This window comes from Schistocerca piceifrons, chromosome 7 (assembly GCF_021461385.2).
Source record: "Schistocerca piceifrons isolate TAMUIC-IGC-003096 chromosome 7, iqSchPice1.1, whole genome shotgun sequence".
NCBI classification, from domain to species: Eukaryota; Metazoa; Arthropoda; class Insecta; order Orthoptera; family Acrididae; genus Schistocerca; species Schistocerca piceifrons.
In genome coordinates, this window is record NC_060144.1 from 78,805,383 (window position 1) to 79,958,815 (window position 1,153,433).

Here is a 1,153,433-nt window from a genome sequence, read left to right on the forward strand (position 1 = left end):
TGATTTATTGCGCTTCATTGCGCCACATCCGCCCAGATGCCACCTACTCCGAACCAGGGCTCTCCCCAAGGGCGCCACCCAGCCAAAGCAACGGGTACCTGGCCGATATCCCGTTGCCCGGAGTCCCCGTGCCCCAGACAAGATGGGCACATACTCCTTGGCATGCATGGGGAGGAAACAGCTCTGGCATCTGTAGTGCGATCCCTGCGTGGTCAGGGGGCTACCACCAAGAGGGTACATGACGACCCCACCACAACGGACTGGCTACCGTGCTGGATTTTAGGTGTTTAAAGGGTCCACAGTTGTCGTAGGCGCGAAGAAGAAGAGTGCGCACAAGGCGAGAAGGAGACCACCCAGAAGATGTTGGGCGTAGTCCCCCCCACACGACAATAGGTAACATGCAAGATGGTGGAGCATGATGGACCAATACAAAAACACCACGTAAGGTGTCCTTCCCCAAATGGCACGCACTGACGACGGAAATTTGGAAGAAAAAAGGTCAAACCCAAGAGGGGACCATCACAGAAGGCCGAAACGTTTGAGACTCCTTTTAGTCGCCTCTTACGACAGGCAGGAATGCCGCGGGCCTATTCTAACCCCCGAACCCGCAGGGGGGATGAGGTGTGCTTGCTAGTGTGTATGAATGATGTGTGTCCCTCTTTTACTGATGAAGGCTGTTGCCAAAAGCTTTATGTAAATGTCTTTTAATTGTGCCTGTCTGCAACTTAATGTGTCTTCTTTACAGTAAGTGGTAATCTGTCTCTTCCTACATTGTAGATATTCCTATCTGGAGTTTCCATTGGTTGTTTTTATAGTTCGTCTTTCAAGTTTTAGATCTTAAGATGGCCTTATTCAGTGGAAATGTAAAAATAGTTTAATAAAAAGGTGATCTAAATTATTTGGTTCGAAAACTACTAAAATAAGGTAACCCTCTCAGGCACAATGCCACTATGTTGGAAGTTAAATAATGTGTTTCCCACTGACATGTTAGTCTCTACACCAACTTTAAAACACTTAGTCATTTTGCTTGTATATGAGGATCTAGCTGAAGCTTTGTTCCATTCCTGCCATGGCACAAAACGTTACCCATAGCAGCAACACTTTCAGGCAGCAAATGTGCATTTCAACATAAGTAATCCCAGTTGGAAAAATTTTCATTGATTTAAAAAAAGAAAGGAAGATTGGGTTTAATGTCCCATCGACATCAAGAGAGACAGGTCACATGCTCATGTTGTGTCAAGGATGGGAAAGGATATCGGCTGTGCCCTTTCAAAGGAACCATCCTGGCATTTGCCTTAATCTGAATGGCTGGACACAGGTTTGAACCATTCTCCCAAATGTGCCTTGTGCCAGTGATTTGAATATAATGCCTCTAGTGTGCAGGACTCTGTCAAAAGTGTCTAAATATTCTGTCACTGTCTGAATAGCTTATAGCAATATAAAAAGTTTAGCTATCCTCTCTTAATTTTCTTCCTGGTATTAGTTGTTTGCATTACCAGTCAATTATACCAGTTCTCTGGACCACAATCTTTCATTTAATTCCAGGAAAAAAGATTACAGATTGACATTCATTCACAATGAAGTGATTGGGGAAAGAATACAACTTCAGATATGGGAAGAAAAGGAGATGATATCAGCCACATCTTTTTCAAAGCAATGATCTCTGCTTTTACATTAGGTGACTTACGGAACTACAGAAAATGTATTTAAGTGTGGTCAGATGGGGTATGGAATCACCATACTTTCAAATGCCAGATTAATGTCTTAACACTGCACCACCTCACTCAGTATTTACTTTCAGATATCTTAGAAGCACCACTTCAAGCACAGTCTTATGCAAAACATCCCCCTTCCAAAGAAAAGGGTTTCTTCAGCAGGGAGGGAATTAGTTAATGTTAGTACTATCTCTTGATTCATATAGAAATCCTTTTTTTAAAAATTTCTCATATGTCAAAGCTATCTATAATGAAAAGTTTCCTGCCAAAAGCCTCTGCGTTCTCACAAAGCAAATCCAGTAAAACATATGGTTTATTATTGTATGATATGTCATACAATAGCATGACCAACTACAATAAATTTCATTCTCAATATTATACAACAATTATTTTCATGGCACTCTTAAGCACAAATACTAATCATGTGAGAAATCAATGAAGTCTTTTTCCTCTGCTAATATCTTCCCTTGACATTATGCACAATGTCTTGCAATGTAGTAAACTTATATACAACTTCATCTCACTAGATCTCTCTGTTTATGTATAAACATAACTTTAGTATTTTATCCATCCTCAAAACTATAGTCATATATAAAGAAATAATAAGCAACCAGTTGCATGAAAGAAATTTAATTTCTTTACCTGTTTCGGGAACTTAGTGCCGTTATTCAGAAGGCTGTACAAGAAAATATACCACAAATAAGTAGAAGTCATACAAGAATATTAAAATTAAGGACGAAAAATTTTAAAAATTTAAAAATAAAAAATTGTACATACATATATCTATCACATTATTTGCGAGTGTCAACAATAAGATGTATACAGTAAAATTTCATGGTCCTGAAAATATACAGGAGCATTAAGTCATACAATACTGAATCTGTTAATACAATAAGGGCTCATAGATGCTTTCATGTGTTTCATAGTGTCTTTAGAAACTTACTATAAAGAAGCAAAACAATAAGTGCAGACATCATGCAATAACATAAGCAAATCACCTAATGACTTGAATATCTTGAAGTTAGTCTCAGGGTGGGGATGAAAGTATGATGAAATAATACAAGGTGTACAACTTTGTTTCCACCATTTGCCAAGAAACAGATTGCAGACATCACGCATTTAGCTTAGACCTCGGTCAACATAATCTCATTCAAACATTAGTCAATTTTCTTGATTGAAAATGTCAGTTCACAAGCCTAATTCTCATCATTTGGGGGAGGTGTTACTTTTGTTTTCAGTATGAAGAAAACAGCAGCTAAGTCTCATCGAATGCTCTCAAGTAAATATGGTACAGATGCTATTAATGAAAGAATGTGTCGTGAGTGGTTTCAACACTTCAAGAATGGTGATTTTAACATTGTAGACTGGCATAGTGGTGGAAGAGAGAATGCTTTCAAAGATGCATAATTGGAGACATTGCTGAGTGAAGACTTATGTCAAACTCAAGAAGAATTGGCATGATTAGTGGGAGTGACACAGCAAGCCATTTCAAAATGTCTCAAGGCTATGGGCATGATTCAGAAAGAAGGAACTTGGGTCCTGTGTGAGCTGAAACCAAGAGACGTTGAACGGCATATGTGCGTTTGTGAACAATTGCTTCAGAGGCAAAAACGGAAGGGATTTCTGCATCGCATTGTGACCGGGGATGAAAAACAACCCTAAATGCAAAAAATCATGGGGATTCCCAGCCATGCTTACACGTGAAGGGCTAAGCTGACTATTCACATCTCCAAGATCTTGCTTTGCATTTGGTGGAACCAGCTCGGCATCATGTACTATGAGGTGTTAAAACCAAGTGAAACAATTACAGGTGCTCATTATTGAATGCAATTAATGCACTTGACCAGAGCATTAAAAGACAAACAGCCGCATTACAGTGAGAGGCATGAGAAAGTGATTTTGCAGCACAACAACGCTCGATCCCCAAGTTGCAAATGAGGTCAAAACATACTTGCAAATGTTAAAATGGGAAATCCTACCCTACCCGCCGTATTCTCCAGACATTGCTCGCTCTATCATGTGTTTAGATCAATGGCTCATGGCCTGGCTGACCAACACTTCCGATTTCATGAAGAAGTCACAAATTGGATCGATTCGTGGATTGCTTCAAAAGATGAACAATTTTTTCGACGTGGGATTCATACACTGCCCAAAAGATGGGAGAAAGTAGTGGCCAGTGATGGAAAACACTTTGAATGATACATGTGTAACCAAACGTTGGGCAAAAAAACGGTGGAAGCAAAGTTGCACACCTTGTAAAACCAAACTATAGTTATCGTAAGGCATAAAAAATGTAAGTGGGTATAAGCAGCATAACAAGTAATATAAAAAACCTAAGGACAAATCAAATAAGTTCACATCAATGACAAGTGGTGCTATGGATGGGAAATGTAGGAACTAATTTCCAAACAGCTGTAGCAGGGTCAGTAGCATGCTTGTAAGGAACCTGTCAACAGAAACAAAGTACGAAGTATATCATGCGGCTGGAGCTTGTGACTGGAGTAAGTGGAGAGACTATTCTCAATCATTACCTAAATATTAAATATTGGAAAGTGACTTTAGAGGGAAAGAAGTGTGGACACAATTATAAAATAATGAAACGGCTAGTACTGGAATATATGTATGTCACAAGTACGTTTTGTGAAAGAATTGTATCTAGCAGCTTTTCTACCAACTGTATAGCACCGTAAGTTTTAGAACAGGTCACTGAATTGGTGTAGAAACGTCAATAGTGAGGCAACAGGAAATACGCCCATGCAAACAGCATGCAAGATTTATCAAGTGGTGAGAACAATAACTGGAGTAAATTACAAAACAGTTCCTAGTCAGTAACTAAAATGAAGACTCAAAATGAACTATAGGAGAAAGGAAATGTGAACATCATTGTATACTTTTGATACAGTGGAATAACTAGTTCAGAAATGTATACAAAGTCCTGAATACACTTTGTGAAGTTAATGTAACTACTGTATTGACATTCACATAAGGTGTATGAAATAAGTACAATAGATTTGACTACAAACAGTGAATGAATAAAAATGCTTATTAGCCATAAACATTACTCGTAACTGTAAAGAATCTGTAACTTTAAGAACAGATTGCCTATAGGTCATTGTTTACATAGAGCTAGTCTTCTGTAGCAAAATGAATCACTACCTGTAAATTGTAGATGGTGTACCTGCAATAATAAATATTTAACTACCTGGCAGTTTAAGTGCCTAACTAGTTAGAAACTGGAAATGCTTCACTACTTAGAACTGTAGATGCCTATTAACCTCTAGCTGTAGATGATCAACTCACTAAAAATCTGTATAAAAAGTTGGAAAACTAATTATATGTAATAAATGTACCAATATTAATAGGTGGACTAATAGTAGCTGTGAGTGAAATACTACTACATGCTATAGCTTGGTCATACAATATTGCATTTAGTTACTGTTAGTCAGCTGTTTGAAATCAGATTTAAAGAGCTGCTCGCAGCTGTAAAAGATGGATTAATTGTAGCTGTGTGTAAAATACTATTACACACGATAGCTTGACAATACACTGTTGCATTTAGTTACTGTTAGTCAGCTATATGCAGTCACATTTAAACGGCTACTCACAGCTACAATTAGTCCACCTTTTACTGTTGGTAGATTTGTTACATGTACTTAGTTTTTCAATTTTTTTTAGTGAGTTGATCATCCATAGGAACAGGTTATTAGGCAACTACAGTTCTAAGTAGTAAAACATTTGCAGTTCTAAGTGGTTAGCCACTCACATTGCCAGGTAGTTAAACTATTTATTATTGCAGGTATTAAACCATCTACAATCTACAGGTGCTGATTCATTTTGCTGCAGGTGATTAGCTCTATGTAAACAATGAACTACAGGCAATCTCTTTTTACAGTTACAGGTTCTTTACTCTCCAGTTACAAGTAATGTTTACAGCTAATAAGCACTTTTATTCATTCACAGGCAGGTAGTCAAATCTATCGTACTTATTTCACACACCTTATGTGAATGTCACTACAGTAATTATATTGACTACACAAAGCATATTTAGGACTTTGTATACATTTCTGAACTAGTTATTCCACTGTATCGAAAGTATGCAATGGTGCTCACATTCCCTTTCTCCTAAAGTTAATTTTGAGTCTTCATTTTAGCTACTGACTAGGAACTGTTTCTCCATTTACTCCAGTTTTTGTTCTGATCCCTTGATGCACTTTGTGTGCTGTTAGCGTGGGCGTATTTTCTGCTGCCCCACTATTGACATCTCTAAACCAATTCAGCTATGTGTTCTAAAACTTGCATTACTATACAGGTGGTATAAAAGCCGCTAGATACAATTTGTTCACAAAATATACTTGTAACCTACCTATATTCCATTAATAATTGTTTCATTATTATATAATTGTGTCCATGTTTCTTTCCCTCTACAGTCGCTTTCCAATACTTGATATTAGTTAATGATTGAGAATAGTCTCTCCACTTACTCCTGTCACAAGCTCCAGTCCCATGGTGTGCTTTGCACTTTGTTGATGTGCCTTAGTCTTGTTTCTGTTGACAGGTTCCCTATTAGCATGCTACTGACCTCGCTAAAGCTCGCCCACCCATAGTGCCACTTGTCATCAACATTAATTGATTTATCATTAGGTTTTTATATTACTTATTGTGCTGCTTATACCCACTTACATTTTTGTTTATGACTTATGACAACATAGTTGTTTTGTTTTATTATTTTATCATACTTTTATCTCCACCCTCAGAGAACTTCAAGACATTCATGTCATTACTTTTTTTGCTCCTGTTCTGGTATGACGCCTGCACTTGTTTCACTTCTTCATACTAATTTCATACAGACAATACGAAACACATGTAAGCATCTAAGAGCTCTTATTGTATTATTGGATTCGGTATTGTATTACTTATTGTCCCTGTATATTTTTAGGACCATGTCATGTGTGCATCTTACTGTTGACACTTGCAAATAATGTGATAGGTATACATATGTATCTTTTTTATCTTTAAATTTTTTAAACTTTTCATCTTTAATTTTAATATTTTTATCTGACTTCTACTTATTTGTAGTGTATTTTCCTGTACAGCCTTCTAAAGATGAGCACTGAGTGCCCAAAACTGATAAATATTTTTTCATACAGCTGGTTGCTTATTATTTCGTTATGTAAACATAACTAACACTTGTAAGCAATGTAGCTAATATAAATAACACAGACAACAAGAACTACGTATATACCATCACACTCCTCGCTAATACTGTATTGTAATGTGGATTGGTATGAAAAATACACCTGTAATAATCAAATACTGTAATAATTGTATGCTGCTTGTATAACATAGCAAAACAACATGAAAAGGAATGAGCCCATAAGATCAGTTCAACAGAAGGCAAATCTATGACAACAAATTGCAGAAAGTGTCCCGGGAAAGGGTAGCGCACCTATAAAGGACACTACATATACGGTGCTTTCTTGACCACTTCTCACGTACTGCTCGAGGGTATGGTATCCAAACCAGTTCAATAAGGAGACAACAGAGCAATCCAGAATGTGTATGTTTTGAACATGGAAGTATAATAAAGGAGATGGCATTACAGACATACGCTGTACATTGATCTGATGCCAGTGGTTGGAACGAGGGATTAAAATGAGGACACTATAATACTATGTAGGCTTTCACGGCCGGTGTTGTCTTCAGTTGAAACTTCCGGGCTGAGAGGCCATGGTCGATGTATAAAATTTCCACCTGACGTTTCGTCTCCATCCGCGGGAGACATCTTCTGACGTCGTCCGGCTACTGCCACTGAGGCTCCATGTACTCTCGCATTTCTAGAGAACATACAGGGCAGCACCATTCGTCACGCGATGCCGATGGTATGCCTATCTTTGGAAGGCGTCGTCATTTTCGATTAAGAGTAATCGATTGTCATTCTGATGGCGCAACGTCAACATCCATATTTTGTCCAACTTTAAAACTTCCTCTTTTCTATTAAAATTGTTATGGTGTTTGTGAATTTCTGTTGCTTCTCTATACATGCACGCATGATAATGGGATGTTTGTGCTAGAATGTTTGTCTCATTAAATTTAATTTCGTGATTCCCATCTCGAAAAACATGCTCAGCTACGGCTGATTTTTCGGTGTGTCCTAAGCGACAGTTTCTTTTATGTTCGGCTAAGCGGGTGTTTACATTTTGTTTTGTTGTTCCAATATATACTTGTCCACAACTGCATGAAATTTTGTATACCCCAGGTGTTGCTAGGGGATGTCGGGCGTCTTTTGCAGTTCTTAAATATTCCTTAATCTTCTTGGTGGATCTGAAGATTGTTTCGATCCCATACTTGGCCAGAACTTTCCCGATATGGTCCACTACCTTATTAATGAACGGTACGAAAACTTTTCCAGCAGGTGACCGTTGTTGCTTTAGACTTCTGGCTTCTTTTCTTCTTCGACGGAGGGCTCGATCAATTTCCTTGCTGGTATATCCGTTTTTGATGAAGACTGACCGTAGGTGATTCAGTTCATCTTGTAAGTAAGCCGGCTCGCAGATTTTGTTGGCTCTGTCCACCAAGGACACCTATTTTTTGCCTAGGATGATGGTTAGATTCCTTGTGGAGGTATCGATCCATGTGGGTGTTCTTTCTATATACCTTGTGGCCCAGCATCCCATCCACCCGTTTAATTACCGACACATCCAGGAAACTGAGTTGACCATTGCTCTCTTTCTCCATCGTAAACTGTATCTTTGGGTTAATGCTGTTCAGGTGCACCAAGAAGGCATCCAACTCTTCTTCACCATGAGTCCACACAACAGATGTGTCATCAACATAGCGGTACCATTTAGCAGGCTTTTTACTGGCAGTCTGCAGTGCTTGCTGTTCGAAGATCTCCATAAATAAATTGGCAACAGCTGAGCTGAGAGGGCTTCCCATCGCCACCCCGTCAATCTGTTCGTAAAACTAGTTGTTGTACTGGAAATAAGATGTCGTCAGGCGGTGTTTAAAAGCCATCATGTCAGTCGTAAAAATATCTGCTATATATGAAATAGCTTCGTTTACAGGCACCATGGTAAACAACGGCAATACATCGAAGCTCACAATTATATCACTTGGGCTGACATTAAGCTCCCTCAGTTTTTCAATAAAATGCGCCGAATTTTTAATGTAACTGTCCGTTCTGCCGATGTGTGGTTGCAGCAAGCAGGCGAGATATCTGGCCACCTCTTGTGTTGGAGATCCTATGGCACTCACAATGGGTCTCAACGGGATCTGTGGTTTATGTACCTTCGGGAGTCCATAAAGTCTGGGTAGATAAGTTTCCGTTTTTGCAGAGTTGTTATTTATCATCTAAGAAAAGAGAAGATTGTTTCACCAGTTGATTGGTATTTCTAAAAATTTTGGTTGTAGGATCCTTCTGAAGCTTTTTGTATGTAGTGGGATCCAAAGGGTCGCTAATCTTCTTGTGATAATCTTCGGTGTTCAGCAAAACCGTAGCATTTCCTTTATCAGCTGCAAGTACAATAATGCTCTTATCCGCATTGATCTCCCTCAGTGCCCTCCTTTCCGCATGAGACAAATTGCTGGTAGGTGGTTTCACTTGGCGTAATATTCTGGGTGTTTCAGTCCTGATTTCATCCGCGGAATGGAATGGTAACAAACAGATTCCTGCCTCCACATTCGCTATAATGTCCTCCATAGGAACCTTTAGAGGCTTGCCTGCAAAGCTGCCTCCTTTCGATAGAGCTGAATGTTCCTCTTTTGTTAATTCTCTCCCGGACATGGTAATCACAATTCAAGAGTTGCCAGCGACTGATGTTTCACCTCTGCCTTTCTGTAGGCCATCAAATTTCCTCTTTTGCCTATTAGTTGCCATTTCTGCACTGAGCTCCATGGTCCTGAACATTAGACAGTCCACCTTATTCCAGTCATAACACTGCATTACAATACTGATGTATGAATGGAGATGTAACAGCTTACTGCTAGTTTCCGCTAGTTCTCGCCGTGTACGGTGAATTCGTTCCCGTAGCATCGCTAGTTCCATGTGGTTGTAAATACGGTTCACTTGCACTGAGTGAAACATTCTCCTCGCCTTCAGAAACTTCGGCACTGTCGCGGTGTCCTGGCAGCGCAGCAGGAAAGTAAGCGTACACAGTTGTTGTGCTTTCTTCTTGCGCAGTCCCTCCAGTCGCCGAACCAAAACTAACACTTCCTCCCCGTAGAGGCGTTTAATCATACAATGTAGGCTTTCACGGCCGGTGTTGTCCTCAGTTGAAACTTCCAGGCTGAGAGGCCGTGGTCGATGTATAAAATTTCCAACTGACGTTTCATCATTAATAAGGTCATGGACCGTATCGGGAAAGTTCTGGCCAAGTATGGGATCGAAACAATCTTCAGACCCACCAAGAAGATTAAGGAATATTTAAGAACTGCAAAAGATGCCCGACATCCCCTAGCAACACCTGGGGTATACAAAATTCCATGCAGTTGTGAACAAGTATATATTGGAACAATGAAAAGAAGTGTAAACACCCGCTTAGCCGAACATGAAAGAAACTGTCGCTTAGGACACACCGAAAAATCAGCCACAGCTGAGCATATTTTTCAAGATGGGAATCACGAAATTAAATTTAATGAGACAAGCGTTCTACCACGAACATCCCATTATCATGCGCGCATGTATAGAGAAGCAATAGAAATTCACAAACACCATAACAATTTTAGTAGAAAAGAGGAAAGTTTTAAGTTGGGCAAAATATGGATGTCGACATTGCGCCATCAGAATGACAATCGATTACTCTTAGTCGAGAATGACGACGCCTTCATAAGATAGGCATACCGTCGGCATCACATGACGACTGGTGGTGCCTCTATAAATGTGAGAGTACATGGAGCCTCAGTGGCAGTAGCCGGACGACCTCAGAAGATGTCTCCCGCAGATGGAGACGAAACGTCGGGTGGAAATTTTACACATCGACCACGGCCTCTCAGCCCGGAAGTTTCAACTGAAGACACTGTAACACTGTTCAGCTGACATTTGGGTCATGTAACAGTCCTTACTTGCTTAAAGAATAAAGGTCAATCTATTACCACAACCTTTTATTTGGTATTTGCATTCTTTAGTTTCACCAATTCACAACCAAATTATCACATTTCGACCTACCTAACCATCAGGCTATGTAACAGATCTGTCTGTATCACAGTCAACTCAATCCACTTCGGTGTAACTCCTGTTATATGCCCTTGTTTTAGCAACTCGTGTGAGAGAGCCCCCCCCCCCCCCCCCCCCCCCCCCCCCGCGATGCCCCAAAACATTTGCAGGCCACTGTTTACATTTGCTTCATGTCTTTATTTTCTGTCATGTGCACACAAATCTGTTTTAAATTGTAAATGTTACAGTGCTTACACAAATAACGAGATATTTTTATGGTCTTACATGCATATTTGATTCAGTGAGACAAATTTGACCTTGTTAATCTAACCTTTTGGTTTGTTTATCCATTATGTTCATTTAAACAACTGCCAGGAGGCTCATCTGCATGCACAGAGCTCGAAACAGCTGTCAGAATTCTTGTATAGAATTGGCATGTGCATCCACATCATGAGGACTGCACAACAAATTCTGCAGCATCAAGAAAGACTACATGGTTCAATGAAATCTTTACTTGAGTCATAGTGGTCACCCAAGTGACAGATTGTGCACAGTTTTCTCAGAGGTCCCTTGTGCAACACGACTTGTTCAGTGCTAAGTGGGCGACTTTGCTATCAACGTGATTAGTGAGCAATGGTGTCTTTCATGTGCCAGAACATTCCTGTCCTACTTCCTATGTAAAATATCCCAAAGTGGTGACATGCAACTGGCACAGACCAATTGCTTTGTGTGTATTGTACACTCTGATTAACTCCAATTAGGCCATTTCCACTGACTGCTTAGCCACTGCTGCTAAATCATCACTCAGTGAACTATATTCTACAATTTTCAACGTCGCTGTGTGACTACCACCTTTCTGGCCTACATGTCCAGTCCTCTGTTTGTGCAGGTCAAAGCCAGGTTCCATTGCAGTGGCGCAACATCAGAGCACATGAAGTACACATGTTGTCAGCCAGCTTGGCCAGCACTACACTGCTGAGGCCACCTGCACCACCATCAGTGTGGTTTATGCTTCACTATCCCTTGCATAATTTGACCACCACACTTTTTTCTATATTTAGTGGGCTAAGTATAGCCGCTGCTTCACCCATGATATTATTAGTACACAAACGAGGGATGCATTGTATACAATTGAACCACCGGCAGCTGCCAAAGCGTCTGTGGGTACCAGCTTCACCACTACATGACACGTGAGTTGCGGCTCTATGTTATATCTGTGCAGTCATATGCTCAAGTGGTATTGCGCCATACCCTTCCACAGATGGTTACAAAGGTTTGTGCTGCTCCTACAGGTGTCAGACACATCCGGACTCTGATGCATCAAGAGCCGCTTCAAATCTCCGCAGAGGACCCAGCCTGCTGTGGCCTCTTCTGCTACCACCATGTGATTGCGCCATTTTTGCTTTGAGCCAAATCTGGTATTGCACTTCCAACAACTACTCATTAGACACTTCCTCATCGTGGTTACCAGTGGCTGCCTATGAGCTTCTCACCTCTTAGGACCATGCCAAGCTCTCTCCTGTTCAAGATAACTGCCCAGAATATAAAGTTTTCTCTGAATATACTGTTACAGTATCACAGTGTGTTTCATCATTCCTCAGAAGAGGATAGAACAATCATTGCAGCACCACCTACTGAGCCATTCCAGCAACCCAAAAGGAACTCATAAGCTACTTCTCTGTGTCTTGAGCTGGGAGTGTATGTCAACTGCTTACCGGTGGCAACATTGGCAACAGAACTCCCTCACAGCTCATGTGCCACCACCTCCGGAGGACAGTTGACATTGGCACAGTTCCAGATGAGGTGATCCGTGTGCTTTGGCTGAACCAGCTGTCTAGCCAGGCACATACCATGCTCACAACTCAGCAAACACTTCCACTGCAACAACTAGCAACCCTCACTGACACCATGGTCAAGGACCTTACTGTAGCCCCAGCGAACGTTACTGCTACCAGCCTAACCGGTGCTGCCTCTGGCAGACAGCAACACCACCGTCCCACACAGTGAACCACAATACTTCGACACCCACTATGGTCAGCCAGGAATTCTAGTTGCTTTCAGTCCAGCTCAAGTCCTTAGAACTTCCGTGTTCGGACTTCGTGCCAAGCAAGTTGCAATCCCACATTGTAATATCCTCACCAGTGAACTCACGAGCACTGTCATGCTAAAGATCATGTGTTGGTACCATAGACATTTGGTGAGCAAGCATCCCAGCACCATATACTGTGCAACCACCCAAATACCTGCTTCATCCACAAGTGAACATGTACAGATGCCATCCTGCCTCAAAGTGCTTGTTCATCTTGGACAGGTTTGGTCAGCATTTCCTTGTAGACGCTGGGTCCAACTTGTGTGTCTATCCACGCAAATTACTTCCAGGGCACTGACCTACAACACCATTTCGGCTCTCAGCTGTCACCACCTATGGTGTCTACCTGGCGTAATTGGTCCTAGGATTGCCCAGTACCTTCACCTGGAAATCCCCATTGCAGATGTCACAGAGCCAATCAATGACACTGAGTTCTTAGCACATTTTTGGTCTCCTCCTGACACTGGTCGCTTTCATCTCATTGACAAGGACCTGAGTGCTCAACTGTTGGGTTCTGCTGTATTGCACAAAACTTTATGCTGAAGCTTGTCCATCCTGTTGATGTAGGGCAGTACCAGGACCTTCTTGACCTTTTACCAGCCACTTCCTGTCTGCCTGGAGCATCACAAGAGATATGGCACGGCACAGTCCATCATATCCGCACGATACCTGGTCCTCCAGTTTTCAGATGACAACACCTCGCACTGGAGTGAAGTGCTGCTGCTAAAGCCAAATTCAAGGTTATGCATCGGGTGGCATCATTCGCCATTCAGACAGTTGCAGTTCCTCTCCTTTCCATCTCGTACCGTAGGACGACTCTTGGTGACACTACAGGGACTATTGTGGTCTTAATGTATTCACCAACCCAAACAGGCATCCAGTCCCAAACTTTCACTAGTTCAACAGTGCCCTCAGTGGCACTTCTGGGTTTTTCATCCTAGACTGCACGAAGGCATTAACGCTAATACCAGATGCCATGGAAGAAATTTCGAAGACAGTCATAACCACTCCTTTGGCCTCTTTGAATCTCTTTACATGACATCTGGTCTCCAAAATGTTGCACAGGCATGGTGGCAATTCATCTACAGTATGCTTTGTGACCTACCCTTTTGCTTTGCCTATCTTGATGATATATTGTGGTGTTTTCTTCTTCACAGTGGATACTGTGGTGTTTTCTTCTTCACAGTAGCAACACTGTGTACATCTGTCAGCAATGTTTCAATGACTAAATGATTTTGGGGTTATCATTAATCCCTCCAAAAGTATCTTCGTGCCTCTGAGGTGACATTCCTGGACTACCAGATTTCTGGAGGCATTGTTACTCCTCTCCCTGAAAAATTCAGGCTATTCAGCACCCACAAACTTTTCAAGAATTCCACCAGTTCATGAGTATGCTGAACTGCTGCCACCATCGACCTGTCACAGCTCCATTCAAGAGCCACCAACAGACACTCTGGCTGGTCCTGCAAGAATCCCATTTCTTGGATGCACCAAATGGATGTCACCTCCACTGCTGCACTTCTGGCTTACCCAACACGACACCCAGCTGGCACTGGTGGTCACTGCCAGCCACCAGTATGTCTTAGGTGCAGCCTAGCAGCAAGCAACTCATGGTTCCTGGAAACTTTTACTACAAAACACCAATCAAGTGCCTATGACAGGGAGCTGCTTGCCATCTATGAGGCAGTCCACTACTTTTGCCCATTATTGGAGGCCAGGAAATTCATGATACTTGTTGACCACAGACCCCTGACATACACCTATCAGCAGGCCAATGATCACTGCTCACCACATCAGTTCTGCCAACTGTGATACATTTTTCAGTTCAGCATAGACATTTAGCATATCTCTGGAATGGACAGTGTTGTTGCTGACCGTGTCACATATCACTGGGATCAATCGTTGCATCAATTTTGCCACACTTGCTGCAGCCCAAGAGGTTGATATGAAGCTAGGCATTATTGTCAAGACCAAAATGTTGGTCGCACGCTGGAGTGTGTGTCTATCCCCGGCAAAAACACAAAACTGTACTGTGACACCTCCCGTGACAAGCCACAACTTTTCATTAGGTTGGTTGAAATTTTAACTATAATATGCTATTGCTGTTGTGATCTTCAGTCCAAAAACTAGTTTGAGGCAGCTCTCCATGATAGTCTATTGTATGCAAGCCTCTTCATCTCTAACTACGGCAACCTACATCCACTTGACCCTGCTTTCTATATTTATCTCTTAGTTTCCCACTACAATTCTCCCCTCCCCCTCTCTCTCCCCCAACACTAAATTTTTGACTCCTTAATGTCTCAGAATGAATCCTGTCAACCAATTCCTGCTTCTAGTCTAGTTCTGCCAAAAATTTCTTTTATTCTAAATACTATACAAAGTGGCTCATTAATTACCCAACCTACTCATCTAATCTATCGTTCTTTGAAGCACCACATCGAAGGTTCTATTCTCTTGTCTGAACTGCTTATCATCCACATTTCACTTCCGTACAATAGTGCACTCCAAGCAAACATCTTCAGAATGGACTTACTAACACAATTAAATTTATATTAGATGTTACCACATTCGTCTTTTACAGATATGCTTTTCTCACAATAGTGTGTGCATTTTATATCCTCTTTAGTTTGGCCATCATCAGTCATTATGATGGACAAATAGGAAGACTCATCTGCAAGTTTTGGTATATCAGTCCCTAATGTAGTGCCCTCAGCATTGCCCAATTTAATTGAAATATATTCCACTATCCTTGTTTAAATATGTTGGTTGAAATTTGTGTATTGTATATACCCTTTGTGTTTTATTCTCATGTTCAATTCCAGTAGCCTGAAGTGCTGCAGCTGTGGCCTTTTTGGCAGAAATTACTGGTAATTTTTGCAGTGTAATTATGATGACTGATCTCAACCTTACAAACATTACCTGCTACAAGCCCATCAAAGACAGTGCTCACTTCCTGTCACGTTTTTAGCTTTTAAATTTGTTGAACTACTAGTAATTTTGATTTTGCCCTGTAATATTACTGTTAACATTTTGGTTGAGATTTATGAACTGAGCTATCTAAATTTGTGTCACTTCCTATATTCCAATTCTAGCAGCTATGGAATGTTGCAGCTATGGCCTTGTTGGTATAATGAAATTCCTTTATTAACAATTTTTGTACATATATAAGTAACACATGTTCTTTTTAATAAGTGTTGTCATATAACAGCTACCTCTGGTGTCATGTCACGAATGCCACCTATGTATAAAATCTTTCAACTGCTCCATGACAAAACTGCCTGTGACAGTTTGGGTACCAATGGTGTTATGGAATGGAGTAGGGAATGACAAGGTAATTTGCATTGATTTCAGTAGGTACCTCTGTCAGCTTCACGAAGTAGTTGTAATGAATTTTTTTAAATATTGTATCTTTATTGCACGTTTCACGTCACAGATCTGATGATGGGTTTCTCCCAAAATATGTCATTAGATTACAAAATTATTTTGGTGATCAAGACAAGTGTATTGTTGTTTAAACCAAAATAACCCTTGTGCTCCTCATACAGCCAGCCATTCAGGGGACCCTACAGTTCTCAAACTTATGGTGTGAGTCGTGAAATCACAATCTGTCTTGACATTTGCACTGCCTCCCACCGTCAACACACAAATTCTCAAATTTCTTGATCTCAGTTGTAAAATGCTGACTTTACTGATTTTTTTTTCAGATAACCCTCTTCAATGGATCTGCTCAAGGCATAAAATGAAAATCTCTGGACAGAAGGCAAAAACAATGGTTTTTGGAGGTGAATACCCAGTATGAACGAACATATTCCCAGATAACAGTATTATTGAACAAAGGTCTCACTTCCAGTACCATAGCTGTGACAGTTTATGACACTGGTCATGATATCAATCACAAACTTAATATATGGCTGGCCACATATGAAACAATCTTAAGAACATTATTTAGGAAAGTGACAAAATTTTACAAATTGATAGCTGTGCATATTTTGCCCTACAGCTCAGAGATACTGGTGATGTGTACTAAATATCTTAGTAAGATACAGGGATCAAAAATGAGATTCCTGAAATCTATGGATTGCTGAATAGGTTTAAAAATGATGATAACTGGAGAGAAATGAATAAAATAGAAGACCAATGAAAATAAAGAAAGCTGGCTCCATACTTGAACTGAATGCAAAGTGGAAGAATGTAAAAAGAAATTTTATCATACAGAGCACATGGAAAAACTTAAAAGAAAGAAACAAAAAGAAGAAAATACCCCCCCCCCCCACACACACACAGACACCATTCAGTTACCATGGAGAGATATGATTTTCTCAATGGTTACCTCTTTTTTGCAAGTGCTGTCATGATATTTTGATGACACTCTTTCCAGCTGACAGGAGTCAAATATTTAGTGTAGTGATTTCTGTTACCTTCTACACTTCTGCATAAATAAAAAATGGTGATTCTTTCTCTTTCTCCTCTTCTACCACAAAAGAGTGCCTTAATCTGCTACTTTCTGTATTTTAGTGCTTTTAAAAAGAGCACTGACGTAATGAAGAAGACATTTATCCATGTGCATTCATTCCCCAAAGCCAGCAAATTCTTCCAAAGTCTTAAGAATGGCTTAAGCAAACCTCAAACTTTTTATTTCACAGACAATGACTTTAGTCACTAGACAGCACTGATCCATGACACTGTGAAAGACAAATTATTACAATGCTGAAAACAGCAGAAGCCAAGAATATTACAGATTAATTTACATTCACTGTTGATATTAAATAAAACCAGCACAAATTTTGAACTTATTCGTGCCTTTCCTTTCAATCTGTCTGGTGATCATTAGTTAAAAATTAGCAATGTCATGTTCATGCATGAAGTCTTTTCTTTTCAGATTCCTTTACTTGTGGCTGGACACAGCTAAATGACACCAAATAACAAATGTTCATGATGAAACGAAGGGACAAAACCTTAGAAAGTTGAGAAATACAAACACTACAAAAATTAACAGATATATTATTTTGAATATGTACATAGTCACTACTAAAATAGCAAACTTTTACAGTTGACAACAAATATTACAAACAACACTTTTTACAAAGTTTATGACTTGGGGGCACAGGTCAAGATTAGTTTCAGTCCTCCTTGTCATACATTATATTAAGCTAACACTGTTAATTATAATTAACAGCAATTCAACTGAAGGACTTTTTCTCTTTTTTCTTCTTCTTTTTGCCAGAATTTTCTGGGATTGACGGCTCTTCATTTATTCTTTTCTCACCACTGAAAATAATGCAAAAATTCATAATCAGTAAAAATTATTCCATTCCATTGTGGCAGAGCGCTACAGCAACCAGTTTTAGATTATTTCAGAAAAAAAAAAACTGTCTTGGTTGCGAAATTATTTAATGTCAATGTTGTGTTTCAGCCTGTTGGGACATTGTCAGATTGTGTAAAAGTAGCTGGATATGAAAGCTATCCATTATATAGCCATGTAAAATTAAAAATGGACAGAACAGTATCTTGAACTCACCAGCTGACACTGCCATAGTCATACAAAGTAGGGCCATGCTTACAAAAATAAATGCAGTATGAGTCGCATGCTGGATGGTGTCCTTTTGGCATGCACACAGTAATTTCACATTAGTGTTTGTGTGCATGCCAAAAGGACATTGTGCTGCATGTGGCTCATACTGCATTTAATTTTGTAAGCATGGCACTATTTTGTACTATTATGGTGGTGTCAGCTGTTGTGTTCTACGTCCACCTTGCATTTTATATGTTTTTGTGATGGATGGATTACATAACCAGTTACTGTTGTGTCCATTTTACATTTTATATGGCTATGTAATGGATGAATTATGTAACCAGTTACTCTTGTGTCCATTTTATATGGCTATATAATGGATGGGTTTCATATCCGGCTACTTTTACACAATTTGATGATGGCACAAAAGGGTGAAAAACTTCTCTCTCTCTCTCTCTCTCTCTCTCTCTCTCTCTCTCTCTCTTCTTTCCTTGTGCCTGTGTCCCACACTCCGTAGGTTCGGCATGGTTATCATCTGATTTGGCGAGGTTAATTGAAGGGGTGGCCAGATGCCCTTCCTGTCACCAAAAGGGTGAAACGCTTCATTGACATCAAATAATTTCGCAACCAAGACTATTTTTATTCTATCATAGTGAAATTCTGTTCTTTTACAAGGAATTAACAACCAGAACTCTCATACATAATGAAACCACTACAACAATTTTAAAATAAAAATGTTAAAATAATGTCATATGGTAGCTATGTTTGTTACATATGAAGTGCTTATTTCCAAAATGGTACACTTCCAGTTTTGTTCATTTCAAGATTCAGAGGCTTAAACATAACTGAGTGATGAGAACAGAAAGAAACGGTAAACCCTTGCAACAAGCAATGAACTGCAATATTTCAGTTATCTCAGTCAAAGAATTTCATCACTCAATTATGTTTAAGCCTCAGGTGTACCATTATTGAAATAATGCCTTCGTATATGACTCCATATAAAATGTACATTTAATCTGTGAACATATCTGTAAATGTGTAACACACATCAATTTGGAAACTGAAATGTACAGGGGTTGGACAAAAATATGAACACACCGCAGGAAACACATGCTTGTACATAAATTCAGATGCTAGCCAAACCTGCATGTTGCACTGTTGTAACTGACCATGAACAGCACCTGTGCAATGTCCTCAATATGTTGCAAGTGTCTGTTATGGTCAGAACAGCGTACTGTATAGTTGTGAGTGCATTATGTCAGAACTAAGTGAATTCAAGCGGATGCAAATTATTGGCACTTGTATGGTAGGTGCTTCCATAACCATGGGAGCCAAATGTCTGTGTTTCAGGGGCACTGACTGCATGCAGGGAAAGTAAAAATCATCATCCACTAAGTCACAACACTGATAAATATGTGTTAGCATGACAAATTGTCACTGGAGAGGATTATGATGAAAAATAAGAGGACGACAGCTGCTAGAACCACTGCAGAATGGTTAGTCACACTCCCCAAAGCAATGTCAGCACCAAAAACCACGAAGAGAGTTCCATAAACAGGAAATTACAGGATGATCTGCAATTTCAAAACCAATAACAGCTGGACTATGGACCAATGGTAGAAAGTCATATGATCAGATGAGTTGTTTGGATTGTATCCAAAAGTCTGGTCATATTTACATCCCAAGAGGGAAACAGGACAGGGGTTCCGTGATGATCGGGGCAGCATATTGTGGTATTTCAGGAGCCCCACGGGTATTCTGCAGGGTCGTATTATTTGCAAGGATTACCTGAACATTTTGGCTGATCAAGTCCATCCCACGGTACAACGTTTGATACCCAGCAATGATGCCCTGTTTCAAGATGACAGAGCACCTGTTCTTACAGCTCGCGTTATCCAGGACTGGTTTCGTGAGAATGAGGATGAACTGTCACATCTCCCTGGCTGCCATAGTCCCCAGATCTCAATATTACTGAGCCTCTGAGGTCTTCTTTCGAGAGAAAGCTGCATGATCATCAGTCACCTTCATCACCGTTACCTGAACTTGCTATTATTTTTCAGGGATCCTTTGAAAACCACATAGGACCTATATTTTTCCATTCTAAGGTGACTGGAATCTGTTTTGAAATCCAATTGGTTTCCTACACTATGTTACACATGGTAATGCGTTATGTTTTTGATGCTTCCATTTTTTGTCCAATCTCTATATATGGTACTGCTGTGCAAAATGTTAAGAGAATGATGATTCTGCATTTAGGTAAAATAGCACAGAAAGTAGCTAACATTTGTAAGCTTTTAAATGCTGAAGTTACATTTCAAACCAACATTTTTACAATGTAAATTAGGGACCAATTTAAAACAGAAGGTTGATAAACACAATAAAGCCGGCATAAAAAAAAATTCAGTGTAACAGAAGTTCTAATATGAACTACATCAGTCAGATTGGTAGGTCCTACAAAGCGAGGCATAAGGAAAACTGGTATGCTTTTCAGCTTCATAATTTTGAAAAGTTGGCTACAAGCACACATTCCATGAAACTGACCGATCTTTTTGGGAGGATAAGTGTAGAAAACTGAATCTACAGGAACAGTTAGAAATTACAATACGTAGCAGGACAAATGAAAATGCATTTAGGGACAGGAGAGACAAACAACTTTTTAAACATTTCAAAAGCTTTTTAAGACATCAACATGTTGTTAGCTACTTTGTAATCATACTCTTGACATTCAGTGTATGATGAGATTCATGCTCCTGACCATCTATGCAGAGATGTGCATCATCTTTGATTTCTTGATTATGAACACAAAATGCTCAGTCATGCTGTATTTGTTTTTGTACCTGAGTGAGTCTTTTCTGGAGATATACAGACTGTGCACACAAATAGCTGGTGCTGTGATACTGCCTACATTTATGGACAGCATATGCCAATCCACTTTAGTTTATTTTACATACTGGAAAATGATGTTTAAATGTATTTTAGGGTGGCATGGTTACAAGGGGAATAATCATTAAATTTTACCATTTTTATTTATATTTTTATCTTTATCACTTTCATAAGATTCTTGTGAAATAATTATGATGATGAAGTCTTGCTCTGAAACAATTCAATGTAAGTGCTTTTGCACTGTGGAAGGTGGTTCAACTGGCATTTTGAACATTAAAACAAAACAAAATTTTTGAATAGCATCCAAAACTACCTTACAGCAAAAAGTCACACAATCAAGTAATTCCTCATTTCTTGTACAAATGAATCTCACTCAATATCTATTGACAGTTTTTCACTATCAACTTCAAATTCAACTATGAACTCCCCTCCAGCACACTATATTGTTGACAATTCTGAGTGGAGTGTTGTAACAAGAATGATCTAAAATTTTAATATGCTTACCTCTTCACAGAAATTATGCCCTTTGCTCCTTTCGACAAAGCTCTGTCCCATTCTTGTTCTGAGCCTTTTATAACATACTGACTCAAATTTTCATTTTTCAGCCTCTTTAATTCTTCCTGCTGTTTTAGTTTAAGGTCCTGAAATAGCAAAAAGAGGTTAATAATTTTCTAACTGGAGTCCAGTACTTAAATACTGTTTTACATAATTGTGAAATGCTCATATTCACACCTTCGCTGCTTCATTCAATTCTTGCTGCATCGTCTTCACTAAAGGATTTAGTTTTAAGGCTTGCTTTGGCTGCACAAAATCCTTTTCTATTGCTCGCTCAAGAACACCTGTCAGGTACTGAACTAATCGACGAATTGTACGATTAAAAAGACCCAGCAGCTGTGACACTGGCAACTCAAGCTCAGTGGCCAAGTCATCAGCTGTTTTGTGTTGCAGTCCCAGTCCAAGTAATATTGCCTGGAAAAAAGGTAACAAGTACTATTTACAAATGAACACAAAATACAATGCCACTACACATATTCAACTTTTATTGTATACTACTTTTTCTCATTTTCGATATAGGTAATTACACTTCACTCTCTTAGCTTACCATGGATATCACAACTGTTTATGAAGGAAGGTAATACTACTGACCCCGCCATCCAATCGAAGGGGAGTATATCATCTCCCAGAAAATAATCTAACTCAGTTCTGTGCTTAAATTTCCTGACAGATTAAAACTGTGTACCCATCTGCGACTTGGGCCTGGAAAAGTTTACGGCAGAGGTTTGGCTAATGGTGATAGTTGTAGCTTTGAATAATGGACTACTTGAGTACAGATACACGAAATATTATGTAGCCTGTCCACATGCTACCCTTGTCAACTGTGCCACTGTTCCATACCACAATATTTTAATACCACGTCAATTACGGGTAAAGGATGAATGTATGACAAAACAGCAACTTGTTAAAACCATTGTCTGGTTCGGTTTTCTGTGGTTTCACTCAATGTGATGTCTCCTTTCAAAAGGAAATGGTCAAGAAGTCCAATGTGCACACCAGAGGGGGCATGATGGGGGGGAGGGGAGGGGAGGGTCGAAGGAGGTGAGTGTCATCCCACATACAGAATAGGTTCTTCCAGATGCCAAGAAGCACAGGATGCAGCCAACTGCAGATGGTGGCTCATGTCGGTACCAACAATGTGTGTCATTTCTGATTGGAAGAGATTCTCTCTGTTTTGGGCAGATAGCTGAAATGGGAAAGACTGCCAGTCTTGCTTGTGAGATGAGGGCACAGCTCACTATATGTAGCATCACCCACAGGACTGCTTGCAGATTTTTGGTACAGAGCCGAGTGGAGGGTGTGAATCAGAAGTTCAGATGGTTCTGCGACCATATAGGCTGCAGATTCCTTGACTTGTGCCATAGGGTGGTGGCCTTCTGGGTTCCGTTTAATAGAAAATGGATCCACTACAGCAACACAGGTAGCAGGGGCTGTGTAGAGGGGCTGGGCAGTTTTTTTGCGTTGGAGTATTTTGGAAAATTACAAAAACGGCATCAATCCTGAAGCGTGTGGGGCAAGCACAGGACGAGTGTAGACGCAGAAACAAACAATACTGCAGTTGTTGGGAAAGAACAAGAGCTCCACGTGCTAATAGAAAGCACTGAAGTTCTAATTGTTATAGGTATGGAAAGCTGGCTAAAACCAGAGATAAGTCCAGCTGAAATTTTTACAGAGTGCCCAAAGGACAGATGAAGTACAGCTGATGGTGGCATGTTTGTTGCTGTTCGTAGTACTTTATCTTGTAGTGAAACTTAAGTAGATAGTTCCTATGAATTAGTGTGGTGGATTAGAGATTATACTTGACAATCAGAATAAATTAATAATTGATTCTTGTCTGATCTCTTGAGGACCCTCAAGAAACTGAAGAAACCATTTCAGCGTGTTCGTCACCACAAGGATACAAATTCCCCATTACAACGCAAGGCCTTATGCAAGTCTGCGCACTCAAGAGGAGCTCATGAAATTTCATTAGAATATTCTTCCTCATCCACCCTGCACTCCAGATCTTCATCTGTTTGGGCCAATGAAAGATACACGTTGTGGGGTGACAGGGAGATTATTGAGCAGCAAAACATTAGCTCCAACATTGACCAGTAAAGTGGTACCACACCGGCCTACAGACCTTCCCAGCAAGGTGGTGTGAGGTCATCCATCATACTGAACATAGATTATGTTGAAAAACAGCATTTTGTACCAAAAAAAGTGGCAATAATATGGTGTATTGGAATCCCGAATAAAGCAAGCCTGCTTCCAGCTAAAAATGTGTTGCATTACTTATCGAACACCTCTCATACCCTCGATAAGTTAGTGAAAATACATGTTCAAAGCTTGTCGTAGGCATAAAATATTGTTTGAATTGAAGTGAATGCTTTCTCTGGAAACTATTTTGGACAATTAGTTCGGGAGCCTACTCAAAGTGCAAATGGTTGTGAAAACTTACTTGACCTCATGGCAAAAAGTAATTCTGAGCAAATAAAGACCATCATAGTAGATACAAGGATTAGTGACCTCAAGGTCGTCGTAGCAAGACTGAATACCATAACATCCAAATCCACCACAGATAAATGCAAAATACATCTACTTTTTTTTTTAAAAAAAAAGCAGATAAAGATTCACTTGACACCTTCCTAAGAGACAGTCTCCACTCCTCCCAAACTCATTATGTAAGTGTTGACCAGATGTGGCTTCAATTCAAAGAAATAGTATTGATAACAATTGAGAGATATACACCAAATAAATTAATAAGACATGGTACTGATCCCTCACGATACACAAAACAGGAAAGAACACTGTAGCAGAATCAATGAAAAAGGTGTGTGAAATATAAAAGAATGCAAAATTTCTAACTAGCAATGTTTTACTGAAGCTCAAAATTTAGCATGGACTTGTCTGCGAGATGCTTTCAATAGTCTCCAAAAAGAAACTCCGCCTCTAAATCTGGCAGAAAATCAAGAAAGATTCTGGTGGTATGTAAAGTGCACCAGCAGCAAGACACAATCAACACCTTCACTCTGCGATAGCAATGTTAATGTTATTGATGACAGTGCCACTAAAGCAGAGTTATTAAAAATGGGTTTCAGAAATTCCTTCATCAAAGAAGACAAAGTAAATGTTCCAGAATTTGAATCAAAAATAGCTGCCAATATGAATAACTTAGAAGTACACATAATTGTTGCAGCTTAAATCACCCAATAAAAGCAGGTCCTCCAGTCCAGATTGTATACCAATTTTGCACAGCATGCTGGTACAATAGCTCTATAGTTAGCTATCATATACAACCACACAATCAACTAAACATCCGTTCCTAAATAATGGAAAGTTGCACAGGTCACTCCAACACTCAAGAAAGGAAAGTAGGTGTAATCCACTGAATTACACACTCTATCACTAACATCAATTTGCAGTAGAGTTTTGGAACGTATACTGTATCTGAAGATTATGCATTACATCAGATAAAAAGATTTATTTACAAATAGTCAGCAAAGATTCAGAAAACATCATTCTTATGAAACACAGTTGGCTCTTTACTCACATGAAGTAATGAGTTCTATTGACAGGAGATCTCAAACTGAGTCCACATTTCTACATTTTCAGAAGCATTTTGACAGTGTTCCTTGTGGTATCAGCCACAATACTTTAAAAAATGCATGCTTTCATGTTTCCCACAGCCACTGTGACAGCATAAGGCTGCTGCCACAAATGTTTACACCACTGCAAATAACATGCAAACATTCACTGTCCGGAGTTCCAGCAACAGATGTACGTAAGTTCAAACATTCATGCACTGACCCTCATTTTGTGTGTTTGCCAGATGAATAACGTTCACAGACTTTAACAGTGGTCAGGGCTCGACATCTTCTGAATAGAGATTGTACTGAAGAGTGACAGATTTATAAATCCTTTGCATCTGTACATATTTCTACATCAAAATCTATTATTAGCAACTGACACTGCAATTAAAGCAACAAAGTTATGTGTAAATTTTACTATTTGATACTGGATGTAGAATAAATTAATATCTGAATTCCCTGTTTATGAACAGCATCTGTTACTCACTCCTGTATCTGGTACAGAACAAAAAAGTGTGCAAAGGAAGTCATAACATTCCTCACATGTGATTTCTAATCAAATTATGTGGCTACAGAGTACCGACTCAGATGTGTAATGGGGTTCATGATTTACTATCAGAAAGGTCACAGTTCACAGCAACCGACAAAAAGTCATCAAGCCAAACACATGTGATATATGGCATTCCCCAAAGAAGTGTTGTACGCCCTCTGCTGTTCCTAATATGTATAAATGATTTAGGATACAATCTGAGCAGCCCTCTTCAATTGTTTGCATATGATGCTGTCATTTGGCATCTTGTCAGATGATCAAAACCAATTGCAAAGTGATTTAGATAAGGTATCTGTATGACGTGAAAATGGCAATTGACCTTAAGTAATGAAAATTGTCAGGCAATTCACGTGAGTACTAAAAGAAATCTAAAAAATTTTGATTATGCGATAAATCACACAAATCTTAAAGCAGTGAATTCAACTAAATATTTACGAATTTTAATTATGAATAATTTAAACTGGAATGATCACACAGATAATGGAGAAACGCAGCCAAAGACTGTGATTTATAGGCAGAACACTTAAAAGATGCAACAGGTCTACTAAATTGGCTGTCTACACTATGCTCGTCCGTTCTCTTCTGGAGTAATGCAGTCTGGAGTGGAATCTGCATCAGATACGATTGAGAGAGGACACTGAGACAGTTTAAAGAAGGGCAGCTTGTTTTGTATTATCATGAAACAGGGGAGGGAGTGTCACAGATATGCTACATGAGCTGGTGTGGCAAAACTAATGCCTTTTTTGTTATGGCAGGATCTTTCTCCTTTGGATGCGAAAATATTTTGCTGGCGCCAACCTACATAGGCAGAAATGATCACTGTAATAAAATAACTCAGAGCTTGCACTGAAAGATTTAAGTTCATTTCTTTTTCATATGATCTTAAAGAGAGAAATGGTAGAGGAATAGTCAGAAGGTGGTTCAATGAACCCTCTGCCAGGCACTTAATTGTGAATTACAGAGTAGTGATGTAGATGAAGATGAATACCCTTCCCTGCTAAAGCCTGTACTATGTCTCTAATGTCACAGTCACAGAGGGAACATTAAAGTCCAATCTTCTTCCTTACTTTTCTAACACCCATCATAGTCTTTGCCTATTCGCACACATCTTCTATCACTCTGGTACTGCATGATACTTTATTGGCCAGCAATCATGTTACAGGAGAGGAGGATTAAATCAGTGCAAGCCAATGGAGTATTATTATATTTATCTTTAAAGTAAAAAAAATAAAAAATAAAAAAATAAAAAAAATAAAAAAAAGTAGTAGTCCCCATTTAGACCAATGACCTTGTATTCAACACTTTTTCCACTGAGTAAACTACTCAAAAACAGTTCTGCACCAATCTCAGGGCTTGTATATTTCATGTTTCTCATTGAAAATATGCTTCCCAATACTCTTATGCCCACATGAAATCAATGTGTGTAACCACCAGTGTCTTTTTCAGTGCAATTCTGTGTCTCTCTAAATAAAGACAATGACAGTGTATCTTTGTATACTATTCATGCCTTGAAGGGTCATTTCAAGCTTAGACCATGAAAGCTGTGTCACTCTGTAACAGGAGGTTGTTAGCAAGGGAAATTACTGGCCAAAATGACTCATACTGTTACAATGCCAGTCAAAGATTCAGCTGCTTTTGTGACACATAAAACAGAGAAGATCTGCTTCATGGTGGTCACCTGTGGTCAACACCACTAGTTGATGATCGCGAGCTGCACATTACAGTTCCTAGTACTCCAAGAAGAATGCAACAGAACTGTGCACTGTCTTTTTGGAGGTAATAAGGGGGCTGTGCTGATCCAGACATACACAAATGCCTCCCATTCAATCAATTCGGCCTCTAGGTGTCTGTTACGAACTGCAGTACAAGAAAGGTAGGGCGACCGCGTACGGCAACCACAGAGGGCAACACGCAGCTAGTGCAGCAGGTGACCCAACAGCGGCCTCGGGTTTCCGTTCACCACGTTGCAGCTGCGGTCCAAATGACGCCAACATCCACGTATCGTCTCATGTGCCAGAGTTTACACCTCTATCCATACAAAATTCAAACGCGGCAACCCCTCAGCGCCGCTACCATTGCTGCACGAGAGACATTCGCTAACAATATAGTGCACAGGATTGATGACGGCGATATGCATGTGGGCAGCATTTGGTTTACTGACGAAGCTTATTTTTACCTGGACGGCTTCGTCAATAAACAGAACTGGCGCATATGGGGAACCGAAAAGCCCCATGTTGCAGTCCCATAGTCCCTGCATCCTCAAAAAGTACTGGTCTGGGCCGCCATTTCTTCCAAAGGAATCATTGGCCCATTTTTCAGATCCGAAACGATTACTGCATCACGCTATCTGGACATTCTTCGTGAATTTGTGGCGGTACAAACTGCCTTAGATGACACTGCGAACACCTCGTGGTTTATGCAAGATGGTGCCCGGCCACATCGCACGGCCGACATCTTTAATTTCCTGAATGAATATTTCGATGATCGTGTGATTGCTTTGGGCTATCCGAAACATACAGGAGGCTGCGTGGATTGGCCTCCCTATTCGCCAGACATGAACCCCCTGTGACTTCTTTCTGTGGGGACACTTGAAAGACCAGGTGTACCGCCAGAATCCAGAAACAATTGAACAGCTGAAGCAGTACATCGCATCTGCATGTGAAGCCATTCCGCCAGACACGTTGTCAAAGGTTTCGGGTAATTTCATTATTGCTACGCATGGTGGATATGTGGAAAATATCGTACTATTGAGTTTCCCAGACCGCAGCGCCATCTGTTGTTGAAAATTGTAACTACTGTAATTTCGAAAGTTTGTCTGCCTGAAAATGTACTGTTGTCCCAAGCATATTGCAACAAACGGTGTATTTCTATCGCTGCTCGTTTAGTTTTTATTGCCGTTTCAAATATACCGGTCATTTTTGAAACACCCTGTATCAAGATGGTGATTTTGGTGCAGGTACCAACAATCTGTACCTCAAATCCCTCAATTTTCTCATTGTCAAAGCATCTTGACATGTTATTTTGGAATTCACTTCTCTCCTCACATTTATTCCATTCAGTTGTTCCAAACATCTATCTAGAACATACTTGTTTACACTTAACACCTTTCTGGCACATGAAATTGGCACTATTTGCCTCAAGGCCATTGACATTCACGCAATGCTACTTTTGATGTTTCATTTCTAGCATGAAATTGCCCTATCAACAATAACAAACTAACACCAAGATCAGTTTATTCTTTTGAAATTGATCCAGACTTTGCAAAGGAAACCAAATTGGATCATCCCACACCAAGTGCACTGTTGGTACCTGCTGTAAGCATCACCAACCACAATGAAGTTTTGCACAAATGTTTTACATGAATAAAACCAGGTTTTGCAAAAAAAAAAAATTCCTGGCTTTAGGAGGCTCTCAGTAGCAAAATGTGATGTGGGTTCTACGAAAAATTGACTGAGACAGCTTAAAATTGAAGTTAGTAGTAATCCAGAGAAAATAAATGGATCAGATACATCACACACTGTTAAAATTGCAAGGCTTTGTCCCTCACTATTATCATGCTACTTAGGTCCAAAGTTGGGGAAAAATAAATCACAATTTTTCAACTATCTTGTAACTGCATTTTTAAAAATCTTTTATTATTTTTTATGCCAAGTGTAGCTGTGCAGAAAAGTGCTACATTTGTCGGATGTTGATCAGAAGGTCATTCATTCCACATCAAGCAGACCAGTTTTACGAAGCATAACTACATGATCATCTCCAGTTTGAATAAAATTGTTCATGAATGGTTTCTAATGAATAGAAATAAGCTGTGCCAAATTTGAGCTCAAGATGCTCAAAAATTATATGTCTTAGGAGGTTTTCAGTTGAGGGCTGAAAAATGAGTTGTGAGCTCTATGACAGTTGAACCAAATTTAAGACAGAGCAAAACTGAAACTCTCTTAACTTTAGCCAAAACTGAAATAATTTGGTATAGATTAGTTGCAGTAATTAGAAAAACACCATTAAAAATTTCATTCAAATTGGAGACGGTCATGTGGGTATGTTTCTTAAAATTGGTCTACTTGATGTGGAACGACCCCTCTGACGAACACTCAACAAATGTATTTCACAAAGTTTTTTCACAGTTCCCAATCATTAAATACAATATTGTCCACCTCCATAGCTGAGTGGTCGGCATGACTGACTGCCATGTGGGAGGCCTGTGTTCGATTTTCGGTACTTCCAGGTATTTTTTCTTGGTGGGAGGACTGGAAAAGGATGCACTTAGCCCCATGCTGCCAATTGAGGAGCTACTTGACAGAGCAATAGTGGCTGCAGGTAATGAAACTGACAACAGCTGGGAGAGCGGTGTGCTGATGCCACGCCCCCCCCATACCACATCCAATGACACCATTGGTGGAGATCGACATGGCAGTCAGTTGGTACTGACGGACCTTAGAGGGCCTGAGGATAGAATTTACATTTATGTAAATATGACACATGCACATTCCAGATATTTTTGTCTGTGATTATAATTTTATGATGTCTTTCACATGGATCAACTTCAAGAAAAGTATGGCTACATTTGAATTCAATCTCCTGTTTCTCAACTATTGTAAATAAAGGAGCAGGATTCTTATAAATCTTCATAAAATTCAGACAAATTTCCAGTGGTGATACACACTAAAAACTGTTACTTACTGATTGTACTGCTGATAAGTGAGTATCTCCCATTTGCCGCAAGAAATAAAGGCGTGCTAACATAGGCAAGAGATCCATGATCAAATGGTAGTCCACCAGATTGTTGGAGTACATTTCCAGACGTTTGATGTCATACTTGGTGACATAGCAGTCCAGCTCTTGCTGTGTAAGATCTGAAAAAGCAAAATATGGATGCCACATTGAAAAAGAAGTATAAAATATGCAGGACAGATAACTGAGTTGTAGTCTAATGAAACACTCAAAACTAGAAGCTCAGAATAACAGTGAAGTGGAAATTGGGTATGCATATAGAAATAATTGATCAAGAACTGTGGTCAACAGCACAAACACTTGGCAACGAGAATGAAAGGAAGTAATTATTGAATGACATCATCTTCTCAAATACAGTATAGGTGTACCAATTTTTGTTTATTAACTTCTGGAAGTGTTTTGGATAAACACTTTGTCAACAGTCAGATGCAAAAATGTGCATAACTAACAGTATTTACGCACAGACATTATGGTGCAAGTAATTTTTAACTATCACACATTTTTACTATCATACACTGACTTTTAGCATGACATCTGTATGTAAGCACTTTTAATCCTGCATATTTTCATATCTGGCAGTTGGTAATCAGTTTATCTCAAAACATGCCGAGGTAATGATAAACAAAATATTTGTGCAGCTGTGCATTGTTAGTGAAGATATTATTGAAACTGACTACAAGCCATGGTGTTCAGAAAATATTTAAAATAAAATTAAGGAAAAGTGCACCAAAAAAAATAGTAAAATAGGACATCTTAGGACTAAAATTCAAATAACATTAAGTGATATGAGACAGAACAAGAGTCAAGGAAAACAACAGACCAACAAAGAAAAGAAATCAAGATGAAAAAATGGAGGGAAAAGTTTATAAATACAATTAAACAAGATTATAACAATATTAGAGAAGGAAAGTTGCTACTCACCATATAGCGGAGGTGCTGAGTTAGCTTTCGGCCATTAAGGCCTTTGTCAGCAATAGACACACAGCCACACGCATGCGCACACACACACACTCAAGCAAACACAACTTGCACACACATCTGCAGTCTCAGAGTGTGTTTTCAGTTATCTGAGACTGCAGATGTGTGTGCAAGTTTTGTGTGTGTGTGTGTGTGTGTGTGTGTGTGTATTGCTGACAAAGGCCTTAATGGCCGAAAGCTATAATTGTGTAAATCTTTTTGTTGTGCTTATTGCGACTCAGCATCTCCGCTATATGGTGAAGAGCAACTTTCCTTCTCTAATATTGTTACATTCCATCCTGGATTTTCCATTGTTCCCTTAAACAAGATTAGTCAGCCCAAGATACCAAAAAGATATAAGGGGAGAGTACTCAGAAGAGCATGGAAGGAGGGGGGGGGGGGGGGGGGAGGAAGGGTGGTAAGAGAATGAATGAAGAAATTTGAGAATGAAAGGCAGGAAAGACAATTAAGGGCCAACATCCTGTAGACGACTATGCCATTAGAGAGGAATTTCAAACATGAATAAGACAATGATGGGAATGAAAACTGGCCATGTCCTTTTAGAAGAAATTACTGAAACTCTAATTTGAAGTGATCCAGGGAAGCTACATAAAACATAAATATGGGCGGCTGGATGGAGATTGAAACTGCTATATCACACTGATTAGTAAATTTATTCCTGTGTTTCCAGTTTTTGTCGTCATTTATCTGGCTGAACTTCCTTTTTCCCCAACATTTGGCAACAGTTCATTTATCTGTTTCATCTCATATAACCTAATACAGGGTGAGGCAAAAAGGACTTTCGAACTTTGGAATGATGTAGAAATTTATTGAGATAACTCTGAGAATTGATATATGTGTCACCATGCAGCAAACAATCTCAAGGTTGATTCATGTAGTGCATCAGTACCCCAATACACCATCAGGAGCACCAGCATAGTGAACAGTTAAAATGGCTGCTTTCACTGTTGCAAAGCATGCTCCCTGTGTGTTTTGGTTTCATGAAAAAATCTCTGCACCAACTATTATAATCGAGACTCAAGTGTCTCAAGGAAAATTTAATTCTTTCTGCATCAATTGTTTGGTGCAAATTTCACACTGAATATGCTAAAGAACCTCCAAGCAGTCCTGCAATTTACTCTTGGCAGAAGAATTTTGTTGCAAAAGTTATGCGTGATTAGCTGCAACCAATGTCGGAAGAAACTGATTACTGGTAGGACATTTGCCGCGTCATAAATGGTAGTCACACTGAACCAAAATGACACTTGACACTTTTATGTGAAACTTGAGATTGTTTGCAACAAAATAACACATCTAACAATCCTGTAAGTTATCAGAATAAACTTCTGTATCACTGCAAAGTTGTAAGGTCCTTTTTGACACACACTGTATTTTGCCTCTAATTTTATTTCACATGTTGTTTTCCTCATTATCTGGTGGTAACTTGAAATTCACAATTTCTCAACTGCAGTCAGTTGTTCACTATAGCTTGTAGTGCTGTCTTTTCTGATCACCTGTCATTGGGTTTTACAATTTTTATTGTCTGTTCATGCTGGTCACCTGTTACTGCTCTCATCAGAATTATTTTCCATTTCATAAAATATACTTAGTTCTTATTATTTGTCGATGTTTTCGATTTACTGTTTATTATACACAGTAAAAAACCCAATATCAAATATTTCCATTCTGGTGCAGCTGCCATAAGAACAATCTCCTGAAAGTTGTTTTCAACGAAACTGGACTTCTAAGTAATAAATATGAAATAACATGAATTTAAACTCAGTTTTCTTTACAAAAGTTCCTAAAATGCCTCAGAGGTTTTTTTTTTTTTCATTTTCCAATAGGTCACATTAAAGATAGAACATTCAACACTAACATGTAATCAATTCTTTTGGTCGATAAATAGCTCATAAATGGCCCCACACACGACCAATAAATTCCTGGCAATATCGTCTGACATATTTCACTCGTTTCAGTCCCACCACAGGACTGATGCACCACACAATTTTGATCAGTATTTTCAATGGACAGTGTGTTATGAATTTGTGCTATGTAAAATGAACTGCTATGTTTCGCAGCAGTGGCTTTTGAACTCGTACGTTGACCAATGCTTGGAAAAAAAGGAGGGAGAAATGCAATTTTTCAAATTAGCTCTGGGACACTTTTTTTGGGAACTGTCAGCTATGTTACAGAATACAGTACATTTTTCTTTTTGTGTCTATTATTATTGCAATTTACACTTATAAAATACACCTTACTGTCTTTCATTCCCTTTCCACATATTGATCTTGTAGGTTATTACAAGTATTTACACCAAGTTTTTGGTATCTCGATGGGTATAGAAATTTTATCAATGGCTATACCTCCAATTTTCATAGCTATTGTTTTAAACTGCATGAGGGAAAATCACATTACATGAAATGACAAGGGACTTATCTATAGCTGTAAAATAGGAAAGCACCTAAACATATAAATTAAAATGTGCACCTAAAATCACCTCATTCTGTTTGGAAGTTACAGACATCTAGATGTTTCATAAATAGTTCAAAATCACCATCCGAAGCTCAGTATATATTACTATGAGCTTATATTTAAAAACAAAGATGATGTGACTTACCATACGAAAGCGCTGGCAGGTCGATAGAAACACAAACAGACACATACATACACACAAAATTCTAGCTTTGGCAACCAATGGTTGCTTCGTCAGGAAAGAGGGAAGGAGAGGGAAAGACGAAAGGATGTGGGTTTTAAGGGAGAGGGTAAGGAGTCATTCCAATCACGGGAGCGGAAAGACTTACCTTAGGGGGAAAAAAGGACAGGTATACACTCGCACACACACATATCCACCTGCACATACACAGACACAAGCAGACATTTGTAAAGGCAAAGAGTTTGGGCAGAGATGTCAGTCGAGGCGGAAGTAAAGAGGCAAAGATGTTGTTCAAAGACAGGTGAGGTGTGAGGTATGAGCGGTGGCAACTTGAAATTAGCAGAGGTTGAGGCCTGGCGGATGACAAGAAGAGAGGATATACTGAAGGGCAAGTTCCCATCTCCGGAGTTCTGACAGGTTGGTGTTAGTGGGAAGTATCCAGATAACCCGGACGGTGTAACACTGTGCCAAGACGTGCTGGCCGTGCACCAAGGCATGTTTAGCCACAGGGTGATCCTCATTACCAACAAACACTGTCTGCCTGTGTCCATTCATGCGAATGGACAGTTTGTTGCTGGTCATTCCCACATAGAACGCGTCACAGTGTAGGCAGGTCAGTTGGTAAATCACGTAGGTGCTTTCACACGTGGCTCTGCCTTTGATCGTGTACACCTTCCGGGTTACAGGACTGGAGTAGATGGTGGTGGGAGGGTGCATTGGACAGGTTTTACACCGGGGGCGGTTACAAGGGTAGGACCCAGAGGGTAAGGAAGGTGGTTTGGGGATTTCATAGGGATGAACTAAGAGGTTACGAAGGTTAGGTGGATGGCGGAAAGACACTCTTGGTGGAGTGGGGAGGATTTCATGAAGGATGCATCTCATCTCAGGGCAGGATTTGAGGAAGTCGTATCCCTGCTGGAGAGCCACATTCAGAGTCTGATCCAGTCCCGGAAAGTATCCTGTCACAAGTGGGGCACTTTTGTGGTTCTTCTGTGGGAGGTTCTGGGTTTGAGGGGATGAGGAAGTGGCTCTGGTTATTTGCTTCTGTACCAGGTCGGGAGGGTAGTTGCGGGATGTGAAAGCTGTTTTCAGGTTGTTGGTGTAATGGTTCAGGGATTCGGGACTGGAGCAGATTCGTTTGCCACGAAGACCTAGGCTGTAGGGAAGGGACCGTTTGATGCGGAATGGGTGGCAGCAGTCATAATGGAGGTACTGTTGCTTGTTGGTGGGTTTGATGTGGACGGACGTGTGAAGCTGGCCATTGGACAGATGGAGGTCAACGTCAAGGAAAGTGGCATGGGATTTGGAGTAGGACCAGGTGAATCTGATGGAACCAAAGGAGTTGAGGTTGGACAGGAAATTCTGGAGTTCTTCTTCACTGTGAGTCCAGATCATGAAGATGTCATCAATAAATCTGTACCAAACTTTGGGTTGGCAGGCCTGGGTAACCAAGAAGGCTTTCTCTAAGCGACCCATGAACAGGTTGGCGTACGAGGGGGCCATCCTGGCACCCACGGCTGTTCCCTTTAATTGTTGGTATGTCTGGCCTCCAACAAGCAACAGTACCTCCATTATGACAGCTGCCACCCAATCCACATCAAACGGTCCCTTCCCTACAGCCTAGGTCTTCGTGGCAAACGAATCTGCTCCAGTCCGGAATCCCTGAACCATTACACCAACAACCTGAAAACAGCTTTCACATCCCGCAACTACCCTCCCGACCTGGTACAGAAGCAAATAACCAGAGCCACTTCCTCATCCCCTCAAACCCAGAACCTCCCACAGAAGAACCACAAAAGTGCCCCACTTGTGACAGGATGCTTTCCGGGACTGGATCAGACTCTGAATGTGGCTCTCCAGCAGGGATACGACTTCCTCAAATCCTGCCCTGAGATGAGATGCATCCTTCATGAAATCCTCCCCACTCCACCAAGAGTGTCTTTCCGCCGCCCGCCTAACCTTCGTAACCTCTTAGTTCGTCCCTATGAAATCCCCAAACCACCTTCCTTACCCTCTGGGTCCTACCCTTGTAACCACCCCCGGTGTAAAACCTGTCCAATGCACCCCCCCACCACCATCTACTCCAGTCCTGTAACCCGGAAGGTGTACACGATCAAAGGCAGAGCCACGTGTGAAAGCACCCACGTGATTTACCAACTGACCTGCCTACACTGTGAAGCTTTCTATGTGGGAATGACTAGCAACAAACTGTCCATTCACATGAATGGACACAGGCAGACAGTGTTTGTTGGTAATGAGGATCACCTTGTGGCTAAACATGCCTTGGTGCACGACCAGCACATCTTGGCACAGTGTTACACCGTCCGGGTTATCTGGATACTTCCCACTAACACCAACCTGTCAGAACTCCGGAAATGGGAACTTGCCCTTCAGTATATCCTCTCTTCTCGTTATCCGCCAGGCCTCAACCTCCGCTAATTTCAAGTTGCCGCCGCTCATACCTCACACCTCACCTGTCTTTGAACAACATCTTTGCCTCTTTACTTCCGCCTCGACTGACATCTCTGCCCAAACTCTTTGTCTTTACAAATGTCTGCTTGTGTCTGTGTATGTGCTGATGGATGTGTGTGTGTGTGTGTGTGTGTGTGTGTGTGTGTGTGTGTGTGTGTGTGTGTGTGTGTGTGTGTGTGTGCGCGCGAGTGTATACCTGTCCTTTTGTCTGTTTGTGTTTCTATCGACCTGCCAGCGCTTTCCTATGGTAAGTCACATCATCTTTGTTTTTAAATATATTTTTCCCGCATGGAATGTTTCCCTATTACATTACTATGAGCTTACCATGAAATGTACTACTCCTTATTATAAGCAGAAACTCAAACTTCAAATTCACTTTTCAGTGTGTTCTGCTTCCTGACTATCAGTTGTAACATGACATGATAAGCGAGTCACAGCGGACAGCCATATTGCCATAGGTGGCTGATTTGTTGCATGCACTTCATCAGATTGCTTAGGAATTATGGAAAGATCAGGCAACTTGGTGGTGGACTGGAGTGATTCATCAGCCGTGTGAGGTCCTTAAGTTGTTTGATCAATAGTTTCTTACTCCATTCTAGCTAGTGCAATTGGAGTCAACTGATGTATCTTTATGAAGTCATAGAACCATGTTTAACACCTGTATAAACTTTATTGTTTTTCAAAATCAGCAAAAAATATTCTAGATCGCAGAGGTTATTTTATTTCAAACGACCAGTGTCGGCCTAGTCTTAGGCCATGTTTAGATGCTGAAACTGCTCACCGAGGTCTACTGACTGTTCTGGACATCATTAACTGCAGCTGATGGTGTTACTCTAAAGATGGCCTAAGATTAGGCCAAAACTGGTCATTTTAAATCAAATAACCCTTGCGATCTTGACAATTTCTCTCTAATTTTATACAGCTTACAAGATCACTGATCTCCAAAAATGTTACCAAAATTTTTTGTTTTATTTTGGTCCATACTACTGCCTCTCAAAATATGGAATACTATTTTTTCTTTTCTTTTCTAACTAGCAGTATACTACCCAAGTAACTCACTTTTAGCATAAGTCTAAGTTCAATAATGCTGCCCTAGTTAAAGACTATTTTCTTATTATGCAATACCAACTGGAAAAATCATTTCAATATCCAATATCAGAAAATTTCAATCAGCAAACATGCTTTGAACTGTTCTACTGGCAAACTCAGTATGATTAAGCACCACTCCCATAAAACCACCCCCTTATAAACTTTCCAAGGCTTTCTGATCTCCAGCCTATACACTAGTCTCTTCATCCTCTCAAAAGTGGCAACTCCAACATTATCCTTATGGACAGGAATATATGAGAGAGGGTGTGTGCCCCATCTCCTGACACCCTGACTTATAGCAACTGCCTCTAAGATCACATTCTCCTGGTCCAAACTAACCTTCAGCTTCTCCTCAGGTGGTAGTGCTGTATCCTAACCTAATGGATGTCAATATATAACCAAAAGATTATGTAAAATCAAACAATGGAAAGTCCAGGACAGAATAACAACAATAAGAAAATAGTAGCCTGCTACTCACCACAGGAACCGAGTAGCAGATAGATGCAATGAAAAATATGCTAGTGTTTCAGCTCTTGAACAGTCATTCTTCAGTAGAAGAAAACTCACACTATTCACACAAGTGCAACTCATACACACATGGACACTGACTCCGAGCTATATGGCTTGACTGTTACTGCACGTGGTCTGAGCAGCAATCTACCTGGTTCTAGCTTGTGTGGGTAGTGGGGTTAAGAGGAGGTGTGTGGCAGGGAGGAGGGGGGAAGGGGAGAGGGGTTAGCAGGGTAGCGTTGCAGCAAGATGCTAGTGCTGCCTGTTGGAGCATTCAGAGACACGGTGGTGACAGGGTTAGGCTGCTACATGCAGCATTGGGAGACTGTGCTGCATGGGTGAGAGGAGGTGGGGATTGGGGGGGGGGGGGGGGGGGGGACGACAAGAGAAGTAGAGAACTGGAAAGGACTATGTATGTAGGTGCAGTGTTGGGATAGAAAGCATTTATAGCACTGGAGTTAGGAACAAGGAAACGGAAAGGCAAGTGGGAGACAGGGACTAGCAAAGCTTGAGGCCAGGTGGCTTACAGAAAAGACGGATAATATGTTGCAGGAAGAGTTCTCATCTGTACAGTTCAGAAAAGTTGATACCTTTGGGAAGAATCCATATGGCTTCAAAGCAGTCATAACAGTGAAGCACAGCATGCTGGGCAGCACATTGAGTAACTGGGTGGTGCAGCTGTCTCCCAGCCACAGTTTAGCGGTGGACATTATGTAGACAGACAGCTTGCCAGTTGTCATGCTCATGTAGAATGTGGTGCAGTGGTTGCAGCTATGTTGCTAGATCACACGGCACAGGTGGGTGGGGAGGGTATTTCGCATTGCAAGGCACAATGAGAGGTAGTTCAAACCCTGACAGAGATTGTGATTCACTTAACCCCAACCTGGGTGGTACTGAGTGCTCATTGGTGGCCAGACAATGAAAGGATGAGTGGAGAATAGTTGGTGACAGAGGAGACAAGCACAAAAGATCTGTTCTAGGACAAGGGTGGGATGGTAATTTCAGTCTGTGAGGGCCTCAGTGACATCCTTGGCATATTTGAAGAGGGGCTGCTCATGATTACAGATACAATGACCATGGACAGCTAGGCTATATGGACAGGACTTCTTTTTTGAAGACATGGATCCACAAACAAATCCATGGTACAGTAATGGACGCCCATGTGGTACCATGCTGCATTAACCAATTCGTTGGCCATCTTGGGCAGTGGTTTCCAACCAGGGATAATTATGCCCTTAGGAGTAAAATTAAATTTTTGAAGAGGTAGGAAAAAATTCTGAATTATGTTTTGGCCACAAAAGTAATTTATTTTTAAAAGAACATTATTACTATCACTAGGCCTATTTTGTACGACAGTAATACTGATTACATAAAAAACTAAACTAAACTCCGTCTGAACAGGCCACAAAAGTAATTTATTTTTAAAAGAACATTATTACTATCACTAGGCCTATTTTGTACGACAGTAATACTGATTACATAAAAAACTAAACTAAACTCCGTCTGAACAGGCCAGGAAGGCCCAACAGTACCGACCAGCCGCCGTGCCATCCTCAGACCACAGGCGTCACTGGATGCGGATATGAAGGGGCATGTGGTCAGCACACCGCTCTCCCGGCCGTTTACGAGACCGGAGCCGCTACTTCTCAAGTAGCTCCTCAGTTTGCCTCACAAGGGCTGAGTGCACCCCGCCACAACAGCGCTTGGCAGACCAGATGGCCACCCATCCAAGTGCTAGCCCAGCCCAACAGCACTTAACTTCAGTGATCTGACGGGAACCGGTGTTACCACTGCGGCAAGGGCTTTGGCTACTGATTACATAAGTTACCAATAATTAATTTTTTTATTTCAAATACTAGCATTAATGTGTGGCACGATGCAGTGGGGGTTCCAACTTGTGAAGAATCTTCCTCACATAGTCCACGCATTACATACATACTTAGTACCATGCATCTATGACAGTAAAATTGAGACATATGTATCACATATGCTTAAAAATATCATGAAAATGCTTTTTCCGATTTGTATGTAGTTCCCACAATAGACCAGAAATTGCTTTATTATTGACTTCACAACAATAAACAAACTAACTGTCAGCACAACACAAAAGTAACTATGCAATGGCTACTGCACTGTTGCTAGACCTACACAAATTTAATAATAATAATAATAATAATAATAATTAATAATAATAATCATCATCATCCAATTTCAGCCAGTTCAGAAGTAAGGAAAGCATCAATCAAGTAATTTACACACAATAGGCATATGTGTAGTACACAAATTTTAACTTGGTTGATTTTAAATGTGGGTGAAACATATATCATTAGGGACAGGAGTGGTGCAGACGAAGCATGTTTTGTAACACATGTCCCCTGTCAATGTGGACTTCTTTCTTTTCTGAGCATGAGTTGTAGGTAGCATTTGTGATGCACTGAGAATTGCTTCACCATTCTAGAAAAAATGTTGCTAGAAATAAGCAGTATCAATTGTCTCACTGACTTATCAGTTTGTGGTATAATAAAACACACACAAAAACTAAATATCATTTACTTTTGATAATTCTATTTAAAAATGTCCAAAGAAAATTCTTTTACATTCTGAAGTTTAGTTAGGCGAGGGTGGAGTGGGGGTTGGAGATGGGGGTGGGTTGTGGAGCTGGAGGTACTACCTAACATCTGACTGCACTCATGGATAAGGTCTCTGAAAGGCTGGCAATTGCTGATCGAGACGAATCCTTCCTAACCATCTACAATCCCAAATCCCTTGTTGATAGTTTGCCCCTGACCTTGTCTACATGATGTCTGTAAGTAAGTGCGCGATCAAGGGTGACGCCTAAATAACAAGGAGTGCTGCTGAACGCAATCCGTTGGTTGTTCCACGTGATGTTTAGGGTATGTTTGGCGTCTCGGTTTCGAAGATGGAATAGGCAGGATAATGTTTTTCCTGCGTTCGGGCGTAGGCAGTTGGCTTCGTAGTATGGCGTTAGACCGTTGAGGGCATTCGTAAGGCTAATTTCTATGTCGTTAAAGTTCCGACCCTGCACGGCTATTGCAAGATCATCCGCGTAAGCAAAGCTCCTAGCCTCTGGTGCAACTGGTTGATCATTCACATATATGTTGAAAAGAGTGGGTGCGAGAACACTGCTTTGGATTAGTCCATTTTTCTGGATACGCCATCGGCTTCGCTTCCCTCCTAGGTTTACGATGAACCGCCTGTTGCTGAGAAGAGTTGATATAATTTGTATCAGCCCGAAATCATTAGTCATAGCGTATATTTTAGTGAGCAGCAGTTTGTGATTTACAGTGTCGAATGCGGATGAGAGGTCGACAAGTACGGCTCCAGTAATTAGATGGTTCTCGTACCCATGCTCTATAAACTGGGTAAGATTCAAGACCTGTCCAGTGCAAGTTTTCCCAGGGCGAAACCCCGCCTGTTCCGGAATTATCTGATGATCAATATTAGGCGCAAGTCGATTCAGCAGCATGCGCTCGAACACCTTGTACAAGCAGCAAAGTAATGTTACCGGTCTGAAATTTTTTGGCTGGTCCAATGGTTTGCCGAGTTTTGGAATGGCTATGACCTTGCCCTTTCTCCAGATTTTCGGGATGTTGTTTAGCCGGATACAGGTATTGAAAAGTAGGAGCAGCCAGTTTTTCGTGTACTCGCCAAATTTAAGGATCTGTTCATTCCTCAGGTCGTCTAGCCCTGCTGCTTTGCCAGGTTTCAGAGATTTAAGTGCGGACTCTAGCTCTTCGATGGTAAATGGACCTTCTGAGTAAGCTCATCTCCACAAAATGGGGTGCCAACCCACATACTTTACGTACGTTGGCACTTGCACTCTGCTACTCGGTTGCTGAATACGCTGCCCCAGTTTGGGAAAGATCAGCGCATGCGAAACGAGTAGATCCTCTGCTGAATGATGCCTGTCGCATAACCACGGGATGCTTAAGACCCCGGTTAGCCAACTTTATTTGCTTAGTGGCATAGCTCCACCCAACATCAGACGAGCTATAGCAAGCGAAGCAGAGCGCCTCAAGCAGCTGCGCGACCAGCGCCATCCTCTCTTCGGACAAAACCCTCCACACACACGTCTAAAATCAAGACGGAGTTTCCTCACCTCAGTTCAACCGATCGAAACCTCAAAACAAAAGGCCAGATTGTCAAAATGGAAAGCAACACTGCCTACGGGAGACCAGGCACCTCTAATCTCACCCAACGAACAATTGGCCTCTGGAAATGAACTAAAATGACCATTATGGAGAACCCTCAACCGCCTACGAACTGGGGTGGGCAGATGCAACGTAAACATGTGTAAATGGGGATACCGAGACGGGACGGACACGTGCCAGTGCGGACAGACCCAAACAATGGACCACCTCCTGGAATGCAGCAACATGGGGGAAGTGTGCAGGAAAGAAGATCTGACAAATGCTACGGCAGTGGCAGTTAAATGTGCTGAATTTTGGCGGGACGTGATATGATATATATAGTATGTTTGTCTTTATATTGTAATGTGACTCCCCATTTTGGGTTTGTTTTACTTATACATATGTGTATTGTATTTGTATTTGTGTGTATATGTAATATGTGGGTTGTCTATGGCTTGGACACGATTAAATAAATAAATAAATCCCAAATCCCTCACCTGATAACCATTCATTGATGATATCTTTATGTTCTCGACTAAGGATAAGGACACTCTATCCACATTCCTCAAAAACCTCAACACGTTCTCTCACATTCTCTTTATCTGGTCCTCATCAGCCCAACAAGATACCTTCCTCGATTTCAACCTCTACCTCAAGGGTGGCTACGTCAGTACCTCCATCCGTGTCAAACCTAATGACACCAACAATACCTCCATTCTGACCGTTGTCACCTAATTCACACTGAGCAGTCCCTTTCACACAGCCTAGCCACCAGTGGTCATTGCATCTGTCAGTCTCACTGATGCCTTCGCAGATCAAAATGATGTTCTCCTCCTTGTTCAGAAACAGATCCCCTGTATCTTGTCTCTTCAGTCACCTTCCATCTGTCACATATCCATGTTTGGGCTATAACTGGGTCAAGTGAATTACATTCTCTGTCATGGTTTCAACTAGCTCTCATTGCGCCCATAAATGAGAAATATTTTCCCCACTCCTCCCACAGTAGTACTCCACCACCCACCCAACATATACAGTACCCTTGACTGAGCCCACTCCACCCCTGCTCCTAACGCCTTGCCTGAGGGCTCATATCCCTGTAATACACCTAGATGCAGCTCCTGCTCTATACATCCTCCCACTGCCACCTATTCCAGTCCTGTCTCAAGCATTTCCTAACTGTTAAAGGCAGAGCCACCTGTGAAAGCAACCATGTAATCTACCAACTTAGCTGCAACCACTGAACCACATTCTATGTGAGCAGGACAACCAACAAATTGTCCATCTGCACAAATTTCCATTGCCAAACTGTGCCCGAGGGACAGCTGGACCTCCCAATTGCTGAACATGCTGCCCACATGATGAGCTTCACTTAAATGGCTGCTTCGCAGCCTTGCCATCTGAATTCTTCCTGCCAACACCAGCTTTTCTGAACTGCACTGACGGGTCTCCCCTACAATATATCCTTCTCTTTCATAAGCCTTCTGACCTCAAACTTCACTAGTCCCGGTCCCCCACCTGGTTATTCCCTTCCCTGCTCCTCCTCCAGAACTACATATGCCTTCTATCCTGCCTACGCATCTACACAGTCCTTTCTCCTTCTTTACTTTCCAGCTACCCCTCCTCCCCCTTCCTTCACTCCCCTAAGCACGGTCTCCCAATGCGGCACTTAGCTGCCCTATCTTGCTCCCACCATGTCCCTGCACACTTCAACAGACAGCACATGCATGTTACCCTGTCCATATCTCGCTATATCTTCACTCTGCCCACCCCACATTTCTTCCTTAAAATACTACCCACACAAGCTAAATTGCTGTTCACTCAGAAATATTCGCAGTCAGGCCTTAATGCCCAGAGTCAGTGTCCATGTGTGCGACTTGTGTGAACATGTATGAGTTTTCTCCTTCTGAAGGACTTTGTTTGAAAGCTGGAAAACTTCTACCATTCTTTTTCACTGCACCTACCTGTGACTCAACACTGCCTCCAAGTGATTTGTGGCAGTCTACCCTTCGGAACGATTCTGTAACAATTTCATTCTGGACCAAGAAGTTCTACTATTTACCATTTTTTTGAAAGTAATTCACTGATTGTGACTTTCTTAAGATCAGTTGTATTAGGTATATATCTAGATGTGTGCTGGACTAGGACTCAAACCCATTGCGGGTGGTCGTCTTAACCCCTTCGGCTACCTATGCATGCTCCCTAGACTGACCCTAACTCCCACATGTCACACTATCTACATATTTATATTGTAGTCCACTAAGTGCATCACCTAATGCTCGCAACAAACACGAATCAATACCAATATTGCTATCATTGTGTGGTCACCTAGACCTGTAATTCTTACACACTCATCTGAAAGCCAAACTCTGTTAATGAACCAAAGCTGTACCAAATATTTTTGCAAATTAATTCCCTGACTGTGATTTTCTTGAGACCAGCGGTGCTAGGTATAGATCTACTGCTCAACAGTGACAGTTTCTCTTCTTTCAGACATGCGTGTAACTATTTACCATTATTTCCTTAACCCTTATCACTGCTGTGGGTGTGTATACCTGTTCTGCTTCGCTGTTCCCCAGGTGCTGTGGATGTGTATACTCATGCTGCTTGGGTTTCCTTACAGTGCTATTGATGTCTGGAAGTGACCTGAAACACCGACCTCTCACTGGCACGGACAAGTTACTTCCATGTCTCAGTGAATAAAAAAGTTTTGAGTATTTATCAAACAACATATGTGCCTCTTTGTGTGCCATAATTCGAAAAAAAGTCTTGTTTCAATATATTGAATTGTTTATGAAATATAATGATTGTTATGATGACATAAGTCCCAATTTGAGGGAACAGAAATGGCCATGTCGCATGTGACCATTCATCGGATATAAAAATCAGTAACTCGAGAACAAAATGAGATAATGTTCTGCTCTCAACTTTCAATGAAATTCTGATATTTTACCTACATTTCATATACTGTAATGTATGAGCTGCAATCAACTGTAGGAAACATGTTTTTACCTCTGCAAACTCTTTAAAACTGCAAACAATGTTTTACTTAATTTCATGCAGTGCAGTAAATTAACGAATAATGAAAAGAAATTTGGTCCTTTATCGGGCGAAGATATCCAATAGTAAGATGTTCAAAACTAAAATTTTTTCAGTAAATAGTTTTCTTAAAATGAGATGATAAGTATTTCACAGTGGCTGGAACGTTGTTCCTCAGCACAGGATTCAGTGTTCGGTAAGCAGTACAGCCACATCAAATCTGTGCTCAGTACGGAAGGCAGACGGTACATCTATAGCAGTGAAAGTGTTAATAATCTTAGAAAGCTATATTTTGTTAACTGTTACCATACATGACTTAATTTAGAGCATTAGTTACAGGATGTACCACACAAAAGAGGCCCCACAAATAAACATTTGCTGAAATTACACTTAAAGGTTTTGCATAAAAATTGAGAAATGAAATGTGCATGTCACTCCTCGTTCATCGGAAAAATCGAGGTGAATCACAAAAGGTGCTGGAAGAAGATGCTGCAGATTTTCAATGGTGCTGCCAGAACCTCTGATGTCACTGTCTGGATTTCAGGAATGACTTTCTCTTGTAAATCTTCCAAGTTGTTCCTGTAGACCTTGCCTTTTAGCCCATCCCAGAAGAAGAAGTCAGGTGGTGTTTAATCAGTTGACCCTGAGGTCCACAGTCCTTTCGAAATCACTCTGCTGGCGAAAAATGAGGCAATGTCAGGCAGGGTTACTCGAGACATGTGGCAACATCCTGTTGGCATCAGCCGAGGGTACATTCTGACCTGTTAAAATTCCTGGAATCTCTAAACACCCTATCCCAATTAAATTTCTCATGGTCCTATTCTAAATCCCATGCCAGTTTCCTTTATGTTGATCTCATCCTCACTGAAGGCCAACTACACACTCCTGTCCACATTATACCTACTACCAGACAGTACTTACATTCTGACAGTTGCCAAGCTTTCCATGTCAAATGTTGCCTCCCACACAGCCTTGGTATTTGAGGCAAACGTATTTGTTCGGATGCAGACTCTTTACAGAAATACACCAACATTCTCACCTCAGCCTTCACTGGCTATAATGATCCCAACAGCCTCTTACAAAAGTAGCTTTCCCGGGCAATCACATCCAATCCTCGTACTGCTGATCCCTCCAAAAAAACAACTTCAGAGCACACCATTTGTCACTCAGTATTACCCTGGTCTTGAATGTATTAATTAGATACTTCGGCAAGGTTATGACTTCCTAAAATCATGCCCTGAAATGAGATCCATTCTGTCTGAGATTTTGCCTACCACACCTAGAATAGCTTTTTGTCACCCTCCAAGTCTCCGCAATATGCTTGTCGGACCCTACGCTCCTTTTGCATCCATCTCCCTACCCTATGGCTCCTACCCCTGTCACTGTCCCTGCAGCAAGACTTGCCCTATGCACCTTCCTACCACCTCCAATTCCAGCCCTGTAATTGGCACAAAATATACTATCAAAGGGAGAGCCACCTGTGAAATGACATGTCATATACTGGCTGTTATGTAAACACTGTTCAGCTTTTTACATCAGCATGATTACCACCCAGTTATCAGTCAAGATGAATGGACATAGGCAGAGGGCGTATACCAGCAACACTCAATATCCTGTTGCAAGGCATGCTCCCCAATATGACAGTCACGACCTCTGTGCCTGTTTCACCAGGCGTACCATGTGGATTCTTCCTCCAGACACCCGTTTCTCAGAACACCGCAGGTGCGAACTAGCGCTACAACATGTCCTTGGTTCTTGTCACCCATTTGGCCTTAATTTATGTTAATTCCTGCCATCTCAGCATTTATTCACAGTAATTGCTTCTTTCTTTACTCCATTTTAGTTTTCTGTATCCTTCATTCTCTGATGTGTCTATTTTTTCCCGTTCTCACTCTCGCCTCTATTACATACAATGAACTCTCACCTCTATTGCATAAAATGCACTTATCTTTTCACTCTTTAACTTGTGCACGTTTTAGCAGTAATCTCTGTCTTGCATATTACCCTGTCTTCCATCTTTAAGCTCTCAGGTTCTCAAATCTCATCTGGTGCAACCCCCAACAATCAGTCTTTCCTTCTCTTCTCAACTGTTATGTCTCCCCTTCTGACCCCCTAAACCCCATCAGTCCTTTTCCTTCACCCCTCTTCCTTCCCCTTCAGCTCTTCTGCCAGAAAAAGGTGCCACTGACTCTGAAAGCTTGTGTGAATTAAAGCTTTTTGTGTGCATTCTACTGCTGCTGCTTGCTGAGTAGAATTTTTATGTATCCATATTCTCTGCAAACCACTATGAAGTGCACGGCAGTGGTTACTTAGCATGGTACAATATGTTTGGTTTCTTCCCATTCCAAATGCATATGGAACATGGAGAGACTGATTGCTTAAATGCCTCTGTGGGTGCTGTAATTAGTCTTATTATGTGTTCATGATCCCTACAAGAGTGACACACAGGGGGCTCAACTAACAATGGTTCTTGAATTTTTGTATGTAGGGTTGACAGAGATAATTTTCAATTTTCAACATTTTTGTGACTCTTCCCCATGAGTCAAACAAACATGTGACCATTTGTATACAGTGGGATAGACTGAAAGCAACTGATGTCTGCCACCTGCCATACCTATCTGCGATTATTCCATTTCATATAACTACAAATTGTTACATCCAAGTGTTTCTATCAGTTTACTGCTTCTAATGAAGTCATTGATATTGTAGTCCTAGGATGCTACATTTTGTGAACTGCCTAATTTTATACTTCTGTACATTTAAAACAAGTTGTCAATTTCTGAACCACTCTCAAGATTTGACTGATTATTTGAACAGCTTTCTTCAGACACTACTTCCTTACAGATAGCTGCATCATCTGCAAAAAGTGTGAAGTTACTATTAATACTGTCTGCCTGGTCATTAATATACAGTATGAAGGCCATGGGTCCCAACATACTGGAGCACACACTTCCAGCATGCTGAATGGCAATAAGCAGCAAATTACAAGACCATCAAAGTCTGTTTTTATTCCAATGGCCATCAGTTTCAGACATTAGTCCATTATCAAGCCACACACTTAAGTCCTACCACCACATCATAATATGTGCACACTGGCTGCATTGCTTGTATAAGTGCAAGAATTAATATCTGAAACTGGTTGCAATTTAAATAAAAACAAACTTCTCTGGAATTGTGACAGTTCTGTGATTTCAATGATATTGGAGCACACCTGGTGTTACTTCTATACCTGTTGATGACTTCCCATCAAAGATAACACGCTGTGTCCTTACCAGGAAATCCTTAAACCTCTCACAAATTTCATTCAATACCCTATATGATCATATTTTCGATAATAAGCACAGATGTGATACTCATTCAAATGCTTTTCAGAAGTCAAGAAAACTATGTCTACCTGACTGTCTTCAAGACTTCATCTGAAAAAGGTGCAAATTGGGTGTTCCAGGACCAATTTCTTTTATTTTTATTTTTTTTTTAACAATGCTGGCTAGCATGGAGAAAATAATTCTGTTTGAAATATCTCATAATGTTATTTGTAACCATCAGAATTACCACTCAGTTAATAAGATGATGGCTGCATGATATGTACACCATATGTAAATAATACTACAAACAACAATAAAAACTATCTTACATTATTGTTATATCAGAAACTCAGGTGGCCAGACAAGAACCTGTGATTTTATTAGTCTTTTTTGTTGTGCACACTGTTTGTGCTGTATCTATCTTTTCACATTCTACAAATTTTCTGTTTTCTCTATATCTATCTTATCTTTATTTTCTGCAAATTAAAGTCATTTTAACTCTGAAATAAAACAGTGTCTGTGCCCCATCATAATCTTGGTTTATGAATTTGAAACAGTGTTCTGTAGTCGTACCAAGAGATACTGGCAATCTCCATACACTAGTGAAGTATTGATCACAATTTATCTGGCAGACAAACAAATATGTGATGGATATCCAGTAAATTGAGATGGATGTCTTTCAAGTCAACAAATTAACAAACCTTTTCCGAAAGTACAGGGTGTTTCAAAAAGGACTTTACAACATTGAAAATTCATATAAATTAAGTCGTCATACCTATAGAGGCAACTGGAGTGTCAGTTAGTGTACGGGACATCAAGTTTGCCTCGTGTAGTTCGCTAGTGCCGAAACGCAACGGAAGGAGCGCTAGCGGCAGCTGCATTAAAGATGGCTGCCTTCACTGGACCCGTGCATACTAGCTGTGTGTTTTGGTTTGAAGAATCGAAGTCAGTGACAACAGTTCTGTGTAATTTCCATACCAAGTACACTAAAGATTCTCCTAGTAGGCTTACAATTTATGAGTGGCATAAATATTTTGTAGAAACACGCTACTCGGTAAGACATGGGAAATCATCAGGTTGTCCAAGCACATCTGACGACGTCTTTGGGCGAGTCAGACAACATTTTGTCAACAGCCCTACGAAGTTGACGTGGCGTGCATCTCGCGAACTGCAAATCCCCCATTCGACTGTTTGGCGTGTGTTAAGAAATCATTTGCATTGACGATGATACAAGCAATACAAGACACCAATAAAATTGCTCACAAGAACTTCTGTGTGGATATGTTAAATCAATTACATGAGGATGAACATTTCTTGGACAAAATCATTTTTTCTGATGAGTCGACTTTTCACTTAAGTGGCAAGATTAACACAGATAACTGTAGGATTTGGGGCAGTGAAATTCATATCAAACATTGCAACATGTTAGTGATAGCCCTAAACTGAACATTTCTTGTGCACTGAGCAAGAACAAAGTGTACGGTCCCCTTTTTTTCTGAGAGAGTACCATCAACGGAAAATGTTACAACAATTTTTGATAACACAGATCGACTAGGATGACCAAGAACGAAATGTTTACTTCATGAAAGATGGTGCACCATCCCACTACCTGGCTGACATCCAGCATTTTCTCAGTGACTGCTTTCCAGGTCAATGGATTGGCTGTGATGCGCCAATCGCATGGCCCCCACATTCCCCCGACACGACACCACTCAATTCTTTTTCATGGGGATTCAGTAAGGATGTCGTGTTTGTACCTCCTGTGCTGGCTTCTCTACCTGAACTTAGAGCAAGAATTTACGCTGCCACTGATCAAGTTACACCTGCAATGCTACAGCAAGTTTGAGAAGAAATTGACGTGTGCAGGATACCAACTGAAACCACATACAACATCTTTAGTTTAAGGGAAAAAAAACTTACATGTTTCCCTACAAAATAACACTAAACAAAGCTCTAAATCTTCTTTCAATAAATTTATGTGAATTTTTAAAGTTGCAAAGTCATTTTTGAACCAGCCTGTAATACATGAAGGTGACAGATGGACACGTCTCTGTCACTTGAGAGGGGAGGAGAAGGAGGAGGAGGAGGAGGAGGAGTAAGAGGGGGGGGGGAGGTAGCCCACAGTGAACCTGGCTGTACGTTTAGACTAGGAAGAGAGATGCAAGTAAGCTGGATCCTGTGCTACACCATTTGGAAATATGGTATTAACTCCATATTGGACATAAGATTAAGATTAGGTCTAGTGAAGAAATTAGAGAGGAGATTGTACAAGCAGGACATTCCTCACTACAAATAGATGTGTATCACAATAGAGCCAAAGTGCTACTAAAAAAGAGAACAAAGAGCACACAACAAACCTTAGAATACATGCATGCTAGTAAGGAAAAGTTACGAGAGATCAAAATTGTAGGCTGATGACAATTGCATCATGAAGGAAGATTAAGGGTAGCCTTACAAATTGATGCAATACTTACATGAACTAACTACAGTATATCATATCAAAGTTCTAGAACACATAATGGAAACAAAGGTGATAAATGTACATAGTTTAATCTCTGAAGGGTTTGTCTCATTTCAGCTGCAAAAATTACCTCCTACGAAAAACAAAACTTTTTTTGTCAGTATAATAAAGAGCCTTCTTTTTTTGAGAATACGCAATCCACATAATTGTTCTACAGTGCATTCTCTGGCCTTTTAATTTTGCCCAAAGAAATATTATTGGTTGGTAAAAAGAGATTATAGTCTGATTTAAAGTAGTTGTCACTTGACAGGCAACGGGCTGCAGGGCTCTCGCCACCAATAAACCAATGGCAGCCGGCGCTGTCGGCTGCCACTGTGTTGCCACTTCGCTCTGCTGAGCTGACTAGGGCATTGTGCCAGCCAGCCAGCCCTCAGCGAGCCGTTGTAGATGTACAGCTGAGAGATTTGAGTCACTTGTAGCTTCACGTGTTTATGATGTCTGATGAAAGCAGTCGCAAGAGAGGGAGGCCGAGGCTGCACACTCCTTGGAAACCTCCAAAAAGTGGCGAACATGGCGTCATTATACGCAGTCAGGCGCGTGAATACGTGTGTTCCTTAAGGGAGTATTTTGAGAGAGAGAGAGAGAGAGAGAGAGAGAGAGAGAGAGAGAGAGAGGGATGCAGGAGGGCCTCTCGTTCCTTTGGATAAGGTGGTGGAGCAAACTGCAGCTGCTCTTCAAGTTAGCAAACGATCAGTAATAAGAATCTGCAAGGAGAAATTCATGAAAGAAGGCTCGAGTGAATCATCTAAATTGGAGAAACTTGGGAAAAAGAGGTGACTAGAGAAGAGGGTCACAAAACTTGACTCTTTTCAGGAAGATGCCATTCGTCGTCAAATATACGCATTTTATTCGAGGAAGGAGTATCCAACACTTAAAAAACTACATGCTACCCTCACAGCGGTTGACCCGTTACAGGGTAGTAAATCATCTTTGTTACGAGTCGTGAAAATGTTAGGATTCTGCTATAAATCCATCTCTAGCAGAAAGTTACTAATGGAATGCCAAGATATTGCAGCCTGGCGATGCCGCTTTCTTAGAGAATTACTGGGGACAAATTTTGATGATATTGTTTGGCTTGATGAAATGTGGGTGAATGCAGGACATAGTTTAAAAAAAGGTTGGACAGACGGTACCATCAGCGGTAGTATGGCACTTCGATCGGCAGAGGAAAAAGGATAATTGTAGCACATACCGGAAATTCAAAAGGTTTCATTCCAAATTGTCTGCTGCTATTCAGTTCAAATAAGACCTCCGACTACCACGAAAGAGATGAACCACAATACTTTTGTGAAATGGTCTGAAGACTGTGTGCTCCAGAACTTAACAAAAAAACTCTATCATTGTTATGGATAACGCTCCTTATCACTCAGTAATACAAGATAAAGCACCCACAAAGGCAACGAGGAAAAACGACATTGTTAGCTGGTTACAGAAACATAAGTTACAGTTTGACAGTAATTTGACAAGGGCAGAATTATTAGAACTTGTATCGCAACACAAGCCAAAGAACCTGATTTACATTGTGGATGAAGTAGCAAAAACTACGGGCAAAAAGTGCTCATATTGCCTCCTTACCATTGCCATTTCAACGCAATAGAGCTGATTTGGGCTCAGGTTAAACGGCATATTGCTGCAGAAAATAAGAAATTCACATTAACCGAAGTGGAACGCCTTTTGAAAGAGGCAGTTGAAATTGTGACATCAGAAGATCAGCAGAAGGTAGTGCATCACGTGAAAGGAGTGATACAGGACACATGGAACAATGAAGGTATCTTACAATAATTTGTCGAAGACTTGATTATATCTGTCAATACGAGCCGCAACACGGATAGTTCCACTAACTCTGGTTCTGAATTAAGCAGTGTTTTCGCACTGTCTGATTAGTGTGTAGCATACTTACTGCCATTAAATATTGTGTTTGTGAATTTATTTCGATTAATTCTTATTCTTGTTGTGAGACTAAGAAATACTGTTTGGCCAGCTGTTGTCATCTCCTTACGGTAAGCTAGGCTGAATTTTAATTCTATTTCATTTTGTATATACACAAAGATGTTATTCAATGTGTGTAATAGTTTTCAAGATTTGCAATCTAAAGAAGAAAACTTTTCCGGACGTGAAAATTTCTCACACTTCAATAGTTAATGTAACAACGGCCCTAATTAAAATTAAGAAAAGATATCTGATATACTTATAGATACCACTGAGACCGATACTGTACGTAAATTTCAAAATATCTACATAATATTTATAGGAGAGAGAGATTTTAAACGTCATACTTGTTTCGAGTTCAGCACTGATAGGGTTGCTTAAAAATGCTGTTTTCAGAAATTTATATACAGGAAACATAATGCACTACGAAAACTTTTAAGGATTCTTTGCCGAGTGCATTATTTTGGTAATGAATTGAAGAAAATAATTTTGCTGTGACACCAATATTTTTTCAGTGATGATGTGATAAGTTAGAAGCTGTTTGCGAAATTGAGAATTTAAATGGTTTCAAACAAATTAACGTAACTGTTGTCCTAATTAAAATTAAGAATAGATATTTGACAGATTGAGAGACATTGTAGAGATATACATCATATGTGGGTTTTACATTTTTTACTTACTTTTTGTAGAAGATACAGACTTTAAAACTATTTTCTATCGCCAGGGGTAGCGATGCGCTGAGGCGGCTGCCTCCAGCCAGTGTTTGACGTGACAACACCGCAACTCCGCAGCGCCAATGTCAAGTGACAACAACTTTAAATCAGACTATAGAAGATGATAGTACGAGAGTCTTTCACATTTTCGTTATATGGATAGGAAGGAGTGTACTTATTACCTTTAGATGGAAGGTTCAAGGCCTTATTGTGCAGCACACTAAGTGCTAGGGCGGGTGAAAATGAGCGAAACTGGAAGCCAAGCAGTGAAGAGAAACGCCTGCAAAAGTCAGATCCAAATGCGCACAGCCATCCATCTTGTCTTTCCACACTGTCTTCACCTGATGAGTTGATGGTCCGCAGCATAATGCATGAATGCTCTCCTGTCAATTCATTTGTCGTCTGCCTGCATCAACCAAACAGGACATAAAATTCAACATAAAAATATATATTGTATGTGCAAAAAGGAGTAAAATTGTACTGACTATTATTTATTATATATTAAATACAATTTCAAATGTGTCACCAAGCACCAAGTGAAGAAGCACAAATAGTTAAAGCAGAAATTTTATTCTTTGTGTGCAAATGAGACATATCAGACTGCCTTGGATTACAATACTTTTAAGTACAAAAGTAATTTTCACCATGTTTGGTGGTCTTTCTTATTGTCAAGAATGATTTTATGATGCAGTGTTCCTGCACAAAACTATGTGACCAATTTTCTCTCAACACTTCCTGCATTAACATTATCCATCTGCGAGGTGTATACTTGCAGAGAATCAGCAGAACACATAAATCTGAATTAAAAATATGTTGTAAATGCATTTCTAAAATTTTCCCAGCAGTCAGAATATTTCACATTTTTTTTGGCATGCACCAAGAGCAGAAACTTATGTTGTCCAAGATGTATGTCCCAAAAATAATGGAGTTGGAGCTGTTCACTATTTTACATTTGATATTGTATTTCCATTACTTTGCAAATACAAGTATCCTGTCATAAGACTTCAAAATTACTGTCATATTTATCAACACCTCAATAAAGAATAATGAGAAATAAATAATTAGGTAACACAGCACACCAATAAAAAGTATTAAAAAGTATACATAAATTTATTAATATCAACAAAACTCCCAATCTCACTTACAGATCCTACCAACAAGTAAACATTTTAGTGCTATGATTTTTGTCTTGTTTAGTTATCATTACAAGGTCCCATTTCTCTTTTATGGACATTATTTTATCAGTACATAGATTCATCTACAATACCACCACAAAATGCTACAAAGGAAGCAGGCACATTTTATTCTGGCTTGTAAAACTGGCAAGAAACTTAGTACCGTCAATGGTAAGTAAGTAAAATGCTTGTTATCTTAACTGACGAACTTCCTAGAATTATTCTGGTACGACTTAAGGAATTTACCAAAAAAGGCTGGTTGCTGCGTGATTTCTATGTATTTAAAAAATATAAATAAAAAAAACAATTACTGCATGTTTTCATTTTTTACGTATACTGAGCATTGTGAATTGTAAGTGAAGTGTAGTATGCATCAGTTTCTGTTTAAGAGGACTTCAAGATAAACTAAAGTCACCAGAATAATGCCATGACACATAAGTGCCATAATACACAAGAACAGACTTGCGAATGAGAACTACTTCCCAAAACATGTCAAGCAGAAAATGAATAAAATAAAATTGTGGCAGATGTTATTTTATACCAAACAAAACCAAGGCTTTTACAGATGCAATATTCCATCAAATGACTAAAATACAACAGTTATTTACTTTTTGTCTGCACAGTACTTATTCATCATCCAAATGGGCCAGCAGAATATTGATCAAGACATATGATGTCTGTTCAAAAAATTCCGGAACATTCGTAATTTCGCACCAATAGTGTGTTGGAGCGAAATGTGGTTGGCATCACTGCACACGCCTGTGTTTAATGTTTAACTGCCAGAAGTTACATTGTTGTATGTCTGTTAGATATTGTTCAGTACTCTAATGAGAAGAACATTGTGCTGCACAGTGAATTTCAAGATGGCAGAGTTAGAGAAGCAACACATCTGCATTAAATTTTGCATGAAACTCCAGAAAATCTTTACAGAGACACACCAAATGATGTAGGAAGCCTATGGTGATAAGTGATTAATTTGTACTCGGTGTTACGAATGGTTCACACAGATTAAAAATGATTGGATGGACGTTAAAGATGACCCTCATTCAGGACGCCCTTTGATGTCTACAGACAATGCACACGTCAGGAATGTCAACGAAATTGTACACGCCAATCAAAGACAGACTGTCCGAGTGATTGCACAAGAATGTAATATTTCAGTTGGATCATGTCATGAAATCCTGACACAGCAACTTTGAATGCATTATGTTGCTGCCAAGTTTGTCCCACGGCTCACAAAGTAAGACCAGAAAGACCTTCGCCTTGCTATCTGTGAAGATCTTTTGGATGGCGCAAATGAGAATGAGATGTTCCTTAAGACATTCATAACTGGTGATGAGATGTGGGTCTGCAGTTATGATGTTGAGACCAAGGTTCAATCTTCACACTGGGTCAGGAAAGGTTATCCAAGACCAAATAAAGCTCATCAGGTCAGGTCAAACATCACAGTCATGCTGATAGTTTTCTTTGACTTTGAAGGATTAGTTCATCATGAATTCATGCCACAGGGACAAACTGTTAATTGATGGTACTATCGGAATGCGTTGCGATGCCTGAAAAAATGAGAGATAGAAATGGCCAGAAATGTGGTAAGACAATTCATGGCTCTTCCATCACAATAACGCACCCACAAATTCATCCCTGTTGGTCCATGATTATTGCACAAAAAACTAATTACTTTGCTCCCCCATCCTTCATACTCTTCTGACCTGGCTCCTGTGAACTTTTTTTTTAATTTCCAAAGTCGAAAACCCCACTGAAAGGATGAAGATTTGCAACAAAAGATGAGATAAAATAAAATTCACAGATGGTGCTTCACACAATCCAGCAACAGGCATACCAAGAGTGCTTCTGGAAGTGGGAACGGCATTGGGAGAGGTGTATCAATTGTGGAGGAGATTATTTCAAAGGAGACCATACATAATAAGTAAAAGGTAAGTGTACAAAAATTTTGTGGATAAGGTTCTGGAATTTTTTGAACAGACTTCATATAATCTTATCTTACTGTTCTACCTATGCCATTTTTATTTTTTCATCTGTGTTTATGTGATTATAAGGTTTATGCAGTAGCTATAATTGCTTTCTCATTTTCCACTGTTAACCATACACTTATTTTGCAGCAAAGGAGACAGATCGAGTTTTGTCTGTTTTCTGACATGATTAGTTATCTGTCCTTCCTGATTTTGTCTACAGCAATGACAAGTAATACTCCTTAAAAAAAAACATCTCCCACAGTGACTCATTTAGATACTTATCAGTTGGAGAACTAGAAAAAACTCATTGCTCAGCAACATGACCAGAGCAGAAATAAGGAAAACTATGTAAAATGAGTTACTTACCAATTTATTGGAAACCAAGACAGTTATTCTTATGGCCAAAGAACCTGAACTGAAATATCTTCACATGTTGACTATATCCTATTTTTTCAGTTTAAATTTTCATCAATAAGACTGTGATCGTGTGTGTGTGTGTGTGTGTGTGTGTGTGTGTGTGTGTGTGTGCGTGCGTGTGTGTTTTGTCTAATTCTGATAAAGGCATTTTCTGGCCAAAACTTACTTGCGTCTTTTTGTTGTACTTATCTGTGACTCATCCGCTACATGTTAAGTAGTAACGATGCTTTTCATAGTGTTGTCATGGACTTTTTATTCCACAAATTACAAAACATCACACATGGGTGTTACTTAGTATTCAAAATTTTTACTATGTTCTCAATGAAAGTATAAACAATATAATGGAAGGAAACATTCCACGTGGGAAAAATTATATATAAAAACAAAGATGAGGTGACTTACCGAACAAAAGCGCTGGCAGGTCGATAGACACACAAACAAACACAAACATACACACAAAATTCAAGCTTTCGCAACAAACTGTTGCCTCATCAGGAAAGAGGGAAGGAGAGGGGAAGACGAAAGGAAGTGGGTTTTAAGGGAGAGGGTAAGGAGTCATTCCAATCCCGGGAGCGGAAAGACTTACCTTAGGGGGAAAAAAGGACAGGTATACACTCGCACACACGCACATATCCATCCACACATACAGACACAAGCAGACATATTTAAAGACAAAGAGTTTGGGCAGAGATGTCAGTCGAGATAGAAGTGTAGAGGCAAAGAAGTTGTTGAAAGACAGGTGAGGTATGAGTGGCGGCAACTTGAAATTAGCGGAGATTGAGGCCTGGCGGATGACGAGAAGAGAGGATATACTGAAGGGCAAGTTCCCATCTCCGGAGTTCGGATAGGTTGGTGTTGGTGGGAAGTATCCAGATAACCCGGACGGTGTAACACTGTGCCAAGATGTGCTGGCTGTGCACCAAGGCATGTTTAGCCACAGGGTGATCCTCATTACCAACAAACACTGTCTGCCTGTGTCCATTCATGCGAATGGACAGTTTGTTGCTGGTCATTCCCACATAGAATGCATCACAGTGTAGGCAGGTCAGTTGGTAAATCACGTGGGTGCTTTCACACGTGGCTCTGCCTCTGATCGTGTACACCTTCCGGGTTACAGGACTGGAGTAGGTGGTGGTGGGAGGGTGCATGGGACAGGTTTTGCATCGGGGGCGGTTACAAAGATAGGAGCCAGAGGGTAGGGAAGGTGGTTTGGGGATTTCGTAGGGATGAACTAACAGGTTACGAAGGTTAGGTGGACGGCGGAAAGACACTCTTGGTGGAGTGGGGAGGATTTCATGAAGGATGGATCTCATTTCAGGGCAGGATTTGAGGAAGTCGTATCCCTGCTGGAGAGCCACATTCAGAGTCTGGTCCAGTCCTGGAAAGTATCCTGTCACAAGTGGGGCACTTTTGTGGTTCTTCTGTGGGGGATTCTGGGTTTGAGGGGACGAGGAAGTGGCTCTGGTTATTTGCTTTTGTACCAGGTCGGGAGGGTAGTTGCGGGATGTGAAAGCTGTTTTCAGGTTGTTGGTGTAATGATTCAGGGATTCCGGACTGGAGCAGATTCGTTTGCCACGAAGACCTAGGCTGTAGGGAAGGGACCGTTTGATGTGGAATGGGTGGCAGCTGTCATAATGGAGGTACTGTTGCTTGTTGGTGGGTTTGATGTGGACGGACGTGTGAAGTTGGCCATTGGACAGGTGGAGGTCAACGTCAAGGAAAGTAGCATGGGATTTGGAGTAGGACCAGGTGAAACTGATGGAACCAAAGGAGTTAAGGTTTGAGAGGAAATTCTGGAGTTCTTCTTCACTGTGAGTCCAGATCATGAAGATGTCATCAATAAATCTGTACCAAACTTTGGGTTGGCAGACTTGGGTAACCAAGAAGGCTTCCTCTAAGCGACCCATGAATAGGTTGGCGTACGAGGGGGCCATCCTGGTGCCCATGGCTGTTCCCTTTAATTGTTGGTATGTCTGGCCCTCAAAAGTGAAGAAGTTGTGGGTCAGGATGAAGCTGGCTAAGGTGATGAGGAAAGAGGTTTTAGGTAGGGTGGCAGGTGATCGGCGTGAAAGGAAATGCTCCATCGCAGCGAGGCCCTGCCAGTTATATTAATAGAGCAACAGGAATCCAAACTGTGATTTTCTAATTATGTAGGTGAGTACCAAACTTTTAAGTCATTACCTCATAAAAAAATTTGAAAGAAGCTGAGTGTGGCTTTGTGGGCTAGCACAGGATTACCAATCCACATATATGTAGAAAAATTTCCAGCTGGTTCTACAAGTGTTCAGTCACTTGCCATTTCTTTAATATCTGGCAATGGTCTGTTAATTTGAAAAATGCCAAGATGCACTAGCATTCAGTATCCTCATTAAACTGTAAGTCTCCCTATGACTGGTAGGATAAATCAGCTCCAAGATCAGAGGTAGGCAAAGGCCTGCCACTTCCAACAGGACCATGAACAGTACAGCACAGTGGTATCAAAACCCACCTTCAGCTTGTAGATGACTTCACCTTTTTTTATAAGGAGGATGGATGGTTGACAGTAACTGGAATCTGTGGATTCACTTTTCTTATAGTGGGGCCTCAAAATAGCATATTTTAATCCATCTGGAAATCATGTTGAATCACACGTGACTAAAAACTATACATATTATAGGGTCACAAATAACTATCTTTTTTGAACTTTCACCAATGACAGATTTCTAAAATAATTTCCCACATTCATAAAAAGCTGAGGTTGGCTTCACAGAATTTCAGAACTATCCATACAGTCAACAGACTAAGTTTATTCTCTTGAACCTCAAGTGGGCATTCCATTTCCCGTAACACAAGCGAGTGCATGGCATACTTTGTGCACATGTAAAGAACAGCTGTCTTTATGCTACCAACGTAAGCATGTATGAGTAAAATCACTGTTTAATTTTAGGTTAATGAAACAACAATAAAATTAAGTTATAATATATAAGCTAAACCACTGTTTAATTAAACAACAACAACATAAACTTCTATTATATCATTATGTTGCTGCATGTAAGTGTTACCCCACGGTAATGGCCCATTCCAAGCATTAAATAGTGCAGCTATACGAGATCCCTGCCAACTGCTTATTTGATTAGCAATTACATTGTATATAACTGCCTCATCATGAGATTCTGATTCTAGCTCAGAAATTGGGTCATTTTCTTGCACAATCTGTAAATTTTTTCTCATCTAGCTCACTGTTTATTTCTTATTACTGCTGCTCCCTTGGACATATGACAATGCAAATTATCACTGTGTGAGGTAAAGCCATAATAGAGAAATAGGTTAAGTCTCATAACTGTAAAACAAGAATGGAATGGTACAAGACAAAGTTATTTGTGAATGGTGCAATGTATACAGAAGGGTGCCTGTTTGAAGATTAAAATCAACATTATCTTTCTGTTGTGTTCACGTAATTATACAAAAAACATCATCCAGTCAGGTAAGTCTCCCCTGACCTGGAGTTTTGAGTGATTTTTCCAAACTCTACCACTTTTTCTAAAATTCACCAATCCTTTTCCTTCACTCTTCTTCCTTCCCCTTCAACCCTCCTGCCTGGAGGGGGAGCTACTGGCTCCAAAAGTTTGCGTACATAATACCTTTTTCATGTGTGTTCTCCTGCTGTCACTTGGTAAGTAAATTTTTCATATACCCAATTACTTTATATTTTTAAAAAACAAAAAAGGCAGGTTGAGAAGGATAAGGAATGTTACTTTCAAAATAACAATGTTACGGAGCTACAAGAAATTGAAATCATAATTAACCTGGAATAGAGAATGCTTGATATAGTTCTGACCTCAAATTAAATCTTGATGTCATACCTTAGATACACTGGGACAAACTTAGCTCTTTTCCAAAATTTTAGAAGTTCTGCTGTTAGTCCAAATGATACACCCAAATAGTCCAACCTCTCTGGTGGTCGTTCACTTAGTTTCAGCAACAAAGGCGGAAGTGCTTTACGAGGTTCTATATGCGGAAACAAAAGGCACATAGTTAGGAATTATGTTATTAACTTCATTACCTAAAATTATTTTATACACTACTGATTAATGCAATAATAGGTACAATGTTTGCAAAGCATCCCTTTCGTGTTTTTATGATAGTATAAGAGTTTCTTGTCTTACAGTGTGTTGTAGCTACAGTATGGGACTTAAGCTCACTGTGCTACAGTAGTAATTAAATGCACAAATCCAGGCAAGTTTCACGTTCAGTACTGTCTACAGATTAAAATTAATAGCTTATAAAGTTGGACACAGGATTGTAAGTTGGGAAAAGTGAACAGGAAGGGAGAGGGAGGGATGGTCCCATTCAGGACACTCACATTGCTGATGCTACATATTCCAATGAGTGCAAGCACTGTGACTGTTTACTGCTCATGGCTAAAATCCCATGGAATTATATGAACAAGGGTTGTTACATTCATCAAATGAACTGTGATCAACTGTGGTTAATGACTTCTTTTAGCATTTCCTATGACTGAAATTGATTCAAGATGCACTCTCTAGTATACTGCTAGGTTACCAGATGCCTCAATGAGTTGCTTCTACACTGCCAATGTCTTTGCATGTCCCCAATTCCAGTGAATTAATCTTTAAATTAATTAAGTTTCTGCACTTGTTCCATACTAAATCCTCCTCATACTGGATGCAGACAAAACTTGTGGCTTTTCAGGCTCTAAAGCAACCAAGTGAATGGAAGCAAAGACAAGCAAATGAGCATTCACAGACAGTTTGCCAGTTTTCAGAACCATATGCCTGTGTCCGAGAATGAATGTTAACAATAGGGAGAATGGAAAATGATATTAGAGAATGAGTGTAATGTGCCAACCCCATGAACTATGATTTATTGTTTTTTTTGTGCAAATAATCCTTACAACTTTCTCTCAATACAACACTAATTATATTACAATGTATAGTTGTAGTTTTCAGGTACAATTATTTTGCATGGCAAGCATTTGTTTTATCAAAAGTACTTGTTTTACTAAAACAAACAAAAAGCACTACAGAAAGACAATCATCATCCAAATCGTATTTTTATTTTATCAGATAACCTATTTTAACCATTTTTAGGTCATCCTCAGATCCACTAACTGCTAAAAAGGAAAGAAAAGGGTTATGATAGCATAATGATAATTGTAATGTGACATAAAAATACACACAGTAGCAATAAGCAAAATAACAATAAATCAACATTTTTGTTATCCTGACGAACGTGCAAACAGAAGATATGGATGTAGCAATACGCAAGAAATCCCCCATGTCCGGGGAGAGAGTCTTCAACAGGAAATCCACTAGTATCACAGACTGTGAGCCAGCAACTGGCTCACAGACAATTGCTGCTGCTGCCTACCTACACCAACTTAAACTTGTGTTGGACAATGCTTCAGCTGATGAGCATTTGGTTTCTACCACCACAAGTTAAGTGAAACTGTCCCTAACATTATACTTTCAATACGTGTGTATCGCAAAGTAGCAGTGGTTGGACTTCGATTAATTTCCACCTAGAATATGACTTACATTAATTTCCATTAAGAACTATTATTGTTTAGTTTCACTGACTAATAGACAATTTTAATGTTTTTACAGAAAGCTTATTTGTTTTCAATAAAGGAGGTTCCAGTTTTGGACCACCAAGCACTAACATGGAGTCAAATTCTTTTGAGTTTTGGCAGTAACAACTCAACCACCATCAGGAATTGGACAAGCACTTAACTAGTTCTACACTGCAGCCATCACAGGTGCTGGCAGGCATCCTGGCATTTCAGAAAATCAGTGAGGCTCAAGAAGACTGTGTAGTACCTCAGAAACACCTCATGCTGTCCTTTTAGGCAATGACATCAAATGTCCAGAACACCGACAGGCCTATGAATCTACAGTTATATTACTTGGCTCAAAAGTTAGCCTCCATTGACTGACTTGTCTGTGTTTCCATTGTCTGACATATTCTCTTTACTATCTGATCAATTTTTCCAACAAAATGCATGGTAGTGGCAATGCTAGAATTCTTACAGAATCATAAGTCAGACACTGTACGTTATGCATCATGGACTGAAGACTTGCAGGGGTTGAGCAAAATATGTCAATCATCTGTGGTTGTGGTAAATCATAAGTGGAAAGTTTAATCTGTGATGTGATTTGCTTAGCCCTGGATAAGGAGGTCCACACACAAGCCTTAATATAGTCTGACCCCTCCCTGCAAACTGAATGTGCATGTGAGATACTGAAAGTCACACAATATACTTTTTCAGCAGACTCAGACATTTCACTTGTGGCTCAGAGCCATAGTTAAACAGTGCAGCAGGTTTCCATTACACACACTTTCAGAGGTGGCCAACTGGTCTTATTCTCCACAGACCCAGGCTAGTAGAGCGATCATTTGCAGGGATACATTTTGCTTTCAAATTGCCTGGACTATTTTTCTTTACATCCCAGATGGAATGTCCACATATGAGGATTAGAGTTGTATGTGTTTATGTAACGGCATACTGTAGAAGTCTGCCATAGCATGGTGGACACTAGGCATTGGCCTCAGCCAATTCAAGTTAGTGACACTTCAGGCAGTGGTCATGTGCTGCCACAGCACAAAATTTTGTTACACGCAATAATCCAAGACAGAAATCCAAGTCAGCCCTCCAATCAGCTCCACTTGCCTTGGTCTTGGCAACAGGTGTGCCATCATATGGTATTGGGGCTGTTCTCTCTTGTAAGTTAATGGACAGTGTAGCCAAGTCAATCATATTTATATCAAAGACACTTATCCCAGCTCAAGAACATTTCTCACAGATCTAAAAGAAAGCATTGGCCATCATATTCGGCATACCTGTAATTCGAATTTTTTTTGTATGGTCATAGATTTCATCTTGTTACCAATCACAAACAGTTCGTGTCACATTTTATACCCAAGGCAAAACATGTCACCTTCATCAATGGGCTCTTTATTTGTCAAATTCTGGAATACTTCATTTACTACAGCACTTCTGCTCACCACACACGTTACTCCTTACAATGTTGAGTGCTCCAACTACTCCGTCAATCCCCCTGGGGAATTTCCAGGATTAGGAAACTGACACGCAGCTAAAAATATTGCCTCATATGGATGATGACTGATGGAGGAAAAGCTCAAATTCGAGAAGACTGTGGAAGGAAAGAGAACATCCCACCTTAGTGATTAAAGGAAATCATAAAAATCCAATATGAAGATTTTGGACATGGTTTGAATGGCTATCCTCCCAAACGTGATTCCTGTGTATTATCACTGCACCACCTCATTTGGTAACAATGTGACTGACATGACAGAGATAGAGTGGTATCACTTGAACTGCAGAATGCTGGTTACAATAAGTGGATTAATGAGGATGAGATAGACTGCCAGTGATTTGAGCGTTTGTGTGAAAAACACAATGACAGACTCCAGAAATCTTGTAAGTCAGTAAAGCTGTTCCTCCTACTGAGATGGCAAGTTGCTTCTTCCTCTTATTTGAAAGTGACGAGTTTGCCCCACAACTTTGTTCGGTGAAGTAGAACAGCAGAGAGTAAAATAGACTTCATCAGACTCTCTCTTGATGGGCACCTACCTGTCCATAAGTTCAACTTCTCTTCACAGTAATTCCCAGAAAAAATATCTTGACCCACACTCTTTCAGTTTGTGAGGAAACTCAAACAAACAGAAAAAGGAACTGAAATTATGTATAAAGGAAAATACTAATGAGAATGAGATTTTCACTCTGCAGTGGAGTGTGCGGTCCGGCACACAGTTTTAATCTGCCAGGAGGTTTTGAAAATACTAATTATTACAAAATATCATGACTACGGGAGAGAGTACACCACTTTAAAATGAAAATCAGCACCTGTCCATTTTCGTCTATTGTTGCAGTAACTGTCTTCATGGCCAAAGAAGGGTAATGAAAGATGAAACAATGGATTACCAACAACAATTTGGATAAATAATCTTAACACTGGGAGGACACCACAGTATATTACACTACACTACACTACACCCACACACACCACATAAGAGACAACACAACACACACACACACACACACACACACACACACACACAGGGTGACTTACCTAAGATGCAATGCACCTAATATTTCATGAACATCTGAAGTTGTCAAAACACATTTCAGGCAAATGATAGTACACAGAAGGCACGTAAGTTTTCTATGCGTTTCATACACATTGCTTCACTGAGACATTGAAACTGATTTTTTTAAAATGGAACAAGCACTTTTTAATGAGTTTTTTGAGCACTTGAAAAGAAAGACTCAGTGGTATGATACCACCAATTGTTTATAATGAAAAGTTTCATAAAAGCAGCCATGGAAAGAGATAAATTTAGCAGCAATGCAGTTCTCAAGGCACATTTTGTTTTTGTCAGCCCTGTTTGGTGTTATTTACAATGCATTAATGATGAAAATAGCATGTTCATTTTTAAATCAGTATTATTGTAATATAGTAACATTAAAGAAAATGACAGTTTTTTTTGGCGCATATTGGAGTTTTCTACACCACAGTGTTCATTTTACATCGTGATTTGGATCTGGCTCTGCATGATTAAAAGAGAAATTAGATGGGTTCAACAATACAGGCTGTCATGGCATGGCAGGAACAGCCATGGAGCTCAACTCAGAACTGTATCTGTCAAATGCAGTCACCATGCCAGCAGGTCACATCGGACAATGTTGTGGTTGCTTCAAGTTACGATACCAAATAAAGTAATGATGGAGCATCTGGTGAGTAACTCTGCTCGCTCTACAGTTTAAGAAAACAAAACAAATATCCAGACCAACTTTTTTCACAACAAAAGTAAGTAGAACACCATACACAACTTTCAACATGAAATATATTCTGGAGTCAAAATGATGGAGTGGACACTTGTGAATAAGCAAGCAACAACAAACCATGCTGCTCATGACATGTCTGTCAAAACAACACAGTGGCTGCTCTATATTCTTCATTAGAAATGTTTAAGTCTGACTTTTCAAACTGATGGCTTACAAGAAACACAACAAGAAAACAACAACCTGAATTTTCTGAATATATTAATGGAGACGTCTGTGGGCTAATCATTAAGTAGACACCTAAACAATGACACAGAAATAATATTTTATTTATGATTTTATCAACAACTCTGTAAATTGTAAGCTCTTGCCCCCCTGAAAATTCCATTGTCATCATTACTGGGCTCCATTACATGCCACGCTGTGTCACTGTGATTACCTTAACATATGAGAAATACCTCTGTGCGAGCCCTGGTTTCTCTTATTTTATTGTGATGATCACTTCTCCCTATGTAGGTGGGCGTAAACAGAACGTTTTCGAAATTGGAGGAGAAAACTGGTGACGGAAATTTCATAAGAAGATCCCGTTGCAACGAAAAATGCCTTTGTTTTAATGATTGCCACTCCAATTCATGTATCATGTCTGTGGCACTATCTCCCCTACTTCACAACAATACAAAACAAGCTACCCTTCTTCGTACTTTTTTGATGTCATCCGTCCGTTCCATCTGATGCCGTTCCCACACCACACAGTGATACTCCAGAATAGGGCAGACAAGTGTGGTGTAAGCAGTCTCTTTAGTAGACCTGTTGCACCTTCTAAGTGTTCTGCCAATTAATCGCAGTCATTGGTTGGCTCTACCCACAACATTATCTATGTGATCGTTCAAATTTAGGGTATTTGTAAAAACATTTACTATGAAAAAGTAAGCAAAGTACAACTTTGCACTGAGATAAGTAAAAAAATAATTGAAACCTGAATATTCAATGTTCTCTAAAAACACACGTCCCAAAATGGATCAATATTTATTTAAATAAGGCTGCACACTCAATTATTTGTGCATAAGAAGATCAGAGTGGTTAGTACTTTAAGACCCCCACCTCACACCAAAGTAATTCCCTAACAAGATAAATTTGAAAGCTAACCAGTTCACAGAGATTTGTACGTAAAATAATGAAAATAAGTTCTCAGGTCAGGTTTTAGCTGGTATATGTGTACCTATGTGTTCCTCTAGTAAGCCAACCTCATCATCTTCCACTGGTTCTATGACTTCAGATGGCAACTGGTCTTCATCTATGCTGGGCACTTTGAATTCATAGTACTCTTTCAAAAGATTCAAAGCTCTGCTGCCATACCCCATCTACGGAATGAAAAGAAAGAGTAACAATAGCAACTAGAAATCAAATGAGAGTATAATTCATCTAGCAGTTTTCAGAAAGGAAAATAGCAAAAAGTCAAACAAAACATACCCCCTGATAGTCAGGATGTGTTGCTATCCTGACAATACGAGCACCTGCCAGGGATGGGAAGTCTTCATCTTGATACTGCTGGGCTATTGTCCATGGGATAAGATCTCCAGATGCACGTTTACCACGAGACAGCCCATCGACAACAGACCCTCTGGATACCTGGCCTTCCAAACAAACCTGCAAAATTAATTCCAGTCTTCAAATGCGAAACCATAAGCTGGCCAGTTTCTACTCATAGCATCATGTTGTTAGTACCTGAATTACAACTAGGATTTCAGGCAATGACTTTTTGTTGGGATCCACAGGGCCAAGCAAACAGAAGAGATGATGTGCTGGAGCATCTGACATCATTTGCAAGTCATTTGGGCTATTCTGAAATGTATGATGACACATTATTATGCAGAATATTTGAAACCTTCTGTTCTGCCAAAACTAGTTTTTCAACTAACCTTATAATGTGAGGCTACATAGAGTGCAACTAATCGGTGCAAAAATGCTTCCGAGGCTTTATGGTAACAGAAGAGAGTATCCCTGAAATGACAAAACATGATATCCTACACTGCATGAACAAGGTTCACTATCAAATCAAGTCTTTAAGTAATATATAGGAATCAGCTGCAAACATTTCTATATTTCAAGAGGATTTGTATTATCTGCTTTTCATTCATTTTTCAAATTTCCTTCTTGAATTACATTTTGTTTATTCTACAAAAGAAAGATAGATAGAGACCTGTTTATGTAGTAGAGATCACAGCTGTCAGGAGGAGGGCACCCAGACAGTAATGGCTGTACAGACGTGGCATCCAAACACAGTAGATCTGTCAACCATTTCTCAACATCATCATCAGGTTTATAGCGAATGGATTCTTCCAAAGCCACCTAAAATGATTTATAATAAAGGCTGTTGCATCGAATGGAGAATTCACTCAAATAAACTACAAAATAGAAGGAGATAGACTAGCTGACCAGTAAGTGCCTTCAAGAGGTGAAATTCCAATACTGTCTATAAAAACATTTAAAAATAGGTGAAAAACATTTTTTTTTAATTTTCAAATATCCACATTGCCAGTACTGGTATTTTGCATGCTGAAAATAAGTTATGGCCAGCCATTCTGTCTCATTGTAAGTTCACATAATGAAGGTTTTGTCATAATATACAATGCACCTTTCCAGGATTCAATCTTCTGCTTTTGTCATTTGCAACACACTTCATTAAAAGTGTTTATTATCTTGTGATGTACATAAATAATATCATCTGAAAATAAGGATAAGAATTTGCTCTCTTATTATGTTTTCTAGTAATGATATTAGAATTATGGACAACCTGCACACAAATGTTGAGAAAGACAAGAGAAAGTATAAACACTGTCTCATCCAGTACCCCTCTCCACTTTCACAGTGACACTCTTCCCTTTCTCTTGTCCTCACTCTTTCCTCTACTGTGCTGACATCCCTTTCCACATCAAATTTCTCTCTCACATTATCTCTTCATGTCTGTGATCGCTACCAGAATTTATTCACATTTTATCACTATTTCTGAGAGTAATCTGTCTATACACTCTCCAGCCACCCAATAGTACTTCCTTATCACCATCTTCTGCTGTGCCACTTTAACTAACCCAGGCGCCTCAATCCTCCTCCTCCCCCTCTCCCTGTAAAACAGTCACCTACGCAACCACACATAAGTAGTATTACAGTGACTGTGTGTGTGTGTGTGTGTGTGTGTGTGTGTGTGTGTGTGTGTCTGCGCGCGCACGGGTGGGTGGGCGCGTGGGCGCGCGCGGCAGGCGTGTAGTGAATGATATAGACTATGGAGGAACATCGATTTAATTAGCTATCAGTGGTATTGTCTAATAAAATACTTTCAAGCAATTATGGAACTCTGTCCAGGAAGTAACAAGAACATTATAACAATTAATTAACAACCTTTAAAGTTCGTGCAATTGAATGTTTAAAGATACATAATTCCTCTAACACAATTTACAAAGTTACCATGGAGGAGGCACACACAGCTACAAATTGTGTGGCAAAGTCAGAGCAAAATTCTAAACCCCAACACAAGACCTGACCTACATAGAATCCCTTTGGGATGACTATTTTTGGCTCATTAACTTGCGCAGATGACGTCTTTCCACCTTAAATGTTCTCCCACAGCACCCCTGCACTCTTGCAGCCATATCCTAGCCAATGTCTAAATCCTTGCCTCATGGCAGTGGACAAGATAACCCTTTCAGCTTATCACAGAACAAAGTGACCCCATGTAGTGAGACGCTTTTCTGCTGTGTCCCTAACCACAGTTGATTTTGATAGCATTACCAGCAGCTACCAGATAGTGGATCAGCAGTTTCTTATTGCTGTGTGCGCTCTATACGACGGTATACAGATGCAACTGTCCCTTTTCAAATATTCCTGGTACCCACCTGTTTGTTTTCCAGATGGCATGCTGAAGCATAGCCTGTGTCTGCATAGCGTTGCTTCGCTATGTTCCTGTGCTTTTCGTAACCTTTCAATTTCAATAATCAATATAATATAATCAACACATCAGGCTGAAAATTTGCAAACAGATTTGGTTGTTCTGGCTACTGTCTTTGCCTGCTCATGTTGCACTGCTGCTCATATGTGTGCGAGTAATTACACTGGAGAAAGAATGAAAGTTGGGTTAATTTTGGTGATCTTTTACTCATTCATCTGCACCTGAGTGGTTGACATTCTTTACACTTTTATTATTGAAATCCTGGGCTTTCACTAATGATTTATTACAGTAATGTTTATTGATAGAATACCTGGGCATAGTGACATGGTAGAAGGCAAGGGAATTTTAACAGTTCCTTATAAGGTAGTATGAAAAGGAAAGATATCAGATCAGCTTTGGTCTAGGTGAACAGCTTGTACTATGTGTTTTAATAGTTAAACGTACACTCAGTATATCATGGATACAGGCAAAAAAAAAAAAAAATGGTACTTTTTATTGTAATAAATGAGCAATATACTCTGAGCAGAAAAGTAAAAGGGGCATTTATCTGGCTATCCATTTCTCTTGGAGGAACTAATTAGGTGTTGTACTTCTTGAAACAAAATCACGCACAATACCAGAAATGACTCAGTGAATTATGCTTTGTTTTAATTTATCTTTTAATTGTTGGGTAATTACTCTTGCCAACGATGAAATCTAGCCGCTTGTAACTGCAGAAATCTGAAATGAGAATTTCCGCTACAGCTGTAAAATACACATCAATATGAAGGTATTTCTCACCTCATGGAGGGCCCTCCCAGTAGCTGCTGCTGGGGTTTTTGTTTTTGCTTGATCAGCGGTTGCACCTACAGGAGCAGTTTGGTTCCTTAGTTGCTGCAGGAGCTTCAAGGAGAGTGAGCGGCCTGTTCCTTCATACCTAGATTTTAATTAATGTGCATTTAATTTTGCATATTTATAACAAACACATATCATGTTCAGAATTCACAATCACAAATTTTAGGAACAGTTTAAAAGGGCAGAATCATAACATTCTCAACAAATGGAATCGTAGAAGCATTAAGTAACCCTCTAAGAAACAGTACATATTATTTTCTGTACTCACCCATTAATTGTTGAAGCCAGAAACACAAGGTATGGTCCCAGCATATTTCTCACAAAAGGTAAGGGAATAGCTGCAGCTTCGTCAATCACCACCAACTCTGCTTGGCCAAGGCGATGCGAATCTGTAGGATGGATGTACTGCAATGGTAATGATGAGGAATGCATTTTTATAAATTTGTTTACACTAATTCTAAAAAAAAAACCACAAACTCAAGTGCCCCAAGAACACAAAATAAACACTAGCATGCATGTGTGTGACTGCCCTCCCCCCCCCCCCCCCCACACACACACACATACGTGCGAGTGCGCGCGCTCACACACACACACACACACACACACACACACACACACACACACACACACACACACACACAGAGAGAGAGAGAGAGAGAGAGAGAGAGAGAGAGAGAGAGGTGGGGGGGGGCTTTTTTGTATGATTTTAAAGAAGACAAATAGATTTCAATAATTGCAAGTTCTAGAAGAGAGAAATTTATTTATTTATGGTTTTATAAAAAAATACACCAAGGGTACCACCAAATGTGGATTACCTCACATTTTGACATCATAGGAGAAATAGTTTCACTTTTGCGAGCAGTGACTACAAAAGCAGTGTTAGGTTTGATAAGTGTGCTAACTGCATACATATCCACACATTTAAACTTAGAGGTACATCCAGTAAAGTTATATGTTATTGTTAATCTTCCATTTTCATTAATTAAATTAACGACAATAATATACTGGATGTATTTACAATGTGAACATCTCTACTTGCTCACTCATCGAACTTTGTTGTGTTACTAAATACCGTCATATTTGAAACACTGATAAAAACAAGACTAATAATGCATAAACAATGGCTGAACCCAAAAGAGACAGATTATATTTGTGCAAGTTCGTTGTGCTGTATTTTTTACGCAATTCGTGTCATCACACCAGTATGGAGGGATATGCACATGTAAAGTTATACATTGGGGTAGTGCAGAAAAATGTTAAGCTAGATCATTGCTTCAGATGTCATTGTTAAGAGCTTACAGAAACTACTAGGACCCAAAATGAACAATAAAAATGTCCACCAGAATATAAGTGAAAATCAGTATTAAGTTGAAAATTATAAAATAATTAAATATGCCATCTCATATGACTCATATGCTTGTAATCATGGAAAATGCAAGAAGGGAAAAGCTCACAACAGAAAGACTCCAAAAAGCCTAAAAAGTCCAGTGTCAATTGAATGCAAGAGATGTGGTAGTGTCGAAACGGAAATCAAAAAACCTCACAAGGTGATTAAGTAGCTGGTCCATAGACCATTCAATGGCCAGCGGTAGTCCAGGCTTGTGGTTTATCTATTCCATAACCATTATAATACTCTGTGTAATCACTGGATTAAAGAGAGTGATAATTAAATTAGATATTAATAAGAAATGCTCTTTATGATTTTATCCTGACATTTTCAAGAAAATATGTGGTACACATCTGAATACACATCTGAACTGTGCACACAGAAATCTTTTCCCTATTTAATGCATTCTGCTCAGAACTTACTGCTTTGTTAACTAGGAGGATGGTGACCAGTCTCTACACAGTATGCAATTGCTGCTTATTTTGTAGAATGCTTAAATAACTTTTCCACACCATAAAGACTTTGTTTCATAATTGAAAGAATGTTAGCTATATGACAAATTATTCAAATACAACTCATCTACATAGCTGAGCTTCTAAATTTTGGCTAACAATTGTGCTAGTGACATTATACTACAGCAAAAGCTGTAGTTGCCTAATAACAAAAGCAATAAAGAAAGTAAACTTCATTTTTATAGTTGATGTCCAAAGTCAAATTACATAATGAATTTAATCTCTTAAGATGCTATGAGTGCAAGACAACATATTCCATCATTTGTTTATCTTATCCTCAGGATTAATCTTCCGTATTGCAAAAAAAGATGCCAAAGAGCCATTGCAATTCAGTGAATTGCCTCTGCTCAGGACAAATTGCCTTATATTAAAATGTGACATGTAATTTGGTTTTTGCTACACTATAATCAAAGTATTCTTTCTATCTAATACTTAACAACGTTTGGGTGAAAGAAAAATACATTATTGATAAGGAACATACCTGAACAGTCTGTCTATGGTCTCTGTATACGTTAAGACGTACAACTGCTTTGTTGAATTCTGGGTTTGTAGACTGTATAACATCATAGTCCAAATGTTCTTGGTACTCGAGTACATCAAGGCCTGAAAGACAGAGTCCAGATTTATTACATTAAAAGGGTGAAACAATTTTTTATTTTTCATTTTAGAGAACTTTATTGTAATTAAAAAATTTTCTATTCTGTAACTATTTTATGTTAAAATTGGACAGGGTGCCCTAAAATATTCCTGCCACCCCCATCCCCCCCCCCTCCTCTATCTCAAAACAGGCACTAATGTGTAATGCTCCCTCTATAACCTAATTGTGTGTCAACCATTTTCAAAGATCCTCAAATATTAAAATCATGTGTTGTATGTATAATATATCTGATTATAACACAAATGCTGAGTAATGTTAACAAAGGACTGATAACACTGTTCAGAGGTCATATTGTACAAATTGGATCACTAAATTAAAAAAAAAAAGGTCAATCAACTCTTGATCTTGGGCATATGGTTGTAAGGACATATCTTGAATGGATAGTTATAAGAGCATACACATTTCGAGAGAAGCACTAGATAGCCCCAGTCAAATAAAAATGAGATAGATGGAAAAAATAAGTAAACTGTTCTTTATTTCAAAAGTAATCAGCATAACTGTTTATACATTTATCCCACTATGGGACAAGATGGTCAATATCCTTTACGAGAAAATGTTGGTGGTTGTCTATGGAACCATGATTGTACCCAGGCACGCACTTCTTTGGCCGAAGCAAATCAATGGTCATGAATGTCTTTCTTCAGGGTTCTGAAAATATGGAAGTCATATGAGGAAAGATCAGGACTGTATGGAAGACGTGTAATGGCTTCCCAGTGAAACTTCTGCAGCCTAGCTCAAACAACTTTGGTAACATGTGAGCAGACAATATCCTGCAACTGAATGATGCTGTTCATCAACATTCTAGGGCATTCGGATTTGGTGGCACACTTCAATTTTTGTGAAGTGTCCACATGCACACCTTACCCAGTGGCAATATCACTCAGAACAATTTTTCATTCAGGCTCCATCACACTGTATAAACAACACTGGGAAACCTGCATATGTGTGAGAGCCTCCATATATGTAAAAGTTTTTGCTACAGTTCATGGCAGAGGCCTCTATACCCATTACCTATTATCAGTCAGTTAACAACACCGATACGTCTAATGTCAATCACTGACACCACAAGAGGCATTCCATAACATGACAACCAACAGTCTACAGAAGCAACAGAGTGGAGATGACAAGCAATCATTACAAGAAAATGTTGTAAGACTATTGTACTCAAGAGATATGTATTCATCTGTAAATTTTTTCACAGCTCAGTTGGTACATCACAGAAATAACATCAGGTATCATTTCTTTCTATATCCGTAAAATGAATGGGTCCTTTCAACTTTTGTAAACATTTCCTAACACCAGCAGCAAGATATTCCTTGTGCTCTCATGTTAAGGGCCGCAGTACTCACAAAATGCAAGGCTTCCTTGCGATAAAGTAATCTTGTCAAATGGTACAAATTCCTCTACATTCCATTATGCAACAACATTCCTTTCAGTGAAAGATTCCTATCAGCGTGGTAAGAACCCTCAATGCTGAAACTACATCTTAGAAAGTATCTTAGACATCTGAATATGATGGAGAAATGTAGGTAGTTACAATGGAGGTAGTTCCTCAAAGCAGTTTTCCGCTGTAAGGAAAATATTTGTTACCATTAGTAAAATATGTGAAGGCTGTGGCAATAACTATGATAGTTTCTGAGTAGTCTTGAATAATGTCAGTGACTAGGTTACTCTGCATATTGCTTCTTTTTTACAATAGCTTCAGGAACTTCACTGATGCAATAGCAAGTTGATAGCATATTGGAGTACTTCCTATTTCATCACCCCTGTGATAGGTTAGGTACTGGAGGCCCTTTATTGCTTTCAAAAGTGACCTGCTTCGCTTCATGTTTGTTGTTATCCTGGTACCAAGTTATTACTCCATATCCTTCTGTTATGGGTACACATTATTTGATTAGAATGCTCTCCTTTGGCTGTCAAGCCTTTTAGACAGGATTACCCTGAAACTGTTGTGTCCCTCCTCCCGCCAAGGACTCATTCCATTAGGATATAGTCAGGAGTACCAATGACTCCACAATAACATATGGACCGCACTTTTCTTCTGACTTTATACAATTATTCTGGATGTGGATCATGCACTGTCAGATGTTGCACAATACCCTAGACATTTGGGAAGAGGTGATATGTCTGCCTTCCACCGAAATTAATGTGAGCCACCTCCTCCAGGGAGGCTGGAATGATTCAAGAGTAGGCACAGCTACAAATATTTTTTTTTTCCGTTCAACAGTGATAACCTGTTTACTAGTTTTTTTATTAAGACATATAGAGGTGAAATTCTTATGAAGGATGATTAGCTAGAATACTGTATGTTTATATTTGATGCTCTAAATTGTGATCATATGTGGTATCTGACATGTGATCAGACTCCCAAGTATCAACCTGTGGATATGAATAGAAACTTTTCACAGGGAATAAGCACCAACACATTACTCCAGTTAATAGTGAAGGAATAAATCATATTTCAATTCCCAACTGTGGGAAGTTATTTCACATCGATAATATTAAACATGAAATACACTCCTGGAAATGGAAAAAAGAACACATTGACACCGGTGTGTCAGACCCACCATACTTGCTCCGGACACTGCGGGAGGGCTGTACAAGCAATGATCACACGCACGGCACAGCGGACACACCAGGAACCGTGGTATTGGCCGTCGAATGGCGCTCGCTGCGCAGCATTTGTGCACCGCCGCCGTCAGTGTCAGCCAGTTTGCCGTGGCATACGGAGCTCCATCGCAGTCTCTAACACTGGTAGCATGCCGCGACAGCGTGGACGTGAACCGTATGTGCAGTTGACGGACTTTGAGCGAGGGCGTATAGTGGGCATGCGGGAGGCCGGGTGGACATACCGCCGAATTGCTCAACACGTGGGGCGTGAGGTCTCCACAGTACATCGATGTTGTCGCCAGTGGTCGGCGGAAGATGCACGTGCCCTTCGACCTGGGACCGGACCGCAGCGACGCACGGATGCACGCCATGACCGTAGGATCCTACGCAGTGCCGTAGGGGACCACACCGCCACTTCCCAGCAAATTAGGGACACTGTTGCTCCTGGGGTATCGGCGAGGACCATTCGCAACCGTCTCCATGAAGCTGGGCTATGGTCCCGCACACCATTAGGCCGTCTTCCGCTCACGCCCCAACATCGTGCAGCCCGCCTCCAGTGGTGTCGCGACAGGCGTGAATGGAGGGACGAATGGAGACGTGTCGTCTTCAGCGATGAGAGTCGCTTCTGCCTTGGTGCCAATGATGGTCGTATGCGTGTTTGGCGCCGTGCAGGTGAGCGCCACAATCAGGACTGCATACGACCGAGGCACACAGGGCCAACTCCCGGCATCATGGTGTGGGGAGCGATCTCCTACACTGGCCGTACACCACTGGTGATCGTCGAGGGGACACTGAATAGTGCACGGTACATCCAAACCGTCATCGAACCCATCGTTCTACCATTCCTAGATCGGCAAGGGAACTTGCTGTTCCAACAGGACAATGCACGTCCGCATGTATCCCGTGCCACCCAACGTGCTCTAGAAGGTGTAAGTCAACTACCCTGGCCAGCAAGATCTCCGGATCTGTCCCCCATTGAGCATGTTTGGGACTGGATGAAGCGTCGTCTCACGCGGTCTGCACGTCCAGCACGAACGCTGGTCCAACTGAGGCGCCAGGTGGAAATGGCATGGCAAGCCGTTCCACAGGACTACATCCAGCATCTCTACGATCGTCTCCATGGGAGAATAGCAGCCTGCATTGCTGCGAAAGGTGGATATACACTGTACTAGTGCCGACATTGTGCATGCTCTGTTGCCTGTGTCTATGTGCCTGTGGTTCTGTCAGTGTGATCATGTGATGTATCTGATCCCAGGAATGTGTCAATAAAGTTTCCCCTTCCTGGGACAATGAATTCACGGTGTTCTTATTTCAATTTCCAGGAGCGTACATTCCTGATGTTCTGCAAAATATTATTTATTTGACCATGATTTGACTTTAGGCTTCTTATGCCTTTGTCAGGTGACAACTTGCACCCAAGAAGTGGAAAGCTGGTTCAGATCAAATAAATACTATTTTGTAGAGCACCAGGAATGTGTTTCCTATTTAAAATTGTTGGCATGTTCTGTCAGGCACCAAGGAAAATTTCAGTTAAGGTTATTTCATAATTTCTGCAAAATGAGACATGCCCTAATTTCATAAGGCTAAACATTACCCTGTTCAACTGTGTCCATGACTTGACTGGGGGCAATGCCAATAAGGGTTTACTATTCATTCCCATACTTTGTAGGTTACTGTATACTGTGTTGTTAGAATGCATACCAATAAAGCTGCCACTCATTAGCGCGTTCTACTCTCACACTGGTTCACTTATGAATCTTTAATTGCTTGCTAATTGTTACAAATCTCTGTCAAACTTTAAGAAGCTATTTTAACACTGTGCCATGATAACATAACATCTCAGCTGCTTCATAGGAACCGCACCATATTCAGTCAATTTAATTCTTAATATTCAACAATAACAACAGGTAAAAAGAAAAATGGGAATAAAAACACAAACCTTTGAAGACAAACTCAAAAAGTGTCTTTAAGTTTTCAGGACTGGGACTTGTGACAAATATATTAGAGTAACCAAATGCAATAGCTGCTGCAATTGCAAGTCCAAGAGCTGCAGATTTGCCTCTGCCTCTTGCAGCTGTCAGAGATACAGTTGAACGTAATGATTTCTCTGAAATAGCTTCAATGAATTTCAAAAGAGCCTTTGCCTGAAACATACATACAAAGAATTTATATTACAAACAACAGAACCAGAGTAAAAAAATGATGATACATAAAAATACTTAACACACATGTTACTGGTGTCTACTACCAGCTTTAGCTACTTTAATAAGCATTTGTCTGAAGCTATAGGGGGGCAGGGGCAGGGGGGGGGGGGGGGAGGAGATCAATTATGAACCAGAATTCTTTTCTGTAAAATTTATTAAATGAAGCAAAACAGAATACACCCAACTAATTTTTCTACATAGGCTTCTTACACATTTTTCCCATAGAACTGGCAATTCTTATGCTATCCTTGAACAAATAAAAGGGACATGTGCACAGCTACTTGCACACGAACTTCTCTACTGCTGAGCTGTCAATCTGGTGTCCTCCCCAAATTGTTCTTTCAGTAGTCCAAACAAGTGATAGTCACTGAGTGATGAATCTGGACTGTCATGAGGATGTTCCACAGTTCCCCAACGACTTTACTCCAGTTGATTAAATCAGGAGTGAGGCTTTGTATTGTCATGTAGAAGAATCATGACCAGTGGCGATGGCTTGAGCACTTCCATAGCTTATACCTACTATCGAAGCAATTCTGGAAAGGTTTATGAGCAAAACTTCTGCAATAAGACACTGTGTGATACAAATGTTGTCTGGTGTGATGCTTGTCTGTGATCATCTTTGGTGGGTTATGTTCCCCACAGTTACCCATCCTGCCACAAATGTTTTATGACACTGCTACACTTGGATCTCTGAAAGGGTTTCTTCCCCTAATTGTGCATGGAGCCGCCTCCTAATTTCAGCAGGGTTGGTGCCTTCTTTTGCAAGAAACTTGAGGATCACACAATGCACAATAGACTTGTGTACCTATTGCTTGCACATGGTGACCTGACACAAGCAGTCATGTCATGTTAACTGCAGCATCACAATGCTATCTCCAACACCCACACCAATATCCTGTCACAGTTGTGTCCATTTATGTCCACTACTATAGCCATTCCACTATCATACTCTTCAGGTTCATATCTGATACACCATTGAAGTACTTCATGCTACTCCAAACATACAAGAAAAAAGCCAATATGAAGAAAAATCACAGGAGAAAGAACAGTCCAGTGATGTAACACACACACACACACACACACACACACACACACACACACACACACACACACACACACAGACAAATAAGTACATTGTCATTCATAAAACACATGTGGATCATTTGTTACATTAACACTTCTTTTATTTTAGGGATCCGACAATTTTCCTTTAGGGCTACTAAGAATTGTTTTGATGATAAGAAAACTTGAACAACGCTTTTCCTCAGCAGCAGAGTGTGTACTATTTTTGAAAGATTCTGGAAGATTAAAATTGCCTACCAAACTCTGAATTAAACTTGGAACAATTTTTGTCTGCCACTTCTTTCAATTCTGAATTGACCATTATTCTGATAAAATATAATGGAAGCTGTAGTATTAATATATTCTTCAGTATGCTTTCATTGGATGCATTAAAACCTCTTCCAATTGCAGCATTCTGTAATTTTGTCCATTGCTTGCAAGTTGTCCATTGTGCTATATCCTTTTCAAAAGTTAGCTAGTTAATTTGTTTTATTATAATGCACTATTTTTCATCTTGTACACTGTGGAAATGAGGTTGCAGGTCTGTAGTTTTCGATTCTGTCCTTCTCTTTTTGTCTTGTCTCTCTCCTGCCTTGTGAAGTAGAATAATTACAGCATTGTTCCAGTATTAAAGAATTGTCTTCTGCAGATACAGTGCAAATATCTTTTGTAAGTCCTTTTGTATAATTTTTGACCCACAGTTAACAATTTCTATTGAAGTGCCATGATCTCCAATGTCCTTTTCCTTTCTTCATAACTTGAATGGCTTTATACATCTCATTTTGAATTATTCCATAACGTAATAGTTTTGATTGATAACTGTGTTTCTGATTCACATCTTGAACAATTCATACACTCAAAACAATAACCTACAATTGTTTGTGCAACTGTCTCTCTGTTGTTAACTACAGTGTCATCTGAAATCTTAACTGATGAAATTTGCTATCTACCAAACATGTGTTTCTGTTTTATTTACTTCATTCTTTTACTATTTTTAACTGATTCTCATGTCAAATTTTCATTGTACCTCTTTACATCCTCTTGGCGACTTTTCAGATAGTTTCATTTGGTACAGCATATTTTATTGTGTTCCTATTATCACCTCCTAAACAGTTATCTGCTTCCATATGATATTTCCTTTTTCTTTTTTCATTCCCACAACATCTCATGCTGTTTGCCTGAGTACCTGTTTAAATAATTGTTTCATTATCTGTATCTGTTAAGAACAAAAATGTAGTTCCTCTTTGAAAATTCTTTGTTTCTGCTAAACTTTAAACATTGTTACCATTTAGGCGACCAACAGACGACTTACGAAAAATGCCTAGCTAACATTTCCCAACAACTACTTTAGTACTGAATACGTGGCAGCTTTAAGTTTGCTTCACACATATCACACAACAGAAACAGTTCAGCTCACTATCAATGTGTATGAAGAAAACACTGATATGAGAATAAACAAGTTACGCTAATGGGAAACATACTAGAAAAAGTCAGGTCCCATTAGGAGACACAAGAAAAAAAAGCATGCACATCTGTTTAAGAAAAACACACTCACTGGCATGTAGCAACAATGTGAAAGTTGTTCACATTCTGTAAGAAAAGCCCTTTAACAACTAGCATATAATATGCGTTTATCATATATCACAATTATTAAGAGTGCTGATGATGTCTTATATTAGAAAAAGTACAGGAGAATAATAATGTGGCTATGTAGACTTCCAGTGTATTAAAAGATCAAATTCTTGTTAGGTCTTCAGCCGGATCAAACAGTCATCTGCACACAATACTTCCACGAGCCATCTGGCCACCATCATCAGGAAAAAAAAGCTAAGCCGCTCTCATCGATAACTGGTTCAAACCATGAACAATGGAACCTTTATATGCAGTGAAAATACAAAAGTGCATGCACTAAGGTAATGCACAAGTGCTCAAACATTGCTGCTGCCCCCTTGGAACAAGAAGAGTTGCAATGCCTCCAGTGGAGAATACTATAGAAAAACGACATATCATCAAAAGTTAATACTCACAGCCAGCTGATTCAGATGCCATTGTTTCTTTACATCTGATGCAACAGGACTGCAAGTTTCACTTAGCAGTTAACCATTATCACAGTTAATGATGTTATCTGTTAGTCTGATTTCGAAAGATTCTTTTAAAACACAGTCCCAGTAAAGCGAGGTATTTGCAACCACTTGTGTCTCATTGTGATACAAATAGTTTGGCTAATGTATATTTTACTGCACTCCAATGGTCTTTTGTAAATGCCGGGCTTCCTCAAACTTACATTATCCTCAACAGAGCCAAGAAGTGCTTCAATCTTAGCTGGCGGACAGAATACATGTCTGATTTCATATTTCTTCAAAACCCTACCAACTCATATGCATATCAAATCTGTCTGTCAGTATAGCTGTTATGATTAAACACATCCTTCAGATGTAGCAGCTCTTGTGGTAAATTCTCAGCACCTGAGATAGCACACACTCTTTTGACCAAGGTCTGTAGGATTCCTGTACATTGAAACAGTGGATGACAGCTGGTAGCATGAAATAGCTATCAGCATGTGTTGGTTTCCCACAAATTCCGTGTCCAAGAGTTCACTCTTTTTTTATAAACCAGTACACACAAAAAGTGTAGCTTCCCCTCCTTTTCAATTTTCATCATGAATTTGATGTTAGGATGAAAGCAATTAAAATGGTTCAATACCAGTACAAAGAACCTATTCCATGTGGCCAAACAAGAAACATATCGTCAAGATGGCTCGAAAAACAAGTACGTTTTCCAGGGCATATCCTTAAAGCCCTCCATAAAAAGATTAGCGACTATGGGGGATAAAGGACCCCCTCAAAATATCTGTCGTCGAATAAAAAAAAGGTGGTCTTCAGTACATGACGGCAGAGCTTCATCATTTCCATATCTAGTTTTTTATAAATTAATATCAATAACTCTTCAAGAAGAACCGAGTAAAATGAGACACCACAGCGAAACTGACAAGTAATCACAGGGACTAAAAAGAGATGACTTTAAACATTGAATAAAATCCATAGAATTGGAAATATGGTGTAAACTTTTACCCAAATGAGGTCTGAGGTCCGACACTAAATATTTTGCCAAGCTGTAAGTCTGTGAGTCCAAATTACTAACAATCAGGTGTAAAAGGACCCCATCTTCAGCAATCTGTATAATATATGGTTTATAAAAAAGATGACGGAACTCTTTGACACAGAGGTTATAGGAAACCAACACATACTGATAGTTATTTACATGTTATCAGCTGTCATCCACCATTTCAACGTATAGGAGTCTTACGTACCTTGGTCAGGCTTTCATTCCATATTTTGGTAACGTGTCCACCAAGATTGGTAGGGTTTTGAAGAAATATGAAATCAGATGTGTATCCCATTCGCCAACTAAGATTAGAGCATGTTTCGGCTCTGTTGAGGATGATCTAGGTTTGAGGAAGCCTGGCGTCTACAAAATACCATGGGAGTGTGTTAAAATATACACTGGCCAAACTATTTACGCTGTCAATGAAAGATGTGTTGAATATCATAGCCATACACGATTATTACAACCTGGCTGAGCACTGTCTTACAGAGGAACAGGAGATGCTACACAATGAGAGACAAATGTCTGCAAATGCCTCGCATTACTGGGATTGTATTTTAAAAGAATCTGTCGACATCAAACTAACAGATAATATCATTAACCATGATAATGGATACCCGCTAAGTGAAACTCGCAATCCTTTTTCATCAGATATGAAGAAACAATGGCATCCGAATGGGCTGGCTATGGCTATTCATTTTTAACAATATATCATTTTTTGATAGTAGTCACCACTGGAGGCACTGCAACTCTTCTTGCGCCAGGGTGCAGCAGCAACTTTCGTGCACTTGTGCATTACCTTAGTGATGTGCTTTTGCATTTTTGCTGCATTTAAAGGCGAACGAGAGCAACGTAGCTTTTCTCACCTGATGATGGCGGCCAGGTGGACTGCAGAAATATTGTGTGCAGATGACAGTTTGATCTGGCTGAAGGCCCAATACGAATTTGAAGAGTAATTATTGGTTATGTTTTGTTGTCAACAAGAGCAACAGGTAATTAGATATGATGGTCACAAATGAACGTATAGAACACTACCACTGATGTTCTATGACATCCGACAAGTCAACAGGGCAGCTGTCATGACTGGTACAGATTCTGTATTGTTATGTTAATACCTTTACTACCACTGATGTTCCGCAACATTCAAAAAAGTCAACAGGACAATTGTCAGGACTAGTACAGGTTCCACATTGTCATAGGTTAACAGCAACACAGAAAGACGGTACAGAACTTCCACGCCTTTCGAAACCAAACATGTCTTATTTGTAAGTACTGTGGTGAGGGGGGGGGTGGGTGAGGGGGGGAGGATAGGGGGAGAGGGGGGAGGATAGAGGGAGGGAGGGAGGGAGGGAGGGAGGGAGGGAGAGAGGTGTATGAAAATTAAGGTTTAACATAACATAAAACAACATACAAGCTTGGACTGGATGAGGATGAGGAAATAAATTAGCTGCAGTCCTTTCAAATGATAAAATAAGAAAAACTGGCGCACAAGCAAGAATAAAAATATTCTCAGACAACTCATCAGTAAGGTGAGGAAAATAATGTAATACAATGTTGTGACACAAAGGATGAAACAAACTTATTAGTTAATTAGTTACTTTTCAGTATATCACCTACATGAAACATGTTATGATAGTTAATGAGTCATTTGTACAAATCACAAAGAATCATCTGACACCCGCATTTACATACATTTTTGTTCCCTGTGGGTCATTTTATCTCTTTGAGTAGCTTATCGTGCACAACTGCTTACTTCACTTATACCTGAACCACAGTTAGAGTAACTAGATGACAGTGTATAACAATTCTCCTTCTCCTCGTTTGTGAATGGATTATGGCTACCTAATTTCATCGCCGGTTAAATTTGGGACTTATGTACATATTTCCAATGTGCAAAGTGTTTAAATACATGCTCGCAAAGAAATAAATAATCTGCTTTTGTGAAACTGATACTTTCTGCCTAAATGTAAAGTTATTTAAAATATTATCCTGCAGGAGATCAGTTAAGGAGAAATAAGCTCTGAGAAAATATTATTTAATGAAAAGACGAAGTAAATTAAGATGAAATGGGAGATATGAGAGTGAGGAAAGAATCTGACAAACGTTGGAAAGACTCTTGTGAAAGAAGTCCCTGTCAGTATATGAGATTTGCCCAGAATTACTGAGATCATTGGGGGAACCAGTTACAACAAAACTATTCTCACTTGTAAGCAAGATATTTCACAAAGGTGAAATACTATCAGACTCTATTAAGAAAGTGATAAGTACAGTTCCAAACAAGGCAGGTGACGATAAGTGTGACATGGCTGCAAAATACTGAGAAGAATTATTTACAGAAGAATCTAAAAACTTGTAGAAGCAGATCTTGGGGAAGATCAGTCAGGGTTCTGGAGTAATACAGGAACACACAGTGCCACATTGACACTATGACTTATCTTCAAAAAAGACTGAAGAAAGGCAAACCTATATTTATAGCACTTGTAAATTTAGAGAAAGAATTTGACAATGCTGAGTAGAATGCACTCTTTGAAATTCCAGAGATAATAAGATTAAAATATAGAGCGCAGGAAGTAATCTACAACTTGTAGAGAAACAAGACTGCAGTTTTAAGAGTTGAAGCACAGGAAAGGAAAGCAATAAGTAAGAAGGAAGTAAGACAGGGTTGTATCTGATTCCTAATGTTATTCAATCGGTACACTGAGCAAACAGTAAATAAAACCTAGGAAAAATTTTGAAAAGCAATTAAAGTTCAGGGAGAAGAAACAAAAACTTTGAAGTTTGCTGATGAGATTGTAATTCTGTCAGAGACGGCAAAGGACTCGGAAGAGCCGTTGAATAAAATGGACAGGTTCTTGTAAAGGGGCTATAAGAACATCAACTAAAGTAAAAGAAGAGTATTCAATTTAAATCTAGTATAATGCTGATCAAATTAGCTGTTGTGTGGAAAAACTCCTAATAATTTTGCATCCTTTTGCCACCTCTTCTTCAACTGTTACTTTAATAAACACAACATAGCCTCTAAAGCCTTTTAAAAGCAACCATCCTTCATTATACACGACATAACTGTCATGAGAGAATGCAGCAACTGTGTTGGCATTTAACCCGTGAGAAGGCGCGCTATGAGCATTTCTCTCACACAAAAATTCATTTCGATAATTGTGTATGTTATTAACACGATAGTGTGGCGAGCGTCTCAGTACCTTTCTAAGCATTCATCCCCTCCCCGTGCACCACACTTTCACGTCTCTCAATGTGCCTGCGACCTCGTAGTGAATCGGTTGTGCCACTGCGCCGTAAAGTGCAGCATTTTGCTCATCGTGCGCCTCTCCGTGTAAGAATTTTTTTCTTGTTATGTAAATGTTTATTTCTTGCTTTATTACATTTTAACAAACTGAAGGCAATTTTATTTTTAGTAATTATGTTCTTTATTATATACTTACAAAAATCAGTATGGATGACTGACAAACAAAACAAATACTTGCATGGCTGGAAGACCTTGATTTGGACAAAGAATGTATATTGGATCCGGATGATACAGACGACGAAAAATTTTCACGAGAACGGGATTGTAAGACGACAGATGTGGTTGATAAAAAAGGCATTCATTGGATTGTTGTACTCGGCTGGTTTGAAGAACACAAATCATTTGAATGTGAAAGGAATGTGGACTGATGATGGTACAGCCTGTGATTTTTATACAGTAACGATGTCCATAAAATGCTTCTTATTTTTGTTACGAGTGTTACATTTTGAAGATATCAATACTCGGGAGGCAAGAAAGCAAGCTGATAACCTAGTTAGTGCCTATCCGATAAATATTTGAGGTCTTTTTAGACACTGTAACAACAATTATACATCCAGAGAGTACTGTACTATTGATGAAATGCTGGAGTCATTCAGGGACCGCTGTAAGTTTCAGGTATATATTTCATATAAATCTGCTAAATACGGCATAAAAATCTATGCCCTTGTAGATGTAAAAACCTTTTATACGTGTAATTTGGAGATATATGCTGGAAACCAGCCACTAGGAAATTATAATTTGAGCAACGCAGCTGCTGACATGGTCAAGAGGGTTGCTGCTCCTATATTTAACAGTGTTAGAAACTTAACACTGGACAATTATTTCACATCAATTCCACTATTCAAAGAATTGAAAAATGTCTACAGAACAGCAGCAGTCAGCACATTTTTGTCAACAAAGAACAGATCGATGCCTAGTTCCATTTTTGGTTTTGGTGAAAACAATGCCATCGTATCTTACACACCAAGGAAAAAAAATGAAGAAAATTGTACTTATGATATCCTCACTCCACAATGACGATAATATCGATCAAGAGACAGGTATTGAAGCTAAACCAGAAATTGTTACATTTTATAACAATACTAGAGGAGTTGTGGATGTTATTGACTAAAAGAAAGAGGATTACTCTGTTGCACGAATTTCTTCAAGGTAGCCAATGAGACTGTTCTTCACTATTTTGAATATCACTGGGATCAATGTGCAAATTATATACAAAGAAACCACACAAAGTGTAATTGCAGGATGTGTATTCCTGAAAGATGTGGCTCTAGAGATAGTGAAACCACATATTTCATGAAGAAAAACACTGCAGAACATTTCATCAGATCTAAAGTTCCAAATAAAGTGGTTTGTACGTCTTCCTAATGTGGAAACAAAGACAGGACCCAGTGGCTTTTGCATGCTTTGTCCAAGAAGGAAGAATAGATGCTCTAAAAAAGCATGTACTTTGTGTCACAAATCATTCTGCACTGAGCATGTGACATTCACGTGCAACGGAGTTTATGAAGGACACATTTCTCCAGATACTATGGAAGACTGATCAATTAAAATACATGCGATTTTTTATTTTTTTATATATTGTATTCATTATATGTGCCATAAGTAAATAACCACAGTCCAGAAGACTTTATTTATGCCTAAGATTGCATTTTTTTTGTTACTTATACCTTAATAAATACTATGATTAGGTAGATAAGTGCCTTTCATTTCATACGATGATTTTTTATTATAGCTAACTTTCTCACGGGTTAAATTTTTTATAAATATCATTTATTTTTCAGTCTCAGTTGCACATTTTTTAGAGTGCGGCTAGTTTCAATCTCCCTGGATCATCTTCAGGCCTATATAGTCACACTGTAAAAAGTTTGCAACTGAAATGACATAAGAATTTTTTTAAATATCAATCATCTTTGGTCATTCAATGTTCTAATGCTTTGTAGTCAATCATTACATGCTGCTGTCTTCAGATCAAATTTGGTGGTTGCTTTCCCACTGCAACTCCCCACAGGTCAGCACTGCACTAGGGACAAGCCTCCGGCTGTACTTAGCAGCGGGTAGAAATCTTCCATAGAGCTGTCTTTGAGTGTTGCTGCATGCCTGGAAGCCCTCTACGAAAAAACATTCGCAAATTTCCTTCTTAGACTGCACCACTGTGCAGAGACAATTTCATTTTCGTTTTTTTGCCTCTCATAATGGCAATTTCCTTCCACACCACAAGGTTACATCTCTCAGTCCACCCACAACATCAGCAACATTGGTATTTCTGTAGCAGTCATAAACATTGCGGTTCACTCATATTCTTCTTTATGCAGACACTTTTTGCATGAAATCTTTCTGCATGAGAAGAACTCTGTTTTATATCTTTGTCAACTGTAAATTGAGCTTAGTGGCAAAATTGTCACATGCGATGAAGAGGCTAAACTATAATGCCATGGTATTGTAGGTGTTATTGTGGATACTTGTTGTAAGTTTTGAATGTCAACAATGTAGGAAAAGATAGACTGTTACTTACCGTAAAGATGACATGTTAAGTTGCAGACAGGGAGAATTAAAAGGCAGTCACATACAAAGCTATCAGCCACAACAGCCTTCATCAGCAGAAGAGAAGCACACACCATTCATACATGTGTTTTTCTTTTGCTGATGAAGGCTGTGGCCAAAAGGTTTTTTATGTAAATGTCTTTTAATTGTACCTGTCTGCAACTCAACGTGTCATCTTTACAGCAATCTATCTTTTCCTAAATTTCTGACATTTCTAGCTGGAGTTTCCGGTGTTTGATTTTGTTGTTAAGTTTTGCTGTGTTTAGACGTGATTGAGTATTTTGGTTTCAGATAGTTTTATATGTACTGTTAAATATGATAGATTCTGGATTGCAAGTAGTGCTAATTCACCTATGTTAAATTCTGAACATTTGACTCTTTTTTTTTGTCCAACTTCCTAGAACTCACAAGCCAAATAACTATAAACATTTTAATCTTTACAGGATGTAACAAGATTATGAAAAGGATAATTGCTACTCACCACATAGCAGCGATGCTGAGTCGCAGATAGGCACAACAAAAAGAATGTCACAAAATGAGCTTTCGGCCAACAAGGCCTTTGTCGAAAAAGGACACACACACACACACACACACACACACACACACACACACAGTCAAATGCAACACACACACACATGACCACAGTCTCTGGCAGCTGAAGCCACACTATGAGCAGAAGTGCACGATGGGAGAGACAACTGGTGGGGGGGGGGGGGGGGGGAGCGGCAGTAAGGGAGGAGGCTGAGGGAGGGATAGCAGGGTTGGTGGGGGATGGTAAAGTGCTGCTAGTGCAAGCACGCAGGGACGAGGTGGAGAGAGAGTAGGGCTGCTAGGTGGAGTTGGGAAGTTAGACGGAGGGCGGGGGAGAGATGGGGAAGCACAAAGACAGAGTGTGTTGGTGGAATAGGGGGCTGTATAGGCTGGAATGGGAGCAGGGAAGGGGTAGGTGGGTAAGGCCAACGATTAATGTAGGTTGAAGCCAGGAGGGTTACGGGAAAGTAGGATATACAGCACGGAGAGTTCCCATTCGCGCAATTTGGAAAATCTGGATTTGGTGGGAAGTATACACATGGAACAGGCTGTGAAGCAGTCATTGGAATGAAGAATGTTGTGTTGGGCAGCATGCTCAGCAACAGAGTGGTCCTGTTGTTTTTTGGACACAATTTGTCAGTGGCAATTCATACGAACAGACAGCTTGTTGGTTCTCATGCCCATGTACAATGCAGCACTGGCTGCAGCTTAGCTTGTAGATCACATGACTGGTTTCACAGGTAGCACTGTCTTTGATGAGATAGGTTGTGTTTGTGACTGGACTGGAGTAGGTGGTGGTGGTGGTGGTGGTGGTGGTGGTGGTAGGATGTATGGAGCAACGTTGGGACGGTAATTATGATCCGCAAAGGCCTAAGGGAGGCCCTCAGTATATTTCATCACTGCAGATGCACTGGCCACGGGCAGTTAAGCTGTATGGAAGGGACTTCTTGGTATGGAATGGGTGGCAGCTGTTGAAGTGGTGGTATTGCTGGTAGTTGGTCGGTTTGATATGGACAGAGACCAGGTGAGAGGTTTGGGATTCTGGGTGTTTATGAAGGATTTCTCTAAATGGCTCATGAAAAGGTTGGCATAGGATGGTGCCTTGTGGGTGCCGATAGTCGTACCCCGGATTTGTCTGTAGGTAATGTCTTCAAAGGAGAATTAATTTGAGTGAGGATATAGTTGGTAACGGTGAGTAAGGAGATTGTAGGTTTGGAATCTGTTGGGTGTTGGAAAAGGTGGTTTTCAATAGCACTAAGGCCATGGGTATTAGGGATGTTAGTGTAAAAGAAAGTGGCATCAACAGTGACGAGCAGGGCAAGGTGTGGTAAAGTAACAGGAACTGTGGAGAGTTGGTGGACACAATGGTTGGTATCTTTTATATAGGAGTGTTGATCGCAGGTTGCAGGTGTTGGTCTATGAGAGCAGAGATTCTCTCAGTGGCGGCACAGTAACTGGCCACAACGTTGTGTCCAAGATGGTTGGATTTATGGGCTTTAGGAAGCATGTAGAAGGTAGGAGTGAAGGGAGTGGTAAGGGTGAGGAGAGAGATGGACTCTGGGGAGAGGTTGGGAGAGGTTCTGGGATGGGCCTACGGATTTGAGGAAAGACTGGAGATCCTGGTGGATTTATAGAACAGGGCCACTGTGGCAGGGTTTGTAGGTGGATGAATCTGACAGCTGGCGGAGTCTTTCTGCCAGGCAATCCTTGCAGTTCAAAACAACAGTGGTGGAGCCTTTGTTCACAGATAGATTACAAGGTCAGGATCAGTTTAGGTGCTAACTGTAGTTCATTCTGCAGATGTAAGGTTAGTTTGCATGTCGAGGGATTTGGGGAATGATGATGAGGTAAGGTTTGAGGTTAAGAAATTCTGGAAAGTTAATGGGGTGATTTGGGGGCAGCGAGGGGGGGGGGGGGGGGGCAGTGAACTGAGTCAGGCAGAGTTCAACATTGGTCTTTGTTGGTTGAATCTGACTGGTAGGGTTGGTGGTGAAAAAGTGTTTCCACTGTAGGGACCTGGAGAAGGAGAGAAGGTCTTTAGCAAGTCCTGCATGACTGAATTTGGGAGTGAGGCAAAAGTGAAGCCTTTGAAAAGGAATGATATTTCTGCATTTTTGGAGGAAAGGTTCATGACTGTTTAGGTTCTGGATTTTATGTGGTGGTGAGAGGGAGTTTTGAGGGGTGGGGTAAATGTAATAGGTCTGTGAGACATGATTATCAGCTATGAGGGGATGTAGGAAAGTTTGGAGGTTGTCATAGAGGCAGTGGACAGTGGTAGTCCAAGGCAGGAGTGGGAAGTTATCAGGTTGGAGAGTTTTTTGAGATGGCATTGTGCATGTTGTTCTTGGAGGGCGAAAGTTTTAATGTGTTTTATGGTATCCAGGAATTTGGGATTGCATAGCAGGAGGATTTTAAGGATGGAGAGAAGGTACTGCAAAGAGATTTGGGCTTGATTGATATGGTTTTGCAGAATTGTGTTGGTAAGGGCTAAGGATTGGCAGTTTCTGAACAGATGGAGGTCAATGTGGGAGGAAAGTTGGCAGCCAGAGATGAGTGATTTGATGGTAAGGCTATCTGGGGGGGGATTCCCATGAGGCAAGCAACAATGCCGGAACAGTATGTGGAACTGGGTTTTGGCTAGGGATAAGGAAATTTTTCTGTATTGAAGAAGATGGAAGGAGCAATAATCCATGGTGGTGGACAAAACACGAAATAATATGTAAATAACATAGAATTATATTTTAAAAAAAAATCACAAAAATACATCGGAAAAATCACAAAAAGGATGAAATAAGGGGAAACAAGGTGAAATCTGATGCAGTACATTGATATTCAAAGGCTAAAACCAACTGAAACTAAAGTGAAGTCACAATGATAGCAAAGAAAACAAATAATTTTTTTTTTTAACTGTGGGTATGAGTCTGTGGGTGGATAAATGTGAAGAAGGACGACAAATGTGACTGGATTAGATGACATCAGTAGTAATATTTATAGACATCTCCTAATGTAAGATTTTGAGTGACACAGCCGTTCTTTATAATCATATTCATTTTCATATCTACTGCTTAAAATTATTAGCTCTTGAATAAAGAAACACTTGTTCTGAATGTTAAAAATTAATTTAATATTCTGACAACTTAAGATTCATTCAGTCACTAATCATATTTTGGTTAATAATTTCTGTAGTAAGTGTATTATGATTATTTGTTATGATGATTACAGCATTTTTGGTGTAAGTTTTCAATTTCAATCTGTTATAAATCAGTATTACTACTACAAAGAGCAGAGAACACCGGATACATACAGCATTAACATTTACTTCATGCACAATAGCCAAGGGCACCCATGTGATATTTGTATGGGCTGGAAGGGGGGGGGGGGGGAGGGAGAGGGGGAGGCATAGACATGGGAGGTGCTGAATATTTTTAATATTTTGGAAAACAAATGGTGACATGCAAGTAGCCATAAAAAAGTTCCAGTTCTGACTGTTAAAAATGTGCATAATACTAACTAAAAGTTAGATTTTTTTAAAAGAAAAACACCTGACTACACTACATTTTTTTGTCCTTTCTTAGAGTGTTAGGGGAAGGGGAAGAGTGTGAGCCCCCTTGCCCTCCGGTAAGGGTGCCCTTGACAGTAGCCTACTATGATGAAACTATACCTGATCTACAGTCTTGCAACAGTTGACCAAAACACCCACTGGTTGTGTATCCCGTAAACTCTCTTTCAATTCTGATAGTTCTTGCTCAGTTGCAGCTGCCTCAGGCCTACCAACAGGCTCAACCTGAAGGTTGTGTGACGAAACAGGCAACACAGTTAACTGGTCATCCACCACCAAACAACGTGAGCACGATGACAGCGACAGCAGAAACCTGTATGTATTTACAGAAGCGTCACATTATTGCTGAAAGTGTTTTGAAGTCTGAGAATAATACATAATGTAATGTCATTTATATTTTCAATTTCAATAACTAATTTTATGAGGGGACCTCGTTTCTCAATTTTCCAGCACAGCTTATGACTCCATTTTTGCCTATGGTATTTCAAAGACAGATCTAGTTATTTCTTCAGGTGATAAAAGTAGTTGAGTAGTTGTAGTAGTAGTGTGACCAATGACTAGAGTCCAGTCATACTCTGAGACACATGGAATCCAGCTGTCAGTTTATTAACTCCTCTGTGGTTATTCCAGAACTCGGAAACACGGAGAGGAAGTGCATCTCAAACAATTACATCAGACTCATGGAACAAAAGTGTGTGTGTGTGTGTGTGTGTGTGTGTGTGTGTGTGTGTGTGTGTGTGTGTGTGTGTGTGAACGACACTGTCAGACATAGCAAAACTCATTGGCTGTTCATGTCCTACTGTCGTGAGTGATTATGGGAAGGGGTTGATGCACTGTGAAACCAAGAGTAGGTGACAACATTTTGGACATACACACCTCATCAGAGAAGATGGAGGTTTGCTCACTTCATACAGCAGAATACGCTGCTGCCTATGGAAGATCTGAATCCATCAAACAAGGCTAGCAAGTGTTTTGAAGCAAACTATTTAGCAGACACTGCTTAACATGGAGCTCTATCAGCAGGCAATCCCCACATGTTCCCATGATGACCCAATGACATCGTCAATTATGAGTGCACTGTGAAGGGGATTGCAGAGATTGGACTGGGGATCAATGGAATTGTATCATCTGGTCAGTTGACTCTTCTTTCTTCATACACCATGTCAACAGTTGTATCTTAATATGCTATCAACAAGGCACATGGCTGCTCAAAACCAACATCACACCATGAATGCAAGCCTTTGGGGAGAAAACTATGCTATTGAGGACATTCACCTGAGCTTTTATGAAACTTGTGGTAGTAATCAAAGGCACCAAGACAACTGTGGACTACAGGAACATTACAGCAAACCAGCTGCATCCCTTCACGCTTGATGTTTTTTCCCTGACGAATATGGCATTTTCTAACAAGATAACTTGGCCATTCCATGCCAAGTGGCCCAATTTCGGAAAAAGGGCCTGCATGACCTTCACAGGTTTTCCTGGAATTTTGTGTGAACATTCACATATGTTCCCAATAAACATTGGTAAAGTTCCACAAACACTTATTCAATACTTCCAGAGATACGATCATTTGTTTGAGCACTCGTGAGTTTTTGGCAATTTTGAGGCATAATATCTGTGGCAATATTTTCTTGAAACAAACAAAACTAGACCATCTGGTATAACTTTTTGTGCTCTCTTAAGCAAAATAATAAAAAAATTATTTCCTGAGGAATTTTCATGTGAATAATGTGAAGCAAAGTCAGCCAAAAAAAAAAAAAAAAAAAAAAAAAATAGATGCTCGAAGAAATGTGAAGTTCAGCTTTTTTTAACTCTGGAAGTAATTGTGAGTAAACCTGAAACTTTGCAATAATAACGTACTGATACTAGGTCTTAGAATACAAAAATTCATTCTGCTACTGCTACTGCTTTCCTACAGTAAACTATGCTGTCAATCATTCATACTGAGGAAACTTCAGAAATACATTAATGGCTCATCTATCATGAACTACTGGAACTCAGTATACTGACTAAAAAGAAAGCAGTGGTGATTCATAAACAGAAATAACACATTATTTTTAAGCTGATGTTTGATAATATCATAATTATCACTTTATCCTGCAAAATACAACTTTATTAAATATTTTTTAACTTCTATATGGAATTTTACATTTCACTGTTAAATCTCTATTATTATTTCCTATTTTACACATTATTATATATAGTCTTTGAGGCAGAGGAGTTTCTGTTACCCAACCCGAAACAGAACAAATTTGAAGGATTAACACAGAAACTGATTTAAAAATGGTAAAATTTTAGTGTTTTTAAGTGCAAATAGTTCTTGCACCTGGAGAAGAAGTACAATGGACAGGAGCTGAAGAGAATGAAAATGAACTGTAAGCCCATCGACTAAGTGAAATACAAGGAATGGAAAAGAAGCACTACTTTTCTGGCATACACAAACTGTCCTGAGAAAGCTATGTAGTCCATCCAATAGATCATTTATACATTAACCTCATCCACAGCTAAACCCTCTTCCTCCCTGGTTCTTCGTAAGGGTTCCTTTTTTTTTTTTTTTTTTACTGTCTATTTCCATTTTTTTTTCATTTTAATACATTGACAAGGTATACCCCGTGTATTTCTGTTTACACACATGATAAACATGTACTTTGTCTATGGTTTACACAGCTTTACTACTTATTTTATGCTTGCATATTTTGAAACTGAAATTAAATATTTGCACAAAATACTAGAAAGGATATCCTTTTCTGAGAACATTGGCAGTTCTTTCCAATATTGATCCTATCTTGTTGTGTCATATGAGATGTGTTGCATATTTTCACCGTCTATGGGACATTTTCAGAAAGTAAGTGTACTGTGACCATAATGAGCTTTGCTTTTTTTGAGAGTTGGCGACAATGGGTGGTAGAGGGGGATCTCCTGGCAAAAGCAAGCATTGCAGGAACATGATAGTATGTAAACTCACACTGTAGTGTCCAATTGTATAAAAGATGTCAGTAAGAAATCCCGCCAAGTACATGCCGCATGCTGTGATCCATCTCCTACTTGTGGAATGAAGAACAACCTAGTGAAGTCTTTCTGTGCATCAAAATGGTTTATGGCAAAGGTGTTATGAATAGACTGAGTTTTTTAAGTGGTGTAGGGAGGTTAATGGAGACAGACCAAATGTTCATGATGAAAAGAAATGTGAAAGACTTCCCATTTTGACTGATGAGTTAGTGCAAAAAATGGAAACTGTTCATGAAGACTGGCAACTGACAGTGGATGAAATTTCCAGGAAGTTTCCACAACTCTCCAGAATGTTCTTATACAAGACGCTCACAGAAATTGTGAGCTACTGGAAAATGTGTGTAAGACAAATCTCAAAACAGCTGAAGAAGCACAATAAAAAATCATGTCAATAGTGCCTGCACGTTTCTTGTGTAATTTTAATTTTAAATTGAGGATTTCTTAGCTCTATTGTGACTGGAGATGAAACATGAATGGCTCATTATATGCCTGAGACAAAAAGACAGTTATCACAGTGGCATCAGACCAACTCTCCATCCGCCAAAAAATTCAAAACTGGAATTTCAGGCAGTGTTTTGAGATTGATGTGGCATTACTTTTGCTGAATTCTGTAAGTGCTTCCTGACGAAGCAACTGTTGGTTGCGAAAACCAGAATTTTGTGTGTATGTTTGTGTGTCTATTGACCTGCCAGCGCTTTTGTTTGGTAAGTGTGTGTGTGTGTGTGTGTGTGTGTGTGTGTGTGTGTGTGTGTGTGTGTGGTGTATATATACACTCCTGGAAATGGAAAAAAGAACACATTGACACCGGTGAGTCAGACCCACCATACTTGCTCCGGACACTGCGAGAGGGCTGTACAAGCAATGATCACACGCACGGCACAGCGGACACACCAGGAACCGCGGTGTTGGCCGTCGAATGGCGCTAGCTGCGCAGCATTTGTGCACCGCCGCCGTCAGTGTCAGCCAGTTTGCCGGGGCATATGGAGCTCCATCGCAGTCTTTAACACTGGTAGCATGCCGCGACAGCATGGACGTGAACCGTATGTGCAGTTGACGGACTTTGAGCGAGGGCGCATAGTGGGCATGCGGGAGGCCGGGTGGACGTACCGCCGAATTGCTCAACACGTGGGGCGTGAGGTCTCCACAGTACATCGATGTTGTCGCCAGTGGTCGGCGGAAGGTGCACGTGCCCGTCGATCTGGGACCGGACCGCAGCGACGCACGGATGCACGCCAAGACCGTAGGATCCTACGCAGTGCCGTAGGGGACCGCACCGCCACTTCCCAGCAAATTAGGGACACTGTTGCTCCTGGGGTATCGGCGAGGACCATTCGCAACCGTCTCCATGAAGCTGGGCTACGGTCCCGCACACCGTTAGGCCGTCTTCTGCTCACGCCCCAACATCGTGCATCCCGCCTCCAGTGGTGTCGCGACAGGCGTGAATGGAGGGACGAATGGAGACGTGTCGTCTTCAGCGATGAGAGTCGCTTCTGCCTTGGTGCCAATGATGGTCGTATGCGTGTTTGGCGCCATGCAGGTGAGCGCCACAATCAGGACTGCATACGACCGAGGCACACAGGGCCAACACCCGGCATCATGGTGTGGGGAACGATCTCCTACACTGGCCGTACACCACTGGTGATCGTCGAGGGGACACTGAATAGTGCACGGTACATCCAAACCGTCATCGAACCCATCGTTCTACCATTCCTAGACCGGCAAGGGAACTTGCTGTTCCAACAGGACAATGCACGTCCGCATGTATCCCGTGCCACCCAACGTGCTCTAGAAGGTGTAAGTCAACTACCCTGGCCAGCAAGATCTCTGGATCTGTCCCCCATTGAGCATGTTTGGGACTGGATGAAGCGTCGTCTCACGCGGTCTGCACGTCCAGCACGAACGCTGGTCCAACTGAGGCGCCAGGTGGAAATGGCATGGCAAGCCGTTCCACAGGACTACATCCAGCATCTCTACGATCGTCTCCATGGGAGAATAGCAGCCTGCATTGCTGCGAAAGGTGGATATACACTGTACTAGTGCCGACATTGTGCATGCTCTGTTGCCTGTGTCTATGTGCCTGTGGTTCTGTCAGTGTGATCATGTGATGTATCTGACCCCAGGAATGTGTCAATAAAGTTTCCCCTTCCTGGGACAATGAATTCACGGTGTTCTTATTTCAATTTCCAGGAGTGTATATTAGTAGAGGGAAACATTCCACATGGAAAAAATATATCTAAAAACAAAGATAATGTGACTTACCAAACGAAAGCGCTGGCACGTCGATAGACACACAAACAAACACAAACATACAGCATTCATGTATATATAAATCACACCAATTACCTCTCATTGAAGCGCCCAACAACATCCTGATGGGCCTCTGTGCGATAACGTTCATGAACATCCATACTCATTGTGTACAGCTGGCGCAGTGATTTGACAGTTCGCAGTAGTAAAACAATGATTCCACCACCTTCAACTGTCTCTATAGTTCGAGCTAAGAGATTGGGTGTAAGTGCTTCAAAATCCTGAGCAATTTGCAAAAAAATGAAAACATTGACAATGAGAAGAAAGCAAAGAAGACATACAATTGCATTTAAACCTGAGATAATTTAAATCCTATAGCTAAACAAAAACCACAATCAGATAACACAACTGTAGAATGATCTAGTTTTTCAATTACCTGGAGAACACACATGCCATATGTGTTTCCCAATATTTTGTGTGTCTCAGCATAGTAACAATACCGTATATTTGTTGAGGCTACAAACAACTCAAAGGGATCATCTTCATTAACATTTAGCTTTCCAGATTTGATTTTACGTTGAAGGTTCTTCATTCTCTTCTTGCGATGGCTAAGAAAATAAAATAAAATTATAGTTTACTAAATGACATAAAAGGAGACTTCTGCAGTTGGCAGTACAACTAAAGTAAATAAAGTATTTGTTCAATGAAAGCAAAAAAAAGAATACTTAGAAAATATATTTACTCTTTAACAGCTTTCATAGCAAACAACAAAAAGGAAGAGAGAGTGTATATCTAAAAAAAACTGCTAACCTGCTTGAGAGAGAGAGAGAGAGAGAGAGAGAGAGAGAGAGAGAGAGATCAACGGATGAGTATATAACATTTCATGTCCTAGCTGTTTTGCCTACTATACAGGAAAAACAGTCAGAATTTTAAAATCCTGTTCCAATAGCACATGAATACTTTCCAACTGAACCATTTGAAAAATCAGCTATTGCACAAAACATGCTCAGCACAAAATATGTTATTAATGATATGCAAAAGAACCTGGCAGGTCTACACACCCAACCCAATGACAAGAATCTACAACTGCTAGAACAAATTGAAACATGCCACCAAAAAATAGAAAAACCCAAATCCTTGCTAGGTGAACAAGTATAATTTGAAAGTCACAATTATGCTAGTAATTTTTAAGACTTATTCTTAATCTAATAGCTGGTAATGATGTACAGACTTATTTCAATGCCAGAGATAATAACAATGTAACTACTACACAAATACAAACATACTGTTTCTGAAGTCTTGGAAAGAGTCTCAGCCCCCAAAAGTACCATGTGTAAATATGAATATCATCACAGGAGTTTAAGGTGAAATCAGCAACAACTTTCTAAACAACAGGAGCATTTTTGGCAAGGCATGAATGATAAACAATGCTACTAGAGAATCAAAACGCTCAGCATGAGTCTTAGACGACGTTCTTACAGATATCGACAGAGAAAATTGTGAAGTATTTACAGGAGATCTTGGCCTTTCTCGTCATCACTGTCAAAAGCCAAAGACAGGCTTGATAAAATCCGTAAAACTGCAGGCCTACAAAAGCATCTTCTCTGAACGCAAATCACATACTTTTTCTATGCCACTGGTAAATCAAAGTAAGTAAATGAAGTATACATGGACTAGAAGCTTAGTTCTCTAAATTCTGCACCCTGTTTAAATTAAGCCTTGAGGATATAGACAGATAACTGTGATTGTTAAAAAGCAGTTGCATACATTTAAATTTTTCAGTTCTTTACAAAAGCACTACACTAAGCCACAATTCCTAGATTACTATCACATGTATAAAAAAATATACAGCAGGTACTGCTTGCTGTAAAAAAAAAAAAAAAAAAAAACCAACAACAACAACAACAACAACAACACGCAAAGATAAAATGATGGAGAATGTAGAAAATAAAAGGAAGGTGCTGTGGGATCTCATAAAACATGGATCTGGAAAAGCCAGACATAAGTATAACAACATGCAAATCAAAGATGAGGATAAAATTATAGATGTACCCACAGGAATTTGGAAATTTTGTAAATAACTGGTTCTCTGGAACTGCAAAATCTTCTTAAAACATGTGTGGCAGCCACAATGACTTACGTGGTGAGCAAGCACAATGATGATATTCCACAGCAGGGCTTGAAGTCAGGAAGCCAATACAGAAGTTAAAAAATAAGAAGTCAGCAGGCAGGTGAGGTTCTGTTATGAAGGTGTGCAAAGAGAGCACACAAGTCCCACCGACAAATTTAATAAATAAGACCTTCTGTTTAGGTATTTCTCCATAATACCTAAAGCACACATGAGTAGTGCCATTACTAAACAAAGATAGCACAGGCTGTACTGAAAACTGCAGGACAGTTTCACTACTGCCTTCACTCTAAAAAATAATTGAATAAATCATGAAGATGGATTAATGAGTTATATGAATAAATACAACATTTTTAACAAAACACAGTTTTGTTCTTGAAGTGGCAGAAGTACACTATCAGCCATTGCAAAGTACACAAAAGTGATACTTGGAGCTCATGACAAAGGTGACTGTGTTACAAGCATATTCTTATAGTTGTCCAATACTTTTGACACTGTTGATCAGAAAATACTACTACACAAGTTAGAAGTACTAGGTGTAACAGAATAGCAAATGGGGGGTTCTAATCTTACTTGGAAAGCAGGATGCAAAAGGTGGGAACAGTTCACACATCCACTGATGAAAAATATTTAGTAACACAATTGACAGACAAGAAACACATAAACACAGGAGTTTCTAACGGTAACACACACACAAATGCGTTCATAATATTGTTACATTCCATCCTGAATTTTCCGTTGTTTGATTTTCTGGACAGTAGAAGACATGGAGAAAAAGTTATCTTCGCTGACAACAGCAATGTCATAGTCAATGATAAAACACCAGCAACTCCTATCAGAGAAAGCTAACGAAACCCTCAAGGATGTTTATGATTGGGTTGTATGTAATAAATTAACACGTTTATGATTGGGTTGTATGTAATAAATTAACATTGAACATTCAGAAAACAACCACTATGCACCTCAGCATAAAGAGGGAACACAATTCTGTCACATTAAGTATAGATGATAAATTTATAGATTGTGTAAACAACACACAGCTTTTAGAGATGAATAGTGACTGTCAGTTAACATGGACAGCTTGTAGAGATGAATAGTGACTGTCAGTTAACATGGAATGAACACACAAAGAAGCTTGCAAAAAGAACGTCATCGGAATGTTTTGCTCTTAGGATTCTATCGTCAATTTGTAACAGCCAATGTCTTGTGGCGACATACTCAATTCTTAGTTATGGGATTCTTTTCTGGGGATCGAAGGCACGAAACATGGATACAATTCTTAAACTACGAAAAAGGGTTGCAAGAATAATAACTGTAAGTTGTAGTTGGGCTCACTGTAAAAAGCTGTTTAAAAATTGGGTATCCTTACTGCACCAAGTGAATACATTTACCAATCTGTTGTTCGTATCAGGAAAAAAATTATCAAGGTTTTTACAAACAGTTTTATACATAATCGTTGACGACGAGCCAGTCTGGACTACGAAGGAAAAAACAAAAAGGCTCAAAACAGCATTTTCTATCAGGGAATAAAATTACACAATATACTGGTCAAGGCGGTGAAAAAGATTCTATATCTACATATCTACTCTGAAATTCACGCCAAATGCCTGGCAGAGTGCTCATCAAACAACTTTTACACAATTTCTCTACCCTTCCACTCGCAAACAGTGCACAGGAAAAACTAATACTTAAATCTTTAAGGCTATCATGATTATTCCCTATGTGATTTGATGTTGCAAAAAATTTTTCATATTACGAAGAGAAAGTTGGTGACTGAAATTTTGTGAAAAGATCTCGCCACACAGCAAAACACCTTCATTTTAATGATTGCCAACCCCATTCACTTATCATATCTGTGATACTCTCTCCCCTATTTCATGATAATATAAAACAAGCAGCCCTTCTTTGAACCTTTTCGACATCCTCCATCAATCCTATCATGCAAGGGCCCACAATGTACAGCAGTACTCCAGAAGGAGACAGACAAGCATATTGTAGGCAGTCTAAATTGTTACAGATGTAAAGTCTCTCATAGATTGTACTGCAAACTTTCTCTTAAAAAAGACTGCTCTGCTCTTCAACATGTAACAGCATTCATGCAACTGTGGAAGAAAAATTCCAAAAACAACCACTGGGCTGTGTCTAAGCAATTCTCAATTATATCCTTTCTCTGAGGCATGTTACATCTCGGAAACCATTCAGAATAGGCATATCTCCACATTAAGTTTTCTGCTTCAAATGAGTATTCCTGCCATACGTCCGAATATTGACAATGCCTCCCGTATAAGTTTTTTCTTATTTGAGGAATAAATCACGATTTGGGGTACAATGCACCAAATTTTGCATTTGCTGTTTCTAAGATTTAATTTCAGACTGACACTCTAGGCTGGAGATAAACCAAAAGGAATGCACAAGAGCAACTAATTTTCATAGTTATTTTAAAATCTTGTGCAATCATGGGTCTTCTACATTTCCTTTTTGTTTGAAATTTTGATTTAATTCAAGTGATGATGAAAATAATATGATTGTTACATCAAATTGAATAATACTGTAACAGAAAATTGTAAACTGCAGTTCAACTGAGTTTCCAGACAGGCTTACTGCATACTTCAGATGCAGTTTATTCATCTTTATGTTGCAAGGAAAGTGCTATACCATCACCACTCAATGAAGAGTGAAGGAACGGGAGGCTTCAAATGTTCATATTAATAATTTATACTGCCAAACTAACACAGAACATACTGATACTTAACATACTCTAGCACATTCATCTCCATTTATTTTTCTTATCACGATACCTAACAATTTTTAGGATATATGAATCTAGAAGCTGAGATTATTAAGCACTTTTTTTAGTCAAAGATGTCATATTTAGGACGAAAAATGGTAAAGCTGCCATTCACCCTGAGGGCTAGTTTGTACAGAACTGTGCCTTAATAGGAACAGTCCAATTGGAGGTGGTATGCCCTTGCCTACCTCCCACTTTTGACCTGATTTATCCAGCAATAAGGGGACCCACAGCTAGTTTAACAAGGATTCAGAAGTTTCACACAGCAAGGTATTTCTCACATCAGAAAATGATTGCCAGAGGCGAAAGAAGGAATAAGTGAGAGAAAAAATCCTTTGATTGAGTGGGGATTGAGACCCATACCTTCAGATTTGTCATCTGACCCAATATGCCACCAGGCAATACCTAGCACTAGAGTAACACAAAAAAATACTCATTACACATACATAGTAAAGTAACTACAATTACATATTGTAAGAGTCTGTTTAAAAATCTATAGATGCTAAAAATGCTGCAATTTATTTTTAATGTCATTTACAAATGTGATATCAGAAAGATCTCTGTTCTAATCTGAATTTAACTTTGAGTCAAATTAGAGGGGAATTACTGCAAAAATCTCTTATATTACAGATGGTAGAAATAAATTTAAAAGAAGCTTAGACGAAGAGAGAAGAGAAGACAAAATGCTAGAAATGAGTTCAACATTTTTTTTTCTTTTTTATGTCCAGAAATCAACTATTTAGTTTTTCAACTAAATACTAACTCCATCAATAATACATTTATCTTCCCTCTGACGCTCCCCCACTTGGTTCTTCAAGCATGCACTGGATTGGAAAAACGGGGCACTTCGTAACATTCAACAAGCCATTTGTGGCACAGTCATGGGTACCCACATGGCACTGTCCTATATGCCAACCTATTTATGAGTCATCAAGAGGAGACCTCCCGACCCTCCCAAAACACCAAAGCTCTGGTCTTGTTCTTTGATGATATCAAGATCTGGAGTCACAACCAAACCACCCTATCTTCATTTTTCACAAGCTCAACAACTCTCCCATCTGCTTCACCTGATCTCCTCGAAACCAGCTCACCTGATCTCCTCGAAACCTGCATGCGACCTCACTGGATGCTGATCTCCTCCTCTCTAATGGCTCCATCCATAGTCCACATTAAATCCAAGAGCAACTAAACACCTGCATTTGACAGCTGTCATACCTTACATACCAAAAAAATCCCTCCCATACCGCCTGGCCACCTGCAGATAGTACATCTGCAGTGACCAGAATTCCCTTATCCAGTTTGCTGAAGAGCTCACCAAGATCTTCACAGAAAGGCACTATCTCCCCCCGACCTGATCCACAAACAGATCTCCAGTGCCTTTTCCCCACACATACTCAATGCTCCCACCACCCCCATGAACCAGCTACAAACGAGTGCCACCTTCATCACCCAATATCATCCTGGACTGGAAGAACTGAACATCCCCTGTCAGGGCTTTGTTTACCTATTATCATGCCCTAAAATATGGGACAACCTACACACGATACCTCCCACCCCTTCTAAAATGGTGTTCCGCCCCCCATCCAACTTCTGAAACATACTAGTCCATTCCTATGCCACTCCCAATTTCAATCCATAGTGACAGGGATCATATGTCAGATGCAAGACCTGCCTAATGCACACACCAGCACTTCCCTCTCCAGTCCTGTCACAGGCTTAACCTACCCCTTCAAAGCCCAGGCCAACTGTGAAAGCAGCCAAATTATATATCAGTTCTACTGCAATCATTGTGCTGCTTTTTTTATATTGGTACGACTACTAACCAGCTGGTCACTGCCAAACTGTGGCTACGAGTAAGAGTGTGGTAGACCACCCTGAGATACAATATGCTGCTGAACATAACATGCTCAATTTCAATGGCTGTATCACAGCTAAGGCCCCTTGAATACCCCTCCATCAAACAGCTTTTCAGACCAGCACAGATGAGAATCATCTTCACAACAAATTCTGTACTCCCAGAATTATACCAGCCTTAACCTATGGTAACCTACTGTCCTCACACCCTCCACCCAAGAATTTCAGCCCCTCTGTCCTATCACCTGTTCCCTACTCACATTCCATAACCCTCATTGTCTGCCACCGCTATTAAATATTCTTCTAGAAGAAATAAATGTTCTTTTCAGAGCTGAAAATACTAACAGACCAAATGGTCAATGCTGCGTATTGGGAACAGGATTTTTAATGAACTTAATATTCCTCTTTCTTTCACTCACAAAATACGGATCAGGGTTATACTCATGTTGCCATACTCTGCAACTGAATGAATACGGACGTTTCATGTTGTTGTTGTTGTCTTCAGTCCTGAGACTGGTTTGATGCAGCTCTCCATGCTACTCTATCCTGTGCAAGCTTCTTCATCTCCCAGTACTTACTGCAACCTACATCCTTCTGAATCTGCTTAGTGTGTTCATCTCTCGGTCTCCCTCTACGATTTTTACCCTCCACGCTGCTCTCCAATGCTAAATTTGTGATCCCTTGATGCCTCAGAACATGTACTACCAACCGGTCCCTTCTTCTTGTCAGGTTGTGCCACAAACTCCTCATCTCCCCAATTCTATTCAATACCTCCTCAATAGTTATGTGATCAACCCATCTAATCTTCAGCATTCTTCTGTAGCACCACATTTCGAAAGCTTCTATTCTCTTCTTGTCCAAACTATTTATCATCCATACATGGCTACACTCCATGCAAATACTTTCAGAAACGACTACCTGACACTTAAATCTATACTCGATGTTAACAAATTTCTCTTCTTCAGAAACACTTTCCTTGCCATTGCCAGTCTACATTTTGTATCCTCTCTACTTCGACCATCATCAGTTATTTTGCTCCCCAAATAGCAAAACTCCTTTTCTACTTTAAGTGTCTCATTTCCTAATCTAATTCCCTCAGCATCAACCGACTTAATTCGACTACATTCCATTATCCTCATTCTGTTTTTGTTGATGTTCATCTTATATCCTCCTTTCAAGACACTGTCCATTCCATTCAACTGCTCTTCCAAGTCCTTTGCTGTCTCTGACAGAATTACAATGTCATCGGCGAACCTCAACGTTTTTATTTCTTCTCCATAGACTTTAATACCTACTCCGAATTTGTCTTTTGTTTCCTTTACTGCTTGCTCAATATACAAATTGAATAACATCGGGGAAAGGATACAACCCTGTCTCACACCCTTCCCAACCGCTGCTTCCCTTTCATGCCCCTCCACTCTTATAACTGCCATCTGGTTTCTGTACAAATTGTAAATAGCCTTTCACTCCCTGTATTTTACCCCTGCCACCTTTAGAATTTGAAAGAGAGTATTCCAGTCAACATTGTCAAAAGCTTTCTCTAAGTCCACAAATGCTAGAAATGTAGGTTTGCCTTTCCTTAATCTATTTTCTAAGATAAATCGTAAGGTCAGTATTGCCTCACATGTTCCAACATTTCTGCGGAATCCAAACCGATCTTCACCGAGGTCGGCTTCTACCAGTTTTTCCATTCGTCTGTAAAGAATTCGCATTAGTATTTTGCACCTGTGACTTATTAAACTGATAGTTCGGTAATTTTCACATCTGTCAACATCTGTTTTATTTGGGATTGGAATTATTATATTCTTCTTTAAGTCTGAGGGTATTTCGCCTGTCTCATATATCTTGCTCACCAGATGGTAGAGTTTTGTCAGGACTGGCTCTTCCAAGACTGTCAGTAGTTCCAATGGAATGTTGTCTACTCCCAGGGCCTTGTTTCGACTCAGGTCTTTCAGTGTTCTGTCAAACTCTTCACGCAGTATCGTATCTCCCATTTCATCTTCATCTACATCCTCTTCCATTTCCATAATATTGTCCTCAAGTACATCGCCCTTGTATAGACCCTTTATATACTCCTTCCACCTTTCTGCTTTCCCTTCTTTGCTTAGAAAGTTGGGTTTCCATCTGAGCTCTTGATATTCATACAAGTGGTTGTCTTTTCTCCAAAGGTCTCTTTAATTTTCCTGTAGGCAGTATGTGTCTTACCCCTCGTGAGATAAGCCTCTACATTCTTACATTTGTCCTCTAGCCATCCCTGCTTAGCCATTTTGCACTTCCTGTCGATCTCATTTTTGAGACGTTTGTATTCCCTTTTGCCTGCTTCATTTACTGCATTTTTATATTTTCTCCTTTCATCAATTAAATTCAATATTTCTTTTGTTACCCAAGGATTTCTACTAGCCCTCGTCTTTTTACCTACTTGATCCTCTGCTGCCTTCACTACTTCATCCCTCAGAGCTACCTATTCATCTTCTACTGTATTTCTTTCCCCCATTCCTGTCAATTGTTCCCTTATGCTCTCGCTGAAACTCTGTACAACCTCTGGTTCTTTCAGTTTATCCAGGTCCCATCTCCTTAAATTCCCACCTTTTTGCAGTTTCTTCAGTTTTAATCTACAGTTCATAACCAATAGATTGTGGTCAGAGTCCACATCTGCCCCTGGAAATGTCTTACAATTTAAAACCTGGTTCCTAAATTTCTGTCTTACCATTATATAAGCTATCTGATACCTTCTAGTATCTCCAGGATTCTTCCATGTATACAACCTTCTTTTATGATTCTTGAACCAAGTGTTAGCTATGATTAAGTTATGCTCTGTGCAAAATTCTACCAGACGGCTTCCTCTTTCATTTCTCTCCCCCAATCCATATTCACCCACTATGTTTCCTTCTCTCCCTTTTCCTACTCTCGAATTCCAGTCACCCACGACTATTAAATTTTCGTCTCCCTTCACTACCTGAATAATTTCTTTTATCTCATCATACATTTCATCAATTTCTTCATCATCTGCATAGCTAGTTGGCATATAAACTTGTTCTACTGTAATAGGGATGGGCTTCGTGTCTATCTTGGCCACAATAATGCGTTCACTATGCCGTTGGTAGTGGCTTACCCGCACTTCTATTTTTTTATTCATAATTAAACCTACTCCTGCATTACCCCTATTTCATATCATTTCTTAATTCACAGACCATTTATGTTGTTGCCTACATATTCCCAAAATGCCATGTTATTAAAATTGCCAATCAATAACTGAATTGCATGTGAAATTAAATTATTCAGTGGATGAAATATAAATAGCAGTTTTTTTTATTCTTGGCGGTTTCGCTATATATGTCACAGTGCAGTTCCACCGAGTTTATTATAGGATAATAATGTTGGGTGAAATCAAAAATCAACTACTGAACTGAGTTTTTAATTAAACTATACTATAATATTTCAGGTGGTTCGTGGTGTGGGTTCCTGTAGTCATGTCCTAGTTCATGAACCACGGGCAACATATGAGTGGCCAAGTAAGTGGTCCCGACAGTCGGGATATCAGTTACTTTGGAATAAGGCTGGGCATCTCGGACATATTCTGAGTCGTGGTCACCTTTGTGCTCATACGCCAAAGACTACCAAATCCACCGGTTAGTCCCTCAGCCGTTAGGGGTAAAACCCAATGAGACTCGGGGCAAGTAAGGCTAGCAACCTGCTTCCCTGGTACTTTAAATATGATGCTGGCAACAATCAGAGCAAAGTGCCTCGGACCTTTGGAGGTGATGGAGTCCCACCTCTAACTGACAAACCAGGGACTCCTAAGATACGACTTGGCAAACAAATGGTAATGAGATGGGGAGCTATTAATATCAATGGGGGCTACTCTTGGAAGAAGGTAGAGCTGGCAGAGGCTGCAAGTAAGATGGGGCTGGACGTTTTAGCTGTTAGTGACATTCGGGTAAGGGGTGAGAAAGAAGAAGAAGTGGGAGAATACAAGGTCTACTTGTCAGGAGTCAAAGCAGGAATAGCACAATGGGGTGTAGGGCTTTACATCAGGAAAGAAATGGAACCCAGCGTAGTTGCAATAAGGTATGTAAACGAACGACTGATGTGGATAGATTTGACAGTGTCTAGCAAGAAAATTAGGATTGTGTCAATATATTCGCATTGTGAAGGGACTGATCAAGATAAGATGGATAGTTTTTATGAGGCACTCAGTGATGTAGTTGTTAGAGTAAAGGACAAGGACAGTGTTCTGCTCATGGGTGATTTTAACGCCAGGATTGGAAATCGAACAGAAGGGTATGAAAAGGTTATGGGTAAATTTGGAGAGGATATGGAGGCCAACAGGAACGGGCAGCAACTCTTGGATTTCTGTGCCAGTATGGGCTTAGTAATCACAAACTCCTTTTTTAAACATAAGAACATTCACCGGTATACTTGGGAAGGCAGGGGAACCAGATCTGTCATTGACTATATAATAACAGATCAGGAATTCAGGAAGGCTGTGAGGGACACACGTGTATTCAGGGGATTCTTTGATGACACTGATCATTATTTAATCTGCAGTGAAATTGGGATTGTGAGGCCGAAAGTGCAGGAGGTCAGGTCCATATGTAGGAGGATAAGAGTGGAGAAACTTCAGGATAAGGAAATCAGGCACAAGTACATAACAGCGATCTCAGAAAGGTACCAGTTAGTTGAATGTAGTCAATTACAGTCATTGGAAAAGGAATGGACAAGGTACAGGGACACAGTACTAGAAGTGGCTAAAGAATGTCTTGGAACAGTAGTGTGTAAAAGTAGGAGGAAGCAAACAGCTTGGTGGAATGACACAGTCAAGGCAGCCTGTAAAAGGAAAAAGAAGGCGTATAAAAAATGGCTACATACTAGAACTCAGGTAGACAGAGAAAGTTATGTTGAAGAAAGAAACAAAGCCAAACAGATAATTGCAGCATCCAAGAAGAAATCTTGGGAAGACTTTGGAAACAGGTTGGAGACATTGGGTCAAGCTGCTGGAAAACCATTCTGGAGTGTAATTAGCAGTCTTCGAAAGGGAGGTAAGAAGGAAATGACAAGTATTTTGGACAGGTCAGGAAAACTGCTGGTGAATCCTGTGGATGCCTTGGGCAGATGGATGGAATATTTTGAAGAGTTGCTCAATGTAGGTGAAAATACGATCAGTAATGTTTCAGATTTCGAGGTAGAATGGGATAGGAATGATGATGGAAATAGGATCACGTTTGAGGAAGTGGAGAAAATGGTCAATAAATTGCAGTGCAATAAAGCAGCTGGGGTGGATGAAATTAAGTCGGAACTCATCAAGTACAGTGGAATGTCAGGTCTTAAATGGCTACACAGGATAATTGAAATGGCCTGGGAGTTGGGACAGGTTCCATCAGACTGGACAAAAGCAGTAATCACACCAATCTTTAAACATGGAAACAGAAAAGATTGTAACAACTACAGAGGTATCTCTTTAATCAGGTATTGTTGAAAGGAAAGTGCGAGTATTAGTTGAGGAGCAATTGGATGAAAATCAGTGTGGGTTTAGGCCTCTTAGAGGTTGTCAGGACCAGATCTTTAGCTTACGACAAATAATGGAGAAGTGTTATGAGTGGAACAGGGAATTGTATCTATGCTTTATAGATCTAGAAAAGGCATATGACCGGGTTCCTAGGAGGAAGTTATTGTCTGTTCTACGAGATTATGGAATAGGAGGCAAACTTTTGCAAGCAATTAAAGGTCTTTACATGGATAGTCAGGCAGCAGTTAGAGTTGACGGTAAACTGAGTTCATGGTTCAGAGTAGTTTCAGGGGTAAGACAAGGCTGCAACCTGTCTCCACTGTTGTTCATATTATTTATGGATCATATGTTGAAAACAATAGACTGGCTGGGTGAGATTAAGATATGTGAACACAAAATAAGCAGTCTTGCATATGCGGATGACTTAGTTGTGATGGCAGATTCGATTGAAAGTTTGCAGAGTAATATTTCAGAGCTAGATCAGAAATGTAAGGACTATGGTATGAAGATCAGCATCTCCAAAACGAAAGTAATGTCAGTGGGAAAGAAATATAAACGGATTGAGTGCCAAATAGGAGGAACAAAGTTAGAACAGGTGGACGGTTTCAAGTACTTAGGATGCATATTCTCACAGGATGGCAACATAGTGAAAGAACTGGAAGCGAGGTGTAGCAAGGCTAAGGCAGTGAGCGCTCAGCTACGATCTACTCTCTTCTGCAAGAAGGAAGTCAGTACCAAGACTAAGTTATCTGTGCACCGTTCAATCTTTCGACCAACTTTGTTGTATGGGAGCGAAAGCTGGGTGGATTCAGGTTACCTTATCAATAAGGTTGAGGTTACGGATATGAAAGTAGCTAGGATGATTGCAGGTACTAGTAGATGGGAACAATGGCAGGAGGGTGTCCAAAATGAGGAAATCAAAGAAAAACTGGGAATGAACTCTATAGATGTAGCAGTCAGGGCAAACAGGCTTAGATGGTGGGGTCATGTTACATGCATGGGAGAAGCAAGGTTACCCAAGAGACTCATGGGTTCAGCAGTAGAGGGTAGGAGGAGTCGGGGCAGACCAAGGAGAAGGTACCTGGATTCGGTTAAGAATGATTTTGAAGTAATAGGTTTAACATCAGAAGAGGCACGAATGTTAGCACTGAATAGGGGATCATGGAGGAATTTTATAAGGGGGGCTATGCTCCAGACTGAACGCTGAAAGGCATAATCAGTCTTAAATGATGATGATGATGATATAATATTTCAGATGCAGTAGATCATTCACTAAGTTTCTACTCTTTATTGTTGGTCTCTTTGTTTTGTCATCCTTGTATGTATCATATGTTGCAATTATCACTTTTGCAGAACTCTGATGGAATATCCGGCTGGGTCATTCCACGTCAATTCAACCAATTTGAGAAAATGTTCCAGCTAATAGTCTCAGATTTGGCTGAAATTTTGCACACCAATGCTACCAAGTGTGGAACACTCATGTACAAAATTTTAAGTTCCCCTGCCAATTAGTTCCAGAATTATGGCTTGTGAAAGAAGGTGGCATGACCCGGAAATTGCAGCCCGCATCTGGCAATCTATCTTCAGACCCAACTTCAGGTCTTAATAACTTTGGAACTATTCTGCACAGTCCAGTGAAATTTTTACAACCCAGTAACATCCACTTAGAGAACACACGCTATGAATCAAAACACCAACAACATATTTCTGTGGGAAAATAAAAAATTCCAAAATGTGATTTAAAAAATGTAATATGTTAAAAGGTACATATTGTAGGTGTCCTCTATGCCAAATATAATTCACTCAAAAAGGTTTTTTTTTTTGTGGTAAGCTTAATGTGGCCTAAACACACACAGAACTCATCATGCCCATATCAGTCACACAAACAGAGTTACATGCACACAAAAATTTGAAAAATTACCTGAAAAACATGGATTTTTGAAGTGTGGTAGCACAAAAGGGACAAGTGATATCCACGTCAAATTTCAAACACTGCAAGTAGACCATAATATAATATGTGGCAAAATTTCAACTTGTTGTTGCAAGGCATTTGTGTACAATAAAAGTTGACAGAGATGTATTTGGTTACATTTCTTTTAACATGATTTAGCAAGTAATAGTGATGGTGCTTGTTTCAGATAAAGCTGCAGCAATTGTTGGGAACCATTAGGCAACAGAAAGCTAAACAATGGTAGTTTTCAGGGACAGAACAAGTCATTGTTAGGCAGGAACAACAAAGGAAACAAGCAACAATTACAGGTTACTCATGTTTTTAAGATTCTAGTTCAGATTGGTCAGTATTGTTGTGGAAAGTCGGTATGGAGGCAGAAGACTGTACTAGTGGTGCTTTTGTTCAAACAAGTTGCAGTATTGGTAGAGCACAGGCATCTGAATGTCATAAAACAACATATGGAACAAAATGTGGCATTCGCTTTGTACTGTACGATCTGGATGAATCGAACCAAGATTTGTTGCTATGGAGATCCGGGATACACCCTGTGGGCACAAGAAGTACAGTTCCAGGAAACTTTAGTGTTTGTTATCATCATATGAAAGTGTTTCTGGATAAGTATTCTTTCCTACAAAGAAGTTGTCTTGATCCATTTCGGATTCATAAGAAGACAGTAAGTGTAGCCTCAGAGAAATTGATATAAAATCAGTATTGAAAGTGAATCAGTGCATGGGACATAACATGAAACCAGGACAAAAGTAATGTTCCAGGTGTGTTACACAGCTAAAAAATGAATAATATTCTGATAATTTACATGACAGTGATAAAGAGTATCAGCCACCTACAACCACAGCGGATGAGCAATTAAATACTTCAGTGACTGCTCTTGCTTTGTCTCCCATGAAGACACACAAAGTTGGGAAAAGAGACAGGCCCAGCTATGGTAGAAGAAAACTACAAGAAGCTCAAATGGAATTAAAACACAAAGTAGCTGACACACTAATGGTGGATGAGGAAGAACTATCTGCTCCAAAGGAACAGAAATCATGCCAGAAATGCTCTGATTTGGACAGAATTGTGCATGATTTGAAAGGAAAATGTGCCATATCCACACGCCAGAAAAAAGTAGCTATTCTTACCCTTGAACCTTCCACCTTGTCTATTGACTACACTACAAAGGAATTCAATGTTTCTACATATATGGTAAAGCAAGCTAGGAAAATAAAAGCAACCCAAGGAGTACTTCCACAACTTCAGCAGACTCAGAGCAAGCAATTGAGTTCAGAATAAAGGTGCTAGTGTCAGAGTTTTATGAAAATAATGACTACAGCCGAATAATGCCTTGAAAAAAAAGACTTTGTATGGTGAAAATGGGAAATGTACATGTACAGGTGCAAAAAAGACTGTTGCTATGCAACATATCAGAACTATATGTAGAATTCAAGGAAAAGTATCCCAATAGCAAAGTAGGTTTATCATCTTTTTTCAATCTTCAGCCAAAATGGGTTGTGCCTGTAAATGCAAGGGACACACACAATGTTTGTGTATGTGAGACCCATCAAAATGCTAAGCTGATGTTTGCTGCTATAAAGGATTCTGGTCTGGATCACAAACGTGCAATGAAGCTGCTACTGTGTGACATCAGTTCCTACCAGTGCATGATACACAGATATGAAAAGTGTCCTGGTAAGGTAAATCTGGCAGGACACATGAATAACAAACCGTATGGTAAACTCCTTATGGATGACGATGAACTTGTTACTTATAAACAAAGGACACACATGGATCACACAAGTCTTGAAACAAAGCAAAGTACAGGGGAAGATTTTGTTGAAATGTGTTGTCAAAAAATGGACAAACTGACCACACACAGCTTCACAGCAACAGCACAACTGGCTATCTCCAGTTTTGTAAGGATAATTTGAAACAGGATGAAATTATAGTAATACTACAATTACTGGTATTGGTGCTGCCATTTATAGTTCAAGATGCCATCCAAGGATATCATTGGGACAACAGTCAAGCAACTCTCCAGCCATTTGCAATTTACTATAGAGGTGAATCAGGCAATGTGTCTGTCATGAACCTGTGCGTTTTTAGTGACTGTTTAATTCATGATGCCAGTGCAGTTCATGCCCACATTCGCACTGTCATGGCATATGTAAGAAACAAGCTGCCTCACATACATTTTGCGAAATACTTCAGTGATGGGGCAGCTAGTCAGTACAAAAACTGTAAAAATCTCAAAAATTTATGCATGCATTACCATGATTTTCAGAATCACACAGAATGGAATTTTTTCGCAACAAGCAATGGTAAAAATGTATGTGATGGTATTGGTGCTACCATTAAGCACATAGCATCATGAGCTAGACTGCAGCACCCTACAGAAGGTCACATTCCAACACCTCTTCAATTATTTACCTGGGTACAGAAAAATATCTCTGGCATACAATCATTCTATGTTTCGAAAGATGAGGTGAAATCAGTCGAAGAGTTGTTAAAAAGCAGACTAGAACACATTAAAACTGTTGCAGGCACAAGGAGCCATCATCACTTCTCTCCAGCAGAATCTGACAATGTGCAGATGAGCAGACTGTCCGGTTATAACTATAGGTTCAAGCACATGTGTCTAACTCAAGATTCAGAGGCAAAAGCAGCAACATACAATGAGGTTGCTACGTTATTGCTGTTTATGATGACAAATGGTACTTAGGATGTGTTGCAGAGTGCCGTGAAGCATAAGGCGATGTATTTGTGAACTTCATGGCACTAGCAGGACCAGCAAGATCATTTCATTGGCCATGTTTGGCAGACAGGTGTTGGATTCCTTTTGAACATATTCTTATGACAGTTGCAGTTCCCACCACAGTGTCAGGAAGACAGTACAATTTGCCACTCAATGTAGAGTACAGTGGCTAAAGTGTGGGAGAACATCTGTTCGAAGCACAATTGACTGGTTTTTAGCAGTTAAGGTGCAGTAAACATTAATGATAGGTTGTGTTAATCTGGCTATATGTTGTTGCTTAGTGATTAAACAGTTGTGGGAGACTATAAGAAGAGGCAGAACAGTTTACAATATGTCTTTACAAAATTGTGTTGTGGAACAATGGCCACATCACTAAATACATCTGTCAACTTCCATTGTACACAAATGTCTTGCAATGACATGCTGAAATTTTGAGATATGTATCATTATGGTCTACTTATGCAGTGTGTGAAATCTGGCTTGGATACCACTTGTCCCTTATGTGCTACCACGCTTCGAAAATCCATGTTTTTCACGTAATTTTTCACATTTTTTCATTTTCTTGTGCATGTTGGGGTTGGGTTGTTTGGGTAAGGAGACCAGACAGTGAGGTCATCGGTCTCATCGGATTAGGGAAGAATGGGGAAGGAAGTCGGCCATGCCCTTTGAAAGGAACCATCCTGGCATTTGCCTGGAGCGATTTAGGGAAATCACGGAAAACCTAAATCAGGATGGCGGGATGTGGGATTGAACCGTCGTCCTCCCGAATGTGAGTCCAGTGTCTAACCACTGCGCCACCTCGCTCAGTCTTGTGCATGTAACTCAGTTTTTGTGACTGAAATGGGCATGATGAGTTCTGTGTGTGTTTAGGCCACATTAAGCTTACCACAAAAAAATTTATACCCTTTTTGAGTGAATTATATTTGGCATAGAGGGCACCTACAATATGTACGTTTAACATATTACATTTTTAATCACATTTTGGAATTTTTTATTTTCCCCCAGAAATATGTTGTTGGTGTTTTGGTTCACTGAGTGTGTTCTCTAAATGGATGTAACTGGGTTTTAAAAATTTCACTGGACTGTGTGGAATAGTTCCAAAGTTATCAAGACCTGAAGTTGGGTCTGAAGAGAGATTGCCAGATGCGAGTTGCAATTTCTGGGTCACGCCACCTTCTTTCACAAGCCATAATTCTGGAACTAATTGGCAGGGGAAACTAATACTTTGTACACAAGTGTTCCACAAATGGTAGAATTAGAGTACTGAATTTCAGTCAAATCTGAGACTATGAGCTGGAGCCCCTGGTTGAACTGACATGAAATGACCCTGCTCCATCTTCATAATGCCTCCTATATCTATGCTCAGTATTGTTAAAAATTGCTCTGAGAAGAACTGTTTCTTATTCATAATAATCATCTTTGTTTTTTCCAGGATGAAAGGACTGTCTGTCACCAAGACTGCTGTTAGCTCTCTTTGCTGCACCTTCTGTATTCGTTCTGGTAATTTCGCAACTGTCTTTCTTGTTTAGGAATTGTTTGAATGACCACAGGTACGCACATTTAAAGGTAGCTGAACAAACTTTTCTACAACACTGAGAATTAATAAACTGGATCTTTTGTTACATTACAAATAACAGAAAAAACCTAATCAACATTCCGCTCTACCAAAATGCCTTTTAGGCAGTAACAGCATACATTAAAATCACAGTGATGGTATCTACAGCTCCCTTCCTAAAAAAAAATATCCCAGACAACATCACAACTCGCGAACAATACACACAAAAAAAACAGCTACTTACCACAAACAAATTCTGGTGCTACACACTAAGTTAGCCAACCCCATCAAAAACACACACACATAATAACATCCAAATGACACACAACCTACCAACCCCATCCCCTCCCCCAAACATCACCCCCCCCCCCCAAAAAATAAATAAATAAAAAATAAAAATCACAAAATAAATGAAAATCAATCACACATTATAATTCAAAAAACAACAGCAACAAAACAGATCCTCTGTAACATAATCCTAAAACAACCATTACCCACAACCCCCCCCCCCCAAATACAAAATCCCCTCAACTAACCACCCTTGGCCTGTACATCTTATTAACTGCCCTCAAAAAGACGCGAAAAATACAATACTCCCCTGGGACGCTCTTCCGCCAGCAATACTCATCTTATCCCTCCCTGTGACTGAATTAACTACCTTCCCCAAAACCCCTCTATTGTATGCCCCTGTTTCGTAATTTTTGAACCCTAAACTATGGTTTACAACTAAATGACCATAGCCCATCTTCCCCAACACCCTATATGATGAAAAAGCATCTGACACTGCAGTACTCCCCTCCTCTATATACTCTTCAATTAATCCCACCAATTCTCTCTTAGTACACCCCTCCAAAACCCTGAAAACACAATCCGCACACCCACCCCTGAGATAACAGCCCCCCCCGACACAAATAAACCAACCAGAGACTTACCGCTCCCACACTTTCTCTTCCCAAACTGAGATTCGTCTATCTTGACCACTACACCGACCCACCCAATTTGCCTCTATACTTTACATATTCCAAAAATACTTCCCTACAAAAAGAAAACCAATCTAAAACTGTCCTCTCACTCACGTCAGTCTCATGTGAGCAAAAGCTGATAAGAGGACCTATTACAAAATTAGTAAGTCATAAAAAAAATCTCTCTCATGGCCAACCTACATTTCTAGAACCAGGTACCGTGTCTCATGGAGCGCCAAAGGTTGTCCTTTTGACTCTGCCACATATAACAGTCCCTGGTCCGAGACTCCGTAACTCTCGCCAACCTCTCACACTCTCTGCTAACAGTCCGAACATCTGAAGAAACTTGATCAAAGAGATCATGTCCTCTCCCTTCTCCGTACGCAATGTCTTGCTATTGTATTTCATAATCATATCCATACCTAACAAAAGAAGCCACACAATAAACTCAACATCTTACTGCACCACAAACAGCAAAAAGGCAGAGATGAGTATTGCAAGAAACTTAACATTAAAGTGGTGATAACAAAGTAGACAAAGCTGAAGAATTCCGTTACCCTGAAAGCAAAATCACTCATGATTAACTAAGCAAGGACGACATAAAAAGTGGACTAGAACAGCCAAAGAGGGCATTACTGGCCAAGAGAACTCGACTGTTACCACACACAGACCATAATTTCAGCCAGAAATTTCTAAGAATGTACGCCTGGAGCACAGCATTGCATCATAGCAAATTGCAGACAGTGGGAAAACCAGAACAGAAGAGAATCAAAGCATTTGAGATATGGTGCTACAGAGGAATGTTGAAAATTAAGTGGACTGATAAGAACAGAATGAGGAGGTTCTCCACAGAATCAATTAAGAAAGGAATATACGGAAAACACTAACAACATTTATGTTGACAACAAGGAATAAACTCTATTGTACTAGAGGGTAAAAACACAACAAATAATTAAGGATGTAGGATGGAAACACTACTTCGAGATGAAGAGGTTAGCACAGGAGCCCCATCAAACCAATCAGCAGACTGATGAATTAAAATATATCCACCATATGTCACAACATTGCTACCCATTTGCAACAAACTGTTGGACAGACTAATTTATATGAGGAATGACCAATGAAGGAATATTCAGAAATACACAGATAGATAGCTATGAGACAACTTTCAAAAGACCATCATACAGGCTGACTCCACTGCTCTCTACTAAAATAGGAGGAGATAAAAACATGCATCTCTCAAAACAAAAAAGCAGGTGGCTAATGTGTTAGTACAAAATATTCAGCTTAGTGGTTGAAGAACAAATAAATACATTAAAAATAGCTCATCACAGGATTAATGTGACGCTACTATACAGTAATTCATCCAGCTAAGCACTTTATGCAGCAAAATCTTTAAGCAAATAGTTGATGTTAGCAATCGAAACCACAAAAATATAAAAACGAAAATAAAAAAGGAAAAATTTGGGACCAGTTGAAGGGCAATTCAAATAGAGTAGAGATCATAGTAGTGAAGTTTATATAGGCTGAAACAATTAGAGATATGATTACGAAAAGAAGAGATTTGTAATGGCCATATCCAAAGGATGAATCTCTACAGACTGCCAAAAAGACTGCTCATTTATTTTGGTAAATTAAAAATAGATAGTGCATGGTCCAAAGAAGTTATGAGGGTCATGGATGAACTCCGAATCACTCCACAAGATGTTAAGGCAATGACTACGTATACCATTTCATCAGGGAACAGGTGACATATTACAATCAATCTTTACATAGAGTATTATCAACTGGTAATGTGTGGTGAACTAGTGCAGCTACAGTGAAGGGGAGTGCTGATGTAACATTATTCTTAAAAACCTTGACCGAAATGTGTGGAATGTAACGAAGTAAATATATGAGAAAAATCTGTATCCGGAGACTCAATATCAATATTCTATGTCTTAATATTCTTAACATACATTACTGGACTATGAAGAAACTTAATAAGGAAGCCGCCCGGGGTAGCGTATCGGTTCTAGGCGCAACAGTCTGGAACCGCGTGACCGCTACGGTCGCAGGTTCGAATCCTGCCTAAGGCATGGATGTGTGTGATGTCCTTAGGTTAGTTAGTTTTAAGTAGTTCTAAGTTCTAGGGGACTGATGACCTCAGAAGTTAGGTCCCATAGTGCTCAGAGCCACTTGAACCATAATAAGGAAACAGCTTTAAATGCACAATGGCACTGCTGAGTTAATTTCTACATAATGGTTTCCGATTTCACTTAATAGTACACAGCTCCTAAGCTGTGGCACATAAAAAACTTAGAAACATAATAAATAAATAACTATGGAAAATCGATTATTATGAGCCAATCTTACTCACCTACTGAATCCGAGTTCCTTTTTGTAGCACCATAATACGTTTGGTCTTGCCTTGACAGTCGCTTTCGAGAGCATATGATGTAATATAACAACCTAGGAGAAAAAGTACATTCATGAACGATATGACAGAGACAGACCAAGAATTAATATTTATTTTCAAAGCTGCATTTCGTAACTGTCTAACAACCTGATCACGACCCTTATCGCCAACTACAACAAACATTGTTCTGTGTCCTAGGGTCACTCCATTTTCAATTAGAACTCTTATTCTGTTGTCTATTTTCTTTCTCACCATCTTGTCAGGTTTTAATAATCTACACACTCAAACACAAACATGTGCTGTACACAGTGCCACAATTTTGTTTACGATTCAAAGATCACAATACCAGCTGAAGACAGTACACCACACCTCAGTTCACTCTTAATCGACTTAAGATCGATCCACACCTGACGGAACGAAATGTCATTTTCACTAGACTACAGCCTCAGACCTTCTGACGGCTGCCGCCATTCTACGAAGCGTTTCAAATGCTGGTAGTCACACAGACCATCAACGGAAGGAAATAGTACAGCACGGAACGGGAGGTCAAAGTCAGGGTTTCCGGGGAACCAAGTTTTGACGTTGATTTGATCTGGGAGGAACAGGTATCGTCTTCTGCTAACGCCGGAGTTCTTTTTTTCTCTACGCACACTCATGTTATAGAAGTGGATTCGTGATTTGGTGTTTTCTTAGTCTCTATTTTATTATTATGCTTTGTTTTCGTGACACAATACAAGTGTTCCATAACGTCATGGATACTTTTTCCGCTGAGTTGAGGAGAAATACCTGAAATTAAATGTAAATAAGAACATAAAATCATGAAGCGGTTTTCGTTATAGACCGTAACTTATTTTTGATAGTGAAAAACTCAACTTCACTGAAGGAGGAAATTGCGGTTGGTTTTTATGTTATTTGGCACAAACATGGAAAAAACACGAAGAATAATGCAAATTGACTGTATATATCGCCATATAAACATAGTTCGAAAATGTGTTTGATATTATATATTTTCGGCAGAAAAGAAACATCAATGTTTCAAAATGGTTGGATGATACTTTTTCTGCTGTTCAGTTCTCTGCAGCTAAAAATAAAACTTTAACAAGAACATCTTTTGTACAGTTCGCTTTATTCATTAACAAAATTTATCACTGCTGCTTCCTGGATTCCAATCCTATATTTCCATTCTTTTATATCACAGATGGTATTTTATAACCTAATTTTCACCATCTGGGCCGAGATAAGTGGCACTGAGTTGACGTTTTGTCTAGCGGGAAGACACCATCTGAAGGTGAAATCGCCTGCAGCTACGTTTCGTTGACGTCAAATATGAATCTACCTGTAAGCTACCAGCAGAAGGTAACAGGCACTATTTACTGGTAACCAAGGAAAATTCAGATTTTCGCCAAGTAAAACTTTTCTGCTAATTTGCTAGGTTCCATTTAGCTGACAGAAGAACAAATAGTATTGAGTATTGCAATGATATTTTATTGTTATTACAGTGTACATTTTAAGTTTCTCATGGTTACTTGTCGTTTGTTGGTATACATGTGGACTTGTTCTACGTCTCTGAAGTTCTCCTTGTCTACTGTAGTCTACCTATGAACCACAACCAATGATTGAGAGAATGAATTAACATTTCATTGATATCAACTTCGTTAGAGATTGAACAATAGTTCGTGACTGAACAAGAATGGATAAATGAATTGATCACAATCTTGCCAAAGTAACAGTTTGTAATCTCCCCCCTCCTTCATAATTCCAGTTATTTTCCACAATAAGAAAAATTTGAGAGGAATGAAGACTACAATAAACTTTCTAGTTTATTTAGCTTTTCGTGTAGAGTTGGTTCCAGTTCTTCTTGTCTATGGGTCTGATATTCTTACATTTTAGGTCCTCATGGTTGAATTGATGTAAATAAATTTGAAGATTGTTCTTGCAGTATTTTTAATGTTATGTTAATATACTTTATCACATTTTAGTATATCATACAGTCTTTTGACTTTTCACATTAACAAAACGAAAATTACATTTTTTGTCCAAAATACAAAAATACGTCTAATCACATAAGAGGCATGCTTACTACTACTACACTCTGCAGTAATAACTATATTCCAAAGGGTTTTCACTTTTTCTTGACAAATGAATTTCTATTAATTTCGATTATTATTTCATAAATGACATAGTAAATAGTACTAGATTGTGTAATTAGTAATCGAAATTTTTAGTGTGCCAAATGAGTTTTAATTTCAAATGTTTCTAAAAAACTAATTTTAATTGTACATTTAGAGCTAGTACTTATCGATTTTAACATCGAAAATAAACTAATTCCTTTTCATAAATTTTAGCTTGAAATATAACATATTGTGTATAAAATTATATGGAAGTTTTCAGAAAAGCAGCTGAGATAATACTGATCTGTCAAAATTCGAAAAATACTACTGGTATCAACAACTACTGTTGAGGAAAAGCAAGTCTTCTGTTTGGTGTAATGTGGTCTGCTACGAATTCTACTCTTGTGTCAACCTCTTCCTCTCAGAATACCACTTGCACCCTAGACCCTCAATTATTTGTTGAATGTATTCCAATCTCTGTCTTGTCCTATAATTTTTACCCTCTACAGCTGCTCGTAGTACTTAAGAAATTATTACCTGGTCTCTTAACTAGAGTTCTATGATACATGACAGGATGGTATCAGGTGTGCATCCAGGCTGTTTTTCCCATACGTAAAATGAGAAATAGATTCAGGGAAAAAATGGGTTTTATTCCTAAGAACTAGCACTAAGGGATACAATGTTCATGAAAACTGTCTATGGCCATGGAGTGAATCACACATGGTATGGAAAGAGCATTTTGCCCTCAATAGGAAGTACTGGTGGACACATTCAGAGGGTAAGGAAGCAGGCAGGCAAGAGAGTCTCCCACTGTTGCAGCCACTACTTCTCTGACCCTCTTGAGTACCTCACATGATGGCCCATGGTCCTCCCATGGGGGGGGTTTGAGACAGAAAGTTGGCATCTCTCACTCAGCAACACCATGGTGGCGCCTGTAGGTCGGCATAATAGCGTGGGAGCCAGCCACAAGTACTGCGGAGTAGTTTATTTAATCGCTCACACCACTGCCTGAGGCTAAATTAAAATGATGGAAGTAGAATACAATAAAAAATTTTACCGTTTTTACCTATTACCATGTACACTATCATCCTGTCCATTCTTGTCAGAGTGGCCCATATGTTTCTTTTTTCACCTATTCCATGGAGAACCTCCTCATCTTTTATCTTTTCTATCCATCTAAATTTCGACATAATTCTGTAGCACTACACTTCAAATGCATCAACTCTCTTTGTTGTAATTCAGTTGATCTAATTCGGTGAGACATCAGTTTGAATACAGCGCCATTTCCAGAGGGCTTGTACCTTCTGTTTTGTCTTCTTGTACAGGTGCTCTTTAGAGGGGAGTTTGTGCCAAGTTGAACTATTAAGCGGAACAAAAATGTGATGGCTTTTTGTGTTATGTAGACTGTGTATTGTGTAGAATAAAATGGAACATGTGGTTTAATACACGAGTAAACAGTGACGACGTGTATTTTATGTTCTTAGTCAAATAATTAGCCTCATCCTCATTTAAAGGAGACAAGCGCTACAGAAAAGTTAAAAGGTTATGGGCCCAGGGCACTCTGTGGCAAGTGTGTTTAAAAATTCAAAGTGAAAATGAACATTAAGTGACGGAACTGACGAAGACGACGTATTTTGACATTCTACAACAGCCGACGACGAAGAAAACAGTACATAATGACGGAACCATCTGTGAAAACTGATCGCCTGTGCAGCAGTAACTATTTTGCATGGTCTATCCATGTTCGTTCACTGATACAGCATCGTGATGCATGGACTGCATAGAACCCGGTTTTGGAATGCGTTATGATCAGTTGGATGCGGAAAAAAAGGAAGAAAAATGAAATGGCCTTGTCCATCATTCTGATGCTAGTCGAAGACCACTACCTAGAAACAATTGGTACTCTGAAATTAGCAAAGGAAGCGTGGGAGGAGCTCGAAAAGATTAACTGTAACAATGGCCTACTCAACACTATATCCAAGATGAGAGACTTAGTAAATATCAAGAAAGATGATGATATGACTATGGATGAATATGCGACGAAAATCCTTGCTGCCAACAGAGTAGTGAAGCAAGGGGGTTTCAACTTTGATGATAAGACAGTTGCAGGTTTCATGCTTCTCGGACTACCTTTTGAGAAGTATGAATGCCTCATTAGAAGTCTAGAAAGAGATGAAGACAGATTAACTACAGAAATGGTCATCAACACATTAGAATTAGAAGAGAAGTGTCTGGAACCAGATTTCAAGTCCACTAAGTGCCAAGAAGAAGCCAAACCATATGCAGCAGTAGGCAGAAGTCAGAAAAACAAGTTTTTCCCAAGCCAGGACAGATACAAGCAAAACCAAAGAGGTGAGAAGAACACATCCAACAGCAACAGACTCTGTTTTTCCTGTGGTGAAGCAAACCACATCGCCAGGGAGTGTCCACATTTCCAAGGAAAACAAGCGGGGGCTCCACCAAGCAAACAGAATTATATCAAGAAATCAGCATACAGGGCAAATGGATGCAAGCTCAACAGTTTTAAAAACGTTCCTAACAGTGAAGGTCCATCAAGTACAACTGAAAAAGAAATGCTTCTAATGGCTCTGAGCACTATGCAACTTAATTTCTGAGGTCATCAGTCGCCTAGAACTTAGAACTAATTAAACCTAACTAACCTAAGGACATCACACACATCCATGCCCGAGGCAGGATTTGAACCTGCGACCGTAGCGGTCACGCAGTTCCAGACTGAAGCGCCTTCAACCGCACCGCCACACCGGCCGGCAACTGAAAAGGAAGATGAAGAAATAGTGGCTATGACAGTGACCAAATGTGGAGAAGGTGCTGATGAAAAGGTGTGGGTTTTGGATTCAGGAGCATCACATCGTATGACTAGTCACCAAGAGATACTACAGGACTTAGAGATGGGTATCTTTGGAGAAGTGAAACTGGCTGATGGGAAAGTTACTGAAGTGACTGGTAAGGGGACATTTATCATGAGAGCAGCAGAATCATGTGGTGGTAACACAATCAAATTAACTGAAGTGCTTTTGGTGAAAGAACTGTATGGGAACTTGTTGTCTGTCAAACAGATGGACAAAAAAGGGATGTGTATCAGATTCAAAAATGGTGATGTTAGTGTATCTGTTGATGAGAAGGGAGTATTGAGAGGAAGATCATCAAACAATAATGTCTATTTAGTGCAATGTGAATATTACAAAGTGAACAACAGTACAGTGATGCCACATAGTGGCAAAACACATCAACAAATTGAAAATGAAGTAACAGCCAGAAGGGCAGAAGTTTTGTGGCACCAAAGACTTGGACACAGAGAAGCTTTACCCAAAGTAAGTGGAGCCAGAAACTACAGGGAAAAATATGAAATTTGTGTGCATGAAAAAATGAAAAGACAGCCTTTGAAACCGAGCCAAACTACTACTGCTAATATTCTAGAAGTAGTACATAGTGGCATAGGTCACATTAGACAGACCTCCCTGCGTGGAGCACATTATTATGTTACTTACCTGGATGGTCACTCAAGGTATTCGGTAGTGAAAGTGCTAAAGCAGAAAAGTGATGTGTTTGAGTCTTTTGTGGAATTTAAGGGATGTGCAGAATGCGAGTCAGGGAGGAAACTGCAAAACTTCGAATCAGACAATGGTACTGAGTACATCAACAGCAAATTTGAAGAGTTGTTCAAGGAAGAGTGCATACTATATCGGAAAAGCACAGTTTACTCTCCTCCATCCAATGGAAAAGCAGAGCGCCTGAATCAAATACTTTTATCGATCGTGAGGTGTCTACCGTTTCAGGGTGGTTTGCCCAATACCTTTTGGGGGAAGCTCTAATGTTGTCCTGCTATATTCGAAATAGATGCCCAACAAGATCCCTTCGTGCTAAAATCACATATGAAGTATGGAAGAAGAAAAAACTAAGTAAAGATGATTTGGGAACACTCAGAATGTTTGGCTGCAGAGCTTGGACAAGCACATTGAATCTGACAAACTCTGAGAACAGACAGAAGAATGTGTTTATCTTGGAGTGGAGGCAGGATCTAAATGATAAAAATACGTTTGAGAAGAGATGTCATCTTTGACGAAAGAATATTCCCACTGAAGACTACAGTAAACAAAGAACAGTCTCTTCCAGGGGCAGTAAACCAGAGGCAGATGACAACAGCTGAGCCACAAAGCAATGCAGTGACAGCAGACGACACCAGTATTGTGCAATTGGGTTTCCCAGATTCATCAACAGATGATGAAGACACACTGCTGAGGAATGCAGGGCCAGTAACAGAAGATCCAGTCGAATCAATAGCTGTTCGAGGAGATGGGGGCCAATCCAGTGATGGAGAAGAAGAGAGGTTCGACACAGAAGACGATGTAGTTCCTGGCAGTTAAGATAGTGATGTGTGTGATGAATGTGACACAGTGTTGCAAGTAGAATCTCAAGTGCACATAGTAAAGTAGGGTTACGACGGTCTTCACGCCTAGTGAAACCAAACATGTGTGGCTCGTGTTTTTTTTGCTGCTTTGTGTCAAGTGAATCCATCTGATCCAACATCAGTAGAAGAAGCTTTAGCTTCAATTCACAGGGACAAATGGTATAAAGCCATGGAGTTAGAGGTGAGTAGCCTAAAACTTCACAACACATGGCAACTTGTTGACCGATCAAAAGCTGACCATGTTATAGGAAGTAAGTGGGTATTCTTAACGAAGAGAAACAGAGAGGGTGATATTATTAAATTCAAAGCGAGGTTAGTAGCTCTGGGTTATAGTCAGATATTTGGAGTTGATTATTTGGAAAGCTACAGCCCAGTGATGAGACAAAGTGTCCTGAGGATCCTGTTAGCAATAGCAGTATTAAGGGGTTGGAAAATAAAACATATTGATGTGGAACTGCTTTTCTAAATAGCCCCATAAGTGGCACTGTTTACATGGAGCAACCAAGATTGTTTCTTGTGGGGAATAAAGTGTGTTCATTAAATAACAGTTTATATGGGCTTCACCAGGCAGGTAAAGATTGGAATGATTTCTTCTGCTCTGTGATGAAAAAAGTAGGTCTTGAACAATGTGAAAAGGATCCCTGTGTATTCTTCTCTGGAAATTTGATTATTGGAGTTCATGTTGACGATGTAGTTGCAATTGGTGAAGAAGAAATGATTATGACATTCATTAAGTGTTTGAAATCTCGTATTATCGTTAAAGAAATGAGTGACAGCTTGTTGATTTTGTGTCTTGAAATAGAACAGTCTCAAGGGCAGGGGAAATTAAATCAGACGGGTTACACTCAACAGATGCTAAAAGAATTTAAAATGCATAACTGCAAGGGCATATCTACACCATGTAACGACAATCGTTTTAGTGAAGATGATAATGACAGGCCAATTGACCAGAAATTGTACCAATAGGCAGTAGGTTACTTGCTGTACATATCTACATGTACTCGACCTGATATTGCTTTTATTGCAGGGAGACTGAGTCAGTTCAATTCTAAACCTTGTATTTCTCATTGGGCCAGGGTAAAAAGAGTATTTCGGTACCTGCAAAAAACTAAAGAATTGAGTTTGTGTTTCCATGCTGATTGCTGTGAAACTATTGCATTCAGTGTTGCTGATTGGGCAAATGAACCAGGTGATAGTAAATCTGTGTCAGGCTACACAATTTTGTTAGCTGGAGCAGCAATCAGCTGGAGAAGTAAAAAACAATCAATTGTGGCAACATCCACAGTAGAAGCTGAGTATATTGCCATGTCTGAGACATGTAAGGAGGTGGAATGGTTTATTGATTTTTTAAAAGAGCTAAAGTGTTGTGAATTTGTTAGACTGCCCCTGCAGGTCAATGCTGACAACACAGATGCAATTGAAATCACCGAAAAGAAAGGTGTATCAGAGAGAACCAAGCCTTTCAGAGTCCGCTACCATAAAGCCAGACAAACTGTCTTGGATGGTTTTTTAAGTTTAAGTATGTCTGAACTAATGACAATGCAGCTGACATTTTAACTAAAGGACTAAACAGCTTTAAAACAGAAATTCAGAGACATGTTAGGATTAAAATGAGTATTGTTTACTATTGGAATTGGTGATGCATTATTGTGATTGCATTATTTGTGATCTTAACTTCAGTGTCTCATTTGTGTTCCTATGTTTGGTACCGGAAATTTGTGATGATTTTATTGTTGCATTTGTGATCTTAATTTCAGTGTCTCATTTGTGTTCCTATGTTTGGTACTGGAATTTGTGATGGTTTTATTGTCTCATTTGTGATCTTAATTTCAATGTCTCATCTGCTTCCCTATGTGTGATATTGGAAGTTGTATTCTTATGTTCAATATCAGAAATGGTGAATTTTTTGATACTGGAGTGTAACAGGATGAGACTACTTACTAAACTGCGCTCTTTGATGCTCACCGAGGGGAAGTGTTGTAATTTGGTTGATGTAATTCGGTGACACATCAGTTTGAATACAGCGACATTTCCAGAGGGCTTGTACCTTCTGTTTTGTCTTCTTGTACAGGTGCTCTTTGGAGGGGATTTCGCACCAAGTTGAACTATTAAGTGGAACAACAATGTGATGGCTTTTTGTGTTATGCAGACTGTGTCTTGTGTAGAATAAAATAGAACATGTGGTTTAATACATGAGTAAACAGTGACGACGTGTATTTTATGTTCTTAGTCAAATAATTATCCTCATCCTCATTTAAAGGAGACAAGCGCTACAGAAAAGTTAGCACTCTTCTTTTCGGCTTTTGCCATAGTCCATGATTCATTGCCATGTGATACTGTTCTCCAGGTGTACATTCTCAGAAAACTGATCTTCAGACTAAAGCGTTCTTTGATAGTAGTAGCCTCCTTTTTACAGGAATGCTCTCATTGCCTGCTCTAGACTGCTTTTACCAAAACATCATCTACTTCATCGTTTTCAACTTTGATGTCAAACTCATTACTAATTTCATTTCTGTTACTCCTTATTACTTGCATCTTTCTTTGGTTTATTCTCAATCCATATTCTGTACTCACTACACCATTCTTTTTCACTGAGGGTAGCAGTGTCACCAGCGCATCATATCATTGATATAATTTCAACTTACACTTTAATCCCACTGTTGAAAGTTTCTTTTATTCCTATAATTTTTTCTTCAACCTGTAGACTATACAGTAGGGGCAAAACACTGCATCTCATTTACACCCTTTTTAATCAGAGCACTTTCTTCTGTCTTCCATTCTTACTATACCCTCATGGTTTTCGTACATATTGTATATTACCTGTCATTCCTTATAGCTTATTCCTATTTTTCTCAGTATTTTGAATATCTACCACCATTTTAGATTGATAAACTGTTTTTCCAAGTCGACAAATCATATGAATGTTTCTCGATTTTTCTTGAGCCTTGCATCCATTATCAGTTGCAATGTCAGAACTGCCTCTCTGGTGACATAACCTTCCTAAGTCAAACTGACTGTCATCTAATAGATCCTCAACTTTCATTTCCTTTCTTCTGTACGTTATTCCTATCAGCATTTTGGTTGCATGAGGTTTTAATCTAATTGTGTGATAATTCTCACACTTCTCTGCCAACACTGAATGAAATTAAGTTTAACAAGAAGTGCAAACAGATAGGTACTAGATATGTTAAAATATCACAAGATACTGATAAAGGTATAGTGAAAAATAATGTTAGTATATCACAAGAGTTTCACAGAAGTACAATGAAAAATAATGTTAGTGTATTGCATCAGTATATAAGAGGATTAAAAGTAGGTGAGATTCTTGTATGTTTAGGCCTATAGAAACTGAGGGTGGAGTAGATGAATTATGCCTGTATAAAAACATCATGTTGTCACAGATATGGTAAAAAAAATGTAGATGAATTTAAGCTTTCAGATCATGTAATTACAGTGTGTATACAACCTGGGACAACCGGGAGATCCAGGAAAAACCCGGGAATTCTTTGATCCTGGAGAAAACCAGGAATAATACGGGAAGTTTTTAGAATTCCGGGAATTTTTCGTTGTTTTAGTTTTCAGTTAAATTTTTGTAGTTTTGACTGGTAAGAAACGTTACTCTAACAAAGGATATTACTGAATACCGCTGCTGCAGAATAATACTGCAGCAATAAAACATGAACGAGAGAAAAAAAACGAAAATAAAACTTAAATTTCAAAGAAAATGCGCCATATAAAATAACAGTGCTCGTACAAGCGTCTGCCAACAGCAAAATATGTCAAAGGCTTTCGGAAGACTATGCAATGCTTCATAACAACAAATTGCCTTCGATGAGCGTGACGTCATAACTGTTTACATTAGACTCATTTAATCAGCTCATGCACACGCGCAGTTGAGTCGCGTTTGAGTAGTACCTTCTCCCGATTCTGGCTACAGAAATGTGGCTGTTGGCTGTGTAAGCAGCAGCAGCAACCAGCCACGTGGTACCTGGAAAAATTTTACTGGCGCGCCCAAGCTGCCAGATTCATGCGTGTGCAGGAGGCCTGGATCTAGTGGGGAGTGAGGGCAAACTGGGGTATCTGAAACTGGCGGCAATTTCGGGGGGAGGGGGCAAATTCATATTCTTGAGGAAAAAACCTTGTTTCACAAAGCAGCTAGCATCCAGCGCACGTCGGTCCATCGATTATTCATATGATTTTGAACTGCACCCCTGCTGGTTTTTGACCACATTCTAAGTTGATTTCTGAATGAATTATAAGTTGATTTTTGAATGTGTGCATCGTGTATGTGATGTCTCTGCCAGAGGAATCCTCGTCACATCTAGAAATAAACTTTCCTGCAGACAAAACGGGTCAGGGCTGAGTGGAATAAAATCGAACCGGTGAATGTCAAGTGCTCCTTGTTTATGTGGTTGATTTGGTTTGCGAATATTCAGCGTTGTTATAATTACTAGCGAAATCCATAGAATCAGACTAACAGAGTGGAAATAAACGACTAACAGGTAAGAAAGATTATGTATTATCTTCTCGGTGTATCAAAGAAAGTGAAACTTTGACAGAAATTTTTTGGCCAGATCGCTACATGAGACAGGGCCAGTTGTAGTCCCCGGCTAGCAGCCGCTTAAGTTCCATTCTGGGAGTAGCGCGGAAAACGCATTGTACGAACATGTAATAACGCGTAACCGGAGAATAATCGCTGGATAACTAAATCGGTGATTGTGGCAGGGTTAGTGAAGTTAACCAGAGAATGACAGTGGTAGGAATAGTTACAGATTTAGTGATGACAAGATTGTTTGTTAGAACGAGGAAGGAGACGAAATGGGGACATTACACAAATTATGGAAGAATATGATGATTCCAAATTTATACAAAATTTTGTTCTACTACTTTTCGGTCTTGTGCATGAGAAACTGGACCGTATGAATGAAATGTGAAACTATTTCCTAACGTAAAGCTTTTTTGCTTTTAGTACGCCAAATAGGTACTTCACGAATTATAATCTGATGTATTATAAAAATGATCATTATTGCCAAAAGAGTCTCGCTTATTTGGTGTGTGTTACAATTGCTGAAATATTAGAAAGGCCTATTTTGTTTTCTCCACCACACAGTGACAAAATAGACGTAATCAGATCGAGAAACCACACCAGTCTTGGGTACTATTTGTATTAACAGCTTTTTCAGTATTAGACAACGACATTCCTATTTTTCATGTAGCAAAACGTTTGACGAACTTTGGTAAGGTAATAGTCCTTTTGCAGAAAGGAAAGCACGACATGTAAAGCTGTAGCAAGATTAGCGAGAAAAACCGCTAGGACCTAAGGACTGAAGAAATGTGTACTGTCTTGCCTGTCTCTTGTCTTTGCTGGTTTTAGGTGTCCTATATTTAATTTTATGTCACACAGAAGAGCAAGTTCTTAGCTAATAGGCAATAAAGAGTTCAGTTTTTCTGAAGAGTTCTTGTTCTCCTGGTTACAAATAATTCTATCTAGTGTTAATTGCGAAGGGTTTTTTTAGAAAAAAGAAAAGGGGGGGCAGGACGTCAAACAGGCCGACCGGGAGCAGGAGAGGCGCTACAGGACATTTTAATTTCCACTGTCCTGAAATAGTTTGAAGACATTCATTACAAAATATACACGTTTGAGTTCCAGAGAGCGAAATACAGTGATGTGCGGTATAACAATGTTGTTTGAATGTTTGAAGATGTGTGGCACCTCACTGCACACTTGAGACCAAATAACGTGTCCTACATTTCATCGAAGATATATCTTTTATGTATCAGACTCTTCAGAAAGATGTGCGCTGCAGAATGAACTGTTTTTAAAAAGTCGTCTTTTTTTTTAATTTTTGACGTTCTGATGTGCAGAGCAGTCTGAGTTATAGTTTGAGGGGTGGGGGTGGGTGGTGTAGTCTCCACGTGACCCGTTTTTACATTTAGTGATTTTTCTGTTTCCTCTTCGTTTACTGCTCTCACGTTAAATGAAAACAAGACGTATTTCTGTGGCTGGGAGCTAGCAAGTGAATTAAAATACATTCACATAATTACGGAAGGGTAAACTATGTTACTAGTTTCAGATTTTATTTTATTTCCAGCTTTCTGACAGTCAAGTATTAATCACCTTGTAGAACAATGAAATTTTTGTCGGTTTGATAAATAAATTTGGCTTTTATTAAGCTTTCCTGCTGAGACAGTCAATTTATTCCACACTATTGGCTCGTTTCAACTGTTTGCTGCATTCCAGGTGCTTGTTTTCATCTTCTAGCATGTATGGCATTATGCCATAGTAAGGAACCAAAAATGAGATAATGCAGTGCTGGTACTCCAAGAAAATTTACGTCCCAAAACCACACTGAAAAGCTTCATATCTGGTCGAGGCCTACGTCATTGAGAATCTGGACATACAAATGTGCCCTGTAAGGCGAACTATGCATTTTAGTATAGTTCACGAAATTCTGACACTCTCGTAGTATCCTCTGATGTCTTGTTTCTTTTATGACATAATGTAAGATCTTTTAATGTTTTACACATACGAACATATGGGCTTCCTACATCACCGTAGCTGCGCAAGCACGGTGACGCCTCTTATCTGGCGCTCTCTGACAACTCCTGAAATGAATCAATTTCTAACAGATCACGGGAAAATATTGCAAATTGTTGTTCGGAAAGCGTTATTTTCAAAGTAAATTTCCTCTCATGCAAGATGAACTATGTGTGAGAATGTACGATGGATTTCTTAAATCACAGAGTGTTCGGTCTCTTTTAAAAATCAACTCGTTGATGATGAGCCATTTAGAAGAATTTCGAGCCCAGAAGATCAGAGATTTATGTCGGTATTAAAAATTTTGATGACGTATTTGTGTGATTTATCTTAAAGTGTAACATGTGCTAAACAGATCAACATTATAAGTGAAAGCTTAGCTTCTCTTGTAGCTTATTAATCTTCGAGACAAATACTATATGCAAAAGCTTTGCTTTTCTTGTAGCAACACTATGTATATTAATTTAAACCATTAACTTTTCCTATTGGTGGGATTCGAATTTATACTTTCGTAATACGAAAATATGCAGCGTACATGTTGCTGCACAGCAAATATCTTTCCAAAACGTGTTTTCCCCCTGAGTATCGTTTTCTGAAGTGCCAGGAAATTTTTCGCTGCTGTATAAAACCATATCCTATCAAAGGATAAGTTTTACAGTTCCGAGGGAAAGTATAGTGTCACTTAACATGGCAAAAGCATTTTTTAGCTTGGGAAAAAATGTATTTTTAAGCGGGAGATCCGAGAAAAATCTGGGAATTTTTTCTCCTTGTCCACATGTACACCCTAATTAGAGACACTATGGAGAGAGGAGGAGTTTCCACACATGTAAAAATATGTCATAGTGGAAAAATTTAGAAGATAAAAATTTTGTTGTTGAGGAGCATACAGAAGCATGTGAATGTGAGCTTAAACTAAATAATGGTACTTTTGTAATTGTAGCTCTGTATAGGTCCCCACTGGAAAATTTTCAGCCATTTCTGAAAAACTTGTTTTCTTTGTTGTGCCTTCTGTCAGACAGAGGGAAGAAAATAATTGTTTGTCAGAATTTCAGTGTAGGTTTTCTGAAAGAATGTGGTAGAAAGAATGACCCTGAAGTATTACTTGGTTCTTTCAATTTGACATCAGTTACTGATTTTCCTACTTATGTGGAACTGGAAGGCAGCACACTGATAGATGTTTTTATAAACCAAGATAAATTTAATAAAAAAAACTTTAGCTGTTAATAATGGTCTTTTCTATCATGACGCTTAGCTAGTTACAGTACATGACATACCTCAATACAGTAATGCAGAAATTTCCTCCAAAATAGTACTTTCAGTTAACTATTTAACAGTTGCAAATTTTAGGAAAGGCTTGGAGCAATTAGACTGGAATGAAGTATAAGGGAATCTGATGCTAATTTAAAATTTAACCTATTTCATGATACGTTTGTGAGTATATTTGAATACAGTTTCCCTAAGAAAACAGTGAAATACAATTGTAAGAAACCACATAAAATGCCATGGCTTACTAAAGGGAGAAAATTACCTTGTAAACAGAAAAGAGTAATGTATCTTTCAGCTGAAGGGAGTAAGTATCCAGAAAGAGCCAAACATTATAAAAACTACCGCACTGTATCACGAGAAGTTATTAAAAAAGTCCAGAAGCATGTGCATTATGTCTGAGATTAGCACCTCAGACAATAAAATTAAAACAATTTGGAATATTGTTCAAAAGGAAATAGAGCAACCAAGCGCACTGGCAGTTTATATTTCTATCAAATTCAATGAAAAGTTTGTTAACAAAAAGTTAGGAATAGAAAATATTTTTAATAGTTGTGGAGAAAATACGATCCAACTCTTATAGAAGAGGCAATACCTATGCCATTTAATAAAACAGGTATCCAACCCACCTCTCCTATTGAAATAAGGGAAATAATAAATCACTCAAAAGTAAAAGCTTGAATGGAATTGATGGTATTTCCAACAGAGTACTAAAAGCTTGTTCTCAACTGATAACTAGGATTCTCAGCCACATCTGTAGTAGCTAAGAAGGTGATCTTTGACTAGCAACGAACGTAAACATGTGTGTCTGTCTGCTGTTTCAAAAGTCTTTAAGATAGTGGTTTAAAGCAACAGTTACAGTTTGTGAACATGACTGAGTTATAGTCTAACTCACAAGAGTCACTGTCGTTTAATTCATTTCAGCTTAGAGAAAGCAGCTCCTGTGTAATAGAGTCACACAGGCATGGTGAGCTCCTTAAATGGTTACAATCTGGAACTATAGTCAGTTGTTATCAACACGTAAGCCACGAATGTGCGCCGTAATGGGCATGCAATTGAAACCTCCATGACTGAATCGTCCCCACAAACACCTCCTGCTCCATCATAACAGCAACGTTCTCTTTCTACTGATAATGTGATGTCACCTCAAAAAGCTGTCATCATAGACACTGTTCCTAATACCGTAATAGGTGACTATGTAAAATCTTAAGTGGCATAATTTCTGCCGTCAATATTACGCATTGCTCTCGCTTATCTGGAGGTAACACCTGCATTTTTACAAGAACTAATGAAAATATAGATCAATTAGTGCAAGAAGGTAAGTTGTGTGTTAAAGGGACAATGACGCCAGTAAGGTGTTTTAAAAGTGCCAGTATGTCAGCTGTTTCTACTAATGAATTTCATTTATTAGTAATGCTGTAATAGTTAACAGAATGTCTAAATGGGGATGTATGTACAGCCATGTCAGAGACATCCCAACCAGCTCCAAGGTTCTGGGATGTTCTCATATAAAATCATTTCGTTGCACTGCTCAATGTATATTCGATTATTTCACAATACAGGTCCTCTACCAAGGATGACGTTGTAGGTCATTATTTCAAAGATGTTGGTCATATCAAGAAAAACTGTTCGCATGTTACTGACTATTCCAAATGGTGAAAACAAGTTTCCTGATGTCGTAAACAATGCTGCTACACAAAAGTCCGTACCATTTGTAGAAGAAGCAGGTCCAAAGAATCCTTAGCCTCCCACCCAGTCTACAAAAGAGCAAAATACATTTGACTCTGATACTACAGTACTAGAAATGTCACAATCGGTAAAAGTAGTCGATAAAATCCCTTTCCCTCACACAGGGTCTGGAAAAGAGCAGCATACTGCTGACTCTGGCCTTACCGTTTTAGAAACATCACCTAAATACACTAAAAGACGTCGATCTGGTATCGATTTTAATAAGGATACTGTCAACAATTCAGTCGTCACTAATAACAATATTTCTTCCAATGAAAACCAGATTAAAAATCTGCCAACTGTAACTCTCAATGTCCTTCCTATGGAAACTAGCGACTTATGTGATTTTAACAAGACTGACGAAACTAATACTAAGGCTCACATAGTGCAAGGCATAGTATGAGTGGCTACTACTGACACACTACCTGCATTTGGTCCTACACAACAAAACGATGATATGATAGATATGGGATCAAAATGTGGTTTGTCATTATCAGTTCCTCAATGAGACATGCGCCACTAGAGGAAGATAACATAAAGATTAACTCATGTCTTCAAAAGAATTCAAAGACTTTTTGAAAGCAACAAGAAATCAAAAAATATACCTCCAATTCCAAACCGTACACTAAAGATTTTGTAGCTCTGGAACAATTAATTGATAAACAACATACAAAAAACAAAGTAATCGTCAAATGGCGTTACTTACAGCGATTGTTAAGTGCAATTAAAAAAGAAACATCAACTAAATTAGATACATGTTTGTCACTTCTACGTTCGAGCAAGAACAACGCAATAGTATGGATATGTCTGAAGTAAATAGTATACAACACAAACAGAACAGTGGTTATTGCTAATGGCAACAACAAATACAAGCTACATCCGGTCTCTTCAAAAACAAGTCAAGTACGTACAAATAAATCTACAGCACTCCAGATGTGCAACAGCTAACCTAATACAGTTTATTGTGCAAGATCAGAATGACATTGCTTTCATACAAGAACCATACTGTTGTCAACAAAACGTACGTGGAATCACTAGATGATACAAGATATTTAGTGCAGGAGACACAAGGAAAAGGGTAACAATACTGATATCCAACAAAGGTATTGATTCCGTAATGATCAGCCACTTGTCCAACAAAGATGCAGTATTTGTTGAAATAGTAATCTAAAATTTGCGATTTTTCATGTTTAGCGTGTACTTGGATATCACAAAAACCATCAAAGATGACCTGAGAAAAATTGACAGCATGATAACCTACAACAAAGGAGCTGGTTTAGTAATTGCTATGGATAGCAAATGGAAGATCGAGCATGTGGCGTATACAGTAAGAAACTCCACAGGAAAGGTGATGGAAGAATTTCTGGCTTCCACTAATCTGTACCTACTGAAAGAGAGGAAGCATGGATCAACTTTTGAAAACAGTGAAGGAAACAGCAGTATTAATTTAAATATTACCACCTCTTATCTACTGCTGATGATAAGCCAGTGGACATGTTGTGAAAAAGAGAGTTGCTCCAACCATAAGATTATTACTTTTAGCATAGAAGTGTGCCAAACACCATAGGCATATTCGAAAAGTAATTCAAATTAAAAAATTAATTGTTAGAGACGAAAACCTGAGAGATTTCGATGGGAACTTGTTGAAATAACTTGCACACAAATATTTACCAAACACTGACTTACACAATGTAAAGGAAATAGACCACAATTTGGCAGCAAAAGTTCAACTGCAAACGAACACTGAAACTCTTATCACAGAATTTGAAGACATTCCAGATATATCACTCAGTAAAGCGTACAGGACACAAAACGAGATGCAGTACAGAACTGGGAGAAAATCTGTCCCCTGGAGAACGTCTGAATTAACTGCAAAGCAGAAATAACCAACGTGTTAACGCGAATTTATCAAAAGACAAAGGACAGAGAACAGTTAAGGGAGGTACAGAGTCATAAATTTTGTACAGAGAAGAAGGACTACAGCACAGCTTTATAGAAAGCAAAAAAAGTTCTGGAAGCATTACTGCAGCTTGACCCCCAGCAAATAACCCTTGGAATGCAGTCTGTCGAACTGGATCAGAAATCGTCCTCCCATGACAACCCTAAGAAAAAGTGATAACATGACAGCAGTGGATTTAAGCGAAACTGTCATCTACATGCTCGAATATTTTGTGCCTGAGGACCATTAAACTCAAGACACAGAATACCATAAACTAATAAGATCTCAAATGCTATGATCCAATGAAACGGTAGCTGAATTAGCTTTTACACACACAGAAATAATAATGAACTTGTCTGGAAACAAGACTCCTGGTGAAAATGGTGTTATTAGTAAGCCCCTTCGACGATTATACAGCGTTCTTTTCCAACTATTTTACTGCTTTATACAACATTTGTCTAAAAAATGATTGCTCTTTTGAGATTTTGGAGAAGAGATAAAATAGTACCCATTCTCAAACCTGGTGAAGAAAACAACATGGAAGTGTTCAAACTTCGTCCCATCAGCCTTCTGTGTACAGAGGGAAAAGTACCAGAAAAGATATTAATTAACAGAATTACATACCCTGTCATCTCTGAGGATCTCCTAAGCAACAGTCGGTATGGATTTACTCCACAGAAAGGGACAGTCGATACATTATTGGCTGTTAAGAACTTTTTAGATGGAAGCGATCACAAAGATGGTATGTAATAACAGTCAGTCTTGATATTTATGGAGTTTTTGATGTAACTTGGTGGCCCAGCATCCTTAATGTGCTACTAGAATTTAAATGTCCTAGGAATTTATATAATCTAGAAAAAAAAACATTTCAGTGATAGAACAGCATTGTTGACGTTTAACAGCATCAAATTAGAGAAGAAGATGGCAAACGTTTGCCAACAGGGGTCTTGCTGTGGCCCAGGTTTTTGGAATATACAGTGTGATCCTCTGCTTAATTTGGATTACACGTCAAACACAAAAAAGATACCAGTTGCAGACAACATAATCGTGTTGACCAAAGCATATACTGTCATTATTGTTGAGAAATAGAAAAAAACATCACAGCCAGGGTCAAACAACAAAATCCATTTTAATGACAAAAATTATAAAGTAATGCTAATAGAAGGAAAAGGCGTGCAGACAAAGCAACAAACAGTATATTACAAACTCAAAGAATATCATAGAGAGATTGACACAGATGGGAGCTATTCAGAGAACAGAACAAGTTCAGGAGTTGTGACAATGATTAATGGGACACCTGTCTATCAATTAAAGTACACACTAAAGAATGAATGCACCATTACCCAAGTAGAACAATCAGCAATCTAGCTAGCCTTAGAGAAACTAGAGAACTTACGAAAAAAGTGTTAAAATGGCAGCTGTAATACGCACAGACAGTAGAATCATTATTGGATTCATTAAAAAGTTCCAGGAATTATAAATATTTGATACAAGAGATCAGAAACAAAATTAGGGAACTATGGCAGAGAAAATGGCATATTAACTTCTAATGGACAAAAGCGAATGTAGGAACTCCTGGGAATGAACTGGCAGACAAGTTTGCCAAATGAGCAGCTCGAGAAAATGCAACAAAAAGCTACAACAGAATCCATTCATCTGCGACCAGAAGAACTGCGATAGAAAAATGGGCAAGAGAATGGGCTGAAACTACAAAAGATGTGATCACAAAAGATTCTTTGTCGACTGTTCGACATCGTCTTTCCATAAAGTTATTGCAGTCATCTAATCTTACAACAATGTTAAGCAGGCATGGAAAATTAATCTCTTACTACAATTGGTTTAGGCTACCCCGAAGTGCTGCTTGTACATGTGGAGAGGGTGATCAACAGTAGATCACCTGATATGGATATGTTGTGAGCTTAAAACAGAGAGAGAGAGATGCCGTAAGGAAGAGTAGTACAGGAAGGGAGGCAGCTAGCCCATCAACAAATCAGTTTTAGTGAAGCTATACATAAACAACTTTTGCAAGTTTTGCAGCTCAACAACGTTTCCTAACAAATTAAGATTTATGTTACCAAAAGTTTTTTTTTCTAAATAGTGACCATATAAGTTTCCTATTGTGAACACTTTTCATCCACACTTTTGTAATTCGATATAATTACAATTTTTCTTTATGTATTTTGGTATCTAAACACGCACTGCTACACATATTGTAGTGGAGCATGTTGAATATATGTAATGGAAATGAAAAATACATAGCACCTCAGTGAAATAGGGAATTTTTCTGGATAGACTGAAATATGCTAATGTTATACCTTTCCATGAAAAGGTGGAAAGATCTGATGCTAACAACTACCACCCAATCTCACTTCGCTAGCTTTATCCAAAATTCTTGAAAAAGTAATGATTCAAGAGTAGCTTCACATATCTGTAAAAATGAAGTACTAACAAAATGTCAATTTGGGTTTCAGAACAGCGTTTCAATCGAAAATACTGTATGTGGTTTTACTTAACAAATATCAAATGCACTGAATATCCCACCACTGGGATTTTTTGTGATCTCTGAAAAATGAAATTCTTCTAGATAAACTTAAGTATTGTGGACAAATGATTTAAATCATATTTAACCAGAGGAGTGTAAAAGGTTGAAATTAACAGTACAGATAGTCTGCAAAACTCAGTAGAGTCCTCTACCTGGGGCGGCATCAAGAACTCTGTCTCACTAGGTTCCGCGTTGGGTCCCTAACTGTCCTTCATGTGTATTAATGACTTACCACACATATTCATGAAGGTTCAAGGCTAGTTCTTTTTGCTGATGATACAAGTGTAGAAAGCACATCCAACAAACAAGAATTATCTGAGGAAATTGTAAATAACGTATTTCAGAAAATTGTTAAGTGGTTCTCTGCAAATGATCTCTCACTAAATTTGGAGAAAACAAAGTATATACAGTTCTGTACAGTAAATGGCATAACACCATTGATAAATACAGACTTTGAACAGAAGTACATTGCCAAGGCAGAATATTCCAAATTTCTGGGTGCATGTATTGATGATAAATTGAATTGGAAGAAACACATTGATAATCTGCTTAAATGTTTGATTTCAGTTACTTATGCTATTAAGATTATTTGAAAATTTGGTAATAAAGATAGCAGTAAATTATCCTACAATGTCTATCTTCATACACTGCTTTCATATGGCATCATATTTAAGAGTAATTCAATATTAAGAGAAAAATATTCATTGTATAAATGCATGTCATCAGAATGATAGCTGAAGCCAATCCAAGAGAAAAAAATATTCATTATACAAAATACATGTCATCAGAATGATAGCTGAAGCCCACCCAAGATCATCTTGCAGAGATTCATTTAAGGAATTAAGGATATTCACAGTACCTTCACAATACACATATTCAATTATAAAATTTGTTATTAATAACTCATCCCAATTACAAAATAACAACAAAGTGCATAACTACAATACTAGAAGAAAGGATTATCTACACTATTCTGCTTTAAACCTGACTTTGACAGAAAAAGGGGTGATTTGTGCTGCCACAAATATGTGGGCATTTACTAAATAGCTAATCAGCATTAAATTGCCAACCAGTATTAAAAACAAATTAAACGAATTTCTGAATGAGAACTCCTCCTATTCAATAGACGAATTTTTAGATACAAAGTAGTAATTGAAAAAAAAATTATATCAACTTTATGTTAAACTGGCAGATTCCACATCATTATGAAATGTAGTATTCATGATCTATGGAACAAAAGTTAAAAGTGATATAATCTAACTATGTTCAGGATGGTATGAATGTCATTTTTCGGAAAGTCTGATAGTATGTCACAAGCATGACAGAGTCTACACAACATATATCCCTTCTTAATTATTGGAATGCAAGTCTTCCAAAGTTTTATTAAACTGTGACTTTAATGCTGGATCCCCTATGTCACCCATACAAACTTTCTTCCACATATTTTTCTCTATCCATTTTACACGATTGGCCTCTTTGGAGAGGCCTACTCCTCTTGCTGTGCTGGTACTGTGAACAGCTGAAAGCAAGGGGAAACTACAGCCATAATTTTTCCCGAGGGCATGCGGCTTTACTGTATGGTTAAATGATGATGGTGTCCTCTTGGATAAAATATTCCAGAGGTAAAATAGTCCCCCATTCGGATCTCCAGGCGAGGCCTACTCAGGAAGACGTCGTTATCAGGAGAAAGAAAACTGGCGTTCAACGGATCGGAGCATGGAATGTCAAATCCCTTAATTGGGCTGGAAGGTTAGAAAATATAAAAAGGGAAATGGATAGGTTAAAGTTAGATACAGTGGGAATTAGTGAAGTTCAGTGGCAGGAGGAACAAGACTTCTGGTCAGGTGAATACAGGGTTATAAATACAAAATCAAATAGGGGTAATGCAGGAATAGGTTTAATAATGAATAAAAAAAATAGGAGTGCAGGTAAGCTACTACAAACAGCATAGTGAACGCGTTATTGTGGCCAAGATAGATACAAAGCACACGCCTACTACAGTAGTAGAAGTTTATATGCCAACTAGCTCTGCAGATGATGAAGAAATTGATGAAATGTATGATGAGATAAAAGAAATTATTCAGGTAGTGAAGGGAGACGAAAATTTAATAGTCGTGGGTGACTGGAATTCGAGAGTAGGAAAAGGGAGAGAAGGAAACATAGTGGGTGAATATGGATTGGGGGAGAGAAATGAAAGAGGAAGCCGTCTGGTAGAATTTTGCACAGAGCATAACTTAATCATAGCTAACACTTGGTTCAAGAATCATGAAAGAAGGTTGTATACATGGAAGAATCCTGGAGATACTAGAAGGTATCAGATAGATTATATAATGGCAAGACAGAGATTTACGAACCAGGTTATAAATTGTAAGGCATTTCGAGGGGCAAAATGGTTCAAATGGCTCTGAGCACTATGCGACTTAACTTCTGTGGTCATCAGTCGCCTAGAACTTAGAACTAATTAAACCTAACTAACCTAAGGATATCACACACATCCATGCCCGAGGCACGATTCGAACCTGAGACCATAGTCGTCGCCCGGTTCCAGACTGTAGTGCCTAGAACTGCACAGCCACTCTGGCCGGCTCCAGGGGCAAATGTGGCCTCTGACCACAATCTATTGGTTATGAACTGTAGATTAAAACTGAGGAAACTGCAAAAAGGTGGGAATTTCAGGAGATGGGACCTGGATAAACTGACTAAACCAGAGATTGTACAGAGTTTCAGGGAGAGCATAAGGGAACAATTGACAGGAATGGGGGAAAGAAATACAGTAGAAGAAGAATGGGTAGCTTTGAGGGATGAAGTAATGAAGGCAGCAGCGGACCAAGTAGGTAAAAAGACGAGGGCTAGTAGAAATCCTTGGGTAACAGAAGAGATACTGAATTTAATTGATGAAAGGAGAAAATACAAAAATTCAGTAAGTGAAGCAGGCAAAAAGGAACACAAACATCTCAAAAATGAGATCAAAAGGATGTGCAAAATGTCTAAACAGGGATGGCTAGAGGACAAATGTAAGGCTGTAGAGGCTTATCTCACTAGGGGCAAGATAGATACTGCCTACAGGAAAATTAAAGGGACCTTTGGAGAAAAGAGAGTCACTTGTATGAATATGAAGAGCTCAGATGGAAACCCAGTTCTAAGCAAAGAAGGGAAAGCAGAAAGTGGAAGGAGTATATAGAGGGTCTATACAAGGGTGATGTACTTGAGGACAATATAATGGAAATGGAAGAGGATGTAGATGAAGCTGAAATGGGAGATACGATACTGCGCGAAGAGTTTGACAGAGCACTGAAAGACCTGAGTCGAAAAAAGGCCCCAGGAGTAGCAACATTCCATTAGAACCACTGACAGCCTTGGGAGAGCCAGGCCTAACAAAACTCTACCATCTAGTGAGCAAGATGTCTGAGACAGGCGAAATACCATCAGACTTCAAGAAGAATATAATAATTCCAATCCCAAAGAAAGCAGGTGTTGATAGATGTGAAAATTACCGAACTATCAGATTAATAAGTCACAGCTGCAAAATACTAACGCAAATTATTTACAGACGAATGGAAAAACTAGTAGAAGCCTACCTCAGGGAAGATCAGTTCGGATTCCCTAGAAATGTTGAAACACGCGAGGCAATACTGACCTTATGACTTATCTTAGAAGAAAGATTAAGGAAAGGAAAACCTACGTTTCTAGCATTTGTAGACTTAGAGAAAGCTTTTGACAATGTTGACTGGAATACACTCTTTCAAATTCTAAAGGTGGTAGGGGTAAAATACAGGGAGTGAAAGACTATTTGCAATTTGTACAGAAACCAGATGGCAGTTATAAGAGTGGAGGGGCATGAAAGGGGAGCAGTGATTGGGAAGGTAGTAAGACGGGGTCATAGCCTCTCCCCGATGTTATTCAATCTGTATATTGAGCAAGCAGTAAAGGAAACAAACGAAAAGTTCGGAGTAGGCATTAAAATTCATGGAGGAGTAATAAAAACTTTGAGGTTCGCTCATGACATTGTAATTCTGTCAGAGACAGCAAAGGACTTGGAAGAGCAGTTGAATGGAATGGACAGTGTCTTGAAAGGAGGGTATAAGATGAACATCAACAAAAACAAAACGAGGATAATGGAATGTAGTCGAATTAATTCGGTTGATGCTGAGGGAATTAGATTAGGAAATGAGACACTTAAAGTAGAAAAGGAGTTTTGCTATTTGGAGGAGCAAAGTAACTGATGATGGTCGAAGTAGAGAGGATATAAAATGTAGACTGTCAATGGCAAGGAAAGCGTTTCTGAGGAAGAGAAATTTGTTAACATAGAGTATAGATTTAAGTGTCAGGAAGTCGTTTCTGAAAATACTTGTATGAAGTGTAGGCATGTATGGAAGTGAAACATGGACGACAAACAGTTTGGGCAAGAAGAGAATAGAAGCTTTCGAAATGTGGTTTACAGAAGAATGCTGAAGATTAGATGGGTAGATCACATAACTAATGAGGAGGTATTGAACAGAATTGGAGAGAAGAGAAATTTGTGTCACAGCTTGACTAGAAGAGATCGGTTGCTAGGGCATATTCTGGGGCATCAAGGGATCACAAATTTAGCATTGGAGGACAGTGTGGAGGGTAAAAATCGTAGACGGAGACCAAGAAATGAATACATTAAGCAGATTCAGAAGGATGTAGGTTGTAGTAAGTACTTGGAGAAAAAGAAGCTTGCACAGGATAGAGTAGCATGGAGATCTGCATCAAACCAGTCTCAGGACTGAAGACCACAACAACAACAACTGCTCTTCAAGTGAACTGCCTACTTTGTCAGACCTTCGAGAACTTCAAATGAACTTCAACATACATCATCTTTCCACACTAGCTTTACAGGGTGATTCTGTTGAACTTCAGTTTACTTTTATAATTACTAAATGGTGAGCTGAGGATGTATATGTTCCTGTATCCAATATCTAATTTCAGAGTCTCTTTCTGAGCAAGATGTATTACAGCTGGAATTTCCCTGCATTTCTGTGCCTTTTCCAAGTATAACTCGTTCTCTTCTAATTTTTGAGGAACATATTCGTCGTCACTAGCTGAAATTATTGAACTCAATTAGTTTTCTTCTCTCTCATCTGTGCTACTGCGTCCATATTCTCCCTAAAATTTTTCTTCTATTCGTTCCCCTATGACCACATTTTCATATCCAAGTTTATTTTAAATTATTATTATTAATGTTCTTTAGTGCCAACAGCAGAGTGTATATCTGATACTGACATGATTATTAGAAAGAGGCACCAAACAGCTGCTCATAAAAACTAATCTTTATTCATAACAGACTGTTTTGGCATTTATCGCCATTGTCAAGTACATCTAGACTGGTGTGACATCCATATTATGTAGTTAGTGAACTGTCTTGTAACTGTCACAGTTTTTATAAGATGGTAAATGACATAAATATATTGAAAAAAACCGCTAATTATGGTGTGAAGTAGTTAGATACTTCCACTCCTATGGCACAGTCAAGAGTAGGAGTGGAACTGTCAAGATACCGTCACACCATAATTAACATTATATTTTGAACATATTTACATCATTTACCATCTTATAAGAACCAATGACCGGTCACTAATGATATTATATGCACATCACAACAGTCTAGATGTACTTCACAATGGTGATAAATGCCAAAACAGTCTGTTGTGAACAAAGATTAGCTAGTACAAGCAGCTGTTTGGTGCAGATCCAAGCGATATAGAAGTTGTCAAGGAGATAAAACATAAATCAGTAGCTCAAAATATACAATACACAGAATGCATAACATGCATGGTCGATGATGATAGGACACGTGGACAGCCATGGACTTGACTAAGGAACCATCCCAGCATCTCCCTTTACATCTGAATTATCCATACAAAATCTTAAAATATTTTCTCTAGCTGTTCATCTTCTATGTATGATGTCAGAGTGTTGTTGGTGTTGGTCTGTGTCATTCCTTATGGAAACAATGCTGCCACTAAACTGTTCACAATAACTTTCTGCCCTACCTTTCTATACATTATGAAACCTGTTCCCATTATATCACTTTCTGCTGGTGTCGATATTATCCTAAATTGGCCTGAACAGAAATCCTCGTCTTCCTTCCACATTTCTCACATATTTGGGGTTTGCATTTCTCTTCACAGATGTTACCATTTCTCATGATTACCTACCTTTGGCAGTCACCTCCAGGAGGTGTGAATGGGAAACTAGTCTGGATTCTTTTGGCAATGGAGAGATCATCATGGCATTATTGCAGTTTTTCAATTACAGGTTACATGGAGATACACATATTGTGTCTATAATGCTGTGGTTCCTATTCCGTATACACTCTCATGCTGCTGATTATTTCTGATTATTCCACTTTTTAAGGCATGTTACTCACCCAGTATCACTGTTAATTAACCTGCAGAGAACCAATAGAACCATGTTTGTACTATTTCTCCCCATTCCATTCTCAAATAGCATGTAGGAAAATTAAAACTTAAACCTTTCCATGTCGGCTTTGTCTTCTCTTATTCTGTTCTGATGGTTATTTCTCCCTAAGAAGGTGGAAGTTAACAAATCATTTTTATATTCGACAAAGAAAATTGTCGAATAAAACTGTGTGAAAAGACCTCACAACGAAAAACTCCTTTGTGTTAATTATTGCCACTCCAATTCGCATATCATATCTGTGAAACTCTGTCCCCTGTTTGGTGTTAATATAAAACAAGCTGCTCTTCTTTGAACTTTTTCAACATCATCCATCAATTCTGACATATAAGGATCACATGATGCACAACAATTAACCAGAAGATGATGGACAACCATACTGTAGGCAGTCTAAATTCGCTGTTCCAAATGTAGTGTTTCACATACACTGTATTCAAAATTTTCTCTTAAAAAGACCACATCACAGATGCATTGACATATAATTATGTTTATTCAGGAAGAGGTCAACTGGTAGTGATACAGTTTTATATTTCAACATCTTCGTTCTTGTCATATTCATCCTCTCTGTGAGACCCAAAGACTTGAATTCTAGATCTAATTCTGTACCATAAATGTGAGAATTACATTCAACAAAATGTAGATTGAACAGATTCAGTAGTTTTTGCAGTGCCATATTTCATATAACCACTCACTTCATATAGCAAAACAACCGAAGAAAGTTTCAATAACATTCCCCAAAGAATTATGGAGTAGTTCTCAGAAAATTAACTCTTCTTTAATCTGAAAAGAAAAAAAAATAAAAGAGGCACAACTAATTCAGTTCTGAAGGCCAGTATGCTGTAAATAATAAAGCTAACTCTTGTTAAAGAGTCAATGAATGAAGCAGAGCATACCAAATGATAAAAAATTTAACTGGAAATATATTATTCTTACATGCAAAGTTAAGCTTAGCAACTTTTACATTCTTATACTGACCCAGTACTGAATGACATAATTGTAAAGATCAGCTGCTCCACAGAGGCTCTTTCACTGGTGTTATGTGCTCTGCCATTTTCGATCAAAGATGCAAAACCTTCACAGCAAAATTGTCTCACAATGTAGGTCAACTTTAGAGACCTTCTCAGTAGGCCCACTGTTTATGTAATGTCCTAGTGAGACTGAATACTCATAGTTACTATCACAACAAATTCACATGCTTTCCACAATGACATCATAGAAGAAATGAGGTGCAGTTTGACGACAGCTCTGCAACCAGTGTGCACAATGTGAGCTGGGCTTTCCACCTGTGAGTGATATGCACCGAAAAAAATTTTCCTGCGGAATTATAAATATTTACAACATTTCAATAACTAGGAAGATAAATGGAAACGTTTATATGCCAGAGTATTATTTGTTGAATGAGAACAAGGAGTTTTGGGAAAAATACAATTATGACTCAGCTTTCCCCATAAGTGTGAAATTAATCCATGTACATACCATATTGATGATAGCAAAAATTCGAAATCTCCTAAGAACATGTTTACAAAAGCACAGAACCTTATGTCATTCATACTTTCAATAAAGTTTATGAGTCTTTCTTTCTTCAGGAGAGGACAGTCAACTGATCAGTGTAAATCAATATGCTGCAACACATTTTAATTAGAGTGATTGAAAAGGATGATTAAGAAATAGGGCTGCATGTTATTGCATAGGGTATGAGCCAGTAAGAAATTCCTTCTGATTCAAGGGAAGAAAGTAATGGCATATAGATATTAAAAAGAAAACTATGAACATTGGGTTAATGACACCTTCATGGAAGTATGTCACTGCACCCTATACAATAATTATCACAGTTAACATGAGTCTCAGTTAAAATTGTTTGGGCCTGTGGGTTGTAGGAATAACATGTGGAGAAAAAGTGTCGAACACTGTGAAAGAGTTTCTAACTTTAGAAATATGGAAAATATTAGGGAATATTTCGATGTCTCTTCACTTGTGGCCTCTTTCTTCTGACTTTTCACAGATTAAAAATAAGCACACATGTCTGGCCCAGATGCTACAATTAGTCTGTTGAAATTTTGTGTGCACTGAAAACTTTGCCGACAAATTGTAATATCTGGAACTTAGTGCACAGGAAAGGATAAGGTCGATTCGCACTAACTGTCAATGGAATGAAATGGAACAGCAGGCAACATCACTATCAAAAGGTGGTGTGTTCACAGTTATTTGTATGTCAACACAATGTCACTTTGCTAAGCCCAGTACCAGTACCACATGGCAAGAGTGAGGTTATCAGATACCATTGACGATGACAAAAGTCGAAATAGGATGTCAGAATTAAAGAAGTAGCAATGATAAAGTTTATTGATGGTCAAAATATACTTCCTAATGGATGTTCTTGATAAAGTTTGTATGGTACACTGCTGAGGAATGAATCTACAGTAAAAGTATCATCTCAATGTTTCAAAAACATCGATTTTTATCTGGTAGGAAAAATATATATGTACAAACAATATTTGTTTTCCCCTAGTATACCAAACAGCATGAAAAACAACTCTGTTTTTATCTTTCACTGAATATGAGTTTTTTTACTTTGAAAATGTTATTTGACTGAAATTTCTTCAGCAGTTTATGATATATTTATATACTGTGTAGGGCTTTTCTCTGCCCAATAATGGTAGAACTTTAATCATTTTATCATTTTAGATATGTGGTCTCTTTCGTGGAAGAACAGGCTATGGAAAAAAATCAAGTTCCTCGTGGAACATTTCCAGTGTGTCACAATAACAAAGTCAAATAATTAAATAAAGGCTAAGAAAATGCAAAAACATGAAATCCAATATTATAACATTAGTTAGAGCAGTAAAAGTAGGTTACCTTCCAATATCAGGAAATGATAACACCATTCCCTCCAGCAACGTTAATGTCAGAACTTTCTTCCTGAAATATCTTCACCATGACATCTCATGCTGACTCATCCTCTTCCATTTCGTTACTGAACTGTGTGGATGCCATCATTTGAAATATACTGTGAAATTTTTTGATGTTCTGTTTCATTCTATAAGTGTGAGTTGACAATATAGGTAGTCTCTAAGGTAAGTAGCGACCTAAGCTGTCACAAAAGGTAGCTGTTTATAATTCAGTATTTCTTTTTGTAATACAATGTATAGGGTCAAGTAGTATCAGAACATGACTCTCAATACTGAGAGTATTTTTTCATACTTACATTAATTTACTAATAAAGGAAGTTTCATTTCACTATGTTGAGCTATAAGTGAATACTTTTTCCACGTTTATATTTATTAGATGGTAATATTAGTTCTTACAACATTTCAAAATTTATTAATAATTGTAGGCATGTAAAAGATACCATACTCATTGTTTCCACAACTTTTGTATAAAATTTTAGGAATACTAAAAAGTTATTTAAGAAACAATTTAAATGAACTGTGAAGAATAACCTTATAAAATGTTACTTCTGATTTTGAAGTAAATTACTTGTAAAATTATTAATACAGAAAATGATTTTATAATTGACAAACCGTTGTATATTTCATCGGTTTTTTTCGATATTTTCAAATTGTAGTACTGGTACTTGGAAACATAAAGGTGGAGGCTTAAATAACCTATAATATTACAAATAGTTCTTAGTTTTAATTGTATTCAAACTCATTAACAATGATATTTTCGTCTGTAGTATTACAAAGTTTATAAATGGCTCATGGATATACACTCCTGGAAATTGAAATAAGAACACCGTGGATTCATTGTCCCAGGAAGGGGAAACTTTATTGACACATTCCTGGGGTCAGATACATCACATGATCACACTGACAGAACCACAGGCACATAGACACAGGCAACAGAGCATGCACAATGTCGGCACTAGTACAGTGTATATCCACCTTTCGCAGCAATGCAGGCTGCTATTCTCCCATGGAGACGATCGTAGAGATCCTGGATGTAGTCCTGTGGAACGGCTTGCCATGCCATTTCCACCTGGCGCCTCAGTTGGACCAGCGTTCGTGCTGGACGTGCAGACCGCGTGAGACGACGCTTCATCCAGTCCCAAACATGCTCAATGGGGGACAGATCCGGAGATCTTGCTGGCCAGGGTAGTTGACTTACACCTTCTAGAGCACGTTGGGTGGCACGGGATACATGCGGACGTGCATTGTCCTGTTGGAACAGCAAGTTCCCTTGCCGGTCTAGGAATGGTAGAACGATGGGTTCGATGACGGTTTGGATGTACCGTGCACTATTCAGTGTCCCCTCGACGATCACCAGTGGTGTACGGCCAGTGTAGGAGATCGCTCCCCACACCATGATGCCGGGAGTTGGCCCTGTGTGCCTCGGTCGTATGCAGTCCTGATTGTGGCGCTCACCTGCACGGAGCCAAACACGCATACGACCATCGTTGGCACCAAGCCAGAAGCGACTCTCATCGCTGAAGACGACATGCCTCCATTCGTCCCTCCATTCACGCCTGTCGCGACACCACTGGAGGCGGGCTGCACGATGTTGGGGCGTGAGCGGAAGACGGCCTAACGGTGTGCGGGACCGTAGCCCAGCTTCATGGAGACGGTTGCGAATGGTCCTCGCCGATACCCCAGGAGCAACAGTGTCCCTAATTTGGTGGGAAGTGGCGGTGCGGTCCCCTACGGCTCTGCGTAGGATCCTACGGTCTTGGCGTGCATCCGTGCGTCGCTGCGGTCCGGTCCCAGGTCGACGGGCACGTGCACCTTCCGCCGACCACTGGCGACAACATAGATGTACTGTGGAGACCTCACGCCCCACGTGTTGAGCAATTCAGCGGTACGTCCACCCGGCCTCCCGCATGCCCACTATACGCCCTCGCTCAAAGTCCGTCAACTGCACATACGGTTCACGTCCACGCTGTCGCGGCATGCTACCAGTGTTAAAGACTGCGTTGGAGCTCCGTATGCCACGGCAAACTGGCTGACACTGACGGCGGCGGTGCACAAATGCTGTGCAGCTAGCGCCATTCGACGGCCAACACCGCGGTTCCTGGTGTGTCCGCTGTGCCGTGCGTGTGATCATTGCTTGTACAGCCCTCTCGCAGTGTCCGGAGCAAGTATGGTGGGTCTGACACACCGGTGTCAATGTGTTCTTTTTTCCATTTCCAGGAGTGTATAACTGTGTAAACATATAGTAGTCCAGACTGCAATTTGTACATGAGTCAAAGTTGACAACTATGAAATCATATGTAACTGTGTCTTGTGCATTGAAAAAATACAGTGAAATGTTATAAGAAAATGGTGTTTATTATTACTTTGAGATAAGAACCCTGGACCACTTTACCCTGAATCAGTTAAGTATAATATATTTCTATGATTGCTCTAACTATACCCATTTTATCTGTACCAAATGGTAATTCGTTTTGGAATGTCTTGCCAACAGAAACACCTTCCAAATGAATTCTGTGAAAATAGTTAATTCTTGATAAAATTGTGATGAAAAAAGCACATTGTTGAGCAACTGTACACTGCTACTTGCCATGAACGTATCAGAAATTTTTCAGTCTTTGAAGTTCAGATTACTTATTGAAAGAGTGAATGATCAGTTATGCTATTGGTTATCATACAAAATGGCAAGGAGTCTTAGTTTCTTGTTTTATGTCAAACAGGAGCTTGCTGAATACCTTTGCACCACAGTATGTAACTTTTCTCTGAACATACGATGCCAAGTCTACATGAAAGTGATTTTTATTATTAGCAACAAAATCTTTTAAGGATTGAAAACATTTCTGGAATGCTAAGTTGTATGTTGTACAGTTATTGCGATGTCTAAAAGGTGGTGGGTACGAATTACTGTCACATCTGCATACTTAAAAATAAAATAAAAAGCCTATAAACGTTCAGATAAAGCCATATTTACAAACGAATGTGCAATGAGAATGTAAAATGAGTTGTTTCAAATCATCACGATTTATTGTGCAAAATGATCTATGTAACATGAAACTAACCACTTAATTAACTAGCACCTACGTTAAATTATGATTGGTAGCCACAAAACATGTACCAAAACTGATTTTGAGTCTTTGAGGATTTGAGTGGAGATGACAACAGTATTATATAAATTTTAATTACAGTAGTCAATGAATATTTATCTGGATTCATGCATATGGACTGTAGCTTATAACAACTAGATTAACTACGATCACTATACACAAAAGATTTATTAAGATACTAATTTTGAATATTCGAGCATTTCAGTGGAAATGACAAGATTGTTACATTAGATTTTATTAAAATCAGTGAAAAGTGATCTATGTTCACGTGTATGGACCATAGTTTATAATAACTACGTTAAATTATCGTCTGTAGTAGTAAAATACGCTGCCGTTTGTGAAAAGTGCAACACCCAGAAGGAATCATTCGAATATCGCTGCACTTGGTGGAAGTGACGATGGGTGTGCAAGCAAAACGTGATACGTTTTGCAGCGAGTTGGGGTACACGTAGACCGAGCAGAGCCCTCTCGTGTCGGTCCGACAGGGTCGTTGTTGCGCCTCGTGTAGACGGTGCAGACCTGTCACACAAGATGGAAACAATACAGTGAGTGCCAGTATGCCTCGTCGACGTCAAAGGGAGCCATATCGGCACGTGAGCGAGTTGGAACAGGTCAGAATGATCGGTGTCTAGGAAACGAGGTTGTCATACCGTGACATTCTGGCTCGCACAGGTCATGCTGTTACGACAGTGATGCGTGTGTGGAAGCAGTGGATAGAGGAAGGTCGTGCGCGGCGACGAGCGGAACTGGACCACAGCATGGGATGACTGTCATCTTGTCCACATGCCCATTACAGACCATATAGCATCACCCACATTGTTGGCTCGTCGCTGGAGTACTGCAACAGGTGTGAACTTGTCTGCATCGACGATTCGTCGCCGTCTGCTGCAGTTTGGACTGGTTGCACGCATGCCATTACGTCAGCTTGCATTGTGCAGAAACCACTAGCGCCTCTGACTACAATGGACCCGTGAACACTGTCACTGGGGTGCTGAGTGGCAACATGTAATCTTTTCAGATGAGTCCTGCTTCAACGTGTCCTGTAGGGATGGCCGCGTATGTGTCCGGTGATACCTTGCTGAGTGCAACCTGGCGGGCTGCATTGTGGAGTGGCATAGTGGACAACCATCAGGTATTACGGTTTGGAGCGCCATTGGTTACAACAACCAATCTCGCTTCATATGTATTGTAGGCACTTTGAACAACAACTGGTATCTAATGGAAGTTGTGGACCCTGAGGTACTCCTCGTGCTTCAGGCATCTCCACAGGTCACATTTGAACAGGACAATGCCCGGCCACATACTGCAAGGAATGTACAGGCCTTCTTTGAAGAGTGACAGGTACCACTGCTTCCCTGGCCTGCACATTCGCCAGACATGTCGCCCATCAAATATGTTTGGGATATAGTTGGTCTGCACATGGTGCGTCACGGTCCTCCAGTAACTACTGTCAGGGATTTGTGGGCTCGCTCACAACTGCGTGGAGGGAAATCCCTCAGGAATGTATTCAGAGCCTTATTGATTCAATTCCATGGCGTATAGCAGCTCTAATTGTAATGCATGGCGGGCACATGACACACTGAATGGTGGGGCTCAAAGGACATGTACAGATTTGAAAAGGTAATCATTTGTTACTTGTCATGTATCTAATTTGTGGTATTAAATTAACTGAATTCATACGTTTCCTTCTCGGTGTTGCAATTTCCACAAACGTTAGTGTACATATTAAGACACAGATTACTGAGCATTTAAACAAAAACAAAAAAATGCATTCTCTGTATGTGGCTTGAAATGTGTTTTCAACAAATCCCACACACCGACATGGCACTGCCCAGTTCGCTCACATTTTTCTGATCTACTTTCTTGTGGTTCTGCTTGTTAGCAACAGGTCAGATCTTTCCGATGCAGTTACTGCACAACATAGAATCAGTAATCGTGAAGCTGTTATAGCATTTCTGAATACAACTGATAAAAGAAATGCATCCAGTGCTTGCATGGCATCTGGACCCTCCTAATATCCGGCGCTCTCACAGCACCCAGTATGGGATTACGTGACTATTAGCCATGTTAGTCGCCCAGTAACTACATAATTTCATAATGAATTACATAATTTCATAATTAATTGCCCAATTTATCATCCACAACTAGTCATCACATTAATCGCTGGAATTGGTCCTAACTGCCCAATTGTATGACCAGTTAGACGCCGGAATAGAAGCCCAAAGAGGTGCTAAGGAGTCACTAGGTGAGGTCAGTCACCTGAGGAGTAAGACACACTGCAGGCATCCTGGAAGGTTGCACGGGGGAGAGAAGATCACCTGAGTAGTTTGGCCTGATGGGTCTAATGGGGGAGAATCGCCTGGGATGTGTCAGGAAATCATGTTTTATATGTATGCCATATGCAGAATGGCCACTGCTCTGATTGTATGTATTTCCTCATCAACTTTATCTTAGATTTCCTGATTAGCAACAGGGTTAATCTTTTCAGCTCTGGTAATATAGAACAGAGATTCAATTATCATAAAACCATTGCAGCATTATTGAATATGACTGACAAAGGGAAGTAAAGAAAGATAGAATATCAATGGTCGCTGGGATGTCTCCTGCCAGACAGCAGGGTGTTACCAGGGAGTCATGCACAGGACATCATGGAAGTCACGTGGAGGCTCCTGCAGGACCCCATGGTGATGCCGGAGTGTTGTTGGGTGGTTACTGGAGTGTTGTTGGGAGGTCACTGGAATATGGCTGGGTTTGGTTAGCATTTGGATCTCCGCACATTCTGGGGCTATGTGACTTCTGTTGTGACATCTGGTCTCTATGTTGCATCCAATGAGAGACTGCCTGATTAGATGCCCACTATAACCCTCAAGAGACTCTTCAGGCGACTTCTGAGACGACTGGGCCTAATTCTCGAGCTTCTAGGCAGGTGTCTAACCAGGTGGCCATCCCACAGATATCACACTAGCACTGGATGCTGTGGGGCACTGAATGCTCTCCAGGCAGTGGACTCTGCAGAGACACCAGATGCTGAGTAGACACCAAATGCTGTGCGAGCCACGGGTGCCGTGCAAGCCCCAGTGACTACCTGATGCCAACCCTGCATCAGTACAACACCCTGCAGGTGACTCTCTAACATCACTGTGATTGTCTCTGTCGAATAGATGGTTAACAACAGCTGAAATCTGACCAGATGTTATGGCAGAGAGTCAGCACTAATGGTCAGAAAACTGTTACTAGAAATTACATTGAGTTGTCAAGCTGATACAACAGAGACTAGCTTGGTGTAGAACCAGAGTCAACTGAGATACTGAATGTCACTCTGTGGTGTTCAGCGAAGAGTCTCATTTTTGTTTGTGTGATCAAGTAGACACCAAATTGTCTGTAGAAGACCCAGTGAGAGATCAAAGGAAGTGGCTATTTTCGAGACCTGTACGTCTCCATCTTCTTGAATCATGATGTCGGACATGTGTTTGTTGTTGTTGTTGTGGTCTTCAATCTTGAGACTGGTTTGGTGCAGCTCTCCATGCTACTCTATCCTGTGCAAGCTTCTTCATCTCCCAGTACCTACTGCAGCCTACATCCTTCTGAATCTGCTTAGTGTATTCATCTCTTGGTCTCCCTCTACGATTTTTATCCTCCACACTGCCCTCCAGTACTAAATTGGTGATCCCTCGATGTCTCAGAACATGTCCTACCACCCGATCCCTTCTTCTAGTCAAGTTGTGCCACAAGCTCCTCTTTTCCCCAATTCTATTCAATACCTCCTCATTAGTTATGTGATCTCCCCATCTAATCTTCAGCATTCTTCTGTAGCACCACATTTCGAAAGCTTCTATTCTCTTCTTGTCTAAACATGGTAAATCCAGTTGTCACACCCTTCATGACAAGGGTACCAAATGGCAAACGATAATTCAAGACCCCACACTGCAGCACACACAACAAACGCCTTGTATGGATCATTGACTATCATGGCCTATTCCTTGATTTGTCATGCATACAACATGTGTGGAATTAGATGGAAATATGTATGCTTTCACACCAGCCTCCAACCAGGTATCTGTGGTGTCACCGCCAGACACCACACTTGCTAGGTGGTAGCTTTAAATCGGCCGCGGTCCATTAGCACATGTCGGACCCGCGTGTTGCCACTGTCAGTGATAGCAGACCGAGCGCCACCACACGGCAGGTCTCGAGAGACTTACTAGCACTCGCCCCAGTTGTACGGACGACTTTGCTAGCGACTACACGGACGGAGACTCTCTCATTTGCCGAGAATATAGATAGCATAGCCTTCAGCTAAGTCAATGGCTACGACCTAGCAAGGCGCCACTAACAGTATATTGAATGTATCTAAAGAGTCTAATTTGTATCGCCAAGAGCGATGTACACCAATGATGGATTAAAGTTAAGTATTCCAGCAGCTACGTACTTTTCTTTATAGCATTCATTACGTATCCTGTTTCAGACCTCACGCCAGCCTGCGTGAGTTTAAGCGCGTGCCTTTCGGTTACCCGTCACTGTGGACTGGCTGTCTTGTCAGTCCACAACAGTATCTTCGTGAACTGACATAGCATGTGTTTCAGGCATGGGAAGAAATTGCTCTGTATAATGTTCAGAAGCTGTTTATATTTCATGCCATAACAAATACAAGATGGTATTTGTGTCCGTGGAGGTCATACCCTATAATGAGGTTGATGATGGACACCAGATCCGAATAGAATAAAAGTTCAATCATTTAATATGTGATGAAAATCTCCAGAAACATTATTCTTGATATATGTTGAACAAAGTTAGAACTTTCAGTAGAACAACTAGTGTAATGGGGGTAAACGACAACCTAAATCCTCAGTGCAATTCAGGAGAGCTTGCTGTGTCTGCAGTCGAGAACAAGACAAAGCGTTTGGTAGACTGGTCAGTCTGTCAACATGCTTCTTTTTTTTTTTTTTTTTTTTTTTTTTGGAGTCATCAGTCTTCTAACTAATTTGAAGGTGCCTGTCACGAATTCCTCTCCTGCGCCAACCTCTTCATCTCAGAGTAGCACTTGCAACCTAAGTCAACAATTACCTGCTGGATATGTTCCAATCTCTGTCTTTCTCTACATTTTTTGTCCTCTACAGCTCCCTGGAAGTTAGTCCCTGATTTCTTGACTAGTGTCCTATCATCTTATCCCTTCTTCTTGTCAGTGTTTTCCATATATTCCTTTCCTCACCAGTTCTGCGGAGAACCTCCTCATTCCATACCTTATCAGCTCACCTAATTTTCAACATTATTCTGTCGCACCACATCTCGAATGCTTCGTCTCTTCTTTTCCGGTTTTCCCACAGGCCATTTTTCACTGCCATACTATGTTGTGCACCAAAAGTACATTCTCAGAAATTTCTTCCTCAAATTAAGGACTTCTCCTGCCCAAGAGTGCCCTTTTTGCCAGTGGTAGTGTGCTTTTTATGTCCTCCTTTCTCCATCCATCATGGTTATTTTGCTACCTCGGTAGACTTCCTTAACTTCATCTACTTCGTGATGACCAGTCTTGATGTTTAGTTTCTCACTTTTCTCTTTTCTGCTACATCTACATGTACATCTACATCTACATGATTACCCTGTAATTCACATTTAAGTGCTTGGCAGAGGGCCCATCGAACCACAATCATACTATCTCCCTAACATTCCACTCCCGAACAGCGCGCGGGAAAAACGAACACCTAAACCTTTCTGTTCGAGCTCTGATTTCTCTTATTTTATTTTGATGATCATTTCTACCTATGTAGGTTGGACTCAACAAAATATTTTCTCATTCGGAAGAGAAAGTTGGTGAGAGAAATTTCGTAAATAGATCTCGCCGCGACGAAAAATGTCTTTGCTTTAATGACTTCCATCCCAACTCGCGTATCATATCTGCCACACTCTCTCCCCTATTACGTGACAATACAAAACGAGCTGCCCTTTTTTTGCACCCTTTCGATGTCCTCCGTCAATCCCACCCGGTAAGGATCCCACACCGCGCAGCAATATTCTAACAGAGGACGAACGAGTGTAGTGTAAGTTGTCTCTTTAGTGGACTTGTTGCATTTTATAAATGTCCTGTCAATGAAACGCAACCTTTGGCACGCCTTCCCCACAATATTATCTATGTGGTCTTTCCAACTGAAGTTGTTCGCAATTTTAACACCCAGGTACTTATTTGAATTGACAGCCTTGAGAATTGTACTATTTATCGAGTAATCGAATTCCAACGGATTTCTTTTGGAACTCATGTGGATTACCTCACACTTTTCGTTATTTAGCGTCAACGGCCACCTGCCACACCATACAGCAATCTTTTCTAAATCGCTTTGCAACTGATACTGGTCTTCGGATGACCTTACTAGACGCTAAATTACAGCATCATCTGCGAACAACCTAAGAGAACTGCTCAGATTGTCACCCAGGTCATTTATATAGATCAGGAACAGCAGAAGCCCCAGGACGTTTCCCTGGGGACCACTTGATATCACTTCAGTTTTACTCGATGATTTGCCGTCTATTGCTACGAACTGCGACCTTCCTGACAGGAAACCACGAACCCAGTCGCACATCTGAGACGATACCCCATAGGCCCGCAGCTTGATTAGAAGTCGCTTGTGAGGAACGGTGTCAAAAGCTTTCCAGAAATCCAGAAACACGGAATCAACCTGAGATCCCCTGTCGATAGCGGCCATTACTTCGTGCGAATAAAGAGCTAGCTGCGTTGCACAAGAACGATGTTTTCTGAAACCATGCTGATTACGTATCAATAGATCGTTCCCTTCGAGGTGATTCATAATGTTTGAATACGGTATATGCTCCAAAACCCTACTGCAAACCGACGTCAACGATATAGGTCTGTAGTTCGATGGATTACTCCTACTACCCTTCTTAAACACTGGTGCGACCTGCGCAATTTTCCAATCTGTAGGTACAGATCTATCGGTGAGCGAGCGGTTGTATATGATTGCTAAGTAGGGAGCTATTGTATCAGCGTAATCTGAAAGGAACCTAATCGGTATACAATCTGGACCTGAACACTTGCCCATATCAAGCGATCTGAGTTGCTTCGCAACCCCTAAGGTATCTACTTCTAAGAAACTCATGCCAGCAGCTGTTCGTGTTTCAGATTCTGGAATATTCCATTCGTCTTCCCTGGTGAAGGAATGTCGGAAAACTGCGTTCAATAACTCCGCTTTAGCGGCACAGTCGTCGGTAACAGTATCATCGGCACTGCGCAGCGAAGGTATTGACTGCGTCTTGCCGCTTGTGTATTTTACATACGACCAGAATTTCTTCGGATTTTCTACCAAATTTTGAGACAATGTTTCGTTGTGGAAACTGTTAAAGGCATCTCGCATTGAAGTCCGTGCAAAATTTCGCGCGTCTGTAAATTTTAGCCAATCTTCGGGATTTCGCGTTCTTCTGAACTTCGCATGCTATTTCCGTTGCCTCTGCCACAGCGTTCGGACCTGTTTTGTGTACCATGGGGGATCAGTTCCATCTCTTACCAATTTATGGTGTTTGAATCTCTCAATTGCTGTTGTTACTATAGCTTTGAATTTGAGCCACATCTCGTCTACATTTGCATAGTCAGTTCGGAAGAAATGGAGATTGTCTATTAGGAAGGCTTCTAGTGACACTTTATCCGCTTTTCTAAATAAAATTATTTTGCGTTTGTTTCTGGTGGATTCGGAAGAAACGGTATTGAGCCAAACTACAACGACCTTGTGATCACTAATCCTTGTATCAGTCATGATGCTCTTATTATCTCTGGATTGTTTGTGGCTAAGAGGTCAAGTTTGTTTTCGCAACCATTTACAATTCGCGTGGGTTCGTGGACTAACTGCTCGAAATAATTTCCGGAGAAAGCATTTAGGACAATCTCGGAAGATGTTTTCTGCCTACCACCGGTTTTGAACAAGTATTTTTGCCAACATATCGAGGGAAGGTTGAAGTCCCCACCAACTATAACCGTATGAGTGGGGTATTTATTTGTTACGAGACTCAAATTTTCTCTGAACTGTTCAGCAACTATATCATCGGAGTCTGGGGGTCGGTAGAAGGAGCCAATTATTAACTTAGTTCGGCTGTTAAGTATAGCCTCCACCTATACCAATTCGCATGGAATATCTACTTCGACTTCACTACAAGATAAACCACTACTGACAGACAAAAACACTCCAATACCAATTCTGCCTAACCTATCTTTCCCGAACACCGTCTGAGACTTCGTAAAAATTTCTGCAAAACTTATTTCAGGCTTTAGCCAGCTTTCTGTACCTATAACGATTTCAGCTTCTGTGCTTTCTATTAGCGCTTGAAGCTCAGGGACTTTCCCAGCACAACTACAACAATTTACAACTACAAGTCCGTCTGTTCCTTGATCCAAGCACGTCCTGTATTTGCTATGCACCCTTTTAGATTGTAGCCCCCCCCCCCGTACTTTCCCGTGGCCTTCTAACCTAAAAAACCGCCCAGTCCACGTCACACAGCCTCCGCTACCCGTGTAGCCGCCAGCGGAGTGTAGTGAACTCCTGACCTATTCCGCGGGACCCGAAACCCCACCACCCTATGGCGCAAGTCAAGGAATCTGCAGCCAACACGGTCGCAAAACCGTCTGAGCCTCTGATTCAGACCCTCCACCCGGCTCTGCACCAAAGGTCCGCAGTCGGTTCTGTCAACGATGCTGCAGATGGTGAGCTCTGCGTTCATCTCGTAAGCAAGATCGGCAGCCATCACCAAATCAGATAGCCGTTGGAATCCAGAGAGAATTTCCTCAGATCCGAAGCGACACACGTCAGTAGTGCCGACATGTGCCACCACCTGCAGCTGGCGGCACCCTGTGCTCTTCATGGCATCCGGAAGGACCCTTTCAACATCAGGAATGATTCCACCCGGAATGCACACGGAGTGCACACTGGATTTCTTCCCCTCCTTAGCCGCCACATCCCTAAGGGGCCCCATTACGCACTTAACTTTGGAGCTCCCAACTACCAATAAGCCCACCCTCTGCGATTGCCCGGACCTTGAAGGCTGAGAATCATCCTCTGAAACAGGGCAGGCAGCTGCACCTGGCTCAGCCAGAGACAGTACCTGAAACCTGTTTGTCAGATGCACCGGGGAGGCTTTCTGATCAGCCTCCAGGGACGTCTTTCGCTGCCTGCCACGCCTTGGAACGACCTCCCAATCAACCACAGGCTAGGGCTCAGCCCCACTGCGGGCAGCAACCGGGGCAACCACAGTGGCAGACCGATCTGGGGACAGACGGGACGAGCTTGACATCCCTGTGATACCCAAGTCCGGCTCCCCACAGTGGTGCCCATCGGCAACAGCCTCAAGCTGCGCGACCGAAGTCAGCGCCTCCTGCAGCAGTGAGCGAAGGGATGCCAACTCAGCCCTTGTCCGAACACAGCAATCACAGTCCCTGTCCATTCTAATCGATGTTGAACAACAGTTACTGAAACACGAGTCCGTGCCTAGATAACACAAGCGAAACACGCAAAGAATGTATGAACTAACCTGTACAAATGCCTAACGACTGCGCTACAATCTGCCTGGATTTACGATTACAGTGACTAAAACTCGAAATTACACCTCCTATACGAAACTCACACGGAATTTAGGTAACACAGAATAGAAGCTATATACGTATCTTTCTGCACTGTCGATGTGCACCAACTGGGAGCTCAGGCCACACTGCTACTTCTCATTACTTTCGCCTTCCTTCTATGTACCCTCAATCCATATTTTGTACTCATTAGACTGTCCATTCCAGTCAGCAGATCCTGTAATTCTTTTTCACTATCGCTGAGATAGCAATGTCATCAGCGAATCTTATCACTGATGTCCTTTCACTACGAATTTTAATTCCACTCTTGAACCTTTCTTTTATTTTCGTCATTGCTCCTTCGGTTCACAGATTGAACAGTAGGGGCGAAAGACTACATCCCTCTCTTACCCTCATTTTAATCCGAGCACTTCGTACTTTATCTTCCGCTCTTATTATTTCCTCTTGGTTTTTGTACATATTGTATATTACCCGTCTTTCCTTATAGCTTACACTGTGTATTACTCATCTTTCCCTATAGCTTATCCCTATTTTTCTCAGAGTTTCGAAATTTGACATTGTCGAACGCTTGTTCCAGGTCGACAAATCCTATGAACCTGTCTTGATTTTTCTTCAGTCTTGCTTCCATTATCAACTGAAACGTCGGGATTGTCTTTACCGTTTCTAAAGCCAAACTGATCGTCGTCTAAGACATCCTCAATTCTCTTTTCCACTCTGCAGTATATTATTCTTGACAGCGACTTGGATGTATGTACTGTTAAACTGATTGTGCGATAATTCTCGCACTTGTAGGCTCTTACAATCTTCGGAATTTGGTGGCTGATGTTTTCCCGACAGTCAGATGGTATATCACCAGACTGACACATTCTACACACCAACGTCAATAGTCGTTTTGTTGCAACTTCCTCCAACGCTTTTAGAAATTGTGGTGGAATGTTATCTATCCCTTCTGTCTTGTTTCATCTTTAAAGTCTTCCAGAGCTTTTTTAGATTCTGATTATAATACTGGACCACTATCTCTTCTATATCGACTCCTGTTTTTTCTTCTGTCATGTAATCGGACTGGCCCTCCCCCTCAGAGAGACTTCCAATGTATTCTTTCCACCTATCCAGTCTCTTTTCCGAATTTAACAGCGGTATTCCCATTGCCCTTTTAATGTTATCACCCTTGCTTTTAGTTTCAGCGAAGGTTGTTTTGGCTTTTCTATATGCTGAGTCAGTTCTTCCGACAGTCATTTCGTTTTCGATTTCTTCACGTCTTTCATTCAGCCATTTCGCTTTAGCTCGCTTGCACTTCCTATTTATTTCATTCTTAAATGACTTGTATTTCTGTATTCCTGAATTTCCTTGAACATTTTTGTATTTCCTTCATTCATCGATCAACTGAAGTGTTTCATCTGTTACCCAAGGTTTCTTCACAGTTATCTTCTTTGTACCGACGATTTCCTTTCCAACTTCTGTGGTTCCCCTTTTTAGAGGTGTCCATTCCTCTTCAACTGAACTTCCTTTTGAGCTATTCCTTCTCGCAGTATTTATAGCGTCAGAGAACATCAAGCGTATCTCTTCATTCCTTAGTAATTCCATATCCCACTTCTTTGTGCACTGATTTTTCCTGACTAGTCTCTTAAACTTCAGCCTACTCTTCATCACTACTAAATTGTGATCTCGGTCTATATCTGATCCTGGATACACCTTACAATCTAATATCTGATTTCCGAATCTCTGCCTGACCATGGTATAATCTGACTGAGATCTTTCCGTATCTCCCTTCCTTTTCCAGGCATATCTCTTCCTCTTGTGATTCTTGAAGTGAGTATTCGCTATTATTAGCGGAAATTTATTCCAGAACTCAATTACACTTTCTCCACTCCCATTCCTAGTACCAAGCCCATATTCTCCCGTAACTTTTTCTTCTGTTTACGCGCCTACAACCGCATTACAGTCCTCATGACTGTTAGATTTTCATCTCATTTTACATACTGAATTGCCTGTCCAATATCCTCATATGCTTTCTCTATCTCTTCATCTTCGGGTCACGACGTCGGGATGTATATCTGAGCTATCGTTGGTTGGCTGTCGATTCTGATGAGAACCATTCTACCATTGAACTGTTCACAGGAACTCACTCTCTCCTCTACCTTCCTATTCATAACGAATCCTACTCCCGTTATACCATTTTCTGCCACTGTTGATATTACCCTGTGGTCATCTGACCAGAAATCCTTGTCTTTTTTCCATTTCACTTCACTGACTCGCGCTGTATCTAGGTTGAGCCTTAGCATTTCCATTTTCCGATTTTCTAGCTTACCTACCACGCTCAAACCTCTGGCATTCCACGTTGGTTATCTAATATTTTTATTTGATTATTTGGTTATTTAATATTTTTCTCGTGGTGACCTCCATCTTGGCAGTCCCCTCCTGGAGACTAGTTCAGAATTTGTTGCCAATAGAGAGAACAATTACAGGCCAAAATATCCTGTGGATACACATTATGTGTCTTTAATGCAGTGGTTTCTGATGTGTCGACAGAAGTGCCGACACAGTGTTATTTTGAGGGGGCCGATAGGCACGCTATCTAACGCAGACGGGCGTGAAGTCTGGAACAGGATAACTATTGAATGGTAGCAAGAAAAGTACGTAGCTGGAATATACTTAACTTTAATTACTCCTTGTGATACATCTCTCTGGACTATACAAATGAGACTCGTAAGATACATGCACTGTTACAATTGGCGCCTTGCTAGGTCGTAGCCATGGACTTAGCAGAAGGCTATTCTAACTGATTCTCGGCAAATGAGAGGAAGGCTTCGTCCGTATTGTCGCTAGCAATGTCGTCCGTACAACTGGGGCGAGTGCTCTATCGTATCTCGAGACCTGCCTTGTGGTGGCGCTAGGTCTGCGATCACACAGTGGCGACACGCGGGTCCGACATGTACTAAATGGACCGCGGCTGATTTAAGCTACCACATAGCAAGTGTGGTGTCTGGCGGTGACACCACATTCCTCCCCCGCAAATCGGCGAACGGTCGTGTGATAAGGCTTCCGCCCGCCGTGGGGAGGACCCCATGTTGACGTATGCGATGAGGTGGGGAGCCTAACAACAGGCGAGGCTGTGACACCCGCACCCGGCCATTCGGTCCGAGGGGAGCTAGGAAACGCCTGAAAACCTAGTCCAGGGTGCACGTCAACATGCGGCGTATGCGCCAGTAAAGAGACAGGAGGGGCCGAAGGGTCGACCTCCATTGCGTCGGGGTAGCCGACGCGCGATGACGTCATGTGGTCCGGAGCGGGCAAGAGTTCCATGGCGGAGGACAGCTGGTCACGGGACGCGATCGGCGGCGCGTGACCCTGGAAGGCGCTTGGCGGCTGCAGCGAAGCGTTGAATGCGGGCGGCGTCGGCTGGAGTACCGGCGGCTGCGGCGGCGGCGGCGGCTGCGGCGGCGCGTCGCCATGGGGCAAAATGGAAGGCATCGTCGGTAACACCTGGGGATGAGGCGAGCCAGTAGATGGGTCCCCAGGGCGCTGACCGGACGGCACCGTCGCTGAAAGCAGACGGGGAGCGGCAGAACCCGTGCGACGACAGAGGCGCAGCTGATTGAGATGCCGACGCACCTTACCAGAGGCCCCCAAAACCAAATACATCGCGCGGCCGAGGCAGCGAAGAATGCGCCCTGCGAGCCAACGCTGTGAACCTCGATAGTTGCGATAAAATACAACGTCGCCTGGAGCAAAAGCAGGAGTCTGCCGCTGCACAGGAACCTGATGCGGCGGATGCAGCAAAGACATCAAGGTTCGATGAGGACGACCGTGGAGCAACTCAGCCGGCGAGCGACCATCTCGTGGCTGAGAGCGATACGAGGACAAAAAGAGCAACAACGCGTCCTCCCGAGAATGCGACTCTCGCAACTTCAACATCTGTGACTTGAAAGTCCGAACCAATCGTTCAGCGGCACCGTTTGACTGAGGCGAAAACGGCGCGGATATCAGATGTTGAATACCATTGGCCTGGCAGAATGACTGAAATTCTGCGGACATGAATTATGGGCCATTGTCGGAAACAATAGTCTGCGGAAGACCTTCAATGCAAAAGATAGCAGACAACGCTTGGATGGTGGCAGAGGACGTCGTGGAAGACATCCGGACAACAAAAGGAAAATTACTGAAGGCGTCGACCAGAACCAACCATCGAGCATTCCAGAATGGACCAGCAAAATCAATGTGCAAGCGTTGCCAAGGGGAAGTGACTTTTGGCCATTCAAAGACTTTTCGCGGCGGTGCGGATTGTTGTTCGGCACACGCCATGCACGAAGAACACATATCCGTAATCGCAGCATCGATTCCGAACCAAGTACAGTGCTGACGGGCAAGTTGTTTCATTCGCACTATACCCCAATGTCCTTGGTGAAGAAGCCGTAAAACAGAGGACTGTAACGAACGTGGGACCACGACTCGGGACTGATCATTATCAGAACGCAACAACAAAACACCACGTCGAACAAAAAGTCTCTCCTTGTGAGCAAAAAATCGGCGAACCAACGGATCCTCGATCCGAGACTTTGACAAAGGCCATTGCGTAGCAACAAAACGCAAAACAGTAGCAAGGACAGGGTCAGCAGCTGTGGCTGTAGCTACACGACGAAAATCAATCGGAAACGATTCGACCACGTCATCGGTTTCCGAATCAATGAACATGCAAGCAAGTTCGGAAGAATCGAATGCTTGATCCTCAGCAACAGGCAAACGGGACAACGCCTCAGCGTTGCCGTGCTTAGCAGTGGACCGATACAAGATATCGTAGCGGTACTGCAAGAGGAAAATAGACCAGCGAATGAATTTCTGCGCTGTACGCGGAGGTACAGGCTTGGTCGGATGAAAAAGCGATGTCAAAGGTTTGTGGTCTGTGATGATGGTAAAGTGACGACCATACAAGAAATCATGGAACTTAGTAACACCAAACACGAGAGCCAAAGCTTCTTTCTCTATCTGGGAATAATTTCTTTGCGCAGACGAGAGCAATTTGGACGCAAAGGCAATAGGGCGATCATGCGAGCCAACTGTGTGCGCAAGCACAGCACCGATCCCGAAATCCGATGCATCTACCATCAACAAAAGGGGTTTCTGGGGATCGAAAGGCGTGAGGCAAGTATTAGAAAGCAACGCCGATTTCAACCGGCGAAAGGCGCGTACGCATTCCGTCGTCCAGAGAAACGGAACACCTGTACGGCGCAAGCGATGAAGCGGAGCTAAAAGGGAAGAGGCATGGCGCACATTCACTCACACCTTGTGATGCTAAATCGTTTAATGTTCTTGCGATCTCATCACGCAATGCGTGGGGAACATTGCGCGCTCTGAAAAATTTCGGTTGCGCGTTGACCTTCAGTTCCAAATGTGCTTCATAGTTTTTAGCGCAACCTAAGCCCGGTGCAAAAATGTCTGCAAATTCGTCACACAGACGAGAAACACTGTCTGAAGGCACAGTTTGATTCACTGATACGACCTGATGTACAATAGACATGTTAAACAACTGAAATAAATCTAAACCAAACAAGTTCACTGCAGAAGAAGAACGAAGAACGTAAAATGACACAAGTTTTGTATGTCCCTTGTATGTGGCAAGAAGGCTGCACTGTCCTAACACAGGTATATTCTGTCCTGAATAACTATGTAACTTAACATTTGCGGCACGCAACGGAGGTGCGCCCAGTTGTTTGTACGTGTCGTGATTGAGCAATGAAACTGCAGCTCCGGTATCGAGCTGGAACGGTATGACCTTGCCATTAAAGTCCAAATCGACAAAAAGTTTATTGTCCTGCTGACGACAAGAGCGACTGTTTTGTGCAATGTGAGCAGACACTTGTACAGAATCACTTGCTAATTGACGCGATTTCCGGCGACATCGACGCACAGTTTTTGTGGGACGAACACAGTCACTGTTAGAGAAAGTGTCACTGGACGAATCGGAATTAACTACATGAATGTCCATGGGCGAAGGTCCACGATCCTGAGTGTCCTTGGTTCGATTCTGGCGCGAAGCAAAGGGCCTGGAATGATGGTGATTGTCTGATCGGAGCTTTTTCTGGCAAACACTTTGTACATGTCCTTTCCTATCGCAGAAAAAGCAAATAGCATGCCGTGACGGGCAATGTTCACGCGAATGTCTAGTAGCACACCGCGGGCATGATTTCACTGCATTTGTGTGCTGGCGCGGCACACCTGGCTGAGAGCGCGGCGGCAGCTGTGTCGAAGTGCGCGAGGCCCGGTTACCGGGCCGCGCAGCGCGTCCAGCGGGCCGGTTAATGTTACACACGGCTGGCGAAGTTTCAAAAGATTCCTGAGCACAGTCAAGTGTGTCTTGTCTATCCAATATGTCTATCACTTGTTGAAGGGAGGGATTTACTAATTTCAAAATTTGCTCCCGTATGCGAACATCAGAAACGTTCTGTGCAATTGCATCACGTACCATTGTATCTGAATAAGAAAGACCACAGTCACAGTCAAAGGCACAGTCCCTAGTAAGTCCTTGCAATGTTGCTACCCACTCCCTATTAGTTTCACCGGCCGTACGTTTTGTACGAAAGAACGTATACTGTTTTGCAACCACATTAACTGTTTCTTTAAAATAGGCATCCAAAGCAGACAAAATTTCTTCGTAGGACAGAGTTGCTACGTCGCGGCGGGGAAACAATTTCACTATCACACGGTAGGTGGACACACCAACACAAGAAAGCAAAAACGGCTGCCGCTCATTACCTTGAATTCTGTAGGCGGCCAGATGGTAGCCGAACTGTCGGGACCATTCTGTCCAAGTCTCGTGGTTTTGATTAAACTGGCGAAACTGCGGTGCAGCTGAATGTTGTGGCGGCGGTAGCGGTGAAGCGGCGGCTGCCGCATCGGTTTGAATGGCACGTTGACCCTGGATGAGCTGGCCAAGGGCATCCAATAACGCCTGCGTCTGCTGATTCTGCAAGCGATAAAATTCGGACAGTACATCTGGAGATTGTGGTGAAGCCATGACACAAATAAATGTAAGCAATCAGAAAGAACTCTTTACTCGTCGCCAGATGATGTGTCGACAGAAGTGCCGACACAGTGTTATTTTGAGGGGGCCGATAGGCACGCTATCTAACGCAGACGGGCGTGAAGTCTGGAACAGGATAACTATTGAATGGTAGCAAGAAAAGTACGTAGCTGGAATATACTTAACTTTAATTACTCCTTGTGATACATCTCTCCAGACTATACAAATGAGACTCGAAAGATACATGCACTGTTACAATTGGCGCCTTGCTAGGTCGTAGCCATGGACTTAGCAGAAGGCTATTCTAACTGACTCTCGGCAAATGAGAGGAAGGCTTCGTCCGTATTGTCGCTAGCAATGTCGTCCGTACAACTGGGGTGAGTGCTCTATCGTATCTCGAGACCTGCCTTGTGGTGGCGCTAGGTCTGCGATCACACAGTGGCGACACGCGGGTCCGACATGTACTAAATGGACCGCGGCCGATTTAAGCTACCACCTAGCAAGTGTGGTGTCTGGCGGTGACACCACAGTTTCCATCGCCTTCTTCATCCTCATGCCGTTGGTCATTGCTGATCATGCCTCTAAAGCACATATAGAACTTAGTCTGCAAGCGCGTTTCACGTCACCCGCTGTCAGCATGGAAAGTTTCCCACCGATTTGACATATGCTGCAGCCATGTCATTCAACTCTCATCATGAGATACAGAACGTCTGTCTTTTGTAGAGATCGCATACGACCAGTGACACCAGCTGATGGCCGGCCACTGTGGCCGAGCGGATCTAGGAACTTCAGTCCGGAACCGCGCGACTGCTACGTTCGCAGGTTCGAATCCTGCCTCAGGCATGGGTGTGTGTTTGATGTCCTTTGGTTAGTTAGGTTTAAGTAGTTCTAAGTTCTAGGGGACTGGTTCAAATGGCTCTGAGCATTATGGGACTTAACAGCTGAGGTCATCAGTCCCCTAGAACTTAGAACTACTGAAACCTAACTAACTTAAGGACATCACACACACCCATGCCCGAGGCAGGATTCGAACCTGCGACCGTAGCGGTTGCGCGGTTCCAGACTGAAGCGCCTTGAACCACTCGGCCACACCAGCCGGCAGTGGATTAATGACTCAGATGTTAAGTCCCATAGCGCTCAGAGCCATTTGAACCAGTTGATGATTCCTAACCGCAAATTACTGCTTACACGAACACTTTGGATTCTACGACAGAAAGGCGTGCTGGACTTTTGGAGGTAGCTGGGAGGGCTTGATTCCACATAATCAACTTGGTTTCTAGATATCCATAATGAAGAACAGAACAAAGTGCCTAGTACCGTGGTGCGTGAAGAAGGTGGGCAACGGAAGAACAAAAATGGAACCTGGATCAATGGCGCACTGTTGGTTCAAATGGCTCTGAGCACTATGCGACTCAACTTCTGAGGTCAGAAGTCGCTTAGAACTTAGAACTAATGAAACCTAACTAACCTAAGGACATCACACACATCCATGCCCGAGGCAGGATTCGAACCTGCGACCGTAGCGTTTGCTCGGCTCCAGACTGTAGCGCCTAGAACCACACGGCCACTCCGGCCGGCGGCGCACTGTTCTCTGCACCGACGACTGCAGAATTCGTCTGATCCTAGTAAACGTCGCAGAAGAGTGTGGAGTCGACCAGGTGCTGATGCTCACATCAGGTGTGTAGTTCCCGAGTTAATTAGTGAGGTGAGAAAAGGAAAGAAGGAAGATTAGCGATAGCGCGGTCATTAGAGACGGAGCACAAGCTCGGATTAAGAAAAGATGGGAATGAAGCTGGCGAAGCCCTTTTTAGAGGAACCATTCCAGCATTTGACTGGAGCGATTTAGGGAAATCACAGAAAACATAAATGTGGATGGCTGGATAGGTATTTGAATCGTCGTCCTACCCAATGTTTTGAGGCGGTATCCTATACAGAGGTTGATACTTCTCATAGCTGACGAGGGTAATTTAGGACTGTGCAGTATCGTGACGGGGTCGTCCAAAATATTATCTACCGCTTGAACCAGTATTTCAGTCAAGGGATCGTCTTTGAAGAGGATAATGTACTAGTTCATCGCGCCCACTACTTGAATAGCTTCCTACATGAGATAGGAATCATCTGATTGGAATGAGCCGTGGTATCTGCCGACTTGAATCCGAATGAGCGCAAGCAGGACCATTTATAAATTCCATTGCACTGTCGCAGGGCCCCTCTTCACACACAAGACGGCTTTGGGAGTGCCCGCGCCGAAGTGTGAGGGGAAGTTCATGCAGCAGCTTGTTGACAACCAGCGGGCCAGCAGGCAGAGGAGAATCCAAGCAAGCTGCAGTACATGTGGTGGAGCAACGCGGCATCGATTGTTACTTACAAGGGAAACTCCCCATGGCACCCCCCTCAGATGATTTAGTGGTAAGGTGGCTCGGTGGATAGCCCGTCAGAAACTGAACACAGATCAAGCATGAAAAGAGGAAGAAGGTGTACTGTGCCGTGAAAAAAAGCAAATTAGACACAGTGAATGGTCGAAGGACTAGAAGTACAGTATACAGCAACCTATAACAGCACTGGCATCGAGGTTAAGTGGTCACGGTGTTCGACTGCCACGCATGTGAGCTGTGTTGAACTCTCTCTGGTGGCCCTTTTTTCCCCACAATATTAAGAACGATAAATACAAGGTGTGTTACATAAGTAATGGGACCAAATTCATAAAAAACCATTTATTGAATATATTCATACAAATAATCAACAATTTTCAAAATAGCACCCTCTTGCGCCAATACACTTCTGGAGGTGGTGTTTCCATGCCTGGAAGGTATCCTATAATACCTTTTCCAGAATGTCCTTTAGAGCTGATGTAACATGCGTCTGAATGCTTTCAATCGTGTCCCAATGTTTTCCTTTCATAATTCCTTTTAACTGAGGAAACAAAAAAAAAAAAAGTCAGCAGGAGCCAGGTCAGGAATGTAGGGAGGCTGGAGAACCAAAGGGGTCTTTGGTATTGGGTAGGAAGTCGTTGACAATGAAGGCGCTGTGACCCAGCACGTTGTCGGGGTGAACTTTCCACGTGTCCTTGATGTCGCTTCTGCAGTGTGAGGCCCTCCTTTTCAGTCTTTTGAGCACTTTCAAGTAGAAAGCTGAGTTCACTGTAGGTACGAATTCGTGGTGGACAGTGCCTTGACGTCAAAGAAGACAATGAGCATGGTTTTGATCCTGGACTTGCTCATGCATGCCTTCTTGGGACAGGGTGACGATAGGGTGTGCCACTCTGAACTCTGCCTTTTCGTCTCAGGGTCGTACCAAATATCGACGACTCATCACCAGTGATAACTGAGTTTAAAAAATGAGGATCATTTTCACACATTTCCAACATTTCTCAGCACCGAAGCACACGCATGTGCTTGTGTTCGTCGGTCAACACTTTTGGGACGAGTTTGGCACACACGTTTCTCATGTTCAAATCTTCGGTCACAATACGGAAAACGGTTGTTTTTGACATGTTTAGAGTTTGTGTTATCAATTGAAGGCTCAGCCGTCTGTCAGAGTTCAAACAATCGCGCACATGCGTCACATTTTCGCCGACTAGTGCGGTTGATGGCCGTCCACTGCGAGATTCGTCGGTGATCTCCTCTCGGCCCTCCATGAACGACTTGTGCCATCGGAAAACTTGCGATCTGGGTAAACAATCAGTCCCAAAGGCATGCTGAAGTAATGGAAACGTTTCGATGGCGGACTTCCCAAGTTTAACGCAAAATCTCATAGCATACTCTTGCTCTACAGAATGATCCATTGTGCCGTGTTATATAAACTCAAAATGGGGTTGAAGGAAACGCACGTCCTGACTCTCCGGCAGCTCGCAGTCGAATGAGACGAAGAGCGTTTTGTAGCTAACACCCTCACCCCCTCCCCACTCCACTTAGCCCAGCCGGTCACAGCAAGCTGTGCCGCTGCGTCAGAAAAAAATTGGTCGCATTACTTATCGAACGCACTCTGTAGGCGGGTGTGAACTATGTTACAACAAGTCAAGAGTCAAAACTTACAAAACGGAACGCAACTTCAAAAACGTTAAGAACATATGTTTTGACGGAGCACAGAGAAATTGTGTGATTGTGAGACTGTTACTTTCATTTGTTGCAGCTTATGTGACAAACTACAATGTTTTCATCATTTCCTCGATAGTAATCACATTCACATTGATATGAACACCTAAATCGGACAAGGAGGCATATTTCAGTCACTTACCAGGCGTACAAATTAGGTGCATCAGTAAGAGATTCCTATCATACGAGACACGTATTGTCAGTAATGCCGTGTATGATACACCCGACGTGTTTCCCGGTGGAGGGTACGGTTGACTTATCGCCTTGTCATCAAACGCCTGCGGTTCCCATTCGAAAGCCACTTCGTTTCGGCTGCTAATAGAGTAGTTGTGCAGAATCAACTGTCATTATAGGCCCCTCCCTTACACCACGGTGTCGCAAACGGACGTTACACAACGAAACAGACACAAGTTTGAGTACAGCGAACACCGAAAAAAGAAATAGCGCCAGGGAGGTTTCAACACGGCGCGCCTGCATGGCAGTCCAGCACTCTGACCACTTAACTACCACGCCATTGGTGTTATAAGTTGCTCTATATTACACGTCTTCGCTTGCGACCGTTCACTATGTCTATTTTGCTTTTTTTTTCACTGTTCAGTACACCTTCTTCTTGTTTTCATGCATGATCTATGTTCACTTCTTGAATGGTTGTCCACTAGGTCATATCTTACAGTAAATCTGAGGAGGAAAAGGGGGGGGTTGAGACGGGGAGTTCCCCTTGTCAGCAGCAGATTTGATGCACAAAGATGGGAGCTTCCGAATAGGCGGTTATTTTGGCTATTGTTTTCTGTTCATTTCATAGTAAATATGTTTCATTTGTTTTATTAGGCTTACACTTTCATTTGATGCTCTCCTCTGCTCTGCTGAAGACTTTTCCACTAAATACAGTTTTCAGTTATACGCATCCATATTGCCAATCATGTTTTCTCATCTCATCTTTAAAACTTCCACGAGTTCGTCATCTCAGTCTTTTCGTGTCTCTTGGAATGTGCCAATAAACTTTTAAGCTCCCTGACTAGTTTTGAAATCGGATTACCTACAAACGTAAGCTCGAATTATGCCCTAAATTTCTTCTCGCGAATTCATAAAGTAACGCAGTCTGACTACGACATTAATAGAATGTGACCTAAAGCTGGAGGGACTTACTTCACGCATCATAATATAATGGGCAAAGTACGTAGTTAATCGATTTACCTGAACCTAATTAGTCGCAGCAAACACCTGTATTTACTTGAAGCCGGCCGGTGTGGCCGTGCAGTTCTAGGCGCTTTAGTCTGGAACCGCGTGACCGCTACGGTCGCAGGTTCGAATCCTGCCTCGGGCATGGATGTGTGTGATGTCCTTAGGTTAGTTAGGTTTAAGTAGTTCTAAGTTCTAGGGGACTTATGACCACAGCAGTTGAGTCCCATAGTGCTCAGAGCCATTTGAACCATTTACTTGAAAAACGTGTAAACAGGACGCTAATAGCGCCATCGAGTGCAATGGGCATGATGTTAACATAGCTCACAAATGCATATAGTAAAACAGTTACAGTTGATGCGATGAAGAATTGCGACACTGCCAGCTTTGGCAAACTCCGTCACTTACTTTATTGTTCTGTAAAAGCATGTATTGAATAATGGTGCATAACGTTCACCGTGATTGGTGTAAGATTTGAGATAAATCGAAAAAATGATTTTAGAGGACAGGATCTTAGCTGAAGGCAAAGTAGCGGTATTGCGGTGATTGCAAAGTGCCACTCGACATAAATTCATCTTTATGGGAAAGTGGTGGCAAGGAAGTTAAATTGATATAGAAAATATTTGAGCAGAACATTTCCAAAATGTAATTAAACCGAGGTGCCACACAGAACATTAGTGCTAAGCAAATGTGGTACAAAATGTTCGGGACATGAGAATTTGAAACAAAGGAAATTCTGTACATGGCGGCGAACATTGAATATCGCTAATTGGCAGGAAGCGTGACGAATGTAAATGCTCTACCAACCGGATGGATAAAAAAACAAACCGACGAAAGATTCTATGAGACGGCCGCTGTGGCCGAGCGGTTCTAGACCCTTCAGTCCGGAACCGCGCGATCGCTACGGTCGCAGGTACGAATCCTGCCTCGGGCAATGATGTGTCTGATGTGTGGTGTCACCGCCAGACACCACACTTGCTAGGTGGTAGCCTTTAAATCGACCGCGGTCCGTTAGTATACGTCGGACCCGCGTGTCGCCACTGTCAGTGACTGCAGACCGAGCGCCGCCACACGGCGGGTCTACAGAGACTTACTAGCACTCGCCCCAGTTGTGCAGCCGAATTTGCTAGGAAAGGTTCACTGACAAATACGCTCTCATTTGCCGAGACGGCAGTTTAGCGACCGCTACGGTCGCAGATTCGAATCCTGCCTCGGGCATGGATGTGTGTGATGTCCTTAGGATAGTTAGATTTAAGTAGTTCTAAGTTCTAGGGGACTGATGACCTCAGATGTTAAGTCCCATAGTGTTCGGAGCAATTTTGAAAGATTCGATGGAGTTCTCCATTTCTAATCCCGCAATACAAATCAAGAAATTAATTGTACGTAAACCACACAATATCTGTGAATGATTAACAGACTCGTATCACAAATATACTCATGCACTTTACAACCAGACAGCATCTTACCACACCGCCGCAACCGTACAGCGAGTAGTGCCAGCATACTCACGAGACCAGATACCTCCACACGACTAACCATGCTGTGTTCCCTGCACGCTGCCCATCATCCACCACGAGGTATGAATAAACCTGACCAGAACTCAGGAGTCCTTCCGACTAAGCTTACAGAATGTCCCGAAGTCACTTAAGCTTATTGCAATAAATACAGGGCTATTACAAATGATTGAAGCGATTTCATAAATTCACTGTAGCTCCATTCATTGACATATGGTCACGACACACTACAGATACGTAGAAAAACTCGTAAAGTTTTCTTCGGGTGAAGCCGCACTTCAGGTTTCTGCCGCCAGAGCGCTCGAGAGCGCAGTGAGACAAAATGGTGACAGGAGCCGAGAAAGCGTATGTCGTGCTTGAAATGCACTCACATCAGTCAGTCATAACAGTGCAATGACACTTCAGGACGAAGTTCAACAAATATCCACCAACTGCTAACTCCATTCGGCGATGGTTTAAAGCTGCTGGATGCCTCTGTAAGGGGAAATCAACGGGTCGGCCTGCAGTGAGCGAAGAAACGGTTGAACGCGTGCGGGCAAGTTTCATGCGTAGCCCGCGGAAGTCGACGAATAAAGCAAGCAGGGAGCTAAACGTACCACAGCCGACAGTTTGGAAAATCTTACGGAAATGGCTAAAGCAGAAGCATTTCTTAAACAGGAGATTGGAAAACCGATGGATCGGTCGTGGTGGAGATCATGATCAACAATTCATGTCATGGCCTCCACGCTCTCCCGACTTAACCCCATGCGATTTCTTTCTGTGGTGTTATGTGAAAGATTCAGTGTTTAAACCTCCTCTACCAAGAAACGTGCCAGAACTGCGAGCTCGCATCAACGACGCTTTCGAACTCATTGATGGGGACATGCTGCGCCGAGTGTGGGAGGAACTTGATTATCGGCTTGATGTCTGCCGAATCACTAAAGGGGCACATATCGAACGTTTGTGAATGCCTAAAAAAAACTTTTTGAGTTTTTGTATGTGTGTGCAAAGCATTGTGAAAATATCTCAAATAATAAAGTTATTATAGAGCTGTGAAATCGCTTCAATCACTTGTAATAACCCTGTAGATAGCTAGTTCCAGTCGCGTGTCTTTGCAGTGAACCAGGAAGTTAATAACACGTGAAATTATTTCAGGAATGAAAGTTCCAAGGCTAATTGACAACTTTTAACTTTCGTTACTGTCTTCATTATGTCTTACTCTCCAGTCTGTTCTTTCATTCGCATTTTTGTTTATCTCTCTCTCTCTCTCTTAGAAGTGAAATCCCCATCTCACCGCCTCAGATTTAGTGATAAGAGTGCACAGTGGGCAGCCCGTCAAAAACTTAACACAGATCAAGCATGGAAATACGAAGAAGGTGTAATGAACTGTGAAAAAAAGATAATAGAAACAGTGAGCGGTCTGAGGACAAGAAATGCAATATGAAGCAGCAAAATTAAGCAACTGCGTCGTGGTTAAGAGGCTCCGGAAAGCACTATCTTTCCAATGTTAAAATTACGCTTATAAATCACATGTTTTCTCAGAAAGTATTTGAGATAGGAAGTTGAAATTTATACAGGTTATTTATTGGAGGATTGATTACTAGTTAACACAGGAATTTTTAAAAATTTCAATTCAGTTGCTAGAGTTTAATTTTTTCTATTGTAATGAAAGTTCCCTACTTTTTGTGCCATTTTTTGTTTATATATTCAACAACATACAGGTTTTTGTAAAAAGGCTGTGTTAAGTTACGCAGAAGGAACTGTGCGACAGTTTCCTGAAAATCTGAAGCAATATGTAATTTGTATGAAAAAATAAAACTCATGGGAATCAAGCGACAAATTTTGGATTGCCTTTTTAGTGCATCCCGGGTCCATAGGATTGATTATCTTCATTTTCTGCAAACTCATCCTCCAGGCTTCCTTTTTGTCCTCCTCATTTTTACTCTGGCTTGTATTTCTAGGCTATTTATAGCCGAGTTAGCAGCACGAAGACGTCCCTTGTCTAAAGCAAGCATCGTTCGTACCACATTGACATCTATCTTCATTCCCATATTTCGAACTACTTTGTATCTTAGAACGTTGTCATCGTTGAAAGTAGCAACAGCATCATACTCACCAAAATGAAGAGTTCCCATTCCAACAAACAGAGTCTCGGGGATTCAAATGGTTCAAATGGCTCTGATCACTATGGGACTTAACATCTGAGATCATTAGTTCCCTAGACTTAGAACTACTTAAACCTAACTAACCTAAGGGCAGCACACACATCCAGGCCCGAGGCAGGATTCGAACCTGCGACCGTAGCAGCAACGCCGTTCCGGACTGAAGCGCCTAGAACTGCTCGACCACAACGGCCGGCTCTTGGGGATTCTTGACTGTATAGCACTATTTACACTTTCAATGGGGTTTTGAGTTTTTCCATGAACACACTTTTTCAACAGTTCAGGTGCTGCTAAGTCTCTAGGTTTTATCACCTCCATTAGGGCATCAGTCAGATTATGTTTATGAGTGTACATTTCACCAGTTAGCAATCCCTTGTTGTACTTGCACCAACTGTTTCCTCCTTTGGGATACAAGTAACGACGGCGACTTTCCTCAGTTGAAAAAGAATGAAAAAAAAAGAGCCCAAACAGCCTTCTTTGTTAGATCGACAATGTGTATGTTTTACCTAATAGCAGTTCCATAATAGTTCCGTATTTTGTCAATTACACTGTCATTTAACTTTCCCTTCCCAACTAACCCTTTACCACCAATGAGGTTTTGTTTTTTGTACGAAGCTTTCAGTCGCCAAAGTCTTGATCCCTTTCTTTTCACACTCGATGTCTGCGCTACAATATCATCATCACCATAGGGCTTCAGTTCTTGAATATGTTTGAAACTTTTAGAATCACCATCACCAAGGTAATTCACACATCACACTTTATCACAAGCAACAGAACGTTGAAATATACTAGCAGCACCAGCCACTTCCATTCCTCTACTACAGCCACTATAGTCAGCTGTGCAGTTATTTTCATGTCTACCTTTATTTTTTTGTGGACCCTACAATATTCAGATATTATTGCTACATCTAAAACTTTCGCTGTATACATACTGGTGGCAGATACTACACCATGAAGAGCTGTGTGTCCCTCTTTATGCCAGGTATCATCGAATGCTGAAGTCAAGTTCCCTTACCACTGTTTTCTATTACTGCGTCTTCTACAGCTTTCTTCATAGATTCTGTACAGACATCTTCTACTTTTGACCCTATAAATCATGTCACAGGAAACTGCATCTGCAGTGGGACCCTTACCATTTGTACGCAAGGCGTAAACAAATCTCATGTTGCGTTCATAGGTTTTGTTACCATTTTCTTCACTTAGAGTTACTGCAACAGCTGTTCCCAAAAGTGGTCATGTATGAACACTTACCACACTTCAGTTCCTTTCTCTGGCGACCTACTTCACTACCCTTGGCCACTGTTTCTATGTTTCGATACAGTGTATCGATACATGGAACTGCTTCATTGTTTCGAAACGGCTATGTTTCACTGTTTCGAAACAGTTGTGTTTCATTTCGCTCTGTCTCGGATAACGGGACCAGATTCGATCTCGAGCCAGACACAGAAACTATATCGTTGTTTCAAAATAACCTTGTTTCAGTCTACCTGTGCTTGGAACGGACTAATTGTATCGAAATAGTGATGTTTCGTTCCGCTCTGTCTCGGACGAGATTCCGGCACGGCACAGATACTGGAATACGTTTAACATACTACTTCATAAAACACTTTCAAGTGTGTCGAAATATTTTTGACACACAAAAGCATGAAGCTTAAGATTTCCAAAAATAAAGCTTCGTTTCTAATTGACTGCCCTATTCCGAAATGGCGTAATATCTGCTTTAGAACCACTAACAAGCAATAAAATAACGCACACTATTCGCATTCAAAATAATAAAAGTGGTGAAAAGCATTCAGTTGAATTACACATCTCTTATAACATACGATTCTCTGTTCATGTACAGTAATCACATTAAAATACGCAAGTAAACCTACAACATTTTGAATAAAAAAAGGCTTAGAGTGGCAGTTCTTAGACATGTACATAAATTGGATGCATGTATACTTGCAAGGTATCTGATACACCGATCATTGATGGTGTAATGGTGAGCGGGAAGGCCTGGGAAGCACGGTGGGTTTGTAGTAATGGTTCGAAACACCTTGTGAGACCTAAATCTTTTCACTTATATTTTGTTATTTATTCGAATTACGTGGCGTTATTTGTGAGTTTATAGTCAATGTGTCTATTCTCCACAATGATCCCTCTTGTGTGCATAGAAATTAGGAGGACGAGGATATTATCCATACTAACGGAATGTAGGAATCCCAGTAGCGTATCCGTTGTTTCTGCAGTTTGCTCCCGCCTTCAGTTCCGTTCCTATTGGTACTTTTGTCTTCAGCTATGGCGTCGAATCCCGGTGTGGGGTTATTTTATGAAGATGAATCCTGAGTAATTGGCGCTCGGCGATTTTGTCGTTCAAAAGGAGTTCAACTTCTTGCTTAAACAGACATTTGCGACATAATCATCCAACAGTTAGTTTAAGTGAAACTCGTTCGAAACCTGCGTTTATGAATCTAGGCAGTGACGAAGCCAGTTTATTTTCCACAGCAACTGTTCAGGAATCTGCCATTTCAGTGCCTGTGCGTCAAGATGGACAATCTGTGAAAGAAATGCTCAGCATTTCCACCGGTTCAGTTCTGGGTAGTGTGGTAGACAAACAAAGATTACTGGATTTGCATCAAGACCAGTGCCTCCATCCAAACGGGACAAAATAGACGAACAGTCTTTAAGACTTGTTGTTAAATAATATCTTCCAGTTAATGTAGTTGAGAGTGTAGAGCTTAGAAAAATGACTTACTTATTAAACGGAAACTACGTACCTCCCAGTAGAAAAACACTCTCCAACAGTTTACTCCCTCCAGTGTTCGACAAGACATGAGTGCGCGTAAGATCAGCAGTGTAAGCTGCATCCTACATCTGCATTATGGCTGATGGATGGACATCTGTGAAAAATGAGAATTATATTGCAGTGACTGCTCACTTCATTGATGAAAACTGCAATCTGAAGTCATATTTGTCATCCAGTTTTAAATTCCATGATATACAGCTGACAACATTTCCAGTGACTTACAAAATGTGATTTCAACTTGGGGTATTACCAGTAAAAATGTAGCTTGCCCTACAGATAATGCACCTAACATGGTGAAGGCAGTGATGACGCGTAAATGGTGGTATGTACCTTGTTTTACACACACACACTGAATTTAATTGTGCAAGCAAGCTTTGAACCAATTACATACACAAGGGCAAAAGTGAAGTAATAGCGGAATTTTTCAAAAGAAGTCCTCAAGTACTTGAGAAATTACACAATATTCAGAAGCAAATGGGTTTCCCTGTCTTAATGCCGAAACAAGATTGCCCTACGAGATGTAATTCCACATATGAAATGTTTGACGGCTTTTGAAAATCAAAGAGCATTTGCAAAGTACCCTCGCCATCTTCAGTGTGGATTCACAAACAAAACTGTGACAACTGTCCAATGAAGACGGGTCAGTTATTGAAAAATCTTGTGAACCACTATCTCCTTTTGAGCAAGTTAGAACAGAAATTAGCAGCGGAAGAAATGTAACCTCGTCAAAAGTTGTCTTATTAAGCAAAGGTTTACAAAGTCATTGTCTGAGACTGAAAAGGTCAGATTACAACAGGGGTGGGCAAATAGCGGCCCGCGGGCCACATGTGGCCCGCGGAGGGGTTTTGTGTGGCCCGCCAAGACATTTACAAAAATAATAGGAAAAACAAAATTTCCCTTCCCCGCGCGACTAAAAAAATCCTCGAGCGTTTGCGCTACTTGTTAGTACGTACTACCGACAGATGTCTCTACAGTCTCGCAACCAACCTAGCTGCATGTGGGCGCGGTGGATTATGGGAGCACTACCATCAGCCACCACGGGCACGGAAAAAAGCACTGTGCGTCCTGCTATTGGCGTAAATTTATGCTCCACGCGGTGGCTGGTTGGAGCGCTGTATTTCTCCCGCGCCTCGTGAATAGTACGACGTTCAGAGCAATTTTCTTCTTTTTCGGGTGGTATTCTTGTGTTTTGTCTGTGCAGCAGTACAACATAATATATATATATATATATTACTTCAGTAAAATCATGACTCCTAAGAAGAAGCGTAAAGTCGGTGATAAGTGCCATCTGTTTAATGAAGACTGGACGACCAAATATTTCGTTATTGATGCAGGAAATAAAGCCGCATGCTTACTATGCCATGATACAGTTGCCGTATTCAAGGAGTACAATCTGAAACAACATCACGAAACAAAACACAGCGAATTTGGCTGCAAACTTTCAGATGAAGAACGAAAAATAAAAGCAGCGGAGTTCGTGAAACGCTTGAAGTAGTAACAGGCGTTATTTACGAAGCAAACACCGCTTCAAAATAGTGCTACAGAAGCAAGTTTCATGGTCGCCTATAACCTTGCTAAACGAAACAAACCTTTTTTGGATGGTGAGTTTATTAAACAGTGCATGGTAGAGTGTGCAAGTGTATTGTGTCCTGAGGTTAAAACCAAATTTGAGACCATTTCGTTGTCAAGAAGGACTATAGCGCGGCGCATTGATTTAATCAGTGACGAACTTGCAGACCAGCTAAAGACTGTGAGCAAAGATTTTGTTTGGTTTTCACTGGCAATGGACGAAAGCACAGATATTGAAGACACTGCACAAGTACACATCTTTATCCGTGGAATTAATGAACATTTCGTCATCACCGAGGAATTACTTGGTATAGTACCCATGAAAGATAGAAACACTGGTGAGGACTTGTTAGAATGTGTTGTTAATTGTGTGGAAACAAGTGGCTTATCTTGGAACGAAATGGTAAGCATTACAACAGATGTGGCCAGAGCTTTCCGTGGGAAAAATATAGGTATGGTGAAACTTTTAAAAAACAAGTTACAAGCCGAAGACACAACATCACGAAACAAAACACAGCGAATTTGGCTGCAAACTTTCAGATGAAGAACGAAAAATAAAAGCAGCGGAGTTCGTGAAACGCTTGAAGTAGTAACAGGCGTTATTTACGAAGCAAACACCGCTTCAAAATAGTGCTACAGAAGCAAGTTTCATGGTCGCCTATAACCTTGCTAAACGAAACAAACCTTTTTCGGATGGTGAGTTTATTAAACAGTGCATGGTAGAGTGTGCAAGTGTATTGTGTCCTGAGGTTAAAACCAAATTTGAGACCATTTCGTTGTCAAGAAGGACTATAGCGCGGCGCATTGATTTAATTAGTGACGAACTTGCAGACCAGCTAAAGACTGTGAGCAAAGATTTTGTTTGGTTTTCACTGGCAATGGACGAAAGCACAGATATTGAAGACCCTGCACAAGTACACATCTTTATCCATGGAATTAATGAACATTTCGTCATCACCGAGGAATTACTTGGTATAGTACCCATGAAAGATAGAAACACTGGTCAGGACTTGTTAGAATGTGTTGTTAATTGTGTGGAAACAAGTGGCTTATCTTGGAACGAAATGGTAAGCATTACAACAGATGTGGCCAGAGCTTTCCGTGGGAAAAATATAGGTATGGTGAAACTTTTAAAAAACAAGTTACAAGCCGAAGACACATACAGTGATATTTACATCAGGAAAGCTTCAGCAAGACTGCACTAGACTTAAAGCATGTGGTCGATCCTGTTGTTGGTGTTGTGAACACAATCAGAGCAAGGGCACTCCATCACAGACAGTTCAAATCTCTTCTTGAGGAGGTGGGGGCAGAACATGAAGATGTAATTTACCATAACAGTGTGAGGTGGTAGAGTTTGGGCAAAGTATTAAAAAGAGTCTGGGCATTACAGGATGAAATTATTTTATTTCTGGACACTATGGAGATATCTCATGATTTTGTTGCAAAAATAGGATGTGAAGAGTGGAGATATGAGATGATGTTTGCAGCTGATATTTCTGAAGAACTGAATGGGCTGAATGTGACATTGCAGGGAAAGGGGCTGTTTGCTCATGAAATGTGGAACATGTCAAGGTATTTAAAACAAAACTAGGTCTGTTTGCAAGGCAAGCAAATGAAGGCAAATTTCGTCATTTCCATTTACTAAGGAAACAGAAAGTACCTGGAAGTGTTTCAGCTAAGATTAGGGATTATCTGCAGAGTTTAGAGGCTGAGTTTACTACAAGATTTCAGGATTTTAAGAAAATTGAGCCTCAATTTAATGTTTTATCGTATTGACACTGCACCACAGGAGCTGCAACTTGAACTGACTGACATGCAGGCAGATCACCCAGTGAAAGAAATGTTTAGTGCTGTAACTTTAGTTTTATAAATCTTTGTCAGCTGAAAAATTTCCATGTATCAAGAAATTTGCAGGTAAAATGTTCTCCATATTTGGATCGACGTATATTTGTGAACAAAGTTTTTGTTGCTTGAAAATCAACAAGAGCAAATACCAGAGCTGTTTAACAGACAGTAATTTGCAGGCTGTGATAGGAAGCATTTGTCCCATTAAACTTGTTTTAAAATTTAATGTACTTGGAGATGATATTAAATTAGCAAAATAAATGAAATTGAGCACAACTATCTTATTTGAGAATCTCAGAAGGAAAGAGGTACAAGTGACTTTAGTCTTATCAAAATTATAAGAATTATACTTACACCACTTTGCTTCTGACTCTTTCATTTATATCTAATGATTTTTTTGATACCTTTTATGAAATGTAAAGCTAACTAATGAATGCATTTTAATGCTTTCACTACTACACCCGAAATTTCAACTCTGTGTGATATGTGATTAGAAATAAAGAAAACTTGCATGTTCATGAACATTTTGGGAATACTGCATATATATATATATATATATATATATATATATATATATATATATATATATATATATATGCCGCCAGTATATATATGGCATTAGAAGTGAAAGGTTTATAAGGTGCGGCCCTCTGCCAACCTCTGTGTCTATGATGTGGCCCCTGAGCCAAAACAATTTCCCACCCCTGGATCACATCAATGTAGCCTTTAATACAGTAACTACTAAACTTGAGGATGGAATCTGTACCCCACTCATTCAAAAGTTTGCAGATAAAGCAATTGCTTGTGAAGCAACATCGTTAGATTCTAGCTTCAGGGAGCATGGATTTCCAAAAATTGGGCACCTATTAAAAGAAACAAAAGATTCCATAATTAACAAGTGCTGTGCAACACAATAGAAGCCCACTCGGTGTTCTACAGACAATCCACCACCAGCCATACCAGTTGTGGTGAACACATTCAACTCTAGCAGTGGCAACATTTGACAAATTTTGACCAAGCTGGAGGAGGCTTGATCCAAAGTGTAGACAATCCACGTGCTGCAAGTATAGTCGAGCTTGATAAATATGTGAAGATGCCACAGATACACAGATCACAAGATCCGCTGCTCTGGTGGAAATAAAATCATGTGTGGTTTCCTATGCTGTTTGAAATTATGAAACGATGTCTTTATATTATTGCCACCTCTGTTCTACATGGGCGCATATTTCCAAAGCAGGGGCAAACAATAACAGACAGACGATCCCGTCTTTCAAGCGAAAAAGTATCAAAATCATATTTCTAAACTACAACTTAGCATAGGTACAGTAGATCTCAGAAATGAAACACAAAAATTTCAAGGATTTTGTTCTTCCTGGACAATGTGCACTGAATTTTTATTTGACTGTGTTTTGTTTAGTCCACAAAATCTTACATGTAGCTACCTTCCAAGAACATTTTTCTCAAATTTGTTGTACACAGAAGACACTTACGTTTTTGCTTACTATTTAGTGAATTTAATTTTTTTGAGTATGTTATTTATTTGTGAGTTCGAGAATAATTATCTGATTTACGTATGTGTATGTTTCTGTGTTTATTTTTGTAAATGTGCTATGTTTAGTTATTACACTATAGGCATCTTAATACTTGTGTCTCAGAAATAATTCTCAGGCAGATCAACAATGGTACTTTGATACTTGTGTTTTTGGCGTTCAGATACTGTGCAGAAATCGCATTTCAGCAACAACTTAACTTCATTTCTGATTTGCTGGGGAATTTTACAATAAAATGATAATATATCTGCTTCCCGTGAGTAACTGAGAGAACTCCATATACCTGTACCTCGTACAAACTTATTTAGCAAAAAATGTAAGCAGTGTAGAGCCAGATCTGCCATGATATAGGTATCAGAAAGGCATTACACTGTATGATATGTTTTCAATTTTAGTATGCATGTTATACTTCAAAGAAACGTACCGATCTCTGCATTTCAGTTACCTTAAAATATTTTAACACGTTTTCCAGTTCTAACAAGTGTACATATTATGACCTGTATCCGGCTAGCTTGTGAATGTTTGATGAAAAACTGCCATACTTGACCATTGTTCTATATGCTCCAGTCTCTTGTTGTTGTTGTTGTGGTTTTCAGACTGGTTTGATGCAGCTCTCCATGCTGCTCTATCCTGTGCAAGCTTCTTCATCTCCCGGTACCAACTGCAACCTACATACTTCTGAATCTGCTTAGTGTATTCATCTCTTGGTCTCCCCCTACATTTTTTACCCTCCACGCTGCCCTCCAATACTAAATTGGTTATCCTTGATGCCTCAGAATATGCCCTAGCAACCACAAATTTCTCTTCTCTCCAATTGTATTCAATACCTCCTCATTAGTTACATGATCTACCCATCTAATCTGCAGCATTCTTCTATAGCACTACATTTCAAAGGCTTCTATTATATTCTTGTCTAAACTATTTATCGTCCACGTTTAACTTCCATACATGGCTACACTCCATACAAATCCTTTCAGAAAGGACTTCCTGACGCTTAACTCTATACTCGATGTTAACAAATTTCTCTTCTTCAGAAACTCTTTCCTTGCCATTGCCAGTCTACATTTTATATCCTCTCTACTTCGACCATCATCAGTTACTTTGCTTCCCAAATAGCAAAACTCGTCTACTACTTTAAGTGTCTCATTTCCTAGTCTAATTTCCTCAGCATCAACCGATTTAATTCGATTACATCCCATTATACCCGTTTTGCTTTTGTTGATGTTCATCTAATATCCTCCTTTCAAGACACTGTCCATTCTGTTCAACTGCTCTTCCAAGTCCTTTGCTGTCTCTGACAGAATTACAATGTCATCGGCGAACCTACTCCGAACTTTTCTTTTGTTTCCTTTACTGCTTGCTCAATATACAGGTTGAATAGCATCGGGGAGTGGCTACAACCCTGTCTCACTCCCTTCCCAAACGCTGCTTCCCTTTCATGTCCCTAGACTCCTATAACTGCCATCTGGTTTCTATACAAATTGTAAATAGCCTTTCGCTCCCTGTATTTTACCCCTGCCACCTTCAGAATTTGAAAGAGAGTATTACAGTCAAGATTGTCAAAAGCTTTCTCTAAGTCTACAAATGCTAGAAATGTAGGTTTGCCTTTCCTTAATCTTTCTTCCAAGATAAGTCGTAGCATCAGTATTGCCTCACGTGTTCCAACATTTCTGCGGAATCCAAACTGATCTTCCCTGAGGTCGGATTCTACCAATTTTTCCATTCGTCTGTAAAATATTCGTGTTAGTATTTTGCAGCTGTGACTTATTAAACTGATAGTTCGATAATTTTCACATCTGTCAACATCTGCTTTCTTTGGGATTGGAAGTATTGTATTCTTCTTGAAGTCTGAGGGAATTTCGCCTGTCTCATACATCTTGCTCACCAGATGGTAGAGTTTTGTCAGGAATGGCTCTCCCAAGGCCGTCAGTAGTTCTGATGGAATGTTGTCTATTCCTGGGGCCTTGTTTCGACTCAGGTCTTTCAGTGCTCTGTCAAACTCTTCACGCAGTATCATATCTCCCATTTCATCTTCATCTATATCCTCTTCCATTTCCATTATATTGTCCTCAAGTAAATCGACCTTGTATAGACCCTCTATATACTCGTTCCACCTTTCTGCTTTCCCCTCTTTGCTTAGAACTGGGTTTCCATCTGAGTTCTTGATATTCATGCAAGTGGTTCTCTTTTCTCCAAAGGTCCCTTTTCCTGTAGGCAGTGTCTATCTTACCCCTCGTGAGATAAGCCTCTACCTCCTTACATTTGTCCTCTAGCCATTCCTGCTTAGCCATTTTGCACTTCCTGTCGATCTCATTTTTGAGACGTTTGTATTCCTTTTGCGTGCTTCATTACTGCATTTTTGTATTTTCTCCATTTATAAATTAAATTCAGTATCTCTTCTGTTACCCAAGGATTTCTACTAGCCCTCGTCTTTTTACCTACATGATCCTATGCTGCCTTCACTATTTCATCCCTCAAAGCTACGCATTCTTCTTTTACTGTATTTCTTTCCCCCATTCCTGTCAATTGTTCCCTTACGCTCTCCCTGAAACTCTCTATAACCTCTGGTTCTTTCAGTTTATTCAGGTCCCATCTCCTTAAATTCCCAACTTTTTGCAGTTTCTTCAGTTTTAATCTACAGTTCATAACCAATAGATTGTGGTCAGAGTCCACTTCTGCCCCTGGAAATGCCTTACAATTTAAAACCGGGTTCCTAAATCTCTGTCTCACTATTATATAATCTATCTGAAACCTTTTAGTGTCTCCAGAGTTCTTCCATGTATACAACCTTCTTTTATGATTCTTGAACCAAGTGTTAGCTATGATTAAGTTATGCTCTGTGCAAAATTCTACCAGGCGGCTTCCTCTTTCATTTCTCAGCCCTAATCCATATTCGCCTACTACGTTTCCTTCTCTTCCTTTTCCTACTGTTGAATTCCAGTCACCCATGACTATTAAATTTTCGTCTCCCTTCACTACCTGAATAATTTTTTTTATCTCATCATACATTTCATTAATTTCTTCATCATCTGCCGAGCTAGTTGGCATATAAACTTGTACTACTGTAGTAGGAGTGGGTTTCGTGTCTATCTTGGCCACAATAATGCGTTCACTATGCTGTTTTTAGTAGCTTAACCGCACTCCTATTTTTTTATTCATTATTAAACCTATTCCTGGATTACCCCTATTTGATTTTGTATTTATAACCCTGTATTCACCTGACCATAAGTCTTGTTCCTCCTGCTGTAAGTAGGCTGTTTAGGTTTTTTTTAATTGGTAACGCCACGTAGCGCTCTATATAAAATCACTGAATGTGCTGTGTGCAGTCTGAGGCTGGTGGGCATTGTTGCAATAGTCGCTATTGTAGTGTTGGGCAGTTGGCTGCTAACAGCGCGTAGCGTTGCAAAGTTGGAGGTGAGCCGCCAGCAGCGGTGGATGTGGGGAGAGAGATGGTGGAATTTTGAGAGCGGACGATCTGGACGTGTGTCCATCAGAAAGAGTAAATTTGTAATATTGGATGTCATGAACTGCTATATATATTATGACTTTTGAACACTATTAAGGTAAATAAGTTGTTCGTTCTCTATCAAAATCTTTCATTTGCTAACTATGCCTGTCAGTAGTTAGTGCCTTCAGTAGTTTGAATCTTTTATTTAGCTGGCAGTACTGGCGCTCACTGTATTGCAGTAGTTCGAGTAACGAAGATTTTTGTGAGGTAAGTGATTTGTGAAATGTATAGGTTAATGTTAGTCAGGGCCATTCTTTTGTAGGGATTATTGAAAGTCAGATTGCGTTGCGCTAGAAAAATATTGTGTGTCAGTTTAGTGTTGATCAGAGTAGGTAAAGAGCGAAATGTCTGAGTACGTTCAGCTTTGCTCAGCTGTTTGAAAATCAAATAACGTAAGGGGTTTACCAGCACAGTCATTTATAATTTTTCTAAGGGAACGTTTCATACTGCCACCGAACTTCACTAATTCCCACTATATCTATTCATTTCCCTTTTGAAATTTTCTAACCTACCTGCCCGATTAAGGGATCTGACATTCCACTCTCCGATCCGTAGAACGCCAGTTTTCTTTCTCCTGATAACGACGTCCTCTTGAGTAGTCCCCGCCCGGAGATGCAAATGAGGTACTATTTTACCTCTGGTATATTTCACCCAAGAGGTCGCCATCATCAATTAATCATACAGTAAAGCTGCATGACCTTGGAAAAAATTACGGCTGTAGTTTCCCCTTGCTTTCAGCCATTCGCAGTACCACAACAGCAAGGCCTTTTTTTGTTAGTGTTACAAGGCCAGATCAATCAATCATCCAGACTGTTGCCCCTGCAATTACTGAAAAGGCTGCTGCCCCTCTTCAGGAACCACACGTTTGTCTGGCCTCTCAACAGATACCCCTCCATTGTGGTTGCACCTACAGTACGGCTATCTGTATCGTTGAGGCACGCAAGCCTCCCCACCAACGGCTAGGTCCACGGTTCATAGGGGGGAGGTCAATAACGCTATGGCCTGTCAAATGACAGTACTGTTATACCGCAATAGAAATAGTGTACAACGCCAGATTTGCACTTGGTGAACAAAATTTTTTTCAAATGTAAATCTGCTCCCCATTAACGCATTAGCGATTCTACCAAGTTTCACTGCAATACGGTAATTACAGCCCACATAGAACCTTTGCGAGTAGCTGCTCTTTAAATGTAACCACCCGGTATTTGCTTCGTGACACAAATTTCATTTTATTTAAATGAGTATTTCCTCCTTCTTAAATGTGCAAAATGGTCCATTATTTTAGAAAAATCTGTATTTCTTGCTTCTTCATTTTATACATATCTTATACGTCCACATCTTCATCTGTGGCCTGCGATTGCTGTACACCGTGTGGCAGGAAATACGTTTTCTGAACTAATACATTAACTTCGATTCCTCTTCCATGCATGCCGCGCGGGATTAGCCGAGCGGTCAGGCGCTCATGGACTGTGCGGCTGGTCCCGACGGAGGTTCTAGTCCTCCCTCGGGCATGGGTGTGTGTGTTTGTCCTTAGGATAATTTAGGTTAAGTAGTGCGTAAGCTTAGGACCGATGACCTTAGCAGTTAAGTCCCATAAGATTTCACACACTTTTTTTTTCTTCCTTCCATGCACGGATGCAGTGTGAGAAGAATGATTTGTGCGCCTCTGTGCGAGCTGCTGTTTCTACAATTTTGTTTGCGCGACCCTAGCGGGACAGGTAGGTAGAAGGGCTAAGAACATACGTGGTTTCTATACTGAATCTTGGAATTTTCCAGGCACGTTGTGGAGAAATGTACGGCATATTGCTTCGAGTATCCCGCCCGGCTAGCCGCGCGGTCTAACACGCCGCTTCCCGAGCGGGAAGGCGTGCCAGTCCCCGGCATGAATCCGCCCGGAGAATTAACATTTGGGGTTACACTCGCCTCGTAGCAGACGTTCCTGGGGGTGAGGGGTGGGGGAAAGGGGAAGTCCACTGGGGGCCGAACCACACAATAACCCTGGGTTCAGTGTGGGGCGGTGGTGGGGTTTGTGGCCTGTTGTGGGGTTGTGGACCACTGTGGGCTATGGCGGGACGAAGCCTCTCCGTCGTTTCTACTTCCCGGTTCAACACACAAGTGCTTCGAGTTCTGACAGTTAAAATTTTTTAAAATTTCTGGCCACCAGTCAGATAAGTCCCTCAACATTCACGCCACCTTTCTCCTATTGATAGGGTTTCCAAACCGAGTAACCACTCCTGACTCATTGTAGAACGTAAGAATTTCTAAGTTCCAAACCACAATCGTTAAGAACGGTAGCCTTACAGGATCTCATTGTTGTCCGTCCGTTTGTCAATCTGTCTGTCCCCACTTTTCCTCAGAGTGGAGGTATCAAGCTGAAATTTATGTCAGACACTAAAATCTACAGACTCTTGGTAGTGTGAAGTATTTAAGCTTTTAAGTCAATGCAATCAAAAGATATGGTCATATGTGTCACCTATTTCTATACTTGCAAACTCACTCATCGAAATCTGTAGGGTACATGCCGTTGACATAGAATCATGAAATTTGACAATAATTAAGGTTTCATAATACAAGTAAACGAAAAAATCCGAAAATAGTTAATTTGTAATTACATCACATAATTTTGTTGTCCGTTTGTATGTTTGGCCGTCTGTTAAGATCCATTTTTCTCAGGAGTGGGTAGAGTAATCAAGTTGAAATTATTGTTAAATATTAAGGCCTACTATCCCTTGGCGGTTAACTAATTTAAGCTCCTAAGACAGTGAAATCAAAAGATACGGCGATATATGTCACGTATTTTCATACTCACAATCTCGCTCATCAGAACCTACACACATCAAAAAAGCTTTGCTTCACCTCGGTTCGAAGAGTTCTGGGTCCGCCCCCTGGTAGCTGAAGGTCGGCGCGACAGAATGTCAATCCTAAGGGCCCGGGTTCGATTCTCGGGTGGGTCGGAGATTTTCTCCGCTCAGGGGCTGGGTGTTATGCTGCCCTCATCATAATCATTTCATCCGCATCGAAGCGCAAGTCGTCGAAGAGGCGTCAAATCGAAAGACTTGCACCCGGCGAACGGTCTACCCGACGGGAGACCCTAGTCACACGACATTCATTCATAGAGTTCTGGAACCTATACAGAAAATTGGAATAGAGATCAACTTAAACATCATTTCCGCCCTTTTTATTGCTAATGAAAATCACACATTGCGTGTTGTACCACCATACAGCGAGACCTTCAGAGGTAGTGTTCCAGATTGCTGTATACACTGGTACCTCTAATACCCCGTAGCACGTCCTCTTGCATTGATGCATGCCTGCATTCGTCGTGGCATACTATCCATCAAGGCACTGTTGGTCCAGATTGTCCCAAACCTCAAAGGCGATTCGGAGTAGATCCCTGAGAGTGGTTGGTGGGTCACGTCGTCCATAAACAGCCGTTTTTACTCTATCCCAGGCATGTTCGATACGGTTCATATCTGGAGAACATGCTGTCCACTCTAGTCGAGCGATGTCGTTATCCTGAAGGAAGTCATTCACAAGACGTCCAGGAAGAGTGCGCGAATTGTCGCCCATGAAGGCGAATGCCTTGCCGATATGCTGCCGATATGGTTGCGCTATCGGTCGGAGGGTGGCATTCACGTATCGTAAAGCCATTACGGCGCCGTCCATGACCACCAGCGGCGTACGTCGACCCTACATAATGCCACCCCAAAACCGCAGGGAACCTCCACCTTGCTGCACTCGCTGGACAGTGTGTTTTAAGGCGTTCAGCCTGACCGGGTTGCCTCCAAACACGTCTCCGACGATTGTCTGGTTGAAGGCATATGTGACACTCATCGATGAAGAGAATGTGATCTCAATCCTGAGAGGTCCATTCGGCTTGTTGTTGGGCTCGTCTGTACCGCGCTGCATGGTGTCGTGGTTGCAAAGATGGACCTCGCCATGGACGTTGGGAGTGAAGTTGTGCATCATGCAGCTTATTGCGCACGGTTTGAGTCGTTACACGACGTTCTGTGGCTGCACAAAAAGCATTATTCAACATGGTGGCGTTGCTGTCAGGGTTCCTCCGAGCCATAATCCGTAGGCAGCGGTCATCCACTGCGGTAGTAACCCTCGGGCGGTCTGAGCGACGCATGTCAGCGACGGTTCCTGTGTCTCTGTATCTCCTCCATGTCCGAACAGCATCGCTTTGGTTCACTCCGAGACGCCTGGACACTTCCCTTGTTGAGAGCCCTTCCTGGCACAAAGTAACAATGCGGACGCGATCGAATCGCGGTATTGACCGTCTAGTCATGGTTGAGCTACAGACAACACGAGCCGTAATGGATACTGTGGTGTCACCGCCAGACACCACACTTGCTAGGTGGTAGCCTTTAAATCGGCCGCGGTCCGGTAGTATACGTCGGACCCGCGTGTCGCCACTGTCAGTGATTGCAGACCGAGCGCCACCACACGGCAGGTCTAGAGAGACTTACTAGCACTCGCCCCAGTTGTACAGCCGACTTTGCTAGCGAAGCTACACTGACCGATACGCTCTCATTTGCCGAGACGATAGTTAGCATAGCCTTCAGCTACGTCATTTGCTACGACCTAGCAAGGCGCCATAGCATTTGATAATTAATATTGTGAAGCATGTACAGTAACGAGAGACGTTCTACAATTGTGGATTAAAGTTAAATATTACATCAACTACGTACTTTATTTGCTACTATTAATTCCCTTAACTGTTCCAGACCTCACGCTAGTCAGCGTGTAATTAAACGCGTGCATTTCGGCCTCCTCTAGCAACACAGTGTTGGCTCTTCTGCCAACACTACAGATACCGCCAGTACCGCCACCTGATATTATTAGCAGCCAACATTGAGGCTGCGTGGCAGAGCAATGTGGCCATTGAATGCTGTAAACATCATAGGCCTTTGGCGACCTCGCGCTCAAAGGGTTCCTTGTAAGAAGCATATTTTATATGTAAATTGAAGGTGCAGGGGACACTAAGGAAAGGAAAGGGAAGTGAAGGGATTACTAATGTCAGCTGCATCGAACCATTACGCGGACTCATCAGCGATAAGTGAAAATGTGTACCAGATCGGGATTCGAACCCAGAATCTTCTGTTTAATAGGCAGATGCGTTAATAGCTGCTCCATCTGAGGTACAGTGTTATCGCAACTGCGCGGATTATGTCAGGACTCCTCACGGCCGATCCACAGTCCCACCGAGTGCCACCTCCACCTATACGCAGTCCCCGTCCATATCCTCCATGCTCGCTACTCTGAGGTTCCCGCAGGAGGTCGGACGCACTGAAGAAGGTGGATCCCTTGCCCATCTACGCTAATCAATTACATGAATGCATCTGTTCCTTCGGACATGTCCGAAAGAACAGACACCATACACGCATATCATATTTCACAAGGTGAAAGATAGATACCGCCTACAGGAAAATCAAAGAGATCTTTGTAGAAAAGAAAAGCAACTGTATGAATATCAAGAGCTCAGATGGGAAATCATTACTAAGCAAGGAAGTAAACTTGCAGGCAATATTATAGAAAGAAAACACAGATGAAGATGCGATAGGAGATATGATACTTCATGAAGAATGTGACAGAGCACTGAAACACTTAAGTCGACACGAGGCTCGAGGAGTAGACGACATTCCGTCAGAACTACTGATACACTGCTGGCCATTAAAATTACTCCACCACGAAGATGACGTGCTACAGACGCGAAATTTAACCGACAGGAAGAAGATGCTGTGATATGCAAATGATTAGCTTTTCAGAGCATTCACACAAGGTTGGCGCCGGTGGCGACACCTACAACGTGCTGACATGAGGAAGTTTCCAACCGATTTCTCATACACAAACAGCAGTTGACCGGCGTTGCCTGGTGAAACGTTGTTGTGATGCCTCGTGTAAGGAGGAGAAATGCGGACCATCGCGTTTCCGACTTTGATAAAGGTCGGATTGTAGCCTATCGCGATTGCGGTTTATCGTATCGCGACATTGCTGCTCGCGTTGGTCGAGATCGGTGGGTTCAGGAGGGTAATACGGAACGCCGTGCTGGATCCCAACGGCCTCGTGTCACTAGCAGTCGAGATGACAGGCATCTTATCCACATGGCTGTAACGGATCGTGCAGCCACGTCTCCGTGCCTGAGTCAACAGATGGGGACGTTTGCAAGACAACAACCATCTGCACGAACAATTCGACGACGTTTGCAACAGCATGAAATATCAGCTCGGAGACCATGGCTGCGGTTACCCTTGACGCTGCATCACAGACAGGAGCGCCTGCGATGGTGAACTCAACGACGAACCAGGGTGCACGAATGGCACAACGTTATTTTTTCGGATGAATCCAGGTTCTGTTTACAACATCACGATGGTCGTATCCGTGTTTGGCGACATCGCGGTGAACGCACATTGGAAGCGTGTATTCCTCATCGCCATACTGGCGTATCACCTGGCTTGATGGTATGGGGTGCCATTGGTAACACGTCTCGGTCACCTCTTGTTCGCATTGACGGTACTTTGAACAGTGGACGTTACATTTCAGATGTGTTACGACCCGTGCCTCTACCCACCACTCGATCCCTGCGAAACCCAACATTTCAGCAGGATAATGCACGACAGCATGTTGCAGGTTCTGTACGGGCCTTTCTGGCTACAGAAAATGTTCGACTGCTGCCCTGGATAGCACATTCTCCAGATCTCTCACCAATTGAAAACGTCTGGTCAATGGTGGCCGAGCAACTGGTTCGTCACAATACGCCAGTCAGTACTCTTGATGAACTGTGGTATCGTGTTGTAGCCGCATGGGCAGCCGTACCTGTACACGCCATCCCAGCTTTGTTTGACTCAATGCCCAGGCGTATCAAGGCCGTTATTACGGCCAGGGGTGGTTGTTCCGGGTACTGATTTCTCGGGATCTATCCACCCAAACTGCGTAAAAATGTAATCACATGTCAGTTCTAGTATAATACATTTGTCCAATGAATACCCATTTATCATCTGCATTTCTTCTGGGTGTAGCAATTTTAATGGCCAGTAGTGTACATTGCGGGAGCCAACCATGACAAAACGTTCCACCTTGTGAGCAAGATATATGAGACAAGCAAAACACTCCAAGACTTCAAGAAGAATGTAATAAGTTCAATTCCAAAGAAAGCAGGTGCTAACAGGTGTGAATAATACCGAACTGTCAATTTAATAACTCATGGATGCAAAACATTAACACGGATTCTCTACAGGAGAATGGAGAAAATAGTAGAAGTCAATCTTGGGGAAGACCAGTTTGGATTCTGACAAACCGTAGTAACTCGCGAGGCAATATTGACCCTTCGACTTCTCTTGTAGGATAGGTTATTCCTTAACCTACATTAATAGCAATTGTAGTTTAAACACAGCTTTTGACAATGTTGACTAGATCACTCTTTTTGAACTTCTGAAGCTAGTAGGAGTAAAATTCAGGGAGGGAAAGGCTATTTACAACTTCTACAGACACCAGATGGCATTTATAAGAGTCGAGGGGTGTGAAAGGGAAGCAGTGGCTGAGAAGGGTGTGACGCAGGGTTGTAGCCTGCCCCTGATATTATTCATTGAGTAACAAGAACAGAAAAAGAAAAATATGTAGTAGGATTTAAGATTAAGGGAGAAGAAATAAAAACTTTGAGGTTTGCCGATAACATTGTAATTCTTTCAAAGACAGCAAAGTACTTGGAAGAGCAGTTGAACGCAATGGACAGCATCTCGAAAGTATGATATAACCTGAACATCAACGACAATAAAACAAGACTAATGAAATGTACTGAAACCAAATTAGGTGAAGCTGAGGGAATTACATTAACAAACGAGCCACTTAAAGTAGTAAATGAGTTCTGTTATTTGGGCAGCAGAATAACTGATAATGGCTGAAGTAGAAAGGATAGAGAATATACACTGGCTATGGCAAGAAAAGTATTTATGAAGAAGACAAATTCGTTAACATCGAATATAGATGTAAATGTTAGGAAGGAAGTCTCTTATGAAGGTAGCTGTTAGGAGTGTAACCACGTATGGAAGTGATATTGGACAATAAAATGTTTAGACAATAAGAGAATACACTCAAGAGCCAAAGAAACTGGTACACCTGTGAAAAATCGTGTAAGGCACGCAGAAGTGCAGCACGACGACGTGGCATGGACTTGACTAATGTCTGAAGTAGTGCTGGAGGGAACTGACACCATGTATTCTGCAGGGCTGTCCAGAAGTCCGTAACAGTACGAGGGTGTAAGGTCTTTTCTGAACAGCACGTTGCAAGGCATCCCACATATGCTCAATAATGTTCATGTCTGGGGAGCTTGGTGGCCATCGGAAATGTTAGAAAAGTTTCCTGAAGCCACTCTGTAGCAATTCTGGACATGTGGGGTGTCACATTGTCCTACTGGAATTGCCCAAGTCTGTCGGAATGCGCGATGGATATGTATGGATGCAGGCGATCAGACAGGATGCTTATTACGTATGTGTCACCTGTCAAGTTACATCTAGACGTATCAGGGATTCCATATCATTCCAACTTCACACGCCCCAAACCATTATAGAGTCTGCTGAGAAGCAGGGTCCATCAACTAATAAGGTTGTCTCCATACCCATACAGACCATCCGTTCGATACAATTTGAAGCGAGGCTCGTCCGACCAGGCAACATGTTTCCAGTCAGTCCAATGTCGGTGTTGACAGGCCCAGGCGAGACGTAAAGCTTTGTGTCGCGCAGTCATTCAGGGTACACTAGTGGTCCTTCGGTTCCGAAAGCCCAAATCGATGATGTTTCGTTGAATGGTTCTCACGCTGACACTTGTTGATGGCCCAGCATTGAAATCTGCAGCAACTTGTGGAAGGGTTTCACTTCTGTCACGTTCAACACTTCTCTTCAGTCGTCGTTGGTCCCATTCTTGCAGGATCTTTTTCCGGCCGCAGCGATGTCAGAGATTTGGTGTTTTACCCGAATTTTGATATTCACGGTACACTCGTGGAATGGTCGTTCGGGAAAATCTCCATCGCTACAGCGGAGATGGTGTGTCCCATTGTTCGTGCGCCGACTATAACATCAAGTTCAAACTCACTTAAATCTTGATAACCTGCCATTGTAGCGACAGTAACCGTCTTCTGCATGTTTACATATCTCTGTATTTGAATACGCATGCCAATACCTGTTTTTTTTTTTTTTTTTTTTTTGCTCTTCGGTGTAGAGGGTTTTGAATTTTTTTTTTTTTTTTTTTTTTTTTTTTTTTTTTTTTTTTTTTTTTTTTTTTCACTTGCCGCCCTGATTTTACGACCCACCACCTAAGTGCTTAAGGTGGGTCTATTTTGACCACTTGGCCGCTACGACCGGTGTGCGGACTCTGATGTAGTTGATGAAACTCACACCAGTTCCCGCATCCGGTCGCACCGTTGCCCGTGTCCCGCCACGTGGAGGCGGGTCTGTGCTTTTTTTTTTTTTTTTCTTTTTTCTTTTTCTTTACTTTGGCAGCTTTCCCAAAACCGATTTAACAAAAATTTTACAAAAATTAATGTTTAATTGGAAGAAGGAAATACAAGGAATAGTTTAGTCTGAAGAGGAGAAAAGACGATAGGAAAGGAAGAGATGATAGTCCCACCACCGTAGGGGACTGAGGATGAGCGTCTTGGGATTTATCTTCAAGCCTCTGATCCTCAGTCCCCTAACCTTAGCCTAGGAAGTTCTATTCTATTCTAGTTGTGGCGTTTGATATCTCTATTTATGTTCTATCTGGTTACTTGTATACAGGTTTAGAGTGCCGTGGTAGCTGATGGCAATTGCGACGGTGCGCCGACACTGTTTATGTCTAATTTTATACATTAATCTATTGTCAGTTTTAGGTCTACTTATGTAAGTCTATTGCATGTCAGTTGTTTTATATTGAGACTTAGTTTAGTTCTTCCACACTATGGTGTCTGTCTGGGTGCTGCATATAGGTTTATTGTCTGTGTGGTCTTCTGTTCCTGTATTCTTTGTGGCATTCGTCAGAAATTTTGTCTGTTAGTGCGTTCAGTATGTCCCAAAGTTCAGGTGTTCTGATCGCGTCGTATATGTGTTCCTCTGTCTGTAAGTGTTGTATCCCAGGTGTGTTCCTGTGCTGTCTGTATTTCCCGCAGAATAGGATTGTGTGTTCGGGGGTTCCCATACCTCCACATGTACACGTTGATGTGTCTCTAAGACTCACGCGATTTAAGTGCGTGGGATAAGGTCCGTGGCCAGTCAAGAAATGCACCATGCCGCGGCTAGGATCGGCATGTTTCATTCTTAATCTTTCCGTTATGTTCGGAAAAAATGTATAGACTCTCCGTCCCTTATCACTTGTGCCCCATTCCTGTTGCCATGTGTCGATTTTCCATTTTTTTGAGGTCCCGCTTATTGTTCAGCGGGGAACCAGTCAATATGTTGACCTGGTCTAGTCTACCCATCTTTAACCAGTACAGAGCGGCCCGATATTTGATTGTGATATCTATCGGGAAAATTCCTAGCACGACACACAGTGCTTCAACTGATGTAGTGCCGAAGGCTCCCGATAGTCGCAGAAGGACGCTTCTCTGCCCTCGCCTAACCGCTGTTCTGTTTGTGACGAGGTTGAGTCTGTGCGCCCATGTACTGGCCGCAAAGCTTAGCACTGATTCGAAGAGTGCGCAGTGGTAAGTTCGTGTGACTGACAGAGGAAGTCTGTATTGTCCTGAATTAATCCTTGCCAGTTTATGTAGTAATTTTTCTGCCTTGTTTGTTGTTATTCTGATATGTTCATGGAAGTTCAGCTTCTCATCTATGTATACGCCCAAGTAGCGGGTTACCGTCATTCTCTTTATGTTGTTGTTCTGTATTTTAATAGATGGATTGCGTCTGAGTTGCCCTTTGAGCAGTGTGTATGTTGTTTTGTTGCCCGCTATCTTGAGTTTGTTTGTGTTGCACCATTGTGTTATTGTCTGCAGTGTGCCACTCGCCTTCTCCTCTAGCTGGGCTCTTGTATTTGCTGAGATGACCACCAGTAGGTCATCTGCATAGGCGACAGCACCGTCTGTCCTCATATCCTCCTCCAGCAGTTGCAGGAGAGGTTCAAAAATTATGTCCCAGAAGATGGGTCCACAGATCGATCCCTGCGGACATCCCTTGGTAATTTTCCTTATTACCTTCCGGTTGCCCACGCGCCATTCCACTATTCTGTCTCTGCAGTAGTCTAAAAGACTGTTGTATAGGGCTGCGGGTACTTCCATCTGGCGTAACCTCAGAAACAGTGCTGGCCACCACAGGTTGTCAAATGCTCCTGCGATGTCTATCATGATTGCCAAAGAGTATGTTTTATCTGTGTTTTGTGTGATTTCTAAAGCTCTGTTTATTGCATCATCGATGCTTTTCCCTTTCCGAAATCCAAACTGGTGGGGATTCATTCCAAGTAGGGTTCTGTGAGCCTGCAAGCGGTCACACAGTAGCCTCTCTTGGATTTTTGCCATGGTGTTTATGAGGCATATTGGTCTGTAGGATTTCGGATCTGATTGGTCTCTGTCTGATGATTTTCGTATGATGACTGCATTTGAGGTTTTCCAGACTGTCGGTACACGGCCTAGCCTTAAGGCGTCGTTTAGTAGTTCTGTTAAGTATGGGGTGATCTGTGGTGCTAGCCTCTTAAGCACTTCTGCATGGATCCTGTCGGGTCCAGGTGCTTTTTTATTCTTTAGCTCTCTTATCGCTACCGCAACTTCCTCGTGCGCAAAGGGACAGGTGACGGCGTCGGTGTTATACTGTTCATGAAGTTCTTGTCTGAGTGTGATCTGTTCCTGTGTGTCTGAGTCTGTGGCATCTTCCGGGAGGAGTTTGTTCAGCAGATATTGTGCTGTGTTTCTCCATCCCACTGTCATTGTGCCGTCTTCCTGCCGTAGCGTGCTTAATGCCAATGGGGTCTTTATTTTTTCTGTCAGGATCTTGTATTGTTCCCCCCAGATATTCTGTTGTGTGTGTGTGGTCAAGTAGCTCTCCCAATGTTGTTTCCTGGTCTTAAATAATGTCTTTTTGAAGAGTTCTTTGGCTTCCCTATATGCAGCTAGTCTCAGTAGTTTGTCTCTTTGTATCCATGTCCTCTGGTATAGTTTTCGTTTCCTTGTCATGTCACGTTTGAGTCTGGTTAATTCGTCTGACCATGGTGTTTCCCGTTGTTTGCTGTGTGTGTGCGTAGGTATTGCTGTTTCTTGTGCTGTTTGGATGATTTGTGTCAGTTTGTGTGCTCTGTAGTCCACGCTTCCCTGTATGTTGTATATATTCTCATTTTGAACAATTTGTTGTAGTCTGTCCCAATTCGCTCTTTTAAAGTTGAAGTGTGTCGTATTGTGTGTGGTGCGATAATTGTTTGTTGTGAGACTTATTTCTATTATGTTGTGATCACTTGTGGTCAGAGAGTCGTGTATGGTCCATCTTTGCAGTCGTCCTAATGTTCTGTCATTCGCCAGAGTAATATCGATTTTGGTGGCAGATCCGCCTGGACCTCTGTATGTAGGTGTAGGTCCGTCTTCGTTTATAATATGTAGTTGTGTCTCCTGTATGACGTCGTTGACTTTCCGTCCTCTGTCGTCCGTTCTGTCCGAGTGCCATAGTGTGGATTTAGCGTTGATATCTGCACATATAATTAGGTTCTTATTTCTAGAGTATTCAGCAATGTCTTGTATCATATGTAGGTATGGCTCTATGTCGTCACTGTACTGTGCGTATAGTGATGAGACCACCCATGTGTCTCGACCCTTAGTTATTTCTGCTGTGGCCAGATGACTGTTACATAGCTGCGTAATCTTAGTGATATTTAAAGTTTTGTTGAGGACAACTATGGCAGCCTTGTAGTTTCGTCTGTCTGAGATTGTGACAGCGTCCCAGGGTAGGTTAGTTAAGTTTCCCTGGGTTGTCACATAAGGTTCTTGCAGGCAAAGAATATCCGCCTGCAAGTCCAGAGCTACTCGCGGCAGTTCTGCACTAACGAGTGTGCTTCTATTAGCATTAAGTTGTATTATTTTCATGGGTGTTTCACATGAAGGTAGAATTTGTGTCCTGTTTGCGAGTAGTCAAAGTCAGTTCTGCCATGTGCCCTCACTTGGTCCTTGTACACTTGGTGTGGGTTATATGTTTCCCCCCTCCGACTACACGCTAGTATGACTAATTTTTCTAGCTCTGCTGGGTCTGTAGGTATGTTTGCGGTCTTTAAAGTCATTCTGTCAGATTGTTCAGTGGTCGGGAAGCATACATAGCTGCCTAATGGGTGAAGTAGTCTGGTTAGCAGTCTTTGTGCTGTGATGAAAGTATCCTTATATTCTAGCCTACTTAGTCTTAAGTTTAGTTCTACATTGTTGTAGTCAGCATGCCATGGTGTTTGGCCGACTTTTCTCTTCTGCTCTTTTTCTACATATGGGATGATTCCGCTATATTTATCTCGAAGTGCAGATGTCACCGGTGTGGTGTCTTGTTCCGTCTTCAATGGTGGTGAGGCTGATGAGCTGTTACCTGCGGCTCTTCTTCTTTCACCTTTACTTTTTCTTATGTTTACACTGCCTATTGCACTGTCGTCACCTTTCTTTTTGCTATCACTATCTGTACACTCATCGTCACTATCGTGATTACCCGTAAGTAGGTTTGTGTCAAGGACTACTACCTTTTTCTTATATGTCTCGTTACATCCGGTCATCTGTTGTGTTTCATTATGTTGTTGAGGTGTTATGCGTTGTTGTGTATGATCTGCAGGGTTAATTATCCCTCCAGATACAAAATTCACTGGTTTTATATGTCCTATACATCTTTTTGTATTATACCTTTTTGGTGTGTTGTCATTTACTCTTTCTTCGCTGCTAGCTTTGGCATAATCAGGTGTTGCGTGAGATTTCTGTGTATTGTCCATTTGTTCGTTTTCCGTGTGTTTGTTTAGGTTTACAGACTTGTCTGTGTTCGTGTTTGTTTGTGTGCTATTGTTTTGTATTCGATCGGTGTTGTTGTGTGGATTGTATAGCACTTCAAATTCCAGCTCGTCAATTCTTGCCTGCAGTGATTGCTGGTAGCTGACCCAGTATTGCATCTGTTTTTTAAGTTGTTTGGCTATGTTATAATGTATAGCTCCATTAAGTACCATGTCATCGATGAAGTCCATGGTATTTATATAACTGTCATGTAATGCGTGCATACCTTGAAGAGATGGGATATCGTCTGTGTGTGTGGGGTGAGTGGGAAGCAGTCCCATCTGCCTGCGCCAGCTTATAGCTCTTTGGTGGTTTCGATTAATAGTCGATGGTGATTTATAGTTCGTTTTTTGCATTCTTGATTGGGGCAGTGTTGGGCTGCTTTCATTCTCCATAATCGAAGCTCTGTAGCAGTCGATCTTGGAGGAATTTATGTGTTTGACAATCAAGACCTCTTCGTCTGGCACACAATTTGCCTCGGATTCTGCAGGGGATGCAGATGTCTTGTTCTGCTAGTTTGCACTGATTTCTTATGTGGCCCTTCCCTTTGCAATTGGAGCACGTGATTTCGGTGTCTTTACACTGCTTTGTGGTGTGTCCAATATCACAGCACTTGTAGCAGGTGGGGACTTGGGCGAAATTTTTGACAGTTAGAGACTGGAAATCTATATAGACTCTATCCCGTTTTGTCAAAATTTTGTGCAGATTCGGCGTGACTTCAATAACTTGATGATTGTATCCCCGCCCTCTTGGTCCTGTTCGGAATTTGATTTTTGTCTCTTTCAGGAAAGCCTCTTTCTCAACTTCCTCACTAAGGTTCAGTTCATAGAGGCTTTCAAGAAAGTCTTTGTCGCTGATTGTGTCTGGCACGTGGTGTATGATCACTAGCGGTCGTCTCTTCCGTGGTGGCTCGCACTTGATTGTGTTAATGTTCTTTGCTGACTCGAGCAGTTTTTTACAGTCGTCCTGTGTTGCAGTCTCAACTATGACAGCTGTTGCTGTAGTTTTGACTGCCTTAATTTTTATCTTGTCCTTTTTTGGGTCAAGTTTCTGTGTAAGGGTTTGTCGCACAGTTTTTGGGTCCTTATTTTCTGTCGAGGTGATGAAGAGTGTTGTCGCTTGTTTTGCTTTGGCGTGTTCTATTTTTAGTGTTTCTTTGGATTTCGGTTGGGATTTGGTGATACTGGCGAATGTTGGTATTGCTGGGAGTATTGTCTCTGGTTTAATTGTTTTTGCCTCATCCAGTTCTTTCTGTAGTTCTTGGTTGTCTCTTTTTAGTGTAAAATTTTCTAGCCTGAACTCCTCTAATTGGACGGACAGCTTGTTATTCTCGTCTTTGAGAATATCAATCTGGCCCTCCAGTCTCGCATGTATGAGCGAGTCTGTTGCTTCAAGGTCATGTCTGGCTGCTGCAATTGTTTGTATTTCTACTTGTTGTCTTAGTCTTGCGTTTTCTTTTTCTAGGGCCTGAATTTGTCCCTCCAACCTAGCTTGTGTCACTGCGTTGCCGATTAGCTTATTTCTAAATGCTGACAGTATGGTCAGTGACACTTTTTTTGCTTTTAGTTCTGTTTGTATTTCAGCAATGAAGGTGTCGATGGCATCGACCTTTTCCTCGTCAATTTTATTGGGCTGATCCTCCATGTTTGCACATTTTCGAGGAGTCCCCGGCGTGCTGGAGGCGTTGCTGGCTCTTCTCCTTACAGAAGCCAGCTTGACAGCCGCCGAATCGGCCTGTCCCGCGCTTCGCTCCAGTTTTCACACTTAGTGCAAAAGTGGAACGTTGCGCAGTGTGCAGGCTGGCACAAGCATCAGGCTTCCTTGGTATCAAGGGAGTTGAGCCTATACCAGCTTAGAGCCTAGTAGCGGCTGTCTCCGTAGTTCTTCTCGCCCGCAGCGGCCAGCTGGAACTGCGCTCCACGTTCGCGCTTTGCGCTGCAGCCGGCCACGCAATTCGCGCACACGCGCACAGATGGCGGCCGAGTTGCCCCCGTACGCTGCTGCCTCCCGTGGTTGGACGCGGAACTACGTGTCGCGCTTAGCAACACGGGCACGCGTCGTCCGTCGCGTCCTACTTAGGGGACTTCGCACAGCTCGCCACTACCAGCGTTACTCGACCTACTTAGCGGACTTTGCGCTATGTCGCTTTTGTGGCGTATCGCTTTCAGTTATCAAGCAATCTCCTTGACAGTGATCTCTATTAGTTCAGAATTTGTCTGGAATTTTTATAGACGTTAGCCTTCACTGCTGCGCAGCTGTGCTGTGATTTCGGTAGAGTTTTATTGTCCTATACCGGAGAAAACACCTACCATATGTTGTGGTTTTTGGTTTGTCACACGAGATATTTTGTAATCAACGTACTTTGGGCACTTCACAAACAGCGATTAGTGTTGTTAGTAATGTTAATACTGTCTGGGGTTCCTAGGGGTGTTAGTAGTGTTTTTCAAGTGTTAGTTGTCGTTTAGTACCTTTGTTGAGGTCCAGTTCCGTGCGTGCAGTCTCGAAATCACTGTGCACCGTTTTCTCACATAAAAAACGCTTTTGACACTGTGTCACTACACACTGCACTGAAGATAGTCACTGTTGCTCACTATTTATGTTCAGTTTGGCGCGATTGCACCAATATAACCGACGCGAAAACTATTTAAGCGAGAGCGCGCGCGCGACACGTCCGCTCCATGGACAGCTCTTCATTTTTTTTGCTCTTCGGTGTAGAGGGTTTTGAAATGCTGTGCTACAGAAGAACTAATAAAGAGGTACTGAATAGAATTGGGAAGACAAGAAATTTCTGGCACAGCTTGACTAAACGAAGTGCTCGGTTGATAGGACACGTTCTGAGACATCAAGGGATCACCGATTTCGGACTGGAGGGAAGTGTGCGGAGTAAAAATTGTAGACGGACACCAAGAGATAAATACAGTGAGCAGGCCCAAAATGCTGTAGGTTGCAGTCGTTATTCGAAAGTGAAGAGGCTTGCACAGGTTACAGTAGCATGGAGAGCTACATCAAACCAGTCATCGGACTGAAGACCGTAACTAACCATACGTAGATAATTAAGTTTGCACTGAACCCTCAGAACGCGGGTCCTGCTCGCACTTGTTCGATTTTCTTGAAATATTTTTACTTTGAAAAAGAAAGCTCTGCCCGTCTATCCACACAGATCGAGGTCCTTCGTGATTTCCACCCCATATCTCTTGAGTCAAAAGCCGTGATGGTTCCTTTTAAAGGGCGCGGACGATTTTCTTCTTCATCCTTGAAAGATTCCGAGCTTATGTTTAGTCTCTAATGACCTGGATGTTCTGTCTTTGTTTCTGACAGCTGCTTTCCTGAGAACTCTTATGCAGCTGTAATAACCACACTCTCAGACTGCAACGCCTTAGATGCTTTATTAATTCTTTCTACGATTTACGTTTAAAATGAAGTGGGTAACATTGTTTTTATGCCGTATAGTTACAGCTTTCTCGTTACATTTATTACCCTTACGAACCTTGAGAATGGCGGTGCATTTCTAAGTGTACAGATGGTTTCTTAGCTGCCAGTTCAACGCGTTTAGCTTTACCTTGAAAGTACTCACGGAACAAGTTTAACTCCTATCACCGTAGCATAAAGTGATCGAAAAATTTGTAGATGCTCTCAGTTATTTTGAAAAACAAGGCTGTTTGTTGATTAGTCTCTCAAGCGGCCCCTAAACCTTCAATAACATTGCACAATATTATTCACGTTTTCCTATGCAGATCAATAATATTGTCAATGATATTGTGCAATAATTCTGTAGCTCGGAGTGTTTTAAGCAGAAAAGAAACGTGGATGAAAAATAGGTTCATGGAGGGTTATAAATCACTGACGAAAAGTTGTTGAGAGAATTTAAATTGAATTAAAATAAAATATTGTCGTAACTTCATTGATGGTCCAAACGGTCGATACATTACTGGAAGTGGCTCTCCCCACACCCAGCCCCCCTCCCCTCACCCAACTACCCTGCATAAATTTTGGGGACCCTCATATCTCCATCATCAAAATACAAAGTAGTAGAATGAGAGACGCCGTTGCACCAAGTCGGCACTTATCCATTACTCTACAATACCTTGCTAGTGACAATTCCTTCGTAGACTTGAAATTTTCAAGTGCTGTTTCACCTTACACTATTTGAGACATAGTTACGGATAGGTGTCATGCAATAATACGTGTACTAAAGAACTGTATTCGGGTAAGTAATGTGTACGTAGAGATAAACATCTACACATACTTTTATTCATAACTTTACATTAATTAAATTTTTTGAAAATATCTTCCTTCGTGGTAGTTCCCTACGTTGTCTGAGCAACAAATCACGATTCATGTCTTAACGCTTCTTTTTTTGTATTCTTCTGCCCTAAGATCTAACAATGTCGACAATGATTTACTCATTTTGATCCACTCTAATAATAATGCTCTTTCGTATTGTTTTGAGCTCATTTTCCACATAACAACAAAAAACCTAACCTAACCTTTCTGGTCTGCGTAGCACGCGAGAGATTGCCAAGGATGTTGTCAATACTGCCCACAGATGGAAAAATATTTCTAGGCAGCGCAATATATTTTAATGGTTTTGATTACTGCGCAGTTTCTCTGTTTCATCCATACACATTCAATATTATTGCGCATCAGGTAATACTACGCAGTATTATTAAACGTCTAGGGGACGCTCTATCCTCTTCAGTACCATTAAAGTCTAAATTTAAATTACCACTTGATTATTTTCACCTCACCTTTGTATATGTCTCCCATGATGAATGCTCCGACATAACCATGGCTGAAACACTCGTGCCCATCAAATCCATTTCGTTTCATATATTCAGTTAACTGATATTCGTATCTTGATACAAACTGAACTTTGACTTGGGTAAATGAGGTAAATGATTTGCTATCTTCAACTCAGCGTGATTTCCAAAAGTCTTTCATTATTTTGACGTACCGAAAGACTTTTGACTACTTATTTTATTTTGTCCTACATTTTTCTTTCCACTATCATATTTCTTTGTCAAACTTAGTATGTCAAAGAAATCTGATGATGTAATAGGGAATTTTCTCAAATCTCGCCAGTCGTCAAATAAATATGATCAAATACAGGGCCTCGCCGTCGATTTGATTGTAAAAGTCGTTCGTCTTCTGTTCACTGCAATGTGAAATGTAACCGCTTTGATCGCTGGCGTCGCTACAGCTATTTGATGACTCTGTAGTGTGTTTGTAAATATGGCAGCAAAATTGGATTGTTCCTTCAACTATTTTTTTTAATAAACTTGCTTCGACTAGGGTGGGGGGTGAGCGAGTAGCACAGTGCATGCTATTAATCGTGTGTTGATGGGCAGGTGGAATATGCTGCAGCCGACCTCATGTCCACGATCATGCCATCCACCTCTACATCTGGAAAAACCCAGGCAGCTTTTCAGCAAGCCGGAACAAAGGAAGTGGGCACACTCAAAACTAAAAAATTCCTTCTTAGCTTTCCATTTTACTTTGTCTATTTGTGAACTCTGGATGCTGTAAGTTAAAAAGCACGTCCTCTGTTTCTTACTTAATATTAATTTTGTAGTTGTTGGAACTCTAATTCCATTAACTAAATTATTCAAAATTATAAATAGTTCTTATTGCCCATATAGTGTACTAAAAATTTATTTACCTTCACATATTCCCCTTCAGTGCTTTATAAATCTCGTCACACGTTTCTGTAATTATTTTGGTTAATGTGCAATGTGATATTTCAGTGCTGTGTTGTAAACTAGAGTAGTTCACACATGTATCAAGAAACCGCAGTGTCACAGTTTGCCTGTCTTCTGCACATATCGCATTTCTCAAGAGAGTATTCTGCTTGGTAATATGAGAAGCCATTTTTGAGCAAATGCTGAAATACACTCTCATCCATTCGTAAGAAATTTTTGTATTAGGACTTGACTTCCTCCACTTGCAGCTCTCGTAACAAATTTTGCTGAATGGTTTTACTATCTCGACATAATACCTAGGACTTAATCCAAGTATGTTTCCTTTTTTCCGTCGGTTTTCTTCCAAATACACACACACACACACACACACACACACACACACACACACTGCTGTTGTGGTACTAGCAACTGCAGCGCATAAAAATAAGTTGTCGTCCGCCATCTTGAAATTTGACGAAAAATATGACGACAGTGTAAGACCCCTTTTTAGCGCCACGTCAAAGAAATTTCTCAAAGAAATTTGACAAATATTTCATCATATTTATTTGCCGAAGAAATATGATACTGTAATACAGACCTTAGAGTAAACAAATATTGCGACGTGACGCAGTTTTCAACAATACAGTGCTCTCTGCAGCCGTCCAGATCGTTGCGTAGCATTAGTCGGAGGGAAGACGACTAGAGAGCAATACGAACGTGTCCGTCCCCAGCCGGCAGAAACTTACAATGAAACAGTGAAATGAAGTAAGAGCACGGAAGAACGATAGCACTCAGAAGGTAAGCCATTTGAGTTTCACTAATCTGTGGCACTCAAAACAGAAATGTCAAATCGAGTGCACCTTTCTGCGGACACATAACGTAAATTCTCATAGGCACGCAGGCTATATTTAATGAATATGGTGATCTTAGGCATTCCGTTTACATTCTGCGTAATTTGATTTTGCGAACAAGTCATTCATAATGTTTACCAAGGTTTGAGTGAGGCGGTTTGTGCCGCTTAAGAGTGACTTTGAAAAATCTTCTAATTACGAGAAAATTGTAATTCTACAAACATTTAGATTCTGCTACGAAGTTTTCGTGACGAGGGATGTCTGTATTCGCTCATGTAGACTTCGTTCGATTAGTCGAGTGTGTCACCGCCACGGTCATGGAACACACGTTTCCCGTACACATATCATGGGAAGTAATACATTTCATAGGAATTTCCAGTGATTACTCTAGCCAACAAAATTTTCCTTTTTCCTGTAACTGGCATGAAAATTGCTGATCTTTCCGTTTTCGCGTTTGTTGACAGCGAAAATGTGAATGAAAATGTAAGATTAGTCCCAGTTTTGAAGTTATGATAACTTTACGTTATTGGTTATAGAGGCTTATGCATGTATCTTGGTGTTATCCCTCCGAGGAAGGTCGCTGCAAACGCCATCGCTTTGCCTGGCGTTTGTAGTTTTCTACTGGGGATTCCCTGATCAGCAGTAATAGGCTAACATTGATGCACTCCACTTTTCCTGGTATCTCACTTCCATGTCGGAAATTTGCTAGTAGAAGCTTTCTCCATTCTCTTCGATTACAGCACCACAGCTGTCGGGAAAGAAGTCCAAGTCGAAATCTAGGAAATGTAACTTCAAGGACATGTTGCACCCCAGTCAACTGTAGCAGTGCAGAAGATTTGCCACAAGATCTTAATATTTTTCTGGCCCCTTACTTCCTAGAAAGCTGTTGGCACATCAACAAAGGCATCCCAAGCTAACTTTCCATCAGCTGTCTGGATGGTGTTGAAATTCTCATCTCTGTGCAATTTGCGTATCTGGGGACCCACTAAAATTTCCTCTTTTATTTTCACCTTACTAACACGTGGTAATTTCTCGCGCAAATAGAGAAATGGTTCCTCAGTTCCTGGATTCGACAAGTGCTTCGTGCATAACATTGTGAGAGCCTGGTTCAAGTGATTGACGCTTAGGTCAATTTTCTTTTTATAATGAAGAGCTTTTGCGCGGTTATCTCAGTCATAGGAAGCAACAGGATTTGGTATAGCCATGTTGTAGCTCAACTAGTATGCATATGAGTTTCAGATTCGAGGAAATCTGCCATTCAGTTCAATCACAATAACAATTATTTCATGTTATTATATGTTTCTTTCATGTAAGGTGCAGACCTAATCGGAATCGATGGTAACACGTTGGCATTAGGCGGTAGCACACACTTGCAACGTGGGAGGAGTAGCTGAACAAGATCCACTGATTACTTTTGCCAGTAGTTGCCATTAGTCCATGTACATCACTACAAAATAACATTGTCTTTTCACATTAGAAAAATGAAAGGAATACCGTATGGCGATTACGGAATGCAGTCACGTTTACCGTATTATCAAGAGAATTCCACTGTCGTAGACTTGACGCCAACAGTTCAGCTTTACCTTTCTGCAGTTCAAGATCTCTCACTGTGTCATTATGTTCATACTGTGTTATTTTGTGAATCTCTGTACACTCAACGTTATACGAAAAATCAGTATCTTTCGAAGAACTAGATTTTAAAAATGATGGTTTAGCGCTAGTTTCAGTATCGCTCTCTTCACTACCACTAGCAGGTGGAACAGTAACAGACAGTCCGTCTCCATGAGGCATTGGTCGCATGGCCGACGGTATGTTAAGATATGTCAAGGAAGAGTCTCTCTTCTTGAAAATACCGTGTGTTAATGGAGTTGTCGTACAAAAGTAACAATCATTCACATGGTTTGATGGATCTCGCCAGATCGTGAGTATAGCGAAGCCAATGGAAGATCTTTTACGAGTCAACCATGAATGAAGACTCGGGACACAAGATATGCAACATACATGAGGAGCCCAGGGCTTGTCCTGGTCCTCAGTTTCACAAAGCATAGCCTGTGCGCCTTCCTAATATATGGCGCTATTGTCCTCCTTTGCGATTTCATTATAGCCTAAGCGCAAAACTAGCAAAATTGTCAGCTTTGTTTGCGAGGCATATTGAATCGCAGGAATTATAACGAACACACGCACTAAATACACTTCAGTAACAGTTTCTTCCAGCACACGAACAGAACACAGCTTGTAACAGACTGAGACGTCGCTGAAATGAAACATGCTATGCTCCTCCCTCTCTCTCCCCCTTCCCTTTGTTGCTACGAGCTCGGGCTAAAACTAGCGACAAAATACGCACACCTACTGTTTCCTAAAACTTCACCACACTGTCTACCAGCAGCGGGATTTCGAAGCCTTTTTGGGGAGGTGTTGACAATGACTGCTAATAAAATGTAATTATAATTAAAAGCGTCCCCTTTAACTTGGAAAGGAGAGCTGATTTTTCATTGTCCTTTTTGGTATCAGCGTGGTCGGTATAGTTAACAAACATTTAGTTCATCCCAATTACGTTTTCACTGTTGACTGATACTGTAGACGAATTTCCAAAACTGAGCTGTGTTTTAGTCAGGAAACTAATTTTCCCTTTTAAATCTTAGGTGTCTTGCAAACGGCATGAAATGCTACGTGAAATTGTTGTTCCAGTATGGTATAATTAAATAAGGTGTGTCAGCTTTCGTCTTTGTGCTGGTGCAGTTCGTATTCTGAGTCCAAGTACAGTGCGCCCGCATCATCTTGGTTTCTTGTCTCCCTAGAGTTGAATCGGTAAAGTCGCTCAAGTGGGAGCTGCTATTATGTTGAATCTTCTCGCTGCCAACTTTAGGATACTGTGCCCAATAGATCTGACACTATAGTCGCCACTGTTTGTAACTGTGTTTCATTTCGGTGATAAGTAATTTGCAGGACTGAGTATGATTTGCACATGACCTCTTACTCCACTGAATGCCCCTTTATCTGAAACAAAAGTACCGGTATGAGTAGTTGACACTGAGAAGATTCTCGGAGCAGTGGTTGACGGGAGTAGCTGTTTGAATAAAAGTCGAAAGACTGTCTTTGATTTCAGAGTGATTTTCGCCTGTTTCCTGTGACTACCAGTCGTAGCTTTCAATATTTTATACAAAGAGTACCTTCTTCGAACGTATCAATAAATTTAAAACAAGTGGTTCAAATGGCTCTGAGCACTATGGGACTTAACAGCTGAGGTCATCAGTCCCCTAGAACTTAGAACTACTTAAACCTAACTAACCTAAGGACATCACATACATCCATGCCGAAGGCAGGATTCGAACCCGCGACCGCAGTGGTCGCGCGGTTCCAGACTGAAGCGCCTAGAACCGCTCGGTCACTTCGCCTGGCAAAATTAAATCATTTGAAATTCTATTACATATAACACTTTTGTAATATTTAGCCCCGCGTGGTACGTAGGTTTTCATTCGCGAATACGTTGACGCACTGAACACAGCATCAACTGCTAGCTGAAGCTGACTGAATGATTCGTGTATCTTTACGCCAGAATGATTTCCTAAACCAATTTTATTTTAATACATGGAAAGACTTCACTTGACTGATTGATTGTACTAATTTCCGTTTGTTATTATTTTTTTTTTTCGTTTGCTCCTTTCGGGCGGCAGGGACTGCTCTTGCTTGTTCACGAATGACGCTTATTTCTGTGGGAACCGAGAAGTTATCCTTGGCTTATGCATGACTGGGCACCATCCCATTTTCTGCGTATTGTGGGGCAGTACCCCAACGCGTTTTCATCCGTTGGATTTCTCACTATGTGGACATTTTGTAGCATCGCACGTTTAACTGACGCCACAGCACGAACTATTTGCGTTCTTCGTGTACTGCCCAAGGCCTTAGAATATGTAGCCCACGATCAGCTAATAAACTACCGAGTTAAAAACACCCTACTAGACGAATAACAATAGGTAGTTCACAACCACCTAATAAACTACCGAACTACAAACACCTTACTACACGAATAGAAATCAGCTTTCTCTTAGACTTCACTAAAGCCTTTGACGCTACCAATTTCGACATTTTATACGTCAATCTTAGCAGCGTAAATTTCACACCAAGTTAAGTGCAATGGTGTCGCTCTTATCTAACATCTCGCCGGTAATGCGTCATGTCTGGCAGCATAAAGTCACAATGAAGGCAGGTAGTATCAGGTGTCCCCTAGTATTCAGTATTAGGTTCTTTACTCTTTTGCTTGTATCCAAACGATATGTCATCAGTTTTGTCTTACTGCAAATACCACTTGCGTGCTCATGACCTCCAGTTGTATCTAAGTGCAAAAACAATAAACCTAAAGACAACTATTGAGTATCCCAATACCGACCTGTGTGCACTATCAAAATGGGTACAAAATATACTGCTCAAGCAGTCTAAATTACAAGCGGAGCTGGTTAGTCATTCTTGGCTCATTAGCCCGAAATATCGGGAATCCATACCATCTTTCATCCTATATGGGACAAATATCAACTTCTCAACAAAGAGTCTGGGTAGTAATAGATAAAATCTAAACTAAACGAAGCAAATAGCTGCAATGTGTAAGACGGTATCAGCATTTCTCCATGCACGACAAAAACATAAAAAACTCTTCCCTCTTGACCTGAAAAAGAAACTTGTACCAACACTTGATTACAGCGATGTTTCCCGCGATGTTTTACTCAGGCAAATGTATGGCGCCTGGAATTGGTTATGAATGCCTGTCTTCGATCTATCTGCGATATTTGACTGTTTGATCATATTTCACCATCATATGCACAGCTGTCCTGGCTGCCTGTCTTCGATATATCTGCGATATTGGACTGTTTGATCATATTTCACCATCATATGGACAGCTGTCCTGGCAACGTGCAGACGAGTGCATGGATTTCCATCTTCTTCTTCCTCCATCCTAGTAAGGGACTTGGCCTCCTCGATAATTTTCCACCATTCCTATCTGGACTACGCTGTAGATCTCCAGTTACGGCAACCAACTCGGGCAGCGTCTTCTCCAATCTCATCACTCCATCTCAACATCGGTCGTCCTCTCGCTCTTCTTCCTCCAGGTTTACTGCAGCAGGCTTTTCTTGCAGGATCTGTCTTATCGAGTCGTATTACATGTCCAACCATCTCAATCTACACAACTGTATGAACTTGACCTCATCAACCTCCTTATAGCAGTCATAAAACTCGTCATTCCTTCGCCTTCTCCAACTCCCATTTTCATACAGGTCCAAAGTTTCTCCTCAATATACTTCTTTCGTATGGTCTCAGTGTACTTTCACCCTGCTTTGTAATCGTCCATGTTTATGAACTATACGTAAATACTGGGCGGATCAGCGTTTTACAGAGTCGGTACTTACGAGCTTGTATTTAAAATGTCGCAACATTCCAAAATGACATCGACTAGAAGCAGTTATGCGGGCCATAATTTCAGTCGAGGTGCTGCCATTTGATTCTATCTTTGCGCCCAGATAAGTGAAACATTCCACTCGCTCAAAAGTCATTCCATCAAGGGTTACTCTGGGATGTAAGGGTTGATTTGTACATATACTTGGTCTTCCCATAATAAATTTTCAGGCCCATTTTCTCTGCCCTCAGTTTTAGAGGTGAGATGCGACTTCATAGATCTCTAAATGTTCTACTCATTAGGTACAAATCATCTGCATATCTCAATAGTCGTATAGACTTATAGTGTATAGTACCTCTTGCCTGGATACCCGATTCACACACCATTTTTTCGAGTGCCAAATTGAAGAGTAGGCTGGGAAGCCCATCCCCTTATCTCAGCACAGTTCACGTTTGAAACTGGCGTGATAGCCTAGACTGCACTCGCATAGTACACTGGGGTGCCTTAGGGTAACCTCTGTCAAACGCACCAGCTTCTCAGCCACCCGAAATTCCCGCATTGCCCCATAAAGTCCAGCCCGATTCGTTGTGTCATATGCAGATTTGAAATGAATCATCATTAAATTCGTTGGTCTTTTCCACTATTTGCCGGAGAACAAATATACGGTTCACTGTCGACTTTCCTGGTCTGAATCCACACTGATAGCTTCCAATAACGTTTGAGAGTCTACTAAACTAGATATTTGACAATACTTTATATTCTACATTTAGAAGTGTTATGCCTCTATAGTTGTCATATTTAAATATATCTCCTTTCTTGTGTAGCAGACACAGTATCCCTACATTCCTTTCTTCTGGAAACTCTTTCTTTTCCCAAATGTGGCACAAAATCTTGTATAGCTGCGGTTTAACTCAACTCCTCCGGCTTTCAATAGTTCTGATGTTATATTATCAATCCCTGGTGCTTTACTGTTCTTCAGTCGGGATTTTGCTTTGTCTACTCCTCCTTGAGAGGTGGGAGGAGCTATAGCCTCACCATATTCTTCTGGGTGGATTAGGATCTCCTCAATAGGGGGCACTGGAGCATCCAACAGTTCGCTAAAATATTCTGTCCAACGCTCCAATATCTCTTGGTCATTAGTTAGTAATTATCCCAGTTTTACTTCGACATATAGTAATACGTGGCTTAAATGTTCTTCTTTCACTGTTAATTTTCTGATAGAATTTTTGACATATTTTTTTTTTCCAGTTGTCTCGAATTCTTCAATTTGCTTTCGTTTCCATTTCCTTTTCTTCTTCCGATGCAGTTTCTTCTCTTCTTTCCTTTTACCTTGATAATTTCTTACCGTTAAACGTGTAAACGATTCCTGGAGCATTTTCCTATAAGCCAAAATTTTCTCGTGACTTATTTTCTTGCAGTCTTCATCAAACCACGAAATTCTTGGTTATTTTCCTTCTTTCCCTAGCACTTCTTCTGCAGCTTCCTAATCCAGAGTACCGCTTACACTAGGAGTGTACAGTGCAAGGTTCGCAGTAACCTTCTCAGAATATGTTTTAGCAGTCTCTTCATTTTTTAGCTTTGATACCACATACTTCCTTTGAGATGTTCCTTTCACTTTCCTTGCATTAGATATTCGAGCTCTTAGTTTCGCAATTGCAAGGTAGTAGTCTGAATCCACATTAACACCTCTGTATATACATACATATAGTAAGTTTGAGAAATGCCTGCCATCATTAATTGATCAGGGCTTCACCATATTGCTTTACAGATTCTTTAGTGTGGGAACATAGTGCTACTTGTAGCCGTGTTGTGTGATAGTGCAAACTGAACAATTCGGTGTCCATTATCATTTGTGTATTCATGGAGGCTATGCTTTCCTATTGCTGGGCGGGGGAAATGATCTTCTTTCCCAATCTGTGCATTGAGGTCTCCAATAATTATTTTACCATCATACCCCGGCTCCCTCGAGGTTCTCACAGAAAGTGTCTTCAACCTGGGCATCTGCTACTTCCGTTGGTGCATGTACATTAATCATTTGTGAGATTCTAGGTGATATTCCAGTAAATTCACCCACTATATGTTTAAATTTTTGTCTTTCTGCAAACACTATACCAAATTCATGGTTGCTCTCTGGACCATGGTAGAAAATTATCCAGCTTCAGATATCAAGAACTCTGTGTCCATTCCATCTCATTGATCTTACATTCCAGGTTCCAATAAATGCGTCATTTTTCGTTTTTCATTTGCCTTTGCCTTACTCTTTAACAATGCTGTGTTGTTGTCAATGTATCAGACCGGCTTCTTTACTTTGAGGCTTCTGAATAGGTTTTTTTCCCTTTTTTTCTTCCAGGAAGGGATTGTTAGTTGCTTGCCCAACCCCCACCCTCCCCCTCCCTCCCACTTGAAGGATCAGGATTTGTAATGGGTTCACTCCTTTAGGGAAGTTGGCTTCACTACACCTCCGTCAAGATTACTCCGGCTTGGGTGACCCTGACAGTAGCTATGCTACAGCCGGTACAGCTCCTGACTTCGACGGAACACGAAAGCCATCCCGCTCGGCACTGAAGGTGCCTCCGACAAGGCGGCGTCCCTTGAGAGGACACGAATTTCCATTTCCTCTGTTTTATCTAATGTATTATCTGTCTTACCAACGTATACTGCCCCTTATATCTCTCCTCGATCTTAACGCTCCTGACTGAACAACATGGTAGAAGCCGGCCGCGGTAGTCTCGCGGTTCTAGGCGCGCAGTCCGGAACCGCGCGACTGCTACGGTCGCAGGTTCGAATCCTGCCTCGGTCATGGATGTGTTTGATGTCCTTAGGTTAGTTAGGTTTAAGTAGTTCTAAGTTCTAGGGGACTGATGACCACAGCTGTTAAGTCCCATAGTGCTCAGAGCCATTTGAACCATTTGAACATGGTAGAAGCACCCGTTCTCATCACCGCCGCGACCGAGTGGTTCTAGGCGCTTCAGTCCGGAACCGCGCTGCTGCTACAGTCGCAGGTTCGAATCCTGCCTCGGGCATGGTTGTGTGTGATATCCTTAGGTTAGTTAGGTTTAAGTAGTTCTAAGTACTGTTTCCAATAACAGGCTTCACATAATTGCTTTCCATTGTTACCTGAAAGTTGTAAACACGTTTCGATAGTTACTAACTAACCTATTTGTGGGAAAAAGTACACAAAGGCACTAGCAACGCCAGTTCACACTCATGTAATATACGTAAGCAGAGCCGACGTCTTGATATTTAATGATCTTTAAACTATTATTTGCATAAAGATAACACGTATTTTGAGAGAATATTGACCGAAAACTTTTTTTTAATGCAGTCATTCACAGTAACAACCTAACCTAACTATATTTCTAACAAACGAAAATAGTCTATTACGAACTCACTTTCTTCCAACTGGATGCGTCCTCTGGTGATTCTTTAGTAACAAAATCACTAAATCCAGAGCTAAAACCGCTAAATATGTTTAAAATAACAAATTATAGGTGTACATAAACCACAGCTCACCGATCGACAGGGCCAGACCGAAATCCAAAACCTCTCGGTACAATTATCGTAAAATCGGTTGGAGGACCGTTCGGTACCGCGTCTCAGAAGCTTACTGAACATGAGATTTCGATAAAGAACCGTAAATGACGTCACTACCGACACTAACCTACTACACCGATCGGTATGAACGATACAGAATAGGGCCCCTGTCCTGTCACTCGGCTTTACTCGATCCTTCTCCGAAGTATCTGGAATAGTGCGAAATCTAATTTAGCATTGCGGTGCAGCGTTTTGCGGTCGTCACAATTCTCTGAGTACGACAGAATCGTGGTGTCAGCGTTGTTTATTCTTCGCAAGTTGTTCGTGATATGAAGGACGTTCACAGGTTCTGTGACTGTTTGCAGAAAAAGAGGCAGTCTAGCGATCTATCGTCACAGTCCTTTAAAATGAATGGGAGTAACGGAAGAGGGCGCAGAGAATTCTCAGTTCGCAAAAGTGCTATGTACTGTTTATTTGATACAAAACAGCTTTATAGTACCATGCAGGAAGTTTTTAAACTTCTCGATGACAATGAAAGAGCAGAACATGACAATGATTAACAGATGGGATTCATTGTTCTGTACTTCAAGAAGCACTTCGTGCAGAATCTGCAGACAAGGAGCATTTGATGAAATTGGTGACACGAATAGTAAAATTTCCGAAGTCGCGCCCAATATTCCATTTTCAGTTGGAACAGTTTTCAGTTGAAATGAACGAGGAGATTGCAGACTTCAAATATTACTGCAAAGTGCATTGGTTACGTCGAGGGGCATGCATGGAACGATTTTTCGATTTAAATCTCGCTATTGTTGAATCTATGAAGGAAAAAGGAGAGCAGGAACGAAAATTAGAACATTGTATTTTAAGCAGACTTGATTGCACACTGCCCGCAGAAAGACACTGCAAGCTAACTTCTTCCGGATTTTATGGGGATGCATTTCAAAAGAAAATCCCCTTGTAGAAGAGATACATTCTGACAAAGACAATCCAGTTCGCTACGATCACTGGCGTTAACGAAAGTGCCAGGGGTGAAGAATTCATTGTGGCCTTGCAAGAATTAACGATGTGTTAATAAAGATTTTAAGGACACTGTAAATCTTGCATATGTTTTTGAGCTCTTTTCGAGACTGTTTTACCGTTTCAGTTGAAATCGTCCCTGTGCATGTGCAGATCAGATCTACAAGGTAATTCCAGTTTCCATCACAAACCTTTTTACGTTGAAACTGTCCAGGACCGTCTACATTGCTATTCTCAGGTAGATTTTCCAAGTATCTGTAATGAGGTTGCAAAAGAGCTACAATATTTCGATCGACATATTTGTGTGAAACACCTTTTTTTCGATTATGAAACTAGATAAGTCACGATTACGTGGCAACTTGAGTGCGACAGTAATATTCAGTGTAAATAGTTACCTTGTAGTAAATATTTTTTTAAGCTTAATTTCTGTGGCATAATTATGTGATACACTTATACATTGAATACTACCAAGTATAGGACAATTAGTTAAACCTGGTAGTGGACTGCATGTAAACAGAGTGCATTCTCTGGCCACACTTGTGCTATATAGAGTGACTCTAAATTGAACTGACGATTTATTGAAAGGAGGGCGTGCAGCCATGCAATAACTATACTCAGACTGTAAGTATTAGTATATAAGCAACATGAATGATGCCATTTCTAGTTGATAAGTCAAGAAGAAGCCAGTACAGGGTGTTACTGGACTGGTGTTTTACTTTGTATGTCTGCCGGAGTGGCCGAGCGGTTCTAGGCGCTTCAGTCTGGAACGGCGCGACCGCTACGGTCGCAGGTTCGAATCCTGCCTCGGGCATGGAAGTGTGTGACGTCCTTAGGTTAGTTAGGTTTAAGTAGTTCTAAGTTCTAGGGGACTGATGACTACAGATGTTAAGCCCCATAGTGCTCATAGCCATTTGAACCATTTTTGAACTTTGTATGAAAGTATTTATGTGTATGCTATTCTCTTATTTATCTATTGTATTTCAATTGAGTTGATGTGAATTCTTTTAAAATAGAGAATTGCTGTGTAAAGGTATACTGACACAATTTAATCAGCATGGTCCATTTTATGTTAATTGATGGTAGACTATGAGTTATGTGAGTTTATGCGGAGCTGGAGCTTAGATTTTTGCCACATGCGATTCCGGAGGTATGTGTTAATTCCCTGATCGTGGTCTGTGTTGCTTGGATTTTGTTTGTGCTTTGCCGATCCGTACCTACAGTAGGATTATTTCATGGGTACATGGTAACATGGCCATAACCTAGGTAATGGTACTCAACCTGTGAAACATAAAAACAGGGACGTAAACAATTTTGTGAATCAGACCACCATTTTAGCAAACACAGCTAGAACACATGAGTGATACATTACTCTTGTAAAGTACGTCATTTGTAAGAAAGACAAATGTAAAAACTATGTCAATTAATTTGTACGAGAAGTAAATGCGATCCAGGGAACAAACAGAGTTGCGTGGGTAAGAAAAAGGGGCTCATTTATTTGTGTTTTAATAAGTGAAGATTGCGATGTGAACTGGTGACAATGCTCGCAATAGGACTCTCGAGCGATTGACGTTACGAATCCAAAATGTATAAAAAAATAAGTGTTACGTGAACTGAACAGTTTATATATGAACTCACCGTTGTGAACTGTACGCCAGGCAACGCCGTGAAAAGCCCTGTGCACATTACTTGTCTTAGATCCATATACGCACGTTGAAAGTTGTATCCACAATTCGTCCCGATAACTGAGTGGTTAGCGAGACTGATTGTCAGGCCGTGGGTTCGATTCCCGGCTGGGTCGGAAATTTTTCTGCGATCAGGATCTGGATGTTGTGTTGTCATCATCATCATCCTCTCCTCCTCATTGATGCGCAAGTCGGCGAAGTGGCATCAACTCAAAAGACCTGCACTAGGCGACGCCATTTCATTTACTTGTGTCCGCACACAAAAGTGACTTAATGAACTTGCACTGTGGAGGCAATAGACAAGTAAAAAAAATTGCCTCATCAATAAACAAACTTCGTGTGAAAGAGTGATTAATTGTCGCCGCACACAAACTTTGCAGCTATACACTGAATGAAAATTATTTTAAATAACAACTTCAATCAGTGATTAAAAAGTTATAGAATACATTTTTTAAGTATCAGTAACATTATACCTTCAGCTCCAAAACAATGACAAGGGAGTTCCATAAGCAGGGAACAGAACGACGAGCTAGGATTCCTAAATCACGCATCAGTCATGCAAACGCCCTTAACAAGAAAACGTGGTACCGAAGCCATAAGACCTGGCTAATTGATCAGTGGAGGAAAGTCATCTGGTGGGATGAGTCTTGCTCCACAGTGTTTCCAACTTCTAACCAAGTAACGTCCCAAAAGCCATGATATGGGCAACCATTTCATGATATTCCATGGACCCTTTGGTTACTCTGTAAGCTCATGTTACTGACAAGGCTTATGTGACCATTATGGATGATCAGGTCCATTCCACAGTACAGTGTTCGATCCCCAGCGGTGACACTGTGTTCCAAGACTACAGTGCTCCTCTTCACACGCGTCGCATCGTCCAGGACTGGTTTTGTGAGCACGAGGATGAATTGTGGCATCTTCCCTGGCTACTACACTCGGAAGATCTCATTATTATTGGGCCTTTGTAGTCTACTTTGGGCAGAAGAGTGAGTGATCGCTGTCTAGATCTGTCGTCGTTACCTGAACTTTTCACTATTTTGCAGGAAGAATGGTATAAGAATCCCTTGAAAACTGTGTAGGACCTGTATTTATCCATGTCGTCTGGTAGCTGTTTTGATTGTCAACGGGTTTCCTAGGTAGTATTAGGCATGCTTTTAGTGTTTCCATATATTTATCCTCCTCTTGCGTTATTGTAATACTGCGTTATTACAGTTAAGAAAAAAAAGTGTACTATTACTTTGAGAATTTTCAAAGTACCGAATGTATTGTACCACCTACGTTAGACACACAGGAGAGTAGTTTCTATAATCGCAACAAATAAATAAATAACATCTGTTAGGTGTAGATGAATGTGATGCAAGAATGTGGAGCTTTAGTGTCATATTTGTAGTCCTTCCGAACGGCTTAGCGTCCCCATCCTACGGACTGCAGATCATTCTATCACGTGGTAAATCATGAGAAAATCACATCATTTTGGTTGTATAACAACTTGCGTAGTTTTATACTTTTAAATGGGCTGCAGAAAGCACTTCTCCTGCACTACGTAGCAGCGAAATAACGCACGCGAAAGTCTGCTCATAATGAGCTTCTTTGCTTGTTTTGTAGCTGTGACGATAGGTCACAGAATCAGCCAAATATGTGATCCGAGGATTACATGTTGCCAATAAATGGAATTTGTCGACAGTATTTTTTGGTTTACATGTGGATAGTTTTGCGTTAAAGCAATTAATTTGGTCACACAGGCATGCTGCGATGATATGTACTGCGCAATAATTACCGTTAGGCTTAGCGTCCGTAACGGCTTAAACAGCGATGCGTAATTTGAACTCAATATAGCCTGCCGAGAGCAGATACTCATTTCACTCTGCTGTAAAAATGGTTTAACGCAACAGCATAACCCCAAAGCCCCATAACTGCCTCTATTATAACGCTGTATTCTATTCGGTCACGGATAAAACTGGGAAAGCTGTTGCATGAAATAAATAAGGCAGTTGATTTAACTATCAGCGTTCCCATACCTCGATTATGTGTACGTCACACCCCGTTACTACTTATAAAGTATAGTTGCTTCGTGCAAGTGACAGGGGTCTAATCTCATTTGCTTCTGAGACGTTTGCGCTTTATTTAAGTAATGTTCATTATAACACATTACGTCATGAGTATTTTTAATGTTTACAATCGGGTAAATTTGTACCAGCTTATGAATACAGCTACACTATGATCTTTTTGTATTTTGTATTTCATTTCATCGAATGAGGTGCCGAAGTTCTTAGTACGTTGGACTCCTGTTTAAGATGCCAGGGTCCAAATCATTGTCTAGCTGTATCTAGATTTGTGTTACCCTTGGTTTCCCTAAACGCTTCAAGCAAATGGCGGCATATGTTTTAGATAGGACGCGGCCGACGTCTTTCACAAACTCCAGATTTTTCTCTAGATTTTTCGATGCGTGGTACTCTCATGCCTACTCAGCCCGACTTCGTTGTCGACGGTACGCCAGACCCTAATCTTCCTTCCCATTCTTCGCATACCTAACTATGTTTGCAGATAGGTAGCATCTGTGTAGGTCATTTCATGATTTCCCTCGTTGCAGAGGTTTCTGATCAGGCACCAACCTTCTCCATTTTCGGTAGGCTGCTAACTATTCTTCACCATTTCTTGTTTAGCAGAATGCTTTGTCTTATCACATTTATTTAATTAGTGTGGTCGTACTGGACAAAGATAGAGTTAAGTCTTGAAGGAGAAACAAGTGCTTTTTGATATTTTTTAAATTCATAATTCTGTCAATTATCCTGCGAGCATTGTTTACATTTGTGAGGTCACAAACTATGCCTCCTGTCTATGACGGCATCATTGTCATGTCAAAAGTCATGCCCTTCTTCAAATAGTCATCAAGATGGTGGATAGCAGGAAATTTAAAAATTAAATACCGCAGGAAATGTAAAAATTAAAGATGGTGATAAATTAAAAAAAAAAAAAATGAAAGATGGCTGTGGTGGGAAATGTTTTTACATTCGATCACATTGCAGTATATATATTTTCGTAGAAACCGCACCATGTCCAACAGTATTGACAATGCCCTTCATATTTAAAGAAAAATATATTTCGCAGGTACACGCATACATTCATTTCTTTTTTATTTTTGCATCATGTTCAGAAGTATCTGCAACACTTCGACAAGATTCTTCGGGCACTATGTATCAAAATATTTCTGCAGCCTCGCACGTAATGTGGCGTGTCGTGTAATTGTGCGTGTGATATGTTGTAGAAGTTCAGCAAGATTACAATAAAATTACTTATTATTAATGTAACATGAGGTTTTACTAAATCACTGCTTTCCCCGGCTAATGAACGTCATTTTGTTAAAGAAATCTCCACCTGGGGACGCGTAGCAATGATGTCTGTCAAGCAGTGTAAATGTCACTAAATAATAATTATTTATGAGCAACAAGCAAGCTAAATGTATGATAAGTAATCTGAACTAAACAAGATTAATGATTTTTAGGAATTTCAGTGCTGTTGTTTAAAAGACTCTTTGCTAGTTGCGGATCGTTTATCAAAATTAACGCTACTGTTATCTCGAGGTGGCAACACTTTTCATTAAGCAAAATGAACAGTTTTGTCACACAATATCACACGTACACAACACTAATGTATTTTCTTGTCAAAATATTTCATCAGAGTTGTTACAAAATTACCAGGCTTCATACATCAGCAGATAACAATTTGTATCACGTAAGATCCTGCTTGAATTCATAGGAGTTCGATGTATTCACAGTCTAACTAGAATTTATTACATCAGAGTGAGTCCCCGGCTACTAGTACACAATTATTACTGCAATTATAACATTTAAGTCTGTATGGAAAATCAATTCAAAACTGCCGCTGCAATATTTCACTAAGATGGTGGCTAACATAAGACAATCGCTTACCGATCTGTTTCACGCTGTGTTTTACTCGTAATAAATAACATATGTCAAATCTTTTCTCACCTTCACTATTTGCGTTAACATTTGAAAATATTTCTCAACATACCTAGAGACATTAATATTCACCATTTGCCAATAAACTGCGCTGTAAATCAATAGCGCTAATGGCTGCGCTCTTTGGTAGCCGAGCAAAATCCTTAACATTTATATACGACGAGAATTACAATGAAATAAAATTCCAAACAAAGAAGATTCATTTCACTTACATATAATCTCTATTTTCAAATATCGGTTAGCAACATAACAATATTTTAGTTCCATTTTTTACAGACATCTGTGTTACGATACATCAGTCACATCCTTCGAGTGCAATAGTTCGAATAAGAAGAAGAAGAGTTTTTCTACAAAATCATATATAATAAAAGATTAAGATTTTCATTATCTTTCTACACGGGTATTGTCGAAGATACATTTTTTCAAAATATTAAATTATGTCGTTGACAATAATTATTTATTATTTTATTAACGATGAAGTTCTTTTTATTAGAATTACGAGAATAGGATCAAAGTTCAGTCACATTACATATACAATGCTGTCGTGAATACTATTTTTGAATAAACTATAGACGTGGATATCAGAATGTACACACAAATACACAACTTACACAAAAAATGTGTGAATGGTGTAACTTGCAGTATTTTACTGGGTGGTCAAAAGTATACGAAGGCTCTGAAATTCTGCAAAAGAGGAAATTTATTGTTGTGCATAAATCAGAGAGATGAAATTTATACTAATAATGATGATTATGAGATGCATGTGATAATAATGTACGTAATTTTTTGTTTGCACACGTAAACTGTATTAGCTTGTCCTGAGACTGTTTCAACTTGCCCTCTGTAAATGATACAGCTGGCCTGAAAGCTGTATCAACTTGCAGCAAAAATGTATCGTCTTACCCCCAAAAAATAATTTTTCGTGTAGTAGTGACCCCAAGGTGCTGTATTTATCTCATAAGGAAGTGTCAAATATTTATTGTGCAGGTAAAGTGAGTTTATTCTGTCTAATAGTACAAACAAAATACATGCTGCACCGTCGTTTGTACTTCCGAATCAAGTACACATAGCCTATAATCGTCTATAGCTAACCTATAAACAGAACATGGTTTTATAACTTTTGCTCTGCATATTATGTGCGCAGACTCGGTCTAGAGGGCATACATGTTTGGTCATAGGCCAACAAATTCTGTAATAGGTTCTCCTTTAGGTGCATCTTTCATTAAACCAACCTCTTTTTCATTTACTGTTGGAATAGTGTAGCTGTTATTTGCTGGGAATCCCGAAGCATTGAACCTTGTATGCATATCAGTCGTGCTATCCTCTTGGATATGTGGAAATTATGCTATCGGTTCCTGTATACCACAGTTTTACGTGATTTGGGGAATTTTTTTTAATATGTATCCATTCTGAAAATCGATAAGAAGCGTTTTTGAAACATCCGAAAGCGTATATTCTTACCACAATGGGTTTATTAGAGGCTACATTAAGCCTGCTCAGTTTAATAGCGACTAAATTTTCGTTAAAAATAATACCCATTGAAAACAAGGCTTGGCAGTTAATGCCTTCCCAGGATGTTGCAAGACTTATGTACAGCTTCTTCTCAAATTTTGCATGGTTTTTCTAAATACAATATTATTCATCAGTTAGGAGTTCCCCTCGAAATCACTGCTTGCACTCTTACATTTTTGTGCATTAATCTCAACGTATGGCTTCATCAAGGGAGCTTCCCTAAGTGGTAAAATTCTATAAATCGTTTTTCTAAAATCAAATTATGTTTTACACGTTGTTTTAGATTTCTAAAATGAATAACATAGTTTTTCGTATGATATAACATTAACAATCATGTCTTTGATTTCTTGCAATTCGTTGGTGGTGGCATTTTTTCCAGATATAAGGGCAAATCTGGGTGTAAATCATGAATACTCTTGGTGTACTGAAGATCTGTTTCTAAAATGTACCAAGTCTTTGATTCATCTGGTACGTCTTTTACGTCAAAAATTTCAATACTTTTTACAGGAAGTGATTTAAAATTACACACTTAACAGCAAGCGATTTAAAATTACACACCAAAACTTACTGCAATATTGATCAGCTCTACGGGCTATTCAGAACAAGATATATGATGTAAGATTCGTCAGTTTTGTCGACATATTCGACCGTAAATCTGTTGTTGGAAACGGAATGTCTGCAAGAGAAGTGGATAATACCGTCTCTAGTGCCGCTTTCAAAAAACTGGAGTTGTTTGAGTCTGGTAATAAGCTGCAGTTCCTCGTTATAATTTTCAGTGGAGACCCCAGACTAAGCCGGGTGAAGTAATGAAATGAGCAGGATTTAATTCATTTTTATTAACGGATAGACGGCAAAAGTTTTCGAAGATATTGCGAAGCAATAGCATGTCAGTTTTTAAATATAAGTTGCAATATCGACCGTTGGGAAAGTATTCCATCGTTACCTTCAGTTCATCAGCTAGCAGACGAAATGCACACTTTGTAGTGAGTTTATTTCGTGTATTTGTGTTGTATGTTTGTATTTATACCTTTGCTGTTAATAATACTTCGTACACCACATAAGGCTGCGCACAACATATTCGCTACAACTTCTTATCACGAGCGAATATTATTGTTTTTGACATTGTTAAGTTTTTCTATACTCAAGTGCCCGATAAATAATTCACTCTGGAATGTCGGCTTGTACGTAAAATAAATTAGTAACAGAATGGTGTGAAGTACCTTAATCTTTAACATTTAGAAATACCTCAGGGTTGTAATCAATCACAAAAAACGGTACATCGGCAACCACAAGAATGTTTAACATCGATTCGACTCTTTGCAAAATGAATGAAATTTATTTTAGTAAATTTATTCAAGAATTAATTGTAAACCCTCTCCATTTTGCTGTACGTCCCTTAGTATTGAATGAAACTGAACAAGAATCTGCCGCCTTGCAAATGGCGCGCAACAGTACAAATTCCAACTCGCACTGTACCGCACGTTATTAGTCTGTGAAAAAAACAACAACATACAACGAAATTTTCACACATGTAGGGATGTTACCGCTACTGAAATAAGTGGTTTGGTTATCAACAGTAGCATATATTTACCAGAAGTGCGTTAGAAGATACGTACCTCTCCATCCACGTCTTTCTCGTATGAAGATCCGAACAAAAGTAAAAAAAGAAAAAAAAAACAAAAAAAACGAAAATCTATTCCTGTTGTTTCATTGTTCTAAAACCGCCGATTATCGTGCAATATCGATGCTGCTTTTCACATACATCAAGGTGAGATAATTAAATTTTTTTCGTATTCTATTGTACACAAAACAACAGTTCGTTTAATGATTTCATGTCAATCGTAAATAAATATTTCTCGTTCCCACAGGACCAGTGCAATGGCCCCCTGGAATGACTGGACCAAAATTATATAAAGCTTTGTGGATGGGCATTCCACATTTACTGTCCGTTAATTCATCAGATCACAATTTTTCACAATGCACCCGTTCCGTGTGGTTAGATTCCCGGCCGGGTTGGGGATTTTCTCTGCCCAGGGACTGGGTGTTTGTGTTGTCTTCTTCATCATCATCATCTGTGACAGTGGCTCGATTGGATTGTGAAAAAATTGGACTTTTTAGTAATTGGGACTTTGTACTGCTGCTGATGACCGTGCAGTTAAGTGCCCCACAAACCAAACATCATCACCACAATGCACCTGTAAAAATAAAAAGCCAAGTTCATAATGTTATGTTATGTGAACACACTTACATCAGGTGTGGGTTCGTAATCGTAATTGTTTTAACTAGTTATTAATTAATCAGTTCATATATCTTTTCAAATACATAGTTTCACATTTATAGTGGATTTGCAATCATATCTGCTTTAAGTAATTATGATCTAATCACTTCACCAAGCATTCTTAGTTACATACGGTTACATTGGTTGTGAGTTTAAAACTGTGTTTAAAAAATCGTTAATACGTATTTAACGATACCTATTTCATAACGTTTTTATATTGTTATTTACTATTTATTACTTGGGCGTTATATTAATTACTTTTTGCCCATTTCTCTCTATACCACTGCAACCAGTGAAAACAGTCTGGTAAAGTTGAACATTCCTTGGAAGGACACATGTTAACTCCCCCATTCGGGTTATAGGCAGTGGGAAAAAACTGAGGATGACAAAAAAGCAGCCCTGAGTTTTCAGACTGCTCCCATCTGAGCATTCGCACAATAATTATCAATTTAGTTACCAACTAGGCTCTTAAAGCTATAAACGATGTTTCTAAAATTCGTTTCATGAAGTTTTTAAAATATCAGTACATATACATGTTGTTAAAGGAATTCGTTGCAAGTACTTTCATTATATTGCTCTTTGGATCTCAAGAATGCAAATGTGAGCAACAGTCTGAAAAAGTAATGCGTAAGAGGTTGGAAGGTCGGATATTATTCGTTTGCAAGTGAATTTTAAAGTTGGTCTGCTGATTAGTTTCTCTCTCATAACCTTTATATTTACACAGTTCTCAGACAGGATTGGTTGTTCAGTAAAAAAACTGAGGTGAAACAATACATTTCCCATAGAGCTATAGTACTTTGTTACGACCTGTAACCCTCTCGCAGATAACCCACCTGGGCAGTTGTGTGTGTTAAAGTGCCGCTTCTTTGGACGGGGAGGTCGCTGACCCCGGGTCGAATCTGCCCAGCAGATTAACGATGAGGGATCAGCCAGCCAGGCTGTGTAAGGCTTTTAAACGGTTCCCCACATCCCACTAGGTGAATACCGGGCTGGTACCCACGTCCTGCCTCACTTACACGATTCGCAAACATTTAGAAAACTTTCACTCGCTCTCACATGGGTAACACTACACACTCACATCCGAGTGAGGGAGGAGGCGTAGGGGGTGGCGACAGGAAGGGCATCCGGCCATCCCTTAAACTGATCAACCCAAATCCGTTATTAGCAACGCCTATCCTGCGCCGATGCAGGACAAAGCCCCCCAAAAAAAGCACACCCAGGCAGATCTGCTGACGCTTCTTATGTCGGGAGCACTGTTGCTAAATTGACCTGTATTGCTAGGCTATCAGGTGTCGAGAATGGAGTGTAAAGAAGCTGAATAAATAAAATATTAGGTTGTCCAATTTGCTACTCAATGTAAAAGGTAATTCCTAGACGTTGACACGAAAAGGTCACCTGTATTAAAAAAATAACTATGTGACATCTAATTTTCACTCACTTGCACTTGTGGCATATTACAGATGACTCTTACGGGATGTTGTGTCGAGAGAGCAGCAGCAATAGAAGAAGCTTAAGAGCTAAGAGATTGGAGAGCTGTCACTGAGAATGTAAAATCTCTAGCACCATGATTCAACTCAGCCAGAGTTATTGCAGATGGCGTCTTGTGGTATGTAGTATTAAACAGAGGAGCAACGGAAACAGCTGCAGAGATAAGAGATTCGAGAGATCCCAGTGAGACTGTAAAGTCTCAAGCAATATGATTTAATTCAGCTTCAATATCAACGTGATTGAACCGCAAGCCGAGCTCGTCTGTTAGCCAGCGTCTCTACTGATCGCAACACCGTGGCTGTAATTTCAATATCTTCTTTTATGAAGTTATCCCAGAAGCTGTTTGTTTGTCTGAGGACACAGGTTTTCATCATATTGCCACGAGGGTCCAAATTTTGCAATTACATACCTTTGCAGAGCGGTAACGTAGAGCAGCATCAAACGATTGAGAGAAGCTACGAGTTTAGATGGGTGCTTTTTTGAGTTCTTTAGAAATCGCTGCAATGAGAAAATCGTTCAGCGTATTACGTTCCTGTGGCAACTAAGCGCATGTTTGGGTTCCAATGACGTTTCCTGTCAGGCAGACTTCATAAGAATTTCAAACTTATTATCTATATTCTAGGACACGTCGCACTGGAGTATTCTTATCTGTCCTTAACAGATGGATTGCACTGCCCCAGCACTACAAATCTGTCTGCCATTATCGCTCTGTCTTAACTGATTTCGTGTTTTGGTATAATTTCATACTGCTTCGTAGGGTTATCCTAGTATATTTAAAACAGGTAACACTTAGGCCCATCTGATATTGTAACGTGATCCAGTAGGGTTTCTTTTCCTGTTTATGTATAGCCGTTTATGCATCAAGCCGTGTACTACACATTTTACTACTTTTCTGCAGACAAAAACATCAGTAGCAAACAATTGGAGGGTTTACCGTTCCTAATAAACCATTTATTTACGTTAATAACATTAGTCGGCTTAACTGAGACATACAGAACGCAATTTTCATTTCGGTTGTGTTGTGACCAGCGAAACTACTTTTATCTGGTCATAACTGTGCGTTCTTTGAGTGCTCTGGGAGACGGCTCACCAAGCTAGAACACATGAAGTACTGGCTTACTTTACTACATAAATGAATAAAAGATTTACTTAACTTCGACACACCTATTTGCCACAGGAGTACTGGATAATTTTCAGTTGTCATTGAGTACGAAAGCATCACTTGATGTACAGATTAACAAACTGTTCTCTTAAAGCACAATGTTTGACAGTTACAACAGTACCAGTTCATCTAAAATTTTGATATCACTCTCCTACATGATGATGCTGCCTACTATATCTAAGGTCTGGAACTGGAGCTGAGCTCTTGCAAGCTCAACACTATATTGACCTCACTGTGAGGGCACTGCTGACGCTGAGAACGTGTTTTGGTCTCCTGGAGCACCTCCCATACACCGTTGCGGATTTCAGCAAGATCTTGCTAATGTCTGTGGTGTCGATTCACGTTGCCGACTTTGGTGTGACGTCACGATGTCTGGACGACACCACAGGCTGAACATAATACACTGAGAGCTATCACTCAATGACTCTCTGAGCTAGTCATACACTTGAGAATATCATCATCCATCGACGGTGATGTATAGTGTCAGGTCAGGTACCCTTCGAAACTCCAGGAAGAACATATTTATGTGGTCTCTGGTGTGTATTATTTGGAAGATGTCGAGTGTGAAAGAAAGGATATATCTTACACAATAGTGGCGTGTACTGAAGTTGTGCAGATCCTTTGGGAGGAACTTCATACCAGATAGGACTGCCATAATGTTCAGGCTAAAATACGTGGCCTGCCATGAATTTGTGTCTTGTGCCAACCTTTTCTTCTCAGATGTAGTACCATAGAGCTTTATCGGCATGGAAAGCAGCCCAAAGCTGTAACCAAGCAACAGCCACAGCCTGCCATTGGACAATACCCTTGCCGGTACAGTAGTTCAGCAGATACCGCCACATTTGTAGTGCCACTCCTGTGTGACAACGGCCTGGGAGTGGAACAGCCTTCAGGAAGCTTTTTCAGTTTGGGCGACTGCCACGTAACAACAGCCGGGCCTGCCGGTGTGGTCGAGCAGTTCTAGGTGCTTCAGTCTGGAACTAAGCGATCGCTACGGTTGCAGGTTCGAATTCTGCCCATTCATGGGTTTGTGTGGTATCCGTAGGTTAGTTAGGTTTAAGTAGTTCTAAGTTCTAGGGGACTGATGACCTCAGATGTTAAGTCCCATAGTGCTCAGAGCCATTTGAACAACAACCGGACCTGCTGGTCTGTCCCAGGTCCAGAGATTTCCGGATGATACAGACTCACGGTCTTCTGCACGCTCAGCCTCGTACAACGGTATTTAAACCCCCAGGTCCAGCCTGTCATCATCGGCGCAGCTGGACCCTCTTTTGACGTATAGCCTATTCCAGTTCCCAGCATGAAGCAGTGACTACCGCCTACCTGAGGCCGGGCCACCTGCTGCCTTCATGGTCTGGGACGCATAGTGATTTCCAGTCAGCTGCGCAATGGCTGCCGCCTGCCGGTGCTCTCCAGGTCGCAGTCCAGTGTTCATCACCTGAGTAGTCCCACTGTGGGTACACGCATAATCCTGGCTACTGCTTGACTCGTCGCTGACCGCCGCCTGCTGCAGATACAGTGTTCAAAGTTCATGTATGATTGTAACTAAAGAGTTTTGACAACAGACTGGCTGCCATCTTCTTAACCTATACACACTTCCAGCAGGGAACCAATCACGAACACCCTCCCGAAGCACCAGCCTTTTACCTTTAGTGTCAGAACAACTGTCGGAGACTGTAATGGTCGACCAAAGGAGGACAGAGATGAAGAGTGTGTAACAGCTCGTTAGTTAATGAGTTTCATGTTACATGGATCATTTTACACGATAAATCGTTATGAGGTGGAACGAGTCATTTTACATTCGCATTGCTAATTAATTTGTAAATATGGCTACATCCGGAATATTTATAAGATTTTTAAATATACGGATGTGAGATGGTAATTCCTACACACCACCTTTTACACATAGCAATAACAGAAATTCATCTATGGAACTTTTTCAATTTGGATTCAAAGTTTATTTTGCTCTCTGTCAGAGATTTTATATCACTGGGTAAGTGCCCGAAAATTTAATTGCCGCATTGTGAGCCCCCCCCCCCACTTTTTTTTTGCTGGAGACAACGATAATGTACTGCAATGAAAGTCATTTTTCCTTCTTCTATTGTAATTATGTACATCATTGTTCCTTCTGAACTGCAGTGGATTATTTACAACAATCTTCTGGAGGGAATAAATATACTGAGAAGCAGTAGCAGTGTCTTTAAACAGATGTCAACAAGCTGATCATGAGCGAGGAACGCATGTTATTCTTACAGCACGTTTTTGAGCAATGAAGGCTTCTTTGATAAATATGAGTTATTCCAGGACATTATTCCATATGACATTATTGAATGGAAATGTGTACAATATATCAACTTACTCATTTTTCTCTCCCCAAGATTTGTAGTGATTGTAAGTGCAAATGTGGCTGAATTAAGTGGTTTTAGCAATTCAAAAATGTGCTTTTTTCAGTTTAAATTCTCGCCAATATGGACACCTTACAATTTATTATTTCCTCATCAGAGTTACACGTATCATTGGTGCAGTACCCCTACATGTGCAGAAATAAATTTGTTGTGCCTTTTTAAAATTGAGGGTGAGACCATTCGCTGAAAACCTGTCAATGATACTGTCCAGAACATTTTTTATCGTTTCTTCTGTTTCTGTATGTATGCTTTGGTTGATTAGAATACTAGTGTCTTCTGCAAAAAGGACTAATTCTGCTTATTGCATATTAGAGGGAAGATGGTTTACATATATGATGAACAATAGTGGGCCTAAGATTGAGCCTTGACGAACTCTGTAGGTTATTTCTTCCCAGTCAGAATAACATCCTCAGACTGTATCGGTTGAACTACTAAGTAAATTTTCTGCAGCGGCAACGAATGCAAGTTTTCAAAAAGTGCCGACTTTAATGTGTTTTAGGACCTGTCAGGTTGTGTTTTTTCCTTCCCCGTCTTTTGTTTGCGTTTATTGTATGCTTGTGGTGATATAAGTAAGCAAAAATATGTGTTGGTGAGAAAGTGATAACGCATAAGGCGATTCAGAATTTACTAGATGAGGTAGCTGGAGTTCGAACTGATAATGAGGCTTTGCATAAGGAATTAGACAGTTTAAGGGGTGAAAGAAGCTAACAGTTGGCTTATAGCATCTTGATGCTGATACTGCGTCGTTGCTGGTCCCATTTTCGGGTACATCTGGGGAAGATTTGTTTGTCTTCTTTGACAGTTTGTGTACAGCTACAAAGTTATGGTAACTGGGGTAACGAGCCTTTTTTATGTGTTGCTTGTTTAGAACTCGTAAGCGATGCTAGGTGATATCTTACATGCATGAGTAGTTGCAGGAGGCTAAGTCATTCGCGAAGGTTCAGGCAGAGTGTTATGGTAAACAACTTAGTGATATAGTGCAAAAAAGGAGAATCGATAGAATGTTTTGTAGACCTATCAGGAAAATCAGTATTAATGTATGTGAATTGACAGATGATGATCATGTCAACAAGGCTATTCTGCAGCAAGCATAACAATGAGCGCTGTACGCGTTTCTGCAGGGTCTGCTGGCTGAGATGTCACGAAAAGTGCAGGTAGTATTCCCAATAAGCTCGGACGAAGCTGTAGTAACTGCGAAAAATTGATTCAGGCGGAGGGAGAAAGGAGTATGTTTCAAAAAAGGGGTATATATTACAGATGTTGCTCTCCAGCCACATTAAGCTGATCCAGTAGGGTTTCTTTTCCTTTTTATGTATAGGATATTGTGCATCAAGCCTTGTACTACATAGTTTATTACTTTTCTGCATACAAACGCATCAGTAGCAAGCAGTCGGGAAGCTGACCATACTTAATAAGCCATTTATGTACGTCAATAACACAGGGAGCCTTAGTGTCAAAGATGCGGACAGATCGGACACTCCATTCAAAAATGACCACAGGCATAGAGAAGATGGAATAAGGGACACTCTCATGCAGCTCTGTTACATGGGGCAGAGCATGGAGGGTGGTTGACGACTGCACCGAGTCCCCAAAACAGTGCATTTACACCTGTGCATCTTGTAGCAAGTCTCCACGCAGCTGTAGCTTATCCTACATGGAAATTGAGGCGCTCAGTGTGAACACAGATATGAGTGGAATCCGCTTGCATGCACGTGTTGAGGAAGAGGCATGCACCTAAATGTGTGCCCCTACTTACGTGAGGGGAGAGCACAGTCGCTCGGCGATTGAGTGCAAAACACACAAGTGTAAAGGCACCTTAAGTGCGACCGCAGAACACCTCTGTACAAAATCAGTGGCAGACATTTGTTTATCTGGCTATATAAAGACAGGATTGTTTAAATTTTTGGATATGGGATCAGAGGTAGCTGTGGTTAGCAAAAGTATTTGTTGCTGTGAATTTGAACCCACCACATTGTATACTAAGTGATGTGGGTTTTAATAGTGTTCACTCAGTCAGTTTGGCATTGTTGGGATTCCGAGTGGGGAAGAGAGACTTCCAGTTGTATGCGGAAGTTCTCCCTAGCATAGGCATAAGCTACAATGTCATTCGTGGGCTGGCCCCCCACACCATAGTCGGTGTACAATGACGCATAGTGAATCTGGAAGGAACATTGTTCCGTCTCAGTTTTACTGCTGGAGAAACCGAACTGTCGCAAGGAACACCTGAGACATCAGAAAAGCCATTTAAAATGCGTGTATGGTCTCTTAGACTCGACTTGTGAGATACATTACAGGAGGGCTGCTTTGTATTAACGAATGAGCTGATCTGTCAATTAATACGTTGTGCATAGTAGAGCCCTTGCCAGAGAACGAAGAACTGGATCAGGCACAGTGTTCCATATCAATAGTTTGCTGTTTGTGCAAGAAATTAGTGGAAGCCAGATAATATCCATCAGTGTAGACAACTTTGGTTCAGGTTATCAAAAGGTGCGCTAACAGCGGATAGTGTTAGAGGTAAATGAGGTGAATCGGTATTTCAGGATTACATGAACCCAGGACAAGCTCTCGATTTAACCGTGCCATAGGGAAACGTGTTGCTTTTAAAGGACATGATAGAATAAACATGGAGAAATTATTAGAGGAATAGAGAATTATTGAAACCACCTGAATCGTTTCCAGCTGCACCACTAGTGTAGCACAGAATTCCCACTGGGAAAGAAATGCCTGTATACAACAGACTCTACTAGATCCCACACCATCTGCAACTAGTGATGGAGAAGTTTATTAATCAACAGTTTCAGGATAGAATAATAGAAGAAAGTGCCAGTTACTGGTCAACACCTGTTATCATCATTCCGAAGAAGTCCTGAGATGGTAAGATGGCTTACATATACTTCTTCAACTATACATATTTAAATCAATGGACAGCAACCAATGCATACCTCATGACGAACATTCCAGAGGCCTTAGACAATCTGGGGCAATGCCGGCATCTTACCACCATGGAATTATGAAGTTGGTACATAAAATCAGAAGTGGTCTTGGAGAAAACCGTGTTTTCTGTTCCATTCGAAAAATGCAGCAGGACTTTATAACCAGTCAACTTACAATTGGTACAAACCATGAAGGTTTTTCAAATGCCTAGTGCCGTGAAGGAATCACTGTCATATCTCAAGTTCGCCACTTTTTATACGAGATACATTCCAAAATTTTCAGAGATAGCAAGACCATTTACGACATTTTTAAAGAAGGTAGCAAAGTATCACAGGACTCCAGATTGTGAAGTAGCATTTGAGTGAGTAAAGGAATTATTAACTACTGGGGAAAAACAGTTTATATTGGCATGTGATTCGAGGAACCGTGCTCTAGGTTGCATTTTGTTAACAACAGTCCAACGAAAATGAGACAGATAGAAAAAGTAAGTATGCTGTTTATTATTTCAAATGTAGTCGCCATAACTGTTTATATATTTATCCCATCGTGGGACAAGATGGTCAGTGCCTTCATGAAAAAAAAAAATGTTTGCTGTTGCCTATGTCGTTTTGCAACTGGGAATAAATTTCGTAACATTAATACAGCTGCAGATCGTCATATATTTGTTGTGTGGGCAATATTCGATCACTAGTAATGAGTAAAGTGGTCAGTTCCAGAACATAATCGTTATAAAACCTACTAGGATCTACAACTGGATCTCGCGCCTAGATCAGTGTGAATCACTTCAATTGCTTTTCAAAGAATATTATTGTGGTTTTGGCTTGAGAAGCATAAGAATGAAAGTAAATTTCGCATGATGTTTCACTGTCAAGTAAAACAGCTCAATGAAACTTGGACCACATATGATGGTCCCTTGGACATTATACATACATCGTAAAAGGCAGGACATAGTTCTTAATAGGATGTGTGGCCACTACAGTTGGCAGTGCATGTTCCACAGCGTGCTCCCATACTGGCGTCAAGGTTGCTAAGGAGTTCCTTCGATACGTTGTTATAATCCTTACCTGTGAGGATGACGATGGCTGGATAGTCGTTGGTGCATGGGGATGTGCTAAAATATATTTCTGAAATGCATCCCACACGTGCTTGATGGAATTTAAATCTGGGGATGGGTAGTCCAGTCCATTTGCCAAACATCCTCACGTTCCAACAGCTCCTCCACCTGCACGGTTCCATGTGGTCGCACATTGTCATGCATAAACGTGAAGTTAGGGCCGAAGACACCCCTGAGACAATGCATGGGGAAGTACCGGTTAGTGTACTGCGTTCAATTTGGAGGTCAGTACACCCATGCGACATTATGCCTCCCAACACCATAACAGTTGGACCACCAAACGATCATGTTTGACAATGATGGTGAGCGTACCCCATTGCATGAGGGTCTGCGTACTGGATCTGCTGAGAGTCGTAAGCCTGCATTTGAAATGTAGTGGAAGTCATAGCAGCAGAAATTCGCTGTTACGACCATTCACAATTTCGGGTAGCAACAGATTTCCAACGCAAGGGTGTTGTTGAAGGAGTCACACACGCATTCATCAGAAATGGTTTAGAAATCCTGTGGAAATATGAGACATATATGTCAAACAGTTACCTCACTGCTGCGACATTTCCGAATGGTCGTACTGCACTATCATTTATCTTTGATCACAAACCTGTGACATCTGTCATCATTCATCTAGCATGTAAAAAGACGAGACTTTCACCAATCGAAAGGGATACTCTTGGAATTCTATAGCTTTTGGAACACTTGTGGGTACAAGAGATTCACGCTGCTTCTGTCAAGCTACAAACTGTGGTCTTAGATGTTGTTCGTCTGAAATAGTTTAGATGTTTATATCTATCATTTATGAGCAGGTTGTAACAAAAATGTACGGCACAAATTGCAGGACATATTCCTCGGATGTAGACGAAGAAATTATGTTATATGACCATGGGTCTGGAAGCTCTTTGTTTCCATGTTAAAATTCATTTTCTCCATCTCATTAATCGTGAGAAACAGACCAGAACAGAACATTAGAACCATAGGGAGCATGCTCTCATGGTGACGTCTGGTTACTTTGTACACCTTTAATGTTTTGTTTTATGTGTGCCTGTTGCCATGAGACATAGGTCGTTGCTTGTTTACAGAGAACATCAACTGTTCCAGCGAGCAGTTCGACCGTCGCAAGCACACAGGTTACCACATAGAGTTAATCACAGACTTGAGTCGTGCAGTAGCAGTGTACACACATGTAGACACGGCAGATGCCCATTTGATATATGGATTACCTGACAGCAGTGGCGCTCGCGCTCAACGTTGGTACCGGGAGAGATTTCCAGAACGAAGGTGCCATGACAGGAAAACGTCTTAAGCCACTGATCGTCACCTTAGGCAAAATGGAGACATTTAAGCCCTATACTCGCGACTGGGGGAGGCCTAGAAGAACGAAGACACCGCAAGGGGAGGCGGCAGTTCTTCGTGGAGTTATCGACGATCCTATTGTCAGTACAAGACATGTAGCTGCAATACTGAATGTTGACCACATGACAGTATGGCGAGTGTTACATCAGGACCCTCTGTACCCATGCCATTTACAGCGTGTGCAGACATAATCAGCAAGTGATCTTTCTCCACGGACAATCTTCTGCCAATGGTTTATTCAACAAAGTGTCAACCCTTATTTTAGTGCTATGATGCAGTTCACAGATGAGGTGGCGTTTCAGCGAGATCAGATTGTAAATTTTCACAGTCGGCATGTATGAGCAGACATCAATTCTCACGCAGCTACTGAACCAAGTCATCAACAAAGACTTTCTGTCAATGTTTGGACCAGAATTGCTGGCGACTGTTTGGTAAGGCCTCACTTTCTTCCACCCAGGCTCAACGGAAAAAGTTACCATAATTTCGTAGAGAATGTTCTACCTGATCTGTTAGCAGATGTGCCTTTAGCTGTGCGACAAAACATGTACTTCATGCACGGTGGAGCACGTCCTCGTTTTAGTGTTAATGCCCGCCAGCTTCTAAATAACAGATTAACTATCAGATGGATAGGTTGAGATGGACAAATTGTCTGGGTTCCACTCTCTCTCGAACTAAACCCATGGACTTTTATTTGTGGGGCCATTTGAAAGCTCTCTTGTATGGAACCCCAGTACAAGACGTTCAGAGTCTTCTTACCTATATAATGGAACGCTGCGAAACCATGCACAGTACATAAGCGAGTCCGAAATTCTACAGCGGCGGGTCCATGTCCATGGAGGGCATATTGAATATCTGCTATGAGAAAGAGATGCAGGCGGTATACTGGTGCATTCTGGTCGTGTGTTTCCCGTGATTAATGAGTTGGAGAAAAGCGTTCCCAGACCCATGTTTACATAACATACCTTATTCATCTACATGTGAGGAATGTGTGCTGCAATTTGTGGCGTACATTTTTGTTACACCCATATTGAGAGCTTTGTTCGGTCTTCAGCAGGACAGGCGTCTGCGTTACAAACGCCAGATCGTTCATGACACATCTGCTAGCTGCGGCGTTAAATGTGCCCTATTGGGTGTGGAATGTTGGAGTGATGTATAGATGAATTGCAGGAAATGGTGTAACAAATTTATAATAGAAACTTCTCTGCCCCATCTGGTATACTTGTAGGAACTTTGGGTATAAATAAAATCGTTCGGTTGATAACTGCAGCGATTCTGATGCAGTGACATGAACAGGTAAGACTCTACCAACACTATGCGCAAATTCCTCTAGCAAAGTGCTTGACAGTTATTGTGACGTAGGGTCACGGTGAGCTAGCGTCCTGTTCTATTCGTGATGATAGTACAATATCAGTAACATGCTGTTAAGTTTGTAGTGACGTAACAAGACTGTTACGCCACTTGAGGTAGCCGAAAGAAAGGCACGCGTACACACACGCCGACGGGCGAGAATTCTGGAACAGGATAACTATTGAATGGTAGCAAGAAAAGTACGTAGCTGCTTTATACTTAACTTTAATGATGCCTTGTGATACATCTCTCTTGCCTATACAAATGCGACTCGTAAGATACATGCACTGTTACAATTGGCGCCTTGCTAGGTCGTAGCCATGGACTTAGCAGAAGGCTATTCTAACTGTCTCTCGGCAAATGAGAGGAAGGCTTCGTCCGTATTGTCGCTAGCAATGTCGTCCGTACAACTGGGGCGAGTGCTTGTTCGTATCTCGAGACCTGCCTTGTGGTGGCGCTAGGTCTGCGATCACACAGTGGCGACACGCGGGTCCGACATGTACTAAATGGACCGCGGCCGATTTAAACTACCACCTAGCAAGTGTGGTGTCTGGCAGTGACACCACGAAGTTTTAACCTCTAACACTGCTGCCTTCCGCTCATCTATTTCTGTCAAGGAGTTCGCTTTCACTGCATTGGTCAGTGAGACGTATGTTGATAACAGTCGTTTTTTTTAATAAGTGCAATCGATGACGAACTGTGACAAATGACAACATGGCAGCTTACCGTAAAAGCAGGTAAAAACCAAAGGCATGTTTGAAATACCAAAAAAATGTGTACACTATCATTCTCCAAACCTACAGCGATTTGTAACGTATTTCACCAACTAAATATCTTAACGTAATACATTTGAGAAATGAAATACCACAAAACATCTGAAATTATTGTGTTATTCCAAGCTACTCAGTATTTAGTTCTTCCACACTCCTCCATATGTGGTTTCACAATCCTGTTTCTGTTTCGCAATGACGGTACAGGCGGATGACTGTGCTATTAGACTTTGCATAAGACATGTCAAAACGTTAAAACTGTGATCATGGAAATCTTTGGAAGTTACAGTGGCATCACTCTTTGATTTCGTAAAATACAGGAGAAGCGGATGGAAGACTTATATTTGTTGGATGGTTCTTTGAAAATGCCAAGTGCTGTAAAAGAAATAGCACAGAAGATGCTGGTATGGTTAATTCTAGAGGTTTGTTTGGAGTTCTTATGAGTGAGCATGACAACAGATATCGAACAAAATTAGAGACCCCCTGATAGAATGTAAACACTCATGAATAGACTGAACGAAATTATAATGACATGGTCCAAGTTTCATGCAAAATTTACTTCTTTAGTTACAAATTTCGATACAATAATCATTGATTTCAGCAGAAAATTAATGGTGAAGATCAATTATTTTCTGTGCAAGCTGTCAGTGAGTTGATGCACTACATTACTAAGGTCAGTCGGTTGTGCCATTTTTGAAAACATCTTATCACCTTTCTGAAGGAAGAATATCAGCATCCATTCCATAAACAATGACTGTGTACGACTCAGCTCGCTCTACTCATTTATGGGACCTGGATGGTAGTAAATGTTCGATGCAGTTCTGCATATACGAATAAAATATGGAGTGTCAAACTAGGTTTGTGACTGAATTGGAGAGATCCTAACAAACAGCATGTTATTCTTAACATAGAGGAAAGTTCACAGTTAAAAGTAGTCTAGTGCATTCCTTTAGCGAGTATTGTTACAGCTTCTAACAGCAGTGTGTCCGGCGCATGGAGTGCGAAGGCATTGGCTTCTGTATCTGTGCACAGTGTGGGTGCCTGTCGGAATAGCTAGGCGTTGTCCACTTAGAAAACTAAGAAGTGATCAAGACCTTAGGAATGCCTCTGTGTAAGTGCCTGCTATGTGGGGGTCGTCTCAGCATACCCCAACATGCCCGAGATATACGTTGTGACAATACTGTGGTGTGTGAATGTGGGCAAAGATGGGAGTACAACGCACAGGCTCCATTCATAGTGGTAGCTGACGTGGGAGGACATCCCACAGTTATAAAATTAGAGTAGATTTGAGTGATAAATCATGTAACCAGCTGTAGTGGGGATCACTCCCTATAGTGTACAGTAGTTAAGAAACAACTGTCCACAGTCCTGACTGTTGACATGGAATACCAACACAAGCATTCTGCGGATTCCGACATGTAGGCAAAAGCAGTGTGCTGGTTTACTAACGCCATGCTGAGCCTGTGGTCGGGGTAGTCAGGACAACCACGCTCCACTATCCATGCAAAGTTCTGAATATGGCATTGCTGTGGTAGGACATCAGGCATGTATTGTAATCATCCTGAGCGGGTATCTGCTGCCAAGTGCTGGATGGTGCTGCCAGTGACTGGATGGACTGGGGACCACTGAAATTCCAGTATGATGCACAGTGCCTGTTGACTGGCATGTGAAGTCTCATATGCAACAGTGGTGAGGTGTTGTTGTCATGTGGCTTTCTTCAGCACAGTGTGAATTAAGTTTAAATAAAGGTGCGATAGCATCCATCCCACCCTACTCTACTACAGATGGTAGTGACAAGTGTTTGATTGTCGTACAGGCTGTACTAGCGAGCTACACAATTTTAAACTTAGAATGTGTGTTCTAGTTCTGACAGCCAGAGGACTTCCCATTATTTTAAAGTTAGGGTAAGTGGATTTTTGAATTTACTGCGATTTTAATCTTAGGACTTAAAAATTTTTTGAATATCACATAACGTTAAGCTTATGGTAACTGGGATAAGGGAAACTGCTTAAACTGTGACATCAAAAAGATGTGGGGCAGTTGTTTAAACAGAGCACAAGTGGACATAAACTTTGTCCAAGTGATCTATAAGGTCATAGGAAGATCAATGATTGTTGGATTGCCTACCGTTTTAAACTTAGTATTCTGCAATGTTCTTAAAACATAAGACAGGTGAGCTAACAACGATGTAGACTGCATCAATCAGTAGGGAAATATGCCAAGCATGACTACTATCTGCAGATCCCCACTTATGTTAGTGAATATTAGCTTTCTACCTGAAAGGGAGAAACCTATTTACATGTACTACATTGTTTTTCATGTCAATGAAAGTAGAAGCCATAAATAGCAGACAAGTCCAGACTTGTTACCACCTGTCAGTTGGAAGTAGTCAGTATATTTAGACAGGTAATGGGAAAAACAGTTTTTCTTGTGTCTATTAATACACTACTGACCATTAAAATTGCTACACCAAGAAGAAATGCAGATGATAAACGGGTATTCATTGGACAAATATATTATAGAACTTACATGTGATTACATTTTCACGCAATTTGGGTGCATAGAAATCAGTACCCAGAACAACCACCTCTGGCCGTAATAACGGCCTTGATACGCCTGGGCATTGAGTCAAACAGCGCTTGGATGGCGTGTACAGGTACAGCTGCCCATGCAGCTTCAACACGATACCACAGTTCATCAAGAGTAGTGACTGGCGTATTGTGACCAGCCAGTTGCTCGGCCACCATTGACCAGACGTTTTCAATTGGAAAGAGATCTGGAGAATGTGCTGGCCAGGGCAGCAGTACACATTTTCTGTATCAAGAAAGGCCCGTACAGGACCTGCAACATGCGGTCGTGCATTACCCTGCTGAAATGTAGGGTTTCGCAGGGATCGAATTAAGGGTAGAGGCACGGGTCGTAACACATCTGAAATGTAACGTCCACTGTTCCAAGTGCCGTCAATGCGAACAAGGGGTGACCGAGACGTGTAACCAATGGCACTCCATACCATCACGCCGGGTGATACTCTAGTATGGCGATGACGAATACACGCTTCCAATGTGCATTCACCGCGATGTCGCCTAACACGGATGCTACCATCATGATGCTGTAAACAGAACCTGGATTCATCCGAAAAAAATGACGTTTTGCAATTCGTGCGCCCAGGTTCGTCGTCGAGTACACCATCGCAGGCGCTCCTGTCTGTGATGCAGCGTCAAGGGTAACCGCAGCCATGGTATCCGAGCTGAGAGTTCATGCTGCTGCAAACGTCGTCGAACTGTTCGTGCTGATGGTTGCTGTGTTACAAACGTCCCCATCTGTTGACTCAGGGATCGAGACGTGGCTGCACGATCCGTTACAGCCACACGGATATGATGCCTGTCATCTCGACTGTTAGTGATACGAGGCCATTGGGATCCAGCACGGCGGTCCATATTACCCTCCTGAACCCACTGATTCCATATTCTGCTGACAGTCATTGGATCTCGACCAACGCGAGCAGCAATGTCGCGATACGATAAACCGCAATCGCGATAGGCTACAATCTGACCTTTATCAAAGTCGGAAACGTGATGGTACACATTTCTCCTCCTTACACGAGGCATCACAGCAACGTTTCACCAGGCAACGCTGGTCAACTGCTGTTTGTGTACGAGAAATCGATTGGAAACTTTCCTCACGTCAGCACGTCGTAGGTGTCGCCACCGGCGCCAACTTGTGTGAATGCTATGAAAAGCTAATCATTTGCATATCACAGCATCTTCTTCCTGTCGGTTAAATTTCGCTTCTGTAGCACGTCCTCTTCGTGGTGTAGTAATTTTAATGGCCAGTAGTGGAGCATGCCAGCTTGGACCTGCAAGAGGAAAAACATCTTAGGACACAGGTGAGACAGTGCCCTTTGTACCGCAACTGGTACAGGGAGAGGTGAGGAGTGGGTGAAATTTGTCCTAGAATCGGCACAGATCCGTCATCTTAATTTTTTTTTTATTTCATATCAATAGGACAATGTTTATATTATGCATTTATATGGATGTGTGGTGTCTGTTGTACTGGAGTGGGATTCGAACCCAGGATCTCCTGCTTTCTAGGCAGGCACGTTAACCACTGCGCCATCTGGACATAGCATTATTGCAACTGCGAGGACTTTCTTGGTATGCCTCATGGCTGATCCACAGTCCAATCCATCGCCACCTATCTGCACACCCCGTCCATTTCCTCCAAGTTCGCTACTCTGAGATTCCACTAGTTAGACGTATTTGTGCATCCGGGTGGGGTAGGTGGAACCGTTGCCCAGCTAGGTGTATCGATTATATGAATGTATAGTGTTCGTCCTTTCGGACACGTCTGAAAGAACAGGCAGTGTGTGGTGTCTCTTCTTTTGGACAAGTCGGAAAGAACAGACATCATGGATTCATATAATTGGTATGCCTAACTGGACAATGGATCCAACTTCTTCAGTGTGGATACGCACTTACGTCCAACTTCCCGTGGGAATCTCGAAAAAGTGAACTTGGAGGAAATGAACAGGGACTGTGGATAGTGGCGGTCGATGGGATTGTGGATTGGCAATGAGGCATGCCGAGATAGTCTGCACGGTTGTGATAATACTGTGTCCCGGACGCCGCAGTGGTTAACGCACCTCTCTAGAAAGCAGGAGATCCCAGGTTCGAATCCTGATCCTGCATACATTTTCACTCGTCGCCACTGATTCCGTATCATATCCCAAAGCAGTTGACACCAAAGATCCCCTCTCTTTCCTTTCTTTTCTTCCCCTCTCCATCTCAATTTACGTAAAATAGGAGAGTGTTTCACCTTCGATTTTTTTATTTCCCACCAGTTCACGTTTAGCGCAATAGCTATACTGTCACTATGTTGACACAGGAATGAGGTAAAACCCATGTAGCACAATAGGGCAATTTGAATTTCCCATCATTTTATGCATTGCACGACTGGTCTTTGTCGGAGTTAGGGGGGGGGGATTAAGAGAAGAAATCTAGCAATAGCGCATCGCGTCAGAGGGGGGTGGGTGGGTGGGTGAATGGGAGAGGAGGTGGAAATCTGGTGACAATAAGGAGTGTGGCAGAACCCATTTTGTTCTACTACTAGTTAGATCTTAGAGCGTCTTTTATATAAAACTGTTTAAAAAATGAATAGGCCCAAATGAACAAAATAGTCTGATCATCTTACTCGTGGTTCTACAAGCAACTATACTAGATTAGCAAGACAGAAACTCAAATTTATGTTTTTATAAATGAAGTTGTTATATTTCGTTGAAATGACCTCGCAACGCCCCACCACAAAACAAGTGAAAAAATGTTGAGTAGCCGTCGTCTCGAAACTCTCGAAGTGACCTACCTTATCTGATCTGAAAATAATTTAGTAATCCAAAAAGTTGTTCTTTGTGAGCACGTACTACGAGCAGACATGGTTTTTTGATTTAAAAAAACTGACATTGATTATTTAAGAGAATATTTAGTTCAATCGCTTCCGTATACAAAGGACGTTCAAAAAGTTTTGCACAGTTTTAACTTTTTTATTTTTTTCAGGAGGAATATGAAACTTTTTTTGAACATACTTGGAACATTTTGCTATAAGTTGGTATATAAAAGTATTTTCTCTTATTTACAGGTGTGCCATAATGGACCGTGAAGCAGATGTCAGGTTGCGACAACGGTCGGTGATGGAGTTCCTCTTCAAGACCGGCGATGACTTTGCACGTCGATTCACAGGAAGTTGCTCCCTGTTTATGGGGAGGACACAGTGTATCGCAACAGTATCCAGCGGTGGTTGCAGAGGTCTAAAGAAGGTGATTTCTCTCTACTGGACAATCCATGATGCGGTAGGCCATCGACGGCAGTGAGTGATGTGAATAAGGAGACTACTGATCAAATCATACAAAATGACAGATGTGTGACGGCACGTTAGCTTGCTGAAAAGACTCGTTTGTCATTAGGTGGTGTAGTATCACTGGTACAGTCATTAGGGTACAGAAAAATCCGTCCACGTTGGGTGCCTATATTATTGACAAGAGAAATGAACGATGAGGAAGATTGTGTGCGAGGGTCTCATGAAGACCTTTACTGGAGAGTGGAAACAGTGTTTTGACGGCGTCATTACCCAGGATGAAACATGGTTGTTTTTGTCCGAACTTGAGAGCAAAACCCAATCCATGGAGTGGCGTCATCCAGGTTCCCCTCGGAAGAAGAAACCAAGACTTTCAGGAACAGCAGGCCGAAAGGTGCTGACCTTCTTCTTCTTGGATCAGTGCGCTGTCATTTTCGTTGACTTTTTGTAACCTGACTCCACAATTAACCGGGACCGTTACTGTTTGTCATTGCACAAGCTGCGACGTGCCATAAAGACCCAGAGACCATATCTTCAGGGTCAGCTCATCAGGCTGCACCATGACAATGCCAAACCCCATACAGCGGTTATGATGCACGAGAAAATCAGGAAAATGGGTTGGAAAATTGTTCCTCATCCTCCCTACAGTCCGGACTTGGCTCCTCTGACTTTTACCTCTTTGGTCGTCTGAAGGCCCACCTGCGCGGTAAAACATTTGATAGTGAGAAAGACCTTATTTCCCATGTCAAGTGATGGTGTAAAAGTCAATCCCCAGAATTTTATCAAAATGCATTTACATCATGGAAAGAACGTTGGGCCAGATGCGTCACAGCTGAAGGAGGCTACACTGAGTAGGCTCAATGTATAGCTAAATGTTCGAAGTATGTTCTCAAAAAATTTCATTCTCCTCCTGCAAAAAATAAAAAAAATTAGAGACGACTGTGCAAAACTTTTTTAACGCCCTTTGTAGTTGTTGAGCTACGCCTCACGTCTGGCCTGTTCTACTATCTGTTAAAATTCATGCTTCAGTTAATAAAATTTACGAAAGTTGCGAATCTGAAATAAAGTAACCTTATTATTGTACTTCAAAATTTACAAAAGCCTTACACTGTTAAACTGAATAATGTACAAATACATGCTGCTCTCAGCATAATTACACAAAGATCTATTCCTTAACAGACGTTTGAAAATAGTATTAAAAGTGCAAGAGCTATTTATCGACTTAGTACAACCGGTCACGAGTTATATTCAGTTCACCAACAGAGCAAGGTCCGACACACACTGATCGCAGTCGCTGGCATCATCCTAATCTGTTCGACAAGAAGACGTAGGCAACCACAGTGTCTCAATGTAAGAAAAAAGGGCACGTTTCCTGGTTTTTACAATGAAACGAATACTCCTACCTGCATACAGGCGTTTATATAAGTCAACGGGGACAGTTGAGAATGTGTGCTCCAACCGGGACTGGGATCTCCTACTTACATGGGGGACGCTCTACCCATCTGAACCACCAAGGACACAGAGAAGACTGCGACTGCAGGGACTTATCTCTGGCACGCCTCCCGTGAGACCCACATTCCCAACTTATTGTCCCAAAATGAATATAGTGCGGGACAATAAGTGGGGAATGTGGGTCTCACAGGAGGCGTGCCAGAGATAAGTCCCTGTAGTCGCACCATCTTCTGTGTCCTTGGTGGCTGAGATGGACAGAGCGTCTGCCATGTAAGCAGCAGAGCCTGGGTTCGAATCTCCGTCAGGGCACACATTTTCAACTGTCCCCGTTGACTTATATCAACGCCTGTATGCAGCTAGGGGTATTCATTTTATTGTAATTTCATTCTAACGAGCTGCATGGTCACCGATGGCAACTGCTTTTTTCGGACAAGTCCGAAAGAACAGATACCATCTTCATATATACATTTCCTTTTGTTTCAGATCAGACAGACGGACAGAGAGGGGCGGTACATGCTTCTTGTTTTCACGCCCTCGATACGAACTCATTACTGCACTCACGCAAAGCTCTCTCTGCCCCTTTCAGTGCATCTTATTGTAGCGACATTCATTACCACTTCGGACCAATGCCACGCCTTCTGTCCAAAGCAGTGCAAAAACAGAATGTCTCAGACGACTGTCGGACCATTACATACAATGCGTTACCGCCACAGAAGCAAAAGTTCGTGCCAGTGATCCACATACAAATAAATGGGACATATGAAAGATGGCAGGTTAAAGCAGACACCTATCAGCCTCTGCCACGCACCTAAGAGGGCACGTGGCTAACCATGTCAGAATGCAGCGTGGGGCATATCCAGCGAGCGCTCACTGCAACTTCGAGGTCCTCGTTTATCTGCGTCAGTTGTGCACCGGTATGCAAGTCACGCTGGTGGCTGTTTCGCTAAGCCAGGCAGTGTCTGTCATCTTTGGCAACTTCCGCAAAGCTGTGCGAAGTTTAGCTCCCTCTCTCTCTTGCAGATTGCGGGCGAGTGAACACCGTATGGATCGGGCATCGACCTGCAGTGTTGTAGCTGCTGCCGACTAAAGCATAAAGGCATGCTTCAGAGCGTAAATCTGACAGTACGTCTCTCTCTTCCACATACACATAGATCAGTCGGTAGAACGGGATAGAATTCGAGTATCAGTCAGCATCGGCTTTCATGTGTCAGAATTTTTCGAAGCAGCGTAGACTCAACTATACAGAAAAAGAACCTTTCTGGACACGTTATTTACATTGGTATTTCAAGCAGTGTCAACAATGTTCTCATAAATAGTGTATCTACAGTAACCCCTCCCTAAGCGGTCTTGACTTGCCTTTCAACGAATAGCAAGCTTACCAGTCAGCAGAAAAGATGTGACGTGCAAGTTGCATAGTGACACATTAGTCGAGCTTTTTCGTAGCGTGAGTATCACATGACGGTGCTCTCTATGTGACTTGTGACACCCAGGTAATACAACTAGTCGTGCGCGCATGGACAGTTGTGTGTTACTGCATTGCCCACACTGTGAGGTATTGCCAAGCACTGAGCTGGCGAGTCATCTGCTGTGTTGTGACATGTGACCACCTATCTAACTTCCAAGAAAGCTGACAGGAACACCTAATTTTCATCTCTTACTGGTCCACACGAGATCCACACTACAACAAAATTGTTCAAATGGCTCTGAGCACTATGGGACTTAACTTCTGAGGTCACCAGTCCCCTAGAACTTAGAACTAATTAAACCTAACTAACCTAAGGACATCACACACATCCATGCCCGAGCCAGGATTCGAACCTGCGACCGTAGCGGTCGCGCGGTTCCAGACTGTAGCGCCTAGAACCGCTCGACCACCCCGGCCGGCCACACTACAATCCTGAGTTACATTTTCTGTGGTGACCCTGACACATATTGAATGTCCGTTGTTTACTTTACAAAGCCAGCCGGCATAAGAGGATTCTCAATGTCACAAACGCTGTGGATACACGTACCTTGTGATCGTTGGCTCTCCAGGAATGCAGGACCACGGATCCATTTTTCTGTTTGAGGTGATCTTGCTTTTGTAAATAAGAATAAAAACTATGAATAATGTTTGTGTATTGTTTAGTACAAAACCAAAGACATTTTGCATCTGGCTTAATCACTGTGGCCAATACATTTAATAAAATCGAAAAATCAGGGTCAGTGGCCTAGCTAGCTCGGTCCCCTCCAAAACTGTCCGCACAACGACTCCATCTTCAGCTGGGACTGCTGAGTTTATTCTGGTATGTGGTGACGCTATTGCCACGTCGCGTCTTCACAACGAAATTAAGTCCATATAATTTTAATTTGTGCTGATCATAATTCATTGTATCCAAATGACGTTGGGAGGTTCTCACAGACTGTACTGCTGTTTCTGTTCGCGTACGAATCATGTTTATGACGTACTGTTGGAACCAGGGTGAAATGGGGAGGGAAGCTACAAACATACAAATGCAAAAATCTCTAGGAAAATACCCAAATAAAATTCTAACATGAAGTTATTATGATATACAGGGTGTTTTAGTAAGAGCGTGCAAAAATGTAACAGGACATAGAGGATGCTCCAGTGAACAATTTGGGGTAGGAAACCTGGGGTCGGAGGGGCCAGCTTAAGGATATATGGAAGTAGACTTGTCTACGGCTTTGTCCAGCATTACTGTTTCACAGCTTATTTACAGCTAACATGCGTACAAGTTTACATGTGCTTTGCTGTTTATTTACATGCACATTCTTTATTTCGTGCAAGGAAACGAAGAGCACGATCCTGATTACTAGGAAGTATTCCCTGGTCACTGGACTGGAAGGGGAGTTCCTATTCCATGGCCTGCGAGGTCACCCAGCCTGAATCCCCTTGATTATTTCCTATGGGTGTATCTAAAGTCACATGTGTATGAGACCACAGTGGATTCGGTGGAAGAATTAGTTGCCAGAATTGTAGACGCCAGAAATATTTCTCAGGGTACGTCAGAATCTTGTTCGCCGATATCATGCTTGCATTGAGATTGATAGCCGTTAGTTTGAGAACATTTTGTAAGATACAGTACAAATGCTGTGTTCATTGTGTCAGTCATGGTATTTGTAGTTAACTGTAACTAATGCAAATAATAAGGTACACAGTATTCTTATATTCTTCTTAAACTGGCTCCTCCGACCCCTGGTTCTATACCTTAAATTGTTCGATGTAGTGTCCTCTGTGTCATGTCAAGTTTTTGCAGGCTCTTACGGGAACACCCTGTATATCAAACGATTCCGTTCTATCAGAGGATTACGAAACTGAACTTGTATTTTTTTCTAGACAAAGTACTAAGAGAGTTATCGATGTATTGTTATTGGTGTTTTAATCAAGTAATAGCTACTAATAAATAAAAATATATAGCGATACTAATGAAACATCAGTTTTTGAGTAAAACTGGTTTTCAGAATCGAGATTTTTGAACCTTGTGCTTCAGTTTAAATGTAATTGCTTCGAAAGTATTTACTAAACAAATCTCAAAAATAAAATGAGCTGTTTTCTCATATAAACCTTTCCAGGATTAGTTGACGTAAATTATCCCCCACAAGACCCACAATGCCACTGCGAAAAACAGGCGGTCCTGATTTCGAATACTTGTTAGTAAAGGTGGGGACAATTCCTAATAGAGAAACCAAATATGAAAACTTCCACTACTCGAAGAAAAATCTGTGGAGACGGGTATGTAATTTCAAACAATATTATGCGTAACCTATAGCGTCTGTTATGGGATATATGAGACTACTTTTATTATGAAGAGTTTTAGGTTTTAGTTTCCAAATCAGTTTTCATCTGAAGCCATCTTCTTGGAATAGACAGAGTGGTAGCCATCGATCCTGGCTTCACTAAAAGGACGGGGAGTGCAGTAGAATTATATCATAGCGGTAAATAACCCCGCGCTTCTTCAACAAGTCCCCTGCCAGCTGCCTGCTCTGAATTGCTCAATATGCAGCTACTGTTAGCTCTGGAGTCACATCAATACAAATTTACCGAGTCGAAGCGACTGTGTATCTTTGCTACAGATGGCAGCTCGCTAGCTATAAACAGCGAGACTGGCATCAGCAGATGACGGCAGCGTATTGACCTTCACAATTCACAGGCATCACTGATCGACTTTTATTAAAACGTCAATCGGTGATCTCAAGAGAGATGGTCGGAAGGATGCAGACTGTTTGAAGATTCCCAGTCATATTCCTGTGGGTCCCACTGGCAGGGCGGAACGAGCGTCGGCTGGTGGACTTTGCGGCGTTGTGAGTCACATGGTCTGCACCCATCCGCTCATTACTGCTGCACCACATTCATCAACAGATCTAATTTCAGTAGTCGCCCATCAGGGAGCCTACATTGCACCTCTTCAACAGTCAGCTACTAGTTTCTGTCTGTGAATCCCGAATACTGTGCCCTTGCATAATACTAGATTCCCTACTATGATGCCGAAACAAACGTAAGTTCTGAATGGCAGTCTTGCCGATGTAAAATTATAATATATCTCTCTTATCGAATTCCAATGATGAGCTAGCGCTACCTTTTTACTCTGATGTCGAAGAGATGTTAAACTCCGCGCTTCTTTCATGCGGCAGGTGGATCCCACACACAGTACATCGTGAGAAATCCAGCGACCAGACAGCTACGGAGACAGAATACCCCATGTCTCTGACAGTAATGCTTACCCTCTTTCAAATCTAGCCTGAATTCTTTTTTCTCTGTTGCATTGTATGACTGACACTTAGACAGAGTGCACAGAACCTACTGAAATCAAAGCTATGTGCCACAGCTAGCTCTACATATATACTTCGCAAGTCACCGCACAGTGTGTAGTGGAGGCTACATCGCACAGCAGCGTCACTTATGGTAACTCCCTTTCAACTCCATTAGATGATGGTATGTGGGAAGCAAGGTTATCGACATCAAGAGAGCAAGACGAATTCCACTGTTAAACGTATAAAGAGCGGACAGGTAGAACGAATGCATCAAACGTCTTTAAAGGAGGAAGGAATTGTCTGGAGAAAAAGGACTGGCAGTGAGTGTGGAGAATGAAACTCTGAGAAAATCATTCGTTTTTGTGAACAATTTTTCCATCCCAAATAGTCACACCTTAGTTCAAAAAATAAAAGATTTAGAATGCAGTTCAGACACCAAGTTAGTTTCTTTCTATATCAAAAATCTTTATACTAACGTCCCCGTACATAAACGCTTACAATTGTAGCAAAATTTTTACGTCGGTTCAAAAAAGATATTTCAGATGAACAAATCACAGACTTCATGAATCTCATCTCAGTCGTAGTCAAGTACAACTATTTCGAATTTAATGGACATGTGTACCAGCAATCAGACGGTCTCGCTATGGGAAATCCGTTAGTTGGTATCCTTGCTGATATTTTCATCAACTCCCTAGAAGAAAAAATTTTTAATTGTTTTCCAGCTGCGTCACTAGGCATTCTTTCTTATTCCAGATACGTTGACGATATTCTAATCATCTACAAAAGACCCGCTGACGGCGTTGATCGTATCTTTAAACTATTCAATGATCTTCATGAGAAAATTTCTTTCACCATCGAATTTGAAAATGTGGCCTGTTAATTAAATTTTCTTGACTTGACGCTTATTATAGAAACAAATAAAATTTCTTTTAATATTTTTCGTAAAGTAACATATACCAACATCCTGCATCTTCTATTCATCCACAATCGCATAAAAAAGCCTTCTTTCATTCTGATGTTCACCGAGCCATTTCCATCCCACTTTCTAAAGAAAACTTAAACGACGAAATCAATTTACTTAAAACAATAGCTGTTAACAACGAGTATAAGCCTAACATAGTAGATGACGTCCTTAAAAGGAAAACTGCTAAAAGACTTACTACGCTAGGTACTTCTGTTATCGAGTCTAACTAAAAAAAATATTTCTCTATTCCTTTCGTGGGGCCTATCTTATCAGATCCAACACATTCTTCGAAAGAAATACGATTGCAACGTTGCTTTTTCTACTAATAACAATTTGAAAAAAAATTCCTTCATAATTTACATTCTATGCGTTCCCCTTTAGAAAATTCTGGTGCCTACAAAATTGTCTGTGATATTTGCTCCTCGTACTATGTAGGACAAACAGGACGTGCCTTCACTACCAGATATAAAGAACACTTGCTAAGAAAAAATGGCACTAGCCCCCAAAATTCGTCTTTTGCCGTTCATCTTCTAATTACAGGTCATTCACCTAAAGTCATCTACGATAGCAACATTTTGCACACCGAAAAGAAAGGGCGTAGACTAGATATTCTAGAAGAATTAGAGATTTTCAAGCATTTTGCTCGAAAGGATAGCCTCATCCTTAACGAACAGCTACAGCTACGAAACAAAAATTTTTTTCAACGGTATAAAGCCGTTACTCGGTATCTGACTTCGGGTCTCCATGTGCAGATTGCCGAAATGTTTCTTTCCTTCTAAGGTAGTCCTATGTTTTTCAATTATCAAATGTTTCTTGGCTGCATTTCACGTCAATATTGCTTTCTACAAGTTGTCATTCAGTCCTCTCTACATTTTCATAATGATGTTTTCATGTTTTATCTTACTGTTATAAACTTTGATGTAGACAAAATGTTATGTTGTATGCTAGTATCAAACAAACATTGCTCTCCATTATGTACCAAATACTGTTTATTTATAATCATTTCTGCCTATATTTCAGTGTGAAGTAGCCTAATTGTATCTACGGCTACTAGATGGCGCGCTCGTTGCTGTGCCATGTTCACCTGGCCGCATTTGTTAACGCTGGCACCTTAGTCCGTTTTGCAACCTGCACCACGCAAGTAACGAGCAGCCCTTTTTGGCTCGCCATCACAGTTTTCTTTAATATTTTTGTGACTAATGCCCTTTTAGCATATTTATTATTTTATAAATGACATATAAGTACTTACAGTCTTTCACGGCGATTCCGTACTTATACTCTATCATACGTTTTTAGTCATAATTCTGTGACAGTGTTATAGAATATAGACCATTCTTTGATTTAAATTCCGAAGAAGACACTCCTAGCAATGTCGAAACGAGGTTAGTTTGTTAAAAATAGTGGCCGAGGGCTGATTTTCCTTCAATTGTAACTATTCACGGTCTCTGAACGTGCAGCCATGTACAAGATTGTGGAGCAAAGTACTGAAAATTCTCAGAAATGTAGGTGTAAGCGACAGGAAAGAGAGGTACTATAGAATATGCATGAGAACCAAGAGAGAAAAATAAGAATGAAAAATCAGAAAGGAAGTGCTCGGATTAAAAGTGCTGCAAGACAACGATACAGTATTCCTCAATTACTGTTCAGTCTGTTCATTGAAGAAGCTTTGGCGGAATTAAAAATTAGGAGTGGGATTAAAACCCACGATGAAAGAAGATCAATTATAAGATTCACTGATGAGACTGTTATCCACAGTGAAATTGAAAGACGCTCACAGGACATCGTGAAAGGAATGAACACTCTACCGAGCACAGGATTTGAATTGTGAGTAAACCAAAGAGACGAAAGTAACGAGGAGTAACGGAAATGACATTAATGAGAAACTTATCTCAAAATTGGGCACCATAAAGTATACGAAGTGAAAAATTTCTGTTATCTTGGAAGCAAAATAACGGATGACGGACGAATCAAGGGTGACTTAAGAAGCCAACTAGGACAGGCAAAAGACGTCTACGAAGCCAACTAGGACAGGCAAAAGACGTCTACTAGTATCAAACACTGGCTTTAATTTGAGGAAGAAATTTCTGAGAACGTATTTATGGAGAACGACATTTTATGAAAGCGCATCACTTACTGTTACAAAAACGGAAAAGAAGAGAGTGTAAGCGTCTGAGGTGTGGTGTTATGGAAGGATGTCGAAAAATAGGACTGATTAGACAAGGAACGAAAAGGCTCTTACAGAATCGGCAAAGAATGGACAGCAACGACAAGAGTCGTCTTGACATCAGGGAACAATCTTCATTGTACCCGAGGGTCATGTAGAGGATATACTCCGCGTAAGAAGACAGAGAATGGAGGGTGCAAGTTCTACTCTGAGACGAAGAGGCTGGCACAAAACCGAGAGGACTTCGTGGCGGGCGGCATCAAACCAGTCAGAAAACTGGTGATCCCCCAAGAAAATGAATAAATAAAAGAAGATAAACATATGAGAAGAAAGACTGTAGGACCACTTTTTATGATACGGAATTCTGTCGTGGTCTTTACGCAAGCTGTATTTTGTAGGAAACAGTATGTTTCTTGACTCGTTCTGAAACGTAGGATCTTATTTGTAAAGTCTCCAAACTGCAGTTTTGTGGGCATGTCTATGATACATCATTGCTGACTAAAGGAATTCGTGACCTGTGACGTACCCCTTCTTTCCATATTTTCTGTCTATGGTTCTAAACCACCTTGCTGAAGGTACCAGGCCACTACATGTACATCAACATCTACGTCTACACTCCATAAATTACTTCATCGGCGTTGAATATCTTCGACGTACCACTGCCCTGTAACGATGCCGCGGATGACAACCAAATGGTTTCTGCTATGAAAAGAATTGCCCCCTCCTTCCTCCCCCCCTCCTCTCCCCTCCCGGACCATCACTCCTGTCTGTCGCGCCGTACGGCGGGTGGCATTCAGGTTGGTATCCCTCCGCAGTCCAGGGTGTCTCCAGACACGTCTTCACTGGTCGTTGGTTCTCAGTTCGAAGCAGGATTCATCACTGATGACAACTGTACTGCAGTCAATGAGATTCTAGGCCAAAGACGTGTTTGCAGGCATTCCAAACATCAATGGGAATCAACCTTACTGTCACCAGCCATACAGCCAAGTAACCACGAGTGATGGTATGGGGTACCATTTCATTTCACTGCATGTCCCCTTTGGAAGCCATCAACGGAACCCTTGCAGCACAGTGGCACGTCGACGATGTTCTACCGCCCCCATTTTGTTGCCCTTCATCGTGGGCTTACATTTCAGCAACATAATCCCCGACCACACACAGCGAGACTGTCTACTACTTGTTGTGCTTGCTAAATTCTACTGTGGCCAGCAAGGACGCCGGATCTCTTCCCAGCTGAGAAAGTTTGGAGCATTACAGGCAGGGCCCTCCAACCAGCTCGGGATTTTGATGATCTAACGCGCCAGTTGGACAGAATTTGTCACGATATCCCTCAGGAGGATAGACAACAACTCTCTCAATCAATGTCAAGCCGAATAACAGCTTTCATAAAGGACAGAGGTGGACCAAAGAGTAACTGACTTGTTCAATTTGTGAAGATCTTTCTCTTGAACAAATCAGCCAATTTTTCTCAAATAGTTATCATTTGTTTCTCTGTACATGTGCATCACATCTACCTGTTTCTGTCCTGTTCTGATAATTTCTTCGTGGTGCGTCGTTTTTTTTCTCTTTTTGTCTTTCAGTGTACATGGGAGTTTGATTCTTTAAAGAATCGTGGATGGGGGGCCTACTAGTAAAATAATAAAACATTAAAATTATGAAAGTGAGCTCACAGCACTAACGCTGTAGAATGCTGAAAATAATAATAAGAAATTCATAAATAAACCATTTCCAGATGGATAAACAGTTCAATTACAGCCTCTCTGTACACTACTGCGTTGTCTGTTGATCCGCTTATATTGTTAGAGATGTAATTTGCCGAGCCTGTGACATATATTGTAAACAGCAGCCGCCCTATGTAAGTAGCAAAAACCTTTGCTTCTCACTGTTCCTACCTACTGAGAACAACAACCCTGAATTCTGTATGGTGGGTTGACTTCAGTCTTAGCGCACATCTGTCCAGGTATTCCATATCCTCGCGTTTTGTTCACTGTGTAACGCTATGTCACAATATCAGAGGCTTTCAGGAAGTCAAGCAACAGAGCACCAACTGGCTCCGTTATTTGCTGCCTTCTGTATCTCCCGAATGTACTGAGTGAGCTGTGTTTCGCGAAATCATAGCTTCCAAAACCCGCCTAGAGCTCTATGCAATTATTCAAGCTCCACCTGAAGGCATTGTACGCTAGCATAACACGTTAATCTAGTATTGCAGCTAACTCTGTCGAGCCAAAATAACCGACATGACAAAATGTGTTCATGTACCTTCCTTTTTATTATTGTAAGGTGTCCACATTTTTCGGAGCTTACATAAGCTTCATACGTACGATACAGAATAAAATCCTCAGAAAGTAACTCTATATTGTCAACAGGAGGTAATTATGGCAATCTCATGTACCAAATAACAAAACAATATCTACCCTTATAACGACAAAAAATGCTCCAAGCACTATGGGACTTAACATCTGATGTCATCAATCCCCTGGACTTAGAACTACTTAAACCTAACTAACCTAAGGACATCACACAAATCCATGCCCGAGGCAGGATTTAAAGCTGCAACTGTAGCAGCCGCATGGTTCCGTACTGAAGCGTCAAGCACCGCTCGACCACAGCGACTGGCTTATAACGACAGGTGCATGCATAAAGGAGATAAAGTGAATGCAGCTTGGAAGACCGGTGTACGTGGCTAATGGCGTTGGGAATCCCCAATTAACATTAACAAAAGAAGGCGCAGCTGCAGTGCAGAAAGAAATAAGGCGATTACAATATAATACCTTTTAGAATAAACACAGATGAGACCTTGGGCAAATGGCGATACTACGTTAATGAGGCTAGCGGCGACCCGGGCAAGAAAAATTACCTATAACAAGGAAGCAGCTGGCCGAAGCCATACTGTGTGACGTAGTAGAATCGCGGTGGGGAGAGTAGCGTCATATAAAAGCATTTTGAGAATTAAGTTAACACACAGAGAGCTCTCGTCTCGCGGTGGGCAACACATATGCATGTGATAAAACTAGCGAAGATGTTGAGACTCAGACTTTACATTTGTGAAGTGAGGGCGGTACACGTCACGTACTGTAGTGACAAATGTAAAGCGGTAGTTCATATTCCTGCAGGAATTTTTGTGGGCTGAGATTTATGCACGTCGCTCCATCCCATAGCGAGAGTGCAATTGCCATTCATTTCGTCTAGGTAAAATTTAACGTTCTACAGAACACAGGAAAGTTAAGACTGATTGAATTCAGTCAAGGCCAAAGTAGGGAATTAGCGTTTCACACCCAACACGGAGACAACGCCACCGCAGTTCCCGAGTGGCAATGTACCAACATGTGTTAGGCGAGATTAAATATTGAGTTGAGATTTTGTTCACTCCAACCTGCGTACACTTTCAATATGGAAATTCAAGAGCTAATTACTAACATACCCTCCATTGAGTACATGAGAGTTTTGATTAGTTCAAAAGATGAGGTTCATTCTCCACCAACTTAGTCCATTGCTCAGCTACGACAATGTACATGTAAGTATCATTGATGAAGGTTTAATTGTTTCATTTCTCATAATACTTTCATATATAGAGATAGAGTTTTAATAATCACATATTCAATGTCTAAATGTTAATTAATTTATTGAGAGTTGAAAGTTATTAAACCTTCTTGTTGTTTATGACTTGAACCTTGAAGAAAGCTTTGATAAATTAAAATGTTGAATGAGAAAGGGAGAGGTTGTGTTATCATTTAAGGATAATTCCCAAACTAGTCATTTATATTAATTTAAGTATTCTTGTAATGTCACAATGGCATTTTAATTAATTTTGAGGCAGGGCCAAAATTTATAGCTATGTGGAATACCTGTTTACCACCCTGGGCTTGAAATGACAGTTAAGATACATTATCCATTGGCGCATAAGATACGTCATCCACTTGCATAAAGACCGCAAGACCCATCGCCCGCTTACAAATGGTGACCCTGCCAGAATACTGAATAAACGGCATTTTGCTCAGATAGAAAATAGAGGATTCTGAATTAACAACATTCTGACAGTTTATTGAGGGTAAACAAAAAGCTGACGAAAATGGAGAAAAATAATTTTCATTTAAATGTGACTCAACTGTGTAGTAGTAAATAAGTTAAGTAAGTAAATAAGTGTAGATAGAAGTGTATTCTTTGTATGTTTCATTGTTGGTGCAAAATTATTGTTGTATTTGGTTGGAAACAGATAGAATATAACACTGTGTGAATGATATTTTGGGGTAGAGTCAAGTCTTATAATCTGATGTTAACGCGTAGTCAGGTTCGAAAATAAAGACAGTAAAAAAGTACGTCAAGGCGGAGAGAAATCATGGCAGATATTGATAGGATCGAGTTGGACATGTAACAGCCAGATCAGCGTGAACACCACGAAACAGAGGACGTAGAAATACCGAATGAGACCGAAAATATAACACATGGTGTTAAATATGGTCAAATGAATGAACATGAGAACAGCGGTGCACATGATTCAGATGTAGAATCGGTTCACAGTAATTTACAGTATGTAGAACCGAACGTAATCATATTGAATCAGACAGATTTGCAATCACATGAAGCGCACCTACACTGTGTTCAGAAGAGAAGGAAACGGTTCACGAAAAATGCGAGAGGGAATGGTTACATCAAATGGCAACAGGCGAAAATGATGTAGGAGTAGAAACCACCAATATATTTGGTAGGTCGCAGCTGTTATTACAACCATCTCAGCAATCAGACAAACGTTTATTATAACAACCTCAATAATTAGCAGGGCGTTTAGAAGGGCACATAACTCAAGAACAAAAAGAATTATCAGGGCGTTTAGAAGGGCACATAACTGAAGGGAAAAAGAGTTAGAACGGCGCAGAGCACTGGGGCTTAGACAAACTAACAAACAAATACAAAAAACGCATAATGATACTCAAGGTCAATTAGATAAAATCCGAACAGAAGCTCAAGAAGCACAAATTACGCTTCAAACACTTGTTACAGGGCACACACAAATGAGAACAGACATTGACATTGTCCAAGTAGACATGAATACGTTACCTGAAGATATGCAACAAAGTGTCAAAAAAGTTAAACAACAGGTTGAAGCTTTTGCCATCAGACCATCGACGAAAGCGAGACATGTCATTGCTGCAACGATGTCTGACAAAAGAACAATGACAGCTGCATTAAAGAAATTCGATGCTCGTATTTTAAAGATACAAGAGAAAAACGAACATCAATTTCAGAGGCTCAGAAAGGAAGTTTTGCATCCAATAGAAAGTCGAGGAGACACGGAAAGGGTTAGTGGGGAGTCGTAAGCGACGACAGAATCCACTTTAATGTGTAGATAATACTGTGAAGACGGCAAATTCAACAGCCAACCCTAACACGACAGAAGAGAACGCGAAAGTATCGGTGAAGTGAGACAGAAAGGCACATGTGAATGTCAGTCCGAAACCACAGACATAGATCGGGAAATTACTCTAAAACAGCATATCCCATAATAATATGGTAACAGTAGGGAACAATGTGGTTTGCGACCACTTGTTCATGAGAGAATAAAAGATCAGTTGGTAGTACGAGAATGTGGGTTGCTGCAAGGTTACGTACGTCAAGCACAAAGCGTGACATACGCAGACCAAGCGATAGCGACACATTACGCAACTCCGCAACGTGTAGGACGTATACCGGCGGGTTCCAGTACAGTATCTCACTAGCCAGACACAGACAAGACACAGAGCCAGTAGCGGATGTTATGCGCGCGTATTGCGCAATGAAACCTGCAAGTGATTCTGCAGCACAGACGCCACAGAATGAGCCCAATTACACACGTTTGCGTAGATTTGATAAAAACATAGGACAGAATTCGAGTTTTCAAAACACAGAAGGTATGATGTCGCAGAGCGAAGCAAGAAGTTTTGATGGTAACCACTTTCTTACAGTACACAAATACCGGCACTATAAGGAAGATACAAATAGTCTACATCCTCGCACATTTATTGATCAGTTCAAAGTAGGAATACCAACACATTGGCCTGTGAAATATAAACTAGACTTCATTTGTGCACACATGGAAGGAAGTATAGCCGAAACTATGCAGAAAATAGCGGAAATCTGTGATTCGTATGATTCGTTTCGAGCAGCCATTATAGATAGATATTGGTCAGCTGAGGTTCAAATGAGAGTAAAGTACGACTGGAGGTTGAATTACGACCACCAAATCCAGGGAAACGTACAGAATGACAAACGTTGGGTATTGCAAGGGTTCAAGCAGATAATACACTTTCTGGAGAAAAGAGAAACGAAGTAACACGAGCGATAAACAGGTTAAAATATGATGGAAAGGAGTCAAAATTGCAAATACGAACGAGAGAACGATCGTCAAAAGTGTCAGGACCGATACTTCAGATAGGAAGTAAGTCACAAAGTGTTGGAACGAGATAGATTGGACAGATACAGACGATGAGGAAGAAGTCCTAGCTTTACCTAATCATGAACCAAGTAATAATGAGGAAGCATTGATGTATATGGCGCAGATGTTTGATACTGCACGGATGAAGGACGGTTCTAGATAGGATAATACATATCCCAATGTAATTAGTCATGGTACAATTGATCAAGAGTAACCCACAAAATACAGGTGGTATAGGTCAGAAAGAAAAAGAGGAAAGTATAAACGAGTACACATAATCAAAAGTTCGATACATTGCAAGATTTGTTAAGATCCTTCCAGCGTTATGGATACAGGGAATCGGACAGAATAGCGAAGAACAGGTAGATCACAGAGAGGACAATAATTGGGCAAATATTTCGTCTACGCCAAAAATCGAACTAAACAATAAAGCATCTGAACAGTCCGATAAATCAAAGTCAGGGGTATATAATTGTGGCACATATGAGTACATGGTATGGAAATATTACTCAGACTATGTAATCACCAAGCCAGATACAGAAAACAGCGACGCAATAAATAACGACATAGCTGAAAATGCGAATCTTCAACCTTCAGTGGCAGATAAAAAAGATGAAAACGAATTTTTGAATCAGGGTGCGAGTACCACCACACCTAATGTAGAATGTAACGAATTCCCAGAATCTAAATGTGAGGTACTATCACATTTAAAAAATAGTTGTCATGTTTTAAAGTCCAAATTAAATACGATCACGCGGTTGTGTGACAAGGAGACGAGCTTATAAGAGAGAGAAATGTGTCAAAATGATGTTTTAAAATTTAGATTGGCTAAGGTAGCTGATCTAAAAGCAGCAGGAATAGAGCTACACAATTTGCAAAAGGGAAATACTTCTCCCCAAACTTTCGAACAAACACAAAAAAATCGATTAAACTATGAAGTAATTGACGACATATTAATGGAGGAAGTCAACAGTAAAGAGTAGTGGCGTTAACGCAATTATAGATAGTGGGAGTGAGTTGATGACAATATCAGAGCAGTTATTTAATAGTGACAGTAATGACTATGACGCATACGAAAAGAACGAAGATCCCGAAGTGGTAAAAGTCAAACATAAATGGAAAGAAAAGAAACTGGTTGACATTCTGCAAGCACTATTTGCTGAAGAATGGCGTGCTAATCTACAGGCACATTGGAAAATAGATTTACACTAATCATATGACAATTAGCCATGAGAATACACACAAATAGATCATGGATAATATAGAACAAACACAGATATGTTACAGGTTGCAGCTGAAATCCAGATGACGACAAGAAGAGCTACAAAAACAAGTAATCATTCAAAATTTAAGTCTCATAATACTAATCAATTAAATTGGTAAAGTAGATCAGAAAAGATTAATAAAAGGAAACTAACAGCATGACGAACTAACGAACTAATCCACATATCACCAATTCATACTCATATATGAAGTGAAGTACCCGTAAAACCAAAATGTAGTAATGTAAAGACATGTAAATGATAAATTAATGTAAAATAACTAAGAAAATCTTATTTAAATATCCAACATTCAAATATTCATTGTGTTATTCATGTACATGTTCATTTATGCAAATATTTATGTAAAAATCTATATAATTATTCGATGTAAAGTTCATATTGTTGCATTATCTATGTAATTAATTGATGTAAACTTTATTGTAAAATTAATGTAAAGGAAATTGTAAGTAGTGGTCAAGAGGTGAAGAAGATGCAGAGCCACGTCATTACCGGCGTCTGCATAAGGAAGGAGCAGCGAAGCTGATGTTAAAAAAAAACGCAGAGTCGACAGGAAGCTACGGGTCTGAGTCAGAGTACACAATTGCACAACATGGCGTTAGCAACAAACCAGCTACTAAAGGAAAGAATGCACTGACTCACGCCGTACATGAAGGTGAATAACGAGCCAGGTGGATGTTAAAGAATGTGTCTCACCCCATTTGGCGAAAGGATCGGGGAAAGACAGCAATTAGGACACCTAGGACGCACAGGTGCCTAGGAAGGGAAGCAAACGCCATTAGTGACAACAACAGCGGCAGAAAACAAGCCATGCTCACATTATTATCACGACTACATGGGAAAAATAAACACAGAATATTTCTCTTAATTACAAAATGGACAAGAGTATATCTGAGGGCAGATTTATCACTTCCGTAATCTATTCAAACTTCGTATCTCATCACAAACGTAACTGGTACCCTATCAAATACTGATCAACAAATCCTATCCCTATGCCCGAGAAGAGTAAGTTCCAAGAAAGAAGATGTAAAGATAGACCAAGAAACGAAGAGAAGAGAGTCTGAGGATGAGGGCAAAAGACAGAAAATTCCTTTTTTCCAAACCCTTACCTTGAAACCAGCATGAGATGTCGCAAATCAACTAGAAGTAATATTCAACAAACCTTAACAATTAATTTATTCAACAAATTTAGGTGGTCAAACCTTCTAGCAGAGCGCACATTGGGGACTTCATATGTCAACCTGCAACTATTGTCGAGGAGTTACACTCAACATTCTCGATGGCAACTATACGAAAAAGGGACAAGGACACCTAAGTCATTACCTCAAGACAGTGCCTTGGACGAATTGACCATGTAATAGCAGTCGTAATCAACCACTCAGAACTGTAGATGTCAAATGATCTTCAGCAACAGCAGAGTCTACAACTATCAATATCACTGACCACTAATCAACAGTAGTGTCGAGAAGAAACCCAGCCCAAAATTATGCGAAAAAGTAATGAAAAAAGTGATGCATGTGGCAAAGTCATGGTAATATTCGAAAAGGAGTGAAAAAGACACACATTTGAACAAAAGAATTAAAGTACCAGTAAATAAATTACACTTGTACCACTGCACACCTGTATTTTGTAATTCATTGTATTTTGTAATTCCACTTGTAAATTGTAAATGTATTTGAAAAAATGTACCCTATGTTTATAGTATGTATTCCATATGGAAAGTTCCTTTATTTAATCTAAATCATCATGAAACTTCCTGGCGGATTAAAACTGTGTGCCCGACCGAGACTCGAACATTCTGGAAACATCCCCCAGGCTGTGGCTAAGCCATGTCTCTGCAGTATCCTTTCTTTCAGGAGTACTAGTTCTGCAAGGTTCGCAGGAGAGCTTCTGTAAAGTTTGGAAGGTAGGAGACGAGATACTGGCGGAAGTAAAGCTGTGAGTACCGGACGTGAGTCGTGCTTCGGTAGCTCAGATAGTAGAGCACTTGCCCGTGAAAGGCAAAGGTCCTGAGTTCGAGTCTCGGTCGGGCACACAGTTTTAATCCGCCAGGAAGTTTCATATCAGCGCACACTCCGCTGCAGAGTGAAAATCTCATTCTGGAAACACCCCCCAGGCTGTGGCTAAGCCATGTCTCCGCAGTATCCTTTCTTTCAGGAGTACTAGTTCTGCAAGGTTCGCAGGAGAGCTTCTGTAAAGTTTGGAAGGTAGGAGACGAGATACTGGCGGAAGTAAAGCTGTGAGTAGCGGACGTGAGTCGTGCTTCGGTAGCTCAGATGGTAGAGCACTTGCCCGTGAAAGGCAAAGTTCCTGAGTTCGAATCTCGGTCGGGCACACAGTTTTAATCCGACAGGAAGTTTCATATCATCGCACACTCCGCTGCAGAGTGAAAATCTCATTCTAAATCATCATGTTTTGTAATTTGTATTTCATATGTAAAGTCTGTTCATTTAATCTAAACATAGCAAAAAATATTTGTGTATAGTAAAGATAGCAAACATGTGATTGCAAAGATAACTCAGATGAAACAGAAATGTATAGTTGGCACTATGGAAAATTATTAATTATTTAAATATGGTAACAATTTACGAGGGCAGTTCAATAAGTAATGCAACACATTTTTTTTCTCGGCCAATTTTGGTTGAAAAAACCGGAAATTTCTTGTGGAATATTTTCAAACATTCCCGCTTCGTCTCGTATAGTTTCATTGACTTCCGACAGGTGGCAGCGCTGTACGGAGCTGTTAAAATGGCGTCTGTAACGGATGTGCGTTGCAAACAACAGGCAGTGATGGAGTTTCTTTTGGCAGAAAACCAGGGCATCTCAGATATTCATAGGCGCTTGCAGAATGTCTACGGTGATCTGGCAGTGGACAAAAGCACGGTGAGTCGTTGAGCAAAGCGTGTGTCATCATCGCCGCAAGGTCAAGCAAGACTGTCTGATCTCCCGCGTGTGGGCCGGCCGTGCACAGCTGTGACTCCTGCAATGGCGAAGCGTGCGAACACACTCGTTCGAGATGATCGACAGATCACCATCAAACAACTCAGTGCTCAACTTGACATCTCTGTTGGTAGTGCTGTCACAATTGTTCACCAGTTGGGATATTCAAAGGTTTGTTCCTGTTGGGTCCCTCGTTGTCTAACCGAACACCATAAAGAGCCAAGGAGAACCATCTGTGCGGAATTGCTTGCTCGTCATGTGGCTGAGGGTGACAATTTCTTGTCAAAGATTGTTACAGGCGATGAAACATGGGTTCATCACTTCGAACCTGAAACAAAACGGCAATCAATGGAGTGGCGCCACACCCACTCCCCTACCAAGAAAAAGTTTAAAGCCATACCCTCAGCCAGTAAAGTCACGGTTACAGTCTTCTGGGACGCTGAAGGGGTTATTCTGTTCGATGTCTTTCCCCATGGTCAGACGATCAACTCTGAAGTGTATTGTGCTACTCTTCAGAAATTGAAGAAACGACTTCAGAGTGTTCGTAGGCACAAAAATCTGAACGAACTTATCCTTCCTCATGACAACGCAAGACCTCACACAAGTCTTCGCACCCGAGAGGAGCTCACAAAACTTCAGTGGACTGTTCTTCCTCATGCACCCTACAGCCCCGATCTCGCACCGTCGGATTTCCATATGTTTGGCCCAATGAAGGACGCAATCCGTGGGAGGCACTACGCGGATGATGAAGAAGTTATTGATGCAGTACGACTTTGGCTCCGACATCGACCAGTAGAATGGTACCGTGCAGGCATACAGGCCCTCATTTCAAGGTGGCGTAAGGCCGTAGCATTGAATGGAGATTACATTGAAAAATGGTGTTGTGTAGCTAAAAGATTTGGGAATAACCTGGTGTATTTCAATTCTGAATAAAATAACCCCTGTTTCAGAAAAAAATGTGTTGCATTACTTATTGAACTGCCCTCGTAATTAAAGTAACAGATGTATGTGTTGGGATTATAGAAAACAGAAACAAAATGCTTCCTAACTTCAACTCATCTTCCATAAACAAGATCATGAGTGTTTGATAATTGTGGAATGCTTGGAATTATTATGAACAAAGGACAATATAAAGTGTGGACGAACCGTTTTGACGAAATTTAACCGTAAGAGGAAGGGAGTATTATAGGACTAAATTCAACAGAACTGTTATAAAAGATAGTCAAGCCAAACCAGTAATCATCTAGAAAAAATACCATGTAAAGCCAGGTCTTAAATTAAAATATCTGGATATTAAGACAAGATCATCTAGAATAAGGTAACCAGTAGCTGGACAATGAAAAATTAATTGGGCTTATAATTTTGCACTGCAGTGACCAATGCCTCAACCTTTGCACACTGCAGCACAAAATCAAGTTGGAAGGGACCGCATGTGTAAGGTTTCCACATTTTTTGGAGCTCACATCAGCTTCATACATATGATACAGAATGAAATCCTCGGAAAATAACTCTATATTGTCCCTATGTTTATAGTATGTATTCCATGTGTAATGTTCCTTTATTTAATCTAAATCATCAGTAAGTAATTTGGCAATCAGGAAGCAATTTGGCAATCTCATGTACCGAATAACAAAACATTATCTAATCTTACAACAGCAGGGGAATGCATAAATGAGATAAAGTGAATGCAGCTTGAGACCAGCGCACGAGGCTAATAGCATCGGGAAACCCCAGTTAATATTAACAAAAGAAGGCCCAGATGCAGTACAGAAAGAAATAAGGCGAGCACAATATAATACCTTTCAGAATACACAGCTGAGAGCGTGGGTCAATGGCAATTCTACATTAACGAGGCTAGCGGCGATCTGGGTAAGAAAAATAAGAATTCACCTATAACGAGGAAGCATTTCGCCTAAGGCATACTGTGTGACGTAGTAGAATCGCGGTGGGGAGAGTAGCGTCATATAAAAGCATTTTGAGAATTAAATTAACACACAGAGAGCTCTCGTCTCCCTGTGGGCAACACGTATGCATGTGGTAAAATTAGCGAAGACGTTGAGACTCAAACTTTACATTTGTGAAGTGAGGGCGGTACACTTCACATACTGTAGTGACAAATGTAAAGCGGTAGTTCATATTCCTGCGGGAATTTTTGTGGGCTGAGATTTATACATGTCGCTCCATCCCATAGCGAGAGTGCAATTGCCATTCATTTCATCTAGGTAAAATTTAACTTTCTACAGAACACAGGAAAGTTAAGACTGATTGAATTCAGTCAAGGCCAGAGTAGGGAATTAGCGTTTCACACCCAACACGGAGACAACGCCACCGCAGTTCCCGAGTGGCAATGTACCAACATGTGTTAGGCGAGATTAAATATTGAGTTGAGATTTTGTTCACTCCAACCTGCGTACACTTTCAATATGGAAATTCAAGAGCTAATTACTAACATACCCTCCATTGAGTACATGAGAGTTTTGATTAGTTCAGAAGATGAAGTTCATTCTCCACCAACTTAGTCCATTGCCCAGCTACGACAATGTAGATGTAAATATCACTAATGAAGGTTTAATTGATCCATTTGTCATAATACTTTCATATATAAAATTTTAATAATCATATATTCAATGTCTAAGTGTTAATTAATTTATTGAGAGTTGAAAGTAATTAAACCTTCTTGTTGAACCTTGAAGAAAGCTTTGATAAATTAAAATGTAGAACGAGAAAGGGAAATGTTGTGTTATCATTTTAGGATAATGCTCAAACTTGTCATTTATATTAATCTGAGTATTCTTGTAATGTCACAATGGCATTTTAATTAATTTTGAAGCAGGGCCAAAATTTATAGCTATGTGGAATACCTGTTTACAACCCTGGGCTTGAGACGACAGTTAAGTTACTTAATCCATTGGCGCATAAGATACGTTGTCCACCTCCATAAAGACCATAAGATACGTTGCCTAGTTACATTATCATTACAGATTCTCGGCATGTGACTTCAGAATTAATATCCATGAAAATGAAGAATTTGTATAAACCCTAAGAAGACTAAAAAAGGGACAGAGCTGAATAAGGTTACAGTATACCAATGCATAAAATACAAAAAATGGATTATTGGAGTACTCATTACAGTTCACTTAAAAATGATAATTCAGAAATTTAGGAAGAGTCTTAAAACGATTGGAAATGTTATATTTGAATGTAAAATAAGACAGTAATATTCTGAATTATATTTATTCCGATTTATGACATACTTGAAAAAATGTGCATGAGATTTAATTTTTTTTAATGAATTGAGAACTACAGAGTGGGCGAGAATTAACTCCCAATTAAAAATTGTTTATTGCTTTTTAAACACGTAACCAATTTTTACGAAACAAAATACATTTTATTCCTTACAATTGTAGTACTGTTATACAGTGCTAAAATTCAACATAAGTACCATCATTATCTACCAGTTTCCTTAAATGGATATGGATGGTTCCGACTGAAATCTGCAGAGAATCCAATGGTGCGTCTCCAAGAACTTGTCGAATTTTCTCCTTCAGTTCATCAAGAGCTTTTGGTTTTGTGCGATAAACTTCCTCTTTTGCCAATTCCCGTAGGAAGAAATTGCAGGTCGTTAGCTCAAGAGTCCTTGCTGGCCTTTCATGGGGGGCACGACGTCCCAACCAGCATTTTGGAAAAAGGGTGTTGAGTCACGTGCGGACAGGACAACTGCCAGTTTCCATTATGCATAATCATTAGGTCATTGTAATTGCCCATGTCGATACAATACAATGAATATAATTTTCAGGCATATCAAGGCACCATTCTGCATTCATTTGTGCCCCGAATGAGATACTGACCCATAACTTTCATGGATGATATATTACACCACAATGTGACCCTTGAGCAGTCTTGGCATTGTTCAGCTACCATCGTCGGATCCTCTATTGCTCAATAATAACAATTGTATGAAATTGTAAAAAAAGGCTGGACAAGTTTTATAATTGAATTAAATGGTTGTAGTTTCTTCTTGAGCTGCATTGAAAAGTATCTTTTTTATTTCTTGGTCCTGACGATTTTCGGACACATATGTTCGTTTTCATTCTGTCTTCATCGTAAGTGTGACGTGATACAGATGAAAGCCTATGTACAGAACTGCCCCAGCAATCATGATCAAAGTGGCACTATGGCCGAATCAACAACAGTAAATTGACCACATGGGCCAGAGATTAGAGGTCTCTTGTAGCTTATGACATAGCTACAACCATTAATTTAAAAACAATTGTGCCATTAACAAACCCCTTAACATGAAACACGGTTTCATCTGACCACAGTATATTACTGAAATAACGGACCAGTCCTCATACCAAGCAAGCAGCATTCCAACCAGCTATCAAAATCATCCGGCGATAATTTCTGGAAATAATGTGCTTTCCATGGACAAAAATTCAACTATCTCTTCAGAACAGTTCGGATTGTGTGTCGCGTTAAACCTCCTTTGTGGGATGTCTGGCTGGCTCTGAGCACTATGGGACTCAACATCTGTGGTCATAAGTCCCCTAGAACTTAGAACTACTTAAACCTAACTAACCTAAGGACATCACACACATCCATGCCCGAGGCAGGATTCGAACCTGCGACCGTAGCAGTCGCGCGGTTCCTGACTGAGCGCCTAGAACCGCGAGAGCACCGCGGCCTGTGGGATGTCTGTCTTTGTGATTTCTGAGGACTTTGTGTGGACATTTACTGAACCGCTTTTACGTTTTCTTCCATCCTGGACGTTGACAGTCGACCTCTTCTCCTAACATCTGATACAGAACCTACGCCTATTAGCTCTGATTCGTATCTCCTGTGAGGGCTTTTCATATCTCGCCAGTCTCCCTGTTGGAGGTTTGAGTCCTCCCTCAGGCATGGATGTGTGTGTGTAGTCCTTAGCATAAGTTAGTTTAAGTAAGATTAAGTAGTGTGTAAACTTTGGGACTGATGACCTCAGCAGTTTGGTCCCAAAAGACCTTACAGCAAATTTCCAAAATTCCATCTCGCCAACATCTCTGTACTTGCATATGAGTGATTAAGTCGTACCTACAGAACAGGAAGCAAAAAGTTTCCTTACATGCGTCAAGTGATTTAAATAAGTTTCACTGGAGTGAAATTACATTAGGTATTCCACAGGGTTCAATCATGGGTCCCCTTCTGTTCTTGATTTATATGAACGACCTCCCTTCCCATCTGAAACAGGAAGCTGAACTGACGCCATTTGCTGATGATACGAGCATCATTATTAATCCGGTAAAAGAAACTGCAATTGAAAATGATACAAATAAGGTATTTGGAAAAGTCATTAATCGGTTTTCTGCAAATAAATATAACACATCAACAGAATTCAGCAGACAGGGTAGAGCATACTAAGTTTTTGGGTGTACACATGGATGAGAATGTTAACTGGAAAAATTCATATTTAGTTCTTCTAAAGCGACTAGGTTCAGCAACATTTGCAATAAGAATTATTGCCAATTTTGGGGATATAGAAATTAGAAAGCTAATGTACTTTGCATACTTTCACTCTCTGATGTCATATGGAATAATATTTTGGGGTTACTCTACATTTAGACAAAAAGTACTCACTGCTCAAAAGGAAGTGGTTAGAATAATGTGTGGGGTTCCAAGTCACTCATCTTGTAGGTATCTTTTTAAAAGATTGGGAATTCTTACAACAGCCTCACAGTACATTTACTCGCTAATGAAATTTGTTCTCAGCAACATGGACCAGTTTAAAAACAACAATGACATTCATGATTATAATACTAGAAATATGAAAGACACTATCCTCTACTCAACCTATCTTTGGCACGGAAAGTGGTAAAATATGCTGCTATAAAATTTTTCGACGAATTACTACATGAAATAAAATGTCTGACAGACAGCAGTAATAGCTTCAAAAATAAATTGAAATCATATTTCCTTGACAACTCCTTCTATACCATAGATGAGTTCTTGAATAGGAATAAATAAATCCATAAATATAGTAAATGCATTTTGTGCCATTTGAAGGAATGGGGTAACTGTGAGACGTTGCGCCATGGTCGGCCACTGATATTGCGATGACATAAATGAAATATAATGTAATACATAGAATAACCAAAGAAACTGGTGCACCTGCCTAACATCGAGTAGAACTCCAGCCAGCATGAGGAAATTCCGCAAAACGACGTGGCATGGACTTGACTAATGACTGAAGTAGTGCTGGAGGGAACGGACACCATGAATCCTGCAGAGGTGTCCACAAATCCGTAAGAGTACGGGAGGGTGGAGATCACTTCTGAGCATGGAGTTGCAAAGCATTCCAGACATGCTCAATAACGTTCATGTCTGGGGAGTTTGGTAGCCAGCAGAAGTGTTTAAACTCAGAAGAGTGTGCCTGGAAGCACTCTGTAACAATTCCGGACGTGTGGGGTGTCGCATTGTCCTGCAGGAACTGACAATGTACGCCGGAATGCACAATGGACATGAATGGTTGCAGGTGATCAGACTGGATGCTTACGTGTCACCTGTCAGAGTCATATCTAGACGTATCAGGGGTCCCATATCACTCAAACTGCACACGCCTCACACTATTACAGAGCCTCTACCAGCTTGAACAGTCTCCTGCTGATATGCAGGATCCATGTATTCATGGGGTTGTCTCCATACACATCTGTCAGCTCGATACAATTTGAAACGAGACGCGTCCGACCAGGCAACATGTTTCCAGTCATCAACAGTCCGTTGTTGATGTTGACGGGGCCAGGCGAGGCGTAAATCTTTGTGTCGTGCAGTCATCATGAGTACACGAGTGGACTTTCGGCTCCAAAAGCCCATATTGATGATGTTTTGTTGAATGGTTTCCACGCTGACACTTCTGATGGTCCAGCATTGAAATTTGCAGCAATGTGCCGAAGTGTTTCACTTCCGTCACGTTGAACGATTCTCTTCAGTTGTCGTTGGTCCCGTTCTTGCAGGATCCTTTCCCGGTCGCAGAGATGTCGGAGATTTGATGTTTACCGAATTTCTGATATTCACGGTACACTCGTGAAATGGTTGTACAGAAAAATCCTCACTTCAGCGCTACCTGGGAGGTGCTGTGTCCCATTGCTCGTGAGCCGATTATAGCACCACGTTCAAACTCATTTAAATCTTGATAACCTGCCATTGCAGCAGCTGTAACCGATCTAACAACTGCGCCAGACACTTGTCTTCTATAGGCGTTGCCGACAGCTGCGCCTCATTCTGCCTGTTTACATGTGTCTGTATTTGAATACGCATGCCTATATCAGTTTCTTTGGCGCTTCAGTGTAAATTCTAACATTGAAATAAAATGATTTTTGTTACATGAGAATAAGTTACGTATTAAAAAGTTGTAAACAATTTTTAATAGGGAGTTAATACTTGTCTACCCTGTATGTTCTGTTAAATTAAAGTATAGAGTGTGACTTTTTTATGCTTACAGCAAATCCACTGCATACTGCACAAACAATATACGGACGAATATTTTTCTCCATTCAGTTTTTGGCCAACAGTTTAGTCAATAATTAAAGATCTTCGGATAATGCCTGTGACCGGAGTACGCTCGCTCCTGGCAAATACCGGGATGGTTTCGTTGAAAGGCGACGACCGGACTCCTTCCACATCCTTCCCTACTCACATGAGACCGATGACCTCGCTGTTTGGTCCGCTCTCCCAAATCAACCAACCAACCAAGAACCAACCGGTGAAGGTAGCTGCATGCGAACGCTGGAAGAGGCGCTCACGAAGGTGACATAAAAGGAAGTTTGTAGCGCTGCCAGGCGAATCCAACTATCACCTTGTTCGCGAAAGGCACTTGACATACACTTAGCGACCAAAATACTTACTACAGACCAAGCAGTTCAATGAAATCTCTATAACATGGTCATTTCGCATATAAAATCAATACTTTTTTGCTCTTTTTGTTACAGGTTACAGGCACTTTTGTTGTTAGTAAGTCGTGTTCAGTCACAGTATTTTATTTTTATATTCTAATCCAAAGCGTTTCGGACCTGTAACTCAATTCTCAAGGACTACATTAACATTTTTTGGGCGTTACATCTGCTTCCTTTCACCTTCTAGCAGTAGATAGACATAGATGTTAGTTCTCCGGAAAGAAACTCCCAGCCCAGGTATTGCGTTATCTTCTTTTTTCAAATGTTGGTGAACTTACAATCACAAAGAAATCTTCGAAAATTGGGATTTATTCTTGTTTCTTAATTTGATCAAATGAAATGAAATGAAAGAAAACATCAGCTCCAGGAGTCCCCTTGTTCTCTAATTCTTCATCATTATCAACATTAAATGTTGCAAGAACAATAAATGCATTACACCTACTCAGGAACTTATATTTAATTATCAGCAGACAAGACAGATTAAATAATTGTTCAGCTCAATCAGTTGCTATGCTTAAAATAACAACCTGAAGGCACCCAACGAAAGTAAAATTGTTTCGTATGTTGCTTCAAAGCAAGCCACCCAATCAGCATATATCTAAAAATTTCAGGGGATTCTGTTGAAAAAACAAATGAAATGCCTAAAGTTCTACCGAGGTCGAAAAATGGTTACAAATTTTTAGAAAAAGGCAGTTTCCACATTCAGATTTCCCCTAGCACATTTGACTGAGTTATCCACAATATGGGCGCTGCAATTAGCTTTTAACATTTTTTAACGGAAGGCTGTGCCAGTAGCCTTGCCCCAGTGGTAACACCGGTTCCCGTCAGATCACCGAAGTTAAGCGCTGTCGGGCTTGGCTAGCACTTGGATGGGTGACCATTTGGGTTTGTCGAGAGCTGTTGAGAAGCTGGGTGCACTCAGTACTTGGAAGGCCAGTGGAGGAGCTACTTGACTGAGAAGTATCGGCTCCGGTCACGAAAACCGACAACGGCTGGGAGAGCGGTGTGCTGACCACATGCCACTCTATTATCCGCATCCAGTGACACGTAAAGACTGAGGACGACACAGTGCTCGGTCGGTACCGTTGGGCCTCCCGTCGCTTGTTCGGACGAGGAGTCTCTATGGATTTCCATACACAGGGAATGCCTTTTCAAAGACCAGAATTTGTATTATTTGTCTACAACAAGAAATGCGTTTCTGACCTGACTGCAAATTTTAATAGTACTGGATTATTCATATGAGTCGAAGACTCCGTCTACATCTATAACCGTATTCTTAAGAAAATCATTTTTATATTACATTTTGTCAAATTCCATTAAAATTTTTTGAGTGTAAACACGGAACATTTTCACTTTTTAAGCATCAATTTGAAGATAAAAACATAGAGATAGATCATGATTTTTCAACACTTTCAGTTTTTAACATGCACATTTGTAACAGTTGCTTCACATTTTGATCTTCCACAAGATAGTTTGCAACTACTCAGGAACGTTTTTAAATTAAATTTCAAACGGAAATAAAGTTACTCATGCATGATAATAGTTGCATTTATCTTCTTAGTATATTTGAGTTATTTCTAAAGCAATGTTTATATCTTTTTTCCGGTAGAATTTGCTTTTAGAATAAACTTGCGAATTAAATATATGGATGATAACACAAACCTTAATTACTGCGGAAACTGTCATAATTCCGTACTCAACAACATTGTGGAAAATAGTTCGCTTTATCAGATGACAGTACTGTGAAGTAGCTACAAGAGATTGCGTTTCCTTTAGTGACTATACAAAATCAGGAGCGTTATTTGAATCTTGAACACCGGGTAGCCTTCTGTCAGTAGGCGCTACGAAAGTTTCTGTAAATGTCGATTAACGGGGCGTGAAAAGCGAGAGCTCGATTCCATTTACACCTACATGCCAGCGTAAGAGGAGAGCGTTCCAGCGTCCCAGCGTCTTTGACGATTCTGTGAAAGTCTGACAGCAGGTGGAACTCAAGCAATGTCGAACTGAATACGACTGCACACTGTTTGATCGCCCTCACCAGCTGTTTACACGCAGAGAATCCCCGTTCTCTGATGCCGACACCTCAGTGTTCGCTCCAGTGAAATTTGTGCTTCAAAGATGAACAAAGGTAGGGACGCTGGATAAGGTACTTACGTTCCCAATAAAGGACGGTTGACAATCCTGTTCGTAACTCTGCAAGAGAGTGATCTCACTGAGAAAGATCTACAGTTCCGCTTGTCAATCCTGCGACCCTTTTTGTAGAGTAGAACGACTTGCAGTCGCGTGATACGCTCAGATGTCCAAACGAACTGCGGTAGACTGTTCCTAAAACTGTTGGTGTGGCCGCTTCCTCCTCAGGTTTAATGGGACACCAAGGAACGTCATCTGGTCCTATGGTTTCTTTTCTGTGGACCAGTCTCAGTTATTTTTCAACTTCGTTCTCACTTATTTCTCCATTTGTGATATCCGCAGCCGTGGGACGGTCGAACGTAGTAGCTATGTTGTGATATTCTTCAGTGGGAACGTTTAGGAAGACCGAATTTAATATTTTGGCCATCACTGCATCTTCTGTCATTTCGGTATCACCATGAGCAACATATTATTCGATTTTACGTAGGACCAGGACAACTTAATCCATTGCCAACACTAATTTATCCCTACAAAATTGAGGGCTACCTCTCATTCGGTTATTCAGCATCGCGTATTATAAAACACTAGCTCAGAAACTCGGCATTGCTCGGGGTATTCATTTAGCCAATCTTCAATTATGAATGGAAACAAAAAATGAATTGTGTTCGGAGCGTAATACCGAAAAAATTTCATTACCATGTACACAAGGAAACACCTTTAAAATTACGAAATTGTAGGACAAAGAAATATACAAAATGTAGAAATGTATAACTACACCTGCTTCGAGTGCCCCACGAAGTGAATTCGTAAACTTCTCTATGAGAACACCTCTTCATAAGTCTAGAGACGGTTACTGTTTTCGCCTATATTCGTTTGCGCTTTACAGTTGAAAGCTGTCAAAAGCGCTATCACGAGTCAGGAATTTCCTTACTTTGGCTGGATTGTAGGAGTGTCTTAGTAAAGAGCAAACGTATTAAACCTTCATGCATGATGCGGCATTTTCTCAGCGTTTATGACATCATATCTCTTGAATTATGTGTCGTACAATGATGAATTTGTGTAGGTACAATGTGCGGCACGTGTGGATACAGTATGAGAAATATATTTGGAATAGAGATAGTAGCAAAGAAGTAATAAATTTAAACGCCATGCATGATGCGGGAGTTTTTCGTGTATCTCAGAATTTATGACGTCATATCACCTGATCTCTATGTCATACAATAATATAATTTTGTAGGTATGTTCACGGGCGTATGTGGATATTGTTTGTAAACTCTGTTGCAAATAGATTTAGTGGCACAGAAATAATAAAATTAAACGTCAAGATTGATGCGGCAGTTTTTGACGCAACTCATTGTTTATGTTATCGTATCTCCTGAACTGTGACAGGAAGATGGTTCTTACCCCGACAGCGACTGTTACCTGACAGTGAGGGATATGTGTACCAAGGTTGGTTGAAATCGGTCCAGTGGTTTAGGAGGAGATGTGGTACGTACATACATACGTACACACACACACGCACGCACACACACACACACACACACACACACACACACACACACACACACATCTATTTCTACAGTATATATGGATTACACATATTAATAGAACAGATTAATTACTGTCGCAACCATAGTCGAAACACGTTAGCGAAATCAGTTTCAGATGACTTAATAGCTTGAAACTAAGTACAGCTACAGCCCAATCATTTGGCTCTTCTGGATCCACTTAATTGGGGTGATAGCTGTATTTGGTATGTATCTAAAAATTGGATCAGCGATATTATAAAAATAGAAACTAAGTGCTAAAGTACCTTTAATATCCCTCAAAGTAGTCTCCTTTGGTGACAGTTCGCTCTTGGTAACGCATATAAAACTACTGAAAACTGTGAAATAATGCTTCTTCTCAAATAAGTCAAAGCAGCAACGTCGCTCGTAGGATTACATCGTGAGGTCCAGAGCTATTGTGAGGGACACCCCATTTTCCACTCATGCGCAGCTGTGGCCCAACAGGCCCGATGAGGATCAGTACCAGAGCCTCGAGAGATTAGCCATTGAACTTGAGGCCTTCAGGTATTAATGCCCAGTGGAAAACGTTGTCGCTGTCGAAATAGAGCGTCAATATGGTCTTGCACCTTCACGTTTGGGGACGACTCTTTTTGGGTCTTGGGAATCTTATGTCACGTGAACTAAAGGTTGGATTAGTGGAGCCATGTCCTATTCCCTTTGATGATTATTTGTATTCGAGGTAGATTTAGGTCATACTTATTCAGAAATCGGAATCAGTTCCCTTCCACATTGTCTGCTACTCGCTAGCCATTAGGCGTAGAACAATTCAGAAGTAGATCTTCCTATCACTCAAAACAGGTTTCAGAGATGGCTTTAACGTTGTCCTTGATCATTTCCTTGAAAATGTTCGAACTATTTGTAAACAAAATTTCTGTCTCCTGACATTCGACGCGTCTTTGTTGCAATTTTGGAAAAGTGACAAGAACTATGCCACGCGGTATAACATGAGCCTTTACACACATTGTGTCCTATTGGCTGCAGCAGATAAACCCCCTTAGTGTGTTTCACATTACTTGGCACTTTTCGAGTCGTCTAACTATGCCATATGCATACGTGGAACTTGACAATACACTCATGAGCCAAAACACCGTGACCACTGCCCACAGCGAAACTGAACTGCGGCTGTTGATTGCGGGCACGTGATGCGCTCAGTAAAGCTTATGACCGGAGCAGAAACGAATGGGGAATCATTATACAGTACTGCATGGATTGAGCTGCCCTAAAATATTATGCTATACGACATCAAGCAATGGAATAGAAATGAATTAGATTAAATGTGCCAGAGATGTTAATTAAAAAAAAAAAAAGCACTCCGTCTTCAGGCCACGAGTGGCCTACCAGGACCATCTGACCGCCGCGTCATCCTCGATGAAGGATGCGAATATGAGGGGCGTGGGGCCAGAGATGTTAATGGCCAATACAATTCTGACAGTGTAGAAATCCTTACAGTTAAGTAATTTAATGATCACTAGTAATTTTTGTTTATTTACTTTTTTGTCTCTAATGTTTCCCATGCGAATAAATTACGTGACAGAGATTCCTAAGCGGCTTATCTGCGAGTGAGCACTGAAAATTTCACTTGCATCTGCGATTTCAGTGACGTCAGCAGATCTCTGTTAAACGACGCTTTTTCGTCGTTGGTCTGGAATCTCACGTATGAGAGCGCCCACACAAAATTTTGTTTTAACATTTTTTTTCACACCTTTGTTGCGGGACGGTTCACGTAAGCCCTCAGGTGAACGTCTAAAACTGTCACAGCTGGCAATTTGCGGTGCGGTTCTTGCATCCCTATCCCTCCTGAGCAATAACAGGCACTCTCGTTATTTCAATACTTTGAGCCGTAGAAACAGTACTGGGTGGGCGGTCGTGGACTGTACAGAGGTGCGGTTTGTACAGCTCGCAATTATCGAATTCGTGTTTTCTGTTGTGGAAATGTGCGCTAATATTTTAAACCTGCAATACAGGTCTGCCTCTAGTCCACAAACGGGTGAGCTCGCACGGAAAGCAAAAATGTTCAAAACATGCCAGGGCGCGTCTTCAAAAATAAACGTTTTGCAGCGTGCTTACGCTGCATATAAAACAAGAATAAGAATACTTCATTTTTTCTGGGCTGTTTGTATTCCGCAATATGGAATGGTCTCTGAAATGTAGTATATTGGTTTCTAGGATTATCGGAAAGATTTACATACCAGTATGCAGTTCTACAATTAATAACTGACGTTGTCCGTAAAAAGTTAACTATGAAGTAGCATCTATACATTTTGATAGGAATTTGTTTTCAGGGAAAGCGTCCGCTATTCGCCTACGAATGAAACATGGGATTCTTCCAGAAGTTTTGCAGCTGTAAGAGGCAGGCGCGGGTAAAGGGTAAGGTTTTGCTGTGGGTCAGTTTGTTCACGATGTAGGGAGGCTTTCAGAACGTTTCATCTTTCTCTTTTCTGTTGAGGAGAGGGGAGGAGGGATTATAGTGAGGCCTAAGGCCCCACCACAGTGTTTCACTGGTTTTGACAATTTAAGTTACTGTCACTGTAAGTAGGCTGTTTAGGTTTTTATGTTGGTAACGCCACGCAGCGCTCTGTACGAAAATCACTGGCTGTGCTGTGTGCAGTCTGTGGCTGGTTGGCATTGTTGGAATATTTGCTATTGTAGTGTTGGGCAGTTGGATGTGAACAGCGCGTATCGTTGGGCAATTGGAGGTGAGCCGCCACCAGTGGTGAATGTGGGGAGAGAGATGGCGGAGTATTGAGAGCGCACGATCTGGACGTGTGTCCGTCAGAAAAAGGAAATTTGTAGGACCGGATGTCATGAAGTGATATATTTTATGACTTTTGAACACTATTAAGGTAAATACATTATTTGTTCTCCATCAAAATGTTTCATTTGCTACCTATTACTATCAGTAGTTAGTGCCTTCAGTAATTAGAATCTTTTATTTATCTGGAAGTATTGGCGCTCGCTGTATTGCAGTAGTTTGAGTAACGAAGATTTTTGTGAGGTAAGTGATCCATGTAAGGTATAGGTTATTGTTAGTCAGGGCCATTCTTTTGGCAGGGATCATTGTGAAAGTAAGATTGCGTTAAAAAAAAAGTGTCAGTTCAGTGTTGATCAGAATAAGTAAAGAGAGAAATGTCTGAGTACGTTCAGTTTTGCTCAGCTGTTTGAAAATCAGATAACGTAAGAGGTTTACCAGCACTATCATTCTTAATTTTTCTAAGGGATGTTTCATATCACTACAATTTTTTTAGTCCACAGTTTGTCTGTATGCTCCCTCCCTTTCCTACAAATATAACTTGCAATCGCCCCAAGTCCTAACAAGCCGCCGGCCGGTGTGGCCGAGCGGTTCTAGGCTCTACAGTCTGGAACCGCGCGACTGCTACGGTCCCAGGTTCGAATCCTGCCTCGGGCATGGATACGTGTGATGTCCTTAGGTTAGTTAGGTTTAAGTAGTTCTACGTTCTAGGAGACTGATGACCTCAGATGTTAAGTCCCATAGTGCTCAGAGCCATTTGAACCTAACATGCCAGGTGCCTAGGATTTTAAGTACGCATGGTCCAGTCACATTAAAGTGACCGCCACCTATGTTCGACGTCAACGTGCAATAACCACTCACAGACAGCAGGTGGCAGCACTGGAAGTGGAGGGAGTACGAGTATAAAGCGTGTTGGGAGGGCGCCAATGACATTGCAATCGTTGTCGTAATGCGGAGACGGAGCGATTTGTCCGATGTCCGAAAGGTCATGGTCACTGGCTTTTGGACGAAGGTTGATAGCATTTCCAAAACGGGCAACTTTTTAAAGTGTTCGCGTGTCGCCATGCTTAAAAGTATATCGTGCATGGCAAAGTGGTGCTATCCGACACCAGCACCTCGGCGAATGTGGTACACCGTGGGCCATAGGTGACAGGTGTCAACAACGGCTGCAGAGACATGTACGGGCTAATACAGATACAACTTATATGTAAGACATTCTCAGGATACAATCTCAAGCTTTCGACGATAACCTCCATCGTCATCGTCAAGAGCAACTGACTGTCTTCACTGCTGCTGTGGTAGCCTTTTATAGCCCGTGGAAGGCTTCTGAATAGTTGGCTTGTGATTGGTCGGCGATTACGTACTGCTATCGCAGACGGTGTCACTGTGTGCGCAGGTGTCGCCACCGCTTCCGCTGGAACGTAAACGAAAAATCGGTCTTGCACCGTCTACCCAGGACTCTTTCTATTTTGCTGGATATAGCGCAACTAAAAGGAAGAACCGCAGTCGGTGTTTCATCTTGTGAGTGAACAGCGTGTTCACGTTTCCTTTTTTTGGAGAACGCTGCCTTTATATCGCGTACACCATAGCCGTTCTATCGGAACCCGTATTTCAGATGGTTAATCTCGGACTTTAAGTGGTCCTCGTCAGAAACAGTTATTGCTCTATATACCAACGTGTTCGAAACGGCTCTCTTCTGAGCAGGATGATGGAAACTCCGTGCATTCAGGTATAAATCGGTATGCGTCGGCTTACCGTATACAGAGTGGCCGAGACGCCCGTCCACCTGTCGTACTAAAACGTCTAAGAAAGGCAGTCTGCCTTCCTTCCCCACCTCGACTGTGAAACGGATGTTCGGATGTATGCTGTTCATGTGTCCCATGAAATGTTCGAGAGCTTCTGCGCCGTGTGGCCAGACCATAAATGTATCGTCAACATAACGGTAAAAAAAGGATAGATAGACGGGAGCCGAATTTAATGCACGTTCCTCAAAATTCTCCGTAAAGAAGTTAACCGGTGATGGAGACAACGGAGAGCCCATCACCATACCGTCCGTCATTTCATAAAATTTATTACCATACAAGAAGTAGGTGGTCGTCATCACATGCCGGAACAACTTTATAGTTTCAGGAGGAAAAAGATCCGCCGGCATTTCCTCCACAGGAACTTTTGTGAACAGCGATACCACATCCAGGCTGACTGATATGTCATTTGGACCAACTCTAATCTGTTTGGTTTTCTCAATGAACACCTACGAGTTTTTGGTGTGATGTTCACACCGGCCGACTATAGTAGTCATCAACTTTGTTAGGTATGCCCACCTCTACATGCAGTTTTGTTTTTCGCAGGCACGATGGCATCTGCCAGCAGGATGACACAACGTTCCACTCGGCTCACAGAGTACGTGTGTGGTTGAAAGAACTTCAGGATGAGTTTACCGCGCTGCCCTGCCCGTCAAACTCCCTAGATTTGAACCAGATCGAGAATCAGTAGGACCATCTCGATGGGACAGTTGGCGCCATGGATCTTCAACAGAGATACCTAGCTTGGTTGGCCACAGTAGTGGAGTCGGTATGACTTCACATCCCCATCGGGCTTTCCAGAACCTCAGTGACTCTTGTCCGCCTCTGTAGCGCATGAGTAGCGTTACCGCCTACCTCGCAAGGGGGCCCGGGTTCGATTCCCGGTAGGGGACTGGGTGTTGTGTGTCCTACATCATCATTTTCATCATCATTGACACGCAAGTCACTGAAGTGGCCTCAACTAAAAATACTTCGGAGACCGAACCCCGAAGGGGATATCCCGGCGAATAAATCTTATACTGACTCTCTGCTTGCACGTCTCGCAGCGGTCGACGCAACAAAAGGTGGTTATGTAGTCTTCTGACAGGTGGTCGCTTTAATGTGATTGGACGATAACGACAAAAATAAAGCATAGATGATATTTTAATACAATAATTTTCTTTCGTCAGTCAATAACAACTTGTATAACATCTAAGAAATTGAAATTCAAAGAGAAACAGTGTATCAAATCTAAAGTGGTCGTCGAAATTTGGGCACATTCATCTATCGTGCAGTTGATTTAGCAACTTACTAGTGTTGCATAACAAAACAATTTTATTGCGAGGGCTTAAAATTTTGTTAAAGTTCTACAAGGTGAGTTCGGTGCAGTGCTGATGATGTGCAAATGGTTACGTCAGCAAAACTACTGCCAGTGCAACAGACTCAGGATAGACAAAAACGCATTCAGTGCGCTAATTAACGAGACACTGTTAGGTAATAATATGTAACTTCACGGCCTGAGCGTAGACAGAGAGAACCGGGCTCAGCGGCTCAGAATCGTTATTGAAATTAGCACAGTGAGGCAAGGAGCGCTCCTGGCTGACTCGTCGGCTTCTGCTGCAGTCTTGGTCGGTCTATGATGGGCAGCCAGCGTCCAGTTTTCACATCGCATCACGGACCGTGGTCGACAGTCTCCACCTGAACGCGTGACGGGATGTCTTCGAGAGGCTTGAAGTCATAGTCGTACCAGATCATTGCGAAATTTATGGGCGGCCAGCGCCTTCCCAACCATCCACCGATGCCAGCACAGCACGCTGCTGTCACACTGACGCGCGGCTGTGACGTCACGAGTCGCTGTCGACGCAGTCCTTCGCGCCAATTGCGCACCCGCCCAGCTGGCTACTGACTGCAGCTCTGAAGACAGTTGTACCTTTGTAATCTCTGCTCGACCAATAACTCTTACTACAGATATCGCTGATCACTGATGCCCCCGGCCGCTCAGTGAACCCCTCATACTCATTCCAAGCTCGATCACCTCATCACAACGCAGTCCCAGCCCTCGGGTCACAACAATTGCAACGAAGAACTTTGAGTTAGTGATATACACTGAAGAGCGAAAGAAACTGGTACACCTGCCTAATATCGTATAGCCCCGCCCCCCCGCCCCCCTCCTCCCCCCTCCCCCCCCTCCCCCCCGCGAGGCACGCAGTAGTGCCGCAACACGACGTGGCATGGACACGATTAGTGTCTGAAGTTGTGCTGCTGGAGGGAACTGACACCATGAATCTTGCAGAGCTGTCCATAAATCCGTAAAAATACGAGGGGGATGGGGATCTCTTCTGAACATGACTTTGCAAAGCATTCCAGACATGCTCACTAGTGTTCATGTCTGGGGAGTTTAGTGACCAGCGGAAATGTTTAAATTCTGAAGAGTGTTCCTGGAGCCACTGTGTAGCAATTCTGGACGTGTAGAGTGTCGCATTGTCCTGCTGGAATTGCCGAAGTCCGTCGGCACACACAATGGACATGAAGCGATGATCAGACAGGATGCTTACGTATGTGTCACATGTCAGAGGCGTATCTAGACGTATCAGGGTCCCATATCAGTCAAACTGCACACGCCCCACACCATTACACAGTCCCCATCAGCTTGAGCAGTTCCCTGCTGACATACAGGGTCCATGGAGTCGTGGGGTTGTCCCCATACTCGTACACGTCCATCCGCTCGATACAATTTGAAACGGGACTCGTCCGAACAGGCAACATGTTTCCAGTCATCAATAGTCCAATGTCGGTGCTGACGGGCCCAGGCGAGGTGTAAAGCTTTATGTAGTGCAGTCAAAAGTACACGAGTGGACCTTGGACTCGGAAAGCCCATATCGATTATGTTTCGTTGAGTGGTTCACATGCTGACACTTCTTGGTGGCCCAGCATTGAAACCTGCAGCAATTTCCTGAAAGGTTGCACTTCTGTCACGTTGAACGATTCTCTTCAGTTGGTCCCGTTCTTGCAGGATCTTTTTCCCGCCGCAGCGATGTCGGAGATTTGATGTTTTACCTGATTCCTGATATTCACGGTACACTCGTGAAATGGTCGTACGGGAAAATCCCCGCTTCATCGCTACTTTGGAGATGCAGTGTCCCATCGCTCGTGCGCTGACAATAACACCAAGTTCAAACTCACTTAAACCTTGATAGCCTGCCATTGTAACCGATCTAACAACTGTACCATGCACTTGTTGTCTTATATAGGTGATGCCGACCGCAGCGCCGTATTCTGACTGTTTACATATCTTTGTGCTTAAATATGCATGCCTATAGCAGTTTCTTTGGCGCTTCAGCGTAAAATCGAAGTGCAGTCTTGTCGTTATCAAGTGTATCACAAAGCACTATGATTTAGAATGCAGATATACGGGTAGCGGCTACGCGAGCGTGTAAACGGGGACAGTACTGCTTCTTTTGGTGGTTTCTGCCTACGTTTCGGAAACCATAATCTGTCTGTTATCGATTTCTTAGTGCAAGATCTTTGCCTTTCTTCCTAGTCGTACCCAACTTTCTTGGACTGACAAACATTTCGGATTTGTTGCTGGCAGGAGGTGCGAACAGGCAGTGCTCGGGCTCCTTTGACCACCTGGAAAATTTTCTGTAGCTCGTCGGTTTGACTGGCCATCCGTGTAGCCCACCCCTCACCGAAGCAATTAAAAAGTGTAATTCCTCGCTACTGTCAAGACCCACTGTTGCCATCCAACATTACTTGGTTCGCTAGAGAGTTTTTACACCAAAAGAAAAGCTGGTAAATTCTTGTTTGGATGGAGAGATTGTTTCTTTTCTGTCACACTCACCGTGGGTAGCACTCCTTTTACAATCTCACACACCGGCAGTGACGCTGGGTATGGAGGAACAAACAGGCTGCTCCTGTTGGCGATCACTGCCGTTGTAAGGGGGCACAAATAACCCAGGGAGTTATCCAAATCGCAAAATAGCTCTAGTACTTACAGAAAAGTTCTCAGTATGATTTTTAAAGTTGCCATGTCATTGTGGATCCATTAACAACGTAAGGATGGAATATAGCGTCTGCTTTTTTACACATAGTGAAAAATAATTTGACAATTACTGCACGTAATACGAAATATTACGCGTGTAAGTAGGAAATTTGGACGGTTTATTTATTTATTCGTATGGCTCACACGCAGTTCAAAACTGCAGGCATATGACATGTACACTACTGGCCAATAAAATTTCTACAACACGGAGAAATGCAGATGATAAACGGCTATTCATTGGACAAATATATTATACTAGAAATGACATGTGATTACATTTTCACGCAATTTGGGTGCATAGATCTTGAGAAATCAGTACCCACAACAACCACCTCTGGCCGTAATAACGGCCTTGATACGCCTGGGCATTGAGTCAAACAGAGATTGGATGGCGTGTGTCCATGCAGCTTCAACACGATACCACAGTTCATCAAGAGTAGTGACTGGTTAATAACTGGGCCAATCCGGCCAACACCGATTTATTGGCTTCCTCTGGTCTGCAGAAGAGAGGCATTACTTAAGGAATACCGCAAGCTACAGGAGAACCTGGAATTACTCCTACAGAAAGACATACCAAGCTTATGACAAAAAGGACTCCGTTCAAGAAAGCCACCTTTACGACAAGCAGAACAGCTAGATGCCAATAATACCGGGGTGATACACATGTGGGACCAGAGCTGTCAACATACTGAAAATCCTGAAGAGTGTGAGTGGTTCCGAAAGTATAACTGCGATACTGCTGGCACAGAACTCGACAGAAAACTGTGGGTCAAATTGAACAGAGCTCGCACTGGGCATGGCCGCTGCACAGACTCTCTTTACAAATGGGGTGCAGCAGAGTACTGGCGGATTGTGATGAGCCAGTTGCTCGGCCACCATTGACCAGACGTTTTCAGTTGGTGAGAGATCTGGAGAATGTGCTGGCCAGGGCAACAGTCGAACATTTTCTGTATCCAGAAAGGTCCGTACAGGACCTGCAACATGCGGTCGTGCATTATTCTGCAGGAATGTAGGGTTTCGCAGTGATCGAATGAAGGGTAGAGCCACGGGTCGTAACACATCTGAAATGTAACGTCCACTGTTCAAAGTGCCGTCAGTGCGAACAAGAGGTGACCGATCCGTGTAACCAATGGCACCCCATACCATCACGCCGGGTGATACGCAAGTTTGGCGATGACGAATACACACTTCCAATGTGCGTTCACCGCGATGTCGCCAAACACGGATGCGGCCATCATGATGCTGTAAACAGAACCTGGATTCATCCGAAAAAATGACGTTGTGCCATTCGTGCACCCAGGTTCGTCGTTGAGTACACCATCGCAGGCACTCCTGTCTGTGATGCAGCGTCAAGGGTTACCGCAGCCATGGTCTCCGAGCTGATAGTCCATGCTTCTGCAAACGTCGTCGAACTGTTCGTGAAGATGGTTGTTGTCTTGCAAACGTCTCGATTTGTTGACTCAGGGTTCGAGACGTGGCTGCACGATCCGTTACAGCCATGCGGATAAGATGCCTGTCATCTCGACTGCTAGTGATACGAGGCCGTCGGGATATAGCACGGCGTTCCGTATTACCCTCCTGAACCCTCCCATTCCATATTCTGCTAACAGTCATTGGATCTCGACCAACGCGAACAGCATTATCACGATACGATAAACCGCAATCGCGATAGGCTACAATCCGACCTTTATCAAAGTCGGAAACGTGATGGTACGCATTTCCCCTCTTTCCCAGGCATCACAGCAACGTTTCACAAGGCAACGCCGGTCAACTGCTGTTTGTGTATGAGAAATGGGTTGGAAACTTCCCTCATGTCAGCACGTTGTAGGTGTCGCCACCGGCTCCAACGTTGTGTGAATGCTTTGAAAAGCTAATCATTTGCATAACATAGCATCTTCTCTTGTTCGCATTGACGGCACTTTGAACAGTGGACGTTACGTTTCACATATGTTGCGACCCGTGGCTCTACCCTTCATTTGATCACTGCGAAACCCTACATTTCAGCAGGATAATGTACGACCGCATGTTGCAGATCCTGTACGGGCCTTTCTGATACAGAAAATGTTCGGCTGCTGCCCTGGCCAGCACATTCTCCAGATCTCTCACCAATTGGAAACGTCTGGTCAATGGTGGCCGAGCAACTGGCTCATTACAATCCGCCAGTACTCTGCTGCACCCCATTTGTAAAGAGAGTCTGCGCAGCCGCCATGCCCAGTGCGAGCTCTGTTCAATTTGACCCACAGTTTCCTGTCGAGTTCTGTGCCAGCAGTATCACAGTTATACTTTCGGAACCACTCACACTCTTCAGGATTTTCAGTATGTTGACAGCTCTGGTCCCACATGTGTATCACCCCGGTATTATTGGCATCTAGCTGTTCTGCTTGTCGTAAAGGTGGCTTTCTTGAACGGAGTCCTTTTTGTCGTAAGCTTGGTATGTCTTTCTGTAGGAGTAATTCCAGGTTCTCCTGTAGCTTGCGGTATCCCTTAAGTAATGCCTCTCTTCTGCAGACCAGAGGAAGCCAATAAATCGGTGTTGGCCGGATTGGCCCAGTTATTAACCGCATAGTGTGGTTCAACTGGACGCCGATCAAGCTGGTGTGGCAGCTGTTTAGTCACACCAGGGTACAATATTCGGCTGCTGAGGAGACCGGTGCAATGGATGATATGTGCAAGGTATCTGCTGAAGCTCACCATGTCATTCCACACAATTTCTGAATAATATTGTTAAGAATTTTTATCTTGGCGGTAGTACTTTCAAGATGTTTTCTATATGAAAAGGAGCGGTCAAGGGTGAACCCAAGGTACTTAGGGTACTTGTTATGGCAAAGAGTGTTTTCATTAACTTTCGCTCTGAGCTCCGCATTAGCTTGTTTGTTTGTGAGATGGACTATACACACTTCAGTTTTACTTGCACTGAGTTTATGTCGCCACTTTCTGAATTAGGCGATCATAATGGCTGGATCTTGTATGAGAATTGTCTCCACTTGTTCAAGATCCTTGGTTCTACAAGCAATAGCGATATCGTCTGTGTAGCAGAATTTTGTTGACCTGGTATTGGTGAGATTGGAGATATAGAGGTTGAATAATAAAGGGGGTAAGACAGAGATCTGTGGTAGACCACTACGTAATTTCCTCTCCCTACTTACATTTTCTCCCAATTAAACACGAAAATATCTATTGTTTATCATCATGTTGACGAGAGTTGCGGTCTTTTGGCATCGGATTGTTTTTAGTGATTTGTATATCAACCCTTTTCTCTATACTGTGTCATATGCCGCGGTTAGGTCTACGAACGCGACAGATGTCTTCACATTTTCTTGGAAAGCAGCCTCTATGAAAGTTGTTAGTCCCAGTACCTGATCGCGGCAACTTGTCTGTGGCCCGAAACCCGCTTGCTCAGGTGGCGCATGTTCCAGAATGAAGCCGCTAATTTTATTATAGATGAGCGCCTCGAAGAGTTTGTGAGTACAGCTCAAAAGGCAAACTGGTCTGAAACTTTGAGAGTGGTCAGCTGGTTTACCTGGTTTCAAAATTGCCATTATTTTTGTTCTCTTTAGCTCGTTGGGCTGTGATCCACTATCTCGGATGTTGGAAAAGAAGTGGACCAGCCTTTTTTTTCCACCATTACCCATTTTGACACGGGTAATGTATCACGAAGCAAATACCGTCCGCACTGGCGGAATGTTACGTGGTACCACGTACTTATACGTTTGTGATTATTACTGCGTCATTTATCACAAAGCGAAAAAAGTGATCCAATTAAAACATTCATATTTCTTTACGTACTACACGAATATGTAATAAAAAATTGGGGTTCCTATTTAAAAAAAAAAACGCAGTTGATATCCGTTTGACCTATGGCAGCGCCATCTAGCGGACCAACCATAGTGCCATCTGGTTTCCCTCTTCAAGCTAGACAAGTTTCGTTCTTTGTAGTTTTTTCGTTTGATGCTTATTTCGTGAGATATTTGGCCCGGTCACGATCAATGGACCACCTCGTATATTCCTTTCTGTACCCATGAGGGATAAATTTCTTAGCAGCAGTAAGAACAGCCTCGACGAATCGAGGGTAGTGTCTAGGTTCTGATTGAATAAAACAGATATATTTATCTAGGTGGTCAGCGAAACTCCCCCCAGCGGAAGTTCCATTAGGGTCGCGGTACAGATTTCGCTATTGGGACAGAGAGCCCCATATCGAGTATTACTGGCCTGTGTTGGCTGTGTAGGAAATTAGGTACGACTTCTCTGGATATAGGCAATTGGTGCCCTCTGCAGTGGGACACAAAGCAGAGATCTGGGTTGTAATCTGTTCGGCAAGCGGTAGAGCTGAAAGTTCCCAAATCCTTGACATCATAAATCGGGTACAGATTTTCATTTTCAGCCCAGACGCTGGCGCAATACCACACTCATTGTCACGTGCATAGTTCCAGTGACCGTGGTGACTATTAAAATCTCCAGTATAAATCGATTGGTGGGCCGTAATTGGCAGAACATCCAGTGGCCACGGCTCATTTGGTTGCTTGTAAATATTTTTATAATGGTCTCCTCTACTTGTGTAGGGACATAATAAATCTCGTTTTCTGTGTTTGTCGAAATGAAACGAGCATGCTCGATATCGCTACTTACGTAGGTGGCAACACCATACAGACTGTGATATGTAGCACCCATAAAATAGATCGTAGCCATGGGTCCTACCTCTTTTACGGAGGTCTTCCATAGTTGGAGCATGTGTTTCTTGGATTAGAACTACGTCAATATCATTATCTACAAGGAGTTTAGGTAGGTACTCGCTTTTAGCCCGGCTAATGCCTTCTATGTTTCAATGACATACTCGTATTGAAGGGCCAAGTCTTTTAATCAGGTGGTCCTGAAAAGGTCCATTTTTTAAAGCTTTTTGCTTTTGATTTGTCTGCATGTTTGTAGCCAGGAAATCCAATACCTGGTCTAGCTGCCTATTCGTTCTAGCTCATTTACCGTTACCCGGGGTGCACATGTAGTATTCCACTACGCACGCGAGCTAGTTTACGTTTTGCACGGTAAGGAGGTATGTTAATGTGAGGTGTGTAATGTGTAATGTATGGAGATGTATGCAGACAATGTGATAATATTCCGCTATGGTTTCAGAGGTGCTTGAAAATGACGGATCGTCGAAATTAGCTAATCGAACGACTTAAATAAAGATCATCTACATTACAGCCTGCCACGGACCGTGTTTTCTTTTATTATTTCCGTGGGCGCTGTGTGTTCAGATCTTAAAGGGAACTTGCAGTCGTTGCAGCGTAACTGATGCTATAATTAAAACAGAATTAGCGAGGCTAATTTGAAATTAAATCTAAGTTTTCAGGGAAGTACCGCATCAGTCAGAATTCTGCTCCCACTGTTCTGGGACGTAGGACGAGTTAGTTGATGTTCGTAAGCAGACGGCAATCGATGTGACTGCTGTCAAAGTATTGGAGCTGCTGCGATTGTGTGTGTTAGATGAGCTGTCGACAGTCATATACCAGATATACCAGAGGTGCGTCAAGTACCTTCTTCTCCTGTGGATAGTGTCTCCTCTACAGAAAGTACCGCTCCTCCCCTTAACTGTGAATGCTGTGTCAATGGCAGGGCCCTGAACAGGGAGGCAGCGCCAGCGAGAATTCAGTGTTTTACATCCACGCTGAGGCGCTGTAATTCACAGATACTGATACTGAGACAGTGAGAAACACTTTACCTGTTCAGAAATCTGCTGTGGCCAGTTTCACTTGAAAGCAAGCGCAAAAGAGTAAAGATCTGTCAATGCTCGGCATATCGAATGTATAGCGAATAATGATTGTTCTTAGGAAATTAGCAGCAAGTGACGGAAACAATCACGTTGTAACTTGCATGTGTATGATTGGAGGCCTCATGCAACATCTTGAAGAGTTTCCTCGGCAGCTATTGAGAGAACGAAGTGCAACCAGCAGCATTAAATTGATCACGTCGGAACGAACGATGTCTGTCGCCTGCACAGCGAGAGTTATACTTAGGTCATTACAGTGACCTCAGGGTAAGTTCCGAAGTCCAGCCTCGCTCATGGAGCTTCAATGAAGTCCGCAGTCTACAGCATTGACAGGAGAGTAGAAAGCTCGAACCAGAGACTTGGAAGGTTCTCTGTCAAGCTAGGCTGTGACTTCCTCGACTTTCGCCATAGGTATAAGAAATTTTGGGTCCCCATAAATGAGTAACGGTTGCGCTACATACCAAGGCTGATGCCGGGAGGGGGGTGGGGGGGGGGGGTGGGGGTGGGGGGGGGGTTACTGTGCGTGGAGTGCACAGAAGTTCTTTTTTTGCTTAGGCTGTAACGAAGCATCTTTAATCCAACCATTTCATTTGCTAAAGAAACCCTTCATTACCTCGCTACCACCAATATAGAATTGTGACTGCACCGTAAGTGTGGCCTACACGAGTAAATGAACTTTTATGATTGGTAAAGGAATTCATATTCCTATTATTACCGATATGCTGTCTCCAACCAAGAACATTGTGCTGTAATTGCTTTTAACTGAAGTTAATTAATTTAGGAGACATCAGAATTTGAAGATATCTCAGTTCCACTACCAAGCAAAAAATATATGTGTCAAAATTGAAACATTACAATCAACAAACTAGTTACCTTTGTTGACCAACTGTTCATGATTCCGAGAAAGTGACTGGTTTAGCTTAAATGTCCGTAATTAAAATTATTAATTAATCAAGCTACGATTTCAAGACACCAACCATTTTTATACCTTGTGATATTTGAAAATTCTGCTGTGATAATATCGCAGCCCCCCAAATTTTTTGGCCACGGTAATATGCTTAGATTTCCCATATTCGGAATTTTAAAGGAAATATTGAATGTTTAAACTATTGTTAAATAAATTATAAATTGCGACCATCTCAGAAGCTGGGGAAGTTTTCTTGAACATGAAGGTACTGTATCACTACGATATCAAATAGTGGCTTGTGGTTCTGAAAAATGATGTAAATGATTATAAAAGTAGGTGCTGGTTACCTTAATAATCCCTCTATTTTGCATTCTCTTGTAAATCGTTGAAGACCATGAAATGAGGCATTCCCGCGAAAGATGACGCTGGAGTTGTCATCCGATGATGTCCAACATGTCCTCGATTAGAGACAGAGCTGGTGATGGAGTAGGCCAAGAAAACATCTCGATACTCTGTAGAACCTGTTGGATTACAACGGTGGCATGTAAGTGATCATTTATGTACGAAAACAAGATGGACCCAGAACCGATCCTTGCAGCTCCTCACTCTATATATCCTCTATTCTGAGTTTAGTTCCATGCCAATGACACAGCCTATCAATGAGATCCACTGATTTCTGTTGTGATGATGAAACTGCCGTAATAATTTAGTTTAGCAAATATAATTGTGATCCACACTATAAAAGGCTTTGGGAAGGTCACAAAATATACCAACGGGATAATTTTTCCCATCAAGTTGTGCCTAAATTATATATGTGAAGCTTTGTATTGCTTCATCTGTGGAGAATCCTTAATGAAAGCCAAACTGAGGGGCGATTAACAATTTCTGCTTAGTTACATAAGTTAGTATTCTAGCAAAGGCCACTTTCTGAAACATTTGCAAGAGATTTTAAAGCTTGAGATAGGATTTCAATGAGAGATCATTTTCATATCTCCAATTTTATGGATAGGTGTTACTGCACCGTATTAAAGTCTGTTACGAAATATTTCCAGAGTCATAAATTGATTACGTCGATAAATTAAGGGCAATTCTTTCAAGTCAGTACAAGATTTGAACATACTACTAAGAATACCATCACTTCTAACAGAATTATTAGATTTTGGTGAACTTGTAATCTGCGTACGCGTTATATTTTTCAAAGTAACGTCTGTTGGTGGTACATACAGTTCCTACAAGTGAATAATTCACCTCTGTATTTAGTTATTTACCAGTATTTGCAATATTTGTTGTCAGTGTGAGAATTCCGTCCCACAAACGGACATCCCGCACCTATACAACACAATGCATGCACGTTTGCATGCTTACATTCAACATTCTGGCACTTACACCATTTATTAACGTACCAGCATTTCACGTTTGCAATGGCTAATATCGCACCTAATTGATCTTGAAATGTTAATCACTTACATATGTTACCGAGGCAAATATGCTCCCGAAATCTAATTACTCTACATTAATTAAGTTTGATGTTGTGATTTTTTTTCCCTCAGTGTATTGGATGTCATGCGAAAACTTAGCGGCAGTAGAAGTACTACAAAATTTTTCGTAACTACTTCTGTGGCCCAGTTTTCTTTTTGTCATCAGTTTTCTGGCTACTTTTATGCGACATGCCCTGACTTTTTCTCCAGTGACAATCTTTCATCCTAGAGCACCATTTCTGTTCTCAAGTAGAGGTATACACTTTTGCCCTCTACGATTCACTCTGGTACCATGGTGGTCATCCCTTGGTCTTGTAACGCGCGCTCTAGCATTTCATGCGGTGTGGTATGAAGCAGATAGATTCCATGTTTGTCAAAGTACTGAATGATGATCTGCCCAATAGTAAAGCTAAAGCACTATACAAACGGGCTGAGAGGTCTAAGATACCACGAATGTAAGAATTTTATTTGAATATGTGCAGGGCAGCAGTACTGGAAGAAATAACCGTACTTAGACACAGAACACGTTGTGATGGCTTTAATGTTTAAGAGTAGGCCTGAAGCCAGTAATTATAGTAGTAATTATAGAGGTCTATAACAGAAGAAAAATAAGCTTATCAAAAGCGTTATTAACTAGGGCAGAACAACAACTTGACTCTCAGACTGTTGAATATATAAGTGATGTTACAAAATAAATCATGTTCAGAGCAGATTCTCGACTTAAAATCAATAGTAATGTTTCTGAAGAAAAGGTCTAAAGTATTCTTTATCACTTTTGTTGACTTCAAAATAGCCGCATGACTCAGTCGATAGGAAATCGCTGTTTGAAATTCTAAAGAAGCTGCGTTTAGATAGTAAAACAGCAGCTCCAGTTAATGAGATACTAACAAACTTCCTTTTTAAAGGGAAATTAAAACATGAAATTTCTGCACGTTTTGACATTAAAACTGGTACCAGACAGGGAAATGGTCTCTCCAAGCTGCTCTTTAGTTGTGCTCTAGAAAATATCATAACAGAATGGAGAACGTCACAAGGAGAAAGCTAAATCATTGAGGGAGGTAGATTAGATTTCAAAAGGGAGAACTTGCAATAAATTGTTGGTGACGGCCTAGCTATTTTTTCAGACTTAGTGGAAAAAGGTGCTTGACAGAATTGCTGAAACTACAAACTGAAAAAGCGGTATTACGTATCTCGTTTGAGAAAACCAGATTTGTGACAAAAATAAAGACAATGAAAACTATATGTGGAAAAATTGAGAGATATAACTAACTCAAGATCTATTAGAAGTAACTGAATAAGACATTTCGGAAAAAGAAATATGAGATGAAAATAGCTTACTGCCCCACTAAGGATGTGTGTTACAACAAATCAATATTAATCAATACTAAAGTTAGACACTGCTCTGTACTATTTCCCTCAGAAGTACTTAATGCTGGAGAATGTTTAAACAAAAAGGCGGTGATGGAGCCAGAGTAACCTAAGGAAAGAAACATTCTAAAGAAGGTTTTTGGACCAGTTAAAGAGCAAACACAGGTCAGGAGATATCATGATAGTCTGAAGTCGTGATATAGCGAAATATACATATACGTATGACGGAAGTATTGCGTACAGAAGGTATAAAATGACAGTACTTTGGCGGAGCTGTCATTTGTATTCAGGTGATACATGTGAAAAAGTTTCCGCTGTGATTATTACCGCATGACGGGAATTAACAGATTTTGAACGTGGAATAGTAGTTGCAGTTAGAGGCATAGGGCATTCCATTTCGGAAATCATGAGGGAATTGGGTATACTGAGATCCACAGAGTCGAGAGTGTCTCGAGAATACCAGATGAAGCGTTACCTCTCGCCATGGACAAAGCAGTAGCCGACAGTCTCAATTAACAGCCGAGAGCAGCGGTGTTTGCGTAGAGTTGTCAGTGTTAACAGACGAGCAACACTGCGTGAAATAACCGCAGAAATCAAGGTGAGACGTACGAAGAACGTGTCCGTTACGACAGTGGAGTGCAATCTGGCGTTACTGGACAGTGGCAGCAGACGGCCAATGAGAGTGTCTTTCCTAAAAGCACGACGTCGCCTGCAGCGCCTCTCCTGGGCTTGTTGCCACATCAGTTAGGCCCTAGACGACCTGAAGACCGTGGTCTGGTCAGATGAATCTCGATTTCAGCTGGTAAGAGCTGATGGTGGAGTTCGAGTGCGGCGCAGACCCCTCGAAGACATAGACCCAAGTTGTCAACAAGCCACTGTGTAAGCTGGCGGTGGTTCCATAATGGTGTGGGCTGTGTCTGCATGGAATTGGCTGAGTCCTCTGGTCCAACGGAACTGATCATTGACAGGAAGTGGTTAAGTTCGCCTGCTTGGAGACAATTTGCAGCCATTCAAGAATTTCACGTTCCCAAACAACGATGGAATTCTTGAAGATCTCTCGGGCATGCAACCGGGTTGACTGGTCGTTGTTGAACGAATTTTCGACGGCGTAACGTGCCATCATCATCAGGTTACTTCTGTTGACTGTCAACAGGAGTAACCTGACGATGATGGGACGTTACGCCGTCGAAAATTCGTTCAACAACGACCAGTCAACCCGGCTGCATGCCCGAGAGACCCTCAAGCATCTCATTCGCCGGGAAAATCTACGAACACACACAACGATGGAATTTTCATGGAAAACGATGCACCATGCCACCGTGCCATAATTGCTCGTGATTGATTTGAAGAACATTGTGGTCAATTCGAGCGAATGAGTTGACTAGCCAGATCGGCCGACATGGCACACAGATGACAGGCCAGTTCGTACACAAAATTCTACATCGGCAAAAGCTTCGCAATTATGGAAGGCTATAGAGGCAGAATGGCTCAATATTTCTTCAGGGGACTTCCAACGACTTGTTGAGTTGATGCCACTTCGATTTTTTACACTACCCTGGGCAAAAGGAGGTCCGACACGGTATTAGGAGCTATCCCAGGACTTGTGTCACCTCAGTAGACATACAAATGAAAAAAAATGATAGGAAAGAAGAATAGCTATTTCTGGATGAGTCCCACCGGATGGAAAAATGACTGTTCACTTATTTCGGTAAATTAAAAATAGATAACATATGGTACAAAGAAACTGGAAGGGACAAAGACGAACTCCGAATTACTCCTAAGATTTCCAAGATAAATTAAACTCTGAAGCCACTTGAACTGTGGAACGAAGAGAGAAATATCGAGAAATAATGAGAGAAATGTGGATAAAAAGAAAGGACAAACGACTGAAATCAACGTAGCCCATAGCGGCTCATATGCAAAAGAGGAAGAATGGGACGACAGATCTCAATTCACATAGCTGCAGGAAAGTAAAGTTATCTTCAAAGAGAAGGTTAGTTTAACACTGCACGCACGGTCGTGTTCGAAGTGGAACGGCCTTGGTTTCCTCCATGTCTGATCTGACTTACCCATCCAGTTATAAGACGACCTAAAGTTTATTATGGACTCTATTTTTCGTACATACATTTAAGTCTTCAGCAGAGACGATAGAAGAATTAAGTGACAGAACATTCTAGTATCGACTGATTATAAACTCCAGACTTTAACATTCATAGCCTGACAACCACTGTGCTAAGGGCCTCCATCCTCCCTTCCTAAGCCACCTTACTGGCACTAAAATGGTCATGTTTGGCGTTACAACTACTCTCAATATGTTATCTTCTAGCCGGCCGAGGTGGCTGAGCGGTTCTAGGCGCTAGAGTCTGGAACCGCGCGACCGCTACGGTTGCAGGTTCGAATCCTGCCTCGGGCATGGATGTGTGTGATGTCCTTAGGTTAGTTAGGTTTAAGTAGTTCTAAGTTCTAGGAGAGTGATGACCTCAGAAGTTAAGTTCCATAGTGCTCAGAGCCATTTGATTTTTGCTATCTTCTAAAAAAATATCTCCTTCCCAAAAAATAAACTTCTACCACTTAATTGGTTGGTTAAAGGAAGGAACAGAAAAACGTTTTTACTGCTTAACATGACTTGGGAGAATTAGAATTGTATCACCTTTCCAGGATGTGGTGAAATAACTAATGAATTTAAGATTCACTTCATACAGCTGATATTTCTTCTTCACACCTTCTTAAGGTGCGATAAAATTAATAACGGATCTGAAATTTACTTCTGCTCTAAAAATAATAAAAAAATAATAAAAGAATAATAATTCAGGTAGTTGGTTCTTCTTTCTTGACATGTCTACATTCGCACTGTCACATTGTGTTGTTTCTGTAACTTTAAATTTTGGACGAACTTTGTATAGCTTTCTAAATCTTGTTTGGTTCTTCCAATTACGATCTGTTAAGTATAGTAAGAAATCTTGTGTATTAATGTTTGCAATACTCTTTGTGTAATATGTGAAACGACCAACTAGCCATCGCAGTTATCATGTTTAGCTGCTAACACAGTGTCAGAATATCCGAGACACAGACACTGTATCGATGTTGATATTGTATTTAGAGCGATTCTGTACAGGGCGGCTAATATTTTCTGAGTCCAGTTGTTCTTCGCACAGAAGGATGTGAGCCACGGTAGCTATTGCACTGAACCAGTCATAATATGAACTTGGGTGCTACATGAATCTGTGTCGTTTCTGATTGGTGGAATGGTTTCTGTAATTGTACGAGGGCAGTTCAATAAGTAATGCAACACATTTTTTTTCTCGGCCAATTTTGGTTGAAAAAACCGGAAATTTCTTGTGGAATATTTTCAAACATTCCCGCTCCGTCTCGTATAGTTTCATTGACTTCCGACAGGTGGCAGCGCTGTACGGAGCTGTTAAAATGGCGTCTGTAACGGATGTGCGTTGCAAACAACGGGCAGTGATCGAGTTTCTTTTGGCGGAAAACCAGGGCATCTCAGATATTCATAGGCACTTGCAGAATGTCTACGGTGATCTGGCAGTGGACAAAAGCACGGTGAGTCGTTGGGCAAAGCGTGTGTCATCATCGCCGCAAGCTCAAGCAAGACTGTCTGATCTCCCGCGTGCGGGCCGGTCGTGCACAGCTGTGACTCCTGCAATGGCGGAGCGTGCTAACACACTCGTTCGAGATGATCGACGGATCACCATCAAACAACTCAGTGCTCAACTTGACATCTCTGTTGGTAGTGCTGTCACAATTGTCCACCAGTTGGGATATTCAAAGGTTTGTTCCCGCTGGGTCCCTCGTTGTCTAACCGAACACCATAAAGAGCAAAGGAGAACCATCTGTGCGGAATTGCTTGCTCGTCATGTGGCTGAGGGTGACAATTTCTTGTCAAAGATTGTTACAGGCGATGAAACATGGGTTCATCACTTCGAACCTGAAACAAAACGGCAATCAATGGAGTGTCGCCACACCCACTCCCCTACCAAGAAAAAGTTTAAAGCCATACCCTCAGCCGGTAAAGTCATGGTTACAGTCTTCTGGGACGCTGAAGGGGTTATTCTGTTCGATATCCTTCCCCATGGTCAAACGATCAACTCTGAAGTGTATTGTGCTACTCTTCAGAAATTGAAGAAACGACTTCAGCGTGTTCGTAGGCACAAAAATCTGAACGAACTTCTCCTTCTTCATGACAACGCAAGACCTCACACAAGTCTTCGCACCCGAGAGGAGCTCACAAAACTTCAGTGGACTGTTCTTCCTCATGCACCCTACAGCCCCGATCTCGCACCGTCGGATTTCCATATGTTTGGCCCAATGAAGGACGCAATCCGTGGGAGGCACTACGCGGATGATGAAGAAGTTATTGATGCAGTACGACGTTGGCTCCGACATCGACCAGTGGAATGGTACCGTGCAGGCATACAGGCCCTCATTTCAAGGTGGCGTAAGGCTGTAGCATTGAATGGAGATTACGTTGAAAAATAGTGTTGTGTAGCTAAAAGATTGGGGAATAACTTGGTGTATTTCAATGCTGAATAAAACAACCCCTGTATCAGAAAAAAAATGTGTTGCATTACTTATTGAACTGCCCTCGTATAACTATCAATTATTCCCATATTACGGCAAATGTGAACAGGATCTACCTGTAAACAAGGCACACATAATAAAGCAACAATGATCCTTCATTCCTTCCGTGTAACTTTGCCACTTACCTATTTCACAAACATTAAACAAAGTTTATCCTTCGGCTCATATTATCTCTGAACAGTTAGCCACGAGGTGTCACTGTCTTTGTTTAATACTCCCTTGATCCTGTAGATGAGTGTGCTGTGTAACTACTGTTGTCGTAACATCTGGTGTTAGCCTCAAACTCTTAAGTCCGTTAACGTAGTTAAACATTTTATTGTATGATGTCTCCCTTGCTGTATACTTACCATTCCAAATTTTAATCAGTTTGCTTTTAACTGCATTGTTTATCAGACCAACAAGCTCTGTTTCTAAAACTCTGTGACATAGACATGTAAACTGGTTGCAATCTATGTATGAGCGTTTGTAATATGCCATTTCACTCCGTCGACTATTTTGTATGTTTATCATGTTGCATGAGATATGTTTTTCAGACACCTGAGAATTGCTACAAACCAAAACTACATACAGTGAACAATATAAAATAACAGTATACTGTAGTTTCAGCGTAAAAATAACAGCCATTGCAGCAAACTGATGTCATTCACGAAATTTGTCTTGGCAGGTGATCCTGTTACCACAAATATATTGTCACATGCCTTCACTTTGTTGTACAAGAGGGATTCAGCAAAGTGGGTACCAGAAAGAAAGTGTAAAATTAAAAGATCAGATAAATTTGGTGTAGCCATTTCGTAATTGGAGACAAGAAGGTTACGAGCAACGCGCCGTTGATGCTTGGGTCACTAGAATCGAGAGGCACAAGCAGTGATACAGAAGGGATCAGCCGTGTCCTTTTTGAAAGCAACCAATCTGGCAATCGTTTTAAATTGGTTTAGGAAAACCACCGAAAACGTAGATTCGGTTGGCCAGTTCCTCATGAATTCGAGTACGTTACGCTACACTGTCTGACCAAGAGTAACCGGACACCACATTGAAGTGCAGCACTGACCAAGAGGGGCGGCCCAGGTAGTATGAAAGGGGGCGACGAGTACTGTTCTGTCAGTAGAGCGGCGGCGCCATCAGAACGTGACGGTCAGGGAAGGACAGTGACTTCGAACGTAACTGGTCAGTCAACGTTACCTGAGTATCACATCCTCCAGCGAACTTTATCCCTTTTGATGCTGCCCACGTCAGCTGTTCATGATGTGACTGTAAAGTGGAAAGCCGAAGGAAGAGTTACAGCTAAACCACGGCTAATCCGGCCTCATGTACTCACGGATAGGGACCGTCAAGAGCTGGAGACGGTGGTTGGGAAAAACGCATGATATCAGGAGAAGGATTCCCATGTGAGTTCTAAAGTATTATTGTGTATAATGATCGAGCAGCTCCTCATGAACCGTACATTCTACAATCAATGACACTGGACAGCAGACGACAGCAAACGAGTTATTCCGAGTGATGAATGACGTTATGCCCCGTCCATTGTGATGGTTTCGTCTGGCGGATGCTTCGAGAACGTTTCCTGCTATCAAATGTAGTGCCAACAGCGAAGTATGTGGCAGGTGGTGTTTTCCGTGGTTAGGGTGTGGCCCCCTACTTTCGCTTAAGAAATCGCTATGGGAGGAATGACATGACCACATTCTACAGCATCGTGTAGTGCGTGCAGTAGAGAACACGATGACTGTATCAACATGACAGTGCAACCTGTCATAAAGGAGCAGCTGTGAGACAGTGGTTTTGTGGACTATAACATTCCTGAAAGGGACTGGTCCATCCAGAGGCTCGACCTGAATCCAAAGCAATACGCTATATGATCAAAAGTATCCGTACACCTGGATGAAAATGACTTACAAGTTGGTGGCGCCCTCCATCGGTAATGCTAGAATCCAATACGGTGTCGGCCCACTCTTAGCTTTGACGACAGCTTCCACTCTCGCAGGCATACGTTCATCAGGTGTTTATTGGGGAATGGGAGCCCATTCTTCATAGAGTGTTGCACTGAGGAGACTTATCGATATCGATCGGTGAGGCCTGGCACGACGTCGGGGTTACAAAACATCGCAAAGGCGTTCTATAGGATTCAGATCATGACTCTGTGCAGGTCAATCCATTACAGGGATTTTATTGTCGTGTAACCACTCCTCCACAGGCCGTCCGTTATGAACTGGTGCTCGACCGTGTTGAAAGATGCAGTCGCCATCCCCGAATTGCTCTTCAACAGTGGAAAGTAAGAATGTGCTTAAAACATCAATGCAGGCCTGTGTTGTGATAGTGCCACGCAAAACAACAAGGGATGCAAGCCCCCTCCATGAAAAACACCGTCTCTGAATTTTACTGTTGGCACTACAAACGCTGGCAGATGACGTTCACCAGGCATTCGCCATACCCACATCCTGTCATCGGATCGCCACATTCTGTAGCGTGACTCGTCATTCCACACACCGTTTTTACACTGTTCAATCGTCCTATGTTTACGCTATTTACTTTACCATGAGATACAAGTTTTCTCACCTCCCGCCTAACTCTCATAGTGCTTGCAGTGGATCATGATGCAGTTTGGAATTCCTGTGTGATGTTTTGGATAGATGTCTGCCTATTACACATTAAGACACTCTTCCGCTGTCGGCGGCCTCCGTCAGTCAACAGAGAAGGTCCGCTTGTACGCTTTTGTGCTGTACGTGCCCCTTCACGTTTCCACTACACTATCACACCGGAAACAGAGGACTTAGGGATGTTTAGGAGTGTGGAAATCTCGCGTACAGACGTATGACTTAAGTGACACCCAATCACCTGACCACGTTCGAAGTCCGTGAGTTCCCCGGAGCGCCCATTCTGCTCTCTCACGATGTCTAATGACTACTGAGATCGCTGAATTGGAGTACGTGGAAGCAGGTGACAACACAATGCACATAATATGAAGAACGTATGTTTTTAGGGGTGTCCGGATACTTTTGATCACATAGTGTACCTTTGCGATGAGTCAGAACATCGCCTTCGTTTCAGACCGCAGTGTCCAACATCACTGCACTCTGCCGAGGCTGGTGAGCGGTAATGGGCTGCCATTCCACTACAGCAGGGCTTAACAACTGGCCGGTTTTGAGCGCGAGTACTCGCGTCTGCTCAGGCCCGTGCTCGCGAGCAGGTGCAAGGTCGCGGAGTAGGGAGGGAGGGGAGGGAGGGGAAATGTGCGCGCACGTTTGAATGTGATCTCACGTTCTTAGCAAATTTAACTAGCCATCTGAATGCTTTGAACATTTTACTACAAGGTAAAGATCTGCTAATTACTCATTTCATAGATCGAATACGAGCTTTTAAAATGAAATTGACACTTTGGGTGAGTCAGCTGGAAACAGGAAACCTAGCTCATTTTCCTAAATTATCATCCATGCAAGATGTTCACAAAGACTGTGAACGTTATTCACATAGTTTAGTTGATCAGCGCTTTCAAGATCTGACAGCACTAGACAGTGATTTTGATCTGTTCACTCCATATTCAGCGAATATTGAAGAGATTCGTCCTGAGCTGCAGCAAGAAATTATTTACCTGCAATGCGACAGAGAATACAGAGTCAAATTTCAGAACAAGAAAAACATTTTGAAATTCTACAGACACTTCCCTCAGGATAGATCTCCTCGTTTGCAGAAACTGGCGGCTACAATAATATCAATGTTCAGTTCCACGTATGTGCAATGAAATGTAACAAGACGCGCCTGAGAAACGCATTGTCTGATCGAAATTTAAACTGCACGCTGCGCCTACGATGCACAAGAACAGTTACTCCGAACATAGACGCAATTGTAAAGGGCAAAAAGTACAAGATAACCGAGAATCCCACACTTCAGTGACACCTTTTATTGTGTAACAGTTCACAAATTAATGCGAATGTAGAGGCATACACTAAGCTAATAAAATTATGTGGCATGTGTACATTCTCCTTTATTTGTTTCATTTGTCACAGTAATAATTCGTGAGTGACATCCCTGCAGGTGGCAGCGGATTTACATTGACTGGCGGCAGCTGTTGTGTGCCCCGCGTGACTTTCCCCACTCTCCGCTCTGGTCCGGTAGTGAGGGTAGCGTGCTCGCGCTGCTCCGTGCTCGCACCTTGCTGCTCACAGCTTGCTCCGCGAGCACGTATGTTGTGAAGCCCTGCTCTACAGGCATACAGACACCTCACTGAAGTTAAAGCTGTTATAAAGGCGAAGTTGTACACTCCCTGTTGAAATGTTTCTTTTTATGTGTAAATAAATTTAGGCCCTAAAAACTAAAATAATTAATTTAAATCTAAGTAAGAAACGCTGTATTTGTGTAGTAATGCCGTGTATTTTCTTTAAGTTGTCTTACAATGCAAAACTGTAATTAATTTTTCGTAAATGTGAGAGAGCATACAGATGTTAAAACTAAAATAATTTATTTAAATCTACGTAAGAAACGCTGTATTTGTGTAGTAATGCCGGGTATTTTCTTCAAGTTGTCTTATAATGCAAAACTGTAATTAATTTTTCGTAACTGTGAGAGAGCATACAGATGTTAAAAATAGCAAAAGAGAACATTTGTATTTTTTAGTTGGGGAATAGTGCATCACACGCAGCGCCAGCGTCGACAATAATAAAATTTTACTGATCAGTCACGCCGGAACGGAGGGCAGCGAAGTCTCGCGAGGATTTTTCCACGCGAGAGGCTTGCAGAACAGGAAGAGGCTGAGGAAAAATGACCGTAGAGTTGCCTTCAGTTGTCTACTTGTATATAAACACGAACCACGTCTGGCCCGCTGTCTCTGGAAATCTCTCCTCTCTCCTGGGCCCCGCCCTCTATTGATGTCTCTGCTCTTCTCGATCGCTCTCTTAACGGTCGCTCTCTCGAATCGTTACGTAACAGGCAGTTGCACTAGAAAGATATTTTCAAGGTGTGCAAAATACTTATCTATGTTAAAGTATTGTCAATATATAAATAATTCTTTTCGCTTATCCATGTTTCATTTCAATAACGTTAACCTTGCCTGCCAATCTTTATATGTTTCAGCTAGGAGAACTGCAAGACTGCCGACATATCGTTTGCTGGCCGCTGCCGAACATCACTGGTGCCTGAACTTGTAGCAGCCACTCGTGCGTCCCGGAGATCTGTTAAGCCAATCTGTAAATGCAGTTTCCGGGTAGCATTTCTGTGCATAACGCGTAATATTAATGATCGGCACACGGCCAACAAACGGTGTGCGCCATCTGTCCACTCCGCGGTTCAAAGCAGGTTAGACAACATCTTGAATTATTAATTTTCTCTCTCTTAGTGGTAAATTTATCTGTGCCGTGAGATAATTTAAAATTATCATTTTTTTACTTGGCTGCTTCTTTTACTTAATGGCACTCCAGTAAATTTCACCTTATCAAAATTTATTTTTCAGTTACCACTAAAGAGCGCCATACAAAACAAAAAGAAAACTTTCCTTTTTCGAAAATAATAATTCACTGTAGCATATCTATTAATCGGTTTTGGGGTACTTTTGATCAGACAGTGTAATTGTTTCACCACATCCCTCTCTGCCAAGTCCGCAGCTCACGGTCTAGTGGCTACTGTTACTACCTTTGGATCACTGGGTCCCGGGTTCGATTCCCGGCCGGGTTGGGGATTATTCTCTGCGCGGGGACTGGGTGCTTGTGTTGTCATCCTTTTATCATTATCCTCGTCATTCGTGACAGTGGCTAGATTGGACTGTGTACAAAATTGGACTGTGAAAAATTGGGACTCTGTACAGCCGCTGATGACCATGCAGTTGACCGCTCCACAAACCAAACATCATTATCATCATCATCATCATCTCTTAGCGGGAAGCTGAGAAAGCATTCTTATAAACAAAGAATTTACTCAAGATGCATTTTTTGTTAATGTTCTAACATCTATATTTTGTAGGTATCTTGACTATTATTTGTAAAAAAGGTGATCACATTGTTTGGATTATCTAGGTTGCATGATAACTTTGATTTTTAAACTTTTGATCTGATGAAGACGTGGCCATCTTATACACTGCGTATGGCGAAGGTTAACGCAAGTCAGAGGATATGTAAGAATGTAAAGTATAATGAATGTAGACAGTACAGTGCTGCACATTTCCTTTATTGGTATTTACACAGAAAATAACAAACCGTACCGTTGAACAAGAGGATAACTACAGGGTGCAACCGACAGATATTCAGAGATGGTACAGGTAGACTAAAATTACAGAGAGCTGGCTGGCGAGTCTTCTGCAGCACGTGGCGCCACCAGCGACGTTTCTCTATGGGTGAGGGGACAGTCAAGGTTGTGGTGGTGATGGGCTTCCTGATGCACCACTCCGTCCTCATCCTGAAACATTTGAGGGAGCAGAGCATGAGACTTACTTTGATAAGGCAAACATGGTGTGACCTGATACCCGTATTAAGGTGAGTGTTTACATTTAGATTCATATTCAATTTGGAATTTTTTTTAGATAATCCGTTTATATTTCTAGTAAACCTTATACTATTTAAGTAATGTAACTCTTCTTCTATTTTTCTGATTTAAATCTATTTATTCATTAATTTATTTAACTTGGCAAAATTAGGGCTATCAGGTCCTATCTTACACTTTACCAGGCATTCTACGAGGGTTATTCGGAAAGTAAGGAACGATCGGTCGCGAAATGGAAACCACAGGGAAAATCCGTTGAAGTTTTGCTCAGGTGTGTTGGGCAATGTCTCTAGTATGCCCATCGATCGCGTTACGTCGTTTTTTTTAGTTCTGAGCACACAGAGAGCACTTAAAGATGCCTAGAATAATAGTGTCTCCCGCCGAGTATGAGGGCCGGGTGAGAAATTTCGCCTGAAGCTATGCAGCCAACATTACATAACTGTTGTGCGTTTTCTTCTTCAAGACAATTCTCAGCCGCATTCTGCAGGGGCAATGAAGATGCTCCTGCATCGTTTTCAGTTGGAAATGTTTGGTTGCCCACAATGCAGCCCATAATTGTCTCCCTCTGAGTTTCATCTCTGCTCACATGTGCTGGCTATGAAGACAAGATTTTGGCACAGACACTGAGCTGTAGGCCAGCGTAGAGAATTGGCGGAAAGCACTGGCGGCTGCCTTCTATAACGAGGGTATTGGAAAGTTGGTACAACGCTACGACAAACGTCTAAGTCGGATCGGTGACTATGGAGATAAGTAGCTGGAAGTTGTTGCTAACTGTTGCAAATAAAACAGTTTTGATGTTGACTGTGGTTTCCATTTCGCGATGTATCGTTCCTTACTTTCCGAATAGCCCTCGTATATATTTTACATTACATACAGGGTGATTCTGTTCTCCCTACCAATGTCGTTGCAAGCAACCCCACACGACAGAATAATGTTATTGGCCAGTTCACTCTGGAGATGTGAAGCACATTGTTAAAATGTCAGAGAATAATTGGTAAAGTAAACGAATACATTTTAGACCTAGCCCAAAAACTTTGGCACATTAATGTGATGAGTCATACATCAAACTTTTCATTCAGTTACATATCAGAAAGTTATTGCTTCCCATTTTCAATTCTCCTTGTTTCTGATAATGAAACACACTTTATAAGGCAACGTTTCTTAACCATTTACGAATGAATAAGTACTATAAATGGAATTAACTGCCAGAGATATCCAAGAGAGGCTGGAAAAACCTGTATAAGTATGGTAGAAGTAAAGTATATCTTGGTTCAAAAATATCGGGTAATTCATGGCCTATCATCATTCATATTTTTTCAGAACGATTTCGTTTGCTAACAGTCGCCCAAACCTCTTAGAGGGAAATTAAATGCTTATTACATGGCTGTTGTCTGGATACTGTTCCTGATGTAGCCGTAACGCGGGTTGCATAAGACGACATCGGCAAGGACACTGAATCACACTGCATATTACGACAAGCATTTTGGACTACTACATTTAGAATTTAAATTTTACAAAAGTGCAGACACACGGTTTATACTCATAAATGACAAGTACAAGAGTAAATTCAAGTTATGGAAAAGTAGGGTTCAATTATGAGCAATGGGCATAGGGAAGGCGGTGAAAAATGGGGAGAAAGAGGAAGTGGCGTGACTCTAGTTGGAACGTAAGGAGAAATGAGTAGAAACGGGAGCAGGCAGGAATATAAGCTTTACTATTTGATAGAGGGAAAACCGGAAGGAATGCTCTGCTGTTCTGGCTACGAATGGGCCAACCGGGACCGACCGACCACCGTATCATCCTCTGCCACATGGCGTCATGCGAAAGCGGTATAGAGGGGCGTGAGGACAGCACCGTTGTCGATTTTCTTGACCTTGAAGCCGCTATTTTTCATTAAAGTAGCTCCTCGGTTGACATTACGAGGCAGCAGATGCGACAGCTTCCCAGTCCCCCCACCAACGAAATATCCATGAGACTGCCGGGTTTCGAACCCAGGTGTTCTGCTTGACAGTTGCCCACCATGACCATTTCGGTTTCATTTCTTATTTCTGTTACCAATTTATTCGTCGTTTTATTTTCATCCGTTATCTGTGGATGTTGCACGAGATGTTCCAGCTTCCGTAGATGAGAACTTCACTCGGTTTTTTTGTTGCAGAGCGTTGCCAGTCCCCTGTCCGAACACGCTGAGTTACTGTGCCCGCACCGTTCAGCTACGGAGGCGAACCGGAGGAAATTCGGCATATACATTAATTTTGCAGAAACGGTGTGTGGGTGACACAATGAGGTTGCTTCAACTGCATCTAAAAAGCGCCAAGGCTTTGGCTCTTGCGCTGAGTGTAGGGCTACTTTTTCCAGAGGCGCACAGCAGCAACGGCGAAGGATCAAAAATGGCTCTGAGCACTATGGGACTTAACTTCTGAGGTCCCCTAGAACTTAGAGCTACTTAAACCTAACCAACCTAAGGACATCACACACCACCATGCCCGAGGCAGGATTCGAACCTGCGACCGCAGCGGTCGCGCGGTTCCAGACTGAAGCGCCTAGAGCCGCTCGGCCACCCTGGCCGGCACGGCGAAGGTGTTTTTGTTTTATGAGTAGGCACAGGTGGGACACTAGATGAGTGGGATTTAGTGTTTCGACTTTGATTGGATGATAGATGTTTAATGTCTGATGCGAGGTACTAAGGAGCCGGTGAAGTAGACAGAGCGCGCGGTTGTCACGAAACCGTCCTAACTAGGCGTATGAAGCGCTAAAAGGGATACATCTACGACCACTGCAGATGTAGCGCACACAAACATTTATTTTTAGCTCTAACCGTCTAATGTTTACAATTCTTGTGATGTGTTGAATTACGTCACAATAGTGGAGGGTCAGTTGTTGAGTGAGTGTTCAAAAATGGTTCAAATGGCTCAGAGCACTATGGGACTTAACATCTCAGGTCATCAGTCCCCCAGAACTTAGAACTACTTAAACCTAACTAACCTAAGGACATGACACACATCCATGCCCGAAGCAGGATTCGAACCTGCGACCGTAGCGTGAGTGACTGTACGAGTTTACGTTTCAAGTCCTTTGGAAACATGTTCCGAAACTTTTTCAGGGAACAGAAGCAAGCGCAAAGCTTCTGGAGCCTGTGACAGTATTTTCCACCCAGATAACGTGCTCATGTAAAGCTACACCGTAGTTCCTTACTGTTTTCTAATATAGTATGTATTGGAATACCGTCGAGCGAAATACAAGACAATTGTCCACGGATTTCTGAACTTATAAATTTCTGACAGGATGCAAAGATTACTCGCGCCTTGCCGTTTTTAAGTTTAGTTTAAGCCACAGGTTTCGTATCCACGTTACCGCTGAAGCCAGATCATCATCCATCTGGGCGGCCGTTGTATTTACATCTTCCGGTCTGGCACTAAGGTAAATATGGAGATCGTCGGATTAGAAATGGTGATTCAGGAGAACAAAACACGAAATATCATTCACATACAAGGAAAACATAACTGGGCCCAGAATTGGCTGCTGTGGCACTCATGAAATAAAATTCTTCCTGTACGATATTCCATCCCCACAGACAACACATTGCTGGCTGTTTTTGAGCAACTACAGCTCTGCACTTTTCTGAGTAGTAAAGTCAAATATGACAGTTTCAAAAGCTTTGCTGAAGTCTGATAGTCTCAATATTATGGCCTCACGTAATAGCAGTTGTACGGCAGGCAAAAATCCAGGGAACGGGGAGAGGGGGCGGGGGGTGGGGGGCGGGGGGGGGGGGTAGTGGTGTAGAAGGAGGATGACCGCTCCTCTGCTTCCAAAAATACAATTCAGCAGAATCGTTTATATTTTTCTATATATCAACTTTCGAATTCCGTAGCTAACTCTGAGAGGGTAAAGCGGCACGAGAAAAAGTCCCGAACGTCCAAGAAATTAGCTACATCCAACAGAGGATGCTCTTGAGTTACACGTGTGAGGGCGCGCCCACGTGGGCGGGATTACCATTGGACTGGTAATGTTCTAACCACAGGTTAAGGCGCTCATTCGCAGACTGACCGTAGATGCTCACAACAATGAACCCGAAACGGTTCTCAGGTCGACGGGCAGTATCGACGAGGCACGGGAACCTGAGTAAGGGAAGAAGGCAGAGGAAGACCCTTCACCAAGAGGAAAAAAATCACAGAAATACTGACTTCCAGAAAGCGCCCACTTAGACGCTTCCGTAGCCACGGTCTGCAGACCTGCGTCCACAATCGCAGCGCTGAGTGAGATACTAACAGTGATGATGCACACTTCGATTTTGCATTTTGTAAATTATGATGTTTTTGTTCCAATACCACTTCCGTTGTCAAAATGTTTTTTGTTTCTTTTCTCTTCATTATTCTATGCCAAACATAAAAAATAACTAATTTCTTATTCGCGATGTATATCACTGTACTTGATTACTTATAGTATAGTTTACCGAATGCTGGTGAAAATAGTAGATTTAGTTGTTGTTGTTGTGGTCATCAGTCCTGAGACTGGTTTGATGCAGCTCTTTATGCTACTACATACAGTAAAGATGCATGCCCTCGGGAAAAATTACGTCCGTAGTTTCCCCTTGCTTTCAGCCGTTCGCAGTACCAGCACAGCAAGGCCGTTTTGGTTAGTGTTACAAGGCCAGATCAGTCAATCATCCAGACTGTTGCCCTTGCAACTACTGAAAAGGCTGCTGCCCCTCTTCAGGAACCACACGTTTGTCTGGCCTCTCAACAGATATCCCTCCGTTGTGGTTGCACCTACGGTACGGCTATCTGTATCGCTGAGGCATGCAAGCCTCCCCACCAACGGCAAGGTCCATGGTTCATGGAGGGGTGGGGGGGCGGGAGTAGATTTAGATCACAGGCAAATACTTTATCTAAAGAAATTTTATAATTCACGATACCTGTGATCCATGTGCACGTCAAATTTCAACCCCAGTAAAAACTGTTTGCTTCAACATTAAAATAGCTTATTTGAAAGTCCTTATTATAGATTTTAAAGCAAAAAATTCACATTTTCTGAAAATAATGTTTCAAAAGTTATTCATATTTAAAGTTTTCGTATTCCTGAATTTTTGAATCTGGTGTAATACTTTTCAAAATCGTGTGTTATGATTTTGTAGACACGAATCTTCTGTTTCGAAAAATTATACGCTTACAAAAGTAACATGTTACTTTATTAAGTATTCTAGTAAAATTTCAACTTACTGGAAAATTCTTGGCGAACACTGGGAATCGCCTTGCACATTGATGCTTATTTCTCATAAAGCAGTACCTATTCTTTTGCCATTTTATAATTATACAGCTTTTGGTTAGACAATTTTTTTCGCTGCCTGTTATATATTTATGCCTTCCACGTTTATTATCTTTTATGTTAACATCTATATAAAATGTAGAAATACTGTTTTTTAACAATTTGTGATTTATGTATGCCTACTACCTGCGTCTAAAGCAGGCGCACACACAAAGCAGTGTTGGCTCAGTACCCAGCACTAAACGTTCAGCCATCTGTGTTAATTCTGAGTCGGTAACCAGTCATCTTCCAGTACACAGGCTATGTTCAGTGTCACTTCTGTACTACTCGATCACTTTCCGTCAATTACTACGAAATGTGTCCTCTCTGACAGGAAATCACGAACCCAGTCACATAACTGAGACAATATTCCATAAGCACACAATTTCACCACAAGCCGGTTGTGTGGTACGGCGTCAAAAGCCTTCCGGAAATCTACACATCAATTTGAAATCCCTTGTCAATAGCACTCAACACTTCGTGTGTGTGAAGAGCTAGTTGGATTTCACAAGAAAGATGTTTTCTAAACCCCTGTTGACTGGGTGTCAATACACCTTTCTCTTCGAGGTAATTCATATTGTTCGAACACAATACATGTTCTAAAATCTTGATGCATATCGACGTTAATGATATGGGCCTGTAATTTAGTGGATTACTCCTACTACCGTTCTTGATTACTGGTGTGACTTGTGCGACTTTGCAGTCTTTGGATACGGATCTTTCGTCGAGCTAGCGGTTCTATATGATTAAGTATGGAGCTATTGCATCAATATACTCTGCAAGGAACCTCATTGGTATACAGTCTGGACCCGAAGACTTGCCTTTAGTAAGTGATTTAAGTTGCTTCACTACTCCGAGGATATCTACTTTTAAGTTACGCATGTTGGCAGCTGCTCTTGATTCGAATTCTGGAATATTTACTTCGTCTTCTTTGGTAAAGAAATTTCGAAAGACTAGGTTTAGTAACTCAGCTTTGACAGCACTGTCGTCGGTCGCTATCGCGCAGAGAAGGCATTGACTGTCTTTCCGCCTTCATACTTTACGTACGACCAGATCTCTATGGATTTTCTACCAGATTTCGAGAAAAAGTTTCGTTGTGGAAACTGTTATAAGCATCTCGCTTTTGATGTCCGCGCTAAATTATGAACTTTTGAAAAGGATCGCCAATCTTGGAGATTTGTGTTCGTTTGAATTTGGCATGCTTTTTGTTGTCCCTGCAACAGTGTTCTGACCCGTTTTGTGTACCAAGGGGGATCTGCTCCGTCGTTTGTTAATTTTTTGGTATAAATCACCCAACTGCTGTCGATACTATTTCTTTTAATTCAAATCACCTTCGATTTACGGTTACGTTGTTAATTTGGAAGGAATGGTGATTGTCTCTCAGGACGGCGTGAATTTTTATCTGCTTTTTTTTGTATATTGTATATATGTATTTTAATTTTTGGAGGATTTGGTGGTTACAACATTAAGTCTCGAAACGACAATCCTGTATTCAATAATCTATGTATCTGTTTTGATGTTCGTTATTTGCTGATGATTATTTGTCGCTAAGAGATAAAGTGTGTTTTCACAACCGTTTACTATTCACGAGGGCTCATGAACTCACTGCTCGAAATAATTTTCAGAGAATGCTTTTAGCACAATTTCGGATCATGTATTATGCATACCTCCAGATTTAAACATGTCTTTTTGCCAACATACCGAGGGTAAATTGAAGTCACCGCCAACTATAATTGTACGAGCCGGGTACGATTTGAAATTAAACTCAAGTTTTCTTTGAACCTTTCAGTAATTGTTTCATCTGAACTGGTAGGTCTGTAAAAGGATCCAATTATTATTTTATTCCGGTTGCCAAGAATGACCTCTGCCTATACTAACTCACAGCCGTTCCCCAATGTAATGTTACAGGCCCTCTGCTGTTGCTTATCTATGTAAAAGATTTAGGAGACAACCTGAGCAGATGCGTTAGATTGTTTGCAGATGATGCTGTCGTGTATCGTCTAGCAAACTCATCAGAAGATCAAAACAAATTGCAAAACGATTTAGAAAAGATATCTGAATGGTGCGAAAATTTTCAATTGAACCTGTATAACGAAAAGTGTGGGGTCATCCACGTGAGCGCTAAAATGAATCTGTTAAACTTCGGTTGCACTAATCTAGAGGCCATAAATTCAACTAAATGCCTAAGAATTACAATTACGAACAATTTAAATTGGAAAGAACACATAGAAAATGTTGTGGGGAAGACAAACCAAAGTCTGCGTTTTACTGGCAAAACACTTAAAAAATATAACAGATTTACTAAAGAGACTACCTACCCTACTCTTGTCCGCCCTCTTTTGGAGTACTGCTGCGCGGTCTTGGATCTTTACCAGATGAGATTAATGGAGTACATTGAGAAAGTTCAACGAGAAGCAGCACGTTTAGTACTATCGCGAAATAGGGGATAGAGTGCCACGGACATGATTCAGTAGTTGGGATGGACACCATTAAAACAAAGGCGTTTTTCGTTGCGGCGGGATCTTCTCACGAAATTTCAATCAGCAACTTTCTCCTTCGAATACGAAAATATTTTGTTGACTCCGATCTACATGGAGAGAAACTATTATCAATATAAATTAAGGGAAATCAGCGCTCGCGCGGACGGACATTCGTGTTCGTTTTTTCCGCGCGCTGTCCGAAAGTGAAATAATAGAGAATTATTGCGAAGGTGGTTCGATAAACACTCTGCAAGGCACTTAAGCTTGAGTTGCAGAATATCGATGTAGATGTAGAGGTAGATGTAATGTTAATTCAGCTGTCGCCAGCAGTTCTTTCCGTATGCTTTTGTGTCCATCAGACGGTATGACGTACTGTTTCGTGGGAGTTAGTCCTTATCCGGGTGAAAACAGCTAAAGATGTTTACAAAACAACATGTTCAATTTTGACGCCTTTTGTTAATATTCGTAAGGCTGAAAACAGCCTATCTAGCTTACTGACTTGTGATGTTAAATTGAAACAGTTCATGGCAAACAAGCTGATCATCTCACAATGTGCTCATGAACAATAAAGACGAAGAAAAGCGACAGTTAAAATAATTTGGGTTGTATTCAATCACTTTATAATGGTTCAAAGTTCATAATCATCATGAAGAAGAAGTGAGGCAGAAGACTAAATCTGAGATTGTTTTGGGTACGTTCCGACATGAACAAAGAGATTTTTTTCTTCCTTTCCACTCACACATGTTTCGCCGACGTTACAGCATCATCATTTTGTTCTTTATTTCCTTTCTATTAAATAACAGGAAAAATTGATTTTTACTTCAGCCTCAAGGTGAGTAGGTCAACGCTATCTAGGTTGATACGTTGCAAAATGAATCTTGTGGCTTGGCGGAGCGTGCCAACGCGAAAGGAATGTCATACGAGCACCGTTCTCACAAGAATCGAATGTGTAACAGACTGCTAGAGGCTTCCAGACACGACGAAGTCAAACTAACAACATAAAGTTAAGGCACAAAAGCAACCTATACTTCACAAGCCAGCTTTCGACGTGTAGCGGAGGGTACTTGTGGTAGCAATACGTTCTACCCCCTTTCCTATTCTAGTCGCGAATACCGCGTGGGATGAACAGCTTTGGGTATGAGCTCAAAATATCTCTGGTTTCCCCTGAATGGTATACAGCGAGACATATGCGGGAGGAACTAATACGTTACCCAACTGTTGTCAGAACGCACGCTCCAGAATTTAGAGGAGTAAATCTCTCCGTGATGCCGCCTCCCTTACAGCGCAGCGTCTGCCGCAGAATTTTGATGAGCAGCTGCCCCGTTTGCTGTACGAACACTAGGAGTATAGCGCCGTGCCTTATTCTGTATTCTGTGTTTCCTCTATTGATACTGCCTGGTACGGCTCCCAGAGTAGCGAGCAGTCTATCGGGCCGCGCACGGCAGCGCACATTACCATTATGTTCCAAAACGCCGCGCGCAAAAAGACGGTTTTTCAGCGGGTCATATTTCCGGTTCTGTTGATCATAAGGATAAGGGGCAAGTTTCTTGGACAGCCCTTAGCATAACGTGACCATACGTCCCGTATGTTACGGGATCGTCTCTTATTTAGCTTAAATGTTCTGTTGTTCCGAAAAATTACATGCAGGATGTATATTGTCCCGTTTTTCATTAACTGTCGCGTGCATAGCAATAGCCTTTTTTCAAGTAATGTGTAGCATAATCAAATGGAGAAGAAATGTGGTCATACGCAAAGAATAAAGAAGATACACTATTTGATTAAGCCAGAGTGAACGAGGTCTATCATTTTCAGCTTACTTACATCTCAAGCTAACCCTGCAAGAATTTGTAGTTCATTATTGCATTTGTGTTATCTCTACGTGGCAGTAATGCTACAGCAGAAAGACTGTTCTCGATCAAAAATACTTTATGAACTGATGAAAAGAAGAGGTTTAGTGTGCAAACTGTGAAGGAAATAATTATCACTAAGATTCACTCTCTGGATACTTGATGTGTTGATTTTTATAAAATTCCGTTTAACTTGGTTCAAATGGCTCTGAGCACTATGGGACTCAACTGCTGAGGTCATTAGTCCCCTAGAACTTAGAACTAGTTAAACCTAACTAACCTAAGGACATCACAAACATCCATGCCCGAGGCAGGATTCGAACCTGCGACCGTAGCGGTCTTGCGGTTCCAGACTGCAGCGCCTTTAACCGCACGGCCACTTCAGCCGGCTCCGTTTAACTACCGGCGATGAAACTTGCAGTTCAGTTGAGAGTGAAAAATAAGCAACCTACGTAAATAACAATCATTTACTATCCTCGTTAAAGACTTCGTTGGATGAAACTGGTATACTGTGTTTGCATGGATCAACAATAAAATATTTACTCGATTGGTGATGAAGGTATTTTGATGTATCTTTTAGTATGAATTTTAACAAAATGATATGATGATCTATGCAATTGTAGAACAAAGGAGCAAATCTACTAAATATATTAGGCCTATCAATAACAGTTCCTAAAAAATGTCCACTCATTTCAACTTCTAATTTTGGTCCCGTATTTTGATTCTGGAAATCTCGACACCCTACCTTAGCCTAGCAGTCATTTGTATACCTATCGGAATAACGGGCAGACTGTATCTGTCCTACAGCACAGGGCCAAAAATTAAACGTTACACACCTCAGACTAATTGAGGGAATTCAAATGGCTCTGAGCACTACGGGACTTAACTGCTGAGGTCATCAGTCCCCTAGAACCTAGAACTACTTAAACCTAACTAACCTAAGGACATCACACACATCCAAGCCCGAGGCAGGATTCGAACCTGCGACCGTAGCGATCGCGCGGTTCCAGACTGTAGCGCCTAGGACCGCTCGACCACTCCGGCCGGCTAATTGAGGGAATTAGTTGTTTCTTTTGTATTATGTCTGGTGCAGGGTGGGCCTTATGCGACTTATAAATGCAAATTTAAATCTCGGGCAATTCCTTATATAACAACAAAAATCGGTTTTTGGCCGTTCTTTTTTTTTTTTTTTTTTTTTTTTTTTTTTTTTTTTTTTTTTTTTGACCCATGGGCCGAAATTCTCCACGAAATTCTCCAAATAGATATCCGTAGAAAGTGTCTCAAATTTTGATTTACTTTAGCATTTATCTAAGTACATTTTCCCGTTTCGGAAAATTTTTATCCGTTGTCAGGGTACACTCCAGAAACCATGAGTTTTGGGTACCAAAAGTACAAACTGTGGAGATAGCTGCTTGTATCATTTCTACTCGTGGCAAATCGTCGAAAGTTTCACTATGCGTTTCTAAGTTTATATTAGCGGGCAACCTTGAAACCTTTTTCGATACCATTATCCGCTGCTGAGAGCCAGAGGTTCAGTTACCGTACTTATGCACGTTAAATACGTACCTACACGGTGTTACAAAAAGGTACGGCCAAACTTTCAGGAAACATTCCTCACACACAAATAAAGAAAATTGTTATGTGGAAATGTGTCCGGAAACGCTTAATTTCCATGTTAGAGCTCATTTTAGTTTCGTCAATATGTACTGTACTTCCTCGATTCACCGCCAGTTGGCCCAATTGAAGGAAGGTAATGTTGACTTCGGTGCTTGTGTTGACATGCGACTCATTGGCCTCCACGGGTACACTTCTGCGAATGGTTCATCGAACGATGTGTCAATCCTCATTTCTGTGCAAATGTTCTCTTTACGGGTAAGGCTTCACTCCAACGTGATCAAATTGTAAATTTTCACGATCAACATGTGTGGGCTGACGAGAATCCGTACGCAGTTGTGCAATCACGTCATCAACACAGATTTTCTCTGAAAGTTTGGGCAGGCATTGTTGGTGATGTATTGATTGGGCCCCATGTTCTTCCACCTACGCTCAATGGAGCACGTTATCATGATTTCATACGGTATACTCTACCTGTGCTGCTAAAAAATGTGCCTTTACAAGTACGACACAACATGTGGTTCATGCACGATGGAGCTCCTGCACATTTCAGTCGAAGTGTTCGTACGCTTCTCAACAACAGATTCGGTGACCGACCGATGGATTGGTAGAGGCGGACCAATTCCATGACCTCCGCGCTCTCCTGACCTCAACCCTCTTGACTTCCATTTACGGGGGCATTTCAAAGCTCTTGTCTACGCAACCCCGGTACCAAATGTAGATACTCTTCGTGCTCGTATTGTGGACGGCTGTGATACAATACGCTATTCTCCAGGGCTGCATCAGCGCATCAGGGATTCCATGCGACGGAGGGTGGATGCACGTATCCTCGTTAACGGAGGACATTTTGAACATTTCCTGTAACAAAGTGTTTGAAGTCACGCTGGTACGTTCTGTTGCTGTGTGTTTCGATTCCATGATTAATGTGATTTGAAGAGAAGTAATAAAATGAGCTCTAACATGGAAAGTAAGCGTTTCCGGACACATGTCCACATAACGTATTTTCTTTCTTTGTGTGTGAGGAATGTTTCCTGAAAGTTTGGCCGTACCTTTTTGTAACACCCTGTATATAAGGTCTGAGGCGTAAATGTAGTTTTAACTGACGTAGTGAACACATGGAAAGGGCTGTGGAGTCATAGCAAGGATTCTGAAGACAGCAAGCTGAAGTTTTCAACAGAACTCAAAAATATTTACATTCTTTTTATGGAACGATTTTGAAAATGGTAGGTTCTGTAATACCTTAGTAGCACAATTAGACGAATGTTATATGTAATTAATCATTTTAAAGCACATTTGTAATTATGTCTGATGTCTGTCCAAAACGTACCTGCAGTTGAGTTGTTCCCACAACCGTAATAATGGATATAGGTGACCCGAACGTTGCGTGACATTTTTATCATACGCTAATATTTTGTCATCGTACTTCTAGCAAGTATTGAAATATGCCCAAAGTGGTACTGCACTGACAGAAACTGGGCTAAAAGGGCCGGCCGGTGTGGCCGTGCGGTTAAAGGCGCTTCAGTCTTTAACCGCGTGACCGCTACGGTCGCAGGTTCGAATCCTGCCTCGGGCATGGATGTGTGTGATGTCCTTAGGTTAGTTAGGTTTAATTAGTTCTAAGTTCTAGGCGACTGATGACCTCAGAAGTTAAGTCGCATAGTGCTCAGAGCCATTTGAACCATTTGGGCTAAAAGGGGTCTTACCAAGCGTGAAAAGATTTTAAAACGCCTGCCAAAAATTATGTAAAACTAGAAAGACTGCTAATTTAGTAAAATATTTCTAGTAACATTTCTACTCTTATAAGATACAAATCGTAAGCTGGGCCATTCCAATGACTTACGATCGATGAGGGAAGTATCCAGGAAAACGATTTTGTGTTCACCTTATAGAACGCGTATTTATTTGGTGTTTCGGGTGTAAACGGGTCTAAGTATAAAAATAAACTGTTAAAACTTTACTGAGGAAGAGAATTCGTTTTATATAAGCAGCATACTTTGCTGTAGCTCGGAAAAAAAGAGAACCATAAGAAATATGCTCCTGTCGGAGCGCGGAAAAGGAGAATACGTGCCTATTTAAAAGACTTTGATTGAAAAGTGGGAAACCAGCTGCTTCAGTTTTCTTTTCTCCATTCTCACAAAAAAGTTCGGCCTACGAACATATTCGAGCTTTTTGTGCCGAAAGAGAATAGCAGAGAGACAAAGACGGTGGAAGAGAGAGGAAACAGTGTCAGTGGTAGAGAAAGACGGTACACAGTGACAATCGGAGAGAGATGGGGGCAATGAAAGAGAGAGATAGATGGTTGAAGACAACAGTAGTGGGAGCCAAAGAGAGACGAAATAGTAATGACCAGTGGGAGACAGCGGTCGTGCAAGAGAATGAGAGATAGATAGAGGTAGTAGCAGTGGGAGCAAAACACAGAGGAGACAGTGGAAACGAAAAGAGAAATGAGTGGAAACTATAAATAGATTTGGGGTCTGTCCGACCCCCCCTCCCAGCTCCCTCCCGGTCCCCCAATCTCCAGACGAAAGAATTATTGCGTAGATAAGGAGCTGGCGCATTTTGGATGGAAATTTTAAACACGTAGGTGTAAGGATAAAATAAGTAGGCCCCCCGCAGAATTTTGGGCTGCAGGGGTATGGTGGAGGCAGTGGCAGTGGGAACAGAAGACAACGAGTAAGTGAGAGAGGAGACCATGACAGTTGGTCATACTGCAAACACAGGAGTTAGAGCATTTGAGAGTGGCAGTGGAAGAGAAAGGGAGAGGGAGCCAATGTACGTGAGAGTAGAGAGAGCGTCAGTGGCAGAGAAAGAAGCAAGTGCGGGCGTTAGGAATAGGCATGAGATATGTAAATAGGCAGAATATGACGCTGCGGTCGACAACGCCTTTATAAGACAACAAGTGTTTGGCGCAGTTGTTAGTACCGTTCCTGCTGCTACAAAGGCAGGTTATCAAGATTTAAGTGAGTCTGAACGCTGTGTTACAGTCGGTGCACAAGCGATGGGACACAGCGAGGTAGCAATGAAGTGGGGTTTTCCCGTACGACTATTTCACGAGTATACTGTGAATATCAGGAATCCGGTAAAACATCAAATCTCTGACATGGCTGCGGCCGGAAAAAGATCATGCAAGAATGAAACCAGTGACAACTGTAAAAAATCGTTCAATGTGACAGAAGAGCAGCCCTTCCGCAGATTGCGGCAGATTTCAATGCTGGGCCATCATTAAGTGTCAGCGTGCGAACCATTCAACGAAACATCATCAATATCAGCTTTAGGAGCCCACTCATGTACCCTTGATGAGTGCACGACACAAAGCTTTACGCCTTGACTGGACCCATCAACACTGACTTTGGACTGTTGATGACAGGAGACATGTTACCCGGTCGGACGAGTCTTGTTTAAAATTATATCGATCGGATCGACGGGTATGAGTGTGAAGACAACCTCATTAATCCATGGACCTTGCACGTCAGCAGGGGATTGTTCAAGCTGGTGGATGCTCTGTAATAGTGTGTGGCGTGTGCAGTTGGAGTGATATTGGACCCTTTATATGTCTAGATACAACCCTCAGGTGACAAGTACGTAAGCATCCTGTCTGATCACCTGCATCCATTCATGTCCATTGCGCATTCCGACGGACTTGGGAATTCCAGCAGGACAATGCGACACTCTACACGTCCAGAACTGCTACAAATGGCTCCAGGAACATTCTTGTGAATTTAAACAGTTCCGCTGGCCGCCAAACTCCCCAGACATGAACATTATCTGGGATGTCTTGCAACGTGCTGTTCAGAAGAGATCTCCACCCTTTCGTACTCTTACGGATTTATGAAGAGTGTTGCAGGATCCATGATGTCAATTCCCTCCAGCACTACTTCAGCCATTAGTCGAGTCCACGCCACGTCGTAATGTGGCACTTCTGTGTGCTTGAGGGTGCCCTACACGATATTAGGCAGGTGTACCAGTTTCTTTGGCTCTTCAGTGTATTGTATAACATAATAATTCAGAAATATAATGGGGATGATAGAGAAATACATTACATTAGCTGGATAGATATACTGATTTTGAAGGACAAGAAGAACAGGAACCTGAAGGTAGCTATTCAAGCAATACCCTCCGTTCATCTCCAGAGTAACAGGACCAGCCCGGTCATAGTGAGTACGAACTACCTCTACCCATACAACCGAGGCCAGTGTTATAGAAGCTATTGATGACGGCGTACTAGGGTACAATATTGAAGACCATTACAGTCGTGGATTCAGTTCCTATAGCAAACTAATGAGGTGCGAGAAGTCCATTAAGAGTAAGTCAAATTGTAGATTAATTGTAAACTACGTGTCTAGCAAAAGGCGAGCAAGAGCTCGTTTGAAAAGAAAACGGACTGTCGCAATTATAAACAATATAAGAGCATGTACTATCGAAATTCGATAGAGCAAGGTCGTAAGGATCTACTGATTACTATTGGCATCTGTAAATGTGGGCACTAGAAGGGTCTAAAATGGATGGTATGGATACTGTCAAAGAAGCTTAGATTTCTTTTACCGACAATCTTAAGGCTGAATACGGCATTACATGCAGGCATATTACTTCAAATATCACACCTAAGGACATAGAGCAGAAGCATAAATTTGTGGAGAAAGTGAACTGTTCATGACAGATCAGGGCATGGAGAAAGGAAAGGTTTGGAACAGTGACCAGAGTGAATTCCGGTATGAAATGTCTTCATCATCGACACTATCTCACAGAGGAGAGAAACCTACAACTAGAGTGTTGCAATCTCTACATAGCTCAATTCCCAGCTACGCCACTGATGTGGGTGGCTTTATGAATGACAATCAGAGTAGCAAATAAGGTGCACATCTGTTTTCAAGAGGTAAAAAATGGTTCAAATGGCTCTGAGCACTATGGGACTTAATTTTCATAGTGGGCGAGCCACTACAGATTTTGCCTGTGTAGCTTTTGTTAGCTTTGGTAAATCCGGCATCGCACCTACGTGCTCCTCAGTACCAAGTTATGCATTCACGTTTAGTATTGTGTTGAGATATAGTAAAACCACTTTTGCTTTAATTGCAGTACCGAGAGTTCTACCTCACCTGCTCCTCCTAGCTTCCTACATACGGTCTACCCTCTAAATTATAGGAGCAGACACATGCGCCGCCTTCCAGGCGCAATACAAAACAGTTTCCTGCACCGAAGTATGCGCATGCGTTGCAATATGCTTGACGAAAGGCGGGCTATGACATTGACATACCCATACTATTATTTGACAATTTAATTAGTATGGTTTTTAATACTGATTTGCTTGAATGTATAAATGTGGTTTTATTGAGGTGTGCAGCTTGTTCTTTGTTTTAATCACTACTTGAAATCCAGCATCTGCACTACGGGGACTAATACAAGCACTGCAAGGTGCTACAGGCCTATATCTCTGACATCGATCTGTTGTAGAATTTTAGAACATGATTTTTGCTCGCGTATCATGTCATTTTTTGAAACCCAGAATCTACTCTGTAGGAATCAACATGGATTCCGGAAACAGCGATCGTATGAGATCCGACTCGCTTTATTTGTTCATGAGACACAGAAAATATTAGATACAGGCTCCCAGGTAGATACCATTTTCCTTGAATTCCGGAAGGCGTTTGATACAGTTCCGCACTGTCGCCTGATAAACAAAGTAAGAGCCTACGGAATATCAGACGAGCTGTGTGGCTGGATTGAAGAGATTTTAGAAAACAGAACACAGCATGTTGTTCTCAATGGAGAGACGTCTACAGACATTAAAATAACCTCTGGCGTGCCACAGGGGAGTGTTATGGGACCATTGCTTTTCACAATATACAGGGCGTTTCAAAAAGAAAGAGCAGATTTCAAACATTTATTTCTCAAAAACTACAAATGATAGAAACACAATTCAAACGTTTCTTGTCAGAGAAAGGTTCAAAGTTTTTCAATGGTCCGCGCAGAAGTTCCATGCAAATCCGCAGTGGCGCTGGCGTTTGTTTGTAGGAAAATGGCGACGACACCACAGGAACGATCATTTTGTGTGCTGCAATTTGCAAAGTTAGAGTCCATTGTTGGTGTGCAACGTGCATTCCGCCGTCAATTCAACAAACAGCCGCCTCGTCATAAGCAAATTTATGAGTGGCATCACAGATTCGTAGAAGATGGTTGCATCTGCAAGCGAAAAAGCACGGGTCGTCCACGCACATCGGATGAAAATGTCGAGCGTGTCCGTGCAGCTTACGAAAGGAGCCCTAGAAAATCCACGACACGGGCAAGTCACGAACTAAACATGTCTAAAACAACGGTATGGCGCGTTCTGAGTAACCGTCTGCACATGAAGCCGTACAAACTGCAGTTATTGCAAGCATTGCGTCCTGACGACCACAACAAAAGGTTCGAATTTTCAACTGCAATTCTACAGGACATGGAAGAGGACAATTTTGCCGAACGATTAATTTTTTCAGATGAATCAACGTTTCACATTTCTGGTAAAGTTAATCGGCATAACGTACGAATTTGGGCGAGTGAAACTCCGAGGGACGTTATTCAACATGAAAGAGACTCACCAAAGGTTAACGTCTTTTGTGCAATTTCGGTAAACAAAGTTTATGGACCTTTCTTTTTCATGGAGAAAACTATCACAGGAACCATTTACCTGGACATGTTAGAAAACTGGCTATTTCCTCAACTTCAGGAAGATTCAAATCACTTCATCTTCATGCAAGATGGCGCCCCACCACACTTCTCTGAACCTGTACGACGGTACCTAAATAACACCATTCCAGGACGGTGGATTGGAAGAGCAGGAGCACAAGATCAATGTCATCGTCTGTGGCCTCCCAGGTCACCAGACCTTACTCCCTGCGATTTTTATTTGTGGGGGTACATAAAGGACTGTGTTTATGTCCCACCTATGCCCGCTACTCTTCAAGAGGTACGACATCGAATTGTTGCGGCCGTGAATTCGGTAACTAAAGACCAGTTGCGTCGTGTGTGGCAAGAAATGAGATACCGGTTTGATATTTGTCGTGTAACAAATGGTGCTCATATTGAGGTACAGTTTTGATATTTGTTGTGTAACATTTGGTACTCATATTGAGTGAAGGACCGTTGGAATTGTGTTTCTATCATTTGTAGTTTTTGAGAAATAAATGTTTGAAATCTGCTCTTTCTTTTTGAAACACCCTGTATATACAAATGACCTAGTAGATAGTGTCGGAAGTTCCATGCGACTTCTCGCGGATGATGCTGTAATATACAGAGAAGTTGCAGCATTAGAAAATTGCAGCGATATGCAGGAAGATCTGCAGCAGATAGGCACTTGGTGCAGGGAGTGGCAACTGACCCTTAACATAGACAAATGTAATGTATTGCGAATACATAGAAAGAAGGAACCTTTATTGTATGATTATGTGGTAGCGGAACCAACACTGGTAGCAGTTACTTCTGTAAAATATCTGGGAGTATGCGTACGGTACGATTTGAAGTGGAATAATGATATAAAATTAATTGTTGGTAAGGCGGTTGCCAGGTTGAGATTCATTGGGAGAGTCCTTAGAAAATGTAGTCCATCAACAAAGGAGGTGGCTTACAGAACACTCGTTCGACCTATACTTGAGTACTGCTCATCAGTGTGGGATCCCTACCAGGTCGGGTTGACAGAGGAGATAGAGAAGATCCAAAGAAGAGCGGCGCGTTTCGTCACAGGACTATTTGGCAAGCGTGATAGCGTTACGGAGATGTTTAGCAAACTCAAGTGGCAGACTCTGCAAGAGAGGCGCTCTGCATCGCGGTGTAGGTTGCTGTTCCGGTTTCGAGAGGGTGCGTTTCTGGATGAGGTATCGAATATATTGCTTCCCCCTACTTGTACCTCCCGAGGAGATCACGAATGTAAAATTAGAGAGATTCGATCGCGCACGGAGGCTTTCTGGCAGTCGTTCTTCCCGCGAACCATACGCGACTGGAACAGGAAAGGGAGGCAATGACAGTGGCACGTAAAGTGACCTCTGCCACACACCGTTGGGTGGCTTGCGGAGTATAAATGTAAATGTAGATGTAGAAGGTGTGTAGGATATGTGTGTTTTGCGCTGTTATAATTACTTCAAGGAGAGGTTTTTTGGCACCGCTGATTGAAAATGTATCGATACACTGACGTCATTGAATTGCGTAGAATTCCCTCCCATGCTACTGATATCACTTTCTTTTCCTCTATTAAAATGTCACTTGTGGTAGATCGAAACATTTTGCACGGAAGTGACACAGAGCGATATTGGTCTTATGTGCGAGTGTTGCGCTAAGCACGGTTTAATCTGATTCCGAGCGTTCAGGGTGACAGGTGACGCCTGTTAGTACTGTGCTGTAGACGGTGGTGTGATGATCGTGTTGCAATGATGGTCGAAAGGCCTCTTCCGGGGGAGTTCGGCTGCGGGGTGCAAGTGTTATTTCAGGTGACGACAGACCTTCTTTTTTCCAAATCTCACTTTTTTCGTTACAGTTCCTTGTATTTGTTCAGGGCGGAGTCGCATGACAGCCGTTCAAGTTCATCATCGATCCCCTTCACTCGGTGTTTTTGTTACACGGGGCAGGTAACCGTCTGACCGAACACGTTGAGCTACGCGCAGCCTCACACTGTGCGACTTGCACGTCGGTGATGGTGAGGACAGCACGACACCCAGTCCGTGAGCGGAGAAAATCTCGCGAACGGGAATCGAGCCCGGGACCACTGCGTGGTAGGTGAAAACGGTACCCCTCAGCTAAGCAGGCAGACGACGACACTGGCGCTATAACTATGGACCTATATCTCTAACGTCGATCAGTTGTAGAATTCTGGAACACGTATTATGTTCGAGTATAATGACTTTCTGGAGACTAGAAATCTAATCTGTAGGAATCAGCATGGGTTTCGAAAAAGACGATCGTGTGAAACCGAGCTCGCGCTATTCGTCCACGAGACTCAGAGGGCCATAGACACGGGTTCCCAATTAGATGCCGTGTTTCTTGACTTCCGCAAGGCGTTCGATTCAGGTCCCCACAGTCGTCTAGTGAACAAAGTAAAAGCATATGGACTATCAGACGAATTGAGTGACTGGGTTGAAGAGTTCCTACATAACAGAACGCTGCATGTCATTCTAAATGGAGAGAAGTCTTCCGCACTAAGAGTGATTTCAGGTGTGCCGCAGGGAAGTGTCGTAGGACCGTTGCTATTCGCATTATGTATAAATGATGTTGCGGATAACATCGGAAGTTCACTGAGGCTTTTGTGGATGCTGCTGTGGTATATCGAGAGGTTGTAACAATGGAAAATTGTATTGAAATCCAGGAGGATCTGCAACGATTTCACGCATGGTGCAGGGAATGGCAATTGAATCTCAACGTAGACAAGTTTAATGTGCTGCGAATACATAGAAAGAAAGATCCTGTATCATTTAGCTACAATATAGCAGGGTCAGCAACTGGAAGCAGTTAATTCCATTAATTATCTGGGAGTAGGCATTAGAAGTAATTTAAAATGGAATGATCATATAAAGTTGATCGTCGGTAAAGCAGATGCCAGACTGAGATTCATTGGAAGAGTCCTAAGGAAATACAACCCGAAAACAAAGCAAGTAGGTTACAGTACACTTGTTCACCCACTGCTCGAATACTTCTCAGCAGTGTGGGATCCGTACCAGATAGGGTTGATAGAAGAGATAGAGTAGATCCAACGGAGAGCAGCGCGCTTCGTTACAGGATCATTTAGTAATCGCGAAAGCGTTACGGAGATGATAGATAAACTCCAATGGAAGACTCTGCAGGAGAGACGCTCAGTAGCTCGGTACGGACTTTTGTTGAAGTTTCGAGAACATACCTTCACCGAGGAGTCAAGCAATATATTGCTCCCTGCTACGTATATCTTGCGAAGAGACCATGAGGATAAAATCAGAGAGATTAGAGCCCACATAGACACATACCGACAATCTTTCTTTCCACGAACAATACGAGACTGGAATAGAAGGGAGAACCGATAGAGGTACTCAAAGTACCCTCCACCATACACCGTCAGGTGGATTGTGGATTATGGATGTAGATGTAGACGTAGACGGCGACTGCAGGGTCCGCTGACGGCGTGGGGCCGCACGCAGGCGACAGCAGCGGCCAGCGGCCACAGCGGTGTGTGTTGTGTGGGTCGGCCGCTGGGGAAATCGGCGGCGGCTGCGGCTGCCTGCTCGCGCTGCCGCCCCACACACCCAGCCGCCCACTCTGGGGCTGCGCCGCGGCTGCCGGCGTAGCCACAGCCGAAGTCCTGCCCAACTGCGGCCTCACCTCGCTACACGGCCGCTGGACTGACTCCTTGCTAGGGGAACTACTTGCTGCAATCCTCGTGTTTATATTGCAGCACCATCAGGCTAGCGGCTGCTCCTTCCGGTCTTGTTGGGTATTTGACCTGCGGTCTAAACTACGATATCGAGTAGCGCGTCTTCGATTGTGCAGAGGTAAACTTGCGAAGATACAAATCTTTACTGGGAAAAAAACCACTGATTAGGAACTATTAACGGAATGGATGCTTGCCAAATGCGAACGTGAGTCCGACTTCTGAAGTACAGTACGGCAAGCGAGCGCGCTTTTCTCAACCGTCCGTGAAAGACTTTAAGGGGGGTAGGACGTCAAACGGACCGACTTGGATCAGGAGAAGCACCACAGGACATTTTAATTTCCACTGTCTATACTTTTACAAAAAAAAAAAAAAATCATAAAACTTTGTCAGCATGACCAGGAAGGATTCACAATTCGCACTCATTGCAGTGGAAGTTTGAAAACATAACGAAATAATTTTTTTTACATGAGACAGTTACGGTCGCAGGTTCGAATCCTCCCTCGGGCATGGATGTGTGTCATGTCCTTAGGTTAGTTAGGTTTAAGTAGTTCTAAGTTCAAGCGGACTGATGACCTCAGCAGTTAAGTCCCACAGTGCTCAGAGCCATTTGAATCATTTTTGAACTGTTCATTTATAGCTCGTACCAAATAGATGTGTGTTTCAAAGTTTTACTGACCTTCAAAGTAGTCACCAGCATTGTGTGTACCCCGTTGCTAGCAATGTGGAAGTCGTAGGATACTCTTAGCAGTGCCAGCTGTGTTGACAGTTCGAGCGGCGCGGTCTATTGCCCAACGAATCTGTAGCCGTTCTGAAGGGAATGCCATGAACTGTTTCCTACAGTTTAAAAATCGAGTTCAACTCACAAGGGCTTAAGTCAGGGGAGTGCAGTAGGTGGTATAGCACCTAGCAGCCCCATCAGTCAAACAAATCACCAACAGCTTGCACTGTACGTGTTTGAGCATTGTCCTGCAAAATGATGGTCAAGTGCTGCAGGAAGTGTCATCAATTCTGTTGCATCCACGGGCCCAACCAACCAACCAACCAACTCGCGCACGCGCGCCTTGACCGTGACATCACTGGCCACAGCTCCTGTCGCGGCCGTCGTTGTCTCAGGGCGTTACCGCCGACGGAAGAAATCGCGCCGTGGCTGAGCTCGGCTCCGCTGCGCCCTCTGCCTTTTGCATATAAGGAGGAGCGCTGGCATCTAGACGGACGGTCTATTGTCGATTGTCTATTGCTAGCGTTTCGTGGAGTTTATAGCGGTGCCATTGCGGTGTGATATTTGCTATTGTATTCGACTAGGTTCAGTACACGGATTACTCTTGGATATTAATTGGACTTGTATTGCTGGTGCAGGTTTCGTCAGAAATAAAGATAAGTTATCTCTTCATTCTAGCTGGCGCAATTCTTGTCATTAATTATTTTTCGGCCAACAGACATAGCTGCATCCTGGTCACTATCCACGCTTTATACAATTTGTGGTGGCTGCCCCAAAAGTACCGCCGAGGACCTTGGGTTAGGGAGCCGTCACAGAAACTTCTGTCTCTAAGCTGGTCGTAGGTTGTGTTCCAAAAATGAACACCATAGAGACAGAAGTGATGACATTTTGTGCAGGACCTGACCATCATTTCGCAGGACAATGCTCAAGCACGTACAGTGCAAGCTGTTACTGATTTGTTTGACTAATGAGGCTGCTAAGTGCTATACCACCTACTGCACTCCCCTGGCATAAGCTCGATTTCTAAACTGAAGGAAACACTTCACGGCATTCTCTTTAGAGCTGCTGCAAATTTGTCGGCCAATAGACCGCGCCGCTCGAACTGTCAACACAACTGGCACTGCTAAGAGTATCCTACGATTTCCACATCGCTGGCAACGGGTTATACACAATGCTGGTGACTACTCTGAAGGTCAGTAAAACTTTGAAACACGTATCTATTTTGTACGAGATGTAAATAAATAGTTGCCACTATTAATGTTCCAACCCTGCACATAGATGATACATTTTTTTACAAGACACTCTTCCTATCCTGTATGTCAGTACTATTAAACATCTCGAACCCTCAAAATTTTCCAGTGTTTTCTGCCGTGTTTCTGAAGCAGCAAACGTTTGACTTTCTGTATTTCATATAATTGTTGACCCAAATTAAAATCCGGCCGCTGTGACCGAGCGGTTCTAGGCGCTACAGTCTGGGACAGCGCGACCGCTACGGTCACAGGTTCTAATCCTGCCTCGGGCATGGATGTGTGTGATGTCCTTAGGTTAGTTAGGTTCAAGTAGTTCTAAGTTCTAGGGGACTGATGACCTCAGAAGTTAAGTCCCATAGTGCTCAGAGCCATTTTGAAACCAATTAAAATTGATGTCAAAATGCACTCATTAAGAGATCTCCTCCTACGTTAAAGGTTTAACACTACAGTTCAAGTATTAAACTTACATGTCTTGAGGCAGCATAACTCATAGCGTGCAAGTTATCCGCACTATATTCATCCAGTGACCGTGCTCGTGGTCTCGCGGTAGCGTTCTCACTTCCCGCGCACGGGGTCCCGGGTTCGATTTACGGCGGGGCCAGGGATTTTCACCTGCCCCGAGATGACTCGGTGTTGTTGTGGCGTCTTCATCATCGTCGTTACGGTCGGAAGAAGGTAACGGCAAACCACCTCCATTAGGACCTTGCCTAGTACGGCGGTGCGGTTCTCCTGCATCGTTCCCCTACGCTCTGTCAAGAAGCATGGGACTTAATTTCCATTCTATATCCATCCACTACTTCAGAGTGAGAGGACTTAGCGACTTTCAACAAATTTTGCACATGATCTCAAACCTTTCCGGAATTTTTTCTCGTTGACACCTGAACAAAATTAAAAAATAAGAAAGATTACCGCTTAGTTCATTTTCGCTCTTCACGCTGTATAGCTTCAGCAGTAGACATGACATTTTAATTTTTTTCTTTTCTACTACCAACTCTGTTCGCAAAACATTTTGAGACAGTATCCCCATGCACCACTGAAACTCTCCGTCCGAACAGGCCTTGGAAGGCCCAATGGTACCGAAAGGGCGCCGTGTCATCGTCAGCCCACAGGCGTCACTGGACGCAGACATGGAGGGCCATGTGGTCAGCACACCGCTCTCCCGGCCGAATGTCAGTTTACGAGACCGGAGGCGCTACTTTTCGATCAAGTAGCTCCTCACTTTGCCTCACACGGGCTGAGTGAACCCCGCTTGCCAACAGCGCTCGGCAGACCGGATGGTTATCCATCCACGTGCTAGCCCAGCCCGACACCGCTTAACTTCGGTGATCTGACGGGAGCCGGTGTTACCACTGCATGTACCACTGAAGGTACTTGAAAAATTATTTGGTTCTATAAAACATACACTGACAAGGAAACTGTTATGACCACTGCCCACCGAGAAGTTGGAAGGTGCCTGATGGAGCTGCGTGGTAACAAAAGTATTTGAGCGGAGCAGACACGGACAGTCGGTCACCCGAGCGAAGATATGGGCTGCAAAAGCGTAAATCCAATGATGCAAGCGACTTTGAAAATGGCATATTATTACTACGCAGAGCCTGTGAACGAATATCTCGTAACCAGCGAAGCTGGTCGAATGTTCACGTGCCACTGTCGTGAGGATCTACAGAAAAAAGTAGAAGATCAGTGAAACTACTACTACTATGTGCTAAATGGTTGCACGTCCGCCGGCCGTTGTGGCCAAGTGGTTCTGGGCGCTTCAGTCTGGAACCGCGCTACCGCTACGGTCGCAGGTTTGAATCCTGCCTCGGGCATGGATGTGTGTGATGTCCTTAGGTTAGTCAGGTTCAAGTAGTTCTAAGTTCTAGGGGACTGATGACCTCTGATGTTAAGTCCCATAGTGCTCAGAGCCATTTGAGCCACTTTTTTGTTTGGATTTCCACGACTCCCCACAGAACGTGGGGTTCAGAGACTTGTCTGCCCTGTGAAGTAGGATAGATGGTGCTCTGTGACATCTGTGCCGAAAGAGAACAGTGCTGGTGCCCGCACAAGTGTTTCGGAGCGCACCGTTCACCGTACGTTGTTGAACATGGAGCTCCGCAGCAGACCACCCCTGCGAGTTCACATATTCACCCAACGACATCGCCAATTACGACTGCAGTGAGAAAGGTACCACTTATATTCGGCCGTCGATCAATGTAAATGTGTCGGCTGAATAACATTTTTACTACACTCGAGGCGAACGGCGGCGCGAAACTTTCAGCGTGCTACGGACGCGGGCTGGTGGAAGCAGTATTACTATGGGAGACATTCTCCTGCGCTTGCATGCGACCTGTGCAAATAATCGAAGACTCGCTGACAACTGCGAACCACACGGCAATGTCATTTTTGAGCAGTATAACTGTCCGTGTCTCGGGGGCAGGACCGTCGTACAGTGGTTCAAAGAGATCTGAGCAGAATGGGACTTAACTTCTGAGGTCATCAGTCCCCTAGGACTTAGAACTAATTAAACCCAACTAACCTAAGGACATCACACACATCCATGCCCGAGGCAGGATCGAACCTGCGACCGTAACGGTCGTGCGGTTCCCGACTGTAGAGCCTAGGACCACTCGGCCACTTCGGCTGGCGTCCTACAGTGGTTTCAGGACCATTGTACTGAGGTAATTTTGTTGTCTCGGCGACCAAATTCGCCTGATGTAAATTCTATGGGCCGCTATCGAGCGCTATCATCGCGACGCCGTGTACGAAGATCAGTGGCGCGTTATTGACGCTACTTACATCACCTGTGCGTAGACATCTAGTGCCACATACCTCCACAAATCTACAAACAAACTGTCGGATGCCCGGTACGGAGGATCAGTGATATATTTCGCTCCAAATACGGACAAACAAACATTTAAACAGGTGGTCATAATGTTTTGGCTTATCAGTGTATTTCATGAGATGTAAACTCGTAAACATTGAGATGCGTAAAAACTATGGATTTATGTATTGCACCATATATGTTTTATATGCTTAACGTCATATATTCAACACGTTAACTCATCTGTAAAGTAATCAGAGATTTGAAGCAGTTTTATTTGTGGAACATCGGTTCTTTCAAGAATGAGTACGGTTATTAGTTTATCTAGAATTAACGAAATAATGACACAGACTCGTAAGTGTGCACCGGTAGGTATACCTGAACATATGTTGTTTAAATGTGATCAGTATGTGAATTTATATCAATGGACATACTCGACAATCCATATGGCATACTCGGTACTGATGAAAATGACAGCTGTTAGATAGCCAGACAGTAAAATACCCAAAGTTAGACGAGATAAATATCAAAATACAAAAGGCCTCGAGCAGCAGAGGTGGGTCAGCACCAGTCAAGACAGTCCAGTAGGAATTACGAACCACAAACTTCCAGCCACCCCTCCAGACGGAGAAACATCACGCGGAGTAATGAAAAATCCAAAATGAAGACGTGGACTTTACAATGATGTGAGTAATCAAGTACCAATGGAAGATCATTGACCGAAGATCTACTAACAGAAGACAATTTTTCCGATTACATACGAGGCGGCATCCGGTGCTCACAACATTCCATGAGAAACGGAGAGGCTGCTGGCACCGTGCTGGACGCTATGCTGGCACAGAGGAACCGCGAGGCTGACGTGAGAACTCACTTAAGATGATTACTACCTAGGAAATACAAGGAGCTGAGTTAGAGATCCCGACTGACACAACTGTAGCGTCTCATAGACTCTTCAGCTGAACATAGGTACATGTGCTTTAAGGACAGTGCAAAGCAGTAAGCAGTAGATTTTACATTTTGAAGTGAACCAGCAACCTCCTCGGTGTTATCTAGTACTGGATGAATATCGGCTGTGTAGTTTACGCGCTGTGAATTGCGCAGCCTCCACACATATACACAGTTTCAACTTTAATGCTTATTGTGCTAAACATTTAACGTAAAATTGTATCTCTTAATGAGTATTTGTGACAGTATTTTAAATTCGGTCAATAATTATATGCAACAATTAAACAAACTTTTTTTGCCTCTGGAAGCCGTTTGGTAGGCAACATGAAATTCATATTTGGTGGCCAGGTGACCACTATAGCCGTAGTAGCGTAGATAAAAAATATTATGTATTAAACAGGCAAATGCTACGCGCTAAAATTCCCACAAGTAATTCTGAAACACCACCATCGGAGTGTTTGGCAACTGATGGCAAAAATCACAGTGCTAAGAAAAAGTCACGTTTGTGAAAGGTGTGCTTTGAAGGCACTACAATATGATCAGAAATAATGTTTGACAAATGACTCAGAAAGCGTCTAGGTTTAAAAAATGTTATGCTTATACTCAGAGAGATTTTTTAGCCTGATTTTGGAAACTATCATGGAAAGGGCATAATCCAATCACAGAAATTGCACCGGGACTGGTGTGTGGAAGTGGAGCCCACACCTTTCGACGATGGTGGGCTGACAAGTAGATGATTGCAGTAGTTTAGAGGAGGTTGTGTATTTTTCAACGTAAACGGTGAGAAACATTCCGGTTTCAGCTGGCGTAGAGAGTGTGTGTGTGTGTGTGTGTGTGTGTGTGTTAGAAGCGCGCCAGATAAACAAGTGGTCGCCGTAATCCCACGCTCAGAGAACATCGTCTGGAGAGCCATTGTCTCACGCGGTAGTCATCCCAACTCTGATAACTGTGCTCGTATGTTGTAAATTCCCGAAATTGGACAAACTTGGTTTACCGAGAGGGCGACGCTGCGCCGGTCGCAGATTGGTTCAGAAGGGCAAGAGCGTCACGCTTTTCAGGCGCTGTGGAGGCCTTCTACCGAAAGCTGGTGTGAAGTCCCCACAGCAGCCGCTAGGAGGACTCGCTTCTATGAAAACTAAATATTCAGGCCGGGTAGTTAGCGACTCTGCCTCAGGAGCAAAATATCCTATTTAACACAGATCGGCAATTACACTTCGACATGAAGCATACAATCACAGTTCATCCTGTATGTCACTGTGTGCACTTGGAATTTCAACACACACGAATTGAGGCTTGCACTTACAAGCCTGAACCAAAAAATTTAATTATATGGGCGTACATCATAATTTGGACCCTTAATATTGCATAAAAGCTTCACGATATCGAAAGAACATTATCGGTAAGTGATAGTACGCACAGGTTGCATTATATTTATGTGTGTTTAATATTCACAGATTTTTCTGCTGGGACTACGACTGTTTCATGCATTTGCACAGTTTGCGAAACAGGACTTTTTAAACATTTTCTTATTGCTGCTTGGTCAGTTCCTTTGGGAAACGTGGCCGTGCCTACGCACCGTAAAGAGTAAGTTAACATCGTGTATCTGTTATTTTTATCACTTGCCTACATAGTGAAGTAATAATAAAATAAAACGTAAGACAAGAAAGACGGAAGGGAAAAAAAGTAATGGAAACTTCGCTAATCTTTCGTATAATCAACACCAACATTTTGGCGATTTGATTCTGTTTTGTCTTCGATTGCAATCAAGTCCCACTAACACGCCACATCTGTCTAAACATGCACTCTACTGTAAGAGCAGGCTAGTGCAGATTAAAACAGGTAATACATGGTAAAGACACATGTGTCAGCTACACGGTTTTGCACAGGTAATGACAAATTCATCTACATAATGCGGGACAATCATCACAATGTAACTTTTCTGAAAAACAGCCGTAAGGGCGAGGACGAAATCTTGCAACACGGACTAGTTTCAGTCTAGTATGTTATTTTTTTACTGCAAAGTGGAAGCAAAATAACACCGTTCCGGCTGACTATAGATATACATTTAGCTCGCTACATAGTTGCTTTTGGAAAAAAAAATAAACACTGTGTGTTACAGACTATTCCTTTCACGACTTGTCGAATTTTATTACAAAAATTCCATCGTTCATAATAAGAGAAATCACACTTTCCTGAAACATCTCTGTAGATAAATGAGTTCGGATACTAAATACAGTCGGCAGCTCGTGGTCGTGCGGTAGCGTTCTCGCTTCCCACGCCCGGTTTCCCGGGCTCGATTCCCGGCGGGGTCAGGGATTTTCTCTGCCTCGTTATGATTGGGTGTTGTGTGCTGTCCTTAGGTTAGTTAGGTTTAAGTAGTTCTAAGTTCTAGGGGACTGATGACCATAGATGTTAAGTCCCATAGTGCTCAGAGCCATTTGAACCATTTTTGATACTAAATACACAGCAAAACACCCTCCAGAGAGCTGATTTTCATCCAGTACTAGATAACACCGAGGATGTTGCTGGTTCGCTTAAAAATGTAAAATCCACTGCTTACTTCTTTGCACTGTCCTTAAAGCACATGTACCTATGTTCAGCTGAAGAGTCAATGAGACACTACAATTTTGTGTGTGTGTGTGTGTGTGTGTGTGTGTGTGTGTGTGTGTGTGTGTGTGTGTGTGGATTCCTAAGGGACCAAACTGCTGAGGTCACCCTTTGTTCACTATAATTTCTAAACAGACGAAGCTTAGCAAGTCTCTCCTGGTTAGGAACCCAATGCGTGACGAGGTACGTACACAAGAGCTTGGGCTACTTATACTTTTTATTTATTTATTTATCAGGTACCATGGGGCCATGCGAGCCAAAGCTACCTGGTCCTGGAATGAGTAAAAACTTGGTTTACTGAGTGTTATTATCATGTAGTGTTCTGTCTAGTGGTTCTTCCATGTCCTCGTACGGAGAATTTCTGACGCTAATATTCCCTGTCCACAAGTTCTTCCTTCAATCTACTGTACCTCCTTCCATCTTCCACGTCACCGAAATGTTAAAATCATCTTCCTCCTCGCTCTGTAGTTCCTTTACCTTTCCTACGATGAAGTCTTATATGAGCCTCCAATACATATGTGTGTCTCCGATCCAGTTAGCCTTTTTCTGAGGAATTATATTCAGAATAGGTTTCTTCTCTTCCACTCATCTCAGTACATTGTCGTTTGTCACCCGATTGATTTAGCTGATGTTTATTATTTTTCTCCAGTATCACATTTCAAAACTTTCCAGGTATTTTTTCTCCATTTTTTTTCATGGTCCACGTCTCGTCAGCGCCCATGTTATTAAGAGACAGAGTAAATACATCACTTAAACTACGACGTTTACTGGGAGCGCATATGATTTGTTCCGTGGAAAATACTGGTAATTGCCTGATATGTTTCAGCCAACACACAGAAGTTCTAATCCGTGTGGACTGCGGCGGTGAGTGCTAACGGGAGGAATTGGGAAGTAACGGATGGATGGCGGAAATGGCGGGGGAAAGGGGAGGGGCGAAAGAGTCCCCCGTTTCCCCTGAATGCGCACACAGTGTTTCAACCACTACGATGCTTCGATTGGTAAGCGATACATGCACGATACTATCGTCTGAAACGCAGTGAATTGCCGAACTCTCTTAGAATATAAAATAGACTTCAAGACACTGAATTATACGTACTGACGGAGCAAAATCTTGCCGACATAGTTAACTTTGTTTCTGGATTGTAGCGGTACGTTTTGGTAAACTTGGCCTGGTTCTGAAGAATACAGTTTATAAATAGTCAGTCAGGGTTCGATTTTTATATACACTACTGGCCATTAAAATTGCTACACCACGAAGATGAAGTGCTACAGATGTGAAATTTAACCGACAGGAAGAAGATGCTGTGATATGCAAATGATTAGCTTTTCAGAGCATTCACACAAGGTTGGCGCCGGTGGCGACACCTACAACGTGCTGACATGAGGAAAGTTTCCGACCGATTTCTCATACACAGACAGCAGTTCACCGGCGTTGCCTGGTGAAACGTTGTTGTGATACCATGTGTAAATAGGAGCAATGCGTACCATCACGTTTCCGATTGTAGCCTATCGCGATTGCGGTTTATCGTATCGCGACATCGCTGCTCGCGTTGGTCGAGATCCAATGACTGTTAGCAGAATATGGAATCTGTGGGTTCAGGAGGGTAATACGGAACGCCGTGCTGGATCCCAACGGGCTCGTATCACTAGCAGTCGAGATGACAGGCATCTTATGCGCATGGCTGTAATAGATCGTGCAGCCACGTCTCGATTCCTGAGTCAACAGATGGGGACGTTTGCAAGACAACAACCATCTGCAGGAACAGTTCGACGACGTTTGCAGCAGCATGGACTATCAGCTCGGAGACCATGGCTGCGGTTACCCTTGACGCAGCATCAGAGACACGAGCGCCTGCGATGGTGTACTCAACGACGAACCTGGGTGCACGAATGGCAAAACGTCATTTTTTCGGATGACTCCAGGTTCTGTTTACAGCAGCATGATGGTCGCATCCGTGTTTGGCGACATCGCGGTGAACGCACATTGGAAGCGTGTATTCGTCATCGCCATACTGGCTTATGACCCGGCTTAATGGTATGGGGTGCCATTGGTTAGACATCTCGGTCACCTCTTGTTGGCATTGACGGCACTTTGAACAGTGGGCGTTACATTTCAGATGTGTTACGACCGGTGGCTCTAGCCTTCATTCGATCCCTGCGAAACCGTACATTTCAGCAGGATAACGCACGACCACATGTTGCAGGTCCTGTACGGGACTTTCTGGATACAGAAAATGTTTGACTGCTGCCCTGGCCAGCACATTCTCCAGATCTCTCACCAACTGGAAACGTCTGGTCAATGGTGGCCGAGCAAATGGTTCGTCACAATACGCCAGTCACTACTCTTGATGAACTGTGGTATCGTGTTGAAGCTGCATGGGCAGCTGTACCTGTACACGCCATCTAAGCTCTGTTTGACTCAAGGCGTATCAAGGCCGTTATTACGACCAGAGGTGGTTGTTCTGTGTACTGATTTCTCAGCATCTATTCATCCAAGTTGCGTGAAAACGTAATCACATGTCAGTTGTAGTATAATATATTTGTCCAATGAATACCGGTTTATCATCTGCTTTTCTTCTCGGTGTAGCAATTTTAATGGCCAGTAGTGTAGTTAGGATTAGAACTCCATTTTTATGGTTCCGTAGCTCGATTGGTAAAAGCGAAATCCTTATAGGATCACTTTGTTGTCACCCTCTCTGTCTGCCTGTCTGTCCGAAAGTTGCGACCCATTTCTCTCAGAATCGGGTTGAGTTAGAAATTTGAAATTTGTGTCACGTACTGAGGTCTACAGCCCCTTGGCTATTTATGTCACTCATCAGAATCATGGAATTTGACACGAGACAAGGTCTCACAGTAGAAGTGAATGTAAAAGATTGGAAAAGTGTTAATTTGTAATTATATCGCATAAAAATATTTTTTTGCCATTTGCTGTCCGTCTGTCTGTCTATTAAGAGTCCTTTTTCTCAGGAACGGGTAGAAGTATCAAGCTGAAATTTGTGTCAAATACTAAGGTGTGCACTTTCTTGGCGGTGAAAATACACTGACGGGAAAAATTTGCAACGCCAAGGAGGACTTGTGTGACATAAACGAAAGTTGGTAGACGTGCTTTTAAATCTGACAGATGATATCTATCGAAATTTCGCGCCACTCGCATAACTGTGGCGCTAGTTGCGCCGCTATGAGGGCGAATCATGTTCGCTTTAAATACGCGCTGTAACGGTTGTGAGCGTAGCTACCTTTGAAACTGTACTTGGTGGACTCATGTTACGCCAGAATACCGTCGAGGCGACAAAGACGTCATTATCGACTCCCCAGTGAGTTGGAAAGAGGTCACGTAGTAGGGCTACGAGAAGCTGCGATGTTGCAGAAAGAGTTGACAGGGATATAGCCACAGTACCTGAGTGCTGGCAGCTGTGGCCACGGGAATGTTCGACTGCAAGAAGAACGAGCTCCGGACGGCCACGTGGCACTACCTAGAGAGGAAAGCCTCGCGTTCGGCCCATGGCTCTGGTGCACGATACCGCATGTGTGGCAGAAATCTGAGCAGCATGTGGCACCGCAGTGACACAACGAACTGTTACTTATCGGTTACTTCGAGGACAGCTCCGTGACAGACGCCCTTCAGTATGCATTTCGCAGACACCATACTACTGGCATTTGCGACTTCAGTGGTGTCGAGCGAGAGCCCATTGGACGGTAGGATGGAGGTCTGCTGTGTTTTCTGGATAACTTTATTTCTGACCTCGTGTCAGTGACGGACGTATGGTGTTTATAAGGAGTCCAGCCGAGGAGCTGCAGCCAGCCTATCTGCGTGCCAGACGCACTGGATCCTCACCCGGAGTTATGGTCTAGGGTGCGATTTCGTATCACAGCAGCAGCTCTCTCGTTGTTTTCCAGCGCACCCTGACTGAAAATTTATACGGCAGTCTGGTTACTAGACCAATTGTGCTGCCATTCGTGAACAGCATTCCAGGAGGTGTTTTCCAACAGGATAACGCTCGCCAACGTACCGCTGTTGTAGTCCAATATGCTGTACAGAGTGTCGACGTGTTGCCTTGGCCTGCTCGATCACCATGTCTGTGTCCAGTCAAGCACATATGGGGTATCATCGGACGACAACGCCAGCGTGATCCATAACCAGCCTTAACCGTCCATGTATTGACCGACATAGTGCAACAAGTGTGGAACTCTATCCTACAAACTGACATCCAACACCTATACAACACGATGCATGTACGTTCACGTGCTTGAATTCAGCATTCTGGTGGTTACACCGGTCAATAATGTACCAGCATTTCACAGTTTGCGGTAGTTTACATCTCGCGTACAATAACTTGTGATCTGCAACGTTAGTCACTTAAATATGTTACCCATACAAATGTATTTGTTACTCTGCATTAATTATTTTTTGGTGTTGCGATTTTTTTCCAATCAATATAGCTTGAGTTTCCAAGACAATGCAATCAAAACATACGGTCATATATGCCACGTGTGTGCATACTTCGCTACACTCGCAGGTTCGAATCCTGCCTCGGACATGGATGTTTGTGATGTCCTTAGGTTAGTTAGGTTTAAGTAGTTCTGTAGTTCTAAGTTCTATGGGACTGATGACCTTAGAAGTTAAGTCCCATAGTGCTCAGAGCCATTTGAACCATTTTTTTGTGCATACTTTTAGAGTTACTCTTCAAAATCTGTGAATGTATTATCTATCCTCATCTCGCGACTGCGATCTAGCGGTAAGCACGTCGCTGGAAGCCGAGAGGATATGGCATCGAATTTCATATTGTTCAGTCTTCGTTTTAACTCAGCCATCACTTCTCAACGATGTGGGGAGTCGCCAGAAACAACAAGTGATTCGGTTTCAAAGATAAACTATGGGTCCAGTTTACGCAGCTGGATAACTGGGGTAGCTTAGGGACACTGAAGTCGTCAAAGTGGCGTCCATGAGGAAGACCTGCACCAGGCAGCTGAGCCACACAAAATTCTCATTATTATTAATATCTATACACATAATTAAGTTTGTATAGAGCCCCCAAAGCGTGATTCCTATTCTCAATCGTCCGGATTTTTTCATTTATTCCGAGTGTAGTAAGAGGTAGATCTGTTTCTATTCAAAGTAGCTCTTTAAGTCACGAGTCTTCTGACTGGTTTTATGCTGTCCACACGAATTTCACTTCCTGTAGCACTCGCAGAAACAACCGCAGTCATTCATTGCATATAATCTAACCTCTGTTTTCCGTACATGGCTTAGCCTCTGCAGCTCCCTCAAGCACCACGGACGTAGTTCCCTGATGTCTTAACACTTATCCTATCATCGTGCTCCCGCTTCTTGTGGACGTTTACCTCGTGTTGCTCTCGTTGCCGTTTCTGCGGAGAATCTCGTTATTTCTTATCTTATTAGCCCACTTAATTTTCAGCATCCGCCTACAGCACCACATCTCAAACAGTTCCATTCCGTTCTTTACCAGTTTTCCCACATTCCATTATTCACTTTCATTCCGTTGTAAACATATATCCTCAAGTAATGGCTCCCTAAAATTAAGGTGGAAGTCTGATGGAAGCAGATTTCTTTGGTGAGGACTGCTTTCACTTCTCTTTGGCAGGAATGTCCTCTTTATATGATAATTTACTTTTTACATCGTCCTTGTGTAGTTCCGTCACATGCTACATTTCGTCCTGCATAGCAGCAGACCTTCTACTTCATCTATTTCGCGGTCGTCAGTTTTGATGTTAAGTTTATCGTTAATCTCATTCTTGTTATTCCTCATTGCTTTAGCCTTTTTTCGGCTTACTTTCAGTCCATATTGTTTGCTCACTTCATTGTTCATTCCATAGAACACATCCTGCAGTTTCTTTTCATTTTCACTGAGGACAGCGTAGGGCCTGGTGGCCTGGCGGTAAAGCACGTACACGGTAACCGAAAGGTCGCGGGATCGAATTCCGGCCGAACCACGGAAAATTGAAGTCTGCCATTAAGGGGCCTCCAGGAACCGCACGTGCTTCAGATTCCGCGTTAAACTGTAGGTCCCCTTTCCCGGGTTGGATAACTACACTACTGGCCATTAAAGCTACTACACCAAGAAGAAAAGCAGATGATAAACGGGTATTCATTGGACAAACATATTATAATAGAACTGACATGTGATTAGATTTTCACGCAATTTGGGTGCATAGATCCTGAGAAATCAGTACACAGAACAACCACCTCTGGCCGTAATAACGGTCTTGATACGCCTGGGCATTGAGTCAAACAGAGCTTGGATGGCATGTACAGGTACAGCTGCCCGTGCAGCTTCAACGCGATACCACATTTCATCAAGAGTAGTGACTGGCGTATTGTGACGAGCCAGTTGCTCGGCCACCATTGACCAGACGTTTTCAGTTGGTGAGAGATCTGGAGAATGTGCTGTCCAGGGCAGCAGTCGAACATTTTCTGTATCCAGAAAGGCCCGTAGAGTACCTGCAACATGCGGTCGTGCATTATCCTGCTGAAGTCTAACCAATGGCACCCCATACCATCACACCGGGTAATACGCCAGTATGGCGATAACGAATCCCCCCCTCTCCACCCCCCCCCAATGTGTGTTCACCACGATGTCGTCAAACACGGATGCCATCACCATGATGCTGTAAACAGAACCTGGATTCATCTGAAAAAATGACGTTTTGCCATTCGTGCACCCAGGTTCGTCGTTGAGTACACCAACGCAGGCGCTCCAGTTCGTGATGCAGCGTGAAGGGTAACCGCCGCCATGGTCTCCGAGCTGATAGTCCATGCTTCTGCAAACGTCGTCGCACTGTTCATGCAGATGGTTGTTGTCTTGCAAACGTCCCCATCTGTTGAATCAGGGATCGAGACGTGGCTGCACTATCCGTTACAGCCATGCTCATAAGATGCCTGTAGTCTCGACTGCTAGTGATACGACGCCGTTGGGATCCAGCATGGCGTTCCGTATTACCCCCTGAACCCACCGATTCCATATTCTGCTAACAGTCATAGGGTCGCGAGCAACAATGTTTCGATACTATAAACCGCAATCAAAATCCGACCTTTATTAAAGTCGGAAACGTGATGGTACGCATTTCTCCTCCTTACACGAGGTTTCACAACAAAGTTTCACCAGGCAACGTCGGTCTACTGCTGTTTGTGTATGAGAAATCGGTTGGAAACTTTTCTCATGTCAGCACGTTGTAGGTGCCGCCACCGGCGCCAACCTTGTGTGAATGCTCTGAAAAGCTAATCATTTGCATATCACAGTGTGGTGTCACCGCCAGACACCGCACTTGCTAGGTGGTAGCCTTTAAATCGGCCGCGGTCCGGTAGTATACGTCGGACCCGCGTGTCGCCACTATCAGTGATTGCAGACCGAGCGCCGCCACACGGCAGGTCTAGAGAGACGTCCTAGCACTCGCCCCAGTTGTACAGCGGACTTTGCTAGCGATGGTTCACTGACAAATTACGCTCTCATTTGCCGAGACGATAGTTAGCATAGCCTTCAGCTACGTCATTTGCTACGACCTAGCAAGGCGCCATTACGTCACTATTGATGCTGTAAAACATGTACCGTCACGAGCGATGTTCACCAATTGTGGATTAAAGTTAAGTATTCCAGCAGCTACGTACGTTATTGGCTATATTAATTACCTTGTCCTGTTCCAGACCTCACGCCAGCCTGCGTGAGCTTAAACGTGTGCCTTTCGGCTTCCTCATAGTGGCTTGGTTGTCTTGCCAAGCCACAACACACAGCATCTTCTTCCTGTCGGTTAAATTTCGCGTCTGTAGCACTCCATCTTAGTGGTGTAGCAATTTTAATGGCCAGTAGTCTAGTAGAGGTTAGGGACACGAAGTCGAAGAAGTGGCGCTCAATAGAAAGACGTGAGCCAGGCCAATGAGCCTCATACACTGAGGATAGGTGTGTCGTCCGCAAATTCTATCATTCATAACCTTGCAAAGTGAATTATAATCCCATCGATGCGTAGATTTCACAGTAGGGGAGAAAGGCTGCAATACTGTTTAAACCCATTTTAAATCGAGCCCTTTGTTCTTTGAGTTCAGCTCTTGCAGCTTCCTATGTAGATTCTTGTACAAATCGTATATTTACCGACTTTTCCTGTACGTTATATCTAGATGAGAATTTGTAACATCATGCACCATTTTACACAGCATTACTCTGATCAGCCAGAACGTTATGACCACAGACCTAATATCGATATAAACCCGTCCAGGCTACAGCAGCGTCACCTGGCGAGGAATGACTGCTAGTAAGACACACGCACTGTGAACGTAGTATCAGTGAAGATGCTGTCAGTGTGCAGAATCGGTGATGCGCACAGCTCATCTGAGTACAACCGAGGGCTGACTGTGATCGCGTGGAGACTCGGCACGAGCACTTCGGAAACTGCATATATCGGGTGTTCGAGGAGTGCTTTGATGTGTCTCTCCAATACGTGGCGAAACCAAGGTGAAATCACGTCCAGATGTCGTGGGATGGGGCGGGTACCCCTCATCGCAGAAGTCGGATGTCCAAAGCTGGGCAAAGGAAAAGTGTGTCCTAACACACAGCGCACCAAATACTCCTAAAGATGGGCCTATGCAGACAACCAATGCATGTGGCAATTTTAACACCACGACGTTTGCATCTACGACTGAAATGGACATGCGACCATCGGCACTGGACGTTTGCGCAGTGGCAGAGCGTTGCATGGTGTGATGAGCCCGGTAGCTTCTTCACGTGCCGATGGGAGGGCGCGAATCCGTCGTCTCTTATGCGATCAGTTCCTTGACACCTGCACTGCGGGACTCAGAGAAGTTGCAGCGGCTGTATTATGCTCTGAGGAACATTTACGTGAATATCCATGTGTTCAGTGGAGCTCGTGCAAGGCACCATGACGGCCAAGGAATACTGTGCACTGGTTGCAGACCACGTACACCCCATCATGACGATCGTGTTTCCCGACGGTTGTGGCATTTTTCAGAAAGATAATGCGCCGTGTCTCAAGGCCAGGAGTGAGATGCAGTGGTTCGAGGAACACAGCGGCGTGTTCCAATTTACACTACTGGCCATTAAAATTGCTGCACCAAGAAGAAATGCAGATGATAAACGGGTATTCATTGGACAAATATATTATACTACAACTGACATGTGATTATATTTTCACTCAATTTGGGTGCATAGATCCTGAGAAGTCAGTACACACAACAACCACCTCTGGCCGTAATAACGGCCTTCATACGCCTGGGCACTGAGTCAAACACAGATTGGATGGCGTGTACAGGTACAGCTGCCCATGCAACTTCAACACGATACCACAGTTCATCAAGAGTAGTGACTGGCGTACTGTGACGAGCCAGTTGCTCGGCCACCACTGACCAGATGTTTTCAATTGGTGAGAGATCTGGAGAATGTGCTGGCCAGGGCAGCAGTCGAACATTTTCTCTATCCAGAAAGGCCCGTAGAGGACCTGCAACATGCGGTCGTGCATTATCCTGCTAAAATGTAGGGTTTCGCAGGGACCCAATGAAGGGTAGAGCCACGGGTCGTAACACATCTGAAATGTAACGTCCGCTGTTCAAAGTACCGTCAATGCAAACAAGAGGTGAAAGAGACTTGTAACCAATGGCACCCCATACTTTCACGCCGGGTGATACGCCAGTACGACGATGACGAATGCACGCTTCCAATGTGCGTTCACCGCGATGTCGCCAAACAGGGATGCGATCATCATGATGCTGTAAACATAACCTGGATTCATCCGAAAAAATGACGTTTTGCCATTCGTGCACCCAGGTTCGTCGTTGAGTACACAATGGCACGCGCTCCTGTCTGTGATGCAGCGTCAAGGGTAACCGCAGCCGTGGTCTCCGACCTGATAGCCCATGCTACTGCAAACGTCGTCGAACTGTTCGTGCGGGTTGTTGTTGTCTTGGAAACGTCCCCATCTGTTGACTCAGGGACCGAGACGTGGCTGCACGATCCGTTACAGCCATGCGGATAAGATGCCTGTCATCCCGACTGCTAGTGATACGAGGCCGTTGGGATCCAGCACGGCGTTCCGTATTCCCCTCCTGAACGCACCGATTCCATATTCTGCCAACAGTCATTGGATCTCGACCAAGGCGAGCAGCAGTGTCGCTATACGATAAACCGCAATCGCGATAGGCTACAATCAGACCTTTATCGAAGTCGGAAACGTGATGGTACGCATTCCTCCTCCTTACACGACGCATCACAACAACGTTTCACCAGTCAACGCTGGCAACTGCTGTTTGTGTATGAGAAATCGGTTGGAAACTTTCCTCATGTCGGCACGTTGTAGGTGTCGCCACCGGCGCCAACCTTGTGTGAATGCTCTGAAAAGCTAATCATTTGCATATGACAGCATCTTCTTCCTGTAGGTTTCGCGTCTGTAGCACGTCATCTTCGTGGTGTAGCAATTTTAATGGCCCGTAGTGTATGTGCTGGCCCCCGAACTCTCCAGATCTGAGCCAGATCCAAAACATCTGGGATGTGATTGAACATGGCGACAGACTTCCTTCACCGACTTATCAAGGCCTCACTGCTTCCATGCCAAGACGCGTCGCCCTTGTTAACCGTGCCAAAGGTGGACACACCGGACGTTAGGTGGGTGGTCATAGTGTCCTGGCTGATCAGTGTATACAGCGGTATAGGAGAGTCAAGGACTTCAGCTGGGGCGTCGCCTATTTTTGCAGCGATAACAGAGGTTAGCTGCGATATGCAAGGCCACGTGGCCACGGTGTGACTCCCTCTGCGCTGCAGCACTGCTGCGAGGTGCTGCGAGCCGCTGCGGCGTGGCCGCCCCTGCCGGGACCGACAGCTGCGTAGCCGTCTCGGCCACAAACTAACTTCCGGCGCTTGATTAAAACTCCGCCGTACATGCGCAAGGGGTGATGTATTACGCAGAAATTTTTAATGAATTTTCAGAGGATTACCGCATCCTCGTGTAAACACTTAACCCTAAATGCAGTGCCTCTAAATTGTGTTAGCCTTCGTGGTAGACCACCTCCTTCATGATTTTATTTTTTGCTCACTAATATGGCCGAGAAATCCCTAGGAGCATTGTAGCATCTTCTCGAGACAACTTTAACATGAACATCCTTATGGAACAATGTATGCGCCACCGTGAAAAAAGGGAAGGCTGAAAAGATATTACGTCCCGTCGACAGCGCGATCATTGTAGATGAAACACAAACTCAGATTACTGAAGGGATGCGGAAGGAAATCGGTCGTATCATTTGCAAGGGAACCATCACGGCATCATGGAAAATCTAAATCTGGATGCATTATAAGTACTCGCAGTTGCGAATATGGATAACCATCATTTAAGTAACGGAATAACGAAAACGAAATATTGGTAAAGCGAAAACTCGCTATAAGCGGTGATCCGCATTCGAGTCCCGGTCAGGCACAAATCTTCAGTGTCGTGATTCCATTACACAGCTCATGATAGTTCATATTCGGAACTGCGTTTACATTTAATGTATTTCATAATGGCTGTAGTCGTCGCAGCGCTCGTTCCTTCGGACATGTATGCATATCCGAAGGAACATTGCATCGTAATTCGGAATAACAAGGACACTGCAATATCGTATAGATCTGGATGGTCGTAGGGGGATTTGTCCCGTCGTCCTTTCGAATGCGCATGCTGTGTGCTAATCAACGCACTGTCTGTGCATCCGCCGGCCGGAGTGTGCGAGCGGTTCTAGACGCTACAGTCTGGAGCCGCGCGACCGCTGCAGTCGCAGGCTCGAATCCTGCCTCGGGCATGGATGTGTGTGATGTCCTTATGTTAGTTAGGTTTAAGTAGTTCTAAGTCCTAGGGGACTGATGACCACAGAAACTAAGTCCCATAGTGCTCAGAGCCATTTTTTTTTTATCTCTGCATCATTGCGTGTGGAGTGGAAGAATAAACTGCAAATAAACTATTCTTTCTATTATGTTGTATGGTTTGCTACCAAATACACTAAAGTGCCAAAGAAACTGGCATAGGCATGCGTACTCAAATACAGAGATATGTAAACGGACCGAATACGGCGCTGCGGTGGGCAACGCCTCTATAAGACAAGCAGTTGTTGGATCGGTTACTGCTGCTGTAATGGCAGGTTATCAAAATTTAAGTGAGTTTGAACTTGGACTTCAAGTCGGCGCACGAGCAATGGGACACAGCATCTCCGAGGTAGCGACGAAGTGGCGATTTTCCCGCACAACCATTTCACGAGTGTACCGTGAATATCAGGAATCTGGTAAGACATCAAATCTCCGACATCACAGCGGCCGGAGAAAGATCCTCAAGAACGAGACCAACGACGTCTGAAGAGAAGCGCTCAACGTGACAGAAGTGCAGCCTTTCCGCAAATTGCTGCAAATTTCGATGCTGGGCCATCGACAAGTGTCAGCGTGCGAACCATTCAACGAAACATCACCGATATGGGCTTTCGGAGCCGAAGACCCACTCGTGTACCCTTGATGACTCCACGACACAAAGCTTTACGCCTCGCCAGGGCCCGTCAACACCGACATTCGACTGTTGATGACTGGAAACATGTTGCCTGCTCGGACGAGATTCGTTTCAAATAGTATTGAGCGGATGGACGTGTACAGGTGTGGAGACAACCTGATGAATGCATGGAGCCTGCATGTCAGGAGGGGACTGTTCAAGCTGGTGGAAGCTCTGTAATGGTTCGGGGTGTTTGCAGTTGGAGTGGTATGGGACTCTGAATCCGTTTAGATACGACTTGGACAGGTCAAACGTACGTAAGCATCCTGTCTGATCATCTGCATCCATTCATGTCCATTGTGCATTCCGACTGACTTGGGCAATTCCAGCAGGACAATCGACACCCCAAACGTGCAGAATTGCTGCAGAGTGGCTCCAGGAACACTCTACTGAGTTTAATCACTTCCGCTGACCACCAAACTCCCGAGACACGAACATTATTGAGCATATCTGGGATGCCTCGCACCGTGCTGTTCAGAAGCGATCTCCACCCCCTCGTACTCTTACGGATTTTTGGACAGAACTGCAGCATTCATGGTGTCAGTTCCCGCCAGCACTACTTCAGACATTAGTCGAGTGGATGCCACGTCATCTTGCGGCACTTCTGCGTGTTCGCGGGTGCCCTACACCATATTAGGCAGGTGAACCAGTTTCTTTGGCTCTTCAATGTATTTTTAATATTATTTGAGTTGGAAAGATGTTTCAGGTGGCTTCTGACGCACTCTAGGCCTGTCCCTTAGTGAAAAAAGAACGAGCTTACAGACTGTCGGACCAGATTTGTTTCTCGGTTCGGGACTTTCTTGCAGACGTTAATACGTCGCTGCTAGCGGAGCACAAAGATATAGTTTCCAGGGTATCCTAAGCAACTGTAATAGGAACTTTACTTTTTACAGTATATGTAATGATCTTGTGGATAACTATGGAACAATTATGAGGCTGTTATTAAATGATGAGATCGTTTACTAGGAGGCAGCAAAGGCAGAGGACTGTAGCGATTTGCAGTGAGTCCTTCAGGGACGTATTGGTGGGTGGGGCAGGTATCGGTAGTTAATCCTCTTCGTAAATAAATGTTACATATTGCACGTAAACACCCTGTACTGTACAATTAAACTATTGTTTACAAATCGCTGGAAACAGTAATTACCGTAAAATGAAAAGGAAAAAACTTTCTACAGCAAGATCACATAAATTCTTCTTTGTTTCTGACAACCGGTTTCGACAAATATGAGTGTCATTTTCTGGCCTTCAAAAAAATTTTATAATGAAACCTGTTCATTGTGAATTAGGACCTCACGCTATGTTTTTATAATGGTGGATAAAGTGTAGTACATTATACAAAGGTTTGTCAGAAATAAAACATTTATATTAAACAGCACCTTGTGCATATGGCCATGTCCGTACACGTAGCGCCCACAGATGATTGTCAAGTCTTAAAGATCTCAATCGCCTGTGTTTAAAGACTTAACGATCGTCTATGGGCGCTACTTAACCATGTGTATGAGGTGCGTTTTAACTGTAAATGTTTTATTCCCGACAAATATTTCGATAATGTGTTACATTTTATCCACCATTATGACAACATGGTACGAGGTTCTCTCATAGTGAACACGTTTCGTGACCAAAAAAAATTTGGTTTCCTGAAGATGACAGTCATCTCTGGAAACCGATTGTCAAAAATTAAGAATTAATGCGATCTTAAGTACAAGAAGTTTTTACCAAGTGCGACAGACCTTCCTTCTGATTTCTCAACATGAGAAAACTCAATCGGATACACAGGGGTAACGACCTAAGATGCAATGACAACAGACAACTAATCGTAGGAAAACACCAGACCGAGAACCAGTATGAGAATCCTAAGGAAATATAACTCTTCCACGAAATAAGTGACCTACAAAACCGATTCTTGAGCATTGCTCATCACTCTGGGCCCCTACCAAGTTAGATTATCGAAAGAGAGATACAACGTCGAACGAAGAGTGGAGTGTTTTGTCGCGGGCTAAATCAGTCGACGTGAGGCAGTTTCGAAAATGCTTAAAAAACTCAAGGGGCAGACGCTACAACATGGGCTTTGCACACCACGTTAAGGTCTCACATTGAAATTCCTAGAGAGTACGACCCGAAAAGGGCCGGAAAACATATTAATTCCTCTCGTAAACGTCTTGCGAAATGACCTGAACGAGAAAATCCGACAAGTTCGACCTAGTACGGAGGTTTACCAATAATCATTCTTCCTAGGCGTCATTTGCAAATGGAGCAGGTAAGTAGGCATCAGAGGCCACGCGCCGTATGGTAGCTTGCTGAGTAGAGATGGAGATGTCATGGAATACTTCCGGCTTGCATGCGTTCCTCCTAATGACGGTTTACAATGCGAACTAAATGGGCAGCTCGGCCATAAAGTGTGGCGGTAATGGTATGGCAGAAGACTGTATTTGCCGCTTGCCTCTATCCTCCCAAATTCACCGAGATTTAGATACGATGCCTGACTCGGTACATCTGTTCGTCTCACAGAGAATCTTTCGCTTTTCCACCCTTTCTCCTTTTATTTATATTTGCTCGACATCAATTTGCGCCGTCTCATTTGATTAAGCAGCAACACGTTCGTCAATCAATTAAAAATCAGACCTGGGAGCAGTATATGATACAAAATCAAACTTGTTCCAATGATTTCGCCATCAAATTTTTTTTTATATATCTGTGTCTTAATATTTTCTGTGTTTATTAATTTCTTACGTGTTTTTTGAGTAAAAGTTTTCTGTTACTAATTGGAAATTTAGGGAGAATAATGTGGTTAACGTCCTTGTAGAACCAACTTACAATGTGGAGAACGCCATTCTGGAGTAATTCATTGGGACAGCAAGTGATGAAAGTATACTGTCGCAATCACTGACGTTCTAACGTGGCGAATTATGTCTTTCATAGCATCATCTTTTCTATAATAGGCAGTGATCCTAGAAGACTTAATACCTGATACCTGAACCACCTTACTTTGAGTCCTGTCATTCTGTTCATAAGCCATGTCCCACAGTCTGTAGCGCAACATTTATTCACATGCTCCATAGGTAATTTCAAGGTTTCTTTTGGAACTAGTCAGTGTAGAGGATATATATATATATATATATATAACTAATGTTAACATCAATAAATATGTTATTTTTTAGTCCGACTCATGCAAATACGCTTAAAAACTCTTTTCTTACACGATATTTGATTTTTAAATAAAAATTATTCCATAAAATAGAAAGTGTTCTCAAAGAGAAATGATTTTAGGGGCCGGCCGGAGTGGCCGAGCGGTTCTAGGCGCTGCAGTCTGGAACCGCGCGACCGCTACGGACACGGATTCGAATCCTGCATCGGGCATGGATGTGTGTGATGTCCTTAGGTTAGTTGGGTTTCAGTAGTTCTAAGTTCTGATGACCTCAGAAGTTAAGTCCCATAGTGCTCAGAGCCATTTGAGCCATTTTTTTTTTATTTTAGGTTAGATTTAAAACTCGCTATATTGCCTGTCAGACATTTTATGTTATTGGGCACATGATAAGAAAGTTTTGTTGCTGTATGTTGACCTTTCTGAGCCACTGACAGCTTCAACAACGGGCATTAAATATCATTTTTTCCTCTCGTTCGTAGGCATGGACATCACAATTTTTCCCAAATTATGATGAATGTTGTGACGCATTTAAAATGCCTGTCTTGAAGAGGTATCTACATGAAGACCGCATGTGAACACCACTTATTATGATACTGCTCGCTTTTGCGCAATCAATACTTTCTAAGTGATAAGTTACCCAAGTGTTATTCCATAACACATTAATGAGTGGATATGGTTCAAATGGCTCTGAGCACTACGGGACTTAACTTCTAGGATTATCAGTCCCCTAGAACTTAGAATTACTTAAACCTAACTAACCTACGGACATCACACACATCCATGCCCGAGGCAGGATTCGAACCTGCGACCGTAGCGGTCGCGCGGTTCCAGACTGTAGCACCTAGAACCGCTCGGTCACCCCGGCCGGCCAATGAGTGGATATATCCATACTATGTTAGGAAGTTGACTAATTTCTTACGAAGAGTAACAATTATATAACGAGCAAAAACAGGCGAACTTAATTGTTTGAGCACCTCAGTAACATGCTTCTTCCAGTTAAACTTTCATTAATAAGTAAACCCAAACATGTGGAGCAATCTATCCTGTTTACTGACTCCTACCCATGCGCTATATCAGTTATTGGTATTTGTTCTGCAGAAATTAATATAGTGTTTGCACAAAATCTCGAAAGAGTTCATTTTCAGAATACCACTTAATAATTAGCTGAAAAACTCGTTAAAAATCTCATCTGTTGCTTTCTCCCTAATGGGATTTATTGTACCCTAGTATCGTCTGCCAAAAGTACCAACTCTAGTGCTGAATGTTAACTGGTTGGTCATTCACGTATGTAGATATGGATTCGGAGTGAAATCAAAATTGACCATTGTGGGACTCCGTGATTTCTCCCCAATCATTGAAATTTTTTTTATTCGTCCAATGTTGTTTCAGTTATTCACTACTGCATCGTAGCTCCTGTAGAGGAAAGGAATTCAACCGCGTCGGAAGGCGAACCTGAGCGTACATGAGCACAAAAGCGCAACAATGGACAAACTGTTACCGTGTGACCGCAGAATGCAGTAGGCGTGTTGTAGCTTGATGGTGGCGTGTGACATCAATCCTGAATAGTGAAGATGTAAATACAGAACGGCAAAATTATTTATTGAACGTAATGCAATCAAAATATACCACTATCTTTCCTTGATCAGTTCACACTGTTTTGCACTTGCATGGGGAAGCTGGACTGCGAAGAAAATGTGCACCCGTAAAGGAGCGGCTCTGTGATGATCAGAAACTTTGTCGATTAGCGCTCATCGAGCAAAATGTCTGTTGTGACTGGCGGATATGTGATATTTTTCGACGAATCAGTACTGTTCACAGTGAATAATGCTCCAGAACGAGTCTATAGACCACACAGTGCTCGTCTTGACTCCAAATATATCCATGAGTCATCATCTCTCAGTTGCCGTCTGTCTGCAGCAGTTTCAGACTGTAAGGAGTCTTTCCGAATGTTCAGAGCAATATCTAGCATGTCATGATTCTGAACGTGCGTCTGAACGTTGACCAATGAGATGGCAGAACACCACCTACGTCACATGCACGCCATGTCCCTCTGGTGCAAAGTTGTGAGGCGCCATATTGGCTTTCATTTGAAGCCCGTACCTATATATGTCGTTTCTGAACACCAACAAACTGAGGAGCTCTGGAAAACCCGCCTTGAATTGCAGGATTCGTTGTAATAAAATGACAAGAAACATGAGATTCTTGGTAAAAGGATTATTGTAACTTGTGTAATATGAGAGTATGCTAGTTGAAGGCAACGGCATGTTGAGGATCCTTTAAAAATGACTCTGAGCACTATGGGACTTAACATCTGAGGTCATCAGTCCTCTAGAAATTAGAACTACTTAAACGTAACTAACCTAACGACATCACACACATCCATGCCCGAGGCAGGATTCGAACCTGCGACCGTAGAAGTCACGCGTTTCCAAACTGAAGCGCTTAGAACCGCACGGCCACACCGGCCGGCGGATCCTTTAAACACGCATTGTTCTTGGTGCAGTTTGTTATATTTCAGTAAGTATATAGCTACGATTAAAGCTCTCAGGACACTGGGTAGGAGCCGGCCGCGGTGGTTTCGCGGTTCTAGGCGCGCAGTCCGGAACCGTGCGACTGCTACGGTCGCAGGTTCGAATCCTGCCTCGGGCGTGGATGTGTGTGATGTCCTTAGGTTAGTTAGGTTTAAGTAGTTCTAAGTTCTAGGGGACTGATGACCACAGCAGTTGAGTCCTATAGTGCTCAGAGCCATTTGAACCAACACTGGGTAGGTTGCAGTAAGTACTGGGAGATGAAGAAGCTTGCACAGGATAGAGTAGCATGGAGAGCTGCATCAAACCAGTTTCAGGACTGAAGACAACAACAACAACAAGGTGGCTAAACGTTTGGGGTCTTCTTAGCGCAATGAATAGCAGCACAGGTTACTACTGAAATTTTTGATGTATTGGCGGTTGGCGTCCCACAACACCTAAATATATTTTTCTGACCTTCGCGTTTTATTAGGTTCTGTTACTTTCTTATTGATTTAATATAAATACATACTACACTACTGGCTATTAAAATTGCTACACCACGAAGATGAAGTGCTACAGACGCGAAATTTAACCGACAGGAAAAAGCTGCTGTGATATGCAAATTAGTAGCTTTTCAGAGTATTCACACAAGGTTGGCGCCGGTGGCGACACCTACAAAGTGCTGACATAAGGAAAGTTTCCAACCGATTTCTCATACACAAACAGCAGTTGACCGGCGTTGCCTGGTGAAACGTTGTTGTGATGCCTCGTGTAAGGAGGAGGAATGCGTACCATCACGTTTCCGACTTTGATAAAGGTCGGATTGTAGCCTATCGCGATTGCGGTTTATCGTATCGCGACATTGCTGCTCGCGTTGGTCAAGATCCAATGACTGTTAGCAGAATATGGAATCGGTGGGTTCAGGAGGGTAATACGGAACGCCGTGCAGGATCCCAACGGCCTCGTATCACTAGCAGTCGAGATGACAAGCATCTTATCCGCATGGCTGTAACGGATCGTGCAGCCACGTCTCGATCCCTGAATCAACAGATGGGGACGTCTGCAAGACAACAACCATCTGCACGTACAGTTCGACGTTTGCAGCAGCATGGACTATCAGCTAGGAGACCATGGCTACGGTTACCCTTGATGCTGCATCACAGACAGGAGCGCCTGCGATGATGTACTCAACGACGAACCTGGGTGCACGAATGGCAATACGTCATTTTTTCGGATGAATCCAGTTTCTGTTTACAGCATCATGATGGACGCATCCGTGTTTGGCGACATCGCGGTGAACGCACATTGGAAGCGTGTATTCGTCATCTCTATACTAATGGTATGGGGTGTCATAGGTTACACGTCTCGTTCACCTCTTGTTCGCATTGACGGCACTTTGAACAGTGGACGTTACATTTCAGATGTGGCTCTACCCTTCATTCGATACCTGCGGAATCCTACATTTCAGCAGGATAATGCACGACCGCATGTTGCAGGTCCTGTACGGCCCTTTCTGTATACAGGGAATGGTAGACTGCTGCCCTGGCCATCACATTCTCCAGATATCTCACCAATTGAAAACGTCTGGTCAATGGTGGCTGAGGAACTGGCTCGTCACAATACGCCAGTCACTACTCATGATGAAATGTGGAATCGTGTTGAAGCTGCATGGGCAGCTGTACCTGTACACGCCATCCACGCTCTGTTTGGCTCAATGCCCAGGCGTATCAAGGCCGTCATTACGGCCAGAGGTGTTTGTTCTGGTACTGATTTCTCAGGATCTATGCAACTAAATTGCGTGAAAATGTAATCACATGTCAGTTCTAGTATAATATATTTGTCCAATGAATACCCGTTTATCATCTGCATTTCTTCTTGGTATAGCAATTTTAATGGTAGTAGTGTATAATACTCGATGTCACATAAGTACCGGTGCGCTCGTTTTGAGGAGTGAGTTTGCTCGATTGGCTTAATCTTCAGGTCATCTTGCACTACTTACAGCAGGATATTTTGGCCCTTTTTTTCTTTTAAGTTTTGTAATTCCCATGTTGTGGAGATTCTGCTTCTGAGTAGGAAGAGTGGCCAAGTAAAACTGACCTTAAGGTTTTAGTAAGAAGTGAGAACGATGAAATAATTTTTAGTCTTACGAGGAGAACTGTTGTAAAGATGTATCGTACTACTTCCAATGAAATTTATATAAACCGATGTCCTTACTGACTGGACATGGTACCTTCCTTTTTGCCTTATTATATTTTCACGGAAATTGAATTTTTGTTTATGCATACTACAGACAGATAACCTGACTAGCATATAGACAGGAAAGCTAATATGGGAATTTTCCGCCCGTGCATTTCGTAAACAGTGTGATTTACGAGCCAGATACAGCCGACAACTGCCCTTGGAACACGCTGGTATCGCGTATACCACGTTGGGGACCACGTACCGTATGCACAAGCCGCATCGTTTCTGAGCGTTCGGCAGCACGTTGAACTCGGCACGCTCAACGTTGGCGTTCGACAGCACGGCCCGTGTGCCGACTGCTTAACGGTGCCCGTGGACTTTGGGTGAGTCTTAGGACAGGTGGCTGGCTTGATGCTTTCGCTATGGCCTTTGACTGTCGCCCCAGCTGTTTGGAAGAAGCTCGCAGAAAGTAGGAGATTTATTACTCGTCCCATCACGTGCTTTCCTCGCAAGTTGCAGATGGCCTTTACAGAGAAAGGTAACTGGACGGGATTTTAAATGGTAAAGAATCCGTGTGCTATGCCCTCTTGAGAGCCGAAAAAATGTTATTAAGAACTGTGAACTATACGTTCTGTTCATGACATATTTTTATTGGTTAATGAGCCATTCGGTCCAAGGTGCCTTGTCACGGTTAGTGCCACTGCCGCCGTTGAAAGTTTGAGTCCTCCCTTGGGCATGGGTGTGTGTGTGTGTGTGTGTTGCCCTTAGCGTAAGTTAAAGTTAGATTAAGTAGTGTGTAAGCTTAGCGACCGATGACCTCTGCAGTTTGGTCCCATAGGCTCTTACCACACATCTCCAAATTTTTTTATCGGTTAAAGCAAAAATGTTGTTCCCGCAAGTAAGATTCGGTCTGAGCCCTGATGTCGTGCAGTTACGTATCAGCTGTCGACATTGATTCTCAATTATACTCACAGTTATAAATGTCCTTTATTTTCATGAGCAGTAATGTACACTCAACAAATGCTGGCTCCTGGGTAACATGGTGGGCAGTTCAAATTTCAGCCACCGTCTCTTTTTTCTGTGAAGTTTACGAATCCAACAACGAAGATGCCTCACCACACACAAAATTTTCTCGTTGTCCTGCAAACGCATGAGAGGACAGTATCTTTATGTCGTGTGCCAAGAACAGTGGAGACTGGAATAAATGAACGTGCTGATAGAAAAGTAAGAGATGCTCGTGAGGAAAAAATAAATGGTGGGTAAAATGAAACCACCACAAAAATATTTCATGCACCTAAAGACAGGCAACCTGACCTACATGATACACACTCAAGGTGGATGAAGTAACCTGGGTTGCCTATCTTAAGGTGCATGAAATAATACCTCGGTAAATTTATTTTGTCTACCATGTAGAATTAGATAAAGTCTCTTTGCATTCTATTGCAGTATCATTGAGAAATAGAATCGAATATAAGCTGAACAATGGGTGACTGGAGGCACTGAGTAGCAAGCTGCCGCCTATCAGCCACTCCAGTGGAAAGAAGTCTTCCTTACATGTCTACAACTCTACAACGCGCACAGACAAGCCACCCTCTATGTTTTGACAATGGAGCGTCTGTGGAATGTGCATTCAGCTGTAGATGATGATGAGGCGAGAGTGTGTTGTGTAAGGCTTTGTCCATGTATTGTTTGTGGAATTATTTTGAGAAGAGTTGTTTCATAGGGTTTGCTTGTAATACCTGGTCGATGGGCTATATGTATATCTATTCATTTGCGTGTCACACTAAGACAAAAAAACGACGCACCACGAAGGAAATATGCGAATGAGACGAAAATCGGTAGATGTGATGTGTATGTACAGAAAAACAAATGAATTTAATTTCAGAAAAAATTGATGATTTATTCAAGAAAGGTTAATAACGCGGTTGTCCCCCTTTGGGCCTTATTCAGACAATTATTCGACTTAGCATTAATACACAGTGTTGTTAGATGTCCTCCAGAGGCATGTCGACTCAAATTTTATCCAATTGGCAGGTCAGATCGTCAGAATCACGAACTGGTTGCAGGGCCCTGCCCATAATGCTCCAAACGTTCTCAAATACGGGGAGATCCGGGGACATTGGAGGCCAAGGTAGGGTTGGCAAACACGAAGAGAAGCCTTAGAAAATCTCGCCGTGTGCAGGCGGGCGTTATCTTGCTGAAATATAATCCCTGGATGACTTTCCGTGAAGGGCAACAAAATGGGGTTAGAATATCGTCGACATGCTGCTGTGGTGAAAGGGTGCCACGGATGACAACCAAGGGGCGGGGGGGGGGGGGTGTGGGATGGGGGGGGGGGGGCTGCTGTGAAGTTAAATGGCACCCCAAACCATCACTCATGGCTGCCGGGCCATAAGGTGGGCGACAGTTGGGTTGACATGATACCGCTCTCTGGGCCGTCGCCAGACACATCTTCGGCCTGGAATCTCATTGACACGAGTACAGTTGTCGACAGCGATGAGTCACGCACCGAAATGAGCCGATTCTGATTCCTAGCATCAATACATGACATGATTGTTAGTTACGCAAGGCAAAAGTGTTGGGCTGCCTGTCCCCTGTGAATCAATAGCGATTCAAGAACAGTCTCTTGAAAATTTTGTTGGCTTCAGCAAGTCTCAAATAATAATTAAAAGAAAAAGCGGAAAAAGAAAGAAAATTTCAGTGTTGCTTCTGTCGAAATGGAAATGAGCGTTTGGCGTCATTGGCCGGGAGGCCCCTTACGGGGCAGGTCCGGCCGCCTTGGTGCAGGTCTTATTTCAATTTTTTTTTTTTTTTTTTTTTTTTTTAACTGAAGGCGGACGGGGGAAGGAAGGAAAGGGAACGGGAGGGACTGTTGATGTCTGCTGCATCTTTTTTTTAATTTTTTTGTTTCTTTTTTTTAATTTATTTCTTTTTGACAAAGAAAATAAAAATCTCTGGTGTTCTAAAATAAATGACGGCCTTCTGCATAAAATAAAAAAAATATTTCTTGAAAATATAAATAAGTATACTTTTTCGGTATCAGGTTTCTGTTTTCAGATCATGTATCATACTAATTTATTTATTTATTTATTTTTATATATTTGTTGAGATCACATAGGACGCCTTCCAAGCGAAAAACAATTATGTGTAATTACCATCAATAACAAACAAAATAAAAAGGGAATAATAGAATTTAAAGAGAACGCCCTCCTGGCAGAACAGACAGAATGGCATCCGCATCCCGCCAAATTGTGGGCAGACACACACTGAATCCGAGGGCAGTCAGGCGTGTTCCAGGCACGTCTTCACGAAGAATATTGCATTTGCCGATATATTGGATCGAGTCCTGGTATTACACAATCTCAACGAAATTATCTTCTCATACCTGGGACACCCCAGCTGCAGGGGGGATCAAAGAAGGCACTGCCCAAAAAGTTGGCATAGTACTGACGGTATCACGGATGGTGCACGAGAAAAGTAAAGCGATCTTGCAGGAACGTCCAAAAATCAAGAATACTCTTATCACCTTCATGGAACAAATAAGAGATCGAGAGGCCTTTTATCCAGATCACAGCGTAGGTCTTCATACGTGGGAAATATGTCTCATCTGGGAACAGAAGAGATTGCGGGGTAATGGAATGGGGAGCCGTACGCAGAAGAAAGGCAAGCATCTTTTGAATGAGCTGCCACACGTCTGCAGAAGATCTACATATCAGTCGATGTTCGTCCGTATCAAGCTTGTGACAACGAGGACACAGCGGTGACACTGTCATTTTTATGGCATGTAGACGAAGTTGTGTCATGTATATTCCATTAACGACCAGATACCAGGTCGCACGAGCGTTCGTGTCGAGGAGGATATGGTTCACAGAACGCCAAACCACGGGCCATGCGATCGTAGGATGTCGGCTTTCCACAACATTCCTAGTATGATTTCTCATCATTAGGCGGTAAACATCATGTGCGGTAGCGTTTCTGGTACTAGGCAAGTCGGCATGGATGTAACTGTATTCGATGAAAAAGGTCCTGACACGTGAGAGCGAGGAAGAAATATGGGCTACTGCAACAGGTGCCACTCGAGAGGGAGGGGCTAATGCGTCAATCAGGCTTCCCGATAATCCGGTCCGGCGGCATTCGACGCCACATTGGGCGACCTGCGCGCCGGATGGGGATGAAATGATGATGAAGACAACACAACACCCAGTGCCTGAGCGGAGAAAATCCCCGACCCAGCCGGGAATCGAACCCGTGCCCGTAGGACGGCAATCCGTCACGCTGACCACTCAGATATCGAGGCGGACCAGTGTTGCTACTCTAAGATTTTGAAGATAAAGTACTAAACGGAGTGTGGAATAATGTGTTTAGGTGAGTACTCTTATGTCCGTTTGATATCACATTCAGAGCTGAACCATCAACATAAAAGCTTAATCATCAACATAAAACACAGCTCTTTCCCTGCCTTTCCCTCGGCCGGACAGAGTCCTGTTTCGAGCCTTGTGCAGTGGGCGGAATAGGGACTCAGCTGTTTGCATTGGAAGTGAGACGCACCGCCGGCTGAGGAGGGAAGACGTCGCCGTCTTCCACGCATTTACGAAGTACTGCAAGACGAAGATCTCCGCTTGCTGTGTAGTCACCGCGAGTATTGTAGTAGATCTGACTGCCTGGAAGGAACGCCATTTACCGAGGAAGGACGGCCATATTTGACGTCCTTTCATCACAGAGATCCTTGGGAACGGAGCACCGGCTCTAGTTGGACGGTGAAGGAAACGAATGGTGGCGGCCTTGAAGTAAGAGCCGTCCCAGCATTTGCCTGAAGTAAAACAATGGAAAATATAAATCGGTGTGACTGGACAGGTACATGAATCTAATTATCAAGAACACGATATCTGTTACACCACCTCGCTCTGTCAACTACTCCGAGGCGAGACACTGGAGAATGTGCACGCCTATAGCATAAATTGGACAGACAGTCGTTTGCAGCAAATGTTTCTCGATTCTGAGGCGTGGAGTTGCCACGGGCAAGTACCAGACTATTAATTACAGAGCCTTGCTGCTGAGGATTTTTTAGTGGATTTTACGCAACTTATGTCTTGCGTCTGTGAAAAGTCAAGTGGCACAGCCATTCGGTTTTGATGTTAAAACGTCGGTTTGCTACACAATTCTTGAGCGTATTCTACATTATAAATTTTTTGACACAGAAAATCTTCTGGCATAAAGTCAGCGCGTATTTAGAAAGCATCATTCTTGCGAAACCCTTTTCTCGCACGGTATTCTACGAACCGTGGACGGTGGACGACAGGAAAATTCCAAATTCCTAGCTTTCCAGAAAGTGTTCGACACAGTGCCCTAGTGCAGATTATTAACGAAGGTCCGAGCATGCGGTAGTGTTCAAAGCCATGTGAGTGGCTCGAAGATTCCTCAGTAAGAGAACCCATTACGTTGTTCTGGACGGAGAGTGTTCATCATAGACGAGGGTATCGTTAGGAGAGTCCCAGGGAAGTGCGATAGGGTCGCTCTTGTGTTCTATATACGCAAACGTTCTGAGAGATGGGGCGAGCAGCAGTCTCTGACTGTTTGTTTCCGACTCTGTTGTGTATGGGAAAGTGTCGTGATTGAACGACCATAGGGGGATAAAGGATGACTTAGACAGAATTTCTACTTGGTGTGACGAACAGCAGCTTGCTCTAAATGTAGAAAATTGCAATGAAATACAGATGAATAGGAAAAACAATGCTCTGATTTCGAATACAGTGTTGGTGGTGTCCTGCTTGACACAGTTACCTCGATTAAATATCTATATGTAACCAGAATTAAATTTTCACTCTTCAGTGGAGTGTGCGCTGATATGAAATTTCCTAGCAGGTTAAAACTGTGTGCCGGACCGAGACTCGAAGTCGTGACCTTTGCCTTTAGTGGGCAACTGCTCTATCACTTGCCCGCGAAAGGCAAAGGTCACGAGTTCGAGTCTCCGTCCGGCACACAGTTTTAATCTGCCAGGAAGTTTCATCTGTACGTAACACTGCAGAGCTATTTGGAACGGAACGAGCATGTAAAATCGTTAGTAGGGAAGGCGAATGGATGACTTCGGTTTATTGGGTGAATTTCAGAGCTCACCTACAAAGGAGACCACGTAAAGAACACTTCGCTACCCATTCTTGAGTATTCCTCTATTGTTTGGGATTCTCATCAAGTCGGATGTAATGAAAACATCGAAACACTTGAGAGGCGGGCTGCTAGGTTTGTTACTGGAATGTTGGGTCAGTTCGCGAGTATTTCCGGAACGCTCCTTGAACTCAAGCGGGGATTCCTGGAGGAAAGACAGCGTTCTTTTCAAGAAACACCGTTGCGAAAGTTTGGAGAACCAGAATTCACAACAGGCTGCAGAACGATCGTACTGCCACCAAAATGTATTTCACGCAAGGACCATGAAGAAAAGATAAGAGAAATTAGGGGTCGTACGGAGGCATACAGACCAGTGGTTCTCTATCTTTCTTAGACCATTACCCCTGAGTGCAGTCAGACATTAGCTAGTATCCCTGCCCACCCTCTGCCGTCTGTTGCCCCACCCCCTCCTTTCCCCACTTTATCACCAACTTTAGCACCTAACCAAACTGTAGAATGAAAGACTTTTGTTGAAACACTTAAAATGATGAAAGATGAATGATATTTAGTTTGTGTGTGTGTGTGTGTGTGTGTGTGTGTGTGTGTGTGTGTGTGTGCGTGTGCGTGTGCGTGTGCGTGTGCGTGTGCGTGTGCGTGTGTGTGTGTGTGTGTGTGTGTGTGTGTGCGAGCGCGCGCGCGTTAGAATAAATGATAAAGGAACTCATGGTGCATCTCATGTGCTAACCGCAATTCCTTCTCAGATAAGAAAGCTAACTATCGACAGTGAGAATAGATACTTGTTACAAAACGTACTCATCCCTTATTACGACTCTCCATTGCGGCAGTTGGTTGACCTGCGCACTGCAACCCATTTAAACTCAAACAAGTTCAGCTACGTGCACTACACGCACTGTTTGAAAATCACTTGATTGCCGCGCACCTTACTTTGAACTAATAATAATAATAATAATATTGTGTACAGCACTATGGTAGCCCTTATGTAGTTACTGCTGTGTTGTACTTTCAATTAATTCATTTATCTGTTTTGAAGCGTGTAATGAAGCAGTTTTTGGACCAGTGCAGGTACTGTCTACAACTTGGAGGAGACGTTTTCTTGAGGTATTTCGCATTTGTTACGTATATGTCTCACTTTTACCATCAGCGACGTATGGGACAAAGCACAGTATCCGTATGGTGTGGGTGGACTACTTAAGAAATCTTTAACCTCCTGTGCATTAATGCTAGTAATTGAGAAAAGGTAATTATTGATAACGTTTATAATCAATAGTAGCAATAGTAGAGTCCTACAAAATTGTGATACTAGTAATGATCTTTTGATAATAATAGTCAGAAACATAATCGAATCTTTTAGTTTTTACCCCTCAGAACATTTCATTTTACTTCTGGGGGGGGGGGGGGGGAGAACTTACCCCGAGGTTGGGAACCATTAATACGCTCGCTCCATTTTCGAGTGAAGCAGGAAGGGGAATGAGTAGCAGTGGTACAAGGTACGCTTTACCATGTACCCCATGGTAGCTTGCGGAGTAGTAGTTGTAGATATAAACTGAAGCACGCTGTTGTAGCTAGCAGATTGAGTCAGTGTCAGTTCGCGGAGAGAAGGAAGGCGATGGCTTACCAGCCCCAATAGAGTCGTGTCCAGCAAAGAACCACAGTATTCGAAGGCTTTACTTTCCATTCCAAATAACCAATTTTGTTATTCTAGGCACATGCTCCATTGTTTACGCGCTAGTAATTTTTTCGGCATTTCGTGATTAATATGTTCTAAGAATGCCAGGAAAAGCGATATTTTTTAGTATTAGTTTATTGCCCGGAGCAAGAGTGAAATACATGAAGAACTATGAAAGAACGATCAGTAATATACAAAATTTACATCTCATGTGACTGGTGCAAACAGACAACAGTAGCTCCAGACAGCGCAAACATATTTGTGCACTCCGGTGCCTATGATTAATGTGGCTGCTAATGTCGCGTGGAAGGTAGCCGATACACAGTATTCCGGGGCCTATGATTAATGAACTGCAGTCTGACCAAGATTACAGGTGTGCTATGAGTGTGTACCCGACTAGAACAGAGCTGACGGACAGTCCGCAGAGGACGTCCATAGCGAAATTCGTCCCCTATGTCGTTAGAGCTGTATTTCATGGAAATGTGTGTTCATCTGGATACAGGAACCCAACAAAGAACAAAAAAAGAAAAAATCACAAACAAGGAGCGCCCTGGCCGCTCTGGTTATCCAGTGATGGAACATTGTTTCTCCGCCTAGGGATATTTTGCTGCCCCGGCGCACATCTCTATTTTGGGCAGTAGCAATTTAAGAACCCAAATAAACTTGTTATATCCGGAAAGGTCATTCGTCAGATGAGAACGTTGCCACAAGAATTCAATGCTGCAGGTTTTCAACACTTTGTCCAGGGACGGAATAAGTGTTTCAGTTTAAAGGGGGAGTATGTTCAAACGGAAAATAAATTTCCGACTGGTACACGCGGCTGTGATGTGTCTATACCAGTTGCGACTTATTCATTGACCGACCGAGGTGGCGCAGTGGCTAGCACACTGGTCTCGCATTGGGGAGGACGACTGTTCAATCCCGGGTCCGTCCATCCTGATTTAGGTTTCCCGTGATTTCCCTAAATCGCTCCAGGCAAATGCCGGGATGGTTCCTTTGAAAGGGCAAGGCCGACTTTTTTCCCCGTCCTTCCCTAATCTGATGAGACCGATGACCTCGCCGTCTGGTCTTCTCCCACAAACAACCCTTATTTATTGACTCATCTTCGTAAACGAAAGTAGTATTTATTTGAGTAGGTAAACGTAAGAAACCTAACTTCTTCATCGGATTTACGAACATAGTTTATTTAGTTATTTTTCGGAGAGCTAGAACAATGAGTTAAAGTATTTTAAATTAAGCATTACATTTTTATTCGCGTGGCTGATGTATGTAAATCAACCGTGTACCGATCAATTTAAATGAAATGTTTATCAGTTGTAGTTAAGGAGGTAGAACCGTTTAAAGTGTGAGAGGTGGATGCACCATGCTGTATATAATTGGCAGTATTGAAATAGATGTTCTTGTGGCGGAATTTTAAGTGAGACGTTTTAACGAATGCCAAATATTCTGAATGAGCAACTCAATGCGGCTTCCAAACGACCTGCAGATGGGACGTGAAGTTGCAGGTGTCACGGAGCTACAAGCTTCGACATTACTCTGAAGACATCTGGGGTTGCAGGTTCGGTGACGTAAACACGATTCTTTATACATCCCCACAAAAAGAAGACTACTGGTGGTAAATCGGGCGACCGTTTGGACCATTCCTCACGAACTTACAAAAATCTGCTGTTGAGTTCTAGCACACCATGATGAGCAGAATGGGTTGGGAGACTGTACTCCTGCATTCACATACGGACGGCGCGTTTGTAGAAAGTAGCTCTCCGATTTGACTGGATCTCGGACAGCTCCCACGTCAGTTACAGGTGGTCCTGCTGAAACTAGTGATGGTGTACTGCTCGCTTGATTTATAGTGAATTTTACACAGTTGGTTTACGTAAATCAGCTACATGCTAGAAAAAATTAATGTTCTCGTTGGTGTAACTCTTTGGACAATAATGAAATAAATTATGTTTATTATTTCACAGGAAGAGTAGCGTTTCTGACTTTTACCTATCAAAAGAAACACACCTTTCACTTACCCGCAGTATTTTGTAAGTTACAGTGGAACACCTCTCAATCAAAACCCCATGCAAATCTCATCGATGCACTTTTGCTTTTCTCCATGTTTACTAGCATAGTGTGTGCTGGTCCGCAGCTCGTGGTCGTGCGGTAGCGTTCTCGCTTCCCACGCCCGGGTTTCCGGGTTCGATTCCCGGCGGGGTCAGGGATTTTCTCTGCCTCTTGATGACTGGGTGTTGTGTGCCGTCCTTAGGTTAGTTAGGTTTAAGTAGTTCTAAGTTCTAGGGGACTGATGACCATAGATGTTAAGTCCCATAGTGCTCAGAGCCATAGTGTGTGCTGTGTTTTAAAGAATACTCTCACCTTTTAAGCAACGTGTAATGCGGCGTTGTTTTAGTAAACTACAGATACACAGTGCTAGAGAAGCAACTTGAACACCGCTTCACAGCGGAGCCTGTGTCTTCTTACTGTGGCTATTGCCTACGCCAGGGTCGGTATCTGACGGAAGGATACTATTACCAGGCTTGGGTGATGGGCCGGCCTGAAGCTAATCCTTCTAAACGGATTGAGGAAGAGGACAGGGGATTGGCTCAGGTGCGAGTTGTTTACCGGAATGGCAGGTATTCGCCTGCAACTGTTAGGAAAATCACTTACAGAATTTCTAGCACAAAACAGCACCACACAGCAAGTACAATTATCAGGTAACTACGAATGGAAACGCTTGAATTCTGTTGTATAGGCTGATTGGTTGAAAGGGCTAACTATGAAACAATTTGGCGAATCTGCTGGAAACTCTCGAAATCTGCCACTCCGCCGGTAGCCGTCGTAAATTTGATGCGGCGATTCGCGGTTTCTCTGCGGCGGAGCTTGTGTCTGGGTGTAGCGATCTTTCGCATTTAGCAGGGCTACTTTTCCGGTGCGGGAAGACTACAGGGCAATCGAAGGCAGAGTTGCGGACCAGTGAGCATGGGCTTGTTCCGTAGGATGAGGCCTCACAACTGAGAGTGCAGCCATTGGCTTATTGGAGGTGCTGCTGGACAAAAATTACGGACTTGGCTATAGTTAACCGATGCAAATGAAGTTCACCTGTTTCCTTACCAGTTTGCGTGACGTATTCGGCAACACCTTCCCTGCCACCCGCGCACCTTTCTTGCGCACTTTAAAAATGTCCCTGTACAGAGGTAGCCATTCACCGATGGCTACGCGCCGGCAGGATAGGCGACATTTCCCGTATCCTTCAGATTTCGCCAGCGCCCAGTACGCGTTAATGCAATGAAGTAGCGACACTCATCTGAGGTTGTACACGGACATTTTTCAAATGCCCATCAAAGGTGCGCGTACGGCACTGAGTGTGTTGCCATACTTGGCGGTCTTCGGCCGGAGTGGCCGAGCGGTTCTAGGCGTTACAAAAAAAAATGGTTCAAATGGTTCTGAGCACTATGGGACTTAACATCTGTGGTCATCAGTGCCCTAGAACTTAGAACTACTTAAACCTAACTAAGCTAAGGACATCACACACACCCATGCCCGAGGCAGGATTCGAACCTGCGACCGTAGCGGTCACGCGGCTCCAGACTGAAGCGCCTAGTATCGCACGGCCACACCGGCCGGCTTCTAGGCGCTACAGTCTGAAACCGCGCGACCGATACGGTCGCAGGTTCGAATCCTGTCTCGGGCATGGGTGTGTGTGATGTCCTTAGGTTAGTTAGGTTTAAGTAGTTCTAAGTTCTATGGGAGTGATGACCTCAGAAGTTAAGTCTCATAGTGCTCAGAGCCATTTGAACCATTTTGAACTGGGCGGTCTTACAGGCATCCTTTGCTGCCCAAGTGACATAGTAAACCCACCTTACGCCTGGCCGTCCCAATCACCTAATCTTAATCCGTGTGACGTCTGGCTGTGGGGCTATCTGAAAGATGTCGTGTTCAGTGTTCCGACTGCAAACTTAGCTGCACTGAATACACGCATTGCGCAACACATTCTGAACGTGATCCCGGAAACACTTTGATCAGTTGTGCAACATGCTGTTTCCCGATTTCAACTTGTTGCAGAAAACGGTGGACAGTATACTGAACATGTTTTGCGGCAGTCACACAGAAATTGATAATCAGATTTGATTTTGATTGATGCTTTCTATGCTGCTTTTGGCCTCAGAACAATTAAAAACTGATGTGATTGATGCCTTTTATGCGGTTTTTGGCTTCAGGGCAGTTAAAAACCGATGTGATTGATGCTTTTCATGCGGCTTTTGGGCTCAGGACAATTAAAAAACGATGTGAGTGATGCTTTTTATGCGGTTTTTGTCCTCAGGACAATTAAAAACCGAATTTTCCGATCCAATGTTATATGACATTGTCGTGGTGGATGGGCTACGTAACTAACAGTATCACACCTGTACACCCACGCACACTGGGTAGTACTGTTTGTTTAACGTCAAACCTACACATTAGGCGTTGTTGTACGATTCGTTTGTTATATGTAGTCGACCACTACTAATTTATTATGCTTACAGCGCCATATATTGGTACATTTTGTAACTATTTATTTTTCTTCTGCCATACGCCTTTCCCATTCTCCGTTGCAGTTTGACGTCATTCTGATCAGTGGTTTGAAAGTTTAACTTTAATTATAATCACCCTGTATATTGTGACTACTGACAGAACAAGCAATATTTCACTTGAGATCAGGATTTATCAGTCCCTTCGATTTGTCGGTATTCGACTAACCGCTGTACGTGGCGAACCCAAAACAAATCTCTGACTTTTATGATACCCACAACCACACGGTGCTCAGAAATACACTCCTGGAAATGGAAAAAAGAACACATTGACACCGGTGTGTCAGACCCACCATACTTGCTCCGGACACTGCGAGAGGGCTGTACAAGCAATGATCACACGCACGGCACAGCGGACACACCAGGAACCGCGGTGTTGGCCGTCGAATGGCGCTAGCTGCGCAGCATTTGTGCACCGCCGCCGTCAGTGTCAGCCAGTTTGCCGTGGCATACGGAGCTCCATCGCAGTCTTTAACACTGGTAGCATGCCGCGACAGCGTGGACGTGAACCGTATGTGCAGTTGACGGACATTGAGCGAGGGCGTATAGTGGGCATGCGGGAGGCCGGGTGGACGTACCACCGAATTGCTCAACACGTGGGGCGTGAGGTCAACACAGTACATCGATGTTGTCGCCAGTGGTCGGCGGAAGGTGCACGTGCCCGTCGACCTGGGACCGGACCGCAGCGACGCACGGATGCACGCCAAGACCGTAGGATCCTACGCAGTGCCGTAGGGGACCGCACCGCCACTTCCCAGCAAATTAGGGACACTGTTCCTCCTGGGGTATCGGCGAGGACCATTCGCAACCGTCTCCATGAAGCTGGGCTACGGTCCCGCACACCGTTAGGCCGTCTTCCGCTCACGCCCCAACATCGTGCAGCCCGCCTCCAGTGGTGTCGCGACAGGCGTGAATGGAGGGACGAATGGAGACGTGTCGTCTTCAGCGATGAGAGTCGCTTCTGCCTTGATGCCAATGATGGTCGTATGCGTGTTTGGCGCCGTGCAGGTGAGCGCCACAATCAGGAATGCATACGACCGAGGCACACAGGGCCAACACCCGGCATCATGGTGTGGGGAGCGATCTCCTACACTGGCCGTACACCACTGGTGATCGTCGAGGGGACACTGAATAGTGCACGGTACATCCAAACCGTCATCGAACCCATCGTTCTACCATTCCTAGACCGGGAAGGGAACTTGCTGTTCCAACAGGACAATGCACGTCCGCATGTATCCCGTGCCACCCAACGTGCTCTAGAAGGTGTAAGTCAACTACCCTGGCCAGCAAGATCTCAGGATCTGTCCCCCATTGAGCATGTTTGGGACTGGATGAAGCGTCGTCTCACGCGGTCTGCACGTCCAGCACGAACGCTGGTCCAACTGAGGCGCCAGGTGGAAATGGCATGGCAAGCCGTTCCACAGGACTACATCCAGCATCTCTACGATCGTCTCCATGGGAGAATAGCAGCCTGCATTGCTGCGAAAGGTGGATATACACTGTACTAGTGCCGACATTGTGCATGCTCTGTTGCCTGTGTCTATGTGCCTGTGGTTCTGTCAGTGTGATCATGTGATGTATCTGACCCCAGGAATGTGTCAATAAAGTTTCCCCTTCCTGGGACAATGAATTCACGGTGTTCTTATTTCAATTTCCAGGAGTGTATTTTCCGCAGCATAAGTGAATACTTGGCATATTTACTGGATGTCTTAGTAGCTGGAATTTTTAAATGCACCGTCAGTGCCTCATCTTCAGGACACCATAGTAATAGGAAACTACAGATTTTGGGACAAACGCCCCTCCTCCTGCTCATTCGATTTAGCGACGTACCGTGTGCGTGTCTTGTTTCGTTCACAGTAAGCTCCCAAGCAATTATGTTATGACTGTTGATACTGGACTGAAAGTTCAAGTACCGCACATCATTCTATTCAAACTGTGAAAGTTACTTTATTACAAATAATTGGTGGGAAAGATTGGTGAGAAAGTGGGGTGAAACCCTTAAAGACATCTTACAAGGAGAGGCCACACCCTGGAGACCCATCCATTTTGACTAACTTCAGCATGTTATAAGAGGTCTGCACATAAGATGGCAGCTGGGTGATACGTTCCGCAGAGAGAGAGATGGATAACTTTATCTGGACGGGGTAAGCTTGTCTAGTCCATGAAGCGTAGAAGAAGAAGTAGTAGTACTAGTAGTAGCAGTAGAAGAAGAAGAACGATGTTACACATGCGCCCTAAAATGCACACTATACAGAAGACGTGGTAGAATCACGATATTGCCCGGAGCATTGCCCCACCATCCGCCTCTTTACGTGCGCACCACTATAGCCTAGAGCCAATCAGAAGTACCTTCTGTGAAAAGGATGAGGTCAATACGCTCCCGTTTTCGATTAAAACAAGTAGAATTTGTTCGGTGTTGTCATTAGAACAACAGAAACACAGAAAACTTTATTTTTATGTATCAGCGTTACAAGCTAATAGTTTCCCAGAAATCGAAGAAATTGTGATTTCGATCACTTGCAGATGTACTTAAGGTGGAGATATCTTACTCACCGAGGCGATGGCCAAGAGTTTTTAGCTAATTGTTGTGATCACACTTCCATTGTTCACATCCTGTTGAGGAAGTGGATGAGTTACAACAGATGACAAATGACAACAAAACGAATTGGAGGATTATAGTGGTGCACTTTAACAAAAAAGAAGGGGAAACAGAACGGAATGAGGCTTCAGTAGCAAACTTCGGATACTAGAAGTTGCAGAGGTTCTATGTAGGGAGGAAGAATATTTGTTTGTCCTCAAGACATTCTTTTAGAAGGAAGGAAATAGAAAGCAAATGTAACTAAAAATGGAACTGAATATATTTTATTAAACGATAAGGGAATTTTAATGGCTAGGATGGTCTTAAAATACAGGGTGATTAAAAAAGAATACCACAACTTTAAAAATGTGTATTTAATGAAAGAAACATAAATAACCTTCTGTTATACATCATTACAAAGAGTATTTAAAAAGTTTTTTTTTCACTCAAAAACAAGTTCAGAGATGTTCAATATGGCCCCCTCCAGACACTCGAGCAATATCAACCCGATACTCCAACTCGTTCCACACTCTCTGTAGCATATCAGGCGTAACAGTTTGGATAGCTGCTGTTATTTCTCATTTCAAATCATCAATGGTGGCTGGTGGCCGAAACACCATATCCTTAACATACACCCATAAGAAAAAATCGCAGGGGGTAAGATCAGGGCTTCTTGGAGGCCAGTGATGAAGTGCTCTGTCACGGGCTGCCTGGCGGCCGATCCATCGCCTCGGGTAGTTGACGTTCAGGTAGTTACGGACAGATAAGTGCCAATGTGGTGGCGTTCCATCCTGCTGAAATATGAATTGTTGTGCTTCTTGTTCGAGCTGAGGGAACAGCTAATGCTCTAACATCTCCAGATACTGTAGTCGAGTTACAGTAGCACCTTCGAAGAAAAAGGGACCAAAAACTTTATTGGCTGAAATGGCACAGAAAACGTTCACCTTTGGCAAGTCACGTTCATACTGAGTTGTTTCCCGCGGATTCTCAGTGCCCCATATACATACATTGTGACGGTTGACTTTCCCGTTAGTGTGGAAAGTTGCTTCATCACTAAACACAATCTTTGAAACGAAAGATTCATCTGTTTCCATTTGAGGAAGGATAAAATCACAGAAATCGATTCGTTTAATCTTATCAGCTGCAGACAGTGCTTGAACCAATTTCAGACGATAAGGTTTCATAACTAATCTTTTTCGTAGGACTCTCCATACAGTTGATTGTGGAATTTGCAGCTCACTGCTAGCTCTGCGAGTCGATTTTCCTGGGCTGCGAACAAATGCTTGCTGGATGCGTGCTACATTTTCATCACTCGTTCTCGGCCGTCCAGAACTTTTCCCTTTGCACAAACATCCATTCTCTGTAAACTGTTTATACCAACGTTTAATACACCACCTATCAGGAGGTTTAACACCATACTTCGTTCGAAATGCACGCTGAACAACTGTCGTCGATTCACTTCTGCCGTACTCAATAACACAAAAAGCTTTCTATTGAGCGGTCGCCATCTTAGCATCAACTGACGCTGACGCCTAGTCAACAGCGCCTCAAGCGAACATATGTACAACTAAATGAAACTTTATAGCTCCCTTAATTCGCCGACAGATAGTGATTAGCTCTGCCTTTTGTCGTTGCAGAGTTTTAAATTCCTAAAGTTGTGGTATTCTTTTTGAATCACCCTGTACTTCATAAATGTTGTCACAGGAGCCTATGCGACGCAAGGTTAATACAGATATAACTTAGAGAGAAACAGACTCTTCAGGTATGATTTGGAAAGTGTAGGTAATGAGAATTTTTCAAGAATAGGGAGGTAGAGCAGATTAAATTAAGCAGCAGAGCAAGAATTTTTGTAAATGATGATACTTGGGCGTAGACAGATGCGTTCGACTACATTCTGTTAACTTTATTTCACGTCTGTTAATCAGGTGATGCAGACAGAATTAGAGAAGAACACGAAATACTAAAAATAGTCGATCAGTTTCATTATTTGGGCAACAAAATAACTGAAAATGCTCAAAGTAGAAAGGATATAAAATGCAGATTAGGAATAGCAACAAACGCTTTCCTGAATAAGTGAAATTTGATGACACAAAAGAAGAATTGTGAACATCGAATGTAAACGTAAATATTAGGAAGTCTTTGTTGAAGGTATTTTTATTGAGGGCAGCTTTGCACAGATGTGAGATGTGGAGCTAAAGGGTTCAGAAAAGAAGCAAGTAGAAGCTTTTGGAATGTAGTGCTACTGCTGAAGATTGGGTTGGTACATCAAGTAACTAATAAGGAGATTCTAAACTGAAACGAGGAAAAGGATGGGATCGATATACAAGGTGTAACAGGTAAAAGCGCAAATATTTCTGCTGGGGACTGAGGGAAGAGTACTGAATAAAATTACATCAATATTTAAGTCATTTACAGACTAGTAATTATGGCCATTACAAGCTGTATGTTTTTAGGTTGGTTAGTAGCTCCAAGTACATGAGTCAAGAGCGAGCCCTTAATGCGACTTTTCCCCTGTGCAGCTTGCAGGTGTTGAAGCGTGGAAACACGTCCAAAAAACGGTTAGTCTGTACTGACAGGCGCACTACACTTAGTGGTGAAGTATATTTGTGCAGAAAACATCTGGTCTCAAAGTCTGTTATGTGTTGTTGCGAGACGGTTTGATGCAGAGGAAAAACGACCACATTAGAGTATAACTAATAAAAATATTTGCACTTTACCTGTGACACCCTGTGTAGGACACATCCTGAGCCACCAAGGTATCGTGTTGGGGAATTATAGAGGGAGCCTAAGGCTTCAAGTGGGTGTAGGCTACAGTCGTTATGCAGAGACAAAGAGGTGTGAAGGGGAGGCTGCTTCAAACCAGTCTTCAGACTGAAGATTACAACAACGAGACAAATGCGAAAACTTTTAAAATGGTTCAAATGGCTCTGAGCACTATGGGACTTTACATCGGAGGTCATCAATCCCCTAGAACTTAGAACTACTTAAACCTAACTAACTTCAGGACATCACACACATCCATGCCTCAGGCAGGATTCGAACCTGCGTCCGTAGCAGTCGTGTGGTTCCGGACTGAAGCTCCTAGAACCGTTTGGTCACAACGGCTGGCCGAAAACGTTTTAACAAATGTTATGTAAATTGAAGGTGAAAGGGGGGATGGGAGAGAAGTAAGGACAGGGAAGAACTGATGATATCAGCTGCATGGGAGCTTCGTGTGAAATTGGTAGCGACGAGTGAAAGTGTGTGTGAGACTGGAACTCGAACCCAGGATCTCGCGCTTACTAGGTGGTTGCGTTAGCCATAGCATCACGTGGACACACTGTTAATGGCAAATGCGCAGATTATCTTGGCGCGCTTCCCAGCTCACTCACATTCCCACCTAGCCCCATCTGTTCGTAGTCCCTGTGCATGTCCTCCATGCTCAAGAATTTCAGTTTCCCACTGGAGGTCGAACGTAAATGTGTATCTGCACTGAAGGTTATAGATTTATTGCCCCTTGAGGTGAATCAAGTAATGAATGCAAGGCATCTGTTCTTTCAACATGTCCAAAAGAACAAACTCTAAGCAGAATCTGCAGCTGTGATAAATATTACATAAATTGAAGGTGGGTGGGAGAGAAAGGAAAGGGAAGGAACTGACTACATCACCTGCATTGGAACTTCATGTGGAATCGCTGGTGACATGTTAAAATGTGTGCCACATTTTGTTTTTTGTTTTTTCCTTTATTGTTATTTCATGCCTCAGCTGAGGCAGTGGCCTACATACGCCGCTCTCCGGCCAAGAGATACAACATATAGACACAGAAGACAGAGAAAGCATAAAAAGCATGGTAAATATATGAGGAACACTGCACAAGAAATTACAAGTCGTTCGACGGAAGGCACTGTACATGAAGGGTGGCACCAGCTGAACAGATGAAGACATCCAGGTGAAGAGCGAACATAGTAGAAAACACTCATGAAAACACTGTGCACAAATGGAGAGACACTGACACACGGAAACACTGGTGACAATCATAGGCGAAGCACTCCCACTGACGAAGGGGGGGGGGCTGCCTCCAGGTCAAAGGGAGAGGTAGGAGGGCGGGAAGGAGGGGCGTGGAACCAGTGGGAGAAAGAGGGGAGAGTGGGGGAAGGAGAGGGGAGGGGTTGGAAGCTCGAGAGAGGGGTGTAAGTGGGAGACGTGGGAGAGAGGAGAGGGAAAAAGGAAGGCGAGGAGGGAGAAACAGAGCTGGGGGAAAAGTGGGGAGCGGGAGGGGAGAGTCAGAGCTGGTAGGAGGGGTAGATGGACGGGACATGGACATCATCAGGGAGGGGGAGTTGGTGGAAGCCACCTTGGGAAAGGGTATGGAGGGTGTGAAGATGGAGAGCAGGTGCGATACAAGAATACAGGTGCGGCAGTGGGCTCGGCTGGGCGAGGACGGGAGAGATGTGTGCCAGACTGGGATTCGAACCTATGATGTTCTACTCACTAGGCAGTACCGTTGAGAACTGCTCCATCCGGACACAGTGTTTGCCGCAAATACATTGACTATCTCTACACACCTCCCAGCCGATGCATTCAAATAATTGATTCGCCTCAATGTGCAGTGAATCCATAACCTTTAGTTGAAATGCACAATGTCATTCAACATCCAACGGGAATCTAAAACTTGTAAGCATGGACGACTGTGGACAGGGACTGCAGAGAGGTGGCGCTGAGTGGGAATGTGGGTCAGCTGGGGAGCGCGATGAGATAGTCCGTGCATTTGCAATGAACACTGTGTTGGCTGGCGCAGTGTTTAACGCAGCTGCCTAGAAAGCAGGAGATCATTGGTTCGAATCCTGGTCTGGAGCACATTTTCACTTGTTGCCGCCGATTCCGCGTAAAGTTCCGTTGCAGCTGGCATCATCAGTTCCTTCCCTTTCCTTTCCTCTTCCCTCCCACCCCTCCACACCCCCTCTCCGACCTTCAATTTACGTAATATATATCACAGCTACGGACATATCCGAGAGAACAGAAACACGCATTCTTACAATTTAACGAATTTATCTAACGAGATAGCGATGATCCTGCAGGCAAGAAAAAGAGAAGGTAATGTACTATGTCACTAAGAGAAAGACTTTTTAACTATAACTGACTTGTATTGCCGCCCAGTTGTGTGTCCTACGTGGAAGAATAAAAATCTATTCTAATTGGTCTGTTGTGAAATGCCTGCTGCATACAATGAAACAGAAGGTAAGGGCGCAGTCAATGCAGTCGTCCTCGTTAAGTCCACGAAGTTTAGAGTACACCAAGAGCAGCTACCAGAGGCAAAAGGGTGAGGCTCTCGAAGAGTTAAAAAAATAGTGTCGTTATCTTCTACTGTTGTAAGTGGGCAAGCTAAAGTGAATACAGCCTGTTTCGTGTCTTGAAACTGTACTGAATGGAAAATGGATCTGAAATGGGAGGACAGGAATTGTGCTAGGAGGGAGACACCTTTATGATTAGCAGAACGTGGTAACAAGGAGGCATTAGCGAGGTCGTTGCGGTTAAAACCCGTCCGCGCGCGTCCAATTTCCTCTCTGGGAGACGTTAAGCAAAGTGTAGTCTGCTAGGATATTCCTGGGTCGCCGCTGATAGCATCTGCCGCAGAAAGCTGGCGTTGGGCGAGGACCGTTCTGCGAGAAATGGAAACTGTCAGTCATCATCTCGTCGCTCCAAGCCTCGTAGTATTCGATTGTGAGACTGTTTTTGTTTGTTCGTTCTTTTCTTCCTCTACAACGCCCAGTCTAAAAGAAAGTGCGAAACTGCTTTATATTTTTCTCACATTTATTTGAGGCCTATTCCAGGCATAGCGATTTAGCCAACAACAAGTGATCACTTATACAGCGCACAAAATGTTGTTAAAAATGGTTCAAATGGCTCTGAGCATCATCTCAGGTCATCAGTCCCCTAGAACTTAGAACTACTTAAACCTAACTAACCTATGGACACCACACACATCCATGCCCGAGGCAGGATTCGAACCTGCGACCGTAGCAGTCACGTGGTTCCGGACTGAAGCGCCTAGAACCCCTCGGCCACAGTGGCCGACAGAATATTGTTAAAACTATAAGAAAGGGTGCTCATTTGTAGCACATAAATGTTTGGGACCTGAGGCGATCGCCCATGCGAATCAAAATTCAGATGTGTGGAAAATTGTAGCAGCAACAATAATTGAGAAAGTTAATAACAATGTGCGTTGTTGTAAACCCGGAAGCAGTTTATAACAACACTATCTGTGAAGTGAGTAGCAGAGGGTATCTCTCGTTATGCCGGATATTTGCCTTCCTTCCCGTTCCGTACGCTCACGGAACGCAGGGAGAGAGACATCTTAAATGTCTCTGTGTACGCTGTGATTGGTCTAATCTTGTCTTCGCTGCTCTAGTGAAAGCCCTCTGTGCGAGGTTGTAAAATTTATTCCAGCTTTCCTACTTGATACTGGTTTCAAGGGATAGTTGGCGACTGTTTGTTAGTTCAGGTTCTTGAGCAATTCTGCGACGCCCTCCGGCGAGGAAAGGAAACGGTCGTACCTGACGAGGACTAAAAAACTCTGACTGGCACATGTATATCACAAACACGAAAAAATAACACAATTGCACCTTTAAGTACCGGGCCTTTAAAGTGTTGCAAATTGCAGTGCACACATCCACACCAAATTTTGAAATGGTGGACTCTGCCATTCTGTGGCTAAACTCAAGATGTCCCTGTATTTGTCTAAATTTTCTTCAGTTCTGTTCAGAACTTTGTGGTTATTATTATTGTTATTATTTTGAAGGACCACGTATTCACTCAGCCACAAAGCTGCCTCGGTAATTACTTTGTTTTGTAACATTTGGATGGCTAGAGAATACAAACCACATTAAAGTAGACCCTATCGTCTTCCATCGACATGGTGGCGCACACGCAAGATGTACATAGCAGGAAGGCGTTAAAGACCCTGAATCGTATTAAAATCCGCGACCTCTACCGTTCGAACAGACGACGCTGCCTAAAAGCCACGGAGACCATCAGCACGCGTATTCGCTCTTTCACGTGATCTCTCTGGCAAGACGGGACGTATTTTGTGCTCAGGCCGTTCGTTCATACGTGAGGGCTGACAGTGTTGTATGCCAAGGCGTGCCGCAGAATCACTTCAGCGAGATGGGGCACAGCACCGTAGCACTGCTGTACATATACGATGATTCACTGACAGACTCCTTATATGTCTCATGCGAGTGTGTACCTTGTGCGTCGAGAGTTCGAGGATATCTGGGTGATAGCAGCTGTCGTCTACAGCCGCTGCACAAGTCACTGCAGAGTCAGTGGAAGGATAATTATACCATAAATTAACGTTTTTTCCCAGTTAAGGTCAAGATTGCAAGGTTGGAGAAAAGATATATTACATGCCTCTGTGCGACATGTTACTTTTCTGGCGTTAGCTTCATAAGACCTGCGGAGACGACATGTCTGGACGATATTGCCTATTTTAAAAACCAGTACTTGAAAATTTCTGGATTGCATTTTCTGTTATAAATAGAGTCTTCTTTGGAATGGCTGTCAGATGATATCTTTCGCACCTTCTGTGACGCTCTCCTGAGTACCATATAATGCTATGACAATTATTAGTGCTTTTCCGTGTAAAGTAGCAGTTCTGCTTGGCAGTTGCCGAAGTCGATTCCACAAACGATATCACTTTTCAACAATTATGCTTTTCAGCTCATACAGACATTTTATAATTTGTTTCTTTCGTTGGTAAAATTCAGTTTCAGTGTATTCCATTCCTCGACCTGAAATGAAGAAAGCTGGGAATTTAATGGCTGGCAATGGGAGGGCAGTACGAGCGCAATTTTGTTTTTTCAGTCTCCGATCGGTAACGACATTAAAAACACAGAGAACATCTCATGAAATTTTGTGCGGATGTGTTACACAGTGTCTCTAGTATGCCTGTCTATCGCATCACATCGCACTTTTCAGTTCTCAGTGCATAGTGAATACATAGAGATGCTTAGAACAATAACGTCTCCCGCCAAGTTTGAAGTGGCTGCTGGGGGATTCCGCCTGATTTCATGCAGCCCACATAACATATCTGTCGTGTGTTTCCCTCTTCACAAAAATGCTCGGTCGGACACTGCAGGTGCAAAAACGATGCTCCTGTAGCGTTTTCGATGGGAAGGTATTCGGTCACCTAACATGCAGCCCCGACTTGAATCCCTCTGATTTTTATCTCTTCACTCACATGAACCGTTGTCTATGAAGTCAGCATCTTGGCACAGGCAACGAACTGCAGGCCCGTGTAGGGAACTGGAGGAAAGTACGATAAGCTGCCTTGTATGACGAGGGTATTCGAAAGTTTGTACCACGCTATGACAGATGTCTAAATCGGAGCGGCGGCTATGAGCAACAAGCAGCCCAAGGTGCAGCTAAATGTTGAAAATATAAAAGTTTTGATTTTCACTGTTGTTTTTCCATTTCGCGAGCGACGCAAGGCTGAAAACAAAAATAGCCCTTGTACTGGGCCAGTTCTCACAAGGATACAAAGTACACAAACAGGTTGACAGTCGTTTGTCACTGTGGCAACTTTCAACGCTAATCTTTCTTCTGTGTGTTCTGTATCCCAAGCATGCTGCAAAGATGTTTCCTTACCAAACAGTCGATTACTGAAACTATCATAGTCTTTTGACGAGTTCAGGTGGGGCATCTGACATGAAATATTTTGGTGAGTTGCAGGGCTAAACAAGGAGAAGTGAGCCCGTCTGTGTGTTCCTCTAGTCTACTCTGGGTGCCGGGTTCTGTGACCCTGCCGTGAACGCGTAATATCTAAGTTGTCTTGAAGTTTCTGTGTGTTGGTTATTCTCGGGTCATTAGTTATTCTCGGGCTACGTTTTACAAATGTGTGGTGTGATTCCGGCTTGCATCACGCTGCTCGGCCTATTATTAGCAGCATTTTCAGATCACTGCTTTGTGTTTATCTTTGTTCAAACATAACGTTACCTATGCAGTGAGATGGTTAGTTTTCGGGGCACATGGTAAAGAATCGGGTTTGCGTTACTCCATCCGAATAATAACTTGTTGAATTCAGCACACTCTCGTTTAGTGAAATGTTTCCAATATTTTCCAATACCTGTAGAATTCTTGTTGTTGAATTATTTCTTTTGAGGTGGTCCATTATGTAACATGTCTCAGGCACAGGCGACTGCAAACATCCTTGAGCAGGGATTATCTTTTAGATGAAATAATTTTCAAAAAATGGCTCTAAACACTATGGGACTTAACATCTGAGGTCATCAGTCCCCTAGAACTTATAACTACTTAAACCTAACTAACCTAAGGACAGTACATACATCCATGCCCGAGGCAGGATTCGAACCTGCGACCGTAGTGGTCGCGCGGTTCCAGACTGAAGCGCCTAGAACCGCTGGCCACACTGGCCGGCAATAATTTTCATTTGAATCGTTTATGAGATTTACCCGTATTCCCATGTCACTGCTAGATTAATATTTAAGTATGCTATTACTTTCGTGATATTGTGTGCATGTTGCAAATTGTATCCAACTACAGCACGTACCTCCACACGTTTTCTGCCGTCAGCTGGAATACTATTCTAAGTGAGCCACTATTACAATCAGTATTGACATTTTAAGAACTGCAATCAACAGAACGTTTTAACACTTCTTTTCATCTTTACAATTAACAGATCACGTGCAGATACCGAGGAAGCTGGCAGTATATCATATTATGGGAAACACGACTGCTGTGCATGTGCAGATGACAGGCTTCTTGGTACAGTGCGTTAGCTTAACAGACCCAGCCACACATGCTTATAGCAAATAACTGGCCTACGACGTGGTTCATCTACAAGTTCTTCAATTAGATTGCAAACTTATTACGAGTGACTGTGATCATACGAAATCATTAAAATATTTATTTGTAAGCGCTGTTTTTTCTGTTGAGCGAAGCGTCAACTCGAACTGCCCTTCGTGGTGCTCGTTTCTTTTTTGAATTACAGTCAGACTGCGTCAGAAATCATTCTTGGAACTAAACTGTTTGTAGAAGAGGACACTTATTTTTGGCACGTTTCTGGAGGCATACCTTCATGTACTCAGAATACGAGCAGAAGGGTTGTCCTCTTACAAGATAAACACCCAAAAAAGTATGATTCTACGAAACAGTGGAAAATCAGAATTATCAAATTTGAAAATTCACGTGAAACTTGATCGTTTTGGAGAGTGAACTGCTGCGTGACATTTGTTTAACAAACGACTGAACTTATAAGATCGGTCAGTTCTACATTCCGATCATCCTTTTCTCTGAAGTCGACGTCGCTACATTTCTTTGCATGTAAATCAAGCAAGCAATATTAGTACCAAGCTCATATTTCCTCCAGATAGTATCACATCGTTGACTGCTTTCGTTTCACCGGAGATTAAGTCACAGGTTATATTATTAGCAAAAATTGAGAGGTTGTATCCAATCTTACACCGAAAATCATTTACGAACGGTAGCACTCATGTTACATTCTGGTGTGTCAAGTGAAGGTTGACGATAGAATCTTCTGAGCTGTTGCATTATTTTTCTTTTTCTACTTCTTCTCTTTCTTCTTCTTATTCAAATTTTGAGGTGGATTATGTCGCGACCTCACAACTAAGAAGATTTTGGTGTCAATGACAACGGCAACTGCTCACTTACAAAAAAAAGTTCTAATTGCACAAAAGAAAGGAATAGAATTCTGTATGGCCCTCTCACACACATATATATCATGCATCTCTTTAAGCAGCTGCGAATATCAACCACAGCCTCGCAGTACATTTATTCACTTATGAATTTTCTTATCAACAGTTCATTTGGGTTTGAGAACAACAGAGATATGCACAACAACAACACTAGAAAGGAGAATGATCTGCATTATCCTCTAATAAATCTAACTTTGGCACAGAAAGTATTGAAATATGTAGCTTTAAAACTCTTTTACAGTCTACCTAAGGAAACAAAATGTGTGACAAATACCAGAACTGGTTTCGAATGTAGATTAAAGTTATTTCTCCTGAAGACCTCGTACACTTCAGAGGAACTCTTGAACAGAAATAATTATTCGTTTATAAAGAAGAAGGACTGCAAACGGTCAGGATGTAGGTACATAAATATTTTTTCTATGTACAAATTAATCCATATTTAGGCCCTACTGGACCATGCGATGTACAACAAGGGACTTCTCAAGGTTTTGTTTACACTTTATTTTTGGCAACTTTGCTTTCATTCTCTCAGAATTGGCTCGTTTCCGTTGGTCAGACAAGTTACTCCACTTTTCCTGGGATTTTCTGGCAGGCCAGTAGTCCAGTCATGAATTTTCTATCTAAAAATTTTCTGTCTGGTAATCAAGTTCTTTGGTTAATACTTCCTTCAGATCTTCTTGAACTGCACCCATCAATTTCATTGTTTCGATTTTAGTGTTACTGTGTGTTTCATAAACTTCCATAACATGTCTAGATAACCAGGATAGCTCTATTGTAATATGCAAATAGAATTTTTTTCGTATCCGAGTAAATTTTGGTATAATTTTCAGGTTCCTTATTTGTTCTTAGTCTGTATGTTCCCACTTCAATACAATTTACAGGTAAAATCTTCCGGAGTCCTTTTCATTTTCTCCTTTCTATTCGTTTTGTGCCCCTCTTTCTGTTTAAAATGAGTGTCTCAGCCCCATGAAGGCACTCTTGTGTGATGATATTTTTTAGCGTCTGACTTTGGTACATATAGAGATGTATTTTTTATTAGTGATGTTGTTTAAAGCCCTGAAAACTTGTTTTATTTAGTGCCAAAGAATTTAGTAACTACTATTTCACAGGCCAGTTTCCTGATAGGTTTCAGGTACTTAATTAAATTTCCAAATCTTCATGATTTTTCCCATATTTAGTTTTTAGAATTTTGGGTGGTAGCTGGTCAGGCAGTCTCAGAATTTCTGGGACATTGTCTCTCATATATATATATATATATATATATATATATATATATATATATATGCCCAGAAACGTTGCGACGTACTTCGATGTTGGTAGAGCGTGTCTTGAGGAACAAATCAAGGATAGGAGCCCATGCCCAGAAACGTCATCCTACGACGCTATAGAGCGTCCAAGCTGTAAGCGTTGGCGCCTGCTTGTAGGCCGCCCCTTCGGCAGGAAACGTGACGTTGTATGCTGGCAGACTGTAGTCACGCCTACGTCTAGCAACGTTGTTTGTTACTCAGTGTTCGCGACTGATTGCCACCATCGCCAGTGGAGAATATGGAGTTAGCTGCTACATAGACAGACCTTGTCTCCTATGAATGTGATGCTCTGTCGCCTTGGTGGACGTTGGTTTCAGATGCTCGTTTCCAACCGCAGTTTATTTTTCTCCTGTGTACTGAAAAACTGGAGATTTTAGAGGGTCCCAGGAGAAAAATAAACAGCAGCAGCTAGCTGCATCTCCTCCACTGGCGATCGTGGCAATCTGTCACAATCGCAGAATAACAAACGACATTCCGAGACGTTTCGCCTACGGTCTGCAACATACAAAGTCACCTTTGCTGCAGAAAGGGTGGCCTGCTGGCAGGCCCCGGGGCCAACGCATGTAACTTAGACGCTCTGTGATGTTGTTGGATTAAGTTTTCAGACATGAGGTCCTATCAGTGATTCACCGATTTATTTCTAAAGACACAAGACACCCACTACAAGCCCTCGAAATTTATCATCACACTTCTGGGACACCCTATATATATATATATATATATATATATATATATATATATATATATATATATATATATATTGATGCCTTCCTCACCATAAGATTTATTATGAATAACGTAATTAACTGTTTACGCGGTTATTAGGATGCACTTTTTGCCGATTATCGTCGGGTGTCCGCTGCTGGCCGGCCGGAGTAGCCGTGCGGTTCTGGGCGCCACAGTCTGAAACCGCGTGACCGCTACGGTCGCAGGTTCGAATCCTGCCTCGGGCATGGCTGTGTGTGATGTCCTTAGGTTAGATAGGTTTAAATAGTTCTAAGTCCTAGGGGACAGATGACCACAGCAGTTAAGTCCCATAGTGCTCAGAGCCCATTTGTCCGCAGCTCGTGGTCGTGCGGTAGCGTTCGCGCTTCCCACGCCCGGGTTCCCGGGTTGGATTTCCGGCGGGGTCAGGGATTTTCTCTGCCTCGTGATGACTGGGTGTTGTGTGATGTCCTTAGGTTTGTTAGGTTTAAGTGGTTCTAAGTTCTAGGGGACCGATGACCATAGCTGTTAAGTCCCATAGTGCTCAGAGCCATTTGAACCATATCGTCGGGTAAGCCACGTGGTACGTATGCGAGTCGTACTTCACTCACCAGCTCATTCCTCCTCGGAGCGCTTCCCCCACATGGCTGGCAGTCGGTTCCAGTTGGAGGGGCCGGCGCGCTTCCCCCACAGGCCCTTCAGGTTGGTCCAGCCGGGTTCCCGCTTCCCCCAGGAACCTGCAACACCATACCATGCCATTCATTTGCTGCTGACTGATACCAGGTGGGAGCGACTCGTAGATTTCTCAGCAGAAGATGAGCGTACAGTCACCGACATCAGAAGTACTGCATACTGACAAAGCTGAACCTGCTAGGTCACGCAAAAACACTGCAGTTAATGAACAGTCAGAGCCGGGATACACAACAGCTTAATACAGAACCATCATAATGTTTTGCTGTGTGTGTCTGCACACACACACACACACACACACACACACACACACACACACACACAAACACAAAACCATAAACGTCCGCAGAAACTTTTACAGGGCGAGAGGTGAGTTGGTCAGTTTTAAGACGTGCCACAAGAACTAAATTTTATAGTTGACAAAAGAAACTTATTATAGTCCAGACAGCTTAAGACTGTCCACTCACTTCTGGAAGTGAACGATAATCCTGCAATGAATAATAACTCTGCACTTTAGAGTCCACGGACGGTGGTCGTGGTGGTGGGTGGGAGAAGGGCGGCAGGGAAATTGAGGCGCTCGCAACAATCCCAGCGGTGGCCCCAACTATGTCCGCGAACGACATCGGCCGTAGGAGTGCAGTGCGGATCATCAAGCAGCCAGTGACACTGCCAGAACTGATCGAGCAAACGTGACATTGCCTGTGGACTCAAACACGACACAGACTGCTACAATGGAATAGTTTGCTATTCCACATGACGACGTGCTGGTTAGCCATCGAGAATTGTTGTTGTACTGTAGTGAAACTGAATCGGCGCAGCGAGTTTACGAACTATTTAATTTGTTGTACTGTGACTGTGTTGAAGAATAATATGTCTAGTGTAGACAGGGTGCCGTGTCGGATGCTTCAACGAGCCTCCACCAGGTTATCGTCAGAATGTTGTATAACTATCATTTCCAGATTTTCCCTCTAATGTTACAAAAGAAAACTAGGCCTCTTAAATCATGACACTGGCACAACTCAAGAAACCGGATTGTCCTAAGCTGTAAGGAACGAAAGCAGTCATGTCACAATAAGTCTAACGCACGTCTTTCCGGGCGGGAAGGAGCGCCTGGTCCCCGGCACGAATCCGCCCGGCGGACTTGTGTCGAGGCCCGATGAGCCGGCCGGTCTGCGGTTGGTTTTTAGGCGGTTTTCCAACTGCCACGGCGAATGCGGGCTGGCTCCCCTTATTCCGCCTCAGCGGCGATTGCTGCGCAAAGAAGTTCTCCACGTATGCGTACACCACCATTACTCTACCACGCAAACATAGGGGTGGTTCTCATTAATCATTAATATTATTATTAGCTGTGGAGCTGAACACTATCAAGATTAAAATTAAATCCTTTCGTAGTATTCTGTCCCAACTAGCCACCGTACCTCCTTTATCGTTCCTTATGTTATACATGTACAAGACTTGAAACGAATGCATAATATGATATGTATCCCATATTCATTATAAACTTAACGATATCGAAATCACATTATACTTTTCAGTGATATACCAGAGAATTGTGACTCTTTTTTTGGGTTTCGTACCTTAGACGGCAAAAACGGAGACCTTATACGATCACTTTGTTATCTCTCTGTCTGTATGAGAGTCAGTCCCAATGGTAAGAACGCTATTTCCAGGGACGAATAGACGCATCAGGTTGAAATTTATACTAAGACCTGTGATCACTTGGCGCTGTAAAAGAATTCAAGCTTCTAAATGAATGTAATCAAAAGACAGTCGCAAACTCACTCATCAAAACCTGCAGGGTACTTGCCATTGGCCTAGAATCATGCATGAAATTTGGCAAGAAGCAAGGTTTTACAGTAAAAGTAAAGGAAGAAAATCCGAAAGTGTGAACCTGTGATTATATCGCCCGAAAAAATTACAACTTTTTGTCATTTATGCTCCAGCTATCTGTCTGTCCGTCAAATAAGACTCCATTTTTTCAGTAATTTATATTTATATCATATACTAAAGTCTATGATTCCTTGGCGGTGTGATAAACGTAAGCTTCTAAGTAGTTTGGTTGACTTGGTGGAGGGGACCAAACAGAGATGTCATCAGTCCCATCGGATTAGGGAAGGATGGGGAAGAAAGTGGGCCGTGCCCTTTCAAACGAGCCGTCAGCCGCGCAGCATTCGCCTGAAGCGGTTTAGGGAAATCACGGAAAACCTAAATCAGGAAGGCCGGACGCGGACTTGAACCGTCGTCCTTCCGAATGCGACTCCATTGTGCCAACCACCGTGCTACCTGTCTTTCTAACCTTCTAAGTCAATGCAATGAAAAGATATGGCCAGTTATGTAAGGATAAGCCTAATTACAAGGGTAATTCGTACACTGCGAGCATGAAGTCTGTCCTCGATTACAAATATTTATTTCTAAGGAACTACGCTAAATACAGCAACGCGAGTTTTTGAAGATAGTAGCTTAACTCATAAAGTTTTTAGTGGATATACTTCCTACAACCATACGTTTTCTTGCAAGTTGTATCTCAAGTCAAGAAGTTGTTATGGAGACAGATCTACACTAGTGACCATTAAAATTGCTACACCAAGAAGAAGATGATAATCGGGTATTCGTTGGACAAATATATTATACTACAACTGACATGTGATTACATTTTACGCAGTTTGGGTGTATAGATCCTGAGAAATCAGTACCCAGAACAACCACGATACGCCTGGGCATTGAGTCAAACAGAACTTGGATGGCTTGGATGGCTGCCCATGCAGCTTCAACACGACACCACAGTTTATCAAGAGTAGTGACTGGCGTATTGTGACGAGCCAGTTGCTCGGCCACCATTGACCAGACGTTTTCAATTGGTGAGAGATCTGGAGAATGTGCTGGCCAGGGCAGCAGTCGAACATTTTCTGTATCCAGAAAGGCCCGTACAGGACCTGCAACATGCGGTCGTGCATTATCCTGCCGAAATGTAAAGTTTCGCAAGGATCGAATGAAGGGTAGAGCCACGGGTCGTAACACATCTGAAATGTAACATCCACTGTTCAAAGTGCCGTCAATGCGAACAAGAGGTGACCGAAACGTGTAACCAATACCCCATACCATCACGCCGGGTGATACGTCAGTATGGCGATGGCGAATACGCGCTTCAATGCGAGTTCACCGCGATGTGGCCAAACATGGATGCAACCATCATGATGCTGTAAACAGAACCTCGATTCATCCGAAAAATGACGTTTTGCCATTCGTGCACCCAGGTTCGTCGTTGAGTGCACCATCGCGGGCGGTCCTGTCTGTGATGCTGCGTCAAGGGTAACCGCCGCCATGGTCTCCGAGCTGATAGTTCGTGCTGCTGCAAACGTCGTCGAACTGTTCGTACAGATGGTTGTTGTCTTGCAAACGTCCCCATATGTTGACTCAGGGATCGAGACGTGGCTGCACGATCCGTTACAGCCATGCGGATAAGATGCCTGTCATCTCGACTGCTAGTGATACGAGGCCGCTGGTATCCAGCACGGCGTTACGTATTACTCTCCTGAACCCACCCATTCCATATTCTGCTAACAGTCATTGGATGTCGACCAACGCGAGCAGCAATGTCGCGAAACGATAAATTGCAATCGCGATAGGCTACAATCCGACCTTTATCAAAGTAGGAAACATGATGGTACGCATTTCTCCTCCTTACACGAGGCATCAGATGAACGTTTCACCAGGTAACGCCGGTCAACTGCTGTTTGTGTATGATAAATCGGTTGGAAACTTTCCTCATGTCAGCGCGTTGTAGTTGTCGCCACCGGCGCCAACCTTCTGTGAATGCTCTGAAAAGCTAATCATTTGTATATCACAGCATCTTCTTCCTGGTGGTTAAATTTCGCAATTTCGCGGTTGTAGCACGTCACCGTCGTGGTGTAGCAATTTTAATGGCCACTAGTGTACTTGTGCTGTGACAGCATCTCACTTTCTTCCTCCCCCCCCCCCCCCCCTCCATCTCTGTCTCTCGCTGGAGGTGGGCTAATTTAGGAGTGCCTCTGTCACTACCCACAACCACGTCTACGCAGGAGGAAGCGCAAAGTGTTTTTCGATTTCCTGAAACACGGTCGCCTACAGCGACAGCTCCGCAGTGCCTATGGTCAAGATCCGGCATTTGTGGTGAGAGCTACATGTGATGTGAAAACTTTATAAAAAGAGTAGCAGATCTGCTGATACGATTGGAAGCGGCAAACCTGGAATGGGTGACGACACTGCTGATGCCGTACTTTCAGTACTTCAACGCAGTCCGCGGAAGACTGGACGTGGTTCCGTTTGCGGAGAAACAGGCATACTTCAGGGCACTACGGTGGACACTTTACACAAACGGCTGCATTTCTATGGATGCAAAGTGCAACTCCTGCAAGTTTCGCAGCCAGATGATGGGCCCAGACATGAAGAGTTCGCTAAGAAAATGCTAGAAGGAATCGATGCAGATAATGACTACCGTAATGAAGTTCATTTTTCCGATGAAGCAACTTTTCACATCTCCGAGAAAGTAAACAGGCATAATGCACTGTTTGGGCGTCGGAAACCACTTGTATCGTCGTAGAGTATACAGCGCACAGCCCGAAAATGAACGTGTGGTGTGGCTTTATTACTGGATCCTCCTTTTTTACCGAGCCTACCATTACGACAACTGTTTACCACCACACGTCGGAACTTAACGTTGCTGCTCAGTGACGGGAATTTGAAGCATGGATAGAGTTACAACAAGACAGTGCACTGCCATAAAAGGGGTGGATGAAACCATTCTGAGCAGATAGATTGCTAAAGATGGTCCAGCATAATGGCCACAAGTTTCACCAGAGATAACACCTCTTGACTTTTTTGGGGGATTACGTTAAAGTGCTTAGTTCACCAGCTCCTGGTGTGCAAACTGTTGCACTACGGACGAGATGCTGTAACGGTGGTGACGGAAAAGATGTTGGAAAAGATGTGGAGTGAAATTGAGTATCGCCTAGACGTTTTACGCGCAGTCAATGAACACATGTGGAAGTATAGCCATAAAAAGCTTTGAGCGTTAAGCTACCATTTGCAACAAACCGCATAGGTTTGTCTAGCATAGTTCCTTACAAATAAATTTTTGTAATCAGAGCAATAATTTAACTAGGGAAGAAACGAACATGAGGATCTTAGACCGGCAGGCTCATACAACTGAAGTTTGAAATATGGGTGTCCAGACAGATCGCAGGGTAGGACACATGAGGAGAATACGGTAAGTGCGAGAACCCGATTTCCCACAAACTTCGCTCAGTGGAAGAGCAGCAAAAATAAGCGAAAACGTGTCTCGGCTTATCTGTAAATATTCGACCGTTTCTGAGGGAACGACGGTTAAAGTTTTAGGGTAATTTATATGCCTTTTAGCGAGTAAACACCCCAAATTAATCGGTGGCATAGTGGTTAGCGTCGCGGCTTCACACTTCTGCGTCCCTTGTTCGACACCCAGTTCTTAATATTTTCATTGTTTGTTTCGTTAATCTATCGATGTCCGCAGAAGGTTACTACACGAATGTTTTCCAATGAATGTTCAAAAAACGTCGTCCTTATTTGTCTAATAATTGTATGTCTGCTGAATGGATCAAAAAACTCAGAGAAAAAGGAAAAAATAATGAATGGAACTGTTATTGAAATTGTTTCGGTGAAATCCCTGTAGTGTATCTTTATTCATAATCAATACTGCAAGCGCCAGTTTTCGTAAAAGTGATTTTTTATGCGTCATTTGCTGCGAAATTATTGTTAAAGCATGAAATTTTCAGCAATGTGAACGACGTTTCTTCCCCGAGTGAGATTCATACAAAGAAATGTCTCTGTGGAAAACCTGACTCCACGTGATGATCGTGACGTCCAGATTCCTGTGTTGATCGATGTCTTTTTGAAAAATAAACATAAGAATAAAATGTAAGGATTGATATAAGAGCGAAATGTAAGAATATGAGAATTTAAAAACATTGTTGTTGTTGTTGTTGCTGTTGTTGTGGTCTTGAGTTTAGAGACTGGTTTGATGCAGCTTAAATGGTTCAAATGGCCCTGAGCACTATGGGACTTCCCTGCTGAAGTCATCAGTCCCCTAGAACTTAGAACTACTTAAACTTAACCAACCTAAAGACATCACACACATCCATGCCCGAGGCAGGATTCGAACCTGCGACCGTAGCGGTCGCGCGGTTCCGGACTGAAGCGCCTAGCCGGCCGGAGTGGCCGAGCGGTTCTAGGCGCTACAGTCTGGAGCCGCGCGACCGCTACGGTCGCAGGTTCGAATCCTGCCTCGGGCATGGATGAGTGTGATGTCCTTAGGCTAGTTAGGTTTAAGTAGTTCTAAGTTCTAGGGGACTGATGACCTCAGCAGGTATGTCCCATAGTGCTCAGAGCCATTTGAACCATTTTTGAAGCGCCTAGAACCTCTCGGCCACACCGGCCGGCTTGATGCAGCTCTCCATGCTACTCTATCCTGTACAAGCCTCTTCATCTCTCAACAATTACTGCAACCTACATTCCTCTGAATCTGCTTAGTGTATTCATCTCTTGGTCTCCCTCTACGATTTCTACCCTCCACGCTTCCCTCCAGTACTAAATTGATGATACCTTGATGCCTCAGAACGTGTCCTATCAACCGATCCCTTCTAGTCGAGTTGTGCCACAAATTCCTTTTCTCCCCAATTCTATTCAGTATCTCTTCATTTGTTACGTGATCTACCCATCTAATCTTCAGCATTCTTCTGTAACACACTTGAAAACACCATACACGCTATTATTGTATAATAAATGGATGCAACTTATTGTGAAACCCAGTTACAATTAGAATTAATATAACGACTTTGTATTCCATATAAGAAACATTCGTGTAGTAACCTTTTACGGACATCGCTAGATAAATGAAGAAAGTGAAATAAAATAAAACATTAAAAAAAAACAGTCATCGCGTTTCAAACACGGAACGCAAAGTGAGAGGCAGCGAAACTAAAACCAATGCCCCCAGATAAGCTGAGCTCATCTTGAGTTAAAAAGACATTTAAAGTACGTCGAATAATTTTGACGGTCGTTTTCTCAGAAACGGTCGAGTATCTACGGGTAAAAAGACACGTGTTCGCTTCTTTTGGCTCCTCTTGAAATGACCGTAGTTTCTGGGAAATCGGTTGCTGGCACTTGCCTGGTCGGAGGCGGTGCGGCTGCTGACTGGTGGACGTGTGGGGTAGCGGTGTTTATCCGGTCGCCAAGTGAGCGCGCACGACTGGGAAACCTCTATGCCTTATCGAGCCCGGCCGCATTCGGGGGCTCTATTGGACGGAAGAAGGGCAGCCGATGTAATCGCTTCGGCCTGCTGCGTCAGCGCTAACTGGCTGCCTTGTGGCGTCAGCTGACTTAACAGGTGGCTGCCCGGCTGTACATGTATCGGCCCGCTGCCTGCCTTTCCGCGTGCTCTGAATCAGTTAGGGCGGTCTCACCGGCTTAATGGACTACCACGCGCGCTCGTGTCGATTGTGTGTTAGGTATGTGGAGGGAGTCGATGCTTTCCTGTTCCGAAACGCGACGACGAACGGGCAGTGGCATGTGGGGTAGTGCAAAGAACTAGGGGTTTCTGTAATTAGATTGTGGTTAAGATTGTGACGTCTGTCAAGGAGTTCTACCATTCGTGTTCCGTTGGTACCCGGAAAGTTTCTGACCAAAGTGTCTGTTAGTTTGATCATCGGTGGTAATTAAAAATTCTTATCGAACAGAGTTCAGAAACTGCATACTCCTACTGCTCCACTTCAGCCATGCTTGCACGCCTCAAGTACATAACTTCGCTTCATGACAATAGTACGTCTAAGGTAGCGAATATTTTTTTGTTCCTGTATTTAACATTTTCCATGGAGAGCTACGCATATCACGAAGCGGCTAAAACTGACATCAGGGTTCCAGTTGCAGGTCGCCTATCTGACGACTTCTAGGAGCAACAAAAATTTGATTTTAAATATTTCATATAATTATCGATCTATTAAAAAAAAATTTAAATGGCAGCGCAATTAATGCCATCAACCTTTTTTTTTTTTTTTTTTTTTTTTTTTTTTTTTTTTTTTTTTTTAAATCTCATTTTTGTTCGCCTTCACTCGTTGCATCTGCTCGGAGCGGACGTCGTAGGACACCCGTTGAAGTTCGTTGTTGATCGATTAACTCAGTATTTTTTTTTTTATTACAGAGGGTAGCTAATCCTTTGACGGTTCACACTGAGCTACCGTGCGGGCGAATTTTTGGTTTCAGGTGGAACTGAACCGAGGACCCACTTATCAGAAATCAAATGCTATATCGACTGAGCTACACTTACACCAACTGAGCACCCAAGCACGACTCACGCCCCGTCCTCGAGGACGAGGTACTGGCAGAAGTAAAGCTGTGTGGAGGGGGCGTGAGTCGTGCTTTGGTAGCTCATTTGGTTGATGGCTCCTCTGTGCCAAACCAGCAATCCGTAGGACACTTATGCAATATGGCAAGGACGTGACTGCGTGGCATCGACAGACCCTCGATTTTTACTACGCGGCACTCAGGGACCTCAACGCCTTACCCCCTTCCCCGGAGAGACAACATGACCAATGCAGAATCAAGGCTCACATACAATCATTGACGAAGCGCCGACTAGAAGGTGCAGTAGTCCGCTCGCGACGGCACGACCGAACGGTTGCAGAGGAACCCACTATGCACCACGTTGTGGCGGATAAGCGCCGACAACGCCAACCTCTCCGCCACACGTCCACCAAAGGCGAAAGATTTTTATACCAACCTTCTGCGGGCTGTTCCACATAACGTGGTGGAAAACAAGTACCCTACGGTTCACTGGCCAAGAGTGTGGAAAACGATACACCACAACTTTCTGTCATCGACGGTGCGTTCGAAGTGATATCAGATCATCGTTTTACTTGCGCATCATCGTCCGGAGTTTGGCGACTAACACAGAAGATATTGGCTTGTTACCTCCGGGTCACACCTGATATGATATTGACCTGATATGATATTGAAGAACCTTTTAGTTGGAATTGTATCAGTGATTTACATTTTTATTTTTTTGATTACTCTTTTATGCCACCTTTGTTGTTGTAACACTTACTTGTGACACTGAGTTCCTAGAATTCTCATTTGTACACGTTTCCTAAATGTAATCATGTAAAAAGATAAATAAACACATTAAAAAAAGTTGGTAGAGCACTTGACCGCGAAAGGCAAAGGTCCCGTGTTCGAATCTCGGTCCGGCACACAGTTTTAATCTGCCAGGAAGTTTCATATTAGCGCACACTCCGCTGCAGAGTGAAAATCTCATTCTGAACTCAGATTATGTTCACCCAGTATTTCATAATGAGACCACTTCGTGACTTTCAACAAACTTAAACATAATTTCAAACTATTTCGAACCTTTCTCTCACCGACGCCCCCTCAAAATAATGAAAGCAAAAAACTTTACCGCTTAGTGCATTTTCGCTCTCCATGTAGTAGAAGCTCAGCATCAGTCATGATATTTTAATTCGTTGATCTCTTACTACTATACTTCTTACAGCGAGAGAAGAGCTCTAACAGTGGAAGTGGCCTTGGCGCACTTGCTTCTGTGTGCGTCCCCGACGACCAGTCAGCTCATGAGATTTTGTTTACGTTACCGTGGCAACGCCTCAGTGCTGCCATAGCGCTGGGCTATTACTGCTTTCAGTCAGTGGTGCAACGTGCTTAGTTCAGGCTTGTGTGGTACGTGTGCATTCCAGTAATTCTGTGAGTTTCTTGCCATGTGTGTGCAAAATGGCTTCCTGTAGTGTAGAGAAGAGGACTTATGGAAAAGGAGCTTCGCTGAAACCTCCAGCACGCGAATTTATGCACAGATTGCGTGTTTACTTTGAAAGGGAAGTGGACAGTAGTGGGCCTTTGACACCAGTGAGTACAGCGATTGACAGGCTGGTAGAAGCATTGAACATCTCTACGGCGACAGTGACAAGAGTCAGGAATGATAAAGAGGCTCCCACTTCAGTTGGGAGTCCCGTTGTTGTGACGCCTAGAAATTCAAAGAAGAGATCGTATTTTGGATAATTTCCAAGAATGATTGCCTATCGAAGTTGGAGCGCTCCAAACGATACATATCGAAGTTGCGATAGTAAATCGACTATGGAAGCCTCGTAGCGCGCATTATAATAAATTTCTTGGAATCGTCATTTGTATCAGTTTCTCTTCATAGCGAGTGTAAGGTGTGCTGCTTCTCAAGATTCTTCTGCGGATTGCCTCACATGGAAAACTCTAATTCCATGCATATGCAGTGTAGACAAATGCTTGACTTTTTCCCCGAAATATGGACTTCTGCCGGACATCGACAGGAGAGACTGTATTGACTGTGGTGCTGCGAAGTCTGTGAAACTGCGTAAGAGGAGTGTGGACACAGATTCCGTTGCAATTTCATTGCGGACTTTGTGGAAAGCGAACCAGCATCAGGAAAAATATGTGGTTCGAGTCCTCTAAATTATCGATTGAGTCGAGCGTAATTCTTGTGTCGTGCTGGATTCGTGATTATACTCTGCAAGCCACAGCATCAGAAACTGAGCTATCGGCGAATACCGTCTGTGATTACGTCGGGTTTTGTCGAGAAGTGTGCTACGTCATAGTGACAAATGACAGTGTGCCAATTGGTGGACCGAATAAAATAGTGGAAGTAGACGAGTCTCACATTGCTAGACGAAAGAATCAGAGAGGAAGACCTTCTAAAAATGAAGTAGATCATATTTGGGTTTTTGGTGGCATAGAAAGGGAGTCACGCAAGTGTTTCGTTGTCAGGGTATTGTCGCGAGACAAGGTCACTCTAGTGGGTCTTATAAAGCATTTCATACTGCCAGGAACAAAAGTCATCACCGACGGGTTTCAGTCATACCAGAGTCTCAAAGCTGAAGGGTTCGAGCACGAATTTGTGAACCACTCTGTCGAGTTTGTCTCTTCAGATGACGCCAGTGTCCATACCCAGAACATAGAACGCCTGTGGAAGTCTGTGAAGTCAACCATAAAAAGAGAAGAATGTCCAGGGCAGAAGGACGAACTGTATTTGTTGCAGTACCTATATTTTGACAACTTGCAGGGGAAAATCGACGCATGTGACAGTCTGCCGAAATTCCTACGCGATATTGGCAGAGTTTACCCTGGGTGTGGGAAAAAAGGACTTGTCCCTGAAGCTTGTACATCACGCGGACTGTCACAAGACGATGACACCGGCGACGACTAAGGTAAGTCGTCTCCTTTCAATTTGCGAGTGCTTCTCTAACGCTTTTCTTTTGTCGTTCTGTAGTGACACCTTCAAACATACTCGTAACACGCGCCACGAGACTTCCATAATCGATTTACTATCGCAACTTCGATATGTATCGTTTGGAGCGCTCCAACTTCAATAGGCAATCATTCTTGGAAATTACCGCATCTTACGACAGAAACAGACAACTTTGACTGAAGTGTTATGAGGCAACATGTACTACATACTACACATACTACAGCAGGAAGAAGTACCAGACAGGTAAGAAGCTGATGGCATCGCAGTCGGTTTGTGGTTTGTCCACAGGCTGAACGAAATGTGACTCCATTTTTTTAAACAAAATTGGCTTCTGGTGGAAAAAATTATCGGGAAGAAAGGCACTAATAGAACTCGTAGAGAATGTGTCACGGAGATATCGTTTTACACGTGAGTTGCTGGCGGTGAATCCGGAGAGCGTACGTAATTTGGATTGACGAAACAGGGGTCAACACGCGTCATGCGCGGCCCGTTCCAGGGACAGACGACACGCGCCACGGAACTAATTCTTGTTCTTGGTCGCTCTATGGACGGTTTTGTGCCCGGTGCTCTGATAGTGTTTCAGAAAAAACTGTCGATTACCACGAGGGAATGAGTGCAGATTTATTTAAAGGCTGATTTATTACTAGTTTCCTACCAAACGTTGTCCGCCCCGATAGCTGAGTGGCTTCCCAGCAGGGGACTGCGTGTGTGTGTCCATCATCACTAAAAAAAAAAAAAACCGAGAAACCAGCCAGCACGGTAGCTCAGCGTGTTCGGTCAGAGAGCTGGTTGGCCTCTGTAATAAAAAACTGAGTGAAAAAATCAACAACGAACTTCAACGGATGTTATGTGACGTCCGTAACGACCAAATAGAACGGTCAGCCACAAAAAAAAAAAAAAAATAGTGGTCAGCGTGATGGATTACCGTCCTACGGGCCCGGGTTCGATTCCCGGCTGGCTCGGGGATTTTCTCCCCCAGGTCGCCCAATGTGGCGTCGAATGTAATAAGACCTGCACCAAGGCGGCCGGACCTGTCCCGGCCAATGACACCAAACGCTCATTTCCATTACCCAACGTTAGTTCTGGTAGTATTTTTGTAGTGGTCACTGCGCCGTACTATTCGGTTCAGTTAAACAAAGCGCCAACGGTTGCTTCAAGGCGAGACAAAATAGTCAGCTGGTTGAATGCTAATAGAATAGGCTTTGAACAGATTATACAACAACCGGAACTTCTGGAATTAGTGAAACGATACAAGCTACAGAAGTCGTAGTATGTAAATCATACGTTAGCAGAGAACCACGGCAAAAAAAAAAAAAAAAAAAAAAAAAGGAACCTAGAAGAAGGTTTAAGAAAGAATCCATACAAAATATTGTAATTTATTTATCAGATGATGAGGACAGCAGCAGCGAAGATACCTGTGTGGACATGACGAGAGGTGATCAGATAACGATGATCTTGGGGTTTCTGTTCTCATACACGAAAAGTGAATGTGATTTCTTCAAGAGATATATGACACATAACATTTGTGCATTTTCCTGCACCTCGTTAATGTCGAAAATCAATTTGTGAGTGTCTGTATAAGGAGGCAAACACTGCTAGCGCATAAGAAAAAAATATTTTATCAAAAACACATCACTCAATAGAATATTGCCAACAAGAATACTGCAGAGAATCGCGCGGTATTACTACGTTTACACGCGACACGTCTTCTGGAAGACGAAAACCGAATTTCGAACACCGGTTTTCGCTATTTGCTTACCTGTTAAGGTCGGAAGAGAGTTGCTAGACAATTAAATACGGCGCCTGGAAAACAGCTGTTCCAGTTTCTGATTTAGTCGGCGCAATCGCTATTTCTCTTCAATTAGACGAGGTGTAAACAGCGTTAGGCAAATATTTCTACTTGTCCTTCACTGTGCAAAAAGCCACTCCACCCATATCAGTCCAAAATTTTCGAAAACAAGACGAAACCTGACAGCCAAAGCACGTTTCAAAACCGGTTGAGTTTACGTGGGAGAGAAATCGACTGCGAAATTGGAAAACCAGCAACTAGTAGCGGATTTCGAAATTCGAAGTGTTTACATGACCACCCAGAAGCGGTACTGGGAAATCGGTTTACGAAATTCGGTTTGGGGAGCCCGATGTGAATGGGGTGATTGTTAGGCTCTGTAACCCCGCCTGACGCGTGGCCGAAGTGTGGGAGGGGAAGTTCTGGCACTCTGCACCCCACGGCGTCAGTCTATGGGCCACTGCACCCCCATGTCAAATACTGGAAACTGCGTTGCCTGCTGACAGAGCACTTCTCTCGCCGTGTGGAGTGCAAATCTATTCACAACGCATTCTGCAGACAGTATCCATCTCCATTTATAGAATTGAAGGCGTAAAGGAAGCTTTTGACAATACTGACTGGACTGGAGTCTTTGACATTATGAAGGTAGCAGGGATAAAATGCAGGGTGTGAAAGGTTATTTACAACTTGTACAGAAACAGTCCGCCCCGATAGCTAAGTGGTCAGCGCGACGGATTGCCGTCCTATGGACCCGGTTTCGATTCCCGGATGGGTCGGGGATTTTCTCCGCTCAGGGAATGGGTGTTATGCTGTCTTCATCATAATTTCATCCCCACCCGGTGCGCAGGTCGCCGAATGTGGCGTCGAATGTAATAAGACCTGCACCAAGGCGGCCGGACCTGCCCCGCAAGGGACCTTCCGGTCAATGATGCCAAACGCTCATTTCCATTTGTACAGAAACTAGCAGTAATAAGAGCCGAGGGGCATGGAAGGCAAGAAATGATTGAGCAAGGAGTGAAATAAGATTGTTGCCTATCCCTCACGCCATTCAATCTATACATTGAGCAAGCAGTCTAGGAAACAAAAGAAAAATATGGAGAAGGAGTTTATGTACAGACTCAAGAAATAAAAACTCTGAGATCTGCCAATGATGTAATTTTGTCGGAGTCAGCAAAGGACTTAGAAGAGCAGCTGAACGAATTCGACAGGGTCTTGAAAGAATGATGTAACATGAACAGCGACAAAAGCAAAATAAGGATATGGAATGTAGTCGAATTAAATCAGGGACGTTGAGGGAGACGTTGAAAGTAGTAAATGAGGTATGCTATTTGGGCGGCAAAATAGCTGGCGATGCAAAACTAGAGAGGATGTGAAATATAGACTGTCAATGGCAAGAAAAGCGTTTCTAAAGAAGAGAACTTTTGTTAATATAGAATATGAACTTAAATGATAGGAAGTCTCTTCTGGAGGCATTTGTCTGGAGTGTAGACTAGTATGCAAGTGAAACGTGGATGATAAACGGTTCAGACGAGCTTTTGTGGTGCTAAAGAAGAATGCTCAAGATTATATGGGTAGATCATGTAACTAATAAGGAGGTACTGAATGGAACTGGGAAGAAAAGAAATTTGTGGCACAGCTCGAGTGAAAGAAGGGATCGGATCGGTAGATGGAACACATTCTTAGACATCAAGGGATTACCAATTTCGTATTGGGGGGTGAGGGTGAGGGGTAAAAATTGTAGAGGGAGACCAGTAATCAGATAGAAACGATGTAAGTTGCACCATTCTTCGGAGATGAGGAGGTTGCATAGGAGAGCTGCATCAATCCGGTGTTCAAACTGAAGATCACAACAGGAACACATCCACATTTAAAACTGAATCAATGGAATCACTGTATGACACAGAATTCATTAAATATGATGTCATAAATATTGAGAGGATTTTCCTTTGGAACCGTTTTACACAAGGGTACTCGGTAGTTTAAAGGATCAGGAGGTGGGGCTGGGAGATATTGGATACATTCCTAACTGGCATACAACAATACTTACCAAACAGAAGAGGTATGCTCCACAGCAGGCAAAGACGTTACCACTGCTGATACACGGATTGCTGGACGGTTTGAGCTGTATTTTCACCCTGCCAGTTTCCGAGGCAGTTAGTTTCGTGTAGAGATTTTTTTTTTGTTATTACAATGGTTACTGAATAAAATAATTCTGTCAAGCGTTACCCCCTGTTATTCTTGAACGTGGCAATGTTGTAATCGGTTTTCTGAGCACAGTATATGTAGGCCTTGACGAACTTCTCTGTTTCGTAGACGGAATGCACTAGCTTGACTCTCAGCAGATTTTGTCTTAGCTGTACCCTGATACATCTCAGAGAGTAGCTGTCGTATTTCTGTCAACGGAAGGGATCTGAGAAGGAATAATGACGTCTGAGCCGAATTGAGAATTTATACAGTTAACGAATTAAATAAAAAGGTCGAGTAAAATTGCTAGAACATATGCGTAGGATGTCTGAAAGTAGACTAATAAAAGCCAGTATTGAATTATAAACGACAAGGAGATTACATACAAGATGACTAAACTGATATCAGATCAGGCGAGGAACCTGCTCCTTGAAGTAAAGAATAAGAAGAAAAGAAGATGTGGTTCAGGTGTCTCCACTTTTGGCCACCATTATCATCGACACCATACAAGACAGTTGTCATTACGCCAAGCAATTCTACATCATGCACTGGGCCTGTCGAGGGAAAACGCAAATGCTCGTATGTGAATAACAACTACATATCTGATACCTGATTTACTGTTAGCTGTGTCCCAAAAGTATCAAACATTTTTAATTATTTGTAAATCCTCACACTCGAGACAAAACATGTCAGAGCTCAACTGAGCGGAATGTCCACTGTACATACTTTTTCTTTTGGCACATGTAGGTTACTCTGAATAATGCCTCTTGGCTTCTGTCTCGGTCTTTTCGGCCGACGTTCGTCTGATGATTTTCCTGACGTTTCGCCAGCATGAGTTGCTGGCATTGTCAAAGTTTCACACTCCACTGCTGGTAGTCGACTAGAGCCGAGCGCGCGCCCGCAAACTATATGTATCTGGCGCGCCAATGTCCAAGGGCTTCTCCTCGGTCATTTCCGATGCGGTTCTCTTGCTACCTGCGACGGTCGTTCGCTGCAGCACGGGAAGCCAGCGAACGACCGTCGCAGGTAGCAAGAGAACCGCATCGGAAGTGACCGAGGAGAAGCCCTTGGACGTTGGCGCGCCAGGTACATGGAGGGTGAAACTTTGACAATGCCAGCCACTCGTGCTGGCGAAACGCCAGAAAAATCGTCAGACGAACGTTGGCCAAAGAACCCAAGACAGAAGCCACCAGGCAGTTTGTCAGCAAGTAGCCACGAATGCCTTAACAATTTTGTTCTCCGAATAATTTTATACATCGCGAATTTGAACTCTGTTGTCCATTATTTAAGACATCCGTTATAAATTATCTGTTTAGAAATTATGCAATCTCATCTTCACGTGTCCATAATGCTGTTCGCATTAGTCAGTATCCACATTAGTACCCAGACTGAGATGGCATTCACAGATCTGCAGAACGGCATAACAGATAAGCGTATTATATGTGACAGTAGTGGTGTTGGGGCTGTGTACCATGTGACGCTCCAGCCAATAGTCTCAACCTTCTGCGTGTGCTTTGGGATACACGCATAATGGTTGGTGTTCGTTTTCATCTTAGTGAGGGTATGGCGAGGGTACTTAGCCTTTGTAGCGTTCATTATGGGTAGCATAAAGCAAACACGACAAGGAAGCGACATAGAGAGTTTCAAAAATGGCTCTGAGCACTATGGGACTTAACTACCGTCGTCATCAGTCCCCTAGAACTTAGAACTACTTAAACCTAACTAACCTAAGGACATCACACACTCCATGCCCGAGGCAGGATTCGAACCTGCGACCATAGAGAGTTTCGCGGGCACATGTCTTCTATCAGGGAGAGTCAGCAGCAGAAACAGTGGCTGGGTGTAACAGTCGCACCAGCATTTCCTTTATCTCAACGGTTAGTGTGTGAGGCCTATGACAGACGCAGAACGGTACAGCGAACCATTCTCTGGCTGCGCCCAGCCGCCTCCTTACTTGTGAATTGAACTGGGGACCTAGAAATGACGGAGAGGCTTCGTCCCCGCCGTATCCCTCAGTGGTTCACAACGGCCTACAGCAGTCCACTCACCCCACCGCCGCTCCACAACGAACCCACGGGCCGCAGGCGGTCGCGGGGCAGAAGGTACACGGGCCACGGACGTATCTGCACAAACAGCTGCAGGGCAACTGTCAGTCCACTTTCGCGCACACCAGGAGGAAAACTTGCCGACAAGAAGTCGAACGCTGATTGGCGGACAGCTAACAATCGTTGACGGCATGGACATCCACGAATAGCCTCTTTCCTTCCATCTTCCCTTACGTCATGACTAGCCAATCCTATTAGAGGGCCAATTAAAAGTTTTACAACAGTGACGTCAGACATCGATAGTCTGTAATAAATAGAAGCACCTATCCACATGCAAAACCAGTTGTGCAATTCGGCCGAAACGTCGGTTTCACTGTTTACTATTGTTGTTAGTTCCTTTTTTTTTTTTTTTTTTAAGCAATGACACGTCATAATACCCAGAAGGATTTTAATCACTAGAATCCAGGGTTATTGTGCGGTTCGGCCTGCATTGGACCCCCCCCCCCTCGCGGAACGTCCCATACCAGATGAATGTAACCCCAAATGTTTGTGTGGTAGAGCAATGATGGTGTACTCGTACCTGGAGAGAGTGTTTGCACAGCAGTCGCCGACATAGTGTAAGCGACGCGGAATAAGGGGAACCAGCTGGCATTCCCCAAAGCAGATGGAAAACCGCCTTAAAAACCATCCACAGGATGGCCGGCACACCGGACCTCGACACTAATCCTCCGGGCGGATTCGTGCCAGGGACCGGCACGCCTTCCCGCTCGCGAAGCAGCGCGTTACACAGCGCGGCTAGCCGGGAGGGGCCTATTTACTTACGCAGCACCGTAGTTCAAATGGTTCAGATGGCTCTGAGCACTATGGGACTTAACTTCTAAGGTCATCAGTCCCCTAGAACTTAGAACTACTTAAACCTAACTAACCTAAGGACATCACACACATCCATGCCCGAGGCAGGATTCGAACCTGCGACCGTAGCGGTCGCGCGGTTCCAGATTGTAGCGCCTAGAACCGCTGGGCCACCTCGGCCGGCAGCACGTAGTACGGGCTGGTTCTTTACCCAGGAGAAAGCAGAACAGCCAGAATTAACACGTGTGTATATTGCTGAAGAACATTTTGCATGGGGAGATCAAGATGAGTCCTGTTTTTGGCAGGAGGCGTCAAATAGAAAAAGAGATCCTCTTATTTGGAGCACATTTTATTCGACAATTTTAACAACATATTGGGACGATGCAGTTAGCAGCATAACTCACTTTCTTAAGCAGCAATGTCGAATGCTCTAGCAACGAGAAAGAAGACGTCAACACGTTTGGAACACATACAACGAAATTTTCGGCATCACGTGGCACTAATGTACGGCAGTGGGATGACGGAGTATGACTGAGCAGTGAGAATGACTCCTCGCAGATTATGAATGCCAAGGGCCCACCAACATCGAGGGGTGAAGCTAAGACTTTTTTTTATTAAATATTAATAATTAAAAGCCACCACGAGTATATTAAATGTAGGGGGAGCTTAAGTCTCATTGAAGCTTTGCTACGACAGTGCCAATAAGAACTAACCCATCTATAACAGAAAAAACGAAAATAATTAATCTTACAATAACAACGTACGAATAGTTGCGAAGTTCTACGAAGTTCACTGAAGATTTCTGTTGGCGGCTCGTCAGTCGGCATTAAGACACAGTCTAGACCCGATCTCTGAGCGAGCTATGCTCTCATTTTTACGTCATATTAAAGGTATTTTTGTTTAACTGAGCAGATTAGCTGTTTTGAACCCAGCCTGGAAGGCGGTGCTTGGGTCTGCTCCTGTGATCTGCAAAATAGGACTAATGGCTGGTTCAAATGGCTCTGAGCGCTATGGGACTTAACATCTAACCGAGCGGGGTGGCGTAGTGGTTAGCACACTGGACTCGCATTCGGGAGGACGACGGTTCAATCCCGCGTCCGGCCATCCTGATTTAGGTTTTCCGTGATTTCCCTAGATCACTTCAGGCAATTGCCGGGATGGTCTCTTTGAAAGGGCACGGCCGATTTCCTTCCCCATCCTTCCCTAATCCGAGCTTGTGCTTCGTCTCTAATGACCTCGTTGTCGGCGGGACGTTAAACAGTAATCTACTACTAATCTACTTAACATCAGAGGTCATCAGTGCCCTAGAACTTAGAACTACTTAAACCTAGCTAACCTAAGGACATCACACACATCCATGCCCGAGGCAGGATTCGAACCTGCGACCGTAGCGGTCTCGCGGTTCCAGACTGAAGCGCCTAGAACCGCTCGGCCACAACGGCCGGCTAGGCCGAATGAAGGAAGCGATTAGGAGCAGGAGAGGTAAAGCACTTCGGTACTGCATGTAAAGTAAAAGCACATTTACTAGAGAATATTAGTCAATGACATATACGTAAATTTTGGTAAAGATGAGCACGTAGGTGCGAAACCGTTGTCCATGTATCAAAGCTAACAGTTACTAGTAGTTGGACAAACTATCATTGAAGTAACGAAGGCAAAGTCTGTAATAGCCAGCCCCCTAGAAAGTAGAAGCTAAGTTGCTTGGTCGCCTGCTCTTGTTCAACTGGGCAGAAAGTAGAGCGGCGCTCGTTGAGCTCCTCAGCGTCCACTAGAGGGCGCTGAGGGCGCTGTGGTCGGCGCAGTTGGTCCGCTCGAGTACTGCCAACCTACGAGCGTGTACGTGCGCTGCGGCATCGGAACTATCGATACCACGAGCTACCCATTTATACACTTATAGCCACACAGAACTACAAGAACTGATTCAAGGAACTACGCCACTGAGAAAACTGCACTGTACACAGGAGTTCTAATCGTCGATTACTAAGTCGATCCAGGAAAGGGTTAACTTTGCTTTTGCAGTCTCGAGTGGGAAGGAACGACCAGTTATACTGTGTAGCGCCTATACTATTTTCTACGGTTTGTGACTAGATTGAGAAATTTTTATGGAACTTTAGTACCACGAGGGAAATTTGCAGAGAAAATGGAAGGTGAAAAGACAACGTACCAAACACCACTCATCATTAATTTGACAAACTATCTGTTTTCAAGGAATGAAGATCCTTTTCTCAGCTGCCTGGCAACTAGAAATATTCATTATAATAACGTCACTTCTCTAAGGTCACATATACAACTTTTCCTTTGTAAGATATATACGAGGGTCATTCAATACTTAGACATCTAAACATACATAGTGAAGGGAACGCCTAATGCAGGAAAATCAAACTTTTGCTTTACTTGGCAACCTTGCCAAGTGTGTTAGTCACTTGTTCAATTAATATTTACGTAACATAACGTCTAAGTTCTCTGTTCGATGGCGTCTTTGCTCAAAGAAAGTATTTTGCACTCCACTTGTTACTTTCGGAAAGTGTACAATCGTTAGAAATATTCTCTCCGATGAACAAACAATACGGCAGTCGATGAACAAACAGTGGAATTTGTTATACAAGGTTAAATGGCTCAAATAGCTGTGAGCACTATGGGACTTAACTTCTGAGGTCATCAGTCCCCTAGAACTTAGAACTACTTAAACCTTACTAACCTAAGGACATGCCCGACGCAGGATTCGAACCTGCGACCGTAGCGGTCGCGCGGTTCCAGACTGTAGCGCCTAGAACCGCTCGTCCACCCCGGCCGGCTATGAAAGGTTAGAAATGCTGACAAGTGGCCAGAAAAGCGTACACGGGCGTCCCATGGAGATGTCGACATCGGTACTGTAAGCTAGTATAAAGCCATTTGTTGTGGCGTAACAAGCTAGTTACGCCACACTGAAAAGGGAGCCGAAAGGCACGCGTACACACACGCCGACTGGCGTCAAGTCTGGAACAGGATACGTTATGACTGCTATAAAGAAAATACGTAGCTTTGGAATATACTTAACTTTTAATCACTCCTTGTGATACATCTCTCTTGACTATACAAATGAGACTCGTAAGATACATGCACTGTTACAATTGGCGCCTTGCTAGGTCGTAGCCATGGACTTAGCAGAAGGCTATTCTAACTGTCTCTCGGCAAATGAGAGGAAAGGCTTCGTCCGTATAGTCCCTAGCAATGTCGTCCGTACAACTGGGCGAGTGCTCGTCCGTATCTCGAGACCTGCCTTGTGGTGGCGCTAGGTCTGCGATCACACAGTGGCGACACGCGGGTCCGACATGTACTAAATGGACCGCGGCCGATTTAAGCTACCACCTAGCAAGTGTGGTGTCTGGCGGTGTCACCACACCATTTATCTCCGAAAAACGACAATTTACAGTTGAACAAGTAGCTGAACAACGTCGAGTATCTGTTGGCGCAACACATTTTCTCATTCAAAACAAGCAGAACTATCGTAAGGCTTGTGCAAAGTGGCTCATCAGAGAACTTCCCCTTCATCTCAAAGAACACAGTTTGCACTGAGCTGGAAAATCATCTCAGCAGCGGAGGCGATGCGTTTTTGATAGGATTTTAGTCTTTAATGAAAGCTGAATACGTGATTTTGAGCCAGAGTTCAAGCATCAACACTTGCAATGGAAACATTCGGAATAACCTGCCTGTAAAAAATTCAAAACGCAAACAGCGGTTCGTAAGGTCACGAGGTCATGTTAATCATCTTTTGGAGTGACCAAAGTCCGATTTTCTGTAGTTTTTGTTTCGAGAAGGAACGTACAACTACAACTTGTACCACTCAGGAGTGGATCAGAACAAAAGGAAGCCGGTGCTCTAGAGGAATGGCAGAGGAAGGCATGACTTTTCATCAAGACAACACTCGACCTCATACAGCAGATCTGACGCTGCCGACAATTGGCAGAGGGGGTTGGAGATCCCACCTTATCACTCCACACAGCCCTGAACTTGCCTCCCCTCTCCCCCCTCCCACCTCCTTTACAGTGAGATGTGTACGGCGATCGCGTACGTTATGCAAAATGTCCGTAGTGGCTGAATCGGAAAGCGCATTCGAGCGGAAGTGAGTCGGGTGGCGCGCGTGCGACTGACGGGTGGGCGGGTGCGCTTCACTGCGGTGGCGGCTGGCAGATGGCAGTCTCGACCACAGAGCTGTTTTTGTTCTTTTTTTTCCGCCCCAAAACTGATGCACACGGACGCGGCTGGCGGCACAGGCGTCGTAATTACCCACCAGCCTGCGGCACCTACACATGTTGTGGCACCGCATTCCAGAACGCAACAACTACCACGGCGTTTCATGACAGATGGTCGATTTGACACGGAAATGTCAAATAACTGGAATTATGTGAAACTGCAATTTCTGTTGGTTACGAATGCTACCCACTCTTTCAACTTATGAGGAAAGCACGGTTAAAATACAACGAGCAAAAGGCTTTTGACACCTTGTACACAAAGCAGACTGCAGTTACAAAAATCGAATATCGCAAGAGGAAAGTAGTATTTGAGGGGGAAGCCTAGGAGAAATTTAGAAAGCGAATTGAAGTTCAGGAATAAAAGACAAAAACTTTGAGGTTTCCTGATTGCATTGAAAATGCGTCAGGGCCCGCAAAGGACTTGGAAAAATGACTGGAAGGAATGGAAAGCTCTTGAGAAGTCGATGCAGATGAACATCAACAGAAATAAAACAATGGCAATGGAATGAAGCGGAACTGTATCAGTCGGTGCTCAGGAAATTTGATTATGAAATAAGACAATAAATGTAGTATACATGTTTTGCTATTAAGTGATGCTATTAGCTAAGCAAAGTGAATGTAACACGCCGTCCGGCTATAGCACAAAACAAGTTCTGAAAAAGAGATCATCATTAACACGTAATACAAATTTAAGTGTTAGGAAGTCTCTTCTGAAGGTATTTGTCTCGAGTGTAGCTTTGCACTACTTACACAGAAGCGAAGGATGGACGATAAGGAGTTCAGGCCAAAAGAAAATGAAGCTTTACAAGTCTAGTGTTATAAAAGAAAGCTGAAGGTTAGATGGGTAGATCGACCAACTAATGTGGAGGTGCTGAATGGAAATGGAGAAAAAAGAAATTATCACACAATCTGATTAAAAGAAGGAATCGCCAATTCGGTAATGGATGTGTGTGTGTGTGTGTGTGTGTGTGTGTGTGTGTGTGTATGCATGGAGGAGGGGGGTGAGGGGCAGGGTAAAAATTCCAGGCCAGCTGGTGTGGCCGAGCGGTTCTAGGCACTACAGTCTGGAACCGCGCGACCGCTACGGTCGCAGGTTCGAATCTTGCCTCGGGCATGGATGTGTGTGATGTCCTTAGGTTAGTTAGGTTTAAGTAGTTCTAAGTTCTAGGGGACTGATGTTAACTCCCAAAGCGCTCAGAGCCATTTGAACCATTTATTTTAAAAATTCCATAGAAAGACCAAGAGACGAATCTAAACGAATGTAGATTGTGTTATTATTCAGAAATGCGCAGGAGAGACTACCATGGTGAGCTCATTGAAGAACATAATAACAGCAACAACGAGAACACGAATTCTCCGATCCGAAATTGCTAGTGGACTAGTGCACGAATCGGAGATACGTGGCTAGAATTCTGCTGATAGATTAAATTCATTGAACGGGGAAGAAAAGGATTTGCGGTTAAAGCCCCATCAACGACGACGTAATTAGGGATGAAACACAAGCCTGGTGAAGAGGAGGCCGTCCAGTTTAAATGCAACATCCCAACATCTGCTTTAGTCGCTTTAAGAAAACCCCAGGAATTCCAAATCTGGATGGCTGGATTGGGGTACTGGCCCTGGTTTTCCCAAATGCCCGTCATGTGCCTTAACGAATGTACCCCGCCCCCGGAAGCTGAGTGGTCAGCGTGACAGACTATCAATCCTAAGGGCCCGGGTTCGATTGCTGGCTGGGTCGGGGATTTTCTCCTCTCCCGGACAGGGTGTTGTGTTGTCCTAATCATCATCATTCCATTCCCATCGACGCGCAGGTCGCGAAAATGGCGCCAAATAGAAAGACTTGCACCCTGCGAACGGTCTACCTGACGGGAGGTCCTTGTCACACAAGAATATACCACCCAATTCCATACCAACACGGAGAGATGATGGGAAACGGTGGGTACAGTTCCTGGTTGGCAGTGATCGTAGATTCTTCCTGATATTATGATGTATTTACAACGCATAAACGAGAAATGGCACATTTAAATCACATATCGACGCCCACAGCGGCGTTGCCTCTTAAAGTCAATGACAGGTGTTTGAATACTACAGCGGAAGTAGATCAGGAAATGGGGCGTATGACATTGACGATGCTGGTCTTCTAGTCAGACGGTCGTGTTCAGCTCATCATTTGTTGCCACACGATAAAACTTTGCCGTCTGTCACGCTCTCTCATGCTTTCATTCCCTACACGTTCATAACAATGCAAACATAAGACTAAGCTTCCCTGTCACAGTTGTCCACACTATATGTGTGCTGTGTTCTCCAGAAGACACCAGACACAAAACATACACAGAGAGGGCGCCACACAGTAAGGGCGGACCTCAAAGAGGGACAATGCAATTACGGTCAGACGCCTTAGGGAGCGCACGCAACACGAGCTGTTCCACACTTTTGCCTAACCTCACCCATATAGGCCTGGGGCCTACCAAAAATACAGGCCCTGCAACGAACGTTTGACGTCACACTAGTCGGCTTGTCCACCATGCTTCGGAACGCTCGGCCCAAAGCAGCGTGCTTGGGAAATCAATATTTGATTGGAAAGGTAGCCACTAAAGGTCTTAACTCTGTCGTACGCTATGCTAGACAGCTTAAGTACATTTAAACGCTCAGTCAAGAATTATTTAACTCGTCTGAAATAATTACTCGCTCCCCTCCGGAGACGACTGCTGGCACTCATTAGGACCTGCAGTGTCACGTGCTCTGACGTAAGCGTCACGGCCAGTCTTTCGCTTGGGCCTCGAATAGGTCCCAGGTGGACATCCACCCGTCTGATAAGGATACAAACAGACGCACGACTACACTCAGTGTATATCAAGAGTCAGGTCGACAGCATAAACGCCGTACTTCAACACAGTATCAGGACTTGATCAACAGCCGCTGTCCAGAAGAGTCCAACTGGACATATTACTAGCTGTATAGGCCATTGTTCGCTGGATTCACGACCGGAACAGTGTTCAAAGTTATAACAGTGCAATCGATATATAACCACGTTACCACGTATCACAGTCACACTCAAGTTACGCAGTGTGTAATTTCAGTTCAAAAATTATTTTAAAATGTTTCTAATCTGTGTTATTCTACGAGTTCTGACATTAGCTGTCGTTCATCCTATTTGACCGTGTAAAGACTCAGTATTGCAAGCAAGCTACCCTATAACGACCACTACTTTCAGTCGTAGGTGGTTCCGTTATTTCTACTTATTTTTGGTCAAGTGAACTTGGTGAATAAAACAGCTGATATGCACTTGTCATTTCATTAACAGGTCGGAGTAAAGATCGCGCCAATACCGAGCGAGATGGGCAGAGGTTAGCACACTGGACTCGCATTCGGGAGGACGACGGCTCAAACCCTCGGCGAGCCGTCCTGATTTGAATTTTTCGTGATTTCCCTATAGCTCTCCAGACAAATTCCAGGACGATTCCTTTGAAAGCGGACGGCTCATTTCCTTCAGCTGCCCGTGAAACAATCGAGCTTGTGCTCCGTCTAATGTCCTCGATGTCGACGGGACGGTAAACCCTAATCTTCCTTCCTTCTTCACTGATCATGATCGTGAAACGAGACAACCATATTGATCACAGCGTTCATTCATGACTAAGTATGAAACTGATTTTGGATTTTGTATATAAATAGTGCCATAAGAAAACTCGTACAACTTTCACCCCATTTGAAGATCTTGGAAGAGCAATCTTAAGAAATGAGCAATCCCTTTATGAGTTCGAAAACAAATAGACTGAAATCATAATTTCTCAGAGAGCAACTTCGATAAGACCGTTATATGTCAACAGGACACACTACGACAACAGGGAAGAAGATAGAACGGTAGTTCTGACCGTAAGGTCTCACATTTATTGTAACTTGTCTAAATCTTTTAAATGAATGAGAGACGTTCTTCTTTTACGGTATTCATTCGTGTTTCCGATTGATGCAAATATCACAACGAAAGATGAAATGAAACGCATAAAAATAAACCATCAAAATATTCATTTTCTCATGATACTATTAACATGGCGGACGAAACATAGGGCATGACTGACAGGTTACATATTTTGAAAGATGCCTTGGAAACCGAAAATTAAACATAAATACAAATAACACAAGAAGCCTGAAACCAACATCAGAATGGGGAACAAATATCTGAAGCAGGTGAAGGAATCTTGCTATTTAGACAACCAGTTACTGCTTACACGATCAGCCTAACAGCCTGAAAAGAAGAATCATAAAGGGATAACATCAGGAGTAAAAGTAATCTTTCAATGAACAGCCACCGTCGTGTATATGAGCAGGGAGAAAAATTGTCAAGCCCTTTATGAATAATGTTTTAAGATATGGATGTGAATTGTGTGCTCTTAGGAAGCGGAAATGGAACAAATTAGAAACGTCAAATATATGGGTACGGAGGAGATAAAAAGTCGCCTCGGACAGAGAGAAAACCTAATGGACTGGTGTCGAAAGAAATCAGTGAAAGAAGGAGACTGATTAACACCATATAAAAGAATTATTGAGCAGCTGATTCAGCTTTTATATAACATCAACTAAGAACCGAGGAGAAAAATTGACGAGTGATCCAGAATAGAAGTACTACAGTTGTAAGTAGGCTGTTTAGGTTTTTATGTTGGTAACGTCACCTAGCGCTCTGTATGAAAATCACTGGCTGTGCTGTGTACAGTCTGTGGCTGGTTGGCATTGTTGGAATATTCGCCATTGTAGTGTTGGGCAGTTAACAGCATGTAGCGTTGCACAATTGGAGGTGAGCCGCCAGCAGTGGTGGATGTGGGGAGTGAGATGGCGGAGTTTTGAGAGCGGATGATCTGGACGTGTGTCCATCAGAGAGAGTAAATTTGTAAGACTGGATGTAATGAACTGATATATATATATATATATATATATATATATATATATATATATATATATATATATATAACGACTTTTGAACACTATTAAGGTAAATACATTGTTTGTTCTCTATCAAACTCTTTCATTTGCTAGCTATGCCTATCAGTAGTTAGTGCCTTCAGTAGTTAGAATCTTTTATTCAGCTGGCAGTATTGGCGCACGCTGTATTGCAGTAGTTTGAGTAACGAAGATTTTAGTGAGGTAAGTGATTCATGAAAGGTATAGGTTGTTAGTTAGGGCCATTCTTTTGTAGGGATTTTTGAAAGTCAGATTGCGTTGCGCTAAAAATTTTGTGTGTCTTTTAAGCACAGTCATTTATAATTTTTCTAAGGGGACGTTTCACAGTACGTGGTCAGTGTAACGAAGTGTAAAAACTACAACTACTCGGCATAGGGGAAAAGAAAGAAGAATATGCCTCCAACAGTAAGGGATTGCCTTAAGTCGAAGATGACGATGATGTGAATATTCTATCCATCTTTACTAACCTGTTCTGCACTGTATCATTAGGATTGTAAATTTTAAGAAAATTATAACAAAAGGTGACAGGCTGAACAACAGTATCAAGTGTACAGTACTTTGTTTTTAAAATTTATGAATCCTAGTACTCGAATAAAAGAGGTGGACGTGCCTTGAGTTGTATTGCCCCTCGTATTTTTTTCCTTTATTTCCCTTTTTACCTCATACCAAATACTTCTACGCTGTTTGGTATTTCATAGTAAGACGGAAGCTCCTAGTCAATAACTTTTCACAAGGACAGACTCGTGAGAAAATGTATGGGTGAGCGGTAAGTTTAGGCCACGGACGAGATGGCTGCCGGGGATGTAAGTATATTGTTACGTACCTAAACCGACACGTCAGGCCTAGCATGTGGGATCAACGAAGTACTGTGGGGAAGTAGAAGGCGCAGCTACTGGAGCGGTCTACATCGCACTATCGTTTCGTAGCTTATGTCTACAATGGCTTACGGGCTTACGCAGGCGAGAATACTACAACTGCGGAACAGTTTCGTCCCATGGGGCGGCAACACCACCGAATGGAAGTTGCTCTTACTCCTAACCAATTTGAAAGCAGCAGTCCATTGTTCTGCAGTTATAGACTGCGAACTAGTTGCTTGAAATTTACCCGTTATGCTGCCTTTGTCTTCAGAACACATTAGGCGAAATATTATTTAATTGTTTACAAGAAATAGATGACAAAAGATGAATTATAAACTCTACGTTAGACTCCACCGCAAAAAAGAGAAGCTTTTCGTAATGTTCCTCTAATGGAACATGTTACGACACAGAAACCCAAGTTGCCAAAAAGCAAAGAGGCAAGAGGTTGAAATGACACTGATCTTCGGAAGCCGCAGGTAGAGCAGAGTAAATTGGGTTTTAAGTCAGTTTAATACAACTCACAAAATGTAAATTCCTGTTGTGTGGTCTTCAGTCTACAGACTGGTTTGATGCAGCTCTCCATGCTACTCTATCCTGTGCAAGCCTCTTCGTCTCCGAATAACTACTGCAGTCTACATCCTCAGAATCTGCTTAGTGTATTCATCTCTTGGTCTCCCTCTACGATTTTTACCCTCCACGTTACAAACGTAATCATTAGCTAATGTTGTTTCAGTATTTAATCCCTTCAAGAGCACCATTTCCACAGGTACTCTCTCAAAATTACATTAAGAAGTACCTCCCAATTTGTAAACTGGAATTACGATATTTTTCTGGCATTACATTGCGCTTACTTAGAGTTCGTTGTTCTAATTCTTTATGACGGTCGTAATGTAGTATGACTGCCAGCTTATAAACACAAAGTGGCTCAAAATGGTTCAAATTGCTCTGAGCTCTATGCGACTTAACTTCTGAGGTCATCAGTCGCTTAGAACCTAACTAACCTAAGGACATCACACACATCCATGCCCGAGGCAGGATTCGAACCTGCGCGGTCGCTCGGCTCCAGACTGTAGCGCCTAGAACCGCACGGCCACTCCGGCCGGATAAAAGCGAAGTGGTTGTGGTGACAAGAATGCTGTTTCTTTCTCTTTTTGTCTTACTGCTATATTTTATTTTCTGTGATACTGCTACGTTGCGAGTAAGACGGCGATGCAAAGACTTACACTCACTTAAATTACACTTTTATGGAAACTGCTTTACAAAATTTCTTTGCCTCTTTATGGAGGAGATAATTTTATACAATTTTTGTGTCTGGTGCTGTGATTATGAAGAGAAGAAAGTCAGGGCTGCAGCCAGCCCAGATGATACATTGTGCATTCAGTAATTAACGTTCTGGTTGAACATAGATTCGAATGTATGTCGCTGCACTCCAATAAGTGGAATTTTCGACGCACTGGAATTTGAAACAGCTCGTTCTGTTTAATTTTGAGACAGTTTAGCCTTTGTTTAACACGATCTTTTTTTCTGTTACGCGGACTGCATGTTAAGGGAATTTTCAATAGATATTTCAATATTAATTCGTATAGTAACACTAAAAATTATTTGGGAGCCATTCCACTACAAGCTGCTGTCTACACTGTAGAAATAAGCAAGACGGTCACAGACACTGAAATGCAATGGTGTGTTTGACTGGGCTTTTTCAATTTGTTTTGTTCCTTTCCGATCAAATTGTACAGCAACACTACTCATCCATGTACCACATATCAAAACGATTTGTAGTGTTAGTTCCCAAACTACCGTGTGTTCAACGGCCGGGGTGGCCGAGCGGTTCTAGGCGCTACAGTCTGTAGCCGCGCGACAGCTACGGTCGCAGGTTCGAATCCTGCCTCGGGCATGGATGTGTGTGATGTCCTTAGGTTAGTTAGGTTAAAGTAGTTCTAAGTTCTTGGGGACTGATAACCTGAGCAGTTAAGTCCCATAGTGCTCAGAGACATTTTGAACCGTCTGTTCGTCTTCAAAAGCCTCGTACTTCCTATTCTACCAAGCCTGTACTCATAATCCCTAGTAGAAGTTGCGATTAATAAGATGGGCCCATTGATGTGGAAGTGCAGTAGCCATTCATTAAACACTACCAAAGAGAACGATATGAACTTGAAGTATACTTACTGGAGTCATCGTACGGAGAGATATTCTCTAAGCTGAAAGATCCTTTTTTCAACACGATTCGACTACGACTACTAATAGAGTGGTAAATTCATATTTTCCAATCGAAGTTACAGACGTCCTGTGACTTCCTTGCTTATATTCACATGGTTTTAACAGTTTATTACTTGTTTACTAAAATCTGCGAAGTATGTTTGCAGTTACTCATTAGGTTACAGTGTAACTTCAGATGGTCCCATAGAACCAGAGATACAAAATAAATAAAACAGAAGGAAATAAAAATTATACCTGTCTTAAACCAGCAAATGGAGACAACATTCTTTCTCTAATAAAATGCTCTCTTAATCAAATTTCTTTAGTTCACTAGCTGACAATTACCGCCTCAGTAATTGATACTGATTTCGTTTTGCGAGAGTGGATATAGAGATTTGCTCCTTAAAGACAACATTACATATTTCAGCTGATTATGAGAAGAGGAAATTACTAACATTAATAAGATGAGTAATTAAAATCGAAATCTCACACGAACAGTTGCCTAAAACCCCACATTTTGTGTTCTGCCCTTGTGTCAAATTTCTGTATAGGTGCTAGTCGGGCCCTTACTTTTTTGTTGGGGGTAATGAGGTAACGAGCTACAAATCATCACCTAGTCATCCTGATTTAAATTGTCCTTGGTTTTGCTAGATAACATCTGTCTAACAGAGGAACAGAACCTTAAACATGCCGCATCAGCGTCGTTTTTAGGATATTCTCGATATGATCTAGTATCCCATCGCTAATGATGTCCATGCAGACAGATCTCGTTTTACATGTTACACTGTAGTTGTGCATGTGAGAGCGTCAGAGAACCAACACACAAGTTGTTTGAAATTTTCTATTGTGAACTTCTCGAGGAAACTTTCCTTAAAACATGGCCAGCCTCTTTTCTCGTTGTCCGCAAGCACTAAGTAAAGTTTCATGTGTATAAAAGGTTCTTTATCAATAGACCGGTAACCCATTTGCTTTCACTTTCAGGCCTGGGACACCTGATGCAAGTAAGTCAATGCAGAGCTATTTGAATCTTCTTCCTGAGCCCCAGTTTATGCGTACTGTCGAAAGCGAAACTTCACTTTCTTTTATCAGCGGTCCATACACAACATTTTACATTCCTTGAATCACTCATCATTTCTGCTAATAACTTTTCTGAGAGTAGTGTTTGTTCCGTAACACAACTATTCCAGTTGCACAGGAAACAACAATATTTGGTACAGGCAGATTGCATTGCAGTCTTAAGAATATGGCAATAATTTTAAAATTCCACAAAATTTTCAATTGTATCACCCATAGCCTATTCCTAGTAGAATGTTTCTCCTTCTTGTATTCGTTTCTTTTCTATTGGTACGTACGTCAAAGGAATGGAGAGAAACATTTTATCATTGCGTCAGAGTACTGCTTTAGTACTTGTCTTTGAAGAGTCAAAGAACGGTCACAGTTAGTTAAGACTGTCTATCAAATTCATTGCATCATCGGATCCTCTGTGCCTTAGCAGTGCGTGAGGTCACCTTTAGTTTTAAGGAACTACTCCAATTCGTTAGCTGTGTTGTGAAATGTGGGCACTCTTACGGAGTTCAGTAGATAATTCCCATGTTTTAAACATTATGTGAAAAGTTCTGCCTCATTTTTGAGACGTTCGAAATCCTTGAGTTCATTGAGCTAAGCTTGTGTCATCCTGTGAATCGAGGGAGATTTGCTTGGAATGGCTTCGCATATTCTGTTGAGGATTCGCTAGCGCTAACAGAAACCGTTTGTGGAGGTTTATTTGTTGCCGTGAGGTATAATGCAGATTGGAAAGGGTAATCAACACTTCATTTCTTCTTAGTGGAGATTTCTTTACTTATGCGGTAAACAGTACACAATAGTGATTAGAATAGTTGGTGGACTTCCTCCATGTCATCGGTATTTCGAATGACATTCTACGACTTCTTCCATTTACCCATGCTTGGAGACTGCGCCGACAACTAGCACAGTATACACATGGTGCGCGTTTCAGGTCCTGGTGCCCCATCGGACGGCTTATTTTATTTTATTTTTTAATGTCCTAAGTGAGCATTTCCTATAAGCGAAAGTGACTTCGCCATAAATCCCCAGGCTAGCAGAAATTATTTACATTATTAACATATTTATGAGACATTATTTTATGTGTCAGATAATGGCAAGCTTGAACTGCAGTATATCGCTAAGCTCGGCGATCGCCTTGGTACTAAGAAGGCTCGAATAAGAGTGAGAGTTAATTAACTGGACTTTGTCGATTATTTTTTGATGATAAAAATGCTTATTCGACAGCAGATAAAGCGAAGCTTTCAATTTACGTTTCTCTTTTTGTAGCTGACAACACTTGCTCAGGTTTTTGAAATAAACAATTACTATTTTTTACCTCTACCGGAAATATATACCTATTTAACATCAATTAATATCGTTGTTTTTAACACAGATCAGTAGTGAATAAGCGTACAACCATCTTTATTGAATAGTACCGAGGAACACTAATTTATGTAAGCTTTTCCACTGAGACTTCAACGGCAGGTTGTTGCTCTTTGTCCTGTTTTAGAACACAGTCTTTCAGAAGGATCAGATGAAGCTGCTGTTCCCAGATATTTTCGAGCCACATTATGCATAAGTGTGTTGTGTTCTAATTTTCGGTTGGTTATCGGTAGGTGAAAATAGGGTCGACCTTCAAAGAGTAAATCCTGGCTCCTTTCTGTCACGTGGTAGAGTTCTGTTCTGTTGATTACAGGTAGGTGAAAATATGTTCAGCCTTCAAAGAGTAGATCCTGGCTACTTGCTGTTGCTTGGGTCACCTCTATTCCCGCTGTATTGAGATTAATGTATCCTGAATGCTCCACAAATCATCTACTGAAGTAGCTGGTAATCGTACTTGTCATTCTTCGACTTCGGCTCCTTTATGTGGTATAAATTATGACAGAAGTAACGAGCTCTGGTGAAAACACGTAACAGAGGCATTCATATTCGAACGCACTTGTTACGTTATTTATTTCAGAATCGATACACAACACAAGAATTTGTCACTCTACTTAAGGGCTACTGATATTAGGTCGCCGATGTTGGCAGCAATCATAAACAGGTCACAGTCAATGCGAAAAGTTCCGACTTGTGCCGACGTTACACGATGACTATCAAGTGACAGTGGGATTTCTTCCCTTAATGAGGAGGAGGAGGAGGTTCGTGTTTAAAGTCCCTCGACAGCGAGGTCATTAGAGAGGGAGTACAAGCTCGGATTGGGGAAGGAGGGAGAAGAAAACCGGCCGTGCCCTTTCGAAGGAACAATCCCGGCATTTGTCTGAATCGATGTAGGGGAATCACGGAAAACATAAATCAGTATGGCCGGACGCGGATTTGAACCGTCTTCCTCCAGAATGCGAGTCCAGTGTGCTAACCATTGCGCTACCCCTTTTGGTTTTCCGTAATGAAGATATAGAGAACACGTCAATACTTAACAGGCTTAAAAAAAAGAAGAAAAATTGAAATACTTCATCTTGGTGATAATCTATCAATTAAAACTAATTGACATAAAGAAATATCGATATAACCATTGACGATTACCAGACCAGTAGACAGTAATCGATTAATTGGAATTATTCGCTCATCCCCAATTGGTATCGTCTGAGAGAAGAATATTGTGTACTGATATCGGGTTCCCATTCTTTCATCTCCGTCATCGTCACCAACAAAGCAGAAAAACGCTGTACATTAGAATTAATGATCTCAATCTTGTGCACTAAAAAAGTTATCCTTGTGGTGTGACTTTTACATTTTGCGGAGTACAAGTGGAAATGTGTGTGTGTGTGTGTGTGTGTGTGTGTGTGTGTGTGTGTGTATGTGTGCCCTCGCGAAGAAAGGAAACTTTTACATCTGGACGGCCGGACCTTCCCCCTCGTGGTCTCCCACGAAAGAGTGCCATGTAACTTTCCTGTTTTAGTTTGCCAGTACTTTGTTTCGGTGCCAGGGTTCTCTTTGGTGCCTCCTGTTTCCCGAGGAAGATTCCTGGTGAGCAGATTTTCTCATGCGCAAGAATCATACTTTTCTGTTTGTGTTAGGCGAGGGTGCATATGGAAGGGTGAAGTGTTAAGCTTTGTGCAGACTCACAGAGATGTGCAGAACATAGTACATACGTTATTCTCTGAGCCTTCAGTACCTACATATGCGTGAGTACATTATGGTTCAAATGGCTCTGAGCACTATGGGACTCAACTGCTGTGGTTATCAGTCCCCTAGAACTTAGAACTACTTAAACCTAACTAACCTAAGGACAAAGGACATCACACACATCCATGCCCGAAGCAGGATTCGAACCTGCGACCGTAGCAGTCGCACGGCTCCGGACTGCGCGCCTAGAACCGCGAGACCACCGCGGCCGGCGAGTACATTATGACTCGTTGTACAGCGCTTGGTGGAGGGTACTTCGTAACAGTATTAATGTCCTCCTGTCCTACTTCATGCATGCATAGAGTATGAGAGAATGACAGTCTACACGATGTCCTAGAAATTTTGCGACAAACTTAAGTGGTTGTAGAGGGTGTCTTGAGGAAGAAATCGAGGACAGTAAATGTTTCTGGAAATGTCATCCAACGACACTACAGAGCATCGAACAGGCGGTGGCGCCTGCTACTAAGCTACGCCTTCAGCAGCAAACGTGATTTTATAAGCTGGTGAACGATATGCGGAATGTCTCGCAATGTTGTTTGTTATTCACTGATCGCGATTGATTGCCATGATCGACGGTGAAGAATATCGAGATAGCTGATGCATAGAAATGCCATGTCTCCTATGAATACATAAGCACTATAAGGAGCTGAGGAGATAGCGAGCTTGGGTCGGTAAGACGACATTTGTGTTACGGCACGTGAATTGGACACGTTTGCAAGTGTCGTGGTCGATTTCTGGCACAAATTGTTCTGATTATTTCATTAGTGTGGAATTTTCCGTGATTTTATTGAAAGAGTGGAAGCTGTTCTTGTAATGAGTTATGTTAAAAATACAAGGTTTGAAGAGTACAGTAACTGGTTGCGACTATTTTCTGAATTTTAATAGAGTCGGTGTCCTCGATTTCTGCGTGGTATTTGAGAGAAGGTCACGTGAATTTAATGTTGGTACGGGCTTAGTTAAGAGTGGTTTGTATGCTTTGTCAGTATTTGCTAGCAGAATTCGTTAGTCGTTAAAATACGACGATACTAAAGTTTTGACTTTTCTAGTTTTGTCTGAAGTGGTCTGTGTTGTGTTGCATATGCCTGTGATACTAGTTAGCGCACACACCAGTGGATTTAGGTGCTGTAAATGGTTAGGAGAGATTTATGAAGGCACACTCTCAATTAGTTGAGTGGCTGTCGTGAGCGTTTTTTCTTTTTTTCTTTTTTTTTTATAGAGTCGTACTACGGAGTAGTAACGTTGTTGTGTATGTGGAGTAATTCCTTGTCGAGCACTGTTCTCAAATTTTTTCTTGATCGGCGAATCAAGCACAGGAAAAGTCGGATCGGGGGTGAGTTGTTGTAGACAGCGAATTTTGCCTGTACATGTTGTTGGTGATGTGACAAAAAAGGTTCAAATTGCTCTGAGCACTATGGGACTTAACTTCTGAGGTCATCAGTCCCCTAGAACTTAGATCTACTTAAAGCTAACTAACCTAAGGACATCACACACGTCCATGCCCGAGGCAGGATTCGAACCTGCGACCGTAGCGGTCGCGCGGTTTCAGACTGTAGTGCCTAGAACCGCTCGGCCACTCCGGCCGGCGGTGTCGTAACAACTCAGAATGCAATGCCCTAGTTGAACTATTTCAAAGCGGGAATTCCAACAGCTACCATCACTTCTGTAGTAAAAGTGCTGAGTTGCATTACATTTAGAATTAGTTAGTGGCCACTCGAGATGGCAACACCTGAAGAGGGTTATATTTTGAAAATCTGGAATTTGGCAGCACGAAGGATTTATTTTGAGATTATTTTTTTTTTGTATTATTCATCTCGCTTAGTGAAATAAACTTTTATCAGTTAAAAATGAATCTTGGTCCTTCACTTGTCATTTACACACGACTAAAAAAAGAAAAGAAAGCTCTTTCAATAACTCATACTGAAAAGGAAAGAATTTAAAAGGAAAGCAAATGTTATAGTTCTGATGTTTAGTAGACAGCATAAGCACGCCCAAGTCAATGATTAGATGTAGATAATTTAATTGACAAATGTTGAACCAACAGGGTCATTGTCAAAGACTAGCGCCTTATGGGCCAAGACATTCAAGCGATTTCATGAGGTTGGCATTGAAATATTACGAGTAATTAATTACTGGAATTGTCGAGAATATTTCTAAAAGGTTTACAGAAGAAATGAACTTATATGTATATCTAAAGATTATACTAAACGTTGTAGTGGAGCAAATAACCAGAGGTGGTGCCTAAAACTATTTATTTACGTTGTCTTAGTAACAGTTTGTGCCTCTGGTATGTGATCTTACGAATATATTACGAAAATAATTCGATTTTGAAACTTTTCAACACTTTAGATATTTGTAATTAATTGATGGTATGTAAATGTTAGTCTTAACTACCATGCTACTGAATGTCGTATTTTAATGCGTGAAAAGATATTATAGTTATTTAGTGTAAAATTGCTGCGTGCTAACTTACGTATTCGCGCAATAGAGATACTGAGTGAATTCTCCACGAAAAAACAGATACCCAAGATTCTGTATAATTTAAATGATGCACCTTAATATCAGTTACTATGTCATTTACAGCTGAAGAGTAATTCAAAATATGTTCAAATGTCACTGACCAGTGTTATAGGCAAGGAGCACTTCAAAAGTAGTGAGCTGGCTCGTGCACTCGCTCCATCGTATGCTGATGTTCGTTTCCTGTGTATAAGTTTACACTAAATAAGGTCCAATTAACGATGATGGTTGGTTTGTGGGGTGCTCAACTGCGCGGTCATCAGCACAGGTACAAAGTCCTAATCTTTACACAGTCCAGTTTTAGCTACTCTTACGAATGATGATGATGATGATGACAACATAAACACCCCGTCCCTGGGCAGAGAAAATCCCCAAGCCGGCCGGGAATCGAACCCGTGACTCCGTGATCCAGAGGCAGCGACACTAGCCTCTAGACCTCGAGCAACGGACATATCCCATTAATCGAAGGTGTGCTTTACGAATTCGATCACGTATACTGGTCACATCGTTGCTCGTGCAGTGTTTCTAGGAATCTGTGTTCTTGCGAGAGGTTGCGCCTCTCCACGAGTTATCATCAGTTTTATTCGATTTGTATTTTCTTCTCGGATTTCTCGTGTATTGGGTCGGACAGGTGCTTGAACGTTTTAACAGGGCCAGTTACGGGGACACTCTTACACTGCAGTTCCAGCACAGTGCCCAGGGAATAAGTAAATCAAAAATGGTTCAAATGGCTCTGAGCATTATGGGACTTAACATCAGAGGTCATCAGTCCCCTAGAACGTAGAACTACTTAAACCTAACTAACTTAAGGACATCACACACACCCATGCCCGAGGCAAGATTCGAACCTGCGGCCGTAGCAGTTACGCGGTTCCGGACTGAAGCGCCTAGAACCGCTCGGCCACACTGGCCGGCGGGGATAAGTATTAAGGTTCTAGAGATAGTTGTAAGGGTTAAAAGCCGTAGCAAAAGACAGTGATGGGAATATATGTAATAAATAATGAAGAACTTTGGGTGTAAGTGCTATTCTGAAATGGAGAGGTTGAAACAGGTTAGAAAATCGTGGCGCTTATTACCAAAACTGTCATACGACGGACGAAAACAAATGTTAAAAATGCTAAGTATCAGTCGCTTATTTGTTGAATGGTACGTGCCACGCTTGACCTAAAACCAGCAGCCTGGACGTGACGAATTAAAATTCCGCAGGGCAGTCGCTGCTACGCGTTCCTTAAATAGGCGGCCAAGTCCACAGCGGCACCGGCGCCAGGACGTGCCTTGCAGAGCTCTAAAAGAGGCCCGAGGGCGTGGACGTCACGCCACTCGTGGGAGAGCGCCGAGAGCATCTTCTGTGCGCAACGGAACGGCCTGCGCAAATTTTGCAGTGCGGGGGATTACGGGCCCGCCAAGACGTGCCTCGACGCCCTGCTGACGTAATCTGACGCGCGAGCGGATCGCAGCGCCGTGACAGGGTGCCGGCGTCGGCGTTTTGGCGCCGCTCACACAGGCTGTTGGGTCTTCTCCCGCTGACGCCCCTGTTCGGTCACCGCTTCCCCGTGAACAGAGTTTCCGTAAGCATGGCGGATCACCTGTGCGATGTGCGGAAAAGTAACTCAATACACTGAAGCGAGAAAGAAACTGGTATAAGCATGCGTATTCAAATACAGGCAGAATACGGTGCTGCGGTCAGCAACGCTTGTATTAAGACAGCAAGTGTCTGGCGCAGTTGTTAGATCGGCTACTGCTGCTACAATAGCAGCTTACCAAGATTTACGGTACTGGCCATTAAAACTGCTATACCACGAAGATGAAGTGCTACAGACGCGAAATTTAACCGACAGGAAGAAGATGCTGTGATATGCCAATGATTTGCTTTTCAGAGCATTCACACAAGGTTGGCGCCGGTGGCGACACCTACAATGTGCTGACATGAGGAAAGTTTCCAACCGATTTATCATACACAAACAGCAGTTGACCGGCGTTGCCTGGTGAAACGTTGTTGTGATGTCTCGTGTAAGGAGGAGAAATGCGTACAATCACGTTTCCGACTTTGATAAAGGTCGGATTGTAACATATCGCGATTGTGTTTTATCGTATCGCAACATTGCTGCTCGCGTTGGTCGAGATCCAATGACTGTTAGCAGAATATAGAATCGGTGGTTTCAGGAGGGTAAAGGTCGGGACACACATGTCAGGACCGTGTCCGTGCCGAGACACGTCCGAGTATCGGCCGTCACCCGGACTACGAAATACAACATTAAAACAAATGCAGCGGGCCCCACTTGACCGGGCCGTGCAAGGGGAAACGTCAACGGGCCGGGGCCGGGCCGGGCGGGATTCGCCGTGTTTAAATTTTCACGTGACGGACACGGCCTGACGGTGGGGTTGTCTTGTGAGCTGTGCAACTGCGCAAAACTGTTCTGTGTACAAAACATGGATGTGGAACGACTAATAGAGGAAGTTCGTAAGTTTCCTGTTCTTTACGATCAGGGAAGTGAAAATTACAGGAATATCGAGTACAAAGACAGAGTTTGGAAGACAATTACAACAGATCTACAAGCCAAAGGTAAGATAAAAACTATACAAGTTTTAATACCCGAAAGATATTTATTTACTTTTTATTTTACAAACAGATGTTTGGTTTATGTCATCGTTATATCGCCAAGGCGACATGTTCTTGCCATTCCACAGTCCCTTGTGGAGAGTTCAGGAATTTTTTGAGTTGTTCTGGTACAGCAAATGCAGCATCTGTTGATCTCCCACGAATTCGAGGTAGGTTTCGAAGATTTGATGAACTTCCGGATCCCTCAGCAGTTTCCGTTTGATCCATCCTCTGTTCGGGCACCCTATAACCTTCCATTTTTCGAATAAAGTTGTACAGTACACACGCAGCCGTCACAATCATTGTAAGGTTATTAGGATCTCCCTGAAGGATTCTTCTAAATATTTGAAATTTCTGTTGCAATATACCGAATGCATTTTCGGATATTCTTCTTGCCCGACTCAAACGATAATTAAATATAGCCTTGTCATTTGTTAAGTTCCTGCCAGGATATGGTCGCATCAAGTATGTTTTGAGAGGGAAAGCTTCATCGCCTACAATTACCATTGGAAGTTCAACATCAGTTCCGGGTAAAGTTTTACTCTTTGGGACTCTAAGCGTATTGTTTTCCAATGACTTTCCAAGATTTGAATTTACTAGAATGCCTCCATCAGAGTTTTTTCCGTACGCTCCCACGTCTATTGCAATAAAATTATAACATGGGTCAACCAGAGCAAGAAGCACAATGGAATATGTTTTTTTGTAATTCCAATAGAGACTTCCTGAGTTGTTTGGAGCCTGTATTGTTACGTGCTTTCCATCTAAAGATCCAATGCAGTTTGGAAACTGCCATTTTGTCCAAAACTCCTCAGCTATAGCATTCCATTTTTCTTCATTCGGCACAGGCATCACCTCTTCTAACAATAAATCGATAACTGTTCTAGAAGTGTCATGGACGATAGCTGCAACTGTGGATTTTCCCAACCTGTAGCTGAAGGAAATAGTTTTAAAGGAATCTCCTGTAGCAAGGAACCTGAAATAAATTGAATGTATAAGATGAGAAATACTGTATAATCTATAAAATATTTGCAGCATTTTAAACATTGTAATATAAATACGCGATTTAAAATATTTTTGCTACAGGTGGAATAGAGGAATGCAAAAAAAATGGGCATCTGTTCGTGACCAACTAAGGAAGACCTTGCAGAAAAGGAAAACTGTTTCAGGACAAGCTGCTGTTCATCAACATATATACAAGAATGAAGATCTCTTAACGTTCCTGCTACCTTACATGGTAGAACGAGAAACAGTTTCCAATGTTCCTTACACGCAAGACAATAATGAGCATAAACAAGAATCAAATACAGATTCCCAAGAGGAGCAGTCGATTGTTGAAAACGAAAAAGTGTCTACACAAGAAGACATTGCAGATGAAGAATGGATCATTAAAACCCAGGATAGTGAAACAGAGAATTTGATGGAGCGCACTCGGCATTCCCAGACACCCTCAGCTCATTCGTCCGTCACTTCAAAGAAGAACACGTTTATGAAACCACCACTGAAACGAAAATTTCAGCGTGAGGTTAAACCACAAGAATCTGCATCAAGCCAGCTCATGGCTTACATTTTGGCAGAAAAAAAAGCTGAAAAACAGAGAGATATACAAAACCCAGTTGATGCTTTTTTGGCTGGTGTAGCACCAGCCGTAAAATCATTGCATCCACTACTGTTTCATCAAGCTAAAAGTAGGATTTTTTCAATTGTACAAGACTTTGAACTGAAGCAACTCATGAATGACGTATCAGTCCATCAATTCACTCCATCATCCTCCAATTCCTCAGCAAAATCTGTTTCAACACCATATCCTTCACCTGTGGGAAACGAGTCAACAGAACCTACACAGCAGCTTTTGGACCTGCAAAGGGATTCGCACAATTCGTATATAAATAACCAAAGCCATCATCCTCCAAGTTCCCCTGCATCCTCATCAGCTTCAGAAACTAATTCACTGAATAGTCCTCATTTGTTTTTCTTAGGGTAGTAGAAATTTAACTGTATTATTTACTAACTTATGTATTTATCTTTCAATTACTAAAGTAATAAAATAAAAATGCTGTCCTTAAAACTTCTTATTTATTTGTGTTCTGTGTACTTTTCTTTAACCTACCGTAAAAAAACAGCCAGTCGTTCTTTGGGTGAAACTGATACTCTCCAGAACGTGTCATTTTTTCTCAGCCTTGGTTCTAGTTTCTTTAAAAGTTCACAGAAGGTGTACTGCGTCATCCTAAAATATTCATAAAACTTAGTCTCATCATCTACGAGGTGAGAAAATAGTGTTCGAAACTCTCCCTGTACTGGTCTTGTTTTCCAGGCACTGTGGATCCATAATTTTCTTCTTCTTGTTTGCCTTCGTTCGTTTTCCTCTTCGTCTACAGCAAGTGCTATAAGTCCTAATTCACTATTACGAAAATTAGTGAACATGTTTTACAGCTTTCACAAACAGAAACACAGCTCACCGCGTCCGAGTGACTACAAGGAACAACAGAGACACGGACGTGCCCCGGTCATGTGTGGCCCCTGCAGGAACGGACCGGAGTACGGCCGTCACTCGTCCGACGCTCAGCCCTGACACGGCCCGACGTGTGTGTCCCGACCTTAATACGGAACGCCGTACTGGATCCCAGTGGCCTCGTATCACTAGCAGTCGAGATGACAGGCATCTTATCCGCATGGCTGTAACGGATCGTGCAGCCACCTCTAGATCCATGAGTCGACAGATGGGGACGTGTGCAAGACAACAACCATCTGCACGAACAGTTCGACGTCGTTTGCAGCAGCATGGACTATAAGCTCGGAGACCATGGCTGCGGTTACCCTTGACGCTGCATCACAGACAGGAGCGCCTGCGATGGTGTACTCAACGACGAACCTGGGTGCACGAATGGCAAAACGTCATTTTTTCGGATGAATCCAGGTTCTGTTTAAGGCATCATGATGGTCGCAACCGTGTTAGGCGACATCGTGGTGAACGCACATTGGAAGCGTGTATTCGTCATCACCATGCTGGCGTATCACCCGGCATGATGGTATGGGGTGCCATTGGTTACGCATCTCAGTTACCTCTTGTTCGCATTGACGGCACTTTGAACACACTTTCAGATGTGTTACGACCCGTGGCTCTACCCTTCATTCGATACCTGCGAAACCCTACATTTCAGCAGGATAATGCACTGCCGCATGTTGCAGGTCCTGTACGGGCCTTTCTGGATACAGAGAATGTTCGACTGCTGTCCTGGCCGGCACATTCTCCAGATATCTCACCAATTGAAAACGTCTGGTCAATTGTGGCCGAGCAACTGGCTCGTCACAATACGCCAGTCACTACTCTTGATGAACTGTGGTATCGTGTTGAAGCTGCATGGGCAGCTGTACTTGTCTGTACTTGTGCACACCATCCAAGCTCTGTTTGACTCACTGCACAGGCGTATCAAGGCCGTCTTTACGGCCAGAGGTGGTTGTTCTGGGTACTGATTTCTCAGAATATATGCACCCAAATTGCGTGAAAATATAATGATATGTGAGTTCTAGTATAATATATTTGTCCAATGAATATCCGTTTACCATCTGCATTTCTTCTTGGTGTAGCAATTTTAATGGCCACTAGTGTAAGTGAGTTTGAACGTGGTGTTATAGTCGACGCATAGCATCTTCGAGGTCGTGATGAAGTGGGAATTTTCCCGTACGATCATTCTCGAGTATACTATGAATATCAGGAGTACGGCACAATATCAAATCTCAGACATCGCTGAAGCCGAAGAAAGGGCTAACGACGACTGAAGAGAGTCGTTCATAGTGACGGAAGTGCAACCCTTCCGCAAATTGCTTCAGATTTCAGTGCTGGGCCATCTGTAAGTGTCAGCGTGCAAACCACTCAACGAAACATCACCGATATGGGCTTTCGGAGTCTAAGGTCCACTCGTGTACCCTTGATGATCGCACGACACAAAGTTTCACATCTCGACTGGGTGCGTCAACACCAACATTGGACTCTTTATGACTGAAAACATGTTGCCTGGTCGGACAAGTCTTGTTTTAAATTCTATCGAGCAGATGGACGGGTATGGATGTGGAGACAACTTCATGAATACACGGGCCCTGCATGTCAGTAGCTCTGTAATGCTGTGGGGTGTGTGTAGTTGGAGTGAAATGGGACCCTTGGTACATCTTGATACGACTCTGACAGGTGACACGTACGTAAGCATCCTGTTTGATCACATGCATCCATTGATGTCCACTGTACATTCCGACGCACTTGAACAATTCCAGCAGGACAATGCGACACCTCACATGTGCAAATTGCTATAGTGTGGCTCCAGGAATACTCTTCTGAGTTTAAACATTTCCGTTGCCCACCAAACTACCCAGACGTGAACGTTATTGAACATATCCGGGATGCCTTGCAACGTGCTGTTCAGAAGAAATCTCCACCCCCTCGTAATCTTACGGATTTATGGACAGCCGTGCAGGATTCGAGTTCAGTTGCCTCCGGCACTACTTCAGACATTAGTCGAGTCCATGCCACGTCGTGTTGCGGCACTTCTGCGAGCTCGCGGGGCCCTCCATTATACGAACCAGTGGGATGCCCGAAGCGTCGATCATACGAACCACAACTTTCGCTCTTCTCACATGATTTCTTGAGGAGCACTTATCAAGGCAATGAAGTGGTTGCAGTATCACTTGACCTCAGAACAACACTGGTCTCGGTACCACACCAAGGTTTATTCATAACAGAGCGACCATCATCGTCATCAGCAGCAGCCATTTCTGTCACTGAATGATGTGGCCTCTACAATTAGTAGGCTCAGGTACATCTGCCGCTCCTACTTCCTTGAGGAAATGTCTATGGCGATATTCAGCCAGTTGAGTCCTGCGATCTTCCGTAGGTCGTTGTCCCATCAGTCTGGTGGGAATCCCCGTGATCTATCTGTTCCTTGAACTCTTTTCCAGCACCGCCTTTGTCCAGCAGCCGTCATTGCTGGCCTGCTGTCATATTGTAGTCGTCGTCCTCTCTGGCATGTCTTGATGTCGGCAGTTAATCTCTTCTCTTCTGCACTATTTTTGTCTTTCCTTGAAAATTCCAACATAGACCCTTCCACGACACACTGTACGATTCTAAGTTGCTGCCTTGTACGCTTTCTCTGTTGAGAATTTAGTTCCACTCATATGAGCCTTCCGGGAGATGAAAAGATGATAATCTGATAGTACCAGTCAGGCAAATACGGGGAGTGGGGAGGGGGGTGGGGGAAGGATTAAAAAAATCCCAACCATGTAAGTCGAAGAGCGTCTTGGTGGCTAATACTGAGTGAGGACCGGCGTTGTCGTGCAACAAGCACACTCCTCCAGTCAGCGTTCCCCTCCTTTTGTTTTGAATGTCCCTTTCCACTTTTTTGCAGTCTCACAGTATCGTTGTGCATTGATGGTCTGCATCTGAGGCAGAAATTCGACGAAAATGTTGCCCCTCCGGTTCCAAAACACGGAATCCATGACTCATTTGTCCCAAATTGTGCTTTCGAATTTCCTGCCTGATGGGGAAGTGGTCTGACGCCAGTGGGACGACTGGATTCTTGTCTCAAGCGTGAAATGAACCACCTAAGTTTCATCTCCAGTTACAATAGAGGTCAGGAAATCCTCATATTCCAGTTCAAATCGCTACAGAAACTAGAGGGCGCTAATGACCTGATTTTTCTTGCGCTGCTGTGTCGGTTGCTTTGGGACTCATCTTGCGCCACAGTTTCCGGTATCCCAGCGTTTCCGCGAGTGTCTCGTGTAGGAGAGCTCTGGAGAGCTGCGGAAACATCGCAGAAATTTCGTCCACTGCCAGTCATCGGCCTCCACGAACAGTTTTCTCGTTCTTCTGCTCCCACTCACCACTAAACTCCCTACACCACTTAAACACGCTGGTTCTCCTCACAGCACCTTTGCAGACGCTCGTTTTCATTCGTGAAAAAATTTCGGTGCTTGTCATTCGTTCCACAAGTAGAAAGAGGATCACAACACGTGGCGCGTACTCTGCGGGATTTCTTACAGACATCGTTCATGCTATGAACAGTACAACGTGAGGCTTACGTACTACCGTGTTTCTGCGACTCTCGCTCTGTAAGGGGATCCCCCTCTACCACTCAGTGTTGCCAACCCCTAGAAAACAAAACATAAAACACAGCCCGTTATGATCACAGTACTTTCTGTACATGAAATGCGTATTCATGAAGTGTCCAGCTCTCACAGCCATAAAACGAAACGGAGAGGACGTACTGAAACAAACTATTGTTGTCCAGTTTTAGTTGCCACCTTCAACCAGACTTCCAAATACTTGCCAGCCTAGTTTGTTGCACTGAAAGATTTCCGAACCGCTATTTCTCATAATATTTGCAATACGGCCAAGATAATATATTCTCTGACAGCGTCAAGTATTGCATTTTTGACTTGCATGTTTCCTTCCGTGCTCCATTTATTAGACAAGATTTGTTTTAGAACGTTTTACGTTCAGTACCACTGCCTGACATTCCGATGTGAGATCCGATACTAACGTCTGTATACCTCAGTCATTTGCATCCAGTACACGGTCATGCCATTCGCAAATCTCAAGTTGTCAAGTCTCTTCCCGTTGATCATAGTTACTTTTTCTTTCCAGATCAATTGTGACATAGCAATATCCAGGAAGGAAGAGAACACACTGGGAGAAATTCTGTGAACTCGAAACTCTTGAGTTAGTTCCCTGACTCTTACAAAAGCTGTAGAAGTTTCTTATGTACTAGATGGCATTAAAAAACTGTAATAATTTTTTTAAAAGCTTTATATTTTCAAACTGCTTAAAAACAATCTTATCCCCTTCAAAACTCTCTCCATTACAACTAATACATTTGTCCCTCCGGTTCGAAACATTTTTTGCAAAATATCCTTTCGAAATGGCTGATAGCTCCACTCGTTTTTTTTCTTGACTTCTTCAGTGTTGTCAAATCGGTGTCTTTCAGGCCCCTTTTCTTGCATGGAAATAAGGAAATGTCGCACGGAGCCAGGTCAGGTGATTAACGTCGAGGGGGCACCCCAACCATGCCATTTTTAGGCAAAAACTGTCTAACAGACATGGCTGTGTGTGCAGGTGCGTTGTCGTGGTGGAATAACCAGTCTCCTGTCTGCCTAAATCTGGTCTTTTTTTACGAACACTGTTGAACAATTTCCTTAAAACTTCCAAATAAAAGGTTTGGTTGGCGGTCTGACCTGGGGGAACAATTTTTTCGTCGACTCGAAAAGTTGATGCACGTCCAGAACGAGGTTTGTCATCAGTCGACGTTTCGCTATTTTTAAATCGAGAAAACCACTCGTACAATGGAGTTTTTCCCATAGCGTCATCTTGGAAAGCTGTTTTCAACATTAAAAAAGTGTCAGCAGCATTTTTACCTAGTATAAAAAAGTTTCACAGCTGAACGTTGTTCACTTAAACTTGCTATCATAAAAAACTAAACAAGAACAAAACAGGAAAAAAAAGTCACTGCATATGATCAGAACGAGCTAGGTCGACAATACAGGTGGCACTGTACTGTCAATGAGTTGCGATATACACTCCTAGGGACAGAAATGGGTACTACACAAGCTCAGCCCGCAGCAATATAATTCCGATTTTTTTGGGTACCATCTCGTACGGTAAAAGATTTTAATATAGGCCACCTCCACCCCCGGGTCAGCTAAGGCTTTCACGACAGTAGCAAGATGGCAATTGTATGGGGTACCTTACAAAATTTGTGACTGGATTGAGGATTAACTGGACGACGTTCTCCGCAAGTTATCTTAGAGGGAGAGCCGTCGAGAGAAGGAACTTCAGGTATGCCTCACGGAAGATTGTAGTGAGTCTTGTTGCTGAAGTTGTACAGTCATGACACGGCAGACAGGCTTTTTACAGGTGATGCAGTTATTTGTAATGCAGTACAGCCTGAGAAAACCTGCGCTAATCTCCAGCCAGATCTTGATAAGATTTGAAAGTGGGGCAAACATTTGCAATCTGTTTTAAGTATTTAGAAATATAAAGATGTACACCTGATAAAACTTAGAAACTTAGTGCACTATGATTACTTTGTCAGAAGCTGGAGATGAAAAGAAAATTCTTGTACAGTCTTTGTCTGTAAAGAAAGCTGCCTTAACGACACTGATTTTCTTCCGCAACGGACGGTATCCTCCTTTCCACGCTACATTTGAGACTTTGAATGCATCTACTGTGATAGACAGGAGGATGCGACATCCAATGCCACAGTAGAGTCACCTGCCGTCATTTCATGAGACACTGCGAAGACGTTTGCAGTGTACTACATGACATTGGGGCAAAGACTGGTGATCAGGGACTTCAGGCCACGAACTTTCCAGTCAAATGATGAACGAAAATTTTTTTCTACCCGAGGATTCGAACCGGCCGTTTACGGCTGAACACCGCAGCAGAGGTGTGCGGCTGTTACGTCGACTGCGGACATGGATTCTACACATGTAAATTGTATGAAACATGGTGTATGTGAACACTGCCGACTAAACACCAGAAGAAATATGCTCCTATCGGAGCACAAAACATTCGAATATGTTTTTATTAATTTAAAAGACCCTGACTGAAAAATGCTGTACCGGCGACTTCCTTCACATTCCTCAGCACCTTTAAAAATTTTCCCAAACAATTTGGCATGCGGTCATATTCGCGCTTTTTTTTAATATGCAGCTCACCTCAGACTCCCACAAGCTCCCCTAAGTGTAACTGACTCACACTCACTAGTCCATCGTTGTAAGCCGCGCACACCCATCAGCTCCCACTTGTCCTTTCTCACTCACTCATTATCACTATCTCACTGAGTCGGTCTGTCAGTGTCTCCCGTCTTACAGTCACAGTCTCCTTCGTTCTGTCCTATTACTACGGTCTCCTCTCACTATTTATTTAATATGTGTGAAATCTTATGGAACTTAACTGCTAAGGTCATCAGTCTCTAAGCTTACACACTACTTAACCTAAATTATCCTAAGGACAAACACACACACCCATGCCCGAGGCAGGACTCGAACCTCCGCCGCATTGTCACTATATTCCTATTGCTCTCTCTTACTGATGCTATCTCATTCCTTCCTTCCCACTGCTACTGCTGTCTCTTCTCATTGTCGCTATCTCACTCTTCCTAGTTTTCATAGATTCTGTCTCTCATTATCACTGGCTCTCGTCCACTTCCACTTTCTCTTTCTCTTTATTCGCTCCCCCCCCCCCCCCCTGTCACCGTCTCCTTCATTCTTTTCCTAGCACTGTTCTGTCACTGACAACACTATGTTCCACTGCCACTGTGTCCCTCTCTTTCTCTCACAGTGCCTTTGTCTCCTTCGCTATTTCTATAATACAACCACTGCCTACTACCTCCAACTATTTATTATTTTTCCGCATCTCACACTCTTCTTCTCCCCCAGCATAAAAAAACATGGGAATATGTTCGCATGCCAAAACTTCTGAGAAAAATTTTGATGGTGCTGAGGAAGGCACAATCCTATCATGACTTTGAAATAAATAGGGACATATACGCATTTTTTGTTCTCTGAGAGCAGCATTTTTCCGCTGATTTTCTTCTTTTCCCTGCTGCAGCAGGACGTGTAACTCATATGAAGAGTAATAAAATTTAGATAGCTTATTTATGTGAAACAGAAACAAGGCAAATCTAATTTTACGTCTCAGACTGGATTTTACACTCAAAAAAATTTCCAGCTGCTTCAGTACTACAACATGGGGTCCCTAGATGATAATAGAGGCACTTTACAGCATATTTCTCCGTGTTACGTCGCTTTATAAATTACGTTTCCGCTTCACAGACGATTGTACATGCTTATTTTACATGTACAGGTAGTATAACTTTGAACCTTTGTATCTCGGAAACGGAACGGCTAACGGCAATTAATCGGTGTTGACGGGCTCAGCCGAGGCGTAAAGCCTTGTGTCGTGCAGTCATCAATAGTACAAGAGTGAGCCTTCGGCTGTGAAAGCCCATATGCATGATGTTTCGTTGAATGGTTCACACGCTGATACTTGTTAATGGCCCAGCATTGAAATCTGCAGCAATTTGTGGAAAGGTTACGCTTCTGTCACGTTGAACGATTCTCTTCAGTCGTCGTTGGTCTCGTTCTTGCAGGATCTTTTTCCGGCCGGAGAAATATCGGAAGTTTGATGTTTTACCGGATTCCCGATACTCGCGGTATACTCGTGAAATGCTCGTACGGGAAAACTCCATTTCATCGCTACCTCGCTGTGTCCCATTGCTCGTCCGCCGACTGTAATACCACGTTCAGACTCACTTACATCTTGATAACCTGCCATTGTAGCAGCAGTAAGCGTACTAACAACTGCGCCAGACATTGTTGTCTTATAGAGGCGTTGCCGACCGCAGCGCCGTATTCGGCCTGTTTACATATATCGTATTTGAATACGCATGCCTTTACAGGGTTATTACAAATGATTGAAGCGATTTCACAGCTCTACAATAACTTTATTATTTGAGATATTTTCACAATGCTTTGCACACACATACAAAAACTCAAAAAGTATTTTTAGGCATTCACAAATGTTCGATATGTGCCCCTTTAGTGATTCGGCCGACATCAAGCCGATAATCAAGTTCCTCCCACACTCGGCGCAGCATGTCCCCATCAATGAGTTCGAAAGCATCGTTGATGCGAGCTCGCAGTTCTGGCACGTTTCTTGGTAGAGGAGGTTTAAACACTGAATCTTTCACATAACCCCACAGAAAGAAATCGCATGGGGTTAAGTCGGGAGAGCGTGGAGGCCATGACATGAATTGCTGATCATGATCTCCACCACGACCGATCCATCGGTTTTCCAATCTCCTGTTTAAGAAATGCCGAACATCATGATGGAAATGCGGTGGAGCACCATCCTGTTGAAAGATGAAGTCGGTGCTGTCGGTCTCCAGTTGTGGCATGAGCCAATTTTCCAGCATGTCCAGATACACGTGTCCTGTAACGTTTTTTTCGCAGAAGAAAAAGGGGCCGTAAACTTTAAACCGTGAGATTGCACAAAACACGTTAACTTTTGGTGAATTGCGAATTTGCTGCACGAATGTGGGAGGATTCTCTACCGCCCAGATTCGCACATTGTGTCTGTTCACTTCACCATTAAGAAATAATGTTGCTTCATCACTGAAAACAAGTTTCGCACTGAACGCATCCTCTTCCATGAGCTGTTGCAACCGCGCCGAAAATTCAAAGCGTTTGTCTTTGTCATCGGGTGTCAGGGCTTGTAGCAATTGTAAACGGTAAGGCTTCTGCTTTAGCCTTTTCCGTAAGATTTTCCAAACCGTCGGCTGTGGTACGTTTAGCTCCCTGCTCGCTTTATTCGTCAACTTCCGCGGGCTACGCGTGAAACTTGCCCGCACGCGTTCAACCGTTTCTTCGCTCACTGCAGGCCGACCCGTTGATTTCCCCTTACAGAGGCATCCAGAAGCTTTAAACTGCGCATACCATCGCCGAATGTAGTTAGCAGTTGGTGGATCTTTGTTGAACTTGGTCCTGAAGTGTCGTTGCACTGTTATGACTGACTGATGTGAGTGCATTTCAAGCACGACATACGCTTTCTCGGCTCCTGTCGCCATTTTGTCTCACTGCGCTCTCGAGCGCTCTGGCGGCAGAAACCTGAAGTGCGGCTTCAGCCGAACAAAACTTTATGAGTTTTTCTACGTATCTGTAGTGTGTCGTGACCATATGTCAATGAATGGAGCTACAGTGAATTTATGAAATCGCTTCAATCATTGGTAATAGCGCTGTACTAGTTTCTTTGCCTCTTCAGTGTGTGGGGTATTGACAGTCAATTTTTCTTGCCCATGAAAGTCATTAGGTAGACAAGCTGCCATTGGAATCTGGTGAAGGCGTGATCGTTCTATCCGTTTAGCGATAAAAATAAGATGTCTGCTTGGCGGGTGTCAGCTCCCGTCGAAACTCTAGTGCATCTTAGTGCTAGTGTCAGTGTGGGAGAGCTGCTAAAGGTCGCACTAAGTTAGCGAATGTGCCAAGCTGACGCCTGACATTCGCGCGTTGGTCCCAGTGCTGCTTCTTTCGCTACACTAAAAGTCACTCTGCACGGTCAGGCTGCGCCCGGCCCCCAGGGGGCGGCGGCGGCGGCGGCGGCGGCGGCGGAGGCGGCCACGTACAGGTAACCGCCCACACCCCCGCCCCCGCGCCCTCGACGCTGACTTACGGCCCCCCGCAGCAGTAAATACCGCGTGATCCTGCCTCTGCGCAGGACTTAGCACAGCCGCGGCCGCTAGTCGGCGCGACGTCTCCGTGCCGAGTGGCGGCGACAACCCTGCCAGCTTTGCGCACGGCTACCGAACACAACTCTCTCACAGTATAATGACAACAATAACAAAGGCTACAGCGAATTACACGCTGAAAACAGACAGGCTGTGCAGTTCTATTATCGGTCATTAGACGATTTAATGAAATTTTGGTTTTTAAACACTGCCTTTTGCAAAAGTACTTCTTTTTCTAATTTACCTAGACGTGTCTTAACACCTGTGTGTGATCGTCTGTGGGTCTCGATTTTTTTCTGTAAAAATTTAATAAAAAGTTCATGGCTGTGTCTGTGTTTAAGCGCCGGCTGCTGTGGCCGAGCGGTTCTAGGCTCTTCAGTCAGGAACCGCGCTGCTGCTACGGTCGCAGGTTCGAATTCTGCCTCGGGCATGGATGTGTGTGATGTCCGTAGCTTATGGTTCAGATGGCTCTAAGCACTATGGGACTTAACATCTGAGGTAATCAGTCCCCTAGAACTTAGAACTACTTAAACCTAACTAACCTAAGGACATCACACACATCCATGCCCGGGGCAGGATTAGAACCTGCGACCGTAACAGTCGCGCGGTTCCAGACTGAAGCGCCTAGAATCGCTCGGCCACAGCGGCCGACCCGTAGGTTAGTTAGGTTTAAGTAGTTCTAAGTCTAGGGGACTGATGACAGATAGTGCTTAGAGCCATTTGAAAAAAAAAAAATGTTCAAATGTCTGTGAAATCTTATGGGACTTAAATGCTAAGGTCATCAGTCCCTAAGCTTACACACTACTTAACCTGAATTATCCTAAGGACAACCACACACACCCATGCCCGAGGGAGGACTCGAACCTCCCCCGGGACCAGCCGCACAGTCCATGACTGCAGCCATTTGAACCATTTGAATTTTGTGTTTAAGCTTAAAAACTTTGACGTGTGCGCTTTTATTTTGTTTCGATTACTCATCTGAAACGACATTAATTGTTAAAGTGGAAATTTACAGGTCGGCTCGCGTTTATACCTTTGCCTTGAATTGCAAGGTGTCACTGCAAAGTAGTCGGACGAGTTTGCTTGGTAATTTTGAAATAATTTTCCCAGAGCAGAAATGGTGTGTGTCCTGTACCTACGTTCTCCATTCTATAGTGCGCCAGTGATGTGTTTCCTTGTTTGGTTTTAATTAGATACACCCCTGTCGCTGTACTCTACGGACGCTATGTCATTATCGTCAGTCACTTGTTTCTTGTTTTATTTTGTCCAGTATGGCGTTAATTTTGAATGCTTGGTGCGAGTTTTTTGCGGTCTGCCTGATGCGTGGGAAATTTATGTAATTTGTCTGAGTATGTGTGTGTGTGTGTGTGTGTGTGTGTGTGTGTGAGAGAGAGAGAGAGAGAGGGAGGGAGGAGGGAGAGAGAGAGAGAGAGAGAGAGAGAGAGAGAGAGAGAGAGAGAGGGAGGGAGAGAGAGAGAGAGAGAGAGAGAGAGAGAGAGAGAGAGAGAGAGAGGGAGAGAGAGAGAGAGAGAGAGAGAGACAGAGGGAGTGAGACAGAGAGAGAGAGAGAGAGAGAGTGAGAGAGAATAGAGAGAAATAGTGGGGTGGTAGGGAACATGTTGAGTACAAGTCTTTTTGGATAGACGAATATGTTTGATGTACTATGTTTTCTTTCAAGACGTGACTTTCTGTAGTTCATTATGTGTACCAAAAAGTGATATTGGATAGCCGGCCAGGGTGGCAGAGCGGTTCTAGGCGCTTCAGTCTGGAACCGCACGACCGCTACGGTCGCAGGTTCGAATCCTGCCTCGGGCATGGATGTGTGTGATGTCCTCAGGTAAGTTAGGTTTAAGTAGTTCTAAGTTCTAGGGGACTGATGACCTCAGAAGTTAAGTCCCATAGTGCTCAGAGCCATATGAACCATTTGATATTGGATAGTTGTGTGTATTCGTTTAAAACTTTCTTTATATATGCAGCAGTTCTCCTCTATTGTAAGTTTTTGGAACACACAATTGGTTTCTAAGAGGATCTGGCGATCAGTTTCAATATGATTTGGGTGGTTCATTTTCTCTGTCAGACGATGTGCGAAAGTGGAGTCTGCACTCTCGCTTCCTCATATTTTTAGGCTCAGGGTTGCTAATAGTACCTAATTTTAAAGTTCCCTCCTATTTCCCTTACGTAAACACAGTGCTGTGATCCATAGGTTAACTGGTGAATTCCAGCTTCTTTGAATGTATTTGTGTTTGTGTTGAGATTTTCCTGTTGCACATCATTTGGGTACGGTATGATATTTGTAGCCGTTGTGCATTCACCACGTTCCGCACTCTGTCGACTTTTCAGTATGTACCATGCAGTGTTCCTCGTAAGGGACTGCTGTTCCTCTCTGTTTGCTGTGTTTCTCATGTTTTGTTTTTCTTGGCTGTTTATACCTGCTGGTTATTTACCTTTGGTTCCTTCTTCCTGAAAAGAAGACACGCGGTAGCCACAGAGAATGAGTGCAACACATAGACTGGTAAAAAAAAAAAAAGCTGAAATCTAAGTTTCTCCCGGGAATGCAGGCGGCGGTGTGACCGAGCGGTTCTAGGCGCTTCAGTCTGTAACCGCGCGACCACTACGGTCGTAGGTTCGGATCCTGCCTCGGGCATGGATGTGTGTGATGTCCTTAGGTTAGTTAGGTTTAAGTAGTTATAAGTTCTAGGGGACTGATGACCTCAGATGTTAATTCCCATAGTGCTCAGAGCCATTTGAACCGCCGATATTTCGACAGGAGCACACACTGCAATTTTCTAAGGCACATTTGCAACCAATAAGCGCTGTGCAAGGGATTTAATAGTTCGGTTTACAGAGAAACTCCGGAAACATAACACTCCAACTCACTGTACACACTAGCACCATCACAAACCAAAGATGACAGACGTCAGAAAGTATCGACAGTCAAATTAATAACGAAAGGATGAGGTAGCATCAACTTTGTCCCTCTGTTTCTTGACGGGAGACAGAGCAAGTTTGCACCTAGAATTTTAAAAAAATCTCTGTTTATAAGGTTACGTGATAGTTTAGTTTCAACGGCTTCCTAATAACACTATCCCAATAGCTGGGAGCGCATGCCAGAGTTTCTTTCTTGTTATCTTCCATAGGATGACTCCTACTATAACGACCCATCTCGTGAGTCGTTCAACGTACTTGCAACAGATCTAGACTGGCAGCATGCGCTAGCATCACACGCTATTTATAGCCTCGCGCAACCACATATCCGCCTTATCGTAACTGCAACATCAGACTTCGGCGAGCAATCGCCTCCGGCGGCGTGTAAAACTAGTTCCGTTGCGGGGGCGACCGTGCATCGGCAACCCGCACATCCGCGCTACGGCATACAGCTCTGTGTTGGGCCACGCAACCGAGCTGCGACAAAATGGTTCAAATGGCTCTGAGCACTATGGGACTCAACTTCTGAGGTCATTAATCCCCTACAACTCAGAACTAGTTAAACCTAACAACCTAAAGACATCACACACATCCATGCCCGAGGCAGGATTCGAACCTGCGACCGTAGCGGTCATGCGGGTCCAGACTGCAGCGCCTAGAACCGCACGGCCACTTCGGCCGGCTAGGCTACGACACACAGAGATGCACCGCAGTGGTGCCTCACACACACAGACCATCCCAGTGAGCTCATGTGTAGCTTTTTTTTCTTTTTTGGAATCACAGTTCTTTACTTCTGATAATATACAGTCAAATCACCAAAAGGCATTGTAGAGTATATACATGTCGTACGAATGTCCTTATTAAAGACTTCGCCAACTTTAAAAGTACGGTAACCAATGAAAGCATCGGTGGTTTGGAGAATTTTGATTCACATTATGTTATTACTTGTAGTTTTCAGACTAGTGAGGTGTATAACAGTGTATAATATTTAGTTCTAGTGTATAATATTTTAGTTGTAGTATGCCTCTTGTTAGGACTCTCAGTGATCGCAAGATTGACGAGTCAGAGGTGATTTATGAATGTTGGTGTGTGTAGAAGTGTGAATGTTGTAGATGATCTCACTTTGTATTATCATAAATAAAGATCCCTGATCCTCCCCCACCCAAAAAAAAAATAATTAAAAACAAGCTACACATTGATCTTGCCAAAAGCCGAAAAGCGATTCTCGGTGTTGCAGCTATCGGGGGCGCTCTGGGATGCTCTCATTGTAAGGGACTCTGTGCATCTCTACGAATCGCAGCTCGATTGCGTAAAGCGTATCGCAGGGTGAGAGCTGCTGACTCGACGAAAATTGTTGAGAAAAAGATTAACAGTATCCTGAAGAAATATTCATCGTCGCAGTAGACCATCAAGAGTAGTAATTCTTATTGCGTTGTTCCTCCTAGGTTATGTGGCTTCCCTAAGGTCCACAAGGAAGGGGTTCCTCTTCGCCCAGTTGTAAAATTGGTGCTCCGACATATCGTTAGCTACACACTTTGCTACTCTGTTCAGCCCTATAGTAGGTCGGTGTCGGCACCACATTAAGAACTTGGCGGATTTCTTACTCGTTATGGTTGATTGAGGTTATTTTTGGTGCTGATTTAACAAAACTATTTCGACATGTGTTGACTTCCACTTGCTTTTTATTCGGTGGCCACTACTACGAGCAGACAGATGCAGTTGCGATGGGAAGCCCGTAGTCACCTATTATAGCCAGCCGGCCGCGGTGGTCTCGCGGTTCTAGGCGCCCAGTCCGGAACCGCGCGACTGCTACGGTCGCAGGTTCGAATCCTGCCTCGGGCATGGATGTGTGTGATGTCCTTAGGTTAGTTAGGTTTAAGTAGTTCTAAGTTCTAGGGGACTGATGACCACAGATGTTAAGTCCCATAGTGCTCCGAGCCATTTATTATAGCCAGTTGTTTATGGAACTCTTTGAGAAACGTACCTTCTAGTCGGCGACTTTGAAACCTACGTATCTTTTCAGATGTGTGGACGATACTTTTGTTGTTTGGTCCCCTGGTAGTGAGAATATGAACGACTTTTTAAAATACCTGAATTCGATGCACCCCAATATTTGTTTCACGATGGAAGTGGAAAGGGATGGCTGTCTTCTTTTCCTTGATGTCCTAGTCAGGAGGAATGTTGATGGTACTTCGGGACAAGACGTTTACAGGAAGCCTTCTCACACTGACTTGTATATGCAATCTGACTGTTGTCACCAATCGGCTCAACATGAAGAGGTACTTCCTATCTTGGTTCACAGCGTTCATTTCATCTCGGACCCTGAGAGTTTGTGAGGTGGGCTAGCCCATCACGAAATCACCTCTCGCTATAGTGAAAGGCAGATTAGATACGCGCTGTGCTATCGACCAACTGTTCATCGAGTGAGTGATGATAATACCGAGCTGGCACACAAGTCTACTGCCTTTTTGTCTTACGCAGGGAGCATTTCGAACAGAATTGGTCGCATTTTGCGGAAATATAATGTGAAGAGTGTGCTTCGACCACCATCTATGTTCTGTGTCCTTTTAGGTTCCGTAAACGATGAGCATGGTTTGCGTAAGGCGGGTATCTACCGTATTCCTTGCAGTTCTGGCACGTCATATATTGGTCAGACTATCAGGACTGTGGGAGACCGGTGCACTGAGCATAAGCGTCACACACACTTACAACAGCCGAGCAAATCCCCTAATGCAAGACATTGTCTTCGCACCGGTCCTCCAATGGACTACAACAAGACGGGGAGTCTAGCATGCACTTCCAGCTATTGCGATAGTAGTCTTAACAAAACTGTTGAAGTTAAATTGGCAAGTAACCTTATAAATAGAGAATTTTTTTAAAATTCTGCGTGGAATCCTGCTCTCTTCTCTGTCAAGAAACAGTGGGACAGAGTTAATGCTAGCTCAACCGTTGATTAGTAATTTCAGTGTCAATAACTTCTGACGTCGGTCAACTCTGGTTTGTGACGGCCCTTGTGTCTACATTGTGTGTGAATGTTACGTTTACGTAGCTTCTCTGAAAACCAAGGTTTCAAATGCCTTGCGCAGCGCTTTCTCCTTCCAAATGTGCCCTGAAAATGGTAGGGTGAGCTCTTGTCGAAATATCGGCGGTTGTAAACGACGACACCAGGCTGCATTCCCGTAACTTATTTAACAAAAATCTCTAAGTAGTATTAATTTCGTGTTCGGGTTACACTGTGATTTGTGTTGTGATGACTACCTTTCTAGTAAATTGCCAGCATATTAAATGAGATGAGCCGAACATATGTCGCAGCTCACTGCAACATCCGCATCGCCCCTCTTTCGTATACATGGTGAGGCGTTTATAGTGTCGTGGCCATTTTTCTTCGAAACGACGAGGATTCGAAACTGTTGTCATACAAAATTTGCAATATTCATAAGAGGACATAAGACAGTGACCGTAACTCGTCCTTAAATGCCATTCTCAATGTTTTTAAGGGTAAAATTATTTTTTAAAATAGGATGGTGTATTTTATTCTACGGAAATGGAAAGGTCATTCAATTTTGATCATAAAACTTGTAGTACATGTATCCGCTGGTGATTTTAGGTGATGTGATATTGGATAAATAAGACAGCAAATGGTTTTCAAACACTATGACTTGCCCCTCTCTACTTGTATTTTGATATTGTTATACACTGAAGGAAATTCATTTCTTTACAGAAATGGGTTAGTTGATCTTTTCTTTGTATTCTCATACGATACTCATTTGTTTACAGGTTTGTTGACGTCGGTACGAGTTTATTCAGAGCCAATTTAAACCTCATAAAAACATTACCTACTATTCCCCGTGAGCTCCACTTCGTTTTATAATCATGGGTGTTCGGTACATGATTAATGATTGAATCGATATGATTTACATTTATGGTGAGACTTGTAAGAACGCTAGAGCACTATGCAACTAATACGGAGAACGGTACCCTGAAAGGAGACATCCTTCTGTAAGAAATTTTCAACGACCTACGAACCTATTTTCTCAATCTGAATACGTCGCTCCAAGAAAACATAATCGAAGAAGAACTACTACTGGGCAAAATTCGGAAGCAGCTGTATGAGATGCATTTGCCACTAATCCTCACGTAAGTTCCCGTCAATCGGAACGTGATTCGGGAATTTCGCAAAGGAGTGTCCTTCGAATACTTCAACGTAATAAATTCCGTGCATATCACATTAGTACCCATCAAGAAGCGTGTTGAGTTTTTCAGATAGGTTTTAGTATAAATGGAAAGCGATACATTTTTAAAAATTTTATTTTCTGATGAGGCGACATTCATCAATCATGCTCAAGTGAACCGACATAATACGCATTATTGATCAGTGGAAACTTCGAGGTGGTTATGGGATGCTGAGCATCAAAGGCAGTGGGATGTGAATGTTTGGCGTGGAATTCTGGGATTATGTATCATTGGACTATACTTCACTGAAGGTGGAACTGAATGGCCGGAAATACGGAATGTTTTTGGACCAAGAACTTCCAGCGTTGCTTGAAGACATGCCACTTGTGGAACGAGGTGCCATGTGGTATCAACACGATGATTGCCCATCTCATTACGTGTTGAGTTTTACAGATAGGTTTTAGTATAAATGGAAAGCGATACATTTTAAAAAATTTTATTTTCTGATGAGGCGACATTCATCAATCATGCTCAAGTGAACCAACATAATACGCATTATTGATCAGTGGAAACTTCGAGGTGGTTATGGGAAGCTGAGCATCAAAGGCAGTGGGATGTGAATGTTTGGCGTGGAATTTTGGGATTATGTATCATTGGACTATACTTCACTGAAGGTGGAACTGAATGGCCGGAAATTCGGAATGTTTTTGGACCAAGAACTTCCAGCGTTGCTTGAAGACATGCCACTTGTGGAACGAGGTGCCATGTGGTATCAACACGATGATTGCCCATCTCATTACTCAGCTGTAGTTCAAGACATACTAAACGGAGATCATCCAGATCGATGGATGGGGCGTATACGGCCTGTCCATAGCCTGCTCGCTCCCCGGGCCTCGTGTCCCCAGACTTTTTCTTATTGGGTACATGAAGGACAAAGTTTATCAAGAAATGCCAAACACAACTGAAAATCTGTGTCAACAAACTAGGAATGTCCGTGCAGAAATCAGCAAAGAAATGCTGAGGTGTATTCCACTGTCTTTTTAAGTGCGTTTTCGGAAATACAGCGAAGTAACTTTGATCATTTACTGACCTGGAATTCTTTGTAATGTGAACATGAATTATGGTTATGCAGTGCACATGTACTATATGTACTGTATGTAAATTGGTGGTAGTAAAGTCAAAGTGCGTGGAATCCATTTGCTGTCTTATTTATCCAATATCACATCACCTATTAGCCCTAGCGGAACTTTCACCCTCAAAATTGAATGAGCTTTCCATTTCCGTAGAAGAAAATACACCGTCCCATTAAAAAAAAAAAGTAATCTGACCCCGAAAAAACACAGAGAATGGCATTTTAAGGACGAATTACGGTCACTCTCTTATGCCTTCAGCCTCGTCTTGCGGTCTTCTTTGCGTCTACTTCAGCCGCCTTTGAAATGAAAATAACTTTTTTGGCATTCCGTACCATGTAATGTTTTCGTCGTCTTGAATGAGACGGCGTATTTTCTATTGTTCGCCTTGTAATCCTCATATTAGGAAGTTGAAAACAAGTGTAAGAGATACATACATTATAACTGAAAACTCTTCACATAAGAGAAATAAATGGAAACCTCTTGACTTAAAAATTTGCGAGGAAGAAGTACACATAATAAAATGAGGCTTCGTCCTCGCCGTAGCCCCTTTCCCCGGGAACGTCTCATACCAGATAAATATAACCCCAACTGTTACGTAGTAATTATAGTATACGCGTACATGGAGACAGTGCAACTGAGGTGCAATAAGGGGAACCAGGTCGCATACGCCGAGGCAGATGGAAAACCGCCTTAAAAAGCATCCACAGGCTGGCCAGCACACCGGACCTCGACACTAATCCGCCGGGCGGATTCGCTAGGGAAGCAGTGCGTTAGATCGCACAGCTAGCCGGGCGAGCAATAATTGATTAGTAGTGGATCGATTCCTCATAAATCCCCGCTATTATTCTCTGAATTAGCCCTCCTAAATACGACTCCAATATTTTCTGGAGAACCTTGGAGAACGCTTTGTAGGCTATGCTACTTAGTGAGGTGCGTCTATAATTTCTGTTTTCTTGTTAATCGGCGTTTTTATGGACTGATACTATATTCATTTCTTCCCACTCAGCTGGAATTCTTTCTCCCTTCCAAATGTTGATCACGACTTTGTGTATTTTCTTCGCTTGTTATCTCCTCCGTTTTTAAGTACTTCAGCTGTTATTCCATCTCTCCCTGTAACTTTGTTGTTTTTCAGTATTTTCATTGAGTCTATTCGACAACTGAGGAAAACAGAGTAAGAGTACACAAATGATAAACGTTAAGCTTGAAATTTGCATTCCTTTTCTTGTACTTTTGAATGTCTTGGTATGTTTGTTGTGTTTCACGTACCAAGGTGCTTCTGTTAACTGCTAAATTAGTGGTGGCGCCGGTTTCATTTGATCACTCAAAAATAGTTTCCTTCATTTGAAAATTGTTGTAGCTTGTACAGGCGAATGCCTCAAAACTGGAAACTAATTTTACTAGCTGCGACATGCTCGCGAATGAAGTGAGTGATCCGAAAGAACAGAATTGTTTCTTTAATTCCAGTTCATGATCACAGAGAAATCGTAGTAGGACTAACGATTTCGACGCATAATGACTATCTTCAGGTCTGATTAAAACAGAACAAGCCTTATATTATTTTAATGTGATTAAGAATAATAAGGTTTCCATTCTGTACAGAAATCGATGGTTCGGTTACCGTTAGCTTGCGATCATGATTTAAATTAAAGAAAAGAAATGTCACCTACCCTTCCCGACAAAAAAAAAAAAAAAAAAAAAAAAGTAAATCGTCTAGAAGGGGAGGAGCAAACGAAATGAAACTCCGTACGAAGAGAGACTACGTGATGTTTTTTCAACGATTACATTATTGAGTCAAATTTAAAATGAACTTGTGAGTATGAGCCCCCTTGTCAGTACGCGCTGACCCCTCTGGTCTCAGTGCACGTACTGCTTCGGTCGGGAAGCGTTTCATAAAGCCATTGTATGCTCTGCTGGGGCAAACTGACGCACAAGTGTTGTAACTGGACCTTAATAGCCTGGATACTTGTGCTGGGACGTTGTTGATGTCTAAGCGGCTCCAAAACGTGTTTATCCGGGGACAGATCTGGGGATCTTCTTGGTTGCGCGGATATATCACGCACACACTTCATAGATACACGTGCTTCGTGTGAACGAGCACTGCCCTGTTTAAAAATGGCGCGACAATACTGTCGCACGAGAGGTAACGCGTGAGAGTGGTGGACGTCCGTGCTGTACCGTTGTGCCACCAGAGTAACCTCAGTCACTACTGCCCGCGACCTGAAGTCATACCCGATGGCTTCCCCCACCATGGCATCAGCAGCACCACCAGTGTACCCCTCCAAATCGTTGGAAATAGCCGCCATACTCACCAACGACGTTCATCCGCGATAGTACAGACGCGCGACGCACTGGTGAACGCAATGCGACGCCATCCGCCACCAATTCTAGCTTCCCGATCACGGGAAGCTCAAGCGCAGCCTTTTATGTTGTGCTATTAATAGCGGTTCAAATGGTTCAAATGGCTCTGAGCACTATGGCACTTAACATCCGAGATCATCAGTCCCATCGAACTTAGAACTACTTAAACCTAACTAACCTAAGGACATCACACACATCCATGCCCGACGCAGGATTCGAGCCTCCGACCGTAGTGGTCGCGCGGTTCCACACTGAAGGTTAATGGTGGCTTACGCGTAGGATGGTAATTCGCTAATACCTGTTGCAGAGAATTACAACTTTCTTAATTGTCTACCTTACGTAACGCCAACTAAGTGAGGTCGAACATGTATGTGGTGTCACCGCCAGACACCACACTTGCTAGGTAGTAGCCTTTAAATCGGCCGCGGTCAGTATACGTCGGACCCGCGTGTCGCCACTATCAGTGATTGCAGACGGAGCGACGCCACACGGCAGGTCTGGTCTACAGAGACTCCCTAGCACTCGCCCAGTTGGACAGCCGACTTTGCTAGCGATGGTTCACTGTCTACATACGCTCTCATTTGCCGAGACGACAGTTTAGCATAGCCTTCAGCTACGTCATTTGCTACGACCCAGCAAGGAGCCATATTCACGTACATATAATATAGTGACTCAAGTACCGTCAAGAGCGACGTTCATCATTAATGAATTAAAGTTAAGTATCAAACTAATTACGTCAGCTTTCTGAAGTCTAATTCCTTGTCATCTTCCAGACCTCACGTCAGTATAGTTCTTCCCTCGTCACACCAGCCTGCGTGAGCTAAAGCGCGTGCATTTCGGCCTCCTCTAGTAACACGGTGTTGGCTCTTCTGCCAACACAAAAGAACATACGGCCACGCCAATGGATTACCGACTCTTCCAGTTTGTCGTTGATGTTTTAATGCTGTTTACTCAATGCAGTAACTTCTGTCATAAGAAGGTAAGTCACAAACGACACACAGCCCTGTTGGTGGCCGGTCATCAACCCCGGAAACTCGTATTTCGTGACGACCGAACACCGAGTTGGTCTCTCGAAGAACCTTATACTCGATCGATTACCTCGTAGAAACTGTGGGGCCCTCAGTTCCCGTGGCTGAAAGGTAAATAACTTTTCCCGGTGTTACGCAACCTATAGACCGTTAACCCGAGAGAAACCTGTAATGTGTCCGTTCGCACGAACTGCTGATAAATTATACGTGTGTTTAAGACAATGTCTGAATCCCGGCCTTTGTATCACCCGCTGCCGCACGCTAGACTTGGGGAAGCCGTTCAGCATTGAAGTGGTTACGTTCTGTTCACAATCGCTAAAATTAATCGGAAATATTTTCTAGGGGTGACTAATTTTTTGTCAACGACGTCTATAATAGCTATATTCTGAGGTGACAAAAGTTCATGGGGTGGCGATATGCAGATATACAGATTGCGTTGGTATCGCGTAGACAAGGTATCAAAGGGCGGTGTATTGGCGCAGCTGTCATTTGTACTCACGGGATTCATGTGGAAAGGTTTCCAACGTGATTATGTCCGCGCGGCGAGAATTAACAGACTGTGAACGCGGAGTGGTAGTTGGAGCTAGACGCATGCGACATTCAATTTCGGAAATCGTTAGGGAATTCAGTATTCCGAGATCCACCGAGCCGATGTGTGCCGAGAACAGCAAATTCCATGCATATGTCTCACCAAAGACAACGCAGTGGCCGACAGTCTTCACATAACGACCGAGAGCAGCGGCGTTTGCGTAGAGTTGCCAGTTTTTAGTTTAGTTCTAGTTATGTCATGTTCCATAGATTATTTTCCCGATTATCGGATTATTTTATCGATCTGATGTCGAACAGGTCAGATTACAAGATATATATATATATATATATATATATATATATATATATATATATATATATATATATATATGAATAGTGCTAATATTAATATTACTGAAAATTAGTTGTACACATGCAACTACATTTAGAGGTACAATCTTCTTTTTTTACCATTTCTGAAACAGAAACTCGTCCATGGAGTAGAAGAAGTTGTCCAAAAGAAATGATTTTAAGCTAGATTTAACACTTGATCTGCCACTTGGCAGACACTTTATGTTGTTGGGCAAATGATCAAAGATTTTTGTTGCTGAATAATGTACTCTTTTTTTTGAGCAACTGACAGCTTCAATAACGGATAGTAGTATTAACAGACAAGCGACACTGCGTGAAATAACCGCAGAAATGAATGTGTGACGCACAGCGAACGCATCCGTTTGCACAGTGCCTTTGGTAACTTCGTGACATCATTTGCAACATCTCTCCTGTCTTTGTGACATCGGTTCGACCATAGACCATTGGAAAACCGTGGCCTGGTTGGATCAGTCCCGATTTCAGCTGCTAAGAGCTGTGCAGTGAAGGGAGCCATCTTTAACGCAACCGCCGTTGGAGCTCCTGATGGTGCGATTCGGCACTAGCGGGCTACGTGAGAAAAAAAAATGATGTATTTCGCTGTAAAATGACACTACAATCACCTCTATAGGTACTATGAATTAATTTATATGAATTTTCAAAGTTGTAAAGTCCTTTTTGAAACATCCTGTATGGGCGTCTAACACAGCATAGAACTTATCCTTATGATCGAACGTGACTGTGCTGGACAGAGCTTGGCTTTCGCTCCACGTGTAACAAAATCGAATGCGATTCAAGCAAACGCGGAAACATATGTGGTATAGTGTTACATCAGGTTTAGTCTTATGATGAACACTGTATAGCGGAGGGGAGAGCAACGATGGAGCAGGCTGAATGCGCCGGTAAGGCCGGTATTACACTATCAAATTTCTTAGTCCATTATCTTTGTCAAAGAAATTTGATGGTGTAATAGGGAACTTTGTCAAATGTTGTCAAATATTTGAACAAATCTAGGGCCTCGCTGTAGATTTGATCAAAGAAGTCGCTTGTCTTCTGTTTACTGCAATGTGACATGTTACCATGTGGAGCGCTAACATCGCTGCAGCGTTCTGTCATCTGTAGTGTTTTTATAAACATTGCCGGAGAATACAATTGGTGTGTACGGACAACTACAAAATTAATAGAGATGTATGAAGCTGATGAGACGCTTTAAAACGTGAGGCACTCTGAACAAAAAAATAGATGAAGAAGACTGGCGAACTGACCTAACCTAACGTAATTCTCTCCTGTAGCAAGGAATTGGAGTGTTACAGTCAGCTCGCGCTATTCGTCCACGAGACTCAGAGGGCCATAGACACGGGTTCCCAGGTAAATGGCGTGTTGCTTGACTTCCGCAAGGCGTTCGATACAGTTCCCCACAGTCGTTTAATGAACAAAGTAAGAGCATATGGACTATCAGACCAATTGTGTGACTGGATTGAAGAGTTCCTAGATAACAGAACGCAGCATGTCGTTCTCAATGGAGAGAAGTCTTCCGAAGTAAGAGTGATTTAAGATGTGCCACAGGGGAGTGTCGTAGGACCGTTACTATTCACAATATACATAAATGACCTTGTGGATAACATTGGAAGTTCACTGAGGCTTTTTGCAGATGATGATGTGGTATATCGAGAGGTTGTAACAATGCAAAATTGTACTGAAATGCAGGAGGATCTGCAGCGAAGTGACGCATGGTGCAGGGAATGGCAATTGAATCTCAATGTAGACAAGTGTAATGTGCTGCGAATACATAGAAAGAAAGATCCTTTATCATTTAGCTACAATATAGCAGGTCGGCAACTGGAAGCAGTTAATTCCATAAATTATCTGGGAGTAGACATCAGGAGTGATTTAAAATGGAATGATCATATAAAGATCGTCGGTAAAGCAGATGCCAGACTGAGATTCACTGGAAGAATCGTAAGTCAATGCAATCCGAAAACAAAGGAAGTAGGTTACAGTACACTTGTTCGCCCACTGCTTGAATATTTCTGACCAGTGTGGGATTCGTACCAGATATGGTTGATAGAAGAGATAGATAAGATCCAACGGAGAGCAGCGCGCTTTGTTACAGGATCATTTAGTAATCGCGAAAGCGTTACAGAGATGATACATAAACTCCAGTGGAAGAGTCTGCAGGAGAGACGCTCAGCAGCTCGGTACGGGCTTTTGTTGATGTTTCGAGAGCATACCTTCACCGAGGAGTCAAGCAGTATATTGCTCCCTCCTACGTATATCTCGCTAATAGACCGTGGGGATAAAATCAGAGAAATTAGAGCCCACGCAGATGCATACCGACAATCCTTCTTTCCACGAACAATACGAGACTGGAATAGAAGGGAGAACCGATAGAGATACTCAAGGTACCCTCCGCCACACACAGTCAGGTGGCATGCGGAGAATGGATGTAGATGTAGATGTAGCCTGTCCTCTGCAGATATAGAAGTTCTTAAGTGAGTATTGTGCTTTGTGATATGCGGATACACTTCGCTGAGCATATACAGAAATGTATGCTCATCCATTCTTAAGTAACTGATGTACGACTTGACGTCCTCCACCACAAGCTCAGGTAACAAGTTTTGTTGAATGCTTTTATCGTGTCGTCGTAAAATACCCCGCTTCTCTTGCGCATGTGCACAGGGTGCAATTGTGGTACATGCAACTGCTGCGGTTAATAGCAAGTTGTTGTTGTCATCCATCTTGAACTTTGACGAAAAATATGATGACAGTGGAATACCCCTTTTTAGCGCCACGTCGAAGGTCTTTGTGAAATATATTTGACGAATATTTGATCACACCTTTGATCAAACCTTTGACAAAGAATTGATAGTCTAATACCGGTCTAAGGCACGGTGACGGGTCATGGTGGCGAGCAGCGAGGTGGCAGTACCACGTGTACCGGTATGAAATGAGCGTTTTTTGTGAAAATGAAACACTTATTTTGAATTGAAAAGTAGAAACATTTTATTGAAAGTACTGACCATTGCTTTCTACACATTTTGAACGCCTTTCTGGCAATTTGTGGACTCACGCCAATAGAAATGTTCGTCTTCTGAAGCAAACCAATCAGACATCCAGTTTTCGACTTCTTCGTAGGAATCGAAGTGTTCCTCAGCCAATGCGTGTCTCATTGATGGAAACAAATGGTAGTCGGAAGGGCCCAAGTCTGGTGAATACGGCGGGTGGGGTAGCAGCTCCCAGCCAAGTGTTTTGATTGTATCCTCAACCAGTTTTGCTTTGTGTGCAGGTGCATCGTCGTGTAAAAAAATTACTTTGCCATGTCTTCTGGCCCATTCTGGTCTTTTTTCGATGAATACATAGTTCAAATTGATCATTTGTTGTCTGTAGCGATTAGTATTCAGTTTCACCGGGTTTTAGAAGCTCTTGATACGCCACACCTTTCTGATCCCACCAAACACAGAGCATTGTCTTGTTGCCAATCGATCTGGTTTTGCAGTCGATGTTGATGGTTGTCCTCGATTAACCCATGATTTTTCTCGTTTGGATTTATTTTAAGAATCCTATTTTTCATCGCGAATAGCACTACGATGCAAATTTGATTTTCTTTCATATCTTTGAAGCAAAATTTGACAAATGGTTTTTCGGTTTTCCATCTGTCTTTCATTCAATTCATGTGGCACCCATTTTCCACACTTTTGGATCTTTCCCATAGCTTTCAAACGGTCAGAAATTGTTTGTTGTGCAACATTTTGCATTGCTGCTATTTGCTTCTGACTCAAAGTATCATCTTCATCCAATATTGCTTGCAGTTCGACGTCTTCGAACTTTTTTGATGGTCTTCCACGTTCTTCATTTCTTACATCAAAATCATTATTTCTGAACCGTTGAAACCATGTTTTGCGTGTTGCTTCTGATAGAGCATGATCACCATATGCCTCGACAAGCATTCGATGCGACTCTGCAGTACTTTTTTTTCAAATGAAAACAAAAAATTAATGCTTTCCGCAAATCATCACTTTCTGGTACAAAATTCGACATTGTTAACACGATGAAAACATATGATATTGTTTGTTCCATGAGTTGATGTATACTAAATATCTTTGACAGATGTCATACCAACCAAACTGTGGTGTGCGTACTGTAAGACCTTCAGTACACACACCATCAGATTATACGACTTGTCACTCTAACGAAGTAGGCGAGTGTCAGCAATATGTCTCGTGGTCTTATCGTGGCGTGTTTATCTTCTGCCGTTAGGTCAGACGACAGAAATGCCACTTGCACACTTAGAGTAGCAGATTGACGGTGACCAACTTTAAACAGAACTTGATTAATTTTCACACGCATTTATTAAAATAATAAAAAGCATAGACATTACGTAACTTGATTCTGGATGATGTTTACAATTGACAATCTGAAGTTCCTTTGGTCTTGGTATGTTAATCTTATTCTCACATATCTCTGATACTTGACAAACTTCTATACATTTATCTTCACGGCTATGTAGAGGAATATGATAATCTTCTTAGGTGCAGACTGAAACTTGACTATAGACTGGTACAGACTAATGCAGACTGGTACAGACTAATGCAGACTGACTAATCGGAGGTCTGTACACTCGTTATAATACCTCGCGCATTCAGGTATCACTGCGCGAGTGTGATCCGCGAGGAGAAACGGTTCTACGTTAGCAGCAATCTCACTGGCTGCGTTACATATTGATACCCGGATCGGCGGAAGCAGAATTTGGTCCGTCTCTATGGCAGCGCCATCTCGTAGTGCGGAGACGGACGAGCGCTGCGCATGCGCTGTTGTGCTTCGCGGGGCGCGCTCTAGTGGGAACGTTGTGTAGGCGCTGACTACGCGGAACTATGTACACACAAAAGAAAAAAAAAATTAGGCTCGTTCACAACAAATGTTTCCTATCGACACATTTGTATCTTAACGCTCATTTCGTACCGGTACACCTGGTATAAGGGCGCCCTGAGGCAGATGGGCCGCCGAGGCACTTACCGTGGAAGCTGCGCCAGTCGGCGGCGCGCTTGCCCCAGGTATTGTGCAGGCTACTCCAGGCGCGCTTCTCCTCGTCGCCGGGCTCTCCCTCGTCGCCCTGCAGCTGCAGCTGCACCTGCAGCGGCAGAGGCACCTGCATCGGCAGCGGCACCAGCTGCGCGGCCTCCTGGTCGCCCTCCTGCTCAGCCACGGTCTGGTCCGGCAGCTCGGGCCACGTGGCCGCGTCGTCTCCGCCGCGCTTGCCCCAGGCGCCGTGCAGGTTGCTCCATGCGCGCTTGCCCCACGCAGACTGAAAGCACAGGGCGCGGGCGGGTCGTCAGGTGCAGTTCCATTATACACACACTACTGGCCATTAAAATTCCTACACCAAGAGGAAATGCAGATGATAAACAGGTCTTCATTGGACAGATATACAGGGTGATTCAAAAAGAATACCACAACTTTAGGAATTTAAAACTCTGCAACGACAAAAGGCAGAGTTAAGCACTATCTGTCGGCGAATTAAGGGAGCTATAAAGTTTCATTTAGTTGTACATTTGTTCGCTTGAGGCGCTGTTGACTAGGCGTCAGCGTCAGTTGATGCTAAGATGGCGACCGCTCAACAGAAAGCTTTTTGTGTTATTGAGTACGGCAGAAGTGGGGCACTGAGAATCCGCGGGAAACAACTCAGTATGAACGTGACTCGCCTAAGGTGAACGTTTGCTGTGCCATTTCAGCCAATAAAGCTTTTGGTCCCTTTTTCTTCGAAGGTGCTACTGTAACTGGACTACAGTATCTGGAGATGTTAGAGAATTGGCTGTTCCCTCAGCTCGAACATGAAGCACAACAATTCATATTTCAGCAGGATGGAGCGCCACGACATTGGCACTTATCTGTCCGTAACTAGCTGAACGTCAACTACCCGAGGTGATGGATCGGCGGCCAGGCAGCCCGTGACAGAGCACCTCATCACTGGCCTCCAAGAAGCTCTGATCTTACCCCCTGCGATTTTTTCTTATGGGGGTATGTTAAGGATATGGTGTTTCGGCCACCTCTCCCAGCCACCATTGATCATTTGAAACGAGAAATAACAGCAGCTATCCAAACTGTTACGCCTGATATGCTACAGAGAGTGTGGAACGGGTTGGAGTATCGGGTTGATATTGCTCGTGTGTCTGGAGGGGGCCATATTGAACATCTCTGAACTCGTTTTTGAGTGAAAAAAAAACCTTTTTAAATAGTCTTTGTAATGATGTATAACAGAAGGTTATATTATGTTTCTTTCATTAAATACACATTTTTAAAGTTGTGGTATTCTTTTGGTATCACCCTGTATTATACTAAAACTGACATATGATTACACTTTCAAGCAATTTGGGTGCGTAGGTCCTGAGAAATCAGTACCCAGAACAACAAACTCTGGCCGTAATAACGGCCTTGATACGCCTGGGCATTGAGTCAAACTGAGCTTGGATGGCGTATGCAGGTACAGCTGCCCATGCAGCTTCAACACGATACCACACTTCATCAAGAGTAGTGACTGGCGTATTGAGACGAGCCAGTTGCTCGACCACGATTGACCAGACGTTTTCAATTCGTGAGAGATCTGGAGAATGTGCTGGACAGGGCAGCAGTCGAACATTTTCTGTATCCAGAAAGGCCCGTACAGGACCTGCAATATGCGGTCAAGCATTATCCTACTGAAATGTAGGGTTTCGCAGGGATCGAATGAAGGGTAGAGCCACGGGTCGTAACACATCTGAAATGTAACGTCCACTGTTCAAACTGCCGTCAATGCGAACAAGAGGTGACCGAGACGTGTAACCAATAGCACCCTATACCATCACGCCGGGTGATAACGCCATTATGGCGATGACGAATACACGCTTCCAATGTGCGTTCACCACGATGTCGCCAAACACGGATCCGACCATCATGATCCTGTAAACAGAATCTGGATTCATCCGAAAAAACGACGTTTTGCCAGGTTTGTCGTTGAGTAGACTATCGCAGGCGCTCCTGTCTGTGATGCAGCGTCAAGAGTAACCGCAACCATGGTCTCCGAGCTGATAGTCCATGCTGCTGCAAACGTCGTCGAACTGTTCGTGCAGATGACTGTTGTCTTGCAAACGTCCCCATCTGTTGACTCAAGGATCGAGACGTGGCTGCACGACCCGTTACAGCCATGCGGATAAGATGCCTGTCATCTCGACTGCTAGTGGCACGAGGCCGTTGGGATCCAGCACGGCGTTCCGTATTACCCTCCTGAACCCACCGATTCCACATTCTGCTAACAGTCAACGCGAGCAGCAGTGTCGCGATACGATAAATCGCAATCGCGGTATGCTACAATCCGACCTTTATCAAAGTCGGAAACGTGATGGTACGCATTTCTCCTCCTTACACGAGGCATCACAACAACGTTTCACCAGGCAACGCCGGTCAACCGCTCTTTGTGTATGAGAAATCGGTTGGAAACTTTCCTCATGTCAGCACGTTGTAGGTGTCGCCACTGGCGCCAACCTTGTCTGAATGTTCTGAAAAGCTAATCATTTGCATCTTCTTCTTGTCGGTTAAATTTCGCGTCTGTAGCACGTCATCTACGTGGTGTAGCAATTGTAATGGCCAGTAGTGTATTTTGATCAAGCATACACTATCTCATCAAAAGTATCAGCACTGCCGTACACGTGCCTATTTGACCACTGTATGTCACGTGAGTCGGACTTGCCAATTATAAAAGGAGGTGGGGGGCATTGTGTTGCTTTTAGAGTAGCAGAAACAGCTGACTGGGTCAGTGAGTTGATATCAGTGCCATCAAACGTAGACAAGCCATTGAACGCCACCTGAGTAACAGATGAGTCAAGATCATTTCAACCAATCTAAAGCGGCCCAAATTGACTGTTGGTCAGTGATTGTGAAATCGAAACGCGAAGAACAACCACAGGTCAGGCAGACCTCATATCTCTATGGACAGTGACCAGGGAGCGTCGTGGAGCGTGGCTGTAAAAAAATCGCACGAAATCAGAGGAAGGAATCACTCGCTAATTCCAAAATGGTACCAGGAGCTGAGTGAGCACAATGACTGAGTCAAGGGAGTCAAACAGAATGGAGCACCACAGTCGAGTAGCGCCTCATAAACCGCGCATTTCTGTAGGAGTGCTGAAGTGATGTAAAGAGAGACGCCAATGGACAGTAGATTACTGGAAACGACTGGAGTCATGAAGCACTCTGTTCCCTGTGGCTGTTCTATGGAAAGGTTAGGGTTTGGCGAACTTTACCTGCTATAATGTGGAGAGCTTACGGTGGAGTACAGAGGAGATGGTGTTACCAGTTTGGACGTGTTTTTCTTGGTTAGGGTGCGATTCCGTTATTGTGCTTTAGAAAACGCTGAATGCTAATGGATATGAACATATTATACAGTCTTGCATACTGCGTGTGGTAGAGGAACAGTTCGGGGACAGTGATTGTACCAGCATGACAATGCACACTGTCGTACAGCAGCATCTCTGACGGAATGGTCTGTCGATAATCACATTCGTCAAATGCACTGGCTTGCCCAGAATACCAACCTGAACCTAGCAGTTGGTTGGTTGTTTGGGTGGAAGAGACCAAACAGCGAGGTCATCGGTCTCACTGGATTAGGGAATGATGTCGGCCGTGCCCTTTCAATGGAACCGTCCCGGCATTTGCCGGAAGCGATTTAGGGAAATCACGGAAACCCTAAATCAGGATGGCCGGACGCGAGATTGAACCGTCGTCCACCCGAATGCGATTCCAGTGTGTTAACCACTGTGCCACCTCGCTCGGTCCTAAACCTAGCGGAATACCTTTGGGATAAGTAAGAACGTCGACTTCCTTCCAGAAGCCAGTGTCCGACATCGCTACCAATACCTTTGGGATAAGTAAGAACGTCGACTTCCTTCCAGAAGCCAGTGTCCGACATCGCTACCTTTCCAGGTTCCATCTCCTGCAGGAGGTTGGTCGGCCATTCCTCCATAGACATTCAGACAGAATGTGCCTCCAGCAGAGTTCACCCCATCATAAAGACGAAAAGTGAACACATCCCGTTTCAACAAATGTCCATATACTTTTGATCAGTATGTTTATTTTATCTTGTGATTAGTGCTTTTATCTGTCACAGACATGCATTTATATGAGGACCATTTAACAAGTAAAGCCTCAAATTTTTCTTACAGCCGTTAATGCATATAGGATGTTTGAAAAAAGTGTCGCATTCCACACAGCAGAAAGTACTGGTCAATAGTACAAGAGAAGTTCCCATTGTTATATTTACGGAAATCAATATCTATTGTTGCAAGTGCCGTTATAATTGAGATGAGTACTGTATAGTTTTCGGTGATGTATGGCATCACAAGAGATGGCATACTGAATTACTACGGAAAGCGCGTGTGGGCAGATGCGAATATTCAGGCAATCATGGAGGTGAGCCATCAGGATCGTTTCGTTACCAATTTACAGGGTGGTCCATTGATCGTGACCGGGCCAAGTATCTCACGAAATAAGCATCAAACGAAAAAACTACAAAGAACGAAACTTGTCTATCTTGAAGGGGGAAACCAGATGGCGCTATGGTTGGCCCGCTAGATGGCGCCGTCATAGGTCAAACGGATATCAACTGCGTTTTTTAAATAGGAACCCCCATTTTTTATTACAAATAAGCGTGTAGTACGTAAAGAAATATGAATGTTTTTGGTGTACCACTTTTTTCCGTTTGTGAGAGATGGCGCTGTAACAGTCACAAACATATGGCTCACAATTTTAGACGAACAGCTGGTAGCAGGTAGGTTTTTTAAATTAAAATACAGAACGTAGGTATGTTTGAACATTTTATGTCGGTTGTTCCAATGTGATACATCTACCTTTGTGAACTTGTCATTTCTGAGAACGCATGCTGTTACAGCGTGATTACCTGTAAATACCTCATTAACGCAATAAATGCTCAAAATCATGTCCGTCAACCTCAATGCATTTGGCAATACGTGTAACGACATCCCTCTCAACAGCGAGTAGTTCGCCTTCCGTAATGTTCGCACATGCATTGACAATACGCTGACGCATATTTTCAGACGTTGTCGGTAGATCACGATAGCAAATATCCTTCAACTTTTCCCGCATAAATAAATCCGGGGACGTCAGATCCGGGGAACGTGCGGGCCATGGTATGGTGCTTCGGCGACCAATCCACCTGTCATGAAATATGCTATTCAATACCGATTCAACCTCACGCGAGCTATGTGCCGGACACCCATCATGTTGGAAGTACATCTCCATTCTGTCATGCAGTGAAACATCTTGTAGTAACATCGGTACAACATTACGTAGGAAATCAGCATACATTGCACAATTTGGATTGCCATCGATAAAATGGGGGCCAATTATCCTTCCTCCCATAATGCCATACCATACATTAACCCGCCAAGGTCGCTGATGTTTCACTTGTCGCAGCCATCGTGGATTTTCCGTTGCCCAATAGTGCATGTTATGCTGGTTTACGTTACCGCTGTTGGTGAATGACGCTTCGTCGCTAAATAGAACGCGTGCAAAAAATCTGTCATCGTCCGTAATTTCTCTTGTGCGCAGTGGCAGAACTGTACACGACGTTCCAAGTCGTCACCATGCAATTCCTGGTGCATAGAAATATGGTACGGGTGCAATCGATGTTGATGTAGCATTCTCAACACCGACGTTTTTGAGATTCCCAATTCTCGCGCCCGCATCTCGTGGTCGTGCGGTAGCGTTCTCGCTTCCCACGCCCGGGTTCCCGGGTTCGATTCCCGGCGGGGTCAGGGATTTTCTCTGCCTCGTGATGGCTGGGTGTTGTGTGCTGTCCTTAGGTTAGTTAGGTTTAAGTAGTTCTAAGTTCTAGGGGACTTATGACCACGGCAGTTGAGTCCCATAGTGCTCAGAGCCATTTGAACCATTTGAACCAATTCTCGCGCAATTTGTCTGCTACTGATGTGCAGATTAGCCGCGACACAGCTAAAACACCTACTTGAGCATCATCATTTGTTGCTGGTCGTGGTTGATGTTTCACATGTGGCTGAACACTTCCTGCTTCCTTAAATAACGTAACTACTCGGTGAACGGTCCGGACGCTTGGGTGATGTCGTCCAGGATATCGAGCAGCATACATAGCACACGCTCGTTGGACATTTTGATCACAATAGCCATACATCAACACGATATCGACCTTTTCCGCAATTGGTAAACGGTCCATTTTGACTCGGGTAATGTATCACGAAGCAAATACCGTCCGCACTGGCGGAATGTTACGTGATACCACGTACTTATACGTTTGGGACTATTACTGCGCCATTTATCACAAAGCGAAAAAAGTGGTCCAACTAAAACGTTCATATTTCTTTACGTACTACACAGGTATATAATTAAAAATCGGGGTTCCTATTTAAAAAATCGCAGTTGATATCTGTTTGACCTACGGCAGCGCCATCTAGCGGGCCAACCATAGCACCATCTGGTTTCCCTCTTCAAGCTAGACAAGCTTCGTTCCTTGTAGTTTTTTCGTTTGATGCTAATTTCGTGAGATATTTGGCCCGGTCACTATCATTGGACCACCCTGTATACGGAAATCAATATCTATTGTAGGAAGTCCCGTTATAATTGAGATGCGTACTGTATAGTATCCGGTGATGCATGGCATCACAAGAGAGGGCATACTGAATTACTACGGTCAGCACGTGTGGGCAGATGCGAGTACTTAAGCAATCATGGAGTGAGCCATCAGGTCCATCCTCACCCGACGCATCCACCAGCATCTCCGCCAGCACCGCCTCCTTCCCGTTACCCAGTGTGGCTTTCGGCCGTCCTTCTCTTCCGATGACCTTCTGCTTCACCTCACTTATCTCCTCTCCGAACAGCTTAATTCCCGTCGTTCCGCTATCTTCCTCTCCCTTGACCTTGAACGAGCCTATGACCGCGTGTGGCATTCCGGTCTCCTCTTCAAGCTCCAAACCTTCGCCCTTCCTATTAACTACGTCCGTCTGATCGGCTCCCTTCTTTCCCACCGTCCTTCCTACGTCACCATCCACAACATGGATTCCTACATCTTTTTCCCCTCCGCTGGTGTGCCCCAGGTTCCGTCCTCTCCCCTCTTCTGTACCTCTTGTATACGGCGGACATGCCGCCGCCTTGACCCCCCATTCACCTTCTCCAGTACGCCGATGACACTGCCTTCCTTGCCCTCTGCCCGCCCCCATCCTGCAGCGCTCCCAACACCTTCTCCAATCCCATCTTGAGTGGTTCACCGCTTGGTGCAACCAGTGATTGATTAAGGTCAATCCTGCCAAATCCCAGGCGATCATAGTAGGCAAAACCACTCCTTCCTTCCACCTCCTCGATTTCTACATCACCATCTATGGCCGTCCTATCACCCTAACCCCCACCCTTAAGTACCTTGGTGTCACCCTTGACCGTCGCCTCTCCAGGACCCCCCACCTCCGGACGATCCAAGCCAAGGCACGCTCCCGCCTCCGTCTCCTCAAACTCCTCTCCGGCCGAACTTGGGGTCTGGACCCCTCTACCATCCTCCATACCTATAAATCCCTCATTAGCCCTATCCTTTGCTACGCCCATGCTGCCTGGATCTCCGCTCCCCCTATCTTTTACAAATTCCTTCAGATCCTGGAACGCCATGCTCTTCGCCTCGCCTATCGCATCAGTCTCCCCTCCCCCACGCGAATCCTGTACGACCTAATTCCCTTCCCCCACCTCCTCCTTTTCTTCGAACAGATACGGAACCTGTGAGCCTCCCACAAACCCGATCCTCCTCACCTGCTGGTCTCTCCCATACTCTCCCGCCCCCGTCTGCTGCCATGCCTGTAATTCCATGTCCCATCTGCTCTCCATCTCTCCACTCTCCATACCCTCTCCCAAGGTGGCTTCCGCCAGCTCCCCCTCCCTGATGATGCCCTCCTCCCCTCCATCTACCCCTCCTACCAACTTTGATCCTCCCTCCCTCTTCCTGTGTTTGTTTCCTTTGGGCACCCTCTCTCCCTTCTCTCCCCCTTCCCCCCTCCTCCCTTTCTCCCCACTCCTCCCCCGGGCTTCCCCTCCAGACCTTCCTCCGTTCCTACTAACGTCTTCTCCGCCATTGGCATCCTTGCTCACCCCTCTCCCTCCCACTCCCCCTTCTTCCCCTCTTGGCAGGTCCCCGGTCTCGTACACGCTATGTGGACATTCGCGCGCGGAGATCATCATCAGTTTCGCGTGTGTGTGCCGTCGTTTTGTGTTTTTTAGTGTCCGCCGTCACGCTCATACGTTCACATGTGCCATCGAATTCATCAGTGTTATGTGCGCCGTGTCAACATGTTTTCAGTGTCGTTATCGGCTAGTGTGAACGGCTCCGTGTTTTTTGTATTTCTGTGTCCACTATTTTTTGCCCGTCACTATGTTTATTTTGGATCTTCTTTCTGTGTTATATCATTGTCAACTCTAAGGCTGAAGAGCGGCGTAGCATGCCGCTACCAGCCTACCTGATTGTACAGGTATAAAAATAACAATAAAGGAAAGAAAAAGTGAGCCATCAGGATCGTTTCATTATGAATATATATAGTGTAATTTTTTGTCACATATACAGGGTGTTACAAAAAGGTACGGCCAAACTTTCAGGAAACATCCCTCACACAAAGAAAGAAAAGATGTTGTGTGGACATGTCTCCGGAAACGCATAATTTCCTTGTTAGAACTCATTTTAGTTTCGTTCTTCCACCTACGCTCAATGGAGCACGTTATCATGATTTCATACGGGATACTCTACTTGTGCTGCTAGAACATGTGCCTTTACAAGTACGACACAACATGTGGTTCATGCACGATGGAGCTCCTGCACATTTCAGTCGAAGTGTTCGTACGCTTCTCAACAACAGATTCGGTGACCGACGGATTGGTAGAGGCGGACCAATTCCATGGCCTCCACGCTCTCCTGACCTCAACCCTCTTGACTTTCATTTATGGGGGCATTTGAAAGCTCTTGTCTACGCAACCCCGGTACCAAATGTAGAGTCTCTTCGTGCTCGTATTGTGGACGGCTGTGATACAATACGCCATTCTCCAGGGCTGCATCAGCGCATTAGGGATTCCATGCAACGGAGGGTGGATGCATGTATCCTCGCTAACGGAGGACATTTTGAACATTTCCTGTAACAAAGTGAAGTCACGCAGGTACGTTCTGTTGCTGTGTGTTTCCATTCCGTGATTAATGTGATTTGAAGAGAAGTAATAAAATGAGCTCTAACATGGAAAGTAAGAGTTTCCGGACACATGTCCACATAACATATTTTCTTTCTTTGTGTGTGAGGAAAGTTTCCTGAAAGTATGGCCGTACCTTTTTGTAACACCCTGTATTTTGTAAAGAATGTGGGAGTCGCCATCGGTGGAAAAGTGCCTGTTTCACTTGATATTCTACGATACTGGAAAGCATACATTATGTTTTCCACAGCAGTGCTTGCAACAGGAATAAAAACAGGGAGTAGTACCATCAAATATATCTTAAAATCTTAGTATTCTTCCCACATACAGTGCTCAGTTATTTGCCACAGATGCACGACCCCCACAATACTCCAAACTAAATTGTATCATATTATGAATCGCTAGGCGATTCGAAACCGGTCATGAATAAGTGAAAATTGAAGAAAAAAACAGCGATCGGTTACAGTATTTTCTGAAACCTCTGGCTGTAAATATAGTTCGTGGCATCGCCAGTGATACGTTCCAGAAAGACAGCGCTTGACACTGCTTCTTATAAACTAGTTACGAAGAATAAAACATAAGGAAACAAAATAAAAATAGCATCTGTGGAACAGATTTAAAAAATAAATAACAGAACATGTAGTACTTTTTCGAAATCGTGTTCATCCGTACTGTTCTACTCGTTCACCACCTCTAACGTTAACAAGTTAGTCTGCGCTACTAACATGTCCCTTGTCTTGGTAACGGTTTTCCATAGAACTTTATTGTAGCCTGCGTTGTTACAGTGCCGTGCATGTAAGAAGGTGGGTGGTGGGGCGATGCGCAATGGCAAGAAGCCGTCTACCGTGTGAAGCAACAGCCAACAGCGTGAGTCTGTCGCGGCTGTCTTTTGTGCGCGCTTCAGTGTACGCTTAAAACATTTAGCGTACATTGTCATGTTATTTTGGCTATAGTGAAGTTACTGTAATGTTCGTTATGTATGGTATGAAACGAACACGCCAAACATTACGTCAAGGAGAGGCACCGATAGTTTTATGTGAATATAAATTTTTCGAATGACAATCATAAACAGGGCCCTACCGAGGACCTGGCGAGATAGGGCACCGCCAAGGGCGCAGGCAAGTTGAGTCCTCGTATGCTTGGTCACCTTCTGCATTGCTCAATCAACTGCTGTTGTAAAACCACTGGAACTAACCCTTATTTTTATATGAGATATTGCCGCTATTGTAGTGAAAATAGAGCTATGGCGTACACTAAAGCAACAGGAGTGTGAAGTTTATTTCCTGCACTGCAATAGAAGTACAATACACTAAAGAGCCAAAGAAACTGGCACACCTGCTTCATATCGTGTAGGGCCCCCGCGAGCACGCTGAAGTGCCGCAACACGACGTAGAATGGACTCGACTAATGTTTGATGTAATGCTGGAGGACTTTCCATAAATCCATAAGAGTACGAGGGGTGGATATTTCTTCTGAACAGCGCGTTACAAGGCATCCCAGATAATATTCATGTCTGGGGAGTTTGGTGGCCAGCGGAAGTGTTTAAATTCAGAAGAGTGTTCCTGGAGCCACTCTGTAGCAATTCTGGACGTGTGGGGTGTCGCATTGTCCTGCTGGAATTGCCCAAGTACGTCGGAATGAACAATGGACATGAATGGATGCAGGTGATCAGTCAGGATGCTTACGTACGTGTCACTTCTCACACTCGTATGTAGACGTAACAGGGGTCCATATCACTCCCACTGCAAACGCCCCCACCATTACAGAGCCTCCACCAGCTTGAACAGTTCCCTAATGACCTGCAGGGTCCATGGATTCATGAGGTTTTCTCCATATCCGTACACGTCCGTCCGCTCGATACAATTGGAAAGGAGACTCGTCCGACCAGGCAACATGTTTCCAGTCATCAGCAGTCCAGCGTCGGTGTTGACGGAACCGGACGTAGGGTAAAGCTTTGTGTCGTACTGTTATCAAGGGTACACGAGTGGACCTTCGGCTCTGAAAGCCCATAACGATTATGTTTCGTTGAATAGTTCGCACGCCGACACTTGTTGATGGCCCAGCATTGAAATCTGCGGCAATTTGGGGAAGGGTGGCACTTCTGTCACGTCGAAGGATTCCCTTCAGTCGTCGTTGGTCCCGTTGTTGCAGGATCTTTTTCCGGCCGCAGGAATGTCGGAGATTTGATGCTTTACCGGATTCCTGATACTCACGGTATACTCGTGAAATGGTCGTACAGGAAAACCCCACTCCAAAAATGGTTCAAATGGCTCTGAGCACTATGGGACTTAAGTTCTAATGTCATCAGTCCCCTAGAACTTAGAACTACTTAAACCTAACTAACCTAAGGACATCACACACATCCATGCCCGAGGCAGGATTCGAACCTGCGACCATAGCGGTCGCACGGTTCCAGACTGAAGCGCCTAGAATCGCTCGGCCACTCCGAAAACCCCACTTCATCGCTACCTCACTGTGCCCCATCGCTCGTGCGCCGATTGAAATGCCAAGTTCAAACTCACTTAAATCTTGACAAACTGCCATTGTAGAAGCAGTAACCGACCTAACAACTGCGCCAGACACTTGTCTTATATAGACATTGTCGACCGCAGCGCCGTATTGTGCCTGTTTATATGTTTTTGTATTTGAAAACGCATGGCTAAACCAGTTTCTTTGGCTCTTCAGTGTATGATTCTTGAGGAAGTTAGGGCACATAAATAACTTGTGGAGGTTACTAAAACTTTCAAAATAATTGTCATAAAAATGATTTGGGAAAGGCAATGACTTGAACTGAAAGTTGACATCCTACTCAAAAAGCAGAACTGTTGTTTATTCTGAAGAGATTTTAAGAAAAAGGAATATTGAAAATCACAAATGAAAATTCAGACACTGAAATTATTTTTATGTCATGGTTTCATCAAGCTATTTGGCACTGATCGAACCGCCACCTGACCACGTGTGAACCTAGAAAGATATGATGCTGGGAAAGAGGTATAAAGTTCATTAGGTGCACCATTTTTTGTTTGCATCTGTGACGAATTTTCCATCTGCATAAGCGTTTTGAAATTCATGTCTAGCAAAATTTATTGACTGCCGTGTAGTCCTGTTTCGAGAAGCACGTGGTTTCTCGTATTATGCTATTGCAATTCAGTCTTGACAATTACGTTAATTTGTAAGAAAAAGCTCACGTTCCATGTGCTTTGCCCTATTTGTTACTCTCACTTCCACGAATAATTCTTTTCCTCTTCATTGCTCACTGTGCGTGTGTGTTTTATCTCTCCATTATTTTCATACTGAGATTTTCACACTGCAGCGGAGTGTGCGCTGATATGAAACTTCCTGTCAGATTAAAACTGTGTGCCGAACCGAGACTCGAACTCGGGACCTTTGCCTTTCGAGGGCAAGTGCTCTACCATCTTTTTTTTATGCCTCATTTTGTTCTATATTGTTCGTTGAATATGTTCGGGGCGGACGTCCGATGACACCCATTCAGGTTCTTCGTTGATCCGTTCACTCAGTTTTTTGTTACAGAGGGTAGCTAACCCTCTGACCGAACTCGCTGAGGTACCGTGCCGGCACCACCTGAACTACGCAAGCACGACTCACGTCCCGTCCTCACAGCTTTACTTCTGCCCGTCAAAAGCAAAAGCAAAGGCTAAAGTCACTAGTTCGAGTCTCGGTCCGGCACACAGTTTTAATCTGCCAGGAAGTTTCTCTATAATTTCTCTGCAAACCGAGGTTTTAAATTCACTTGTAGAGGGCTCATTAGCTTTAGTTTTGGCTTGAAAATGACAGGGTGCGCATCTGCCGAAATATCGACTGTTGTCAACGACGTCACCCGCCTGCATTCGCGTACGTTATTTCAAAATCTGAACGTTGCTTTTCACAAACGACAAACATATTCATCATCAAGCCGTGGTAGCAGAGCTGACAGCCTTGAGCATTTGTATGTACACCACTCGACTGGCAAGTTTCGTTCAGTGTGAGCAATTTGTCGGTCACAAAGATCTCCTTCTCTATTAGCAATAAGTGATGTCATTCTATTTTTCAATTTCTGTGACTTAGCCGGCCGCTGTTACCGAGCGGTTCTAGGCGCTTCAGTCGGGAACCGCGCTGCTGCTATGGTCGCAGGTTCGAATCCTGTGCCGGCTGGGGTGGCCGAGTGGTTCTAGGCGCTACAGTCTGGAACCGGGCGGCCGCTACGGTCGCAGGTCCGAATCCTGCCTTGGGCATGGATGTGTGTGATGTCCTTAGGTTAGTTAGGTTTAAGTAGTACTAAGTCCATGGGACTGATGACCTCAGATGTTAAGTCCCATAGTGCTTAGAGCCATTTGAACCATTTTTTGTGTGACTTACTCCACTCGGTAACGAATCCGCTTAAATTTCACTGCACAGTCGTCGCTGGCGCTGCCAGCCATGCTTATACGGACGTGTCGTTTATATGCGAGTATCCGACGTAAAAGGAAATTGCAGAAAGTTAGTTTTACGGGTGAGAGAAAAGGGGCGGGGCGGGTATGGGGCACTAGTATCCGGATGTGGCGCTCGGCCTGGTGTTGTTATTTATCAGGGCAGGCGACGGCTGGAGGAGGAAGCGTGCAACGGAGACACGGGGGCACACTGTTGACAGCAAAGTACTCTCTGTGTGCAGCACGCATTGCACGCTACTGTACTTCAGTTCTACGATACGTTTTACATCTACATCTACATACATACTCCGCAAGGCACCGTACGGTGCGTGGTGGAGGATATCCTGTACCACAACTAGCCATTTCCTTTCCTGTTACACTCGCTGACAGAGCGAGGGAAAAGCGACTGTCGGTATGCCTCAATATGAGCCCTAATTTCTCCTTTCTTATCTTCGTGGTCCTTACGCGAAATGTATGTTGGTGGCAATACGATAGTTCTGCAGTCAGCTTGAAATGCCGGTGCACTAAATTTTCTCGAAACTGTTCCTCGAAAACAACGTCGCCTTCCCTCCAAGGACTCCCATTTGAGTTCGCGAAGGACCTCCGTAACACTTTCTTGTTGTTCGAAGGTTCAAGTCCACTCTCGGGCATGGGTGTGTGTGTTTGTCCTTAGGATAATTTAGGTTAAGTAGTGTGTAAGCTTAGGGACTGATGACCTTAGCACTAAAGTCCCATAAGGTTTCACACACATTTGAACATTTGTTGTTCGAACCTTCCGGTAAGAAATATAGCAGCCCGCCTCTGAACTGTTTCGATGTCTTCCTTTTATCGGAGCTGGTGCGCATCGCAAACACTAAAGCAGTACTCAAGATTACGTCGCACTAGCGCCCTATATGCGGACCCCTTTTACAGATGAACCACACTTTCCTAAATTTCACGCAATAAACCAAAGCCGACCATTCGCTTTCCCTCACCACAATCCTCACATGCTGTTCCATTTCACATCGCTTTGCAACATTACGTCCAGATATTTGAACAACGTGACTGTGTCAAGTAGCACACTACTAACGTTGCTGTATCCGATCATTAAGGGGTTTGTTTTGGCTACTCAGCAGCATGAATTTACATTTTGCTACATTTAGAGCTAGTTGCCATTCATCACAGGAACAAGAAATTTTGTCTAAGTCATTTTGTATCATCCTTCAGTCACTCACCTGCATCTACATCTACATCTACATCTACATCTACATGATTACTCTGCAATTCACATTTAAGTGCTTGGCAGAGGGTTCAACGAACCACAATCATACTATCTCTCTACCATTCCACTTCCGAACAGCGCGCGGGAAAAACGAACACCTAAACCTTTCTGTTCGAGCTCTGATTTCTCTTATTTTATTTTGATGAACATTCCTACCTATGTAGGTTGGGCTCAACAAAATATTTTCGCATTCGGAAGAGAAAGTTGATGACTGAAATTTCGTAAATAGATCTCGCCGCGACGAAACACGTCTTTGCTTTAGTGACTTCCATCCCAACTCGCGTATCATATCTGCCACGCTCTCTCCCCTATTACGTGATTATACAAAACGAGCTGCCCTTTTTTGCACCCTTTCGATGTCCTCCGTCAATCCCACCTGGTAAGGATCCCACACCGCGCAGCAATATTCTAACAGAGGACGAACGAGTGTAGTGTAAGCTGTCTCTTTAGTGGACTTGTTGCATCTTCTAAGTGTCCTGCCAATGAAACGCAACCTTTGGCTCTCCTTCCCCACAATATTATCTGTGTGATCTTTTCAACTAAAGTTGTTCGTAATTTTAACACCCAGGTACTTAGTTGAATTGACAGCCTTGAGAATTGTACTATTTATCGAGTAATCGAATTCCAACGGATTTCTTTTGGAACTCAGGTGGATAACCTCACACTTTTCGTTATTTAACGTCAACTGCCACCTGACACACCATACAGCAATCTTTTCTAAATCGCTTTGCAACTGATACTGGTCTTTGGATGACCTTACTAGACGGTAAATTACAGCATCATCTGCGAACAACCTAAGAGAACTGCTCAGATTGTCACCCAGGTCATTTTTATAGATCAGGAACAGCCTGCGACTTGAGTAAACCCTATGTGCATGTGTAATAAAGTTTTGTAAATGTTTGCATAGCGTGTATCTGAAGCGACAAGTGAGTACTAGCTCAGCGCGATCGCAGAGTTTTTCAGCACGGTTGTTTACGCAGAGCTTAGACGCGGCAACAAGTGGTTGTGGCAGGGAGTCGGAGCTGTTTACGACAGGTGAACGACGTGATAGGCCAGCGCTGCGTCTGTGAGGCGTGTGTGCGTGACGTCACAGTGGGGCCCCGTGCAACGTGTGGCAGCCATCGCCCTGCCGTCAGCACCTGCCGACACACAGGTACGCCGCCACCGTCTGGCGGTAGCCACCGATACGACCTCCACCTGCACGTAAGCCTGCCTGTTGTATAACTATACAGCATATCCTACGTGCACGTGTTACGACGTTTCCGGACAAAATGGGTTGATTTGTTTGGGGTAGAGGACCAAACAGCCAGGTCACGGTTCCCATCAGATTAGAGAAGGATGGGGACGGAAGTTGGCCGTGCTCTTTCAAACCAACCATCACGACATTTGCCTGAAGCAATTTAGGGAAATCACGGGAAACCTACACTACTGGCGATTAAAATTAGTACACCACGAAGATGAGGTGCTACAGACGCGAAATTTAACCGACAGGAGGAAGATGCTGTGATATGCAAATGATTAGTTTTTCAGAGCATTCACACAACTCTGACGCCGGTGGCGACACCTACAACGTGCTGACATGAGGAAAGTTTCCAACCGATTTCTCATACACAAACAGCAGCTGACCGGCGTTGCCTGGTGAAACGTTGTTGTGATGCCTCGTGTAAGGAGGAGAAATGCGTACCGTTTCCGACTTTGATAAAGGTCGGATTGTAGCCTATCGCGATTGTGTTTTATCGTATCGCGACATTGCTACTCGCGTTGGTCGAGATCCAATGACTGTTAGCAGAATATGCAATCGGTGGGTTCAGGAGGGTAATACGGAACGCCGTACTGGATCCCAACGGCCTCGTATCATTAGCAGTCGAGAAGACAGGCATCTTATCCGCATGGCTGTAACGGATCGTGCAGCCACGTCTCGATCTCTGAGGACGTTTGCAAGACAACAACCATCAGCACGAACAGTTCGACGACGTTTGCAGCAGCATGGACTATCAGCTCGGAGACCATGGCTGCGGTTACCCTTGACGCTACATCACAGACGGGAGCGCCTGCGATGGTGTACTCAACGACGAACCTCGGTGCACGAATGGCAAAACGTCATTTTTTCGGATGAATCCAGGTTCTGATTACAGCATCCTGATGGCTGCATCCGTGTTTGGCGACATCGCGGTGGACGCACATTGGAAGCGTGTATTCGTCATTGCCATAGTTGCGTGATGGTATGGGGTGCCATTGGTTACACGTCTCTGTCACCTCTTGTTCGCACTGGCGGCACTTTGAACAGTGGACGTTCCATTTCAGATGTGTTACGATCCCTGGCTCTACCCTTCAGACGATCCCTCCGAAACCCTACATTTCAGCAGGATAATGCACGACCGCATGTTGCGGGTCCTGTACTGGCCTTTCTGGATACAGAAAATGTTAGACTGTTGCTCTGGCCAGCACATTCTACAGATCTCTCACCAATTGAAAACGTCTGGTCAATGGTGGCCGAGCAACTGGCTCATCACAATACGCCAGTCACTACTCTTGATGAACTGTGGTATCGTGTTGAAGCTGCATGGGCAGCTGTACCTGTACACGCCATCCAGGCTATGTTTGACTCAATGCCCAGGCGTATCAATGCCGTTATTACGGTCACAGGTGGTTGTTCTGAGTACCGATTTCTCAGGATCTATGCACCCAAATTACGTGAAAATGTAATCACTCGTCAGTTCTAGCATAATATATTTGTCCAATGAATACCCGTCTATCATGTGCATTTTCTCTTGGTGTAGCAATTTTAATAGCCAGTAGTGTGAATCAGGATGACCGGCGGCGGCTTTGAACCGTCGTCCTCTCGAATGCGAGTCCAATGTGCTAACCACTGCGCCACCTCGCTCGGGTTCGGACAAGGAAAAATTTCTCTATAAAAAGCAACATGGATTTCGCAAAAGAGGATCTTGCGAAAGCTGGCTAGCTCTGTTAGTTCACGAGATCCAGAGCGCCGTAGACAAAGGCGCCCAGGTTGTGTGCCGTGTTCCGTATTCCTCGATTACCGGAAGGCATTCGATACAACTCCGAGCTGCCATTTGGTGAAGGAGATACAAAGCCACTGAGAATCGCACCAGACCTGTGATCGCGTACAAGACTTCAAATTGTTCAAATGGCTTTCAGCACTATGGGACTTAACATCTGAGGTCATCAGTCCTCTAAACTTAGAACTACTTAAACCTAACTAACCTAAGGGCATCACACACAGCCATGCCCGAGGCAGGATTCGAACCTGCGACCGCAGCAGCAGCGCGGTTCCAGACTGAAGCACCTAGAACCGTACAAGACTTCCTTGATGACAGAACTCAACAGTCGTTCTTTACGGACCAAAATCGACAAATGTAAAGATAGTTTCCAGCGTACCCAAGGAAGTGCTGTCGGGCCAGTACAATTTACACTTGACGTGAATGACCTAATGGATGACGTTGGAGGCCCTGTGAGGCAATTGGCGGAGGATACTGTTGTCTACCGTAACGCGAGAAGACTGTAAAAGATACAGAAATAAATGCAGAGGATCGACGATTGGTTCAGTTGATTCTGAAACAAAATAAACGTAGCGTATTGTGCATAAACAGGCGACGAGGTATAAACGGGCGAAGAGATCTACTACTGTACGATTACGGTGTTGGTGACCAATCACTGGAAACAGTAAGTTACGTAAAGTACCTAGTAGTGGCCATCCTGAGTGACGTGAAGAGGAATGACCACGAAAAACAAATAATAGGGATTCAGATGGAGAGCTGAGATTTATTGGGAGACATTAATTCACCTACGAAGCTACTGGATTACCGAACATTCGTTCGACCGATTCTTGAGTACTGTTCATCAGTCTCTGATCCTTATTATGTTAAATTAATAGAAGACGGAGAACACTGTGAAGATGCAACGAAGAGCAGTGCGTTTCGTCACGGCGTCATTTGCTTGGCGCGAGAGCATGCTCGACAAACTTCAGTTCAAAAATGGTTCAAATGGCTCTGAGCACTATGCGACTCAACTTCTGAGGTCATCAGTCGCCTAGAACTTAGAACTAATTAAACCTAACTAACCTAAGGACATGACACACATCCATGCCCGAGGCAGGATTCGAACCTGCGACCGTAGCGGTCACGCGGTTCCAGACTGAAGCGCCTTTAACCGCACGGCCACACCGGCCGGCGACAAACTTCAGTGGCAGACGCTACAAGAGAGGTGTTGTGCATCACGGAGAGGCTCATTGTTGAAATTCAGAGAGGTTACATTCCAAGAATAATCGGGCAATACGTTTCTTCCCGCCTCCTCTGCCCCCCCCCCCCCCTTAACACACACGTGACCAGCAAACTGGTCATCCCGAGAAGCTCAGAGAAATTAGATGTTATACAGAACTATACCGACAGTCGTTGTGCGACGCCCCATTCGCGTATGGAACAGGAAAGGCGGAAAACGGAGCTACTGGTAGCACCCTTTGCCATACACCGTAAGGTGTAGATGGGCATGTAGATATGTCACACATTGGCAAGAAATGTACAGCAGTCTCACCCTTCGAGGCTCCAGGTAACTTTAAGTTTTTGGACAAATGTTTTGACAATGAGTGTATTTTTGTATCACCTGTGGCTGTTGTTGATACCGTCACCAACACAGAGGCTGGTCTGATGCAGCTTTGGATGCTAGCATATCATATACATTCCTTTCCGTTCCTCATATCAGTTCTAATCTCCATCCTTTTGAATTTCCTTCCTGTATTTTAGCCTTAGTCACTCTCTATAAATATTTCTTTTAGCTTCCACGCTTCCTCCTATTACCATGTTGGCCGTTCCTTGATAACTCGGAATCTGACTTATCAAACAATCAAAATATTTAGTTAAGTTATGCAATAAGCCTTTTTCTCCTCCAATTACATTCAGTACTTCGTCATTAGCTCTATCTGCCTATATAATCTTCAACAGTCTTTCTTAGTGTCACAGCTTTTGATTTATCTTTGTCAATAGTGTTTAATGATCAGGTTTCACCTGGGTATAATGCTACACTCTATATAAGTACTTACAAGAAATATTTTATCACTCTTAAATCTATATTTGATACTAATGTATTTGTCTTTTACAGTAAAACTTTTCATTCTGTTGCCAGTCAGCATTTTATATCTTCTTTAATTCGATGTTTACCAACTGATCAGCTGTAATTCTTCAACTTCTCCCATTTTAATTCATGACGAAGTAGTTCACGGGTGAACAGCCGGATGTCAACGTCCAATGGACACAATATTTTGGCAAGTCAAACGCGTTGCCATCATCAGGTGCAATGATGAACTGACTGCCTAGGAGCTGGCAGGCTGCTCGTCAGTCAGTTCGTCAGCATACCTAATGATGACAACGTGTTCGGCTTGCCAAAATATTGTAATTGGACGTTGACATCAGGCTGTTCACCGATAATCTATTTCAATTAATTTACTCCTGCTCATCTACTACTTTCAATGTGTTGATTAGCAATTTTATTCTATCAACACAACCCGACTTAATTCGACTATGTTACATTATCCTCGTATTTCTTTTGTTGATGTTCATATCATAACCACTTTTCAAACCACTGTCTACTCTTTTCAACTGATATTGCAAGTCCTTTGGCGTCTCTGACAAAATTACAGTGTCACTGGCAAACAGCAATGCTTTTATTTCTGCTCCCTGAAATATATTTTATGTAATGTCGTATTTTCCAAGGGCCTTAATAATTTTGAGGACATGATGTCTGCACCAGGTAGCATTGTTTCGACTCAGGTCGTTCACTACTCTGTCAAACTTATTACTCAGTATCATAATTTCAGTCTCATCTTCATCTGCTTCCTCATTCCTTCACATAATATGGTATTCCAAGTTCGTTTCCTTTGTATAGCCGTTTTGTATGTTCCTACTATGTTTCAGCTTTACCTTCTCTGCTCAGTAGTGTCTTGCAAACGGGCTCTCAATATTCATGAAGGTGCTTCTCTTTTTTTCCTAATGTCTCTATGATTTTCCCCACAGACGGAATCTACCTCTTCCACAGTTAGTCAGGATTCTATACGTTTCCATTTTTTTTCTTGCCGTGACAGCTTTGCCATTTTGCACTTTCTGTCGATTTCATATTTTAGATGCCAGTATTCCTTCCTGCCTAATTCAGTTTTTGAATTCGCATATGAGCCCTCAGTCCAACCATTTATTTGCCGTATCGTAACCTGGTACGAAGACTCACGTTGTTTGTCTATATGAATGTATTATTTATGGTTGGCCGAGTGTTGACATGGATTAGGTGAAGAGACGTAATCTAGAGCTATCGCTGGTATTTGAGTGGAAGTATTATAACTGCGGCTGAATAAATTTTAATTTTGATGACCTATGAATCGTGGCATAGCAGAGACGAATCCGTGGTCCACACTGACTACTAAATTCTGCTGTGTCTGATCATATCGATTTTCCTCATCTGCGCGAACATTGCTAGGTAGTAGACCGTTAGTAACTTCGCAGAATTTCGCAAATAGTTTTCTCGGACTCAGAACTAGCTACATGGGACGCAAGAAGAGTTACTTGCAAAGAAGGAGAAATATCCTCACAACAACATATATATTTTGCAACTATCTCATAAACTGAAAAGGAGCTGAAAGCTAGTAAATAGTATGTTGGAAAATATATATTGTTGTATAGTGGCGTATAACAGAAAGAAATACTTGTAGGAATATACATAAACAGACTAAACAGAATATGGGAGAGGTATATAAAGAGTTATGAATATATAAGCGAAAGAATTATACCAGCAACGATAAAAGCAGGAAGAAAAAACATAATACTGATAGCACTTGATGCACCAGAGGAAAGTAATACTGAGGCATCGGTTACCCTTTATGACTCCCTTCAGAAAACTATGAACCAATTGATCAAAAGCATGAATTTTTTCTGTCTGCTGACCTAAATTCAATGGTAGGAAACAATACCTAATGTTGTTGGAATATATGGAGGAACAATCAGAATGGGCAACTGCTTGAAGATTTTTCCAGTTTTAATAAAAAAATAACAAATATATTTTTTTTAATTTGAAAAAAGATATTCACAAATGTACTTGGACCAGTGGTGGATATAGTTCATTTATAGATAATGTGATAGTGAATAGAAAAATACAACGTCAAGTAAAAGTTACAAGATTATACAGAAGTTTTGATGTCGATACTAATCACTACCTTGTAATATGTCAAATTGACATTTTTGGTAAATGTAACCAGAAGAAATCTTTTACTACACAACAACAGGAAGATATTATAAAGTATATTTACTCCAGAATGAAAGTATTAATATCCTATGCGAGAAAAGATTAAGAAAAGAATTAGAACAATTATGCACATTGAAGAGGAATGGACAAATATTGAAAAAGCCATAAAAGAGCGACAAATGAGGCATAAGGAAATAAAACGTACTACCGCTGAAGGCGTCGATTAAAAATTTGCAAATAAAGATTGTGGAAGGAAAACAAAAAAAATAACAAGCAGCATATTAAAAATATCTTTCAAAGCCTACCACAGAAAATAATAAAATAGGAATAAAGACGAGAAGTGTCACACAAAAGGAGTAGCGAAGAGCGCCCACCAAAAAGCAAGGGATAGTTTCATGTTTTAGACACCTGCATTCCTTCCTGCCAAACTCATTTTTCGAAGTCTCATATGAGTCCTCAATCCAACCATTTATTTTCCGTATCGTAATCTGGTACGAAGGCACACATTTTTTGACTATTTGAACATCATATCCACGGCCGTCAGCAGATAGCATATAGAGCTTTGAAAACATTGAACAAAACGATATAATATTAAGAAAGAATAGGGGATAAACACTATACGAACGTATGATGCGATTTATGGGAGAGAAGAAGGATAAATATCAAGAGATAGAAGTTAAAGGCCTAGATGTCATAATAGTAAAAGAACTCACAGCAGTTTTGAACACCGTAACAAATCGAAAAGCAACAGATTTAGGTGGAATTAACGGAGAGTTGATTGACTATTGGATATTATCACTACTTCTAAATTATTACATTGTTTAACAGGTGCTGACGCAAAATGATGTATCATGAGATTGGAAGAAAGCAAATGTAATACCGATATGCAAAAAAGGAGGAATAATATGGGTAAAAACAACAAAAGAACAAGTATACTTGGCGCAGTATATAAACTTCGTGCAACAATTTGAAACACAAAACTGGAAGCAATACAGAATGCTTAGCAGTGGAAGAACATGTCGGATTCAGAAAGGGACGATCAGTCACTGATGCAGTTTTTGTTTTACAGCTGCTTACTGACAAACAAAGAGACAAATATTACTTTTATACATTTTGCAAAGCTTTTGATTATGTGGTTAGAGAAAATTTACGGAGAATAATTGAGCGCAGAAGCTATCCTTTACAGCTTATATCAGCTCCCAAAAGTTTGTATAAATAAACATCAGTAACTTGTAAAGAAGGCATACATGCAGAACCGATAGAAATAAATAAAACGCTGAGACAAGGGTATAGTTTTTCCCCTACGTTGTTCAGTATACACATGAACGATGCAGTTCATAAACGGAATTTTAGGATAAACACTGGGGTACAACAATTTGGTGAAGTTGATGCTGATGATCTTACACTGATTTTTTTCAAGAAAAAATGATTTACAAAAATCAAATTTGAACTTAATAAGATACGTACAAATATAATGTCGAAATATCTTCTAGTAAATCTAAATTCGTGGTATTACGTGGAAATTATTCATAGAGAACTACAATAACAGTTAATGAAAAAACTACTGAACAGATAAAACATTTTAATCGTCTTGGATGTATAATATCGTATGAATACGAATAAGACGTGCAGATTATGGTGAATAGAACTGGAAGTATCTATCGAACAATTAATAGAAATTTAAGATATAAAACACGGAAATAAACACGACTGAAATTTTATAGAACTATCGTTTTCCCAACCTTGTTGTATGGCAGTGAACGGCGCATATGAAATAAAAGACAAGATAAATAAATTAAAGAAGTATAAATGAGATTTCTTAGAGCGATGAAGGGATGTAAAAGAATATGTAAAATACGAAATGATGATACTGGAAAGAATTGAAAAACTGGAGTGTGAAAGAAGTGCTGGGTGAAAACAAAAAGAAACGGAATGAATGTCTACAAAGAAGAGATTCAGAGAGACTACCACATCAGATACAGAGCATTAAACCAAAAAGGAAAACAGATCCTGGCGGAGCGGGAGAAAGATAGGAACCGTAATGGACCATGATTGGCATAACACGAAACGACCAGAAGAAGAAGAAGAAGAAGAGTAACTAGTGGAGGAGCGCAGGGATGGAGATGGTCTCGAAGGTTGATGTGTTTGATTAGCGCAGGGAGACAAAAAAATGGTGCCAGTGATGTATCTGGTGAGTAATTATCTTCCGTTTCCGTTCAATAAGGGGACCTGTGAACGAATCGATATCAGGACTCCGACCTCTACTGAAGGGGTGGGACGTCAAAGCAATGAACCGAGCTAGACCTGTCAAAGATTTTGCTTCACTGAATAGTTATTTGTTTCACGTCAGTAACTGTACTAATTAAGACACGGAGAAAGAAATAGATAATTGTGTCTTCACAAATAAACTGCACAGTCTTTGATGTTGTGCAGCCATCATTTGACAGGTAGGAAACAAGGAACGCAGACAGATGCAGAAGAGAGAGCGACAGCTGGGAACAGTGATCATCTGGAGGCCTCTGCTCCCTCTCCCGCTATGCTAGCAACGTTCAACATCTGTGGGTGGTATGTATATGATTTCGCCGGTTGAGTGTTGTTTAGTTGTATTTCGAGATTCTTCAGAAACAACAGCTCTTATTATGTTATTGTACGTCTGCCTTGTTGTTATTCTGTTACTGAGAGTTTGTAGTTTTATTTATGTTCACTAACGAACTTTCTAAGATTACAAAGCACTTTACATAAACAGTCAATATTCGTTGCAATACGTATAATTTAATGCACGACATTTCTCTTTTCATATACGAAGTGTGTTTCCTAAGAGTCGTCAGGTGCATTTCTTCTGGCGTTTCGGGATATATTTGCAATTTCGTTTTTAGCGTTGTGTGGCTGGAGCCAGCCGAAATAAAGAGTGCTCATCGTGTCCTTCATGCGACGCCCGGTGTTGACGGAAAGCGTTGGTTTGTTTTCTGTTACAAACAAAATGATCTTTTAAGCGGAATTTGATGAGCCCGTTCGAGGGAGTGACCCCTGATCAGTCTAGTGTGATATTTATTTTATGGATATGTACTAACAGAAAGAAGAATAACCAGTACTGCTGCAGTGACAGCACTGGTCTGGTCCGCGCTGAGCGCTATCGCCAAGCACGCAGCGCTACTGCTTCGCTGCTGGAGTACTCCTTGTTCCTCGTGTTTTAATGCTTCTGTTAATACATACAGATAAAACAAATATCGGACTAGACTCATCAGGGGCTGCACTATCGAATGCGCAATTTCAGCTTCCGTTTTTGAAACAATTTTGTTTGTAATGGTAAACAAACTGGCGTTTTCTGTTGTCACTAGTCATCGCATGAAGGACGTGGTGAGCAGTAAGTGTCTGGGCTGACCTCAGCTGCACAACGCTAAAAACTAAATTGCAAATAAATACCGAAACACCAGAGCAAATGCACCTGATGACTCTTAGGAGAGGATGTAACATCAGGGATCAAAAACTGTTCCGCTTATAGCTTTGATTTTTGTTCCTCTCTCAACGAGTGTAGCGCTGAAGTTAATGTAATGAGAGAGGTTACTTCTTTCCTTGCTTGTTAATTCATTGCCTGCCAAAAAACTGAAGCACCAAGAAGTGAGGAGCAACGGAATGAACATCACGGACTGCGAGAGTATGTGATGTTATTTCAGTGATTAAAAAATCGAGTTAAATTTACCACGAAACTCCGCTTTCTAGTGCGACGTTGCACCCTCTGTGACATGGATGCGTGCACTGATTCGGTTCGGTAGGCTGTTGTAAAGCCGTTATATCCCCTCCTGAGGCAAGTTGGCACACGACTGATGTAAGATGTCCTTAGTGTCTTGGTTACTGGCACTGACATCCGAGCAGGTCCCGTAAATGCTCTATCGGTTACAAGTCTGACTACTGCTGGCCACAGAAGTACGTCACCATCACGCAGTCAGTTCACATGTGTGGAGGAGCATTGTCCTGCCGAAAAGTGGCACCACAGTACCACCATCTGAGAGGTAACACATGAGGACGCAGGATGTTCTTCACATAGCGCTATGTCGTCGGAGATCTATCAATCGCTGTCAGCCATGATCAGAAGTCATAATCACGCCAGGGGTAACAACGCTGTGCCTCTCCAAAACATTGAAAGAATTGGACCTCTCCCCAGGTCGCCACGGTACTCGTCGATGACGCCATCTGGTAGAGTGTTGAACCGCGATGCATCGCTGAACACAGTGTGACGTCATTCTTCGGTAGTTCATGCGTCCTAATCAGGGGCATCCCAATCACAGACGTTCGGGTTGTGGTGTTAATAGTAGCCTACGCACGTGATATAACCGTCTGGCTCGTCTGCTGCTAGTCTCCCACTAATGGTAGGGGATGACACCGCATATTACACGGATTCAGTTACTTGTTTTCGGATGCCAGGCATAGACGTGAATGTGTTACGAGTGTCTGGCTCAGACTACCGTGGTCGTTTCCTGCAGTGACCAGAAGTGGTTGACCAAAACTTTGACGACGCGTATGCCTGTCCTCACGATCCCATACAGTTATACATCGAGCCACTGTCTCATTCGAATACCGCAAAAATTCGACCACTATTAGACGAGCCGGCTAAATGAAGACCCACTACGTGACACTCTGTCACGTGTTGATAACGCAGTCTCAAGAGTACGCGGCATCTTCGCATCCTTCATAGTGATCACTCAGTATCCGACGCTATTCTTGTCTCTTACACACGGTTTTTCCATAAGATCGTGCAAAAATTTAACAGGAGAGTGCGCCACTGAACAGTTTAAGGTAGGGAGACAGGGAAGTAAACTTGTTTACCCCTTTCTCCAGCGTAACTGTTTTCCAGCTTGTCTACAGCTAACATGCATACAAGTTTATACGAACTACGCTGTTTACTTACATTCACATTCAGAATGAGATTTTCACTCTGCAGCGGAGTGTGCGCTGATATAAAACTTCCTGGCAGATTAAAACTGTGTGCCCGACCGAAACTCGAGCTCGGGACCTTTGCCTTTCGCGGGCAAGTGCGGGAGTTGGGAACATAAAGACCACTCGCACACTCAATTTTGAAAAGGAGGTTATGAAACGTGTTACAACAGACCCCACTGCAAGTACTCGTCGTACTGCGCGTGAAATGGGCTTTGTACATACTAGCGTACGGCGAATACTCCACATCAACAATTACACCCGTATCATCCACAACCAGTCCTTGCAGTGCCTGTGACTGAATTTGCACCTAGGATCGCATTTTGTCAGTGGTTGCTCCAGCAATGGAATTATCAAACAGATTTCCTCCAGATCGTGCTGTTTATTGACGAGGCCTCATTTGATCGTGATGATATTTCGATGTCTGAGTGGCTGTGCAAATAGCCGTTGGTCCGGGCTAAACCAAGAACTTTATAGCCCATATTAGTAGCCCAAATAGGAACCCAGCACCAAGACCCCCCAAATGGCAGGCCTGCGCGCGGTGTTCTCAAACATATTTGTTACAGCGCATTCACGTTTCCGATACTCGGGGACAGCCATGGGTAACAGCTAGGTCCTATATAAAAAATTAAAAGGAATTACGCCAATTAAAAAGAACCGCAAGGAAAAAAATATTAGGCCTAACGTTTTAGGAGCGAATCCACATTCAGATGGTGATAACAATAATAAAGGGCGGAGGGGTCGCACACTAAGATGGAGCCACTCGCAGTTCTGTGGAAGCTGTTGTCACAGCCCTTCGGGACATCCGCGGAAAATAACGAGGTGTGAACCGGCTGGAACGTTACGCGCATTGACCGCAGCGCCCGGACATCCGCCGTCTAACAAGCGCGGAATGCCGCGAAGGCCCGAAAAGCCGCGTCCGCGTCGCTGACTGATTTCGAGGGCTCGACGCGAATACACGAGTTCTCAACGAGCACTGTGTAGCGCTCGCTCTCGTTGCGTTAGAAATGTGTACTCTCAGTATCTTTCCTGCGCTGAAGTATGATGCAAGTCCCACACTGTCAAAACTGTAGGGCCATCTTCCGTAAGAAACAACATTTGCTACTGCAGAGGCTGATCGCAAATCATGCAGCTCATGAACCCCATACGCCCTAGTTCCGGCCTTCACTGTGGCACAAATCGTACAGACCAGGTAGACGGTAGTTCATTCCCGATGAGCATTTCAGCATTTGAATTATCTTAAAGATGTAAGAATAAAAAATGATGATACTAGCAGACAATATAATGCATTTAGTCAGCTTCAGTAGTCTCTTCACAGGAGACGATTATCTACCCAAAGATCTATGAAACGTCAGGACCGTAATAAATCTTTACGACGTTCTGAGTTATGTAAGCAATACATGTCAAAGTTTCAGGCACATTTCTTACTTTGGGTGAATTTTTTTTCTTTTTTTTTTACTTGTGATGCAAGTAGCAAACGCTTCTAATTTTTTTCACGTACTGGAACACAGTAATCGCTTCATCCTAGGAAGGAAGCCCTTGTACAATTATATAAAAAATGGTTCAAATGGCTCTAAGCAGTATGGGTCATAACATCTGAGATCATCAGTCCCCTAGACTTAGAACTACTTAAACCTAACTAACCTAAGGACATCACACACATCCATGCCCAAGGCACGATTCGAACTTGCGACCGTATCAGCAGCGCGGTTCTGGACTGAAGCGCCTAGAACCGCTCGGCCACAGCGGACGGCGCCAATTATATCACTAAGTTGTATTTCTTATAATGTTAGTGTGATTTTTGGTGCTACACCCTTCTGCATATCCTGCAAGGAAATGCGTAATGCCGTACGGTTCTAGGCGTTACAGGTTGGAACCGAGCGACCGCTACGGTCGCAGGTTCGAATCCTGCCTCGCGCATGGATTTGTGTGCTGTCCTTAGGCTAGTTAGGTTTAATTAGTTTTAAGTTCTAGGCGACTGATGACCTTAGAAGTTAAGTAGCATAGTGCTCCGAGCCATTTGAACCATTTTTGAACCAATGCGTAGTGCTTCAACATTCTAAAGCGGCAATTTTTGTTGTACGTCACGACATTAAAACTTTCAGTAAATATCAAACCAACTGCCACTATGTATGGATGTACCCACTTCAATGTTTATGTACGAGCAGGAAACGCGATCTAGGCAGTTCCCCGATTCCAAATGTAAAACTGTGTGCTGAAACTTCATATACTCGTAGGAAGATACATTCATTGCATTTTCCGACCAAGAGCAAGCCTTTGATAATCTATTGTGAAATACGATGTGCTAAATGCGAATGAGCAAAGTCCAAAGGGACAGAGAAACCACTCAGTGCAGGCAGCTGGCGTAATGAGTATAGGAAACTAATTGGCCCAGACATCATTAAAAATAAATTAATAAATTACCACGAATTTATTCTCCTAAATAGAGCGACTTGCATAATTTTCTTGGGCCTTGTCTTGAAAGTAAACGCCGAATACACTACATTAGTTCACTAATTTATCGCTTCTTCAATACTACTTATAAAGATAGGGCTAGAATTTTATATTTTCTATGCCCGAGCATGTCCTTATGTTTATCTTGCTTTTAGAAAGATCTTTTCGCTGCCGGTAATATAAATTAGGGACAATAAAGACTTTCTAAGACGTCTGTCTATTCTCAGAAACTGCGTGTCATGATAGGATTAGGCGCCACAAAATTTCGGTCGGCACGGAGCTCAGTGGATCCTCTCGTTTTGTAGAGGGATACCGCACGCGGACGTCGCTCTCTCGTTTTTCCAGCTGCATTGATGAACCGATTCATTACCGCGGTGACACCCGAACGCTAGGGCAGACTGTACGCCAGTAATTGGCCCGATGCAGTGGCAGATTTCGGCCGGGGGAGTGGCAGCTGACCAACTGACTGCTGGGAAACTGACATCACAATCTCTGCGATGAACAACAGAGTTATATATACGCGGCGAAATGGGAGAACGTCATTTTGCAAGCGCTAGCACAATACTGGAGTCGAAATCGTGGTTCACTAACGAAACAAAACTCTCTTTGGGCAGCGGTGGTGCAATTACTTCTGGCTGTACGGCTGTTACCGGCGGATAAGCTATAAGACACACTACGGAAGAAGAAGGTTAAGTGTTAAGACATCAGATAGTCGTCGTTGCGACTGACAGCGCTAAGAAACGTGAACGCAAATGTGTTTGACGTATGGAAGGTAAAAATCGGTTTTTCTATATTCTCTTCGTTAGCTCTTGATTCATACCACGAGGTGGTGGTGGTGGTAAGACCTTATGGCACCAAACTGCTGAGGTCATCGGTCCCTAGGCTGACACACTACTTAATCTAACTTACGCTAAGGACAACACACACACCCACGCCCGAGGGAGGACTCGAACCTTCGACGGGGAGAGCCGCGCGAAGCGTGATGACACGTCCCAGACCGCGCGGCCACCACGAGGTCCTTTATTACAACACTTTCTGTTGTAGTTATCATTTCCGTACTTTCCGACTGATTTTTGAATTATTCTAATTTTCCGTCTTTTCTCCATGTGTGCATTATGTGGTGCATTAGTGATCATGTGGTGCACAGACGTGACAGGTATTATTACACTACTGGCAATTAATATTGCTACACCACGAAGATGACGTGTTACAGACGCGAAATTTAACCGACAGAAACAAGATGCTGCGATATGCAAATGATTAGCTTTTCAGAGCATTCACACAAGGTTGGCGCCGGTGGCGACACCTACAACGTGCTGACATGAGGAAAGTTTCCAACCGATTTCTCATACACAAACAACAGTTGACCGGCGTTGCCTGGTGAAACGTTGTTGTGATGCCTTGTGTAAGGAGGGGAAATGCGTACCATCACGTTTCTGACTTGGATAATGGCCGGATTGTAGCCTATCACGATTGCGGTTTACCGCATCGCGACATTGCTGCTCGCGTTGGTCGAGATCCAATGACTGTTAGCATAATATAGAATCGGTGGGTTCAGGAGGGTAATGCGGAACGCCGTGCTGGATCCCAACGGCCTCGCATCACTAGCAGTCGAGATGACAGGCATCTTATCCGCATTTCTGTAACGGATCTTGTAGCCACGTCTCGGTCTCTGAGTCAACAGATGGGGACGTTTGCAAGACAACAATCATCTGCACGAACAGTTCGACGACGTGTGCAACATCATGGACTATGAGCTCGGACACCGTGGCTGCAGTTACCCTTGACGCCGCATCACAGACAGGAGCGCCTGCGGTGGTTTACTCAACGACGAACCTGGGTGCACGAATGGCAAAACGTCATTTTTTCGGATGAGTCCAGGTTCTGTTTACAGCATCGCGATGGTCGCATCCGTGTTTGGCGACATTGCGGTGAACGCACATTAGAGGCGCGTATTCGTCATCGCCATACTGGCGTATCACCCAGCGTGATGGTATGGGGTGCCATTGGTTACACGTCCCGGTCACCTCCTGTTCGCACTGACGGCATTTTGAACAGTGGACGTTACATTTGAGATGTGTTACGACCCGTGGCTCTACCCTTCATTCGATCACTTCGAAACCCTACATTTCAGCAGGATAATGCACGACCGCATATTGCAGGTCCTATACGGGCCTTTCTGGATACAGACAATGTTAGACTGCTGTCCTGTTCGGCACATTCTCCAGATCTCTCACCAATTGAAAACGTCTGGTCAATGGTGGTCCAGCAACTGGCTCATCACAATACGCCAGTCACTACTCTTGATGAACTGTGGTATCGTGTTGAAGCTGCATGGGCAGCTGTACCTGTACACACCATCCAAGCTCTGTTTGACTCAATGCCCAGGCGTATCAAGGCCAGAGGTGGTTGTTCTGGGTACTGGTTTCTCAGGATCTATGCACCCAAATTGCGTGAAAATGTAATCACATGTCAGTTCTAGTATTGTGTATTTGTCCAATGAATACCCGTTTATCATCTGCACTTCTTCTTGGTGTAGCAATTTTAACGGCCAGTAGTGTATTTCCGAACCATCAGTTAAATAGAAAGTAAGTCATGGGCGTAAAATTTTGAAACGAATTATTTATAGAAGAATGAGGAGAAAACTGGTAGAAGCCGTCGTCGAGTAAGATCAGTTTCGGCTTCGTGGAAATGTAGGGACACGCGAGGCACTTATCACAGGTGACAGAGGGAATATCTACGTTTACAGCATCCGCAGATTTAGAGAAAGGTTTTGACGGTGTTGATTGGAATACACTCTCTGAAATTCTGGAGGTTACAGGAATAAATTACAAGGATCAAAAGGCTATTTGACTGTGGTTACAAGTGTTAAATAACATGAATGGAAAGCATTGTTTAGCATAGCACATTATTCCGCGTTATTACACTCTCAGTGACATTAATGTGACCGGCTCTTAAAAGCCTGAGTAACCACTTTTCTGCCGTTCCGAGACGTACAAGATGAAAGTGGGTGAGGTTCTGAATGGTACCAACAGCGATGTGGAACCATGCCGAACCCAGTGAGGTGGCCGGCTGCGTTGGGCGTCACGGTTAAGGATCCGTGTTGCTCGAACCACACAAGTTCACTGTGCGGTGTGTGACACGTTGCCTTTTCCTGTTGGTAGACGCCATCGTGGCGACGAAAAGCAAACCAGACGGTCCTCAAGGATGGATGCTTAAATGTGTTGATCAGTTGTGCCTTCCAGAATTATGAGATCACGCAGCGAATCCCACGAAAACATTCCTCAGGCCATTAGGCACTCCGAGGATTGCGCAAGGCGTTGTGACATTTCAGATCTATGCATCGTGAACCGTGAGTGATCTGGAAAGGTCACCTGTCGCCGTTCAGTGGGCGTCCAGTGCGGTAGCGGTGTGCAGATGCCAGCCACCGTCGCCGACGAACATGGTCCGTGAACCAGGCGACTGCTGACGACGCCCATTTAGAGCGACCTTCGGTGATCGGTCGTTGACGACCATTGTTGGTTGCCCCTTGTTTAATCTGGACGGCCAGTTACTCAACAGCTGCGCGTCTATTCTGCCGGCCACCCCTGTCATCGATGGCCCGAGATGTATCACTCTTGCCTTGGCGGCTTTGCCACGCTTGGTGTACTTTAACCACGGCGACCCCCAAACAGTTTATAAACTTTGCCGTTTTGGAAATGCTACCACCCTTGGCCGGATAGCCAGTGATCATGCCCTTTTGGACATCCAACAAATCGTTCCGCTTCTGTATTACGACAACAACTGCACTGTTTCCTGCTTCCCGTTCAACACCTTTTATATACCCTCCACTGCTAGTGCCGCCAACTGCCATTTGCGAATGGTATTGCACGTTGACGTCAAATAGATGTGGTGATCACTTTAATGTGACTGAACCGTGTACTTCGTGCAGTGATGTACGCAGTGTTAAGAAAGTGTCTTGCCCTGTGCTCTTGCACTGGGTCAGCCTAGCGTAATATCAAATCGTATATTCACACTCTCTATTAATCTAAAGAAATATTATTAATTCTTGTCCAGTTTATTTCTTATTTCATATAAAATCTTGTGTTGCTAATAAAACTATAGACTACTGTGAAAATTTCATGCCGCTACTTTTCTAGTAATACGATGCAAAGGATAATATTTCTACTTAGAAATTTGTCTGTAATTATGATTAAAACATCAATTATTAGAAATCGCTCATGCATGATTTTTTAAAAATTTTGTCTGCATTAACTTACTGGCGTAAAACAACTATTTCTAAATTTTATTTAGTCAAATTTTGTTTTGTGGCTATTTTGAAAAGCTGCAGTGAATATATAGATGGGCATGCGTGAAGTTCCGTGAGTGTTTTGTGATTTTGTGAAATGTTGCTGGAAACGTACACACATCAAAAAAATTTTAAATCAGTACGGTTCCCACAACTCCTGAAGATAGACGTTGACTGTGGATATTGTATCACAGACACAGTCCCTTTGACTGTTCAGAAATGTCATTAAACTCGCCCTAAGATGTAAACAACCATGGATGAGCAGCGCCTATTAGACGGAGGGGGTCCGACAGCCGATCAGTTCCTGTCATTCCACAAGTAAGGAGGTACAAGGTTCGTGTTGTCTGTAGTTCAACCATGCCTAGGATGGTCAATATCGCGGTTCGATCGCCTCCGCATTGTTACTTTGTGCCAGGAAGGGCTCTCAACAACGGAAGTGTCCAGGCGTCTCGGAGTGAACCAAAGCAATGTTGTTCGGACATGGGGGAGATACAGAGAGACAGGAACTTTCGATGACATGCCTCGATCAAGGCGCCGAGGGGCTACTACTGCAGTGGATGACCGCTACCTAATGATAATGGCTCGGAGGAACCCTGATAGCAATGCCACCATGTTGAGTAATGCTTTTCGTGCAGCCACAGGACGTCGTGTTACGACTCAAACTATGCGCAACAGGCTGCATGATGCGCATCTTTACTACCAATTTTCATGACGAGGTCCAACTTTGCAACCACGACACCATGCAGCGCGGTACAGATGGACCCAACAACATGCCTAATGGATCGCTCAGGGTTTTCTTCACCGATGAGTGTCCCATAAGCCTTCAACCAGACAATCGTCGAAGACGTGTTTGGAGGCAGCCCGGTCAGGCTAAACGCCTTAGACACTCTGTCCAGGGAGTGCAGCAAGGTGGAGGTCCCCTGACGTTTTGTGGTGGCATTACGTAGGGCCGACGTACGCCGCTGGTGGTCATCGAAGGTGTCGTAACGGCTGTACGATACGTGAATGCCATCCTCCGACCGACAGTGCAACCACATCGGTAGCATATTGGCGAGTCATTCGCCTTCATGGACGACAATTCGCGCCCCCACCGTGCACATCTTGTGAATGACTTCCTTCAGGATAACATCGCTCGACTCGAGTGGCCAGCATGTTCTCCAGACATGAAACCTATCGAACATGCCTGGGATAGATTGAAAAGGGCTGTTTATGGACGATGTGACTCACCAACTACTCTGAGGGATCTACGCCGAATCGCCGTTGAGGAGTGGGACAATCTGGACCAACAGTGCCTTGATGAACTTGTGGATAGTATGCCACAACGAATACAGGCATGCATCAATGCAAGAGTACGTGCTACGGGGTATTAGTGGTGCCGGTGTGTACAGCAATATGGACCACAACGTCTGAAGGTCTCGCTGTATGGTGGCAAAACATGCAATGCGTGGTTTTCATGAGCAATAAAGAGGGTGGAAATGATGTTTATGTTGATCTCTATTCCAATTTTCTTTACGGGTTCCAGAACTCGCTGAAGCGAGGTGAAGCAAAACTTTTTTATGTGTGTATAAACAAAGTAAAAACTAGTGAAAAAGGTATTTTTGAGTGATAATTATGCCTTTAAACGGCTGTGGTCATGGATATGTAATTTGAGAAGGAGTACATTCATAAGTACGCCAATACAAAATTTTACATGCGAGGTGCATTCTATCCGCGTTGTAACACTGAAATTCTGGAAATGTGCGATGTGCCTGGAATTTTCTAAAATGTAAGTCACAAAAGAATTAACTCAGAATTTCATGTCAAACAAATGATTTATTTTCTTCCATTAAATTTCAAACCACAATGATTCTCAAGATGTTTAATTTACATTTCGATTTATATTGCAAGATCATTGTTCAAGTAAACACTCAAATCGAAGAAATGTTTTGTTTCATTTGGTTTGCTGTGACAGCATCTTTTCGTCATTGCAGTCATACACGACCAGGAAACAGTCACTGCCTCTGCGATTTATTTATTGTCATTGCTGAGGCAAGCCGTACCGAAAACTGGAAGCGTTTAAAGTTGAATGGGACGTCGATTGGAATCATTGAGAAGCATGAAATGGAAACGTCTTCTCCTTTGTACTTTCCTTTAAGAATTGTTGCATCGATGACGTTGCTCATCAGTTTCTTCATTGTAAGCCTGGTGCCATTAAAAGATGTGGTTCACTGATACATCGCAATATTATGGTTATCGATCCGACTTTCTATTACAGATTGTGAAGCGGCAGTCCGAACTATCCAGCGAGTTGGCTGATGACTGGAGCCGATCTGACATCAATATATTTCGCAGCCAATATAGCACGTTCGCTCAACCAAACATGATTTGTTTTTAAATTTCGAGTGTTGTTTGGGAACACCTCTCCGATAAGTTCGATATACTGACAAAAATCAGTGGTGAATGTAATGCAGTTGTTAGAAATGTCAGCGGGCATTAATTGAACTTTAGACCTTTTTACGTATTTTTACGTAAGTAGTTAGGATCCCGAACACACGATATTTTCTTACAAACTTGCGGATACTGTCATCGAGCTGGAGTTACACAGCCTCTTGTTTTGTAGGTATTAGTCGGTGTTTGTTCATCGCTGTTTTTCGTCGACTAAAATAATGTCTACTCCTACGGAACGAAGAGGATGGACATCAAGAAGCCTGCAGAAGTTGGTGGATTTAATTTTTTACACCGACATTAAGCTGAGGTGGCAAAAGTCATGGGACTTCTCCTAATATCGTGTCGGATATCCTTTCGAGCGGCGTAGTGTAGCAGTTCCATGTGTCACGGGCTTAACAAGTAGTTGGAAGTCCTCTGCAGCAGTACTGAGCCATGCTGCCTCTAAAGCCGACCACAATTACGAAAGTGTTGCCTGCATGGGATTTTGTGTAATAACTCACCTCTCGATTACGTACCATAAATGGTCGATGGCTTTCACGTTGGGGGATCTGGGTGCACAAATGTGTTCAAATGTTGGTGAATTCTTATGGGACTAAACAGCTAAGGTCATCAGTCCCCAACCTTACACACTACTGAACCTAAATTATCCTAAGGACAAACACACACACCCATGCCCGAGGGAGGACTCGAACCTCCGCCGGGACCAGCCGCACAGTCCATGGCTGCAGCGCCCTAGACCGCTCGGCTAAGCGGCGGCGGATTCAAATACATAAGAAAAATAACAATTCCGATTTTCTTGCTGTAAAAAATATTGTATGTTAATGGAACAAAGTTAGATCGGCTCCCAGAGTTAGTTTTTCGATACATATTCTCCTTTTACTTTAAAAAACTGAAAAGTATCTCTTCTGGTTTTGCGTGTTTTTTTCGCTGTATATTATTTCTCCATCGATTGTGAGGAAAGTAAAAGGCACAAAAAATTGATATTTTGGTATCTTACAGTTTCACATCACAGCTTGATAATGAGGTGTCTATTTTTCCGATATTCGTCACAGTTATTCCGATACTTAATTTACAAGTAACCTACTGCATAAAATTTGAATTGTGTGCAGTGAAAAATGTGGTCGCTGGCTACTTTGCGTATGGTTCACGTTAGGTCATACATCGTTGCCGATGAAACGAAGCTGACATATCGAAATTATTTTTAAAGTTGAGATCAGGATGATATCGATCTCCGTTTCCGAGATTTGGACTCATATATCTCCGGGAGGGTCGCGACTAGCCGCCAGTTCTGTCGACGCGCAACGTGAATCATGTCATCGCACGATAGAGAATGCATTTGTTTTGTTTCGCTGACACATTTGGACCTAATGAAACCATTTTATGTCATATATTTCTCCGGTATGAGTTACTAATATTTCTCCATATGCTCTTGACAATTTCATTTAAAATGCCACGAAATGTGGGTTTCTTAAAAGTAAAGACATGCTGCCTTCAATATATTTTCTTCTCATTCTTGGGAAGAGGATAAATTACTCACCTCTAGTATTTTCTTCTGAACCTGGACGAGGATACCCAAGTAGAAGTAGACGTCCTAACAAAACCAACAAAAGTAAAAAATATATGTTTTTCAACAGAGCGAAATTGATTACAGAAAGCTGTACAACAATCTGTTGGTGGTTTTTCACAACTGGAAGGTATCATCAAGACACCAATCTACCGTTTACTCTCAAAGTGAAGGTATTGTAAAATGTAACTTTCTCGTTGTACTTTAGATTGTTTATTTTATAATGTACTTGGCGTTTTCAATTTTTATCGTCACAAAAAAAAGAGTAATGCGAATATTGACCTGCAAGTTCATTGTCATCATTCTAATTCTACATCTGCATGGATTATACTGATTTTCATAACATGACTGAAAAATTTGCATCAGTGGGAAAATAATATATATTTCACTCACTTGCCATTTTCAACTGTGCACCAATTTCTTCCCAAATTCTGTCTCTGAACAAAGTGTCCCTATATTTAGGGTTCTTCAAATCGTAAAGGCAAGGATGTTGCGAGACCAGCTCACAGATCATCACATCCTGTGAGTGGCTCATTTCAGTTTTCCTTGACTGACTCGACATCTTTCTGGCACTCGTACGTCTCTGTGTCGTTCGACTTCCGTCGCAACACTGCTCACTGGTGCAGTGCTGCGGCAGCTGCCGCAACCGTCGCGCGTCGCATCCCAAACTCGAACTGCGCATGCGCCAACAGGCAACTTCTGACGTCGTACCTTAATCCCGCGCGGCAGGCGCACAAATGATTCACTATAACTGTCCAGAATGTTCTTCAAATCACTCGCAAACAATTGAGTCCCCGAGACATGGTACATTGCCATACATAAAATATCCACCGTTTTCTGGGAACATAAAATCCATGAATGGCTGCAAACGGTCTCTAAGTAGCCAGACATAACCAGTTCCAATCAGTGATCGGTTGAGTTGGACAAGAGGACTCAGTTCATTCCGTGTAAACACAGCCCACACCATTGTGTAGCCACCACCAGCTTGCACAGTGCTTTGTTGATAACTTGGGTCCATGGCTACGTCGGGTCTGCGCCACATTCGAACCCCATCACTAGCTGTTGCCAACTGCATTCAGGTCTAACCAGGCCACGGTTTTCCTGTCACCTTGGTTCCAACTAATATTGTCACGAGCCCAGGACAGGCGCAGTAGGCGATGTCGTGTTGTTAGCATTGTTCGTCTGTTGCCGTAGCCCATTAACGCCAAATTTCGCCGCACTCTTCTAACGGATACGTTCTTCGTAAGTCCCACATTGATTTCTGCGGCTATTTCACGCAGTGTTGCTTGCCTGTTAGCACAGACAACTCCAAGCAAATGGTTCTGCTCTCGGTGGTTAAGTGAAGGCCTTCGGCTACTGCTGACTGAAATGTGGTATTCTTGACACGCTCTTCACACTGTGGATCTTGGAATATTGAATTCCCTAACGATTTCCGGAATGGAATATGCCATGCCTGGAGCTCCAACTGCCATTCCGCGTTCAAAAGCTGTCAGTCGCCTGCTGGCGGCCACAATCGCGTCGGAAACCTTTTCATAGGAGTCAGCTGGGTGCAACTGACCGTCAATGCACCGCCCTTTTATACCTTGTGTACACGACGCTGCCGCCATCTGTGTATGTGGATGTGTCTGTCCTGTAACTTTTATCACCTCGTTGTAAAACGTGGACTTTTTTGGCCGACCTGTTGTCGGAATTAAGTGTAGGAGAGAAAGAGGAGTGAACCTCACCCTCTTTGCTCGCAAGTGGTTACTTGAATGTCTACATTACAAGTCTAGACAGACATAAGACGATAGCAACTTTGGTCTCGATTCCTTGTAGTCTCAGTCTCCTTGGTGCACTAATCGAATTACCAATTTTCACGAGCATTAGGAAATGAATATGGTGGAGTATGGCATAAAGATGTAGACAGAGTGACATAGGGCGTTTTGGGTTGGTTCAGGGAGCGTGCACGGATAGCCGAAGTTGTTAAGGCGATCATTCGCGCACTCGCGATAAGTGGGAATTCCAAGTTCGAGTTCCGGTCCAGAACATACTTTCAAATGTCACTAATAGGTAGTACAAATGTACCTAATACAGCTCATGCTAATCATTTCTTAGACACTGCATAAATTTCAAATTATTTCGTACATCTGTGGATAGTCAACAAGGCCTGCCCTCTCAGACGTACAAGTAAGCTACCAGATTTGCTTTAGGATACACTCCCAGTAAACAGCAGGGGTGGTACCACTTTTCTGTGAGGAATATTCGAGGAATCGTCGGCGATACTCTCACTTTCAACGAGGCTTTAGCAATGACTGATACGTGATGAGTCGCTTCTCTTACGTAATCACCTGTTTGGTCATATATAACACCTGATTTGCGCAAGTTTTTACGCTCACGAGTCAAAATATTACGACTACTGTCTACCACGGTATTGATTGCCACCTGATGGCGTTATGAGCACGTGACAAGACAAAGGAAGTACACAGACCGTGCAGAGACTAAGGAGGAATCATTCTAGCAACGGTAGGACCAACATATGGGGAAATCCACTGACATCCTCGATTATGACAAAGGGTGAATGGTTATGTTTCACGCTCGGGAATGGGCACGCAGGAGACGGCGAAGTTGGTCGGCTGTTCGCGTCCTACTGTCGTGGGGATACATGGGGAGTTGCTGAAGAACGGTGCAACCAAGAGTACGCGACGAAATGTTGGACGTTAACGCCTCATCACGGACGTGGACGTCGGAGGCATACCCGCTCTGTAAGGCAGGATAGGATGCGATCTGCTATCTACAGTGCAGTAGTAGACTGTTGAGCTCATGTTATTGAACGTGCAGCGACGTAAACACTTCCCCAGTCAGTTCAGATATTGACCCCAAAGGTAGCTACGGTTGCAGTGGGCGCGTTATGTTCGAGATTGGACAGTGGATCAAAGGAAACGTGCCACCTGTTCGGACGACTCACGTTACTAGTCACAACAAGTGGATGGTCGTCTACGAATACGCCGTCATCCAGGCGTACCGTTGCTCGAAACCCGCTCCGTGCAACAGACGCAGGCCTGTTTTTCGCTACACCATGGAGGACATCCGTCTGGGCTACCGTGGGGAATGTGGTAGTAACCGAAGGTGCCGTGGTAGCTGTGAACTGATGACGATGAGGTCTCATACTCCGAGGAGCGTAGGGGACGATGCGGGAGACCCGCACCGCCGACTAGGCAAGGTCCTAGCGGAGGTGGTTTGCCATTGCCTTCCTCCGACCGTTATGGGGATGAATGACGATGATGAGGACATCACAGCAACACCAAGTCACCTCGAGGCAGGGAAAATCCCTGACCCCGCCGGTAATCGAACCCGTGCGCGGGAAGCAAGAACGGTACCCCAAGACCACGAACTGCGGACAGCTGTGGACTAGGTGAGTTTTATTGACGTAATCCCCGACGGTGACAGCATCTTCCATCACGATAACTGTCAGTGTCACAAGTCTATAATCGTGCTACAGTTGTTTCAGGATCATGATAGTAAACTCGATGGAACAAACTGTGGACGCTATCCGGTGCCTGCTCCGCGCCCAAAAACAACCGATGCGTAATTTACGAGAATCGCATAATCTCTAAGACTGAAAAAAAAACGACGCCTCACGAAGGAATTACCCTAATAGGACTCAGATCGGTAGATGCGATGCGTATGTACAGACAAACAAATGATTAATATTTCAGAAAAACTGTATAATTCATACGAGAGAAAGGGCTCCACAAATCGAGAAAGTCAATAACGCGTTGGTTCATTTCTGACCTGTATGCAAGCAGTTATTCGGGTTGGTATTGATTGATAGAGTTGTTGGATATCCTACTGACGCGTATTGTGCCACGTTATGTCCAACTGGCGCGTTAAATCGTCAAAACCCCGAGCTGACAGGAGGACTCTGTCCATAACGCTCCAGAGGTTCTCGATTGGGGAGAGATCGGGAGACCTTGTTGGCCAACATAGAGTTTGGCAAGTACGAAGACAAGCGCTTGAAATTCTCGCCGATTGAGTTCTGGCCTAATCTTGCTGAAATGGAAGCCAAGGATGGCCTGCCATTAAGGACAACAGAACGAGACGTATAAAACAATAAAACGGCAATACAGGCCAACATTCCTGCTTGTCGAGCTGCCTGCGGGCGACAGTTAGGTTCATTTCATAGTAGGACCTCTTTGTTTGTCATCCGCAGCACTTTTACAGTACAGCGGTAAGTCGACGATATTCTACGCGGCGTTTTCTTGTCCCGGGCTTACATTTCAGCAAGGCAATCTACATCTACCTACATCTACATCCATACTCCGCAAGCCAACTGACGGTGTGTGACGGAGGGTACCTTGACTACTTCTATCGGTTCTCCCTTCTATTCCAGTCGTGGAAAGAAAGATTGTCGGTATGCCTCTGTGTGGGCTCTAATCTCTCTGATTTTATCCTCATGGTCTCTTCGCGAGATATACGTAGGAGGGAGCAATATACTGCTTGACTCCTCGGTGCAGGTATGTTCTCGAATCTTCAACAAAAGCCCGTACCGAGCTACTGAGCGTCTCTCTTGCAAAGTCTTCCACTGGAGTTTATCTATCATCTCCGTAACGCTTTCGCGATTACTAAATGATCCTGTAACGAACCGCGCTGCTTTCCGTTGCATCTTCTCCATCTCTTCTATCAACCCTATCTGGCACGGATCCCACACTGCTGAGCAGTATTCAAGCAGTTGGCGAACGAGCGTACTGTAACCTACTTCCGACACACGGCGAGAGTTCCTGCTGCTTGTCTTCGCGCTTGGGAAACCCTACAGTGGCCAGCAAGGTCACCGGATCTCTCCACAGCTTAGGAAGTTTGGAGCCTTATGGGCAGGGTCGCTGACCATCTTGGGGTTTTGAGGGTCTAACGAGCCAGGTGGGCAGAATTTGGCACGATACCTTTCAGCACCACATCCAGCATCTGTGTCAGTCAGTGCCAAGACGAACAATTGGTCGCTTAAGGGCCAGAAGTGGACCAAAGCATTACTGACTTGCTCAAGTTATGAAGCTCTTTAACTTGAGCAAAAACATTAATTTTATTCTGGAATTGTATTAATTTGTTTGCCTGTGCATGTACACTGCTGGCCACCGTAAATGCAACACCCTGAAGGAAGCATCCGAATCAAGTGAAATTTACACCATGGGTTTGCAGCGATGAGATATGCAACTGATTAGAATTTCAGCGCAGACGCACATCACGCGCGCCTGTGGCGCCACCTCATAGCGCCATTTAAGGCTTGGCGATTTCGACGAGTGTACGTTCGGCACGTGTGTTTACCTTGTGGTTGTTTCACAAGACGATCAGTTATGGCTCGTAGACAACAGCGAACATCGTTTGATCAAGTATCCGAGTTTGACAGAGGAAGGATAGTGGCTTACTGAGATTGTGGATTATCATACAGAGAAATCGCTAGTCGTGTTGGACGAAACCAAACAACTGTAATGCGGATATGTGACCGTTGGATGCAGGAGGGTACGACGGACCGACGTGGTCGATTGCATTCACCTCGGTGCACCACTGCACGTGCTGATAGGCAAATTGTGCGCATGGCAGTGACGGATCGCTCAGTGACATCCCGAACCATAGCACAGCACATTGCGTCTGTAACGCATCATCCAGTGTCTGCACGTACCATTCGACGCCGTTTACAGCAGAGTGGTCTGTCCGCAAGACGTACATTGCTTCGTCTACCATTGACGCAGAACCACAGACGTCTCCGTCGCCAACGGTGTGATGACAGACGGATGTGGACGGCAGAATGGAATGACGTTGTCTTTACTGACGAGGCACGCTTCTGTCTGCAGCACCACGATGGTCGGATTCGAGTGTGGAGACACCGTGGAGAGAGGATGCTGGACAGCTGCATTATGCACCGCCACACTGGTCTTGCACCGGGTATTATGGTATGGGGCAGTATTGGCTATTACTCTCGCACGCCTCTAGTACGCATTGCCGGTACTTTAAATAGCCGGCGCTACATATCCGAGGTGCTGGAGCCAGTTGTCCTTCCTTACCTTCAGGGCTCGGCCACAGCCATATTTCAACAGGATAATGCGCGTCACACGTGGCACGCATTGTCCAAAGGTTTTTCGTCAATAACCAGATTGAAGTGCTTCCCTGGCCGGCTCGCTCTCCGGATCTTTCGCCGATAGAAAACATGTGGTCCATGGTTGCTCAACGAGTGACCCAGATTACATCCCCAGCTGTCACACCAGATGATCTTTGGCAATGTGTGGAAGCTGCTTGGGCTGCTGTACCCCAGGAACACATCCAACGTCTCTTTGACTCAATGCCGAGACGTGTCGCAGCGGTGATCTCCAACAATGGCGGCTACTCTGGCTACTGATTCTGGCAGGAACCACATGTCACAGACGTCTGTAAACGTAATCATTTGAGACTTGGTCAACATGTTATCTACAAAATAAATTTTGTTGTGCTACCTCTTGTCTTTCTTGGTGTTGCATTTACGGTGGCCAGCAGTGTACATCTCATCTACCGATTTCCGTTCCATTCGGATAATTCCTTCCTGATGTGTCGTTTTTCGTGTTATAGTCTGTTTGGCCACATTTCTCCGGGAACTTAGCAAGGACTTGTCGAATCCATGCCATGAAGAATCGATGTTGTACTGTATTCCAGATGTGAACAAACAAACTGTTAAACAAGTGATCACAATGCTTTGGCCCATCAATGTATTTCGTTAACTAACAGTGCGATAAAATACTGAAGACTGCTCAGAACTTTAAGAGACATAGCATCAACCTGGGAGCCAGTATCTGCTGCCTTCTACTTCTGGACCTTGAGAACTAAACCTGTGTTACTGAAGACAGCCTTTCATGCAACCTGTACAGGTTCTTATTCAGGTGACATTCACTGCCTGAAAAAGTCTTAATATATGGGTTTCACAATTCTGCAATTTAGTTGTCGTCAACTTTCGTAATTCTGTTGGTGTGTGTGTGGCTATCTCTCCTGTGACCTTTATTCGAAAGAATGCCGCCTGCTGCCTTCTTCGAGAATTTCTGCGTGAGCATTTTCTCAAGCTGGAGGTAGGAAAGGGCCTGCCTCTGCAATATATTCGTGTCCACTAAAAAATTACAGTGGACATACCCTCGTTCAGATTGGTAACAGCTTTAATTAAATGACTATAAATAGCACCCAAACTTCTTGTGATAGGCGTGAACAACGTTCTCGAAAGTTCTTACAGATTTTCACTCAGATTTCATGTCATACTATCGAGCAAACACCTCTTCCTGACGGTCAACCAAATGCAAATCTATCACCGAAATATTTACTTCAAATCAGTGTCCTGTAAACATCCGTTTTAAAAACTAGTATGTTATTCACTTCATACCTTCTTCGAGCAGTTTGTTAGAAGGACGAAAGAAATGTATAATTTAACAGAGGGCATTAACGAACAGCACGGCGGATGACTGAGTAGAAAGGACAACGCGGCAACGCGAAGTCAAGACGCAGCACGGAAATGTGTCCACTTCCGTGGCGTCTTCCAGTGGTCCTTTGATCTGTGACCGCAAAACAGGAGTCACCCAGCTGGTGTAACATCGCATCAAAGCTGGCGGTCACTGCAGGCGGGCGCGCTCAACAGGTTTCGACGCCTTCGCCTCGAGTTCAACGCCTTTTGCGTAACACTGGCCTGAAGGACGACCGACTTCTGAGTCCACGTGGAGATTAGCGGATGAACTTCCGACCACCATTTATATTTTCATCTGCCCTATTACTCCTGATCGCTACTCATAGAAAAGACTCCCTTATGCTGGGGCAAACACAAAACTGTGTTTTGAATGTTTTCTTGAGAGAATCACTGTTTACTGCGACTGCCACCCTATCGTTGATGTAGGTTCACCAGAGAGCCCCGTTCCTGGTTGGATATCGCCACGTATCATACATTTCTTCATACTTGTACCCATAACATAACAGTTCACCAACAGTCGCATTAGCAGCTAGAGCTTATCACGGCTCTCTTATAACATTGCGTATAAAACTGGGAAGTTACTGAATACAATTTAATGGTCACACGTTGCAGCCACTAACATGAGGCAAAAGTATTTTCGTATTCTGCGAAAACAAAAATGATATGGCAAATAACATCGGTACCCCGTATGTTGATACGGTTTTTGCACATTACTGTCATCTCATAAAAGCATGCACCACGACATTTGACAGCACACCTAAGTTCACAAACGACCTAATACTCATTCACCACGCAATCCCAGTTCGTCCGCAGCTCGTGGTCTAGTGGCTGGCATCATCATTCGGGACATGGCGGGATTGGAACTGGAAAGACTGGGAACTTGTACGGGCGCTGATCACCACGATGTTGAGCGCTCCATAAACCAACATCATCATCATCAATCGTAGTTTCCACTGCATTCTTTTCGCAGACAGCTGAACAGACACGACTAGCAATTCACAGATACACTTTTTCAAAATACCTAGAACTTGTTTTCTGTGCAGAATGTCGAAATACTCTTCGGTTTCTAACATAATGTGGCCTTTGAAGCAGTCTGGCCACAATTACACAAACGACAGTTTGTACGGGAGTTTGTAGCCAGCGTACTTACCCGTGCACGATCTGTTGAGGAATTTGGTAGTCTCTTTGTACGTCGTTCAATGTAAAGCATCGCCTGACACGCATTAGAAAGGTGCAAAAGTAGGCGCAGATTTAGACTAGAGATCATATTATTCCGACTTTCTGTAAGACGTCCATGGACCGATTACTACGTGAGAAACTGCTTCGAGGGTCAAGACGAACGGGGCAAGATTTTAATCAGGTAATATTCGATCATGTGCATAACATATTTCTGTGGAAACCAGCCCACTTCGCTACCTAATGCTTTTAGTAAGTGTGTGGTCTGAGAAATAACTTACCTGTTAAGTCTCTTGTAATGGGTTAGTTTAATACTACGATCCGTTTTCACGTTTTAGTAGATGACATCATAGCTGAGTTCGTTGTACAGCGGTTTTTAGGTTACTTATTAATTTAACGCACTGCTCTAATTTTTCCAGTGATATTGAATATCACCATATGGCTTTAATAGCGTTTGTTTCCTAAGGTAGTGTTACTAGTATGTTAGCGCAAGTGATTTTTTTTTGGGGAGGGGGGGGGGGGGGGCTTGTCAGTCTTCTGACTGGTTCCCTGTGGCCCGCAACGAATTCCTCTCTTTCGCCAACGTCTTCATTTCAGAGTAGCACTTGTACCTTACGTCCTCAGTTATTTGTTGGATAGTTTTCTGCCTCTGTCAGCGCCTACAGTTTTTACCCTCAACAGCTTCCTGTACAACCGTGGAAGTTCTTATCTTAATCTCATCACATACCTTATCATCCTGCCCCTTTTTCTTGTCAGTTTCTTTCTTCGCCGATTCTGCTGAGACCCTCTTCATTCGTTATGCTAAGAGCCAACCTACTTTTTGACATTCATCTACAGTATCACACCTCAAAGTCTTGTGAAGAACTCGTGAACATATTTTCCGAAAACTGCCTTGAACAACTAGGTCGACAGCCCGGTCTCAGTGGAAAAACTTTAGACCTTGTAGCTACAAACAGACCTGACCTTATCGGCAGTGTCATTGTAGAGACAGGGATTATAAAAAACGGGAAATGCCATCGATATTTGCTAAAGTTGTTGAAAAGGCCGTATATACTAGGGTAACTGATCAATTCACATAATTTGTAGTCAAACGTACAATTTGGTTTTGGGTCTAACAACTGAGAATGATACTTCTCTTTTCCCTGTGAGACTCTGTATGCATTAAATAAAAGGTTGTGAACGCTAGGCGTCTTTTTTGAGTTAACTAAGGCGTTTGGTTGTGTTGATCACAAAATGTTACTGCAGACGTTGGGCCATTATGGAATAAGGGGAGCAGATCACAACTGATTCACCTCTTACTTTAAGAACCGACAGCAGAAGTACATTCTTAGCAGTTAAGGAGGGGGGGAGGGGGCAGGGCTCGGTGCTGGGGCCCGTACTGTCTTTTATTTATATAAATGGTATGCGCTCTAGTATTTCAGGTGATTCCAAAATTTTTCTGTTTGTTAATGACACCAGCATGGTAGAGAAGTATGCTGTGTGAAATATTGACACAGTATCAAAAATGTAATTCGAGACATAAGTTGATGGATTATGGAAAATAAGCTGATGCTAACTGGCAGGGAGACACAGTTTTTACAGTTTCTAACACATAGTTCAACAAAAACTAACATTTTGATTACACAGAATGGGAGTATGTTAAGTGAGACGAACAGTTCAAATTCCTAGGCGTTCAGATAGATACCAAGCTGTCGTGGAAAGCCCATGGTCAGGTTCTTGTTCAACAACTAAATGTTGCTTTATTTACCATTAGAACAGTATCTGAAATAAACCATAGGTCAGCACGAAAAGTGGTCTACTTTGTTTATTTTCATTCGCTTACGGCGTATGGTATTATTTTTTCGGGTTACTCTTCTGACTAAAAAAGGGTTATGTTTGGCTCAGAAAAGGGCGGCTCGAGCAATATGTGGTGTAAATTCGTGTCGACCCCTGTGCAGTAGCAGGGGATTCTGATACTGGCCTGTCGAAACATATTTTCTTTAATGTCACGTGTTGTTAACAGTATTAACTTATTCCCAATAGTTAGCAGCTTTCACTCAGTTACTACTAGGCAGAAATCCAAGCTTAATTTAGAACCCACCTCCTCCACTGTTGTGCAGAAAGGCGTGCAGTATTCTGCTGCATCCATTTTCAATAAGCTGCCACAGGGATTCAAAAACCTTTGTAATCCACACACTTTCAAGTTTAAACTGAAGAGTTTCCCCATGACTCGCTCCTTCTATTCTGTTAAGGAACTCCTGGAGAAATTAAAAAATTAAGCTAATTCCTGTGTTATGTTGTTCATTTCTTTTAAAAATTATTGGCTTGTCGTCTGCATAGCATTCTTATACGCTTCACTTTATCTATTATTACTCTTCTGCTATAACTTCATGCACTGACTCGTTCCATGACCATGGAGACTTGGTCCTCAATTTGGTCCTACGGAACATGAGATATGAAATGAAAAATAAAAAATAATGATATCATAGCGACGGTGGTAGCTAAAGTTAAAAAATACAGCAAGAAGGCCGTGAGAGTATTTATACCAGAAAAAGTAGATAAGCAGTTGTTAGCACCTCACGTACACAATGAATGGACACCATTTGGTACCAATATGATGGACGCAGAAGAATTATGTGCAACGTCTAAACTGATTGTTAATCGCGCTCTGGAGACGTATCTGCCAAATAAATGAATTAGGGATGGAGGGGACCCTCCGTGGTTTAATAATCAAATTCGTAAAATTCTGAGGACACAGAGACTTTTGCACTCTCGGTTCAAAAAAGAAGGCGTACCTGTCGTCACGCGAAACTTAGTAGAAATTGATGCGTCCGTAACAAGATCAATGAGCGAAACATACAACAATTTCCGCTGTCATGCTTCAGCGATAGATTTTGCTGAGAACTCGAGAAAATTCTGGTCATACATAAAATTACTAAGCGGTTCGAAGGCTTCTATCCAGTCTCTCGTCGACCAGTCTGGCGTGGCAACAGAAGACAAAAAAGAAAAGCTGAGTTTTTAAATTTCGTGTTTACGAAATAATCCATGCACGAGGATAGTAGAAGCATACCGTCGTTTGACTGTCCCACAGACTCCAGCATGCAGGCTATAGAAATAGGTATCCATGGCGTGGTGAAGCAACTGAAAGAGTTGGAAAACAGATAAGCCACCATGTGCAGGTGGAATCCCAATTTGGCATTACAGAGAGTACCCTGCGTCATTGACCCCTAACTTAGTTTGCATCTACTGCGAATCTCTCGCCCTGGGCAAAGTCTCAAGCGACTGGAAAAAAGCGCAGGTACTTCTTTATACGGAGTGTTCATAAAGTCTCTCCGCAGTGCCGTATGATTGTTAGTGGCGGTTGCCGTATGATTGTTCGCCCGCCTGGGTTACTTCCCTTCAAGTGGACTCTCCCAACATTCCACTGTTTCGTTTATCTCAGCCAGCGTCAGTAGTATCGTTGGTGTGTGTCGTTACATGTTGACGTGAACGTGTTAGTTCCTTTGTTCGTTTGTTTCGTCTTTTTTTCACTTAAAAATGCTAACCATTGACGAACTTGTGTTTTTAGTCGAACAAGTGTTCAAAGTAGGCGGTAAATACACAGTTTCAGTTCGTCAAACATTTAATTCAGTTTTCCCGGAGACAACACTCCCACATCGCGATACTGTGCGAGATTTGATTAACAAATTTCGAAGTACGGGTTCAGTGACAGATGCACCGAGAAGTGTCGTCGTAGCGCTTTTTCTGAGGATAGACGACTTGATGTTTCCGATAAAATGTCCATGATTCCGAACAAGTCAGTAAGAAAACTCGCCCAGGAAATCGATGTTAGTGTCGGAACGGCCCACACAGCTTTAAGGAAAAAATTAAAGCTTTTCCCATACAAAGTGACAGTCGTGCAAGAACTGAAAAATACTGATCATGGCAAGAGACTGCTTTATTTTCGATGGTTCAAAAATTTCGTTCAGCAAAATGGAAGGGATTTTCTTAATGAAACGTTTTTCACTGTTGAGGTGTGTTTTCATTTATCCGGCTACATGAACTCGCAAAATTCTCGTATGTGGTGCTCTGCAAATCCATTTTGTATTCATGAGGAACCACTTCATTCTGTGAAAATGGGAGTTTGGACTGCAATTTCTAGACGTCGGATTGTGGGTCCCATATTTTTCAACGAAACAATAAACGCACAACGATAGTGCAGTCATATTCTGCGCCCATTCATAGGAAAGATGGTGCAACCGCGCATGCAGCTCGCGTTTCAGTGTCACTGCTTGCTGATGTTTTTGGTGATCGCAAAGTTTCACAGGGAATTTGGCTTCCACGATCGCCTGACTTAACACTACCTGACTTTTTTCTTCTAGGGTGCAGCGAAAGCAACAGTCTATAAAAACCGTCCAAAATCCATCGATGAATTGAAAACTACAATATCTACTTTCACTCCTTCTGTGACAGAAGAAATGTTACAGCTTGTGTTTGGAAACACGGTTAGACGAATTGAATTTTGTATTCAACAACAGGGAGGACACTTTCAACATTTAATGTGAAAATTTCTAAGTAAAAATTGTTATTCATAATAACTTGTATTCTAATGAGTTTCATTTCAGTATATTCACTGCGGCATACGGCACGCGGGGCTAACAATCATACGGCACTGCGGAGAGACTTTTTGAACGCCCCGTATAATAAAGATAAAAGAAAGCAGCAGCGTAATTATAGTCGAATATCCTCAACGTTGATCTGGTACAGAATTATTGAACGCATTCTGAGTTCAAATATAATAAATGTCTTGAGACAGAAAAACTTCTGTTCACACGTAGGAGTGCATTTAGAAAGCATCACCCGTGCGAAACTCAGCTTGCACTTTTCTCACATGATATCCTATAAAATCGTGGTTGGAAGGCAAGAGGCAGATTCCATATTCATAGGAGGAAAAAAGCGTTTGACACGGTCTGCCCAATGCAGACTGTTGATGAAGGTCCGAGGACACGAGTTAGTTTCCCAGATATGTGGCTGTCTCGAAGGCTTTTTAAGTAATAGAATGCAGTACGTTGTCTTCGACGACTAGAGTTCAGAGACAAGGGTATAGTCAGGAGTCTGACAGGTCCGCTCTTATTCGCTACAAACGTAAATGATCTGGCGGACAGGGTGAACACTAGTTTACAGCTGTTTGCTGACGACGCTGTGGTGCACGGCAAGGTACCGTTTTTGAGCGGTAGGGTACACGGGATAGGGGGGATAGAAGATGACTCAGACAGAATTTAGAATTTGTGAATGTTAGTGGATATAGAAAAAATTATGTCAATGCGGATGAGAAGGAAAAACAATCCTGTAACTTTCGAATACGCAGTATTAGTAACGTGCTGCTTGACGAAGTCACATCGATTAAATATCCATGCATAACGTTTGCAAAGCGATATGAAATGGAATGAGCACGTCAGGTTGGTGATCGGGAAGGAGAATGATGGAGTTCGTCCCACTGGGAGAATTTTGGAAAAGTGTTGCTCATCTATAAAAGAGGCGGCATATAGAACGCTAGTGTGACCTATTCTTGAGTACTACTGGAGTGTTTGGGACCCCACCAGGTCGGATTAAAGGACGACATTGAAGCAATTCAGAGACGTGCTGCTAGGTTCGCCATCGGTAGGTTTCTGAACTCAAATGCGAATCGTTGTAGGGAAATCGACGCTCTCTTCGCGAGGCACTATAAGACATTTGAGGGCGATTGCAGATCGATTCTACTGCCGACAACGTGAGAACCACGTAGATAAGGTGAGAGAAATTAGGACTCGTACAGAGGCTTACAGACAGTCTCTTCCCATCGCTGTCTTTGCGAGTGCAACAGGAAAGGAAATGACTAGTACTGGTACGTGGCACCGTCCGCCATGTCTTGCGAAGTATGTATGTAGATGTAAACGTAGAAACACTTCATTCTCTTCTTTCTCTGATTTCCCACATTCCATGATTCACTAACATTCAGTGCTGTGCTGTCCGCCTCCGGTAGCTGAGTGGACGCCGGCAACTGAGTTAATGGATCTACGACGAACTGAAACGGGTGTCTTGCGACGTCCGCCACGGGCAGATGCAACGAACGAAAACGAACAAAATGAGATTTTAAGAAAAAAAGTGGTCAGCGCGACAGAATGTCAATCCTAAGGGCCCGGGTTCGATTCCCGGCTGGGTCGGAGATTTTCTCCGCTCAGGGACTGGGTGTTGTGTCGTCCTAATCATCATCATTTCATCCCCATCGACGCGCAAGTCGCCGGAGTGGCGTCAAATCGAAAGACTTGCACCCGGCGATCGGTCTACCCGACAGGAGGCCCTAGTCACACGACATTTACATTTTTAGTGCTGTGCTCCGAATGTACATTACGTGAAATTTCTTCCCCAAATTAGCGACTACGCCGTCAGTAAAAAAGTTCCGAGACTGGATTTTAGATTGAACCTTCGCATTTCCTTTTTAAAATCTTCTAGCTTCCCTATCGCGATCAAACTTCTGACATTCAACGCTGAGTCTCGTAATGTGTTACCATTTCGTTGGTTGTTCAGTCTTTTTCTCATGGTTACATACTCCCTTATAACCCCCTTCCAGAGATATGATTATGGAACTCATTCGAAATTTTTTGCAAATGAAGATATCATCATGATATTTCTCAGTTACGGGGCATATTTCCTGTGGATGCACACTGTGTGTTTTTAACGCAGGGGTTTTCATTGCCTTTTGCATCCTCGTGCCGTTCATTATTGCTGATTCTTCCACTTTTTAGGGGCAGTTTCCCACGCCAAATGCAATAGTTTCTCTTCCAGCTGTCCATTCTTCCGCCCTCTTTTACAAGGCCGTTGGTAGTTGACTCCTCACAAAGGAAGTCTTCGGCTAAGTAACGGTGATGATTTCTATTCAAAATATAAGCAGCAGCTTGATTCTAACCCGGGATCTTCTGACTATTAGTCCCGTAGACCACTGGATTTGTCAGCTATTGCCGCGAGTGATTCGATTCTATACTCTCGAAATATTTCACTATTGATACAGTTTTCACTTTCTTTAACGCGTGGTAATACTATACCTGCATATATCACGCTCTTCTTCGCGCGTTTCAACGGTACAAGCCAAGTGGTTGTTAATAATGGCGGGAGCTACGCGTTTCATACCTAAGTTTTTGGCAGGCGCCTCATAGAAACACTTTCAGACTATTTCTCGACGATATCACTCTACAATAGCACTTGGGAAAGGTGAAAACATAATTTTCTCCGCGCGAGCTCCCATTTCTCTAGTTTATTATGTTAGTCTTTTCTACGTATGTAGGTGGGAGTCAACGAATTGTTTTCGCATTCGGTGGAGAACGTTGGTGAATGAAATTCCTTGAAACAATCTCGCAGCAATGAAAAACGTCTTTGTTTTAATTATTGGCACAACAACTTTCGTATAACATCTACTACAATTTCTCTCTATTTCGCTTTAATACGAAACAAGCTGCCTTTCCTTGAACTTTTTCAATGTCCTCCGCGAATAATATCGTGCAGCGGTACTCCAGAATAGGACAGACAAGGATAGTGAGCATAGTCTAGTAGATTTACTGCACCTTCTCTGTGTACTGTCAACGAAACATAGTCTTTGTTTCACCTGTTCTAATTTTCTTTGTGATGGTTGCAACTTAAGTTGTTCCTCATTGTAATACTTAGCTGTGTAGCTGAATCGATAATTTTTAGATTTGTGTGATTTATTGTGTTACCGCAATTTAACGGATTTTCTTTTTACTATTCATGTGAAGCGCCTCACACTTTTTATTGTTTAGGGCAAAGTATCACATTTCTTATCATACACAAATAAATCGTTTTTTAATTAGTTTTGATCCTGTGTCGACTTTTTTAGGCTCTATACGACAGAATCATGTGGAAACTATCTAAGATGGCTGCTGATATTGTCTCCTAAATCATTTATATGGTTTAAGAATAGAAGATGGTATGTAACACTTTCTTGTGCAGCTCCAGATAGCATTTACGTTCCACTCGACGAATTCTTGTCATGCTACTACATAATTTGATTAGAAGGCGATTGTGAGGAAACCTTCTAGGAATCTATACTATACAGAATCAACTCCAGGTTCCCCGTCGATGAGTTGTCTTGCGATCTTCAGTCTGAAGAGTGGTAGATGCAGCTCTCCATGCTACTCTATCCTGTGCAGGCATCTTCATCTCCGAATAACTACTACAACCTACATCCTTCTGAATCTGTTTACATAACTTATCTCTTAGTCTCCCTCTACGATTTTTACCACCCCAAACATTGCTCCAGTGCTGAATTGGTGATCCCTTGACGCGACAGAACGTGTCCTACCAACCGATCCCTCCTCTTAGTCAGGTTGTTCCACAAATTCCTCTTCTCTCCAATCATATTCAGTACCTCCTCATTAGTTACGTAATCTACCCATCTAATCTTCAGCATTCTTCTGTAGCACCATATTTCAAAAACTCACATTCAATTCTTGTCTAAACTGGTTATCGTCCATGTTTCTCTTCCGTACATGGCTACACTCCATACAGATACTTTCAGAAAAGACTTCCTGAAACTCAAATCTTTACTCGATGTTACCAAATTTCTCTTCTTCAGAAACGTTTTTCTTGTCTTTGCCCGTATACATTTTATATCCTGTCTGCTTCGGCCATCACCGTTATTTTGTTGCCCAAAAAGCAAAACTCATCTACTACTTTAAGTGTCTCATTTTCCAATCTAATTCCCCCTGTCTGTAGCATTTATTAATTAGTGTGATTAAAGAGCCATTTATGGTCAAAAGAAGGACATCTCTGAATTCATGCTTTTTTGTGTGTTAACAGATCGTTTCCTTCGACATATAATGTTGGAATTAGTGAATGTTCTAATGCCTTCTGTAAACCGCTACCAATGATATACGTCTGTAATTCGGAGGATTACTTCTATTTTCTTTCTTTTATACTGTTGCGACCTACGCAACTTTTATTTAACACTCCATTCCTGGCATATGCTGGTGCAGCTTCCGCAAGAATCGGGAGAGCTCTGCCTAAGGAAGATATCAGTCTAGTGTGACATGGGCAACTTTCCGGTTAACATCTTTACCTTGCTTTTTGACTCACTGAAAATTAATTGGGAAACTTGTTACTTGTATTAACAACTTTGATTAAATATTTCTGTGTCAGCTACGTTACGAAGACTCCAGAAACATCTACAATATTGGATTGTGCACATGTCAACGTACTCTGTGCTCTTACTGGATATTTGCAATTACGGGATAAGCGTTAAGTTTCGTTTTTGTTCCGACTCACTGCCAGGGCGCACCCCTGCAGCTCTTTTGTTCCAACCTTGGATAACAATGGCACCGCACGGGCCTCGTTACACTTTGGCTGACCCGCTGGAAGAGCCTCAGCAGACTAATGTCCGGATAACATCGGATAAGCCTCCCTAATCCGACTGGAAATATAAAAGTACGCCCGCTATCGCAGAAGTTATATTAGCGCGTTAGCGCGTTAAGTGAGTTGCAAACGGTTGTAGCTTTCCTCCGTACGTGCTATGTTTTTTTAGCTTATCTAGACAGTCTTACGAGAACGATGCGTGAGCCGTCACAATTTCTACGTTCTTTAAAGCTAAAGATTTTATCTAGAAGTTTCGGTAAGTGTTCCTTCGTAACGATCTCTTGTATGGACGTGAACAATTGCCCTGGGAGAGAACGAACATACCGAATTCGAGGATACATGATGTAACGGACTGTTCGTTCAGTTTAATGCGAAAGGTAGACCACACTAAGACAAACGGTGTGCAGAAAAAAGAGTCACATGTTCGTACAGGTACCGGGTGGTTATAGTTAAAGTACAGCTACGTGCGGACGTCCACTGTGGGTTATAAATTGTCGTATGGCGGCGAAATTTCGTAGGCATGCTAATACGTTAGTTCCAGTTTTGACCACCAGGTGCAAACCTGGCACCGTATACTGTTTAGATGACGGTACGTCATTTGAAAAGCCATAGCGTGAGTGAACAGTACGACTACCGAGAAGAGAGACTGCGTGCCGTTAGTGAAACTGTTATATGTGAATGCATTGAGGAAGTATCGCCGACTAAAAGGTTTGAGGAGAGGCCTGATGTTGTTAAATGGTTTAAAGCAGATGATAACGAAATTATAAACCACGGGTGGGCGTGGTGTGGCACCTGGAAGTGGAAGGGGTCCTGTCCCGGTGGAAGCTATAGACGAGGTTGCTGTTGCTGTGACTGACCATGCAGCAAGTGTAGTGGTAGTGTTCGTTCTGTGTCACGAGAATTGTCCATACCATGGTTAACAGTATGGACAGTTTTGAGATCTATTTTGCGCTGGTACCCGCACAAGAGCCGGAGGGTGTTGCAACTGAATCTAATTATCCGTAAAACATTCTGAATTTTCTCTTCTGTTTCTGGCACGGATCGATGATATGTGGCCGGGAAGTGTTCTATGGAGTGATGAGACAGATTTTACACTGCAGGATGCAGCGAATACACAGAACTTCCGTATTTGGGACACTGTTGAAACACGTGTTGTGCACGAAGAGTCACGGCACTCGCCGTATGTGACTGTGTCGTGTGGACTCACAAGCACCTTTATTCTCGGTCCGTTGTTCTTTGAAGAGAATACACCCAGAGTCCCTGTCAGGTGTACCGAGACATCCGCACGTTATCGAGCCCTCCTTGTCTAGCAAGCAATTCCCGTTTTGGAGGAACGCAGTTGTGGCGAAACTACTGTTTCCGTGTAGGATGGGGCAACACGTCGTGTCGCTCGCCGAATGAAAGATCTGCTTAATGCAACCCTCCACGAATGTGTTATCTCCAGAGGTTTTTCGGATGCATAGCGTGCAAGATCATCTGATTTGAATCCATGTGATTCTTGGCTCTGGGGATATGCAACATCTCGTCTTCGTCTGCCATGCTTGTATTGAGTAAATTGTGTAATCGATGGTTAGTAATGAAATCAACATTATGGCTTTCTCACTTGTTTGACCCCTTCTGCCCACGTCCCTTTCCTGATCCGCTACATATCGAAACATTTCTATACGTGTTTCTTGCATTCATAACGACTAATTTGCACCTGGTGGTCAAAATCAGAAATATCTTTTTTCAGCGTACGTCACTTCTGCATTAACGGACAGGAATATCTACCCGGTAATGTTGGCCAAAACCGGAAGAAAAATATCTACAACGATATGTCCGGAAACCAATACGTATTGACATATGGACCGTTTTGCTTCTGAGGAATAATGAATAGTATTCGGTAGTACATATCGGGGAAGACAGGATTCACAGGACATGTGGACAGTTGCAAGTCCTCGAGCAGTCATGGTTGTGGGGCATCAGGATCGCTTCAGAATTTGTGTGTGGGCAGGTATAGTTAGTCACAGAGTCATAGAGCCATACATTTCGAGAAACGGTATATCAGGTGCTGTGTATCATCTATTTCTGCTTATTGAGTTGTGAGTTGCCAGCGCTACCGGAAAACCTCTCCCTTGCTGGAAGACGACTGTGGTTTATGCACGACGTGTCATCCACCCCCACCCCCCTTCTCCGCCCCACCCTCCCCGCATTTTCTACGGGTAGTGCGATCGCAACGTTTCATTGATGATGGACTGGTCGAGGACGTACGGTAACTTGGCCTCCCCGTGCACCGGGCTTGAATCAGTTAGATTTCTGGCTATGGGCTTATTTACAGGCACTAGTGTATGTCCAACACATCGACAATGTGCAGATCTTGCAGGAGAATGTGACCAATCCGAACGGAGCCAGGTGCATTTGAAAGGGTACATGATGCACTGCAAAGAAAGGCTGAGGCGTGTGCCAGGATGCGTTGTAACGACATTCAGAACTGCTTACGTTGCCTACTTCCACATAACAGACAGATGTGAGTGAGACGACAATTTGGCCCATTTTTCAACAGGTGTTTGTTTCCGGATATATCTTTATAGGGACGTTCCCTCTAGTTTTGGCATTTACTATCTTCAGCGCAATATGTGACACTTATTTTGAAATACCTTGTATGGTCGGTGGCAGGAACCTGTGATATCAGAAACGGTTATAAGAAAAATAGACGTTCTAGATGGTTGTTTAAGATGGTAAGATTATTTATGGAATTTATAGGCATTCACAGGGGCTGCCACTAACCTTACGTGTTCAGAGAAAGAAATCCAGACACTAACGGAACGAGACGGCAGTCCGTTGTGTATACGATACGTTTATTTTCTGATATTTAACAGCGCTTCCGTTACTAGTTCTGGCACTCTACCTCTGACGAATGGGTATGAGGTACCTCTCGTCCACCACGGCAGGAAGACCCAGTGTCCAAACATTCCTGCTGCATGTGACAGTCTCCCACTCGGAGAGTCTCTCCAACTGAGCAACCGGTGCCAGCAACTGTGCGGTCCTCTCACCTCACAGCATATTTATTATTTACCCAACCTGATGACCCTGTTCTAGATGTGTTTGGTTTTGTAATAATATGAACAACCAGTTTTGCAATATGCTTTACGTCTCTTTGTTGGCCAGAGCCACTCCATTTTTCTGCCTCTGTAACTTATTGAACCATGAATTTTGTTTTTCTGTGTGTGCGTGTCTTTTTTTTTAATGCGAAAGATTTATTTTTCGGAGAAATAAAGCGAATCAATGTTTTAAAACATTGTCAGTTACTTAAAAATAATTGGATTTAGTTGAAGTAATAAAATTCAAAACACTATCACACACCACACGAGACTTTCTTCTATAAAGACAGTCTCAGCGCCTATGAGATTAGATTAGATTAGATTAGATTAATTATTCATTCTAAAGACCCACAAAAGGGGGGATCCTCCTGGGTGTGGAATATGTCAGACAAACACATTACAAAAATGTAATTAGAAAAACTTGAGTTTCATTAATTCTAATGATCCTCAGTCAATAAACAGAAACATTATGTACATGAATTAAAATTAAACTTATAATATTTACAGGTTTAATATTTACATCTGCTTTCATTAAATCCATCATTCACACAGTAGCTAGTCACTTGGCTATTACAACCAAGTATTGTCAAAAATTAAAATCAATTATTCATTTCAATGACTCTCAGTTAAGAATAGTCAAATTATGTACAAGATTTAAAATTAAACTTCCACTATTCACAGACTTAAGACTTACATCTGCTTTCCATACATCCATCATTCACACACTAGGTAGTTACTTGGCTGTTACAACCAAGTATTGTCAAAAATTAAAGTATAATAAATTTTCATTAATATGGTCTACTGCAGTTGTTGAGAAATTAATGGATGGAAAGGAAGGAGTTGGCCACCAAAAACTCTTTTAAATTATGTTTAAATTGTGTCTTGTCTAAAACTAAACTCTTAATGGTTGCTGGTAACTTATTGAAAATATTCGTTGCTGAATACTGGACTCCTTTCTGGGCAAGAGTAAGTGATTTTAAATCTTTATGTATATTGTTCTTATTCCTACTATTGGTACTGTGTACTAGCAGTTAGTTGGAAAAAGAGATGTATTATTTGCAACAAACTTCTTTAAGAAATAAATATACTGAGACGCTGTGGTTAGTATGCCCAATTCTTTGAATAGGTTTCGACATGATGTCCTTGGATTTACACTATACATTACTCTTATTTTACGCTTCAGTACTCTAAAAATTTTTCTCAGTATGTGGAGTTCCCCGAAAATATGACACCATATGACATAATGGAGTGAAAATAAGCAAAATATGCCAGTTTTTTATATTTATATCTCCTGTGTCTGACATCATTCACATTGCAAACACAGACTTGTTTAGGCGCTTTAGCAGTTCGTTAGTATGTCGCTCCCAACTGAATTTATTATCAAGTTGTAATCCCAAGAATTTTACACTCTCGACTTCTCCTATTTCCATGTCATCATATTTTATACACACACTAGAAGGAAATCTCTTGGAAGTTCTGAACTGTATATACTGGATTTTTGCAAGGTTTAATGCCAGTAAATTGGCTATGAACCACTTATATCAATAAAAATTTGCTGCCCTTTCTAAATTTATATTTTATTTATTATTTATTGCAATATTTGTATCATCAGCAAATAAGACAAACTTGGCATCTGATAATGTAACAGACGACAGGTCATTAATATACACAAGAAAAAGTAGTGGACCTAGTATGGAAACTTGAGGAACAACCCATGTAATTTCTTCCCAGTCAGATGATGTCTGATTGCCTACTGCTGAAGTGTTACGTAATGACACCCTTTGTTTTCTGCTAGTAAGATATGACTGAAACCACTTTGCAGCACTACCAGTGATGCCATAATATTTTAATTTACTTAAAAGAATTCTGTGATTCACACAGTCAAAAGCCTTTGACAGGTCACAGAATATGCCAGTTGCCTCTAATTTGTTGTCTTATGAGTTAAGGACATTTTCACTGTAAGTGTAAATAGCTTTCTCAATATCAGAACCCTTAAGAAACCCAAACTGTGACTTCGACGGTGTGTTATTTTCACTATGATATGGGAAAGGGTACCAAAGAGCGAGCATCTGTCCCATCTGATTAGGGAAGGATGGGGAAGAAATTTGGCCGTGCCTTTTCAAGCGAACCATCCCGGCATTTGCTTGGAGTGATTTAGGGAACGCAGGTTTGAACAGTCGTCCTGCAGGAGGATAATCCAGTGTCCTAACCACTGCGCCACCTCTCTGGGTCATATGTTTGTGTTAAAGCTTTTGTATGTAACATCCTATGACCAGACATGCACTTCGACACGTATTGTGTTATTGTAATTAAAAGACTGGTGACCTCAGATGTTAAGTCCCATAGTACTCAGAGCCATTTGAACGATTTTGTAATTAAAAGGTAAAACCGTTCAAATATCACTGATAACTGATCATGAGATGTGTCAAGCAATTTTGTTTTTGGCCACGCCATTTTACTACTGCTTTTGTCATTTTTTCATTCTTGAACCTTTAGCAAACGATACCGAAAAATTTCTACATGAGTAACCTGTAAACTTTTTCTGAAACACAAAATAAATGCCGTTTCGGAAAACAGAGTGATTGAGTTCTTTTCTGATAATCAATCGGACGACAGTCATCCATTTCTACTGTAATATTTATCTCTTCTATCCTATGTTAGGAGACTCCTTACGCAACAACACTGGATCTGAGGACGACTACTGAACACGTTTGAAAGCGCTAATTATACATTTGAAGCTGCTAATTGTATTATGGTGTATTGAAATGAAAAATATCTGACAATATATGCCACACATCTCAATATAGTTTTGTACGTCTTTCATATCTGATGGCATACTTCAAGCTTCTGTTGGCAAGCCAATTCGACGCCTGGAAGTGAAATGTAACATTTGGGTTACTCACTCCAAGTGGCTTCTCTCGAGGTTTTCATTCTTTTCAGACAACGTCTACTGTTACGAATCTCAGAGCCAAGAAAATTCTCCGCAGGCAGTCCACGTGCTATAAACGTGTTCTGAATAAATTGTCGAAATAGTGGTGGAGTCTTCACGTGGACCCTGTCGATCTCCTGGCGAAAGTGATCTGCTGCTAACGACGCGTCTCACGACAGCACATCACACTGGTGGAGTCCAGCCGCTACTGGAGGTTGCTGACGTCATCACACGCCTGATACGGTAGACGTGTCCTGTTTACGCGACGGCAATCAGCCGCGCGCCTCAATTTCCTAAGGGCGTGCACGTATTGCGCGCCAGAGTAACTTACTGTGACCGGAAGACGAGCCCTGCTGGAACTGGAACTGGACTGATTCGTGTGCGGATGTCGTCGGTGGTCGGCGCAGCGGTGGCAGGTCTATGTGGAAGCCGTGTACTGTGAGTCTCCCATCAGACCAAACAACAGGCCGAGATCAGGCGACATGGGCTGTCAATTGTTCGCTCTGCCTGCAGTAGCGTAACGAGACGACACTGCGCCCCTGGCAGGTCTTCCAAAACTGTCCTCTCACCCTCCAATTTTATAATTCCGCACTATGCTGTTTAATAAAAATGAAGCTTCATTTTTCTATCAATGTTGTTAATCAGCTATAGAATGCTTGTTCTCGAATTGTTATTTACTTCCGCAGCATATCGTAGTGGCGGAAACTTGGGAGTAGCAGAAGTATCGGATGGAGTGTGAAACGTTATTTTGGGTTGAGTGTGATTGTGGTGGGGTCAAGGCATGTTCCCTTTACTATAATAATAGATACCATTGTTTACAAAAGCTCTCGATACTAAATTATAGCAGAACTGTGTGAGACATGTGATCACATATAAGTAATTATTTCATTCAGGATCTGTTGCAATTGATAAAAGCATTTCTTTCGTGCTACAGTGAAGTGCAACATGTATGTTTAAAATAGAGTCAAGAAAGTAATTAAAAATAAAAGAGTGAACTAATGATAGAAATAATATTTTCTATTTCTTGTAAACTATGTATTAAATACTTAATGTGTAATCAATAATTTGCAGAAATGTCGAAATTTTATTTCATACAAACATTATTTTTCAGTATTTAGATGTTGGCCTGCTGATTTCAAATAATGTAGCTAATTTCATCAAAAATATTTTATTAAAAAAATGCGATAAAATTACAGTACTTACAAAGTACATATTGCCTAAAATTTGTACACAGGAGAAAGTCATTTGTATCAGCCTTGACCCACCTCAGTTGAAAACTCTTTTTCTCCTATTCTAAAACAACAGTTTTCTTTTCCAAAAATAATTTGTTTGAAAAGTTATTGAAGATAAGAATTTCCGAATTCTAGGAAATACTTTCGTAAAATTCAGTAAGATTTTTAATAACTAATACTATATTCTTGTAACTTCTATTCACAAGTTTCTACCAATGTTTAGTTTGGCCAAAATTAATGGGCTAGTTATAGAGCTACTGGAATTGAAAGGTTTTTATTTCCAGAAAATTGACTCCGGAAATGCGAGACTGTAAATGTGGTGATAGCGCGTCAGCTCTACGAATCCGTGCTTAGCTTTTGACCTGTAAAGATACTGTGGCAGACAATCTGTGATTAAATTGCTGCTTGAAAGATAATGTGCCAGTCATCTAAAGATGTTTGTCATTCGTCTCATTTGTCTGTAGAAGATGAGTCGCGAACAGCTGATTCCTTTTTAATAAATTACGTAAAAGGCCAAGAAATCATCAGCGTAACGAAACTGATGTTAGACAACAAGCAGTAAGAACGAGAGAGGAACAAGAAAAACATGTTTTGTTTTAATTATTTCGTTGCAATGATAGTTAAGCAGTGAAAGCAGTGAAAATTCAGGATACCTTCCATTCGGAAAGTAGATGCACTCAGCGACTGTATGTGACTTATAAATTATATATAGAGTGCAGCAATCAGTCGTCCTTTTTAGATTTTAGTATGCAATTCAGATTTTGGCTAGTAACTAGCCATTCTCATTGCGCTACTCTCAATGCATGTAAGTCCCTGTTGTTTGGGCATCAGTCACAGTTCTATGAGTACTACTACTTTGCCAGGCCTGCAGAGTGTCATGGTGCGCGCTAAATGCCGTGACCACTAAATGCGCTGTCGCCTGGGGAAGTGTGGGGAGAGCGGCAGTGGTGGGGGGACGAGCGCTGTGGGGGAAATAGCGAGCGCTCGAGGGGAAGCGCCGTCTTAAACTGAAGCCTACACTCACGTTTTCTGTAAATATTAAGTGGAGCCCCACCACGCCCACACTGGCATGATGGGCAGTCAATAAGATCTACTGTCACATCTGCTTTCGTTAGTATCTAGAAAGAATTCCACAGAAAATGTAGCGATTTATTTTCATCTGGCTTGTTAGCGATTTGTAACCTTCACAGAAGCGTCATAAGTGGCGAATTTTGAGTAAAATCTACAAATTTGTGTGGTTGCCATGTCAAAATTTACTTCTTTTGCCAAAACATAGCAGAGTTTACAGCAACACACCTCGCAAACATGTTGTGCAGACACAATTAGGAGAGTATTTCGAAACAGTGATTTATTAAGTTTACTAAGTGAGGAACTGAGGAAAAGTAAAGTCAGTAGCTTATGAAAAAGCACATTCTTGGTACAAAAACACATGTAATGTCTTCAAATATGTTGTTCCAAAACCCATAGCATTTCTCATTTCACCAGCTATCGATGGCCCTTAAAAATTACGATCTTTCACCGAAAAAGTCTGTAGTTATTGGAATAACACAATAGATAATAAAGTTTTACATAATAGTGACGTAGTAAAATCTCATTTCGATATCTGAAACTGTTTGTGGAATATGAGGAATGTTGTGGATATTTCACTCTGGCTTTATCATCAGTTTGGCGCGGTCGCAAGTTAGTGTGCTACATCCGATCATTTTTTTCAAGATTGGTGACAGATACATACATCTACGCCAGTCTAAAGAGAAATTCAATATGTTAGCTATATTCCATATGCAACAACATATTATGTAATTGTTGTGTACATAGTTCCGTGAGTCAGCGCGTATGCAACTTCCCCACTAGAGCGCGCCCCGCTAAGCACAACAGCACAGGCGCAGCACTCGTCCGTCTCCACACTACGAGATGGTGCTGCCTTAGAGATGGACGAAATTCTGCTTCCGCCGATCCACGTATTAATATGTAACGCAGCCAATGAGATTGCTGCTAACGTAGAACCTTTTCTCTTCGCAGAGCACACTCGTGCAGTGATACCTGAATGCGCGAGGTATTATAACGAGTGTACAGACCTCCAATTACTCAGTCTGCATTAGTCTGTACCAGTCTACATTAGTCTGTACCAGTCTATAGTCAAGTTTTAGTTTGCACCTAAGAAGATTATCATATTCCTGTACATAGCCATGAAGATAAATGTATAGACAGTTTGTCAAGTATCAGAGATATGTGAGAATGAGATTAACGTACCAAGACCAAAGGAACTTCAGATTGTCAATTGTAAACAACATCCAGAATCAAGTTACGTAATGTCTATGCTTGTTATTATTTTAATAAATGTGTGTGTAAATTAATCAAGTTCTGTTTAAAGTTAGTCACCGTCAATCTGCTACTCTAAGCGTGCAAGTGGCATTTCTATCGTCTGACCTAACGGCAGAAAATAAACACGCCACGATAAGACCACGAGACATATTGCTGACACTCGCCTACTTCGTTAGAGCGACAAGTTAAATAATCTGATCGTGTGTGTACCGAAGGTCTTACAGTACGCACACCGCAGTAATATGCACCAAATGCAAAATCATAGCGACTTCTGTTTATATTCCACACTTTTCCGAGATTAGCACAGTGTCTTACTTGCACGTAAATATCACAGTAACTACGACCATTAACGAAATAATGGGCACATCATCATGGACCTGACATATAAAACTGTACGTAAAGCAAGGATGAAGTTTCTTTACCGAATAGTTTCTGTAAAGTCTTTTGAGGAAGACTGCAGGGTGCTCGCCTGGTTTCTGTCACCACCGACCGGCCGACAGGTGGATAACACTAATCGCATTCCCCTTCCGGACCAAGTAATTAACTCGTCCGGCGCTCTGGACGGAAACTGGTCACTGCCCATCGGCCATCGTATCCTACGTCAGCTGTAAGGCCACACAGCTCCAGTTTTCTGGCTCTCCTTGCTGTAGTACTCGTGCTGTAGTACCCGCGATCATTGATCTTCTCGCATTTGACGAATTGCCACCGAGGAGAACCGCGTGTTACCATAATCGCGGTTCGTGGCTGTGCTAAAGACTGGGCGCTCCAAGCAGAACATCAGTGGTGAACGGTACCCACAGGCTTCTTCGCAGCTCAGAAGCAGTTTCCAAAAATGGTGACTCACGCATTTACTGCGCAACACGAGAACCTACTGTACGATGTACACCCCACATATGGAAGCTGCTTCTGAATATAAAACCAGCCGAACCAATATTTATTTGCTGTTCTTGTCCGATTAACAGAAACACCAAAGACCCACTAGATGTCGCTGGCTGAAAGAGCTGGTCGCTCCAAGAGCGATTCCGGGAGATGTGTGCTGTAAAAAGTGGGTGGCCAAATTCTGAGGATCATGGCAGCGATCTCATTCTCTGTAAATGGAAATATTACTTACTTTATTGTAATAGAGGCATGTGCGATGCATTAGCGAACGTCACACTATTGAGAAATATTACGCCTGTGGACGTTTTCGCTGGGTGTCAATACAATGAAACCTTCAGGGATTTCTTGTCACTTAAGAAAACAGAGCTTTCAGTAATGCTACTCTCTGTCTACATACTCTGGCGAAGTGCACGGAGTGTTATAAGTGCAAACGCAAGTGCCGGATAGCTGACAGAACCAGCAAATATTCCTTATAAACCTAGGTCCTAAAAGCAAAAGTTTGCCCTGGTGCGACTGGAAGAAAACCCTGTCAGTCCTCTTTCATACAGTACTTCCGCGGATATCTAAATTACTTTTACATAAAATCAGAGCTGGGAGATAGATCGGCAGCGGAATCTTTTACATTACTTTCGTATCACTGTATTTCACATCAGCTTCTTCTGCCATTCTTTACTACTTTTCCCTTCAAGAATAAGCTCTATAATGTGTGGGTGGAACAGTAACTGGCAATTTATTTGTAACTAGAGAAGCAGGGTAGCTTGTCTTATTGTTTCTTTATAGATGCTCCGTAATTTTCAGTCCAATCTTATTTTTCAAATCTGTCTTGTGTCCGGTTTATAAAGCGAATCCTGTGATCGGCCAGTTTATAGCACACGTGGAAATCTGTGAAAAGTTCCACTGAATCTTCCGTTCGAAATTTGTTTTGCAGGTTTCGATGGAACAAGGAACTTAGATTATGGCGGTTTTCTGGCACCTTCCTGACTGGATGAGCGTGTGATCGGGCGATTGCCAGCACCACCTTATCAAAACGCACTTCTAAGTGGGGACCGATGAGACGCTCTTAAAAGCTACGGAAAGGCAGAGAAGTTGTGGCCACGTGGCGAGTAAACGTGCTGTTATGAGCACCACCACTGTAAGTTTAATTTGAGGAGGATAGATTCAGTTTTTCCACATTCCGAAGTACGTGTTTACTGAATTAAGTTAATTCAACCTCCGAGGGTAATCATATTCATTGGCAGCGTAACTGGGGTGAAATCTTACTAAGATCTGCTGTCTTTCCTCTAGCAAGGCATGAGTGTTTTATTCCTAAGGATCAGTTCGTCACTTTAACGTTTTGTCAGTATTTTCAAAGCTGGGCAGAATGAATTGTAGGATCGTATTCTAATTTGGGTGTGGTGACTATAATGTTGCCATGCACAACTTTTGTACGCCAGCCTCCGAACGTTATGAACGCCGAAAAGCCAGGGAAGACTTTAGTACTTTTGAGATTCACTGGTGACCATCAGTATCTTCACCACTGTACCGAACTTAGTTTCTTTCCGTGGTTTCCTTCGCTTGAGATGCTGTTATCCATTAGTTGAGCTCTTCATTCTGGTAGATATACTTTCTTTCACGTAAATATGTGAGAATGTTGCGAATATTTGTAGCTTATTACGTTTCCATGTGCATCAGCGTTACCTTCTTTTACCAATTCCGATATCAGCTGGAAGTTCAACTTCCCGTCTCTTAATGATGCATAATGGTAATTTCATCTTATTCTGAATGACTTCGAGATATAACAGATGTCAGATCCCTTGGAAAGAATTCCGTTGTTCATTCTTTCCCCCCCCCCCCCCCCCCTCTCGCTGTAAGATCATTCGAAATGAACGTGTTTACTGGAATAAAGAATTTTGATACAATCTGGTCCCTTCTTTTCGTGTGAAGCTATTATTTTCAAATATTTCTGATATAATTTAATGGGATAAATTTATTAACAAGTTCACACGAAATTGCGCGACAATTGTTAAAACAAAAGAAATGGGAGGTCCTAATCCCGAACCAAACAGAGTAGAAGTAGCAACTTTTTATGGCTACAGTGTGAGCCCCGCTTTCACGACGTATGCACAGTTTGTTACGTCAATGTTACAACACAGTTAAGCGGCTATTTGGATGATGTTCCATACGTTGAAAAGTTGCGTATGTGGTAATGCATGACGCTGCACCGGCATACTTTCATGTAGCTGTTCGGCAGTATGTGGCACTAATCTTCAACAACAAGTGTGTGTGTGTGTGTGTGTGTGTGTGTGTGTGTGTGTCGTTGTTCCTCCATACCATCACCTTTAAGATTCCCCATCTTGAACCCGTTGGATTTTTTTTTTTGTGTGTGTGGATATATTTAAAAACCTTTATGTATTGCAAACCTGGTGATAGTGTCGATCAACTCCGGGAATAAGTTGTGGATAGTTATCAGTGCACTTGGTAAACGCCTGGGAATTTTAAGCGTGTACGTTCATCAATGAGTACACGGTCTGAAGCCTGCCTTCACATGAATGGAGGCCATGTGGAACACTTGCTGTAATGAGTTTGTCCTCAAGTGCATATCTGCAGTTTGAATCCTCGAGAACTCTGCTGCATGGTGTTGGTGTAGGCAGGTATAATACGTCTTATGCTGGAAAAGTTTAATTTTCGGGCCTTTATTTATCAGGATGATTTGCTTGCTTCACCAGCCGTTAGTACCTATAACAGTGAAACACCCTCGACGGCGGGCACTTAAAATTCGCGGAGGCCACTCCACCATAGATGGTGGATGATTGTTGCCCACGCGACGCAGACAACTGCCCCTGCCGACTTATTGTTTCAGAGGCTGGTTGCCAAGCTACGCTCAGGGAACCATTACCTCGATTAAAAAGATTTGTCGACACTCATATCTCGATCCCTCCCTTAATAACGGCTACAGAAATGGAAAAAAATGAGAAGACACTGGGGGAACACACAGACACAACAAGAGCAAAAAAAGAAAAATACAATCAAAGAGAACGCAAGATTGCGTTCACGCCATACGCTGGTGCAACCATCTCAAAAATCGGTCGAGCTACGTCTACAGCAGCCCGTAAACAATTAAACTCGTTTGTCAAATTCGCTCTTTTCCATCCACCGTGGGTGTCAAACAAGGCCGTATTTATACTATTGAAGCTTGTCAGTTTAATCTCATTTTTGAAGGAGACGCTGTTCGTGTCGCGAGGTATTTTGAGACTATTAGGGATGGCTGCCAATGTAGAGAAAACATTTCTAGCATTCACTTCAGGACTGGGAAAATGAAAACAAGATGCTGGTCCAGAAAATGCTTGAAATTACGAAAGAATTACACCCACGAAAATATGCTGAAGGAACCAGTTGGTCACGTCAGCTTCGTACAACTGGATTGTCAAACATTTGTTAACCGACTTACTTCGCCCTCAGAATGAAAAAGAAGACACAGATATGCGGAAATGTGTTTTCTACAACTTGGTCATCTAATGACAGTTCATTAAAATACCATAATGTTGGAATACTGCATTCTCGCTTATATGTTGTGCATAGACTACTCATTTTCTTCTAATCTCTTCTTGTATATGATAAGCTGGGAAAGACGCAATACCTCCACCGTTTTGATAACTGCCATCGCTACTTTATTTTCAACCTTGATCGTAGTTTCCACAGTTTCTAAACGCAGCGTAGATTGAGATGAATTGTAATAAAACTTTTTTTCGCTAAACATGAGCGGCGAAGCGGTAACCAACGCGTCAAACAGCGCCGTTCGTCGTCAAATATTTAACAAATCTAGAAAAGTTTGACAAATCGTGTTATCGTGTACGGGGACCTTCAGAACCGTGAATCTTCCAGTACACGGGTAGCCCAAATGGTAGAGCACTTGCCCGCGAAGGGTAAAGGTCTCGAGTAGAGTCTCCGTACGGCACACAGTTTTAACCTGCACTGCAGAGTGAAAATTCGTTCTTAATAACGATATGAAATCCATATTTCGACCACCTGCGAAAATAAGGAAACGCCTGGGTAGCGTGAAAGGTAACGTCAGACTAGGGTGTATCTCACTTGGCGTGACAACTGCTGCACTGTGTCTCCCTGTGCTACACTGGAACACATATGCAACATAATACTCAGGCAGGAAAATAAATCTGCAGGGTCGACCATAACTTAACGGGAAAGCTTAACGGAAAAGCAAATGTCTATCATGTACTCAACTAACGGTTTCTTGGATACATTTCTAAGGAGGCTAGTTATTTACATGTCCCATAGATTACTTGAGGAACAAGTCAGTTTCCAGTGCAAGTATTCTGTTTAGGTTTTTATGTTGGTAACCTCACCTAGGGTTCTGTATGAAAATCACTGACTGTACTGTGTGCAGTCTGTTGCTGGTTGACATTGTTGGAATATTCGCCATTGTAGTGTTGGGCAGTTGGATGTGAACAGCGCGTAGCGTTGCGCAGTTGGAGGTGAGCCGCCAGCAGTGGTGGACGTGGGGAGAGACATGGCGGAGTTTTGAGTGCGGATGATCTGGACGTGTGTCCGTCAGAGACAGTAAATTTGTAAGACTGGATGTCATGAGCTGATGTATATATTATGACTTTTGAACACTATTAAGGTAAATAAATTGTTTGTCCTGTATCAAAATCTTTCATTTGCTAACTATACCTATCAGTAGTTAGTGCCTTCAGTAGTTAGAATCATTTATTTTGCTGGCAGTATTGGCGCTCGCTGTACTGCAGTAGTTCGAGTAACGAAGATTTTTGTGAGGTAAGTGATTCATGAAAGGTATAGGTTATTGTTAGTCAGGGACATTCTTTTGTAGAGATTATTGGAAGTGAGATTGCGTTGCGCTAAAAATATTGTGTGTCAGTTTACGCACAGTCATTTATAAATTTTTCTAAGGGGACGTTTCAGCAGCAAATGTATAAATGATTAGTTTTAACAGTAGTGAACATATCAGTTTTTTAATTTTCGCACATTCATCCTCAACCTCAGATGGATAGTGGGACAGCAAAAAAATGGTTCAAATGGCTCTGAACACTATGGGACTTAACATCTGAGGTCATCAGTCCCCTAGACCTAGAACTACTTAAACCTAACTAACCTAAGGACATCACACACATCCGTGCCCGAGGCAGGATTCGAACCTGCGACCGTAGTAGCAGCGCGGTTCCAGACTGAAGCGCCTAGAACCACTCGGCCACAACGGCCGGCCGTGGGACAACAGCTGATGAATATATGAGAAGTAATGATAACACTGTTAGCTATGTTTCTGTATCTATTTATTTGAATGTGGCGGATTTCGATTGTTCACCCCATTGTCATCAGGCCCACACGTACAACATGTATAATAATAACATCAGTTATCCAACAAAAAAAAAAAAAGATCACAATGTCAGAAGTAACTGTTACCAAACAGACTTACACTGAAGTGACAAGAGTCTGGGATAGCGATGTGCACACATTCAGTTGGCGGTGGCATCGCGAACGCAAGGTGTAAAAGGGCGGTGCGTTGGTGGACCAGTCATTTGTATTCAGGTGATTCACGTGAGAAGATTTGCGTTTTCATCGTGACCGCACGACGGGAGTTAAGATACTTTGAACGTGGAATGGTAGTTGCAGCCACAGGTATGGAACCTTCCATTTCGGAAATTGTTAGAGAATTCACAGGGTCAAGAGTGTGCTGAGAATACCATATTTCAGGCATTACCTCTCACCGCGGTCAACGCAGTGTCCGGCGACCTTCATTTGATAACCCAGACCACTGAGGTATGCGTAGTCAGCGGTAGTAAACATGCAACATTGCGTGGAATAACCTCAGAAATCAATGTGGGATGTACCACTAATGTATCCATTAGGACAGAGCTGCGAAATTTGCCGTTAATGGGTTGTGGCAGCTGATGACCGATGCGAGTGCCTTTGCTAACAGCACGACATCGCCTGCAGCGCCTCTCCTGGGATCCTGACCGTATCGGTTTGGCCCAAGGCGACTGGAAAACCGTAGCTTGGTCAGATGAGTCCTGTTTTCAGTTGGTAAGAGCTGATGGTAGTATTCATGTGTGCCGCAGACCCAACGATGCCATGGATCCAAGTTGACAATTAGGTACTGAGCAAGCTGATGGCAGCTCCATAATGGTAGGGTTGGGTTACATGGAACGGACTGAGTTCTCTAGTGCAACTGAAGCGATCATTGACTGGAAATGGTTATATTCGGGTACATGGAGATGATTTTCAACCATTCATGGACTTCATGTTCTCAAACAATGATGGAATTTTTATGCAAGACAATGCGCCATGTCACTGACCACAAATGTTCGCTGTTGGTTTGAAGAATATTCTGGACACTTCGAGCGAATGATTTGGCCACCCAGATCGCCCGACAGTAATACCATCGAACGTTTATGGGACATAATCGATATGTCAGTTAGCGCACAAAATCCTGCACCAGCAACACTTCGGAAATTCCGACGGCTATAGAAGCAACATTGCTCAGTATTTCTGCAGGGGACTTCCAACAATTAGTTGAGTCCACGCCACTGCACTACGCCGGGCAAAAGGATGTCAAACACGATATTAGGAGGTATGGCATGGCTTTTTTCACCACTTTAATGAGCAGTACACGAAACTAACCGATTATATCAATTCACGTTGGCAGCGAGACCATGTAACTATAAACTAACCATAATTATTTCTGTTCTTTAGTAATGTATTTGATGTTCAACTCCAGATGGCAATAACAACAGGTCCGTTCCTTCGTATGAACACCATGTCGTATGTACTGAACTATTAGAATTTTCTACGCATACTGAGCAAGACACCTTATACTGCAGCCATCTGGGGTTTAACAGTAAATACAATGTTACAGAATAGAGTTAATTATGGTTAGTTTATGGTTTCATGATCTCGCTGGTAACGTGAATTGATATATATGGTTTATTTTGTATAATGTTTATTAACAAAAGTTTGTTTGGTAACAGTTACTTTGACGTTATGACCTTGTGTTTCTTGGATAGCTAATGCTATTGTCATATACGCTGTACATAAGGGCTGGTGACGATGGTGTGGGGCACCGAAACCGGCCACATTCAAATAAATAGGTACAGGCACACTGCTAATGGTGATATCATTACTCCTCATATATCTTTTTTCAGTGATATTCATGGAACTATACCTAAAACAAGGGCCGTTTTTTTCTTTTTACAGTTTAACAGTTAAAAATTCATCCGTGAATTATAGGGGCTGTCCAGAAGGAATGCTGTTACTTCAGATTTAAATTTACTTTGGTGTCTATCAGACATTTAGCGTTAATGGGCAAACGATAAAAACATCTTGCTGCGTACTTAACTCCTTTTTGGGCCATCCACTGTTACAATAACGAGTCATAAAAGTCTTTTCTTTTCTCTAGTGTTGTAGAGATCGACGTCATTATTATTCTGAAATTATGATGCTCTGTTTGCGACGAATTTTATTAGTTTCACAATTTCACAGCCATTGACTGTTATAATAACGAATGGTAAAGGTCTTTTTTTTTTCTCTAGTGTTGCTGAAATCGACATAATTATTATTCTGAATTTTTGATGGACTGTTTGTGAAGAATTTCATTTGTTTCACAGCTTCTATTACAGGCCTGCAGGCGTTGTTGGGAGGATGCGCTAGATAAAGTTTTGATGAGGAATCTACGTCAAGTGTCGCACCACTCGGATATGAAATAAGTTTGAAGATTGATCACTTTCAAATCTCCTACTTTTACCTTGTGGACAATGTTACAACTCGTACATAGCAGAATGACCTTAATGCCTTCAGTCACAAACTGTCAGACACACAAATACCCCATTTCTGTACATATAGCTCTACTGTAGTGGGTGTTTAATCATAGTATGTTAAATGTTGTCTTAATGAATGTCGTAGTTTTGTACAATAAAAAATGTAACTTTGTCAAAATAACTAACGGAGCTAATTTTTATAATAAGTCGAAAACTGACAGATTAAGAAGGTCACATTTGTTAATTTTGATGGTTGCCATTATGGGATCAGTTGTGTGCTTAGAAAATAGGCTCGAGCACGAAACCTAGGACGAATAGAAATAATTAAGTTTTGTGAAACAAAACACAGTACATAATGTTTCACCAAGTACCAACTGCTGAATCACTTAAAACTATTTGGACAAGGAATATATATGGTGAAAAAAGTTGCATTGGACCTTAAACAATCAAAAGTGTGAGGTCTTCCACACGAATACTACGAAAAATTCGTTAAATTTCGGGTCCACGATAAAATTACAAATTATGAACAAGAATTGTTACCATAACAAATAAAATGTAGTGAGGAAGACGAACCAAAGACTGCGTGTTGTTGGAAAAGCACTTAGAAGATGCAACAGGTTTGCTGAAGAGATTACCCACAGTACGCTTATCCGTCCTCAGCTAGAGTGTTGCTGTGCGGTACGCGATCTTTATCAGAGAGGACTGACAAAGGACAGCGAAAAATTTCAAAAGAGAGCAACTCATTTTGTGTTATCGCGAAATAGGGGAGAAGATATGATACAGAAGTTGGGGTGGCAATCATTAAAACAAAGGCATTTTCTGTTGCGCGAGATCTTTTCACCAACTTTCAAATCGGAATGAGATAATAGTTTGCTGACTCCCACCAACATAAAGGATAAATGGTCATCTTAATAAAATATCGGGAATAAAAGCTCGTGTGGGTAGTTGTATGTGTTCATTTCCCCTGCGCCGACAATGTACTTGTTGCAAACAGTATTAATGAGTGATAGCTGACAGCTGTTCTACACATTCTCCGAGTTAGTATTCATTCGGGCCATTCTTTCTGGTGGTAGTACTTTGAAACCGTTCGCTCTCACAACTATGAATCATCAGATTATGGCTGTAATGTTCCTCCACGAGCCACTTTCCTCTCTATACCGTTAACTGTCAGTTTTATTATCGTTAGTTACGATACACTGAACCATAAGGTAATTGATATGAAAAGATAAAGTGAGTCATTAAGCAAAATATATTAAAAGGGGAAGTAATTTTTGCGGGTGTTGAACATAACAGCGAGGTAGTTCGACGGAGTCATGTACCCGAACGAGATGCTTCTGGGTGGATGGACAATAACATTAATAGAGCTCAATAATTTTTTATGGACTCAATACGTGCTATTGCTCTGTAAACCGTTGATACTGTGCGAGAAAGCGGCCTGCAGAATTTACGGACCACCTGTTTCCCATAAAATAAAATGGACATCAGGACGTCGTATGCAATCCTGTAATCCCAGAAACGGGTCGTAACGGCGTATCTGAAGCACTGTTGGCGTGAAAGCCACTATATCTTAAGCCCAATTGTTGTCAGTGTAAGAGCTATCAATATTAATATCTCCAAAATTACCTTCAGCCAGTATTACCGCGTTGTGGTACAGTCCTTTATTTCGCGTAGACCTAATGTGCAGAATCAGGCGAGCGAACGAAGATGTCATAATAACGTTACGGCGGTCACTTTCCGCGTTTCTGGCTAATATTTCTTGAAGTGGAAAGACTAGGAAGTCGAAAGACGTGGCTTAGAATCCAGTCTCGTAGGTGAAAGTCTGTTTTAAATGTGCCAGTACTGTGTACTGTGTGTGTTCTACGTATCTCCGTAACCATAATCTAAGGGATATTCGTAAAACGCAAAAACGCGTCATATGGAAAGTCAGGGGACTGAAATGTGAAAGACAGTACTAAAATTTGTAATGTATGTGATGTAGTCCTGAAGTTCTAATTATCACTGTTAACAAATAACTATGCGATCGTGAAACTTGACAATGGTGTGAGTCCTCACCTACATATCCACCCTCTAATGGGAGACTTTGGGGCTCTTCATTCTGGCTGTTGAGAAAACGTTTCGCCTCGAAAACCACCTCGTTCATCATTGTGGAAATGTCTGCTCCGCAACGGTTTCTTATGCGAGGAAAGAGGGAGACGTAATCGGATGCGACGTCAGGAGAATTCGAGGAGTGAGGCAAAATCTGAAGCCGAAGAAACTAACGTTTGTGACTGTGTCCAGCACGAAGAGCAAACACCAATTGTGAACCGTCAACAACAGTGATGTGGGCATGCGTGCTCGGAGGAAAAGGACGTCACTCTCTCCATAGGTAATTGATGGTATTGGACTAACACTGTAGAAATTGACGCAAATTACCTTCCGTGTGAGATTGTTGAGTATCTAGTATCACTTAGATATTCTCAGTACCAGTAGTCATAAGCCGATATTGAGCTCTAAGTTTAGAATTGCATTCTATAATTTTTTCTCCTGCTCCCCTGCCACTGAAGTGTAACTTTATCTCCCGTTAAGAAGAAGGGTCACGCACGGCACTAGCATAACCGTATAGCGAGTGGTAGCATCTAGTCTGTCAGTCAGGCTGAGTTTGACGCTTCCATTTTTTGTGCGACCCGTCACACTAATGCAAGGGGTAGCTCGGCGAATATCGTATCCTGTCCACCGTGAGGATCTGTAGGGTAGTCTTCCGTTCTTGAACTGTTAGTTGAACCTCAAGCCTGATTCTTGCTGTGTCTATGTTCGTCTGGTGCGTTCCTGTGATACGTTATAAAGCAACCAACGTTTTGAAAAGTAAATAAATAATGATGGGGTGAGTTAGTTCGCGTACAGTGGCGTCGTGCGGGGACAAGAACACGACTGCATCTTTCTCCGCGGGGCAATGTGGGTTACAGACATGATATCCTGCTACTGTATGTGCAAATGGTCCTGGTTTTATCTAACGGGTCATTGTGTCTGCCAACACGGATCAATTGAGCCACTGCTGTGAACATTTGTTCAAAGCCCTCATTAACAATAAGTAACACAAAGAATTTGACAGTCTTTATTTGTCGTCTGAATATTATTGCAAATAGCATTGTAATACGCATGAAAAGAGGAAATAATTTATATAATGAGTGATAAAAGTTAAAAACTGAAGTAATTATAAACAAACTAATAATGTTTAAAAAAGGACCATTCTACAAATCACTGTTCAGCGTTTACGGATGGTCTACCAATCTTTCAGAGTTAATGATAACCCATCAAACAAAATCGCTTAAGGAACAAGCTGAAAAAGCAGACTTACAAATATGCTTAGAGATAATCAAATATATGACAAACATTAACGCAGTCCTAAACATAATTAAAACTAAACATGGAAAAATTGAGAGAACTAACAAGTACAATTATATAGGAGAAGTAAGGAGCAGCAACTGAACAATACATTTCGGAGAAAGAAGCCACTAAAGCAAGAATTAATAATATGAAAACAGCATACTACCTCACTAAGAACGTGTGTGATAAGAAATCAATATCCGTCAACGCTAAACTTACACTCTGCTCCATAATAATTCACCCACGCGCACTTTATGGAGCAATATGGTTAACTCTGAACAAAATGGCGATATTAGAAGTACTGCAAATCGCAGAAAGAAAACTACACAATGCAGAAGTCGCCATAATAGTGAAGCTTATACATATATTGAAAAAATTACAGACATCGTTAGGAGAAGAAGATTACATTTCTATGGTTACATTCAATGGATGAACCCAACAGACTGACAGAAAGACTGTTCACTTGCTTCAGTAAATTAAAAATGGATAACACGTGATGCAAAGAAGTTGGAAGGGAGTCACAAACTCCAAATTATTCCAAAATATACTGAGCAACGACAGCAGCACAGAAAGAAATTGCAGGACTCCGAAGGTTTTCATGAAAACCCAAGAACAACACACGATCTACTTGGAAAGAATAAAGAAAAGAGAAACGTCGAGAAATGGTGAGAGAAATGTGTGAAAAAAGAAACAGTTGGAATAACCGTAGCTAGAGCGTCCCATACGTAAAATAATGAGAAGAAATCATGGTGTCAAATGCAATGACAAATAATGATAAAATATAAATTGCTGAAACTATCTAGATATCACCAAACGTATGTAGCGTTAAACTAAGTAGCAGGGAATGTAAGAATGAACCTCAAGGAACTAAAAAAATACCTGTTCAGTGGGATAAAAACGAAAATAACAACCAACAATAAGGAAGTGTGTCCGCGATAGCACATTTGGGAAATCGAGATGTGCTCCTGGATAACGTGCAGTATCATTTTGCTCCACCGTGTGCATTGTTCCTACTCAAGTGTGTCCCAGTCTTCCACAGATGCATTGCTGAGGTCACCCAGTCTCTGGGGATGGTTCTTTGGTGTCGCAATGTAAATTTCAGATGTATCCAAGCATATTCAGTCAGGTTCGCGTCACCAAATGTCGCAACTCAGTCCATTCGAGAAGTTGTTTCCTGCCTTCGAGAGAAAACTGTTCACGAGGTGGGCGCCATCTGCTCATGTGTTACCGATCCATCGCCGAAATGACGAGTGTAGAGCAGGTCAGTAGGTTGCAGAAGCCAGCACCGATACTGCACAGCTCTCGAATTACCTTCGGCGACGATGTGCGGCGTCCGACATCCAGTTTCCATTACCCACCTTTCTCGTGTACCACTGAGCCGGGATGATTGTACTGTGCTTTGTAACGAACGACCGGAAGCCATATTCATTATGAGGAGATGGTTACGTGGAGTCTGGGTTAACAAAGTCCTCTCACTTGCCTACAAAATGGCAGCGTGCCCCCTTTTGCTGCTTGATAACGTCCAGATTCTTTATGTCCCACAACGTGCATTGTTCCTGCTAAAGCCTGTACCAGTACCTACAAACCATAATTTGTTGGCAGCGCTCACTAGCTGATAATTTTGGGCACAGGTGAGCACCATCAGCCAAATCATAAATGTTTTCGTTATGCGAATGTTGTATGCGTTCTGCAACAACGCTACCTAAAATAACAAGAATATGAACATTTGTTTATAGCAACACTCACGAAAATGTAATCCAGTGCAGAAAGAATGCCTTTGAATCTGTCCAGGCTGTAAACTAAGTTCCATAAACGAACAGTCACATCCAGGAGTAAACAACAGTCCAGAGAAAAACTCAGTTTCAACGTCTCTGTCAGGCACACAACGAGGACATCCTCCCGCTTGCAGATCCAATTTCCAGGATGGTCGTTAGTGCCTGCAGTGCCAGCCAATCGTACAGATTCAGTCGTCGTGGGTGGTTTACTTGCGGGTGGCATATACTGGCCAGTGGCAGATATCTTCCGACTGTACTTTTAATGTGATCTCTGGCCTTCGTAGCTGATGTCATCTGGCGGAGAACTGGTGAAAATAGACTTCTGCCTGTCGATGATAAAGCTGCATAGATTACTATACTGTATCTGTACGAATGGCCTCTGCACCCCGCTCATTGGCTCTGCAATCGGGATGATGTCATCGTTGTGTGCGGTTGTCGAACGTGACGAGATATGGCGAAATAATGTGGTCGCCACGGCGACATATGGGGCAACGGCTGGTGTCCTGGCCATTCTTAGCCTTTCCAAGATTGAGGCACGGTGGCATGCCACTGCATCAGAAGGGTGGTTTACCTAGCAATGATTCAATGACAGAATGGAGTCGCTCTTGTGTATGACAATTGGGTGGGAAAACTTGTGTGCTGGTAACCATTATTGCCACAAATATGTGCACGGCCTAAGGTTCAGATGATATTTCGAGGCATGTTGGCAGATTGAAAAACACACACACGGGACACAGAACGCTTCAATAAATGGCACTGAGAATGCATGTTCACTGTTGCCTCGATAACACTGATGGCTATGCGTAGCGATTTCTGGTGGTCAAAAGGTTGGTGAAAACTGTTTTTTGAGCAGTTTACATGTACGTTTTTCTTGTGAGGCACATTGATCTAAGTTCTATTTGTTGGGTGGTAATGCCTAAGAATGCAAAGCAGGTGATCCGTTACCCTCGGCATTTGCTAAAAGCTCCTCATTCTTCACGTTTGGGTATGATTTTTGAAGTGAACGTGAGTGGAATGGGGCATTGTTTCGGTTGTGATAAGCCTGTGAGCATTATGTCTCTCGTACGGTGAAGTGTGGTCAACTGTTCAGCACCGTATAATCAATCGCCAGTATTCATTATTACAAGTAGTGTTTTTATTACATTTATTCATATTTGGTTCGATAAATTTATTCCTGGACAGTGAGACACAAATATTTGTTCACACACGGCTGTAAGCAAGACGGCATTCGTTAGTTTGACACAACAAACTTTAGTTTTCCTAATGCTGTATACAATATTTTGCAGCTTGTATTCGATAGGAGTGATCAACATGTGTTGTAGTATTGTTATAGTGTTGAATATTTTACGAAAAGAAATTCTTTCAATCTATATGTGGCATACAGCAAACCAGTGCTTAATAGAATTAGTTAAAACCGTCTTGGTTGTAATTTTAGTTTTTTATTTTTCAACAACGCGTTTCGCCTTATTTAGGCATCTTCAGGTTATCTTTTCTAGATGGACGGGAGACGCACCAAGATCTGCATAACGCATTCCCGTTCACAGGGAACGGGAACGGGAACGCGTTATGCAGATCTTGGTGCGTCTCCCGTCCATCTAGAAAAGATAACCTGAAGATGCCTAAATAAGACGAAACGCGTCATCGAAAAATAAAAATAAAAAAATTTCAACCAAGACTGTTTTTAACCAATAATATTTTACGAAACTTTCGGATATCCTTCCTTTAGAGGCATTGAATTTCATGAAATGGGAGCTGTTAATTTGTAGTCACCTACCATTTGGTAGCTGCTGATTATACATGAGGTCAAGAGCAGAAATCTTCTCTGCGCTCGAAATCCAGATTCCTACCGTGCAGGTCGCGACGCCTGTCTGATTGGTATTTCAAAATTTTATTTTATTTTTTATTTTATTTCTAGTCTTCCTCCGCAATGTTCAAGTACAGTTCATTGCGACCTACATGCTGAGTAAGATCATTCCGCCAGCAGAGGTTGTTTCCTCCTGTGGAACGCGATCTCTTGACATTACGCTCAAGCCAAGCCAGGTTAGACGTTTCTTTAAGACGCTTCCTTTTTCTTGTTTTCAGAGGAACTGATTACAATTTTGGTTTCAACTTGAATTTACCTCTGTACCTCAAGAATCTGTGCGTATCGGATCTGCCAGGCGTACAACTGCGTATGGTACTTGCTGTGAAAACTCTCGCAAGCATTAGTGATTTTCTGCCTATTGCGGCTTAGCCTTACCCACATGGATTCAGGAAACATGAGTTTTTGTCTATATAAGTGTCCACTAAGTAGTTGCAAACGTACGTAATTTTTCAAACAAAGGCATCTCTGACATTAAGTCCCCGACAAAACAGTCACCAACCACATCATGATCCAGCATTGTCAAACCAAATATGCAAGACACAAACTTCGCGATTTCGCTTATCAGTCCAAACTTTACTTCCAGCTTTGTTCAAAGTCTGAAAATACCGTTGACAGAGATAATTTCAAACCTAAATCAACAAATGTTGCATTTTTTCGGGGCGTACATCCCATGACACCCGTTCAAGTTCATCGTTGATCCATTCACTGGATTTTGTTATTACAGAAGGCAGCTAACCTTCTGACCGAACACGCTGAGGTACGGTGCCGGCATAAATTGAGCACCGTGAACTCCAATTTCCGTCACCTATGCACAGATACATAATCAGTTACATAATAGACGAGTAAAACTTCTCTTGCGATTTTCTCGGAACTGCCAGAGTAGTTCACCTTATTGTTTGTACATAATTTTGTTTTAATGGCCTACTAAAGGTGTACAAAGTCTGAAGTGAATCTGCGATCGCAACGTCGCGATCTCGCCTTGTGAGTTCCTTCTGTTTTCCTATATGGACGAAAACCCTTGTAAGATAAAAAAAAAGATCATTTTAATTTTCTTTCTCATCTTCGTTATCAGCACAACTGAACTGGTAAGGATTAGCTATTTTCCCGTAATTTACGTTTTCACTGTCGCACTGTGTGTCGGGCGAGTGTAGCTGCCGGGTGGCCAGCGGCAGTACGCCGCTGTTTAATCAGTGCCAGGCAGCGTGGGACGGGACCCGCTGTGCGGCGCTGCACCCTTGTCTGATGTGTGGCGGCGCGCTTTCGTCGTCTGGCGGGATGTTCCCATTATGCGCTGATCGAGCAGCCATAAATATGGACAGCGCGCGACACTACGCGAGCTTCCCGCTGTCGCCAAACGCGGAGCAGAATTGAAATTTAAATGCAGCAGCGACACAAAATGCGGCGCAGGCCGTGTGCGCGACACGCGGCACGCAGCACGCACGCCACGTGCGGTCCTTTCCACTGCGCTGCCCGCCACTGGCGGATGTGTTCTTGTTAATGTGGTCAGCCGAGCTGGAGGGCGGTATGTATGAGCGGCCATGCCGCCACTGTGCAGCGAGCTGCTGCTGGTGCTGAATGTCTTCCTCGCTGGCGTTCTGTTGTCTTGGTATTGTCGAAAAAGTATTGTCAACGACGTCAACACTGCACACTTACTACAGTTGCGTTATCCTCTGATAGTGAACTGAAAACTGGTATCATATTCCAGTATTGGGGAACTGTTGTGTACTTACAAGGGAACCTCCCCATCGCACCCCCCTCAGCTTTAGTTATAAGTTGGCACAGTGGATAGGCCTTGAAAAACTGAACACATATCAATCGAGAAAACAGGAAGAAGTTGTGTGGAACTATCAAAAAAATAAGCAAAGTATCCAAACTGAGTAGTCCATGGGTAAGATAGGCAACATGAAGGAGAACTTAACTTAAGGCCCGCCGTGGTCCTGTGGTTAGCGTGAGGAGCTGTGGAACGAGTGGTCCTTGGTCCAAATCTCCTATTAAGTGGAAAATTTAATTTCGTTATTTTCGAAGAGTTATGATCTATCTGTTCGTTCACTGACGTCTCTGTTCACTGTAATAAGTTTAGTGTCTGTGTTTTGCGACCGCTCCTCAAAACTGTGCGATTAGAAGACGGAAGGACGTCCCTCTCCAATGGGAACCGAAAACATTTGATCGCAAGGTCATAGGTCAATCAATTCCTCCACAGGAAAACACGTCTGATATATTCTATACGACACTGGTGACGGCATATGCGTCACATGACAGGAATATGTTGTAGACCAACGTAACCTGTACACTTGGCGAATGGGTAAAAAGATTCTTCTACCTTGCCCGATTTAGGTTTTCTTGTGGATGTGATAATCACTCCCAAAAAAGTGATGAAAACATAAGAGTTTGTCACATAAACTGCAACAAATTAATGCAACAGTTTCACAGTCGCACAATTTTCCCTGTGCTCTGTCAAAACATATGTTTTTAACGTTTTCAAATTTTCCAGTGTGTAGACCGTCAAATCCTGCACATGTCCAAGCAAATATGAACATGTCCTGGAATTTTGGAGAGCGAAGTTGATTATGTGTGAGTGCCTGAACTTTGATTATTGTCTGAAAATAAAAAATTAAAATTTTCGCTCGAGGCGATTTGAACCCAGGACCTCTTGTTCCGCAGCTGCTCACGCTAACACGGGACCACAGCGCTCCTGAGCTCAAAATTTCCATGATGTTGCCTATCTTGTCCATGGACTACTCAGTTTCTATGTTTTGCTTATTTTTTTCATAGTTCTGCACAACTTCTTCCTGTTTTCTCGATTGATCTGTGTTCAGGTTTTCAAGGCCTATCCATTCTGCCAACTTATAACTAAATCTGATGGGGCTGCGGTGGGGAGGTTTCGTTGTTAGTCCGCGTAGTCAGCGCGTACACAACTTTCCCACTAGAGCGCGCCCCACTAAGCACAACAGCGCAGGCGCAGCGCTGGTCCGTATCCGCACTACGAGATGGCGCTGCCATAGAGACGGACCAAATTCTGCTTCCGCCGATCCGCGTATTAATATGTAACGCAGCCAATGAGATTGCTGCTAACATAGAACCTTTTCTCCTCCCGGATCACACTCGCGCAGTGATCCATGAACGCGCGAGGTATTATAACGAGTGTACAGACCGCCGATTAGTCCGTCTGCATTTGTCTGTACCAGTCTGCATTAGTCTGTACCAGTCTATAGTCAAGTTTCAGTCTGCACCTAAGAAGATTATCATATTCCTGTACATAGCCACGAAGATAAATGTATAGACAGTTTGTCAAGTATCAGAGATATGTGAGAATAAGAGTAACATACCAAGACCAAAGGAACTTCAGATTGTCAATTGTAAACATCATCCAGAATCAAGTTACGTAATGTCTATGCTTTTTCTTATTTTAATAAATGCGTGTGAAAATTAATCAAGTTCTGTTTAAAGTTGGTCACCGTCAATCTGCTACTCTAAGCGTGCAAGTGGTATTTCTATCGTCTGACCTAACGGCAGAAGATAAACACGCCACGATAAGACCACGAGACATGTTGCTGACACTCGCCTACTTCCTTAGAGCGACAAGTCAAATAGTCTGATGGTGTGTGTACCGAAGGTCTTATAGTACGCACCCCACACTTTCTTTTGTCACTATGATCTTTGTCGTACTTGTAACTCTGATTTTTGGGCGCGTAAGCGGTAATTAGGGAGTCAAGTCTTGGTCGTCATGTTGAAAAGACGCAAATTGTAGTCAGTTTATGAAATGTGCGCTGTTACAGGATACTGGCATATCGACCGAACAGAGCCGCCACAGCTTGCGCTGTATGCGCCCGCGCATTGTCGTGCAAAATGATGGGTAGGTTGCGCAGAAAATGTCGCCGCTTCTTTCGCAAAGCTGCTCGCAGGTGATGCTCCAAAAACGAACAGTAATATTTTGCATTGACGGTCTGCCGTTGAGGAACGTACTGCGTTAGGATAACACCATCACAGTCGTACACGAGAATCACCATAACTTTAGACCGCCCCATTCGCACAATCAACAGGACAGGCTCTGCTAACGGCATACTACGCCTTCCATATGGCTGTCAAGGGGTTATACACAACGCTGGTGACTACTTTGAAGGACAGTAACAGGTGCAAATATGTAACTCTTTTGTATCGGTCGTGAACAAATAGTTGCCACTATTTAAGTTCCAACTTTCGTATTTGTCGGATCTTCTGATTACTAAAGTAAAGATTACTAAAGTAAAGAGTTAAATTTGGATCGAACTGTCAACGTAGTTAGTTGTAGCGTAACGTTTATAAAAGTCATTATTCTTTTATTACTCTCACGGAGACGTAAAAATTAGTAATTTTAACGAACTAGCCAACTGTACTGATGATGTAATAGCCCAATCGATAGAGACATCGGGAATAGTAAGAGGGGGGGGTCTCGAATAACATAGTGCAAATCGTGACTGGTGAATGATGAGTGTGGGGGTGGATTGCGTTTGAAGGTCACTTTTGTATATTGTTCTTGAATAGCTCGAAAACAGTGGCATCCAGCGAAAACGTCTCCCATTACGAAGTTGTGGGCAACTATTTTAGCAATTTTATCCCCATTCGTTCCTTTTAAAATGTGTTAAGGGGCTGATAACCTCACCGTTGAGGGCCCATAAAGTCAACACACACACACACACACACACACACACACACACACACACACACACACACACAGTACAAAATTTAACTACTGTGTCTTCCGAACAACACACGGCCTGGGCAAAAGCACCACAGGCGCAAAGATGTCAGCTATCACTGTGCCGTAGAGACTCGCCACTTGCGGGAGTTCCACCAGCGCCACGGGCGGCGCTGAAGATGAAAATATCGACTTCGCCTCGGCCAATCGCCGGTCAAGTACAATCCACCAATGACCAGACGACAACGGACAGAAGCCCACTCGGAAGATAGCAGAACAGCTCTCGCCCACTTGGTTATAGATCATCGTCCAGGGCTGACTTAGACAGGGAACGTCGTTTAGTGAACTCTTACAAGTGAAGAGACAGTTGTTGTAAATTGAATTTGCTATGTACTGTGAAGTACCTGGGATTATTTGCACATAGCCGTTGAGGGCCTTTTTTGTGCTATAGTACAAGCAGTGCTGCAGACTTCAATATTCAACAAGTCACAAGGACAAGTAAATCTTTTAACTCATTTGTGTGACTTCGTTAGAGTGTTGTAGAAACTTCGTTGTCCCATCCTGTTAACTGACTCTCGGACATAGCCTTGTAATAGTGGCATGGAGAAATTGTCTTAGCGGTGTACTGCACCAAAATCTGTTTCCCGAACTCACAAAGGTACCATAACAACAGTTGCAGCTCGGCCTCCAGAGCAGTAGCGACGAGGCCTCTACAAAACTGGCGACGAGTGTTTACAAAATGAACTAAATTATTTTTCCCACAAAATGATCCTGTTCATTTTTCCTTAGAACTAATAGTTTGCGTCTAGCGAGTACGAGAATATGGAAATCTAGCGCGTCATTTACGAAGGCCAGATATAACGTTGCGGATTGCATAAAACAATATCAGTAGAGGCAACTGAACCACCGCGTACACACAGTTTCCAACTGTAATGCTTGACTTATTGCTTTGGAAACGAGCGTTTGGCGTCATTGCCCGGGACACCCCTTACGGGGCAGGTCCGGCCGTCTTTGCGCAGGTCTTATTACATTCGACGCCACATTGGGCGACCTGCACGCCGGATGGAGATGAAATGATGATGAAGACAACACAACACCCAGTCCCTGAATGGAGAAAATCCCCGACCCAGTCAGGAATCGAACCCGGGTCCGTAGGACGGCAATCCGTCACGCTAACCACTCAGCTATCGGGGCGGACACTTATTGTATTAAAACATTAACATAAGATTATGGCAGAATCTTAAATTTTTAAATTCGGTCAATGGTACTAAATTTTAAATGTTTATCCCTGGGGGATGCTGGATACAACCTGGAACTGGGGTCTGGTCATAGTTTTAGCCGTTTAGTAACGACCGTTCCTCACAAGCAACTTGTCACCAAATTTTTGCGCTCCTACGTCTCAATTGTGTGACTGGGTTCATGATTTCCTGTCAGAATGGTCACAGTTCGTAGTGCCTGACGGAAAGTCATTGAGTAAAACAAAAATAATATCTGGCGGCCCTCAAGGAAGTCTTCCGATTTAGGAGACAATATGAGTAGCTCTCTAGATTGTTTGCAGATGATGCTGTCATTTACCGTCTCATAAAATCATCAGATGATCAAAAACAATTGCAAAACGGTTTAGATAAGATATCTGTATGGTGCGAAAAATGGCAGTTCACTTTATACAATGAAAAGTGTGAAGACATCCACATGAGCAGCAAAGGAATCCGCTATATCTCGGTTATACGATAAGTCACGCAAATGTAATGGCTGCACATTCAACTAAGTAGTTAGCGATTACAGTAACGAATAACCTAAACTGGAAGTATCAGACAGATAATGCTGTGGAGAAAACAAATCAAAGACTGCTATTTACTACATGTAATACAACAGGTCTACTAAAGAGACTGCTTACGCAATGCTTCTTCGCCTTCTGCTAGAGTATTGCTGTGCGGTAGCGGATCCGTATCCCGCGAAGGACATCGAAAAATTTTAAAGAAGGGCAGCTCGTTTTTTATTGTCTTGATACAGGGGAAAGAGTGCCCCAGAAAAGATACGAGAATTGGGGTGACAATCATGTTTTTGAAAGTCTTTTTCATTGTGGCAATATCTTCTCATGAAATTTCGGTGATCAAATTTCTCCTCAGAGTGCGAGAATATTTTGTTGATACAGGGGAAAGAGTGCCCCAGAAACGATACGAGAATTGGGGTGACAATCATGTTTTTGAAAGGCTTTTTCATTGTGGCAATATCTTCTCATGAAATTTCGGTGATCAACTTTCTCCTCAGAGTGCGAGAATATTTTGCTGGCCTCCGCCTACGTAAGGAGAAATGATGAACATAATAAACTAAGACAAATCAGCGCTAGCATGGAAAGGTTTAAGTGTTGGTTTCCCAGTCAGCTATTCGAAGGGACCAGTGGAGAAATAGCTCGACAGTGGTTCTAAACACCCTCTGCCAGGCACTTAATTCTGAATAGCAGAGTAAATGTAGATGTACTTGTGGACTAGGCAGAGCACAATGAACACTAATCTATACACCGAAGAGCCAAAGGAATTGGTAGACCTGCCTACTATCGTGTAGGGCCCCCGCGAGCACTCAGCAACACGATTTGGCATGGACTCGACTAATGTCTGAAGTAGTGCTGGAGGGAACTGACACCATGAACGTTGCAGGGCTGTCCATAAGTCCGTAAGAGTATGAGGGGCTGGAGATCTCTTCTGGACAGCATGTTGCAAAGCATTCCAGATATGCTCAGTAATGTTCATGCCTGGGGAGATTGGTAGCCAGCGGAAGTGTTTAAACTCAGAAGAGTGTTCCTGGAGCCAATATGTAGCAATTCTGGACGTGTGGGGTGTCGCATTGTCCTGCTGGAATTGCCCAAGTACGTCGGAATGAACAATGGACATGAATGGATGCAGGTGATCAGTCAGGATGCTTACGTACGTGTCACTTCTCACACTCGTATGTAGACGTAACAGGGGTCCATATCACTCCCACTGCAAACGTCCCCACCATTACAGAGCCTCCACCAGCTTGAACAGTTCCCTAATGACCTGCAGGGTCCATGGATTCATGAGGTTTTCTCCATATCCGTACACGTCCGTCCGCTCGATACAATTGGAAAGGAGACTCGTCCGACCAGGCAACATGTTTCCAGTCATCAACAGTCCAGTGTCGGTGTTGACGGAACCGGACGTAGGGTAAAGCTTTGTGTCGTACTGTTATCAAGGGCACACGAGTGGGCCAGTCGGAATACACAGTGGACATGAAAGGATGCACGTGACCAGAAAGGACGCTTACGTACGTGTCACCTGTCATAGGTAAATGTAGACGTATTAGGGGTCCCATGTCAGTCCAACTGCACACGCCACACACCATTGTAGAGCCTCCACCAGCTTGAACAGTCCCCTGCTGACATGCAGGGTCCATGGATTCATGAAGTTGTCTGCGTACCCCTACACATTTATACGCTCGATAAAATTTGAAACGAGACTCGTCCGACCAGGCAACATGTTTCCAGTCAAGAAGAGTCCAATGTTGATGTTGAGAGGCACAGGCAATTTATAAAGCTTTGTGTCGTGCAGTCATCAAGGGTACACGAATGGGCCTTCGGCTCCGAAAACCCATATCGATGACGTATCGTTGAATCGTTCGCACGCTGACACATGCTGATGACCCAGCACTGAACTTGCGGAAGGGTTGCACTTCTGTCACGTCGAACGATGCTCTTCAGTCGTCGTTGGTCCCGTTCTTGGAGGATCTTTCTCCGACTCCAGCGATGTCGAAGATCTGATGTTTTAACGGATTTCTGATACTCACGGTACAATTGTGAAATGGTGGTACGGGAAAATCCCCACTGAATCACTACAGCGGAGATGCTGTGTCCCATCGCTCGTGCGGCGACTGACACCTCGTCCAGACTCACTTAACTCTTGATAACCTGCCATTGCAGCAGCAATAGCCGATTTAACAACTGCGCCAGACATTTGTTGTCTTATACAGGCGTTGCCGAGCGCAGTGCCGTATTCTGCCTGTCTACATATCTGTGTATTTGAATACGCATACCTATAACAGTTGCTTTTGTGCTTCAGTATATATATATGTGCGTGTCAGACAGTTAAGTTGCCGCCTCTCTTCTGCGAACACTATCGGCGAAATTCAATCTGCCGTGGTTGGAGTACCGGTCGCTGTCAGCACGTAGGACTTGAAGTGAGTGGGCCTTCCCGGCTGGGCTGCAGCAGCCGCCAGCCAACGGCGAGCAAATATTTCCCTCCGTCCTCGAGCGGCTATCGGATTTCCCCCAGGTCCCAGGTCGGGGTTGCCGGCACACGCCGACCCGCTTTAAGCCGTTCCGCTAATACCGACTGGTACGGCGTCCCTCGCCGAGAGATGGGCCTCGAGGCAGCGCAGCGCAGCGGTCCTCTCGATCGGGGCGCCATCAACTTCGGGAAACCACCAGCAGTTCCCGAGCTCGTTATCGATATGGCAAACGTATACTGTGATAGACGCGACCTCGCGTGCTGGAGCGACCTGTCTCCTCCAGCACTCGACACTCATGCTGTGTACAGGTCACGGACTTTTTTATCTTCGCCTCGCAAAAATGAAATTACGAAACTGTTATTGTTTGTTTGCAGATACATGTCCACAATCTTGGTACACACTGCAAACCACCGTAACACGCCGCCAGGCTGTCTGAGCTATTTGGTCTTGGCTCCCCTAGTGGCATGACACGGTACTAAGGTGCGGATATTTCAGTATGAATCAGGGCTGCAAAAACGTACTTGCAAACAGATTAAAAATTAATTACGCAACTTAATTGTTTATAGGGCAGTCTCATGCACAGCACTTACATCGAGATGACAAAGTAATGGGATAGCGATATTCAGACTTCAAGGAGAATATAATAATTCCAATCCCAAAGAAAGCAGGTGTTGACATATGTGAAAATTAGCGAACTATCAGTTTAATAAGTCACGGCTGCAAATTACTAACGCGAATCCTTTACAGACGAATGGAAAAACTGGTGGAAGCCGACCTCGGGGAAGATCAGTTTGGATTCCGTAGAAATGTTGGAACACGTGAGGCAATACTTACCCTACGACTTATCTTAGAAGAAAGATCAAGGAAAGGCAAAACCTACGTTTCTAGCATTTGTAGACTTAGAGAAAGCTTTTGAAAATGTTGATTGGAATAATCTCTTTCAAATTCTGAAGATGGCAGGGGTAAAATACAGGGAGCGAAAGGCTATTTACAATTTGTACAGAAAGCAGATAGCAGTCATACGAGTCGAGGGGTATGAAAGGGAAGCAGTGGTTGGGAAGGGAGTGAGACAGAGCTATAGCCTCTCCTCGATGTTATTCAATCTGTATATTGAGCGAGCAGTAAAGGAAACAAAAGAAAAAATCGGTGTAGGTATTAAAATCCATGGAGAAGAAATAAAAACTTTGAGGTTCGCCGATGACATTCTCTCAGAGACAGTAAAGGACTTGGAAGAGCAGTTGAAAGGAATGGACAGTGTCTTGAAAGGAAGGTATAAGATGAACATCAACAAAAGCACATCGAGGATAATGGAATGTGGTCAAATTAAGTCGAGTGATGCTGAGGGAATTAGCTTAGGAAATGAGACACTTAAAGTAGTAAAGGAGTTTTGCTATTTGGGGAGCAAAATAACTGATGATGGTCGTAGTAGAGATGATATAAAATGTAGACTGGCAATGGCAAGGAAAGCGTTTCTGAAGAAGAGAAATTTGTTAACATCGAGTATAGATTTAAGTGTCAGGACGTCGTTTCTGAAAGTATTTGTATGCAGTGTAGCCATGCATGGAAGTGAAACATGGACGATAAATAGTTTAGACAAGAAGAGAATAGAAGGTTTCGAAATGTGGTGCTACAGAAGAATGCTGAAGATTAGATGGGTAGATCACATAACAAATGAAGAGATATTGAATAGAATTGGGTAGAAGAGGAGTTTGTGGCACAATTTGACAAGAAGAAGGGACCGGTTGGTAGGACCTGTTCTGAGGCATCAAGGGATCAGCAATTTAGCATTGGAGGGCAGCGTGGAGGGTAAAAATCGTAGAGGGAGACCAAGAGATGAATACACTAAGCAGATGCAGAAGGATGTAGGTTGCAGTAAGTACTGGGAGTTGAAGAAGCTTGCACAGGATAGAGTAGCATGGAGAGCTGCATCAAACCAATCTCAGGACTGAAGACCACAACAACAATAACAACAACAACAATGAACGTGATACCAATGATGATACTATCGCGTTTACAAAGTAAGGGCAGTTCATTTGCGAAGCTGTCATTTGCACTCAGGTGACTCACGTGCAAAGGTTTTTGACGTGATTATGTTCGCACGACTTTGAACGCGGTATGGTAGTTGGAGCTAGACGCATAGGACACTCCATTTCGAAAAAAATCATAAGGAAATTGTATATTTCGATATCCACGCGCCTAAAGTGTCGACAGTGGGCCGAGAATACCAGATTTCAGGCATTATCTCTCACTGCGGACTCAGTGGCCGACGGCTTTCCACTTGACGACCGAGTGCAGCGGCGTTTGCGTAGGGTTGTCAGTGCTAACAGACGAGGAACACAGCTGGAAATAACCGCAGAAATCAATGTGGGGCATACCACGAACGTATAAGTTAGGACAGTGAGACGGAATTTGGCGTTAATGGGCTATGGCAGCAGAAGATAGACATGAGTGCCTTTGCTATTAGCACGACATCGCCTCTCCTGGGTTCGTCACCATATCGGTTGGACCCTAGACGACTGGAAAATCGTCGCTTGTTCAGATGTGTCCCGTTTCCAGTTCGTAAGAGCCGATGACAGGGTTAGAGTGTGGTACAGATTCTACGAAGCAATGGACCCCGGTTGTCAACAAAGCCCTGTGCAAGCTGGTGGTGGCTTCATAATGGTGTGGACTGTGTTTACATGGAATGGACTGGGTCCTCTGCCCCAACTGAACCGATCATTGACTTGAAATGGTTATGTTCAGCTGCATGGAGAGCATTTACAGTCACTCACGGGCTTCATTTTGCAAAACAAAGATGCCCCATGTCACGGGGCCACAGTTACAGTATTCGCGATTGGTTTGAAGAGCCATCTGGACATGTCCAGCGAATGGTTTGGACATGAATCCCATTGAGCATTTACGGCACAAAATCCTGCATCGGCAACACTTCCGCAATTATGGAGGAGTGTAGAGACAGCACGGCCCAATATTTCTGCAAGGGCCTTCCTAAGACTTTTTGAGTCCATGTCACGTCGAGTTGCTGCACTATGACGGGAAAAAGGAGGTCCGTTACCATGTTAGGATGTGTCCCGTGACTTTTGTCAACTCAGTGTACATCATCCACAACGCTAATTTCGATTGAATGGCGCAGTTATTAACACACAGGACTCGCATCCGGGGTTCAAATCCCCGGCCTTGAACCCTGATTTAGATTTTCAGTGACTGTCCCTAATCACCTTGAGTCATCAGTGTGGTACATGAAAAATACCGCCGTCGATTTCCGCGCCCATTACAGCCACATCCAAGCTTGCTTTCTGCCTAATCATCTCAAAAGTGAAAAATAAAGAATGGTAGACAGGTTCATCACTAATACCACTGTAGTGCAAGGGGACTCCACCGTTAAATGCAGAGGAGAGAGCGGATAGGCGGAAAGAATACATTGAAAGCGTCTATGAGGGGGTTGGGGGTTGGGTTGTTTGGGTAAGGAGACCAGACAGCGAGGTCGTCGGTCTCATCGGATTAGGGAAGGATGGGGAAGGAAGCCGGCCATGCCCTTTCAAAGGAACCATCCCGGCATTTGCCTGGAGTGATTTAGGAAAATCACGGAAAACCTAAATCAGGATGGCCGGACGCGGGACTGAACCATCGTCCTCCCGAATGCGAGTCCAGTGTCTAACCACTGCGCCACTTCGTTCGGTCTATGAGGGGGAAGATTTCTCTGATGTGATAGAAGAAGAAACAGGAGTCGATTTAGAAGGGATAAGGGATCCAGTATTAGGATCAGAATTTAAAAGAGCTTTGGAGGACTTACAATCAAATAAGGCTGAAGGGGTAGACAACATTCCACCGGAATTTCTAAAATCATTGGGGGAAGTGGCAACAGAACGACTATTCACGTTGGTGTGTAGAATGTATGAGTCTGGCGACATATCATCTGACTTTCGGAAAAGCATCATCGACACAATTCCGAAGACGGCAATAGCTGACAAGTGCGAGAATTACCGCACTATCAGCTTAACAGCTCATGCATCCAAGTTGCTTACCATAATAATATACAGAACAATCGAAAAGAAAATTGAGGATGTGCTAGATGATCAGTTTGGCTTTAGGAAAGGTAAAGGCACCAGAGAGGCAATTCTGACGTTGCGGTTAATAATGGAAGCAAGACTAAAGAAAAGTCAAAACACATTCATAGAATTTGTCGACCTGGAAAAAGCGTTCGACAATGTAAAATGGTGCAATATGTTCGAAATTCAAAAGTAGGGGTAAGTTATAGGGGGAGACTGGTAATATACAATGTGTGCAACAGCCAAGAAGGAATAATAAGAGCGAACGGCCAAGAACGAAGTGCTCGTATTAAAAAGGGTGTAAGACAAGGATGTAGCCTTTCGCCATTACTGTAGTTGAATTAAAATTCAAGGTGAAAGGATATCAATGATACGATTCGCTCATGACATTGCTGTCCTGAGTGAAAGTGAAGAAGAATTACATGATTTGCTGAACGGAATGAACGGTATAATGAGTAAAGAGTATGGATTAAGAGTAAATCGAAGAAAGAAGAAGATAATGAGAAGTAGTAGAAATGAGAACAGTGAGAAACTTAGCATCAGGACTGATGGTCACGAAGTAGAAGAAGTTCAGGAATTCTGCTACCTAGGCAGTAAAATAACCAATGACGTACGGAGCAAGGAGGACATCAAAAGCAGGCTAGCAATGGCAAAAAATGCATTCCTGGCCAACAGAAGTCTAATAATATCAAATATCGGCCTTAATTTGAGAACCAAATTCCTGGGAATGTACGTCTGGAGTACAGCATTGTATGGTAGCGAAACATGGATTGAGGGAACAGAAGAGAATCGAATCACTTGAGATGTGGTGCTACAGACGAATGTTGAAAATTACGTGGACTGATAAGGAATGAGGAGGTTCTGCGCAGAATCAGAGAGGAAAGAAATATGTGGAAAACACTGATAAGGAAAAGAGACAGGATGATAGGACATCTGTTAAGACATGAGGGAATGTCTTCCATGGTACTAGAGGGAACTGTAGCAGGCAAAAACTGTTGAGGAAGACAAAGATTGGAATACATCCAGCAAATAGGTGAGGACGTAGGTTGCAAGTGCTACTCTGAGATGAAGGGGTTAGCACAGGAGCGGAATTCTTGGCAGGCCGCATCAAACCTGTCAGAAGACTGATGACAAAAAAAGGTGCAAGGTGGCATACGCAATGTGTAGCAATCTGTTTAGTACATAATTTATAAGTCGTACAATATATCCCGTTGAGCGTCTCAACAGCAGTAGCTGTAGAGTTTGGAGAAACACGTCAGTTACCGTCGCTAGGAGACTAGTGTTTACAGCACGGCCGACAGTGGGCGACTAACAAGGCAGCAGCCATCGGCAGTTGTCACTTTTTCGCGAAACGAAAAGTCGTGTTTCGACTCAGAGGCGGTTTCGACAACAGTTTACACACGGTAGGCCCCCTGAAAGAGAACCATTCACAGGCTGTATGATCAGTTTGTACTGGAAGGGCCAGTTCTGGAAGCGAAGCGACCTCGACCTAAGCCTGTTTGTCTGCCGGAGAGTACTGAAGCGGTACGGTTTGGTCCTTAGAGAAACCCAAGCAAATCTCGCAGAAAGGCCGCAGTGCAACTCGTCATACCCAGATGCTCCGTTCAACGGATTCTTAAAAGTGACCTCCGGATGTACCCATACAAGATGACCCCTGCTCGGCAGCTCATTGCAGAACACAAGCGGCAGAGACTGCTTTTTGCCCGCTGGGCAAAGGATAGGGAATAAACTTGTAACAACGTTTGGTTTTCAAACGAGGCGCATTTTCATTTGCACGATGTGGTTTACAGACACAATGTACGAATTGTAGGCTACAGAAAATCTGCAAGTGCTTCGTGAACGACAACATCACGCAATTTCCAGTCACGCACTTATCAGACCTTTTTTCTTTGAGGAAACTGTTATCTGAGCATGCTCCGCAGTAACTTCTTTCCACAGCTTCTTCCTACAGCGTTCCCCTTCAGTGGTTCATGCACGCTGGAGCAAGGTCACATACTGAAAACATTGCGTTCGATTACTTATACGAGCATGTCGACATTCGGGTCACGCCACTCAGATTTTCATGTCGTTTCAGTGACGAACAATATTGTCCCCCTCTCCCCCTTCCCCTGCCCCCAGTGGTCCAGACCCCAAACAATGTGACTTCTTTCTCTGGGGGTACCCAAAAGGAAACAATTGTCCCAAAACGTCCACATTATTTAATGGAGCTCAGGCGCCTTATTGTTCAAGATTGCAGGGAAATCACGGACGACATGTGCCGTAGGGTTGTCGCAACATCAATGTTCGTTTTCAGGAAGCTGAGAATAAAAATGGTGGACATATTGAGCATGTACTGAGTTATCACAATTCTGTACAGAGTGTCTTCCATGACAGTATACCGGGTGATCAAAAAGTCAGTATAAATTTGAAAACTGAATAAATCACGGAATAATGTAGATAGAGAGGTATAAATTGACACACATGCTTGGAATGACATGGGGTTTTATTAGAACCAAAAAATACAAAAGTTCAAAAAATGTCCGACAGATGGCGCTTCATCTGATCAGAATAGCAATAATTAGCTTAACAAAGTAAGAAAAAGCAAAGATGATGTTCTTTACAGGAATTGCTCAATATGTCCACCATCATTCGACAACAATAGATGTAGCCGAGGAATAATGTTGTGAACAGCACTGTAAAGCATGTCCGGAGTTATGGTGAGGCATTGGCGTCGGATGTTGTCTTTCAGCATCCCTAGAGATGTCGGTCGATCACGATACACTTGCGACTTCAGGTAACCCCAAAGCCAATAATCGCACGGACTGAGGTCTGGGGACCTGGGAGGCCAAGCATGACGAAAGTGGGGGCTGAGCACACGATCATCACCAAACGACGCGCGCAAGAGATCTTTCACGCGTCTAGCAATATGGGGTGGTGCTAATAAAACACCATGTCATTCCAAGCATGTGTGTCAATTTTTACCTCTCTATCTACATTATTCAGTGGTTTATTAAGTTTTCAAATTTATACTGACTTTTTGATTACCCGGTATATTCCTGCGAGTTTATCTTAGCAGTAAAGTGTTTTATTCAAAAACTGGATGGTGACACATTTCGTGCTCCACCCTGTATACAACTATAATACACTTCCTGATACAAAAAGTGAAGCATCCAGAAATGGAGGAAGAAACGTAATAAAACTTCACTGGTTGAAAGAGTATGTGATATTACTTTAGTAATTACAAAATCGATTCTAACTGGAAAAAAACTTAGCAGTATGGTCCCACTTGTCTCTATGACTTCGCACTCCGTCTGGTCTGTACATGTCTCGGACTGTGTTGGAAGAGTGTCGTCATGAGGCTGCTGCATCGTCTCCTGACGCAAGGTGGCCCACATGTGTTGTAACCACTCCTTGATGCAGGATACTGGCATAGCGTTAGAGTTGACGTCAGAGCTGGAATCACACATATTGTACCGCCTATATGTCTGCGGTTCTTGCTGGCCACATTAGTACATCAACGTCGTGCAAACCAGTCATAGAGACACGTGCCATGTGTGGACGAGCTTTGTCCTGTTCAAAAATGGCACCACGATACTATCACATGAGAGATAACACATGAGGACACAATATATCCATGACGTTCCATTGTACCGATTTACCTCAACCACCACCAACCGTAACCTGAAGAAACGCCCTATAGCTGCCATATAATAACGCCAGTAATAACACTGTCGGTCTCATACAAATTTTTGAGGAATGAGACCTTTCTCTAGGTCACTGCCATATTGGACGACAGCGGTCATCCTGGGCAGTGCACAACCGCAGTTCGTCGCTGAAAACAAGGCGACGCCATTCATATGTAGTCCGTGCTACCCGGTCACAGCGCTAGTGCAACCGCAGCTACTTCTGCTGTGATGTTAGCCGCAGCCCACACATAGGTTGGTAATTCCCTAATCCAGCTACTGCTAATATGCAACAAATGGTTGAGACGACACGAAACATTGCAGTGAGTCCACCAATTACTTGTTCTCTCATCGCAGGGGCAGCTGTCAAGGCGTTAGGATGGGCAGTGCCTCTCGGCTTCGCTTTCGACGCCGTCAACCCGCAGCGCATCTATACCTAGCGGGTTGCCGTCAGCACAACCCCTGAGTTCAGGCTGGTTTCCACGGTACCTGGCTCATCGCCCTGAGGGCCTCCCAGTAGCCAGCCAGAGGGCTCAGGAGACAGTAACCGGGTCGCTCCAGACGTACACCTCTAGGTGCATCAGCCCCAACTTCGTAGCCACTAGGAAATCTGTAACCTTTCGCTGCGCAAGTATTACTGCCCGCGCAGAGCCGGCTAGAGTCAGATCTGTCTTTGCCAGCCACCAACTGACGTACTACTACCGTTTGGACACCGCCTCAGATCGGTCGTCGCCTCCGCCACCCAGACGGTAGAGCTGCCGTGACCTGTGTTCCCAGTTTTGGTGTTCTGTGCCATGTGAGATACAAATTTGAATACGTACTTTGTTTTGAAGATAGACTTTTTATCGGTCAAGAGAACGTAATCTACGCTCTCAAGAATCTATTTTCGTTTCGTTGAACAGTTGCTTGTGATGAACCTTTTCTTCACATTACTAAGAAGAATTTCTGGAGCACATTTATTTTCTTTCGTACTGCATCAGAAACAGCAGACTGTTTGTATACAAAGTCTACTTGTTCAAATAAACAAAGTATGTTTATATCTATTGGTGATCTTGTGGAAGTGTTCCGAGTGAGGAATACTTAATGATGTACCTGCTGCACGATACTGCGATCCTCACTTGCGTTTGGTCAGACAAGATCGACTTGGAACCTGCGGACGAACGTGCCTACCGCCACGTTCCCATTCAATCTGCCACTGGGCCACTGGCACGTATGAATGTCGCAAAAATCTTGGTATTGCATGATTCTACCAGCCGAATGAACGGAGACCCACGAATGAAGCCTCTTTGTCTTGTTCTAACATAGTCCACTGTTTATGTTCAGTGTTAAAGTGCAGTAACCACTCATAGATGGTATGTGGCAGCCATAGCAGTGGAGGGTATATTAAGTGTGTCGGTGTGAGAAACCGCCTCAATCGCGGGTGCGACGCCTTTGGCTCATGGGCAACAAAATGGCGGTTGAAATTCAACGCCACGAAGAGCCAGGCAGTTGTCTTCACCCTAAGACTTCTGCCACCAGGGCTTACGCCAGCCGGAATCCTGGGAGAACCTATCCCATGGAGTGGGACGGCGAAATACCTAGGGGTCACCCTAGACCGCAGGCTCACTTGGAAGCATCACATCCGTGATGTCAAAGGGAGAGCAATAGGGCGCCTTCGTGCCCTCTATCCGCTGCTAAACCCGCAGTCGTCATTGCCACCGCAACACGGCATCACGCTTTAGCTAACATTGGTCCGCCCACTGTTAGAGTATGCGGCCGTGGTCTAGGGGGAAAGCCGCAGATGCTCACATTGTGACTCTGCAGCGGATACAGAACCGCGCCCTGAAGACCGCTATGCATCTTCCGAGGCGCTTCTCGACGCGCCAACTCCACGAGGACACCGGGATCCTGACTCTCCGAAAAAGGATTCGCGCCATCGCCAGGGAGTTCTACGAGAAAGCGGGCCACTTCCGCAACCGGCTCATCCGAGGACTGGGCCAACAACCTCATCACAGGCCAACCACGCGATGGCCTGACCTGCTGAGGGATTAAATGTTGGTAATCCCCCATCAGAGTGTGTTTATCTCTTTTTCAGGCTACAACAGCAAGGAAAAATCAACAAGAATGGTAAGATCTATTCTCTCCCCCGTAGGAAGCGCAGGAATGACAAATTTTTGTCTAAACTGTACAATCTAGATCCAAGGACCGGCTCGTCTTTTCAGCATCAGCGTCAGCGGAAGATAGTGCAGTTGTTTTCGTAATGCGGAAATGGAGCGATTTATGTGATGCCAAACGGGCAGGATCATTGGCTTTCAGGCCCAGAGTGGAAGGATTGCCAGTACCGCTACGTTTGAAATCTGTTTGCGTGCTCCCGTGATTAAAGTGTACCATGCACGGCGAAATGGCGCTATCCAAAACTAGCGCTGAGGCAACTGTGGTGCACCAGGAGCCAGAAATGGCAGGGGTGAACAACGGCTGCAGAGACGTTTATCGCCGAATAGATGTGCAACTACTGAGCGACGGACCACCCAGATGAAACAAGCAGCTACCAACAGTGTCTCCTCAACGACCGTTCAGCGAATGTTGCCTCGCATGGCCCTCCGCAGCAGTCGCCTCGTTCATTCATCCATGCCACTGCTTTTCAGTCATGATGAAGGATGGAACTGGCACGCCAGTGTCACAACTGGACGTCCTCTGGATGGTATCAGATGGCCTTTTCAGACGTACCACGTTTTATCCTCCACTGGACTGATGGCAATTGGTGTGATTTTCGTGAAACGTCCGGAAGTAAACACAGTGCAACAATTGTCGGAAACGTCTAGGACAGAGGACAGTCCCTGAGTGATCTCGTAATTTCGGAAGGCATAATGGATCAACAAAAGTATGCATTCATCCATGGAGTCCATGTCCGCCCCTACATGCACTTCGTGGTTCCTCGGCACTATGGCGTTAACCAGCAGAAAAACTCAAGGTGTAACAATGATCACAGTCTATGTTGAAGGTCTAAAGGGCACCATGATGAGTTTACCGTACTCCAGTCGACATGAAATTCCCCGGATTTAAACGCAATCGAGACTCTGTGGCTGTATCCTGATCGGACTGTTCGCGCCACGAATCATCAACCGAGAATCCTGCAGTCGGTGGGCTTCTGTCCCTGTCGGTATCTTCTAGAAGCTGACTGACTCTCTTCGTGGACGTCTCGCAACAGTATGCGCTGCAAAATGAGGCTATTCAAGCTTTCGAGAGTTGATCGCATTAATGTAACTCGACAGTGTGATAATGCTGTCTCACATGGGTACACAGCATGGGTGAGTCTTTCAAGCTGATCCCTTCACGTCTGACGCTCTTCGCGCCCCATATATACCCTACCAGTCCTGATAGACACACTAAAGATGAACACCACTAACGCGCTCTGTCGTCCTATTTGTCACAGAGAATTGCAGCTCTTATCGTTAAAATACCCGACGGTGATGTGTATGTGTACCAAGTTAGAGAGACAGCCAGCCATGTCTTCTGACTGCTTCACTTTTTTTTTGTCAGGTATTAAATTAGAAACCCAGTAAAGCGCTGTGTAGTTGATGATCGTGTCGATGAGCCCCAGCGTAAGTGAAAGTTAGAGCTGCTGGCAAAGCAGCATGTAGCTGAGTAGACAAGGAAAACTGTGTTATCAAAATGGTTCAAATGGCTCTGAGCACTATGGGACTTAACATCTGAGGTCATCAGTCCCCTACAACTTAGAACTACTTAAACCTAACTAACCTAAGGACATCACATACATCCATGCCTGAGGCAGGATTCGAACCTGCGACCGTAGTGGTCGTGCGGTTACAGACTGTAGCGCCTAGAACCGCTCGGCCACACCGGCCGGCCCACTGTTTTATCCAGTGCTATCCTAAATATTATTCAAACTGTACGCTGAGCAACTCGTAAAGGATACCAAGGAGAAATTTGGAAATGGAATTAAAGTTGAGGGCGAAAAAATGAAAGCTTTGAGCTTTGCTAGTGACATTCTAATTCTGTCAGTAATGGCGAAGGATTTGAAAGAGCAGCTGAGTGCCATTGATGTCTTCAGAGCAAGTTAAAACATGATGCTGACTTCTCTCATTAATTAGCACAGTCTTAGCAACTATACAGGTCACTTTGTCCAGTAGAGCCTGATACCTGCACTCGTGTGTGCCTACCTGCAACGTCTGGTTACTTTTTTGAGGGCGAGCAAAAAAATGATTCAAATGGCTCTGAGCACTATGGGACTTAACATCTCAGGTTATCAGTCCCCTAAAACTTAGAACTACTTAAACCTAACTAAGGACATCACACACATCCATGCCCGAGGCAGGATTCGAACCTGCGACCGTAGCAGTCGCGCGGTTCCACAATGGAGCGCCTTGGACCGCTCGGCCACCAGCGGTCGGCTCAGGGCGAGCAGATAGGTTTGAGAGATCAGTGAGTGGACGTATGTCTCAGACTGGCAAGCTCCGCTGTGAGTGCAGCACATAGCGTACGTAGCAGCTATTTAGAATAAATACCTTGTTTCCTCTTTGTCATTTGAATGGAAAAGAGGGGAGGGTAGTGAGTAGTTTGACACTATCTACTCAGGATTAAAGTGTGTGAACACAGGAGCCAGGGGGCTGCAAGTGAACAGTTGTGTGCGGATTAACATCAGGAAAGGCAAAACAATGTAGTCGAATTAAATCAGGTAACGGTGATGGAACTAGCTTCGGAAACGAAACACTAAAAGTTCTGAGTTCTGCAATTTGGGCAGTAAAATAACTGATAATCGCTGACGTAGGGGGGTAAAACTTCTCAAAAGGAGAAATTTATCGTGTAAATATAAGTAGAAGAAAGTCCTTTTTGAAGATATTCGTCCGGTCTAGCCTTGTAAGGGAGTGCAGTGTGGACGATAAGTTGTTCGGATAATGAGAGATCCGAAGCTTTAGAAAACTGGTGATACAAGATGTGCAGTCTTAAAGCATCGACAGCACAGCGACCAGCGCCGCGCCGCGAAACTGCATCAAGAAGGCTCTGACGCACGCACTAATTGAAAGAGCGGGCAGCGCCATACCTTCAAGAAGACAGAGTTCAACGCCCCCTGTCAATGCTGACTTAACCAGCCGCCCATCGCAGGTCGGACCCAGTTTGTTCGCCGCTTTCGACACCATCAGTATTGAGTAATAATGATAACAATGAGGTCCCATACTCCGAGGAGCGTAGGGGACGATGCGGGAGACCCGCACCGCCGTACTAGGCAAGGTCCTAGCGGAAGTGGTTTGCCTTCCTCCGACCGTAATGGGGATGAATGATGAAGATAAAGACGACACAACACCTAGTCATCTCGAGGCAGGATAAATCCATGACCCCGCCGGGAATCGAACCCGTGACCCCGTGCGCTTGAAGCGACAACGCTACCGCAAGACCAAGAGCTGCGGAGGTATTGAGTAATAGTAGCACGTTACTTAGCTTGAGCTCTACGACCAGTGATACTGTGTAAAAGTAACTGCATGTAAGAGGCACAGGAAGCACATCAAGCCCCCTGATAACGAGAAGTTAAGTTATGTCTTTCCTCTTTAGAAATACTGTGTTCTATAAATCTGCAAGTGTTATGTACATATCATTTTGGATTCCTGCCACTGGCCATCGGGACTTCTCTCTTTCCTTGTTTGCGTCGGTGCTGACTCCCACAATAGATGACATAACACGAAAGGAAGTTCAAGATTACTTGGCTAGATAGAGTAACTGATGAGGTACTCCGTCGAATGGGAGACAGCAGACATTTATGGTTCAACTTGACTAAAAGATTTGTTTGGTTGATAGGAGACATCTTTAAGCATTAGGAAATCGTCCGTTTGGTTATCGAAAAGTGTGTGGTGGTGGTGCGGGTGGCGGGTGGGGGCGGGCGGAAGAGGTACGTGTTAAAATGTAGAGAGAGACCAAGGACTGAATACAGTAAGTAGTTTCAAATGGATGTAGATTACAGTCAGAAGTCAAAGTGAAACGTCCCCTTAGAAAAATTAGTGAATTATTGTGCCGGTAAACCCCTTACGTTATTTGATTTTCAAACAGCTGAACAAAACTGAACGTACTCAAACATTACTCTCTTTACTTATTCTGATCAACACTAAACTGACACACAATATTTTTAGCGCAACGCAATCTGACTTTGAATAATCCCTACAAAAGAATGGCCCTGACTATCAATAACCTATACCTTTCATGAATCACTTACCTCACAAAAATCTTCGTTACTCAAACTACTGCAGTACAGCGTGCACCAATACTGCCAGCTGAATAAAATATTCTAACTACTGAAGGCACTAACTACTGATAGACATACTTAGCAAATGAAAGATTTGGATATGGAACAAACAACGTATTTACCTTTATAGTGTTCAAAAGTCGTAATACAGGGTGATTCAAAAAGAATACCACAACTTTAAAAATGTGTATTTAATGAAAGAAACATAATATAACCTTCTGTTATACATCATTACAAAGAGTATTTAAAAAGGTTTTTTTTTTCACTCAAAAACAAGTTCAGATATGTTCAATATGGCCCCCTCCAGACACACGAGCAATATCAACCTGATACTCCAACTCGTTCCACACTCTCTGTAGCATATCAGGCGTAACAGTTTGGATAGCTGCTGTTATTTCTCGTTTCAAATCATCAATGGTGGCTGGGAGAGGTGGCCGAAACACCATATCCTTAACGTACCCCCATAAGAAAAAATCGCAGGGGGTAAGATCAGGGCTTCTTGGAGGCCAGTGATGAAGTGCTCTGTCCAGAACTTTTCCCTTTGCACAAACACCCATTCTCTGTAAACTGTTTATACCAACGTTTAATACACCACCTATCAGGAGGTTTAACACCATACTTCGTTCGAAATGCACGCTGAACAATTGTCGTCGTTTCACTTCTGCCGTACTCAATAACACAAAAAGCTTTCAGTTCAGCGGTCGCCATCTTAGCATCAACTGACGCTGACGCCTAGTCAACAGCGCCTCAAGCGAACACATGTACAACTAAATGAAACTTTATAGCTCCCTTAATTCGCCGACAGATAGTGCTTAGCTCTGCCTTTTGTCGTTGCAGAGTTTTAAATTCCTAAAGTTGTGGTATTCTTTATTAATCACCCTGTATATATATATCAGTTCATGACCTCCAGTCTTACAAATTTACCCTCTCTGATGGACACACGTCCAGATCATCCGCTCTCAAAACTCCGCCATCTCACTCCCCGCAACCACCACTGCTGGCGGCTCACCTCCAACTGCGCAACGCTACGCGCTGTTCACATCCAACTGCCCAACACTACAATAGCGAATATTCCAACAATGCCAACCAGCCGCAGACTGCACACAGCACAGCCAGTGATTTTCATACAGAGCGCTACGTGGCGTTACCAACATAAAAAATTAAACAGCCTGCTTACAAAAGTAGTCCCATACTCAGTAAATGATTGTAGGAGAACAGATGCAGGAATCCTGTATCGCCATTCTAGGCGAGGTACTAGCGGAGGAGGTTTGTTATTTCCTTCCTGAAACGTGTAATGAAGTGTCAAGTTTGTATATGTTTCATGTGACCGACTATAGTAGAGCTTGTACAGTGTAGTGTCGGGGTTGTGTGGTTATGGATGAAGAGGAGGAAGAGGGTGCTACCCAGTGCCAGCACATAGCCTAATTCTTTAAAATAGCACCAAGCTAGCCACCAAGCTGGTCGGATTAACATCCTGAGACACTGCAGACAGATGTGGAATTTCGTTCAAGACACTGGCGCAAACATTTGTCATCAGGAATCTTACCTCCACCACCTCTCCTCCCCTTGCTGGCGAAACACTGGCAGTAAAAATTTTCCACCAGCAGGATTCGCAGTGGCTCATCTATTTGCCCAACCACAATCGTGTGCATTAGCGACCTCAGGTATGGTGGCAGATGTAGGTTACGATAGTAATGTAGACACGAAGAGGCTCATACAGTGTGTTCAGTCAAATCAGCCTTAGGACTACAGACCACGAAAACAGCAGTAATGTGTTATTCCAGAGAGATGTGGCCGGTGTGACTCACCTGCAGGTCCCTCCATCCTCGTTTTCCCCAGCCGGCGTTCAGGTCCTGCCAGGCACGCTTGCCCCAGGCAGAGCCCAGGTCCTGCCAAGCACGCTTCCCCCAACCGGCATTCAGGTCTTGCCACGCGCGCTTGCCCCAGGAGGAGCCCAGGTCTTGCCACGCCCTCTTGCCCCACGAGGATCCCAGGTCTTGCCACGCTCGCTTGCCCCAGCCGGCGTTCAGGTCCTGCCATGCTCGCTTCTCCTCGTCTGACTTGTCTTCGTCGCTGGCTGCTGGAGATGCGGCGGCAGCAGCGGGGGCGGCCGCAGAGACGGTGTCGGCGGCGGGGGCCTGGGGGGCAGCGAGGGAGCAGCTGGCAAATGCTGCGAGCAGCGCCAGCAGCAGCAGGCTGGCGGTGGCCGCGCGGGGGCGGAGGCCGTGGCGCATCCTGCTGCAACACACCAGATTGGGACGTTCAGTATACACTGTCAGGGTCCAAGAAAGGCCCACAACCAGGGCCAGTTTAAGGCCTAATCGAGGCAAGCATGCATTTGGTGCACCAAGCAGAGGGTGGGAGGGGGGGTGGGCGTCAAAGGTACCCAACTACAAAATTCATACTCTGCTGGAAGAAAAGCCCTCAAGAATTGCTCTTCAAACACACTAAAGGGGAGTATCCCAAATTTTACAGCAGAGTACTGCGTGGAGTACGGGAGCAGTTCCAAGACGATGGCTGTTTGTATCAATATGACAATACGCCGTGTCATATGGCAATGGTTTGTGGACAGTAACATTCCTGAAATGGACTGGCCTCTCAGAGTACAGACATGAACCCAATGAAACACTTGGCGATGAATCAAGACCCCGACGTCGCTGCAGGACCAACGACCAACATCACTACCCTCCATGAGTCTCTATATGCCCTCGAAAACAGTGAACGTTCTGTGACCTTCATTTGGGCCTCAGGACGTGTCGGGATACAGGACAATGAGCTTGCTGACCGCCTGGCCAAACAGGTTACCAGTAAACAAGTTCTGGAGATTGGCCTGCCGGAGACCTATTTGCGATCGGTCTTCCGCCTCAAAGTTTTCACGATCTGGGATACTGAGTGGCACACCCTCTATACACCAAATAAACTCCGTGTTATAAAGGAGACAACAAATGTGTGGCGGTCATCCATGCGAGCCACTGATAGGGAATCTGTGGTCCTTTGGCGGCTACGCATCGGCCATGTTTGGCTAACACACGGTCGCCACCTCCGTCGCAGGGAACCACCTCGGTTTCACTGTTGCTCCCCTATGACTGTCGTCCATGTCTTGTTGGACTGCCCAATTTTAGCCGCTCTGCGGCGGAATATTAACCTTCCGAGCACCCTGCCTACGATGCTGGGTAGATTTAGTTTTATGCTTTATTCGTAAGGTTTTTTTTTATCATACCATCTAAGGGTGGGAGTCTGGCCTTCTCTCCGAGGAATCCTCCTCCCTCTGATTTCAGTCTCTATCATCATTTCTCTGCATTTTGTTTGCCTTGTTGTTCGTCTTTTCCCTATGTGTGTTTATCTCGCCTTGTCTTTTTGGGCTGGACATTCTGTTGTGTACTTTCTCCCCATTTTTCTTCCTTTCTTTCGTTTTCTGTTTCGGTGTGGTTCCCCATTCCTTTTATCCCGTTTTACCTCCCCAAATTAAATTTGGGTCTTGTTTTACCTTGAGTCTTGCTTCCCTCAGGAAAAAGGGACTGATGACCCTGTAGTTTACTCTCATGATATCACAAGCCAACCAACCAATCTCTGGTTTCGGTTGTTGAAGAGGAATGGACTGCCATTCCTCCAAAGACATTCGGACACCTCACTGAAAGGGTCCCCAGCAGTGTTCAAGCCATCACAAGTGTAACTGTGTAAAGTGTATGACTTTTAACTTCCCTGTTGAAGATCGTGGTATTATAATCGTCGGAAACAGAGTTCTGGCCCAACCATATTTTCTCTTCGACGATGTATCAGTAGAGAAGCATTGTGCAGTCCGGCTGTGGCCAACATGCTTTTGGAACATGTTAAGGAACAAAACATAACAGCCCTCTGGAATGTGATGTGTTTCTTATGCTGCAGATGCAGTATGCTCATTATGGTGACATTGTAGACAGAAGCTGGAGGAATTCATTGCATATCACAGTCCAATACATCTTGAGGCGAACTTCATCAAGGAGGAAAGATAGGTTACGCTCTCCACGAGTGACACATGATCATGCAGTATGGACCAGGAATGTGAGATAGCGATGAGAACAGGATGAGGAGTCCTTGAGCGACGCAGGTAGCGAGGAATACCATATCGGATTTGGTGTCAAGATGCACAGCTCCCAGTACTGATAGGTAATGCGTGAGTGATTAGGAAACAAATCTGACATTAAAATAAATGAAAAACAAATGTTTGCTTTTGTTCTACAATATTACTTTTATCGTTAACCGGTTTTCGGCTTACTAGTCCATCTTCAGATATTTACTGAGTATTGTCACCAAAGAAGCTAAATGTTAGCAGTCAACATTGGAAGAGAAGTAACACATCTAGACTGAAGTAGAAACATACAGTAAGTAACATCTTTGCAATGAAAAAGTAAAAACTGAACAGTACATAAATAACAGTGGAGTAGACAGGAAAACCTTTAGCACAAAAGAGGAAGAGCATGCCTACATAACATTTTCTGTTAATAAACAAAACTAATAAAGTAAAATAAAATTAGTGCTAGACAAGGCTGCATCAGGAGGTAGGAAACATACACAACCAATTAAAGAGACAGTTATCAATGTAACTACAGAATACATAAGGAGCTTAAGCAATATCAGTAAGATAAACAGAAATAAACAAATTTATGAAATGGAGGTGTTTGAGGAAACCTACAGTTTGAGAGTGTGGTGGTACTGCATATTAACATTAACATTATAATCAAAGCAGTGGTTGTGTAACAGTTTTCATTAAATAAATGAGCAAAGTAAAATATGAACAGTAGTTGATGAAACAACTACAAGGGGTGTTCAAATGGCTCTGAGCACTATGGGACTCAACTGCTGTGGTCATAAGTCCCCTAGAACTTAGAACTACTTAAACCTAACTAACCTAAGGACATCACACACATCCATGCCCGAGGCAGGATTCGAACCTGCGACCGTAGCGGTCGTGCGGTTCCAGACTGTAGCGCCTGTAACCGCTCGGCCACTCCGGCCGGCCGACAAGGGGTGTTAAAGATGGACAGTAATACAAGTACCAGTTAAAAGAAAGCCTTAACTATTGAAACTACAGACTATGTGGAATACGAAGACAACTTCAACAAAACAAAACAACTTAATGAATACAGAAAAATGGGAATATGTTGGAAGAGAGAGTGTGGGAAGTAATGAAACGACTAAAACGATCACACAATCCCAACTGCGGACTGCCTGTCTAACAGTATCCAGGCACACACACACAAAAAAAGTGTTTTCACTATTTCATATAATGAAATCTTGAGTTGTCGGGAGTTCTGCAAGATATCAGCGTCGTTCTTGCACGATATTTGGTCGGCGTAACTCGCTCTCTTCTTCAGGTGCTACCCGAGAAAGATATAATTACTAACCGAGTTTAAAAATTTAAAATGCGTTCATAACCTACTAATTAATCTTACGTTCAAGCCTCACCACAGCAAGTCAAGTATCAAAGCAAGAAAATGTGCGTATGTCTTGACGCAGTGTAATTTACGGTACGTAAATTACGCTGACTATTTAAGAATGAGGGGACATAGCGATTTCAAACAAACTTTAAACATAAAATCAAACCCCGACTAAACTTTTACGTACTCGTGTTGATATGGTAAAACTTGAGCATCAAGTGAGGTTGGTGATGGCTTTCCAAAACATACAGAAATCCGACATCAGTATGTTCCGATGTTGGCGCTGTCTTTACCAGGTATCTGTCTACAGAACACTTAGAAACTCCGTGAATACTATTAGCCAGCCATTCCACTACGACCACGAAACGTCATTTGCATGTTATCTAATTACTGACCACCCCTACAACGGGCTTGGCAGTCTTGTTGAACGGAAGGGATAGTGTCTCGAAAAGAGGTTTCTTTACTTTTCCTACCATCAAGACTAAAATAAACATTAACAGGTAAAAGGGTTAACACTTTTTTGGTTCCCCAGTTTTGCTTTTCTTTTCAAAAAATGGTTCAAATGGCTCTAAGCACTATGGGACTTAACATCTAAGTTCAACAGTCCTCTAGACTTAGAACTACTTAAGCCTAACTAACCTGGGGACATCACACACATCCATTTCCCGAGGCAGGATTCGAACCTGCGACCGTAGTAGCTGCGCTGTTCCGGACTGAAGCGCCTAGCACCACTCGGCCACAGCGGCCGGCTGCTTTTATTCTTTTTCATTAGTCTGTGGGTGAGTGATTTGAAACTAATAAAACCAACACAGTTACGGTTTTGTACCTTCAATCACGAAAGTTTTACGTGCTTAACGTCCAATAGTTAATACTTTAACTCATTTGTAAAGTAGTGAGATGTTTGAAGCTGTTTTATAAATTTAATTTTATCCATATTTTGGAGCTTCAAATGTTTGTATGCAAATGTGTCTCTTGAGTGAAGTGATATACATGAACAGGATGGAGAGAAGGATGTATGACGGTGTTAAAAAGTTAAAAACCCTTTTCTTCGATTATGAAGTAAGCTTACACCGTTCATTTTTCCGCTATTTCGCACACCTTTTCTGCATTTGACTTACGAAATTCATAACCTAACATCAAACCTTTTCTTGACAGGAATATATTTTTCACCTCATTCAAGAGCAAAAATAAATCACGTGTTAAGACAAGTCACACGTGATGACGGACCTGAAAGGTCTGAAATGCATACTTCCAGTATATGTTTTATAAATGGTAGTCCGATTCGTTAAAGAAACAGCGGTTTTGAATTGCTGGTCGTCTGTAAACTATGATCATTCTGAATATGAATTTAATATGGTCTGATTGTCCTGATGAGCTGTAATAGTTGCGCGCTGAACGTGAAATCTTCGCGGCACCCTCTGTGACGGCACCCCGGAGTGGCACCGCGTGACGTCACGGCATCCGCTGGTAGCCTGCGCCACTCCACTGCGCGCCATCAACATTTATGAGAACGCGCATGAATTTCTGCAACGGCGAGTGTGTGCCACGTGAGCTGCGCAAAACGGCTGCCCGTGCTGGCTACTTATCATCTCCAGCGCCTTTGCCGAAAGAAGCTCACTCACCGGCGATGACCTTCCACGTGAGGCAGGCAAGCAAACACTCAACAACGCCTGCAACACCACATAGGAGAGTGGCTGCTTTACGTATCCCAAGCACACCGTCAACTTTGTTTAGAAGATACCGGGGTAAATTCAAAACTGAACGTTTCTATAGGTATCGTGATGCCACGCTCTCCAGTGTTGGGACGGCCGGTGTGGCGGGCGGTTCTAGGCGCTTCAGTCTGGAACCACGCGATCGCTACGGTCTCAGGTTCGAATCCTGCCTCGAGCATGGAAGTGTGTGATGTCTTTAGGTTAGTTAGGTTTAAGTAGTTCTAAGTTCTTAGGGACTGATGACCTCAGATGTTAAGTCCCATAGTGCTCAGAGCCATTTGAATGATTTCTCCAGAGTTGGCAAAGAATTATCGCCAAACCAGAAGTCTGTTAATCGGAGATAAACAAGCCATGAGGCTAGAAGTAATATTCCTACATGAAGTAGTTAATTTTGCTTACATTTTAATTGTTGTTGTTGTTGTCTTCAGTCCTAAGACTGGTTTGATGTAGCTGTCCATGCTACTCTATCCTGTGCAAGTTTCTTCATCTCCCAGTACTTACTGCAACCTACATCCTTCTGAATCTGCTTAGTGTATTCATCTCTTGGTCTCGCTCTACGATTTTTACCCTCCACGCTGCCCTCCAATACTAAATTGGTGATCCCTTGATGCCTCAGAACATCTCCTACCAACCGGTCCCTTCTTCTAGTCAAGTTGTGCCACAAACTCCTCTTCTCCCCAATTCTATTCAATACCTCCTCATTAGTTATGTGATCTACCCATCTAACCTTAAGCATTCTTCTGTAGCACCACATTTCGAAAGATTCTATTCTCTTCTTGTCCAAACTATTTATCGTCCACGTTTCAGTTCCATACATGGCTACACTCCATACAAATACTTTCAGAAACGACTTCCTGACACTTAAATCTGTACTCGATGTTAACAAACTTCTCTTCTTCAGAAACGCTTTCCTAGTCATTGCCAGTCTCCATTTTATATCCTCTCTACTTCGACCATCATCAGTTATTTTGCTCCCCAAATAGCAAAACTCCTTTACTATTTTAAGTGTCTCATTTCCTAATCTAATTCCCTCAGCATCACCCGACTTAATTCGACTACATTCCATTATCGTCCTTTTGCTTTTGTTGATGTTCATCTTATATCCTCCTTTCAAGACACTGTCCATTCCGTTCAACAGCTCTTCCAAGTCCTTTGCTGTCTCTGGCAGAATTACAATGTCATCGGCGAACCTCAACGTTTTTATTTCTTCTCCGTGGACTTTAATACCTACTCCGAATTTTTCTTTTGTTTCCTTTACTGCTTGCTCAATATACAGATTCAATAACATCGGGGAGAGGCTACAACTCTGTCTCACTCCCTTCCCAACCGCTGCTTCCCTTTCATGCCCCTCGACTCTTATAACTGCCACCTGGTTTCTGTACAAATTGTAAATAGCCTTTCGCTCCCTGTATTTTACCCCTGCCACCTTTAGAATTTGAAAGAGAGTATTCCAGTCAACATTGTCAAAAGCTTTCTCTAAGTCTACAAATGCTAGAAATGTAGGTTTGCCTTTCCTTAATCTTTCTTCTAAGATAAGTCGTAGAGTCAGTATTGCCTCACGTGTTCCAACATTTCTACGGAATCCGAACTGATCTTCCCCGAGGTCGGTTTCTACTAGTTTTTCCATTCGTCTGACATTTTAATTCGTGATTTCAAATGCGTTACGAAGGCGGACGAGAGGTACCAAGCAGAGGGCAATTACGACCCCATGTAGAGGAATTATCCATAATTTTTTTTTTATTTGTCGTAATTGAAATTATTTAAGAATGTTAGTAATTTTCTCTAAGATGACGCTTTGCGTAGTGAGGGAGCACTTCATTTTAAGTTTGAACGATCCTTTACTCTCGAATCCACACAACATACGCCAGACAAGCGGTTCTGCTACTTAGAAGATGATGGCAACCTAATGCAACTAAGTAGACGGCCCAAAACTGTGAAAACGAGCACAGTTAGGTAGGAAGTAAAAAGCAGAATCCCTCGCACAGTAGCTCGTTATCTTCGAACCCTGTGGTTTTAAATAACCACAACAAGAGCTTGACCTCACTGGGACTCGAGTTGTACTGCAGTCAGAACGTATATCAGTGGCGGATACAGTCACTCTTCAGACCACATGGTCCTACAGTTTAGGCGCCTTGCTGCAGTAGACTAATGAACTTGCAGAGAGGCGGCGCACTGCGCGTGCGTCAGATTTGGGACGAACCCTAGTAAAGCCTCCATGAAAGTGGCCCGTCATCACGTTTGTCTGTCTGAATGGACTCATGATCACACAAACGCCCAAAAATGGCTGTGTGACATGGTTGGTGTCCGTGAGGGAACTTGTTTTGGTATAGCCTTGCTGCCTCTCGACCATTTCCATCCGATTGGCCGTACACAAACACCATCTCCTCTTGTTCTCGACGTGAATATCGGACCCTTCTGCTGCTTACAGTACGCTGCGTCAGTCGCACAGCCTGCAACTCAAACGAACACAAGGCACAGGATCAGAGGATCTTTCAGTTCTCAGCGCCATCTACCGTAGCAACGATGCATTTCCCCAATTTCGAGTCAGGAATCCGTCCCTGCAGTACGTCCGTTTAATTTATCTTCACCCTATAGAGTTTATGGAAAGTGTCAGAGATAGGGATACAAAGAGTGCAAGCAATCAGTAATGTAAGCTGGAATGAGATTTTCACTATGCAGCGAAGTGTGCGCTGATATGAAACTTCCTGGCAGATTAAAACTGTGTGCCGGACCGAGACTCGAACTCGGGACCTTTGCCTTTGCGGGCAAGTGCTCTACCAACTGAGCTACCCAAGCACGACTGACGCCCCGTCCTCACAGCTTTACTTCTGCCAGTACCACGTCCCCTACCTTCCAAACTTTATAGAAGCTCTTCTGCGAACATTGCAGAACTAGCACTCCTGGAAGAAAGTATACTGCGGTGACATGGCTTAGCCACAGACTAGGGGATGTTTCCAGAATGAGATTTTCACTTTGCAGCTGAGTGTGCGCTGATGTGAAACTTCCTGGCAGATTAAAACTGTGTGCCGGACCGAGATTCCAACTCGGGACCTTTGCCTTTCGCGGACAAGTGCTCTACCAACCGAGCTACCCAAGCACAACTCACGACCCGTTCTCACAGCTTCAATTCTGCCAGTACCTCGTCTGAAAGGTTCGCAGGAGAGATTCTGTGTAGTTTGAAAGGTAGGACACGAGGTACTGGCAAAACTGAAGCTTTGAGGACGGGTCGGGAGTCGTGCTTGGGTAGCTCGGTTGGTAGAGCACTTGCCCGTGAAAGGCAAACGTCCCGACTTCGAGTCTCGGTCCGGCACACAATTTCAGTCTGTCAGGAAGTCTCATATAAGCGCACACTCCGCTGAAGAGTGAAAATCTCATTCTGGAAACATCCCCTAGGCAGAGACTAAGCCATGCCTGCGCAATATCTTTTCTTCCAGGAGTGCTAGTTCTGTAAGGTTCGCAGAAAAGCTTCTGTGAAGTTTGAAAGGTAGGAGACGAGGTACTGGCAAAACTGAAGCTGTGAGGACGGGTCGGGAGTCGTGCTTGGGTAGCTCGGTTGGTAGAGCACTTGCCCGTGAAAGGCAAACGTCCCGAGTTCGAGTCTCGGTCCGGCACACAGTTTTAATCTGTCAGGAAGTTTCAGTAATATAAGCTGTCTGGTTTCATGTCCAACTGATGCGGACAGAGCATTATGGAGTCCATTCTGTTGAATGTCCTGGAAAACACACCTCGCCTTTAGCGACCTGCTATCCAAGACGACCTCCCACCCACTAAATCAAATGCATACATACAACAATCTAAAAATTTCCGAACTTAAGACGAAAGCAATGGCCATTCAAAGCAAATATGCAATACGGTGGAAAATAATAATTAACATTATAAATATTTTGGCTGAGGCGCGACTTATGACTATGATAATGAAATGGATGAAAATTTCAAACAGTATGTAGCACAATAAACAGAACACTTACCTACATAATCAGAACAGATACTCAAATCAAACTTTATGAAATTATGACGATACATTTACTGCTCTATGGGAGCGAAGGTTGGTTAACTGATAAAGAAAGGTGACAGTAAAATACACTCACGTTCAGAAAAAAGACAGAACACTGAACGACTAGAGATAGGCCGTTCATATTCACACGACCTGGACATTAGTATTTCCTGCAGAAATGATTAGCATTTGAACCATGTCGCCAACCGGTTCTAGGTCAACATCGACATCGCGGCGCAACGCCATCTACTGGTAAAATGTGCCTGCGGCTCTTGTTGTCGCTATAAACGGAACGTAATGGGTCAGTGTGAGTCGAGCAGACGTGCTGGATGCCTCGCAGACGTAAGCGCGAGCCGTACAGCTTCAAGATGGCCATCATTGACATGGGAGAATGTGATACATCCATCCGGAAAACTGTTACTCTTGTGAGATGAAGTGTTTCGGCAGTGCAATGGGTGTGTGCAGAATTTTTCACGAAACAAAGGGGATTTTGGAACCAGGTGAATGCAGCATGTATGGCTATATCACAGGACACCATTCGTGTCTTATACTCATCTATGCCGCCGGCTGGGGTGGCCGAGCGGTTCTTGGCGCTACAGTCTGGAACCGCGCGACCGGTACGGTCGCAGGTTCGAATCCAGCCTCGGGCATGGGTGTGTGTGAAGTCCTTAGGTTAGTTAGGTTTAAGTAGTTCTAAGTTCTAGGGAACTGATGACCTTAGAAGTTAAGTCCCATAGTGCTCAGAGCCATCTGAACATCATCGATGCCATTACGCATGGAACAAGTTATCAGGGTCCACGACCGACCCTTTGCCTAGTAGGCAACAGGACATATGCTGAACCAAGATGACTGAAGTGTTAACCATTTCTGCAGAACATACTAACTGACGTGTCCTGTGAATATGGAAGTCCTATTTCTAGTTGTTCAATGTTTCTGTTTTTTTCTGAACATGGGTGTGCAAGCGGAAGAGATGAGTTTCTTGAGAAGAACAAAGGGCTGTACAGAAAGAAATTTAATAAAGAACGAAGATGTTCGAAATTAATTGAGTGTACATTTCCAATAATGAAGAAATATTTGAATACACTGATGGATGGAAATAGGTTGTTAAAAGAGTTAAAAATGAGAAAATTCTGAACTACAACTCCGAAGAAAGGAGAAACACAGGTCGGCCGAGGAAACGAGGTGCATAAGGTTTGTCAGGACGGAATAGGCTTATGCTGAATCCCCGACGACGATTATAAAGTATTACCTTTAAATTACAGGTCAGTTAGTTGACACTGGTTACTCTCGTGCTACTGTTATACAAAACTGAGAAATTAAAAAAAAATCCTTTTAAATGCTCCTTCAGAAGTATGCCTGATACGGTTATTAGAGAGCTAAGAGCCTCAGAAAAAAAGCCGTACGTATCATTAGAGTGACTAGAAATGCAACAAGCACCCTCGCCTTTCACAAAGGCACATATACAAAACTTTTTCAAAAGGACAAGTTAGGTAGAAAAACAAGAAAGGAGGAGAGGAGGCAATATTAGCAAAGAGGAAACCCTAATGTGGAAATGGTGTTTAGTGTAGTTACATAAACGCAGACAGTACGTGCAACTTAAAACAGCGATCAATAGCTTCCAGACATTTGGAGCATAGTGAACGAACTTCCCGGCCTGTAATCGAATTGCTGTAGATTTGGTCCACTAATTGTTTAGCGGTGAAACTTGCTGGCACGTTCCGGGCGAGTCGAATATCTCGGTGAAAACTCTGACGAAAGCTGGCTGTTTAGTCTCTGTCAGAGGTGAAGTTACGTAATTGCTACAGAGGGTGGTTAGAGGGCTGACGTTTTACGGTCAAGTGTTGTCTAGGCTTACTACCTTACAGAACATTACAGTGGGAATTATGATTAATAATATAGCGTCTACTAATTATTTTGGTTTGCTACATTTAGTTTCATACTGTTTGTGAGGAACTATTCGCAACAGTTCGTATTTATACTGATATCCACTACAAACTGAAATCTCTCGCACTGAATAATTTAGACGTTTTAGGCTAACTTCGGCAACGGCCTTGCCGCAGTGGATACACCGGTTAACGTGAGATCACCGAAGTTAAGCGCTGTCGGGCGTGGTCGGCACTTGGATGGGTGACCCTCCAGGCCGCCACGCGCTGTTGCCATTTTTTGGGGGGCACTCAGCCTCGTGATGCCAATTGAGGAGCTACTCGACCGAATAGTAGCGGCTTCGGTCAAGAATACCATCGTAACGACCGGGAGAGCGGTGTACTGACCCCACGCCCCTCCTATCCGCATCCTCCACTGAGGATGACACGGCGGTCGGATGGTCCCGGTAGGCCACTAGTGGCCTGACGACGGACTGCTTTAGGCTAACTTACATATGGTCTCTGTATTCCAAAAAGTCTTCTGGGTGAAGCGGTTTTACCCATTGACAGTAAATCTGACGCTGATAATCCAATTTTTTGCTCAGGAAATGGTTATTACCGCTAGCATTTCATCTAATAACAGATATTTTAATGATACAGCCTTTGTCAAGATGGGCACAACATATTCGCCGACATCTTGTACAGTTAATAACGAAAACTTTGTGGAGGAGATGTTGATGTCTCTTTTGGTTAAATCTGCTGTGTTCTTGATTTACCTGAATTATCTACTAGTAATGAAGCCGCAAGGCGAATGGAGGTTACTTGAATATTTTAGTTATCTGAATTCTTTGCACGGGCGTATCCTGTTCGAAAAGAGGACTGTTTGCTACTTTGGTGTCCTACTACAACATAAGGGCTTCATCAGAAGCTCACTGGTAGTCTACTTTATTGGCACTCACTGTGCTGATCACGTGAAAATGTCGTCGATAATGGTATTACAGAGGAAATGGAACGTCTAAAAAGTAATTTTAAAGGCAAAGTATATTCTTTGTTCGGGATATACGTAAAGTTTAAATACAACTTTGTTGCGAATTGCAGAATTTGGAAGGTGACACATATGACGGAAAAGATCGCGGCACACAAAAAAAAAAAAAAAAATCGTTGAGTAATCAAATTTCGGGAATACATTTTTCTAGGTAAAATATTGAAGTGATTAATACTACAAGATCACAGGTTAATGTAAGCGAGAGATAAACCTTTGCCAATGTGAAATGCTGGTACATTAGTAACCTGTGCAGCTGCCAGAATGTTGAATGCAAGCATGTAAATGTGCATACGTTGGGATGTACAGGTGGCGGACGTTTGTTTGTGAGATGGAGTTCCATGCCTGTTGCAGTTGGTCATCCACACACGGACAGTTGACCCTGTTTGTGGATGACGCTTGAGTTGTCGTCCGATGATATGCCACTCGTATTCGACTGAAGACAGATCTGGTAATCGAGCAGGCCAATGCAACGTCTCGACGCTCTGTAGAGCATGTTGGGCTACAAGAGCGGTAGATGGACGAGCGTTATCCCGTTGGAAAACACGACTCGGAACGCAGTTCATGAATGGTAGCACAGCAGTTCGAATCACCAGACCGACGTCAGGGTGAGTGGCATAACCACGAAAGCGCTCCTGTTGTCATACGAAATCGTATCCCGGATTATAATTCCACCAGTAGGTTCAGTATGTCTCGCAAATACACTCCTGGAAATGGAAAAAAGAACACATTGACACCGGTGTGTCAGACCCACCATACTTGCTCCGGACACTGCGAGAGGGCTGTACAAGCAATGATCACACGCACGGCACAGCGGACACACCAGGAACCGCGGTGTTGGCCGTCGAATGGCGCTAGCTGCGCAGCATTTGTGCACCGCCGCCGTCAGTGTCAGCCAGTTTGCCGTGGCATACGGAGCTCTATCGCAGTCTTTAACACTGGTAGAATGCCGCGACAGCATGGACGTGAACCGTATGTGCAGTTGACGGACTTTGAGCGAGGGCGTATAGTGGGCATGCGGGAGGCCGGGTGGACGTACCGCCGAATTGCTCAACACGTGGGGCGTGAGGTCTCCACAGTACATCGATGTTGTCGCCAGTGGTCGGCGGAAGGTGCACGTGCCCGTCGACCTGGGACCGGACCGCAGCGACGCACGGATGCACGCCAAGACCGTAGGATCCTACGCAGTGCCGTAGGGGACCGCACCGCCACTTCCCAGCAAATTAGGGACACTGTTGCTTCTGGGGTATCGGCGAGGACCATTCGTAACCGTCTCCATGAAGCTGGGCTACGGTCCCGCACACCGTTAGGCCGTCTTCCGCTCACGCCCCAACATCGTGCAGCCCGCCTCCAGTGGTGTCGCGCCAGGCGTGAATGGAGGGACGAATGGAGACGTGTCGTCTTCAGCGATGAGAGTCGCTTCTGCCTTGGTGCCAATGATGGTCGTATGCGTGTTTGGCGCCGTGCAGGTGAGCGCCACAATCAGGACTGCATACGACCGAGGCACACAGGGCCAACACCCGGCATCATGGTGTGGGGAGCGATCTCCTACACTGGCCGTACACCACTGGTGATCGTCGAGGGGACACTGAATAGTGCACGGTACATCCAAACCGTCATCGAACCCATCGTTCTACCATTCCTAGACCGGCAAGGGAACTTGCTGTTCCAACAGGACAATGCACGTCCGCATGTATCCCGTGCCACCCAACGTGCTCTAGGAGGTGTAAGTCAACTACCCTGGCCAGCAAGATCTCCGGATCTGTCCCCCATTGAGCATGTTTGGGACTGGATGAAGCGTCGTCTCACGCGGTCTGCACGTCCAGCACGAACGCTGGTTCAACTGAGGCGCCAGGTGGAAATGGCATGGCAAGCCGTTCCACAGGACTACATCCAGCATCTCTACGATCGTCTCCATGGGAGAATAGCAGCCTGCATTGCTGCGAAAGGTGGATATACACTGTACTAGTGCCGACATTGTGCATGCTCTGTTGCCTGTGTCTATGTGCCTGTGGTTCTGTCAGTGTGATCATGTGATGTATCTGACCCCAGGAATGTGTCAATAAAGTTTCCCCTTCCTGGGACAATGAATTCACAGTGTTCTTATTTCAATTTCCAGGAGTGTAGATTGGTTGTAGGTGCTCAACTGTTCTCTTTCAAACCAACACACAGCCGCCAATGGCGCCGAGACAGACCCAGCTTTCATCATAAAACACAACACTCCACCCTGCCCTCCAATGAGCTCTCGCTTGACACCTCTGTGTGGCAAATGGCGGTGGTTCGGTATTAAGAGAATAGACATTACACGACGTCTGGCTCGGAGCTGTCCTTGAAGTAACCGATCTGTAACAGTTCGTTGTGTCACTGTGGTGCCAACTGCTGCTCAGACTGCTGCTGGAGATGCAGTACGATGCGCCAGAGAGATACGCCGAACACGAAGGAGGTGGAAAAGAGCCACCGTGGTACAACAACCGAGTTAGAAAACTGCTACGGAAGCAAAGTGAACTTCACAGCAAACGTAAACATAGCCAATGCCTTGCAGAGGAACAAAAATTAGACGAAGCGAAATGCAGTGTGAAGAGGGCCATGCGAGATGTGTTCAATGAATTCGAAAGTGAAGTTCTATGTACTGACTTCGCAGAAAATCCTACGAAATTTTGGTCTTATGTCAAAGCGGTAGGTAGATCAAAACAAAATGTCCAGACACTCTGTGACCAAAATGGTACTGAAACAGAAGATGACAGACTAAAGGCCGAAATACTAAATGTCTTTTTCCAAAGCTGTTTCGCAGAGGAAGACTGCACTGTAGTTCCTTCTCTCGATTGTCGCACAGATGACAAAATGATAGATATCGAAATAGATGACAGAGGGATGCAAAAATAATTAAAATCGCTCAAATGTGGAAAAGCCGCTGAACCTGACGGGATACCAGTTCGATTTTACACAGAGTACGCCAAGGAGTTTGCCCTCATTCATGCAGCGGTGTACCGTAGGTCTCTAGAAGAGCGTAACGTTCCAAAAGTTTGGAAAAAGGCACAGGTCATCCCTGTTTTCAAGAAGGGACGTCGAACAGATGTGCAGAACTATAGACCTATATCTCTAATGTCGATTGGTTGTAGAATTTTGGAACACGTATTATGTTCGAGTATAATGACTTTTCTGGAGACTAGAAATTTACTCTGTAGGAATCAGCATGGGTTTCGAAAAAGACAATCGTGTGAAACCCAGCTCGCGCTATTCGTCCACGAGACTCAGAGAGCCATAGACACGGGTTCCCAGGTAGATGCCGTGTTTCTTGACTTCCGCAAGGCGTTAGATACAGTTCCCCACAGTCGTTTAATGAACAAAGTAAGAGCGTATGGACTATCAGACCAATTGTGAGATTGGATTGAAGAGTTCCTAGATAACAGAACCCAGCATGTCATTCTCAATGGAGAGAAGTCTTCCGAAGTAAGAGTGATTTCAGTTGTGCCGCAGGGGAGTGTCGTAGGACCGTTGCTATTCACAATATATATAAATGACCTTGTGGATAATATCGGAAGTTCACTGAGGCTTTTTGCGGATGATGCTGTGGTATATCGAGAGGTTGTAACAATGGAAAATCGTACTGAAATGCAGGAGGATCTGCAACGAATTGACGCATGGTGCAGGGAATGGCAATTGAATCTCAATGTAGACAAGTGGAATGTGCTGCGAATACATAGAAAGAAAGATCCCTTATTATTTAGCTACAATATAGCAGGTCAGCAACTGGAAGCAGTTAATTCCCTAAATTATCTGGGAGTAGGAATTAGAAAAGATTTAAAATGGAATGACCATATAAAATTATTCGTCGATAAAGCAGATGCCAGACTGAGATTCATTGGAAGAATCCTAAGGAAATGCAGTCCGTTACGGGCTGTTGTTGAAGTTTCGAGAACATACCTTCACCACAGTATATTGCACCCTCCTACGTATATCTCGCGAAGAGACCATGAGGACAAAATCGGAGAGATTAGAGCACACACAGAGGCATACCGACAGTCTTTCTTTCGACGAGCAATACGAGACTTTAATAGAAGGGAGAACCGATAGAGGTACTCAAGGTACCCTCCACCACACACCGTCAGGTGGCTTCCCGAGTATGGATGTAGATGTAGATGTAGACGATTGTCTTCCTACTCGGCAGTGCTACGTGGCCGTCCGCAGTCCGGTCTTCTTGTGGCCGTTCATTCTTGTGGCCACCGCTGTCAGCAGTAGTGCACAGTATCGACATTCCTGCCAGTTCTTTCTGCAATACCGCGAAAGGGACATCCAGATTCTCATAGCCCTATTACACGACATCGTTCAAACTGAATGAGATGTAGATAATGGCGTCTTGTCGCCTTGAAGGCATTTTTGACTAACGTCAACTCACCATGTCCAATCTCGAAGATAACTAACGCTCACGACCGTTACAGAGCGTATTCAAAGCAAACCTGATTAGTAGCCTCACAGTGGCGTGACTAGCGCGAAACGTGAATATATATCATCTTTCAGATGTAGAAACACGATTGCCAACTTTCGTTAATGTCGCGCAGGTCCTTTATTGTGCTGCGATTTTTTTTCTGTCTGTATATGTTTAAGCCCTCTGCCTTTCTTCAGTACGCCGGAAGCAATTTCCATAAATCAGGCACAATTTTCAAATGCACCAGCTAAACGCGATGTTCCTTCTTCTGATTGGGACTGCCTCACTGAGAGGTTTTATAAAACTTGAGTGGTTTCCACGTACGACAGACCTCTATATTCGTAGAACTAATTGATTACTGAAGTCCCTGTCTCGCAATCCACATCCGCTAGACAGAAACGGTACTTGGAACATCGAGAGTGTATCCACCTTAATGTCGTCTTCCGCGGACTCGAATGTCTTGGGAGCTGTGTAAACACGGGTGGCGAGCCATCTCTTTACCCGTCAGGGAGCGGTGTAATCTTTTACTCTGTTCATTAACATGACAAATATTTAACGTTTGTGACGCATGCTCTTTGCTGATGGCAGAGGGGAAATACCGACTTTTGGAAAAATATGCAACGCCAGTCTTCGACTCACTAGGAAAAACGTAGCTTCAATATTCGCGGCCGAAATTTTAAGACAGGCAGTCGATTACAACCGACTACATGACAGAGATTTCATTGTTTACATCTGATGGCGCACCTGTATAATACTGTATAATATGATTTTCTCTAGGTAGAGGAAAACTGTTAATTATGACTACTAGGTTCCAACCTTGTAGTTAAATCAGGTATTAGCTTCGACGTAGGCTGCAAAATACACTGAAACAAACGAAATGGTTCGCATTATTGTAGCAATGCATTCTAAGAGCTTCATGTGATTTAGTAATTTATTCTTGACTTTGATACATTTAAAATTCTAAACTATTTACACATGGTTTCCTCAGAAAAACAGAACCTTTTCAACATTCCTAGTGCTAAAACGAGTAAGGCAATAATTTAGTCTGGGTTGATAAATTAATTATTGACAAAACGAAGTAATATAAAAAGTTCACGGAGGGAATAGGGGAATAGAGACGGCTAAAAGTGAGATTGATAGAAAATTCAAAATGGGTAAGCAGGAACTGCTAGACGACAAAAGCAGAAGGATCCGTGACTAAGGGAAAGAGAGATGTCGTCTGCAAGAAAACTGGAGACATTCCAGGAAGAGACTTACGGATACTAAGAGCTCAGACGGCAGGCCGTGCTAACCAAACAAGGGAAAACTGAAGGCTGGAAAGAATATACAGAAGTGGCCAATAAGGGAAATCAACCTGAAGAGAATATTATGGCATTCACCGTGTCCACACCCTGCCATCGGATCGCCACATTGTGTATCGTGATTTGTCACTCCATACAAGGTTTTTCCACTGTTCAATCGTCCATTGTTTACGCTCCTTACACCAAGCGAGGCGTCGTTTGTCATTTACCGGCGTGGTGGGTGGCTTATGAGCAGCCGTCCGACCATGAAATCCAGTTTTTCTCACCTACCGCCTAACCGTCATAGTACTTGCAGAGGATCTTGATGCAGTCTGGAATTCCTGTGCGATGGTTTGTGTAAATTATCTATTGCACCTTACGACCCTCTTCAACTGTCGGCGGTCTCTGTCAGTTAACAGACGGGGTAGGCCTGTACGCTTTTGTGCTGTACGTGTTCCTTCACGTTTCCACTTCACTGTCACATCGGAAACAGTGGACCTAGGGTTGTTTAGGAGTGTGGACGTCTCGCGTACAGACGTATGACACAAGTGACACCCAATCACCTGACCACGTTCGAAGTCCGTGAGTTCCGCGGACCGTCCCATTCTGCTATCTCACGATGTCTAATGACTACTGAGGTCGCTGATATGGAGCACCTGGCAGTAGGTGGCAACACAGTGCACCTAATATGAAAAACGTATGTTTTTTGGGGTGTCCTGTACTTCTGATCACATAGTGTATCTTAGAAGATAGGTTGAAGAAAGGCAAACAGACATTTACAGATGGAATAAATTCATGAAGTTCTGAAGCTGGCATGGATGAAATACGAAGAGCGAAAATAAGCAGTTGTTGGGAACGGAGTGAGACAGAGCTGTGTTTTATCCCCTGTCTTAGTCAGTACATTGAGCAACCAGCAAAGGAAGCCAAGGAAAAATTGGAGGAGGGAACTCAGGTTCAGGGAGAAGTACAACCCCTGAGGTAGCGACGACATTGTAATTCTGTCAGAGATGGCATTGGAGTTAGAATATTTCTCGAAGGATAACGTATTCACACTAGGATATAGACTGGAGCGCCAAACATACTGGTATAGGCATGCGTATTCAAATACACAGATATATAAACAGACAGAATACGACACTGCGGTCGGCAACGTCTATGTACGACAACAAGGGTCCGGCGCAGTTGTTAGATCGGTCACTGCTGCTAGGATGACAGGTTATCAAGATTTAAGTGAGTTTGAACTTGGTGTTACAGACGGCGCACGAGCGATGGAACACAGCATCTCCGAGGTAGCGATGAAATGGAGATTTTTCCGTGCTACCATTTACCGAGTATACCGTGAATATCAGGAATGCGGTAAAATATCAAATCTCCGACATCGCTGCGGCCGGAAAACGACCCTACAAGAACGGGGCAAACGACGACTGAAGAGAGTCGTTCAACGTGACAGAGGTGCAACCCTTCCGCAGATTGCTGCTGATTTCAGTGCTGGGCCAACAAATGTCAGCGTGCGAACCATCTAAGGAAACATCATCGATATGAGCTTTAGGAGCCTATGGCCCACTCGTGTACTCTTGATGACTGTACGACACAAAGCTTTACGCTTCGCCTGGGTCCGTCAACACCGACATTGGACTTTTGATGGCTGGAAACACGTTGCATGGTCGGACGAGTCTCATTTCAAATTGTATCGCACGGATGGACGTGTACGAGTACGGAGACAACCTCTTGAATCCATGGACCCTGCATATCAGCGGGGCATTCTTCAAGCTGATGGAGACTTTGTAATGGTGTGGGACGTGTGCAACTGGTGTGGTATTTGACCCCTCATATGTCTAGATGTGACTCTGACAGGTGACACGTACGTAAGCATCCTGTCTGCTCATCTGCAGCCATTCAAGTCCATTGTGCATTTCGACAGACATGGGCAATTCCAGCGGACATTGAGACACACTATACGTCCAGAACTGCTACAGAGTGGCTCCAGGAACACTCTTCTGATTTTAAACACTTCCTCTGGCCACCAAACTCCCGAAACATAAATAATATTGAGCATATCTGTGATGGCTTGCAACGCGCTGTTCACAAGAGGTGGACTGCTCTGCAGGATTCATTGTGTCAGTTCCCACCATCACTACTTCAGACATTAGTGGAGTCCATGCCATCTCGTGTTGCGGCTCTTCTGCGTGCTCGCGGAACCCTACACGATATTAGGCGAGTGTACCAGTTTCCTTGGCTCTTCAGTGTAAAATGGAGAGTGGTGAAAGCGAGAAAATCATTTATGGAACAGAGGAATTTGTTAAAAACGAACGTAAATTACAATCTTAGTTGGTATTTTACATAGGTATTTGTCCTACTGAAAATTGAAGTGGGGGCGATAAGAGTTCAGAGAAAAGGAGAACATAAGCTTATGAAATGTGGCGCTGCAGAAGGATACTGAAGGTAATGGGGATAGATCGAATAACAAACGAAGAAGCGCTGAATCAAACTGGGTAGAGAAACCAAGTTAAAAGAAGAGATAGGATGTGAAAGGAGACGATGCCTTGTCTACAGTAAGCCTAGTTAAGTGGATGTAGGTTGAAGAAATTGTAAAGACATTAGGAGGCTTGCACAGAGCTGACTACCGTGGGCAGCAAACCAGTCTTCTGTGCGATGACCGCCACAACTACAGCCCATTCATTCTGCTCTCCTTCACGAATTCCGTAGAGTGAAATGATGGTAATACACTACTGGCCATTAAAATTGCTACACCACGAAGATGACAAGCTACAGACGCAAAATTTAACCGACAGAAAGAAGATGCTGCGATATGCAAATGATTAGTTTTTCAGAGCATCTACACAAGGTTGGCGCCGGTGGCGATACCTACAACGTGCTGACATAAGGAAAGTTTCCAACCGATTTCTCATACACAAACAGCAATTGACCGGCGTTGCCTGGTGAAACGCGATGCCTCGTGTAAGGAGGAGAAATGCTTACCATCACGTTTCCGACTGTGATAAAGGTCGGATTGTAGCCTATTGCGATTGCGCTTTATGGTATCCCAACATTGCTGCTCGCGTTGCTCGAGATCCAATGACTGTAAGCAGAATATGGAATCGGTGGGTTCAGGAGGGTAATACGGAACGCCGTTCTGGATCCCAACGGCCTCGTCTCACTAGCAGTCGAGATGACAGGCATCTTATGCGCATGGCTGTAACGGATCGTGCAGCCATGTCTCGATCCCTGAGTCAACAGATGGGGACGTTTCCAAGACAACAAACATATGCAGTTCAACGATGTTTGCAGCAGTACGGACTATCAGCTCGGGGACCATGGCTGCGGTTACCCTTCACGCTGCATCACAGACAGGGGCGTTTGCGATGGTGTACTCAACGACGAACCTGGGTGCACGAATGGCAAAACTTCATTTTTTCGGATGAATCCAGGTTCTGTTTACAGCATCTTGATGGTCGCAACAGTATTTGGCGACATCGCGGTGACCGCACATTGGAAGTGTGTATTCGTCGTCGCCATACTGGCGTATCACCCGGCATGATGGTATGGGGTGTCATTGGTTACACGTCTCGGTCACCTCTTGTTCGCATTGACGACACTTCGAACAGTGGACGTTACATTTCAGATGTGTTACGACCCGTGGCTCTACCCTTCATTCGATCCCTGCGAAACCCTACCTTTCAGCAGGATAATGCACGACCGCATGTTGCACGTCCTGTACGGGCCTTTCTGGATACAGGAAATGTTCGACTGCTGCCCTGGCCAACAAATTCTCCAGATCTCTCACCAATTGAAACCATCACTACGCTTGACGAACTGTGATATCGTTTTCTAGCTGCATGGGCAGCTGTACCTGTACACGGCATCCAAGTTTTGTTTGACTCAATGCCCGTGTGTATCAAGGCTGTTATTACGGCCATAGGTGGTTGTTCTGGGTACTGATTTCTCAGGCTCTATGCACCCAAATTGCGTGAAAATGTAATCACATGTCAGTTCTAGAGTATATATATTTTTCCAATGAATACCCGTTTATCATCTGCATTTCTTCTTAGTGTACCAATTTTAATGGCCAGTAGTGTACAAATGGTAGGAAGGTGATGAGAATAACGAAGCGTTTGACAGAGCAGCCCTAAACGTGAACCGCTTAGGTGTAAACGAGAAGGAAAATATCGCGCTGTGTGAGTAGTTACAGGCAAGTTAAAGGACAATTGTCATCGGGTCGAAGCAGTGGAGGAACTGCGGAAGAGGGTGGGTCTGACGGAGTGAGGTCGGTGGCGCAGCTAGCCCAGGGCTGGGAGTGGGTGTCCGGGGGTGAATGTCTGGATGGCTGGGGGTGGAAACAGCAGCCGCGCCTAACGAGGCTGTTGCCGCTGTTTGCCACCCATTGTGCGCCTCCTTACCCCACTTGCCGCTTAAAGGCCGTCTCCGGCAGGCGCAAACACTTGCAGAGCTTAAACACGGGCCGGCTGCCGCAGCGATTACCAACACATGCCTAGCTGCCTGTCCCTCTCTTCTTCTTCTTCTTCTTCTCGCCGTTTACTCTCTTGTTAATGAAAACTCGTGTGTGCATGTTGGGTGGGTTAATACCGATAGATGCGTGATTACAACGCCAGGAGGAAAAGTGACATTCATTACTTCGCATTAAGGCTGTTGAAAGACGTGCACTTCATTCACAATTCAGTGCTCGTATTTCATATTTCTAATCCCAGCATTCTGGTATTCGGTAAAATAATAATTCAGGCAATATTAATAATTTCTATGGGTTGCCTGATTTATTTCACGATTTTTACAGCTTGTCTCACACTGATCTGTGAGAGGAGCTTGGCGCTAGAAATTTTCTTTATTTATGGGCGAGGGCAGCAGTCTTCCTAGCAGCCATGATGACTTCCCGTTTCCCATCCCTTTTTCGATTGCCAGGGTAGCACGTGGTGTCGTTTGAACGTTCAGTAGTGGCCAAAGTTTCTCCTGTTCTCAGTTCCCCAACCTGCCTTACCAACATTGTAACCGCTATTTCTGCTCGATTTTAACGTTGCGAGGTCGCCGCCCTGTGAGGTTCCGGCCCTCTGATTGGCCAGTTCAGGTGCGCGCCCGTTTTTCGCCTGTAGGCGCCAACCGCCTTCCGCGGGTGGATAGTGGACAAAGGGGCAGTAGTGCAGTTCTAGTGTTACCCTGCCGGAGACCGGGGGTGCTGCTTCCAGGAGATGAAGTTCGGTAAGCATGTGCGCCGACGTGCGCTGTAGATTAGCGCCCTGCGGCCCAGAGGGAACCTGATAGGTCATTATGAATAGTTTCGCGTCTTGCGGATTTTACTCCTTTAGTACGGGAGGCTACCTAGCGATTCATGCACAGTAGCATCTTTCTTGGTCTTTGGCTGACTCATGGTGGCAGTCGTTGCATGCCTGCAACCCGTTCCTTTACTAAATGGGATTCTATTTGATAATATGGCGATCGTTACTAAAATTCCTTTTCTCCTGCTATCGTGGCTTGTCATGAACGTACGTTGGGGCAGGCTGCAGAACTTGAATCTTTCTTCTCCCCACCCCCATTTGGTTGTATTATTGTTTAATTTTCAACTGTTTAATAAATTAGTCCTGTAATCTTACATTCTCTCTGTTTCATTACGTGGAATCACCCCTAGTGTAACAGAATAATGCAGAACTATAACAGTTGCTATAAGGTCGTGCAGGTCTCGCGCCATTAACGAGGCCTCTGTTTTATCTGCTGGTTTAGACAAAATATCATAAATCACAGCCCCTACAGCAAGGAATAGTAACCTGAAAATAACGAGCCACCGCTTTTACTGTCTTTAGCACAAAATGGGTTTTACAATGCTGCAACAAACTTTTTTGGTCACTTACCCAACGATGTGAAATCTCTGACGGACAGAAAAGTAAAATTTGAAAACAATTTGAAAGAGTTTCTCCTTGACAACATGTCCTATTCATTTCTAGTATTGAGATGTGTACAAGATGATGGGTAGGAATTACTAATTCATATCTATGTATTGTTTTGAATAAAAAGCCTTACAAATTAATTTCCGACTTGAATGTAAAATGTCTCTTTCCATATTATAACGATTTATCATGAAAATGATCCATGCAAAACGAAACTAACTAAGTAATTGCCGTACATAATGACTTTATACAGTCACATTTATTTGTTTCCACTACGAGTTACCATCAGTTGGATTTAATTGATGAATTTAAAAAAAAGTCTGATGAATTTGAAATTAAACCAGGAGTCGACAAAGAGGATGGGAAATCAACGGTTTATGAAATACCATTGTAACTATAAAATAATGTAAAAGTAAAATATTTACAAACAGTATCAGAATCTAAGACCAAGATTAATAACTTCACGTATACTGACAACATTGCGTAACTAGGTAACAAGAGAACTGAATAAATATCTCTTACAACACTATTAATAAATGTTTCAAAAAGCACTGATGAATGCAAATAAATTATCACTTTAATTTACTATACAGCAAATACTAATTGACTGATAATTAAATTTCAGAGGAGAAGACATAAGAAAGGAAACTGACTGTATGTAAATGAAAAATCTTAAGAGAAATATTTCGCCCCATAAGACACATAAATAAGCAAATTACACGTCTACGTCTACATCTACATCTACATCTACATCCATGCTCTGCAAGCCACCTGACGGTATGTGGAGGAGGGTACCTTGAGTACCTCTATCGGTTCTCCCTTCTATTCCAGTCGCGTATTGTTCGTGGAAAGAAGGATTGTAGGTATGCCTCTGTGTGGGCTCTAGTCTCTCTGATTTTATCCTCATGGTCTCTTCGCGAGATATACATAGAAGGGAGCAATAGACGGCTTGACTCCCTGGTGAAGGTATGTTCTCGAAACTTCAACAAAAGCCCGTACCGAGCTTCTGAGCGCCTCTCCTGCAGAGTCTTCCACTGGAGTTTATCTATCATCTCCGTAACGCTTTCGCGATTACTAAATGATCCTGTAACGAAGCGCACTGCTCCCCGTAGGATCTTCTCTATCTCTTCTATCAACCATATCTGGCACGGATCCCACACTGCTGAGCAGTATTCAAGCAGTGGGCGAACAAGCGTACTGTAACCTACTTCCTTTGTTTTCGGATTGCATTTCCTTAGGATTCATCCAATGAATCTCAGTCTGGCATCTGCTTTACCCACGATCAACTTTATATGATCATTCCATTTTAAATCACTCCTAATGCCTACTCCCAGATAATTAATGGAATTAACTGCTTCCAGTTGCTGACCTGCTATATTGTAGCTAAATGATAAGGGATCTTTCTTCCTATGTATTCGCAGCACATTACACTTGTCTACATTGAGATTCAATTGCTATTCCCTGCACCATGCGTCAATTCGCTGCAGATCCTCCTGCATTTCAGTACAATTTTCCATTGTTACAACCTCTCGATATACCACAGCATCATCCGAAAAAAGCCTCAGTGAACTTCTGATGTCATCCACAAGGTCATTTTGTATATTGTGAATAGCAACGGTCCTACGACAATCCCCTGCGGAACACCTGAAATCACTCTTACTTCGGAAGACTTCTCTCCATTGAGAATGACATGCTGCGTTCTGTTATCTAGGAACTCTTCAATCCAATCACACAATTGGTCTGATAGTCCATACGCTCTTACTTTGTTCATTAAACGACTGTGGGGAACGGTATCTAACGCCTTGCGGAAGCCAAGAAACACGACATCTACCTCGGAACCCGCGTCTATGGCTCTCTGAGTCTCGTGGACGAATAGCGCGACCTGGGTTTCACACGATCGTCTTTTACGAAACCCATGCTGATTCCTACAGAATAGATTTCTAGTCTCCAGAAAAGTCATTATACTCGAACATAATACGTGTTCCAAAATTCTACAACTGATCGACGTTAGAGATATAGGTCTATAGTTCTGCACATCTGTTCGACGTCCCTTCTTGAAAACGGGGATGACCTGTGCCCTTTTCCAATCCTTTGGAACGTTACGCTCTTCTAGAGATCTACGGTACACCGCTGCAAGAAGGGGGGCAAGTTCCTTCGCGTACTCTGTGTAAAATCGAACTGGTACCCCATCAGGTCCAGCGGCCTTTCCTCTTTTGAGCGAATTTAATTGTTTCTCTATACCTCTGTCGTCTAAGGATGTAGCTTATGATTTATAGAAAGCACCAGTCAGGTATGGCAGAAAAAATCGCTAAAACGTTGTAGTGGACAAGGCGTGTCATTAGCACACAGTTCAGTAAGATCATCAAGAAAAGAACGTTCCACAGACGGAAGACATCTTGGATTCCCACGTAAAAGTTACCTTGTAAGTATTAAACTGATGCTGTAAGATGGAGTAAAGACAGAGACTGAAGAATTATCTCTGAGGACAAGACCATCGGAGAGCCTTCATAGCTTGCACAGCTTGATGATTTTTTCAAAAATAATAAACGTGATAATAATAATAATAATAATACTGTAAATGATTTTTATGTATGATTTCTGCGCAAGTGGTCTGTCAGGCAGCCGAAGGGGAAAGCAAATTTTTAGTAGATTGCACCAAGACGTACTTGTTAAAAGAGTACTTTTGATGCACAAGAAATAACAATACATATATCTTGTCGTTCGTCACTATTCGCATTTCATTAGCTGTGCAAGTGCGTATGCAGCAGAATCCTGACTATCCACGTATAAATTATCCGAGCTTTCGGTTATCCTAGACTGAATTTCTTTTCTATTCTTTTCTTTTTCTTTTTATTTGTCATTACCATTCCCGTTCACTAGTACGTCCGTTAATGACGCCACGTTGACAAAGAAGTCTCCGCCATGCTGCCTCTGCAGAGGTACTAGCTGGTCTCTTGCTACAAATGTAAGAGTAGATGTCTCTACTTATATAACACCAGCATCATGTTGTTAGTGTTCCAGTTTTACGTCTGCAGAGAGAGTTGTCGAACGACAATCAAATTAAGCATTCAGTACCGATAGTTATTCAGAATTCAGGTACAATTCAAACATTACACATGCCATGGCCACCTCAGAATTCATTGGTCCACACACCATCGAGTTGACACTTATCCATTGTCTAGTGTTAAACGGAGGTGTTCGTATCGAACCCTAAAAAACACAAGACATTAATAAGGGAATGAAATACAGAGTGTTCGGAAATTCTAGTTATAAACTTTTAGGACTTGCACAGTGGAGTGATTATATAATATTTTTAATAGCCATCCATGTCTGGAAATGTACCGTTTCCGTTCTATGACGGTTTCAGTTCAGATGTGTGACGCGTCCACGTCTGCTGAGATTAAAGAGAAGACTTTCAAAGTCGCTTGTTCTGATATGCAATACAGTAGACGGTCACCTGATATTGTAACGCCTCAGCACTCTTCCGTATGTACAGTATGCTGGGTTCTTTTTTGTTTCTGAATAATGTAAACACGTTATGTTTAAGTGTTAACACCAAAAAATGAGCTTTAGTGACTAATGGATGTTTCGTTATCTTTCGCTTCGAATTTTTACCTTATAGCTGTGCTGCGTCACTCCTTATACAATTCCTCAAGGGGAAGCGGATGAGTTAAGCGTCTGAATTGAAACCGTCGTAGAACGAAATCGGTAAGTTTCCGGACATAGATTCCTACCCAGCATATTATGTACTCTCTCCCCTTTACAGGTCCTAGAAGTTTCTAACAGGAATTTTTCGAACACCCTGTACGTCCCTTACCACTGTGTAGAATTTTACAAACATGAACTGACAGTCTTGTAGAAGACAGTACAGAAATTATTGAAACTGAATCTAAAACATACTCAAAATCTGTTACTCTCACGCAAAATGACGGCTCATACTCGTTCAGCCTTTTCCTCAGTTTCCTTCAGAACTTGTGGTGGATTCACTTGTACCACTAGCACGTTCCTCTGCTTGATTTAAATCTTTTGTCGCTCTGACGGGTCTGGTGTAAATTTTAGTGAATGTCTTGCATATTATGGAGAGGGTGCTGATGGATATATGGTTTTCAGTCTTGTCTTTTCTTATTTTCTTAATTAACACAATTATAGCACAGTGGCAATGTTGGCCACTTAGCTTACTCTGCAGGCATTATGTCATTACCTTGCGAAGATACTTTAGTATTACTGTTCTTCGAGATTTAATCATTTCCACTGAAACATCATTATCTCTAGCACCTTTGTTACTCCACAGAACGAGTAGCAATATGCTTCTCATCTGATAATGCTTTTAGAATGTTATTGTTTTCATTATTAGCTAACTGCGTTTCTAATCTACATCTTTAATTGTTTGTGTAGTTGAAGAAGTCTGTTAATATTTACACAGTTCTCTCTCTGGTGTTAGCCACTATGCTACATGCCAACATAAACGTCACAGTGTGGTATGTATCCATCACAGGTCGGTGTTTGTTTTCTATACGCAATTTATTATTTTCAGTTGCTTCTGTTACAAACTTTTCGTTGACCTCATATCCTTCCAAAGGCGTTTTCGAATGGTTTTATTTATTTAAGTATGACTGTAGAATCATTTTCATGAATCTGTTATGGTTTTTTAATAGTTTCCATATTCCATTTTGCCTTTTCTATACAATTCTCTTTTTCATATTTGTAACTTTTCTTGCTATTTGCATAAGTACCTTCGTTATACAGTTTATCCTTTTCTTTAATCTTGTATTATCGCGAACTCCTAAGATGCTAAACTTGTTGCTTGGATGGGGTATAAGTCCTCTTCCTAAACAAATTTTATAATACACATTTCAGACTACGGAAGTTATGAGTTTGTTTCTTTCTAGGTTTGTATCCATTTTTGCACTGCACCTCACTCGCCTTCAATCACCCGACAATCTGCAGCGCTTTAAAAACGTTGTTGTTGTTGTTGTTGTGGTCTTCAGTCCTGAGACTGGTTTGATGCAGCTCTCTATGCTACTCTATCCTGTGCAAGCTTCTTCATCTCCCAGTACCTACTGCAGCCTACATCCTTCTGGATCTGCTTAGTGTATTCATCTCTTGGTCTCCCTCTACGATTTTTGCCCTCCACGCTGCCCTCCAATACTAAACTGGTGATCCCTTGATGCCTCAGAACATGTCCTACCAACCGATCCCTTCTTCTAGTCAAGTTGTGCCACAAGCTCCTCTTCTCCCCAATTCTATTCAATACCTCCTCATTAGTTATGTGGTCCACCCACCTAATCTTCAGCATTCTTCTGTAGCACCACATTTCGAAAGATTCTATTCTCTTCTTGTCTAAACTATTTATCTTCCGTGTTTCACATCCATACATGGCTACACTCCATACAAATACTTTCAGAAACGACTTCCTGACACTTAAATCTACACTCGATGTTAACAAATTTTTCTTTTTCAGAAACGCTTTCCTTGCCATTGCCAGTCTACTTTTTATATCCTCTCTACTTCGACCATCATCAGTTATTTTGCTCCCCAAATAGCAAAACTCCTTTACTATTTTAAGTGTCTCATTTCCTAATCTAATTCCCTCAGCATCACCCGACTAAATTCCACTACATTCCATTATCCTAGTTTTGCTTTTGTTGATCTTCATCTTATATCCTCCTTTCAAGATACTGTCCATTCCGTTCAACTGCTCTTGCAAGTCCTTTGCTGTCTCTGACAGAATTACAATGTCATCGTCGAACCTCAAAGTTTTTATTTCTTCTCCATGGATTTTAATTCCTACTCCGAACTTTTCTTTTGTTTCCTTTATTGCTTGCTCAAAATACAGATCGAATAACATCGGGGATAGGCAACAACCCTGTCTCACTCCCTTCCCAACCACTGCTTCCCTTTCATACCCCTCGACTCTTATGACTGCCATCTGTTTTCTGTACAAATTGTAAATAGCCTTTCTCTCCCTGTATTTTATACCTGCCACCTTCAGAATTTGAAAGAGAGTATTTCAATCAACATTGTCAAAAGCTTTCTCTAAGTCTATAAATGCTAGAAACGTAGGTTTGCCTTTCCTTAATCTTCCTTCTAAGATATGTCGTAGGGTCAGTATTGCCTCACGTGTTGCAACATTTCTACGGAATCCAAACTGATCTTCCCCAAGGTCGGCTTCTATCAGTTTTTCTATTCGTCTGTAAAGAATTCGCGTTAGTATTTTGCAGCTGTGACTTATTAAACTGATAGTTCGGTAATTTTCACATCTGTCAACACCTGCTTTCTTTGAGATTGGAATTATTATATTCTTCTTGAAGTCTGAGGGTATTTCGCCTGTCTCATACATCTTGCTCACCAGATGGTAGAGTTTTGTCAGGACTGGCTCTCCCAAGGCCGTCAGTAGTTCTAATGGAATGTTGTCTACTCCCAGGGCCTTGTTTCGACTCAGGTCTTTCAGTGCTCTGTCAAACTCTTCACGCAGTATCGTATCTCCCATTTCATCTTCATCTACATCCTCTTCCATTTCCATAATGTTGTCCTCAAGTACATCGCCCTCTATATACTCCTTCCACCTTTCCGTTTTCCCTTCTTTGCTTAGACCTGGGTTTCCATCAAAGCTCTTGATATTCATGCAAGTGGTTCTCCTTTCTCCAAAGGTCCCTTTAATTTTCCTATACGCAGTATCTATCTTACCCCTAGTGATATAAACCTCTACATCCTTACATTTGTCCTCTAGCCATCCCTGCTTATCCAATTTGCACTTCCTGTCGATCTCATTTTTGAGACGTTTGTATTCCTTTTTGCCTGCTTCATTTGCTGCATTTTTATAATTTCTCGTTTCATCAATTAAATTCAATATTTCTTCTGTTACCCAAGGGTTTCTACTAGCCCTCGTCTATTTACCTATTTGGTCCTCTGCTGCCTTCACTATTTCATCCCTCAAAGTTACCCATTCTTCTTCTACCGTATTTCTTTCCCCCATTCCTGTCAGTTGTTCTCTTATGATCTCCCTGAAACTCTGTACAACCTCGGGTTCTTTCAGTTTATCCAGGTCCCATCTCCTTAAATTCCCACCTTTTTGCAGTTTCTTCAGTTGTAATCTACAGTTCATAACCAATAGATTGCGGTCAGAGTCCACATCTGCCCCTGGAAATGTCTTACAATTTAAAACCTGGTTCCTAAATCTCTGTCTTACCATTATATAATCTATCTGATACCTTTTAGTATCTCCAGGGTTCTTCCATGTATACAACCTTCTTCCATGATTCTTAAACCAAGTCTTAGCTATGATTAAGTTATGCTCTACGCAAGATTCTACCAGAGGGCTTCCTCTTTCATTTCTTAGCCCCAATCCATATTCACCTACTATGTTTCCTTATCTCCCTTTTCCTACGCTTGAATTCCAGTCACCCATGACTATTATATTTTCGTCTCTCTTCACTATTTGAATAATTTCTTTTATCTCCTCATACATTTCATCATTTTCTTCATCATCTGCAGAGCTAGTTGGCGTATAAACTTGTACTACTGTAGTAGGCGTGGGCTTCGTGTCTATCTTGGCCACAATAATGCGTTCAGTATGCTGTTTGTAGCAGCTTACCCGTACTCCTATTTTTTTATTCATTATTAAACCTACTCCTGCATTACCCCTACTTGATTTTGTATTTATAACCCTGTATTCACCTGACCAAAAGTCTTGTTCCTCCTGCCACCGAACTTCACTAATTCCCACTATATCTAACTTTAACCTATCCATTTCCCTTTTTAAATTTTCTAACCTACCTGCCCGATTAAGGGATCTGACATTCCACGCTCCGATCCGTAGAACGCCAGTTTTCTTTCTCCTGATATCAACGTCCTCCTGAGTAGTCCCCGCCCGGAGGTCCGAATGGGGGACTATTTTTCCTCCGGAATATTTTACCCAAGAGGACGCCATCATCATTTAATCATACAGTAAAGCTGCATGCCCTCGGGAAAAATTACGGCTGTAGTTTCCCCTTGCTTTCAGCCGTTCGCAGTACCAGAACAGCAAGGCTATTTTGGTTAGAGTTACAAGGCCAGATCAGTGAATCATCCAGACTGTTGCCCCTGCAACTACTGAAAAGGCTGCTGCCCCTCTTCAGGAACCACACGTTTGTCTGGCCTCTCAACAGATACCCCTCCGTTGTGGTTGCACCTACGGTACGGCTATCTGTATCGTTGAGGCACGCAAGACTCCCCACCAACGCCAAGGTCCGTGGTTACTTTGTATAAAATTAAGCTGCTGTTTATTAAAATACAGCTAGTTTCTATTTTAGTTTCATTTGGCCATTGTAATCCATTTGCTTCGTGGTGGAGGAATGGGGGAATGTGTTGAATGGCACGCTGTCCTAAAGTATGACACGCCAGCTTAGATGTCACTTCCCCAATTTCTTAGTTAAGCATATATTTAAGTCTAGTTTTGAATTAAAATCTCGCCTTATCAACTTCGTGCAGGATTTCCCGGCTTTCTATAAGTTTCTGTGGAGGTTTTCAAAATATTCATTAGAATGTGAGCACACTGATTAGGAAAAATTAATGATTTCCATAAAACATCTTTTTTATTTTTATTTTTATTTTTATTTTTATTCCGTCTGATATTTCCAGTACCAGTAATACGGAACGGTTCCATTTTGAGCTGTGCTGATAACATACATGAAATTTTTAAATCTAATTCATTTTCAGTCAGCTGAGGTGCGGTAATTATTTCATACAGCTTAAATATTGTTTTATGTCTTCTTTTTAACTTTAAGGGAAAGCTCACCTCAAAGCCAAAAACAAAACAAAAACATCACGATGCGTTATCTGTTGATAACTGTTCGCACGAAAATCAAAGAAAAAAAACAGTATTCTTCTGTTTGTTTAACCTTACGCATCAATAATTTTTCTCAGCAACCGATTTACCAAACTTCGTTTGAGCACAATTATGGAACCCGATACTAAAACACTTCAGTTATGTTTCTGCTGAAGCCAGGTGTCAATGGTTTCACCAGTGCTCGAGGAAACCTACTACCTCGTCCTTTTCTATCACTAAGAACGGAAGTGGTCTCTTCGCAAAGTTATCAATATACTTACTGTTTTTGCTCCAGTCACCAACAGTATGAGTTGCTATACCATATCATTGTTCCTCGCTATTATCAGTACGTTTCATTGCTCTAATTTCTTTTCAAAAGAAACCACTATCCGTTTAATTTAAGCGTTGTAATTTTTCGAGGCATATTTTTTGGCATGGCACTGGCAGCCACGACACACAAGATACCAACGCTTAAATAGTTTGGTTTTCCGCTGTATGTGTACAGTGTACTGAGCGTAGAATAAAAGCTACTGGACAGAGGGACAGGGATGTGGTTGCGTGATAAGTTTTTGAGAAACTTTTCTTGTTGAAGATGGAAAAGGGGACGAGGAAAGCATATGATCGATGTCTCCCTCGTCACACTCGCAGAGTATGGAGCCCAGGCGGAACAGATCACTAGGATTAATTATGGTAGTAGTGTTGTCATATGCTCTAAATAGCTTTGCTGAGCCAAGATAACTAGGGAATCACTTCCTTAATTGACATGTAAGCACAGCCATTCATCTAAATATCCACATCGCGTCTTCTTTTCATAAACATGACCGTAAAACCGATAACCCAGTGAGATGGAGTAGTGGTTAGGACAGTGAACTAGCATTCGGAATTTTGGTGGATGTTCGAGGTTTAGCTTTCCTGCCGTTTCCCTAAATCACGTAAGGCAAATGCCGCGATCGTTCCTGTGAAGAAAGCTACGATGTTTTTTTTCCCATATCCTTCGCTAATCATCTTTCATCTTCATTTCGAGAAACGATAGCCACACATTTTTGCATAGAAAGCAATTTATTTCATGATCTAAATACGTAGAAATTACTCTTAATTCTTACACTGGTAATTCACCAGTGTTTATCACGCCTTACACTTAACAGCTAGATACACTGATTCAACAGTGTAACTCAGTACAATAATGTGCGACTATTAAAAACATGTATTATCTAGTTTCTGAAAGGTGGTAAGAAGGTAAAAATTTTTGTAAGCCAAACACTTCTGCACTTCATACCTAAATTGGTAGAATAGTAACAGTCGACGTGATATTTCGTAACATAATACGCACACAAAAAATGTTCATCGAACTAAATGACGTTCTCTAAATCAGAAGGGGTTTGCAGAAAGCACTGGTACCAAAATACGAGAACCTGGTAATGACTGAACACGGCAGTGGCCGAGATCAGGCAGAGGATCCTAACAGCGCGCAGGTGTGTTGTGCAAACGCGAGCAGTGCGCAAACATGCAGACGGTAAACAAACGCGCAGCTCTGTTCAAGCCAACCGGTACATTTCCCCGAGGAGTTCAAACACCTCCGTCTTTGCGTAATCACAGATATTACTTCCCCTCTTGGATAAAGGGTTTGCCAGAACGTATCGTCAGAACCTTTGTTTCCGCTCCAGGAGAAGTTTCCCGTGTTTAATACAAGCACTCTGTGATTTACTCCACTCCTGTGTCTACATGCGGGTCCAGGCAATCGCGGCTGCTTCTACCACTTTGCGGGGAGAGGATAGTTAATACAGCGTTTTCAAAATATGTTCCGACTGCGTATACTGCAAAAGTTTCTTTGAGTATGGAATACGTGACTGTACAACGTCTATACCGGTAACGCCTGAAAACAGAGCCATATGCACGCGCAGGCTATCTACGCTGTACCGCACAGGGGCTCACAGCATAAAATTACTCTGCCTGTCAAAAATGTGATGCGAAGCAGGAAGCGAAATGAAACCTCACGGATTGAGAGGGTATATGACGTTATTTCAGTGATTACAATATCGAGTAAAATTTGCAGAGAAATTGCCAGTATGAGCCCACTTATTAGTATGACGATTCAACCTCTCTGGCCTGGATGCGTGTTCTGATTCTGCTGGGAATGGGGTCATGAAGCCTTTGGATTGTCTCCTGAGACAAGCTGGTTGGTTGGTTAGTTGGGGCCAAACAGCGAGGTCATCAGTCCCATCGTGTTAGGGACGGATGGGGAACGAAGTCGGCCGAGACTTTACGAAGGAACCACCCTGGCATTTGCCCGAAGCGGTTTAGGCAAATCGCGGAAAACCTAAATCAGGATGGCCTGATGCGGGCTTGAACTGACGTCCTCCAGAATGCGAATCCAGCGGGCTAACCACTACGCCACCTCGCTCGGTGAGAGACAACTGGCTTACAACTATTGTAACTCCCCTTGGTATCCAGGATACTGGAACTGGGAAGGAGTCGACATCCGATCTTGTCCCTCACGTGTTCTGTCAGGAGCAGATCTTCGCACCTTGCTGGCCACGGGATTAGCCCAACATCATGCAGACAGTGCCATGTGCGGATGAGCACTGCAAGATTGACAAATGGCTCGACCACACTGTTACGTGAGAGAGATCGCCTGCCGTCACGTTCCCTGCAGTCCATGATCGGGCTAATGTCACGTCCGAATGCCCTAGAGTTCTGAAGATTGCACGATTCGACGAGCCAGCAAATGGAGACCCACGATGAGGCCCGTTTCAAACTCTGACAGGTGCTAATAACGCTGCCTCAAACGAGTACGCAGCGACTCTCTATCCTTTAAAGTGATCGCTCAACCTCCGACGCTGTTTACGACCCGTAGTCACTGAAGCGCCAAAGAAACTGGTATAGGCATGCGCATTCATATACACAGATATGTACACGGGCAGAACGCGGCGCTGCCGTCGACGACGGCTATATAAGATAACAGGTGTCTGGCGCAGTTGTTAGAATGGTTACCGCTGCTACAATGGCATGTTCTCAAGATTTAAGTGAGTCTGAACGTGGTATTGTTGTCGGCGCACGGGCGATGGAACACAGCGTCTCCGATGTGGCGATGACGTGGGGACTTCCCCGTATGACCATTTCACTAGTGTACTGTGAATATCAGGAATCCGGTAAAACATCAAATCTCCGACATCGATGAGGCCGGAAAAAGATCCTACAAGAACGGGACCATCGACTACTGAAGAGAATCGTTCAACGTGACAGAAGTGCAGCCCTTCCGCAAATTACTGCAGATTTCAATCCTGGGCCATCAAAAAAGTGTCAGCGTGCGAAACATTCCTTGAAACATTATCGACACAGCGTTTCGGAGCTGAAGAATCACTCGTGTGTCCTTGATGACTGCACGCCACAAAGCTTTGCGCCTCGCCTGGGTCCGTCAACACCGACATTGGACTTTTGATGGCTGGAAACATGTTGCCTGGTCGGAAGAGTCTCGTTTCAATTTGTATCGAGCGGATGGACGTCTACTGGTATGGAGACAACCTCATGAATCCATGGACCCTGCATTTCAGCGGGGCATTCTTCAAGCTGATGGAGACTCTGTGATGGTGTGGGCCGGGTGCGTTTGGAGTGGTGTGGTAGCTCTGATACGTCTATATACGACTCTGACAGGTGACACGTACGTTAGCATCCTGTCTCATCACCTGCACCCATTCATGTCCATTGTGCGTTCCGACGGGCTTGGGCAATTCTTCGCAGGCCCAGTAGGAGCCCGCATGTCCAGAATTGTTACAGAGTGGCTCCAGGAACAGTCTTCTGAGTTTAAGCACTTCCACTGGCCACTAAACTCCCCAGACATGAAGCTTATTGAGCGGATCTGAGATGCCTTGCAACATACTGATAGGAAGAGACCTCTACCCCCTTGCACTCTTACGGATTCGTGGTGTCGGTTCCCTCCTGCACTACTTCAGACATTTGTCGAGACCATGCCACGGCCTTACCATTTCTATCTTTCCATCTGCGTGCTCGCGGAGGCCCTACATTATATTACGCAGGTGTACCAGTTTCTTCGGCTCTTCTGTGTATACTGTGCAATGCCTGTTATCGCGACTGAACGCGAATAGTACTAATGCACTCTGATGCACACATTCTACCTCTCAAGGGGAACTGCATCTTTTATCAGTTAAATATCAGGTGATGGTGTGTCCGTGTGCAAAGTTACATTGACGTCCAACCATGTGTTCTCTGTGCCTCACTTTTTTGTCAAGTAGTCTAAAGTTAAAAATATTTGTTTTAATATTTTGACGGGGTCGTCTTTATTCGTTCAGTTTGTATGGGCCTGTTTAATTGAGCTTATCAGAGGACAGATAACAAGTATTAAACCAGTATTCATCTGTCGAACCTGACGTCCGGTTGCGTCAAGTTCCCAGCGTCGCGGTTTCCGGTCAAACACGTAGTACTTGAGATGTCAGAGCCGCTAAGACTGTTAAAAACACGGATACCCGTGATTTGGCAGTCTGAAATGAATTGCATTTTGTGGAAAGTCAATTCCTTTCATAATTCTTTTTATCCAAGGCAGCAACCATAAAATGTCAAGGATAGTTTCCTTAATATCGTGGTCGCTGTAAGATTTTACCACTTATTTATAATCAATAACAACAGCCCGAAAATATGTGCAGAACTGGTGTCGAGAAAAAGCGGCTTCAAACCTCCATTTTAGAAGACAGACTCAACGTTTCGGTATCGCTCAGTACTGAAAACAAGACAATGAAGTTATGAAGGCCTTTTTAAGTAGCTCCATAAAGATGAAGCTCAGGCGCCAATCAATTATCCGGTAACATTATTAAATATTTTATTTCAAACGCTAATTATTTGGGAATGTATTGTATTTGAATCAAACATAGGTGAATATTTGCTTGGTTGATAGATTCCATTTGTAACGCTGCATTTGCCTGTCAAAACTGTTAGTTTATGGTTTCAACATCTTATTTTTAAAATTAAGGTTCTGACTGTAGCAGAAACATTAATTATAGAAATAACCAACTAGATAACGGCGGCATTCCCATGGTGATTTTCGTGGATTATGCCATTGTATAGAGACAAGTCACGACGATAGAAAATTGTAATGAAATGCAGAACACCTGCAGAGGATTGCCGCTTCGTGCAGGGAGTGGCAATTGACCGCCAATATAAACAAATGTAACGTATTGCGAATACGTAGACAGAAAGATCTATTACGGTAAAATTATGCAACTGCTGAACAATAACTGGAAGCTGTTACATCCGTAAAATATTTAGGAGTATGTGTGCGGACAAATGGTTCAAATGGCTGTAAGCACTATGGCACTCAACATCTGAGGTCATCAGCCCCCTTTGCTTAGAACTACTTAAACCTAACTAACCTAAGGGCATCACGCACATCCATGCCCGAGGCAGGACTCGAACCTGCGACCGTAGCAGCAGCACGGTTCCGGACTGAAGCGCCTAGAACCACTCGGCCACAACGGCCGTCTGTGTGTACGGACAGATCTAACACGGAACGACCACATAAAATTAATAGCGAGTAGAGCAGCTGCCAGGCAGAATCATTGGAAGAATCCTCAGGAAATGCAGTCCGTGAACAAATCTTACAAAACATTCGTCTGACCAATATCTGAATATTGCTCGTCAGTATGGGATCCCAGATGAGGTAGGACTGACAGAGGAAATACAAGAAATCTAAAGAAGAGCAGCGTATTTCCTTACAGGTTTATTTAATAAGCACGAAAGCGTCAGTGAGACGATCAACCTACTTTGGTGGCACACGCAGCAAGAGAGGCGTTCTACAGCACTGTTTGGTTTATTGTTAAAAGTTCCGAGAACATACGTTCCTAGACGAGTCGATATATTGCTTCCTCTCACCAATGTCTCGCGAAAAGACCATCAACACAAAATAAGAGAGATTCGAGCGTACACGGGGACTTACCGGCAACCGTTCTACCGGCGAACTACCTGCGGCTGGAATAGGAAAGGGAGCGGGGAGGAGTGACAGTGGTAAAAAATTACTCTCCGCCACACACCGCAGGTGGCCTGCAGAGTCCAAATGTAGATGTGGAACACAACTTTTGGGGGTTAATTATCATAAAATTTCTCGCCAGATTACCTTTGCGGATTGTAGACTCTGTGTACACCGTTGTGTCCAACGACAGTAGTAACTGGTGTTTGGAATACGCACACACTGCTATGTCTCCCTTGAGATACGTACGCAGCTATATACACGGATGAGGTTTAGCCTCCGGTATAGCGCGGCATAGTTGTGGTCAATCGCCACAGAGATGGCACACACAACAGGGACGATATTATGCTTCCGCCGTATGTCACAAAGATAGCCAGATCCAACAGACATAGTTACGTCTGACGCCACAGAGGTCGCTGATATCAGGGGCCAGACCCGCATCTCCATGACGTCAGACAAATAGTTCGAAGATTTATGTGGACGCACGGCTTCACTCGTGCAGTACGCGTAGTTACCATCACATACTATCAGTTGCCTGCTGTCATCGGACTGCTCTCACATTGCTCCAGCCATTGTACAGCGTCGCAGGAAACGCTTAGTGTATTATTAGAGCCAGAAACGAGATTCTGCCACGGACAGCGGAGTCATAGTGGGACTGTTGTTAGTTGGGTCAGTCGCTGTTCACTGAGTTAGGCTTAGATCAGTGTTCAGAACTTTAACATTAGTGCCACGCCTGCTCATCATCAAACTAAAGTTGAGTATTTGACTTAAGTTTTTAGTAACTGATTTTTAATTGTTGCTCATTGTGTTGCCATCATTATATTTGCTGTAGTGTAATTTGCCCTATGACAATAGTTGCTGCGTGCAAGTGCACTACTTCCATAAGCAACTAGTTTTCTGTTGTACGTGGTTCGCTTCCTGCTACCTTGATGTACGGCAGCGAACTTATGTACTAAACACGACGTACACTTATGCTGAGAATCAATGAAAACTGTGTGGCACAGAGTAACTTTTGGTGCAGTAATTACTATAGTTTCTTCCTCAACGAGACGAGAATGCATTGTGATGGGAATCACTGCTTAGTGTCTCTGTGAGCGTTGTTCTTATTTTAATTCTTTCTTCATATGGGGGTCAAATGTAGACAGCTGAAAAACATCCATAGCTTCAGCGTTAAAAATAGGTTTTTCCTACTTGCGAGCAATGTTTTGAGAGTCCGATAACGGAAGTTTTTCAGATTCTATTACACCCTCACACTGGTGAAAAACTCCTGTGTCTTTTCGCGCTGGCCTTCTACATACTGAGTGATTCAGCTAGCCCTACCTACGGGTTTTATGCAACCCGCAACACCTTCAAAAATAACACAAGAAATTTTTATATTCTGTGGTTCGCCATGCAGAAGGTATTGCTTCTGCAGAAAAACGAACAGGACCTTTGTGTAGGAATTTTAATGTAGTGAAATTCTGTTCTAGGGTACCATTTCACTGGAGGCCACAGGTTTCGAGTTATTCGCGTCTGATAGTCACTTTTGCTCGTTTTTCTTGAATAATTCGAAAAGTATGGCCTGCAGCGTAAACGTATCCCACTAGAAAATTTAACTGCATTACATTTGTGACAATGTTTCTCTTCTCCTGTATGATCCCTGCACGTAATAATTTTCAGACGCCATATTTGTTTACAAAATATGACAGTATACATGTGATGTGTTACGGCAGTGAAAGGAACCTGTGACCACTGGAGACAGTGCCATAAGTTACTCCAAAAAGTCTAACACAACATATACACACATATCATGCCAACAAATCTAAATCCAACTGATGATGGAGATTTAAACCTTTGAAACTCGTCGTGGAGAAAAATAAAATGTCAGTGGTAACAATAAAGTTGCTATTTCATTTAAAATTAAATTTCCTTCGAAAATGTTGTGTTCACTTCTTGTACAGTACTAACAGTTTGCACATAGCGAGGGAGAGAATATGCAAATCTTACACGTGGTATTTTAAGGCATTGCACGTTGCATAAAACTCATAGTTAGGAGCAGCTGAGTCACTGTTTATATGTATCCTCTATCTTCCGTTAGTGCTACTTAACATTAGCCCCACACACGCAATCGATATTCCCACATAGACCATGAAATTGCTCGATCAGTCAATGTCTGATTAATACTCTAGTATTGGAACATAGAATGTTGATGGTAGATATCATGGCTATTCGGAAAGTAAGGAACGATAGGTCGAAAAATGGGAACGACAGTGAAAATCAAAACTGTTTTATTTGCAACAGTTAGCTACGCCTTCTAGCTACTTCTCTACACAGTCGCCGCTCAGACTTAGAAATCTGTCGTAGCGTTGTACCAACTTTTCAATTCCCTTGTTACAGAAGACAGCCGCCAGTGCATTTCGACAATTTTCTACTCTGGACTGCAGCTCGTTGTCTGTGTCAAAATAATGTCTTCATAGTCAGCAGTTCATTTTAGCAGAGATGAACCTCAGGGGTAGCGAATTACGGGCTGTATTGTGGATGATCTAACACTTTCCAACGGAAACGCTGCAGGAGCATCTTCATTGCCCCTGCAGAGTGCGGCCGAGAATTGTCTTGTAGAACCAACCGCTTGACACTTATGTTATGTGGATTGCACAGCTTCAGGCGAAATCTTTCGCCAAGCCCCCATACTTGGCGGGAGACGCTATTTTGTAGCCATCTTTAGTTCTCACTGTGAGCTCAGTGCCCAACGCGTCTGTGCAAAGCTTCATCATATTTTCACTGTATTTTCCATTCCTTGACCCATCGTTCCTTACTTTCCGAATAATCCTCGTATACATGGTGAAACTGATTTTGTGAAGGAAAACTGGATTGAAAATGCAATCTTAGCTAAAGGTTAACAATAACGATTAATTACATTTCGTCACACTAAAGCATTACTCACGACAAATACATATAAAAACTTATCGTGAGCTTTAACTTAAGTATCGAAACCAATAGTTTACTTTGGCGCCGGCTATAAGTTGCCTATGAGGATCTTCGTGGTGCAGCCAGCACGCAACTCGCTCGCTCTTTCGTTACCCGCTATGTGTCGAGTCTAGATCGTTGTAACTCAGCAACAAGAGGCATTCTGCATTCCCGTTCAAACTTGTAGCTGTGTTACAACCCCTGTAGGGACGTTCTTTTTACAAAAGACGTGGCTACAGGAATCACGTACATGGAGATTTTGCGAGAATATTCCGAAACTTTCACTTTTCGACAGCACAGACCATGCCCACCACAATGGCTTCTGCTTGTGAAAGTGAGCTGCCTCAACTGCCGCACGAGGTGTACATATCTCGCTCTGCACCTTTGGCTTCCACGGTCCCTTGGTCTGACAGTGTGCTATTCCATGTTTTTTGTTTTATTTTCTATATTGTCACGATCCAGTCACATGAGCATTTCCCAATACCCTACCCTGTTTCTGACAAAGCAGTGGTCGTCTTCAGACGAAAGGGACATGATGAAAACGGTTTCCGTTGCACTGTTACACTATCGACAACGTAATAGAAAGGGTTGCAGCGCGCGCCTCTAATGGTGAGTACTGCGTAGACGAAAGCAGATACAGCACTGTGAAATGCCCATGTTATTGTGACGTGAATATGAATAAAGGTTATATTTTCTTCTATTTTCTTTTCTGATTTTGTGAACGACTCTGTATCCGTGTCTCCTCCACTTTCAACTTTACATGGACCTCGACTCCGAATAGAGACAACAGTGAATGCCGTAACTTCAGACAAACTCACAAATGTGTGAGATTAATCTGACTACTGTCTGTATATTTGTTGTGTCTGCGGTGGAGGGAACTTCGAACGCTTGTGAAAGGTAAAGGGAAACTTCAGTCCTAAGTTTAATTATGGAAAGTACCCCAGGGTAGTGTGTGCATGCACGTAAAAGATGCACCCTTGTAAAATTGGATTTTTTTTATTTATAGCAAAGATCGCGTTCAGAACTAAGTTTTTTTGTTTTTTTTTTGACCGGTTTCGAGAGTAGCTGTTATGTTCAGCCTGTACAAAGAGAGACTGCAGAGTCCATCGATTAATGTAAAATGCAATCGCTAATCCAGAAAGAAGGGGAAGTCACGAGTTCAGTGACAGCAGTCAAGTGTTGATTACGTCCGTTTTAAATTAGCTGGAAAAAAAAATGCAAACCTTCACGGTTAAATCAAACTGTTCGAGATACTACTCGTATATCGTCCGATGTGTTGCGGAAGTGTAGAACCGTTAGAAGAAAACAAAAGCGGTTTGGTTCACATTTTCTCCGTGGCCACGCTGTCTAGAGAAAACACTTTTTTTTTCAGCGCTGTCCAGTTGGTACCAAATAGACCAGCCCAGCTAAGAGCTTGGAAGAAACACCATCCCACAAAGCAGGGAAGCAGCGCTTCGTAATTTTGTTCGAACAGAAGAGGAGATTATTTCGAAGCTGTTCATCATACTCAAAAAATACAAAGATGAGCCAGCCATAAATCCAGAGACAAAAATAAGTATTTTACAGAAAGCTTCCTAATAGCAAAAAGCTTCCGGAGTGTAGCTTGTGTTTACTTTCTGATACAGTCTGGATGACACGTTAAGATTTCTGTCCACTGGGGAAACGTTCCAGACGTCGGTCTTTGCAACAAGACTTGCAGCAAATACATTATTTTTAATAAATAACATCGACTTTTCAGATAATATTTCTATGTAAAAGGTATCAGATAGATTACATAATGGTAAGACAGAGATTTAGGAACCAGGTTTTAAATTGTAAGACATTTCCAGGGGCAGATGTGGATTCTGACAACAATCTATTGGTTATGAACTGCAGATTGAAACTGAAGAAACTGCAAAAAGGCGGGAATTTAAGGAGATGGGACCTGGATAAACTGAAAGAACCAGAGGTTGTACAGAGTTTCAGGGAGAGCATAAGGGAGCAATTGATAGGAATGGGGGAGAGAAATACAGTAGAAGAAGAATGGGTAGCTCTGAGGGATGAAGTAGTGAAGGCAGCAGAGGATAAAGTAGGTAAAAGGACGAGGGCTAATAGAAATCCTTGGGTAACAGAAGAAATACTGAATTTAATTGATGAAAGGAGAAAATATAAAAATGCAGTAAATGAAGCAGGCAAAAAGGAATACAAACGTCTCAAAAATGAGATCGACAGGAAGTGCAAAATGGCTAAGCAGGGATGGCTAGAGGACAAATGTAAGGATGTAGAGGCTTGTCTCACTAGGTGTAAGATAGATACTGCCTACAGGAAAATTAAAGAGACCTTTGGAGAGAGGAGAACCACTTGTATGAATATCAAGAGCTCAGATGGCAACCCAGTTCTAAGCAAAGAAGGGAAGGCAGAAAGGTGGAAGGAGTATATAGAGGGTTTATACAAGGGCGATGTACTTGAGGACAATATTATGGAAATGGAAGAGGATGTAGATGAAGATGAAATGGGAGATAAGATACTGCGTGAATAGTTTGACAGAGCACTGAAAGACCTGAGTCGAAACAAGGCCCCGGGAGTAGACAACATTCCATTAGAACTACTGATGGCCTTGGGAGAACCAGTCATGACAAAACTCTACCGAACTATCAGTTTAATAAGTCACAGCTGCAAAATACTAACGCGAATTCTTTACAGACGAATGGGAAAACTGGTAGAAGCGGACCTCGGGGAAGATCAGTTTGGATTCCGTAGAAATGTTGGAACACGTGAGGCAATACTGACCTTACGACTTATCTTAGAAGAAAGATTAAGAAAAGGCAAACCTACGTTTCTAGCATTTGTAGACTTAGAGAAAGCTTTTGACAACGTTAACTGGAATACTCTCTTTCAAATTCTGAAGGTGGCAGGGGTAAAATACAGGGAGCGAAAGGCTATTTACAATGTGTACAGAAACCAGATGGTAGTTATAAGAGTCGAGGGACATGAAAGGGAAGCAGTGGTTGGGAAAGGAGTGAGACAGGGTTGTAGGCTCTCCCCGATGTTATTCAATCTGTATATTGAGCAAGCAGTAAAGGAAACAAAAGAAAAATTCGGAGTAGGTATTAAAATCCATGGAGAAGAAATAAAAACTTTGAGGTTCGCCGATGACATTGTAATTCTGTCAGAGACAGCAAAGGACTTGGAAGAGCAGTTGAATGGAATGGACAGTGTCTTGAAAGGAGGATATAAGATGAACATCAACAAAAGCAAAACGAGGATAATGGAACGTAGTCAAATTAAATCGGGTGATGCTGAGGGGATTACATTAGGAAATGAGACACTTAAAGTAGTAAAGGAGTTTTGCTATTTAGGGAGTAAAATAACTGATGATGGTTGAAGTAGAGAGGATATAAAATGTAGACTGGCAATGGCAAGGAAATCGTTTCTGAAGAAGAGAAATTTGTTAACATCGAGTATAGATTTAAGTGTCAGGAAGTCGTTTCTGAAAGTATTTGTATGGAGTGTAGCCATGTATGGAAGTGAAACATGGACGATAACCAGTTTGGACAAGAAGAGAGTAGAAGCTTTCGAAATGTGGTGCTACAGAAGAATGCTGAAGATAAGGTGGGTAGATCACGTAACTAATGAGGAGGTACTGAATAGGATTGGGGAGAAGAGAAGTTTGTGGCACAACTTGACTAGAAGAAGGGATCGGTTGGTAGGACATGTTTTGAGGCATCAAGGGATCACAAATTTAGCATTGGAGGGCAGCGTGTAGGGTAAAAATTGTAGAGGGAGACCAAGAGATCAATACTCTAAGCAGATTCAGAAGGATGTAGGTTGCAGTAGGTACTGGGAGATGAAGAAGCTTGCACAGGATAGAGTAGCATGGAGAGCTGCATCAAACCAGTCTCAGGACTGAAGACCACAACAACAACAACATTTCTATGTAATGAATAAGAAAGTCTCTGAATGTTTTAGAAAAGAAAAAGGTGAAAAAATTGGAATTGGAAGGAGTTGGAGCGAACTCGCTAATTTATCTGCATAGCTCAGAGCTCACCCCACCATCAACGACGCTACAATTTCGACATAGATGTCAGCCGTCCGTAAGTGATACCCACTGTCTAAAGACCGTATCTACAACTGTCATTATTTGACATTTAATTTAAAATTGTACCAAAAAGATGCGACTCTGATACACCATCATTGTGCTATAGCTTTGGAACGGTATACATTCGTAGCACAGAAGTTATAACACTAAAAACATCAACCACAGGACGCCTTTACCCGCCGATGTGTAGTTTCCTGTCATTTTATTATAACAAACCGTAGCTAAAACGATGCAGTTTCGAGAGATCCTCAAGTTTTGAAACAGATTATATTCATACCACGTACTCTATGAGAAAGAAACCCCACCAAATACGATGTTTAACGATGTTTAGCACCATACAATGTGGCCACCCCCATGTTCTGCTTGTGACGTAAAACGATGTCTATTTCACCGGCCACGTACCTCCCTATTTCACTTTCTCGAAACCCGGTCATTATCTTCAGTTGCGATGCATCAGCTTGAAATTTGGCTCAGAGGTGTGTACACACACGTACGCGCGCGCACACACACTCACAGAAACGAAAACGCGTTTGCGTTTGTGTGCGTGTGTGTGTGTGTGTGTGTGTGTGTGTGTGTGTGTGTGTGTGTGTGTGCGGGTATGCGTCTATTGTTGACGAAGGCTAATGGCCGGAAGCTTTAATTGTGAAAGTCCTTTTGTTGTGCCTATCTGCGACTCAGCATCTCCGCTATATGGTGAGTGGCAACTTAGCTTCTCATAACTGTTATATTCCATCCCGAATTTTCTATTGTTTGATTTTAATTAATCGTAATGGGAGACAATTACGGGGTTCTGGAAAAGAAAACCTTTAATTCAGTTGTGCTCTATATTTTCGGGGCCAGTTTTCTTATTGTAGCCACCCCGTATCTGAGTGACCCGCAACTGAGAAACGCAATGGAAGAATTTCGTTACAAGATGGTTCTTTGTTCTCCTTACGCAGTACCCGTTGCACGAGTATCACTTTAGACCCATTACTTCTGTTTTACGTGTGAAATGCTAAAGATGCACCTATTTTGATGACACTTAGGGACTCACGGTCTTCTGTCTGCCTCTGTGAGCAGCGCGATTTACAAATACTCTCATGAATATTGATACGACACAGGGCGGACGACGTTCCCCTGGTACACAGATCCCTCCGTCCAGGCGGCTTTATAGCTTTTGCTCAGTCTTTTACGGCGCTATCAAATCCGACTCACTGCCCGCCCTATGGTAATGGCTTTTATGCTCACTGTATCGGCAACTATTCCCTACAGTCCACTCCGCTACCGCCGCCCCTCTTTCGGAAGTACGACGACGAAAATTCCAGATAATCTCACTTTTTGCTCGTATTTATATCTCTCTCCAGATGGACACCGCATTAAACGGAGAGTTATTCCGTCAGTTATGAACGTCCATTTTAATTTCAGATCGACATGCAGATGGCGTTTTGGTTTGATGCGTCGTAACTTCATCTCTAGCAGGGGACTAACTTTTAATTGCCACATGGGTCAGCATTCTCAGATTCCATCTGGGCAGAGGACCCAGTGTTCTCAAGGGACCGCCAAAGCGGAACTTTACACGGATCACATTTCGACAGTCAGCGGACCTGTGGTAACTCTTTGAGGGGGAGAGAAGCTGTGTATCCGGGAGGCACCAAAAGCGGAAAAACGGCGGAAGGGCGGCAAAGGGGGCATTGGAGTTTTCAATTCGCTGTCTTGCGTACATTTAGGGTACCTTTTAGTTCGGAAGGAGTCTATTTACACGTGTTATTACTGAGGTGTTTTTCAAAAGAGTAAAGGAAAACTAGAAGGTCATGAAGAGCGGGTAGGAAGCAGGAGAGATGGGAAAGCACACAGAATCTTTCGTTCGTGACCACGTGGCGAGCGATGTGCACTGTAGGTACTGAGTGTTCATGTTTCTTGTCAATACGAGTTATTATGCTATTTATCCGTAATCTGATTTACAAAATATGGCGCCTAACAAACGAATGCGAAAATATTTTGTTGACACGGACCTACATAGGGAGGAACGATCACCACGATAAAATAAGGGAAATCTGAGCTCGTACGAAAGATATTGGTGTTCATTCTTTCCGCGCGCTATACGAGATTGGAATAGTAGACAATTGTGAAGGTGGTTCGATGAACCCTCTGCCAGGCACTTAAATGTGATTTGCAGAGTATCCATGTAGATGTAGATGAAAGACGCTGCAGGCGATGTCGTGTTGTTAACAAAGGTGCTCGCGTCGGCCGTCTGCCGCCATAGCCCATTAACGCCAAATTTCACCGGACTATCCTAACAGATACGTTCGTCGTACAGCCCACATAGATTTTTGCGGTTATTTGAGGCAGTGTTGCTTGTCTGTTAGCACTGACAATTAAACGCAAACGACGCTGCTCTCACATCATTGCACGCATAAACTTGCATAGTGCGGCGAAAACTACAAACATTGTCTGCTGGACGAAAACTATGAAAAAAGTACTCCAAACCGACATTTCACGTGAGTCACATCCCAATACAACTCTGTGACTCAACCATCTTTGTGACGTGCTTATAATTATGTATTATTTATATTTTAGGATAAATAATCAGTAAAAAACGCAGCACATGCTGTAATGAAAGCATGAGAGTCGTCTGAGGATGAATCGTAATGATTCGAAACCGGTAACGGTACCTTTTGAATAAAGGAACTTAAAATAAATTTGTGGCACGTTGTTGTCTCAACACCATCAACATTTGTCTTCAAATAACAGCCACCGTCTTCAACCATGTCATCATATGACAAAATCGCATTTACTGCTTTGCTTCCAACGTAGCGTAATACCTTCACTTTGTCGACTTCCGGTCATGAATTTTGATGTTAAGTTTATTGATAACATCATTTCTACTATTATTATTTAAACCTTTCTTCTGTTTACTCTCAATCCAGATTTTGTATTGATTAGGCTGTGGTGCACCAGGCCCTGTTACTTTTGTTCACTGTCACTTGAAATATGACGGGCAAATTTGCATGACAGATTCTAGGACTTTTTCTGCAATTAGAGGATGATACCAGACCAAATCCCAGAACGAATGTCTTTATTCAGATGCACAGAAGCACAGTGACTTGAAATTCTCGCCTGTAATAACCTCATTTCCTTTTTCATTTAATGTGGTGCTGGACTTACTTGTTTGTGGATGATTTTCGTGAGCATGAAAAGGCACAGTGTGTTGGAAGTGAGGTGGGCTGGACGTGGAATGTGGTGAAAAAACGGATGTTTGGCGAAAGGGCGAGCTGTTAGCACAAGTGTTGACTTTGTGAAAACAAAGAGGCCAGACACGGGGTAGCGGCTATTGTTTATCTCCTGCTTCGCCTGGCGCAGTGGTGAAACTGGGGCGGGGAGGAGCAGCAGAGCGCAGTTTCTTCACGTTTGGCTTAGTTCAAATGGCTCTGAGCACTATGGGACTTAACTTCTAAGGTCATCAGTCCCATAGAACTTAGAACTACTTAAACCTAACTAACCTAAGGACATCACACACATCCATGCCCGAGGCAGGATTCGAACCTGCGACCGTAGCGGTCGCGCTGTTCCAGACTGTAGCGCCTAGAACCGCTCGGCCACCCCGGCCGGCTTTCTTCACGTTTGTCAGAGGGCGTTTGTAGATAGCTATCTGACACATTTTGGAAAAAAAACGGCCTGACGAAATATTGCCTAGCCTGGTGCGATGTTTTTGAAACTGTAGGGCTCCTCCGATGCAAGACAAGCCGCTGGTCACGAAAACTTAACATTGGTACTACAGTTAGTGCTGTCATGGTGGCGCCGCTGAAGCAGCTGGTGTTTAGTGATGGGAGGGAGTTTTGTGGTGGGTTATTTTTGGTGGGACTGCGTATGTAGAAAACTCCTTGCTGCTGGACCGCTGTTTTCTGTATTTTTCGCTGTTGGCGAGGAGGTACAGTTTAGCGGAAAAATATAGCTGAACGTCAGAATTCGCCAAAAAGTTGAGACTTCTTCAGAAGCCGCGGGAGTGTTCGCACGTAGATAGACATCTTCGGAAGACGTGGAGGAGTTTGGAGATTAAGATTTCGTCAGACGCTGCGGTAATGTTCAGACGTGAAAAATTTGTTCAGAAGACGCGGCAGTTTTCGCACAGAGATTTCCCTATGCAGACATAACCAGCACGGATCTTGAATTATTACATACGTGGAGCTGTTCACGTACTGTGAATGTCAGCTGCGTATTGGAGACACACAGCTCAGTGCGGCTTAGCACACGAGCCGGAAGGAGAGTTGCGGCATTAGCAATCCCCCCTCGTCTTCAGTCAAGAGCCGTTCACATAACGGCGGCATTCGCATGGCGCGCGTGTATCATTACTGTCGACATAAATATGAGCACCAGTGTTTTAGGGCATTCTTAGAGCGCACTTGCATTTTCGTATGAGAACTTGTCACTCATTTTCGTGTAGAGTTCGTAAGCTTTACCATTCACTTTTTGATAGGTATTACCCATCAACAGGGCCTACTTTCTTGTACAGTCGAATAAATGTGCTAATTATTTATAGCTGATAATTGTTGTTGTTGTGGTCTTCAGTCCAAAGACTGCTTTGATGCAGCTCTCCACGCTACACTATCCTGTGCAAGCTTCTTCATCTCCCAGTAGCTACTGCAACCTACATCCTTCTGAATCTGTTTAGTGTATTCATGTCTTGGTCTCCCTCTACGATTTTTACCCTCCACGCTGCCCTCAGATACTAAATTGGTGATCCCTCGATGCCTCAGAATATGTCCTACCAACTGATCTCTTCTTCTCTCCAATTCTATTCAATACCTCCTCGTTAGTTATGTGATCTACCCATCTAATATTCAGCATTCTTCTGTAGCACCACATTTCGAAAGCGTCTATAGTTTGTCTATACTATTTATCGTCCACGTTTCACTTCCATACATGGCTACACTCCATACAAATACTTTCAGAAACGACTTCCTGACACTTAAATCTATACTCGATGTTAACAAATTTCTCTTCATCAGAAACACTCTCCTTGTCATTGCCAGTCTACATTTTATATCCTCTCTACTTCGACCATCATGAGTTTTTTTGCTCCCCAAATAGAAAAACTCATTTACTACTTTAAGCGTCTCATTTCCTAATCTAATTCCCGCAGCATCACCCGATTTAATTCGACTACCATTATCCTCGTTTTGCTTTGCTGATAATTAGGTTTCTGAAATTTATGTTTGCAAATCATTGTATATTTTTCATAACTCGTTGCACATGATTGTTGCTTTTAATTAAAAATCAACTTAATGACGTATTTGTGCCAGAGACCATCCCCTTAAATTAATTATTCTTCGTGTAAATTGTCAGTTTAGTTTCTACAGCTCGGGCCATTAAAAATTAGCGACAGCTTAGATGTTGAAGGTGTAGCCTTACTGACAATTAATTTTCTGGAATAGTATAACTTTCCACGCACAGGGATTCCGAACAGTGATTGTAGCTACGCTATCAGACAATCCTATCACTGATATGCTTTCACCTTGAATTCTAATTCCACTCTTGTATTTTCCATCATGATTCACTCCTCGATCTACAGACTGCATCCTTGTCTTATACCCTTTCAAATCCGAGCACATCGTTCTTTGTCTTTCATTCTTACTATTCCTTCCTGGCTCTTGAAAGTATTGCATATTGTAAGGTGCCTCTTACGTGAGTAAGACATTTTTACCAGTTTTAATAAATTATTGTCTCTTATTGATGTATTCACGATAGTTAGAAAGTGCTGTAGTGCGTAGCCGGCCATGAGTCGGAGAGCATTTCCCACGCTGGCTGGCTAGGTGACGAAGCGACCATATGTCGCGCGCAGTGGGGTGGGGCTCGGCGCTGGACCGTAGCAACAAGCGTCAGCCTGGCAAATATACATGACGGGAAGTACCGCCATCTTGACGCCAAAGTCACCAATTTTGTTTATTTATATTTAATAATTAAAGTCATTTATGACAACGTGAATACTAGGAGGAGCCTCTGCATGTTTAAAACTATTTATCATAATTTTGCCTCGTTAAAATTCACACCCGTTCATTAACAAATGCATATCTTAGTAAGTACGAACTTGTTCGGAAACCCACGAGCTGTGACGAAACTAGTAAGATATACGGACTGCGCGCCAAAGTCGGCAGTTGGCGTTAAGAGCTCTTCCTGTGTTGTTCGGTGGTAGCCATGCTCCCGGTTACGAGTGGTTTGTGACATGAGTGTTTCATTATTGATATAATAGGAATAAAAATGGTATTACGGCATTCTGAATGTTAATTTCGAGTAAATAAATACCTCAAAATTGATCGACAGCAATTTCAGATAATTAGCTTTCACAGCACAGAGACATCCAATGCGCCAATGAAGAATCTGCACGGGACGGCATTTACGAGAGCTGCACCGCGCACAGGTGAGAGGAAATCCGATGACACGACCCACCAAGGCGGATCAAGGAATGTCCGATTTACACTCGCAAATTCCGGGTGGAAATGCTGACTAGTTATACTGTACGTCACATATACCACCCTCTACGGACTCGCGACTAGGCTGAGTAATAACAGTATCAGATTAAAAGCGAGGGGATCTTGCAATATTAACCACCTTTTCCTCTAGCTTACACTTATTTTTCTCAGAATTTCGAACATCTTGCAGCAATTTACATTGTCAGACACTTTTTCCAAGTCGGTACACCCGTGCAGAAGCTGCCAAATTCGAATGCCATACACAGCAGAAGTAGCTGTGTGAAGGCGGCAGTAGGGGAAGCATTCGCGCGGCTGCAGCATGAGCGCGCTTCCCGGGCAACTGCAGTCCCAATTAGGGGAGCAGCGCGCTACGAACCGCACGACACACGGTGGCTGCGCCAGGCACGCACAACAGCGGCTGCTGGCGCCTCGGCGAACTTGGTAGGGCAGGGAGGCAGGCCGAGGTGGGATACGTGCCAGCAACGCAGCGCTGGGCCGCGTGCTGTTCACACGGCCGCGAGTCTGCTGTTTACACAGCCCCTCTCCGCTGATTGCTCAGCTGCAGCAGCTGCCGCGGAACACGTGCCGAGTGTCGGCGTTACTTAACGCCTGGTGCGCACCCTGCGTACACACGCAACTTGTCTCACAAGCGTTTAACTCGTGACAGAGAGGCCGCTGGTGCTCTTTCCGGAAGAAGAAGGATAACTGTGGGCAGGATGGATTCAGTGACTTTGGAAATGTGGTTACATACACATATCTACCGCGACGGCTCGTTCAGTGAGACTATAGTTTGGAGATGTGGTAGCTCTGTATTGGTGATACTTTAGTCAAAGGTAGAAGCTGTGAAACCTGCTGCTTCGGCCGAGAGGAAAACAGTTTGCCGGATGAAGGCTCCCGGCGATGGAGAGATGACGGGGCCCTCGCTTAGGGATCGCTCGACACAGAGAATTCAGTCCGTTCTCTCCCCGATGTTATTCAATCTGTATATTGAGCAAGCAGTGAAGGAAACGAAAGAAAAATTTGGAGTATGTATTTAAATCCATGGAGAAGAAATAAAAACTTTGAGGATCGCCGGTGACATTGTAATACTGTCAGAGACAGCAAAGGACTGGAAGAACAGTTGAACGGAATGGATAGTGTCTTGAAAGGAGGATAATATTGAACATCAACAAAACCAAACGAGGATAATGGAATGTAGTCGAATTAAGTCGGGTGATGCTGAGGGAATTAGATTGGGAAATGAGACACTTAAAGTAGTAAATGAATTTTGCTATTTGGGGAGCAAAATAACTGATGATGGTCGAAGTAGGGAGGATATAAAATATAGACTGCCAATGGCAAGGAAAGCGTTTCTGAAGAAGAAAAATTTGTTAACATCGAGTATAGATTTAAGTGTCAGGAAGTCGTTTCTGAAAGTATTTGTATGGAGTGTAGCCGTGTATGGAAGTGAAACATGGACGATAAATAGTTTAGACAAGAAGAGAATAGAAGCTTTCGAAATGTGGTGCTACAGAAGAATGCTGAAGATTAGATGGGTAGATCACATAACTAATGAGGAGGTACTGAATAGGATTGGGGAGAAGAGAAGTTTGTGGCACAACTTGATTAGAAGAAGGGATCGGTTGGTAGGACATGTTCTGAGGCATCAAGGGATCACCAATTTTGTATTGGAGGGCACTGTGGGGGGGGGGGGGGGGGGGGTAAAAATCGTAGAGGGAGACTAAGAGATGAATACGCTAAGCCCCGGCCGGAGTGGCCGAGTGGTTCTAGGCGCTACACGCTGGAACCGCGTGACTGCTACGGTCGCAGGTTCGACTCCTGCCTCGGGCATGGATGTGTGTCATGTCCTTAGGTTAGTTAGGTGTAAGTAGTTCTAAGTTCTAGGGGACTGATGACCTCAGAAGTTAAGTCCCATAGTGCTCAGAGCCATTTGAACCAATACGCTAATCAGATTCAGAAGGATGTATGTTGCAGTAGGTACTGGGAGATGAAGAAGCTTGCACAGGATAGTGTAGCATGGAGAGCTGCATCAAACCAGTCTCAGGACTGAAGACAACAAAAACAACAACAACAACAACTCAGAAATGTTCGTCTAGCCTTGGAGTCGCTGTGGAACCATAACGGCTGTGGGAACTCCGAGACTGTTTTGCAAACTTAGAACGGAGGGCTCTCGGGAGCCACCAAACGCCAAAACGCCAGACACGGTCAAGTTAAACCGTTCAGGGTGGTGTTCGTCACGGCGCCTTGCAGACCCTGGAGTTGTTTAAGGAACCATGGCGACTCTGGAAACTCCGAGACTATTCTGCAAACCCAGAATGGATGTGTGTCGGCAGGTGGCGAGCGTTACTTTTCCCGTAGGGTGACCAGCTTTTCCGTATTTCCCGGGATCTGCCGTGAACATTTTTTTTTTCATAATATCCCGACTCCCATATTTTCAGGCTCATTGGGCGTGTTTCTCCAATTTTTAACGTTGTTTTTATGTACATACAAATATTTTTAAAGTATTTAAATTTTGCGCACACGGTCAGAATTCGTTGAAATGTTGGACAGCATAGACAACTGATTCGGTATCCACATTATGTCAATAGATTATCTTAGAAATGGTCAACTGATACTTGACACTCAGATGCGACTTCGTTTCAGTGCTAGTGCTTACTGCGAATCGTTATTAAAGATGCTATGTGGGCAGCAAGGACGAATCTAAAACGCCACCAAAAAAGAACACAAAGTGTTTGCGTACATCGCTTACGAAGTGAGAAGCTTTACATTCCTGGATTGGACCAGCACGGTCAAATGCTTATAAAGCAAATTTGTAAGTGAGTAGCCTTTACTTGTGTGAGTGTCATCGTAAATTCAAACATGGGAATGTGAACTGACAATCTAAACATCCTACTGAGCTCAAAACCACATCACTTACATGAAACGGAAAGAATCGTGTGGTTGAAAACCGATCTCATTCACAAGCAAATAAATTAGCAAACCAATAATTTCACGTTCAGTAGATTTGGTCCGTGCGAACTGTTTGAAAAAAAAAAGTAACTGTATAAAAATTGTAATGTCGACCTGTATAGTTATGTAACTTGAAACACACGAAAATTTCTGCACTGACATACGGCCCTAGTGAAATAAAGAAACTGACGGAACCTACATTGCGCAAAGGAAACGAGGCAATCACGTATTATGAATCCCACCTGCAAAATGAAGCACTGGCAGAAAGAGCAACACAACAAGACTCCGCCACAGCTAAAAAAATGCTTCTAAAAACTAATTACAGTTGATTCAGGGAAACTGGGATAATAATCTTGACACAGAATGCCAATGAAACACATGATTCAACCTTTAGGTGCTGAAATTTCAATCAGGTAAGAACTTATCAAAGAAAACAATTATAGAATCAATAGAATAATTATTCAAATCTTGATTGTGAAGCGGGTGAAGTGGATCAACAACACCAGTCTACAATAATGAAAATAAACTTTTTATCTCATCAAATAATACCTTGTTCTTCATTTCAAAATCTTTTTTATGTCCGTATTCTATCCAGCGTTTCTTCTGAGTCATCATACCTTCTCGTAATAAGTCTGCAACTCACTCAGTTTCAAAAGTGCGTCCACGCATTACACAGTGCACACAACTAATCCAGACCTGCTGCATACCACAGCTATCCGCTACTGACGGTCAAAGATTCAACGACTCTACAGTGATGCCATCGAAGACACAGATACTGTTGCCTGACAACTGTTTCTCTGACCACAGTTCTTCAAATACATCATTTTCCCTTACAAATATTAAGACAATCAGCAACGTCAGCAACTCAAAAAGTAGTAAGACTCCTTCACACAACGAAATTAAAATTATGTACTACTACAGTTTCAAAATAACAACATCAATTTCGTACCGAAAATATGAAAAAATATAATAGAAAAAAAATAGCCGCCCTCGAAATTTCCATTTTGATATCGATACTTTTTGAGCTGATTCAGTTCTACGAAACACGAATTGATCGCCTAGTCTCCCTGTGAGATAAATATCTTAAAGCCTGTGGGATTACTTTTGAATGGAACCATTGCATAATCCCGTTCTGATGGGTGTTTGGTTTTCATTTGACTGCCCCTTACATGGCATTGGAAAGCTGGTGCCAAGCTATTATGACAAGGTAGCGTCAAATGTTGCCAATAAAACATTTATGAATTTATCTGTGGTTTTTAAAAGGTCCTCACGCCCTCATACAATGAAACGCCAAAGAAACTGGTACAGGCATGCGTATTCAAATACACAGATATGTAAACAGGCAGAATACGGCCCTGCGGTCGGCAACGCCCATAAAAAGAGAAGAAGTGTCTGGCGCAGTTGTTAGGACGCATACTACCGGTACGATGGCAGCTTACCAAGATTGAAGTGGGTATGAAAAATGTGTGAAATCTTATGGGACTTAACTACTAAGGTCATCAGTCCCTAAGCTTACACACTACTTAACCTAAATTATCCTAAGGGCAAACACACACACCCATGCCCGAGGGAGGACTCGAACCTCCGCCGGGACCAGCCTCGCAGTCCACGGCTGCAGCGCTGTAGACCGCTCGGCTAATCCTGCGCGGCTAAGTGGGTATGAACGTAGATCTATAGACGGCGCGTGAGCGATGGGATACAGCATCTCCGAAGAAGTGATGATGTGGGGATTTCCCGTACGACCGTTTCACGAGTGTACCGTGAATATCACGAACCCGGTAAAGCAACAAATCTCCGAGATCGCTGCGGCTGGAAAAAGATCCTGCAAGAACGAGACCAACTACGGCTGAAGAGAAACGTTCAAAGTGATAGAAGTGCAACCCTACAGCAAATTGTTGTAGATTTCAATGTTGGGCCATCAATAAGTGTCGGCGAACAATTCAACGAAACGTCATCGATATGGGCTTTCGGTGCCGAAGTCTCACTCGTGTACCCTTGATGACTGCACGACACAAAGCTCTACGCCTTGGGCTCGTCAACACCGACATTGGACTGTTGATGATTGGAAACGTCGTGTCTGGTCGGACGAGTCTCGTTTCGAATTGTATCGAGCGGATGGACGCGTGCGGGTTTGGAGACAACCTCATGAATCCATGGACCTTGCATGTCGGCAGGAGACTTTTGAAGCTGGTGGAGGCTCTGAACGGTGTGGCGCGTGCGCAGTTGGAGTGATATGGAACTTCTGATACATCTAGATACAACTCTGACAGGTGACACGTTCATAGCCATCCTGCCTGATCACCTGCATCCATTCGTGTCCACTGTGCATTCCGATGGACTTGGACAATTCCAGCAGGACATTGCGACACCCCACAAGTGTCAGAATTGCTACATAGCTGCTCCGGGAACACTATTCTGGGATGAAACACTTCCGCTGGCCAGCAATCTCCCCAGACATGAACATTATTGAGCATATCTGGGATACCTTGCAATGTGCTCGCGTATCATGTGATTTCTGGAAACCCAGAATCTACTCTGTAGGAATCAACATGAATTCCGGAAACAGCGACCGTGTGAAACCCAGCTCGCTTTATTTGTTCATGAGAACCAGAAAATATTAGATACAGGCTCCCAGGTAGATGCCATTTTGCTTGACTTCCGGAAGGCGTTCGATACAGTTCCGCACTGTCGCCTGATAAACAAAGTAAGAGCCTACGGAATATCAGACCAGCTGTGTGGCTGGATAGAACAGTTTTTAGCAAACAGAACACAACATGTTGTTCTCAATGCAGAGACGTCTACAGACGTTAAAGTAACCTCTGGCGTGCCACAGGGGAGTGTTATGGGACCATTGCTTTTCACAATGTATAAATGACCTAGTAGATAGTGTCGGAAGTTCCATGCGGCTTTTCGCGGATGATGCTGTAGTATACAGAGAAGTTGGAGCATTAGAAATTGCAGCGAAATGCAGGAAGATCTGCAGCGGATAAGCACTTGGTACAGGAAGTGGCAACTGACCCTTAAGATAGGCAAATGTAATATATTGCGAATACGTAGATACAAGGTTCCTTTATTGTATGATTATATGATAGCGGAACAAACACTGGCAGTTACTTCTGTAAAATATCTGGGAGTATGCGTGCGGAACGATTTGAAGTGGAATGATCATATATAATTAATTGTTGGTAAGGCGGGTGCCAGGTTGAGATTCATTGGGAGAGTCCTTAGAAAATGTAGTCTATCAACAAAGAAGGTGGCTTACAAAACACTCGTTCGACCTATACTTGAGTATTGCTCTTGAGTGTGGGATCCGTACCAGATCGGGTTTTGTCCGCAGCTTGTGGTCGTGCGGTAGCGCTCGCGCTTCCCACGCCCGGGTTCCCGGGTTCGATTCCCGGTGGGGTCAGGGATTTTCTCTGCCTCGTGATGACTGGGAGTTGTGTGATGTCCTTAGGTTAGTTAGGTTTAAGTAGTTCTAAGTTCTAGGGGACTGATGACCATAGCTGTTAAGTCCCATAGTGCTCCGTACCAGGTCGGGTTGACAGAGGAGATAGAGAAGATCCAAAGAAGAGCGGCGCGTTTCGTCACAGGGTTATCTGGTAAGCGTGATAGCGTCACGGAGTAGTTTAGCAAACTCAAGTGGCAGACTCTGCAAGAGAGGCGCATTGCATCGCGGTGTAGCTTGCTGTCCAGGTTTCGAGAGGGTGCGTTTCTGAATGAGGTATCGAATATATTGCTTCCCCCTACTTATACCTCCCGAGGAGATAGCGAATGTAAAATTAGAGAGATTCGAGCACGCACGGAGGCTTTCCGGCAGTCATTCTTCCCGCGAACCATACGCGACTGGAACAGGAAAGGGAGGTCATGACAGTGGCACGTAAAGTGCCCTCCGCCCCACACCGTTGGGTGGCTTACGGAGTATAAATGTAGATGTAGATAGAGATTTGCTGATACCAAGAGATCTCTACCTCCTCGTACTCTTACACGTTCTTGGTGTCATTTCTGTCCAGCATTATTTCAGACATTTGTCCAGAGCATGATACGTCGTGTTGCGGCACTTTTGCGTGTTCGCGAGGGTCCTACACTTTAGGCAAAGGTTGTAGTTTCTTTTGGTGTTCAGGGTGCTTCACACACGTTATGGTAGGCAACCCACTTACATCACTTTGCCCACGACGGGACGGTACTGACGTGGAGCAGAGATCGACAGTGAGTCGCAGGAGAGCGCGGCAAGTCGGCGCGCGCGGCGCGCCGCTGCAACAAAACGGAGTGTGGGCGGGCGGACAAAGGCGGCGGGCACGCGGCTCGAGTGATGGCGGGACAAACAGCGGCGTTCGCTCTCTTTGTGGCGGCGCAGCCCGCCGGAGCGGCCTAATGTGTCGCTAATTGCCGTCTCCGCCGGCGGCCGCTGCCGTTCTTGCGCCGACAGCCACATAAAGCCCGCTGCTGGCTGCGGGCGCTCGATCGGGTGACGTCTGCCGGCGGCTCTCCTTTCAGTCGCGGCAGAGGCGCCCGCTCCCGCTTCCGGCCACTCTGCAGATGGATGGCTGCCCGCGCCGCGACGCGGGCCTCCAAAGTGCAAAAGTCACGCGCTCCGCTCTGCCGCCAGCTGCCGCAGCCCGGCGCCGGAATTTAGCGGCCACAGGGACGGGACGCGAATTCCGGTGCATACAAAGAGTGCACAACTTCAACGGTCTGCTAATCGCTGCGGCGGTCTACTTACGAACGATTTGGTACTTGTACATCGGGGAATATTCTGTTTTATGTAAACAACGAGACAAGCGCAGTAACTCAAGCAGTTGGAACAAATAAAACTGGGGCAGAAATTAACCTTATTAGGCAATCGAGCTTACATCATCTGCTTCGAGGGCACGTGATGTACACTACTCGCCATTAAAATTGCTACATCAAGAAGAAATGCAGATGTTAAAAGGGTATTCAGTGGACAAATATATTATACTAGATCTGACATGTGATTACATTTTTACGCAATTTGGGTGCATTGAGCCTCAGAAATTAGTACCCAGATCAACCACCTCTGGACGTAATAACGGCCTTGATACGCCTGGGCATTGAGTCAAACAGAGCTTGGATGGCGTGTACAGGTACAGCTGCCCATACAGCTTCAACACGATACCACAGTTCATCAAGAGTAGTGACTGGCTTATTGTGACGAACCAGTTGCTCGGCCACCATTGACCAGACGTTTTCAATTGGTGAGAGATCTGCAGAATGTGCTGGCCAGGGCAGCAGTCGAACATTTTCTGTATCCAGAAAGGCCCGTACAGGACCTGCAACATGCGATAGTGCATTATCCTGCTGAAATGTAGGGTTTCGCAGGGATCGAATGAAGGGTAGAGCCACGGGTCATAACACATCTGAAATGTAACGTCCACTGTTCAAAGTGGCGTCAGTGCGAACAAGAGGTGACCGACACGTGTAACCAATGGCACCCCATAACATCACGCCGGGCGATACGCCAGTATGGCGATGGCGAATACACGCTTCCAATGTGCGTTCACCGCGATGTCGCCAAACACGGTTGCGACCATAATGATGCTGTAAACAGAACCTGGATTCATCCGAAAAAATGACGTTTTGCCATTCGTGCACCCAGGTTCGTCGCTGAGTACACCACCGCAGGCGCTCCTGTCTGTGATGCAGCGTCAAGGGTAACTGCAGCCATGGTCTCCGAGTTGATAGTCCATGCTGCTGCAAACGTCGTCGAACTGTCCGTGCAGATGGTTGTTGTCTTGAAAACGTCCCCATCTGTTGACTCAGGGATCGAGACGTGGCTGCACGATCCGTTACAGCCATGCGGATAAGATGGCTGTCATCTCGACTGATAGTGATACGAGGCCGTTGGGATCCAGCACGGCGTTCCGTATTACCCTCCTGAACCCACCGATTCCATATTCGGCAACAGTCATTGGATCTCGACCAACGCGAGCAGCAATGTTACGATACGATAAACCGCAATCGTGATACGCTACAATCCGATCTGAATCAAAGTCGGAAACGTGATGGTACGCATTTCTCCTCCTTACACGAGGCATCACAACAACGTTTCACCAGGCAACGCCGGTCAACTGCTGGTTGTGTATGAGAAATCGGTTGGAAACGTTCCTCATATCAACACGTTGTAGGTGTCGCCACCGGTGCCAACCTTGTGTGAATGCCCTGAAAAGCTAATCATTTGCATATCACAGCACCTTCTTCCTGTCGGTTAAATTTCGCGTCTGTAGCACGTCATCTTCATGGTGTAGCAATTTTAATGGCCAGTAGTATATGTGGGTTGCCTATATTAAGGTGAAAGATATATTTTCCTGGCGTGCTTAATTTTACTCATCGTGTATAATTTGATCAGCAAAATAACTGTCTAAGGCAGAAGGACACACAAATCTAAATAAAATATCAACTGCAGCTGTATGTATAAAAATGTAGTCCGTCTTCTTAGCTGAGTGGTCAGCGCATCTGACTACCTTGTTGCAAGCACAGGTTCGATTCCCGGCAAGGTTAGACATTTTCTCCACTCAGGGACTGCGTGCTGTGTTGTCCTCATCATCGACAAGCAAGTTGCCCCATGTGGTGGCATCAGAAAAGACTTGCAACTCGGCAGCCAAACTTCCCCTGGCCACCGATGTCATCGTTATAAAAACGTCTTTTGGCGTGTGTGCGTGTTTTCTACATCTCCTTCTAACACATTCGATCGATTTCAACGAAATTTCTTAGATGTACTACATTTTATCTGGGACGAAGTTCTGAAGGGGAAGCGTAAGAACCACATAGCTCCCATAGGGGTGGGAATGAAAAGGGCTGGTGACCCCTGAAGTTAGGCTGTCCTGCATGAGAGGCATGTTATGTGGGTAGTGTTGGACTGCATTTCAGGAGGTATACATGTGGGTATGCCCAGCTGAGCCAAACCAGAGGGGAGGAGGAGGTAGGTAGTGAAAGGGGAAAGGATGATACGCAAAGAGAAAGGGGGTGAGGATATGGACAGATAGAGGTGTGAGTAGAAGACAGACGATGAGAGAGTGGAGGAGAAGACGTGTGCAATATATGCAGCCCCATATTTACACATTGGCCACATGGGGCCAGGCCCAGGATGGTAAATTCTCAGGGGCATCAAATTTTTGAGCAAAAAGGAAGACAAGGAACGAAAGAAGGAAAAAGCAGCGATGGTTGCGGAAATTCTTATTAGTGAGAGGGAAATGGTAGATAGACAGTTGGGGAAGTGCGCATTATGCAACTAGCAACACTGCCTCTGCGATATTTTTGTTTGGCTAGGCACAGACACGTCAGATGGTCAGCTCGAGAAAACGCCTGCAAAAATATAAATGCTAATTGGAATGTAGTCAATAAAGTTCGTATGTTACATTTCTGAAGAGAAAAGCGGGAAAGCCGTGATTAAATCCGAAGCAACTGGAATACTGAAAAAGCTTAGCTCTAAAGATATCGCTACAACGTGGGGCAGTATTTTGAAAGGTTTCAATGCAATAGAAAATGATTTGATTGTGAAACTGGACTTCGAGGACGTGATAAATGCATTCTTCAGTAATTCAGTGGCTTTCTTCTTGCCTTGTTCTGAGCATTCTTTGTTGGTACACTAATCGAGTTTTTGTTTCTACTGCCTTATCCTTTATGTGTATGTGCATGTAGTTAGTAGTAGTACATGTTTGGCGTCACCATCCTGAATTCTAGACACGCTGCAACCTATCTTTCTACTCTGATCTCAATATTTTGCTTTTTCGAAAATTTCTTCTTTCAACAATATATAACTGTTTAAAATAACTTGTTTACAATTTTGCTGCTAAATGTTTTTCAGAATTGCCGAAGTTCGTTATTGTAGGGGTGAGAAAAGTTTTTGGGCTCAAGGGTGTAACATTACCTAAATACTGGTCTGAATATACATACAGTTTACATTAGCGACTGAACCCATGGATAATATGCTACCTTTTACGTATAATATATCAATTTCCAAATTTCAGAGCTAGCTGTCAGAAAGTGAAATCTAGAAGTCTGTAAAATGGCAAGGTATCACATAAATTACAACCTACATTTAAGACATGATACTTTTCAGTTGGTTATGCGAAGGTTTGTCTGAGTGGATTGGCTTACAATCCGCCCGCCAGCGTTGTAGCCAGGTAAAGGCGCTCATCAGAAGACTATCAGTAATCGATCCAACATGGGTCGTAACTCCACAGTAGGAGTGGAGCTAGGAAAGAACGAAATGGTAAGGCCGTCCACTAATAAAGAATTAAAAGGAAGGCTAACTTCCAGAACACAGGAGAAAAAGACCGAAAAAAAGAAAGAAACAGATTCCTCGCATTTACATGCTTGTAATGGCACACTCTTCAGATCTATGTTCGCAGTCGTAATGCAAAGTAAAACACTGATAATAGTGTGTGTACGCTTGTGATGTCAGAGCTATGAGAGTTTGTTACTGTAATAGCTGCTAACTTAATTCAATGACGTTTATAGTTGTCAGATCGTCGGAAGAATGCGTTTCAAATCCTGTAATTCTCTCAATTCTAATTTCATGAATATTTTACTAAGTCGATATACTAAGTTATGATGTAAACAAATTAGTATTATTATACTAAAACATTTTCTATATTTTATTCTTATTAAAGTCGTAGACCTCAGAAGGTGGGAGACTGTAGGTAACAGTTGTGGGTTGGTGGACGGGGGTGGAGGCAGTATCCAACTGTGTCCCCAGCCCTCCCCCTCGCCGCAAGACAACTGCATCCGCGCCTGAAACTTCCAAGAGCAAGAGATGATTTTCTCAAAAAGTTTACATCTAATGTGAGTTAAGGGTTACAGTGAAGAGCCAAAGAAACTGGTGCGCCTGCGTAATATCGTGTAGGGCCCCCGCGAGCACGCAGAAGTGCCGCAACACGTCGTGACATATACTCGGCTAATGTCTGAAGTAGTGCTGGAGGGAAGTGACACCATACATCCGTAAGAGTACGAAGGGGCGGAGATCTCTTCTGAACAGCACGTTGCAAGGCATCCCAGATCCGCTCAATAAAGCTCATGTCTGGGGAGTTTGGTGGCCAGCGGAAATGCGTAAACTCAGAAGAGTGATCCTGGAGCCACTCTAGAGCAATTCTGGACATGTGGGGTGTTGCATTGTCCTGATAGAATTGCCGAAGTCCATCGGAATGCACAATGGACATGAATGGATGCAGGTGATCAGACAGGATGCTTACGCCGTGTCACCTGTCAGAGCCGTATCTAGACGTATCAGAGATCCCATATCACTACAACTGCACGCGTCCCTCACCATTAACAGAGTCTCCACTAGCTTGAAAAGTCCTTTGTGTATATGGGTCCATGGATTCATGAGGTTGTCTCCGTACCCGTACACGTCCATCCGCTCGATACAATTTGAAATAAGACTCGTGCGACCAGGCAACATTTTCCGTCATCATGAGTCCAATATCGGTGCTGACGGGCCAAGGCGAGGCGTAAAGCTTTGTGTCGTGTGGTCATCAGGGGCACACGAGTGGGCCTTAGGCTTCGAACTCCCATATCTATGATGTTTCGTCAAATGTTTCGCACGCTGACATTTGCTGATGGCCCAGGATTGAAATCTGCAGCAATTTGCGGAAGGATTGCACTTCTGTCACGTTGAGTGATTCTCTTCAGTCGTCGTTGGTTCCGTTCTAGCAGTATCTTTCTCCGGCCGCAGCGATGTCGGAGAATTGATGTTTTACCGGTTTCCTGATATTCACGGTACACTCACGAAATGGTCGTACGGGAAAATCCCCACTTCATCGTTACCTCAGAGGTGCTGTGTCCCATCACTCGTGCGCCGACTGTAACGCCAAGTTCAAACTCACTTAAATCTTGATAACGTGCCATTGCAGCAGCAGTAAGCGATCTAACAACTGCGACAGACACTTATTGTGTTATATAAGCGTTGCAGACCGCAGCGCCGTGTTCTGCCTTTTTCATATCTCTGTATTGGAATATGCATGCCTGCACCATTTTCTTTGTCGCTTCAGTGTATTTTGTGTATATATCTTATTTGGAAATGAACAGTGGGCCGTAAACAGTACAGATAGGATGGAAATAGAAGCTGTTGAAATCTGTGTCTACATGTACATGTGCACTGCGAGAGCCACATCACGGTGTGTGGTATAGGGTACTTCTGTCTTTAACCCCTCTCTCCTCCACCTGTCCCTGTTCCAAACGAAATTTGCACGTGAGAAAGGTTGTCGGTAACACTCCGTACACACACAAAATTTTCTCGTTGTGCTCATTTCGCGAGATGTATGTAGGTGGAAGTATCATGTTGCCCAACTGTTCTTGGAACGCACGGTCTCTAAATTTCAGCAGTAAGTATCGCCGTGATCCACAGTGCCTCCCCTTCAGCGTCTGCTACTGGAGTATTTTGAGCATCTCCGTAGCGCTCTCTAGCCGAGTAAACAATCCCGCAACTAAACCTTCCGCTCTTTATTTTATGTTCTCAATCTCTTCTATTAATCCTACTTGGCAGGGATCCTAGGTTGAACTTGTGTTTTGCAAGCCATTTGACATCGATGAATCAAACTTGAGCATGGCTACCAACTATTGCAGACTGTCCGTAACAGTTGCGAATTTATCACCTTTATTACTGAGTTACGGGAAGTTAGTAAAATTTTCGGAAACAGATATATTACAATTTAATGTTGTCAAAAAATCGTGGAGAACATTATTTATATTTCGCTAACCATTTGCTTCTAAAATGTTATCTAGATTGCAATGATCTCCTTCTGAGTACGTAATAAACCTGTCTATGAATGTTTCGCCACAATGGCTAACTAATGTCAGTTACGCTGACTGATGACGAAAATTTTTTGATTCTGTGCTCGTCATCTTAAAGGATAGGAATAAATCTGCTTCCGAACCATGCTGACAACCTCTTCTTAAGACTGGCAGCTATTCCTCCCCAAAGATGCTTCCAATGAATCTCAGTCTGGCGTCTGCTTTTTCTGCCGTTTTTAACGACAGTGCTGAAGATTTGTTAGGTAGATCGAGCAACGAATGAGGACTTACTGATTCGAATATGGGTTAGAAAGCTTCATTGCAGAACTTAGCTAACAGAAGAAATCGGCGGATACTACTCGTACTGAGGGCTAATGGAGAGAAGTGTTGGGGCAGTAAAAATTATACAGGTAGAAGAAGGCTTGTTCACTGTAAACAGGTTGAAGTGGATGTAAGTCACAGAAATGAAAAAGAAAGTCCTGGAGAGTAGAATAAAACAAGTCTCAGGACTGAAACCTCAAGAAATACAATTCGGGAATGAATAAACCAAATGAGATGCAAAATTAATATTTTTTTTTTGACGGTCCTGTTACGTAAAACATTTCACGTACAAAACGGTGCAGCTTCCGTCGGCAGCGAGGTCATTCCAGTAGAATGACAATTGACTGGACGAGAACGTAACAGGAAACCCACAACGGTTTTTTGGCGGCATCTGCCCCGCGGCCCTTAATGGATTTGCGGAAAGCACCGAATGCTTAAAGCAGAGTGGCTGCATAGGGTGTAGTATCGTCCAGAGATCGCTTTGTTACACCACAGTCAGCAACGCGGATCGATACCACAGACAACAGCAAGGACTCGCTGCAATCCACAGCAACCAATGGGAGGCACTCCAGAGGACATGCCCTCTCTGTCAGCAAAGGAGCGCCCTCATGCTGAGGTCAATATAGTGCCGATTGTGGAACAGCTCAGTTCGAGACCTGAGCCACGGCAGTCAACATCATCGTGTAGGACAGCGACAGCTGTTAAAGTTTGTGAGAGACTTCTTCTTTCGTAAATATGGAACACTGTACTGCAATAGAAATTTTTGCATCAGCCGATGCTTTAATAGTTAACGACAGTTGTAAGTTATCAGGCAATCCTGCGACAAAGGACAGTGTTAAAAGTTAAGTAAATCTAATAATTTATGTAATAAAGTGAACTAATATTTAATGTGTTCTACTTCGATGAACCTTCTTTCAAAACCATCAAAGAGCCCACGGTTACGGCCGGACGGAAGTAGTTTTGTCAGTTCACAACACAGGAGATTTCGTTTGAGTCAGTTCTACATAGGATATAACTACAATCTCTAGAGTGGGATGGCTCTTGGAGCCGAGAAGCAGAGAGAGAGAGAGACAGTGAGAGAGAAAACACCTTGTATACCCAAGGTAGTGTAATGGCGTCCTCACAAAGGGAATGATCCGAATTGATGGGCACAGTTAACCGCAGCATTCGCATCTCATCACTTTACTAATCTGGCCGCAGTGACTGTCTACAACTTTTCTCAGTTCGGCACTGCAGATTTTCTCTTAAGGAAGAGGTCAAGGTGTTAATGGCAAGCTGTGTTGATTCATCCCATGTGCTCATCTGATTTATTAATCAACGTGATCTGCCAGATTTATTAATCAACGTGATCCGCCAGACTTCGACTTCGTGCCACAGCAACGATTACTAAGAAAAGTACGATAATGCTGGATATCAAGCAAAATTACTTATTTGGTTGAGCATTTATTGGTAGACAGAGCGCAGAGCGTTACCTTGGATAGAGAAGCATGGACTGAAGTGGATCTTACTTAAAGAAGGGACGAAGATTAGAGTTTATCGTCCCGTCAACAGCGTGTTCATTAGAGACGGGGCACAAGCTGGAATAACGAAAGGATAGGGAAGGATATTGGCCGTGCCTCTTTCAAAGGAACCATCACGGACTTTGCCTGAAGTGATTCAGTGAAATCACGGATGGACGGGGGAGGAGGGGGGGGGGGAGGGGTGAGTCGTCGTCCTCCCTAATGGGAGTGCAGTTTACTGACCACTGCTTCAACTCTCTCGATTTGGAAGTGATTTCAGGCGCACCCCAGAGAATTGTGTCGGGACCCTTGTCGTTTATATTGTATATTAAGGCTCTGACAGGCATTATTAACAGCAACCTCAGGCGTTTTGCAGATGGTGTAGTTATCTGAAAAAACTGCAGAAATATTTAGTGGGATCTTGACAGGATTTCAGTGTGGTTCAAGGACAGGCAACTTGCACTGCACTTCAAAATACGGGAAAACGTAGTATCCCATGATTACAACATCATAGAGTCACAATTAAAATCTGTCAACACACGCAATAACTGAGTATGATAGTCTGTACGGATATGGAATGGAGTGATCACGTAGGCTCTGTGGCAGGTAAAGCCGGGTTGCAGACCCCCATTGACTGGAAGGGCACTTATGCTATCAGTATATTAAGTAGACTGCTTAAAACTGATTTGTGTGTCCGACCTTATAACATCGCTCGAGTGTGGTAAGACTGTACCACACAGGACTAAGAGGGAACATTGAACGTATGCAAAGGAGGGCAACACGAATGGGGTCAGGTTCATTTCGCTCACTAGAGAGCATTAAGTGAATGTTGAGAAATGTGGGTCAGTATGCTCTTGAACACTCTAATGGTCACCTGTTCAAGGTCTAAGAGGGGAACCCTCGCGTGGGAGTCTGCCTACTTTCAAGAAACAGTTTGAGACGTGTAGGTATTTTTCAGTTTCCTACTTGTCGCTCCGGTAAGGATCGCGAATAAAACGCGCACATCTACGTCTAGACGTAGATGTAAAAACGCAAGTCTCCGTGATCCACTGGTTACTGCAGCTGACTCCTAATACAGAAGTAGGAGTTCGGCTCCGAGTGAACACCTCGGGTTTTGCTGGAGAGGAATTTCCTGAGCGGGAGTCGCTTGAGCTCGTAAGTCCAATTGAGAAGCAGCTCCGAGAAACATGGCGGCAAAATCCGGCCAGGGGATGCCAGATTGAAATATCTGCGACACGCAAAAAGCAATACTGCATTGATTTATTTTTATCGGTTAAGAACTGCGTGGAAGGACTTAATAGTGATCTGACCTTCAAGGTTCAGGACCGCACGAAAATATGGTTCGATTATAATGCCCGTCCCATAAACAGCGGCACGATCCTTTCGCACAAAAAAAATGCGCGTCGTTCCACGAGAGACATTCTAATGGACACCTATTAAAGGTCTAAGAGAGGAACTTTGGTAACGCGAAGAAATATAATATCGATACAATAGGACCAAACAAACACGCCATGTCGTAACTTATAGCCATATGCCTCTCTGCCTAAAACAATTACGCTATCTGAACTACAAACTTTTTCTAGTGACCTGATAGTGTCACACAACTATTCATTCTTCAAAGTGCGGTGTGGATTTTCAATGAAGTGCTCAAAGTAAAGCCACTATTTCACATTCAACGTCACATGTTCATTCCAGCAATCCAATATGAAACACCACACTAATTACATTTTCAAATGCTGGGATTTGTATGTCAATGTCATAGCCTGCCTTTTGCCAAGCATATTGTTAACATAGGTTTGTATTAGCAGGAATATGATTGTATAGAACTGAGTGAAGTCTGATGATAAAAAGACGCTCGTGTGGCTTTACTTATGGTTTTTCACATTGTAGTCTTACAAAATCAATGCCCCTTCTCATCTAGAGCTGGTATAGCCAAAAGAGGTACAGATCAAGGCATTGGTAATATCTTATTATATTCGGTGGCAACATCTGGAGCGTCATATTTTTGCTTAGAAAACTTCTTTTCTAGCACGATCTTTATGATATGACAGGTATCACACAGCAGTAGCAGACGACAACAGCATTTTGCATGCGAATGACCTGCACGACTATTTCTAGGATAAGCGATTTATGTTCCAAGCACATCATCGTGGTCGCGCTCTACCTTTGGCTGACGTGGGTGAAGCGCAAACAGAGCCTAGTCAGACCACTACTTAACCCCAAAAATTGTTGATACACACTCACTATGCACACTTCATGTGGATGCATTAAAATATTTTAATGCTACACCCACCGCCTCTGGAAGCACATCGTATCTCTGCTCTGTACGGCAGAGAGAGTAAATAGAGATAAGAAAAGAGTAACGCGACTTGTGGCTAGCAGGGTGGCCGAGGTGGTTCCCCGTTCTGGTGTCACGTGGGTTTCTCCGCAATTAATCTCGCGACTGCCGACAGGTGAGGTGCGCAGACGCCTCACGATGCTGTCCAAATGTTTGACCAGCCGAAAAGTTCTGCCCGCTACCGTTGTGATTTATGAGCTAATCTCCTGTCCCTTATCACAGTATTTCAGAGCGAAAAAGTTTAAGACGAAACTCCATCTGCACTGCCAAAAAACACTTGACCTCCCGAGAGTTGCTGCCAGCTTCTTGTCGCAAGTTTCTCAGTATGTGACAATGACGAGTCCCACCTTGCCTTATCGTAGTGCTCGTTTTGGAATTGAAAGAAGGCACTCTATTAGCATCATACCGTCACTGGCGACAAGCTATCTTAACTTATTGATGTGTAGAGAAGAAACACATCTTTGCTACCCTGACAAACGATCTCTATAGTACTGTGACGTCTTTGCGAATTGAGCGTGGAAACACGACGCGCGTCACTTGGCCTGCAAGCCGGGGAATGAGACGTCAGTTTCCGCTAGTGGAAGTCTGAGTGTGAGAGAAGTTCGCTTTAGCGCCAGCGTCTCTAATCAAGCACTTGCGCGCCACCTGCAGTTGACTTGTCAATTAAAACACTATCACCGAGCGAGGTGGCGCAGTGGTTAGACACTGGACTCGCATTCGGGAGGACGACGGTTCAATCCCGCGTCCGGCCATCCTGATTTAGGTTTTCCGTGATTTCCCTAAATCGCTCCAGGCAAATGCCGGGATGGTTCCTTTCGAAGGGCACGGCCGACTTCCTTCCCCGTCCTTCCCTAGTCCGATGAGACCGATGACCTCGCTGTCTGGTCTCCTTCCCCGAAACAACCAACCAACCAACCACTATCCGACACTAGCCGACTCTGTGCGCCTGAGGGGTGCATCACTGCAATAGGAATCATCAATAATCTCTTAGCGACAGCAGTCGCTTTCACTAGTACCTGCCTATGACAGCTCCGGTGGCGTATTTTTCAGTTGGTACGCCTGGTTTAGTTTGTACACAAAACTCTCTGATTTCTGGTAGCGCATTTAGAGGACGTGATTTACACACTTGTCTTGTGATTTAGAGGGCAACGGCCTTACCGCAGTGGGTACACCGGTTCCCGTTAGATCACCGAAGTTAAGCGTTGTCGAGCGTGGCCGGCAATTGGATGGGTGACCATCCGGGCCGCCATGCGCTGTTGCCATTTTTCGGGGTGCACTCAGCCTCGTGATGCCAATTGAGGAGCTACTCGGCTGAATAGTAGCGGCTCCGGTCAAAGAAAACCATCATAACGATCGGGAGAGCGGTGTGCTGACCACACGCCCCTCCTATCCGCATCCTCATCTGAGGATGATATGGCGGTCGGATGGTCTCGATGGGCCACTTGTGGCCAGTAGGCGGAGTGCTTGTGCTTTCGAGATGAACACATTCGCCCGATAACTTTCAGCAAAGTGGTGAGACTGCAGAAAGCGCGGTTGCATTAATGCAGTTGGGATTCACACGTGCAGTGGGGTTATCTAGAATTCTGTCCTTTTCGCACTGAATTTTGCGTTCTGACTCGACGTGGAAAATATTATGCCTTTTCTCTCGTTTATGATCTCTTCAGGACAGTTTTTGATCGATATCCAGTTTTGAGTTGATCATCCGTAAATCACTTACAGTTTCTCTCACATATAAAATCATGTTTCAAAACTTTCAAACTATATTTTCAATATTCTTGTACTGTGATGTTCAGAGAGGACGGTAAACGGTTTAATCCCAGACCTGTATTTATCCATGACGAGTAATACTACGTATACTGTCTTTCGAACATTGTATTGCATTTATAACGCCCTAGGTCTTCGCGATTATGCTATGTTGTAGCTTTTGATTTGTTTACGAATTCTAAGACGTGTCTCACATTTCCATATGTGAATACTTTACATTTGCTTCATAAGACGTGTTTTCAGACGCTCCGCACAGCAGCACGACACACAGATGTGATGGTCTGGGTTGATATTTCAATTCCTAGCAGGACCTTTTTGATTGTCATCCGCGCCAACCTTACAGCACAGCGAAACGTCGACGATATTCTACGTCCCGTTTTGTTGCCCTTCATGGCCAGCCCTCGTGGGATGGCAATTTGTCTTCGTGAGTGCCAAACAGTACCTTGGGTAGCGATGTCGCCGAATTTGTCCCCAAATGAGAACATTTGGAACATTATGGGCAGGGCCTTCCAACCAGACCGTGAGTTTGACGGTATAATGGGCCAGCTAAACAGGATTTGGCTCGATATCCCTCAGGAGGATATCGAAGGACCCTGTCAGTCAGTGCCAAGCTGGCATAAGGGCCAGAGGTGGATCAGCTAGCGGACTTGCTCAGTTTGTGAAGCTCCTCTAGAATAAATCATCCATTTTCCTGAAACTGTAACCATTGTTTATCTGAACATCTGCATCACTTGTGACTGTTTTCGTCCCATTAGGGTAATATCTTCATGGTGAATTTTTGTTTGTTTGTTCGTTTCACTGTGTATTAGCACCGACATGTAGGCAGGGAGTTAGTGTGGTTTTAGGGCGGGAATAACTCCCGCACTATCTTTGTCATGGCAATTGTACATAAATGAGTTTTACTTCAGCGTCTAAGGAACTTCCGTTACTGTATAAGTCTACGAGAAGCAGAATAGAACAGCGGATGTCAGTTACGGACAACTGCAGGACAAGCTTGACAGTGCTCTCACTTTCAGGATATAATACATGGTTTGTAAGTTCATGTCAAAGTTAATTCTTTTTCAAGGTATGACATCAGTGTACTTTGATAACTTTTGGTTCGAGTCAGATTTGGGTCTGACTTACAGTTACTGAACTGAATTCACCACTTAAGACCGAGCAGCGGAGTATAACTGTTTCCGAATTCCTGAAGGGTGCGACGTAACGCTATTAGTTCATGTTGCAGGCTGTGGGCCGGCGGAGAAAAGGAAGCGGCACGCGGAGAATGTTTGGATTTGGTGAACACGTGGTTCATTCCAAGCACTTCCTGAACTTGTAAATGGTACTGGAGCTGACCAGTATGATATTTCGTACAGGGACGTAATTGTGTAGCAAATAGAAACATTCATTCATAATCATCCCCTCAGAATAGTCAGCGGCTCAGTGTCTGAAAATCATAGCGCCCTGGAAGAATTGCTTTTGGTTAATCTGAAGTGCAGACAATTGACAATACTGTGTCTGTTCACTCCTGGCACGAGCACAATGACACACCTAACAGCAGCGACACTAGTTTCTGTCCAGAATTGACACCCGCGCGGGGTGGCCACGCGGTCTATGGCGCCTTGCCGCGGTTCGCGTCATCCCTCGGGCACGGGTGCGTGTGTTGTCCTTAGCGCAAGTTAGTATAAGTTAGATTATGGGGAGCCGGAGGTGCCTATGCTGCCCATGTTAAAATCACTAAGTTTGAGGAACATTTATGCATAAACTACCAAATAGAAAAATTTGAATTTTTTTTTACATATAAAGTGGTTTAGTATTGCAGTTATGACAGAGGGATTTTGGAGTATCTTTTCTAGTTTCCTTCCAGTTATTTTTTTTATTAATGACCCAAATTTTTTTACAAATAATTGCTTTATAATTAAACTGAAATGAAACTACTGAACATATTGTCAAATGGCTGTGTTACAATGTAAGTTTGACCACTAGGAGTGCTGTATAAAAATTTCATCTCTCTAGCTTGAGTGGATTTTGAGAAAATGTTCCTTATATTCGAAAAATTCTAATTTACGGGAAATGGCTATCAAAGTTTCTCAATACATTCCTGCACTATAGGATGGATTATCAGGGTCTTCCTCTTCATCCTCCAAAAGCTTCCTCTTCTGTCTTCTTTTCTGGCCTGTTGTTCCATCATACTTCATATGCCTTTCTCTTCTTTCTGCTCCTCTTATCCTTTCTCTGTCAATATTTCTTAGTGCTCGTACAGTGTTCACCCCAGCTGTAAATCCTAATGCCTTCAGAACTTCACACTTCACACTGTTCCCTTGGTTGTAGGTTGCTATTGCATCATAAATGCCAAAGTGCAGTGTTTTTATGCTCACAAACACCCTTTTAGGAATCACTTTCCAAATCAAATTGTTTACGCTCTCATTAGGATTCTGCGTCTTTCCGTGTAGACATTTGTGTAACAATTATGGCTGTGCTAAGTCATGAAAAATTGGTTTTATTGTTCCCTCCTGATTCTTGTACATACTGCATATTACCCGTTTTACACAAGAAGTATAATACTACCAACAACAGGTGCAACACTGAACTAATTCGAAATGGTAAACAGCGAAGAGACGATGTTCCGCGCTCTTATTCATTGTAGTATCGCAACTTGGTATTAGTGTTAATTTTCTTTTCCCTATGTTCATCCTCTTCTTATATACACCGTTAATAAAACGTGGCATCGTAACCAGAACAAAAGTGTACGACAATATTAAATGGAGCAAGATGTTCGAAAATCTGAGGAAAATACGAGTAAGCTGTAAGGAAATACGGGTAACATTTGTCACAGAAAACAATGTAGCCAACCCTGGCACACTCGCTGTATGCGTAACATAAGGCGCTGTATGCGTAACAGGCCGAGAAAATCCCAAGCAGATCGCCAGGAAGTCACGAGAGGGTGTTAGATGCATTCAGCGGCCGCCCATTTCCTCTGCAGGCGTGGGGGAAAATGGTAATAACTCCACTTCTAGGGCGAGTAGAGCAATAATTCAAAGTTTACATTAAAGAGGAATGTTCCAATTAATTTTCGGTAGCAAAAAAAAAATCGTAATATTTTCGGATTTGACCGCCTCCGGCTCCCCTTAAGTAGTGTGTAAGCCTAGCTGACCGATGATCTCAGCAGTTTGGTCACAGAGGAACTTACCACAAATTTCTAATTTCCAGATTTGACAAGAGACGTGACACTGGTACCTCTAGGCGTGGGTTTTTTGAACCATCGACTGCGATGTACATAATACGATTTTATTCGAATTATGTTTTTCTGTAGTAAATTACAATGGGAAAGAATACGAAATGACCCGATTTGACTCAGCATCGTTAAGGAGTGTACCGCAGTTGTAATGAAAACGCATCGACCTGTATTGACCTCGGCCTCACTTAATACATTTAGAAACGCTGCTCCCGTTTTCAATAAACAGCATAGCTAGGTCTAGTGTTAGTTTCGTATAAATTAATGTTTGTAATCAGGGAAATACTTCACGATAACTCTGTTTGAAAGATCTTCGTGTAGTACTGTCTCTAAGTTCACAGGGTAGGCTGGAAGGGAGAAATCGTGCAAAATAGAGGGAGTACCCGAAATCTGCGCAGGCTCTGCGACGACAGAACAACCGCGCTCCAGCAGCAGCTTTCGTTGCCGCTACATTACGGCGGCCCAGCCGCAGTATTACATTACACCGGGCTGCATTGGTATGCGGTTCGTCCTGCGGCCGAAGCCGGAAATCACGACCGCACCGCCCTCGCACTACAAACCGGTCTGTGAATTTAATAGCCGGGGAAGTCGCCAGCCTTACGCTACGAACTGGTGTGTGGATTTAACAGCCGGGGAAGTCGCAACTCGTAAATCTCCAGCATGTTAGCTCTGCGTGCACTCCCGCCCATACGATATTAGGCAACAACAAACTCAGCACACAGCCGAGGCGCAAGCTATGGTTCGAGCTCTTTGTCAGTTGATTGCTTTCAGGTGCAGCGATCCGTGGCTGGCCATATCGCCTTTAGCTGCCGTCATCTTCGAAATTACTAAACTGTGCGCACTGTACAAATGAAAAGATTGTAGAAATTCAGTTTGTTGACAACGTATACACTGTTTGTTTCAGTCGATAAACGTCTGAATGTGGAAATAACGCAGTCAAACTTCTAACGTTAGGAAGATGGCTTATCCCAAAAATATTGGAAAGTGAGTAAGCACGCAGTTGGTAATTGAAAAGCAGCACAAACATTTCCTGTAGGAGAAGAGTGTTCTAAACTTAACGCTGCAAGAGTCTCCAAGTGGCTCACTTTACACTATACCACACTGGTTTGAAGTGAAGTAAGTATTAGACACTGTAGATAGTGAACTATGGAATCATAATGAAACATAACAGAAGTGTGTTTGTGTTTGTGTGTGTGTGTGTGTGTGTGTGTGTGTGTGTGTGTGTGTGTCTGTGTGAAATTAGTAATTGTGCGCTTTTCTTAGTATACCTCCAACCTAAAACAGACTGAGTAGGTTGAAGATTAAACTAAGTCGGTATTTTTAAAATTTCTTTTATACATTCAAATGATCAATGCCACAGACAAACACTAAAAGTCCTTCCCTTTACATTCCTCCGTGGATTCTAATCACGGTAAGCAGCAATATCGAGAGATATGTTTTCCATACAGCATTTTAAGAAACCAGGGGCGATACTAGAAGTCATTCAAGGGGGGGGGGGCTAATGGGGGAGGGGGTTTGGGGAAATGGAATATGGCTCAACAAAAGGAGAATTGGGGTCTTCTACTGACAAATTGGTAAAATTTTGTGTTGCTTAAAGTAGTTTTTGGTAACTGTTTTGGAGTTCAGGGTAAAAAATGTGTATTAATAAAAAATAAGACGCCTATTTTAAGTTAAACGATGTTTACTGGTTTAGCTAGTAAGCTATTTGACGCTCTTATTCTTTTGTTAAAATGTGTTTTGAATAAATTTCAAACTATATTGCTACATAATTATTAAAAAAAGATTGAATCTGTTGGAGTAGTTTGAAGATGAGCGTGTGTTTGCTGTAAATGACGAAGATTTTTTTCTCTGAGAGTGTGGCAGTTAATTCTCAATTTTAACACGATTCAAAATCATCATTCTGATTCCACTAAGCCGGCCGGTGTGACCTAGCGGTTCTAGGCGCTTCAGTCAGGAACCGCGCGACCACTACGGTCGCAGGTTCGAATCCTGCCTCGGGCATGGATGTGTGTGCTGTCCTTAGGTTAGTTACGTTTAAGTAGTTCTAAGTTCTAGGGGACTGATGACCTCAGATGTTAAGTCCCATAGTGCTCAGAGCCATTTTTTGATTCCACTAAGATGCGTTATACTACGTTCAGATGGTTCAGATGGCCGGCCGGAGTGGCCGTGCCGTTCTGGGCGCTACAGTCTGGAGCCGAGCGACCGCTACGGTCGCAGGTTCGAATCCTGCCTCGGGCATGGATGTGTGTGACGTCCTTAGGTTAGTTAGGTTTAATTAGTTCTAAGTTCTAGGGGACTGATGACCTCAGCAGCTAAGTCGCATAGTGCTCAGAGCCATTTGGTTCAGATGGCTCTAAACACTATGGCACTTAACATCTTAGGTCACCAGTTCCCTATACAACATTCTCAGAATCTTCTGTCGCCTACTGTATAACTCCTGTTGTTAATGACGTCAGGATTATTAATTCTTGAGTTTAGAACTGAGCTCTAGCGGTATTTTCCACCAGCAATACATCAGATACTGTTCAACACAATTATAGGGTCGTCTCTTTGAAACCTCGTAATTGTCTCCCATTGCGACGCAGAAGTTTGAAATTGGGCTCGGAGGGACGTACAACGTTCATCTATGATGGTGAAAACGTGTGGCGCCTCCGAAATCACACTCGGGCTCGACGATCTTCTAGACAGCAAGGTGTCGACACATGCGGAAATGAGGCCGGAGCGCAGAGGTTCTTGTCGGGTGTAAACTGAGTTAATGATGTCCCACTGGGCACCAAATTTCACCACATTTCCGCCTAACGCCACCGTGTACGTGTCACGTGGTGGGAAGGTCGTCCACACCACCACTTACCCACACTTTACCCGATACTTTGACGCCTCTGCCATGGAGGTCAGACCCGCGACACCTACCTTTTAAATCACGCTGATTTCTCCTGGGTGGCCCAGAAAAACATTTCGCTGCTCAGAATCGACACGAAAAGGCATCAGTAGACGGCATAAAGGGCGTTAATGAAATCACTTCTTCTCCTGAGGCGTTGATTCCCACACGTTTTGCGCTCAGAACCGAACGTTCGCAGTGTGACGAGCAACAGGACGGTGTTCTTGCCAAACCTTTGACATTGCTGACGGCTCCCGGACTATTAAACCCTTCTCTAAGGACAGAAGCCACACTGAAAGTAAAATGAAATTTTCACTCTACAGCGGAGTGTGCGCTGATATGAAACTTCCTGGCAGATTAAAACTGTGTGCCCGACCGAGACTCGAACTCGGGACCTTTGCCTTTCGCGGGCAAGTGCTCTACCAACTGAGCTACCTTGTCTCCTACCTTCCAAACTTCACACTGGCGGAATTAAAGCTGTGAGGACGGGGCGTGAGTCGTGCTTGGGTAGCTCAGTTGGTAGAGCACTTGTCCGCGAAAGACAAAGGTCCCGAGTTCGAGTCTCGGTCCGGCACACAGTTTTAATCTGCCAGGAAGTTTCACACTGAAAGTGATGTAACCACCACGGAGTGTAGCGCGACCACAATTTTTGCTGTTGGTGTAACCAGTAGGTACAATTCAAAATTATTCGACGAGATTTGAACGTGATCTGAAGCAGCAAAGGGTGTTTATGCTGTTTCAGACATCCTGTTTTGTGGCCTCCTGTGACGTGGTCATGGGGGACGGGGAGGAGTCATTGTAACATCGACACATGAGTGAAGAAAACGGCTACGGGTTCCTGTCTAAGACCACCTCGTTCGACAACAGCCTCCATACCAGTCATACACCTTTGTACAGAAACTTAAAAATACACCTGAGCGGAGACTTTAACACACCTTTAGCTGAATGGCGCTCGGCAGCTGCTCCATTACGTCCTTGTGGGCATGTGGATTCTGAGGAGTGTTGAAGGGGTTGCCTGTCCTGAGGCGCTAGAGCATCTGAACACTATTGAGCTGAATGGGTATCGAAGTTTCTGCACAGATGAAATGTTAAGATGCTGAACAAAGGTGCACATCTGGCACAGAGTATACCATGACACTACATTCGAAAACGTCACAACAAATGGTTCAAATGGCTCTGAGCACTATGGGACTTAACATCTGTGGTCATCAGTCCCCTAGAACTTAGAACTACTTAAACCTAACTAACCTAAGGACATCACACACATCCATGCCCGAGGCAGGATTCGAACCTGCGACCGTAGCGGTCACGCGGTTCCAGACTGTAGCGCCTAGAACTGCACGGCCACACCGGCCGGCCGTCACAACACGTACAGTGGGTTACCAGCACCATTATGTCCTTAAAGAAGGAGTGAATCATCTGGGGTGGGGATGGCAATGTCAGTAGTGTCGGGTATCCTCAAGAACATTGCCCTGCTGCTCATGTAATTCTGAACTTTAGTTTTAGACCCCGAAATGTATGGAAATCAGTACCCAAGGGCAGGGATTGGTTTCGTTGACACCTTTTATGCCACATTGTAAGGCTTTTTCACCCATAAGAAAGGTTGGGCGTCGCGGTTTTGACTTCCACCGCAGAGGCTTCGAATGAAGGGGTGAAATTTGGGGAAGAGGTGGTGTGACGGCCTTCCCACCTGTGATACGTCCATGGCGACGTTGGGCAGAATTTTGGTGAGATTTGGTGCCAATGTGACATAATTAACCTGTATCAACCTCACACGAACTTCTGAGCCTCGTCCTGTTCTCACGCGTCTCGGCACCTTGCTGTCTGGAGCATCGCGGAGAACGAATATGACGTCGCAGGTCGCCATGCCTTTCCACAATTACAGAAGAAGTTTGTAGACAACTTTGAGCCAAATTTCAAACTTCTGTGTTGCAATGGGAAACAATTAACCACTTTCAACGTTTTATTCTTTAACTGTGTTGTCCACTGTGTTTCATGAACCTTAGGGTAAGTAACCCAAGTTACATCATCTGTCACGGATGCAGGAGGACGCAAATTGGATTGCTTATATTAAGGTGCGTGACTTATATTCTGGACCAGCTTTATTTGCCCCTTCCTGTATATAGGTCCATTATTTAGGAAATATTTTGTCGGTACAGAACTCACTGAACATAGATGCCAATGGATCTGCCGGTTCAGAGAATTCACAGTGTGCACGGCTATCAGTGTAGACTGCCTAACATAAGAGTACACTCTTCTTATTGTGAATAGAAATCGAGGCAATGTGTGTTCGTCCTGTCAGTGCCAATGTACTGCATCGTAGTAGCAAATATCTCTCTGAACGAATGGAATATTGTTAACTTTCGTGATACAGAGTTCCTTTGTATCGTCATTTCTTAAGTATTCGTCATGACATCCATTCTTTTTTTACAAGTCATTTTGTCTTTGTTAGTGCGGGATTTACGGCATATAACGAATACGTCCTACAATAGGAAGATGCTGCTGCGTATATAGATCTATTGTAGTTTCGGACTTTTTCTTATTATAAGGGACTGCAGCAAAAAATTTAGTTATAAACATCAAAGTCAGTAGAAGAAAACGCTATCACGTGTCCTTGTGAAGAAAAAAAAACCGTTGCAACATTGCCGGTTGTCGTTTAGCGAAAATGAGTGGAAACCAACACCACGTCAACCGAACGGGGAATAGAACTCATTCTCTCCCGACCCAGTAATCACCCAGCCCCTCCCCTTGACTTCGATTCTTTAAGGAATCTAACTCTCAGGTACAAAACAGGCAGTTTTCACGCATTTTAATGCTTTTGATATCTTATATCCTTAACGACATGTCGTACAGTGATATAATTTTGCAGGTAAATTCAGTGGTATAGGTCAATACTGTCCGCAGTAATTGTTGCGCATAAAAATGGCTCTGAGCACTATGGGACTTAACATCTGAGGTCATCAGTCCCCTAGAACTAAGAACTACTTAAACCTAACTAACTTAAGGACATCACAGAGATCCATGCCCGAGGCCGGATTCGAACCTGTGACCGTAGCGGTCGCGCGGTTCCAGGCCGAAGCGCCTAGAACCGCTCGGCCACACCAGTCGGCTGTTGCGAATAGAATTAGTAATAAAAATGAGATGTAATAAAGTAATACGATATGCGTGATGCTGACATTTTACTGTATGAACGAGGAAAACATAGTTAGCGATACGTTTTCCTCTTTTCGTTATTTTATGGGAGCTATCAGACAGAAAATTATGTGTAAAGTTTGTTGGAAGTCACTATGTGGTCTCATTCTCAAGTACCAGACGAATAATGGCTGGGTAATTTAAGCATCGTCACTTACGCTGTCTCACTTCACATACACAGTTTCTAACTTTAATACTTGTTTATTGTCCTAAGCCTTTAACGTAAGATTATAACCCTTAGCGAGCAGATTAAGACGGCATTTTATATTCTTAAATTCGCTCAGAAATTATTTTAAACGCTAAAAATCAAGGGCCGGCCCGTGTGGCCGAGCGGTTCTAGGCGTTTCAGTCTGGAACCGCGCGACCGCTACGGTCGCAGGTTCGAAGCCTCAGGCATGGATGTGTGTGATGTCCTTAGGTTAGTTAGGTTTAAGTAGTTATAAGTTCTAGGAGACTGATGACCTCAGCAGTTAAGTCCCATACTGCTGAGAGCCATTTAAAATACCGTTCAAATTATAAATATGTTTTGTTGCAGATCAGTAAAACGAATCGCATTTGATCATAACAATAGACATTTTTTGTAGCTGCACAGACACATTTAAAATACCTTTGGTGCAGTGGAGAATGCCTATTTGATACTATTCGCAAACTGCACGCCTCAGTTATAAAAAACTTATTTAAAACAACAGCGTAATAATTGCTTATTGAAGGGGAAATGGGTTTTAGAAAGTGATTGTCTCTTCTGTTTTACGACAACTTATTGAAAAGTAATGAGAGTTTAACAGAGGAATATGCTCAAGGCATATAAATTTGGATAAAACGCATCAAATGAAAAACTACCGAATAAGTTGATCTATTATTATGAACAACCGGTACCACATCATTTGTATTGGATCTAAGCGGTAAAATGACAGACCTATTCCCAAGAAACAAAGGCGTGAGACGAAGATCTAGTTAATCCCCTGTCTAAGTTAATGTCTATATCGACAATGCTGCCCATCACTATATCGATATACGCTGTGTCTATCACAGAGAACATAAAAAACGCAGTGAATGACACTTGCGAAACAATGAGCAAACTTCTGAAACATAAAATTCTGAAACATACGTGATGAAATTTATATAATACTATTGCTCCGTCAGTACTGTATGTGATAGTGGGTTGTGAGTGTTAAACAAGAAGCAAATAAGGCATATTCAAAGTGCTGAGATGAAAAGTAGCAAGTGATGTAAAAGAATAGTAATAATGAAAAACGAACTCAAAATATACAGCGTAACTGGATTGAACATCCATAAAGAATGGATCTTGAAAGATTATCAGTAAAATAAAGAAATTCAAACCGAAATGGCAACGAGACACCGAAGAAAAAGATGGAAACCATAACAAGAAATAAACACACTAAAGCGGTAAGTGATGAAGAAAAGCAAGAAGAAAAATACGCCAGCGAATCGTGAATCGAAACTCGCATCTGTAATTCCGAAGTTTCATTCGCCCGTAGGATTACTGTTTAGCGACGCAGAGGCCATGTTTAACGATTGTTTTAAAGGATTATAGCATTTTTCAGCACGCAGCTGCTTTGTATTGAACCTTATTTCGAGTGCTTGAAGAGTGTAGATTCACGGTGCATTTAATTTCCGTTGCGATTTACCTAGGTTAGTCGATTTAATCTTCTGGCTAGATATGTGGTTGCCAATGCCGTTTCTTTGTGGTCTAGTATCCAGAATGATTGGGTCCAAGCACACGGGGACTGGAGGAAATACAAAATTGCGCTGGAGCGTTCGTCATATTTCGATGGAAGACAAAAGCAGCTGAATTGCGCTCGCGAAACAAGAACTGAAATATAAAAACTGTCCGTGTTATTCGTGTGTACGTTCGCACCAGCTGCGATTCCAGTTTTAGAAATTTAAATACATCTTTTCATCTCGTTTCAGCAGCTGTTCGGCAGCATATTCTGCGATATTGACATTTCTTTACAGCAGGTTAATGGGCAGTCGTGAGAAAGAATACATTTCGGCTGGATGTTGAATGCAGCGGCACGTATTGATACGGTCACAAGACCGGAGCCATGGCTGCCGAAGCGATACAGTGCGCTGGAACTCTGTAAAAGTTTAACACAGCAAATACGGTATACGGACCAAAAGATTAATGTTAGCGTCGCGGGTCTTGGACATCAGAATCATGTACAATGGAAAACCGCAACTTTCGTAAGCAAAAGCACAGGCGTGTTGGTTCCCCTTCGTCCGCTGCACCGGATTTCTTGAAGAATAGAGTTTTCCCTCTATACAACATTTTAAAACGTACAATTATTTCACAAAAACTTTGTTGCAAGTAGAGCTTGTCTTTGAGGCATCTTATTGTATATGACGTCATATCTCTTGAATTACGTGTCGTACAATGATATAATTTCGCAAGTACGTTCAGCGGTATTCGTGGAAACTGTCTGCAAAATGTGTTGCGAATAGAGTAGGCCTAAGTGGTAATGAAGTGACAAATTAAGACATCATGGTTGTTGCTGAAGTAAGCGAAAATGTAGTAAGTGAAAAACCTTTTTCCATTCACTATTTGTGGGGGGATATCAGAGAGAAAAAGTTTCAAAACAGTTCAAAATTATATGTAGAGCTCGGTGAAAGTAAGTGAGTGCTCTCATCACCATTTGAGGACAACTGCAGAACTATTCTACTGCCGCTAGTGTGAGTTTCGCATAAGCGCCACACATAAAATAAGAAAAATAAGGGCTCATACCGAGGCGTATAGGCAGTCGTTTCTCCTTCGCTCTGTTTGCGAGTGAACAGGAGAGGAAATGTCTAGAAGTGGTACAAGATACACATCCGCCACGCACCGTACATTGGCTTGAGGGTAATTCATTTAGATGACGTAGGTTTAGATTCTTAAATACTGGACGAATCAAATCTGGGTAATTGTTGCTTCTTAAATTACGCTGCCTCAAGAGATTTACACAATTTCTAACTTTAATTCTTCACCCATTTTGTTAACCATTTAACGCAAGATTGTACTTCTTAATGAACAGATTGTATCAGCATTTTTAATTCGCAACCTCTGTTCAGTAATTAATTGAAATACGTGAAATCAAATTTTGTTGTTCTTGGAAGCCGACTGTTCTAGCATTGATTATTTTATTAATGTGATGTCGCACAAGGACATATATCTTGTAAATTTTCCTCTATGAAGATGTTTTCCTTCGAGCACATCAATTACGACTTTGCAAATAATGCTGCTAAAATTAATAACAGTAGTATAAAATTGCAGTATCTTAATACATGTCACTGAGAGTTTTTAGCGGTGTTACTCTTGATTATAGTATTTATTTACGGTTTTGTCGGGTAGTAAACCAAGTTTTTCAAGTATGACAATGTTTTCATTATTCTAGTGAACACTGGAAATATGTACAGGAGAGTGAATGACTGTACGTTTTCGGTCAAATCAGTGCTCTTATGTACTTAAATCACTTTAGTCGTAATGTGTGGCCAGTTAGAAACGTTGATGGGTGAAAAAAGCCTCAGTACAACTGTTTATATCCAGATTAGCCATTGTATGCAACAAACGATACGCAACGAGAAGCTGATTGAAAATATGACAATTACAGTACAATTCGTATCGTGACCGGGTCGCCAATAGCACGAGCACTCCAATTAAACAAGTAATTGCTTATATTAAATTATATTACAGCTACATTACCACCGCTTTAAAAAATATTAGCATAGCATTGCAAAAGTGAACAAATCTACTATGCTGGTGCTTTGCTGCTTTTAAGAAACGACGTACAGTAATTACACCTTGATAAATCTCGCAGTTCGAACAGGAACATACACTGAAGAGCCAAAGAAGCTGGTACACCTGCCTAATATCGTGTAGGGCCTTCGTGAGCACTCAGAAGTGCCGCAACACTATTTGGCATGGGCTCGACTAATGTCTGAGGTAGTGCTGGAGGGAATTGACACCATGAATCCCGCAGTGCTGTCCATAAATCTGTAAGAGTACAAGCGGTTGGAGATCGCTTCTGAACAGCACGTTGCAACGCATCCCAGATATACTCAATGATGTTCACGTCGGGAGAGTTTGGTGGCGAGCTGTTGTTTTTAAACGCAGAAGAGTGTTCCTGGAGCCACTCTGTAGCAATTCTGGACGTGTGGGCTATCGCATTGTCCTATTGAAATTGCCCAAGTAAGTCGGAATGCACATTGTACATCGGGAGTCCCATATCACTCCGACTCCAGACCAGTTTGATCAGTCCCCTGCTGACATGCAGGGCCCATAGATTAATAAGGTTGTCTCCATTCCCGTACACGTCCATCCGCTCGATACAATTTTAAGGGAGACTCGTCCGACCAGGTAACATATTTACAGTCATCAACAGTCCAATGTCGATGTTGACGGGCCCAGGCGGGGTGTAAGTCTTTGTTTAGTCCAGCCATCAAGGGTACACGAGTGGGCCTTCGACTTCAAAAGCCCATATCAATGAAGTTTCGTTGAATGGTTCGCACGATGACAGTTGTTGATGGCATTGAAATATGCGGCAATTTGCAGAATGGCTGAGCGATTCTCTTCAGTCGTCGTTGGCCCCGTTCTTGCAGGATCTTTTCCCGGCCGCAGCGGCGTCGCAGATGTGATGTTTTACCGGATTCCTTATATTCACGGAACACTGTGAAATTGTCGTACGAGAAAATCCCCTCTTCATAGCTACTTCGGAGATGCTGTGTTCCATCGCTTGTGCACCGACTGTAACACCACGTTGAATCTTACCAAAATCTTGATAACCTGCCATTGTAGCAGCAGTTAGCGATCTAACAACTGCGCCAGAGATTTGTCTTACATATTAGTTGCCGACCGCAGCGCCGTACTCTGCCTGTTTACATATCTTTTTATTTGAATACACATGGTTATACCAGTTTCTTTGGCGCTTCAGTGGAAATGTGTCGTATGTTGAGTCGGAAGAAACAAGTTTCAGCACCGCTAACAACTACCAAGAGGCATAGCTCTCCGCCTTTCTCAGCCCAAAAAGCCCACATCGAAAGCCAAAGTCACCAGGGCCCCACTAGCTGTGAACTTACAAAGCTTCCCAGGGCAGTGAGAGAGAATCCTGCGGAAGTGCCATGTTCTGCGAGATCAGCGCTTGTTAAAAAACATCAGCCAATCCCAGGAAGCCACACCTCCCACTCGGTCTACTTCTTAATATTTGCTTATATTAAAACTCTGGTTTTGCTCTCTTGTTGGACTCGCCTCTATCGTAAGCTACCGTTTCTATTTTCTAAACATTAGCTGATTTAATGTTATATTTCTCTAACTGTCTGTGATTTTCTGAGACAGTATTTGGGGAGTGGTCTCTGTTAGTTATCTCCTGGTGGGAGCGTAAGGTGTCCTTGCTCCCGGTTGAATCCCTCCCCCTCTATACCAGTGTTCTGGCCGTCTGAGCGGTCATTTCCAAGAATTCCGATAATCTGCGATCCACTAGTAGCATGGGTAGTGGCTCGTAGTACTTACCCCGCCCAGAACAGGAAATCGAAGCACAGAATTAAAGTGCCTAGCTTCTATATTTTATTTAAGCAGCAGGATGGGAGGATTCTCTCATTATACACTACACTTCTTCCCACTAACATTTTCCCAACAATCTAGTTTAATATCGCGATATCGTATTTTTATAATGTGCTCGATGGTTCCAAGTTGCCGTAAGATGTCATCATCGTCAGCAACATAATGATCAACACGTCTTTCCTGATAACCATTTGTGATTAAATTCGGGTTTCATATTTCTCCCTATAGTACTTTTTTTTTTTTTTTTTTTTTTTTGAGTGTTGGTCCTGTGAGCGTTGCAATGTCATTTCCCCATTTCATATTACGTCGTTTCATCGGTCTTTTCTATTTTGATTTGATGAACAAAGGAACGCATAATTCACTGGTACAACTGTACTACAAGCAGCTTTGCGCCCTAAAACCATAACCAAAAAAAAAAATCAACTGTACTAGTCACAAGGCGTTGAGTTTCAGGCAGTAGTTACTGGAAACCAAGACGAGTAACGATTTTGCACCCATCCTGCTAATCTTATCATTGCCACTGTGATTTTTTACCTTTCATCTAAGATGAAAATGTATTCAAAATATAAGCGTTGTGATATAAAGAACAGATTTACAAAGCTCACCATAATCGGATAACATTTTTTACAATATCGAGCACTCCGGTATAATTTAAGCTTCCGCACGGATGACACTTGATCAGCTGATTTGAAGCAGAGTAGTAGAATGCTGCATACTAGAGTATTCTCTGGCATTTCAAAGAAACTGCATGTGACTGATACATTTTTCAGTACAGCCGTTTGTTCAGATCGTGCAACTGAAGAAAATGTGGATATAGTAGGACTTTTTCCGCAGTCTGTAAAACGCCGATCTACGACAAATATTTTGGTATCTATCGGTTTTCCGCATACAGTGAAGCGGCGAACACTGCGTCTGCATGTCACGCATTCTCCTCGTAATCAGTTGGCGTAACACATTCACCCGGACGATGAAGTTTGATGTTTTCCGAAGGGTAATTACTTTTCAATTCTTTCCGTTGACTTAGTGAACTAATCTCACGCGTAGTAGTGTCAACAATAGACGCTTTCAAAAATTCGTAGAGCAGTGTGATCGGTAAAGGGATAGTTGATTTGATGTAATAGAGACAGCTGAAAAGAGAACTAAACTGAGTTGCTCTAGCATAGGAACTTTAAAGCAGAGTGATTATTATGGGGTGAGTTTTGTTTAATCTCGAGATGTGGTATGCCCCTCTACTGCCCCGACATTGGACATGACTTCCCTGGTCACTTGCAGGAGAACAAAAAATTTAACGTGGACTCCGGGCTCACAGTGCATAGACATTGAAAATCATACGCTAGTTTTCGGGTCGATCAACTGCATCAATAAGTTACGCGGGCCTGCCATCATGCACTCCAACTCTTGTACCTCTGGACCTACAGAAAATTGGAGTCATGTTTATTTGAACATCGTACTTTACTCCTGAAAGTTCCAGTTCACCCTGAGACACCCTACACGTAAGACAAAACAGTATTACGACTTGACACACGTTACGGTCCAGTTTCACGACTACGTCGTATTCGTCACTGTACGTCACCATCCCTCGCGGCACTGCTGTGATCTACGGCCATCCCAAAGCGAGGCGTCTGCAAGCGATCCTCGTCAGCTCGACGTAAGACGGAAGAGGCGATGACGGGCTATTTGTATCTTGTGGTCGACTCGCAGCGCCTCGGATGACGCGTGTTGTCGGGCGAAGACTCGGACTCGCGACGCGTTAATATTTCAGCGGGGAAGTCCAGGTGACGCCTATCGACTGCCGGCCATCGATCAGAGCGGAGGTCAGCTTCCGGAGTTGATCCCGCCGCTGCGACGCCGACACGTCGCGTCGCCCACCTGTAGGGAGTTTCTTGTGCCTGGCTACTCTACACTGAGTTGACACGTAAGTCGCTGCATCCAGGCACACTGACCGTGCAGAAGGTTTGTGGCTGAGAGGGTAGCACTAAAGGGATACAGTAACTCGAGACAATAATTTAGTACGCTGCACAATTCAAACATTCTAGCGGAAATATTCAGGCAACTAGCCTGAAAGAGGTAGCTTACAAAATTCGTTTCCACAGGATGGAAGCAGCTTTTGGGCTTACAAAACACATCTGTAAGGAAAAGTGCATCTCAGAATACACCAAACTGATACACTATAACAGTCATCAAAGCAGAGCGCCTTTATGGAGCTAAAAGACTCATTTCAAATAGAAACCAACCAGGTTTACTAGACAGGTTATGGAATTCTACGAAACTATAGTCAAAGTAAAATTGAAACAATAAAATGGATCAGTGTAGTAAACCAAGACCTGAAGAGACCAGTAGTAACACAACTTGATCTACAAAATGGAAAATATTTGGGGCAGAAGCTCAGTTGGCCTGGCAGAGAAACCGAAGAATAGAGCAACAGCTTGGTCTGCCGAGCGGGAAGAGCCCATTTTGCGAGAACGAAAGTAATGTGTGCGAAAAAGCTAAACCAAAAACTGAAATGCCATTTGTTGTACATCGCGTGGTCCAGACCTGTTGGAACGTGAATAATAGTAAAAACTACGTGAACATATTAGCGGAGTTGTTAGAATAAAGAAAAAGAAACACTTGTATGTGTCACACAAATGTCAGAGGTGCATCGTTTCACCGGTAGAAGTCCTGTAGCGGTTTGACGCTGGACTTTCCCCTTAAGCCAACGTTCACAGAGTTTTAAATTGCGTCGGAAGTAAGACGTTCACATCTGCATTACCAAAAATGATTCAAATGGCTCGGAACACTATGGGACGTAGCTGCTAAGGTCATCAGTCCCCTAGAACTTAGAACTACTTAAACCTAACTAACCTAAGGACATCACACACATCTATGCCCGAGGCAGGATTCGAACCTGCGACCGTAGAGGTCGCGCGGTTCCAGACTGTAGCGCCTAGAACCGCTCGTCCACCCCGGCCGGCCTGCATTACCAAACGGCTATTCCGGATCATCGTTCATACTGCATGGTTCATGGTTCACCCTAATGCAGGTTGCCTGTCTAAGGGTTTCCAGACGCAACAATAATCTGATTTTCAATGTTTCGCAATTTATTAAGCAACAAAGTTTAAAATTTTAAAATGTTGTCATAATTTACCGAATCAGAGGAAAAGTCTTACGTTAAGGGAAGTATTACAGTTAGTAACTGTGTATGTATCTTGAGGTAGCGTAACTCATTGGACGCAAATATCCACATTGTATTCATACAGTATTTGAGAATGAAAGCATTTAGTAACTTCTAATAAACTTCAAACATAATTTAAAACTACTTAACGTCAAATATTAAAATAATTAACTAATTTGTAAAGTAATCGGACGCTCAAAGCTGTTTTACACATGGGTGTTCGATTCTTTAAATAATCGACGGTTTACTCATAGGTATCTGATTTGCAACACAACTGGTCATTTCAGTTACTACCAGAAAGTCCACGTGCGTTGGTAAATAATTATAAGGGACAGTTAAGTGAAAACGAGACAGACGGAAAAGAAATACGTAATCTATTTATTTCGAAGTATTTACTATATCTGTTAATATATATGTATCCCACTGTGAAACGATTCAATCAATGCCTTCACAGAAAAGAATGTGTGGAGTTGCTCGCAGAACAACGATCGTATCCAGGCCCGCACCTCTTCATTGGAAGCAAGTCGACCACCACGAATGTCTTTCTTCAATGCTCCAAAAATATGGAAATCGCATGGGGAGAGATCTGGACTATATGGAAGATGTATAAGAGGTTTCCAGCGAAACTCCTGACGCGTATCCGAAACAACCTTGGCAACACGTCGACCCGTCCAGATCCTCCATATAATCCCGATCTCTCCCCATTCGATTTCCATATTTTTGCAACGTTGAAGAAAGATATTCGTGGACGACGATTTGTTTGGGAAGAAGTGGTGCATGGCTGGGTATAATCATGGTTCCTTAGCAACCACAAACACGTTTGCACAAAGGGACCGACCAGCTTGTCTTACAGTGCGATAAATAAATGTATTATCAGTCACGGCAATTACGTTTCAAATAATAATCAGTATACTTACTTTTTTCCATCTATCTCGTTTGCATTCGACTGCCCTTACATATTACAACAGTGTACCTTATCTAGTGTTTAAGTGAAAGATTCTTATTATATTTGCAGATTCTTGAGGGTTGATTACCCTCTAACACGTACTATCTCATGTTATGTGGAGGCCCTGTGTAACAGTTGTTCTGGAAGGTATCTTTATGGAGAACGATTTTCACGGAGGAGGTTACCAAATAATGTCACATTCCCAAGACTTGAGGCCGTCATTGTGAAATAGGACCACCTTGACCAGACGTTGGGGAAACTGATAGATCTCACAGTGCACGGTCTGTTCAGTTTGAGGAAGCTGTGTTACACCGAATTCAGGACTGTCCCAGCAATCCAATCATTAGCAAGCAGACGGCAGTTGTGCATTAATGTAAACGGACGACATTCTCAGCATCGTCTGAAAAAGAGTGTTTTATCACAGCGCAGATCTCTCCCCAATTTAAAACTTTTGGTGCTTATGGGCAGGGAAAACTGCTAGGGATATCGACGATCTAACGCACCAATTGGACAGAATTTAACGCTATATCCCTCAGGACATCTAACTACTCTATCAATCAACGCCAAGCCGAATGATCGCGTGCATGAGGGCCTGTGTGTTATTAACTCTCTCAATTTGAGAAGCTTTTTCTCTTGAATAAATCATCCACTTTTTATGAAATTGTGATCATTTGTTTTCTGTACATGTACATCACATCTACCGATTATCATTCCTGTAGGGTGATTCTTTCGTGCCGGCCGCTGTGGCTGAGCGGTTCTAGGCGCTTCAGTCCGGAACCGCGCTGCTGCTACGGTCGCAGGCTCGAATCCTGCCTCGGGCCTGGATGTGTGTGATGTCCTTAGATTAATTAGGTTTAAGTAGAACTAGGTCTAGGGGACTGATGACCTTAGATGTTAAGTCCCATAGTGCTCAGAGCCATTTTTTTGATTCTTTCGTGGTACGTCTTTTTTCTGGCTTGTAGCGTACACTCCAGTTGTAATCTGCCAGCCAAGAGGGCGAATCTGATGTATAGTGCACACTTTAGCAACTTGTGCCATTTTAAGGTGTCCTCCCTGTAGCAGAGGTCGTGAATCTACAGCCAGACTCCTCTATATCCACCGACGAGACTCTGGTTAGGACCGTCCACAAGGTGGACTCCGAACAGTCCTTGCTGCAACTATACAGCTTCATTACGGTATTTGGTATTTTCGACAGACAACGGACAGAGGCGGTAGCGATCCGCGATCCCAGGCGACAGACGCCCCTCGTGCTACCTCAGCGACGGTCTGCAGCTGACTGCTAATCGAGTTGTCGCGTCAGCTGCTCCCGCGTTGGCCTCTGCCACCTGGCGGACGGCTCCTCCCGAGATGCACACCACACTCCGATTCCTTCACCTGTCGTCCTTATTTTCATAACACGTGTCATCCCTCAACAACTAATAGCTCGAAATTTCCTGGCAGATTAAAACTGTTTGCCGGACCGAGACTCGAACTCGGGACGTTTGCCTTTCGCGGACAAGTGCTTCACAGAAGAGCTTCTGTGAAGTTCGGAAGGTAGGAGACGAGGTACTGGCAGAACTGAAGCTGCGAGGAGGGGTCGTGAGTCGTGCTTGGGTAGCTCAGACGGCGCCAGATCAGCGATGGTGGTCAACGGAGGGAGAACTGAGTATTTTAAGATCTTAAGATCAGTGAGAGAGGGTTGCCCCTAGTCGATCCTCCTTTGTGCGATCGCCTTAGAACCGTGCCTCGCAGGCCTTCGCCGCCGTCTTACCGGGATCTCCCTACGGCATTTATCATTCAAATGCAGAGCATACGCGGATGATATTGTGTTCCTCGTACGGAATGAGAGGGAGACTCAAACAGCACTGGATTGGCTACAGACGTATGGGATGGCAGCTGGAAGTGTGGTCAACTACCGAAAATCACAGTTCATGCATGTGGGGCGTGGACTAGAACCAGGAACGGAAGGACCCTTACCTGCGGTGGAAACCCTCCGCTGTTTGGGTATCACCTTTCATAAAGAGACAGCGAGAACGGCTGCGGACAACTACCGAAGACTGTTACTCAGAGTCCGCACGGCAGTACGACTAAACGCCCTACGGTCGATGGATATGCTGCAGCGAGTGTTACTCGTCAACCTTTATCTCGCGCCCATGATTTGCCACCTGACACACCTTCTCCCCTTGACGCGCACGATGGCTATGAGGATTCAGGCGGCTTTTGGGTACTATGTGTGCCTGGGACAACTCTTTAAGGTACAGTACAACACGCTTACCCTCCCAGCGCGAGAGGGGGGCGTTGGTTTAGTGAACGTGCACGAGAAGGCGCGTGCCATGTATATTAACACTATGCTCAAACGGTGGCGCAACAGGAATCACTCGCTTACGGGGACGATCATCGAAGAACTAGTACCAACATCGCATATTCCTCCAGTCAGTGTCGGCCATATATCGCCCCCTTTAACGTATGTGCGCACGTTCATCGTGGAACACAGTTACGTTCGAGAGCGTTTACCGACGACCCGACAGTCGACGTCAAAGGACGTGTACCATCTGCTTCTTCGACAGATCGCCCGGAATAGGGTGGAACGGAAACATCCAGCTGTTAATTGGCACGTGGTGTGACGCACGGTCCACCATCCCCACCTACCTACAATTGTCAGATCAACATGGTACACTGTCGTGAACCGAAAATACCCTACGAATGATAAAAAGTACGCAATACATTTGGCGGATCCGCCCTTGTGTCAGCAATGCGGCGTGTTGGATACGGACGACCATCGGCTGGTCTGCGGCGAGGCATTGGCTGTCTGGACTCTCGCAAGAAAGATACTAGCGTTCATGCGGTGCACTGTCTACACAGTAGTCTCTCCTGACATAGTATTTTTTTCCAGAGGAAACGTATTTTCCGCGTCATAAGACGAACGCAGTGGCGTGGGTCACAGGTATGACGGTCCATTACATCTATAGAGACACGCGTACGAACTTACTGAATGTCCTGGATTACTGGAAGTACTTGCAAGATGGATACACAAAACTATTACGGCTACAAAAGTACAAGGATTGGTATGCCAATTTCCTGGTAACGGTATTTGCGGACCCGCCATATACTTGGGGTGTGCCGGGTGCGCAAAGATGAGCGGCGGTGCTTTCGTTGTGAAACCGACCAAGTAATGTGATCGACTAAGAACACTACGCTTGAACAGTAAGAAAAAAAAAAGTTGGTTAAGCACTTTCCCGCGAAAGGCAAAGGTCCCGAGTTCGAGTCTCGGTCCGGCACACATTTTTAATCTGCCAGGAAGTTTCATATCAGCGCACACTCCGCTGCAGAGTGAAAATCTCATTCTGGGAACTAAGAGCTCCTTCTTTACTGTCTGTTGTTGCCCGCCTATCGACAATGATGTAAAAGCTTTCGGCACACTTTGGCCACTTTTAACTGATGTGATTGTTTGTAATCTAAAGAATTTATGAGCGTGCACAACTGAGAATAAGGCATAGTGGATATTGTCTGAGAGTTTCTGCGAAATCAGTGATTAGTGAAATTTTAGTACAATTTAACAAGTGAAGACATACTGTTTGAAACCCCATTGCCAAATGGTTCAAATGGCTCTGAGCACCAGGGGACTTAACATCTGAGGTCATCAGTCCCATAGCCTTAGAACTACTTAAACGTAACTAACTTAAGGACAGCACACACATCCATGCCCGAGGCAGGATTCAAACCTGCGACTGTACCAGCAGCGTGGTTGGCGGACTGAAGCGCCAAGAACCCTCGGCCACAACGGCTGGCTCCGCATTGCCCAGGCAAGGGTTATTTTCTTAGTATTTAGGTATGAAGGAGTCCTGGTCTCAAGTGGCTCGTCACAGAGTAATAATGTAATTAGATTTATTCAGTTTGTTACCTCGAATACATTTGTTTCTGTAAAAGTAACTTCAGTACAGTGAAACAGTATCAAACCGTCTACTGCAGCGCATATTTATGTATGTTGAAGAAGGCAAGGAAGAAAGATTAGAGCTTAACGTCCAGTCAACAGTGCGGTCGTTAGAGACGTAACAAGAGGTCGGATTACGAACGGGTGGGGAAGGAAATGGGCTGTGCCCTTTTAAAAGGAACCATCATGGTTACTATCGCGGATCGATTTAGGTAAATCACGGAAATCCTTAATCTGGATGGTCGGACATAGATTTCAACCGTTGCCCTCCTGAATGCGAGTCCAGCGTGGTAACGTCGTTAGCTATATGCGTATACTGGCCGCCAACTGCCAATCCCTGAACCGGGTGTCCATCTTGTGCAGGTGTGTCTGCATTACGGTACAGTTTTCTAGCTTTTGCGACTTTTCTGCACACAGCAGTACCGTACACGACAAGCGTCTTGGAATTTGCGACGTTACGCACCATGTCATTTATAATTATTATGAAAAGTAATGCTCCAATAACACTTCAGTGGGGTACGTCTGAAGTTACTTTGACGTCTGTTGTTTCCTCTTCGTTGAGAATGACATGGTGTGTTCCGTTTGCTAGTAACTGTTCAGTCCAGACAAAGAGCTGGCCTCGTATTTCGTAAGCTCGTATTTTGTTCATTAGCCTGCACTGTGGAACACTATCGAACGCCATTCGAAAGGCAAGGAAAATAGCGTCAACCTGAGCGTCTGTATCTACTCTTCCTGGGTCTCGTGGATTGCAATATGGATGCAAAGCTGAATGGGGGAGAGAAATCAAACGTAACTCCGTAGCAGCGGAGACAACAGGTCCGTTGCAGCAAAATGCTTACGACTTCTCACTGGTCAACCTCTGAGATCTTCTGGGTGACGGTCGGCTTCGCATTGTCTAATGTATTATTTAGTAACTGTTCAAACTCGAACATTTCCTTAACAAACGATTACTTAATAATTTGTCTGAAGTGTGCTGATACGCTCTCTATATACTTTTGTTTACTATTTCTATGCTTCTGCATCCAGTGTCATCTATTTTATGTCTGCCATCATGGGATCGACTTTTATGGTAGAACGTTTTAGTATTCCAAAATGATCTCTGCCTTCACACGTGGTTGTTATCGTGAGCCACTCAGAGTGAATTCCGCTAGCGGGACTCTTCGTTTTAGATAACATGGGTCCATGGCTGCGAAGTCAAGGGAAGACAGATGATCATGCACAACGATTCTTGTGAATTTTCTAATTGTGTGCCTATTTTGCGAGCACCTGCGGAACTCTACACGCCTATGGATCCAACAAGGCGCTAATGCCGGGCTTATTATTAACTCCATCACTGCGGCCTCCGAAACCACATGATAAGCTGCCACTTTAGTGTACCACCGAGGCTAAAGACCGCTCTTGCCCTTTGATGGCAGCTCAACAGAGTCCCCTCAAGGTAAGGCTGCAAACTGCCCCGCTGATTGTGAGTAACCGGACTTAATGCTAATACAGCATTCCGTGGGCTGAGTTGAGTTGATTGATACACTCGTATACATTCATGACCAAATGAATGAGGGTGCCTGTGGTGGAACGGAAATAACATGTGCAGTTGCGTTCGTATATGATTCACTTTTAACAGCTTGTATTCATCAAGAGGCATGAACATCGCCAACTCACATGAGAGTTCTGTGGGCCTTGACGTATACGAAATAGTTAACTGCATGTACTGGAAGATTTAGCATGATACTGTTAAATTTACGAATCAAACAGTATGACGGGACATGTGGAAAATGCAAGTAAGTGGAAGGTGCTTTAAAACTGTTCTAATTTGATTTCAAATGCAGCGGGAATGTTCAGCAAATTACATTATAATTAATACCTGTTTGGTGTATTTGACATTATAGTATTGTGCGTAGGACAGATACCGTAAGAATGACAGTGCAGAGTTACGGAGGAAATTTTACTTTTTTCGTCTTAACGTCTGAGTAGGAAGGTAGCATGTATTATGTTGTTCTTGTAGACAAGAATTTTTGTTCGTACGACAGTTCCAAATGTCCAGAGGAGTTATTTGCCAGGCAATATGTCACCCGATCCGTGATACAAGCTTTCCAGTAGCGGTATCTGGCTGAAGGCACTTGCGGTAGGTTCTGAATGGCTACAAAAGGACAATTGCTTGCCAATATAAAAGGGACTGTCAATTCTCTGCTAGAGGGGAGAGAGAGAGAGAGAGAGAGAGAGAGAGAGAGAGAGGAAGAAAGCCAAGGGACACTGCACTGAAATGCATTGATAGACCTGCAGAAGATGATTGTCTACATTTCTGCCATCATTCAGGCGCGACATTAAAAGTTTGTACTGCCCGAGGATTTGCCGTGGGGAGCGATAAACAGTTTTGACCGATCGGCACACTTATGGACGATATGACAAGTGTGTGTAGTTTAATGCTCAATACATCTGTATTTGTGCTCCATAATCCGCCGTAGTCTGGGTTATTAGGGTATAATTGATAATGAATATATAAAAATAAAACTGACCCACAAAATATTTCGTTTATCATCCGGTAAGCAGTCGAACTTACTTCACTCTGAATTCCTCCTGCAGCTAAGGCAGATAATAAAAGTCCGATTGGCTGTCTTAAAGTGCATCAAATATTTTGCGGGTCAGTATTATTTTGCCTGCCTTCTACTATACTTTGCTTGCTTTTTGTTTCTTTCGCAGATAGTGTACATAAAGAACGCATAAAATCATAAAATATGGGATGCCCATGTTTCACTAGTTACCGTCATCACGATCATTACTTCAAATGTACACCGATAGAAGCACTATTTATCTCGACTCCTCTTACAATATTTTGCCTTTAGTGAACTCACAACGTCTATCGTATAACTTCTGCCAAAGGACGATTCTGAGCACTGCTTTGGCTACCTAGGGCTGATTAAATAGCCCTATGATGAATCGAGTAACTCTCCTTTGAACTATGTTCTTGTCGTTTGATAAACTGAAACAACATTTCATTCCTGCGATATATATTTATTTTTGTTCCAGATGCGTTTCGCCTGCTACATTACGGCATGTTCTGCGAATTTAATCTTGAATAACAGTTGCCCAGAGAAATTTCAAGCATCTTAAGGTAGGCAAACCACAATTATATTACAGTCTCTCAGGGCGAATGATGAAAATTGAGTTGCCTATGTTCCGTTTTGCCATCCCTGTAGATTATAAAAGAGTTTACGCGATGTAGTTGGGTTTGGTTAATTGTTACTTATTATTCTGATCAGGAAAACGAATAATCGTGTATAATAATTTATTAAACACGAACTCTTCTCTATGAAGGAGAATCGCATATAAAAACAAAAGTGTGTTATACCAGGTTAAAATGTATCAATGTAAATGGCGAAATGCGACTAGAACATAAAAAATATAGACAGCAACTAGAGAAAGTCGTTTACATGTATAAAGCGAATATTTATATACCTGCTACGGAAAATGTCCACAAAAAACTTGTTATCTCTATCCCTTATTAACATTTCACACATCATGAACAGTTCTCAGGAAAGAGCCAGACGAGAGTGTTCTAAGCGACCTCTACGTCCGGGTGGCGGTTGAATGTGGTGGGACGAAGTCGGGATAGAAAAGTCTAACCGGTTAGGAGGTGCAGAACAGGAAGGTTTCGGGGTGGAGCTACGGCGGTCAGGAGGCTGGGGGGAGTCTCGAAGTCTTGATCTAAGGAGAAGGTACCGCTATATCTGGTGGGATCGATAACTGTGAACAAGGAGTTCCGTGTGAGGACTAGGAGGACGGTTTTTAGGTTTATTGTAGGACTGGATTTTGTGAAAATGTTTGAGGAAATTGTGGTGAACGAAGAATTAAATCGATTGTTAGTGGATGAGAGTGGTACAGGACAGTCGGATGTAGACGTACAGAAATATGTGTGTAAAGACCACACACACCTGGTACGTTACTCCGTAAGCACGCGTCTTGTTTATGCGGTTAGTGAACTTTCACTTTCATGAGACATTGGTTTCATGAAATTTTCGGCTGGTATTCAGAAATAAATGCCTTTTATGATGGTAAAATTTTTATTTTACCGGTTTTAAGTCGCCTAGCGGCTCATCGTCTTATAGTAAACTGCTCTTAGTGATTGATTGTAGTACTGTGGGAGACGTTATGACAAAACAGGAGAAAACCGAAACAAGTAAGCACTGAATTTGTGCGAACTATCTGGAATTATTTTCGCCGTACGATCGACTTGAAGATATTACTTCGAGGTACTTGAATCCATGGCGTTAATCTTAGTGCAGAAATCACTTTGGAAAACTTGGTTAACGTTTTCCAGCTACGTTCATTATGCAGCACTACACAAATCTTGCCATGGCCTTACAGGATATAATCAAAGAGCGTGATTTCATCTCATGCTAAAAGATTTTGTGTTGATGCAGAAATTTTCTTGGGTTAGCACTCGCATTTTCGTAAGTTACACATTGTTTCTGAATGATATGTGCATATATAAACACCGTCCGAACAGGCGTTGAAGGTGCAACGCTACCGACCGAACACCGTGCCATGCTCAGCCCTTAGGCGTCACCAGATGGGGGTACGGAGGGGCATGTTGTCAGCACACCGCTGTGTTAGTGACCGGGCCAAATATCTCACGAAATAAGCATCAAACGAAAAAACTACAAAGAGCCAAACTCTTCTAGCTTGAAGGGGAAAACCAGATGGCGCTATGGTTGGCCCGCTAGATGGCGCTGCCATAGGTCAAACGGATATCAACTGCGTATTTTTTTTTTTTTTAATAGGAACCCCCATTTTTATTACATATTCGTGTAGTACGTAAAGAAGTGTGAATTAGTTGGACCACTTTTTTCGCTTTATGATAGATGGCACTGTAATAGTCACAAACGTATAAGTACGTGGTATCACGTAACATTCCGCCAGTGCGGACGGTATTTGCTTCGTGTACATTACCCTTATTGAAATGGACCGTTTGCCAATTGCGGAAAAGGTCGATATCGTGTTGATGTATGGCTATTGTGATCAAAATGCCCAACGGGCGTGTGGTATGTATGCTGCTCGGTATCCCGGACGACATCATCCAAGTGTCCGGACCGTTCGCCGGATAGTTACGTTATTTAAGGAAACAGGAAGTGTTCAGCCACATGTGAAACATCAACCACGACCTGCAACAAATGATGATGCCCAAGTAGGTGTTTTAGCTGCTGTCGCGGCTAATCCGCAAATCAGTAGCAGACAAATTGCGCGAGAATCGGGAATCTCAAAAACGTCGGTGTTGAGAATGCTACATCAACATCGATTGCACCCGCACCATATTCCTATGCACCAGGAATTGCATGGCGACGACTTTGAACGTCGTGTAGAGTTCTGCCACTGGGCACAAGAGAAATTACGGGACGATGACAGATTTTCTGCACGCGTTCTATTTAGCGAAGAAGCGTCATTCATCAACAGCGGTAACGTAAACCGTCATAATATGCACTATTGGGCAACGGAAAATCCACAATGGCTGCGACAAGTGGAACATCAGTGACCTTGGCCGGTTAATGTATGGAGTGGCATTAAGGGATTGGCACCCATTTTATCGATGGCAATATAAATGATGCAATGTATGCTGATTTCCTACGATGTTACTACAAGATGTTTCACCGCATGACAGAATGGCGATGTACTTACAACATGATAGATGTCCGGCACATAGCTCGCGTGCGGTTGAAGCAGTATTGAATAGCATATTTCATGACAGGTGGATTGGTAGTCAAAGCACCATACAATGGCCCGCACGTTCACCGGGTCTGACGTCGCCGGAATTCTTTCTGTGGGGAAAGATGAAGGATATTTGCTATCGTGATCCACCGACAACGCCTGACAACATGCGTCAGCGCATTGTCAATGCATGTGCGAACATTACGGAAGGCGAACTACTCGCTGTTGAGAGGAATGTCGTTACACGTATTGCCAAAAGCATTGAGGATGACGGACATCATTTTGGGCATTTATTGCATTAATGTGGTATTTGCAGGTAATGACGCTGTAGCAGCATGCGTTCTCAGAAATGATAAGTTCACAAAGGTACATGTATCACATTGGAACAACCGAAATAAAATGTTCAAACGTACCTACGTTCTGTATTTTAATTTAAAAAACCTACCTGTTACCAGTCTGTTCGTCTAAAATTGTGAGCCATATGTTTGTGACTATTACAGCGCCATCTATCACAAAGCGAAAAAAATGATTCAACTAAAACATTCATATTTCCTTGCGTACTACACGATTATGTAATAAAATGGGGGTTTCTATTTTAAAAAACGCAGTTGATATCAGTTTGACCTGTGGCAGCTCCATCTAGCGGGCCAACCATAGCGCCATTTGGTTTCCCCTTTCAAGCTAGACAAGTTTCGTTCTTTGTAGTTTTTTCGTTTGACGCTTATTTCGTGAGACATTTGGCCAGGTCACGATCAATGGACCACCCTATATATATATATATATATATATATATATATATATATATATATATATATATATATATATATATATATAGGGTGGTCCATATATATATATATATATATATATGTGTGTGTGTGCATTTTTAATTACACTCATTGCCACATAATTAACATACCCTATTTACAAAGTCTATCAAATTAGAGTTGAAAATGGTATTTCTTCGATATTTATTGGAACTGAAATAAAATTGAGTAGGTTTATCTTTCTTACTACATACTGCCAGACGGAACCGTTTTCACGTAATCCATACTCTGTCAGTCCTGGATACGACACAGAGTCCGCAGAAGGAAACCAATTCCCTCGCGTAATACGTTTCACAAGAAATGCGACTTGAGATGAAAAAGTTGTAGGAAGATACCATCTTGTTTCTTCTCAGCGCTTCCGACGTGAAATTACTTTACGATTAATTAATCGGAGAGAGAATGTCGTGTTTGCGATCGTTTCAAGAAAACGTTTACTCCAAATGTTAATCTACTCGCGGGCTCGCGGCGACAGCAAACCGTTTAGCAGATGCAGAGCCTGTTAGGTCGGAACGGAGGCCTTGATGAGTAACAGGGGTCTAAGTTGTTTGAGAGATTAAACTGACTGCGTCAATGAACGGTGGCAAAGTTTACACAGCTTAGAGGGGGACTGACAGATAAAAACAGCCAGTCAGGGAGAGGGGGATGGGCGATCTGGCTGGTTGGGAGTGGGTAGGGGGGGAGTAATTAAAATTATAACTAGCTGCCGAACTCTGTGAATGCGCCGCCGTCAGCTGTGAAATGGGTTTGCTCTGGCAGTGCTCTGCGATTTGCCGCGGCGTTCAGGGTAGCGAAAATGAGGGTGGTAGGGTTGGTGAGAGGGCGGGGGTGGGGGGAGGGGTTTAGCGGGGGAGGGGCAGGGTGGCGCGTCGTCACTGCCTGGACAACGCCAGCCGGACACTCCAGATAGCAGCTAGTGCGCCACCGTTGTCATATTCACACCGAACGACTAACCGAATGTTCTGCAGAACGATTAGAATTTTGTGAGGGCACGAAGTGGAATTTTGCGCTGTGAAGCATTCCTAGGCGTGTAAAACAAAATCAGAATTACAGCTTCTTACAGAGGAGCGAGATCAATCTGATGCAAAGTCACTTTGAGACCTGCAAATAGCTTAACAGTTGTAATGCGTATATGTTGTTGTTATTGCTGTTGTGGTCTTCAGTCCTGAGACTGGTTTGATGCAGCTCTCCATGCTACTCCATCCTGTGCAAACCTCGTCATCTCCCAGTACCTACTGCAGCCTACATCCTTCTGAATCTGCTTAGTCTATTCATCTCTTGGTCTCCCTCTACGATTTTTACCCTAAACGCTGCCCTCCAGTACTAAATTTGTGATCCCTTGATGCCTCAGAACATGTCCTACCAACCGATCGCTTCTTCTAGTCAAGTTGTGCCACAAACTCCTCTTCTCCCCAATTCTATTCAATACTTCCTCATTAGTTATGTGATCTACCCATCTAATCTTCAGCATTCTTCTGTAGCACCACATTTCGAAAGCTTCTATTCTCTTCTTGTCTAAACTATTTATCGTCCATGTTTCACTTCCATACATGGCTACACTCCATACAAATACTTTCAGAAACGACTTCCAGACCCTTCAATCAATACTCGATGTTAACAAATTTCTCTTCTTCAGAAACACTTTCCTTGCCATTGCCAGTCTACATTTTATATCCTCTCTACTTCGACCTTCATCAGTTATTTTGCTCCCCAAATAGGAAGACTCCTTTACTACTTTGTGTCTCATTTCCTAATCTAATTCCCGCAGCATCACCCGACTTAATTAGACTACATTCCATTATCCTCGTTTTGCTTTTGTTGATGTTCATCTTATACCCTCCTTTCAGGACACTGTCCATTCCGTTCAACTGCTCTTCCAAGTCCTTTGCTGTCTCTGACAGAATTACAATGTCATCGGCGAACCTCAAAGTTTTTATTTCTTCTCCATGGATTTTAATACCTACTCCGAACTTTTCTTTCGTTTCCTTTACAGATATACATATTGAATAGCACCGGGGAGAGGCGACAACCCTGTCTCACTCCCTTCCCAACCACTGCTTCCCTTTCATGTCCCTCGACTCTCATAACTGCGCTCTGCGTTCTGTACAAATTGTAAATAGCCTTTCGCTCCCTGTATCTTACCCCTGCCACATTCAGAATTTGAAAGGGAGTATATGGTGTTCTCTATTTGTAACTTATCTACCATTGGCACACAGAGAATCTCTTGTAAATGCGTCGTTTCTGATATGATTTACTGTAATAAGATTACGGGAAACGACATGCTGATGGTTAAAGGATTTTCATATTTGGTGCTTTTCATATTATGCAGGGGTTCGGAATTCCCCGTTTGACTTGTAGAGCTTGTAAAGGGTGTGAGTACATAATATTTTGAATAGTAACGTATGTCCGGAAACTTGCAAGTCCTGGTATGGAATAAGGTAGACAGGATGAGGTGTTCTACGACACTTAACGTCTGCCTTGCTGAGAGACTCCTGCAGAGACAGAGGAAGATCTGCTGGCACGAGTTCTGGCCGCTGCACTAGAAACTGAAGAGGCACCTCGTGGGATGGCGAGTGTGTACTAGAGCACGCTTTGCAGGTACCAATGTCTGGAACGACGTTGGTGGTCACCACATCGAGCTGCTGTTGTTTTGTGTCAGTACGCTAGCTTCTTCTTTGTTTTGAAATAATGTAAACACTAATGTTTAAGTGTTAATGAAAGAAAATGTGCTTAGGTGATAAACAGATGTTTTGTTTACGAATTGTTAGCTAGTAACTGTACTACGTCACCCATAATTGAATTCCTCAGGCAGAAGCGGGGAATTTCCGAACACCCGTATAACTTTTGTACCTGCCTCGATAGCCGAGCGCATTAACACGCCGCTTTCAGGATAGAATGCGCGAGGGCTGGTGAGTCGATCATATTAGATGTGATTTTTCGGTGGTTTTCCACATCCATCTCCGTAAATATCGGTTGGTACTCACTTTCCGCCACAGTAAACGCAGCGCAGTCATTTAGACTGCATTCTTAAACTTGAACATGAGATTTACCTCACGCGCTTTGAAGATTTATCAAACACATGTCGCTGATTTAAAACTTCAGGACATGATAAGACCAAAGATACAGCCCTCAGCAACATGTGTTAACTGAAGTCAGTTCTACAAAGGCGCAGAATTTTATTTGAAAGGTGTCCAAGATATCGTTGTAGAGAATAGCGTGTAACATTGAAAACTATCACTTTTTCATATGATGTTAAATCAGAGCGTTGGCCTGAATCAAGTATTCCGGCCCCACAACTTGTGCATAGCTACATTGTCTTAGAAATAACTCATACTAAACTTTGTGGCAATATATTAATCTCTACAGGATTTCATCACCTCTCATCTTTTAGCGTCCCGAGAGATGCTCCGAAGGTTGTTACTAAAACTAATTTAAGTGGTATCTAGAATTTGTTATGTTCATTTCATTTTGTGAGGCCGAGAGACAGACAGACAGACAGAGAGAGAGAGAGAGAGAGAGAGAGAGAGAGCGAAACACGCAGGTGTCAGAAATGTAATTTCACGAATTGTCTAGGCAGATGGATCTTGTTAAACTCTATCAATTATGGTAATAGAAACATTACAATTTGTATTAATAAATGCATTATGGATGTTTAACATTCGATTAACATCACATTTTACTTTGGGACACGAAAAGTTAATGTCACTTTCATTGACACGATGTTCTCGTTCGTAAATATTTCGGAGAGTCTGACCGGAATAATAATAATAATAATAATAACTACAAAAACAAGAATATGCGTGACAAAACCATAATAATATCCCAATTTCAGAAGAATGTGTTCTATTCACTAAGCAAACAGAAAATCACTATAAAGAAAAATGGCAATGGAAAAGAAAGTAACTTACTGTGTAGCTGCAAATTTCATCAAATATCCTCCTCTTATGGCAAGAAATAGGTCTACTGTTGCATAAAATTCATCAAAGATTTCAGTAGCTGCCGCGCCTGAAGTGTCAAAGACATCGTCTGCTGATGCCCGTACACTCACTCTTCTACGAACCTCACACGTGGCAACACAAAAAAACTTAGTGTTATTTAACGATCAATGAAGGGAAACGTCTTGAAGAAAGCGACATGAATAAATGGGGAAGACCCAAAAATTTAGAAATTCCGGACGTGGCACTGGTTCTTGTGAAACTGAAATTGGTGTTAGTTGGATTTATAAATATCTAAATTAACTAAACATGCACTAACAAAATTGTCACATACTGCGTGATAAGTGAACACCTACACTATACCATCAAAAGTATCCGGAAACCTGGCTGAAAATAACTTACAAGTTCGTGGTGCCCTCCATCGGTAGTGCTGGAATCCAGTATGAAGTTGGCTCACCCTTAGCCTTGATGACAACTTCCTCTCTCGCAGGCATACGTTCGGTCAAATCAGGCAGGCCAAACTCTGAAGGCGATATGTACGATACTGGAGTGTTTCCGTTTTTCAGAACTACAATGCAAAGTTCCTTTGCAGACGCACGAATGTCCGAAGGAACTTTGCACCGGACTTCTGGACAACGCAGGCACTGCGATATCGTATTTATCCGCCGACACCAGGCAAGCGACTTTCAATTAAATGCACAGAGCAGTCAGAATATTACAACCAGCTTCCTAATAATCAGTATGTTCACCTTTGGCACGGATAACAGCGGCACTTATCTTGGTAGATTACTGGAGGGGGAATTTGCACCACATCTGCACACAGAAAGATCACCTAATTCCCATAAATTCCGGGGAAGGGGGCGATGAGCTCTGACGCCAATCACATCCCAGATGTGTTCGACCAGGTTCAGATGTGGCGAGTTGGGGGACCAGTACATCAACTGAAACTCGCCACTGTGTTCCTCGAACCACTCCATCACACTCTTGGCCTTATGACATGGCGCATTGTCTTGTTGAAAAATGCCACGGCCGTTGGGAAACATGATCGTCATGAAGGGGTGTACGTGGTCTGCAACCAGTGTACGATACTCCTTGGACGTAAGGGAGGCTTGCATGAGCTCCACTGGAGCCACGGATGCTCACGTGAATGTTTCCCAGAACTCAATGGAGTTGCCGAAGCTTCTCTGTCCCTCAGTACAGGTGTCAAGGAGCAGATCCCCTGGAAGACGACGGATTTGCGCCCTACCACAGGCGTGAAGTAGAAGCTATAGGGATTCATTGGACCAAGCAACGCTCTGGCACTGCGACAACGTCCAGTGCCGACGATCTCGTGCCAATTTCCGTCGAAGTTGCCGATGTCGGAGTGTTAACATTGCCACAGGCATGCGTCACCGGCTGCGGAAGCCCATCATTAAGAGTCTTCGGTCCACTGTGTGTTCACACGCACTTGTACTCTGCCATGCATTAAAGTTTGATGTTATTTCCGCCACAGTTTGCCTCCTGTCCTGTTTTATGAGTCTGCCCAGCCGACGATGTCTGACATCTGTAATGAGTGGTTACCGCCCAATCGCGTGCCTGGACGTGGTTTCACCTTGATTTCGCCAGGTATTGAAGACACTCACCACATTCGTGCCATATCTCCATTCTACACACGGACAGCACGCTCAGTCCACGTCAGGTGACACGCTATCGCCTGGACGCGAATATGTCGATAATATTCTGCCTGATCACTGTATCTCCCCTGTACAAGAACGCACATAATGAACGGAACGAGTGCAGATTCTAAAATGGTTCAAATGGCTCTGAGCACTATGGGACTTAACATCTATGGTAATCAGTCCCCTAGAACTTAGAACTACTTAAACCTAACTAACCTAAGGACATCACAAAACACCCAGTCATCACGAGGCAGAGAAAATCCCTGACCCCGCCGGGAATCGAACCCGGGAACCTGGGCGTGGGAAGCGAGAACGCTACCGCACGACCACGAGCTGCGGACTGCAGATTCTAGACACGTGGTCGATGACATATGGAAGTTTGGGTCTGGCAGTGAGTCGTGCTTGGATAGCCTAATGGTAACGCGGCCTCTCGCCATAAGCGGGAAATCCGGGTTCATGTACCGCTCCGGCACACATTTTCAATTTTGTCATTCCATTACACAACTGATTCTTATCCATATTGCCCGCTGCTAATACACCTCATATAAAATCTAAGGGGTTTATATCCGGACGCTGGTGGGCAAGACACGTGACCGTTCCTGTCAATCTGTCTTCCTAGAAATATTAGGTTTAGATGATTGACACCTTTCGACTGGAGCGAGCAGGAACCACATCACGCTGGAAGAACATACATCCTCGTAGCCGAAGGATCCTCTTCCAACAAAGCGGGAAGCTCGTTTCTAAAGTGTAGACAACGGACTTCTGTAAGACGATGCGGTAACACAGCAGGCCCCATTAAACTGATCGACCGTCAGCCCACACCACACATTTACAGAAAAGGGTTTTTGAAAATCTGTCTCCACAAAGGCATGAGGGTTTCGTCGGATTACCGGTGTCAGCTAAGAGTGTTACTGATACGGTTACACGTGAAAGTGCCATCACCAGTAAAAATTATTAGAATAATCCCATTATCAGGGAACGACAAAATTCCAATTGTCAACTTCGTCTTCTTCTCGGAGGTGTTGAATACACTGTAAGTGACATGGATGAGAGGCCGTGTATATTCATGCCTGTGCATCATCGATAGTATTACAACTGCTTTGTATGCTCGTGAAAAGACACCGTTGTACCAGCTGAATAACAGCTACCATTGCATCAACACTCTGTTGATTTGCGTGTTGAGATGACATGTGACTGCTGAGCACTGTACGAGTCTCACTCAGTTTAGTGGAAACACAACGAAGCACTCCTGGATCTGGCGCTCTGCGGTTAGGAAATCGTCTACCGAGTTATCTACAAGCAGCAGCAACAGAGTTTCCATTACAAAACCCGTATACAAGTACCACATCTGCATATTTAAACGATAGCCGCTGCAAGCTTAAAATATGCAGCAGAATCCTGACATCGAAATAAGTATCCAAGGAATAGAAAAGCAATTGAAATCACTCAACTGAGGAAAGTCCACTGGACCTGATCGGATACCAAATCGATTCTACACAGACAACGCGAAAGAACTTGCCTCCCTTCTAACAGCCGTGTACCGCAAGTCTCTAGAGGAACGGAAGATTCCAAATGATTGAAAAAGATCACCGGTGGTTCCAGTTTTCAAGAAGGGTCGGTGAGCAGATGCGCAAAACTATAGGCCTATATCTCTGACATCGATCTGTTGTAGAATTTTAGAACATGCTTTTTGCTCGCGTATCCTGTCCTTTCTGGAAACCCAGAATCTGCTCTGCAGGAATCGGTATGGATTCCGGAAACAGCGATCGTGTGAGACCCAACTCGCTTTATTTGTTCATGAGACCCAGAAAATGTTAGATACAGGCTCCCAGGTAGATGCCATTTTGCTTGACTTCCGGAAGGCATTCGATACAGTTCCGCACTGTCGCCTGATAAACAAAGTAAGATCCTACGGAATATCAGACCAGCTGTGTGGCTGGACTGAAGAGTTTTTAGCAAACAGGGCACAGCAGGTTGTTCTCAATGGAGAGACGTCTACAGACATTAAAGTAACCTCTAGCGTGCCACAGGGGAGTGTTATGGGACCATTGCTTTTCACAATATATATAAATGACCTAGTAGAGAGTGTCGGAAGTTCCATGCGGCTTTTTGCGGATGATGCTGTAGTATACAGAGAAGTTGCAGCATTAGAATATTGCAGCGAAATGCAGGAAGATCTGCAGTGGATAGGCACTTGGTGCAGGGAGTGGCAACTGACCCTAAACATAGACAAATGTAATGTATTGTGAATACACAGAAAGAAGGATCCTTTATTGTATGATTATATGATAGCGGAACAAACGCTGGTAGCAGTTACCTCTGTAAAATATCTGGGAGTATGCGTGCGGAACGATTTGAAGTGGAATGATCATATAAAATTAATTGTTGGTAAGGCGAGTACCAGGTTGAGATTTATTGGGACAGTCCTTAGAAAATGTAGTCCATCAACAAAGGAAGTGGCTTACAAAACACTCGTTTCGAACTATACTTGAGTATTGCTCATCAGTGTGCAATCCGTACCAGATCGGGTTGACAGAGGAGATAGAGAAGATCCAAAGAAGAGCGCCGCGTTTCGTCACAGGGCTATTTGGTAACCGTGATAGCGTTACGGAGATGTTTACCAAACTCAAGTGGCAGACTCTGCAAGAGAGGCGCTCTGCATCGCGGTGTAGCTTGCTGTCCAGGTTTCGAGAGGGTGCGTTTCTGGATGAGGTATCGAATATATTGCTTCCCCCTACTTATACCTCCCGAGGAGATCACGAATGTAAAATTAGAGAGATTCGAGCGCGCACAGAGTCTTTCCGGCAGTCGTTCTTCCCGCGAACCATACGCGATTGGAACAGGAAAGAGAGGTAATGACAGTGGCATGTTAAGTGCCCTCCGCCACACACCGATGGGTGGCTTGCGGAGTATAAACGTAGGTGGAGATTTAGAAAGTCACAATGACACTTGAAAAATTGAAATACGTCAATTCGAGCACACCTCCACAACTTAAAATTAAAAAAAATCTATAAATAAACCTACAGCAACATAAGTCCCAGCAAGTGAAATGAAGGCTATTCTCTGTAATAAGCTGTACATCCGTAACCTATAGAAAACTGGACACATGTCGTATGGAATGTTTTATTCGAATCAGCCTTTGCCACAACGTCCTAAAATGTTTACTGTTCCTTCTCAGACGCCCTGTATTTACGGATAATACGGTAGTCTGATAACCCAGAGCTGGCCGTATCTACAAAATTTAAAGCTATGCAGTGACCTCTACAACCTTTACCAATTACAACGAAGCAGGTACCTTTCTTCAGTACGGCGGTCATGTAGACGTAGCATCCCAAGAGACAAAGTCAGCTGTTGTAGCGCGGCAAGAGTCTTTTCAATTGTCCGCTACGGCCAAGGGCATTGTTCCCGTCAAAGGACATTGTTTTGAGTTAATTTTTTAGTTTTTTTCGCGTTGCTGTACAGCAAAACACGTGCAGAAAGGGGAGCTGCAGTTAATTAGGGCGGCAGATGAGCAGAACTACGCAACAGGCGTGGAGTAGCATTAGCCGGACACGTGTTGGCTAATGAGGGCGAGGCGGCGGCCATTGTGGAGGCGCTAATCCTGCGAGCTGTGTGTGTGTGTGTGTGTGTGCGGGAGGGGGGGGGGTCTGGCGGACTCCCGGTCCCATTCTACCTGTTGTAGGAACCCACCTTTGAGGTTCTCCCACGCAATTCTCATACGTCAGTCACTCTCAAAGCAAAATAAGAAAAGCCCTCGATGACAAACGGCTACATAGTTCCACTGTATTCTGATTGTGCTATATACTACTTCTTACACAGAGCGATACAGTGATCACAGATGAGCAAAAAGAGGTCCCAGCCAGTTGCTAGAATGACATTCTCTATAACACTGGCTCAACATAAATTATTTCTATGATTACACAAAATTATTTATAAGGAATTGTGCTAGATACCGATACGCACTTTTTTGCAAGACGTAGCTTAACCCGCGAAGTTTTCGGCGATATACGTCTACACGAGCGCCGGCCGGAGTGGCCGAGGGGTTCTAGGCGCTACAGTCAGGAAACGCGCTACCGCTACGGTCGCAGGTTCGAATCCTGCCTCGGGCATGGATGTGTGTGATGTCCTTAGGTTAGTTAGGTTTAAGTAGTTCTAAGTTCTAGGGGACTGATGACCTCAGAAGTTAAGTCGCATAGTGCTCAGAGCCATTACTACACGAGCTTCGACAGCATGTGATTTATTTTCTGTCTTGTTACAGGTAGCGTAATTTAGGAGTGCCTCTGTCACAGCAGCTTCTACGCATGTGAAAGTGTTATGTGTTTTAAGGTTTCATGAAACATGGTCGCCTGCTACAGTTCATCTACATTTTCGAAGTTCCTACGGTCGTGACCTTTCAGATGTAAAGAGCATCAAAGGATGGTAGAAAAGCTAAAAGAGACTGGCGGTGTTCGGTGAGTGACGACAATGTTGACACCGTGCTTACACCATTTCAGTGCAATCCAAGGAAATCGACGCGTTGTGTTTGTAGAGAAACAGGCTTTCCTCAGAGCACTGTGGTGAAAATCTTACACAAATGGCCGTATTTCCATGCCTACAAAGAGCAACTCCTGCAAGCTTTGCTGCCAGATGATAGGTCCGAGCGTGCTGTGTGTGCTAGGAGTACAGAGAAACAGAGTATCCCTATGACGTTCCAGGCAAAGAAAACGGAGCAAATCTCCATTCATAGGAAAGATTATGAGCTAAGCTACAATCTGCAACAAACCGCATAGCTGCATCTAGCGTAATTCCTTAGAAATAAATTTTTGTATTCAGGGCAGACTTTATGCTCACCCTGTATATGTTCTACTGATGGTAATACTAAGTCGACTTAAATGACACTAGGCAGATCTTACGTAAAAACATGACATCCGCAGGTAATAAGTAGTTCTTTTCTATAAAGAAACAGAAGCAAAGATTGGATGCTAAATGTAAAAACGTAAAAGAATATTGACTGTGTAACTTACAAGTGAAATATCATTCAACTGTCAATTTTAATATTTTTAATCTAACCTCAATCTATATTCTGCACGTTGTGTAAACCATATAAGAGCAGACCTGATAGGCAGAATAATATGAATAACACTACGTTATTGTTAACTTTTTCCGTACTACCATTGGATAAATGAGCACAACTAGTTTACACTCCGTATAATCCTAATTTCCTTTAAAACTTCAGTGCAAATATTACTGGTGGTTGAACTCAATAAGAACTCTGAAGTAGAAGATAAATTAACTTCACAACACTATTTCTTAAATTATCTCAGGACACAACACAATATAACGATAGTATGCCTCTTTTATACATATATACATACATACATCAGCGTCAGTACTAGTGGAGTAGAAGACAATAGTGGGAATGGATAACAGTTGATAATTCAATTCATTTTATGACTTACGCTAAAGCCGGGTGAAACCAGATCATAGACACCGATTTTAAGATTCTCGCGCATCGCTCTTTGGACAGTATCGATATCAGCGATTCCTACTAAGAAATATTCCGATTTTATGATTTACGTGATATTAAATGTTTTGGTACTCCTCTCTCGGTCTCTGTCTAAATTTCATTAATCGTTCTGGCACATTATTTCATCTGATTGTCTGTCTGTACGGCCAACTGACGTAACTGAGTAAAATGCGATCGGTAGGTTTATGTTACTCGAAGAATTCTCTGAGAAAGGAACCGTTCACATAATCCAAACAGGAACGCTTTGGATCAACGGTCATAGGTTCCATCCTACGTGCAAGCTCGGACAGCAAAACGTATTGTGACATTGGATCGACTCCAGAGCTGTAAGGTGGCTGTAGATGCTAAGATATGGTCAGTTATTTGGCCTGGTCACACAAAAGAATTTATATGTACAGAAATCGTGGTAGGAGAAGGACGGGCATGACGACTAATTAAGGTTTGATGATATCTTTAGCTGCTTTGCAACCGATCTAGGAACTCCAAATTCACAGGATCTACAGTCCTCCTTCCTGCCAAATTCTTTTCATTCTCGTAGGACGAAAAGAAAGAACTTAAATAATTAATAACGGAAAAATACCGAGCCACAGTGCCCTACGTGGCACCTAACGTTCATATAGTAAAAACGGCTTCATAAACTGAGAAAACCAGTTTTAACTCTGCAAAAGAGAGAGAAAAAAAATAACTTATTTACAGTACATTGCATGTCGAGAGAAAGACATCAATTACATAATATAGTTATTATTTGTTTTGGAAGAAAAAGTCGTCACTACCGAGAAAAGTAAAGTGATTTAAAAACGCTGGACACAGTTTTCGCACAGATAGTGATTTTTGTCCTCACGACTCTTCGTGGGCACACGTTTCATATTCTAGGCACTTCGCCACATCCTCAATGTTGGAAATTTTTTCCGGAAATCAGCAATACACCCCTTTCCATCCTCCCTGATCTTCTTATTAAAATTGTGTGCTAGATTCTTACCGTTGGACAGTTCCAATGCTGCGCATTGCACATCTTTAACTTTCAGTTCTTTTCTCCACCAACAGGAAATGGTCGTAAATTTCCTTTCCTTGTTTTGAGATAAAAATAACTGAAATCGCCGAATACCATTTTGTTGTCAATATTTACCATCTGTTCACATAAATAACAGCGAAAGTGGAAGAAAAAAATTTTAATTCAGGCCCAGTATATTAGCCACTAGCTGCACAATGTGTCAGCCTAGACGCTATTCCACGTAAGTTATTTTTAGTTGGCAGTAACCTCCAATGAAGCAATCGTCCACATGGAAATATGTCGCTAAGTAACCACTCTTTCAATTTGTTATACGTTATATACATTTGTAACAATTAGATCAACTGAGTTACTTAGATCCAAGGGTCCCAAACTCAACGAAAAGCTGACAACGAGACAACGGTATAGCCAACCTGCTTCTAACGACTATTGTAGCGGAGAGGGTTTTGAGTTATAACTTTATGCAATTTGCGTACGATTCCAGCAGAAATTACATGGCGTTCGCTGGCCGTTACGCCCGCCCTCTCTTCTCTATATGGTATTCTAGAAGGAATGATCAGTAATCAGGGATAAGACAGGAACAATACTTCAAAGAAAAAACGTCTGGTAAACATGGGCTCTAAGATGCATACCTTAAGAGCTGCAAGCACTTATTCAGTAGAAATGATGTGTTTCGAAGACGGACAAGTGTACATAGCTCTTAACACATGCACTTTAGAGCCCATAAATACCCGAGTTTTTGATTTGAATAGTCGTTCGTATCATATCCCTGTGACGCACTGAATATTCGTAACGACTTTGAACCAAAAGCTGTAATGAAAAGAACTTACAGAATTCCCTTGAGTTGGCAGAAATCAGAGGAGCTGTTATTACGGCAGGGTTTTGCTACGCACGGTTGCCTACTGCAACGGCGTTTGCTGCGGCGACAGTGAGCTTACAAGAGGTGCACGGAGCCTGCGTGGGAAGCTGAGTTCCTTCCTACGCGTAGATGGCTGCACAACGCGTCTTCGCTGCAGCACTGCTTATGTAGAAGTGGGCTCTCGTTCAGCTCCGAAAACTGGTGGTCGTTCTTCAGCGGTTGGCTACGGAGTATCTCCTGCAGTGGCTCTTCCCAGGTTGCCAACCCAATCGATGTCGTAAGCGCCCAGTTTCGACAGGAACGACGGAACAATTTGTTTCTGTTAAGTTTCCAGGTAAGGTCTATTTTGAACGATGCTCGTGGCCGACATTACCTTCGTCTTCTTCTCTGAGTTTGAACTTCACGACCTCGCTCTCCTTTCGTGTCCCAAGAAGCTGCCGTTGCACAAAACTGCCCTTCGGCACGCGATGTAGAACTGCGTATTGCCAAACGTGTACCGTCCTGTTTTTCTGTCGCCTCTCTTTCACTCACGTCATTGTCTGTTTTAAAAAATATATCTCATAACGTTGACTCAAGAGCATACGTCCAGCCGTATGTTGACGAATAAAAGTATTTACTCAAACGTACATGAAGACGCACCACAAAGGAGGAGCGGTCTGTGAGTTCGAGAATGCATATCGTTTGAAGGTCCCACGTGGTGCAAATCACAGTCCCTGAAAATCGTAATATGTAGTCAGGAAAGACATGGATCTTGATACTCTTATGTTCCTGTGGTATCCCTATTCACCTAGTTTGTATCTGAGTCCACAAGAAGTCGACGGGCATACCGTAATGACTCTGACTGTTCTGGCGTAACCACAAGCGTCGGAACGAAGAAGAAGAACGCAAGAGAAGAGAATGCGGTGAAACGACCTCGTCCAATAGCGCGGTCATTGTCACACTTAACAGCACATGAAAAATAAAATCGAGTTTAAAGTTGTAACCTAGTATTTGTGTAACTCAAACATAATTTAAAGAAATTGATTTCTGTTACTTTAAACTAAGCTGCCATTCTCTGTACCATGTTTATTGTTTTTAGTATCTTCAGATACTGTTAAGAAAAGCAGAATGATGACCGCACAGGAAATACCTGAAATCAATACGTATATGATACAGAATGGAACACGATGTAAATGACCAAACTCAATTTCCTTTTTCCCCACTATTAAATTAATTAGCACCTACACATGTAGCAACGGTACACAGTTAAAAATACCTGTGTGTACAACTTGTGTGAAATGAAACTCTTATATAGGCTCAACCATAGGTAAACCATGTGGAAATCTTTGGTGAATGAGTAGAATAGTAGGGAAATGCAACCAGCCTGCAAAGGAGATTGCTTACAAAACACTCGTGCTAGCATTTTTAGACTATTACTCAAGTTTGTCGATTTTGTACCAGGCAGGACTAACAGGGGATGTTTAATGTATACAAAGAAGGGCATCACGGCTGGTCACAGTTTTTTTGGCCCACGCGAGTGCGTCATAGAGTTGGGGAATAAAAGTAACTGGCAATAGCTTGAAGATAGGCGCAAACTATCCAGTGGCAACCTACTTGGAACGTTTCAAGAATCATGTGATGGACTTAGGAATATAATAGAAATCCTATGTGATGCAGCCGCAGGGACTGTGGAGACAAGAATAGAATAACCACAGTGCGCAATATGGCGTTTAACCAATTATTCTTACCGTGCTCTATGCGAGAATGGACTCCCTGGGAAATGGTACAATAGGGAATACCCTCGGCCACGCACTTCACTGTATTTTGTATAGAATGAACGTAAATGTAGATGAACTGAATTAATAATCCAGGTTTTCCTTCACTTCCAATACACACTTGGCTGCACGTGCAGCGATTTACCTTGGTGAAAACACTATTGACAAAGAGGTTCCAAATAAAAAATGCCGTATATATGATCGGCATGAGTGTAACGCAATTTTATTTCTTTTTTATTTTTACGCACTTCGGCTACTTGCACCTCGATGATGATGAAATGATAATGACAACACAGACATACAGCACTGGGCAGAGAAAATCCCGATCCCACCCGAAAATCAAAGTTCTTCCCCGTGATTGGAGCTACCACAATAGCACGAGATGCTGACTTCAACCCCTTTAGAAACTGCCGATTGAACTCAAAGAAGGCTGGACACTTGAAGGTGGTCCAAATGAAGGACATACCGAAAATACACTACAACTGAAAACGTTGAGAAATCACTGGCAGCTAGAGAAATTTTTCACCTTGTTCAGGTAAATCATCTTCGGGCGTCCGATATATCGGTTCACGAAACATCACGTGTTCAACACTGGACAATAATGTTCTTGCTCAGTATTTATTCAGGATATATGGTCTCAGCGCAGACTGCATACCGTCGAAACGTTCACAACGGTGATAAAGAGTTTGGAGATTGCCATTTGATCGATCATATTCATTTTGTGCAGCTTGACTGTCACTAATATTCTTCACTAATGATGTGTCGCCACGAGCTGCTAAAGCACTTATCGTCCAGTACATTTTTGCTCTTCATTCGATCTCTTTTCCCTGCTCCAGCTCACTTCCAAGTCGCATGGCGCACTGGCTGAGGTACTACCCTCGTATTCGGGGGAAGCGGTGTTTAAATCAGTGTCCTACTGCCTTATTTTACGTAAGCCTTCTCATTTTATTAGATCGATCATGTGATAGTTGTTTCGTTGTATGAACTTCCTCTCTGTCTCTAATAATCTCTGTCTCCACGAGAAATTAAACTCTTACCTGACTTTCTCTACCACCCCGTCCTATAACACATTATCCTCGTCGAAACTCCTGACTATCCCTTATTTTCTGCACTATAAACACCTGACATTCACATCTAGTACCACTACAACATTCATTTACCCACCCGCTGTGCTCTACAGTATCCACTACGGATAAGCCTAATTAGTCAGCGCAGCGCCAGCAGGGGAAACTCTAAACACACAAGACGGCAGCTGAAACTCTAGAACGGCTGCCCCCGCGCGCAACAACCGTGGGTGACTGGCATACTGCCCGCACTGTCTGACACAGCTTGTTACTGGAGTCAAGTTTCTGTAACAACGACGCAAGCGAACAGATTATTGAACAGTCGCGCAAACCAGGTGCAGAGCCCATCTGAAAACTCTGTCGTTTCTGAAGTTGCCGGTATAGTAGTTTCTTTGTCTGAGAACAGTTGGAATGTGGCCAGTGTTTTTTTTTATACTTTAGATCACTGTTCAGTATGTCATTCCAGGTTACAGAAGTCTACTAACTTACCACCAAGGGATACTTCACTTTCATGAGCAACACTACCTTGTTTCATCAGTGTAGTTGAGTAAATTAATCAGTTTGCTTGTTATCTTATTCCATCCCTCAACACAAAATATCGAAAGGCACCCCAAAAAAAGCACAAAATCAATTCTCACTCACTCTCTGCACTCTATGGCCAGCAGTTGGTTCCCGAAAGAGTTTTTCTGACGCGCCTCATTCGGAAAAGGGGTACCATAGCCCATTAGTGGTGACTGGGCACTGACAGGCATGCGGTACTTCTGAATGGCAAGTGGTTTTAGACTGTTATTCTTAGAATGAAATGAACATCAATGTTTTGTAGACGCTCCTCACTGCGAATTTAAACTAAGAGCAAAGACGGCCTGGTCATCTAGAAACCACCATGGGAGGGTAGAATGTCATCAGGGAAACACGTAATGCTGTACCTATTTCTGAGGTGTACCATGGGCATAGATCATGTTAAATATTCATATCCAAGACGATTTCATACCTCCAACGGATAATAAGGAGTTCTTATAACACAAAAATGTACATCATTCAACAAAATGTGAACTATTTTACCTAGCCTATCGCAGCTTAAAAAACAATTGAAATATGAACACAAAGAATTTTAAATGACACGAAAGGAAAATAATATTTTCTGGTTCTTCAATCGATTCTCAGTCTACGGATTAGTTCGATCTTGTCTAAAATGAGTAAAGGAAATTAAAAATTCTATAAAACGAAATGACAAGCGGTTACTACCCGTAGGAGATAGAGATTATCATTTAATAACGCAAAATTTAGCAGGCACAAAGTTTAACAATAAGTGGCGCACTTGTTACATCGGTTACTGCTGCTAAAATGGCAGGTTATCAAGATTTAAGTGAGTTAGAACGCGGTGTTGTTGTCGGTGTACGAATGATGGGATACAGCTTCTCCGAGGTAGCGACGAAGTGGGGATTTTCCTGTACGATCGTTTCACTAGTGTACCGTGAATATCAGGAATCCGGTAAAACATCAAACCTCCGACATCGCTGCAGCCGGAAAGAGACCCTGGAAGAACGGAACCAACGACGACCGAAGAGAATCGTTCAAAGTGACAGAAGTGCAACCCTTCCGCAAATTGCTGCAGATTTCAATGCTGGGGCATCAACAACTGTCAGCGTGAGAACTATTCAACGAAACGTCATCGATATGGGCTTTCGGAGCCGAAGGCCCACTCGTGTACCCTTAATGACAGCACGACTACGCCTCGTCTGGGCTCGTCAACACAGGCATTGGATTGTTAATGACTGGAAACATGTTGCCTGAACGGACGGGTCTCGTTTAAAATTGTATCGAACGGATGGATGCGTGCGGGATTGGAGACAACCTCATGAATCCATGGACCCTACATGTCAGCTGGTGGAGGCTCTGTAATGGTGTGTGGCGTGTGCAGTCGGAGTCATATGGGACCACTGATACGTCTAGATACGACTCTTACAGGTAAAACGTACGAAAACATCCTTTCTGATCACCTGCATCCACTCATGTCCATTGTGCATTCCAACGGGCTTGGGAAATTCCAGCAGGACAATGCGACACCCCACACGTTCAGAAGTGCTAGAGAGTGGCTCCAGGAAGGCTCTTTAACTTTAAACACTTCCGTTGGCCACCAAGCTCCCCAGGAATGAACATTATTGAGCGTGTGTGGGATGGCTGCTGTTCAGAAGAGATCTCCACCCCCTCGTACTCTTACGGATTTATGGACAGCCCTGCAGGATTCGTGGTGCCAGTTTCCTCCAGCACTACTTCAGCCATTAGTTGAGCGCATGCCACATCGTGTTGCGGCACTTCTGCGTGCTCGAGAAGGCCTCCATGGTATCAGGCATGTCAACCTGTTTCTTTGGCTCTTCAGTGTATGTATCATACGTTTTATTGTTTGGAAAATATTGGCCCACCTGGGACTTCTTTACGATTTTTTGGGAATAAATATGTTCACAGTTCTTGATGTCGTTGTTGTTGTTGTTGTGGTCTTCAGTCCTGAGACTGGTTTGATGCAGCTCTCCATGCTACCCTTTCCTGTGCAAGTTTCTTCATCTCCCAGTAACTACTGCAACCTACATCCCTCTGAATCTGCTTAGTGTATCCATCTCTTGGTCTCCCTCTACGATTTTTACCCTCCACGCTGCCCTCCAATGCTAAATTTGTGATGCCTTGATGCCTCAGAACATGTCCTACCAGCCGGTCCCTTCTTCTAGTCAAGTTGTGCCACAAACTCCTCTTTTCCCCAATTCTATTCGATATCTCCTCATTAGTTATGTGATCTACTCATCTAATCTTCAGCATTCTTATGTAGCACCACATTTCTAAAGCTTCTATTCTCCTCCTGTCCGAACTATTTATCGTCCATGTTTCACTTACATACGTGGCTACACTCCATACAAATACTTTCAGAAATGACTTCCTGACACTTAAATTTATACTCGATGTTAACAAATTTCTCTTCTTCAGAAATGCTTTCCTTGCCATTGCCAGTCCATATTTTATATCTTCTCTACTTCGACCATCATCAGTTATTTTGCTCCCCAAATAGCAAAACACCTTTACTACTTTAAGTGTCTCATTTTCTAATCTAATTCCCTCAGCATCACCCGACTTAATGCGACTACATTCCATTATTCTCGTTTTGCTTTTGTTGATGTTCATCATATATCCTCCTTTCAAGACACTGTCCATTCCGTTCAACTGCTCTTCCAAGTTCTTTGCTGTCTCTGACAGAATTACAATGTCATCGGCGAACCTCGAAGTTTTTATTTCTTCTTCATGGATTTTAATACCTACTCCGAATTTTTCTTTTGTTTCCTTTACTGCTTGCTCAATATACAGATTGAATAACATCGAGGAGAGACTACAACCTTGTCTCACTCCCTTCCGAACCACTGCTTACCTTTGATGACCCTCGACTCTTATAACTGCCACCTGGGTTCTGTACAAATTGTAAATAGCCTTTCGCTCCCTGTATTTTACCCCTGTCACCTTTAGAATTTGAAAGAGAGTATTCCAGTCAACATTGTCAAAAGCTTTCTCTAAGTCTACAAATGCTAGAAACGTAGGTTTGCCTTTCCTTAATCTTTCTTCTAAGATAAGTCGTAAGCTCAGTATTGCCTCACGTGTTCCAGTGTTTCTACGGAATCCAAACTGATCTTCCCCGAGGTTGGCTTCTACTAGTTTTTCCATTCGTCTGTAAAGAATTCGTGTTAGTATTTTGCAGCTGTGACTTATTAAACTGATAGTTCGGTAATTTTCACATCTGTCAACACCTGCTTTCTTTGGGATTGTAATTATTATATTCTTCTTGAAGTTTGACGGCACTTCACCTGTCTCATACATCTTCCTCACCAGATGGTGGAGTTTTGTCAGGACTGGCTCTCCCAAGGCCGTCAGTAGTTCTAATGGAATGTTGTGTATTCCCGGGGCCTTATTTCGGCTCAGGTCTTTCAGTGCTCTGTCAAACTCTTCACGCAGTATCGTATCTCGCATTTCATCTTCATCTACATTCTCTTCCATTTCTATAATATTGTCCTCAAGTACATCGCCCTTGTATAGACCCTCTATATACTCCTTCCACTTTCCCTTCTTTGCTTAGAACTGTGTTTCCATCTGAGCTTTTGATATTCATACAAGTGGTTCTCTTTTCTGCAAAGGTCTGTTTAATTTTCCTGTAGGCAGTATCTATCTTACCCCTAGTGAAATAAACCTCTACATCCTTACATTTGTCCTCTAGCCATCCCTGCTTAGCCATTTTGCACTTCCTATCGATCTCATTTTTGAGACGTTTGTATTCCTTTTTGCCTGCTTCATTTACTGCATTTTTATATTTTTCTCCTTTCATCAATTAAATTCAATATTTCTTCTGTTACCCAAGGATTTCTACTAGCCCTCGTCTTTATACCTACTTGATACACTGCTGCCTTCACTATTTCATTCCTCAAAGCTACCCATTCTTCTTCTACTGCATTTATTTCCCCCATTCCTGTCAATTGTTCCCTTATACTCTCCCTGAACTCTGTACAACCTGTGGTTCTTTCAGTTTATCCAGGTCCCATATCCTTAAATTCCCACCTTTTTGCAGTTTCTTCAGTTTTAATCTGCAGTTCATAACCAATAGATTGTGGTCAGAGTCCACATCTGCCCTTGGAAATGTCTTACAATTTAAAACCTGGTTCCTAAATCTCTGTCCTACCATTATGTAACCTATCTGATACCTTTTAGTATCTTCGGGATTCTTCCATGTATACAACCTTCTTTTATGATTCTTGAACAAAGTGTTAGCTATGATTAAGTTATGCTCCGTGCAAAATTCTACCATACGGCTTCCTCTTTCGTTTCTTATCCCCAATCCATATTCACCTACTATGTTTCCTTCTCTCCCTTTTCCTACACTCGAATTCCAGTCACCCATGACTATTAAATTTTCGTCTCCCTTCACTATCTGAATAATTTCTTTTATCTCATCATACATTTCATCAATTTCTTCATCATCTGCAGAGCTAGTTGGCGTATAAACTTGTACTATTGTAGTAGGCGTGGGCTTCGTGTCTATCTTGGCCACAACAATGCGTTCACTATGCTCTTTGTAGTAGCTTACCCGCACGCCTATTTTTTTTAATTCATTATTAAACCTAGTCCTGCATTACCTCTATTTGATTTTGTATTTATAACCCTGTATTCACCTGACCAAAAGTCTTGTTCCTCCTGCCACCGAACTTCACTAATTCCCACTATATCTAACTTTAACCTATCCATTTCCCCTTTTAAATTTTCTAACCTACCTGCTCGATAAAGGGACCTGAATGGGGGACTATTTTAACTCCGGAATATTTTACCCAAGAGGACGCCATCATCATTTAACCATACAGTAAAGCTGCATGCCTCGGGAAAAATTACGGCTGTAGTTTTCCCTTGCTTTCAGCCGTTCGCAGTGCCAGCACAGCAAGGCCGTTTTGGTTAGGGTTACAAGGTCAGATCAGTCAATCACCCAGACTGTTGCCCTTTCAACTACTGAAAAGGCTACTGCCCCTCTTCAGGAACCACACGTTTGTCTGGCCTCTCAACAGATACCCCTCCGTTGTGGTTGCACCTACGGTACGGCCATCTGTGTCGCTGAGGCACGCAAGCCTCCCCAACAACGGCAAGGTCCATGGTTCATGGGGAGGACAGTTCTTGATAGCAATGACATAAATTCTCATATCATCTGAATCTAGCTGTCAAAACGCTGCCAGTAACGTAACTAGCGTGTATTCGGTGACAGTGCAACCAGAAAGCACTCTTAATGCAGCATTGCAGCAGAAAAATCGGCTGCAAGCAAAAAAAAAGGTATGTTGGGTTTTGCTAGGAAGTGAACAAGCAGACAGCCGGAAAAAAAGTGACGTTGTAATTGACATACTTGAAAATGTAGGTGGTACAGGAAAGTGGCCAGGAGAGCGCTGCTACTTGGCAGATGGGAAATGAACTGACGAACATACACTCCATTTGATAGTAGCTCTGTATATTACTGCTCGACTGGTATAGAAATTTAGATTCAAGTCTTTTTCAAGTGGAATCTGAAGCTGACATTGTAAATGCAGACATACTGTACGCTGAAAATAAAGATGTAATGAGTATTTAAGTACCTTAAATGACAGAAAGGAGGAGTTTCGACCTGTAAAAGGCTTCACCCACGTACAGTACAAACGCATATCACAGCAGTAGATTTTATATATGTCAATGCTTTGGTATAAGACTTTTGTTGTGTTAATGTTACGTGCCCACTATTTGGTTACATTTACAATTTCAATTTCATATTTCAGTACTAAATTGTTTCAATGTTCAGGATATCAAAAATAAAATTGGTCCAGAAAATACTTCACGCAGCTTAGGATAGGCAGCCCAACGTACATCATCCTCACCCTGGGCAGAGAATGTAAGTTGGGCAGCCCATCTTAAAGCGACAGCCTTATTTTGCCCACACAGCATAAGCCAAAACTGGTTGTGGCGTACACTAAAGAACCTTTTAGCTACTCATCGGCGCAGGAAGTGAGTATCCCAGTATCTACGGCACCTTCGTACAGGGAAGATGTGTGATGGGCACCAGCTACCTCCGAAACTTCTTTTATGCCTCCATGACATTTTGTAAACGCAAGAGAAACGGTGAAACACACAAAGAAGCACCGTTGCCTGTGATTTGCATAAGCGTGAGGCGACATGAAGGGAAGCGACGACCCACAAAACGTATACAAACAGAACGCTGTAGAATTCCGCTGGTCTTCCCCTCTGGGAGAGACGGGCGCTGTTTTTGCTGAAAATCTGACGGAATTACTCAGGCGGGCGGCGCCATTGTTCTCATGTCTTAGTGACGGGCGGCAGAGTCGCTCGTGATACAGATAAAGAAATGTGTGTGCTTCCAGTGGTCCTCACGTGCACTTCTGTTCAAAAGAGGTGAGTAGTCGATGGAGAAGAACATCTGGAACGAGTTCAGTGCGGGGAAGAAGTAGAAATATCCATTATTTTTCTTCACAAAGTGTAGTAGTAATATCAGAATGAAGAAATCTGAAAAAAAAAGATTTCAGGGACGTTCGATAATTCGCTTGCTGATCAGACAACCAAAGTAAGTTTTTTCGCTTGCGTGCAAGCTGTTCCCGCAGTGACATAAGGGTTAATATCTGTTCCTTTCTCGAAATGTTGCACAGTTGACAGATAGAGATTTGGTATTTGGAGCAACCCTCGACAATGACGGCTTCAACGCATGGATTTCTCGATGCAAGAATTATAAGGTGAAGAGCAGAGTAAGGGACTTTTCAACAGATCGGTATATTTTCACATTTTCAGGGTAGAGCAAATGGTTCAGATGGCTCTGAGCACTATGTGACTTAACTTCTGAGGTCATCAGTCCCCTAGAACTTCGAACTGCTTAAACCTAACTAACCTAAGGACATCACACACATCCATGACCGAGGCAGGATTCGAACCTGCGACCGTAGCGGTCGCGCGCTTCCGGACTGAAGCGCCTAGAACCGCTCGGCCACCGCGGCCGGCTTGCGAGCGAAACAGTAAAGGATATGACTAGTAGTACTGAGCACACAGTCAATCTCTCAATCGTTTAGATGGGGATTTGCGATTACTACATTTGAAGAGAGTATTTCCTCTACCTGCATGTTCGTTCATGGTTTGAGGTATTGCGGTATTGTATTTATCGATAACCTGTCCCTTCAATTTGTCTTTTCAATAGCATTTGGTAAGTAGGACAATCTATTCCTTTACAGTGTACTTTTCCCCCCACTTCTTGCAAGGTATGCGGACTGCTGGACTCATTTTCCTGGGACAGTTACTTATTTCATGATCTCTTTCTCCACAACGCCCACATATTACCTTATCTGAATCACAGAACTTATTTACGAGTCCATAGTGTAAGCATTTGAAACACCTACTTATCGCCGAATGATCTGCAAGAGATATCGCAGAGAAACCATTGTATAGCTTCCTCCACTGTTCCACCTGTCTTCTTCCCATTGCAAGAGACACTTCAGCCACATGATCTAACGTGGCTGTTCCCTATGGTCCATTCTTAAATTGAAGGATAAATTCCTTATTTAAAATTTCTCGATTCACAATAAAAAAAAAAACCGAGCTGTCTTAGTCTCTCAATCTCAGTACCTCAGTACGTCGCATCGGTACTCAGTTCGCATTACACCTCAGCACGTCAAAGTGTGCGCTAGTCTTCCACACTGATAGTCGCCACCTCACATCTTAGATAGCTGTGAGGGAACGTAAGTCATTGTATATAGTTGTGATATGGATACGGACAAGATCCAAGAATTAGTACACGTAATTTGATTGCTGTCCACTAAAGAATTTCAGAATTGGAGATAAGTTAATCACTCAATTGGTTCCTTTAATGAAGTGTATTTTAACCACATGTGCATTTTGTGTCATAGTGAGAGGAAACCGGCCACCCACCTATCATACAAACTTCTCCTCATCCAGCGAGGAACCACAAAACATTACAGGAGGGCGCAACTTCTACAAACTCCGAACTCTCCTTCTCCGTGTGCATGTGGACTCGACTCGTCAGTCTTCGGCGCTGCCCACTCCTAACCTGACAGTCTGTTGTCGGGAACAAGTAGACTCTCCTCGCTCAGGAAAGAGAGCGGCTACAAGAGTTCTCAAATATAATTGCAGGCTTGCGCCGTTCCCGTTTCATACGCAACCTTTTCGAAGCAAAATTTCCGCCATTAGACTATAATGATGAAATAAAAGAAATTATTCAGATTGTGAAGGGAGACGAAAATTTAACACTCATGGGTGACTGGAATTCGGCAGTAGGAAAAGGGAGAGAAGGAAACGTAGTAGATGAATATGGATTAGGGGTAAGAAATGAAAGAGGAAGCCGCCTGGTAGAATTTTGCACAGAGCACAACTTAATAATAGCTAACACTTGGTTCAAGAATCATAAAAGAAGGTTGTATACATGGAAGAAGCCTGGAGATACTGACAGGTTTCAGATAGGTTATATAATGGTAAGACAGAGATTTAGGAACCAGGTTTTAAATTGTAAGACATTTCCAAGGGCAGATGTGGATTCTGACCACAATCTATTGGTTATGACCTGTAGATTAAAACTGAAGAAACTGCAAAAAGGTGGGGATTTAAGGAGATGGGACCTGGATAAACAGACTAAACCAGAGATTGTACAGAGTTTCAGGGAGAGTATAAGGGAACAATTGACAGGAATGGGGGAAAGAAATACAGTGGAAGAAGAATGGGTAGCTTTGAGGCATGAAGTAGTGAAGGCAGCAGAGGATCAAGTAGGTAAAAAGACGAGGGCTGGCAGAAATCCTTGGGTAACAGAACATATATTGAATTTTTGATGAAAGGAGAAAATATAAAAATGCAGTAAATGAAGCAGGCAAAAAGGAATACTAATGTCTCAAAAATGAGATCGACAGGAAAGTGCAAAATGGCTAAGCAGGGATGGCTAGAGGACAAATGTAAGGATGTAGAGGCTTATCTCACTAGGGGTAAGATAGATACAGCCTACAGGAAAATTAAAGAGACCTTTGCAGAAAAGAGAACCACTGACAAAACACTACCATCTGGAGAGGAAGATGTATGAAACAGACGAAATACCCCCAGACTTCAAGAAGAATATAATAATTCCAATCCCAAAGAAAGCAGGTGTTGACAGATGTGAAAATTACCGAACTATCAGTTTAATAAGTCACAGCCGCAAAATACTAACACGAATTCTTTACAGACGAATGGAAAAAACTAGTAGAAGCCAACCTCGGGGAAGATCAGTTTGGATTCCGTAGAAACACTGGAACACGTGAGGCAATACTGACCTTACGACTTATCTTAGAAGAAAGATTAAGGAAAGGCAAACCTACGTTTCTAGCATTTGCAGACTTAGAGAAAGCTTTTGACAATGTTGACTGGAATACTCTCTTTCAAATTCTAAAGGTGGCAAGGAGCGAAAGGCTATTTACAATTTGTGCAGAAACCACATGGCAGTTGTAAGAGTCGAGGGACATGAAAGGGAAGCAGTGGTTGGGAAGGGAGTGGGACAGGGTTGTAATCTCTCCCCGAAGTTATTCAATCTGTATATTGAGCAAGCAGTAAAGGAAACAAAAGAAAAATTCGGAGTAGGTATTAAAATCCATGGAGAAGAAATAAAAACTTTGAGGTTCGCCGATGACATTGTAATTCTGTCAGAGACAGCAAAGAACTTGGAAGAGCAGTTGAACGCAATGGATAGTGTCTTGAAAGGAGGGTATAAGATGAACATCAACAAAAGCAAAACGAGGATAATGGAATGTAGTCGAATTAAGTCGGGTGATGCTGAGGGAATTAGATTAGGAAATGAGACACTTAAAGTAGTAAAGGAGTTTTGCTATTTCGGGAGCAAAATAACTGATGATGATCGAAGTAGAGAGGATATAAAACGTAGACTGGCAATGACAAGGGAAGCATTTCTGAAGAAGAGAAGTTTGTTAACATCGAGTATAGATTTAGGTATCAGGCTGTCGTTTCTGAAAGTACACCCCTGGAAATGGAAAAAAGAACACATTGACACCGGTGTGTCAGACCCACCATACTTGCTCCGTACACTGCGAGAGGGCTGTACAAGCAATGATCACACGCACGGCACAGCGGACACACCAGGAACCGCGGTGTTGGCCGTCGAATGGCGCTAGCTGCGCAGCATTTGTGCACCGCCGCCGTCAGTGTCAGCCAGTTTGCCGTGGCATACGGAGCTCCATCGCAGTCTTTAACACTGGTAGCATGCCGCGACAGCGTGGACGTGAACCGTATGTGCAGTTGACGGACTTTGAGCGAGGGCGTATAGTGGGCATGCGGGAGGCCGGGTGGACGTACCGCCGAATTGCTCAACACGTGGGGCGTGAGGTCTCCACAGTACATCGATGTTTTCGCCAGTGGTTGGCGGAAGGTGCACGTGCCCGTCGACCTGGGACCGGACCGCAGCGACGCACGGATGCACGCCAAGACCGTAGGATCCTACGCAGTGCCGTAGGGGACCGCACCGCCACTTCCCAGCAAATTAGGGACACTGTTGCTCCTGGGGTATCGGCGAGGACCATTTGCAACCGTCTCCATGAAGCTGGGCTACGGTCCCGCACACCGTTAGGCCGTCTTCCGCTCACGCCCCAACATCGTGCAGCCCGCCTCCAGTGGTGTCGCGACAGGCGTGAATGGAGGGACGAATGGAGACGTGTCGTCTTCAGCTATGAGAGTCGCTTCTGCCTTGGTGCCAATGATGGTCGTATGCGTGTTTGGCGCCGTGCAGGTGAGCGCCACAATCAGGACTGCATACGACCGAGGCACACAGGGCCAACACCCGGCATCATGGTGTGGGGAGCGATCTCCTACACTGGCCGTACACCACTGGTGATCGTCGAGGGGACACTGAATAGTGCACGGTACATCCAAACCGTCATCGAACCCATCGTTCTACCATTCCTAGACCGGCAAGGGAACTTGCTGTTCCAACAGGACAATGCACGTCCGCATGTATCCCGTGCCACCCAACGTGCTCTAGAAGGTGTAAGTCAACTACCCTGGCCAGCAAGATCTCCGGATCTGTCCCCCATTGAGCATGTTTGGGACTGGATGAAGCGTCGTCTCACGCGGTCTGCACGTCCAGCACGAACGCTGGTCCAACTGAGGCGCCAGGTGGAAATGGCATGGCAAGCCGTTCCACAGGACTACATCCAGCATCTCTACGATCGTCTCCATGGGAGAATAGCAGCCTGCATTGCTGCGAAAGGTGGATATACACTGTACTAGTGCCGACATTGTGAATGCTCTGTTGCCTGTGTCTATGTGCCTGTGGTTCTGTCAGTGTGATCATGTGATGTATCTGACCCCAGGAATGTGTCAATAAAGTTTCCCCTTCCTGGGACAATGAATTCACGGTGTTCTTATTTCAATTTCCAGGAGTGTATTTGTATAGATTGTAGCCATATACGGAAGTGAAACATGAACGATAAATAGTTTTGACAAGAAGAGAATAGAAGCTTTTGAAATATGGTGCTACAGAAGAATGCTGAAGATTAGGTGGGTAGATCACATAACTAATGAGGAAGTATTGAATAGGATTGGGGAGAAGAGAAGTTTGTGGCACAACTTGACTAGAAGAAGGGATCGGTTGGTAGGACATGTCCTGAGGCATCAAGGGATCACCAATTCAGTATTGGAGGGCAGCGTGGAGGGTACAAATCGTAGAGGGAGACCAAAAGATGAATACACTAAGCAGATTCAGAAGGATGTAGGTTGCAGTAGGTACTGGGAGATGAAAAAGCTTGCACAGGATAGAGTAGCATGGAGAGCTGCATCAAACCAGTCTCACGACTGAAGACCACAAAAACAACAACAGACTGTGAATTACTAGTCCTTTATTTCACACAATCATGGCTTCCCCTTCGTAACCGCTCTGAAGTGCAAGTTGAAATGTCACAAAATGTCAGAACTGTCTTAACGATAAGAGCAACAATAGGGTATGGCGATTATTATTTACAAATGTATCGAGATATTGGTTAGCTGTAAGTACGTTTTTCGAAGACTGCTGTAAATTTATTTCAGTATTTAATATCTGTTCAGAGAATGGTCAATAGTTAGGTTAACATATACACGCTTTCGAAGCATTACCGAGTCTATAACAAGACTTGATTTGAAGATGAAGTATAATGGCTATATGGTGACAATTATTAAAATAAATTACAGAAATGAGTGATGAGCCACACAACTCGTTTTTAACCCATAAACGCAAGGTACTGTGACTAAACGAATACGGAAATAGCACGCTTTTTGTCACACGGACATAACTATAACGTCCAAGCCCAGTTTTCATTTGACGCAGCACTTATGTTTTCATGTGGTGGAGGTGTAATAAACAAGAATACAACGATTTTTTTGTATTGTAAGAAAATTGTATGCTTTTAGTTCGCAGCGTGGACTATAGTATGAGACTTATTCCAGTTGCTTCTCTGATGCAACCTATGTGCAGTTGTGTAGTTTGCACCAATTAATTTTCGTCTAAAACCCTGCACAGTCTTACAACACACAGCTTCGTTAAAGGCTATCTGATCCAGATAATCAGTCATCTTTACGCTGCAGCAGGAAGACAGTGTACTCATCTTCAGTACTAACGGTAAGCCACGAATATTCTTACATTCCTGCATGCTTGAGTACGACGCGAGTGCAGCGCCTCACTTCTCAGGTCGTCACACTCGCTGAACCACAGCGGGAACGAAGACAGCCCGTTAGCGCTGACGTAACAGTGGCGCCTTGATTTGTGCAGTACGCAAGCCGCAGTATTTGACCCGTAATCGGGCCGTTTCCGATCTCTAGTAGCTGTGGTGTGGCTTCAAGCCCCTCCATGAAGCAGTCCTTGCCTACACAGAGCAGGCTGTAACAGGCGGCAACTCCCAGCTCCTTGCCAGCACCCCCAGCTCCAACCAACAGGGACCGATGACCACTCAGTTTGGTCCCTTTAACAATAAAACCAACCAACCAATCCAACCAACGTCCGACACTCCTACAGTACCAATGGTACATCTAAGTGGGATGTGAGGCTGCACCAGCAGATGAGGGCACAGATCTGTGTCTCCTCTACCTTGTTGCAACACTACAGAGTTTTCTCAAATGCCGTCTGTCTTGCTCCAGCCACTTTCGCGTCCGACAAATTCATGCAGTCCCTGCCAGCCCATGCAACCTGCAACAAAGGTGTGAAAGCAGAACTCCATTTTGAAAACAACCCGAAGGATGGTTCCTCTGGAAGCCCCCCCCCCTCCCCGCCCCCCCCCCTCCCATAGAAGTCAGGACGTCCCCTACGTATACAAGAGGTTGTACAGGTGTAGACTCAATGTGTGCCATCTGCATTAGTTGTCTACCCATCAGTGTACAGGTGTAGACTCAATGTGTACCATCTGCATTAGTTGTCTACCCATCAGTGCATACATGGACAGTTTTTTATACAACGTTTATTCATTTGAATCTACAGTGCCAGTGTTAGCACTTGGGTTTGTTCGCTAGCGACTAATGAAATAGAATATTACACACAAATTATCATTTAATTTTCCTTTCGCCATGTGACAAGAGAAACAAATAGCCCCATAACGAGGCAGATCAGTGATATTAGTATTCTGTTCACAAAAGCCGTTCTTCCGCAGATCTTTATATTGACATTCTTGGGGTTTTGTAAAACTGACTAACAGCAGAAACCTTAGGAGGCAGCATGTGGCAGTAGGAGCGGCGGAAAGACAGCACGCCCGCCATCGCCTCCTCTCGTGCCCTCCGCCGCCCTTGAGGCTTTAATGGTAGCCGTTATTGGGGCAGGCTGCAGCCACCTGTTGCTGCCCTCCCACAGCAAGTACCTGCCGTGTCCCGACATGGCCCCACACAGCCACGCAGCTTAGCACCAGCCCCTTGACCAGTGTTCGCCCTCTAGTCTCCCCTAACTTCTTGCGACAGACCACGTTTCTTAAAACACTTTCATGTCGGCGCTAAGAATTGTACACAGAGGTAACAAAAGTCATGGGATAGCGATGTACACATATGTAGATGGCGGCAGTATCGCGTACAAAAGTTGTAAAAGGGCAGTGCATTGTTGGGGTTGTCAATTGTACTCAGGTCATTCACGTGGAATATTTCCGGCATGATTACGACCGCACGGCGGGGATGGACAGATTTTGAATGCGGAATGGCATGTAGAGGTAGGCACATGGGACATTCAATTTTGGAAATCGTAAGGGAATTCATTATTATGAGACAAATTATAAGCCGAAGGCTGTGTTAAAGATGTACACAAACAACGATCTGGACGACCTGTAACAGTAACAAGTCCAGCTCACTCCCGTCGTGTGTTAGAACAATTCACTCGCTCACCACAGAACCCTGTGAGACAGTGTGCCCGTGAAACTGGAGTGTTCGGCGAATTTTGAAGACAGCAAAGTGGAAGTGCTACATCCGACGACTGCTACACGCAGTGAACGAGGACGACCCAGATCGTAGAATGGAGCGCTGCGAGTAGTTTACTAACATGGTGCGCAACGATGAAAAGTTGGCAGAGATGATTGTGTGGTCTGATGAGGCACGGTTCAAACTCAGTGGTACAGTAAATCGCCACAGTTACATCTACTGGACCGCCGAAAATCCGAACGTCCATGTAGACAAAGCCGTGAATTTGTCAGGAGTAAATGTGTGGTGTGGGTTGTCTTACCGGGGCTTGATTGGGACATTCTTCTTTGACAGCACAGTTACCTGTGAGGTATACCTTCAGAAGCTTCAGACATCCGTTTTACCTGCTATCCGAGACTTGTATGGAGACGGAAGAGTTTACTTTCAACAAGATGGTGCCCCACCCCACTACCAAAATCGTGTTAGTTTGTATCACGACGAAAATCTACCAGGAAGATGGACAGGCCGTAGAGGTGCTGTGGAGTATCCACCACGTTCCCAAGACCTAACTCCTCTGGACTTTTACCTGTGGGGAACACTAAAGAACGTCGTTTATCGACAAAAGCCCCGCACATTGAACTTCGAGAATCCATCGTACATTCATGTGCAAATGTCGAATTGAACACGATGCAGTCAGTAGTTAGTGCTGCAGTTCGGCGGCATCGTTTGTGTGTCGATGTTAATGGTGACCATTTCGAACACCTACAGTGATATCTTTACGCTGGACTTTAAGCTACACTTTCAACAAAAATGAGACAACTCCGTCAATTACTTTGCAAGTTGTGGACTGTTAAACAGTGCATACATTTTTTTGACCCCTCTGTATATTGACGGGAAAAATATCGGAAAGCCAAAAGGTAATTAATGTAGAGTAATGAAATATCGGCAATGCATTCGTCAATGTAACATATTTAAATGATTAACATTGCAAGATCACTGGATATTGTAAGCGCGAAATTAGTCATTGCAAATGTGAAATGCTGGTACATTCTTAACCGGCATAGCCACCAGAATGTTGAATGCAACCATTCAAACGTGCTTGTATTGTGTTTTACAGGTGCAGGATGTCAGATCCCGGGAGAGAGTTCCATTTCTGTGTCACTTGGTCTGTCAATGCAGGGACGGTTAATGCTGTCTGTGGATGACTTTGGAGTTGTCGCCCGGTAATGTCCCATGTGTGCTCGATTGCAGACAGATATGCTTATCGAACAGGCAAAGGCAACACGAAGACACTGTGTAGAGCATGTTGGAGAGCGTTATCCTGTTGGAAAGCTCACCACGGAATGCTGTTCATGAATGGCATCGCAACACGTCGAATCATCAGAATGACATATAATTTTGCAATCAGAGTGCATGGGATAGCCACGAGAGTACTCCTGCTGCCATTTGGAATTGCACGCCAGACCATAACCGCAGGTGTACATCCAGTGTGTCTAGTAAGCAAACAGGTTTGTTGCAGACCTGCAACTGGCCTCATAAGCAAGACACGGCCATCATTGGCAGCGAAACAGAACAAGCTTCCATCAGAAAACGCAGCTGACCTCCACCCTGCCCTCTGATGAAGTCTCGCCTGATACCACTAGAATCGCAAATGGTGGCGGTTTTGGGTGAGTGGAATGCGCGCCACAGGACGTCTGGCTGGAGCTGTCCTTGAAGTAACCGGTTTGTACGAGGTGCATTCAAGTTCTAAGACCTCCGATTTTTTTTCTAATTAACTACTCACCCGAAATCAATGAAACTGGCGTTACTTCTCGACGTAATCGCCCTGCAGACGTACACATTTTTCACAACGCTGACGCCATGATTCCATGGCAGCGGCGAAGGCTTCTTTAGGAGTCTGTTTTGACCACTGGAAAATCGCTGAGGCAATAGCAGCACGGCTGGTGAATGTGCGGCCACGGAGAGTGTCTTTCCTTGTTGGAAAAAGCCAAAAGTCATTAGGAGCCAGGTCAGGTGAGTAGGGAGCATGGGGAATCACTTCAAAGTTGTTATCACGAAGAAACTGTTGTGTAATGTTAGCTCGATGTGCGGGTGCGTTGACTTGGTGAAACAGCACACGCGCAGCCCTTCCCGGACGTTTTTGTTGCAGTGCAGGAAGGAATTTGTTCTTCAAAACATTTTCGTAGGATGCACCTGTTACCGTAGTGCCCTTTGGAACGCAATGGGTAAGGATTACGCCCTCGCTGTCCCAGAACATGGACACCATCATTTTTTCAGCACTGGCGGTTACCCGAAATTTTTTTGGTGGCGGTGAATCTGTGTGCTTCCATTGAGCCGACTGGCGCTTTGTTTCTGGATTGAAAAATGGCATCCACGTCTCATCCATTGTCACAACCGACGAAAAGAAAGTTCCATTCATGCTGTCGTTGCGCGTCAACATTGCTTGGCAACATGCCACACGGGCAGCCGTGTGGTCGTCCGTCAGCATTTGTGGCACCCACCTGGATGTCACTTTTCGCATTTTCAGGTCGTCATGCAGGGTTGCGTGCACAGAACCCACAGAAATGCCAACTCTGGAGGCGATCTGTTCAACAGTCATTCGGCGATCCCCCAAAACAATTCTCTTCACTTTCTAGATCATGTCGTCAGACCGGCTTGCGCGAGCCCGAGGTTGTTTCGGTTTGTTGTCACACGATGTTCTGCCTCCATTAAACCGTCGCACCCACGAACGCACTTTCAACACATCCATAACTCCATCACCACATGTCTCCTTCAACTGTCGATGAATTTCAATTGGTTTCACACCACGCAATTTCAGAAAACGAATGATTGCACGCTGTTCAAGTAAGGAAAACGTCGCCATTTTAAGTATTTAAAACAGTTCTCATTCTCGCCGCTGGCGGTAAAATTCCATCTGCCGTACGGTGCTGCCATCTCTGGGACGTATTGACAATGAACGCGACCTCATTTTAAAACAATGCGCATGTTTCTATCTCTTTCCAGTCCGGAGAAAAAAAATCGGAGGCCTTAGAACTTGAATGCACCTCGTAACTGTTCGTTGTGAACACTTGACGCGGCTGGTAGCCCGAGAAGATGTTATTCTGACACAGTTTGGGTTTCGCGAGAGGCATCAAACGAAGTGCATAAGTACTCGTGACCGCGCGTAAAATGATGACATTGGATTGATGTCGAAAATCGTAGTGTTCCACAGTCAACTGTTAGGAAAAAAGCTTATCATTACAACCAATGTCGACAGTCACAAATCATCAGTTTCAATCACATTTTTCTGTGGATACATACAATATCCGGTCCAAAGTATCAAGATAGCTATTAGTGCGTCTACCCTTCACCTAAATGACGTCTTGAAATCTGACGGGGACGCTTTCAGTTTGGTGTCTGAATCTCTGTGGAGGAATGACATCCCCTTCTTCGTCAAGAGCCGAAACTAAAGAATGCAGTGATGTTGCAAGCTGGGGCCTGGAGCGAAATCGCGTGCTAACTCATCCACAAGGAGCTGCACAGGGTTCAGTTCGGGGCTGCGAGCAGGCCACTTCATTTCAGCAATATTATTGGTCACAAAGCAATGGCCCATTGATGCTACTCGGCGACAGGCTCATATAATTATTGTCCCCTAGCTGTCCCTCTACTGCACGCAGAATACAACGCTGTAAAATGTATTCGTGTATTTCGGCATTTAGCATTTGTTAAAGAACGATAAGGGGATCACCCTGTAACCACGAAAAACACCATCACATCGTAACACTACAGCCTCCGTACTTTACTACTGACACTACACATCATTTCAGATCGCGTTCTCGAGGCGTTCTCCAAACAAAAACCCTTTTATGAGGCTGTCACAGAATAAAGTGTCGTTAATCACTCCAAACTTGTCATTTACAGCCATTCACCGTCCAGCACCGTTGCTATTTGCTCCACTTCAAGCGTCACTTACCATAGTTTAAAAAAATGTGTGGGTTATGAGAAGCTGCTAAAGCACTGTACTCTATTCTTTTCCAACTCCAAAAGTCCAGTCATAGTCGGAGCGGGACCGCTGGTAGCGCTTTGGAACTTACGAGTAATTCCTTCCTCTGATTTCATGCATTTTTTATTTTTTATTTTTTTTAATTTTTTTACAAGCATTCTCTGCAATGCACGGCGGCCCCCGTCCATCAGTAAATGAGGTCCACCTGTTGTTACTTTAACTTTGGTTCATCCTTAACGTTTCCACTCCACATCATCAACAGCCGACTTGGGCAGTTTACAAGGGCAGAAATGTCTCTGTTAGATATGTTATATAATGATGTCGTGTGACTAGGGCCTCCCGTCGGGTAGACCGTTCGTCGGGTGCAAGTCTCTCGATTTGACACCACTTCGGCGACTTGCGCGTCGATGGGAATGAAATGATGATGATCAGGACAACACAACACCCAGCCCCTGAGCAGAGAAAATCTCCGACCCGGCCGGGAATCGAACCTGGGCCCTTAGGATTGTCGTTCTCTCACGCTGACCACTCAGCTACCAGGGGCGGACGTTAGATATATTACTCACGTGACATCTACTGCTTAGCTCCGTATTATATTCTTGTGTCAGGATATTTTTGATGAGACAGTGTGTGTGATATTCAGTGTCGCTCTACATGACGTGAAAAACGCAGAGTGAACACAAGAACGTAATACATAAAAGAGGAACATACACTGAAGAGCCAAAGAGACTAGCATATGTGCTTAATATCGTGTAGGGCCCCAGGGAGCCCGCAGAAATGCCGCAACACGACGTGGTATGGACTTGACTGCTGTCTGAAGTAGTGCTGTAGGGTTCAAATGGCTCTGAGCACTATGGGACTTAACTTCTGAGGTCATCAGTCCACTAGAGCTTAGAACTGCTTAAACCTAACTAACCTAAGAACATCACACACATCCATGCCCGAGGCAGGATTCGAGCCTGCGACCGTAGCGGTCGCACGGTTCCAGACTGTAGCGCCTAGAACCGCTCAGCCACCCCGGCCGGCAGTGCTGGAGGGAACTGACACCATGAATCCTGCAGGGCTGTCCAGGAATCCGTAAGAATACGACGGCGTGGAGATCTCTTCTGAACAGCACATCGTAAGGCATCCCAGATATGCTAAATAATCTTGATGTATGGGGAGTTTGGTGGCCACCGGAAGTGTTTAAACTCAGAAGAGTGTTCCTGGAGCCATTATGTAGCAACTCTGGACGTGTGGGGTGTCGCATTGTTCTGGTGGAATTGGCCAAGTCCGTAGGAATGAACAATGGACATGAATGGGTGCAGGTGATTAGACAGGGTGCTTACGTACGTGTCACATGTCAGAGTCGTATGTAGACGTCTCAGGGGTCCCATATCAGTCCAACTACACACGCCCGACACCATTACAACACCTCCACCAGCTTGAACAGACCCCTGCTGACATGCAGGGTCCATGGATACATGAGCTTCTCACCATACACCATACCCATACACGTCCATCTGCTCGATACAATTTGAAACGAGACTCGTTCGACCAGGTAACACGTTTCCAGTCATCAACAGTCTATTGTCGGTGTCGACGGGCCCAGGCTACGCGTTAACCTTCGCGTCATGCAGTCATGAAGGGTACACGATGAGGTCTTCGGCTCCAAAAGCCCATATGGATGACGTTTCGTTGAATGGTTCGCACGCTGACACTTGTTGATGGCCCATCATTGAAATCTGCAGCAATTTGCGAAATGGTTGCACTTCTGTCACGTGAACGATTCCTGATATTCACGGTACACTTGTGAAATGGTCGTATGGGGAAATCCACACTTCATTGCTTCCTCGGAGATACTCTACCCCATCGCTCGTGCGCCGACTATAAAACCTCGTTCAAACTCAGTTAAATCTTGATAACCTGTAATTGTAGCAACAGTAATCGATCCAACAACTGCGCCAAACACTTATTGTCTTACATAGGCGTTGCCGACTGCAGCGCCGCTTTCTGCCTGTTTACATATCTCTGCATTTGAATAGGCATGCCTATACCAGTTTCTTTGACGCCTCAGTGTGCTTCACGTGAGCCAGCGTGCCAGTATTACAAATATATAACGCATCGAATCTGTGGATACGTATAAGTCTTGGAAAATTTTGCTGTTAGGTTCGTGTAACACCTCACACGCACAACTGTATAGACGCAAAATGTGAGCAGTTTTCGCCTACTCTTCAACATTGCCCTTACGGTGTCGTGGAAGTACTATGACCTTCAGGTGACTTTTCAATCGAACGCTCGCAGCGGAAATACAGGGAGAGACGGTGAAGCAGCCCTGCGTTTTGAACGCGCGGACTGAGAAAGCGCTCCGCGGTCTGCTAAAAGCGGCAGCGGCGGATCACTGTGTCGGCTCACGCGATCAACGGCGGCCGTCTCGAGGGGCGTCGGAATCAGAGCGGCATTGTCTTCGCTTCCGCTGCACTGCGCCGGAGTCGCCGCGACTACCGCCAGATGACAGCGGGCGCTGCTGCAGCCCGGCCTCTGCAAGCTGAGGCTGCCACACACGTAGCTGCGGGCTTGACAAACACACACGTGCAAGTTTCTCTGTACAAGAATGCACCAATCCCCTTCGCCTTCACACAGTCCAAACATGCTCGCACAGCCATCAGCTTCTGCTTCGAATACTCCATCTGTCCAAAAGTTCCGACTCTGATTTTCTTACTGGTGTATAACCGACATCAGCGCAGTAACCATGGTGGAAAGTTGAACTAGCAGCTGTAAAGAACAGATGCGCATTCGACCTGTCACTTGTGAGGAGCCTGTGTTAAGCAGTGGACGTGTAATGTGTCAACAGTATTTGCCACAAATCAAAATCGAACATCATGAGAAAAACAAATATTCAAGACCTTAATACAGAATGTTTTGAGGAAGAGAAAAGTGTATGCAAAGTTTGTCTTGCAGTCCTTGTCTCCCGGACAATAATAACAACGACGCGTTATACCTGCCGCGAGTTGTTTGAAATCCAAGACGCTGACAACTCTTACGAGAAAAAAGTAAAGATACGAACTTACCAAAAAATGACAGAGTGCAGAAATTCACATGAAGGACCAACACTTTGACGATATAACCGACATTCAAGCTAGTGTGAAGCGCGAGTTTCATAAAATCCCAAAGAAGAATTTTTCTGACACTTTCTCATCCAGAATGTGATTTTCACTCTGCAGTGGAGTGTGCGCTGTATGAAACTTCCTGACAGATTAAAACTGTGTGCCCCGGACCGAGGCTCGAACTCGGGACCTTTGCCTTTCGCGGCAAGTGCTCTACCAACTCCAATTGAAGCTGTGAGGACGGGTCGTGACTCGTGCTCGGGTAGCTCAGATGGTAGAGCACAATCTGTCAGGAACTTTCTCATCGTTTTATAAATGTTAAGCGCGTCGTATTCGAGAGGGCGACACTACGTTGAACACCGTAAGCATTAAAACCACTGTCTTAACCTTCTTCTAATTTTATTAATCCATTCTCGAAACTTTTTAGACTGATGGTGAGTTCGAAAGTCGGCGATTTGCCCATTTTTGCCGGCTTTGCCATTGCGGTGCGAACGTCTCTCTCTCTGTGAGTGTGTTTCAGATCAGGTGTTTTCCTGTGTAACATATAAAATAAACGATAGGACTGTTAATTTAGTGAAGTAAGAGAGTAGGAAATGTTATTTTAGAAATGAGCGAAAGGACTATTAATTTAGATAGATAAACATAAGAAATATTATTCTCTCAAGGGAGTATGAACACAGTTTACTGAGTTAATTTCCAAGTGTGATAACATGAGGTTGTATAAAATGTGTCAATGAATCATACATCTTCTCATTTCGCGTTAACGGAGACTCGTTTAATACGTGACGACATGACGGCAATACAGTGACACATTTTATACTACTTGATGATGCTCAGGATGCATAACTGGAATTGTTACGTATCCTTGATGAAGCTGTTAGTGGATCAACCACAACCGTGCTCAACTGCCGAAACCGGTAAAGTAAACATTGCGGTTACTAAGCAATTATTACGTAATTAATTAGTACCACTTGGCAATACACCGATAATAAAAACCTTACAAACTTTCGCCTCGAGTCCACCCTTTCGGGGGATAGATTTCACAGTTCAGTTGAGCTGAACAACAGTTGTTCTGTCCATGCAGTCTATCCTTGTATTTCTGAGAATGTCTAAAACGATGTTCCTGTTAACACAGTCAAACATTTTCTAGTTGTCTACGAAACTTATCGTAGTTTTTTAATCGAAGGTCAATTTTCTCTCAATGACTTGACGTGTGACAAGCGAGGCTTCTCGATTCCATCGAAATGGAAAAGAATTACGCTTTAATTCGTCCTAGCGGTAGTTTAAAGTGTCCTTGATAGGTTCTTCATTCTATAATTTTCAAATATCTTAGCATTTGTGGGCTTCAGTATTGGGTATGATTGTCATGTGTGTCTGTCCAATGAGGAGCAATTTTTTTTATCAGTTCTGTTAATTTCTTGTAACAGAATCTCCCCAAAAATGGAATTTTTCCGGAATGGCGTGAGGTATTGCAATCTTAAAATTTACAGTACTATCAAAATCGCATCACAGAACCGCTTCGCTTCTGAGCTTGCATTACTTTGTTGTTTAACTACTGTTCCCTGCGAAAAACCTATACCTTGCATCGTCATCTGTTTTCAGCACCTTCTCCATCACATAGGCTTCCTTCACCTATATGTAATCCTTCTGGACTGCAAAATTTCGACCTGTTTCTTCTATTTTCGTAGTGAAATAGTTACACACCTGTAAACTCCAGATATTTAAAGAATCAAACTCTCATATCTGCTACAGCTTAAACGCCTAATTACTTTAAACTTAAGTTAATGTGTTAAATATTTCACGTTGACTATGCAAGCAAGAAGTAGTTTGGAAAAAATTTGAAACTGGGTTTAAAGTTTGCTGAAAGTCGATAAGTACTGTCATTACCAGTCACTGGTTGCGTATAGTCTGAGTAATTTTTCTGGATGATTTGCACTCCCTTTTATACAGCTGCTTGTTTTTCACACATTTTAAATGTATGGCGTCATATCTTCTGAACTGTGTGTCGTACAATGGTATGATCTTGCAGTTCAACTCAGTGGTATACGTGGATAGTGTCTGATAAATTTATTGCGAATGCTATTAATAATAAAGAAGCAATAAATTAAGACATGATGCCTGATGCGACGTTTCCAGTCCATGAACAGCGCAACATTCGTAAGCGTTAAAACTTTTTCATTTTACGTCAGTTTTCAGAGAGAAAAAGTTTCGTAAAGGTTTGAAATCAGATATAAAGTTTGATGGATATCTTCCTCAAATACTGGATGAATATAGTCTGGGTACTTTGCATTCCACGAATTGAATTGCGTCAAGACATATACACAGTTTGTAACTCTAACACTTACCGGACTATGTTAAGCCATTACCGTAATGTTATACCCCTTAATGAGAAGATTATGTTAGATTCTAAATTGATAAGTTCGGGCGATAATTATGTGAAATATTTAAAATTGAACGCTTAAAGAAGCCGTTAGAAAGGCTGCCCTCAACTGAGACTGCGTCACTGTGCATCGGGTTCTCGTAATATGGATTTACAACGACAGCCAGAGATTACTCGCGAACGAGTGTGAAAGTCGCATTGGGCGGAGTTTTTACATTTACTTTACTGACAGCCCAGTCACTGCCAAATGTTCGCAGGTTTTCGTGCCGTAACATGGAGCTTTGAAATGTAGAAGGGGAAAGATCGATAGTTTAGTTACACTTTGCAGCAACTTAACCGGTTCCCGAGTTTCTCGCAGTGACCAGAGGAAGCCTTGAAATTTACGGAACGCGTAACGGACGCCAGGCGATAACTTTCGCACCCGGACGTTTCTGAGTTAACTTTTAGCTAACTGAGCAGTGTGATACAATGGAGAAAGAGGTTCCGCTAAGAAAAAAGCTTTGATATTTTAAAAATACACGCGGTGCAGAATTTTCCGCCCTACTACATGCAAGAGTTTCGTCCGTCTTCATTATACCTGCAACAAACTGTCACCAGCTTGTAAGTTTCACAACGTAGATAGCTTCTTCTGTTGTTGTTATTTAGATCGTGGCACACAAGTCAATGATACGGTCAAACTTTCTTCCTTTTAAATGGTTTGTGTATAAAAATGAAGAGCAAAAACTGCGGCCACGTGACGTTACAAATGCGTGTGATCACGCTCAATAGGGTTGCAAGCCTACAATGTCCTCGCTGGAGGTTTGAATCTTCCAGGGCATGTCAGCAGTATCAAAGGTTGTCAAGTACATCTACATCTACATCTACATAGATACTCCGCAAACCACCGTACGGTGCGTGGCGGAGGGTGCGCTGTACCACTACTTGTCATTTCGTCTCCTGTTCCACTCGCAAACAGAACAAGGGAAAAATGACTATCTGTATGCCTATACGCTTATCTTCGAGGTCCTTACGCGCAGCGTGGCTTGGTGGCAGTAGAATCTTTCAGCAGTCAGCATCAAATGCCGATTCTCTAAATTTTTTCAGAAGTGTTTCTCAAAAGGAACGTCGCCCTCCCTCCACGGATTCCCATTCCAGTTCTCGATGCATCTCTGTAACACTTATGTTTGTTCGAACCTACCGGCAACAAATCTAGCAGCCTGGCTCTGAACTGCTTCGATGTCTTCTTTCAATCCGAACTGGCACTGATCCAAAACACTAGAGCATCTCAAGAAGAGGTCGCACCAGTGTCCTATTTGCGGTCTCCACTCTTTCCTAAAATTCTTCCATAAATCGAAGTCGACCATTCACCTTCCCTACCACAGTTCTCATATGCTCGTTGCACCTCATATCGTTTTGCAACGTTACGCCTAAATGCTTAAACGACTTGCCTGGGTTAAGTAGGACACTAGTAATACTGTATCAGAGCATTACAGGTTTGATCTTCCTGCCCCTCCGCATTAACTTACATTTTTCTACATTTAGGGCTAGCTGCCTTTCATCACAGCAACTAGAGATTTTGTCTAAGTCGTCTTGTATCTTCCTAAGGTCACTCAACTTCGACACATCACCGTACATCACGGCATCATCAGCAGACAACCGCAGATTGCTGCCCATCCCGTCTGCCAAATCATTTATGTATATAAAGAGCAACTGTTGTCCAGCCAAAATATCGTGGAATGAAGTTTACGACGACCGGCGGCAAGCCCGAAATCTTTTTGAAAAGTTGATTCGTCGGGAAAATTTCAAATGTTACAACTGCGGTCCTGTCACACTTCCCTGGAACACTCCTGACGATACTCTCGTCTCTGATGAATACCCGCCTTTCCGAGATCGATGTCTGAAATACTCCTCTTTGATACAGACAAGGGAGAGATTGAGTCAATAATTAAATCACTGAAGACGAAGGGATGACATGGATACGATGGAGTACCTAGCAAAATACTGAAGTCCTGTGCTGCACCTGTTAGCCCTGTATTTAGCCATATTTGTGAGTTTTTCTTTAGGAATGCTCAGTTTCTGAACGATTAAAGTACTCAGTAGTAACGTCACATAATAAAAAGGGAGAAAGGGATAATGCAGACAATTTTAGACATATTTCTATCCCACCAATGTTTGCTAAAGTTATTGAAAAGGCTGTGTATTTATATATCACACGATTTGCTATCGAATATACAGTTCGACTTTAGATGTAGTTAAACAACTGAAAATGCTATATTCTCTTTTCCCTGTGAGGTACTGGATGGGTTAAACAAAAGGTTTCGAACGCTAGGCATATTTTTTGATTTAGCAAGGCGTATGATTGTGTTGATCACACAATATTGCTCCAGAAGTTGGGCCATTACGGAATCCGGGGAGTAGCTGACAATTGGTTCACCTCTTACTTTAGCAAAAGACAGCAGAAGGTCACTATTCACAGTGTGGAGAATGACTGTGATGTGGGATCTGAGTGGGGTACGGTCAAGTGGGGGGGTGTCCCAGGGATCAGTGTTGGGGCCGCTCCTGTTCCGTATTTATATAAATGATATGCCCTCTAGTATTATGGGTAACTCAAAAAGATTTCTGTTTGCTGATGACACTAGCTTGGTAGTAAAGGATGTTGTGTGCAGCATTGGCTCGGTTTCAGATAGTGCAGTTCGTGACATAAGTTCATGGTTTGTAGAAAATTACCTAACGCTAAATCACAGTAAGACCCAGTTTTTACAGTTTCTAACACACGATTCAACAAAACTCAACGTTTTCATTTCGTAGAATGGGCATATGATTAGCGATACTGAACAGGTGAAATTTCTAGGTGTTCAGATCGATAATAAACTGTCGTGGAAAACCCCCGTTCAGGATCTTGTCCAAAGACTTAATGCTGCCATTTTTACTATTCGTACGGTATCTGAAGTGAGTGATCGTTCGACACGAAAATTAGTCTACTTTGCTTATTTTCATTCGCTTATGTCCTATGGTATTATATTTTGGGGTAACTCTTCCCATCCAAAAACGATATTTTTAGCTGAGAAACGGGCCGTTCTGGCAATAAGTGGTGTAAGTTCACGAACCTCTTGTCAATCCCTGTTCACTAGTCTTGGTATTTTAGCATTGGCCTCTAAATAAATATATTTTTTACCATCGTTTATTGTAGACAATATCAACTTATTCCCAAGAATAAGCAGCTTTCACTTAGTTAATACTTGGCAGATATACAATCTCCATTTGGATCGTACTTCCTTAACTCTCGTGCAGAAAGGTGTGCGGTATACTGCTGCATCCATTTTCAATAAGCTACCACAAGAATTCAAAAATCTTAGCAGTAGGCTAATGCATGCGCTTTCATATCGAAACTGAAGAGTTTCCTCATGTGTCACTCCTTATATTTTGTCGAGGAGTTTCTTGACAAATTAAGCCGATTCTTGTTGTATTGTTGATTGCATTTACTTAAACTTATAGCCTGACTTTTTCCGGGTTCTTAAACTGTTTTGTGTGTTATTACTTTTATGATGTAATGTCATGTACTGACATGTTTCATGAGCTTGGAGATTTGCTCCTCAGTTTGGTCCTACGGAACTTGACGTGTAAATAAATAAATAAATAAATAAATAAATAGGACAACTTACTGGTTTCTATTACTTAAAAAGTCTTCAAGCCACTCGCATATCTGTGAACTTATTTCTTATGCTCTTACCTTCGTTTACAGCCTGCAGTGGGGCACCGTGTGAAATTCTTTCCGGAAATCTAGAAATACAGAATCTGCCCGTTGCCCCTCATCTATAGTTCTCAGTATGTCATGTGAGAAAAGGGCAAGCTGAGTTCCACACGAGCGATGCTTCTAAAACGATGCTGATTCCTGGACATGAGGTTCTCAATCTCAAGAAAGTTTATTATCCTCGAACTAAAAACATGTTCAAGGATTCTGCAGCAGACAGAAGTTAGGGATATTGGCTTGTAACTTTGCGGATCCGTTCTTTTAGCCTTCTTATATACTGGAGTCCTGTTGCTCATTACACTTCGAATTGTCGTTTTCGACCGCGAAATGTGTGGGAATGAACGCCCCAGGGAGAAGGATCGTTTCATTGACGGTTTTTTTTCCTCCCACCTCCGCCCCACTCCCCGCCCACCCATGGCCTTTTGGTGTTGATTCCGAGCGGCGGAGTGTGTGAAACGTTTTCCTCTGCCACCACTAAGAAAACCGCGTAATTTCAACTCAGGATTTGGCGGCTATGTATTTCATGGCAGAGGCGTCAAAGGAAGAGGGTGAAATGTGGGTAAGACATTCCTACCGTGTGACTTGATGACCTTCCTATCTTGTGGTGGGTCCACTGTGGCATTGGACAGAATTGTGGTGAAATTTAGGTCCAGTGCGACACCATTAACCTATCTTACACCTGGCACGAACTTTTGAGCTCTGCCCTTTTTTTCATGTATGTCGACATCTCGGTGTTTGAATTGTCGCCGATCTCTAGGATGACGTCACAAGGCGCTACGCTTTCGCATCATTACAGAGGAATGGTGCAAGCACCTTTCAGCTAAATTGCAAACATATGTCTCACACTGCCAGACAATTACGGGGTTTCGAAAATGTGATCCCCTGTGCAGCGTAGTGTATAAACGTTACAGGAAAGAGGGAACGATATGGAGATAGCGGTCAAATAAACTTCAGTATTACTTCTTCAATTCTCTTAGAAATCAAAAATCGTGAGCGTCTGTTTATAACTACTGAGACTGTAAATAGCAAAGTACATTAGAAGCGGCTCCCGAAAATATTCTGTGAACACGGGATATTGATATCGCAGAGCAGTGGAGCAGTTTATTTTAGAACGCCCGTCTCTTTCTTTACAGACTGTCACGATTCATATGTAGCGTCAGTCTATCGGAAACACGTTCGATGGCGGTTGATTTATTCGGCGTCACACAGCCAGTGCGTAACATAAAGCGTCCCCTGCTATCTCAGACCCGTCGCAAACAGGCGGCTTGCCTCTGCTGAGGAGAAGCGGTCGCGATCGTGTTTCGGAACAGCTGTCGTAAATCAGAACGGCTGTTCCTCCAAGCGACGTTAAGGGCCCATTTAGCGATATGCAAACGCAAAAAAAGTACATGGGTCTTTCATGTTAGCGTCACAGTCAACACATGTAATGACCTTTACGTCAAAACACGTCCTGCACAATTCGCGGTGTTTTCTTTAGCGCTAGTAAAATACGTCTGCCACAGTAATCATTCATCGTTGTTTCAGAGTTTTGGCACTGCTGACTAAAATAGTCTGCTATCGTGTTTATGACTGGAACGTGACTAGACTTACAATTTGGCAAAATTCTCAACAGTTTTGAAATCATGCATACGATGCAGACTTCTGCTTGTCGTTGCGTCGCTTTAATATTTCACAGTGTGAACTGTAATTACCAGTATGTGTTCAGATCAGAACGTATTTAATCAGACGCTCCCCAGACACATTAATGTAATCACCTGTCCAAAGAATGAGTAACCTAGTTTTGCAGCACACACGGCTGCGAGACGTGCGGGAAGAGAGTCAGTGGTGTTCTGGAATGACCGACAGAGATGTAAGGCCACGCCGACTCCAGTGTTGTGTCCAGCTGCCCTAGGTCTCTCGGATGAGAAACTATAGTGTGAACAGCCACGTCGACGTGGTGCCATGGATTCTCGATTGGATTTAAATCCGCGCAATTTAGTGGCCACGAAAGCAAGACGAACTAATCCTCGTGCTCTTCAAACCTTGCACATGCACTACTGGCCATTAAAATTTCTACACCAAGAAGAAATGCAGATGATAAACGGGTATTCATTGGACAAATATATTATACTAGAACTGACATGTGATTACACTTTCACGCAATTTGGCTGCATAGACCCTGAGAAATCAGTACCCAGAACAACCACCTCTGGCCGTAATAACGGCCTTGATACGCCTGGGCATTGAATCAAACACAGATTGGATGGCGTGTACAGGTACAGCTGCCCATACAGCTTCGACACGATATCACAGTTCATCAAGAGTAGTGACTGGCGTATTGTGACGAACCAGTTGCTCGCCCACCATTGACCAGACGTTTCCAGACGTTTTCAATTGGTGAGAGATCTGGAGAATGTGCTGGCCATGGCAGCAGTCGAACATTTTCTGTATCCAGAAAGGCCCGTACAGGACCTGCAACATGCGGTCGTGCATTATCCTGCTGAAATGTAGGGTTTCGCAGGGATCGAATGAAGGGTAGAACCACGGGACGTAACACATCTGAAATGTAACGTCCACTGTTCAAAGTGCCGTCAATGCGAACAAGAGGTGTCCGAGACGTGTAACCAATGGCACCCCATACCATCACACCGGGTGATGCACAAGTTTGGCGATGACGAATACACGATTCCAATGTGCGTTCACCTCGATGTCGCCAAACACGGATGCGGCCACCATGATGCTGTAAACAGAACCTGGATTCATCTGAAAAAATGACGTTTTGCCATTCGTGCACCCAGGTTCATCGTTGAGGACACCACCGCAGGCGCTCCTGTCTGTGATGCATCGTCAAGAGTAACCGCAGCCGTGGTCTCCGAGCTGATAGTCCATGCTGCTGGTGCAAGCGTCGTCGAACTGTTCGTGCAGATGGTTGTTGTCTTGCCAACGGGTTCCATCTGTTGACTCAGGGGTCGAGACGTGGCTGCACGATTCGTTACAGCCATGCGGATAAGATGCCTGTCATATCGACTGCTTGTGATAAGAGGCCGTTGGGATCCAGCACGGCGTTCCGTATTACCCTCCTGAACCCACCGATTCCATATTCTGCTAACAGTCATTGGATCTCAACCAGCGCTAGCAGCAATGTCGCGATACGATAAATCGTAATCGCGATAGGCTACAATCCGAACTTTATCAAAGTCGGAAACGTGATGGTACGCATTTCTCCTCCTTAGACGAAGCATCACATCAACGTTTCACCAGACAACGCCGGTCAACTGCTGCTTGCGTATGAGAAATCGGTTGGAAACTTTCCTCATGTCAGCACGTTGTAGGTGTCACCACCGGCGCCAATCTTGTGTGAATGCTCTCGAAACCTTATCATTTGCATATCACCGCATCTTATTTCTATCGGTTGAATTTCGCATCTGTAGCATGTCATCTTCCTGGTGTAGCAATTTTAATGACCAGCAGTGTACTTCTGAGGTTTCAAAAATGTCAATGCGAAAAGTAAAAGGCATATAGAAAAATCACACGTATCGATGAATGGATCGTCTCAAAATCTCACATATCGATGAATGGAGCGTCTCTCCATATTCAAAATATGTGTCCTGACGTTGTTGCAGAGTGCATCTTTAGGAGACAGTTGTGTCAGAAGAAGTAGAAGTAATTTTTCCTTTAGGAATGGTCAGTTTCCTGAACGATTAAAGTACACCGCTTTATAAAAAAGGAGAAAGGGATAATGTAGACAATTTTAGATCTATTTCTACACCATCAGTGTTTGCTAAAGTTATTGAAAAGGCCGTGTATGTAAGGATAATTGATCATTTTATGTCACATGATTTGCTATCGAATGTATAATTCGGCTTTAGAAGTCGTTTAACAACTGAAAAATACTATATACTGAATGGGTTAAACAAAATGTTTCGAACGCAAGGTATATTTTTTTGATTTAGCTAAAGCGTTTGATTGTGTTGATCACAAAACATTGCTCCAGAAGTTGGACCATTACGGAATACGGGGAGTAGCTGACAATTGGTTCACCTCTTACTTTAGCAAAAGACAGCAAAAGGTCATTATTCGCAATGTTGAGAATGGCCGTGATGTGGGGTCTGAGTGGGGTACAGTCAAGTGAGGGGTGCCCCAGGGATCAGTGTTGGGGCCACTCCTGTTCCTTATTTATATAAATGTTATGCCCTCAAGTATTATGGGTAACTCTAAAATATTTCTTTTTGCTGATGACACTAACTTGGTAGCAAAGGATATTGTGTTCAACATTGGCTCAGTTTCAGTTCATGACCTAAGTTCATGGCTTGTAGAAAATAAAGTAACGCTAAATCACAGTAAGACTCCGTTTTTACGGTTTCTAACACACAATTCAACAAAACCTGAAACTTTAATTTCGCAGAATGGGCATATGATTAGTGAAACTGAACACTTCAAATTTCTAGTTGTTCATATAGATAATAAACTGTCGTGGTAATTCCAAGTTCAGGATCTTGTTCAAAGACTTAATGCAACCATTTTTACTATTCGAACGGTATCTGAAGTGAGTGATCGTTCGACACGAAAATTAGTCTACTTTGCTTATTTTCATTCGCTTATGTCATATGGTATTATATTTTGGGGTAACTCTTCCCATTCTAAAATGATATTTTTGGCTCAGAAACGGGCACTTCGATGAATAAGTGGTGTAAGTTCACGAACCCATTGTCGACCCCTGTTCACGAGTCTGGGTACTTTGACATTGGCCTCTCAATACATATATTCCTTACTGTCATTTCTTGTTAACAATATTAGCTTATTCATAAGAATAAGCAGCTTTCACTCAGTTAATACTCGGCAGAAATCAAACCTGCATTTGGATCGGACTTCCTTAACTCTTGTGCAGAAATGTGTGCATCCATTTTCAATAAGCTACCGCTCGAACTCAAAAATCTTATTAGTAATCCACGCGCATTCAAATCGCAACTGAAGAGTTTCCTCATGGGTCACTCCTTATATTCTGTCAAGGTGTTCCCTGAAAAATTAAGCTGATTCTTGTTGTATTGTTGGCTGCGTTTACTTAAACCTATGGCTTGTCTGTTTTCGGGTTCATAAACATTTTATTTTTATCTGTTATTACTTTTATGTTGCAATTTCATGTACTGAGACGTTCCATGACATTGGAGATTTGCTCCTCACTTTGGTCCTACGGAACTTGATTTGTAAATAAAAATAAAATAAAAAACTACACCACACTTCCAAGACGTATAAAATGTTACACTATTTACGATAGAGGATAGAGGACAACTCTAGGTACGGTACAGTCCAACACAATGCTGCTCTGATGTTACGCATTTCATACAGTATGACGACTGTGTGTTATGCTAGTCACATATTGAAAACACTACACACATTACAGGCCTAACTTGTTACGTCTTCAGTACAAACAGTTACTTTTAGACCGTTCTTAAATTATGAGTGTTATCGATTACTTCGGATAAGACGCTCTTTCCCCATTCCTATTGGCTTCATTGGCGAACCAGAATTTTCTTATCTCGACGTCTCGAGACTCAACTGTGTAACGAAGAATGTAACATACAATATTACAGGTGGATGAGTGCTTGTCTTTTAATACACACCTGTGATTGAAAGACGGTCAGAAATAGTATTCAAGGTATACTACTGTAAAGACACTAGCGAACCCGACAACTGTTTGCAGTTACTAAATACAGTACGCACAGGAATTGGATGTACGGCTTAACCTGGGGTAATCGGGGGCATTCTTCGGATTTGTTTAAGAACGCAAATTTCGGCTCCTTGTTGCGACTTCTCCCACTTTGGAGACATGGAACTTGACTTTATAACAAATCGTATGAACTATAAATGAAAAAAACGCCTTTGTCTACGTTTTTGGTTTTTAGAGTTTTAAAGGATTTTTTTTAAATTTTTTTTGTATGCAATGCAATTACAGAACTTCAGAATATGCAACACTTTTCGCTTTTTTGCGTCTTGAAAGGAAAGAGTATAAACTGGTTTTCCAAACTACCAGTTTGTGAATGGGTGACATACAACTGACCATATGAAAAATTTGTCTAGTTGTTTAAATATTCTGCTATCGTAGTTAAAACCGACTGCTAGGAAGAAAACAAAACACATTCACACACACACACACACACACACACACACACACACACACACCACTTGTGTGTGTGTGTGTGTGTGTGTGTGTGTGTGTGTGTGTGTGTGTGTGTGTGTATGTGTGTGTGTGCACAATTACTGTCTAGATATATACAGACTGTGTAGACAGTATAGAGATTAGTTTTAATTTTTGCAATACTGTGTGGTAAGAGTTAGTGAAAGGGCACAAACAATTGACCATGATAAAAACACTCAGATCGTCAATAAATTCCAACGTATTTGAATGTCGGACCTTGAGCCTTCTTTATTGTTACTACAAAATAAACCTTGAATAGCTTAAAATAAGCGAGTAAACCGATTGCGATCTCTCCAGTTGCTTTATGCTCTAGGACAGTAGCTCGAAAGACATTATTTCGTATATTTTTAATCTGCGGACAAGTAGCATTAAAAAGTGTCAGATACTTCAGATTGCGTAGCAGCATTCTAATCACAAGCCGATAAGCCACAAATACAACTTTCCTGAACACAGAGGTGTTCTTTCAAAACCGACTGTGAGGAAGAAAACGAAATAGCACTTTGTCGGTATATAATTTTTGTTTAAAATTATGCATAAGGAGAAACAACAGATATGAAAGAAACTATTTATCTAACGATTTAATTGACTGAAGGAACAGCAAAGGTAGAACGATGGCGTGCTGAAAGCAATCCTTACGAATTTTTTATGTCGAAACTCTTCAATCTTTTTAAATAAAACAGACTTTATTAATATTGTACATCTCTATTCTTCATGTATATATATATTTATTTTGAACATAGTCAGCATGACGCCGAACATATTTCTCCCAACGAGAGACGAGTTCGTTGGAACCGTCACCACAGAATATTTGACTTTGTCGACGGAGCCACAACGTCACCCCTGCTTGCGCCGATTCATCAAAGTAAAGCCCTGTAAGGTGTTCTTTAAGTTCTGGAAACAGATGAAAATCGGATGGGGCCAAAAGGGGGACTGTACGGAGGGCGATCGGTGACAGCGAACTCAAGGCGTCGGATTGTTGCGGATGTCGCAACGCTCGTGTGTGGTTCTGCGTCGTCACGTTGCAGAAGAGGGTGCGTCATGTGTGGACGAACTCTTCTGCGGTTAGAGACCCGATTACAGGGCGCTGTTTCTCACGCAGTGACATAGTTTACGTTACGTAAGGCCATGTTATAGTTGCAACTTGCGTCAACGAAACGGGAAACTCGACCACGTAATATACACTCCTGGAAATGGAAAAAAGAACACATTGACACCGGTGTGTCAGACCCACCATACTTGCTCCGGACACTGCGAGAGGGCTGTACAAGCAATGATCACACGCACGGCACAGCGGACACACCAGGAACCGCGGTGTTGGCCGTCGAATGGCGCTAGCTGCGCAGCATTTGTGCACCGCCGCCGTCAGTGTCAGCCAGTTTGCCGTGGCATACGGAGCTCCATCGCAGTCTTTAACACTGGTAGCATGCCGCGACAGCGTGGACGTGAACCGTATGTGCAGTTGACGGACACTGAGCGAGGGCGTACAATGGGCATGCGGGAGGCCGGGTGGACGTGCCGCCGAATTGCTCAACACGTGGGGCGTGAGGTCTCCACAGTACATCGATGTTGTCGCCAGTGGTCGGCGGAAGGTGCAAGTGCCCGTCGACCTGGGACCGGACCGCAGCGACGCACGGATGCATGCCAAGACCGTAGGATCCTACGCAGTGCCGTAGGGGACCGCACCGCCACTTAACAGCAAATTAGGGACACTGTTGCTCCTGGGGTATCGGTGAGGACCATTCGAAACCGTCTCCATGAAGCTGGGCTACGGTCCCGCACACCGTTAGGCCGTCTTCCGCTCACGCCCCAACATCGTGCAGCCCGCCTCCAGTGGTGTCGCGACAGGCGTGAATGGAGGGACGAATGGAGACGTGTCGTCTTCAGCGATGAGAGTCGCTTCAGCCTTGGTGCCAATGATGGTCGTATGCGTGTTTGGCGCCGTGCAGGTGAGCGCCACAATCTGGACTGCATACGACCGAGGCACACAGGGCCAACACCCGGCATCATGGTGTGGGGAGCGATCTCCTACACTGGCCGTACACCACTGGTGATCGTCGAGGGGACACTGAATAGTGCACGGTACATCCAAACCGTCATCGAACCCATCGTTCTACCATTCCTAGACCGGCAAGGGAACTTGCTGTTTCAACAGGACAATGCACGTCCGCATGTATCCCGTGCCACCCAACGTGCTCTAGAAGGTGTAAGTCAACTATCCTGGCCAGCAAGATCTCCGGATCTGTCCCCCATTGAGCATGTTTGGGACTGGATGAAGCGTCGTCTCACGCGGTCTGCACGTCCAGCACGAACGCTGGTCCAACTGAGGCGCCAGGTGGAAATGGCATGGCAAGCCGTTCCACAGGACTACATCCAGCATCTCTACGATCGTCTCCGTGGGAGAATAGCAGCCTGCATTGCTGCGAAAGGTGGATATACACTGTACTAGTGCCGACATTGTGCATGCTCTGTTGCCTGTGTCTATGTGCCTGTGGTTCTGTCAGTGTGATCATGTGATGTATCTGACCCCAGGAATGTGTCAATAAAGTTTCCCCTTCCTGGGACAATGAATTCACGGTGTTCTTATTTCAATTTCCAGGAGTGTACATGGCATGTAATACCTCGACCGGTACTTTGGGAACAGACTTAAAAAATTGGCGGCATTACTTTGCAGCACGCCCTCGTATATGTCAATCAGCGGAGGGGAAGTCGGCGATGCCCTGTCAAAGGAACTTTTGTGGACTGGCAAGACAGCCAATCCACGAGGACGGGAGGCCGAAGGGCACGCGTTTAAGCTTACGCAGGATGGCGTGAGGTCTGGAACAGGTAAAGTAATTGAGACTAGCAAAAAAGGTACATAGCTGCTGGAATACTTAACTTTAATCCATAATTGGTGAACATCGGCCTGGCGGTACATGCATCACAAGATAAATAGCAATTGATAATGGTGCCTTGCTAGGTCGTAGCAAATGACGTAGCTGAAGGCTATGCTAACTATCGTCTGCGCAAATGAGAGCGTAATTTGTCAGTGAACCATCGCTAGCAAAGTCGGCTGTACAACTGGGGCGAGTGCTAGGAAGTCTCTCTAGACCTGCCGTGTGGCGGCGCTCGGTCTGCAATCACTGATAGTGCCGACACGCGGGTCCGACGTATACTACCGGACCGCGGCCGATTTAAAGGCTACCACTTAGCAAGTGTGGTGTCTGTGGTGTCTGGCGGTGACACCACAGGAACCATCCCGACATTTACCTAAAGCGATTTAGGGAAATAACGGGAAACTTAAATTAGGATGACCGGACTCGGGATTGAACCGTCGTCCTCCCAAATGCGAGTCCAGTGTGCTAACCACTGCACCACCTCGCTCGGTTCAGCGGGAGGCTACGCTGCACTGTGCTGGTGTCCTTCATTACATCATGACGCGAAGACAACATTTGGATGATTTCACACGCGGAGAAATGGCCGGGAAGCTAGAAGAAGGACGAAGTACGACGAGTACAGCCCAAGAGTTTGATATTTCTCGCGGAATTGTTTCAGGTACGTGGACGGCATTCCGAACCACAGGCGCTGCTGCCCGACGGGTTGGAGTGGGTCGATGTACAGCAGCAGGCGACAGCAACAATGTGCGACAGACGAGAACAGACTAATTTCATACAAAGACTGCATCTGCAACCACATTTAAAAGGATTCCAAAGCACGCAATCTCACCCTTCAGTGGCACCGTGACTGCTTGGGGTGGTCTCTTTGTGCGATGACCTGTGCGCCGTGTTCCGCACATCGGCGTCACCGTTTACAGTGGTACCAGGAGCACAGGGACTGGACCAACAAGGAGTTTGGTCACGTGGTCTTTTCGCATGAGAGCACATTCAGTCAACTTACACGTAAACCTCCAGATGTCAGACACACAGACTGGTACCAAACGTGGTATGTCGATAAGGAGAGTATCAACCAAAACAGCGATTTAATACGTGCTATGGGCTGTCATCCAGTAGAACATGCGCAAACGGCAATTAAAAGTAACAGCAGAACTACGGAGCACAGGAGAAGAGTATCTGTGAGATCTTGGTTAGTAGATCTCTCATGGGTGCTAAGGCGTGTGGTCGTCATACCGAAGGTCCTGCGTTCAAACTCGCCTGATGACAGCTTTTCTTTCCTTTCATTTTCATTTCTTTCTTTTTTTTTTTGTTTACCCGTGAAAGTGTTATATGGGAGAATATTTTCCTGCTATGTAACAGGACTTTTTGGAGTTTGTAGCGACGTTCTTTAGGCAGTGTGCTTCCTCTTCGTTAGTTGAAAGTAGCAAACCTATGGAGTGCATTTGTATAGGTAGGTGTGGTCCTCTGTCGGGTGTGAGTGTCTTAACAGACACTACACGTGATGAAGTAGCTAGTGCATTTGTAGTTTCCACACAATAAACATAAACAATCGGAACAGTAGAATAAAGAAACAACTGCATCAAATGGCTCTGAGCACTATGGGAAGTAACATCTAAGGTCATCAGTCCCCTAGAACTTAGAACTACTTAAACCTAACTAACATAAGGAAATCACACACATCTATGCCCGAGGCAGGATTCGAACCTGTGACCGTAGCGGTCGCACGGTTCCGGACTGAAGCGTCTAGAGCCGCTCAGCCACAGCGGCAGGCAAACAACTGCATCACACGTGTGTAATTATTAATAGTCCCATATAACACTATCACGCATAATACAGTAAAAAAAATTACCATCATTGGGATTTGAACCCAGGACCTTTGTTACGACGATCTAACGCTGTAAAAACTCCCCCAAGGCAGTTATACGTATTAGTTATTCACAGTTATGTCCGCATACAGATGCGGAAAAACGAAACTTCAGTTTGTGCGGCTCTGAGAATCGCTTGGCTATATCAGACTCGTGGAAAAACAAATATAAATTGACTGATGTGGAAGAAAAATGGAGGAAAAAAACTCGACACGTGCAGCTATTTGTTCAAACACCTACACCAAAACAGCTATAAACATGCCAAATTCCAGTGGGAGGAATTTTTTATAGCGCTGTTTAATTGGACAGAAGTAATTTTCTACTGACAGTTTGTTTTTATTACTATTAGCTAATTTTGATCTCGTTTGCTTAATAACTTTTTTCGAGTACCCAGAAAATCGGTTTATAGGCCTAATACTGTTAACCAAATTGACTCTGTGTGAAAATGCCGTAAAATTACTTAGTGCGATTAACTCTGCCCACCGCGTCCCTCTCTCCGCTTCATCTCGCTGTCTGTCTGTCTGTCTCTCCCTTCCTTCTCTCTCTTTCTTTCTTTCTGTGTCTCTCCCTCCTCTTCCTCTCTATGTTTATTCGCATGGTTTGTGTGTGTGTGTGTGTGTGTGTGTGTGTGTGTGTGTGTGTGTGTGTAAGTATGTATTAACGGGTGAGCTGCACACTACGAATTTGATAGACCAAATAGTTTTTGTTTACTTGTGGGAAGTATGGACACGTACAGTTCATCGGTTATCGAGTAAAAATGCTATATAGTGAAATATCTTACTTTGAAATTGTGAGCTACAGAAAAGCAAAGTGAGTTAAGAGGTTAAAGTCTTGTCGACATAGAGGTAGTTACAGCTCGGTCATTTTCTCGAACTGGATGTTGATGGTAAAAGAAATCACCCGTTGGCTTGTGCAGTGAATCACTCACGCTTTCGGCTGCAGTAATGTACAGAAGTTAGGGAAAAGGAAATCCACCTTGCTGGTTCGGGATCTGAACAATGCTCCTCGCGAATAATTTGAGTCACCTTGTTCGGAAGGGATACTTATAGTAACAGCACATGGTAGCCAAGTGATGGTTGTGCCAAATGGCTTTATTCCTGTGCATGTCGGAAACTGACAAAACAACAGACCAGACCAATCGTTGGCTAAGTAAAGTTATTCACTTGGAGAATGGTGTCATGCGCACTACGAGACGGGAAAGGGAACGAAGGTGTCAGAGATAAAGTAAAAACATTCAGCATGAATCAAGAAATAATGACAAACAGGGACAAAGAATGAAAGGAAGACTGCGATTTAACGTCGCATCGATTACAAGGTCGTTAGGAAGGAACACAAATTAAGAAAAGGAAGTAACGCGGCAGTTTTCTCTTTAGTGGAACGATCCCGACAGTCACCTTAAGATATTTAGGAAAATAATCGTAAACGTAAGTCTAGATGGCTTAAAGGGTATTGGCACCATGTTCCTACAGAATTCCGCTGCAGAGTCTTATCCACTTAGAGAACAAACTGAGGGCAGATAAGGTGAAAGACAAAGAATGAAGCCAGAAAGTCGGAGACACTGGTGAACTACAATCCAAAATATTGAAACACTGAAGAGCGATAGAAGAACATGAGGGTTGTTGAAGTGGAGCAGACCAGAAAAGATTGAATCCTCGATAATGATGATGGCTGTTGGTGTTTTTGTACGCTTTTAGTTCGGCACAGCTTATGATATCCTTGAACTAGCTAAGAATGTTGTTCTGAGCGTGAACTAGCGTAGAGCTACTTAAACCCAACTAACCTAAGGACCTCACACACATCCATGCCCGAGACAGGATTCGAACCTGCGACCGTAGCAGCAGCCCGGTTCTGGACTGAAGCGCCTGGAACCGCTCGGTCACAGCGGCCGGCAGGGCGACAGTCAGCTTGGTGTCCCATCGCCATCTGGTACGTCTCCAGACACGTCCTCGCTGATCATCGGGGCTCAGTTCGAAGCAGGACTCATCACTGAAGAGAATTTTATTCCAGTCAATAAGAGTTAAGGCCTTAGACATCTCTGGAGACGCTCCAGACAGCGATGGATACCAACCTAATTGAGGCCCACCATACGTCCCAATAACTAGCAGTGATGACCTAAGATAGTATTTATTTTTATAGCAATTATCATGTGTGGCACCGTTATAGCTCTGCGATACGTCGACGATATTCTACGCCCCGTTTCGTTGCCCTTCATGGCGAGTCATCCTTGGGTTGCATTTCAGCAAGGTGATGCCCAACCGCACACGGGGAGTTTCTACTGCTTATCTTCGTTCTTGCCAAACCCTTCCTTGGCCAGCCGAATCTCTTCCCGTTTGGAACATTATGGGCTGGGCCCTTCAGTTACCTAGGTATTTTGACGACCTCACTATATCACTCAGGAGGGCATTCAACAACTCTGTAAACAAATGTCAAGCCAAATAAATGCTTGCATAAGGGCCAAATTTGGACCAGTGTGTTACTGACTTGCTCAATTTGTCAAGATCTTGCTGTTGAATACATGATCCAGTATTTCTGATATTGTAATCATTTGTACTTGTTTGTCTCTAGATTTGCATAACGTATCCTGATTTCCGTTCAGCTCGGATGATTCCTTCGTGGTGCGTCGTTTTTATTTTTATTTATTAATTTATTTTTGTCTTAGAGTGTATTTAGGCGGAGCGGAGACGAATGGGTACCTGTTATAGCGACGATACAGACCGCAAATTGGGAAATCCAGCGACGTAAGCGATTTTGGCGAAAGGTAGATTGCTATGGTCCAGCGCCCAGGAACGAACAACTCGGAAATGGCGAAGCTGGTCAACTGAACATTTTATGAGAGTGGTTGAGGGGATTGTGGTACCACGAGTATGGGAACAAGGTGTCGGATGTACACGCTCCATCACAGAACATGGAAAGAGACCACAGAACAGACCACCTCCACATGTTCCCATATTGTCCCAACGACATTATCAGCTGTGATTGCTGTGATTATCGGTATTGGAAACGCGTTGCCTGGTCGGATGATTTATATCCCTCGCTGCACCAGATCGATGGTCGCGACGGATACAGTGTCAGCTAGCTGAACGGCTGCTCGAAACATGCACTACACCAAAAACGCTGATCATTAAGGGGTGGAGGGGAGGCGGCAGTATTAGTCTGTGACGGGGGGGGGGGGGGGCGGGAGAAGGAATTCCCCTGAACTTCCATGGTATCTGTGACAGTAATTCAAGACACTTTGGCAGCTGCGCGTCACATCGTCATGAACGCTGGTGCGGACCATCCGCATCCTTTCATGCTCCATGTCTCCGCAATGGCGACGACGTCTTCCAGTAGTATAACTCGCTGTGTCATAAGGACAGAATCGTGCTACAGTGGTTTCAGGAGTGTGATAGTGAACTCATGCTGATGTCTTGGCCACCAAATTCGTCCGATCCGAACCCGTTCGAAAACATCTGTTACACTGCTGGGCACCAGCTCCGCACCCGCAAGCACCCAGGCCCGTAATCTACTGCTATTGCGTGTCTAGTGGGTAGAGATCTCGTGACATTTACTTCCGGTAAACTATGGAGGACTTAGCGAATCCATGCCATGCAAAATCGCTGCTAAGTTGTATTCAAAAGGTGGCTGTTAAGCAGGAGGTCATAATTTTTTGCTTCATCAGCGTATGTTCTCCGTGCGTAGGACCATTACCACTTATATTCATAGTTCTCTGCCAAATCTTCAGTTTCCTTCAGTGGAAGGGGGGGGGCAATGATTGTGTAACTTTCGTGTTTCCATGTGCGAAATTTGATCCAAACTAATCTGTCTAGTGTTAAGTATAGAAATCACTGTAAACGTAATAGCTTATTGCCTTGCTATACTTGTTACCTACGATTTTGACACCATTGCTTTAAAATTGGAGTGTTGTCCATCAAAATTTGGAAATGCTCACTGTTGCTTTTGAAACATCTTTTGTACGAAGAAAACAAGTAATTACGTGTGGTACAAACATTTCCAAGATAATTAAGACGTTGCGGTACTCGATATCAAAAGCATATCAACAACAGAAAAGCAAGTCGAAAACGTAACGAAATTGATTATGAGCAATAGCTCAATCAGTTCGAGAGCTGCTTCCGATGATGCTGATGTATCACTAGTCTTATGCGAAGCAACTGTTTCGAATGTACGAACCTTTCTCCAAACATCTGAATCTAGGCCATGAGCAGCAGAGAATTAATTATTCTTTGGAGTTGCAGGATGAAATTAATGATGATACAGGGCTGATGAAACGCGTCATAATTGTAGTTGAAAGATATCTGGAAGGGGTTGACTTCGAAACGAAGGAGCGAGCGAGGTGAGACACTGGACTCGTATTCGAGAGGACAGTTACTAAAATACCCGTCCGGCCGTAGAGATTTAGATTTTCCGTGATTTTCGCTTATTGCCTGAGGAGAATGGCACAATGGTTCCTTCCAAAGTCCGGGGCCAAATTTCTTCGCTGTAGTTCGCTAATTCCAGCTTGTCCTCGAAATGAAAGTAAATTCGTACCAGTGAAAAATTCCTGAATAGTAGAGAGATAGGGAAAACTTTTTGAAATCCTGTCGGAGTTGAATTTACTGCTGACCGTGTTCCTCCGTTTCAACGACGTAGTGTTCCACGAATTCCAAGTCGATTGTCAGTAAGGAGTACATCCGAAAAGTTATTCACCGCTTGCGCGAAGCGATAAAATGAAATGCTGGAATTACTGGCGAAATGATAAATGACAACTGTACCAGAAGAAATCACTTGCTCCACATTTCATGGTTTATTCACGAAGTTTTGGTCTAAAAGGACGCCTTTATTATACCTCATCCTCAGTATTCACCTGACTTAGCAGTTAACCTTCCCCTCATGCTGCCCTCCTCACTCAGAGGTGTTCCTATTCCCGAAGATCTAAAGAACTTCGAAAGTGCTAAACGCTATACCGAGAATGGCATTCAGAAGTCTAAAAGCTCTGACACAATGGGAAGGATTTGAACCGAATAATCGATGAAAGAGTAAATATTAATTTAGATAAAAGGAAATTGTCTTGTCCTTTATTGAATCTTAAGCAAAAGTGTGTCAATCACTGCAGAGAAAAGTAGTGTCACCAGGGTACTTCGCGGGACCGACTGATATGTGTTGTATTCCATTTGCGCGCAGTTACATACCAGTACACATAACTGGTCTCTTGACGTGCAGCTCCTAGCTTAGTCCGCTACCTCATGTATTTCCGAAACCAAACAAAATGTAAAAAAATACTACTGACCAGGGATGTACCTACGTCAGAGGCTCACACAGTGGGCACGAATAAATGTAAGCAAACATAATTTTCAACACACAGTTACGTTTTCTAAAATTCCACATGTAGGATTTTTCTAGGAAACGAAAACTGGAGGTACAATTAGTGACGACAGACCTATTTTCAGTGTTATAATCCTCATACCTTCTGACATACGTAAACTTCAAAGGATGGCAACGACGCCCCTTTTTCTGTCGTAATGCAAACAGCAAAGGTTGCCTCCGGCAGGCTTCAGGACAGAGCAGGCAAACCGCATTACGGCAGAAACTGTGGCACCGTTTCCTTTACTTAAAGTTTTAAGTACTTCAGAAGGTATAACGTGCAGAGCAGTGACACTATGTTTGTCATCACTAATTGTACCTCTAGTGCTCATAAGAGTAGACAAAACATCCATGCGCCATTAAAAAAAACGTAATTTTGTGTTTAAAGTGATGTTTGTTTACTTGTGAGGACTGTGTATTCTTGCCCATTGTGTGAACACCTGACATAGTTGCATTGCTGGTCAAATGCATTTTTCACATTTGTTTCATTTCGGAAATACTTGATGCAGCGAAGTTAGGTGGGACACCCTGTATAGGCAGTGGCAGCTACGTGTGCAGTTGGCTGGTTTTATTTGGCCCGTCGCTTCGGCTGTTTGCTACAGTTGTACCATCCGCCTGGGGCTAATGTCATTCGCTCTCTAACTTGGTTGTTACCACGAGAGGAAAGTTACCCAGCCCCTTCAACACCCTGAAAAGAGGGACGCAAGCATGTCTTTGAGCTTCTTGTCTCTCACTGTTATACTCCACTGCCGTTCACTACGGAGATTTTGCTTGTGAGATATTTCCATTGCTATCCCTGAATGAATTACAAAAACACGGCTGGTGAGTAAATCAGTAAATCTCACAGTTTTAGGTGTCGCTAATAATCGTGTTTTGTTGTAGCACATTTACTAAACCAATTTACTCATTTTCTCCCTGCAGGAGTGTTGAGAAAGGGCGGAGGTTAAAAACCACGGGTTGGAAAGAATGTCGTTGTTGTTAACATAAAACTTCAAGTATATGTAGAAATATCAACAGGAAATGTAAGTATAAGAAATGACATAAAAAATGATAAACAGTATTAACGGAGGTGATCTCTTCGGCGTGATGAATCGCCGGATTGCTTCCGGGTGTTGAGCAGAGTTCTAGTTTCCATTGTTGTTGACATGAGATTTGTCGAACTTTAAAAATGGTGCATTCATAACATTCGCATGTTAGAGAACGAATTTGACAATGTTAAGCAGTATAAGAAATTAAAACCGTAGCGGTCGCGCGGTTCCAGACTGTAGCGCCTAGGACCGCTCGGCCACTCCGGCCGGCGACTGCCGGGCTGCTACGGTTTCTCTCGTATACAGGCATGATGACATCATCAGCAGCCAATCAGATAGACCCAATGTGGCGCGCGCTCGTAAGTCGACCCGGGCAGCTAGCGGTGCTATTGCCCGTGGCAGCACCGGTGACGTCAGATGGCAGCAGTGAACTCCAGACGACGATGGCGGAGATGGTCATCGAAAGCTCGAGGATTTTATTCGAATTGACGCGGCTTGAACACCGAGAAGATTTTATTCATGTATGCCGTCGCGAAAGACTCCGAGCACACTTTTTTCTTGTCAATTTTCACGATTCGTCATCAAGGGGATGTACTCTTTAGGTTTTAATGGGCGATTTATCGAGTATCAGAATACATTTCTGGAAAAGAAATGTAGAACACCTGTGATGACAACGTACATTTTGATCTGATGACGGCGTGTGTCACCTGGGGCTAGGAGATGCACTGATAAAGATTTCAACGTCGTCCGCCTACAGATAGCGTAGTGGCATAGATATCGTAGCGCCATCTCTGTCTACTCCTTAATACGGAATTCTCAGTCAGAATGATCCTTTAATCCTCTCGCAAACCTGACCCCCCTCACCTGCTTGTCTCTCCCATCTTTTCCCACCCACAACCACTGCCGTGCCTGCCACATCCTACCTGCTCACCACCTCTCCACACTCCATCACCTTGCCCAAGGTGGCTACCGCCAACACCCCCTCCCCCTCATCCCCTCCATCTACCCCTCCTACCAACTTTGATCCTCCCCCTCCTCTCCCTGTCTTTTTCCTCCAGGGCACCCTCTTTACCTTCTCCCTCCTCTCTACTTCCCTCCCTCCCTCCCCTCCCCCCAGGCTTCCATAACCCCCTACCCTCTCCCTTTCCCCTCCCTTCTCCTCTCCCACTGGCATCAACAGCCCCCCTCTCCCTCCTACCCGCACCTCTTCCCTTTGGCACGTCCCCTGCTTTGTGTGTGAACAGTGCATCGTCGTGCGCCGGAGATCGTCGCCAGTCCTCGTGTGTGTCTTCGCGTCAGTGTTTCAGTGTCTCTCCGTTTGTGCTCCTCCGTTCACGTGTATAAACTCGTGCTTTCCCGTCGTGTACAGTGATCAACGTTTTTTATCCAAACAGTGCGCCCTTGAACGGCTTCATTTATTTTACTATGTCTGTCTCCCGTTTTTGTCCACCATGTTTGTTTGCTTTTCCGTCTTTCTGTTTCCTGTATGTGTTCACTGTGGCCGAAGAAGGGCGTAGATAGGCCGCTGCCGGCCTACCTTTATTGTAAAGGTATGAAAATATCAATGGAGGAAAAAAAAAAGAATGCTCAGTGTGGTGCAACCATGCCATGGAGACATACGCGTTCTTCCTACAGCCAACTGAGTGAGTATGAAAGGGGTCAAACTGTGGCCCTCCGAGTAGCGAGATGGTCCTTTTGGAGAATTGCCGCACAAGTCAGCGTCAGCTGTGCAACGATGCTGGCATCAGGGGTCACGTGAATATTTTCACAGCCGTAGACGATGATCTAGACGTCCACGCAGCAAAGGCGCTCGCCAGGATCGTCGTATTGCAAGGACAGCAGTGGCAAATCGCAAAGCTACCACAGAACATATCAGAGGAATTGTGAGCACAGATGTGTCAACACAAACTTTGTGAACTGGTTATTACCATCGAGACTACGGACACCCACACCGTTAATCTGTCTTCCACTCACGCCACAGCATCGATGCGCGTAGCTCGCCTGGTGCCGTCAGAGGATGACTTGGAAGAGGGAATAGCACTTCGTGGCCTTCAGCGATGAAAGAAGGTTCTGCCTGCACGCAAGTGAGGTGAGCGCCGTCTCGTAGTGTGCACTCGTCGAAGATACATCGGTCCCTCCCAAGACCTCCTGGTCTGGGGTGTGATAAGCTACAACTCTCGTTCACCTTTGGTGATTCTGGAGCGGATGCTAACCAGCCCTCAGTAAGTGCAGATGTTGTTAGATCTGTTCTTATGCCGTTCTTGCAACAGGAAGTTGATGTGTCTTTCCAATAGGACAATGCGCGCCCACAGATTGACCATGAAACTAAACGTGCTTTGCAAGACGTGCAGCGGCTTCCTTGGGCAACACGATATCCAGACTTGTCCCCAGTCGAGAACACGTGGGAAACGATGGGACGAAAAATGGCTCGTGCGACTCATCAATCCCAACTCTTACACAACTGTGTGAACAGGTCGAGCAGGCGTGGCATGACGTATCCCAGGACAGTATTCACCATCTGTACGATCGACTGAAGTCAGTGCCTGCATTGCCACCTGCGGAGGCTACATCACGTACTAAAATGGGTGTTTCAGCATAGAACGGCACGTAGCACTTCAGAACCGCTTGTGATGCTGATCTGTTAATATAATCATTTCACGTACTCCATATGATCTTTTGCAACAATAAACATTCAGTGAATTGGAAATCACCAAACGGATGTACTGACTTTTTTTATGGCAGTGTATGTAACATAAATACCTATATCTTTCGACTGCATCGACTCAGAAGCTTAAGATTTTTATACCACCAAATGACCATGGACCTCAGTATGTGACATAAATTTCAACTTGATACGTATACCCGCTCCTAAGAGAAAGGCATCTTAACTGACGGAGGGAGTGACAGTCAGTCGCATAAAAGTGACAATTTTTTTGTGTGATATAGTTAAAAATTGCACAACTTGGGAAGAAGAAGGGATCGGTTGGCAGGGCATGTTCTGAGGCATCAAGGGATCACCAATTTTGTATTGGAGGGCAGCGTGGAGGGTAAAAATCGTAGAGGGAGACCAAGAGATGAATACACTAAAGAGATTCAGAAGGATGTAGGTTGCAGTAGTTACTCAGAGATGAAGAAGCTTGCACAGGATATAGTAGCATGGAGAGCTGCATCAAACCAGTCTCAGGACTGAAGACCACAACAACAACAGTTAAAAATTAACTATATCAGATTTTTTTCCTTTGGTTTCAGTGTGAAACCTTGCTTCTGGGACAATATGCAATGTTATGTGAGGCTCGCTGCTTTTTTTTTAAACTAATTTGTGCCTGATTTTAATCTGAGAATCTCAGTAATGTGTGTAAATACCGTAAATGTAAATGTGATTCAAAAAGTTCTTGAAGTGAAGTGAAGCGCAGCTGGACAGCAAGAAACTCTTTAGCACGCAACCCCCGCAACGAAGTAGTTGTGAATCTTTGAGTATGGACTCTAAAAAAATGACAGTTGATTTATTAAAAAAAAGAGGACTGTTAATCTGTATCTTGTGGAAAGAGAACGTGTTGCTAGGCCGTCGCTCAGAATGTATTGTTACATTTAACGAAAATTGATAGTTTAGTGATAAAACCGAGTAAAGTATGGTAAGAGTTGCCAAACATTTATGTATACAAATTTTCTGGAAGTGAAGAATAGAAATATCTTGTTTTTGGAAAAGGAGGTGAACTTCATTGTCGTCGCCGTCTACCAATCGACAGAATTGTAAGAGTACAAAGTTCACTAAAATACAGGAAAAGAAATGCATTCTCTATAGTTTTCATTCAATAAGTAACAACCTCTCATAATTTCTTAATTACAGTAATTGGATTATGTTCTTGTACAACAGTATGGTGCTGAACTCCACTGACCAATTTTGATGTAGCAGGACGTGTAGTTTGAAGGAAGTCTGTGTGCCAAGCAAACTCCTTTTCTCACGTATAGCAGATTGGTGTTTGATCATATTTACTTACAACAGTGGGCCCTTAGGTATGAAAAGCTACGGAAACGTGGGCTCAAAGCTATCCGCAATACGGCCAAGTAACTAACAGAGTCGTATTTTAAACCTTAAAGAACAACAACTTTCTCCAAATTGTAATATGTCACCAACTGGTGCAGAAGTTGATCATTCAAGGAGGCAGCAACCAAAATTCAGGTACCAATTACGACTTAAAGTAAAAATCTCAATCAAAAATCAATCTCACTCTCTCTCCAAACACATATATAAATATTAATATTATTAAGATAAAAGTCACTTTATAAATTTCATTATGCTGGATGATCGGAAGGTATCTCGTAGGTTTTGATGAGTCAGTTTGCGAGTGTCAAATTATGTGAAATAGGTGGCCGTATCTTTTGACAGCACTGACTTAGAAGCTTCACTTCTTTACATCGTCAAGGGACCGTGTATCTTAACACGTGATACAAATTTCAGCTTTATACGTCTACCCGTTCCTGAACAAAACAGTTTTGAACAGTCAGACAGACAGACAGCGAGATGGACGGACAAGAAAGTAATGATATAAGGATTTCGTTTTTCACGACTGAAGTATGGAACGTTAAAAATACAAAAATCCGATTGATGTATGGCCTCCTTGAAATACGAAACAAATAGAGAATAACAGAAATGAGAATAGTGGCCAGATAGACATTAAAGTTGGGGAAAACAGTGCAGAAGAAGGGGATTAACTCAAATGTAAAGAAAAAAGTGATACACAAGATGGCTAAGGTGTTCACGCTCTAGAATCTGGAAATCTGTTACTCTAGGAAGCTACGTGTAGCAGGTGTGGAAAGCTCAAAATATTAGCCCGAGGTAGAAACCGACGGAAGTTATTGTAAAAGCCAACGAAAGATTGATAGCTTAGGGAAAATCTGGCGATAGAAAGCTGCCATCGTACAGCTATTAAAATTATGTGACTTATGACGACAACATCAGCGCATTAATTTTATAATAATCTTTATAAGCACGTTGTTGCGATTTCAGTTCGTTATTCTCTTTTATTTCTTTCTCTGGAATTAGGATCCGTTTACGAGCAGAGCGCCACTTGTGGCACATAATGAAAGTAAATTATGAACGCGCTAAATTAAAGACCGGAGTGCGGAGGGACACGTTTTGCCGAACGGGAGTAATAAACAACTCTTTGTATTTTCAAGGGAAAAGCGACCTTTTTAGCTGGGAAAACTGAGCGAGAAAAAAGGAGAATGTGCAGGATAATCTCAAAAAAATAAAAAAACTCGAACCTGGTTCTCGGAATGCTAGCTAAATTCTTTTTGAGGTACTTTCTATATTTTCTGCGTGTTCTGAATATGTAGGTTTTGAATATGCTTCGCTTGTTTTAAGAGTTGAAGTGCCTGTTTTCAGTGTTACTTTCGTTTTCGTTTGATTCAGTTTCACACATTTCGTTAATGCGAATGGAGACGAAGCTGCAAGGGTGTTTGTTCGTCAGTCACCACTGCAGAGTCCCGGAAAACGCACAGCACAAAAGTATCGGAAAGCGAGCGAGTCATCAGTCAATTTCGTTGATGTAATACATATTACTCGTGGTTAAATGGTCTAGCTACTTTCATCAAACGATTGTGATACAAATGGTAATCTTACCTCGGGAATTTGATTTTAAAAGAATCAGTCGTAAAGACAGTGAGGCAGTTCTGGATTCCTGCAGTTTTACCAAATTCCCGTTTCTGATCATCCGCCTGAACTCGTCTTCGATCCTCAAACAATCGCATTACTTACACAAGTTCAGTTTAAAAAGTTACTGTACCACTAAACGCCTAAAGCCGTCACGTGATCACCCAGTTCAAGTTTGCAGGTTGCCTACATCGCGGCTTCCAGGAAAATAAAAATTTTCAGTATTTCTTAAAATTACTGACATATTTTAAAAATTTAAATCTGTTCATTTGGAGGTAAAACATTACTCTGAAGATTTAACACAATAAGACAAGTATTAAAGTGGAGAACTGTTTGTGTGGCTTGAGGCAGTGTAACGCAGAGCGGACAAATTACCCACACTGTATTCACCCAGTATTTGAGAAAGGGACTTCCAACAAACTTTGCACACAATAATTTCAAACCTCTTCTCGCTGACACCACCCACAAAACGATTGGAAAAAAGTTTATCGCTTACCAACTTTTCGCTGTTCAAGCAGTAAAGCTTCGGAGTCATGCAATACGTTTTAGTTTATACATCTTTACTTCTATATGCATTCGCTACACATTTTGCGGAAACTGTTGACATATACCACTGAATACAAAAGCAAAATTATTTCATTGTACGTCACACAGTTCAGCAGATATGACGTCACAAATACTGGGCTGCATGAAAACGTAGCTTCAGAGAGAATTTAGGTGCAGACAGAGGTGACATGTGTGTGGAAGAATGTGAGATGTATGTCAAATATATGTGACATGTGCTTACGCGGGCAAAGTTACGGATAAAAAGCTCCTCTTAAACTCCTGGATCGATTTCAGCTAAACTTGGTACGCCATTTATTTACTATTTGAAAAGGAAAACCGTGTGGGTAAGAATCATCCTACTGGGATGTGTGTGATAACTTGTAGAGACACAGATAGGGGAGGTGACGAGACGGACCGATGGCAAAGGGTTGGGTTGTTTTGGGGAAGGAGACCAGACAGCGTGGTCATCAGTCTCATGGGATTAGGGAAGGATGGGGAAGGAAGTCGGCCGTGCCCTTTCAAAGGAACCATCCCGGCTGATGGCAAAGAAGAGGAGATGGACATAGATGGCGAAGAGAAGGAAATGGGCAGAAAAGGGAAGAGGAGGAGATGAACAGAGAGGGGGAGGAGGAACTGGACAGAAACGGGGGAGAGGAAGAAGCGGAGAAAGGGAGAGAAGAATCTATTTTATCCCCGTCATCCCATATGGGAGGTGGTTGGCTGTCAGAAGTACAACATTCCGCTCTTGAACAAAGCTCTTTTCTGTAAAATAAACAACAAAGACGAAATACAAATATTATTAAAGATGAAAGTTGACAGATGTTTTTAAAAACGATAAAATGATGAATTTTCTGGATGTCTACATAAAATAACATTAAAACTGTTGTCGACTTTCCTTTTTCTAAATTAAAATCGTAGGACTAAAAGCAAAAAAACAAAAATTTTACCTTTTGTAAAATCACGTCGCGAAAAAGTGAAATTATTCCAAGAAAATGATCTGCGCTATCACTAAATATATGAAGGATCTGCAGGGGAAGAAAAGGATTTCTGGAGGACAGAATATGTGGTATAGGGTTAACGAGTGTAGGCAGAAAAAAAAATAGAGGTTAGTTAGGTAGGATACGTGGATATGAAAGTATCTGTTGGGATTGAAATTCTGTCTGCATCTGTACATATTACAAACGATATTTTACAACCGCAGTTTCAGTCTGTATGTGGAGGCTAACCTCAGGAAGCAGTGTAATGATTTTGACACGGTTTTCACTGATGTGCAGACTGACTCACAAGAAAGGTTTGTGTATATAACTTATAATTATAGTAATGTTGAGGCTGTAATATATACGGGGTGTTTGAGAAAAATATATGTATTACAAAGTATTATGTTGTCAAAACACGGCTCGGGTATTGGAGGAACGTGATCTTTGTCTATTTTATATTCGTTGCTTCTATATGTCGGTTGTTGTCAATTTGCTTGGTTGCCACCACATGTTGCAGTTGTAAAATTTTTACTCCACATCAGAAATCATTTTGTGTTCTCTTCATGTCAATCGAAAGTTACAACTGCCAGCAATAACTATTTGGAGTAGTTTGAGACGTTGGTTGGTTATGAAGCTGTACAAGTTACTGTTGTCACTGGTTTTGTATCATGAACACAAACGCAAAGGTGTGGCATTTTCTGAGAAGCTTCAGAATGTTGTTGACAATGATAACAATTTCGCACAACGAATCGTGTTCTGTGATGAAGCAACTTTCCGGCTTCGTGGGGAAATAAACCAGCACTACGTCCGAATTTGAGCCCTACAGAACCCACATACACGGAATGAACATGCACAAGATTCACCCAAAGTCAATGTGCTTTGTGCGATATCCCACTCACCTGTTTATTGCTCATTCTTCTTTGATAACACAATTAAGGGGCAGCAGTATCTTGCTATGTCACAAAACTGCTTGTTTCCGAGGCTGAACGGGGACAACTCCATTATAACAAGACGGGCTAACCCATCACAGGAGTCGCCAAGTTCGTGAATGAAAGTCTACCGAGCCGTTACATTGGTCGTCAAAGAGCCGGCGACTTAGCACTTCTCGTCTGGGCTCCACGGTCGTCGGATTTGACGCTCTGTGACTTCTTCCTGTGGGGTTTCATTAAGGACAACGTTCGTGCACCAACACTACCACAGATCCTAGAAGAGTTGAAGAACCGAATCCATACTGCCGTAACAACAGTGATGGTGGACGAGGTTATACGAGTATGGGGGGAGTTCTAGTATCGATGTGATATTGTTCGTGTGGCTGGTGGATGACATATGCAACATCTGTAATGTAAACTTGAGAGATTCGTAAATACGTGTCTCAAGTTTCATAATTGCACGTCTTAAGTTCAAAATTACATTATCAACACCCCACTGAGTTTGAACGAGCTCATGAAATAGGGTTACAAGAAGCTAGAAGTTTTTCCGCGGTAGTGCATAAACACTTGGCAGGAATGTAACCACTATATATGGCTGTTGGCAGCGGTGATCACGAGAATGTACGGTCGCAAGAATTCTGGACGGACGGCCACTTATTACTACCTAGCATCGAATTCGGCCTATGGATGTGGCGCATCGTACTGCATCTGCAGCGGCAACTACAGCATCAGTTGGGACCACTGTGACACAACAAGATGTTTCAAATCTGTTACCTGAAGGACACATCCCAGCCAGACGACCTGTAGCGTGCATTCCATTACCACCAGACAACTGCCATTTGCAGTTCCAGTCGTGCCACAGACGAGCTCACGGGAGGGCAGTGTGGACGTCTACTGTGTTTTTTTTATGAAAGCAGGTTCTGTCCCGGTGCCAGTGATGGCGGTACGTTCATTAGAAGCAGGCAGTTGATGCCTTGTCTACGTGCTCAACACACTGGACCTATACATGGAATTACGTTATAGAGTGTGATTTCACATGAGACCAGAAGCATACTTGTGGTTATCCTACTCACCCTGATTACAAATTTGTACCTCAGCCTGGTGATTCGACGTGTTGCATTTCATGAAGAGCGGACTGGGGATGTTTTCCAACTGAATAACGCTCGCCCACAGACCGCTGTTGTAACCCAACATGCTCTACAGAGTGTCGTCATATTGCCTTGGCTTGATCGATCACCTGATCAGTTTGCAATGGAGCGTATATGGGATCTCATCGGAAGACAACTCCTACGTCATCCACAAATAGCCCAAACAGTCGCTCTATTGACGAACCGAGTGCCACAGTCATGGAACTCCACCCCATAAACTGACATCCGTACAACATAATGCATGTTCGTTTGCATGCTTGCATTCAACATTCTGGCGGTTACGCACTGCATTAATATGTACCAGCATTTCACATTTGCAATGGCTTGCGTCGCGCTTAGATTAGCCTGTGATCTTGCAGTGTTAATCACTTGAATGTGTTACACAGACAAATGTATTCCGGAAATTTCGTTACTCTAGATTAATTATTTTTTTATGTTGTGATTTTTTCCGCCAGTGTATATGCATTCGAAATACATATAATGTTTTTGAAACACCCTGTATATTGCTATATCTTCCTCATTTAATTGGCTTTTGGAGTGACTTCACGTAGCAGCAATGAGAGCTACGGTCTGATCAGCAGCAGAAGGGGCGGCGTCTGGTGGTAGAAGCAGTAAAGTAAGTAACTGCCACAAATCCAGCGGGCAACAAAGCATTGCGAGGATGTGCAGCATACGTCTTCCTCTTACCCCGTATAGTTGAAGGTTGCACTGCACGCAAGTGTTAGGAAATGTATTTTATGTAACTCAGGAGCTACATGCCCTTCCTCTTGCCGCAGCCATCAGTTACCTGAGGGAAGGGAGGCGGCCGCGCCCTGTGCCTGCGAATTGTGCAAGCTTTGTTCTGTGCGTGATCGTATTTTAACTATTTGTGTATCGTACTTTCTGCGGCGGAAAATAGGAAAAGCCCAGTATTTGACTAGACGAGCGTGGAAAACCGCCTAAAAGGCACAGTCACGTTGGCCCGCCCACCAGCCTCTCTCGTTAAAACGTACGTCATACGGGCGTGCATGTGTCGGTCCTGTGACTGGTGCCCGTATCCCGGTATCCTGTACGGGCGCAGCTTTTCCGTTCACTGAAATGCGTTCTCCCGAGTGCTACACGATTGCTGGCTGTACGATAGCCGTAGCATTTCATATGCTACATGCATCAGGAATCAATTTAGAATTGTGCCTTTACTGGACATGTTATAAGAATTAGTTATCAGAATTGTCATGAAGAAGTGGAAGAGGCTACCAATAAGCTTCAAAAGAAGCAAACTGAAGCAAAATCATGTTTTCTTTTTTTTTATCACGCAACCGCGAAAACGATTTCTGAATGTTCAAAGGAAGGTTTTACAAGAAGAATAAAATCCGACATTATCATAATGTAATACGAACAAGACTGGTGACGACCGTGTCAGTTAGTAAGCGAAACAATGAAGTGATGGAAAGAACTTTCCTTTCACATTTTCATAATGTCTATTGTCAATGGTTTCGTTTCGTGCAACGATGTCACTAAGCACTCTAGAGCAGTTTGTATAAAAAAGGTAGCATGGATTTGGTAGGTGCACGACGAGATATTTAATCATTGGAAAAACACCAACAACCAATCTCGATAGCAAGTTTGGTCTTCATTTCTCAGAAAAGCTATCACCCGTTGCCAACAATGTAAACGCCACGTGATGCTGTAAACTTCGCTATGACAAAGGAAAGAAAAAGACTGGCAAGGGGATAAAGAAAGAAAGCCGTTGGAGGTACAAGGATTGCAGTGTTGAACTTCGTGTACCACAATATTTTGAAGACTACCGTTTGGTAATAAATGATTCACGAATTAAATGTAATCAGTTTTGCTATAAACTACGAAATGGTTCAAATGGCTCTGAGCACTATGGGACTTAACTTCTGAGGTCATCAGTCCCCCAGAACTTAGAACTACCTAAACCTAGCTAACCTAAGGACACCACACACATCCATGCTCGAGGCAGGATTCGAACCTGCGACCGTAGCGGTCGCTCGGTTCCAGACTGTAGCGCCTAGAACTGCTCGGCCACTCCGGCCAGCTCTAAACTACGAAATAAATAAGCTCCTATCAAGTTAATTTTTTGTTTTTATTTGTGAACAAACGTAGCAATTATTTCGGAGAAAGTTTTTTTCAAGTTCTTGGCAATGCCAACACACCCGTACTGATGTGAACATATATGGAAGCAAGCGTATTTCTTAATCTGTAGTGTACGGGTTTTCAAATCATACTAGTTGTGTGCCTCTAAGTTGCTTCATTATTGTTTAATTGTTCTTTAAATTTGCTAGGAAATCGCCAGTTCACCTACTCAGTCGATGAGCAGAGATAGCAGTGTTGAATGTGATAATCCGCAGTACGCATTCGGTGCTCTTCTGGCTCACCTAGCAGCCTCGTCAGCTAGCGCACAGCGCGTTGCGAGATACGAGCAGGTGACCAGAATCTCTATACATATTATCAACTGAAGTCCTCCATTGAGTTTTTCTTTCCGTGTGCCATTCTATGTTCAAGAACAAGTGTAGAGACGTTAATGAGGTTCTAACTAATAAATACTCTGATCCACGAGGAAGGCCGGCCGGAGTGGCCGTGCGATTCTAGGCTCTACAGTCTGGAGCCGAGCGGCCGCTACGGTCGCAGGTTCGAATCCTGCCTCTGGCATGGATGTGTGTGATGTCCTTAGTTTAGTTAGGTTTAATTATTTCTAAGTTCTAGGCGACAGATGATCTCAGAAGTTAAGTCACATAGTGCTCAGAACCATTTCAACCACGAGGAAGTTTTGTGTACATCACCATATATTATAAAAAACGGTCGTCTGTCTGTAGGGTTTCTGTCCCACCTGTGTGAAGACTGAGCGGGTCCACAGTATGTCATATAACATTGATGACTTAAATGAGGCAAAGAAAAAGACAGTACATAATTAACCAACGAAAATTCTGTCACAGGACAAATACAGTATTAGACGAAGCCGTAGTGGGACGCCCTGGCCCCGGCACTCGCCTGCTGCGTTTGAGGTGACCAAACACACACACACACACACACACACACACACACACACACAGGCACAGGAACGCGCACGCACGTGCGGATAAGTGCGTCCCACGGATCGTCCGGCAGACTCGCGCAGTCGGCGAAATCCGGCCGCCGGCTGTTTGCATTCAGCTCACCGCTGCCCCGGGGGCGCCACTTGTCGCGGCCGATTCCGGCTCGAGTAAACACGGCGGGCAGCGGCCGAGGGCAGCGAGCGGGATCGCCGTATCGGCGACACGGCCCGACACGCGGATCGGGCTGGAGTGAGCTCCCGCGTTCGGCCCCGGAGAGCTGATACCTCACTTCATCTCGTCCGGAGCAACAGCACCTGCTCATACATTCGCTATAAAGCCGCGGGAGCGGAGGGCAATATGCGACCGCGGGGAAAAAAAGGGGGAAAAAATAAAAAAAATCGAAACACTCTGCGCTGGCGACACACCCGGGACAGACACAGGACTAAATTCTGATGCTTCATATTTTACTTGAAAACGTCTATTCACTGGTCCATCTCGTGTGACGAAATGCCATCAAATTTTGATTGCTAGTAACTACAAGATTAATCATGTGCACACAGTGGTTGAGACCAAAACGGACAGATCATGTCTGTGTTTGCCGCGCAGTATTTGTGTTGCCTGTGGCGCCATCGTACCAGTGTAGGCGCATGCGCGTGATAGTTAGGGATTATCTTTGTCTAAAGTCGTACAGTGATCAACGTGGAAACGCGTTCCGTTAGTGCAGAGGTTCGGGTGTCATTATGAAGAGCTTGCGGAGAATTACTTGGACCCAAAGTGAGACAAAACAAATGTTGTGGCGTAGTAAGACAACCACGTCACTCGGAAGTAGCCGAAAGGCACGCGTTAAACTCACGCAGGCTAGAGATAGGTCTGAAACAGGATACGTAATGAATGCTATAAAGAAAAGTACATAGCTGTTGGAATACTTAACTTTAATCCATCCTTGTTGTACATCGCTATTGACGATACAAGTGGGACTCTGTTGATTCAGGCAATATACTGCTAATGGCGCCTTGCTAGGTCGTAGCCATTGACTTAGCTGAAGGCTATTCTATCTGCTCTGCAAATGAGCGAGGCTTCGTCAGTGTGCATCGCTAGCGAAGTCGTCCGTACAACTGGGGCGAGTGCTAGTAAGTCTCTCGAGACCTGCCGTGTGGTGGCGCTCGGTCTGCGATCACTGAAAATGGCGACACGCGGGTCCGACATGTACTAATGGACCGCGGCCGATTTAAAGCTACCACCTAGCAAGTGTGGTGTCTGGCGGTGACACCACAACAAATATTCGCCGGAACATGCGTGTAAACCGGTTGTTGTTCTTGTTGTGGTCTTCAGTCGAGAGACTGGTTTGATGCAGCTCTCCATGCTACTCTATCCTGTGGAAGCTTCATCATCTCACAGTACCTACTGCAACCTACATGCTTCTGAATCTGCTCAGTGTATTCACCTCTTGGTCTCCCTCTACGATTTTTACCCTCCACGCTGCTTCCCTGTACTAAATTGGTGATCCGTTGATGCCTCAGAACATGTCCTACCAACCGATCCCCTCTTCTATTCAAGTTGTGCCACAAATTTCTCCCCAGTTCTACTCAATACTTCGTCATTAGTTATGTAATCTACCCATCCAATCTTCAGAGTTCTTCTGTAGCACCACATTTCGAAAGCTTCTATTCTCTTCTTGTCTAAACTATTTATCGTCCATGTTTCACTTCCATACATGGCTACACTCCATACAAATACTTTCAGAAATGACTTCCTGATACTTAAATCTATACTCGATGTTATCAAACTTCTCTTCTCCACAAATGCTTTCCTAAAACAATTAAAAAATCAGTGAAAGTCGTTGTCTCATATGTGTTGTACATACAAAAATCGATCAATAAGTAATGTAACAAATTTTTTCTCGGCCAATTTCTGTTGAAAAAAATGCGGGATTTTTTTCTGAAACGTCGTGGAATATTCCTGGTGTAGCCCCTATAGTTTCATGAAGTTCGGTGGGTCGTGGCATTATATGTAGCTTTCAAAATAGCGTGTGTAACGGAGGTGCGTTCAAAGCAGAGAGTTTTCATTGAATTACTTTTGGCGAAAAATCAGTGCATCGCAGATATTCATAGGTGCTACCAGAATGTCTAGAAGTGAACAAAGGCACGGTGAGTCGTTGGACGAGGCGTCTGCCATCATCGCAACAATGTCGCGCAAACCTGTCCGATCTGCCGCTCGCCGAACGGCCGCACACAGCTGTCACTCCTGCAGTGTTGGAACGTGCGGACACGCTAGTTCGAGCTGATCGATGGATCACAATCAGACACTTCCCTCCACAATTGGACGCCTCTGGCTGTAGTGCTGACAAACTCGTCCACCAGTTGGGGGTGCTCAAAGGTGCCCGCTGGTTTCCTCGCCAGATGACAGAAGACCATGAAGAGCAACGAAGAAACATCGCCGGCCGGTGTGGCCGTGCGGTTTAGACGCTTCAGTCTGGAACCGCGTGACCGCTACGGTCGCAGGTTCGAATCCTGCCTCGGGCATGGATGTGTGTGATGTCCTTAGGTTAGTTAGGTTTAATTAGTTCTAAGTTCTCGGCGACTGATGACCTCAGAAGTTAAGTCGCATAGTGCTCAGAACCATTTTGAAGAAACATCTGTGCTGAATTGCTTGCACATTTTGTCGAACATGGTCACAGGCGATGAAACCTGGGTTCTTCGCTTTGAACCGATTCAAAAGGGCAATCCATGGAGTGGTTCCACACCACTTCTCCTCCTTCGAAGAAGGTCAAAGCCGCGCCCTCAGCTGGTAAAGTCATGGTGACGGCTTACCAGGATTCACAAAAGGTTATTCTGTTTTGTATCCTCCCTCATGGTTCAACGACAAACTGTAAGTGTATTGTGCTGCCCTCAGGAAATTTAAGAAGCGACTTCAGCGCGTCTGTCGCCACAAAAATGCAAACGAACTTCTCCCAAATCTGCACACCCAAGAGGAGCTCATAAAACTTCATTGGACTGTTCTTCCTCATCCAACTTACAGCCAGGATCTCGCACTTTCCGTCTTCGAACTGTTTGGCCATACGAAGGAGGCACTTCGCCGGTAGCAGTAGGTGGATGAAGGCGAGCTTATTGATGCAGCACGACGTTGGCTCCGAGGTCGACCAGTAGAGTGGTGCCATGCGGGCATGCAGGCCCGTCGCACTGAAAGGAGATTATGTTGAAAAATAAGATTTTGCAGCGAAAAGAGAGGGGAATAACATGGTGTGTAGGAATCCTGATAAAACCAACCTGCTTTCAGCAAAAAATGTGTTGCTTACCTCACAGAAAGCCCCTCATATGCTCTGGATTGTAGAGAGACGTAAATAAGAGGAACAGTCCAAAAAGTTTACAAAGTCCAGTGCCGAGTAAATACGAGAGCTATGGCAGCGTCCAGCAGGGAATGAGGAGACGAAGCAAAGCTATTATCATATCTGGCCAATGGGGCGCATCGCCGCACAGTATTATATAGAGCACACCGAAGCTCATGTCATGTACGTCAGTGATCTGCTTCAGGCGGTTGTCCATTTTGTGAAAGATGACACAGCTGGTCATGCTGATCTCATCGACGATGATACTACGCACACTGTTAAAAATCCGTCAATACACATGTTCGACTTCATGAGCTCACAGACAATTTCCAGAATGAGATTTTCACTCTGCAGCGGAGTGTGCGCTGATATGAAACTTCCTGGCAGATTAAAACTGTGTGCCCGACCGAGACTCGAACTCGGGACCTTTGCCTTTCGCGGGCAAGTGCTCTACCATCTGAGCTACCGAAGCGCGACTCACGCCCGCTACTCACAGCATTTTTAATAAATGTCTGATCTTTTGGACTCTAAATTCTTCTAATTGGTCGTCCTCAAAGAGTGAGGTCTGTGATTTAACAAATTCATCATACATTCTCGCACATAGATCATCTAGCGAAAAAGGGAAGTTACTTTGAAAGTAACGCTTTTCAAACCACCGTACACAATATTTTTTCAAGACCTATTAAAAACAGGTTCGCTTCGGCAGTTGGTAGTGTGTGCCATATAACAGGAGACATTGCCCTTGAGCAACTACGATGACGCAGGAAGCCCGTATGTTCATGCATGTAAAACATTAAAAGATCTTACATTATGTCATGAAAGAAACAAGACATCAGAGGATACTCTACGAGCATCGGAATTTTGTGAACCATACTAAAATGCATAATTCGGCTTAAAGCACACATTCGTATGTCCAGATTTGGATGTAAATTTTCTTTGAGTACCAGTCCATTATAATCTCTTGTTTGGTTCTTTATACGTGCTAGAAGATAAAAATGTGCACTTGAAATGCAGCGAACTGTTGAAATTAGCCAATAGTATGGAATTAAACACTTCGTTTCAAAGAAATTGACTGCCTCAGTGGAAAAGATATATAAATGCCAAATTTCTTTGGCAAACCAAAAAAATATCTTCGTTGTTCTGCAAGGCAATTAATGCTTAGTTGTCAGAAGGGTGGAAATAAAATAAAATCTGAAACTAATAATATATTTTTGCCTTCCAGAATTATGTGAATGTATTTTAATTCATTTGATAGCTCTCAGCCACAGAAATCTGTTTTGTTTTCATTTGACGTGAGAGCAATAAACGAAGAGGAAACAGCAAAACCACTAAACGTGAACATGGGTCACATGGAGACTACCCACCTCCCCACTACAACTCTAACTGCTCTGTGCATCAACCCCGATTCTACGATATTTCCGAACCGGGGCAATACTAGATAGTGCTCTCCCTCCCCGCCTTCCACGAGCGTTTGAGGTAGGACGCAAATTTTTTTTTTTAAATCTACTTTTCAAAAATATGTTAATTTTGTAACGCACATTTTTCTGAAAATGTCTGATACATATAACGTGTTTTTTTTTGGGGGGGGGGGGGGGAAGGGGTGGATTTAGGGTGCAAAACATGTAAGGTCATAAGTGCCCAGTATAGAACCAAAGAATGCTGGGACCGCGAGGGTAAGAAAACGGTTTCGAGGTCTAATACAGAAAGTTAGAAAAAACAAATATAAAATGTAAAGATGTTACGGAAGAGTATCTAAAAGACATCGAAAAGACACCACCGGAGTCACCAGGTAGAAATCAAATCTCTTTTGTCATATTACTGCTTTTTTTAAAAACTGGCAGATGTAAAGCTGTGAGTACCGGGCGTAAGTCGTGCTTCGGTAGCTCAGATGGTAGAGCACTTGCCCGCGAAAGGCAAAGGTCCCGAGTTCGAGTCTCGGTCGGGCACACAGTTTTAATATGCCAGGAAGTTTCACAGACAATTGCTAGATGCGATAAACTTGTGATAAATTTTTGTTTAAACATCGTTCTACTATGTGTTGCCATTGTATTAAAGTGATTGATAATAAAATTAGAAATTAATGCGAAAAACCTATGGCGGGAACTCGAATTGTGCAAACAGAAATTTTAAGTACAAATCTGTTTTAGTATGCCTGTCGAATGAAGCAATAAGTTTACTGTTACCAGTCCCCGTTTATTCATTTCCACAAAGGGTCAAAAGTTTCAATTCTTCGTCATCGGGTCTTTGACCGAAAGAACGAACGAAAATGCAAATGTGAAACCACTCTGCTGATCTTCGACTGCATAGCTAAAGTGCAGTGTAAGTGTAAATATCTCCAAGGGTCTCGGATTCTTTTCTGTCAAGTTTATATAACTTAACGCTCAGTTACAAACAACATTTATTAAGGACAGCTGTCAAAATCAAAACTCGAAATAACATCATCTAGAAACTCTGTGGACCGTCATGAGGATCAACTGCATCAACACTCAGTACGACTGTACTGGGACTGGTTTACTCTGTTGCGGAAAGTTGCTCACGAGGGTGAATGAACAGTGCTTGCACAAAACTTGGAGGCACATAATTCAAACATACGATGCGCCTTGTAACCGATACCATCAGATACACACCTGCTGTCTGGCTATTCATACTTAGCCACATAAAACTGCCACCTCTGCGGCAGGAAAGTGAACTTTTACGAGGCAACAAAAAATATAACAAAATCCTAACATTCCTGTTCACGCAGACATTCCAAGTATCCGTAGAGGTAGGCTTCACATCCGACACACACTTCTGGAAATCCAGAGAATATTAGTTGGGAACGTCTTTAATACTGATGACTGCTGGAGAACCGAGCGAGGTGGCGCAGTGGTTAACACACTGGACTCGCATTCGGGAGGACGACGGTTCAATCCCGCGTCTGGCCATCCTGATTTAGGTTTTCCGTGATTTCCCTAAATCGCTCCCGGCAAATGCCGGGATGGTTCCTTTGAAAGGGCACGGCCGACTTCCTTCCGAATCCTTCCCTAATCCGATGAGACCGATGACCTTGTTGTCTGGTCTCCTTCCCAAAACAATCCAACCCAACCCAACTGCTGGAGACACCGATTGCATGTTAATGATGCGACACAGCAGCTTAAGATGATACGCATAACGACCAAGCCACCTAGTTCTGAATTGCCACGCAAGATTAACCGAATATGAACCAACTCTGGGAGATGTGCCAACTCTATGTACAAGTGGAAGAAAATAACTTCTCCAAGTTGTGTCTGTGGCCCTGAAGAGCAGACTGTTCGCCTTGCAATTGAGGAATTTTCTCTGAGAGGTCTCCCTGCCGGTCCAACAGAGTCCCTACCGACGGCAGAGGAACAAATAGACTGTATTCGAGGCCTGGATAATAGTATGTACTTTGAGACCATGTGTTTGTGTGTGTGAGAGTGACCTAGCCATACGCTGAGTAAAGAAAAAAATACTTTTTACACGTTTAAGCAAACATGCTGATACGTTAAAAACAATAAGTGTAATAATTATGTTGTCAACAGTGACAAAATTGATACATAAACAACCATTTACTTATTATGACAATGTTACTTCGATAGTGTATGTATGTATGTGTGTGTGTGTGTGTGTGTGTGTGTGTGTGTGTGTGTGTATTTCCTAATTTATTTATAACCCATTGCCTTAAAAAATTATTATGTGTTCATCGTTGTGGAAACTTTACCGAGTTAGATTAACGGAAAAGATAAGGAAGAAAGAAGAAGCAGCTGCGCTCTTCATCGCATTTTTACACGAGAGAGCGACAGAAATTCTCAGTAGACTTCGTTGGGTGACGTTAGCAGTGGAACGTTATACATCTTTACAGATGTCTTTAGCCTCTAAATGCTTAAAGCCAATATGTTTATACAGCTCGAGAGACAACACACTTTTTGCAACTTAAATTTCGCATAAGATTGTAAGGTCAAAATTAAAGAATTACACTCTATATCCAAGGGTACGGCTGAGATTCTTTCTTCTCGTTCACCTTCCTCGAAAGGCGGGTGGGGCGGTGGAGCTGGGAATGGTGCGTTGGAAGGGAAGGTGAATGTTACACGCCATCTACCATGCAGTTTCAGGTGACAACTGGAGATAGAGTAGTGATAACTAAAATTTTCGAACATGTTTTACGTTCACGCGTCATGATTTACTCTACACAAATAAATATACTTTACGTAAGAAAAGATCTTGGGAAACCCAGCTTGCTCTGTTCGTACGTCGTATCCAGAGCGCCGCAGATACAAGCGACCAAGTTGACGCCGTGATGTTTGACTTCCAGCAGTCATTCTATACAATTCTACACTGTCAACTAGTGAACAAAATACAAGGTTACCGATGGACCATATTTGTGACTAAGACTGATGATCTCTTACAGAAGCTCGAAATTTAGCGCGGACTTCGATCAGAGATCCTTATAATACACTGAAAAGCCAGAGAAACTGGTACACCTGCCTAATTTCGTGTACGGCTTCCGCGAGTACGTGGAAGTGCCGCAACGCGACGTGGCGTGGACCCGACTAATGTCTGAAGCAGTGCTGGAGGGAGCGGACACCATGAATCCTGCAGGGCTGTCCATAAATCCGTATGAGTAGCAGGGGGTGGATATCTCTTCTGAACAGCACGTGCAAGGCATCCCAGATATGCTCAATAATGTTCATGTCTCCGGAGTTTGGTGGCCAGCGGAAGTGTTTAAACTCAGAAGGGTGCTCCTGGAGCCACTCTGTAGCAATCCTGGACATGTGGGGTGTCGCATTGTCCTGCTGGAATTGTCCAAGTCGTTGGAATGCACAAGGGAGATAAATGGACGCAGGTGATCACACAGGATGCTTACGTACGTGTCACCTATCAGAGTCGTATCTGCACGTATCCTGGTCCAATATCACTCCAACTACACACACCCCACACCTTTAGAGAGCCTCCACCAGCTTGAACAGTCCCCTGCTGACGTGCAGGACCCATGGATTCATGAGGCTGTCTCCAAACCCGTACACGTCCACCCGTACAAGTCCATCCGGACGATACAATTTGAAACGACACGCCTCCCACCTTCAACATGTTACCACTGATCAACAGTCCAATGTTGGGTTTGACGGGACCTGGCGAAGCGTAAAGCTTTGTGTCGTGCAGTCATCAAGGGTACACGAGTGGGTCTTTGGCTCCGAAAGCCCATATCGATTATGTTTCGTTGAATGGTACGGACGCTGACACTCATTGATGGCCCAGCCTGGGAGATGCTGTGTCTCATCGCTCGTGCGCCGACTATATCACCACGTTGAAACTCATTTATATCTTGATAACCTGCCTTTGTAGCAGCAGTAACCGATCTAACAACTGCTTCAGACACTTGTTGTCTTATGTAGACGTTGCTGACTACAATGCCGTATTCTGTCTGTTTACATATCTCTGTATTTGAATACGCATGCCTATACCAGTTTCTTTGGCGCTTCAGTGTATTATATATTAAGAGAAGAAGAGGAGCATTACCGTTCTAATACGCTATCGGTGAAAAATCACTGGAAACATTACAACAGCAACAACCTAGAAGCAACCGTGCAGGCTGACATAATGTGGAATGATCACATAAAATTTAGTGCAGCAAAAGCGGAGGTCGGTGTGAGATTGGTTGGAAGAATCTTAAAGAAATGCGATTTGTCGACGAAAGAAGAATCTTACAAAACTCTTGTCGACCCGTTTTTGAGTATTGCTCATCAGTTTGGCACCATTTCCAGGTTGGGTTAACAGAGCAGATACATGTGACCCATCGAAGAGCACCACTTTCCGCCACGCAGTCGTTTGGTCTGCGTGAGAGTGTTACGAAGATGCTCAACAAACTACAGTAGCAGACGCTACAAGAGTGGTTACTGTTGAAATTCTGATAGCATATGTTCCAGGAAGAGTAGGGCAGCATATTACTTCCTCCATTATACGCCTCGCAGAATGACCGTGGTATGGAACGCAGAGGGAGTGAAGCTCATATGCAGTTTTATGGACAGACTTTTTCCCATGGTAATACTTCTAATCGATAAGGGATGAGGGGAGAGGGCGGACACGATAGTGGTACCTGAGGTACCCTCCGCCACACACCGTAATGTGGCTTGCGGAACGTAGACGCAAAACACATGACATCTTAACAGAAGACTGTCGCATAACGAGCAGTGAGATTGTTGAGGTTGTAGGTGTTTGTGAGTCTAGGAGAACAGACTGTGCGTTGGGTTCCGTGTGTGTTGATACCAGACCCAAAACTCTTATAGAAAGACATAAAAAATCAGTGAAGTACAGTGCGAGAGGTAACCAGTGTCGTATGTGACAGCTGATGGAGCATTATTCGCAAATACAACTTCTAGACAAATATGAGAATAACAGTATGGTGACGCTTATATTAAAATATAACTAAAAAAACTGGATGTGTGCGAATAGGACTAGAGCACTGAGGGTTTCTGTACAAACTTATTTACGTATATAGTTCACACGTTCCGGGAAGTGAGAAGCCTGTTTTCGATATTGATACTGGCAAAATACCAGAACATGTGATATAAACGACCACAGTTGGATAAAAAAAAGGCTTTTCGTGTGATATAATCACAAATTAACGATTTTCGGATTTTTCATTTACTTCTACTGTGTAGCGTCGCTTCTTGCCATATTTCACTATTCTAGGTCAAGCGGACGTACCGTGTAGATTTTGATGAGTGAGTTGGCGCGTGTCAAAATATACTATGTGACATTAATGGCTTTTGACTGCATTGACTTAGAAGTTTCAAGTTTTTACACCATAATGAGGACGTAGGACTTTGTATTTGACATAAATTTCAACCTGGTACTTCTAAGTGTTCCCGAGAAAAACGGTTTCTAACAGTCCGGCAGACGGACATACACACGGACCGACTGATAGACGGACAACAAAGTGATCGTAAAAGGGTTTCTTTTTTACCGATTGAGATACGGAACCCTATAAACGAATTTTTGTAATGGCAAGAAGCCTGGTACCTATTGTTTCTTGAAACTCTACCGATAGCTCTGCAATTGTGTGGAAAACTGTAAAGTATTGACAGGCTATTACCATACAGAGTTACTGTGCCTAGTTTATAGCATGTCGAAGCATAAGTGACCAAGATTATTCGTGAAAAAAGCTCTATTGTACCAGGAAACTGCGCCTGCTTAACGTTTTGCTCACTGGGGGGACGCAAGTACAACGGCTAGTATTTCAAACAATTCTGTACCCACCCCATTCCCTAAATTACGTACAACACACTTATTTTATAACATTACGAAAACCGCTTTTTGGAAAGGAGTTTTCGCGTGTAACGATTAGGTTACCTGTGCTGTGCGGGCATTGCGTTATTTTTGTTGTTTTCAGTACAGCTCTCTACACTATCATATCCTGTTCAAGTCTCTTCACCTCTGCATAACTACTTCGACATACACCATTTTGATCTGCTTACTTATTCAAGCCTCGCCCCCCTCTGTAACTTCTATGATTCCGTTCCTCAGACGTTAAAAACGAAACCCTGATAAGAGCACTTTCTTATCCGTCTGTCTCTCTGTCTGTCTGTCCGTCCGTTAAGAACCACTTTTCTCAGGTACGGGCATAGGAGTCAAACTGAAATTATGTCACATACTAAAGTCTACGATCCCTTGGTGGTGTAAAAAAATTTAAGCGTCTAAGTCAATGCACTCAAGAGATTCGGTCATTTTTGATACACGTGAACTCTCTCATCAAATCCTGTAGGATACTTACCGTTGACCTAGAACCATGAAAGTTGGCGGGAAGCAAGGTTTCACAGTGCAAGTAAAGGAAAAAAAAAGAAAACTGTTAATTTATATCACAGGTAAAATTTTTTTTTGCCATTTCAGCTTACATTGCATTTGTTTTCCATCAAAAATCTCAGAAACAGCTATAGGGATTTGGATCTGGTTTTCAGTAATAAGTGGAATTATTCACGACGACGGTTTGTATGTGTAATTTACAAACATTTCCTGCTGCTAATTGGCTGAGGTACGATGAAGTGAAGTCCCGTGCAGCTGAGAAAACGATGCCCTTGCCCTCTAGCGGTGACAGGTGTAACTTTGGCCGAGTACCATGCCGCGACGGGGCTAGTATAACATGCCTTTACGAATTGCTCATCCTACATACAAACATTTCCTGACACTCTATGCCTACGACACGTAGATCAAGTGTAATGTTTCTAAGCAAACTAATAACGGTAACTGATGCTGGATTGCACTTCTACTGTAAGGTATGAAGTTCTGAAGTCCCATGAAATATCCGTTGAAGGATTCCACAGAACTATTCGACATTTGCGTAACAACAAAAGTCCTACGTCAAGGTGCAATGTTTTCTTCTTTGGAAACTTCTCTCGGATCTTGACAGTAATCACAACCGGGACGAGAGTAAACGGGATCAAAGCATCTGCAATTGTCAGTTTAGATAATGTGTTAATACAAATCCAACATTAATCAAATAATTGGAAACAACAATAGCGAATGTGAAATGACGCAAAGATTTGAAATTAAAATATTCTGGAAAGTCTTTGAATTCCTGGGACCTATATCTTACCAGTATCAAAATCTATGACAGTCGAAAATCGTCGAGATTCTCTCGATTCCTGCGGGTGAATGAACCATCTGTATACATAATTAAGTTTGTGTCTAGCTCTCGGAGCAGGGATCCTACTCGCATTTATCTCGTTTTTACCTTCCACATTTCCCTGCAGTACCAATTCGACGGTGGCTTGATGCATCAGAATGTTTGCTAGCAAATAATCAGATCTTTTATTCGAGGTGTTCCACATAGTGCTACTTTCTACTTTTTTCCTTCCTCATTTGAATTCACTACCTCCTCACTAGTTACTCCATCGATCCATCGAATTTTCAGCATTCTCTTGCACCACCAGATTTAAAAAGCTTGTATTCTCTTCTTGACCGAACTGCTTGCCGTACAGGGTTACATTCCAGACATATCCTAGGTACTTTACCGTCTCTGACAGAATAAAATGTCGTCAGCAACCTACAAAGCGTTCATTTCTTCTCTCTGACGTTTAATACACTTTCCATATTTCTCCTTGATTTCCTGTACTCTTTGCTCAATGCACTATTCGAATACATTTCGGGAAAGGCTACAACTCTGAAGCGCTTCTTTCGCAACTACGGTTTGGCTTTCGTGTCCTTCATCTCTGGTTTGTGCAATTTGATTTCTGTACAACTATTAGATAACCTGTCGCTTCCCTATTTTATCCTCAGATTTTCAGTGAGTATACCCCAGTCTAAATTGCCACAAGTTTCGCTTAAATCTATAAATATAACTGTGCGTCTCTTTTGCCTGTCTTTTTAAAAAAGTCGTATGGACAGTATTACCTCGCGTGTTGCTACGTTTCTGCAGAACTTAAAATGATTATTTCGTTCTTTTATAGAGAGATTAAAGCAGTTAATTTTCCCGTGAGATCAAGATGAACCTTGTGAAATGATCTCAGTGAACAATTATGTCGAGAAGAAGTGAAAAGTGGTTTCTATACGGTTTTTCTTTCTTTTTTCTTTTTTGTCTGGTGCATCAAGCCATCCTCGAGGCGAGTGGGTAATTCTAAAAGAGCGCAGTTGCCTCGCCTGTCAGAATCTCAATTCCAGATTCTCACCAGTACTTTCCACTGCCACTTTCATTGCATGTGATTTCGGCTATGTGACGGTGGAAATATAGTAGTGAAGGCTGCAGGAGGAACCTTTGTGCTAACATTCTTATTTAACGATAACAAATTCGATAGAGACTAAGTGACCGGGCAGGGCAAACAGAAAGTAGTGTTTTTTTTTGCCGGCTAAGTGCACTAGGTTTGCAGCGCAGTGGAGAATCGATACCGATGACGTAGGCAGAGTGCCGGGTGAAGATGTCATCAGTTGATAGGCACTGTCCCTAATGGTCGGCGGATGGAGCGACTGATTGCAACTGGAACGAGACCAGTCCATTTGTAGCTGCAGATTTTAGCGGCAGCCGACTAATGGGCGTGGCATGGTGGCGGCGCTCGATCACACACGACCACGTCCCGAACGTTGCGTCCCACAGTGGAACTGCTGGACGCTGCGCCCAAGAAATTCGATGAATAATTTACGAGAAGTATACTATTCGCTCGAAATAACTTTCTTTCGCTACAAAAGAGGTCGGAATGACACCGACAGAACGAGTCAGCAGCCAGTCGTGGATCTGTAAGACGCGTCATGCGTGAACCCTACTGTAATTTTCATAGTGAGATCCTAGTGACAGATTTAATAGAATAAGAGGTCCTGCTCGTACGTTAGGTCAGTGAAGCGATGTAAACGTTTCACTCCATGTCTCGTTCATGTCAGAGTGTACGCCCTATTGTACCAGTTGTTGCCCAATCCCATTGACATATGGAGTGCAGGAAGAATAAGTATTTAAATGCCTCCATGTATGTTGTTGTTAACGTAATCTTGTCCTCACTATTCTTGCGGCAGCGATATGTACGGTGCTGTAGTATATTCCTAGAGTCATCATTATAGGCAGTTCATGAAACTTCGTTAAGTAGGCTTTGTCGTGCTGGTTTACACCTAGCTTCAAAAGCCTGCAGTTTCGTCATCGCCTCTGTAGCACTCTCCCATGGGCAAACAAACCAGTGACCATTGGTGCTGCTCTTCTCTGTATACGTTCAAAGTCCTCTGTTAGTCCAATATGGTATGGGTCCAACGCATTTGGGGAATATTCTAGGACAGACTGTATAAGTCATTTGTAAGCAATCTACTTTGTGGATTGGTTTTATTTTCCTAGTATTCTACCAATAAATCGAAATCTAACCCCTGGTTTATCTAAGACTCAGCCTATGTGATTGTTCCATTCCCTACTTCTATTAAGTTTACTACGATTTTGACAGATTGCAGCCATAGGTCATTGACATTATGGTCATAGGATACTACGTTTTCTCCTTTTATACAGTCCACAGTTTTACATTTAAAGCAAGTTGCCAATCTTCGAACCATTTTGAAATCTTATCAAGATCTGACTGAATATTTGTGAAGCTTCTTTCAGTCTGTACTTCAATGTAGTCAACTGTATCATCTTCAAGTTCTCTGAGATTGCTATTAGTACTGCCCGGAAGGTGATTAATATACAGAGGCGTCCAAAAAAATGTATCCACTGTTTAAAAGTCCATAACTTGCAAAGTAATTGACGGAGTTGTCTCATTTTTGGTGGAAGTGTAGCTTAAAGTCCAACTTAAAGATATCACTGTAGGTGTTCTAAATGGTCAGCATTAACACCCACACACAAACGATGCCGCCGAACTGCAGCACGAACTACTGACTGCAACGTGTTCAGTTGGATATTTGCACATGAATGTACGATGGATTCTCGAAGTTAAATGTGCGTGGCTTTTGTCGATAAACGACGTTCTTTAGTGTTCCCCACAGGTAAAAGTCCAGAGGATTTAGGTCTGGGGAACGTGGTGGATACTCCACAGCACCTCTACGGCCTACCCATCTTCCTGGTAGATTTTCGTCGAGATACGCCCTAACACGATTTTGGTAGTGGGGTGGGGCACCATCTTGCTGAAAGTAAACTGTTCTGTCTCCATACAAGTCTCGGATGGCAGGTAAAATGGATGTATGAAGCTTCTGAAGGTACACCTCATTGGTAACTGTGCCGTCAAAGAAGAATAACCCAATCAAGCCCCGGTAACACAACCCACACCACACATTTACTCCTGGCAAATTCACGGCTTTGTCTACATGGACGTTCGGATTTTCGGCGGCTCAGTAGATGCAATTGTGGCGATTTACTGTACCATGGAGCTTGCGCTGTGCCTCGTCAGACCACACAATCATCTCTGCCAACTCATCATCGTTGCGCACCATGTTAGTAAACCACTCGCAGTACTCCATTCTACGATCTGGGTCGTCCTCGATCACTGCGTGTAGCAATCGTGGAATGTAGCACTTCCATTTTGCTGTCTTCAAAATTTGCCGAACACTTGAGCGACTCACTCCAGTTTCACGGGCACAGTGTCTCACAGACTTCTGTGGTGAGCGAGTGAATTGTTGTAACACACGACGGGACGTAGCTGGACTTGTTACTGTTACAGGTCGTCCAAATCGTTGTTTGTGTACATCTTTAACACAGCCTTCGGCTTCAAATTTGTCTCGAATGCGACGAATCGTTAAACGTGTCGGTGGCTCTGATTGATACCCATTTCGCCATTGCCGTTGAACCTCATCAATGTTTTGGTACTTAAAATACCACTTCAAAACTGACTTCCTCTCATCGAATGTAAGCCTTGCGCCAGCCATGTTAACTCGCGTAACTAGGTGCAACTAAGAACAAAACACTGACTATCTGGCGACTGTCATCTGACAAAACAAAACAACGCAATACAATGCTTGTGTGGCGATTGCAGGAACTAGAAACTATTACACTACCAAAGATGAGACAACTCCCTCAACTAGTTTGCTAGTTATGGACTTTTAAACAGTGGATACAATTTTTTCGACCCCTCTGTATAAAACGAATACAAACAGTCCAAATATACTTCGCTGAGGAACACGTGAAGTCATTTCTACATAAAAAAATGGCGTCACCCCCAGAATTCACCCCTGAAAAAACGCACATGGTAAAGGAGTACAGTGTCGCAGTAACGTTGGCCGGTGAATGTACCGTGTTCAAAGGTTTGCTGGTCTGTAGACGGAAGCAACATTAGGCCCCCTCCCCCCCCCCCTCCCACACACACACCAATACACAACCTGGACCAGCAAACCGATCATGTTCCTGCGTGCATTACGTGTTTCCACCTCTCGCCGCACCTTCAGAACGTCCAGCATTGTGGAACGTCGTTTTGGAGATCCTGGTTTTCTGGTGTGGGGACGCATAATGTTGCGTGGGTTTGCTGACCGCCAAATCTTTGAACACGTTCCACTCACCGGTCTACGATTTGTGACACAGTACTCCTTCCCATTGTGGGTCTTTTTAGGGTGTGTTCTGACTTCAGTACGAGGTGTGACAATGCGTGGAAGCATTGAACTTAGCAGGTCCAGGAGCTCGTGGAACGAGAGGATATTCGGCGAGAGAACAGGCCCGCCCACTCAGCCGACTTAAATTCCATCGAGCCCGTCTGGGACGCTTTGGGTTGACGTATTGGAACACCTCCAAATTCACTAACGAGCAGCCAGCAGTTATCAGTAGCGTACCTCCAGGAACGGATGTCCCACAACGGCACACTGCTTTCAAAACTTGTAGTCAGCGTGAGAGCCCGTTGCAGAGTATGCATTGCTCCTTCCGTCCGTGGTGATTGAGAACCATGTCGCGCCGTTTTTAATGTCATGTAAATCTTCACCAATCACGGTGACTTCGATACAATCATTGTCTTTGAAGAGGTGCTATTTCATGGCCTGGTTCTTTCAGCTGCCTTCTGGCTATACTGTAGCTGTTTTTTTCTATGAATGGTCCAAACTTCATCGAGCTATTTTACTTGGTATTGATACACCATGCGAAACTTACTGTCACGCGAGGTTTTGCACACCAGTGTGCGCGTAACGAATTCAGTGACGCGCTGCTGGAATCGCAACAGTCGGTGTAGGCCATTCGAAAGTGTGACAGAAGTACTCTGGAAAGGGAAATGGGAGTCCTTGGAAGAAGCATGGTGTAGAGGCTGTGAAACGGTGTTCCGAAAAATTTAGAGAACTTGTATTAGAAGAAGACTGTGTGGCCTTTACGCTTTTGCCAACCTATATCCCACGTACGGATCTAGAGAAATAGCTAAGAAAATTATACCGCGCAGAGAGGTATGTACACAGCCAGTGTTCGCCATTTCAGAGCGCCGACGTAGCAGGATTGACAAGAGATAACAGTGATACTATGTACCCTCCGTCACGCACTGGACAATGGCTCGTGGGGTGTTTAAGCAGATGTGGAATGCAGGCGACAGCGTCACATTTTATGGCTCCTGCAAATCGTACCAGCGGAGTGGTAACAGCAGTAAGCTGATACCTCTGCTAGGCGTAGACTTTATAACCACCCTGCGAACACATATTGTTGTTGACAAGTTAGGGAAAAATTGGAAATTTGTGATAAGGGCTGTGGGACCAGACTACTGAGGTCATCAGTCCCTAGGCTTGCACACTACTTAATCTAACTTGCGCTAAGGACAACACACACACACACACACACCCATGCCCGATGGAGGACTCGAACCTCCGACGGGGGAAGCCGCACGAACCGTGACAAAGCGCCCAAGACCGCACGGCTACACCACGCGGCGACAAGTTAGGTTCTGGGTCCAGAGTGACGTATGATGTCCTTCAAAATCATCTGGATTTGTATACTGATTGTGTATCGAAGTTCTGAAGATACCGATGCGACGGGAGAGGCATCATGCCATTCCCTACCACTAACATTGTCAAATAGGAAAATTAACATGCCTATCCGGTGAAGATATGGGATAAAGGCCAAGAAAAAGTGGAAGACAAACAGCGCCTGATTTGCACGTATAATTTATTTCCGCCGGCCGCGGTGGCCGAGTGGTTCTAGGCGTTTCAGTCCGGAACCGCGTGACTGCTACGGTCGCAGGTTCGAATCCTGCCTCGGGCATGGATGTGTGTCATCTCCTTAGGTTAATTACGTTTAAGTAGTTCTAAGTTCTAGGGGACTGATGACCTCAGAAGTTAAGTCCCATAGTGCTCAGAGCCATTTCAATTTTTTAAATTTATTGCAGCTGCCAAAATTTTGATATCTGGCACTGTAATAACTATTTACGACGGCTGTTAGATTCACCCAACAAATTTATCCGCGAACCCTTGGGCTACTCATTTTCTAGGACCTGTACTTCCACCGGCACAGCGCAGTGGAACAACGTACCGTCAGTTTCAGCACTGAACTTTGACGGAATTGCAATGCAAAGTACTACGAGGGCGTGCCTAAACATAATGGCTCCGAATGTTTGGTGCGAAAAGTCTTGGAACTTTCCTTTAAAAAAGTTATTAACTCTCTACATCTTTATTCTTCATGTCTACGTATTCATTTCTCAACATAATCACCCTGGTGACGAACACGTTTCTTCCAATCAGAGACCACTTTGTTGATACTGACACTGACACCGACACTGAACTAGTAGATAGTGTCGGAAGTTCCATGCGGCTTTTCACGGATGATGCTGTAATATACAGAGAAGTTGCAGCATTAGAAAATTGCAGCGAAATGCAGGAAGATCTGCAGCGGATAGGCACTTGGTGCAGGGAGTGGCAACTGACCCTTAACATAGACATACGTAATGTATTGCGAATACATAGAAAGAAGGATACTTTATTGTATGATTACATAATAGTGGAACAAACACTGGTAGCAGTTACTTCTGTAAAATATCTGGGAATATGCGTACGAAACGATTTGAAGTGGAATGATCATATAAAATTAATTGTTAGTAAGGCGGGTGGCAGGTTGAGATTCATTGGGAGTGTCCTTAGAAAATGTAGTCCATCAACAATGGAGGTGGCTTACAGAACACTCGTGCGACCTACACTTGAGTATTGCTCATCAGTGTGGGATCTGTACCAGGTGGGGTTGACAGAGGAGATAGGGAAGATCCAAAGAAGAGCCGCGCGTTGCGTCACAGGGTTATTTGGTAAGCTTGATAGCGTTAAGGAGATGTTTAGAAAACTCAAGTGGCAGACTCTGCAAGAGACGCGCTCTGCATCGCTGTGTAACCTGCTGTCCAGGTTTCGAGAGGGTGCGTTTCTGGATGAGGTATCAAAATGGTTCAAATGGCTCTGAGCACGATGGAACTTAACACCTGAGGTCATCAGTCCCCTAGAACTTAGAACTACTTAAACTTAACTAAGCTAAGGACATCACACACATCCATGCCCGAGGCAGGATTCGAACCTGCGACCGTAGAGGTCGCGCGGTTCCAGACTGAAGCGCCTAGAACCGCTCGGCCACCAGCGGCCGGCGATGAGGTATCGAATATATTGCTTCCCCCTGCTTATACCTCCCGAGGAGATTACGAATGTAAAATTAGAGAGATTCGAGCGCGGATGGAGGCTGTCCGGCAGTCGTTCTTCCCGCGAACCATACGCGACTGGAACAGGAAAGGGAGGTCATGACAGTGGCACGCAAAGGGCCCTCCGCCACACACCACTGGGTGGCTTACGGAGTATAAATGTAGATGTAGAACAATATTTGATTTTGTTCACGGAGCCGCAACGTCGTCTCTGCCTGGACAGCTTAATCACTATCAAGGTAAAGTGCACGAAGGTGTTCTCGAAGTTTTGGAAACATTTAAAATCGGACAGGGACAGGTCGGGACTGTATGGGAGATGACCGATGACAATGAACCCAAAGCGTCGGATTGATACAGACCTCGTAGCGCTCGTATGTGGTCTGGCATTGTCATGCTGAAGAAGCGGGTTCTCCATGTACGTACGAACTCTTCTGCGGTTGGAAACTCTATTACGCTACGCTGTTTCTCACTCACCGACATTGTTAGTTACACACCGCCGTGTTACACGCTACAATTCGGAGCCCTCTAGCAGCAGAGGGCTGGAAATATGTATGCATAAAGAATAAAGATGTGGAATGCCAACATAGTTTCACGTAAAAAATTCTGAAGCCTTACTTTTCAACACGCCCCTACACTTACTGTGTGCCGAACCTCAGATTCCGGTATGAAGGAACTAAAATAAAGTTCAGTGTTGCAATAGAATCTCAACTTCGGGTAGTATGGAGATGAGGCTCACTACTTGTTGCTTGGCCTGGAGATTAACTTGATTTAATGCCCCTCATATAATTATTGGCTGAATTTAAAAGTTCAAAATGCCCTTTTTATCTACTCTTAAACGATGTAGCTGCAGGTTAAAGGTTTAACAGTGTAAGTCAAGTTTAAAAGTTAGAGACTGTGTATAAACCTTGAGGCATCGTAACACACGGGGTGCAAAGTATCCAGACTATACTCATCGAGACGGCCGGGTGGCCGAGCGGTTCTAGACGTTACAGTCTGGAACCGCGCGACCGCTGCGGTCGCAGGTTCGAATCCTGCCTCGGGCATGGATGTGTGTGATGTCCTTATGTTAGTTAGATTTCAGGAGTTCTTTAGGTTTAAGTAGTTCTAAGTTCTAGGGGACTGATGACCTCAGAAGTTAAGTTCCATAGTGCTCAGAGCCATTTGAACCATATACTCAACGAGTATTTGAGAATACGAGCAATTAGTGACTTCCAACAATCTTTACGTATAATTTCAAATGTTTCTGTAACTTCTTCTGTACGACCTCCCCTCCCTCTCCCACCCACCCACCCACCCACACACACACACACACACACACACACACACCCACCCACCCACCCACACACACACACACACACACACACACACACACACACACACACACACACACAATAATGAAAGGGGAAAAATAATACTTACTACAATACCGCTGTTCATTGAGCAAAATTTCACAATCAGAAACGACGTAATTTTGTTATCTATTTACTGCTAACTCTATTGGCTACCCATCTGGCAGACAGTATTCACATATGCCACTGGAGACACCTACAAAATTGTATCATTGTGTGACAGATAGCTTAGGAGAGAAACTAGCACTTCAGGGAAATATAAATAGGCCTCAGTTGTCAATATCCGTTGTATAAATGTTTATAGAATTAAAAAACTGTGAAGGCAATTCCGAAACAGCCTGTGAATAAAGTGCTGATCAAGTTCGTGATGCGTCAGCAACTGACGTCATTTCTCGCTGCTTCTTGCTAGCGTTCAGTTACGAGTAATGCTTGCGTGGAAGGCTTTGAACTTACTGGGTACGACGCGATTACGTCATCATGTCAATACCTCACCGCAAGTTACATAACTCGCAATATGAGCCAATATGGGAATCATTGCGTTGCAGATGACCACCGAAAATGAGCGGACGAATCGAAAACTCGTCAGAAGAGACAACATATGGGATTACGTTTCAGGTGCATCATTGCGTGTGAACACTGATACCAAGCGGCTATTTTCTGTCTGTATAACCTGCCTGCGTTTCCTGGAACACGAGCTTTGTGCAGTAATTCCCTCAGGCATGACATTGAACGCCAAACAACAAAAAGACACCTTCGCCTACAAATGTTCCGCCGATCAAAGCAGCAGCTTTTCTTACTGATGAGCGGTAAACTGCGATGAACAGGCCTTCATGATACCAAAGAAGGGAGCATCTGCTCAAAGTGTACCATCCTACGTCATACTGAATGAACGCCTTCTCTCAACATCTGGAGCACTGTTGAACTGAACAATTATGGTTATTTCGAACCACGCATTTTTCTCAATACAACAGTATACAATCGTTGGTTCTGGAGCGGTAGCCTTTTGCCAGCTTACTGCGTATCTGTATTTCAAGGACAACGTTTTTGTGCGTACATTGCATAAAATGATAAAAATCTCTATTCATGACATACACTGCGCATTACTTAGGAAGATGTAGTCACTAGTAAAACCAAAACTTGCCTCCTACTTGCCGGTGCGCGGAAAGTTAGATACTTTAAACAGATAGGTAGGTTAGACAAATTAAAAAGAGAACTGGATAGGTTGAAGTTAGGTATAGTTAGAAGTGAAGTGCGCCGGGAGGAAGAATAGGACTACCGGTCAAGTGAGTACACGTTTATCAACACAGAACAAAATAGGGGAAATGCGTAAGTAGGTCTAAAAAAGAATAAGAAAATAGGGACGCACTGAGCCACTATACCAGCATAATGACACAAAGCCAAGACGCACCACAGTAGTACCAGAGTATATGACTACTAACTCCGCAGGTGATGAAGAGACTGAAAAATGTATGATGAAACAAAAGAAATTATTCACATCGTTAAGGGCCGCGAAAGCTCAATTGTGATGAGACTGGTATTCGGTAGAAAAGAAAGACAATGGAAAATAGTAGGAGAACATGCACTAGGGAAGGGGAATGAAGTGTGAAGTCGCCTGGTAGAATTATTCACGGAGCATAATTTAATCATTGTTGACACGGTTCAAGCATCCCGAAGAAAGGCTGTGTACGTCGAAGAGCCCTGAAAACATGGGAAGTTTTCAGATAGAATATATAATGTTAAGATACAATTTTGAAACGAAACTTTAAATTGCAGAGCATTTCCACGAGCACAGTTGGATTCTCATCATAATTCATTAATTATGAGCTGCATATTAACTCTGAAGAAACTGCAGAAAGGAAATAAATTACGGATATGATAACTAGATTATTTGATATAGGTAATGGTTGTTGAGAGATTTAAAGTGGCCGTGAAGTAACAACGGTCTGAGATAGAGGAAGGAAATGCAGTATAAGACGGATGCTTAGCTTTGGGACATGAACTACTGACGGTCACAGAGAATTAAAACGGCAGAAAGACAAGGCCTAGTACAAATCTTTATATAACGCATCAAATACTGAAAGTAATAGGGAAAAGGAGAAAATATAAAAGTATAGCAAATGAAGCAGGAAAAAGGAATTAAATATTTAAGCTTTCAAGCTTCCGACAGCGTGAATTGAGTACAGTAGTTGACATTCTGGAGCTATTAGGGATAAAAAATTCAGGAAAGGAAAGGCTAACTGAAACTTGCACAGAAAACAGACTGAATTTGTAAGAACTGAAGGTATGAAAGTCAAACTGCAGGTGATTAAGGTGTGAGACAGGGTTTTGGCGTGTACTGGATGTTATTTAATCTGTTCACTCAGTAAGTTGTAAAGGAAACTAAACAGAAATATGCAAAGAGTGTTAAAGTTCAGTGAGAAGGAATAAAATGATTAAGCATTTCCGCTGGCATTGTAATATTGTCAGAGACGGCTAAGGTCTTGGAAGATCAGCTGCACGGAATTAACGTTGTTATAAGTTATAAGATGAACACTAGCAAAAATAGAACAAGGATGAATGAATGTAATCGAGTACTGAGATGATGCTGAAGTAATTAGATTATGAAATGAAATACTAAAAGTAGTAGAAGAGTTTTCTTATTCGGGCACTAAATAATAGATGTTGAGCCAAGTAGAGGAGAGGATATGAAATGCCGATTGGCAATAGTAAGGAAAGTATCTCTAAAAAAGCGAACTTTATTGGAGTATAATATAAATTTAAGGTTTTTAGGAAGCATTTTCTGAAAACATTTGTGTGGAGTGTAGTCTTGTAATGGAAGTGAAATGTGGACAGCTAAAAGCACAGACATTAAGAGAACAGCAAAATTTTGATCTGTGGTGCTACGTAAGAATGCTGAACAATAGATGGGTAGATCACGTAAGTAATGAAGCGGTACTGAACTGAATTGGAGAGAACAAGAGTTTATGGCACGGCTTGACTAAAAGAAGGGATTGGTTGGTTGGACACTTCCTGAGGCATCAGGGAATCGTCATATTGGTAATGATGGTTAGGGAGGGGGGATGGTGGGGGGAAGGGGGTGGAAACTGTAGACCAAGGCTGGAATACAGAAAGCAGGTTCAAATGGAATTTGGTTGCAGTAGTTATTCAGAGATGAAGAGACTTGCACAGGACAGAGTAGCATTGAGAGCTGCATCAAACCAGTTTTCGTACCGAAGACAGCAAACACAGCTATTTGAAGAGAATATTACTAGATATAAATTTGAAAATTAGCGATATAATACTGATTGGTGATCAGCAGATGTTTACTTAAAGATAATTGCTTGAGAATTTGTTAAATTGCGTACCGTAGAACAGAAAGTAGTACTCACATGTGCATCTGGCTTCGTCGTAACAGAAAAATTTTGCTTTCGATAATTCCCTTCCATAAAAGAAATAATGTACTTGCGATAAACTAGACATACACAATACTATTACACTGATGCATTTCGCCAAAATGATGGAGTTATTCAGTGCTGACAATAATTAAAAGTACAATTTGCGAGGTACCATCAGCTACACTAATAGTTCAGACGCTTTATTTATATAACTAAAAACAGTACGTGTTCGTTAACGCATGTACAATCAGCGACATTTTTAAGGTATTCTGATATAGGTCTCGGAAAAGAAAGCCTTTAGCTACGATACAACCCCTCTCCTGACTAAGGGAGCAATTTTCCCTTACTATTCTGGACAAAATAGTAAATTATATCTAGAGTATAGACTAGGTAAAGTAAAATGCAAAGCTATTGTTTATTTAATAAGTAAAACCATCTAATTGTCTGAAAGTTTCTGACTGAATGTAGAATATTTAGTTCAACAATTGGTCAGTATTTTACGCCATTCATCCTTTTCTACGTATGTACAACTACTTTTCGTATTGACTTTATCTGACTCATTGTGTCTATATTGCAGTTCCATCTGTCTTTCCGAGGGTCAGTCAAAATACTCGTAAAGAATGTTATGATACTGCAGTTCCATCTGTCTTTCCGAGCGTCAATCAAAATACTCGTAGCAAAGAAAGTTATGAATTTTATACTAGTGCTGTTATACACTTATAATTCATTGTAAATCGTATTTTGACTTACGTACTGTTAAAAGTTATTATTTCATGCCGAGATTTTACTAAAGGAATCACACAGATATATGGAAGTAATCCACTTATATTTACATTTCTGATTTTTTTTTAATTGTTAAAGCAGTACATGTCATTTTCTGTCTTCAAGAAACCAAATCACACTCCTGGAATAAATCACCATCTAGTTAGCGATTGTATACAAAAAAGGCACACTTAAACCACCGATTTTAAAACTGACAGGAAGGAACAAAACATTCTAAGCACGTGAAGACATACTAACTTGCTAATTTCATTATACACGGTGTCCATAAATTATCTTTACAACTTGAGACTTTATTAACTTTAAATCTGCACTAGATATTAACAAATGGTTTCCAACATGTGATAAGACATAAAGGTGTCTTTATCTTCCAAGTGACGCAGTTTTGATGTAAAACTGAACTTGAAAATCTGATAAAATGAGGATTCCAAAGCAGAAAGATAAGTGTACGGCCTGGTACATAGAAACGACGTCCCATAACGAAGTACAACGAAACTTTCGAAGACATATGGAAGGCAACTATCATCCCGATCAACTATTGGGGCTTGGCATACGTCTTCTATGGAAACAGGTAGTGTTCTTCACAAAAAGGGGGGAGGGGGGGGTGGAGGAGGGGTTGCCCGTCTGTTTCAGACTCCAACGTGGACATGGTACGGCAGACGTTTGCAAGAAGTCCGACAAAATCGGTGCATACGGCGACCAGAGAGATTGAAATGACACGATCAACAGCATACAATGTCTTGCAAAAGAGGTTACGGCTATATCCTTACGAGGTGCTCCTGCTTCAGGCATTAAAACCTATGGATAAACCATAGGGCCAACAGTTTACAGTGGATATGCCAAGCAAGACTGACGCAGACAATGACTTTATGAAAAGATTTGTTCCTCCGATGAGGCAACGTTTCATGTATCCGCAAACTGAATCGTCGTAACGTTCGTACATGGGGCTCACAGGATCCTCACGTTGTATGTGAAATGGAAAGAGACAGTCACAAGGTCAACGTCTGGTACGGATTGACGCACAATTCCATCACTGGTCCAGGCTTTTTCATTGAGTCTGCCGTCTTCGGTGGTCTTTACCTGGACATATTACAGGAGTTTGCTGTGCCACTATTTGAACTTCTGCAATCTGATGTTATATTCCAGCCTGATGGGACACAACCCAATTGATCCCTAAATGTCCGTCAATTTCTAGGTGAAAAGTTTCCGGATAGATGGATTGGATGCGACAGTCCAATTTTATGGCCTCCATAATCCCCTGACCTTACACCACTAGACGTCTTCCTGTGGGGCTTTGTAAAGGCTGCGGTGTATTTAATTGAGCTTAGGACTTGAAGGCACTCATTCGCAACGCATTTGAACACGCCACCGTGGAGATCTTGAATCGTAAGTGGACAGAAATAGATTTCCGAATACACATTGCCCGTGCCACTAATGGTACATACATTGACGTGTGTAAATGAGTACCCTATCACATGTTCAAAGCCATTTGTTAATATCTAGTACACTTGTAAAGGTATTAATTTGTAGACATCCTGTAGTTTTACGTAAAGAAAGCAGTTCATAGTGCGTTTAGAAAAAATAGAAGATAGAGCTTACACACCCCATTTTGGCCGGTTTACACTGTGAAAGCTATTAAATGCAGCACCGAAGAAGAATAAACGAGGACAAATGGTCTTGACAGAACGGGAGCTCACTCTTGCTGAGAGGCGATTGATTTGCAAATAATTTGTGACGACAAAACTATGGGTCGACGCGATTCATTGAGTTGATAATCACTAACTGTTTGTGCTCGCTTTTGTTACTCTCCCGGGACCGAATTAGCAAATAACGATTGCAGTTGGTGCAAAACAGCAATTAATTTTCGAGTAGCAAGGGAAACTCCATAATGAGTAACTGTTGTACATTTTATTTACGAACTCATCGAACCCTATTGTCTGTATTAACAGGAAACAAAGCGTATGGCTGAAGAGCTGTCGAGCATTCCGGCACCATGCTATGCTACCGAAACCCCAAATGGTCTCTCGCATGTATGATACAGGTCTGTAAGGCTCTAGTACCTCTAGAGATTACTATCAATATTTGCTCCTACATTTCTGCGCTTACCATTTTGAGATTTAGACTTAGTAACTCGAGTAGTCTTGATATTCCACGGAAACATGACCGCAAATATATTAATCAACGGTTCGCAAAATTTGTTTGTATTTTGTCTGGACACTTGAATTTACTTATTACAATATTTTTATAGATCACTACAATTTTATTTTCACTTCGACATATATCTCTAAACATACGAATGCTATCAGGCACTAAATCATTTACTTACAGTGTGCAGTTGTCCAACGAATTTCAAGTAGGAAAAGCGGTAGGATACTAGACAAAGCGAGGCGTGATGGGAGGATTAGTTTTATCCTTTACTCTGAACCCTTACACGTTCTTCAGGCTATCAAAGAGATGTATCCACCGCAAAATAGAGAGATTGTAGAGGAGCAGTTCGGGTTTAGAAGTGGAAAAGGAACAAGAGATGCTCTTGGCCTGTTAAGAACTATAGGGGAAAGATACATGGAAAAAGGTAGAGAAATCTTTGCTGTTTTTATAGATATAGAAAAGGTTTTCGACAGAATTCAGTGGAACAGGCTGATGGATATTTTGAAGAGGAAAGCAGTGGATTGGAAAGACAGACGACTGATAAAGAATCTATATTTACACCAGAAAGTAAGGATAAGGACTGGAAATGAAATGTCAGAAGGAAGCAGCATTGGACGAGGTGCTAAACAAGGTTGTTACCTTTCCCCACTGTTGTTTAAGGCATACCTTGAAAAGATTATTGCGAAAGGCTTGATGGGAAAAGAGGAATATGTATTGATGGAAAGAGAAGAGAATGTATAAGATTTGCTGCTGATATGGTATCAGTGGCAGAAAGTGAGCGGACAGTGAATAACATGCTGAAAGATCTGAATGAAGCTTGTGTGGAATATGAGATGCAAATAAACACAGCAAAAACAAAGAGTATGGTCATCTTTAGATGACGCAGACTGTCCAATATTGAAATAGGACAATCTACCATTAGACAAGTAAGCGCATTTAAATATCTTGGAAGCACAATAACTGAAGACTTGAGATGTCACCAGGAGATGAAAACTCAAATTGCTATTGCGAAGGAGGCATTTAATAGAAAGAGGAGACTCTTATGTGGTAAATTAGACAAATGTCTAAGGAAAAGGCTTGGCAAATGTTTTGTCTGGAGTTTGGCACTATATGGGCCAGAAACATGGACGCTGAGACGGGAGGATGAAACAAGGTTAGAAGCATTTGAGATGTGGATGTGGAGGAGAATGGAGAGAATAAGCTGGATGGAAAGAGTGACTAATGAAAGAGTACTGGAAAGGGTTGGTGAGAGATGTCTGCTGAAGGTTGTAAGAGGATGGAAAAAGAACTGGTTGGGACATTCATTGAGAAGGGAGTGCTTGCTAGCAGATGCTTTGGGAGGAATGGTTTGTGGGAAAAGACTGAGAGGAAGAAGGAGATACAAGATGATAGACGACATAAAGTGGCAACGCAGTATCTCCTTGACATCGAGTCTTTCAGTTGCTGCCGATCAGTATCAGGAAGATCGCCATACAGCAAACATCCCCAGACAGTGTGTTCTTGCGTGCGTTCTCCACCGGAGTGCACAATCAGTGGTTTGTCTTCTGCCAGTCTCATGTCAGTAGGTCTCACAAGGCCCGTGGTCTCTCAAGAAATGTGTCAGTCCTCTTGAGAGATTCAGATGCTTCATTCCCAGTCTCTCTTTCGTATCTGGGAGAAAAATATAGTTTCACATCGCCGTTTGCGATTCATCCCCATCGTTTCCGTCAGAGGTAGAGCACATCATTGTGACCTTGCTGCTTATTTGTGGCCAATACTCCTATTAAACTGAGCACTTTATAAAATTTTTCTTTCTTGTACGAATACATCGCTGGTTTTTTTCGTATCTGGAGATCGAGTGAACGTATTCCGAGTATGCGTGCAACGCTTCAACAGGCGCAGCAACCAAAGTTCTCTTAAATTGAAGTAGTATTTTGCGTTGCACCCTGTTAAGTACCTGTGCTGGTGTTACGAGCAGACGTCTGTGCACCCACGTGCTTGCAAAGTATCGCAAGATCGTGGTTAGGACAGCGTTATGATACTTTCCTGATGTTCAAACAACTTAGGGGAATGCAGCCGGGTGACAACGTCGACAACCGCCAATATTTCGACAGCAGCGCACTCTGTCGTTTTCAAGGCGTAACTGCATTAAGTAAGGACTGCACAAGGGAATTTTAAACTTCTGTTCTCAGACAAACTCTGGAAATACAGCACTCACACACGCCATCACAAACCAAAGGTGACCGAAGTCAGAAGTTATCTATAGCAAATTAATAATCAGCGGGTGAGGTAGCTTAACTCCATCCCTCTGTTTTTCACAAGGGAGAGAGCGGGATTCCATTTAGAATTTAAACAATAACCATCATCTCTATTTATAGTGTCCTTGATAACTTAATTTCAATTGCTTCCTTAACGACAGTATCCCAAACAGTATCCCAATAGCTGGAAGTGGATGTCCGTGTTGTTATATTCCACAGCATAACCGGTGCCAGGAGAATGTTCTGCAATGACGGATTTGCTCGGCTGTTTTAAACGCGTGTGCCGCTTATGCTCAGCACACCGGTCCTCCACAGTCCTGAAGTCTGACCAATATATGACATGCCACAACTGCAAGGAATACGGTTGATACCCGTCCCACGCCTATTAAGGAAGCTCTGACCTTGTAAATAGAGATGGTAGATTCTTTACGGAATCCTACTCTCTCCCTTTTGAAACAACAGAGGGTGAGAGGTAATGCTACCTGACCCGTTGATAACTTCTCACGTAGGCCATCTTTGGTTTATAACGGCGTTACTGTCTACAGTGTGTGAATGCTATTTTTCTGGAGTTTCTTTGAGAGCCGAGGTTTTTAAATTCCATCGCACAGCGCTTACTTGCTACTGTTCGCCTTGAAATCACAGGGTGTGCTCCTGTCGAAATATCTGCAGTTGTCGACGATGTCACATGGCTGAATTCCCGAAAGTTACTTGAACATTGGATAAGCCCGGAGAAACTTCGGTCTCACATCCTTTCTTATTGTTGGCATTGATAGTTTATAATTTACAATAATAATTTTCTTTATCATGTTCTTGCCTCTCCTGTTCATTTCTTCAATAAGTTCACAGTAACTTTGTTGCTGCACCAGGGCGACGCCCAGGTGTCTGGTGTCGGACGTTCTCTTTAAGTTCCTGTTGCTTACTTTCGCGATCGGGCGGTTTAAAAGGTTACCTTATAATAATGTCTACGTGGCCTTTCCATATAGCCTTCTATTTAGCACTTTTAGCAAGACTTTAGCTGCATGAGAAATTAGACTGATGGTCCTATGCTCTTCACATTTTTTGGTGTTTCTCTTTTTTTCTATTGGTATCATCTGTTGCAAGGAAGTCCTCAGGCCATTCCCCATTGCCATATATCTCGTTACGGAGGTAGACTATTTCTTTTCTTCTCTTGTTTCCCAGAGTCTTCAATAGTTTTGCTGGCAAATCATCAATTCCACATGCCTTCCTATTCTTCACCTCCTTCAGCGCCTTTTCTACTTCCGCATCCAAGATGACGAATCCCTTTCCATCTTCCGACACATATTGCTACTCTTCAACCATAATTTCGCTTTGTATTTCATCCCCCTTATACAAACATTCAGTATATTCTTGCCATCTTTTCAAAACCTCCTGTGGTTCTTCTGCTAGAATACCATCCACTATGTCTATTTCCATCTTATTCCTCTTTCTTTTACGTTCAAAAATATCTCACTAGCGAGTCTATGCATCATTTCATAGTTTCCCTCTTTCTCCATTTTCTCTATTTAATCGCATTTCTGTTTCATCGATTTTTCCCTTGCTTCTTCAGTTTCTCTTCTTAATTCATTTTTCAGTTTCCTGAACCTCTTTTTGCCTTCTTCAGTTTCTACATTTTTCCACTTTATCCGCTTTCCCATCTTTTTCAATATGTTTTCTGTTACCCATTCTTTTCTGGTACTTTGGGATACTCTAATTCCTAGTACTTCTTTGGCAGTGTCCATGAGTCCTTCCCACATTTTTATCCATTTGTCATTAACACTTTTATCAACACTAACTCTTTCCCATTTTTCCATAAATCTGTTTTCCAAATCTGATGCCTTTCCTACCTCTTTGAGTCTTTCTATCTTTAGTCTTTATTTTGCTTTACCTCTCCACACTTTTTCCAACTTCACCTGTATTTCTCCCACTACTAGGTTGTGGTCTGGATAAGCTTTGGCATTCTTCAAACAGTTCCTAAACCTTTTTTGTATCAGGATGTAGTCCAACTGATATCTTTCCCTATTCAAATTTGATATCCATGTGTAACGTCTCCTTGTGTGGTGTTGAAATAATGTGTTACCCACTGCTAATGAATTTTCCTTACAGAAACTCTTGTATCTTCTCATAACATTCTTCCACTTCCTCATCTCTATGCCAGCTGGTTGGCATATATAACTGTATTAATACCAAATCTTTTGAACTAAGTGAGAGGTATGAGCAGCTTAAAATTACACAGAGCTACACGTAACTACCTCCGAAATTACAGAAGACCACTGTGCGAAAACAAAAGACGTGTAGAGAAGGGACACATATCAGCCGATAGATCACCTCTACAAGTCTTTAACTCATAATGCAGATGTTAATTATGGCCACCATTTGTGACGTTCCAAATTACGAAGTGGCAGAACAGCACGTGCGTGCAATTCATTGAAGTTGATGTCGCCCGGGAAAATGCAACAAAAACAGGCTGCTTTGGAAATCAGCAGGCTCGAGCTAATTCGATACAACATTATGGGGGAAGTGGTTTATATATTCATACATGTTGTGAAGTGTCTGCCCCCTACTGGAGCGCTCTGCAGGTACCCCACGGCGTATATTACGAATCTAAAATTCGAGAGGTGTTCTGCTCACTGAAATGTGTGATTTTTAGGCCTCCGTACCTCAGTCAGTAAAGTGGACCTTCATGAGGATCACTTTGTTATCCGTCTACCTATCTGTCTGTCTGCCTCTTTTTCTCGGGAAAGGATGAACATATCTCATTGACATTTGCGACACATACACGGTCCGTCGCCGGTGTAAAAAGTTAAAACTACTAAGCCAACTCAATAAAAAGTTACGACCATTTGTGTCCACATTTTGACACTCGCAAAGCCAATTATCAAAAGCCATAGGGCACTTCCGACTAGAGTCATCAAATTTGGCAAGAAGCAAGGTTTCACTGTAAAAATAAAGGAAAGATCCTAAAACCACTAACTTGTAGTTACACCATACGAAAAAAATTTGTTCCCTTTTTCTCTCTGTCTGATTGTCAGTCTGTTATGGTCCCTTTTCTCAGGAACAGGTGCATCTAAGAAAATTAAAATTTGTGTCACTTTCTAAGGATTATGATCCCTTGGCGGAGTAAAATATTCAAGCTTCCAAATCAGTGCAATTAAAAGATGTTTTTATGTCTGTCACATATTTTGACACTCGCTAACTCACTCATGAAATGTACAGGGTATTTCTAGTTCACGTGGGATCGTGAAATTTTGCAGAAAGCAAGTTTTCACAATACAACTAAAGTGAAACATTCGAAAACTGTCAATTTGTAATTATATCATACGAAAGAAAAGTCATTTGTTATACGATTGTCTGTCCTTCGTCTGTTTATGTCACATATTTTGACATTCGCAAACTAACTAATCAAAAGTTATAGGGGACTTCTTGTTGACCTAGAGTCAAGAAATTTGGCAAGAAGCAAGATTTTACAGTATATCTGAACGAAAAAACCCGAAATTTTGTTAAATTGTAGTTCAATCACATAAAATATCTTTTAGCAGTTAGAAATTACACTGCGTACTAAATCCGTAAAAAGTATAACAGCAAAATATTACTGCAGGTATATATAAAATGTAAGTTGCAATCATGTTTCAGTAAGTAAATAAAAAGTATTTTTTGTATGACCAATCAAATCTAAGAAACAACTGCAGAGATTATGATACGTTCTTGAATTATTGCGACCGATATCTTGCCAATATCGATATCGATAACAAACAAAAATTGTTGAGATTCACAGTTCCCGGTATGGATGAACTATCACTGAAGAGCCAAAGAAACTGGTACACCTGCATAATATTGTGCAGGGCTCCTGCGAGCACGCGGAAGTGCTGCAGCAACACGTGGCATGGACTCGACTAATGTCTGAAGTAGGGCTCGAGAGAAATGACACCATGAAACCTGCAGGGCTGTCCATAAATCCGTAAGAGTACGAGGGAGAGGAGATCTCTACAGACCAGCACGTTGTAGGGCATTGCAGATATGATCAATAATGTTCATGTTTGGGAAGCTGGCGGCCGGAGGAAGTGTTTAGACACAGAAGAGTGTTCCTGGAGCCACTGTGTTGCGATTATAGACGTGTGGGGTGTCACATTGTCATGCTGGAATTGCCCAAGTCCGTCGGAATGCCGGACATGAATGGATGCAGGTGATCAGACAGGATGCTTACGTAAGTGTCACCTGTCACAGTCGTATTTAGACGTATCAGGAGTTCCATATCAACCCAATTGCACACGCCCACACCATTACAGAGCCTCCACCAGCTTGAAGAGTCCCCTACTGATATTCATGGCCCATGGATTCATGAGGTTGTCTCTACACCCGTACATGTCCATCCGCTCGATGGACTCTTCCGACCAGGCAACATGTTTTCAAACATCTAGAGTCCAATGTCGGTGATGACGGGCCGAGGCGAGGCGTAAAGCTTTGTGGGTGCAATCACCAAGGGTACACGAGTGGGCCTTCGGCTCCGGACGCCCATATCGAAGATGTTTCGTTGAATGGCTCGCACGCTGACACTTGTTGATGGCGCAGCATTGAAATCTGCAACAATATGTGGAAGGGTTGTAGTTCTATCACGCTGAACGATTCTCTTCAGTCGTCGTTGGTCCCGTTTTTTCAGGATCCTTTTCCGGTCGTAGCGATGCCTGAGAACTGATGTTTTACCGGATTCCTGATATTGACGGAACACTCGTGAAATGGTCGTAAGGAAAATCCCCATTTCATCGCTATCTCAGAGATACTGTGTCCCATCGCTCGTGCGCCGTCTATAACACCATGTTCAAACTCAATTAAATCTTCATAACCTTCCATTGTAGCACCAGTAACCGATCTAACAGCCGCGGCAGACAGTTATTACGTTATATAGACGTTGCCGCCCGCAGCGCCATATTCTGCCTGTTTGCTTATCTCTGTATTTGAATACTCATGCCTTTACCAGTTTGTTTGACGCGTCAGTGTAATTAAGTTTGTAGGGAACCCTCAGTGTGAGAGTTCTATTCGCACTCAGGTATTTTTTCTGTATGTCTTGGAAGTTCTCGCACAGTCATACTCTTAAGTCCCGGACGTACTTAGCAAATGGTTAAAATGGGTGTGAGCACTATAGGACTTAACATCTGAGGTCATCAGTCCCCTAGAACTTCGAACTACTTAAACCTAAGTAACCTAAGGACATCACACACACCCGTACCCGAGGCAGGATTCGAACCTGCGGCCGTAGCGGTCGCGCGGTTCCAGACTGTAGCGCCTAGAACTGCTCGGCCACACCGGCCGGCACGTACTTATCAGTAACCCTGCACGTGTCACAACCTACCTAATTTCAGCAAGATAATGGATTGCCCAGTAGGCCCGAAGTTAGTAAAATTTCTTTGAAGAAGACTCTACGTACATGATAAAGCTTCTGGGTTTCGTAGTTTACTAGCCTGTCTATTAAGTGTCTTTCTTGAATCCGGATCCAAATAATCGCTATGAGATCTGACCTACGGTGATTGTTGATGGGTCAGGTCGGCTCCTGATCGTTTTCAGCGTCTCGTGGATTCACGCGTCGTCTATTTTATAAGGGTGACAGCTGGCACTTAACGTGACTGCCTCTAATTGAGTTGGTCAAGTGATCGTCATCCTTGAAACGTTCATACGTTCTCAATAAACGTGGGCCAGTTTAACTGCGAGTGCCGGTAGTAATGGGCACTGAAACAAAGTGATTGTCGGCTATCTTGTGAGACGATAATTGATAATGTATATCGACTATTACCGGAGGATACAGGTCGCACTCACAATGCGTTATCCGAAGTTAATGTCCGTAGTTAGAAAGACCTCAGGACGCGGTTTTTATTATGTTTCCATTAAAAGTGAGAGACAAACGGATTAATTAAAAGCGCTGATAGAATCCTAGAGGCACTGCTGAGCGTCGTAGACAAAAGCTGACGCCGAGGCTCACTGAATTACGCCGATTAGTGTAATGGCCCGTTACGGCAGACAGCGCGAGCGGATGGGCAACGTGGGGCGTTGGGTACGCTTGAGACCGTAAGCCGGTTTTTAACAGCTGCCCGTAAAGAGGGCGGAAAAATCGCCTTTTCGGAGCGGGCGTCATGGGCTGGCACTCATTTGTTCAGCGTGGCTATGGAATGTGGAGCAGTGGTCCAGCGATCCGGAGGCCGATAGGGCGTCACGAGGGAAGCAGAGGGTGGGCTTCTGGGAGCTTCCGGGCCCGCGCAGGGCGGGGCTTAGCGGCAGAAAGAACCCGCAGAAGTGCCGCCGCAAGAGGGAAACAATAGCAGGACTGTCGTAGCGCGACCGTATCTGAAAGCGGCCGGCGAATCGCTGCGCTGCCCACAAACCGTGGCAGCAGTGGGGGACTCGTGTGTAAGCGGGGACTCAGCGCTAGGCAACCGGTAGAGCGCGCAAGCAGCAACCTGTCACGGCGTCGGCCTTGCGGAGAACACCAGTCTTTGCAGCAAAAATTCGGCGGGTTCCTTTCGCTATATCCTTGTGGAAGGATATTCATTTTTTGCTGTTCTTGGTATCCATCTGCGAAAGACTCGAGTAAATACTTCCCGGCAGTATCCACTTCACACAAAGGGCGTTGCAGGTTGTATAACACACAGGGTGATACATCCGCCACTACCGTTTCCTCTTATGCAATACGCACTACGTCCGTAATAGGAACGATATACAGACCGGCGACACCCACGTTGGTGATTGTAAGCAAACGGAGTCACATTATAAAAAATACAAGTGAGGATTGGCCATCATTTACTCGGTATTTTTGGAACAAGAGATAATTTACTTCTGCCATGCATATCCAAGAATCTCCAACGTTTCTTTGTGTAATTAGTAGTGTAGTCGTAGAGCTTTTGGATATCTCTGTACGTTTACACGGTTTATAGTACTCAGCCTTTCGTCAATAGTTCAGGAACGTTGCCTTACTTGTGTTTCACCATTGGAAACAACGAAACTAACAGGAGATATCACAGTGGGAAGCGTTGAAATAACAACTTTCCTGCACATAACCCCTGAATCATTTACGAAAGGTTACATACTATAAACGGAATAAACTTACAGAGACATTCAAAACCTGTATGATCACACAGCTAATTACACAAAAAAGGATTGGAGACACTTGGATAAGCATGGCAGAAGTAAGGTATATCTTGGACCAAAAGCATTATGTAATTGGTGGCCAATCACCAATTGTATTTTTTACAGTCTGGTTCCCATTTGTTAATAGTCGCATAAAACTCTGAGAGGGAACTTATACAGATTATGTGGCTGTCGTCTGTGTGGGTAACATTACTGATGTAAACGTAGTGTGGATTGCACAAAACGAATCGATAGGGGCAGATATCCCTGTGTATGCAGTGGCAATATCTACTTCACAGAATAAAGCGTCTAAAGTTCCTCCTCTCTTAGCATTCATAGAGCATATGATTCGCCCTGACGTAGAACAGAAATGCTCTGTCGGAGAAACTAGAATTTTAAAATGATTCTTGGGTATTTCTTGAAAACAATCTGCCAGTACCGTAGCCCGCAATATAACTGTTTGCTTACTGAACGTGGCTTCTTTTTTACCTGTAATAGGATTTTGTGTGTGATACGAAGTAGCAGAAGGGCTATGTTTCTTCTTCCTGTTTTTCGTGCTTCAGAAACATTACAAGAAGTGAATGAAACGTCAGAGTCTGTCAAAAAAATACAGGCGGTTGGAGAAAAATATGGGAACACCAAAAACACAACATAATGCCTGTGCAGGAAACAGATTGACATTCAAAACTGCTCGCAGTCGTCTCGGAATGGATAACTAACGATTTTCAACGGAATCTTATGACGCTGTTCCTGCAAAATAGTGTCGAGTTCAGGAAGCGATGATGGCGGTGGGTGGCGATGACCCACCCTTCTCTCCAAAGTCGGCCACAAAAGCTCGATTATACTGAGAGCTGACGAGTGTGGTGGCCAGGGGAGAAGCGACGATTCACACCTCGTGCTCACAAAACCAGTCCTGGAAGACAGAAGATGCATGAATAGGTGCCCTCTCGTCTTGCGACACAGCATCATTGGGGAGCAAACATTGTCCTATGGGATGGACCCGTTCAGCCGAAATGGTCACATGATCCTTGAGGGCAATGGGACCTTGCAAAGTAACCAACGAGCCCATGGAATACCACGATATGGCTATGTGGTACTTAAATGAGATATTGTTATACAGTAAATTTTATATCAAATTTAGGTATCTTGTCCACATTTCATTCTCAACATTGTGGCAACTAAAATCGACCATACGGAAAGTGTACTCTATGGACTTTTACCTCTGCAAACTCTTCAAAATTTCGTGCAATGGTTTACTATATTTAATGCTGCATAATAACTGAGTTGAACATCGAAACAAAATTAAGTCATTTATGGGGGGAATGTATCAGTCAAGAAGATGTGTAAAAATCTAATTTTTGGGGCAAATAATTATCGTGGAATCGAATGATAAGAGTGTCAAAGCAGTCGGAACACGATGTGTCTGCACAGGCGAGCAGTGCAGTCACAAAATCGCGCACAGCGCGGAATGCAGGGAGCACGTCTTTGTAGCAGCGAAAGGGTTAATGCTGCCGTGGGGGCTTTACTTCATGAACTGCGCGCTCCCCCTTAAACGAAAGCTTGCGAACTATGCTATACTATGGCGCTGCTTCTATTGGCGCGTGAGTCGTGTGCAACTGGCAACGCAGCAATCTCCCGCGTCTGGGCGGGCATGCGCGAGCCGCCAAGATAAAAGAATTGAACTATAATTGAACGTGTGCCTGCGAGGGTGGAATCTGTCATCAAGGCTAAGGGTGGACCAACACCATACTGAATTCCAGTATTACCAATTGAAGGCGCCACGATCTTGTAAGTCATTTGCAGCCAGGTGTCTGGATACGTTTGATCACATAGTATATTATGTCTCGTGGTGGTGACTCAGTTTTTATCTAGCGTGCACGGTTTTAGTTACTTTGCTAAATATGAAAGGTGGCTTTCATTTGTGACATTCATTTCGTAGATTATTCTGCATATTTGAAGTAAATAAACCCATATAATGGTTAATTAGTCTTATTAGGTGGATTAGAAAGAGAGATAAGTGATGATTAGACACATGTCTGAAATAATACGGGCTTTGGTAACGATAATATTTAGTTGCATGCTGTAGGTGTAAGCAAAGTAAATTTGCCAGTGGAAGCGGGGAGGCGAAGGCCGGTGAGCGCCGGAAGAGGATTGTGCAGGCGCTGGGGGTCCCAGGGGGTGCGGCCACTGACCTGAAAGCATCAAAAGGAACGCCGCCGGGTGCCAGGTGAGAGAGAGAGGGGAAACGTCGAGCAGACAGAGAGCGTCCAACGTACGCGCTGGCGCCGCCCAGTCGCGCTGTTTTAGCGGTAAATGGGCTGAGCTCTGATTGGGCAGTTCATAAGAAAGCGCGGGAAACGCTGAGGGTCAACGCCCGCTGTTTGGACAGAGAAATTTTTGGATAAGTGGAGAAATTGTATCACTCCGCGAGGGAGATGTGGAAGGCCTTTGCAGCGTCGGGATTGGCTGATTAGAGTTTGGCGGCAAGATTGTCGCAAGAGCATCGTGCAGAGAGCGACAGGATGGAGAGCGTCTTGTGCCGTGAAAGCGGACAGTCGCAAAGTTTGGTAGCTCTGAGATAGGGGCTTAGATTCTGAAAACTGTGCTGTGTATGATCTAGAGTCTGCAGCTACAGTAGGACATAGGCGTCCACGATAGGCATTGCATTGACTACTAGTATAATTGCAGTTGATTCCGCCTTATAGGCTGGCAGTCACCATTGAACGTAGTCAACCAGTACACAGAGCTATCATACTGGAATTGCACGTTAGTACACACTGGGCTGCACCTTAAAGGTTGTTGAGACAGTCTTGAAAGCGTTATATACCATTTAGAGGAAATATTGGGCTTGTGGTATTAGTAGTTTCTGAGTAATTTATTCTGCTCAAGATATTTGAGACACTTATCTTAATTCAGTGACTTCGCAGCTGCAGTCGTCGCCCCAGCAGTATCGACGGAGCCAGCACGCTGGTAGACGGTATTGTAAAACTTGCAGCGGGAGTAAAGTTCAGAAATAGTTGTTGGATCGTGTTCTTGCCATCCAATGAGCATCCGTGCAGTTTTGCTTACGATTCGTTATTGGTTATTTGTCTTTTTGCATGTTGTTTGGTTTGTTTCTTGGTGGTGGTGTCCAAAGTGCGTATTATTTCAGACACAAAAGAGATTATAGGAATGCAGTCAGATCGCATTTACCATTTGCTTATCCAGGGGCATAATGAAATTTAACTTCGCATCAACTTAACATTGATATTAGAGGAACGCAGTCAGATCGCATTTACCATTTGCTTATCCAGGGGAATAATTAAATCTAACTTCACATCAACTTAACATTAAGAGCTGAGAGCCAATCTTACCAGTGTAGTATATCTAAGAACAGTGTACAATTTGTTTAATTTGTTTTGATTCATGATTTGTTCAATATGATCTAATTTCTATTGTGAGATAATTTACAATAAATACAAGTTATTTACAATACCGCTTTTGATTCAGTAATCAGTGGTAGTTAGCCGTCACTGTCACAATAATATGTTTTAATCATATTTAATTGCGGCCCCTACCCCAACAGGAAGACTTACAAATAGACTGCTTAGCAGAAAAAGAGGAGCACCCATAAAGGGATGCAAAAACAAAATGGAACTTCACCGATTGAGCAGGTGCATGGTGTTATTTCAGTGATTACAAAATCGAGTGAAATTTATAAATAACTTGGCAGTAATCTCCCAGTTATCAGTATGCCGTTGCAGCTTAGCCTAGATGTATGCACTTGTTCTCTTCGGAAGGGTGTCACGAAGATACTGTATCCTCCCCTGAGCCAAGCTCGCGCACTAACGATGTAACTGGTCCTTGACGTACTGGATACAGGCAATGGGACGAAATTGGCGTTCAACGTGGCCCGACATATGTTCTACCGGGGACAGATCTGGGGATCATTCTGCACCCGGGAGTGTGTCAAAATAGAGGCATGTGGCATGTGCTGACGAGCATTATCCTCTCCAAAAATGGCTCACGATTCTGCCGCATGAGAGGTAACGAATGAGGATGCAGGATGTCCTTGACGATGTATTGTGCAGTCACACTTCCATCAATCAGTATCTGCCACTACTTAGGTAGTGGCACATAGTCATAGTCGATGGTTCGCCATGCCATGCGTCAGGACTAACACAGCTGTAACTCTCCAGACCGTTGGAAGACATGTTCCAGGGGCGCTGCCATTCCCTCCGACGATGGTCACCCGGAGCAATACAGAATTGCGATTCATCTCTGAATACAGCATGACGGCATTCCTCAGCAATGTATGTTTCTCGACCACGGTACCATCGTACATGCAGTCGTTTAAGCTGTGTTAGTGGCAGACTACTTTTAGGGTGGAAATTCTCCAGTCTGGCTGCTGATAGCCTCCGACCGATGGTGTTGGATGAAACAGAATGATGAAGGAAGAGTATCACCTGTTCTCGGATGACAGCCGCAGATATGAAGGAGTTTCAGTGTGTTTGATGCATAATAAGGCGTTTGTGATCCTCAGACGTGTTTAGTCGGAACCATGATGGTGAGTATGCTTGGCGTCACGTGTCCATGCAGTGCAGCACATCCCAGTGCTCCACAAATATCCATACGGCGCTATTCGTCCAGTCAGCCAAGTGGATATTCACAAAGAGCCCCTTTTCAGAGCCTATCAAATACTGATATTAAACTGCAGCATAGTGGTTCCAGCTTAGCTTGTAGATCATATGATTGCTTTCACAGGTAGTCCTGCTTTAATTGGGATATATGATGTTTGGACTGGACTGGAGTAGGTGGTTTCGGGAGGATGTATGGGGCAGGTCTTGCAAGTAGGTCTATTACAGAGATATGAAACATGAGGCAAATGATTGGGAGCAGGGGTGGAGTAGGCATGAAAGAATATGATATATAGGTTTGTTTGCCATTGGAACAGCACTGTGAGAAGGGTGGTAAGGATAGTGAATAGGATGCTTTACATTTCAGGGCACAACGAGAGATAGTGAAAACCCTGATGGAGATTATGTGGCATGTCCATGTGCTTCCCTGAGTGTATGGGCTGTCTATGCCCTACGGGGCCTGGTAAAACACTAAACACGGGACACAGTAATGCACTATGGTGCATGTTCTACCTGCCATAAGAAATTGCACCTCCAATCATTTACGTACCCCCATGCGTGGCGTGAACGGTACGGAGTTGCATTGACAATGGACCACGTCTTCTGGGTACCTTACTGTTTTGTCAGTTTGTGAGTTTCCAGTGGTGTGGTGGCTGCAGAGGCGCGCGCCCCGGGACGTCACGGACGCAGCGTCCGGCAGTCACGTCCCGGGAGGGCCAACTGGCGGGAGCTGGAGGGGCAGACCAGAGGCTCGCCCGCGCAACCGAGTTAGCGCCACAAGCCAGCGTAATCGCGTTGGCGCCGCCGGCTCGGCGCCGGCCGTGATAAGGTCGCCGGGGCCCAGCGGACGCGGTCGCCGCCTTGCCGCGGCAGTCCGATGGCCTGGTGACCGCACGGCACCAGCAATCACCGCCTCACTCACTGTGCTCCACCCGGAGGACCGGATTAAGGCCAATTCACACTGCCCGTCGCGTCAAGTTACGTCACGTTAAAACATTCCGCAATGCATTTCCAATGGCTGCATCCACACTTACCGTCACGTCACGTCACCGTCAGGGATTCTCGGGAGAAAAGGAGAAGGAACATGTCATGTTGGTTAGTTGACATGGAGGAGGGGACCAAATATGTCCCATCGGATTTGGGAAGGATGGGGAAGGAAGTCGGTCGTGCCCTTTCAAAGGAACCATCCCGCCATTTGGCTCAAGCGATGTAGGAAAATCAAGGGGAAACCTAAATCAGGATGGCCGGACGCGGGCTTGAACCGTCGTTTGCCCGAATGCGAATCCAGTGTTCTAACCACTGCGCCACCTCGCACCGTAGGAGATTAGTGTTTAACGTCCCGTCGACTATGAGGTCCTTAGAGATGGAGCACAAGTTCGGATTACTGAAGGACGCAGAAGGAAATCGGCATTGCCCTTTCAGAGGAAACAACCCAGCATTTTGTAAGGTGGCAACGGCATTGCACCTTACATGAGTCCATTTAACGTAGCACTTTAGGTTTTGTTGGAGTAATACTCTAAATTATGGTGTAGGAAATCTATGTGGAAACGCGTCGGCACGCGAGAATTCCACGACTTTCTAATCATAAGTTTTTGCGGAAAGGCAGAACGCGAGACAGAGCTCGGCTACGTCCCCGCCTAGCCGCCGAATGCCACAGCCTGACGGTATGAATGGTGAACTGGGGGATTGCTATAATCCGTTTAGAGAGGCCACAGCGGCCGCCAACCTCTGTGAAGGATGCGCGGCTGCAGGTGCTCAAGTGTTTACCAAAACAGAGCAGTGGATAGCTGGACGGGCTTTCCTGTGCGTGCTCTCGCCTGTATCCCACTAATTTTACGCCTTCGAGTAACTCAAGTGGGGCAGGCCTGGAGTTCCAAATAACAAACTTTCAATGCAAGAATCTGTGTTCACTACGACGGGGAATCTTCATGAGAAAATCTCGAGTGGTCTCTTGGGAGAAAACTTCCAGTAAACGTGTTATTGCCCACAGCTGTGGTATTTCCCAGCCGGCGAGGGCGGAGTTTACTTGTGAAATTTTGTAGAAATAAAAGAATTGTGCAAAAGAGTTCTATTCCCAGGCCGTACATTGGTCGGCAATGGCAAACTGGGTATTCTGAGAGCCTCTAGTGGTGTGATTCACTTGGTAAAAGTTGAGATGAGAAAACAAAGATGAAGAGCGATCTTGCTGGACTCTCGGTAGAGGCCTTCCGTGCTGGGCTCTCGTACTGAGAGGACATTAGCCAAATGGTCTCCCTCTTGGTTCTTTGTTCTGAGAGGACGTTAGCCGCGCCAGCTCATTGCTGACAGAAACATTGACGCAATTGCAGAAGTTTACGGACAGCAGTCTGGTGTTCGAATACTGTAGGATTGTACTTTCTGAGGCGCCACACGCTGACCGCACGGCCGCGCCGTCGCCGTCGGAGGCCGCCGCTACAACAGGAATATTACGGAGAGATCGTTCCCGCTTCGGCCTGTGTTAGGAGTAACGTTAAATAGTTGGATCAATTGCAATTGCTGTTTCCACAGGGGTTTCACGGTACTTTGGAGTGTAGTGGTTCTTCGTATATATGTTATAAGAAATCGCGTTTTGGACCGATTTTAACACAGCTACTGCCAATGCCACTTAGGAGGATAATTTGTAAATTGTTCATTGTGTTTTCTTCAGCATTGATCTGAAGATAATAATAAAATTATTGTGATTCAGTAGAGCCTTTACTTTCAGTAGTTGATCCTGAATTCACCCTTTTGCTTTATTTTATTTTTGTGTACGTGTTTGATGTCATTGAACACCCTAAGTGTTCGTGATCGTTCATGTTTGGAAGTAAAAATAGGTTTGATTTATCGTCAACACTACCATCGTAGTTTAATTAGGGTTGACAGGGCCACATTTAAATCTAGTGTTATCCATTTTTGCATACAGTTCCACTCCCAATTTCTCTGTAAGTTGTTTGTCAGGGGCGAACACACGCAAAAATAGGACAAGCAACGGGTGGAGTGTTACAATTTGCCTTAAGTGATTTAGGGAAATCACGATAAACCCAAATCTGGATGGCGGACGCACGTTTGAACCGTTGTCTTCCCGAATACGAGTCCCATTTGCCAACCACTACGCTACACCTCTCAGTCTCTCGGGAGGAAAGTTTTGATGGCTGACGTCATCATCCGTTGCTGATCACGTGACCATGAGGCTCATTCCCTCATGATATACAGCTATGCACTCATATCCATATTTATTTTCGCCATGCTTTTCGTCGTTAATACTAGTTGATATTCTACGTCTTTGTTATAAATTGTTTCGTTTTATAATTTATTTTGCTAAAATTTAAAATTCTATAACTGCTAACGAAAGATTAAGTGAAGTAGTGAGGCAGCAGTCCGAACAGTAAGACATAAGCGCAGTAATTTTCTTGCCCTCTACCATATATAATGTTTTACAATGGAATGTACTGCAACTTGAAGTGGAATTTATTTGTATGTTGCCAGTTATTTGTAATGTTTGATAAAGAAATGAACTGAAACCTTCAGGCTCTGCAACAGTGACGTATGTATTAAGTAATGTGTCAGAATGGTTTGTTTAATTATATGTTTGTCGCAGGCTTCTTTATTGTTAAGTAACTCTATGGACTGTGTGTGAAACAGTTTTGCAAGCATCAGTGTTCAAGGCTTACCTGGTTTCCAAAACTAACCCCCAGTGCAAATAAGGCATTTGATGTCTTAAAAGCCAAATACAAGATAACATGAAAGGTGTAACTTTTGAAGGCAAGGCTGCGCAGTGCCGATGGTACTGTTACCGACGACTGTGCCGCTAAAGCGGAGTTATTGAACGCAGTTTTCCGAAATTCCTTCACCAGGGAAGAGGAATGGAATATTCCAGAATTTGAAACACGAACAGCTGCTAGCATGAGTTTCTTAGAAGTAGATACCTTAGGGGTTGCGAAGCAACTCAAATCGCTTGATACAGGCAAGTCTTCAGGTCTAGATTGTATACCGATTAGGTTCCTTTCAGATTACGCTGATACAGTAGCTCCCTACTTAGCACTCATATACAACCGCTCGCTCACCGATAGATCTGTACCTACAGATTGGAAAATTGCGCAGGTCGCACCAGTGTTTAAGAAGGGTAGTAGGAGTAATCCATCTAACTACAGACCTATATCATTGACGTCGGTTTGCAGTAGGGTTTTGGAGCATATACTGTATTCAAACATTATGAATCACCTCGAAGGGAAAGATCTATTGATACGTAATCAGCATGGTTTCAGAAAACATCGTTCTTGTGCAACGCAGCTAGCTCTTTATTCGCACGAAGTAATGGCCGTTATCGACAGGGGATCTCAAGTTGATTCCGTATTTCTAGATTTCCGGAAAGCTTTTGACACCGTTCCTCACAAGCGACTTCTAATCAAGCTGCGGGCCTATGGGGTATCGTCTCAGTTGTGCGACTGGATTCGTGATTTCCTGTCAGGAAGGTCGCAGCTCGTAGTAATAGACGACAAATCATCGAGTAAAACTGAAGTGTATCAGGTGTTCGGCAGGGAAGTGTCCTGGGACCTCTGCTGTTCCTGATCTATATAAATGACCTGGGTGACAATCTGAGCAGTTCTCTTAGGTTGTTCGCAGATGATGCTGTAATTTAGCGTCTAGTAAGGTCATCCGAAGACCAGTATCAGTTTAGAAAAGATTGCTGTATGGTGTGGCAGGTGGCCGTTGACGCTAAATAACGAAAAGTGTGAGGTAATCCACATGAGTTCCAAAAGAAATCCGTTGGAATTCGATTACTCGATAAATAGTACAATTCTCAAGGCTGTCAATTCAACTAAGTACCTCGGTGTTAAAATTATGAACAACTTTAGTTGAAAAGATCACACAGATAATATTGTGGGGAAGTGAGCCAAAGGTTGCGTTTCATTGGCAGGACACTTAGAAGATACAACAAGTCCACTAAAGAGACAGCTTACACTACACTCGTTCGTCCTCTGTTAGAATATTGCTGCGCGGTGTGGAATCCTTACCAGGTGGGATTGACGGAGGACATCGAAAGGGTGCAAAAAAGGGCAGCTCGTTTTGTATCATCACGTAGTAGGGGAGAGAGTGTAGCAGATATGATACGCGAATTGGGATGGAAGTCACTAAACCAAAGACGTTTTTCGTCGCGGCGAGATCTACTTACGAAATTTAAGTCACCAACTTTCTCTTCCGAATGCGAAAATATTTTGTTGAGCCCAACCTACATAGGTAGGAATGATCATCAAAATAAAATAAGAGAAATCAGAGCTCGAACAGAAAGGTTTAGGTGTTCGTTTTTCCCGCGCGCTGTTCGGGAGTGGAATGGTAGAGAGATAGTATGATTGTGGTTCGACGAACCCTCTGCCAAGTACTTAAATGTGAATTGCAGAATAGTCATGTAGATGTAGATGTAGATGTAGATGTAGATATTGATGGACTACTGCATAAAAATTTGCACTGGGATGGCAACTAAACTTAAACAAACCAAAGTTTCAAGGAGATGTGATTGCAGCCTGCAACACTATTCTCCTTTTAGTAATGCTTGTGCAATCTGGCGTAACTAATGTAAAAACATGGTGTTTCGTCTTTTCTAAAGATTTTATAAAATGCAGATTTCCGTTCTGTACCACGTAAAGACATTTCCCGGACACCCACTCAGTTTTTTGCTTTGTTTCGCACTTCTATCTCCTTGTCAAATTTTTAAGCTATCCCTGCAAGGTGCAAAAGTTTAGAGTCCGGTAACAGTCATTTTATTACAAACGTGAACTTCAGCATTTCTGCTACCACGTTGTGCATGTGTACGGAGCGCGAAAAAAAGTTGAGAATCATCTTGCGAAGACAGCAACTGCCGCGGAAATACAGATGAGGACAGCCATGCGTGTTGCAATCACCTGGCTTGAACTGACTCGACGTGACGAACAGTGTGAACGCGATGTCGTGACAACCAGTCTGAACTGGCCTTTATTGGTCTAGTGTCCGGCACGACTCCACTGGAACCATATTATTATTATCGCAGTCAGATAAGAACTAAGTTCGATATCAATCAACCACTACATAACCTCGCCTTCCTCTGTCTCTCTCAAATACACTAAAGCACCAACGAAACTTATATAGCCGGCCGCGGTGGTCTCGCGGTTCTAGGCGCGCAGTCCGGAACCGCGCGACTGCTACAGTCGCAGGTTCGAATCCTGCCTCGGGCATGGATGTGTGTGATGTCCTTAGGTTAGTTAGGTTTAAGTAGTTCTAAGTTCTAGGGGACTGATGACCACAGCTGTTAAGTCCCATAGTGCTCAGAGCCATTTGAACCATTTTTGAACTTATATAGGTATGCGTATTCAATTACACAGATATGTAAACAGGCGGAATACGTCGCTGCAGTCGGCAACGCCTATATAAGACAACAAGTGTCTGGCACTGTTGTTAGATTGGTTACTGCTGCTACAATGGCAAGTTAACAAGATTTAAATGAGTTTTAACGTGGTGTTATAGTCGGCGCACGAGCGATGGGACGCAGTATCTCTGAGGTAGCGATGAAGTGGGGCTTTTCCTGTACGACAATTTCACGAGTGTACCGTGAATACCAGAAATCCGGTACAACATCAAATCTCCGACATCGCTGTGGCCGGAAAAAGATCCTGCAGGAAGATAATCATTCAACGTGACAAAAGTGCAACCATTCCGCAAATTGCTCTGGATTTCAATGATGGGCTATCAGCAAATGCCAGCGTGCGAACCATTCAATGAAACTTCATCGATATAGGCTTTCGGAGCCTAAGGTCCATTCGTGTACTCTTGATGACTGCCCGACACAAAGCTTTACGCCTCGCCTGGGCCCGTCAACACCGACATTGGACTGTTGATGAATGGTCGGATGAGTCTCGTTTCCACTTGTATCGAGCGGATGGACGTGTGCGGGTATGGAGACAACCTCATGAACCCATGGATCCTGCATGTCAGCAGTGGACTGTTCAAACTGGTGAAGTTTCCGTAATGGTGTGGGACGTGTGCAGTTGGAGTGATATGGGACCCCTGATACGTCTAGGTACAGCTCTGACAGGTGTCTCCTACGTAAGCATCCTGTCTTATCACCTGCATCCATTCATGTCCACTGGGCATTCCGAAGGACCTGGGCATTTCCAGCGGGACAATGCGACACCATACACGTCCAGAATTGCTACAGAGTAGCTCCAGGTGCGCTCTTCTGAGTTTAAACACTTTCGCTGGCCACCAGACTCTTCAGACATGAACATTATTGAGCACATCTGGGATGCCTTGCAACGTGTTGTTCAGAAGAGGGAAGAGGTCTCCATCCCTCATAGTCTTATAGATTTATGGACAGCCCTTCAGGATTCATGGTGTCAATTCCCTCCAGCACTAGTTCAGACAATAGTCGAGTCAATGCCACGTCGTGTTGTGGTACTTCTGCGTGCTTGAGACGGGGGGGGGGGGGGGGGTCTACACTATATTAGACAGGTGTAGCAGTCTCTTTGGCTCTTCATTGTAAGTGATTAATCAATTATCTTCTTCCTACTCGAGGATGGTATGTTAAATTCACAACTTCACATCCAGATAGCAGCAACAAGTGCATTTAAGTATAACGTCGTACGTGTGCTGTAAATTACACGTTAATATGTCGGGTCAGTTCAGTCCTATTCTCAGGAAATGATTTCTGGAAGCATTATATGGGCAACCTCGCATTGCCATTCTTGACAGCGTCCTATTCGATATGGTTTGCAATTTCCTTTCTCTATCGTGCTATGAAGTGTCAAGAGTGTATCTGTGTCGCCTAGCTAATGGTTATGACTGCTTTTACAGTGTGGTGTTGTGTTTATATTGTTATGGATGAAGGGAAGGGAAAGACTGAATCTCGATGTCGGCACCAGGGCCAGTTTCAGGCCCAAGCGACACAAGCCACCGCTTTGGGCGGTAGGTTGAGAGGAGCGCCAAAGGTGCAAAATTTGTGTACAGTGCGTATCGTGATTGGTATCTGAAACTGACACGTGCGAAAGTATACGAAGGAAAAGGGGTGGCAAGTGTGGATAGGTCGCGCCATATGATAAGTCGCTTGTCTTGAAAAATATCTTCGACCCAGCCCTGACCACCTACATCCCACCTGTCTTAAATAGCACCAGCAGGACTCGCCGAGCTTAATATAGTTATAGGGCTGATGGGTCACCATCAACCAAGTAGCATAGCCGCACCCAGAGAAACCCAGTGAGCTGTTCTGAATGTAATGCAGGACATTGGTGCAAAGCGCGGGTCAGGGGAACTATACGGCATCACCTCTCCTCCCCTTGCCGGCCAAATACTACCAACGAAAACTTCTTCCGTCACCAGGGTACGAACTGGATATCTCCTAGTAGATAGACACTGCACAGACGTCACTTCGCGACGTCGGCTGCGGTTAGGAATCACTCGGTAGCGTGACAGTTATAAAATTGTGGTCTAACTCTGTGATGGCGCAAGGTACGTTTTTCTTGAACTACTATTGCTGCTGCTATATTCTTGTCGTCGTTACTAATGTCCAAATCTTCTCTAAGAGAGATACACTGAGATTTTTCGGTGTAATGCGTAACAGTGACGATCAGCTAAGCGAGTAGTAACCATACCTCGCTTTGTCGGCTGCATCCGGTTATCAGTGTTGACTTCTGTCAGTGGTAATAGAACCCTTTCCCTATTAGTTTGGCTGAATTGCTTCATTGCTGCTGCGCGACCTTAGCCTCAAAGACCGAACAATACAGAATTCTCAGCGAGCGACATGAATACAGCGTGATACCAGATACCTGAAATCTACAAAATGGGTTTGAATACATAATTATTTGCATCCCACGAGGCGTAGCAAGAAGCTCCCTCCACAGCAAATTGCGAACACCGCTCGCAGCCCTCGAGAACGTCCCGGACCCAGTCGCACCGCGGTCGCTACGAGATTGCCGTGCAGAGCAAACATCGGAATGAGTAATGGGTGACTCCGGGTCGTCTGCAGTGTGTGCCCTGCCGAGTGCCGATCGACCCGAGAAGATGAATCACTCCTTATTACGGAGACGTCGTCGAAGACAGCAAAAACTGGTGACATCCAGTTTTGCCTTACATTAACCTGACGCGGTACCGATTCCGGATCTCACTCTGTAATGTTACAAACATTTCAGGGACTTTTAAGGTATGTGCTCGATGTAGTTAAGATATAAGACAGATAGCCTCAATTGCAACGTATGCGTCTTTCTTACTGAATAGATTATCCAAATAATGTGTCATGTTATTCTAGATTTATCACTTCTTAGTTACACACAATATCAACTTAGTCTCGATTCTAAAAAAGCACGCTTCTAAAATTAAACTTCAATAAACAAGTAACAAGCTTATACGGCAGCAGTAAAGGGAATGCATATAATAATAAAATACTACCTAAGATTTAAAACACACACTAAGCAAAATCTGTTTGAAGCTTGTTCAAGAGGAAAAATCTCTTCAAATGAAAGTTTAGTTTCAGGGCACTAAGTTAATATAGTTACTATCTTTCAGCAAATATTCAGCCACTGGCACGTTCTTGGAAGTTTCCACGTTTCTTTTTTAGAAGTGGACGTTCAAGTTTCCTTAGGGTCTGTCTGTGACTATTACCATAGCCGATTGGCAAATGCCATTCGGATGATAAAGTATACACGTTAATAGTGGCTTCCATAGAAAAATAAATGAACTTCCTCACTAACATTTTACGACAAGGTGTCCATGCTCTAGAAAAGCGGAAGTGTCTTCAACAGTCATACAATGTATGCTTTTACAGCCGGAGTTTACGTCACTTAGCCGGCCGCGGTGGTCTCGCGGTTAAGGCGCTCAGTCCGGAACCGCGCGACTGCTACGGTCGCAGGTTCGAAACCTGCCTCGGGCATGGATGTGTGTGATGTCCTTAGGTTAGTTAGGTTTAAGTAGTTCTAAGTTCTAGGGGACTGATGACCACAGAAGTTAAGTCCCATAGTGCTCAGGGCCATTTTTTTACGTCACTTAGCCGGCCGGAGTGGCCGAGCGGTTCTAGGCGCTTCAGTCTGGAGCTGCGCGACCGCTACGGTCGCAGGATCGAATCCTGCCTCGGGCATGGATGCGTGTGATGTCTTTAGGTTAGCTAGGTTTAAGTAGTCCTAAGTTCTAGGGGACTGATGACCTCAGATGTTAAGTCCCATCGTGCTCAGAGCCATTTGAACCATTTTTTACCTCACTTAAAACATCCTGGCTGAGAGGCCCTGGTCGATATACATTCACTGGCGGAAAAGTGAAACAGTCAAGAAGAGAGGACGAAACGAAATGAAACTTCATAGTTTGACACGGTATGTTATGTTATTTCAGTGGTTAAAAAATCGAGTCAAATTTACAAAGAACTTGTCAGTAGGAGCACACCTATCTATATGACGATGTACCCCCTCTGGCCTGGATGATACACTGATTCGGTTGAGAAGGATAACATAAAGCCATTGCATCTTCATCTGAAGCATGCTGACCTATAACTGTTGTAACTGGCCTTGATATCCTAGATACTGGGGTTGGGACGGAGTGGGAGTCCCTGCTGATACCACGCACCTGCTCTGTGGGGCAGATCTGAGGTTGTTGCTCGGCACGGAAGTAGCTCAACATTATGTTATATTATGTTAACGGGGGACCTAGAAACGATGGAGAGGCTCCGTCCCCGCCGCAGCCGCAGTGGTCCACAACCCCACGACGACTACCGCAGTCAACTTCACCCCTCCGCCGCCCCTTCGGCCCCCGGTTGACGGCCCCCCCCCCCAGGGAAAATCTCACACACACACACACACACACACACACACACACACACACACACACACACACACACACACCCCAGACGAGTGTAACCTCTATGTTTGCGTGGTAGAGTAATGGTGGTGTACGCGTACGTGGATAACTCGTTCGCGCATCAATCGCCGACATCGTATAGCTGAGGCGGAATAAGGGGAACCAGCCCGCATTTGCCGAGACAAATGGAAAACCGCCTAAAAACCATCCACTGATTGGCCGGCTCACCGGAGCTCGACACAAATCCGCCGGGCGGATTCGTGCCCGGGACCGGCGCTCCTTCCCACCCGGAAAACCGTGCGTCAGACCCCACAGCCAAGCTCAGCATTACTTATGCACTTCATAAGAAACGTTCCATGTGTGGACGGGCACTGCTGCGTTGAAAAATGCACCATGATACTGCTGAACTAGAGCTAGCTCGTGAGGACGCTTGATGTCCGTGAGTTATGGTAGTGCCCTTAATCGCTAACAGTCGTAAGATAAAATAATACCCAACGATTCCCACGCCATGGCGCTAGGGGTACAGCCACTGCGCCTCTCAAAGGCAATGGAACAATGAAATATCTCCTCTTATCGCCGCCACATTCTTAGACAATGGTCATACAAGATAGTGCAGAATCGTGGTTAATCGCTGAACACAATGCGACGTCGTTCTTCGGCAGACCATGCCCTCCAGTCGCTGAACCCACTCCAAACGCAGCCGTTCGTGTTGTGGTGTTTCAGGCAAGTTCTGCGTGGGACAGTGATTCCCAGGTAGGCTGCTGCTAATCTCCAACCAATGGTGCGGCGTAACACCAATTCTGTCCAACATAGGCCAGTGCAAAGAGCACCTTCTTGTTCTCTGACGGCAGGCGCAGATGTGATGTGGGTTCTGATGTACTGGGAGCAAAATACGTCGATCCTCCCTTGTTGTGATCAGACGTGGTCGATCAGAACATTGACGAACAGTAAGCCTGCCCTCGCATTCACATGCTGTCCAACATAGACCACTGTCACATCTAAGTGCTTCACAAATCTTGATACCGCAGGTTCAAAAGGCTCTGTGCACTATGGGACTTAACTTCTGAGGTCACCAGTCCCTAGAACTTAGAACTACTTAAACCCAACTAACCGAAGGACATCACACACATCCATGCCCGAGGCAGGATTCGAACCTGCGACCGTAGCGGTCTCGCGGTTCTAGACTGTAGCGCCTAGAACCGCTTGGCCACTCCGGCCGGCGATACCGCAGGATTCGACCACCTGACCAAATGAGGACCTATTATGAGACCCGTTTCAAATTATGTCAGCTACTGCTGTGGTGTACGGGAAGGTGTCGTCGCTGAGTGACTGTAGGAGGATACAAGATGACTTGAACGGGATTTGTGACTGGTGTAAAGAATGGCAGCTAACTTTAAATATAGATAAATGTAAATTTATGCAGATGAATAGGAAAAATAATCCCCTAATGTTTGAATACTCCATTAGTAGTGTAGTGCTTGACGCAGTCACGTCGATCAAATATTTGGGAGTAACATTGCAGAGCGATATGAAGTGGGACAAGCATGTAATGGCAGTTGTGGGGAAGGCGGATAGTCGTCTTCGGTTCATTGGTAGAATTTTGGGAAGATGTGGTTGATCTGCAAAGGAGGCCGCTTATAAAACACTAATACAACCTATTCTTGAGTACTACTCTAGCGTTTGGGATCGCTATCAGGTCGGATTGAGGGAGGACATAGGAGCAATCAGAGGCGGGCTGCTAGATTTGTTACTGGTAGATTTGATCATCACGCGAGTGTTACGGAAATGCTTCAGGAACTCGGGTGGGAGTCTCTGGAGGAAAGGAGGCATTCTTTTCGTGAATCGCTACTGAGGAAATTTAAAGAACCAGCGTTTGAGGCTGACTGCAGTAGAATTTTACTGCCGCCAACTTATATTTCGCGGAAAGACCACAAAGATAAGATACGAGAAATTAGGGTTCGTACAGAGGCATATAGGCAGTCATTTTTCCCTCGTTCTGTTTTGGAGTGGAACAGGGAGAGAAGATGCTAGTTGTGGTACGAAGTACCCTCCGCCAGGCACCGTATGGTGGATTGCGGAGTATGTATGTAGATGCAAATGCAGATAACTCTGTCTCACATGAGTGTCGGTCACCGTGATCACTCAATATCTGATGCCGCTTATATACCAGGCAACAGTAAATATGAACAACACCAACGCACTGTGTTGGCCGTATTACTTGTCACAGATAATTCCAGCCCTAATCATTTACATATCCAGTGATGGTGTGTAAATGTACAAAGTTACATTGACATCTAACCATGTCTTCTGTGGGGTCACTTTTTTGTGTGCAAATAAAACATTTTTTATTTCCGCTGTGATTTCCATTTCACGACCGACTGGACCTTGAAAAAGAAGCCCGACAAGTGCTTGTAGGACTTGTACCCTGAAGATTTTGTACAAACTTAATTATAAGTACAACTGATAAAAATAATTACTTCGTGTGGGTAAATGCCTGGTGCATATCTTTCTGCTGGACATCACAACAGCGACTTGCGAGTCACTGACCTACTGAATATCGTGGTGCGAAAGGGTAGGTTAAAGCGAAGGCTGAAAAATTTGAGTTGCGAGCGAGATCTGATCTCACGGCCTCTCGTTTCCAGACACGCGCTTTACTGCTACACAACTAGACACAATATGTGTTTAAATAGTTCATCCATAGGCTTTGATGAGTTGGCGAGTCTCAAGAAAAAAATGGTTCAAATGGCTCTAAGCACTATGGGAATTAACATCTGAGGTCGTCAGTACCCTGGACTTAGAACTACTAAAACCCAACTAACCAAAGGAAATCACACACATCCATGCCCGAGGTAGGATTCGAACCTGCGACCGTAGCAGCAGCGCGGTTCCGGACTGAAGCGCCTTGAACCGCTCGGCCACATAGGCCGATAAGTCTCAAGATATGTGACACAAATGGCCGTATCTTTTCACTGCGTTGACTTAGAAACTTCAGTTTTTCACACCGCTGTGGGATCGTAGACATTAGTACAGGGTGTCCCTAATTAAAGTTCCATTTTCAGAATGCTGTGGAAAGAGAACCACTGCTCAGAATGACGTCAAATTTGAACAGCATATTATTGGCGCAGGGAGAAACGCCAGGGAGCAAAAAAGAATTGAAAGAAAATTTGACCAACAGCTGGCGCTATAAACGTCAGAATATGCACACCAACAGACGGGCGGCAGGCACAAAGCTGTTCTCAGTTTCTGTCCGACACTGTCTCCATAAAGGACCGCAAGCTGCAGGTGAAGCTCTTTTACAGGATCGGTGACTGTGCGCTAGTAGCCCAGCAGACGCCCCTGACTCTCAGGGGTATATAAAATGCATTGGACTGACGTCTGCTAAGAGTCTGGTTACAAAATTCGGAAAGACAGGTTCTTCGAAGTGCAGCGTGGCAGAGGGAGGAAAGCAGCCGATCAGACGTCTTTCATGGATGTGACACAGCATTGCAGGAGGAGTCGAGGGGTGGTGCGTAAACATGCAGAGCAGAGGGTATTATCCAAACGTTGGACGTTTCTTCAAGCGCGGTGCATAAAAACCTAGTTGCTTCCTGCTAACTTGCCACCATGACACGTTCGCTCTCAAATTTATTGCTCGCATGTAAGTGAACAATGAATGGCCAAGGAACATCCTGTCGACAGATGAAGTCCATTTCCATCTCCAAGGACAAATCAACATGTGGCATTGTAGAATATGGGCAACGGAAAATCCTCACTCACATCAACCGGGACCACTTCATTCTGCGTTGTAATAGAGGTTCACGGCATCATTTATCGTAAGGACGTATTTTTTCGGGGAGACGAGTCATGTTATGTGTACTGTTACTGGTCAGCGCTAGAAGAATATTAGACACATCAACGTCATTCCAACCCTTCAACAGCGTTGGTATGTGGGTAGAATAATTTCATGCAAGATGGCGCTCCTTCACCCGTTGTACTCCAGTGAAGCGGTTGCTGCGGAGGCATTTCGGATATGGTAGAATTATCAGCAGTCTTTTCCATATAGCCTGTCCGCCCAGATCACCTACTCTTAATATGTGTGACTTCTGGCTGTGGGATTATATGAAAGCTGAGTTCAGTGCTCCAATTACGAACATAGACGAATTGACGGCACGCACTGCGCAAAGCATTCTGAACGTGACCCCGAGGCACGCCGATCTGTTGTGGAACGTTCTGCGGCAGAAAACGGTTGGGAGCATATCGAACACGTCTTGCGCCAATTTCACGACAGCTAGAAACCTATGTCATTTTCTTTTTTATGCTTCTTTTGACCCCAGAACAATGAAAAAGATGCCATTTAGATTTTTATGCTGTTTTTGGCCTCAGGACAACTAAAAAACCGGTTTTCCCATGCGATATGGTACGACTGTCATGGACTGTGCGGCTGGCCTCGGCGGAGGTTCGAGTCCTCCCTCGGGCATGGGTGTGTGTGTTTGTCCTTAGGATAATTTAGGTTAAGTAGTGTGTAAGCTTATGGACTGATGACTTTAGCAGTTAAGTCCCTTAAGATTTCACACACCTTGCCGTGGTGACAGGCTTTCTTAACTGACTGTGCCGCTACTGTTGAGTGCAGTCATTCTCACTGAACAGTACGGATGGTGTAACGCGCAACTCAAACCTTTGGCAGTTGTGTTGCGATTCACCTATCAGTTGTAGCCGACCCCATTTACGTTAATCCCCTTACAGCACTGTCTAATGGTAAAATTTTATTTAATCTTTTTTGTTCCATCACATTCCCCCTGCGTCTATACCATGCTACTCAAATTTCACATAATTCTGAGCAGTGGCTGTATTTGACATAAGTGTGAACTTGATACCTGTACACATTCCTGAGAAAATGGGGCCCTTACAGACAGACAAACGGACAGACAGACAGCAAGGTGACCGTATCAGGGTTTAGTTTTTACCAACTGATCTATGGACTCAAAAATAGCTCTCATACATATACATAATTCCACACACACATCACACACACACACACACACACACACACACACAGAGAGAGAGAGAGAGAGAGAGAGACAGACAGACAGACAGACAGAGAGAGATATATATATATATATATATACAGTGTGTTGTGTATATGTGGCGTGGCCGAGCGGTTCTAGGCGCTTCAGTCCGGAACCGTGCTGCTGCTACGGTCACAGGTTCGAATCCTGCCTCAGGCATGGATGTGGGTGATGTCCTTAGGTTAGTTAGGGTTAAGTGGTTCTAAGTCTAGTGGACTAATGACCTCAGCTGTTAAGTCTCATAGTGCTTAGAGCCATTTGAACCATGTGTATATGTCTGGGGTCTAATCTCAAACCCATGGATCGAATTCAACTAAATTTGGCACAGAGACTGCAGCACTCACAAGTATCACCACTAGCCTCCTATCTCCAACAGAAGCGAAGATACTGGCAAAAACGAGTTTTTCCCAGCCTTGAGAATGTTGGCTGCATGTGAAGAATGTTGTATGTAAACACCATCGTCCTGCCAAAACAGTCTGCTTTGCAGGGCAGCCTATACGTAAGGGGCTCCCAACGTATAGACTGCCCTGCATGACAGACGTGTTGCGTTGGAGCAGTATCGGCCTGCCTTACCAACCTGGTTTGCATGGAGGCCTGTGCATAAGGGACAAATAAATGATTTTCACACCAGTGATGCGTAGCATGCCCTGCACGATAGGCATATTGTCAGAGAAGTATATGCCTCATTAGTGAGAGGTATTGCTGGTGTTAGCCGGCCGCTGTGGCCGAGTGGTTCTTGGCGCTTGAGTCCAGAACAGCGCTGCTATTACGGTCAAAGGTTCGAATCTTGCCTTGGGCATGGATGTGTGTGATGTCCTTAGATTAGTTAGGTTTAAGCAGTTCTAAGTTTTAGGGGATTGATGACCACAGATGTTAAGTCCCTTAGTGATTAGAGCCATTTTAACCGTTGCTGGTGTTACATGTGCCGATGTGCATGTTTGGGGACAGGTTGAGATGGATAGAAGAGGGGATGCAAGGAGAGAAGGGAGGAGGAAATGGACTGAGAGAGGAGCGGACGGGGAAATGCATGAGGCAGATGGACATTGTAGAATTGTAGTGGGCACGTGGATAAGGAGGAGGAGCAGGCAGAGTTGGAAAGCGAGAGTGTGAGGTGGCTATGGTCAGAGACAGGGGGGAGGAAGATACGATCACAGGGAGTATGTGGAGGAAATGGACAAAGAGAGGGGAGGATGAGATCATGAGGCGGAGAGAGTGGGGAAAAGGAGATAGACAGAGGTGAGAGGATGAGGTGGACAGACAGAAAGAAGAAGAGGAGATGTGTTCTATACTACTGTTCACTAAAATTACTACACCACGAAGATGACATGCTACAGACGTGAAATTTAACCGACAGGAAGAAGATACTGTGATATGCAAATGCTTTTCAGAGCATTCACACAAGGTGGGCGCCGGTGACGACACCTACAACGTGCTGACATGAGGAAAGTTTCCAGCCCGTTTCTCATACACAAACAAGAGTTGACCGGCGTTGCCTGGTGAAACGTTGTTGTGATGCCTCGTGTAACGAGGAGAAATGCGTACCATTCCGTTTCCGACTTTGATAAAGGTCGGATTGTAGCCTATCGCGATTGCGGTTTATCGTATCGCGACATTGCTCCTCGCGTTGGTCGAGATCCAATGACTGTTAACAGAATATGGAATCGGTGGGTTCAGGAGGGTAATACGGAACGCCGTGCTGGATCCAAACGGCCTCGTATCACTAGCAGTCGCGATGACAGGCATCTTGTCCGCATGACTGTAACGGATCGTGCGGCCACGTCTCGATCCCTGAGTCAACAGATGGGGACGTTTGAAGACAACAACCATCTGCGCGAACAGTTCGACGACGTTTGCAGCAGCATGGACTATCCGCTCGGAGACCATGGCTGCGGTTACCCTTAACGCTGCATCACAGACAGGATCGCCAGCGTTGGTGTACTCAACGACGAACCTGGGTGCGCGAATGGCAAAACGCCATTTTTTCGGATGAATCCAGGTTCTGTTCACAGCATCACGATGGTCGCATCCGTGTTTGGCGATATCGCGATGGACGCACATTGGAAACGTGTATTCGTCATCGCCATACAAGCGTATCACCCGGCGTCATGGTATGGGGTGCCATTGGTTACACGTCTCAGTCACCTCTTGTTCGCATTGACGGCACTTTGAACAGTGGACGTTACATTTCAGATGTGTTACGACCCGTGGCTCTACGCTTCATTCGATCCCTGCGAAACCCCACATTTCAGCAGGATAATGCACGGCCGCATATTGCAGGTCCTGTAAGGGCCTTTCTGGATACAGAAAATGTTCGACTGTTGCCCTGGCCAGCACATTCTCCAGATCTCTCACCAAATGAAAACGTCTGGTCAATGGTGGCCGAGCAACTGGCTCGTCACAATACGCCAGTCATTACTGTTGATGAACTGTGGCATCGCGTTGAAGCTGCTTGGGCAGCTGTTCCTGTACACGCCATCCAAGCTCTGTTTGACTCAATGCCCAGGCGTATCAAGGCCAAAATTAGGGCCTGAGATGGTTGTTCTGGGTACTGATTTCTCAGGTTGTATGCACCCAAATTGCGTGAAAGTGTAATCACATGTCAGTTCTAGTATATTTGTCCAATGAATACCCGTTTATCATCTGCGTTTCTTCTTGGTGTATCAATTTTAATGGCCGGTAGTGTATGTATGTGTTGGCTGCATAATGGGTGTAATCACAGGGAATATATATAGTGTATGTGTGTGTGTTTGTGTGCTGCAGGCGTAGTGTGCTTAATGTTTGTTCTTATGACACTTTTCATATAATTACGTTCATTATGAATATGATCTTGAGGACAAATAAAAAACTGTTAATTTGTTAGCATTAGAGGACTCGGCAGCTTGTTACCTGACCTAGGTGGGACAGTGTGGTTACGACGTCGTTACGTCACCGCTAAGTGGTAGCCGGGCCGTCAGTGTTCCCCCACACCACGCCTACGACGCGACGCTGGCTGCGGTCACACCGGGCGTCCCGTCCCGTCCCGTACCGCAGGCCTGCGTAGAGCGGAGCGGACACCTGCCGGCGCATTGAGCACCCGTCGGCTGCGATTAGGCCGAGTTTGCCGGCTTTTCAGGCCGCCTGTCGGCTGCCCGGGGCAATTAGCGGCCCATTAGGCGCCATTGTGGCGATTCAGCTGTCCGTCGGCCTTTTGTGGCGGCGCCGCTGTCACTTCCAGGGGCCGCCGCGCCTCGCCTGTCCCGCTCGCAAAAACCGATGCTCCCATTGCGGGCGAATTACCGACAAGTGCGCCCCGTCGCTACAACCGCAGCCTCGACTGACCTGCTGACCTATCAGAGGACGTCAGCGTGACCAGCAACTGCGCAATATTCAGGGCCCCTTTCCTCCGTAGATCCGTGGTTCCAGCTACTTCCATACCCGTCCTCCCGTACCACTGCGACGTGCACGGCAGAGGATACTTCCTATCGTGCGTGTTATTTTTTGTTCTTGGTAAGTTCAACCCAATTTTTTACTTGTATTTATTGAACAACACTTCCAGCAGTTTGGTAAAAATATACAAAAATTACAGGTATTCATAAGTACATCCGTGGTTTCAAAGGTGAGTACAGGGAACCTACAAGAAATACATAGAATACACACATACCAGTGCATAGACCATCTGTGCAAGCTTCAAACCAAATTAAAGGTGCTCAGTTCTATACTTTTAAATTTTTTATTGGCATTCCAAATGCGAATACGTTCTTGCAATTCATTGAAGTCAGGTGTGCTGCTGCCTGAAACAACGCAACGCCAGTAGCCTGCCTTCGGAATCTGTTCACTTGTTAACTCAGCTGCAGATGCAAACTGATTCGTTGAGACAATAAGGAGCGGGCTATTTGCCTACATGTTCTGACACGCCAGCCCCCTAGTGCTACGCTCTGAAACTACGCTATGATAAGTATTACGAGTCCAAACTGGGACAGATGCTCTATCCACTGATATCTGTCAGTTTTCTGTATGTTTTGTGGTTTTCATGCAGTCGTCTTCTGAAGCACTGCGGCTATTGGGTCATTGTAATTACAGTGCAACTACTCAAAGACGTCTAGCGTAGGCTGTAATTATCGTATAGCAGCGAAACCGGTTAGATATTCTGATACGTTATTCCGAAACTGATTTACGACAGAAAACGTTAGTTCCGGTTTTGGCCACCAGATGCGAATCTGGCGCCGTGAATGCAAGAAACACTTATAGAGCTGCTTCTATATGTCATGAATTAGGAATGTGACGTGGAGAGTAAAAGTTAAACAAGTGACGTAATCATACTATCGATTTTATTATTATACCGCCGCTTACACAATTTGCTCGTTATGAGCCCCGGGAGGTCGACGAGATACTGTACAGCGCCAGATTTGCATCTGGAAGCCAAAACTGGAACTAACTTTTTGCAGCGTAAACCAATTCCGCATTAACACATTACCATATCGAACACGTTTCGCTGCCATATGATAGTTGCGGCTGATACCGCATCTTCATGCGAAGCTGCACGTTAATTATAACCACGTGGTACTTATGAGTAGCCGTGTACGGAGAAATCACAATGTAAATAGTTCCCGAAATTATTTGAGATTATTTTACAGTGCCCACATAGACACAGTAATTATAGCTAAGGAATATTGCCGTTGTACTTGTAGATAAAACGAGATGTAAACGAACGTTTAGTGAATGATAAAATGAAACGTGCTGAACCCTCAAGGTCTTCCCTGTTTTTACTAAACATTGCGTTAAACGCTTAACACATCTGGATCTTTATTTTAGGTCTGTTTTGAGAGTCACTTCCTTGGTAAAACAGAGGTGTAAGGGTGGAATTCTCATTCGTAGGCGGTGGGAAAATGTATGAAGCTGCTTCGTATTTTGTAGTGCCACGTAAGTAAAAAAAAAAAAAAAAAAAAATTAAAAAAAAATAAAAAATAAAAAAAAGTTGAAATGGTTCTGAGCACTATGGGACTTAACATCTGAAGTCATCAGTCCCCTAGAACTTAGAGTTACTTAAACCTAACTAACCTAAGGACATCACACACATCCATACCCGAGGCACGATTCGAACCTACGACGGTAGCGGTCGCGCGGTTCCAGACTGTAGCGCCTGGAACCGCTCGGCCACCCCGGCCGGCACACATCCTTTCACATCCGATGTCTTCCCCGACGGCGATGGCATCTTCCAACAGGACAACTGTCCGTGTCAGAAACCTGAATAATGCTACAGCGGTTTGAGGAACGTTATAGTGAACTCAGGTTGATGTCTTGGCCGTCAAATTCGCTTGCTCTGGACCCGATGGAACGCGGTTGGGACAGTACTCGACGTCAGCTCTGCATCCACAAATTACCGGCCCGTAATTTTCGGCAACTACTTCTGATCCACAAAACCCCGAAGTGCTCCCACCAAATATTACTCCAGCGTTCAGCGAGACTCGAAAGCGAAGGTCCCCAAAAATATTCTTAATTTGCCTTTGACGTAGAACGTATTAAAAGCTAGAACAGAATCAAATTCCCTGAGAAAGAAATGTGCGTTTTTGCACATCAGTCTAGATTCAATAGATCACGGATGTACAAAACTGTGAGCGTTCTCTTCGAACACGATAAAAGGTCCGTTCTATAAATAACTGGAGAATATGAATAAAAATACAGAACTTCGACAAAGTTAGTGCTTCCTTGTTAAAATTTGGTGGTGTCCTAGAACTATTATCAGATGGGGCTGGCACACCATCCTCGCAAACAGGATGCTGGGAATCAGTGAAACAAGATGGTGGCACTCTTGCAGATTTGCAGCAACGTGGAGCAGAGGAGCGTCGCTAGATTTCTGTCAGCTGAAGGCTTGAAATCAATAGAAATTCGCTGTCTGGTGGCAGTATAGAACGCAGGCGTACGAGTAGGGAGATGCATTTAAATAGGGTGTAACAAGTGTTGAAGATTCCCCACACCCGAGGAGCTCTGCCTGTGTAGTCACGGAGAAGAACACTGCGAAAGTTGATCAGTTGATACGGGAAAACGGGTATTACAACGAGTCGTATGCGCCAACGATGCACATTAGTATCGAAATAGCCCGTCGTATTGTTCATGACGTACTCGTTCAAGGAAGTGTTTGCGAGGTGGATTTCAAAACATTTGACATCATATATGACAGAAAGGTGCTGCAGGTGTGTAGGGAGACCTGAAGTTCGTCTGCTTCTCCCAGCCTGCGAATTTGCCGAATCTGCCACCTTCGGACTGTCATATTTTTGACCCACTGAAAGAAGCTCTTAGTAGTTCAAGGTTCGCTGATGATGTCCAGGCAACAGTGCACTGGTTAATCACACGCCTCCCAAGAATTATTTGCATGTGGACTTGAGAAGCTTGTCCATTGCTGGCATAAACGCCTAGATCTTGAGAGAGCTTACGTTGAAAATTAAATAAGTTTTGTGTTACATTGTCGAACAGATAATTTTAAAAAATTCCGGGTTTTTATTGAATGACCGTTGTATATTTCACCTCTCTGGACGATACTAATAGATAAATTTCGTCTACCGAGTCTTGTAATAAATAATAGCTCAAAACAAAGAAAATTAACCTTGACTGACACGCGGAAGCATTCTTCTACTTTACAAGTCATTCTTTAGCTAATATGCCAAGGAAACAAGATATAGCAATGCGTAACACTAATATTCGCGACGCACTGGAAATTCAAAAAAGTAGCTGTCAGAGCTCAAAATCTAACGAGGAGACACTGGACGGAAACTCCGATACTTTTTTTTAAAGGAGAATCGATTTGCTACGACGCTATCATAGAGATGAATAAACATATTGGCCCCTGAACCGTAAAATAGCGCGTGCTTTTCGTTGCACCGTTAACACGCGAGTAGAAGCTGAAAGGCGACCTCTATCGTCGCTTGTTAGCATCAACATAATAGCTCTGCTGCCTCTGAGAATGCCACCTGCGTTCTCCGACAAAGAACGCAAACAAGATCGGAGCGACCTATCGATACTGACGTCATAGTCTGCCCTCCTACGCCTGCCCTTCTTAAGCACGGCCCCTACAAAGGCTAGCCCTCCTATTGTCATACAGCTATCTTAACAGGCATCGAATACGCTAGAGTTAACGAGGTTTTTTCGACTCTCTGAAGAACAAGCGTTTCAATTGCTTTCTCCCACCTCTTTTAACGCCACCGTACGGTATATGGCGGAGGGGACCTTGTACCATTGCTAGTCATTGCCTTTTAGGTTACACTTGCAAATTAAGCGACGGTTAAAGGAGTATCTGTACCTCTCCAAAAGAGCCTTAATTTCTCTTACCTAGCCTTCGCTGTACTTACGCGAACTGTACGTCTGTGGCAGTTTAATCGTCCTGCAGTCAGACGCAAATAACTGTTCTCAAAATTTTCTCAGTAGTGTGTATGGAAACAAGCGTTGTCTTCCATTCCAGGAATTCCCATGTGAGTTCACGAAAATTCTCCATAATAGTCTTGTGTTGACCTAACCTACCGGTAACAAACCCAGCCGCACTTGTGTGATATTTCTCGATGTTTGATGTGCATCCCAGACACTGGACCAGTAATCAAGAATGCGTCCCACTAGTGTCCTGTAAAGAGTCTCCTTTATAGATGAGCCACACATTCCTAGAATTCTCCCAGTAACCTGAAGTCGACCATTCGGTTTCCCTACTACAGACCTTTCGTCATCGTTCCATTTAATATCGCTTCGCAACACTATGCTTGGACTGGAAGTCTGAAGAAATACACCAGCAGTATTGTATCGGAGCTTGACAGGATTGTTTTTGGCGATCATCTGCTTAAACATAGGGTTTTCTGCATTTATAGGAAACCCATTCATTACTCCAAACAGAAGTTCTGTCTGCGCCATCCTCTCTGCTCCTGCGGTCACTTGACGATGATACTTCCCGATGCACTACAGCATCATCAGCGCCAACAGACCTGCCGCAGTGCTAACACCGGCACCTGTCAGATCATCGAAGTTAAGCGCTGTCCAGCTGGGTCAGCACTTAGATGAGTGACCATCTGGTCTGCCGAGCGCTGTTGGCACGCGAGGAGCACTCAGCGCTTGTGAGGCAAACTGAGGAGCTACTTGACCGAGAAGTAGCGGCTCCGGTTTAGACAACCCGTCTCACATCATCGACGCCTGGGGCGGATGGTGTAAATTGGTGTTACCTACCTTAAGTTGCGTGGAAGACAGCGTTGGGGGTGGGGGGATGGTAAGCAATACCATCAAGGACGGCGTTCAACAGCAGCTGGGTATAGTATGTGCATACTAAGGAACTGTAGTGTTAGTAATTCATTTCTCACGGTCATCGGCCATCACAATGCGCTAAGGAGGCCTGTCTCTTCGGCCTCTGGTTTGACTGTGCTGAGTTTGGTGGTGAACAGTGTTTGCAACATTCATTGTAGGGTACGATCACATAGAAGTACTTATTCCTGTTGAACAGCTCCAGCCATTTGAAAGGGGTCGCATTGTGTGTGCTGGGGAAGCTGGATGGATGTCTGCGCATGTCTGGCATATAGTAACGGTGGTGACTCATTGTCCTCATCAGAGGTCTGTGGAACATTCCCACTCTGTAGACGAGGTTCTGGACGCCTAGTACTGACGCACGTCAAAATCGACACACGGTGCATGCAGCCGAGGCCAGCCGAGTATTATGCAGATTCAGGGGCCAAGTTCGGCACACTTTGCGCCTGTGTGTCATCACGGACCACTGGGAACCGTCTCCTCGCAGCAGGACTACAATCGCGTTTGCCTCTGGCCAGGCTACCACTGACACCAATCCAATGCGAAGCTTGGCTGCTCTGGGGTCGTGAAAGAGTTTTGATAAACATTTCTGGAACAGTGATCAATAAAGTGTTATATTTTAACTAAAGTTCACTCTTGATGGCAGCAATTATGCCTCAATAACATAGGTGACTGGTTGCGGTTATATTTATATAACCATCTTCAGACCCATTGCTTCCTTGAAGGATGGTACGCGGAGCTCTCCTCAGCTGCTACGAAGTCAACGTAGCTGCTTCGTAGCAGCTGAGGAGAGCTCCGTCTACCATCCTCCAGGGAAGCCATGGGTCTGAAGATGGTTATATAAATATAACCGAAACCGGTCACCTATGTTATTGAGACATAAGTGTTGTGATCAAGACTGAACTTTAGTTAAAATATAATCGTGAAAGAATGTACGGGAGAGTGTAATGCGTTCTGTTGTCTTCAGCGATGAGAGTATGTTCTTTCGACGTACACGTGTGAGCGGTCTATTCGAGAGTGCATTCTCTCTCGAGCCGTAGGTCCCATCCCAGGCTTCATCCTGAGGGGAACAACCAATTACAACTCGCGGTCACATTTCGCGTTTCTACAAGGGGAAGTAACCAGTGCCCGCAACATTGCGCATGCTGTTATCCCCATGTACTGCCATTTCTGCGACAGGAAGCCTGTGTGCTTTTTCAACAGGACAGTGCACGTAACAGACGGCTGCTGTCACTCTGCTCTTCGTGGTGAACGGCAACTGCCCTGGCCAACGCGACCATTGTGGGACACGTACCTACTCGTTCTGCAGGGCCTGTAAGAACCCTGTCAAGTTGCAACAAAAGGATCAATTACTTGGGACTCTTTATCGCAGGTTGTCATTCTGCACTTTTATCAGCGTTTGGATGCGAGAAAAGTCGCTTGCGTTGTCGCTAGAAGGGGCAAAACACTGTATTTGTACTGATACGACTGTTCGGGCACCCTTTTTGCTGTGACATGTGTGTTTCATGTGGTCTGAACCTGGTGTTATACACCTTACAATGATGAAAGACTTGCCAGCTCGCTTCTCAATAAAATGACCTTTTCCTTGAGGCTGCTGTATTTTTTCCGGCAGTGCATTTCCCGAGAGAGTTTTAGTTTCCTTATACGTACAGGATCTATCTGTGTGTATTTCGTACTATAGTTTATTGACGTTTGTACTTGTGATCCGTAAGATAATAATAATGAAACTCTTTCAGACGTATGTAAGAAGTATTAGAGTCAAAAGGGTGATGTAGAGGCTAGTGAACATAAACTAAAAGCAGTAACGCTCATGCCCCTTGCGAGCCTAGTATAAATGAAAGTACCTGCAACCACGACAAGGATTAGAACAGGGCACTTGCGGATCCGGCACCAACGTGGGACTACCCAAGCAATTTAGAGACGCAAACGGTCTCGTGTGTCAACCAGGCAAACTCCGTAGTGAGAAGAAATGCAAATCTCTTGCCATTTGATGCAAAAAAATTGTTTTTTTATCAACTGCCTTGCGTTCTGGTGTATCATGTTGTTATATCCAAAGACTGGTTTGATGCAGCTCTCCATGCTACTGTATCCTGTGCGAGCCTCTTCATCCCTGAATAACTACTACAACCTTCATCTCAATCTGCTTACTGCACTCACCTCTTGGTCTCCCGCTACGATTTTTACCTCCCACTTCCCACACTTCCGCCAAATACTAAACTGTTGATGCTATTAACTGATCCCTTCTTTTGGTAACGCTATGTCACAAATTCTTTCCTCCCCAGTTCTATTCAGTACTCCCTCATTAGTTGAGTGATCTGTCCATGTAATGTTCAGCATTCGTGTGTAGCACCACATTTCGAACGCTTGTATTCTCATTTCCATACATGGTTACAGTCCAGACATCTACCTTCAGGCAAGACTTTCTAACACTTCAATCTATATTCGATGCTAACAAAGTTCTCTTCTTCATAAATACTTTTCTTGCCCTTGCCAGTCTACATTTTATATCCTCTCTACTCCGGCTATCATCAGTTACTTTGCTGCCCAGGCAGCAAAACTCATCTTCTACTTTAAGCATCTCATTTCCTTATCTAATTTCCCTCGCATCAATTAACGTAATTCCAGTAAATTCGATTATCCTTGATTTGATGTTCATATTATATCCTCCTATCAAGACCATGTCCATCCCGTTCACCTGCTCCTCCTAGTCCTCTGATGACTCTGAAAGAATTACAGTGTCAAACCTCAAAGTTATTATTTCTTGTCCCTGAACTTTAGTTTCTACTCCAAATTTTTCTTTGGTTTTCTTTCCTGCTTTTTTAGTGTACAGACTGAATAACGGGCTACTACCCTGTCTCATTCCCTTCTCAACCACTGCTTTCCTCTCATGCCCCTCAACTTTTGTAACTGCCATCTGGTTTCTGAACAAGTTATAAATAGCCTTTAGCTCCCTGTATTTTGTCCCTTCTAGCTTCAGAATTTCAAAGAGAGTATTCCAGTCAACAATGTCTAAAGCTTTCTCTAAGTCTAGAAATGCTATAAATGTAGGTCTGCCTTTCCTTAATCCATCTTCTAAGGTAAGTCGTGAGGTCAGTACTGCGTCGCGATGTTCGTTCATTTCTCGGGAATCGAAAGTGATCTTCCCCGAGGTCGGCCTGTACCAGTTTTTCCTTTCTTTTTCCTCAAGACCTTTTTAATTTTCCTTTAGGCGATACCTATCTTTCACCAAGTGAAACATGCCTCTAAATCCTCAACTTTGACCATTGCTGCTTAGCCATTTTGCACTTCCCGTCAATTTCATTTTTTAAACGTTTATATTCTCTTTCGTCTGCATCATTTGGTGAAGTTTTATATTTTCTTCTTTCGTGGATTAAATTCAATATCTAGTGTTTTATCCAAGAATTTCTACTAGGCCTTGTCTTTTTACCTATTTGAGCTTCTGGTGCCTTCACTATTTCATCTCTCAAAGCTATCCATTCGTCTTCTACTGTATTCCTTTCCAGTAGTCAAATCGTGCCTAATGCTCCCTCTGAAACTTATGTATAATATGTTTGGAAATAAGGGGAGGACAGTGATTCCTTCCTCACTTAACGCTCGTAACTGAAGTGTACAAACAGAAGGACCAAGGGTCTGTAAGTGAACAGCTGCGTGCAGAATTATCAGTTTCTGTTTCGATAACTGGCCGTTAGGGAACTTGGAGGCGTGAGGGGAATTACCGTGGATTAGGAGACGACGGCCAGTCACCGTGGGGCGGCCGCCGCCCCCACAGCCGCCCCCGCCGCCGCCCCGCAGCCGCCCTTTACACTTTGGCTGGGGAAACGGCGGTCTCAGCAACGCCGCTCCTAATGGCATTAAAGCGAGCGCCGCACCGTCCGGCTAATTGGAAAACTCTGGCAAGCAAGTTTTACGCCGGTGAGGGAGACATGCAAATTAATTCCGCGGCGCGGGCTGGCCGGCAGCTAAGAAGCGACTGTGGGGCGCGGCTCACCGGAAGCGCCCCGCGGCAGCTACGGCACCGTGGCGGCACTGGGCAAGGACGAGCTGGCAGCGGCTGCTAACGCGTTAAACACTCCGACAAGAGGGTGCTGGCTGTGACGTATCATTCCTGGACGGCACCTGAGTGTTCGACAAGCGACTATTGTGCCCGTCAGAGCCAGTACCCGGGGGGAAGGAGGTTCGCAGCAGACTAGTGCAGCACTCGATACATGCTAGTAACGTACACTACTGGCCATTAAAACTGCTACAGCACGAAGACGACGTGCTACAGACGCGAAATTTAACTGACAGGAAGGAGATGCTGTCATATGCAAATGACTAGCTTTTCAGAACATTCACACAAGGTTGGCGCCGATGGCGACACCTACATCGTGCTGACACGAGGAAAGCTTCCAACCGATTTCTCATACACAAACAGCAATTGAACGGAGTTGCCTGGTGAAACGTTCTTGTGATGCCTCGTGTAAGGAGGAGAAATGCGTACCATCACGTTTCCGACTTTGATAAAGGTCGGATTGTAGCCTATCGCGATTGCGGTTTATAGTATCGCGACATTGCTGCTCGCGTTGGTCGAAATCCAATGACTAATAGCAGAATATGGAATCGGTGGGTTTAGGAGGGTAATACGGACGCCGTGCTGGAATCCAACGGCCTCGTATCACTAGCAGTCGAGATGACAGGTATCTTATCCGCATGGCTGTAACAGATCGTGCAGCCACGTCTAGATCCCTGAGTCAACAGATGGTTGTTGTCTGTACCCGATTGCTAAATGTATAGAGATATACATTCGTACGTTAAATTTTAATCCTATTGTAGCTTTAGTTGCAGCGCTTCTTTCATGCAGTATGGAGTCCTTAAAACATTATTCTCAGTCATCGTACTTCAATTTGTAATGTTATTGTAATTTCAGTCGTAACGTCACTCTCATACGAAACAGAGCCTTGCAAACAGTATGCTCGAGTTATTGCTGATTACTTAGTATAAAGCAAAGATATGCACAGCAACCGGGAGCAGATGCTCAGTTACTGCCAGTGTTCTGATGAGACTACTGTCAACAAATGAAATGCCTGAGACGTGAATAATGAAACAATGAGGCCAAAGTAAGATAGTTAGGAGGTATGAAAATGCAGTTCCGCGCTCGCCGAGTTAAGGAATTGGAAAGCGAGAGCGTGCAGGTATTTCCGCGCCCACTGAATACCGTGGAGCAGCCCCCCCCCCTCCCCTCTCCCCCGCTGTGCTGTCGCGTGTGCCGTTCCTTACGAGGCCAGATAAAAAGCCTGTGCGTGACCCTAAATCTTGGCCCCGTGGTGCTCTCACTGGCTCCGGCCACGCTTCTTGTCATCAGGGAAGTGGAGGCGGCTTCTTTTTCCTTGATTACAGTAAGCTACGTGACACAGAAACGTCAGCAAAGTAAAGAATATCCATCTACGGAGAGCCCTTAATCAACATTATGGGAAGAGTTACTACCGTTACGTTCACTAAAATAATAATAATAATTTCGTGTTGCTCAATAGCTGAGTGCACGTCTTTTAACTGGAGGCCACTGCAATTACTTGCGTGTCCCAGTTGTCCAATCAGTGAAAGGAGACCCCAAGTTTAACGCGGAATCCGAATGACGTGTCATTCCTGCGGACTCCTCAGGTCGTTGAGAGGTGAATGCTCGTTCAGAGGCAGACCAAAAATTTCCGTTTCTCAATCGGGATTCCACATCGCGACCTGTCGATCTCTAGGCACGCGCTATACCGGCACTTTTTCTTCCTCGTCTTTCTTCTTCAGGGAGGCTGGTTCTGTGTGGACTCCGTATGACGTCTCGTGAACTGTACCGAGGAAAATTTTACTCCCTTTTTTATTTTCTTTTTTTTTTATTTTTATTTTACGGACGGTAGCCAGCGCCCCGACCAGAAGCATTGAACTACCTCGCCTTTTGACTAAAGATTCCCGTTGTTCAACCGGAATTCGATATAGCGACCTCTTGTTTTCGCACTTTACCACTAGACGACCAGGCCTGATAGCAGCGTATGTAACTGCACCAGTTGGAGGTTTGTCATCGCGGCACTGAATACACACATTAGCGAATAACAATTTGATCTAATTCTGTCCCTCTTATATCACTTGAAAAACATCGTTGTTTTTCACCCACAACTATTGTTCCTGCAGCATAATGTAGAGCCCTTACATCAGGAAAGAGAAATAGAAACTCTTGATGGTACATGAGAACACTTCAGTTGACTCTGCGAAAACCAACGTTTCGCACATGGCGAAAGAAAGGCGTACCAAACATTTGCTATGTCCTCAGAAACCTTACTGCAGAAGTTAAAGAAACTGGAATGAAACTACTATTTCTGTATTTTCTGTTTCAGACCCGTTGATCGTTGATCGTGGGTAGACAGTTTAGTTTTACTGCGAAAAGCAAAATTCTTCGTACTAGGATTTTAAAAAGAGAGACTTTCGGAGATAATTCAAATTGATGTATATTACTCAGTATCTTCGCAGATTAAATGTATTTTGACGACAGAAACAGGAGAATGGAAAATAAACAGTCGAAGAACTATTTACGTATACACTTATAGATAGATCTCTACGCTGTAATTAATCTCATGGAGTGTGAGCGTGGGTACTTCTCATTTCTTGCACCACTTGTCTATTTCTTCCCTCCCTGTTTCACTCGCGAGTGGCGGGAGGGAAGAATGACTTCAGTGAACATTAATATTAACTTTAATTTCTCGTATTTACTCGCCGTGGACATTTCGCGAGACAAATGTGGGAAGAAATAATATCTTACCTTACTTTTCCTGTAACGTACTTTTTCGATATTTGAGTGATAAACTTTTCCGTGATGCGCGATGACCATCTGGTAGCCTCCGACAATGGAGGATGTTGAGCGTCTCCGTAATACCCTCGTGCAGACAAAACTATCCCCTTTCATTGGACCTTCTGCGTTCTTCTATTAATCCAGACTGCCAAGGGAACCGGACGGATGAGCGATGACAAATAATCAGACGAACTAGTGCTTTCCAAACCGATTCTTTCGGTAGCTGTATTATGTTTTCTTCAGATTCCTGCAATGAGTCTCAGCCTAGTGTCCGCTTTTCCTACAATTAGTTTTATACACTCACTCCACTTTCGGTTACACTGGATGCCTACTGCTACGTATCAAACAGTAAATACTGTTTCCATGAATTTGTTCCCAGCAGTGTAATCGTCCAGTTGTGGACCTCCCCTCTTGTTGATGCGCGATAGGCTACATTTATTTAGGTCGAGAGTCAGCTGCCCGTCGGTGCACCAGTCGTCAGTTCCTTTTACGTCTTCCTGCAGTTTACCGCAGTCTTCTGGCGTTGCTGCCTTCTCATACGCACCGCATCACCTGCGAACAGCCTCACGGAAATTGCGATCTTATCCAGTAGTCCATTTAAGTATACTTGCATACAGAAACGGTCCTATGAGATTTTCTTGTGGTACTTGAGAAATTTTCTTCGCACTTCTCGACTGCGTTCCGTTAATAGCGACGTATTGAGTGCTATCAGCAAAAGTCGATAGTCACAAATCCAGTCTTACACTGGGTCATTTCATATTTTGTTCGTTAAACGATAACGTGCAACTGTATCGAACGGCTTCCTGAAGTCAAGGAACACGGCCTCAAACTGAGTGCCGAATTCTACGGCACTCTAGGTCTCATGGACGAACAGAGTGACCTGAGTTACGGAAGATCTCTGTCTGAAACATTCATGTTGATATTTATAGAGCAGATTTCTTGCTTTCAAAAATCATCATAATATGTCCCTATAAATGTGTTTCACAATTCTAAAACAAACTGAAGTTAGCGATACAGGCTTTTAATTGTGTGCACCTATCTCATGCCCCTACTCGAAATATGCAGGGTTGTGATCGGTCAAATTTTCTCGGTGTGACTGATTAATGGTGTGCTTCCAGATGTTCTGCCGCGTTGTTGTTTCCATTTTGCGGATAAAATGAAAACAACTCAGCACAGCACATGGAATCACACCATTAATGTTATGACTTGACAAGACTACTTTCGTCCGGCCGTAGCTCCATAAATATGAGTTCTCTCATTGTCCTGGGAGAAGGCTCATCAAGCTAGAACTTATGAAATATTAGTCCACTTCTTTAGATAAATGAATTAGACATTTACTTAACTTTGACACAGTTTTCTGTCACAGTAGTACTAGATAATTTATAAATGTCATTGACTATAAAAGCATCACATGACGTACTAAGTAACAAACCGTCCTCTGGAGACAGAATGTTCGACATTTTACATCAGAAACAGTAACTACTTGTAGGTCCTGCACTACCATATTGACTGTTGTAGCCGAGGTCACGAACTGGGGTGAGCCCTTGCATGCTCAGCACTCAGAATGGTTCAAATGGCTCTGAGCACTATGGGACTTAACTTCTGAGGTCATCAGTCCCCTAGAACTTAGAACTACTGAAAACTAACCTACCTAAGGATATCAGACACATCCATGCCCGAGGCAGGATTCGAGCCTGCGACCGTAGCTGTCGCGCGGTTCCAGACTGTAGCTCCTAGAACCGCTCGGCCACCCCTGCCGGCTACTCAGCACTCAGATGACCGCCCCCTGTGAGGCACTGGTATGCTGAGAGGGGAGAGGCGGCTTTCAGGAGCGCCTACCATACGTCACTGCCGATTGCAGGGAGCCGCCGACTCTGGTGAGCCACCGCGATCTCTGGGCGATACCACTATGAACACACTTGGTTATTCATAGGTACCTGAGGGGTTTCTGAAGACAACCACATGCCAAGCCACGAAAGCCCGAGGGACATCCGCCAGTGGACGTGTCATCCTTTGCCTTGGCAGTCATATGGATGCGGTACGGATGAGCGTGTGGTCAGCACACCGCTCTCCCTGCCACTTTGCAGACTTTCCAGAGCAAGGAGTAAATGGTCTTCGGTCAAGTAGCTCATCAGTCGGCATCATGAGTCTGAGTGCAGACAGTACAAGACGTCACCCCCCCCCCCCTAATCAAGGACAATTCGTCGGCTATTGAGGGAATCGTTTTGTGGCGGCGTTCGTAGCGACAAACTATTCGCTGTAGAAACGGCTTACGAAGTCACCGCCACACTTTTAATAGCGGGCCGACCGGTCCGCTGTAACAGTGAACAGAAAGATGAAAACCCAGACACTCTAATTAAATAAAAGTCGGTACTTATCTTTATTGACGAAGATACAGAAACACAATAGTGAACTCCGTGTCTACAGAGATCTGTCTAGTTCGAGTCGGAGCGGCTAGGTCCGACAAACAACAACTCTGCTGCGATGAACACACAACTGACTAGCAAGTACACAATTCGGTGGCGAGTATACAACTGAGCGGCGAATACAGAACTGTCCTAGCGCTCGCGACTCCAGCGCTTAAGAAACCCAGAAGCCAGCGGTGGCTGGCTTCACAATAGTGAACTCCGTGTCTACAGAGATCTGTCTAGTTCGAGTCGGAGCGGCTAGGTCCGACAAACAACAACTCTGCTGCGATGAACACACAACTGACTAGCAAGTACACAATTCGGTGGCGAGTATACAACTGAGCGGCGAATACAGAACTGTCCTAGCGCTCGCGACTCCAGCGCTTAAGAAACCCAGAAGCCAGCGGTGGCGCGCGCAGACTTGCGGCGATTTGCTGTCTCGCTGGCGCTGCTTATGCGGACGGCGTCCGGACTTTGATGCTGCCAACCTTTTGGCAGCGGGCTCGGGTGGCATTACTGGCTAGGATATAACAAATCGAACCTGGATCTTTCTACTGTGACCACTCAGATATGGAGGCCAACTATGACAACTGCAAGACATAGACAAAAATGACACATATCAACATATGGAGCATCCAGTTTCGATTCGTTATACACATCGAGTTGTAGTTTCAGAGATCATACTAGGTGTCCGGCGTGTCAGAATATGTAGACAAATTATACACTCCTTAATTAGTTTTTCGCCTTTAGATAGGGAACCCAATGAACAGATATCCAAAACGAGCTGTTGTCGCAGCGCCTTTCCAGCCAGCAGGAGAAGCAGTGATTTCAGTTAACTGCAAGACATATTGACGTTTTCCGGTACACAAGCCGGCCGCGTTGGCCGAGCGGTTCTAGGCGCTTCAGTCTGGAACTGCGCGACCGCTACGGTCGCAGGTTCGAATCCTGCCTCGGGGATGGATGTGTGTGAAGTTCTTAGGTTAGTTAGGTTTAAGTAGTTCTAAGTTCTAGGGGACTGATGACCTCAGAAGTTAAGTCCCATAGTGCTCAGAGCTATTTGAACCATTTTTTTAATAATTCCAATCCCAAAGAAAGCAGGTGTTGACAGATGTCAAAATTAACGAACTATCAGTTTAATAAGTCACACCTGCGAAATACTAACGCGAATTCTTTACAGACGAGTAGAAAAACTGATAGAAGACGATCTCGGGGAAGATCAGTTTGGATTCCGTAGAAATGTTGGAACACGTGAGGCAATACTGACCTTACGACTTATCTTAGAAGAAAGCATTTGTAAACTTAGAGAAAGCTTTTGACAATGTTGACTGGAATACTCTCCTTCAAATTCAAAAAGTTGCAGGGGTAAAATACAGGGATCGAAAGGCTATTTACAATTTGTACAGAAACCAGATGGCAGTTATAAGAGTCGAGGGGCATGAAAGGGAAACTGTGGTTGGGAAGGTAGTGAGACAGGGCTGTAGCCTATCCCCGATGTTATTCAGTCTGTATATTGAGCAAGCAGTATAGGAAACAAAAGAAAAATTCGGAGTAGGAATTAAAATCCATGGAGAAGAAATAAAAACTTTCACCGATGACATTGTAATTCTGTCAGAGACAGCAAAGGACCTGGAAGAGCAGCTGAACGGAATAGACAGTCTCTTGAAAGGAAGATATAAGATGAACATCAACAAAAGCAAAACGAGGATAATGGAATCGAGTCGAATGAAATTGGGTGATGCTGAGGGAATTAGATTAGGAAATGAGACGCTAAAAGTAGTAAATGAGTATTGCTATTCGGGGAGCAAAATAACTGATGATGGTCGAAGTAGAGAAGATATAAAATGTAGACTGGCAATGGCAAGGAAATCGTTTCTGAAGAAGAGAAATTTCTTAACAACGAGTATAGATTTAAGTGTCAGGGAGTCGTTTCTGAAAGTATTTGTATGGAGTGTAGCCGTGTATGGAAATGAAACGTGGACGATAAATAGTTTGGACAAGAAGAGAATAGAAGCATTCGAAGTGTGGTGCTACAGAAGAATGCTGAAGATTAGATGGGTAGATCATGTAACTAATGAGGAGGTACTGATCAAAAGCGAGGAGAAGAGCAATTTGTGGCACAACTTGAATAGAAGGAGGGGTCGGTTTCTTAGAACATGTTCTGAGGCATCAGGGGATCACCAATTTAGTATTTTGGAGGACAGCGTGGAGAGTAAAAATCGCAGAGGGATTCCGAGAGATGAATACACCAAACAGATTCAGAAGGATGTAGATTGCAGTAGGTACTTGGGGATGAAGAACCTTGCACAGGATAGAGGGGCATGGAGAGCTGCATCAAACCAGTCTTAGGACTGAAGACCACAACAACAACGAATTACATGAAGTTGTAGAAACAGAAAATAATAATATATCTATACGCATAAAGCAGATTTCTTCACCAGGCGCTCCAGTTCGAAAAGTTGTAATGAGTGGCATCTGTGTCAAAGGAAACGCGGAGAATACTGGAGACGAAGCGCAGTACTGAGCGAAGGCATTCTTCGGAGGTCGACGCGTGAGAGGAGCTCCTTAGGGCTCCATACGGGCATCCGCGCGGATCGTCCCGAGGCGTTGCGAGGGACGGGGGGAGGCAGCGAGGAGGGCCTGCTGCAGGCGCCGGCTTTGTAGGCAGGGCGGCCGTTGTCGCCGCCTCCACTGTGCAGCGGGGGCGGGACAGCCCGGCGCCGGCCTCGCCGGAATAATCACTTCCGCGAGAGCGGCGCCTTTCAGCGGCCGCCCCCGGCGCTCGGTCCGCCGTCGCGGCGCTCTGTTGCCGGTGGCAGGCGGCGGCGGGGGCGGCAGGGGCGACGGGGGCGGCGCCTCTCGGCCAAATGAGGCGGGCCGCCCTGCGCCTGACACCGCCGCCGCTACTTGTCGGGCTGAGTCCCTCTTCAGCCACGAAATGCGCGCACCCGCCTTTTGTCAGCACCTACGGTTCCGGTCGCCGAGAGACGCAAGGCTCTTCTGGTGATAGGGGGTGGTTAACTAAGTCAGTTACAGCGCTAAGAGATATGACAAGTGTACGCCACGCTCGTCCATTGTCAACTGCTGGGAAGAACCCCACAAGATGTCCTTAATTCTATAAATCCATCCATGTATTTATTTACTATAGTTCAATTCTTTTATCTTGGCGGCTCGCGCATGCCCGCCCAGACGCGGGCGATCGCTGCGTTGCCAGTTGCAAACGACTCACGCGCCAAGAGAAGCAGCGCCATAGTATAGTCATCATCATCATCATCTTGGACAGTTTCCAGCCACTGACTGGGTCTGTCGGGAACACAAGCCTCTCCATCGTGTTCTGTCTTTCCACCATTCCCCCTCTTCCACCTTCGTCCAGTTCTCTCCTCTTCTCGTCACACATTCCTTCACTCCCTTCGCCCATCTATCTCTTGGTCTTCCTCTGGGCCTCTTCCCCTCCAGTTGCAGATCAAACATCCTCTTTGGAATTCTTCCCTCATCCATTCTCTTCATGTGTCCATACCACTGCAGTCTTGATTTTTCTATCCTGTCCTGTACTGGTTCCTCCTTTAGTCTTTCCCTCACATACACATTTCGCAATCTGTCTCGTCTTGTTACACTCAACCTGCTCCTCTTGAACTTCATTTCACTAGCCTGTATTCTACTTTTGTCGCTTTTGTGCATTACCCATGTCTCACTTCCGTATGCCAATATGGGGACAAAGTAGGTTCGGTATACAATTCCCTTGGATTTCTGTGGCACCTCCTTGCTCCAAATAAGCCCCCTAATGCATTTGTAGAACTGCCCTGCTTTTCTGCACCTTTCATTTATTTCCATTGCGTTTCCCCCCTTACTTTCAATCATGCTTCCCAGGTACTTGAAGTTCTCTACCACTTGTAGTTTTTCCCCTCCACAAGTTATATCCACATTTGGCCTATTCTTCTTCCTTGTTGTGACAATTATTTCACTTTTCTTTGCAGAGAAATGCATTCCATATTGTGCTGCCGTTGCCTCCCATACATCTAACTGCTCTTGCACCTCCTTCTCCCAATTTCCCCATAACATCAGGTCATCGGCAGAAAGCACTGCTTTCATTTTATGATCTCCAATTGCATCTGATACTTGCTGTAGGATTTCATCCATAACAATAATAAACAATAAAGGCGAAAGTGCACTTCCCTGTCGCAGCCCATTTTCCAGCTTGAACCATGCAGTACATTTCCTCCCCACTTTCACACAACTCTCACTTCCCTCATACATTTTTCTGACTTTTCGTGTTATCTCTTCATCTATCCCTTTTGCGTTCAGCACATCCCAGAGCTTGTCCCTACAGATACTGTCATACGCCTTCTCAATATCTAAAAAGGCCATGATTAAGTCCTTCCCGTACTCATAGTGCCTTTCCTGCAGTTGCCTTACTGCAAATATGAGGTCCGTTGTTGATCTTCCCGGTCTGAAACCATACTGCTCCTCTTGCAGTCTACTTTCAATACTGCTTCTTATTCTCTTCTCCAGGATCTTTTCATAGATTTTTCCACAGTGGCATAGCAGGGTGATTCCTCTGTAGTTCTCACATCTCCTTTTATCCCCTTTCTTGAAGATCGGGACTATAATTCCTTTCTTCCAATCCTCAGGAATTCTGTTCTCCTTCCACACCACCCTCAGCACTCTGTATAGCCACTGGGTTCCTACTTCTCCTGCTGCTCGTATCATATCCACTGTTACTTCGTCCCAACTTGGTGCCTTGCCCCCTTTCATCCTCTTTATGGCTTCTTCCACTTCATTCCAAGTTAGATCATCAATTTCCCCACTATTATAATCGTCTGCTGCCTTAGGCTCTCCATCGCTGTTAGTTACCCGCTTGGCGGCATTCAACAGATCTTCGAAGTACTCCTTCCAAATCTTTTTGAGCTCATGCATTTCCTCCACAACTCTTCCATTATTATCCATGATCCTCAGGCACTCGCTTCTGTCGTTCCTCTTATTTCTTACCATGGTGTAAAGTACTTTTTTGTTCCCTTCACTGTCCTCTTCTAACATTCTTGTCCATTTTTCCATCCACTTCTTCTTCTCCGCCCTTACTATGGTCTGTGCCGCTTTCTTGCTTTCCTTATATTTTACCCTAGCTTCCTCTGTTCGGGTCTGGAACCACTCTCTGAAGGCTTTGTTCTTTCGAAGTAGTGCCTCTTTACATATGTTGTTCCACCATGGGGTTTCCTTACTTCTCCTCTTTGTGCTAGTTCTTCCGCACACAGTCTCAGCTGCCTCAACTAGAGCCCTCTTAAAATCTACCCATTCTTCTTCCACTGTTCTCTGATCTTCCTTTGGCAGCTTCTTCCTGATCAGTGTCTGGTACTGGGTCCTCCGTTCATCCTCTTTCAGCATCCATGTCTTCAACCTTTTCTCCTGTATATCTGTTGCCCTCCTATCTTTTTTCTCTCTCAGGGTGGCTACCAACAGCCGATGGTCACTGTCTAAGGCCTCAGATAGAATGACCTTAACATCTGTGAGGCTGCTCATCATCTGCCTATCCACTAGTACATAGTCTACTACTGAAGTTTGGGACCAGTCTCCACTGTACCAAGTTATTTTGTGGCTACTTCTCTTCTTGTACCAGGAATTTGCGATCGCCAGCCCATTCCTCTTGCAGAATTCCAGCAACAATTTTCCTTCTCTATTTCGGTTCCCCCAGCCCTCTGGTCCCATTATCTCCTCGAATCCTTTCCTGTCTGTGCCAACATGTGCATTGAGGTCCCCTATTATAATCTGATTACCTCCATTTAGCTGCTTTTGCACGTCATCTTCAAATTCCTCCTTCTCCTTTTTTGTACACCCCACCTGTGGGGCATATGCTTGGATGATTTCAATGCTTTTTCCTTTCACTCGTACTCTGGCTTTTATCATTCGATCATTGATACCTTCCACCTCCTCCTGCAGACCCTCTCTGACCACTATTGCCACTCCATTTCTTCCCCTCTCATTCCCTATCCAGTACAGTTTACATCCTTTACTTAGTGGTTTTTCACCAACTCCTCTCCACCTAGTCTCAGCAAGTCCCAAGATGTCCAATTTCCTCCTTTCCATCATTTCTACAATTTCTTCTAACTTCCCAGTTAGAGTCCTTACGTTTAAGGTGCCCAGTCGTAAACCATCTCGTAATCCTTTTCCATTGCTTGGTCGGTTTCCTTTAAATCCGTTCCGTGATCCGAGGCATGTTCCCTTTTTAAAAGCAGTTGATTTATCCACTACTGGCTTGCTAGGTCTATCGCAGCTTCACCAGAGCCCCGTTAGCCGTCGCGTTTCAGGGTTCCCATAGGGCCTTCCCAGCTACCGTAGCGGTCCTGGGGCACACGAAGTCCCCGCTGTACATCGCCCCTATAGGCAGTCCCCTACTTTGTGCCGTTGCCCATCTCCCACGACTTGGACGAGGGATTGGACTTATGGGAGTTCGCAAATTTACCTTTAGGGGGGACCGCGCAGTTAATGAATTAAAGCCACCACGGCCGCATTAACCCTTTCACTGCTGCAGAGACGTGCTCCCCGCATTCCGCGCTGTGCGTGATTTTGTCATCACTGCACTGCTCGCCTGTGCGGACACATAGCGTTCCGACTGCTTTGACACACTTATAATTCGATTTCACAAAAACTATCTGGCCCAAAAATTTCATTTTTGCACATCTTCTTAACTGATACCATCTCTCCATAAATGACTTAATTTTGTTTCGATGTTCAACGTAGTTATTGTGTAGCATTAAATGTAGTAAACCATTGCACGAAATTTTGAAGAGTTTTCAGACGTAAAAGTCCATAGCGTATACTTTCCGTATGGTCGATTTTAGTTGCCACAATGTTGAGAATGAAATGTGGACAAGATACCTAAATTTCATATAAAATTTACTGTATAACAGTATCTCATTTGATTTAAGTACCAGATAGATGTCGTATGTAATATTGAGTAATACTCTGGCTTTGTAATAAAAGTTTTACTTACATCGGGCGCGTTTGGCTTTATTTTAAAGCACTTCAATCAATCAAAAGGAAGTAGACTAAAGAGAAGATACACAAACAAAACAGAGAACATGAATATTGCATGTGTTCCTTTGCATTGTTTTTAATTGCTATGAAAAGAAATATTGTAGGACAAAGTTAGAAAAACCGAAAACTTATTATGATTAAATGAAGAGACAAAGCATTAGAAATTTCAAAAAATTACATTCAAACGAATAAAATTCATGGAGTAAGACACTTCGACGTTGTTTTTAAATAAAGAAAATATTAAGCACCTAACAAGGTTTGTACTCAGACCCTTTCACTTAGCAGCCACACACCTTCACGATTACACTAACACAGCTCATCGTTTATCAGAACTCCCGGAGGAGGCTATTGGTATGACTATGAATTACGTTTCGTCGAAGTACAATAGGAAATAAACAATTACTGTTGTTCTTTATTGCGAAAAAGCGGTTCGTGAGAATGATACAAACATCTTTCCTTGCTATCGCCTGAATTAATAGGCTTATTGCTTGTTTGGTTTAATTAATTAATAGAATATGAAGCAACTGGTATAAAGAATGTTTTTCCAAACTTTTTATAAAAGAAAGTCTGCTATCAAGATATTGCTTTTGTTCAATCAGTTTATTTATGACTGAACATTTCTAAAACTGAAGACACTCGTCCATGCTCTGCACTGCAGTCGAGCTCTGGCAATGTCGTTCTCTAGTCATTGGCTGACTGTGTTTTGTGACGTCAGATGCGCAGAACGAACCTAAACTCGGCCGCCATCGTAAATGACGCTCACTATAGCTGTTACCGGCAGCTGCACTCACATATCAGTAAAATGAAGTGATAGGTGCGGAAGGGTTTATTGGCCAGGAGACCCCTTTGGGATCTTCGGCCGCTCGATGCTGATATTCACTTGAAGGCAATTCGGTGACTTGTGCATTGATGATGATAAGGGCAATACACACACCCAGTCCGAAGCCAAGAAAATCCGACCTGCCTGGGAACCAATCCGAAAACAAAGGAAGTAAGTTACAGTTCACTTGTTCGCCCATTGCTTGAATACTGCTCACCAGTGTGGGGCCGGCCGGTGTGGCCTTGCGGTTAAAGGCGCTTCAGTCTGGAACCGCGTGACCGCTACGGTCGCAGGTTCGAATCCTGCCTCGGGCATGGATGTATGTGATGTCCTTAGGTTAGTTAGGTTTAATTAGTTCTAAGTTCTAGGCGACTGATGACCTCAGAAGTTAAGTCACATAGTGCTCAGAACCATTTGAACCATTTGAACCAATGTGGGATCCATACCACGTAGAGTTGATAGAAGAGATAGAGAAGATCCAATGGAGAGCAGCGCGCTTCTTTACAGGAAGACTCTGCAGGAGAGACGCTCAGTAGCTCGGTACGGGCTTTTGTTGAAGTTTCGAGAACATACCTTCACTGAGGACTCAGGCAGTATATTGCTCCCTCCTACATACGTATATCTCGCGAAGAGACCATGAGGATAAAATTAGAGAGATTAGAGGCGACACAGAGGCATACCGACAATCTTTCTTTCCACAAACAATACGAGGCTGGAATAGATGGGAGAACCGATAGAGGTACTCAGAGTACCCCCCACCACACACCGTCAGGTGGCTTGCGGAGTATGGATGTAGATGTAGATGTAGATCAGGGGTCAGCAACGCTAACCAAAAGACGACGAGTTGTTGACGCATATCTGTAGTTTTGTTACGATGAGTGATGGTGACGGTACTAAAGTAGAATTTGGACCTCCTAAAATTACGAAATAGCCTCAGACTGACGAAGAAAGAGAATACGTAATTTGTACATCGATGCAGCACAAGTTTTGTAACATTCGTATGTGCAATAGCGTCAGAAGCCCTCATGCGTCAACCTGTTACCCACGGCTGCGCCTACGTATCATAATCAAATGCAGCCTCAGCAAAATCCTCCCACGTCCTATATGTAGAGGCATGACGTCTCTCTGTTTGTCATACAGCATTTAAATGACTCCGTCATGGTGAGTCTTCAAGCCTCTCAGAAGCTATAAGAGGCGCTTGACGCTCAGCGGCTAATATGCGACATGCTTGTGAATGATATACGAGGGCTGATCGGAAAGTAAGGTCCAATCTGTCACGAAACGAAAACCACTGTGAAAATCAAAAATTTGTTATTCGCAACAATTAGCCACACCTTTCACCACATTTGCAGTCACGTTGTACAATCTTTCCAGTACCCTCGTCACAGAAAGCAGTCACCTGTGCTTGCCGCCAGTTCTCTACGTTGGTCTGCCTTTCGTTGCCCGTGCCAAAATGTTGTCTCCGCAGCCATGGTGGGTTCATGTGAGCAGAGATGAACAACGGAGGAAGCCAATTAAGTGCAGTACCGTGGGTTATGAAACACTTCCCATCAAAAACCCTGCAGGAGCGTCTTCATTGCCCCTGCAGAACGCGGCTGAAAATTGTCTTGGAAAAAGAAACGCCTGACATTTATGTTACGTGGGCTGCATAGCTTCAGGCGAAATCTCTCACCAGATCCACATACTTGGCGGGAGTCACAGTTGTTTTAGGGAATTCTACGTGACCACTTTGCGCTCTGAACTGAAAAGAGCGACGTGAAGCGATCGACAGGCACACTCAGGACACAACTCAACTTGTCTGTGCAACATTTCACAGTGGTTTCCATTTTGCGCCTAATTGGACCCTACTTTCTGTATGCACCTCGTAAGTATGGATTAAACACGTTGTGGGTTTTATAGCTACTGTATTCATCACACTGAATCAGATTACATAGAACATATCAACAATAAAATCATATTCAGAAGTACAGTAAAAAGTCGAAGAGTAAATAGCTTTTCGAAGGATTAACTATTACTCCATAATCGCCTTATACTACTAAAATCAATAAATATCTAGTTCTAAAGTAGCCTATGATTTTCCTCAGCGTTCAAGCTATTTTCATAGCAAATATCATGAAACCAGTTCAGCGTAACAGACATAGTTAATTCGGCGTTTATAATATTAGTTCGGATTCATCAAGTCACCCAAGGATCACAACACAATGATATAGGATTTATCAAGTTAGCACACTGCCAATCAGCGAGCCAAAATGTAGCCTACAGCATACAAAGTATGTTATAAGATGATAGGACACGTCGCAGGCCGTAACCTTGATTATGGAACCATCCCAGCATTTGCCTTAGCGATCCAGAAAAGCTACGGAAGACACAAATCACGATGGCCAGACAGAGCAGCTCCGTTCTTCTGAATATGACGTCAGTGTTCTAACAGCTGTACTGTCTCACTAATTGTCTAATGAATGTTTCTTGATTTATGTACAAATTATTTAGTCTAACTTGCAATATAAAACACTGTTTTCTTCTTCACTGTCCACGGAGATTTACCGACAATCATTCTTCCTAGGTGTCATTCGCGAATGGAACAGAGAAGTGAGGACAGGCAGTGGTACCAGAATTAGCCTCCACCGAGAGCCGTCCGGTCGCTGACGGAGTACGGATGTGGATGGAGGTATTTCAGGAAAGGAAGCCTTTTCCGATAAAAGAAACTTGTCATTGTATATTAAAGCTGTTTTGAGAAAGACGTTACTGGGGCACAGAAATATGTGAATGTGAAACGTGGCCCATTGGAAATCTAAAGAAGAAGAAACCACAAGTACTTGGAATGTGGCGCTGCCAAAAAGTGAAAACACCTCAGCGCATCACAACGAGACTGCCACTCCAGAAGAACAAAGATAACCACAGCATTCACGAAAAGACTATGTAACTTCAGTATGCGTGTGGTTTGGGAACTTATGGGCGCCCAACGGCGAGGTTAGCAGCGCCCTGACATCGATGAAAACAAACAAATGTGGATAAGAACGAAAACTGTCGTACACGCATTCACACGAAACGACCACACAATGACTATCGCACAGGCACTCTCCCATGCATTAAAACCAATCTGGAGGCAAGATAGCTAATCAAGAAATTAAAGCAGAGGGAAAACAAGACAGAAAAGAGCTAAAAGAACAGCACATGGAAATGAGACTGGCTGACCACTTACGAAAAAATTTGGGTGAGCTAGCCACCCCGTTGACACATTAAAAATATCTCCCCAAAATCTTGTTAAAAATGTGATACAATTCACAGAACTTTGAAACCCGAACCACATTCGTTTGAGTATTGCATAAAATAGACTGCAGATCCGACGGCAAATCCGCTGCAGTCCGCTGCAGTCCGCTGGTCAGCGAACAAAATGCAGTGCAATAAAATGTGGTGCACCCTGATCTGCACTCCACAAGCACCACACATAGGAGGGCCCTCTCGCGGAGTAAAAATCCGTGCGTCATAGGCCTGTGGCCGATGCGAAGACGAGTAAGGAGGACCTCGTCCCGACGACGAGGCTGGAAGGAAGTGCGCCACGGCCGATTTGTGAGCTTGATCACACGGAGCTTGTTGTCGGTCACTTCTAGCCACTCATGTTCCCAGCGACACAGGACTTTATACCTCAACAGCGAGGTGAGGGATGCAGTGGGGCAGCACACTGACCTCATTGCAAAATTGTTCTTGTAATGCCATTTAGCCTGAAGATAAGGTATTCCCTCGAAACATGTCGCTAAATACAATAGTCACCAAAGTTTGTGAGTGGTAGCGGTAATTTAAAAGAAAACTTTACATATTTATTAGAACAGTCACAGTCGAAAAATAGACAAAATGGCTTCAATTTTGTTTGTGATTTGAGTACCGTGTCTACGTTCCAGGTTCCAAACGTTGCCCCATGTGATGGCCCTCTGCATTCATGACGCCTTGGAACTGCGTTATACACACAATTTCACAATTATTCGCATCGCTTTTCTAACGGTGGGCCATGGAATGTTCAGCTGTGGTGACACAGATCGTACATTGCGTCCAGGAATACCAACCGTGGCAACATTAACTTTTCAACAATTGTGGAGCAATTGACCGTCTGCCTCTTCCTGGAGCAATTTGTAAAACTGCAGTTATTTCGATCTTCCGAATAATGTTTTTCAGCCCCGGTGCGGAAAGAAAACCTCTCTGCATTCGTATAATGCGTCAATACTCGAGAAGAGTAGCAGCACTACCGCTGTTGTTTTGACAACACAGCTTTACGAGCGAAGCTCTGCTCACCTTGTGCAGACCCGTGTTGACTGTCGACAGCTGTAACGCACACTAAGGGCTGTGTTTGAACCCTACGACACCACACCAGTACTGGCACCTAACGGGAAGTCATGACACTAACACTGCTAACAACGCAAATCTGGCAGCGCGCAGTCTGAACGTCATTGCTGTAAAGTTGGTCACTCAGTAAGTAGTTTTCCGTCGACACAGGCTCATATAGCGAGGGTTTAATTATAACCACGCTGTACTTTGTTGTTGTTGTTGTTGTTGTGGTCTTCAGTCCTGAGACTGGTTTGATGCAGCTCTCCATGCTACTCTATCCTGTGCAAGCTTCTTCATCTCCCAGTACCTACTGCAACCTACATCCTTCTGAATCTACTTAGTGTATTCATCTCTTGGTCCCCCTCTATGATTTTTACCCTCCACGCTGCCCTCCAATGCCAAATTTGTGATCCCTTGATGCCTCAAAACATGTCCTACCAACCGATCCCTTCTTCTAGTCAAGTTGTGCCACAAACTTCTCTTCTCCCCAATCCTATTCAATACCTCCTCATTAGTTACGTGATCTACCCACCTTATCTTCAGCATTCTTCTGTAGCACCACATTTCGGAAGCTTCTATTCTCTTCTTGTCCAAACTATTTATCGTCCATGTTTCACTTCCATACATGGCTACACTCCATACAAATACTTTCAGAAACGACTTCCTGACACTTGAATCTATACTCGATGTTAACAAATTTCTCTTCTTCAGAAACGATTTCCTTGCCATTGCCAGTCAACGCTGTACTTTACCTATTGTAAATCTTTAGTCACGGCTTCTACATCCACATCTGCAACCAAACCCCGTATGTCACGGTACGGTGCGTGGCTGGGTGTATACTGAACCACTGCTATTCATTTCCTTTCCTACTCGACTCGTAAATAGACCGAGGGAAAAATGACTATCTATGTGCCCCCGTATGAGCCCTAATTTCTCGGATCTCATCAACGGGTCCTTACGTGGATTGTATGTTGGCGGCGGTAGAATCGTTCCGCAGTCAACTTCAAATGACGTTTTTCTAAAATTTGTCAATAGTATTTCTCGAAAAGAACGTCAACTTTCCTCCAGGGATTTCGATTTGAGTTCCCGAAGCATCTCCATAATACGTGCGAGTTGTTCAAACCTACCGGTAACTAATCTAGTAGCCCGCCTCCGACTTGCTTCGATGTCTGCGTTTAATCCGACCTTTTGCGGATCCCAAACACTCGAGCAAAAACGTTCTACATGCGGTCTCCTCTATAGACGAACCACACTTTCCTAAAATTCTCCCAATAAACAGAAGTCGACCATTTGCCTGCCCTATCATAATCCTCACATGTTTACTCCATTTCATATCGCTTTGCAACGCTACGCCCAGATATTTAAAAGACGTGACTTTGTTAAGGAGGACACTACCAGTGGTGTATCCGAAAATTACGGGTTTGGTTTTCCTAAACATCTGCATTAGCTTACATTTTTCTACATTTAAATATAGCCCTCATTTATCAAACCGGCTACAAATTTTGTCTAAGTCGTTTTGTATGATCCTAGTGCCACTCAGTTTCGATAGTTTCCTGTAGCCGGCCGGAGTGGCCGAGCGGTTCTAGGCGCTTCAGTCGGAAAGCGCGCTGCTGCTACGGTCGCAGGTTCGAATCCTGCCTCAGGCATGGATGTGTGTAATGTCCTTAGGTTAGTTAGGTTTAAGTAGTTCTAAGTTCTAGGGGACTGATGACCTCAGATGTTGTCCCATAGTACGTAGAGGCATTTGAACCATTTTTCAAGTTTATTGTGCACCACAGCAGCATCAGCAAACAATCGGAGACTGCTATAGAGAACTACAGCAGTGCTATCACGTTTCCCTGGAGCGCTTCTGTCGATATCCTTGTCTCTGATGAACACTCGCCGTAGACGACAAAATACTGGGTTCTGTTATTTAAGAAGTCTTCGAGTCATTCACTTACTTGGGATCTTATTCCATACGCAAGTAACTTCGTTAACAGTCTGCAGTGGGGCACCCTGTCAGATGCTTTTAGGAAATCTACACTACTGGCCATTAAAATTGCTACACCACGAAAATGATGTGCTACAGACGCGAAATTTAACCGACAGGAATAAGATGCTGTGATACGCAAATGATTAGCTTTTCAGAGCATTCACACAAGGCTGGCGCCGGTGGCGACACCTACAACATATTTACATGAGAAAAGTTTCCAACCAATTTCTCATACGCAAACAGCAGTTCACCGGCGTTGCCTGGTGAAACGTTCTTGTGATGCCTCGTGTAAGGAGGAGAAATGCGTACCATCACGATTCCGACTTTGATAAAGGTCGGATTGTAGCCTATCGCGATTGCGGTTTATCGTATCGCGACATTGCTGCTCGCGTTGGTCGAGATCCAATGACTGTTAGCAGAATGTGGAATCGGTGGGTTGAGGAGGGTAATACGGAACGCCGTGCTGGATCCCAATGGCCTCGTATCACTAGCATTCGAGATGACAGGCATCTTATCCGTATGGCTGTAACGGATCGTGCTGCCACGTCTAGATCCCTGAGTCAACAGATGTGGACGTTTGCAAGACAACAACCATCTGCACGAACAGTTAGACGACGTTTGGAGCAGCATGGACTATCAGCTCGGAGACCATGGCTGCGGGTACCCTTGACGCTACAGGAGAGCCTGTGTGCACGAATGGCAAAACGTCATTTTTCGGATGAATCCAGGTTCTGTTTACAGAATAATAATGGTCGCATCCGTGTTTGGCGACATCGCGGTGAACGCACATTGGAAGCGTCTATTCGTCATCTCCATACTGGCATATCACCCGGCGTGATGGTATGGGGTGCTATTGGTTACACGTCTCGGTCACCTCTTGTTCGCACTGACGGCACTTTGAACAGTGGACGTTACATTTCAGGTGTGTTACGACCAGTGGCTCTACCCTTCATTCGATCCCTGCGAAACCCTACATTTGAGCAGGATAATGCACAACCACATGTTTCAGGTCCTGTACGGGCCTTTCTGGATACAGAAAATGTTCGACTGCTGCCCCGGCCAGCACATTCTCCAAATCTCTCACCAATTGAAAACGTCTGGTCAATGGTGGCCGAGCAACTGGCTGGTCACAATACGCCAGTCACTATTCTTGATGAACTGTGGTATCGTGTTGAAGCTGCATGGGCAGCTGTACCTGTACACGCCATCTAAGCTCTGTTTGACTCAGTGTCCAGACGTACCAAGGCTGTTATTACGGGCAGAGGTGGTTGTTCTGGGTACTGATTTCTCAGGATCTATGCACACAAATTGCGTGAAAATGTAATCTCATGTCAGTTCTAGTATAATATATTTGTCCACTGAATACCCGTTTATCATCTGCATTTCTTCTTGGTGTAGCAATTTTAATGACCAGTAGTGTTGAAACATGGGATCTGCTTGTCGCACTTGAGCCATAGTTCGCAGTATATCTTTTGCGAAAAGGGCAAGTTGGGTTTCGCACGAGCGTTGCTCTCGAATACCGTGCTGATTCGTGGAGAGAATGTTTTCGGTCTCAAGAAAATGTGTTATATTGTAGAGATATCGGCATGCCATCTCTTGATAGCCGCTGTAGTTGATAAATTCTGCCACAGCGCTGAAGCAGCATGGAATGATATACATGTGTCTGCCATACAAGCTCAATTCTACTCGATAGTCCACCTGGTCAGAGCAGTTGTCACTGACAGAGATGGCAGCACTGTGCACTTCTAATCACGCACAAATGTATCATCGATTGCTCCCGTTATACTGTTGCCCCACGATAATTTCGTTTAATTTATTTGCTATCTTTTCTGGAGTAGCAAATTTAATGGCCAGCCATGTACATCAGTTCGCCGTTCGCTAGTGTGAGTCAAGCGTCTGATGATCTAAAGTTTACGAATGTTCGGTGAACAAATAGCTGAAATGCGGAGATCGGTTCACGCGTGAAATCGATACCGCGGGAAGGCGTTTGGCCGGCGCGGGCGGGACTGGAATCGGGGGGCGGCGCGCCGGGGGCGGAGATTGCTTTGCGGCGCGTTATGTTGTGGACGGAGAGCCAGCCATTCCGGCAGGGCGACGCCAATAAATCTGCACGCCAATTAGCCTTCGCGAAGCCCGCCAATTAACAGCGGGCTGGCGGGCCGGCCAGAAAGAGTGCCCGCCGCGCTGTCTTTATGGCACAATAAAGCGGCGGAGCCGGCCCGGGCTGGCTCGGCTGCGTCTAGCCGTCTGGAGGCGTCGGGAGACGTCACCGCGAGGACACGGCCGCGCGCGCCGCCTTCCACAGGAATGTAATAATATCCGGCCGCACACAGCCAGGCAGATTGTAATAGGGCAGATGAAATCCTGCCAGGCCGGTGCCTCGCTGCCGCGACCACATGCTCCGTATCGAGGGAGCGCCGAGACAGAAGGAATGTGGTCGCGGCATGTGGCATTCTGATGCACAGTCGCCATGTAGATGGTGACAGTTATTGAACTACATCGATTAATCATACAATGAAGGCTTTCAGGACCGGATGGTACTGTTGTTGATAATTCTTCCGGATTATATGGCCGTGGTCCATGGAATTCTTCTATTCCGAACGTTTCGTCCAATACTACGTCGGCAGGACTCAGCAGGACCAGCCATACCTCTGAGGATGTCCAACGTAGTATTGGACGAAACGTTCGGAATACACTCCTGGAAATTGAAATAAGAACACCGTGAATTCATCGTCCCAGGAAGGGGAAACTTTATTGACACATTCCTGGGGTCAGATACATCACATGATCACACTGACAGAACCACAGGCACATAGACACAGGCAACAGAGCATGCACAATATCGGCACTAGTACAGTGTATATCCGCCTTTCGCAGCAATGCAGGCTGCTATTCTCCCATGGAGACGATCGTAGAGATGCTGGATGTAGTCCTGTGGAACGGCTTGCCATGCCATTTCCACCTGGCGCCTCAGTTGGACCAGCGTTCGTGCTGGACGTGCAGACCGCGTGAGACGACGCTTCATCCAGTCCCAAACATGCTCAATGGGGGACAGATCCGGAGATCTTGCTGGCCAGCCTTCTAGAGCACGTTGGGTGGCACGGGATACATGCGGACGTGCATTGTCCTGTTGGAACAGCAAGTTCCCTTGCCGGTCTAGGAATGGTAGAACGATGGGTTCGATGACGGTTTGGATGTACCGTGCACTATTCAGTGTCCCCTCGACGATCACCAGTGGTGTACGGCCAGTGTAGGAGATCGCTCCCCACACCATGATGCCGGGTGTTGGCCCTGTGTGCCTCGGTCGTATGCAGTCCTGATTGTGGCGCTCACCTGCAAGGCGCCAAACACGCATACGACCATCATTGGCACCAAGGAAGAAGCGACTCTCATCGCTGAAGACGACACGTCTCCATTCGTCCCTCCATTCACGCCTGTCGCGACACCACTGGAGGCGGGCTGCACGATGTTGGGGCGTGAGCGGAAGACGGCCTAACGGTGTGCGGGACCGTAGCCCAGCTTCATGGAGACGGTTGCGAATGGCCCTCGCCGATACCCCAGGAGCAACAGTGTCCCTAATTTGCTGGGAAGTGGCGGTGCTGTCCCCTACGGCACTGCGTAGGATCCTACGGTCTTGGCGTGCATCCGTGCGTCGCTGCGGTCCGGTCCCAGGTCGACGGGCACGTGCACCTTCCGCCGACCACTGGCGACAACATCGATGTACTGTGGAGACCTCACGCCCCACGTGTTGAGCAATTCGGCGGTACGTCCACCCGGCCTCCCGCATGCCCACTATACGCCCTCGCTCAAAGTCCGTCAACTGCACATACGGTTCACGTCCACGCTGTCGCGGCATGCTACCAGTGTTAAAGACTGCGATGGAGCTCCGTATGCCACGGCAAACTGGCTGACACTGACAGCGGCGGTGCACAAATGCTGCGCAGCTAGCGCCATTCGACGGCCAACACCGCGGTTCCTGGTGTGTCCGCTGTGCCGTGCGTGTGATCATTGCTTGTACAGCCCTCTCGCAGTGTCCGGAGCAAGTATGGTGGGTCTGACACACCGGTGTCAATGTGTTCTTTTTTCCATTTCCAGGAGTGTAGAAGAATTCCATGGACCACGGCTATATAACCCGGAAGAATTATCAACTACATTAATTAAAATCGTCCTAACTTCTGAACGTTTTACGACGGGATATTCAAACCGCACGGTTGGCCGTGGGGCATGATGGGGACTAGTAAGCGCATTTGGCGACGAAGCCCACTTCCGTTTGGATGGGTTCGTCAATATGCAAAATTGGCCCAATTTGGGGGAGTGAGATTCCGCATTTCGCGATCGAGAGGTCTCCACAACCTCAACAGGTGCCTGTCTGGTGTGCAATGTCTAGTCATGAAATGAACGTTGCGATATTCCTTGATGACACGGTGACCACCGCACGGTACGTGAGGGTTTTGCAAGATGATTTCATCCCATTATCCAAAGTGACCCTGATTTCGCCAATATAAGTTCCATACAAGACGGAGCTCGACCTCATTGAAGCAGGAGACTGATGTCCTGTAGGCTCTGGGGTACCCAGAGGCCACTGGCATTGGTCACCATATCCTCCGGGTTTGAACATATGCGACTTCTTTTTGTGGGACACTATTAAAGACAAAGCCGATGCTGAGCTGAAAACAGCCATTCAGGAGGTCATCGACACCATCGATGCTCCGACACATCAGCGGGTCATCCAGAATTTCGCTGTTCGTCTGTATCACATCATCACCAATGATGCCAGATGTATGAAACATGTCGAAGTCAATATACGAATATCTGTAGTGATGTTCACATGTCGAATAAAGTGTTTCAATTGGTTCAAATGGCTCTGAGCACTATGGGACTTAACATCTGATGTCAAAAGTCCCCTAGACTTAGAAATACTTAAACCTAACTAACTTAAGGACATCACACACATCCACGCCCGAAGCAGGATTCGAACCTGCGACCGTAGAGGTCGCACGGTTCCCGACGGAAGCACCTAGAACCGCTCGGTCACAGCGGCCGGCAAATTTACGTTTCTTTTCACATAGTTCAAGAATTGTCACCCTTAGCTTCCACCCACTGTAGAGTTACCATTTATGAAGTAGCACCCTAAATTTTCACGGATGTCCCCGTAAAAATCAGAGAAGTTATCTTGCACCTTAACTTCCATCGTCACCTTCAGGGTAGTCACCTCACACATGTGCAGGGAGTCCACAATTAAAGTTCCAGATTTCAAACGCTGAAGGAACAAAAGCACTAGTTAGAATGGGGTCAAATTTTAACAGCATATTATTGACGCAAGATTCAACGTCACCAAGAAAATATACCAATAGATGGCTCTGTAAGGGTCTTAACATAAATGGGATAGGCTACAAGTGACAGATGAATCGCAAAATGAAGGCTATGGTTTGAGTTGCACATTAAGGCAGCCGCACTGTTCAGTGTACATGACTGCGCAACTAAACAGTTGCTGTACTATTAGTTATGCAAGACATGCACCACGTCGAGGTCATACAACATCGGATGAGACAAATTGGTTTTTAACTGTCCTGAATGGCATCGGTTTCTACCTGTCGTGAGACTGGTGCATGACATGCTCAGTATGCTGTCCACCGTTTTCTGCCATAGCTTGAAATTGACAAACATGAATTTCTACAAAAGATCGGAGTGCCTCCTGGGGACACGTTTAGAATGCATGCCTTCAATTCAGCTACCTTCGTAAATGTAGCACTGGAAACAACATCTTTCAGTTAAAACCACAGCCAGAAGCCATACGTATTAAGGTCGGAAGATATGGACGTTCAGGCTGTAGGGAATGACGGCTTACAATTCTAGCATTTTCAAAATGCCTCTACAGGAGCCGCTTCGCAGGCTATGCAGTGTGAGGAGCAGCACCATCTAGCACAAAAATGATGCTACCCACACTTGCACACTGTTGAAGGGTTGGAATGACTTTGGTACGCAAAAGATTTTCCTGTCGTTTACCGGTGACGGTACGGGTAACAGGACCCCCAGCACACATCACCTCGAAAAAATACGGCCCGGCGACAAACGATACTGTCAACCCGCTCCACACAGTCACCTCTGCAGACTGATGTGGTAGCTGCTGACGTTCGAGCGGATTTTCCATTTTCCATTGCCCGTATTCAAGTCTGCGTATTGACAAGTCCTTTGAAATGGAAATAGGTTTTGTCTGTCCACAGAGTACTCCATGGCCATTCATTGTCCACTTCCATGCGAGCTAGAAATTCCAGAGCAAACGTTTGTCTTGCTCGAGGGTCAGCTGAAAGCTACTGTTGAATGTGGGTGATTTTGTGTAAACAGCAATGCAGGATATATCGTATGATTATATGCAGCGTGTTCGCAGGTATGTCCATCGTTCGGTCAGTTCCCCGTGCACTGTATGTTAGCACACCATCGCTCCTGCTGCAGTGCTGTGGCCCCATCTTCGACATACGTCGGATCAACTACTTTCCTCCACCTGCCCTGCAGACATCGGACCAGTGCCTGTCTTCATACACTTGAGTCGCGGAATCATCTGCTGGGCTACTGTCGCACAGTCACCGTTCTTGTAAAAGAGCTTTACCACAACGCGCGATACTACATGGAAAGTTGTATTGGGCGTCTCGGATACAAACAGAGGAACAACCGTGTGTCGCACGTCTATTGTGCATATTCAGACGTTTGCAACGGAAAAAACTATTGATCATATTTCTCCCCTCCCCGATTTTTTTGCTCCATGACGTTTCCTCCTGCATAAATAATATGCTGTTCGAATCTGATGTCTTTCTGAGCAGTGGTTCTCTTTCTACAGCGTTTTGAAACCGGAAATTTAGTTATGGACACACTGTATAAAAACCCTTACAGTGATTTTCCAACAATTCGGAGCAGCGCTGCAGGTTGCATCGTGTTCAAAATACACATTACAAAAACAGTTTTGCATCACCTCGGTTCTGAGAGTGTCGGAACCTGTACAGAAAATTGGAACAGAGATCAACATAAACATCATTTCCGCCCTTTTTATTGCTCGTGAAACCATACAGCGAGACCTTCAGAGATGGTGGTCCAGATTTCTGTACACACCAGTACCTCTAATACCCAGTAACACGTCCTCTGGCGTTGATGCATGCTCATATTCGTCGTGGCATACTATCCACAAGTTCATCAAGGCACTGTTGGTCCAGAGTGTTCCACTCCTCAACGGCGATTCGGCGTAGATCCCTCAGAGTGGTTGGTGGGTCACGTCGTCCATAAACAGCCCTTTTCAATCAATCCCAGGATTGTTCGATAGGGTTCATGTCTGGAGAACATGCTGGCCGCTCTATTCGACGATATCGTTATCCAGAAGGAAGTTATTCACAAGATGTGCACGATGGGGGTGCGAATTGTCGTCCATGGAGACAAATAAATGCCTCACCAATATGCTGCCGATATGGTTGCTCTATCGGTCGGAGGATGGCATTCACGTATCGTATAGCCGTTACGGCACCTTCCATGACCACCAGCGGCGTACGTCGGCCCCACATAATGCCACCCCAAAACATCAGGGAACCTCCACCTTGCTACACTCGCTGGACAGTGTGTCTAAGGCTTTCAGCCTGACCAGGTTGCCTCCACATACGTCCCAAACGATTGTCTGGTAAAAGGTATATGCGACACTCACCGGTGAAGAGAACGTGATGCCAAACCTGAGCGGTCTATTCGGCATGTTGTTGGGGCCATCTGTACCGCGCTGGGTGGTGCCGTGGTTGCAAATTCGGACCTCGCCATGGACGTGGGAGTGAAGTTTCGCATCATGCTGCCTAGTGCGCAAAGTTTGAGTCTTAGCACGACGTCCTGTGGCTGCACGAAAAGCATTACTCAACATGGTGGCGTTGCTGTCAGGGTTCCTCCGAGCCATAATCCGTAGGCAGAGATCATCCACTACAGTAGTAACCCTTGGGCGGCCTGAGCGAGGCATGTCATCGACAGTTCCAGTCTCTCTGTATCTCCTCCAAGGCCGAGCAACATCGCTTTGGTTCACTCCGAGACGCCTGCCACTTCCCTTGTTGAGAGCCCTTCCTGGCATAAAGTAACAATGCGGGCGCGATCGAACCGCGGTATTGACCGTCTAGGCATGATGGACTAGAGACAACACGAGCCGTGTACCTCTTTCCTGGTAGAATGACTGGAACTGATCGACTGTCGGACCCCGTCCGTCTAATAGGGGCTGCTCATGCATTGTTGTTTACATCTTTGGGCGGGTTTAGTGACATCTCTGAACAGTCAAAGGGACTGCGTCTGTGATACAATATCCATAGTCAACATCTATCTTCAGGAGTGCTGGGTACCGGGGTGAAGCAAAACTTCTTTTGATGTGTGTATTTGCGATTTCGTTCGAATCTTTTCTATTTCTCTAAACGCCGTCCTTCCAACTTCAATTTTATTTTCGGGACGGGTAAGGAATCGTAAGGGGATAGATCAACATCTACATCTATACTCTAGAAACTACTTAACGTTGTGTAGCAGTGGGTATTTGTGGTACCACTATCTGATTCCCCTTCCCCATTCGCAAATATCACGCAGGAAGATTGATAAGGGTAAATCTCCGAATTAAGTCAGTTTCTCGTATTTTCTCGTTGTGATCATTTCACGACACGTTTTATTTTTCTGTGTAAATTAATTTTTGTAATTAAAATCACAATAAAAACGATTGAGCGGTTGCTTTTGCTAAATCGGCCAAAGGGAGACGAACTCCGTATATCTTCTGCTGTAAAACATATGGAACTGGACTTCATTTATTCTTGACATTTTGTGGCGTACTTTGTCGTCTGACTGTTGTAGAGTAAGTACACATGTTCCTACGTACCGTAACTTTAGATAAAATGTAAGATATTTAATTTAAATGTGTAAGTGGAATTAACGGCACTTGAGACCCTTATTCGATCCCATAATAATAACTATAGCTTCGTATGAATATTTGCATCTTTCTCTTAAGAGGCCATAAAGGAAGGATTGGTGATGAATTGTTCGATGGTAGAACGACCGAACAAATTACGTGCTCTGTCGTTACCTATTCAAAATCATTAATCAGAACGTCGTTCCTCGTGTATATCTCTTACATAAGGTTGGATTGATTGGTCAGTTACTTTCGAACAATCACTTCGGCAGTCGCTTTAATGGATTGATGTGACGTGCTTCACGATATTAATGGGCGGTGACCTTGTTGGTATGTGAATACGTAATTTATATCTTTTGAGAGTAATCATTGATTTCATTTATCTATATTTTTTCAGTTTGTCGTTTTTGAACGTTTCTCTCACCCGTCACGAAACTGCATAATAATCAACAACGTTTTTATCTGTCGTGACGTACTGGGAAAGTTTTCATAACAGTAACATCACAGGCCATTCTCTTGTACTGTAGATTCTAGAGGGAAACGGCGGCGTCGGTGACCGAGCGGTTCTAGGCACTTCAGTCCGGAACCGCGCGACTGCTACGGTCGCAGGTTCGAATCCTGCATCGGGCATGGGTGTGTGTGATGTCCTTAGGTTAGTTAGGTTTAAGTAGTTCTAAGTTCTAGGGGACTGATGACCTCAGATGTTAAGTCCCATAGTGCTCAGAGCCATTTGAACCATTTTCTAGAAGGAAACGCCTTAAGTCGAAGTATATAAAGAGGAAGCAGTAGTTAGGAAGGGAATGGAACGGGTTTATATCTCCTCTCCTTAGTTATTTAATACGTGCATTGAGCAACGGGTGAAGGAAACGAAGCAGAAATTTGGAAAGTGTGTATAAATTCATGGAGAAGAAATAAAAACTTTAAGGTCTGCGATGACATTGTTATCCTGTTGGAACTGACAAAATACTTGGATGATCAGACAAACGCAATGGATAATGTCTTTAAACAAGATTATAAGAGGAATATCAATGAAAGCAAAACAAAATTAACATAGCCCTGTTTCCTTAACCGCTTGCATCGTACAGATAATCTCAGACAGCTTCCGCACACTGCAGAAGCAGCTTTTACTTTAGATAGAAATTTCCGCTCATTCAAAATGCCTTTGTTTGGATGTGGCTGTATTTTGCAGGTGTGACACAAAGTTCGACGAAGCCCTACAAGCTTCATAAGAGATTGGCCCATATCGTCGCGCAAATCGGCTCCATCGAAAGGCTTCCGGCACCATCTACTCGTGTGTACAATAAAGCCGCCAGAGACACAAGGGAACACCTACCTGAGATAAAGACGCCGATAGACACGGCACAAACAGGAGACAAGGCTTAAAATCTCGCACTGAAGTTGGCTTTCAGGAAATGACAGTTGAATAGAAGCGTTTGGTGTCCAGTAGTCGAACAGTGTATCACATCTTCAAAGCACACCCTTTGTTGAGGGGTGAATACAACGTACCCACTGTTTTAGTTTTCATTGTACACTAGTTTCCTTTACGGATTTTTACTGCTGTTACAGAGCCTTCTGAAATAAAAGAAAGGAGAGAGAAGCATAACGTATGTGCTTTGGCAATTTGTTCTTTCTACCTATATGACCTACTATACATTATGCCTCTTCGACATGGCTGACTGTTTCTGCAGCTAATACGAAACAGCAACTGATGGGAAATAACACTAATCAAGACTGATATTACACCCACACTATGGATTTGCGAACATGAGTACAGTATGCCGGTGACTTGAGAGTGACTTTTCGGCGCACTCTCAGACGCGGTTATACAAACTCAGGGACGCTTCCTCTTTCCATCTCAGATGCCAAATGCATAGAAACTGCTCTAAAAAGTGTCTGCCAGAAAGTAGCAGTTCGTTATCAGATGACGTTCAGAACTCTCCTGGAACCTTGGGTTTAGGTCAGTCTGAAGACATGGACATCCGACCACAGTAATCAGTGCACAATCCGACATGCAATTAGCCCATTATACAAGGAGTCTGAGGATGGAGAAACTGCTTTAGAAAATAATCAAATAAATGGGAATGAGAACGGCGATGGTTCAGTGATATTGCTCGTGAACTGCTTGTTAGTTGAAAAATGGAAGTTTAACCGAAAATAAGAGAGAAGATTTGTTTCAGTAATGACGTGGCAAGTTAGATTCCTAAGGAGCTTTTTTCGAGCGATTATCAACTAAATATAGCTCAGTGACAATAATTTGTTTCGCAATTGATTTTAACATGCGTACAGTCTCACGAGTTTCATCGTCAATATATTTTCCATGCGCTAAATGGGGCAATTAGGAAGCAGACAAAATGTTCAAGCCTGACAGGAAACTATGAAATTTATATAACTGTTCTCGGTGCGCAGGTAAAGTTACTGCCTCTTTAGTTTACTGTGATAAGCTGTAAATGTAGATGTAGATGTGGTAAGAAACTGATGAATGTGAGTGACTAGCACACAGATGTAGCCGGAACAATATTTTCGGTGCGCTTTGAAGTCACACGTCATAAATAAAGAGAGAAGGTACGTAAGTTTTATTGTTGGGATGATGTTTTACTGGGTTCTGTATATGCTGTGGGTACAGGTAGTGGATCTCACTCTCTGAATGATACCCAGCGCTCCGTAATACACGATCGGACACTCTAAGTTGCTTAGTACGCAAGTAACTAGAAGAACATGTCACGGAATTAATTTTGGTTTCAGAAGATACTTTTCGTAATTATGTTCTACGTCACCTTTTTGCTAAATCGTTTTATGGGAGGAGACTCTTTGTGATTGACTACCTTTTACCTGCGATTGCGCTTGCATATCACTAACTTTGTTATGGGGAGTGACAATGAGTTATTGTACGAGTGAGGATCGGAAAGTAATGCACAATAAATTTTCTCTCTCCTGGTATTGCAGCTGGAGCGTTGAAATTTCACGACGGTGTAGTTTGAAGTTTGCGCTACAGAGGTATTTTCATGTGCAGTTCCAGCGAGAGAAGCCTGAGCTCCAAAACAAAGGTGGCGCGCATCTTGCTGTCGTCAACTTGTGAACAACGGCGAAGTGTAGCTCGATATTTATGGGCTAAAGTGCATGAACCGAGTGAAATTCATAGAAACATACGCAGCATGTTTGGGGACGATTATATGGACGGTAGCAATGTCTCCGGGTGGCGTGATTTCTAACAAGCGAGCCGTGTGAACCTTAGTGGTTAGCCACACTCCGGGCAGTTTTGTCACTGGTTTCTTCACCAGGCAACCACAATTCCGGAATTTGTGTCATCCATCCAATTCACAGATACCTTTCCGCGGATTGGTGTCTTCAGCTTTCATAACAATCGTCTGTGGGATAGTTTGTAGAACCCCCATCGTGTGGTGATAGCGAATATCAGCATTGGTGCTGCCTGAATGTGTGGGCCGGGATAATTGGCGACCGTATTTTGGGACCAGTCTTCGTTGCACGTCGCCTAACGCGCCGGAACTATCGGCACTTCTTCCGGGTGACTCAGCCTCGACCACAGTTCAAAGGAGAAACGAAAGACCTTTGTGTCAAGAAGGCACATATAATTGTTTAAACAAACTTTAACGATAATCTGTTGTCATTTACCGTGAACGAACTGCCGCAAGAATACCCTCCGCCACACACCATTAGGTGGTTTTCGGAGTAGATGTAAATGTTCATTATTTATGGAAAAATCTGTATTTATATTTATTGTGAACTGTCTGAGTATGAACGAATATTGTAACATTTCTTTATTTAAATATTAAGGCAGTTTCTTAGTTTAGTCCGGGAAGTGGTCACGTTGAGACCACGTCTGTTGAACTGACGAACTATCTATTTTTTGTACGGACAACCTTCAGCCGATGAAAAAGCGCACGATAGGGGAACACTACGAGAGTCAATTGGAGACTGGTACTTTTCCAATGAAGAGCTCAAGGGAGAGATTAGGGACACTTTTACGAGAGTTCTGCAAGGAGGCAGACTTGCCTGCGGTAACGCGCGGTTTTTCGATCGTGAAGGTATTTTGTGCTAGGTGCTGAATGGACATTACCATACTTCAACTTTTGAACGGAGTTTATATTCCGAGAGGTCTGAATGTGCTCCAGAGTAGAACTCTAACTTTTTCCGATTCTATTACGGAAATGAGGGTAGATAGGGTATGAGTTACTATTCTTTGCATTGCGTTGGATAATTTGTAAATCATTATCGTTAACTCCTAACTTTTCTGGGCTGGTGAATATTTCGTGTATAGTGATAACGAAATGGACTATTTCTGTCTGTATTATGCCTGATTATCGTAGGGCCACTTTACGTTTATTTGAGATGTCATTTCTTAGATAAACATTATTTAACACAATCCTCTGGCGTCTACGTTAATTACAGGATTTAGAATAGAACCCTACTTATTAAGTTATTCATTTTGTGTCTCTCTGTATTTTTTTAATTTGCAAATCTAGCCAATGCATTGACTATTTGAGTGTAGGGTCACAGCTGCAGGTTATTATTCGCAGCGACTTAACTACAGGGCACGAAAACAGACGCGCCGGCTCTGCCCCATGACTATATGGAACTACACTACTGGCCATTAAAATTGCTACACCACGAAGATGACACGCTACAGACGCAAAATTTAACCGACAGGAAGAAGATGCTGTGATATGCAAATGATTAGCTTTTCACAGCATTCACACAAGGTTGTCGCCTTTGGCGACACCTACAACGTGCTGACATGAGGCAAGTTTCCAACCGATTTCTCACACACAAACAGCAGTTGACCGGCGTTGCCTGGTGAAACGTTGTGATGCCTCGTGTAAGGGGGAGAAATGCGTTCCATCACGTTTGCGACTTTGATAAAGATCGGATCGTAGCCAATCACGATTGCGGTTTATCGTATCGCGACATTGCTGCTCGCGTTGGTCGAGATCCAATGACTGTTAATAGAATATGTAATCGGTGGGTTCAGGAGGGTAATACGGAACGCCGTGCTCGATCCCAACGGCCTCGTATCACTTAGCAGTCGAGATGACTGGCATCTTATCCGCATGGCTGTAACGGATCGTGCAGCCACATCTCGATCCCTGAGTCAACAGATGGGGACGTTTGCGAGACAACAACCATCTGCACGAACAGTTCGACGACGTTTGCAGCAGCATGGACTATCAGCTCGGAGACCATGGTTCCGGTTACCCTTGACGGTGCATCACAGACAGGAGCGCCACCGATGGTGTACTCAACGACGAACCTGGTTGCACGAATGACAAAACGTCATTTTTTCGGATGAATCCAGGTTCTGTTTACAGCATCATGATGGTCGCACCCGTGTTTGGCGACATCGCGGTGAACGTACATTGGAATCGTGTATTCGTCATCGCCATACTGGCGTATCACCCGGCGTGATGGTATGGGGTGCCATTGGTTACACGTCTCGGTCACCTCTTGTTCGCATTGACGGCACTTTGAACAGTGGACGTTACATTTCATATGTGTTACGACCCGTGGCTCCACCCTTCATTCGATCCCTGCGAAACCCTACATTTCAGCATCATAATGCACAGCGGCCAGCACATTCTCCATATCTGTCACTAATTGAAAACGTCTGGTCAATGGTGGCCGAGAAACTGGCTCGTCACAATACGCCAGTCATTACTCTTGATGAACTATGGTATCGCGTTGAAGCTGCATGGGCAGCTGCACCTGTACACGCCATCCAAACTCTGTTTGACTCAATGCCCAGGCGTGTCAAGGCCGTTATTACGGCCAGAGATGGTTGTTCTGGGTACTGATTTCTCAGGATCTGTGCACCCAAATTGCGTGAAAATGTAGTCACATGTCAGTTCTAGTATAATATATTTTTCCAATGAATACCCGTTTATCATCTGCATTTCCTCTTGGTGTAGCAATTTTAATGGCCAGTAGTGTATTCATTCTAACAGAGCCGTGAGAAACCGCAGGTAAAGACGCAACTGGTTTGCTCATGTTGCGTGCTGTTTAGAAGAGCAACTACTCAGCAGTAACCGTTAGGTACCGTCGCAAACGGAAGCTAGCTGCAGATTGCGTGCTTGATTATTGTAGGTACAAACATAATGGACGAATAGAGGACAGTGAAACAAGCAGATAATTCCAGTAAACATTGATCCGGACTCCAATGGCTTCCCTTATACGAAGTATTATGACGAAGTACATAAACCAAACCCCCCCCCCCCCTGTTGATCCAAACTGCAGATAAGCACATGAGAAAAAACACATTAGAATTAGTGTTTCACATAACCACCATTCATGTGAAGGTGGGCTTCAGCACATCTCCACGTCGATGTGCAGCACGTTAAAAAATCCGTCTCCCGAGTGCAGGAACGCTATCAACAGGGCTGGAATGCACTAAAGTTTTCAGGCATCCCCACACAAGACATTCCAACAGACTGAAGCCGGAGGCCTGACAAATCATGGAACTGCGAGCCACTACCCACATGCTCGTTGTCGAGACACCGTTTATCAGTACTTAGGTACCCGGAGTGATGATAGTCAATCGAGGGCAGGTATAACTTTGTACCTTACGCCCCACGTGCGGCATTTAGGAAAATATGTAGCCTTAGACATTAACAGTACAGCGTTGTAACAGTAGCTTCTGCTGCTGCTGAGTATGTGTTTAAGGAGACCAAAGAGCTAAGGTCATCTGTCCGTTACTCACACACAGACTTCCCTCCCCCCACCTCCCCCTCCCCTGCCTCCGTCAGGCCACCAGGACAGGATCAGTGCCCAATCTGCGTGTAGAGTGAATTCTGTGCGGAAGTATGAGCACGTGTTCTAAATGTTTGCGTGGCACGTATCTGAAGCTGTCGCGTTAACACCGGCGGCTACCTGAGAGGGCTAACATTGGCATGACTCCATTGGTGATTACGTCGTATCAAAGAAGGCACTGGTTTCTGGTCCTGTATGTATTAGGGTTGTTTTTGCTTGTTTCACGGTCCTCTACTTACCTCTTCCGTTTACTCAAACACAGCGCGTATGAAAATTGTTGACTGCCGTTGCTGGTGATAGTAACAACGTTTGTAAGACGACGGGCAGTCTGTACAAACAATAGTAGGAAGGACGGCATAATTACGCTAGCAGGACAGATCCTATAATATAAACTGTGCAGTATATTATCGGAGGCGCGTAGGCTTTTCCTATAGAATCTTTACTGATCCGGCCGTTGTTTAATCCGCACATTTGTTTTACTATTAAAATTCCACGCCCGAAACGACGCTTAAAATGTAATTAAAACAAGCAAAGTGGTTCACTGTCCCTTCTCGTCGCTGCCTCTTGCTACATCGTGTAATTACATTTTTTTAGTCGAGCCTTGCGCTGGGGAGTGTGGAGCCAGTAGAACAACAGCGAAGGCCAGAAGCCGGCGTGCGAATGAACGTCGAGCGGATTGTTCGACCACGTCTCTTCGCTGAACAGTAGTTTTTGTAAACTATGGTGTCAAAACTGCACAGATAAACATACAAAAACCTTACAACAGTTAAACACACATAGGTATAGCTAATTTGTCTTCCGCTAGCACTGGTTCACATGCACAAAATTTATATGCTGTGTACGTGCATAATTTCCACCAACAAGAATCAAGTTTTTTAATGTTATTGTTGACATTGGGGAACAATATGTTTTCTCATTTCTCCAAGATAGTTGAAAATCTTAATCCATATACTGCTGCGTATTTCGAAAAGAATATACGTATTTCGAACGTATATACAGGGGGTATCGTAATTCATGGTGTTAACGCATACAGTTGAAAGTACACGTTACTAGAAGCAAAAAAGTCTCAGTAAACGTAGGGTCGAAAGTGCGCACCTTAAAAGATACGAGGAATTTTTCATCTTCGATACTGTGAAACAAATCTCTTCTACTGCAAGTTCTTTGCTTTCGATATTTAGGGACGTGGTAGTATGGACCAAAATAAGAAAAAAAGTCCAGCAAACATGTGTTCTAAAACACATACCTTAAACGTTACGAGCACTTGAACATTACATGAGTTGTGATTCAAAGTAGCAAAGAGTAACAAGCGCTCATAGCTCTTAAGGAATGCATTTTAGAGCAAATGTTTACTGAACATTTTTTTCTTGTTTTGCTCCGTACTATCACTTCCCAAAATGTGGAAAGCAAAGAACTTGGAAGTAGAAAATAGCCGGCTGCTGTGACCGAGCGGTTGTAGGCGCTTCAGTCTGCAACCACGCTGCTGTTACGGTCGCAGGTTCGATCCCTGCCTAGGACAAGACTGTATGTGATGTCCTTAGGTTAGTTACGTTTAAGTAGTTCTAAGTCTAGAGGTCTGATGACCTCAGATGTTAAGTCCCATAGTGCTTAGAGCCATTTGAACCATTTTTTTGTAAGAGATACAACAGATACAACTATGATACTTAGGACACACATTTACGAATCTCTCAAGTATCGATTACAGATGTTCAATACGTCCACCGCCAGCAATATGAACAATATCACAACGATAGTCGAATTCCTCCCGTAACAGAGTAAGCATGTCCACCATTACTGATGTTATGGCAGTATCGATCCGGTTCGCTAACTCTTCTAGGTTCTGCGGTAGTGTCGGTACATAAATGTTGTCCTCAATGAAACTCCACAGAAGGTGAAAATACCGCTGCAGTTTTAAGGTTCTTTTATTTATAATACGACCGGTTTCCGGCTCTTATACGCCCATTTTCAGGTGTCGTAACTTGGTGCTGTGACTCTGAGCATCGCGGTGGACGAGTACAAGACGCGGTGTGCTACCAGCGAGAGCAGAGCATGGAGTTATATTCCATGCTCCAAAAGTATAGGCGGGCGTAAAGCATTTTCCACAAGTATAGAACAGACAGTCATCAGCGATTTAGGGCTGCAACTTTTCTGTGTCTTTTAGATGCCCTTTCTTGAAAGCGCTGATGGGCTCCACTTTTGTCCAGCTACTAGGAACGTTCTATTCCTCCAGTGTGTTACGCAACGCTGCTGCCAGAAGAGGGACTGGTTGTTCCGCGTAATCTACGCTGAGTCCTTTCCTCTTTTGAGAGACTTAATGATTTTATTTCTGTCACTTATTTCGACATGTGTCATTTTCAGGTTCGTGCGATGATTTAAATGAGGAACCGCAGTACGATCTATCTCGGTGAAACAGTTTTGAAAAAAAAGAGTTTACTATTTCGGCGTCTCTGTGTCGTCCTCCGTTTCGATGCCGTTATGATTGGAGAACGTTTACACAGATGACTGCGATCCGTTTACTGGCTTAACACAAGTCCAAAGCGTGGTAGGCTTTTCTGTCAGTCAGTGGCACTGCACGCGCATTTGTCTTTAGGTGGAATGCGTCGTGACGCACACACACACGGCTCGCTCCAGAGTGTGAGCCACGTGATAAGGACGTAAGCATTGAGTAAGTGAGAGTGACCCAATATAAACATTTTGTTCTAGAGCGCTACGGGGAGTCCACAGTACAGGTTAAGCGGTAAAGCGTGTTAGGATATTGTATGTCAGCGGCACTGCACTCGGGTTGTTACTCAGGAGGAACTTCTTGGTCTGCTGATCACTTGCAGGACTGGCCCCAGAATGTGAGCGATATGGGAAGGTCGTGAGGGTTAACTAACTGAGAAGACCGCTCTGTAAAGATGTTGTTTTAGAGAGATACGGTAAGTCCACAGCAAAGCATAGGTTAAACGACATTCAGGCGAGAGTCCGAAGCTACTGGGAACTCAGCGGCTCCGTAGCATTCGACAGGTGACACGTGGCCCAGCAGGTGTTGCCGAATGGGCAGCGTGCCAGGGAAGTCGACCTGTTCCCTCTGGGTAAGGGGATTGGTGATGCCGCACATCCCAATCTCGGGACTGGTCAGTGCCACCAGTCTACGATTACTGTAAGTTCTGGGCAGGTTTCAGTGAATGCTGCAGAGCTGGATCGTTATGAAACTTGCTGGCAGATTAAAACTGTGTGCCCGACCGAGACTCGAACTCGGGACCTTTGCCTTTCGCGGGCAAGTGCAAGTGGTAGAGCACTTGCCCGCGAAAGGCAAAGGTCCCGAGTTCGAGTCTCGGTCGGGCACACAGTTTTAATCTGCCAGCAAGTTTCATATCAGCGCACACTCCGCTGCAGAGTGAAAATCTCATTCTGGATCGTTATGTTTGCCAGAGAACATGCATCTTGGCTGCTCGTATTGTGTGAGTCAGCCAGAAACCTCTACAGAAAAAAAGGTCCTTCCAGTGGAAGGAAAAGTACGTGTATATGTGATGGGCTTCTGTTGAAGCGGAAAACTCGATAACGAACAACCTGTGCGACACTCCCCGCATCTCAGTTGTATTGTAAGAATCTTGTGGGTAAAAAAGTGTCATATATTGCGACAGGAGATAGCCCTGATCAAAACTGGAAAAAAAATCATATAATTATTTCTCCACAAACTAACACCTGTCGACATGTGGGCCGTTTCACTTGAGACGAGTAATGTGTAGTATTCGGTGGTGTAGGCAGGATTGACAATCGAAGGCTTTGTAAAATGCTCCAACAACCATAGCTGTGAGGCATTATGGTTGGTTTCACTACCAGTATATGGGCAGGAATTGCCGGTGATGGACCCATAAGCCAAACATATTAACAGGTGTTATATGTCACAGATTTCTGCGTGATGGACTGCCAGCGCTGTTCGAGATCGTTACCATTGAAGAAAGATGGCGTCGGTCCTTTACTCACGCCGAAGTACCACCCCATTTTCTAACCATCAGTACATTACAGCAACGTTTCGTGTGTGATGGAATGGTAGGGGTGTGTGAAATTGACACACGTGAGAATAAAACGGCAGTCTCTCAAAGACTCCCCTAGTGCCATCTGCGCACCTCATCTGGGCACTTTAAGAAGGTCTCTGTACAGAGACGCCCATCCACTGATAAGTCTCTGTACAGAGACGCCCATCCACTGATCCCTACCCGCTGGCGGAAGGCAGCCACCTCCACTCTGTAACCTGCAAGTCGCACGCTGAATCTGAGGGAGTACATGCTCACAGATTAGTTGGTACATCACACAGGACGTGGTCAAAAACAAATTCTGTGACCGCAGTGCTTTTCAGCAGTAGTTGTCAGCTGTTATCTGAGCAGAAAATCACGCATACGACAACGGATGTGCATGAGTTGCTACGTTAGCTCTGTTTGCGATTATCGAGGATGAGCGAAGGAAATCGGGATGCAGACAGCCAACAGTTACGCATATTTAAAAATTGGTGTTGGCATTATTTTGAGCCATTAATTCCGTCCTATACATTTGACCTTTCCAGATACACAGAAAATTGTCTCGTCTAGGCAATGTTTGTTGTGATAATTGTTACTTTTAACATTAAACAAACAACATACCTCTTCCACTGCATGTATTAAAAGGCACATTTTCGCCCTTGACCATGTTCTAGCCACGTTGTTACGTCTGTACCGAATGATGAGGGAATCAGCAAGTGATAAACATTGTGTTTTTGACGGATGCCCAATGTGCCGATGCTCTGAAACAGCATATATTCATAGCTCATACGTTATCATATAAAAAAGTCACAAAATACAAGCTTCAACAGCAAATGACGAAATCCACTGCGTGTCTCCCAAGCTCTGCTTGTGACCTAGAAAACGTTCTTGCATCTCGTTGGACACATTCCTCTCCACGAAGCACAAAAACTCAAAATATTAAATAACAGTCTCTTTCTTTGATGATGAACTGGCTTTCGGCTGTCGACTTTTTACCTGGATATCGTTACATTTAACAACAGGTGAAAAAAATTGCGTTTACAGCTGTAATATGATATTTTCTCCTCTGTTAAAATAAGTTTGTGTCATACAGTTATTACATTACAATTGTAAATTCAATTTAATTTTTCATCTGATGTTAAGTGAGAAGGTATACACATAGATACCTATGTTTTTAATCTTTATTTAAAAGAAGGTAGTAGTTAGAAGTAAGTTCAGTTAAAAGTAAGTTTAGTTAAAAGTAAGTAAATGAAATAGTTTCCTTCGTATGCACTCTGTATGTTACAATTTTTGTATTTTTTGTATCTTCTGTAGCCGGCCGGTGTGGCCGAGAGGTTCTAGGCGCTTCAGTCTGGAACCGCGCGGCCGCTACGGTCGCAGGTTCAAATCCTGCATCGGGCATGGATGTGTGTGCTGTCATTAGGTTAGTTAGGTTTAAGTAGTTCTAAGTTCTAGGGGACTGATGACCTCAGATGTTAAGTCCCATAGTGCTCAGAGCCATTTGAACCATATCTTCCGTACAGGTAATATCTTTGTACTTTGCATGTCTTGTTATTGGCGTTTATGTGTCATCTGACTACGAGCAAAGAAGCCGAAAGCCGGCTGGAAACCAAAAATAATTTTTCAAACATATCATGAAAGACTCTTCTGTTTAAAACTGTTGTCATGTTATGTCAAGTACCGACGGAAAATTCAGCTAATTCTAGGAAAATCTGAGGTATCTGATTCCTCCTTCCACACTTGGAAGATGATTGCAAAATGAAATTCCACTTTGTGATGTTACGATACTCGACTACCTTGAGGTCGACGTTCGCTAGGACAAAGGACTTTTTCCAGACGAGAAGCTGCAATCTTTGACTTTACGTAGAGTTCGGGATGTCGATGGAACCTTTATCTTCTGTCTTCCTCTCTTTCTTGTCCGTATTTCAGCGGCAGGAGGCCGTGTTGTGGATCAGTACGCTTTCCTAGCAGTGTGTAGTGATAACAAATGACGCCATTGAAGTATCACCAACATCAGCACCCCCCGCGGGAATAATCTTCTTATTACCTCCTGCGAAGTCGCAGGTTTTACAGCTTTTTTAATAACTGCATTCCCAGCCTCATAAAACGAAGGAAGGCTCGGTACGTTTTATTAAGTCGAGTCCACCTGTCTCCGGGAGAGACGTTGAGATCTGTGACCGAGTGGACCCGATCGTTGGCAAGAGTTTTAGAACGGGCGATGGTGGCGGCTTAATCTCCGGCAGTATAAACTGAAATCCGTTAATGACGTGCGCAGCCTACTACCCAAATACAATCACGCTGCGGCGATAAGATAGGCGATAAGGCGCGCGAATTGGTCGCGCTGTTTAATGGCTCTAATAGGCGGCAGCCATCCGCGACTCGCGCCGCTGACGGTTTTATGGGGAGAATCGCCCGCCATCACCTCCAGAGATAATTCACTCCACAAACTCGATCGTGACACATTTCCCTCAGATATCGAGATATTTTCATTCATAATAAAACGACCTTGGAAATCTCACCGGTTTTCAATCACGTAGTATATTTTTCTTTGATAGTTCACCGCATTGTCGTGTATCATTTCCGTTTCCGTAAACATTCTTATTATTCCCTGAAACGGAATTTCTCGTCTTTCTTTACTGTGTGTCTAGCCATGATGCAGTTTACTACTGGACAGCTATGGTAATAGTGAAGACATTTTATCGGAACGCAGAAAATCGTGCAGCATCTGTGTCTTTACGGCGCAATAAGCACCGAGTGAATCAACACATCGCAAACGTAATGTAAAGTCCAATGAAACAGGCTCAACAATGAATGTTTCCGCCTCAATCCGCGGTTGGTTGAACTTCAGTGTTCCCAAGCGCTGGATCGCCTGCAAGGGGCACAATGACAGGGCTTGCTTTGCTTGGCCTCCACGCAGTGTGATTTTTTTCTTTGGGGTTTCATCAAGGATCGTATGTACGTGACTCCGCTACCAGCAGACCTCCCTGAGTGAAGAAACCGGAGTGAAGCAGCTGTTGCTACAATCTCTAAAGACACACTTATCGACGTTTTGGAAGAACTCGCCTATAGACTTGATGTGTGGGGTTGTTTGGGGGAGGAGACCAGACAGCGAGGTTACGGGTCTCACCGGATAAGGGAAGGACGAAGATGGAAGTCGGCCGTGCCCTTTCAAAGGAACCATCCTGGCATTTGCCTGGAGCGATTTAGGGAAATCACGGAAAACCTAAATCAGGATAGCCGGATGCGGGATTGAACCGTCGCCCTCCCGAGTGCGAGTCCAGTGTGCTAGCCACTGCGCCACCTCGCTCGGTTTTATGTGTGGCGTGTGACAAATTGTGCTCACATTCAACATTTATAAGGTTCTTGGTAAAACTGTTTCAGTTGCTCTTAGATTTGACGTATCATTTATACCTGTAAGTTTAATATAATAAATATTATAAAGCGTTAAAACCTCGATATTCATTTATAAACACCCTGTATTGCAGTGCTTCGTCACAGTGTAGGTGTTACGCTAGTCCACTGATGCCGCTTCTTCATCCTCCCAAGAATTGGTATTTTACTTGGTTATTATTGCTTACAATTTCGACACCCGCCACTTGGAATCCAGTGCGGGTCTAATTTTCATGTAACTACAGAACATTGTATACAACTGTAAAAAAATTGTGGTAAGGTCTTATGGGACCAAACTGCTGAGGCCATCTGTCCTACGTAATCTAACTTAAACTAACTTACGCTAAGGACACCACACATCAATGCTCGAGGGAGGACGCGAACATCCTACGCAGGAACCGCACGGACCATGACAAGGGGCCTCAAACCGCGCGGCTACCCTGCGCGTCGATACAGCTGTAATTAACATCCTAATCGAGAACTGTAATGTACCTTAAGCATTATCAATAATTAGCCGAATTAAATATAGAGGAAACAGAAAATTTATAAAATAATAAATTAAACAAGATAATCTCCATAAACCGTAAACATGATACAACATTTTTTAATCATCAACACTACCATCCCAAAATATGGTCCATTGGCAGTACCGATCATCGTCAGGATTAAGGAAAACACATTCTTCAGCCGGCCGGGGTGGCCGAGCGGTTCTAGGCGCTACAGTTTGGAACCGCGCGACCGCTGCGGTCGCAGGTTCGAATCCTGCCTCGGGCATTGATGTGTGTGATGTCCTTAGGTTAGTTAGGTTTAAGTAGTTCTAAGTTGTAGGGGACTGATGACCTCAGAAGTTAAGATCCATAATGCTCAGAGCCATTTAAACCATTCTTGAACATTCTTCAGGCAGCCTCTACTGCGGAATTGAACATCCATGTCCCATGCTACCATTAGATTGCTGGAGTCAGCATGCTACAGTCCTAGAACCGGAGTTCCAGGCAATCCGTACGATCCCGAAAGAACCCCGTACCCACCGAGTGTCAGCGCTAAGATGGGGCTACAGGTGAGCTAGCGCAGTTCCTTTCTGGTCAACCAATGCGACACCTACCTTTGGCTGCCTGCTCCTGGCAGGAGCCCACATATGGCACATGTAAGTCCCAGTTTATTCTGTCTGTTCTACTTTGTTGCGACGATGTTGGTCACATATCTACTGGTTCTGGTCGCCCTCTGTCTAGAAATTAATTCTGGCATCGGTGAAACCTCGGCGATATTCACGAACTCAGTGTCTCACAGTATTCCCTTCAAAATTATCACTTAAACTGGATTTCCGTGATATTCTTCAGTATGGCGAATTCTCCGGTGTGATCTCCATTACCGCTCTTACAGAATTCAGTTATCTCAGCTTGTGAAAGAAACTGATCATGAGAAAAGGTATCATTTCATTGACTAGTTTCTCTGCAGACGACAATTTTACGAGGAATGTCATCTTTGGTGACATGGCACACATCCACTTAAATAGAATTCTGAGTAAACAGAAGTGCCACATCTGCTTGCACGGTTCCAGAGAAGGATATGTATGCACAGCAAATGACAATTTCTTGTGGCTTTTGGGTGTGCGACGTCACCGGACTTTTTTTCTTTTTTTAATGAGGTTGGACAGGCCGTGAAACTGATGTGGTGCTATAAGAAGAGATATTTTCTGGTCTCAACTCAACGGAATAAACGTTCAGGAGCAGTGGGTTAAGTAGGATGACACCCCAGTCACATTTGGTGCGAAGGAATTAAGTTGCTCCATGAGCGGTTTCCACATCGCTCATCTCACGTAGTGGTGACTGACAATAGCCACCAAGGTCATGTGCTTCAGTCACTTGCGATTTATTCTCTTTGAGATTATATAATCACATTCATATACATCAATGAACCCGAAACATCCGCTAACTAAAGGAGGACATTCGACGTGTTGTTGGCAAAATGCAACTGGAGTCGTATGACGCAGTCATAATGAATTTCAAGGACAGAGTTCTTGCATCCCGGTAACTGTAGGTCATATGCCAGAAAAGATATTTCGGATCTGAAATGGAAAAGAGTTTTGAAAATATTTATGTAATACGTTAAAGTGTTTTGAAAAAATAATGTTCAAATGGCTCTGAGCACTATGGGACTAAACATCTGAGGTCATCAGTCGCCTAGAACTTAGAACTACTTAAACCTACCTAACCTAAGGACATCACACACATCCATGCCCGAGGCAGAATTCGAAACTGCGACCGTAGCAGTCGCGCGGTTCCGGACTGAAGCGCCTAGAACCGCTCGGCTACCGCGGCCGGTGAAAAAATAAGGTTCGTAATTTGAAATAAGGACGCCTATAGAGTTCAGTATTCCAGAAACTTATATCATTCTGAAATACTCAGCAGTCACTTAGAAGACGGTAGATGCGTGATACTAGAGTGTTCACCAGTAAAATAGAGGAATATATAATATGCTTGTATTTCCTGCCCAGTGTAGGAGACAGAATGGGTTGTTTGAGATCTATTCCATTATATGCGAGGTCGTTCAATAAGTAATGCCCCACATTAAAAAAAACAAAAAAAAAACATTAACTTCCTTGTTGGTCCTTCACATTTTATGTTTTTTCTGTGCGCCGGTGAAGTTTCGAACCCTTCTGGCAGATAACAGCGCCATAGTACATGTTCAAAATGGCATCTACATACGACTCACGTTACAGGCACTGTGTTGTTATTGAATTCCTGTGTGCAGAGAAAGAAACCGTGGTGAACATCCATAAAACTTTGTGTGCAGTGTATGACGGTGCTGCAGTTGACAGGAGTACAGTAGGGCGATGAGTAAAGAAAGTTAGAGCCCCAGAAAATGATGAAACAGAGCTCCATGATCAGCCACCCTTTGGGACGTCCTGTCACAGCCTCTGCTCCAGACATGCTGAATCGTGCGGGAGCGATTATTCGTGCCGACCAGCACATCACAACTCGACGATTGACTCTACAGTTGTCGGTCAGCATTGGAAGTGCGTCTGCAATGAACGAGACTCTCGGATATTCAAAGAGGCGCTCACGATGTGTTCCACGAAGGCTCACAGCGGACCACAAGATTCAAAGAAAGGCCATTTCATCTAAAATGGTGGAGCGTTTTGAGACCGACGGCGAGGGCTTTCTGTCACTGACCGTTACGGGGTACGAAAGCTGGGTGTACGAATTTTGCGCTGGAAACAAAAAGGCAGACCATGGAGTGGCACCATGGTCATTCGCCACAAAAGAAGAAATTCGAGACAACCCCCTCTGCCGAAAAAGTTAAGGTGACAGTCTCCTGGGATTGTGATGGCGTCATTCTCGTGGATGTGACGCCAAGAGAATCAACCAGAGGCATACGTGAAGACTCTGAATAAACTCAAGAACCGTTTACGACGTGTTGGATCGGGCAAGAATTCAGCAGAAATTTTGCTCCAACACGATGATGCACGCCCACACATGAGCCTGAGAACCCGGGAACACATCGTCAAATTTGGTTGTACATCGTTGCCTTATACAACCTTCAGTCCAGAGCTGGTACCCTCACTCCTCCATCTCATTGAGTCTCTCAATAATTACCTGCGGGGAACACACTTTGAAGATGAGGAGAGTGTCAGTAATGCAGTAAAAACATGGCTACGCCTACAGGACAAGAGCTCTTACCAGCAGGGAATACATGCTCTTCCACAACGTTGGCGTACGGCCATAGAACGTGATGGAGACTACGTAGAAAAACAGGACGTGGGCAAGATATGTTGATGTACATTGTCGCCAAATTCTGACTCTTAACAATACATATGTTAGGTGAAAAAAACTGTTGGGCGTTAATTATTGAACAACCCTCGTATCTCGGATCGTCTTAGTCAAATCTCAAGAGAACGGGAGAGGGAAGAAGAGGTTCCCGGTGGGAAATACACACACCGGGTCTAACGAAACGATAACGCTAAAATTCATGGGGTCACAAAGAGCATCTTGTAGAACAAATTGAGCATAAGACACGTCATCATATGGCGATACAGTGCGCCCAAGATAGGGCAAACTCGGAGATTATCGGACACGGTAAGCTTTCCCGAAGTTTTGCTTTCTCCTGTAGGTTCTCTTGGATTATTATTCATACAAAACAATATAATGATACGTTATTTACTGGAATTACTGTACTCAGCGTCCTAAGAATATATGTTCGCTTTTTGGGCATTTAATTATTTGGAGGGACGTAATGAGCATTGAATTGAACTTGTACTCTGTAAAGTATGGTGGTGAAACGGTAAAGGCACGGAAAAGGCGCTAGCGAGCTATAGAAGGTCAAAGGGTTTGGAAAACCGGAAATTTCGTCAGTATTTATTGGACGAGTGGAAAAAAACTCCACAATGCTGAATGTATGGCTGGACGGTGTTCAGACAACACAGGCTGGACGGGAACTACCAGGACTGCTTTGGCGCACAGTAAAGCTTTTCTTTCAAGAGCTACCCGAGACACAAGGGAGCTGGCGACCTCACGGAACATAAAAGGCCACAATCCTTGTTGGCGCTCCAACGTTCAACGAGCACAGAAATCTGTGGGAATCTAAAAGACCGCCAGAGACATAGCCTGGGCGCTGGCCAGCACACCTTCATCTTGTTCCAGCGCAAGGGCAGAGTTTACAGTCTGATGTACTCGACCACATCGTCGCTGACAGCGCTGGGAGGTAGACGTGACTTAGTAGCCCACATGGGTAATGTATGTGGTTTGTGGGTCAGGAACATTTGATTAACTGTGGATGACTGTATGCGTTCCTGCAGGATTCGAACCTGCGACTGTAGCGGTCGCGCGGTTCCAGACTGAAGCGCCTGGAACCGCTTGGCCACACTGACCGGCTACCATTTAGGTCTATAGAATAGTCTACTGATTATAAGAACGCATTTCACTGTTAATTATAGCATCAAACGCTACCCTGCTAATGTTTGATAAGATTTCCAGACAAATTCTAGTTTTTACTCACGGGTAGCCCTCTACGGCATTGGCCCCTTACCTAGTTTGCATTTACGGTGAATCTCTCGCCCGGCACAAAGTCCCAAGCGACTGGAAAACAGCTCAGGTGACTCCAGTATATAAGAAGGCTAAAAGAACGAACCAGCAAAATTATAGACCAATGTCCCTAAATTCTGTCAGCTGCAGAATTCTTGAATATATTCCCAGTTCGAATATAATAAACTTTTTTGAGACTGAGAAGTTTACGTCCACGAATCAGCGTGGTTTTCCAAGCATCGCTCGTGCGAAACTCAGGCTACTCTTTTCTCACATGATACTCTAAGAGCTATGGTTGAAGGAGAACAGGAAGATTCTATATTTCTAGATTTCCATAAAGCATTTGAGACGGTGCCCCATTGCAGGCTGTCGGCGAAGGTACGAGCACATGGAACAAGTTCACAGGTATGTGTGGCTCGAAGACTTCTTAAGTAATAGAACCCAGTATGTTGCCCTCTACGGCGAATGTTCGTCAAAGACAAGCGCATCGTTGGAAGTGCCGCAGGGAAGAGTGATAGGAGCTTTGTTGTTCTCTGTGTAGACACATCATTTAGCTGTCAGGGTGGGCAGCAATCTGCGGTTGTTTGCTGATGATGCTATGGTGTGCAGTAAGATCTCGAAGCTGAGTGACTGTTGAAAGATACAAGACGACTTAGAGAAAATTTCTAGTTGGTGTGATGAATGACAACTAACTCTAAATGTGAAAAAAATGTAAGGTAACGAGGTTGAGTGGGAAGAAAAAACCTGTAATGTTCGGTTGCATTATTACTAGTGTCGTGCTCGACACAGTCAAGTCGTTTGAATATTTGGGCATGCTGCAATATTACTAGTGGGCTGCTTGAGTCAGTCAAGTCGTTTAAATATTTGGGCGTAACGTTGCGAAGCGATATGAAATGAAACGTGCATATGAGAACTGTGGTTGGAAAGGCGAATGGTCGACTTTGGTTTATTGGGAGAATATTAGGAAATAGTGGTTCGCTTGTAAAGGAGACATATCAAGCTGGTGCGATCTATTCTTGAGTACTGCTCGAGTGTTTGGGATCCCTAACAGATCAGATTAAAGGAGGACATCCAAACAGTTCGGATGCGGGCTGCTAGATTTGTTACCGGTAGGTTCGAACAAAAAGCAAGTGTTACGGAGATGCTTTAGGAACTCAAATGGCCATCCGCCGTTCTTTTCGAGGAACACTATTAAGAAAATTTAGAGAACTAGCATTTGTAGCTGACGGTCGAATGATTCTAGTACGCCGGACGGTGTGGCCGAGCGGTTCTAGGCGCTTCAATCTGGAACCGCGCGACCGCTACGGTCGCAGGTTCGAATCCTGCCTCGGGCATGGAAGTGTGTGATGTCCTTAGGTGAGTTAGGTTTAAGTGACATCCTCGTCAGTAACGTTGGCAATAGCAACGGATCAAACCCACCATATGATATTTTCGAAAGTTAGGCAGTTAAGGACCGTGAACTACGATTAGGGGCGAGTCTCGTCTGCGACTCTCTGTCGAATGTTTTCTCTGCGGATGGCCATCTGGCACTGATAGGTGGACTTTCTGGGGAAATGTTAGTATCGTAATTGCAGCACCCGTGCCCATATTCTGCGCAGCTCATCACTTGCTTAGTTTGCCAGGTAACTTGTGTTGCTTAGTTTCATTAGAATTTGTGGCTTCATGCTGTATCGATAGCTTGGTTTTGCGAGCTGCCTAGATGAGCATATCATGTTATGCTTTCTCCGTAGTCTTCTGCTACCCGGTGGCTTTAGTTGAAGTGCAGGTACTCACAGCGGTCCAGTTGGGGCTGTTAACTATCGTATAGCAGCAAAACTTGGAAGATATGCTAATGCGTTCATGTAGAACCGACTTACGCTGGAAAAAATTAATTCCAATATTGGTCACCAGCTACAAACCTGGTGCCACACAGCATCTCGTCATCATCTGAAGTGATGTTCTTGTTAACTGCCACATTCACAGTTTGTTCAATATGTGAAAGTGGCAGTTAATAATAAAATCAGTATCATGCCTTTCTCACTTGTTTGATCTTTCCTGCCCACGTCCCATTCCTTATTCATTACATGTGGAAACATATCTGTACGTTTTTCTTGCATTCACAGCGCTAGATCTGCACCTGGTGGCCGAAACTGGAACTAATTTTTTTGCCAGCGTAAATCAGTTCCATATTAAAGCATCAGAATATCTACCAAGTTTCACTGCCGTACGATAATTACAGCCCACACTGGATCTCTGCGTGTACCTGAACTTTAATTACAACCACCTGTTACCACTCTACAATGTCAGCATTAATTTTTTAATTTGATTTGTGTTTTAGAGAAATTGTTTCTTTGTAATTTTATTCTGATCTATGTCACTGATTAGAGAAAATAAATACCTGTTAATCTCAGTCTTGACTTATATTTGGAGATCCTTTAAATGTTACAACAACTTTTCTATGATTAACCGACGCATTAATAATATGTACAACCTGGTGCACACCGAAGAGTATTGTTTTCACTGTGCCAGTGTTATTGTTGTGCACATGGCCCAAATCAACGACCATTTTGTTACTGGTCAGGGAATATAACGAACACTGCAGTCACTCGTATTTTTGATTAAAAATTTGTTTTTTGACTAGGGAGAGATGTGTCGATTTCTCCTAGGACTACAAGTTTGCTGTGTGTTGTTTCGTGACTGGTTGGCTTACAGCCAGGTAGTATTCACAAGTAGGAAACAGCGGCATTGCATACTGTCGGTCTTTAAAAAGCTATGAGCACTTTATATCTGATTAGTTCAATTAACGCACACTTTCGTGTCCATTTGCAATCAAGAAAGCTGTAACAATACGGCCCCGCTTAGTTAGCATCTTCCTTGTGTTATGTTATTATTCACTTTGTGTGGGTTTTGGTTCAGAGGAACTACGGCATCCATTTTAAAATTTTGCGAGACCCGTGCCCTTATGACAGAGTCTCAGCAAAAAGGCGCATCACGCTGTGTGGCAGGAGCGCGAGCCACCACAATAAAGGAGGTGCGGGTCCAGCGACCAGCCAGTCCGAAGCTCCGCAGCACAGCGCAGCCAGTGGGCGCGTAAGAAGTAAAAGGCCGCTCGGCGGCGCCTTGAAAGGGAAACGATGCGCCGCGGAAGCCTCGCAGAGAATGAAGGGGCTCCGCACAGAAGCCGCGCATGCGCAGTGCGTGCCTCTTACCGTCGCGCGGATATCAAAGCAGAGCAGGAGCTTTGAGAATCCCTTTTGTCGCAGCTGAGAAGGTCAAGCAAGCCACAGTCATGAACTGCTCCTTATTGCGCTGCTAACCTCCATCATTCGTTTCGTGTCTGCATGTTTCACCATAACCCGAAAAAGAATACCGAAACGGGTCATTGTAGTATTGTGTCAGTTACAGTTAATACTATACTGCTATACAGGGCGTAATTGGTATAAGTGGAGATATTTTTGTATGTGGTACCGTTATTACTTGTTGTTTCTCTGTATCGAACAGTCTTCCCACAAACACGTCACAAACTTTACGATCTGATGTTTTCCGCACAGTCGTAGCAGCTCTACTAAGTGGACACTTCCTGTCCGTATAGACCAACTGTTTTGCGTCCACGTGTCATCACTTCAACACCTGACCTGCTGCCCAGGGGGAAATAAGCATTGCCGGCCGGAGTGGCCGAGCGGTTCTAGGCACTTCAGTCTGGAACCGCGCGACCGCCACGGTAGCAGGTTCGAACCCTGCCTCGGGCATGGGTGTGTGTGATGTCCTTAGGTCAGTTAGGTTTAAGTAGTTCTAAGTTCTAGGGGACTGATGACCTCAGATGTTAATTCCCATAGTGATCAGAGCCATTTGAACCATTTTTAAATAAGCATTAATGACTTGCTCTTTCCATATCTAGTTGGAGGTACTACCCAACCTTAAAATATATGGGTTGTAACAGCTGTAATTAGTAGTCCACAAATGACATAGATGTAATGTTGTTCAGTACTCCATGCTCAGTCACTAACAGAAATACCTCCACTAATACCCATTACACCATGTATACATGGACTCCAGAGATGGTGGCATTGTCAGTCCTGTATACGATGGGTCGGGCTTTCCATTATCCTCCTCAGCCCACTATGGAGGGAGTGACTGTTCTATGATGGTAAGTCTTTCCCTGCACTTGTCTGAAGTATGTTTTCAGTAGCCATGGCAGAAAGCAGTCTTGGTAGAAGAGCAATTTAAACGTGAGCGGAAAATCGTTTTTTAAACTGTCTGAATTCTACTTTTGAATTTGACTGGCGGAAAGCACTAGATAATAAAAAAGTCATGGAGGGGTTTTGGAGCTCCCAAAACGGAGAGTCGCCTGGCAACCCTTGCGAGGGAAGGAAGGACCGTAGGGGGGGGGGGGGGGGGAAGGTTGCATTGTAAGTAGGCTGGTTAGGTTTTTTTATTGGTAACGCCAACCCTGTATGAAAATCACTGGCTGTGCTGTGTGCAGTCTGTGGCTGCTTTGCATTGTTGTAATACTCGCCATTGTAGTGTTAGGCAGCTGGCTGTGAACAGCGCGTAGCGTTGCGCAGTTGGAGGTGAGCCACCAGCAGTGGTGGATGTGGGGAGAGAGATGGCGGAGGTTTGTAATTTGTCATGAACTGCTATATTTATATATGATGATATCAAGGTAAATACATTGTTCGTTCTCTATTAATATCTTTCATTTGCTAACTATCCCTATCAGTAGTTAGTGCCTTCAGTAGTTTGAATCTTTTATTTAGCTGGCAGTAGTGGCGCTCGCGGTATTGCAGTAGCTTGAGTAGCGAAGATTTTTGTGAGGTAAGTGATTTCTGGAAGATATAGTTTAATGTTAGTCAGGGCCATTCTTTTGTAGGGATTCTTGAAAGTCAGATTGCGTTGCGCTAAAAATATTGTGTGTCAGGTTAAGCACAGTCGTGTATAAATTGTTCTAAGGGGACATTTCAGCATGTGAGAGGGGGCGGAATGCAGGTGACCGTTGCGTGTATACAGTGGACGCAAGGCAGACCATTGGCAAAACTAATGAAATTAAGTTTTACTAGCATTTCTTACGCGAATTGACAAAATCGATATTATATAATATTTTCGAAGTAGCGCTGCTGATTATTTTGATTATTTTGTGATTCTCAGCTAAAGTAGTGAGTCTCCCCCCACTATAAGTTAAGATTCGGACAAGTATTGTCTGAACGGGCTGTACAAGCGGAGTCTGGATTGCCTGAAAGTGCGGCTACCAACCAATCTCGGCCACCAGCTCCCACACTGTGGCAAATAACTTGCGTTGCTGTGACGTAAGAGGCACCAAAAGTGATAACTTATTTTCTGGCGCTACAGAAGATATACTCGTGGTACAGGTTAGTCACTAATTGGTACGTATTTTACCTTCTGTCAACGCCATAAAGAGCCCCAGCAGAGTCCTTACGCCTACTCACTTGCTGTTTCACTTATATGATTGTCTCCTATGACGCTTAGAGTATGTCATCCGATTTCATCCACGTTCTCTTTCAGGCTGACTTCAAAAGGAAGCCGCACACTGCAGTACATCTTCAGTGTGTGCTGTGCAGCCTTAGTGTGCGGTCTTTGTTGCAGATATGCTTCGCTTTCACAGAATTCACACAAGAAGTCAATGTCTTCCTATTATTTTCTTTGTGGACTTCTTAAATATTTTCTTATCAGTTTATATCCCCTATTAACTATATTCTTACATACTTCGCCAATATTAGATGGTTCTAAGATCCATAGTTTACACGCTTTATATCGACTTTATCCAGATTTAATGCGATCAGCTACAGTTTTGCTGCGTAAAGTGAACACATACTATGACTTACTCTGAATTTCCTCATGTTAGGCATCAGCGGCACAGACGCACAATCTCACTTCGTTTCTCCCTGAGTAAACACTTTACATATACTGAAAATCGACGACAAAAGCCACATTTCTTTGCGACGAGCGCTTACTGTAAAATCTGACGTTTTTGTCAGTAATTCATTGAGCTACTGAAATACTTCGAAAGACACTCGCATGGCAGTACCTTTCCTGTCAATCAACAAGATACTTGTATTAGAAACTTAGGCAGAAAAGAGAATCAGACCATTTCTCTGCGACAAATATTTTTTTCATGTGCAGTGGGAAGATAACGTCCCACAAGCTTTAATGTCTTCCAGGGCTCAAGAGACTCGAGATTCCCACGTCTTGCAGGCGCTGCCATCTGCAGATTACATTGAGAAACATGTTAAAATTTCTGCCGCTGTCATCAGTCGCAATGTCAACAATTGACGGGGTATTAATTGTCTGTTGTGGTGTGATGGCAGAAACACGTCATTTTGGTGTTGTTTTGTGGTTTTGTTTGTTACCTGCAGACATTGTCGTTTGCAAGTAACTTCACAGTCCTTATTTGATATTCTATACAATTTCATTGATGTTAACGAATGAATGAAAATTTCTAGTCCATTCTAACACATCAAAAATACGTTGTAAGCTTGTGGGAATATTTGCGCTCTCGGTCCAATTGGCCACACATCTAGCACTGTTTCACACTTTTGTTATAGACAATATGCCCGTTTATTGAGGTGTTGCTAGGCATATTCACTTATTTTAGGTATTTCATTACAGAGTTACTGTACCAGAGAGGACGACGTGCTGGAGCATCTCTTCTCACTTCCTGATGACGAGTCAGTTTCCGACATTGAATGAAACGATGTTTCAAGAAATAAGGGAAATAATTTACTGAACATCCACCCACAGTATTCTGCTAATTTTTTTAACAACAAGCGACGTCAGTAGTAGACAATGTTTCAGTCCATGGTGTGTGTTCGTATCTACAGGTTCTTCCACAGAGTCGACAAAAATTCCGGCCGTGAGTGATAGTGATGTGAACCCTGAAACTGACTGGGATGAAACATTGCCTCAGTGTTTACGCATAAATGCTGTTAGAGAAAGTTGAGCATTTTCAAAGAAAACATTCTGTAAAACTAATCGTCTATACGAGTATCTTATTGATATCGACAATGGAAATATCATTGAAAATACTGTTGAACAAACAAACTTTTATGAATCCCAAGAGCGACAAAATTTTCAAATGAGCTCTGAAACACCTGTAATAACAAAGAACTCGATGCAGACAACAGATTCTGAAATCAAAGCGTTTATTGTGTTGTTCACCATTATGGGAATCCATAAACTGCCACATTTATCAAATCACTGGAGTTCAGATACTCTTTTGCATGTTGAATCAGTGTCGAAAGTGATGACTCTAAAAAGTTCCAAAGATTTTTAGAAAACCTTCATCTCCGCGATAATTCGAAGGCAGTGTGCTCCTAGATATGATAAATTATATAAAATGATGCCACTAACTGACGCCCTAAATAGTATTTCTTAGAGGTTTATAATCATTCAGGAAATTATCCACTGATGAAACTATGATACATTTCAAGGGAAGCTCGAGCATAAAACAGTTTAAGTGCATGAAGTCTATAAAACAAGGGTACAAGGTTTGGTGCCTGGCTAATGCCACGATAGGAAATGTACTGATGTTCCAGATCTATTGTGGAAAAGGGGAAGACAATAATGGCAATATTCCTCTTGGTGAAGGGGTTGTGCATGAATTGTGTTCAACTTTGAAAACTGGTAAATGTATTGTTACATTTAACAACTATTTCACTTCGTTCGCCCTAATTAAAACACTTTTGGATAGTGAAATATGTCCTGTAGGTACTGCCAGAGTCAACAGAAAATGTCGTCCAGAAATGGCGAAGAAAAATGGCAAACTTCCACGAGGCGAGTTCAACGCACAGATCAAAGATTCAGTCGTTGCGATAAAGTGGCAAGACACAAGAACAGTAACAGTTTTGTCTACAGCAATAACTTCCAAGGAAGTAACATTCGTTTCTAGAAAAGGACGAGGTGTGTAGCATAGCTTGTCCAAGTGCCGCAAGTTTGTGCAGTAGTGTAGTGAGCAGTGTTGATATCTTCTACCAGGGGCAAGAACGGTAATAAGTTGGACAGCGACCTCTAAAATGGTGACACAGAATTTTTTATTTTACACTGATACTGTCATTGTGAATGAGTTTACAATTCCCGCAACAGTGAGAGTAAATGGAGAGCAGCTAACATTCCTTTTACAGTTAGCAAGAGAATTACTGTCAGGTTCTCATCACGGAAACGAAATGGGCGTCCATCTCTATTAATTTCAAATTTGGAAATTTGTGGTAGGTTCTATGGGACTAAACAGCTGAGGTCATCGGTCTCTAGGCTTACACACTACTTAATCTAACTTAAACTAACTTACGCTAAAGACAACACCCACACCCATGTCAAACGGAGGACTCAAAGCTCCGATGGGGGAGCCGCGCGAACTGTGGCAAGGCGCCTTAGAGCACACGGCTACCCCACGAGTCATTCATTTGGAAAAAAACCAGACAGCACTGGTGTTCCTGATGAATTCAGACTTTCAGATGTGAACATCCGCCGAAGAAAATTGTGAAGTATAGAAAAAATAGCTCTAAGCACTATGAAGTTTAACATCTGAGGTCATCAGTCCCCGAGACTTGGAACTCCTTAAACCTAACTAACCTAAGGATATCGCACACAACCGTGGCCGAGGCATGATTCGAACCTGCGACCGTAGCAGCACCGGCGGTTCTCGACTAAAGCGCCTAGAACCGCTCGGCCACAGCAGCCGGCTGTGAAGTATAGGCGTTGTCGTATATGCAGTACAAGAAAAGAGGACAAGAATAATATGCTCCAATTGCAATGTCACTTTCTCTGTAGATCCGTGTTTCAGACTGTTCCATAACATCCAGTAATTAAATTTTCGTTAATATTTTGTGAATGAAAAATAGCAATCACGTATATTTTTATTTTGTTTTGCATTGTCAATGTTTACAATGAAAACATTTCTAGAACGTTCGATGGTATCTTCTCATGGTCTATGGGTAGCCCTCTTCCCACACAAATTAAAAAATATTGGTGCCTAAAAGCCTTTCGTTTTTTCAGTGTAGCAACACAGAAGGCATTACTGAACCCACAACTTACCTTAGAAGATCAACTTCAGAAAGGCAAACTTATGTTTACATTATTTACAGATTTAGAGAAAACACTTTACAGTGTTGATTGGATTATCTCTTTTAAATTATGGCAGTAATAGAGATAAAGTACGGGGTGCGAAATGTTATATACGAACTGTACCGAAACCAGGTTTCAGTTATAAGAGTTGCACTCTTTCAAATAAGCAGCGAGAAAGAGCAAGAAGACAGGGGTTACTTACAACCTGTACAGAAACCAGACTCCTGTTATAAGAGCTGAAATACAGGAAAGAAAAGCAATAATTGAGAAGGGAGTGAGAGAGGACATTATGTGCTCACCATATTATTCAATAATTCGGATGACTTTTGGTTGTTTTTTTTTTATCCAAGACTTGGTCATTGTTGAATTGAATCAAGTATTAGCCAGAATTTAATCGATTCTCGAGATATTGTCTTTAGATAAGTGGACATGATTGTAATCTCTGTTCGGTTTTAGTTTCCTTTACGAGTAGCGACAACGATAAAGTAAACATTATAAAATTCTATATACTATTTGGGATGGTATTCAGGCGTGGTTTTCTTCATCTGTGAATTTTATCTGCCGACAGGTGAGCGTGGAGAACAGTATTGTAGTATACGATACAGGCCCTAATCCGACATTAGCCACAGCATAAGATGTAAACATCCCGCTTGGGACTCTAACGGTGTTCACAGGTGCAGGTGGGTAGTAGAGCCCGCAGCTGTCCGCGTCTTTAACCAGCAAGTGTTTGATGACGAGGCTGCCAGCAGTGTGAGCAGATAAACAGTCACACAGCCACCTCGGCGCTGGACTGGGGTTGCGGTGTTGCGCCTCCTCGTTTTACTCTGCCGCGTCCCCAATTGTTCTGGGGCGATGCATCAGGGCGGATTAAACAGATAGGGGCTCAGTCAGACCGTCCCAAACAAAGCCCTGCTCTCACTCAATCAATATACACGCAACCATTCGTTTCGCGGTAGCCTATTATCCCTGAACTGTTGCCTGGGCAACATATGTTTATTGCTCTTTCTGTGTACGAACAGTTTCAGGGTTAACACTAACTTCTAGAGGACTGCGTTCTAGTATTTAGATGTACTTTTCTTTCATTTTTCACCTTAATTTTGGCTACTGAATGTGTATCATCTGGGCTAATGTACTTATAAATCCCTGCCATTCGTACTTATACGTTTCCTAAAAAATATAAAAAGACGATTACAGAAAGAGACATCAATGGCTCTAAACTACTATAATAACAGTTGTCCGACAAACCTGCCCTCTAAGCTTACAGGTATTTTTAAATTTATTTATAGAAAGGGTAATACAGACAATAAAAAACAGCAACAAACGCATCAGAATTAATGCTTCACATATACACTGTATTCGACGCTGATATAGTAGTCGTAGCAGACTCAGAAAAGGACATGAACTATTGTCACACGCCCTGTATAATCACAAATTGGAACTAAAGGACAACAAGACTTTAGTAATGATGACAGGTGAATCGAACAGAGAAATAATGGTAAACGCTGAATTACGGAATAAAATTCTAATACTAGTAAGCAATTTTTTCTGTTCGGGAAATACGGCTATAACAGATGACAGTAGAAGTATACTGGATGTTGTTGCCATCATTCCATGGTTCGCCTCTATGGTGGTGAGAAAAGGGCAAGCTGGGTATCGCATGAGCGATGCTTTGTAAATCCGTTCTGAATCGTGGACAGAAGATTTCCTATCTCAGGGAAGTTTATTATATTCGAACTTAAGTATGTGAGCAAGATCTCTGCTGGAAACCTATGTTGAGGACGTTCTTTCTGTGATATTCAGTCCGTAAAGTGGCTTGATGCAGCCACCCATGCTATAACATCCTGTGAGAGCCACTTCATTTCCGAATAACTATTGTAACCTACATCCGTCTGTATTTGCTTACTTCATTCACCTCTGGCCTCCTTCTAAGATTTTTTACGCCCACACTGTCCTCCAGTACTAAGCTGGTAATCCGTTGATGTCTCAGAATGTGTTCTGTCAACCGATCCCTTCTTTTGGTCTAGCCAACTGTATTCACCACCTCCTCAGTAGTTACGTGATCGACCCATCTAATCTTCAACATTCTTCTGTAGCACCACATTTCGAAAGCTTCTATTCTGTTCTTGTAGCCGGCCGGTGTGGCCGTGCGGTTCTAGGCGCTTCAGTCTGGAACTGCGTGACCGCTACGGTCGCAGGTTCGAATCCTGCCTCGGGCATGGATGTGTGTGATGTCCTTAGGTTAGTTAGGTTTAAGTAGTTATAAGTTCTAGGGGACTGATGACCATAGATGTTAAGTCCCATAGTACTCAGACCCATTTGAATCTCTTCTTATCTAAACAGTTTATCGTCCATACTTCACTTGCATACATGGCTACTCCAGACAAACACGGTCAGAAAAGACTTCCTAACACTTCGATCAATTTTCAATGTTAACAAATTTCAGTTCTTCAGGAATACTTTTCTTGCCATTGTCAGTCTACATTTTGTATCCTCTCTATTTCGACAATGAGGCAACGGCCTTGCCGCAATGGATACACCGACGTTAAGCGCTGTCGGGGGTGGCCGACACTTGGATGGGTGACCATCCAGGCCACCATGCGCTGTTGCCATTTTTCGGGTCCAGTCAGTCTCGTGATGCCAACTGAGGAGCTACTCGACCAAATAGTAGCGGCTCCGGTCAAAGAAATCCATCATAACGACTGGGAGAGCAGTGTGCTGATCACACGCCTCTCCTATCTGAATCCTCAGCTGAGGATGACACGGCGGTCGGATGGTCCCGGTGGGCCACTTGTGTCCTGAAGACGCAGTGCATTTTTATTTCGACAATCATCAGTTACTTTTCTGCCAAAATAGCAAATTTATCTTCAACTTAAAGTACTCGTTTCCTAATCTAATTTCCTTAGCATCAATTGATTTAACTACACTAGATTCCACTATCTTTGTTTTAATTTTTCTGATGTTCATGTAATATTCTCCTTTAGAAACACTGTCCAATCCCTTCAACTATTCTTCCAAGTCATTTGTGGCCTCTGACAGAATTACAACGCAATCGGAAGACGTTAAAGTTCTTATTTCTTCTACATAAAGTCTGCTTCCTATCACAACTGTCTTTTGTTTCCTTTACTGCTTGTTCAGTGTACAGACTGAATAACATCAGGGATAGGTTATAATCCTGTCTCGCCCCATTCTCAATCCCTGCTTACCTTTCATGACCCTCGAGTCTTATAAGTGCCAACTGGTTTCTGTATAAGTTGTAAATAGCGTTTCTCTCCCTGCATTTCATTCCTGTTATCTTCAGAATTTCAGAGAGTATTCCAGACAACACTGACAAAAGCTTTCTCTTAAGTCTAAAAATGCTATAAATGTTGGTTACGATAACTCAGACGTCAAACCTAAGCGGGAACGTAAACAGTTAAAAAATGGGCAGTCCGTCAGGAAGTGGCGGACAGTTAAAACTTGGGCGCAATGTGTACAAAGTAGTGGGGTACCGCCACTTACCAAATGACGATGGCTAAAAAGGTAGTGTACAATATGCAGATTAGTTAAAATGACCTCCTGCTGGCGGGATAGCCTAGACGAGATCTTGCAAGCCACTGGGAGAGGCTTAATAATGGGTGAATCCAGGCAAACCATCGACATCCACTGCAAGACCAAATAGCTTTGGAAAGAAGACAATGCTCTGTGTTTGGTGGGATCAGAAGTTTGTCATATGTTATGAGCTGCTAAAACCTCGTGAAACAGTCAACACTCAACGCTACCAACAGCAAATGATCGATTTAAATCGAGCATTACGTGAAAAACGTCCGGAATATGGAAAAAGTCAGCACAAAGTCATATTGCTCCATGATAACGCCCCGTAAGACACAGGGAAACGATCGAGGCGTTCAGTCGGGAAATATTAGGGCGTGAGGCTTACTGTCCAGACTTGGCTCCGGCCGATTATCATCTATTTGCATCACTGGGACACGCTCTAGCTGAATAACACTTCCGTTCGCATGAAAATGTACGAAAGTGGCTCGCTGACTGGTTCGCTTCAAAAGAAGAACCGTTTCTTTGGCGTGGAATTCATAACCTACCGGAGAAGTGGAGCAAATGTATAAATAGCAATGGAGATTATTTTGAATAAAATATTGTTTATCAGTTTCAAACAAAAGACGTGTAAATATTGCAACCAAATTCCGGTATCATACTTCTGCACCTGGTATAAATCGCGTGCTGTAGTTGAGCTAAATAACTCGAAGATTCCTCAAGAAATAAATGAGAACGTATCCAAGTGTAAGCAAATTTCAGAAGTCGGTTGTGTGAGGTTTCCTACACCACTGTCCAACACTTGTAACAATTCGAGTAAGAGCCTCCTTTTGAGAGACACATTTACTTTAAGAGTAACCACCCGCTTACAGCACTAGAAAATAATTTTAAAAAGAATCAAATTATCTCTCTAACACAGAGAACACTGACTGCTCTAATGTTTCTAACTACGTGGGGAAGTACGAGGAGAACATCGTTATTCTCATCACAAAATCAATCGATGCAGACTCCTTCCAACATAATCCTTACTTTCTTGCATGGAAAATGTGCGGAGATCATACGGTGACATAAGGTGTACACTGATTTGTGAAGTCGCAAAATTTGCGGTATTCTTTAGGAAGAGACAACTTACCAACAGTCCAGATGCCGTGGGAGTCACGTCGTCGGACGGAGCGACTGTCTCTGGCGCATCCAGGACAAACGCTACGCTATCTGGCATCCGTCCACACACTGCATCGAATGCAACTGTTTCCCCGCAACGGAACGAGCAGTTAGCGGACATTGTTGCCGACTCCCTCAGAATAAACAGGCACAGAAATAGATGCTGTAGAGTCACACTTTTATGTTTTAAATATTGGATATTGAAATTTCAAACTATATTCTGTGCGTACATCTACATCTAGATGGATACTCTGCAAATCACGTTTAAGTTCCTGGCAGAGGGTTCATCGAACCACCTTCACAATTCTCTATTATTGCAATCTCGTATAGCGCGCTGAAAGAACGAACACCTGCATCTTCCCGTATGAGCTCTGATTTCCCTTATTTTATCATGGTGATCGTTTCTCCCTCTGTAAGTCGGCGTCAAAAAAATATTTTCGCATTCGGAGAAGAAAGTTGGTATTGGCATTTCGTGAGAAGATTCCTCCGCAACGAAAAACGCCTTTGTTTTAACGATGCCCATCCCAAATCCTGTATCGTTTCAGTTACACCCTCTCCCGTATTTCGCGATAATACTAAACGTGCTACCCTTCTTTGAACTTGTTCCATGTTCTCCGTCAACCCTTTCTGGTAAGGATCCCACACCATGCAGCAGTATTCTAAAAGACGACGGACAAGCCTAGTGTAGGCAGTATTCTTAGTAGGTCTGTTACATTTTCTAATTCTAAGTGTCCTGTCAATAAAACTCAGTCTTTGATTAGCCATCTACTCACCATTTTCTATGTGTTCCTTCCAATTTAAGTTGTTCGTAATTGTAAATTCTAGGTATTCAGTTGAATTTACGGCCTTTAAATTTGACTGATTTATCGTGTAACCGAAGTTCAACGGATTCCTTTCAGCACTCGTGTGGATTACCTCATACTTTTCATTATTTAGGGTCAACTGACAATTTTCACACCATTCAGATATCTTTTATAATTCGTTTTGCAATTTCTTCTGATCTTCAGATGAGTTTACTAGTCGATAAACGACAACGTTATCTGAAAACAACCTAAGACGGCTGCTCAGGTTGTCTTCCAAATCATTTATATAAATAAGGAATAGCAAAGAACCTATAACACTATCTTGGAGAACGCCAGAAATCACTTCTGGTTTACTCGATAATGTTCCGTCCGTTACTACGAACTGTGACCTCTCTGACAGGAAATCACGAATCCAGTCACATAACTCAGACGATATTCCATAAGCACGCAGTTTCACTACAAGCCGGTTGTTTGGTACAGGTAAAAAGCCTTCCAGGAATCCAGAAATGCGGAATCGATCTGAAATCCCTTGCCAATAGCAATTAATACTTCGCGCTTGTAGAGCTAGTTGTGTTTCACAGGAACGATGTCTTCTAAATCCGTGTTGGCTGTGTGTCAATAGACCGTTTCCTTCGGGGTAATTCATAATGTACGAACACAATATATGATCCAAAATCGTGCTGCATATCGACGCTACTGATACGGACCTTTAATGTAGTGGATTAATCTATTGCTTTTCTTGAATACTGGTGTGATCTGTGCAACTTTCCAATCTTTGAGTACGTATCTTTCGTTGAGCGAACGGTTGTATAGGCTGTGATTGTTAAGTATTGAGCTATTGCATCAACATACTCTGAAAGGAACCTAGTTGGTATACAGTCTGGACCAGAAGACTTTCTTTTATTTATTGACTTAAGTTGCTTCACTACTCTGAGGATATCTACTTTTACGTTGTTCATGTTGGCACCTGTTCTCGATTCGAATTCTGGAATATTTACTTCGTCTTCTTTTCTGAAGGCATTTTGGAAGGCTGTGTTTCGTACCTCTGCTTTGGCAGCACTGTCTTCGATAATATCTCTATTGCTATCGCGCGGAGAAGGCATTGACTGTGTCTTGCTGTTAGCATAGTTCACATACTACCATAATCTCTTTGGATTTTCAGCCAGGTTTTGAGACAAAGTTTCATTGTGGAAACTGTTATAAGTATCTCGCATTGAAGTACTCCCTAAATTTCGAGCTTCTGTAAAAGATCGTCAATCTTAGTATAGTTTTTGTTTTTAATGTCAGCGAGTCTTTGAAATTAACAGTTTAATATTTACGCAGTCCAAATCACAGAAAGTGTACATAGCTACAGTATGTAACCGATTTCGCTTTAATCTTAATTAAGCTATTTCGATTTAATCTGAATTAATATTCGAATTTCTGTAGCACATGAAACTGTATCTTCAGTTACCAACGAATACGCGAAGAATACTTATTAAAGTTGATACGGATCACAGCACGTATTTATGTAGTTTCTTATGCTGGATAATACAGGTAACAAAACCTTCTTTGTGGCAACGATCGCTGTGTGTACTGAAGATACACTACCTGATCAAAAGTAACTGGACACCTATTAGTGGACTTTAATATGGGGGGTGTCACGCTTTGCCATTGGTTGGTTGATTTGAGGAGGGGACGTTTGGGGGAGGGGACGGTTGTGGCAGGGGACGGTTGGGGGAAGGGACCAAACAGCGAGGTCATCGGTCCCATCGGGTTAGGGAAGGATGGGGAATGAAGTCGGCCGTGCCCTTTCAAAGAAACCATCCCAACATTTGCCTCAAGCGGTTTAGGATAATCACGGAAAACCTAAATCAGGATGGCCGGAAGCGTGTTTGAACCGTCGTCATCACGAATGCGAGTCCAGCGTGCTAACCACAGCGCTACCTCAATCGGTCCCCTTCGCCTTTATCATGGCTTGGACTCTGCTGGGAACACTTTCATTGAGGTACACGTGTGTCCGTGAAGGAGTGGCAGTCCGTTCTTCTCCACGAGCTGAAATCTGCTCAGAGGCGTTCCTCTCGCTTCATGTCGCGACTCCGGCCAGCCAAATCATTTCAGGGATGTTAGTGTCCACAAATAATTGCTTCATAGATGCTGTTTCATAACACGGTGCATCGTCTTAATGATAAAGGGTGACAATTATTCAACTACATGAAAAAAACTTAATTCAGTTATAATCTACGGCGAGAACACACTTTATTCAACATTAAACGTCACTACAGATATTCGGATTAGGTTATGACATGTTCGATATGCCTGTCATCATTGGCGAAGACGTGGCGCAGACGAATAGCCAATTCTGCATGACCCGCTAAATTGTCGGAACATAGATGCTGTCGATGACCTCCTGAACGGCTGTTTTCAGCTGAGCAATGTTTTTGGGGTTATTGCTGTACATCTTGTTTTAAATATACCCTGACAAGAAGGAGTCAGATGTGTTCATATCCGGAGAATATGGCGGCCAATGGAAGCCTACGCCAGTGGCCTCCGGGCCAACACAGAGCCAGAACGCGGTCCCCAAAGTGTTCCTCCAGGACATCAAACACCCTCCTGCTTTTAAGAGGTCGAGCTCTGTCTTGTATGAACCACATCTTGTCAAACCGTGCCATCAAGGAATATAGCACGGATTATTCAATGACTCGACATTTATAACCACTCTTTTAATTAAGAACCATATTGTCAGGCTTATTCTCATATAGGGGTGAGGTGATCGATAATATCGAAACAATTAATAGCATCGAAATAGTTTTAATTAACATTATCGGTATATAATTTCTCATTTAGAATAACGCCCGCAGCAAAGCAGCGCTTCAGGGAAAGCAACGCGGCTACTTTTGTTTCTAAACTCTACTACATAAACCATGCGCGGATATTGTTAGTTCTCTTGTCTAGTTTACTGCGCTCTGAATAAGTCTACGTAGCTGCGGCGTGCGATATAGCGGGCATTTCCGTGTGATATGCTGCGGAAGGGACCAGGGTATTTTTGTTAAACTGCAAGAAAATTGGCTATAGTTCATGTTTACGGAACAGACTTTTGCCGTAAGGTCACAATGTAGGGAACATCTGAGAAACTGTGTACTCGAAAAAAAGTAACGCACGGTATTACATTCTGTTACATGTCGAATAACTGATAATGGGATCTGTGGACTATACGAAAGGACGTTAAATTCAATATAAAACAGAACTGCACATTTAGCTTTGTGAAAGTAAAAGCGTATGAAGTTTGAATCACTGTATCGACATATAGTAATGGACCATAGTCCTTGCTATAATATCTTTGAGTGACGAACTATAAAAATCACGGACATTTTGGTTGCCGTAATTGCTGAGAGTAATTGTAGAATCAACCCTCCTTTTCCATCTATACAAAACGCAATCATTCATGATCATTTAATTATTATTAAACGTAATTAATAAAAAACTAAAGTGATTTCCATAATCACGTGTGTATTAGTAAATAAGAACTCACATCCAAAGTCGTTATTAACTATCTTGTCTTCTGTAACGTAGAAACAAATGAAGGGTGATTGATTGAGCAAAAACTTAACAATAATTATTACGAAAACCTGAAATTTAGTCGCCGTTACAGTGAAGATGTTTGTGGCTGCTCTATCTGAGGTATAGATGTAACGAATAGTCGGTCATATACGGTAGATAACAACATAAATATCTTACGTGAGAGAAGTCGACGGCAGCAGTTCGACGGAGGGCGGCTACGCATTGCACACCAGACAGTTGAGAATGAAGAGATTTATCGATCGCGAAATGCGGATCCTCAGCCCTCTAAATGCGCCAATTTTGCTTATTGACGAACCTATCCAAATGAAAATAGGCTTTTTCGCTAAACCAGATCATACAGCACATACTAATTCCCATCATGCCGCACGGCCAACTGTGCAGCTTGAACGTCCTAACAACGCAAACCGTTGAGAAGTTATGAGATTTTATTTCATATCGTTCAATAACTGTCACCCCGCACAAGCAATCATCGTCTACCAATTTTTCCTCTACTGTACGCAGTACAAAATGATGTGAATGAATTCGTATCTTTCTTCATTTAGCGTCTTCTTAAGCGATATAAGACACCAAACCCCCACCATGACAAAAAATATCTCTTACCGCAACACCATCTCCCCCATACTACAATGTTGGCAATACAGATATTGGCAAGTAACGTTGTTCAGCCATTCACCAAACGGAAACCCTTCAATCGGATTACCACAGGAAACAGCGCGATTCATCACTACAAACCAGACGTTTCTAGTCATTCACTGTCCAGTGGTGTGGCTCTCTGAACAACCTCAAGTGACTGACTACAGAAAAAAGTGGCTTATAATGAGCGAACTGACCACTGTACACCGTTCTTCTCAACTCTCCAAGCACTCTGATTGTGTTAGGTGGACTAGTGGTAGCACTCTGGAGCTCAAGGGTCACTTGAAATAATGCGATATTTCACAACCAACAGCGCTCGACGGTCCATTCCCGTCAGCACATGTCTGGCTGTTCTTGGTTTAGCTGTTCTCCTTCCTTCGCATTTCCACTTAACAGACGCATCACGAAAGTCGACTTGGACGCCTTCAGAAGGGTTGGAATGTCCTTGCTCAGGTGACACCCAATGTCTAGTGCACGTTCCAAGCCCCAGAGCTCTCGTGGCCATGGTGTTACCACTTCTCCACCGGAGAACGGCACTCACCTTCTCCTTTATACCGGTGGGTCCGCCTCTCGTCACAACTACTGGTCAATTCCGCATTAGGGGTGTCCGGATATTTTTGATCAAATAGTGTGTATCTAGATCTATATTCTGCATTATAGTATAATTCAATCTTAAATAAAGGTCGCTTAGTCACTCTACTTCAAGTCGGCTGGCCGCGGTGACCGAGCGGTTCTGGGCGTGGAGTCCGGAACCGCGAGACTGCTACGGTCGCAGGTTCGAATCCTGCCTCGGGCATGGATGTGTGCTGTCCTTAGGTTAGTTAGGTTTAAGTAGTTCTAAGTTCTAGGGGACTGATGACAGCTGTTAAGTCCCATAGTGCTCAGAGCCATTTGAACCATTTTTTGAACTTCAAGTCGGTAACTATGTTTTTCTAAGATTATTTTTCGCTAGCGTGTGTGGATTTGGTAAGCACTCCACCGCATACTGCTGTAACGTGAGTGAAATGAATTCGAAGAACCTGCAGCCAAACACAGTTCCAATATGTGGGAGATTGCTTGTTGAGTCAACATCTGCCGACCACCAGTAATGTAAGAAAAACAGTTATCTTCCCGAATATGAAACCCCGACTACTGTAAACGCCACATAGAATATTTTCTGCGCTCTGAAAGTTTCGGAACATTGCGTGACATCATTTTTTTTTTTTCAGAAGAAATAGCTATATGAATTCCAACGTTCTACCCCTGTCTCTACCCTGGTCTGTGGTGAGGTCTGCCAAACAGAACAACCGTATAATGACTACGTACTCATTGGCCGTTAGGAAATATTTGTTGCATTCCAGTTCAAGTGTTTGTACCTCTCAGCACAGTTTGGTTGTCATTTCCATTAAAAGTTCAAGACGTATATTATATTCTAACATACAGGGTAAGTCAGCTACCCCTAAGGCTGTCGTTGTACGGAACCCGAAATATTATACGTGGTCTTCAAAAACCACAAGTGAGATTTTCATATTACCTCGCTCGCCATGGCCAAACTCTTAGTCTTACAGAAAAAATGGACAGTAACTCTTTTGTAGGAAATTTAATGTATTTAAATCTCTTACTGGTATACGTTTTCGCTGGAGGCCAATGATTTCGAGTTACTCAAGAAAAAACGCACCTCCGACCCCACACACATCGCTTACCAATCAAGATTTCTCATATGTTATTCGTGGTACTCCCTCCTGCCACTGTTCAAAAATTTCCGACTGCGTGAACTGTTATCGATATTAGACTTTTTGGGTCCATACTAATTGGACAATTACGCCACCAGTATAGTCAGCTGACTGCTTAACATTATTAATTTATATGTGACTGTGATCACAATGAAAGAAAAGCGACTTTTGTAAACAGCTTTCGCTGTTGCTGAGCAACAGTCATAAAATATGTTTTAAAGGGACACACCATTTTAGTGTTTTATTGTTTATTTAAGTACAACCCAGGTTTCGCCCTTTTATGCCATTTTCAATAATTTGCTAAAAGCAAAAATTGCAGACATTAAGACCACGTAACATTTCAAAAGATGTAAAAGTCTTACACATTGAATGTAAATTGGTGTATAATTACGGAATATGTACTTACAGTTTATGTTTTTGAGATAAATTGTAGGACATTTAACATGTTGTGGGGAAGGCTAACCAAAGGCTGCGGTTTATTGGCAGCACACTTAGAAAATGTAACAGACCTACTAAGGAGACTGCCTACACTACGCTTGTCCGTCCTCTTTTAGCACCACGCGACTGCTACGTCACAAGTTCGAATCCTGCCTCGGGCATGGAGGTGTGTGATGTCCTTAGGTTAGTTTCAATAGTTCTAAGTTCTAGGGGACTGATGACCTCAGATGTTAAGTCCCACAGTGCTCAGAGCCATTTGAACGATTTTTTTTCGTCCTCTTTTAGAGCACTGCTGGGCAGTGTGGGATCCTTAACAGGTATGGCAGACGAAGTACGACGAAAAAGTTCAGAGAAAGGCAGCACATGTTGTATTATCGCGAAATATGGGAGAGAGTGTCACGGAAATGATATAAGATGTGGGCTGGAAATCATTAAAAGAAAGGCGTTTTTCTTTGCGACGGAATCTTCTCACGAAATTCCAATCACCAACTTTCTTTTCCGAATGCGAAAATGTTTTGTCGACACCGATCTACACGCGACGGAACGATCACCACAATAAAATAAGGGAAATCAGAGCTCGTACGGAAAGATATAGGTGTTCATTCTGTCCGCACGCTATACGAGATTAGAATAATAGTGAATTGTGAAGGTGGTTCGGTGAACCCTGTGCCAGGCACTTAAATGTCATTTGCAGAGTATCCATGTAGATGTAGATGTAGACATGCGGGGCGGTAAGACTATGGAGTTAACTTCCGTACTCCGGCAAAGTACAGAATAACATCGGCAGGAACTAGAATCGACGTAACATTAATTTCGTTTTCCTTCTGCTTCCGAAAGTGCATGCACTGTTAGCTTCGGTGTCTACCGTATTCTCTGAAAATGCGCTGAGGCATATGTCCGGCAGATTGTGCGGAGAGTCAAAGAAGGGGGTGAGGAGCACAGGACGTACACGGAACTCAAGTAACAAACGAAATATGCGATTTCGGAACACTGCACAGCTATAGGGGACTGAATGAAATGTAAACAAACGGAAGTGCTAAGACAGTACTCGCCGCTTTGGAATTCCGTTCAAAAGGTCGCTGTTGAAATAGCGACCAATAGGGACAGAGGCACTACTGTCAGCGGATTCCGTCCTCGAAGGGCCGGAAGAAGGGCTGAGAGAGCGGAGATCGCGCCCAGCATTCGGTAGCCGCGTTCCCGCGTCACTTCACCCGACACGGCGTGCGGCCGGGTAGCGAGAGAACAGTATAATGGAAGCGCGGTGTAGTGAATACCGTCATTCTACAGGTATTATCTGAAACTAACGGCGAGCTACGCTGTCGACGTATCGCGTTCCGCGAACGACTGCATTCGGCTGGACATCGGAGGACAGTACAAACAGACGATTCGCCAGGACAAATTTTGGTTATACTCAAATTCTTGTCCTTGGTTCTGAGAGGATCATCGCGACTCTGCGGTTACGGCATCACGATTAGCTGACGGCACCGACCGCGAGAGGAAACCGTTGTTTTGATACCATTTCGCGTGGTAAATGTTTCAACATTACAATTGTGAAAAAAAAAGGTTACATGTAAATCTGTACGATTTATATCTTCATAACACGCTGTTTTATGCTGTATCGGTACCAAAAGGTTGTGTGTCGTGTAACATTGTAAGAAATGTGTAATGTTGATAACGACAGCAACACGTTTCTTAACTGTGATGTTGTACTACTACAGAATATGAATATCAATATTTTATTGGTGAAGCGTGCAAGTACAAAGAATTTACGTTGGTTGAAAATGGTTGAAACGGCTCTGAGCACTATGGGACTTAACATCTGTGGTCATCAGTCCCCTAGAACTTAGAACTACTTGAACCTAACTAACCTAAGGACATCACACACATCCATGCCCGAGGCAGGATTCGAACCTGCGACCGTAGCGGTCACGCGGTTCCAGACTGAAGCGTCTAAAACCGCACTGCCACACCGGCCGGCTTACGTTGGTAGATTTCCCTTGTTTTATTCGAAGATGTAAAAGACTGAAGAAAAAAAATGGTTCAAATGGCTCTGAGCACTATGGGACTTAACTTCTGTGGTCATCAGTCCCCTAGAACTTAGAACTACTTAAACCTAACTAACCTAAGGACATCACACACATCCATGCCCGAGGCAGGATTCGAACTGCGACCGTAGCAGTCGCGCGGTTCCGGACTGAGCGCCTTAACCGCGAGACCACCGCGGCCGGCACTGAAGAAAAAAAGTTGTACTTTATACCGTTAGGAGATATGAATCGAAGAAAATTTATTGATGAAGACCTACCACTAAAAGACTTACAAGGTTTCAAAATATTGGAAATTTTACTCAAAAGAAAGCAAGAAAGATCGTGCAAGGATATATTAAGTATTATAAAATGTAATTTACTGGTAGTCTCAAGCTGAATAGTATCTCAAGCGTCTAGTAACGAAATCCATCGCTGGGTAAAGTTACAGTAACGATAAAGAAAAACGAATCCAAGACAAATAACCAAAGACACCAACCAAATCCGATACAGTACCTTGATTCTGATAATAAATATTCCCGGCAGGAAGCTGTAACTACAGAGATAATACACGTGATGTTGGCGGTACGCAAGCTCACTATTACAAAACAACTATGAGTACCACCGAAAGCCGCAGAACTTAAGCGAAAATATTACAAAACTAACCACCAATTAACACTCACTGACGCTGTAAACTTACGGTGAAAGTTCTGTACTATTTTCATTACTTTGAATACTTTTGTTGATAGAATCTTTAATATGGTAGATGGAATTCCCTCGCTGCTTTTTGTTTAAAAAAACAGAAGCCACGAAAGATCTGTTGAACGCAACGTTTGCGTGCTACGTGAAACGCCCGTCATGAAACTGCCGAGTTATTAAGGAACACTTGGTCTTTTTGATATGTTGGTCTAACGAAGAGGTGCTGTATTCTCTGTAACATAGTTTAGTCGTCTAGCTAATAGCCATAAATAATGCCACATGAACCACATTGAGGTCACGGTGGATTTCATTGACCACAACATACTTTACTTAATGTCTGGACGATCAGAGTAGCAAGGCAGAACACTCATGAAAGAAAACATGTTCACAAAGCATGATGTAAGCTAATGTCTACTGCGAGTTAGTACATCTCAGTCGATAGGGTCTGTCAGTAACATACACTTCACATATTCTTTCCAGTCATTCCAATCTCTGGCAATCCCTTTCGTTTGGAGCGTCGAGTATCCTAAACTTGTCGAAGCAAGACATAAATTACACCGCACTGACAAACCATACCTCACCTTATTCGTATTCCGTATGATATGTCGCAGAAAACATATCGTTTGTATTAACTACTGATGAAGAGGTGTTTAATTTCCTCTCCGAATTGAAGTTGATTGAATGGGATTGCTATCTAGTTGTCAACAATTTTCTTTGGTGCTGTTGTACAGCTGTAGTTGTTATATTGCTAACAGTGACGTACGAGTTTCTAAATGCTCTACTTTGCTTTCCGATGGCTGTATGTTCTGGCACGAGATGGGTTTCTAGCATTGCCACGTGTTGTCTGATCCTACTATTCGAAATCACTTTTTTCTTTATAATCTACACTAATTCAAATAAATTTCCAAGAATTAACAGCTATATAGGGATGTATCTAGCAAACTAGAGTTCTTTAATAACTGATTGACTAAAATTTACTGTTCGAGATATGACAGTGAATCACTACCACCGCCGGCCGCGGTGGTCTAGCGGTTCTAGGCGCTCAGTCCGGAACCGCGGGACTCCTACGGTCGCAGGTTCGAATCCTGCCTCGGGCATGGATGTGTGTGATGTCCTTAGGTTAGTTAGGTTTAAGTAGTTCTAAGTTCTACGGGACTGATGACCACAGATGTTAAGTCCCATAGTGCTCAGAGCCATTTGAACCATCACTACCACCACCAGCCCCCTCCCCCTCTCCCCTCCCCATGACTTTGTTTTCATCCACAGCACGAATGTGAAGAAAGAGGAACTGGCGTTGATATTTCCGAACACAGTGGCAACTTAAAACAATAATTTATTAGATGACGACTAAAACGTAGTTCTCCATTTTTTCACCACCACACTCACTTAACGGATCATAAGTCAGCACCTTTCTGAACAAAACAAGACCGAAGCTGAACTTCTTAAAAATGGCTCCAGCATGACGTTTCTTTCAGACCACTGATTTTTAGTAAATCTTGCCGCCAAGAGAACAATACGCTGTAGAAAAGAGCTTTCGGTACCTGAAACAAGTGTATAAACGGCGGTAGCGTAACAACTGCACCACGTTTGTTTATCGATTAAGCGAAATACCGGGACTTTCAACAAAAGTGTCGCATATTCCTACAGGAGAATATTGATCGAACTAGAAGGAAAATTCCTGTAATGATAGGGCCCACGTATTGAGATATGAGCCAGTCTCCCCTCTCATTCCCATCTGTCTGTCACGTACAAGGAGACACTAAGGGCACTGCTGCATATGGTTACCACGGATCGTGGCACGTGCTTCAGCCCTTTTTCGAAATGAATCCAGCAGTCTTTCCAATAGGATACAGATATGGTCTGAACTAGATTTATTTTGTACAAACCGGGCTAAATGGCGTGGTGCTTAAAGGAGTTTTCTGGTCTAGAAGTTCAAAAAAATCGATTTCATTGCATTTTTTGATACCTTATTTTATGGAGACCATATGGACGAAACCGTTTTGCCAGTAAACTGTTGCCTGTAATTGAAATACACGATCGTCGGACCGGCAGTCCCGCGTCGACGGGCGACTACGGACGGCGCTCGAAAGCAATCAGACCTGTATACGAAGACCTATCGAATGACAGTCTACTGGAAAAATGAATTGGCGCGAACACTCAAATCTCTAAGAGTCGATGAATTCGCTGATTTTGACGCTTTCTCCAAAACACATATATTCCTGGAAAGAAGTAGTCGAAATTGCAAACAATTTGGCTACAGCTATCTTCGATGACGGCTTCATGGGACTCGCACGGACAACGAATGTCACGAGCTTTCAACTTGGCAACTCGGCGTTCGAATTTTGCAGAAGGCGCAACACAGACCGCCTCGTACGCTTAGAGGACTGCACGTCTATGGCCAGTAAACAAGCCAGGACTGCGGCCTGGGAGGAAGCGGCGCACGCGAATGAGATGTACGAGATCGAGGAAGGCGTACTGTATGCTCCAGGCATCGCAGACTGATGGGTAAGTCCCAAAAAATCGACCAAAACGATTTCCCGAACTTAAAACGCTGTTTCATAAAGGTCACATATTTTTTGCGGAGTGTCTGTGTTGCCGAAAAAATACTCGGTCGATTCTGTTGCGCCGGCCGGAGTGGCCGAGTGGTTCTAGGCGCTGCAGTCTGGAGCTGCGCGACCGCTATGGTAGCAGGTTAGAATCCTGCCTCGGGCATGGTTGTATGTCATGTCCTTAGGTTAGTTAGGTTTAAGTAGTTCTAAGTTCTAGGGGACTGATGACCTCAGCAGTTAAGTCCCATAATGCTCAGAGCCATTTGAACCATTTTTGATTCTGATGACGCTTAGCTATTTTTTTAGAGAACTGAATTGTCTATGGTCTGAACCTCTAAAAGTCAAACAACTCTCAAAATATAGATTTTTATGCACGTTTCAATGTCCAAACAAAGTCGATTTTTGTTATTTTTTTTTGCAAATAGCAGCCATTTTGTGAAAAATGATATTTTTTCACTTTTCGGAGATACCGAGCATAGCTACACTCATACATTTTAATAATATTTTGGTCTGGTCTGTTTCGAACCACCCAGTTACGTGAACCAGGCCCACCCGCCTACCGGTGCACGGCGTGTATAACGATCTTCGACGCCATTTGTTTAGTAACCCCTTAATATTCTCAGAAAAAAATTTATTGCAAGTAAAAAATTAAGTAAAAAATTCATGAATAAAAGGATATAAGCTTTCCAGAATGAGATTTTCACTCTGCAGCGGAGTGTGCGCTGATATGAAACTTCCTGGCAGATTAAAACTGTGTGCCGGACCGAAACCTTTGCCCGCGAAAGGCAAAGGTCCCGAGTTCGAGTCTCGGTCCGGCGTTCTGTTTTAATCTGCTAGGAAATTTGATATAAGCATTGTTTGACTTAACGTTATATTTTACCTAAAAAAGAAAGATTGAAAATGACGTAAAACTCGGACCTCTAGACCAGAAAGCCCACTAAGACACACTACTCATGTTTCGGCATTTCCGTAAATCATTTCAGGTGGGATAGTTCCTTCAAAGTGCGCGGTCTGCTTCCTTCTCTATTCTGCCCCAATACTAGCTTGTGCTTTCGTCTCTGATGACCCCGCCATAGACGGGACGTTAAACGCTACTCTTTCTTCCTTTCTGCATCCTTGCTCAACAAAGCCTCTAGGTCGACTAGACGTTGAGCGGCAACTTTTCTTCCAACCACCGGCATTCCAAATACTCCGCGAAAACCGTTAGCTCAATTATTTCCGCATTAGTTTTTGGTGCAGAGGTAAACACTTATTGCGATATATGACAGAGTACTGACACAGAAATAGCTGTGTAGATTACGATTGTAGTTTTGAGGAAATGGATGATACTGTGCAGCCCTGCATCGTAGATTATTCTCACTGTAATGCAACGCCGACATGATTGATGTGACAGCGATATTCGATCGAAATACTGTAACTCGTTCCTTTATACGAGCATCGTAAAATATGCCTTATTTGGTAAAATGGAGAAAAGTTGTGCCTTTAAGCATGGAAAACACTCCGATTGCATATGTTATTCATGTAACTTCCGGTAGAACGACAACCCAATTGTCCTTCGTGCAATTACCTCTTGTTCTCGGAAGACACTGAATTGTTAGACACCACCTCCTCGATAGACGCGCGGCAACGTACGGAGGGAAGGAAACAAGTGAAAAAAAAAGCCTCACGCTGTTCTTTGTGAGTTTCCTGACCAAAGCCAATTTCCAGATGGCTGCTGTCTGTTCTGTTCTTGTGCCAACTATTGAACGGGACTGCTAAATGACACGCGACGACTCTAATGGAACTTCTGAAAATATATTGACATTCCTTGGCGAGGGGTTATGTCAGACCTTTCTGACAGCTTTTACTGATGTTACTCCCTGAATCAATAATATCCTCCTTGACTACCTCCTGATTCCGCGAGACAGTCATCGCCTTGCAGTATTCACACATAACTAATCTGTTGTGAGGATACGGGATACTCATTCCCTCCATAATTTGTTTCCGAAAAAGGAAATGTAGTATATATCTGTCTTCGCATTAACTTCCAGTGAGAAACTTCTCCTTCAAGGGTATGTATATTTGTTACTACTAAGAACGTGTAACTCCCTCACACCAGAATCACAAAAGAATCGAACTCCGATGTATAAAACACCTCAAACAGTATAAAACAACTTCAAATATCTCCTAAGATTACAAGTTAGTTGAAGTGTTAAACACTGGATGTTAAGCATGTAAAACCTTAATGGTCGCAGGCGGAAAATTCTAGTTTTTCACGCATCCCAATGTGTGTAGCATCATACCTCCAGAACCATGTATCGTACAATGATATAATTTTGAAGGTACATTGAGTGGTATATGTGGAGACTGTATCCAAAATTTTTTGTGATTTGGCTAAGTAGCAAAGAAGTTATAACTCAAAATATCACGCCAGGTGCTGAATATTTGCTGTATTTGTGTCGTGAGCGTCGGGAAGAATAAAATTTCGAAAAGATATGGTATTAAATGTGTTGGAAGTTGCTAAGGCGTCTCATTCTCAGACAGTGGATGAATGTAGTCCTGATGATTTGCACCGTGTGACTTACGAAGCCTCAAGACATGTACATAGTTTGTGACTAATACATGACTCATTACGTTAAATCTGTAACCGCTTAATGAGTAGGCAATGACCGCTTTTAAAAATTTTAAATTCGGTCAGTATATTACGTGAAAAATTGCATCATCAAATTTTTGTTGCCCTTGGAAATCGCTACATAGGCAATCTGCAAGAGAGCCAGTGTGAGAATTTTAGCCAATTAGTAATACAAATTTGACGTCTCGTTGTTGGAAATTCACTTTTCCCTTATCACCTGACACTGTTTAAACTATTTGCCACCACCTTTTTCTTTTCTTTCAGCTTTCTTGGACATTAAAAATCAAAATCACACGAATGTCAGTAACGGATTTACTGCTGTTTAACAGTGATATCATGTGGGACGCAAACCTTATATTTATACTTGTAACTCTATTGCAATTTGACAATAGATGCACAGTGAATAACTGCACCGACACATTGCATTTCTTATCAAATACTGGACTACACATTTCACAAGTCAATAGGATAAGAATGGGACAGGGTTTCGATTCCAGCATATTGATAAGAACGGCATGTAATCTATATGTCACGTTTAAAATCGTTAACCTGGGTATGCAGACAAGAATTTGTTCTGTGTTAGTCTAGTAGTGGTTTAACCGCTTTGCAAGCTACACTGCTGGCCACCATAAATGCAACACCCTGAAGAAAGCATCCGAATCAAGTGAAATTTACACCATGGGTTTGCAGCGATGAGATATGCAACTGATTAGAATTTCAGCGCAGACGCACATCACTCGCGCCTGTGGCACCACCTCATAGCGCCATTTAAGGCTTGGCGATTTCGACGAGTATACGTTCGGCACGTGTGTTTACCTTGTGGTTGTTTCACAAGACGATCAGTTATGCCTCGTAGACGACAGCGAACATCGTTTGATCAAGTATCCGAGTTCGACAGAGGAAGGATAGTGGCTTACCGAGATTGTGGATTATCATACAGAGAAATCGCTAGTCGTGTTGGACGAAACCAAACAACAGTAATGCGGATATGTGACCGTTGGATGCAGGAGGGTACGACGGACCGACGTGGTCGATCGCATTCACCTCGGTGCACCACTGCACGTGCTGATAGGCAAATTGTGCGCATGGCAGTGACGGATCGCTCAGTGACATCCCGAACCGTAGCACAGCACATTGCGTCTGTAACGCATCATTCAGTGTCTGCGCGTACCATTCGACGCCGTTTACAGCAGAGTGGTCTGTCCGCAAGACGTCCATTGCTTCGTCTACCATTGACGCAGAACCACAGACGTCTCCGTCGCCAATGGTGTGATGACAGACGGACGTGGACGGCAGAATGGAATGACGTTGTCTTTACTGACGAGGCACGCTTCTGTCTGCAGCACCACGATGGTCGGACTCGAGTGTGGAGACACCGTGGAGAGAGGATGCTGGACAGCTGCATTATGCACCGCCACACTGGTCTTGCACCGGGTATTATGGTATGGGGCGGTATTGGATATTACTCTAGCACGCCTCTAGTACGCATTGCCGGTACTTTAAATAGCCGGCGCTACATATCCGAGGTGCTGGAGCCAGTTGTCCTTCCTTACCTTCAGGGCTCGGCCACAGCCATATTTCAACAGGATAATGCGCGACCACACGTGGCACGCATTGTCCAAAGGTTCTTCGTCAATAACCAGATTGAATTGCTTCCCTGGCCGGCTCGCTCTCCGGATCTTTCGCTGATAGAAAACATGTGGTCCATGGTTGCTCAATGAGTGACCCAGATTACATCCCCAGCTGCCACACCAGATGATCTTTGGCAACGTGTGGAAGCTGCTTGGGCTGCTGTACCCCAGGAACACATCCAACGTCTCTTTGACTCAATGCCGAGACGTGTGGCAGCGGTGATCTCCAACAATGGCGGCTACTCTGGCTACTGATTCTGGCAGGAACCACATGTCACAGACGTCTGTAAGCGTAATCATTTGATACTTGGTCGACATGTTATCTACAAAATAAATTTTGTTGTGCTACCTCTTGTCTTTCTTGGTGTTGCATTTACGGTGGCCAGCAGTGTAGTTCGGTCATCGAATGTTAGCTAGTTAGCGATTTTGTACACACGTGGCCCAAATATGTTACTTAAGTTTCAGAATTATATATATATATATATATATATATATATATATATATATATATATATATATATATATCTTGGCAGGTTGCTATTCTGAGACGAGACATTCCTCTCAATTGCAACTGCAGTTTTTGTTATGTGCGCCGCTTTACCCTGCGAAAATGCAAGAACGTTATTGTGACTGCAGAAGTTGTGCATAAAAAATTTGCAAGATCAAGTTTTACTGGAACAGCAAAAACTCCCCACTTTCTGAACGTGCAAAAATGAAGCCAACAGCGGTGAACAGTAGGCCGGGTTGGGTTGTTTCGGGGGAGGAGACCAGACAGCGAGGTCATCGGCCTCATCAGATTAGGGAAGGATGGGGAAGGAAGTCGGTCGTGCCCTTTTCAAAGGAACCATCTCGGCATTTGCTGAAAAGGTTTAGGGAAATCACGGAAAACTAAATCAGTATGGGAAGACTCGGGTTCTCTAAGCTGGTCGTAGGTTGTGTTCCCACAATGAATAGTATAGAGACAGAAATGATGACACTTTCTGCAGGACCTGACCATCATTTTGCAGGACAATGCTGAAGCACGTACAGTGCAAGCTGTTACTGATTTGTTTGACTGATGGAGCTGCTAAGTGCTATACCGACTACTGCACTCCCCTGACTTAAGCCTTCGTGAGTTGAACTCGATTTTTAAACTGAAGCAAACACTTCATGGCATTCTCTTCAGAACTGCTACAAATTCGTCAGGCAATAGACTGCGCCGCTCGAACTGTCAATACAACTGGCACCGCTAAGAGAATCCTACGACTTCCACATCGCTGGCAGCTGGTTATACACAATGCTGGTGACTACTTTGAAGGTCAGTAGAACTTTGAAACGCGTATCAATTTTGTACGAGCTGTAAATAAATAGTTGCCACTTTTAAAGTTCCAACCATTGTATATGTATCACTGCTCTTGACATTGCCGAGACTGGATAAGACTAAGAAAAAAATATAAACAGCACTCACGTATTAGACCTTGGGCCTCTCCCAACTGCCGGACAGGTGCCTACAAGGAGTGATCAATAGTCGATCTATAGTCATACCCTTGAAGGAGAAGTTTCTCGCTGGAAGTGACATGTGATCAGCATGCCTCCAACGCCTCCAGCCGTTATTGCCAGTGTATGAATCATGATACCGCTGCTTTTCTGTTCAAGGAGCTTCTCATTTTCTTTTACGAGCTTGAGTCAACGCCGTTCCAGATTTCCCTACTTTATAAAATTCCGAGGAGCTACTGCGACTCGAACCCGGATCTTTCCGTAACGAAAACAGCGACGCTAAATAGTAAGCTGCGGCGGCGATATGAAATACAAATGTAACACAGATCGCACGAAAAACACAGTTCGCGTCACCAAGCAAATGAAGGAGAGAAAAACTACGTGCGGATCTCTGTGGCATTCAATTTAAATGTATTCTTCTCACGTTTGCATCACAGATAAAGTCCGCTGCTTACTCGATTTCTCTTCATCATGGATTTTCTATATAACCTCGCCCCGACTCCCACCATCAACTATCCTCAATGAAATACAAAGAGAAAGAGACAACTTCCATTCCAAATACAAAATGACATAAGTGTTGTTATATCATATGCCAGCTGTATCTTCGCTGATGGCTAATATCCAGTTGCACTCATTCGGTGATAATTTAAAGAAGTACCTAAGGCTCTGATGGTACCCACTGTTGAGTAAATCTAAAATATTTCAGCTCTTAGCAAAACATATCTTTGAATTAACTACAAGGGGCGACGAAGAAATTTCCGTTTGAGAGCGTTGCTACGACGTATATGAGACGTAGCTCGACTTTGATGCGGGAACATCAGCACCGACATGTAGACAAGGGTCTTCTTGTCTTTCCGACGTGCATGCGGTAAATGCAGAAACCTGAGCTATGGTGACATTATTACCAAATGCGTCCAAACGGGACCAGCGCGCTGTTATTCTTTTCTTGGCTGCCGAATCAGACACACCGGTAGACACATGTCGCCGGAGATATCGTGGCGCCAATTAAAGCAAAATGTTCGACAAAAATGCGACAAGGTGTGCAACTATTTCATGATAACGCACGCCCCCGTATCGGAAATATCTTAAAGCAGAAGCTAACGCCAACTCAAGTGAGAAACCTGAAGAACCTGCCCTCTGGTCCTCATCTCCCCCCATTTCCCCATCTCTCCCTTCGGTCCCTTAAAAATGTCCTTGAAAGGTCGACGATTCCTGTCCGACAAGGATATGCTTCAGACTGTTATGGACTTCTTCACGCAACAGGACACGGTGTTCTACGAAACGGGTACCTTCAACCTGAGGCGTCTGTGGCATGATTGCGTCAGCGCTCACAGAGATTTTGCCTGATTGGGATGCCGATTATGGACTGTACGCTCTTCTAACGGAAACTTTTGTTCACCCCTTACACATTACTCTACTTCACTATCGGACAGTTTCAGTAACGGACATTCGGCCCCCACTATTTGCTCAAGATGATATAAGTTCTAGAATATTCCTATCAAGGAAGTGTATAATAACTATTAAGTAAAAATGTGAGTGTAATGCACTGTACCATAGATATGAACCTCTGAACTTCCAACCTCTCAACATACAACCTTGAGCAATTAGTTAGAAAACCAACTCGAGATGGGAACATATTAGATATCTTGGCGACAAACAGTCCTGATCTTTTTGAGGAAGTTAATCTAGAAGAAGGTATTAGTGATCATAACGTCGTTGTAGCTTCTATGTCAGTGGAAGTTGCGAAAAAACCAAACAAACAGCGCAGAGTTTTCTTGTTTCGGAAAGCAAATAAAAGTTTCATTAATGAGTCAGCTCTAATCATTCACCGTGGGACACAAACACATTCATCATCTTTGGTCGGAATTTAAAGATATTGTCCACCACATGCAAGAGAAGTATGTACCTAGCAAAAATACAGGAGAGGGAAAGGATCCACCTTGGTACAACAAACATATTAGGAAGTTGCTGAGAAAGCAGAGAATTTCGCACAGTCGTTTTCAACGTAGCCACTGCCCCGTTGACAAACAGAAATTATGCGAAATGAAAGCAGCTGTCAAAAGGTCAACGAGAGATTCTTTTAACAAATTTCAAAGCAATATTTTATCTACAGATTCTAAAAATAGCCCCAAAAAATTTTGGTCGTACGTAAAATCTATGAACGCAACAACTAATTTAACACCTTCCCTTGTTGACAGTACGGGTAATGTAACGGATGATGATAAACAGAAGGCCGACATTCTAAACCTAGCTTTCAAACACTCGTTTACGGTAGAAAACTGCAGCACCATTCCCCCTTTCAATTATCGAACAAACGCAAGAGTGACTGACATAGCGTTTAGTGTATCAGGGATTGTAAAACAGTTAAGATCCTTCGGCGCCAGGAAGGCGTATGGCCCAGACGGTATCCCCGTAAGATTATATGTTGACTACGCTACAAATATAGCATCCATCACCTATCAGAGATCATTGGTACAGCGGAAAGTTCCAATGGACTGGACAGGAAGAAGGCCCAGGTCATAGCAATCTATAAAAAGGTTAGAAAATCGGATGCACATAATTACCGGCCAATTTCACTGACATCGATTTGTTGTAGAATCATGGAACATATTTTGTTCAGACATAATGACCTCTCTAGACTCTAAGAAGTTCATCTGCAGAAACCAGCACCGTTTTAAGAAACAGCGGTCATGCGAGACACAGCTGGCCCCATGGTCTTTGTGCATGATATACAACAGGCTCTATATACCGGCTCCCAGGTTGATGCCATATTTCTCGACTTTCGAAAGGCGTTCGACTCCGTTCCGCACTGTCGCTTGCTACAAAAAGTACGCGCTTGCGGTATATCCGATGACATATGCGGCTGGATAGAAAGTTTTCTAACAGACAGAGAGCAGTATGTCGTCCTACGTGGGGTGACTTCAACATAAACAAGCGTAACTTCAAGTGTGTCCCAGGGTGCGTAATAGGTCCTCTGCTTTTTACGATTTACATAAACGATCTGGTTGATAGTATTGACAGCGGCATTAGACTGTTTACCGATGATGCTGTAGTCTACAGGAAAGAAGTATCACACGAATATTGTGAACGAATCAATGAGGATTCGCAGAAAATAAATGCGTGGTGTAATGACTGGCAGTTATCTCTCAATATTAATAAGTGTAACCTACTGGGTATACCAAGACGAAAGTTCCCACTAATGTACGAGTACAAAATAAATGCCCAGTCCTTGGAAGCGGTAACATCCGTCAAGTATCTGGAAATGATCTCAAATGGAATGATCAGATTATACAAGTAACGGGTAAGGCGAACTCTAGATTGCGGTTTATTGGTAGAATCCTGAAGGGATGCAGTCCTTCACCAAAGGAAATTGCTTACAGTACGTTAGTTCGTCCTGTATTAGATATTGTTCGTCGGGTATGGGGCCCTTATCAGTTGGGTCTGATTCAAGTCATTGAGAAGGTCCAAAGAAGAGCGGCAAGGTTCGTGGCTGGTACGTTTAGCCATCGTGAGTACGTTACAAATCTCCTGGAAAGTTTGAAGTGGGACACACTTGCAGATAGACGACGAGCTAAACGGAAGGGGCTGCTCACTTAATTCCGAAATCCGATCTTCGCCGAGGATGTAGAGCATATGTTATTACCACCAACTTTCAAATTGCGCAATGATTACCATTCAAAGATTTTTTCCCTCGCGCGATCAGCGAGTGGAACAGAGGAGTGGGCGGGGCGGGGGGGGGGGGGGGGGGGGGGGTGAGGGGGGGGATATGACTATGGCGCAAAATGTGCCCTTCGCTACACACCGCTTGGTGGCTAGCGGAGTATATATGTAGATGTAGATGTAAATCCAAATTACAATTCCATGGAGAATAGCCATTTCTAAAGTAAACTTTAAGGTTCATCAAATAGTTGGTACTTTTTGAATCATCTGTTGCCCGGGTTCACCTTTCCGTGGCATTGCCTGCCAAACCTGCAGTCTCTGGAAGTGAATATTTTCTCTTCCCTCTGGTTTTTGTTCTCAAGTAATAGCCTGGATATCATGATCTAGTATCCTCTAGTAGTTGATTTTTCTGGGTCAAAAGTGTAGCTAGTTTTCTCATTACAACCATTAGCACTTAGGACTTAAGCAAGTTCTTTATTTCAATTGGTTTAGTCTATTAACTCTTATGATATCAAGATTGCTTTCGTCAGTTTTTCATGTTCATGGTAATGTTTACGCATATGATGTACAAGTTGTCAGATTCTTTAACTGAAGCCGTGCAAAGTGGATATGAAAATTCCGAATTTCCTCTAAGAGTTTTTAGAAAAGCATTCACAAAAAACTAAAATCGGCTACTGCAGTATATTTACAAACTAGAACACCTTTTACTGTCAGTAAGAGAATGCAATATCTTCGTATATGCGTCCACTTGGGGTTCGGAAGCTCCATTTATTATTCATGGCCTTTACCGCTGTTGTTGGTATAATGATTTGTTTGCAGGATATGTGTCGCTATTAATCGTTTATCAGCCATGAGAAAGAGTTCTGCGTGGTGTATTTATTTTTTTAAGAATGCTCTCACCAATTTTGTGGAGTGGTTTACTACCGAAATGAAATCTCACGTCAATGGAGTCATGCTGACAGCGAAATCGTGGTTGTAGCACTACAGTACTGGAAATATAGATTTCGCGAATCTCGCACAGTGCATAGGAACTACGTTCAGTTTCGTCACAAGGACAGTGTGGATTGCTCTGCTGCTTGCCGCCCCAGACGCCCTCTCCACGGTACGGCGACGTCCCCTAAGCAATATGGCCGCCGCACCCTAGAACGTGACTGTGCAGTGACGTCAGCGACTCGCTTGGGAGAGACGCACAGGTCAGTCTGGTTCTGTCCCACACTGCCAGCAATAATTAAATTAGCTTCGACAGCAGACCTCTTGTCTCCGAGACAGTGTTGCAGCGGCTGCATCTCTTCGTGCAGACGGTTACGCAATTTTGAGAGTAGTTAAAGACGCGCCATATGTCTCACTATTTCCCGCAAGACGCGATACACAAAACACACACAGGTGGAGGAGGGGGAATTACGTAACTGTTAGAGAAGACTAAATAAATTTGGATGACATTGAAGTCAGTTTTCACTATAGTTCAGGAAAAGCGCACAATTCACAAATTCATTATCTTGCGCAATACTAAATGTGCAAAAACTTAAAAAGGTACAGTTCTGCAGTAAATTAGTACGAAACGCTCTTGGCGGAACAGTTATACCAGATATCGACTCGATTATGATCATTCGATCGCAAACATAATTCTACGTCGTTGATGCAGCGATTATTAATTTTCAACAAAAAAATGTCATACGCTGAATCGGAAATTTATTTACCACTGCCACAGTAACAATTCCTCTTGGGCAGCTTCGTTGAAATTTAAATCGAAAAGTCACTTAAATTGAGCACAGAGATGTCAATTGACACTCCTCCTCCTCCATTCACACACACGATTATTGTTTTTTCACTCTGAGTAGATTTTGTAATGCGTTTCTTAATATAGTTAGTAAGATATAGTTACAAAGACAATAAAAAACGATCTATTTGTCCTGCTCTTTGCCCTAAAATAAAATCGAGCTTTGGTGGCGCGATACTAATCCTAGTGACATTTTCTCGCTTTACTGCAAACATGGACTGAAGTCTGGGAAGTGTTCTTAGCAATGGTTCGATTCTGACCTATGTTCACATTATAGCATCTTCGCTTCAATCGATGACTGTACAGAAAATGGTAAGTAGTCCATGTTGGTTGCTCTTATTATTCTGTTCCCTGTTGCATGCCATTCAGCCGTCTCGACGGCAAACAGCCAGACAATAGCTAGCTTCAAATTCCCGTTGAGACGCGGAAACTTTGGCGAGAAGTCTAATTGTAAAAGCAACGAAAGGAATAATGGCGTTCAGCGTACCATCAGAGACGGAGCACAAGCTCGGATTAAGGGAGCGTCGGGAAGGAAATTGGCCGAGGGTGTTGGAAAGAACCAACCCGGCACTTACATGAAGCGACTCAGAAAAATCATGGAAAGCCTAGATCAGGATGGCAAAACTGGAATTTGATCCGACGTCCTCCAGAACGAGATGCCAGTGCGCGCTGACCACGGCGCCGTGTCTAAGTGTGAGAGCCTGTAGAAAGAACAGAGGTATCAAATTTCGCGGACTGACAAACGTGCCCCAACTTGTATCTATACATCGACATCCATGGCACACATGAATCGAACTTAGGCGCACTCCCAAGCAGCCAAATGATACTACCACAAAAGAACTGCTTATGAAATGACCATATAAGCTTAGTCGTAGATTAAGCGGGTAAAAGACCTCGGTTCATTGAAAGAATACTAGTGAAACGCAGTAGGTTTACAAAGGAGAATACTCAAAATGTGTGTGAATTTCTGAGGGACCAAACTACTGAGGTCATCTGTCCCTAGACTTACACACCATTTAAACTAACTTAAACTAACTTATACCTTGAAAAGCCGGCCGGTGTGGCCGTGCGGTTAAAGGCGCTTCAGTCTGGAACCGCGTGACCGCTACGGTCGCTGGTTCGAATCCTGCCTCGGGCATGGGTGTGTGTGATGTCCTTAGGTTAGTTAGGTTTAATTAGTTCTAAGTTCTAGGCGACTGATGACCTCAGAAGTTAAGTCGCATAGTGCTCAGAGCCATTTTTATACCTTGAAAAACACATACACCCGTACCCAAGGGAGGACTAGAACGTCCGGCGGCAGAGGTACAAAGGAGATTTCTTACAAAACACTCGTCGAGCCATCCTAAATTATCACTCAAGTGAGTGAGACCCGCAGAAAATACGACTAACTGGGAATATTGAATGTATTCAGAGAATTACAGGACGAATGGTCACAGGATTGTTTAACCCAAGAGGGAGTGTCACGGAGATGCTGGAATGCTGAACTGGGAGACAGTTGTCAAGATAGACGCAAACTGTCCCGAGGAAGCCAACTTACAAAGCTCCCAGATGTAAGTGATGACTAGAAATACGCTGCAGTCCTCTACAAATCGCTCCCGTGGGGATCAGACTAATTGTAGCGCCCACAGAGCAGTTTAAACAATCCTTCTTCCCGCGCTCCGTACGTGAACGGAACAGCAAAAAGCCCTAATCCAGTGGGAAGTATTCTCTACACTTACTTTATAGTGATTCGAATAAAACTGATGTAGATGTAGAATAGACCGAAAAATTGCTAGTGTCTAATAAGTGGGACTACACATCTAATAATTTACTTCTGCAAGTTGTAAGTAAGACAGAAACCGAGTTTGACTCCTCTACGGCATAGCCAGATCCGCACTTCCGATGAGAACATGGCAGGTGCCATAGACCTATTTCCCAGAAACTTCGCCCCATGCATCAGGAGGCAAAATAAACGAACATGTATCTTGGAAAATCCAAAAATTCTCGAGGGTTTCTGAGAAACGATAGTCAAAGTTTTCGACGTAAATTACACGCTTTTTAGCGCGGCAAACCCCCAGCCGATATGTTGGCACGGTGGCTAGCGTTGAGGTCTCTCACTTTTGCGCCCCGTGTGCGAAAACCGATTATTGTTTTTACTTTTTTTTCATTCGTCTACCCGTGTCCGTAGAAGGTTACTACACAAACATTTATTGTCAAGTTATGTGACACAAAGGCATTATATTACTTTTAAAATTACAACTGTGATTCACAACAAGTGGAAATGGAAATGAGCGTTTGGCGTAATTGGCCGGGAGGCCCCTTGCGGGGCAGGTCTGCCCGCCTTCGTGCAGGTCTTATCACATTCGACGCCACATTGGGCGACCTGCACTCCGGATGGGGATTGAAATGATGATGAATACAACACAACACCCAGTCCCTACGCGGAGAAAGGATCTCCAACGCAGCCGGGAATCGAACCCGGATCCGTGGGACGGCAATCCGTCACGCTGACCACTCAGCTTTTTTTTTTTTTTTTCCTTGATCTAATTTTTGTTCTATATTGTTCGTTGAATGTGTTAGTGGCAGACGTCCGATAACAGCCGTTCGGGTTGTTCTTTGATCCGTTCACTCAGTTTTTTTATTACAGAGGGTAGCTAACTCCTGTGACGGAACACGCTGAGCTACCGTGCCGGCTATTTTATTTTTATGTTTATTCTCCAGGAAGATTTGGTGCACTCTCTTGGATGATACCGATCTTAAAATCATTTGAAGCATAGAAATTCCGAACACCTTGAGCATCGCGGGAAGGCAAGTTTGCCACAGTGACATTCCTCTGTGTGAATCTCACCCGGGAAAGAAACGTCGCTAACATTGCTGAAGAGTGTACACGTTGGAAATGATTTCGCGGCAAACCACGCATAACGGATCACTTTATCGTAATTGTCGCTTGCAGTTGATTATGAATCAAGATACATTACAGGAGTTTCACTGAAAATGGTCGCAAATTATTTTCTCATTCATTTATTTTTTTTACTTTCTTTCCTTTCTTAAATTCATTGACGAGAAATTCAATTAGCATACGAATAACGACAATGATATTTCTTTGTACGTAGTACTGTAGTAATCTTTTACGGACCTGGGTAGATAAATAGAGATAAAAAATAAAAATATGTTTACGAACACGAGCCACAGAAGTGTGAATCCGCCACGCTAGTTACTGTGCTTCGGGTGAAGGCGGAGCGTCGTTGAATAAGTAATGCCCCACATTTTTAAAAGAGCCTTTAACTTACATAGACAAACGTCCTTGTTGGTGATCCACATTTGATGTTTGTTCTCTGTGCCGGTGAAGTTAGGAACTGTTCTGGCAGATGGCAGCGCCGTAGTACAGCATCAAAATGGCGGCTACATACGACTCACGCTACAAGTAGCGTACTGTTTTTGAATTCTTGAGTACAGAGAGCGGCTCAAGTGGCCCTGAGCACTATGGGACTTAACATCTGTGGTCATCAGTCCACTAGAACTTAGAACTACTTAAACCTAACTAACCTAAGGACATCACACACATCCCTGCCCGAGGCAGGATTCGAACTTGCGACCGTAGCGGTCACGCGGTTCCAAACTGAAGCGCCTAGAACCGCACGGCCACACTGGCCGGCCGAGTACAGAGAAATAAATCGTGGTGAACATCCATAAACATATGTGTGCAGTGTATGGCGATGCTGCAGCTGATAGGAGTACAACTGGGCAATGAGTAAAAGAAGTTATAGCCTCAGGAAATGCAGAAACAGAACTCCATGATCAGTCACGCTCGGGACGTCCTGTCACAGCCTCTGCTCCAGACATGCTGAATCGTGCGGATGCCATTATTCGTGCCTACCGGCGCATCATAACTCGACATTTGGCTCTACAGTTGTCGGTCAGCATTGGAATTGAGTCTGCAATGATCCAGACTCTCGGATATTCAAAGAGGTGTTCACGATGGGTTCCACTAATGCTCATAGCGGACCACAAGATTCAAAGAAAGGTCATTCATTTGAATTTTTGGAGCTTAAAGATACTCTAAGGGAAACACACTTTGAAGACGACGAGAGTGTCAGTCATGTAGTGGAAACATGGCTACGCCTACAGGACAAGAGCTTTTACAAGCACAGAAAACATGCTCTTCCACAACGTTGGCGTACGGCCGTAGACCGTGATGGAGACTACGTAGAAAAATAGGACGTGGGCAAGATATGTTGATGTATATTGTCACCAAATTCTGACTCTTAACAATAAATGTGTTCTGAGAAAAAGATGTGGGGCATTACGTATTGAACGACCCTCGTATTTGCTCGCTAAATGGCACACAAAGTTCCTCGAGAACTTCAGCCATCGTTTTCTCTGTAACGATGGAGTTTCTACGGATAAATTTAGAAATGTGTTCGCACATTTCGACTCCTCCTCCACTGAGCGGCTTTTCTGAGAAATCGGCTTATGGCACTTGTCGTGTTCTCCTCATTAGATTTTACAGACACCTATAATCCTCCAGAATCTTCAGCAGCTACTTATACTTGCAACCATTCCATTATGTGGAAACAACAACTCGGAAGAACGCCCAGAAGGACTCTGTTATTCACTCCATTATTGTTGAAGCCTAGAGGTGTACTTAATTTTATCGACAATAGTGAATCAAACCAATAAACTAATTTTTCTATCACTTGGCACTCTTAAGATCACTTTAGGCCCGCAAGACGACCGGGACAACAACTTTCATCCCTCGCCTTTCCCGCTGTAGAGACTTGGAAACTAGGGACCAGCGCAGTTCCGCTACGCTTGCCCCAGGACTACAACTCGCCTCTAAGTCCCGTCTGATCTCCTCTAGTCCACGGCTCTCTGGTGAGCGCGCGACGCGAGATGCCGCGAGTCCCTCATCACCCATCCGATCCACCCACGCTCATCTGAGTCTTCGGCAAGACTGGCTTCCAGTAACGAGCATCGTTATCCCTCCCAAACCCCGAAGTTACCGGAATACGGCGAGTTAATTGTTCCCGTAGTTGTGACACCCATAATTATTGCTGCTGCTTGGACACGAGCAATTGGCTTTCTTCGAAACGCTACTGTACTTCCGCGCTCCTCTGCGGTTGAAAAGTGAGCAAGTTGATTCCCACTTTCGGTAAGTTCGCCGGACAGTAACGCCCGTGTTGATCCCGCAAACTTTCGGCCAGCGACGTTTCGCTACTCCATTCCACCTCCGCGTAGACAGGCTAGTCAGGATTGTAAGTAGTCAGTGTATTGAGAGTAAGAAGTTGATATAATGTCAGTTTATAGACTCTGTTTCCATTAATGTCTCTTCGATAGCGTTCATAGATGCGAGTGTAGGAGGAGAACATTTAACTGTTTTGTGATACTAAGTTCTTTAATTTATATTATCGGTGCGCAGTGTGCAATCAGACCATAATCGTAAAAAGGATGAGTCTGGTATATTAATCCGTCAGAGGATCGGTAATATTATGAAGAGAAAGGCTGAGGAAACTTTGTGTGAGCTCCCCTCCAAACTTACGTGCTCCGAGTTAGTTAATGGTGTTACTGACGCGCTCACAACTTAGGATTTGTGTCGATTACGCTAACTTCCGATGTTGCCCAATAACTTACTAGAACTACATGGAGCACTGATGAGTGATGTTTTCCGCACATACGGGGGAGAAAATATTTTATTTGTGAACTACTCTGAAAAGAGTATTCTGAGTTTCTCATGACAAAACAGACTGAAGTGGCCATGCGGTTCTAGGCGCTACAGTTTAGAACTGAGCGACCGCTACGGTGGCAGGTTCGATTCCTGCCTCGGGGATGGATGTGTGTGATGTCCTTAGGTTAGGTAGGTTTAATTAGTTCTAAGTTCTAGGCGACTTATGACCTCAGAAGTTAAGCCGTACAGTGCTCAGAGCCATTTGAACCATTTTTTTTTCTTGAAGAGTGGAGAGATCTTTTTATGGACGGGCGCTTCAAGAGTTGTCCTAAGCTGTTGTACCAATTATTTATAATTCACGGGAAAATGAAAAAAAACTGTATCCCATTTTATTTTAAAAAAGAAAGAGAGAAAGTGAAAGAAACATATGCGGACGCTTTGTCCTTATTGAAAATAACACCTATCTGGACATGATATAAGTTGGCTTTGATACGGCAATTCACCAGGCAGTTGATTACGTCTGGTCCCGTGGTCCCAAACCATGGTGGACATGGTGGACAAATATTCAGTCGTTGGGGTTACACAGGCCAACGAAAAAAATTTATTGAGAAACTTTTTTTTTACTTTGATAGCTGATCTTTATAGATTTTTATGAGCTGAATCGAAATCTAGCCTTAGTTTTTTTGTATTATCCATAGTTTTCGAGCAATATACTTTTTACTATATAGTGTAAAAATCCTATGCTCTACGGTCAACGGGAAAATTAGTGAAACGCTTTGTTACAACAGTAAGCTACTTAAAACAATGATATATGTTAGTAGAGGTTTCACTTGTCAGCTGGAATTGGTTTGTATTTTCTTTCTCTCTTTTCTTTGAAGCTTTTTGTGTAGCTTTTTCTACGGTGAGTCGCTTGCTGAACTACTCGGTGAAGTGACCAACAGTAGTCCCCATCATGTTGGCGTTCCAGCGGTCTGGGTAGCGTTTTTTCCATCACTTTAATGTCCTGGTGAAAACGATCTCCTTGCTCCTCACTATCATCTCCCATATTGTCCGGGAAGTAATCAAGGATACTGATAAAAGTGAACTTTCAGGCTCATAAACATCCTAAAGTTTTTAACTTCTTTAACATTATAGCTATAGTAGAAACATATTCTGGGTCTTTTTCATGTCCTAAGAACTTTGTAACGACTTACTTGAATAAAACTCATGCTTCTTTCTCATTTAAGGTCATTGTGGATTCAAAGTTAACATCAAAAGTCAATTTTCTGATGTCAGGTCCGACAAAGACGCCTTCTTTTAGTTTAGCTTCTGAAAGGTGTGGAAACTTTTGGCAGAGATACTTAAAACATGGTCCATCTCTAGGCAAAGCCTTTACCAACTGTTTCATTAGTCAAACTTTTTATGTAGTGGTGGTAGGGATATATTTTTTGGATCTACAAGGTTTTTGCGTAGAATGTTCTTCTCACCAGGTTTTAAAGACTCCCTCACAGACCAGTTCTATCTGCACCAGTGTTGATCCCTAGCCCTACTGTCCCATTCACACAAGAAACATGGAAATTTGGTAAAGCCACCTTGCTGACCAACGAGCATGCTTGTTACTTTTAGATCGCTACATATCATCCAACCATGAGCAGAATAGCCTATTGTATTTTGCAGTATTTCTAGGTTTTCATAGCTTTCTTTCATATGTACAGAATATCCAGCAGGTATAGATGCATACATGTTACCATTATGTAATAAAACAGCCTTTAAACTAGTTTTGGATGAATCAATAAACAGCCTCCAGTCTTCCTTTTTGTGTTCGATACCAAACTCATTCATCAGACCGGGAATGTCTGAGTAGTACACTAAATTACCTTTTTTCTATGCATCTATATACTGGTTCTAACTGCCAATAAGTTCTTTTCTTTTAATCTAGAGCCAAGCAATTCGGCGTTTTCTTTCCTTAAGCCCAGATCCCTAACCAAATCGTTAAGCTCGGTCTGCGTAAACAATTTGGGCTCTATCCTTTCTGCATTACAATAGAATTCATCATCTGGTTCATCTACATCGCGTTGTACGCCAGAAAATACTTCTGTTGGAATAGAATTTAAATTATCTGGTGGTTCAGGAACCAGCAAATCTACACCATACCCTACTGGTCGGATGGCGGATGGAAGGTTAGGGTAGCTTATTACCTTCTTGTTTTTCGAATTATGACCAGTAATATCAACACTGCAAAAGTGGCAATCACCGGAATGATTTCTTGGCTCCCTTCATACCATAGGAACAGCAAATCTAAAGGCTTTTTTCTCCTTTTTGGACAATTTTCTCAGATCTTCAACACACACACAACATACCTTATGTGGCGCCCAAGATTTATCTTGATCACCAAGTTGAGATCCAAGTTTGATAGATAAACCTTTTTCACAAAGTCTGTAATGTTTCTTTGGTGTTTTTTAATCACAAATTCACCATAAATATAGCAAAAACTGTCAGCAGAGTTTTTACAACCACGATTAGACATTGTACTGAGCACATGTACAGGAAATGGGAAAGTGAGGTTAGGTTGACAGTAAACCAAACACCATCTGTTAACACAAAAATAGAGTCGACTTTTATTGCCAGAAAATGTTTTTCAGCAGTGTTATCAACGTCATCCACATTCATTACACCTCCTTTTTAAATTATTTTAACTATATAAAAGCTGTTAAATTCTTTAAAAATAGACGAATTTAATAAATTTAACTGTAAAACGTGAAGAAACGGTGGGTGATACAGTTTTTTAAAGTATCGTATTTGGATTTCCCACCCTTCAAATTATAAGAATAAGTTATTTTCAGCAAAAAGTATTTCCATCGTTGGCCTCTGTTATTCATTACTTCTTCACAGAAGCATCTTTTTGTTCACTTTCCAATTGTAGTGTCCGCTAATACATGCGACTGACCTCTTTTAAATTAGCATACTTTCTTTAATAACACATGCAATCAACATTTAAATAAAATGACTAGCAATATATTTTACTGTTCATTAAATGAATACAGAAGTATGGCAAAATATGAGGTATTGCTGCTATATTCATCTCCTGTGTAAATGTGGGAACAGGATGTTCTGACAAACATTTACATAATGGGAGTGTTATAAAAGACGTCGTAAATCAATAAAGAAGATAGATACAGATACGTAGCTTTCAGAGATGATAGCTATAGTCTAATGCTATAATCTGAAATACAGTTTGTTGAAATTAAAATTTGTTAATTCAGAGGTTCATTGTGAAAACGTTTATTCACCGTGAAATATTAGCTTCTGTAGTTTTAAGGATACTGAAATATTGTTGTGTCATTGGATGTGCTTCATTTTTCTGAGATAGAAGATGTATTCAGATTTGCACTAATATTTGACTCTGAGTTCTTGTAGAATCTCAAAGAGCTGTAGCTTAGCCAGGTTTAAGATTCACTAACACTCCGCCATTGCTTGGATCATGTCCTGCACAAAGGCCAAGCGAGTAACAAGTGTCAGCCGGCCGGAGTGGCCGTGCGGTTCTAGGCACTACAGTCTGGAGCCGAGCGACCGCTACGGTCGCAGGTTCGAATCCTGTCTCGGGCATGGATGTGTGTGCTGCCCTTAGGTTAGTTAGGTTTAATTAGTTCTAAGTTATAGGCGACTGATGACCTCAGAAGTTAAGTCGCTTAGTGCTCAGAGCAATTTTTGAGTAACAAGTGTCAAGTTTCCAGCTTCGGGATTTTTCCTATTTCCGGCGACGCAGCTAGTCTCACTACCTGGACTCGCTTCTACAGGTCAGCTACCCGCAGGTCGTAACCGCCGCTACGCCCCCAGAGACCTCTGCCCACTGGCGTTCAGCGGCACAAGCAAATTCATCTTGCCTCGTACCAATACTGGGCGGCCTTAACTCACCTGAATACGCGTAACCTTACAAGGGGAAAGTAAAATACGTAATTACATATCCCCTCAACTTCCTTTTCCTCCCCTCCACCGTCACGTCACGCTGCAGTCCTCAGTTGGCAGATCGTCAAAAATCGGAAACTTTCGGTCACTATGTATATTTTCTTCAGCGCCCGCTCGCCGACCTTTGAGACGTTGCAATACAGCAGTGAAGTACGAGCAAGAACTCGAGCTGGGAGTGCAGGCGGCAGCTGTGTGAACCGAGCGCGCTGTTGGCACATAAACCATTTTACGAATAGATATCTTTCCGCTAGCAGGCCCAGTAGGGGTTTCGGTATGCTGCTGCTTGGAATAAATGACACTGGATATACTGGATATGACGCTGTGGCCACTGCGGAAGTGAATATTTCCATCGAGTGTATATATTTTAATGACGTGTCATTTACGAGGAATGGGAATGGTAACTTGATAGTGTCGCTGTACAGGAAGAGTTTTATAGTATATGTGAGATTAAAACTGTGTGCCGGACCGAAACTCAAACTCGGGACCTTTGCCTTTCGCCGGCAAGTGCTCTACCATTTGAGCTACCCAAGCACGACTTGGATAGCTCAGATGGTAGAGCACTTGCCTACGAAAGGCAAAGGTCCCGAGTTCAATTCTCGATCCGGCGCACAGTTTTAATCTGCCACGAAGTTTCATATCAGTGCACACTCCGCTGCAGAATGAAAATTTCATTCTAGAAACATCCCCCAGGCTGTGGCTAAGCAGTGTCTCCGCAATATCTTTCTTCCAGGAGTGCTAGTTCTGCAAGGTTCGCAGGAGAGCTTCTGTGAAGTTTGGAAAGTAGGAGACGAGGTACTAGCAGAAGTAGAGCTGTGCGGACGCGGTGTGAGTCGTTGCTCAGATGGTAGGGCACTTGCCGGCGAAAGGCAAAGGTCTAGAGTTCGAGTCTCGGTCCGACGCACAGTTTTAATCTGCGAGGAAGTTTCATATCAGCGCACACTCCGCTGCAGAGTGAAAATCTCATTCTAGTATATGTGAGAGCTGACGTTGGATAAACCAGTACTGGGGGCCGTACGCTGGACACTACGTGTCCACGCTTTTAATCAGTCTCACCGTTGACCACGTATGTTATCTTGCCTGTCTTTTCCTTTAGCACCACTGAACAAGCGTTATACACCTCGAACAGCTAGGGATATTTCTTTATTTGGGCCACAGACGTGAAAGCCCATAAGCAGGCTTAGAGAGGTATTCAGAAAGAAGGTGATGCTCCAAATCAGGCAAATCTTTGAAAAAACGTCACTATTCACTGGCAACAACTGCTAAAAATGTTTCTTTATAACACAACGAGTTTCGGTCCACAGACCATCATCAGGCATCACAAAATATTCACATCAACAAGGCTATATGAAACAAATGGCATCGAATAATATAAAAGGCATGATTTGTCGATGTTGGCAGATACAAATATTATTTGACGCCAATGGTTTTACACCTCATTGTACGCGGTTATCAATATTTTATACCTGATGATGGTCTACGGATTGAAACTGCTTGCATGTAAAAGAAATTGCAGTCAGCAACTCTTTGTGGTGAAACATGACGTTATTAAGAAAAAATCCAGTTTAAGTTGACCGATATGATATTGCTAAGAGTTTCGTTGTGTGGGATGTCCGTGAGATTTGCCCATGAACTTCATGTACGCTCTAGAAAATTTGTCTCCATTTGAAAAGTTTTCGCGATTCAAACTGCTGACCCCGAATTGATTTCAATATGGAAGTCTTGATTCCCATTAGCTGGCACCATATTTATCTGACAGCGGACATATTGATTCCCATTAGTTGCTTTCTTCTTTTTCCATACAGTGAGTGCTGATTCCCATAAGCTATCATAACGGGATAAAATTTTTCTTTCCATTTCAAGTTAGGACGGAATATGTCACCCCAGGTACTAGTCCGTTCAGACTAGACTGCCGTTCGGACTGTTTGCCTACATAAGAGGTGGAAAGTCTCTATCTGCAAGAAAATAGGCATGTAATAAATAATGAAAAAATTCTAAATGTTCATTGTTAGGTTTGCGCTATATTAGGTCTCCGACGAAGCAGACATCAGTTTCGTCAGGGGACAGGAGAGGCAGTCGAAACAAAGTTTTCAGAAGTCCTCAGATTTTAGATTTCTTTGAATGAAAGCCATTTGATTATTATTTGTTCAAACAACAATTAACGATAATTCGTTGTCATTTAAGGTGAGTGCACTTGCGACAGAATACTGGCTTACTTAATTACGGATAAACCTTTACCTATATTTACTGTGAATAGTCTGAGTGTGACCGAATGTTTGTAGCATTTCTTTATTTAAACTGTGTTGTAATATATTAGTTGAATCAGATCATATCCGAAGAGCTTACGGACGATGAATTTTTGGTGGGGACGGTCTTTAGCCAGTGGAGTAGCAGACAGTAGCGGAACACTATGAGAGTCAAGTGAAGGCTGCGACTTCTCGAGTGAAGAGCTCAGTGGAGTGATTCGGAACACTTTGTGGCGAGTTCTGGAAGGACGCAGACCTGCCTAGGGTACAGTGCGTGATTCAGTCGTAAAGGTGATAGTTTCTTGGAGGTGAACACCCCTACAATACTTCAACTTTTGAAGACAAATGGTTCAAATGGCTCTGAGCAGTATGGAACTTAACATCTATGGTCATCAGTCCCCTAGAACTTAGAACTACTTAAACCTAACTAACCTAAGGACAACACACAACACCCAGTCATCACGAGGCAGAGAAAATCCCTGACCCCGCCGGGAATCGAACCCAAGAACCCGGGCGTCGGAAGCGAGAACGCTACCGCACGACCACGAGTTGCGGACAACTTTTGAAGAGACTTTATATTTCGAAAGATCTGAAAGTGCTCCGGTGCAGGACTCTAACTTTTGCCGCTTTATTTACGGAACTCAGAATAGACAGAGTATGAGTTACTAATCTTCGTATGGCGTTTGTTAATTTGTGAGTAATTATGTTGAACTCTAAATTATATTGAGTTGGTGAATCTTTCATATATTGTGGTCACGAAATGGACTTAGTTTTCGTGAGTCGGCCACGACTGGTTTTTGGATTTTTCTACCATTCTCGTATCAGTCTCAACGTAACTTTACTGCATTTGGTAAGGGTATTTTCTGTCTGCATTTTAAATGTATATCGTAGGATCACTTCCCGTTCATTTGAGATGTCCTTTCTTGAATAAATATTATTCACCATTATTCTCTGTCGTTTACATAAATCACAGATGTTTGAGCAGAACTACTGTTGTTAAATTAATCATTTTATTTTGTATTTGTATGTACTTTTTCGCAATTCTAGTCAATGTAACCATAGACATATGTACTCCGCCCATCTTAGATGAATCCTCCTGTAACCGAATACTGGAGTTGGTCAGCGACTGCACTGATCAGGCATCTGGTGTCATAAGAGCGCTGGACTTTTAAAAATACGGGGTGAACAAAAATTGGCCTACTCGGTCGCCACAGCGCGGTCCCTTTCATGTTAACAAAAATATCTGTAATAAGATTTCATCCAGTGAATATTTCCAATAGAAAATTGTCGTCACAGAAAGGCAATTTGGAGACGCTGTGACCACATGTCAAAAAGTAGCTTCATTCCCTACTTTGTAGTTATTCTACGCAGTTAGAGCAGTAACGCAAAAATGCTCCTATCGGAGCAGAAAAAAGGCGAACACGTTCCTGTTCAAAGAACTGTGACTGAAAAATGGCTTACCAGCTGCTTCATTCTGTCTTCCTCAGTACCTTTAAAAAATTTCCCAAAAACTTTGACATGTGAAGATATTCTCTCACTCTTACAAGCTTCCATAAGTTAAGTCGCTTATACTCACTAGCCCATCGTTGTAAGTCGCTCATATCTCTTCAGTCCCACTTGCCTATTCTCACTCACTCACTCCCTCCCTCGCTCCACCCAACTCATTGTAGTTACCTCTTTGAGTCTCTGTCACTGTCTTCATTCACACAGCCACAGTCTCCTTCGATCTGTCCTACTATTAATGTCTCCTGTCTCTGTCTTGCTCTGTCTTACTCTTACTATCTGCTTCCTTCATTTTTACTGCTGTTGTCTCTTTTACTGTCACTATACCACTCTTATTTAACTGTCATTGTCATAGACTCTGTCTCTCTTTATCAGCAGCTCTAACACCCTCCACATCCTCCTTGTCTTTATTTCTCCCCCACTTTCCCTGTCTCCTTGACTCTTTTCCTAGCCCTTTCTGTCACTGTGAACCATGTTCCACTACCATTGTGTTCCTCTCTTTCTTACACATTACCATTATCTCCTTCCCTCCTTCTGTAATACAACCACTGCCCACTATCAGCCAGTATTTATTACTTTTCCATCTCCTTACCACTGCCACTGTCTTCTTCTCTCTCAGAACAAGAAAGGTCGAATATGTTCATATACTAAAAGTTCTGAAATTTTTTTAAAGGTGCTAATGAAGGTAGAATGACACAGCTGGTACTCCACTTTTCTGGCAGAACCCTTTAAAAAGGAGCATATTCGCCTTTTTGTTCTCCGAAAAGAACATTTTACCACTGTCGTCCTTCTTCTGGCTGCTACAGCAGGGCAGGTCGCTCAGATGAAAAGCATTTATGGATCAGTAAAATTTTGATGGTTTACTTATGTGAAATTGAAATAACGCAAAATTATGTAATTGTGCATCTCAGGGCGCATTTTACGAGCGCAAAAATTTTGCATTTGCTTGTGTGCTAAAACACGGGCTTTCCAGAACACTTCCGATGATAACGGGGATACTACACAGTATAATTCTCCGTGATATGTCACTTTAAAAACTGTGTTTTCACCTCACACCGAATTTTACGTGTGCAACTAGGGTAACTTTGAACCTCTGTATCTCGGGAGTAATTTTCTAGTTTGTTCGAGGTGCGGGTCTTAGAAATGCCTCATAAAAATTTCAGCCATTTCCTGAGCACAGCCGTCTTGCAATCAGTGGCTTGGTTTTGTTACGAAGAAACAAAAAAAAACGTTTTGGGGTTTACGAGAAACCACTCATGAACGAATGGTGCCCCCATAAGCCCCTTAAAAAAAGGCCACCACAGACCACTTCAAATACAACAAGAAGCAACCGATTTGCTCCATTTGCCTAAGCGAGAGGAGATTTTAATATTCATACTTTGACCCTGAGCTGTAGGATAGTGACGCTAAGACGATCTTACTGTTGGCTGTACGAATGATTCGTAGACAAAGGGCTATCCATAACACTTGAGCCTAACTTTCTATCACCAATAAAAACCCGAGGTATGAGCCGCCAACCAATCTGTTTTTATGTGCGGCCTTTTGGAAAATATTAGTTAGTTATCAAAACTGTTTATGATGTCAAAAGTAATCGCCATAACTGTAAATAATCTCACTGAGAAAACAATTAATGCCTTCAAGCAAAAATGTTTGCGGCTGCCCACAGAACTATGATCGTACGCAGGCGTCCAACTTTCCGTCCGAAGCAAATCGACGGCCACGAATATCTTTCTTCACGGTTCCAAAAATGTGTAAATCGCATGGGGAGAGAACAGCATTATACGGGCGATGTGTAAAGGCTTTCCAGCGAAGAGCCTGCGGTATAATCGAAGCAGTCTTGGAAATATGTGGGCGGCATTATACTGTAACAGAATGATGCCGTTCGCCAACCAGCTCCTCGTTGACTTTATGGAACACGGAGCCACACTTAACTCAAAGCAGTACGTGAAGGCTTTGCAAAAACTGAAGCGCGCCGTCAAGTCCTAGCGCCTAGGAATGTTGACGGACTTCATCATTCTCTCGGAGGATAATTCCCGACCACATGAAGTCAAGATGGTTTCGACTATGCTGCAGCCTTTCCGCTGGGAGACAGCGATTCAACCAGGCATATGGTAGGGAAATATGCACTAAATTCAAGCACAAGGTGAATGGGCAGACACCGGCTTGAGGGCAGGAACATGCGTGAAGTCTTCAGTGGCAGATTTCCCGGATTTTAATCAACTAACCGGTGGTGTTTTTTTACAGCTAAAAGAAATTTTTTCCAGCAAATCAATTCTTAAAGAGCGTCTATAATACAGAGAAGTTTCTGAGAGGGTAAGTTTGGAACACAACGTTATGTGGTGGTGAACCACAGACTATGGGAAAACAGGAAAAGAAGAAAATCGGAGCGTTTGAGATGTGCTACAGAAGGCTGTTGAAGATCAGGTGGTCTGCTCAGATAAGAAATGTGAAGGTTTGCGTAGAACTGCGGAAGAGCGAAACATATGGAACACATTGACAGGACGATAACTTCCATTGTATTTGAAGGAGCTGTAGTGGGGAGAACTGTACCCGACGACTGGCACTGAAATACACACAACAAATAATTTAGGGCGTAGGGTAAATGAGAGTGCCGATCTACGATGAAGAGACTTGTACTAGATATGAATTCGTGGTATAACGCACCGAACCAGTCACTAGATTGCTTGAAAAGAAAATATCAAACAGTAGAGTAAAGAAACGATAAATCTGAGGCAGCGACTCACTTCGTCATCGATCTATTCACAGCAACAGTGAATAACAAGCAGAAAGTGGGACAGATATGACGACAATATCTATAGTTATCATGAGATCGCTTATAATGCGCGCGCGCTTGTGTGTGTGTGTGTGTGTGTGTGTGTGTGTGTGTGTGTGTGTGTGTGTGTGATTTGATAAACGGGCACCTATGTGGTACAGATGATACTGCTGAAACCTGAACTGTGTTTCATACTGCTGGACACCATTCGCTCTGACACTCTCGGCAGTATTCGACGAACATTTGCCAATCGATTCCAGTAATTTAAGTAATACTGTAGAATTCTGACTATGCTACAACCTATAGTTGTAAATCTTATGGGTTCTTTACATTTTTCATGATTTTTCTGATATCTATATTTGCTAACTTCCTTAGCTTCCTTCAAGATATTATTTATTGTAACACTCACTGACAAGAAGTATTTAATTTTTTAAGGCCTTCTCACTTTTCTAACCAGGAGGGAAGAACAGCTATAATATAATAACATCCATGCTTTTGGGACCTGAACCAGTACGTCGCCTGTTTCCTTCCATATGTGGTGCTGCATACTTCTCGTATTCACGTTTAACCACGTAACTTGTACATCTAGAGTGTTTCATAGGCAGATCGAGGAGTGGAAGTGGCAAATTATAGCACACAAATGAGAAGTAATTTGCTGTACCGGTCGCACATGTATTTTTTAAAAATATAACGTGGTATTTAAGCAACTTCCTTTAAAAAGAATGGTATACTTTTAACTTCATTTAAATTCATTTAAAAGAGAGGTTCAGTGATATAACACGTATCGTTTGTTTAGGTTTACAGAGAAACAAGTCGGCCGGGGTGGCCGAGCGGTTCTAGGCGCTACAGTCTGGAAGCGCGCGACCGCTACGGTCGCAGGTTGGAATCCTGCCTCGGGCATGTATGTGTGTGATGTCCTTAGGTTAGTTAGGTTTAAGTAGTTCTAAGTTCTAGGGGACTGATGACCTTAGAAGTTAAGTGCCATAGTGCTCAGAGCCATTTGAACAGAGAAACAGCGATAAAAGAAGACCATATTTTCCTACTTATTATCTTCCACAGGAAAAGAACTCATTTCTACTGTATATGAAAGTGTGGCTGTTGCACAGCCAAATAGCTATAGAAATAACTCAGGAACAGACTGTCTCCACAAAAACATGATTTTCCGCAACTGTAATAGAAAAGAATCTGAACGATAAGAAAGGGCTGCTAAATGTGGGGTATCGGAATTTCTATGAAAGAAGATGTATAATACATTTTTCTTTCTGATGTAACTAAGAAAAATTTTTGTTACATGTAGATACGATAGCGTTAAGTACTTAAACAGCACGGCTAAAAAACTGTAAAACTTGAAAGCAGACGTTCTTTTAATCCGATCAAATCACTCACCGGCTATCAACTTCCGTAGAGTGAATTGTTTGTACCGTTTAATGCTGAAAGGCAAAGAAAACTGCAGAGGGTTACTTCCTGCTCTTGTGGCTCTACGTTGGAGTTACACACATACAGTATGTGTTGCATTCCCACGCGGAAATCTCCTTTGTAAATGTTAAACAATGGAGGATAAACTCCTGTCTGGACTGAGACAGTGTACTACGTAAGCTAGAATTCCTACTGCGTTTGCTAAAAAGATGTACATTTTATAGCAAAATCCTAGTTTTGTGTACAGCGTCAGAGTTTTTAAAAGCTTGAACGCTTAGCTATGAATACACCACAGTTTTGATATGTGTGTGTGGACAACTCGATTTTAATCCTTTTCCTCCATGTGAGAAAGTGTCGGAATTTTGCTACTCTTCTGACACGCTCATCCGCTTATAAAAAGATTCCTCCATGAACTACATACGGCTGTAGGAGAGACAAACGAGAGAATAAAACTAATGGGTATTCTAAAAATAAGTCTGCAGTAAATCCAACTTCTGTCCATAATACATTGTTCACTTTGGTAGCATATAGGTGAAAATAGCTTAAACGCTTCTGACGAATTTCTACGCATTATGCCTCGAATTATTATTATGAACGTCGCTCACAATTAAGAAACCTGTTAAATAGCACATAAATGCACATTGAAAATTAAATATCAATTATTTTACGTTATTTCTCCATTTATCCTAGTACAGCGGAATAATAAAATTGATAGCTGCTGCAGACTAAAAATGAAATTGTGGAACCATCAGAAAGTGTTGTATATTTACTCACAGGCAACTAGCTTTCGCTCAGTCGAGTATTTTCAAATCACGGTTAACACGATATATAATTTAGGTAAGGTTCCTTGGCGTCAATTACATAATTGTTATTAGCTGCAAAATTTGTCATGTGAATGATAAAAATATATCCGTTTGAAAATCATATTCGCCGTTGAGTGAAGAAATCTATCGTCAACGTCGAATATGACGTCCTTTAAAATATTCTACATGACTGTCAACCATGTCTATGAGAGGTTAATATCCGTTTAAGTAAGGTATGCGTAATTTCGCTCTTATGTGCGCCTGCCCAGTTTAGCTAACAGCAATGTGAGTAATAACGTAGACACAGTACATTGCAACAACTTCATATGTACACAGGATATGTTCCGTCACTTGATGATCCCGAACAGTTTATACAGAATTCAAAATAGTGATAGACACTCGATAAATAAAAGTCCGAAAAAGTATGGGTGAGATTAATGATCGTAGCGATTTGTATGCACAAACTGTATTTTTTTAAGGAAAGTGTGCAGGTGAAGTACCTGCTATAGAACGATTTCTGCCCCGTTAAACAATGTTTGACAGTCAAAGCAGATGAAACTGAGAAGCATCAAAATTCTAGGGCTTAATTTTTGCTAAAGATATGATGAACCTGGAAACCAAATTCTTGTTATTACTTTTTCGCGAGCACTCGCGAAGGCCGTCACAACGGTACATATTTTCAGTTTGAATAATTATATTACTTTAGTGGGCAAGATATCAGCGAGTCCTGAAGCTTGTTCAAAAATATCCGCTCCTTTGCGGTTTGTTACTTGTCGAAATTATTATGTCATCAGCTGTTTTGTTGTCATGAGCTGTCTGCCAGATACAACAGATATCGACGATATGTGCGGCGACTTATGAGTATACTCTGGATTCTCTTGCCCGCATGAGGTACTGAACGTTCTTCCGTTCCCTGTGACCTACCTTTTGACCTCTTTATAGTTTTCTTCTGAGACTGTGGGCATTCATAGTAAGTCTGTTTAGTGAATGACGTGCAGATTTTTCTGAAGTTTGTCATTTCGGTTGAAATTAATCTTAGGGGAAAGCTATCGAAACACACAGTTTCCATAGAATTCTTACTTACGCGTTGTAGGTTCCAGAAGAATGTATGAAATAAACTGTAAAATATACACATAAAGAGCCAGTCTTGGTTGCAAAGTTGTTTTTAATACAAAATTCCTAATAAAAATTGCTGTGGAATCGAGCCCGTCTCCTTGCGCCATTACGGAAACCGTTTGTTGCACGAATCAGCCCATCACTCAATGGAATAAGTTTTAAAATATGTTTTCTTCCTGGAGACAGTAATACGGAAATTTTTGCTGCTTCTTCGCGAATGATATAATCACAGTTTTCTACAACACTCATAATATTAAAGATGAATACCCTGCAAGAATGATCTTTTGTCGAGCTACAGCCTTCCGAATACCACAACATGAAATTATTCATAACAGTATCTAACCAAATTTGTATAAAAGATTTAAGAATGTGGTGTTCTGCAGCTGATATAGTTTATATAGCTACACCCCCTACTGCTGTCAAATATTAAGTTCTGTTGGTGGCCATTGTAAGTAGAGTTATATAGTGAACTCGAAAGTCGATAGCTACAGACAATGAGAATACGATTTTTATTTGTGCAGGAACGAAGTTTTCGGCAGAGTTGCGAAGCGAGCAAATTTAGAATAACTCAGGCACCTTGACACGAAACAGGTTTTCCACCTTGTGCAACGAAAGGCCAGATGTCTCCAGGTATTGAAGGCGTGTTAGTGACACGTAATAAGAACGCTAGTGTTTGCCTACTTAACTTAATATTAAGGCAACAGCCTGTAATGCATCAGAACTCAAAAATTCTGTAACGAAATTTTTGACCAGCGCTAGGAGATGGTCCATGTATATGACTGAAAGTAGGACCAACTTAATCAAGTTTGTGACGGCAACATATGGTGTAACTATGTAGCTACGTCTTGCATCAAATGGATAGAAATTGCTAGATTCTCTATGAAATGAGCTGCGTTCACTAGCACAACAAGTGTAGCCGTGGTCTGCACGGCATCATGAAAAGCTTTTTGAATTTGTTTTCGTCAATATCTACCCTTAAATGATGTGCTTGCAGTGGCTCAGTACTTAGCCAATAGAAGAAGAAACAAAATGAAACAATAAATCGTGAGTATTAGCTGGTTTTTCTCGGATAATTCACGCTTAACTCGTAGTGTACAACACCGTCTCGGAATGTATGTAAATATAAAAAGTTGCTACAGGAGCTGTTTGTACGAGTTTGGCGTGAATTAACCGAGGAAAAAAGAAGGTAGTAGTCGCGATTTATTGTTTTAAAATTTGTTTTCTTGTCTATGAGCTAGATTTTAAGCCTTTGCAGGCGCATCATAAATAAAATAAAAAATCATCTGCCGATGACGTGCTGATCACGTATTTACTTTTGGTGCTGGTGAAGGCAGTTGGTTTCAGAGAGAATGTTCTTATGTATAACATAGTGGACGTATGAGCCATTAGTCTATAAGGTTTTAACATATGTATATACAGTTGATGGCATACTGCAACATTTTGTTAAGCTCTTTCAGGGATTTTCTATTTAGAAGCATTGTCGAAATCCTCTGAGGTCTGGTTTTGCCGTCTAGGAGCGCTTGTGGGGCCGCCGCTGGCGAGCACCGCGCACTCACCTTGGCGGAGTAGCGGCGGTCTGCGACAGGGCGGTCGTGCGGTCCGTCAGAGGCGGCGTCGGCGGCGGCGTCGAGGGCGTCTCGGAGTTCGGCGGCGGCGGTGGTCGGCGGGGCCAAGCGTCGGGCCGGCGGACACGCACCGCTTTATATAGGCGGCGCGACGCCCGCGGCGGCGGCGGAGGCGGAGGCGGCGGCGGCGGGGGCGGCGTCGGGGGCCGCGGCGCGCGCCAGCCGGCCCCACGTGGCGACGCCAGCGCCAGCGCGGCCGCCGCCGGAAGCTGCCAACTGGCCGCTCCCCGCCGGCCGCCCATCACCCACCACTGCGTCTTTCCGCGGCGCAACTAAAGAAAAGGCGGCGGCAGGATTGCGGCGCTCATGCCCTGTCTTAGATGAAACCCGATTTCCTCAGTCAGTAACAATTGCAGCTTGTGAAGGAAATGAACAATATAACTATAATAGTAATAAAGTAGTAATGACAAAGAAAGCCTCTACAATAAGTAGTCAGTCCTCTGTACGGCAGAGTGCCTATCCCTAACCTAGAAGACCTCAATTAGAATCTTCGAATTACAGGAAAGGAAACTGCTGCGGAAGATAGTGCGACCAAGAATTCTTCGAGATAAGAGACGGTGGTACAAACCTAATAATGAACTCTACCATCATCAACAGAACCTTATCGATGCGATCAGAAGAAGACGACCAGCAATCAAAGGCCACCTGTACGGAATGGACCCCCATGGGCTGTCCTATAAGATCTACAGGGTAGTCAACAAGAGTAAAGCTAGAATGAGATTTTCACTCTGCAGCGCATTGAGCGCTGATATGAAACTTCCTGGCAAATTGAAACTGTGTGCCGGACCGAGACTCGAACTCGGGACCTTTGCCCTTCGCGGGCAAGTGCTCTACCATCTGAGCTACCCAAGCAGGAGAGCTTCTGCAAAGTTTGAAAGGTAGGAGACGAGATCCTGGCAGAAGTGAAGCTGTGAGGACGGGGCGTGAGTCGTACTTGGGTAGCTCAGTTGGTAGAGCACTTGCCCGCAAAGGGCAAAGATCCCAAGTTCGAGTATCGGTCCGCCACACAGTTTTAATCTGCCAGTTTCTTAAGAGTAAAGCCAATTGGTCGCTTTAGATGAAGCCCATAGAGAGTTTGTAGAACTTCTTATTAGGCAAGACTTTACTGCTATTGAAATCAGACCCTAAGTGACATCCCTTACAGAACTCAACCACAGTGAGCCAAGGAAATGGTCCGAGGAATGCAAGACAGAGTCTTGTAAGGAAATGAAAGAATATTTGGCTAACAGAGAAGCTCGAGGTACTATCAAGGATATATTAACTACTAAACTTCACCAAGAACACCACAAATGGCAGACGACAACATATCAAAAACACAGCCGCTGTGATCCACAGCTGGCCGCTGTGGCCGAGCTGTTCTAGGCACTACAGTCTGGAACCGCGCGACCGCTACGGTCTCAGGTTCGGCATGGATGTGTGTGATGTCCTTAGGTTAGTTAGGTTTAAGTAATTCTAAGTTCTAGGGGAGTGGTGACCTCAGAAGTTACGTCCCATAGTGCTCAGAGCCATTTTTGTGATCCACATATGACCCAAATGAATTTAAAAAATGACAATGTGTACAGTAATTAATATGTGGAATTTAAAAGAAGTCACTCTTATTATTAAAACTAGGTGACAAATCGAGCATTTCCCAGGTAATCATTTCGCCAATTTTCTGTAGGAAAAGAAATCAAAAAGGTGAAACGTGTTTGTAGTGTACAGTTCTTGTACGCTGGGCGGAGCTACGAGGGCGGTTCAGAAAGTAACCTCCGATTGGTCACAGTGCGGGTTGTGGGGGGAGTAGCGACGCCATCTGTGCGTTCTCGCACTCAACAGGTCAGTCGGCATCAAGCCGTGGTCGAGTGAACGTCGTACCTGTGCTAGTTTAGTTTTTGTGGCAGTTTGAAATGTGTGCTGCAATAGAAAACCCCGCCAAATGTGAAGTGCGTGCTGCCATAAGGTTTTTTTACAGCGAAAGGATATTCTGCAGCAGCTATTCATCATGAGCTTTGTGCCGTGTACGGACCAAGAGTTATGAGTGAAAGAGTTGTCCGTGAATGGGTACGTTTATTTAAAAGTGGACGAGAAAACGTTCATGATGAAGAGAGGAGTGGTAGACCATCATTGGTGACTGACGAACTCGTTCAGACAGTTGATGCAAAAGTTCGTGAAAATCGACGTTTCTCAATGTTGGAGTTGTCTACTGGTTTTCCACAGATTTCTAAGACTCTCTTGTACGAGATAGTGACAGCAAGATTGGGTTACCGTAAGTTCTGTGCACGATGGGTGCTCAAAATTCTTACCGACCACCACAAAACTCAAAGAATGGCCTCTGCATTAGACTTTCTGTCACGTTATGAGGACAAAGGAGAACCATTGTTAAACAGAATCGTGACCGGTGACGAAACCTGGATTAAGTACGTGAACCCTGAGACAAAAGAACAATCAAAGATGGTGGCACATTCAAATTCGCCTACCAAACCAAGAAAAGCCTCGCAAGATTTTTCTGCCAGATAACTGATGGCAACGGTGTTTTGGGATGCCAAAGGGGTGTTGTTGGTTGAATTCATGGAACGTGGTACGACCATTAATCAAGACGTGTACTGTGAAACAATAAAAAAGTTACGACGGGCTATACAGAACAAACGCCGTGGTATGCTGACTTCCGGTATCGTTTTTTTGCACGATAACGCCCGTCCTCACTCTGCTCGCAGAACAACGGCCCTTCTTGAGTCCTTCAAGTGGGACGTTACCAACCATCCACCTTACAGCCCAGACCTGGCGCCAAGTGATTATCACCTCTTCATGCATTTGAAGAAATGGCTCGGGTCACAGCGGTTTGATGACGACGAAGAGCTCAAAGATGCGGTCACAGGCTGGCTCCAGGCACAAGCGGGTGATTTTTATGCAGAAGGAATTTCAAAGCTTGTGAAGAGATACGATAAGTGCCTCAATCGCTATGGAGACTATGTAGAAAAATAGTGCAAAGATGTAGTTGTAAGATGTATATATTAAAATATTTTTATTTAACTTGGTGTATTTTTTTAAATCAACCGGAGGTTACTTTCTGAACGGCCCTCGTACTTCGCGTGTGTAGAACCAACGTCTCTTCGTAGCTCTGTAGCCGTCTATTGTTTTCACCTGAACCGTTTGCGTCTCGCAGTCGAAAGCCGACAAAAGCGCTGCCGGGTGTCGGGGATTTCCTTGAATTGACTCGACTGTAGGAGTGTCTCTGTAATAAAGAATACATGTATTAAAACTTCATGCACGATACGGAATTTTTTCACACATATCAGTGTTTATGACGGCATATCTCCTTATCTGTATATCATAAAATGACGCAATTTCGTTGGTGTATTCAGATTTGTAATTGACCTTTGAAACTATGCTGTTACCGAAGCTCCTTGGGTAATAGGAGTAGTGTGTGTTTTCCGAGAGCTGATTACCAGCCATTCGCTTAACCCCTTTGTAGAAGGACCAGATGAAGAAGAGGACCTCCAAAAAGGAATTTACTTACTGAAATAAATAAGTGTGAAATTTGACATGGAGACCTCAACAGAAAATCTAAGGCAATGGCCTCTATGGGGAAAGAACACATTAGAATCGAAATAGTAGTAAATCAAAAGATTTTACAGCAAGTAGATCACTTCAGTTACCTAGGACGTGACGTAACATGTTGCTATAGAAAATATGCAGAAATTAAGCTTAGCAAATTTAGCCCGGTACGTGTAATCTTGAAAACAAAACTAGGAAAGGTACTCAAATGAAATTCTATGAAATAGTTGCAGTACCCTCACTGCTTTGTAGAAGCAAAATCTGGATAATGAGCAAAAAGCAAGAAAGCCTTACTCAGGAACAAGAAATGAAATTTCTGAGGCAACTTAGTTGCACAATAGAAGAAAGACTAAAGAATCAAGATATTAGAGACGAATAAAAATTTTTTAATCATAATAATAAAACAGTGGTGTATGGGAGAAAATGCAACGAACACCTAGAAAGAATGGAGTGTGGCAGACTCCCTTTAAGGGCTAGAAAGTGGGAAGGAAAAAGAGATAGATGAAGACGCCATCAACGATAGATACCATAACAGACAATTTCGCCTTCTACCATGAAAACATAACTAGGAAAGACACTCAAATGAAATTCAATCAAGCAGTTGCAATATCCTCACTGCTCTGTAGTAGCGAGATCTGGGTAATGAGTGAAAAGCAAGAAAAAGAAGACGAACATCTACGCGGCGGTATATGTTGACACTGTCTGCAAAATGTATTGCGAATAAAGTTAGTAGCAAATAATCAATAAATTTAGACATCGTGCATGATGCAGCAGATTTTAACACACCTCAATGTTTATGTCATATACAAACTTATCACCATTTTTTATAATATACAGGTTGGTAAATTGATAGTGACCGGGCCAAATACCTCACGAAACTAGCATCAAACGAAAAAACTACAAAGACGTAAGCTCGTGTAGCTTGAAGGGCGAAAACAGATGGCGCTATGGTTGGCCCCCTAGATGGCACTGCCATAGGTCAAACGGATATCAACTGCGTTTTTTTAGAGAGGAACCCCCATTTTTATTACTTATTCGTGTAGTACATGAAGAAATATAAATGATTTAGTTGGACCACTTTTTTCGCTTTGTGATAGATGCCGCTGAAATAGTCACAAACGTATGAGTACGCGGTATCACGTAACATTCCACCAATGCGGACGGTATTTGCTTCGTGATACATTACCCATGTTAAAATGGACCGTTTACCAATTGCGGAAAAGGTCGATATTGTGTTGATGTGTGGCTATTGTGATCAGAATGCCCAACGGGCGTGTGCTATGTATGCTGTTCGGTATCTTGAAAGACATCATCCAAGTGTCCGGACCGTTCGCCGGATAGTTATGTTATTTAAGGAAACAGGAAGTGTTCAACCACATGCGAAACGTCAACCACGGCCTGCAGCAAATGATGATGCCCAAGTAGGTGTTTTAGCTGCTGTCGCGGCCAATCCGCACATCAGTAGCAGACAAATTGCGTGAGAATTGGAAATCTTAAAAACGTTGGTCTTGAGAATGCTACATCAACATCGACTGCAACCATACCATATTTCTATGCACCAGGAATTGCATGGCGACGACTTTGAACGTCGTGTACAGTTCTGCCACTGGGCACAAGAGAAATTACGGGAAGATGACAGATTTTTTGCACGCATTCTATTTAGCGACGAAACGTCATTCACCAACAGCGGTAACGTAAACTATTGGGGAACGGAAAATCCACGATGGCTGCGACAAGTGGAACATCAGCTACCTTGGCGGGTTAATGTATGTTGCGACAATATGGGAGGAAGGATATTTGGCCCCCATTCTATCGATGGCAATGTAAATGGTGCAATGGATGCTGATTTCCTACGTAATGTACTAACGATGTTACTACAAGATGTTTCACTGCATCACGGAATGTCGATGTACTTCCAACATGAAGGATGTCCGGCACATACCTCGCATGCGGTTGAAGATGTATTAAATAGCATATTTCATGACAGGTTGAAACGTCCCTACCAAATTACTATGTTGAACATTAGTTAATTCATTACACGGTGGCGCTAACACACTGCTTTCGTCTTCACTGTCATTTCCCAGTTTACTTTGGAGCCTAGTATTACGTTTTTCACACGCCATAATTGTCACAATATTTCACACGATAACACAGAAAAGCACAATCTGAAGAGCAAAAATAAGAAAACACATTAACATAGCACTGAAAATAATATCTAGTTAATTGCAAGCGCAGCTGCGAAATACTTGGTGCAAATCTACATGCATGCCACAACTTTTTTACTGTACAACAATGGAAGACTGCAACTACAAAGGAGATTCTCTCTACAATTACGCGCTAGCAATAAACAAAAGCTACACTAATTACACAAACTACAAGAAAAAATCAGAAGATTCCAGTGAGGTATCCTCCGCTAAGGGTTGCCATATGAAACGTCCCCTTAGAAAAATTAATGAATTACTCTGCTGATAAACCTCTTAAATTATTTGATTTTCAAACTGCTGAGCAAAACAGAACGTACTCAGACATTACTCTCTTTACTTATTCTGATCAACACTAAACTGACACACAATATTTTTTAGCGCAACGCAATCTGACTTTCAATAATCCCTACAAGAGAATGGCCCTGGCTAAATTAACCTATACGTTTCACAAATCACTTACCTCACAAAAATCTTCGTTACTCGACCTACTGCAATACAGCGAGCGCCACTACTGCCAGCTAAATAAAAGATTCAAACTACTGAAGGCACTAACTTCTGATAGGTATAGTTAGCAAATGAAAGATTTTGATGGAGAACAAACAATGTATTTACCTCAATAGTGTTCAAAATATATATATATATATATATATATATATATATATATATATATATATATATATATATATCAGTTCATGGCATCCAGTCTTACAAATTTGTCTCTGTCCAAAACTCTGCCATCTCACTCCCCACATCCACCACTGCTGACGGCTCACCTCCAACTGCGCAACGCTACGCTCTGTTGACAGCCAACAGCCCAACACCACAATAGCGAATATTACATCAATGCCACCCAGCCACAGGCTGCACACAGCACAGCCAGTGATTTTCATACAGAGCGCTACGTGGCGTTACCAATATAAAAACCTAGACAGCCTACTTACAAGGTTGATTGGTCGTCGAAGCACCGCACCATGGCCCGCACGTTCACCGGATCTGACGTCCCCGGATTTCTTTCTGTGGGGAAAGTTGAAGGATACTTGCTATCGTGATACACCGACAACGCCTGAAAACATGCGTCAGCGCAATGTCAATGCATGTGCGAACATTACGGAAGGCGAACTACTCGCTGTTGAGAGGAATGTAGTTACACGTATTGCCAAATGCAATGAAGTTGACGGACATCATTTTGAGCATTTATTGCATTAATGTGGTATTTACAGGTAATCACGCTATAACAGCATGCGTTCTCAGAAATGATAAGTTCACAAAGGTACATGCATCACATTGGAACAACCGAAATAAAATGTTCAAACGTACCAACGTTGTGTATTTCAATTTAAACAACCTACCTGTTACCAACTGTTCGTCTAAAATTGTGAGCCATATGTTTGTGGCTATTACAACGCCATCTATCACAAAGCGAAAAAAGTCGTCCAACTAAAACATTCATATTTCTTTACGTACTACACGAATATGTAATAAAAAAATGGGGGTTCCTATTGAAAGAAAACGCAGTCGATATTCGTTTGACCTATGGCAGCGCCATCTAGCGGGCCAACCACAGCGCCAGCGCCATCTGTTTTCTCCCTTCAAGCTAGACGAGTTTCGTTCTTTGTAGGTTTTTCGTTTGACGCTTATTTCGTGAGATATTTGGCCCGGTCACGATCAATGGACCACCCTGTAGATGGATTAAAAAAGTTCTTCATTAAGTTCTTATCGGATGTGAGCAGTGACATTTAACAGAAACGTATGACAAAGTACAAAAGGAATGAAAGTGGAGAAGAAGTTCACTGGACAGAGGAAGAGGGGAGAAATAATAAGCTAAAATTAGCAGATGGGGTGGAAAGAAGGGAACTGCACTAGAAAGGGACGGGAGACACGCCGTTCGCAAGGATAAAGCTTTAACTCCTCCTTAATAGAGACTGGTTTTGGACATGACGCAGATAACAGGGTAATTTGTTCGATAGTTTGTCTGAAGTGGAAAAGGAGATGGAGGAAGATTTAATGTTGTTCAGAGTTACAGCCGAGATGCTGGACGTATCCGGTCTGGCACTGCGGTTGTGTGGAATGGTGACAGGTTCCTGATATGTGAGGAGTGGTAGGGGAGACAGCAGTGACTGGGAAACGGATGAAGTAAACAGAGAGTGTGAAAATGACATAGCCGGTCCGGTCGCATCCAAGTTAACTGAGTATGCGAACGGCATATATGATCAAGCAACCGAATATTGCACACATTTGTTACGCATTCTTTCTTCGCTACCTCGAGTCGTCTGAACTAACATACGACTGAGAAGAGATTGGAGAACACATTTTTGGAAATATGGCGTACTTGAAGCACTAACTCATGACTGCAGTGACACACGGTACAGCCAACTCTTTACACGCAATTGTGTTCACGTTTGAAAATTATCTGTTCTACAAAGACGCCACTATTAATAAAACTGCGGACAGCGTATTTACTTCCCACTAAGTATATACATGGTCCAGTCACACAAAGTGACCACCGACTACGTTCGGCATGCACGTGGAATAACCAACCACTCATGGACAACAGGTGGCAGCACTAGCAACTGAGGACATAGAAAGCATGTAGGAAGGACGAGGAAAACAGCGCAAAAAAAATGGCTCTGAGCACTATGGGACTTTGAGGTCATCAGTCCCCTAGAACTTAGAACTACTTAAACCTAACTAACCTAAGGACATCACACACATCCATGCCCGAGGCAGGATTCGAACCTGCAACCGTAGCGGTCGCGCGGTTCCAGACTGTAGCGCCTAGAACCGTTCGGCCACTCCGGCGGCCAAAACGGTGCAGTCACTGCCGTAGTGCAGAAACTGCGCGATTTATCTAATGTCCAAAATGCACGGTCATTGGCTTGCGGGCCAAGGGAGGAAGCATTTCCGAAACTCGACGCTTAAGCAACTGTGGTGCAGCACGGGCCATAGACCACATGGGGGAAAGACGGTTGCAGAGGTGTGTAGGGGCGAAACGACGCGCAACTGTTGAGAAACCGGCCGCCCAGATGTAACAAGGGCCTACCAAAAGCGTCTGCTCAACGACTGTTCAGCGAACGTTGTTGCGTACAGGCCTCCGCGGCAGGCGACTAGTTCATGCACCTGCACTGACGAAGGGTGAAATGTGCTGAGATGACTCACGTTTTACGCTCCATGTGGCAGATGGCTGCTGGCGTCTACTGCGTGAAACGTCTGAAAGCAAAGACCCCTGCATGCAGTTTGTTTTTCATCGGCAATGTGGCATCTGTCAATAGGAAAATGCAACGTGTCACACAGCTCACAGTGTTCGTGCTTGGTTGGAGAGCACCAGGTTGAGTTTATCACTTTCTCATGGCCACGAAACTCCCCAGATTTAACCCAGATCGAAAATCTGTGGTACTAACGGGCATGTCCGCGCAGTGGATCCTCAACCGAGGTTCTGGAGTTGGCATGGCTCCACATCGTCATCAGTACCTTCTGGAACCTAATTCACTCTCTTCCTCCTTCTCTATGGGGTTCACCGCTTTTTTGTGAGTTTGTGCTTGGCGATCATAGGACCCCAGCCCCTGCAGCACCTATTCTTTTCTGTGCTGCATGTCTATCCTTCTGCTACTCGTTTTCCCCTCCTCTGGGGAACTTGTGTAGGATATGTTTGGGAATGAGTTCTGAGGTCTTAATAGCCTGACATCAGAACAGCCTCTCATTTGTTTTTTTGTTTCTTTCTTCGTTCTCCACCTCCAAACCCTCCTCTTCTTTGGCGTTTGAGGTTCCGCTATGTTTCTTCTTCCTCGCTGTGCGCTCCTGAAGGCTGTCCCACGCGTTTGACGCATAACAGGTTACTGGGTAATGCACAATTCCCTGCCACAGGTCGACAGGTAGGGTTTGCACTTACCCCTGGTACAGGCCAGGCACATGGAGCTTCTGTCGTGTGGTACAACCTCCATCGGCTCTCTGTGACCAAGTTTCATTCCCCAACTTCCAGCTTGACCATAGCAGATTATGTCATTGTGGACCCTGTTGCTATCTCAAACACCTTAGTCGCTATTTTCTGGAGATTTCGAGTTCCACCCACCATCATCCCATCTTCCTCCCTCAGAAACGAGTGAAGGAGGCTCTGGTGATATCCTTATCCTCTCAGAATGGTGAATGCTACAATTCTGTCGTTAATATGAGGGACCTGGATCATACTCTCACTTCACCCGATATTCCACCCCAGGGGCAGATGATGTTCCCATTCAGATGTTGCAGCACCTTTATCTTGTGGGCAAGCACTTTCTCCTTCATATGTATAACAGCATTTGGGCAGATGGCACGTTTCCGAGGAGCTGGCGTGAAGCCACTGTCGTACCATACCAAAGATCGCCAAAGACAAACACCTCCTTTCTAGCTACCGCCCCATATCTTTCACCAGCTGTGTTTGCAAGGTGATGGAACATATGAGTCATGGCCAGTTGGTATGGAGCCTGGAATCTCGCAATCTACTAATAACTGCTCTATGTGGATTTCGAGCGTACCGTTCTGCAGTTGAGCATGTTATTATTTCAACTGATGTCGTGAACGGTATTGTGCGGAAATAACAGACTGAGACTGTGTTTTTTAAATCAGAGGAAGCTGAGCAGGTACGCTTGCCGTTTGTCTGTCATGCCTGGCTACCCATCTTATGCCTCCTTTCTCGATGACTCTGCTGACTGCATGCTATTGCAGCGTTCACGATGGGTATGAACCCTACACCACCTCGGATTTCTTGCGGCAGCCCGTGTTCATCTTGGTCTTCGTTCGCTTCGCAAGGAAAGTACTCTGCATTCGATCTATCGCTATGTTTCTCGACTTTCACACGCAACTTAGTGATAGCACCTTCATGTACGCGGATGGCTGTAAGACTGACTGTGGTGTCGGGTGTGCCTTCGTCATTGGCACCGGCCATTCTTGATATCGGATCAATATTTACAGCAGAGCTCCTCGTCCTCTATCCGGCCACTCAATACATCCGGTGACAGAGGTTTTTTAATTGTGTCATGCTCCGACTCTCTCTATGTTAAAAAATGTTCAAATGGGTGTGAAATCTTCTGGGACTTAACTGCTAAGGTCATCAGTCCCTAAGCTTACACTCTACTTAACCTAAATTATCCTAGGGACAAACACACACACACCCGTGCCCGAGGAAGGACTCGAATCTCCGCCGGGAACAGCCGCACATGACTCTCTCTATGCCATATGCCTCTGTGTGCTGTACGTATTCCATCCCTTAGTGCATCGAGTCCAAGAAAGTTTCCAATAGCTCGCTCTTTAGGAAGCCGCTGTCATGTTTATATGGGTTTCTGGTCACGTCTGTCTAACGGGAAACGAGGCTGCTGACGCTGCAGCGAAGGCTGCAGACCTCCTTCCTCCGCCAGTTGCTAGGTCTCTCTTTCCTTCGGAAAGTGTAGTGGACACTGTCGTATAAGCCATCGTCATTTGTTAGGTGATGATCCGCTACCACTATGTGCTCATTGTCTTTGACGGTTCGCCATTTTGTAACCGAATGCCGTCTTTTTAAGCACTTACGTCCCGTTGTATGTTTGCCGTCTGAGTTATCGGCCTTTTAGCGGACGACAGGCGGGCTGTCGATGGTGTTTTACTTTTGATCCGTCTCACTAACATAGCTAAGGACATTTAATCTTTAGTTTGGAACCTCCGCTGTCACTGCGGCGTATCTTTTCGCCCGTTCTCCGAGAGGAAGTTCTTGTTCTTGGTAGCTCTCTTTCCTTCCGTCACTTTGGCTTAACATGTGGTCGGTCGCTTGTAACTTCTTTTCCATATTAGTGTTCTTAGGTTCTGACATGGACGCTTATGACATCACTTGATTTTGCGCCCTACAACAATACGGGCAAACTCTCTTTTTTCTTTGTCTCATGCTGCAAAAGGAGGTTATAAAGGTTTTGACATGTGGTCACATTAATGTGACTGCAGAGAGTATGAGACATTCTAGTAGCTGAAACATATCCTCTGCAGTCCACGACCGCTAGATGCAGTTACCTTCACGATTATTCACATTCAGCGTAAGCTGGCACCTGGCGAGGCGGCGCAGTGGTTAGCACACTGGACTCGCATTCGGGAGGACGACGGTTCAAACCTGAGTCCGGCCATACTGATTTAGGTTTACGGTGAGTTCCCTAAATCGCTTCAGGCAAATGCTGGGATGGTTCCTTTGGAAGGACATGGCCGACTTCCTTCTCCTCCTTCCCTAATTCGATGGGACCTGTGACCTCGCTGTTTGGTCTCCTCCCCCAAATCAGCCATCCATAAGCTGGCATATTCTTCAAATTCGTATAATGCCACAATGCCACTGACATAAAGAACTCTAGCGACCGCGGTGCTAATTCAAGAACCTCGCACAGTTTGCAGATTTTTTTACTGACATTGCTGTGTACTACTTACGGTGGGTATTTTGAAGTTCAAAGGTGTTCTCAAGGACTAAGAGCATTCATCTAGTGAATACAAGACACCAGAAAGATCATTTCATTGCATGTGTTTCCTTAAGGAGAAAAGTAAAACACTTTTGGTGACATACAAAAGTTTTAAAAGCCAATTTGAGCGTGTATCTGCAAGAAAATTCTTTAAGTAACTTGAAGCATTACTTCAGGTCTGCATAGATGTGTTTAATCAGGTAGTTCACTGCAATTAATGGGATACAGACAATCAATATTCTCCCACCGACGATTCCTTAAAGAATCGAACTCTCAGGAATAAAGTAACCTCAAAAGCATGGTTGCTTCACATGTGAGTTAGTATTATGTCAGACGTTTATGGTTAAAGACGCTGCGTTTTAAGAGAAGTTGGTCTCTCCGTTTATGATGTGATACCTCATGAACTATACGTCGTGCAATGATATAATTCTACAGGTATATTCAGTGGTATATGTGGATACTGTCTGAAAAACTCGAATTGTTGTTGTCCACGGATGCGGTCATAGGGGCGACCTGAAACGTTGAGCGGGTGAGCGGCTTGAGCGTGCAAGCCGTTTACTAATATTGATAACTAACACCGTCCTCTACTGTTCCATTGATTTCAGTGAATTACGTTCCATAACATAATGAGTATTTCAGACCTACTTCGCTACGTTATGTTTATTTTATTCCACTAAGGTACGAGTATTTCTCCCATTTGTTGCCCATCATTAAGACATGACATTGATGTAAATTCCTACAATGTATTTTTATAGTTATTAACAATTTGAGTGTAGTTATTAAATGCTTTTTCTGTTTCTACAATCTTATGAATTCTAAGCATTTTGGTTTATTGTTTTACGTAGATCTGGGTGTGACTTTACGTATTCTTTGAGCCTGTCTAATTAGGGAAGACGTCCATCGGATAAAAAATTAACTAAAACAACAATCGACCACGATGTATTTGCTAGCAAGTGTCTTTCGTGTAAAATAAAAAAAATAAAAAAATATTTTATTTTTCGCCCATTGCTCAGCGGAAACCAAAACAATCACATCGTGTCAGACGCAGTGTGGCAGCGGCCGCGCATTCAACCATACTGAATGATTTTTATCATAGGTAGGAAGATTTTGCGTCGTAAGCTCTCTGTAACTATTTAAAATGGCCTAACAGCTTCCTGACTCGCTTCGCGTATATCTGTGGAGGTCAGTCTGCGATCTCGGTTCCGATATTCCCAGTGAGAGCCTAAGAGAGTTCTTGGGGAGCATTCTGGGTGACAGAACGACCAGCAGCACTCCTAACCACTGTATTTTGTACCGTATGTTTTCGGTACTGTAACGACACATACCCGTTATAAAGTATTTGTCACTATCTAATTCGATTACCGTATGTTATTAAACAACAGTGATTCTTGAAATTTGTTGTGTACCCTGTTTCTGCTTAAGTATATCGGCAAAAATCACATCTTAATTCCTCGTTCTTCTCTAGAAAAACGAACACTGATTGTTTCTTTTCTGGTTCGTGAAGATTACAGCGCAAATGAGAATATGTACGCTGTAAGAGAAAAAAAAAGAGAGAGAGAAAAGGGAAAGGAACTGTGCTCCATGAGGAAATTATCCAAATGGAGCAGAAACCAGTAGATGTGACGTACATGTAGAGACAAACAAAAGACTACAATTTCAGTAACACTGTCTGTTTTGTTCAAGAGAAAGAGCTTCACAAGTAGAGGAGGTCAATAACGCGTCGGTCCACCTCTGGTCCATATGGAAGCAGTTATTCGGCCTGGCGTTGTTTAATAGAGTTGTTGGACGTCCTCCTGAGGGAGATCGTTCCAAATTCCGCCCAACTGGCACGACAGACCGTCAAAACTTCGAGCTGGGTGGCGGATCCTTCTCATAATTCTCTAAACATTCTCAATAAGGAGAGATCCGGAGACCTTGCTGGTCCAGGTTGGGTTCAGCAAGCACGAAGATAAGCAGTAGAAACTCTCGCCATGAGCGGGCGGATATTATCTTGCTGAAATGTAAGCCCAGGATGGCTTCCCATGAAGCGCAACAAAAAGGGTTGTAGAATATCGTCGACGTATTGCTAAGCTGTAAGGGTCCTGCTATGAATACAAATGGCACCCCAGGCTATCACTTCCAGGTTGGTATCCCTGCACTGTCCGGCTCGACCGCAGACATCTCTTCGCTGGTCGTCTGGATCTGGAATTTCATTAACTAGAATAGAATTGGCTTCAGTGCTGAATCCCACTTCTAACTGCCCCCCCCCCTCCCGAGAACCATCGAAGACGTATCTAGAGACGTCGCGGACGATGGTGGGATAGCAACGTGACTGTCATCCGCCACAAAGTCCGAGAACCAGGAGCGATTGTCAGTCCCATTTCATTTCATAGCAGGACCCCTTTGGTTATCATCTGTAGCACCCTCAAAGCATTGTGGTACGTCGACGATATTGGTCGTCCCGTTTATGGCTATATATATATATATATATATATATATATATATATATATATATATATATATATATATATGTGTGTGTGTGTGTATATATATATATATATAATTTTTTTTTTTTTTTTTTTTTTTTTTTCCCTTCATGGCAAGCCGTCCTCGGCTTACATGTCAGCAAGATAATGCCCACTCACATACGACAAGACACCGGCATAAGGCGATAGTTTCTGCTGCTTGTCTAACCCTACCTTGGGCAGTAACGTCGCCAGAGCTCTCCCCAGTTGAGCAAGTCTGGAGCATTATGGGCACGGTCCTGCAACCAGCTGAGGATTTTCGCGATCTAACGCACCAGGTGGACAGAAATTGGCACCATATCTCTCAGGACGACGTTCAGCAACTTCATCAATAAGCCGAATAACTGCTTGCATAAGGGCCAGAGATGGACCAATGCAATAACGACTTGTTGAAATTGTGAAGCTCTTTCTCCTGAATAAGTCATTGAATTTTTATGAAATTATTATTTGCTTTTGTCTGTACATATACGTCACATTTACCTGTTTCCGTCCCAACTGGTAATTCGTGGTGCGATTTTGTTTTGTCTTATAGTGTATTACATCATCATCCTTATTGTGAACTCATACGAACAGTATAATGTGTTGTTGTAAAATATAAACTAACTTCACATTCAGCTCAGATCACTAGTTAACGTTACAGGCGAACTAAACAATTTCTAAGAAATGTAGGGTAGGTCCAACAAGTGAAAAAATGTAAATATCGTATGGCATTGTTGGCTGCCACATCCCACAGGGTAGGTTCATCCGCCTGTCGGAAAGGGCGTCCTTCTTACAGTAACACTGTCCCCCTTCATTGCTAATATGTGGGAATTATGTCGTACGTGTGTTTGTGTAGCTTCCCGTAGTCTTATTTATGTTCATACTGTTTGATGATCATGAAAGAAGGGAGTGGGTGAAACCCAGTCCCAGTACATAGCTTACTTTTCTCGAATAGCACCAAGGCGAACCCTCCCCCCTCCATCCATCCTACCATATCATCGTCCCCACCACCCCATTAACAGTGCCAAAGCCCTTGCATATGAGACGCTGAGAGCTTTGGAATTTAATCCAGGAGCCGAACGGTTCTAGGCGCTTTAGTGGGGAACCGCACTGCTGCTACGGTCGCAGGTTCGAATTCTGCCTCGGGCATGCATGTGTATGATGTCCTTAGGTTAGTTAGGTTTAAGTAGTTCTAAGTCAGGGGACTGATGACCTCCGATGTTAAGTCCCATAGTGCTTAGAGCCATTTGAAATAGGAACTTAACGCTGCCACCTCTGCTCCCCTTGATGGGCAAAATTTGGCAGTGAGAATTTCATCCATCACCGGGATTCGAACCTGCCTACCTCTGAATCGAGTGACATCGCACAGACGTGCATTAGCGACCTCATCTACGGAGGCGAGTATCTGATGACGATACACAGAGATATTGTTCGAGCACAAGTCACTCCCGCCATATATTCCGCGCCCACGGCGTCTGAATACACAGGACTTTAACGAAGTGGCGGCGTACGAAAACCAAGTTGCCCTGCGTCAGACACGAACTGTGTCTGAGGAAGATAACGTGCGAGTAACGAAATAGTTGAGGCAATAAGGAAACGGTACTTCTAGTCCCATGGCCCGTTACTTACTCAACAAAGAATTTACAGAGCATTTGATTATCGTAGGGATAAACGAAAGGGACGACTAGACTACACTGAAACAAGCAAATAATCCTAATAAACGTAATTCCGGAAACCAAAAGTTTCCCTGTGTAACACATGCAAAATTGCAGACATGACGATGCTACTACACTGTCAATATCTAAATAAACACTAAAACAAACAGAAAACGACGCACCATGAAGGAAGATTGCGAATGGGACGTCTTCACGGGTGATCGGGCTTCATTCGAAGAGGGACTCATCACTGAAGAGAATTCTACTTCAGTGAATGAGATTCGAGGACGCCCCGGGCAGCACCGGGGTACCAAACTGACAGTTGTCCGTCATACTGCCCGTCAAGCAGGAGTGAGAGATCTGGGGTGGAATTCCGTTTCGTGGCAAAACCCCTTCGTTTGTCATCCACAGCTCAGTGGTATGTCTCTCCTGAAACCTGAGAGTATAGATTTCATAAGTACTACAAAATTTTTTGCGCATTTCTAGTATTGACTGTCTGAAGTTTTTCTAAACTGTATCGCCGAAAAGTACGGCAGTCACTGTGACTTATAAATTTTAGCTCTGTTTCTACGCTTTGAGCTGTAATAATTTAGCTATTTTTCCTGATTGTTTTTTTGTTATTCAAGTACCGAGTGATCAAAAAGTCAGTATAAATTTGAAAACTTAGTAAACCATGGAATAATGTAAATAGAGAGGTAAAAATTGACACACATACTTGGAATGACATGGGGTTTTATTACAACAAAAAAAAAACAATGTTCACAAAATGTCCGACAGATGGCGCTGGACAGCAAAACGTCAGTGACTGCACAGGGCAATCGTGTATAAAAGAAGCTGTAATGAGAGAGAGAATCTACGTGGGGTCTGGACCCCTCCACCATCCTCCACACCTATAAGTCCCTCATCCGCCCTATCCTTTGTTATGCCCATCCGGCTTGGATCTCTGCCCCCCCTACCTTTTATAAATCCCTCCAAATCCTTGAACTTCATGCTCTCCGCCTCGCCTATCGCATCCGTCTCCCCTCCCCCACGCGGATCCTGTACAATCTTTTCCCCTTCCCTCACCTCCTCCTTTTCCTTGATAGGATACGGATCCTGTACACCTCCCGCAAACTCGATCCTCCTCACCCACTCGTCTCCCCGATCCTCTCCCACCCCCGCCCGCTGCCGCGCCTGTTTTTGCACGTCCCACCCAGTCTCCATCTCTCCACCCTCCTTACCCTCTCCCAAGGTGGCTTCCGCCAGCTCCCCCTCCCTGATGATGTCCTCCTCCCCTCCATCTACCCCTCCTATCAGCTTTGACCCTGCCCCACCCCCCACTTCCGGTGTCCTTTCCTTTAGGCACCGTCCCTCCCTTCTCTTTCCTTCCCTTCTCTTTCCTTTCCCCACGTCCCCTCCCTCCACCCCTCTTCCCACGGGCTTCCCCTCCCCCTTCCTCCTTCCCCCCTTTCTCCCCTTCCCCCTGCCAGCCCGCCTGTATAGGTGCTTAAAATTACAATAAAGGAAAAAAAAAAGTGAGAGAATCAGATGCGCCAGCAGTCGCAGCATGTTGACGTTACCTGAAAAGACGCTTTTAGTGAAGCTGTATTATCAGAATGGGGAATGTGCTAGTTCAGCGTTACGATCCTATCGCCATAGGAAGGAGATTCGAACGGGTAAAGGTCCGTTGACAAATGCAACCGTGGCGAGAATGATTTCGACGTTCAAAGCCACGGGTTGTTTAGACGATAGACCCTGTAGTGGCCGACCGATCACAAGGCGTAATGCTGCTGAGACAGTTCAGGAAGAAATGGAGACTAGCGGGTTCGTCTATGCACGGTGAAGTCAGCGCTCGTGCAGTCGCACGTCGCACTGGCATTCCATACACTACTGTTTGGTTGGCACTTAGGCGTACCCTCCGATACTATCCGTACAAAATCCATCGGCATCATGAACTGTTACCTGGCGATGTAGTGAAGCGGAGGGCATTTGCGGTGTGGGTGTTTCAAAAGATGGCGGAGGATGATGATTGGGTGCGTAACGTGTTGTGGACCGACGAAGCTCATTTCACGCTCCGAGGGTCTGTCAACGCCCACAACTGCAGTATTTGGGCTACCGAAAATCCTAGAACTGTCGTGGAAACTCCATTGCACGACCAGAAAGTCACGGTATGGGTTGGATTTACCACATCTACCGTTATCGGGCCTTTTTTCTTCGAGAAAATGCGTGATACTTGTTTTGTAACTGCTGCCGTGACGGGTGAGAGGTACGCCGATATGTTACAGAATCGCATCATCCCCAGCCTGTCTGATAAATACCTGCTGTAATGTACGATGTTTATGCAGGATGGCACTCCAACCCGTATGATGATGGACATATTGAGCATATCCTGTAAAGAACATCATCTTTGCTTTGTCTTACTTTGTTGTGCTAATTATTGCTATTCTGATCAGATGAAGCGCCATCTGTCGGACATTTTTTGAACTTTTGTATTTTTTTGGTTCTAATAAAACCCCATGTCATTCCAAGCATGTGTGTCAATTTGTAGCTCTCTATCTACATTATTCCGTGATTTATTCAGTTTTCAAATTTACATTGACTTTTTGATCACCCGGTACATCACGATTTTTCAATTTTCGAAAAAAATCTAAATATTTGCAACATATCGAAAAAAGGAAAATGTAACTTGTTGCATACTATCAAAATAAGGATGAAATTTAGGTTCAAAAATGGTTCTGAGGACTATGGGACTTAACTTCTGAGGTCATCAGTCCCCTAGAACTTAGAACTACTTAAACCTAACTAACCTAAGGACATCACACATCCATGCCAGAGGCAGGATTCGAACCTGCGACCGTAGCGGCCACGCGGTTCCAAACTGAAGCGCTTAGAACCGCACGGCCACACCGGCCGGCTGTAATTTAGGATCGTCGAATGAAAATAATCAAATTAATACTCGTTAATAATATAAAAATATGTACCGTTAAGTAGCTTCAACCCGCCAGGGTAGTCGAGAGCGCTAATGCGCTGCTTCTTGGACTCGGGTAAGCGCGAGGGCCCCAGATCGTACACGCCCAGCGGATTAACGACGAGGGCCGGTCTGCCGGCCAGCCGGGCTGTAGTTTTTAGCCGGTTTTCCACATCCCACTAGGTGGTTACCGGGCTGGTCCCCACGTTCCACTTCAGTTACACGACTGACAGACATCTGAAAACGTTCGTACTATTTCCTGGATTACACTATACGCAGACACCTGGGGTACACTGATTCCGTCCCGAGGGATTCGGGGTGGCGGCAGGAAGGGCATCCGGCCACCCTCTGCAGCTAACACTGCTAAATCCGTAGTAACAAAGCCGACCCTGCGTCGCAGCGGGACAAAGACTCAAAGAAAGTTAACTATCATTTCAGTATAAAACTGAAGTAGCTAAAACATTGCGTGTCTGTATGTCAGTCGTTTGATATACGAGTACAATACGTTCTGTGAAATTCTTATCAGATTTGGTTTTTGGGCGCTATACCTTCTCAGACTCACCGAATTAGTTGCATCAAAAGTGGCAAGTTTAGTCTCTTGTCAGACACATACGATATTGTACAGGGTTCGTTAAAGCAAATACGAGACTGCCACAGCTTAAGCTATTCAGTGAAGAAGCTCGTCCTTTGTAGCATTTCCCTGCAGAGGCAGCAAATAGATGTATATTATTTGATTGACACATATGACCGAAAGCTATCTTCACTGCTGCCCCCCCTCCCCCTCCCCCCCCCCCCCCCCCCCCGGGGCGCTGTGACGGTGCGCAGCCCCACAAACCAAACATCATCGCTGCTGTTCCCCGATCGGATGAGAGTAGGATGGGCTAAGTTAATTATCACGGTCGCAGCTTTCAGCTATTCTCGTAACAGCTCGACGGACATCTAATGTGTCCATCTGAGTTTCAGTGGATTTCAAAAGAAGCGCTTACTAACAGCTTCAGATAGCTTCATAAACATTGTCGGAGGTTCATTGTGCCGAAAGGATGTTATATTGAAATGGAAATGAAATGACCAAGTCTTCTCTTTATTTTACTGTTCACTAAACATTACGTCCTCATTCGTCTATGTATTTCACAAAAAAAAAAAAAAAAAAAAAAAAAAAAAAAAAAAAAAAAAAAAAAAAAAAAAAAGGTTCAAATGGCTCTGAGCACTGTGGGACGTAACTTCTGAGGTCATCAGTGCCCTAGAACTTAGAACTAATGAAACCTAACTAACCTAAGGATATCACACACATTCTGAGGTCATCAGTGCCCTAGAACTTAGAACTAATGAAACCTAACTAACCTAAGGATATCACACACATCCATGCCCGAGGCAGGATTCGAACCTGCGACCGTAGCGGTCGCGCGGTTCTAGACTGTAGCGCCTAGAACCGCTCGGCGCACGACAGAACATACGGCATAGAGTAGGCGCCGTATGCGTTACATGTTAATGTTGTAATTCGGTAGCATATAAGCACCAGCTGTCAATCACTATCAGGTCGATTACGTCATTTATATCAACCTACACAGTATTGAGTACTAAGCAAAATATATCAGATATCTAAAGCTAAATCTGAGCTTCATATTTTTCAACTTGCAGTCTTCACAAACCTTTTGATTTACAAGTAACATTAGTTCGAAGAGAAACAAGAGGTAGATCAGCATTCATTCCATTTTATGCTGTAGTCACCGAGAAGAAATGATGACGTGTAAAGTTATTCCCGCACGCACACACACACACACACACACACACACACACACACACACACACACGATTATTTTTAAGTACTTAATCTCATTGTTTTCTCTTAAGTTGCTTTCACATTAATTTACAGTTTCGACGTAAATGCTTCGAATTAAGTTACCAATTCTCTGTCAAACGTAACATTTAATGCCTCTTTGCGTGTAGCTCTCGACGTGTAACATATTTTTCAAGTTGATGGGATCTTCTCTGACGAAGATAATTAGGTACTGTCAGTTTATGGTGTTCCAATAAGCCGACAGATCGTTAACTAAGTAAATTACTAAATTAGAACGTCCGTATTATTGGTTTTTCATTTACATACGTGTCGTTTTGATTGGAAATGAAGTTCGTTACAGGTAATTTTGGATATAAGTCACTAAGAATGCATGAGAAAATAAAAAAATAATAGAAATGAAAATAAGTTGGAGAACAGGAAAGAAATTTTTACTCAAACATCATCCTCGTACAAGTCTTTAATTCTTTTCTAGTTTAGTTATTTTTCTGCCACAGTCACTACTTATTGTTAAGAACAACTCATTTACTCTCACTGGGCGCTGTTGGCAAGTTACAGACGATTCGCTTGAGGAAATCCACACAGGGCATGAAGGATTCACACCGACGACATTTTCTTAAAAAGTCGTAAAGTACATTCAATAAATCATGAACTGTGAGCGAACACAAAAACGAAATAAGAGAGATATCTTTGACAATCAGCATACTGAAGACAAAGACCTATAGTGAAAACCGTTCCGAGACGAACCTACATCTACTTCACTGTGTCGGAACTACTAAGAAAATAAATGTAACAGCAGCATACCACGCAATTCTCAACAATTATTTCAAAGTCTGATTAGTCAGATATTTGGCGAGTGTTGCACAGTGTAAATTAATTCCATTCCATTCAATTCACTTGACACGAAAGAATTACAGAATGAAACATTATTAAATGACTGAGGTCTAAATACATAGGGTGTCGTAAGACACCCCGCTCAAGATACCAATTGCAGCATCAAATGCTTATAAGATAACAAACTGTTGAGCATCACAAATAGTTAGTTACCTGCGTGGTGGCGTCATGGACTTCAACATGACCAGGCATTGGGTCTGTATCATAATGTTAGCCGATATGATATTCTACGCATTGAGAAAAAACTGGCAGTGAAACACTTTTAATTTTATATATTAATGCATTTATCATTCGTCTTAGTCGCCTCTAAGACAAATTAAATTTGGTCCAAGTTTTTCCTGTGAGCTGTATCCATTGACAAAATATGATTTTATCTGTCTGTAGCCTGAGGAATGCCCATCTAACATTGCTTCAAACCCGCAATTGGAATCCGAAAATATTATATGGTATAAAATTTTGTAAATTTGGGAACAAGTGGAAGTTCGGAACACAGACGTGTCTAGTGAATGGGATGGACGTCCCAGCGACTCTCACTTCAGCTTGCTCTGTTTTGTCATGGCTAGGCACCTGGCCAATTGGGGGCTTTGCACCAATGAGTTCTTCGTACTTCTTCCGCAATACAGGCGTCTTCTCGGGTCATTTCCCAACCACTTGGTACTAAATCGCAGAGTAGTATTAATGAGTAATAGATTTAGCCTTCACAATATATGTGGTAAGTATCTCCCACTGCAGCACAGAAAATGTCGGAAATAGCCAACCTGACAGGTGAAATCGACGTAGCCTTTGTTGCTGCTGGCCTCCACCCATTGAATTGATTGCTGTTTGATTTCCGTGTAGACTGACGTCATTCACAGAGCCACGTTGGCACACAAAATCAGTTTGATACTCACGTAGCTCACGTTGCTAACTGATTAGATTGCTCATTTGTTTTAACAGCACCCATGCCAGATACCTACCTGATATTTATTCCCATGTACAAAACGTGCTTTTTCATGTAATACGCCAGTGCCATCGGAACTTTCGTACACCTTTAATCTCAGATACAATATTGTGCCTGTTCTCTACGTTTACATCCTTAGTTGTAATTTCGTGACGCTCTTCACGTTCCTGGAGAACTGTGACGTATTCGAATACAGGTGCTAAATTTCATTACTACTGTAATTAGAGCAACAGAGCCCTGGTAAATCCTCAACGTGCATGAATATCCGTCAGCGAAAGAATTTTATTACAGCCAGTACTGTAGTTTATAGCCTGAAAGGGAGCAATAAATATGATTAAATTAAAAATCACTTTATATAAACCCATTCCGCAGGCCAATTTGGCACCTGAGCTACGTTACTGCCCGACATGCAGCGAGGTATTCCCTTGATGAGCCAAACATTATGATCATCTGTTCAAGAGCACCGTGATCCACCTTTGGAACCCAATACAGCAGCGTAACTCCGTGGCACGAGTTTCACAAGCCCTTGGTAGGTTTTTGTAGGTATGGGGCACCAAATGTCTACACACAAGTCACATAGTCAACGTAAATTACGAACCGGTCGATTATGGGCGTAGAGCTGGTGGCTACTAGCGTCCATGGTATCTTCCATTGGTCTCCGATCCGGCGAATTTGGTGACCAAAACATGACAGTAAGTTCACTATCACATTCCTCAGACCACTATAGCACGATTCTGGACTTGTAGCATGGATAGTTGCTCTGCTGGAAGGTGGCACCGACGTCGGGGAAGACAAAGCGTGAACGGACGGAGGTGCTCCGCAATGATCTGCATGTAAACCACAACTACCACTTGTCGTGGTGCTTTCGATCGCTATAACCAGTTGAACACCAGATGACTATCCCCCGCAGCATAATCCTGCCCCTATCAGACTGTGTTCGTGATGCCGTGCGTCTTTCGAGTGAAAGTGTACGCGGACACGTTAATCGACCTGGTGTAACAAAAAACGTGGTTGACCCTATCAGGCGACACATTTTCATTGAACCACAGCCCAATTTCGATGACTTTTTGCCCACTGAAATCAGAATTGAAGCTCTCGAGTCAAAATGGCAACATGTGGGGCTGGCTCCTGTGGAGTCACATATTTTGTAATGCGGCATCAATGGTTTGCCATGAAACACTTGCATCTGCTCCAGCATCGTACTCTGTCGTCATATTTGCCGCAGATTGCTGCTTTAGAGAGCGGGAAAACCTTGAACCTCCACGCTGGGTGATGAGGCGTGGACCTCCAATATCTTGTCACATACTCGAGGCTTCATTGTCCTTCCACCCTTGTTCATAGATGTCAACAGTTGTACATGAACAGCTGACTAGTTTCCCCATTTTCGAGTGATCGTCCCAGGTGGCGGCTCCACTCATACACTCAGTCCAGCCACATTTATCTGAACACCTCTCAAAATCCTGCACAGAGTCAATGAGGTTCTGGGAGGTACAGACAGGTATGTGGAGCCATGCTGACTCCAGCGCAGTGACCAACTGCGCCAGGTTTTTCGGTTGAGGATCCATCGCGTGAACATTGTGCTGGAGGTGTCCCAAAGATACTTGATTGAGTTTAAACCTGGAGAATTTGGTGGCCAGGGGAGTACAGAAAAATCATCCTGAATATCTTCGAACTATGCAGGTACACTGCAAGTTGTGAGGCACTTTACACTATCTGGCTGGTAGATGCAATTGTGCTGAGGAAAGAGAAACTGCATGTAGAGGTGGACATAGACCCCAACGATAGATACATACTTGAGTTGTTCCACTGTGCCTTCTAGAACCACGAGATCACCCAAGGTACACCTTGAAAACTTTCGCCAGATCAAAACTCAGCGTCCCAGTCGCAAGGCGTTTGCTTTCAGGCATCTCAGGTTCGATGGAGCATAAAACGTGGTCCATTTGAAAATGCCACATGTCGTCCCTGTGGAGGTCCAGCTGCGATATTGGTATACTAATTCCAGCCTTCGTCATTGATGAACAGCAGCTGGCAAGTCTGCATGAAGCAGGCCCTGCTAAGGAGGACCTCACAGAGCAACATTCGCTGAAAGGTCGTTGAGGAGACACAGCTGGTAGACTTTTGGTCCATCCAGGTGGTCAGCTGCTGAACAGTGGCACAGCTGTTCACCCAACACATCTCTGCAGCCATCTATGATCTGTGGTGTGCCACAGCTGCCTCGACGCCGGTGTTGGATAGCGGCCGGCTGGTGTGGCCGAGTGGTTCTAGGCGCTACAGTCTGGAACCACGCGACCGCTATGGTCGCAGGTTCGAGGGGCATGGATGTGTGTGATGTCCTTAGGTTAGTTAGGTTTAAGTAGTTCAAAGTTCTACGGGACTGATGACCTCAGAAGTTAAGTCCCATAGTGCTCAGAGCCATTTGAACCATTTTTTTTTAAATTGGTGGATAGCGCCAATTTGCCTTGCTAGGTATAAAGTAACCAAGGTGGCACGCGAACTATTACAAGCTTTCTAAGACGTTTCAGAAATGGTTCCCCTCTTGGCCCAAAAGCCACTGATCATGTCTATTTGAACATAAGATAAATCACTCGGTTTAGGAGTCATGACGACTGCACTTTTTTCCACATCCAACTATCATGCTGTATATGATCTCCACTGCTAGTACTTTCACCTGCCGTCTGTGAGTGGCTATTGCACGTTGATGCCGAACGTAGTCGGTTGTCACTGTAATGTGACTAGACACTGTGTTATTACTGAAATTATTCATAATCCGATCATTCTGTATAGTGCTCTATCACGATATGGCATGATGTCCATGAGGTGAATCAAAGAATTTTACTGCTAGCCGACTCCGCTTCTGAGAAACAGTGGTACGAATACCTTAAAGAATCTTTTGTGGCAGCTGGTTGGCTGCCGATTATATGGCTGATATTATCCACACGAATGAGATATATACAACTGACTGCAGGCGAATTACACTGATGAAATCTTGTCAGGTCGTCAGCGAAGTCACAGCGTCGCATATTCACAAGCTTTTAGCTCGTCATTTTCAGTCAAAAATTCCTGAAGGTGATGAGTAGGTGACTCGTCGATGCGTCGATGCATTGTAACAGTGCCAGGACGCAGCTGATAATCTGAGAACTTATATACATACACCTCTCTGACTGGGATGTTGGAGATTTGCTCCTATGTAGAGTCATGGTCTTTTCTACGGTATCGTCCAAAGATCGTGGTGCGACGCCAAAGTTGGCAACGTGCTTCGATACTTGAGACTCTGGTGATGTCTCGCTACAATCTGCATCGACGAAGGGGAGACGCTCCCGATGACATACCCTGTCTCTCTACACAGCAGTGCCATCATATAGAGGTCAATATAGAGCCGAGCTTGGAAGCGTTTTCCCCAGTATATGACCTCAGCTGAAGCAGTCAACATCATCTAGTTGGAATAAAGTGTTATTTAAGTCTTAGATAGAGGTGTACCTTTGCAAATATTGAACACATTGCTTCAAGAGAAGAGTTTGTTAATTATTCATCAAGTAATAATGTAATGGTCAATGACAGCTGTAAATTATCAGCCACTTCTGTGGCAAAGGAATGTATCAAGTGAAGTAAATCTTTTTATTCATTCGTGTAATAAGGTGAACTAATATTTCACATGTTATAATTTCAGTGAGGCATCGCCTAGAGCAATCATAGAACCCGTAGTTATAGCTGGATGATTGTAGTTTCATCTGGTCATAACATTTTCAGTCAAAGAGCATACTGCAGTAGTTGGTAATGGGACAGAGGGGTTCTGAGTTGAGAATACTTGTAAGGGACTTTCCGTTGGCCTATTTGTCTCACACCAAAGGAAAATGTTCCAAAATCCTAATTTTCCACCAGGAAATAGACGCTAAGCTTAATTCGTATCTGGTAGAATATGGTCCAAATGTAAAACATGGGAACCTAGTCAATGTTTATCTATTAGTAAAGTCAATGAGACGCTCGAAATTTGCAGTGTATCTATTGCTAATCGAGTAATCAGATGTTGTGGTTTCATTAGAAATATAACTTGGCAGATACCTTCACCTGTGAGAAACACCTCCACCTGAGCAGTTCGAAATGGAAAAGCAATGTCTGCCACGAGGAAAACACTTCGATAAGATATGAGTCTAAAAAATCATATGCCTGGTAGCAACACATCTTTTCTGTACCATAGGTACCCCTCGCATCCCTCAGAGTACCCAGACATGAAGCTCCACATGTCCACCCAAAACCATGTCTCCCCACATAGATGCCACCAACAGGAAACTAGTCACGATGGGCAGCCATAGCAACCTTCGGAGTACCCAGACGTGAAGCTCCAGGTGTTCATCCAAAACCATGTCTCCCCACCTAGATGCCACAACAGGAAGCTAGTTACGCTGGGTAACCACAAAATTCCTCAGAGTACTCAGCCATGAAGCGCTGCACGTCCACCCAAAACCGTGTCACCACATCTAGATGTCACCAACAAGAAACTACTCATGAAGTGAACCCATTGCATCCCAGGCATGAAGGTCCACATGTCTGTCCAATACCGTTCCCCCCACCTAGATATCACCAACAGGGAACTAGTCACAAAGGGTGCCTGTAGCATCCCTCCGGGTACCCAGATACTAGGCTCTACATGTCCATGCAAAACTGTGTCGCCTCACCTAGGCGTCACAAAGAGGAATCTAGTCGCGATTGTGCGATGACGTCGGCAGCCGGTTTCCCTTCGGGCTGTACCAGGATTTCCTCGGCGGCAGCGAGGCCGCGCCCCGCCAGCAGGTAGCACGAAAGCTTAGAAGTTTCCTCCTCTAGGAAGAGGGCGCGACTGTCAGGTAAGGAGCCTGCAGCTAGCAGCACTGGTATCGACGAGCGAGCGTCCGGGCGACAGTGTGCAATGGCGGATGAAACGTGTCTACGGAGTTCCGGTAACACGACTTTGGTTCACTGGCAGGCCATTTGGAGCGCTGCAAGTTGTATCATATCGTTTTATTATAGGTAGATGGAAACTGATACAATTTTTATTCGTTTTGTGTAAAACAGCAGCTGATATTTTTACACTTACGCAAATTTGTTCCTGATAACTGATCTGTGGATGTAATGAAGTATCTGAAACACGCTGTAAGTAAGTATTCTCGTAGTTCTTTGTCGAATCAGAACTAATGAGCGATGTAAATCATTCGAATATTCCTGCTTGTCTCATATAAAATAGAAGCTGGTTTCGTCACATAGTGTTTGTGGACACGCGTGTAGTTGTTGCTGCTTACGAATCCATGTGTGTATGCTTGATTAAATTGTGTCGTAAATACGTGGCTCTTATTTTTGTTGGTATGCATTTTCCATATTTTCTCACATTTAATGGAGAACTGCAAGTTAACAATTTTTAACAGGATTGGTTCTGAAATTATTACATCTTTCCAGATATTGCTTTGAATGGAGTTGCTTCTTGCCATTGAGTATGCTTTGTAATTTTAGTGACAGAGTAAGTAGTTATTGTCCAAGTTACTGTTAGCAGCGAAAATATTCTACATGAAAGAGGCTATTTTTACATGGAATGTACGATATATTGTGAACGTGCTTCTACAGTAACGAATGCTACTGCATTTAGTAAATTCGTGTAAAGACTTTTGTGTTGGGGGGTGAGGGGGGGGCGGAGAGGGGATGATTTTAGTACATTGATTCCTGCTAACATTTATTGATCTTAGCACGTGTTACTAACATGTGAACGCATTTTCGTAACCACAGATTCATCTTAGCATTTGTAAACTGTGTGCTCTTTTTGACTGTACACTGTAGTAAAGGAGCTGGACTCCTCTGAATGTTGCTACATGTTGATCTTGATTAATATGTAATCGTAATGTGTTTTTGTTGCTTTTTACAAGAACAAATGTTCGGCACAGTATATGACCGTCTTTCCATGTCCCACTGTAATACTCAGCATAAGGTAGTGAAATGGTTTAATATAGATTTACAGCGTTAACTGCCAGTTGGGTTTGGCGTTTAACAAGATAACTAGTGATATTTGCTTAAATGGTAGCAGGAGCAGTACCAATGTTGACATGTTTTCACCACAAAATTACATGCAAATATCATCGTGCGTGACATAGATTGCAGTGTAAACTCTAAAACACTGGAAGAGACAAGCAGTCCCATTTCTGAGTGCACATATGATGACGAGAGTAGGTTCTTATGCATACTGATTTACGATGGTGAAAGTAATAAGGGTGTGATGGTATCTGGAGTTTCAGAATGTGTTTTGCATACAAGAAAACAACTAAATGTATAAACTGCATCGAGCTACAGTTTCCAGCTAACGTAAATGAAGAAAGAATTACAGAACGACTGGCATCAGTTGAAAATTCTAGAATACACTTAAATATTTAAGATATTATGTATCTTCTCTAGAAACTCATGAGTGTTTACAGCCTCAGATGGTTGCAACTTTATGGCTGATTTTGCAGCAGCAACTTTTATCCTCATTTTGACACAGAAATAAAGAAAGTTAAAGTGTTGTGCTTTTAGTTTACGTAGACGTTGATCCTAAGAGAAAACTGTGCTAATGTATGGCGTAGTCAAATTTTCCTTCCTTAAAACGTTCAAACTGGTTAGGTTAGGTTAGTGTTGTTTAACGTCCCGTCGACAACGAGGTCATTAGAGACGGAGCGCTAGCTCGGGTTAGGGAAGGATGGGGAAGGAAATCGGCCGTGCCCTTTGAAAGGAACCATCCAAGCATTTGCCTGAAACGAGTTAGGGAAATCACGAAAAACCTAAATCAGGATGGCTGGAGACGGGATTGAACCGTCGTCCTCCCGAATGCAAGTCCAGTGTGCTAACCACTGCGCCACCTCGCTCGGTTGTTCAAACTGGATTTCACTTTCTAGCAAAGCATTTCTTGAGGCTTTCGAGCAGATGTGGCATATCACCTGACGAGTCTGACAGACAGAAGCAGAGTTACGTGGCTTAGAATTTACACAATCAAGGACTATGCCTATAAAAGGATCAAACAAATGTCTTATTTCCTACAGACCATCGTGCTGATGGGGGTTATTTATTATCATTTCTTAACTGGCTGCAATAAATTTTTTGGTCACATCATTTACTCCTCTTTAATATGGTGCCGACCCACCCTTAGCCTTGATAACAGCTTCCACTCTCGCAGGCATACGTTCAATCAGGTGCTGGAAGGTTTCTTGGGCAATGGCAGCGCATTCCTCACGGTGTGCTCCACTTAGGAGAGGTATCGTTGTCGGTCGGTGAGGCCTGGCACGGAGGCAACGTTCCGAAACATCCCAATGGTGTTCTATAGGATTCAGGTCAGGCCGTGAACTATGGACAGGTGCTCGATCGTGTTGAAATATGCAGTCGCCATCCCCGAATTGCTCTTCAACAGTGGAAAGCAAGAAGGTGCTTAAAATATCAATGTAGGCCTGTGCTGTGATAGTGCCACGCAAAACAACAAGGGGTGCAAGGCCCCCTCCCTGAAAAACACGACCACACCATGAGAGGCACCCACACGCCTTGCTCATACTGTGGCATCAAGCAGTCAGGCCTGCAAGATGAGTGGTCTGCCAAGCGAGTGGACTCATTCTTACTTATCGAGTAACATGAACTCTAGTACTCACATTTAAGTTAAAAGTTATTCTCCTGTTTGAATATTACGCAACGGAAACGAAAACGCACTTCTGATTATTAGTAATTTACACAAATCTGACTGTTCACTACACACTGGCAAAACCACATTTTCTTTCTTATTTAACGGCTTTGATCAACACGTGGCCAACGCACTGAATATGAATGGCGCACACATTATAAATTCTGGATATCATGACAACATACTATTCGAAGGAAAAGGCCACCACTCTTTTTCTTTTCACTATCTTATTTATTCCGATAAATTCTATAACCTAAACACACAAATTCTATAACCTACAACAATAACACACGAAAAATTCCGCCCAGTGGGCATGGCTTTAGGTTGGTGATTCTCTATCTTATGGTCTCGTAATTATTTAACCCTACAGTGCACTTTCTGGATAGGATGGTGGATCTTTTGCTATATCTCACACTTCGACTCTCACACCCATAATCACGAAAATTTCCTCCAGACCGAGTGGTACAAAAAGGAACACGCATAACCCACTGCCTCTGAAACTATCTTGTTACTCTCCCATGCCAACCACACATACTTAAATTTCATAAAATACATCACACTGGCAACATACAATACAAAGAATAGTCACATCGTTACAATCACATCACTTTCAGCTTTCCCACTTCAATTAGTATTTATCCCAGTTTCACACGACACTGCCCCACTTCGTACCTTTTCTTTCTTACTATGGAGGATATATGCACGTCTTCCTGTGCAATGCAAGCCAGGTGGCGTTGCTGGATAGACTGCTGACTCACCTTGGTTCTCTCTCAGAGTATTACAGTTTGAATCAATCGTCACACAGAAACATAACACGCAAAGTAAGAACATATTCACCACACACGCGAGTCCTCAACTGATACCATGGACGAGTACTTCTCTTTATCCTTTGTCTCATACACAGATTGAGACTCACACAGTACTCACCACGTGGAAGTACTCGTCCCTAATTTCAAGTCCTGCACACGCCATTTCTTAAATATTTCCTACTTATAGTACACACGCTAGTAATTCAGCTTAACTTAAGCACTCGGAAGTATTTCAACTTATTGCTACACGTGGTTTCATTGTGACCGTTGGTCACTTCCGAATATTACTACGATCCCCTTAATATTACCTGCCTGATCTTTAATTCTCCCCACAAAAGTTCCTGAAATAGAGAAATTATTATTCCAAACTACTCTTAAGTATTTCACATGCATACCATGTCTCCACTCTTTTGTCTTTACGGAGCACACCTAAGACAGGTCTTACCAACACTAGATCCAGCGGTAGAGTGCTGAAATCATGGCCGTTCTTCAGGTCCTCTCGCACCTCTGCCGAAGTGGGAGAGCACCTTGCTACCATATTGGTCAGCCACATTTCAGGCGCTCAAAGCTCCGGTAAATTTCATCTCTTTGGTTCCACCAAAGGTGACCAAAGGATCGTCTCAAAGATGATCATATATTCACATTCACTATCTGCTGTTAGCAGACGACCATACATTCATTCATTTCACAGATCTCATCAAACTGGATGTAGGGATTTATTTTGTGGGAGTGCACATGTGATCAATTAAATAAATAAATTGTCATTCTTTCCCACACTGGTATCCGGCTTCGCTGTATTAATTGAAATTGAGTTATTATTAGAAAAAATATGTTGTACTGACAAGAATAACGAAGAATGTTGTACCTATTTTCAATGTCGGGCGGTACTGCATCCTTTCAACCATAACTCCACCGCCTCCGAATTTTACTGTTGGCACTACACACGCTGACAGATGACGTTCACCGGGCATTCGCCACACCCACACCCTGCCATCCGATCGCCACATTGTGTACCGTGATTCGTCACGCCACACAACGTTTTCTATTGTTCAATCGTCCAATGATTACGCTCCTTACACCAAGCGATGCGTCGTTTGGCATTTACCGCCGTGATGTGTGGCTTATGAGCAGACGCTCGACCATGAAATCCAAGTTTTCTCACTTCCCGCCTGTCATACTACCTTCAGTGGATCCTAATGCAGTCTGGAAATCCTGTGTGTTGGTCTGGATAGACGTCTGCCTGTTACACATTACGACCCTCTTCAACTGTCGGCGGTCTCTGTCAATCAACAGACGAGGTCGGCCTGTACGCTTTTGTGCTATACGTGTCCCTTCACGTTTCCACTTCACTATCACATTGGAAACAGTGGACCTAGGGATTAGGAGTGTGGAAATCTCGCGTACAGACGTAGGACACAAGTGACGCCCAAGCACTTGACCACGTTAGAAGTCCGTGAGTTCCGCGGAGCTTCCCATTCTGCTCTCTGACGATGACTAATGGCCACTGAGGTAGCTGATATGGATTACCTGGCAGTATGTGACAGCACAATGCACCTAATATGAAAAACTTATGTTTTTGGGAGTGTCCGGATACTTATCACATAGTGTATTAAAGGGAAGAGGAACCTGGTTGGATTTGAAAACAAGTAGAAACAAGACCAGTGTAGGTTTCATGACAAGTTGGCAGATTACGTTAAAGTCCGTTATTTTAATGCGAAAAATCTTAAAACGTTTGCTTTAGGTACTTAAATTTAAATGCCTTCAGTCACGATGCTATGGATGGTATATTTTATTCTATAGAGCAACATTATGTTACTAATACGAATCCTATTTGTTATTATTTTGTAAAACCTCTGAATCATAGTGTTTTGTCTTTCAAAATCATGACTGTACATAATTGTGAAAGTGATGATTACATTCCCCTGAAGAATTTGAATCACATTTTTGGTATGTAATGTTAGTTATAATCATTTAAATGAAAGTGAGTTGCATTAATATAATGTCACTGTTGTGCCTAAGCTAAATTTTAATTCTAATTCAATGACGTGAGTAACCCTGTAGAAGATCAACAGGCCTTAGCTTATGTAGAAAGCCATATTTTGTAAAAAAAAATGTATATGATTTAAAGAGCATAATGAAGTGTTCTCATTTGAAACATTCAAGCGAAAATGATTTTAATGAAGATAATCACAAATCAGCTGATTGATGCTGGAGTGCAAGTACTGACGAGAAAGAGATGAAGAATGAAACATAATTGTTCAGTCCGCCGTCTGTGACAACTTCAACTGAGAAACAAGCGATCCAGTGGCGAACTATCACAGCTCGAGTAAGCAAAACTATGACATGTCAAAGAGCAGACAAAGTGATGATCTGTACAATTTCTCTCATGTGGCTTGACTCACGCTGGTAAGGGAAAGGGAGAAACATTTACTTTCAACAAACAATGAAAATATGTCTCCTCTGCAACATATGGTGTTGTAAACCTGACACACTATCTTCAGAGGACACAGAATCTAAGAACGGAAAACTACGTCTAATGACTATCATGAAGTTAACACAAGGTCTAACGTAGAAACAAGAAGTAACTTTCTATCAAGGATAGATGAAGCTTTATTAATCAACATATGTTATAAAAGTAACTGTACAATGTGCGTGCCGCTAAAATTCTGAAACGAGACTCAGTACATCAAGGGAGTTATGCGATTGATAGCTCTTTATCCTCCATCTGAAGGATGTGGTTTTGAAAATATAAGGGCTGAGAAGTTTCGCCCTCTACAAATTTCTAGAACATTCCACAAAATTATAGGATATTCAAGAACATTTGACAGTATTCGCGGGCATTTCGCAACATTTCACAATGTTCCACAATCATCCAGGATATTCTGGAGTGTTCGGGAATAGTCTGGAAGAATCGTAAAAGTTCCAGAATTTTCGGGAACATCCCGTAACATCCCAGGTCATTGTGAAACGTTCTAGAACACGCTCGAATGTTGTGGAATGTTCTGGAGCATTGTGGACCATTCGAGGCGTTTGTGGTATGTTCTGGAATTCGCCACTGGCGAGGCTACCCATTTAGCAGGGGTGTATAAAGCAAGACCCGTCATGGGTTCCACTGTCAATTTCTTATCAGTGCCGAAGGGAGGAACCGAGAAAGTAGTTCAGTGCGAAAATAAAAACAAACAGCGAAATTTCAGTAGTCAAAGTGACACAGTGATTGAATATAAATCGAAAATGAAGTGTGAAAAGTGTGTAAAGTGTACTTAGTGTATTAGTTAATAAAAAACTGATTTGATTTATATTTTAGACAGTGCTCAAATGTAAAAGAGGAGAAGATCTTGCCAGTTCTGAAGCAAACGGGTGAAAACAGAAATTACAGGGAAAACACAAAACAAGTGACCAGTGCGATGCATATTTAAGTTCCCAAAGAACGAGAATGAGGACCGTGAGAAGCAGAAAGTCGAAGGACCACGAAATGAACGGACTTAGCACAGTGGGAATACTGTTTTCCTGTGGAAACTTTAACAGATCACCGTAATCTACATATATAAATAAGAGTGTCGATTTGGTTGTCTGTTTGCAATTCATACAAATCTGCTGTTTTATTTCGATCATGATGAAATTTTGCACATTTTACTTACAAGACAAGAGGACGATCACTGCCTACATGAGATTGCGTAATCTGACTTGAAACATATATTTATGTAATACATAAAGAGGAAATGTTTTCAAGCTATTACTTCAACGTTCTTGGCCGATTTATTCCAAAGTTCTACATTAATATGAAACAATGAAGAACATCAATGAAACATTTAATTCCTAGAAACGAAATATACCGTGGAAAACTGACTATGGCTTCTATCGCGGGAATAAATTAGACCAGCAGTCCCCGTTCTGGACATAGTTCAGTCAGATTTCACTAGAAGAGTGAAAGCTCGAGAATTTGACAGAAACGTGACCGCAAACTCTTATTTACTGATTAGTTGCCGTCATTACATATGACACATACACTAAAAGATAACTTAGCCTGTGTTTTACACTTATTTTTATTACTAAAATCCACAGTGCCAAACAAACGCTAAGGCAGGTCGTGGATATAGTACCTACAAAAGTGACAAGATTGCGGGCTGATCAAACAGTACCCGGTACTTCCCAAACTGTGACGTAAACTGTTCGAAAGGTTGGAGTCGTGCTCAAGTACAGACCCCACAGTGAAAACTGGGCTGAAACAACAAAAGTTATATGCAAAGCGATTGCAGTTCCCCGTGCGCCTTGCATTCGCTTTGAGTAACAACAGCTGGCCGTTGTGGCCGAGCGGTTCTAGGCGCTTCAGTCTGGAACCGCGCGACCGAATCCTGTCTTGGGCATGGATGTGTGTGATATCCTTAGGTTAGTTAGGTTTCAGTATTTCTAAGTTCTAGGGGACTGACGACCTCAGATGTTAAGTCCCATAGTGCTGAGAGCCACCATTTGAGTATCAACAACGTATATGGCAATTCACTTTGTGTGGCAAATATTAAACATTCCGGGCATTGCACCTAGTGTGTACTAACTTAGATTATAGCTTGAAACGTAGTTAACTGGAGAACGTTCTGATTTCATAGGCAGCTGAACGACATTTGACGTAACTTATCCAGCAGGAAAACAAATGCATCACGCAATTCAGACCTCGAACAGCCTACGCATGACAAGGTTGATCTGTAAAGGCTGATATTTGTTGTCAATTGAGCACCAGTTTGGAGAATGTAAATGTGTTTCAGAAAACATGATCGAATACGCTTGAAATGCGTCAGCAAACATAAATTTTTAACTATAAGTGATCTATTGATTTTAGAGATCTAAGAAATCGGTAGTACAGAAAAAAAAGTGTGTGAAATCTTATGGGACTTAACTGCAAAGGTCATCAGTCCCTAAGCTTACACACTGCTTAACCTAAATTATCCTAAGGACAGACACACACACACACACACACACACACACACACACACACACACACACACACACACACACACACACACACGCCCATGCCTGAGGGAGGACTCGAACCACCGCCGGGACCAGCGGCAGCGCTTTAGATCGCTCGGCTAATCCCGCGCGGCGGTAATATAGACGTGCTCAGAGTTTTCATAATTGTTGCACGCTCTGGGCGACTTACGTTTTTAGGGGATTCTCAATAGGCAATAGGCATATGCGCTAAGGTATTTCGTCTGTACCAGTAACCTGCAGGGTAATAGCCTCTTACAATTAAACGCAGTGTGAAGGTCTTTGGTGATGGCGGAGCGATTAACGACCTGCTTGTGGTCATGTTATGTCTGCAAGAACCATCCAAGAAGTCGGGGTTGGTACATCTGTCCCCAAGAGTCTAAGTAATAGCTGGCCGCCTCGTCCCCAATAACTTTACATATTAGTTCAGGAGGAATATCAAACATATTAGGAGGTGTTCGTATATAGAGTGTTTCTTAAATGTATGCAAAAAATTAGAGGGTTGTGGAGTGGGTCACAACAAGCAACTTTCACATGGCTACTCATATCCACATCTCTTAGCATTCGGCGCTAAGTTTGACTTAACAGAGTCATGTACCAGCGGCTGGTATACAACCCGCCATAAAATCGAAGTGGTAGCAGTTATTCCAGGTGGGTCAACACCACGAAGTTTCTTCCGGAATTTCGTTGGACGTGAAAGTGTTGAGTTTGGCAGTTCAGATGCGTCTTTAATATGGTGTTGCACAGAGGGAAACACGTCACTACAATGGTTCTCACACTGTGTCAGTGTGTTACTTAACAGGGACGCTCTTGTGTTTGGTGCTGTGCACAACGGACAGGAAATTAGCGTTTTTCTTGGGAGGAAAGGGTAGATAAGAACCTTGCTTATGGGACGGCGGATGAAAATGCTGTTGCTGCTGAACAGTTGTACGTTCAGCAGTCCGCCATCCACAGACCCCTAAGAGGTGAGTTGTCCACTGAAAAGCTACCGTAATCGTACCTGTAAATTTAAGGCCTACATCGAAAGCCGACGCATTCATATTGTTATACACGTTGAAGGCCAGATGGATGCAGTCTTCAGGGCACAGTGCCTACACCAGAGGCTGAAGAGTTGGCATTAGCACTGATGCAAAAGACAAGCTCGTGGAGTTCAAGTGGCTCAGAGCACTATGGGACTTAACATCTAAGGTCATCAGTCCCCTACAATTTAGAACTACTTAAACCTAACTAACCTAAGGTCATCACACACATTCATGCCCGAGTCAGGATTCGAACCTGCGACCGTAGCGCTCTCGCGGCTCCAGACTGAAGCGCCTACAACCGCTCGGCCACCACGTCCGGCAACCTCGTGGAGTGTTGCTCGAGAAATGGATGTATGCTTCTCCACGATCTGGTGTGTGTCGAACAATTACCGCGTTCAGAAAGCTAAGTTCCTTAACCCAGCAGATTTTGCGCTTTTCATTGACTTCTGCCAGTAGTTTTGCAGGAGTGCGCCATTCAACTTACATTCCTACACTTCGTACTTTTTACTGATGAAACATATTTTCCAAGGACAAATGTCTTTAACAGTCACAATCGAAATGCGTGGGCGGTGGAAAGTCTGCATGCCGCGTCACCAAGAGTGCTTCGCCGTCAGTGTTTGGACTGATTTGGTAAGCGATAATGTGATTGGTCCATACATGCTCCCCAGAAGACTGAAAGGAGACGGAAACTTAGGGAAACATTGTCAGAGCTCTTGGAAAATCTCCCACTAAACATGCAATACAGTGTGTGGCGCCAAAATGATGGTGCATCTGTGCACTTCGCTCATGTGGAACGAAATCATTTGGATGAGATCTTTGATGCAAACTGGACAGGAAGCGGTGGGCCCGTTGGTTGGCCTGCGCTTTCCCCTGACTTGACACCCCTTCATTTTTTCGTCAGGGGACACCTGAAACCTGTTGTTAACGAAACATCTATCGAAACGAATGAAGAGCTGAAAGAGCGAATTATGACAGCCTCTGATGCAATTCCCACTTAGCAGGAGTATTTGCAAGCGTGTGACAATCATTCACGCGTCGCTGCACGACGTTCATTCAAGAAGGGGGGGCGTAATTACGAGCACTTTTTGTAACCGTTTGCGAATGAAGGTCATGAAACGGCAACCCCACCTCTCTTTTACCTTCCTGTCCCAAAGAAATTGAAAAAATTTCCATGATGTCCTTGTACCACGTCAACTCGGATGGTAGGTCGTATGTTCCCGGTGGCGCGCGACGTAGTTAAATGAAGCCTTGAGCCGAATGTTAAGGGATTCGGTTCAAAAATGGCTCTGAGCACTACGGGACTTAACGTCTAAGGTCATCAGTCCCCTAGAACTTAGAACTACTTAAACCTAATTAACCTAAGGACATCACACACATCCATGCCCGAGGCAGGATTCGAACCTGCGATAGTAGATGTCATGCGGTTCCAGACTATAGCGCCTAGAACCGCTCGGCCACCCCGGGCGGCAAGGGATTCTGGCATGGGCAGCTATCTGGAAGTTGGCTATTATAACCCCACTACCAGCCATGTCAGTTCTCTCATTCATTTTAGAAGCACCCTAAGGACTACTTCGAATAAACCTTTCAATGTAGCATGTGTCTACATTTTAATGGTTACAGGTTGGTTGGTTGGTTGTTTCGGGGAAGGAGACCAGACAGCGAGGTCATCGGTCTCATCGGATTAGGGAAGGACGGGGAAGGAAGTCGGCCGTGCCCTTTGAAAGGAACCATCCCGGCATTTGCCTGGAGTGATTTAGGGAAATCACGGAAAACCTAAATCAGGATGGCCGGACGCGGGATTGAACCGTCGTCCTCCCGAATGCGAGTCCAGTGTCTAACCACTGCGCCACCTCTCTCGGTAATGGTTACAGGGATGCAGCTGGTTACAGAGGTAAGATTTCATCTTGGTCCTGCCGTTGTCGGGAGTTTATTTATCGACCGTTATTTTCGCTTTGAAGTTCAGGTTGTATAGTTGAGCTGCAGTTTACATAATTTGGTTTCTGAATTGTGTTTTTGAAAGTTTTGGCCAATTCTAGTGTATCGTTTAAGGATGTCGCAGGTATTTACAAATGTTTAGTATGCCGATGCGGTATTTGTGTACGGGTTTCATTCAAAAATGGTGCAAATGGCTCTAAGCACTATCGGACGTAACGTCTGAGGTCATCAGTCCTCTATACTTAGAACTACTTAAACCTAACTAACCTAAGTACATCACACAAATCCATGCCCAAGGCAGGATTCGAACCTGCGACCGTAGCAGCTGCGCGGTTCCGGACTGAAACGCCTGTAATAGCTCGGCCACAGCGATCGGCTCGGGTTTTATTATTAAACTTCTGATGCTACTTGTGGAGAATGCGGTAGACGATCTGCTAACCGAAGACTGCCAAATTCAGAAGTGGTTATCCGTGTTTCCGCTAACGATAATATTCCCGAGCCACATATCTTCAACACCAGCATCCCTGGACATTACCCACAAAGATTTTTGCCAATTGGGGCGGTTGAAAGATTACGGGGAGAAAGAAAACACTAGGCGAATCAGTCGTTTGGGCTATGAACACCGCTGCCCTCATAAAAGACCACCAAGACGATCTCAGAAGATCTGCACGTGTTCTTCGAAAGAGCGTTGAAGTCGGAGATGGTATTTATGAAATCAGTTTCAAACAAATCCGTTTGCCTTAGCGTGATTACCACCTGAAAGTATTTGTTTTGGTTCCAGAATGATATTCTCACCCTGCAGTGGAGTGTGTGCTGATATGAAACTTCCTGGCATATTAAAACTGTGTGCCGAACCAAGGCTCGAACTCGGGACCTTTGCCTTTCGCGAGCAAGTGCTCTACTATCTGAGCTACCCAAGCATGACTTACTCTCCGTCTTCACAGCATCACTTCTGCCAGTACATCGTCTCCTACCTTCCAAACTTTACAGAAGCTGTCCTGCGAACCTTGCAGAAGTAGCACTCCTGAAAGGAAGAATATTCCGGAGACATGGCTTAGCCACAGCCTGGGGGATGTTTCAAGAATGATGTTTTACCTCTGCAGCGGAGTGTGAGCTGATATGAAACTGCCTGGCAGATTAAAGCTGTGTGCCGGACCGAGACTCGAACTCGGGACGTTTGCCTTTCGCGGGCAAGTGCTCTACCATCTGAGCTACCCAAGCTTCTGTAAAGTTTGGAAGGTAGGAGACGAGGTACTGGCAGAAGTGAAGCTGTGAGGACGGGACGCAAGTCGTGCTTGGGTAGCTCAGATGGTAGAGCACTTGTCCGCGAAAGGTAAAGGTCCCGAGTTCAAGTCTCGGTCGGGCACACAGTTTTAATCTGACAGGAAGTTAAATTTCTTTGGGTTACATACTAATGGTTGTAGCTCCGTAAACAATAAAAAATGCATTCTAGTTGCATGGAACGTTTTATTAAAATTAGAACAGTTGATTGCCATGCTGACGACTCGGCTTCGATTTCCAGTACTCCCAGGAATTTTTCCTTGATCGGAAGATTGGAATGGGGCAAACATAGTCTCTTGATGCCAACTGGAGAACAACTTGATCGAGTAGTAGCGGCTCCAGGTCCCGACATTTGAAAACGGATTGAGGGCAGCGTGCTGACCCAAAACCCTGCTGCATATCGCATCCGAAGACTCCACTGGTGGAGGATGACACGGAGGTCGCTCGGTATAGTGGGTTTCACCAACGACTGTGGACGGAGTTAACGTTTTACCGATTTCTGAAATATTTATTATTCCTGCTGGAACACGCCATATTTAATGTGAAGCTTCTAGTCATCAAATCATACAGCTCATTTCCTAAGTACCGTAACTGTAGAAATCGTTGGTAAGAATCCAGTGTGGTCCATCTCTTTAATTTACTACCGGAATTAATGTGGTATGGAACCACATGTGGCTGAAATGACACACAATGCTACCTATGGACATGTGGCCCATCTAATATTCATGGCTGACACAGACGCAGTGCCTTTTCTTTGGCGCAACTCCCTAACCGTCGGTATGGAAACTCGCGTTGAGCTGGCCGCTGTGGCCGAGCGGTTCTAGGCGCTTCAGTCCCAAATCGCGCCGCTGATGCGGTCGCAGGTTCGAATCCTGCCTCGGGCATGGATGTGTGTGATCTCCTTAGGTTAGTTAGGTTTAGGTAGTTCTAAGTCTAGGGGACTGATGACCTCAGATATTAAGTCCCATAGTGTTTAGAGCCATTTGAAGCATTTTTTTCAAACTCAGGTTGAAGGAAATCAGAAAGTCTCGGTAGTTGTAATGTAGCTTGTACATTGAAATTTAAAAATTAGTACCTGCTGTACAATTTGATTAATAGCGATCGTGATGCCTTATTTATGAGGATCGTATAAGATCGACTGTCAAGTACGAGAAGACATCTTCCTGAACAAAGTCCATATCAATTCAGGATTGACTGAAATCGCATCAAGGATGTTCTTTTCTTGATTCATCAGTCTTCTGACTGGTCTGATGCGGCTCACCACCAATTCCCCTTCTGTGCCAACCTCTATATTTCAGAGAAGCACTCGCTGCCTTCGTCCCAAATTATTTGCTGTATGTATTTTAATCTCTGTCTTCCTCTACAGTTTTTACCCTATACAGCTCCCTATGGTGCCATGGAAGTTACTGCTTGATGTCTTAACAAACGTCCTAATATCCTATCCCTCCTTCTTGTCACTATTTTCCATACATTCCTTTCCTCGCCGATTATCTGGAGAACCTCTTTTATCCCTACTTTATCAGTCCACCCAATTTTCAGCATTCTTCTGATGCTTCGATTCTCTTCTAGTTTTCTCACTGTCTACTTTTCACAACCATACAATGTTATGGTCAAAATGCACATTCTCAGAAATTTCTTCCACAAATCAAGGCCTATGTTCGCTACTAGTAGACTTCTCTCAACCACGAGTGCCCTTTTTCCCACTGCTAGCCTGCTTTTTGTACTCTCTGTACTCCGTATGTCATGAGTTATTTCGGTGCCTAGATAGCAGTATTCCTTAACTTCATCTGCTGCGTGATCAGCAATCCTGGTGTTAAGTTTCTCACTGTTCTCATTTCTGGTACTTCTCATTACTTTCGTCTTTCTTCCATTTATTCTCAATCCATATTCTGTACTCATTAGATTGTTCATTCTATCCAGCAGATTCTGTAATTCTTCTTCGCTTTCCCGGAGCATAACAATATAATCAGCGAATGTAATCAGCGAATGTAATCAACGAATCAGAGAATTATTGATATCCTTTCACCCTGATATTTATTGCACTACTGATGCTTACTTTTATGTCCGTCATTGCCCTTCTGTTGTGTAGATTTTACAGTCCCTGTGTTACATCCTATTTAATCTGATCACTTCGTGCTTGCTCTTCCACTCTCATTGTTCCCTCTTGACTCGTGTTCACATTGTATACTACCTACCTCTCCCTATGGCTTACCCATATTTTTCTCAGACTTTCGAACATCTTGCACGATATGACATTGTCGAACGCTTTTTCCAGGTCGACAAACACTATGAACGTGTCCTGACCTTCCTGTAGTCTTGCTTTCATTATCAACCTCGACGTAAAAATTGCCTCTCTGGTGCCTTTACCTTTCCTAAATCCAAACTGATCGTCACGTAACACACCCTCGTTTTATTTTCCATTCCTCTTTATATATTTCTTGTCAGTAAATTGAATGCATGAACTCTTAAGCTGTCTACGCGATAATTCTCACACTTGTAGTCTCTTGCAATCTTCGGAATTGTGTGAATGATGTTTTCCGAAAGTTTGATGGAATACTGCCATACATTCTATATACCAACGTAAATAGTGGTTTTGATGACACTTCCCAATGATTTTAGAAATTTTGGCCGGCCGCGGTGGTCGTGCGGTTCTAGGCGCTCCAGTCCGGAGCCGCGCTGCTGCTACGGTCGCAGGTTCGAATCCTGCCTCGGGCATGGATGTGTGTGATATCCTTAGGTTAGTTAGGTTTAAGTAGTTCTGAGTTCTAGGGGACTGATGACCACAGCAGTTGAGTCCCATAGTGCTCAGAGCCATTTGAACCATTTTTTTTTTTTTTAGAAATTTTGATGGAATGTTATCTATCCCTTTTGCCTTCTTCGATCTTAAGTCCTCCAAAGCTCTTTTAAATTATGATTCTAATACTGGATCCCCTGTCTCTTCTGTATCTACTCCTGTTTCTTGTTCTATCACATCAGACAAATCCTCTTTCTCAGAGAGGCTTTCATTCAACTCTTTCCACCTACGCGCTCTCTCCTCTGCATTTAACAATGGAATTCCCATTGCACACCTAATTTTACCACCCTTGATTTTAATGTCACCGAAGGCTGGTTTGTAATATCTATACGTTCAGTCAGTCTTTTCGACAAGCGTTTCTTTTTCGACTCCTTCGCATTTTTCATGAAGCCATTTCGCCTTAGCGCCTCTGCATTTCCTATTATTTAGTTTCTAAGCGACTCGTACTTTCGTATTCCTGGATTTCCCTGTACGTCTTTTACTTTCTTCTTTCACCGATCAGCTGAAGCATTTCTTCTGTTACCCACGGTTTCTTCGCAGTTACTTTCCTTTTACCAACGTTTTTCTGTCCAACTTCTGCGTTTTCTCTTTTTAGGGATGTCTATTCATCTTCAACTGAAATGCCTACTGAGCTATTTACTATTGCAATATCTGTAGCCTCAGAGAACTTCAAGCGTATCTTCTCATTCTTAGTTTTTCCGTAACCCACTTCTTTGCGCACTGATTCTTCCTGACTAGTCTCTCAAGCCTCCGCCTACTCTTCATCAACAGTAAATTGTGATCTGAGTCTACATCTGCTGCAGGGCCTGCCTTACAATCCAATACCTGATTTCGAAATCTCCGCCTGACCATGATGCAATCTAACTTAAATCTTCCCGTATCGCCCGGCCTTTTCTAACTCCTCCTCTTGTGATTGTTGAACAGAGTATTATTAGCTGAAATTTATTGCGAAACTCAATTAGCCTTCCTCCTTTCTCATTCCTACTACTTCTTCTGTAACCATTTCTTCTACTCCTTGCTCTAAAACCACATTCCAGCCCCCCATGACTATTAGATTTTCATCTCCATTTACGTACTGAATTAGCCATTCAATATTCTCACATACTTTCTCTATTTCTTCATCTTCGGCTTGTGACATCGGCATGTGTGTTAGTTTGCTGTCACTTCTCATGAGAATAATCCTATCACTGAACTGTTCACAGTAACTCACTCTCTGCCCTATCTTCCTATTCATAACGAATCCTACTCCCGTTGTACCATTTTCTGCTGCTGTTAATGTTACTATATATCATCTGACCAGAAATTCGTCTGTTCTTTCCATTTCAGTTCACTGATCCCCACTTTATCTAGATTCAGTCTTATCATTTCCCTTTTCAGATTTTCTAGCTTTCCTACCATGTTCAAACTTCTGTCATTTCATGCCCTGGCTCATAGAACGTTATCCCGTCGTTGCGTATTCAGTCTCTTTCTCATGGTCACATCCTCTTTGGCCGTCCCCTCCCGGAAATCCGAATGGGGGATTAGTCCGGAATTTATTGCCGAAGGAGAGATCATCATGACACTTTCTCAATTACAGACATGTCCTATGAACACGCATTATGTGTTTGTAAAGCAGTGGTTTCCATTGCCTTGTGCATCCTCAGGCATCATTGCTGATTCTTCCACCATTAGAGACAGTTTCGAACTTCAAGTGCAATAGAGTGCTTTGAATCTCTGTTCGCTCCTTCACCCTCTTTGACAAGGCCGCTGGCTGAATGAAGGTAATTTCTTATGCCGGAAGTCTTCGACTGCCCTTGCTGATGATTTTTGCTCATAATTTAAGCGGCGACGGAGTTCGAACCTGGGACCTACGACGTTTTGACTAGGAATCAAAGACGCTAACCCTAGACCATGGTTTACTATGAAGGACATACTATCTAGATCACCCACTGATCAGATTGTAAACAGATTAGAGTGCAAGTCTCGCCTAACATTTGTGATACAGCGAGCACAAAGGGTGCATTTCTACCCGCTATAACTCTACAAATACAAAGACACCCCATTGTCTCACTTCATAAGAACCAACGAGAGAAAGTTAGGATTCTGTGGAGACAATGTCGATGAACTGTAACATCTCAGGAGAAGGAGATCGGGCTATCACGAAACGGTGCCACGAATGCAGCATAAAAACCTGAGGAAACTGGACCCAGGAAAACGCATTGGGAGCTTTACTTAAGACTGCAAACAGAGCGAGATTCATCGGGTCATCCATATAGACTCCGGTGGGAGCGGCCTAAGAGACCGATGATTCTTTCAGCGCTACAGTGCGGTTATACCAGTTGAATTCGTGGGTGGATGTAGACGTTAGAATTTCTCCTTCGTGGTGATGAATCACAGTCGCAAGGGATCATTAGGATATGAGGAGCTTGAAATGAATTACGTGCCAATTGACACCACATCTGACAAGAATAATATACACAAGAGTGGAACAGTAATGAGGATTTCTTAGATGATGATCAGTCTGGCTTTCAGTAAGGTAAGGCCAGGAAACACACAGTTCTGAAGTCGCGACTGGTAATGGAACAAATACTTAAGAAGTATCAAGACACATTCATAGGATTTATCGACCCGTCAAAAGCGGTCGACATAATAAAATGGTGCAAGATGTTCGAAATTCTGAGAATAACAGGAATCAGCTATAGGGAAATATGTGTTTATGAACCGAGACGAAACAATGAAATGTAAGAACGAAGATCTGGATTAAAAAGGATGTGTCATGGACTTACTCTTTCGCCCTTCTTGTTCAATCTACGCATCGAACAAGCAATTTAAAGAAAGTTTCGAGAGCCGGATTAGAATCCAGGGCGAAAGGATGTCAGTTATAAGATTCGCTGTTGAAAAAGAGATCCTCAGTCAAAGTGATGAACAATTACAAGATCTGTTGAATTGATGACAGCGTAATTACAGAACACGTCCTGAGAGAAAACTGAAGATGGAAGTAATGAGGATTAGTAGAAAAGATATTAGCGATAAACTTAAAAATTCGGGTCCACGAAGCAGACGGAGTTAAGGAATTCTGTTGCGTCTGGAGCAAAATAAAAGATGAGAATTAATACAAACGAAGAGGGCATTTCTGGCCAAGAGAAGCCTGCTATTATCAAACATCGGCATTATCTGAGGAAGAAATTTCTAAGAATGTACGTTTGGAGCACAGGTTGTATGGAAGTGACTCATGAACTACGGGAAAACCGAAGAAAGAGAATCTATGAGTTTCACATGTGGTGCTGTAGAAGTATGTTAAAAATTAGGTGGACTGATAAGATTAAAAATGAGATGGTTCTTCTTAGAATTGGTGGTAAAAGGAACGTAAGGAACACATGAAGAATATATATATATATATATATATATATATATATATATATATATATATATATATATATATATATAATACATGCCAACGGCCTTGCCGCAGTGGTAACGCCGGTTCCCGTCAGATCAGCGAAGTTAAGCGCTGTCGGGCTGGGCTATCACTTGGATGGGTGACTCTCCGGTCTGCCGAGCGCTGTTGGCACGCGGGATGCACTCAGCCCTTGTGAGGCAAACTGAGAAGCTACTCGATTGCGAAGTAGTGGCTCCGGTCACGAAAATTGACATACGGCCGGGAGAGTGGTTTGCTGAACACATGCCCATCCATATCGCATCCAATGATGACGCCTCTGAACTGAGGATGACACGGAGGTCACTCAATCTCTTTGGACCTTCATGGCCTGTTGGGGTGGAGTTTTAGCTTTGTTTAATATATAAAGGGTGATTCTCGAAGATATGCAAATATTTTAATGTGTTATCACTTGCTGTTAGTAAATCAGTGTATGTGCTCCTGGAGGGAACACTTTCATTACGTCGAAACCTACATCTAAATCGAAGCCACCTACTACAGAGAGGACAATGAGATTGTGGTGGGCCTGGAATCTCAGAACGTTTGATAATGCACTGTACAAAGTCTTAAGTGTCCTGGGCTATTCCCCAGCATCTACATCCACATCTACATGGATACTCAGCAAATCACATTTAAATGCCTAGCAGAGGGTTCATCGAACCACCTTCACAATTCTCTATTATTCCAATCTCGTATGGCGCGTAGAAAGAATGAACACCTATATGTTTCCGTACGAGCTCTGAATTCCCTTATTTTATCGTGCTGATCGTTACGCCCTATGTAGGTCGGTGTCATAAAATATATTCGCGTTCGGAGGAGAAAGTTGGTGATTGGAATTTCGTGAGAAGATTCCGTCGCAACGAAAAACGCCTTTCTTTTAATAATTTCCAGCCCAAATCCTGTATCATTTCTGTGACACTCTCTCCCATATTTCGCGATAGTAAAAATGTGCTGCCTTTCTTTTCTCGATGTACTCCGTCAGTCCTACCTGGTAAGGATTCCACCCCACACAGCAGTATTCTAAAAGAGGAAGGACAAGCGTAGTGTAGGCAGTCTCCTTAGCAGGTCTGTTATATTTTCTAAGTGTCCTGCCAATAAAACGCAGCCTTTAGTTAGCCTTCCCCACAACATTTTCTATGTGTTCTTTCCAATTTAAGTTCTTCGTAATTGTAATACCTAGGTATTTAGTTGAATTTACGGCTTTTAGATTAGACAGATTTATCGTGTAACCGAAGTTTAACGAGTTCCTTTTAGCACTCATGTGGATGACCTCGCACTTTTCGTTATTTGGGGTCAACTGCCACTTATCGCACCATTCAGATATTTTTTATAAATCTTTTTACAGTTTGTTTTGATCTTCTGATGACTTTATTAGTCGATAAACGACAACGTCATCTGCAAACAACCTAAGACTGCTGCTCAGATTGTCTCCCAAATCGTTTATATAGATAAGGAACAGCAAAGGGCCTATAACACTACCTTGGGGAACGCCTGAAATCACTTTCGTTTTACTCGATGACTTTCCGTCAATTACTACGAACTGTGACCTCTCTGACAGGAAATCGCAAATCCAGTCACATAACTGAGACGATATTCCATAAGCACGCAATTTTACTACGAGCCGCTTGTGTGGTACAGTGTCAAAAGCCTTCCGGAAATCCAGGAATACGGAATCGGTCTGAAATTCCTTGTCAATAGCACTCAGCACTTCATGTAAATAAAGAGCTACTTGAGTTTCACAGGAATGATGTTTTCTAAACCCATATTGACTGTGTGTCAATAGACCGTTTTCTTCGAGGTAATTCATTACGCTCGGACACAATATATGTTCTAAAAACCTGCTGCGTATCAACGTTAACGATATGGGCCTGTAATTTAGTGGATTACTCCCACTACTTTTCATGAATATTGGTGTGACCTGTGCAACTTTCTAGTCTTTGGGTACGGAACTTTCGTCGAGCGAACGGTTGTGTATGATTGTTAAGTATGGAGCTAATGCATCAGCCTGGACCAGAAGACTTGCTTTTATTAAGTGATTTAACTTGCTTCACTACTCCGAGGATATTAGAATTCTGGAATATTTCCTTCGTCTTCTTTTGTGAAGGCATTTCGGAAGGCTGTGCTTAGTAAATCTGCTTTGGCAGCACTGTCTTCGATAGTATCTCCGTTGCTATCACGCAGAGAAGGCGTTGATTGTTTCTTGCCGCTAACATACTTCACATACGACCAGAATCTCTTTGGATTTTCTGCCAGGTTTCGAGACAAAGTTTCGTTGTGGAAACTGTTATAGGCGTCTCGCATTGAACTTCGCGCTAACTTTCGAGCTTCGGCAAAGAATCGGCAATCTTGGGGATTTTGCGTCTGTTTAAATTTAAATGGTAACCAGATAGTAGGTTCTTATCCCAAGACATATGATCTGAACTTGTCATTGCAGGACGTCGTGCACTGCGGAATCACTCACAAGCTCTGATGACTGCGGGCGTGGTGGTATCAGTGCTTCTGAAACCGAGAGTGCAAGTGCCGTATGCAGTGATGCATGTGATGATGTAGTGTAGAGTGTGTTCAGCATGTATTCTAAGCTTTCCTGTGTACTACGGCAGTAAACAGCTATCACAGGAGAATCGTCTCATCGCAAACTCGGATGCAGTCAAGGTCATACTCTGACGCGGGAACGACACTGAGATACAAGCACGCGACCGCTACGGTCGCAGGTTCGAATCCTGCCTCGGGCATGGATGTGTGTGATGTCCATAGGTTAGTCAGGTTTAAGTAGTTCTAAGTTCTAGGGGACTGATGACCTCAGCAATTAAGTCCCGTAGTGCTCAGAGCCATTTGAACCATTTGATACAAGCAAAGAAACGTTGGTTCAAAGCGCACGAGTCGTATTAGATCGAGGGTGGGTACTAGCAGAAAAATAGTGGTAGCCTTCTTCTGGATTCTGAGAAACACAACTAATAACCACTAGATTACACATAGATTTTAAAATAGTGTAGCAAATAATACCTTCTAAGAATTCGTTTATTCGTTTTGTTGTCATTACTATTGTTCCCACTGATACCATATCTATATCAGTTTAAGTTGTAGTCTAATGGACCACTACCTTTTTGTTCGTTCTTGTTGTTGCACTTGATTCAGCAGTTACGTAGAAATGTGTGCACTTCATTGCATAAAGTACCATCGCCATGATTTATTAAGTCAATATTGTTTGCACGTGACACACTATAGACTACTACAGGAATTTATAATGTAGGCCAAAATAAACTGCAGAATATAGTATAAAAATACACTACCTCTAATTTCAAAAACCTTTAATCGTGTCTCGAAGCAATCATTCCCGTAATACTCTCCAGCCCGTCTGTCCAGCGCTGGAAGAGTTGAGAGTTTTACATAACTGGGACGTATCCGCTGAAGTGGACGAAAACGCAAAATTGTGAGTCCTTACGTGTAGCGAATTTTCGTAATTTTTTGCTAGGTTAATTTAAAATTGAAAAAAGGAACGGCGTTCCATGCGGGTGAAGATGGGGTGTAACAGGAAACACAGCATCTGCAATTGTTATTGATTCTAGATTCTAGAGTACCGCCATCAGAAACGTGTAGGAATAACTTTACCTCGCCAAGTCGACATCACACCCAGCCTTGATTGAAAGTTGCTTTTGTTGCTGAAATTTAAAACAAACAGACTCTCTTATGTCGCTTCCAACGCCTTGTGTGAAAATAAGTATGCTCTAATATAGCATCTGATGATATCGTTGTCGTTTTGCCGATTAACGAATGGATATAACTTTCTAACCTTTCTGACGATATTTTCTTCTTACTAATTATAATAGGCACCTTCAAGTGATAGGTATCTGCCCGAGGCGGTTTCATTTCGTAATATGGTTATCACCAGATGATAAACCTCTCAAAAAGTGACTGATGGAAGATAAATAAAATGAAATTCAGTAACTATGGAATGAAAAGATGCATTCCTGGAAAGAATTTTAGTCGCGCTTTTTTCAAGTCGACATCATAGTCTTTTTATGTGTGCAGAGGCGTCGTGAAAAATAACATAAAACCTATATACGCTTCCAGAATGAGATTTTCACTCCGCAGCGGAGTGTGCGCTGATATGAAACTTCCTGGCAGATTAAAACTGTGTGCCCGACCGAGACTCGAACTCGAGACCTTTGCCTTTCGCGGGCAAGTGCTCTACCAACTGAGCTACCGTAGAACGACTCACGGTCGGTCCTCACAGCTTTACTTCTGTCAGTATCTCGTCTCCTATCATCTAAACTTTACAGAAGCTCTCCTGCGAACCTTGCAGAACTAGCACTCCTGAAAGAAAGGATATTGCGGAGACATGGCTTAGCCACAGCCTGGGGGATGTTTCCAGAATGAGATTTTCACTCTGCAGCGGAGTGTGCGCTGATAGAAACAAAGGTAGCTCAGTTGGTAGAGCACTTGCCCGCGAATGGCAAAGGTCCCGAGTTCGAGTCTCGGTCGGGCACACAGTTTTAATCTGCCAGGAAGTTTCTATATACGATTTCACGTCATACGATTACAGATCAAAGCGGAGCATGACTGCAACGAATAGTATGTACGCACATAGCTTCACTATTCAGATAAGTTCTTGTTAATTATAGGAAAAAAGAAAATTCTAGCAATTTACTTACTGGAGATCGGATCTAAATGTTGCCATGAACTTCAGAAGTCTGAGTTTCGACCGTATAGTCTTCTTTGTCTCTCAAAAGGCCAAGCCTTGTCTCTACAGCCACAGATTTCTCTCTTCAGCAGTCCTCTTCATCCCCATATGTGAAGAATATCAGATCTCATACTTTTGAAACATCATATACTTTGTCGTCCGCTAGATTTTTCCTTCTATGATATTGGCTTCGAAAATGTTTTATAAAAAGAATATCATGTGTAACCAAGCGTCTAGTGAGTTTTGCATTGCATTAGGCTACGACTTTCAGCAGTTATTTCTTCTCCCCTATTTCTTGCAGAACCATCCCATTCGTTTTTGTTAGCCCAGCTAGTTCTTACACTACATTTCCGCAGCTTCGAAGCGACGTTCCTTCTGCTTTGCTGACGTCCGGATTTCACATCCGTATGTTGGCGCACTCCGTACAAAGACCATTGTAAACCTCTTTTCAGTATGTGGGCGTACGTACTTGTACAGCAGAAAGTTCTTCTTGTTTTGCAAGGCGCTATTGTCCATTGCTCCGTTCTCTTCACTTCCTTGTGACGTGCATTGTTTTCATCTACAGTATTTGGAGATAGTGTAATTGGGTTACTTCTTCAATTTTCTCACTGTCTAGTCTTATGTCAGTCTTGCCTTCACCTCCTTTCGTGTCTATTCCCATGAGTTTTCTCTTCTTCCCGTTTATTTCTGGTTTAGATTTTGTTATCTCTGGATTCAAGACCTTAAGGACTTTACTAAGTTTCTTCTCTAAGTGTTCCACTTTCTCATTAACAAACCTGATGCAATGAATATGCATATCATTCGTTTTGTCCAGATGTCTTTTCATTGCTGTTACTGCCTCATCGATGGACATGTTAAATAAGTGAGGTAATAGGCAGGATCCCCTGACTCGCTCGTGTTCCGACTTTTGCTCTCTTTCTTAGTACGATTGATACCTTGATACCTAATTCTGTACTTTACCTTTTGGATATACTCAAAATCAGTCGCCCCTCCATCTCATCAACTCTTACTTTGTATACTGCTTTAAATAATAACTTTTAATCAATAATAAAATATATTTTCTAGCCCATATTGCTATATATTTTATTCTGTTAATGTTTATTCACCAACTGCCAATTTATCATTCATTCAAACTCCAGTAGACTGGTGTTATTCACTTTCTTTCCGTTGTTGGTCGTCCTCTGGTCCTCATGGCGCTGCCAGCCTGCCCAATTCAGAAAGCTTCCTCCGTCCCGACCTGCCCCGCCTTCGATCCTGGCGCCCTCCTCTCCCCTCCCCCTCCCCCCAACCCCCTCCATATCCTCCACCGAAAACAAGTCTGCTTCCGGCTGATCTCCACACAGTCCACGGGGCTTTACCAGCAGCCTAGCCATGCTCAGCTTCCCTTCCCTCCGGCTCTTGACCGCCCTTTCGTGTCCCGTCTTCACAATGTCATCCATGCGCTGCACACACCTTCTGGAGCTGATCTTACACCATCTGGGATTAAACAGGAAAATATAAAAAAAGTGACGAGAACTGAATGAAGGGCTGGGAAAGTAAATTTTTCTCGGAAATTATTTCATGCACCTTAAAACAGGCAACCTTACATGCATTACCCACACCTGGTGTCGATGATGTACACTGGTTGCCTGTTTTAAGGTACATGAAATATTTTGCTTTCCAGATCTACACTACTGGCCATTAAAATTGCTACACCAAGAAGAAATGCAGATGTAAACGGGTATTCACTGGACAAATATATTATACTAGAACTGACATGTGATTACGTTTCCACGCAATTTGGGTGCATAGGTCCTGAGAAATCACTACCCAGAACAACCACCTCTGGCCGCAATAACGGCCTTGATACGCCTGGGCATTGAGTCAAACAGTGCTTCGATGGCGTGTACAGGTACAGCTGCCCATGCAGCTTCAACACGATACCACAGTTCATCAAGAGTAGTGACTGGCGTACTGTGACGTTTTCAGTTGGTGAGAGATCTGGAGAATGTGCTGGCCAGGGCAGCAGTCGAACAATTTCTGTATCCAGAAAGGCCCGTACAGGACCTGCAACATGCGGTCGTGCATTATTCTGCTGAAATGTAGGGTTTCGCAGGGATCGAATGAAGGGTAGAGCCATGGGTCGTAACGCATCTGAAATGTAACGTCCACTGTTAAAGGTGCCGTCAATGCGAACAAGAGGTGACCGAGACGTGTAACCAATGGCACCCCACACCATCACGCCGGGTGATACGCCGGTATGACGGTGACGAAGACACGCTTCCAATGTGTGTTCACCGAGATGTCGCCAAACACGGATGCGACCATCATGATGCTGTAAACAGAACCTGGATTCATTCGTGCACCCAGGTTCGTCGTTGAGTACACCATCGCAGGCGCTCCTGTCTGTGATGCAGCGTTTTGGGTAACCATAACCATGGTCTCCGAGCTGATAGTCCATGCTGCTGCAAACGTTGTCGAACTGTCCATGCAGATCGTTGTTGTCTTTCAAACGTCCCCATCTGTTGACTCAGGGATCGAGACGTGGCTGCACGATCCGTTACAGCCATGTGCATAAGATGCCTGTCATCTCGACTGCTAGTGATACGAGGCCGTTGGGATCCAGCACGGCGTTCCGTATTACCCTCTTGAACCCACCGATTCCATATTCTGCTAACAGTCATTGGATCTCGACCAACGCGAGCAGCAATGTCGCGATACGATAAACCGCAGTCGCAATAGGCCACAATCCGAACTTTATCAAAGTCGGAAACGTGATGGTACGCATTTATCCTCCTTATACAAGGCATCACAACAACGTTTCACCAGGCAACACCGGTCGACTGCTGTTTGTGTATGAGAAACCGGTTGGATACTTTCCTCATGTCAGTTCGTTGTAGGTGTCGCCACAGGCGCCAACCTTGAGTGAATGCTCTGAAAAGCTAATAATTTGCATATCACAGTATCTTCTTCCTGTCGGTTAAATTTCGCGTCTCTAGCACGTCATCTTCGTGGTATAGCAATTTTAGTGGCCAGTAGTGTATTTTGCCTACCCTGTATCTCATTTATTCTATTCATTTTCTGATTTGTCTGTAACATAACAAGAGTTTCTGTTGTCCGCTCGAACTGCGAAATTTCTGGAAACGTCCTAAGCTGCCGATTGATATGTGGACATTGTTGATTCCAGTTTGTCAAACTCTATGCAGGTTCATACGTACTTTCAGAGAGAAAAGATTCTCAATCTGCTGAGTTGAAGTATCCGTGACCATAATTTTATAGGTATGAAGAGTGTACAGATTTATAGCACTCAGTGTCATGGAAGCTTATGAGATACAAAAAATATCTTCGCCTCTTTAAAAAAGAAATCGTTATCACCCACGTATCATTCTCTGCTGCGAACCGAAACAACTACTGAATAGCATTTTGGGCCACATTCGGAAACCAACACAGTTGCGACTCTGTGTGGCTTGGGTTTGACAAATCCTTCGTAGTTTTCCTGAGGTTCATGGCACGAGATGTCGAAGCACAGCTCACGCAGTTGCAGTAAATTACGGCTAGCGGTTTATGGGCGGGCAGCTTTCGCCCGATAGTGTCCGTGTTATTGACTTCTCACAGTCGGAGTTCAGAGTCGTGAATTTTTTAAAGAACATCATATTCGCCGTTGGCTGCAGAAATTATTTATTTCACAATTGCAGTTTCAGCCTTTGGGTCATTTTCAAGAAATACTGTGTAAGATTTTGCTTCAACACGTGTCAGACTTTAAAATCCTCTGACATGTACTCATGTGCAGTACCACTTGCAGATTCCCCAAAATCCGAAATTGCAATTGTGAAATAAATAGTTTCTTCAGTCAATGCTGAATATGATGTCTTTTAAAATATGTCAAGTATGTCCCATCGTGCACAGATCAGACGAATTTGGTGGCCAAGACATCTATGTCAGCTCGCTGTGACACTCCTCCAGCCACAGTAGCATTATCCTGGCCTTGTGACGTAGGCAGTTATGATGCCAGAAGACACCATCGCCATTGGAGAAGACACCAAGCATGAAGGCATGCAGGTTGTCCAAAATAAGCCCACAGCTGTCATGGTGCTTTGGTTATTGCTACAGGTCCCATGGAAGCCCAGGTGAGTATCCCCATAGCATAATACCGCCCCCCCCCCCGCCCCCCCCCCCCCCCCCCTACGGCAGTAAAACTTTGAAACACGTATCTATTTTGTACGAGCTGTAAATGAATAGTTGCCACTATTGAAGTTCCAACCCTCGTAACAACCAGCCTCCTTCGCCATTAATTTATTATCGCCATGAAAAGAGGTACAACAATCAACAGAAGGCGTAAGTAAGCAACAAAGCTTATTGCTCCACAAACGAAGACATGAAAATAAATGTACATAACTTCGACGGCTGAGGTGAGTGCTGCAACTGGAATTATGCGTAGCAGAGTCGGTGGACGAATTCGGTGGCTGGGTTGCCATGCAGGAGATATCCCAAGCAAGTCCAGTGAAAGGGAGAGTAAAAGTCCAGATGAGGCAGATCCGAGTGGTGAGGTGTCGAGACAGCAACGGCACTGTAGATGAGGCTGAGACTGGCGGACTGTGGTGCTGCCCCTGCGGTTTGCGAATATTCCCGCCGACAGTGAGTCTGCTTTGTCGTAACACAACACGATTGGAGCGTCGTCGGCGCGTAGCTATTTTGCGAGGGTACACTGCCCGTTGTTGCAATGATACCACAGAGGTAACTATGTGCAGGGGACACTCCTGGACACTCTGGCTTGGCCGTGCAGCGCATGAGCCAGAAACAGCTGCTGGAGGACTGCGTCAGGCGCGACCTGGAGCCACCTAGCGGCAGACACTGTGGTGCAGACATTCGTGGCATCACCCATACATTCTGCCCCTTTAGTTTCCCTGAGATGTGACAACTCGCTTCACGGGAAAAACAATCTTTATTGGTACAGAAATAGTCTGCACTGGTTCCTAGAAAACTCAGCGCGTCAGGACCTATCACCTGGTCACGAAATTTGCAGAAGTTGCCGTCTCCATGTAAGGAAATGAAACCGTTTGTGTACAATATTCACAACAGAGCTCTGTTTGCCTGTTTTTCTGGAAGTTTCACGAGTCGCTTAGCGTCTGCTGAACTGAAGTGCTGCACACACGATGTCAACAGTGTCGTCACTCACTTCAGGTCTGCCACTTCTTACCCTTTCAGCAACACTGCAAGCCTCTTCACAGTTTCCACACCATGCTTTGATGCTCTTCACATCTGGCGGATCTTCACCATAGGTGACCATGTATCATGTAACTACGGAACACATTGCGCTTTATGCTACAGCAGAGGAGCAGGAGGAGATTGGGTTGGATTGGGTTGTTTGGGAGGAAGAGACCAAACAGCGAGGTCATCGGTCTCATTGGATTAGGGAAGGATGGGAAAGGAAGTCGGATGTGCCCTTTCAAAGTAACCATCGCGGCATTTGCCTGGAGCGATTTAGGGATATCACGGAAAACCTATATCAGGATTGCCGGACGCGGGATTGAACCGTCGTCCTCCCGAAGGCGAGGCCAGTGTGCTAACCACTTCGCTATCCCGCTCGGTGTCTCAGGAGAACCATGGTATATAGAATAAGGAGGTGGACAATTCTGATCCCAGGCGAGCAAATAATTGCCAGAGGCCACTGTGCGCCCTGACGTCACTCCATGGGTTGTCATGGCTTGGCATTCGGTAGTCGTGGTGTGCATCAAATGAAGAGAACTCGTTTCGCCTCATTCTTGAGCAAGAATAACAGTAAGTGTGCCTTGGCACAATGTTTCAGTACCTCTCGAAAGGCGACAAACGTTACGTATCATGGTTTTCCCAAAGATGAGCACTTGTAGCATGAACTGATAGTTCGATGCAAACCCTCGAACAAAGTGAATATGAAAACTACACATATACGTTCAGTTCAGTTGTGGTCTGAACATTATGAACGAGGTCTGAGAAACTAACTTACAGGATTGCTTTCAAGAAAGAAGCTAGTACCCACAGCACTCTCCAGAGAAAACATTCGAAATTGGCATGAGGAAGCAGTTATAAAAAAGCAAGGATGCAAGCGAAAAGGTAAGAAGTCAGTACATAAATAACCTTAAACCGATAATAACTCCAAAATTACCCTAAAATAAATTCACGTAAACTTCATGCGTTTTTTACGTGGCACTAAATTATTTTACGAAAGTGAATGACTCGCTGTATTGTGTAGGAGTTCAGGTTCATTAGGTTTTGCTCCTGGATATTGTAGCCTCATTTCTCGCGGGAATAGCTGTTGTTATTTCGTACCTGAAGATAACGATTTCAGTGTAAGAGTATCGTGGAACCTGCTCATTTCACGTGACGCTCTGTAGTTTTCACAATGAGACATCTTGTTAAAGTCGTTGTGTAGCAGATTTGGAAAGATTTTTGCTTGATATGCTGCAGGCTGTGAGTTCGATTTCTGTTGACTCTAGCAACTTTTATTTTTAAATTTTGCCGAAATTATCTTTTAGAGTAATTTATATCACTGATATTTTATCCCTTTCGTCTGTCATTTATTTGATAAATTAAAGTAGTTGTATAGAACTTAGCAGTACTTAGTAAATAATTACAGGAATAATGAAAGTAAATTCAATCCCTAAATACCTGGAAGTAGTGCACAACGCTACGAAGCAAGTACTTCAGCAAAAACGAACTTGGGAGAGTTTAGAAACTGTGTCTCCATTTTGAAACAAATATTTCCTTGGATTCATGACACAGTTATTGCTCTTTTACGTAAAAACAAAAATATTTATAAGGATTATGCGTCCGAATCAAGAAGATAAGTTGCAAGCCACGGCCGGCCGGTGTGACTGAGCGGTTCTAGGCGCTTCAGTCTGGAACCGCGCGACCGCTATGCTCGCAGGTTCGAATCCTGAATCGGGCATGGATGTGGGTGATGTTCTTAGGTTAGTTAGGTTTAAGTAGTTCTAAGTTCTAGGGGACAGATGACCTTAGATGTTAAGTCCCATAGTGCTCAGAGCCTTTTTGCAAGCCATGCAGAAACGTGCCACAGGTATGGACTGCATCCTCATCTGGTAAGCATCAACAGAAACCTGGAACAGGTACCATTAAAATCTGATTCTTCGTCAAACTAGTGAGTTCCTTTTCATCTTAAAGGGAGAAATGCCATCTTTTGGTTAAAAAAATCGATTTTTTTAATTGCATTTTTGGATCCATAAAAGTGTTTAGAATCCACCCCTGAAACGGTTTTTCCGAATACGGAACGGAAATGTTTGTTATTCGCGGTTGAACAAAAAAAATGCACCTGCCTGAATTCGGCCTATTCACGCCCCAGCTTTTTTCATTTGGAGGACGAGTTATTGTACCGGTGTTCGGGAGGAAACACACAAAATTCAAATTAAATTTTGAACGCGTGTGTTTGGAAGTTAGCCCCCAAGCGAAGACTGTGGAGATTGCTACTTTCCTGGCAGGGAGCTGCTTCATCGAAGGGTATTCAGGAATTCTGAAGACCATAACAACGATGGACGTCACCCTGAGACTCTATTCGACGCAGTTCGCCAAGCATTCGGACGACCACCGGATTCAAGCTGCCGAAAACTGCTTGTCACCGGCCGTACGAACGGCGCAGCGCAGGATGGCCCAGATCGAGCAGAACGCCCTATTTGAGGAAGAAGAAGGACTGGTTTATGGACCCGGAATAGCAGATTGAACGTATGTTGCATAATATTGCATTTATATGTAGTCAAAACTTCAAACGCGTTTTTATAGAAATGACTTTTTTTTTTTAATCGTGCTGTATGGTGACTTCAAATCTACTGAACCGATTGGCATGATTATTTGTTTCCGACGAAGCTAACTAAATTTTCTAGGAGTTGTACCACTTTTCTTACGATCCATCAACTGTAAATATTTTTATTTGACGAGAAGGTCGGAAAATAGATATAAAAACCCCTCTTTTTTCAGATGACGGCCATTTTGTTTCCTATGGTCTAAATAACTTAAGCGAGGTACAGCTCCTAAAGAATCTTATATACTTCGCTAACGTCAATTCACTTTTGATTTCAGACGAGTCGGCTGGCCTGTGACATACCGCACGTAGAGGTCTACATCGAAATTTTGTTTCGCCGGCCGGAGTGGCCGAGCGGTTCTAGGCGCTACACTCTGGAACCGCGCGACCGCTACGGTCGCAGGTTCGAATCCTGCATCGGGCATGGACTTGTGTGATGTCCTTAGGTTAGTTAGGTTTAAGTAGTTCTAAGTTCTAGGGGACTGATGACCTCAGAAGTTAAGTCCCATAGTGCTCAGAGTCATTTGAGCCGTTTTTTTTTTTAATTTTGTTTCGTTCCGACGGAACTTCCGCCTTTGCTCTTCGAGATTTCCCGACGAAAAAATTCCAGTTTGTAGAGGAAATATCAATAAACAGTTTGACCAAATGTGACATTGATATCTATAACACATCCCGAGAAAAAAAATCTCAAAAAACTTACTCTTTTCGGGCCAAAGACAGTAAACCTCCCCTTAATTAACATTTATTTAGTCTCTCATGCTACTGGTTCCGATTTGTTAAACTGTGTATTGACCCAAATGGAAAGTAAAATTAAGGAGTAATACGACACAGAATTTGTGGCGCGGTGCACTTGCCGTATAATGACACGGCTGTGCTGCGTTACGCAGCCTCACCGTGACCTCTGGCGCTCCAGCCAACAGCAAGCGTTTCTGCTGGAATGCCCCCCCCCCCCCCAAGCAAAACTCCTAAATTACGCTACCAGTAGCAGGAGGGAGAGAAAGAAAACGGATGCTGTCAGACCACAATGAAAGGGGTCAATAAGACCCACTTTCATAACGTTAACATTCTGCCAGCAACTACTTTTTCTTTTTGTCTGAAGCTCTGCTGCCTCATCATTCACTTAACCTCTGAAAATGGAAGTGAATGTGTGTTTATAATTTTCTTTCCTTTGTTGTAGACGCTTTTTCTCACCATTTTTTCTTTTTTTCGTGGATAAGTACAATGTGTAACTTGGGTGTTACGAATAATTTGACACTTGCTCCAATGTATTAAGAGGCCTTCAGGCTACTTTACCTACAAATGCATGTCAAAGGATAGATGCCCTGTTTCGTGAGATTCAGATGCCTAATTTAGCATACACAATGTTCTAATTAAAATGAAATAATTTATATTACCACAGTATCCTTACTGCGAAAATCTATTTTAATTAAATGTTAAGTATCTGTTCAAGATCATGCTTATACCAGCACGAACCAGTAAGCTATTACTCATTCTGGACTTCGAAACAGTGTGTGGCTACTTGCTGTCCTGTATCACAATGAAGTAGTATAGAAATGAGACGCTTCAAAAGTAAAATTTCCTCATTGCTTGTAGCTCTGTCATGAAATGGTTAAAGATGTATCGTTTCACAAAGACAGGAACTGGTAACCGAAGCAGTCCCCACTTTACAGGCAAGGGTGTTATTGCAGCGTTGTGATCTCCATTATTGCTCCATTGTTTGCTGGACAGATGCTCGCAAAACAAGAGAAGCTCTCACTGGAGCCTCGGAACCAATGGATAAAGACACCACAAGCATTCAACGTGTGGCAGCAGGTGACCCTGGGGTGTAAACTGCCTCCTCAATCCCTTCATGAATCTCCCAGTACACCGAAAACTTAGTCTTCCAATGGAATTGCGGCGGTTTTTTCAACCACCTGGATTATCTGTGGTAACTCATAAGCCCTTCACTTACTTTCTGCATTGCGCTTCAGGAAACTTGGTTTCCAGCAACGCAGACCCCATCTTTCGTGGCTATCGGGGATATTATAAGAACCATACTGTCTATGACAGGGTGTCATGTTCTTGATTCTGTATGTAGGAAATATGTGCCTCTCCAAACAACTTTATAGGTTGTGGCTGTCAGAGTAAGTTTAACACGAGATATTACCTCTCCAGTGTCTGTCTTCACTCGGATAGTGAAGTAACTCAATCTGTATTGTTCGAAATGGCTTCTCAACACCCCTACCTTTCCTAATACCGGGTATTTAAATACCAATAAGCTTTTATCGGGTAGAACTATGAGCACTGGCCACAGCAAAGATGTCGAAAAACTACTGACACATCTCGATCTTTGTCTTTCAAATACTGGTGCTCTTACACATTCCATTGTGGCACATGGCACCTACTTGGCCATTGATCTTTCAGTCTGAAACCCTGGCCTTCTACAATCTATTCACTGGAGAGCTCATGACGAACTGTGTGGTAGTGATGACTTTCTGATTTTCCCTACCCCAGCATCACTCACCTTGCCTCCTGCCCAGATGGGTCTTAACAGCGTTGACTGGATTGCTTTCTTCTATGCTACCACTGTTGGATCTCCATCACATGGCATTATCGATATGGTGGTCCAAAACACAACTGCAACCATTGTTTCTGCCGTCGATTTGACAATCCCCTATCATCATGATTCCTCCCCGCCCCACTCCCCCAGCGGAAGAGAGTGCCTTGGTGGTTTCCAGAAATCACCGAGGCCATTTTAGAGATCGTAGGTGGGCTCTCCAGTGCCATAAGCAGCACCCATCGCTGGAGCATTTCATTGCCTCTAAATGGCTCTTTGCCTGAGCCCGACAACTATTAAATGGACGGAAGCAGAAGTGCTGGGAACAGTACGTTTCAACCATTCGATCACATACTTATCCTTCTCAGGTTTGGAGGAAGATCAGAGACCCTAACAGATTCCAGACGCCTGCAGGTGTACCTGGGATTTCCACGAATGGATCTATCTATACCGACCCAGACACAATCGCCGAATATTTTGCAGTGTACTCGAACTTATACGTCTGAAATTATCAACCTGCCTTTCGTGTCCTAAAACAGCAGGTGGAGCGAAAGCGATTGTCTTTTACTACATGCCAACTTGAGCCATACAACGCTCCATTCAGTACCCATGCCTATTGCCCTGTTACAGCTCCACGGCCAGACCGTATTCGCTACCAAATGCTTAAACATCTCTCGGTGGATTACCAGCATTAGATCCTTACCATCTTCAACCGCATCTGGAGCGAGGGCGAGTTCCTATCGCAATGGCGGGAAAGCGTCATAGTCCCAGTGCTGAAACACGTTAAGAACCCCCTAGAGATGGGCAGCCACTACCCCATTAGTCTCACCAATGTTCTGGGTGAGTTACTCGAACGTGTGGTGAACCGGTGGCTGTGCTGACTTCTTGAATCTTAGGTCCTTCTGGCTTCATCCCAGGGAGGCCACTCCACCAATGATAATTTGGTATACCTAGAGTGTGCTATCTGTACAGCCTTTTCCCGACGTCAGCACCTTACTGCCGTCATTTTTTATATAAAAAGGATTATGACGCAACGTGGAGACATCACATAGTCGCTACAGTAGACGAGTGGGGTCTCTGGGGCCCGCTCCCGATCTCCATACAGACTTCTTTGTCATCCTGTACTTTCTAGGTTCAAGTCGGTCCTTTCCGCAGTTCAGCCCATATCCAACAGAATGGAGGCCTGCTGGAGTCCTGCAGGGCTCTGTATTTTCTTCTCTGTTTAGTGGTCATTAAGGATGTAGGAGTAGTTGTGGGGAGCTCGGTATCATCTTCCCCACATGCTCATGATTTTTGCATATACTTTTGCTCCTCCAGTACTGGAGCTGCTGCAGGGAACCACAAGAAAGGTGCAGTCTTAGGTCCTCACCCACGGCTTTTAGTTTTCAGCCGTCAAGACTTGCGTCATGCACTTCTGTCATCTTTACTGTCCACGCACATCCAGAACTTTAGCTTGATAACCAATTACTTAATTTTTATCTATTATTGGCGCGATATAGGGCTTGGAGATAGTCTTCACTGGTGGCTCGATGGTAGATGGTCACGTTGGCTTCCCTTATGCTCGACACATTGAACAGCGCTTCCTGCCGGATGGCTGCAATGTTTTCATTGCAGAGTTGATAGCCATCTCTTGCCCTCTTGAGCATATCAGCTCCTGCACTGGTGAGTCCTTCCTCATTTGTAGTGACTCCTTAAGCAGCCTACAAGTTCTCGACTAGTGCCACTCTCGCTATCCTTTGGTAATGACTATCCAGGAGTCTGTTTATGGCCTCGAACAACGTGGACATTCGCTGGTCTTCATCTGGACCTCGGATCATGAAATTGCTGATAGGCTGGCCAAACAGGCCACCAGTAAACCGACTCTGTAGACCAGAAACTGATCTCCGATTGGTATTAACGCCGTGAAATTTTCCGGATCTGGAATACCGAATGGCACACCTAACTATGGCCAATAAATTGCCTGCTATAAAGGAGACAACAAATGAGAGGGGGTCATCCATGCGAGCTACTCGCAGGAACTGAGTATTTTTCCGGCTCCGCGTCGGCCATACTTCGCTGTTTCACGGTCCTTTCCTCCGTCTCGAGGACCCATGACAGTGTCTCTGCGTTTCTCGATTGACAGCAGCCCACCTGGTGTTGCATTGTCCAAACTTAGCCTCCCTGAGGCGGTCGTTTAATCTCCTTGACGCGCTCCCTTCTATTTTAGGTGAAAACGCCTCAATGACTAACAGTTTTAAGTTTTATCCCTGCAGGGGGTGTTCATCATTCTACTTAAGTTTCGCCACATCTTTCAGGTCCTCACTCAACCTGCATTTTACTTTTTCCTTGCTTCCTCCGATACTATCTGTTCGACTTCGTGTTCATCTTTTCACCATCTGTGTTTCTGCTGCCTTGAGTTTTTGGCTGGAGATTTTAGCATGTTACAGAGTGACTGGTTCATCCTTTTTATCCTAGTAGTCAGCCAGTCAACGCTTCAGTACGGTTACACACATAGTTTTACGAACTTTGTTCCTTCCCCAGATTTCACCCGTTAGGATTCTTTTGGGGTATGGTTTTAATCCGAGACCTGTGTGACTAAGAAAAAGGGGACTGACGACCTTGCTGTTTAGTCCGTTTAATCTACAAACCAATCAACCAATAATATTCTCTAGTGATCTGTTGTGGTATCAATTTTGTGTAGCCAAACGACTGTACTGCAAATAGGACGTACAAAACAGCTACGTTATGTGGGCTGTTTGCATATCAGGCAAAACGCAATTCAGGTCGTTCAGTTACTTGTGGATATGATAGTATAGGTGACTGAAATGAGAAAGAGTCAACATTCCTTATGTGGAAGAGCACACTGCTTTCTGAGAGTAGTTCATAGTGACTCGTTCCACACGCAGCTGTTTAACGATTGACTTTATTCAAGGACGAGTACTTTCTGTCGTGAGTGCTATACGTTATTCCAAACTTATTCGCAATCCTAGTCAGCTCGCTCGCTGTGCCACGAAATTTTATTTCGTAACCACCTGATTACAAATAACGTATTGCCAGGGCATTATCCTGGATTAATGAGGTGTTATTACAGGACGGCTGTTTACACATACTTTGAAAATGTACTTAATCGATAAGCCGGTAAACTACAAGCTATAGCTATGTCCCATGATCGGTGACAGGGATTTGACTCAATAAATCGCAACGTCCTTTAAGTATATGACGTGAGAAACAATTTTACGAAATGTTTCAGATCCAGCCCCTCTTAAAGGACGCAGAGGCTGTGAATAGAAATGATTTCCGTATTCAGCGATCAGCTGTCATTCGAATGGGAACGAGCTACAAATAAAGTCCTGCAAGATTCCGTCTAAGGACGCCTACTTTTTTCCTACGGTTGCCAGCGCTAAGTTCTTTCGAGTTTGTAAATGATGTGAAAATTGCGCTAAATGGAAAATCAAGTTTTGTTTCAATAACACTTCTTAACGAAATTTTCTTGCAGATTAATAAACGAACTATGAACAATTAAATGTCACGGAAGTTTGAAGAAAATTCGCTGTTTCTAGTTTATAGCTTGCAGGAACAGAGATCAGTCTGAATGAGTTATGATAGTGTTTACAGCCAGTAACTATGTAACTGCCAGGGATGCTGCGATGTTGCAGTATTTCTCGGCATAAAATAAATGTGCTCAGCATGTCTGGTTCATAGGGATTTTGCTTTCTTTGTTAAGGAAATAAATTTGTTCACGACATGATTTTATTTTCGTTTAGAGAACACATACTACCGTCATTCGAAGAAACTGTCAGGTTTCAAGCTTTGTATTTCATTAGGACACAGTAGTCTTATACAGGAAAAGAGTGGTTAGAAAACTATTCGTGAATATGCGTCCTACGCTTTTCAGTTAATACGCCCGATGTCGAATATGCTTACTTGGCCCCAAAACAATTTTTCGTACACTAATCTTCCTCGCATCTGTTTCAGCTCATTACGCAATCACTCGAGTAACGTCGCATAGTAAAGGGCGTCCGATGATTTCTGGTTCTCACATATTTGCACCGTTTCGTTTTCCATTCGCAAATGATGTGAGGGATGAATGACTGTCGACAACCGTCTGTAAGGGCTCTAATTCATCCTTCGCCTCACGATTAGTTTGCTAGACAAATAAGACAGGAGTTAACAGGTTGCCTGACTGTTCTTGCAACTTTCACTGTTAGAGCTTCGACAGCAAACCTGGCTGTGATGCAGAACCCCTGTCGCTTGCAGTGTCTGCCATTGGATTTAGTTGAGCAACTCCGCAGTGATGAAATGCAGCCACTCTCTTTGGATATTTATTCATTTAATAAGCTGATTTATTAAGGGTCCCAAGCTGAAGAGTAACAATCAGGAATTGCTAAAACAAGAAATTTTTAAGCATTTTATTCGTAGTTCAACTGGTTTCCCTTATTCCAGAGCTGGTTCCTGGAATTTCCTTGAATCAACTTTGCGTGATTATTCTACTTTCGGTCACTCTGACCTGACATTTCACGGTCGTTTCGGTTTTCAGTGATTTATCGCCAGTAGTTTATTCGAACGGTAATGGGTTGTAAAACAGCACTCCGCACTTTGGCGGAATACTGCAGTTCTCTCTCTCTCTCTCTTTTTTTCTTGGAAGCTGTGCCCACAGTACATAAAAACGTTTTAAACGCCTCCATGCAAACCTGTAACTGTTCACATTTAATTTACTTTCTTACTTTCGCACCATATGAGTCTTAGGCTACTTTCAAAGTACGCTCTTAAGTCTTTTTCTAGATACAATATTAGATATTCAGGACATCATATTTTTAGTTAACGGTAAAATCAGTGATTGAACAGAACATAAATTACGCCAGCTGCAATAACTCACTAGATACATTTGTTAGCAGTTTCGTCATAAATAATCAACAATGTCAAATATTGTCAACTCCGTTCTGCAACAAATCATATATTATGTTATCAACATTGGATTAATTTGTGCATCACGTTGTGAAATGTTCTATTACGACATTGAGACAGCTCTGTCAGGTCCCTCTCATACCTTTTTGATTTTCATTGGCTTCTGCCACTATCTAAATGTTTGCGAATACGAATAACCAACTTCAGGGAAACAAGTACGCTGTTGTATTCCTTATCTTTGCATGTTTGATAAATGATAATCTGGGTCCGCAGCCCTGACTCCTTTCCTATTCCAGCTAATACGAAACTCAGATCCTACAACGAATGACAAAGAGGTAAATTAATAAATGCAATAAACGAAGTAGCTGGGGAGTGTCTGGGTACCTGCATTTTGAGATCGACTCATCAGCTTGTTGTGATTAAAAGTCGTTTATGTTTAGTTCCCGCCAGTAATTTCTATCTGAGCTCAAGCAGAACAGAAGTAATTACAACCAGTCACTCGAGTAGTAGAATCTAGGTAGATAAATCGATACACCTCTTAACGGGGCAAAGGATACTGAATTTGCAATATTTCTCTTCTGATGTAATACACACATCAAAAAAAGCTTTGCATCATCCCGGTTCCCAGAACTCCTGAAGATAGGCGTAGATTGTGGATACTGTATCACAGACACAGTCTCTTTGATTGTTCAGAGATGACATTAAACCCGCCCGAAGATGTAAAAAACCATGCATGAACAGCGCCTACTACACGTAGGGGGTCCGACAGCCGATCAGTTCCAGACATTCCACCAGGAAGGAGGTACACGGCTCGTGTTGTCTGTAGCTCAACCATGGCTAAACGGTCAATACCGCGGTTCGATCGCGTCCGCATTGTTACTTTGTGCCACGAAGGGATCTTAACTACGGAAGTGGCCAGGCATCTGGGAGTCAAGCAAAGCGATGTTGTTCGGACATGGAGGAGATACAGAGAGACAGGAACTGTCGATGACATGCCTCGCTCAGGCCGCCCAAGGGCTACTACTGCCGTAGATGACCGCTACCTACGGATTATGGCTCGGAGGAACCCTGACAGCAACGCCACCATGGTGAATAATGCTTTTCGTGCAGCCACAAGACGTCGTGTTACGACTCAAACTGTGTGCAATTAATAGGCTGCATGATGCGTAACTTCACTCCCGACGTCCATGGCGAGGTCCATCTTTGGAACTACGACACCATGCAACGCGGTACAGATGGTTCCAACAACATGCCGAATGGACCGCTCAGGATTGGTATCACGTTCTCTTGACCGATGAGTGTCGCATATGCCTTCAACTAGACAATCGTCGGAGACGTGTTTGGAGGCAGCCCGGTCAGGCTGAACGCCTTAGACACACTGTCCAGCCAGGGCAGCAAGGTGAAGGTTCCCTGCTGTTTTGGGGTGGCATTACGCCACTGGTGGTCATGGAAGGCGCCGTAACGGCTGTACGATACGTGAACGCCATCCTCCGACCGATTGTGCAACCACATCAGTATCAGCAGCATATTGGCGAGGTATCCATCTTCATGGACGACTATTCGCGACCCCATTGTGCACATCTTGTGAATGACTTTCTTCAGGATAACGACATCGCTCGACTAGAGTGGCCAGCATCTTCTCCAGACATGAACCCTATCGAACATGCCTGGGATAGATTGAAAAGGGCTTATGGACGGCGTGACCCACCAACCACTCTGAGCGATCTACGCCGAATCGCCGTTGAGAAGTGGGACAACCTGGACCAAGAGTGCCTCGATGAACTTGCGGATAGTATGCCACGACGAATTCAGGCATGCATCAATGCAAGAGGACGTGCTACTGGGTATTAGAGATACCGGTGTGTACAGCAATCTGGACCACCATCTCTTAAGGTCTCGTTGTATGGTGGCACAACACACAATGCGTGGTTTCATGAGCAATAAAAGGGCGGAAATAATGTTCATTTTGATCTCTATTCCAGTTTCCTGTACAGGTTCTGGAACTCTTGGAACTGAGGTGATGCAAAACGTTTTTTGATGAGTGTCTTTTCACGCAAGCGTCATATGCCTGTACGGACAGAGCGGCTCTTTTGGGTCTCTCAGACATTGGAGACCTTAACTTGACAGAGAAGGGTCTGCCATAGGCGGACTTGTCATGCTTGCCATGCGTACGTCACGATGCTTTAAATTTAGAGGCACTCTTCTACTTAATGCTGTTTATGCCTCCTGCTCACACAATAGCACCAGCAGCAAGGGCAAAACTTATAAAGTGATGATGGTGTGCTCCCACAACTTGCCAGGTCTAGTGGAGAGTTGGAAGTCTGTTATGCCTCCGGCAGACGTCTTGACACCACAGGTGTTTGGAGGCTTTCGAAAAATTGTTTGAGTGGTAGGGGAGGAAACAAGCACTTGCAAATGTCTCATAGGCTACCACCGAGACTGGATCTTCAGTTGGTCACTAACGTGTGGCGCGAGTCTCTGAGGTTCATACACGAGAAGAGGGCAGTCAAGCGGTAACTTATTTTTTCTGGTAGGTCAACAAATAATCACGAGCTCTGGTTGAGTGACGCGGGTTTTTGGTGGAATGGCTTTGGTGACACGCCAGAGTTAGAGAAACAAACAGTGAAGATGGCGTTCGGCGTTGGAGATCGGTGCAAAGAGATTCTGCTCTGTGGATCAGTGGAGAGAGCTCCCTTGTTCTGAGATCGATGGACAGCAGTTAGTGTTCTTTCGAGATTCGAGACAGCAGCAGGAATGGTAGGTGTTCTCACTGCAGTGTCGTGATTTAACTGAGCTTAGCAGCATGTGAAGTTCAGAAACCTTGTGACTGTGTTGGAGTCGTTTCACAGTCGTAGTTACGCATATTCATTTTATCATTTCTATTCTTTCGCAGCTCAGGACTCAGTGAAGTTTGAGTTACCATGACTTGCTCGTTAGCTTGCCCAGTGCACATATTAATGTCGATGAATTGCTATCCTCTACTTAATACCATGAATAACGCAGTTATTTCTGCTACGTCATTTAAAGTCGATCCAGTCATCTTCTCTGGAAGTAACGCCCCTTTTGTACTGTCCTTCGCAGTACCTTGCGAACCAACCATAGATGTATCAGTTGTAACTGAGACAGTTCCATACTTCATTTACTTCTTGTTCTTCTGAACGAGAATGATCGTCATGTTTCTTTTTTTCTAATGTGTGTTTAAAACTGTGAAATAAATGCGAAATAAATGTGCAGTAATTGAATTCCGCATGATATCATTTCAGTAGCTAGTTAAGCCCATTTCACTTGAATATATATTAACCAAGGCCGTCAGTCATATTTACGTGTGACGGACTTTGTTCTTTGGACAAGTTATATTAATGGAAATCCTTCAAAATACCAAAAAGATGTTTACAGAAATTCCCACACACACAAACGAACAAAATAGAAAGCTATCAAAGGGAATAACCTAAATAGAGTTACTGATGTTAGAGTTACTCCTACACTAAGTAAAGGCTTGATATTTGTTACTGAGCCTCATTTAGCAAACAGTGTGATTAAAAACCTTATTAAAAATACTATCGGAAAACTCCATGTCGTTCACATACCTCAGGTTGGCTGGAGCATTGCTCCATTTCCCACAAAACTGTGGAAGTAATACATATCCAAGTAGGACTACTGCAGGAACGAAGAGAGATAGTGATGTTATTCATAAAATTGGTAGTGAACCTGAGGAACTCTAAGCAATCACTATTAAAGCAAGTAAAAGGAAATACTGTTGTGACGATGCCACAACTTGTGGAATTATTGAATTGAACAGATTCAAAACAGTAGACTGTAGAACAAACTAATAAAGTCAATGGTCTATTGCAGAAAGCATTAAAGACATTTAATTTCATATTGGTAGACAAAGATGTGGGAGAAAGTATAATAAAAATCATAAACAAAGTCACCGAGTACCCAAACTAAAAGAAAAAAAAATACCTGTTAGACTCATTGTAGATATGATTGAGAGCCCAGCACACGGAGTTAGTAAACAGCTGAACGAACTTCATAAGAAATATATTCGAATGTTGTTAATAAATTTGAAAATATACAAATACCCAGAAATGCAAAATTTATAAAATCTGACATTTCTATTGTGTATACATGCTTAACTGGTAAGTGGCACAATTAATATTCTGCAAACAGCCACCCCATGTGTAAGAAAATCATTCAAACTTTATTATACAAAGTTATAGGAAGTTTATAGTTAATTACTTTATATAAACATTTTTCACTCCAGAATAATATTTATTTTCAAGCAGATAGAGCAGCAGTGAGTTCATGCCTTGGTGGAATTTTAACTGTTACTTTTATTAATATTCTGGAGAAAATATTTTAGAAGGTTATCTCAGACAGCTTAAAAAATTACTATCGTAGGTATGTCGATAAAATTTTCATTTTATTTGAGGGTACCATAAATCAAAGTAACGTTGTGCAAACACTGCTTAACAGCGCACGCCATGCAACATAATTACAGTGGAAACAGAAGAAAACAAAAGCAGTAATTTTTGGACGAATACCTTTCGAAAGAAATATCAGAACAAGATTCAGTATACGCTGCCTGATGTAAAGTACCCGGAAAACATGGTTGAACGTGAGTATAACTTCATAGAAGTAAATACCATTCACAGATACGTAAATGTCTACAGTTGCAGTTCTCTGTGACATGGGGAATGGCGACCAGAAGGCATCAGTGTTCTTCACGTTTACCGTTGTCACCTGACCTGGTAGGGTATATCAGGTTTGTTAGCAGCATCAGATGCTGAGTGATTACTATGAAGGATATTCTGCATAGTCGTGTGAGATAGCGTCATCAGCAGCTGACAAAGTGTGGCTCTCCATTTGGAAACACAGGAAGATTGCCGAAAAATGATAGAAAAGACTAAAGACCTGCACACCATTGTCTGTGAAGGAGTGCGAAAACGCAAGCCACTCGTGGCAGTATATCACGTACCAGATACTCTTACCGACGAGGAGTTTCTAGAAAGCCTTTACGAGGAAAATCTAAGCAGCGACACCACCGAAGAAGACTTTGACAGAGAAGTCAAAAGAAGGTTTAAAGCAGGGCCTAAGGGTTTCAGTCACCAGATACTGGAGGTCAGACCACAGCCATACAGATTCCTTACACGAAGACAGAACACTTCGAATCACTTTCTGTGAAAGACTATACAGTAGTAAACCAGTGTTTTAAGTGTTGTGACCTCGGACATACTACTAAAACCCGCAGAAGGGCCGACGTCAGGTGTGCCAAGTGCGGCAACCAAGGACACAAGCGCACTGAGAGCCCGTCCGAGGTTTGCGTCTGCATCCCCTGCAAATACAGGGGCCGCGTCTGCAATACAACAAAAGGTGTTGTTTGTCAGACCTATAAACAATTGTATGATCGGCTCCTGGACATTATAGACTATAGCAGCTAAAATCAGCACACACACAAGAATCACGAACATCTCAAGCCAATCACCCAAAACCCATAAATGCAAATCACCGTCAATATTATAGAGAAGTCACCAGAGAGCAATTTCCTGGAGAAGATAAATGAATCTTCTGCCGGAGAATTACGACGATAATGAACTTATCCCGCCCCTAACACACTCAACGACGTTACAGGATAGCTGTACTAATACGATACAATATATAGATGACATGACAATCGGTGGCTCCATCCACTACGAGGTGGCAAAGCAAATTAAAAGACAACTACACCACTGGATAAATTTCCAAATAATACTAACGCAGAGGATAGATGAGTTGGAATATGTTGTTGTTGTTGTTGTTGTGGTCTTCAGTCCTGAGACTGGTTTGATGCAGCTCTCCATGCTACTCTATCCTGTGCAAGCTTTTTCATCTCCCAGTACCTACTGCAACCTACATCCTTCTGAATCTGCTTAGTGTATTCATCTCTTGGTCTCCCTCTACGATTTTTACCCTCCACGCTGCCCTCCAATACTAAATTGGTGATCCCTTGATGCCTCAGAACATGTCCTACCAACCGATCCCTTCTTCTGGTCAAGTTGTGCCACAAACTTCTCTTCTCCCCAATCCTATTCAATACTTCCTCATTAGTTATGTGATCTACCCATCTAATCTTCAGCATTCTTCTGTAGCACCACATTTCGAAAGCTTCTATTCTCTTCTTGTCCAAACTATTTATCGTCCATGTTTCACTTCCATACATGGCTACACTCCATACGAATACTTTCAGAAATGACTTCCTGACACTTAAATCAATACTGGATGTTAACAAATTTCTCTTCTTCAGAAACGCTTTCCTTGCCATTGCCAGCCTACATTTTATATCCTCTCTACTTCGACCATCATCAGTTATTTTGCTCCCCAAATAGCAAAACTCCTTTACTACTTTAAGTGCCTCATTTCCTAATCTAATTCCCTCAGCATCACCCGACTTAATTTGACTACATTCCATTATCCTCGTTTTGCTTTTGTTGATGTTCATCTTATATCCTCCTTTCAAGACACTGTCCATTCCATTCAACTGCTCTTCCAAGTCCTTTGCTGTCTCTGACAGAATTACAATGTCATCGGCGAACCTCAAAGTTTTTATTTCTTCTCCGTGAATTTTAATACCTACTCCGAATATTTCTTTTGTTTCCTTTACTGCTTGCTCAATATAGAGATTGAACAACATCGGGGAGAGGCTACAACCCTGTCTTACTCCCTTCCCAACCACTGCTTCCCTTTCATGTCCCTCGACTCTTATAACTGCCATCTGGTTTCTGTACAAATTGTAAATAGCTTTTCGCTCCCTGTATTTTACCCCTGCCACCTTTAGAATTTGAAAGAGAGTATTCCAGTCAACATTGTCGAAAGCTTTCTCTAAGTCTACAAATGCTAGAAACGTAGGTTTGCCTTTCCTTAATCTTTCTTCTAAGATAAGTCGTAAGGTCAGTAATGCCTCACGTGTTCCAGTTGGAATATGAGCTTACATATATTGTGCACAAGAAAATGTACAAACAAAACCGACATACTCATTCACAATTTCTCCCAACCGAAGTACATCACATCACACATACACAAGATGGACACAAACCGGAATCATCATCACATGGAAAACCCTACGACACATGTAAATGTGAACAGTACATCAAACCAGTCAAATTTTTCTCGGGAGGCACTCTTCAACGCCGGCAAAAGGAACAAGGAAGAGACAGATACGTAGAGCCTGAATCAATACGCACCGAAACAATCAGGCCACAAACCAATACAAAACCCAGAACTACGGGACCCATACTTATAAAAGTAGACAAATTAGATGAGGACAAATCTGAAGGAGACACATGTGACATTTGTAACGATGTCAACGTACGCCTAAGAAACAACCACCACTCCAAACATCAACAAAGACAACATAACACATACAGTCAGTCCCACACAAACCACCACCATAGCCGATACCACACCAGCAAGCACCACCAACATCAGTGGAAAACGTGTGAAGGCAAAAAGTATTGAAGAAGCGTATGACAAAATGAAGTGAAACAGTGTGACATCCCAAAGAGATCTTAAAACGTCTCACAATCGGCGGCCAACACCAAGCCACAATCCGTCTAGTACCACCTCAGAAATCGCAACAGAAACCAGCACCAACAACAAGCCAGCTACACCTAATTACGATAGTTTATAATTTAACTAACTTTTAAGCAGGCTAGAGAAGAAAGAGGTACTGCAGACAGCGCAGCGGATGCTACTTAGATTGTGCCATCCAAAGGGAGATTCTCTCCGTTTTCCAGTATCCGTGCAGACAGACAGAATCATCCAAAGGACAGAAAATATTCCTACATCAGCAGATCGTTGCTCGATTTCATGCTCCAGGTCTGTCTACGCAGGACGAACATATTTCGATTACTCACAGACAGGCAGTAAATGTTTTGTACACGTATAAAACCCAGCACACATAGACAAAAAATGAATATATTACAACATAATACAAAAACAGTACGACAGTCAGCACGAAAATCTCTAAAATAGCACAAGACTTGCAGTCAGACATCATGTGCTTACAAGAACCTTATAATAGAAATGTAGAGCTAATGTGTCTACCATAATACAATAACAGGCAGAAATAACTGTAAGACAGCAATAGTAATTTTAAATGGAACTTAAACATAATTAAGGTCACACAGTTATGCAATCAACACTTAGTTACCATAGAGATAACTGTTGGGAACGTTATATGGGTGACTGCATCAATGTACGACTAATACAGCCATCAAATACTGCCGTACGGAGACTACATCAGAGGCCTAGTAATGTATGCCAGAGGCAACAAATTAGTGATAAGTGCTGACATTAATTCCAGATCGACCCTCTGGAACTCAGACAGAACAGATGACAGAGGACGCATAATCACTGACCTAATACAAGAAACACAAGTACATGTAATGAACGACCTATAGCAACATATGCAGGGTTCGATGGCACAAGCAGTAATATCGACTTTACGCTAGAAAATAATGCAGCAGTGGCGAACGTAACAAACTGGAGCGTATACGACAGCGTAACCAGTAGTGATCACAATGTCATAACATACACTCTAACTCACTCTCAGAACAACGACCAAACCACACACCAGACATTGTTACACAAAGCAGAGTGGAACAAATTAACGGAAATTATCCAACAACACCATCTAGAAAACATCAATGGATATATCGATTGTAGAGTACACAAGCTAACACAGGTAATACAACATGTACAAAACACATCGATACCGACAGCAAAGAACACAAAACGCTCACCAGTACCATGCACCACCGAAATCACAAGACACAAATAAGATGCCAGAGGCAAACGAAAATTATCTCAAAGGGCGTTAGCAATAGGGACAGGCTCATAAGTCTTGAAGCATATAGACATGCACAAGACTTATACAGACCCCACACAACAATGGAAGCTATTTATAACAACACAAACAGAGCAAAATATATGGGAGGAACCATACAAAATACTGACGGAGAAGATAAAAACCCCGATAGTTCTGGGAACGCTAAGGCAGGATGACAGCACGATGACGAGGGGATGGAGGAATACAGCTGAGTTCCTGCTGTATAAACTGCTCCCTGACGACGTTATCGATACAGACACACAATATCATACAACACTAAGAGAAAACCTACACATACAACACTGCAACTGTCACCTGCCCTTTTCCTCAAGAAGAGGTTGCGCTAGCACTCTCAGAGCTCAAAAACAAGAAAGCACCTGGATCAGATGGTATCCACTCGGAAACACTGAAAAAACTAGCACCGCAGATCATCCCGTTCCTAACAACGTTGCTAAACGATGTCTTACGGCTGGGCAGGGTACCTACAGTGTGTAAAACCTCCAAAGCAGTCATTATTAAGAAATCAGCGGATAGGAGTCCTTCAGATCCAAAGACTTACAGGCCAATATGCCTAATAAACACCCTAGCAAAGGTCCAGAGAAGCTACTGTGGAAGCGCTTGCAAACAGACAGAGCTCTCGGGGGTACGAGTCAACACCAATTCGTCTTCAGAATTGGCAGATCAATAGATGATGCCATCAACCAGGCCCTACGCATGGTTAATACTACAACACAGAAATTAGCAATGGCAATGATGATTGACATTGCTGGTGCATTTGATAATCTCTGGTGGCCCGCAATGCGTCAGAGGTTAAGACATCTGGAGGTATCGCAGTCACTGTACAACAGGTTCCTAGACTACTGTAAAGACCGAGTAGTCGAATGGCAGATGGACAGCCGGATGGCAATTATAAGGATTACCAAAGGCTGTCCTCAAGGGTCGATCTGCGGCCCCATCTTCTGGGACATAAGAACTGAAACCCTCCTACAACTTCTGGATGGGGATGAGAGGTCAGACGAAATTGTCGCCTACGCAGATGACTTATTAGTTGTAGTCACTGCAAACAACAGAGCCCAGTTAGAAGAGAAAGCCAGTGGAATACTACAAATAATTACACAATACTGTCACGACGATAAACGCAGGATAGTCGGAAACAAGACAACCTACACACTACTGAAAGGATCACTCCAAATGAATCCTTCTGTTAAAATTGGGTACACAAACATCGAACGAGCACACGTTACGCCAGTCTTTGGGTACACATAGGTGAAAAATTGAATTTCCACAAACGCATGGGCTAACAACAGACAAACTTGTGAGGCTAAATTCAAAACAGATTACCTCCACGAGTTATACGGACATAACACTGTGCGCTCTTTGAATCAGTACTCAGCATCGCAGCTAACTCGTGGGCACATAGACTGAACGTGGTCACCAACAAGGCATCGGTCAGACGAGGGCAGAGAAGTGTCCTAATTAGGCTATCTGGAGTCTTCGGCAGTGTGTGTGGTACTCGGAATATGACCCATAGATATCACATTCAAATACAGAGCTGCAAGGTACTAGTTAAAGATGGGGAGCCTAGGTAAGGTACACACTGGCGTGCCGATAAAGACGATACGTCACAGTAAAAGTTGGGGTTTGGATACATGGCAAGGTGAGCGGGATGCAAATGATAATGGACGTAGCCTGCACGACTCCCTCCCTGACTTAAGGGAAAGGTTGAGAATGAAACATATCGATTCCAGCCGCGGTGTGGTACATTTCTTAACCCGACAAGGACCTTATCCCATGCACAAGCCGCGTGAGTCTGTGGCAGACACCTACAAGCACATACGGGAAAGAAGGTTCCCCAGAACACACTGCATTTTTCTTCAGGCAATACACGACCAGTAGATATACACTACACTTAGACTACATAGAAACAGACATAGATGTATACACAGCACAATTAAACATATTGACAAACAGTGTTTTAAAAAAAACATATGAGGAGTACATGCGGAGACGACATAACAGGCATGCCAATGTGCAACGTAACAACAATCTCCAGAGGGTGGACAGCGATACCCACAGTGACAGAGAAAACAGTGACAAGAGGAAGAGCAGGAGGAGGAAGCCCAGATGTGACAGTAAATATGCATAAGGTACTGGCGATCTAGCCAAGAAATCACCAAATGATGTACACAAATGGGCAACTAAAGTTAATTAATAGGACTATTAATAAATAGGATAAGCAATACTATTTCTCTACTAATAACCATTTTAGTGTGTTTTCTTCGTGTGTGTGTGTGTGTGTGTGTGTGTGTGTGTGTGTCTGGCGGTCAACGGCTCGAAGGAAGCATTCCGAGGTATTCACCGTCAGTCACATTCGGTGATGGTACTAACATATCTCTCCTCTACCCTATCATCCTTTTGTATTCTTAAAAACAACAAAATTTTATTTATATTTCAAGCTTAAATTATTGTTATTTTGAAAAATATTATTCTTTGTAAATGTAGATAAAACAAAAGAAAAGTGCAAAAGATGACAACCGAATTTTTAGGATGTACGACCTGTTTTAAAACATTAAGTAACAGGTCTATAATCTAGGAATAAATAAAATAAAAGTCCATTTGGTGGGATGGTCGAGTCATGCAATACCCAGACTGGCGAGGCGTTCAGACGTGACAGTTGTCCCATGTTGTGGGCTGGATGCGTCATCTTCAGCGTTCTTGTCGGCCACTCTGACCACAACAGATGAGGATCGCTGCATTGGCATAAAGCACATCGTAACCAGTTGACATCTATGTATGCGTTTTGAGAATACGTAATGGGTTCTCGGCAATGTTTCGTATCACCCCGTACTATTTGTCGGAGAGTGGTAGCCGCTGGGTGATGTTAATATTACAAAACAAACGGTTCCATTTGGAGTGGTGCTGTGTCCAGGAACCATGAGTGTTTATGAATGTTGTCGTGTTGTGTTCAGTTATGACTCGCAGCTCTGTGGATGATCATCGTAGCGAGTATATTGGCGACCTTGCGATAGGTGGCATTCTGTCAAAGTTTTGTAGATGCACAGTAGTTTTTACTCCTGGTGCCTCGGTGTGGTGGGTCATCCGGTATGACTAAGATCCTGGTAGTAGTGACTGAGGGCCCTCTGACGGCACTGTGGTACGTCGCAGGTATTCTGTTTCCTCTGGTATTATCTTTCATGTGACGGTATCGTGCTGCCATTTTTGATTAGGACAAGTGTTATCCTCACATGGAACGTGTCTCTGTGACTACCTGTGTGACACTGGGGTACTTGTGTGGCCAGCAGGACCCTCTGTTTGACGCGCTAGAAAATGTGTGGGGCCAGCTAGGGCTTGAGGTACATCCCACTGCCAGTATCCAGAATGTCGAGGAGCATTTACAACAGTTGTGTGCCAGGGCGCCTCAGGAGAGAATACGACAGTAGGTATTACAATCTCCCCACGCGACTCAGTGCATGCCTCAAGGCCAGTGGGGGTGTGACGTCATACTGATAAGTTGAATGACACTATCAAGTTCTTTCTAAATCTGACTCGATTTTGTAACTATTCCAGTAATACTACACACCATCTCAATCCGTGAAGTTTCACTTCGTTTCCTCGATGCATTCTGGGTGCTTCACTTTTTCGTCATGCAGTGTATTTCGTAGAGGTACTACCACGGATGTAACGACACGTAACCAAACCAACTAAGTCAACCTAAGGCGCAAACAATGGCATGCTACGATTCACAGGTCGGTAAACTTATCAATTCAGGCAAAAAAAGTGAAGACGACCTAAGTACACTTCAAAGTTGCGCTGCTAAGATAGCAGACACGTTATTAAAAAGAAAACTTGTAAATGATATCCTATTCAGGACACGTTTCGTGACGAATAGACCTGTCATTGTAGTATATTCCTCTAAAGTTGAGCGCTGTTCACAATCGGGTACACAGCAGGCTATCAAAAATTGCAGCACCAGGAAGGATAGCAAATACGATTTTTTTAAATTGTGCGTACACAGTACCACACTCGGATCTACAGGGTGCGAAATTTCGTACGCAGTATGCTCCAAACATGCTGATAATCGAGTCGAGCTGACCTTACATGGCAATACTGCTTCAGCTCTTAGTGATAGTTTATCTATCATTCACAGTGGCTAGCGAGGAGGTGGGGAATGGAGGAGTGCGGGCAGGCAAGCTGGAGGCGTGCCAGTCCCCCAGCAAACAATGACAACAGCCGAAGACGCTGTTTCGGAGTACATATACATTCACATCATCATCTGGAAGATACCTAACGATCTGAGACGGAGGGTTCCTCTGGTACCACTAACTGATCCACCTTTCCCGATCCATTCACGAATAGCCCGAGGGAAGAATGACTGTCGGTATGCTTCTGTATGAGCTCTAATTTCTCGGAAATTTTCCTATTATGATTATTTCGCGATATGTATGGAGGAGGGAATAATATATTGTCCAACTCTTCTCAGAAAGTGCTCTCTCGAAATTTCAATAGCAAACCACTCGCGTCTGGCGCTGGAGTTTGTGAAGCATCTCTGTAACGCTCTCGCGCCGACTAAAAGATCGCGTAACGACACGCGCCACTCTTCGTTGGAAGGCACCTCCTTTGTAGATGAATTACATTTCATTAACATTCTGCCTGTGAATCCCAGCCTGCTATCTGCTTTCTCTATTACTTGTTTTATGTGCTCATTCCACTTAAGGTCCCTGTCCATAGTTACTACGAGATATTTCACGGTACATACTGTTTCTAGGAAATTGTCGTCAATAGTGTAATTGTACAGTAGTGACTTTCTTTTTTTATGTATGTATGGTTACTTACGTTCAGGGTCAACTGCCAGAGTCTGCACCATTCATCATTCTTCTACAGATCGTTCTGCAAATCTATACCAACTTCTGACATTACTGCTTTCTTAAAGACTCCCGCATTATCTGCAAACAGTCTAAAGAGGCTTCTGAAGCTTTCTAATAGATCATTTCTATACATTTGAACAGCAGTCAGCCACAACCACTTGTGGCTGGTTGCTGTTTCAATTACAAACCTTATAGCGTTACTGTCAGGATTCTCAAAAAATCAATTTTCGAAAAAGCAGAGTATTAACGGTCGCATCCCACTTCCTTGGAGTACTCTGGAAGTACATTTACATCCGTCGAGTTTGCTCCGTTAAGAGCCACGTGTTCAGTTCTGTCTATCAGAACAGCATAGGCAGCATGCTGTCTTCCGCTCTCTTCTCGAATGATAATGTCGCGTAGGCCATGAAGACAGGACAAAGCGACCATTTACAAGTCGACAACATAACTCCTGCTGTTCAAATTACCGGCTGCGCGAACCAGATGTACCCAGTGGCACCCCTACAACGCCCTTGGTAGTGACCCGATGACGGATGGAGTCTAGCAACTGTTCATTCCCCTCGAAATCTCCACACACACACACACACACACACACACACACACACACACACGTACACATACTCATACATACATACCGTGATGTTGTATGCCAAACTGGGACTCACCCGAAAAGATGACGTGGTCTCAGTCATGTTACCAGTGCTGTCGTTGGGGGCAGTACTGTCGGTTGGCCCGTGTCTGCCACATCAACCTGGTCGTCAAGGTGCGCCAGCAGTTGCCGTCGCACTGTCTGTGTGGACACTCGCAGTATCTTTGCTGTAAACGAACCTATTTCTGTACTCAAAAACCTGGTTCAAATGGCTGTGAACACTATGGGATTAAACATCTGAGGTCATCAGTCCCCTAGAGCTTAGAACTACTTAAACCTAACTAACCTAAGGACACCACACACATCCATGCCCGAGGCAGGATTCGAACCTGCGACCGTGGCAGTGGCGCGGTTCCGGACTGAAGCGCCTAGAACCGCTCGGCCACAACGACCGGCTTGACTCAAAGTACATGACTTGTAACAAGGTGCACAGCCGAGTGAACACTGTCTCTGTCTTCTCGGGTATTAGTAGTTCTGCTGTTTAAACCCTGTATGTCGTTTTAATTCCATATCCGCACGGCAGTCGTGCGACCCAGAAGTACGCGAGCAGCAATATCTCGGAACTGTAAACCGTAGTCTCCTAGTTGCTCGAGGTGTAACACGATAACCTTACAAACAACCAACATCCACTTGCGAGTTTTAATTGACAAACCTGTTGTGTAATCTTTCCTTATGTGCAGAATGTAGATTGCGTCGTCTCCATGGTGTTACTTTTTAATGACCAGCAGTGTGTTTACAAAAATGCATCACTTACGACATCTATGTCTACACGACCTTCTGGCAATACACATCCAGGTTTCTCCGGGCAACTTGCAGAATATTTTTCGACCGTTCCATTCTCGAACAGAGCACGGGATTAGTGAAAACCTAAATCTTTCCGTGCGACGTTTGATTTCTCTTATTTTATTACGATTCTCACTAATTCCCTTGTAGGTGGAATCAACAAAATATTTTCGTATTCAGACGAGAAAGTTCGTGACTAAAAATAAGTAAAAAGGCATCGGCGCAACGAAAAATCCCTTTCGTTTTAATCATTGCTGCACCAGCTTGCGAATCGCATTCTTAACACTCGCTTTCCTATTCGCGATAATACAAAACTGGCTGCCCTTCTTTAAATTTTTCAATGTCTTCATTCAGTACTATTTGGTAAGCATCCAATACCATGTCGCAATACTCTAGCAGAGAACGAACCTGCTGCATCCTGCAAGCGTTCTGCCAGTAACACGCAATCTTTGGTTCTGCTTACCCATAACCCTTTTGCCTGATGGTGCCAATTTAAGTTGTTCGCAATTGTAATCCCTAGTAATTTAGATGACTCGGCAACCCTTACATTTGTATTATTAATCGTGTAACAGAAATTTTATAAATTTTATTGGTGTTCGTGTAGAGGATGGCACACTTGGAATTGTTCATGATCGATTTTCACTTTTAACAACATACAGATGTCTCATCTGAATCATCTTACAATTCGCTTTGACCTTCTAGTGACATTACTAGGCGTTAAACTACGTCATCATCATCTGCAAACAATCTAAGAGGTGTGGTGACATGATCTCTCAAATCGTTTACATAGATTACAAACAGGAGGGGGCCTTTAATACTTTCTTGGCAAACACAAGATACTACTCTTGTTTCACTCGATGATTTCCCGTCAGTTACGAGGGGCGTTCAATAATATATTATTTTTATCGGTCAACTTCGATTAAGGAAACGCGCAGTTTCTTGTGCTACATCGTGGAATACTCTCGCTTCTGCTCGTATCGTTCCGTGAGCTTCCGCCAGGTGGTGGCGTCTTAACGGAGGTGTGTTCCAAAACGAGAACTGTCATTGAATTTGTCTGGCTAGAAACCAGAGCATCGCAGATATTCATAGGCGCTGGCAGAATGTCTAATGAGACCTGGCGGTGAACAAAAGCACAGTAAGTCGTTGGTCGTAGCGTCTGTTACCATTGCAACAAGATCACGCTAACTTGTCCGATCTCCCGAGTGCCAGTCCGCCCCACACAGCAGTGTCTCCTACAGCACTGGACCATGCGGACGCTTCCATTTGAGGTGATCGCCGGATGACAATGAAAAACCTCGCTGCCCATCTGGACGTCTCTCTTGGTAGTGCTGACACATTCGTCCCCCGGTTTGGCGCACTCGAAGGTGTGTGTCCCCTAGCTTCCTCGTCGCCTAAGAGAAGACCGTAAAGAGCAACGAAGGACCATCTGTGCGAAACTGCTTGAGCGTTACGAGTTTGAGCGTGGCAGTTTCTGTAGAACAGCGTCACAAGCGATGACACATGGGTCCATCACTTCGAACCGGAAAAAAACAGCAAGCTATGGAAAAAATTGGAATTTGTGATAAGTCCTATGGGACCAAACTGCTGAGGTCATCGGTCCCTAAGCTTACACACTTACTTAATCTAACTTAAACTAAGGACAACACACACACCGATGCTCGAGGGAGGACTCGACCTCCGACAGGGGGGGATCCGCACAACCTATGGAGATGAACAACAAAACCTCTCCGCCGAAGAAAAAGTTCAAAGCGGCGTCCACAGCTGGTAAAATCATAGCGACCGTCTTCTGAGGCTCTGAAGAAATTATTTTGTTTGCCGTCATCCCTTATGGTGGTGTATAGTGCTACCCTCAGGAAACTGAAGAAATGGCTTCAGCATGTTCGTCGCCACAAAAATGCAAGATAACGCAATGACTCTGACAAGTCTGCACATCCGAGAGGATCTCTCAAAACTTCGTTGGACTGCTCTTGCTCGTCCACTCTACAGCTCGGAGTTCGCAGCTTCTGATTTCCCGTTGGTTGGCCCAATGAAGGACGCACTCCGCGGGAAGCACTACGTGGGTGATGTAGAGGCTAATGACGCAAGACGTGGGCTCAAACATCGACCATTACAGTGGTACCACGCAGGCATACAGACCCTCCCAGTAGTATGGCTTAATGATGTCATACTGAACGGAGTTTATGTTGAAAAATAAGGTGTTGTACCAAAAGAGTGGGGAACAATACGATGTCTTGGAATCCTGGATAATCAACCTACTTTCAGGAAAAAATTGTGTTTCATTTCGAACCGTCTCCTTTGTGACAGGAAATACGAATCCACTCGGGCAAGTAAGGCATGCGGAAACTGCCCAAAACCTTACAATAGCGTAACGGGAAGAACGTTTAGCATCCATTCTAAAGAATGTACCATTACATGTGACTCTAACATTTTCACCATCTGTACAGTGTGTCTAAATATCATAAACCATAATGAAGTCATCATTTATTATTAGATACAGGTTACAAGATCCCCTCGCTTCTAAACTGATACTGTTATTACTCAGCTTAGCCGTGAGTCCATAGTGGGTAGTATATGTGACGTACAGTATGTCAGCATTTTCACCCGGAATTTGCGAGTGTATGTCGGACCTTCCTTGATCCGCCTTGGTGGGTCGTGTCGTCGGATTTCCTCCTATCTGTGCGCGGTGCAGCTCTCGTAAATGTCGTCCCGTGCAGATTTTGCATTGGCGCATTGGATGTCTCTGTCGGTGGAAGCTAATTATCTGAAATTGCTGTCGATCAACTTTGGGATATCTATTTACTCGAAATTAACATTCAGAACGCCGTAATATCACTTTTATTCCTATTAGATCAATAATGAAACACTCATGTCACAAACTACTCGTAACCGAGGGCATGGCTACCATCGAACAAGACGGGAAGAGCTCTTAACGCCGACTGCCGACTTTGGCGCGCAGTCCGTATCTCTTACTAGTTTCGTCATAGTTCGTGGATTTCCGATCAAGTTCGTACTTACTAAGATATGCATTTGTTAACGAAAGGGTGTGAATTTTAACGAGGCAAAATTAAGATAAATAGTTTTAAACATCCAGAGGCTCCTCCTAGTATTAATGTTGTCATAAATGACTTTAATTATTAAATATAAATAAATCGGTGACTTTGGCGTCAAGATGGCGGTACTTCCCGTCATGTATATTTGCCACGCTGACGCTTGTTGCTACGGTGCAGCGCCGAGCCCCACCCCACTACGCGCGACATTTGGTCGCTTCGTCAGCCAGCCAGCCAGCGTGGGAAATGCTCTCCGATTCATGGCCAGCTACGGACTACAGCACTTCCTAACTATCGTGAATACATCAATGAGAGACAATAATTTATTAAAACTGGTAAAAATGTCTTCTTCACGTAAGAGGCACCTTACAAGGTCCTGCACAGGTACATAATGAAAAAATTACCTAATTATTAGAAGATATCAAAAGCTTCTCAGAGCGTAATGTGATAGTAATTTGAATGAATAAAAATTCTTACTAAATAAAAAGTGCTCCACAACTACGTACCAGTTCGACAGAGAAATTTCGCAAAGCCTTAGAAATCGTCAGCGTTGTCATGGTGGCACAAGAAAAATGAAGAAGCAATAAACTTGGTGATGAAGGTAAGCTAACTATAATGTTTTAATACTTTGATGTAAAATATTGACATATATGTTATTATTTTAATGTAACTAGTGATTACACACAACGATTGTTGCAAGATCATTAAAAATGGCCTCTCTGGTTTTAGGCCTATAGCACGCTATTAGATACATATGGTGTACTGTCGACAAGTGTGGTATCATATTTGTAAATATGGAGTGTGTCTCTGGTAAAGTTCTATTTAACTGCTCTTATGTTGAATTGGCAATATTAGTTATTATAATTTGCAAAATTTTATGATAAATCTGTTATCAAATCTATATGGTAAGTTACTGGATCTAAATTAATTTATGCTCAGTCACTGTTTCTAACTGTAGCTAAAAGACGATGTACTCAACGTTGTAACGTACCACATATTTAGGTGAGCTAATCGGGATAAGATGAATTGGCCGTATGGCTGGGCGCTGGCGCACAGCCCCACAGACGCCAGAGCGACACCGCCTCTCCATAGGCGGTGACCATTGCCGGAGAGTCCAAGTGCAGGCACGAAGTCTTGGCCAGAAGTGGTGAAAAACCCGGTACAGGGAATTCGGATGGTCTAGAGGGCAGACAATGCGCCAGTAAATGGCGGAGTGTCAAAGCTGGCTTAGTTAGAGCTCTTTGAGATTCGACAGTAATTCACAGTCGAGTAAAAGGCAGATCTGAATAGATCAACAACCTCAGATAAATGAGGCGTATCCAATGACGTAAGAGTATTTCAGTATCTTCAAAACTGCAGATGTTAATATTTGACGCTGAATAAACATTTACGCGATGAACCACTGAATCAACAACTTTTAATCACTTCATGTGATTTCAACAAATAATATCTCCGTCGATAGCATTGGACTATAGCTATCATCTCTGGAAGATTCGTATCTGCATCTGTTTCATTTATCGATTTACGATATCTTTTATATCTGTTCATAATGCAAATGTTTGTCAGAACATTGTATTCTCCACAATAACACAGTGCAAATGAATGTGTCATGAATGCCTCACAGTTTTTCATACTTATGCAATTAAGTAATCAACGGTATACTGTTTTGCCAGTAACTTTATTTAAATGTTGACTGCAAGTGCTTTAAGTGAACTGTGCTAATTTAAAGGTGGTCGATAGCATGTGTTAGCAAGCGCCACAATTGAAAAGAAAACAAAAGATGCTTCCGTCACAAAGTATCTAATAATTGTTTAAAAGGTGTTGAACGACAATCTGTTGCCATTCATCATGAGCATATATGTGCAAAAATGCTAGCTTATTTATTTATGAATTAAATATAACTTACGTTTATTGTAAATGATCTTAGTGTAACCAAATTTTTAAGACAATTCTTTATTTAAATATTGATGTAATATTTTAATTTAATATGGGAAATGGTCACTTTGTGTGCCATGATGATGTGTGTAGATGGTAAGATCGATGTATTTTTGGTGGAAATGGCCTTCAGCCGATGAAGAGGCAGAAGGTTTAGTATACTTCTCTAGAATATAGAGTTCTTAAAATTGAGAAAACATAAGCTGGAATTATAGCTACTGCTGATTCTAAGATTAACATTATGGGAATTAAGTGAAACTGTTCAGAGATCAAGGGACCGAGTTAGACCCTTTTACGTTAGTGCTGAAAGAAGACAGACCTGCCTGTGGTAACGTGCATGATTCGGATATGTAGGTGATAGATTCTGGGCAGTGAACAGCTGCTATGAAACTTTCTGAGGACACTTTTAGGTTATATCTTGAAGGGAACATTTGGATGCCCGTTGTGAAAGAAGGTAAACTTGCCTGTTGTGTCGTGTGGTTTCTGATGCAGTGGGTAACAGACTCTGGGTGGTCCAAGGCTGTTACCATAGTTTAATTTCTCAAGGGACTTTATATTTCAAGATGTCTCAATGTGCTCCAGAACGGGACTCTTATCATTTTATACTTGTATTACAGAACTGAGGATAGACAGAGTATGAGTTACTATTCCTTTTATTGCGTGTGCCAGTTTTTGAATCATCTTGTTGAAATATGAACTGTTTTGAGCTGATGGAAATTTCGTGTATTGTGATTACGAAGTGGACTTAGTTTTCACACATCTTTGATGACTATTTACTTTCGGGATGTTGCTGCTACCATTCTTGCAAAGTTCTCAATCTATCTTTACTACATTTTAGAAGGGTATTTCCTGTCTGTATTTTAACTGAATACAGTAGGACCACTTACTATTTATTTGAATGTCCATTATTGAATAAACATTATTCAACAGAATTCTCTGTCGTCTACATTAATTACAGACCTTACAATAGAACAATTGTTATTGAATTATTCATTGAACTTTGTATTTATCTTTATTTTGTTAACTCGCGGTTATAGCCAGTGCGCAGACAATTTGACTGCAGGATCACAGTTACAGGTTATTATTTGTAGCGAATTAGCTGCAGTGCATGAAAGCAGACGCTCGCGACTCGACCCCACGACTATATCAAGCTATTCTTTTTAAAAAGAGCCGTGCATAGCCCAAGTACGTAAAGTACGGCCAACCACAAGTAAAGACGAAACTGATTTGCTCGTATGGCATGGTGTTAGGAAAAGCAACTCCATCAGCAATAGGTACTATAGCAACATCTAATGTTGCTTTTGCAAAATAAACTTTTAGAAAGTCCCTTTGAAATAGATCTAAGGCCAAATTGCGCAATAGCGCGAATATATTTAAAAAACGTATAGTTGCGGGCTACATGGAATTTCTAAAAGAATCTCACCCCTTTGTTCAGCCAATTTCTGCCGGAAACGGGAACCTGCACGATACTGTACCCAAGTATCAGATTTCATTTCCTATTGGTAGGCTGTATAATTCCTCTTTCACTTCAAATGAAATATTAAAGATTATTTATTTGATTACTAGCAAGATGAACACGCGGAATCATTTTAATGACGCGAGCTACGTTTAAAAATCGGCGTAATCGGTGATCTCTGATTCGCTGCTAGCAGTGCGATGTGTGACCGTGAAACGGTATTTGAATACCTGTGTGGGCTTTGTATTGCAATGATTCTATGTAGGACATCGGATCTCACATAATAAATTTAGAATAAATGTAGGCAGGTTCTATTACTGACGATGGAATATGCATTTAAGGCTGCTGTGATGGCATCACTGTATTAACAATGTCCAACTTAAATCGTCCCTCACCGTCACAGGGACTGAAACAATGTTACGACACAGATTCATGATAATATTAAATAAAAGCATAATTTTTCTCATGACTGTATTAGCAGACGAAGCAATACAAAAACTAGAATGAACTCACCTTATATTGACCGTTCTGACAGGAGGCGCAAGAAAAAGAGAGTGATCCTCAATCAACTATTTTCACACAAAATCCAAACCATTATCCAGAGTTCATATATCTGTGCATTTATGAGGCTGCGTAGGTATTTATATACATATACTGTTCTGTTATAGTTGCAATAAGCCCAGGCTTCTTGCTTGGTCACCAATGAAATGATTAATGTTACACTTAGAATTACACGACAGGAGGTGTTCAAATGGTTCAAATGGCTCTGAGCACTACGGGACTTATCCTCTGAGGTCATCAATCCCCTAGACTTAGAACTACTTAAACCTAACTAACGTAAGCACATCCCTCACATCCATGGCCGAGGCTGGATTCGAACCTGAGACCGTAGCAGTAGCGCGGTTCCGGACTGAAGCGCCTAAAACCGCTCGACGACAACGGCTGGCGACAGGAGGGGGCTCACAGTGTTTATCAGATCAGAATCGTGCTCAACTTAGGATGAAACAGATATAGTGAGTTCTTTAAAGTACTTACGAATGAGGCACACCGACTTAAGAGATAACTTGACTCCGATTGCTAGTAAATAGTTGCCTAGTTCAGGTAACTTGAAGACTGAACCTGACGTGTACGGGATGTGTGGGTAGAACGGCTCGCACACGCCGTACCAGGTTTAGGTGCTGCGAGGGGGATAGAGGAACTGTCAGTATAAACCAATATACACTCCATTGCGCTGCGATACTTATGTAAAGCTTTACGGCAACTCGTTGGATGTGCTTGCGCACAGATACAATTAGGCAGTGACCTGTCGAGGCATGCGTTACTGAATACAATGTCAACAAGACTATGTCCGTAGTGGTCGCCACATTGTCAATCGCTGTAGTAAACACTTGTTCCTATGCGAAGGCTATAGACGAGTCCGTTTGTAGACCAAGTCTTGCAAGCTGATCTCCACTATGGACTGTGCTACCAACTACAACCCTGGAACTTCGTACTAGAATTGTCCTACCCCAACTCCGAACTTGACTGTCTGTTGCCGGCTGTGGCGACCACTTCTCACAACGCGGAACTTCACCTCAATGGCGGCGACGCCCAGGTTGCTGGCTGTCCCGCACTTGTTGTCGGCGGCGAACTTCAAAGCACCGTCCTTCGCGCCAGTCGGAAACTGTCTCAGCGCGCCAGCTTCGGTTACGTCCATTGTCTAGGACACAACACAACCCAGCAATTATTGCTTGGTGTTGCACTCACCAAATACCTTGGCGTCCAACATATATTTGTCATAACAAGAGAAAGCTCTACCACCGAAGTAGTTGCAGACAGGAACTATACAGGTTCATCTTAGGGTCGAATAGGATCAGTCAATCGCTATGGCAAAAATAGATGGCAAACGTATTAGCAACAAATGACAATGTTGTGCTCATACAATTTTTGCAGTACTTAACTGGACTATGAAGAATTCGCGTGGCACTATAGTTCAGAGTTCACTTGCACTGATTGCTCTTTAAACACTGGTATAGTCCTAGGTCCAGTCAGTTGTATAATGTCCAGTTTGGCTGTTACTGGTGTCGACTGCAGATAAGTGCTGAGACACGTGCTCAGACAAAGTCCTAACACTGTCTTGAGTACCGCACACTCCGCTGCAGAGTGAAAATCTCATTCTTAAGTACCGTGTGTTCAGAGCAGCGTTGTGGTTGCTTATATTCACGTTTGAAGAATGCATGTCGACTTGGGAACTACCTGGGTGACGTAAGACGGATGTGTAACATAGTCCTTGTTGCATGCGTCCCTTTGGCTTCTAAACTAACTTAATAGTTGGGCTTGAATCTTAAGCAGCTCGGCTCTCTTCTACAAGCATGTACTGTGTCCCGTACGTTGTGGAGGACTTAGCGCTCGGACAATTCGATGATGAACATTATAGATAGATAAATCTTAGAAAACGAGGCTACCAAGGGGAGATATCGTCAAGTAACAATAGAATAGCAGTACAGCATTTGGCTTTATCTGATCGGCAGTAAAGATGACGTCGTAGGCCGTGCCAACGTATTTCGATTACACAATGAGTTCTCACGACTCAACGAGTAATAATACCATAATACCATAGGAAGAATTGCTCGTTGAAACGGTAGCCTTTCCTAAAGTTCTGAGACTTTGGCACTCACTTACATGTTTACCAACAGGGCGTCTAAATTGTGATTAGTTACTCACAGTACCCATCAGAGCCGCGCGTGTTTTTCCTTTGCAGTCTAGCTTATTCCTTTTACTACCAGTTTAATGTTTCGGAGTAAAGGGATTACTGCATGCTTATTTTAATTAACGTCATAGAAGTAACAACATGGAAAAAATATTTCCTGCCGTTTCGTTTTCTAGTGTAGAGAGGGCTGGGACATATAGGGTTATTCATATATCAGGTTACCTTCCATTCGGAAAGTGGGTGCACTCAGCGGCTGTTATGTGACTTATAAATTATAGAGTGCAGCAATCAGTCGTCCACTTTTAGATTTTATTATGCAAATCCAGATTTCGGATAGTAGCTAGCCATTCTCAGTGCACTATTTTCTATTCTCAGTGCATGTAAGTCCCTTTTGTTCGGGCGTCAGTCACAGTTCTTTGAATTGAATTATTCATAAGTACCTCTGCGCTGTCAGAAAACAAGTACGCGAAAACTACGAACCATACAGAAAAATGAGACATATCAGTGGACAGGGCATCTCTCCAAGTGTATGACTCACACTACACTTGCCCAGTATGGGGACCCCTTGTGATCGGACAAACGCCCATAGTGCACGGTAATTCATTGACACAAATTGTCCAGGAACGCACAACTGCAGCCCGCATTGCAAATTTGTTCATCGGGTTGTCTGTCTACAGGCGTGAACTAATTCAATGCGACGATATGGAGAAGAGGTTTAGAACGAAACCTGAAGACAGCACGACCTACAAGTGTAACCTGCAACTGTAAGAACTCTGCAAACTACAAGCATCCTTCCTTTTACTGGGGGGACGCTGATGCACAGCAGTAACATGCAGCAAAATGCCCACTGGTATTCTGATATCATACTGTTAAACAAAAACGTCCCAACACCATTCAAAGGGCGGTGTTTCCCATATTTTAGATCTCTATTACTTTTTATGGCCAGCCTAACTGTATGCCATCCTAACTATATCTTTTGCTGCTGACCCTGAAAGAAACACCAGGCGACGTTACGTTGCCAGGAGCTTGCGACCATTTTGTCACCAATATCTCCTTCCACACTAAAGCGCCAAAGAAACTGGTATAGGCATGCGTATTCAAATACAGAGATATGTAAGCAGGCAGAGTTTGGCGCTGCGGTCGGCAACACCTATATAAGACAACAAGAGTCTGGTGCACTTGCCAAATCGGTTACTGCTGCTACAATGGCAGGTTATCAAGATTTAAGTGAGTTTGTACGTGGAGTTATAGTCGGCGCACGAGCAATGGGACACAACAGCTCCGAGGTACCGACGAAGTGGGGATTTTCCCATACGACCGTTTGACGAGTGTACCGTGAATGTCAGGAATCCGGTAAAACATCAAATCTCCGACGTCGCTGCTGCCAGAAAAGATCCCGTAAGAACGGAACCAACGACGATTGAAGGGAATCGTTCAACTGGACACAAGTGCAGCCCTTCCGCAAACTGCTACAGATTTCAGTGCTGGGCTATCAAGAAGTGTCAGCGTGCGGACCATTCAAAGAAACATCATCGATATGGGCTTTATGACTGCACGATACAATGCTTTACGCCTCGCCAGAGCCCGTCAGCACCGACTTTGGACTGTTTATTACTGGGAACATGTTGCCTGGTCGTAAGAGTCTCGTTTCAAATTGTATCGAGCAGATGGACGTGGACGGGTATGGAGACAACCCCATGAGTCCCTGAACCCTGCGTGTCAGCAGGGGGCTCTTCAAGCTGGAGGAGACTCTGTAACGGTGTGGGGCCTGTGCAGTTGGAGCGATATGGGACCCCTGATACGTCTAGATACGACTCTGACAGGTGATACCTGAATAAGCGTCGTGTATAATCAGCTGCATACTTTCATGTCCAGTGTGCATTCAGACGGACTTGAGCAAATCCAGCAGGACAACGCGTCTTCCCACACATCCATAATTGCTACAGAGTAGCCACAGCAACACTTTGGCTGGCCACCAAAGTCCCCAGACATGAACATTATTGAGCACATCTGGATTTCCTTGCAACGTGCTGTTCAGAAGAGATCTCCATCCGTTCGTACTCTTACAGATTTATGGACAGTCCTGCAGGATTCATGGTGTCAATTCCCTCCAGCACTACTTCAGACATTATTATCATATGGATAGAACGTCTGCAATGTAATCACGAGATCCCGGGTTCGAGTCCCCGTCGGGGCACACATTTTCAGCAGTCCCTATCGATGTATATCAACAACACCTGTCGGCAGCTGAGGGTTTCGATTAGCTATCATTTCATTCTAGAGAAGCTGCACGGTCTTCAATGGTATCTGTTCTTTCGGGAACAGATACTATCTTCATATAAATGAATTAAAATTTGTGTCATGGCAGGGAATTAAACCTGGGTCTCCTAGCTTACTAGGTTTATGTTTAGAGGGCTTTTAAGAAAAAGGCATCAGTTTTCCCTTGGAAGCCAGCGATTTTTGCCTTTTCTTCTATACTTACAGTTTATTTTTGTATGAAGGGCGTAAATGAGCATGTTTGCCCTTTCTAGAGTCACATTAAAACGCTTCAAATTATTCACTTTACGCCTCAGTTTACGAAATACGGTGTTTCAAATATTAAAATGAGTGAATTTGAGTTGGAGTCAACAAACTACATCGTACACTACGTTTCTCTGTATGCACAGCTTCGTTCGTGATATTATACGCAAAAGGGATGCTCATAAAGTTTTGTCAGCTCGAAAAAATCAAGTTACGTAATTATTTGCTTGTTTATACATGTTTGCAGTCCTCGCATACGTTGAAATTCCCGCTCCAAAATGATTTAGCCCGCCTATATGCAAATCAAAACAATAGGGCGCCCCCTATTAAAAAAAGTGCACTGATGTGCGGTAATTCGTTTTGGAGAGGAACAACGATGCAAAAATCAGTGATGAGCAGGTGTGGTGCAAGCGTATAGGAACAACACACAAGCATGTGACACAGTGTTTATTTAGCACTCAGGCTTCCAGTATGGTTATGCAATCCTGAAGGGCCGGCCTGAGTGGCCGTGCGGTTCTAGGCGGTACAGTCTGGAACCGGGCGACCGCTACGGTCGCAGGTTCGAATCCTGCCTCGGGCATGGATGTGTGTGATGTCCTTAGGTTAGTTAGGTTTAATTAGTTCTAAGTTCTAGGCGACTAATGACCTCAGAAGTTAAGTCGCATAGTGCTCAGAGACATAGAGCCATTTGAACCATTTGAATCCTGAAGGCGTAGAACGATGTGGCTGCCAATCTCCGTGAAGAACCGGGAATCCGGGAATCGCAAAAAAGGCGTATCACAGTCGAGTTGACAGTGGAAAATGTGAATGTCACCCATGAATTAGATTTTAAACATCTTCCGCGACACTTAGAACAACAGCAAGGTCACCGTCCGCAGATGTCCGCGACAGCCCACAATTATTCGATAAACCTTCCGATGCGTCGCAGCCAGCAAGCAATGGACACGTGGGGAATCGCCAGTGGAAACAGGCGACGCTCGTAAACGGTAAACTGTCACAGGAGACTTCTAATGAAATCTCCTGAATGGGTTTTGGGAGGCTGACAAGGTGGTGTTCAATTGTTCCACGTCAATTGCTGAGTCATTTTGCACAGTACAGACACACATAGACTGCTACTTAGTTCTGTCAAAATTTGTCTCGACCCCCCCCCCCTCTCCCGCCAGTTGTCTTGGCACGGTAACCTTTCTCTTCCCTCAGATGAAGAAATCACTGCATAGTAAGCATTTTTCGAATGACGACGAAGCGCTTTTCAATGTGCAACGTTTTCTGAACAGCCTAAATGCAGACTGATACAATCGAAGTCTCGGTCAAGTCACCCATCGCTGAGAAAAATGTGTAGCACAGAAGGGTGAGCACGTAGAAAGAAACTTACACACTAAGTTTCATGGTCGTAAGTTGATTTTTTCGAATTAATAATTAAAACTTGAAAATTACTCCTCTTGTGAGTTGCCTTTTATCTCAGATCCAATGTATTGGTCTTCGTTAAATATACCGCGGATTTTATTGTCATTGCCTCATCTGAAAATTGTTCACCGAATTTCGGAACCTATCAAATCTGAGGTATCTCTGTGACAACATTTTCTTAATCGAATAGTAAGCGATATTCAAATATTGTAAAACAGCAACCAGCAACTACGTTTATCACATTCCATTTATTTACTGGTGAACAAGACGTTCATTCTCACATCTCTGCAGAACACTAATAAGTTTAATCCAATTAGACTAATTACTGACTGATAATTTGCTGAAATTTTAGTGTTATTGAACCTTAAATAAAAAAGAAGTGAAACATTCTGATTGCTTAACGAAGTTTACATATAACAGAAAAAAATGTGACCTACTGATTTACAATGAAAGAATCCAACGCTTGTCTTGCAACTTTTGCTTACGCATCGCACAAGAAACGATACTAGGTCGATATTGACTGCAACATCTATTTTTAGCAGCAGAAAGACGAAATTTAATGTCAAGCATTAGGCGGGGGTAGCAGTTACATCTGAAAACTAAACAATAAGATCTCGCATCGCCACAACATGTCACGGCTTATAGCGGTGGCTCAGACAGACACTATAGAGCGAACGTACGCAGTATTTACTGAGGGATCACGTTTGCGTGAGGGGCCAGGCAAACACAGACGGTGTTGGCAGTAGAATATATGTTGCTGACCATGGCATACGTAACACAGCAGAGCACCATGAACTAACACAGAATTAACTAAGTGATATTACACTATAAACAGCAATATATTGTGTGAGAGATAATTAATACTAAATAAATACGTATGTCCTACAAAGGAAGGTGGCATTACTATTTGCAGTGCGCAAACAGAATTACAGAATGTGCCCAGTTTAATAACTTTCATCCCCTTTATTGAGTACTGGTTCAATTCCCCCCACCTTCATCCTTGTACTCCGTTTGCGTCTTCGTCACCGTATTCTTAGATGATAAACATTTATCGCTCCATCGTACCGGTCCTTCACCACTTGCATCAATGCGTGCAACCGTTCACTAAGTGCAGCTCTTTAAGTATCCTACATAGTGACGCGTTGTATGAGACGAACTAAGCTGCAAGAAACTGGGATATGACTTATAAATGGTTTTCCTAAGAGGTTGAATAACAACCAGCATGACTACAGACGTAGGTAAGGCACGTGCAGCCTTCGATCCATTAGTACATGCACCAAAAATGTTTTGCATCACCCCTGTTCGCAGAACTCCTGAAGATGGACGTTGACTGTGGATACTGTATCACACACAGTCCCTTTGACTGTTCAGAGATGTCACTAAACCCGCCCAAAGATGTAAATAGCCATGTACGAGCAGCCCCTATTAGATGGAGGGGGTCCGACAGCCGATCAGTTCCAGTCATTCGACCAGGAAGGAGGTACACGGCTCGTGTTGTCTTTAGTTCAACCATACCTAGACGGTCAATACCGCGGTTCGATAGCGTCCGCATGGTTACTTTCTGCCAGGAAGGGCGCTCAACAAGGAAAGAGTCCATACGTCTCGCAGTGAACCAAAGCGATGTTATTCGGAAATAGAGCAGATACAGAGGGACAGGGTCGATGACATGCCCCGCTCAGGCCGCCCAAGGGCTACTACTGCAGTGGATGACCGCTACCTACGGATTAAGACTCGGAGGAACCCTGACAGCAACGCCACCATGTTCAATAATGCTTTTCGTGCAGCTGCAGGGCATTGTGTTACGACTCAAACTGTGCGCAGTAGGCAAAATGACGCGCACCTTCACTTCCGACGTCCACTAATGTACCTGGATTTCACCTGGATTTATTCTCTGTTGTCACTCCAACTTGATGAGAACTCTAGAATTAGTTTCACTAGTGTCCTGTAAGTGATTGTCTACTGATGAATTACATCTTTGCAACCACGACACCATGCAGCGCGCTACAGATGGGCCCAACAACATGCCGAATAGACCGCTCAGGTTTCGTATCATTTTCTCGTAATCGATGAGTGTCGTGTATGCCTTCAACCAGACAATCGTCCGAGACGTATTTTGAGGCAATCTCCTCACGCTGGACGCCTTAGACACACTGTCCTGCGAGTGTAGCAAGGTGGAGGTTCCCTGCTGTCTTGGGGTGGCATTACACCGCTGTTGGAAGGCGCCTTAAAAGCTGTACGAGACGTGAATGCCATCCTCCGTTGATAGTGCAACCACATCGGCAGCATGTTGGCAAGGCATCCGTCTTCATGGACGACAATTCGCGTCCCCATCGTGCACATCTTGTGTATGACTTCCTTCAGGATGACGACTAGAGTGGTCAGCATGTTCTCCAGACATGAACCCTATCGAACATGCCTGGAATAGATTGAAAAGGACTTTTTATGATTAACGTGACCCACCAACCACTCTGAGGGATCTACGCCGAATCGCCGTTGAGGAGTGAGACAATCTGGACCAACAGTGCCTTGATGAACTTTTGGATAGTATGTCACGACGAATACAGGAATGCATCAATGCTACTCTGTATTAGAGGTACCGGTGTGTACAGCATCTGAACCACCATCTCTGAAGGTCTAGCTGTACGGTGGTACAACATGCAATATGTGGTTTTCATGAGCAATAAAATGGTCGGAAATGATTTTTATGTTGATCCCTATTCCAAGTTTTGTTCCGTAACTCTCGGAACCGAGGCGATGCAAAACTTTTTTTGATGTGTGTAGAATACTATAGAAATGCATTTAGTCTACGAAAGAGACTGCCTACCCCGTGACCGATCCTAGAGTACGACTCGAGTGTGTGGAACTTGAAACAAACCGGACTCATGAAGGCTACTGAACATATACGAAGAAGAATTGCCCAGATTGTCAGGCGATCCTTTGATCAATGAAAGGTCGTCGACGGAGACGCTACATAAACTGAACACACAGACGCTGAAGTCAATCTTGTGGAAAGCCTACTTAAAAGAGCTTCAGAGACCAATTTTAATTGAGGATTCTAGCAATCTACTACGTCGCTCAGTGTACAGCCCCCACAGGAATCTTGAGGTAAAAATTACACTATTTAATTTGTGCGGAGGCATTTACGCAGTCATTCATGTCGCATTCTATATGTGATTGGAACGGGAACAAGCCCTGGTAAAGGGTACAATGCGAAGTTCCCTATGGCATGCACTTCGCAGTAGTCCACAGAGTATGGATGTAGACCGTGTTACTGTCACAGGATCTGTTAATCATGTCCCACTCATGTCAAGCAAAATTCACACCCTGTGTGCTGCAATTCCAAAATACACTGAAGCGTCAAAGAAACTGGTATAGGCATGCTTATTCAAATAGATATATATGTAAACAAGCAGAATACGGCGTTGCGGTTGGCAACTCCTATACAAGACGACAAGTGTCTGGCGTAGTTGTTAGATCGGTTACTGCTGCTACTGTGGCAGGTTATAAGAGAGTTTGAACGTGGTGTTAGTCGGTGCACAAGCGATGGGACACAGCGTCTCCGAGGTAGCGATGAAATGGGGATTTTCCCATGCGACCATTCACGGGTGTCCCTGAATATCGGGCATCCGGTAAAACATCAAATCTACGACATCACTGCGGCCGGAAAAAGATCCTGCAAGAACGGGACCACCGACGATTGAAGAGAATCGTTCATCATGACGGAAGTGCAACCTTTCCGCAAATGCTACAGTTTTCAATGCTGGGCCATCAACAAGTGTCAGCGTGCCAACCATTCAAAGAAACATCATCGATACGGGCTTCCCATGAATATTACTGTGCATATCTGGTTTGCCTTGTAACGTGCTGAACAAGATCTCCACCCCCACGTACTCTGAAGGATTTATGGACAGCCCTGCAGGATTCATGGTGTCAGATCCCTCGAACACTACTTCAGATATTAGTCGAGTCCATGTCACGTCGTGTTGCGTCATTTCTGCGTGCTCGCGGAGGCCCTACACAATATTAGGCAGGTGTACTAGTTTTTTTTCTTCTTTTTTTTGCTCTTCAGTGTATAAAGAACATTAACAGTCCATTTAGTTGAATATTTGTATTAATGTGTTGCTAATAACATTTTAAAGAACATAGTTTTTATTATAGGAAACAGCGATCTATAAATATTATAAAATAAAATGAAAGCAGTCTTGATCACATAATTTTTTTAATGTGGTGACCGGTTTCGATCTTATTATAGATCATCTTCAGACCATTGATGTCTGCCGGAGGCGGTGGCGCATGGCAAATATATATATATATATATATATATATATATATATATATATATATATGGCTCAAATGGCTCTGAGCACTATGGGACTTAACATCTGTGGCCATCAGTCCCCTACAACTACAACTAGAACTACACGACAGGAGGTGTTCAAATGGTTCAAATGGCTCTGAGCACTGTTGCAGATCCTCTGTCAAAGACTTCCAGGGGTGTACGTGCACCAATCATAATCCCACCCCACAACATCAAACCACGACCTCCATACAGGTCCCTTTCAAGGACATTAAGGGGTTGGTATCTGTTTCCTGATCCGGCGAGAATCACTGTTGAGACTATACCTGGACTCGTCCGTGAACATAACCTGGGACTACTATTCCAATGAACATGTACTGTGTCCTTGACACTAGGCTTTACGGGCTCTCCTGTGTGGCACACGGAGGGCCCGTGCTACGACCTGCTGTGTTTAACCAGCCTCCAGTCGCCATAGTATTCTACCCCTCATAACGTCATCAATATGTGTTCTTTGAGTATTTTCAACATACAGCCACCATTAGCACGTCTGAAAACGTCTGCACACTTACTCGTTGCACCGTACTCTGACATGCACCAACACACCTCTGCGTATGTGGACTGCTGCCAGCGCCACCGTGCGACGATCGCAGGTCATATGCACCACATGGTCATACCCCGAGGTGATTTAAACCCGCAAACATCCCACCAGAGCGTTGTTTCATCATGTATCAGCATTATCCTTAATTTATGAGCATGAGTGTATATATATCGAAAATACTTCCCTCCTTCATATTTCCTCTGTATTATCACAGATGACGTGTCGCTGATCTCGTTTGTACTAAGACTGCAGTACACGCGAGGTGCCTATTTGCTTCCACCGCCCTCAGTCGAATGCGTAAGTTCTAATAAATGTATATGAACCTGCAGTCTTCTGCAGTTGTTGTCCCCCCCTCCCTCCCCCCCCCCCCTTCACTGCTCAGAAAAGAGCACGTACGTCGTGAATCCGCTGTAAGAAAGTCTTAGCGAAGAACTGTTACTTTAGAAATAATTAGATTTCCAATCAATTTGTTGTACGGGATGTCACTCGCTTTTTATTAGCATAACACGAGAAACTCACAATTACATTCCACTTTAGAGTCACAAATAATTTCTATTCTTCAACAAATTGACGAACTACGTATTTCTATTATTAAAGTTCTCACATTTACAAATTAGACATTACAAGTTAAGTCTTAACTGATACCACGGCAGACAATATGTCTGTCCTCCGACACTGCCGAGCCAGCTATGATCTTACAACCAATGACTTGCAGGGTAGCCGCGTGGCGTAGGGCGCCTTGCCACGGTTCTCGCGGCTTCCCCCGTCGTAGGTTCGAGTCCTTCCTCGGGCATCGGTGTGCGTGTGTTGTCCTTAGCGTAAGAAAATTTAAGTTAGATTAAGTAGTGTGTAAGCCTAGGGAACGATGACCTCAGCGGTTTGGTCCCATAGGAACTTACCACAAATTTACAATTTTCTTACAACCGAACCACTTCGCCCGCCATCCAAATTAGACGCCATCCGAAGATTTCCGAATTGCTTCGTCTGCCTATTAGTTTAGCAGTTTCTTATTATTCTACTGGTTATTAATAGTTGTGAAATAGTAGAATGATAGCACGCTATTGAGAGATGCTTTAACTTGATATTCAAGTAAATACGCTGTTTAGTTTGTCTAATCCTCCCACTTCTGCCTTCTCAACCGCTCTAAGAAGAGCTTCTTGTACTTGAATATGATGGTTACAAAGCCAAAAACATTGCACAGGTTTGCTTTGAATATACGCTGTAACGGTCGTGTTACCTTTGAGGCTGGACATGGTGCAATGTGGTTAGTCAAGAATGCCTTAAGGCGATAAAGATGCCATTATCGACACCTCACTTAGTTTTAAATAGGTCGAGTAATAGGGCTACAGGAAGCTGGATGTTCCTTCTGCGATACTGCAGAAAGGATTGGCAGGATGTAGCCACTGTACATGCTTGCTGGTAGAGGTGATGACAAGAATGTACGGTCGCAAGAAGACCAGGCACTGGACGGTCACGAGACACTACCGAGAGGGGAGACCATTATGTTCGGCGTATGGCTCTGGCGCATAGTACTGCAACTGCAGCAGAAGTTTGAGCAGCAGTTGGCACCACAGAGACACAACGACCTGTTACAAATCGGTTACTTCAACGACAGCTCCGAGCTAGACGCCCTGTAGTGTGCCTTCCATCTGAAACCACCGCCATTTGCGACTTCAGTGGTGTCAAGCGAGAGCTCATTGAAGGGCAAGGTGGAGGTCTGTTGTTTTTCTGAGGCCGCGTGGGATTAGCCGAGCGGTCTAGGGCGCTGCAGTCATGGACTGTGCGGCTGGTCCCGGCGGAGGTGTATGTGTTTGTCCTTAGGATAATTTAGGTTAAGTAGTGTGTAAGGAACTGATGACCTTAGCAGTTAAGTCCCTTTTCTGATGAAAGCTGGTGATGCCTCGATGCCAGTGATATCCGTGTATTGGTTAAAAGGAGACCAATTGAGAGCCTGCAAGCAGCCTGTCCGTGTGCTAAACACACTGCACGTACACCTGGAGTTAAGATGATGGGTGCAATTTCGTACGACAGCAGGAGCAATCTCGTGGTTATCCCACGCACCCTTACTGCGAATTTGAACGTGTATCTGTCATTCATGAACCGCATACCACCAGGTGATTACCAACAGCGTAACGCTCGCCCACATACTGCTGATGTAACCCAACACGATCTATGGGGAGTCGACGTGTCGCCTTGGCCTGCTCGATCACCAGATCTATCTCCAATCGAGCGCATATGGGACATCGTCGAACGAGAACTCCAACGTCATCCACAAACAGCGTTAACTGTTCCATAAACTGACATCCGGCACCTGTACAGCACAATGCATTCTGGCATTCTACAACAACAAAAAACAACATTTTCAGACTGAACCCTTGTAGCAGCTGATGGTGGTGAGGCTTTCGCCACAAGTTTTGTCTGCCAGCATTTGGTTTCAAGATATGTATGAAACAGGCGAAATACCCTCAGACTTCAAGAAGAATATAATAATTCCAATCCCAAAGAAAGCAGGTGTTGACAGATGTGAAAATTACCGAACTATCAGGTTAATAAGTCACAGCTGCAAAATACTAACAGGAATTCTTTACAGACGAGTGGAAGAACTAGTAGAAGCCAACCTCGGGGAAGATCAGTTTGGATTCCGTAGAAACACTGGAACACGTGAGGCAATACTGACCTTACGACTTATCTTAGAAGTAAGATTAAGGAAAGGCAAACCTACGTTTCTAGAATTTGTAGACTTAGAGAAAGCTTTTGACAATGTTGACTGGAATACTCTCTTTCAAATTCTAAAGGTGGCAGGGGTAAAATACAGGGAGCGAAAGGCTATTTACAATTTGTACAGAAACCAGATGGCAGTTATAAGAGTCGAGGGACATGAAAGGGAAGCAGTGGTTGGGAAGGGAGTAAGACAGGGTTGTAGCCTCTCCCCGATGTTGTTCAATCTGTATATTGAGCAAGCAGTAAAGGAAACAAAAGAAAAATTCGGAGTAGGTATTAAAATCCATGGGGAAGAAATAAAAACTTTGAGGTTCGCCGATGACATTGTAATTCTGTCAGAGACAGCAAAGGACTTGGAAGAGCAGTTGAATGGAATGGACAGTGTCTTGAAAGGAGGATATAAGATGAACATCAACAAAAGCAAAACAAGGATAATGGAATGTAGTCTAATTAAGTCGGGTGATGCTGAGGGAATTAGATAAGGAAATGAGGCACTTAAAGTAGTAAAGGAGTTTTGCTATTTGGGGAGCAAAATAACTGATGATGGTAGAAGTAGAGAGGATATAAAATGTAGGCTGGCAATGGCAAGGAAAGCGTTTCTGAAGAAGAGAAATTTGTTAACTTCCAGTATTGATTTAAGTGTCAGGAAGTCATTTCTGAAAGTATTCGTATGGAGTGTAGCCATGTATGGAAGTGAAACATGGACGATAAATAGTTTGGACAAGAAGAGAATAGAAGCTTTCGAAATGTGGTGCTACAGAAGAATGCTGAAGATTAGATGGGTAGATCACATAACTAATGAGGAGGTATTGAATAGGATTGGGGAGGAGAGAAGTTTGTGGCACAACTTGACCAGAAGAAGGGATCGGTTGGTAGGACATGTTCTGAGGCATCAAGGGATCACCAATTTAGTATTGGAGGGCAGCGTGGAGGGTAAAAATCGTAGAGGGAGACCAAGAGATGAATACACTAAGCAGATTCAGAAGGATGTAGGTTGCAGTAGGTACTGGGAGATGAAAAAGCTTGCACAGGATAGAGTAGCATGGAGAGCTGCATCAAACCAGTCTCAGGACTGAAGACCACAACAACAACAACAATATGTGCTCCACAGTGACTTGGACAGACACTATTTTTTCTGTTATAAAGTGTTGTCTGTATATGCTTGGTTCGGCTCTTGAAGCCACCTATTCTTAGGTACGCCAATTTCTGCTCTGTTGTCACATAATAAAGTGATAGGATCCGTCTTGGATGTTGCAGATGCTGTATTTCACTGTCTAACCTTTGAAGCCACAGAGCCTCCTGACATGCTGAGGTCAGCGCCACGTATTCCGCCTCAGCTGTGGCTAAGCCTATGGTCGACTTCTGCTACAATGGGACGTACCCTCTTCCATATACTTCACCGTGGTTTGCAGAGTATGGGTGAAGATGTATATATCAGATTACACTCTTTAATACTAAATGCGTTTAAAATTTTCTCCACATAGAGTGTCTGGTCTATCCATAAACAGCGTTCTTAAGTTCCTAGGAATTCGGATACCTAAACAATTTGTAGTTTCACCAAGATCTTTCAGCTTAAAAATCTCTCTTAAACTGTTTTTGAAAACGTCTTTCTCTTGTAGATCGTTACTGAAAATTAGCGTATCATTCACATAAACAGCAATTACTAAAATATCTGAATCTTGATTTTTCTAATAGACACAAGGATCTGCTGTGGATTTCTTGTAGCTTAGATTCAATAATGTATTGTCTACTTTCAAGGTCCAGCAGCAACTACCTTGCTTTAATCAATGTACTGCCTTCTTTAGTCTTTTAATACGAGTGTTTTCCACTGTCTTTGAAACAGGGTCTACATATGGAACGTTCACTAAAACCTCTTCATGTAAGTCTCCTTGTAAGAAAGCCACGACAATATCTATATGATCAATGTCAAGGTTATGTTTTGCACCCACAACACATAAATATGTTAATGAGTTATATCTTGTATCTAGAGCATTGTTTTGTCATAATTCAGGGCTGACCCCAAGCTTTTATTACTAGCCATGCTTTGCAGCGTATAATTTGGCGTTTCAAATATTTGTTTTAAAAACTTATTTCACATATGTTGGTGTCTTACAACAGCACATTCTTATGTGTGGTTGTCTTTGCGAGATTGTAGCAATACTTGTTGCATAGCTTTCATCCAGTTTTCAGCATTGTTTGACATCATTACTTCTTCCAGTGATAAAGGATCGTCGTTTTGTGATTGGGTAACTGCTTAGACTGATACGTTACGAAGTCACGTAGCTGCTTTGGCTTTGGAATTCTGGATGATATCCTCTATTGAGTCAAGTTGCTGCAGTTGCTCATTATCATTATTTGCATTATCTGGGCTTTGTTCCTCATTGCAGCTAGTATTCCTCGAATTACTAATTTCTTCTAGTTCAATTCTCCTGTCAATTGGAGAAACAGTCGACTTGGTTCCTGTGATGCAGTTTCTTCTTTGTACCGTTTAGAAGTACATTCATCAAAAACTAACGTCCTTCGTTTTTATGATTCTCTGGCACTTACATTCAAAAAGCTTGTTTGATTTTGGTATCCTACAAGATCATAGGTATTTTTTTCGTCCTGTTTTCGTCGGTTGGCTCTCGAAATGTGAACATAAGCATTGCTTCCAAATATTTTGAGACGACGAAGATACGGCTTCTTGTTTGTCGAAGCTTCTTCCGGAGTCTTCTTCTTGAGTGCCTTGCCGGAGAGTTGTTAAATAAGTAGCCTACAGCGGAGATGGGGGTTGCTGAGAATTTCTTTGGAAAATTTGCCTCCAGGAGCAGGGATTTTCCTTTTTCTACCATTGTACGGTTATAACGCTCAAAATGGTTCAAATGGCTCTGAGCACTATGGGACTTAATATCTATGGTCATCAGTCCCCTAGAACTTAGAACTACTTAAAACCTAACTAACCTAAGGACATCACACAAAACACAGTCATCACGAGGCAGAGAATATAACGCTCAGCTGCTCCGTTTTTTTCTAATGTATATGGCGCTGTAGTCCGATGTCGGGTCCTTTCTTGTCTAAAAAAATTCATTAGATATTCGTTCACATATTCTAGACCACTGTCTGTACGTAGCGTGCAGGCCCATTTACCAGTTCGCCTTTAAACTAGATTTTTAAAGTCTCGAATCAGCTGTCGTACTTGATTTTTATTCCTAAGTGTATTTGCAAATACTTTCCTGAAATAGTAATCAGTTAGTGCAAGGAAATATTTGACTTTTCTATCTGACCTAGTCTGCATCGCCCTACATAAATCTAAATGAACTAGATCGACAATTTCGGTGGCTCTTGACCCGGATCGTTAAGAAGGAAGTCTTGTTTGTTCGTCTTGTGAGCAAATTGCACAAGGAGTGTTAAAATGAAATTCCACTAGCCAGGCCTGTGCGAAGTATATGCATAGCTTCAGAATGCAGATGACCTAGTCTTTTATCTCACAAACCTGCTCTATTTAACTTTAACACTTATTTTGCTTCAAACACCCAGTCCCTGAGCGGAGAAAATCTCCGACCCGCCGGGAATCAAACCCGGGCCCTTACGATTGACATTCTATCGCGCTGACCACTTTTTTCTTTTTTGACATTCGTTAAAGTTCGTTTGTTGATCCTTCCACTCAGTTTTTTATTAGAGAGGCCAACCAGCTCTCTGACCGAACACGCTGAGCTACCGTGCCGGCTGACCATCTGAGCTACCGGGGGCGGACATGACTTACACTGAAGAGACAGTATCATGGACACCTACTAATATCGTGTCGGACCTCCTTTTGCTCTGTGTAGCGCAGGAACTCGACAAGGCGTGGACTTAACAAGTCGTTGGAAGTCCTCTGCCGAAATATTGAACCATGCTGCCTCTACAACCGTTCATAATTGCGAAAGTGTTGCCTATGCAGAATTTTGTACACCAACTGACCTTTCGCTTATCCCTCGTAAATTTTCGATGGGATACATGTCGAGCGATCTGGGTGGCCTGATCATTCTCTGGAATGGGCTATAATGTTCTTCAAATCAGTCTCGAACAATTGTGGCCCACTGACATGGAGCATTGTCCATAAAAATTCAATTATTGTTTGGGAACATGTAATCCATGAGTGGTTGCAAATTGTCTCCAGGTAGCCGAACAAAAACATTTGCAGTCAACGATCGGTTCAATTGGCCCACAGGATCCAGTCCATTCCAAGTGAACATATCCGACACCAATATGGAGTCACCACCAGCCTACACAGTGCCTTATTGACAAGTTGGGTTCATGCCGCTGTGGGGTCTGCGTCACACTCGAACCTAGCAACTGAAATCGGGACTCGTCTGACCAGGCCACGGTATTCCAGTCTTTTACATTTCAACCGCTATGGTCACGAGCCCAGGAGGGGCACTGCAGGCGATATCGTGCTGTTAGCAAAGGCGGTCGCTTCGGTCGTGTGCTGACGTAGCCCGTTAACGCCAGATTTCACCGTACTGTCCTAACGGATACGTACGTCGTGCGCCCCACATTGATTTCTGCGTTTTTCTCGCACAATGTTGCTTGTCTATTATCACTAACAACCCTACGTAAACGCCGCTGCCCCTGGTCGTTAAGTAAAGGCCGACGGCCACTGTGTTGTCTGTGGTGAGAGGTAATGCCTGAAGTTTGGTATTATCGGCACGTTATTGACAATGTGCACCTAACGGTTTCCGAAGTGGTATGTCCCTCGGCTCTAGCCTCAACTACCATTCCGCAATCAGAGTCTGTTAATTTCTGTCGTACATCCATAATGAATGGCAAAGTTTTGTACTGCAAGGAATAAGAGAAAAATGTTCAAATGTGTGTGAAATCTTATGGGACTTAACTGCTAAGGTCATCAGTCCCTAAGCTTACACACTACATAACCTAAAGTATCCTAAGGACAAACACACAAACACCCATGCCCGAGGGAGGACACGAACCTCCGCCGGGATCAGCCGCACAGTCCATGACTGCAGCGCCTCAGACCGCTCGGGTAATCCCGCGCGGCGAATCAAGAGAGAAGATGTTGTTACAGGCGGCTGGTATCCTCTTTCTAAAACACAAATGCACAACTGGATTAATAGGGTTCTTTATTTACACGAAGTTTTACTTAACTGGGAGAGAGTCCATGTTATGTGGTACAGGCTCATCAGTAATAATCCTCTTGCAGACAATATCCGTAATCTTGCTGCTGCCACTAATCTGGTCAATATGTACTGTCGTAAACAGTGACGTGAACTGAGCCACTCAGTGAATGGACTTACAGACGCCAACTGGGAGAGTGAGTCAGTGAGACACTCCCGTCAGCAGCGGTGGCCTAAGTATGTGCTGTCGAGAGAGTGTTGGCGGCGTGTTGCTTATCGGTGTGTCTCCGGCCTCTCTCATGATAGGAATGCTTGATCCAGCGCCTAGTAATCGATCTCTGCTTCATCTTTGCTGAAACTTACGCCAACACATGGATCACCTGATTAATAAAGACAGTTCTGTCAAAGTACTGCAAGGTGCTGGGTTGGAGAAGAGTTTGTACCTCTTTAATTCTGGCGAATTTTGAATGAGAACTGGACATGCACTCGACCTGCTACTTACCTACCACCTAATTGATTATATGCACAATGGTAACGAAAGGAATTGATGGTGGACCCTGCAGGTTGATAAAATAAGGAGTGCACACTTACAATAATTTAATAAAAATAATTATCTACTCAGTAAAGATAAAGGGATTTTTATCATAATAAACAACAGGAAATTGGATTCTGCATCTATCTATGAAATGATATGCAGATTAAAAATTACAGTGCGATTTATTATAATCAGAACACAAAGGTACTTGATTGTCAATAAAAACAATAAAATAAAAAAGGGTAGATCATACTGAATTATTATCAGAATAAGAATTGGCTCGAAAACAAGGGGCTCCTACTCTCTGTGATGCCATAGATTGACGATAATGACTGGAGGTCCTAATGAATCAAATATTACTCCCCCCTCTGAGTATAATGCAGTACTACAATTAGTAGTGAGAGCTGAAACGGGTCATATGGAGAAACAAGCAAGGTGGACTTGTAACAAAGCGAACGCGCGTGCTGCTGAGGACTTCAGTATAAAAATGATAGGTCCTACAATGCCGGAGCTGCAAAATACTTTACCAGTCTTGAAACCTGCAACACGACATCAGTAAGAAGCGTTCTGATGATGTAGGAGCCAATGTCTGCTGTGCAGCAACTCTGTTTCAACCCCTGGCCTCGAACACTGAGAATTCTTTCTGCCGAAAAAGTGCGACTAATTCGCTAGACCATCCAGCTGTGATGAAGATCAGATTCCGGATCTCTTGCGCCTGTACAACGCAAGAGTGAAGCCAATGTTACTCAACTCCCCACTACCCTCGAAAACCGCGAATCAGCGTTCAGTGCTCATTCCAAAATTTCCCCACACTACAACACTGTACAACGCAAGAGTGAAGCCAATGTTACTCAACTCCCCACTACCCTCGATAACCGCGAATCAGAGTTCAGTGCTGATTCCAAAATTCCCCCACACTATCTCAGAACATCATTCGTGTCAATAGCGACCGTTTCCGCCAATTTAGAGCAGGGCTTTATGATGTCAACTGGCTTAAGTTGACCAATCATGCCTCTGCTATTTAGCTCGGAACACTGAACTTGCCGTTTGACAGGCGACAAAAACAACTAGCCTAGAACACTGGCCATCCAGCGCCAGAGAGTCGCACCCAGCAGGGCGCTGTCCACAAGAATCATGAGGAAAATGCAGTCAGTCGGCGCCAGCAGTCTTCGTTCCAGACGTGCCGGAATGGTCAACACATAAACTGTGGTGACACTGAGATGGCTCGCATGCCGTTTCGCCCCGCCTACAATAGGCGAAACTCGACTGAGGTCAGTCATCCTGCCAGTCGCTCAAGCCTATTGATGTACAACCCTCTCAGTATTCGCCAAAGTGCCTCCCCCCCCCCCCCCCCCCCCACACACCGGAACAACAGTGTGCCGCGTCCTCCAATGCTTGCCTCGCACAGGCCATCCAGGGGAGTAGCAGAGGAAACTAAAAGCAAGACCACATACAGTTCCCAACATGCACAGCAATCAAGTGAAAAGTACTTTGAGCTCTCGGTACAAATACCCTCATTAGAATAACCTTATCCGGCCTGTTACCAGTCCGGAACCGCGGGGCTGCTACGGTCGCAGGTTCGAATCCTGCCTCGGGCATGGAAGTGTGTCATGTCCTTAGGTTAGTTAGGTTTAAGTAGTTCTAAGTTCTAGGGGACTGATGACCACAGATGTTAAGTTCCATAGTGCTCAGAGCCATTTGAACCATTTGAACCTGTTACCACCGAGCAATGACGTAAAACATAAATAGAATTGATGAAAATGAGAGGCGGCATGCAAAAGAGGGCATGGAACCTCTCAGCACTGCCCCTTTATACCTTGTGTACACTATACTACTGCCATCTGTATATGTGCACATCGCTGCCCGATGACTTTGTCACCTCAGTGTACATAAAAAGCATAAATTACGTAACATAACCGTCCGCAGCTCGTGGTCGTGCGGTAGCGTTCTCGCTTCCCGCGCCCGGGTTCCCGGATTCGATTCCCGGCGGGGTCTGGGATTTTCTCTGCCTCGTGATGACTGGGTGTTGTGTGACGTGCTTAGGTTAGTTAGGTTTAAGTAGTTCTAAATTCTAGGCGACTGAGGACCATAGATGTTAAGTCCCATAGTGCTAAGAGCCATTTGAACCATTTGAACGTAACATAACCAAACACAAGGCATTTCTTGTTCAGTAATTAGTCAAGCTTGTTGAGTAACTTTTGGAACTGGATTTTTTATGTCAATTATATCCAGTCCTCAGTTTTCCTGTTCCCTTGTTGGTGCTAATGTATGATGTCTGCGGAATAAGGTGTCTCCTCATAATGTCTGGGTCTTTGATAGCAAGAAGTGTTCCCCTGACTTTGAGGCCAATGGCTGTTGTTGCTGTACTCCCCGACATTATCATTCTTCCACTCATTGCGCCACAGGGTTCTGTAATGATTTCGCTCAAATACAGAGCTAATTCTCCTGTTTTCTTATACCCACTCATCAGGACCTATTATGACTAGCTTAAATGCTTCTATGTCGCTCTGCTCAACTTAGAGGAGGGAGCTGTTGCGTTTTGTTTGCACTGTATTAATGAAAAGTTCAATCAGCTCGCCATTACTATGTAGATTGTCGAGATTCTGATTTCATTTTAATATTTTCCCAAGATACTGCATTCAAGATTAGCAGCATATTGCTGTCAATGGAGAGGCATTTATCAGACATAATCGAAGCCTATTTTGTTCTGCACCCGACCAGTACATCTAGAACGATCTTGAATTCGAATTCCACATAGGGTGGACAGTGTGTGGTGACTGGCAAAACATTTGCGATAACCTCTTCGTTCATATGACACTTCACAGTACTTTCTCCAAAGTGACCAAGAGTTCAGCCGACTTTTTTTTATATTGCCCAATCGAAGTCTTAAAATGCAGGAGCAAGTAAGAAACTTCCTTAATGAAAAACATGTTCATCATCAAAGTCCTGTCCATTGACGGACTCAGATATCGGCGATTGACACTTTTGCCTCACAATGGCCCTATTCTGCGTCGCTGATGGCGCGCCATTAGATATATTTGTGCGTCATGAGTTGTACTGCCTTGAGGCCTCGTGCACAATTTCTAACTTTTAAGAGTTCTATCATTATGTTAAACATTCAACATAAGATTGTAGCTCCTAGTAAAAATATTTCGTCAGAATTTCAAATTTTTAAATTTGCTTAGTAACTGTATGAAAATACTGAAAATCAAATTTTTGTAACCCCTGGAAAACGTGACACGGGCCACCTTCAACCTGGATCTGGCGATTTTAGCCGTTTAGTAATATACACCTAGGAGAGAAAAACCGTGCGTTAGCGATATGCACATATACAGATGGCGGTAGTATCGAGTACACAAGGTATAAAACTGCAGTACGTAGCTAGAGCTATCATTTGAACTCAGGTGATTCAAGTGAAAATGTTTCCGATGTAATTATGGCCGCGCGACGGAAATTAACAGACTCTGAACGCGGAACGTAGATGGAACTAGACGCATGAGACATTCCATTTCGGATATCATTAATGAATTCAATATTTCATGATCCATATTGTCAAGAGTGAATCGAGAATCCCACATTTCAGGCATAACTTCTCACCTCGGACAACACAGTGGCCGACGACCTTCATTTAACAACACAGGACAGCGGCATCTGTGTAGAGCTGTCTGTGCTAACAGACAAGGAACACTGCGTGAAATAAACGCAGAAATCAACCTAAGACAGTACGACGCATTTTTGGGACAGTGCGGCGAAATCTGGCGTTACTGGTTTATGGCAGCAGATGACCGAAGCAAAAGCCTTTGCTAAGAGCACGACATCGCCTGCAGCGCCTCTCCTGAGCTCGTGACCATATCTATTGAACCCTAGACGACTAGAAAACCGTGGTCTGGTCAGATCAGTCCCGACTTCAGTTGGTAAGAGCTGATGGTAGCGTTCAAGTGTGGCTCAAACCCGACGAATCCATGGACACAATTTGTCAGTAAGACACTATGCAAGCTGGTGGTGGCTTCATAATGATGTGGGCTGTGTCTACATGGAATGGACTAGGTCATCTGGTCTATCTGAACCTATCATTGACTGGAAACGCTTCTGTTCGGCTACTTGGACACCATCTGCAGCCATTCATGGACTTCATGTTCGCAAACAACGATGGAATTGTTACGGATGACAACGCGGCGTGTCAACAGGCCACAGTGGTTCGCGATTCGTTTGGACGACATTCTGGACAATTCGAGCGAATGGTTTGACCACCCGCACTCCCCGATGTGAATTCTATCGAACAATTCTGGTATATGACAGAGAGATCAGTTCCTCCACAAAATTCCGCTCCGGCAACGCCGTCGCAATTATGGACGGCTATTGTGGCAGCGAGGCTCAATATTTCTGCAGAGGACCTCCAACGAATTGTTGGGTCAATGCCACGCCGAGCTGCTGCACTATGCCGGGAAAAGGCGGCCCCGCACAGCATTAGGAGGTATCCCATGACTTTTGTGACGTCAATGTAGACAAAGTAGATGGTAGATATACTATGTCGCTAAAACTTCATTACAACTGATCTCTCAGATTTCAAAAGTCATGATTGTCGAGCATCATCTTGCAGGAGTCTCCGTGACGAAAACAATCTTCCTTATTCGTTTTGGGAGAAGTATCGTCTCAACTGTAAAAACGGTGTCTCCCATAATATGAGAACCTCAGAGTTACATGAATAACTTTGTAGTGAAAGAGTCGTTTTGTCTTCTGCAGGCAGAAAGATGTACAGCTTACCAAAGTCGTCTTACATACAACATGTTTTATAAAAATCAGCTGATGATGGAGGTTCAATCATGTGGGAAGCATAGGTCAAAATTCAGGGTGAACTTAAAGTCTTTGCTGATTACAAAAATTTATTTCCAAATAACTAGCTTCTGCTACATGATTTGTTGCGAATGGTTGCTTGACTCGTTGCATTTGTAGCGGCACCACCGTTTAGAATAGGGAAAGTTAGTTTTGTGCAATACTCTGAACACAACTTACAGCCGCCGGCCGAAGTGGCCGTGCGGTTAAAGGTGCTGCAGTCTGGAACCGCAAGACCGCTACGGTCGCAGGTTCGAATCCTGCCTCGGGCATGGATGTTTGTGATGTCCTTAGGTTAGTTAGGTTTAACTAGTTCTAAGTTCTAGGGGACTGATGACCTCAGCAGTTGAGTCCCATAGTGCTCAGAGCCAACCAACTTACAGCCAGGTGCGGGCCGCATTGCAGTGAGTTACGCATACCAACAGTTGCGAAGTAGAATAGAGGCCACAGGGCTGTCAAATCGCTGAAAGAGTACACGTTGTTGTGGACTGGCAAGACAGCCAATTCACTAGGAGGAAGCCGAAAGGCACGCGTTTTAGATCACGCAGACTGGCGTAAAGTCTGGAACAGGTCAAGGAAATGAGACTAACAAAAAACGTACGTAGCTGCTGGAATACCTAACTTTAATCCATAATTGGTGAACATCGCTCTTGACGGTACATGTTTTACACCATCAATAGTGACTGGTAATGGCGCCTTGCTAGGTCGTAGCAAATGACGTAGCTGAAAGCTATGCTAACTATCGTCTCGGCAAATGAGAGCGTAATTTGCAGTGAACCATCGCTAGCAAAGTCGGCTGTACAACTGGGGCGAGTGCTAGGAAGTGTCTCTAGACCTGCCGTGTGGCGGCGCTCGGTCTGCAATCACTGATACTAACGGACCGCGGCCGATTTATAGGCTACCACCAAGCAAGTGTGGTGTCTGGCGGTGACACCACACATGTAGCGGTTTTGCAGCTCTCCTGGACAGCGGGGCGTGTCACACCACCAGCTACACGCAGCAGCGGATAGGCCGCCAGCATTCCAGTCCACAGCGAGTCGCTGCTTCGACCCTCTGAGGCTGACATGGGGTCTGTAGCCAGCCAGCGGTATGCCATTCCACAGCTCGCTACCGCAGGCAGTCATCCTGGCTTCCAACACACGCCAGAGGCATCCTGAAGTGAGGACCACAGATTTGGATGCCAGATCACAGGTGCTTGTTGTTGCCGCGATCTCATTCACACCAGCAAGAAGCATGCAGCTTACCGCCTGCGGCTCACACCAAGCGGTGTTGAGTCGGCAGGGACAGTCAGTCGGCATCCTGTTGATGCCGCAACTCTCCTGGCGTATAAGGCCGACACACAGTGCGTGCACGGGTCGCTGAGGTAGCCATTCCGCTCCAAGCCATTCCGCAGACAGTGAAGTAGTGTCCTCAGCATTGTGGGACCCAGTGAGGCAGACCGAGGGGAACACAACAATGTAGTTGGAAACAATAAATCACTTGGAAAGCTCAGACGAGTCTTAATGCGGTGCCTTCTACCTCTTCCCGCTACATTTGCTCATCCTGATATATTTGGTGGCAGAAGGTCCCATTACAGATTTGTTATTGATACACTTTAACATGTCTATTCAGTTTCTTACAAATGATAGCTCAACTCATGAAGTATTTTTGGGAACACTTTTACGTGTTCTGTGACAGTGTCACATTTATTCTCTCTCTCTATCTCTCTCTCTCTCTCTCTCTCTCTCTCTCTCTCTCTTGTTCCAAGTAGCGCATTTTAAAAGTGATGTTCATGGAGGAGAAACAGTAGTGTGTTTTGTGGTTTCACAAATCACGGACGCCTACTAAGCTTCAGCTAAGGTTATGAAGTGTTTATGGTGTAGATCCACAACATGCGAAGAGCACCGAAGCACAGTGTGAATAATTTAAAGACAATAGCAGGAAGATAAGAAGCGACAGACCTGTAGTGTATGACAACGCTGTTCATGCCATGTATACAGCATTTCAACAAAGACCGAGGAAATCAATGCGTCGCGTTTCCACCGAAACAAGCATACCACAGAGCACAGTGGTGAAGATTTTACATAAACGTCTGTGTTTTAGTGCACTGTAACTGCAACTCCTGTAAGCTTTGGGCCTAGGTGCTGATTTTGTTAGCAGCATGCTGCAATAACTCGATGCAGACAATGATCACCTTCTTAAAGTTTGCTTCTCTGATGCAGCAAGTTTTCACATGTCGGGGACAGTAAACGACTCTTATGTCGGGATCCTGGTTGTCGAAGGATTCACATATCGTGGTACAGCGGATAAGGAACATCCCTAAAATGAATGTCCGGTATGGCTTATAGCACAACACAGTTACTGGACCGTTCTTTTACAATGAGCCTACCATTACGGAAACAGTTACCTGGACGTGTTGGAAATTTATGTTTCACCTCTGTTACAGGAATTTCAACCATGGGTAGTGTTTCATAAAGATGGTGCACCGCTACACATGGGGTTATTTGTTGACCTGTTCTTGTATGAAACCACTATGGACGAATGGATCGGTAAAGACGGTCCTACACTATGACCACAATGTTTACCTGTCATAACCTCTCTTGATTTTTTGTGGTGAACGTTAAAGGTAAAGCGTCCAGTTCATCAGGTCATTATGTTCAAGCTCTTACAGCACGAATACGTGAAGCTATAGACGCGATGACGGAAAAAGATATGATGGGAAAGATATGGAAGGAAAATAAGTACCGCCAAGACGTTCTACCGGCAACATTGGGAGTGCTTTTGGAATAGTATCCATAAAAAACTGTATGAATGAATTTACCATTTGCAACAGAAATATACAAGTGATTAATAAGTTGAGCTAGCTGTCCGAAGAACTCGTGTGGCAGTATCCAGCATAGTCCATTAGAAACACATTTTTGTAGTCAGAGAAAGGTTTTTGCTCACTGTGCATCATAAAGAATAAACGTAACTGCTTGCAGAAATTTTTATTTTCGAATGACGCAGCATGCTGTAATACGATTCCAAATGATCGATGTACACGTTCCATTGTAAGCCTGTAGATTGTAGCCCTATCACGCCGTGCCTGTCAGACAAAATTCAGAGACACAGAATATGGACCGTCCTTGGTTTAATACCACACCTTTCATTTCGTTTCCCGGCGAAGGCCGGAGATCATTAACACTTACTGAAAAGGCAGACAGAGCTGCGTGGCGTATTGAAAGGGGAAAATGCAGAAATGCGTACACTTACCTTCCTGACGGCCTCATTAAAAATATTCGTCTGAGATTCCTAAGAGCTAAATGAGAGCCATCAAAGTTATGTGCACCTGATCAACTGTCCGTGGACGTTACCATGCCTCTATTTTTTTATTTCCGTGCATTATTCACCTAAGGCGTTAACATTTCTGACGGCTATGAACGTGAAAGTTTGGTACACCACGTCGGACTTTCGCTACACTCGAGTATAACGAACACTGCGCCATTGTACGTTACTCCGACGCTATTATCCGAACTGCCTTTGGAGGACGTGTATTTTCATATCCAGTTCGTACTACTTTGGTACGTGACATTCTTACATCTGCATAGCTAAGTGTGGGAAAGAAATCCCAGGCTGACTGGAAACTGATTCTAAATCATTGGTCTCGTGGCTGAAACCACTGGAGCCCGCTAAATAAATCATGGCGAGAGAGGATGGTACATGGCGTCTTGCTTATGCTGATGTTCATCTTTTATCCTCCTTTCAAGACACTGTCCATTCCGTTCAACTGCTATTCCAGGTCCTTTGATGTCTCTGACAGAATTACAATGTCGTCGTCAAAGTTCAAAATTTTTATTTCTTCTCCATGGATTTTAATTCATACTCCAAGTTTTTCTTTTCTTCCCTTTACTGCTTGCTCAATATACAGATTGAATAACAACGGGGATTGCTCCAACCCTGTCTCAATCCCTAACATTACAATGCCTAATATGGTGTACGGAAACAGGGACATTCAAAACAGCTTCTAGTCGTCTAGTCGTCAGCTGTAGCGGCGCATCGAAAGCTAAGTACTAATTAATTGTTTGTGTATAGTGGTTTATTTAGGAACTTTAGTAGTCTTCAACCGGTGTTCTTGGTGTTTTCTGGTGAAATAATTTCAGAAGAACCTTTTGGGAACTATTTTCAGCTTCGTTACTGTGTCATTAGACGTTTGATTCTCTTTCTGTATTAGTCTTTTGTTATATTCACATTTGTTGTTTATTAATACTGTTAATAATAGTAGTTACTTCGCTTGTAGAGTAAGTTTGTGATTATTGTAGTCAGGTTTTTAACATCTTCTTATTGTAGTAGCGGAACTTCGAAAAAGTAAAATTTTACCATGAGTGAGAAGTGTGGGCTTTGCCGTAGGTTCGTGAGTAGTGGATTGCGGTGTGAGACTTGTTCGAAGTATTTTCACTGGGGGGAATGCAGTGGGGAAGCCAGTGAGCATTCTGGTGAGATCCTCTCCTGGAACTGCAGGTTATGTAGCAAGAGTAAGTTGATAGAGGAGCAGGAGCGTAAGATCTGTACCCATCAGGTGCAGTGGAAAAACGCACAGGAGGAGCTAGATAGGATGAGGAGGGAGAAGGGGGTTGGGGAATGGGAGCTGGCTGTTGGCAAGAGATCTGCTAGGAGAAGAAGATTTTCAGATAGTTTTACTATTGGTGTTTACAATAGATATGACCAACTGTCAGAGTCTAGTGGAGAGGAATCTCTAGTAGCTGTAGATGTAGGAAGTATGCAGCAGACCTCAGTAGTTACTGTGCCTAGAACAGTTGCAAAATCGAAGAGGAAGAAGAAGGTTCTGCTGTTAGGTAGTTCTCATGGCAGAGGTGTAGGTAGGCCAGCAGTTGCAGGAAGTGCTGGGGAGTGAGTACCAGGTCACCAGCATTGTGAAGCCTAATGCAGGGTTGGCTCAGGTGACTGTTAACATAGGGGGGTTATGTAGGGATTTTACTAAAGAGGATCAGGTGGTGATTGTGGGTGGGGCTGGTAATAGTATTGATAGGGATGGGGAGTATAACATAGATGGTGACCTGGAAATGATAGCCACTCAGACGAATGTGCATTTCGTGGAACTGTTTCAGCGTCACGATCGGTCTCATCTTAATACAGCCGTCAGGCGTAATAATATGAGACTTGGGGGTGCGCTGATGACAGAAAGCATGGGTCACATTTCAGTGGTGTCTGTGGAGTCTATCAGCAGGACGGGTTTCACTAGAAACGGCCTGCACCTCAACAGGTATGGGAAGGGGAGGTTGGCAAAGCTTATAGGTGACAGCATAGGTGGGGTTGGTGGGATCACTCATGGGAAAATTCCTGCAGTAGTGGGTGTTAGAGCTGCACCTTTTTTAGATTCCTGCTTAAGGGAAGGCTCTCTAAGAAGTGAATCACTTTTGACAAAGCTTAGGTATCCGAGTAATGAGGGAAATAGTATATTTCATCAAAATATACAAGGTATTAGAGATAAAGTTAGTGAACTGCTTATAGATGTTGACTCTGAAATTATTGGTATATCTGAACACTTCTTAAATAAGGAGATAATTCAGAGGCTTCCTTTACCAGGATACAGGTTGGCTGGCAGCTTTTCGAGGAGCTCTTTGCGGTGTGGGGGAGTAGCCATTTTTGTGAAAAACGGCATCGCATTTGAGTCAATTGATGTTTCAAAGTACTGCACTGAAAAGGTGTTTGAATGTTGTGCAGGTGTGGTGAAATTTAACGGAGCTAAACTTCTAACTGTTGTTATTTATAGATCCGCAGACTCCGATTTCACAACATTTTTGCTAAAGCTAGAGGAGGTTCTTGGTTCACTTTATAGGAAATACAAAAAGTTAGTTATATGTGGTGACTTCAATATTAATTGTATAAGTGACTGTCACGGAAGAGGATGCTGGTAGACCTCTTTAATTCATATAATCTTATGCAAACCTTATTCTTTCCAACGAGAGTGCAAGGGAACAGTAGAACAACCATAGACAACATTTTTGTTCATTCCTCATTACTAGAAGGGCATTCTGTTAGCAAAAAGGTGAATGGCTTTTCAGATCATGATGCACAAATTTTAATTTTAAAAGATTTTTGTGCTGGAACACGTGTTAAATATAGTCATCAGCTGTTCAGGAAAGCTGATCCAGTTGCTGTAGAGACCTTTGTAAACCTTATAAAGGAACAAGAGTGGCAAGATGTTTATAGCGCTGATACAGTAGACGATAAATATAATGCTTTTCTCAAGACTTTTCTCATGATCTTTGAAAGTTGCTTTCCGTTAGAACGTTTAAAACAGGGTACTAGCACAAACAGGCAGCCTGGGTGGCTGACTAGAGGGATAAGAATATCTTGTAGAACAAAGTGGCAATTATATCAAAACGTTAGAAACAGACAAAATCTAAATGCAGCAGCCCATTACAAACAGTATTGTAAGGTGCTTAAAAATGTTATTAGGAAGGCAAAAAGTATGTAGTATGCAGATAGAATAGCTAAGTCTCAGGATAAAATTAAAACCGTATGGTCAGTCGTAAAGGGAGTTGCTGGTCTGCAGAGACAGGTCGAGGATATAGAATCAGTGCGTAGTGGGAATGTCCGTGTTACTGATAAGTCGCATATATGTATAGTATTTAATAATCACTTTCTGAATATAGCAGGTGAACTAAATAGAAACCTAGTCCCAACAGGGAATCATATAGCGCTCTTAGAAAAAAGTGTTCCGAGACTGTTACCTGAGATTCTCCTCCATGATACTGACAAGAGGGACATTGAGTTAATAATTAAATCACTAAAGACCAAGAACTCTCATGGATATGATGGGGTATCTAGCAGAATACTGAAGTATTGTTCTATGTATGTTAGCCCAGTTCTAAGCCATATCTGCAACTTTTCCTTTAGGAGTGGTCGGTTTCCTGACCGATTAAAGTACTCGGTAGTGAAGCCACTTTATAAAAAGGGGGACATTGATAATGTTGACAATTTTAGACCTATTTCTATGCCATCGGTGTTTGCTAAAGTTATCGAGAAGGTTGTATATACAAGGTTACTGGAGCATTTAAATTCACATAATTTGCTGTCAAATGTTCAGTTTGGTTTTAGAAATGGTTTAACAACTGAAAATGCTATATTCTCTTTTCTCTGTGAGGTTTTGGACGGATTAAATAAAAGGTTGCGAACGCTAGGTGTTTTCTTTGATTTAACGAAGGCTTTTGACTGCGTTGACCACAAAATATTACTGCAGAAGTTGGACCATTATGGAGTAAGGGGAGTAGCTTACAATTGGTTCGCCTCTTACTTTAAGAACAGAAAGCAGAGGGTAATTCTCCGCAATATTGAGAGTGGTAGTAATGTTCAGTCCCAATGGGGCACTGTTAAGTGGGGCGTTCCCCAAGGGTCGGTGCTGGGGCCACTGCTGTTTCTTATTTATATAAATGATATGCCTTCTAGTATTACAGGCGATTCAAAAATGTTTCTGTTTTCTGATGACACCAGCTTGGTAGTGAAGTATCTTGTGTGTAATATTGAAACAGTAACAAATAATGTAGTTCATGAAATAAGTTCGTGGCTTGTGGAAAATAATTTGATCCTAAATCATAGTAAGACTCAGTTTTTACAGTTTCTAACTCACAATTCAACAAGAACCGATATTTTGATCAGACAGAATAGGCATATTATAAGCGAGACGGAACAGTTCAAGTTCCTAGGCGTTCGGATAGATAGTAAGCTGTTGTGGAAAGCCCATGTCCAGGATCTTGTTCAGAAGCTAAATGCTGCTTTATTTACCATTAGAACAGTATCTGAAATAAGTGACACTTCAACACGAAAAGTAGTCTACTTCGCATGTTTTCATACGCTTGTGTCGTATGGTATTATTTTTTGGGGTAATTCTTCTGATTCAAAAAGGGTATTTTTGGCTCAAAAACAGGCTGTTCGAGCTATATGTGGTGTAAGTTCTTGAACCTCTTGTCGACCCCTATTCAAAAATCTGAGAATTCTGACATTGCTCTCACAGTATATATTTTCTTTAATGTCGTTTGTTGTTAGCAATATTAGCCTATTCCCAAGGGTTAGCAGCTTTCACTCAGTTAATACTAGGCAGAAATCAAATCTGCATGTAGAATGCACTTCCTTGACTCTTGTGCAGAAAGGAGTGCAGTATTCTGCTGCATCCATTTTCAATAAGCTAACACAAGAACTCAAAAATCTTAGCAGTAGCCCAAACTCTTTTAAGTCCAAACTGAAGAGTTTCCTCATGGCTCACTCCTTCTATTCTGACGAGGAGCTCCTGGAAGAGCTAAAAAATTAAGTAAATTCCAGTGTTACATTGTTGATTTTCTTCATTTAAACTTACGACTTGTCACCCGAATATGTTTTTTTTATATTTCATTTTATCTGTTTCTAATATCGTGTTATAGTTTCATGTATTGACTTGTTCCATGACCATGGAGACTTCTCCTTAATTTGGTCCCACGGAACAATAAATAAATAAATAAATAAAGGAACGTACGAATACAGTTCTGTATAGTTTCAACCATGGACCTTGTCATTGGTGGGGAGGCTTGCGTGCCTCAACGATACAGATGGCCGTTCCGTAGGTGCAACCACAACGGAGGGGTATCTGTTGAGAGGCCAGACAAACGTGTGGTTCCTGAAGAGGGGCAGCAGCCTTTTCAGTAGTTGCAGGGGCAACAGTCTGTATGATTGACTGATCTGGCCCTGAAAGCAAGGGGAAACTACAGCCGTAATTTTTCCCGAGGGCCTGCAGCTTTACTGTATGATTAAATAATGATGGCGTCCTCTTGGGTAAAATATTCCGGACGTAAATTACTCCCCCATTCGGATCCCCGGCCGGGGAATACTCAAGAGGACGTCGTTATCAGGAGAAAGAAAACTGACGTTCAACGGATCGGAGCGTGGAAAGTCAGATCCCTTAATCGGGCAGGTAGGTTAGAAAATTTAAAAAGGGAAATGGATAGGTTAACGTTAGATATAGTGGGAATTAGTGAAGTTCGGTGGCGGGAGGAACAAGACATTTGGTCAGGTGAATACAGGGTTATAAATACAAAATCAAATAGGGGTAATGCAGGAGTAGGTTTAACAATGAATAAAAAAATAGGAGTACGGGTAAGCTACTACAAACAGCATAGTGAACGCATTATTGTGGCCAAGATAGACACGAAGCCCATGCCTACTACAGTAGAAGAAGTTCATATGCCAACTAGCTCTGCAGATGATGAAGAAATTGATGAAAGTTATGATGAAATAAAAGGAAATTATTTAGGTAGTGAAGGGAGACGAAAATTTAATAGTCATGGGCTACTGGACTCCGAGAGTAGGAAAAGGGAGAGAAGGAAGCATAGTAGGTGAATATGGATTGGGGCTAAGAAATGAAAGAGGAAGCCGCCTGGTAGAATTTTGCACAGAGCATAACTTAATCATAGCTAACACTTGGTTCAAGAATCATGAAAGAAGGTTGTATACATGGAAGAGCCCTGGAGATACTAAAAGGTATCAGATAGATTATATAATGGTAAGACAGAGATTTAGGAACCAGGTTTTAATTTGTAAGACATTTCCAGGGACAGATTCGGACTCTGATCACAATCTATTGGTTATGAACTGTAGATTAAAACTGAAGAAATTGCAAAAAGGTGGTAATTTAAGGAGATGGGACCTGGATAAACTGAAAGAACCAGAGGTTGTACAGAGTTTCAGGGAGAGCATAAGGGAGAAATTGACAGGAATGGGGGAAAGAAATACAGTAGAAGACGAATGGGTAGCTTTGAGGAATGAAATACTGAATGCAGCAGAGGATCAAATAGGTAAAAAGACGAGGGCTAGTAGAAATCCTTGGGTAACAGAAGAAATATTGAATTTAATTGAGAAAAGGCGAAAATATAAAAATGCAGTAAATGAAACAGGCAAAAAGGAACACAAACGTCTCAAAAATTATATCGACAGGAAGTGCAAAATGGCTTAGCAGGGATGGCTAGAGGATAAATGTAAGTATGTAGAGGCTTATCTCATGAGGGGTATGATAGATACTGCCAACAGGAAAATTAAAGAGACCTTTGGAGACAGGAGAACCACTTGCATGAATATCAAGAGCTTTGATGGAAACCCAGTTCTAAGCAAAGAAGGGATAGCAGAAAGGTGGAAGGAGTATATAGAGAGTCTATACAAGGGCGATGTTCTTGAGGACAATATTATGGAGATAGAAGAGGATGTAGATGAAGATTAAATGAGAGTTTCATAAGTCACAGCTGCAAAATACTAAGGCGAATTCTTTACAGACGAATGAAAAAACTGGTAGAAGCCGACCTCGGGGAAGATCAGTTTGGATTCCGTAGAAATGTTGGAACACGTGAGGCAATACTGACCCTACGACTTACCTTAGAAGAAAGGTTAAGGAAAGGCAAACCTACGTTTCTAGCATTTGTAGACTTAGAGAAAGCTTTTGACAATGTTGACTGGAATACTCTCTTTCAAATTCTGAAGGTTGCAGGGGTAAAATACAGGGAGCGAAAGGCTATTTACAATTTGTACAAAAACCAGATGGCAGTAATAGGAGTCGAGGGATATGAAAGGGAAGCAGTGGTTGGAAAGGGAGTGAGGCAGGGTTGTAGCCTCTCTTGGTTGTTATTCAATCTGTATATTGAGCAAGCAATAAAGGAAACAAAAGAAAAGTTCGGAGTAGGTATTAAAATCCATGGAGAAGAAATAAAAACTTTGATATTCGCCGATGACATTGTAATTCTGTCAGAGACAGCACAGGCCTTGGAAAAGCAATTGAACGGAATGGACAGTGTCTTGAAAGGAGGATACAAGATGAACATCAACAAAAGGAAAACGAGGATAATGGAATGTAGTCGAATTAAGTCGGGTGATGCTGAGGGAATTAAATTAGGAAATGAGACACTTAAAGTAGTAGAGGAGTTTTGCTATTTGGGGAGCAAAATAACTGATGATGGTCGATGTAGAGAGTATATAAAATGTAGACTGTAAGGAAACCGTTTCTGAAGAAGAAAAATTTGTTTACATCGAGTATTGATTTAAGTGTCAGGAAGTCGTTTCTGAAAGTATTTGTTTGGAGTGTAGCCATGTATGGAAGTGAATCGTGGACAGTAAATAGTTTGGACAAGAAAAGAATAGAAGCTTTCGAAATATGGTGCTACAGAAGAATGCTGAAGATTAGATGGGGAGATTACATAACTAATGAGGAGGTATTGAATCGAATTTTGGGAGAAGAGTTTGTGGCACAACTTGACTAGAAGAAGGGATCGGTTGGTAGGACATGTTCTGAGACATCGAGGGATCACCAATTTAGTATTGGAGGGCGGCGTGGAGGGTAAAAATCATAGAGGGAGACCAAGAGATGAATACACTAAGCAGATTCAGAGGGATGTTGGCTGCAGTAGGTACTGGGAGATGAAGATGCTTGCACAGGATAGAGTAGCATGGAGAGCTGCATAAAACCAGTCTCAGGACTGAAGACCACAACAACAACAACAACAATATGGTTTTCAAGGGAATCTGATGCCGTTCTGTGTGCAAAATGATGTAGATGGGTTGTGGTCACGCACCCTTCTCCCCAAAGGTTCAATAATAACGACTTCACCTGGTGGCTGTGGTAGATGCGACAATTTAGTATCGGCTCACAAAACCAGTCCTGGGCATGCGAACTGTGTGAACAGGATCTCTGTCGACCTTGAACAAAGTACCATCACTGGGCAACAAACATTGTCCCATGTGATTAACGTGACCAACCAAAATGTTCACATAATGCTTGGTATTAATGCGACCCCCCTCTCCCCCACGTTTCACTATTGGGTACACTGAAGAGCCAAAGAAACTGTTACACCTGCCTAATATCGTGTAGGGGCCCTGTGAGCTCGCAGAAGTGCCGCAACACGATGTGTCATGAACTCGACTAATGTCTAAAGTAGTTCTGGAGAGAACTGACACCATGAATCCTGCAGGGCTGTCCATAAATCCGTAAGACTACGAGGGGCTGGAGATCCCTTCTGAACAGCACGTTCCGAGACACCCCAGATATGGTCAATTATGTTCATGTCTGGGAGTTTGGTGGCCAGTGGAAGTGTTTAACCTCAGAAGAGTGTTCCTGAAGCCACTCTGTAGCAATTCTGCACGTGTTGGATGTCGCATTGTTCTGCTGGAATTGCCCAATCCGTCGGAAGGCACAACGGACATGAATGGATGCTGGTGATCGGACAGGATGTTTACATACACCTACAGAGTCCAACTGTACACGCCCCACACAATTACAGAACCTCCACTAGTTTGAACAGTCGACTTCTGACATGCAGGGTCCATAAATTCATGAGGTTATCTCCATACCCGTACACGTCCATCCCCTAGATACAATTTGAAAAGAGACTTGTCTGCCCAGGCAACATGTTTTCAGTCATCAACAGTCCAATGTCGCTGCTGAGGGGCCCAGACAAGGCGTAAAGCTTTCTGTCCTGCAGTCATCATAGGCTACGGAAGCCCATATCGATGATGTTTCGTTGAATGGTGCGCACGCTGACGCTTGTTGATGGCCTAGCATTCAAATCTGCAGCATTTTGCGGAAGGATTGCACTTCTGTCACACTGGACGATTCTCTTCAGTCGTCGTTGGTCCCGTTCTTACAGGATCTTTTTGCAGCTGCAGCTATGTCGGGGATCTGATGTTTTACCGGATTCCTAATATTCATGGTACACACGTGAAATGGTCGTACAGAAAAATCCCCACTTCACCGCGACCTCGCAGATGCTGTGTCCTACGCTCGTGCGCTGACTAGAACACTACGTTGAAACTCACTTACATCTTGATAACCTATCTCTTTGGCAGCAGTAACCGATGTAACAGCTACTCCAGACACTTGTTCTCTTATATAGCTGTTGCCAACCGCAGCGCCGTATTCTGCCCGTTTACATAGCTCTGTATTTGAATACACATGCCTATAGCAGTTTTTTTTTTTGGCGCTTCAGTGTATATGTACTCGGGACGTGCTCATACGACCATCTGAATAGATGAATGTCACTTATGACGACACGGACCTGACGACAACATAACACCCAGTTCCCGAGCTGAGGAACGGCCGTAAGTAACAATATGATCAACACACCTGCGACCAAATGACTTTCTTACATTGTTCCATAGTCCAGCTTTTATGGGTTCGCCACCACACTTTACTGTTACAGTCATGTGGATAACTGATGAATAGTTTTGGAATTCCTAGACGCCCTCAGTTGCCTGCTTATGGAGTTACCTTCGAGTCGTTTTGGTGGTGACAGGGTTCGCGAATGCAACATGTACTTCGACAATGAGTTTAACAACTGTTGTCATCTTATTTTAAGTCACTGTCCTCTTGTGCGACGGTCTGTCACTATTACTCAACACAAACTAATGACCGTGTTGCGATTTAGTAGATGTTGTTTTTCCGTTCTGCGGTGTAAATATTCGATATGGTGCCTCTTGAAATACCAGATATTTCGGCTACCTTGGTTACGGAAGCAGTCTTATTTGTAGAGTTTACTTTTCCAGTAACGTCTCAAGAAAGCGAAATCCACAACACACCTTACCAACCATCCACCTTCTGTGACGATTTCAGTAGACAGCCCCCAAATTTCTTTCACCTACGAACTTGTATGAGTGGCTGACTCCATCTGTCCCATTGATACGGTGAACGTAGGCAACTACATTTTTACGTTTTGTGAAGTGTACATTTTACGTGTATAAACATTTAGAACAACTTGCCAGTCTTTGCATCACTTTCAAATCTTATCAAGATATGAGGAGATATTTACGCAGCGTTTTTCTGGTAGCACCTCACGATGGGTATCTGCTAGATCCACAAACCATCTCAGATAAAAATTAATACTGTATGCCACATCATTACAATACAACATGAACAACAAGAGTGCCAGCACACGTCCCTGGAGCACACTTGACGTTACGTTGCGTCTGTAGCTGACATAACACCCAACGTAACATGCTGCACCCTGTCTAACAAGAAATCCTGATCCAGTCAGCAGTTTTGTCTGATACCCCACATAATGGTATTTTTGTTAATAAATGTTGGTGTCGTCCTTAGCCAAATTACGCACATATTGTTTTGAGTAAAAAGTATGATGAACGTACTGTATGAATCAAGGCAGCTGACATTGTCTTGCCAATAACGTCTTACCATGTTGTTGTTGTTGTGATCTTCAGTCCTGAGACTGGTTTGATGCAGCTCTCCATGCTACTCTATCCTGTGCAAGCTTCTTCATCTCCCAGTACCTACTCCAAGCTTGCAACCTACATCCTTCTGAATCTGCTTAGTGTATTCATCTCTTGGTCTCCCTCTACGATTTTTACCCTCCATGCTGCCCTCCAATACTAAATTGGCGATCCCTTGATGCCTCAGAACATGTCCTACCAACCGATCCCTTCTTCTAGTCAAGTTGTGAAACAAACACCTCTTCTCCCCAATTCGATTCAATACCTCCTCATTAGTTATGTGATCTACCCATCTAATCTTCAGGATTCTTCTGTAGCACCACATTTCGAAAGCTTCTATTCTCTTCTTGTCTAAACTACTTATTGTCCATGTTTCACTTCCATACATGGCTACACTCCATACAAATACTTTCAGAAACGACTTCCTGACACTTAAATCAATAGTCGATGTTAACAAATTTCTCTTCTTCAGAAACGCTTTCCTTCCCATTGCCAGTCTACATTTTATATCCCCTCTACTTCGACCATCATCAGTTATTTCGCTCCATAAATAGCAAAACTCCTTTACTATGTTAAGTGTCTCACTTCCTAATCTAAATCCCGCAGCATCACCCGACTTAATCCGACTACATTCCATTATCCTCGTTTTGCTTTTGTTGATGTTCATCTTATACCCTCCTTTCAAGACACTGTCCATTCCGTTCATTGCTCTTCCAAGTCCTTTGTTGTCTCTGACAGAATTACAATGTCATCGGAGAAACTCAAAGTTTTTATTTCTTCTCCATGGATTTTAATACCTACTCCGAACTTTTCTTTCGTTTCCTTTACTGCTTGCTCAATATACAGATTGAATAACATCGGAGAGAGGCTACAACCCTGTCTCACACCCTTCGCAACCACTGCTTCCCTTTCATGCACCTCGACTCTTACAACTGCCATCTGGTTTCTGTACAAATTGTAAATAGCCTTTCGCTCCCTGTATTTTACTCCTGCCACCTTCAGAATTTGAAAGAGAGTATTCCAGTCAACATTGTCAAAAGCTTTCTCTAAGTCTACAAATGCTAGAAACGTAGGTTTGCCTTTCCTTAACCTTTCTTCTAAGGTAAGTCGTAGGGTCAGTATTGCCTCACGTGTTCCAACATTTCTACGGAATCCAAACTGATCTTCCCCGAGGTCGGCTTCTACTAGTTTTTCCTTTCGTCTGTAAAAAATTCGCGTTAGTATTCTTGAAGTCTGAGGGAATTTCGCCTGCCTCACACATCTTGCTCACCAGATGGGAGAGTTTTGTCAGGAGTGGCTCTCCCAAGGCCGTCAGTAGTTCTAATCGAATGTTGTCTACTCCCTGGGTCTTTCAGTGCTCTGTCAAACTCTTCACGCAGTAACATATCTCCCATTTAATCTTCATCTACCAACTCTTCCATTTCCATAATTTTGTCCTCAAGAACATCACCCCTGTATAGACCCTCTATATACTCCTTCCACCTTTCTGCTTTCCCTTCTTTGCTTAGAACTGGGTTTCCATCTGAGCTCTTGATATTGCAAGTGTTTCTCTTTTCTCCAAAGGTCTCTTTAATTTTCCTGTAGGCAGTATCTATGATACCCCTCATGAGATAAGCCTCTACATCCTTACATTTGTCCTAAAGCCATCCCTGCTTATCCATTTTGCACTTCCTGTCGATATCATTTTTGAGACGTTTGTATTCCTTTTTGCCTGTTTCACTTGCTGCATTTTTGTATTTTCTCCTTTCATCAACTAAATTCAGTATGTCTTCTGTTACCCAAGGATTTCTACTAGCCCTCGTCTTTTTAATTATTTCATCCTCTGCTGCCTTCACTATTTAATCCCTCAAAGCTACCCATTCTTCTTCTACTGTATTTCCATCCTTCATTCCTGTCAACTGTTGCCTTATGCTCTCCCTGAAACTCTGTACAACCTCTGGTCCTTTCAGTTTATCCAGGTTCCATCTCCTTAAGTTACCACCTTTTTGCAGTTTCTTCAGTTTTAATCTACAGTTCATAACCAATAGATTGTGGTCAGGGTCCACATCTGCCCCTGGAAATGTCTTACAATTTAAACCTGGTTCGTAAATCTCTGTCTTACCATTATATAATCTATCTGATACCTTTTAGCATCTCCAGGGTTCTTCCATGTATACAACCTTCTTTCATGATTCTTGAACCAAGTGTTAGCTATGATTAAGTTATGCTCTGTGCAAAATTCTACCAGGCGGCTTCCTCTTTCATTTCTTAGCCCCAATCCATATTCACCTACTACGTTTCCTTCTCTTCCTTTTCCTACTGTCGAATTCCAGTCACCCATGACTACTAAATTTTCATGTCCCGTCACTACCTGAATAATGTCTTTTATCTCATCATACATTTCATCAATTTCTTCATTATCTGCAGAGCTAGTTGGCATATAAACTTCTACTACTGTAGTAGGCATGGGCTTCGTGTCTATCTTGGCCACAATAATGCGTTCACTATGCTGTTTGTAGTAGCTTACCCGCACTCCTATTCTTTTATTCATTATTAAACCTACTCCTGCTTTACCCCTATTTGATTTTGTGTTTATAACCCTGTATTCACCTGATCAAAAGTCTTGTTCCTCCTGCCACCGAACTTCACTAATTCCCACTATATCTATCGTTAACCTATCCATTTCCCTTTTTAAATTTTCTAACCTACCTGCCCGATTAAGGGATCTGACATTCCACACTCCGATCCGTTGAACGTCAGTTTTCTTTCTCCTGATAACGACGTCCTCTTGAGTAGTTCCCGCCCGGAGATCGGAATGGGGGACTATTTTACCTCCGGAATATTTTACCCAAGAGGACGCCATCATCATTTAATCATACAGTAAAGGTGCATGCCCTCGGGAAAAATTACGGCTGTAGTTTCCCCTTGCTTTCAGCCGTTCGCAGTACCAAAACAGCAAGGCCGTTTTGGTTTGTGTTACAGGGCCAGATCAGTGAATCATCCGGACTGTTGCCCCTGCAGCTACTGAAAAGGCTGCTGTCCCTCTGACCGTGTTACCATACATCCTGAAAAGAAAACTTGCAGTGAGGAACTGACACAAATCTTAGTCAGATGGATCAACGGATGCGAAGCGAGTGTTGCGGTTAACGCTTCCCATTACTTCTTTCAGCCACTAGACTATTTAGGCTATCCTAGAAATGTTCTCTGTCTCTCAAACTCCTTGTTAGCTCTAGATATCAGCCGGCCGAAGCGGCCGAGCGGTTCTAGGGGCTACAGTCTGGAACCGCGCGACCGCTACGGTCGCAGGTTCGAATCCTGCCTCGGGCATGGATGTGTGTGATGTCCTTAGGTTGGTTAGGTTTAAGTAGTTCTAAGTTCTAGGGGACTGATGACCTCAGAAGTTTAAGTCCCATAGTGCTCAGAGCCATTCGAACCACCCAAATGTCATGCCATGCCTACCGTCGACTCAAATAGTATTGAACAATGCAGCCACTCAGCTTCAGGCGCAGGGCACCCCACGTCCTACCTACCAAGCTGTTTTCCCTATTAATTGTTAGGAAATGGCTTTACTTCAATTAAAACAATCTGGTGACTGACTTTTCAGCTAGTCGAGTGGTAGAGGCCAGTGTCGAGCCAGTCGCTGTTCGCTCCCAATCGCCACGTGTTGTGGGCTGTTTTAATAAACCGTTCCGTGCGTTGGTTACAGAATACGACTGCTTCTACTGGAAATGAATTCGCCCAGCACAGGACATATGAGAGCTCTACTGTGAGACATACAGAAACTATTGTTAATGGATTCCAGAGCCTCTGGCCTCTTTAAATACAGTGCAGAGTGTCCAGGCTAGATGTATACACAAACAGATCCTTATAATCATTTTACGTTGTTGAGTGAATGCACAATCGATAGAGATCTTCACCATTTCGTGGACAGCGCTGAGTCGCATTGTTCATGGCCTCGAGTGACAGGGCAGACCTATCTCGTCCATGTTGGCGAAAGCACTTACACAGGTGCCTTCTGACGCCAGTGTCCAGCAAAATGCTCCCCCCCCCCCTTCCGTTACATGGAGATGATTCCACATTTCGCCATGAGACGTCTACTGAGCATTGGATCAGAAGGCAGGGTCCCATTGCCTGACCTTCCGCGGTCTCCCAATCTGATTCCACTGGATTTCAGGACATGGTGGTTCAACAGAGACGTTCTTTACAGAACAAAGGTTCGAGATCTGGTAGATTTGAGACAGAGGATCTATGCTGCAGTACAGGCCATAGCACCTGCCATGGTTATGTCGCAAGAAGTGGAGTACCGTACAACACCCTCATTGGCATTGTAGCGAGAAGGAAGTACTTCTCTGGACTGTATCACTAACCTGGTGTCTTGCTGCTTCGGTAAGTCCCTCGTAGCACAGTAGTAGCACTGTGTCGCCAGGTTTCATGTATGTGGTGATCCTGCTGAAGTGCAGTGGTTAGGGATGCCAGTTGATAATTGTCAACAACGTTTGTGCTATGCTTGTTTTAATACAGACATTGCTTTGTCACAAACGTCACAGAATCAGCAATTGCAATATGGCGGCTCTGGACTACTCCGTGATATTCGACCCTTTACACACATTAACACCGTTTTCTGACTTTACATAATGATAGACACTGCCCACGACACGTGGCGTTCTTATAACTAATAACTTTACTTTATATCTTGTTTAACATCTGAAATATGCACTCGCGACCGTTCATTAGAGCCGCCCCGGTTACTCGACCGTGCGTTTTTGCGTGGCTCCGCGCGACGGACTCGCCTAGTCTTCCCGAAGGACAAGAGAGACCACCCCACCTTTCTCTCTCAACCAATGAGGACACTTCTCTCGTTTCCTATATATATATATATATATATATATATATATATATCCAAGCCTTCAGTCAATGACCGTTCAGATCGCTGTTGCTAGGCGGATCTGATGTCACGTTTGCAGACATTGTGACGGAAGTTTGTCTCGGAACACTGTCTCAGATTACTGTAAGATCCTACTCCCGAATAGTCGGATCTTGTCCCTACTAAGGTTGCACAACATTGCCTCCTATGATTTCATCGCTAATGCTCCTTGCTGACGCTTAATTGTTAAATGTAGCCTGGCTGCTACTGAACATTCCCGATCGTATAAATATGCATAATACTTGGCTTAAACACGTGAAAGGAATGCACATATGCATTACAACCGTTCGCATATCTGTCGAGCTACAACCGTCAATATGCATAGAAATGTTTAAACTCCTGTACACAGTGTTGGACAAATAAAGTTAGAAATCTTAAAAGTACGTAAATACGAAGAAAAAATATTTTTATACCTCTACCCTGGACACCCTGTATCATCGTAACATAGGTTCACTTACTAATTGTTGACAACAGCTAGGTTTACACTGTAGCCTGTACCTGAGATGGGGTACACGCTCTATTCCGCGTCATTCCTCCGAGATTACAGAATAATTGGTTTCATGAACTAACGTAATCATGATTTAGTCAATTTAAAAAAAAACGATGTGGGAGCAAATTTTAATTACGTTTCCATGTAATTAATTTCAAGAGTTAATATGGCCACAAATTAAGCACCAGAGGAGAGGGTAGTTTCGAAAACATTGGGGACTGACATCGACGACTTTATGGCGCATTTTCGCCGGAAACGGAGACATGACCGCCGGGAAGCTTCTAGACGCGTGGGCGAAGAAATACGGCAACCAGTTCCTCAAGTTAAGACACAGATTTTCTGCGAGGTCGTTCTCCCCCCCGCCCCCTGCAAAGACGGGAAGTGGGAATGGGACCGTCCGTTCTTCACGGCGATGGAGAGACACAAAACAGTACGATTCAGTACTGCATAGCTCCCGTATTGATTACTAAATAAGAATCCATCAGCTGATGAGCCAGTGACTTTAATTGACGCGTTTCGGGAAGAACGCGTCTTTAGATTGTCTCCAAACCAGAAATACGAGTATATAGCAAATAACAGAAAATACAGCTATACAAAAAATATACTAGAGTATAAAACCGCAAGTACCGCCAAAATTAAACAGCCACAACACGAACATCTTGGAGATAAGGAGTATAAAGACAGTATGTGACAAACAGAGTTATCATGACAGATTGACTAGCTACAACACATACAAATTAAGCCACCAGACTGCGGTGACGTATACAAAAGCAGCGGCACGTAGAGACAAAATGAGAAAGAAAATTATTCTTTTTCATAAGAAATTTAGTATACAAAATTACACAGCTACAAAAGTTTACAAAGTGTGAATAATAAAGCGAGCGAAGAACAGAAATTTACCGTTATACAAAAAAATATCATCGAGAAAAGAGAAACATACTTGTAAACGATATGAAGTCCGTTCTTTCGGACATTTCCGAAAGACCAAATACCATTGGTGCTCTTGCAGCTCTCTAAGAATGAAATCACAATGAAATCGAGACCTTTAGCTGCTTACAGGGGATGATAAATATCGACAGGGACAGTAGAAAATGTGTGCCTCGACCGGTACACGAATCCGGGATCTCCTGCTTATATGGCAGACCCTCTATCCGTCTGAGCCACCGAGGACTGGCACGCTCCCCGTGAGACCCACGTCTCCAACTCACTGTTCACATTCTACATTTATAGTGCCCCTGCCCACTATACTCATTACTCGAAGCATCATTATTATAGTTGCCACTTAGTTGCACACTTAGTAGAAAAACTGTCACCACAGCGTAACTATAATAATGATGCTTTATCTTTATTGATCTCCAGCAATATAAACATGTACATGAGTGTATAAACACCTGAGGATGGGCGTAAGCCCGAAACAGCTCGTGTGACAAATAAATAACCTTTTATTGTGACTGGTAGCGGAAATTTTTCTACACCGTAAAAAAAAAAAAAATGAAAATAAAAATATCTGCCATATAAGCAAGAGATCTCGGGTTCGAGTCCCGGTCGGGGACACCTTTTCAATTGTCCCCGTTGGTATTTATCGACGCCTGTAAGCAGCTAAAGGTCTAAATTTCATTGCAATTTCATACTTGTAAACTTTTAGACAAATCGAACAAAATTTCCGCAAAAGTTATGTCAATTCAAATCTTTATACAAAATTACAAAAGAAAAACAAATTAAAGGAAACAATTCAAAGACGTACAGTAAAATGGAAATATTAATAGAAATTGTAAGATAGAGCAAAGACTCAAACACTCGCAAGATAACGTGAAAATGAAGATCTATAGCAAAGCACGGGAAAATAGCGGAGTAATAAAATTTCCCGTAGCATTAGGCTAAGTAGTAACTGAAACCTATTCCGAACGTTAGCATTAATTGTTGTCAAGAATGCGGGAAACAGGAACCCTCAAGAAATACTTATAACAAAAGCAATAAGTGTGACAAACAGCTGCGGCAAATAAAGAATGGGATAATATGTGCTAGAATGTTTGGCATTACAGGAAACTAATTGTAGAACCCATCAAGGTGTTCTTGTCGTGTATTTGAGCTGCTGCAGTTTCATACTCTTGTATATTCTTTGTATAATTGCATTTTCTATTATTTGCTGTATATCGTTGGTTAGCAGACAATCTGATGAATTCATTGGTTTACCAGCTGGTAGCTTTTTATTTAGTGCCCAACACAGCAGTTCTGCTGTACTACTTAGACTTGGAGTATGATATCATCCTTCCTGCGTGACATTTCGTCACAGTTGCAAAATGTAACGAAGCTTCTCTAGGCCTAACTATAGCTCTTTATTGAGCTGGAGAGCAGCACCTGAGGCAAGGTGCGGGAATTAACTTTGTACAGCACCATTGGTGCTGATAGAAGAAGACACAGTAAAAATTTTAGTTACTCCTCACTGAACCGACGTTATAAGTAGGACCGCCTTTTGGTATTTGGTGAAGAAGGTTTTGGGGCCGAGCGCTCGACAGAAGCGTATGTGGGTGCTCGACGAAATCGACGACGTAGCTAAAATGACACTGACAACTTAACCGCGACAAGGATTACGGAGGTGCTGCCAGAGTATCATCAATGCTGTGTTACAGCCACGGCAGGAGCTTCGGCGTCGGCAAATTCGTCCCCGCAGCCGCCATTACGTCAGCCCGTCGCGAGGGCGACGTGGCTCCGTAACACGTAATTGTCCGGTGCGCCAGCGTCTTGTATTCTCGTCTTGCTGACAGTAACTCAAACCGCTGTCTTTTGCTGGGTCGCAATGACTGGCGTAAAGTGCTCTAACACTGCGAAGATTTTGCGGGTAATGAAGAAACGCAGGGGAACTCGGGGCGGAACGGCATACTTAATGTTCGACAATTTCTATAAAATAAGGGAACACAAGGAAACACTCCTTAAAGTGATAAAAAAACACCTTGTAGTGTAACCTTATGTACCTTATTTTAAAATCACTTAAAACAATACATTTTGCAGTTTTTACAATTTTTCAAAGAAAGCCTTGCATATTTCCCGTTCCGCCCCACCCACGGAGCAGAATGGGATAAGGGTATTTTTTGTTAAATTATTGCATAAACGTTGAATTTGAATTACGAATATCGTATTAAACTATGACAAAATGGTCCGCAGCTCGTGGTCGTGCGGTAGCCTTCTCGCTTCCCACGCGCGGGTTCCCGGGTTCGATTCCCGGCGGGTCAGGGATTTTCTCTATCTCGTGATGACTGGGTGTTGTGTGATGTCCTTAGGTTAGTTAGGTTTAAGTAGTTCTAAGTTCTAGGGAACTGATGACCATAGATGTTACGTCCCATAGTGCTCAGGGCCATTGATGACAAAATGTCGTTTTATTAAGGATGATAATATACAGTCACATCTCCTTGTACTTTAATATAATTTGTTAGTGCACCATCAATCTTAACCCAAGTATTAATTCTTTCATTAGCATTAACACGTCTCCTGTTCTTTGTATATAAAGAAAATGGCTTATCAATAAGTACAACAGCTGTACCATAATTCCTGTCGCCCTTAACTCCAATTGAAAAGGTACGGTAACAAATAATGTCTCTATCATAATAGGACTCCAAACCTAATAGAGGCTTATCACTGCCCCTTACAATAGCAATAGTTAACCAACTATTACCAGTTACAACCTCTGTAGTTGTACAAGAAAAATTAATCTTAGCTCCTACAAAAGTAATAGGTCCATTTAGTAGCTCTTCTTGTGCTACATTATTAGGAGTAAGAGTAAATGTATCCACAGTCTTGTACACAGGCATTCTTGATCTTCTTGCATATCTTCTCCTCCTGTACGGCATGGCTGTGTGCTCAATGCGGCTGCCTCGAGTCGAATGAGCGTGCAGCTGCCTGTACTGCAGAAATTCCTACTGATAATTCAGACTAAGGAGTGTGTAATTTAAACAATTAAAAAGTCGTTCTTCAAAATAAGACAATATTTTAATGTCATTCTGAAAAATGTACAATGCTTAATAACCACCAAACCACTAACTTCTAGCCCTTTCGACAATAGTCACAAATCAGTATTTCCTCTTCATCTTCACTGTCTGTGCCAGCACATGGATTTTGTGCCCACTCTGGCATGCGACCCAGCCCTCATTAGAAACGGAATAGAAATCTCCACAGTAGAGACGCTCAGCATCCTCTCTATCTCTCTGATTCTCTCTTCTCCATCATCTTCTTCCTTTTTTTCTTAAAGTCTTTGATGTCCTCTGTTTTGGTTTATTTGGGTGTACAGTTTGATATTTTTGCCTTAAGTTGCATTGCACCTGACGTCTCTGTCCTGACATTGTTCATATTTGTCAACCCTCCTCCTTTCTGTAGGCCTACTTTACGTGCGACAGCATTCTGCAATTCCTTCTTATAAGGAGAATCTGTTAGTAAGACGGTTTTTCATTTTCGTCCTGTAGTCCGCCGAGTATTTTAACAGATTAGTGGGATTGGAATGACAGCCTCGGGCGGTATCTGGAAAGCAGAGTTGTTCGGCGAACATAGCTGGTTGGGAGAGTCTGGCATCCATGAACATCGAGGCTGGGTTTGGTTTCTACTTGCATCAAAATATGACGGGGCAGAACGGGACACTATCCGATTCTGGCCCGTCCCGTTCCGCCCCAAGAGCACTTTTGAGGTTAACAACTGTTATGGAGTGCAATAACTGACGTATTTAAACACATTAAATAACTAAAGTATAACAAATTCCATGAACTTTAAGGGAATGTGACATTTTAGGGTATACAATTAACAGCTTACCTGGCGTTGAAATTCACCAAACGTTACAACAACACAAGCGGTAACGTGGCGGACAACAATTCACTTAGATCTCGCACTTCAAACTAAATCAGAATGGCTGCCCTCACTTCCCTTCCATTCGGAGAAGTGTTACATGCCCATACAACAGGTTGCAACACTGTCAAGTCTAGAAAAGAGCAATTTTCCATTGTGCCCTGCTATCCCGTTCTGCCCCGAGTTCCCCTATAAGACACGTGTGGCGTGATTAAGATATGGGTCTCTCTTCTTTGCTGCCAGGTCCCCACCTGTGGCATGACTAGATGACTCTATCTCTCTCTCTCTCTCTCTCCCTCTCTCCTTTGGTGCCAGGCCAACCTGCAACTGCGGAAGCGCGTTGCTTTAACAATCCATCGCAAACCAAACAAATTATACTGTAGAAATCGATGTGCCTGTGTATGTATTTATGTGTGTATACACAATATGTAAGTTCCATATGATCTCCTAAACCACTGGACCGATTTCAACCAAAATTGCGACACATATCATTCACCGTTGACAAGAACCACTGCGGCGATAAGAACCACCCATTTTGGTAAGGGTTGCTGGTGGCGCAGAAGAAGCAGTTTACCTCATGGCGCTGGAATTCCCACATTTTAGTCATCCAAAATTTGAGAATGATAGCACTCACAAACTCGCAACAAACTTTACTTATAATTTTAAACATTTAAGAAACATTTTCTCGCTGACGTCTGTCTCTTATAACATTTTCGCTTTGTATGTAGTAAAACTGCCACATTAAGCATGGCGTTTTAATATCCTACTGCTTTACTAAGTGCATTCGTGACACATTTCGCAGACAGTATTCACATATACCACTCAATGTACCAGAAAAATTACATCACTGTTCACACTTCAAGAGAAACGACATCATAAACTCTGAAAGTATGTTAAACTACTGCATCATGCCAAACGTTTAAATTTATTATTTAGTTGCTACTAGCTCTATTCGCAACAATTTTCGTAGACAGTATCCACATTTTCCGCTGAATGCAACTACAAAAATACATTATTGTACGCCACGTATTTAGGAGATATGACGTCAAATACTGAGACGTCAGAAAAAACTACAGCATCCTGCATAACGTTCTAATTTATTACTTCCTTACTACTACTTCTATTCACAACGCATTTCGCAGACAGTTGGCACATATTCCACTTGAAGTACCTGCAAAACTGTATCATTGTGCAGAGCATGGTTAAAGAGGTACGGCGTCATAAAGATTAAGCTGAGTGAAAATGAAACAGGAGTGTGAAATTCGTTAGGCATTGAGGTGAAATGTGTGTAAAAATGCATGAAATATGTGAAATATGTCTGAAGTATATTTGATACTTGCCTAAGCGAATAACGCCACGGGTAAGGAGCTCAACCTAAATCCCTAGAACGACGTATTAGTTCTTGTTGTTGTCATGGTCTTCAGTCCAGAAACTGGTTTGATGCAGCTCTCCATGCTACTCTATCCTGTGCAAGCTTCTTCATCTCCCAGTACCTACTGAAACCTTGCAACCTACATCCTTCTGGATCTGCTTAGTGTATTCATCTCTTCGTCTCCCTCTACGAATTTTACCCTCCACGCTGCCCTCCAATACTAAATTGGTGATCCCTTGATGCCTCAGAACATGTCCTACCAACCGATTCCTTCTTCTAGTCAAGGTGTGTCACAAATTTCTCTTCACCTTAATTCTATTCAACACCTCCTCATTCGTTATGTGATCTACCCATCTAATCTTCAGCACTCTCCTGTAGCACCACATTTCGAAAGCTTCTATTCTCTTCTTGTCCAAACTATTTATCGTCCTCGTTTCACTTCCATGCCGGCCGCGGTGGTCTAGCGGTTCTAGGCGCGCAGTCCGGAACCGCGCGACTGTTAAGGTCGCGGGTTCGAATCCTGCCTCGGGCATGGATGTGTGTCGTGTCCTTAGGTTAGTTAGGTTTAAGTAGTTCTAAGTTCTAGGGGACTGATGACCACAGATGTTAAGTCCCATAGTGCTCAGAGCCATTTGAACCATTTTCACTTCCATACATGGGCACACTCCATATAATTACTTTCAGAAACGACTTCGTGACACTTACATCTATACTCGATGTTAACAAATTTCTCTTCTTCAGAAACGCTTACCTTGCCATTGTCAGTCTACAATTTATATCCGCTCTACTTCGACCATCATCAGTTATTTTGCTCCCCAAATAGCAAAACTCATATACTACTTTAAGCGTCTCATTTCCTAATCTAATACCCTCAGCATCACCCGATTTAATTCGACTACATTCCATTATCCTCGTTTTGTTGATGTTCATCTTATATCCTCCTTTCAAGACACTGTCCATTCCGTTCAGCTGCTCTTCCAGGTCCTTTGCTGTCTCTGACAGAATTACGTATTAGTTACAATCTGCAAAAATATTCCTTAAGGGTGAGAATCAGCAACCTCCTATTTGGGCGAGTGTGATAACGTGGAGAGAGTAGGGAGACCGAAGAGATGGACAGAGAGGGGGAAGAGGAGACTGACTTAGAGGCGGAATGAGGAGATGAACAAATGGAGAAGGAGCAGATGGACAGAGGGACGAAGAACAGATTGCCGGAGAGGGGGTAAGAGGCGGATGCGGACAGAGAAAGGAGCAGGAGCAGAGTGACAGAGAGAAGGAGAAGGAGAAGATGAACTAACAGAAGGTTAAAGTAAATGCGCACCCGGGCAATACTGGGTACTCACCTAGTTTAGAAAAAAAGCGTAACTGTCGAAATTTACGTTTGTTAATCATTTTTCGATCGATCGAAACTCTCCCTAGCAAAGTCAACGGTTTTTCGTGTCTTTAATTGTTTATGGAGAGAGCGCATCGTGTAACTGTGCTTTTTGAAAACTACAAACAGATCAGTCTTATTCTACTCTAGTCCTCCAGTCACTGGAGTGATACGCAATTTGTTTTTCATTTGAGCACCGTAAGCGTGTTATCTGGGCCCCATAAAAAATGTGTGGTCAGGAGTCTTAATCAGGCTACCGTACAGGACGAGGCACGCTATGGTGTAACATATCCCACCTGTTTGCTTAATCCTAGACAATAAATGGGTAAAACTCTTACATTGTTACCATCATAAACTTTACTGTTCAATTTTTATTCAAAGGAAGACGTAATTTTGAGTTTATGCACTACTTAATTACAATTACAAGGTCTCCAATAGTATGTTACATACAACGTAAGTATAAACTGTCCCGTTTACACACTGTACCGAAATACCAAATTGGTCGGAGTCGCGAATTCGTAGCAGTTGCTGACGTAAATTTTTCGACGGTTTAGTAATCCAGGGTTAAGGAAACATAATACGAAACATTACTTCTACAGTATACCTATATCCTTTCAAATAGTTATTTACCAATAATAAGGAAATTATTACACATATGTTGTAGCACACATTATAAATATATTTTTAAATTTGCTGTACTGAAACAGCATGGTAGGGTCGGAGCGAACGGCTCCGTTGCTATTTCTCATTTCCTTGTACCACAATATTTAGAAAAACCGCTTTAAACTGAAATGCAGTAGCACATTTCTAAATCGAAGTGTGGGTCGATTACAGAAGAAAGACGAACACTTGCAGTGCTGCAGGACGATCACCCAGCACGGTGCGTGAGCAGATAGGCGGCCACCTGCAGCGCTTCCCGGACTGTCCGTCAGATGTCAGCACCGCTCCTGCGTCGCTGAATTACCGCCAGCATGCAGTAGCAGCTAACGGCGAGAACAACGTCGCGAAGTGAAGATTTTTGAAGTGACGAGACCAGTGTACACAAGAAAGGAACATTTGAGTGGCAGAGTACATATGGAATGTAAGGGCCTATTTTTCAAATAAGATGAAATTTCGAGATCCTCAGTATAAAAAGCAGCATCCGAAAACCAATCCAGACCGGTTGCGAACGTTTCTCACCTCCAGCGACCTACAACAATACACTGCTACTAGAAGACTAGCAAGTTTTTCTTTCGCATATAAAGTCGTACTGGTATCGTGGCAGGTTCTCGGCTTAACTACTGTTGTGCGATTTCAGTTCCTTTTCTATTCCGTAGTCATTTATGAAATAACTGTAGAAAATTTTATTTAATGTTTTGACTTTCTCTCTGTCGTACTACAGTTTGACGCCATTATGACCAGAGTGCCTGGGAAGGTGGCTTCGATCTGTTTTGCTGATTTAACATAAGACCGAAACTTTTTAGCATGTTCTGTCAAATTCGTTGAGAAAAGTTTGCTTTCGAATTCGTTGAACGCTTCACCCATGGCTCTCCCGGAGCTGCTTTTGGCTACGTTCGGTTTTTCTTTGTCTGTGTAGCTTCGGCTACGTTCAAATTCTGCTTCTGTAGCAGCTGTCTAACACGGTTGTGGAACCATGGTGGGTCTTTTCCATCCCTCACAACTTTTCTCTGCACGTACCTGTCTAAGGTGTATTGTATAATACTCTTGAACTTTTTTCACCGATGCTCAACATTTTCTGTACTGGAAACGAATTTTTCATGTTTTCCTCTCATATAATCCGAAATCTGTTTCTTATTGCTCTTGCCACATAGAAATACCTTCCTACTAATCTTTACATTCCTAAGTACAGCCGCATTGAGCGATAGTGTAACGGGCTTAAGATCACTCATTTCTTGTTGTTCACGTACTGAGTCGTAGAGTTCTGCCCTGTTGGTGGCGAAGTGATCTAATAATTTATTTCGCCAAGTCGTTTCTCTGAATAGCTGCTCCAGGTATTTTTCGGATAAGGCATTTTAAACAATGGTGCCCTCTCCCTACTATCTGTCCTAATTACTTGAGTCTTCCTGTATATAGCTCATAATTTGAAATGTTCACCTAACACTGCAACAGCACTGGAAATTTATGCGAAATCTTGAAGTTTCCCGTCAAATGTTCCATCACAACTGTTCCTGAAACATGAGGTCTATAAAAGGATCCGACGACCATCCAGCTCCAACACTTACCTTCAGCCAAATTACTTCGCTTTCGGAATTTCTACCAATCTCTGTAGATGTCATATTTTTTATGGGTATGAACTGACGTTCAACCCACCTTTGCGATATGCATTGCACTGGGAATATACACAAATCAAAAAAAGGTTTTGCATCACTCCGGTTCCCAGAAATCCTGAAGATAGACGTTGACTGTAGACATTGCATCACAGACACAGTCCCTTTGACTGTTCAGAGATGTCATTAAACGCGCCCAAAGATATAAATAACCACTCATGAGCAGCGCCTATTAGACGGAGGGGGCCGATCAGTTCCAGTCATTCCACCAGGAAGGATGTACATGGCTCGTGTTGTCTGTAGTTCAACCATGCCTAGACGGTCAATACCGCGGTTCGATCGCGTCCGCTTTGTTACTTTGTGCCAGGAAGGGTTCTCAACAACGGAAGTGTCCAGACTTGTCGGAGTGAACCAAATCGATGTTGTTCGGACATGGAGGAGATACAGAGAGACAGGAACTGTCGATGACATGGCTCGCTCAGGCCGCCCAAGGGCCACTACTGCAGTGGATGACCGCTACCTATGTATTATGGCTCGGAGGAACCTTGACAGCAACGCCAACATGTTGAATAACGCTTTTCGTCCAGCCACAGGACATCGTGTTACGACTCAAACTGTGCACAATAGGCTGCATGATGCGAAACTTCCCTTTCGACGTCCATGGCGAAGTCCATATTTGCAACCACGACATCATACAGCGCGGTACAGATGGGCCCAAAAACATGCCTAATGGACCGCTCAGAATTGGCATCACGTACTCTTCACCGATGAGTGTCGCATATGACGTCAACTAGACAATCGTCGGAGACGTGTTTGGAGGCAGCTCGGTCAGGTTGAACGCCTTAAACACACTGTTCAGCGAGTGCAGCAGGGTGGAGGTTCCCTTCTGTTTTGGGGTGGCATTACGCCGCTGGTGGTCGTGGAAGGCGCCGTAACGGCTGTACGATACGTGAATGCCATCCTCCGACCGATAATGCAACCACATTAGCAGCATATTGGCGAGGCATTCGTTTTCATGGACGACAATTCGCGCCCCCTTCGTGCACATATTGTGAATGACTTCCTTCAGGATAACGACATCGCTAGACTAGAGTGGCCAGCATGTTCTTCAGATATGAATCCCATGCCCGGGATAGATTGAAAAGGGCTGTTTATGGACGACGTGACTCACCGTCCAATCTGAGGGTTCTACGCCGAATCGCCGTTGGGGAGTGGGACAATCTGGACCAACAGTGACTTGATGAATTTGTGGATAGTATACCACGACGAATACAGGCATGCATGAGGACGTGCTACTGGGTATTAGAGGTACCATTGTGTACAGCAGTCTGTAACCACACCTCTGAAGGTCTCGCTGGGTGGTGGTACAACATGTAATGTGTGGTTTTCATGAGCAATAAAAAGACGATAATGATTTTCATCTTGATCTCTATTCCAGTTTCCTGTACATGTTTCGGAACTCTCGGAAGCGATGTGATGGTTCAAATGGTTCTCAGCACTGTGAGACTTAACATCTGAGGTCATCAGTCTCCTAGACTTAGAACTAGTTAAACCTAACTAACCGAAGGACATCACACACATCCATGCCCGAGGCAAGATTCTAATCTGTGACCGTAGCAGCCGCGTGGCTCCGGACGGAATTGAGGTGACTCCTCTTCAGTAGAAGCCCCTAACTGCGTTTAGTACACGACTAGTCTATTAAGCGTGTGAAGGGGTCCACAACTTCCACGCGATAGCAGGTCTAGAAATCGGCAACCAAGACAGTCAAAGATTCGTCTGTGGTTTCGACCTTCCACTTAGCTCCAATGTGCACGACCGCAATCGGTTATGGGAATGATGCTGCTTCCGCCTCCACCCCACGTACCAGGCTAGATGTCTTCTCTAAAGCAGCCAGCAACTTGTAGGAACGGATGTTCGCCTCTGAAGCCGAGGCTGGTGTCAGTCGCGCCGACGTGAGACACGATTTGCATCCGGGGCAGCCATTGCGCTCAGTCGTCACCGGCAGAGCCTCCTCCACATCTCAGAGAAGACTTCCCAGCAAGCAAACAGAGAGGACACTCGGCTTCCTTCGAGACCTGCCCGCTATTTCTCTCAAGGATTCCATCACTTGCCTAACGCTGGAGTATCCAGTGACAAGAAATTCCACCGTCGGGTTTTTCAGGAAGATGAGCCCCAGTCCCAGCAGATGAGGCGTCTTGTGATGGCTCAGATGTACTTTCAGCAGTGAGAAATAACTCAAAATAGTTTTTAAGGCATAAGAAGACAATCGTGAGTCCAGCACCCACTTTCGTCTTGTGCTCTGCGCTACGCGACCGGCCCACTTTCCGCCATTCACTGTCAGGTGAGAGCCGAGCGAATCGGAAGGTGGAGGGACATTAGGAATCTCAGACGAGGCTACAGACGCCAGAGGTGCCAAAGCACAGTGCCAACGCAGCGCAGGACCGCAAGCTGAAGTCTGTCGACCGTGGCCAACACAGTTTCCTGCAGTCTACAGGCAGTGGGCAATGCCCCCTGCATCCCCGCATGACAGACGCAGTCGCCATCCATATTTAATCAGCTTCCTCTTTACCACAAAAAATATAACACTAACCTAAGCAGTCACCGGAAGCAAAGTACTGTTACAACGTCACTTCCGTTCTTCATTACACTCTAAAGCCAACTCACACAAAAAAATGGCTCTGAGCACAATGGGACTTAACATCTGAGGTCATCAGTCCCCTACACCTTAGAACTACTTAAACCTAACTAGGCTAAGGACATCACACACATGCATGCCGGAGGCAGATTGTAGCGCCTAGAACCGCTCGGCCACTCCGGCCGGCCCAGCTCACACAATGCAAGAACTCCGTCTTCAGACCACAAGTGGCCCATCGGGCCCATCCGACCGCCGTGTCATCCTCAGATGCGGATAGGAGGAGCGTGAGGTCAGCACACCGCTCTCCCGGTCGTTATGATGGTGTTCTTTGACCGGAGCCGCTACTATTCGGTCGAGTAGCTCCTGTATTGGCTTCACGAGGCTGAGGGCACCCCGAAAAATGGCAACAGCGCATGGCGGCCCGGATGGCCATCCATCCAAGTGCCGGCCACGCCCGACAGCGCTTAACTTCGGTGATCTGAAGGGAACCGGTCACACAATGAAAGAGCACTAATATTTGTCCAAGAACATAGAATAACTTAATGTGCCTTAGTGAACATAGTAAAACTCACAGAAACAAAATCTCCCTCACAGAAGCACATGAGAACAAAAATTAAATTAAATCCAGTACAAAGTGTAGTGTTGGCAGAAGAGCCAACACCGTGTTGCTAGAGGAGGCCGAAATACACGCGTTTAAGCTCACGCAGGCTGGCGTGAGGTCTGGAACAGTTAAGGGAATTTTTAGTAGCAAATAAAGTACGTAGTTGATTTAATACTTAACTTTAATCCATAATTGTAGAACATCGCTCTTGATTGTACATGCTTCATAAAATAATATCAAAGGCTATGGCGCCTTGCTAGGTCGTAGCAAATGACGTAGCTGAAGGCTATGCTACTATCGTCTCGGCAAATGAGAGCGTAGTTGTCAGTGATCCATCTCTGGCTAAGTCGGCTGTACAACTGGGGCGAGTGCTAGTAAGTCTCTCTAGACCTGCCGTGTGGTGGCGCTCGGTCTCCAATCACTGACAGTGGCGACACGCGGGTCCGACGTATACTAACGGACTGCGGCCGATTTAAAGGCTACCACCTACCAAGTGTGGTGTCTGGCGGTGACACCACACAAAGGGAAACTGACATTACTCCGAGCATGTCCTCTTGGCAGTTTGAATACACTGACTACGCGAGCACTGTAGTCAACGGTCAAGACATTCAAAGTGGATCACACGACAGTTGCGCTGACGACGGCGTTAAACTACACTAGGAAGTCAACTACGCAGTGTAGATGCACTAAAGTTTACTCAAAAATATACAGTACCTCAGTGCACACCACTCACTACAGTAAACTATGCAGATACTATTTACTTCTTTACAGAAGCACGTGGGAACTAAAACTAAACTATTACTCCATCTAGCGGATCGAGTGTGCTCCACCGCTGCGGCTACGGATTGCAGATTTAGCAAGCGCAGAGAAATTCAACTTATAGTTGCAACATGTTATGAACCGCGCTCTGGATAAACACATTCCTAATAAGGCAATAAAAGACAGTACAGAAATAACTTGGTATAATTGTGCAATTCTGAGAATGTTGCGAAAACAGAGACCACTATACTCTCGCTACAAATAGCGAGATACAGAAAAGTTAATAGCAATTATGTAGATCCTGGAGAAAGATGTAGCAGAAAATCCTAGGATGTTTTGGCCACGCATAAAGCCAATGAATGTGACAAAGCATTTCGTTCAGTCTCCTGTGGATCTGTCTACGACTGATACTGAATGCAGCAGAGAGGGTGCAGTGTGCTGTGAACCAGCAATTCATGGCACGATTGAATTCCTTCCCCGCCTGATCTTGTGGTCCTGCCACCACCGGGAAGGAGGGTGGGAGGGGGTTCACGTATCGGCGCGTTTTGCTGAATCAGTGCCAAGCGGAAGTGAGGTGTGGCTGCGTGGTGTAGTGGAGGTGAGTCTAGTGACCTGAACTGCAACAGCCGCACCATGCTTTAGCCAGCACCTTGGGTCCGTGGATACTAGTGGGACAGTGGACGGATCAGCGTCGGGTGCGGAGCGCCAGCCGCGCTTGCTTGCGGATCTGTGTGGCTAGTGTGGTGTCACCGCCAGACACCACACTTGCTATGTGGTAGCCTTTAAATCGGCCGCGATCCGGTAGTATACGTCGGACCCGCGTGTCGCCACTATCACTGATTGCAGACCGAGCGCCGCCACACGGCAGGTCTAGAGAGACTTCCTAGCACTCGCCCCAGCTGTACAGCCGACTTTGCTAGCGATGGTTCACTGACAAAGTACTCTCTTATTTGCCGAGACGATAGTTAGCATAGCCTTCAGCTACGTTATTTGCTACGACCTAGCAAGGCGCCATTACCAGTTACTATTGATGCTGTAAAACATGTACCGTCAAGAGCGATGTTCACCAATTATGGATTAAAGTTAAGTATTCCAGCAGCTACGTACGTTTTTTGTTAGTCTCATTTCATTGTCCTGTTCCAGACCTCACGCCAGCGCGCGTGAGCTAAAACGGGTGCCTTTCGGCTTCCTCTCATAGTGGGTTGGTTGTCTTGCCAATCCACAACAGCTAGACCACCAAGTTTCTCTTGTCAGCACGCCTGTGTGAAGGAAGAAGAAGGAGCAGCCGGTATCACCGTCGGATGGAAAGCTTCGGCGTAGAGCAGTTTGGAAAGTCTGTATCAACCTTTCGATAAAATATTGTCTGCGTGTGAGAAAACTGAATACATTGATTTCAAGCACTTTCTCCTCAGGTGACGTGTACTTTCGTTTCGTAGCAAAACTGACTGTTGGTCACCCCTGCGACGCGAATGTGAACAATGTGGTAAAATAAAACTTAAAAACATCACGAAATGAAAATTTTGAAATAAAGAAAATGAATCTAATTAAATATCAAAGCAAACTGATTGCGTGCTCAATGAAAACTATATAATTAAAACTCGGTACCGAAGTACATTATGAACGTGATATAAACAGCAAAGTTTGACTTGGAGTATCCACAAAAATAAATTACTACTGAACTCGGAAGAAAATAACTGTTTGCAATTACCAATACTGTTCACTGAAAATTAATCTGCTTGCTAGCACGACTCCTGATAATCCAGACTACCAGACTACACACTGTTCACTGTTTGCTCAAACAGTCAAGCTGAGATGTGCTCTGAAACAAAAGTGACTTACTTTTTTTGTGTGTGGAGCACTGACGTTCACGAAAGCAAATACAAATCAGCAGTTGCAGCAGCTAAAGATAAGTGATCAACTCGACATTTGTTTGTCATTAACAATGTGTGACCTCTTATGACGTAATGTGCAATGCACACATACCACAAACTTCACAAGTTTACTATGAAACGTAGAGGTCAGTTTAACTGTAAAGAAAATCGTTCCTAAGAAGTCAGACTCCAGTTATTGAGAAAGAGACATCACAGAATAAGAACATTCTAACAATTACAAAATTCTGTCATTACAAAAATTACAATAATACCGTTAAAGTTCCTCTGCTACCTTCTCCATCAATGTCAAGAGCAAGACAGTATTACACCGAAGCGCCAATGTATTCAAACACAGAGATATGTAAACAGGCAGACTACGGCCGCCGGACAGTATGTCTGAGCGGTTCTAGGCGCTTCAGTCTGGAACCGCGTGACCGCTATGGTCGCAGCTTGGAATCCTGCCTCGGGCATGGATGTGTGTGATGTCCTTAGGTTAGTTAGGTTTTAGTAGTTCTAAGTTCTAGGGGACTGATGACCTCAGATGTTAAGTTCCATAGTGCTCAGAGCCATTTGAACCATTTGAAGACTACGGCCTATATAACAACTGCCTAGCGCAGATGTTAGGTCGGTTACTGCATCTGTAACCGTAGGTTATCAAGATTTAAGTGAATTTGAACATAGTGTTACAATGGGCGCGCGAGCGAGGTAGCGATGAACTAGGGACTTTCCCGTACGACCATTTCACGGGTGTACCGTGAATACCAGGAATCCGATAAAAGATCAAATCTCCGACATTGCTGTCGCCAGAAAAAAGATCCTGCAGGAATGGAACAACTACGACTGAGTTTAATTATTAAACCTGACAGAAGCGCAACCCTTTCGTAAATTACTGCAGATTTTAATGCTGCGACATCAACAAGTGTCAGCGTGCGAACCATTCAACGAAGCTTCACTAATATGGGCTTTCAAGGCTGAAGGCCTACTCGCCTGGGCCCGTCAACACCGACATTGGACTGCTGATGACGGTAAACATGTTGCCTGTCGGACGAGTCTCGTTTCAAATGGTATCGAGAGGATGGACAGTACGGGTATGGAGACAGCATTATGAATCCATGGATCCTGCATATCAATAGGGAATTGTTCAAGCTGTTGGAGGCTCTGTAATGGTGTGGGGCGTCTGCAGTTGGGGTGATATGGGACCCCTGATACGTCTTCATACGACTGTGACAAGTGACACGTACTGAAGTATCCTCTCTGATCACCTGCATCCATTCCTTCATTAAGACGGACTTGGGCAATTCCAGCAGGACAATGCTAAACCCTGCACACCCAGAACTGAGTTTAAGCACTTCCGCTGGCCATCAGACATGAACATTATTGAGCACATATGGGATGCATTTCGACCTGCGTTCGGAAGAGAATTCCACCCCCTCGTAGTCTTACGGATTTATGGACTGCCTTGCAGGATTCATGGTGTCAGATCCCTCCGGCACTACTTCAGACATTAGTCGAGTCCACGTCACGCCGTGTTGGGGCACTTCTGCGCGTTTGCGGGGACCGTACACGGTATTAGGCAGGTGTACCAGTTTCTTTGGCTTTTCAGTGTGTACATGAGTTTTATCCTCCAAATAGTTTCTCCCAGATCCACAAATAACATATTTCTTCCTTTGACAAACTCAGCTGCTCGCTACTATGCCTCCAGTGATCATCTCCCAGAGCTACTCAACTGACTGACTTACAATTCAAACACAGATTAAATTAAACACAGAGTCAAGGGTCTTATTCACTACTCATGCAGTGCGCTAATTGACCGTTGCCCCAGTACAGCAAAGTTGAATAATTTTGCAATAGCAGAGTTGGGTTGGGTTGTTTGGAGGAAGAGACCAAACAGCGAGGTCATCTGTCTCATCGGATTAGGGAAGGAAGTCGGCCGTGCCCTTTCAAAGGAACCATCCCGGAATTTGCCTGGAGCGATTTAGGGAAATCACGGAAAACCTAAATCAAGATGGCCGGACCCGGGATTGAACCGTCGTCCTCCCGAATGCGACTCCAGTGTGCTAACCACTGCGCCACCTCGCTCGGTTACAATAGCAGAGAACGAACGAGAAGCTTACAAGTGAAGTAGAACGCTACTCCTGATTGGGAGTACCAGAAGAGTCATGTCGAGAGATGGAGCAGGAAACGTGAGGCCCAGCGGCGTTGCCGCCTGGTGGATGGACAGCCGAGGCTGAGGCGTGCCTTACTGTCAACACGGGAGACTATTCTAGTTGGAGCAGCGGGCGGTGCTCAGTTTTTAGTATCCAAAGAACACAGCGAAACAGGGAATCAAGTGTTGGTTGCTGTGGCGTGTTCTTCAATGTGACAATGAGTGGAGAGTGTGTTAGGTGTGACCAGTGCTCTCTCGTAGTGCGTTTAACTGAGTCATGGATGATCAGCTGAAGTCGACTACTAGTTACATTTGTGAAACACAGTGAGGCCAGTGTTAGATTTAGCGTGTTCAGTCGAAAAAGTTCTGTTTGGTCGAAATGTGTCTAGTGAGATTTTATTTGCCATTGCTGTTGGACTTCACTGTTTTGGCGTTTTTATATTCTGCGTGAACCAGTGTCAACATATGATTGGTTTTACTGTGGATTTTGTCACTCTTGGATTGTCTGTCTCGTACTAAGTAAGTATGTAGCTTTGGTAGGGTGAACTTTAGGATTTGGTTCTCGGTAAGATATTTTATTGGGTCCCCTCATATTCTACTTTTAATTTTTGTTACTGAGTCTACTACATCACTTCCCTTTTTATTGTAAGGCTGAATGAACTGTGTGTGTATGTGATGGCTGGTCCAACGTGAATTAGCTATCGCTGCAAGTAGTGAGAGTAATGGGCAGGGCACCATGTCTCTTATCCAAATCGGTAATTTGGGTCAGCGAGTGACTGGCCGAATGGCTGAGGCTGTCAAAGCGACCGGTCATGAGAAACGGAGATATCCGGGTTTGTGTCCCGGTTCAGCACACATTTTCAACTTTTTCCAATGATTTAAGTCATTGCCCAACAGAAGCTACTGCCATTACTCCTTTGATTAATTGATTTATGGATACTCAATACTTTCTATTGTAAAGCTGAATACTGATATAGAGAAATTTTTCAAGCCTCGCTGGATACGGACACTGCATTAAATGCGACGCCGTCATCTGCAAATTTGGGACAGGTTGAAGGATGCTCGGTTTCTGTAAAACGGTTGTCCTAACCACTTCTGCCATCTGAACACACCTCCCATCCATCCCAGATTCCCACATACCGCACACTACAGATTTGTGTCCTCCGTCCCTTATCCTCTATTTGCTCTCAGATATTCATCTGGGTCATGCAAAGCTCCCGACCTGAGAGTGCAACTGCACAAAAGATGTTATTTCTTTGTCTAGTGGGAATTAGTGAAGTTCGGTGTCAGGAGGAATACAGTGAATACAGTGTTATAAGTACAAAATCGAATAGTGGTAATGCAGAATTATGTTTAATAATGAATAGAAAAATAGGAACGCGGGTAAGCTACGACGAACAGCATATTCAACGCATTATTGTAGCCCATGCCTACTACAACAGTAAAGTTTATATGTCAACCAGCACCGCAGATGACGAAGAGATTGAAGAAATGTACGATGAAATAAAAGAAATTATTCAGATAGTGAAGGGAGATGAAAATTTAAGAGTAATGGGGGACTGGAATGCGATAGCAGGAAAAGGAAGAGAAGGAAAAGTAGTGGGTGAATATGGGATGGGGGTAAGGAAGCCACCTGGTAGAATAGTGTAGAGCATAACTTAATGATAGCTAACACTTGGTTTAAGATTAATGAAAGAAGGTTATATACATGGAAGAGGCCTGGAGACACTGGAAGGTTTCAGCTAGATTACATAATGGTAAGACAGAGATTTAGGAACAAGGTTTTAAATTGTAAGGCACACAATCTGTTGGTTATGAGCTGTAGATTAAAACCAAAGAAATTGCAAAAAGGTAGGAATTTATGAGCTGGGATCTGAATAAATTGTAAGAACCAGTGGTAGTAGAGAGTTTCAGAGAAAGCATTAGGGAACAGTTGACAAATACGAAGGACAGAAATACAGTAGAAGAAGAATGGGTAGCTTCGAGAGATGAAATAGTGAAGGGAGTAGAGGATCAGTTAGGTAGAAAGACAAGGGCTAGTAGAAAACCTTGGGCAACAGAAGGGATATTCAGTGTAATTGATGAAAGGAGAAAATACAAAAATGCACTAAATCAAACGGGCAAAAAGGAGTACATAGACCTATGTCTAAAAAATGAGATCGACAAGAAGTTCAAAATGGCTAAGCAGGAAAGGCTCGAGGACAAATGTAAAGACGTGGAGGCATATATCACTAGGAGTAAGTCAGATACTGCATACAGGAAAATTAAAGACACTTTGGAGAAAGGAGAACCACCTGTATGAATATCAAGAGCTCAGATGGAGAACCAGTTCTAAGCAAAGATGGGAAAGCAGAAAGGTGGAAGGAGTATATGGAGGGTCTATACAAGGGCGATGTACTTGAGGGCAATATTATGGAACTGGAAGAGGACGTCGATGAAGATGAAATTGGAGATATGATATTGCGTGAAGAGTTTGACAGAGCACTGGAAGACATAAGTTGGAACAAGGCCCCATGAGTAGACAACATTCCGTTAGAGCTACTGATAACATTGGGAGAGCCAGTCATGACAAAATTCTTCATCTGATGAGGAAGATATATGAGACAGGCGAAATACCTTGAGACTTCAAGAAGAATATAATAATTCCAATCCCAAAGAAAGCAGGTGTTGACAGATATGAAAATTACCGAACTATCAGTTTAATAAGTCACAGCTGCAAAATACTAACGCGAATTCTTTACAGACGAATGGAAAAAACTGGTAGAAGCCGACCTCAGGGAAGATCAGTTTGGATTCCATAGACAGGTTGGAACACGTGAGGCAATACTGACCCTACGACTTATCTTAGATTAAGGAAAGGCAAACCCACGTTACTATTATTTGTAGACTTAGAGAAAGCTTTTAACAATATTGACTGGAATACAGGGTGTCCCACTCCAAGATTTCAAGGACCCAGGAGAGAAAAACCACAGTAGATACGACAGTGAAAAATGCACTATATTATAGAGCGCCTCAAAGAATTTATATTACCGTGTCAGAAGTGCCAAGAATCGTCGCCAGAGTGCAGCATGGCCGCTTGAAGTGAAAATGGCGACTCCACAGCAGCGCGCGCAAGCAATAGTGTGGTTTGCTGAAACAAAATCGCCGATTACCGTGCAGAGAAATTATCGTCGTGTATATGAATGTGATCCACCTGATTTGAAAAGAGACAAGGTATGGTATAGGAAGTTTCTGGCAACAGCAAATGTTGTGAAACATTCTGGCAGTGCACGTTACGGAGTTTCAGAAAAGACACTGGAGGACGTCATACAAACATTCCTCAGAAGCCCACGTAAGTCAATTGGTCAAGCATCTAGGCAGCTTGATGTACCTCGATCTACACTGCAACGTGTAGTTCACCAGCGTCTTCGTATGTGTGGTTACAAAGTGCAAATTCTGCAACATCTGACGCCAAACAGCAAACCATGCCGACAACAATTGCTGTGGATATGCTGCAGCGTATTGATATGGATGCCAGCAACCTAGAAAGATGTTTATTCCCAATTGAGGCAACCTTTCATTGATCAGGAAGGGTTAATAGGCATAACGTTCGGATTTGGGGTTCGCAAAACCCGCACGTCGTCACTGAATATGTTCCTGATAGCTCTAAACTAAACATCTGGAGCGGGCTAATGCAGGACAGGATTGTTCGACCATTATTCTTTGTGGAACAAACAGTGAATGAGTCAGTGTATCTGGACATGTTGGAGATGTTTGTGACCCTCGGATACAAGACTTGCAACCAAACATCATTTTTCAACAAGATGGAGCTCGGCCACATTGGTCAATGGCTGTTCGCAAGTCCCTGGACAGAAAATTTCCCAATTGTCGGATCGGACGCGGAGGACCCATTGCCTGGCCATCACGTTCACCTGCTGTTACGAAGCTTGATTTCTTCACGTGGGGATTCGTGAAGGACCGAGTGTATGCGACCAAAGTGGACGATATTCCTATGTTGCCACACCGAATCACTAATGCGATTACAACAATAACAGAGGAAATATTATAAAGAACTTGGCAAGAAATTGAATATAGACTCGATATTCTTCGTGCTACAAATTGTTCACATGTAGACGTGCATTGACGATAAACAAATAAATTCTTTGAGATGCTCTACAATGTGGTGCACTTTTCATTGCATCTGATGTGTCGACAGAAGTGCCGACACAGTGTTATTTTGAGGGGGCCGATAGGCACGCTATCTAACGCAGACGGGCGTGAATTCTGGAACAGGATAACTATTGAATGGTAGCAAGAAAAGTACGTAGCTGCTTTATACTTAACTTTTAATAATGGTTGTATACATCGTTCTTCTTGAGACATTTATACGATAACTCTCAAACTATGTAAGGCTAATGGCGCCTTGCTAGGTCGTAGCCATGGACTTAGCAGAAGGCTATTCTAACTGTCTCTCGGCAAATGAGAGGAAGGCTTCGTCCGTATTGTCGCTAGCAATGTCGTCGTACAACTGGGGCGAGTCCTCGTCCGTATCTCGAGACCTGCCTTGTGGTGGCGCTAGGTCTGCGATCACACAGTGGCGACACGCGGGTCCGACATGTACTAAATGGACCGCGGCCGATTTAAGCTACCACCTAGCAAGTGTGGTGTCTGGCGGTGACACCACATTCCTCCCCCGCAAATCGGCGAACGGTCGTGAGATAAGGCTTCCGCCCGCCGTGGGAAGGACCCCATGTTGACGTATGCGATGAGGTGGGGAGCCTAACAACAGGCGAGGCTGTGCCACCCGCACCCTGCCATTCGGTCCGAGGGCAGCTAGGAAACGCCTGAAAACCTAGTCCAGGGTGCACGTCAACATGCGGTGTATGCGCCCGTAAAGAGACAGGAGGGGCCGAAGGGTCGACCTCCATTGCGTCGGGGTAGCCGACGCGCGATGACGTCATGTGGTCCGGAGCGGGCGGGAGTTCCATGGCGGAGGACAGCTGGTCACGGGAAGCGATCGGCGGCGCGTGACCCAGGGAGGCGCTTGGCGGCTGCAGCGAAGCGTCGAATGCGGGCGGCGCCGGCGGGAGAACAGGCGGCTGCGGCAGCGGCGGCGGCTGCGGCGGCGCGTCGCCATGGGGCAAAATGGAAGGCATCGTCGGTAACACCTGGGGATGAGGCGAGCCAGTAGATGGGTCCCCAGGGCGCTAACCGGACGGCACCGTCGCTGAAAGCAGACGGGGAGCGGCAGAACCCGTGCGACGACAGAGGCGCAGCTGATTGAGATGCCGACGCACCTCACCAGAGGCCCCCAAAACCAAATACATCGCGCGGCCGAGGCAGCGAAGAATGCGCCCTGCGAGCCAACGCCGTGAACCTCGATAGTTGCGATAAAATACAACGTCGCCTGGAGCAAAAGCAGGAGTCTGCCGCTGCACAGGAACCTGATGCGGCGGATGCAGCAAAGACATCAAGGTTCGATGAGGACGACCATGGAGCAACTCAGCCGGCGAGCGACCATCTCGGGGCTGAGAGCGATACGAAGACAAAAAGAGCAACAACGCGTCCTCCCGAGAATGCGACTCTTTCAACTTCAACATCTGGGACTTCAAAGTCCGGACCAGTCGTTCAGCGGCACCGTTTGACTGAGGCGAAAACGGCGCGGATGTCAGATGTTGAATACCATTGGCCTGGCAGAATAACTGAAATTCTGCGGACATGAATTGTGGGCCATTGTCGGAAACAATAGTCTGCGGAAGACCTTCAATGCAAAAGATAGCAGACAACGCTTGGATGGTGGCGGAGGACGTCGTGGAAGACATCCGGACAACAAAAGGAAAATTACTGAAGGCGTCGACCAGAACCAACCATCGAGCATTCCAGAATGGACCAGCAAAATCAATGTGCAAGCGTTGCCAAGGGGAAGTGGCTTTTGGCCATGCAAAGACTTTCCGCGGCGGTGCGGATTGTTGTTCGGCACACGCCATGCAAGAAGAACACATATTCGTAATCGCAGCATCGATTCCGAACCAAGTACAGTGCTGACGAGCAAGTTGTTTCGTTCGCACTATACTCCAATGTCCTTGGTGAAGAAGCCGTAAAACAGAGGACTGTAACGAACGTGGGACCACGACTCTGGACTGATCATTATCAGAACGCAACAACAAAACACCATGTCGAACAAAAAGTCTCTCCTTGTGAGCAAAAAACCGGCGAACCAACGGATCCGCAATCCGAGACTTTGACAAAGGCCATTGCGTAACAACAAAACGCAAAACAGTAGCAAGGACAGGGTCAGCAGCTGTTGCTGTAGCTACACGACGAAAATCAATCGGAAACGATTCGACCACTTCATCGGTTTCCGAATCAATGAACATGCAAGCAAGTTCAGAAGAATCGAATGCTTGATCCTCAGCAACAGGCAAACGGGACAACTCATCAGCGTTGCCGTGCTTAGCAGTGGACCGATACAAGATATCGTAGCGGTACTGCGAGAGGAAAATAGACCAGCGAATGAATTTCTGCGCTGTACGCGGAGGTACAGGCTTGTTCGGATGAAAAAGCGATGTCAAAGGTTTGTGGTATGTGATGATGGTAAAGTGACGACCATACAAGAAATCATGGAACTTAGTAACACCAAACACGAGAGCCAAAGCTTTTTTCTCTATCTGTGAATAATTTCTTTGCGCAGACGAGAGCAATTTGGACGCAAAGGCAATAGGGCGATCATGCGAGCCAACTTTGTGCGCAAGCACAGCACCGATCCCGAAATCCGATGCATCTACCATCAACAAAAGGGGTTTCCGGGGATCGAAAGGCGTGAGGCAAGTATTAGAAAGCAACGCCGATTTCAACTGGCGAAAGGCGCGTTCGCATTCCGTCGTCCAGACGAACGGAACACCTTTACGGCGTAAGCGATGAAGCGGAGCTGAAATGGAAGAGGCGCGCGGCACAAATTTATGATAATAGTTAACTTTACCCAACACACTCTGTAGCTGTTTCACATTTTGAGGGGAAGGCAAATCTTGTATGGCACGGAAGTGCTCTGGACTCGGATGTATGCCTTGGGCATTGATGACATGGCTCAGGTATGGTAAGTCACGAGCAAAAAACACACATTTGTCCTTCCTCAAGCGAAGACTATTTCGTCGCAAGACCTGAAATAACGTTCGTAGGTTCGCAAGATGATCTTCTTCTGTCTGTCTGGAGATCACTACATGGTCCAGATAGTTTGCTGCAGTAGGGACCGACGCACAAATAGTTTGTAAATATTGCTGAAACAAGGCAGGGGCGGATGCACACCCGAGCGGCAGTCTTTTGAACCTCTACAATCCAAGATGCGTGTTAACCACCAATACGCGCTGGGATTCGTCGTCCACCGGTATTTGCAAGTACGCATCGGCTAGATCCAACTTCGAAAAATATTTTCCCGGGCACAGTTTAGCAAAAAGATCTTCCGGGCGGGGCAAAGGAAAAGTAGCAGTCACTAGTTGTGGATTCACTGTGGCCTTGAAGTCCACGTAAAGTCTCAATTTTCCGGAAGGTTTTGGCAAAATTACTAAGGGTGAGGCCCAGAGAGAAGCTTGCACACGTTCAATTACACCCTGTGATTCTAGATCGTTTAATGATCTTGCGACCTCATCACGCAATGCGTGGGGAACATTGCGCACTCTGAAAAATTTCGGTTGCGCGTTTACTTTCAGTTCCAAATGTGCTTCATAGTTTTTAGCGCAACCTAAGCCTGGTGCAAAAATGTCTGCAAATTCGTCACACAGACGAGAAACACTGTCTGAAGGCACAGTCTGATTCACTGATAGGACCTGATTTACAATAGACATGTTAAACAATTGAAATAAATCTAAGCCAAACAAGTTCACTGCAGAAGAAGAACGAAGAACGTAAAATGACACAAGTTTTGTATGTCCCTTGTATGTGGCAAGAAGACTGCACTGTCCTAACACAGGTATATTCTGTCCTGAATAACTATGTAACGTAACATTTGCGGCACACAACGGAGGTGCGCCCAGTTGTTTGTACGTGTCGTGATTGAGCAATGAAACTGCAGCTCCGGTATCGAGCTGGAACGGTATGACCTTGCCATTAAAGTCCAAATCTACAAAAAGTTTATTGTCCTGCTGACGACAAGAGCGACTGCTTTGTGCAAGTTGAACAGACACTTGTACAGAATCACTTGCTAATTGACATGATTTCCGGCGACGTCGACGCACAGTTTGTGTGGGACGAACACAGTCACTGTTAGAGAAAGTGGCACTGGACGAATCGGAATTAACTACATGAATGTCCATGGGCGAAGGTCCACGATCCTGAGTGTCCTTGGTTCGATTCCGGCGCGAAGCAAAGGGCCTGGAATGATTGTGATTGTCTGATCGGAGCTTTTTCTGGCAAACACTTTGAACATGTCCTTTCCTATTACAGAAAAAGCAAATAGCTTGGCGTGACTTACAATGTTCACGCGAATGTCTAGTAGCACACCGCGGGCATGATTTCACTGCATTTGTGGGCTGGCGCGGCACACCTGGTTTAGAGCGCGGCGGCAGCTGCGTTTGTGTGCGTGAGGGCAGTTGACCGGGCCGCGCAACTCGCCCGGCTGGCCGGTTAATGTTACACACTGCTGGCGAAGTTTCAAAAGATTCCTGAGCACAGTCAAGTGTGTCTTGTCTATCCAATATGTCTATCACTTGTTGAAGGGAGGGATTAACTAGTTTCAATATGTGCTCCCGTATGCGAACATCAGAAACGTTCTGTGCAATTGCATCACGTACCATTGTATCGGAATAAGAAAGGCCACAGTCACAGTCAAAGGCACAGTCCCTAGTAAGTCCTTGCAATGTTGCTACCCACTCCCTATTAGTTTGACCGGCCGTACGTTTCGTACGAAAAAACGTATACCATTTTGCAACCACATTAACTGTTTCTTTGAAATAGGCATCTAAAGCAGACAAAATTTCCTCGTAGGACAGAGTTGCTACGTCACGTCGGGGAAACAATTTCACTATCACACGGTAGGTGGACACACCGACAGAAGAAAGCAAAAACGGCTGCCGCTCATTACCTTGAATTCTGTAGGCGGCTAGATGGAAGGCGAACTGTCGGGACCATTCTGGCCACGACTCGTGCTCCGCATTAAAACTGCGAAACGGCGGTGCAACTGCATGTTGTGGCTGCGGGACCGGTGAAGCGGCGGCTGCCGCATCGGTTTGAATGGCACGTTGACCCTGGACGAGCTGTCCAAGGGCATCCAATAACGCCTGCATCTGCTGATTCTGCAAGCTATAAAATTCGGACAGTATTCTGGAGATTGTGGCGAAGCCATGACACAAATAAAACAGAGCAAAGCAATGAGAAAGAACATGATCCTTTAAGCCTCGTCGCCAAATGATGTGTCAACAGAAGCGCCGACACAGTGTTATTTTGAGGGGGCCGATAGGCACGCTATCTAACGCAGACGGGCGTGAATTCTGGAACAGGATAACTATTGAATGGTAGCAAGAAAAGTACGTAGCTGCTTTATACTTAACTTTTAATAATGGTTGTATACATCGTTCTTCTTGAGACATTTATACGATAACTCTCAAACTATGTAAGGCTAATGGCGCCTTGCTAGGTCGTAGCCATGGGCTTAGCAGAAGGCTATTCTAACTGTCTCTCGGCAAATGAGAGGAAGGCTTCGTCCGTATTGTCGCTAGCAATGTCGTCGTACAACTGGGGCGAGTCCTCGTCCGTATCTCGAGACCTGCCTTGTGGTGGCGCTAGGTCTGCGATCACACAGTGGCGACACGCGGGTCCGACATGTACTAAATGGACCGCGGCCGATTTAAGCTACCACCTAGCAAGTGTGGTGTCTGGCGGTGACACCACAGCATCTACTTTTTTTCCCTGGGTCTTTGAAATCATGGATATTTGAGTGGGACACCCTGTGCTCTCAAATTCTGAATGTGGCAGGGGTGAAATACAGGGAACGAAAGGCTATTTACAATTTGTACAGAAACCAGATGGCAGTTACACGATTCGAGGGGCATGAAACTGAAGCAGTGGTTGGGAAGGGAGTGATACAGGGTTGTAGCCTATCCCCGACGTTATTCAAAGTGTATATTGAGCTAGTAGAAAGGAAACTAAAGAAAAATTTGGAGAAGAAATAAAAACTTTGAGGTTTGCTGTTGATATTGTAATTCTGTCAGAGAGATCAAAGGACCTCACAGAGCAGCTGAACGGAACGGACAGTGTCTTGAAGGGAGGATATAAGATGAACATAAAAAAAGCATAACGAGAATAATGGAAAGTAGTCGAATTAAGTCAGGTGATGCTGTGGGAACTAGATTACGAAATGAGACGCTTAAAGTAGTATATGAGTTTTGCTATTTGGGGAGCAAAATAACTGATGATGGTCGAAGTAGGGAGGATATAAAATGTAGACAGGCAATGGTAAGGAAAGCGTTTCTGAAGAAGAGAAATTTGTTAACACCGACTATAGATTTAAGCGTCAAGAGGTCTTTCCTGAAAGTATTTGTATGGAGTGTAGCCATGTGCAGAAGTGAAACATGGACCATAAATATTTTAGACAAGAAGAGAATAGAACCTTTCGAAATGTGGTGCTACAGAAGAATGATGAAGATTAGATGGGTAGATAACTAATAAGAAGGTACTGAATAGACCTAAGGAGAATAGAAATTTGTGGCACATCTTGAATAGAAGAAAGTATCGCTTGATGGGACATGTTCTGATGCATCAAAGGATCACCAATGTAGTATTGGAAGGCAGCGTGGACGGTAAAAATCGTAGAGGGAGACCAAGAAATGAATACACTAAGCAAATTCAGAAGGATGTAGGGTGCAGTAGTTACTTGGAGATGAAGAAGCTTGCACAGGTCAGAGTAGCATGGAGAGCTGAATCAAACCATTCTCTGGACTGGAGACCACAACAACAACAACAATCACATACTCATACGTATTTATAAGTGTGGTGTCTGTTCTTTCGGACATGACCTATTGATACTCGGGTCTGTTTTATTAGGTAATAGTGCATTGTTATTTTGGTATAGTAACCTGTGTCCCTTTTCATATAAAGCTGATTTCAGTGGGAAAAGTCATTTGAAGGCGCATTACCTTGTCTTAGGTCGTAAATGGTATTTTATTTACCTGAACACTGATTTCTTTCGTTGTTTTTGATGTGTGTGCTCTTTGGGCTGCTTATTATTATTAAACAATTGAATTACAGTTTTTTTAAGTGCTTATGCCCATAAAATCCTCAGACACTTTCCACTTCCACCATGTTCGACGCCACAGCAGAAAAGAATAAATTGCACGCTTGAAATCGTATTCACGCACGAGGATACCACCCTGCGAACGTTTTACTCACACGTGAGAGGGGATTAGCACCACCGGTATCGAGAAACAATTTGTACTGCTTCAAGTGAAACAAGCACGAGGCCTTAACGGAGTTCCACGCCGCGGATTTGTGTCTTTTACTAGCTCGTATTTTTCGAGAAAGTCCTCCGCAGCGAATAGCTTGGTGTGGCTGGAAAAGAGCACGGATCGCTGCTATTGAAAAAATAGAAACATCTGACGCACTGAATTGCAGACCAAAATCGCTGATGTTCGTCTCTTGTAAAATCCTAAATTAAGCTCAGATATTACGACGTTCCAGGAGAAAAACGAGCTGGTCTCAAAGAGCCCAGATTCAGGAAAAAACTGGTCGTGTTAACTATAGCTCCCTTCATTCATACCCATCATGGGAAGGCAGTTTCCGTCCTCCTAGATTTCCGAAAAGCGTTTCATGTAGTACCACACTGTCGAGTATTAAGACACAATCATACGGAGTCTTTTCGTAAATCTGTGATTGGTTCGAGAAATATTTTGTTAACAGAACCCAGCACGTCACATTGGACGGTGAATGTTCCACAGGAATGAAAATAACACTGGATGTACCTCAGGCAGCTCTGATGATCTCATTATACATTTTGTATCCCACCTGGAAGGCGGCGCGTGGGTCTGCTCCTGAGATCTGTAAAGTAGGCCGAATGAAGGAAGCGAGTTGGGGCAGGTGAGACAAAGCACTTCGGTACTGCAAGTAAAGTTAAAGCACCTTTACTGGTGTATAAACATATACAAACATATTACGTAACTTTTGCCTGATGAGCACTTAGGCGTGCAGCCAAAGTCCAGGTCTACGCAAATACACAGTCTCAATAGCTAGGTAATTGAAGCTATGGTTCCAGGTCGTCTGTGCTTTATCAAATGGGCAGAAAGTAGAGCGGCGCTCGTTGAGCTCCACAGCGTCTGCTAGAGGGCGCTGTGGTCGGCTTAGTTCGTCCGCTCTCGTAGTGCCACCCAATGAGCGTGTATCTACGCTGTGGCATTGGAACTACCGATACCACAATACACAAACGACTTTTCTGATGGAATCAGCAGCATTGTAAAAGTGACGATAGTGTAGTGTACGGGAAACCATCATCGTTGGACGATCGTAAAGAAGTGCAGAGAAAATGGAACTCAGTTATCACTTCGTGTAATGAATAGCAGTTCTCAGTGTCGATGAATGTACCCTGAGGTGACAGAAGTCATGGGACACCTCCAAAAATCTTGGCGGACCTCCTTTAGCCTGGCATAGTGCAGGATTCGACGTGGCATGGATTCAACAAGTAGTTAGAAATCCCCTGAAGAAATGTTGAGTCATGCTGGCTGTATAGCTGTCTATAATTGCGACAGCGATGCGGTGCAGAATTTTGTGCTCGAACTGACCTCTCGATTATATTCCACAAATGTTCGATGAGATTCATGTCGAGAGATCTGAGTGGCCAAATCATCCGCTCGAATCGTCCACAAGGTTCTTGAAACCAAACGCAAACAGTTGCGGCCCAGTGATGCCGTTGTTTGGGAATAACAAGTAAATGAACGCAAATAGCCTCCGAGTAGCCGAACATAACCATTTTCAGTCGGTGATCGGTTTAGTTGGGCCAGAGGACCCAGTCCATTCCATGCCAACACAGCCCGCATCAGTAAGGAGCCACCACCAATTTGCACAGTGCCTTGTTGACAACTTCGATCCTTGGTTCCGTGGGGTCTACGCCACACTCGAACCCTACCATCAGCACCCATTAACTGCAGTCCGGGTTCATCTGACCATGACACGGCTTTGCAGTCATCTAGGGTCCAACCGACAAGGTGAAGAGCCCAGGAGAGGCGCTGTAGACGATTCGTGCTGCTAGCAAAGCCACTTGCATCGGTCGTCTGCTGCTATAGACCATTAACGCCAGATTTCGACACGTGTCCTAACGGATATGTTCGTCGTACGTCCCAAATTGATTTTTTTCGTTATTTCACGCAGTACTGCTTGTCCGCTAGCACAGACAGCTCTACACAAACACCGCTGCTCTCGGTTGTTAAATGAAGGCCGTTGATCACTGCCTTGTCCGTGGCGAGAGGTAAAGCCTCAAATTCATTATTCTTGGTACACTTTAGACCCTGTAGATCGTGGAGTACTGAATTCCCTAACGATTTCCGAAGCGTAATGTCCAATTCGTCAAGCTCCAACTACCGTTCCGCTTTCAAAGCCTACTAATTTCCGTTGTGCGGTCATAATCACGTCAGAAACCTTTTCACGTGAATCACAAGAGTACAAATGAACGATACAATCACCACGTGTTTATGTGCATCTCGCTACTCCGTGCCTTTTGTCACCTCAGTGAAAGATAATGCTCTGTAAAGAAGGGGAAGATGTAAGTATCAAGGAGTTAGCAACATGAAATGGGACGATTACGTAATGAGAGAGTTCTAGGACAATTCAGCCAAACAGTCAGATATGTGGCAAACAAAACGCTAGTGCGACAAACTGTAGAGAATTGTCCTAGTGTCGAGAGTCTTCAGATGTAGGTATGACAAAAGACGGCGAACCTATTCAGAGAGACACACTAGGAACGTAACGGACCGTTGCGACAGTGTGTAAGCGTAGCTGAAATATTCAGGGAACATTAATGGGAATCGTTGGAACACAGGCGGAGCAGTTCACACGAAAATCGATTGGATAAATTTAGTGAACCCGCATTCGAAGTAAACAGTGCGATCATTATGCTACCATTATCGCATTCCTAGTGTAGAGACCATACAGACATACAGGACCGCCCATGCCGTTTAGCATTGAATGAAATGAGGGAGAAAATCTATAAAATGTGCAACTGATGTGCTCTACACAATTCACGTAGATTTAAATTTAGCTTTAATATGCTCCCTGCATCGTGCTGGGACCGTGCACGGGCCACGATCAATTCACAATATGGGAGGTACTTTACGAAAACTGCTTGTTTAGTTTTAGGTTTAACGTCTCCTTGATGAGATCACTAGCTAACGAACGCAAACTTTGCAACGACAAGGGTGAGGAAGGACATCGATCGAGTCCTTTCCAACGGAATTATCTACGAATTCGCCTCTATCTATTTTGAGAAAGCTATATCCACATGGCCAAATGAAGATTTGAATATAGTTCAATTTTTATGCTAGTCTACTGTGTGAACCATGATACACATTCGCTTGCTAAGTTGGAAAGAACACAGTAAAAATCTATTGAGAATTACTCGTACGGCCGATCGGAGTGGCCGAGTGGTTCTAGGCGCTTCAGTCTGGAACCGGGCGACCGCTATAGTCGCAGGTTCGAATCCTGCCTCGGGCATGGATGTGTGTGATGTCGTTAGGTTAGTTAGGTTTAAGTAGTTCTAGGTTCTAACGGACTGATGATCTCAGATGTTAAGTCCCATAGTACTCAGAGCCATTTGAACCATTTTTTACTCGTACGTTCCAGGGAGCAAATATGGAATGGAACATACAGTAGAGACTAATTTATCTCTGAAGGATACCAGCATTTATTAACTATTATCAGTGTTTACATGCTCTGATAGAGAAGAATGCAACAAGCTAGCACATAATACAAGGAACTACAGATGAAAGGCGAATGTCAAATAACAATTAAATTATCATATACGGTCCAGTCATAGTAATGGGACCACCACCTATGTTCGACGTTAGGCTGAATAACCACTTATCTAAAACTGGCGTCGAGGGATCTGGGAGCATACGTGTCTGTGGGCACAGCAGAACCCGTTTGTTTTCTGAAGTCAACATCACGCCATCCTGTCTCTGTCGGTCCATTATGGCCAGGGGACATTGGCTGGTACCTATTTCTCTATTCAAAAAACTTTACCAACAGCCGTATATTTTGGGATACTTCATTTTATGTAGCAGAGGCCACCGTTTTATGTAAATCAGTAGCGTAACGTTTCGGATTTACTGTTCCAGTTTTATGGCACCATACGATAAGCTTGTTAATACGTAAATAACGTGTGGGGCCTGAATATGGCAATACTGAATTACCGAAACAGGTAGCTTTTGATATATAAAATAAAGTAACCAAAAGAATACGGCTGTTCGTAAAATTTTTTGAATCGAGAATCACGGTATCGTGCTGTAAAACTACCGTCCATTCGGCGTAAGATAATCCCTGAAGCTAACAGCCGTGTTGCTAGCCTTTAACTGCAACAAGCAAAGGGCTGCAGGCGAAAACAATAGCCGTCTACAGAACTGTGACAACATTGTGGCTTTGTCATAGTTGTTTGGTTGATTTGGGGGTAGCTCCCAAACAGTGAGGTCATCGGTCCCATCGGATTATGGAAGAACAGGGAATAAAGTCGGCCGTGCCCTTTCAAGGGAACCATTTGCCTGAAGCGATTTAGAGAAATCACGGAAAACCTAAATCAGGATGGCTGGACAAGGATTATAACCGTCGTACTCACGAATGCGAGTACAGTGTGCTAACCACTGCGCCACCCCGCTCGGTGGCTTTATCATAGAGTCGTTTACAAAATCGCGTTACGGGACTGGTTGAGATGGGTGCATAGAGGTGTCGCGCCCAAACCAATGAAACTGTCATGGATCAATTTACAATTATAGCGTACCCACACAACCGTCTGGCCAATCCCGTACAGGAAGTTGATAACGAAGGAAACCAGAGTTACAGAATAAATAACTTCTGTTACGAGTAGGTTGAAAGGTCTCTGTTGGATTCCTTTCATGTTAATTTCTTAAAACTGTTGTCATTTACGGCATACATTCCACATCTAAATTTACTGTGGTGTTTCTGACTATCTGGGAGGAGACTGAGCAGTGGAACGTGTTACTTTTACACATCATCAAGAATGATCTGTCACACTACTACACTTTAAAACACAGTTTATATGTAATTCATGTCACACAGTCTCATACGGAACCTGCATCCACTTTCTTTTATATGCTGTTTATGATAAAATACTGCCATCCCCCTTCCCTTCTGTGTGAAAGGATGAATGAGCAAATGTATTTCTAGTTGCATGCTTGATGGTAGCAGACAAGCCTGTCTGCTAGAGAACAGCAGGACCAACGTCGGAACAGGTAGCTACGCTTTATAAATGCAAAGAGGTTTCTATTCTTAGTATGGTCCTGTCTGTCCCTTGTCATGTTGGTATAGGAAGCTGCCTCTCTCGTCACTTCCGTTTGTATCTGTGAGGTACCCTCAGTAGGGGCCCAGGCCAGTCTGTCCGCGGCAAGCGTCTGAAGTGGTAAGATCTCCGGCTAAGCGCGTCTCTGCTAAGTCCGTAGGACAATGGATTTCTTAAGTTGAGCCTAACTGAAAATTTAATCACCTTTATTTCAGGTTTATATCTAAAATATCTAATGTTATCTTAAATTGCAATGCAGTGTAATTCGAGTGTAAAGTTCAGAATATCTTCCAGTAGTTGCTTTGTCACTACTTTGTGAGTAAAGTGGAACCACGTGTGGATGATCCGTAACTCTAACTAAGATCATCAATCTTAAATGCGAATGTGCGTGAGATTATAACGTCTCGTCTTGACAATATTTTTCAATATAGCAACTTTTCTTTATGTTCAACCCACGTGGGGTGTACTTTGTGAGACCAGTACCACGTGCTTATACAATTGTTGGACCCATCAGGTTAATAGTAAGACGATAGTAACCAGTTCGAGGTTTTTCTTTTATAATTTGTGATTAGATGTAATTTATTTTAATTATCAAAATTATTGTGGAGTTACACTCTTTGTGTAAACCAAGTTGACCACGTGAAGCATGTAGTGTAACCATCAAAGTAGCCCTCAGCTATTCTTTTTAGGAAGAGTTAGTATGAATTTAGTATACCAGTGTGTGGTAATTTCATGGACAGGATTGCGCTACGAACGTAACTTCTTTGGGTGAAAATTGAATCGGTTGGTTGTGGTTAATTTCCTCTTGCATATGTTTCAACGTTCTTCGTGTGTTATTTTATGAATGCAGTGTTGTATGCATCCTCCCAATCTTGGCTACATATTTGATGTGTTCCATAAGATTACAAACTCACATTTTCACAGTCCTAAATAAGGCACCAGTTTAGTTATGAATCAAGTTTAATATGCTGAAATTTTAATGGAACGATGATCAATGTTAAAATAAATGTCCAAATATAAACTGTGGTTCATGGTGTGGGTTCCTGTAGTCATGTCCTAGTTCATGAACCACGGGCAACGTATGAGTGGCCAAGTAAGTGGTCCCAACAGTCGGGATACCACATACTTTGGAATAAGGCTGGGCATCTCGGACATATTCTGAGTCATGGTCACCTTTGTGCTCATACGGCAAAGACTACCAAATCCACCGGTTAGTCCCTCAGCCGTTAGGGGTAAAACCCAATGGGACTCGGGGCAAGTAAGGCTAGCAACCTGCTTCCCTGGTACTTTAAATGTGATGCTCGCAACAATCAGAGCAAAATGCCTCGGACCTTTGGAGGTGGCGGAGTCCAACCTCTAACTGACAAACCAGGGACTCCTAAGATACGACTTGGCAAACAAATGGTAATGAGATGGGGAGCTATTAATATCAATGCGGGCTACTCTGGGAAGAAGGTAGAGCTGGCAGAGGCTGCAAGTAAGATGGGGCTGGACGTTTTAGCTGTTAGTGACATTCAGGTAAGGGGTGAGAAAGAAGAGGAAGTGGGAAAATACAAGGTCTACCTGTCAGGAGTCAAAGCAGGAATAGCACAATGGGGTGTAGGTCTTTACATCAGGAAAGAAATGGAACCCAGCGTAGTTGCAATAAGGTATGTAAACGAATGACTGATGTGGATAGATTTGACAGTGTCTAGCAAGAAAATTAGGATTGTGTCAGTATAAACGCATTGTGAAGGGACAGATCGAGATAAGATGGATAGTTTTTATGAGGCACTCAGTGATGTAGTTGTTAGAGTAAAGGACAAGGACAGTGTTCTGCTCATGGGTGATTTTAACGCCAGGATTGGAAATCGAACAGAAGGGTATGAAAAGATTATGGGTAAATTTGGAGAGGATATGGAGGCCAACAGGAACGGGAAACAACTATTGGATTTCTGTCCCAGTATGGGCTTAGTAATCACAAACTCCTTTTTTAAACATAAGAACATTCACCGGTATACTTGGGAAGGCAGGGGAACCAGATCTGTCATTGACTGTATAATAACACATCAGGAATTCAGGAAGGCTGTGGGGGACACACGTGTATTCAGGGGATTCTTTGATGACACTGATCATTATTTAATCTGCAGTGAAATTGGGATTGTGAGGCCGAAAGTGCAGGAGGTCAGGTCCATATGTAGGAGGATAATAGTGGAGAAACTTCAGGATAAGGAAATCAGGCACAAGTACATAACAGCGATCTCAGAAAGGTACCCGTTAGTTGAATGTAGTCAATTACAGTCATTGGAAAAGGAATGGACAAAGTACAGGGACACAGTACTAGAAGTGGCTAAAGAATGTCTTGGAACAGTAGTGTGTAAAAGTAGGATGAAGCAAACAGCTTGGTGGAATGACACAGTCAAGGCAGCCTGTAAAAGGAAAAAGAAGGCGTATCAAAAATGGCTACATACCAGAACCCAGGTAGACAGAGAAAGTTATGTTGAAGAAAGAAACAAAGCCAAACAGATAATTGCAGCATCCAAGAAGAAATCGTGGGAAGACTTTGGAAACAGGTTGGAGACTATGGGTCAAGCTGCCGGAAAACCATTCTGGAGTGTAATTAGCAGTCTTCGAAAGGGAGGTAAGAAGGAAATGACAAGTATTTTGGACAGGTCAGGAAAACTGCTGGTGAATCCTGTGGATGCCTTGGGCAGATGGAGGGAATATTTTGAAGAGTTGCTCAATGTAGGTGAAAATGCGATCAGTAATGTTCAGATTTCGAGGTAGAATGGGATAGGAATGATGATGGAAATAGGATCACATTTGAGGAAGTGGAAAAAATGGTCAATAGATTCCAGTGCAATAAAGCGGCTGGGGTGGATGAAATTAAGTCGGAACTCATCAAATACAGTGGAATGTCAGGTATTAAATGGCTACACAGGATAATTGAAATGGCCTGGGAGTCGGGACAGGTTCCATCAGACTGGACAAAAGCAGTAATCACACCAATCTTTAAACATGGTAACAGAAAAGATTGTAACAACTACAGAGGTATCTCTTTAATCAGCGTTGTGGGTAAAATCTTCTCAGGTATTGTTGAAAGGAAAGTGCGAGTACTAGGTGAGGACCAATTGGATGAAAATCAGTGTGGGTTTAAGCCTCTTAGAGGTTGTCAGGACCAGATCTTTAGCTTACGGCAAATAATGGAGAAGTGTTATGAGTGGAACAGGGAATTGTATCTATGTTTTATAGATCTAGAAAAGGCATATGACCGGGTTCCTAGGAGGAAGTTATTGTCTGTTCTACAAGATTATGGAATAGGAGGCAAACGTTTGCAAGCAATTAAAGGTCTTTACATGGATAGTCAGGCAGCAGTTAGAGTTGACAGTAAATTGAGTTCATGGTTCAGAGTAGTTTCAGGGGTGAGACAAGGCTGCAACCTGTCTCCACTGTTGTTCATATTATTTATGGATCATATGTTGAAAACAATAGACTGGCTGGGTGAGATTAAGATATGTGAACACAAAATAAGCAGTCTTGCATATGCAGATGACTTAGTTGTGATGGCAGATTCGATTGAAAGTTTGCAAAGTAATATTTCAGAGCTAGATCAGAAATGTAAGGACTATGGTATGAAGATTAGCATCTCCAAAACGAAAGTAATGTCAGTGGGAAAGAAATATAAACGGATTGAGTTCCAAATAGGAGGAACAAAGTTAGAACAGGTGGACGGTTTCAAGTACTTAGGATGCATATTCTCACAGGATGGCAACATAGTGAAAGAACTGGAAGCGTGGTGTAGCAAAGCTAATCCAGTGAGCGCTCAGCTACGATCTACTCCCTTTTGCAAGAAGGAAGTCAGTACCAAGACTAAGTTATCTGTGCACCGTTCAATCTTTCGACCAACTTTGTTGTACGGGAGCGAAAGCTGGGTGGATTCAGGTTACCTTATCAACAAGGTTGAGGTTACGGATATGAAAGTAGCTAGGATGATTGCAGGTACTAGTAGATGGGAACAATGGCAGGAGGGTGTCCACAATGACGAAATCAAAGAAAAACTGGGAGTGAACTCTATAGATGTAGCAGTCAGGGCGAACAGGCTTAGATGGTGGGGTCATGTTACACGCATGGGAGAAGCAAGGTTACCCAAGAGACTCATGGATTCAGCAGTAGAGGGTAGGAGGAGTCGCGGCATACCGAGGAGAAGGTACCTGGATTCGGTTAAGAATGATTTTGAAGTAATCGGTTTAACGTCAGAAGAGGCACCAATGTTAGCACTGAATAGGGGATCATGGAGGAACTGTATAAGGGGGGCTATGCTCCAGACTGAACGCTGAAAGGCATAATCAGTCTTAAATGATGATGATGATGACGAATATAAACTGATTTATTTCTTTTTATTTAAATTGTCTTTTCATATATATATATATATATATATATATATATATATATATATATATATATATATCACGGTTATCGGAAGATGACTACTAAAAGATTATAATTAATGTTAGTCTGGTTGGGAATTTGGTAAGCTAGACTGTATACCTGGTGAAACAGTTGCTCAGTAACGCAAGGTTAACTTCCCCAGATAGCTCCCAGCTTTTAACTCGCTTTTATTGTCTTGAATATCAGCACCGCTTTCAGTACAAATTAATGCATCAACATTACAAGGTTTTAATTGCTGTTTTCTTCTACATACTGAAAGGAACATTCAAACAAATTGCAACATATTGAGATTTTGAAACGCTGGTAAAATTGATTTGAGAGTCCAGTGTGCCGCGTAGGTCTTTCATTGTAGTTGCTCAGAGACTGGTACAACAGATTTCGTACCATGAACCTACATCCTCTGGTGTGGTTAAGGTGTAATGTCCATGTTATCTGCATGGTTTGATGCGTATTCCAAGGTGCCATGAGGAGCTTTACTGACGCAGCCACCAATTGTACCCAGACATTAAAGAGTCAGTCGTGACATAATTTACGTTCGTAGAGCGCTAAATGTCGATGTGGTAACATGAAATCGTCTAGAAAGCATTTTCGTCACGAAGACTAAGTCGTCCTCTAACCCAGAAAGCCAATTTTCAAGGCCTTACCAACTGTGCGGAATGAATGTTCATACTGCACATACATGTATGGCCCCACTTTGTGGAAAACATCTACCATTTCTGAGGATATATATGTGTTGTCAAAGTGGGAGCGGTAGACACTGGTTTATTCACCTATGCCATCTCGAAGTTCAAATGTTTTACACTCTAGACGGTTTCACGTTACCACACGGACGTCTGGTCCTCTCCGAACGTAAATTATGTGAAAAATGGCTTTCTTAAGTTTGACTACCGTCAGTTGTTGCTTCAGTTAGTATTCTTCATCGCACTTTGGAACACGCCTTAAGCCACGTAGACAACATGGGACATTAGACCTTCAATACACCTGATGATGTACCTTGCATGATACGAAACCGCTTGCACCAGACTCTGGGGGATTACAATAAAACAGCTAACACAACAAATTGGACTCTCAATCAGTTTTACCAGAATTTCGACATCTCTATGTAGTTTAGTTTGTTTGAGCGTTCTCCCTTCAGTATGCGTAATTATTTTTGCGATTGATGTCCTACTTATAAGATTGTTTGCAATTTCTGGTATTAAGCACAATCCGTTTCAGAGTTTAATTTTCACGTCAAGGGCTTTGAGAGCCTACATATCGAAGCCTGAATCCTCATAGCACATGAAATTAGATAATTCAAACCGTTGTCTCATAGCCACTGTAATCTACCCCTTCCTCCTTCGTTGTCGTTGCTGTATACGATGGTGGGTCTCTCCGTAAGATTCGAGAGGAGTAAAATTTACAATAAAGTTTTTACTTATTTTTTCTCACACAGTTGGCTCCAGTTCTTCATGTCTAGAGGTCTGATTCTTGAAGCTAAAATTTCCACATTTTCGTTTGTCATGGTCCAGTTGAGGTAAATACATTTGAAGAATGTCTGTGGAGAATGTTTGTTTATACGATGATTTATTGCGTCACATTTTACTACCCCACACTGTCTTTTGAATTTTGACATTAACAAAGCCGAAATTACATTATTCTTCCAAACTACATAAGTACGTCCGAAAACATCACAGGCATGCTTACTACTACCTTCAAAAAGTTTACAATCATTCTTGACAAATGAATTTCTATTATTTTAGATTATTATTCTATAAATGAATCCAGAAATAAACATAATAAACAGAACTAGATTGCGTAATTAATAATAGAAATATTAAGTGAGCTAAATATTTCAAATATCAAATATTTAAAAAAAAAAAACATTTTAACTGTGCATTCAGAGCTAGTAGATATCGATTCCTTTTCATAAATTTTACCTTGAAATATAACATATTGTGTATAAAATTATGTGAAACTTTTCAGGAAAGCAGCTTAGATAATACTGACCTGCCCAAAATTCGAAAAATATATCTGGTATCGGCTACTTCTATTGAGAAAAGGCAATGCTAGAGGATGAAGTCTCTTTATACCACGTAAAATCAATAATTTTGAAAAGCAGGTAAAAGTTATTTATTGTTAGTGAGTATCAACCTGTTATTCACATGACCTTTGGTTTACCACTGTGCGTAATGGGTAAACTGAGCAGAAAAAATGGCCGGCGCACAATTTAAGTGAGTGAATTTGGGTAGCAAGATAGCCGATGAGGTATCGAAATATCGCTACTCCTTAATATGAACCGATGATCTTTGCCACTGTTCCGTCTGGAACGGTCAGGATCTTCGGGATTGCGGCTGGCTGCAAGAGTCGTTTATTCCAGAGAGCTCGGAGTCCCAGAGTTTTTCGTTTTTTGGAGTAGGTCGGTGAGGTGAATAACCACAAGTTTAATAACATAAAATCCTCTGTCGTGTCTGTGTTTTGGGGCTGAAATTTTGTCGGTCCAAAGTTAGATACAAACCCACCACTCCACCAACGAATCTCGCTATATATCCGTAAATTCAGTACCCTCGCTAACTAATCGACCAATCTGGAACGCAGGACGTGCTGAAATGAATCTACAGGGAAAGTTGTAACGATCAGCACGAATATGAGAAAACGATAGCGGCCCCATTAACCAAGATTCTGGCAGGACCTGATGAAGTCAACGGTTCGAGCTTCATTGACCATTTTTGTTCATCTGCGTGCTTGCTACAATGCAACTGAGGAAACTGTTTGCATACAGGTCCCACCTCCTTCATCCATTTCTTGCCAGCTAAGAGTTTCGCAATTTATGTGCCATATAATTAATTTTGTAACCAAATAATGTTAAATCAGATGCAGTATTGAGGCGCATATATCGCATATATCGCTCGTGTTGGAGATGTTCCTTTGCCTCCGCATGTCTGACTCGCATAGTGTGACAGAGGTTTACTTCTCCTACCTTCCACCAGTTGGAGATATGACATTTACCCTGTCATATTTGTATAGAATTATACAAAGTATTTTTCAGCAGTTCATGACTTTATTTTGTTTGGTGAATTTCTGTAAATGTTTGTCTTATTATGTGTCCGTTTCAGTGTCATAACGTAAAAGGACAGGTTGCGATATGCATTCATTCTTTCAGTTGCAATGTGCTTTGACGAGATACTGAAGTGCAACTGTGGTTCCATGTTCAGTGTTAGTTCAAATGGTTCAAATGGCTCTGAGCACTATGGGACTCAACATCTGTGGTCATCAGTCCCCTAGAACTTAGAACTACTCAAACCTAACTAACCTAAGGACATCACATACATCCATGCCCGAGGCAGGATTCGAACCTGCGACCGTAGCAGTCGCGCGGTTCCGGACTGAGCGCCTAGAACCGCTACACCACCACGGCCGGCTTCAGTGTTAGTCTGGCGAGTGTAGTGCGCTTTAGGATCTGAATTACGTGGTGGAAAACTACGGAGTAGTAATGTCATTTGTCTGATCACTGTTTGATTATGTGTTAGTCAACGACTTTTTCTGGAGTATTCATGATCTGTGATCAGTTTTTAGTCTTTCTGTGTTTACTCTGGGGATGGAATGACATGTTTTTAATTTTAGTGTCGCGAAATGTAGCGGTTTTACTGTCATACAGTAGTTGGAGTGTGTTACAAGTTGCTGTTATCTTGTTTCAAAGACTGAATACTGTTTATGACTTGCAGGTAGTCCCTTCTGCCCCATCCGCAGATTGATATCAAACTTTTAATATTTACCTTCGTGGTCTCCCTTTCGTTTTCTTTCCCAGTTTTTCCTGTCTAATATATTTCTTGAAAACTGACTGTACCTGAACAGATGCCCCAAAAGTTACTTCTTTATAGCTGCTGTGATGCCCCTAGATTCATTGATTTCTTTCAGAACATCTGCACTGGACTTTGCTTCTTTCTAGATGACTGTCATTAGCATCTCCAAAGGTTATATATATATATATATATATATATATATATATATATATATATATATATATGAGTCCATAGCGTTGAAGGTTATCTAATTTTAAATTTTAATAATGAACAGCCTCAGCTTCCCCGTTCACCTAGAATTTGCCTAGGTTTCAGTCGGGATAACCAAACCTTCTTCAGAATAACAGTATCTATCGTTGGTTAATAGTGGACATCGTCAAGCTAAAACTACAAATCCATGAAATTATCGTCAAACTTATCTGGCACTGCCTCGGCCCCACTTCTCGACCGAGATAAGGCAGCCACTTTTTGCACCATACTGATACCCTATCTAAATCATTTTGCATTTCGTTTTGATCATATGATGACATTACATGACGGCTCAAACATGGTAATTAGATGTCTTTATGGGCCCCCTGGCTCAACAGCTGTAGTGGCAGAGCACCTGGAGGAAAATTTGGAAAATATTTCGAGTAGATTTCCCGACCATTTTATAGTTCTGGGTGGAGATTTTAATTTACCAGATATAGACAGGGAGCATCATACGTTTATAACGGGTGGCAGGGACAAAGAATCCAGTGAATTTTTTTAAACTGCATTATCAGAAAAACTACCTTGAGCGGTTAAACAAAGAACCAAGGCGATAACATATTAGACCTTCCGGTGACAAACAGACCCGAACTATTTGAAACAGTTAATGCAGAACAGGGAATCAGCGATCATAAAGCGGTTACTGCACAAAAAGTAGATTTAAGAGTACTTGCGGCTCAACACAAAAGTTTTGTCTCAAGTACAGATAATGTTGAGGATCAGTGGACAACGTTCAAAACCATCGTACAATATGCATTAGACGAGTATGTGCCAAGCAAGATCGTAAGAGATGGAAAAGAGCCACCGTTGTCCAAGAACCGAGTTAGCAAACTGCTGCGGAAGCAAAGGGAACTTCACAGCAAAAATTAACATAGCCAAAGCCTTTCAGACAAACAAAAATTACACGATGCGTGGTGTGAGGAGTGCTATACGAGAGGCGCTCAATGAATTCGAAAGTAAAGTTCTATGTACTGACTTGGCAGAAAATCCTACGAAATTTTGGTCTTATGTCAAAGCAATAGGTGGATCAAAACAAAATGTCCAGACACTCTGTGACCAAAATGGTACTGAAACAGAGGATGACAGACTAAAGGCCGAAATACTAAATGCCTTTTTCCAAAGCTGTTTCACAGAGGAAGACTGCACTGTAGTTCCTTCTGTTGATTGTCGCACAGATGACAAAATGGTAGATATCTAAATGGATGACAGAGGGATAGAAAAACAATTAAAATCGCTCAAATGAGGAAAGGCCGCTGGACCTGATGGGATACCAGTTCGATTTTACACAGAGTACGCGAAGGAACTTGCCCCTCTTCGTCCAGCGGTGTGCCGTAGGTCTGTAGAAGAGCGTAGCGTTACAACAGATTGGAAAAGGGTACAGGTCATCCCCGTTTTCAAGAAGGGACGTCGAACAGATGTGCAGAACTACAGACCTATATCTCTATCGTCGATCAGTTGTAGAATTTTGGAACACGTATTATGTTCGAGTATAATGACTTTTCTGGAGACTAGAAATCTACTCTGTAGGAATCAGCTTGGGTTTCGAAAAAGACGATGGTGTGAAACTCAGCTAGTGCTATTCGTCTACGACACTCAGAGGCCCATAGACACGGGTTCCCAGGTATATGCGGTGTTCTTGACTTCCGCAAGGCATTTGATACAGTTCCCCACAGTCGTTTAATGAACAAAGTAAGAGCATATGGACTATCAGACCAATTGTGTGATTGGATTGAAGAGTTCCTAGATAACAGAACGCAGCATGTCTTTCTCAATCGAGAGAAGTCTTCGGAAGTAAGAGCGATTTCAGGTGTGCCGCAGGGAAGTGTCGTAGGACCGTTGCTATTCACAATATACATAAATGACCTTGTGGATAACATCGGAAGTTCACTGAGGCTTTTTTGCGGATGATGCTGTAGTATATCGAGAGGTTGTAACAATGGAAAATTGTTCTGAAATGCAGGAGGATCTGCAACGAATTGACGCATGGTGCAGGGAATGGCATTTCAATCTCAATGCAGACAAGTGTAATGTGCTGCGAATACATAGAAAGAAAGATCCCTTATCATTTAGCTACAATATAGCAGGTCAGCAACTGGAAGCAGTTAATTCCATAAATTATCTGGGAGTAGGAATTAGGAGTGATTTAAAATGGAATGATCATATAAAGTTGATCGTCGGTAAAGCAGATGTCAGACTGAGATTCATTGGGAGAATCCTAAGGAAATGCAATCCGAAAACAAAGGAAGTAGGTTACAGTACACTTGTTCGCCCACTGCTTGAATATTGCTCAGCAGTGTGGGATCCGTACCAGATAGGATTGATAGAAGAGATAGAGAAGATCCAACGCAGAGCAGCGCCCTAAATTACAGGATCATTTAGTAATCGCGAAAGCGTAACAGAGATGATACATAAACTCCAGTGGAGGACTCTGCTAGAGAGTCCCTCAGTAGCTCGGTACGGGCTTTTGTTGAAGTTTCGAGAACATACCTTCACCGAGGAGTCAAGCAGTATATTGCTCCCTCCTACGTATATCTCGCGAAGAGACCATGAGGATAAAATCAGAGAGATAGAGCCCACACAGAGGCATACCGACAATCTTCCTTCCCACGAACAGTACGAGACTGGAATTGAAGGGATAACCGATAGAGGTACTCAAAGTACACTCCGCCACACACCGTCAGGTGGCTTGCGGAGTGTGGATGTAGATGTAGATCTGCGAGCAAGGTAAGAGGGCTGTTCAGATTGTCTTCTAAATCGTTTATGTAGATCAGGATCAACAGGGACCTATAACATTTCCTTGGGGAAAGCCAGATATTAATTCTGTTTTAGTCGATGGCTTTCCGTCTGTTATTACGAAATGTGACCTTTCTGACAGGAAATCACGAGTCCACTCGCAAACTGAGACGACACTCCGTAGGAATTACTTCTAATTAGAAGCTGCTTGCGAGGAACGGTGTCAAAAGCCGTCTGGAAATCTAAAAATATGAAATTAATTTCAAGTCCGCTGTCGATAGTAATCATTATTTCGTGAGAATAAAGAGCTAGTTGTGTTTCACAAGAACGAAATTTTCTGAATCCGTGGTGGTTATGTGTCATTAAATCGTTTTCTTCTACGCGATTCATAATCTTCAAGCACACTATATGTTCCAAAATCTTACTGCAAATCGACGTCAATAATAGGGGGCTGTAATTCAGCGGATTTCTCCTATTTCCTTCCTGTGATATTGGTGTGACTTATGCAACTTGAAACGTCCCCTTTGAAAAATTATACAAGACTGTGCTTATCCTGACACACAATATTTTTCAGCGCAACGCAATCTGACTTTCAAAAAAACCCTACAAAAGAATGGCCCTGACTAACATTAACCTATACCTTTCACAAATCACTTACCTCACAAAAATCTTCGTTACTCGAACTACTGCAGTACAGCGAGCGCCACTACTGCCAGCTAAATAAAAGATTCAAACTACTGAAGGCACTAACTACTGATAGGCATAGTGAACAAATGAAAGATTTTAATAGAGAACAAACAATGTATTTACCTTAATAATCATAACATATGTAGCAGTACATGACAAATTTCAAAACTCCGCCATTTCTCTCCCCACATCCATCACTGCTGGCGGCTCACCTCCAACTGCGCAACGCTACGCGCTGTTCACATCCAGCTGCCGCTGCCCAACACTACAATGGCAGACAACAATGCAAACTAGACACAGACTGCACACAGCACAGCCAGTGATTTATATACAGAGGTGGCGTTACCAATAAGAAAACCTAAACAGCCTACTTACAAACTTTCCAGGTTGTGTACGGATCTTCCTACGAGCGAGCGTTTGTATATGATTGGTTAGTATGGAGCTACCTATCAGCACACTGTGAAAGGAACCTGACTTGTATACAGTCTGGACCTGGACCAGAAGCCTTGCTTTTCTGAAGTGTTTTAAGATGCTTTACTACACCAACGATATCTACTTTTAAGTTACTCATCTTGACAGTTGCTCTTCATTCGAATTCTAGAATATTTACTTCCTCTCCTTTTGTTAAGACATTTCGAAAAACCGTGTTTAGCAACTCTTCGTTAGTGATCGCGTCATCGATAGCATCACCAATGTTATCGCACATTGAAGGTGATTATTGCGTCTTGCAACTCGTGTTCGTTACATACAACCAGAATCTCTTTGGGTTTTCTGCCAGGTTTAGAGACAGAATTTCTTTGAGGAAACTACAAATTTACTGTTACCAGTCACTGTTTATTTATATCCTCAACGCTTTTCAGTGGTTTAATCTTCCATCGTCAGGTGGGCTTAATACAACATGTGTGTGTTGTTTTATGACATGTTGCACTGCCTCCAGTGGTCACACGCTCGTTTCTCTGTCATAATACTCTAGCTTCCAGACATCATCTACACTCCTGGAAATTGAAATAAGAACACCGTGAATTCATTGTCCCAGGAAGGGGAAACTTTATTGACACATTCCTGGGGTCAGATACATCACATGATCACACTGACAGAACCACAGGCACATAGACACAGGCAACAGAGCATGCACAATGTCGGCACTAGTACAGTGTATATCCACCTGTCGCAGCAATGCAGGCTGCTATTCTCCCATGGAGACGATCGTAGAGATGCTGGATGTAGTCCTGTGGAACGGCTTGCCATGCCATTTCCACCTGGCGCCTCAGTTGGACCAGCGTTCGTGCTGGACGTGCAGACCGCGTGAGACGACGCTTCATCCAGTCCCAAACATGCTCAATGGGGGACAGATCCGGAGATCTTGCTGGCCAGGGTAGTTGACTTACACCTTCTAGAGCACGTTGGGTGGCACGGGATACATGCGGACGTGCATTGTCCTGTTGGAACAGCAAGTTCCCTTGCCGGTCTAGGAATGGTAGAACGATGGGTTCGATGACGGTTTGGATGTACCGTGCACTATCACCAGTGGTATACGGCCAGTGTAGGAGATCGCTCCCCACACCATGATGCCGGGTGTTGGCCCTGTGTGCCTCGGTCATATGCAGTCCTGATTGTGGCGCTCACCTGCACGGCGCCAAACACGCATACGACCATCATTGGCACCAAGGCAGAAGCGACTCTCATCGCTGAAGACGACACGTCTCCATTCGTCCCTCCATTCACGCCTGTCGCGACACCACTGGAGGCGGGCTGCACGATGTTGGAGCGTGAGCGGAAGACGGCCTAACGGTGTGCGGGACCGTAGCCCAGCTTCATGGAGACGGTTGCGAATGGTCCTCGCCGATACCCCAGGAGCAACAGTGTCCCTAATTTGCTGGGAAGTGGCGGTGCGGTCCCCTACGGCACTGTGTAGGATCCTACGGTCTTGGCGTGCATCCGTGCGTCGCTGCGGTCCGGTCCCAGGTCGACGGGCACGCGCACCTTCCGCCGACCACTGGCGACAACATCGATGTACTGTGGAGACCTCACGCCCCACGTGTTGAGCAATTCGGCGGTACGTCCAGCCGGCCTCCCGCATGCCCCATATACGCCCTCGCTCAAAGTCCGTCAACTGCACATACGGTTCACGTCCACGCTGTCGCGGCATGCTACCAGTGTTAAAGACTGCGATGGAGCTCCGTATGCCACGGCAAACTGGCTGACACTGACGGCGGCGGTGCACAAATGCTGCGCAGCTATCGCCATTCGACGGCCAACACCGCGGTTCCTGGGGTGTCCGCTGTGCCGTGCGTGTGATCATTGCTTGCACAGCCCTCTCGCAGTGTCCGGAGCAAGTATGGTGGGTCTGACACACCGGTGTCAATGTGTTCTTTTTTCCATTTCCAGGAGTGTATGTTCACAAAATGTGACAGTTAATATGTGCTGTCGGTTGCAGAGAAAGTTGGGTAGCATTTCTACAAGTAATTCTACAACTGAAAGGTAAAATAAGCTATGGTACGATAATTGTTCCATTATCTAAACATGGAGGGGCAACCATGCCTAGTGCAATACATTATAAAATGACACGAATTATGTAGAAGTTTATTAAAATACATCTTTACACGTAGAAAATACATAAATGGCGAGGTTTGAAGCTCGTAATAAATAAGAATTCTACAGGTCACGCACGGGAACGGCAGAGGGAGAATTGCGATTTCAGGGACGAATGCCCAAATAACTCTGTGTAAAAATGGTTTAAACAGGGACTAGAATATATGTTATTCTTTTTAGGTTGGAGCGACAGGGTGACGGACGAAAATATTGCTCAAATTCAGGATTTTTTTCCTCCGTATTGGAATGCAGTAGACAAATGGGGTTTGCTGCAGTGAATAAAGCATACGATAAAGTTTTTATTGGTATTTTTTTATTGAAAAATTTAGATTTTCCCGAGGGAGCTTTGAAAGAAGGCAGACTGACAGTTGTCGCAGTAACTCCAGATGTGGTTATCTGAAACATGAAGTTAACAAAAAAAAATTTAAAAAAAACTAGCGAGATTATAGGGATTTGGAAAAAGATGGCCATATTCCAGATCCCTCTTTTTTGGCCGAAAAAATACATAATATGAATATAAACAAAATCGGATACGATGAACTGAAAAGAACACAGTTTGCTTCAAGGGAGAACAAAAATTATTAAAATCGGATGAAAATTGTAGCGAGGGCGACGACAATCACGCTGAAAAACATGGTTTTGAGAATAACGCGTTTAAAGTTTGACAAGTATTTATCATATAAAAAAAAGGACAAAGTTTGAAACGTACGGACTGTCATCGATGCTTGGTCCATAATAACTATCGCTCCGGCTAGTGGATGACCGCTTTTTGCTACTTTGACCCGATAAGCCTTCATTTTCGTCCTCAAAGCCCTTTTCGTGGCTGAGCTCATCGGCGCTGGCGTCTCTGTTTTCACAGAATGGGCGCATTTCATCGCCGGTTTTCATTTGAAGGGCATTTGCCACGGGCTTTATTGCGGTATGGCCCACATCGAATAGACATAGGGCCAGATTTGAAACTATGTTGACAATTTCGCTTTGGCTGAATGTTATTTTTGATGCGTATCTCCAAATGAGACTATTGAAACTTCCGTTCACATTTTGACAACGTTCCAGCAAATCAGGTTTACTGCAATCGGTATAAATAGGAACACGCAATCTGTGCTATAACGAAGAGGCGTGCCGTGTACGCTCCGCTTCAAACGCTCGTAGAATCGTTATTTTTTGGAGTTAGCGCATAATACTGTGGAGGATAATTTTACAATCTATATACATTCAATTCCTTAATAAAAAAATTTTGAGTTTCTTCGACCGTCTCCCTGGAGTTCCCCTTTAAGCAGTCGTAGTGTGGTAAAAGTCTGTGATGGCGCAATTCTACTTACTCATTGACGGTATGCATTGGGAAATGCTTTTTGCATATGAATATTTTGAGCTGTTCGAGAATGTTGTGATTATGTCCCCTTCTTTACCAATGAAGAATTTTTAAATTATTTTGCAGATTTGTAACCTAGTTTCCCTCTTCAAGCAGATCGTTACTTAAGGCTGAATTGGAGTTATATAGATTCAGACATTATTTAAATCTATTACAGAAGCTCCTGCCTATTTATCGAATGTATTTCATACGAGAGTTGTCGCATGTGATGCAGTATATCCCAGTAGTGCTGGACTGCCATTATGTGGTGCTAGTGCTAATAGAGCACGCTCGCAGCGGGGAACCGTCACAGGACGTTACGACCAAAACTTGCTGAGAAGCTTACGGAAAGCTGTCGAGACGTAGCGTGGCGCTAAGGGGGCAAGGAGAGGCTTTTGCTTCACGACATGGCTCCAGCTACTTCTGTAAAATACAGAGTAACACAGGCTGGCGAGCTTCACCTCACCTCCCTTGTCGTTCCCTATAACGGAACCCAGCGACTTCTTCGTCTTTCCTCTTTCTCCTGATGAGAAAACCATTGCATTACAGGCAATTCCAAAATTAACGAGGATATTTTCGAGGTACGTCTTTTCATGAACAGCCAGAATGTCAGTTTCTTCAGCCGAAGTCCCATCCAAGTCATCCATTGCGAAAAATGTGTCGTATTCAAGGGAGAATCACATCACCGCCACGTTTCATGGTGGGAGTTCGATTTTTCGAGGTGATTACTGAAACGTTCTGATTAACCCTCGTATAAGGTGCTGTTAATGGTATGTACGTTGCGCCGTACTGCAATTGTTTTTGTCCAGGTGAAAATAATGGCTCATGACAACGCCAAATCGGGCAAAATGTTAATTTAATACCGCTTCATCCCTCCCCGGAACTTTATAACCGCGTGTATTAGGTTAGAAAGTGAGTGCACAAGGTTTTGCATGTACGTTGCATCATGGTTAAGCCACTCACTGAGGATGTGATCGTGCAATTTACGCCAACTTGAAAAAAGAGAGACTGAGACGGCATAGAGAGGGACATATACGTATATAAATGTATATGATAAACCCCTCCCCTCAGAAATATTTCTCTCTTTCATACCTCCTCTGTGTTACCACAGATGACGTTTCACTGATCTCATTTGTACTAAGACTGCAGTACACGCGAGTTACCTATTTGCTTCCACTGCCCTGAGTGGAACGCACGAGTTCTAATAAATGTTCACCAACCTGCAGTCTTCTACAGTTGTCCCCTGTGCAGAAAACAGCACTTAGGTCGTGAATTCGTTGAGGCTATAAGAAAGTCTTAGCGATGAACTGCTATATCAGAAATTATTCAATGTCCAGTAAGTTTGTTTATACGGGATGCCACTCGCTTTTTTTTTTTTTTTTTTTTTTTTTTTTTTTTTTTTTTTTTTTTTTTTTTTTAGCAGAACACGAGAAACTGCAATTACATTCCACTCTAGACTCATAATATCTATTCTTCAACAGAACAATGAGCTGCGTATTTCTGCAACTACTGTTCTCAACTATATGTTCCAAATAATCATACATTACCAATAAAGTCTTGACTGAGACCGACTGCGGCAGATAACATGTATGTTCTCCCACACTGCCGAACCAGCTCTGATCTTACAGCCGAACCACTCCGCCCGCCATCAAAGTTAAGCGAATATCATCAAAGTGCTTCGTTTGCCTTTTCGTTCAGCAGTTGTTTATTATTCTGCTGGTTATTAATACTTGTGAAATAATGGAATGATAGCACGCCATTGAGAGATGCTTTAATTTGAAATGCAGGTAAATACGCTGTTTAGTTTCTCTAATATTAATAACAGAATATTATTATTTTTGCTCGGAACTTCCGAACGCAACAGTTAATCGCGGAGGAGGACGACAATTTAGGTGGCCGTTCTCACGGTACCGAACAAACCACCTGTCACGGTACCTCACACCACATCTTACCACAGCTGCGTTCTCTATTGCTCTAAAAAGAGTTTCTTGTAGCCGAATACGATGGGTGCGAAGCCGAAAATATTACAAATTGCACCAAACTGCAGGGATGCTGATGTCGACGTTTTACCTGCTGTTCCAGATTTCTATGGGGCTCAGTTCAGGCGATTTTTCACAGTCGAGATGTAATAGGATAGCGGATTGTACAAAAAAACAGTCATATACTCTTCCAGCCCGATGAAGTTTCCTGTTGTCACCTGTGTGAGCCATGATATCTTGCAACGTGGCCGACTCCAAATCTTCATTTTATGCACTTCCCGCAGCAATGTTCTCTCACTAAGTGGTTGGGAAGGGCCTTCATTCTCTGCCTGCACAAATTCCTGTCTGGTCTGGAAGAGACTGTGATTCACGTGCCGTGAAAAGCGTCTCCAGTCCCTCTCAGTCAGGATCTTTTTTCGATCACAAATCTGATGTCATGTTTCGGGGCCACGTGTGGTACACCACTCCTTGTTAGCTGAACAGTCTACTGCGAAACACCAACAAAACCAGTACCTTCACGTACTCTATGGCCATGGCTCAAAATGGCTCTGAGCACTATGGGACTCAACATCTATGGTCATCAGCCCCCTAGAACTTTGAACTACTTAAACCTAACTAACCGGAGGACATTACACAACACCCAGTCATCACGAAGCAGAGAAAATCCCTGACCCCTCCCGGGAATCGAACCCGGGAACCCGGGCGTGGGAAGCGAGAACGCTACCGCACGACCACGAGCTGCGGATTAAGGCCATGGGCATAACCAAATACGACTAGCATTCTGTCACGTCCGTGCATTTAACCACGTGTAAGTACAACGTCCACTTGAAACATAGAAGTCTCAGTGATTGCTACTGCCTCACGCTGACGTACAAGCAGTGCGAACGCCGTTGAACACGTGACTCTGTCGCTGCGCCATCCGTGAAGGCTTAGCCGTTCATCTATGCGTGCTCAACGGGCTGACTTATCTTTGTGCAGTGAGTTTATCATCAACAAGAATTACTCATTGTACCTCAGCAATATAACCAAGTTTATTTTAAAATTTTTAACAGGTCTGATCTTTGACATCATAGTAACTAACGAATACAAGACTTGGCAAACAGTAAACAAGTTATTTGAAGGAGGTGGTCTCACTTTCGAAAGTAATTATAAAATTTTTCACAAACTTGACCTTTATTATTATAGTAAGCAATGAATACAAGAATAAATTGGCAAACATTAACAATCAATTGTTTTAAAGTTGTAGTTTCAATTAGGAACCACTGGGACATACAATTCTCAACAACCCATCATTTCATGAGACATATTTTAAAGGAGTTATAAATTTTTCTTAAACACATTTCCACATATCGAGCATTCCACGAACTCATAATGCCTAAGACTAATTGTAGTCCTAAATGACAAGTAAAAATAAGGCTACAATTTAATAAATTTGTATCAACGTTCGCACCTCGTACTTCTTATACACAAGTGACACATGTTATCATTATCGCTTTGGGCGTTTCGACTTTTGAATTCCTCTGTTATAGCGTAGTTCACACTTGTTTATATGTTATTTTCATTTCTGTGACAGATCTCACTGTTCATCACATTTACTGGCAACGATAATATATTCTTACCACATGACACATATTCTACAACCAACGTATAGTACTTCAATTGCCACACCTACAGAAGAAGAACAGACATGTCAGTGACCGGACGGACAGTTCATAAATATGTTAAAAGAATGGGACACAAGGGAGATATGAACATGGATCTCCTGCATTTCAGAAACTAATTCATGGCAGTACTGTATTCTTTTTATAGGAAATGAATTTTGTAACCATTGTTGTAATCGTTAAGGAATCAGAGTTTCACAATTCGATTTTTAATGCTATTATATTCTGCATCATTCAGTTTTTTCAGTTACTTCCAATGTCTCGTCACGAAAATTTATTTTGTAATCGTTTATCGCTGCATTGCACTTATGGGAACACAGTCATTCAAAATAATGATGTGATCAGTATAGTTGCATTTGCTTGTATCGCACTTCAGCAAGGCTTATTTTCTTCAATACATGATTTTTACGATTTGGACATCCAGAGCTTAGATAAATGATAGAAATATGATTTAAAAATTTATTAAAAGTGATTAAAATATTCTAAAAAGCCTCATCTGGTCTGCTTGGTGGCCTGGCCTTTCTACTTCGGTCACAGCCAGGTCTCCACCGTGTGGCTTTTGCAGGCGTTTCTCGATTTTATGTCACTGATCCATACACGCAGCTCCCACTGCTCATGTACACTGCCTGCGCCTGCTGTCCATTCCAACTTCTGATGTGTCATCTTGTAACCTTCCAGTGTACACGGTTCTGGTAACTCGAACGCCATCCGAACTTTGGGAGACAGTGCACTTTAGGGACCCATGTTAAATTAGTTATATGTATAGACAGTGCACTTTAAGGAACCATGTTAAATTAGTTATATGTATAGGCCTGAGGATGCGATTAAATCATCGCAAAAGCGGAAAATTGGAAATTTGTGGTAAGATCTTATGGGACCAAACTGCTGAGGGCATCGGTCCCTAAGTTTAGCCACTACTTAATCTAACTTAATCTAACTTACGCTAAGGATGACACACACAGCCATGCCCGAGGGGGGATTCGAACCTCCAACGGAGGGAGTCGCGCGGACCGTGACAAGGCTCCCCAGACCACGCGGCTACCCCGTGCGGCCCGCAAAACCGGTAGAGCATTATCTGTAATAAACCGACTACTAACAGTTAATGCAGCTACCAAAACAGTTTTGAGAAGATTATAACAGTTTTTTAAATTTTTTAAAAATATTTCTATCGTTTTATTTTCTTTAGTTGGTTTGCTGCTCCGCTGCATATTAATATTCATCACTTTGGAGCAGTGCCGAATATCTGTTTCCACAACATAAGTCATCAGAACTCGTTAGAGCCAGTTAAACATAACAGTTGATAGAAAGATTATTTATAGTGAAGCGCTGCCATTCAAAAATATTACCAGCCTTAGTCGAAATAAAGTTTAGTTCAGATTTTATTTCTTTATCAGACAATTTTGTTCTTACGGTGTAGTGTCACATATTTGGGTGTGCATTATTTGATGTTTTAGTCAGTTTGCGTACTCAAAATTTAGAAGGCATTTTCGTAGAAGCGTTTTGGACATTTATTTTTTCAAAATTAGATTTGAAATTTTATATAGAATTTTTGTTCTGTTAGTTTCGTGTGTCGGAACCGTAACGCAAGCACTGTGACGTCACGCATTGTTGCACTGTTGACTGCACTGCACAGTACAGAGTTTCACAGGCTAGCTTATTGAGTATACGCTTTTACGTTTTCTAATTATATTTTGATAAAGTTTAATGGCAGGACAATTATAGACCTTCAGATGGATTTGGCGACACCTTTTATCAGATGGCGATTATGTAAGCACGCAACTTGCATTGTTCAGGTCCACGTTGCAACAGAGACACGCGCGGAAGTTAAGAATATTAAACCAGTTTACATACGCGACAACAACAAACAAGCAAGCAATAAATAAAAATGAAACAGTTACACTGCTGACAATGATCTGTCCATCTGTTGGGCACTTTAAGCTCGTACGCTATCTTGATGCAGGTTGAGAGAAGTAGGCTGCATCTTTATCCTCTACAATGCGGAAAGAAACACAACATTACCCTGTAAGTCAGTAATATCATAGTCTTCTACACGACACATATACACATACTGCTAACGGCAGATTTCGTTAACTGTTGTTAATTTCTTCTAATAAAAACTTCTTTTAAATGGATAGTGGATAAGGAGGGCTCTGAAGCTGGAAATATCTTTCAGTACAATATTAACAATACCAACGCATTCTCTATAATGCGTCGCTGAGAGGAAGAATAATTTATCATTACCACAAAAAACTTAATTTATCATTACCACAAAAATTTAAAAAATAAAACTCTCATCCATTGTCCTTGAGTTTCATTCGCAACATACTTTTTAAAGATATATAGATGGGCAAAAAGGTCATGAACTTGAAAATATGAATGTGACATTTGTTGTGAAACGTCACATTCATCTCTAAGACTTAGCTATGATACTGCAGTGCGTATGTTATTCTGACTACGATGCAAAGTTCCTTTGGACATGCATGCGGCAACTACAGACGTTATGAAATACATTAATTGTATTTCAATTGCGAGTAATGACAATTATCAGCTGTAGACACATTGTTGACGACAAATGGAAGTTTGGGGCTGGACTGAATCGCGCACGGATAGCCAAATGGTTAGGCGACCCCTCGCGACAAGCGGAAAATCTGCGTTCGAGCCCCGATCCGGCAAAAATTTTCGTTGTCGCCATTACATTCTGCAGCTGAAGGTTGTCATTTAATGTACTAAGACTTAGGTTTTGGGTTACGTTTTGACGAAAAATTCCAGACGATTGCGGAATTTGATATAAGAAATGATTACTTACGTACTTCTTGCGTTGGCCACACAAACCGCAGTCGGTCTTTGGCCGCACCCATCAGCCTCCACCACTGTCCTCGGTCCATGACTCTTCTTCAGATAGCCGCAGCGTAGTCATATCCTCTCTGATCTGATCAATCCATCTTCCCCGTGGTCTTTTGCCTCTAATATCTTCCTCCACTACCTGCATGATGATCTGGCCTCCTCGACGCATCACGTGTCCATGCCACTTCAGTCTTTTTTCTTTGATCACTGCCACGATGTCCATTGACTTGTATAGCCCCTGCAATTCACAGTTCTTTCTTTTCCTCTATTCATTTCCATCCTTCATTGGTCCAAAAATCTGTCTGACGATGGCATTCTCAAATTCCAGGAGTTTTCTTTACATCTTTTGGGTGACGGTCCAGGTCTCTGCTCCATATAAGACTACAGGTTGTATTACTGTCTTGTAGATCTTGGTCTTTGAGAATCTCGGTAGAAGCCGGGACTTTAACGGCTTTCCAAGAGCAAACCTTGACCTGTTTCTTGCTTGAATTCGTGCGGTAATTTCCTGGTGTATCTCGTTCCTTTTATTGAGTATAGCCCCAAGATACTTAAAGTCTTTTACCCTTTCAAAGACTTTGTCCTCCACGTTGAGGGGTGTGTCATCATTTTCTCTGATAACTACGAGGTATTTTGTCTTATCCATATTCAACCTTCAGGCCTGCTCTCATTGCCTCTTCCATTAATGTTCTTCTCATCTAAACTAGGTCTTGCTCTTTCTCTGCTATTAAAACTAGATCATCCGCATAAGCCAGGGCGTTGATCCTACTTTCCAGCTGTATTCCTGTCTCTAGGCTTGCTACCTTTCTCAAGGCTCTCTCCAGTACCAGTTTAAACAGGACCCTCTGGGCGGCTGCTGTGGCCGCCTTGGATTCGTGAATCTGGGGGAAGACACTCTGAAAGATCATCGTCCACATGACAGAGCCGAAGTTGATTTTGCTGTCGGCTCTGCAAATCATCTGGACCTGAAATGAGATACATGCAGGCGCCAAGTCGACGGACGACCTCGTTTCGTGCCCACCGTCTGCTGCCGCTAAAAACTGTGTAAAAGACAATATCAGGCGGCGCAAAGCGATACTTGCGGCCCTCCTGTGACGCCGGATGCTAAGGAGGGTGGAGCAGCTGGGGCAGGGTCCGATAGCGGCGGCCGTGAAGCAGTTCCGCCGACGATGCTCCATCTCGTGAGTGCGAACGATAGGAGGCGATATACAGTTGCAGTGCTTGATCCGTGGTGTGTGCTGAGCGAAGTTTGGCCATCTGATGCTTGAAGGTTCTGACAAAGCGTTCCGCTTCGCTGTCTGGCTGTGGATGAAACGGTGCACTAGTTAAATGCTGTATGCCATTGCGTTCACAGAATGTTTCAAATTCATTTGACGTGAACTGAGGTTGTTGTCGTCAACAACTGATTGGACGGAAGCCTTAGACCCACTGACTGATTCACATAGTACCAGAATTTTCTCTGGTTCTCCACCAGATCTTTTGCTAAGGTATGGCGGTGGTAGTAGTTACACGCTTCGGGCACAGAACTTTTCACAGACGCACGGATCTCTAATAACCGCTACTTGTCTTCATTTGTGCGTTATCTTTCGTTTGAACCAAGAGTGCAACAGCCTCTGCTTCCTCAGAATTTTTCGGATCTGCTCTTCTGTCCTGAATACACTTGTTGTTGTTGTGGTCTTCAGTCCTGAGACTGGTTTGATGCAGCTCTCCATGCTACTCTATCCTGTGCAAGCTTCTTCATCTCCCAGTACCTACTGCAACCTACATCCTTCTGAATCTGTTTAGTGTATTCATCTCTCGGTCTCCCTCTACGATATTTACCCTCCACGCTGCCCTCCAATACTAAATTGGTGATCCCTTGATGCCTCAGAACATGTCCTACCAACCGATCCCTTCTTCTAGTCAAGCTGTGCCACAAACTTCTCTTCTCCCCAATCCTATTCAATACCTCCTCATTAGTTACGTGATTTACCCACCTTATCTTCAGCATTCTTTTGTAGCACCACATTTCGAAAGCTTCTATTCTCTTCTTGTCCAAACTAGTTATCGTCCATGTTTCACTTCCATACATGGCTACACTCCATACAAATACTTTCAAAATCGACTTCCTGACACTTAAATCTATACTTGATGTTAACAACTGTCTCTTCTTCAGAAACGATTTCGTTGCCATTGCCAGTCTACATTTTACATCCTCTCTACTTCGACCATCATCAGTTATTTTGCTCCCTAAATTGCAAAACTCCTTTACTACTTTAAGTGTCTCATTTCCTAATCTAATTCCCTCAGCATCACCCGATTTAATTTGACTACATTCCATTATCCTCGTTTTGCTTTTGTTGATGTTCATCTTATATCCTCCTTTCAAGACACTGTCCATTCCGTTCAACTGCTCTTCCCGGTCCTTTGCTGTCTCTGACAGAATTACAATGTCATCGGCGAACCTCAAAGTTTTTACTTCTTCTCCAGGAATTTTAATACCTACTCCGAATTTTTCTTTTGTTTCCTTTACTGCTTGCTCAATATACAGATTGAATAACATCGGGGAGAGGCTACAACGCTGTCTCACTCCTTTCCCAACCACTGCTTCCCTTTCATGCCCCTCGACCCTTATAACTGCCATCTAATTTCTGTACAAATTGTAAATAGCCTTTCGCTCCCTGTATTTTATACCTGCCACCTTCAGAATTTGAAAGAGAGTATTCCAGTTAACATTGTCAAAAGCTTTCTCTAAGTCTACAAATGCTAGAAACGTAGGTTTGCCTTTTCTTAATCTTTCTTCTAAGATGAGTCGTAAGGTTAGTATTGCCTCACGTGTTCCAACATTTCTACGGAATCCAAACTGATCTTCCCCGAGGTCCGCTTCTACCAGTTTTTCCATTCGTCTGTAAAGAATGCGCGTTAGTATTTTGCAGCTGTGACTTATTAAACTGATAGTTCGGTAATTTTCACATCTGTCAACACCTGCTTTCTTTGGGATTGGAATTATTATATTCTTCTTGAAGTCTGAGGGTATTTCGCCTGTCTCATACATCTTGCTCACCAGATGGTAGAGTTCTGTCATGACTGGCTCTCCCAAGACCATCAGTAGTTCTAATGGAATGTTGTCTACTCCCGGGGCCTTGTTTCGACTCAGGTCTTTCAGTGCTCTGTCAAACTCTTCACGCAGTATCTTATCTCCCATTTCGTCTTCATCTACATCCTCTTCCATTTCCATAATATTGTCCTCAAGCACATCGCCCTTGTATAAACCCTCTATATACTACTTCCACCTTTCTGCTTTCCCTTCTTTGCTTAGAACTGGGTTGCCATCTGAGCTCTTGATATTCATACAAGAGGATCTCTTCTCTCCAAAGGTCTCTTTAATTTTCCTGTAGGCAGTATCTATCTTACCCCTAGTGAGACAAGCCTCTACATCCTTACATTTGTCCTCTAGCCATCCCTGTTTAGCCATTTTGCACTTCCTGTCGATCTCATTTTTGAGACGTTTGTATTCCTTTTTGCCTGCTTCATTTACTGCATTTTTATATTTTCTCCTTTCATCAACTAAATTCAATATTTCTTCTGTTACCCAAGGATTTCAAATAGCCCTCGCCTTTTTACCTACTTGATCGTCTGCTGCCTTCACTACTTCATCTCTCAGAGCTACCCATTCTTCTTCTACTGTATTTCTTTCCCCCATTTCTGTCAATTGTTCCCTTATGCTCTCCCTGAAACTCTCTACAACCTCTGGTTCTTTCAGTTTATCAGAATCCACATCTGCCCCTGGAAATGTCTTACAATTTAAAACCTGGTACCTAAATCTCTGTCTTACCATTATATAATCTATCTGATACCTTTTAGTATCTCTAGGATTCTTCCAGGTATACAACCTTCTTTTATTATTCTTGAACCAAGTGTTAGCTATGATTAAGTTATGCTCTGTGCAAAATTCTACAAGGCGGCTTCCTCTTTCATTTCTTCCCCCCAATCCATATTCACCCACTATGTTTCCTTCTCTCCCTTTTCCTACTGACGAATTCCAGTCACCCATGACTATTAAATTTTCGTCTCCCTTCACTACCTGAATAATTTTTTTTATCTCGTCATACATTTCATCAATTTCTTCATCATCTGCAGAGCTAGTTGGCATATAATCTTGTACTACTGTAGTAGGCATGGGCTTTGTGTCTATCTTGGCCACAATAATGCGTTCACTATGCTGTTTGTAGTAACTAACCCGCACTCCTATTTTTTTATTCATTATTAAACCTACTCCTGCATTACCCCTATTTGATTTTGTATTTATAACCCTGTAATCACCTGACCAAAAGTCTTGTTCCTCCTGCCACCGAACTTCACTAATTCCCACTATATCTAACTTTAACTTATCCATTTCCCTTTTTAAATTTTCTAACCTACCTGCCCGATTAAGGGATCTGACATTCCACGCTCCGATCCGTAGAACGCCAGTTTTCTTTCTCCTGATAACGACGTCCTCTTGAGTAGTCCCCGCCCGGAGATCCGAATGGGGGACTATTTTACCTCCGGAATATTTTACCCAAGAGGACGCCATCATCATTCAATCATACAGTAAATCTGCATGTCCTCGGGAAAATTTACGGCTGTAGTTTCCCCTTGCTTTCAGCCGTTCCCAGTACCAGCACAGCAAGGCCGTTTTGGTTAATGTTACAAGGCCAGATCAGTCAATCATCCAGACTGTTGCCCCTGCAACTACTGAAAAGGCTGCTGCCCCTCTTCAGGAACCACATGTTTGTCTGGCCTCTCAACAGATACCCCTCCGTTGTGGTTGCACCTACGGTACGGCCATCTGTATCGCTGAGGCACGCAAGCCTCCCCACCAACGGCACGGCAAGGTCCATGGTTCATGGGGAGGGGGGGGGGTGAATACACTTATTAGGCATATAATTCTAAAGACACTTATTAGGCATATAATTCTAAAGACACTTATTAGGCATATAATTCTAAAGACCGCGATTTACAATCTGCTTAAACTTTGCTCATAATTCCTCTACGTCCATCTTACTGGAACTAGATTATGTTTGAGATGCTAAGAACTGCTTATCTGCCCTTACTAGCAGAAACACTTTCCTAGCCTTCTTCAATGAGATCTTGACTTCCGTAACATAATTGCTACAGTGACATCATGATCACTAATTCCCGTTTCTGTACTGACGTTGTCGATAAGGTCCAGCCTATTTGTAGCCACAGCGACTGATATTTCTCCATTGCATATGTGCTGCCGATCTAGCTGCTCAAGATAATTTTCAGAAAACGTGTTCATAAGTATTTCGCATGACTATCTGTCTATACCCCCGCAATGAGCCCATGGAAATCCAAGTCTATACTTGGAATGTTAACTAGCTGTATTGCATAATTTGGGTATTTGCGCCCTATTGACCATAGACATTCTTTGAATGACTCTAGAAGTGTCACAGCAGAATCATATAGCCAGTAGAAACATCCAACAATTGACTTGGTTTCACCTCGATCTGTTATACACGTCCAGATAACTTCATTGTCACAGCTTCAAGAGACGATATTTTTGTCAACTGCAAGTGTTCACTCCACCCTCCAATGGCCTCTAATCTGTCTTTCCGATATACGTTTCATGACTCACTAAATATCTCAGAGCTTTCCACTTCGGGTTTCAGCCAGCTCTCGGCCTGGAGAATAATTTGAGCATGAGAACTCTCCTGGAGGGCAGAAAGCTCGGGGTGTTACAAATACTTCGACGTTTTACCGATAGTCGAAGTGTCTTCACTCTATACGCGGTCTGACTTCCCTTGCTGCGTTCCTACTGGCGAGTGTTCATCAGAGTACCTCAGACTACCGCCTAGCGTAAAAAGACTCTCCGGTGCACTCCAAAAGTACTCTGCTACCTGCGTAGTTGCATTTTTTTGTGTAGCAAACCCTTGACCAATCACACGGAGTCCTACAAATCCCCAAACCATAACACAGATCTAGAAATCTGCAGCCAAGACCCTTGAACCATGAATTTACTTTCAAAATCTGTTCTTAAATAATTCACTTTATTTACTAGCGATTCATCAAAAACATTAACACGTTTAAGCGTGGGAGTAGTTGCCAGGGAGTAACTGATGAAAATGAAATTACCTTTAACAAATGGAAATTTTATACATGAAAACCTTTTCAAAAACAGATTTAAAATTTATAAGCAGAAAAGCACTCTCGAAATATCAAGTTACAATTTTCTTTAGAGGCAGAAAGAACAATATTGACAGTATGAGCCTTCGGGCTGAGAAGCTTACCGCTCCCTTTCAACACGGCCGTAGTCACGACCGCTCACAACAACCTCTGATAGACTACACTGGTACAAATCTGCAACACACCAGATTACCTTAAACTAAAAATTTTAACAACTCACACAAACACATTAACTATGCACCCTGAAAGAGGGATGGAAATGGTACAAACACTCACACTAAGAAATTATTTGCCACCGAAAGTGCAATTTGTTTTTAAAAGGACTCTTACGGTGGAAGGATGGCAACTTCATAAAAATGAATATTTAAATAAGACCCATGAAATTCAGACTTACATAAAATGTACAACATGCTCTATATTACATATATACCGCCTCGCAAGAGGCGAGATAAAAACATATTTCAGGAATTCGGCCTTTACACCTTAATTCTATAAATTCGTTAACACCGAATCCGACAAACATGACAGAGGCAGCTATTAACGTATGGCAGATTGACAGAGGGATTACTGAACAACCCGAACCGCAGATTGCTCTAACCCTCCCCAATTCCACAAGGGAAAAACGGACCACACAATTCACAAATAACCACCTTCCCGAGGGTGGGCAAACGGACGACCACAAAAAAATCGGCTGGTGACCTCACCAAGAAAACAAGTAGAATTTAACAAGTAAATGAAACAACATATCTCGAATCACTTACCTTCTAATAAACTGCGATTTCTGGTGAAGCCCTGGCGCAGCACCCCCAACGCTCTCCCGAACCGTCCGCTGCCAGCCTCTTCAACGGACGCAGGAAGGTGCGCCGATCTCCCGTCTCACGGTGTCGCAGCTCGCCCCGGCCAGCCCGATGTCGTGGTTTCACTCCTGTTGCTCACTCCTGCCACTACCCCTTTCTATACGGCCCACTGGACTCACGTGGGGACCTCACATGCACCGACGCTCAAGGCGGACTAGTCATCTCGTCTCAGTGCGCGACCGACCAACCGAGCGATCCAACCGCCAATAACCGTTTCCCGAGCAACTCGAGCAGACTGGCGGCCTAACGTGCAGACTCAGATGCAGGAACTCAGCCTCGACCGGGCGACTACTAGCTGAGTTCTGTTACTGGCGGAGTGGAAAGACTCTCATTTTCTGGCTTAAAGTTTGATCCAAACGACAGACATACTCGCACTCCGACGACGGACAGACACTAACTGCCGCACAAATGCGAACGAGAGACAGACCAGCAAATGGTGACGCGAGACTGACCTAGCCTCACTCCGGCTGACCAACTGCCGAGCTGAAAGCGCCCCTTAAATGCACGTGAACAGGCAACCTTTCCGCTTTCCCACCAGAGGGAGACACCAAAGTTGCGATTGCGACAGCGGCGCCACCGCCAGAAAAGGAGGGCGACTGCATCACACAATGCGCTGCGGCGCGCTCTTCAAACAGCAATTTTTTCCCTCACAGAGTCGACGAATCCTTTGGCTGAGACCCTCCACTCGGCTCCAAACCAAAGGGCCCCGATCAACTCTGAGAACAATATTGCAAATTACGGCTCTGCTTATAGAACACGCGGAAGGCCAGCTGCCTTCAGCACTTCCGCCAGTCGTCTGTAGGAACTGAGGATGGCCTCGGAACCCATGCGACAGGCGTCGTCAGTGCCGCCGTGAGCCACAACAAATAGACGGCTGCACCCTGCACATTCTATAGCCACAGGCAAGGTCACCTCCACGTCTCTGATGAGGCCTCCTAGCAGACATACTGAATGCGCATTGCCTTTCTTTCCAGCTCTGAATGCTATCTGTCTAAGGTGCTCCATAACGTGCCTAATGTTGGAGCTCCTGATAACTAGTAAACCCCTCCCCGCGTATGCCTGCTCTGACCCTGTTGAAGTAGCTGCCACCTGTCCACTCGCAGACTGAATGGTCCATGCTACACGATCAGTCCCTACATTGGCACTCCACCTCTAGCGACGTGAACACATTACCACGTGCCATTCACTCGGCCGTCGGGGGGGGGGGGGGGGGGGGTCCACCGTATTGGGTTCACTAGGAGGTGCCTCGGTAGCAGAGCCCCAGGACGAAACAAGCGACACCTGAGATATTCCATGCGGCACGCCACATTTTGCGCCACCAATAGACCCTGAGGCAGCAGCCCAAAGCCGGCCAAGCGGTCCTAGACGCTTCAGTCTGGAACCGCGCGACTGCTACGGTCGCAGGTTCGAATCCTGCCCCGGGCGTGGATGTGTGTGATGTCCTTAGGTTAGTTAGGTTTTAGTAGTTTTAAGTTCTAGGGGACTGATGACCTCAGATGTTAAGTCCCATAGTGCTCAGAGCCATTTGAACCATTTGAGCAGCCGGAAGGTGGCTGACTGTAGCCAAAAGTGTGTTCAGGTGTTTGTGAACTGTGGCCTGCTCCTCTTGAGGCCGCATACGGCATGCACACATCCTGCTCATCCTCCCAATACCAATTGAAGGAGTAAATTATAAAAGCAGATAGAATCCTAGATATGGAACTTGCTACCTTCCAGATGTGTCACCAATAGACGCTGATGCCTCAATGAACTGTGTAGCTGACTTTCCAGAATAACTGAAAATTGTGCTACAGACTGCCCGAATTTATACTTACAAAATGCGAACCTACACGTCTTAAACGGAAACACGCACGAAATTTTAGAAATGTAGTACGAGTAAAAGAGGAAAACTTGCCGCTCTACAGATGTGTATCAGCCGGTTGCTGGAGTCTGACCTGCTTTCTTTGCCCTGTGAATAACTGTTGCCAAATAACGTCATGAAATGCCTTTTCCAGAACTACAAAGGCATTATTCGATAAAAAGCCCCAGTGCCAGAACAGCCTCTCCTGTTCCGTCTCTCGTGTTCCTAGTCCTCTTCTGAAACGAAACATCTTCAGTCAGCTTGTTCTCCACCTTCTCTTCAGTACTGCTGAAGATCATCTTAATGAGAGTTTTTGATGTATACGAAATTAGGCTCAAGGTTCGGTACTGTTCATATTTTGTAACTGCAACCTACTTTGTTATAGGAACCATGATGCACTTCTGGAAATCGATTGTTATCTCTCTTGTGTTGCATATGGACTTACTCAGTTTCAGTAGCATCATTTTCGTGTTTTCGAGAACATTCTTGATTACTTCTGAAGGAACGTAATCATTCCTGTTCCTTTGTCCTCCCGTAGATGTTTAAGATCTTTCTCAAATTCTTCTTGCAGAATTTCGCCTCCTTTGTGAGCTTCGTCCGCTTCCTCTTCTTTTCCTATTACGTCCTCCGATAAAGGTGTTCTGTCACATAATTCCTCAACGTATTCTTTCTATCACTTCACCACGTCTGCACCAAACAGCTTTTTTCCCTCTTTGTCTTCTCCTGTATCCGTGATTGTTGTTTCGCGTTTGTTAAAAAAAATATTACTGTTCTGTAGGCTATATTAGTTTTTACAATTCACGTGTTTTCTTCCACTTGCCTACAAATTTAGTGGAGAAAACTTTCTTTTGCTTTTCTAGCTTCTCTATTGACTAAATTCCTTAGTCTTTTGTACTCAACTTTTTCATATTCGCCTGTTGCGTTTTTGCGTAATCTTCTGTTTTCGACAAGCTGAATAACATCTACTGTAATACATCTCCTCTTGTTTTTGGGTTTAGCTCTCCCATCTATCTTTTATGTAGATTCATATACACTAGATTTAATTTGTTCCTAGTCTTCTTTTTCTCCATTCTCTTTTGCTATGTTGTCCCTGCTTCCTGTGCGTAATGCCTTGCTAATCCATCCGTTATCAATTTTTCTATTTCCCAATTTTTGTTTCATCCTCTTTCTCTTTAGACTTTCAATCTGAATGAACTTTTCAGTAAACCAGGTTTTGATCATCATACCTCTCAGATATTTTCGCAATTCCTTACGACAACCCTCAGTCAGATTGCTCCTTATTTCCTACAGTTCCAGAGAGAACCGAACCCTGTGTTCTCCATTGTCACCCATCAAAAAGAGCTCCTTTGCTCCTTCTTAGATCGCTTCGTGGGCTCTGCAGTCTGATAATCCCCTCGTGCTACTATCCTTAGTCACGGAAGCTTCCTACATCGAATTTTTGCCTCAACCTAACAAACCCGCCAGTGACACCTCACCTCAGTTTTCGCACCGTCCTCGAATTCACTATCTCCCAATAAATACATTAGAATATCAAGCAGCATTTTCCCTTCCTGTGAATCAAAGTGGCTTCACCCTAACTTTCCGTTTCCCAACGAGCTCTTGAACCTTACCCACCCCCCTTTTCACCAGCTCAGTAATCATAAATCTGCTGTCTCTGTGTCTGAGAAAGCATATGCTTATATGGCAATCCCGTCTCCATCTCAAACTACTGGTGGAAGCACTTCCATTCAAGTATGCCAGCATTATTAAACTCTTTTAATCAACGGCCCCTCCTACATAATCATAAGCGGCATTCGTTCCCACGTCTTCCTTCGCTCTGCAGGTGTACTTCATGGCTCTGTATGACCTCATCACTTCTGATATGCCTAACACCTTCCTTCTGTCCGGCACCTCCACTTCCTGGCGACATCGCTTCCTATCAGTTTACCCCAATTTCTCGGAATTCCAACCATTGCTTCGACTATAACACGACCAACTTCCCCCATTCAGCCAGTGGCTGCACAGTATGAACGCTTCCAAGACAGAAAATAATTATATAATGAGCTAATCACAGCTTTCGTTGCTTCGGCTTGTACTTCATTATTTACAACCATAGTGGCCAAGTAAGTAATGTAATGAATTGTCATTGACTGTATATAAATATGTAACTACACCTGAGGGGAAAAGCCCAAACAGACATAATATTAGCCTGTCAGTTATGGGGATTATATCGCTTCATCATAACTCCATACCCATAAGTCCATAATGTTACCAATTTTGAGTGAATTTCCGCTTCAAATAAATTCAAACACTTCTACCCAATCCTTCTATTTCTGTTCGCCGCGAACTCCTCTCCTGTGCCAGCCTCTTCATCTCAGAATGAAATGATAATTAAATCAAGACCCTAAGCTGTCGACAGGCGTTGATATACATCAACAGGGACATTTGAAAGTGTATGCCCCGACCGGGATTCGAATCCGCGATCTCCCGCTTATTGAGCAGACGCTCTATCCATCTTTTTTTTTCTTTTTCTTTTTTTACAGTTTGTTCGTTGATGATCGCTGTGTTTGGTCGTTGCGGATGTCACATGACATCCGTTCGTTGTTGATCCTTTCACTCAGTTTTTTATATCAGAGACCAACCAGCCCTCTGACCGAACACGCTGAGCTACCGTGCCGGCAGTCCATCTGAGCCACCGAGGACACAGAGGATAGTGCCATTGCAGGGACTTATCTCTTACGCTCTCCCCGTGAGACCCACATTCCCAGCTTAATGTCCACACACTACATTCGTAGTGCCCCTACCCATTACACTCATTACTCGCGGCAGTCAATCTTACCGAGTCCCGTAAGAGTTCGTGAAACGCGTGTGCATCCAGAACAGAAGAAGAAGAAGGTCAATGACCGGTTGGACTTAACTATATGAAGATGGTATCTGTTCTTACGGACATGTCCGAAAGAACAGATACCATCTTCATATCTTCATCTCAGGGTAGCACTTGCAACCTATGGCCTCAATTATTTACTGGATGTACTCCAATCTCTGTTTTCCTCCACAGTTTTTGTCCTCTACAGCTCCCTCTAGTGCCATGGAAGTCATTCCCTGACGTCTTAACAGATTTCCTATCATCTCATCCCTTCTCCTTGTCAGTGTTTTCCACATATTTCTTCCCTCTCCGATTCTGTGCACAACTGCCTCATTCCTTACTTTATCAGTCCCCCTAATTTTCAACACTCGTCTGTAGTACCACATCTCAAATGCTTCGATTCTCTTCTGCTCCTGTTTCCCCACAGTCCATGATTCACTATCGTACAATGCTGTGTTCCAAATGTACATTTTCAGAAATTTCTTCCTCAAATTAAGGTATATGTTTGATACCAGTAGACCTATCTTGACCAGGAATACCATCTTGCTAGTGCTAGTCTGCAATTCATCAGCGAATCGCATCATTTTTTTCAGTTTGAATATCAGTTCCACTTCTGAACCTTTCTTTTATCTCCTTCTTTGCTTCTTCGTTGTACAGATTGAACAGTAGGGGCGAAGGACTACATCCCTGTCTTACATCATTCTTAATCCGAGTACATAGTTCTTGCTCGTCCACTCTTATTATTTTGGGTGTTTTTTGTATATTACCCGTCTCTCCCTATAGCTTACCCCTATTTTTCTCAGAATTTCGAATGTCTTGGACCATTTTAAATTGTCGAACTATTTTTTCAGGTCCACAAATCCTGTGAACGCGTATAGATTTTTCTTTAGCCTTGCTTTGATTATCTACCGCAACGTCGGAACTGCCTCTCTGGCGCCTTTACCTTTCCTAAAGCCAAACCTATCGTCGTGTAACAGATCCTCAATTCTGTTTCCGATTCTTCTGAGTATTATCCTTATTAGCAACTTGGGTGCATGAGCTGTTAAGCTGATTGTGCGATAATTCTCGCACTTGTCCGCTCTTGCAGTCTTGGGGATACTGCGGATGATATTTTACCGTAAGTCTGATGATATATCGTCAGACTCATACATTCTACACACAAACGTGAATAGTCGTTTTGTTGCCACTTCCCCCAATGATTTTAGAAATTCACAGGGAATGTTATCAATCGCTTCTGCCTTATTTCATTTTCCAAGAGCTCATTTCGGAGTCATCCTCGCCAATTTCCCCATCCCAGCTCCTTTCCAAAATACAGTCAGTCCAACAGCCTTCTTATTCCAATGCTATGCAAAGGCACAGTGGTGTTACGGCGTGCGGAACCGGCGGTTATGACTTTCGGTCACTGCTGGTAGTGATTGAGGGAATTGTGACAGCACAACGGTACGCCACGGACATCCTGTGCGCGCATGTGTTGCCTCTCATATAACAGTGTCGTGGCTCGTCCGCACACCACACGTGGCACTCATCTCTAAGAAATGTCTGCGTGATATTGAGTTTCTCCCATGCCCAGCAAGATCCCCAGGTCTGTTCCTAATAGAACATGTGTTAGAGCAGATCTAACGACAACTTAAGAGCCAATATCAAGGGCTTTAAGGACCCGATACAAAATTTGTGGGACAGCTTGCGACAGAACACAATGCAACGGCTTTGTGACACCTTTTCGATCCTAATCAATGCATGGATGGATCTCAGAGGGGCTACGTGGGCTCAGACTGCCAATTCGTTTTATGTTTGGCTCGGTTTTATTCACACTGAAATAGAATGATCAGCCGGAACATTACGACCATCTACCTAATAGCCGATGTGTCCAACTATGGCACGGATAACAGCGGCGACGCGTCGTGGCATGCAAGCTGTGAGGCCTTGGTAGGTCGCTGGAGTGAGTTGTCACCACATCTGGACACGCAAGCCACTTAATTCCAGTTAATTCCGCGGAAAGGGAGTGGGACGCGATGAGTTCTGACATCACGTTAAATCAGATCCCAGATATGTTCGATCAGGTTCACATCTGGCACCTATGGGGACCACCATCACATCTGGAACTCGTCACTATATTACTCGAAATCACACTCCTGGCCTTGTGACATGGCGCATTATCTTGCTGAAAAATACCACTGCCATCCTGAATCCTGATCATCATGGAGGGGTGTACGTGGTCTGCAACCAGTGCACAATACTCCTTGGCTGTCATGGTGCCTTGCACGAGCTCCACTGGACCCATGACTGCTTATGCGAATGTTCCCCAGAGCATAACGGAGCCGCTGCCAGCTTGTCTCCATCCTGCAGTAGAGATATCAAGGAACTGTTCCCCTGGAAGACGAAGGATTCGCGCCCTCCGATCGGCATGATGAAGAAGGTATTGGGACTCATCAGACCGTGTAACTCTCTGCCTCTGCGCCAACGTCCAGTGGCTATGGTCACGTGCCCATTTCAGACGTAGTTGCCGATTTCATGGAGTTAACATTGGCACATGCATGGGTCGGCGGCGGCGGAGGCCCATCGTTATAAGTGTTGAGTGCACCCTGTTTACACTTGTACTCTGCCCAGCGTTAAAGGATGATGTTACTTTCGGCACAGTTCGCCGCCTGTCCTGTTTTACCAAACTGCCCAGCCTAAGACGTCCGACATCTGTAATGAGGGGTGGCCGCCCAATCCCACGACGTCTGGACGTGGTTTCTCCTCGGTTTCGCCACTTGTTGAAGACGCTTCCCGCAGTACTCCTCAGACAATGACAAGTCGCGCAGTCTTAGAAATGCTCATATCGAGCCTCCAGACCGTCACGATCTGCTCTCGATCAAACGCAGATAGATCGCACGCCTTCCCCATTCTACACACGGACAGCTCGCTCACTGATACGTGTGTCTGAATGGCAGTCATTCGTCGCCAGGTGTCGCATGGACGGGTTTATATCGATAGTATGACGGTGATCATAATGTTCTCGCTGATCAGTGTAACATCGCATACCACCTCAACCTGTGATGATTCAACTTGATTGCTCGTTTCTTTCTGGGTGTTTTACGTCTTTTGCCAGTCATTATACAGCACTTTCGCGGAAATGATACTTGTTACTGTACAGGGGAAGATAAAATGACGGAACCCGCGATCTCGGCGCATCAGACGGTTGATGTCACGTGTCCGTGGACGCACATCTAGTGCATGCCCTGTCCGAACCTCTCGCTGTCTCATTACGTGTAAGTGAGTGAGACAAGCAAAGAGTATATGGACCATTTGAATGAAACATAAAACAATGCTCAGCATAAAACGTTGCGAAGCACAATTAGCTGGAAATGTTCGCGGAACTGTTTGCGCTAGCGTTTGAGACTGGGAATATTTGTGCAAAAGCTCTGGCATAGTCTGCAATGCAAATATTAGTGACAAAATCACTCTGTACCGAAAAGAAACCATTACTGTCCAGAAAGGGTGGGCCTAGATCGAAATACACTCTAAGACAAAAAAAACCACGCACCACGAAGGAATTTTCCGAATGGTTCGGAAAACAGTAGATGTGATGAATATGGAAAGACAAACAAATGATTTCAGTTTCAGACAATTTGGATTATTTATTCAAGAGAAATATCTTCACAAATCTGGCAAGTCAATAGCGCAGTGATGCACCTCTGACCCCAACAAGCAGTTGTTCTACTTGGCACTGACTGACAGAATTATTGGATGTCCTCCTAAAGGATATCGTAACACTTTCTGTCCAATTGGCTCGTTAGATCGTCAGAATTCCAAGTTGTGCGATGGTCTTGTCCTTAATGCTCCAAACATTCTCAACAGGGGAGAAATCCTGGGACCCTGCTGGCCAAGGTGGGGTTTGGCAAGCACAGAGATAAACAGTAGAAACTCTCGCCATGTGCGGGCGGGAAACATCTTGCTGAAATGTAAGCCCTGGATGGTTTGTCTTGAAGGACAACAAAACGGACCGTAGAATATCGTCGGCGTACGACTGTGATGTTAGCGTGCCGCGGACGACACCCGACATGGTCCTGCTGGGATATGAAATGGCATCCCAGATCATCACTCTTGGTTCTCGGGTCATAAGGAGGGCGACAGACAGGTTGGTATCGCACAGCGGTTGAGGTCGTTCAAAATGGCTCTGAGCACTATGGGACTTAACATCTGTGATCATCAGTCCCCTAGAACTTAGAAGTACTTAAACCTAACTAACCTAAGGACATCACACACATCCATGCCCGAGGCAGGATTCTAACCTCCGACCGTAGCGGTCGCGCGGTTCCAGACTGTAGCGCCTAGAGCAGCTCGGCCACCCCGGCCGGCTGTTCAGGTCGTCTGCAGACACGTTTACATTGGTCTCCGAGACTCAGTTCGAAGGACTCATCACTGAAGAATTCTTCTCCAGTCAATGAGATTCCAGATAATTCTACTGGTTCATCTCCTCCTTCCTCCTCGATATCCTGTTCCTCTCCTCCACCTCTACCCTCTCTCTGTCCATTTCCCCCTCTCTCCCCCCTCTATCTCCTCCTCCCCTTACCTGAGCCTATATCTTCTTCTCTCTCCCCCCCTAGTAAGAAGTTGCTGGTTGTAACTTCCTCAGTATTTTCTTTTTTCCCAGACAGTAATTAATGTGTGTACAAAGATTGTTAAAATCCATCCATGGGTTTAGGCTTTATACCCACTGCTTTATACGCACAAGCAAACGTCGCATACACGGGGTGGCTATAATTAAACTTTCCCCATTTACTTTATAACACGAAAACTAATTACCGTACGAGTCCAGACTTGGTAGCATTAATGTCAAGGACAGCGGGAAGAGAAATAATGCAAAATCAATTCAATGTACACACTTTTAATATGCTGCTACGGTACATCATACCATTATGTAGCGATACGATTACTGCTACAAAAGGGGCTCAATATGGCGCCCATCAGCATCCAGAACAGTCTGAAAGCGCAGGATTGCATTCTACACAGCAGAACGAAGTATGTCCATAGGTATGCTGGCTATCTCTCTCGATGAGTTGCGTTTCATATCAGCATATGTGTGAATGTGCCAATGGGTAAACCCTGTCATTCAGGTAGCCCCACAACAAGAAATCACAGGGAATGAAATCAGTTGATCATGCCGGCCAAGAATTTGGAAACGATCGGCAGTTGATTCGATCGTTTCCAAATGTGTTTCGGGGAAGCAGGTGAACTTCAGGAGCATTGTTGGGTAGGGCCCCATCTTGCATGAAAACTGTTGAGTTCAATGCGCCCGTCTCTCCTGAAGGACTGTATAATATGCTGGCGAAGCACATCGCAGTAACGCTGGACAGTCACACTGCACCTTTCTGGTCCTTGAGCGGCAACCTGTTCAAAAAAAGAATGGGCCAATGATGAACGTAGCCGTTAAGCCACACCATACGGTGGCACGTTGACCATTCATGCACGGAGACTGGAGGTGAAGATCCCCATTAGAGAAAAATGGGCTTCGTTTGTTCATAGGATGGTCCAGGGCCAGCCCTCGTCAACTTCAGTCATTGCGAGAAAAAGGAGAGCGAAGTCAATACGCCGTTGTGCGTCCTGTGGTGCAAGCTGCTGTACAATATGGATCTTGTATGGATACTATTTGAGAATGGTCCGAAGCACATTCCGTACAGTGGGCAACGGGATGCTCAACTGTCGTGACACAGCACGCGCACTGCCTGACCATCAGGAATTGCGCGCAGCGTTGTCTGCCACAGCAACAGCGATTTCATCAACGACCTGTGGTGCAACCAGTCTTCGGCCTCTTCCCAGTGCGACGCCAATTTCTCCAGTTCATTCGAACTTCTTCATCATGCTCCGCACAGCAGGTGGAGACCTTTCCGTAATCCTTTCAGCCGGCGGTATTCACGAATTACTGTTGTTTTGATAACAGATCTTCACCAATAATGCCCTACTCCTTTCGTCCAAGCTCCTGTTGCCACGTCAACAAGTGCGCTGCGACTGGTCAGGTGTGAGAGACTATGAATCACGATGGTGATCGAGGCACCTGGTGGAACTGGACGGTGGCGCTGTGACGCAGGGAAATCATGCACTCCCATGCTCTGGACATTAATGCTACCAAGTTTGGTATTCGTACGGTAATTAGCTTCCGTGTTACAACGTGTTAAATTGGGAGAGTTTAATTATAATTACCCGGTACTTAAACGTCATGCATTATGCTGCAGTTTTTCACGTTTCTCAGTGTTTATGACGTTATATCCCCTGAAATATGCCTCGTACAGTGATATAGTGTTGTAGGAACATACAGTGGCTTATGTGGACACTGTATGCGAAACATATTCGGAATAGAGTAAGTAACAAAGAAGAAATAAATTTGAACATCAAGCATGATGTGACAGCACTTCAAGCGCCTTAGTGTTTATGACATCATGTCTCCTGAAGTATTTGTGACCCATTACATATTTTTGCAGGCACTTTCAATGGAATGTGTAAATACTGTCTGAAAAATGTGTCGCGAATGTAATTGGTGGTAAAGAAGTAAGAAATTAAAATGTTGTACCTGATGCGGCAGCTTTACTGCATGAACTAAAATATAGTAAGCAAAAACATATTAGTTTCAGCGAGAAGAAGTTTCGCAAAGGTTCGAAATTATGTGTTAAGTCCGTTGCTAGTCACAGAGTACTTTCCTTCTCAAGAAATGGATGAATGAAATCTGGCTGTTTGCACGTCATGGGTTACACATCTTTTTCATGCCCACACCCACTCCCACCCCCACAGCGATTCTTTCCAGACAATAAACAAATAATATGAGTACGATATGTGTACCCACTTTGGTCGAAATTGAGCTAGTGACATATGAGATGTGGAACATACATACATGTGGACATTGTGGACATACACAGGAATGTCCGTTTTGATTATATATATGGATATCCTGACATTTCACCTTCGACTGCAGGGCTTGAAGGTCTCCGAACCCCCCTCCCTGCCCCCCCCCCCCCCCCAATTTATAGAATGCCGTAGAGCACACCACTACTCATTGCTTGATACTGATTGCGTGATTATCTCTGACTGACGACACTGTTCTCGGTTAAAAGCAATTGATTGTCATTCTGGTGCCGCAAAGTTGACATCCATACTTTATCTAACTTAATATCATCTTTCCTATAAAGACTATTGTCGTGTTGGTGAGTCTCTCTATTGTCTCTCTAGACATCGGCTTATGATAATGCATTGTCTTTGCTAGAACGCTCTTCTCATTTAACTTTATTTCGTGGTTTCCATCCCGGAAAATTTGTTCTGTCTTGGCAGATTGTCATTATACCAAAGACGGAAGTTCCTTTTGTGTTCGGCTTAGCGGGTCTAACACTTCTATTTGCGATTCCAATGTATACTGGGCAACAACTTCTTCTTCTTCAAACATTCCGGGGTTAGGCCTATGGTCTGTTTCAGTCTCATGATTTCATCCTCGGTCTTCCCACACTTCTCTTGCCCTATGGTTTATAATCCTTTCCTAATTTAGGAAGTCTTTGTGGTACCATAAGAAGTATATATTCCGTCTCTGTTTCATTTTGTTGGATTACCTTTTTGGTTATTGTTTGGGTTCCTAATTCTTCACTTGTAATTCGTTTCTAGTTTTGTCTTTCCTGCCGCATTAAACACAGATCTTAGGAATTTCATTTCTGATGCTTCTAGTTGCCGTAAATCTTTCTTTCTGTGTCCAACTTTCTGCCCCACGTAATAAAGCAGGAATTACCACGACTTTATAAAATTTTGGTTATATCTCTGTTCTTGTTTTATCGTTAAATCTTCTTATTTTGTCACATATACGCTCGTAAGTTTTCTTTCTTTCTGTGTATCTGTGTATCCGTACCTTGATCATATGATATGTCACCTCCTAAACACTTGAAATGGGCTACGTGTTCTATCGATTTATTATTAAGGAAAAACATAAATAGGCCATAGTTTTCGTTTTATTTATAGTTATAGTCAGATTGTGTATTGCATTTATTTTATGTAGAGTCATTTGTAATTTAATTTGGTTGTCTTGTATGATACCTTGGTCATCTGCGGACATCAAACCACTAATATTTTTACTCCTCCCAATGCCTGATGGTGCTCTTTCTCTTTTTCATTCACTGGTCACGCCATCTATACACATATTGAACGATGTTGGTGACAAGCTACTCCCTTGTTTTACTTCTTGTTTTGTTTCTATTGCAGGTGTTATCTTGCTACCGTTGCCAATTCTAATTCTGGTGTTCATATATATAGATTTCTTATGAGTTCGATCACATATTTAGGGGTTCCTCTTTTTTTCCATTATTGCCCATAGCTTGTCTCTGTGAGTACCGTCAAATGCTTCTTTGTAATCCACAAATGCTAGGTGAGTTCAAATTCCCGTCTCTTTTGAATTACCTGTTTCAATGCAAAAACATGTTCTATGAATGATCCTCCCTTTCGGAAACCTACTTGTTCCTCCATTAAAATTACATCCAAGATATCTCGCAGTCTTCCATTTATTACATTGCTGTAGATTTTGTAAGCAATATTCAGAATACTTATGCCCTTGTATTTAGATGATTACTTCTTTCTGCTTTCTTATTTACTGAAATGACCTTTGCTATCTTCCATTCCTCCGGTGTCTCATATTTTATCCAGCGCATATTAAAGAGATCTAGCATTCTCAATTTTAAGATAATTCCTCCGTGTTTATTTAGTACGGTATTTATTCACTATAGTCCCGGTTTTCAATTCCAGCAGTTCAACGTAGTCGATCTCTTGCAGTTCTTTTTTTATCCCCAGCTTTCATTTCTTAATTGTACCGTAGTACTTTATAATGCGTAGTCTAGTCAGACGGTTGTATTACATTTAGATTTACGATATCTCTTTCTTCTTGGCCATGTATACGCTGTTAACTACACATGCAATTTTCTATACCACAGATGTTGCTAGCGAATGCTATCATCTTTTGTCGTTTTTAAACCCTCTTTTATCTTCGTGTAGGTTCTAAAAATTGTTTCAAAACCATGCTTGACCAACACTTTCCCGATGCAATTTAACTTTGCTAATCAACGGGAGGAAAACATATCCAAAGACCGCTGTTCCTCGTTAGGCGTCAAGACGGACTCACTCGTCTTGAGTTCTGCATGCAGTTTCTGAGTGAAGTGGTATCAGAGCTTTCCCATCCACAGTTTTTATTTATTCAGATGATACCGGGCTCAGCCTGTCACGGCATGTGAACTCACAAAAAACACGCCATTTAGCATCACAAAATCTGAATAAGCACTTTAAACGGCAGATTCATAATCTCAAGATTGGCATCTGGTGCGCAGTGTTTGTCCGCATGAGAACACTGTTCTTCCACCAAATGCTTTAATCAGCCGTGTTTCGTATGTTCCATTTATTTACGAGTGAATTACTAGCGCGCACTTTTGTTTTGGTAATCGGTAACACGCTGATCGATTTTCTCTGGTACATCGGCTACACTTACATCTTTGCCAGGGGTCTTCCCAGGGAGTTTGACTCAGCCAGTGAATAGTATGGACGTGGTCGCATTTCTTGGGCAGAGCCGTTTCCGAGTCGTAGAATATTCACAATATATATAAATTCACAATATATATAAATGACCTAGTAGATAGAGTCGGAAGTTCCATGCGGCGTTTCGCGTATGATGCTGTAGTAGGCCTATACAGAGAAGTTGCAGCATTAGAAAATTGCAGTGAAATGCAGGAATATCTGCAGTGGATAAGCACTTGGTGCAGGGAGTGGCAACTGACCCTTAACATAGACAAATGTAATGTATTGCGAATACATAGAAAGAAGGATCCTTTATTGTATGATTATGTGATAGCGGAACAAACACTGGTAGCAGTTACTTCTGTAAAATATCTGGGAGTATGCGTGCGGAACGATTGGAAGTGGAATGATCATACAAAATTAATTGTTGCTAACGTGGTTGCCAGGTTGAGATTCATTGGGAGAGTCCTTAGAAAATGTAGTCCATCAACAAAGGAGGTGGCTTACAGAACACTCGTTCGACCTATACTTGAGTACTGCTCATCAGTGTGGGATCCATACCAGGTCGGGATGACAGAGGAGATAGGGAAGATCCAAAGAAGAGCGGCGCGTTTCGTCACAGGGTTATTTGGTAAGCGTGATAGCGTTACGGATATGTTTAGCAAACTCAAGTGGCAGATTGCAAGAGAGGCGTTCTGCATCGCGGTGTGGCTTGCTGTCCAGGTTTCGAGAGGATGCGTTTCTGGATGAGGTATCGAATATATTGCTTCCCCCTACCTATACCTCCCGAGGAGATCACGAATGTAAAATTAGAGGGATTCGAGCGCGCACGGAGGCTTTCCGGCAGTCGTTCTTCCCGCGAACCATACGCGACTGGAACAGGAAATGGAGGTAATGACAGTGGCACGTAAAGTGCCCTCCACCACACACCGTTGAGTGGCTTGCGGAGTATAAATGTAGATGTAGATGAAGAAGTGGCAGTTGTAGGGGAGAAGTTAGGTGGAGTGAATTTGCAACGCTGGCCAGGAAGTGGCCGCTAGAAGCTGTATGTGATGGTCAGACAGTTGTCTGAGGCATTCTGCTTTGACGCTGCTGTGGATAGAAGGCGTGACATTAGTATGAAGTGAGACAAAGAGGCAGACAGGGAGGAAGAGTGAGGGAGGGGGGGAGCGAGAGAGAGGGAGAGAGATGCGTGGGTGCAGTAATGAGCTCGAATTGACGGTGTAGCTCTCCTCTCTATCTGTCTGCTGAGCAACACATGGCAATTTGTACTTTTCGTCTACGACTTGGCGTGTTACATTGGAGCGATGTAGTTGCTAACGTCTTACTATGGAATCTGTAGCAGGCTGGCACTAATGGCGACGGGCAGTGTGCGGCGGTTCTTGCTCTGTTTATGAACTGAATTTAACTCGCGATTGGTTGGAGTATGTCGGTACTTCATCCATCAAATATATCTTGCACTTTTCATATCACTTTCAAATATGTATAAGGGGATCGGTATTTTTCTGGCTATGATGAGAACAGCAGGTGTTTGCAAATGGTTCAAATGGCTCTAAGCAGTGCGGGACTTAACATCTGAGGCCATCAGTCCCCTAGACTTAGAACTACTTAAACCTAACTAACCTAAGGGCATCACACACATCCATGTCCCAGGCAGGATTCAAACCTGCGACCGTAGCAGCAGCGCGGTTCTGGACTGAAGCGCCTAGAACCACTCGGCCACAGCGGCCGGCTGTTTGAACATTAATCACTTGAACTGTGTAAAGCTTTCATAAATTTTGAGGTGCGATAACATTTATAAAGTTAGCGCATATCACATACCTTCACTTCAAATTCGTACCTTTTGTAAATTTAATTAACTGAAGCATCAGTTTTATCTGATAATAGATAAGAGAGAGATGAGGCGTAGCCCAAAGCCTACGTGGAAGTACTTAAACTAAATATTCTCCTACCTAATCCAAGTCCACTGGAGGTACACTATTTTATTTTATTTTTACCATTAGGTATACTTTTTTTTTTTTTTTTGCAATAGAAACCCAAATCCATGTTCTGAAATAGTGTTTTGTTTCTGCACTAGACAATGCAACAACTTCCTCCAAAAAATCTTAACACACACACACACACACACACACACACACACACACACACACACACACACACACACAGGCATGCCATACTAACAAATGTAAATCCACCTGATGGTGGACGTTTAAACGCGTCGTGGGAATATATAAACAGTCACTGGTAACAGTGAATTTGGTGTTTCATTTAATCCAAGTCACGTTTTTTCATCAAAAAACCATTTCTGCTCTCAGTAGCTGTTCACAAAGAACAAATCTTTTGATTAGCAAATTATTTTCAGGTCAGATACCGTAAGTCACTTCGAGACGTTTGCTACTCGACATTTTATTCACTTGTTTTGTTGTGTTGTGGCTTTGCGAGGTCGTTCCGACGAAATACAGCAACTTTACACGGGAAAGCGTAGATCAGAGTTTCTGTCTTGCAAATCTAGGAGATTAAATGGAACAAAATGGTCCGTTGCGCTATAGAAGTATGGGTGTCTGTAGAGCTACAAGTAAGAATAGTCAGATAAATTTTTTTTAATTTATTTTGGGCCTTATACATTTTTAAGGATGTAACAGACACCCTACAATTGTTGCTGGTAATCAACTAGGAGAGATAAGCGACTGTATGGATATTTTCAATTAGATGGAGCCAAACCTCAAAGCACGTTGACAACGCTGTCAGCACGGCGTCAGTTGTTGGGTGAGGACAGCACAGTTGGCAGAGGCAGTGCACTCCCGTGGCCACCTCGATCGCCAGATCTCCCTCTCCGTAATCTTAGTCTATATGGGTCCAGAGCTCGGGATCATAGGATCCAAGGTTCGATTTCGGGCCGGGTTGGGGATTTTCCCTGATCGGGGACTGGGTGTTTGTGCTGTCCTCATCATTTCATCATCATCATCTTCATCATTTGTGATTGGATTGTGAAAAAAATGGACTGTGTGAAAACTGGGACTTTGTACGGGCGCTGATGAGCGCCCCACAAACCAAACATCATCACCTTCGTCTGTGTGGCATATTGAAGCGTCAGGTAACTCAAATAATCCTGACTGGTCGGTTGATTTGGGGGTGGGGACTGAACAGCGACGTCACCGGTGCCATCGGATAAGGGAAGGATGGGGAAGAGAGGAACCATTCCGACATTTGCCTGAAGCGATTTAGAGAAATCACGGAAAACCTAAATCAGGATGGCCGAACGTGTGTTTAAGCAGTCTTCCTCCATAATATGAACCCAGTGTGCTAACTACTGCGCCACCTCGCTCGGCAGTAATCATGGGAGAAGTACAGGCAGACCTGTTATGTGGATTTCAAATTTTCACAAATCGAGCACAGCACTGCGACACGTCATCGTTTGGCATTCGAATCCTTCCCTTAGAAAAATTTATGAATTACTGTGCCGATAAACCTTAAACCTTTTACGTTATTCCATTTTCAAACAGCTGAGCAGAACTGATCGTACTCAGATATTTCTCTCTTTACTTATTGTGATCAACACTAAACTGACACACAATGCATTTAGCGTAACGCAATCTGACTTTCAATAATCCCTACAAAAGAATGGCCTTTACTAACATTAACCTATACCTTTCATGAATCACTTACCTCAGAAAAATCTTCGTTACTCGAACTACTCCAATACAGCGAGCGCCAATACTGCCAGCTAAAACTACTGAAGGCACTAACTACTGATAGGCATAGTTAGCAAATGAAAGACTTCGATAGAGAACAAACAATGTATTTACCTTAATAATGTTCAAAAGTCATAATATATTTATCAGTTCATGATATCCAGTATTACAAATTTACTCTTCCTGTTGGACACACGTCCAGATCGTCCGCTCTCAAAATTCTGCCATCTCTCTCCCCACATCCACCACTGCTAGCGGCTCACCTCCAACTGCGCAACGCTACGCGCTGTTCACATCCAACTGCCCAACACTACAATAGCAAAAATTCCAACAATGCAAACCAGCCACAGACTGCACACAGCACAGCCAGTGGTTTTCACACAGAGCGCTATGTGGTGTTACCAACATAAAAACCTAAACAGCCTACCTACACATTCCCAGCATCTCTTGTGATGTTTGTCAACAAGGATCCATCCAGTGTCAGTCTTGTAAATATTTTGTCGACCAGTATTATTTTGCACATCATGTGGACTGATTTGTCTTTAACAAGTGAAACACGAAGGTGAACAGTGGGGCACAGTTTCTCCCACTATTTCAGTACAAAATATTTGCTTGTCGGTTTTACTTACGTAAGTAAAAATATCTAGTATAGGACATGTTTTAGTAATCTAGCCAAAAGTGCTGTTATTTTGTTTGTCATACTGCTCTTAAGTTTACACACATGATTAACTTGGGCTACACAGAGTGAGCATTTAGTGTTCAGTTCATCATTTAAATAGAATTGAGTGCCATGTTCTCGAGACTATACTGAGTCAAATCTTGTTTTTTGAAATCCACTTGTTAGAAAAACTGACATGCTGATAATTGTACTGACTCCACTCAATCCTACCGTTTCGCAGTAATCCGGGTAGCCTTCGACAAAATCTGCCAATTCGATCAGCATCGGCAGAATCGACCCCCAGAAAAGAGATATCGTGCGACAGCCATCAATTTTCTTGTGCTACCAGTAAAGGGACACACCATACGCATATGACGTCACTGTGTTTCTGCCGAACTGAGCACCCTCAGCGCGGCTTTTACTTTTCTAGCGATGTTCCGGTGTGCTCGGCGCCCACGCGCATTACCGCCGTATCTCCAGAATCCATTTCCATCAGCCTTTCATGTCTGGCGTACCTACGTCAGCCGGCTGCATCCCGTGTCTAAATCTGCGTCGGGAAATCAATGTACAAAGCGCGGCACACGGTCCGTGGTACGGCTGGTATTACTCGTCTCCGCTATTCGCTTCCCGAGCGAGCTAAATGCAGCACTGTATTTAGACCTCGAGCGTATTTCTGGGCGGCATACCGACCTGTGTGGTAAATTTAAGTTAGATGGAGAAAATGGTCTAAATTTTCAGAAAAATAGACAACGAATTGTCAAATGGCTCACATGGCTCTGAGCACTATGGGACTTAACAGCTGAGGTTATCAGTCCCCTATAACTTAGAACTACTTAAACCCAACGAACCTAAGGACATCACACACATCCATGCCCGAGGCAAGATTCGAACCTGTGACCGTAGCAGTCGCGCGGTTCAGGACTGAAGCGCCTAGAACCGCTCGGCCACTGCGGCTGGTTACCGAACTGTCGGTAGATTGGAACACTTCATTCGCTTGTTACATATTGATGGTGAGAGGTTACGAGGATTTTCTTATGCCTTGTTCTTGACATATGAGCTCCTTCATTATCTTATCACCTCCATTTCATTCTCACGAGGCACCACAGCATATTGGATTAAATTTAACTTCACGGGTCAACTGATAAAAATAAATGAAATATGGAAAAACATGTTCGTCACTAGCCTTTACTACATGGAAAATAGGAAGTAAGTTCTGAAATCTTCATGTATTTGTCAGAGCAGCTACTCAAGTTTCTTGACCATGAAACACAATACATATTCATTGATATTGTTGTGTCTAGACAAGACAGCCTAGACACAATGAGAGGAAGCCGAAAGGCACGCGCTAAGCTAAAGCAGGATGGCGTGAGGTCTGAAACAGGATACGTAATGAATGCTATAAAGAAAAGTACGTAGCTTCTGGAATACTTAACTTTAATCCATCCTTTTGGTACATCTGGAGATTGTGGCGATACAAGTGAGACTCTTTAGATACATGCAATGTTACTAATGGCGCCTTGCTAGGTCGTAGCCATTGACTTAGCTAAAGGCTATTCTAACTATCTGCTCTGCAAATGAGCGAGGCTTCGTCAGTGTGCATCGCCAGCTACGTCGTCCGTACAACTGGGGCGAGTGCTAGTCCGTATCTCGAGACCTGCCTTGTGGTGGCGCTCGGTCTGCGATCACACAGTGGCGACACGCGGGTCCGACATGTACTAATGGACCGCGGCCGATTTAAAGCTACCACCTGGCAAGTGTGGTGTCTGGCGGTGACACCACAGATATTTATTTCAAGCAATTCATTAGCACCAGCAGAAAAAAGGAACATCTTAGGAATACTGCAACAGTTTAATGAAAAGCAGCAAACTGGCTGCCCGTGTAATCGTAGACACACACCAATCTGTGCTGCCACGCTTGCACGGAGCTTTCTCTGCTGGCGGTCGGCAAAGATGCAGCGCGAAATATGATAGTAGGCGCTCGATCAACCGTGCCTCTCAGGAGAGAGGCCAGAGAGACACCGACAAGTAACATGCCGCCGACGACCTCAACAATAAGTACGAGAGTCACTCCAAAAGAAATGTACACTATTTTTGTAAAAACACAGTTTTCATTCTGCATGTGTGAAAGGTTTACAGTGTGTAGATTAATCCTTCCCGCTTGTTTTCAAACCTAGTTCAACCTGGCGCCGTCACAGCATGTCTTAAAGATGGCTGCTACACTTGACGTTCGTCAGAAGCAACGTACTGTCATAGAATTCCTGGGCTGTGAAAACGAGACAGTGGGAAACATCCACAAGAGGTTGAAAAAGGTGTACGGAGATGCTGCAGTACAGTTAGTCGGTGGGCAAGCAGGTTACGTGATGAAAGCGGGCATGGCAATATTGAGGATTGTCCTCGCAGCGGCAGGCCTCGTACTGCACACACTCAAAAAAAATGGTTCAAATGGCTCTGAGCACTATGGGACTCAACATCTGTGGTCATCAGTCCCCTAGAACCTAACCAACCTAAGGACATCACACACATCCATGCCCGAGGCAGGATTCGAACCTGCGACCGTAGCAGTCGCGCGATTCCGGACTGAGCGCCTAGAACCGCTAGACCACCGCGGCCGGCTGCACACACTCCAGACAATGTGTACAGACTTAACGAATTGGTGACCGCTGACAGACGCATCACAGTGAACGAATTGTCACGCTACGTTGCGATAGGGGTAGGAACTGTTTGCAGAATACTGAAAGTGTTGGCGTTACAAAAGGTTTGTGCCAGGTGGGTTCCCGGGATGTTGACAGTGGCTCACAAAGAAACAAGAAAAACGGTATGCAGCTAACTTTTGGAACAGTACGAGAATGGTGGAGATGAATTTCTTGGAAGAATTGTGACAGGTGATGAAACATGGCTCCATCATTTTTCACCAGAGACGAAGAGGCAATCAATGGAGTGGCATCATCCAAATTCGCCAAAGAAAAAACATTCAAAACCACACCTTCTGCTAGAAAAGTTATGGCTACGGTGTTTTTCGATTCCGAAGAACTCCTGCTTGTGGACATCAGGCCAAGTGGAACCACCATAAATTCTGATGCATATGTGACGACGCTGAAGAAACTTCAAGCTCAACTGAGTCGTGTTCGACCACATCGGCAAAAGCAGGATGTTTTGCTGTTGCACGACAATGCAGGCTACATGTCAGTCAAAAAACCATGGAAACGATCACAAAACTCGGATGGACAACACTGAAACACCCGCCTTACAGTCCTGACCTGGATCTATGTGACTATCATCTCTTTGGGAAACTGAAAGACTCTCTTCATTGAACAAAGTTTGAAGATGATGACTCCCTTGTGCACGCTGCCAAACAGTGGCTCCAAGAGGTTGGTCCAGAATTTTACCGTTCGGGTATATAGGCGCTGGTTCAAAGATGGAGTAAGTTAGTTGAGAGGGACGCAAATTATGAGGAGAAATGAAAATATTGTTCCTAAAGGATGTATCTACACAACGTAAAACTTTCAAACATGTAGAACAAAAGATGGATTTAAAAAAAAATAGTGTGCATTTCTTTTGGAGTGACCCTCGTGTTTAGGCCGCCGCCGCTGACTGGAGGGCCTCACTGACCAACTCACATTGCAAGTTGGCGTCTGTCAGTTCAGTCGCGGAGCCGGTATGATACATGTCACAGGCTATGACAGTAGACAGCGATCAGATTAGCGTAACAGGGCGTAACAGCAAGATTACCAATATTGTCTACAAGAGGAGCCGGCCGAAGTGTCCGTGCGGTTCTAGGCGCTGCAGTCTGGAACCGCGAGACCGCTACGGTCGCAGGTTCGAATCCTGCCTCGGGCATGGATATGTGTGATGTCCTTAGGTTAGTTAGGTTTAACTAGTTCTAAGTTCTAGGGGACTAATGACCTCAGCAGTTGAGTCCCATAGTGCTCAGAACCATTTGAACCATTTTTTCTACAAGAGGACTATTACTGATGAACTTGTACCACGGACATGGAATCTATTCAAGTTAATTAGCAGCTTCCTGTCTGGGGGGGGGGGTTTGGGAAGGGAGGCGTTGTCGTCGCTGGGCAGGTACACGAGTGGGCCTTCGGCTCCGAAAGCCGATATCATGATGTTTCGTTGAATAGTTCGCATGCTGACACTTGTTGATGGCCCGTCACTGAAATCTGCAGGAATTTGAAGAAGTGTTTGTAACGCATATGTGCCGTCCCTTAACGTGTTTAAGCCAAGTATTATGCATATTTATGCGATCTGGAATGCTCAGTAGCAGCCAGGCTACATGTACATTCAACAATTAAGCGTCAGTAAGGAGCATCAGTGATGAAATCATAGGAGGCAATGTTTTGCAACCTTAGTAGCGACAAGATCCGACTATTCGGAAGTAGGATCTTACAATCTGAGACAGTGTTCTGAGACAAACTTCCGTCACAATATCCGCAGACGTGATGTCAGATCCACCTAGCAACAGCGATCTGAACGCCCATTGGCTAAAGGTTTGACTATATATATGAAACGAGAGAAGTGTCCTTATTGGCTGAGGGAGAAAGGGGGGGTCTCTCTTGTCCTTCGGGAAGACAGGGCGAGTTAGTCGAGACGAGCCACTCAAAACTCACGGTCGAGTAACCGGGGCGGCTCTAAATGAACGGTCGGAGTACATATTTCAGCTTAAACAAGCTAGAAAGTGAAGTTCTTAGTTATCAGAATGCCACGTGTCGTGGGCAGTGTCTATCATTATGTAAAGACAGAAAACTGTGTTAATGTGTGAAGGTCGAATATAATGGCGTAGTCCAGAGCGGCCATATTGCTATTGATGATTCTGTGACGTGTGTGACAAAGCAATTTCTGTATAAAAACAAGTATAGTACAAATGTTGGTGACAATTAACAACTGGCATCCCTAAACACTCCACTTCAGCAGGATGTCCACCTACATGGAACCTGGCGGATGAGCGCTACTACTGAGCTACGAGGGACTTACCGAAGCAGCAAGACACCAGGTTAGTGATACCGCCCAGAGAAGTACTTCCTTCTCGCTACAATGCCACTGAGGATGTTGTAGGTCGCATTTCTGTCACGTTGAGCGATTCTCTTCAATCGTCGTTGGTCGCGTTCGTGCAGGATCTTTCTCCGGCCGCAGCGATGTCGGAGATTTGATGTTATACCAGATTCCTGGTATTCACGGTACACTCTTGAAGTGGTCATACCGGAAAATCCCCACTTCATCGCTACCTCGGAGATGCTGTGTCCCATCGCTTGAGCGGCGGCTATGGCACCACGTTCAAACTCACAGGGATTGTGGAATATATGAACATTTTGCACGTGTATTCTGTAACTTCGGTGCAAGAAATATATACAAAAGGGTTTATTTCCACACAAAAATCCTATTTACATTCATCATATGTGACTGCAGTGACGAATTCTCTGGACTTTTCTCCAGTTCTTTTTTGAATTAGGAAAGTAGATCGAAACCCACCAGCTCAGTGCTCGATTGGAGTGTCAACTTCTTATTTCTTTAACTCCCTGGCAGATTAAAACAGTGTGCCGGACCGAGATTCGAACTCGGGACCCTTTCGCGGGCAAGTGCTCTACCATCTGATCTACCCAAGCACGACTCACGCCCTCTCCTCACAGCTTGACTTCCGCCAGTACCTCGTCCGCTACTTTCCAAACTTCACAGAAGCTCTCCTACGTACCTTGCAGAACTAGCACTCCCGCAAGGTACGCAGGAGAGCTTCTGTGAAGTTTGGAAAGTAGGGGACGAGGTACTGGCGGAAGTAAAGCTGTGAGGACGGGGCGTGAGTCGTGCTTGGGTAGATCAGATGGTAGAGCACTTGCTCGCGAAAGGCAAGGTCCCGAGTTCGAGTCTACCCAGCCCGCTGCTAGCAGCGGTGGGGCAAGGTCGTCGTGCCCGTGTCCCCCTGTTACCGTACCGCGCGCGCGAGTGTTCACTGTTTACCTTCCGCTGCGGCGAATGTCACGCGTCCGTGTCTCGGTAGTGCCATGGCGCACTCGTACCGCAAGTCCACAATTAGGATCACATTTCAAGCGGACTACGCAAGACCTCGAGCACTTGACCTTGAACGTTTCATCCGGGACGAACTTCATATTGCATCTCAAGACATCATTGGGATCGACTTTTCTATAACACATAGTGTCGTATACATAAAACTGATCAATGAAGAGGCGTGCACTGATGTTGTGTGCCGACACACTCATGGACTTAAATTTAACCGTCCTGATGGCCACATAGGAACTGTAACTATTGACCACGCTGGATTAGGCCTTCGCACTCTGGGGGTTTTCGAGCTGCCATTCGAAGTCCCGCCAGATGTTGTGATGACAGCTTTCAAACGGTACGGCAACGTGCTAAGCCACCTGGCTCAAAAATGGCAAACATTTGAGACATACCCCGTCTTAAAAGGAAGTGGGACAAATTAAGATTGTACTGACGAAGGATGTGCTATCCTACTTAGTAATTGGCGGCTGCAGAGCCATTGTCATGTACGAAGGACAACCGCGTACTTGCGCCAGCTGTGGCCAGGAAGGTCATGTCCGATAGGCATGTATTCAACGCCTTCTGACTCAGACACGGGTTGGTGACGTTCCATCCACGGCGACACCTACTTCACTCCCCATTAGGTATGCAGCGGCTGCAACCGCAACAGCTGTTCCTGTCCAGGATCGAAGCACCACATTGCACTCAATGATCGATGACGGTGTTGCGGACGACATACCCCCTCCACGACGTCATCGGCAGACTTGCCTCAAGACGGTTATCAATTGTGCCACCGAGACGAACCTAAAGAGAAGATGGAAGTAGAAACAGAAATTGTCCCGACTTCTGCCTTCCTACCAATGGAGACCGCATCAGACGATTGCCGCCAGCTGATGTGGCCAAGCGGTTCTAGGCGCTACAGTCTGGAACCACGCGACCGCTACGGTCGCAGGTTCGAATCCTGCCTCGGGCATGGATGTGTGTGATGTCCTTGGGTTAGTTAGGTTTAAGTAGTTCTTAGTTATATGGGACTGATGACCTGAGAATTTAAGTCCCATAGTGCTCAGAGCCATTTGAACTATTTGATTGCCGCCCGCACTCTGACACAGAAAAACATGTCCGAAAACAACGGTCCCCTCGAAAACGCAAGAAACGGCGCCACGCGCCGTCCAGTGATTGCCTGCTTCGGATGTGTGACCCGGACTAACATCCGGCGTCGGACGACACTCAGGACTCTACCACCACAACTCACCCTTCCCGTCACGATGCTACGGCGGATACAATTTCTGAACCTCGGACTGACGACACCACCACTTCTGCTACTGAACATGCGCGCGAGCGCTCTACTGAAAGCACTGAACAACAGTTACCAATTGCTGCATCTGATTCTTGGGCGGATGATGTCGAGGATGAGCCACAGCACCAGGAGGATGCCGAGGGCAGAGATGCTCCCTCGGCTGTACCCAGCACCGACCAACCACAGTGACTATGGCTGTATTGTCAGCTTCTGTTGGGCCGCCCCTGCCACCCACACCTGGCCTCCTACACAACCCAGTTGCCGACCTGGCTAACCATACATACCGTCTAGCGACGATTAACATCAACAAGATACGTTCCCGATATAAACTAGCGATGCTGCAGGATCTGCTCAAAGCAGCAGATATCGACACTGCTCTCCTTCAATAGGTGTATGTCGCGGACTTCAAGGAACCCTACGGCAGTGGTGTGGCGATCCTCCTCCACGAAGGTATACCCGCAGAATACGTCGAGTCTCTCCCTGACGCCAGAGGCATGGCTCTTACTATCCAAGGAGTCAGACTTATTAACATCTATGCGCCGTCAGGATCTGGTTGGCGTTGCGAACGATCCACCTTTTTCGCTCATACAACCACGCCCCTCTTTATGGGCCGTCAGGACGCCTTGATATTCGGAGGGGACTTCAACTGTAGTCAAGCACCGAAGGATCAGTCACCACATCATTCTCCCTGCACAGAACGTGCGACAGTGATAAATAATCGTCAATTGGTAGACTCGTGGGAACATGTTTGTGGCGATCGGCCCGGATTTACTCACTACACCAACCATTCCTCCAGTCGCATCGACCGGATTTACATCTCGCGCTCTATATCTGTGGGGACGAGAGCTGCCGAAGTTTGGCCCGCAGCGTTTTCTCACCACGAGGCCTACATCTGCGCCATGACCCTCGGCCGCCAGAAGGTATGGCACAGCAGTGGTCCTTGGAAGTTGGACGTCGCCCATCTAGCCTTTCAGGAATGCCGCCGCCTTATAGAGAACACTACAGCATCTTAAGGGAGTGTACAACAGTGCCGTACTCCACTCAAGGCAGGTGACGGTGAACCGTGCCAAAGTACAGATCGTCAGATTCACACGTTGCCACCTTGAGGGTGCGATCGTCAAGACAGAGTGGCCCAGGAGGAACCGTCGATGTACCACGTCATTGCAGAACGACGGCGCCGACACAGGACACTGATCCAATCTATCACGACGGAAGACGGACGACGCCTTGATACCCAGCGCGATATAGGAAACGGCCTTCATGCTCACTGCACTAGGCTGTACTCGGAACACCGACACCCCCCAGATGTGATCGCCGAAGCCTCTCAACTTACTTATGGCACGATCTCTCCGATAGAGGCGGTGGATTTGACTGCAGATGTACCGGAAGAAGAAATCATTGAAGCAATACAGGCGGGGGTTGCTCAGTGATTATCGCCCCTTGAATTTACTCAACAGTGACATAAAGATTTTCACCCGGCTTCTGGCGACACGCCTAAAGCGATCGGTACAACGTGTTGTGTCGCAGGACCAGGAGTCGTTAGGTGGTGACCATAATATTCGCATGCACTGTGCCGACATTGAGATATGATCGCGCTAGCCAAAGCTAGCCAACTGCCAGGAGTTTTGGCCTCACTCGACTTTAGCCAGGCCTTTGACAGAGTCGACCACACATTTTTGGTGGAGGTACTGCGACACATGGGGTATCCGGACATCATAGATGAGGTACTGATGCGTCTCCTACGCGGCGCGACGTCCAAGGTGTTATATAACGGCCCTCTCACGCCGCCGACACAGATCCAGCGATCGGTGCGACAAGGCTGCCCTCTTTTGGCGATATTGTACGCCCTCGTCTTGGAACCACTCCTCTGCGGCCTCCGACAACGCCTGACTGCGATGTTCCTTGGTGGACACACATTTTGCTGCACTGCCTATGCGGATGATGTGGTACTCCTTCTTCGCAGTAATGACGATGTTGTGCAGCACTGGGGTGGATGGCGACCTACGGCGCGGCATCGGGGAGCAATCTCAATCTCCACTAATCGCACGCCCTGTCTACAGACAGAGGTCTACCTGACGAGAGCGTCGCACCGCTACGACTCAGTGACACAATTTGCTGTCTTGGCATTGAATTCACGTCTGACATGACGCGTTCAACAGCCCTTGACTACAGGCGTTTATTGAATCAGATGAGAGCAGGAATAAGTGACCACCGTCTTAGACATCTAGACCTCCTGCAACGGACGCGATATGCTAACGTCTCTTTGGCTTTACGTATCCCCCGTTTTGCACAAATACTCCATACACCACCTACTCTGGCTCACCGCATGTTGGCGGTTTTGGGATCCTTTGTTAATACAGGCATGTTATTTAAGATTCGTTACGAGTCCCTAACCCTCCCGAGGAGCAGACGGGGTTTAGGCCTCTGTCATGTTCCGAACAGAGCGAAGGCCCTGTTCGTCAGCTGTCACCTGCAACTGTGGCGACGAAGCCCGGCGTGTCTCACAAGTGTCTTACTGGAGGCCTTACGACCAATGTCACTCGCACTCCCTGTGATGATATCGGACATTCCAACACCTTTCTTCTACATTAGCCAATTCTTCATTGAATTAAGCTACATCCGTACCGCACTACTACCCACACGCTTGATGGTGACGAGGGCGATATATGCTGCCATGCAAATGAACAGGACGCCGAATGTGATTGAAAGCAAACACCCCACTACAAAGTGGCGCGCTGTGTGGCAGGCAGTGAATGCTACCACCTTTGATACTGACGTGTAATCTGCATGGTACGTAACAGCTAATGGGAAACAGTTGTGCCAGTCCCGCCTACATCACATCCACCTCGCCGATTCACCCATGTGTGCCACATGCCAAGTGATTGACACGGATGAAAATCGTTTCGAATGCGGGTCGGCAAAGGACGTTTGGTATCTGGTGCGTCAGATATTGGCTTTTCTCACACGACGGCTCCCAACAGGATAACTACCCGATCACTTGTTTTCCCCGATGAGATGTATTTCCCAAGAGCAAAAACGAACTCTGCGACGCGGATTAGCGGCCACGCTGTTCACTACCTATTCGGTAATGGCGAAAAGGCAGTACCGGATTTTTGGTATTACCTCAACGAACGACATTGTGGGATCGTCAAGAACCCTAAATACAGGCAATATTTTTCTTTGGAGCGCATTCCATAATCCGCCTCGCAGCTGAATTATCGATGACATGAGAAGATAACCATAGCACATCTTTCCAGTTCCTTTTTTTATGAGATTGAACAAACAATGGAAACAACACACGCAACAAGACGACAGTCATCGAAAAATTCGCAGCGGGCTATAGTATGGAGCATCCTTACATCGTAACGGGACGACTTCCTATTATTATGTTTATGTAGCCGAAGAGGAACGGCTTTCCTTTATTCATATATATATATATATATATATATATATATATATGTATATATATATAAAAGATGGTAGAGCACTTGCCCGCAAAAGGCAAAGGTCCCGAGTTCGAGTCTCGGTCCGGCACACAGTTTTAATCTTCCAGGAAGTTCAAATATTCAAATATGTGAGAAATCTTATGGGACTTAACTGCTAAGGTCATCAGTCCTTAAGCTTACACACTACTTAACCTAAATTATCCTAAGGACAAACACACACACCTATGCCCGAGGAAGGACTCGAACCTCCGCCGGGACCAGCCGTACAGTCCATGACTGCAGCGCCTCAGACCGCTCGGCTAAACCCGCGCGGCTCTGCCAGGAAGTTTCATATCAGCGCACACTCCGCTGCAGAGTAAAAATCTCATTCTGCTTATTTCCTGCATAAAAACACTCTGCCTAGTCACCGTTTGAGACTCCACTCACGGGAGAAAAAAACAATTTTTAGTGACTCTTTACTGATCAAGGATACAGTAGCGAAACTGACTACTAGATCAGGATCGTTACTTTAAGAAACTATGTTTCTGACGTGTGACTCTAGTAATGGTAATAAATATGTGATTAATTCATACGTCGTTGAATCACTATTAATTGCTACAAATCATTGAGCATTATAAGCCCAAAATCTTCATGGAGAAAATGCCCTTGAGGCCTGGGACATGTTTGATTCCTGTCACACAGTATACAGCTTGTCCATCTTTTTTTCATGTGAGCTTGCGTAGGCCAGTAGAGGACATATATTAACTTCTACTAATAATCTACACTTTTCGTTACGACAGTTACTGCGTGAGACAAGATCAATACGTTTCCGTTGACAGAGAGAATCTTGATGGTTAGAAGTTGTTTTATACAGAACTGAAGTTTGGGATGCCATAATACTCGTTTTGTACATGAATGTCACGTAATAAGCCGCCACACACGTTAAATTGTACCTTTTTGCTAGTTTATCTGTACTTTCCTTTTCATTTCAGCACACTTATGAAACATGTAGTGCAATAACTGGCAGCGATTATCTTCGCACAGCGTCAATATAGTTTCTTGTGACAAACTACTTAAATACAAAGGATCAGTATTCGCTTGTGATGTTACTGTCCACCTGATTCTAGGGTTCATGTTATGAATATAAAAACTTGTGAAGTTCCAAGTTCTATTGACTTCGCTACAGAGAACGATTTCGATGCAATGGTCGTAATTTCCCTAGTGGTCTGCGTTTAAAATTGCGCCACTGAATATTTGCAGAGTTGGCAGAAACTTCTTGATCTTTAAGTAATGGGGTGCTAGGAAAATACAATCAGCAATGCTGCTGTGAGGTCAGAGATTGTTAATCACATAGCAGAATGGATATTGCCTAAAGGCAAACAGAAATACAGCACTTACAGTTAGTTCGCAAACTTTTGGAATGTTCCACAATTAGTAGCGCGAGCACTCGGTGCCGCCAGTTTGCAAAACCCTGAGTCTGAGATTAATGAAGAATCTGCTACAACCTCGAGACCTAGTGCTGCATTTAGTTTGCTCAATGGAATTACTATTGCTTTAATTGATTGGCCCAAGCAATAAATCTGAAGGTGGAGAATTGACATAACGTTATAGTTTAAAAGAAAAGGTTGTAAGAATGAACTGAAGACTTAAATAACTCTGTAGTTTCTTATGAGAGACATATGAATATCATTGCAGTAAAACACAATCAACAAGACAAGAACGCAAACAAAGTGTTCCTCACTAAACGTGTTATTAACTAATGCTCTCTGTTAGCAAAGTTACTAAAAGAGGTTACAGTTCCGAGCTGTCGCCTAACGAATAAAATACGAGCACACGGAATATAAGACCAGGTTTGCGATTGGAGTGAATGGTTCCTAGCAAACCGAACACAGGACGCCAAGTGAGTCTTATAAGATCATTAATTTTCACAGCAGTTAAGTATGGCTTAGTGGATAACATTAGACATTGAATGAGGGCGATGCTGTAGTATGCAGAGAAGTTCCAACACTAGAAAACTGTACAGAAATGGTGGCACACCTGCAACGCCTGACACATGGCGGTGGAACTAGCAGTTGACCTTCAACATAAAACGTAACATTTGGCGACTAAATAGGCAGAAACACCAGTTATTGTATGATTACACGATTCCCGAGCAATCAGTGGCTGTAGTCACATGCATTAAATATTTGAGAGTGTGCGTACAGAACGATTTAAAGTGGCACAAGCACTTAAACCAAAACGGAGACGAGTCGTATGCCAGACAGAGAATCATTGGATAATTCCTCAGCAGCTGTAGTGAACCGACGAAGGAGGTAAGTTATAAAACCTTCTTTTGATTGGCTCTTGAATATTATAGTCAGTCTCTGAGTCATGCCAGATGAGATTGATACAGCAAATACAGAAGATCCAAAGAAGAGCAGTTCGTTTCGTTATAGGTTCATTTAGTAACTGGGAAAGCGTCACAGCATATGCTCAGTGTACTCCATGCAGGCTCTACAATAGACGCGTCCTGCATCACGGTGTGGTTTATCGTTAAAATTCGGAGATTCAAAGTAAAATAAGAGAGGTTCGAGCTACTATCGTCTCAAAATTTAGTGACGTCTTTTTTTCCGATGTCGCGCGGTTTGCTGCGCCGCAAGTAGCTCGCGCCTCAATACCTCTAAGAGTTAATTTTGGAGATGGCGTATATGTGTGGATAGTGAGTTTCAGCATTAACATTTAGTTATAAATAACATTTAACGACGGTTAACACGGCAGGAAGCAACTACTATTTCATAAAACACATACAAAGTTTCGCTTTATGTCCGTATATAAAAGGTAAAGTCCTGACTGACAGACTGACGCACAAACCGCTAAGGACAGCAACTTGAAATTTGGAGAAGGTGTGGATGTTGTACTTTAGGCGTCGTTTAAGAATGGATTTTTCGAAATCCCAACCCCAAGTGGGTGAAGTAGGGAATGAAGGGTTTCATTGAAAAATGTCGCTATTAAGACAATTTGAAGCTATACTTACGAAAATTGGCATTTGATTTATCTGTCAGAGATAAATAAATACGTGTTTTAGCACCCTATGGGGTGAAATGGCGGATGAAAGTTTTTTTAGGAAAAGAAATATATCATTATTAAAGAACTAATGATGTATTTTTAAAGCTAAATCTATCAACATTGGTATTTGACTTCTCGGTTAGAAACAAAAAATATGTGTTTCAGTGTTTTTGGAAATTGAGCCCCTAATGGGTTGATATATTTTATGGAAATATTTTATTACAAAAGTATTTTTTAAGCTTCATCTATGAAAACTGCATCTCAGTCAGAAACAAAACAAAAAAAAAACTATTACACTTAACAGAATCTTCCGTCGGTTCTTGGTAGAACAACATTATAATAAATGAAAAGCACCAGTTTGCTTTTGTTCTACAATATTACTTTTATGAGTATGGCCTTGTAAGCCGAAAACCGGTTAGTAATAAAAGTATATTGCAGAACAAAAGCATTTACTGAGTATGTAAATGTCTGAAGATGGCCTTGTAAGCCGAAAACCAGTTAACAATAAAAGTAATATTGTAGAACAAAAGCAAACTGGTGCTTTTCATTTATTAAGTATTACACTGTTTTTGGAAATTCAACATCTATGGTGGTGAAACAGGGTATGGAAGGTTTTATGGAAATATTTCACTATGCAAGCATTTTTGAAGCTACATCTACGAAAATTTGAGTTTGGCTCCTCTGCTAGAAATAAAATATGTGCGTTTCACTGTTTTTGGAATTTCAACGCCTAAGGGCATGAAACAAGGGATGAAACTTTTTATGAAAATATTTCATTTCAAATGCATTTTTAAAGCTAAATCTTTGAAAATTGGAGTTTGGCTCCTCGGCTAGAGATGATAAAACACGTGTTTCACTATTTTGAAAATTCAACCCCTAATGGAATGAAATAGGGTCAGAGTGTTTCACTGATCATCATCAGCGGGCCAAAATCGCTGAAGACAGAAACTTTAAGTTTGGATTGGGAATGGGTCTTATACTGCAGGCATTTTTTAAGAAAGGATTGCCAGAAATTGTGCTCCTAAGAGGGTGAAATAGGGGGAAAAAGCTTTTTGAAGGTATGTTCCCATTAAGTGAATTTTGAAGCTAGAATTTCGAAAACTGGCATTTGGTTTCTCAGTCAGAAACTAAAAAATAAAAGAATAAAAATAAAAACGTGTTTCAGCACTTTTGGAAATTCGACCAGTAAGAGGGTAAAATAGTGGGTGAAAGTTTTTCTGAGAATAAATTATTACTGAAGAACTATTAAAGGCTTTTTAAGGCTACATCTATGACAACTGGCATTTGAATTCTCGGTTAGAAATTAAAAAAAATTACATGTTTCAGTGTTTCGGAAATTGAACCCCTAAGAGAGTGCAATAGGGGATGAAAATTTTTAAGTGTTTCGTTAGATTAAGAAAATTAAAGCTAAATTTATAAAAGTCGGTATTTCACTTGTCAGTTACATATAAAGAAATATTTGTTAAGAGGTGAAAGTCGTTATGGAAATATCCCCACAAGAAATCGAAAGGTATGAGTTTTTAAAAATTTTAAAAAGCTACGAGAATCGCTTTTCGGTCAGAAGTATATTCAGAAAAGACCATGCTTATGTGGCCGTAATTAACGTGGAAAGCTCAGCAAGTGTTCCAGTTTGTGAACTACACAAAAATTCGATTAAATAAAAACAAAAATGTCTCTGCAGGCCTTACAGTCTACGTGAGCGAAGCAGCGGGCGCTGAGCTAGTTATATGTATGAGACGTGTAAACTGATGGGGAAAAGCTGTTTTCAGAATGTGCACTGAGTAGGGTAAAGGTTTAAAACGAAGATTTATAATAGTCGCTTAAGAGCGAGGACTGTTATTTATTTCTTGTAATTTCTACTTTCAGTTCAGTTATTTAATGACTGACTCTGCCCAGCGACAGAATCCTAACATTACGCAGTCTGACGATTATTTAGAGTCCAAGCAAACGTTTTTTTGTGCTAGTAAATACGGTTTTTCCATGGAATTTTTACTTAGGTCTCTCAAAAGCCGTGGCTCACGGAAGGGTCGTTACATAGCCACGTCTAAATTTACTTCCATAAGTTGGAGCTTGGGGTCAAGGCTATCTGTTATTTCAAATACCTTTTATGGAACCGCCGCAAAGTGAGAGGGAAGTTTCAGTATTAGTTTTACTAAAAGGATGACTCGAAAAATAATTCTATGCTTCGACGTGTCGTAGTAGATTAGTATATTCTGAACTGTGAAACTGCTAACTCGCAATGACACGATTTAAAAAAAGGATAAATACAAAAGTTCTTGTCTTCCACTGATGCTCTCTCTCTGCTGGGGGACTACTATAATATATTTTCTCTTGTGTAACTCAGTGAAACGGCGATACCCTCTTCGTCTCGTACCAGAGCTTATCGTGGTATTGTGGATGATCTTTTAACAACGGCTGCTAAATGCTTGCGGCAAAACTGTCGACGATACAAACAGTCACATTAAATGGCGAGAAAGAAGCGAGAGATTGGAGACGAATGTGTCACCACAGAATGGATGACCATAGGCAGAGCCCGCAGTGTGGTCAATTGTTGAGCAGCAAATGCCATCCCGCTATCTTATGCATCTTATCTAGGTAAGCCGCAGAAAACCTATACGAAGTTGGCGACATGGGATGTTGAGAGCCGTCTCTCCTAATCCAGAGCATCTAGCAGTGCGTCACATACTTCGGCCGCAGTACATACACTATGTGATCAAAAGTATCCTGACACCCTGGCTGAAGATGACAAGTTCAACGAGCGAGATGGCGCAGTGGCTAGCACACTGGACTCGCATTCGGAAGGACGACGGTTCAATCCCGCGTCCAGCCACCCTGATTTAAGTTTTTCACTTCAGGCAAATGCCGGGATGGCTCCTTTGAAAGGGCACGGCCGAATTCCATCCCCGTCCTTCCCTAATCCGATGAGACTGACAACCTCGCTGTATGGTCTCTTCCCCCACACAACTCAAGTTCGTGGCGCCCTCCATAGGTAATGGTGGAATTCAGTATGGTGTTGGCCCACCCTTAGCCTCGACGACAGCTTTCACTCTCGCAAGCATACATTTAATCAGGTGCTGGAAGATTTCTTGGGGGACGGCAGCCCATTCTTCACGGAGTGCTGCACTGAAGAGAGGTAACGATGTCTGTCAGTAAGGCCTAGCACGGAGTCTGCGTTCCAAAATATGCCGAAGGTGTACTATAGGATTCAGGTCAGGACACTGTGCACGTCAGTTTATTACAGGCATGTTATTGTCGTGTAACCACCGCGCCACAGTCCGTGCATTATGAACAGGTGCTCGATCGTGTTGAAAGATGTAATCGCCATCCCCATATTGCTCTTCGACAGTGGGAAGCAAGAAGGTGCTTAAAACATTAATGTAGGCCTGTGCTGTGATAGTGCCACGCAAAACAACAATGGGTACAAGCCCCCTCCATGAAAAACACGACCACACAATAACACCACCGCCTCTGAATTTTACTATTGGCACTACACACACTGGCAGATAATGTTCACCCGGCATTCGCCATACCTACACCCTGCCATCGGATCGCCATATTGCGTACCGTGATTCGTCACTCCACACAACGTTTTTCCACTGTTCAATCGTCAAAGTCTACGCTCCTTACACCAAGCGAGGCGTCGTTTGTCGTTTACCGGCGTGTTGGTGGTTTATGAGCAGCCGCTCATAAATCAAAGTTTTCTAACCTCCCGCCTAACTGTCATAGTACTTGCAGTGGATCCTGATGCAATTTAGAATTTCTGTGTGATGGACTGGATAGATGTCTGCCTATTACACCTTACGACCATCTTCCACTGTCGGCGGTCTCTGTCAATCAACAGACGAGGTCCACCAGTACGGTTTTGTGCTGTACGTGTCCCTTTACGTTTCCACTTCACTTTCACATCGGAAACAGTGGACTTAGGGGTGTTTAGGAGTGTGGAAATCTCGCGTACAGTCGTATTACACAAGTGACACTCAGTCACCTGACCACATTCGAAGTCCATGAGTTCCGTAGAGCGTCCCATTCTGCTCTCTCACGACGTCTAATGACTACTGAGGTCGCTGATATGGAGTACCTGCCAGCAGGTGGCAGCACAGTGCACGTAATATGAAAAACGTATGTTTTTGGGGTCATCCAGATACTTTTGAACTCACAGTGTAGATGGAATTAGCATTGGTGAGTTCCACACTATGAATTTGTTGGACGAACTGCGGTGCAGACGAGAGAAACAGAAGCCACTCTTTACCGTAACTGGCAGCTACCGACAAAGAGAGACAGGAGAGGAATCCCATTGTCGCACTGGATGCATCACTTAGAAGCAAACGTATTATGTTACGTCTCGTTTCTGATTCAGCTATAGCACACACTGTCATTGGCACACTCCTAAGCGTGTTATCGCTGTATATGGACGAGGGTAGTTACAGCTAACCAAGCTTCTGAGGCTATCAAATATGTTTCTATAATGGGTGAAAGCTACTTAAACGAACATACTCTGGGAGGTTGCATGCGATACCAAAATAAACGTTTTTCTCTAACCTCGTAATTATCTTTGTGCATTTTTAATGCGACATAGGGTTTGAGCCCCCTCACCATTCGTGCAATTGCTCATAAGATGGGGACAAATCAGACGAATGTGGAGACCCGCGTAAACGACCAAACGTGTTTGACAAAATCGCTCTTATCTAGGTAGGGATTCGCCAAGCAAGCCCGCACACGTTCAAACAATGTTTGTCACTTTAACCTCACTTTGAAGCGGACGCTGTTCGTGTTCGTGTGTATTTTGACAGTGAGAACGGCCACCAACAAGACAAAGCCGTCTTGGTGTTGACTTTGGCACTGTGTTTAACCAAGAAGTAGAAAACAGGACTCTGGTCCAGGGTATGGCTTAAAATGAGAGATTTGCTCATGAAAAACTGCTGAAGTAAATATCACTCTCAGAATCCGATGGTTACAACAACTTTTGCGAATGAGCAATAAAACTTTTCAAATCTTATTAAGGCCGTTGTAAAGGAGTAGACTTGCCTGGTCAAGTTCCCTCTTATGTAGTCACGAATGTGTCAAACAAGCCCTTACACGTACCAAGAAAGTTTGTCAATTTAACCTCACTTTTGAAGCAGACGTTTTCCGTGTATGCTGTATTTTGGTACTACTGGAAATGGCTACAAATGCACATAAAGCATTTCGAACATTGCCTCTGGCAGTGTGTTTAAAGAAGAAGAAATGAAGATGCTGGACCAAGGAGTGGTCTAAAATGAGCATTGTGCAACTGAAACCCCATTGACGTAAATGTTACACTCAGAACCTAATAATTACATCAACTTTCTGAGGATGGACAGTGAAAGCTTAATAACTTGTTTAGCGTTACTTCGACCTCACATAGAAAAAGAAGACACCTGCACGCGAAAATTTTCTCACGTCCGTTTGGTCCTGTAAGGACAGTTAATTGAAATACCACAGTATGGGAACGTATGCCCCACATCGTCCAAGGAAGAACCGGAGGACTTCGATTTCTTTAATTTCATTCTACTCTGCCTTGTGTGTAACTGAATGCGTAAAACACTGATTTCGTTCATAACCTCTTCATGCATGATATATGTCTGGGAAGGATGTGATACCTATCATTTTAGTAACTGTCAGTGCAATTTCGTTTTTATACTTGACGTCCTCAAGGTTGTGGAAACTCACGATATAATGAGATACATTGCAAAAAAACAGTTTTTCACTAAACGTATGTGCCGACACATTGACACAAACAACGTCGGTCATCTTGTCAAACTTTCCGTCAATCAAAATTTCTTGCAAACAAGTCATATACGATCTAAGATTGACAAACACCTCAAACAGCTCCGTTGAACGTGAAATATTTGGCAAATACAGTAACGTCTGACAAAATGTTTGATCGTTTACGGCGGCATAAGGAACGTCCTTCATGATCAACTAACTGTTAATCCATTTCACTTACAGCGTTTGCACAATCAGCAACCAGACGTTTACCCACTCGGAGGAGTGGTACCTGGAACAGTGCCCAATGGATCCTACTTTTCCGTACTCTGTGCTGGTTACGGATGAAGCTACGTGCGGAAATGAAGGGATCTTCAACATCGACTTCGCGTGTTTTGAGTGAGATTAATGTAATGCCACATTTACTCACGCTCAACAACTGCGGCTCTACGTGAATGTGTGGGCAGATGTTGTTACTGCCTGTTGAACTGGGCCACATCTCCTACCTGTGGCATTAAATGAAAAGCATTATTACAGTTTCCTCTCCAGACCATTGCCAGAGTTGCTGGACGACGTGCCACTCGCTACAAGACAGCGCACATGGTTCTAGCACGACGGGGCGCCGACACATTTCAGTCGTCCTGGGTGTCTATTCTTTAGATGACAGCTCCCAGAAAAGTGGATTGGCAGTGATGGTCCCGTCCCACGGCCTAATCGATTCCCTGATTTGACCCCTCCTGACTTTCATGTGACGAAAGATGTGCACCATTAATTAGAAAACCCCTCTTGAATCAGAAGAGGATTTAGTTGCTCTGGTAGTAGGAGCAGCGGTAGGAATTAAGGACATGCCTGCAGACTTAGACCGCGTTCCACAGAACAAGACCTAGTAGTCTGCTTCTGTTTAGAAGGCAATGAAGAGAGTTCTAGCGCCTACTGTAACCCAAGTAACTGTGCTGTGTTAAAGCTGTTGTCTATTGGTAATAAAGTATTATAATTTGTTGGTGTTACATTGTCGTCACAGGAAGACATATCTGAAAAAGTGTTTTCAGTATCCCATGGAACCTCTTAGAGTTTGTTAGATGAATTAATTTTATCGAGAGAAATCTCCCTCTACCAGTGCGATGAAGATCCTCACAGGATCTTGTGTAATGGAAGATATAGTCCTGTGCGTTACGTGTGCATGTGTGCCCGATCACTGTATATTCGACTAAGTAGGCGTTTTTATGTGATGTGGTCCGGTATTCTACTCAGGTTGGGTTCAAAATGGATCTGAGCACAATGGGACTTAACATCTGAAGTCATCAATCCCCTAGAACTTAGAACTAAAACCTAACTAACCTAAGGACATCACACACATCCATGCCCGAGGAAGGATTCGAACTTGCGACCGTAGCGGTCTCGTGGTTCCAGACTGAAGCGCCTAGAACCGCTCGGCCACGCCGGCCGGCACTCAGGTTGGGGATACATACATGTTATGTCTCCTCCCATCGCTTTCAATTACAGTTATTATTTAGAAGCTGCGTGTGTGATTGTACGTCAGTCATGCGCCGTGAATACGCTATTTGTGGCATTGCACTGTCTGCCCAAATTGCCACAAGGTGGATTCTCGAATGGGTATTTTATTAATTAGTAGACCTCAGCACTGATTTTTGATGCAAAACGATGAGTAGAAACAGCTGAATTTTTCTTTTGAACCACAAAATTGTGAGACAGTGTTGTAATTGATTTCATGTTACTATTGTACTCAAGAGATGCCAATCATAGTTACACAGGAATCTATTAGTGAATGTTTAGAGAGCAGTTACACACGAAGTTAGTTTACCAGACCACCGGGACGGCGATTTGAATACGTAGTGCTAGAACGAGTTTCGTTACGAGCATTAACAGCGTGAGCGCCTTGTTCAAAAGTGAAGGTATTGGAGCCGCAGCGGGCGCAGATTCACTCAGAGAGTGGAACACACGCACTTGGCTCTCCTGCAGGCCGCCTGGGCATCAACAGGTGTTTCTAACCCTGACCTGGTGCGCTGTCCCAACCCGATACCTGTTGTCCGACAGCTGTGCATTGCTGACGGAGAGGGGGTCAGTGGATGGAGGGCGCCTGTCGGGCATTCATCTGAATCTTGTCCAGAATGTGAGGTGGTGTCTCTGAGATGTCTTTCGAACTCCTCTATGACAATGAAGTGCTTTAAAAAGGTGAAGCCGCATTCCCAGCTGCGCAACTTCACTCATCTCCAGTCTACCTTACTATACTACTGTACGTCGAAGTATCGAATCATTTTTCAAGTTTTCTTTCATTTCGTGATTCAACCACGTCACAGGGGAGTAGATTCGGCGTTACAATAGACTACCTCTATGGTGCACACGCCCACTACAGCGGACAGCTGTCAATGGTCGCATCTTCGATGTTTTCAATCAATGCCGAAGATGCAAATGCACGCAGATTTCAACACCAGTAGCGAGCGTCCACTGCAGTAGACTGCGTGGCTCTGCAGCCTCAGGACTGGTTGAAAGCGACCATTAACAGCTGTCCACTGCAGCGGATATGTGCGCCACAGCGTTAAGGTAAGAAAGGGCTAACGTAACTTTACTGAAATCGTAGTCAACTACAGTCTGCTTTGAATAGATTCAGTTTAAAAGAAATGATCACAATCAATAACGAAAATCACATAAGTTGAAAAGTCACTGGAGTACATGCCAAAAGCGCATGGATACAAATGTTGCTATTATGGGACCCGAAGTCAAGGAAAAGTGGACACATAATTTTGTTACAGAATACTTACAAAAAGATGAAATGAAACGTGTAACTTAAGGTGAGGACGCATTGAGTTAAGCAAATGGTTCAAATGGCTCTGAGCACTATGGGACTTAACATCTGAGGTCATCAGTCCCCTAGAACTTAGAACTACTTAAACCTAACTAACCTAAGGACATCACACACATCCATGCCCGAGGCAGGATTCGAACATGCGACCTTTGCGGTCGCGCGATTCCAGACTCAAGCGCCTAGAACCGCACGGCCACACCGGTCCGCTGGAAGTAAGCGAAGCAGATCAGCTTACAAAATGTACTCTTACATCAGTACGAGCAGCCCTTAGCCGCTCGCCATCTCACAAGTGTTCATGACGTCGCTTTTCCGGCTTAGGTCTTTTTTAATATGTGACTTGTAAGTACTGCATCTTTTCGAGTCAGTACAATCTTTAATTTTATTAATGTACTATATACCTAATTTTTTAGTACAGTTAGTCTAATTCTGAAGACGACGCTCATAGTAGCGTCGAAACCAGGTCAATTTTGACTTAATATTTGTGACCGAGGGCTTATTTGTTACAATATGTACTCTTACATGTTTGCTACTTTCAACTAACTAAGCGAAAGCACACTGCCAAAAGAACATTGCTACAAACTCCAAAACGCCCTTTTACATCTCAGAAAAATGTTCTGCCATATAACAATTTCACGAGTAAAGTGTTAAGAAAAATCGCCATCAGTTGGGTTCGAACACGGGACCTTACAAACGACGAGACGTCGCACTACCAGTATATTTTTAAATCTCAGTTTCCTTCATTATTGTTCGTTACGGACATCCCATGACATCTGTTAAAGTTTAACGTAGACCCATTCACTCAGTTTCTTCTTGTTACAGAGTGCAGCGAACCCACTGACTGAAAACGCTGAGCAACCGTATCCATTTTTTATTTTTTTAATCTCATGTTGTTCCTTATTGTTTGTTGCATTTCTACATCTACATCTACATTTATACTCCGCAAGCCACCCAACGGTGTGTGGTGGACGAAACTTTACGTGCCACTGTCATTACCTCCCTTTCCTGTTCCAGTCGCGTATGGTTCGCGGGAAGAACGACTGCCGGAAAGCCTCCGTGCGCGCTCCAATGTCTCTAATTTTACATTCGTGATCTCCACGGGAGGTATAGGTAGGGGCAAGCAATATATTCGATACCTCATCCAGAAATGCACAACCTCGAAATCTGGACAGCAAGCTATACCGCGATGCAGAGCGCCTCTCTTGCAGAGTTTGCCACTTGAGTTTGCTAAACATCTCCGTAACGCTATGCTTACCAAGTAACCCTGTGACGAAACGCGTCGCTCTTCTTTGGATCTTCTCTATCTCCTCCATCAACCCGACCTGGTACGGATCCCACACTAATGAGCAATACTCAAGTATAGGTCGAACGAGTGTTTTGTAAGCCACCTCCTTTGTTGATGGACTGCATTTCCTAAGGACTCTCCCAATGAATCTCAACCTGGTACCCGCCTTACCTACAATTAATTTTGTATGATCATTCCACTTCCAATCGTTCTGCACGCATACTCCCAGATATTTTACAGAAGTAACTGCTACCAGTGTTTGTACCGCTATCATAGAAGCAGTACCGACAAGCCGCCGTGTCATCCTCAGTCCATAGACGTCACGGTATGCGGATGTGTAGGGCACTGATCAGCACACCGCTCTCCCGGCCGTCCGAGACCAGAGCCACTACTTCTCAATCAAGTAGTTCCTAAGTTTGTCTCACAAGGGCTGAGTGCTCCCCGGTTGGCAAAAGCGCTTGGCAGACTGGATGGTCACCCATCCAAGTGCTAGCCTACCCTATGACAGCTACAAACTCACCTATCAGAGATCTTCACATTCAGTCGCCACAGATACAGTTTCCCTATACTCCGTAGTTCAGGTGTTACTTTAAATTATCGTTTACGTATCTTTTAGTGGATGACAACGCACAGCATGAACTAAATCGCCGTTTTGGTTGATACTCTATCGACACACAACGTTTGGCGCCGATCTGCGTCTGTGACATCTGGATCCTTGGGTGTTAGAGGCAGCGTGGTAGCTTCAATGGCCCAATTTTGATAGTTATTTTGGATGGTCTGATTGTCGCAACGAGCGAGCAACAATGCCATGTATTTATTCGCTGATTAACCAGTGGTATAAAAATGTTCAAATGTGTGTGAAATCTTATGGTACTTAACTGCTAAGGTCATCAGTCCCTAAGCTTACACACTACTTAACCTAAATTATCCTAAAGAGAAACACACACACCCATGCTCGAGGGAGGACTCGAACCTCCGCCAGGACGAGCCACCAGTAGTATAAATCAACCCCTTGTTGCCTGTAGCACTCAGTTAAAATACATGCACGTGGCGCCTAAAGGGCAGGAACACATTGTCTGGAGACTGTGTGAGATTGCAGGCCACTCTCACTTCTGGTACAGAGTCATGCTGCTTAATGTTCTTATGGAACATGATCTTTATTTCTTGGTTGCTATATTTGATACGATCTGACTTCATTCATATGATGAAATGGTTGGCAGTAGTTAAGGCTCTTGCTTGTGTTCTCTAGTGAAGGAATAGCGGTAAGCTTTACCTGCGTTCAGAGGAAGAGGGTGTCAAGTTAACTGGCTGCAGTAAAAGCGTGCGGCAGCTGAGGGATGAGGAGAGAGTTTTTTCTGCGGAACCTGTGTGAAAACATTCCCGGACTGTCCAGTCCCTCGGTTTCATTGTGCAGACACATTGGATGGCGCCGGTCAGTCGTCAGCCGTGTCCAGGTAGGCTCACTAGCGCCGAGGAGTGGCTGGAAATATGAGCAGAGCTTGATCTGGAGGCATTAATTCTGACATATCTCGATGAGAACATCAGGAAGATAGGAGAGTGAGTATTGCGACGGAAAGGCATCAGTGCAGCAACTCACAAAGGACTGAGCTCACAGATTTTAATGTAGGTGAAAGTAGCAACGGCAGCTCGTCTCGAAATCGGAGGATTAATTGACGAAATAAGAGAAAATGGCTCTGAGCACTATGGAACTTAACATCTGAGGTCATCAGTACCCTAGACATAGAACTACTTAAACCTAACTAACCTAAGGACATCACACACATCCATGCCCGAGGCAGGATTCGAAGCTGCGACAGTAGCAGTCACGCGGTTTCGGACTAAAGCGCCTAGAACCACTCGGCCACAGCGGCCGGCATTTGTGAAGGCATGAGGCTTTTAACGAGTTTATTGCCGTTCTTTGAAACGTTCGAAACGGATGCAACTAGGGGAGATAACGATACTTTTATAGAGGGCTGTTGTTCCATCCAGGTCATGCTTTTAGCAAAGACACGGCATAAACATGTGGGAAAGAGGCCGCGAAGCTGAATCGTTTTTCCTTTTCTCCCAATTAATGTTTAAAGTCGCTGGTTGTCAAATCTGTGTATGCAGAGCATGGGGTGGTGTCTCAGCTTCGAATGCTGTGCTCCAGCTCGTGATTGGCTTGTTTTAAACTGGTACTAGTCTAAGACGTAAAGGTGCTATGCTACCGAGCTGGCGAGGAAAGCGGAGAGAAAGAGAAGAACACTCTTGTACTGGCGCTTCACTAGCAAAGAACGGCATATCTTTACGTAAATGGTGAGACTTGTGTCCTTTGCTAGTGTGTCACTTAGAGCTTATGCCATTCACTATCTGAACCATCAGAGGTATTGCTTCTTGCATCACGCACACAACAGGTGATGCGTGGGTATACTTTTTGGTTTTGAGTCGACCGTCTAAATGTTTGACATATTCCGTTATGCATAGTCATGTCATGGAGTCAAATTGGTTTGGCAGACCAGCAAATGGGTCCACATGCACACTGGAATCCACCGGGATTTAAGAGGCTCGTAGGGAAGTATCTACATTCCCAATAAGCCGAATGCGAGACCGCAGACCGCGTACTTGGATTGTTTACGGGCGTGCGCCATTAATAACAGATTACTGCCGTCTATGACTGCAGTCGCCGAGCACATCGTGGTGTGCCGCCATGACCAGCAGAAGGGTAAAGTATTCGCTGCTACGGCGCAGGGCTCCAATATATCCTTCTCAGCACCCTGTGCTTTGGAACCATATTTTTCTTTATGGAATAGCAGAGTATAGATGATAGTAGCGTAGTTTTTAGGCCATACCACGGATTCACATGTATGAAGTCAGGTAAAGCGATTAGTTCTGGTTAGTGTCGTGTGTTGATCCCCAGCTGATCACTTTGTTCACCATAGACCCCATATTATTTAATGCGTTTGTCAAATAAAAAAAATTGTGTAGCGTTTCTTAGGCTATCTTTTGTTGTGTGATGTTAAGAATAAATAAATCAATTGTTATTTAGATCACAACTCCTCTCAGTGTTCTGATTGACATTACCTTTGCCATTTTATTAAAGTCCTGATTGCAATTGAAAGTCGGAAGCTCGCAATGTCGTGTAATGGCCACGGAAACAAGCTTTGACTGCAGAAGAAGGCGGGTCCGAATGAGACAGACCTCCCATGGCCGGAGATAATCAAAACCTACAGTTCTGGAGAAAATGACCAAGTGCTTGGAGAAATCTACGTTTTGTTGCCAACCTAACTGCGCTTATTTTCACAGATTTTGGCATGCTACAAACCTCAGATTAGGCTGGCAAGCACTTGCTTTCTCTAACGGTCAAGATCGCTTCCCTGACGTCTTTTTCGTGTGTCCATGCGTAAAGGATCGTTC

General features: G+C 43.2%; 2 protein-coding genes, 1 long non-coding RNA gene, 1 other non-coding gene and 1 pseudogene across 4 annotated transcripts; 2 read left to right on the forward strand and 3 right to left on the reverse strand.

Annotated features, from left to right (window-relative positions):
* Positions 1 to 16,161: 16,161 nt before the first annotated feature.
* LOC124804871 lies at positions 16,162 to 17,232 on the forward strand. Its single transcript, XR_007017377.1, has 2 exons — positions 16,162 to 16,286; positions 16,660 to 17,232. It is a non-coding gene; the product is annotated as an uncharacterized LOC124804871 (long non-coding RNA).
* A 708-nt stretch (positions 17,233 to 17,940) lies between these two features.
* Positions 17,941 to 120,265, reverse strand: LOC124804870 (RNA cytidine acetyltransferase). The gene is made up of 20 exons (XM_047265235.1): positions 120,010 to 120,265; positions 119,824 to 119,915; positions 98,408 to 98,579; positions 98,068 to 98,252; positions 92,815 to 93,025; positions 78,346 to 78,550; positions 73,620 to 73,741; positions 71,508 to 71,644; positions 71,186 to 71,321; positions 68,663 to 68,811; positions 68,382 to 68,463; positions 68,188 to 68,304; positions 67,933 to 68,109; positions 67,682 to 67,823; positions 61,499 to 61,643; positions 54,274 to 54,497; positions 30,705 to 30,877; positions 22,083 to 22,319; positions 21,855 to 21,991; positions 17,941 to 18,223 (listed from the first exon to the last, which is right to left on the reverse strand). Exons 1-20 carry the CDS (start codon positions 120,115 to 120,117, stop codon positions 18,136 to 18,138), a joined length of 3,039 nt encoding a protein of 1,012 aa, XP_047121191.1. The 5' UTR covers positions 120,118 to 120,265; the 3' UTR covers positions 17,941 to 18,135.
* Positions 120,266 to 246,139: 125,874 nt separating this feature from the next.
* Positions 246,140 to 246,213, reverse strand: Trnas-aga. The gene has a single exon. It is a non-coding gene; the product is annotated as a tRNA-Ser (tRNA).
* A 30,398-nt stretch (positions 246,214 to 276,611) lies between these two features.
* Positions 276,612 to 276,730, forward strand: LOC124709231 (annotated as a pseudogene).
* Positions 276,731 to 308,332: 31,602 nt separating this feature from the next.
* Positions 308,333 to 911,719, reverse strand: LOC124805198 (prothoracicostatic peptide-like). The gene is made up of 5 exons (XM_047265694.1): positions 911,663 to 911,719; positions 562,382 to 562,811; positions 456,743 to 457,031; positions 387,196 to 387,321; positions 308,333 to 308,579 (listed from the first exon to the last, which is right to left on the reverse strand). The coding sequence occupies exons 2-4, from the start codon at positions 562,805 to 562,807 to the stop codon at positions 387,200 to 387,202; spliced, it is 837 nt and encodes a 278-aa protein (XP_047121650.1). The 5' UTR covers positions 562,808 to 562,811; positions 911,663 to 911,719; the 3' UTR covers positions 308,333 to 308,579; positions 387,196 to 387,199.
* Positions 911,720 to 1,153,433: the final 241,714 nt, after the last annotated feature.

Excerpts from the sequence above, each read along its gene's own strand:
- LOC124805198 (XM_047265694.1), bottom strand. The coding sequence starts at position 562,807 with ATGCGCCACGGCCTCCGCCCCCGCGCGGCCACCGCCAGCCTGCTGCTG. Across the intron at positions 457,032-562,381 it reads GAGGATGGAGGGACCTGCAG|TCTGCGTGGGGCAAGCGCGC; the intron begins GTGAGTCACACC and ends CTGTGCTTTCAG. Across the intron at positions 387,322-456,742 it reads CGACTGGCGCAGCTTCCACG|GTTCCTGGGGGAAGCGGGAA; the intron begins GTAAGTGCCTCG and ends ATGGTGTTGCAG.
- LOC124804870 (XM_047265235.1), bottom strand. The coding sequence starts at position 120,117 with ATGGTGAGAAAGAAAATAGACAACAGAATAAGAGTTCTAATTGAAAAT. Across the intron at positions 68,812-71,185 it reads CTGGGAGGGCCCTCCATGAG|GTGGCTTTGGAAGAATCCAT; the intron begins GTGAGAAATACC and ends AAATCATTTTAG. Across the intron at positions 18,224-21,854 it reads GGCATAATTTCTGTGAAGAG|TGGTGAGAAAAGAATAAATG; the intron begins GTAAGCATATTA and ends CATTATTTTCAG.